The 1000317-nt window shown below is 43.8% G+C and overlaps 5 protein-coding genes, 3 long non-coding RNA genes, 1 other non-coding gene and 2 pseudogenes across 24 annotated transcripts; 1 reads left to right on the top strand and 10 right to left on the bottom strand.

Moving 5' to 3' along the window:
* Positions 1–31872: 31872 nt before the first annotated feature.
* PTPN3 (protein tyrosine phosphatase non-receptor type 3) lies at positions 31873–199811 on the bottom strand. 4 transcript variants are annotated; one of them, XM_061426448.1, is made up of 27 exons: positions 199709–199811; positions 112814–112968; positions 107113–107220; positions 106994–107036; positions 104281–104359; positions 99491–99535; positions 96034–96086; positions 91335–91455; positions 90105–90192; positions 84892–84980; positions 83698–83761; positions 82107–82279; positions 78391–78525; positions 75863–76039; positions 69418–69513; positions 66729–66915; positions 66485–66559; positions 65149–65205; positions 63975–64131; positions 61367–61527; positions 48959–49049; positions 48624–48685; positions 46553–46699; positions 39281–39409; positions 38194–38339; positions 37601–37736; positions 31873–35445 (listed from the first exon to the last, which is right to left on the bottom strand). In XM_061426448.1, the coding sequence occupies exons 1-27, from the start codon at positions 199755–199757 to the stop codon at positions 35368–35370; spliced, it is 2901 nt and encodes a 966-aa protein (XP_061282432.1). In that variant the 5' UTR covers positions 199758–199811; the 3' UTR covers positions 31873–35367. The 4 variants fall into 4 exon arrangements, with proteins under 4 accessions (XP_061282432.1, XP_061282430.1, XP_061282429.1 ...); XM_061426446.1 differs by lacking the exon at positions 199709–199811 and adding an exon at positions 152777–152894 and having other exon boundaries at positions 66780–66915; XM_061426445.1 differs by lacking the exon at positions 199709–199811 and adding an exon at positions 152777–152893.
* Positions 98058–98175, bottom strand: LOC133253559 (U2 spliceosomal RNA; annotated as a pseudogene).
* A 19984-nt stretch (positions 199812–219795) lies between the features above and the next one.
* On the bottom strand, positions 219796–231293 carry LOC133253141 (uncharacterized). The gene is made up of 3 exons (XR_009738207.1): positions 230823–231293; positions 225495–225579; positions 219796–224429 (listed from the first exon to the last, which is right to left on the bottom strand). It is a non-coding gene; the product is annotated as an uncharacterized LOC133253141 (long non-coding RNA).
* Positions 231294–313519: 82226 nt separating this feature from the next.
* On the top strand, positions 313520–825012 carry PALM2AKAP2 (PALM2 and AKAP2 fusion). 10 transcript variants are annotated; one of them, XM_061426455.1, is made up of 13 exons: positions 313520–313663; positions 449334–449379; positions 532541–532621; positions 538921–539051; positions 586167–586281; positions 587343–587364; positions 593229–593330; positions 604392–605087; positions 670262–670347; positions 790384–792784; positions 810229–810407; positions 815783–815821; positions 821064–825012. In XM_061426455.1, exons 1-13 carry the CDS (start codon positions 313659–313661, stop codon positions 821160–821162), a joined length of 4002 nt encoding a protein of 1333 aa, XP_061282439.1. In that variant the 5' UTR covers positions 313520–313658; the 3' UTR covers positions 821163–825012. The 10 variants fall into 10 exon arrangements, with proteins under 10 accessions (XP_061282439.1, XP_061282438.1, XP_061282433.1 ...); XM_061426454.1 differs by lacking the exon at positions 313520–313663 and adding an exon at positions 419783–419991; XM_061426449.1 differs by lacking the exons at positions 313520–313663; positions 815783–815821 and adding an exon at positions 448632–448657.
* Positions 479189–479861, bottom strand: LOC133253144 (ATP synthase subunit d, mitochondrial-like; annotated as a pseudogene).
* LOC133253142 (uncharacterized) lies at positions 513403–520628 on the bottom strand. Its single transcript, XR_009738208.1, has 3 exons — positions 520413–520628; positions 517311–517446; positions 513403–513850 (listed from the first exon to the last, which is right to left on the bottom strand). It is a non-coding gene; the product is annotated as an uncharacterized LOC133253142 (long non-coding RNA).
* Positions 608244–631478, bottom strand: LOC133253145 (uncharacterized). Its single transcript, XR_009738209.1, has 2 exons — positions 631116–631478; positions 608244–618290 (listed from the first exon to the last, which is right to left on the bottom strand). It is a non-coding gene; the product is annotated as an uncharacterized LOC133253145 (long non-coding RNA).
* On the bottom strand, positions 730536–730638 carry LOC133253587 (U6 spliceosomal RNA). Its single transcript, XR_009738363.1, has one exon. It is a non-coding gene; the product is annotated as a U6 spliceosomal RNA (small nuclear RNA).
* A 24442-nt stretch (positions 825013–849454) lies between the features above and the next one.
* On the bottom strand, positions 849455–856414 carry C8H9orf152 (chromosome 8 C9orf152 homolog). Its single transcript, XM_061426461.1, has 2 exons — positions 855494–856414; positions 849455–851248 (listed from the first exon to the last, which is right to left on the bottom strand). The coding sequence occupies exons 1-2, from the start codon at positions 855684–855686 to the stop codon at positions 850737–850739; spliced, it is 705 nt and encodes a 234-aa protein (XP_061282445.1). The 5' UTR covers positions 855687–856414; the 3' UTR covers positions 849455–850736.
* Positions 856415–902029: 45615 nt separating this feature from the next.
* TXN (thioredoxin) lies at positions 902030–914466 on the bottom strand. The gene is made up of 5 exons (XM_061426462.1): positions 914281–914466; positions 910123–910227; positions 909624–909683; positions 902695–902760; positions 902030–902243 (listed from the first exon to the last, which is right to left on the bottom strand). The coding sequence occupies exons 1-5, from the start codon at positions 914302–914304 to the stop codon at positions 902181–902183; spliced, it is 318 nt and encodes a 105-aa protein (XP_061282446.1). The 5' UTR covers positions 914305–914466; the 3' UTR covers positions 902030–902180.
* A 23626-nt stretch (positions 914467–938092) lies between these two features.
* On the bottom strand, positions 938093–970560 carry TXNDC8 (thioredoxin domain containing 8). Of its 4 annotated transcripts, none has more exons than XM_061426463.1 (6): positions 970419–970560; positions 967027–967131; positions 959864–959923; positions 956072–956137; positions 939058–939123; positions 938093–938200 (listed from the first exon to the last, which is right to left on the bottom strand). In XM_061426463.1, exons 1-6 carry the CDS (start codon positions 970440–970442, stop codon positions 938138–938140), a joined length of 384 nt encoding a protein of 127 aa, XP_061282447.1. In that variant the 5' UTR covers positions 970443–970560; the 3' UTR covers positions 938093–938137. The 4 variants fall into 4 exon arrangements, with proteins under 4 accessions (XP_061282447.1, XP_061282449.1, XP_061282448.1 ...); XM_061426464.1 differs by lacking the exon at positions 938093–938200 and adding an exon at positions 938212–938312; XM_061426465.1 differs by lacking the exon at positions 939058–939123 and having other exon boundaries at positions 970419–970558.
* Between the last annotated feature and the right edge of the window lie 29757 nt (positions 970561–1000317).

Raw genomic sequence — 1000317 nt, forward strand, 5'->3', positions numbered from 1 at the left:
GGTGGATGCAGGATAGATACAGAGGTGAACTTTCTGCATCCTTAACCCCCAGGCTCTTCAGATACAATTTGGCAGAGTATAAATCAAAAGGTTTTTATTTATTTAAGTGATTAATTTGTTGTTGTTTACTGTTTTTTGGCTGCACTGGCTTTTTTTGTTTGCTTGTTTCTTTTCTTTTTTAAAATTTGTTTATTTTTTAATTGAAGGATAATCGCACTGGCTCTTCATTGCGGCCTGTGGGCTCAGTAGTTGGGGCATAAAGGCTTAGTTGTCCAGTGGCATGTGGGATCTTAGTTCTCCACTCAGGAATTGAACCCAAATCCCTTGCATTGGAAGGCAGACTCTTGACCACTGGACCATCAGGGACGTCCTGAAAGCTTTTTATACTTTGCCTCAATGTCAGCTCACATTTCTTGACCTTGAGGGAACGTAATGCTGTCCTGGATGACCAAACAGATCTTGTTTCTGGGAGTTACAGCCCTCTTTAGCATTCGAATATGTTGAAAATACTTATAAAGTTTGTTTTTGACATCTGAGGCTACAGGAACTGTTTTAGGAGTAATTTTCAAAAATCTGTTTCTTAGAACTAAGTGGGACGAGATGAACTTACCTGTGATTAAAAAATAAATTTTGTTTCTAAAGAAATTTCTATTTCTGGTGATTAAAAATATATACGGATAGATAGAGAATGAGAGATTAAAATATATACAGGTAGATAATGAGAGAGAGTTTAAAAACTCAACCAACATGAGGTCCAACCAATACACAGGTTAAACATTCCATGACATGCAATAACCAAAGTGAAAAAATTTTCTAAAGTTTATAGGAAATGCGAGTTTCCTGATGAGGAGGAAATCATATTAGAAGTTTCTTCAGGGGCATTTCTCTCTGTGATTCATGAAGCCACATGAATCTTCGATGCTTCAAGTCCGGTTCAATAAGACCAGATCACGTTTCAGCCTCTTCTGCTTCCATCCTCCACCCCTCTGTTTCATCTTTCACTGTCCTGTGACATAGCACCTCCTGTCTGCCTCCAGTTCTTGGCACATTCTGTTCCCTTGGCCTGCATGTCCTCATTCGCCCAGGGCCATTTTCTGATTTTAAAACACAGCACCTCATTGTAGTTTCGATTTGCATTTCTCTAATGATGAGCAATGTGTTTGTTAGCCATCTGTGTGTCTTCTTTGGAGAAATGTCCGTTTAGGTCTTTTTCTCATTTTTGATTGGGTAGTTTGTTTTTCTGGTATTGAGCCATAGGAGCTGCTTGTATATACTGGAAAGCAATCCTTTGTCAGTTGTTTCATTTGCTATTGTTTTCTCCCATTCTGAGGGTTGTCTTTTCACCTTGCTTATAGTTTCATTTGCTGTGCAAAAGCTTTTAAGTTTAATCAAGTCCCATTTGTTTACTTTTGTTTTTATTTCCATTACTCTAGGAGCTGGGTCACAGAGGATCCTGCTTTTATGTCATCAAGTGTTCTGCCTATCTTTTCCTCTAAGAGTTTTAATAGTTTCTGGTCTTACATTTAGGTCTTTAATCCATTTTGAGTTTATCTTTGTGTATGGTTTTAGGAAGTATTCTAATTTCATTATTTTACGTGTATCACCTCACACCAGTCAGAATGGCCATCATCATAAAGTCTACAAACAATAAATGCTGGAGAGGGTGTGGAGAAAAGGGAACACTCTTTCTCTGTTGGTGGGAATGTAAATTGATTCAGCCACTATGGAGGACGGTATGGAGATTGCTTAAAAAACTAGGAATAAAACCACCGTATGACCCATCAATCCCACTCCTAGGCATATACCCTGAGGAAACCAAAATTGAAAAAGACACATGTACCCCATTGTTCATTGCAGCGCTATTTACAATAACTATAATATGGAAGCAACCTAGATGTCCATCGACAGAGGAATGGATAAAGAAGTTGTGGTACATATACACAATGGAATATTACTCAGCTATAAAAAGGAATGCCTTTGAGTCAGTTCTGATGAGGTAGATGAACCTAGAACCTGTAAGTCAGAAAGAGAAAGATAAATATCATATTCTAAAGCATATACATGGAATCTAGGAAAATGGTACTGAATAATTTATTTACAGGGAAGCAATGAAGAAACAGACATAGAGAATAGACTTATGGACATGGGGAGAGGGGAGAAGGTGAGATGTATGGGGAGAGTAACATGGAAACTTACATTACCATATGTAAAATAGATAGCAAACAGGAATTTGCTGTATGGCTCAGGAAACTCAAACAGGGCTTCTGTGTCAACCTGGAGGGGTGGGATGGGGTGGGAGATGGGAGGGGGATTCAGGAAGGAGGGGATATATGTATACCTATGGCTGATTCCTGTTGAGGTTTGACAGAAAACAATAACATTCTGCAAAGCAATTATCTTTCAATGAAAAAAAAAAAAAAAACCACAGCACCAATTGCTGTTTAAAATGTGAACAATAAATGTACTTGAAGTATAAAGCAGATATACCACAGCAAGTTTGAGATACGTAGCAAAGTGAACCAGTTCGGCTGGTTCCAACAGAACTGGTTCCTGTCTGGCTTCCCTGAGTCCTGAACCGCCAAGTGCCAGTCAGCCAGCTTTCATTGCCCCTTCCCCTCTTCCCTGGCCCTTCAGGAAGCTCTGCTGGTTTTCTAGGTATCATTCCTGAACTCAGGCCAATGTACCTCTGCAGACAACTCTCGGGGTCCCCTCCCTGCTTCCTGACCCAGGAATTTCTCTCCACAGGTCTCTCCAGCTCACCAGCCATCTGTAAGGCCCGGGTTCCCCAGGCCCTGCCTGCCCTGAGGCCACCTCACCCCAGAGCCACTTCAGAAGGACCCGCAGCCTTCCTGGTTGGCTTAAGAGCCATTTTTTCCCCACCAGAGTTAATTGAGGGACTAGAGCTCAGCTCTCAAATGTGGATCAGCCTCTCCGTGGAAAGGCCTGAGGGCATGTTAGCCCCAGTAAGTCAACACAGCGTGAAGCTGCACCCTGGAACCAAAAAAGAGAAAGGTGGTGGCCCTGCCTAGGGAAGGATTCTCCTCTGAAACTGCATGTTTTGGAGTAACATTGATGTGCTGAAAGGTACAAGAGAATAATCCTTACTGAGCACCTATTATGCCCTCATGTAATTTTTTGCATTGAATCCTCACGATCTAAATGATAATAGTATTGTTTTCCATGAGGCCTGCAGGTAACGTTTGCAGGATAAGCGCACAGATGGAGGTCCACATACCGCATACCACTATGTGTCAATGCTTTAGAGTTAAAAGGCAAGCTGTGTGTATGAATAGTGGTCAGTCGTGTCCAACTCTTTGAGACCCCATGGCCCCGCCAGACTCTGCTGTCCATGGAATTTTCCAGGCAAGGATACTGGAGTGGGTTGCCAGTTCCTACTCCAGGGGATCTCTCTGACCCAGGGAGCCAACCTGAAACTCTTATGTCTCCTGTATTGGCAGGCAGATTCTTTACTGCTGAGCCACCTGGACTTCCCTAAGAGCTGATAAATAAAGAATGTGCTACCCTCTGAAACTGACAAATAGCTTCATAATGACCTGGGAAGCCAACCTGGAGTTTAGAATTCCGAGACTCATTAGAGTTCTGAGCTGAGAGGGTGGAAGGGCAGAGAGAAAATCCTCTTCTCTTCTCAGCCCTGAGTCTGTCCTAAGCCATGAAGAGAACGTGCCAGTGAAGAAACCAGAAGTCTCTGCCCTGTCCACCTGCATACCCATCACACTCTCCCCAACAGTGGACCTTGGTCTCCATCAGGCCTCAGACAGGCAGTATAGCACATCCAGAGAATGGATCTGCAGATCACCCTGAAGTGGATTCAGGTCCATTTGGACAGGGGATTTCAAGGGTCCCAGCCCTTGTAACATGGCCTGGATGGGGAGCAAGGTTCTAAGGGGCTTTCGTCCCATGAATCCCTCACTTGGCAGGGAGAACTACAGACAAAAAAACAGGGCATTATAGACAATGGGGACCGGAGTAGAGGCCCCTCTTGCCTGGGCCTAAAGATTTTACTGACTTTATCTCCTGCAGAAATAAACAAGTAGAATACAGCTCATCAGAGGGGCCAATCCCTGGGAAGATAAACCCAGGTGAGGAGAAGCAAAGTCCTTAATCCAAGAGCAATAGAAGATTCCACCTTAATCCATGGGTGATGCAGGGCTGACCTAGCAGCACTCCACACTCCCAAATCCACCCCTGAGTTCCTCTATGAGAACTGAAGCCCTGAAAGGTTAAAGATCACACATCTGTCACATAGTTAATTGGAGAAGGAAATGGCAACCCACTCCAGCATTCTTGCCTGGGAAATCCCATGGACAGAGGAGCCTGATGGCCTACAGTCCATGGGGTTGAAAAGAGTTGGATATGACTGAGCACAGCCCAGTGCTCCTTGGAATGAACTGCCATGCTCTATTAAAAATATCTGGTAAACAATAATAAATAAGAACTAATATTTATTGGGCTTCCCAGGTGGCTCAGTGGTAAAGAATCCGCCTGCTAAGCAGGAGACTTAAGTTCGATTTCTGGGTTGGGAAGATCCCCTGAAGAAGGAAATGGCAACCCACTCTAGTATTCTTGCCTGGGAAATCCCATGGGCAGGGTAGCCTGGTGGGCTACAGTCCATAGGGCTGCAAAAGAGTCGGACACAATTTAGGGGCTAAACAACAACACATAGCTAATAAGTGGTGGAGATAGGATGGGAACTCATGTTGTTCTGACGCCAAAATCCTGCTCTTTCTGGATCCTACGGTATTCCTTGAAAGACCAAAGGGGAGTGGGAGCTGGGGTTGAGGAGAGAAGAGGGTACAGAAAACAGGGGGCTGAATTTTGAGGCTCTAAGATTTGATGAATGTTGGCTTTGCTGCCTGTTGCACTAACCAAAGTCTAGTCTAAAGAGGTCCTGAATGAAGGTAAGCCACCCTGGTAAGCTCCCGACCCCGTGGCCTCAGAAGGCTCTTCCACTGTACCTAAAATACAGAATCCTTCCCTTGAGTGTTTATCTGATGTTCCCCCAGCTTCTCAACCTGCTAGCTTTGCGTTTTTGCTTTGATGACCTTTCCTCCATTCTCCCAAGCCATCTGCCTGCTCAGTGAAAGAAGGTGACCTGGGGTGTGCCAGTGAATGAAGCTTTCTTCATATGTGGGTAACTCACTGAACAGAGTGACACAAGATATTTTTTTCCTCATTAATTTATCTATTAAAATTATAACTTGTTTACAGATCTCTAATTGGCTTTGTCAGTGAAGGCCAGGATGCACCATAAGGCAAGATTTAAAGAAATAAAACCCCTAAGTATAGACTGGAAATATGGCCATGAAATGTATATGTTCATCAATTCATTAAAGCCTTGGCCTTCTTTCATTACCCTTTTAAGGCTGTTGCTTCTCAACCTTGGCTACGCATTGGAGTCACTTGGGAGCTTCAGAACCACTGATGGATGGGTCCCATCCGCAGAGATTTTGATGTGCTTGTTCTGGGAGTGGTGATTTTGTAAAACTTTCTAGGTGATTTTATGCAGTTAAGATGGAAGAACCAAGGTTTTAAGAGAAAGTTCTACCTTTAGCTGTGTTGCTTTTAGCATTTGAAAGCACAGGTCCTTGAAGCACCTGACTAGATCCACCTTCCCCAAAGCTTACCACTTCTGCCAACTATGAAAATCCTTCCTTTCCAGGTCTTGTGAGCACGCTGGCGTACAGTCAAAATTCTTCCTGTGTTTATAGTTTCAAGGAAAGAGGGTCTTAGTTTATCTTCTGCACAAATGAGCAAGTATGGTGAGGCTGCTGCTGCTGCTGCTGCTAAGTCGCTTCAGTCGTGTCCGATTCTGTGCGACCCCATAGAAGGCAGCCCACCAGGCTCCCCCGTCCCTGGGATTCTCCAGGCAAGAACACTGGAGTGGGGCAGGAGTGGCCAACCACCCGAGAAGAGGGAGCTGGGGCAGGGAAGGGGGTTGGGGGTTGTTAGCTGGGGAGTGGGAGGAGGTGGGGGCGGAAGAGGAGAAAAGGCAAGATCCTTGGTTCAAGGGCCACAGACGGTGCCATCTTAAGCCCTGGGAGTTGTAGAGTTGACACCGAAGTTGCCCACAGCCCCAGTCTCTTTTCCCTCTTTTCTCAGCTGCATTTGCCCAGCCACTCTTGACTGCAGGGGCTCTGGCAGTCTGTCCCTGTGTCAGAATCTTCTGCTATAAGAACCATCTAGAAAGGTGGGAGGGGGTCATAGAGGAGGCGCAAAGGCTGGAGTGCTGGGTCCCTGCCTCCACCTCCTCCGAGTCAGTCCAGCAGGTCTGGTCACACTGCCTGCCACCCACACGTTTGCTGGTGACCCTGGGCCCTGGTTAAGGGCAGTTACCACCATGACAGCGGCAGAGAACCTGTCCAGCGGGTTCCACGGTGAGGTCTGGCCTGCAACTCAGGGAGCTCCCTGGGTGCTGCTGTTCCCTGGGGCTGGGTGGGGCCTCCTCGCAGAGCCTGCTCACGGTGCCTTTCTTCACAGACTCAGCATAGCCTTTGCACTCACCCACTGGTCATCCACAGACCTAAAGATTCATGCCCACACTTGTCATCAGTCAAAATACTGAGCTCTGCTCCTGACCCACGATGAGGCCTGAGAAGAAAATGCCCACATTGTTTCACCATGAGATCAGGCATAGCTTTCCCAGTGGTGAAGGGAAGCCCTCAAATGCCTTTAATATTTTGGCCAGTCTTGGCAGGTTACTTTCATTCTTCACCAGGGCACACACACACACACACAAAACATGATTGTTTTCTGAGAAGTCTCAAGCTCCCTCTAGTGTGTACAATGTATTGGGTGTTACTTGAGTGTTAACATTTTGAAGGACCTAAGGATATAATTAGACGTTTGGCCTAGGACTTATGAATTAGGATAATCCTAGCAGTGACATTTATGATATCAACAAATATAAATAACCTGAATTGGAAAGTGGAAAACCCATCACACTGCATCGTAGCATAGCAACTTGGAAATATGATGTGTGTGAATATATATGTGTAGCTTTTAATGACACAAGGAAATACTCATGATACAAGCTTAAGAAACATATATAGGGCAGGGAAGGATGAATAGGCAGAGCACAGACAATTTGTAGGGCACAGAAATTTCTCTGTATGTTATTATAAAGGTGGTGACATGCCATTATACATTTGTCTAAATCTGTAGGATATACTACATCACAAGGCTGAACCCTAGGGACTTCCTTGGCGTTCCAGTGGTTAAGACTTTGTGCTCCCAGTGCCGGGGGCATGGGTTTGATTCCCGGTCAAGGAACTAGATTCCACTTGCCGCAACTAAAGACTTTGCACGCCACAACGAAGATTGAAAATCCTGCATGCCACAACTAAGACCCAGCACAGCCAAATAAATAAATATTTTAAAACAAAACAACAAAGCATTTATTAAAAAAAAGAGTGAACCCTCATGTAAACTGTGGACTTTGAGTGATTACAATGTGTCAACGCCAGTTCCTCAGTTGTAAGAAAGGTGCCACTCTGGTGGGGAACGTTGATAATGGAGGAGGCTATGCATGTGTGAAGAGAAGGCAATGGCACCGCACTCCAGTACTCTTGCCTGGAAAATCCCATGGATGGAAGAGCCTGGTAGGCTGCAGTCCATAGGGTCGCTGAGGGTCGGACACGGCTGAGCGACTTCACTTTCACTTTTCACTTTCATGCATTGGAGAAGGAAATGGCAACCCACTCCAGTGTTCTTGCCTGGAGAATCCCAGGGACGGGGGAGCCTGGTGGGCTGCCATCTATGGGGTCGCACAGAGTCGGACATGACTGAAGTGACTTAGCATGCATGTGTGGGGACAGAGGGTATATGGGAAATCTCTGTATCTTCCTCTCAATTACTCTGTGAAGTTGAAATTGCTCTAAAGTAAATAAACTCTTTTTTAAAAGTTCCGGAAATAGTGATGATGGTTACAGAATATTGTGAATGTATTTAAAATGCTACTGAATTGTATACTTAAAAATTATGAAAATGGTTATGTTTTGTATTGTTTATATTTTACCACAATTAAAAAAAAAAACTTAAAAGAAACCCCATAATATGTGCTCAGAAAACTGCTGGGAACAAATGCCCCCAAACAGTAGCTCTCTTTAGGAGTGGGATTATAAATTATTTTTATTTTTTTCTTTAGTCTATACTTGAAAGGCCCACACAGAGCATGTTAAAAAAAAATGTAATTATCATATACACTCTATAATCTGGAAAAAGTTATTTAATCAGTCATGGTCTCAATAGGAAACAGAGGGCACACTTCAAGCAGTTTGAAGAAGGTCCGAGGGGATTAATTACAAAGGCTTAAGGGTGCAGGGGAACCTCAAGAAATGCCTGAGGACCTTGGGTATAGGAAAGAGAGCTGTTGCTATCCATAGGCCAAAGCGAAGAGGCAAGGAAGGAGTTAACAGAACTGAGAAGGAGTCAGAGTTGTGCAGAGCAAGCCTGGTTAGAGGAACAGTAACGTTTAGTTGAGGCAGCAGCCCACCAGAGTGACCTCACAGAGCCACTCACTCCCCTCCTTGACCTCCTGCTGGAGTGCCCTACCAGACAGAATCCACTGGAAGCCAGAGCACCAGGAGCCATGTTGCAATGCACTCAGGTCAGCATTATGAGGCTCAGAGCAGACTGCAGAGCAACCTGGAGTGGTGTTTGGAGTCCTTTTAAAAAGACTTATAAAAGCTTGAAGCATTGACTGATTCAAAATTGGGTCAGGTCTTAGGGGTTTCCAGTCCAACCACATCTCCCATCTTGAAATGCATCTTCATCAAGTCCTGGGAAGATGGCCAGTGACTCATGCCTGCAGGGGGAATTTCAGGCATGGGTAACCCCTTGCTCCTAGAAAAATCTCAGTTCTCTTTGGACAGAAGTGATTATTAAAGAGTTGTACATGAAAAAGCAGAATGTGGAAACAGCAGAGACAGAACACTGGGATTCAAATCCCTGCCACATGGACAATTTGCTTTGCTGATCTTGGTCTGTTTTCTCACATGTAAAGCAGAAGTAATGAAATTTATCTGACAGAGTTGTTGTCAGAACCAAGACCTGACCTATATGAAGGAACTTTATATACTAGCTGGCACATGGGAAGCATCGGTGGATGCTAAATCTGCACCTAAAGTCTGTCTCCTATAAACTTGTAGCCATTGGTCCCATAGTGACCAGATTACTCCCTCCATCTTCCTCACTGACCATCCTTCAGATGTTTAAAGGTAACAGGAACCCTCCCTACCCTCTAAAGTGCCTCAAGCTATGCTTTTCTATTTTCTTTGGTCTTTTGTTTTTTTCAGACACTTCATCCTCTTCCAAACAAACAAGGAGCTGCGCTGTTCTTTAGATGACCCATCTCCACGGCCAGAACAGATCAGTCTGGACCCACGCTGGCCCATTAGACTTCTGCTCTAGCATTTTTCAAACTTAAACTGAGGCACGTCAGGTCCTCTCTGCTAGTAGGAGCTGAGGGATGCGAGGTATGGGCCATGTGTGGCAAAAAGACATCAAGAGAAAAAGAAGGGAGCCCTAGAGGAGTAGAGAGGTGGAGGGTGAGGGGTTGCTAGAAGCCTTCAGGTATCTGGAAGCTCCGCGTCCCAGCCCTGTGGTTCCAGTAGGCTGTCAATTAATCTTCCTTGGATTCTATGAACTAAAACAGTCCTCTGTCTAACCCAGTGCATTTCTGAGACTGTCAAATAAAAGAATCACATTGACCACATCTAAGAGTCTAGACCGTGGACTTTGGAGTTCAAAAAGCCTCAGTTTGAGTCCTATATTAACCCTTTACTAGCTTTGTGACCTTCAGCAAATCTCATAACTAGTCTAAACCCATTTTCTTCACCTGTAACATGGGACGCGCCTTAGATACCTCATCACTTGACTGTAAGGACTGAGAAAGGATGGTGTGTCCAAATCCAGTTCAGGGGACTTCCCTGGTAGTCCAGTAGTTAAAAAGCTGCCTGCCAGTGCAGGTTGATGTGGGTTCAATCCCTGGTCTGAGAAGGTTCCATATACTGAGTGGCGACTAAGCTGGTGCGCCACAACTACCGAGCCTGAGCTCTAGGGCCCACAAGCTGCACCTCCTGAAACCCGCATGCTCTAGAGTCTGTGCTCTGCAACAAGAGAAGCCAACCACAATGAGAAGCCCATGCACTGCAACTGGAGAGTAGCCCCCGCTCGCCGCAACTGGAGAAAGCCTGTGCAAAGCAACGAAGACCCCGCGCAGCCATATATAAATAAATAAATAATTTAAAAGTTGTATACAATCCAGTTCAGTACTTGACACACAGGAGACTCATTCCACTGGCAATAGCAAAGCAAATTTTATCTTCATTATTACTGAGTTTGTGGTTAATTCAGACACTTAACACAAACCGTCATAAAATCTGTTTTCCTACCCTGAACTTGCATTGACTTTTTGACTCTAATTGTGGGATTTTAAGAATTTCCCTGATCACTTTGCCCTTTGTTAACTCCAGAGAAATTGTTTAACAGGAATGTGCAAATTTTGGCGAGGACAGATGCTCCTCTGTCCCCTAGGAGGCTTCTGACTTGTGTTGTTTTCAGAGTGTCATGACCAGAGCAACAGAAGCAGTCAATGTTTAAAGAAGTCTTTCTCCTCAGCTGTACATTCTTGGGCCCTTTCCCAGAAATGACTTTCCAGAATAATTGTCCTAGAAAGTTACACATGGGCAGACTGTGTGCTGGACTGCCATACACTGGAATTAATTCTTAGTTCCCATGATCCATCCACAGTGATGACAGTGATCCGTGGCTTGGAGTTAGAAGACTCTGGGCTCAATTTCCAGCTTGGGAAGTATCTAGATTCCTTGGGTTACTAGTAAGCATGCATTTGAATCTTTGAAACATCAGGTGGAGTGATTCATTCACCTGTAATTCATTCAACACACATTTAATGGCCAAATGTTATGTCCCAGGCCCTCTAGGGGTTGATGCTGGAGTTAGAAGATAAAAACCTGCTACTGACCTCAAACAGGTCACAGTCTAATGAAAGATACCAGTGAAATATAGCTATAATTTAGCAAATATAATGATGTAATTAATGGTAGCTCCTGCGTAACACCCCTCCCTGCTCTCCACATCTCAGTAGCTTATCATGAAAAAAAGTTTAGTTTTTCGCTCATGCAAAGTCCAGTGTAGGTTAGGAGACCCTCTTCCTTCTTATAATCACAGCATAAGGGACACCTTGTCGTCACAATGGGGTAAAGAAGATGGAGGAGGAGCGTTCGCTCTTAACTGCCTTGACCCATAAGTAAAGCACATCATTTCTGCTCATGGTCCATTGGTCAGGATGGGTCACGTGGCCACCCTAAGTTAATTCCATGGGAGCCAGGAGATGTAGGGGAGTTCACAGGTGCTTGGTGAGCACTGACTGTCTCTGTCTCCCTAGGAAATGCTATGACACCAGCACCCAAGGGATCCAGTATTAATTAAGATTCTTTGGGTTCAGGTAAAAAACCAGCTTGAGTTAGCACAAACAAAAAAGAAAACTTATTACAAGGATTTTGAGGTGTCTTCAAGAATCAAATGGCAGAAATAAAACTGAACATCCAGCAGGGATTAGAATCAGGAAATGCAAAAGCACTGAGACATGTCTCTGGACTTGGTAACACTGTGAGGAAAAAAAAGGAAGTAACTTGGTTTTTAGTTTCCTAGACAATTCAGTAGTTACAAACAATTCAGTAGGTGTGTTTTAGGGAGTTCAGGTATTCCTAATGAGGACCATTTAACCCACATTAAGAAGAGAGGGAGGAAGGGAAGATGAGTATTCAAAAGGAGATGATATCTGCCCTGAGTTTTTAAATATATATGTATTTGTGGTAAAACTGTCCTGAGTTTTAAATACTAAGAAGGAATCAGGTACCGACAAAGTGCAAGATCACTCCAGGCAGCAGATGCTACGAGCCAAGAACTGGATATATAGAAAAGCTCGGAATAAATCGGGAAATAAGACTATTTTTTATGGAGAGAGTTTAGGGTGAAGTGACAGACACTGTTAGGTGACTACCCAATACACAGTCTCTGTTCTCCTCCCTTGCTAATAGATTCTTGATTTTTTTTTTTTTTTCCCCCGGTCATGCCACACAGCTTGTGGAATCTTAGTTTCCCAGCCAGGGATTGAACCTGAGCCATGACAGTGAAAGCGCTGAGTCCTAACCACTGAACCACCAGGGAATTCCCAGGTCTATGAATTCTCTTGAGTTACTTTTTTGGCATGGTTTGATATATGGGTCACATTCCATTTTTTTTCCCCCATGTTGATATCCAGCTGTTCTAGTATCTTTGTTGTAAAGCCTATCTTCCCCCTATTTTAAAAAATCTTGGCCTCTTTGTCAAAATCCTTTGACTATGTTAGAGTCTATTTCTGAAATCTCTATTTTGTTCCATTTTTTTATTCCACTGATTTTTGTGTCCCCAAGCTTTCTCCAGTGCTGCTGCGTGGGATGGTTGGCATTCACGTGTGTGCAGCCCAGAAGGGTGAGGGAGTGAAAGTCTTCTGGGGCAACCATCAAGTAGCGGGGGACGGAAGTCAACGGAGAAATACTTCTCCAGCAGACAATTTCGAGAATTCTGTGTGCTCCTCAGGCAGCCCTGGGAGAACTGAGGCCCAGTGACCCCAACGGGGACCAGCATAATAACATACTCTTTAAATCGGCTTTTCTTCTTTCCCTATTTCATTTTCTTTTGTACCTCAGTCTTCTGGGATCAACTCCCAAATAGACTATCTGACTCAAGTTCTTGTCTCAGTCTCAATTTTTGGAAGGAACCCAGGCCAAGTTTTGATTGTCAACCCCATTTTCTTCTCTTTTAGCTGGGAGCGATACTATCTGACACCGATTCATGTTGGGAGAAGACAGAGTAGAAGAAATAGGCTGGGATCATTTTTTAAGGCATTAAATATCATCTAAGAAATTTGGATTCTGTCCTGTAGGGAAGAAGAAAACTCAAAGACACTGAGGACAAGATTGACATGATCAGACGATTTAAGATCCTTTATCGACCCAAGACTTGAAGATTCTCTGAATTTTAGTTTCTTTAATTAATAAATTGCAAAAGTACCACTTCCTTGTCTATTTCATACAGGGACCAAATCACGAAGACCAAATTAGATGATTCACATTCCACAGGAGCTAAATAAAAGCAGGGTGTTACTATTATTAATCCAATCTGAAGTATGTCATATGTTAGCGTGGGAACTAAGCATTCTAGTACTCTTTCAAAAATCTTCTAATTTGTCAATTAGAATTTCCAACTGTGGAAAAAGTATATTTTCAGCATGTGACTTCATGGGCCAAGGAATCCAAATGCAATATTGGGTTGTATCTACAAGATAGCAGAATAATGAAATGTAATTTAATATATCTGTAAGGAACCGTAGAGTCTAAACTAACAAGGGTCTTAAACAGATGGAAATGGGCTTTCTAAGACTGATGGGGAAATTGTGATGTCTCAGGTTTCCTTTATCTTTCTGTTCTGCCAACTCGATAATGTGATTTCCATCTTCAAACCAAGATGGTTGCTGCAACTTTTGACATCATGACCACTTCCAGGGAGGAGGGAAAAAGTGGAAGGGAAGAAGGTGAGTCTTCAAGCTGAGTCAACACCTTCTCTCCAAGAACTTCCTGGAAGTCTCATCTAATGATTTCTATTTATGGCTCACTGGCCACTCTTTAAGCACAAGGAGAGCTGGGAAATGTAGTCTTTTAGCTGTGTGTAAGTCAGCTCCTCCCAAAATCAGGGTCCCATCAGTAAGGAAATAGAAGAGAATGGGTATTGGGTAGGCGATTAGCCAATCTTGGCCAGACATGGTGTCTTGCCCTTACTTGTTGTTGGCTGATTGGGCAAGTTGCTTTCTGAGATTCAATTTCTACTTCTGTAAAATGGTGCTAAAAATTTGTACTTTATAAAGATTTATATTTTACAAACCACTTTGAGGGTTCTGTGAGATAATCCAAATAGTATGCCTGGCACGATGCTTGGCACAATGTAAGTGCTCAATGTATACCTGTTGAATCAAACACTAATAGTACCCTGTGCTAGGTGCTAGGCTTGAAGTAAGAAACACCACAGGACACATCTCTTCCCTCAAGGACAATGTACAATGTGTGTGTGTGTGTGTGTGTGTGTGTGTTGAGATGTATCACAAAGGCACTGTGCTCCTCCACCCAGACCCCCTCTTCTTGCCCTGGTACCCGTATCCCCAGATACTGGCAAGTGTGGCTATTGATGGCCCCCAGCCACACACCTCAGTGGGAACTTTCTTCAGCTGCACAGAACTGCCTGCTTACAGGTTCTGCTCCCTCTTGGGGGTGGTCCATCACCAGTGAGCGGCTAATGCATGGTAAAAAGCCCAGCCCCTTTGCCTCAATTCTGGGACAATTCCGAAGGTCATCATAGCTCCAGAACTCTCCAAAGGATCACTCAAGACTCAGCTGCACCTCTGTTTCACCTCTCTTCCCCAATCCAGTTCTTCTTCCTTCATCTTCTTACCAATGTCTCTCTCAAAAGCATCCCCGTCACTTTTCTGCTTGCAACCCTCCTTCTCAGAGCCCATTACCAGGAAACCTAGTTAATGATACATGATAAGTTACTGCCTAGTCCAGTTCTCAGCTGTCTTCAGTCACAAGGGCTGGACCTAGAGTCATCAGGACAGCCGTTTTTGTCTCTTTCATCACTTCCCTGCATCTTCTCTGCATGACGGCTTCCGGAGAAGCCAGGCTTTCCTGACCACTGGTGGGCCTAATGCCATCTCAAAACTTCTTTTCAAATTCGTCTCCCAAAGCTAATCCTCTCATTCTCTGGAACTGTATCAGTTCCAAGAGAGCATTTGATTGGCCCAGTTCAGCTTTTCAAGTCAAGCCACCTCGTAGGCTGCCAACAAACCAAGAGACTGGCTGACTTTGTGTCAGGGACCCACCTCCAGTTTGATCAGCTGTGGTCATTGGCATAAGGGGGTGGGGAAAGCTCAGGGCTTTAGGGCCTCCCTTTCAGCAGGGTTAGTGGGGGGATGGGTAGTCATTGTGAGTAAGGATAAGAAGGTGATATTAGTGCAAATGCAACTCCTAAAAACCTAGATGAAAGGAAAGGACAAGAATCAGAACACTGTGTTTAAGCAAGGAGGCAGGGCTGTTGGCCCTGTGTTCTAGGCTAAGGAGATAATCAGCTGGATTTGGAATGAAGGGTTGAAGGAGGCAGAGGGGAGAGTGGGTATGTGTGGAATGAAGTCACGTGGATTAGCCCAGCCTGTTTTCAAAGGAAGTTGAACTCCGATATTGGACCACAGGAAGAAAGCAGGGACCCAGGGGCCAAGAGCAGGAGAGAGAAGGAAGCAGCAAGCAGTCAGGTGTCCCTGGGACAGACTCAGTTACCTTCTGTTCCCGCAGTACGTGTTGTACTCCATGGGGACTCCTCAGCTTGCCCGTGGGGCAGGTTCTCCCAGACCATGCGCCAGCCCTTTGAGTGTTTCCTTCCATCTTCTGTGCCCTGAATAACAGCATCTGGGTCTCAAAAGTCCCAACATCTGAGCCTCTTCCTGCTCTGTCTCAGGGAGGTGCGATACGTCCTCACATCTGGGGATGGCCACAGTGGCATTCTTACATTGCGTTGACCCCTCCCCACCCCCAAACTGTAGAAGACAAGAGGCATTATCTGCTTTTTATGATGCTGTCCAATTTGGTGACTGCGAGCCTCCTGTGGCCCCTTACATTTAATTACACTTAAATAAAAGTGTAAAATTCTGTCCCTCAGTCACATTGCCCATATTTCATTGCTCAGTAGCCTTGTGTGTCTAGTGGCTACCATACTGGACAGTAGAGATGGAGAACAGTTCCATCATTCTAGAAAGTTCTATGAGACGGTGCTGCCTTAGAATGTGAGCTTCCAAGGTGAGTCCATCTTGTTCTTTATGGTCACCCTGGTCCCTGCATCAGCGCTGAGCACAAAGCACATATTTAATAAGCAATTGTGGAATGAATGACTCGATGAACAGATCTCCACTTGGAAAGAAAAGGAGATTCAGATAAGTGTTACTTCTGTGGATGGTCCATCGGATATATGACAGAGCTGAGACTCCAACCCAGTTCCTCCACCTCCAAGCACAGGTCTCATTCAGCTCCTCCCTGATTTGCCACCAACTGGGGCTTCCCAGGTGGCTTAGTGGTAAAGAATCCACCTGCCAATACAGGAGACACCGGAGATGCAGGTAAGATCCCTGGGAAGAGTCTCTGAAGGAGGAAACGGTAACCCACTCCAGTATTCTTGCCTGGAAATTTCCATGGGCAGAGGAGCCTGGCGGGCTACAGTCCATGGGGTCCCAAAGAGTCAGACATAACTGAGCACTCACGCACTCTGACGGGAGGAAGTGGTCTGACGCTGTCACCTTAGCAACCTCCTGCACCTGACTGGAAAATCACTGAATTTTTTCCCAGTTTTATTGAGAAATAGTTGGTATTCATCACTGTATACACTTAAGGGATACAGCTTAATGGTTTGATTTACATATGTTGTGCAACGGTCACCACAATAGGTTTCATTAACATCTGTCATTTCTTATAGATACAATAAGTGAAGAAAACAAAAGCAATTTTTCAATTGATAAATGTTACAATGGATGAAAGTTTAATGCCTCCACCTCTCCTTCCTTGTCCCCTCCCTTAAATTTTATCTTACTTCTAATTATATCAATAATTAATGTTTATATCATTATGACAACATAAGCATTGTGCACTGCAGAACCTATTAGAAAGCTGTGATTACATGTTCTTCTTCCTTTTTTAATTGGAATATATTAACCTACAATACTGTGTTAGTTCTAGGTAGACAGCATAATGATTCAAAATTTCTATACCTTATAACATGATAATTATGAAAAAAAAAAACACTTAAAAAATGATGGTTTCTTTGCTCCAAGGTAAGGAATAGAAAAGACAGAACATATAGAAGAGTAGAAAGACCACTGATGCATTTTTGTAACACTAAAACCAGCTCTGTTAACATTTGGGATGTTACCTCCAAATGTCTTTTCAATAAAGAGGTGTTTGAGGTTTTCCACAGTGTTCTGTCTTTTGCTTTAGAAAACTGATTTCCAAGAAGTTACTTAGCTTTCTGTTTCTTTCTTTCAGCCTTATCATGAAGATCTGAGGCCTCGTTTCTCTCTTCAGATATCAGCACAATCCTGGATTCTTGGATATTTCCCCCTCCATGAAAGAAGCATGCTGCAACCATGCTAAGGGAGAGCTCAGTCATGTACTACTCTTTGCGATCCTATGAACTGTAGCCTGCCAGGCTCTTCTGTCCATGAGATTCTTCTGGCAAGAATATTGGAGTGGGCAGTCATTTCCTCCTCCAGGGGATCTTCCCAACCCAAGGATCAAACTCATGTCTCCTGTGTCTCTAATATTGACAGGTGGACTCTACCACTTAGCCACCTGGGAAAGCCATAAGATAGTTCAGTTCAGTCACTCAGTCATGTCCGACTCTTTGCAACCCTAAGGATTACAGCACACCAGGCTTCCCTGTCCATCATCAACTCCTGAAGCTTGCTCAAACTCATATCCATCGAGTTGGTGATGCCATCCAACCATCTCATCCTCTGTCATCCCCTTCCCCTCCCGTCTTCAATCTTTCCCAGCATCAGGGTCTTTTCCAATGAGTCATTTCTTCACATCAGATGGCCAAAGTATTGGAGTTTCAGCTTCAGCATCAGTCCTCCCAATGAATATTCAGGACCGATTTCCTTTAGGATTGACTGGATCTCCTTGCAGTCCAAGGGATTCTCAAGAGTCTTCTCCAACACCACAGTTCAAAAGCATCAATTCTCCGGCACTCAGCTTTCTTTATAGTACAACTTTCATATCCATATATGACTACTGGAAAAACCATAGCTTTGACTAGATGGATCTTTGTTGGCAAAGTAATGTCTCTGCTTTTTAATATGCTATCTAGGTTGGTCATAGCTTTTCTTCCAAGGGGCAAGCAAATGGCTGCAGTCACCACTTGCAGTGATTTTGGAACCCCCAAAAGTAAAGTCTGTCACTGTTTCCATTGTTTCCCCATCTATTTGCCATGAAGTGATGGGACAGGATGCCATGATCTTTGTCTTCTGAATGTTGAGTTTTAAGCCAATTTTTTCACTCTCCTCTTTCACTTTCATCAAGAGGCTCTTTAGTTCTTCACTTTCTGCCACAAGGGTGGTATCATCTGTGTATCTGAGGTTATTGATATTTCTCCTGGCAATCTTGATTCCAGCTTGTGTTTCATCCAGCCCAGCATTTTGCATGATATATTCTGCATGCAAGTTAAATAAGCAGGATGACAATATACAACCTTGACATACTCCTTTCCCTATTTCGAACAAGTCTGTTGTTCTATGTCCAGTTCTAACTGTTGCTTCTTGACCTGCAAACAGATTTCTCAGGAAGGAGGTCAGGTGGTCTGGTATTCCCATCTCTTTAAGAATTTTCCACAGTTTGCTGTGATCCACACAATCAAAGACTTTGGCATAGTCAGTAAAGCAGAAGTAGATGAGATAAGATACAGCCCAAGGCTAATAGGATGGCTTCTCTGGTGGCTCAGATGGCAGAGTCTGCCCACTATGTAGGAGACCCGGGTTCAATCCCTGGGTCAAGAAGATCCCCTGGAGAAGCGCATGGCAACCCACTTCAGGACTCTTGCCTGGAGAATCCTCAGGACAGAGGAGTCTGGTGAGCTTCAGTCCCCGGGGGCGCAAAGAGTCAGACCCGGCTGAGCAGCTAACACTTTCACTTTCACTTTTCAAGGCTAATAGGATATTAAAGCTGGTGGCTGGGGCTGGAGATTTCATATCTGCCTGTGAGGAGAGGACAGCCACTGGCTCTTCGCTCACAGGGAGGTGAAGATGAGTTGCCTGCTTTAAAAAAGCAAGACACCATCAAGGCCGCCTCATGAGCCAATGTAGGGTTGGGGTGTGGGTTCCCATTACTTGTATAGTATGAGGATTCCAAGTGGATCCCAAGTGGACAAGTGAAAACTTGTCCTGAACTGCTAAAACTCTGGGGACTTCAGGTTCCATGAAGTCCTGGAATAGGGACACTTCCATAATTAGGGGTTCAGTTTGCTCACAGAAACCCCATGAGGATGGGCTTTTATGATGCACGTGAGGGAATGAGCCACACAGTCAGCAGCTGCAAATAGCACAAGATTTTGCACACCAAGAACTAAAGCTAGTAGAAACTTTGAAACAAGCAGGATTGAAATTTTTGAAGAGACAAAAGGAGAGACTTCCCTGGCCATCCAGTGGTTAAGATTCCATGCTTTCAAAGCAAGGGATGTGGGTTTGATTCCTGTTGGGGGAACTAAGATCCCACATGTCATGCATTGCAGCCAAGAAAATATTAAAAAAAGAAAGAAAGGAAAGAAGGAAGGGAAAGGAACAGCTACTTTAAACCTTAAAGCCAGAACAGAATAGCATGAGAAAAGAATACACAGGCTTAAACATTGTCTACATAGACATTCTAGGAAAGATATAATAAAATTATTGAAATAAAGGGAGTCCATGAATTCAGAGATGTGAGGGGGAAATGAAAATCTCCTTTGAAAGGATGTTTCTGTGAAAAACAGTTGTTAAACTTCCCCTGTGAACTAGGCATTGTTTCAGGGGTTTCAACGACAATATATTAACTCATTAGATGTGCACAAGCTCGTGAAATTGGTCCCGCTCTGGGGAGGCAGAGTATGCTGATGGGCCCATGGACGGGCCATCCCCAGGGCAGTCAGAGAATAAAAATGAAATGTTACATATAAAATAAATCGTTTTACATGGATTATCTCATTTAGCTCTCATTTAACAATCTCATTAATCCTCACAACAATCCCTCCAGGCAGGAGTTATTATCACCTCCATTATGTGGCTGAGGACACTGAGCTTATAGCCGTCTAAGACATTCCCCTGATGTTTACACAATCACCAAGTAATACAGCTGGGATTCAAACTGAGGCAAATTGAATCCACTGTCCAAGCTTCTAACAGAGACAGTGGCTGTTCGTTTTGATTCTAATTTTTTTGCATTATTTAATTTTGAATAGGCAATACAGTTCCTGACTCAAAATGTACCGAAAGGTCTAGAACATCTCTCTGAAACGTCTCTGTCCCACTTCTGTCCCCCAGTAGAGGCATCCAGTATTCTTAGTTTCTTGTGTAACTTCAAGAGTTATTTTGTGACTATAGAAGCAAGTGTTTATAGATATCGCTACATACAAGTCTGTCTACATAAATGCATACTCATTCTACACAGTTGGAAGTTTCATCTATACCCTGTTCTTATCTTGCTGTTTTCATTTAACACCCTGTCTTGGAGTACATTCTGTATTAGTATAGAATAATGGTAATACAATAATATCATAGAATATATACTATGATTAATATTAGAATATAATGACAAAATAACAAAGGGCTTCCCCATTCTTGTTTATGACGGCAGGAGACTCTATAATACAGGTCTGTATTATAATTAACTATGCCTCTATGTTGGACGTTCAAGTTGCTTCCAACCTTCTGAATAACTGGATACACACAAGAAATCTGTTTCTAAGGCTATACTGCTGGGTCAGAGTAATGTAAATTTGTGAAGTTAGATCGTACTATAAAGCAATCTGGGACTAGTTGCAAATCATGGGGACCTTTTAAAAAATGACTGTCTGATGATGAAAAATACATAGTAAATTATGAAAAAAAACCTAGAATCACCCATAAATCATAAACCCAGAGATATTCACTGTTAACACTGGTATAATCTTCTGAGCCCTTTTCCAGGTGTATGTACACACACATGTACATACGTTGGCGATTACACTATTTACTTGGATTTTATTTGAATTTTTTACACTGAACTTCCATATCCTAACCATTTATTATCTTATTTAAATATTCTTTATAAATGACATTTTCGAGATTGCCTACTATTCCATAATTTACTTAACATATATCCTTGGTATTGGACACTTAGTTATTGCCAATTTTTTTTCACATTTTAGAAAGTGCTGCAATGAATATTTCTGTATGTAATTTATTATTTCCATCTTTGTCTGATTTTCTAATCACTTTCTATTCTAATCACAAGAATTAAAAACTAAAAGCAGAAGTTTTTCAACTCTTTGCGACCCCACGGACTGTAGCCCACCAGGCTCCTCTGTCCATGGGATTCTCCAGGCAAGAATGCTGGAGTGGGTTGCCATGCTCTCCTCCAGGGGATCTTCCCCACCCAGGGATCAAACCTCATGTCTTACATCTCCCGCACTGGCAGGCAGGTTCTTTACGACTAGTGCCAACTAGGAAGCCGGAATACATGCTGTTAATATGCACTTAATATACCCTGTCCCCTTTTAGTTGTGCCAATTGATGCTCTAACATCTTCATCTCACTATTTTCTGAAACACATGGAGTTTTATCCTATAATATAGGGAATTCAGCAAAAAATGACATCTGTTGCTTTGTTCTTATGATTATATATGTAATGCTTATTTATTATTATAAACAAGAGGAAAAGAACACAACTTAAAACAACCCATAATCACAAAATTTTGGGCTAATCACTGTTAAAATGGTGTTGACTTTCTAGGCTTTTCTCTGTTCAAATATTTTCGATGAAATTGTCATTAAATATGCTTCAAAATCACAACCTTTATTTTTGCCAATTTGAAGCTAAAAATGGGATTTCTTATTTGAATTTGTCATATTTGTGGCCAATATTTTTCTCAGTTTCTTGGTGGCTTTTTTATTGTGTTTATTACATTCTGAATTTTTGTGATCAGATCTAGAAATCTTTCTTTCATCTCCCCTGTGAGTATGTGCTCAGTCGCTTCAGTTGTGTCCGACTCTTTGCAACCCTATGGACTGCAGCCCGCCAGGCTCCTCTCTCCTTGGGGACTCTCCAGGCAAGACTACTGGAGGGTTGTCATGCCCTCCTCCAGGGGATCTTCCGGACTCGGACTGAACCTGCATCTCCTGTGTCTTCTGCATCGCAGGCCAATTCTTTACTGTGGAGCCCCTGGGGAAGACCTTCCCCTCCCCTAGCCCTTTCAAAAACATTTTGCCAAAGGGTTAAGAGTGATAGGGCGTAAAGTAACAGAGAAGAGAAAGAGTGGTAGGGAGCACAGTGTCCTAGCTGCAATCAGCCATGTAAAGGGCGCTGGCCTGCATCCATTCAACAGGCATTATTTGTCCCCACTTATTACTGCACGTGCCCCTTAAGGGCACAGAGATGAATCATGCATGATTCTCTCTCCCATAGGGAGGTAAGATGAGCATGAGCCGTGACTCAAGACAGGCAATGTATTCCAACCATTCTAGAGGAGGAAACATGGCTCCAGTTCAGGAAGGGGCAGGCAAGGAAGGCTTCCTAGGGGAGAGGGTATTTGAGCTAGACCTGGATGATTGGGAAAGCACGCAGCATATGGGTAAGCGGACAGGAGGAGATGGAGCTGCAGGAATTACTAAGAGTAGAAGGTGTCACTTTCCTGCCAGGAAGGGAGCAAAAAGACACTGTTAGGGGTATGAGGCAAAAACAAAACAAAACCAAACCCTCCTCCTTAGAGTAATGGGCAAATACAGGCTGTCTCCCACTCACAAAGAAAGAGTTGTATTAGAACAGACCATCTTCTTATGAAGGTTTGAAATTCCAAATTGACTTGTCCATTTAACCCACATCATACTTGCAACATTAACCAGTAGAATATCGTTTGATGGTGACGTCAGTCAAAGCGGAAACACATCGAAAGATCTTTCTTGAAGATAGGTCCTTGAGGTAATACAGTTTTCTTTTCATTTTTAAATTATTATTATTATTTTGGCCATCTTGTGGGATCTAGTTGCCCCCACCAGGGACGGGACCGTGGCCCTGGGCAGTGAAAGCGTGGGTCCCAAACACTGGACCGCCAGGGAAGTCTCTGAGATAATACAGCTTTAACTGGGATAAGATGAGGCAGGAGTTTGTGACTTCTGTAACTTCAGAGGAGGCCTCTGAGCACTCTCCAGGTGTTTATGCAATGAGGCCAGCACGTCAAGTGCTTTGGCCAGTGATGGGTTCAAATTGGCCAGGGCGTGGCCAAATTGTTAGTTATTCATGCTTACTCAGAATAACTCCTTCCTTTTCTGAAGAGCTGCTTCAATCTCCCACTCCTGAATCCAGCTGAGTTCTATAGGGGAAGGGCTGTAACTTCCTGACCAACCCCAGGGTCGCAGAACTTGGTCCAAGGGGTGAACTCTTAACCTGACCTGAACCAATAAGAAGGGCCCCCTGAGCAGTGCTGAATGGGCATAGTGAGAACCCTGTCTTTCCCTTCTGGCTTTGGAGCTCTGAGGATCAGCATCCTCCAAGCCATTTGAAGGCATCAAGATAATGAAGGCCAAGAGAAGCCGAGGCAAAAGGATTCAAGAAAATCCAATCCTTCCACTGGCTGTCCTGCTTCCTGAAGTCCTCCTTCCGTACTGATGCTGCCCTAGTGTCCTGCCTAGGAGTACTCCTTTTTGGTTTAAGCTAATTTGAATTGGGTTCCTGCCACTTGCAACCAGAAGAATCCTGTCTGACACAAAGAGGAATAAAAGTCTGATTCTTGCATCTAATTTCACTGCCAAGTTTAATGTTTTTCACTTCTTCAGTATATGTGCACCAGTAGCAATATTCCAGCCTTTAAAAAAAATTCTACAGTAATTTTTAGAGTAATGCATGTTCATTACAGGGCTTCCCTGGTGGCTCAGCTGGTAAAGAATCCACCTGCAATGTAGGAGACCTGGGTTCGATCCCTAGGTTGGGAAGATCCCCTGGAGAAGGGAACAGCTACCCACACCAGTATTCTGGCCTGGAAAATTCCATGGACTGTATAGTCCATTTGGTGGCAAAGAGATGAACACGACTGAGCAAACTTCACTTTCATGTTCATTACAGAGATTTAGGCTATACCAACAAGCAAAAAGAAAAGGAGATTCACCTACTACCCTATCCCTCGAGACAGTCACTCTTGGCACATTGGGATTCCCTGCTCCCTCACTTTTGACTATCATCTGTGTATCTATTTATCTTTGATCTCTTTTTATCTCTTTGATCTATCTCTTTGATCTTTTATCTATCTCTTTGATCTGTCATCTACCTATCATCTATCTATTCATTATGTGTCACAAATGGTTTAATTTTCTGCATAATAACTCACTCTTCACCACAACCCTTTGACATAGGTATTATTACTTCCAGTATAACAGGTGAGAAAACTGAAGCTTAGAAAAGCACGGAAAGGTTAGAGAACACAGGCTCAGAGCGGTTAGCTATCTAACCCACGGACTTAAAACTGGCAAATGGTGAGGAGTTGGGGTTTGAATCTAGGTGGTTTTGCTCTCAAATCTATATTCTTGGCTACCACACTATACTGACTGTATCTAAAGTTAAAATCACACAGTAATACTCTTCTGTATCCTGTGTCACTTATCAAAATATCCTGGATTCTTTCTGTGTATGCTATCTACTGTGACTTTCAGAGATGCTCAGTATCCCGTAACAAAAATGCACCAAACTCTATTGAAACAGACTCAGACCGATGGGCATTGAGATTGCTTCTAAATTTTCACTATTATAAAAATATCTCGATGCAAGAACATTTTAAAAATGTCTTGATAACATAAGACAAGACCCTTAAATTATTCCCTTAGGTCAGATTCCCAGAAGTGAAGTTACTGGGTTGGTGGGTCTGCAGATGGTTTTGTGGTTTTGACATCTGCAGCCACCTACTCCTCAGAACAGCTTAGGCTCTCCTGCCTGGGAGCTGTGACACTGATTTTTAGTTTAGTTGGTTTCTTTTTTAACAGTTAAAGAAATGGAACTAAATTCACATAAGATAAAATTCACCATTTCAAAGTGTACAATTCCATATTTTTTCATTTATTCACAACATTGTACAGCCATTGTGCTTCTGTCGTGTCCGACTCTTTGCGACCTCGTGGACTGTAGCCGGCCAGGCTCCTCAGTCCATGGGGATTCTCCAGGCAAGAATACTGGAGTGGGTTGCCATGCCCTCCTCCAGGGATCTTCCTTACTTAGGGATCAAACCCGTGTCTCCTGCATCTCCTTGCATTGGCAGGCAGCTTCTTTTACCACTAGCACCACCTAGGAAGCCCCATCACCACTCTCTAATTTCAGAACAGTTTCACCATCTCCCCAAAGAAACTCTATACTCATTAGCAGTCACCGCCCCTTCCACTTCCTCCCAGCCCCTGGCAACTTCTGATTTACTTTCTGTCTCCACGTATTTGCTTTTTCTGAATAACATACATAAATACAATCACACAGTATGTGACTTTTAAAAAAACGAATTATTTATTTGGCTGTGCCGAGTCTTAGTTGCAGCACATGGGATCTTTGTTATCAAGCACGAGATCTTCACTGTGGCGTGTGCATTCCCCTGAGTAGCTATTGAACACTGGCCCCCTCCATTGGGAGCACAGGGTCTTAACTGCTAGACCACCAGGGAAGTCCCCAGAATGTGACCCTTTATGTCTGGCTTCATTCACTTAGCATGTTTTCAAAGTTCATCCATGTTGTAGCATGTATCAGAGCTTCTTTCTTTTTTAATGGCCAAATAATATTCCATTGTATGTCTAGACAACAAATTGTTTATCCATCCAACAGCTGATGGACATTTGGGTGGTTTCCACTTTTCACCCTTTATGAAGGTTATGAAATGTTATGAACTTTTTTTAGTTCTTGATGTTATGAAGGAGAGAGAGAGAGGAGGTTTTTTTTATAGGCAGAAAGAAGATGATAAAAGGATTTGTGGGGGAAGGCTCACCAATTTACTTAAGTAGTGAAATATAGACATACAGGAGTTTGGACGTGGTGGTGTCTGGGGGGAAGAGATCACCTCTTCCTGAGCTTTTGGACAATGCCTACATAAGGCAAAAATAGAATCCATGCAAGCTTTTTATTGTTGAGGACAATCTGGATGTAATACAAGAAACGAAGGACTGCTGAAGGACAGTAACTTTTAAAAATGCTTTTAGAACATATTTTTCTAGGTATTTCTCAGTTGTTTTTGTTTCGGGTTTCTGAGTTTTTATGGTTGGTTTATAAACAGCGTGCATAACTTTTGTTCAGAAACTTGACTTACTGGTCTTGATTACTATCAAGCCTGTTCTCAGTTGCACACCTCTGCCTCTGCCAGGTAGGTCTCTCACTGCAACCAGAACTGTGTACCTGATGCCAGTGAAATCTAAGAGCTAAGTTCCTGGCTGGAGCCTTGAAGGTCACTCTGACCTCATACTCTGGATAGAGCCCAGGCAGCTATCTTCACGCCTAGATGTTGCTGTTGTTCAGTTAGAGTCATGTCTCACTCTTTGCAACCCCATGGACTGCAGCATGGCAGGCTTTCCTGTCTTTCACCCTCTCCTGGAGCTTGCTCAAACTTGTGTCCATTGAGTTGGTGATGCCATCCAACCGTCTCATCCTCCGTTGCCCCGCTTTTCCTCCTGCCCCCAATCATTCCCAGCATCAGGATCTTTTCCAGTGAGTCACCAGGTAGTTCTGTTGTAGTCCCCCACTCCCCTAGATGTGTTGTGTATATTTTAAAATATTTAATCTAATTCTTCTTTTTCTTGTACTCTTTTATAGGATATGCTGATAGCTGTCATATACAATTTAGACCACAGAGTATAGGAAATTGAGATAGATCATGACCCAGGAGAAAAGGAATCACTGTTGCTGTAATTGATGTCTGTTCTGCTTGACATCTTTGTGGGAGGAGTGAGCAGATTTCAGTTATATAAGGGATGGTTATTTCATGTCAGGCAGGTGCACTGTTATGCTTGAGGAGTTTGGGTATTAGGTGGCAAAAGGAGTGGATTATAGTGGGCATCTGGCTTTGGTTACCCAGCTTCTAAATTTGGAAACTCTTCTACAATAGGAGGCAGATATCACCTCCCATATCTCCCATTACACACCCTGAAAATGCCACACGTTTGCTTTCCAGCCTCCTTTGCAGCTAGGCCTGGGCTCATGAGCTGGACTCTGCCAATGAGAAGCACCTGCCCCAGGACTCAGAGAGGACAGGCTGCAGGGACTGTGAGGGTTCATTTTGTGAGGGGGGCAGCTGCAGGGTCAGCTCCATCCAGTATCCAAAGTGGGATGGGCTTCAGTGGTGTCAGGAGTTCCTGCCATGTTCCGTACTTAGGGACAGTGGCAGTGGCATCCACAGGGACCAATTTGGAGATCTGATTTTCACATTGACACTGGCCACACCACTTCAGAGTACCACTCACCACCCTTCCTGCGTGTGTGTGGTGTGTGTGTGTGTGTGTGTGTGTGTGTGTGTGTGTGTGTGTGTGTGTAGCAGGAAGAGGCCAGGGGAGAGATATTTCCTCCCTGTATTCTTAAGTGTCTGCTTGGCATTAAGCTTCCCTGGTGGCTCAGACGGTAAGGCGTCTGCCTACAATGCAGGAGACCCGGGTTCAATCCCTGGGTTGGGAAGATCTCCTGGAGAAGGAAATGGTAACCCACTCCAGTATTCTTGCCTGGAAAATCCCTTGGACGGAGGAACCTGGTAGGCTACGGTCCATGGGGTCACAACGAGTTGGACACGACTGAGCGACTTCACTCACTTTCACTTTGGCATTAAATAATGAGTTGCAAGTTAAAGCCTCTGAGGCATGAGGCTTATTTTCAGAAAATGTTCATCAGAATCTCAGGCTTGGCACCAGGTGGCCAACGAGCAGTTCTGGTAGACTCATTTCCCAAAATACAAGTGAGAAGTGGATGGACATCTGGGTGGGGCAGGGTGTTTCAGCCTAGGCCAGGAACCCATCAAGCACTGAAGGGTTTTCTGTGGGGCTCCAGGGCAGGACAGATGACCCAATGGTTCCCCTGGTCAATGTGAGAAAGCATGATGGGAACTGTCACTGGGTACAACTCTGGGGATGTGATTTGTATCATCACTGATGGAGGAACAGAGATGCCAAAAACGTGCAGTTACCCAGGAGCCACCTGGCTGAGGGATGGAATATATGACTCTGGAAGTATGCTGGGGTGGGTACCACTGATGGGAGCTGAAGGAGGGTATCCCCACCTCCTGCCCCACTCCATTACCCCACCCTTCCAGGAAGGAGAATGAGGGCTGTTCCCTTGGGCTGGAGGGAGTCAGGGTAACGGTTACCACCACTAAAGAAAATCATGCATAACACCTGTGCTGAGAACACCGGCCCCCAGAGGCTGACATCCAGACCGAGGTTGGGGACCTCTCTTAGTCCCAGTGTGCTGTGCCCTCGACCTGTCTTGTCTGTGGGGCTCTAGAGGGGAGTGAGGTCTCTGAGTGTTCAGGTAGGAAGAGGAGGGGTGAGGAAAGAAATTCAGAGAGAACTTGAACCTCTGATTACATGATCAAATAAGAATTTGCTGCTATGGACTGACTTACATCCTCCTCCAAATTCCTATGTTGAAGCTTAATTCCCCAGGTGATGGTATTCGCAGATGGGGCCTTCAGAAGATATTTAGGTTGAGATGAGGTCATGAGGGGCCCCTGTGATGGAAATAGTGCCCTTATAAAAAGAAGGGGCACCAGGGCTCCCCCTCCATCACATGAGAACACCGCAGGAAGGTGGCTGTCTGCAAGCCAGGAAGAGAACGCTTACCAATTAATAAATCTGCTGGCACCTTGATCTTGGACTTCTCAGGGTCCAGAGCCATGAGAAATAAATGTCTGCTGTTTAAGCCTCCTGGTCAGTGGTATTTTGTTATCTCAGTCCAAGGAGGCAAAGACAACTGCACATTCACCCCAAAATGGGCTACTTTAATAATTGGATTTTATTACAGAAATCACTTGAATGGATTAAAATTCAAATAAGAATGGCACATAAGACATTTACTGTGGCTGTTATAGAGTGCTCAAGACCCAGAAATGTCGACATCAATTTTAAGAATAAACTTCCACGTTCAGACATAGCTGTGTGAGACTCAGATTGGTTACACATGTCCCTAATGTTAGATCTCAGACCCAAAGAACAATCTGTTGTCTTCTCCACACCTACTTCTTGTTTGCAGCATCCATACCCACCCAGTTGCCCAGCTTTGAAACTGGCCCCCTCCATGGCTCCTCCCCTGGCACACGTTATTAAGCCATATTCCTTCCTCTCAAATATGTCTAAACTACGACCACCTACTGCCTTCACTGCCACCATCCCTCCTCCCCGGATCTCTGCCACCGCATCCCAACAGGTCTTCTTCTCTGGCTCTTCCTGTTTTGGACAATGATGTTGGAAGCCCTGGGGCAGCCTAAGGAGAAATTCTGGAGCCTTCCTCAACCACGAGAGGAATCCAGAGGCTTTGGGACTAACCAGCAAAGGATACAGGGTGGCCATAGAAGAAGAATGACCTGTATAATTTGGAGTTTGGGAATGGGTGGCGATCTGGGGTTTTAGAAAAGAGGTTAAGTTTGTGATCAGTCTATTCTTAGCCAAATGATTCATGTATGTAACGTATGGGCGCTGATCATGTTAGGAGCTGTCAGTGTTGTTCTTCAAGATGGTGGGTCAGTTTTGCTTAAATGACATAATTGCTTGTTCCTGTATGCTGGGTCTTAGGACTATTAGCTCCTCATATGCCAGCCCTACACTAGATCTGAAGTCAAGGAATCTGCAGGAGAGGCTGGTATTTTTTCCCTAATAATCATTTCCCCTTCTTCAATAATAAAACTCCCGAATTTTAGCCAGACTGAGTGCCATCCACAGTAAGGACTACATGTCTTAACCCCTTTGTGGCTAAGTGTACCCACATGATGAAGTTCTGGCCAACTGTGTGTTATTCTGAATAGCCTATGGAATGTTCAGGAAGTATCTTTAAAGGGAAAGGGCATTCTTTCCCCCTTCTCTATTTTCCTCTTTTTTTCTGGCTGGAATATGGATGTGATGGCTGGAGCTATATCAGCCATTTTGGATTATGAGGTGAAAGTGTATGTTGAGGATTGGAGGAGCATAGGTCCCAATGACCGTGGAGCCATTGTACCAGCTCTGGACTCCTATCTTTATGTGAGAAATAAACTTCCACTTGCTCCAACTTTGCTTCCACTTTGCTACTTTGGATAGGATGCTGCAAACAACATTTAAAACATAGCACTAGCTTAGTGGAATTAGGAGGCGGTGGATGGCAAGAATAGATACTATCTTTTATATAATGGTTAAACATTTGATGAAATTGGATGGACCACATGCTGACTGAGGGTATGGCCATAGAGGAAATGGTAGGAGAGTGCCAAAGGGTGAACGCTGTTCCTTGTTGCTTTTCACAAAGTCATATAAAACTGGGACGAACAAGGGCTAGAGCCAGCCAGACTGCAGCAGAGATGGAAGACAATCCTGCTTTACTAAGGGAGGCACTGGCTGGAGCCTGTGCTCAAAACTGATTGAGGTCTTGAAGCAGACAATGCCAATTGCCTTTTGCCAAACTGCAGCTATTAAAAACAGTGGCCTTGAAGTGGCAGCCTGAGCAGGAGACAAGACTGGCGGCAGCAAGCCACTGTCAAGACTTCTTTGCCAGAAAACACAAACCAGTAGCTCCAAAGATCAGACTGAAGGTGTTGCCCTCCTCCCTCAAACGTCTTGGTCAGGAGGCCCTAAGGTCACGATCTTTAAGTTGAGATGAGGCACAGGAAGAACAGAGAACACTGGGCTAGACCAGATCTTTGGCTGTGGGTACTTGGTGGAATTCTATTGGCAGAGAAACTATAACCCTTGGTCCGCCCCAAACTGCCCCAGGAGTAAGCAGGGCTACAAAAGCTCTACAGTCCCACCTTGGATATGGCCATGAAGGTCAATGGGCAAGGAGGCCCTCCTGGAGAGTGGGACTGCTATGGCAGGTGGCTATCCAAAGGACTTGCTGGCCTGCCAGAAGCATCTTCACTATTCCTGCAGTGGGAGTGGATAACCACCCGCGGTAGTGTGTCCTGTTCATTGAGTTTTCAATGGCTGTTTGCCTGTTTCTACTTCACTCCTGTTTATGGGATGCCTTGGGAGAAGATAACTTGAGTTTATAGGTCATTAGACCACAAGAAGTCACCCAGAGCTGACGGAGAAGACCACAGATCATTCAAACAAGATTTTCATTTTAGATCCATGCCATATCTGGAAGGGGCTTAGGTTATTCACCTGAGGGGAGAGGAGGCACGGGCGCCACATGAGCTAAGGAAGGTGACACCACAGGACTGAGCTATGGCAGAGACCACTAATTGTCCCCCAAGCCCATCCTTTCCTTGTTCCTCAGAAATAGAACTCCTACATTTCAATTAGGCACATAGCATCTGGGAATAAAAACTACCTTTCCCAGATTTCTGTGCTGTAGGTATTTCCCTGTACGTTCAGATCAGTGAAATGTACAACATCCACATGAAACACCCTAAGGAACACATCTTGCTTTTCTCCTCCCCCTCCTCCATTCTGTCCACTGGAATGTGAACGTGGCTGGAGCCGCCATCGCGGACCTCAGTGTAGATGGCTGCATACTGGGGAGGGCCGAGCAACAAGTCAGAAAGAACCTGGGACCCTAGGGATCATGGACCCACCTGGCAGTCCTGCACGATAGTGGGCAAAGAGATTCCCCGTTTGTGTAAACTACTGTTGTCATGATAGCTGAACTTGATTCTGATCTAGAACCTGTCACACAGGTCAAGGCTGTCCGTGGTCATGCTTCTGACCAGAGGGAAGGTAGAGACAGGCACAGAGCAATCTCCTCCAAGAGGGTTAACATTTACTTTAAAAAAAAAAAAGCAAACAAAATGAGAAAACATGTCCAGAAAATCAAGACATCAGAATAAAAGTATCAACACACAATAACAGTGTTGCATAGCTTGAATGTTTTTATATTGATCAAATTGTATTTCAGCAGAGTCACTGTAAGAACAGGCCAGAATGAAAAACATTCCAAATTTACAGACAAAATATTGCTGATCAATTAAGATACTTTTCAAAACGACACAGCTTAACACAAATCCCTTGGTTGTTCCAGATGGAACGTGAGTTATCAGAGATGCTGGACAGCCCCCAGCCCCTGCTTGGCTCCTCAGACTAAAGTCAGACTCTTTGCCAAGAGATGAGGGACCAGCTCTTGGAGACAAGTTCTAGAAATGTGATACATCTCTCTCTCGTAGCTTACTGGAGGCTTGGGCTTAGGATTAATCTCAATTCTCTGGAAGACAGACGCCCAGAATGGTAGACGTTGAGGGCTCATCTAGTCTAGCCCAACCTCCCTTTTACTGATGAGGAAAGTGAGGGCCAAGCGTGGCGTGTCTTGTCTAAGTCTAGTCTGGACCCACATCCTGCCTCTAACTGCCTCTCCCCATTGACACTGCCTCTTCGATGCCTCTGGTTCTATCATAACTTCTGTGAGGAACAAAAAAACGTCAACCAGCAACTGCAGCAACAGCCTCTATGCTCGTCTCAAAGCAAAGTGAAAAATGAAATTACTGTGGTAGGAACTGAAGACCAGCCCAAGTTTGTTCTCTAACTGAACTGAGTTGAGTCTCTTCTGGGAAGTCAAACAACGTCAAGCGCAGGTTCTCAGGAGTGACATCAGGAGATACCTCCTGTCTGATGTCTGCACACTGATGCCTAATTAGATCTTCCGAGAGCGCCAGAATGCAGGATGTAAATGTCTTCTCCACGCATACTCCAATTTCCTGGGCAAACTATTTATCCTGATTTTGATGGATAAAATCACTTACAGCTGAAAAGGGCTTCTTAGGTCCAATTGTGTAAGTGTATAAGGTAGTGAAGCCGAAATCTTGAACTCCCCAATTTGATCAGTAGCATCTATAATATGTACTTGCACATTTTACTCCTTTTGATAATTCTCTTGTCTTGTCTTGTTCTTCCCCAGGATTGCATGGATTTTGTTCCTGGTCACATCTGCTGAGTCTGAACTACTGGCCTGCACAGTGGCAGAAAAAGGCTGGTGGCAATCTTTGGTAAACTTTTGGGAAATTGATGTAAAATAATGGCAGCATTTCTGCAACCATATTAAACAATGCGTTTCTTTAAAAAAAAAAACACACACACACAAACACAAATCTCCAAACTCATTTAAACTTCGCAAGCTTTTTATACACAGGGTGGTGATGCCTTTTTTTTTTTTTTTTTTTAATCAAATGGCAATGATTTGTTCAATATCCTGATGGCATTTTAATTTACTTCAGGCTTTTTTCTTTTCTGGTGCCTGGCTGATGGAATTTTCTGAGTCCAGATTGAATAGAAGTACTTGTACGATATTCCTTTGTGCCCTTGGTTCTCTTGAGAATAAAAGCGATTTCCTCTTACAAAAACCCCAGTGATTCTACTTCTGTTTCATGGATTTGGGGGCTAGTCACTAATAAATTAATTTTTCCAAGTAATGCATCCAGAGCAGAGTCAGATTCCAGCTGATGAAAACTTTAACAGCGTGATCTCATTCAATCCTCGTATTTGACCTAGAGTCCTCAGTATTATCTAGTTCGCCTACTTTACAGATGAGAAAATGGAGGTAAAGCTTTCAGGTGACTAGGCCCACGGCTAGCTGTTGAGTGGAATCAGAAACTAGATCTCCCAGCCCTTAGCTCCAAGCCTTGCTGCTACACTCAGCTAGCCTGGCACCATGCTGACAAGGCTGGGGCTTCGTCATCTCCTGTTGCCCAGAGTGGGTTATGACACTGTACACAGCTCCCCCAACCCTTGTCATTTAACAGTAAAATGTCAGTGGGGAAAAGATGGAAAGAATGCAGTAAATATGCTAGATCTGGAGACAAAGAACTTTAGAAACCTGGCCCCTACGTAAAGGTCTTTACCCATCTTGTGACCAGGAAACGTTTTTGCTCAGTTGGTCTGGAGTTTGCTAAACATCAAAACGGCCTCATTTCAGTGTGCTGTAACATGGAACCATCCTTTTTCTATAAATCCCGTCAAGAAACTGGATACTTAGTTAGCTGCTTTTTCTGGATACATAAAACCACTATTTCAAAATACCATGTTCGAATTTTCACGTAATTTATTTTCCTTAAATAATAATTTGCTACAATCCTGGCACAAATTAAAAAAAAAAATTAACACAGTATTAACAAAGGCAGAATTCTTTAGGACAATCAAAATCTTGGTGTACTTAGAATAAATTAACATCAAATTGTGTTTATATTCAGATAGTCTGATCCTCTCCTTTGAAATGAAACGGAGACCATTGTGACTAAGAGTGAATGCACACGTTTGTTCTTCTATACAGAGACTCATTTATATAAACTCAACTGTAATTTGAATCAAGTTAGGAATCCTGAGAGACACTCACCCGTGGGCACACACACACAACACAACACACACACACACATCCAAAGGCAACCCTCTCGAAGCTGGGTTTCCCATGGTTCAACATCTAGATCTTTCCTCAGAAGGGCCAAAGATTCTGAATATTTAGATGACATCCCATCTCCCCTCAGGAAAATCGTAATGGTTCAAGTGTAATAGCTCAAAGTAGCAGCAATCCATGTATTAGATTCAGTAGTGGATGATTCCAGTCCTGGGCGCTGGGTGTGCAGCAGGAGGGAGAGGGAGGCAGGCACAAGAGGCGCCTGCTCCGAAAGCTAACACGCGGGGCGACACCGGGAGTCCTCTCTCAGGGTCTCAACTGGAGACTCACCTGAAACCTGCACTGCTCGTCCGGTTCAGGCACTGGTGGGAACCTGAGGAGGGTCACTAATGCAGGGAGGAGGCAGGGCACGTGGACACGATTCTCAGAAACGCCAATGGCAGACGTGGCAGGGAGACTGGACAAAGGAAGGGAGGGCACAAAGGCACTGCTCGTCCTCTGCCTGGCACCCCATCCCCTGCCACTCAGTACTTTCATGGGGTCCCCCGAGCATCACTGGGGCTGGTGAACACTGTTTCAGCTCCGCCCAGACCCACGGAAAGCTCAGCTCTTAGTCCTAGACACACAACGCATCCAAGTAACTCTGAACAGCCACATCATCTTGCTTCTGGGAGGCCCACAGCATGGCTGGTGTCCTCTCCCAACTGCCCAAGGATGGTTTACAGGAATATGGAGATGGAGAGAGAGGAAGGCATTAGGACAGGCCCCAGACTGAGCTCCCCTTCTGCTTAGTTCTGTCCAGAGCAGGCGCGGGCCTGTATGATGCTATAACCGCATGCGTTACCTACACAGTTCTTATGTACACGATACCTTTTTTTTTTAATAGAAATTTAAAGTGCCTGGGTCAAATGTGCTCACTCCTTTCCCACAGCCTACTGGTTCCTCTTGCCGCTTCCAGAGAGAAGGAGGATGCCCCGGGGAAAGAGGAATGAACGTCTTCACAGCAGTCTTAACTGGGATCCAGCATCTGGACTAAGCCTTCTTCATAAACGCGAAGGATCGCTTCACACACGAACTTGTACTGGCTCTGGGGAGGACATGAAAGCCCGTCAAGCCAGCAGCTCCATAAACACAGCCTCTCACCCCAGACACAGTTATTCTTTCACCTCATTTATAAACACCCTGAGCTCCAGCTCAAGTTGGGCCCGGCCCTGGGTTACATCCAGGGGCACAGAGTGGACTGGACACACCTGTGAGTTCACTGTTCTGTGTGACAAGGGCTGGGGTAGCTCCCAGGGAGGGCTGGGCAACTCGGCGGAGGGGGACCAGCAGTCTGGGGAAGTCCAGAAGGGACAAAGGTCGCTGCAGGGTGGCCCTTCCAGCAGATGCACCAGCGTGCCACTCTGACAAAGATGCTCGCTCAGAGGAGCAGGGTCAGGGATCATGGTCCCGGCCTGGAACTCTTGGGTGTGGGGGCACTGGAGGGAGGCTGCACAGGTGGGCTGGGACCTCACTGTGGGGGACCCCCGCACTGGGGTCAGGGGTCTGGACTTTGTCTTTTTGAAAGGACAGCCACTGGAAGTCGCTCTGCAGGATACGGTTCTTTTCATTAACAAACCCCTGAGACTTATTTGAGGGATGTGTTCAGGGTGAAGGAAAGCCTCAGACTGAGCTGCCCCAGCTAGGAAAATGTGTCCAGAAGATACACTTGAAACAGTTTTTTTTTAAACTAACAATGAGGTCCTCCATACCACAAAACTGGGCAGAGAATAGTCTTAACAACTTTTTTCTTTTCTTAACCAGATTTCTTGGGTGCGTGCACACTAAGTCGCTTCAGTCGTATCCGACTCCTTGCAACCCCATGGACTGTAGCCCGAAAGGCTTCTCATAGAAGGGATTCTTCAGGCGAGAATACTGGAGTGGGTTGCCATGCCCTTCTCCAGGGGATCTTCCCGACCCAGGGACTGAACCTGCGTCTCTTCCATCTCCTGCATTGGCAGGTGGGTTCTTTACCACTAGGGCCACCCAGGAGTGCATGTGAATTTAAAACAAGAGCTCCTGTGATGACCCAGTGGGGTTGGGATGGATGGGTAAGTGGGAGGGAGGGGATATCTGTCTACTTATAGCCGATTCACATTACTGTACAGCAGAAACTCACACAACACTGTAAAGAAATGTAAAAAAAATAATAATAATAAAAAAAAAAAAAACAAGAGCTCATAATCATTAGAGAAATCTTACGAACGTAGGCCATGAGCCTGTGAGGACACAGAGCTGTGTGCAAGTCCCGCTCTCTGCTCTGCTAACTCCTCCTCATCCATCAGGGGTGGGGTGGGTAGGTGTGGGGGTGTGTGGGGTGTTCTGGAGGCCTTTCCTCTAGAAAGCCCTGCCTTTCCAAGTCAGCTTCAGAAACTCTTCCTGAATTCTCAGGCTCCTCTTGGACTTCTCCCACTGCTGCTGAGATTCACAGTCAACTGAGCCAGTCCTGCTGGATAAAAGCTCAGGCCTCTCCTGTTGGTGCACTATCTGTTGAAGGGATGAATGAATGAATAGGGGGTGGTCTTTATTTTGCAGATGGGGACACTGAGGCTTAGAGAGGTTAAGGGACTATTCAAAGGTGGCCCTGTACATGGGGAAGAGTGAATCGTGCACTTCCCCAGAGCCCCCTGCCCCTCTTGTAGATCTAGGGGAAACCAGAATATTTCCTCTTTTTTTGGCCTGCACCATGAGGCACCTAGATCTTAATTTCCTAGCCAGGGATTGAACTTACATCTACTGGAAGGTAGAATCGTAACCACTGATCACCAAAGAAGTCCCCAGATTATTTCCTCTTGAGGACACCGGCAGCTCTGGGTACCAAGGGGAAGACAGCCCAGAGTGGGAGAGAGTGGGGCCCTGTGAAACGTCTAGGTGGGTGGGGTGAAACCCTCAGGTGACCCCTGCTTACTTCTGACAGAAAGGTGATGATTGGTCAGTGGCTTGACAGTGCAGAGTGCAGTCAGGGCTACTCCCTGGTCGGCAGGGAGCAAGCGGCTGCCAGGAAACAAACTGCGGCAGGAGAAGTGGAGGGCAGCAAGCCGCAGAGGCCAGATGGGATGGGCGTTGGAACTGCTCGGCCCCTGACGAGCTCTGTGACCATGGGCGAGTGACTCAGTCCCCTGGGGCCTTGGTCTCTTGACTTGCAAAGCCCTTTGTACAGGCCTGGCCATTGTTAGTATTTTTATTGTTAGATTTCTACTCACTGATGTCTGCACCATCATGGCGCGCTGGTCTCGCATTTTCCGAACAATATCCAGTGGGTAAACAGGCAGGTTCCTCTCGATCATGCACATGGCTGTTTCCATGGTGACCAAGACACCGGTTCGACCTATCCCAGCACTGGGGAAAGAGAAGCAGAGGCAGAATTTGCTCAGACAGCATTTCTGCACAGCCCAGCTCAGCTCCTCGCCAGTTCCCATTTTACTCAGATGGAGTTCTCCTCCCTGACCTTCAAAGGACATGGAACACATGCTCAGGGCGTGCTCCCAAACAGGCCAGAGGCTTATAAAACCAATGGGAAGAAACCCATCTTTCTGTGCAAACTCCACCCCCATCTCCTGCACATCTACCACAGGAACAGAGGGAAAGACGAGGTAGGGACTCTGTTGTCCAGTTCTAGGGTGCAGTCAGAATTTGTCCAAATCTTTGGACAGAGTGAAGACAGAAAGCAACCAGAGCCTTGTAAGTGCATAGTGAGTCTTGTGGGATGTAGGTGGGTTTGATGCCTGCCAACTGTCTCCAGGCCTCGCCCAAGGAGTATGAGTATTGGTAAAACCAGGTCAACAAGCCACAGTACCTGCAGTGAACCAGGACAGGCTCACCGTCCACTCTCAGGGACCGCACGTAGTTCACAAATTCCAGAAAGTCTGAGGAGTCATCAGGGACACCGTGGTCTGGCCAGGCCACGTACTGGAGATGGGTCACTGTGTGTTCCTCCCCCGTCTGCGAAGGGGCAGGGGAGCCTCGCTGAGTCTATCTGGACTGGTGGGCAGGAGGACCCCGGCCCCCTCCCAGCCTCCAGCCAGCGAGCTCCTGTCTCTGGACGCTCTTCTGCCCACTGGGGATCTCCCGGCCATGCGCCCTGCCCACTCCCACCCCGCTGCCTCCCCGATGCTCCCAGGCCCGCCCTGTCTCTAGGACTCTGCGGAGGCCACCTCCTGCCCGATGGCTCTCCACCACTTCTGCCCACAGCCATCTCTTCCTGGTTGCTCCCATGGTACTTGCTGTCAAGGCCACCCACGTTGGCTTTTTTTTTTTTTAATGGGCAAAATATACATAACAAGAAGTCTACCATTTTAAACATTATTAACTGCATAGTTCAGTGGCATTAAGTACATTGGCAAAGTTGTGCAACCCTCACCACTCTTCCTAGGAGCTTTTCAGCTTCCCAAACTGAAACAGCATGCCCATTAAACACTAACTCTTCGTCCCACAGCCTTGCAGCCCTGGCAACCGCCATCCTACTTCTGTCTCTGAAATGACTACTCCAGGAGTCACATGGTATTTGTCCTTTTTTGTCTGGCTTCTTCCACTCATTACAACGTCTTCCAGGTTCAGCCATGCTGCAGCATGGGTTAGAATCTCCTTCTTTGTGGGGGGACTAGGATTCCACGGTATGAATATACCACGTTCTGTTTATCTGTCGGTGGACACCTGGGCTGTTTCCCCCGTGGGCTGTTGTGAATACGCTGCTGTGAACACAGATGCTGGCTCTTTTCCAGGCAACCTTGCACATCTACTGAAATGCTCACCGGCTGAAAACCCAGACTGACCCAGAAGTAGAGGCCTCCCCGGGCCTACGGTGGACGCTGATTTAGCACCAGCCTTTAACTCGCGCCTTCCCGGGTCCCCCCCACAGCCCCTGCCACATGGGCCCCGCTCACCTCGGTGTTGGTGACCAGCATTTCCCGGAACACGTACGCGATGGTGCAGTCCTCTGACTGACAGCGGATGTGAAAGCTGCCGTGTTCCATGACATCAGGGGGATCAGGCCAGTACTGGTGACATTTGGTCTGCAAGGGAATCGCAGGGCAGGAGTTAGTCTGGGCTATGGGGGTGCTCGTGAGTGGTTAACCGGACAGACGGGTCGGACACTGGGCTACAACTCTCTCACTCGTACTAAATGCTCTGAGAGCTGCTGGCGGGGAACGAAACACGGGAGAGGCCGCTCTGCCCTGCATCTGTGCTGTACTGTTCAGGAGGAAGGGCGCGGTCAGCCTGCCAGGGGCCAGGCCACAGCTCTCACCCCGGCTGGAGCTCCAGGAGGAACGCACTGACTTTCCTCATCACCAGGTCCAACTGCTGGAAGGGCAGGAGAGCCTCAGACAGACGTGAGAGGCCTTGACTTAGGAGCGACCTCTGCTCCCCACCCTCCCCCACTGCAAGGCCTCTGCCCCTTCCCTGCTCTCAACTCCCCCTTTTACCTCATCCGTCCTTCATCGTCCACTCCTTACCCCCTTGAGGAGGAAGGCCTCGAGGCACGGCCGATAAGAGTGTACATTTGAGAGCCAGACAGAACTCCATTAGGATTATTCTCTCCTCCTCTGTGAGCCCCGTGACCTCAAACCTGCTACTACTTAACCTCTCTGACTTCCGCATTCTTCACCTGAAAGACAGGACGGCACCTGTTTCCCAGATGGTGACAGAGGCTGGAGGTGATGGTGTGCAGTGCCCGGCTCACTGCGGGGGAGGCGGGGACAGTCAGCGGCCGCCGCCATCACTGTTGTTACAGTCCCGTGAGCGCTTTCACAGACGACTCATACGGAGCCGACGCTCAGCAGACGGCAGAGGAGGAACCCGGGCTCAGTGGGACTCAGTGAGTCCTCCCACAGGAGGACTGCCCCTGCCCCCACCCCTCTCCCCAGTCTCTTCTTCCCCCTACCAAACCCTAGGGCTTCCCTGATAGCTTGGCTGGTAAACAATCTGCCTGCAATGTAAGAGACTTTGGTTCGATTCCTGGGTCAGGAAGATCCAGTGGAGAGGTATTAGAAACTTCCCTGGTGGCTAAAACAGTAAAGAATTTGCCTGCAACGTGGTAGACCTGGGTTCGATCCCTGGGTTGGGAAGATCCCCTGGAGAGGGGAACAGCTATGGACTCCAGTATCCTGGCCTGGAGAATTCCATGGACAGCACAGCCTGGTGGGCTACAGTCCACGGGGTCGCAAAGAGTCGGACACAACTGACGGACTTTTCACTTTCACTTCCTAAATTCTGCATCCTCTTCCTAGCAGTCTCGCTCCTGCCTCTGGCCTCAAAGCAAAGTTCAAGGTCAAGCTGCCTGTCCCATCATCGATCCATCAGTCAAATTCTGACTCGTTCAAAAAAATTTTTTTCTCTCCAAGCCTACAGCTGCATCGACTTGGGTAAAAATTATGCTTACTTAAAGTGAAGAGGGGGTATAAACCCCCAGATGCACAAAAATTTGAAAGAGCTTTCCTATTTTTATTTTCAAACATCACAGTCAATGTTTGGAATTAAAGCATGCTGCTGGGAAGGTGGAGCTAAGAATATACTTGTAAATGTTAAACCTGAGGGTTTTGGTTCTTGACCACTTCCCAACTCCTCTCAGACACAAAGGAAAGCTGTCTGTAGAACCCGAGGCAGAGTGGATGCCCACCAGGTCTGTGCCCACCTCCTCCTCTGCACAAGGGGTTTGGCTCTCTGCTGCAGGCTTCCTGGTGTCCTGCCCACAGGACAGCTGATGGGAAGCTTCTGTCTGAAATGATGAGCCCATTCAGGGCTGAACCACAAATATCTCTATTTCTAGAGACTCCCAGTGAATCTGACCAGAACGGGACTCTCTTTACCTCTCAATCAAATCTAGATTTTAGGTTGATTTGGATCTCAAAGCATTTGGGGGTGTAGAAGAAAGAGCAAGAAGTTTGTGGACATTCTGAATTTCCCTCCTGGTTATTAAGTTCCACTAACTGACTGTGCCATCCTGGCCAAGATACTTCACTGTTTTGACCTCCAGTTTCTCCATGAACGCTGCTGCTATGGGAAGGGATGATGCTAATGACTATTTTTTTTTTTTTTGGCTGTGCCTTGAGGCTTGTGGGATATTAGTTCCTTGACCAGGGATTGAACGCATGCCTTCTGCTGTGGGGAGCATGGATTCCTAACCACTGGACCGCCAGGGAAGTCTCCAATACCTATTTTCTTTTGATCGGTATATGCTAAGCACTAAATGGTGCTTTTTATGGACATTATTTTATCTGGGCCTCAAAACAACCATATGAGGTGGATAATGTCACTGCCTCTGTTTTGCATAAGAGTAAACTGAGGCTCAGAGACAGAATCTGCTTGTGTCCTGTCCTACAGATAGGAAGTGGGGCACACGTAGATGTGTGTTTCAATGGAAAGACCATTCTCTATAGCTCTGTTTCCTCTTGGAGGAAACAATGGACCTGAAGAGAGAACACAATGGAAAACGTTTTGGGTGGGAATAAAAGGAGAGGGCAATGAAAGCGAGCCTGTGGTGGGAGTGCCTCCCAGACCCTCAGCCTCTGGGGGAGGCTCCGTGCAGTTGACGTGAGAGCAGTACAGAGCGGAGAGGAAGATGCCACCAGCCACGTGCCCACCGGGAGGCCCCTCAGCTAAATGCAGAACAGGGGAAAAAGCAAATGGGACACGCTGAGAGCCTCATCTCTCAGGAAAGCAGGGGACAGAGCTGCTGGCCCGGGAGGACTGACTCCTAATCGGGAGGAACTCAGGGACAGTGGTGGTGACCCGATGAGGGACCTCGGGACAAAAGGCTCAGGTCAGCTGAGAGTCTGTAACAGGAGAGGCAGGAAACACATAGTAGCCTGGATTTGAGAAGAACAGGCTTCCAGCCACCCATAAACAACAGAAGTCAGTTCCTGGGGCCAGAGATGGCGAATGGAATGCTCTGACTCACGGGAGATGCAGATCTCTAACTCAGGAACCTGAAGGAACCAGCCGGAAGGGGTTCGATTAGGAAGAAAGGGCTGGAAAACAAACACCCCACCCCACCCCCCGCCCCCACCCAGCCCCGGGTCACAAGGAGACCTCGGAGGAGCTCAGGTTCAGAGCGGACTCCAATCAGGACAGAGCAGGAGGGGCAGGACTCTCGAGAGCAGCTGGAGGAAGTGAGGCCTCCTGGATGAAAGAAAGGGCCTTTTCTCCCATGCTGGCGTGGGCAGAAGGAAGGGAAGAAGGGGCTGCCATCAGGGCAGATGATCTGTCACCAGCCACGCCTGCTGGAGCTCCCTTGACTCCATGGAGAACAATGGCCTTGCAGCTGGGAAGGGCCGAGACAACTGAGAAGGGTAAAGAGCAGCCCAACACAGGTGAGGAGAAAGCGCCCGGCTGCCCTGTGGGTTCAGGTCTTGGCTCCGAGGAAGTGCACCATCGCTGAAGACCTCCTGAGCTCGGGCAGCGGCACCTCCACGGGTAGTTTCTGAGAAAACCTGGAGTGTTCAGCTCCCCTCCCCCCACTGCCAGAGTCACAGAACAGACATGCACACACAGCACAGTTTCATATGCGGAGATTCTGGCGACAGCAAGGCCATAAACATGATGTCTTGCATCTATAAAATGCCAGAATGGCCCAGATTAAGGCCTGCAGTGTGGGATTTGGTAGGAGGTTAGGAGTATTAAACAAATCTCCCTGGTGGCTCAGACGGTAAAGCATCTGCCTACAATCCGGGAGACCCAGGTTCGATCCCTGGGTAGGGAAGATCCCCTGGAGAAGGCAACGGCAACCCACTTCAGTACTCTCTCCTGGAAAATGCCATGGATGGAGGAACCTGGTGAGCTACAGGCCGTGGGGTCACAAAGAGCTGGACTCGACTGAGTGACTTCACTTCACACTTCACTAGGAGTATTAAACTGCATAGACCCACATGGTGGGAACCTGTTTTTTTCCATGTGTGCCGTGAAGAGTGTCTCAATTTGGACCTAGGATAGCTTTAACATTATCACCTTAGTACTTTAATTCTCTTTTTAGGAAAGAGCAAGCAAGGGTGTGGGCAAGCAGGCCTCGGGTTAAGAGCCTGGAAGGTAAGAATATTTATTTAGACTTTAATAATATTGTCTTGTGGAGAACGAAATGGCAACCCACTCCAGTATTCTTGCCTGGAAAAGTCCATGGACAGAGGAGCCTGGCTGGCTGCAGTCCATGGGGTTACATGACTGAGCATGTGTGCATGAGGGTGGAGGGTCATGGGTTGGTAGCAATAAACTGGTAGAACTAAAAAAAAAAAAAAAAAAAAATATATATATATATATATATATATATTGTCTTGTGGCTTTTGCATTTTTACACATACCCCCCTTTTATGGCAAATGATATTGGGCTTCCATTTAAGACATATCTTTCAAAGCAAATTTTTTAAAGCAAGGAAAGGTGAGCCAATTTGAAGAAAAATAATAATACTGCAGTAAAAGCTGAAACTCCAGTACTTTGGCCACCTCATGCAAAGAGTTGGCTCATTGGAAAAGACTCTGATGCTGGGAGGGATTGGGGGCAGGAGGAGAAGGGGACGACAGAGGATACGATGGCTGGATGGCATCACCAACTCGATGGACGTGAGTCTGAGTGAACTCCGGGAGTTGGTGATGGACAGGGAAGCCTGGCGTGCTGCGATTCATGGAGTCGCAAAGAGTTGGACACGACTGAGTGACTGAACTGAACTGAACTGAAAATATATGTAGTCCCAGCAACAATTAAGGTGGTACCCAAACTACTGTTACTGTTAGCCAACATCTGTATGGTATTTATTGTGTGCCAAGTACTCTTCCAAGAAGGCTGACTGCATTAACTCATTCAATTGCCTCACAAATGCACAATGTGGACATGCGTGCTCAGTTGCTTCAGTCCTGTATGATTCTTTGCAACCCCACGGACTGTAGCCCGCCAGACTCTTCTGTCCATGGGCTTCTCCAGGCAAGAATACTGGAGTGGGTTGCTATGCCCTCCTCCAGGGGGATCTTCCCGACTCAGGGATCGAACCTGCGTCTCGTGCCTCCTGCATTGGCAGGCGCAGCCTCCCGAATACACAACAGGCGTCATTCGCATTCCATGTCACGCAGAGGCTCTGCCAGTTCCCGAAACCGCACAGGTAGGGAGTGACAGAGCAGGAGTATGAACTCAGGAAGCGTGGCCCTGGCGTCTGCCCTCTTACTCAGGACACCAGGGAACAAGACAGGTGCAGGTGATCCAGAAACACAGAGAGCGCAGATAGGACTGCAAGCCAGCTGGCACTCCTGGAGTTCAAAAAGGTCCCAGTAACTTCACTGCCTTTCCAAAACAAGATCAGAAAACCACACACAGGCACACAGAAACAGAATATCAACAAAAATTAAAAACAGGCAAAAAGCAAGACTCCCAGACAAAGGGATGCCACAGACCTGCCGCCTTGTGATTCCAGCAAAGCCTCTGCGAGTTCTCACAGTAACTAGGTAAACCAGATGCAGGCACGGCCAGGGCTGGAAGCGGAGCTGGGAGAGGCGGCGACTGCTCCCCGAAGAGTGTCTGCAACGCCCCTGACTCACAGCGTTCTAGGAGGAGCTTCTGGTTGTCTCTTGAGGGCCTTTATATTTTTAAACAGTGATTTATGTGGAGAGATTCTGATCAACACTATGAGTGAGAAGAAGCCGAGAGTGAGGGCCGAGGTGAACGATGACAGCTGGGAAGCCCGAGGAGCGTGAAGGCACACAAAAGGCCAGATCTGATGGCAAATCCTCCCAGGGATGATAACGACGGACACACACACAGAGCTAATGTTTGCCAGACACCTGTGACAGACAGCTCTCTAAGCCTTCCGTATATATCGTCTCCGTCTCCACAAACCCTCTGAGACGGCACTACTATCTGCAGCTTACGTACAAGGAAGCTGGGGGTCAGACAGGTCAAGTATTTATAACTTGCTCCAGAAGAACCTGTTCTGAGCCCACAGAGTCTGGCTCCAGAGCCCCACCGACATGCCTCAGTGTAGGTCTCAGGAGTCAAGTGCATGAGTACAAAATGGGGAGACTGATTCCACAGCAACACTGAGACAAAGACCAGACAATTTCTGCTGACCACCCACTTAATGGCAGTCCAAGGCTATCTTCAGATATCTGGAAGGGCATTGCATGCAAGAGAAGGGCCACTTACTACTGTGTCTTCCAGGCAAGAGAAGCTGGTGGGGTGGGGTTCAAAGCGCTGTGGATTTCAGTTCATTAGGAAGAGGGATTTTTTTTTTTTTTTTTTTGGAAAATCAGAGCTGAATAACCCACGGATGGACCCTGGAAGTGTTTTAGCCAAGGTGGGGAGCCATCTGCCTGGGACAGCCTAGGTGAACCCACAAGGCTCTCCAGAATTAGCAGGAATCCTAATTTTGCTCTTTGGGGTGAGAGTGTAGACTGATCTCCTCACACGTACGATCCATTCCAATTCTATACTCTTGACTTCTGGCACAGATCTGTCTGGCATTCTGAACTATATACTGAGGACAGGCCTGGGAGGAAGTGGCACACAGATCCCTTAAATATTAATTTATATTTGATTTTTGAATGTTTCCGGATGAACATTTCATCATGAAGATATCTAGATGCAGACAGAAGTTAGAGAACCCACGCTACGCAGCACTCCTTGCACACTGACTTCAGTTACATGATCAGCGATCTGTTCCCGTGAAACACACATGTCAGGCTGAACATGGCATGCTGCCATTGCTCTCCTAATTAAGCCCTTCTTAGCTTTTTTTTTTTTTTTTTGCATCAGGTTTTGCTGTAACACAAGCAGAGACTGACAGAGGTAATTTCTCCTACTTTGTATTCCATTGTGAACCTGGCCCTTACACTGCTCTTCTGAGGATCAGCACGTGTCCTGGGTGGGTGAGATCACAGCTAACCCAGGAGTTCTGGGGCAGGTGAGGCAAGGGGAAGCGCCTTCCAGCTTGCTGTAACAGATTCAAGGCAGGAATGGAAGGGGCTGTCTGATTACTGCTTAGCTCGGAAAGGCCAGCAAGTGGGAAGAAGGGCTGAGTTTCTCATCCCTGGAGCTGTCCATCAGGAGCTGTGTACAGATTCACGGGTCACAAAGGGGGCTGAACTGGGTGACATTTCAGTAAGGCCTTTTCCAGCTCTGAAGTTCGAGTTCCAGCAGAGAACAGAGTGACGCACGCCTGTCTGGACGTCAAGCCACTTACCCGGCCTCGCTCGGTGAGAGTCGTCAACATGACGATGAGTGATAACTTCTGGTCCCAGACCACTTGCCAGAACTGCGCACAGGTATGTGGCAGGGGTCCCTGAGCGGCAATGTACTTGTTCATAAGGTGAGCAGCAGGAATTTCCATCTGGCAGGAGATGGTTCAGGCATTAGAATCTGTTACTGCCACAAGGTGGACAGGGAACTGCAGCTCACACACTTTGAGCTGGTGACTGTCAGCACACCAGAAGAACAGTTCTACCAAGTGTTTGGCCAATAAGAATAATCAAAGAAAAAGCTACTTTAGAAAATGCTTCAAAGGTGTTTGACAATAATGCTAGCTACTCAGGATAAAACTATGTGAAATTCAATAGGTGATAATCAGAAGTGGACCTACAAGATGAAAAGAGTTTAAATGACCTTCTCTGCTGTATCCTAAATATAATCAATATTGGGAATCTGCATTTTCAGCAACGCATGCCAATCCTTATGCCCACAACTTTTCCTATGCAGGGTTTTCTATCAAAATATTTTCTTTGAAGCATAAACCACATAGGCTTATGCCACCAACTACTGTTACACTTTGCTTTCTGCATGGCTGCCAATGTCTGTGCCACTCAGTTGATCAATTTTTCTCCCCAGCTTCACTGAGGTATAAATGACAAATAAAAAAGGTATATATTTAAGGTATACAACATGATGGTTTGATATACATATACACTGTGAAATGATTATCAGAGTCAAGTTCCTGAACACATCACCACCTCACAATAGGTACTGTCCAAACTGATAAATGTTAAAATGTTAAAACAAGTGCAACTGTCATCCCTCTCCTACCCTGCTCTGCTTTTACTTCTAAACTAAGTCTTTTTTTTTTTTTTTTTAATTTTTAAGTATTTATTTGGCTGGGTCTGGTCTTAGTGATGGCATGCAGGATCTAGAGTGTGTGGGCTTATTAGCTGGCATGTGGGATCCTGCTTTCCCGACCAGGGGTTGAACCCGCATCCCCTGTATTGGAAGCCAGACTCTCAACCACTAAACCACCAGCAAAGTCCCTAAACTGTTTTCTGTAAAAGAACACTCAGAACTGGCTGAGCTTTGGAACAGCACAGTGATTCACTCATTCTTAGGTGGGGATAGTAAATGGAGGTGCCTAATTCATGGCTTGGTTGGTGCTTGGTTAATGGCTTTCTCAGCCCTGGTCTTAGCCACTCTCCACCCGAGTGCATGGTCTTACCGCCCCGACCATTTCAGTGCTCTAATCACAGGACACCAGAAATGCTGAAAGTGAGGGTCAATGAATCTCACAGATGCTTTGGAATGAGTAGAATCACTGATCAGACCCATTCTTGCTGGTAGTTACTGACATCATGCTATAATCTGAGAATTTGAGAAGTCCTGTTTATTTAGATCAGATAAACAGTGAGCTGAGGGCCAAATTTAAATGCTGCACTGCGAGCTAACAGTATTTTTTTGATATTTTTGCATGGTTGCATTTGAAATGGTATATATAAGTACCTAATTAATATTCTCAATTTTGTCCCTTGGCTTGCAGAGACCAAAATATTTACGGTGTAGCCCTCTACAGAAATAGTGTGCTGAGCCCTGGTTTAGATGAAGAGGCTGAGGTTCAGAGAGGCTAAGTTGCCCAAGATGCATTTTCAGAGTGAAATGAATACTTTCCCCACCACAAGTTGAAACTGTTGACGTTTTGTTTTGGGGCTATGGTGGTTTTATTTGTAGTAATCAGATGGGGAGGAAAAAGACAAAAAGTTACAAATGTACCAATGGCCAAACAAAACACCTAAAGGTCAGCAGTTGAGGACAGAAGGCTGAGTTTTGGTCTCCTCTGCTGTTAGCTTTACGACTTTTCAGATGATTTCATCTCTGAACCTTAGTGTCATTCTCCGTATAATGAGACTGTCCTGCCTTCCCTCAATGGCTGCTGTGGTGCTGAGACAAGACCGTGAATAGCAAAGCAGTTCACCGACTGCAAAGCACCGCGCATGTCGCTGTCACGCTTGTTACAACGATTAATGTGCTTTTTCTCATGATCTGGAATTCTAACTTACGTTCACATAACTCGCATTAATGTAATCTTCGTTTCCCTGCAACAATACCCGGGTGGTGTCATCTGTGGAGGAGAAAGAAATTTACTGATTATTCGGAGTGTTATTTTTACCACCCCAAGTAAACAAGGGTTCAGTTCCCAGCCCATCTGCAGCCCTTGCCTCATTAGCATAAACACTATTCCCCAACTGTTCCGAGTTTGAAATGGCTGCAATAAAGACGGTGGTGTTTACAGACACACTGAGAGTCGTTCCAGAATACCAGACAATCTGTTTTAAAAAGGGAAACATTATCTCAGTGTGTGTGGGGGGAGGAGGCATTCATGCCAGATACTCACAAGGCAGAACATCTTTATATCGGTTTTTGTCTAGATTTTGAGGCAGCTTTGCAAACGTGATGGCCAAACCAGGCTTCTTTCTATAGAGTTGCTATATGACAAACAGGGAAGTGAAAAAAAAAAATTGGAAAAAACAGCTACGAAGAGTGTGAAAACATACTCTAACAGTAAAGTTTATCATTCACGGCAGCCAAATCTTAACATTTAATAGTGGTTTTATATATTGAGAAAAATCTTCCCAGTAAGAAATTCTATAATCCCATGAGAAACTGACTAAATTCTTCAATATATATGGATTTTTTTTAAACATGAGACTCTTGGGGGAAAAAAGTCATAGGAAGGAGTGTGAGTCACAGATAATGGATCACAGTAAGTAAAACTTCATCTTCATGACAATTATTTGACAAGAGCTAAAAGCGAGCAGAGGAAAAAAGAAAAGAGTTCTGACTAAAAATTAAATAGAAATCATTTACATTAGTCTAAAAACATTTACCTCCAATTTAATGGAGTGAACCACGTTCTTTGCCAAGAACAAGAGCATTTTCATTCATCATTTGAGAAGTATACCTCCACAGTAAAAACATTTATTTCAATACATAGTAAACTTCAATTAAGTATTCCTTTAAAGAGGTATTACCCTATGCATGCAATCACTAGCAAAAATTGTTAAAACCCTCACTGCATATCTAGAAGCACATATTAGACACATTTGTACTGTACCTGATGTCATGTCAACAACAGCTCTAGGAAAGGTATTTAATAGTGTTCTTATTTTGCAAGCAAGAGGCACAGATGAAAAGCTTGGCTCAAGATTACAAACGAGAGGCTGAACTCAGATCTGACTCTAATGCTTGAGCTTTTCTCTTTGAAAAAGAAAGATAGCGCTAAGTCGTGTCTGACTCTTGCAACCCTATGGACTGTAGCCTGCAGGCTCCTCTGTCCATGGAATTTTCCAGGAAAGAACACTGGAGTGGGTTGCCATTTCCTTCTCCAGGGGATCTTCCTGATCCAGGGATGGAACCCGAATCTTGTCTCCTGCATTAGCAGATGGGCTCTTTACTAGCTGGGCCACCAGGGAAGCCCCAAGACACATCTATTCCTTCTCAAAGTTTCCTCCTGCCCTTTTGAGTTCTCTTTTCTATACAACTGTATCTGCCACTTCAAACTAGAGTGTGAAACAATATTCGCCAGTGGTTTTTGTTAACTTTGTGGGAATTCTCAAGGTTTTTTTTTTTTTAGTGTTGGAAGTGATTTTTTGCAGAAAATTTGAAAAATTCAGACTAATATAAACAAAAAACCTGAGATATCCCTTTTCATCTATTTTATCTGTTTTTTATGCACACATGTATACAAATGTATGTAATCGTATGTGTAACTACACATAACACACAGATACATTATTTTTTTAGAAACAAAAAACGAGACAACATATATTAGCACTTCCTATATTATGTTCTATGGAACCCAAGTATTCTGGAAAAAACTATACTAGGTGGTGCTTAGAATAAGTTTCAAGGTCAAGGAAATTTAGGTAATACTGTAAGTCATCTTATATTCTATGAATCTCTAGCATGGCAAGACCTGCAGTGCATACGCTTATTTAATTCTGATTAGAGCACTTCTCAAGCTAACTTGGCCATGGAGGATCTCATGTCTCACAAGAAGTGTTCTGGGAACTATCACCATAATTTTGAAGGCTGTTTCTCCTACTTATTATATAATGTCTAGTTTCCTGTGTCATTTAAATACTTGAAATATTCTCTATATACACGATTTCAGCTAGCTCAACAATCTATAAGTTTTCAAAGTTTAACTTTTATTCCACTTCTTGATTAAACTGTTTTCCATTTTTTACTATTAAATATTCCCAGGAACAGAATTACTGAATTAAAGCATATTTTTGAGGAGATATGTATGTATATAGTGGAGTTGTCCTATAGGGGAACATGAGAATGGTTAGTTTGCCAAATTGCAGCCAGCATCATCAATTAAAATGTGCTTGCAATGTGAATAGAGAGGCAGAACAATGTCTCTCCCTGTATATTTTTGCATATTTTGTAGTTTTTATTTTATAAACCAGCTTTTGTTGGTCTATTTCTTCTTTTTCTCCGATTAGTTCTTTTACTAAACAAACAAACTGCACAGCAGACAATTAGCAGAGAGATTTTTGGTAATGATAATTATGTCTGATACATTTACCAAATGTTCAGAATTTCCGGTATTTCCCTAAGTTCAAGTATTAATCATCTTTACGATTTCAGCTCCTAACAATCAAGTAGCCACTGAGCAACTTCTTAGATGTCTATGAGCTTTAATGTGCTCTCCAGGCTCCTTCTAGAAATACATTCGTGATTTATTAGAAGTTTTGGTTTGATTCCGGGAGAAGGAGAATATCTGAGTCAGTCAATTCCCCTAAATGTCATTTTGGTTCTAACTAACTTCATAGAAGTGAAATCTAATTAAGTGAATATAATCAGTAATGCTAACCTGGAGGCAGGAAGTTTTTCTTTTCCAAGTAACAAATATGTAAATGTAATCAACTTGAGATGGTTTAGTGGAAAAGCATAGATCTAGCAAAGGGCTTTAACTGCAACAAGTTTATGAAGTATCTCAGGAGTAAGTGCTGATAAGATTATAGAGTATTAAAGCAAAATAAAAAAATAAAGTACTATAGAACTATCTGTAAAACTTTAAATGTGCACACCCTGGGCTTTACTTGACAGAAGTGCATAAAGACACATATCAAAGAAATTTATCTGCATCAAAATATTTTCTTATTAGTAGAAAACTGGAAACAGCCCAAATATTTCCTAATAGGGAGAACTGTCGACTTAAATTATGATACAGTCATACCACAAATTATGTGCAAGTAATAGAATCGGTTTCAGTTCAGTCGCTCAGTCTTGTCCGACTCTTTGCGACCCCATGAATTGCAGCACGCCAGGCCTCCCTGTCCATCACCAACTCCCAGAGTTCATTCAAAGTCACGTCCATCGAGTCGGTGATGCCATCCAGCCATCTCATCCTCTGTCGTCCCCTTCTCCTCCTGCCCCCAATCCCTCCCAGCATCAGAGTCTTTTCCAATGAGTCAACTCTTCGCATGAGGTGGCCAAAGTATTGGAGTTTCAGCTTTAGCATCAGTCCTTCCAAAGAACACCCAGGGCTGATCTCCTTTAGGGTGGACTGGTTGGATCTCCTTGCAGTCCAAGGGACTCTCAAGAGTCTTCTCCAACACCACAGTTCAAAAGCATGAATTCTTCAGTGCTCAGCCTTCTTCACAGTCCAACTCTCACTTCCATACATGACCCCAGGAAAAACCATAACCTTGACTAGACGGACCTTTGTTGGCAAAGGAATGTCTCTGCTTTTGAATATGCTATCTAGGTTGGTCATAACTTTCCTTCCAAGGAGTAAGCGTCTTTTAATTTCATGGCTGCAGTCACCATCTGCAGTGATTTTTAAGATGGACTAAAAGTACAGATTCAAAAGGATATCCACTCATGTATTTAAGTGAAAAATGCAAGTGGCAGAACAACACAGTGATGATCCCATTTCTATACACAGCAGCATATGTACAATGAGTGTACAATGTGTGTATGTGCACTTACATACACGTGTGTATAAAATATATTTCCATGAGCAACAGAACAAGTACACACGGATACACATCAAATTATTATTTGTAAATTATAACAGAAAGAAATTAAAGGAGATTTCTGAATTGCTTGAATTATTACAATGTGAATTTTTAAAAATTCAAATAAAATAATAAAAAGAGCTACAACAAAAGAAATTTATATATAAAACTAAAAAATTTTTTACAAAAAATTGGGTGAGTAAAGCTAAGTTTTGTTTTTTTTTTTTGGGGGGGGGCGGCTTTAGAAGGATTGACAACACACTCATTTTTATGCCTGCCTTGCCAAGGTTAATACTGAATGTTCTTCCCACTGGATTGCTTCAGTCCTATTCACACACTTAGTTTCTGAAGGAGTTAGCAGTTGGTTTTCAAGTTCTTTTAATTTACTGACTCTTCTCTAGACTTTGTAAGTTGTGTGGCAGGCTGGGTGTGAACACACCGCCCAGAGGAAGAGTGGTCCAGACTGGACAGTGATGTGTTAGAAACACAGGTATGGCTTTCTGGAAGAATCAGGGATGGGAGAAAATGAGCTGAAGACTATTAGGCAGAACTCGAGACACGGCTCTTTCAAGAACTACTCGTTGGAAAGACACAGTTTGTTTTGTTCATTCTTGGGCTAAAGGTATGTGAAGCAGGCAAGAACTGCCGGTCGTTAAGATCCCTTCAATTCTGCCCTAGAATGAGAGCAATCAGGAGGCTGAGGAAGGTCATAGGCAGGGAGGGTTGTTAAGATGACTTAGTTTTATTAAAATCTTAATTTTTATGTCCTCAAGTGCTTTGTTCTCATCACTGCTACTGCTACTGCTAAGTCACATCAGTTGTGTCCGACTCTGAGCGACCCGAGAGATGGCAGCCCACCAGGCTCCCGTCCCTGGGATTCTCCAGGCAAGAACACCACAGTGGGTTGCCATTTCCTTCTCCAGTGCATGAAAGTGAAAAGTGAAAGTGAAATCGCTATCAGAGTGTAATTCTATGTGTTAGCTGCTCAGTCATGTCTGACTCTTTGCAATCCCATGGACTGTAGCCCTCCAGGCTCCTCTGTCCATGGAATTCTCCAGGCAAGAGTACTGTGGTGGATTGCCATTCCCTTCTCCAGGGCTCTTCCTGACCCAGGGATCAAAGCTGAGGATCCTGCACTGCAGGCAGATTCTTTACCATGTGAGCCACCAGGGTCTAGCTCTGAGTAGCTGTGAAACCAAGGGTGAATTATAAGAAGATCAGCTGAGAGGGTTTGCTCTGGGACAGCTGTATTTCAAGTACAGCTTTAAATACAGTATCACTGGGTCTGGCCTTCAAAGACAGAAAACTGAACACTGGGAGCTGGAGCAGACCAGCATGGTTTGCGTGGGCTGGATAAGATATCAGTTTTCCAGTTTAAACATTTCTCCTTTGAAAAGATCATCTCAAAGCAGAGAGAGAGGACATCAGGAGACGACACTGATCTCCTCGGACTTCTGGTCCAACCAAAGATATGAAACCTGCTCACACCCCTCAGATAAAGGCCTTGGACACCCACTTGGTTCCAACCAGCACATGCTGGCAAGGCTGGGCACAGTGGAAGCAAGCACCCCATCAACTGTACCACCAGACCAAGAGGGAATTCCTATTGGAATTCCTGAAGGCTGACAACCCAAGGAGGAGGAAGAAAAAAAGAAAAGACCAAAAAGTGAAGGGAGTTGAAGGGACAATGGGCAAGGAGAGCAAACGGTGGAAAGAGACTCCCTTTCATGCCCTTGGCGATGACCCACGGTCCAATGCAGGGCAAAGACTTTCAAGACAGTCATATACTGTGCTTTCTGTACCAAGCACTAAACTGCGGTCTCCATGAAAGCACAACTTGCTTGTTCCATTAAAGCCCTAGGCCAGCGTGGTCAATAAAAATGTGTAGTGAGGCAGAATGATGGGATCTGCTGGTCTGAACAACAGAGCAGGATAAGAGGTGGCTTAGAGGCAGGTAACTAGGCTAAGAGTAGCCCCTTTTCATGAAGGCCTTGAGAGGTTATTCTCCACTTTGCAGACATAAGAACAATTCCCCGCTCATCAACAGCTCACCCACATTGGGGACTTTCATCTTTCCTGTACCTGACCCAGTCAGAGAGCCAGGACACTGCCTTGGGGGGACTCAAGAATCTCTCCCTACCTTCCTATACAGGTTTGCCGAAATGAACTGACACTGTGGCTGGCAATCTGGGGACTTTTGAGAGTGCTACTTCAGATCCCAGTCCCAAATGCAGGTCCCAGTGCTAGCAGACTCAAGCATTCTTATAAGATTCTTATTCTTTCACAGGGAAATCCTTGGCAATGAGCTGGGGTGGCAACTCCTTTAAATGGGTCCCTGGCATTTGAAAGGTAAAGGCTACACATGTGTTCATTCCAAAGCCCACAGTCTGCTCCTTGTATTCCATAGATGTTATACTTGATAACATTTGCCTTTCCTAAAACAAAAATCTGAAAAATCAAAAAAAAGCTTTTTGGTGTGAGCGTCAGTCTTGAAGGTACACCTACATATGTTAAGTCTTCAGCTGTTTTTGTCCTTCCAGATCAACTTTACAATGACCATAGCAACCAGTAAGTAGTAAGTCACGTGCTTTGACAGTAATGGATGTTTCTTCTAACGGATGATGTAGGAGCAGGTTCAGGAAAAACAGTGGTCAGAAGAGATAAAAAGATGGCATCTGGTTTTGGTAAATAGGGAAGATGCTGAGGTGGGAGGGGCAGGGGTCTCCAAGCCTGGCATGACCTTTGATGGAGCTCTGTAGACACTCCTCCAACTCATCAGTCCTGGGAGGCGAGAGGACAGATGTTGCTCGTTTTCTATTAATTGCATCCCACAAATCTCCAAAGAGGTTGCACGGCCACTGGGTGAGGATGGGCACGAGGGACCTCCGTGTGCTGGGAAGTTGGTTCTCAAAGGACAGTTCGCATCATCACTTAGCTCTTATCCAGGGTTGACTGTACTGAATGCATTCCCCCTCCCTTGCCTACACAGAAAGCTCAACTCAGGGGAAAAAGCATGAAATGAGCCACAGGTTACTCAGGAAGGAATGACCCTGGGGCAGGGCCAATGAGTTCCTTAGAGGAGAGCATCCTGGAGGTGGTAATGGATTTGGGCCTTGTGAACCCCAAGTCTGGGCTCCTTTACGTGAGAGACAGAGGAATGCCGTACCTCGGCCGAACACAGCATTGAGGCAGTTTGAGGCTGGTGATCAACACTGGCAAATGGGTCACGAGGAATGGCTCACACTGTGTGGCTCCTGAAGACAAGAGCTCCCATTGGAGGCTGGGTGGAGAACTGGGTCACACCTGGTGAGTTCTGACAATAGGCTTTCAACACAGATGCTAATCCCAGCTCTATCTCTGACCGGCAGGGTGGCACTGGGAGAGTCCTGCAGCCACTGAGCCTTGTTCTTGCCACTTACAAAAAGAGTGATTCGAATAATTCTGCCCCTATCTGTCTCACAGAACTGCTGAGAGAGTCAACTGGGACAACATATGTGAGACGCACTTGGTGGATTCCAAAGTGCTATAGAAACGCTAATTATTAAGTGTGATTTTACTACAGCTGGAACCAAATGCTTTCTGGAACACATTTGTAATTGTTTACTGAAAGCCACGGGAGGGACAGGGGAATTCCATTAATGAAAAATGCTTCCAAGCAAGCTGTTCTGAAAACCAGCCTGTTATCATCGCAAAAGGGATTCCATCCACAGCCGAGATCCCCCAGGGCAGGTCCTCTGTGCCGGGGAGAGGGTGGCTTGGGCCCCTGCTAGGAACCAGGCCCTGCCTCTTGCTCTCAGACACAGCCTCCAACAGTCAAGCTGCCACCTGCCGAAGGCACTGGAAGAGCAGAAGGTGGGGAAACAGAATAGCCAAGACTCTGGAGTCAGACAGCGCTGGGTTCCACTTCTTGTATGGATGGGGCCAGTTCTTTAGACTTTATTTATAAATGATAATAGTTGTTACTTTTTATTGCACTCTGACCATGTGGCAGACAACACATTAAGTATTTATCTCCTCTTAACCCTTACAACTAGCCCATGACAGTTTCAGGTGAACATTGAAGGGACTCAGGCATACATATACATGTTTCCATTCTCCCCCAAACTCCCCTCCCATCCAGGCTGCCACATAACTTTGAGCAGAGTTCCATGTGCTATTTAGTAGGTCCTTGTTGGTTATCCCTTTTAGACATGGCAGTGTGTACCTGTCCATTCCAAACGGCTGAGTCCCTTCACTGTTCACCTGAAACTATCACAACATTGTTAATCGGCTATTCCTCAAGAAAACAACCAGCCATGAAATACCCAATTTACAGATGGGGAAGTAAGAGGCCACAGAGGTTAAGGGTCATGCCTGAGGTCACACAGGAAGCAAGTGGTAGAGTCAGGATTTAAAGTCTTCTCAACTCCACGTGGCTGGACGGCATTTCAGATCTTTCTTAGCTCTGATGTCATGCTATTCTAACAACTCTCATGTGGAAACAGCAGTTATATAAGGAGATTCCCAGGGGGCTCAGTGGTACTGTGAATCTGCCTGCCCACGCAGGAACACTGGTTTGGTCCCTGGGTCAGGAAGATTCTCTGGAAGAGGAAATGGCAACCCACTCTAGTATTCCTGCCTGGGATATCCCACGGACAGAGGAGCCTGGCGGGTTACAGTCCATGGGGGTCGCAGAGTCAGACACGACTGAGCAATTGAGCACACGCGTATATAACTACAAGAAGGTTCTATAGTTGTTAAGAGAACAAGTTGAGTTGAGCCTGCCTGGGTTCCAATCAGGCTGTGCCATTTACTGTGAGAGAACCTCTCCAAGACTCTGATCCTTCATTTATACAAATTTGTATACAATAGTGATAATGACAGCACATACACGGGCTACTGGGAGAGGATGTCTATAACGCCCTTGGCACACGGTAAAGGCACATTCAGGGCACCTTTTGCCTTCCTCTGGTATTCCCCTCCTTCGGCAGTTGTGTAAGACATCTTCCCCCACCTAGAGCAGTGGTTGTTGAGTTTCACAGTCTAGGATTCCTTAGTGGGCAATGTGGAGAGACTTAAAGTCCGGGCTCCATGGATCCCACTAGCTCCATCAAAGAGCAGCTCTGCTGTTATTTGTTCCACATTTCGGAGTGTGGAAAAAATTAATTTATTTAAAAAGAGGGTTTTCCTACTTAATTTCTAGGAAATGTTTTGATTAAATGAATGAAATGTGTACATACAAGAAAAAAAAATTCTATGTTCTCCATTTCTTATTTCTTCTGTAGTCCAATTATAGGCTCTAAAGGCAGGACTTAGGTGGGACAGTGGTTCTGGTATGATCTTTACTCTCCCATCCTCAGGATCAGCTTGTGCATCAAAGCCTCCTGGTGAACTTATTAAGAACCAGTACCCAGGTGCCCTCCCAGTACGGCTGATTTGAGTAGCTGTGGGCTGAGGCTGTTTAACAATCTCCTCAGGTGATATCCGGTGGTTCAGACGGTAAAGTGTCTGCCTACAATGCGGGAGACCTGGGTTCGATCCCTGGGCTGGGAAGATCTCCTGGAGAAGGAAATGGCAACCCACTCCAGTACTCTTGCCTGGAAAATCCCATGGACAGAGGAGCCTGGTAGGCTATAGTCCATGGGGTCGCAAAGAGTGGGACACGACTGAGCGACTTCACTTCACAGGTGATATCCACACAGGTGGTCAGGGTGTCACCCTGTGAGAAATACTATTCAAAACCACAGGGAGGCAGGCGGATACTTCTTGCTAAAGCATTTTTTTAATCTTCCTAATGAATTTCAATGAACATTACTGCTCAAGGAAAACCTCTTAGGGGAGTCTCACACGGAAAACACGAAAGGGAGAAGGGATTTTCTGGAGCACCGTTGAAGACCTGGCGCCATCTTTTTCCTTACCGAGAGCCCACAGCGCCTCCTTGTGGGCAGTCTGATCAAAGAGACCTGGTTCAGCCTGGGCGAAGAGCTTCCATCACCTGGAGACATCTCCCAGGATTCTTAAGTGCCGGTCACCCCAGGGAGGATTGTTTGCCTACCTGAGCCTATGAGCTTAGTCTGCGACCATCCTGGGATACCCTCCCCTCCACACTTAATCCTATCCACCCTCTATTAATACTACATCTTATCCTAGAGGGCCTCCTGGAAACCTCTCACCTCCAGTTCCTACAGAACATACATTCTGTGGAATGAAACCTTGGTCTTCAGCTGCTTCTGGGACTCATGATACATTCCCATCAATATACCAAAATTAAGACTGTAAGCTTCTTGGGGCCAGAAATCCCCCTTCTCCTTCCCTGAATGTGTTCCTGATCTAGCATCTGGCACGTGATAAATATCTAATACACACTCGCTGGATGAATGAACGGACGACTCCAAAGTGCCATTCCCCTTTGACGTTTCCTTTCAATTCCCTGCTGATAGAATAAAACTGATATGTTCTGGCTTTCAAGTGCTCCTTGTTTTAAGTGTTTTAATACATGTTTAAAGCTGAGTCACTCTGCCGTGCACATGAAACTATTACAACTATTAATTGGCTAAACTTCAATATAAAATTAAAAGTTAAAAAAAAAATCAGACACATCACCCCCCACCCCCGCCCAAAAACCTGAGTTTTAGTGTTTAAAATGTATGTCTCAGTTCTGAGGTTTTTTCAGTGCAAAAAGTCTACAATTTTTTTTTCTCTTCAAAGTCTTAAGCCTACCTGGCCTCCTGCAGGCCACTGGAAAAAAGTTTTTATCTTTGTATTAATAGATATTTAGTATATATTCATCAGTTCTATCTTGAAATGCTGGACTGGAAGAAGCACAAGCTGGAATCAAGATTGCCGGGAGAAATATCAATAACCTCAGATATGCAGATGACACCACCCTATGGCAGAAAGTGAAGAGGAACTAAAAAGCCTCTTGATGAAAGTTAAAGTGGAGAGTGAAAAAGTTGGCTTAAAGCTCAACATTCAGAAAACGAAGATCATGGCATCCAGCCCCATCATTTCATGGGAAATAGATGGGGAAACAGTGGAAACAGTGTCAGACTTTATTTTTGGGGGCTCCAAAATCACTGCAGATGGTGACTGCAGCCATGAAATTAAAAGACGCTTACTCCTTGGAAGGAAAGTTATGACCAACCTAGATAGCATATTAAAAAGCAGAGACATTACTTTGCCAACAAAGGTCTGTCTAGTCAAGGCTATGGTTTTTCCTGTGGTCATGTATGGATGTGAGAGTTGGACTGTGAAGAAGGCTGAGCGTCGAAGAATTGGTGCTTTTGAACTGTGGTGTTGGAGAAGACTCTTGAGAGTCCCTTGGACTGCAAGGAGATCCAACCAGTCCATTCTGAAGGAGATCAGCCCTGGGTGTTCTTTGGAAGGAACGATGCTAAAGCTGAAACTCCAGTACTTTGGCCACTTCATGCGAAGAGTTGACTCATTGGAAAAGACTGTGATGCTGGGAGGGATTAGGGGCAAGAGGAGAAGGGGACAACAGAGGATGAGATGGCTGGATGACATCACTGACTCGAAGGATGTGAGTCTGAGTGAACTCTGGGAGTTGGTGATGGACAGGGAGGCCTGGCATGCTGCGATTCATGGGGTCGCAAAGAGTCGGACACGACTGAGCGACTGAACTGAACTGAATCTTACTATTCCTACCCTTTTATCCTGATTTCAACTTATTTTTTGTCTATGTTATCTGTCAAGGCTGTTAAGTTCAACATTCCCTATTGATTTTTTGGGTGGGGTCAATTCACCTTTCACTTGTGGGTTTTACTTTCTACTGTTATTCAATACACATTGCTCTAATAATGTATTTTATTTACATTCTTTTCCCCTGTTATAAAATAAACCTCTCTCTCACTCAAGACTGTGCTTTGCATCTTTCTTGTTTGATATTCACATTACTTATGCTTTCCTAAACCAATATGCAATCATAAACATTTGACAAATTCCCTAGTTTTGCTTCTGTGACTCTTCCCTTTATATGGCTTTCCAATAAACAATGCAGTGCAGACTTCGGCTTTTGAATCTGACCTGAGACTTTGCTAATTTATGAATCCAGACTGTGTATGCTGTCATTAATCATGATCAACTGTCTTCCATCGGCCTGTTTTATGCTTTCTCTGTTCGCTTCTGTTATCTTTAACTGCATGAACTACTCTGTCTTCTCCCACTTTGAAAAAATGTGGAAAATAAATACATTCTATTTATATTCTGTTAGTGGTCAGTAAAACTGACTTGAAAACCGAGCCTCCTTGAGTCCTACTTTATTTTGCAGTCTCTGCGTGTGCCTTTGTCAACAGCCTCAATCCCATGAGCAGAGGTGTCTCCTGGGGAGGGAAGACAGGGTCTGACTTTGATCCCCACTCGTGTCCCTGAGGTTCTGGGGGACTTGAGAAGCCCAGCCCCTGCGCCCTCATGGGATGGTTTCAAGTGCTCCAAATTACAGCGTGCCTGGTGGGGTCAGGGCCTTCCTCCTCCGTCAGCCCTCTGCACTCGCCCACGCTGCCTCTCCACCACCTTCGACTGTGAGTGTTCTGAGCTTTTGTGTTGGCAGCTAAACATGCTCAGAGTCCCACCTCCTCGGTTTCTGACACATTTCTCCATGACTACTGATCGTTACTAGAACAGGAAGGGGAGTCAGAGTTCAGGGATGGGCCATGGCCCCCAGCCACACCGCCCCGGCTTTCTCCCGGAGGCCCTGAGCCCCTCAAGGTCCCTCGATGAGTCTGGCCGCCTGGTGATGACTTGGGCAGCCCACCGAGACCCCAGGGGTCTCTTACCTCAAACTGGATCAGCACCGTCCCACTTTCGAGGCCCTTCTTTAGCTGCTCCATGGACCCCTCCAGCGTGTCCCCCGTCTCTGGACACACGGGGAAGATGGCCTCAGGGAAGAGCTGGTTCAGTTCATCTTCAGATTTGATATCGGCAAACGAATGGACGGCTGCAGTGGACAAGAAAGGGTGAGTCAGGGTTGCCCAGCCATGCGCGGGGGATTGGTTTCCTCCCCCTCAAATTACACTTGTGACACCTGAATGCAGACGGTTTAAAACATCTTATTAAATGATTAAGCACATGGTAATCATTTTCACCAAAGATACTACTTCCCGTTGAATGATTCAATATGTGCTAATTATACAAAATGACATACTAATTTTTCTGGTTAGCCTTAAATGATGGTGTTTAGGACTCAAGAGGCTTTTGTCAGAGGTAAGAGGAAGGGAACACATGTCATTGAAGAGAACACATCTTCTCCCTTTGCTTTCTCCAACCTGATTATTCCCTTACCCACGCTATTCTTTCCTTCTCAGGTTCCTTTCATTAGTGCCCTTCAAACAGGCATTTTCCCAGGAAGCTGGTATGGGGTCTGGCGCTGCCCACACCCCTGTCCCACAGAGCTTGGTCAGTTCATCTCTAACTCAAGGCTCTTGTTAGGTGGGAGGCTCTGGAGTAGACATCTCTTAGCTTCTTCTTCGGAATTCTCCCTTCACGTTAGACTTAATACGGGTAAAAACCAACAGAGCACCTCTTCCTCCCCACCATGCACACCACTTCCCCAGCCTCACGTGCCTCTTTCTGTCCACCATCACTTCAAACTTTGGGATCATCTCTGAATGGCCCCTTTCGACCCAGAAAGAGAAGTCACTCCCTTACTCCAGAGCCTTCAGTGACTCTCTACTGTCTTCAAGGTAAAAGAGAAGAAACAACTTTTATATCTTGCCACACAGTTGAACTGAATCCTCACAGCGCTGACCAGTATTCCCACCTTATTTAGTTATTTATTCCCACTTTACAGGCTCACAGGAAAAAGAGTTGTACAAGGTGACCCAGCCTGTCAGGGTGGGACCCGGGGATTCAGTCTACACGTCTGACCCTAAAGGGCACATTAGTTTCATTGATCACAGAAGCTCAGATTCTTTACTGATTTTCATGGGTTCTGTAACTCTCTCTGTTACTACTATTTTTTTATTTAAATGTTTATTTTAAAAATGAACTTATCATGACAGCTATAGAAAATCAGCGGCACTGCTCCTGCAACTCCACTAGTCTACAAACATCTCTGTTCCTCACCTCAAACGGGTGCCAGCCCCTTGCCATGGGTCGGTGGAGGATGCCCACCCAGGGCCTGGCCAGAGCGCTCGGAGGCCACTTCCCCTCCCCCTCCCCCAAGGCCCCGCCCCTTATCAGCCAGCTGGCACTTCACGTGATGGACAGGCTTGCTTCCAGTTGCTGGGTTCCTTCCTTCTCTACCATCACGTGGCCTTATGGGACTCACAGCAACTTACTTAACCTCTCTGTGACTGTTATCCTTGTTCGGGGATAAGAATACCAACCTTATGAGATCATCGTAAGAATGGAAGAGGATAATTACGCAAAGCAACTAACACCATGCGGGCACGTCACTCGAGCTGCACAGACATCGGCCACTGTCACTAGTGACACCTACTGTGTGCCCAGGGTGGAGCTGGGTTTGGTGGAGATGGGTGGTGGGAGGAGCTGGGTTGGGGGCTGGAGAGATTCGGGAGGACCTCACAGAGGAGGTGGGATGAGCGCTGGCACTGGGAATTTTAGTGGGAACAAAGACGGCGGGTATGTAGGGGGGTGTGGGCGTGCCGATGACTGAGTCCAGATGGAGATGCAGGGCCAGGGCCTGAGGCATGTGCTTCATTTACCTTCGGTGTCTGAAAGCTGGGAAGGAGGATTCGAGGACTGGGCTTCCTGCTTTATAACAACAACACTAATAGTAGCCGTAGTCAACAGAGGATGCCCTTCCGACACCCACCCAGAACCGGGCAGCATCTCTGATGCTTTCCAGTATGAGCCTCATTGTATCTTCACAGGGATCCCGGGAGGTAGCGACTATGTCATCCTCATTTTACATTAGAGGAAACTGAAACATAGATTGGGTAAGAAATCTGCTCAAGGTCCCGGAACCCAGGAGGAGGCAGAGTTAGAACAGCCTTGAGGCAGCCAGGCTCAGGCCCCATTCTGCTAAAGCCTCTCCAACGAAACCAAATGCACATGAATGAAATATAACCTGATCCTTTGAGAAAGGGTTGAAAATGCAAATGAAGGCAGAGGCAGGCAGCTAAGAGGGGTGTGTGGAGGGCGCTAAGACGGACCCAAGGAACAGGGGACAGGAGTGTCATGTCTTGTATTGAAAGTGGGGGTGGGGGGTGCTGCCTACCTGCAGAGGACTGGTCATGAGGGATGCGGCCCTGTGGGGCCACATCTCCACATTTTCAAGTGAGAAGTCAGCCAGCGGGTTGTTTCCCATCAGGGGAAAGTTCTTGATTTTCCGATGCTGGCTACGAGCACAACATCTCGAAACAAGGAACGGGCCCAAGAAGGCCCTCTTCGCTAAGGCTCCTCTCCCTCGGGGGCTGTTACCTTTCCTCCTGATCACCAGGGCCAGCTCCCGCGTGTGCGACTCCCGGCTGGCTTTGATGAACATCACCACTTGGTCATGAGTGTGTTCTGAGATGTCCCGGCCGTTGATTAGCACGATTTGATCCCCTTCGTTCAGCTTAGGAATGCAGGTGTCTGCCTGCACGCAGGGGAAGAGCAAGTTTCTTTCGTTACCATAACATAATCCTCAAGAGGAGAACCTGGTGCTTTCTGAGCCTGGACACTGGAGACCGCGACCAAGTTCTGCTTTTCTCCCCCTGGCATTACCGCCTTTATTTTTATTACAGCCACTGCTATGTTGACATGGTAGCTAGTGGTGGGATTTTAAAGAAGTGCTACTCAGAACCTACATTACGAATGAAAACATTTCAGAATAAAGTGAAAAAGAGTACTGAGGCCATTTCTCTATGGCAGCCAAGCTTCACTTATTACTGTAATGTCAGCATGACTCTAATACCTCTATCTTCTGTTTTTCTAGATGTTTTGTTAGAAAATAATTTGTCAGCTAAAAGCAAGTATATAGGTATCTTGTGATGGAGAAAGCCTTTGCAAGCATAACCCCCAAGGCACAAACCGTTATGGACAAGAAGCCGTGCAACTGATTGATAGGCTTCTTAATTCATAGAGGCCAGAAGCAGTCAGAAAATGTAAAGCACAAGCTTAAAGACAACTTAAGAGTAAAACCCCCAAATGGGTCCCTTTCTTAGGAGGTACAGGGACTCTTTGGTGCTCAATGCTTAAAAAAAAACAAATCATCTCCTAGATGCCTAGAGGCCCAAGACCCACGAGCCCACTTAGAGCTTGTAGAACAGTGAACTCTATGCCCCAGTTGCCTTCCTGTGAGCAGGACTCCTACACTTTAATGTGCCTCCCAGCCACCTGGGGATCTGGTTAAAAATGCAGATTCTGGTCCAGATGGTCTGGGGTGGGGGTACGAGAATCTGCATTTCTAGTAAGCTTCCCAAGGGATGCTGGTGCTGCAGCCTCGGGGGTCACACTGAGCAGCAAGCTTCTGGAAAATGCTTTCTTCCTATCTCTATGCATGCGCTGACACACACTCTATGCTGCCAGTAAAAAAGAAACAGGACACAGAAATAGAAATCTGTTACATTTACGGGAAAACGGATTTGGGAAATTATAGAATACATGTACTTACAGGTGACTCTGGGTTTATCCTTGACACCACGAGAGGCATCTTTTGATCCACTCCTCCCTGTAAACATATACATTAAAAACCACTTGAGTTGTTCACAGCACCAAAGACATGCAGGTATCTCTGACACAAAGGGAGGGCTCAACTTTGACTTAAATGTATTCTACTCCCAAGGGCTGGTACCTTTTAGAATGATAAGGTTCCAGAGGCTATGGGTCTAGTGGGTCAACCAGAAGGCCACTCAGAAGCCTCCCAGTGCCATCCCCACCATCCATGGACTAAAGATGCATTCTGAAGCAGGCTCCTTTCAAAAAATGCAAACATCCTCAGGAAAAAGACTCTAAAAGCCCAGCCCATAAGCACTGCTGGGAGAGGAGCTTACGCTGGAGGGGAGGAGCTGTGTAAAGGTCCCAGACTGTGAGGGCTTCTGACCTCTGAGAACTGGCTGTCAGCGGGGCTGCTGGGCTATCAGAAAGGAGTGTTTGATGGCAGTTGCGGGGTGCACAGCGAAGATCACCTGCCCTCACTCTGCTCTAAAGCTGATAAACCTTTTCTGGGAAGGGCCAGATATTACTTTTTGTGGCTTGTGGGACAGAGGGCACTCTAGCACCTCTGCCATTGAAATGCCAAAGGAGACATAAACCATTTGTAAATGAATGGGGTGTCTGTGTTCCAATAAAACTTTATTTGTAAGAACAGATGGGATTGGGCCCGTAGGTCATAGTTTGCAGAGCTGGCCTAGAGGGAAACAGAGGAGGTTATGGCCCTGCACCTGAATCCCTGTTCTCTCTTAGCAGTGCTGAGGGGTTCCCATCTCTCCGAGCCTTGTGTTCAGTCAGTCGTGTCCAACTCTTTGCGACTCCATGGACTGATGCTCGCCAGGCTCCTCTATCCATGGGATTCTCCAGGCAGGAGTACTGGAGTGGGTTGCCATTTCGTCCTACAGGGGATCTTCCTGATCCAGGAATTGAACCTGCATCTCTTGTATGTCCTGCATTGGCAGGCGGATTCTTTACCACTAGCACCGCCTGGGAAGCCCCTTAGTGTGCATCTATAAAATGTTTCAAAATACCAACTTCACCACTTAATAAAAGGACTCAATAAGGGGATATGAACAATCCCCTTTATATCCTCAATAAGGGGATATAAACAAGTACATAGAGTAGGCACTTGGTATGAGGCAACTCCTATGGCCCCATTGAAAAGCTCCCAATTCTGAAGGCCAAGCCAATTTTCCTACACAGCCTTAGGTCTATGGCACATTTGTAATGGAAGTTTAAAAGTCATCTAAAGAATGCTTCAGAGCATCACACGTCCTTATAAATTACACACAATGTACCTTTAGATTAAATCCAAATTTCCCATCTTCATCTGGCGTGATGCGGATCAAGACTAAGTAGCCGTCACCATCATTCTGGAAAATGTCAGAAAATCGTCAATTACGTTACTTATTTCTCCAGTGATTGGTGATAACCTAATTCCTTTGAGTCTTAACCACTTAACTGCCCAAGAGGCAGCCCCACACAGGAAGCCCGGCTGGCTTGGCCCGCTTTGGCCACAGCACCTGAGCCCCGCCCCCCCACCTTGTCACAGTAGTACTGGCTGGAGTCCTCGGTGGAGCCCCCTTTGGTCACCCTGTGGAAGTCCTCTAGGAACTGCTGGTCGACGCCATCTGGGGAGCAGGAGCCTGGAGCATTTGAAGATGGAGACACAGAACTGGATGACTTCTGGGTCAGGCAGCTTTGTGCTGGGCTGTTCTCGGATATACTCCTTCATCGTGGGGGAGGAGGAGATATTTTAATAACTGGATTAATATTTTATCAGAGCACACAATACTGACTGCTGGAGCCTGGCATCTCATGGCTGTCACCAATCCTTAGAACTTTTAGAGGGGCTCTGAAGGTCAAGCCCAGGGCTCGTGCACACCCAGAGTCTACTGGCTGCCCACACCCCCAGCTGGCCTCAATAGCACCAGCTTTTAGTTTTGGGGTAAAGGGGAAGGAGGGCAGGGCAGTACCAAGAACTGCTGACAACTCAGCAGCTTTAGAAGGGTAACAAGGGAGCTGTGCCCAGCTACTCTGGTGCTTAATTATTTAAGCTCACTCAGATGTGTGGGTCTCCACTGTTGAAAGTTTTTCCTTCCATCTCATTCCTGCTCATAACTCTGCTTCACAGGACAGTTTGCTACCCAGAGGAAATGGGACTGACTCTGCACATTCAGGACAATTTATATCAATCCGAGTTTACATTATTCACCTGTGACATCCACTCATCGCTTCCGCTGAGATCATAGGTTTTATTTTTCTCTAATATAGGTCCTTCTGTACCTTGGAGCTGCACAGTCCAATATGGCAGCCACCAGTCACAAGTGGCTATTTAAAGAAGTGAAGATTAGAAAATTCCTCAGCTGTGCCAGTCACATTTCAAAAATGTCCAACAGCCACATGTGGCTAGAAGCTCCTGCACTGGACAAGACCAGTCACAGAAGACTTCCACCACTGCAGGAAGTTCTACTGGATGATGCTGTCTTTGAGAAGTGTCAAAGACCTCTAGGGTCATCTGTTTCATTCCCATGTCACAGATGAAGAAACCGGTTAAGAGGCACTGAGTAACTTGCCCCAGGTCACACAGCTTTCTCCTCACCCGCCGGGAGTCTGATGAACATGAGTCCCTGAGCACCTCTCCCCTCTCCCAGCCACCGGATCTGCTCCTAAGACCATCCTCCCCAGCCTCTCAGGGCTGTAAGGATGAACACTGCGTAGCGCACACAACTCCTCTGCATCATGCACACCCACACTAGACTCTTTCCAGGGCCACAGATTGAGCAAAAGATGCCTTCAAAACACCTACAGAATATGGGGCTGTCCTCACGTTGCACAGACTCCTGCACATTCTGACCTCACTTCAGGTTAGTGATGGGAAAGGTGAGCAGACAAAGACAGTGAGACAGACAGACGACAGTCACTGCTGCCTCTTACTAAACCTGTATTTCAGGTCCTTTTCCAGGGTTTTTTTTTCCATTAATGGAGTACCTCTCTGTTTCCCAGAAAGTTTAAATTAGCTTACTTTAAATATAAAATCTGTATTGTTTTACTCATATAAAGTGATTCACAATCACAATTCATCTGAATACAAAATTTCGGTGACAGAGTAGTGTAGAAATAGAGGTATTTGCAAGAGAAGAGCTTGAACTTAAGGTGCTCAAATTGCCGGTTAAGGGGTATTATGGATGGGAAAGCATTTCAGAGAGAGGAGATTTTGGACTTAAAGCTGTGTACTAGTGGGATGTTTTCAGGCTGAAAATAAATGACTTTAGTTAACAGGAAACTAAAAAAAAAAATTCTCCTCAAGTAGGCAACTTTTCTGTTTTCATGTTTCTAAGAGCACCTCCTAGTGGCAGAAAGGGAGACATGACGCTACTAAACAAGATAAAACCCAAAGGATTCAGGAAACGCTATTTCCAGCTAGGCGTGGAACTGAACCTCTAACATGAAGCTGCCGACAGCATTCATACTTCAAGTATTTGGAAGAATCTGGAGATGAGAGTGATGGAAACGGTGACGACATGCAAACAGAAGAGCAAGGCGACACAGCAGAAGAGGTCAGGCTTCTCAGTAAAGTGTGATGTATTTTTGTATTCATCATATCTAACTTCTAAATTCTGAATTTTGAAATATGTCATATAGAATTTAGATGACATTTTTTAAGGTTTTAAAGTATTTTTCTTTTTCAGTATAATGGTCTATCCAAAACAACCCACGGTACTAAAAATAACATATTCAAAGTCATTATGTCCCCAATCCTATTTTCTAAGTATGGGTGGAGATGTTACTTTTAGATGGTAATTTATTAAACATGACAATATTCTTTTTGGCTGAGCCACCACGTACAGACGTTCCCTGCAGGCTACAGTAACGTTCGGCTCAGCGGGGAAGATGGACAGACAGATGGCGAGGAGGACATCAAATGATGAGACGCAACGAGAAGGTGGCAGCTGGACGCAGCACAGGGATGCCACGAGTGAGAACCCCAGGCTGAGCAGCCGTCCTCCCTTCTTGGGGCAGGACGTGAGGTGTGACTGAGCGAGAAACAAGGGGGGCCGCTGAGGATTAGGGGGCAACTGTGAAAGGGGCCGAGAAAGGCAGGGAGAGAGACCGGCAGCAAGCGGTTTGTCCCAGAGGCAGGAGAAGGGGCAGCCAGAGCAGTTGGGGACGGACTGGCCACCCCCAGCTCCCGGACGAGAAAGGGGCAGAGACAGACAGACGGACTGACCGGCAGACAAACGGGTGCTCGCCCTCAGAAGCCGATGCTTCAGAACTGTAAACGCAGTAGGCATCGGAAACAAAAGCCAGGACAGAGTTCATTTCTCTGAAGAGAAGCAAGGTTAAAGAAAAAGTTAAAATGGCAAGATTTACCACGTGATATTTTGTATACCACTCTTTCCTAAACTTTAGGAAATTCCAAAGACCACCCCCCACCGCCCGCAAACCTGTCAGCCAAGCCAAGCTGTGCTCCCACCAAGGGTTTCACAGTTCTCACTGGGGGCGCCTGAGAGGAGGCGCTGGCTCTGGTGGGTGACAGAGTGGGAGCTGTTCCGCATGGCATTTCTCCCCCAAGTCTATGGGCTTCTCAAGCTTGGGAGAGACCCTAGTCCTCTGTCTGTTCCTCCCCAAGGGCACTTAACACGTAGCCAGTTCATCCACATGGATCCTGATGTAAGGCGCACTGAGTAACAGAAAGTGTCTCCGTAGTTCGGGTGTTTGTGATGTGGAGACACTGTTTTATTTCTGCAATACACGCCAAGGGCCCAAGATCAAAACTTCACGTAAGAAGTAGCAGAGGTGGCGGAGGGAAAACGGGTCAGAAATGCTGCTTTCTGAGCTCTGTCTCATCACGAATGGAGTCACAGGTCATCCATCGTCCCCAGGCTGCCCCCCTGGTCATTGTGATACCTCAATAACAAGAAAGCACTGGGTATATTTTGGTCAGTTTGTGCTTGAGTTTTCTGAGAATTTCTCACCCACATATACCCTGCAGCAGCACCTACCACAGAGAACTGCTAACGGAGGACAGTTAACCAAAACCGGTCGCAGTAAATCTGTGTGAGTCCTTGGTGTGCAGATCAGACGCTGTGTCTCATGTGATGTGCGGACCTGCCAGGAAGTGGCAGAGGAGACACCCATTATGAAAACTTGGGAGCTTGTCTGGGCATTACCCAAGGGCTGCATCCGGTTTCATGTGACCATGTGTCTGTCTGTCCATCTATCCACATAGTCATTGTATATCTAAGTGCCAGATATCATGCCAGGTCTGGGGGAAGGAGAGGTGAACAGGGTACTATTTCTGCTCTCCAAGAGCTCACTATCTGTTTTAAGGTACAGCGATAAGTCAAATATTATCATCACACTCTAAGGGAGATGCTCAGATGTCTGGGGAGGCCAGGAGAGACTCCACAGAAGAGGGGGCAGAGACAAACTAGTAGCAGTTTAGACAGGTAGTCAGGAGGGAAGAAGAAAGTATTTTAGATAAAACTCTAATTTAAAAAAAAACCAAATCTGCAGCATTTGCAGAGGCATGAAACTTTGAAAAAGCACAGAAAAGAAAAGTAGGGGAGTGATGTGCTCGGGATTGAATTTCAGGAAGATAAGCCTATTACCCTTGTTGAAACTCCAATACTTTGGCCATCTGATGCGAAGAGCTGACTCATTTGAAAAGACCCTGATGCTGGGAAAGATTGAGGGCAGGAGGAGAAGGGGACAACAGAGGATGAGATGATTGGATGGCATCACCAACTCAATGGACATGAGTTTGGGTAAACTCCAGAAGTTGGTGACAGACAGGGAAGCCTGGCATGCTTCAGTCCATGGGGTTGCAAAGAGTTGGACACGACTGAGCAACTGAACTGAGCCCTTGTTAAGGATGGTCTGGAAGGAGGAGGAGAGACCAAAGACAGGAGGATACTTAGAACACTGCTGCAAGCATCCCTTTGAGAGATGATGGCAGTTATACATGGGCAAGGCGATGGGGAGGATGGTGAAGGGGTCCATGTCAAGAGATGTTTGCAGGAGAGAAACTACGGGTGAGGAACTGGATGATGCAGGAGCAAGAGAAGTTGTTGAGGATGCTTGACGTTACAACAGGTACCAAGAGGGTGGTTCTTGAACACGGCCTCACCAAGACACAGGAGCAGCCGCAGGCTGGACAGAAGATGATGAGTTGAGGCTGGGCCAGGCTGGGTTTAAAGTAGTCATCAGATGTCCACATGCAAGCGGCCTGAGACCAAGAGAAGGGCAGGCAAGGTGCAGGGAAAATGAAAACAAAACTCCTGAGAAACCCTGTCACTGGCTGGTCTCCTGCGGGGAGACACAGTCTGGAAACCAGGCTGTCCAAGACAGCAGGCTGCCCCATGGCAGGAGAGCTGCCCGTCACTGGCTGGGTGACCAGGTGACAGGGCAGAGGGAATTCCTACCCCTGGTGGTGCAGCGGAAGAAGGGGATACCTAGAGTTTCTTCCAATGCACAGACGCTATTTTAAAACATTTTAAAAAACAGTGATGAAATACACATGAAGTTTACCATCATAACCATTTTCAATACACTTCACGCTACAGATCAGTGTATTCACATGGCTGTACGTACAGAAGTTTGGAAATAAAAGCCGACAGCTGCCCCGTGTCCCCAGAACAAGGCAGGCTCTGGAGAAGGAAATGAGAAAATGGCCAAGACATCATGGGGGCTGAAAAGTTCTTCAAACACAACCCTCATCTGCCCTCAAAGTTGTTTTCCTCCAGCTTTCTGCTCCGCAAAGTCGTTTTCTCCTCTGGGGCACTCCCCCTCCTTTTTTTTTTTTTTAAATTTCTTCCCTGGGTGGCAGGTTGTTTTTGTTTTTGGTAACTTCCTTCTCTGCAGATTCTGGCCTTGGCTCTGAAGCAAGGCAAGGAACACAGAATGGCTGAGGGGTAACAAGAGGACCGCCTGCTCGGGCACAAAGCAAACTGCCAAGGACTCGTAACTATAATCATAAACTTTGCTGCGCTGCTATAAATACGCCACAAACCACAGTGACTCATCTGCGAGGACAATGTTCAGAGAGTCGGAGCTATGCCTCTGGGTTGAGAGCCAAAGTTGAATCACTCTCTTCTTCCTTTCTCTCCTTCTTCCTCTTGTTTACATGGGTACAGAACACTGCACGTCATCCTTCTTTCAAAAGGAACTCTCCTTGCTGTCTGTATTCATCTGATATCTCTGACGGGATATTTCTTCTTGCCTCTTAACACGCCAATATGCTATATAAAACATGTTCAATGCTTCTTAAACATTTTGCAAATACTGCAGCCGACCCTGGGAGTCCATGGATTCAGCTAATTGTGGATCAAATTAAATCCAGAGTTATGAAGGATCAGGGCTTCCCTGGTGGCTCAGGGAATCCTGAGAGAATTTGCTTGCAATGCAGGAAACCTGGATTCTATCCCTAGGCTGGGAAGATCCCCTGGAAGGGGGAATGGCTACTGACTCCAGTATTCTTGCCTGGAGAATTCCATGGACAGAGGAGCCTGGCGGGCTACAGTCCACGGGGTCACAAAGCGTAGAACATGACTGAGCGACTAACACTAACACACATGAAGGACCAACCATACTTCACCATTTTATGAGAGATTTGGGTGTCCATGGATATTGTACCTTTGAGGGTCCTAGAATCAATCCCCCTGAGGTACTTTGGGATGACTGTACTCACTGAAAAGACCACCACAGTTTTTTCACCAAGTACAGACCAGCCTTCCCTTCCTGCTTTGGGCAATGGAGGACCAATGGAGGCCTGCTGCCTCTGAAAGCTCAGCAGAAGGTGGCTTCCTGCCAGTGGAACGGGGTCCCCTACCTATGTGACGTGCTAGGGGCTGAACTTGTTTCAACTGTTCATCTCACTTGCAAAGTATAGCTGCTAACTGGACTCAGTGAGCTGTCTACTGTGGCTCACTTGGCAAAGCCATGGTGAGGTAGGCTGCCTCTGAATCACCATTATTTGCTACTTTTAATGGTTCACTGCAAAATAGTGTCCCAGGATGATACACCTTCCTAGGTCTCACAAAGGAGTTTCAGGAAGAATTGATGGGTGAGCAGGGCCAGGAATTACTTAAACCAAACAGGGCTTGAGGAAGTCAATTTTCAATGGAGTTTTAATAAACTTAAATTCAAACAGCCACGTGTGTGTGGCTGTCCTGGCCTGTGAAGGTCTGGATGCTCTGTAATTCCATGGTGGGGTCACAGACCGCACTTAGGAAGATCTGAGGTAGGACCTGTAATCAGGCTTCTCAGAAACCGCTGTTTTCCTAAACTCTCTTCTCCTTTCATCAAACGGACCGAGCCCCACAGTGTGCTGATGAAGGTTGATAATGTGCTATTTGCTCAGGTGGCCTGAGGTCCCTGAAAGCAAAGACTTGTCTACTTCACCTTCACGTTCCCTCAAGGAGCAGCCAAGGGTATAGAAAGTGCACTCAGGACCCAGCAACGAGTAGAGCCCTTTAAGACGTCCACGTACCCACAATGAGCAGAGGACATCCACGTACTCGTGGACAGGATCCATCTCTTGTCCACCTGCCACCCTGGAAGTGTGCTATATCTGTGTCGTCCCATGTAGCCTCTATCTACATGTTGGAGATCCAACCAGTCCATTCTGAAGGAGATCAGCCCTGGGATTTCTTTGGAAGGAATGATGCTAAAGCTGAAACTCCAGTACTTTGGCCACCTCGTGTGAAGAGTTGACTCATTGGAAAAGACTGATGCTGGGAGGGATTGGGGGCAGGAGGAGAAGGGGATGACAGAGGATGAGATGGCTGGATGGCATCACTGACTCGATGGACGTGAGTCTGAGTGAACTCCGGGAGTTGGTGCTGGACAGGGAGGCCTGGCATGCTGTGATTCATGGGGTCGCAGGGAGTCGGACACGACTGAGCGACTGATCTGATCTGATCTACGTGTGGTCCAGAGCACTCGAGATGATGTTTGTGTGACTGAGGAACTGAACTTACATTTTATTTTGCATTCAATAATTTCAATCTGAATAACCACACGTGACTAGAGGCTACTGTACTGGACAGTGCAATTCCATGATGGGACTGCAAACCACAACAGGGGGGTCTGACACGGAGGAAGGTGTGACTGGGCATCTCAGAGCCCTCAGTCAGCTCCTAAACCTCCTCCTCCCTTCACCAAAGCGACATAGCCCCTGACAGGCTCATACTGGCTCAAGTCATGCTCGCCTGGGCTCCTGCCTTGTGGGACATGCACAACCACTGTGCCCCACAGAGGAACTCACACCCTTCCACTGTAGCCTCAACGGCGCTGTAAATTGGAGCAAGAGATAGCGATCATTTCAAGAGAAGCATCATCCAAGCTCGGGTCACAAGGAAATAATGACCAGAGGATTATTCAGCCAGAGGTGTTAAGAACACAGATAAGCTGGAAACCATGTTTGCTGCGGTCAGCGACAACAGAGAGAGAGCAATCTCACACTTAAGTGTGAAGTGAGATCCGTGATTCACCTGCGATGCCGAGAGAATGGTCAGGATGCATTTAAGGCTTTAATCCTAGGAGTTAGAGTGGTAAAAATTTACAGATTAACCGAAGTGCGTTCTTTTAATCCTCTGCTGTCAGGGGAGGCATCGTATGTTTCTACATTTTGGGCACAGCATGGGGCTAAACAGAATGGATACCCAATGACCATGGTTGACTTCCTAAAAAAAAAAAAAAATGATCCATGCCCATCACACTTTGTCATTTATGATCTGTGTCTTGTTCCCTTCAAAAAATGATTTGAGAGAGCTTACTCTAAAATGTGCAGACATGGAAGAACAGTGAATTCATTAAGACCAGAGAAAAAATAAGACTCATTAATAAGACAGAGAAGAAAGCTTAAGGACTATGTCAGAAATCTGGGCTCTGCGAAGCCAATGCAACGGAGTCTGACATGCAGCTCTGAGCTCCTTGCTAGTCAAGCGAACAGGGAACAAGTAAATCAGATATTATCTTACTGAATAATAAAAGGACTCAAGGCAGTATTTTAGGAGAGACATATTTTTTCCTGATCTTGAAATGTGAAGGGAGTTTGTCACAAAAGAAAAAAAAAAGGACTATGGGGACATAAAAGAATTTGATGCAAACTGTCCTTGACAAAAATTTAACAAAGAAAATCCGAGATGCTGAGATGTTCTCTGAGCGTGTTTTTTTTTTCCTTTATTCTAAATATTCATTAAAAACCAAAGCGAACAAATGCCCTGAGGACAGACTGTGGATCTGAGAAGGTTTTCTGTGGGCAGAGAGAAATGAGCACACTTTCAAGGGTGGGGAATCTTGCAGCGGACGAAGGCTGACAATCTAGAGACATACTGCTCTAGTCAACATGCCCTCAACCTCTGGTGTATGGAATGGTTTAAACTGCGTTTTGCTCATCAACTGGAGAAAACACCATTCAGGAGAGCTAACGGGTATGTGGACGGTAGGTTGCTGTCACTGACAAAAAAGCAGGGCAAGCTAATGACCCCAGGCACACAGCTCTTGGGGGAAGGGAGTGGACTGATGTTCTCAGCCTGGCAGAGAGCACCCCAGGGAGCTGGCTGCTGGCTCTAGCCTCTGCCTCCTCTTAAATGGCCATGGGGCCTGCGCAAATTCCTCAACAGCCCCAACCAAGGGACACAGGAAAGACAGGAGCACAAGTTTCTTACTCTCGGTGCGGGCTTCGGTTCTGAGAGACCTCGGAATCACTGTCTTTAGGGGACAGGGAGCCCTTGTACGTGTAGAACACATCTTCGGTCTCAGTGATGTATGTCATCTCGTTGGCAAGGTTGTCTGCAGAAGAGTGCCGTGGCTTTCGGATCTCGTGCCGGAGCCGAGGACTTCGCCTGGTGGGGAAAGGTGCAGAGCGAAGCGCTGAAAGCAGATTCTACTTCAGGGTTCTATCAGACATCAGTGATCTAACCTCTGTGCCCTGACCGTCCCAAGGGTGGCTTTGCTGATGCTGCTGGAATTTAAGAGCCGGTTAACCGCCTTACTATACCAGAATCCAACCAGGGGCTGCGTGGTCCCAGAGACTCTGAGCCCAGTGGTACGGCCCCTCAACTTTATAAACCGGCAGATGAGACTGGTTTGTGCCCTTTGGGAAGCTGTTGAGTGTTGGTTTAGAGGGAGTTATTCTTCCAAGAGCACTTAAGGTAGGTCTCAGTGCATAAGGAGGCCAAATTGGCTGCTCATCAGACAATTTTTCTGATTCATTTGTGCAGTATAAATAGAAGGTTCAGAAGCTAAAGTAAGGTGTTTTTTGGGGGGGCAAAATTTGAACCTTCTTCCAACTATATCCCCTAATGTCAATTTCACTTGATCCAAGATGAAATGTTTGCTTTTCAAAATAGATCTATGTGGCATTGAAAGTGAAAGTGCTAGTTGCTCAGTCGTGTCCACCTCCTTGCAACCACATGGACTGTATTAGCACTGCTCTGTCCTTCCAATAGCAGCAGTAGCTGTGCGCCGTGAGGCAAGTCACTCTACCTCTCTGAGCCTCAGCTGTACCCATCTGGCTCCTGACAATGAAGCAAGTGAGGCAATGTTCTCAGGATGCCTGGGGTGACACCTGGGGCAGCACCGAGGCACTAGCGGCTCCTGTGATCGGCAGCTCCAGGCGGCTGAACTTTCTTAAATTTCATTGTCCTTGCTTTTTCATCTTGCCCTTCCTTTTTGACCACTTCTCCTTGGGGCTGTCAGGGCCTCCACTTTTGCAATCCCTTTGGGCCTGGAGGATCAATACACGGTGCCCAAAGCTGAGCAGAAAGGCTCGTGACTCCTCCGGAGAGGACCTATAAATAGCAGTGAGAGCCAAAGCCCGCTGTTTTCCTGAATGTTGTCCTGGCCTCTGCTGCTAAGAGACTTGCAGACAAATTAAGCTGCTACTTTATGGAACACATGGACCACTATAGGATGAGTGCTACATTTCAGGAACCAAGAATCCATCTACTCGGTCATGTTATAACTTTCCACCACTAAACACCATCACCATTCCTGCCCAGAGGATCTGGCCCCAGCGGAGTCTCCTTTCCCAGCAGTCCTGCACAGCCACTCCCTTTCTGCCTGCCTGGTAGAATGTTTCTTAGTCTTGGTAGATCACTCCTTAAGAATTTATAGGTGCACCCTATCAGGAAATGAACAGAAAGCCATAATCCTATTTTAGGGCAGAGTTGAGCCAAGGTTTCCAGCTTGGTTCCCCCCTCCCCCCATAACATCTGGCTGTTTTGGAGGCATTTAAAAAATGGCCTGATGTCTCTAAGGAACATTATACTAACAATAACAACAATAATAATAAAATAATAAAAATAACTAACAATAACAACAATTCTACCTGATCCTTTCTGTATAGCTTACAAAGCACTTGTACATTGTTAGTTCATTCAACCCCTTTACAGATGGAAAGACTGAGACCAGAGAGATAAACAAATTTGTTAATGAACAGAAGAGCCAAAATCTGAGTCCAGGTGTTCCAGCTGCAAGCCCAGTGCCCTTACCCACTTCACCAAACTGCCAATTCCCTCCTTTTAAGCCAAGTCCATCAACTTAGAAGTTGGCAGGCTACTTTCCAATGAGCATTTGCTACTGTTGCTGAGGGTCACACATCCTCTGTCAGTTGTATTACATACCTTTACCATGTTTTCTCAACGTTTATTTTGTTTGCTATTAATGGGAAACATGAGATTAAATAAAAGTTAAACATGCTTCTTTATCACAGAACTTCTCAAAACCTGAATATACTAATGCACACTACAATTCCAAGAGGGGCACTTCAGTAGGCTGCAGGGCTCCAATTTATTTAGACCAAATCACTTTTTAAAAAAGAACATCCCAGGGACTTCCCGAGTGGTCAGGTGGTGGGGTGCAGGTTTGATTCCTGGCTGGGGAACTAAGATCCCACATGCCTTACGGCCAAAAAAACCCAAAACATAAAACAGTAGCAACGTTGTAACAAGTTTGAAAGACTTAAAAAATATATATATATATATATAAAAAAATAACATCCAAACATCATACACTAAAAAAAATGTCTAGCTATACTTGTGCATCTCATAAAAATAGTTACTTCTGCAATAGTCAAATATGCAAATATAAACTCTCATCATAGACCATCTATAGTTAGGTTTTTATTTTTACTTAGTTTTTAAAAGAAATAAAGTGTTTACTGGTGGACAGCACCAAACACAGAAAGACATACCAGTTGGGAGTAATAGGTGGAGACCGGGACGGTAGACTCTTGGTTTCTAAATGTTCCACCGATAAAGATCTCTGCATGGCTGGGTTCCACACCATCCCTCCAATCACCTTTTTGCAATACTGGTTATTTACAGACCTGAAAAACCAGACGCAGGTTCACTTTTTACACTGACATGTTCAACGAGATGGAAGTGATAGCCTAAACGAAACGAACAGTCTGCACACGCTCCCTGCCTGACGCAGGGCCAGTTAACACTTTGGTGACCCCGGCCAAGGTTCCCGGGAGTGGAGGCACCTGGGCCAGAGATTCCTTTCTGGGCCGGCTTTCCCTGACGTTATTTCTTTTCTTTGGGTGAAAAAATATTTTCTTGTCCTTACTACTGCAAGCAACAAAACTGCTTTCAGAACATAACCACACCTTACCAGATGAGAAGGAATTTCAGGATTAATATTGGAACACCGTTCAAGGAACTTCAAGGAATTCTCACTTTTACTCACACTGGCATGAGTACAAACATTCACCATCCTTCCCGGGGTTCTCTGTCATTCGAGCTGGCAGCAGCTGTCACCGTAAATCACTCAGAACTCTTTAAGAGCAGACCTGAGAAAATATGCTTAGACAGCACAGTTTTGGGCTGTGTTCTTTGAATGTGCCACCCTAAAGGTTACTTTCGGATTTCATTTATACCTGGGTAATTTAAATCTCAGCTCTCTAGACCCCTCAGAGTATGAATTATTTGAGAGGATGGAGTTGGAAACTAGTTTCCGGAAAACTCAGTCTGGAGCTTCTAAATTTTAAAGGATATTTTAATACCTTAAAACATTTGACACATTTCCTTGCAGCCTAAAGCCAGCAAGCCAACAAAAATCATGACAAAAAACCTCAAAAGAACATAGGTGACGTGAAGCACACCCTCTGGAATATCAATGTCCTGATTTTCAGTGAGAAATATGGCTGTCACCCTGATCAAAATCTCACAGCAGCATCACCAGGAGAATCTACACCAGAAACCCAATTATCGTTGATTGAGAGCACAGCATCACAATAGTGGGAGCAAGCCCGATGAGTCAAAGGTTGAATGCAGCAGTTCCCCAAAGTATGCGTCACAGGTTATTAATAGGTACTCTTTGGAAAAAGAAGTGTTCCATTGTCCTATAAGCTTGGAAAATACCAAACAAGTTTCTTTCATGTAGAAGCTTTCAGAGGCCCAACATGCGAATGTGTAATTGTATCTCTAGGGGTTGGGCAAATCATGTAACTTAAGCCTCAGTTTCTCCATCTGTGAAACAGAGATAATAAGGGATGAGATTTGCCAGTATGCTGAAGCTGGGATTGGTGGTCAAGAACTGCTGACCTATGGCCACCAAGTCACCCTCCATATCCCAAGTGACCCACAGCTGCAGATTAAAGGGGGGTGCGGGGGACAAGTTCTCTGACTCTTCCACCCAGAATGGCCTGTGACTGCTTTGACCAAGATTAACTGTGCCAGATCTAGGCCTAGCCTTTAAGATGACCAGCTGCTTCTGCCTTAGACTCTTGCAGTCCTGAGCCTCCGCGTAAGAAGGCCAACTATCCCGGGAGAGGCCCTGAGAACACACAGAGAGGATGGGGGTCCGGAAGAGTATAGCCTTTTGATAGTTCTGTCAAGGCACCAGGTGTGGAGAGGTGGTCCTGGACCCTCAGCCTAGCCCAGCCCAGCCACCAGCCTCATCTCACCAAGAAACCCCAATCCACACACTGCATGCAGTAGAAGAACCATCCAGTCACGCACACCCTTCCTGAAAATATGACCCACAAGGTCTTGAGATATAACAGAATGATGACTGCTCTAAGCCACCAAAATAGGAGTGGTTTTATCTGTCACAATGGATAACCAAAAAAAAAAAAAAAACCATCCTCCGTGTTGGCCACACTTTATAGAAGAAGAAATTGAAGAAGCAAATTAAATTAAAACTGATGTAGATCAGATTTGAAGCCAGGTTTCTTAGTAACAGAGTCCAAGCTTTCAGTTGCTCTCAATGCCACTTCTCAGCTCGCCGAGAGGATTAAGTCCAACCAAAGTAAATGCTACATTCCAGCAAATTATATTCATAGAAATAGTTTCTGCAGGTATAAAAATACTGAATGGTTTTATAAGCCAAAACCTTGAAAAATATATTTGTTCTTGGTTCATCAGAAACAGAGAGAGAGCATTTAGCACCATAAATACTATCAATGATATCAACAGACATTTACCACTTATTCAATCTAGAATGCTACTGATTGCCAATATAGTAGGAAAGTCACTGAAATGGTCAAATGGTCTGATACAGTCCCACATATCTGATAATGGCTCAGATAGGGGCACCATTTTTAGTAACAGCCACATCAAAATCCCATGGATGGAGGAGCCGGGTAGACTGTAGTCCACGGGGTCGCTAGGAGTCGGACACGACTCTGTAACTTTCAAGTAGACACCTGAGTGGCTTCACTTTCACTTTTCACTTTCATGCACTGGAGAAGGAAATGGCAACCCACTCCAGTGTTCTTGCCTGGAGAATCCCAGGGACGGGGGAGCCTGGTGGGCTGCCGTCTCTGGGGTCGCAGAGAGTCAGACACGACTGAAGCGACTTAGCATTAGTGGCAGCAGCATCAAAGAAAAAAAAAATCACAAAAATAAATTTTCCAACCAAACAATTTAAATAATTTGACAGGCAATTTTTGCTACATCTTTTATTTAGAAGGTAGGATAAAAACATATACAAAAATATACACTGCATGGTTAGTTTAGACAATATACTATAAACTAAAAAATTTCAATTTATAGATTTATTTTACTGTATTAATCATTAGGTATTTTGAATATCATTCCTATGACTAACAGCATACATGGAACTGCCATATTTAAAAAAGAGTTAAACAACATATGTGTGAGGAGCAAAGTAAGCGCTCAGTAACCGTCAACTGCAATTACTGTTACTACCATGTGACTGTTGTTTGTTGTGTATGTCAGTCAGCTGACTCTGGAAATCTTTACTTGTGCTCATTCTGCTGCTGCTGCTGCTGCTGCTAAGTCGCTTCAGTCGTGTCCGACTCTGTGCAACCCCATAGACGGCAGCCCACCAGGCTCCCCCATCCCTGGGATTCTCCAGGCAAGAACACTGGAGTGGGTTGCCATTTCCTTCTCCAATGCATGAAAGTGAAAAGTGAAAGTGAAGCCGCTCAGTTGTGTCCGACTCTTTGCGACCTCATGGACTGCAGCCTTCCAGGCTCCTCCGTCCATGGGATTTTCCAGGCAAGAGTACTGGAGTGGGGTGCCGTTGCCTTCTCCGTGTGCTCATTCACTCATTCATTATCACAGAGCATCTTATGGAGTTAACGTTCAGTGGGAGAGGCTCTCTTAATGCCACCAAGATGACCATGAGTCACTGCCGTGTGCTTTCATTGGGGAGTCGTTGCAAATGTGGGTGTTTGGGAGCTCTGAGTAATACAGAGTTGAGGAGGCAGAAGCAAGCAACAGGAATAGAAGTACCTGAGTGTATGTGGAAGGAGACATCGCTGCTTGTCCCTGCAGAGACTTTCATCTGAGGTTCTAATATCCACCAGCAGCTCTGGCCCCAGGACGTGGGGGCCTCCGGGGAAAGATCTCTTTCCCGGAGGACATCTGCTCCCCGGGGGTTACTAGGTCGGGTTTACATTTCAGGCTAGTGTGGAGACTGCCTCCAGAGAATACTCACTTTTTGGGGTTCCTGGAGCCCAGAGACCAGTATTGAGACAGAACATTCTTTTCCTGAGGTAGCAGCTTCTTTGCCTGGAAGAATGTATGGTGCTCGACACAGGACTTCCACAAGTTTTTGCAAGATCGGTAATTTAACATGTTGAAGGCCACTATATGCTCCCTGGATTCCGTCTGGGAGAAAAAGCACAGTAGAGATTTCAACTGCATAGCTGGAGAAGTAGGGTCTCGAACACTTTATGCCCACATGTGTGGTAATCCGGGAAGAAACAACAGACAGTGGAAAACTGGCTTCAAAATTCCTTAGGCCACAAAACAGGGTTCTAAGAATATTCAACAGCAGGAGTTGTTAACCATCTTTATGAATGTGGTAAAAAAAAAAAAAAAAAAAAAGATGACCAGCGTCAAACTCTCTATCACACTCTGTGGTCTTTTATGAATGCTTTCGTTTCACATCTGTCTACCTTTCTAGGTTGGATATATGTGGAACAATCGAATAAAGGCTGCCTGATACAATCCTTTTTAAAATTTAGCTCTGGGAAAAAAATCTCTCCCCTGAAGAAATAATCTTTCACCTGTCAAATGACAGGACTCATAACGCTTTGGATCTCTCTATTCGCTTTCCACAAAGCGAGTTAAATCTAGTGCTCACTCAAAATCATCATTTTGATCATTTGCTCAATTTCCCTCCTACTTGAATTCAGGCTTTCTGTTCTCATGTTAAATTACCATCGTGAGCATTTTTCTGGTACCCTGCATCTTGCATATGCAGCTCAGGACTGCACAGATTCTAGTCCTTAGTAGACTCAGATTCTAGTCCTTATTTGCTCTGAGCTTTAGTGTTCTCATTCCTAAGAGTTCACTGTGGTGTGGAGCCATTTTAAGCACACACTGTCTTTGGAAAATTGGGAAGTGGTGTAGTGACGGTAAGTGAGAAATATGCAGCCTAACAAACAAGACAGAGGGTGGCGTCATGGTAAGAGCTGGCAGCTCAGATTCATAAAGACTGGCTAAAATTCCAGCTCTTCCACCTTGCTAGTTGTGGATTCCCTCACCTCTAAGTCACTCTTCTCCAAGTGGAAAAGCAAGCTGAATTATGTGGAGAGCTGTGGATTCCTCCTATGAGACATACACCCAAGGCCACCATGCATTTTAAACACATCAAGGGCAGAAACTGACCTTGCTGACTTTCACTGCTATCTCTGCGGTGGGCTTGGCCAGGGGCTTTGACCAATGGCACCTCTACCTAAATCAGATGATTCCCTGAGAAGTGGGCATTGCTGTGTTCCAGCAAACAATGTAACTCCGACTAGGGGAGGTTAAGTAACCCGCTCAGCTGGGCAAGTGGAAGAGCTAGGGCCTGAACCCCACATCTCTGGCTCCAAAGCAAGCGACTTCCCCAGCCAGATAAGCAGAGTGAATTACACAGAGAACCACGGGGCCCTCTGGATCCCAATACCTACTTTCTTTCCACTGCTTGCTGAGCTCTCTCTCCCCTGTTACATGTACGACAAACGCCTTCACCTACCAAAGGGCTAAGAGCTGAAGTGGCTGACAGCAAAAGAACCAAAGCAAGCAGAGGTTTAACTCACCTGTTTTTGTCGCTGATGTATAAAGAATTTTTTCCTTTTGAAAGAAATTTTTAGAATGTTCACCCTGCCAAAAAAAAATAAAACATGACACAAAAAAAGCACATCAGGGAGCAGCCGGGTTGCAGCTGACGCCTCATGGTGATGGCCAGGGGCTCTCGGCTTCCTAGACTTCGCTCCAGCGTAGAAAGGATGGCGGCCCCATGGCCCCGGCCAAACACCAAGTAGCTGACCGAAGCTGAGCGTCACATCGCGGCCACTGGATTATGATGTAGCTCTGAAATAACAAGGACCGTGGGCAAGGCGCTCCCTTTGCTGTCAGCTGTTCTGTGACGCTGCAGCTTTACGGGAGCTGGTGTGTACCTGGGCAAGACAGCTGAGGGCAGTGTGGAGCAGTGGGAGGAGCACAGACGGACCTAGACCCACGGCCCAGCTGCTTTGCAACTTCAAAGCCACTTAACAGCCATGGGTCAACTAGCCTCTTGTCTGCAGAGTAACACAATTAGAGCCACCACGAACTGAGCCTTTTTTATGCACTACGTCCTCTACTTCAAGCTTTATGGCAGCCCCTCTACTAAGCCTTGCAACAGTCCAAATCGTTATAACCAATTTTCAGATGAGGAAAATAAGCCTGGGAGATGTCCCGTAAGCGCTCAAGATCATTCATCCAGAGATGCTTGAAGCCAGGATGGGAGCATGTACTCTTAATTCCTCCAGCAGAGAGCCTCTGGAACAATGGGGACAGCACGATCTTTCTCAGATTTGTGATGATTCGAGTCTTTTGGGTCTCCTCAGGTTTTAGACCAGAATTGGGCACAAAGCTTCAATTAATAACTCAGGAACTGCACAGAGAATACAACTCCTGCTCAGAGGAAGTTCTCTGGATTCTGGCTCATGTGCCGCCCAGGAAGGATTGCTTAACACCAAAACCTGCCTTGTGCTGTTTTTATCCATGTTTCACAGGGTATACCAAACCATAGGGTGACCAAGGGGGAAGGGGATCTCCAGTAATAACCAGAAGAATTTTCCCAAGTACAGAATCTGGATGAACTGTAGAGAGGTAAGAGGTAAAAACTTGGGAGAAAGTCTCTGTCCCTTCTTTAGAAGTAAAAGTTTAAAATTAGAGGTACCATTACTTTTGTTCAGCATATTTTTAAAGCATGATTCAGAGAATAATTAGAACTGGTTTGCACTTACCAAGGATAGAAACTTGTGCAAATATATTTTCGGTACACAGCAATGCCCGCAGAAGCAATTCCAATCATTAGATCTAAATTGTGCAGATCCTGTAAAATAGGAAGACCTCAGATTCACAGTGTTACTGTCATGCTTATGGCCTCTGGTAACTCAAGCACCCACACTTTTATAAATAGCACTAAGTATAAGCTCCAAAAGGAAAATTACAGAAAACAGGCCAAAATCTCCTCTTAACAGATAAACTTAAGATCTAAGTACTTAGCACCAAATTCTCCTAAAGTGAAAATATATTGCCTGACAGCAATACCTGGGTCCTGCCAGTTTACAAAGTTATTAGGCAAGCTTACTCATTCCACAGAATCAGAGAAATGAACATCTGCCTTTATACTTTCAATAATTAGTATCAGACACCGTATTAAAAACAGAAAAGCCTCGTCCCCCACACTGCTTTAAACAAATCTCAACTCCCATCACTGCAAAGGCTTTAGCTGAAGTGAAGCACTGCTGATTCTAAACCCAATGAAGAAACAAAATATGGCTTTTAGATCCAATACATTCAACATTTTTAAGAGCCTATGTGCTAGGCATTATTGTAGACAATTAAGATGACAAAGATACAGTGACAAAAGCTGTTTTAAATCTGTTAAAAAACAAGTAATGAAAATTTTAAAATAAAACAGTTCCAGCACGGGGAATTCCCTGGCAGTCCAGTGGTTAAGACTCAGCTTCCACTGCTGGGAACCTGGGTCTGATCCCTGGTTGGGGAACTGAGATCGTGCATGCTGTGCAGCATGGCCAAGGAACAAAACGAACCAAAGGAAAACAGTTCCTCCCCCTGAATCATCAATATTCTCTTTACCCACTCGGATACTTATAATTTTATTTTTGATGTGGACCATTTTTTTAAAAGTCTTTATTGAATGTGCTAAAATATTGCTTCTGTTTTTAAGGTTTGGTTCTTTGGCCCCAAGGAGTGTGAGATCTTAGCTTCCCGACCAGGGATTGAGCCTGTATCCCCTACACTGGAAGGTGAATAACTGGGCCACTGGACCACCAGGGAAGTCCCTCTTCATTTTTAAGAAGGAGCAGAGTTACCAGTGAGTGTGAACCTTAGGTCTGTCACTTACTAGCTATGTTGGTTTGGGCTACTGGGCCTCAATTTTTCCTTTTGTGCAATAAAGATTATCGAATCCACCTCTAAGAGTTTTATCGGGTTGAACTTAGAGAATGTAAGAACATAGAACAGGGCCTGGCATGCGCTAGGTATAATAAACATTCATCTCCTTAGCCTCTCAAGGGACAGTGGGATGAACCACTTATGAACGGTGACGTGCGTGTGGGGAGCTGGAGAAACTGCTCAAAGCAAATGCTGCTGACACATGGGGCATCCAGAGAGTAACTACGACTGGGCCCCCAGCTGAAATCACACGCAGAAAGCAACACCAAACTGCAAGCTGAAAACCACGGTGGCATCGAAACATGATACTTGGAATCGGAATACATAGAAATATGAGGCAGGTGGGAGAGGAAATTAGCAAACAAAATAAAAATCGAGTGCAGAATAAAGCAATAAATGAATGCTTTGGATGCGCCAGTGACATGGGTCTCAAATCTCCTGGTTGGATGGTGCTCCCATCTGCACCACACCCACAGCAGAGAGGACAGGTACTGTTGTCTAAATTCAGGCCCATCTCCACCTCCCAGCTTGTGGAGCAGGACTGTGTGACTAGTCCTGGCTAATGAGCTATGATCAGAAGTGATGCATCTGGAACAATGGCTACTATGGACTAGGTATTCAGTTACTATTTGTTTTCTTTGGATATGATGTAGTCCAATTACAGGTAGAAAATGTAAAGTTGCCAATTAGACTGAAAGACGAACTCCCCAGGTCAGTAGATGCCCAATAAGCTACTGGAATAGAGGGGAGAAGTAACTCCAGAAAGAATGAAGAGGTGGAGCCAAAGCAAAAATAACGTCCAGTTGTGGATGTGACTGGTGATGCAAATAAAGTTCAATGCAGTAAAGAGCAATATTGCAAAGGAATCTGCCATATCAGGTCCATGAATCAAGGCAAATGGGAAGTGATCAAACAGGAGATGACAAGAGTGAACGTCAACATTCTAGGAATTGGCGAACTAAGATGGACTGGAATGGGTGAATTGAACTCAGATGACCATTATATCTACTACTGCAGGCAGGAATCCCTTCGAAGAAATGGAGTAGCCCTCATAGTCATCAAAAGAGTCAAAATGCAGTACTTTTGGGCAATCTCAAAAATGACAGAATGATATCTGTTTGTTTCCAAGGCAAACCATTCATTATCACAGTAATCCAAGTCTATGCCCCAACCAGTAATGCTGAACAAGCTGAAGTTGAATGGTTCTATGAAGACCTACAAGACCTTTTAGAACTAACACCCAAAAAATATGTCCTTTCCATTCATTACAGGGGACTGGAATGCAAAAGTAGGAAGTCAAGAGATACCTGGAGTAACAGGCAAATTTGGCCTTGGAGTACAGAATGAAGCAGGGCAAAGGCTAATAGAGTTTTGCTAAGAGAACGCACTGGTCACAGCAAACACCCTCTTCCAACAACACAAGAGAAGACTCTACACATGGACATCACCGGATTGTAAATATCGAAATCAGATTGATTATATTCTTTGCAGCTGAAGATGGAGAAGCTCTATACAGTTAGCAAAAACAAGACCAGGAGATGACTGTGGCTCAGATCATGAACTCCTTATTGCCAAATTCAGACTTAAATTGAAGAAAGTAGAGAAAACCACTAGACCATTCAGGTATGACCTAAATCAAATCCCTTACAACTATACAGTGGAAGTGAGCAACAGATTCAAGGGATTAGATCTGATAGTCAGAATGCCTGAAGAACTGTAGAGGAGGTTTGTGACATTGTACAGGAGGCAGGGATCAAGACCATCCCCCCAAAAAAGAAATGCAAAAAGGCAAAATCATTGTCTGAGGAGGCCTTACAAATAGCTGAGAAAAGAAGAGAAGCTAAAGGCAAAGGAGAAAAGGAAAGATATACCCATTTGCATGCAGAGTTCCAAAGAACAGCAAGGAGAGATAAGAAAATCTTCCTCAGTGATCAATGCAAAGAAACAGAGAAAAAAATAGAATGGGAAAGACCAGAGATCTCTTCAAGAGAATTAGAGATACCAAGGGAACATTTCATGCAAAGATGGGTACAATTAAGGACAGAAATGGTATGAACCTAACAGAAATAGAAGATATTAAGAAGAGGTGGCACGAATACACAGAAGAACAATACAAAAAATATTTTTATGACCCAGATAACCACGATGGTGTGATCACTCACCTAGAGCCAGACATCCTGGAACGCCAAGTCAAGCAGGCCTTAGGAAGCATCACTATGAACAAAGTTAGTTGAGGTGATGGAATTCCAGTTGAGCTATTTCAAATCCTAAAAGATGATGCTGTTAAAATGCTGCACTCAATAATGCCAGCAAATTTGGAAAACTCAGCAGTAGCCATATGACTGGAAAAGGTCAGTTTTCATTCCAATCCCAAAGAATGCTCAAACTACTGAATGACTGCACTCATCTCACACGCTAGTAAAGTAATGCTCAAAATTCTCCAAGCCAGGCTTCAATAGTATGTGAACCACGAACTTCCAGATGTTCAAACTGGGTTTAGAAAAGGCAGAGGAATCAGAGATCAAATTGCCAACACCTGCTGGATCATAGTAAAAGCAAGAGAGCTCCAGAAAAACATCTACTTCTGCTTTATTGATTATGCCAAAGCCTTTGACTGTGTAGATCATGACAAATGGAAAATTCTGAAAGAGATAGGAATACCAGACTACCTTACCTGTCTCCTGAGAAATCTGTATGCAGGTCAAGAACCAACAGTTAAAACTGGACATGGAACAACAGACTGGCTCCAAATTGGGAAAGGAGCATGTCAAGGCTGTATACTGTCACCCTGCTTATTTAACTTATTATATGCAGAGTACATCATGCAAAATGCCAGGTGGGATGAAGCACAAACTGGAATCAAGACTGCCGAGAAATATCAATAACCTCAGATATGCAGATGACACCACACTTATGGCAGAAAGTGAAGAAGAATTAAAGAGCCTTTTGATGAAAGTGAAAGAGGAGAGTGAAAAATCTGGCTTAAAATTCAACATTCAAAAATCTAAGATCATGGCATCTGGTCCCATCACTCCATGGCAAATAGATGGGGAAACACCAAATCACTGCAGATGGTGACTGCAGCCAAGAAATTAAAAGACACTTGCTCCTTGGAAGAAAAACTATGACCAACCTAGACAGCATGTTAAAAAGCAGAGACATTACTTTGCCAACAAAGGTCCATCTAGTCAAGGCTATGGTTTTTTCAGTGGTCATGTATGGATATGAGAGTTGGACTATAAAGAAAGCTGAGTGCCAAAGAATTGATGCTTTTGAACTGTGGTGTTGGAGAAGACTCTTGAGAGTCCCTTGGACTGCAAGGAGATCCAACCAGTCCATCCTAAAGGAGATCAGTCCAAAACATTCATTGGAAGGACTGATGCTGAAGCTGAAACTCCAATACTTTCGCCACCTGATGCAAAGAACTGATTCATTTGAAAAGATCTGACGCTGGGAAAGATTGAGGGCAGGAGGAGAAGGGGATGACAGAGGATGAGATGGTTGGATGGCATCACGGACTCAATGGACATGGGTTTGAGTAAACTCCAGGAGTTGGTGACGGACAGGGAGGCCTGGTGTGCTGCACTCCATTCAGTCACAAAGAGTCAGACACGACTGAACTGAACTGATCATCATAATAAAAATTATCATATTTGAGTACATAATAGGCTGTAACTTGAACAGCACTAAGATTAAACAGTAGAAACCTTGGCTCATTAAAGAGCCACTTGGAAAATGGAAATCTATACATTTTTCACCTCTTTAACCATGAGATGGTCTTATAAAAATTACTTGTTTCTAGCCCACATCACCCTCCAAGAGTAAAAAGTCTTCACGTACAAAGGAAAAGATGAAAAAAACAAGTGGATAGTGGATAAATAACCAGCAAAACTTAATATTATTTTATAAACTTTTCAGATACCTTAAAAAAAAGATCTTTTTAATTTGAAACTGGAAAAGTTTCAAAGCAGCTTTCAGATGTTCAGAAATTAAAATTGAAAAAAGTTTTGAATTACAACATGCCAAAGGTACCTACCCTACCACTGTGCAGCTCCACTCCATAGAAGTCGAGAGTCCGAGCTATGTTGATAAAGCAAGATTCTGCTTCCGATTGCTTTAGCCCACTACAGAGGCAGAGGGAATACACAGTGTTTATCCAACAAACTGAACATTAACCCCAAATTTTAAAGCTAATAAAAATCTAAAAAAATTGGTATCATTACTATAAGGTGATTAAATGCCTTACACTGTTAATCTTAAACAACTAAACCCCCAAAGCTACTAAACCAAGTTTTTTTTTTCTTGTCCACTGAATATGACTTCATTTAGCCCTCATGTTCCTATATTAAATAACACCTCTCATTTAGTGGGTTCTCAACATCCAGAGACAAAGACTGTCACCTTCTGCAATCCCCACCCCACTTTTTCCAAGTTGCTAAACGAGCACATGCTCTTTAGGTCTTTTGGCCTTTATCTATCCTTTTAGCAGCAGCTTCAAACTTCCAAACGTCACTGTACTATTTTAGGATGCTGGCTCCTGCATGGGCAGCGATTCTGGGAGAGGATTGGCAGTGCCTCTTTGAAGGGACACTGGTTGCTTAGGCCTTTGTTTTTTAAGGCCTTCCTGAGAATGTGAGGCCCCTTGAAACCTGGCCTTCTGGGTCAGAGCGGCCCTTATTTGACTCGGACTGAATGGAGCCACTGCAGCTTGAAGAGAAAGGAGGCAAGGGAAGAGGAGGCCAGAGTAGGGTGACTTTGCTGGAATGGAGGCTTGGCCCAAGGCAGCTACAGACGGCTGGTGCTCCCCTCTGGAAGGAAGGCGGATTCACCAACTGAACCAGGGCTGGGATTTACCCAGCCTACGGCACATGGGTCCACCTGCCTGCCTGTCTATTCAACACCACTTAAGGGAACGGTCCATTTCATTAAATGTAGGAAACCATTCAAAAGTTTGTTTGGTAGAGTCAACGTGTGGGGCAGCCAAATTTACAACGGGCATCTCCTTCAGGAATTAATAGATTTCAATGACATCCTGAAAGAGAACACAGCAAGTCATCCAGAATTCGCATAGGATTTCCTACTTTATAGAAATGGTAGTTATGCCAAATATATCTGTCACCATAAGAGCTCAAGGTTCACAAACCTCCCACCTCTTGAAAGAGCATCCACAAGCAAAAGCCAGAGAAGACGACATCAAACCCAAGGGTATGCGAGGTCTGACAGCACTGACCTGAGTACCTAAAGTAGGTCACCTGCCCCTCCTCACCTGTGCTGCTCATGTAGAGACTCCACCTTCGCTAAGAAGTCCTCGTTCTGATCCGGTATGAACTGACTATCAGAGAGATAGCCCGGAAGATGAACGGAAGAATCGTAGTCTCCAAAATGAGCTATCAAGACAAAATGAGGGGAAGAGCACCTTTTCAGTGTGGTCTGTATTTATAAGCACCTACAACATCACAAGAAAAAAAATTCATCGGAAATACTCTCTGCTATTAATATCAATGTCTCCCATCCCAGAAGGAAAGGAGATGAGCGAGGTGGTTGCTTAAGTGAATTTCATCCCCAATTTGCAAAGTCAGATGCAAGGGTATTTCCTTTACGTTCACGTGGTCTGGCTCACCCTCGACTGCCATCACACAGAAGGACTGCTCTTTGAGACCTGGGCTGTGATGAAGGTATCTGTGTTCTCCTTTCACTGTGCCTTGAGGGCTGGGAGTGGCTCACATTCATCTCTTGAGCCTTGCACCGAGGCATGGCACACAGCAGGTACTTGGGTGCTTGGAACTGACCTGCACAGAGGCTACTGCGAAGTTCAGCTTTGCAAGAGGAAAAGGGCTGACTTGGTCATGGGTGGACCACAGGCCAGGAAGGCCAGCTAAATGTGGCTAAGCTGTGGCCAGGAGTGTCAGGGCTGTACTATGTAAGCATAAGTGTGGCCTACAGGTGAGTCTTTTCATGGTGAAGTATATGACAGTGCATTTACAGGAAGTAATTTAGATGCCCTTAGGCAGGGTCCCCAATGAAGAAAGCTTGAGGAAGCCTTAGAATCAGCTCATCCGAATTCTGAGTCTTGAAGGAAAAGAAATCTGAGGTCCAGAGACAAAAGAGGACCTACCCCCATCACAGAGCCATTTTTCAGCAGTCAAGGCCAGAACCCAGCTAGAGTTCCCACCATTCCACCAGCCTGCCTGCCAGGCCTATGAGCTGCTGCTGGCCATTTGCAGATGACAGTGGTCATGTCCCCAGAGGGAAGCCAAACACTGCAAATGGCTTTCCTGAGGTCAAACAACTCAAGGCAGAGTCCTATTAAATTGAATGCTGCATGTTACATCAGCTCATGAAGATCTTAGAGCTTGACTTGGTCATCCATCATGTTAACAAATAGTCCTAACCCCTGTGCCTTTCTGCAAACACAAAGCAAGTTTCTCTCTTTAGTCACGTCACTGACAAATATCTGTACTTAATATAAAACCAAAGAACTCCCTCTAGGGGGTTCTGTGAGAGTCAAAGGCCATTATATAAAAATACGTATTTTCAACACCTTCATTCTTTGACCCTCACAGACCCTTGAAATCTTAGTTGGCTACTCTGCAATGCCCTGTGCTAACCACTAGGGGGAAACAAAGTTAAACCAGTCTTTGGAAACCGTCTGCAAAGCACAGGGCAGTTTCCACATTGAATTTAATGACCAATGACATCACCTCACTAGACGCTCTTGATAACCTAGTGACAGGCATTGCTTTTATCCCCATTAAACAGACAAAGGAACTGAGACTCAAGGAAGGAACCTGCCCACTGCTGCCCAGGCTTGGAGCCTAGATGCTGACCACAGTCCATCCTCTTTATCTACTTACTGTACCACATGCCCGAAACTCCAGAGCAACACACTTTTCTATTTGTGGGGAAGCAACACATGAGAAAGCTAACTAGAGCAAAAAGAAAAGGAAATAAGCGCTTATGTGGGAAATACCTTGTCTGTTAAATCCCATGCATTCTTCTGGCTGATATTTTGTATTCTGCGGGACAGAAGGTGTCTCAGGTACTCAAATGTATGGCGTGTCAAGCTTTCCTGTTGGGAAAGCCCTTGACTTGCTATTCATCATAGTCCGACTTGATCTTGGAGGCTCTTCTTAGGAGCTGTCACAAGGAAGCTTTCCCACACTACGTCCCCCTGTACCTTCTATTCCCCCCGCCAAGGAGGACAGAGCGAGCGCCTCCCCCGTGTGCATCCTCACTGCCAGCATCAGCTGCTCCATCTCTGTCTCCCACCGGCTGCAGACCCCTTGCAGAGAGCAGTCATGCTCTCTCTGTGCAACTCGGGGATAGTGCAGAACCACACATGGCAGAGGCTCAGAGACCATTATAGAACAGATATGTGATTTTCAAAAACTTCGTTCTCTGACCCTCACAGATTCTTGGCAGGCCCCAAGCAATTTTTCACCATCAAGTCCTTTCAGATTCTTTATCCACAGATCACTTTACTTTTTATCTGGTCAGAACATGTGCTTTTGGTTGGCATCGCTGACCACTGGTAGGCTTGTCTTCATGTCAGATGTCTCTCTGGGACAATCTGGCAAAGTGTATCAGATAAAATTTAGGCTTGCTCTTTGATCAAGCAATTTCATATCCAAGAATTAACCTTACAGAAATATATGCACAGAAGTGTAAGAAAATGTATGTAGGTATATACACTTGAGGGTGGAGGAATAAGAAACCTCTACTTAAAACTGCTCATCTGACAACTTATGATATTATTAGCATGACAGTCATGCTCAAATTTGCATTGCAGCTAGTTTAGACTTTTTAAGCGCTCATAACTTTCTTTAGTCCCTACTCTATTGGTTCTTTGTAGAGGAAAACCTGACTGCTGAAACTTAGGAATTTTATTTGGGATTCTAAATTTGGCCACTGGAAAAAGACCCTGATGCTGGCAAAGATGAAAGGCAGAAAGAGAAGGGGGTGACAAGAGTATGAGGTGGTTGGACAGCATCACCAATTCAATGGACGTGAGCGTGAGCAAACTCTAGGAGACAGTGAAGGGCAGAGGAGCTTGGCCTGCTGCAGTCCACGAGGTCGCAGTCAGACATGACTCAGCAACTAAACGACAACAACAAATAGTTTGTTTACAATAGGCTGTTCCCTTTTAAGTTTTTTTTTGATGTGGGCTATTTTTTAAAGTCCTTATCGAAGCTGTTACAATACTGCTTCTGTTATGTTCTGGGTTTTTGGCCATGGGGCATGTGGGATCTTAGCTTCTCGACCAGGGATCAAACCCACAACTTCTCCATGGGAAGGCAAAAGTCTTAACCAAAGGACTACCAGGGAAGTCCGCAATAGGCTGTTCCTTAGACAGTTTTCTGCTGGGCAGAAAAGAAAGTATAGTACAAGTTAAACATTGTAATATTTGCCATCAGCCAGGCACTATTTTAAGAGTTTTACGTCTATTTCATTTTTGCTATGACCCTATGATTAGATACTGTTATCATCCCTATCCGACAGATAAAGCTGAGACCCAAAGAGGCTCAAAGTCAGGTAGGTGTAAGTGGAAGACCCGAGGCCCAGGTAGTGTGGCTTCAGCCTGTGCTTTCACTGACTCAGTTAACAGCGATGGTCCAACTCTAGAGTTTCTAGTTATCACCTTCCCAGGTGATACATGAACTGAATAGGCCTATTCCAAGTTGTCCTAATCACCATCATCACCTCCATCTTACAGGTGAGAAAACTGAGACTCAGCAAGGTTACACTACATTAGAAGCAGATGGAGGGCCAGGGTTAAATGGAGTTTGCATAAAAAACTAAGTCCTTCCTAGTGCTCCTGCCCTTCAAACCTGAAGCTCTAGCTCTGGGTACCAAATTCACTCTGAGATATGGGAAAAAACCTCTCCTCAGCAGACCAGCCTGGCAGAGATGGAGCCCACTGGGTCTAGTGACCACTAAGAACACAGGTTGGCTGGTGTCATTTCGCACATGGACGGGACAAGGCCAGGTCTGTTTCAGCGGTACTGAAGGCAGAGGGGATCTTTCATCCACCCAGGCTCACCCCCGTGCCACCTCTTCCATGTCTCCCACTGGGGAGAAGGAGATGCAGGCTATGTGGGGAGATGACTGAATAAGAGGATTCTTCCTTCAGCTTAAACAGGCCTTGATGGAAAATTCCACCTGGACTTTCCATCCCACATGGCAGCCACTAACCACATGTGGCTAGCAAGCACTTGACATGTGGCTGGTGCAAACTGAGATGTGCTGGGACTGTAAAACCTGGAATGGTTTCAAAGACCTACTGTGAAAAAAAAAGGAAAATACCTTTACTGTTTTTACATGGAATACGTATTAAAATAATATTCTGAATCTACTGAGCTAAGTACATTAATATGATCCATTTTATTTTACTTTAATATGGCTACCAGAAAGCTTAAAACTACATGTGCAGTTCCCATTATATTTCTATTCTACTGTGCTGCTCCAGGCTTATCACCCATCACTCTACTGAAACTAAAAATAAAATTCCTAAGATCCCAGCAGTGTTTCTGAGCAGTACCCAGCAAGTGCTGGGAGTGACCTCCAGCAATTTCTGAACCTATCTGGGTCTTAGTTTCCACATCTATACGAAGTGACTGGTGGCAGCATTTGCCCCACTGGGATTTGTTACAGAGTCAAATCTGATTGTGACTGAAGCCTTTGGAAACTGACTGAAGCCACTGGAAAATGTAATGTGGGATAGGATTCTCCTGTCTTCTCGGCTCCCCTGGTAGAAAACCTCATTTTCCCCAACCAAACATCCCTGAACCACAGGACAGTGTAAGTGAGGAAGAAGACTGGGACCATCCGGACAGCCAGAGATGCTGCCCAACAGGATTCCTGGGGAAGGGAGGAAGCGACTCGGTCAAAGAGGAGAGGCCAGAGAGTTTTATAATATACTGGTCAGAGCAAGCTGTCCATCCATGAAACACTCGTTTGTGACTTACATTGTACTGCATAGGATGCTAGAACCACCGCTGAGTTAAGAGGGCAGGTTAACCTGTCAGGAGAAAAACACATTAGGAAAGTTACCAGAACCCACCACAGCCCGAAACAGCAACTGATCATGGGTAGCACGTGCCTTTTTCTTGGATTAATCATTTAAAAACATCACGAATGATAACAAAGAATTTCAGGATCCTCAAACAGTAAAGATAAATGTAACACACTGAAGAGTTTTTGAAATTAAGAGAGAATTTTCCCATGTTTAAAATCATTCATTATTAATACAAATACCATGAGGCTAAAGGTCTGATGTTGGCCAGGGTTTGGCTGGTCAAGAAAGGTCAGGTTCACATCACTAAGACGAAAAGAGTACTCTTAGGTCAATGGGCAGGCAGCCTTTGTCTCTTTCTGGTAAAGACATGAGACCTCTCCTAGGACTAACTGAATTCCTGAGTTCTGTTAACTCTCATTACCTGCTTTCCAAAAGGGTCACATCCTTTCCGAAGGGAAAAACAGAAACGTATTCTGAATTTTAAAACTCCTGTGAGTTTTCAATTATTTGATTAGTTACTATGATTTAAGACTCCTAAATCTGTTCACCCTCCTGAAACTCCCCACCTAGAGGCAATGGTCAGCCGCACCTCAGTCTTCCTACGTCCATCAGAAATCCACAAACCCAAGCTGGACGTGTCTTCCTTCCTTCCTCCTGAGCTCAGTGCCCTCCCAAACACCGTCTGGGTCAAAAACTCTGTCTCTGTCTCTGACATATTCCGAACCATCTGGTGGCTCCCTTCTCTCCATTCAACCTCGGATTTCAGTCTGCCTAGGAGCTCATTCAGCAGATCTGGGCCAGGGATCACTGCCAGGTAGAGCAACACATGAATGGCAGCAAGGGTGAGGGCTTGTAGGGTTGGGTGGGTGGGGGGGACACAGAGTTTAAAAGCATTCCGCCCAGCAACCCCGTGGGAAGTGGAGAAAACGTGCAGTTTCCATGGCAGCCCGTGAAGTTCCCAAGATATGAGTCACCCCCACCTCTCTGACTAATCTGGCTGGCTCACCAGGGTTCCCCTCCTGGCCTGCTGTGCTGTGCGCTGGTCCTGAAGCAGAATATGAATATGGAGGTAGCCCTGAGGGGGCCACCATCTTTCAAGTAACCATGCATTCCTGCTAGAACTTCTAAATGCAGATACATCTAGGGATACTTGCTATCTATTCAATCATCTGGAGACTCAGCCCATGGGGAGAGCAAAGGTCAGCATTCACTCTCCCACCAAGATGGGCTTCAGTGAAGTCAAAGCTGGTGTCCTTGCTACAGGAAGAGCCTGTGAATGGGATTTGGGGAACAGCTTAGGAACAACCCTATGAGTAAGTCAGAAAGAACATTTCCAAAGGATGGCGTAAATTATAACAAACTAAAGAACACCATGTTCTTCGACAGATTCCTCTCTTTCTCAGTAAGTTTCAGGGTCTCCATCTGTCAGACAAGATCGCCTATTTCAGCAGGAAGGAGAGGATGAACAAACTCTTCTGAGCCCAGGAGAAACGCTAACCAGCTCCACCGACTCTGTCAAGAGATCCACGGTTCCTAAGGGCCAGATGCCACCCTGACCCCACACCCCTCGCCCCCGAGATGGGGGCCGCCTGCAGGCCTCACAAGGTGCCCGGGGTCTAAGCCAGGACGTGGCCCTCAATAGGTTTCTCCCATTGAAAATGCAGATATCCAACTTCCAACACTTGGAGAGCCAGACTGGAAGCTCCTGAGCACAGGGGTGGGGGGCCCAGCCCCATCTGACCACACAGTCAGTGCCCGTCTTGTAACAGGTGCTCACAAAACGTGTGGGGAAAACACGGCGGTGTGCACACAAGAGAGACAACCGTGTCTGCTGCCACAGAGGACAGCCTGGACCCAGGGCAGGGGTGACCATTTCAGCTGAGAGGTCCCCTGAAACACGAGGCTGCCGCAGGCAAGGGTGGGCACCGGGTTACAGGAGGGGTCCTCTCTCTCTCCCTGTGTTCTCTCATAAGCAGGGGGTCTCCAACTGGGACTGTGCGGGTAGGGCGGTGTCCTCACTGCCCAGTGAGATTTATTAAACTGGTAAGAACAGACACTACGCTTGATCTTAGCCAAGAGGCCGAGAAGTGATTTATCTCCTCGTGTCCTATTTATTGTGCTACAGAAGGGACTTGTTCCTCCCTCAAATGGGAGGATGAGCCAAATTACAGAACCGGTCTAGGGCCCCTAGGCCATCAAGTTCTGGCGATCCTTTCTTTGAGGGATCTCTTGCTTCTAACCGTCCCTCCTGCCCCACACTCCTTGCCCCCTATTCTCTGGCCTGGATGCCTTTTAACAGCTCTCTCAAGAGCTGCACCTTCCCTCCCACCTAGACGGAAGCTCCTCAGCCTCTTCCAGCCTTCCCTGTAGACGCTGCTCCTGCCAGATCCCTCCTGCTTAAACACCCTTGACAGCGCTGCTCTGCCTGCTGGATCCAGGACGCACACCTACGTGTGATAGGAAGAGCTCGCCCTCTCTCTTCTCTCTTAAGCCCCCCGCATGTGGTCTCCAACTAGGACTGTGGGGCATGGGGTGCTGTCCTCTCTGCCCCAGGAGATCTGACTCCTCACGTCTCCACCAGCCCCCAAGCCCCAGCTCATCACAGCGGTCCACACTTCACAAAGCCCACACCGGCGGCGTCTTTTCCTAACACCTACGGCGGCTGTGCTCTCCACTCCGCATACTGGTCCCAGCTGCTTCACGGGCTCCTGTCTCGTTTCTCCAGTGAGACCACAAGCTCCCACATGGTAGCCCAGAGGGGGCTTCCGAAGACCCTCCTCAGTAGAAGGAAAGAGGAAGTGGGAAGGACAGGAGCAAAACACGGCTGTTCCCACCCGTTCACCTGCTGCAGTGTCTCTGGTAAGTCAAGAAAAACTCTGAATGCTGGAGGTGGCGGCTCAGGGACCACTGACTTGGAGTCCCCCTCCCCTTCCTGAGCTGCTCAGATACTCTGCAGCCATGGAGACGGTCCTCATACGCAAGAACTGCTGAAGCATGGCTGAAGCTCCAGTCTTCCAGCAAAGCTTCCCAGAGAGAAAAAGAGTCACTTCTGGGTACTAAGGGGCTCGGAGGGGACCTAATTGGGCCTGATGTGCCTTCCTGGATGAAGCTCATTTCATGTTCAGGGTCTCTACCTCCCTCTCTCTACAGTTTCTCAGGTCTTTACCAGAAAGATAACTGCCTTCTGTAATAAAACTGAAACAAACAAAATGAGGTTTATCGGTTCTCAGCTTCCTAAGTCCAGACCTAGCCAGAAACAGATGTCTCAAGCAGGATGCTGCTTTCAACATCCGATTGCTGTTTACATTTAATATTGTTACCAGAAATGCACGCTCATTAGATTAAAACCAGGAATTTCAGTAGTCTAGGGCAACTGATGGAAAAAGAAGATGAAAAATTCTCATTACCTTCCTTCACAAATATCCATCTTCAGTTGTAAGAAATACAAATGCCTATGAAATAATTGATCTCATTAATTCATAATACACAAAGGAAAACATGCAAAAAAAAATGACAGATGAGTGAAGGACAAGACCTACACATTTGAAAAACAAAACACAAAAAAACATATTTTTGTTTCAAGTATCAGATGCTGTTCCCGTACATTGCAAAGCTGCCTGTTTCCACCACAGTGGTTCATGTGGCTGCCAGTCTCAATGGGCCAGGGGGTGATTTCCAGCCAGCCTCTTGCCAGCGCCGCATGCAAATGCTGTCTTAGGGATGGACAGAGTAAGAGGAGCCCACCAATGACTGGCTGGTGCCGCTGCCAGTGGGCGCCCCCACCCTGGACCTTCCCAGTCAAACCTGGGGTATCTGAGAGCACCAGTACCCACAGGCAGCCCCGCACACCAAGGGGCTGCCGTTCTGCACACAGCATTTGCACACCCACGTTCCGCTGTGTGAAGTTACCGAAAGGAGGAGGGTCTATGCAGACACCTCCTTGGCTGGAGTGCAAACACCCAGCTGGGCTTTTTCCTGTGTCCCAGGAACTGTTGGTGCCTGAGCAAAAGCACAGACATCAGCCGACTCCAGGCTGCCAGGCCTCCAGGCTGAATTCTGCGCATGTCTGTGAGCTCCCAGCACTGCTGCTTTGAAACCTGGGACTTGATCTGCGGACAGAACCTGGTAAGCTCTTGGTAAGTCACAGGTGCCTCCATCCAGGGAGTGGAGGGCATCGACAATGCCATGCAGGCCAGGAAGAGCCCTGGAGCGCGTTATATTTAGGGACACGGCACACATGTGACACTTGGCCGCTGTCCCCACTCTTTTTTAAAGCCTGGATTCACTTGGGATACAGATTCCAGTGTCTGGCCAAGGTGACAAAAGGGAAACTTCTTGAAATCTAATACAGAGGCAGTAGAAGTGTTCAGGGGGCAGGAGAGAGAGAGAGAATTTTGGCAGTTTAAACAAATCAGTCTCAATAGTCCTAATTTCGATGTTTAAAGGTCAAGGCGCCAGTGTTTTGAGATGTGAATGTTTCACATGGTGTTACAACCTTGTATTTGCACAGTTCTGGGCTGTGTGTGGTATTTCACAACTTACGGATTCATTTCAACCTCCTTGGACTGCAAGGAGATCCAACCAGTCCTTCCTAAAGGCGATCAGTCCTGAGTGTTCATTGGAAGGACTGATGCTGAAGCTGAAACTCCAATACTTTGGCCACCTGATGTGAAGAGCTGACTCATTGGAAAAGACCCTGATGCTGGGAAAGATTAAAGGCAGGAGGAGAAGGGGACGACAGAGGATGAGATGGTTGGATAGCATCACTGACTCAATGGACATGAGTTTGGGTAAATTCCAGGAGTTGGTGATGGACAGGGAGGCCTGGCATGCTGCAGTCCATGGGGTTACAGAGTCGAACACGACTGAGCAACTGAACTGAACTGAAGGACTCTGAAGTGGGTACCACTACCTCCATTTTTTACTGATGAGGACACGGATGTTCAGATGGGTGACGTGGGGTCAGTGATGTCTTATTTCAACCTGGACACTCGTGTTATGAAAAAAAAAATCTGGCTCTATTACACATTTCTTATGTGTCTAATGACTAAAAACCTTAGGCTCAATCTCCTGATATTACTTTGATTATAAGACTTGTCAATTACTCTTAATGCATTCAGCGCCAGAACACTGAGGGATGGTGTGACATACACACGCTGATTCACGCTTATTCCATATCAGAAACTCTAGCTCTGCCACCTAGGGGAACACAACGGGTCCTTTCTACTTTGTTCCTATGTTTATTCAAGCTGATATTCAAGTGGAATTAAGTGTTCTCTCCTCCTATAACGCTGCTGAGAGAAAAAAGAGGAGGGAGAGAATCACAGGTAATCCAGTGGTAAATCTGGATTTTCACTGCTGAGTCCTGCTAGGTGGTAGGTCTTCCTCAGGGTGTAAAGGAGAACAGGAACCTGCAGACCCCCATTCACCACATGCTACCTTTTTGTATATTCAGCAATGTCTCTGAGTCAACCCCAGGATATCACACAAAAAGACAGGAATAGTGGAATGATGCCCAAGTCCCGAGGAATCTTGGATCTCCCTAAGAATCTTAAAGGAGCCTGATTCTGAGACTGCCAGTAGATGAAAGTCTATATAGAATAGTCTAAATTTATCAGGAACAGCCGTTGTGGAGGCTCACAATCAAAGATACAGTGATTAGGATAAAGGAAGTCATTTAGAAGAGACGCTCCGTGTGTCTGACTTCAGAAATGTAAAAGCTCACTGCTGGAGTCTGCCCCATCCATGACCTCAACTTCAGAAAAAAGCAATGAAGGCCTCCCTGCCTAGATCCTTGGTAAACAAACAGGAGACAACACACACCACCTCTGTATTCCTTCTTTGACCCTTGAAATCAAAATTTCTTTAAAGGGGAACTTCCTTTTGGATAAGCTATAGAGCTGGGGCTTAAAAAAGATACTGTGTATAATATGTACATCAATTATACCTCAATTAAAAAAAAAAGAGAGAAATACTATGGGTCAGGAACACAGGAAAAATTCTTCCTTTAAGTAAAAACAAGACAAAAGACCATTTTAAAAAAAAATTAATGGTGGAAACCTGGCCCAGACTAAGAAGAAGATCTGGCAGTCCTGGCTGTTTTCCCAGCTCTTAGGAGGCACAGGGGCAGCTGCTAGCATGGCTCCTGCTGTGTTAGGAGCAAAGTGGTGCCCACATCCCAGGAACTGACAGCTGTAATCTTCTCCACACTGGGGCGACCACCCATCTTAAGATGGGAGGTGGGGTGGTGGGGCTGGGTGTCCGTCTGCAACCGGTGACTCTTAGGAGGGACACGGACAAACCGAATTTTACCTGGGACTTAGGTAAGAACAAAATTTAGTCTATTACTTGTCTTGAGCCAAAATCCGCCTTTCTGTAGCTTCCACTCACTGGCTATAATTCTACCACTAAGCACATCTAATTCCCCCTTTCCTATGACAACCCTTTGCAGATCTGAAGGCAGTCTTCATTTCTGAATCTTCTCTCGGTCCTCAACTCCCTACATCTCCTCAGGAGGCTCAGCAGGCAGAGGCTTTCCTGGTGGGTATGGATATGGGGTCTGACGCCCGAGGGGGGCCCTGGAGAGGGGCGCCTGGGCTAAGTTGGCAGGAGTGATCCCTTCACTCAGGTACCCTGGCAGCCACAACCCTGGGGCACCAGCATATCAACCCGCTAGCAGAGGAAGCGTGGTTCACACTTTGGGTGGGAACCCTTCAGTGGATAGTAAAATCAACTTAATGAGCCACAACTGGCATTTTAAGCGAGGAAAAGAGAAAGCTTAAGGGTGCTTTGCACTTACTACTGTTTCAAGAAATGTCTGCTTCAGTAATTTACACGTATCTGTGTAATATATTACAAAGCAAAATATATACGTGGGGTTGTGATAAAAAAAAATTCCCACTGGTTAAAAACACACACACACATAATCCATCATGACATTTTAAAACAAAACTTAAAAAACTTGTTATTTGGTGGTAGGTAGCCTGGGGAAATCTCATAGATCATGTCACCACTTTGCATCCACCAGCATGAACTATTCTGCTGGGTTGAGCATCCTACACCTTCCCTTAGTCCATCTGTGTGAAGAGCTATTATGGGGAAAACTCAAGGCACCACGTGTATGTCCCGTGGTTACCCAGTGAGACATGTGGGACATCTTATATCTGCTTAAAATTTAACTTGATAGTAAACACAAGTCAAATTTTCAATGCCTTCTATTGTACAGAGACGAGGTGTACGAAGAAGACAAACTAGTAATAGAATAATATTTGGCCTTTACACACATTACAAGTTAAAATGTGGTCATGTGATTACTAATTTAAAAAAAGGAAAAAAGTGAAACAGCACTTTCTGTCCAAGTTAGTGTTGCCTCCTTGGTGATGGTCTCATGGCCACCATGGGCACAAGACAGGATCTAACAATCCTGAACATTCAGTGCTTTTTTTCGGATGGAAGAGTTTCCCTCCCTTAGAAAAACAAACCTTTCAATAACCAAAGGGTCGGCTGATGCCCTGGGGGAGGGGAAGGAGAGGCCAGGTGAGTTTGCAGAGCCCGTGTTTAAACAGCATCAACTCTCCTATGCCCATCCTTTGGTTCCAAACACGGGTCCCCACCCACAAAACCCACGTGCCAGCACAACAGGAGGGCCAGGACCTGAGCCAAGCCTGGAGGGGTAAACAACTCTTGCAGCCCTCTTCCCTTATCTGGTTCACAGATTCGCGGAGGCGGAGGCAAGATGCTGGCCAGCCTCCTCTCCTTCCAACTGGGGACCTGATAGAAAGTTCTCAGTTAAGAGACCTCTGGTTCTCCTAAAGAGCTCACTCCTAGCCCTTCAGAGACACTGCACTACTTGATCGGTAGAGGACTTTGACAAACTTCCTTTCCTGCAGGAGCAGAAAATACCTGCGTTCTGAGACCAAGCGTGCTCAGCTCGAAGAGGAGCCTGGATGGAAGGGGAGGTGCTGGTAGGAGCATGCTGGGGACTGCACCAAATCAGAAGAAAGAGACTCAAGATGAAAACTAATTTGCTGATTAAAATTTCAATACATGCCCCCCAGTTTTTACTGGGATCTTAAGTGACTGTTGCTGCAGTTACACCCAAATGAAAGATTTGACCACAGTGACAAATTGAAGAGTACATTTTTAGTGGTTACTCAATTTTTATACACTAAATAGGAAACTTAAGAAAAAATATTACCTGGTTTGTTCTTGCTGCAGTGTGTTGGGATCAGGTATAAAAAATCTTACTCGAAAATGCAGGGTACAGGGGAAACCTCCTACAACATTTTTCAAAAACAAATTAAATTTTCCCTTTAAAAAAGGCAATGCATGTTTTTTACTAGACCACAGCTTTTTCCATCAATAAAAGGACTAGCTTCACAAAAGGAGTGCATGAGTTAGTTAACTGTTCAGAAATCTCCAAGCCTATAAAAATATTTTTGCAACATCAACATAAAATGAGATATAATCTATTTTCCGAAACATGTTTAACTTAGGGAGGTGTTCAAACACTGCACTCCATCATCTGTATTAGGAATTTTAAAAATCCTTAATTTAGCAGATTAAACAGAACTCACAAAGAAAATCTCTCATATATATAATGACTCCACACTTTTCAAATATTTTCAGATACATTCTTGAATGCAAACACCGCCAGGACTATGAATAGGCTAGGGTGCTGTCGACTGCAGCATACAACGTAGCCACCAGGCTGGCTGGCCACCCACCCCTCAGAGTTTTGCCTTAGGCCACACAGCTGAGGACAACACCAAGGTTAACTGCACTGAGTCTTTTGACTCTGCATGCCCACATTTTAAAATTAATTTTGATCCTGGAAAATATTTCATGCTTTTAATGCAAAGTGAATTCTAAAAATGATTCATATACCAGCAAATATTACACAGCTAACATATTCAGATATTTTATGCAACAAGGCCAAGAGTCCATTTGCTTGTAAGAATAGATTTTGTCCATTTCTTTTGCTGGATGTGGTAACAGACAATCAGATTCTGTCTCAAAGATCCCACGCTCTTCTTCATGTCCATTTCTCGCCTGTCCATTACTCAGTATCTAGTCACTGATCCTTTCCAGAACCTTCTTACTCTCTGAAACGCAAATCTTTTCTACCCTGCTCTCCTCCACTGAGCTCCTCTACCGTAGCTCCTTCGGGGATCCACCCTCCTATCTCAGTAAAACTTCTGCCTTTATCTCCAGCTTGTATCAAACTCTTTAACAGTGTGTGTGTACCTGTGAATGTACCTCTGTGCAGGTACCTTGGTCCAGTGGGTGATTCTGTAGCTCTAGGTGCAGGCTGACGACCTATACATCAGGGGATGGATAAGTCCTCCCAATGGTCTGGACGCCCTACTGGCTCCCCTCCCTGCCTCCCCGCTCTGTAACTTCTCACTTCTGTGTCCCAAGCATGCCTCCTTGCCTTTCTCATCCTCTTCTGTGCACCCAGAGCATCCTATCACGTGCTCAGGGCCACCCCAGAGCTGTCTCTACCCTTGTCTCCATCCCTACAGTTGGCTGTAAGCTCCTTGAGGGCAAGGTCCAACTCTTATTCCCAGAGCTTAGCCCAGTGCCATGCCAGAGTCTGAGCATGGAACCTGTCTGCTGTCACATGTCCATGCACATGTGAGCTCATTCCTCTGTGAATTCAAATGGGGGCACAGAGTTGCCTGCACAGCATCTCTGCAGCTCCCCCTGGTACTTCTGAATGCTAAGGACACAACTCACAGGAGCAAAGAGGGCTGAGGCCCTGACTCCAGGTGAGGGCACCCATGGGATCCGAGTCAGGTCCCCTGATCGCGACTTCTTCCCGCCCTGGCGCCAGGCCAGTGGGGAACGTGTCATCATGGGTGTGCACATTTGTGTGTACAGATCCACCTGCCTTCACCCCTCGATCATCTACTGGCCACCTCCTAGATGGAGAGCACCACGCGGGGCGTGACAAGTACCCTAACTGCAAAGAGCTGGCCGTTTTGCAAGGACGATAAAGGCCAATAACTCAGAGCGAAGGAGAGAGTATTCTGAGGCACAAAGCAGACAGTGATCAATGTACACGAGGGGAGAGGGAGGCAGGGCTTCTATTAGAGGAAATGGAATCTGAGTGACATTGAAGAGAAATAGCAAGACTGGGATATAGGGAAGTGAGAGGGAAGAGCATTCCTAATAGAGGCAACAGACCCAGGGAAGGTGCAGAGGTGGGTATGTGGTCCTGCGTGTCAGCTAGGTTTGGGGCAAAAAGTACATGTAGGGAACAGAGAGCATGACTGGAAAGCCAGGCAGAGAGTGGGGTGAGGTGTAGCTGGACAGCCCGCCTAACTGGAAGGTAACCTACAGCAACAGGATATACTTATGTGTGTATCTGTGACACTATCTATCCATGCCTCTTTTTCCAGGGAATGGAACTGTGCTGCTGAAAAGGACTGGTGGTGGTGGGGGGCAGGGGGAAGAGTGTGATGTATGTGTGTGTATCATTTTTTTCCCATCCTGGCTCTCACACTGGGCTGAAAAACTGTGCTGCTGAAATGGACTGGGGCGGGCGGGTGTGTGCGTGCGTGCGTGTGTGTGTCTCTTTCCCATCCTGGCTCTCACACTGGGCTGAAAAAGGTCATCGTCCTTCCCCTTTCTTTCCTATAAAAAGAAGTGTGGGTTCCTCTGCTCTTAGCCGCCTTCTTTTACCTTTCCCTCTCTTGCCCACAGCTGCCGAGGAGCCTTGGGGGCTGATCTGGAAGTTTCTCTGCTAACTCAGAAGTCAGGCAGGAGGAAGCCAGCTTACTCATGTCTCCTGGGCCACCTGGAATCCAGGTTCCAGATGTTTCAGGTATGCTGAGAACTGGAGGAGAGAAACGGGCCGTGATACGCTAACACCTACTGTTCAAGCGAAATGGGAAGCTCACACCCACCTTTTAACTGCTTCCTGATGGGTTTGCTTGCTTCAAGCCATCTCTGTTGGGTAAGAAAACATAAGATATAAAACCAACCCCTGCAGGAGCACAGCATGTCCTCAAGACAGCGTACTCACAGGAGAGTCCAGTGAGTCATCACCATGCTGTAAACCGAAATACTCCTTCTCAGTCACACCCAGGTAATTGTAAGCCATGTCCAGGAGAACTTGACCGGTATCTTGTTTCTAGGAAAGAAAACGTCCAGTGGACAAAATTTTAAAACAAATTAAGAGCTGGTCTCTAGAGTCTTTACTGCAGATAAGAAGGTATTAAAACATGTGGTGAGATTTCATGCACACACGTACCCTATAATACGTGTGTGTGTGTGTGTGTGTGTGTGTGTGTACGCACATGTGCTCAGTCATGCCCGATTCTCTGTGACCTATGAACTGTAGCCCACCAGGCTCCTCTGTCCATGGGATTTTCCCAGCAAGAATACTGAAGTGGGTTGCCATTTCCTCCTCCACGGTATCTTCCCCACCCAGGGATCAAACCCATGTGTCTTTCATCTCCTGCCACTGGCAGGCAGACTCTTTACCACCACACCACCAGGTAAGCCCTGCCCTACAATAAGAAATGCTTTAATAAATTCCAAGTCAAGAAGCACAACTGAACATATGGAAAATAAGGCTAAGGTAAATATGACTTAGAAGAATGAGATTAATTTAATTTTCTAAGATTTCTTCCTTCCTCTTAGCTGAGATTCTCAAGTGATAATGTCTGAATTGGAAAACTAAGACATCCTGATGACAGTAAATTCTGCGTGACCTGCTCATGGATTATCCACAGCAAAATGCTAATCCACATCGGTCCGTGTTGGCTCCTCAGAAGCCAGGCAAGAGTATGCAGGGAGGAAAACTCTAATGGCATGAAGGAAGACAGCTAAGAATACTCAAATGCCATCGGAAATACTCTCAAAGGGATCTGGCAGGGGACACTGGAGGATTATCTGCCTCCCTACTCTGCGCCATCTGAAGTGAGAAGCCAGTGGAGACGCTCAGCCCACTTCACGTCCAGGGCAGGGCTCAGCCACCTTCTCCACTCGCTGCTCAGGGAGCAGGCGTGGGGCTGGGGAACGGGGACAGAGCCACAACACGCGTCCCTCTTCTGCCCTCCCGGGGAGGCCAGCTGTGCAAGCAGTGACTGGGACTCGGTGTGTCAAGTGCCATGGAACACTCCAGGCACAGTGGACACAGGGGGGCAGGGCAAGGCAGCCCCTGACCACGGTCTGCAAGGGGGACAGGAGCTGAGCGCCATGCCTTTTCTCCAGGTGCAGGCATTCAGCAAAGGCAGCAAGTGGATGGCCCAGCACAAAGGCGTGGGGGTGGGAACTGCAAATTCTACTTGAACAGGCAGACTTCTCCAGAATCCTTTGAACCCAACCCTTTAACTTAAGGGCAATGTGAGTCAGAAATAGACCACATAGAGAACCAGCAAAGGCAGCTTTTTTGAGCGCCTGAGAGCAGATGATGTACCTGAAAACAGGTCACCATGACCAGCATGGGGAGAATTAGATAACTGTCACCCCCTCCTGCAGCCGCTTCTCCAGGACAGTCACATTATCTGGCGCACAGCGTGGGAACGTAAGACACACCCGTGTCCTGAACACGTCCCCTTCCTGCCCCGGGGCCCTGGCTCCTGCCGCTGCCTCCGCTTCCCAGGTCACCTCCCATCCCAGGGGAGTCAGGATGGTTTGGAAAAGATGACCTAGTCCACATACTCCAAATCATGACATAGTCTCTCCCCGAATTACAAGATATTCACAATGCCACGAGCCATCCGTTGCCCTTGCTGAGGTTATTAGTCGTATGATTTTATATTATGTTTAACGTGAACTGTGGTGCTGGAGAAGACTCTTGAGAGTCCCTTGGACAGCAAGGAGATCAAACCAGTCAAATCTAAAAGAAATCAGTCCTGAATATTCATTGGAAGGACTGATGCTGAAGATGAAGCTCCAGTACTTTGGTCACCTGATGCGAAGAGCTGACTTGTTGGGAAAGACCCTGATGATGGGAAAGACTGAGGGCAGAAGAAGGGGGCGACAGAGGATGAGATGGTTGGATCATATCATCGACTCAATGGACATGAGTTTGAGCAGACTCTGGGAGATTGTGAAGGACAGGGAAGCCTGGCGTGCTGCAGTTCACGAGGTGGCAAAGAGTCAGCCACGACTGAGCAACTGAACGACAACAAAATCAATCACTGTAATCTACGGGGCATCTACAAGGAGCTAGCCTCAGTACTCTGCACATTTTATATAGGATCTCCAATCTGTACTGCAACATCACATAGCCATCACCACACTTCCTGTGCAGAGAAGCAAACGGAGGTCCCAAAGGCTCCATGCCTTGAGCCGCCAGCTGACGGGTGTCTGACTGCCTGACTCAGGTGGGTCTGATGCCAGAGCCTGCACGTGCCCTCTGCATTGCCTCTCTCCCCTCTGGAATGCATCATCCATCATTCCAGTAGCTGCACAACTCACTCAGTTCTCAAAAGGACCCGAAATAAGACACATTTTTGATGAGAAGAGGCCTCCGGGCCCAGCACCCCACCAGAGGTCATCTTGGCTACATCAGGTCACTGCCTAAGACAGCCCTGCTCTCTGGGCTGAGTTGAGAACAGCTGACATCTAGGCCAGCTTGCCTGAGGATGCCCGCTCCTGGTCATGAGAGGGCCTGGGCTAAGGAAGCTGAATGTGACCCCCGGGAGCAAAAACATACAAAGCGATGGAGATTCTAAGCTGGAACCGGGCCCTCGTATTCACGGGTCAGCCTTGACCAGGCTGCTGGAAGCCCGGGAAGCAGCGCAGGCAGGAGTGACAGTCACGGCGATGTCCGTCACTGATGATGACGGGCGCCAGCTGAACGCCAGGCTCTGTTCCGAGGCTCCGCGTAACCTCTGGGTGGATGCCGTCCTCACCACTCTTCCTCCTTAAAACATGTTCTCACCTGGGCTTCTCATTCCCTCTCAGCCTCCCCTCATCTCCGCAGTCTTCTGCTTGCTCCTCATCTCCCCAGGCTTTAAACACTGAACCTCAGTCATCTTCCCTGTCTCGTCTCAAGTGATCCTGAGATAACATCTCTACATCCACACGTGTATCCTAGCCTAGACTCTTCCTTCAACTCATTTGTGTACATATTGCCATGTCTACAAAGACAAGTAACAAGCATCTCAAGCTGACCACGTCTAAAACAGAACCAGATATTTCTGCCCCCAATCCTGTTTCTCTCTCAGCCTTTCCCATTTCTATAAATTGCAACTCCAAATTGCCCACTGCTCAGGTCAAAAACCTTGGGGATCACCTCGAGGGTTCTTTCACATCCCAGATCCCACTGGTTCCATGTTTTAAGTTACTTCCAGGCTTGGTTTACTCTTGGCCGAATGACCACCCCGTCTAATGATCATGGTCTCCGCCACAGAATGCGAGTCTCAGCCCTTGCCCCATCCTCACCTCCCAGTCAATACAGCATCCTGAGTGAGACCTGAGTCAGATCACATCAGGTCTCTGCCCTAACCCTTCAACACTCTTTGCTTCATTCAGAACACAGCCAGTGCTCAGCATGACCTACAAGGCTCTTCACAATCCCCTGTCCCCTTAAGAGGAAAAAAGTTACGTTAAAAAAGTAAAAAAAAAAAAAAAAAAAAAACCACCAAAACCCTACCTACTTTATTACAGAAAATGTTGGTTTTTTCTTCTCCAGACTTAAGTGGGAAAGAAGAAAAATTAACTATTTGCACCCAAATGTTTTGTTGTGACATAGCAAAATAATCAAGCACAATGTTATATTCCATCCTTACTGATTTTTTTCCCTTCTATCTGTACCATCTGCCGTGTTCATTCCTCCAATCCTGGGTCCACCGTGATGTGGGAGGAAGGGACATTTTGTCAAAAAGCACACTGGTGTATGTGTGTTCGCCAGCTCATTTGTTCACAAAAGCATTTTATGATATTAAAAAAAAAATCTTTTGAAATGGCTATTAGGGCTTCCAAAGTGGCGCAGTGGTAAAGAATCGCCTGCCAATGCAGGAGATGCAGGAGATATGGGTTCGATCCCTGGGTTGGGAAGATCTCCTGGAGGAGGGCATGGCAGCCCAACTCCAGTATTTTTGCCTGGAGAATCCCATGGACAGAGGAGCCTGGCAGGGGGTCGCAAAGTCAGACACAACTGAGCACGTGTGCATTAGAAGAAAAACCAAACAACCTATCACCTGTTATTTCTGGCCTCATCTCTGGCTCTCCTCCTCCTTGCTCATTACGCTCCAGACACACTGGCGTCCAGCCTGTTCCGTAACCGCACTAAGGGAACCCCGCCTCAGGGCCTTGGTCTGCTGCTGCTTCTACCTGGAATGTGCTTCCTCCAGAGAAGCACACGGTTCCTCCCTTACTTCCTTTAGGTCATCTCTGAAATGTCATCTTACAAGTGAGGTCTTCCCTAATCTGTAAAACGACAAATGACAACTCCACCCTTTGCCCTGCCCTGAACTCTCCACCCTTGTTATCCAGAGTTTTCTTCTAAGTACATACTATCACCTGACTATCACCTGACTTATGGTTTCCTCCGTGTGGGCGGTAAGCTTTAAAAGGACCCAGACTTTGTTCTGTTCTGTTAACTGCTGTATTCTCTGTACCCAGACCAGGGCCTGGCACAGAGTAGGTACTCAGTAAACACGTGCTGAATAAACATTCACGTTCTTATCAGGAAGAAGATATACAGCTAAGGAATAGCTCCAGGACAATGTAAATTTTAACAGAAGGGCCAGGTCTAAGCTGAGCTGTCAGTTTATAGCAACCGTTAGAGACCTGTGGGGCCTTTAGAGAGCTCCCACCATGCCGTGACTTCATATACACCGCCCTCTTCTCTTGCCTGCTCAGGTCCACAGTGACCTGGGGTCAGCAGGAAGCAGACTCTTGGGGTGGGAGGCATTCCAGAAGGAACCAGTTTTTGTTACCCTTTAAATTCTTGTGGCCTCCTATCATCCCCCAATGGTTCTCCCATACCCTCTTTTCTCTTTCTGATGCCTTCCCTTGCACACTGAATTTTCCAGGCTGGGGCAGTTGCCGGCAGCCAGTCTGGGACTGGAGATGACCCCTTTAGGACTGGCCAGAGGATGGGAGAGACAGGAAAAGGTCACAAAAACCCAGGTGGTGAGTGGGGTGGGGTGAGGCGGCGGGGGCGGCTTCTGGTTAGGCATCACACTGCTGATGTAGGACTGGAGACCTCATTTCTGGCCCTGCTTCTGCTACAGGCTTGAGGTGGGAGAAGCCAGGCCATCCCCAAGCCCTGCCATCTGGGTAGCTAACCACCTCACTACCCTCCAGAGAGGACCCGCTATTTACCATCTGCACGTCTAATGAGCACCTGCTGTGTGGCAGGCACAGTGAAAATGACACTATTACTATTCTACAGAGCTCAAAAGCTTGAAGAGCGACATGTAACCTGGTAGTTGTAACTACTATCCACGGAATGTGACATGGGCTCTAACAAAGCACACACAGGGCACCATTACTGGAGAGTCAGTTCAGGAAGTCAAAGGTGTCACAGAAGCAGTAACATCTAAGACGCACACGGTTTACAAATAAGAGAGGGAAAGACATGTCAGGTAGAGACAAGAATGTGGGCAAAGTTTTTATGGCTATTTCTAGTTCAAGCTCAACATGCAAGGTTGGAGACATCAAGCTTTTATTTTAAAATAATTCTCTTCATTTTATAAACCAAGAGATGAAAAACTATTTCTTAGGGGCATTTATTCAGAAAAAATTAAATCTGGAGAACTTACGTTAACTTTAAAGGTCTGTACCAAGCCATCTAAAAAGCGGACGCTACAGATGACTTCTGATCGCGTTTTTTCTTTGGGTAATTCTGAGGTGCGTATGTTGTTAATTCTTCCACCCAACGCACGTAACCGGGAGGTCATAACTATCGCTGAATAACCTGTAACAGAAGACACGCCTGTTAGCTCTAACATGAAAATTACCATTTCCATTTGAATGTATCTCTCAGTCTATCCATCCCTCACCTGTCTGCCTTGATCCTCACAAAACCGTCTGAAGACCTCAGATAAATGTGAGTTGGATAACAAACCATGTTCCCTTTGAGTTTTGAGTTCTAAGCTGCTTTAGACAATATTTATTGCTCAACTATAACACATTCAGAGAATTACATGGCTTATTTGTGTCTTATTATCTCTCTAGTCTAAATCTTCTAATTCATATTTTCCATGCCTGTAATTGTTGATGTTTTACTATATTTGTGTTTATATGTTTATATATTTGTGTATTCTACCCCTAAGAATTTTTTTTTTTTTTTGCACCACAGAACTAAATGCGGTACGGAAATTATTTAAAATATGAAGACATTTATTGATCAATTAGACTACATTAAGAACATCTATTCATTAAGAGGCTATTTAAAAGAAAAGGCAACCCAGAGACAGCTGTAATAAATAACTACAAAGAATATGCAAAGGGCTCCTACAAATCAAAAAGAGAAAAAACAAATAGGTAAAAAATGGGAACATCAGTTGTCAAAGAAATGCAAAGTGAAACTGCAAAGCAGCAGTGCCACACCCACCAGAACGGCTGCCAGGGAATCGGGCAAAACCAAGGGCCACAGCGAGGAGCAGCTGGAGCGCTTGGGCACCACGAGTGAGGACGGGAAACTAGTACAGCTAATCTGGAAAAGCAGAGACGTTACTTTGCCAACAAAGGTTCGTCTAGTCAAGGCTATGGTTTTTCCAGTGGTCATGTATGGATGTGAGAGTTGGACTGTGAAGAAGGCTGAGCGCCGAACAACTGATGCTTTTGAACTGTGGTGTTGGAGAAGACTCTTGAGAGTCCCTTGGACTGCAAGGAGATTCAACCAGTCCATTCTGAAGGAGATCAGCCCTGGGATTTCTTTGGAAGGAATGATGCTGAAGCTGAAACTCCAGTACTTTGGCCACCTCACGCAAAGAGTTGACTCATTGGAAAAGACTCTGATGCTGGGAGGGACTAGGGGCAAGAGGAGAAGGGGACGACAGAGGACAAGATGGTTGGATGGCATCACCAACTTGATGGACGTGAGTCTGAGTCAACTCCGGGAGTTGGTGATGGATAGGGAGGCCTGGCGTGCTGTGATTCATGGGGTTGCAAAGAGTCGACACGACTGAGTGACTGAACTGAACTAAACTGAACTGAATCTGGAAAACTGGCAGTATCTACTAGAGCTGAACATACGCATATTCTGTGAAATAATTCCACTCCTAGGCATATTTCCAAAAGAAAAGTATACACTTATCTGCTAAAAGACATGCATAAGACTTCATAATAGCTCCAAACTGTAAAAGACCGACTAGAATGGATAAAGTGTAGTAGAGTCACACCATGCACAGACCACACAGCAAAGAACACAGATGAACTTCTGTGATACACGGCAGGATTTCTTCCAGTGTTGTGTTGAGCAAGAGCAGCCAGACTCAGTAGATGACCTAGCATGGTTCAATTTACCCAAAGTTCAGCTCCAGGCAAAACTAATCGATAGACGACAGGACAGCAGTTACCTCTGGGTGCAGTGACCAAGGGGGGGGGACAGGGGTCTTCTAGGGTGTGTATAGTCTACTTCTTGATTGGGGTGCTAATGACACTGATGTACTCTGTAAAAATGCATCAAACATCATTATGATTTGTGCTTTTTTTTTGATGTATATTTCAACAGAGTTTACTTTTTGAGAACATGAATGAAGAGGGAATTAGAGAGCAGTTTGCAATCTGAGCATGGTATACTCAGGGAACAGTAAGGAAAGTGGCTTTACCAATGAATGCAATCGTGAAATGTTAGACTAACAAGACTAAAGCCATACGCAACCTAGGACACGGCCACTTCGTGCAGGCGCGAGGCATGCGCGTCCAGGCCAGCTCCTCGGCTTAGGACCAGAGGTGTAAATCTGACAAGACTGGGTAGAAAAGCAGATAAAGATGAAGGACTTAAAGAGCAATTTAACGTCCGTTTAAAAATCTATTTTCTGCAGACTTTCTCTGATGAGCCAGGCCTCTGCGTGTGCTATTGCTTCCGCCTGGGAAGCTCTTTCTGCTCCTCTTCGCCTTGTTAACTCCTACTCGGGCCTCAGTGCTTGGCATGAAGATCACCTCCTCAGGGAAGCCTTTCCTGGCATTCCTAATGACTCATATATTTGTTATAGGCTCCCTACACTGCTTATCATAACTTCACATTTATAAATGATGATGAACTTAATATCTGCTTCTGCCACCAGAAGCTGAGCTTCATGAGGGCAGGAACCAGGTCTGGTCTCGCTCACTGCATCTCCCAACACCTAGCTCTGGGAGCAGTTGATAAATATCTGAATGAATCAATGAACAAAATGAAAACTGAAGCCAAGATTATAGCCTGGAAAAAAAAAAAAAATAGAACAACCTAATAGAACCCAGAGGGATGGTATGGGGAGGGAGGAGGGGGAGGGTTCAGGATGGGGAACACATGTATACCTGTGGCGGATTCATTTTGATATTTGGCAAAACTAATACAACTATGTAAAGTTTAAAAATAAAATAAAATTAATTAAAAAATTAAAAAAAAAAAAACAACCTAATAGACAAACATGGGATGGTGGGAAGAGGCAGGAGAAAAGGATGGGGTGAGAGTGGAGGCTTCGATTAGAACACAGAGTGGACCCCAGGTCCACCCTGAACTGGGGTGCTGTCGGCCAGGGCCCTCACACTGCCACGCACACACAGCACCCGGGGGTCTGATGAAGATGCTTAGGTCTCCTTCATTGGCAAGTGGGTTCTTTACCACTTAGCACCACCCGGAAAGCCCAGAATAGGGATATTTTTTCATTAAAATGGTGAAAATGGTAAATTTTATGTTTTGTATGTTTTATCACTATTTTAAAAAACCTGTGCTCCATCACATATAAAGAGAGTGCCCTGATCTTAGGCAAGTCAGTTAACTGCTTTGGCCTCAGTTTCCTTATTGATGTGTCAGTTCAGTTCACTTCAGTCGCTCAGTCGTGTCCGACTCTTTGCAACCCCATGAATCGCAGCATGCCAGGCCTCCCTGTCCATCACCAACTCCCGGAGTTCACTCAGACTCATGTATATCAAGTCAGTGATGCCATCCAGCCATCTCATCCTCTATCGTCCCCTTCTCCTCCTGTCCCCAGTCCCTCCCAGCATCAGGGTCTTTTCAAATGAGTCACCTCTTCACATCAGGTGGCCAAAGTATTGGAGTTTCAGCTTCAACATCAGTCCTTCCAATGAACACCGAGGACTGATCTCCTTCAGAATGGACTGGTTGGATCTCCTTGCAGTCCGTGGGACTATTAAGATGCAGACAAGGATTTAAGCAGGTCTGGGCAGGGCCTGAGAACCTGCATTTCTCAGATGACTGGGTGATGCCAAAGCTGCAGGTTCAGGGCCCACACTTTGAAGGGCAGTCACACACACTCAGAAAACCGCACACGTATGTCAGGGCAGGGCCAGAGATCAAGATGTGGCAGTCGGAAGCAAGGAAGGAATGATGACAAAGCTGACGAGAGGCCTGAGGAGAGTCGAGTCTCAGGAACCAGAGCAGCACAGCTTAGCTGCAGGCAGCAATGACAAAGAAGAGATGAAAGCTGTGCAGAAGATACAGCAGGACAGAGGGTGTCCTTGGGTATTTCAGAAGCTAATCCTACTTCAGAAGCTGCAGGGAAACCTCCATTCTTTTGTAGATGGGGACAGGAAATCTCAAAAAGTCATCAAAAAAGATTCCTGGGACTAGCAATAGATGGGAACTTGTTGTCACTTACGAAATTCCACCCACCCCACCACCTCCACTGTGCCCTTTCCAAGGAAAATGTCATCAGAAGGGGTGCGTTTTCTGAGTAATACCAAAAGTTATCAAAAGACAACAAATGTGTTCCATAATGCCTTAACTGCCTTGAATTTCACATGTCAAATTTATTACTTAGTCCTTGTCAAAGAATTTCAGGTGGGTTATAAAAAAAATTTTTTTTTAAAGATACAATACAACCATTTCCAGTATGGCTCTTGGTGGGAGGTGCACCATCAGAGCTACCTGGAGAGCTTTCAGAAAATATGCCGTCCCTGCCCCACAGGTGGTGACTCAGCATCTCGGGGTGTGGTGCAGAATGACATTCCTCTCGGGAAGCCCTCAGAGGGTCAGGCCCGCCTGGGCTAGAAGAGTGAGTTTTGGGGGGACCTCAGAGTGTGTTTCAGATGGTCAGATTTAGAATACAGTCAACCCTCTGGATCCGAGGTTCCTTGGCCTCGGATCCAACCAGCCCCTGATTAAAAATCTTCAGGAAAGCAAAACATTCCAGGAAGTTGGGAGAAGCAGAACCTGAATTTGTCATGCATGAGGTCACACCTAGTTACACAGCTTTTATGTCAAATTTGTAACTATTAACGCATTTACACCGCATTAGGCATTACAAGTCAGTGGTCCCCGACCTTTGGGGCACCAGTGACCAGTTTCGTGGAAGACAACTTTCCCATAGAAGGAGGGGGGATGGCTTTGGGATGATTCAGGCGCATTGTACTTATTGTACACTTTATTTCTATTATTATCACATTGTGATATATGAGGAAATAATTATACAACTCACCATAATGCAGCCTCAGATAATCAGACATTAGATTCTCACAAGGGGCACACAGTCTAGATCCCTCGCACGCACAGATCAGTAGGGCTCGAGCTCCTCTGAGAACCTACCAGCACCGCTGACCTGACAGGAGGTGGAGCTCAGGGGTAATGAGGGCGGTGGGGAGCGGCTGTCAAAATGGATGAAGCTTCGCTTGCTGACAGCTCGCTTTGTGCTCTGCAGCCCCGTCTCTAACAGGCCACAGACCATACCAACCATGGCCTGGGGCTAGGGACCGCTGTTATAAGTAATCGAGAGATGATTTAAAGTACACTAAATCATGTCACAGGCTATATGCAAATACTATGCCACTGTATATAAGGGACTTGAGCATCCTCAGGTTTTCACATCCCAGTCTGAAACCAATTCGCTGCGGATACCAAAGGGACAACTGTACAGGTTCCACAAAATCTGAGCCATTCAGAGGCCACATGTGCGACACTCAGGGAGGTGCTCAGAGCAGCTAAAACTGAGAGCAAAGCACACCACGACCCTGGACAGGAAAAAACCAAACGTGATTTCAAACAGGAGCCTCCAAATCAAAGTGCCGTGGGCTGAGGCGGCACGGCAGGTCTGATCTTCATACCGATTGCACCTGGGCAGCTCTGTGTCCGGCGCCAGCGTGTGTACGCCGGGGACTTAACTAACTTAACCAGGGTTAGTGGTACTCCTGGCATGATCCCGCAGCCAGCTGCTGACAAACTCAAGCAGACTAGCTGCCCAGAAGAGATCTACTTTTTCCTCCTCACATGATCTCTGTTACATAATCAGGTTGGGGCCAACATCATCATAATTCGGTGAAATTTCATGAAAGTTGCACAAACGTTCTCCCCATAATTATCCCCAAAGCAAACCTTAATACGAGCAAGCCTGATGTTGAATAACCACATAATTGAGCCATGTGGTGTTTTCCGATTGTCTTGAAATTACATCTTAAACAATCCGGTCAGGACAATGGATGCTGACTAACAGCCCTGTTTCCTGTACCGCGGCAATTGGGGAACTCAGGGTTTCTATGGCTTCCTTTATAAGCCTCTTAATTCTAAACAAAGCGACAACCCAACCAGGAACACACTGGCCTCTCCAACCACAGATGATTGCATCTGCAGCTGATGAATTTTACAACATGGAAGCCCAGCTGGTTCTTTGCATTAAGAGAAAAAAAAAAATGTCGTGCACAGGAATACTACAGGGTCTACTGTTGACTATAGTTTTTAACGAAGATTATACTTGCAAAACATTATAGAACGAGGCCACATCTCAGTACAATGAGATGGGGGGCTCCATAACCACCACGAGCCGTGGGATCACCACGCGTTAAGTGCCTACACAGTGCGACACACACCAGACACTCAATAGCAGGCATTTTAGTAACAATCTGTTTTGTTCTGACTTATGATTTTAAATCTATGCTGTGAAAGCTGGTTTCAGACAAAAGTTGTTTGTGGTTGGAACTTGTTTGAAGAGCCTGTTTTGATGAAATGGCTTGGAAGTTGGTTATTAGGACTTTTAAAATCCAACTCTTAAAACCTGAAGTGGCAAGGACCATCATGTCACTGACACCATAGTAACGGCTTGGTGGCCATCACCTGATGGACTGAATACCAGGAGGCTGACCAGCAACTCAAGAGTGTTTAACCTGAGCAAGGCTACTCTTTGCTGATCTAAATAGCTCTACAAAGCACTTGAGACACTTGCTCCTGCCACGCCCAGGCTACTGTTGGTTGCAGAGGTGTTAAAGCACGCACTAGCCTCAGGAAGAGAAGGGACATCTGTTCCTGCCTTGGCGAGGCTACTCCTCGTACAGAGGCAGCGGTGCCAGCCAAGTAATGGCTCCTGGAATAATAACCTTTGGAGCAGTTCACCCAGCCCGGCAATGCTGGTGCCAACTGCCCATAAGCTGCGTGCCCCAGCAGCGAGGAACCCAAACTGGCAGCTTTTGGTTCAAAAGATGATCTCTATGAGAATCACCTCCTAGAAAGGTCCATCTTAACTAAATTTGGACTTCTTTCAACTCCCCATTGCCTGGAACAGTAATGCAATCAACCTGTCATTGGTGTGGTGTATGTTCTCTCTTTCTTGGCTTATTAAGAGACACGATCCTAGTGAATGAACAATGCTGCCTGCCATATTAGTAAACAGAGGACATTGCCGCTACAGCCTCCTCTGAAGGTGAGCCCTGAGGGAACTCAGGGTGGAAACACACGGCCTGCTCGCTGCCAGGCCCTCGGCCCCTGCAGCCACCCTCATTGCTGGGGACGGAAAAGCCCAGGACGCTGGTCCTAGAGAGCTAGGGTGCATATCAGAGGAACGATTTCAATGAGCCCAGACTCTTGCAGCCTCTCACACACAGAAATGAGCGAAATTCCTTAATTTGAGACATCCGGTTTTCTCTAACGAACAGTAATCTTTTGATGTCCCAACTACTCGGTCGCTACTAAAAGAAAAGAAAACAAAACCCTATATATCCTGGCTCTTCCCTTACCTCTTCAGACCCTCAGAGCTATCCGAGAGGCTGCCTCTCAGGCATGAAGTCCTCAGAAAGTGTGCCAAATAAAACGCATTTCTCAACTTTTAGGTTGTGCTTTTTTTTTCAGCTGACATCCTGCATGCTATTGGCTTGTTGCCGCTGCCGCTAAGTCGCTTCAGTTGTGTCCAACTCTGTGCGACCCCATAGACGACAGCTCCCCCGTCCCTGGAATTCTCCAGGCAAGAACACTGGAGTGGGTTGCCATTTCCTTCTCCAATGCATGAAAGTGAAAAGTGAAAGTGAAGTTGCTCAGTCGTGCCCGACTCTTAGCGACCCCACAGACTGCAGCCTACCAGGCTCCTCCATCCATGGGATTTTCCAGGCAAGAGTACTGGAGTGGGGTGCCATTGCCTTCTCCATATTGGCTTGTAAAATACTATAAATCATAATTCCCACAGCAAACCCAGGTTAAATCTCAGTCTCTGAGCATAACTGGCCCCAAACAAACAAAAGCAATGTTAAGCTTCTAATGCCATCAGATGCTGACTGCAGAGTCTGGATTCCGCAGGATAAACACAAATGCACTATTTCAAATACAGATACCCTAGTGCTCCCTGTAGTTGCAGATGGGATACACCTTTCAGCTGCTCTACCAACTCAATGGGCCTGGAAGCAGGAGTCCATTGCCCCGAGCACGTGGGACACCAGAGCCCTGGTGGTCAGAGTTGGGGAACAGGGCTTCTCTCACCTGCCCTGGAGCCTGAGACGGAAGCGATGCTGTTGCTTCATCTCCTGTGGGTCTACATGCTGATCTGGGGAAGTCTGTTCTTTTCACAAGCCAAGGAATCATGGACAGGATGAAGGGAGGAGAGGAGTCTTCTCCACTAAGTTAGAAAGCAACCCAACTCCATTTGGATCATTTTAAAAGGAGTGTTAAAGTTATGTCATACCCTTGTTTTTAAGAATAAGAACTACATCCCTAACTGAAAGAGTGCAAAAGTTTCAGTTAGGAAAAAAAGGTAGTGGTGCTGATTTGTAAGGCAATGGCACCCCACTCCAGTACTCTTGCCTGGAAAATCCCATGGGCAGAGGAGCCTGGTGGGCTGCAGTCCATGGGGTCGCTAAGAGTCAGACACAACTGAGCGACTTCACTTTCACTTTTCACTTTCATGCATTGGAGAAGGAAATGGTAACCCACTCCAGTGTTCTTGCCTGGAGAATCCCAGGGACGGGGGAGCCTGGTGGGCTGCTGGCTATGGGGTCGCACAGAGTTGGACACGACTCAAGCGACTTAGCAGCAGCAATTTGAGAGTAAAACACACAGACAACCACGGCTGGCTCCCTACATAATTGGCCGGACGTCCCCAAGTTTGACCTAGGTCAATGCCACCCCCTAGTGGCCACCAGAGGAATACACTTCACCTCTGAGCATGACTTGCCTCCCTCTTCCTCAAGGGAAACATGGACAGTTAGGCTCCTTTCTGGTTTACCATCCATGGCTCAGCTCGTTGTAAAAGTCTCCTAGAATATACAAGGCCTTCTCTGTCACCCAAATCTCTCCCTTTCCCTCCTGAACTCAGGGGAGCTCTCTTCCCCCTTTTTTTTTTCTTTTAGACTATTTACAAGCCTCGACAGATGTCTGATAGGCAGAAGAGGGACCTCTCTAGACGGAAAGGTAATAAACATTCATACACAATCAGCCATGCTAGACGGATGACTCAAATTGTGTGCTTCTCAAATATCAGTATTTAATGTATTTACGATAAATGTTTTGTTTCAGTGCTAATACCAATACTGCTTCTTCCTTTTCACAGTGAACACAGAAGCTGGGCTGCATTACCAGTTCACCCCGTAATGGAGCTTCTAGATCTACTCTGTTCTTAGCCTGTGCCTCAGCATTCCTTATGCTCCTCTGCAGTAAGTGGGGTATCCTAAAGAGAAAATTTACAAAATCTGTATGGGGATTTATCACTTATCAAGCACTAGATTCAGATCAAACTGCAAGAGTATATACTTAACTTGCTTAAAAAAAAAAAAAAACGGTGATTAAAAGGAGACTCTTTAAGCAGAGACTTAAATAAAACAAGTGTACTTAAGAGTCATCTGGGCAGCTTGCTAAAACACAGATCCCTGGGTACAATCCATAGAAATTCTGGTTTTGCAAGGACTTCAGAAACTGCTTTTTAAAACTTGCACTTTTCTTTTGAACTTTCAGAAAAGTTAGGCCTTCCCTGGTGGCTCAGTGGTCAAGAATCCACCTGCCAATGCAGGAGACCTGGGTTCAATCCCTGGGTGGGAAATATCCCCTGGAGAAGGAAATGGCAATCCACTCCAGTATTCTTGCCCAGGAAATCCCATGGACAGAGGAGCCTGGTGGGTTAGAGTCCATGGGGTCACAAAAGAGTCAGATGACTTAGTGACTAAACAACAATAGAAAAGTTGCAAGAAAAATAGAACTCCTGTATTCCCCACTGGCCTGGATTCAACTTAACATTTTGCAGGACTTCCCTGGTGGTCCAATGGTTGAGTTTGCCTTGCAATGCAAGGGCTGGAGGTTCAATCCCTGACTGGGGAACCAAGATGCCACTATGCCACAGAGCAACCCAAGACCGTGCGCAACTAGAGAGTTTGGGTACTGCAACGAAAGATCCCGCGCGATGCAACAAAGATGCTGAGTGCCTCTGACTCAGTCAAATGAGCATCTTTCAAAAACTTAACATTAGGTGGACAGAAAACAGCAAAATTCTGTAAAGAAAATATCCCTCAATTTAAAAAAAAAAAAAAAAAAAACCATTGTATAAGCCACAGACTGGTTCCAAATAGGAAAAGGAGTACATCAAGGCTGTATATTGTCACCCTGCTTATTTAACTTATATGCAGAGGACATCATGAGAAACACTGGGCTGGAGGAAGCACAAGCTGGAATCAAGACTGCCGGGACAAATATCAATAACCTCAGATATGCAGATGACACCACCCTGATGGCAGAAAGGGAAGAGGAACTCAAAAGCCTCTTGATGAAAGTCAAAGTGGAGAGTGAAAAAGTTGGCTTAAAGCTCAACATTCAGAAAATGAAGATCATGGCATCTGGTCCCATCACTTCATGGGAAATAGATGGGGAAACAGTGGAAACAGTGTCAGACTTGATTTTGGGGGGGCTCCAAAATCACTGCAGATGGTGACTGCAGCCATGAAATTAAAAGACGCTTACTCCTTGGAAGGAAAGTTATGACCAACCTAGATAGCATATTCAAAAGCAGAGACATTACTTTGCCAACAAAGGTCCGTCTAGTCAAGGCCATGGTTTTTCCAGTGGTCATGTATGGATGTGAGAGTTGGACTGTGAAGAAGGCTGAGCACCGAACAACCGATGCTTTTGAACTGTGGTGTTGGAGAAGATTCTTGAGAGTCCCTTGGACTGCAAGGAGATCCAACCAGTCCATTCTGAAGGAGATCAGCCCTGGGATTTCTTTGGAAGGAATGATGCTGAAGCTGAAACTCCAGTACTTTGGCCACCTCATGCGAAGAGTTGACTCATTGGAAAAGACTCTGATGCTGGGAGGGATTGGGGGCAGGAGGAGAAGGGGACGACAGAGGATGAGATGGCTGGATGACATCACTGACTCGATGGACATGAGTCTAGGTGAACTCCGGGAGTTGGTGATGGACAGGGAGGCCTGGCGTGTTGCGACTCATGAGGTCGCAAAGAGTCGGACACGACTGAGCGACTGAACTAAACTGAACTGATGGGGGATGGCCAGCTCTCACATCTCGAAGGTGTACTATCTGCTGCCTGCTTAATAAACCCCGCCTGCTTGAATTATAAAAGCAACATTTTACCATGTACTCTTCCGCACTCTCCCCTGCACATACACATACCCCTCATTCTCCTTATTAACACTGAACGCTTGGAAGCTATAGACATCATGTCTCTCTACCCCCATAGTTCAGTAAATACCTTCCAAGGACAATGGTACTTCATAACCACCATAATCACACTAAGGAAATTGAACATCGATAAAGTATTTATAGTCCATACCGAAATTTCACAAATTGTTCTGGTGATACCCCTTTCTCTCCTCCTTATCCAGGGATGCTCCTAACCAGGACTTTGCCTTGCTTTAGCTGTAGGCAGAAGTTGCATTTGTAATAAGTGTCCCAAGGGCACACTGATGCAGGGGGCCTGAGCACCAAGGCCATGCAGAACTCTCAGCCAGGTATCACCTTTCAGTTCTGACCGACTGTGCCTACAGTCAGGGGCTTGGTTAGGTCAGCACTCCCTCCTTGTCCATTTTCCTGTCTGTATTGCCAGTGGCTTCCCAGAACCAGAAGGGGTTTCTACAGCTCGGCTGTGCCCTCACTCAGTCTGGAGGCACTTCCTAAGGCGGTGCTGAAGTAACCGACTCTCCAGTCTGCATGTTGGGCCTGGATTTAGTGCTGTGGTCATAAGAGAGGAAGAGAGCAACAGGACAACAAAGCTCAGAAAGGATTCTGTCATGTGATCGTCTGTCCTCTTGACTCATTCAAATTAGTTCATATCTTTCACAGACAGCAATTCTTAGCAATCATAATATCCAAGTTATATATATACAACAGACCATAGTGCCTTGTGTTATTTACTCTCTCAGAAACGGGGGACACTCAACTCTTGCTGTCAAATAATGATCCTACGTGTATCTCTTTTCTTAAGACAATGATAGTTGACTGTCATGGTATGATTCATTCAGTTCAGTTCACTTCAGTCACTCAGTCGTGTCCGACTCTTTACGACCCCATGAATTGCAGCACGCCAGGCCTCCCTGTCCATCACCAACTCCTGGAGTTCACTCAGACTCACGTCCATTGAGTCAGTGATGCCATCCAGCCATCTCATCCTCTGTCATCCCCTTCTCCTCCTGCCCCCAATCCCTCCCAGCATCAGAGTCTTTTCCAATGAGTCAACTCTTCGCATGAGGTAGCCAAGTACTGGAGTTTCAGCTTTAGCATCATTCCTTTCAAAGAAATCCCAGGGCTGATCTCCTTCAGAATAGACTGGTTGGATCTCCTTGCAGTCCAAGGGACTCTCAAGAATCTTCTCCAACACCACAGTTCAAAAGCATCAGTCGTTCGGTGCTCAGCCTTCTTCACAGTCCAACTCTCACATCCATACATGACCACTGGAAAAACCATAGCCTTGACTAGACGGACCTTTGTTGGCAAAGTAATGTCTCTGCTTTTGAATATGCTATCTAGGTTGGTCATAACTTTCCTTCCAAGGAGTAAGCGTCTTTTAATTTCATGGCTGCAGTCACCATCTGCAGTGATTTTGGAGCCCAGAAAAATCAAGTCTGACACTGTTTCCCCATCTATTTCCCATAAAGTGATGGGACCGGATGCCATGATCTTCATTTTCTGAATGTTGAGCTTTAAGCCAACTTTTTCACTCTCCACTTTGACTTTCATCAAGAGGCTTTTGAGTTCCTCTTCACTTTCTGCCATAAGGGTGGTGTCATCTGCATATCTGAGGTTATTGATATTTCTCCCGGCAATCTTGATTCCAGCTTGTGTTTCTTCCAGCCCAGCGTTTCTCATGATGTACTCTGCATATAAGTTAAATAAGCAGGGTGACAATATACAGCCTTGATGTACTCCTTTTCCTATTTGGAAACACTCTGTTGTCCCATGTCCAGTTCTAACTGTTGCTTCCTGACCTGCATACAAATTTCTCAAGAGGCAGATCAGGTGCTCTGGTATTCCCATCTCTTTCAGAATTTTCCAGTCTATTGTGATCCACACAGTCAAAGGCTTTGGCATAGTCAGTAAAGCAGAAATAGATGTTTTTCTGGAACTCTCTTGCTTTTTCCATGATCCAGCGGATGTTGGCAATTTGATTTCTGGTTCCTCTGCCTTTTCTAAAACCAGCTTGAACATCAGGAAGTTCACGGTTCACATATTGCTGAAGCCTGGCTTGGAGAATTTTGAGCATTACTTTACTAGCGTGTGAGACGAGTGCAATTGTGCGGTAGTTTGAGCATTCTTTGGCATTGCCTTTCTTTGGGATTGGAATGAAAACTGAACTTTTCCAGTTCTGTGGCCACTGCTGAGTTTTCCAAATTTGCTGGCATATTGAGTGCAGCACTATCACAGCATCATCTTTCAGGATTTGGAATAGCTCAACTGGAATTCTATCACCTCCACTAGCTTTGTTCGTAATGATTCATTAGGCTTCACAAATGTTAATAAACTCGCTCCAACTAATTAAAAACCAGTGATTTTAGTTCATTTGTGACATGCCCATATCTTGGAAATAACTATTTCACTTTATTTTAAATTATGTGCAGCTGATAACCATGTTACCATACAACTGGTACAATGCAGTTTAATATTCTCATGACTATAATTTTCATAAATTTATCAACACTACCTTCTGCCATTTTCCCCCCACTTACTTGGCTTTAATTTCCAAAGTACAACGCTGCATAATAATAAAGAGAAATATACTAACTTATTTTTAAAAATAGCTTAGAATGTAAACGTAATTACTACTGAATACTAAATTACAAAAATCTATTCACCAAGAGAGGCATTTTCATGATGCAAATTCAATGATAAGGCCAATAAACTATTTTGTCCTGGGCCTACATACCAAACAAAATTTAAATAACATCTTTAAAGCTTTAAGCCTACTAATGAATGCAATAATCACAGCTGACAATGGAAGTATTGGTGCATAAGACTTATTTTTAATTTGGCTATGCATATATAAAAGTGCTTAATAAATTTTACTTAGAAAAATGCTTCCATGAATGCATTTATGAGTTTTTAACTCTGACTTCATATCATTCACCATATGGAAGAAAATGCTCACACAAGTTGCCTTAATACCACAGCTCAGTACCCAAATTATCTTGCAATTGTTAGTCCTTTTTTTAGTTTATTTTTTTGTTTTTATGTTTTAATTGGAGTGCAGTTGATTTACAATGCTGTGTTCATTTCAGGTGTACAGCACAGTGATTCAGTTATACACACATATATACTCTTTTTCAGGTTATTTTCTTGTATAGGTTATTACAAAATATTGAGTATAGTTCCTTGTGCCATAAAGTAGGTCTCTGTTGGTTTTCTATTTTTTAATACAGCAGTATGTATATGTTAATCCCAACCTCCTAATTTATCCCTCCCCATCTCCACAATTATTAATCCCAATACTCCGGAAGTACCATCTTGGGATCAACTCCTTTACTCCACAGGATCTGTAACTTGTTCAGGGAATGGAGCTCCAACCAGGAGCCCCTGGGAAGCAGGGTAGGGTCAGATGTAGGATCAGTGGTAATCCAATGGAGACCTGTAATTAGCGCCCTTGCTCTCCTACAACTTCAAAAAGTCAAATAGTTTTCTTATTATGGAGTTGGGTTTATTTATAGGCCCGACACCATGACACTCACAAAACTAACCAAATAAAAGTTATACTTGATACTGGGAGGATAACAAGAAGTAGTTTTAAGCTGCCTGAAGGGCAAGACAAAGAATGCTGTGGGAGCTGCAGGCAGTTTCAGGGACAGAGGTAATGTTGCTATAAAGAGAAACCAACCTCTGACGTCCCGCGAGCTGGGAGTCCAGGGCTGTGATGAGAAGCCAGCCAGCACCTGAAGCACACAGCTCGCCCCCTGGTGACCAGAAAACCACGCTCAACCTGTGAGGACGTTGGGTGAACCCATCACCTTTTCTCCTCTTTCTTGAAGTACCACCGAGGAAAAAACACAAATCTCGAGTGCACATGTTCCGCTGTCAAGGAGGCTGGGGCCAGTCTCCTCCTGCTCCTTCCAAACATGACGCCCCCCCAGACCCCACCACGCCCCAGGGAGCACGCTCCCAAATTTTAACATCACTTTCACAGATTTTTTTAAATGAGAGTTTCTGAAGTTTAAAAACAATGTTTAGGAAGAGGTCATCATGGTGTGGTACTAAACCACACATTTGGCGGGATCCAGACATCCTAGAACCATTCTCTGTGCATGTGGAGGCTTTGTGGGTGCCACCCCAGTGAACCCATAAACTTCAGAGGCCAGCAAGCCCGCCTTCTGGTAAGAGAAAAAAAAAGAGGGACACTTGCCAGCCATGGAGGGACTGAAGCAAACCACACTGGGGCAGATGACCCGTGGGACCTGCTACCAGACAAGCTGTCAACACAGCCTCCAAGCCAAACCCCTGCATGGGACCGGGATTGGAGTTTCCCAGGCCAATCCATGTCATTTATGATTGCTTCCAGCCTTTGTTATCACTTTGGCAGGAGTTCTGGACCTTTTACTTACTTAGTATTCACTAACTGGGCACCTGCTTGGTGCCAGGCCAAGGGAGTGGGATGGGTGAAGGCAGAGATGCCTGGAGTTTCACGTTCTAAGAGGCATGAAAGCTCAGGGTGCTAGAGAAACAGCGGGGAGGCTCCCGATCCGAGCCAGGGAAGCTGGAGTAGGTGGCAGGACTGGCTCACAGAGGCTCCAAGGGAAAGTCTGCAGGATAAAGGGGAATTGGCCAGGTGGAAGCAGTGGCAGTCTGGAAATTGCGCACCATGTGTGCAAAGGCCAGGAGGGGAGGCACATGCACATTTTAGGAACCCCACAAAAACAGATTTATTAGTAGGAGTGTCTGAGAAATAACTGAAATCCTACAGAAATCTGAAAGAGGAGAGTAGGTTCTTAAAAAATCCAGGGTGTCACACAGAAGAGGAATCAGGACACAATTAGAGGTGGTAAGAAGGTCAGCATCAGTGGAATCAGGCAGAGATGTGGACTGGAAACCCTATTTAACCACTTACCAGCTATGTGAACATAAAGAGATCACCCTGCCCGAGATTCAGATTCCGTATCTGCAGAAAGGGGGGAATTCTGTTTTCCTAGGTTGTTTTAAGCACTGAAGGTATATGGATGCACGCTAACTGCCACTAGGAGGGCCTGATGAATGGTGCTTATTACTACTACCATCATGAGCCTGATTGTTTCAGACCCCAAAGGTTCAATAGTTAGAAGATGAAAACAAACCAAAAAAATGGAAGAGATTTTGAACACTCAGGGCTGCACAAATATGGCAGGGACAGCCTTGGAAGAGAGTGAGCTCCCCAGCGCTAGAGGTAATAAAGCATAGAAGGTGGATAAGGCCCTTGGTAAGCTGCAGAGGGCAGGCCAGCACTGGAACGAGTAGGAGAGGTGAACTTCCTCCAGCTTCCAGGACCAATATTCTATGACTTCCATTTCAACAGTGCCCAAACCCAAACTAGCGCTCAAAGTAGCGCTGGTCAAAGCTGGATTTCTCATGGGAAATAATTCAAAACGGATACCTCAATCTTGGGCGGAAAAAAACTAAAATGGCCCATCAAACTATGAAACAGAGGACAAAATAGTATGAACAGACAAAAAGCAGTATGTAAAGCTAAAAATATAGACGATGAAATCGATCTTATACTGAGCAGTTTCTACCTAAAATTAAGCTACCCATCTCTCTTCATTCTCCCTCTGAATAGTTCCACTGGGCCCCAACCAGGCTGGAAAACAGGATGGAATAAATTTACTCTACAGGGACATGAATCAAGTTGCATAAACTTTACAAAAATACTGTGCTAATATTTGCCCTTGGGGCACAGACACGCCCTTTTGGGTGTCAGTCCATGATATTTCTATCTTAGGCTCCAGCCCCCACCCCTTTACAGCCAGAAGCAGCAGAAGCCTTCAGAAAAGAAAACAGCTAAAGTCACTTTGAAAGGTTTGAGATGTGCTAATCGCGGCACATCCCAGCCAAGAAGCTGGAATCTCACGACTGGACCATCCCGCCAGCTCTGTTCTTGCCAAGGAGTCTGAGGCCAGCAGGAGCCTGCCCGGAGAAACGCAGTCCTTGCCACCAGCAGCCTGCGCCATAATTTTATCTCAAGGAAACACAGGAAAAAATACCCTCCAACTCCCTTCCCACCACCAAAGTGTTAGTTGCTCAGTCGTGTCCGACTCTTTGTGACCCCATGGACCGTAGCCTGCCAGGCTCCTCTGCCCATGGAATTCTCCAGGCAAGAACACTGGAGTGGGTTGCCATTTCCTTCTCCAGGGGATCTTCCCGACACAGGGATCGAACCCAGGTCTCCTGCATTGCCGGCAGATTCTTAACTAAAGCACCATCCTCTTTATCACTCATCAGCCAAGTGACCTGGAAAGTTACTGCTTCATTTCTTTTCAGCTCGGTTTTCCAATTTCAAGCCTTCTAAGGCCCCTCTCAGCTTTAAAATCCTCTGCCTGTAAGGTTTTCATCGGAGGAGCCATCTCTGGTTATATTAGCTACAGTAACTCTGCTGGCTGCCAGCAGGCCTAGAAACCAAGATAAAAATCTATCTCCATATAGCCTATTTTGATTTTCAGGGCTTTGACTTGGTGAGATGAGGGGGCCAGAAAACTAATTAAAAGAAACCACAAAACAAACTCTTAAAAAAAAAAAAAAAAAAAAAAGACTTATAAAGGCATGCCAAAATGCTCATCAAAACAGTATTTAGGAATAATGAAATAAAAATAATACGTCTTGTTGCTGCTGTAGCTGCATTTACGTATTTGTACTGAGACCTTCCACATGCTGGGAGCTGGGAATACAGACATATGATCCATTCTTTGATTTCCAGGAGTCCTCAAGCCACTTGACCAGGGCCACTGCTGTCTGCCCCCCCACCCCCACCCCGGTGGCCAGGGCCAACTGGAGGTTTGAAGGAATGCACCAGACTAGAGTTCCAATCTCTGTTCTGCCACGCCCAGGCTGATGGAACCTTGGACGAATTCACTCTCAAAAGTCTGTTTCCGCATCTCTAAGTAATGCGGAGGAGCAGCGATCTCGCATCTAACCCTGTGCAGACAGTTAGCCCCAGCTACCCTGAGGACTGAGCCTTTACAGCAGCCCTCTCTGCCCCGCTCCTTCTTAGTCCCCGGGCGGTTCCCACTGCCAGGCTTCCTACCCTGAGGAGCAACCAAGGGCCCTACAGGGCTTCGAGGTTTTCCAAATACATGCACGCCCGTTCCTCCTGACTCCCCTCTATCTGATGGGGCTCAGCTGTCCACATTTTACAGACGGTAGAGGAGACACTGGGAGAACCCCGCCCAAGTCGCACTTCAGCCGCCAAACGGGCATGAGGGCCCCAGCCTGGTGCAGGGCACCATGTACCTCCCCACTGAGATCCCTGGCCTGTGCGCTCAGAGGAAGGTGAATTACAGGTGCTTTGCCAAAGGGAAAAGGCCCCACCTCATCACGACCGGCTACAGCTACGTTCTCACCCTTTGAGATCGTCTTCATCGGCACTCCCCCAGCTCACATGTTGGTAAAACTTCCTCTTCGGGAGGAAATGATCCAGAAAACCCCTTTTCCCTCTAATTAATTCTGCAACATCAGAAACCTGAGTAATGCCTGGGTATTTATTACCATCGTCCCTCTGTTCTAAAGTGACAACAGGTGTTTCAGAAGAGTTCTTTTAAAGGGACAGTACATCCAAAGTACCCTCTGATTGCAAGGATCGTGATTTTAGAGAAGCGAAAAGTGTGGAACAGGAATCTTTCAGAATTGTGGAGATGCAGCAGGGACTTCGCCTCACTTGCATAAAAGGCGTGGGCTGGAGCGAGTGCCCAGAACATCTAAAGGCCCTTCCAGCTCCACAGGCAGCCACCCTGAGCTAATTATTAACAGCGGGAGAGCAGGGTGGGCCACCTCATTTCCTGAGGCCAGGCCCTGGGTTTGGCCCGGGCCTCTCCTACCCCGTGACTAACAGCTCTCCTTCCAGGGAGATCCTGAGAGTGTCCGGCCAATCCCTTTCCACAGCACCTGCCTCCAAGGATCTCGGAACTGGGAAGACTCAGGCCCGGGTACACTGCAGCCCCCAGGAGCCTGGGTTTCTCAGTGAACTTGAGCTCAACCAGATCCCTGCCAACTCACCTTTGGGGCACACATGCTGGCTCCAAGCCACTGGACCTCATAAGGACAGCCATGGGGTGCGGGGGGGATGGGAGTGGCAGAGTGGAGCCTGAGTGTGGCAGGGGCCTGGGTCTCCAGGAGGATTCAGGACAGCCTCACAGCACCCAAACCTTGAAGTTTTTTTCATCTGGCTACTTACTGGAGGTACTTGGGCAGCACAGAACCTACCTACTTCCACGCCTGTGAAAAAAACAAGTTGACTCTGACCACTGGAAGGAGAGTGCCGCTCCAACACACTTGTGTCAAATAACGCCAACAGCGCTGTCCGTTTGGGGAGGGTTTTTTTTTAAGTTGTACTTTCACATCTGTATAACCATACAGCCCACTCTTTCCTATCATCGCATGATGAAACGTTTGTCCAGGTATTTCACTTTACTGGCATTTTTGTTATGGTTTTATAGTATTCCACCAAGTGGAACCATAACCATGGCTAGGTGCTCAGATGACTTCTAATTAGGAGGGATCAGACTTCCAACGGAGAAGGCGCTGGCACCCCACTCCAGTACTCTTGCCTGGAAAATCCCATGGGCGGAGGAGCCTGGTAGGCTGCAGTCCCTGGGGTCATGAAGAGTCGGAGACGACTGAGTGACTTCACTTTCACTTTTCACTTTCATGCATTGGAGAAGGAAATGGAAACCCACTCCAGTGTTCTTGCCTGGAGAATCCCAGGGACCGGGGAGCCTGGTGGGGTCCCACAGAGTTGGACACGACTGAGGCGACTTAGCAGCAGCAGTAGCAGCAGCTGACTTCAAGGGCTTCCCTAGTGGCTCAGACAGTAAAGAATCCACCTGCAATGTGGGAGACCTGGGTTGGATCCCTGGGTTGGGAAGATCCCCTGGAGCAGGGCATGGCAACCCACTCCAGTATTCTTGCCTGAAGAATCCCCATGGACAGAGGAGCCTGGCGGGCTACAGTGCACAGGGTAGCATAGACTTGGACACAACAGTGACTAAGCACAGCACAGCACAGCAGACTTCCAAAGGAAACCACAGGAAACCAGGTAGGGAAGAAGGAGCAGGTGACCAAACATCAAGAATCGGGGCCCAGGTGAGCCCTGCTTCAGGGGGAAAAAAAATCCAACCACCAAAGATGCATGGCCACAAGATGACGGGAAAAGGCTAGGCCACCATCTGACCAAAAAAAAAAAAAGGGGGGGGCAAAAAACAGATGAGCAGGTAATTAATGCTAATTGGAACAAAACCACCAGATGTTCTGTTGTCCACCAGGTAGAACGGAATTTAAAGGGGATGGAAAGGCATCTCCTGGCCACCTCCCATGACCCACCGGAGAATACCTCTCTCATCTCATCCAGCTCCCATATCAGACGCAGGACCCAGGATAAAGACAGCCTGAGGTCCATGCCTGAGGTCACCTGGCACAGAGCAGAACCCAGGCCCAGTGGCTCCTGATGAAGCCACACTCCCCCCAGACATCACACCGCCTGCTCTGGTGTGTGCTTAAACAGAACATGTGCATGTCAACCATTTTTAAATGCACAATTCAGAGACATTAATTATATTCACAACATTGTCCAACCAACTTCACGATTTCTCTCCCAAACTCTTCCATCCCTCCAAACAGAAACTCTGTACCCATGAAGCAATAACTCCCTGCTCCCTCCCACAACCTCTGGCAACCAGCTACTTTCTATGAATTTGCGTATTCTAGCTATTTCACATAAGTGGAATTATACAATATGTGTCCCTTTGTGACTGGCTTATTTCACTTAGCTAATGTGTAAAGTTCATCCATGCTGTGGCATGCATAAGAACTCCATTCCTGTTCAAGGCTGAATAATATTCCATGGTGCAGAGAGACCACATTTTGTTTATCCATTCATTTGTTGACACTTGGCCTGGTTCCACCATGTGGCTATCATATTGTAAACAGTGCTGCAACGACATCTCTATATCAGTATCTGCTTTGGGGTGTACACCTAGGAGCGGGTCATGACCTGCTGGGTCATGCTTGGCCTTTTGAAGGGCCACTAAACTGTTTTCTACAGAGGTCGCACCATTTAACATTCCTACTGGCAATATAAGAGGGTTCCAATTTCTTCACATCCTTACCAGTACTTTTGATAACAGCCATCCTAGTAGATGTCAAGTGATATTCCACTGTGGTTTTAATTTACATTTCCCTAATGACTAATGATGGTAAGCATCTTTTCATTGGGCTTACTATTTGCAGATCTTCAGAGAAATGTCTGTTCAAGTCCTCCGCCTTTTTTTAAATTGGATTATCTTAATTTGGATTAGTTATAGGAGTTCTTCACACATTCTTACATTAAACCTTTATCAGATATGATTTGCAAACATTTTCTCCCGTTCTGCAGGCTTTTTCACTTTTTTGAGAATGTCTTTTAGGCACCAAAGTAATTTCAGTGAAGTTCAATTTACTTTTCTGTTGCCAAGTTTAACTCCAAGGTCATGAAGATTTATCCCTGTTTTTCCCTAAGAGTTCCAAGTCTTTAGCTCTTATATTTAGGGCATTAATCCGTTTAGAGTCAATTTTCGTATATGGCACGAAGTGAGAGGCACTCCAGTACTCTTGCCTGGAAAATCCCATGGACGGAGGAGCCTGGTGGGCTGCAGTCCATGTGGTCACGAAGAGTTGGACACGACTGAGCAATTTCACTTTCACTTTTCACTTTCATGCACTGGAGAAGGAAATGGCAACCCACTCCAGTATTCTTGCATGGAGAATCCCAGGGACGGGGGAGCCTGGCAGGCTGCCGTCTATGGGGTAGCACAGTCGGACACGACTGAAGCGACTTAGCAGCAGCAGCAGGAGGCACCCTGGTCTTTCTAACCAGGATCCCTCCCTACCACAATCCTCTGGCAAAAGACTGCTACCCTAGACTGAAAACTTCACGAAGGCAGGGTCTTTTAAAAACCATGCTCCAGGGCCTGGTACCCAGCAGGTGCTCAAGAATTAACTGTAGGATAAATGGACAGTTGAGTGGATAAACCATGGGGAGGGGGGCGGTGTGTGTCCCCTATGCCCCACCTGCTTCTCATCACTACTGTCAGACACCCACAGCTAGCTGAAAGCCTCTGGTCTGTAACAAAGTAACCTGATAGGCTAACCATATTAAGAACTAAATATGTATCAACAACTGCACTTTATACACTCCTATTACTTCAACTGGCTTCCCAGGTGCTCAGTGGTAAAGAATCCGCCTGCAATGCAAGAGATGCAGGTTTGATCCTTGGGTCAGGAAGATCCCCTGGAGAAGGAAATGGCAACCCACTCCATTATTCTTGCCTGGGAAATCCCATGGACAGAGATGCCTGCCAGGCTGTAGTCCGTGGGGTTGCTGAAGAGTCGGACAGGGCTTAGCAACTAAACAACAACAATATTAGCTCAACCAAAACAATCCAAGATCTAACCAGCACATTTAACTAAGGACAGGGCAGAGGGTCCCAGCCCTGGAAAGCTCAACATGTCCTTAACAGTCTCCTAGCTCAAGTCCTTCATTGCACAGAGGAGGAAATCAAAGGGCCAATGGAGCCCGTGACTTTCCAAAGTCTGGGCTTTCACTCCCAGGGCTTTCACTCCCCACCAAACACAGGCCTGAGCGATCACCCGCTGGAGAACACAGCAAGGCAGCGGGTTAGCCTCCACTGCTTCCAGTGGTGGGAGTGGCCCTCTGACTCCAGAACCAGCCAGTGGAAGAGTGAACTCTGGGTCCTGGGCCGCATTATGCTGCACTGGGGCGGCGGGTAGGGGGGAGCCCTCGCCGTCCACCTCCTCCGCTCCCTCCTCCAGCCGCACTGCCCCCTCCCCTGTACCCCAATGTTCCGAACTTGTTCCCACCGCAGGTGTTTGCAGTTGCTGTTCCGCCTGCTGGGAACTCTTCTCCCTCCAACATCCTCCACCTGGCTCCATCCCGCACTCGAAGTGTCTGATCCGTGAGGCCTTCCCAATCTCCCTTCTTCCTTGCTCACCCCGAGACATGTTAAATACATTCACAGCTTGCTTCCTCCCAATACCCACATCCGTGCCTCCCACTAGAACGGGAGTTCCTTAAAGGCAGGGGCTTTACTGTTACCGGCTGTGCCCTTAGCGCCTGGAGCCATTCCTAGCAAGCCTGAGGTGCCCTGTAATGCACCTGCGGATGACACGGACAAAAAGGAAAATGGGGAGCGTGACACTCCCCATCACACACACCCAGAGCTACTTCCGGGTCCTGAGTGCTACGGTGGGGAAGGCGGGTGGCTCCAGACTCACAGGCGGCACTGCCTGGACCCTGCAGCCAGAGGCCCTCAGGCCATGCGGGGCTCCTAGGCCTGTGATGGCACAGGCAGAGTGGGGACACCGTGTACCATCAAACTTCCCACCTGCCCCAGCCAAGCCCAGGACGCCAGCAGCTGCTGCTGTGTTCACCTGGCCACGGAGAATGGAGTCTCTTCCCAAAGGTGCTTAACAAATGCTTGTGAAACACACACACACACACACACACACACCAGTGAATGGCTAATGTGCACAAGGCTGACACCTGCACTCCCAGCAGGCCCGCGTCAACACTCCTAACAGCACATCATTCCAACAACGCTGGGAGGTGCTTTGACCCGGTCGGTCCATTTCTAGGACCCTACTGTCAGGATATATTGAGACATGGAAGTTTTATTTGCAAAGATCTTCCTCGCAGAGACATAACATTGAAAATGACAAACAAAAACCCGATTTCCAAGCTCAGAGGGCCTGTTAAGTAAATCAAAACAGCCACGGGATGTCCATGAAGACTTACTTCATAATGATGTGGAAAAAATTATAAGTTAAAAAAAAAAAGCTGGTTTTAAAACTGTACCTACAGTGTGAGCACAACTGTAACAGTCATTGTATAAAGTACACAGGAACTCACAGGACGTGAAAATTGTTAACTTGTCCATTATTTCAACCTTTCTGTATTGCCTAAGTTTTCTATGAGTAATAATGAGTTCAAAAATCAAATTGATAGCACTTAAAATGCTACTGAGCTGACTCATTGGAAAAGACCCTGATGCTGGGAAAGATTGAAGGCAAGAGGAGAAGGGGACGACAGAGGATGAGATGGTTGGATGGCATCACCGACTCGATGGACATGGGTTTGGGTGAACTCCGGGAGTTGGTGATGGACAGGGAGGCCTGGTGTGCTGCGGTTCATGGGGTTGCAAAGAGTGGACACGACTGAGCGACTGAACTGAAATGAACTTAAAACGCTATCAACTGAGGCCTCATTGGTGCGCAGGGTATGTAACTGCTTAAACCTCCACCCCATGACACTCAGCAACCTCCTCGCCCCTTTCTACCTTCACCTGACCCTGCTTCTCCCTGGTGCTCCCGCTGGCCCCCAGCCCCTGGCACCGGCAGCCCTCCCCAGCCCACCACAGCTCTGACCCTGCTTCACCCCCTCCTCTCCTCCCCCAGGCAGGGCTGTCCCCCCGACACTCCCCCAGCCCCCGGCCCCAGGTTGGAGCCTGACTCAGCCTCCCAGCTGTGTGACTGTGGGCGAGTTGCTGATCCTCCGTGAGACTCCAATTCCCGCAGGAAAATGAGGTGAACCCCCAACTCACAGGGCTTCTGAGGTTCAGGCATTAGACACCGCCCCCCCCACCTCAGGGGGCCCTTTCTTCCCTGGCTAGAGGTTCAACATGCTAATGGCAGTGTGCCTCTAGCTCCCTACTACAGGACAGATCCCCACCTCCCGGCTTCACTCAGCCTTGAGAAGCACTGCTTATGGCACACCGGTGGTTGGGGAGAAATTTCTCAATTCTTGATCTGCAGAAATCTTGCCTTCCCCTGCAGGAAGCAGAAAAGCAGGTCTGCTTCTGGGATCCCAGACCAAACAGCTGTTTCTTGGCTGAAATTCCCATCCTCACCATTGAAGCCTCCAGCGCTCCAGAAAACTCAAGAGCCCAATTCTCACAGCTGATGCCCAAACCCACGCTCCCGGCACTCATCCTTCCCGTGTCCCTGTCTTAGCTGCTAAAGCGGTCCCCGCATTTTCAGTTGAGGTCCTGCCGGCTCCTGACGCCACGTTCTCCCACCTTCTCCCTGACACCAATGCTTGATCTCCCGGGCCCCCCACACAGGGGCTTGGTTCTCCTGTTCTTTGGGTCATAGGGCTTTGTTCCTCCTGCATGAACACTCTGCGCTCGGCCGCTGATGACCTCGCAGGCGTTTAATGAGGCCCACCTGCAGCCTGGCTCCACGGCAGGTGCCGGGGCTGAGACAATAGGCTGTCTCAGGGCCCTGCTCTCGGGGAACTGAGAGGCTAGTCAGAGAGAGAGATGCATGAATAATCCAATAATCTCCCTCCAGGGTGGGAAGTACGTCTGTGAAGACAGCTGTGAACCACTGGCTGCAGGGGTGGGGAGTGGGGGAGCCTTGTCTAGGGCATGACCACAGCTCAGCTTGGGACCAAAGCAAACAGCTTTCAGGGGGATTCTCATGGCAAAACTAGACCTTGAAGGATGGAGTATCAAATAGCACAATCAAGTCACCCAACACTTCCCTCAAAGTCTGCAGGGACCCCCGCTGCCTATTGTCCATCACTCACAAGCTGATTCCCATCTCGCCCTCCAGACCCCAGACACCAGGGTGCACCTGCTCCACGAGGCTGGGCAGAAAGCCACACAGCTGTTCTTGTTCAGCATCTTCCACATCCGCTTGTCCTCGCCTGGCCGCCTCGCACCACACTCCTGAGTAGGGCCGCTCACGGTGTGGTGTCCAGACCGGCGGCATCACTGTTACCCATATGCCATTCAGTTCAGTCGCTCAGTCGTGTCCGACTCTGCGACCCCATGAATGGCAGCACACCAGGCCTGCCTGTCCATCACCAACTCCCGGAGTTCACTCAGACTCACGTCCATCGAGTCAGTGATGCCACCCAACCATCTCATCCTCTGTCGTCCCCTTCCTCCTGCCCTCAATCTTTCCCAGCATCAGGGTCTTTGAAGACAGCTGTGAACCACTGGCTGCGGGGGTGGGGAGTGGGGAGCCTTTCTAGGGCATGACCACATGCCCTAGACAAGGGCATGGAAGACGGAGAACTGACTCAGTTCTTCGCATCAGGTGGCCAAAGTATTGGAGTTTCAGCTTCAGCATCAGTCCTTCCAACGCATTTTCAGGACTGATTTCCTTTAGGATTGACTGGTTGGATCTCCTTGTAGTCCAAGGGACTCTCAAGAGTCTTCTCCAACACCACAGTTCAAAAGCGTCAATTCTGCAGTGCTCAGCTTTCTTTATAGTCCAACTCTCACATCCATACATGACCACGTGCCATTAGGAAAACACAATCTTACAACCAACCGCAAGCTGAGATCATATGCACGTTAAAGCCTGAGAAGCCCTGCTCTCCGCCCCAGTTCTACACCCCCAGGCCTCCGGCCTCCTCCTCTCCACTCTGTGGCCAGCTGCCACCTGTCGGTGCCTTCAGTATCCACACGGAGAGCTGATACCCCACCTGCAGCGCGTCCACCCCACAGCGGCAGCGCTCCAGCCCCACCCTGCCCCGGGCAGCACGCCGGGACCACAGCCCCCTCCATCTGACACCCGGCCCCACCCAGCATCAACTGTCACCCTGCGGTCCTCCTGACAAGCTCACTGAGAGGGACAGATGGCAGGCAGTGACTGAGCAGCAGTGCCTCCTGAGAAATGACCGTGTGCCACTGGGAGGAGCCCGGGTCATCACTGAATCTTTACTCAACCCTGTCATGCCGGAGACACCTGTTATTCCCACCACGGAAATCAGGACATTGAGACTTTGGGAGGCTTGCTGGGGTCCTGGAGTTAGTGAGACGGGGTTCCAGAGACAGCCCCAGTTCACGCTCTGCATCAAGAGATACGAGTGTGCACATAGCCTCGCAGAAGACTGGGGAGGAGGAGGGACACCTGCATTTTAACTGGGAACAGTCACTTGGCTGGACCTAGAATCCAGGGGCAGAGTCACCAAACAAGTGGGAGAGGCAGGCGGTGGCCAGATCATGGAGCCCTTCAATGACGGACTCAACTGCTGCGGCTTTCGGGGCTCAGGAGCAGTGACGGTTCTGGAGCAGGCTGGGCCTAAACTGCTGCACCTTCCCTGACATTCACTCCGTCCCCTCCTTCACAAACCTGATCCCTCCCCTCTTAGGCTTCTCCAACCCTCCCGAAGTGGCCAATGCAGTCGACTCCCCCGGGTTTGCTCGGCTCCATCGCCCGCCCCGCCCTCCCCTCTCCAGGAGGCCTACGTGCCCCTCAACAAGGCCCAGCTGCCAGAAACCCTTTCCCTCCCCTCCTAGGACAGGGCTCCTTTCCAGTCTTCCCACATCGAATCACCAGTTTCCACCATCATCTCCAAGAAGACGGGCGGAGACTTGCCTCCTTCCCCTGCGGCCCACAGCCTGAAGACACCAGCTCGGCCCTGGGGAGGAACTGAAAAAAGAGACCTCTCTGCCCTGGGGAGGCTGGCGAGGGCGAGCCGGACCCTGGGTGTGCAGCCCCCTCAGCGGGGGAACAGTATCATTTGCCCATACATTCAGGCACCTGGATCCACTGGGAACTCTCAAGAGACAAATCTTAAGTCTTTGAAAATGTCTTTTAGCAACAGATAACTACTGCAACAAGGAATCCGCCTTATGATCGAGGCAATTTAAGATTAACTTTGTATAAGACAGAAAACCTTAAAATTACAACACAAGAGTTTTTAAATTCCACCATTTATAGGCTGAAAATTGTGAAACACAGATCTCCTCTAGAGTCCAGCTGCTCCCCATGTGGTCTCCAGGCCAGTCTCAGCACCACCTGGGGGGCCTGTTAGAGACGCAGCAGGCAGGGCCCACCCCTGACCCCTCGAATCAGAATCAGCACGTCAGCACTGAAGCTTGGGATGCCCTGGCTGAGAGCACATGGTCTGCAGGGCTTTAGGGGAGAGAGAGACCAGGGAAAAGCGAGGCCCATGGAGCCAGGTGACAGGGGACCCGCAGAGAAGAGGTGATCTTGGTGTTTCTGCAGGGAACACTGGGAGCAACGTGAAGCAGGCATAGATGCCAGGGGCCCACTGGGGAGAGAGGCAAAGTGGAGGGCACATGGGAGAAGGGTGTGAACCCACTCAGTTTTGCTGGGGGGTGGGGGGCTGGAGGAGGGGCTGAAATGGGCTGAGAGGCGGGATTTGTGCAGTGCAGCTGTAGGGGGAGGGAGATGTTGAGATTTCTAAGCTAGCAAACATGTCACTCGGAGACAGAACATTTTTAAGGAGCAAGGTGGAGAGCTCTGCTTTGGACATGCACGTGCACAGGAGGACCCTGGGGACACTCAGGGCGCGGGGGCGGGTGGGGGGAATGCTCAGATGTGATACACACAGAGATGACTGGGCTGGAGCAGGCCCTGATGATGCGACCCAGGAAGGCATGCAGGACGGTTAAGAGCAGAGGGAAAACAGATAGCTGAGGATTAGCCAGGATGTGCAGGGAGGCAGGAGGGGGTGCTGCATCACAGAAGCCCCAGCATGAGAGCATCAGCACAGAGACCAAGTGGACTGAATGACCAAATGCCACTGATCTTGACAAGTGAGTGATCCCAGGCCACCACAGCAAGGGTAGTGTCACTTAAGGGTCAGGTGGGGAGGCCTGGGGACACTGGGTTGGCAGTTGCAAGCGGTAGATAAAGCTGAGACTGCTAAATAAATGTCTAAACATCTCACCTGGGGTTGCAAGCCCCCTTTCTTCAAGACTGTGTCCTCTGGTACACCTGTGTTCATAGCAGCTTTACTTGCAATAGCCAAAAACGATGGAAGCAACCCAGGTGGCCATTAACAGATGAATAACAAAATGTGGTATGTACATTCAGTGAAATATTAGTCAGCCTTAAAAAGGAAGGAAATTTTGACACGTGACATGGATAAACCTGGAGAATATTATGCTAAGTGAAATAAGCCAGTACCAAAACAGCAAGTACTGACATGATAACAACATGATTCCAATTATATGAGGTACCTAGAGTAGACAAAATCATAGAGATAGAAAGAAGGCTGGCTGCCAGGGCTGGTGGTGGGGAGAATGGGGAGTTAGTATTTAATGGGTACAGAAGTTTCAGTTGCGCAAGATGACAAGAGTTCCACGGCTATATGGTGGTGATGGCAGCACAAAATCATGCTTGATGCCACTGAACTGTACATACACTGAAAAATATGTCTTTCTTGCAGCAGAGGTATAGAAAACCTGAACTCTTGGAACTGAATAGTATGTCTGAGTCAAGAGAGGTGAGAGTCAATATTTTTCAATGTCTGTAGACTATTCCTCCAGGAGGCTTCCTAGTGAAAGGAACGGCATGATGGGGCGGTGACCTAACGGTGGGTAAGGCAAGGCTGGGAGGAGGCTTTTCCCCTCTCAGGTGACAGGATGACAGTCTTCATCTGGAAGTGGAGAGGTGAGCCTGAGCCAGAGACACTCATTTTCTAAGAAAAAGAGAAAAAGGAAGAGGGAGCAGAGAATGTGAGGAGGCTCCCTCCAGATGGCCTTGGCCATCCCAGCGCCACAGGTGGTGGGGTCACATGGAGGGGCAGGGCAATAGGTGGGAGAGCTGGAGAGAGTGGAAAGGTCAGGTTGGCTGGCATGGGAGCAACAGGGGAAAACCAGAAGCCTGGCTGGGCAGCAGGAAGGGTCCCGCTGGCTGTAAAGCTAGAGCACACCATCTGCAACCATCACTAAGCCTGGGGCAGCGGTCCTCAAAGGACAGTCCCTGGTCTCTGGACCCACCAGTAGCATCACAGAGGAGCTTGTTAAGAGATGCAAATTCTGAGGCCTCACGTGAGTCTGATTCAGACCCACTGATTCAGAATCTCTGAAGGTAGAGCCCAGCAGCCTGGGTTTTAAAAGATGAGACTGTGATGTCCTCAAGTCTGAGGAACACTAGTGTGGAATACAGAAAGTTAGTGAAGGGTTTATATCATCTTTACATAAAAATGAAAAAAAAAAAAAAAGATCAGCCTAGCAACTTCTACATAAAAAGAGCAAGAAATGAGTAACTGCTTTGATGCCAACACAGCTTATTTCTACAGTTAGAGAAATGCCACAGGAGGTTAATAAAACGATAGAAATACACAGTCTACTTCACAGACTTCCTTAGATGAGACCTAGAAAACACACCCAGGGTCTGGGGGCTGGACCCTGTATGATGTGGGTACCGGTCCCTGCTTCTTTGTGTGCTTTGGACATGCCTCAGTTTCCCCATCTGTAAAGAGAGGGAGCTGAAAAAGGTTCTTCTGAGGTCCCTTCCAGTTCAGACACAGTATGACCCTTTGTCCTACAAAAGGTGACCTCAAACTCAACACTTTTACACAGTCTCACAGGGGATGAGGGAGACATTTTTAACCAGTAAACATATCACAGTTAACTAGAAAATTTTCCAAGATACTACTGCTAGTATCTTGCATTCTAATAACTAGAAACTCTTTCACTAACTGGCTTTTCCATTAAAGCCACCAACACCTTCGGTTATAAAAACACGATACCGTACTGCACCATGTTCTTGAAATCCACAAGACCAGGATCCCCCAGGAAATCTCTCTATACCTTCACATTTTCACCCTATAATACAGGTATACCTCAGAGATACTGTGGGTTCCATTCTGGAACACCACAAAAAAAGCGAATACGGCAATAAAGCAAATCACACACATTTTTTGGTTTCCCAGTGCATATAAAAGTTACATTTACACTACACTATAGTCTATTATGTATAAGAGCATTATATCTGAAAAAAACAATATATGTACTTTGATTAAAAATACTGAAGTATGCTAACCATCATTTGAGCCTTCGGTCACTCACAATCTTTTGCTGGTGGAGTGTCTGAAATATTGCAAGAGCTACCAGAAGTGACAGAGAGACCCGAAGTGAGCAAATGTTATTGGAAAAATGGGACCAAAAGACTTGTCTGATGCAAGGTTGCCACAAACCTTCAATCTGTAATCAAAAAAAAAAAAAAAAGCAATGTCTGCAAAGCACAGTACAATGAGGCATGCCCTCCTATGATGAGTGTCTGGGCACTCAATACTGCAGGTCTAGGCTTCCTGATAAATGGCCCCCTAATGGCCTTGTTACCAGAATCCCTCGATGCTGGTTTCCTGCCTCGTCTCTCTGCATCAAAGTCCTTGTCTGCACCTTCTTGTCATTCAATGCCCATCCTCTTGTGCCTGGGTCCCCAATGCCAGCTGCTTCTGTGCCTCTGCCAAAGACCAGCAACTCGGTTCTAATCTCAGAACTAGGGCTGGAAGAGAGACCTGGGTGCCTGCACAGGAAAGACAGGGAAAGTGTGAGCCCTGTGGGTGCTGGGACTCGGTGGGGGCGGGGGTGGCATGGGCAGGAAAGACAGGGGAAGTGTGAGCACTGTGGGTGCTGGGGGGAGCGGAGAAAAGGTCCAGGGGATCTCTGGTCTCCAGCCCCACTTCACTTACACATCTTGGCTCTTAAATTCATTAGGACTGGGTCAGGAGGAAGCACAGCTGGCTTGTCTTTCCCCCTCTGTACCCATCACAGACCCTATCCCCCTCCTCCTGGTCTTGGAAGTGATGCTCCCACTCTCACAGTCCCCGTGGCAGGAAGCAGCAGGTGAGGGAAGGGCTCACACAAGGTTCATGTAGCAGGAGAAAGGCTGGGAGGGGCATGCCAAGGCAAGTGAGACCACAGAGGCGACCAAAGCCATGAACACGCGACTCAGCAGGTGATGCCAGGGCAATGAGTTTTGCTTTGTCCCGGCAGAAAATTCTTAGTGCTAGAGTTTCCTAGGCTGATCCCCTGGCGCTGATCTCCCATTCAAAGTCGCATGTGGGCAGAGTGACCACACAGCCTGATTTGTGCAGGACAGCCCTAGTTGAGACTACTCGATTAGATGCAATTAACAGCCCCCTATTTATTCTCAAAATGTTCTGATTTGGATCAAAATTCTAGTTGCCTTATTCTTGGGCTCCTAGGCCTAGGAAGTCAGAGCTGCAGTTGGCAAAGGCACTTAAGTGTCTGGAGGGAGAGTCAGGCTGAGTCCTGCCCCTCATCAAATATTCTCCTTCCCTCTCTAGCATCCCCGCCAAGCCATCACCTGGCATCTGCTTGTATTCCTGCAGAGACACCAGAGGCCTCTCTCATTTTGGGAGAAAACTATGTTAGTGAAACAAAAATAGGATGGATGAATGAACAAAGATGATGTGGCATATATACACAATGGAATATTACGCAGCCAGAAAAAATAAAATCTTGCTGTGTGTGGCAACATGGATGGATCTAGAGGGTATTATGCTAAGTGAGGTAGGCCAGACAGAGAGACAAATACTGTATGACTTCACTTACATGTGAAATCGAAAAACACCAAAGAGCAAATGAAACAAAACAGAAACAGACTCACAGATGAGAGGACGAAAAGGTGGTGGCAGGAGGGGAGAGTGAGGGAGTCGTGCGAAGTAGGTGAAGGAGATTAAGTACAAACTTCTAGTTATAAAATAAGCAAGCTGTGGGGAATGTAAGATACAGTTTAAGGCATAAAGACCATACTCCTGTAATGACTCTGCAGGAGGACAGATGGTTTCTAGACTTATCCTGGTGATCATTTTATAACGCAGGCCAATGTCAAATCACTATGTTGTTCACCTGAAACTGACATAATGTTGTATGTCAACTACACTTCAATTAAAAAATAAATGCATGAAAATAAGAGTAGTAAGATTCAAACCTATACACAGCATGACAGCAACTAAATAACATCCTTCAGCAAGGAAAGGCGTGGGAGTGGGGCAAACTAGACAACCTGCTGACTTCCTTCCTCCCACCTCCCTCCATCTTCATTCACCAAATGTTAACTGAGTGCGTGTGATGTTTCAGTGGCAGTGATGATACAAGGGCAGGCTAAAACAGACTCAAACTGAGACGCATCCTACCAAAGAACTGGCCTGTATTCTCCAAAAATGTCAAGATCATAGGGGACAAAGAAAGCCGGAGGAACTGCTTTAATCTAAAGAAGACTAAAGAGACATGACAACCACAGGCAACACCTGATCTGGGGTTGTCTTTGCTGCAAAGGCCACTCTCGAGATAACTGGCAAAGCCTACAGGTCTGTAGATGAGATAACAGCACCGTATCAGTACTGACTTCCTGCTTTTAAAAAGGATATAAACCAGGGCAGAATTTCTTAAAGAAGTAACAGATTAGTTAGTTACAACATCGAGATAAATGGAATTGAAACAGAGATGCTACCAAGAAAGTTGGGCAGTACTGCTTAAATAATGCTCAAGAGTTTCTATTCTTAAATTGTTTGCTCTTGAGGAAGATGAGCAGCCCTGGGCCCGCTCCGCTCTGCCTTTTTTGTTCCCCACTTTGGTTATGTGTTGTCACTTTCGGAATTGCACTTTTTTCACCTGTCATAGGAGCTGCCAAAGTGTGTTTTTATAAACATGGGGTTCTAGAGCGCTGGCTTCCTGGGGCAGAGGAAAGAAAGAAATGCGTGTTGTACAAAATCGGTACGTTCATATGTTTAACAAAATAGTTCTATTATTTAAGTAACTTGTAAAAAAAAAAAAGTGTACCGTAGTTATATAGGAGGATGTCACTGGTTTTAGGAAATACACTTAAGTATCTGGAGGGATAGGAAGAGTCCTCAAATGATCCTCAAATAGTTCAGGAAAAAACAAAATGTATATACAGAAGAATAAGATGGGAATATTTGAGGAATCTGGGTGAAGGGGATATGGGAGTTCTCTGTTCTATTCTTAGAACTCTTCTATAAGTCTGAATTAGGTCAAAATGAAAAGTTAAAAGGAAAAAATAAATCTCAGGGACAGTGTGTATGTGTGTGGGGTGTGTGTGTGTTTAAAGGAAGACAGACTCCGATTTCACAGAACTCACAGTGTAGCTGGTGAGACAGGTACTAACACAAATAATGGCACTAATTAAGCACAAAATTGCAACTGTGAAAAGTGCTGTAAAAGGAGAGAGACCTGGTGGTGCGATGGCAGTGTTTACAGCAGGCAGTTTGACCCACAGCAGGAAGGCAAGGGGGGACTTCGGCAATCATGCAGCCAAGGTCCAAAGCATGAGTTAATGAGGGGGGGGGACAAAGGTTCCAGGCTCTCACTGGCCGCATCAGCAGAGAAAGCATGGGGACCAAAGCACGTACACTGGGGCCTGCAAGAGATGCCCGCGTTAGTTTTGTCTTTTACTCTAGGAGCAAAAGGAAGTGATTTTAAAAGACCCTCTGGCGGGTGGCAGAGAACGGGCTGGCGCGTGGCAGGCACGTGGAGTCCACCATGGTGGTGGTATCGAGCCGCCTCCAGGAAGAACACCATGCGTGATTTTTCCTCTGCTCCCTGACGCCTTTATTTTCCACAACCACCATGTATGAATTTGGTAACCAGACCAGGGAAAGGGGCTGGGAGGCGGGAGGGTGTTGAGGGTAGAGAGGGAGGCAAAGTGGGCAAGACATGAGCTCAGGCTGTTGTCACGCCCCTTCCAGGCCCACCAGTGGGTCAGGTCAAGGGGTGGTTGACAAAGCTGGTTGCTGCCTCTCCCACCAAGACCCTGGGGTCTACACTGAGGCTGACTCACCTGAGGGAAGCGAGGTGCAGGGACCAGGTCTTCACATCCCCCTCTCTTAAGTCAAACCAGTGCCTTTCATCACCACAGCATGCAGCTGGCCACCGCCCCTTTCTGGTCCTGGATCCTGCCCCTTGGAACGATCCTCTTGCCCTGGGAATTGGGCCCTCGGCACGGCCCTGGGAGCCGGCCATCACTCACCACAGCCTCTCTCAGCATCAAATGCTAAACAGGACGCTTGTCTGTGAGTCAGGGGCCTGACCACAAAGGGAGGAGACCCTTTTCTGTGCCAAGTTCTGCCCGAGTGGGTTTTCAGTTCACTGGCTCCTTTAAAATGGTCGATTTAACAGCAACAGGTTCTACCATTATCCTGGTTTTACAGTCAAGATGAGTCTAGGGACAGATTTGAGTTCCAATCCTGGCTGTCCTTGCAGAGCAGCGTGCCCTGCCAGGAGTCACTTCATTGCTCCGAGCCTCAGTTTCTCGTCCCATTCTGTAAACTGGGGCTGCTAAATACTAGCAACATTCTGGGGCTAGAAGGTACTATTTATTCCCTTTTGAGGCGCCAAGAGGCTGAGGACAGAAAATTCAAACTACACATTGCTTAAATATTTACAAAGAGCTTGTGTATCCTGACAGTAAATCATGGGACCTGAATTTTCCAGGACTATCCCAATTTCAAATCCTCTGTCCTAACTTTCCACATAAACCATTGAAATGTCTCAAAAATTCCACTCTCTCAGTATCCAAACAACACCTCCCAGGCCTCCTCTTGCACAAAGACGCAGTACAAACATTCTTTTTCAGACTACAGATCCCAATCTTTGGTTCCGAAAATGCAGTCAGTGGAGCCCCGCTGGCCCCCAGAAGGAAACGGGGTCAGGGAGAGAAATCTGGGGCAGTCAGCACTCCATCAGGACTCTCAGACTCGGCTGCTTCCTGGCACATGGATGTGAACTGGAGGCCAGGAGAAGCCGTACCGTGATGAGAGCATCACCCACAGAGGGACACAGACGAGGGATGTGAGCTCTGCCTCCATCTACCTACCCAGTGGCCTGTACTCAGGAAAGCAGCACAGCCAGAGAGTTGCTATGAAGATTAAAAGGACTGATTAATATTTGGAAAGTTCTCAGGATAGTGCCTGGCAGCCAGTAAGTGTCATATCAGTGTTTAATAACTAAAAACAGAGGTATCTCTGGCAGAAGGTGCCCATGCCTTAGACACGGCCCAGAGGCATCGCTCCTATGCAGGGAAAACAAGGCTTTACCCCTGGATTGATTGAGGCCAGGCCACTATACAGAGACAGGGGTTTGGGGGGTTACGCTAACTACAGAAGGTGGGTCCTGCATTAGCCAAGATCAGAAGGCTGGATCTGGGAAGAGTCATCACTCCTGAAATACAAGAGGTTTCTTCATGCCTCTAAGTTGTCCCATCTGCTGTTCTGTCTGCCCACTGAATACCATCTTTTTCTACTTCCAAGGCTGAATTTGAATGCCAGCTACTCCCAATGAGTGGTCCCTGATGCCCGTCAGAACAAACGGCTGTCTTCACTGGGATCTCTTGCATCTAGCTTTATCCTCTTTTAAAGCAGTAATCAGACAGATGAGAGACAAGATACACATGCCCACATGCGCGTACACACATACACACACAGAAATGTCGTGATGTCACTGCCTTCCTAACTCCCCCATGAATCCTTCCAAGACAGGTTCACCTTCCATCTCTGTGACACATAGAAGTGGCTCAATAAAGGTCTGAATTTGCTGTCATATCTGTGCTCACAGCTGGGCTTCCTCTGAAGGTGGAAGTCCCTTACACGTGTATGCATCAGGAGAAGCTACAGAGATGCAGGATCTCTGGGTCTTGGAATGCGTGATCTGATCAGATTTCAGACAGGGACCTACCTAGCACTCCCTTTTAATTCTCCCTCAGGCAGATGAAAGGACACACCTGTGAGAGCAAGGGTCTGCAGTGGCCAGGACCCAGACTTGGGCAGAGTGGACACACTGACCTGGTCTTGTCTCAAGAGTCGGTAAGAAGAGCTCAGGCTTGGAAAGCTACGATAGCCACGCTGCCCCGCCCACCCAGCCTGTCAATGCCAGGGGATTGCCCTCAGCATTCCAGCCCCTGCTGAGAAATGAAGAGGGTGGCCCCGCTTTCCAGGCCCATTGTCTGGTGGAAGGAAAGTGAGCATGGGAATTAGGGTTAATAGGCACTTCTCTGAGAGAGGGAAGGACCACAAATCGCAGGATCCCCCTCCACCAATGGGCCACAAACCCTGAGGATTGTGGGGGAGGCAAGGGGCCATGTCTTCCTGTTTCCTACCATTCCCTAAGCCCCTCTGGTATGTTATATCCATCCTAGAAAACGGAATCCCTCATGTGCCTGGACCTGAGAGTCAGTCCCAATTCATTCCTCTAGCTCCTGGTCCCACACCACCTTTGCTGAGTTACCTCATCTGTAAGAGGGGAGAGGGATTACACTGAAATTAAACACCGCACGTGGGACTTTCTAGTTCACACTCAACAATCGAGGAGTTGGTCCCAATCCTCTGAAACCAATGACCAGCCTGGAACCCCAACTTCTTTCAGGGATAAGACTGTCTCTGAGTAGGTTCTTGACACTTGAATGGGAATGTTAAAAAGCTATGAGAATACCTTCTCTATGATAAAATGTGGAAAGGAAGGCTCAGAGAAAGGACGGTGAAGCAGTGTGGGATCCTGAATTTGCCTCTATGCTAACTTAGGTTCTTTCCTCTGCCCCAGGCTGTCCCTGACCTTGGCCTCCCAAGTGTCTGGCCTGGCCAGGACCTGCCCTCTCCTTGAGGAGTTCCCCAGGCACCCTGGGTTTACTGGAGTCTGGCCCACTCTGCATCCCCACCCAGCACTGTACCTGCCAGGCAGAAGCAGCTCAATAAATGCTGAATGGAATGTCTAGGACCCTCCAGCCACTCTGAGATGCCTTCAGGAACCTGACCTTTTACATTCCAGCTAATGTCTAATTTGCATAGAGGAGTTGTTTTTAGGAGCCGGCAAATCACCAGAGACAAGGCAGGATCAATACAGAGTATTAGGCATGTTGTATTCTACTCTTAATTCTCTGCAAATTGGTATTCCACTAACTGTACATAGAATTTACAGGAGCTCACTATGAACTAGAATATTTAACTAGAATGACCTACTCTCTGTCAGATAATAGCTTACTGTTGTTAATTTTCAACTAGCCAGAAAGGTTTTCAGCTTACAATCTACTTTCCATCTTGATTTAATCAGGAAAGCCATCTATTTGAGAATACAATAAAGGGCAGCCTGATGCAGAAGAAAAAAGACTTGCCTGTGGAACCAGATGACACGAATTGTATCCCAGCTACACCACATACTGTGTAATTGGCTGCTCAAAGCCTCAATTTCCTCATCTGTAAAATGGGAATAATACCAGCCTTACCGGTGGGAGCTGTAAAAATTAAATGAGCTGATGCATGTGGATGCACTCTGGTGCAGTTCTACAAGGCTATAAAAAGTTGGTTACTACAGAAAACAGAAGATGAAATTCTCAAACAACTCAGATAGGCTAATGACAAAAAGCAGGGTGGATCTAAATCAGTGGTTCTAAAGGGGGAGAAAGGGAATATGTGCCCCTCGTCCAGAGGGAAGGAGGTTGGGAAGACAACTGAGGGAGAGGGACTGCTGCTGGGATCTACTGGGCAGAGATGAAAGACGCTGCTGAACGTTCCACAATGCAGAGAAAAAGCGCCACAACAAAGAATTATTGAACCCCAAATGTTAACAGTGCCAGAATGAAAAAACCCTAATCTAAATAATCACTGAAAGTTGAGTTTGGGAGCTTTTTAGATCAGAAATCTTCCTAACCAGGCTTTACTTTCAAGCATGAGCTGCCTAAACACTTGCAAGATGGATTGCCAGACAGCTCTTTTGTAAGTAAAGCTGAACTGCCAACTCTTGGAGTTTCTAAACGTATAAAACTGCTTTTAAAGAAGATGCTCTCCGATTACAATTCAGCTAAACTGTTTTTCCAAAGATTTCAGGAGAAGTTCTCCCGGGCACAAGGCAGGGTCTGTCACTCTGCCACTAGGCCCTGAAGATGCCTTCGTAATTCTAATTTCCTGGTGAAATGGGAGCCACGAGGGTCTCTAAACGAATTAAATTCACATCACGCCAACTGCTCGCTTGCTTTGTGCTGGGCACCGTGCCAAACACCTCCACATCATTTATCCCACTTAATCCACCCAACAACCCAGTGAGGTGGGCATTATTACCGGCTGTTTGCAGGGGAGGAAACTGACGATCAGCGAGGTTAGACAACTCGCCCAAGGTCATCAGCTGGCTTAAGGTGGGGGCCTAACCTGAACCGAGGTCTCCAGTTTCCCAGTCACAAGCTCTTTCCACCACCTCGGAAAACCCAGGTGTCAAGTCGTCTCAACTTCCCATGAATTTTTTAAGGCAACCGCAACTTCTCAGTAAGTTCAGGTTGCTGAAAATGGGAATTTCCGGGGCACTGGGCGCTCTCACATACAGTCCCCCACTGCAGCTGTCTCGCCGCAGGTACCTGATAAATCATTCCATATCACCCGCGGAACGGGGAGGATTTATTGGGGCTGGAGTTCGTGCCAGGCCCAGGAAATGCCATCTTTGAAAGCCGAGAGGCGGATTCGCCCTGGGAGCCGAGAAGGTCTGGCCGCCGCGCTTGGCTGGCTCCCCGCGCGGGCTGTGCGCCCCCTCGGCGTCGGGGGCGGGGGGTCGCGGCGGCGCTGGGGCCTCCCGGATCACCAGCCGCTCCGGCTCTACCGGTCGCGTCCGCCCATGCCCGGGTCGGAGCGCACGCCCACGCCTCGCCGCGGCCGCCGCCGCGTCCCGCCAGGGACCCAGCCCCACCCGGTCCGGCCTGCTCCCTCCCGCCCGCGCCCCACCAGGTGAGCGCGGCCAGGGCGCCCCCTCCCCGCCCCGAAGAGACGCCGGGACACCGGGGCCGCCGCGTCCGCCAGTCCGCCCGCGCGTTCGCCGCGCGCCCGGGGACGGTGGGGGCGGGGCGGCGCCCAGCGCGACCCCGGCCCCCGGCGGCTCCGCGCCCCGCCCCGAGCCCGCTGGGGTCGCGCCGATCTGTACCTGCAGCATCCGGGGGCGCGGGGCGCCCAGGTAGGTCGCGCGTACGGGCGGCGCGGAAGCTCGCTCGCGGCGCGACCTGGCCGCCGTCTGAGCATGCCCAGTGCCGCCCGCAGGCGGCTCCCGCCGGCCCGGCTGGCCGCGACGGGCCCGCGCGCCGGGCTGGGGGCGGGCGCCCGGAACGCCCTGCGGGACGCCCCCGCCCCCACCCGGGGCCGGTGCGCTCGGCCTCGTCTCCCAGGGCTACCCGCGCTCTCCCGCCGAGGTCCGTGCAGCCCCGCGTCCCCTCGCGCATGCACGCAGGCGTTCGTGCCATAACCATTTATTGGGCACCTACTGTGTGCCCAGCCCTCAGTGATTTTATGCCTAGGAATGTCAAGCAGCCAGCGCTAAACAAATATTTGAAATGAGAAATCTTGCCCAGCTAGGGTCCTGCTGACTCCCATGCAATGCCCATCCCAGTCCACTGAAAACTTCCCAGCTTAAACTTTGTTCCCAAGACTTATGGGCCCTTTACCTGACTTGGCTCCTGCATTCCTTCACCTCCAGGAGCACCTTTTTGTCCATCAAACACTCAGAACTTGTCCAGCCTCAGGACATTTGCATATGCCTTTTCGCCTCTATGTGGGACGTCTTTGCCCACCTTTACCCTTGACTAGAACCTTCTCATTGTACTTACGTCCTCCTTCTCCAAAAGGCCTTCCCTGAACACTTTATTAAATTAGTCCCCTGATCATAGAACTTTCCGTATCGTCAGTCTATTTTCTTCACATTTATCATTATCCATTAGGTCATTCAACAGATAATTTTTGATCACTTACTTTAATTCTTTACGTGTGATGAACAGACAAAAATCCTGTTCCCTGCGGGAGTTCGGCAGGCAATAAACATGCAAATAAACGAACTCAAGTGAAAGTGAAGTCGCTCAGTCGTGTCCGACTCTTTGCGACCCCATGGACTGTAGCCTACCAGGCTCCTCTGTTCATGGGATTTCCATTCCAAGCAAGAATACCGGAGTGGATTGCCATTTCCTTCTCCAGGAGATCTTCCTGACCCAAGGATTGAACCCGGGTCTCCCGCATTGTCGGCAGACGCTTTACAGTCTGAACCACCAGGGAAGTCCAGGTAATAACGTTTTACGAGGGGAAAAAAACAGAGTAAAGAGAAGGGGTGGAGGGAGTGCAATTTCAATGAGGTGGTAAGACCTTTCAGCCACGCAGGTCAATTGGGAAGAGCATTCCTGACGGAGGGATCAGCCAGTGCAGACATTAAGACGCAGGACTGCTTAGGAAATAGCAAGCTGGGGAAAGTAGCAGATGAGGTCGGTCACTGTCTTTCCCCCTGATCTGCTTACTTCTTATTGTGTATTTCGCTGGAAAAGGAAATGGCAACCCACTCCAGTATTCTCGCATGGAGAATCCCATGGACAGAGGAGCCTGGCGGGCTACAGTCCATGGGGTCACTAAGAGTCGGACACGACTGAACGACTAACACTATTGTGTATTCACCTCTGGAATTTCAGCTCTGGGACTGTAGTCCTGCCTGTCTTCACTACATTGTCCCAGCCCCTATAACAGCACGTGGCACACAGGAGATGCTCAAAAACGATTTGTTGAATGAATATGTGAACGAAGGGAGTGAAGGGTGGAATCATCCTGTCCCGACCAATGCCCAAGGTCCAGGGGCCCTGTCGGCCTAGGGCCTTTCGCGGCAGCTGGCAGAACCTGGGTACTTCACTTCGGTCCTTAACCCCGAGTCGCAAGTCCCCTGTAGCGCCCCTGCAGAGGGCGCCCCCGGAGCATCGCGTCCGGGGAATTTCAGCAGAGGTAGGGAGTCCCAGAACAGGACCCGCCCCGCGCCCCTCCCTGTGCCCCGCCCCGCGCCCCGGTCTCCAGCAAAACCTGGAGCTGTGGCACCATTGGGACGGCCCGGAGCTCACCGGGCATGCTCGGAGCCGGGCAGGGCCCAAGCGACAGGGAGGAGGAGCCTCCTGGCGGGGTGGGCGAGGCCTCCTGCTGAGTTCAGCCAGACCTTCAGCCCACTCAGTTTCCGTCCCCAATTAGGGTGGGGTCTGAGGGCATTCTTTTGTTTTTTTTTTTTTTTTCCCCCAAAACTCAGTGGGAGAGCTGGGAATTTGGGAAACTGAGAAAAATATTCTCTGTCCTTTCCCAGCTGCTGTGTGACCTGGGGTAAGCACCTTACCCTCTCTGTGCCTTAAATACTATGAATACCTATCGCTCCGATTTGAACCATGTGTAGGGAATGAATGAAATCAAGAACATAAGCACGGTCAGTTTAGTTCAGTTCAGTTCAGTTGCTCAGTCATGTCCGACTCTTTGCGACCCCATGAATCGCAGCACACCAGGCCTCCCTGTCCATCACCAACTCCTGGAGTTCACTCAAACTCATGTCCTTCGAGTGGGTGATGCCATCCAGCCATCTCATCCTCTGTCCCCTTCTCCTCCTGTCCCCAGTCCCTCCCAGCATCAGAGTCTTTTCCAATGAGTCAACTCTTCGCATGAGGTGGCCAAAGTACTGGAGTTTCAGCTTTAGCATCATTCCTTCCAAAGAACACCCAGGACTGATCTCCTTTAGAATGGACTGGTTGGATCTCCTTGCAGTCCAAGGGACTCTCAGGAGTCTTTTCCAGCACCACAGTTCAAAAGCATCAATTCTTGGGCGCTCAGCTTTCTTCACAGTCCAACTCTCACATCCATACATGACCACTGGAAAAACCATAGCCTTGACTAGACGGACCTTTATTGGCAAAGTAATGTCTCTGCTTTTGAATATGCTATCTAGGTTGGTCATAACTTTCCTTCCAAGGAGTAAGCGTCTTTTAATTTCATGGCTGCAGTCACCATCTGCAGTGATTTTGGAGCCCAGAAAAATAAAGTCTGACACCGTTTCCACTGTTTCCCCATCTATTTCCCATGAGTGTGTTTAGTCCACGTTAAAGATCTGTCTCTGGGCTGCCTACCTCAATTTTTGGTCAGCCTTATACCAGTTTGTCAAGTGTGGAGATGAGGAAGCTGAGGTTAACAAACATGAGAATTCTTGGGGTTTTCCCAGTTTGCCTTCCACTAGAAACCAGTCTGAAGCTACTTTTCTTTGTCCACAGTCAGCAGCCGTTAGCTTATACAATTTTCTCAAACTCGAGCTAAAAAATATACGTACATCTAAGGAAAAAGACATAAATGTTTTTAAAATCGTTCGTTTAAATTAACCATAGCAAAAACAAAGGAAAGAATATTCCCCAAACAAGTAAATATTCACAAATAGAGGAGTGATTAATTAGATTTTGGTATATTTGTTGAAATAACTATTTTACACTAAACTAGACCATGTTATGACAGGAAGAAACTTACAATACAATAATTTTCTTCACTTTCTTAAGTGAAGAAAATCTAAATATACAAATATCCTGTATAATGAAAATATGGGAAAATGTAGGTAGTTCGATTTGGGTTGATGGGGGGGTTGGTTCTTCTTTTTAAGTTTGTTACTGTAGCAATGTTGTGTTTGCAATGATAAACATTAAAAATAACAAATCAAAAATTCTTGAAGTTTTGTGTCTAGTAATCACAACAGTAATAACTCCTGTTTCGTACTCACATGTGGCCAACAGTTTACATGGGTTCTGTCTTAACTCTGTACAGACACTCTGCACGGTGGGTGTTTTAGGTCAGTTTTACAGAAAAGGAAACAATGCAGGAGCCTTTCAGAACCAGGAAGAGACAGGGTTGGGATCTGGTGGTTTTGGCCGTGTTGGGTTTTCTATCTTCCTTGAACCATGTGAACTCTTAGTTCTGGCATGCGGGCTCTAGTTCCCTGACCAGGGATCGAACCCAGACCCCCTGCACTGGGAATGTGGAGTCTTAGCCACTGGACCACCAATCAAGTCCCCAGGGTCAGAATTTGAATGCAAGTTGGACTGACCTCAAAACTAGGGTTTAAGGTTTTATAATCCTGCCTTTCTGCGTGGCGGGTATTGCCCATAAGATGGCATCTTTCATTTGTGTCTTCTTGCTGTATTTTCTATACCCCTTTGATGTGTTATGGGCTGTAGATTACCTTTAAATGTTCTGGTCTCCCTTTACTGTTTTATTCTTGGGCCCCAAATGTGAAAGTCCATCCTTTAAGCTGTTGCACCTGGAGTGACATGATGTTAGTGTGAGTGATAGCAGTTGATCTTATATCATAAACTCCAAAACCTTATGCGAATAGGGCTTTGGGGTGGACACATAGTCTTCTTAGTCTGTGTGGTTGAACCCAGCCAGATCTAGAGCACATATGGCCCAGTGAAGAATAGGGCTATACCAAGTCTCACATAATAAGGACCTACATAAATTACTGTCCCTAGGCAACCATTTTGAAGGCAGAATCACAGCATAAAGAAACCACATGGTCCATGGACTCCTCAGGACTCTTCTGTGTTGAAAAAGTACAGACCTGATACTCTGCCGATGTTTGCAGAGAGAAAGCCAGGGCCCTAAAAACAGCCTTCCTACTGCCACTGAGCTAAAAAAAAAAAAGACAGCTCTCTCTTTAAATCATGCTGGTAGACTGTACCTGGCCCAGAAATCACTAGACAAACAACAGTAAACACAAAAAGCCAAAGAGAGTCATTTCACTGGAGAGGAAGATGTACCACAAACGCAAGGTAAGGACCAAATTCATACAAGTTAAGAGGAACCAGATGAACAACTGGACACAGTTATTAGCAGCATTCCCAGAAGCTGCCATTTGGGCCGAAAATCTGATGCCAAGGACTCCGCACAGGCAATTGGCTGGGGGCATTTACAGAAAGGGTTTCTGGGAAGAGACACTGAGGACTGTCATTCATATCAAGATTCAGGAAGCCTGGGCACCATGTGGACCATTTTCAGTGATTTACAAGGGAGGACTCCCAGCTGTGATGCTAACGCTCATCAATTATTTGTGCTGTTAATGTAAGCTCACAAATACATGGGCAAGTGGTGCTGTTGTAATGACATGTGAAAAGGATAGGATGTAAAGTTATATGCATAGTGTGGCTCCAACTGTGTGAATGAATGACTAGGGTATCCCATATAAAATCACCATCTTGTAGGTCAACAGTGGTTGAACAGCGGTAACTTCTGTATTTTGACTTAATACAGACAAATGCACCAAAAGATCAATTGTGGCTGTGTCTGAGTATTGGACTTATAAGCAGAGAAACAAGATACAGAAGGTATCTTTTACAAATTGGGGAAATTTCAAGTCTTGGGCCTCTAATTCCTTTTAATGTGTTTAGAGTTCCCTAAATCTTGCTTTATGGTAAGTGTGTTTCATGTATTATCAAGAAAAATGAAACAAACTTGAAAGCTGGCAAGCCAAAGAAAATGAGGCGAAGAGAGGGAAAATGCAACTGTGTGGAAAAGTGAGCAGTTCCTTTCAGGGAGGCCTGTCTGTGCTTGTCCAGTGGTGGCAGATGGCGACAGGATGACTGCCTTTAGCCCAGGAGGGAGGGAGAGGAAGTGGTCAATGGTCAAGTCAGGAGCCTGTAGAGATGTGTTAGTCTGACTTGGGAGCCGTCACCCCCTCAGCTCCTCTTGCCTTGAGAACCCCATGAACAGTATGAAAAGGCAAAATGATAGGATATTGAAGAAGGAACTCCCCAGGTCAGTAGGTGCCCAGTATGCTACTGGAGATCAATGGAGAAATAACTCCAGAAAGAATGAAGAGATGGAGCCAAAGCAAAAACAATACCCAGCTGTGGATGTGACTGGTGATAGAGGCAAGGTCCGATGCTGTAAAGAGCAATATTGCATAGGAACCTGGAATGTCAGGTCCATGAATCAAGGCAAATTGGAAGTGGTCAAACAAGAGATGGCAAGAGTGAATGTTGACATTCTAGGAATCAGCGAACTGAAATGGACTGGAATGGGTGAATTTAACTCAGATGACCATTATATCTACTACTGCGGGCAGGAATCCCTCAGAAGAAATGGAGTAGTCATCATAGTCAACAAAAGAGTCCAAAATGCAGTACTTGGATGCAATCTCAAAAATGACAGAATGATCTCTGTTCATTTCCAAGGCAAACCATTCAATATCACAGTAATCCAAGTCTATGCCCAAACCAGTAATGCTGAAGAAGCTGAAGTTGAACGGTTCTATGAAGACTTACAAGACCTTTTAGAACTAACACCCAAAAAAGATGTCCTTTTCATTATAGGGGACTGGAACGCAAAAGTAGGAAGTCAAGGAACACCTGGAGTGACAGGCAAATTTGGCCTTGGAATATGGAATGAAGCAGGGCAAAGACTAATAGAGTTTTGCCAAGAAAATGCCCTGGTCATAGCAAACATCCTCTTCCAACAACACAAGAGAAGACTCTATACATGGACATCACCAGATGGTCAACACCAAAATCAGATTGATTATATTCTTTGCAGCCAAAGATGGAGAAGCTCTATACAGTCAGCAAAAACAAGAGCAGGAGCTGACTGTGGCTCAGATCATGAACTCCTTATTGCCAAATTCAGACTGAAATTGAAGAAAGTAGGGAAAACCACTAGACCATTCAGGTACAACCTAACTCAAATCCCTTATGGTTATACAGTGGAAGTGAGAAATAGATTTAAGGGCCTAGATCTGATAGATAGAGTGCCTGATGAACTATGGAATGAGGTTCGTGACATTGTACAGGAGACAGGGATCAAGACCATCCCCATGGAAAAGAAATACAAAAAAGCAAAATGGCTGTCTGGGGAGGCCTTACAAATAGCTGTGAAAAGAAGGGAAGTGAAAAGCAAAGGAGAAAAGGAAAGATATAAGCATCTGAATGCAGAGTTCCAAAGAATAGCAAGAAGAGATAAGAAAGCCTTCTTCAGCGATCAATGCAAAGAAATAGAGGAAAACAACAGAATGGGAAAGATCAGAGATCTCTTCAAGAAAATTAGAGATACCAAGGGAACATTTCATGCAAAGATGGGCTCGATAAAGGACAGAAATGGTATGGACCTAACAGAAGCAGAAGATATTAAGAAGAGATGGCAAGAATACACAGAAGAACTGTACAAAAAAGATCTTCACGACCCAGATAATCACAATGGTGTGATTACTGACCTAGAGCCAGACATCCTGGAATGTGAAGTCAAGTGGACCTTAGAAAGGATCACTACGAACAAAGATAGTGGAGGTGATAGAATTCCAGTTGAGCTATTCCAAATCCTGAAAGATGATGCTGTGAAAATGCTGCACTCAATATGCCAGCAAATTTGGAAAACTCAGCAGTGGCCACAGGACTGGAAAAGGTCAGTTTTCATTCCAATCCCAAAGAAAGGCAATGCCAAAGAATGCTCAAACTACCGCACAATTGCACTCATCTCACACGCTAGTAAAGTAATGCTCAAAATTCTCCAAGCCAGGCTTCAGCAATATGTGAACCGTGAACTTCCTGATGTTCAAGCTGGTTTTAGAAAAGGCAGAGGAACCAGAGATCAAATTGCCAACATCCGCTGGATCATGGAAAAAGCAAGAGAGTTCCAGAAAAACATCTATTTCTGCTTTATTGACTATGCCAAAGCCTTTGACTGTGTGGATCACAATAGACTGTGGGAAATTCTGAAAGAGATGGGAATACCAGACCACCTGACCTGCCTCTTGAGAAATTTGTATGCAGGTCAGGAAGCAACAGTTAGAACTGGACATGGAACAACAGACTGGTTCCAAATAGGAAAAGGAGTACGTCAAGGCTGTATATTGTCACCCTGCTTATTTAACTTATATGCAGAGTACATCATGAGAAATGCTGGACTGGAAGAAACACAAGCTGGAATCAAGATTGCCGGGAGAAATATCAATAACCTCAGATATGCAGATGACACCACCCTTATGGCAGAAAGTGAAGAGGAACTCAAAAGCCTCTTGATGAAAGTGAAAGTGGAGAGTGAAAAAGTTGGCTTAAAGCTCAACATTCAGAAAACGAAGATCATGGCATCCGGTCCCATCACTTCATGGGAAATATATGGGGAAACAGTGGAAACAGTGTCAGACTTGATTTTTGGGGCTCCAAAATCACTGCAGATGGTGACTGCAGCCATGAAATTAAAAGACACTTACTCCTTGGAAGGAAAGTTATGACCAACCTAGATAGCATATTCAAAAGCAGAGACATTACTTTGCCAACAAAGGTCCGTCTAGTCAAGGCTATGGTTTTTCCTGTGGTCATGTATGGATGTGAGAGTTGGACTGTGAAGAACGCTGAGTGCCGAAGAATGGATGCATTTGAACTGTGGTGCTGGAGAAAATCTTGGACTGCAAGGAGATCCAACCAGTCCATTCTGAAGGAGATCAGCCCTGGGTGTTCTTTGGAAGGAATGATGCTAAAGCTGAAACTCTAGTACTTTGGCCACCTCATGTGAAGAGTTGACTCCTTGGAAAAGACTCTGATGCTGGGAGGAATTGGGGGCAGGAGGAGAAGGGGACGACAGAGGATGAGATGGCTGGATGACATCACTGACTCTATGGACATGAGTCTGAGTGAACTCCCGGAGTTGGTGATGGACGGGGAGGCCTGGCGTGCTGTGATTCATGGGGTCGCAAAGAGTCGGACACGACTGAGTGACTGAACTGAACTGAACCCCCTCAGCTTGTGTTTTGGAATTCTTGAACCATGTGGATCTCACTTTGAGAAACACAAATGTTTATTTTTATTTTTTAAAACAAAAAAACTATATTTAACTGCAATTGATTATCATACAAAAAATACACATTTTCTGTTTTAAAACAATATTAATCATACCTAATCATTTTTAAGGGGCTTCCCTAGTAGCTCAGACAGTAAAAACTTGCCTGCAATGTGGGAGACCTGGGTTTGATCCCTGGGTGGGTTGGGAAGATCCCCTGGAGAATGGCAACCCACTCCAGTATTCTTGCCTGGAGAATTCTATAGACAGAGGAGCCTAGTGGGCTACAGTCCGTGGGGTCCCAAAGAGTCAGACACAACTGAGCGACTAACACACACACACACACACACACACACAAAATCATTTTTAAAGTTGCAAGTTAAAGGGGTTGAAATAAATGTGTGAGGGAAGAAAGCTATTGAGAATACTCAGCCTAAAAAAAAAAGTAACAAATTTAGAACAACTTGTATTAATAATAATTAAAAAAGAAGCATAATGAAAAGGGGAAGAAAGTGAAAGGAGGTAAAAGTCACTTAGTCGCGTCTGACTCTTTGCAACCCCATGGACTATACAGTCCACGGAAGTCTCCAGGCCAGAACACTGGAGTGGGTAGCCTTTCCCTTCTCCAGGGGACCTCCCTAACCCAGGGATTGACCCAGGTCTCCTGCATTGCAGGCAGATTCTTTATTAGCTGAACCACAAGGGAACCCCAATAATACTGGAGTGGGTAGCCTATATCCCTTCTCCAGCCGATCTTCCCGACCCAGGGATGGAACTGGGGGTCTCCTGCATTGCAGGTAGATTCTTTACCAACTGAACTACCAGGGAAATGAAAAGGGGAACAGAGTTAGTACACTTTTAGTGTTAGGATATGCTTTGGGGCTTTCAAGTGACCAGAGCTGGGAGAAACACAAATTTTTAAGTGTAAAATTTCAGCCGTTGCAAAAAACCTTTCCATTTGCAAATCATCACTGCCAAGAGAGGAGTTTGGTCTGAAAAGCTGATAAACAACTTGAGCATGAGTACCAGAGCAGAGATAAGGAAGCTGTTGTTGATTTATTCATTCCTTCATCAAATATTTATTCAACACCTACTGTGTGTTGGGCACTGCTCTAAGTGCTTGGGAGACATTAGTGAACAAAACAGACAACAATTTCTGTTCTTGTGGCATGCAGGCTAACGGGGCAAGCCAGAGAGTGAACAACACACGCTGTAAGTAAGTGAGTATTACTGTGTGGGGAGAGACCAGGGGTAAGGGTGATAGGAAGATGGATGGAGGGGAAGCGAGTGGCGAGTTGTGCTTTGAAACAAGACTGAGAAATTTAATCCACTTAAGCAAAGACCTGAAGGAGACGAGGGGATTATTCATGCAGATATCTGGGGGAAAAACCTTCTGGGCAGAGGGAATAGTCGACAGAAAGGCCCTAAAGGAAACATATCTAGAGTAGGGAGGCTGGTGGGGGCAAGGGGAAAGCCGCAGGAGATGAAGTCACAGAGGTTCCAGGGGCTGGAACCTGACGGCTCTCCCCTTGTCACCCCCAGGAAGCTCTCAGCCTTTCAGCCTGAGCCAGATGGAAGTCAGATGTGCTTGCCAACACATCAAATGTTAAATGCTGTCCCTTTAAATTGGCCCTTTGAATATGGAAACTGAATTCAGGTAACAGCCCTCTATTGTAAGGGAATCAGCCATAGGACCCAGATCATGCATCCATTTTTAATAGTATCAGCATTCCATTCGTATAAATGGAAAGATAATATTTACCAGTTATCCCAGAGGGCTTTCAGACCTTCAAGAACATATAAGTGAACCCTCAGGGATACACAGACCTGGTTTTTAAAAACACTCTTCTGGTGCACGGGCTATAGATATGCCAGAAGACCAAAAGGACCGTAATGGCCCCATGAGCCACCACATAGATTTGCTACTTGTAAAATGGAAATGTTAGTCTAGGGACTTTGAGATCTGACTCTGAAGTGAAGAGAAATGCAGAGAATGAGAGCTGGCATTCTGAACTGTGGCTGATGGTTTTCAAGCAATGGCCTTCCTTGAAAGGAGTGGTGTCATCTAACAAAAGCCAGGGAGAATGGGTTTGTCAAGTCTCCCAACCACACCTTGAAGATTCACATGCCCGAGAACAGAAGGAGAGAGAGAAAAACACGAGGCACTGCAGAAGAGTCCACACAGAGGTCATGGCTTAAAAAAACAGCAATGATAAAGGAAACACTTAGGATTTCCTTAACAGAAGATTCTAGGGGAAAGACTCCGGAGAAGGCAATGGCAACCCACTCCAGTACTCTTGCCTGGAAAATCCCATGGATGGAGGAGCCTGGTAGGCTGCAGTCCATGGAGGCGCTAAGAGTCAGACGCGACAGGGCGACTTCACTTTCACTTTTCACTTTGATGCATTGGAGAAGGAAATGGCAAGCCACTCCAGTGTTCTTGCCTGGAGAATCCCAGGGGATGGGGGAGCCTGGTAGGCTGCCGTCTCTGGGCTCGCACAGAGTCGGACATGACTGAAGCCACTTAGCAGCAGCAGCAGGGGAAAGACTCAGGAACAATCCCGAAGGAGGTGGTAATGGTGGTAGTCATGGTGGTGGTCACGTTTGCTAGGAGCAATAGACCTTAAAATAAACACACTGAAGTATGCAGAGTACATATAAAACTGAAACAAGGAAGGTCAGTACCTCCTGAAGAGAATTGGACAAGTGGGGCAGGGTGCGGAGGGGTGTTTACTTTGTTCTATAAACATTTGTGTATCTTCTGAATTATCTGCTGTGGGACATATAACCTATTTCGAAATAAACCAGTTCTCTCTGGACAAAAATAGTGATGTGTGCACAATACTTTTTAAAAACTTGGTTTACACATTTGACTCCCTTTAAATTTTGTTAATGAAGCACAGAGCCTGGGTTGCTTGACAATCAAGGCTGTAAACCATGACCAGGGCATGACAGTATATAGCTTGCTCAAAAGAAACAGCCATGGGTCAAGAACTCTCCTTCCTATTGGATATGCATGTGGCTGGGGGCGTGCAACAGAAAAGAAGAGCTTTGGAGGAGAAACGTGAAGGACAAAGTTGTTTCAGTAACTTTTTTAAGATCAAGAGTTATGTTTTCCTGACACAACTGGTTAACAAAATAGCTAGAGAAAGAAGACGGGGCACTTCAACGACCCAGGCCTCGACTGAGAACTGCATTCACGGGAAGACAGTCATCTGAAACCTGTCCTAACTTGGCTGACCATTTCATCCCTGAGACGCTGGAAACCTGATCTAGGCCTGGGAGAGAACTGTGCTCCCACCCCCTGGTGACATTTCAAGAATGGAGGATGCTGTTCAGCCTGCCCTGTGCTCTGGTGACCTTCTAGCGTTGCATGGATGACACATCACAGGATTTCCTCAACTGCGCCCTGGCGTCCTGCTGGGGTGTCTTTCTCATTTTTTCCATGGTACACACAGTCACTGCATCACAGTCCAAATAGACTGTCCAGCGATGCCTCTGTAAACATGAGTCACATGTGAAGTTAAGGAGATCTGTGTTCAGTTCAGAGACAGCAGAGCCCCTTAGGCATATCATCTTCACGTACGAGGTATGGGTTGATGAGAATCGTACGATTTCCTGCCAAGGTGCCTGAATAGCACTCAGGGATTGACTTCCTGTGGCAGCCACCAGAGCCGACACAGGTACTGCTCTTTCCGATCCTAAATGTCCATTCCAGGGTGAAGTTCTCCAGCTTCTGGATGAGAAAACATCATTCTCTCTCCATTTTATTACCTCTGTGGGCTTCTCTCAGTTTGGTCTTTGATGTCACCACCTTGTCTAGCCTGGATCATGCTAGCTCAAGCCCAAGTGCAAACCTTTTTCTTGTTTCCCCTTGAAGAATGAAGGCCACCCATTTCAACCTCCTGAAATGACTCATTCCCTCACCTCTACCTGTTCTGAAATCCTACTCATCCTCTATGGTCCATCTCACCAGCTATCTCTTCCTGGATGAGCCCAACTGGTTATGAGCTCTCTAACTCCTGTACCCCAGGAGTCAGCTCATTTTGACTTGTGTTTAGTTATCAATGTGCATGTCCCTTTGGAAGGCCCTTGGAAAATCCCCTGAATGGGGCCAGAGGCATTCCTGATGTGTCTGTGACTCTAATTTCTGAGCAAGATGCAAAGGGCTATGAGTCCCTTCTGAAAAATCACTTGCCTTTCTGCAGTGAGCAAGACGAGTTATATTGTATCTAAAGTCTTTCCAGAATTCCTTCCCAGGATTTTGTTTGTGAATTTGATAATTAATTGACTAACAGAGAGATAAAAGAGAGACACAGATAGATGTAGATAGGGAGCCATGTGATCAGGGGTGTCCCAGGTAAGGTATAACTAAGCTCCAATTAGATATCACCGTGACTGTCAGTGTCTGTGTGGAGCAATCCACAGAGTGAAGACGTCTTCATGCCTGCAAGTCACCTGGTCATGCTAGCGGAAGCTCTGCAGGTCAAGCCCCACCCCTTTGTTGTCCACCTGGGTTGCTAAGCAGTTACGGAGAAGGCAATGGCACCCCACTCCAGTACTCTTGCCTGGAAAATCCTATGGACAGAGGAGCCTGGTAGGCTGCAGTCCATAGGGTCACTAGGAGTTGGACACGACTGAGCGACTTCACTTTCATTTTTCACTTTCATGCATTGGAGAAGGAAATGGCAAGCCACTCCAGTGTTCTTGCCTGGAGAATCCCAGGGACGGGGGAGCCTGGTGGGCTGCTGTCTCTGGGGTCGCACAGAGTCGGACATGACTGAAGCGACTTAGCAGCAGGAGCAGCAAGCAGTTAATTCCCTGAGCTCCATCTTGAGACATCAGGACCAGGAATAAAAGAGCGAGTAAAAGGCAACACAGAAATGACCAGGGAATAGAGGGAGCTAAACCCCACTTGGAGAAGGCAATGGCAACCCACTCCAGTACTATTGCCTGGAAAATCCCATGGACGGAGGAGCCTGGTAGGCTGCAGTTCATGAGGTCACTAAGAGTCAGACACGATTGAGCAACTTCACTTTCACTTTTCACTTTCATGCATTGGAAAAGGAAATGGCAACCCACTCCAGTGTTCTTGCCTGGAGAATCCCAGGGACGGGGGAGCCTGGTGGGCTGCCGTCTATGGGGCTGCACAGAGTTGGACAGGACTGAAGCGACTTAGCAGCAGCAGCAACAAACCCCACTTAGTGTCTCCTGGTTTCAATTTCATTGTGATCTAGAATCATAAGCAGTCTACAGTATGGGAAGCTGGCCAATTTTGCCAGCACTCGTGACGATATTTCATCCTCCCAGTGTAGGGTGGATGCATTGAGGGCAGCTTTCATCTCTCTGTCTTGTTCAGGCTGGATAACCGGCTTTCTCTGACTACATAGGCCGACTCAAGGGGGCCCCTTTCTGCACTGAGATTCCTCTAGATTCACACTGAACACATTATATATAATTGAGCAAATGCACCACCTTAGCTGTGAACTCTCACATCGTTTCTCCTTATTCCGGGAGCCTAGAGAGAAGCAGGAACCTACCAAGAGTGTGATGTGAGAGAAAACCAGTGGAGATTGGAGTGCCTTATCGATATACTCAAGTCAGCCCTGGTCCCTTGACTTCCTAAAGCCAGTGTATTATTTTCCATTATATTTTGTCCAGTGGCATAAAAAAATGTGCCTAATGCTAGTACATATTTCAAATGCCAGCTCACAGGAGGGAACAATTTCCCAACAGTGTTATCTAGCTTCTTCTCGAGTTCCCTGGGTTGAGGTCAGTCTTTGTAGTTAATATTGGGTTCCTGACCCAAACACAGCCTGTGCCAGTTATGAAATCAGTTTTCCACGCTTTGGATAAAGAGGTGACCGTGGGAACATGTCCTGCTCTGTCTCCAGTTTTGGCGGAGTCACTGAAAACCCAACCCAGCCTGGCTGTCCTGTGCCTACACGGAAACAGGGATAGACAAGGACCGTCCAGAGGGAGGAAATGGACCCATTCTGCAAAGCCAGCCTTGGTGTATGGAGCAAAGGAGAGTATCATTCCCATTCAGAAGGAAAAATATCTCTTTAGCTACTTATTAAGCAACACTGAAGTAATCTTGAAAGCTGTTCCTTTATAAGGAAAAAAAATATGGACCTAATCTATTCAGAGAAAAAAATCCAAAATGCAGATAAAGACTGATGAATAGAAATAGGTTGTTTTAGCACTGTTGCTAAAAACATGAAATAAGGGACTGAATGAATATATAACAGTTGTGGCCTATTGATTATTATATAACTCAAAATTATTTTACATGAGAAAATGGGAGTGATACAGTTTAGGTGAAGGCATAAGGTTTATTCATACCATAACATCATAAATAAAAACATTTATGCACATTAAAAGCCTGAGAGTTCACTAAAAAGTAAAGAAACTATCTAGAAATAAATTTAACATTTTTAATAGAAATAGATTAGGTGGCTATAAGGGCTTCCCAGGTGGCTCAGTGGTAAGGAATCCCCCTGCAATGCAGGAGATGTGAGTTTGATTGCTGGGTCGGGAAGATCCCCTGGAGAAGGAAATGGCAACCCACTCCAGTATTCTTGCCTGGAGAATCCCACGGGCAGAGAAGCCTGGCATGATTACAGTCCCTGGGTCACAAAAGTGTCAGACACGACTTGGCAACTAAACAACAAAGGGTTCAGTTGTTCATGCCCGCTTTCCAGGTGGCACAGTGGTAAGGAACCCACCTGCCAGTGGAGGGAGCTCCAGAGACACGGGTTCAGTCCCTGGGTTGGGAAGATCCCCCTGAAGAAAGAGGTGGCAACCCATTCTAGTCTTCTTGCCTGGGAAATCCCAAGGACAGAGGAGCTTGTTGGGCTGCAGTCCATGGGGTCACAAAGAGTTGGACACAGCTGAGTGACTGAACAGCAACAGGTGTCTATAAACACAAACATTTATTTCTTGCAGTTCTGGAGGCTGGGAAATCTAAGGTCAAGGTGCTGGCAGACTGGATGTCAGGTAAGGATGTGTTATCAGGTTATAGACAGCCTCACATGGAGGATGGGGTGAGGGAGCTCTCTGGGTCTCTTTTATTAAGGGCTTTAATTCCACTCATGAGGCTTTACCCTCATGACCTAATCACTTCCCCAGTGCTCACCTCCAAATACCTTCACACTGGGGGATTAGGTTTCAATGTACACATTTTAGGGTGGGGAGGATACATTCAGTCTAGAGCAATGGTGACTTTAATTTTCTTCTTCATATTTTCCAAAGCTTCTGTAACATACATATAGCACTTTGAAATATGAAGGAAATATATATATTTTTAAATCTAGGTAACCAATAGGAAACACAAAGCTTCGACTTTGCTCCCAGGTGATTGTATAGGAGGAAATTGTTTTTATCAGGGTGACTACAGCGCTGACCACAGGAGTTTCATGAGTCCTCTTTGGGAGGTTTAACTGTGAAACCCAAGATACCCATCATTTCCTTCTCATCTCCTTTACCCCATCCCTGCTGGCTTCCTGAATCCCCATATGTTGGGAAGCCCATGAGCCATGGAAGTGCTTAGAAAGATCAGTTGAATTCCTTCATGTAGACGTTTAAACTGCAGAACATGAGGAAAGAAATGAGAAGGCACACAAAGAGATCCCAGATCAAAAGACAGCCAGGGGAGCTGTGGTCAAATGTTACGCTAATGACCTCCACAGCAGTGACTTTTGGGTGTCCTATAGTCTCCTCCCACACTGAGGCTGAGCCATAGTAACTTGATTTGGCTAATGGGACATCATGAACAGGTCACAAGTAGATGTTTAATAAGCATTTGATACTAGGGTTGGTCCTCATGGAACCCTGGACCATTCCATTAAGAAACCCAGGATAAAGGGCTCCATTGAGAGAGATCCAGTTAGGCCAGGTTTGTCTCAGTTGAGCCCAGAGAAGACCAGTAGAAGAACCACCCCTCAACACACTGAATCATGAGAAAGTTAAAAAAAGCAAACAAACAAACAAAAAAAACATCGTAATTTTCAGCCACTAAATCTTGAGGGTGATTTGTTATCAGCAAGAGCTATCTAAGGCAGCCAGAGAGGGACCTTCTGCTGCTGGGGCCCCCACCTTGAGTCCTTTCTTTCCCAAACTACTTCTCTCCCTGGCTCACCTGGGCCCAGCTGGGTGTCTGTTCTGGGATACTCTGAGATTTCCATCTTCCCTAGCTGCCCCTGTAGTCATACAGCAACCGTGCATTATAAGGCAGGCGTTGTCAAACCCCAGCATTCAAAGAGCTGAGTCAAAATGTATCTTTAAGCGAGGGATGTGGTGGGTCTTGCCTACCATGACACCTCCATCCTGGAATGCTGTCATCACAAAGTAAGAGATTTGTTGTGTTGTTGTTCAGTCGCTAAGTCATGTGTGACTCTTTTGCGATCCCATGCTCTGTAGCCGGCCAGGCTTCTCTGTCCACGGGATTGCCCAGGCAAGAAATACTGGAATGTGTTGCCATTTCTTTTCCCAGGGGATCAAACCTTCATCTCCTACGTTGCAGGTGGATGCTTTACCACTGGGCCACCAGGGAAGTCCATAGTAAGAGAAAGCCACAAGTAAATGAACATGCAGATCTAGGGAGCATGTTCAAAATATAAATTGCAGGGCCCCACCTCTGGAGATTCTGATTTGGTGGATCTGGGATCCAGGAAAGTGCATGGTTATTAAGTACCTGAGTAGTGATGCCAAGGCTGAGGCCTATGAAGCACACTTTACCATCAAGCCCTCAAGTTATTCTTGCAACTGAAAGAGGCCAAATGACCACTCTTCTAGCTGACTCTAAATCAGAATCACCTTGGGAGTGAAAACTTTTGGGTGAATCCGATGCAACTTGGTCCGCAGTCTGAAGAGGAAGTGAAAACCATTGGCACAGCCAGCACAGTTCTGGGAAAGTCATTTGGCAGCCTGAACACACTTCTCATTCCCCAGAGCAAAGAAGACCCACTTGCTTAGTTAGACATTCTCATGCTCATCTGTAAGGCTTTTTGAAGAAAGTTGTTCATGAACACTGTGGGAAGTATTTATTCGGGACTCCTGCTAAATCTAATGGTCTCATATGTCAATCAGATGTTGGGAACACCTGCGTCTCAAATACCAAGAGGGCTGGATAAGGTAAGAAGCTTGATGGCATTTCTGAAAACACCATGTATGTGATTAGTAAGCTTTTGACCATAAATATGTCTTGTAGGGGATTCAAATATTTTACCTATTTTTAGATAATCAATCAATCAGAATTTATCATGATTCTGTAGGCCTTCCCAGATGGCACTAGTAGAAAGGAACCCACCTGCTAGTGATGAGATGTAAGAGACTTGGGTTCAATCCCTGGGTCAGGAAGATTCCCTGGAGGAGGGTGTGGCAATCCACTTTAGTATCTTGCCTGGAGAATCCAAAGGACAGAGGAGCCTGGCGAGCTAGGGGTCGAAAAGAGTCAGAGACGACTGAAGCGACTTAGCACGTATGCAGTTTGTTCCACGGAAAAAGGAAAGCCAGAAGTTTGGAACCCCTGTGTAAAATGTTTTAGGGCCTGGAAACCCTGGCTGCATTTCTAATTCCTTCACCTAGGGGTCAAAGCCAGGCAGCATCTCCTTGCACTCTCCTTTCCCCCTGACCTCAAGTGTCAGCCCTTCCAAAATACGAATGCAGTCTGCTGTTCACCTCCATCATTAGCCCAAACTCAAGTTATGCTCCTTATTTGGAATGCTCTTTATCGTTATCGATACCCATCCATCTGGACCTTTGCTGAAACTTTGGTATCTGTTACTATCTTCCACCCTCTAGATAGACAGAATCCACCAGCCCCTGTTTTTAATGCCCACCGTATATTTATCCAAACTCCTGAATTACTTGGTAGGATTTACCCAAGCCCGGAAGTCTCTGCCCTTCCCCCACCCCGAGGGCAGTGACTTTTTCATATTCATCCTCTTGTCTCTGGGAATCCCCTGAGCACAGTCCCTGGCACAGAGACAGGATTAATACAACTATCTGTTGATTGTGTGAAAGTCAGGGGCTGTCTTTGGCGGGGTTTAAAGCTCGAGAGAAAGAAAGGCGTTTGTGCCCTGTACTGGCCACGTGTCTCTCCCTGACTCTCATCTCCTGCTGTAGTCCTTCGTCCTTTTTTCCTCCGTGTGGAGGCTTGTGAAAACTAGACAACTCACCACAAGCTGCTTGGCCTGATCTTTAACTGGTGAAGGTATCCAGCAGGTTTGGAAGAGTCTGGGTTCGTGGGTATCATATAATACTCGATATGAAAGTGAAAGTGTTAGTCACTCAGTCATTTCTGACTCTTCTTGACCCCATGGACTGTAGCCTGCCAGGCTCCTCTGTCCATGGGATTCTCCAGGCAAGAATCTGGAGTGGATTGCCATTCCCTTCTCTAGGGGATCTTCCTGACCCAGGGATCGAACCCAGATCTCCTGCATTACAGGCAGATTCTTTACTGTCTGAGCCACCAGGGAAGCCCCATGAATAGATTAAGGTATTTATGGGAAATCTCTGCTGAAGACCAGTTCTGAATTTTTGGTGTCTACTCGATACCTCCAGCTGGATATCCCCATGTGCTGTGCTAAGTCACTTCAGTCGTTCATATCCAACTTTTTGTGACTCTATGGACTGTAGCCTGCCAGGCTCCTCTGTCCATGGGGTTCTCCAAGCAAGAATACTGGAGTGGGTTGCCATTTAAAGCGCTTCAAACTCAAGAATTCCCAAAGTAGTAGATCAACTCCATCCCACAAATCTGCTTCTTATCCATTGCCTGCCTGCCCATTGCCTGACCTCCCAGCCTCAACACCTCCCTGTCTTGTCAGCTCAGAAAATGACATGCTCTCTCTCCATTCTACCCCCACAATAGTTCTCACTTCCTTTCCAGACTCCACCTTCCACCCCAGGACCTCCTTATCTCTCACCAGAGCTCCTTTAAATAGCCATCTAATTGGTCTCCAATTTTCTCTCAGTTTTTTTTCTTAAAATCTGGTAACAGGCTAATTTCACTAAAGTGCAAGTTGGAACAAGTTATTCCTCTGCTGGTAGGCTTCCAGTGGTTTCCTGTGGCCTATTCACTGAATGAAGTCCAAACTCCTTATTTGGCACCTGCACCATCATGGCTGGTAACAAACCTGTCTAATCAGACGCCATCTCTTGGGAAGGGACCATGTGAGTAGGGGCAGCAAGAGGCATTGTTCATTCAACAAATATGGATTAGCACCAACCACCTGCCATGTCTGTTCTAGGTTCTGGGGAGAGAGTGAAGTCCTTGATAATAATGGCGCTTACATTTGAAAAGACAAAAAACAAAGTCATTCAGTTCAGTTCAGTTGCTCAGCATGTCCGACTCTTTGCGACCCCATGAATCGAAGCATGCCAGGCCTCCCCGTCCATCACCAACTCCCAGAGTTCACTCAGACTCACGTCCATTGAGTCAGTGATGCCATCCAGTCATCCCATCCTCTGTCATCCCCTTTTCCTCCTGCCCCCAATCCCTCCCAGCATCAGAGTCTTTTCCAAGGAGTCAACTCTTCGCATGAGGTGGCCAAAGTACTGGAGTTTCAGCTTTAGCATCATTCCTTCCAAAGAAATCCCAGGGCTGATCTCCTTCAGAATGGACTGGTTGGATCTCCTTGCAGTCCAAGGGACTCTTAAGAGTCTTCTCCAACACCACAGTTCAAAAGCATCAATTCTTCAGCACTCAGCTTCCTTCACAGTCCAACACTTACATCCATACATGACCACAGGAAAAACCATAGCCTTGACTAGACGAACCTTTGTTGGCAAAGTAATGTCTCTGCTTTTCAATATGCTATCTAGGTTGGTCATAACTTTCCTTCCAAGGAGTAAGTGTCTTTTAATTTCATGGCTGCAGTCACCATCTGCAGTGATTTTGGAGCCCCCAAAATAAAGTCTGACACTGTTTCCATTGTTTCCCCATCTATTTCCCATGAAGTGATGGGACCAAATACCATGGTCTTCGTTTTCTGAATGTTGAGCTTTAAGCCAACTTTTTCACTCTCCTCTTTCACATTCATCAAGAGGCTTTTGAGTTCCTCTTCACTTTCTGCCATAAGGGTAGTGTCATCTGCATATTTGAGGTTATTGATATTTCTCCCAGCAATCTTGATTCCAGCTTGTGCTTCCTCCAGCCCAGCGTTTCTCATGATGTACTCAGCATATAAGTTAAATAAGCAGGGTGACAGTATACAGCCTTGACGTACTCCTTTTCCTATTTGGAACCAGTCTGTTGTTCCATGTCCAGTTCTAACTGTTGCCTCCTGACCTGCATATAGGTTTCTCAAGAGGCAGGTCAGATGGTCTGGTATTCCCATCTCTTTCAGAATTTTCCACAGTTTATTGTGATCCACACAGTCAAAGGCTTTGGCATAGTCAATAAGTCATTAATATCTGTTTTTAAGATGACCTCTATCTAGTAAAATGAGGAGTCTGATAAGTTGTATAGATTGCCTTGGCCCCCAATTCTTCCCTTTTCCCTACATCCAAGCTTTTTGCCACGTGACCGGGAAGTTCCTTCCACTAGAAGTAGCTGGACTTGTCCCTGCTGAACTTTGGGCTGAGCCGTGTGGCTTGCTTTGACCAATGGGACGTTAGCAGATGTGATGCAATCAGAGGCTTTCAGCAGGCTTGTGTAGTCAAGCTGGTCCCTCTTGAACTTCTGCTCCTGCTGTAAAAAGACTGCCCCAAGTAGACTGCTGGTCCCAGAAAAATGAGAAAAATGTGAAGTACTACAACCGAGGTCTTTCCAGGGGGCACTAGTGGTAACGAACCTGCCTGCCAATGCAGGAGAGTAAGAGACCCGGATTTGATCGCTGGGTCAGGCCGATCCCCTAGAGGAGGGCATGGCAACCCACTCCAGTATTCTCGCCTAGAGAATCCCACTGATAGAATCCCATTGTGACTGGTGGACACGACTGAAGTGACTTAGCGAGCACACACACACACACACACACTATAATCAAACTGCAAATAAACTGTTGTTTTAAGACACTGAGTTTTGGGGAGATGGTTTATTATACAGTGTTACTGGGACAAAAGCTGGCTGACCCAAGGAATTTTAATTCTAACCTCCATGAGATCTATTTGACATCCTTGTCTCAGAGGGACTGGGCTGCTGCTAGATGGGTTCTCAAACTTCCTTACTTCCACACAAGAAAAGCTTCTATGCAGGAAGTGTCTTACTCTAGCCCTTTCATCAGTATCTAAGAAGCCTGAGTATGTCTTTTCCTTGTAGTCTGAAAATGCCTAAGACAATGTCTCCTCTACTATCATGAGGTCCTCGAGAGGAGAGATTGTTCTTGATGGTGTAGCCTGGTGTAGTGAATGGTACATTCCACTAGTTGTAGACTCAGATGAAATTCCTGTCAGAATTAGCGGATTTAATGAAGCAGTCCTCCCTAGATCTTCTCCTGGAAAATCTTGTCTGTGCGAGAAACTATGATCCATTCAGTTTCTCAGTCCACCTTGCTATCTACCCACTGGTGGCGGCTGGAAGGCATTCTGTCAGCTCTGGGAAATAAAGGCAAATTAGGCATGACTGATCCTTGTCCTTACAGAGATCACAGACTCATAGGAGAAACAAATGGACTATTTCCAGGGGTGAGATAAAAATCTCTCAGAAAGGACAGCAAGATTCTGAGGAAGTACAGTCTCGTGGGTTAGAGAAGACTTCAAGGATAAGACAACATTTGAGGTGACTTTGATAGGCAAGGGGGAAATTAACAGGTATAGAAGTGGGGAGATTCTGGGGAGAAGATATGAAAGTGAATGAGCTTAAAATCTATGATGAGAGTGTGAGGGTGTGTGGGGTGAGGAGCGGGTGCGAAGTGGAGGGAATGAGGTAGAAAGTCAGGCTTGGCCAGGTGCAAGAGCCTTGTATTCTACCTAAGCAAGTCTGGACTAGGTCCTGAGGGCACAGGGGAGCAATGAAGATGTTGAGCAGGGGTGTGACATGTTTGGATTTTGCATATTTAAAAGATCCCTGGGGCAACAATGCCTTGGGAAGGGACAAGGGAGCTTGTTAGGTCATTGCAGTGATAAAGCAGGGAGATGTAGGTGCCCTGAAGGGTAGGCAGAAACCTAGACAAGGGGAGGGGCCGTAGGGTTAGGAGGCTGATGGATGGACCTTGTGTCTGGGGGCAGGGGTCCAGGGAGAGAGGTGTCACAGGTGACTCCCAGATTTCTGCTGGGAGCCTTGGGGTGGGGGGCTGGGGATAGAAGATGGACCGGCTATGTGGATCAGGGGGACTGTGGGACCTCCGAGTGTATGTTTCACAGGCACTTATACACCCGAACTCGGGAGAGAGATGTGTTTGGGTTTCTTGTGTGTGAAGGTGGTGGAAATTATGAGTTTGCTTGCTTTTTGGCCTGGTCCTTAAGCTGGTGTTGGCAGAAGCACTGAGGAGTCTCCCCACATGGTAGGCAGGTTTCTGAAGCCCCAAAAGGACCCCCAGGTGGCATGTAAGACGTTATCCTAGGCTCAGACGGTAAAGCGTCTGCCCGCAATGCAGGAGGCCCCGCTTCGATTCCTGGGTCGGGAAGATCCCCTGGAGAAGGAAATGGCAATCCACTCCAGCACTCTTGCCTGGAAAATCCCATGGATGGAGGAGCCTGATAGGCTACAGTCCATGGAGTCGCAAACAGTCAGACACAACTGAGCGACCTCACTTTCCTGAGGATGTTCAGGTAGGGAACACCTTACCTACCTGAGAGGTAGTACTACTCCCCAGGTACTACCTGGGGAGAAGCTTCCCCAGGCCCCAGAGGTTAGCACACGTCAGGAGTGCTGGGTAAACGAATGGATGAATGAGGTTCCCCTGACCCTTGGAAGTCACAGATGGAGAACCAACATCATTAGGCCCCACCCCTGGGATGAATCTGTGGGTTAAAATTCTGAATTAACCAAGTTCAGATTTCCCACAATTCCATACTTTCCAGTGGTCCTCAGGTGATTTCTAGAATCACTTGGGGGAACTTCCTGAGAATGCAGATTCTCAGGCCCGGTAGACAGCTATTTTGATTTAGAAGGTCTGGGCTGGAGCCTGTGCTCAGTGGTGTCCGACTCTTTGTGACCCCATGGACTGTAGCCCACCAGGCTCCTCTGTCCTTGGGGATTCTCCAGCCAAGAATACTGGAGTGGGTTGCCATGGCCTCCCCCAGGGGATCTTCCCGACCCAGGGATCAAATCCAGGTCTCCCTCATTGCAGGTGGATTCTTTACCCTCTGAGCCACCACAAAAGCCCACCATCAGGGTCTGGAGCCTAGGAACCTGCTTTTGAAACAAGCTCCTGAAGTTGTTGCAATGTGGATGATATTTTGGGAAAAACCACTTGTGCTGGGTCTTCCCTACTTCCCCATCCAGGTCTGCTCTCTGCTTTCATTCACTCTGTTCTGTGCCCAGGGAAGCTGCCATCTGGGGCCTGTACCACCTGGGCTTCTTTGGTGTCTGACTACCATTTGGGTTCAACCAATGGGGAGCAAGAGCAGGAGGTGGGTGGGAGGAGCATGGTGGGCCCTGACTCCCCCTCCACTCCAGGCTGTGGTTTGGCGGTGGCTGCCTCCTCAGTTCCTGCTGGGCAGCCCCTCTCTGCTGGCTGCAGCTCCTGCCCAATTTTACTCTAGCTCCCCTTCTTTACCCCTTCTGGCCTAGCGGGTGGTGCTTCCCCAGCACCCAGTTTCTGGGTGCTGCACCATGTTGGTTTCTTTTCACCTAACCCGGACCTCTAAATAATCTGTTCATTGCGTACTCTTCAGTCACCTCTTTGAGTGTGCCCTGTGCTTCCTGCCAAGATAGGAAAACAAAAACATTGACTGGAAAGAGGCGGGAATTCTGGGCCCAGTTCAGCTCAGTTCAGCTCAATTCAGCAAACATTTACCAAGTGAGGTCCTCTGAATCGGGCTCTGTGCCAGCGACTGAGGACACAGAGCTCACTCAGACACGGTACCTGCCTGCAGAGAGCTCCCTGCTTAAGGGGAGGCAGAGCCTCAGAATGCAGGGTGATGATGATGCAACTTGGGGTAACACTAGAGGTGCGGGGGGACCACTGTGCCGGGAGTGGTAGGCGACAGAAGCTTCTGGAGGCAGTGACGTGAGGACTTGGGGAGGGCAGGAAAAGGATGAGGAAGGGTGATTCTGGCAGAGACAGAGTCGTGAAGATGTGAATGGCAATGTCTGGGATCACTGCCTGCAGGAGGAATGGGGGTGGGGTCTTTGTGCCCACTCCGCTGGAAGGCATAGGAATGCCTCAGTCTTGAGATGTGGACTGCTCCCCTGGGCAGGTGCCAGGCAGGATGCCTCCACCTCCAGGTGATCTGTGTGGGCTGGGGAGAGTGGGAGGGCGGGGAAGTCTCCCTTCCCAACTGCCATGATTTGGGCTCCTTTCCTTTTTTATTTTTTAAATCATATTATGCTGGACTCTATTATTTATTTATTTTGGTCTTACCATGCAGCAAGTGGTTCTTAGTTCCCCAACCAGGGATCAAACTCATGACCCCTTGCATTGGAAGCATGGAGTGTTAACCAGTGGAGCACCATGGAGATATCCCTGGACTTGTTTCCTCTTAGTGTTACTTGCTCAATCATGTCTGACTCTTTGCAACCCCATGGACTGTAGCCTGCCAGGTTCCTCTCTCCATGGGATTCTCCAGGCCTGAATACTGGAGTGGATTGCCATTCCCTTCTCCAGGGGATCTTCCCAACCCAGGGACTGAACCTGGGTTTCCTGTACTACAGGCAGAGTCTTTACCCTCTGAGCCCCTAGGGGAAGCCCTGTTTCCCCTTAAAGCAGGTTTAATTCACCAGCATACCTGCCTCCTTCAGAGGGGTATCTGGGAAAAAAGAGGGAGATGAGATAGAGTATTGGGCCTGGGGTCCATGAGGTTAGGACAAAAGAAAAGCTCTAGCTGGTATGTACTTCAGGAGCTTCCCTGGTGGCTCAGACGGTAAAGAATCTGCCTGCAATGCAGGAGATCTGGGTTCAATCCCTGAGTCGGGAAGATCCCCTGGAGAAGAGAATGGCTACCCACTCCAGTATTCTTGCGTGGAGAATTCTATGGACTCCGGAGGAGCCTGGCAGACTACAGTCCATGGGGTCACAGAGAGTTGGACATGAATGAGTGACTGACACACACACACATGTACACACATGTGCACTCATGTGCACACATGTACAACAGACCTCCCTGATTCCACAAACTATCTCCATTGACTTTAAAGGAAAATGAGTCTGGCAAACTCCTACTCATTCTTCAAAAGCCAACTGAGATTTCACCTCCTCCAGGAAGACTTCCTGGAACCCTCTAACTAGTTCTCCTTCTCTTGTATTCATCATAGTCTTTGGTAATTTGTAGGATCACCAGTCTATCTAGCCCACTTGACTACTAGATCCTCAAGTACATGGCTTAGACTGATTTGTCTTTCTTTCTAGGAGCCCCCCTTCCACACACAGACTGGGCCTAGGGCATAGTGAGGTATCAGAAAATGCTTTCTGAATTGACCTAAAAGGAATTCTTGCTGCACCAGGAGGAGTAATATTAATAGTGATATTATCAGCCCTTTAAGGAATGAGGAAACCAGCTCAAGGCAGAGGAGGGACTTGCTCATGATCACACAGCCCATAAACGGGGCAGGACAGGGACTCAAAACCAAACAAGCCTGTTGATTCCAAGGGCTTGAGAATACACGGCTGGGCTCCTCACACACATGGACACGCAGGAGTGGTTGCCGAGTGCTGCCCAGTCAGGAGATTGAGAATAAGAGCTTGCATTGACGGAGCAATCATTCCTCGCCAGGAACTTGGTTTGCATCAACTCACTTAACCCTGACAACACCTTCATACGGTATGTGTGTGATCATGGCCTACTTTGGTGGATTAGGATCCAGAGACTGGAAGTGGTTAAGAAATGCATCCAGAGTCATACTAAGAAGAAGGCAGATCTTACAGTCAAACCCAGACTTAGTCCAGAGCCTGTGTTTGCTCTGAACCATCGTAATTTCTCAGGGAACATGACACTAGCTTCAGCTTTAGGAAGAAAGAGAAAACATCTAGATACATTTGTAATAGGTTTGTAAGCTGAAATATGCCTCTATATCATGGCAAAAAAGAAAAAGGATAATGTTTCTAGTGCTCAGTCACTCAGTCCAACCATTTGTGGCCCCATGGACTGTAGCCCACCAGGCTCCTCTGTGCATGGGATTATCCAAGCAAGAATACTGGAGTGGATAGCCATTTCCTTCTCCAGGGGATCTTCCCAACCCAGGAATCGAATCTGCATCTCTTGCGTCTGCTGGATTGGCAGGCAGATTCTTTACCATTGAGCCACCCGGGAAGCCCTGATAATGCTTCTAGAAGCATCTTTCAGTTCAGTTCAGTTCAGTCGCTCAGTCGTGTCCAACTCTTTGCAACCCCATGAATCGCAGCACGCCAGGCCTCCCTGTCCATCACCAACTCCCGGAGTTCACTCACTCTCACGTCCATCGAGTCAGTGATACAATCCAGCCATCTCATCCTCTGTCGTCCCCTTATCCTCTTGCTCTCAATCCCTCCCAGCATCAGAGTCTTTTCCAATGAGTCAACTCTTCTCATGAGGTGGCCAAAGTACTTGAGTTTCAGCTTTAGCATCATTCCTTCCAAAGTAATCCCAGGGCTGATCTCCTTCAGAATGGACTGGTTGGATCTCCTTGCAGTCCAAGGGACTCTCAAGAGTCTTCTCCAGCACCACAGTTCAAAAGCATCAATTCTTCGGTGCTCAGCCTTCTTCACAGTCCAACTCTCACATCCATACATGACCACAGGAAAAACCATAGCCTTGACTAGATGAATCTTTGTTGGCAAAGTAATGTCTCTGCTTTTGAATATGCTATCTAGGTTGGTCATAACTTTCCTTCCAAGGAGTAAGCGTCTTTTAATTTCATGGCTGCAGTCACCATCTGCAGCGATTTTGGAGCCCCCAAAAATCAAGTCTGACACTGTTTCCACTGTTTCCCCATCTATTTCCCATGAAGTGATGGGACCGGATGCCATGGTCTTCGTTTTCTGAATGTTGAGCTTTAAGCCAACTTTTTCACTCTCCTCTTTCACTTTCATCAAGAGGCTTTTGAGTTCCTCTTCCGTTTCTGCCATCAGGGTGGTGTCATCTGCATATCTGAGGTTATTGATATTTGTCCCGGCAGTCTTGATTCCAGCTTGTGTTTCTTCCAGCCCAGCATTTCTCATGATGTACTCTGCATATAAGTTAAATAAGCAGGGTGACAATATACAGCCTTGATATACTCCTTTTCCTATTTGGAACCAGTCTGTTGCTCCATGCCCAGTTCTAACTGTTGCTTCCTGACCTGCATACAAATTTCTCAAGAGGCAGGTCAAGTGGTCTGGTATTCCCATCTCTTTCAGAATTTTCCAGAGTTTATTGTGATCCACACAGTCAAAGGCTTTGGCATAGTCAATAAAGCAGAAATAGATGTTTTTCTGGAACTCTCTTGCTTTTTCCATGATCCAGCGGATGTTGGCAATTTGATCTCTGGTTCCTCTGCCTTTTCTAAAACCAGCTTGAACATCAGGAAGTTCACGGTTCACATATTGCTGAAGCCTGGCTTGGAGAATTTTGAGCATTACTTTACTAGCGTGTGAGATGAATGCAATTGTGCGGTAGTTTGAGCATTCTTTGGCATTGCCTTTCTTTGGGATTGGAATGAAAACTGAACTTTTCCAGTCCTGGCAAACCATTCAGTATCACAGTAATCCAAGTCTATGCCCCAACGAGTAACGCTGAAGAAGCCGAAGTTGAACGGTTCTATGAAGACCTACAAGACCTTTTAGAACTAACACCCAAAAAAGATGTCCTTTTCATTATAGGGGACTGGAATGCAAAAGTAGGAAGTCAAGAAACACCTGGAGTAACAGGCAAATTTGGCCTTGGAATACGGAATGAAGCAGGGCAAAGACTAAAAGAGTTTTGCCAAGAAAATGCTCTGGTCATAACAAACACCCTCTTCCAACAACACAAGAGAAGACTCTATACATGGACATCACCAGATGGTCAACACCAAAATCAGATTGATTATATTCTTTGCAGCCAAAGATGGAGAAGCTTTATACAGTCAACAAAAACAAGACCAGGAGCTGACTGTGGCTCAGATCATGAACTCCTTGTTGCCAAATTCAGACTTAAATTGAAGAAAGTAGGGAAAACCACTAGACCATTCAGGTACGACCTAAATCAAATCCCTTATGATTATACAGTGGAAGTGAGAAATAGATTTAAGGGCCTAGATCTGATAGATAGAGTGCCTGATGAACTATGGACTGAGCTTCGTGACATTGTACAGGAGACAGGGATCAAGACCATCCCCATGGAAAAGAAATGCAAAAAAGCAAAATGGCTGTCTGGGGAGGCCTTACAAATAGCTGTGAAAAGAAGAGAAGTGAAAAGCAAAGGAGAAAAGGAAAGATATAAGCATCTGAATGCAGAGTTCCAAAGAATAGCAAGAAGAGATAAGAAAGCCTTCTTCAGCCATCAATGCAAAGAAATAGAGGAAAACAACAGAATGGGAAAGACCAGAGATCTCTTCAAGAAAATTAGAGATACCAAGGGAACATTTCATGCAAAGATGGGCTCGATAAAGGACAGAAATGATATGGACCTAACAGAAGCAGAAGATATTAAGAAGAGATGGCAAGAATACACAGAAGAATTGTACAAAAAAGATCTTCACGACCCAGATAATCATGATGGTGTGATCACTCACCTAGAGCCAGACATCCTGGAATGTGAAGTCAAGTGGGCCTTAGAAAGCATCACTACGAACAAAGCTAGTGGAGGTGATGGAATTCCAGTTGAGCTCTTTCAAATCCTGAAAGAAGCATCCTTAAATTATACTAATTCTGAGTTTTGGATCACAGAGTAAATTTCATGGGCCGGGTGGAATGGGCTTGTTCTGCTACTGAACAGCTGTGTGAACCTGGGCACATCACTTCCCCTCTCTGGTCTTTGTCTATTTCCAGATCTTCCAGAGCCTTTTCATACTGTTCATACTAGTGTTTCCTCTTGGATTGCAGGCCATGGCAGTTTGTATCAAGCACAGTCTTTTAGCGCCCTCTACTGTCCAGCATATTAAAAAGCAGCGGCATCACTTGGCTGACCCAAGTCTATATGATCAAATCTTTGTATGTAGTAGTAGTACATGTGATGTGAGAGTTGGACCATAAAGAAGACTGAGTGCTGAAGAACTGATGCTTTCTAACTTGGTTCTGGAGATGACTCTTGAGAGTCCCTTGGACAGAAAGGAGATCAAACCAGTCAATCCTAAAGGAAATCAACCCTGAATATTCATTGAAAGAACTGATGCTGAAGCTGAAGCTCTAATACTTTGGCCACCTGATGCAAAGAACTGGCTCACTGGAAAAGGCTCTAATGCTGGGAAAGACTGAGGGCAAGAGGGGAAGGGGACGATAGAGGATGAGATGGTTAGATAGCATCACCGACTCAATGGACATGAATTTGAGCAAACTCCGGGAGACAGTGAAGGACAGGGAAGCCTGGCATGCTGCAGTCCATGGGGTCACAAAGAGTTGGACACGAGTGAGCGACTGAACAACAATACCACTTACAATACCAGTAACAGCTAGTACAGTTACAATACCAGTAACAATACCAGTTACAGCACTGTCAGTGATGTGGGTTGTTCAACTGGAAGAAAAATCAGTCTGTGCTTGACACAGTGGTGAGCTGTGAAGGGCAGCCACAGGAGAAGTCCACAGCATAAAGCAGAAGCTGGTCCTGCTCCACTCCATCTAAGGCTTAGAAGTCCCGTTCATCCTTCCCACACAAGTTCAACCATTTCTGATACACTTTTTCCCAAGCGGGTGCACGTTCACTCTACACCCACACACAGTACCAGCTCTGTTTCCACAGCATCACATCGTGATGTTTTCGCATTGCCTATCGACACGTTTGTCTTTTAAAGCACGAGACCTGCGGTTACTCACCTTTGTAGTCTCTCTGTCTGCCTGCTGGGAGAGTATATCACACACAGGCCCTCTAATCAAGTTTACTGCATGGATAATGAACAGAGAGAAGGAATGAATCAGGGAGAAAGAGAGAGAGGGAGCCCTCCGGGAAGAGGTTGGGGTGGGAGAAACAGGGAGCACAGGAAGTTCTGAGATAGGAAGCAGTGAGCCTCGGGTTCAGCAGCGTTCCCCGCTGATCTCTCAATGCACTGGCGTCTTGTGAAAATCTTGTGAAAAAGGGTGGAAGGGGTTTCGTGAAGGGGACCAATGGAGGGCTTTCGGGGTGCTGCTGGGGTGCTGGCTACAGGGTGTGCTTGTCTTGGGAAAATGCTTTGAGCTGTACGCTTACACGCATTCAAAGTTTGTGCATCTTTCACTATGTATGTTGCACTTTGATAAAAAAACTTTTGTAAATAATTTCAGGGAGGAGTGGGTGTGTCTGCTCGTGCCTTGTTCCAAATGTAGAGGCAGGCTGCTGAATTTCTTTCAAAGAGCTCTATCCATATGTTGTCTGAACGTCTAGCTTCAGAGCACCTTGTTTTAGGGAAACCAATGCCCTGTGGTCAGACCCACTGGACTTTATCGGTGTTGGACACTCTGGCCCACTCTCTCTTTCTTGAAACACTTCTGTCCCTTGGCTTCCAGGAATCCGATTTTTTGCTCTATGTTGGCTACAGCTCCCTCCCCTTTGCTGGCCTCTCTTCCAAGAACATTCCTTGATGTTCCCAAGGGTTCTGTGCTAGGCCTGCCCTGTTTTTAACTCTGCAAATCTCCCTGGATGATCTCATCCCCTGTCCTGGCCAACCCTGTGCTGATGACTCACAGATACATATCTCCAGCCCATCTCCCTCTCCTGAGCTGTGGGCAACTTACCCAACTACTTCTCTGACATCTCTGCTAGAACATCTCACCAGGAACTTTGCGCTACGTGGATGGAGTCCATTTCTCTCTGCACTTCTATCCAAAACCATAGTCCTCCTTGAAAGTGAAAGTCACCCAGTTCTGTCTGACTCTGAGACCTCATGGACTGTAGCCCACCAGGCTCCTCTGTTCATGGGGCTTCTCCAGATGAGACTACTGGAGTGGGTTGCCATGCCCTACTCCAGGGGATCTTCCCAATCCAAGGATCGAACCCAGGTCTCCCACATTGCAGGCGGATTCTTTACCATCTGAGCCAGCAGGGAAGTCTAAGAATACTGGAGTGGGTTGCCATTTCCTCCTCCAGGAGACCTTCCTGACCCAGGGATTGAACCGAGGTCTCTTGCATTGCAGGTAGATTCTTTACCATCTGAGCCACCAGGGAAGCCCCCACGACAGTGGAGCCATTCATGGAAATAAGGAACACATAAGGAAAACCATGTGAGCTACCAGGGAAACCCTATAGCTCAGATGGTCCTCCTTACGTGTTCCTTATTTCTGTGAATGGTTCCATAGTCTATTTGGGGGTTGGGTTTAATCCCCATGGTAGACTGTATTATTGTTCAGCAAATCCTTCTGCCTTCCTTTCCATGTTGAAGCAGAGTATACTTGTGCACTTCATTAACTTTGGGCTTGTCCATGGGTCTTGGTTTGAACAAACAAATGACTTCTTGGCCGTTCCTAACAGAGGCTCTTACGGCACTGTGCTGGGAGCCACCTGTGTTCCTGCTTCCCCTGGGGCTCCTGCCATCTGTCATGAGGAGGCCCTGGGTGCCTGAATAGCAGACATGTGAGACAAACCTGAGCTTGACCTAGAGCCTGGAGCTGAGCCCAACTGAGGTTGAGCCCAGCTGACCCACAGGCCCATGTGCAAGAAATAAATGTTTGTTATTGTAAGCCAGTAAGATGTCTGTACTTTTCCAACCCTCCCTCCCCACATTCAACCAAGACTTGTCAGCTCTGCCTCCTGCCTCTGTCTAGACGCATCCAGCGCTACCATTTCCCACTGCTGTGCTCTAATCCAGCCTTTTCTTATCTCTTGCAAGTCTTTTTACTGCTTTCCTCACATACGGTCATAACCCCCTTTAGTCCAATCGCCCCACTGCCGGCAAAGTGATCTTGCTAAAATCCAGGTCAGTTTCATCCCTTCTTCAGGTTCCTAAGGGCTTGGGATCACCTAGAAAAAGTCCACATCCGTGGAATCCTTAACCCTAACCTCGATCCTCTGGACCCTGCCGTCTCCCCTGCTCCTCTCTCGCCCCTTCTCCTCCACCCTCTGTCTACACGCAGAGATGTAGGTACCTCTGCACCTGTAGGTAGCACCTCTTCAGCCTTGGGAGAGCCCCATGTTCTTTCTTGCCCTGGGCCTTGGCCAGGTCTTCCCCACTGCGTGGACCAGAGTCCACTTCCCTTGCCCAACTGCACGTGGATCCCACCTCTCATCCTTCAGGGGTCACCTTAGGAATGGTTTTTTTGGGGGAGTCTCCTCTGATTCCGGTCGGTCGGTCTGGGTGAAATCCAATTTCTACTTGCTCCCCCAGCACCCTGAGCTTTTTTCTACCCAAACACATGGGCTGTTTTCTCACTCTAATTTGCTTGTCTTTCCTACTAGACTTGAGCTCTCACGAATGCAGGAACTATGTCTAAATTGTTCATCCTTTTATATTCCTAGTGTTTAAAAAGGTGCTTATGTTCATTCTCCGAGTTCAAAAATTATTAAATAAACACTATGGGAAAATAATTTGAACGGGCTAAAGAAGTCCAAGATGGAAACAAAAACCACAGAAGGGACTCAGAGGATGTTTAGTTCCATCCTTTCATCCATTCCCTTGGGGAAACTGAGGCTCAGAGAGCTTGACTAGACCAAGGCCCCAGAGGCTGTCAGAGACAGAGCTGGAATTAGAAGGTTCTGATGGGACTGCCTGGGCTTTATTTGTTGTCTGGTCTGAGGAATTTAAATAATTTAATTTAGGTTCTTAACACCTGCAAGATTAGCATCACCTGGGAGTTGGTTGGATCAGTCCCTGCCTTAGACCTACTGAATCAGAATCATTTTAACAAGATCTTCAGGTGCGTTGTAGATACAATTAAGTCTGAGAAACACTGGTTTCTATAACCACGGGGACAGCTAGCCTGTCTTAAAGGCCATTCCAATTCATACAGGAAAGCCAGCTGGTACAGTGGGAGAGAAAACCCAGCCAAAATGTTGGTGGCGTTCTATGCGTGCTGTAGACAAAAGGCCAGACGTATGGGCCTCTCACCTTCCAGAGTTCCAGATAGTTTGGGAGTCGAGGACCCAGCCTGCAGTGGGGAGGGGGTGGCGGTGGGGGTAATGGTTCAACTTCAGGTGAGGTGAAGGAAGGAGCCTTGCATTAAAGGAAAATCCCAGGAGCCCAGCTGACCAGCAAGCCTAATGCTGCACATTTCCAACTTTCACAGCAATAAAATCTAAAAAAAAAATTGTATAAATAAACATTTACAAAACGATAATTCTCCCCCTGCTGCTTGAGGTGGTGGTGAAAGTGGTATACTCCTACCCTGCTAGTGACGGTGTCAACTGGTGCGCCTGTTGGGTACACACAGCAACAATATGTGGCAACAGGTATGGCATTGTCGACCGCCCTGGCCTGGCAACGCCATTCATGGGGAATAAGCCTAAGGAGATAATTCAACAGAAGCGAAAAGCTATGTATGAAGTTGTTTGCTACAGTGGACAGTGGAAAAATACTGAATAAAAAGGGAATGATGGAGTAAATTCTGGTATCATGACCATTTAAATCTAATTATAAAACAGCTGCTGTGTCTCACTTCATCGGCTTGGGTTACAGTGGTAGTGAAGAGCATGGTCTCTGGGTTTCTGATTCTGACCCTACCCTTTACTGCATGGTCTTGGGCAAGTTTATTTAACTGCCCTATGTCTCAGTTTCTGCATCGGTAAAACAAGGATAATAACATTGCCTAATTCATAGGATTGCTGTAAGGAGAGAATGATTTAATTAAAGGGTCCAGAATAGCACCTCTCTATAATTTCATATTACTATTATTTTTAGGGGCTTCCCTTGTGTCTCAGGCAGTAAAGAATCTGCCTGCAATGCAGGAGACCTGGGTTCAATCCCTGGGTCGGGAAGATCCCCTGGAGAAGGGAAAGGCCACTCACTCCAGTATTCTTGCCTAGAGAATTCTATGGACAGAGGAGCCTGGCGGCTACAGTCCATAGGGTCGCAAAGAGTCGGACACGACTGACTAACGCACATTATTTTTAAGGGTCAAATTAAATGGCCTGATCCTCTCACTCCACCTGACACAGGAAAGCTTTTCCCCCACCCTCCAGGCCTGACCTCCTGTGATCATCTGAGACCCCCAGGGATGTTTCCTCAGTTCTCCTTGGAATCAGCCTGGTTTTCTAGCCTCATGGAGAGAAAACAAGAGAACTAGCTTAGTTGGCCTGTCCATTCCATTCTTTGTGGCTCTTGCTGCTCTCACGGTGTTGCTATTGAAACAGGCCATCTAGGAGCTGTCTTGAATTCTTCTTCCTCTCTCAGAATTTTCCCTGACTGTGTTAACTCCACCCTGTACCAGCCTGTAGACACACCCAGGTGCACTCACATGTGCACACACACAGCTGCTTTCTGTAAGCCTCTCCCCCAGCCTGTCTGAGTCCTTGCTGGGAGACTGAACGGGGCCCCTTCCTCCTTCTCCGAACCCCTAGGTGTGTTTACATTTAGTGCCCTAGAATGGCATTCTTTTCATGGATTATCCTACTTGTTTCAATGATATTAACAGCTCCCATTACCTGAAAGCCAGAAGTGTGTCTGCCCAGGGTTTTGCTGCTGTATCTTTACAAACATCAGCCTTCTGAATAAAATCATGAGGTAGGTACTATTATTCCTATTATACAGCTGGAGCCTCTGAAGTTCAAGCATGTGTTGGTGTTTGCTGGAGATTCACAGTTTCTAGGTGAAAAATCTGCGGTTTTAACCCGGTTTTGACTTCAAAGCCCACACTCAGAAATGCTACTCTAAACTGCCTCCTTAGGTAGGGACATAAGCAAGATGTTTATGATAAATGGGAACTTAAAAAATAAAAGGAAAATTGCAGCATCACCACAGAGCATCGAGTGGTGCCAAAATATGGCTCTGTGCAGACAGAGTGTCAAGAGTGGTTGCCGTGCAAGGGCGACAGGATTGGGTATAAATTTTCCTTTTAAGTCATTTGTTTTAGTGATAGTTGTTATATAGATTTTATGATTTTTAAAAAGCTACTCTCCATCTTCAGAAATGACTGCCTTTAACCCACCATCTCTCAGCCTTGATTGATCATACGAATTACCTGGAGGGACTTTTAAAAGATACCCAGTGCGTGTGTGCGTGTGTGCGTGTGTGTCTCACTTGTGTCCAACTCTTTGTGACCCCATGGACTGTAGCCTGCCAGGTTTCTCTGTCCATAGGATTCTCCAGGCAGGAATACTGGAATGGGTTGCCATTCCCTTCTCCAGCGGATTTTTCCAAAGCCAGTGATTGAACCCAGGTCTCTTGCATTGCAGGAGGCAGATTTTTTGCCGTCTGAGCCACCAGTGAAGCCAGGCTCCATCAGAGATGATGCAAATCAGAAACTCTGGGGGTTGAGTCCAGGCAGTGGTATTTTAAGAACATTCCCCCATTGATTTTGTGTGCAACTAAGATTGAAAAACGGAGAAGGAAATGGCAACCCACTCCAGTGTTCTTGCCTGGAGAATCCCAGGGACGGGGGAGCCTGGTGGGCTGCCTTCTCTGGGGTCGCACAGAGTCGGACACGACTGAAGCAACTTAGCAGCAGCAGCAGCAAGATTGAAACACAGTTTCATGGAGAAGCTTCACTTCCTATTTCTCTTTCCAGAGAATCTAGCTGCCCTATCTTCTGTGACCCCATGCTAATTAACTCAGATTTTCCCCTCTGTGCCCAGGAAAAAGCTAGCAATATGACTCCCCCCACCCAGTGCTTTTTGAAAATGGGCACCAAGAAAAATCTTTGAGTGATGGAAATATTCAGTCTCTTGGTTGTCATGGTGGTTAGATAACTGTATGCATTTGCCAAAATGCATTGAACTGTAGGCTTAAATTTGGTGAATTTTATTAGATGTAAATTATACTTCATTAAGCCACTGTTTAAAAAGGTATGAATATTCACAAGGAAGAAATAGATCGCTATTTATTCACAGAAATTAACACCATATTGTTTGGTTAATTTCACTTGTGAATAATTTCTCTTTCTTGACGTACCAATGTTCTTTAGTCTGACGTTCCTTAAAGATTTGGCAATTCTTGGCTGCCAAGAAGAATTGCCTAAAGTCTCCTTCGACTTTAGGAATGCCTGGTAAGCTTACAGTGATTGTAAATACGGTGCAAGTCCCTGCCTCTCATCAATATGGGGGGTGGTGGAGGTGGTGGAATATACTGAGTGCTAATCCTCCAGTAGAAATGGCAACCCACTCCAGTGTTCTTGCCTGGAGAATCCCAGGGACAGGGGAGCCTGGTGGGCTGCTGTCTATGGGGTCGCACAGAGTCGGACACAAATAAAGTGACTTAGCAGCAGTCCTCCAGTATGGGAGTTCGTTCTCCTCTACCCCTTATATTTTCTAGGCAGCTGGGGCCTCGGGATCACACTCAGTGTTTCCACCTGGGAGAGATGCTGCCATCTGTGTCTTGTTATGGGTGAAGGCGCAGGCAGTGCCATCAGGTCTAGCTACTTCTCAAAGTGGTTCTCAGTTACGGTCTTTAAACCAGCAGCATCAACACTCCCTGGGAACTTACCAGAAATGCAATTTTTCGGGCCCTGTCCCAGATGAACTGAATCAGAAACTCTGGGGTGTGGTTCAATCTATACTTCAACTTGCTCTTCAGGTGGTCTTGCAGAGTACCCCAGTTAATTTCCTGGCCTATCACTCTTTTCCTTGACCCCCATTCACAGCAAGCATTCTTGCAAGTATTTCAAGCTGAGGTTTCTTCTCTCAGTCCAATTTCAACTGCTTTCTATCATTCAGAAATTCCCCACATTTTCTGGTGGGTTGGTGTCATTGATAGCAGCTATTCCTGCTTTCTAGTGTTCTAATGGATCTTTATTTTTAATTGTAGTGGCTCAGTCGGTGAAGAATCCGCCTGCAAGTAGGCTGTCTGCAGTGCAGGAGACCTGGGTTTGACTCCTGGGTTGGGAAGATCCCCTGGAGAAGGGAAAGGCTACCCACTCCAGTATTCTGGCCTGGAGAATACCATGGACTGTATAGTCCATGGGGTCACAAAGAGTTAGACACAACTGAGCGACTTTCACTTGGAGAAGAAAATGGAAATCCACTCCAGTATCCTTGCCTGGGAAATCCCATGGACACAGGAGCCTGGTGGGCTATAGTCCATGGGATCGCAAAGAGTCAGGCATGACCAAGTGGCTAAACATGCCACCACAGTGCAAATAACCTAAAATTTGCCACCTTAATGGTTTCTAAGTGTGTAGTTTGGTAGTGTTAAGTGCATTCACATTGTGCAATGCTTGTCATTATCTATCTCAATAACTTTCAGCTTGCAAAGAAACTCTTATCCTTAAACAACTCCCCATAGAATGGAATTTTAAAAAGCATATTTTTTTCTGTCACTAAAAGGAATCTTGGGTGGTATTGAGGTCAGTGCAAGCGCTCTGTATGCCATCTTTTTTTTTTTTAATTGTGGTTAAATATACATAACATAAAATTTATTAGCTTAACTATTTTTTTTTTTTTTTGGCTGTTGCATGTGGGATCTTAGTTCCCTCACCAGGGATGGAACCTACACCCCCTGCAGTGGAAGCAGAGTCTTAACCACTGAACCACCAAGGACGTCCCTCTTAACCATTTTTAGATATGCAGTTCAGTGGTATTAAATTCATTCATATTGTTGTGCAGGATCACCACTATCCATCTCCAGAACTTTTTCATCTTCCCAAACTGAAACTCTGTGCCTGTTAAACATTAATTCCCCATTCCTCCCTTGCCAGCCCCTTGGCAACCATTGTCTATTTTCTGTCTTTATAAATTTGACTAAGTACCTCATATCAATGGAATTATATAGTATTTGTCCCTTTGTCACTGGCTTATTTCACTTAGAATAATGTCAAGTTTCAACCACGTTGTAGCGTGTGTTAGAATTTCCTTCCTTTTTAAGGCTGAATAATATTCTATTGTGTACATTCACCATGTTCTGTTTATCCATTCACTCATCAAGGAACACTTGGGTTGCTTCCACTTTGGGGCTGTTGTAATAATCCTGCTATGAACATGGGTGTGCAGATTTCTTTTCGTGTCCCTGCTTTCCCTTCGTTGAAGCAGGTAGCCAGAAGTAGAATTGCTGGCTCATATGGTAATTCTAACTTTAATTTTTGGAGGAACTGCCATTCTGTTTTCCCTAGATCTGCTCCATTTCACATTCCTACCAACAGTGCATAAGTGTTCTGATATCTCCACATCCTTGCCAACACTTCTTCTTTTCTTTTCTTCTTCTTTTTTTTTCTTATGATAGCCATCCTAATAGATGTGAAGTGGTATCCCATTGCAGTTTTCATTTTCATTTCCCTAACTTCCTGATGTTCAAGCTGGTTTTAGAAAAGGCAGAGGAACCAGAGATTAAATTGCCAACATCCACTGGATCATAGAAAAAGCAAGAGAGTTCCAGAAAAACATCTATTTCTGCTTTATTGACTATGCCAAAGCCTTTGACTGTGTGGATCACAATAAACTGTGGAAAATTCTGAAAGAGATGGGAATACCAGACGACCTGATCTGCCTCTTGAGAAATTTGTATGCAGGTCAGGAAGCAACAGTTAGAACTGGACATGGAACAACAGACTGGTTCCAAATAGGAAAAGGAGTACGTCAAGGCTGTATATTGTCACCCTGCTTATTTAACTTATATGCAGAGTACATCATGAGAAACGCTGGGCTGGAAGAAACACAAGCTGGAATCAAGATTGCTGGGAGAAATATCAATAACCTCAGATATGCAGATGACACCACCCTTATGGCAGAAAGTGAAGAGGAACTCAAAAGCCTCTTGATGAAAGTGAAAGTGGAGAGTGAAAAAGTTGGCTTAAAGCTCAACATTCAGAAAACGAAGATCATGGCATCCAGTCCCATCATTTCATGGGAAATAGATGGGGAAACAGTGGAAACAGTGTCAGACTTGATTTTGGGGGGGCTCCAAAATCACTGCAGATGGTGACTGCAGCCATGAAATTAAAAGACGCTTACTCCTTGGAAGGAAAGTTATGACCAACCTAGATAGCATATTCAAAAGCAGAGACATTACTTTGCCAACAAAGTCAGTCCAGTCAAGGCTATGGTTTTTCCTGTAGTCATGTATGTATGTGAGAGTTGGACTGCGCAGAAGGCTGAGCACTGGATAATTGATGCTTTTGACCTGTGGTGTTGGAGAAGACTCCTGAGAGTCCCTTGGACTGCAAGGAGATCCAACCAGTCCATTCTGAAGGAGATAAGCCCTGGAATTTCTTTGGAAGGAATGATGCTAAAGCTGAAACTCCAGTACTTTGGCCACCTCATGAGAAGAGTTGACTCATTGGAAAAGACTCTGATGCTGGGAGGGATTGGGGGCAAGACGAGAAGGGGACGACAGAGGATGAGATGGCTGGATGGCATCACTGACTCGATGGACGTGAGTCTGAGTGAACTCCGGGAGTTGGTGATGGACAGGGAGGCCTGGCGTGCTTCGACTCATGGGGTCGCAAAGAGTCGGACACGACTGAGCGACTGATCTGATTTGAATGATTAGTGATGTTGAACATCTTTTCATGTGGTTATTGGCCATTTGTATATCTTATCTGGAGAAATATCTATTCTAGTATTTTGTCTATTTTTTAATCAGGTTGGTTGATTTTTTTTTTGTCCCTGAGTTTCAGTAATTTTTTGTATACTTTATACATTAATGCCTTATGGGATATGTAATTTGCAAATATTTTTTCCCATTCTTTTGGTTGCATTTTCACTCTATTACTAGTGTCCTTTAATGCACAAAAAGCTTTTCATTTTGATGAAGTCCAGTTTGTCTGTTTTTTTCTTTCATTGCTTGTGCCTTTGCTGTTTTAGCCAAAAAAATCAGTGCCAAATCCAGTGTCACGAAGCCCAGAGTTTTCTTCTCTCTATGCCATCTTCATCTAGCTTCTCTAGCAGTTTCTATTTGTCTTCTAGTTAGACATAAATAGCTAACTTTCCCCCACCCTGCCCTTGTCATTAGCATTAATGTTTAAAACCTGGCAATTTTGCTATCAATCCACAATGTAGATACAACCACTTTTTGATGAAAGGCTAAGACAAGCTGGAGTAAGTTCTGAATGACCTTGATCTTAACTCTGATCACAGTGAAAAGGACCTCAGACTAGACGAGGCAGGGTTTTTGGAATCAAAAGGACCTCACCCAAATCTGCCTGTGTCTACCACTGCTAGCTGGGTGGTTGGGGGCAAGTTTTGCCTTTTTGAGCTTCAGTTTTCATTTTATCTTTTTTGTTGTTTTAAAATTTTTTGTTCCTGTTTTTGGCTGCTCTAGGTCTGCGTTGTAGCACATGGAGTCTCTCTAGTGTGGTGAGTGGGGACGACTCTTCATTGCGGTACAGGGCTTCTCATTGCCGTGGCTTCTCTTGTTGCAGAGCACAGGCTCTAGGTATGCAGGCTTCAGAAGTTGCAGCACATGGGCTCAGTAGCTGTGGCACATGGGCTTTGTAGCATGTGGGATCGTCCTGGGCCAGGGATTGAACCTGTGTCCCCTGCATTGGCAGGCAGATTCTTAACCACTTGATCACCAGGCAAGTCCTATATTCTATCTTTAAAATGTGGATAATTATACCTACTTGAGGTGTAGTTGTGAGAGTGACAGATAATGGCAGAGAATGACATCTCTGGCTCTTGGAAACTGGGAGTCCTAATGAATAATGATGCTGTGTTAGACTTGGTTGACACCCAGTATAACTCCTCTCCTTGACCTCTAGCCCATGAGCACCTCCAGGATCAAGTTAGCACATCCTCATCTCTGGATCCTAACACTTGGTCCCAAGCCTGGCCCACGGTAGGGTCTCTGTAGGCATTTGTTGACTGAATGATTTGGAAGGTGAAAAAGCATTCCCTTGAAGCCAGCCTGAAAGCCACATCCTTGACTTGGCACATAAGTGTGAAGTAATGAGTCTGAGGATTCATATGGAAAGCATTCTTGCTCTTGGAATGTATTTCTTTCCACATATGATGCCAACGATGCCCAACTTTTCCTCTTCACTGCTGCCATTATTTGTTTACTTTCCAAATGAAACTGATCCTGCACCGAGAGGGAATTTCGGAAGTTTCAATGGACACGGAAGCCGGGTGCCTGGATGGTTTTATTGCTGAGTCCTGCGTCTGGGAAACCTCTCAGTACTGGGGTTTCCTTCAGAATGAAAGACAAGGGGAAGCTGACTGGCAGGCACACTGACTACAAGATAGAGATCTTTTGAATTCCTGATTTTAGCAAAGTTTGATTTGATAGATTCTGTACAGTTCTGTTAAGTTACATTGAATTTGGTGCTTAGGTGAATATGGAGCAGATCAGATGTTTTTTCTGATTCCATTCAAATTTTTATTCTCTGTACAAAATAATGTCATTAGCAACTTTAAAAAAAGTTACAGCATGAAGTATTTCTTGACGTGCTAAAGTGGCCAACACTGAGACTAAGGAAATACATGTATTAATTTTGGATCATAGTTCCTTTTGTAAACTATTTTTGGAGTGCAATTTGCTGTCATCAACATCAGATTTTCTTCCTTGGTGAAGTATTTGTTCAAAGACAAGTCCTTATGAGTAATCATCAGAGAAAGAGGAAGCAGGTTAATTTTACTTTGAAAAGGCTGTTGGGTGCCGAAGCTGGTAGGCTGTGCAAAAGTATAGGCTTGGACTGTTTCCAAAGTGCATCTTAAAAGAATCGTGGCTAATATTGTTCGCCCCAGTGGCTATTTCTGAGCTCAGATTTAGTGGAAGATGATTACATGGACTTAACAGAAACATGATCAGGCAAGTATTTTATATCCTGGCACATTCTTGACACTCTCACTGGGCAGACTCTAGTTTCCATGGGTCCGGACCCTCCCTAGTGTTATCAGCCTACCACTGAGAACATCCGTTTTAAACACAGATCTGAGCAAGTCCTCCTCCTGCCTAAAAAGCCCCACCAGCTATCCCACTTCTTCCAGGATATGGTCCAAAGATATCCCAGGCCTGTGTGAGCCAACCCTCTGTTGAGCCTGTAAGCTTGATCCCTGGGTCTTTCACAGCCTTTTTAGAACTCTCCACTTACATATATAACAAAAAAACTCACCATTTCAGACTAAACAAATCATGGCATTCAGTACATGTAAAAATGCACCCATCACTATGATGTAGTTTCAGAATATTTTCATCACCCCCAAATGAAACCATTTACACCTTAAGCGGTCACTCCCTGCAGCCCCTCCCTGCAGCTCCTGGCAACCACTAACCTACTTTTTGTGTCCCTGGATTTATCTGTTTTGGCTATTTCATATGTCTAGAATCATTGTCTAGAATATTGTATGGAATCATGTAATATGTGACCTTTGAGTTTAGTTTCTTTTACATAATACAATATTTTCGAGGTTCATTTGTGTGGTGACAGTACTGTGTTAGAAATTCATGCCAGGCTTTTCTGGTGGTACAATGGATAAGAATCCACCTGCCAATGCAGGGAGCATGGGTTCAGTCTCTGGTCCGGGAAGATTCCACCTGCCACGGAGCAACTAAGCCTGTGTGCCACGACTTCTGAGCCTGCGCTCCACGACAAGAGAAGCCACCACAATGAGAAGCCCACACACCCCAAAAAGAGTAGCCCTGACTCGCTGCAACTAGAGAAAGCCTGAGTGCAACAGCAAAGACCCAATGTGGCCGTGAAAGTCGCTCAGTCGTGTCCTACTCTTTGGGACCCCATGGACTATACAGTCCATGGAATTCTCCAGGCCAGAATACTAGAGTGGGTAGCCTTTCCCTTCTCCAGCAGATCTTCCCGACCCAGGAATGGAACCAGGGTCTCCTGCATTACAGGCAGATTCTTTACCAACTGAGCTATCAGGGAAGCCCATGAGTATATACATAAATAAAAATAACAACAAAAGAAAAAGATTCATGCCTTTCTGTGTCTGAATAATATTCTATTGTATGGATATAGCACAATTTGTTTATGCATCCATCTGATGACGGACATTTGGATGGTTTCCACTTTTGGGCTGTTGTGACTGCTGCGTACATATATCTGCATGAGTACCTGTTTTCAATTCTTTTGGGTACATACCCAGGGGTGGAACTGCTGGGTCATATTATATTTCTGTTTAATGTTTTGAAGAATTTTCAAACTATTTTCTTCCCTTTTCTCTCTCCTTTTAAAAATTTTGTTTATTTATTTTTATTTTTGGCTGTGCTGGGTCTTCTCTGCTGCGCATGGGCTTTCCCCGGCTGTGGCGAGTAGGGACTACTCTTCATGGTGGTGCGAGGGCTTCTCATCGTGGTGGCTTGTCCTGTTAGCGGAGCACAGGCTCCAGTAGCTTCAACATGCAGGCTTAGTAGCTACGGCTCATGGGCTCTAGAGTTCGGGCTCAGTAGTTGTGGTGCACGGGCTTAGTTGCCCTGAGCAATGTGGAATCTTTCCGGACCAGGGATCAAACCCACTGACCCCTGGATTGGCAGTCGGACTCCATCCACTGCACCACTAAGGAAATCCTCTTTTCTTTTGTATTTCTGTAATACAATGTATTCAAGAGAATTTCTATTGTAGTTCAATTAGGTATTTTGTTATAACAGGCTATCTATGTATCTGAGGACAGGGATTGGGTCTTGTTCGTCTGTGAATCTCCAGTACCTGTTACAGGGCTGCACAGAGTAGGTGCTCAATAAATGCGTGTACAATTGGATTGACTGTAGAGGGATTATATGCAGTTTTTATCCTTGAGGAATATGTGGTGTGTGTAGTAAGCTGTGAACATGAGTGATGGGCTGAGTGGAGATTGGGGGTAGGTAAGGTGAAAAAAAATGTTAAAAAGGGGGGGTGCTTCCCTGGTGCCTTAGATGGTAAAGAATATGACTGATGGGCTAACTGGAGATGGGGGTAGGTGAGGTGAAGAAGACCCTGCCGATTCCTTTCAGTTCAGTTCAGTTCAGTCGCTCAGTCGTGTCCGACTCTTTGCGACCCCATGAACTGCAGCACATCAGGCCTCCCTGTCCATCACCAGCTCCTGGAGTCTACCCAAACCCATGTCCATCGAGTCAGTGATGCCATCCAACCATCTCATCCTCTGTCGTCCCCTTCTCCTCCTGCCCTCAATCTTTCCAAGCATCAGGGTCTTTTCAAATGAGTCAGCTCTTTGCATCGGGTGGCCAAAGTATTGGAGTTTCAGCTTCAACATCAGTCCTTCCAATGAACACCCAGGAGTGATCTCCTTTAGGATGGACTGGTTGGATCTCCTTGCAGTCCAAGGGACTCTCAAGAGTCTTCTCCAATACCACAGTTCAAAAGCATCAATTCTTCGGTGCTCAGCTTTCTTTATAGTCCACTCTCACAGCCATACATGACTACTGGAAAAACCATAGCCTTGGACAAAGGGAAAAGAAGATCAGTGTGGCAGAACTAGTTATTCACAAGGACCTGGCTTCTATGGCTGGTTTCCTCCTCCTATAAGTCGATTTAATCGTGTCCGACTCTGCAACCCTGTGGACTGTAGCTCTCCAGGCTTCTCTGTCCATGGGATTTCCCAAGCAAGAATACTGGAGCAGGTTGCCATTTCCTTCTGCATGGGATCTTCTTGACCCAGGGATCAAGCCCACATCTCCTGCATTGGCAGACAGGTTCTTTACCACTAGCGTTTGCCTTTAACTAACTCATTTTAATTTTCTGGAATGTTCAGTTCTCCTCTTTGTCAAATGAAAAGGTGGGATATTTGAGTGATATTCCATTTTTTGGTTTGTTTTAAGCAACGGGAACTTGTTTTTTTCATAGGAAATCACTGCTTGGAAGCCCACCCTGCCTTTGTCAGGGGAGGGCAGAGTGTGGAGCAAGGCACAGACCGGGAGGCAGGGCAGCCCTGATCCCTGCAGCCCCGAGACTGAGAGGACCCCGAAACCCCAGGTCCCAGCGCATTCAGTAGCTCTGAGAGACCTCTGTTCTAGAAAGACCAAGGAAGCCTTAATGCACACAAGCGAATATTCTACGAAAGAAGTATTTTTTCCCAAGCAATAGAGGGGGGCTTAAGGAATGAGATAGCAACTTCAACAAGAAAAGAACAAAAGATTTTGATGAAATATTGCATTGAGTAATCCATCTGGTTAAAAAGGGGATACTTCCTCATAGTTCCCTTCTCACCTCCTCATATTTAAAAAAAAAACAGGTGCTGCAGGTTGACTTCATGAACGGAATCGTCAAACATTTGTACTCTCCTAACTGAACGGATTCCTGCAACACGAGAGCATTTCCTCTGCAAATCTCCTGCCTGGTACCACAGCTGAGCAGGTCCCTGGGCAGGCCTGGTCTCGTTCTTACTTTCTGGGTTTCCTTTTCTTTCACTCTCTCTCTCTCTCCTGGCAAAATGTCTTGAAAACAGGACATTTACGCTCCACCCTCACGTTATCTTTTCTCTCTAGTTCTTTGCTTTTGAACTAGCCTTCAACATGGGGAAGTCTAGCTGAGAGCCCCCCAAACCACTTCCTGGCCCGCCTATGGCACCGACAAGTTGTAACCTGTCGTTCCGCAGGGATCGTTGGTAATGCTTGGCTTGCCTTGCTCTTGTTCAATTTTTTATTTCCGCAGAAGCTCATTAGGAGGGAACACTTCTGAAAACGTACTGCCTGAACCTCAAAATCTCTTCTGGTGTATTCAAACTCAGGCACAGAAGTCATTCAGAAACTGAGATTGAAGTTGATTTAGCCAGGTGTCTGAATTAGCCCCCAAACCACATCATTCTTATTGTAAGTATCTCTACTTGCTGTCATAGAAACAGTTGAAGCAGTGTAACCACAAACATTATTCACCTTCCACTATTAACCCTCTTGTTCATTTCTTTTTTTTTTTTTTCAAAGCTCTTCTGGAAATTCTACAACTTCTTTTAAAACAGATTTTCTAGACAATGACTGCTTTTTTGCTGATGGAGTCCTATTATAAAAATAGGAAGAAATTCAGTTTCAATATCCCTCTGATTCTACTTGCTTAGCAGTTGCTTTCACTCCAAAATGGGCAGGAAGGTAAACACTGCAATCTTTTTACCATTTCTTTAAATGCTTTAAAAAGAGAGAACTCACAGTTTTCTGGAGGGTGCCCACATGCTGTTAATCCCTCTTGCTCCACCATGGTGCTGTAGGACTAAACGGAGGACTGGCTGCCGTAATCCTTTAACTGGCACTTCAGAAATGATGTAGAAAAGCTAAAGTCTGTCTTGCAAACCCCAAAACTTGTCTCCACAATCTTGCCTCGATCAGCTTCCAAAGTATAATGCAGCGTGATTATTTTCCTCTGGGGAAACCTGTGTAACAGGTCTCTGAGTGCCATTGGATGTGTCAGAGGTTTAATTGATTCTTCACCATGTCTCTGCACCCCATAATAGCCTTGCTAAGCACAGGACGTGTTTTACGGGAATAGTCACCCAGAGCTTAATTTGTTGTTGTGAGGCAGACAAGACTGTTTCCCAATGAAATTAAATCTGTTTCCCAATGAAATTAAATCTGTTTCGTGCCCTGCGAGTTTCTTCCTGATGAAGTGTGCTCTGCTGACTACTGAGAGTGCAACCCTTGATGGTCTCCAATTAGCATGGATGCCATTCCAGGGAAAGCTTACTCTCTGTTCCTTGCCAGTTTTGGAAAAACATTCTGGTGGAGAACAGGGCTGCCACAGAACTCTGTTCCTTGATTTCATTTACTTTTCTCTTGCTTCTTGGGTCACAAGACAGGCGTGATCCACATGCCCTTATCACAACCCATGTAAAGTTATCTCACACATGCTATCTTATTTTGTCATCTTGATAACATTGCCATGAGGGCAGGCAGGTATTATTATGCCCATTTTACAGATAAGAAAACTGAGTCCCAAATAGTCTTGCAACTTACTCAAGGAACCACTGATAATAAGCACCAAGTAAGGACTAGAAAGCACTTACTCTTTTTAGTAATTACCCTCTTCCTTGGTCTAAAGTGGGCTTCCCTTGTGGCTCAGCTGGTAAAGAATCCACTTGCACTGTGGAAGACCTGGGTTTGACCCCTGGTTTGGGAAGATCCCCTGGAGAAGGGAAAGGCTACCCACTCTGGTATTCTGGCCTGGAGAATTCCATGGACTGTATAGTCCTTGGGGTGGCAAAGAGTTGGACGTGACATCCTGGAATGTGAAGTCAACTGGGCCTTGGGAAGCATCACTACGAACAAAGCTAGTGGAGGTGATGGAATTCCAGTTGAGCTATTTCAAATCCTGAAAGATGATGCCGTGAAAGTGCTGCACTCAATATGCCAGCAAATTTGGAAAACTCAGCAGTGGCCACAGGACTGGAAAAGGTCAGTTTTCATTCCAATCCCAAAGAAAGGCAATGCCAAAGAATGCTCAAACTACCGCACAATTGCACTCATCTCACACGCTAGTAAAGTAATGCTCAAAATTTTCCAAGCCAGGCTTCAGCAATATGTGAACTGTGAACTTCCAGATGTTCAAGCTGGTTTTAGAAAAGGCAGAGGAACCAGAGGTCAAATTGCCAACATCTGCTGGATCATCGAAAAAGCAAGAGAGTTCCAGAAAAACATCTATTTCTGCTTTATTGACTATACCAAAGCCTTTGACTGTGTGGATCACAACAAACTGTGGAAAATTCTGAAAGAGATGGGAATACCAGACCACCTGACCTGCCTCTTGAGAAACCTATATGAAGGTCAGGAAGCAACAGTTAGGACTGGACATGGAACAATAGACTGGTTCCAAATAGGAAAAGGAGTATGTCAAGGCTGTATATTGTCACCCTGCTTATTTAACTTATATGCAGAGTACATCATGAGAAACACTGGGCTGGAAGAAGCACAGGCTGGAATCAAGATTGCCAGGAGAAATATCAATAACCTCACACATGCAGATGACACCACCCTATGGCTGAAAGTGAAGAAGAACTAAAAAGCCTCTTGAAAAGTGGCTTTTGAAAGTGAAAGAGGAGAGTGAAAAAGTTGGCTTAAAGCTCAACATTCAGAAAACTAAGATCATGGCATCTGGTCCCATCACTTCATGGGAAATAGATGGGGAAACAGTAGAAACAGTGTCAGACTTAATTTTTGGGGGCTCCCAAATCACTGCAGATGGTGACTGCAGCCATGAAGGAAAGTTATGACCAACCTAGATAGCATATTCAAAAGCAGAGACATTACTTTGCCAACAAAGGTCCGTCTAGTCAAGGCTATGGTTTTTCCATTAGTCGTGTATGGATGTGAGAATTGGACTGTGAAGAAAGCTGAGTGCTGAAGAATTGATGCTTTTGAACTGTGGTGTTGGAGAAGACTCTTGAGAGTCCCTTGGACTGCAAGGAGATCCAACCAGTCCATTCTGAAGGAGATCAGCCCTGGGTGTTCTTTAGAAGGAATGATGCTAAAGCTGAAACTCCAGTACTTTGGCCACCTCATGCGAAGAGTTGACTCATTGGAAAAGACTCTGATGCTGGGAGGGATTGGGGGCAAGAGGAGAAGGGGACGACAGAGGATGAGATGGCTGGATGGCATCACTGACTCGATGGACATGAGTTTGAGTGAACTCCAGGAGTTGGTGATGGACAGGGAGGCCTTGTGTGCTGTGATTCATGGGGTCACAAATTGTTGGAAATGACTGAGCAACTGAACTGAACTGAACTGAGCAACTTTCACTTTGGAGTTAAAGTAGGCAAGACTGCTCTACCTAGAACTTACTGCAGTGGAATTTCTGCCCTCCCACCCCTCAACACAATTCAGTTATTCAATCAACAAACAGTTGTAGTGAGTATGAATTTGGGGCCTCAAAATTCAGATCTACAAAATGATAGATTTATTTTTATGTAACTTCAATTAAATTCTCTCTTGGGTCCTCATTCCCCCTGCTGGCAGAAACTTGTCAATTTTAGGTTTTCTCTGCCAGATCAGGGATCTCCTCCTCCTCCCCACCTTTTTTTTTTTTTTTTTTCTGTAGCTGTATATAAGTTCAGGCCATTAGAAGGTGTGTGTGTGAGAGAGATGGAAATGGTAGAAGCATATGGCCTTCTGGGTTCTTCTCATTCTGACTGCTGTTGGAGTGTGTGGTCCATCTCGCCTTCCAGTATTTGGTAAGTGCTAGCATTATTGCTACGTGATTTTTTAAAAATCCAGCTTTTGAGGCATCTGTAGAACTGCTGGCTTGCTTTCCTGCTTCTAGCGTCTGTGTCCTCCTTGTAAGTATGAAAGACACGTGGCTGATCTCCTGAGCTACCCTGAAGATTTGGGGGAGTTTCATAGGATTGTCTCAGGTCTCTTGGTCTAGCTTTGTCATACATCATTTTTATCTGAAGCTTCTCTCTCCCTCCCTACTCCATTCCTCACCTCCTCAGGTGTCGCCTGGTATGGGGCACAAGTCTCCTCTGTGCCCTGCATCTACCAAAGCAACCTGGGGTGTGTCCCATTTCCCTGACCACACACGCGTCCCCTCACTCGAGGGAAGGAGAGAGGGTGGGTGAAGGTCTGTTCTCTTCTCCAACACTGTCCTCTAGAGCAGGCAAATTTTACCTCCTCTGGGTCGGGGGGATGAGATGGGGTGAGGAAGAAGAATTAACCCAGCAAGTACTTATCCAAATCTATTATTTCTGCCAGGAGCTCAGGTTTGAAGGTCAAAAGCTATGAGTTATTAATAACTATGTTTGTTCTTTCTTTCTTGAAGCAGTAAAGGTGGAATATCTTGTCTGTCTAGGTTTGGAGGAGAGCCATGGGTTATGTGCGTGTGTGAGGGGGTGTGCTGAGTCGCTTCATTCATGTCCCACTCTTTGCCACCCTGTGAACTGTAGCCCCCCAGGCTCCTCTGTCCATGGGATTCTCCAGGCAAGAATACTGGAGTGGGTTGCCATGTTCTCCTCCAGGGGATCTTCCTGACTCAGGGATCGAACCCGCATCTCTTTTATCTACTGCACTGGCAGGTGGGTTCTTTACCAGTGCCACCTGGGAAGCCTGGTAATCTGCTAATGTTTCATAATATTGTCCTGAGTTTAATCATTTTGTCTATTGTATTTCAGATTCTCTGTCAGGGAATATAGAGATGATGAACAGGCTATATCCTTTGTTCAGGATGTTCACAGCCTAGTGAGAAAGGCAGGGACATGGGGGTGGACTCTAAAGATGCAGGCTGTGGGCTGTGTGCACTACTTAAACCAGTAGGGTGGTGCTGGGGCTTCCTTGGTGGCTCAGATAGTAAAGCGTCTGCCTCCAATGCGGGAAACCTGGGTTCGATCCCTGGGCTGTGAAGATTCCCTGGAGAAGGAAATGGCAATCCACTCCAGTACTCTTGCCTGGAAAATCCCATTGATGGAGGAGCCTGGTAGGCTACCATCCACAGGGTCACAAAACGTTGGACACGACTGAACGACTTCATTTTTTTTTTAGTGGTGTTGGCTGATTGGAAGAATGTATAAGGTGCCACTTGTACCCTTTCCCCAACACTCTGGCCACCTGATGCGAAGAACTGACTCATTGGAAAAAACCCTGATGCTGGGACAGATTGAAGGCCAGAGGAGAAGGTGATGACAGAGGATGAGATGGTTGGATGGCATCACCAGCTCAATGGACGCGACTTTGAGCAAGCTCTGGGAATTGGTGATGGACAGGGAAGCCTGCCATGCTGCAGTCCATGGGGTCATAAAGAGTTGGACATGACTGAGTAACTGAACTGAACTGTACCCTTTCCCTGAACACTCAAACGAAGACTACAGTTCTACAGTTTCCCTGTTAGCCAAGCCATCTGGGGCTCACCACTTTGGGTATCTGATCTGAACTAATATGCAAGTGGAAAGCAAAAGGAAACTTAATAAACCAATTATAATTTTGTATTTATGATCCCATGGGACTTTCTCTACCTCAGTGAGAGCTTATAGGGTTATTTCCATGCAGCCTATATAAAGCCAAGGTTACTTAGTAATAGCATCTTCTAGATGAGAAACAAGCTGAGAAATATTAATCTGGCATCATGAAATAATTTGAACTTTTACTTCTGTTTCTCAAAAAAGCCCTGAAAGAGAGTCTATTCATTACATGAAGCAAATTCCCTCCTTCTCTTTCATCTTCTCTTTTCTTCCTCTTGCTTTCCTGTTTGTCCTATCTGTCCATCCATCCATCCATCATCTAACATTCATTCATCTGTCTCACAGTCAACTTTGCTCTTTCCTAGTCCAAACTTCCACCCAAATCTCTCAAACTGAGCTGACATAGTCTTTTGGGGAAAAAAAAAAAAAAAGTTTTTCAACCATTTTCTAGTTTAGTTTCCTCTTTTTCTCTTTATCCTTTTTCCCCCCCTCTCCTTCTTCAAGTCCAGTGATGACCTGCCCTTTTAAGCACAAATGTAAATATTACTTTATCTACATAATATAGATCTGAAAAAAAATCTGGAGAAGACAGAACCATCTTTAATATGCTGGGAGTGGAGGTGGTGGTTTGATGGAAGAGGCAGAGCCCAAGGAAGAAAAGACAGAATTTTCCTTAGTTGGTGGAGAAGGTAAAGTTCAGTCACTCAGGTGTGTCTGACTCTTTGTGACCCGATGGACTGCAGCGCACTAGGCTTCCCTGTCCATCACCAAATCCTGGAGTTTACTCAAACTCATGTCCATTGAATCAGTGATGCCATCCAACCATCTCATCCTCTGTTTTCCCCTTCTGCTCCCACCTTCAATCTTTTCCAGCATCAGGGTCTTTTTTCTTTGCAAATGAGTCAGTTCTTCGCATCAGATGGCCAAAGTAGTGGAGTTTCAGCTTCAGCATCAGTCCTTCCAATGCATATTCAGGACTGATTTCCTTTAGGATTGACTAGTTGGATCTTCTTGCGGTCCAAGGGACTCTCAAGAGTCTTCTCCAATACCACAGTTCAAAAGCATCCAATTCTTCATCGCTCAGCTTTCTTAATAGTCCAACTCTCACATCTATACCTGACTACTGGACAAACCATAGCTTTGACTAGACGGACCTTTATTGACAAAGTAATGTCTCTGCTTTTTAATATGCTGTCTAGGTTGGTCATAACTTTCCTTCCAAGGAGTAAGTGTCTTTTAATTTCATGGCTGAAATCACCATCTGCAGTGATTTTGGAGCCCAGAAAAATAAAGTCTGACACGGTTTCCACTGTTTCCCCATCTATTTCCCATGAAGTGATGGGACCAAGTGCCATGATCTTAGTTTTCTGAATGTTGAGTTTTAAGCCAGGTTTTTCACTCTCCTCTTTCACTTTCATCAAGAGGCTCTTTAGTTCTTCTTCGTTTTCTGCCATAAGGGTGGTGTCATCTGCATATCTGAGCTTATTGATATTTCTCCTGACAATCTTGATTCCAGCTTGTGCTTCATCCAGCCCAGCGTTTCTCATGATGTACTCTGCATATAAGTTAAATAAGCAGGGTGACAATATACAGCCTTCACGTACTCTTTTCCTGGTTTGGAACCAGTCTGTTGTTCCATGTCCAGTTCTAAGTAATATTATTTGGAAATCTATTTTTTTTAACCCTGTCAAACAATTTTACAGATGGAGAAACTGAGGCCTGAAGAATAAAATAAGCTGCTCAAGGTCACATACCTGGTAAGTGACAGAGGTGTGATTTAAATATGGATCTTTGACATCAAGTGTTCTTCCTACTCACAAGTGCGGTAAATCCCCAGTTTCTCTATAATCAAATTAGAGGAAAATTAAAATAGCAAAGATTCTGTCTCTACCCCTCGAAAGTAGTAATGGAGAAGTCAGTTAGTGGAAAAAAGATGCCAGGTCTAACACAAGAATTATGATTTGTTGGCTCCTTGATGTGGAGATACTAATGGCCACACTGCAGGAAGTAAGGCAAGAGCCAGGAGAGGTGGTGATAGAGGGAGCTTGTGAATTGACAAAAGGCCTTGTGAATTGCCAGGATTGGAGTCACATGAGTTCCAAAGTTCATGTTGTGAGTATCAGCCCCAGGGATACCTGAGGGATCTGGGTTACTGCAGAAGAAAGCATGTTAACCTGTGAGAACAGAAAAACCTGGTACTATTTCCTGATTACTGTATTGTATAGTACATGGGCCTTGCAAAAAATTTAAATATGTAGCACGAAGTGAACAGCCCATGTAAGACCCCAACCCACACAGCCGTGAAAGTCATAAGAAAAATTTCCATATTTTTCCTATACAAATACTAGTATGGTGGTAAAATAGCAGAGTACCACTCACAATCTGTATGATTTCAAAATTTAAAAATTTGTTAAGGTTTATTGTATGGCCCAGAACATCATCCATCTTGGTGAATGTTTCATGGGACCTGAAAAGGAAGGTATATTCTGCTGTTGTTGGGTAACATGATCCATAAATGTCAGTTATATTAAGTTGGCTGAGAGTGTTGTTCAGGTTTATTATATTTGTACAAGTATTCTATGTACTCATTTCATCACTTACTGAGTGGGAAATGTTGAACTCTCCAAGTGTGACTGTGGGTTTATCTATTAATATTTCTCCCTTCTGTCCTAACAGTTTTTTGCTTCATGTATTTAAAGATCTGTTTTAAGTGCATACACTTTTAAGATTATGATATCTTCTTTGGGAAGTGGTCAAGTGACTGTTTCACTGTTATGTAACGTTCCTTTTCGCACCTTGTAATGTCTATTTTGTCTGATATTAATATAGCCTCATTAACTTTCTTTTGATTGGTATTTTCATGGTATATGGTTTCTCACTCTTTTACTTTTAATCTATCTCAGTCTCTATATTTAAAGTGGATTTTGTGTAGGCAGTACATAGTCGGGTCTTTAAAAAAAAAATCCAATCTGACAACCTCTGTTTTTTAATTGGTGTATTCAGACCATTTATATTTAATTTAATTATTGATATAGGCCTACCATTTAATATTGATTTTCATTGTTCCTTCTAGTATTTTTGTTCCTTTATCCCTGCTTTCTGCATCCTTTCAGATTATTTAATTATACTTAATATGGCAACCCACTCCAGTACTCTTGCCTGGAAAATCCCATGGACAGAGAGGCCTGGTAGGCTATAGTCCATGGGGTCCCAAAGAGTCAGACACGATTGATTGACTTCACTTTACTCAGTATTCCATTTTAACATATCAGCTGATTTGTGGCTATATCTGTTTGCATCTAAGTAAATAGATAGGGATTATAGCAAACATGCTTAAACTTTTACGGTCCACTTAGTGTTACTATTTCACTACTTCAGATGAATTGCAGAAACCCTGCAATCATATAGTTTCCTTCGCCTGGATCCCTTTATGTTACAGGTATCCTGTTTATTGTATCTGCAATCTACGTACATTGAAAACCCTATACAACTCTATAATTACTGCTTTAAATAGTTTTAAATATTTTAAGGAGTTTAAGAGATGAAAATTAGTATCCATTTACCCAGATTTTTACCATTTTTGTTTGTTTTTCTTTCATTCTTAAATTTCCAAATGTCCTCCTGATATCAGTTTCCTTTGCACTAAAGAAATTTCCATTAGCATTTATTTTAAAACCTGCCTACTGGTTACAGATTCTCTTCGATTTCCTTTATTTGAAATTGCCTTTATTTTACCTTCATTCCTACAAAATATTTGCACCGGATATAGACTTCTGGGTTGCCATCGTTTTCTTTCAGCACTTTAAAGATGTTTAACTGTCTCCTAGACTCCATAGTTTATGATGAGAAATCAGTAATTGTATGAATTATCTTTCCTCAAAAACACGGTGTTGTTTTTCTTCAGTCTCTTTCAAAGTTTTTAAATACTTTTTCTTGGTATTTAGTAGTTTTATTATGATGTGTCTGGGCATGGTTTTCTTTATCTTGGTTGCCATTTACTGAATTTCTTAGATCTGTAAACTGATGTTTTTCACCAGATTTGGGAAATTTTGGCCATTGTTTCTTCAAATGTTTTAATGTACCAATATCTACTCTTCTGGGACTCCAATGACATGAACGCTAAACATCATGATATTGTCCCACAGATCTCTATGGCTATGCTTATTGTTTTTCAGTCTCTAGTCCCTCTATTATTCGGACTGGATAATTCCTATTCATCTGTTTTCAAGTTCACTGACTCTTATCTCTATCATCTCCATGCTGCTATTGAGTCCATCTAGTAAATCTTTTATTTCAGATTATATACTTCTCAGTTTTAAAATTTCCTTTTTAAAATAGTTTTTATTTTTCTACTGAGAATGTTTATCTTTTCATGTATTTCAAGACTATTCTCCTCTATCTTATGGACCATCATTATGAAAACTGCTTTAATAACTTTGATCATTCCAACATCTGTGTCATCTAGGAGTTGGCATCTTTTGTCTTTTCCCTTGAAATTTTCTTCTTTTGTGTTAGCTGGGTAATTTGGGGTTGTATTCTAAACATTATGTCATGAGACTCTGTATGCTATTAAAATCCTCTGGCAAATGTTGATATTTATATTTCAGTAGACCTTATTGACGAAAGTGAAAGTGGAGAGTGAAAAAGTTGGCTTAAAGCTCAACATTCAGAAAACGAAAATCATGGCATCTGGTCCCATCACCTCATGGGAAATAGATGGGGAAACAGTGGAAACAGTGTCAGACTTTATTTTTCTGGGCTCCAAAATCACTGCAGATGGTGACTGCAGCCGTGAAATTAAAAGACGCTTACTCCTTGGAAGGAAAGTTATGACCAACCTAGATAGCATATTCAAAAGCAGAGACATTACTTTGCCAACAAAGGTCCGTCTAGTCAAGGCTGTGGTTTTTCCAGTGGTCATGTATGGATGTGAGAGTTGGACTGTGAAGAAGGCTGAGTGCCGAAGAATTGATGCTTTTGAACTGTGGTGTTGCAGAAGACTCTTGAGAGTCCCTTGGACTGCAAGGAGATCCAAGCAGTCCATTCTGAAGGAGATCAGCCCTGGGATTTCTTTGGAAGGAATGATGCTAAAGCTGAAACTCCAGTACTTTGGCCACCTCATGCGAAGAGTTGACTCATTGGAAAAGACTCTGATGCTGGGAGGGATTGGGGGCAGGAGAAGAAGGGGACGACAGAGGATGAGATGGCTGGATGGCATCACTGACTCAATGGACGTGAGTCTGGGTGAACTCCGGGAGTTGGTGATGGACAGGGAGGCCTGGCGTGCTGCGATTCATGGGGTCGCAAAGAGTCGGACAGGACTGAGCGACTTCACTTTCACTTTTCACTTTCATGCATTGGAGGAAATGGCAACCCACTCCAATGTTCTTGCCTGGAGAATCCCAGGGATGGGGGAGCCTGGCGGGCTGCCGTCTATGGGGTTGCACAGAGTCGGACACGACTGAAGCGACTTAGCAGCAGCAGACCTTATTGTGTTCATATTGCAAGATCTGTACCCTCTTCTGCGGATGACTTTTCCAATGTTAGTTTTCAAACTGGTGCTATGGCGTTTGCGGTCTGTCCCATGTTTGTGCTACTCTGGGGTTAATTTGAGACTCGAGTGGTGGTTTAAATGATAATTCAATTCTCAAAGACTTTCCCATGATGCTTTGTATCTGTCTAGTGCATTCATACCTCAGAGTTAAGTCTGAGCCTTGTGTAGGTTTATACACAGAATTAGAAAATTCCTTTTTCTGGGTCTTCCCTTCCCAGCATTCTTCTTTGTGATCCAGATCATAGAGGAGTCTTTCCTGATCCTCTGCTCACAAAGATGGGGTTTTAATTAGGGTTTTATCTGTCTGAATCCTTATAGGCTATAGCACCCCTCCATGACTGGGACCCATCCTCAGGGCAAAGAAGCAAGAGAAAAAAGAGAAGAAAACAAGGACTCCTCACATACTTTGGGGACTGCAGAAGCCTCTTTCCCAAATTATCCTGGCCAGAGAATCAGAGTTCCTATTGGAGTTCCAGCTTCGTGCACTGCTGCACACAGTTCCATGACTGGGGCTTGTCTTCAGGGCAAACCTGGGGAGCTCAGCACTGCACAGGTTGCTGATGCGGTTTTTCACTTCCCTTCTCTCTCTCTTCACTTTACATTTCATAGTCCTCAGATAGCTTCTTTTTTAAATCTAGTACAGAGTTTTTCATTGTAAATAGAGATTAGATTCCACGCTTTTAAACTGTGGTGCTGGAGAAAAATCTTGAGAGTCCTTTGGGCAGTAAGGAGATCAAACCAGTCAATCCTAAAGGAACTCAATCCTGAATGTTCAATGAAAGGACTGATGCTGAAGCTGAAGCTCAATATTTGGGCACCTGATGCAAAGAGCTGACTCTTTGGAAAAGACCCTGATTTTGGGAAAGATTGAGATCAGGAGGAGAAGGGGGCAACAGAGGATGGTTGGATGGCATCATCAACTCAGTGGACATGAGTTTGAGCAAACTCTAGGAGATAGTGAAAGACAGAGAAAGCTGGCATGCTGCAATCCACGGGGTCACAAAGAGTCAGGCATGACTGAGCAACTGAACAACAACTACAAGGCTTTTGTGGGCTTTATCTATTTTTGTCTGACACCAGATGTTCTTATAATCCTTTTAAAGTTTCATCTTTTTACTTTAAAATCTGTGCTCCTTCTGGAATTAATTTTGGTGTAAAGAGTTATGTAGTATACTATTAATGTTGTTGTTGTTATCCGAGGAAATTTTTGTTAGGAGAATAAGTCAGGTAGGAGAATAAGTCAAAATAAATCCCATAGTGGGAAGACCATGGGATTAGTAGTTGCATCAGTTTGTGTTCAAATGACTCCATTACTTATGAGTTTGTGACCTTGGGCAGAACCTCCCTAATCTCAGCTTCCTTATCAGTATAGTATGGATAGTGAACAATATCTGTTTTATGGAGTTGCTGTGACTATTGAGATAAAGCTAGTAAGGTATTTTGCACAGGGCCTGACACTTAGTAGGAACTTAATAAATGGCAGTTACTGGGACCATGATGATGGTGGTAATTATTGTTGTTGTATAAATAACAAGACACAGTCATCACACTTGTGAGTCAGGTGCATTGAAGGCTTAGGGGGATGTTACTTAGTCACAGTACATATGTCAGCCACACAGAAAGCTACTCTCTGTCCCAGGATGTGTGTGAGGTCTGAATGGATGACATGATTTGAGCTTGGAGGATCAGGAAACATGACTGGGAAATGGAGAATGTTGTAGGTAACACATTCATAGCTCCCTCAGCTAATGTTAGTAGAGAAGGAAAAAAGAAGAATCCTGCATTTTCTAGGATAGTGTTTTTCAAGTTGGTATCATAATCATCTGGTCCCCCTGTTCCTGTTAACATACAGATTCTTGGGCCCCTGACCTAAGAAATTAGAACTATGGGCAGGGCCTGGGAATGTGCATGTAGCAGGCTCCCCAGGCAATTCTTTTGTGCACCAAAATTTGGGAAACACTTCTCCAGAAAGCAAAGGAAGAAGGCGGGTATAGGGATCTTAGAGGGAAGAGGAAAGAAAAACAGGGACAAAGCAGGAGAATAAAGAGAGGAGAGGAGGCTACTATCTGAGTTAGGGTATTAACATCTTCCCTTTCTAGGTTTTCACTGGCCCACTGTTACTCACCATGATAAAATACAGTCTGGACCCTAGCTCTTACACATCACTAAAACATACCCATTTAGTCAACCAGAAGTTTTCGCGTCTGGCTCTGGACCAGAATCCTGGAGAGAGTCAAAGGGAAGAGACATATCATCCAGTAGTGGAGAAAGACACGCACACACGTATCCCACAGGCAACCGCAATTCAGTATGGAGGTGCTGTGATATTGGGATAAGTGGAAAGCTGAAGCAGCGGCACTAAACACAGCCTGGAAAGAGCAAGAAATGGCTTCTGGGAGGAGAGCTGCCTGGACTGAGTTTTGTGGAGAGTAATCATTTGTCATGAAGAGGGGAGAATTAGCAGGAAAAGAAAGGAAGCTAAAGACCCCCAAACAGCCGTATATGTCTAGGGATATGCTGCTTCTCAGTGTTGCTGGAGGGGACAGTTTGAGGTGGGGAGGTTATTTGGTTAGAATAGTGGTCAGTAGCCAATATCCCCCCAGTGCAAGGCATGTCACAGAAGACTCCATGGGCTGTGTCAAGGAGCTGGATCAATGAGGAACCATTCAAGGGTGGAAGCAGAGGGTGACTTGGACCCTCATTTGGTTTTAACATTATTTCTTTAAAATGAAATTAGCTTTATTGATTTTTTTCTGATTACAAAGGTAATCCATGCCTATTATGAAAATGAAAAGAGACAATTTAGAAAGGTGTAAGGAAGAAAGTAAAAATCACCTAGAATTACAACACCCAGAAAAAAATCTGCAATTAACATACTTGTATTTCTATTTCGAGACTTTCCTCTAGATGTGTGTACATTTGCTCATACACACAACACATTTTTAAATGAAACCATTTCACACATGTGAAATACTGCGTTTTAACACTTTTTTAATATTAAGTGGACATTTGTCTCTGCCAGTAAGTACAGATTTATACCTTAATCATAATTTCTAATAGTACCATTGCTCATTCTGACCTCCCTCTCACTCCTCCAGGCTGTGGTCCTCTTCCCATTTGGTCTTGCTGCAAGTATCAGCTCAAGGGTGCAGCACCAAAGCCCATCAGGTGCCTGGAGCTACTTTACTGTGAGCCTTTGATTCTGGTAAGGTCTCTGTGATGATTAATTTTAGGTGTCAACATGCCAGGTGGAGCTAATGGTAAAGAATCCTCCTGCCAATGCAGGAGACACAAAAGGAGCAGGTTTGATCCCTGGGTGGGGGAGATCTCCTTGAGTAGGAAATGGCACCCCATTCCAGTATTCTTACCTGGAAAACTCCATGGACAGAGGAGCCTGGTGGGCCACAGTCCATAGGGCTGCAAAGAGCTGGGCACACCTGGGCACACAGCACACGTGACTGAACCACGGGGTGCCAACCTATTTGGTTAAACGTTATCCTGGGTATGTCTATGAAGATGTTTTTGGATGAGATTAACATTTGAATTAGTAGACTTAATAAAGCAGATAGCCCTTCCTAAAGTGGTGGGCATTATCTAATCTGTTGAAGGCCTGAATGGAATAAAAATGTGGAGTAAGGGCGAATCTGCTGTCTCTGCCTGACTCTTTGAACTGGGACATCTGTTTTCTCCTGCCTTTGGACTCATACTCAAACTGAAACTTACACCACTGGTTTTCCTGGTTTCCAGGCCTTCAGACTTAGATTAGAACCATACCATTGGCTCTCCTGGGTCCTGAACTTGTCAACTACAGATCTTGGGGCTTCTTAGTCTCCACAATTGTAAGAACCGGTTCTTTATGTAACTGTCCTAATATATGTATGTATGTGTGCTTTTAACTATATATGCTTCAGTTCAGCTCAGTTCGGTTCAGTCGCTCAGTCGTGTCCAACTCTTTGCCACCCTATGAATTGCAGCACGCCAGGCCTCCCTGTCCATCACCAACTCCTGGAGTTCATTCAAACTCATGTCCATTGAGTCAGTATATATTTAAATATATATTTACTTAATATATTTTATATACTGCATATATATTTATATACACTATATATACACACACACAGAATCTTCCGTAGTGGCTCAGACAGTAAAGAATCTGTCTGCAATTCAGGAGATCTGAGTTCAATCCGGGTCGGGGATATTCCCTGGAGAAGGGAACGGCAACCCACTAGAGTATTCTTGCCTGGAGCATTCCACAGACAGAGGAGCCTGGTGTGCTACAGTCCATGGGGTTGCAAAGAGTTGGACATGACTGAGAGACTAATATTAACACTATATATGTATACACACACACACACACACATTTAGTGTGTTTCTCTGGAGAGCCTTTCCTAATACATCTTGCTCCCTTGTTTCTCTGTGTCTTTCTGGTCTACCACCTCCCTCTGTGCCCAAGTCCCTTGCTTTGTCCCTCATTCAAAGCGCGTCGGTTCTCAGTAATGCTGTCTCTCTTCTATCACTCACTGGCTTAAGGTGTCCATGGCCTCCATGGCCTTCAGGAAGAAACCCCAGCCTTCCTAGGCTGGCCCAGGGAGCTTTCTTACCAACTATTGCCACATCTCCTCTCATCACCTTGTCACCCCTCCCTGACTCTCGGCCTTCATTTGTGGCAGCGAATTAAACTGCTTAGATTTCCTGCTTTGTGTTTCTTTTCTGTGGCTATGCTGTTGATGCTGCCAGGACGCCCTCCCCCTCCAAGTGGGGGAGTGGTTCCCCTGGCTCACTCCAGTTCATTCTTTATGGCTCCACTCAGTCACCACCTCCTCCAGAATTGCCCTTGATGCACCTCGGCCTGCATTAGCTGCTCCTCCTGTTGTTGCAGGAATACTCCATGTTTTCCTCTGTTGTGTCTCTTGTCAGATGTATTATATACCTTACGTATGTCTGTCTCCCTCACTGGGTTGTAAGCTCCTTACCTTATTTAACTTTGTATTCTGAACCCCTGAAATGTAACTGGGACGAAATATATGTTTGTCGAATGAACAAAACTGAGTTTTTATAGAAAGGCCTCTTGATTACCTGTTATCAAAGTCTTCTTGTACCACCTACTCCAGTGGCTCGGATCCAAGTGTTTTCCACCTGGATCTCTGCTTATCACCTCCTTCTGCTTCCTTGATGGGTCCCTGGACCTTGTACTTCGTTTGGACTTTGGCCTGTGGTGTTTACTTCCTGCCTCTGCCTGCTTGCTTCTACTGATCTTCTGGTTTAGCCTTCTTTGCCTTATCCTTTCCAGTAAACCAATGATCTCCTGTTACCTGGGTTACTTGAATGGCAAGACCCAGCCTTCTCCCTCTAGTCCATCTTCTCACCTCAAAATAACCCCCATTATCTTCAAGTTCCATATTATACTTCCTACACATTAAAAATTGCCATAAATTTTATTTGATAATAATACCATGACAAAAACGTTCTTTATAAAGCAGCAACAACAAATCTGTGCATTGGTGTGGTTATGTGAGATTTATAAGGTGCTTGCAGACAGTTTATTTCATTAAATCCTCATAACAACCTTGTACAGTGGATTATCATCCCCATTTTACAGATAAGGAAACCGAGTCTCTGACAAGTTAAATGAACTGCTTGAGATTTCATAGCCAGGGAGTGACAGAGCCTGGACTTTAGAAGAAATCCTTTGACTTCAGAGCTTTGAACTCTTTGAAATTCAGCATGACATTAAAACATGAGATATAGCCGATGAAAAACTAATATTATTGTACTGTTAGCATAATTTAACAAAAAGCTTTAATTCGGGTCAGATTTCTTTCCTATTACAATCCTGCGGTGGACCCTGGTCCCTCATCCAGTTACACGGGGCTCTCTTGAACCCCTGACCTCAGTCTCACCCTGTGTTTTAGCAATCTCTTCCACTTGGCCTTGCTCTAAAGGGCAGTGATGGTCCATGCCTTGGTGCTCTGTGACCTATTTTCCCACCTCTAGCACATCTGCCTTTTGCCTGGCCAATACCTCCTTCCTGTCTAGCTCAGGTATCACCTCTACTCTGGACTCCTGTTAAACCTCCCCACCATCCTCACTCTCCCTACCGCCTTCTTCATAGTGTCATGGAATGAGTCATACCCTTTTGTTCCGACACCTGTGTTTGTGGTGTTGCTTAGATGATCTATCTGCCTGCCTCTGAAGACCTCCATATTCCTTCAGGTTACAAATGGGTTCCAAGTCCTCCTGTGTTTGTAAATACAGCACTTAGCACAAGTCCAACACAGAGTAAAAGATTGTGGATGTTTGAATGGATGTTTACTGAATGGAAAGTTAGAAGGGTGGATGGACAGCTGGATGGTTGCATACATGCATGTAGTAGTGAACTGCAAGTTGCCCCTTCAAATCCCAGTCTTCTCTATTTTCTCCGGTGGCAAAGTAATTAAATATTTTCTGTATAATATAGACTATAGGACTAACTTCTTTCCTCCTTAGAATAGCATAGTCATTGAGCTATAGAGGAAATACAAGTCACCTCTTTCAGCCCCCTCCCTTCAGACCAGTCAACTTGCCAATCATTTTATTCGTATAGTAATAACATTCCAGGTAGAAAAAAAACCCTTTATACTGAACACAATCCTGCCTCCATGAAACTTTTGCACTTGGGTCCAGTTTTGGCTTTTTGATCCAAGATAGCTAATCCCTCTTTCACAGGGTAGACCTCAACATATGAGATCATGGCCTGCATTATTTAAGATTCTGTTGTGACAGAAAACCCAGCTCAAACCAGGTAAAAAAAACAAAACAAAACAGTTATTGCCTCCTATAAACCAACTGCAGGATGGCAAGCATAGAGCTATCCCTATGGTTGACTAGACCCAGGCACTCCATCTCGCCGTTTCTCAGCTTGTCTTCTATTTGTGTTTTGCTCCACCATTTCAACTTCTTCCAGGTGGCTGAGGATCTGAGTACAACCATCTCTGCAAACACACACTTTAACTTCTTTCCAAGGGGGAAAAGATAAAAACCCTAGGGTTTGGCTTTGATTGGTCTGGTTCAGGTCACGTGTCTGTCCCCATGGCTAGAGGTCAGAGTAGTGCAGGTGAAACCCCTTCCTAGAAACACAAAGAATAGGGGAAAAGCAGGTCCTCTATGAAGCAAGGGAAGTGGTTACCAAAATATGGAGGCAAAGGATTCTGGTTAAACCTAAATAGGACATCTGCCACACCCTGAATTCCCCTTATGTTGATGCCTTAAGATTTTGAACTTGATTTGAGTGTGGCCCAGATATTGACCATCCTTGGTTCCCCCTGGGTATGCTCGAGCTTGTCAATATCCCATTCACACTGTGACCCTCCCTCTACCCCCAGTGAAATCTTGAGGAGTGCACTGTTCCTCAACTGATCTGATCTGCACAGGACACAGCAGACTCCTTGGGGTCCTTGTTCTGAACGTGAGTATCTCAGTGCCAGGCATATGATGGGTACTCCAGAAATAATGAATGCATAAAAAGATAACTGTGATTCTCAAGCCATCCTGCCTAAGCAATTCTCCCAAAGGCAAATAAGGCAGCTGTTTTGCAGTCATTAAAATACAGTAAAAGAGAAACAACCAGTTGCACTGGAAATGTGGGAGGTTATGGTTGGGACGCATTGCCAGGCACACCTGGCACCCCTGCCTGGCGGGAGGGCTCTGTCCTCCTCTAAACTTTCAGTCCACAGGAATGAACCGCTCCTCCCCAAAAGCAGCAACACAGGAAGATATTTACAAAATAAAAACAAAACCCCAGAAAGCAGTGTCCTTTTCTTGCCCAGGACTTTGCCTTCAAGAACAGAAAGCTCAAAATGACCTAAATATAAAAGACAATCATTAAAAAAAAATTTTTTTTTAATTGATTTGGCTATGCTGGGTCTTAGTTGCAGCATGTGGGATCTAATTCCCTGAGCAGGAATTGAACCCAGGAGCCCCCCCACCAACCCCCGTATTGGGGATATGGAGTCTTAGCCACTGGATCACCACGGAAGTCCCAGAAAGACAATCATTTAAACCAAATGCAGAGGTCAGGGGTCAAGGCTGGAATGGCAGCTGGATGCAGATATTGGGGACCCAGTTTGCTCTTGTTTCTCTCCCATCTTATTGGTCCCAGGTTCCTATCATTCCACCGCCATTCTAACAAAGTCGGAGGGGAAAGAGGAAGCAAGAGAGAGAATGTATGTTCCAGGGGTCTCTTAAGATTTCCAGAAAGCTCCCACAGCACTTCCATTTACATTTCATTGTTGGAACTTTGCTCTAGCTGTGAGCAAGGCTGGGAAATAAGGCTTTTATTCCAAGTAGCTCTGTGCTCTTCTAAAGCCAAGGGCTCCATCACTATGTAACAGAACAGGAAATGGATCCTGAGATGGGCAACCAGGATTTCCATCAAGGGTGCCAGGAAGGAATAACTGATTCTAAAGTGTGAAGGCAAAGGCAGGAAAGTTAAGAGCATGTGCTGCTGTGGTCCAGGCTACAATCCTGGTGGGGATTTTGGAGAGGAAGACTTCAGTCCATCAGTCAGGTTGCCAGAGGCATCTTCCATGAAATTAACCAGATCAGATCCAGGATCTCATCTTGGTTTCCTGTAAGCTAAACTCCCAAGCCTGGTATGCAAGGCATTCCTCAGCTGCCCCAGTTCTACCTCCCCTCCCCTTCCTATCTGCCACGCTCCTGCCCTAGGGCCACACCCAGCTCCTTGTCATTTCTGGCTGGTTCAGTTTCCCTCCCTCCACACAGGAGTTCCAGGTGCCTGGGAAGAACTTTCCTCATCTCCTTTTGTGAAAATTCACAAAGGATGAGTTGAAACTCACAAGGACCGCCCCCCATCCCCCAAGGGTTCTGGGCTCACTGTTCTCTCCTTTGTGATTGCTGGAAGCCTTCCTCAGATTTCTCATGCTTTGTCTTTATCTGTGTTTTCCTCATCACTGACCACCCTATTTAAAACAGCAGCCCTCATCTCCCTCTAGATCAGGGGTTCCCAACCCATTACTTGCTGTGCAATTCACCAGGTGGTGAGTGGTGGGTGAGTGAGCAAAACTTCACTTACATTTATAGCTGCTCCCCATTGCTTCGCATTACTGCTTGAGCTCAGGAAAACAAGCTCAGGGTTCCCACTGATTCTGCATTGTGGTGGCCTGTATAATTTATTTCATTATGTATCTCAATGTAATAATAATAATATAAAGTGCACACTAAATGTGCTTCAATCATCCCAAAACCACCCCCCTCCCCCTACGCCCATCCAAGGAAAAATTGTCTTCTATGAAACTGGTCCCTGGTGCCAAAAAAAAAAAAAAAGGTTGGGGACCACTGCTCTAGACCCTTATCCTGCTTTTTGTAGGTAATTAACATTGCCTAATGTTTTATGTATTAATTTTTCCCGTATGTTTTTGTGGGCCTCCCCTCCCATTAGAAAGTGATGTTTCCAAATTCCTGGTAAGTATTTACTTTAGGGATTTCAGGGCAAAAGGGGGGAGGGGAAGAAGCTTTTTGGAATTCTTCAAATCATGTTATTCCTCTAAAAAAAAAAATCTCAAAAATATTTTTTCATAACTTTACTTGTATGAGTGACCCAAATAATAAACTGAGAATCCTTTTTTTTTTTCTGTGATAGGGTTATGCCAAAACTTCAGAGATGTCCTGTTTAAAAAACCTGACATATTAAACAAATACGAACCATGTATGAATCATGAACCGATGCATGATGAGGCTACGTATTTCAACAACATATAAAAATGATTTCTACTTGATATTTTTGATAAAAGATTAAAAAAGAACACTAATACAAATTACTTTTTTATTCATGATATGACAAGCATTCCAGGTGTAAAAAATGTTTCAGGTTGCATTGGTTTGGTTCAGTTGTTTAGAGTTCCAGAGCACCTTTGAGTTGGGTACATATTCCTTCATGCACACTCCTTTCCTTGACAATGAAAATATCTTGCCTGCCTACTTTGTTCAGCTTGATTATTGCCTCCTCAGAGAGGCCTGCTGGGGTTGCCTGATTCAGAGCAGCAGTACCCCATCCCTGTCTTCTCTTTCTCCCTTCCTCCCTTAACAATAGGAGGTAAGTCTTAAGAAAAAAGGGCTGACCATTTGTAAGTTTCAATCAGGCCCTCACAACTCTACGAGTTCAATGGGAGTCCACACTGCAAGAGTCAACCCTTAAAATATTCGCAGTAGCAGTAGTAACTGTAAGAGCTATGCAGTAGTAACAATAAGAGCTAGGTCTTTTTAGCTCTGTTTATGTACCAGGCATCCAGTAAGTCTTTAAAATTAATGGTTTCTATGGAAGTAGATAGGATTATTAACCCCCCAACCCTCATTTTATTGAGAAGGTCCCAGGAATAAATAACTTGCTCAAGGCCATGCAGCTAATAACTTGCTCAAGATCCCAGAGAGAAAAAAAAAAAAATTACTTGCTCAAGGTCATGCAATGCCCCCAGGAAGCAATGAATCTAGAACACTTGCCTCCAGATTATGTACTTTTCACTGACATCATACTGCCTCCAGAAGAATTTTATTCTACGTACAACATGGCGTACGTCCCCAGGGGAGAAAGCTAGGTACGCACTCATCGCCTCCACTCATTGCTAGTCAAACCTTGTGGAAGAGGGCTGCATTGGGTTTGGGGCTTTACTGGAGGGCCCTGGAGAGAGGGTTCAGAAATGACCGTGTAAGGTAAAGCTAAGAGCCTGCGGAGGCTTGACCTGGGGAGGAAAACGCACGTGACTGCTTTCCTACTTTCTTTAGGTCCCTGCTCAGGTGAGAGAGAGAGGCCGTTCCTGGTCACCCTGTTTAGAATGGCAACCCCATCACCCTGGCCCTTCTCCTGTTTAATTTTTCGTCATAGCACTTATTACCACATTTATTCTTGACTGAAGTGCCTGTCTCCCTGATGGGAGAGTTAACTCCGTGAGTTCAAGGATTCCGTCTAGTGCCATCCTTCCAAGGATGAGAACAGTGCCTCGTACAGATTAGACATTCAATCTATTTGTTGAGTGAATAAATAAATCCTGAATCCCCCAGATAGAATATTTTCATTTGTCGACACCCCAGTCTAGTCCTTGTCCGGGAGTAGATTCAAATTTGTATAAACCTAGAGTAATATCACAGAGAGAATTTTATATCCTAAATTTTCTACTGATATTGAGCTAGGCATATTTTTCTTTTTTGCTGCATTTAAGCCTTCCCTTCCCCTTTCTTTCCCACCTTCGCTCTCCCCAAAGCAGCTAATATTAAAAGTCTGTTCTACCCTATCTTTTCTCCATATAATTATGTACCTATATGACATGTACGTGGAAGCTTTTTCATTGTTTTACAAAATGGGTGTATTATACATCTCTTCTGTTCTGCCTTTCCCACCTATGTAAATATTTACTTAAGCTACTTACACTTCATGTAGGTATCTTCATGTAAGTGAAGATATAGAATAAACATGAAAAAATTCCCACAACATACTTCATGGTATAACTGTTTCAGCTTTTATACATTTCTTCTGGGCAGGCATTTTGATTGTTTTCCGTGTGTTGCCATTTCTAGCAATCCTGCAATTTGCATTCTTACATGTACATTCTTTTGAGGTTGCATTTCATTTCTGTTACATTTTATAAAGTGGGATTCCTGGAGTATTAAGATGTAGGGTCAGAACAGATTGGCTAGATTTCATCCCCAAAGAGCTATAGTAATACATGTGTCTATCAGCAAAGGCCAAATGAATGTCCTTTTCTCTCTGCAGTCTTACAGGGGGAAAAGAAACCTTCTCTGTATTTCTCAGTCCTCCTGTAAAATGCCCTAGCATTTTTCCTGAGACAGAGAAATGTACCTGGTATGAAGACTGAGAATGTTTGCCTTCACTTTCCATTGGCACATTTTATTTTCCATACACTCTGAGAATTAGGTCTGCAGTTCAGTTCAGTTCAGTCACTCAGTTCAGTTCAGATCAGTTGCTCAGTCGTGTCTGACTCTGTGATCCCATGAATCGCAGCGTGCCAGGCCTCCCTGTCCATCACCAACTCCTGGAGTTCACCCAGACCCGTGTCCATCGAGTCGGTGATGCCATCCAACCATCTTATCCTCTGTCGTCCCCTTCTCCTCCTGCCCTCAATCTTCCCCAGCATCAGGGTCTTTTCCACTGAGTCAGCTCTTTGCTCAGTCGTGTCTGACTCTGCGACCCCATGGACTGCAGCATGTCAGATCTGCAGCCATTTGTTAATTCCTCTAATCCAAAAAGACAACAAAATTTCTCTTCTCTCCCCAAGTGGGACAAATGATTATGACCTGGATTAGATCCCTAGGTTCAGCTTCCTAAATGTCAGGAATACTGGACCACTATCTCTCTAGTGTTTAAATGTCAGAAGGGATGAGAACTGGAACCTTGGAACCATTTCTCAGTTGTAAAAGCCTGAGACAGGTACCGGGCTTAGCTGGCCTTTGGAGAGATGTTTTTATATTCCAGAAGGTTAGCGTGAGAATCCAGGATTCTTCCCATTCCTTCTCCAAGGGGCATAAGATTTTTCTCTTTCCAATCCGGAGAGGAGAGGAGATGGCTGCCTTGTCCCTGTATACAAATGGAAGAAATCTTTTTTGTTCCCATCCTTTGTCTGCCACTCATAAGAGAATTTTTACCAGCCCTCCTAGCATTACCCGTGGATCTAGGCGTCAGGGACTGACAGTGCACTTTACTATATTGAATTGGTTGCATCAATAAAGAACTCTTTTCCCTGACCCAAGGGCCCATACTTCAGCAATACCCACGTATATGAAATACAAAAACCGTGCATGTGGAAAAACATTCCAGACTCTTCACAGGTTTTGACAGAGCAACCTGCCCACACTGGGAATGATCATTCTTTTTCATTTTTGCCAGTCTAATGGGTTAAAACTGTCTTCTCACAGTCTTCTATTTTTTTTTTTAATTTAAATGCCTACATTTAAATGATCTCTTTAGAAAGCACTTAGATTAAGAGACTGAAAAGGAGCAAGGCATCTAAGGCTAGTGAAATTGAAATGGAACATATTCCATTTAAGACATTTCAGCCCCCTTGCATGTGCATCTGTGTCTCTGCGTGAGAATTGCCTTTTCATAAGTTCTGCCCGTTTTTCCAAAGTTTCCTTTGAAAATTGTCTTCTCAGTCTCTATGAGCTATTTTCCTAGTAATAACATAGCTCTGAATATGGACTGATGGTGGCTCTTCAACAAACGTTTTGCAAATACTTTTTCATCCAGTCACCCTTTCGGCGCGATACCTGTCCTCATCCTGCTGTTCTTCCTACAAGATTTGCTTGCTTTCTGTGTGCTGTCCAACAGGAAGAGGGTCCTTAGTGCCTACTACTTGCAAGTCCAAATGCCAAAGCAAGTGCCAGTCTCCTCATTGGTGAGAAAGGGGCTACAGTCATACACACAGGGAGATTCTTCCTCAGGAGGATGTGTCCCTTGAAAAACCTCCTGCCTGAGTCTGATGAGGAGGTGCAAGCCTCGAGAAAAAGACACAGTTTCTCTGCTAGAGATGCTACCACTGGAAAGGGAGAAGACGGTGATGGGGATGCCTCCACCGGCTGGTCCCTGCAGCCTGGGGCCCAGGATACATTCTCCATGCTGGTTTAGGAAGAACTTCGGCATCCTGACTTCCACTTTATCAACTGACATGCCATCAGGATGCAGAGCCTCTCTCCTCTCCTCACTCCCTGGAGTCAGAGGGTGGAGATAGGTGCCCAAAAGAGCAAATTAAGCTGGCCCAATAGCTAGAAAGAGCATTTGGTATTAGGAGTCTGTGTTTGGACCAGAAATGAACAGGATGCGAAATGGACCTGAGATTGCTGAGGCAGAGACCGGGGAAGCTGGACCCCCCTCTCCATGCTGGATGCTGCGAGTAGGAGATAGATGAGGAGAAGGACCAGGGTGTCCCTGGGGAGAGGGGTTCAAACAGTAGAGGAGACCCAGCCCAGGTGCCGCTTGGGGCCAGCAGGCAGCCTGCTGGGCACGTTCCTTCAGTCAAGTTTCTTTCTAAAAAGAAACCACGTGGACGCTGGTTTTCTTCTCCAGATGCAAGCTCTGAGTGTAGAGAAGCCAAGAGAAATCCAGGGCTTTATGAAAAAAAAAAAAAAAAAAAAGGGATTTCTTTGGCCTTAAAACCTCCAGAAGCTAGTAGAGGCTGGAGACAGCCATAATGCAACTTGGGGGCTGGGAGGACATGCCGATTTTCCGAGAAAGGTCAGCTGCGTCCAGAGTGAGGCTGAGGGCGTCTGCCCCTTGGTCTGGCCACGGCGGGGGACTCACTCATGGCCCTTCTCCTGTGGGACTGCCACTGCGCGTGCAGGAGGGCTGGTCACGCAGGCTCAGCCCTCAAATCACCTTCTTTCCTTGTGTCTGGGTACTGAGGGTTCCTGCCACCCTCCTGGAGACTGGGCCAAGCTGGCAGCAAGAAGAGAAAGACAAGTCAGGGTCATGCTGCCCTGAAGAGGCATTGGGGGCTATTTTAGTGGAGAGATGGGGTAGCGAGGGTGGTGGGCTGGGAGTGGCTTTGCCCCCTGTGTGTGCATGTGCTCACTCACTCAGTCCTGTCTGACTCTTTGCCACCACATGGACTGCAGCCCGCTAGGCTCCTCTGTCCATGGGATTTTCCAGGCAAGGATCCTGGAGTGGGTTGCCATTTCCTCCTTCCTGACCCAGGGATCGAATCCATGCCTCTTGTGTTTTCTGCATTACAGGCAGATTCTTTACCTGCCAGAGCCACCACAGAAGCCTGACTTCTTGCCCAAATGTATACGTGAGAAGCATCAGGTTGTCTGGCAGAACTTGCTATGAGGATGGAAGAACTTAACACTCTCTGATGTGGTAACCACCAGGCACGTGGCTGGTGAGCACTTGGAGTGTGTGACAATTCTACGACCAAGAAAGTGGATTTTTATTGGAGTCTAGTTGATCTATAATGCGGTGTTAGTTTCAGGTGTACAGTAAAGTGAATGAGTTGTACATACAAGCTTATATATGGTTCAGATTCTTTTCCCATATAGGTTCTTACAGAGTACTGAGTAGAGTTCCCTGTGCCGTGCAATATCTTTATTAGTTACCTATTTTATATATAGTAGTTTGTATATGTCAGTTCCAATTTCCCAATTTATCCCATCCCACCCTTACCCCCTGGTAACCCTAAGTTTGTTTTCTACATCTCTATTTTTTGTGGATTTTTAATTTTACTTGATTTTCATTTATTTAACATAAGTAGCTCCCATAGTGGCTAGTGGTTATCCTATTGGACAGTCCGGCACCAGAGCATGAGTGTCAGGAGTTTGGGCTCTTGAGTCCCTTCTAGCCCTGTGAACTTGGAGGATCAACTTAACCTCTCTGTACTTCTGCTTCCTTTTATCTAAGATCTAAGCTGGGGCTCTCAGCCTTGCTGGGGGTGTTGCCAATTCACCTAGGGAAAGACGTAATAAACACATTACAAATAATTGTCACAGTGCCGAGGATCCATACCTGTCAGTCAAGGTGGAGCTGCTGGGAAGTTACAGGTAATGTAGGAAGTTCTTGGTGCTGGAGGCAGGAAGGGAGGTGCAGCTTTCTGAAAAACGGGGTTGGAGAGAGCTCAGTTAATGGGCTTCTGTATCTCTGATGCCTGAGGATTCCTGGGTGGTGAAGCGTGTCCCAAGGGGCTTTCCCGGGAGGTGACAAACAGGATACTCCCCTCTGGGTGGGCTTTGTTTCTGAGAGTTGTCTCCAGGGCCAAGTCCTGAGCTGCTCAAGACTTGGACAGATTCTAAGGAGACCCCAGGGGCAGCAGAAGTGGAGTGGGGTTGGAATCTATGTCCAGAGAATCTTGTTGAGAGAAAGGAGAGATAACATCAGAGGCTGGGGGAAGGTTGCTTCCTCCCAAGCATTTGGTGTCATCCATAGGACTGGAAGGAAAAATCAGTCCTGGCGATTTGTCTTTGGTCTGAAGGCACCCTTGGGCTTCCTAGGTTGCGCTAGTGGTAAAGAACCTGGCCTCCCAGTGCAGGAGATGTTAGAGATGCAGGTTCTATCCCTGGGTCAGGAAGACCCTCTGAAGAAGGAAATGGCTACACACTCCAGTATTCTTGCCTGGAGAATCTCATGGATAGAGGAACCTGGCAGGCTACAGTCCACAGAGTCACAAAGAATCAGACACGACTCATGTGACTTAGCACACATGCACCCGAAGACACCCTAAGACATGAGGGATGGTACTAGTCTAGGAAGAGGGTAGGTACACAGAGCCTAAAGCCTGGGAAGATGGCAAGGTCAAGTCTCAGATTCCATCTCTTGCTGTGAACCTAGAAGCAAACCTCCAGCCTGGCTTATCAAAGCAAGTCTCAGGGTGAGGATAGCATTTCATAGCTAAGTTTTTTCTTAAATTCCACAAGTCAACTCCACCCCCTGGCCTGCAGGTGACCTGTAGTGTGTTCCCAAGGAGAGGAAATTGTGTCGGATCCTGTTTAGGACATGGTGACTGCGTGACAAGATGATGTCACTTGCCTCCTGTAATGTTGAGATCTATAGTAAGTATTATGTACTTAGACTTCTTCCTCATCCCAGCTGTCAGGACCACAGAGCTCCCCAAACCCTTGGAATTTCCTACCTGATGAGAACAATAAAGGTGTCTTTTGTTATGTTAATGAGGTGACTTTTGGAAAGCTTCTGTGGGTGGGGAACTGGTGGACAACCCTGAGTGAATAGAGGGCTAGAACTTTCAGTCACCTCACCCCCCCACTCCTGCCTCCCTTGCCAATGGCCAATGATGGAATCAACCATGCCTGTGTAAGGAAGCCTCCAGAAACCCCCCAAAGAATGGGGTTCAGAAGGCTTCTGGGTTGGAGATTCTCCTGGTGGTGCACTCAGAGGGCATGGAGCTCTGAGCCCTTCCCCCTCCTTGCGCTAGGCATCTCTTCCACCTGCTTATTCTTGAGGTATCGCCTTTTATTAATAAACCAGTTGTCGAGTAAGTAAAGTGTTCCTCTGAATTCTGTGAGCCACTCTGGCAAATGGATCAAACCCAAGGCGGGGTTATGAGAAGTTCTCATCTATAGCCGGTCAATCAGGAGCACAGGTGACTTGGGCTGAGTGTCCACAAGTGGGGAAGTTTGGGGGGGGGGAGGTTTGGTCTTGTGGGACTGAACCCTTAACCTGCAGGATGTGATGCCATCTCTGGGTCAATAGTGTCAGATGTGAGCTGACACCCAGCTGCTGCTAGAGAGTTGCCTAATGTAGGGGAAAACCCCACATGTTGGAAATGAGTGACAGATTTGGACCTCCTTCCTGGACTCCCGCTCCCAAGCCTCTCCACTGCCTCTCTGTCCAGCACACCTTGTGAGTTTGGTCTTCCTGGGAAGCCACTTCGCTCCTGGTGCAGCCCTGTTCCTGACCATCCTTCTGACTGCCCACCCCCTCCAACGCCCACTCTGCTCTCCTGCTCAGGCTCCCGTGGGGTCCTCAGCCTCTCCCCCATCTGGTCCTTCAGTACAGTCTTTGCTCTCTGCCAGGAATGTCCTTCTTATCCAAATCCTGCCCTTTGGCTTAAGGCTCTCTGTTCTCGAAACATTTTCTACTGTTCTGGCCCCTCCCACTGGGCTCTGTTTCCTCGGACTTTCTCAGCACTTACATCTTAATCCTACACCAATCAGCAGGATATTTGGTTCTGAATAAGGGAGCACATCATTTGTCTTGCTGTCATAAAATCCTGCTCCTCCACTATGTACTTCCTGCTCCCGCCAAATCCAGCCTCATGGAAGGGTGCTGGAAGCCTGCACAATGGGCCTCTTCTCAGGAAAGAACTGGAAGATTTTTTCCCCCACATGCTCATACCAGCACCCCCAGAGGTTCCCAAGGTTTACATGGGAGCAAGGAGTGGGGGACCGGGGCATCAGAGCACAGTCAGAGAGCTGAGGCTAGAGGCTCTGAGAGCCCCTGTCTGCCTTGCTAGATCCTTGGCAGGACCCCATAGGGCACTGGGACCAGGTGATGCCATCCGACCAAAACCCAACCCATCATAGCGCCTGGCACCCAGTATCACTGCCGTCACACATCAGGACACCAAAGATGGATGGAAAATGGCAAAATGTTCTAACTGAATGACTAGTCTCCTCTTCTCTTTGGCAGCAACTTACTACCAGGTTAAGCTGCTTCTTGAGACCCTCTTGGCCTGAAGGGTAGGATCACATTGTCTGTGTATTAAAGGACAGTTGTTGTGTTGGTTTTAGTTGCTAAGTCATGTTGCTAAGTTGTGTTGTTTTAGTCACCTAGTTTAGTTGCTAAAACCCCATGGAGTGTATGTAGCCTGGCAGGCTCCTCTGTCCATGGGATTTCCCAGACAAGAATACTGGAGTGGTTTGCCATTTCCTTCTCCAGGGATTGAACTCTCGTCTCCTGCATTGGCAGGTGGATTTTTACCACTGAGCCACCAGGGAAGCCCCATTAAAGGACAGTGTGTGTTTTAAATGTCAAAATATTGTGCCCACAGCATAGGGGCTAGGAGAAAATGTTCCCCTCTGATTTATAATCCACGATGCAAGGTAGTGGTGGGAATAATAATTAGAACAGCAGACCTGGGTTCAATCCGTCTGCTATTAGACTAAAAGTCTAAGAGCCTCACGTTCCATATCTGTGCAACGGGAATGATAGTGGTTACTATCTCGTATAGTGTTGAGGGGATCAATGAAATCATGCATTTCAAGCACTTAGCATGGTTCCTGGGACAATGGAAGTGCTCAGAAGTGTTAGCCATTATTGACATTATGTGAAGAGCTGTATCATATCAGATTATAGTTATTATTTAGGCTTTAGTAATAAGTACTTGGGTAGAAAGTTGTGAAGTTTTGGTTTTGTTGTGATTGCAGAAGTGAAAAGTGAGCCAAGGACCCTAGTGAAGATGACCTTGGGGATCTTGACTATGACAGATGATCTGAGTGTCTCTCTGGTGGCCTGAGTTTTGAAGTGCTTCCTCGACAGTAATGGCATCATGATGATGCAAAGGGAAAGTCGCTCATCGTGTCCGACCCTTTGCAACTCCATAGACTGTATAGCCCATGGATTTCTCGAGGTCAGAGTACTGGAGTGGGTAGCCTTTCCCTTCGCCAGGGGCTCTTTGCAACCCAGGGACCGAACCTAGGTATCCCGCATTGCGGACGTATTCTTTACCAACTGAGCTCTCAGAGAAGCCTCGCAATGAGGCAATGCTTACACCAATGAGGTAAATAATCATCAGGATTGAGTAGCTGTGGCTCATGAGCGCTCCCTGGCGGAATGAGTTGGGGAGGCATTGGAAGGGATTGCCAGGGGTGAGTTACTGATACACACGGGCCCTCGATCAGGGACATCTTGAATCTGGAGTTTGAAAGCTTCTTGCAAGTGTACCTGCCTGCAGTTTCTCTTCCAGGCATGGTGAGACCTGTAAAAATAAATCCTGGTCCCCAGTTTGTCCTGCTTGCTGTGCCGGGATGGGAAGAAAGCTCAGCATTGGGATATGGTGGCAGTCACTGCCCTGTGACTTATGTGAATGGGTTTGCTGCTGCTGCTGCTAAGTCGCTTCAGTCGTGTCCGACTCTGTGCGACCCCATAGACGGCAGCCCACCAGGCTCCCCTGTCCCTGGGATTCTCCAGGCAAGAACACTGGAGTGGGTTGCCATTTCTTTCTCCAATGCATGAAAGTGAAGTGTGAAAGTGAAGTCGCTCAGTCGTGTCCAACTCTTAGTGACCTCATGGACTGCAGCCCACCAGGCTCCTCCGTCCATGGGATTTTCCAGGCAAGAGTACTGGAGTGGGTGCCACTGCCTTCTCCATGTGAATGGGTTTAGGTGGCCATAATTGTGGTCATCCACTGCCCTGCTGTAGATCCTGCCGTTTGCTTCTTCTAAAAGGGGGCAGATCCTGCCTACATAGGCAAGAAAGGTATCATTACTGGTTGGGTCAGAAGACTACCATCGAGTACTAGAGTCCTCTACTTGGATCTCAGGAGGAAAGAGAAAAGATGCTAATGGGCCCTAAGAGACCAGAATGAACGCTGAAGTCCATTTATTCAGAAGCAAAGGCCAGAGAAGGCAGAGAGATGTCCAGAGCAGCCACCTTTCCCACAAGATACAGCCCTGTTTGATCCTAAAGACCACTTTTGGTGACTATGTGGTAGATGCCCTGCAGGTGCTGTCTGCACAGTCTTGTGTAATCCTTGGGACAACCCCAGAGTGTAGGAGTCATTGTACCTCTTTTACAGTTAAGGCAAAGAAGGCTCAAAGACCTTAAGAGATGTGTCCACTTGGACAGAGCTAGTAAGTGGGAGAGTGAAACTTGAACTTGAATCAGACTGGATCTAAAGCTTTCCATTTCATCACTTAGATGTCACCTCCCAGGGCTCCATTTTTCTTCTCAGTAAAATGGGGGGGTAGGGGGAAAACCTAGTTCTAACCCTGGTGACTACAGGTGGCCATCAAACGTTGGAAACGGGAAAGTATAGGAAAGAACCCAGTTAGGTGAAACAGCAGTTCTGTGTCTAAGTAGAGTGATCCAGGCAAGAGGTGTGTGTGCCCGGGGCTGGCAGAGGGCACAGGCAGGCAGCTCTGGGAGGGAAACTCTGAGAGGGTAGGGGTTGCGACACAGAGTCTGTTTTCTTCAGGGCATTTGGGTCCCCTGGGAAGGACATTAAAGATGCTATCCTTTCTCATGCCTTTCTGCTCTTTCTCCTCGTTACAAACTCCGGGCTCTCACTCTTTCTTCCTCCCTAGGAAACGCGTGGTCCTGTCTAGCTAGCTTTGGGCCACCAGACTGGACTCTCAGCTCTCAAAGCTATGTTCTCCTTACCTCTGGATGCTTCCCCTTTCGCCCCTCTTCACTGCAGGCACAGCATCGGCACCAGAGGCAGTGGAGGGGAGCTTTCCTGGAAAAGTGACTGGGGATTTGATCCCTTTTTCCATGTCACCAGGCAGATCTTGCTTCTCTGGGAACTACTGTGAATGACTCAAGTACAAAAGTGCAAATCAAAGCCCCCAACCCTTTGAGACTTTCACATTTTCACTGAACCAGCAACAGCAGCAGCACTGCCCGCGCCAATGACACCAGTATGACTGTTGGGATTCAAACTGCCACCAGAACCCCAGCAGACAGGATTCTCTGACCTCATGCGTGATGCCAGGACATTCCAGCTCAAACTCATGCCCAGCAACTTTAAGATCCTCCAAGACAGTTTCTTCTTCCCAGTAAAACCCCCATAGATGTGCATTTGCTTTAAAAAATCAATTTTATTAAGGTTTAATTTACCTATTAAAGCACATCTCTTTATCTATACATTTGGTGACATATTTATATACCTGTATAGTCTGTGTCATGATCAATATAAAAAACATTTACATCATCCTAAAATGTTCCTGTTCCCTTTCTCAGTCTTCCATCCCTGACTGATCTGCTTCCTGTCGATAGGTCTGTCTTTTTATAGTTTCATATTAATGAAATCTTTTATGTCATGCCTCTTTCACTCAGCATAAGAGTGTTGAGATACATCTATGCAATTGCATGTATCACAGGTCAATTCTTTTTGAGGTATAGCTGATGTATAATATCATGTAAGTTACAAGTGTACAATAGTGATTCCTAATTTTAAAGGTTATACTCCATTTATAATTATTATAAAATATTGGCTATGTTCCCTGTGTTGCATAACATGTCCTTTTAGCTTATTTCTTTTATACACAGTATTTTATACCTCTTAATCTCCTACCTATGTCTTGCCCCTCCCCCTTACCCCTTCCCACTGGTAGCCACTAGTTCTCTATATCTGTGAGGCTGTTTCTTTTTTGTTATGTTCACTAGTTTGTTATACCTTTTGGATTCCACATATAAGTGATGCACTATTTGTCTTTCTCTGATGTTTCACTTAGCATAATACTGTCCAAGTCCGTCCATGCTGTTACAGGTCATTTTTATTGTTGCTGAGTAGTTTTCAATTATATGGATATACTTCAATTTATCTATTTTCCTATTAATGGACAGTTGCATGGTTTCTACTTTTTATTACTATGAATAAAGTTGCTATAATATCTACATACTGGTCTTTGCAAAAACATGTGTTTTAATTTCTCTTGGATAGCAACCAGAAGTGGAACTGCTGAATCTGTGGTACATATGAGCTTAACTTTATAAGAAATTGGTGTTGAGTTTTGTCCAATACTCTTTTTGCATCTATTGAGCAAATCATATGGGTTTTCTTCCTTGACCCATTAGTACAGCAAAATATTGAATTTAAAATGTTAAATATTCAAACACTTGGTCTAAGAGACATTAAGTGATTTTTTTTTTTTTTTTTTACATTGCTTGATTTGGTTTGTTAAAATTCTGTTACAGATTTTCACATTCACACTATGAAGGCTGTTGGTCTCAGTTTTTTATTTCTTTGGAGTGTTTTTGCCTGGTTTAGGTATCATGGTAATATTGGTCTCATAAAATGAATTGGGGAATGTTCTCTCTTCCTCTATTTTCCGGAAGAGTTTGTGTAGAATTGGTGTTATTTCTTCCTTAAGTGCTTGGTAGAATTTATCAGTAAAAATATCTGGGTCTGAAGGTTTCTTTGTCAGAAGTTTTTAAATTACAAATTAATTTTCTTTAACAGAGATTGGGTTGCTCAGATTTCTGATTTCTTCTTAAATCACTTTTGCTTATTTGTATCTTTCAAGAGACTTGCAACTGTTTCATCTAAGTTGCTAATTTTATTGGGAAAAGTCTTTTTGTAGTCTTCGGTTCAGTTCAGTTCAGTCGCTCAGTCGCTCAGTCGTGTCCGACCCTTTGCGACCCCATGAATCTCAGCACGCCAGGCCTCCCTGTCCATCACCAACTCCCAGAGTTCACTCAGACTCACGTCCATCGAGTCAGTGATGCCATCCAGCCATCTCATCCTCTGTCGTCCCCTTCTTCTCCTGACCCCAATCCCTCCCAGCATCAGACTCTTTTCCAATGAGTCAACTCTTCACATGAGGTGGCCAAAGTACTGGAGTTTCAGCTTTAGCATCATCCTTCCAAAGAAATCCCAGGGCTGATCTCCTTCAGAATGGACTGGTTGGATCTCCTTGCAGTCCAGGGGACTCTCAAGAGTCTTCTCCAACACCACAGTTCAAAAGCATCACTTCTTCGGCGCTCAGCCTTCTTCACAGTCCAACTCTCACATCCATACATGACCACAGGAAAAACCGTAGCCTTGACTAGACGGACCTTTGTTGGCAAAGTAATGTCTCTGCTTTTGTGGTCTTACTGTCCCTTTAATGACTTTAAACTTAGTAGGGATGCCCCTTTCTTCATTTCTGCTATTGGTAATTGTGGTGTTTTTTGTTTGTTTGTTTTTTCCTTTTGATCAGTCTGGCTAAGGGTTTGTCAAATTTGTTGCTATTTTTCAGGGAATGAGCTTTTGGTGTAAATCTTTTTGTTTGACTATATTCTATTTCATTTATTTCTGTCCTTATTTTTGTTTATTTTGGTGGCAGTTTAGACAATTAACCTTAGATTTTTTTTGTGTTTGTCTCATTTTAAAATTTTTTAAATGTGTAGAAATGTATACCTTAGAAAGTGAGAATTTCTCATAACCCATCTCCCCGAGGTAACTGCCTTTTTGCTAATATGCTGATCAACTAAGACATACCAAAGGACCTGACGTCCTTCTAATCTACCACATGCCTTTGAACGTGTGTGCCTTTGGTCTTGGCGCTCCTTCAGAAAGGAATACTCTGCCCGAGAGTCTCCACTCGGTAGATTCATAGATATTAAGATCCATTTCAAATACCATTTCCTCCTTGAAGCTTCCTTCCGTTCTTCCAGAGTTCACCCTCTGCTCTGTACCCCTGGACTCTGTACATGGCTGTTAGTGTTTGTTCATTGAAAGAACAGAATTTGAACACGGTCCATTTGCTCCGAAGTCCACACTTTTGTGTCCTGCGCTGCTTCCCTGGGATTTTTTTTGTTGGATTTTAGAGCAGCTTTCTATGATTCTTGCTTTACTATACTCTTTCTGGAGGTTGAATTCACATACCATATAATTCACCTTTTTAAGGTGCACAATTATTTCAAGACTTTAATCCCAAATTTCCTTATGGAAAGAATTATATATATCTTAATATTTCAGTTCCTGGTACAGTCCATGACGTTCAATAAGACAGTGAATGTTTCCTGAATAAAGAAAATCAGTGTGTGTACAAATCACTCAGGGAGAGGGTTAAAATGCAGATTCTTATCTGGAAGTGGAATCTGAGATCTACATTTCTGACAAGCTTTTTCACGATGTCCCAGCTGCTAATCTGAGGACCACTCTGAGCAGTGTGTGAAGTGAAAGACTCTCAGTTGTGTCCGACTGTTAACAACCCCATGGACTGAAGCCTGCCACGCTCCCCTGTCCATGGGATTCTCCAAGCAAGAATATTGGAGTTGATTGCCATTGCCTTCAACTCTGAATGGCTAACCTCAAAGGGACCTCCTCTAGAGTAAAGGTAGTTCTCCTGAACTCTCACAAGGGGGCGCAATGGGCAAACATTTCTATGGCTATTTCTATTTTAACAACGTCGTGAATGAATTCAGTGACATGCTTTTCAACAGCTGTTTTGCTAATTATTATTTATTTCATGGAACAGGCACAGTGGATATCTCAGTATACTAAAAGTGGGCTTTCCTTTAAGCCATGTCTTTTGAAGAATTAGCCAATGTTATGCCCATGGAAACTGGAAACACTACATATCTGTTATCAGGAGTGTCAAATAAGAATAGCACTACAAAATTCTTAGGAAAGATCTGAAAGATGTGAAAATAATATGATAATAGTAATAATAAAAGTAACAATGAGAGTATCTGTCGTTTATTGATACCTGTTAAATGTGTAGTATTGTACTAGCTGTGTCCCAGAAATGATTTCATTTAATTCTCACAACCATCCCACAAAATAGGTAGGACCGCCCCCATTTTTACAGGTGAGAAGATTGATGCTTACAGAAATTAAATAAAACGCCCAAGTTCTGGAAGTCCTAATTGGAAGGGTAGAATTTGAACGTGCTCTTTTCCCAAAATTCACCCTTGTGTGCTATACTGCATCTTAGCAATTTTTCCTTCTTTTCTCTTTTTTTGGGGGAGGGATTTTTCTTTTGGGGTTTAGAACAGTGATTTGTGATTCATAATTTGCCATACTCTTCTTGTAAATTAAAATATGACTCATATGCCATAAAATTCATCCTTCTAAAGAACACAGTTCACTGGTTTAAAGTATAATAAATGCAAGATGGTAAACTATTGTCAGTATTAATTGAAGAATATTTTTGTCACCCCCAAAGAGAAATGCATACCCTTTAACACTCTTTCTTTGTTTTCCCCTCCCACAGCCCCTGAAAACCACTAATTTTCCTTTGTCCATATGAATTTGTCTATTTCACACATTTCATATAAAAGGAATCATGCAACATGTGGCCTTTTACTGGCTTTTTCACAGAGTATAATGTTTTCAAAGTTCATCCATGCTGTAACATACATCAGTCCTTCCTTCCTTTTTATGTCTGAACAATATTCCACAGTATGGATACACCAAATTTCATTTATTCATTTACCAGTGGATAAACATTTGGGTTGTTTCCACTTTTTATCAATTTTGAATAATGCGGCTGCAAACATTTAGGTGTACGTTTTTGGGCAAACATAAGTTTTCATTCTTCTAGGGTAAATACCAGGGAGTGGAACTGATGGATTATTTGTTAAATCTATGTTTTGCTTTTTGAGGGACTTTCAGACTGTTTTCCACAGTAGCTGCACCACTTCACATTCAGTTTTTTTCATATACTTTCCACCAACATGTACTTGTCAATCCTTGTTGATTTACCATACTCTTGTGATCATGAGTTAATTGAAGGGGAGATAATCCAGTTCTCAATGTTTCAAAATGAGATGCGCTTTAATTTTTTAAAAGTGATCAAAGCGGGTTTCTGCCTACTGGTGTGAAAAGAACGTTGAACTGGGTGTGTTCATCATTAGCTAGCGTTTTCTTCATTAACTCTATGACCCCTTATTATGAGCTAGTCCTTCAGGCTCTCAACTGTAGTTCTGGGATAATAAAACCTGCCTGGCTTCGCTGGTGGTCCTGGCATGAAGTTAAAACCAAATAGCTAAGGCAAGAGGAAATACTTTCACAAGTGAAAGAGTTGCCACAGTTAATGCAGTTAAAGCACCAGCACCCCTCTTTTGTGGGAACTTTTTCCAAGATCTCTGGCCGCTCAGTAACCCCCCTCCTCTAGAGGGCAGGCATCGGAGTGGCCGAGGGCATGTTGGGTCACAGCTAAAGGTAAGTCAGCTGGGCTCTAAGGGATTTGTTTCTAACAAAGTAAATCCTAGGCATCAAAGCCATGTGGCATCTTCATTATTTAGTGACAAACTGTGTTGCCTCCAGTATCTATACTAAGTGCTGGGAATACAATTTTTTTTAAAAGATTGGAAAAAATTATTTTGGACTTTTTATTTTGTATTGGGGTGTAGCCAATCAACACTGTTGTAATAGTTTCAGGTCAACAGTGAAAGGACATACATATACATACAGCCACACACATACACATACATTTATCCCCTCTCCCTGCCACCCAGGCTCCCATGTAACACTGAGCAGAGTTCCCTCTGCTACACACGAGATCCTTGTTGGCTTTTCATTTTAAATATAGCAGTGTGCACGTATCCACCACAAACTCCCTAACTATCCCTCCCTCTCATCCTTCACCCTGGCAAGGATTAGAAAATTTAGTGTAGCTTTCTTGGGACATCCACTGACAGAGCAGATTTAAAATCAGCACAAATACAAAACAATTACATCGTAAGCCTGAAAAAATAGATACATATCCCTTACACATACGTACAGAATGTGTACGTTCTTTCCACGTGTATATTACATTTTGCCTTCTGTATACCCAGGAGTGCAATCGCCACCAAGAGTGTAATGTACATCACTGTACAGTTGACCCATTTACATATCCCCCGGCCGCATTTTACTTCCTCTGGCAACCGCTACTCTTTGTTCTGGATCTGTGTTTGTTTTTGTTTGTTAATTTATTTAAAAACTTCTTTATATTCCACAGATGAGTGAAATCATATGGCATTTGCCTTCTGCCGGCTGTCTTATTTCACTTAGTGTAATACCCATAAAATCCATCCATGTTTTGCAAATGGCAAGATTTCATCTTTATTTTATGGCTGAGTAGTATTCCACCGTGTCTGTGTGTCTGTGTGTTTCTGTGTGTGTGTGTGTGTGTGTCTGTGTGTGTGTGGCACACTTCTTTATACATCGATGGGCACTTACATTGTTTTCATACTTTGACTATTGTAGATAAAGCTGGAATGAACATAAGGGTTCATGTATCTTTCTGAATTACTGTTTTCATATTCTTTAGATAAATACCTAGAAGTGAAGTAGCTGGATAATATAGCAGTTGTTTTAGTTTTTTGAGGCACCTTTTCACTGTTTTCCATAGCGACTGCACCAATTTACATTCCCACCAACAGTGTATGAGGGTTCCCTTTTCTCTGTATCCTAACATTTGTTATATCTTGCCTTTTTGATAATATGCACATCTTGATCATACATTGTGTGTTTATTAAAATTGGCTATGTTGTAGGCCACAGGAAAATGTCAGTTTATTCCAAAAAGTCAATCTTAGACAGGCTAGGTTTTGTAATGATAATGCCATAAAGCTAGAAATCAATAACAGTAAAAGAGTTTAAAAACTTTCCTTTTTCTGGAAAACAGCAAACAACAAAAACAAATCAAAAACAGAAACAGTCCCCCACATCCCTAGGTTAAAGGGATCTTCATATAAAATTCATGAGGCACCAAGTAGTATTTAGAGGGGAAAATTACAGCTTTAAACAAGTCCATCAGGAAGCAGGACCATTCAAAGGAAAATAAACAAAACATTCAACTACAATAATTTGAAGAGGACAGTTGAACGAACTCTAGTCGTGGGGTTCTGACTTACCCACACACAGGATGCTGAGTGAACCCAGCAGAGGTGCAGCTCACCTGGAGAGATCACATGTGGACTGTTTGCTAAAGTATAAGGGAGCAGATGGAGATACCCGGGAGAAGCGCAGAGCAAGGGCCAAGGTGAGAAGCAGCCAGCAGCAGGGCAGGGAAGGCTTCCCACGGAGGGGAAGTCAGAGGAAGCGAGGGTTAGGTCAGATGGTGAAAGCTTTGCTGCGAAATAAAAGGCAGGCCTAACACATTTTTAAAAATGAAAAGATGATGACTTAAGAGTATGAACTCCAGGGTCAGACGACACCAAGTTCGAATCCCACTTAACACACGCTGTGGGATTCTAGCTGTGTGCTCATGGGCTGGCCATTTAACCTCTACAAGCCCCATGTCCTCATCTATCCAGTGAACCGGTGAAGTTGCTCAGTCGTGTCTGACTCTGCGACCCCATGGACTGTAGCCTACCAGGCTCCTCCACCCATGGAATATTCCAGGCAAGAGTACTGGAGTGGGTTGCCATTTCCTTCTCCAGGGGATCTTCCTGACCCAGGGATTGAACCCAGGTCTCCTGTATTGCAGGCAGACGCTTTACTGTCTGAGCTACCGGGGAAGCCTGTCCTCATCTATTGTTAAGTCGCTTCAGTCGTGTCTGACTCTGTGTGAACCCATAGACAGCAGCCCACCAGGCTCCACGGTCCCTGGGATTCTCCAGGCAAGAATACTGGAGTGGGTTGCCATTTCCTTCTCCAATGCATGAAAGAGAAAAATGAAAGTGAAGTCGCTCAGTCGTGTCCGACTCTTAGCGACCCCATGGACTACAGCCCACCAGGCCCCTCTGTCCATGGATTTTCCAGGCAAGAGTACTGGAGTGGGGTGCCATTGCCTTTTCCTGTCCTCATCTATAAGTGATGATAGAAGTAAAAATATTAATAGAAACTACCTGAAAAGTATATTGGTGTATAAATCACTTAGCACAGTGTCTGAAATTGTTGTTGTCGTTCAGTCACTAAATAGTGTCCGACTCTTTGTAACCCCATGGACTGCAGCATACCAGGATTTCCTGTCTTTCATTATCTCCTGGAGCTTGCTCAAACTCATGTCCATCGAGTTGGTGATACCATCCAACCATTTCACCCTCTGTCGCCCCCTTCTCCTCCTGCCCTCAATCTTTCCCAGCATCAGGGTCTTTTCAAATGAGTTGGCTCTTCTCATTAGGTGGCCAAAGTATTGAGGCTTCAGCTTCAGCATCGGTCCTTCCAATGAATATTCAGTGTTGATTTCCTTTAGGATTGACTGGTTTGATCTCCTTGCAGTCCAAGGGACTCCCAAGAGTCTTCTCCAGCACCACAGTTTGAAAGCATCAATTCTTCAGTGCTCAGCTATCTTTATGGTCCAACTCTCACATCTGTACATGACTACTGAAAAAACCATAGCTTTGACTATACAGATCTTTGTCAGCAAAGTGATGTCTCTGCTTTTTGATATGCTGTCTAGGTTTGTCATAGCTTTTCTTCCAAGGAGTAAGCATCTTTTAATTTCGTGGCTGCAGTCACCAGATGCAGTGATTTTGGAGTCCCAAAAAATAAAGTCTGTCACTGTTTCCACTTTTGCTCCATCTACTTGCCATGAAGTGATGGGACCAGATGCCATGATCTTAGTTTTTTGAATGTTGAATTTTAAGCCAGCTTTGTTCACTCTTCTTTTTCACCCTCATCAAAAGGCTCTTTAGTTCCTTGCTTTCTACTGTTTTGAGTGTAATTGTTCACAGCACACCTTTTCACAACCAGAAGTGTCTCTGGCTGATAAGTTGTATGGTCATGTCAAGTTGGCACTCAGCTAGTCAGCTCTATGGGTGTGTGTGTGGGGGGGGTGTTTAGAAAGATCATACTTAATGCATGTTGGAGCCTGGATTTCAAGGACACTAAGCTAGAGACAGAGGTCACTTAGGAGGGACCTGGACCAGGCAGCTGAGGACAGACTGGAGAGTTCCAGAACAGAGGTGTATTTTTTTTTTAAAGGAGGCAACATTTATACACTGGTGACTAAGGTGATTCTGCTGCTGCTGCTGCTAAGTCGCTTCAGTCATGTCCGACTCTGTGCGACCCCAGAGACGGCAGCCCAGCAGGCTCCCCGTCCCTGGGATTCTCCAGGCAAGAACACTGGAGTGGGTTGCCATTTCCTTCTCCGATGCATGAAAGTGAAAAGTGTAAGTGAAATCGCTCAATCATGTCCGACTCCTAGTGACCCCAGGGACTGCAGCCCACAGGCTCCTCCATCCATGGGATTTTCCAGGCAAGAGTACTGGAGTGGGGTGACATTGCCTTCTAGGCTTGTATTAATGTTTCATTAATATAAGAGGACCAAGCAAGTGATGACAGGGAATTCACCAGGGTGGGGCCAGCAGAAGGAAGCACAGATTTGGGAAGAAGGCATATGGGAGGGTGAATTTTGAACACATCAACTTTAAATATGTTAGAGGGATTGCAATGTGGAGGGAATCATTAGCATCAGAAAGCAGAATCTGAAGTTCAGGGGGAGGCTGGGTCTGGAGATAGAAATATGGGTCTTTCCGATATGTGTGAGCAGATGAGATCACTCAGGGAGAGAAGTGAAAAGTGAGATGAGATTAGTGCTAAAGACCAAGCCCTGAGGGATGCAGCCAGGCAGGCATCAATGAGGGATGCTGTTGCCCTGGAGCTTGGGAAAGCTGGGAGAAATAAGAGTCAGAGCGGACAAGGAGGGCAACGTCTTAGGAAGCAGTGAGCTATCCCTGGCATCAGTGCTCTGGAGCAGTTGGATAAAATCAGGGCACAGACGTGCCATTGGGTTCCCCATGAACAACACATTTTCTTTTGGAAGAAAGTTTCCAAGGAGTGGTGGGGTAGAAGTCGATTGCACAAAGTTTAGTTTGAATGGCAGCTCAGGAGGAAAGAAGAGTAAAGTTGTATTTATAACATTTCTCAGACTCATAGATTTGAGTCAAATCCATAACTGATAATTGAAAGAATCTCTTGGGAAGTTCTGGTGTAATTCTCACGGCTGACAAGTGAGCATCTGCAGTTGTTGTTTATTGTGTGCTAATTATCACGCAGTGCACCCTTGCCACAGTGTCTGGTGTGATAATCCCAGGGAGGGGATGAGGAAGGCATCCCTTGAAAATGCAGAAACTGAAGTTCCGAGGATCCACCTGACCTAATCAATGTCACACTATGTCACACACACACACAGCTACACCGTCCCAGAATCACCAGTTACCCTCATCTCTGATCCACCCCAAAGTCCACATTCGTTCCTCTGAAACTCAACTCCACCTAAAACCTTCTCCTCTTTTTAAAAAATTTTCTTTTGAATCTTTATTTTTTGTAGCTTATTTAATTTATCTTTTTATTTGATAGAGGAATGGATAAATTGGAAGGGTAGGCTTAACGTATGTGTGTGTGCTCAGTCCTGTCCAACTCTTTGCAACTCCTCTGTTCATGGGATTCTCCAGATAGGAATTCTGGAGTGGGTTGCCATTTCCTCCTCCAGGGGATCTTCCCCACCCGGTGATCGAACCTGTGTCTCCTGCATTGCACGCATTCTTTACCACTGAGCCACCTGAGAAGCCCAGCACATACACAGTATATATAAAATAGATAACCAACAAGGACCTACGTACAGCACCAGGAACTCTACTCAATACCTGTAATAATCTACATGGGAAAAGAATCTGAAAGGGAATATATATATATGTATGTGTATAACTAAATCACTTTGCTGGGCACCTGAAGCTAACACTACATTGTAAATCAACTACATTCTCCTCTTTTTTTTTTTTTAACTGTCCGAAAAAGCAATTCAAACCCTGCTACTGCACAGTCACTACTTTTTAAAATAAAAATGCAGGTTTTCAGAACTGCTGAACGAGGCAGTCACTTGTTCATCACGGTACAACCGGGGACCTCAGAACTGTGAAGAGCATTAAAAGAAAAAAATCACTGTGCTTTCTTGTTCTGAAAGGGAACAGTGGAAAATGACCTGTCTTTCCTACCTGAGCCTGCTTTAGCGGAAACAAGGAAACTTTGTGTATCGTTCAATCCCAGAAAACAGGGGCCTTGTCTGTGAATAAAATAGCAAGTTTCGCTTTAACTTTCAAGAATGATGTCTTTTCATGCCTTCATGGGATACCTGAAGCCCTGCCAACCTCATGAGTGAGAAACCAGACCTGCTCACCCTTGCCTGTCCACACCAGTTCCCGCCAACTCTGAGGCTCTTTCAGGGGTGTGAGTAAACCTTTATGCTGGGGCTCCATTCATATGTTATTCTTTATAGCACACGCGCGCTCTTTACAGTCCTTTCTATGTATGGAACATTTCATGATATAATTCCAAAGGCACTGCTTAAAAATGTAAACAAAAGTAAGACTAACATTTTCAAAAGAAAAAGAAAAAACACCTTTGAAGAGAGGAACGGATAAACAAAATGGGGTAAGACATTTCATGGAATACTAGATAATTCAAAGAATGAGCAAGACCTGTTTGAATCAGCTTGGGTGAAGCTCAAAAATACATGGTTGTGTGAAAATAAAACATTGCAAAATGACATGCATGGTGTGATACTTATCTACATATAAAAATATTAAAAAGCAGAGACATTACTTTGTTGACAAAGGTCTGTCTAGTCAAAGCTTTGGTTTTTCCAGTAGCCATGTACAGATGTGAGAGTTGGACAACAAAGAAGGCTGAGCACTGAAGAATTGATGCTTTCAAACTGCGGTGTTGGAAAGACTCTTGAGAGTTCCCTGGACTGCAAGGAGATCAAACCACTCAGTACTAAAAAAAATCAACCCTGAATATTCATTGAAAGGACTGATGCTAAAGCTGAAACTCCAATACTTTGGCCACCTGATGCAAAGAGCCGACTCACTGGGAAGGACCCCGATGCTGGGAAAAGCCTGACGACAGGAGGAGAAGCGGTGACAGAGGATGAGATGGTTGGATGGCATCACCAACTCGATGAACATGAGTTTGAGCAGCCTCCAGGATGGTGGAGGACAGGAAAGCCTGGTGTGCTGCAGTGGATGGGGTTGCGAAGAGTCGGACGTGAGTGAGCCACTGAACAACAAGAAAATAATAAAAAATAGATTTTCGATGGACATAGACCTATATAAAATTATATATTAAGGACATTATATTGACTATGCCAAAGCCTTTGACTGTGTGGATCACAATAAACTGTGGAAAATTCTGAAAGACATGGGAATACCAGACCACCTGACCTGCCTCTTGAGAAACCTATATGCAGGTCAGGAAGCAACAGTTAGAACTGGACAGGGAAAAACAGACTGGTTCCAAATAGGAAAAGGAGTATGTCAAGGCTATATACTGTCACCCTGCTTATTTAATTTATATGCAGAGTACATCATGAGAAATGCTGGGCTGGAGGAAGCATATGCTGGAATCAAGATTGCCGGGAGAAATATCAATAACCTCAGATATGCAGATGACACCACCCTTATGGCTGAAAGTGAAGAAGAATTAAAGAGCCTCTTGATGAAAGTGAAAGAGGAGAGTGAAAAAGTTGGCTTAAAACTCAACATTCAGAAAATGAAGATCATGGCATCCGGTCCCATCACTTCATGGCAGATAGATGGGGAAACAGTGGAAACAGTGTCAGACTTTATTTTTCTGGACTCCAAAATCACTGCAGATGGTGATTGCAGCCATGAAATTAAAAGACACTTACTCCTTGGAAGGAAAGTTATGACCAACCTAGACAGCATATTGAAAAGCAGAGACATTACTTTGTCAATAAAGGTCCGTCTAGTCAAGGCTATAGTTTTTCCAGTGGTCATGTATGGATGTGAGAGTTGGACTATAAAGAAAGCTGAGCACCGAAGAATTGGTGCTTTTGAACTGTGGTGTTGGAGAAGACTCTTGAGAGTCCCTTGGACTGCAAGGAGATCCAACCAGTCCATCCTAAAGGAAATCAGTCCTGAATATTCTTTGGAAGGACTGATGCTGAAGCTAAAACTCCAATACTTTGGCCACCTGATGTGAAGAGCTGACTCCTTTGAAAAGACCCTGATGATGGAAAGATTGAGGACCAGAGAAGGGGACGACAGAGGGTGAGATGGTTGGATTGCATCACCGACTCAATGGACATGGGTTTGGGTGAACTCTGGGAGTTGGTGATGGACAGGGAGGCCTGACGTGCTGCAGTTCATGGGGTCACAAAGAGTCGGACACGACTGAGCGACTGAACTGCACCACCAGTTGTGATTACTTCAGTGGCTGGGAGATGATGGATGTGCTAAAGAAGTTGGTATTAGAGGATCAGGAAGAGGACTTCAGCTTGATCCATAACAGCTGTTCAGAGACGGGCCAAGGATCCATAAAAGTCCCCATGACACCTTCAGGAGTTTTGTGAAGTCAAAACTGTTTTCATAGTTGTGTGAAGTTGTTATTCGCCTGTTTCAAGGTGTTGGCATTTGGACTCGTGGTGCAAAACCAGTGGTGTGTAGAACTACAGGTCCTTTGTAGGAATCAAGGAGTCATCATTATAGCCTGGGCTGCCACTCATTTGAAGTGAAAAAATAAACCTGCCGGTTTCACTCAAGAATGACCTGAGGAAGTGGTAACAATTATTGATTTTATTAAATCTTGGCCTCTCTGTTCATTTTTAAAGACATTCTAAGTGCTGAAGTATATATGAAATGCCTTTGCCACATTTGATATGATGGTTGTCCTAAATAAAAGCACTTGTGTGTTTGAGTTGAGAGCTCAATTAATTGCTTGTTTCTCATGGAACACCATTTTTATCTGCAAGGATGACTGACAGGCAAACTGTGGTTTTTCAGGTTAGGATATTCGGCAGATATTTTCTCGAAAATGAACAAAACAAGCCTGTCACTTTGAGGAAAACAACTGACAGTATTTGTTTCCCAGGATAAAAGTACAAGTTTTCAAGCAAAAATTAGAATTTTGGAAAACTTATTTCTGCCACCATGAGCTTGACAGCTTCTCAACACTTAAAATGTTTGCTGATGAGACTGATAGTCATATCAACAAACAAGATTAAACTTATTTTTTCGTGCTCTATTGGGGTATAGTTGATTTTCAATTTTGTGTTAGTTTAAGGTATACAGAAAAGTGATTCAGTTATGCATATACACATCTATTCTTTTTCAGATTCTTTTCCCATGTAGGTTATTCTAGAATATTGAGTAGACTTTACTATGCTATACCACAGGTTTTTGTTGATTATCTATTTTTGATATATAGTAATGTGTATATGTTAATCTCAAACTCCTAATTTATCCCTCACCCCACCCTGCCCACCAATCCCTTTTGGTAACCATAAGTTTGTTTTCTATGTCTGTGAATCTGTTTCTATTTTGCAAATAAGTTCATTTGTATCATTTTTTTATATTCTACATATAAATGATATTTGTCTTTCTCTTTCTGACTTACTTCACTTGTATGATAATCTCTAGGTCCATCCATGTTCCTGCAAATGGCATTATTTCATTCCTTTTTATGACTGAGTAATACTCCTTTGTATATGGAACATGTCTTCTTTATTCATTTCTCTGTCAATAGACATCTAGGCTGCTTCCATGTCTTGGCTATTGTAAATAGTACTGCAGTGAACATCAGGGTGCGTGTATCTTTTTGAGTTATGGAACAAGCAGGATCGTTTGATATTGTATAATAAAACAAGCCAATATCCAGTATTTCTGAAAGACAAATTCATTTTGTTACAAAATCATTTAATTCTTTTTTCCTGCATTTTCAACTCTAAAAAAACTATTTGCTGTAAGGTGTTTGTCTTAAATCTAGATTACTAGAACTAAAGTTATTTAGGGATGGGGCAACAGTTCACAACACATGTAACTTACAGCCCCAAAGAATTTGTACCTACCTTTCTCTCTCAATTATGGTATACTTCACCTTCCTTTTCCCCTACTTTTCTGCTTTCTCATTTCCCTCTTTTCCCCCTATATTCACAAGTCAAAATGACAAATGTAGCCAAGACTTGTTGATGTTGCTCAGGTATGTGCGTGTTAGACATCTGGTATTTTAGGGAGAAACTGATCACAGCATGTGCTGTGTGCTTCGTTGCTCAGTTGTGTCTGACTCTTTGTGACCCCGTGGACTGTAGCCCTCCAGGCTCCTCTGTGCATGGGGATTCTCCAGGCAAGAATACTGGAGTGGGTTGCCATGCCCTCCTCCAGGGAATCTTCCCAACCCAGGGATCGAACCCAGGTCTCCAGCACTGCAGGCAGATTCTTTACCATCTCAGTCACCAGGGAAGCTGATCACAGCATGGCAGATATAAATGGAAGTCCCCCCCATTTCGTGCCTCCTCCTAACTCAGAACTAAAGCCCATCCCCTTTCCTCCCACAAGGGGAGTCAGCAGAAGCCTGAGCTTGAGTTCATCCCTGTGAGCTCATCATGATTGTCCTTTGGGCCCAAGCATAGCAAAGTCAACCTCCCAGGCAGGACCCATGTCCGAAGCAGCATTTCCAGCCACTTCTCAGGGACCTCTTGAGATGCCTTTGTGTTGTTAATATCTGCCTCAATTGTTGTCTGTTGAACATGCAGTGTGTGCCTGAGTACTACTCATTTAATTCTACAACAATGCTCTGAGGTTATCCTCCTGTGTCAGGGATTGATTGTGTGGACACACAGGTAAACTCTATTTCCCAAACTCCTTGGCAGTTAAGCCTGGCGATAGGACTAAGTTTTTGTCAAAGCCTTGCTAGCAAAAGTATTGTGTGTTCCTTCCAGGCCTGCCTGCACTCTCCCCCCACATCTCTGACTCTCCGTGTTCTTTTCTCTTCCTGTATCTTGTGAAGACAAGTACAGTGATGCTGGGATTATAAACTGGATGGAGTCTGGCTTTTGAATCACATCTCAGAGGACAGCCACTGCTCAGTAACACTCATTTTGGAATTCAAGGGAGCAAAAATAAACTTGTGTTAAGCCAATGAGATTTTTGGAGTTTACTTACAGCAGCTGTGGTCCTCACGCTGGTAGTCACCCCCATTTTACAGGTAAGAGAACTGAGCCTTGGCACATTTTCTTTGTCTACAGTCTCACACCTAATGAGCTGATCTGTGCACGCTTGGATTATGTGTGCCTATTTCCTTGGGAATGAAGTGGTGAGAATCTCAGCAGTGGCAAGTGTGTGTGTATGTGTGTGTGTGTGTGTGTGTGTGTTGTGGGATACAGTTCTATCAGTGTTTTGGGCTGTATGGTTCCTAAGATCCCTCTTGATCTCAAACAGGAAAGAAAAATGTGACTTTCAGGACCATCCTCTTCCCTAGTCGCGGTACTGAGGGTTCCACCATATACTTCTGCTCCTAAGTACTGCTGAGCAAGGATTAGTGACCCCCAAAGGGACTGAGCCTCTGCCCCCAGCGTGGCTGCTGCTGGGTGACTGACTGACAAGATCCCAGCCCTTATCTGGGCTGCAGAGGGCCTGGCCACGACGACGATGACTCCAACCTTCGGGAGAATGTAACTCAGTTCGATGTCAGCTTTCCCAGGGATATCAGTTTCAGGAGGCTGGCAGGAGGTGGAGGAAAAACAATCTCAGGCCAGTTTACCTTGTGCAGGGTGGTCTCCCTCCTCTCTCCCCCATCACACTGAACGTCCACTGAAGCATGCAGAAAACAAGCCACTCTCGCCCACCACTCCATGTCTTTTTAAAAATTTAATTAATTAATTTATTTATATTTTTAGCTGCATGGGGTCGGCCTTACTGCTCAAGGGCTTTCTCTAGTTGTGGCGAGTGGGGGCTACTCTCTAGCTGTGGTGAGCTGGCTTCTCAATGCGGTGGTGTCTCTTTGTGCAGAGCACAGACTCTGCAGCTCAGTATTGTGGGGCACGGTCTTATTTGCCCCGAGGCATGGGGAATCTTCCAAGACCAGGGAATGCAACCTGTGTCCCCTGCAATGGCAGGTGGATCCTTTACCACTGGACTACCAGGGAAGTCCTAACCTCCACTTCTTAGCTGACTTACCCAACCTGGCTGACCCTTTCCCTCGTAACTGCATCAGTGCGGTAGTGCATATTGGAGAAGCTCAGGCAGTGGCAGGCTTCTGTCTGTCTCCCGAGCACTCATCCATCGCGCTACTACTACGAATTTAGGAACTAACTGTTGGAACGTAGGTGCTCAAACAGAACAACTCTTTGGGCTGATATTCCCATTCATGGATTTCTTGGTTTTCTAACTGACGCCAGTTAGAAAGTGACTTGATGAAGGTCCCATAACTTTTTAAATTTGATGTCATTCATATAACTTCACCGATGCAATGAATATTAACTTGGGCCAACTCCAGGAGATGGTGAAGGACAGGAAGGCCTGGCGTGCTGCAGTCCATGGGGTTGTAAAGAGTTGGACACAATTGGGCGACTGACAACAACAATATATAACTTGCTGGTGGCATATTTGGGCTCCTACTAGATGCTCAGCATCACTCCGTTGCTGTAGGATTGTGTTCCCAGGGGAACAGACTCTGAGACCCTAAGGTTTTGTTGCAAGAAATTTATTGGGTGGTGCCCTTGGGAGCGCATGGGTAAGGGCATGACAGAGGCAGGACTGGGCAGGTGGACTTGAACTGTGATTTTGTTGCAGCAGAGGCCCCAGTTGATCTCCAGAGGAGAGGTGAGACGGAGGTGGCCCTTCAGAGATGTTCCAAGTGGAGGCAAGAGGACTGAGAGTTTGTTCTCCAACCTGGACCAGTCATCATATGTTGGCTGCTCCCAGGGAGGGGCCGTAAGCCCAGATGAAGCAGGTCCCTTCAGCAGAGGGCAGGTTCCAGGGAGGGCTGTGTCGTGAGCTGGGGGAATGAGTGTCCCAGTCCTGGGTCCCAGAGGGAATTGGATGGAAGACCACGGCAATCGCTGTGCTTGTGTATAGGCACAATAGCACTGAGGTTTAAGGTGATGGAAATTGAAGTTTAGGGAAAAGATGTCATGGAGGTCACACAGTCACTAAGTGAATTAGAAAAACGTAGGTCTCTGGTTTCAGACTTTTAGCTTGAAGGCTCAAAGTGGCAGAAAGTCATGACAGAGGACAGACCAGGCTGATCTTGAGACTGGGGGACTTCCAGTGCAGGGAGTGGCCTGAGTGGGGTGCCTGGCCAGGGCTGGGTTGACCGCTGAAGTGTGTGGACAGAAAATTTGATGGGGCCAGGGGCAGAGGAGGGGAGGGACCTGGCAACAGGGAAAAAGGATGGGAGGAGAAAGCTTGCTGCTGGATTCCAGAAAGCCTGGACTCCCAGGAAGAGCTAAGGAAGCCTTGTAAACACCGAATTCCTGTTTCCCTGCTGTGGGGGCCTGGAGTGGGGGTGGTGGGGGGTGGCAGTGAGTGAGGTGGAGCGAAGGGAATAGTTCTGAGGACAGAAGGGGAGCACCTCCTCCCCAACCAGCAGACCCTCACCCCCCTCCCCCATCCCTGGGATGTAAATGCCTTAGATGACAGGTGACATGTGAGCAGGTGGTCCTAACGCCTGGGAGGCATATATTCTACCAGGAAAAATTGTGAAAGATTTTGAAAAGGGCCCAAAAGACTACTGGGTGCCTTTTCTAACGTACCCTTTTTGGTTATCTGCCCTTTCATTGCCTTTGAGCTGTTTTGTGATTCTGTCATCGGTGGAAAACTGATAGTAATGCAAATTATTCTTGCCCATAGAAGTGCAAATGAATTTTGTCCAGTGGGATGCAGTTAGCTATTGCATGGTGGATACTGACTAGTTTTTGCATTTATTTACAAATTCCTTTCAGCATTCCAGCTTGCCTTGATAGGTATACTCTTTGAATGCTCCTTTGATCTGGTTGTAACACCTTACTGGTTCTCTTATTAATGAGTTAAATAAATCTTTGACACATGTGCATTTAAAAAAAAAAGGAAAAATAAATCCAGATTCCTTTTCTCTCAATCAAGTTGCCCTAAAACCAGAGAAAGTTAAGCTGTAGTCTGTGGGGACCTTATTTTGTATATGAAAATAGTTGCATCTTTATTGTGGGAACTGCAAGGCACCCATACTGTTTCCATGCACGCACAAATCCTGTGGGGACCTTTCAGAGCCCATAGAATGGGGGCTGAGAGGACTAGTGGAGACTCTGTACCCTCATGTCAATCAGAGAGGCTTGACTTTGGTCTACTTTTGTCTTTTATTTCCACAGGGAGCATCCATGTAAGATTTCATTGGAATCAAGATGTTATAGGTTGACATAGCATCCCCTCCCTCCAAAGATACTGTCCTAATACCCAGTCCCCGTGAGTGTGACCTTATTTGGAAATAGTGTCTTTGCAGATGGTCAAGTGGGGATGAGGTCACTAGTGTGTGTTAGTCACTTAGTCGTTTCTGACTCTCTGTGACCCCATGGACTGTAGCCTGACAGGCTCCTCTGTCCATGGGAGTCTCCAGGCAAGAGTACTGGAGTGGGTTGCCATTTCCCTCTCCAGGAGATCTTCTTGACCCAGGGATCAAACCCAGATCTCCTGCATTGCAGGCAGATTCTTTACCATTTGAGCTATAGGGAAGTCCACGTGGTTGCTAGGGCAAGCTGTAATCTGATATGACTGTGTCCTTATAAAAAGGGAAAATTTAAACCCAGAGATGGGCACACACACAGCGGGGACAGCATGTGAAGAAGGCAGAGGTTAGGTTGATGCATCCATTGGCCAAAGAAGGTCAGACATTTCAGCAAACCACCAGGCCTGGGTGAGAGGAACAGAAAAGGTTATCTCTCATAGCCCTCGGAGGAACCAACCCAGCCAACACCTAGATCTTGGACTTCTAGCCTCCAGAACTCTGAGACAATACATTTCTGTAGTGTCAGCCACTCAGCTAGTGGTATTTGTTATGGCAGCCCTAGGAAACGAACATGCCAGTCTTCTACAGCTGCGTGCAGTGTCAACCACTGGATTTTGGCTGGCTAACCCTCTCTTTACCACAAAAAGTGGAGTTGGGACTGCAGAGTGTTACAGGGCTTCAAGTGCCTTAAATACAGCCACCATTCAAGAGGGGAGGTATGCCATCTTTTTGGTTGTTAAAACTTCTCCAGGAAAACATAAAATCCAAAATAGCATGCCCAGCTGCAGTTTGACATTGTGTAATTACAGCTCTCCTGTTTGTTTTAGTCAAAGGCAGATACCCTCCCTGTGTCTGAACAAAAGGAGCAGACTGTTGCCTGAATGGCACCCGGTTACTGGGTCCTCAATTTCCCAATCAGAACTGTCATTGGTCACACTTAATGAAGCCATCTTCCCAGCCTCTTGGTATCCAATAGGTTCCCATGGTAATTACGAAGGTTTCCAAGCAGGGTTGTCTTTCCTGCACTCCTGCACGCTCTCCTGGCAGGCAGGGGTGGTTGGGACTCTGGTGAAATCTTGGCTTTTCCTGTAACATATACTGAAATAAGGGCTTCCCAGGTGACTCAATGGGTAAAGCATCCGCCTGCAATGCAGGAGACGTAGGACACAGGTGTTCAATTCCTGGGTTGGGATGATCCCCTGGAGGTTGACATGGCAATCCACTCCAGTGTTCTCGCCTGGAAAATTCCATGGGCAGAGGAGTCTGTGGACATCGCTACAGGTGTTCATAGCTGCAGCAGGAGTGAGGAACCACTTTATAAAGTTGCAAGGTGCCAGGAGGCTCCTCTAAAGGCAGGAGAGAAGCCCATGGGCAGGAAGTTAGAAGTGGCTAAAGGACTCAATGAAAGAACTCACACAAGACACACCCGGGGACACCCGGAGGAGTTGGCTGTGAAGTCTTGTGACTGTGGGGATAAGGTGAGCTGAAATGACAGAGAGCCCCGACTCTGTTGTGGACCTGTCTCCGTCACACAGCTACTCTTCTCATTACAAAAGAGATAATATACAAGGCTGGCACCAACCACAATTCCTTGAGCCCTTATGACACTGCAGACTTAATGGTGCCAGTTGCTTTGTGTCTGCTTGTAAATGTTTATCCAGAAACTCGCAAGGCAAAATTTGTCTAGTCAATTGTATTCTTAGAGAAGAAACTTCCATGGCATTTCTCCTGTTAAATAAGAAGAAGCTTCAAGAATAGACAAGCCTATCTAAGTGAATCAAGCAGAAGCAGTAGATCAGACTGGAAAGCAAAAATCACAATTCAAGAAGCCACCGGACAGGAACTCATGTGTTCTGGGGGGAGTTGGAGAGCTACTCTGAATGAGATTTCTCCTGTGTTAAAAATCATTCCTGATCCTTGACTTAGCGAATCCTTATGTTTCAGTTACAAGTGAAGGTTACCCAAGAATGTGGAGGTCATCCAGACCTGTAGATTTCAGTCTGTGAAGAAATCCAGCCTGCCTGGAATGTAAGACTTGGTTTTCATTCACCTTGCCACATCCTCAAACCATCCACAGGAGCTCACTCAAAGGGGGTGCTCAAGGCTCATGCGGATCTTCCTCGACTTACAATGGGGTTACATCCCAACAAACGCGTCGTAAGTTGAACGTATCATAAGTCAAAAATGCATTTAAAACCTCTAACCTACAGAACATCATAGCTGAGCCTGGCCCACCTTAAACATGCTCAGAACACTTGCACTCGCCCACAGTTGGGTAAAATTACCTAACACAAAGCATATTTTATAATAAAGTGCTGAATATCTCACATAATTTCTTGATAGTGCACGGAAAGTGAAAAACGGAATGGTTGTATGAATATTGAACGGTTGTTAAGCGTATCACGTGTTTACCCATGTGATCGGTGGTGGATGGGGAACTGAGGCTCACTGCTGCCACCTAGTGTCAAGAGAGAGGATGTACCACGTAACACTAGCTCAGGAGAAGTTTAAAATCCAAGCTTCCCAAGTCAAGTTTCTATTCAAAGTGAATTGCTTGGTATCATCGTAAGGTTGAAAAATCATTAAGTGAACCATTGTTTGTAACGTCATTGCTAATGCGTAGTGGTCAAGGTCCCATTAGGAGACAGAAACCACCCTCTCATTCATTTTTCCTTTTAAACACCGCCGGCAATATTCATGGCCCGGAGTCTGGCCCTGGTGGGTGGAGGGTGGGGGTTTCCCAGAAAAGGAAGCTGGATGTGACTGGAGCCCTTGGGGGTGCCCTTTGATGCTTTAGGTATGTCTGTGGGTCCAGATCAAGGGGCAGAAGAAGATGAATGAGATTCAAAACGGACCAGTATCACGGTGCAGACATCTCCTTCCCTTTTGCCAGGTCAGTGTGTGGCGTTTCCAGCCTCCCTCTGATGCCCTCGGCAGCCTTTCACAGCTCCCACGTGTCATGTGGGGTCCAGTCTGTCTTCTCTTTTTGGAAGAACATCAGGCTTTGCTATTTGTCCCTAAGCCTCCCGACCACTCAAAGCCAAGTACAGCTCTCATCCTTCTATGAACCGCTTGGCTTTAGTTTTTGCCTCTGAGTTGAGCTGTGCATATCTCTCCTTCATCATGTCTTTAGATTTTCTTTCTTGCTTTCCAACTCCTCTAGGTATGTAATAAAGCTCCTTATGGGGAGGGGATTGTATATTTTATCCTGGATTTATACATGTGTGTAGCTGAGGTGGGGAGGCCATTCCATGACAGGTGAGTTTGTTACAGTGATCAAAGTACCCAGGAGAGAATTGTGCAAAGGAAATGTTAAGATGTTTGGCTGGTGGGGCGGGGGGGGATGAACTGAGAGAGTGGCAATGATGTGTGTACACTGCTGGGTGTAGAATGGATGGCTCACGCAAAGCTGCGGTATAACACAGGGAGCTCAGCTTGGTGCTCTGTGGTGACCTAGGTGGGTGGGGAAATGGGGAGGAGGAGGGGACGCTCAAGAGGGAGGGGATATATGTATGCTTATAGCTGATTCAGAGAGAATTCCCGTGGACAGAGGAGCCTGGCAGGCTGCAGTCCACGGGATCTCAAAGAGTCAAACACGACTGAGCACACAGCACACACAGCTGATTCGTGTTGTCGTAGAGCAGAAACTAACAACATTGTAAAGTAATTATACTCTAACTTAAGGAAAAGATGTTTGGCCGGAGACTAGAAATGTGGTCTTCTCCCTGCCCCAGATAGCAATTTGAATTGTTTCAAATTACTTTTGATTATTATGAAACCATGGTTTGTTTTATTACAACTGCATGCACAAAATGCAGTCTTGCAGGGCTCCAGTTACATTTGAAATATGATTTCAGGTTTCTAATGATGGAGATTGTGAGTTTATCCATCTCAGTGCTGGCCATATAGTAGATCCTCAATCCATAACTCTAGAGCAAATGCACACATGGATGAATGAACGGGTGTCAATTTGCTAGGACAAAAATCTTACAATTGGGGCCTTCCATCCTCAATAATTTGACAACTCTGCTGACTCGAGGAGGTGCTGTGACAGTGACCAGCAGCTCCAAATAAAGTTAATAATAAACAATGGCTTTCCTGACAGAGAGGGACACTCGGGAAATGTGAAAAGCAAAATTAGAGAATGCTTGAAGGAAAACATTTATTCAAGGAAGTGACAAGTTGAAGGTGACTTTAAAAAATAAAAGGAAAGGCATTGTTGACCTTATGGTAGAAAGGCTTTATTGTCTCTGTGGAGAAAAATCAATGAGAATTTTAGAGTGAAAAGAGAGGAATCATGGGTTTGTCAGAGCATGCTGTGTACAGGTGTAGCAGTGGCTTTGTCTCAGCGGAAGCTTTTATAGCCTCATGAGGAAGGGGCTTCCAGGGACAAGTCACAGGCCAACTGGGGTGCAGTCCTGATAAAATGAACAGTGGGTCTTTCACAACAGGAAACTGACTCAGAAAGGATTTATACTTTGGGGTTATAGGGAAAGGAAAGTGGACCCTGTAAGGAGATCTTTGTTTCAAAAAAGGGAGAACTTGAGAATCACATTAAGTTGATGAGAACAAGTAGCATCGAGGCAGGTGTGAGAACAGAAGCTACATCAATAGCAGTAATCAGTGACATGGGATCAGAGAGAAAGCCCCGGACAACTGGCAGACAATATTGGACCACACTTGGGAGAAGAGTGGGGACAGGAAGCTGGGGAGGAGGGGATAAAGGAGGAGAATGATAGGGTCACAAGCTTGGCTCAGAGGCTATTGACAAAGGAGGCAGAATGATTCCAATCTGTCCTTTCATCCTCTCTCTCAAGGACACAGTTTTCAAACCGGCAAGGTAGGACAAAGAGTGTGTGAAAGGGAATCGCAACCATGTATTGGTAAGGAAATAGGGAGAACCAGGCCCAGATGAACTCTATTCCAGAGATTTAAGGAGTTAGGACTATATGAAGCTGTTGTCAATAATTTATGAGAAATTGTAGAAAATTAGTGTTGTCAGGCAGATTGTCTTAGTCCACTGGGGATTCTATAACAAAATACCAAAGACTGGTTAGTTAATAAACAGCAAAAAAATTATTTGTCACATTCTAGAGGCTGGGAATCCAAGGTCAAGGTGCCGGCAGATTCAGTGTCTAGTGAATACCCTATTCCTAGCTCATAGAAGGCTGTCTTTATTGTGTTCTCACGTAGCAGAAGGGGACAAAGAACTGTGGGAGTCTCTTTTAAGGGTAAGAATCCCATTTGTGAGGGTCTACTCTCATGACCTGATCACCTCCCGAAGGCCTTGACTCCAAATATGCTCACATTGGAGGTTAGGTTTCAACATAGAATTTTTTGGGGGGACGTGAAAATTCAGTCTATAGTACACGTTAACACAGTTTTCAGCAGAGCCATCACTGACCTATATGGAGCCTTTGTGTGATTTAGCAAAAGACACCTCTTCAAGATATTTTGCTTCCACCTGTTGGAAAATTATCATAATATCATTTTTAAAGAATAGGACATTTTACAGCCTTCTGCTAGAACAATTTTTATAATATTCAATGCTCAAATCTACAGTATCTGCTGTGTATGTCATCCCTCCTTATAAGTGACACACTTAAGTAATGTATCGCCTGTAGTCCTTGCACAGAGTCTCTGATTTTAGGAGAAAAAAATGGTAGGTTATAGGAAATTATAGAATAGGAGTGTGATGTGATCCTTGGGAAAACTGAAGGACAGTCAACTATCCTACTTGGGAACATTTAGAAAATAAAGAGATCAGCAGCACTCATTAAGAATGTTGATTGATGGAGAAAAGGTAACTTGATAGACTAGTCTGTTAAAATTATATTTAATAGGGAAAACTTGTAGATTTCAACCCTTGAGTCTGAAAGCAGAGTCCCAGGTGTAAGATCAGGGAAAGACATGGTTTAGCAGAAGCATGCATGAAAAGAATTCCTGTTGCCAGGAATCTCAACAAAAACAGCTGGTGAAAAGTGATGCCTATACAGAATTTTGGGATCCTAGGCTGTATCAGTAGACCGATTAATTAATTAACTTTTGGCCGTGCTGGGTCTTTGTTGCTGTGCAGGCTTTTCTCTGGTTGCAGTGAGTGGGGGCCACTCTCTAGCTGCAGTGTGCAGGCTTCTCACTGTGGCTTCGTTTTTGTTGCAGAGCAGGGGCTCTAGGGCAAGTGGGCTCAGTAGTCGTGGTGTGAGGGCTTGGTTGCTCCAAGGTGTGTGGCATCTTCCCCAACCAGGGATCGAACCCATGTCCCCTGCATTGGTTGGCAAATTCTTAACCACTGAACCACCAGGGAAGTCCTACAGCAGTAATATTAGACAGACAGAGATTAGGACCCCTTTTTATGTTTTTTCAGCTCAGACTATGATTTTACATCTGGTTCTGGTTCCACACATGAAGACAGATATACCTAAACTGGAAGAAATTCAAGTGTTTGTCTAGGAAAGTGAGAAAAATGGAAAAATATGATGTTTGTATAGCAGTCTAAGGAATGGGTGGCATTAGCTTGTGTGATAGGAAAAATTACTCATAATTTATAACTTTCCTGTTGATTAGTTGTGCTTAAACATTCTTTTGTTTGCTGAAAGCAAAGTCTTTCTCGGAATAATAACCCTGGGCATTCTGGGATTCGAGACCGAACAGAGGGCAGCCAAGTGGAAAGATTTTGGGGAGGCAGCATGTGTAGGATAGGGATCAGTGGATTGTGAGAGCCTCTTTCCAACATATCAATACAATCTTGGGTAAAGTTTATATTTCTCACTCTGCCTTGCAGAAGGTAGTTGTTGCAGGCTGAGATGAACTGTGGAGTCCTGCTTCAAGGTGGGCTAGGTCACCTTGGAAAAGAGAATTTTCATAAGCAAGGTAACAGATACAGAAGTGTGTAAAGTGAAAAAATTAGTAGCAGTTGCTTTCTTAAATCTCTTTGAATCCCCTCTTCCCACTTTGTCAAACCATTCATTTGTGGAAGACATATGGTCGTTTCTCCTGCAGACTTTCCTCCATTCTGGACTTGGCTAGTTGCTTTTTGTGTAGTTGAGCTTGTTTTTCTATCCTTCTAGATTCTGTAATTTCTCTAGAGCTGTAGCTAGGTCTAGGCACTCAATTAGATCCAGGTTCAGTTTTGCCTGTGCTTCACATTGATGCATAAATGCTCCATTTCCCCCAGTTTTTGTGTGATGCTAAGATGATCAACAGGCTTAAGAGTTGTCCGTCTGATCCATTCATTAAAAAATTTCCCATCAATTTGCTGTGTGACACAGGGAACCCAAAGCTGGTGCTCTGTGACAACCTAGAAGGGTGGGATGGGGAGGGAGGTGGCAGGGAGGTTTAAGAGGGAGGGGACATATGTATATCTATGGCTGATTCATGTTGATGTATGGCAGAAACCATCATAATATTGAAATCATCCTCCAATTAAAAGTAAAACAAAATTTAAAAAATTTCCCATCAACTCAATTATTTAACATCCATCAACGATTGTTGTGTAGATACACTCTTTAATTATGGGTTGCAAAGTGGTCTTATTACTTCTACATGTGTTATCTGGAATTCTTCTATAAAGAACCACTTACTCATCAACCATTTGGTTATCCTGAAATATAGTTCATAGAGGAAAATCAAGATAAATTCTCAATTCTTGCCTTTTGTCAATTTTCAGAATAGTGAATTGATATCCTAGCAATCTCTGAAAATGACTAATGCTTGTTATTATTTTAAATGATAGTATAACCCAGGCAGTACTCTTAGTACTGCTGCTTCCCCCAAATCTTTCCTTCTTCCTTTAATTCTTGACAGACTTTCCCTGGGATGGTTCAGTCTTCATTCACCACATTTCCACTATTTCTTCATAAAGCAATTCTGGTCTTACTAAGAGTGTTAAATGAGATAAAGTGTTCAAGGCTCTAAACAGGTAGTAAGGGTTAGAACTATGGGAACTGTAATTATGAGAGTGTTCTTGTAGCAGACTTTCACCTCATCGACCCACCCACACAAATGAGAATCCCTGCCAAATATAAACACCTCCTCCCTGCTGGACTCGTGGGGATTCAACCTGCTCAGTCCTACATTATGATGCAATGGTAGCTTGATTCATTAGAAGATCAGGCAGCTGGGTCCTTGAAGCCTGTCCTGGAGAGAACTCACTTCCTTTGCCTTACTGTGCTTACCAATACCGTTTCTCAATGCTGACACTATTTATCCTATACTTACCTTTCTTTCCACATATACATCTTTTGTGGACTTTGGCGTGAAAATGACTAATATTTCTCATGGTCGTGGCACACATGTGGCTCTGGGTTCACTTCTATCCTTTACTCTGCTCCATGTCAGTAGTCTGACTACATCCATGGGCTTCCTTGCCCTCTGGCGTCTGTTTCGGTTGTAGCAGCGGGAGCACAGACAGAGGACTTGGAGTGAGGGGATGGTTCATCCCAGAGCTCCCTCCATGCCAGGTCACTGTGGCTGGGATGTTTCCTCTACCGTGGGCTGCAGCTCCCGTCTGGAAGTCCTCTTCCTGTGTTCTCCCGAGTTCCTGGTGCGTGCTGATTCTCCATCAGGTACCAGCTCCCTGGCATTTCAAGGTTCCAGGTAGTGTGCCCTTCATTGGTTGCTTTTCCTAAACCCTCCCCTTGACTTTGTAGTAGTGCTTTTATTAAGCTCGGCTTAAATTTCCCAACGTAAGGGTATAAACTCTCCCGCTGAGTGATAGGTACGAAATGTTTTATGTTACTAAAACATCAGCAACAACCTAAAATAATCACAAATTGTAGGGGATTAGTTTATCAATTTGTGGTGTGACATAATAATATGTAGCCATCTGAATTTGAGTGTTTGAAAAAATATTTAATGACAAATGAAAATGTTCATGGTGTAACATTCAGGATTATCCAGTTTTGTAAAATAAAGTGTGTATCTATTGTGTGTATGTAAAAAAATGATTATTTTCCTTTAACTTAAGTTCTAAGTAGGGTTGTGGTTGATTTTGACTGTGGTTGTAGTTGTGGTTGAGGTATCATGCTGTGTATGCTTCCCAAATTAGAAAATGGAAAGGTGGAGTTTTGTAAGAATAAAATCAATACATTTCATTATTTCTATATTATTTAAATCAGTTTTCTATGTAATGTCATGAATGGCAATTAAAGCAATGCCAGAAGAGATACTTTGGGGCCGATATTTTTTCCTATTTGTATGTTGTTATCAGAGGAGCCTGGTGCACTGCAGTCCATGGGGTCGCACAGAGTCGGACACGACTGAGTGACTTCACTTTCACTCTTCACTTTCATGCGTTGGAGAAGGAAATGGCAACCCACTCCAGTGTTCTTGCCTGGAGAATCCCAGGGACGGGGGAGCCTGGTGGGCTGCTGTCTATGGGGTCACACAGAGTCAGACACGACTGAAGCGACTTAGCAGCAGCAGCAGCAGCATTATGTCTATAACTTTAAATTACTTCAGCATAGATATGACTGTGTATATGTGTGAATGTGTGTGTGTGTGTGTATAATAAGCATGTGTGTGTATGTATGAGCTCTAAGCAGCTCTTGAGGGGCTGTCAGTTGCCTTAATCAACAATTTACACACCAGGGGTGATCAGCTAGTACTTAATCAGAAAGGCCAGACCCTAAAGGCAGCTGCTACAGCATTTAAGCTGTCTATATCTCAATCACCACCAGAGCCTTTATTAATTAGCATAATGAATGTCAGAAATGAGTTTTCACAGATGAAATGTATGTCTTGTTAATCTACGTAACAGGTGTTAGAAACAGGCACTTCTTAGTGGAAATTAAAGGGTCTCCCGATATGTGAATTGTCTAGACTATAGAGACAGTTGCCACCCTTGCCAGTCTTAGAGCCTGTTCTCGTGGGGATGGCCCCTGAGGTTTGGTCCTTAAGTAGTTCTATGTCAGGTTGCAGAGTGGAATGATTCTGGCTGCTGTCTGTGGACAATTAGGGTGGCAGAATCCTGCCTCTGGGACGTTGAGGCATCTGCCTCTGGTTAATGTTCCACGTAAGATAGAATCAGAGCATCTAAAAACCAAGAGGGCTTATATAACCTGGTTTGTGCTTACTCACTATTAGAGTCTATTTAGTTGATATCTGTACATGTGGCAGAATTTGGTCTGAGACCTGCTTTCATAACAACCTGGTAGCAAGGTTGCAGAGGTGAGCTACTTTTGAGTCTGGCCAAGACAAGAGCCTGAGTCTTGGATGACCAAAGTAGTATAAGTCCATTTGCAACATAGAGAACTTGGATTCCAAGGCACGTGTTGGAATACTATGAATTACAAAGAGCTACTTGAGGATGGAATCACGATAAAATGTTCTTTGGCCAGTTGAAAACAAAATAGCTAAAGGGTGTGCAGCAGAATGAAATGTTCCCCCAAAGCAAAAAGTTTCGGCTTTGGGGGAACTCCATTGTGCCCTTTGCCTTCGTAGGGTTTCTGGCACTCACCTGGTCTTGAGACCAGGATGTTCCTGGGAAAGAACAGATCAGAGCCCCAGAAGGTGGGCAAGAGCCTCCCAGGTCAGAGGAGGAGGAAACGTTATGAAAATAACGTCAGGACTGAAAGGAAAATGGTAGCCCCCTTGGATATCTCCAGGAGATAGCACATAGATGTAAATCACTCAAGGCCTTAGTGACTCCCGAGATTAGGAAATAAGGCATCAGTAGTTGTGGGCATGTTGAATGTATTTGCACACTGTACTTGCTTCAGTTCAGTTCAGTCGCTCTGTCGTGTTTGACTCTTTGCGACCATATGGACTGTATCTCACCAGGCTCCTCTGTTCATGAGATTCTCCAGGAAAGAATACTGGAGTGGACAGCCATTCCCTTCTTCAGGGGATCTTGCCAACCCAGGGATTGAACCCCAGTCTCCTGCATTGCAGGCAGATTCTTTACAGTCTGAGCCACCAGGAAGTCAAATATAAATAATATATCTATTTACTAAAATTCCACTGTTCTAAAACTATTAAGGCAGCTGGATAATATAGTCTATATAACAAAATGAAGTTAATTCATTTAGTATTTGATGGTATATTTTATGGGCTAGTTCAGTTCAGTTCAGTTCAGTTCAGTCGCTCAGTCGTGTCCAACTCTTTGCGACTCCATGAATCGCAGCATGTCAGGCCTCCCTGTCCATCACCAACTCCCGGAGTTCACTCAGACTCACGTCCATCGAGTCAGTGATGCCATCCAGCCATCTCATCCTCTGTCATCCCCTTCTCCTCCTGCCCCCAATCCCTCCCAGCATCAGAGTCTTTTCCAATGAGTCAACTCTTCGCGTGAGGTGGCCAAAGTACTGGAGTTTCAGCTTCAGCATCATTCCTTCCAAAGAAATCCCAGGGCTGATCTCCTTCAGAATGGACTGGTTGGATCTCCTTGCAGTCCAAGGGACTCTCAAGAGTCTTCTGCAACACCACAGTTCAAAAGCATCAATTCTTCGGTGCTCAGCCTTCTTCACAGTCCAACTCTCACATCCATACATGACCACAGGAAAAACCATAGCCTTGACTAGATGGACCTTTGTTGGCAAAGTAATGTCTCTGCTTTTGAATATGCTATCTAGGTTGGTCATAACTTTCCTTCCAAGAAGTAAGCATCTTTTAATTTCATGGCTGCAGTCACCATCTGCAGTGATTTTGGAGCCCCCAAAAATCAAGTCTGACACTGTTTCCACTGTTTCCCCATCTATTTCCCATGAAGTGATGGGACCAGATGCCATGATCTTCGTTTTCTGAATGTTGAGCTTTAAGCCAACTTTTTCACTCTCCACTTTCACTTTCATCAAGAGGCTTTTTAGTTCCTCTTCACTTTCTGCCATAAGGATGGTGTCATCTGCATATCTGAGGTTATTGGTATTTCTCCCGGCAATCTTGATTCCAGCTTGTGTTTCTTCCAGCCCAGCGTTTCTCATGATATACTCTGCATATAAGTTAAATAAGCAGGGTGATAGTATACAGCCTTGACATACTCCTTTTCCTATTTGGAACCAGTCTGTTGTTCCATGTCCAATTCTAACTGTTGCTTCCTGACCTGCATACAGATGGGCTAGGTTAACCCTATAAAACTTTGAGATACAGATCTCTTCCAAAAGACATCAGGAGACCAGCTTATTGGGTAAGTAGGACTTTGAAAGTGAAAGTCGCTCAGTTGTGTCTGACTCTTTGCAACCCCATGGACTATACAGTCCGTGGAATTCTCCAGGCCAGAATACTAGAGTGGGTAACCTTTCCATTCTCCAGGGGATCTGCCCAACCCAGGGGTCAAACCCAGGTCTCCCGCATTGCAGGTGGATTCTTTACCAGCTGAGCCACAAAGGAAGCCCAAGAATACTGGAGTGGGTTGCCTCTCCCTTCTCCAGCAGATCTTCCCAACTCAGAAATTGAACGGGGTCTCCTGCATTGCAGGCAGATTCTTTACCAACTGAGCTATCAGGGAAGTTAAGCAGGACTTTACTTTTACTCTAAACTTCTCTGTCAACTTGTCTTTCCCTGCCCCTTAATGAACATCTGGGCAGTTCCCATAGCTTTTCCAATAGTTCTCAGGTTAATACATTATCTAATTTTCCAAGCATTAGTAAGTCCAGTGCAGTTGAATAGCAAATTGTAATCTTCTGTCCAATTTAAAGTCTCTCCTTTCCACAGTGCGGGCCCTTGTCAGGTAGATGCTAGCAGGGGAAAGGGGACATGGTTGGATTCTTTACTGTTCCTCCCTCTTCTACTCATTCTCCTTGACTCTGCAGCTTTGGCTTCTCCAGGGTTAGGGCTAGAAAGAGCGGGAGAGAAAGAGGCAGAAGATGCTCGGCTTGTCTTAAAATGTAGATTACAATGTAGTTGTAATGGTCATTGGTGTTCTCTGGGCGAGGCCAGTGGGTAAAGGCTAATTCCTTCTCTATAGGGCTTTCTCATATGTCCAGTCCCTCTTGAACCTTCCTCCCGCCTCCCACCCCATCCCACCCCCTCGAAGTTGTCACAGAGCATAGGATTTGAGTTTCCAGCTCATACAGCAAATTCCCACTGGCTGTCTATTTTACATATGGTAATGCATACTCTCTCAATTCTACTCTCTCAATTCGTCCCACCCTCTCATTCCCCCACTGTGTCCACAAGTGTGTTCTTTATGTCTGCATCTCCAAAGGGCTTTCTCTTAGATTTCCCAGAGGTAGCTTTCCTGAGGCCCTCCTATGTTGCTTCCTTAATATGCACTTTCCAGGACAATCTCTGACTCTCAATGGCTCCCTCCACACCCCTTCTGGTGGGATCACCTTGCCCCTCTAGTAGATGTGAGCCTTCCTCCCTTCTGAGGGATTCCTATCTAACACTTGGGATGAATAAATGAATCTTTGCCCCTCCACCCTCGTCAAGTGCCAGTCAGTTGGAACACATCTCTCTTAACTGTACACCAAGGGCCTCTCTGGCCAGCCAGACTCTCACATTTTGACAATTTCATGTATAGGTCAGCTCCAGACTCTGTCTTCCAATCACCAGAGACTATCTCTCAAACTCTAAGACTTGAAACCCTTACTTCTGTGGCTTCAGCTTCCTACTTCCTTCCCCTTTACCAGTGGGAAGGGAGGAGAAATGCCACACCAAGTCTTTTTCTTAAAAAACTCTTCACCTCCCAATCTTTGTGACAAATCCTCAAGCCTGTCCCAGTGTGGGGAGTGGAGGACTGCACAGCCTGCCTCTTATGTCTAAGCTCATCCTACACAGCTGGTCTTGTCCTACGGTACTCAGCAGCCAGGAGAGGGAAAGGCATATTTAACATCTTGTAACTCTAACTACGGCTTCCCTGGTGGCTCAGTGGTAAAGAATCCACCTGCCAGTGCAGGAGATGTGGGTTCAATCCCTGTTCTGGGAAGAAGCCCTGGAGAAGGAAATGACAACACATTCCAGTATTCTCACTTAGGAAATTCCCAGGACAGAGGAGCCTGGTGGGCCACAGTCCATGGGGTCACAAAAGAGTCAGACTTGACTTTGCAACCAAACAACAAGAACAGCAAGCTCTAACTACACACTCCCAGAGGCAGTGCTGTTTAAAATGAAATATTCCAGAGGAGTCATGATAATTAAGATCTCTACTGCAATAGAAGCAAGCAGATCATGCCTGCTAGAAAAATCTACCAGGCCAACATCATCACGTTCACTGTGATTCAGTCTGAAGAATTTGGAGACTTCGAATGCATTAACTATTCAGGATTACTTAGCTTTGGGGAAGTCCCTGGAGACCTCCATTTTGCATTGACTGCCAACTGGTTTCTGTCCATACTCCAGGCAAAGTTGGAGCTACACCAACCCTCTCCAGATCCTCTCTCTCTCTTTGAGTCTCATATCAGGATGGAACAGGCAGTTCACTGAATAGTCTTTATTGGACTACGATCTAATTCTATGGCTTTCATTGAAGGTCAGTATAATGAGCAACTGTTTGCAGTTTCCTTTCAGCTATACTAGAAACATCAGGAAAAAAGCAAATGTAATGGAGAAATTACTAGCTATCTTTAATCTTCCTGTAGACATCAAAGTTGTGAGACAAAGATGGGAATTCTAGAGTGAATACAGAAATATCAACACTGCCTTATAACTCCTGTGTCAACGAGTTTGTGTTACAGGAGACACAGAACTGAAAATTACTGGTGATTGTTCTGCCTCATTTGGGGACAATTCCTATTACAAATAGCAGAAAAAAAATTTCTGGAAGTTGTAATAATTGCATCTGGGCCAGAAGGGAATAAAGAAACTATTGGGACTATTTAGTTTTCATGCCAAGAACAAGAACAATTAAAAATTTTTAAATTTATTTTTAAACATTTTATTTTGTACTGGGGTATAGCCGATTAACAAACATTGTGATCATTTCAGGTAAACAGCAAGGGGACCCAGCCACACGTATACATGTATCCATTCTCTTCCAAAGTCCCCTCCCATCAGGCTGCCACATAATACTGAGCAGAGTTCCATGTGCTCTGGTAGGTACACAGATACAGTAGGTCCTTGTTGGTTATCTGTTTTAAATATAGCACTGTGTACGTGTCCATCCCAAACTCCCTAATTATTCCTTTCCCTCATCCTTCTCCTCAGCAGCCATAAGTTTGAAGAACAATTTTAATAGAAGTAAAAGGTAGCCTCTGACTGAAACATTCTCCCCGTTTGCCTAAATCTTCACAGCCTAGAGCACTGTTTCTTAGCCTTTTATTCATTATAACCCAAGAAGGAGTTTTTTTCAGACATTTTTCCTCATCTCCTCCCATGGATATTTAATACCATAAGCATAATTTTGTTTATGTAAACATTAAAGTATGTTTATACACTTACCATCTTTATCTGCATACCTATCTGTGTGTGTGTTATACATAAAAGGAATAAAAAATTTTTTTTACCTATATTAACTTCCTAGTGCTGCCATAACAAAGTATTGGGTTGGCCAAAGAGTTCATTTGGGTTTTTCTGTAAGATGGTATGGAAAAATCTGAATGAACTTCTTGGCCCACCCAATACCATAAATTTGGTGACAACACAGGTTTATTCTTTTATGGATCACTTGGCTTGTGGCTGCATAACTCCAGTCTCTGCAGCAGGCTTTGCAGGGCTTTCTTCTCTCTGTCTCTGATCTCTTCTGCTTTCTGCAAGAACACTTTCTTTGGATTAGAGTTTGCCCTCATCCAGAATGACCTCCTCTCATGCCTTACCTTAATTATATCTTCAAATATCCTATTTCTGATAAGGACATATTCTGAGGTTCTAGGGGGACATAGATTTGGGGAGATGCTATTCAATCCATTCAGATCCCAAGAACCAATTTTTGTGCCCTTAAAGATGATATCATCCTTATTGAGAATAGCACTTCCCTGGTGGCTCAGACGGTAAAAAGCGTCTGCCTACAATGCAGAAGACCTGGGTTTGATCCCTGGGTTGGGAAGATCCCCTGGAGAAGGGACTGGCAGCCCACTCCAATATTCTTGCCTGGAAAATCCCATGGACAGAGGAGCCTGGCAGGCTACAGTCCATGGGGTTGCAAAAAGTTGGACACGACTGAACTGCTTTACTTTCACTTTTCACTTTCATAGCCTAGAAAATAAATGGTATTCAAAGCACTCCAGAATTGACATCCAGGTTATTTGGAGAAATGAATGTTGTCAACTCTCTGAGGAGATCTCCTGACAAGTCCTCTGTTGGTGACTTCTGTATTAATAGTTCTCTGCTAAGAGATGCTGTGGTCCCCAGAGGAAAGTCACAGCACTGTCAGTCCATCTGCCTTCCCACATCCCCTCGCCCACCTGCTGAAAGGGTTCTTTAACATCTCTCATCCCCCACTGCATCATCTACTTCCTAGAGTTAATTTTGGCTTTAACTGAGGTCATATACAAGGAAGGGTTTGCTCAGTGTCTCCCACTGAAAATCAATCAATGATTAGCAGGTTCTTTTTCTTTTTTTAAAGTTGAGCCTTGCAAACTCTTTGCAAGCATGTGGGATCTAGTTTGCAGCGTGTGGGATCTAGTACCCTGACTGGCAATTGGACCTGGGCCCCCTGCATTGGGAGCTTGGAGTCTAGCCACTTGATCAGCAGGGAAGTCCGAGTAGTTGATTTTATTATCATTCTTTTTCCCCCAGGATGTCTTCCCTGAGAGGTGATGTTCTTTTGCTAGTTTCTCTCTCTAGCAGGGAGTTTTGAGACTTCTTGTATTTTGGCTATCTCTACCATAATTCCTAGGCTTTCCAGGTGGCACTAGTGGTAAAGAACCCGCCTGCCAATGCAAGAGATGCAAGAGATGCAAGTTCAGTCCCTAGGTGGGTAAGATCCCCTAGAGAAGGGAATGGCCACCCACTCCAGTATTCTTGCCTGGAGAATCCCACGGACAGAGGAACCTGGAGGGCTACAGTCCATGGAGTCACAAAGAGTCAGACATGACTGAAGTGACTTAGCATGCACGCACACACCATGATTCCCATTTAATCACAGCCCACCTGATTGTTTACAAGCTTCAGCTTTGCTTTCCACCAGGAAATCATGAAAATTCCTTTCATTGGCTCACCGAGCTTGCCTTGATATACGTTGGGGAACCATGCACAGGGAAGGGCCAGCCATCAATGTGGTGAACCAACTATGTCAGGAAAAGAGTAGGTGCATTGGTCAGTTCTGGCACACTCCAGGGGTGGGGGCAGAGGGGGTTCTGTGTGACTTCTCTTCTAGAAAGGTAAGGAACCTATGCAGTGGCTTCTCAGGGAAAATAGTGTATCACATGTTTGTGAATAATTTGCATTTCAGGGCATTCATCTTGGCATACTTCTAACCTCAGGCTTTTCAATCTTTGTCTTCATCTTAAGGCTAAAATTCTGTGGCAGAAATAAAGGCATAATGGGTGGCTTTGACACTGTCAGCCTCAGAGGGACTCTGGTCAAATGCTCCCACTCACATGACAGGAAACAATTTTTGGTTTTGATTTTATCTCTGACAAGCAAGTTGAGATTTGTCTTTACAATTCCATCTTTTCTCTGCAAGTTGCACAAGTTCTTGGTAACATAGGATTGTGTGTGTGTGTGTGTGTGTGTCTACTCAATTGCTCAGTCATGCCTGACTCTTGGCGGCCCCATGGACTGTAGCCCTCCAGGCTCCTCTGTCCATGCCATGGGATTTCCCAGGCAAGAATACTGGAGTGGGTTGCCATTTCCTTTTCCAGGGGATCTTCCCAACCCAGGGATCTAACCTGTGTGTCCTGCATTGGCAGGTGGATTCTTCACCTGGGAAGCCTCAGGATTGTGCTTATGATCATTTAAACACTATTTTTTTTTTTCATACCCATTGTCAGAGCCAAGCATTTGTAGGGACTTGAATGACATTGGGGATCATTGCTCGAAGGAAATGCTGTTTACTCCCTCTTCCGGTTAATCGGTCATATAGCCTTGAGTCAAACTAGATCACAGAGGGGACTTCCCTTGCGGTCCAGTGGTTGACTCTGCACTTCCCATGCACAGGGTATGGGTTCAGTCCTGGTTGAGGAACTAAGATCCCACATGCTGAGCAACATGGTCAAAAAGTAAATAGAATAAGAATAATAAAATAATTTTAAAGAAGATAATTAAAAAAAAAAAAAACTAGACCACAGAGACCCCAGAGGGTGGGCTGCACTGTTCTGACTGCATGCAAAGTTAGCTTTGCTTAGGTGCTTCTTGGTTTGAGGCCTTCAGCATTTATAGGGGTCTGCATAGACCCATCCCTAAGAAGCTTCTTGTTCTGTCAGTTGAAGAGCAAGGCTAAGGATGTCATGCTTTCCTTCCATGCTGTCCTCTTGAGAAAATGCTGACTGTCTTTACTACTAAGATCGGCTTCCCTACCGGCTCAGTGGTAAAGAATCCACCTGCAATGCAGGAGCTGCAGAAGATGCAGGTTCGATCCCTGGGTCAGGGAGATCCCTTGGAGAAGAGCATGGCAACCCACTCCAGTATTCTTGCCTGGGAAATCCTATGGACAGAGGAGCCTGGTGGGCTACAGTCCATGGGGTCACAAAAGAGTTGGCCACCACTTAGCAACTAATCAACAGCAACAACTAAGAAGATCTCCTTAAAAAATTTTTTTTTCTTTGATCCGTATTTTTCTTGAATGCTTTTTGCCTCATGGATGTTGGGAACTAGATGTAAGATCATGTTTCTTTTCCTGTGTTGGAGGCTGCAAAGCTTCCAGCCAGTAGGTGGTTCACTATAGCCAGGTTGAAGACCCCTTCCACCAAGCTCATTTCCATCCCTTTCCTTATAGTCTTTTTTTTTTTTTTCTGCAGCATTTATAATTTGTGCTCTTTTGTTGTATTTTTAGCTCTCTTTGTAAAATCCCTTATATCCTTTTTGGAATAAAGTAGGAAACATATTTTTAAGTAAATATTTATTTGGGAGAAGAATTAAACTAATTCCCCATGATCCCAATGGGCAAAATGAGGATTCTTTCTTTTTTTGTACTTTCCTTATCCTCCTTATCTTCCTTCTCTCCTTCCTCCCTTCCTTTCCCATCCTCCTCTCCCCTCCATTTTCCTTATCTCCTTCTCCCCTCCCTCCTTCCATCCTTCCTTCTTTCCTGCCACTCAAATATTTAACATATTAATATGTCAACTGACTATCAGGAACTGAACTAGGAGACTTAGGGAGACAGAGGAGGCAGCTTCTGTTTAAGAAGGGATTTTATAACACTCAGTCACACCCAGAGATAATGAATTACCCCTTGTACCAGAACTTCATAATTTACAAAGTGCTTCTGCCCACATATGACCTTGTTTTACCTTCATAGCAGAGCTCAATGGTAGGAACTATTATCTTCATTGATCAAGAACCTGAGCTTTAACAAGAATCTTGGCCAAGGTAACTTAGCTGCTAAATGAGAAAGGTATGAATGGCTTCCTGGTTTTCTGATTTCAAATCCTTATTTGCCCTTTCCATGACCCGATACTACCCCTACTTGTTCCCTCTCCACTCGTGGTAGGCGTGCCTTCTCAGCCTGAGTGTATTCCCTTTCACTCTGATGTCATTTTTACCCAGAATGTGAATAACAGTTCTCATAGTGTCATTGTTATTTTTATTCTCTGTGGCTTAAAAGCAGACAGAGATATGCCAAACACGTTTCTGCTTTCATGCTTCCAAGTTTTGCTTGAGGAGATAGCATCTTCTGTACGGAGGCCACATGAATGCTGGTTGGAAAACAGGTAGGTCCATGTGCCAGTCATTCGGTGCTCCATCAGATGCAGCATATAGTAGTTTTTAAAAAAAAATATTTATTTATTTACCTGTGCAAGTTCTTAGTTGTGGCATGTGGGGTCTAGTTCCCCAGCCAGGGATCAAACCCCAGCCCCCTGCATTGAGAGTTCAGAGTCTTAGCCACTGGATCACCAGGGAAATCCCTTGGTACTTCATTTTTGAGTCACCACATGTCACTGCCTCCACCTGGGGAGATGGCTCTAGTTAGCTCTTCATGTGTGCATATATTGTGTATTATCTTAGGGAGAGCAGAATGGTGCATTCTGGAATAAAGCTAGGGCTTATCACAGAATGTCCTACCAGCAACTATTAAGGTACTTTCTTCTCCAGAACCAAAAGCTGAATGTTATTGTTATTACTATTGTTTTTGTGGGGGGAGACCCCTTACCATATACTTATTTAGCATGAAAAAGTAAACACTTCTAGGTTATTATTTTTAAAAAGGTGTATTCATTACCCTTCCTCAAACTTATTTTATGTTTTTGTGTGTTAGATGCTCAGCTGTGTCTGACTCTGTGATCCCATGGACTGTAGCCCACCAGGCTCCTCTGTCTATGGGATTTTCCAGGCAAAAATACTGGAGTGGGTTGCCAGTTTCTCCTCCAGGGGATCTTTCGGACCCAAGGATTGAACCCAGGTCTCCCACATTGTAGGCTGATTCTTTATCATCTGAGCCACCAGGGAACCCCCCAAATTTATTTATTTGGCTCTGTTGGGTCTTCGTTATGTCATGTGGGGTCTTCGTTGCTTCGTGTTGGATCTTTTGTTACAGCACAGGGACTCTCTAGTTGGGACACACAGGCTCAGTAGTTGTGAGGCGAGGGAGGGCTTAGTGGCTTCATGGCATGGGGCATCTTATCTTCCCCACCAGGGACTGAACCTGTGGCCCCTGCGTTGCAAGGCAGATTCTTAACCACACGGCCATCAGGAAATCCCAAACTTTTTTTTTAATCTTGTTGAAATTCCTCCAAAATGATGGTTTATGGACAGCACGCTTCCTTAGCTTCCAGAGAGATGCATCTGGCCCCTACTTTTATGGTTCTTTGATCATTTTAATCAGGTCATTCAGTGAATGTGAGCCTGTGCATGGAATGTATCAGGTAGGGTATGTCAGGTTGTACTGTGATAACAATGCATCTCAATAAAACAAAGATATGTCCCCTGCCCGGGTCCACTGTGGGTCAGCTGGGGGCTCTGTTCCTCATTGGCTTTATTCTGGGACCCAGGCTGGTGGAACAGCCACCACCTAAATGGCAGAGGAAAAGAGTGTCTCTACTCTTGCCCTGGGCTGAAACTTCAACCTGCCAAAGCAAATCACTTAGCCACACCTCATTGCAAGGAGCAGAGAAATGCAAACCCACCAGTGGGGAACTTGAAATATTTGGTGCAGTGAGTTAGGTCCCTGTACTACACATTAGTCTTGTCTGGAAATTTTTATTTTAGGCAGAAACCAGGTAAACTTTTAGTAGGGGTTTGGAATCTAGAGACTAAATCTGCCCCATACTGCCTTATACTTATGGATGGGTCCTGTATGCCTCTGGGTCCAATTCCTTTATCTTAAATGTTTAAGTAATAACTCCCTGGGAGGGGCACATCCATAGGATGATTGGTGAATATCAAGGAGATATTATATATGAAACTACTTTGAAATGTGGGGAAAAGCTTTGTAGATAAAGATAATCCATGCTATTGTCATGTCTCTTTTGGATAGACTAATAATTCTAACTCATATCACTTAGATTAAAAATAAAATACACCCATTCTGAGGACAGGCATCTTTCTCTGCAAATGATTATATCAGTTCTACTGAAATGTCACGAACCTTTCACAATTAATACACAAGAGCCTGGAGAAAAGGTAGCCCTTGGCCAAGGTAGCACAGGGCACAACTTCCCAATAGTTACTTTCATGTACCTACGAGTCTGGACTCATGGCTCATTTTATCTTTAGACTCTTGTGGGAATACCATCGATCAGAACAAGAAGGATTGCCTCTGCATTTTGCTGGCCTTTCTAAGTTGACAGGTAGAAGACTGATCATTAGAAAAGAGCACACAGAACTCTAATACTGTAGATTGTGAATGGATGATAAGATTTTTCTGGGCAGTCTGATTGAACTCATTTGACATCATTCCCATTTTTCATGGCAGCTCCTAATGATCTTCCTTCCTTGGGGCTCCCTAGAGAGGAGAGGAGAATTAACCATGTATACTCTCTTTAGGTTCAGCAAGACAGTTTCCATTTATCTCAGATTTCACAGAGCACTATGGAATGTATGACTTCTAGGTCCCTCAAAGACTCCACTGGGGGTCATGATTCCCTGCAGAGCCAAAGGGGCATGTAAGACCAGCTCTGTGCCAGTGAGGCCCAGTTCTCCCACAGAACCAGTTCCTATCATCCCAGGGGATTAACCAAAGGTGTAATATATGTACATCACTTGTCAGGTTGGAGCCCAGAGAGCCCTTCCAAGTTTCCTCCACTTCTTCCTTCTCTGCTCCTCTGCCTTTTACCCAGCCTCCCACTCCACCTCCAGGGTCCTTGTTCCAACCAGCTGCTACCATGATTGGCCAAGCCCAGGATGCTCTGTACCCATTTGGTCTGAGGTCACTGCATCTCAGGAAGATGAACAGTGGATCTTTGTATTCCTCAGCATGAGGCACCTACCAGACAGATCCACTTCTCTCTTGCTAATACCCATTACCCTGAAAGTCTTAATTTTGATGCACGGTTATGTTTTGTTTTGTTTTTTAAACTTTCTTCCCATAAGGGGAAGGAGCAAAGCAGGTGAGCAGAATGGAATACCCTGTGTGTTCACTTGGCTTTCTGAGGAAAGGAAAAATCTCAGAGAGCAGGCATGTTTGTGTTTGCATTGTTCTCTGCCTTCTCCCCAGTCTCCCATTTTCATGGTAAGAAAAATAAGCCCATCCCTGAGAGGATGAAACAGGTTCAAGGGTTTCTTGGCCAATTCTCTCTTGATAACAACTTAATGGTTTCTGTTAGACTTTTTCCAGGTTATATAAACCAACCACCTTGAATGCTGACTTGGGGTAAGCAGAATAAACCAAAGGAAAAGCCAGTTAGAATGTATTGGTGAGGCATGTGGTCTTAGAAAAATCACAGTTGGTCTTTGTAATGCAGAGAAAGGCCACAGCCCCATCACCTGGGCAAGGGTTCTAACCTCTAGCATGACTTTAGTCCTAACTAATAGTCTTAATAGATTGCGATGATCCGAAGTCATCCTCTGCATTTCCAGCCTGGTTCCAGCTGGTCATTTTCTGTTGTTTGTGCCTATAAAAAATGAAAAAAAAAAAAAAAAAAAGCAACTGATTCGTAATATAAAGATTACTTTGTTCTTAGAAATTTTTGGATCTGATTTTAAAATCCCAGAAGCTAGTGCTGCCTTTTGAAACACCACATTGCTTGATATGAAGTTTAAGTTCACTTTGGTAGCCAAGAGAGAACCTAACACACCAAGTTCTTTCTGAAATGTCCTCAAAGCCTTCCTAAGAACAGAGAAATGCTCTCCCAATCCTCCCTCCCCAAAATCATTGCATTTTCTTTCAGCTTACCACTTTATACAGTGATCAAATTATGTAGTGACCATTTTTGTATACCAGTCCACAGGACTGGAAAAGGTCAGTTTTCATTCCAGTCCCAAAGAAAGGCAATCCCAAAGAATGCTCAAATTACCACACAATTGCACTCATCTCACACACTAGTAAAGTAATGCTCAAAATTCTCCAAGCCAGGCTTCAGCAATATGTGAACCGTGAACTTCCTGATGTTCAAGCTGGTTTTAGAAAAGGCAAAGGAACCAGAGATCAAATTGCCAACATCCACTGGATCAAGGAAAAAGCAAGAGAGTTCCAGAAAAACATCTATTTCTGCTTTATTGACTATGCCAAAGCCTTTGACTGTGTGGATCACAATAAACTGGAAAATTCTGAAAGAGATGGGAATACCAGACCACCTGACCTGCCTCTTGAAAAATCTGTATGCAGTTCAGGAAGCAACAGTTAGAATTGGACATGGAACAACAGACTGGTTCCAAATAGGAAAAGGAGTACGTCAAGGTTGTATATTGTCACCCTGCTTATTTAACTTATATGCAGAGTACATCATGAGAAATGCTGGGCTGGAAGAAGCACAAGGTGGAATCAAGACTGCCGGGAGAAATATCAATAACCTCAGATATGCAGATGACACCACCCTTATGGCAGAAAGTGAAGAGGAACTAAAAAGCCTCTTGATGAAAGTGAAAGTGGAGAGTGAAAAAGCTGGCTTAAAGCTCAACATTCAGAAAACGAAGATCATGGCATCCAGTCCCATCACTTCATGGGAAATAGATGGGGAAACAGTGGAAACAGTGGCTGACTTTATTTTTTTGGGCTCCAAAATCACTGCAGATGGAGATTGCAGCCATGAAATTAAAAGACGCTTACTCCTTGGAAGGAAAGTTATGACCAACCTAGATAGCATATTCAAAAGCAGAGACATTACTTTGCCAACAAAGGTCCATCTAGTCAAGGCTATGGTTTTTCCTGTGGTCATGTATGGATGTGAGAGTTGGACTGTGAAGAAGGCTGAGCGCCGAAGAATTGATGCTTTTGACCTGTGGTGTTGGAGAAGACTCTTGAGAGTCCCTTGGACTGCAAGGAGATCCAACCAGTCCATTCTGAAGGAGATCAGCCCTGGGATTTCTTTGGAAGGAATGATGCTAAAGCTGAAACTCCAGTACTTTGGCCACCTCATGCAAAGAATTGACTCATTGGAAAAGACTCTGATGCTGGGAGGGATTGGGGGCAGGAGGAGAAGGGGATGACAGAGGATGAGATGGCTGGATGGCATCACTGACTCGATGGACATGAGTCTGAGTGAACTCCGGGAGTTTGTGATGGACAGGGAGGCCTGACATGCTGCGATTCATGGGGTCACAAAAAGTCAGACACGACTGAGCGACTGAACTGAACTTATTTAACTTATATGCAGAGTACATCATGAGACACACTGGGCTGGAAGAAGCACAAGCTGGAATCAAGATTGCCAGGAGAAATAGCAATAACCTCAGATATGCAGATGACACCACTCTTATGGCAGAAAGTGAAGAAGAACTAAAGAGCCTCTTGATAAAAGTGAAAGAGGAGAGTGAAAAAGCTGGCTTAAAGCTCAACAGTCAGAAAAAAGGATCATGGCATCTGGTCCCATTACTTCATGGGAAATAGATGGGGAAACAGTGGAAATAGTGGCTGACTTTATTTTGCGGGGCTCCAAAATCACTGCAGATGTTGACTGCAGCCATGAAATTAAAAGACGCTTACTCCTTGGAAGGAAAGTTATGACCAACCTAGACAGCATTTTAAAAAGCAGAGACATTACTTTGCCAACAAAGGTCCATCTAGTCAAGGCTATGGTTTGTCCAGTAGTCATGTATGGATGTGAGAGTTGGACTATAAAGACAGCTGAGCACCAAAGAATTGATGCTTTTGAACTCTGGTATTGGAGAAGACTCTTGAGAGTCCCTTGGACTGCAAGGAGATATAACCAGTCCATCCTAAAGGAGATCAGTCCTGAGTGTTCATTGGAAGGACTGATATTGAAGCTGAAACTCCAGTACTTTGGCAACCTGATGCGAAGAGCTGACTCTTTTGAAAAGACCCTGATGTTGGGAAAGATTGGGGGCAGGAGGAAAAGGGGACGACAGAAGATTAGATGGTTGGATGGCATCACCGACTTGATGGACATGAGTTTGGGTAAACTCTGGGAGTTGGTGATGGACAGGGAGGGCTGACGTACTGTGGCCCATGGGGTCACAAAGAGTCGGACACGGCTGAGTGACTGAACTGAATTGAGCTGAACTGATGGCAGTGTTTATGGCAGGGACTGCTAATGAAACAACACGTAAGACATGGACCAGTTTCAACTTATCTTGCTTTTAAAAAACAGGCTGTTGATGAATGAAACCTGGTTATTTTACAGCAACATCACTGCGCATGTGCAACATGGAAACCTGTGAGTCCAGGATGAGCCCGGAACCAAGGATCTCAGTCTACCAAACTCAAGGAGTAGAAATGTTGCCACCAGAGCTCGTTATGAAGTGAGAAGTCCTTCAATAAAGCAAATCCAACTTCTAGCTGCAAAAGTAACTTATCATCTATCAACTGATTCAAGACTAACACATCAGCTTCCATTTCACCCTTCAATTTCACCCTGAACCCTGGATCTGGGAGGCAGATTTGAGCCCTGACTCCTGTGGGCTTGAGGGTCAACCTTGCAATAAAGTTCTTTCTTTTCTCAAAAGCCAGTGCCAGAGTACTGGCTTCCCTGCACTGTGGGCAGTGAGCTTTCACTAGGTAACATTCATCTCCGGCACGCAATACGCTTCTATTAATAATGGTGCCACTAAGCCTAGTACATACCAGGTGTTCAATAGATATTTGCTAAATAAATCTTATGTAATATCCCTGCTTAAAAACTCCCAAAGCCTTCCTATAAATTTTCAGCTTCCTCCTGACTCAAGTATTTAATTAAGAATCATTCTGTGTAGCTTGGAGCTGAGGGATTCAAAGACTGTCCTTGGGTCTATGAACCAGGTTTTTTTAAAATTATCCCTAAAAACTTCGAGTATCTGCTAAGATTAGGAAGGCTTCACCACTTCATGTCCTTATTAGCTTTTCCTCAGACTATTATTATAGTTTATTGTCTGTTCTCCTTGCCCCCTGACTCTCCCTCATTTTAATCATTCATGATCACCATCTCCTGAGCTCAGGACAAGCCACATAATTTGAAGGTTCCAGTGCAAGATGAAATTCAGGTCCTCATGGACTTCCCTGGAGGTCCAGTCGTGAAGACCTCACCTTCTAACACATGGGGTGTGGGTTTGATCCCTGGTCAGGGAGCTAAGATCTCACATACCTTGCAGCCAAAAAAACCAAAACGTAATACAGAAGCAATATTGTACCAAATCGAATAAAGGCTTCAAAAATGGTCCATACCAAAAAACAAAAAAAGAAAGAAAGAAAAATGCAGGGCCCCTTATTCAAAATGACTCAACAAGCACAGGGCCCCTCTGTGATGGGGGTCCACGGTGACAGCAGAGTCTGTGCACTTGTGAAGCCAATCTTGCCTGAGTTCAGTCTTTAAAGGCACAGTATCAGTCACGATCAGCCCTTTTTCAAAAACTTGCAGTGGCTTCACATTGTCTAGAGTTGTGATTATAGGACTTCAATAAATTCTGATCCCAGCCAGCTTCCCCCCTTTCTTCCCTAAAATTCCTCTTTATATGCCCTGTGTGTGTGTGCTTGCATGCGTGCTCAGTCACTCCAGTCATGTCCAACTCTTTGTGACCCCATGGACTATAGTCCTCCAGGCTCCTCTGTTCATGGGATTCTCCAGGCAAGAATACTGGAGTGGGTTGCCATGCCCTCCTCCAGGGGATCTTCCCCGCCCAGGGATTGAACCTGTGTCTCCTGCATTACAGGTGGATTCTTAACCCACTGAGCCACCTGGGAAGCCCTTATTTGCCCTGTGCTTCTCCCAAGTGGAACTACTTAACTCTTGGCCAGTGGTACCCTCTCCTACCTCCATGTCTAATTTGTTGTATCGATCCCATTACTTAGTGGGCTTTTCCTCCTGCTTCCATCATCACAAATACCATGTGAAGTCCTCTTGGATCCTTTCATTTCAGGACTCTTTCCTCCCTCTGATTTTCCAATATCAGGTTAGCAGAGTCCTCTTTTGTCCTTCCACTCTTTAATGAGCTCCCAAGACTGGGCTCAGTGCTGTGGAAGGTACACAGATGAGCACTGTCTATTTCATTCTACTGATTATTCTATTCTTCTGATTCTACTTAGAGCTCTTTTAAGCTCTTGAGGGTGGGCTTTGCCTAAATGCACCTATGTCTGCCCATTTGTATAAAAGATGTTCAGTAAATACTTGGATTCAATAGATGAATGAATAAACCAATGGTTAAAAGTTGACTTTCAAGAAAAGTGAATATATTCATTTATCAAGCAAATATTTATTGAGTACCTACTATGTGTTAGACTCTTCTAAGAGCAGGTAAAACAGGTATGAAAAAGGCAGCCTGGTCCCTGCTTGCATGGAGATTATACTTTATGGGTGGGAGGTAGGGAGTAAACAAAGAAACCAGAAAAATAATAGCTGTTGCTAAGTGTGCTGGATGTCTTGGTGAAGAGGTTGTGAGTTTGAGGGTGTCTGGGAGACTCAAATAGCCAGGGAAGATGACACCACAAAGTTACATTTAAGCTGAGATCTGAATAAGAAAGATAATCTTGGCGGAAGGTTAAAGGCAGAGGTTCAAAGTAGAGAAAATAGGCAGTGCCTGGGCCCTAGGGTAGCATGAGCTTGGAGGAAGAGAAAAAAAAGACCAGAGAGGGCAGACAAAATGTGCATAGAGAAACATGAGACGAACGAGAGGAGGTGAGCCAGGAAAAGGAGCATTAGTTTTTATTCTAAATGTGAAGGGATGCCTTTGGGGGATGGGAAGGTTGGGTTTAAATAGAGGAGGAAAGACTTGAATTCTTTACTATGTGGATACTGACCTGTGAGGTGGCAAAGCTGGAGACAGGGTGATATGAGGTGGCTATAGTTCAGGTGAGAAGTTGTTTGTTTTTGTTTTTTTTTAAAGGCTATCTAGTGCTTTTTTGCAGTGTCTTTGCTGTGTCCGACACATTTTAATGCATAGCATCTTCATTATCTTTTGATCCCAAATACTCTGACATCCATTAAGTATTATTCTTTGACCCACAGGTAATTTAGAAGCATGTTTCTAAACTTCCGAACAGGAAACTTTAGCAATTTCCGCTTACGTTTTTAAATTGTGCTATGACCAGGTAATATACTTTGTATGACATTGACACTTTAAAATATGATTTGTTTTACGAACTTTGAGAGTTTCCCCCACTGTTCCATGTGTGCTTGAAATACATACTGTTTTCAGATACCGTTCTGTGTGTCCATCAGATCAAGCTTATAACTGCTTTCATCCAAACTTTCCATAGCCATCCGATTTTTATCTGCTTGTGTATCAATTCCTAACAGAGATGTTAAAAATCTCCCACTTTGATCTGTGACTTGATTTCTCCTTGTATCAGTTTCTGCTAGACAGACTTGGAGATATGTTCCTGGTGCACAGGTTTTCCACCTTCCAGGTGATTTGAACCCCTTTTCATCACGTGGTGATATTCCTTCTCTTTAGCAGGGCCTTTTATCTTAATACAGCCAACACCAGCTTCCTTTTGGTTACCATCTGTTTCTTAACTAGAAATTAGTCAAAAGAATTTTATTAACAGTTTTAAAAGATAATTTACATACCATAAAATTCACCTGGCTGGCTGTGAGCTGGGACTTAACTCTGCCTCTGTGTATCCTCCATTCACCTGGCTTAGTTGGAGGTTTTTCTCTCCCACCTCCTTCTAGATTGACACTGTCCATCCCACTCCATACTTCTTCCTCCTAGTTTAGTAAGACTATTTGTATCTTCTGTGGTTATTTTAGGATTTTAAATGTGCATGCTTATCTTAAATTCTAATCTTTACTCATCTTACAAATAAACGTAGAATAATTCAATTCCAGGCAACCTGAGGATGGCCCCGCCTTCTTCCAGTCGCCAAGACCATCAATTCCACCTTCGGTCTGGCTTCAGTCGCTGGTTGTCGTCCTTTTCAAAAGAGTTTGGGGCTGACACAGCAGTCCCAAAGGCCATTCCCTTCTGCTCCTGTGAATTCGGGAGATACAGAGCGGGTCAGTGAAGCCCGCCCCTCCTTACCTGGCGCTCACCGCCTCCTTACCGCTCCCTCGTCCCCAACCCTGCAACTTTCAGGGAGCGTTCTGGCCTCATGAGAGGAGGCTGGGGTCTAGATGTGGATCAACCTTTCCCCAGATCTGAAGGCTCTTGTGCCCACGCGGCCTGAGCCCTGGACAAGTCGCTGAGCGGAGTGTGACAGCGTCCGCTCTCCACCCAGACCCAGGGCCTGCCTGGGGTCGAGCATCCGGGCCCTCAAGGCCAGGCCGGTCTCCAGAACCAGGGTGCAGGATGCGGCCCTTCTCCAGGCGCCCCTCGGCCTTGATCGCCTTCTTGCGCAGGTTCTGCCGCCATCGGTCCTGCAGCAGCATCTTCCCCACCACCTGGGCCGCGGGCCCTGCGCTTCTCACACGTGCACCCGCGCTGCGCCCGCCGCTTCTCCTGGACCTCCGGCTGCAGGTCCTGGCCGTCGAGGATCTTCACGCCCTTGGCCTTGTACAGCAGGTTCGTCCCTGCATCTTGGCCTGAAGCTCCCGGGCCTGGGCCGCGTCCCCGTCTGGCAGCTGCTCCAGCCCATCAGCCCCTTCACCTTCTGCCTCCTCTCCTTCCTGCGCTGCGCCTTGCAGGCCTGCCCCTCTTATTGACTCATCTCTACCTCAGTGAAGAGCAGCCCGGCTGGCCCGGCAGCTCAGGGGGCCCCTTGGAGACCTTGGCGGCTTTCTCCTTCATCCCCAGCTCCCTCCGCATCCTCTACTTCCGGTCCCACTCCTGCTGCCTCAGCTTCCTCCAGCATCTTTTCCCCAAAGAGGTGGGAAACAGCTTCCTGGCGTTGCCCTGGCTGCGTGCCTCCCCTATCTTCTCATGCAGGCGCTGTCACAGGACAGTCCACCGCAAATGAAGAGTCGGGCGCTGAGGCCAGGCCATCCTCAGGGCCCGCAGAGGAGCTGAAGGCCTCCGCCTCCTCTTTCACTGCCTCTGACTTTCTGCCCTGAGGCTTCTCCACAGGGACCCGCTCCTGGGATTTCTAATGTGCTTTCTTCCCCTTCTGTTCTGGGGGCCCAGCAGTTGCTGAAACTTCAGTTTTGCTTTCTGAGTTGTGCGTCTGGGACTCAGGACTGGGCAGGGAGCAGATCTTCTTGTCCCGGCTCTGAAGCTAGGCTTCCTTGGCGAACCGAGTAAGCCCTGGCTGGAGGTTCAGGGTCCTTCTGGGGGAAGGAGGGCCAGGGTGCAGCATCCTGGGCTGGTACTAGCACTCTGCAACACACTCAGGGCCCCCCAAACCCCCGGTCTGCGCTACCTTCATCTATCTACCCAGCTGCACTTGCCAGAAACCCCCAATGTGAGAACTGATGGTGGCTTGAATTAGGGTGCAAGTGGCTTGATCACTTGGATGATGGTTGGTGTTGTTCTTGAGGATGGAATAGATTAGGAGAGGTGTAAGTTTGGAGGGATGTTGCAGAGAAATTCTGTCAAGTGGAACAAGAAGGTCTGGATGGACAATAAACGATTAATCTTTCACCCAAAGAGGTTTGGCCTTTGCCCTTGGCTCCTGGGAGGTAACCTCTAAGACCTAGGAATATCTTGCCTTGATTTGTTTAACCTGGGGACCTTTGGCCAAGCCAGATAGCCTATGCTAGCAGTGTGATTTATAGGAAGGGTCCTTGGGTCATGTGGTATGAATTTGACCTCTGGAGACTAAGGTTGACCGCATGACCAGTCAGCCATGGCTATGTGACTGAGCCACAATAAAATCTGTAGACACCAAGGCTCAGGTGAGCTTGTCTGGTTGGCACTGGCTCATGCATATCGTCACACATTGCAGCTGTGAGAAATCAAGTGTGTCCATAACTCCACTGGGAGAAGACAACTAGAGGTCCCATGCTTTGGACTCTCCTGGACACTTCTGCATGTCTCTTTTCCCTTAGCTGCTTTTAATCTCTGTCCCTGTTCTGTCTTAAACTGTAACTGTGAGTATAGCAACTTTCAGTGAGTTTTGTGAGTCCTTCCAGGGAATTGTCAAACCATAGAGTAATCGTGGGGACCCTCTAACTTGAGATTGGTGACAGAGGTAAAGATGGTGCGAATTTAACAAAGAGAAGCACTGGGTGACTCAGGTCTTAACTCCATTGGTCAGCTGTGTCCAGCTCCATCACAGCCCCTGCAGATGGCCCGGCCCAAGAGCTTGGCTCTTTATTTGCCGTGGATGTTCTGCTGGCAGCATGTGCATGAGAAGATAGAGGAGGCATGCAGCCAGGGCAATGCCAAGAAGCTGAGGAGTAAAAAGAGGAGAAAGTACCTTGTTGTCTCTTGACCAGTGTCTCAGAGGATTTCTCTTTTCCTTTTTGCCAGGGTCTCATTAAGAAGAATCTACTGTCTCTGGTCAAAGAGCTGCCTACAAGTGTAACCTGGAGAGACAGCAGAGAAAGGCAATGCCTTTAGTCGGTGTGCATAATGAAATCTGTGGGAAGAAGTAACACCCTTGATATGTCAGCCACAAATATGGTTTCTGTCTAATTGAATCCATTCGTCATTACATTAAAAAAGAAGCTGATGCAATTGAAAAGTAAGTTCAGTTAATCCGTCCTCTCACAAAAACAGTTTGTGTGTGTGTGTGTGTGTTGATGTGAATCCCATCATAAAGATAATATAAACGCTGGCTTCAGGCACATGAGGGTTCATTTCCTATGGCAGCCTCCTTGTATACTGCTGAGAGTTACAGCATGTGGAATTACTTATAACTAAAGCCTCTGACTGAAAATATGGAGGTAGCACTCGATTTATCATCCTCTGAGATTTAAAAGCTCTTTAGAACACAAGCCAATACCAATTTCTGTTTTAACAAATCAGTAAGTATCTCTTCGTGGACTAAATGACTTTCCCATTTGGCACCTCTCAAAGCCCTTCCGCTCCCACCCCACCCCCCACCGCCTCCCTGTGGCTAAAGAGGTTGCCACATATGTGCTGGATATAGGCAGCTTGGAAGAGTGTGTCTTATTTTACAGACTCTAGCATGGTCAGCAAGATTAATTGTTCAAAATTGTGAAAAACAGACATTCTTTCCTTGATGTCTCAGCTTAGATCAGTATTGCATTGGTTATCTATTGCTGTATAACAAGTTATCCCAAATTGAATGGCTTAAAATGATGCACATTTATTAATACTCACAGTTTCTGTAGTCAAGAGCTGGGCATAGCTTAGCTGATTCCTTTGTTTCAGGGTTTCTTACAAGACAAATAAACTTGCTAGCTGAGGCTGTGGTCTCATTTGAGAGCTCAGTGGTGAAAGATCCATTTCTAAGCTCCTTCAGGTTATTTAGTTCTCAGAGGACTTTTTGACTAAAGGTTACAGATCCTTCCCAGCTCTTAGCTGGAGACTGCTCTAGTTCTTTGTTCTGTGGACCTCTCCAGCGTGGCCACTTTTTTCATCAAAGTATGCAAGTGGAGAAAGCGATAAGGAAAATCTAGCAAGACAGAGATTTTTAATGTAATCATGTGGGTGAATCCCATCACTTATGCTGTATTCTGTTGGCCTTCCCACTCTCAAGGGGAGGGGATTACACAGGGTGTGAATACTAGGAGATGGAGAACATTAGGTACTATCTTATCTAACCCAAGGTGCTTAGGTCCTTGGTTGAAGAAGTAACAGTAATATCCTTTTATAAAAAGTGTGCTGTATGTTTCTGAGTTTCAAAAATATTTGTGGATAGGCTCAGCAGGCAGATTATATCCTTGAAGAAAGGATGATGCTTTGGTGGCAAGTATGTCTTTAGTCCAGCTGATTTTCTCATGTTATTTTCCATCTTCTCCAAATAATCTATTTTCTTCCTCCTTTTATTATAACCAAAAAAATGTCTGGTCAAGTTAGAAGCTGGGAAGAGCTCAGAGTCCTTGAGGTTGGGGTGAATAGCCTAGAACTTAACAGGGAGGGCAGTAATGTGTTTGCTTGGGGCAGCTTTCTGACTTTTGGCTTTTCTCAGTTTACTGTTTCTCTTTTATATTTGTGAGGTCCTGAATCAAACACCACACAGCTCCAGAGTTGTTTCCTAGCAGTGCCTTCATGACAGAGCATTTCTACGGAATTCCATGCTTGACCTCCAGAGTTTTAAAACCTACTGAGTTAGTTTCTACTAGTGCTTTTTGCGGTTGTTTAGTCACTAAGTCCTTTCTGAGTCTTTTGAGACCCCATGACCTCATGACCTCATGAAACCCATCAGGTTCCTTTATCCATGGGATGTCCCAGGTAAGAAGACTGGAGTGGGTTGTCATTTCCTTCTCCAGGGGATCTTCCCGACCCAGGGATTGAACCTGTGTTTTCTGCATTAGCAGGCAGATTCTTTACCCCTGAGCCACCAGGGAAGCCCAGTGTTCCTTACTAAAATTCACAGATGACATTCTAAGACTAATATAAAGCGCCCATGTGTGCCCGCCACCCCTGCCTGCCGCCGTGGACAACAATCTTAGGGATTAGGAAAGTGTTTGTTGTTGCTGCTGTTGTTTTCGTTCACCAGAAAGTATGAAACATTTATCTAATCATTCGTTCACACATTGACCTTTACTCATTCAAGAACAGTCATTGGCAGTTGCCATTGAGAGTGACAGCAAAGTCACTGCCTTTATTAATCATTGCTCTTCTTCTCCTTCCTGGCTTTCTTCTTAGCATCCACAAATGTGTTTGCCTGCTGCTTTAGCCTCTCGTACAGGTAGAAAATATGTGCTCAGTTGCTCAGTCGTGTCTGACTCTTTGTGACCCCATGGACTGTTAGCTCACCAGGCTTCTCTGTCCACGGGATTTCCCAGCAAGAATACTGGAGTCGGTTGCCATTTCCTTCTCTTCGCATCCACAAATGTGATTGCACGCTGCTTTAGCCTCTCCTAGAAGTCAGTCAGTTCAGTTCAGTCGCTCAGTCACGTCTGACTCTTTGCAACCCCATGAATTGCAGCACGCTAGGCCTCCCTGTCCTGGAACTCCTGGAGTTCACCCAAACTCATGTGCATCAAGTCGGTGATGTCATCCAGCCATCTCATCCTCCGTCGTCCCCTTCTCCTCCTGCCCCAAATCCCTCCCAGCATCAGGGTCTTTTCAAATATCAGTTCTTCGCATCAGGTGGCCAAAGTATTGGAGTTTCAGCTTCAACATCAGTCCTTCCAATGAACACCCAGGACTGATCTTCTTTAGGATGGACTGGTTGGATCTCCCTGCAGTCCAAGGGATGCTCAAGAGTCTTCTCCAATACCACAGTTCAAAAGCATCAATTCTTCAGCGCTTAGCTTTCTTTATAGTCCAACTCTTCCAAGGAGTAAGCGTCTTTTAATTTCGTGGCTGCAGTCACCATCTGCAGTGATTTTGGAGCCCCAAAATATAAAGTCTGACACTGTTTCCACTGTTTCCCCATCTATTTGCCATGAAGTGATGGGACCAGATGCCATGATCTTAGTTTTCTGAATGTTGAGCTTTAAGCCAGCTTTTTCACTCTCCTCTTTCACTTTCATCAAGAGGCTTTTTAGTTCCTCTTCACTTTGTAGAAAGTGTTTTATCTCTAATGCTTGTTTGGGTCCCAGAAGACTCAGAACTACTATTTCCTAGGTCTGAACCCAGAGAGTCAAGGACAGTTCTTAGGCCCAAATCAGCAGCTCCTTTTTTCATGTTCTTCTGCAGACCCAGGTGCTATCCAGAGCCTACTTTGCCTTGAGTCAGACCTAAGAGGATGCAAGCTTCCTTTTACCTGCTTGAGGGTGATCGACAGAAAAGGGGAGGAGATGGGAGAATGCCAGGATTCTGAAGTCTAGAGAAGATGACTACAGTCTTTCAGAAGATGAGATCAGCAAATCTCTGAACCTGTAGTGAGGCCTAGGGGTCATTTTCAAACAACTTAGTGAATGTCAGAATCACCTGTGGAAAATTTTTTAATATGAATTCTATTTTCATATATTTTACTCCAAGGAGGGCAAAACACAGCCCAGGAATCTGCACTTGCACTTAGCATTCCTCACATTTTAGATGCTGATGGTCTAAAGAGCACTGTTTAAAAATGGTGAGACTTTAGAGAAATAGGTAGACCACATGTAAACCATAAGAGGAAAAATCCAGGGAGTGAATTTACTATTTGTTTTTCCCTTCATTGATTTCAGATATATAATCACACAGTAGCAGCTACTTGTTTTCAACCAGAGGTGGAATGGTTGCAGTGCTTATTCGGTGAGGGAAAACTAAAAGCTGTAATTAAACCAACTGGCTACTTAATTCGTTCATTCATCTGCTCCATCGAAGGAACATTCATTCATTTCCTTTCTCTTCTGTGATTCAGGAACAGAGTCACCTAGGCTTTATGAATGAAAGTCAGCAGCCTTTCACAGCTAGACAAATAAAGCCAGCTTGGGATGACCAGACAATGTCTCCTCTATGTTTATGCCTCTAAATCACACTGTGAGTAGCCACCGCTTTTCTCTCGTGGGGAAAACAAACAAGTTTGGAATTACAAAGACTAGAGTGGGAAGTCTCTGATCTACCAAGGAAAAAAGAGCAAGATACAAGATATGAATATGATGTCCATCTAATGTGCATATATATGTGATATTTTTATGATGCAAAATTTTAATGATTTGTATTGAATACTGTGATGTAATATTTTTATGAGAGAAAAAGGTAAAGAAAGACTCTACCCTGTTAATATTGGGTATGTTTACTCCCTTTGGGGAATTGGAGATGGGATTAGTGTGGGAAATTATTAACTTAATTTTTTATACCTTTATAGTAGAATATGACATCAAGTAATTATAGAATACTACAAGTAGAATACTATAACAGTGAACCATACCATTTTTTTGGTATAAAACTTAAAGAATATTGTAGTATGTAATAAGTGCAAGGAAATTCCAGCTCTCAGATCTCAAGTCTTGGGTATTTTAAAGTTAAAGGAAGAACCTAGTTATGGAGGTAGATGGACTCCAATTGGTCTCCCATCAAACGTCTTTGTCAGTGTCTTTTAGATTAGATTTGCTAATGATTTGAGTTGACAGACCATCTACTTTCTTCTTTTCTCATTATATGTATGCTACATGGGATTTCACTATGACCAAGAGGCCAAGTGGGGATCACCATACACACAAAGCACCCCCCAGATTAGTAGGAAGACGGCAGGGTTTCTAATAAGACATCAAATGTGTCCTGATTTTGAAATTAAGATTTTCGTTTGTTACTGAAAGTAACCAACTGCTTATTCCTTAAGAGTGACCAGCAAAGTCGCTTGCCCAGGTTTTGAGTCAGAGGTAAGGAAACCATTCATTCATCCACTAAATAAAATTTTAAAGGTGAGTAGAGGGCCAAAAAAAAACCCCAAAAAACATTGCATATTGATTCCATCTGCTAGTAGATCTCAGTCAACAGCTGGTTATTTTAGCTATTACAATTGAAAATCAGTAAAATTCAATTTATAATTTAAGAAATCACCAAAAGCACAAAAGGACAAATATTATGTGATTCCACTTTTATGGGGTACTTAGAAGAGTCAAATTCATAGAGAGAAAATAGGATGCTGGCTGCCGAGTACTGGGGGAAGAGATGGGGAAGTTCATGTTTAATGAGTACAGAGTTTCAGTTGGGGAGGATAAAAAAGTTCTGGAGATGGATGGTTGCACAACAGTGTGAATGTACCTCATGGCCACAGAATTGTACGCTTGAGAATGGTTAATGTGGTAAATTTTATGTATGTGTTACCATAATTTTAAAAAGAGTTCAGTTCAGTTCAGTTGCTCAGTTGTGTCCAATTCTTTGCGACCCCATGGACTGCAGCACTTCAGGCCTCCCTGTCCATCACCAACTCCCGGAGTTTACTCAAACTCATGTACATTGAGTCGGTGATGCCATCCAACCATCTCATGTCTTTAAGCTTCCCCTTCTCCTCCCACCTTCAATCTTTCCCAGCATCAGGGTCTTTTCAAATGAGTCAGCTCTTCGCATCAGGTGGCCAAAGTATTGGTGTTTAAGCTTCAACATCAGTCCTTCCAATGAATATTCAGGACTGATGTCCTTTAGGATGGACTGGTTGGATCTCCTTGCAGTCCAAGGGACTCTCAAGAGTCTTCTCTGACACTGTAGTTCAAAAGCATCAATTCTTCAGTGCTCAGCTTTCTTTATAGTTCAACTCTTACATCCATACATGACTACTGGAAAAATCATCGCCTTGACTAGATGGACCTTTGTTGACAAAGTAATGTCTCAGCTTTTTTAATATGCTATCTAGGTTGGTCATAACTTTCCTTCCAAGGAGCAAGCATCTACCAGAGACATTATTTTGCCAACAAAGGTCTGTCTATTCAAGGCTATGGTTTTTCCAGTGGTCATGTATGAATGTGAGAGTTGGACTATAAAGAAAGCTGAGTGCCGAAGAATTGATGCTTTTGAACTGTGGTGTCGGAGAAGACTCTTGAGAGTCCCTTGGACTGCAAGGAGATCCAACTAGTCCATCCTAAAGGAGATCAGTCCTGGATGTTCATTGGAGGGACTGATGTTGAAGCTGAAGCTCCAGTACTTTGGCCACCTGATGCAAAGAGTTGACTCATTTGAAAAGACCCTGATGCTGGGAAAGATTGAGGGCAGGAGCAGAAGGGGACAACAGAGGATGAGATAGTTGGATGGCATCACCGACACAATGGACATGGGTTTGGGTAGACTCTGGGAGTTGGTGATGGACAGGGAGGCCTGGTGTGCTGTGGTCCATGGGGTTGCAATGAACTGGACATGACTAGCTACTGAACTGAAATGAACTGAACTGAACTAGGTTGGTCATAACTTTTCTTCCAAGGAGTAAGCATCTTTTAATTTCATGGCTGCAGTCACCATCTGCAGTGATTTTGGAGCCCCCGAAAATAAAGTCTGCCACTATTCCCACTATTTCTCCATCTATTTGCCATGAAGTGATGGGACCGGATGCCATGAGCTTTATTTTCTGAATGTTGAGCTTTAAGCTATCTTTTTCACTCTCCTCTTTCACTTTCATCAAGAGCCTCTTTAGTAGTTCTTCACTTTCTGCTAAGAATGGTGTCATCTGCATACATGAGGTTATTGATATTTCTCCCGGCAATCTTGATTCCAGCTTGTGCTTCATCCAGCCCAGCGTTTCTCATGATGTACTCTGCATATAAGTTAAATAAGCAGGGTGACAATATACAATTTTGACATACTCCTTTTCCTATTTGGAACCAGTCTGTTGTTTCATGTCCAGTTCTAACTTTTGCTTCCTGACCTGCATACAAATTTCTCAAGAGGCAGGTTGGGTGGTCTGGTATTCCCATCTCTTTCAGAATTTTCCACAGTTTATTGTGATCCACAGAGTCAAAGGCTTTGGCATAGTCAATAAAGCAGAAATAGAAATTACTGAAAGAGCTTGATGGAAAATGCAGGATGCTTCCAGAAATGTCTTCAAAATACAGCATTCTTGGATCTTATTACCCTTGCAGTATGGACCTGATTATTATAGTTCAAGGGGAAAATACTGGGGTGACCAGGTGTCCCACTGTGCCTGGAATCGAGGGACTTCTCAGCTTGCTGGACTTTTCAGTGCTAAATTGGGAAGTCCCAGGAAACCCAGAGGAAATTGGTCATTTTAAGAGTTGCCAGCAAAGGCACACCTTGGAGAACAAAAACAGGATGGCAAGATTGTTAGCCATGGAGAAAAAGGAAGGGCAGAGTGGTGAGGCAGAGTCTCAATGTGGGGAGGCAAGTCCAGTCAAGACTTCCTCCACCTCCAACGGTGAAGATGCATTCTATTTTTTAATTTCATTTGAAATCTGAATTTTCTTGATTTCTTATTAATTTACCTGTGTGATTATCAGTGAGCAATTCAAATAAGGAAATGGTGCGGTCCTAGAGTTGAAGGTGCTGGCAAAGATACACTGCAGGACTTAATGCAGAGACTGCCTGTTTTGTCTGTGTCCAAGTTAGCCCCCCAGGTCTTCCAGAGAATAAACAGATAACTGAAATTGCTTCCTTTGATGACCCATTTGTCTGCCCAAGGGCAAAAATCCCCAGACAACCTTCTGGCTGGCTGCCAGCTGATCAGCATTTTACCCAAAGCATGAAATCAAAAGTAGCTCAGTTTTTTGTTTGTTTGTTTGTTTTTTGTTTATTTTTGTCTCCTTTCATTCTTTCTCATATTTAAGTCATTTATTTTGTTGTTAGAGGAACAATAAATAAAACAATTTATTATTGTTTTCCCTCATGCATAATTAAATAGTATGCTAATAACTTTACTGTATGTCCTTTGAGTTATTCTTTGACTCTCATTCTGAGGCTCCACTGTGATAACAGCCACCATAGAAATGTGTAGATTAAAGTGCACCTGGATCTTGTCTGGACCAGGACCCCTTGGGTCCTTGGCTCATCTTCTCTTGGCTCCTGTGATAAGGCTAGTGTGGAGTGTGGAGACTGGCCTCTCTGGCTCTCACATGCTAAACTGATGCCTGGTCTCACCCGTTTCTGCTTCTGGTTCTTGGCTCTGGTTGAACAGAGTGAGTTGAATTTACCCTGGTGGCAACAATGGTGGCATCTGAGTTTCAATTCTACGACCTAACTTGAGTGATTTCTGTCAGTGGCAGTTGATAAGAATCAGTAGTCTAATGTCCATGACCCTTCTTTGCTTGTATGCCTGAGGATTCATATTGTTCCTGGCACTTGAGTGCAAAGTTGAAGAGCTTTTGGTGTTTTTCTTCCTACTAATAATGTTCTCTCTGTTTATGTGTTCTGATTTGTGTCAATTTGGCTTCCTCTGACCCTCATGCTCAGAGCCTTTTTCCTTCTTTCAAAATTCTCATCATTTTTCATGTACATTTATTATGATCCTAATCAGGCCAATATCTGCTAAGTTAAAATTCTTGCACCAAAAATTAAAAGGAAGCTAAAGCCCTAGTATTCAACCATCTATTTTGGTTATTCTTAACAGTTGAATAATGCCCAAATTACTTTGTTCAGGATTTATAAAATAAGGCTGAAGAGAGGAGATTATTGCTATTTAAAAAAAAAAAGAAAAGAAAAAAGTATGGGTACTAGAAAAAAGAGAAAGATTTTGGTAAAACCAGAGAGAAAAATCAGAAATTTACACATATTTTTCAACACTGTGTTTCCCAAGAGGAACAAATGGTGATTAATTACATGTTTTTATTTTTCAACTGATCAATATACTTAATAAATATTAGTACCTGTTTCAGGCAAAAGAGACATGACAATCAAGTGCAACTCATGATTCTGAACTGGGTTTTTTCCTATGAGAAAGTGTGAAAGTGTTAGTCGCTCAGTTTTGTCCAACTCTTGGTGACCCCATGGATTGGAGCCCACCAGTCTCCTCTGCCCATGGAATTCTCCAGGCAAGAATACAGGAATGGGTTGCCATTCCCTTCTCCAGGGGATCTTCCTGACCCAGGGATTGAACCCGGGTCTCCTGCACTGCAGGCAAATTCTTTATCATCTGAACCATCAGGGAAACCCATTTTATGCATGTGTGTTAGTCTCTCGGTCATATGTTTAACAGATGAAACAATCATAAGCTCACAAAATAGTTGGAAATACTGCCAAGGCCTCTCATTTCCTGAACTATCTGAGAATAATTTGCCAGCCTTATGTCTGTCACTCTGTCTCATGTGTACAATATTTCCTACAAGGCCATTCTTCCATAAAACCACAATACAACTATCGAAATTGGGAAATTAACTTAGATGCATTATTACTATTACTATATGTTATTGTATTACTATACAATCCTCAGACCACATTCAAGCTTTCTAATAATATCCTGTATAGGAAAGAGCTTTCCTGGTGGCTCAGATGGTAAAGAATCTGCCTGCAATGCAGGAGGCCTGGGTTCCATCCCTGAGTTGGGAAGATCCCCTGGAGAAGGGAATGGCAACCCACTCCTGTATTCTTGCCTGGAGAATTCCAGGGGCAGAGGAGACTGGTGGGCTCCAATCCATGGGGTCACCAAGAGTTGGACAAAACTGAGCGACTAACACTTTCACACTTTCTCATAGGAAAAAACCCAGTTCACAATCATGAGTTGCACTTGGTTGTCATGTCTTTTTCACCTGGAACAGTTCCTCACTCTTGCCTTGATTTTCATAACCTTGAAACCTTTGAAGATTATCAGTCAGTTATTTTGTAGAGTGTCCCTCAATCTGTTTGGCCTGGTGTTTCCTCATGACTAGCACAGGTCGATGACATTACCACTTGATGGACACGAGTTTGAGTAAACTCCAGGAGTTGGTGATGGACAGGGAAGCCTGGCATGCTGCGATTCATGGGGTCTCAAAGAGTCGGACAGGACCGAGCGACTGAACTGAACTGAACACAGGTTATGCATCTTTGGCCGGAATAACACAGAAGTGATACTTGTTCTTCTCACAGTGTCCCATCAGGTGGAGAAGGGTGTCAATTGGTCCCATTACTGGTGATGTTTACTTTGATCACTTGCTTAAGATGGTACCTTTCAGGTTTTTCCTCTATAAAGTTCTCTTCTCAATAGCCCATTTGTCATTCAGCTAAGCTTCTTTCTCTCTCTTTTCCCCATTTTTTTCCTTTCCACTATTATTGACTCATAGGATTCTGTTTTATTCAATGGGTTATAATCTGTTTCTATCGTTATTTCTGTTGCCCTCAACTTGGCTCCTGAAACCAAATCAGTCCAGATTGGTGCCTGTCCTTTCAACACGTTCCATCGTAATTTGAGTACTTCATAAATTGTTTCAGGCTTATCTTGTACTTTTCCAGTTCCAGTTCTAGAAAAAGACATTTCTCCAACAAGCACTGGTCCCTTTTAGTGGAGAATGATGTCTAGAAACCCAGACCTGGGGACTAGATATCCTGATTTTTATTGAGGTATCACTGTTCCCAGGCCCTCTTTTTGTGGGTGGGAATAGGGAATATATGTTTGTGTGTATGTATTATATATACTGCCAGGCTCCTCTGCCCATGAAATTTTCCAGGCAAGAATACTGGAGTGGGTTGCCATTTCCTTCTCCAGGGGATCTTCCCAACCCAAGGACTGAACCCAGTTTCCTGCATTGCAGGTGGATTCTTTACTGACTGAACCACCAGGGAACCCCTACATATGCACACATCTTTATTTATCTCTCTATATATCTTTATTTATCTCTCTATATCTTTATTTATCTCTCTCTATATCTCTCTATAAATTTTATCTATTTATCTATGTATCTTTATTTATCTCTATATATATCTGTATATAAATTGAGAACTGTGAGTTAACACCAAACCTCTTATTTCAGTCCAACACCATAGATTTTATTGTTTTTCTTTTGACATTTATTACTTCATTTTCTGACATTGAGAAACCAGACTCATATTATCCACATGTACCTCTTTATTTGTTCAATCTTCCATAAGTGACCATTTTCAAATCTATGCCATCATCTTCACTTTTGACATGCCTCGTATTCTACCCTGATGGTGTGTGTGTGTGTGTGTGTGTGTGTGTGTGTGTGTGTGTTGCTCAGCCGTGTCTGACTCTTGGCAAACCCATGGACTGTAGCCCGCCAGGCTCCTCTGTCCATGGAATTCTCCAGGCAAGAATAATGAAGTGGGTTGCCATTTCCTTCTCCAGGGGATCTTCCTGACCCAGGGATCGAACCCTGGTATCCTGCATTGCAGGCAGATTCTTTACCACCTGAGCCACCAGGGAAGCTCAATCTAATATGGTATTATTTGATAATGTCTCATATATTAAAAACAACTAAGGTGTACCTAGTTCTGATGTACTGTAACTTTAAAATATTTTACTATATATATAGTTACCTATACCTCATTCTATTCAGACAGCCTTCTACTGGAGACTCAAGCATTAGCATTTTTGCCAATAATGGATATGTCTTCAGATTAAGATTTTCTTGAAATATAGTTGAGGTACATTATTGTGTTAGTTTCAAGTACACAGAAAAGTAATTCAACTTTATGTATGTATATACACACATGTAGTTTTTTAGATTATTTTCCATTATAGGTTATTATAAGAAGTTGAATATTGGTCCCTATGTTATATAGTAAATCCCTGTTGCTTCTCTAGTTTATACACAGTGGTGTGTATACGTTAATCCCATACTCCTAATTTATCCCTGCCTCTTTCCCCTTTGATAATAGGATTGTTTTTCTATGTCTGTGAGTCTCTTTCTATCTTGCAAATAGATTCATTGATATTATTTTTTAGATTCCAAATATAAGTGCTTTCATGTGACATTTGTCTTTCTCTGACTTACTTCCCTTGGGATGATATTCCCTAGGTCCATCCATGTTGCTGCAAATGGGAAGATTTTATTCTTTTTTATAGCTAATATTTCATTGTATGTACATACCACATCTTCTTTATTGGTTGAGATTTTGATATGGTGTAAAAATAAAAGAAAAAAGATAATGACTTATTAGAGGCACTTCAATAGCTGAAAAAAAAGTTATTAAAATTAAAGCCAAAACTAAAGAAAATGCTCCCAATATCTGATCTGCCAACAAGTAACCATTGTCTGTATGGGCTCCAGGATTCTGGCAAGGCAGAATGGGCTATGGGTGTGTTGAAATCAAACTGTCCAAATTTTCAGAAGTGCTTACACTTTACACTAACTCTGATATTAGCAACACAAACCACACCTGAAAACTTCTCCTGTGCTCCCACCCTGTGGAATGCTTACAGGAAGACTCCTGAGACTTGCTTGTTTCCCCATCTAACCCTCTCCACTTCCTTGTACTCGGATTCATCCACTCATGAGATCAAACATTTTTCTTGGGTTTCTTGGTGTCCTCACCTTGCCCCTCCTCAAGTTTGCTGGTTCTGACCCCAGGTTGTCCCCAAGTCTGTGTCCTCCCCTCATCCCTCTTAAACTTGGCAGTCTGTACTTGCTTTGGTGCTTGACCTGGCTCCTGCAGTGCAGATGGGGGCACGGGCCTCTTTTGTTTTCATAAGGAAATTGAAAGGTATGTGGCACAGAAGCAAGATATATTCTAGAACATATTTGCTTTATAGCACAGCAAGTTCAAACCCAGAAGTATTCTGAAAAACATCAATTGTTAGCAATTTGGGTGGGAGAGTTCAGTGATTTGCACAATGCCATATTTGATCTGATCCATCTGTTCCTTTATGTTGAACTTTAATATTCATTCAAAAATTGATATTATTTGAAAGACTACCCTGTACCCAAATATTTTTCCCAAGACCAGTCACAGTGTCTGAAATCTGAGCATCAGAGATTCATTTGATGAAGAAAGGAACTTCTAAAATATTTTGGGTCCTTAAGTGCCCTCTGTGGAAATAGGAATCTCCATGGGAGGATTGTGAGTCTGGAAGAGGTTCATAGGTCCTTGAGATTGATTTCACTTTTCAGATCCAGCTTCTCTCCTGCTCACTAGTTTTGTTTGGACTTACACACTTTCTAATGTTTTGGTGTTAGAGTGCTATGTAAATGATGCTTATGAATATGGAAAATGCAAAGGGAGGAGGTGATGTGTTGTTGGAGATAAACACACTTAGTCAAGTTCATCTTTGTAAGTTGCTTAAGATGCTGGCGCAGAGGGCTGTAGCTCAAGTTAAAGAGAATGCCCAGGGGAAAAATCATCTGTAACGTTAACTAGAACCATGAGTTAAGCCTAGGGGGCTGGAGAATGTGAATGTAGTTTGAAGAGCCCTCAAGGACAGCTTGGGAGGCAGAAATGCCACCCTAGGCAGAGGGTCTCACAGTTGGGACATATGGGCTTCTGGCTACCATCTTGTATGTCACACCTACGTACAGTCAAGAGAATGGGCTTCAAACTAGTCATCTGCGTGGAAGAGGGTGGGTAGAAGCTTCCAGAACTGCTGCCACCTCTGAGTTTCATAAGTGTCCTTACTCCCTTCCTGTCACTCATCTGCTTAGAGGTGCATTAAGTGGCTTGTTCTGACTTATCCTGAAACCCATAACTCCCTCAAGAAAACTTGTGTATGCCCTGACTTCTCCTCTATAACAACCAGCATCTTTTAAAGAAGCCCAGAGGCTTCCCCTCACAGCCTATTCATTCCTAGGTAGCCGTGTAGCCAATTATGTGACTCAGCAGGAAAGCTATGAAACATCCACATTTGCGGTTTGTGAACATTCAAACCCATCACAGCTGATCCCTTGAAACAAAGATTATAAAGGGCAAATATGGCCTCTGATCCATGGGATTATTTAAAAATTTTTAGTAGTCACTAACCATTTGCTTTGGGGAGATTTTATGTAAAAGTAAAGGTGTTTTCTTGTTTCCCTTGAGAAAACTCAGAAGATCTAGACACACTAGACCTATATTCCTCCATGGTGGTAGTTGGCTGGGGTTGAGTCCAGAGTACCACTTCCAGATGGTGTATGGTCCCCATGGTTGGTCATAGTCCCTATGATTTTCTATTGTCCCTCTACTGGGCCCTCTTTGCTCATTTAAAATACATGCCTGGCAATATCACTGATGAACATAGATGCAAAAATCTTAACAAAATTCTAGCAAACAGAATCCAACAACATATTAAAAAGATCATACATCATGACCCAAGTGGGCTTTATCCCAGGGATGCAAGGATTCTTCAACATTCACAAATCAATCAATGTGATACACCGCATTAACAAACTGAAAGATAAAAACCATATGATTATCTCAATAGATGCAGAGAAAGCCTTTGACAAAATTCAACATCCATTTATGATAAAAACCCTCCATAAATCAGGAATAGAAGGAACATACCGCAACATAATAAAAGCCATAGATGATAAACCCACAGCAAACATTATCCTCAATGGTGAAAAATTGAAAGCATTTCCTCTAAAGTCAGGAACAAGACAAGGGTGCCCACTCTCACCACTACTATTCAACATAATTTTGGAAGTATTAGCCACAGAAATCAGAGAATAAAAAGAAATGAATCCAGATTGGAAAAGAAGAAGTAAAACTCTCACTGTTTGCAGATGACATGATCCTTTACATAGAAAACCCTAAAGACTCCACCAGAAAATTACTAGAGCTAATCAATTAATATAGTAAAGTTGCAGGATATAAAATCAGCACACAGAAACCCCTTGCATTCCTATACACTAACAATGGGAAAACATAAAGAGAAATTAAAGAAACAATTCCATTCACCATTGCAACAAAAAATAAAATACTTAGGAATAAATCTACCTAAAGAAACAAAAGACCTATATATAGAAAACTATAAAACACTGGTGAAAGAAATCAAAGAGGACACAAATAGATGGAGAAATATACCATGTTCATGGATCGGAAGAATCAATATAGTGAAAATGAATATACTACCCAAAGCAATCTATAGATTCAATGCAATCCCTATCAAGCTACCAATGGTATTTTTCAGAGAACTAGAACAAATAATTTCACAATTTGTATGGAAATACAAAAAACCTCAAACAGCCAAAGCAATCTTGAGAAAGAAGAGTGGAACTGGAGGAATCAACCTACCTGACTTCAGACTATACGACAAAGCTACAGTCATCAAGACAATATTGTACTGACATAACAAAGAAATATAGATCAATGGAACAAAATAGAAAGGCCAGATATAAACCCATGCACCTATGGACACCTTATTTTTGACAAAGGACGCAAGAATATACAATGGAGAAAAGACAATCTCTTTAACAACTGGTGCTGGAAAAACTGGTCAACCACTTGTAAAGGAATGAAACTAGAACACATTCTAACACCACACACAAAAATAAACTCAAAATGGATTAAAGATCTAAATGTAAGACCAGAGGCTATAAAACTCCTAGAGGAAGACATAGGCAAAACACTCTCTGACATAAATCACAGCAGGATCCTCTATGACCCACCTCCCAGACTAATGGAAATAAAAGCAAAAATAAACAAATGGGACCTAATTAAATTTAAAAGCTTTTGCACAACGAAGGAAACTATAAGCAAGGTGAAAAGACACCTTCAGAATGGGAGAAAATATTAGCAAATGAAGCAACTGACAAAGAATTAATCTCAAAAATATACAAAAAGCTCCTGCAACTCAATTCCAGAAAAATAAACGACCCAATCAAAAAATGGGCCAAAGAACTAAACATATTTCTCCAAAGAAGACACAGATGGCTAACAAACACATGAAAAGATGCTCAACATCACTCATTATCAGAGAAATGCAAATCAAAACCACAATGAGGTATCATCTCACGTCGATCAGAATGGCTGCTATCAAAAAGTCTACAAACAGTAAATGCTGGAGAGGATGTGGAGAAGAGGGAACCCTCTTACACTGTTGGTGGCAATGCAAACTAGTACAACTAGTACAGCCACTATGGAGAACAGTGTGGAAATTCCTTAAAAAACTGGAAATAGAACTGCCATATGACCCAGCAATCCCACTGCTGGACATACACACTGAGGAAACCAGAATTGAAAGAGACACGTGTACGCCAATGTTCATCGCAGCATTGTTTATAATAGCCAGGACATGGAAGCAACCTAGATGTCCATCAGCAGATGAATGGTTAAGAAAGCTGTGGTACATATACACAATAGAATATTACTCAGCCATTAAAAAAAGAATGCATTTGAATCAGTTCTAATGAGGTGGATGAAACTGGAGCCTATTATACAGAGAGACATAAGCCAGAAAGAAAAACACCAATACAGTATACTAATGCATATATATGGAATTTAGAAAGATGGTAACGATGACCCTGTATGCAAGACAGCAAAAGAGACACAGACGTAAAGAACAGTCTTTTGGACTCTGTGGAAGAAGGCAAGGGTGGGATGATTTGAGAGAATAGCAATGAAGCATGTGTCTTATCATATGTGAAACAGATTGCCAGTCCTGGTTCGATGCATGAGACAGTGTGCTCATGGCTGGTGCCCTGTGATGACCCAGAGGGATGGGATGGGGAGGGAGGTGGGAGGTAGGTTCAGGATGGGGAACACATGTACACCCATGGCTGATTCAGACAATGGCGCCCCACTCCAGTACTTTTGCCTGGAAAATCCCATGGATGGAGGAGCCTGGTAGCCTGCAGTCCATGGGGTCGTGAAGAGTCGGACACGACTGAGCGACTTCACTTTCACTTTTCACTTGCATGCATTGGAGAAGGAAATGGCAACCCACTCCAGTGTTCTTGCCTGGAGAATCCCAGGGACAGAGGAGCCTGGTGGGAGGCCGTCTATGGGGTCACACAGAGTCGGACACAACTGAAGTGACTTAGCAGCAGCATAGCAAAAGCCACTACAATATTGTAAAGTAATTAGCCTCCAATTAAAATAAATTAATTAAAATAAATAAAAGAGGAAACAGTTTTAAAATTTTAAAAAATAATAATAAAAATATAAATAAATAAATAAAATACATGCCTGGTGTTTGTGTGCTAAGTTACAAAACTCACCTAAAACTATCCTGGGCCTGCATCTTTGAGAGAATGGCATAGAGGTTAGAAAAGGAGTGGGGAAGACTGTAAAAACAAAATCACTCCATTTCAAAATGTTTAACTGATGCACACTGTATAGGCTTCAAATCTTAGCCTGAGCCAGACTTGGACCTTCTCAGTGACTCAAGTTCACTGCCCAGGTAGGCATTTGTATCATACTCACTGGGCCAACATTGGAGATATGCATGGAAATATTCTCTTTCACTCATTTGGAAAGAGGCCAGGGTGTACTTCTGTTTTTCCTAAATGGTCTGAGAGTTCCAGGACCAAGAATAGTAGATCTGGGGAGCAAGAAGATAAACTGATCTCATCCCATACTTTTCCTTAGCTTCTGTTCCTCAAATCTGTGCCCCCAGGAATGGCTCACACATCCAGCATGGCTGGGAGAGAGACAGCCAGAAGAGGGTGGAGATGCCACAGCACCATCTCTTTCCTGAGGTTTCGACCTCAACCCAGGAATGCCCCTGCTGTTTTCATTGTGCAGTAAGTTTGTAGGGGTGCCAGGGGCGGGGTGGGGGAGTGGTTATGGAAGAATATGGATTCTGGAAATCTGAGAAAGTAAAATAAGACTATTACTTCCCTTTTCTTTAAAAATAGGCTGTGTTGATGTTTGGCATTACAGTGTGAAATCTGACGAGTGTAGCTGCCTTGAGTGGAACGGAAGTAAATTTGTTGGATTTTGAGGAGGTCAGGAAATGATGATGAAAGGGTTTACATAAGGCATTCATGGGATATGAGGAGGACACCAGCCAAGAGAGGGGGTCAAGGAGTGTCATTGAGTGTAACTGACAAAGGTGATGGGATGGAAAGGTTGGTATGCTTCACTTGATTCAAAGGAGGATATTTAAAAATTGTATCCAGAATAGAAACTTAATAGGGGAGAAATGGTGGCTGGGAGGAGGGTGTGTAACTTATGGATCCTTCCAATAATGGCACTTTTGCTACCTGAAAATCAAATGATTTCTTATTGGGAGTGTTGCAGGAAAGGGGACCCCTTCCAGGGCCCGAAACTGGGCTCTTGTCTAACACTCGGAAAAGAATTGTCCAAGGAGATACGTGCTGACAAAGCAAGAGATTTTATTGGGAAGGGCACCCAGGTGGAGAGCAGTAGGGTAAGGGAACCCAGGAGAACAGCTTTGCCGCGTGGCTCGAAGTCTTGGGTTTTATGGTGATGGGATTAGTTTCCAGGTGGTCTTTGGCAAATCATTTGAATTCAGAGTCTTTCCTGGTGGCGCATGCATCGCTCAGCCAAGATGGATGCTAGTGAGAGGGATTCTGGGAAGTGGACGGACACGCGGTGTCTCCTTTCGACCTTTCCTGAACTCTTCCGGTTGGTGGTGGCTTATTAGTTCCGTATTCCTTATCAGGATCTCCTGTCATAAAACAACTCACTCAAATGGTTACTATGGTGCCTGGCCAGGGTGGGCGGTTTCAATCAGTGTGTTTCCCCTAAGAGGAGTATTTTACCTTATTTAACATAAAATCAAAAACACAATGTTTGAGTAATCTGTTGAATCACTCACTTTCCTCTAAGTCCTCTGACACCATACTTTCATAGCAATCCAGATTGGTAGAAAATTAAGTTCCATTAGTTCCTCAGATATTACTTTTCTCCTGACCTCTCTGCATAGCTCTCCAGGGAGCATGTGTTTCATTGGTCACAAAACAAAATACGAGGTGGTCCCAGTCCAGAGGGAAATGAGGATCAGCTTCTCGTTTGTTGAGGTCTGAATCCCCTGGTGGCACCTCAAGGCTGCTCTTGAATGCCGTGTCTCAGTTGGTCTTATCATCTTTCAGTCAGTCATTCGAGCCGTGAGAATCGGGCTTGGTGCCTTTCTCTTACCCACACTTTCTGTGTCCTGGCGTATTTCTTAATTCTCTCTTTCCCATGCTAAATATGGCTACCCTATTTATCATTTCTTGTCTAAATTGTGTCAGCAGGCTTCTAACTAGCTGTCTATCCTAAACTAAGAGAGACCCTGAGTGTCTCCAGTTACAGTTCTCTCCTTGTGATTTGGAGGTAAGAAGGGGTGTTGTGTTTGCCAACATCATCCTGTCCCTTAGTGAAGCCTGCGCAGGCAAGGTCCTTTACTGACCTTCTCCAGCCTCATCCTTAAGCACCTTCTTCAGGACCGTGGCATTGCACAGCTCCACGGGACAGCATTATACTGCATTGTATGTAAAAGGGGGTTCTGGTGTGGAGTGATACTATGGTCCTTTTTTTTGCCTCCCATTCCAGCAAATGCCAGAAACAAGTAGATATCACCCTGCTGATTACCGTTTCTTTGTCTTTGATTTTGTTGGTCCTTCTTTCTAGAACATCTTCTCATTACTTTTCCTTACCTCCTTGGACACACAGACACACAGAGATACACACAGACATGTGAACACATGCGCTGCTGCTAAGTTGCTTCAGTCGTGTCTGACTCTGTGCTACCCCATAGACGGCAGCCCGCCAGGCTTTGCCATCCCTGGGATTCTCCAGGCTAAAACACTGGAGTGGATTGCCATTTCCTTCTCCAATGCATGAAAGTTAAAAGTGAAAGTGAAGTCGCTCAGTCGTGTCTGACCCTTTGTGACCCCATGGACTGCAGCTTACCAGGCTCTTCTGGTTAAATGTTATTCATCCTTAAAGACATAGCCTGAGCATCAACTTCTCCAGCAAGATTTTCCTGTTTCTCCATTCAGCCTTACCTTTGTAACCACCTTATAACATGGTATTTCAGTTTTGAAATACAAAGAGTCAGTTGCTTCTGACTCTTTGTGATCTCCATGGACTGTAGCCTGCCTGACTCCTCTGTCCATGGAATTTTTCAGGCAAGAGTACTGGAGTGGGTTGCCATTTCCTCCTCCAGGGGATCTTTCTGACCCAGGGATTGGACCCACATCTCCTGTGCATCTCTTGGATTGCAGGAGGATTCTTTACCACTAAGCTACTGAGGAAGCCATAACACATATCTATGGAGACCATCAACTGTAAAGACTTGGATCTGACAAAAGATATGTCCAAGAGAGTACAATTTCTTGAGATCTTGCTCAAGGGGAATTTTTACATTATTTTATTCAACAAATATTTATTAAGAGCCTACTATGTGCTGGGAACTGTTCTAGGGGACATATAAGTGAACAAAATAGAAAAATAAATCCTCACCCCCATAGGCTTACATTCTAATGAGTACTTAATTGCATTCACATAAGTAAATATTCTCCTCACATTTTCCTGAGAGCAAAAGAACATTCTCCCTTCAAGGATAAATCAGTTTCCAATTCCAGAAGAGACAAATGTTTTCCAACTTGCCAATGATCCTCCTCAAAGCATATTAAAAAAGAATACATTTGAATCAGTTCTAATGAGGTGGATGAAACTGGAGCCTATTATACAGAGTGAAGTAAGCCAGAAAGAAAAACACCAATATAGTATACTAACGCATATATATGGAATTTAGAAAGATGGTAACAATAACCCTGTGTACAAGACAGCAAAAGAGACACTGATGTATAGAACAGTCTTATGGACTCTGTGGGAGAGGGAGAGGGTGGGAAGATTTGGGAGAATGGCATTGAAACATGTATAATATCATGTATGAAACGAATCGCCAGTCCAGTTTCGATGCATGATACTGGATGCTTGGGGCTGGTGCACTGGGATGACCCAGAGGGATGGTACGGGGAGGGAAGTAGGAGAGGGGTTCAGAATGGGGAACACGTGTATACCCGTGGCAGATTCATGTTGATGTATGGCAAAACCAATACAATATTGTAAAGTAATTAACCTCCAATTAAAATAGATAAATTTATATTAAAAAAAATCTTGTGGGCAATTTTAGGCAGTGTTACTTTTGATGTTGACATTTAATGTTTATATCAGGAGATGAAAGTATTTAATGAAGAGATACATAAGCTACCTTTAGAGATACCACCAAGTAACCAAATACCTTTTCCAGCTTTATTCAGCATAGGAGAGCTGAAAAGATTATGCCAGATTAAGCATCCATAGCCTTATAGCAATTGAACATCATCTAGCTCTTCTGGCTCTTGGCTTAACCAGTGAGCAGTGTGCTTGTGTGACATTGGACTGGTTTCTCTCCCATGTGTGGTTAAGGGGCAGCTTTTCCTTGGCAAAGTCCCCTTGATGAGTCCATGGTGTCACTGGGTTATCTCTGAGAGGTCATTGTTCATCTTCCATCGTAGGTCAGACTTGGCAGTGGTGAAATAAGTGTTCTTGCTACATCTGTACACGCATAATCATGGGCTGTTCTGAACACATACGTCATCTTGTGGGTGGGTGAGAGGATTCTAAAAACAAAAAACAAATAGGCCTTTTCAGCTTTTTGAGCTAAAAGAAAACAATAAGTGTATTCCAACACAGAGGATAGTCCCAGGTCAGACATAGAAGTTTGTGTTGGCTGTTGGACTAGGTAACCCCCAGAATCCCTCCAGTCATCAACAAACGGTGATTGCAAGAATCATCCATGAATCAGAAGTCAGTGCTATCAGTGTCTTGTCTGAGCAGACTCATACATAGAGGGAAGTCAATAGAAGACTTATGAAAAAGAGGGATAACGTTTGCCCATGTTTAACCAAAGAAAAGAGCTCTTTGCATTTTGCTAACATCCCTCCTGTCACAATTGTAGCATTAGTAGATTCACAGGAAGCTATTTGGGGTGACATATTTTCAGAGAGAACTAATTAATGATGAAAGAAGAGTGAGACATGAAGGATAATGGTGATTCCGTGATATTAATTCCGGCTCTGTAAACCAAGTCGGTGGGGGGCTGGTCTGCAGATGAATGCAACTCGGTAAATTACGTAATTACACCCCCACCTCACATACACATACATGAGCAGCTCTAGATGAACAAATACCCAATTTCTATTAGAGGTAGATTTCTTTCCTACATACCAATGTCTCTAATAGTAACATTACTGACATGAAAGTAAAAGGGTAGAATGATCCTTGTTATAAAATATGAAAAATACATAAAGCTCCACAGGACATAATACTTCTAGGAGTATAGTTGAAATCCAGTAATGCCAAGCAAATTAGAAGACTGCTGGTTTTTTATTTTAATTATTAACCTAATGGTTTGCTTTGGGTTTGTGGATATATTTGGATGGTGCCTGGAGCTTGACAAAGCGATCATTCTTATTTTCTTCCTTCCCAGGTAGACTTAAAATGATAGTAATATCTTTATCCATCACTGACAAGGAAGGCAAGTGAAGATGAATCCTGAATATACTTTCCAAGAAACTAAATTTCAGTCTAGGCAAGGTATAAACATTAACGGCCTAATATATATGGAAATTTTTGAAAGCCCATTTAGTCATTTTGTTTTGTTTTTACTTTTTTAAAAGATTTTTTTTTTTTGATGTGGACCATTTTAAAAGTCTTCATTGAATTCGTTACAATATTGTTTCTGTTTTATGTTTTGGATTTTTGGCTGCAAAGCATGTGAGATCCTAGTTCCCTGGCCAGAGATCAAACCCACTCTCCCCATTGGAGAGCCAAACCTTTATCGCTGGATCACCAGGGCAGTCTTTAGCACAAAGCGCTGGCCATGATTATCCTATGATGGTCTCGGGAGTTACTGTAATGTGTGGGGTCGTGTGTTCCTAGACTGAAGGACTCCAAAATGATGTTGTGTTTTATTGTCCTGTGCCCATTTTCACACCTTTCTTCCTCAATTTTAACTACAACTACCTGAAATAATGCCTTTCCTGTTTTTCTCCAACCTCTTCTAATTGTGTGTTTCTGTTTCTAGTAAACCAGAAAAACATTTCACCAAACAGGCTCGGAATTATATCTGAAGTAGTTGTGTTAGGAGTTTTGTTTGGTTTGGATTATGAAACACTAAGGTATGAACCCCTCATTCTCTATCCCTCACACCTGCCCCCAAACCCATAATTCTGCCTATAATCTCAGGCAGATTGCTGAAGCCCGCCATGGTCCCCAGTTGAAAAAAATTCCTGTTTCTAAAGCTTATTCATTATAACTATATAAAAATCCTGTTAGATATTCTCTAAGAGCTAGTCATTCTGTTTTTATACCAAGAGGCTGAAGATTTTGGTTCTGTTGATGAATTTGACTCTTGCTAACATATAACCTCAGTTGTTTAACTACTCTAAGCTTCAGTTTCTTAGTCTGTAAAATGGTGATAATAATCTCTCAAAGCAAGATCGAGGGATAAATATCAAACAATGTATACGCAAGCAAATTGGAAACTCCAGACAACTAGAACTTGGCCTGAGGTTCATAGACAATGGATGGACTTCATAGGTCCACAGACTACCTGATATTAAAAGCAAAATGTGGGTTTGTGTGTTTTTCATGGACGAAGAGGCCACAGTTTTCATCAGATACTTAAGAAGGTTATGACCCTAAGAAGGTTAAGAATAATTATTTATGGGCTGGACTTCATGATATTATTGTTTTATCTGTTTTCTAGTTCTAGACTATATTTCAGATAGTTATGTTATTGATTTTAAGTCATAAATATGTATTTGGTATATTAACAGTACTTGGTGAGTTTAGCTTAAATGAATAAACTATTACAGAGTGTGTATTAATGGTTCCACACAGCCATAACCTGCTACTTTGTAGCTCTGCCGTATATATGTGTGTGTGTGTCACATCCTCACTTAATCAATGAGAATAAACAAATTGATCATCTATTACCTTTATCTGTATTGATTTCCTCTCTTCAATACTATGAAGATACATATTGATGGCTGTTAAATTGAGATTTTAAAGGCAAGTTACAGTGCAATAATGATCATGATCATGATAGCTTATTACTGCATAGCTATTGTTCATTGTCTACTAAGTACCAGGCACTGCTGCTGCTAAGTCGCTTCAGTCGTGTACGACTCTGTGCGACCCCATAGACGGCAGCCCACCAGGCTCCCCCGTCCCTGGGATTCTCCAGGCAAGAACACTGGAGTGAGTTGCCATTTCCTTCTCCAACGCCTAAAAGTGAAAAGTGAAAGTGAAGTCGCTCAGTCATGTCCGACTCTTCTCGACCCCATGGACTGCAGCCTACGAGACTCCTCCATCCATGGGATTTTCCAGGCAAGAATACTGGAGTGGGGTGCCATTGCCTTCTTCCAGTACCAGGCACAGTGCTAGGCAATTTATGCATATTGTATCTAATTTTCAAACTAACCTTTAAAGATAAGTTTTATTGTTTTCATTTTATAGGGAAAGAAACCTGAGACATAATAAGTCCAAAATCACAAAGCTAGTCAATGACCAAGCTGGAGTTTTAACCAAAGTTTGTTTGACTCTAAAGTCTTGTAATTTTTTTCCCCTAAAGCTAAATATAGCAAACAACATATTTATAGCTCTTAACACAGTCTAAGCCAGTCCTGTAAAATAAGTTCTCATTTTTCCATTGCTTTTTAAAATTGTAATAATCAATCCACTAACTTCCAAGAAAGCTTCCAATTCACTAGCTTCCTTATGGCAGAAAGCAAAGAACTAAAGAGCCTCTTAATGAAAGTGAAAGAGGAGAGTGAAAAAGTTGGCTTAAAATTCAACATTCAGAAAACTAAGATCATGGCATCTGGTCCCATAACTTCATGGCAAATAGATGGGGAAACAATGGAAACAGTGAGAGACTTTATTTTAGGGGGCTCCCAAATCACTGCAGATGGTGACTGCAGCCATGAAATTAAAAGACGCTTGCTCTGTGGAAGAAAAGCTATGACCCACCTAGACAGCATATTAAAAAGCAGACATTACTTTGCCAACAAAGGTCTGTCTAGTCAAAGCAGTGGTTTCTCCAGTAGTCATGTATGGATGTGAGAGTTGGACTATAAAGAAAGCTGAGCACCAAATAATTGATGCTTTTGAACTGTGGTGTTGGAGAAGACTCTTGAGAGTCCCTTGGACAACAAGGAGATTCAACCAGTCCATCCTAAAGGATATCAGTCCTGAATATTCATAGGAAGGACTAATGCTGAAGCTGAAACTCCAATATTTTGGCCACCTGATGTGAAGAACTGACTCATTTGAAAAGACCCTGATGCTGAGAAAGATTGAGGGAGGGAGGAGAAGGGGATGGTGGAGGATGAGATGGTTGGATGGCATCACTGACTCAATAGACATGAGTTTGAGTAAACTCCGGGATTTGGTGATGGACAGGGAAGCCTGGTGTGCTGCAGTCCATGGGGTCGTGGAGAGTCACATATGACTGAGAGACTGAACTGAACTGAATTGAACTTCCAAGAACTTAGGATGCACCTACAATTCAATTTAACCTTTATCTTAAAGAGATGCCCATTGAAAGATTTTGGGCTTCCCTTGTGGCTCAGACAGTGAAGAATTTGCCTACAATGCTGGAGACCTGGGTTCAATCCCTGGGTTGGGAGGATCCCCTGGAGGAGGGCATGGCAACCCACTCCAGTATTCTTGCCTGGAGTATCCCCTTAGAGAGAGGAGCCTGGTAGGCTATAGTCCATGGAGTCGCAAAGAGTCTAACACGACTGAGTGATTAAGCACATTGAAAGATTTTAGGCAAGATGATTATATGATTAGATTTGTGCTTTTGAAAGGTTGCTCTGGCTGTTCAATTGAATGGGTTGGAACTAGATGTGACTGGAGGTGAGGAGGCCAAGAGGGAGCTTATTTTATCAACAGCATAAGACATAAGGACAAGAGAATGGCTTTGTGACTTTTCAGGAGGTAGCCCAGATTGATCTCGCTGACTGACTGCATACAGCAAGTCAGGACGTTAGGGATCAAAGATAAAGCCCAGGTTTCTGCAAGCACCCTTCCATCTGTGTTGTTAGCATAGGAAAATTCCATGGACAGAGGAGCCTGGCAGGTCCACGGAGTTGCAAAGAGTCAGATACGTCTGACTGAGCACTAACCACATACACACAGGCAGGGTATTCAGTTCAGTTCAGTCGCTCAGTCATGTCTGACTCTTTGTGACCCCGTGGACTGCAGCATGCCAGGCCTCCCTGTCCATCACCAACTCCCGGAATTTACACAAACTCATGTCCATTGAGTCGGTGATGCCATCCAGCCATCTCATCCTCTGTCGTCCCCTTCTCCTCCTGCCCCCAATCCCTCCCAGCATCAGAGTCTTTTCCAATGAGTCAACTCTTCGCATGAGGTGGCCAAAGTATTGGAGTTTCAGCTTCAGCATCAGTCCTTCCAGTGAACACCCAGGACTGATCTCCTTTAGGATGGACTGGTTGGATCTCCTTGCAGTCCAAGGGACTCTCAAGAGTCTTCTCCAACAGCACAGTTCAAAAGCATCAATTCTTTGGCGCTCAGCTTTCTTCACAGTCCAACTCTCACATCCATACATAACCCCTGGAAAAACCATAGCCTTGATTTTATGGACCTTTGTGGACAAAGTAATGTCTCTGCTTTTTAATATGCTATTTAGGTTGCATAACTTTCCTTCCAAGGAGTAAGCGTCTTTTAATTTCATGGCTGCAGTCAACATCTGCAGTGATTTTGGAGCCCTAAAAAATAAAGTCAGCCACTGTTTCCACTGTTTCCCCATCTATTTCCCATGAAGTGATGGGACCGGATGCCATGATCTTCATTTTCTGAATGTTGAGCTTTAAGCCAATTTTTTCACTCTCCTCTTTCACTTTCATCAAGAAGTTCTTTACTTCTTCACTTTCTGCCATAAGGGTGGTATCATCTGCATATCTGAGGTTACTGATATTTCTCCCAGCAATCTTGATTCCAGCTTGTGCTTCCTCCAGCCCAGCGTTTCTCATGATTATGTGCTCTGTATATGTTAAATAAGCAGGGTGACAATATACAACCTTGAATTACTCCTTTTCCTATTTGGAACCAGTCTGTTGTTCCATGTCCAGTTCTAACTGTTACTTCCTGACCTGCATACAGGTTTCTCAAGAGGCAGGTCAGGTGGTCTGGTATTCCCGTCTCTTTCAGAATTTTCCACAGTTTATTGTGATCCACACAGTTAAAGGCTTTGGCATAGTCAATAAAGCAGAAATAGGTTTTTTTTTTTCTGGAACTCTCTTGCTTTTTCAATGATCCAGTGGATGTTGGCAATTTGATTTCTGGTTCCTCTGCCTTTTCTAAAACCAGCTTGAACATCTGGAAGTTCATGGTTCACATATTGCTGAAGCCTGGCTTGGAGAATTTTGAGCATGACTTTACTAGCGTGTAAGATGAGTGCAATTGTGTGGTAGTTTGAACATTCTTTGGCATTGCCTTTCTTTGGGATTGGAATGAAAACTGACCTTTTCCAGTCCTGTGGCCACTGCTGAGTTTTCCAAATTTGCTGGCATATTGAGTGCAGCACTTTCACAGCATCATCTTTTAGGACTTGAAATAGCTCAACTGGAATTCCATCACCTCCTCTAGCTTTGTTCATAGTGATGCTTCCTAAGGCCCACTTGACTTCACATTCCAGGATGTCTGGCTCTAGGTGAATGATCACACCATTGTGATTATCTGGGTAAAGATCTTTTTCGTACAGTTCTTCTGTGTATTCTTGCCACCTCTTCTTATATTAGAAGGAGATTTACAGGTGAAAATGATGAGTGAATTTTGGACATATTAGGTGTCAGGTGTCTGTGAAGATGTTACAATGGCCTTTGAGTATTCAGTTTTAAAATTTAAAATTTAAAAGTGATGTGGGTTGGAGATTTCATTTGGAATGTGAGCACCATGTCAGTGGGTAAATAAAGCCACAGAAATAAATGAAATGGCACAGGGAGGGCATGCACAGTAACAAATAAAGAAAATTAAAGATAGAGCCAGCAGAGCCCCAGCATTTAAGAGACAAGTAGCAGGTAAGGCATAGCTAGAGTTGAAGCAGTGTGGCTTCATAGAAGAGAGTGTTTCAAAGCAGAAGGGGTGACCCTAGCATTTACCCCAAAGAAACGAAAACATGTTCACATAAAGAAAGAAAGTGAAGTCGCTCAGTTCTGTCTCTTTGTGACCCCATGAACTGTAGCCCACCAGGCTCCTCCATCCATGGGATTTTCCAGGCAAGAGTACCGGAGAGGGTTGCCATTTCTTTAGAGACCTGTACACAAATGGGTATAGCAGTTTTATTAGTATTTAACACAATCTAAATATCCATCAACTGGTGAAGATAAATTGTGGTGCATCTGTAGAATGTAATACAATTTAGCAATGAAAAGGAATTACCTCTACTCACAACAACACGGAGGACTCTCAAAAGCATTTGCTAAGTGAGAGAAGCCAAACACAAAAGGCTACATATTGATTGATTCCACTTACATGAGGTTCTGGAAAAAGCAAAACCATGGGGACAAAAATCCACTCAGTGTTGCCAGGGAGGTGGGAGGAGGGGCTTGCTATCAAGGCAGTGAGAGGAACTGCTTGGGGTGATGGTAATGGTCCATATTGTGACTATGGTGGTGACCCCATGACATAATGTATCTGAACTCACAGACCTGTACACCTGAAAAAGACGAGTGTAACTTATGCCTCGATAAACCCAACTTAAAGTAAACACACACACACACAACAAAAAGGAGTGGTCAAAATGTCAAACCCTGGTCCTGAGTCACATGGGAAGAGGATGGAGAGATGTGCATTGCAGTCAGCCTTGGTGACTTTAGGGGGAGCAGTGTCCGTGATGAGGCAGAAGCTGAGGACTGAGGACTGAGGAGTTTGGCAAAGATGGTTGGTCGTCCTCCCATACCCATTTCCCTCTTCTTTCCTGGGCATGGAGTCTCTGATTTTCAGCAATATTCATGACTATACAGACTGAAGACTGCTCCACCCAGGCTCCCTGGAAACTGAATAATGTCCTGTGAATGAATTTTGGCCAAAGAGATGTAAATGAAAGTGTCCTGAGGCAGTTTCTGGGAGCCTTCCGTAAAAGGAAGTTGACAAGCTTCCTTTGCCTTTTCTACTGTTTGTGCTTGAAAATGGAATGCAGACATGATGGCTGGAGTCTAAGCGGCAAAGTAACTTGGCTCATGAAAGGACTTTAGGAAGGGACACCACAAGTAAAAGAGGAACATTTTAGGGGAGGCTGGGTCTCAGCTCTTTGAGAGCTGCTGCTGCTGCTGCTAAGTCACTTTAGTCGTGGCTGACTCTGTGCGACCCCATAGACGGCAGCCCACCAGGCTCCCCCGTCCCTGGGATTCTCCAGGCAAGAACACTGGAGTGGGTTGCCATTTCCTTCTCCAATGCATGAAAGTGAAAAGTGAAAGTGAAGTCGCTCAGTCGTGTCCGACTCTTTGTGACCCCTGGACTGCAGCCCATCAGGCTCCTCCGCCCATGGGATTTTCCAGGCAAGAGTACTGGAGTGGGGTGCCATCGCCTTCTCCGATTCTATAGGGAGTAAATATGAGGAAAGGATGTAAAGGTGGTGAGTATGGGCAACCCTTTCAAGAGGCTTGACTATGAAGCAGAAGATTAAACATAGGAAGGTAGCTGCAGAGGGACATGGGCGGAGGAAGGGTTTTCTGATCTCCAGATTCACCCTGGATCCTCTGAATGGAAACCTGGAGAAGATCTAGGATCTCTTCCCACAAAATGTCTCTGTGAGTCATCACTGGGTTTGACTGTGGGGCTCACTTTCCAGAGGGAAAGGAAGGGAGTGAATCTACGCAGAACACTTTATGCTGGTTTCTTTTCAGTCTCTTGAGTGTGTAGAGCTCTTCCCTGTCTAGTCTAGAGCCACCAAACAAGTTGGTGGCTGCTTAGAATGCCCTTCCCGCTGTGGTTTGCATTTCCCAACCTTCCCCTTCTCAGGCCAGTCCTTTAAAGGGTGGGTTGTGGGGGGGGGTACTTCCCTTTGAGTCTCCATCAGAATTTTTTTTTTAAACTGCTATAATAAGATATAGTTTATATACCATAAAATTCATCTAGAATGTACAGTTCAATGCTTTTTAGAAAATTCAAGAGCTCTGTATCATCATAAATTAATTTTCTTATTTTTTATAATTATTTTTTGGCTGTGCTGTGTCTTCATTGCTGTGTGGGCTTTTCTCTAGTTGTGGCAAGTGGGGGCTGTGTGTGGCCTTCTCATTGCAGTGGCTTCTCATTGCAGAGCACCGGTTCTAGGGCACTGCAGGCTTCGCTAGTTACAGCAGGTGGGCTCAGTAATTGCGGTTCCGGTTCCGGGGCTCCAGAGCACAAGGTCAATAGTTGTGGCTCTGGGGCTTTGTAGCTCCGCAGCATGTGGAATCTTTCCAGACCAGGGATCAAACCCAGGTCTTCTGCGTTGGCAGGTAGATTTTTTACCACTGAGCCACCAGAAAAGCCCCATAAATTAATTTTAAGACACTCATCACAGCATTTTACTGCTTAATTTTTATAGCAATATCTTCAGCCTATGATGATGTTTGTTTATTTATTTATGTTTCTTTCTCTGTACTTTGTCCTTCTACATTAGTCTGAGCTTCACCAAGACAAGGACTGAGATGGCTAAGCTGAGGGCTGCATCCCCAGCACCTAGCGGACACCTGCTCGCAGAGGGATCCGGGAGTAAGATGCAATGAAAGCTTGAAGCTTGTCTCATCCACTCTTCACTGCAGCAGGTGCAAGACCCCTGGATGGGAGCCAGGTTCCCACTTGGGAAGCCATTAGGAGTAGAGGATTCTCAGAAGGATTGTAGGAAGGGAATATATTCCCGGGGAGGATTGACTCTGGGGTGGGGCCATGGTAATTTGGGAAACAATGTTCAGTCTATCTGTTGTTTTCAAAGGACCAACTAGGGAAGGTAACTCTGGGCAATATCTTTCTGGCAGGCGGGAATACGCGGAACGTGGAGTGGTAAGAAGGGCGTGGGGTCGCCAGTGTGATGGAACACCGCATTAACGCGCCACAGCGCAACTGGAGTTTTCCTTGGGAAACCCAAACTGGATGGCCGCTGAGCTGGCACAATGGCGTTTTCGAACCTGTGCCCAGTCTGTTGTGGGCAGTACTTGCTAGTTGCGGAGGCCAGGCGCTTCGTTCTCTTGCAACTTCCAAGCCACAAGAGCTGCAACCTTGCCAATGACTCAATCGTTTCCCTGCACCCTCTGGGCTGTGCCACCCGCCACAGCCGCACATCTCCAGGCTCCCACCGGTTCCCGGCGTCTCGGGGCAGCGCCGCCCGTCCCAGGGGAGCCGCTGGCGCACCTGGCGCCTCGGGCGCCCGGGCCCTGCGCGCTGGTGGCCACACCGCCCGGCGCGCAGCTGCCGGCGCGCTCCCTCCCCAAACACTTAAGTGGAGTGGCTTGTCTAGCGCCCAGCGAACAACATTATCCAATTGCTTCCCGTTTTATTCGCAGGCTGGGAGCTGAGAGAGCCTGAGCGTTCACTTTCAACCCTCAAGGGGAGGAGGGATTGCGGGTGGGGAGGGGGGACGCTCCCGGCTCCACCTCGCGCGCGCGGCGCGACCAGAGCGCCCGGCTCCAGCAGAGGCGAGCAGCGCCGGAAAACCCCGCAGCAGCCCAGAGCCCCGCGATGGAGTGAGTATCCCCGCGCCGCGCGCGCCTTTAGCTGCCTTCCCCTCCGCATGTTGCTATGGCGACCGAGGCAGCCGGCTGATCCCGGCTTGGGTCCCGGTCCAGGATGGGTGTTTAATTTCAGCCCCGTGTGTACGCCTGGCGTTTCTATAGCAGCAGCCGGGGAGGCAGGAGCCAAGGGGTGCCAGACCTGAGATGCGTGGTTTTGGCCGCTGCCCCTTGGCCAGCAGGGCCTCGGGAGGGGACGATGTTGCTGAAGAGGGAGGCACGTTCTAGGCTTTCCCGTCCTTGCCCCAAGCTTCCGCCACTCAGGGAGTTGGCCGCAATAGCCATTACTTCCGATTCCTAACCTTGTCAGCATTATTGGACTGCAGTCAGAAAAAAAAAAAAAGAGTGTGTGTGTGTGGGGGGGGGGGGGTCACTGCGGATCAGAAGCAAATGTAGCTTGATATGAAGCGTGTAATGGAAGCATGATGAGTTAGTGGGGAATATGAGCCAGGGCTGCAGTGCCCCGGCTACTGGAAACCATGAGGACCCCCAAATAATTGATTTGTTCCTGGAGTAATTGAGAAAGGAGACAGAACAGTAGGACCAGCAGCCAAGGGTTAAATTACAACGTTTGGCACCATGGGCACCGCATGGGAGGCATGGGGAAGAGGGCACGAAGGCAAGAGGGGCGTTAACCAGCAAAGACACAATGAAGGTCTTGGGTGGAGGTGCGGACTGGGATTCCTCTCTCCTCTCTCTTGGCCTCCCTGCGTTGCTTTTTAGTCACTCTTCCAGGCTGCTGCCGCAGCAGAGCCACTCTGACAGGCGCCAGGCGCCAAGAAAGAGTCATTTTGGGAGCCAGCTATTAGATACCGGCTCACTTGGTCAGCTTCTCCTCCCGGTTTGTTCCCACGGATACTCCCTGACACTGACGCTGTATGAAATCATATTTCAGCCCGGAGATAATGTCCTGTTTTCAGGTACTAGGGCTTTCATGCCAAACCCAATAAACCCCAGATGCAGCTAGTATGTTCCCTCCGTCCTTTCATATCTGATTGTGCAGATGCAATTTAATCCTCACCAACAAGGCTGCTAACGCAGAAGTGAGCGATGGTGTGGCATTTTAGCAATGAGGAGTTGTAGATTTCAGCCTCTGCGTTGGCTGGTCCTTGTGCTGGTGATTTCCTACACCAGTAATTTGATGTCTCTGAGCCTCAGTTTCCCTATTTATACAATGGAGGTAAAGATGTTCCTTTCTCATTTTGAAGTATTGAGAGGATCAGATGTTTCTTTCTCTGCTAAAGGGCTCTGTCAATTGTAAGGTATATGCAGATTTAAGCAGCTAATGATCAAGGCTCCGGAGTCAGTTTGCAGGGTTTGAGTCCTTTTACACTTTGCTGCCATGACATTAGTCTCTCTGGGCCTCATTTCTGGAAACAAATGGTGATAATAACAACACTTTTATGTGATTTTTGTGAAGATTAAGCCCGTTGGTGTATACCAAGTTTTTTAGAACAGAACCTAGCACAAACTAAACTCAATAGCATCGATTACCAATATTATTATTACTACTGTGGTCTCCAGCATTTTCCACTGACATCTGATGGAGTCTCAGGTTGGCACCTAGCTTTGTTTTTCAGACAATTGCTAAAGAAACACACTGTCCCAAGGGCAACTGAGAGTAGCACAGTTTTAAGATACCACTGTAGATGCAACCAGAAGACACAGCAGGCTTGGGGATACAGAGCAGAAACTGGTCACCTTGCCATCATCATGGCTGTTTTCTGACCCAGAGATTCTGTTTTAAGAGATTGAATGTAGGTCTAGTTATTTGCTAGCGGAGTAATTTTCATCTTTATGATTTCACATTAACACTCTAATGTATATAACACATCTGCCAGGCTTAGAGCGTGAGAGTTTAGTAACTGTATAGGATTTGTCCATTTACCTCCTCAGACCTTCCCTCTATTTCCTCTCCATCCCCCACTAAGCTTAGTTCCAGGTGTGCCTGTCTCCCACCTGGAACTCCTTGAAAATGAAGAGTTTTCTCATTATACCCTTCTGCTCCCTCCATGGGATCCCAACTGGGGCCTCATCCAGCCTTCTTCTCCCCATGGGCCTGGTCCTGGCTTTCGCCTTCCCCTGTGACGTTCCAAAGCCCTCCTTATCTCCCAGTTAACCTCTCGCATTTCCAACTGTTTATCTGTTCTTTGCCTCGCTCCCTTTGCATCAATCGTATGATTTGCTTTATAACTCTTTACTTCCCCTTTCAGAATACCACCTTTTTTTTGTCCTACCTTGAAATTTCCCACCTGCCACTTCCTGTCCTTCCCCTCAATCTAAACCAGCTCCAAAACTCATCCTAGATAGGACAGCTTGCCTTAAATGTGGGTGAGATAAGGACTCAATTCTCCTTTCTTACTGTATCCAACTCAGGTTTATGGAAAAAAAAATAATAAAAGAGGGAATGAAATTCATGTCTTTCTTTTATTTTTTCATTTAACCAACAAGTATTTGTGGAGGTTAGCACTGGTCAGTGAAGCAGTCATGATTCTTATTGCCTGGAGTTCATTGTCTAATGAAGGGATAAATGTTAAACCAGTAAACACAAATGAATCTATGTTGTTGTTCAGTCACTGGGGTCTGATTCTTTGCGACCCCATGGACTGTAGCACACCAGGCTTCCCTGTCCATCACCAACTCCTGGAACTTGCTTAAACTCATATCCACTGAGTCGGTGGTGCCATCCAACCATCTCATCCTCAGCTGTCCCCTTCAATCTTTCAATCTGCTGTCCTCCTGCCTTCAGTCTTTCCCAGCATCAGGGTCTTTTCTAATGAGTCAGCTCTTCGCATCAGGGGGCCAAAGTATTGGAACTTCAGCATCAGTCCTTCCAATGAATATTCAGGGTTGATTTCCTTTAGAATTGACTGGTAAAGTGCAATAAATGCCATGGAGGAAAAAACACAGAGAAAATGATGAGGATATAGGTTAGGGGGTTGGGATTGGGGGCAGGAGGAGAAGGGGATGACAGAGGATGAGATGGCTGGATGGCATCACTGACTCAATGGACGTGAGTCTGAGTGAACTCCAGGAGTTGGTGATAGACAGGGAGGCCTGGCGTGCTGCGATTCATGGGGTCGCAAAGAGTCGGACACGACTGAGCGACTGAACTGAACTGAGGGGGTTAGCAAAGCCCCACTGAAGAACTGAAATGTAATGTGACATCTAAAGGAGAATCTAATGTAGGAATTGGCTGGTTAAAGAGTAGATGGAAGAAGCACTCTGGGCTGAGAAAACAGCATGTGCTAAGGCCCTGAGACAGGAGAGACCTCAGCAAGTTGGAAGAACTGGAGGAAGGGTCCTGTGGCTGGAGTTCTGCAGTGAGGGGATGATGGTTCAGAGATGGCTAAGTGTGTGGAGCCACCAAAGAACTTTCGGCACCTCTCCTTCTGAAGGTGACCAACAAGGACCTACTGTACAGCACAGGGAGCTCTACTCTGTGTTGTGTGGCATCCTGGATGAGAGGGGAGTCTGGGGGAGAATGGATACATGTATATGTATGGCTGAGTTCCTTTTGCTGTCCACCTGAAACTATCACAACATTGTTAATCAGTTCTACTCCAATATAAAATAAAAAGTTTACCAAATGAATGTGTCATAGCCAAGTATGAGAATGCTTTAAATGTCTGCAACTGGAGAAGAGATTATCAGTTTTAAAAGCTAGACTGTTATGTGCCCATAGCTGATCGTTTTGAGTAAGCCAAGGTCACTATTTAAAATGACACTGAGTTAAAATAAAAGCAAAATCATTTATTCATGAGAATGATTGGTTTTAATAAAACAAGAGCATCTTAGTTAAAATGAGGGAAAAAAATCTCTATCACAAGCCGAGAGGGTCCTAGGTGATTGTAATTGGCTGCCCTCCTTGTTTGGTCAACTGGAAGATCGGGGTGTTTGTGGGCATGAACTGTAGATACTAATTTGATTCCACACCTAAAGGTTGTGTCAGACACTTCCCTAGAACAGTCTGGGAGCCGAAAGGCAAAGAGAACAGAGCATGGGAACTCTTTAAATTGCTAGAGTGTGTCCAGTTTAGACTTGATAGGTTCTTTACTCTGACAGCTGAGGAAATGAGAGACCATCACTTGTTATTTACCATTTGTTGCAGTTATATTGTGAGTTTTACCTTTTCAAAGTTTTGAACATTTGCAGTTTTGAACTGTGAATATAACTCTCACAGTTCATTTAATTGAGTTTTCTTTATGTACGAGTCTGTGTTCTAAGTGCTGAGATTACAACAGTGAACAAAGCTGAGCCAGATCATCTCCTCACGGAGCTTCTATTTAATCGTGGAGGACATGTATATAAATGTTAATGTCAGGAAGTGATAAATGTTCAGAATAAAAGTAAAACCCAGTAGGAGAGTGGAGGCTGATTAGAGCAGGTTACTTTTTTTCTTTTAATTGAAGTATAGTTGATTTACACTGTTGAATTAATTTCTGCTGTATAGCAAAATGACTCAGTTATATGTATATATCTTCTTTTTTATATTCTTTCCCATTATGATTTATCACAGGATATTGAATCTTGTTCCCTGTGCTATACAGTAGGACCCTGTTGTTTATCCATTCTATCTATAATAGCTTGCATCTGCTAATCCCAAACTCCCAATCCGTTCCTTCCCACCCCTAAGGGAGGGTTACTTTTGACAGAGTAGTAAGGAAACATATTTATGAGTTGGTGAGTTTGAATAGAGACTTGAATAAAGTGAGAGGTTGACCCATTGTAGAAGGAGCGCAGTTGCAAAGGTCCTGAGGCAGAACCCTGCTGTGTGGGCTTCGTTTTCACCTTGGATCTAAACGGAGTGCAGATCACCATCAGCCCTTTCACCAATGGCATCCTCTTTCCTGAGCATGTTGTGTTGATTAAGTGTTCAGTTGGAAGGTTTTGTTTTCTAGGAGGGCCCAAGGGTGTTATATCCTGAAAGTCTTTCTGTGGCTTTTATGCACAAACAAATTGAATGCATAAAATTATACAATCACATTCCTCCCCCCACCCCCCATAATTCTATAAGATTTTTCCATTGTGTTCTGGCCTTGACTGTTGTTCTGGTGAAGTCGGAGGCTAGCCTGGTTAATTCCTCTGGCAATTTCATATTTTTTGTCTTGGTGCTGACAGAAATATTTTTAAACATCAAAGTTTAGCAACTTTTTTTGTGATATTTCTCGCTATAAGTTACCGTGTCAGTTTTTCTTGGAAAATGGTATGTTCCTTTGATCTGAAGATCCATGCTGTTGCTGCTGCTGCTGCTGCTGCTAAGTCGCATCAGTCGTGTCTGACTCTGTGCAACCCCATAGACAGCAGCCCACCAGGCTCCCCCATCCCTGGGAGTCTTTTTTTTTTTTAAATTTTATTTTATTTTTAAACTTTACAATATTGTATTAGTTTTGCCAAATATCGAAATGAATCCGCCACAGGTATACCCGTGTTCCCCATCCTGAACCCTCCTCCTGCCTCCCTCCCCTACCCTCCCTCTGGGTCGTCCCAGTGCACCAGCCCCAAGCATCCAGTACCGTGCATCGAACCTGGACTGGCGACTCATTTCATACATGATATTATACATGTTTCAATGCTATTCTCCCAAGTCTCTCCACCCCGTCCCTCTCCCTCTCCCACAGAGTCCATAAGACTGATCTATACATCGGTGTCTCTTTTGCTGTCTCGTACACAGGGTTATTGTTACCATCTTTCTAAATTCCATATATATGCGTTAGTATACTGTATTGGTGTTTTTCTTTCTGGCTTACTTCACCTGGGATTCTTTAGGCAAGAACACAGGAGTGGGTTGCCATTTCCTTCTCCAATGCATGCAAGTGAAAAGTGAAAGTGAAGTCGCTCAGTCGTGTCCGACTCTTAGCGACCCCATGGACTGTAGCCTACCAGGCTTCTCCATCCATGGGATTTCCCAGGCAAGAGTACTAGAGTGGGGTGCCATTGCCTTCTCTGCTGAAGATCCATATTTTCCTTTATTTTTTGTAAAGGGATTTTCTTCCTAGCCTTCAATTAAAAATTTTATTCTGTTATCTGCTGCAGGTGCATCTATTACTCACTCCTTGCCATCATAACTGTTTTGAATTGCTTTCATTTTTTACCCTTGACTTTCCCATGAGTTCTTGTGACATTTTAAAATCTATCCCCTAGGTAACTGTTTTTTAGCAGTATTTGTTTAGTCCTTACTCATTTTAATGTAGCTTTCACTTCTTTAATGGTTTTGTTGTTCTGTTCATTTTCTGGCTCTGCCAGTCCATTTTGCACTTATTTTTTTTTAAAGCATTTATACTTTACTTAATTTCTTTGAATATGTGGAGAAGAGTTTATCTGAAAATTTCATCCATTTCTTGTATCATTTTCTGAAATATATGTACCTGCCTTTTGTTTGTAAATCTTTCCTTTCTTTTTTTTTTTGTTAAATAATAGTTAAGTATATAGAATCTATGCACGTTGATAAATTTTTATTTATTACTCATTTCCAAATGCAGGTAATTCTAGCCAAAACGGCTGTTTGTCCAAGAATAAGTGACAAGGATAAGGGCAGTGTTTGGGGGACACAGTGACTTTTGATGAGATGTTTTGCCTCATAAACATTTCTTACAACTCTGCAATGTTTTCTGGTCTAAAAATACCTTGCAGTGAGTGAACACATCACTCACACAGGTCGCACATCTCAGCTTACTTGTGTGTGTGTGTGTGTGTGTGTGTGTGTGTGTGTGTGTGTGTGTGGGTTGGGGTGGGGAGACAGACAGCTGCTTGGTGCTTATTTATCATTGCGTAATTGACTCTGTTTAGCATCCCAAAGGGGAGGGGGCAAGTCATCTTCAAAGGTAATTGTTATTTTCTTTCTTACATCTCTTGCCTCCAGACTAGTTCTCTGTGTTTAGTTTTTAAGTTTTCAGGCTTTCATAGATAATGAAGATAGAGGGCTCGGTGTCACTTCCTGCACTACTCCGGTGTGGAACCAGCCCCTCCACACAGATGTTCCCCATGTCCCCGTGACCTCCACATCACACCCCACCATTCCAACACTGGGCCTCTCTGGACTGTCTCCTTAGTTACAAAAGAAATTTGAAAACCTTCTGAGATGTACAGAGGTAGAGATCACCTTTTAGGGTTGTCCGTTGATTTAATAAAAATTATCCTCTTTTTGAAACTCATAGACTTAGAAAATGCACTTATAGTTGCCAGCGGGAAGGGATAGTTAGGGACACATTGCTATACTTAAAATGGGTAACCAACAAAAACCTGTTGTATAGCATATGGAACTCCACTCAATTCTACCACTTATGTGGTGGCCTGGATGGAAGAGAGATTTGGGAGAGAACGGATACATGTATATGTTTGCTTGAGTCCCTTTGTTGTTCACCTGAAGCTATTACAACACTGTTAATCTGCTATATGCCACTACAAAATAAAAAAACTTTTAAAAATTGTCTCTCTTTGGCAGATAATTCTTATAATCTGCGACTTGAGAATCCTAGCTCTTTGCTAGCTTCATAGTAGATCAATTTTTATTTATGATTTTTCATTCTTTTAGTTCCTTTCAGCAGGTTTCCTGCAGATAGAAAACTTGCCTTTACCATATCTTTGAATGAATCAATGAATCTTGTGTTCCTATGAAAATAATATTGGGAACTACCAAATGTCATTGTTATTAGAAAATCATACATATCTTTTTCCAATGAATTCTTAGGAATGTCTATGTCACAGTAAGTTCGTGAATGATATTATAGATACTTTGCAGTGGAAGAGCTTTGGAAAGGGTATGCTGCTGCTGCTAAGTCGCTTCAGTCATGTCCGACTCTGTGCAACCCCAAAGACTGAAGCCCACCAGGCTCTGCCGCCCCTGGGATTTCCAGGCAAGAACACTGGAGTGGGTTGCCATTTCCTTCTCCAATGCATGAAATGAAAAGTGAAAGTGAAGTCGCTCAGTCGTGTCCAACTCTTAGCGACCCCATGGACTGCAGCCTACCAGGCTCCTCTGTCCGTGGGATTTTCCAGGCAAGAGTACTGGTGTGGGGTGCCATCGCCTCTCCGTGGAAAGGGTATACTTGGTGGATATTCTTCATCTTGCCCATCAAATCTGCCGTCTCCTCTTCCCACACTGATTTGTGCCCTAGGAGGCTGGCCTCTGTAGTCTGCATCAGTCAGGCTCTCCTGCCCTTTGGTTTCCTGTTGGGTTGGATCAAGGGGAGACATGAGCAGGGTAGAAGGAGACTGAGGTCAAAGCATTTATTGCATCATCTCCTTTCTTGTAAGGAAGTGGGTTGGCAGTAGCTGCTTTTTTTTTCTGAAGGCCACAGCCGCTGCCTGCAGCCTGTCCCACATCTGTAGCTCTAGTTCTCTTCCGGTTCTGACACCCCTCTCCACCCCACCCCCGCCAAGTCCCCTCCCCGGCTTCCCTACTTTCTTAGCCTTTGGTGCTTCACCATCCCTGTTAGTTTTTCTTCACTCTGACCATGTCTCTGTAAAGCAGTCCCTTTATTAAGCTCACTTCGGTTATCCAGTTTGAGTGTGCCATCTATTTTCAGCTGGGATTCTAACTCTCAAAGGATAAAAGTATTTAAAGTCTTACAAAAACATACTTCACATTTCCGGGACAGACCTTGACAGTTTTTGTTTGTACACACATTCTGGTCATTGGCGTGCAAGGCTCCAAAATATGACACGAGTGTTGACAGTTGTTATGAGTTTACCATGAACTTACTAAGGAGAAGCTTCGGTTCCACAAGGTACCAAAGTGTGTGTTTGCTTCACATCGAAAAATGTCATTTTTCTTATTAACTATAATAAAAATTCCCCTAATTTGACTCCTCTGAGGAAGACTAATCTCAGTTATGGAGAGGTTGAATTAGAATTTTATCCTATTTAAAGAAGTGAAATTTTCTTCTCATTAAAGGAGGGAACCTTACTAGTCAAAATTCTGTTTTTGTGCACAGAACGTCATTGTATTTCACTACTGTTTAAACATAAGTGATAATTTAACTAATCAATAGTGTGTAAGTGAATGCTTCCTAAACTGCTGCCAAATCAATAAAATCTGTCCCATCTTGTTTGCTCTTATTCTTCACAGACAGCCATCTCAAGAGCATAAAATAGATCTAATCAGAAGGTATATCTTACAAGTTCTGAATGTTGTTCAGTTGCTCAGTTGTTTCAGATTCTTTGTTTCAGATTCTTTGCGACCCCATGGACTGCAGCACGCCAGGCTTCCCTGTCCTTCACTATCGCCTCCTGCCCTCAATCTTTCCCAGCGTCAGCATCTTTTCCAATGAGTCAGCTCTTTGCGTCAGTGGCCAAAGTATTGGAGCTTCAGCTTTAGCATCAGTCCTTTCAATGAATTTTCAGGGTTGATTTCCGTTAGGACCGACTGGTTTGATCTCCTTGCTGTCCAAGGGACTCTCAAGAGTCTTCTCCAGCACCACAGCTTGAAAGCATCAGTTCTTTGGGGTTCAGCCTTTTTTATTGCCCAGCTCTCACATCCATACATGACCACTGGAAAAACCATAGCCTTGACTATACAGACCTTTGTTGACAAACTAATGTCTTTTTTTTTAACATGCTGCCTATGTTTGTCATAGCTTTCCTTCCAAGGAGCAAGTGTCTTTTAATTTCATGGCTTCAGTCACTGTCTACAGTGATTTTGGAGCCCAAGAAAATAAAATCTGTCACTGTTTTCACTATTTCCCCATCTGTTTGCCCTGAAGTGATGGGACCTGATGCCATGATCTTAGGTTTTTGAATGTTGTTTTTAGCCAGCTTTCTCACTTTCCTCTTTCACCCTCGTCAAGACGCCCTTTAGTTCCTCTTCACTTTCTGCCATTAGAGTGGTATTATCTGCATTTGATATATTTTACAAGTTCTGAATGAATGGGCTCTAAATTAAAGATATTATACTCCATCTAGTTATATAAGTATTTCATACTTAGAAAGTAAGTTTTTTAGACTGCTTATCATTTTGCTTTGAGTACCACTAATTCTCTGTCAGTTATGTTCATTTATTCATTTGTTCAACTCATAATTATTAAATATCTACTTCGTGCTAAGTATTGTTCTAGGTCCCTGTGATACAAATATGAATATGACATAGTTCCTGCCTTCACGGAGGCTACAATCAGTGAGGAACAAGTATAACTGGCTACGTAATTTTAATAAAGTGTGCTAAGTGTTGTACCGGGGGAAAGTTTGGAGAAATATTGTCTGAAGCACATAACAAGGGGACAGGAATCTAAATGAATCTTAAGCATTCAGAGATCCTGCTGCTGCTGCTGCTGCTAAGTTGCTTCAGTCGTGTCCGACTCTGTGCAACCCCATAGGCAGCATCCCACCAGGCTCCCCTTTCCCTGGGATTTTCCACGCAAGAACTCTGGAGTGGGTTGCCATTTCCTTCTCCAATGCATGAAAGTGAAAAGTGAAGGTGAAGTCACTCAGTCGTCTTCGACTGTTAGCAACCCCATGGACTGTAGCCCACCAGGCTCCTCCATCCATGGGATTTTCCAGGCAAGAGTACTGGAGTGGGGTGCCAGTGCCTTCTCCGTCAGAGATCCTACATGGGGCCAAAATCCAAGCCTGATTCTTAGCCCCTCAAATTAAGTTAGCATTAAAACAAAAGCTTTTTTAATATCTGAACTAGTCATCTTACAACTGCTTAAGTCATTTTCCAAAAAAAATTAGCCAAGCTAATTGCAGTATTAAAGCTAGATTGAATAATTGATAGTCTTCAAATATAAAGCATTTGTTCTCACTAACAAGCCTATGGCTGAGGCCCCCTCCACGACCACTGCAGTGCAGTGGTAAACGTCTGCCCCCTGGAGGAATCAGAAACTCCATTTTTTCAGATAATAGTGCGAAGAGGGTTCAGTAAGGAAGGAAAGCAAAACAAAGAACAGAAAGGAAACAAAACAGAACAAACAGACAAAACCACATGAAGATGTATTTGCTGGGTACTGCTAAACCTTTTTGGATACTTTACTTGTTTCAGCTGTCTTTGTTGAAATCATGTCCAAAGCCTCTCACTTTTGAAGAGCATTAAGATTTGCTACACTATAGCTGAGTCTTCCAGGGAAGAACTAAAGAAGTTGGTTTAGAAACAAAAGTTCTCCAACTTTCCAGTGCTTTCCTTACCTTATTTTCCAAGACAGAGGTGTCCAGCATTTAAAGCTGATGACACCAACAATAAAGGTTTATTTCCTCAGAGACTCACACTGTAAGGTTCAGTGAATCCCCTGGGAATGATGTTAAAGGGCAGTTCCTGATTCTGTGGATCTGGGGTGGGATTGGAAAGTCTACATTCCCAATAAGCTTCCTAGGAGATGATAATGATGCTGCTGCTCTGGAGACAATACTTTGAGTGGCAATGCCCACAACACAAAGACACAGCGTAGGGCTCTATATAATGCAAGAAGTGAGCATCTCGTTCTTTTACATGTCCTCCCCACCAACAACCCTCCTGGTAGAGGATTGCTGCCATGAACTGGAGTTCAGCAGTCTACAGAGCAGAAACTAGGCTCTTCATTTTAGTTGGCCTAACTTGGCAGTTCCATGTCTATAAAGCCTTTATTTTCTAGAAAGTTAGGGCAGGATGGGGGTTTGGAAAAAAAGTGTTCAAGGGGTAAACATGAATTTTATCTATTTTTAAAAATATGAATTTAAAAAGTGTGGGGGTCATAAATAATTTAAAATCTAAAAAAAATTTCTTTGGCCAGTTCCTTGATGTTTAAAAAATAACTAGTGAATCTACTTACCTCTAAGTTTTGCAAATCAGTAAAATCTTGGTGTAAATGTCAAGTTATGATTCTATAAATATTAGTCATGTTAATAGGAATACGAAATGTTCAGGGCAAGAAGCTTGTGGTATTATATTTTTTGGACAAGATCGACAAATTTAGGGATCCTTACTGTTGAAAGTCAGGGAAGAGTGACTGATTTTATAAAGAATAATTTAAACATGTTATTATGTTGGCTTTTTATGTGAGATGATAATTATCCCCCAAATTCCTTCCTTGTTATGGGAGTTAAATAGTCTAAGAACAATACATGTTCGAGAATTAAACTGTACAGAATAAAGTTTAGTTATGGATTCTTGATTACTTAATAAAATGATGGCTCTCCAAACCTAATTACATTTGCGTGAATTAAACGCATTTCTTAACGGCTCTCGATTTGTCTTCCAGCAGCCTGTGTCAGCTATACCACGTGCCTTCCTGTTAGAGTCACTCCAGGTCTCGAAATTAGAAGCATTATATTATATTATGGTGATGTACATATGGCATCAGTGCAAGAAGAGTAGGAGTGTCATGCCCTGCAGAAACAGAGATTTGGAAGGAGTGTGTGTGTGTGTGTGTAAAACTCTTTTTTAAAGGCCTCCTTCTAAAATGTGTATCTGTGTCTTATTTTGATACTTTCCCATTTCCCCCATGCATTACCTTGGGAATGATAAAAGGATTCCTAAGGCCAAAATCCTGAGGCTGATGGAAAAGCTTTGGCCCTTGTCTCCCACTGTCTAAATTTGCCTGCTTCAGGGGACTGGTCATCCTTGGGGGTATAGGCTGGCATTTGGCATGCCTCAGTAGGACTGGCTGCCTGTGTTCCTCCTGGGCTCTGGCGGGGGTAGGGAGGTTAGGGAGAAAGGATGGGAGAGGAAGTGGGGAGGGACTTTGTGATGCAGAAACACAGGGTGAAATCTACAGAGGATCCTTGGTGCCTGTTGGTTTTTTCAGTAAGGAAAGCTGCTTGGGTGGTCTGCAGAGGAGGCCCCTGGAAACTGGTCACTCCCACTGCCTGGCTGATATTGATAACCTCTGATTTTCTTTCTTGTTTCTCTCTGTCTCTGTGCATCTCAGCTTTGCTGGTCTCTGGATGGGATGAAAACCAAATGGGTCCTTCATGTAGTGCCCTGAAATGGTGGGAAGCTGTTGGTTTAATCCTGCTCTCTCTTTCCCAGTGAGGGGGACTCTGTCTACCTGGGAAGTTCCCTTGACACTGAGCTATGCCAGCCTGGGGAATAAGTCAATGCAGACAAAATGAATTGTCTTCCCTTTTGTTTGGTTATTTTTCTTTCACTGTGTTATTGAAGTTTCTTAAGTAGACCCTTGAGCTCACCCAGAGCTATTTTTGTTCATGGATAGTTGTCTAATTGCTGATCTTTGTTGGGAGACAGAGGCTTAGGTCTCCCATGTCATCATCTTGGTGATGTCACCCTGGAACCTAATGGAGCTCTGATCCATTTCCAAAGCATACAACAGTCTCCTATGACATCTAAAGCTGTATCCCTAGACCCTGGCATTCTAAGTGGTACTAAGATGCAGGTACCATGTAGCTATCAAGATAGCTAGGGGCCTAGCTCAGGTTGTCACTGCTTTTGATTCACAGAATAAAAGATCTGTAGGGTGGATTAGCATAAACCGGAGATCAGAGGTAGTGTCATTGCCTGAAGTTTTCCTATATTGGAGTGGAAGTTTGGGCTTGCAGTTGATGAAGAAAACTCACCTACACTTAGGTATTAAGCTTATGAATAGATTTACATTTGGAGTCTCTTCCACCATTAAATAATTCATAGATGGTATTTCATAGGTTCCCTTTATCAAATTCAGGATGTTATTTTCTTTCTCTACCCTCCTCCAGTCTGTGACAGTTTCTCAGACTTTTTCTGTTTTTTTTTATTACTATGACAGTTTTAAGGAGTACTGGTCAGGTATTTTATAGAGTTGTCCTCCATTTGGGTTTGTCCCATGTTTTTCTCATGGTTAGGGTGGGGCTATGGCTTTTTGGAGGAGGACCACAGAGGGGAAGTGCCAGTCTCATCACATCATCTCAGGTGTATGAACAATCGATGTGACTCATCACGTTGATGATGTTACTCTTGGTCATGTGGCTGAGGTAGTGTTTGCCAAGTTTCTTCTTGGTAAAGTTACTTTCCCACCTTTTCCAGGGTGTGCCCCACCTCCTTGAGGGAGGGTAACTGGATAATTTACTTGGAATTCTTCTGTAGGGAGATTTATTGTTTCCGCACCATTTATTTGCTTATTCAATCATTTATAGATATCAGCACAGGCTCATGGTTATTTATTTTATATTTTAATTAGGTTATTATTATCCAATGCTACATTATTATTTTGTTCCAAATTTTCTGTTTTTGTCATAGGGATCTTTTTTAGGTTGACTGTGATGTACCTAAATGTAATTTTCTTGATGTTTCTTCTATAGGGTTTTGGACTTTCAGCATATATACTTTAACCACTCATTCTTTATCCTTTTCTTTTAGGACCCCAATTATTCATATTTTAGAGTGCTTGGTATTGTCCCACAAGTCATTGAGGCAATGGTTTTCTAAAGCTTTTTCCTTGTGTCATGCTTCTATTTTGATAATTTCTCTTGATCCATTTTCACATTCATTTTTTTCCCCTGCATTGTCCAATTTGCTGTTAATCACATCCAATGCATTTTTTAAGTATTTTGTTTTTTAGTTCTAGGATTTCTTTTTGGTGCTTTGCTAATCTCCATATCTCTGTGAATTTTCTCATCTTTTCATCAGTTATATCCACATTTTCCTGTAGATCCTCTGACTTATTTACATAGTTATTTTAAACTCCTTATCTTCTAATTCCAGTATCTGGGTCTTCTGTGGGCCTGTCTCAGCTGACTGTTACATAGTCTTCACTTTCACTGTGCCCGTAGACGTTTTTGAAATGATGATGGGGGACTCCCATGTTAAGTGGTATCTGCTTAGCACCTCCTAAGGCAATCTGTTCTGCAAAATGTCTTACTAAAGTATCCAGAAGATACTAAAAAGATAAAAAGAAAATTTCAGCACCCCAGATTGAGACAAATGACCTTTGGTCACCCTCTGGAAGGAATTTCCACTAATTATGAAGCCAACAGAATTGGGAAGAGGACAGAATTCAGTGTCCTACCCATGCCTTGCCTCTGGAAAAGGGAGTAGCCTCACATTCCAAGAACAAGGTCGAGAGAGTTCTCCCCTTCCCTCACTCTCTGCTCAATTGACTGTACAGCCAGAAAATCAGGCAACTTTTTTTCATTTTAAGGCATATATTAAATGACTGCTGTGCCAAGAAAACAGGGAAGAAAACAGAATTATTGCTTGTCCACTGTAATCTTGGAGTGTAGCTAATGAGAAAAGTACTGCAAGACAAAGAAGCGATAGTTGGCTGAATGTGGGTAGCTTCATTAAAATAGGGAGTAGAGGAGACCAGAGTAGAGTTAGTGACAGATGAGTGCAGTTTTGTACTTGCTGAGTTTGAGGCTCCTGTGGTGTTTTACTAAGATCATTAAGATGTGAGGCACTTCTAGATTTAATTATAATCATTAAGACTTTTCAAATAGATGCAAGGGAATAACTGGAATAAACTTGGCCATGTGATTGGACTTTAAGTCAGAAGTGATATGGGCCTGGAAAACATGTACTAGCTGAAGTCAAGGATATGGATGAAAGATGAGCAAAGGGCCCCGGATAAACCCCCATGGGGCACCAACATTTTAAGTTCAGACAAACCAAAAGGAACACGCACAGGAGACGCAGAAGAGTGAAGGGAAATTGTCATGCAAAAAGTGGTATTTCAGAGTCCAAGGAAGTAAAGTGCTTCAAGAAAGAGGAAATAGTTCACAATGTCAAATGTTTCATATTATACAAGTCATAAGTATGTAAACTGAACGTATTAAGTAAGATTAAGTAAGATGAGTGCTGAGACTTGATTGCTGGAATTGAGTACTCATTATACACTGATTATTTTTGGCAAAGAAATTTCAAAGGAATGATGGGGATAGAAATGAGATTCCCATGGGTTGAATGAATGAGAGGGGCAAAGTAAGGGTCACATAAGTCTTTCTAGAAATTTAAAGTAAAGCTAACAGACAGTAGCTAGAAGGTTGTGTGTGTATGTGTGTGTTAGTAGCTCAGTCATGTCCGACTCCGTGCGATGCCATGGACTGTAGCCTGCCAGGCTCCTCTGTCCATGGAACTCTCCAGGCCAGAATACTGGAGTGGATAGCCATTCCCTTCTGCAGGGATCTTTCCAACCCAGGGAACAAATCTGGGTCTTCTGCATTGCAGGTGGACTCTTTACTATCTGAGCCACTAGGGAAGCCTCAGCTAGAAGGAGAATTCTTTTGTTCATGAGGAAGACTTGAATACATTTATATTCTCAAGAGAAATAAGCAAGTGAGATCAATATTGAAGAGAGAATGATTTCTAGGGGTGGACCTAGACAGGAACAGGTAAATTTATTGGCAAATCACTTACTCTGTGGTTCACAGGAGGCAAATAAGAGATTTTTTTTTGATCCCTTAGTTCTTAAGTCAAATTATGGTACTGTAGGGATCATAGATGGCTTTAACGTAAGGTCTGACTTGGCCAAAGAATTCTTGTAGACTAAGAGTAATGTTGGCTTTGTCCTTCATTTTATTTTTATTGGACGCTAGTTGCTTTACAATGTTGTATCAGTTTCTGCTGTTCTGTTCTCATTAGTTACTGTTTTATACATAGCAGCATGTATATGTCAATCCCAGTATCCCCGTCCATCCCACCCTCCCTTCCCCCTTTGGTGTCCATGCGTTTGTGCTCCACGTCTGTGTCTCTATTTCTGCTTTGTGAGTAAGCCATCTATACCATTTTTCTAGATGCCACGTATATGCGTTATATACGATACTTGTTTTTCTCTTTCTGACTTACTCTGCATGATGGTCTCTAGGTTCCTCCATGTTTCTGCACATGAGCCAGTTTCATTCCTTTTCATGGCTGAGTGATATCCCATTGTATAGGTGTACCACATCTTCTTGATCCATTCCTCTGTTGATGGACATTTAGGTTGCTTCCATGTCTTGGCTATTGAAATAGTGCTGCGATCTTATTAAGAGAGAGGTCTCTTCTACCTCAAACCCCCTAACTGCCGCAGACAACCATTAACATTAATAAGATTAACAGACCAACCTAGTAAAAGCCGTTTCATTCTAAACAGGCTTTGAGGTGATTTAATAGATATTTATTTTAATAATAGAATTGAATAAAAAGAAATGGGTGATAGAATCAAGACAAAAGGAAAATTAGGTCTGAGAATATAGATTAAGGCTGAGCAAGATTAGGACATGGCAAATGCATGTCACATCATTCCATTCATTGTTGCAGAGGTGGGCTGCACGTTTGACGCTAGTCTTGCCAGTGGCTAGAACAAAGAGGAGAAGCAACTGGCGGCAAGGTTCAAATGTCTAAAGGAAAGAAATAAACTAGTTATTAAGGGGAAAATGGTTTTTCTTAGGCCCACGACTTGAGAGAAATTTCTCTCCACGTTCCCACAGTAAATTCACAAGAATTTCCTTGCAGTGCCCCTTGCTGAAAGTGGATGACAAAACCACTGCATGCATTGCCTTTTATAGAATGAAATATCAGTGGGGGGAATTAATGGGTACTAAATACTTAAAAGGTTCCAACTACTTTCCTAGGTCCTGTTACTTACCCTGCAAAAGTTCCTTACACAATCTTTGTTCAGGGTTTCACCCTTAATTTTCACATCTTTTAAAACCCCTGAAATAAACATGATCTGCATTTCATTTTAGAACGGATGAAGAAAGGATCTCTGTTTCAGTTCCCTTTCTCATTGTTGACTGTGCTTTACACTCAATCTAAGAGAAGCAACGCACTTGGTACTGGGAGCTGATAATGGTGGGTTTCATTTACAATCATTATGATTTTCAAACAGATGCCATTTCTCAGGGCACATACTTGCCTAGCAGAGATAATCTTGGGGCCTTCCTAGTGTCCAGCAGAGACAAGGTAAAGACAGAGGAAATTAAAGTTCTGGGAAGAGGAAATCACTGTTGGCCCAAATGTTATAGTAGCCTTCCCCCTTCCCCACCAGTTAAAAGTAAACCTAAATTTAATTATAGTGCTGATGGTTGGGCTTGATGAGTTTAACGGATGCTAATTCAGAGTTGGCTGGGAATCAATATATTTTTTTTCAGCAAGTAATAACATGTTTGCTTTGAAATCTTTTATCTAAGTATAAGATTCAATGTGTAAAGTTTTTTGAGGTGAGAAGTCTGATAAAGGCAATATGGCAAAGGCAGATTCCTGTCTAGGGTTTCGATCGACCCTGGTTGATCTGATCACAAAAGTCCCCTCACCTCTGGGGCATCATTTTAGAAACCTCCAGACACCCCCAAACCCTCCTGGTACTGTGTCTGTGTTATAGGCAAGGCCTCCTGGTGTTTGGAACTCCATCAGCTTTCTATGGAGGCTTCTTCCTGGGAGAGTTCCAGGTTGCACATTGCCAAGCCGTGGCTGTGGAGGGCGTCCTGTTGACAGCACTATTTTAAATGAAAATGCTTTCATCCTGAAGATGTAGCAGGTTGGAGGGAAGCTGTTTCAGAAGTGACAAGAGCAAAGACACACTAAGAGACCAGTGGTATGAGAATGGGAACAGTCAGTGTGTGGAACAAGAAGTCATGTGAAGAGCTGGTTCCTTCACCAGCCAGATGCCCTTGTTCTCTGCTATTTCGTGGTTGCTGACCTTGCCCTTCATCAGTGGAAGTAAACTACCACCTCGCTCTTGGAAAGGGACCCATGTAACCTGCCACTGAGTTTTGTCTTTGGCAACTCTTGACTTATCCTCTGTGATGTTTGGAAAGGCTTCCAGGCTTCAGAAGCCACTTTAATAGAGTTTAGACTAATTATACTTGACTTTTTCATGCTCTGCTGGAAGAGCCAGAGCAACCCCAAAGTGTAGAATTCTAAAGCTCAATGGTCATCTGGCTTATGGACGTGTGAACCCAGAGGTAAGTGGTCTCCGTTACAGTTGGACCCACGTTTTAAAAATGCACCCCATCCCAAGGTTAAGAAACCCCTCTGGTTGATGATAAGAGTGTTTCATTACTTTTAGGCAAGAAGAGAAATATTGTTGCTGGAGGTGGAAGTCCCTCCTCTAATTATGTCGGGCAGGCTGCTTCATTTACTGTCTGTGTGACTTGGTAAAGTCCCCCTGTTCATTCTGAATTGTTCATCTGTAAAACGGAGTAGTAATCCTCTCTCTAGATTCAGGCAAGAAGAAAGAGTGTTTTAAGTTCTTATGTGCTGATGTTATTTTATATTTTATTGACATTTATTTCTGGGAACTAACCAATTTTAATCCATGACTCACGTTTACCTTACAGTCCACTGAGATTCCCAGGTGGTTCTGGCTACACCTGGGTCTGCTGAGCTGCTTCTTCCTGCCATGTGTGTGGTCTGGTTTTGATTCAAATGGTGCAGCTTATGTTGAAACTCCATGCTCTGTTATTGAAGCCAAGTCACACATAGACAGGCCTGGACTCCCTTGCAGAGGGACACTTGCACGCTCCCAGGCCCACTTTCTCTCCTGGGTGAGCAGAGCCGGACAGTCACACACGGGCAGGGTTGGGAGAGGGGCAGGCACAGACCGTGCTCTCACATGTGCTCCCACCACTGGTCCACAGCAGGAGCACAGTCCATGTGCAACTATGCCCAAAGCTCAGACCTGCCTTTGGAAGTTACCCTAGAGAAGGATGGAGAAGGCAATGGCACCCCCACTCCAGTACTTTTGCCTAGAAAATCCCGTGGACGGAGGAGCCTGGTAGGCTGCAGTCCATGGGGTCGCTAGAGTCGGACACAACTGAGCGATTTCACTTTCTCTTTTCACTTTCATGCATTGGAGAAGGAAATGGCAACCCACTCCAGTGTTCTTGCCTGGAGAATCCCAGGGATGGGAAGCCTGGTGGGCTGCCGTCTATGGGGTCGCACAGAGCCGGACACGACTAAAGTGACATAGCAGCAGTAGCAGCAGAGAAAGATCTCAGTTGTGTGCTAAGAATAAGTGCTATCAGGGCATGGATCAAGGTCCTTAAACCTTTTTTTTTTTTTTTTCTGGTACCACAGATTTTTCTGGCAGTCTGATGAAGCTTATGGATTCCTTAAAAAATCCTATAGAATGTGTAGGATTACAAAATTTAGAAACATTTACACTGAAATATAGCCATAAAATATTTTTTAAAATATGGTATAGTAAATCATGTACTTTTTATTCATGCATTAAATGCCAAGCCTAACAGCAGATGAAATAACTACAGTTAAGTAATGAGTATATCAGTTATTTCTATATATTTGCAACAGTGAAAATATCTGTGATTTCTATTAGTGACAAAGCCAGAGGCAATTCTCATCCTTATCCTACTGTGGTTAACTTGCATTCATAACTGGAAGAAATACAACATTTCATTTAGAAATTAGTGAAAATAAATATGTCATTTTTTCCCCCTATGCAAGTTCATGAATTCCATGAATTCTGTCCCAGGTGAGGGACCCTAGATTTGGTCGGTAATGAAAGCAAAATAAAAGATAAGTATGGGAAAAATAGAAAGCTTACCTTTTCAATGTACAGTTACATGAATATTAAGTACATTTCAAACAATTAACAACAAATGTGATTTAGTTTGGTGGTTAGCACAGCTTTTTTCATATGTTGTCTCCAGTAAATATCTGTTGGTTTGAAGAAACTAACAAAAGCATTGCTTTGCTTTCATGCATTTACTGTCTTTTCTTCCTCCCATGGACTCTTTGAGGACACGCAGACTTCCCTATGATACAGGAGCCCAGTCAATTCAAATTAAAATATCCGTATGATATAATGTCTGGAATAAGTCAGAATGTCTTCAAAATATCATCTGCTTAGCTTTGTAATATCCTATCAGATAAGAAAGAGAGAGTCCTCACTAATGTGTAGCAGAATTCTATCTAATAGATGCCATTTGTTATTTATTGCCTGTCAAGGATATAATTGTCATTTAATACAATAAGCTTGTGAGTATGCATTACCCACATTCAGCAATGCAATTCAAATATCATTAGCGCTTATGTGTAATAAGCCATGGTGGGCATTACACCAGGAGCAGTGGCCCACTGGGGAACATAGAGATGAAACAGATAATGATTCCTGCCTGCAGCAGGCTTATGATCCAGTAGGGGGGGAAGATACATATAGACCTAATCGTGAGACAGGTTGGACAAGACAGACTAAAGCATGACAAAAAGCACTGGGGCAGATAGAGGTTTTTTTTCTGGAAATGGTGGATTTTTGAAAGGAACAAAAGCCTGAGAAGGAAGAGGGAAGACGAAAAGGCTGAAAAGGTTGAGGTTTGAATTTCAGAGCCAAGTATTTTAGACTTCTTACATGCATAGTTCAAAAACACCATTGCTGTCCTCAAAACAGTACATGTACTCAATGGTATGCTTCCTTCTAGTCACTGTATAGCAGATGGATCGTGATTTGGGGGCCACTGAAGACTCTTGAGAGTCTCTTGGACTGCAAGGAGATCCAACCAGTCCATTCTAAAGGAGATCAGCCCTGGGATTTCTTTGGAAGGAATGATGCTAAAGCTGAAACTCCAGTACTTTGGCCACCTCATGCGAAGAGTTGACTCATTGGAAAAGACTCTGATGCTGGGAGGGATTGGGGGCAGGAGGAGAAGGGGACAACAGAGGATGAGATAGCTGGATGGCATCACTGACTCGATGGACATGAGTTTGAGTGAACTGCGGGAGTTGGTGATGGACAGGGAGGCCTGGCGTGCTGCAAGTCATGGGGTCGCAAAGAGTCGGACACGACTGAACTACTTATCTGATCTGATCTGAATACCTTGTGGCTCAGCTGGTAAAGAGTCTGCCTGCAATGTGAGAGACCTGGGTTCGATCCCTGGGTTGGGAAGGTCCCCTGGAGAAGGGAAAGGCTACCCACTCCAGTATTCTTGCCTGGAGAATTCCATGGACTGTATAGTCCATGGGGTCGCAAAGAGTCGAACACGACTGAGTGAATTTCACTTTCACTGAACACCGTAATGATTCTTGAGTTTTTAAGATTAAGTTTAATGAACACTGCTTTCCTCATCCCCAGTTGAAGTCTTGTTCAAAGAATTCAGGTGACTCCGAATTTCTAATGGGAACAGAGGCATCTAAGGGCCATATGTGACCAAGCTAACAATGCTAATCTGAAGCATGCTTTGCTCTCACTCTGGTAAAGCATCATTGTAGTGGTTCAGGGTAATTTTCCCAAATGAAAAATTTAACAGGATTGATAACACACAGTGATTTGATACAACTTTATTCTCTTAGACTAGTCAAGACCATTAGGGAGCCTTCATCCATGCCAGGCCTCTGTGTGTTTTAATGAGAAGCGCCTTGATTTATAGTGAAGTCTGGCAGTTTAATGTAGCTCAAAATGTAATTTGTAAACTCTAATGACCAATGTGCTAGTGACCCGAATGGTATAAATGGAACCATTTCTCGGAATATGTGCTGTTCTGATGTTTCTGGATCAGGTTGCTTTGCTTGCTCTAGGAAAAATATTGCTTTGTACATGGTTCACTAGATAATGAAACAGTTACATCTTTTACCAAAGATACGCTTTTCATATAATTGTCTAAGTACATCTGTGGCTTTTGAGTGTATAGAATAATGAAATATTCGTGTAGATGGGACTTGAAAGTGCCCTAGGGCAGTTGCCTTACTTTATAAAAGGAGATTTTGAGACCCAGAGAGACAAAAAAAGATCTGCCCAAGGCCATTTAATTCCGAAGAGTGGACCTTGGATAAGACCCAGGCCAATGCCTTTGCCCCACTCAAGGTTGACCCATGTGTGGGTTTTTAGCTTGCTTGATCTTTTTTTTGAATGAATATGTATTTATTCACACTTTCTGAAGTTGGTCTAAAACACTTCTCACATACTGCATTTCTTTTTGATGTTCCTATTATCGATGTCAAAAAATGTCACAGCAGAGCAAAAGAACTGTTACATTATTAAATCAAGAGAACCCTCAAGATCGTTTAAATAAAACAGTTTCTGCTGCTGTCAGTGGCAATTAGCACCTGATCTTTTACTTGTTTGGAGTACCTTATGCTGCATGAGAACATGTTTCTCTGCCAGGTTCCTGGGCAATTCTGACCAAGTAGCCTTGTGTATTTTGCACTAAATGGAGAAGTTCCACCCTAGACGAAATATCCTTCCTTCTCCTCTGATTTCTTGCCTTTACTTCTGAACTTCCTTCTTATGATAGGCTAAATGGTAGCCCTCCCAAAAGATACAGCCATATCCTAACCTCTAGATCCTGTATACATTACCTTATTTTGAAAAGGGGTCTTTGCAGATGTTATTAAGGTAAGGATCTCAAGATGAGATCATCCTGAACTTAGGTCGGCTCCCAGATTCAATGTTGGATGTCCTTAGAGGAGAAAGGCAGAGGGAGATTTGATACACAGAGACATAGGGGAGAAGGTCATTTTAAGAAGGAGGCAGAGCTTGGAGTTATGAAGCTACAAGGACCAAGGGAAAATGCCAAAGATTGCTGGCAGCCACCAGAAACCAGGAGAGAGGCATGGAACAGATTCTCCATCTGAACCTCCAAAAGGAACCAAAGCAGATGCTAATCCATACTTACGGATTGAATGAAAGGCCGACAAATGTTTGCTTCTAAAAAGTGCAGAGTGGTCCAACTCATCAGACTGCCAAGAAGTTAGATAAATACAAGATAGCTAAATCCAAGAGAGGATAAATACAGAGAAGACCGAAATGCTTAAGGAAAGGCAGATACCATGATAACCTTTGTGAAGCCTAATGTATCCTTCTGTAATCATGGGTTCTGAGACTCTAGTCACTACCATCACTCTGAAAGGCCTTAGTTCTGTCTCTTCAGTGGGGTGGATGTAGGTTCACATCCACCCCACTGAAGAATCACATTCCAATCAGAGGACTCAGTTCAGTTCAGTTCAGTCGCTCAGTCGTGTCCGACTCTTTGTGACCCCATGAAATGCAGCACGCAAGGTCTTCCTGTCCATCACCAACTCCCGGAGTTCACCCAAACCCATGTCCATCTAGTCGGTGATGCCATCCAACAATCTTATCCTCTGTCGTCCCCTTCTCCTCCTGCCCTCAATCTTTCCCAGCATCAGGGTCTTTTCAAATGAGTCAGCTCTTCACATCAGGTGGCCAAAGTATTGGAGTTTCAGCTTCAGCATCAGTCCTTCCGATGAACATCCAGGACTGATCTCCTTTAGGATGGACTGGTTGGATCTCCTTGCAGTCCAAGGAACTCTCAAGAGTCTTCTCCAACACCACAGTTCAGAAGCATCAATTCTTCGGTGCTCAGCTTTCTTTATAGTCCAACTCTCACATCCATACATGATCACTGGAAAAACCATAGCCTTGACTAGATGGACCTTTGTTGGCAAAGTAATGTTCCCTTCTTTTTAACATGCTGTCTAGGTTGGTCATAACTTTCCTTCCAAGGAGTAAGCGTCTTTTAATTTCATGGCTGCAATCACCATCTGCAGTGATTTTGGAGCCCGAAAAAATAAAGTCTGTCAACTGTTTCCATTGTTTCCCTATCTATTTGCCATGAAGTGATGGGACCAGATGCTATGATCTTAGTTTTCTGAATGTTGAGCTTTAAGCCAACTTTTTCACTCGCTTCTTTCACCTTCATCAAGAGGCTCTTTAGTTCTTCTTCACTTTCTTCTATGAGGGTGGTGTCATCTGCATATCTGAGGTTATTGATATTTCTCCCGGCAATCTTGATTCCAGCTTGTGTTTCTTCCAGCCCAGCATTTCTCATGATGTACTCTGTATATAAGTTAAGTAAGCAGGGTGACAATATACAGCCTTGACGTACTCCTTTTCCTATTTGGAACCAGTCTGTTCCATGTCCAGTTCTAGCTGTTGCTTCCTGACCTGCATATAGGTTTCTCAAGAGGCAGGTCAGGTGGTCTGGTATTCCCATCTCTTTCAGAACTTTCCACAGTTTTAAATTCACTGAACAAGTGAGCAGTGGTTGACTCTAGGTCCCTTAATCCTTGGGATCCTCTAATTTTCATCTGTAAGATGAATAAAAATTACACCTTCCTTAAAGTCTTTTCGAGCTCTCAACATGAGATCGCTGTGATATAATACATAGCACCTCTATGACTTGCTAGAGTTCTGAACAAACTGAGAAATAAGACCAAAAAATCAATAGAAGACAAGAAATATCACCTCTGTGATACTGGTAAAGGCCAAGGTGGAGTCCATAGTTTCATAGAAGATGACCATGAGGCAGCTGCATCCCTGCAAGGGACAGACAACCTTCCTGCCTCAGGTTACACTGGACCCTGCCTTTGGGAGGGTCTCTGGAGGAGCTCAGCAAGCCACAGGTTTCCAATGGCCTGGCCCACTTCTGAGATAAAAAGGCAGGATTATGCATGTCAAAATCCTGCCTCCAAATTCACTACTCAACCGAGGGACTCCTTGGGGAAGAGTGAGCGAGAGGTGGACCGAGGTTGTGAGTGTCATGGAAACAGAGCTTCTTTCACATGAATAGAAACATTTGGAGTATGTTTCTGTTTTGTTAATTCACTAGGGCTGAGCCTGTGCTCAGCCATAGAATAGCCTTCCTCCTATGGGAAGGGAATCCTGGGTCATCAGGTCAGTCCTGTTTTTATTGTGACAAGACTGTTATCCATACCAGCCCACTGCTAGCCAACACTTCATCCTGTCTTGCTTGTGTCGCAATAACATTTTTAGTTCACAAACGAGAAACATGTTCTTTAAAAATCTATAGTATTTGGCAAAAGATCTTGAAAGAAATCAACTATAGGTAAATTATATCTTGGTAATTATGAAGTTAGAAGAGTATATCTTTTTTTTCTTCTGGACGCTGGTTTAAAAAGGAGATTGGATCTCTCCTTTTCTCTGTCACACGTACTCCTCCAAAGGCCCATCTAATCTCTGCTCTAAATTTATGTCTCTCAAGCTCAAAGAATCCAGTTGGCTTTAAAACTCCTTATAATTTTGAAATGGTCTTCAATTTTCCTTTCATCATTGCAGTTAAATACTGTATAATTGGGGAGAACACATTGTGTTCACAGCTTGTAATAGATATGTCGTTGCCATTGTTCTCATATATAAATTTAGGGTTTTTCTCTGCAAACTGAATTCAAAGATAAAATTAAGTAGGGTACATGGAGACCCGGGATTAAATGTTCTAAATAGCTAGTATACATTTGTACTTAACAAATATAACTTACAAATGTGTAAATTACAAAGACCCTTTTCTTTTGTGAACACACATTGGATCTGGTTACAAAGTTAGGACCTTGTTTTACACAATTGTGAGATAAAAGATTTTAGTTTAAAAATTTTTTTATTAAAAAAATTGTTTTTTTGAAATAGTTTTTGTTGTTCAGTCGCTCAGTCATGTCTTACTCTTTGCCACCCCATGGACTGCAGCACACCAGGCCTCCCTATCCTTCACCATCTCCCGGAGCTTGCTCAAACTCATGTCCATTGAGTCAATGATGCATCCAACCATCTCATCCTCTGTCATCTTCCCCCTCTCCTCCCACCTTCAATCTTTCACAGCATCAGGCTCTTTTCTAATGAGTCAGCTCTTCGCATCAGGTGGCCAAAGTATTGGAGCTTCAGCTTCAACATCAGCCCTTCTAATGAATATTCAGGGTTGGTTTCCTTTAGGATTGACTGGTTTGATCTCCTTGCAGTGCAAGGGACTCTCAAGAGTCCTCTCCAACACCACAGTTCAAAAACATCAGTTCTTTGGTGTTCAGCCTTCTTTATGTTCCAACTCTCACATCTATACATGACTACTGGAAAAGCCATAGCTTTGACTACATGGACCTTTGTTGGCAAAGAAATGTCTCTGCTTTTTAATACACTGTGTAGGTTTGTCATAGCTTTTTTTCCAAGGAGCAAGCATCTTTTAATTTTTTTTTTAAGATCAATTATTTTTTTTTATTTTAAATTTTATTTTATTTTTAAACTTTACAAATTGTGTTAGTTTTGCCAAATATCAAAATGAATCCGCCACAGTCACCATCTGCAGTGATTCAATCTTAAATTGAAGAAAGTAGGGAAAACCACTAGGACATTAAGGTATGACCTAAATCAAACCCCTTATGATTATACAGTGGAAGTGACAAATAGATTCAAGGGATTTGATCTGATAGAATGCCTGAAGAACTATAGATGGAGGTTCCTGACACTGTATAGGAGGCAGTGATCAAGACCGTCCCCAAGAAAAAGAAATACAAAAAGGCAAAATGACTGTCTGAGGAGGCCTTACAAATGGCTGAGGAAAGGAGAAGTGAAAGGCAAAAGAGAAAAGAAAAGATATACCCATCTGAATGCAGAGTTCCAAAGAATAGCAAGGAGAGATAAGAAAGCCTTCCTCAGTGATCAGTGCAACGAAATAAAGGAAAACAATAGAATGGGAAAAACTAGAGATCGCTTCAGGAAAATTAGAGATACCAAGGGAACATTTCATGCAAAGATGGGCACAATAAAGGACAGAAATGGTATGGACCTAACAGAAGCAGAAGGTATTAAGAAGAAGTGGCAAGGATACACAGAAGAACTATATAAAAAAGATCTTCATGACCCAGATAACCACGATGGTATGATCACTCACATAGAGCCAAACATCATGTAGTGTGAAGTCAAGTGGGCCTTAGGAAGCATCACTATGAACAAAGCTAGTGGAGGTGATGGAATTCCAGCTGAGCTATTTCATTTTTTTTTCCTTTTTTTAAATTTTATTTTATTTAACTTTACAATATTGTATTGGTTTTGCCATATATCAAAATGAATCTGCCACAGGTATACATGTGTTCCCCAGCTGAGCTATTTCAAATCCTAAAAAGATTATGCTATTAAAGTGCTGCACTCAATGTGACAGCAAATAGTAAAAACTCATCATTGGCCACAGGACTGGAAAAGGTCAGTTTTCGTTCCAATCCCAAAGAAAGGCAATGCCAAAGAATATTCAAACTACTGCACAATTACACTCATTTCACATGCTAGCAAGGAAATGCTCAAAGTTCTCCAAGCCAGGCTTCAAAAGCATGTAAACCGAGAACTTCCAGATGTTCAAGCTGGATTTAGAAAAGATAGAGGAACCAGAGATCAAATTGCCAACATCCTTTGAATCATAAAAAAGCCAGAGAATTGCAGAAAAACGTCTGCTTCATTGACTATACCAAAGCCTCTGAGTGTGTGGATCACAACAAACTTTGGAAAATTCTTGAAGAGTTGGGAATACCAGAGCACCTGACCTGCCTCCTGAGAAACCTTTATGACCTGCCTCCTGAGAAACCTGAGAAACCAGGTCAAGAAGCAACAGTTAGCACTAGACATGGAACAATGGGCTAGTTCCAAATTGGGAAAGGAGTATGTCAAGGCTGAATATTGTCACTCTGCTTATTTAACTTATATGCAGACTTATATAAGGCTTGTGCTGGATGAAGCACAAGCTGGGATCAAGTTTGCTGGGAGAAATATCAATATTGAAGTATAGTTGATTTAAAATGCTGTGTTAGTTTCATATGCACAGCAAAGTGATTCAAAGATACGTATTTGAATCACTTTCCAGGTTGCGCCAGTGGTAAAGAATCCACCTGGCAGTGCAGGGGATACAAGAGACATGGGTTCAACCTCTGGGAAGGGAAGGTCCCCTGGAGTAGGAAATGGCAGCCTATTCCAGTATTCTTGCCTGGGAAATCTCATGGACAGAGGAGCCTGGCAGGCTATAGTCTATGGGGTTGCAGAGTCATTAACAATTGAGCATTTATGCACACCATGTATATATATATATATACTTTTTCAGATCTTTTTCCCTTAAACTACTGAGTATAGTCCTCTGTGCTGTACAGTAACAAGATCTTAGTTTTATGTGTTCTACTTTATGCAACAGCTATCTGCCTATCTGAGATATTTCTCCTGATTTCAGCATGAGAACACTGGCCACTTCTCAGAACGAAGAATGAATGGGTATATTTCAGAACAAAAGCTATAAAAATGGCTTTTAAGTGCCCTTGGGAGGGGCCTGTAAAAATCTTGAAAGGGGGAAAGTTGAAGGGGTAGTTGGAAGAATTGACTGTTGGCATACCATCAGAGGAGGTTCAAATATTACCATAATATACAATATGTTAATGTTCTCCTCTAGAGCACTTAGATCTCTGAGATGCATGAATGTTGTATTATTTGAATCGAAGTTTACACGCACACACACACACACTGCTTCATATATTCTGTAGGTAGCCATAAACTGTCAGGGCACAAGCTGTGTTAGTGAGAGAAAATGAGGTTGAATCCAGTATCTGATTGAAGAGCAGAGTAGAAACATTTCTCTTCCTCACCTTTGATTTTCTTTCTTCCTTTAATAATTTAACTCTATTTATTTGTAACATGAAAGTGAAAGTGTTATTCATTTAGTCATATCTAACTCTTTGTGACCCCATGAACTGTAGCTTGTCAGTCTCCTCCATCCATGGGATTTCCCAGGTAATAATATTGGAGTAGGTTGCCATTTCCTTCTCCAGGGGAATTTTCCCAACCCAGGGATGGAACCTGTGTCTCCTACACTTTAGGCAGATTCTTCACCCTCTTAGCCACTATAGCCACATGGATCGTGGGAGAGGGAAAAACATTTGGAAAGGAACTGGTATAATCTCCCACCAAATTTAGGAGTTTTCTCCCTACCATTCCAAATTCTGGTCTTCCTACTTCTATTTGAAGGGGCCTAAGGATGAGTTCTGAAATCATAGGATACCTTTGCTCTTTGCAGACCATGCTAACAATTAGGAAAACTTGTATCTAATGTAGATACAAGTAGTTGACTTTCCTCTCCCTGTAATATTTACCCTTTGCTTTTATTCAGTCTTTTAGAACTAAAGGAAATAAATTAGTTTCCCTGCCCCACTCTCATAAAAACTTTTTAAAGTGTTGGAAGAAACTTCTCATGTTGCAACAAGTCTTTTTTGTCCAACTTATATCTAAGTCTTGCACAGTTCAACAAATGGCATTTTGGGGGGAGATCTGATCTTAACAATATTGAGTTTTCCAATCTGTAAAGATGGTATTAATATATATCTCTCTATCTCTGTATTCTTTAACTTCTCTTAACAATTCTTAGAATTTTTTCAGTGGACAGATTTTACATATACTGCTAAATTTGTACTTATTTCATGGATTTGGGTTTTTCTTTTTTCCAGATTTCATAGTTTTTTCTACATAAAACACTCATGGAATTTTTTAAAAACAGTTTTAATTCTTTCTCTATCTCTATTTTTTAATCTCTTTATTTTGTATCGTTACTAAACTTCCAGTAAACTGGTAAATAACAGTGATGAGAGCAGATATTCTTGACTTGTTCTTAAACTTAGGAACTGTTAGGTATGATATAGCCACAGGTAGATGCCCTTTATTAAACTGCAGAATGTCCTTCAACTTTCAGTTTATTGATAATTAGTTTAATGAATGAGTATTGAATTTAGTCAAGTAATTTTAACTATCATAGTGTAGTCAAGCTATTTTAAAAATGTTAAACCTTGCCTTTCTCCCCATTTGAATCCAATGAAATGAATCCCACTTGGTCAACCGCCTTTTCCTATATTAGTTAATTTGCTAAACATTTTAAAAGGAGTTTTGCATCTCTGTGCACAATGGATATTGGTCTGTGATTTCCTTTTTAAAACAGTCTTAGGATCATTCTGTTAACAGAATAATGCTGGGCTCGTAAAATGAGCTTGAAAGTGTTTGCTCTTTTTTTTTTTTTCCTGGAAGATTTATGTCGAATTGGCTTTATAGTCCCTGAAACGTTTACTAGAATTTACCCAGAAAAGCCATCTGGACCTGGTATTTTCTTTGTGGGAATGTTTTCAATTATGAATTCAAATTATTTAAAGCTATTGGGCTATACAGGTTAGTTATTTTTTTCTTGAGTGAGCTTTGATACTTTGTGTTTTTAAAATAATTTGTCCATTTAATATAAATTGTCAAATTTATTGCCACAAACTTTCTTAGATATTACCGTATTATTTTAATGTCTATTGAATCTCTGAGAAATTTCCCACTTTCCATGACTAATACTGGTAATTTGTGTCTGCTCAGTCTGGCAAGTCTTTTATCAATTTTACTGACCTTTTCAAAGAACTGTTGATATCATTGATTTTCTTCATTGTTTTCCTGTTTTTTATTTCACTGATTTCTGATCTGATGTTTATTTCCTCTCTTTGCTTACTTTAGGTTCAGTTAATTTTTTTCTAATCCCTTAAGTTTAGAACGTTGATTTTAAACTCATCTTCTCTAATTTTGTGCTTGAAATTCCCTCTACTCTCTGCTTTAGCTGCCTCTCGCTAATTTTGGTGCATTGTGTTTTTATTTTCATTAAGTTTTAAATATTTTCTAATTTTCTTTGTGATTACTTTTTTGACTCATGGGTTATTTAGAAATATGTTGCTTAATTTCTAAGTATTTGCTGCTGCTGCTAAGTTGCTTCAGTTGTCTCTGACTCTGTGCGACCCCACGGACGGCAGCCCACCAGGCTCCTCCATCCCTCGGATTCTCCAGGCAAGAACACTGGAGGGGTTGCCATTTCCTTCTCCAATGCATGCAAGTGAAAAGTGAAAGTGATGTCGCTCAGTCTTGTCCGACTCTTAGCGACCCCATTGACTGCAGCCTACTAGGCTCCTCCATCCATGGGATTTTCCAGGCAAGAGTGCTGGAGTGGGGTGCCATTGCCTTCTCCATTCCACGTATTTGGGGACTTTTAAATATATTCTAATAATGATTTCTAATTTAATTTCATTATGGTCAAATAAATTTATTAAAATATATTAAGATATCTTTTGTGGACCAAAGTATAGCATATTTGGGGCTTCCCAGGTGGCATTAGTGGTAAAGAACCCACCTGCCAATGCAGGAGACATAAGAGACTCGGGTTCAGTCCCTGGGTTGGGCAGATCCCCTGGAGGAGGGCATGGCAACCCACTCCAGTATTCTTGCTTGGAGAATCCCATGGACAAAGGAGCCTGGCAGGCTACAGTCCATGGGGTCATGAAGAGCTGGACATGACTGAAGCAAGTTAGCACACACGCACATAACATCTTTGGTAAATGTTTCATGTGTATTTGCAAAGAATGTGTATTTCAGATTAGTTCAGTTTTATTTGTAACAGCATCACAGATGGAGTGGCTTATAAACAAGAGAAGTTTATTTCTCACAGTTTAGGGGACTGGGAGTCCATGGTCAGGGTGCTGACATGGGGAGGTGCTGGTAAAGTCTCTCTTCCAGGTTGCATGCATCCTACTTCTTGTTGGGTCGTCTCACGATGGAAGGGACAAGAGAGCTTTCTCAGGTTTCTTTTATAAGGTCACTGATTACATTCCTGAGGTCTCTGCTCTCATGACCTAATCACCTCCCAAGGACCCACCTCCTAATACCATCACTTTGGTGGTTAGGATTTTAACATATGACTTTGTGGAAAACACAGCCATCCGATCTGCAGCAGCTGCTAATGGTTAAATGTTCTACAAATGTCATTTAAGTCAAGGTGATGAGTAGTATGTTCGGGTATTTTATATCATTACTGCTCTTATTTAGCTATTCTATCAATTTTTGAGAGGGAAGCATTGAAATCATCAATCTAACTGTAGATTTGTCTGTTCTTTTATTTCTGTAAGTTTTGAACTCCTGTATTTTGAAGGTTTATTATTTACCATATACACATTTCATATTATGTTTTTATGTTGAATTCATCCCTTTATCCTTGTAAAATATCCCTTTTTTTCTCCCTGATAATAGTCCTCATTGTAAAGTTTATTTTGTCTGCTGTTAATACAGTCATTTCAGTTTTCTTTAGGCTCATGTTTTTGGATTACATCTTCTCCATTATTTTACTTTTAACCTCTATTTTTATATTTAACCTAGTTTTTTTTTTAACTGTGCAAAATTGGTTCCTACTTTAAGTAATGAGCCAATCTCTGCTTCTTAATTGAGGTATTTGTGTTGCTAGTGTTAATTATCAGTGTTACGTGCTCAGTTGCTCAGTTGTATCTGACTCTGCGACCCCATGGACTGTAGCCCCCCAGACTCAAGTATCAGTATGGTTTGGTATAAATCTACTATCTTGATACTTATTTTCTATTGGACCCATATATTTTTATTTTTCCTTTTCTCCTGCTATATTTTGGATTAACTGATACTTTCATTAATCTATTTCATCTTCTATGTTGGCTATATATTTTGCTTTAATTTTTGTGTGTGTGAAGTTATCTACTGTTTATAACATATAGAGTTATCATATTCCACTTTCAAAGAATATTATGTCAGTTCACAAATATTACTTTAGATCACTATACTACCATTTTCATCTCCCAATCTTTACACTATTTATTGTCTATAATTTTCTCTTAAATATGATGTGAATTCCATAACACGTTATTATTTTTCTCTAAATAGTCAATTATTTTAAGAGATTATTAAAATGAAGAGATTTTTATATATTCTGCATTTCCCATTTCTATTGTCTTTTTTACTGTTGTCTGTAGATTCAGATATCCACCTAATGTATTTCCTTTCCACCCTAAATATTTCTTGTAGAGCAGATCTGAGAATGAATTCAATTTTCTTTCATTTGTCTAAAAAGTATTTCAACTTAATTTTTGAAAAATATGTCCAACAATAAAGAATTCAGATTGACCTTTTTCTCACTCTGTACTTTAAAGATTGAATTTCATTGTCTTCTTTCCTCATAACTCCTAATGAAATGTCAGCCATATCTTTGATTCTCTGTATGTAATATGTCTTCTTTCTGTGACTGCTTTTAAGATTTTCTCTTTTCATATCTTTGCTCCTCTGTATGTAATATGTCTTTCTTCTATGGCTGCTTTTAAGATTTTCTCTTAAAATTCTTACCTGTTTTTAGCAACTTGATTATGATGACCCTGGTCTGTTTTCACTTTTTTAAATGTTTATTCTATTTCTTGTTCATTGAGCTTTGTGAATCTGTTGGGTTAGAGTTTTCATCAAATTTGATAAAGTTTGGCCTTTATTTTTTTTCTTTCTGTTTATTCTCCTGTTTTTAGGGTTTTCTGTTAACATGCATGTTATTTTACATATTGCTGAGGGCAGGTTAATTTTTTTCTGAGTCTTTTTCATTTTGTGCATTATTTTGGATAGTTTTTATTGTTATAGGTTGCAACTCACTGTTCATTTTTTTTTTCTAGTGTCTAGTCTAATATTCAACCCATACAGTGAAATTTTTTCATTTTAAACATTTTTTTTATCTCTAGAAATTCCATTTGGGCCTTTTTTATATTATCCATTTTTTTCTCTTCCTCATATTAAGTTTTTCTCTACTTTCTTGAGAAATAATGAAACATTTATGATAGCAGTTTTAACTTTCTTGTCTGCTAAATGCATACAAGACATTTCTAGATTGAGTCTTTGGTTAATTTTTCTCTTGACTCTGGGCTATATATTCCTGCATTGTATACCTAGTAATTTTTGACTGGATGCCAGACATGATAAATTTTTATTGTTGCTTCCTGAATTTTGTTATATTCCTTTAAATAGTATTGCCACTTAAATTATGTGAAATCAGTTGGAATTCTATTCCAAACCTCATTTGGAGGCTTAATTTTAAGAGTTTTAAGGGTGTATCTAGAATGACATCTTGTCTAGAGCTAATTTGGCCCCACAGCTAAGGCAATACCTTTCTGAGAATTCTACCTGAGGCCCACATATCACAAGGCCTTTCTACTCTGCCTGGTGGGAGAAAACTATTTAGTAGCTCTGTGTGATCCCCAAGAATTACTCTTCCTATTTCTTTCTGGCGGCTCTTTTCTTGGCTTAGTGTTGTTTTCTGTTGAGAATGCCAGGTCCGCAGTCAGCCAGAGTCAAGGTGACCCCTCTGCAGATCCTTGGTGCTCAGTGTATTTGCAGCTCCCTTCTCTGTGGCAGCCTATTCAGCAGGCTCTATATACCTTCTGGATCTCCTAGCCCACTCTACTCAGTGAGACCTCCAGGCTCTGGATTCTGCCTACAATCAGTTAGCTGTTGCAATAGTAGGACTTCCCTTAACTGTTATCCTTCTCCAAGAGAATACAGTTCAATACTGCCTATTATCCAATGCATGAAAACTTGATTTTCTGGTTGGTTAGGAAAGAAGAGCAAATCTGGTCTCTGTTGCTCCACCTTTAATGAAAGCAAAATCATTCTTCAGTCTTTAAACTTTAATAATTTTGTCATCACATCAAACTTCCTTCCTCTTCTTTATCCCAATTCAGCTTAGCTGCTGTCCCCTTCATCCTATGAAAATGTGCTGTTTTTTGAGTAACCTCCACTCCTGTTTAATTAATCTAAAAATTTACAAGTTCAATTTTAGCCACACATACTTGTCTCAAGTAATTTTTCATTCTCAAGAAGCATATTTATAATATAACTTCTCAACTATGATTAAAATTTTTTTCCTGAATATTCTTTTTTTTTCCTCAGTACCATTTCTATCTTTACCCAGGAGCAAGTAGATTGGACTTCTGAAATAGTACTCCTGAAATTAAACCCATAAAGTTCTTTTGATTCCAACCAAATACAAAGATCTGTTTTGCAGTAATTTGCAAATTTTGAAAACTGAAGTATCATGGTAACTGTGGGGAGTGACTAGTCATTTCAACCCAAATTAATTTATTTCACTTCATTATCATTTCCTTACTCCCTCTAAGTCTTTGATCCTCACAGTTTTATTGCAGTCACGGTAGAATTGGATCCAACTTTTGGGTATATTTGTGCCATTTTTCCACCTTGTTTCTCAGCTTGTAAAGATAGATCATGTCTTTGTAAACCAGTTTTCCGTGAACTTTAATCCTCAGGTAGGGATAAAATAATATGCGAAATAGCATAAGGAAGAGTTTTTACTTGCAGTGAATGGTATAAACCATATGCCTATTTTTTTTTTTTTTCAAGTTGGGAGACTGAGCCAATATTTCTAGAGACATGTATCACTGAAGTATTCTCCATTTGTAAGACAAATGCTTTAAAAGTAAAAATAGGAAAAAAAATGCCCAGGGAAAAATAGTATTGGCTGGTTTTTGTTATACTAATAAAAGTAAGGTATATTGCAGTCTTTTAAATAGTACATTATATTAGGTCTAAGTGAGTCTAAAAAAATTTTAAGTTGTTGAACAAAGAAACAGATGTACATTAAATGCCAGATGGACCCTCAGTTTATGTCAAAGTGTGACAAAGGACTGTATAATTCTGTACTGAAGGTCACTAATCTTTAACCCTCTTGGATACTTTAGATAATGTTTGGTATAGGCTTATTATTCCTTTAGCATATATGTTTTTTTAACAGTGTGGTATATAGGGCATCATCTCTCTTTCATGAATGAGGAAATTGAGGCTTACATGACTTGCCCTGAATCCCTTGCTTGATATCATACACTGCTTTAATAAACGCTAGTGTTGTCCTTTTGGAGAAGGCAATGGCACCCCACTCCAGTACTCTTGCCTGGAAAATCCCATGGATGGAGGAGCCTGGTAGGCTGCAGTCCATGGGGTCGCTAAGGGTCGGACACGACTGAGCGACTTCACTTTCACTTTTCACTTTCATGCATTAGAGGAGGTAATGGCAACCCACTCCAGTGTTCTTGTCTGGAGAATCCCAGGGACGGGGGAGCCTGGTGGGCTGCCGTCTCTGGGGTCGCACACAGTCGGACACGACTGAAGTGACTTAGCAGCAGCAGCAGTGTTGTCCTTTGATGAAACATGGCAAAAATACAAATCCTGATTCTGTTTACTTCTCCTAGGCTCTCCAGCTACCACACTTAGTTCACCCAAATGCCCATCTGTATAACTAGCACCTTCTTCCACTCTTGTCCGGCTATAATCCATTTCTACACAGCAGCTAGAGTGACTTTTTTAGAAGATATAGGTAAGAGCATGACTTTATCCTTAAAATGATCTCATGATTTTTCCATTGTATATAGGTAAAAATCCCAGTTCCTTACCATTGAATACATGTTTGGATGCTTTTGGCTGCAAGTAAATAAAAAGTTGACTAATGTAGCTCTAAGTGATAAGAAAATGTATTGTGTTATAAATCTGGAGGTCCGTGACAGTCCAAGGGTGTCTTCTAAGATCCAGCTTCTTTCTGTCTCAGAGCCTAGAAACCCTGAGGAAGGGTTGGTCTTATTTTAAAGTCAATTTATTTCCTTATCAAGAGATGGCTGTCAACCACTCACTGGGCTACATGCTTCTGTCCTCAGTAAGGAGGAGAGAGAAAACCTGCCACTGTATCATAAGACATGTGAGCATCTGGGACTAACGGATGGCACCAAGGGCATGCCATGTGGAACAGGAGCTGGTGTAGACACCTAGAGTTCTTTCAGAATGGAGGGAGGAGGGGCAGATGTTGGGTAAGAAACTAACAGTGTGCGCCAAGCATGGCATGTAAGGGCCTTGGTGATCTGGCCCCTGCTGTGTCTCTGACTCCAGTATGTGTCTCTCCACCCTGCTGTCCTCCACCAACTCCAGTGGCCTTTCTGTCCTCAGGTACCCAGTCTTTCTCATGGCCTAGGCCTTTTGCATTTGACACCTTCATAATGCTCAGGCTTCAGTTCAAATATCCCTTCTTCAAAGAGTCTTCCTTCCCCTTGTCATCTAAAATATCTCCCTTCCCATCCATTTCCCTCCACTCCTTATCACAAGTTGTTTCATTTGTTGCATATCACCTACCACTATATGGTATTTTATTGTAAATGAATTTGTTTACCTTGCTTATTTTTTATTTCTTTTTTCTTCTTTCCCCCCCATCCTTACTCCACAACTAAAATGTATGTTCTATGACAGCAAGAGTTTGACTGTCTTGTTCCAAGTATTCCTAGATCCTAACAGCTAGTAGGTATTCAAGTATTGCCTGCATAAATGATTAAATAAACACATAAATGAATTTATGTAACTTTCCTCAAAACACTAAGAGAACTTGTATGCTAGAAGTTATGTACAGGTTACACCATGGTGTTCAGATGAATACTTTAAAACTTCTCTTTGGTTAGAATTTAAAAAATGTGAAAATTTGTCATGTATATATTTCTCTAAATATGTCTCTAAAGAAAAAAACCAGTGTCTAAGAAAAATAATTTTTATGTATCATACACAGTTGCTTCTTAAATTAAGTCCAGATGATTTTCTTATGTGTCATACACAATTGCTCCTTAATTCAGAATTCTGGAAAATGCCAATCCACCTCACTTATAGACATTTTTTTTTATAGAATTGGAAAGGAGAAACACAGACAACAACAAGGTAGAGGATATTATGGGAAAAACCTCATTTGCAACAGCAACATGAAAAATAAAATATCTAGTAATAAACTTTTCAGAAATATTTAAGATCTGTATGAGGAAATTTTCAAAACATGATTAAAGGATGCAAAAGTTAAATTGAATAAATGCCTCTTAGAAAAGGGTACTCAATATTATCAGGTACCCATTCTTTCAATATTAATCTATAAAATTAAAATAATGCCAAAGAAACACTAAAGGTTCCTCAAGCATAAAAGGAAAGATAAATCTGCCAGTGTAGCGAAGATTCTAAAAAAAGAAGACCAATAATCTGTGACTCACTCGCCACATATTAAAATATATTATAGAACAATCTTAATTTAAACTGTATATTATTGAGGCATCATTGAAAAAGAAGAGTCTGGTAATACATGCAAACAAACAAAGAAACTTACTCCATAAAGGTACCATTTCATTTTAGTGAGGAAATGATTAATTAATTACTGCATGGTGTTAGGACAAATGTGATGCCATCTGGAAAAAAATGTTTTTCAGGTTGGAAGCTTCCTTTACTCCTTACATCATCATAAATCCCAGCTGGATCAAAGGTTTAAGTGTAAAAAATAAAACTACAAATGTCAATTAAAAAAAAAACACTGAAGGATTTTTTATAATTGTGGAGCCTTTAGAAGTGTGACATAAAACTGAGATGGTGTTAAAAAGAATGATACATTAATTATTAAAATATTTTACATTTTCTTATAAAATACCCTGAACAAACTAAAAACTCAACTATGTGTATATATATTTTTCCACAACCAAGGGCTAATGCCATTAATATAAAGAGCACTCAGGAATCAGTTAAAAAAAAAAAAAAAGACCAACAGCTAAATAGAAACATGAGCAAAGGACATAAGCAGGCAGTTCACAGAAAAATAAATAAAGCTTGTATTGAAACATACTAACATATGTTCAAAGCTTCACTTAGTAAGAGAAATTGCAACAAGATGCCATTTTCTGTCAGATTCACAAGGATGAAATATTTAGTAATATATTTTCAGCAAGGGTGGGAGAAGACAGAAACGCTCACATATTTTGGGTAGGAGGGTAAATTGGAGAGCAACTTGGGACCATCTACCACAATTTTAAGTGTTTATTGCTTTTAACTCAGTTATTCCACTTCTAGGCATTGATCCACTTCAGTGGCACCGACACATATACGAAGGCTGTGTCTATGAGGATATCAGGATTGCTTGTACTTGTAAAATTGGAAGGGACGCAATGTCCGTGTGGTGCCCCAGCTAGATCACCTTTTCTGAGCTAGAATATCCATCTTCAGCTGCTCCAAGTATTGGCTATTAATGGTGTATACCCACACCCCATTCCAGAGAATTATTCTCAACTGACAAGGACCCTTCTTACCTGGAAATGGCTGGAATGCTACCCCTGGATGGAACCCAAAGTCAATGTTTGACATATATATATGGTGGGACAAAAACTCGATGCTTTTTGCTGGTGCCATGCACACTCCTCAGCTCCCTGGGGGATCAGGCTGAGGTTAGACAAGACTAACATCATACCTTAGCTTCTTCCCCAGCCGTATCTCTCCCTGGCTTCTGTATAGCTTTCTTTTGAAAATATTTTTCAAGGAATCACTTGCACATGAACCCCCATCTTGGGCTCCACTTCTGGAGAATTCAGGCTAAGAAATTCATTCACAGAGACCAGCTAAATTATAGTATTCTGCATAATGGTATACTTCCTAGACATGAAGAAGAGAAGCAAAAGCTCTCTGAATGGGATGATCTCCAAAAGAGAGTACAAAAAGCAAGTTGCAAATAACTATGTGTAATACACTACAATTTATGTTAATATATGCAATTGACAAATATGTTTGAATATGCACAGAATATCTCTGTAAGTACAGCCAAATAATAGTCTTTGCTTGATGCCAAGGGGAGCCCAATTGGGGTCTGTGAGATGGGAGGGAAGAAGAGAGTTCACTGTATATTATTTACTATGTAAATATGCATCCATGGAAATGAATTACCTATTATTTTATATCAACAATATTAAAGCCAAAAGCATTATGCTACCGAGTCCTTTGGGTTTAGGAGAATGTTACTTCTCAGAATTCTTTTGCCCTCAGGGATAGATTACATTTTAAAAAATTAGCATGTCAGTACCGTAAATGTTTTTTAAGTCTTTGGAGAAAGCTTGAAGTGAAGTCTCTCAGTCTCGTCCGACTCTTTGTGACCCCATGGACTGTAGCCTACCACGCTTCTCTGTTCATGGGATTCTCTAGGCAAGAGTACTGGAGTGGGTTGCCATTTCCTTCTCCAGGGGATCTTCCCCACCCAGGGAGAGAAAGCTTAAAAATTATCTAATAATAACTGGAGAATCCCAGGGACAGGGAAGCCTGGTAGGCTGCCGTCTATGGGGTCGCACAGAGTCAGACACGACTGAAGCGACTTAGCAGCAGCAGCAGCTGTATCTTAAGGATTCTCTCTGCAATTTGTTAATTGATTTAGTAAACACTTCTTACAGGTAATGCCGTGGTAACTTCCAACTGGCCTGTTCCAAATTATCAAATTGCCAAGAATCTTCATACAGATGAATGTGCTTTTTCTGAAATTGAGCTTAATGACTATTCATTTTACTGCATTAATTATGATGGATATCCTGCCTCCTTCATGCCTATGACCAAATAGATACCACACCATTATTAGTTATATTTGGCTTTTGGTTACAAATTATACACATATATTTGTTGTGAATTGTGCATTATATTAAAGATCAAACATGCTGAACTTAGAGCTTAAACACAGAAAGTGATGACAATGCATAGTCTGGAGACTTGAGACCACATATCATCTTTCTTATAAAAGAGGTCATGGCTATGCAAAAAAAAAAAACAAAAAACTTTTTGCAGCTAAAACATAATGGGAGATATGCATGCCTCTCTCTGTTCAGCCCAGAGACCAGAAAACTGGCTTTTACCCTTCAACTACATGGATCCTGCTTTTGGAGGCAGGTGAAGTGCTCTCTCACAGTGCTTCGCTCTTCCAGTTCCCCTGCCCATCTCTCACTCCTGCCAAATTAGTGATATCCATTCACAAAACACAGGGTGGAAAGACTGGTGTGAATGCATCTTGGCCAGGTGGACTGTATTCTTCCATTCATCCAGTCAACATTGCTGCTGCTGCTGCTAAGTCGCTTCAGTCGTGTCTGACTCTGTGCGACCCCATAGACGGCAGCCCACCAGGCTCCCCCGTCTCTGGGATTCTCCAGGCAAGAACACTGGAGTGGGTTGCCATTTCCTTCTCTAGTGCATGAAAGTGAAAAGTGAAAGGGAAGTAGCTCAGTCGTGTCCGACTCTTTGTGACCCCATGGACTGCAGTCTACCAGGCTCCTTCGTCCATGGGATTTTCCAGGCAAGGGTACTGGAGTGGGGTGCCATTACCTTCTCCACCAGTCAACATTAATGAATCCTTAGTACATGCTAGGCGTAGGGCTAAACATCAGGGTGCATAGTGGTGGGTATAATACCTAGCCGCATGGAGTTTAGATTTCATCTTAAGCAAGACAGTAAGCAAATGAGAGACAGTAAACAAATGTCCTTTTTAGGTACAGGAAAGGAAAAGGAGAAACAAGGTAGATGTGGGCACATGTGTGTAAAATGTAATTATATGTATGTATTATATATGCCTGTGCATGTGCGAGTTGCTCAGTTGTGTCTGACTCTTTGTGACTTCATAGGCTGTAGCCTACCAGGCTCCTCTGTCCATGGAATTCTCCAGGCAAGAATACTGGAGTGGCTGCCGTTCCCTTCTTCCTGACTCAGGGATTGAACCTGGGTCTCCTGCATTGCAGGCAGATTCTTTACCATCTGAGCCACCAGGGAAGTCATTATATATACCTATGTTTAGATTATTGGACTACATGAAGTTTCAAAACTGTGCACTAGAAATAGCTATTTCCTTTAGGACTGACTGGTTCGATCTCCTTGGAGTCCAAGGGACTCTAAGAGTCTTCTCCAGCCCCACAGTTTGAAAGCATCAGTTCTTCGAAGCTCAGTCTTCGTAATGAAGCTCAGTCTTCCTTATGGTCTAACTCTCTCATCCATAGAGGACTACTGGAAAAACCATAGCTTTGACTATATGGACCTTTGTCGGCAAAGTGATGTCTGCTTTTTAATATGCTATCTAGGTTTGTCATAGCTTTTCTTCCAAGGAACAGGAATCTTTGAATTTCATGGTTGTCGTCACTCTCTGCAGTGATTTTGGAGCCCAAGAAAATAAAGTCTGTCACTGTCTCTATTGTTTTCCTATCTATTTGCCATGAAGTAATGGGACTGGATGCCATGATCTTTGTTTTTTGAACGCTGAGTTTTAAGTCAGCTTTTTCACTCTCCTTTTTCACCTTCATCAAGAGGCTCTTTAGTTTCTCTTCACTTTCTCCCATTAGGAGGAAACCTGGATTTGATCACTGGGTTGGAAAGATCCCCTGGAGAAGGGAAAGGCTACCCACTCCAATATCCTGGCCTGGAGAGTTCCATGGACTGTAGGGTCCATGGAGTTGCAAAGAGTCGGACACAACTGAGCAACTTCCTCTTTCACTTTCATCTGCATATCTGAAGTTATTGATATTTCTCATGGCAGTCTGGATTCCAACTTACACTTCATCCAATGCAGCATTTCACATGCTATACTCTGCATATAAGTTAAATAAGCAGGGTGACAATACACAGCCTTGACATACTCTTTTCCCAATTTGGAACCAGTCCATTGTTCCATGTCCAGTTCTAATGTTTCTTCTTGACCTACATGCATCAGGAGGCAGGTAAGATGGTCTGGTATTCCCATCTCTTTAAGAATTTTCCATAGTTTGTTGTGATCCACACACTCAAAGGCTTTAGTGTAGTCAATGAAGCAGAAGTAGATGTTTTTCTGGAATTCTCTTGCTTTTGCTATGATCCAGCGGATATTGACAATTTGATCTCTGGTTCTTCTGCCTTTTCTAAATCCAGCTTGAACATCTGGAAGTTCTCGGCTCACATACTGTTGAAGTCTAGCTTGAAGGATTTTGAGCATTACCTTGCTAGCATGTGAAATGAGTGCAATTGTGTGGTAGTTTGAACATGCTTTGGCATTGCTCTTCTTTGGGATTGGAATGAAAACTGAACTGAAACGTTCTTATCCTCCTCACGTATGTATTTTAAAGTTGTTGGATGTCCCGATGACACGTGGGGTTCATTAAAGGTGAGAAGGGGTGAGAAGGTCCAGGAAAGATGCATTATTTTGGCCCAGATGCATTATTTCCTGTTTCCTTTTTGTCCACTTCTGCCTCCTTATGTTTTCAATCTGTGCAGTTGAACAGCAGATACAATTATCCTTTCACTGGAAAATCAAAACATGAACATGGTTGGCAAAAATACACTAAGGCAATAATATGACTGGAATTGTAACAAGGACAGAGTCTGGAAAATCACATATGGTAGACATGGACATTTAGGCTGAAATGCAAGTTTTTATAGCTGAGAAAAAGGGAATTCTTAAAAGAAGATTTTTTCATTCAGTATTAAATTTTATGAGATAATATAAGATTGGGATATAAACATTACAGTTGGAGACAACTGAACAATCTACAACATTTTATGGCTACAAAATAAATCCTTGAACAGGATAATGGAACTTAAAAAAACCATCTTAAGAACACTTCTCATTTGGCTGAATTTAGGAACTCAAATGTACATACCTTTATATGTACATACATTTTGCAATGTTGTGGGTATTCAGATCATTATTCCTGGTGAAAATTATTGAGCATCATGTAACTCATCACAAAAATATTTTTCAGGCTTCATCTGGCAGAAACAGTTTTAGGAACAGGTGTGTGTTTGTGTTGTGACTAAAAAGAAGGATTTTTCTTATTACGTAAGTTTTTACTATATGAGATCATAGAATTGTCTCATTCATTCAAAACACTTATTGCACACTCAGTATGTTTCAGCCAATATGTTGTTCTAATAATTCCATTATGTCCTGAAAATGTCTTCAACTGGGATTTTGTAATGGCAAAATTTGAGGGAAAGTTCATAGATTTGTACTTTTTTTCAAAATAACATCTTTGTTTTATATAAGAAAAATGGGAATTAGACAAAACCTCTTTTGAAATTTATGGCTAATTCCTGGAAATAATTTTCATACTTATTCAAATAAGAAAACATCATGTGAAAGAAAGGAGGATAGTGTGTGCTAGTGAGAAAGGCTATGCAGTGTGGTTGTATTTCATGAAAAAGAAACCTTAGATTTATAAACTGAATATTCCTAAGTGTTCAGAGTGGTAGACAATGAAGATCTTTCATAGCAGTTGAAGAAGTTAAAAAAAAGTATTCTTAACCTGGAAGATAACTTGAATATATTTGAGTTAATCTATGAAGTACGTTAATTTGACTACACAACTCTTGGACACCAGAAAACTCATATTTTTATTTCCTAGAACTTTATTCATCTTCTCTGAGCCCCTATACCCATGTCTGGGGAAATTCTATTTCAATGGGTTTTGTGGGCCCTCTGCACTCCTTCTGACTAAGGGTTTAAAAAAAAAAAAGGTACAGGAGTCTTCAGTGGCCCAGACCATTGGGAAAGGATGTGCTCATTTTCGTCCACATTGACCACTTCTGAAAATCTCCTTTTGTCTTGAACCTTCATTCTGGGAGCCTTCCAGCCTTGGGACAGTGCTGAGGAGACATCTCTGAAAGAACAGATAGATGGTTTCTGGGCTCTGGGAGCCTGAGATGGAGCTTAGGGCAGGAAAAAAACAAGGGCCCAGGAGCTGAAAGGAAGAGGAGCCTTAGAGAGGGAATCACCAGTTAGATAGGAGGGCTGGTGCTCAGATGTGGCAGGGTCTAGACCATGACTGTGAAGCCCTCAGATTCATTTCCAAGTTTCTCAGCCTTTTAGCCCATAAAGTCAGAGCTAAACCAGCCCCTGGCTCTGACTGACCACCCTATCAATTCAGTTCAGTCACTCAGTCGTGTCTGACTCTTTGTGACCCCATGAATCGCAGCACGCCAGGCCTCCCTGTCCATCACCAAATCCCGGAGTTTACTCAAACTCATGTCCATCGAGTCAGTAATGCCATCCGGCCATCTCATCCTCTGTTGTCCCCTTCTCTTCCTGCCCCCAGTCCTCCCAGCATCAGAGTCTTTTCCAATGAGTCAACTCTTTGTATGAGGTGGCCAAAGTACTGGAGTTTCAGCTTCAGCATCAGTCCTTCCAATGAACACCCAGGACTGATCTCCTTTAGGATGGACTGGTTGGATCTCTTTGCAGTCCAAGGGACTCCCAACAGTCTTTTCCAACACCACAGTTCAAAAGCATCAATTCTTCGGCACTCAGCTTTCTTCACAGTCCAACTCTCACATCCATACATGACCACTGGAAAAACCATAGCCTTAACTAGACGGACCTTTGTTGGCAAAGTAATATCTCTACTTTTTAATATGCTATCTAGGTTGGTCATAACTTTCCTTCCAAGGAGTAAGTGTCTTTTAATTTCATGGCTGCAGTCACCATCTGCAGTGATTTTGGAGCCCCCAAAAGTAGAGTCTGCCACTGTTTCCACTGTTTCCCCATCTATTTGCCATGAAGTGATGGAACCAGATGCCATGATCTTAGTTTTCTGAATATTGAGCTTTAAGCCAACTTTTTCACTCTCCTCTTTCTCTTTCATCAAGAGGCTTTTTAGTTCCTCTTCACTTTGTGCCATAAAGTTGGTATCATTTGCGTATCTGAGGTTATTGATATTTCTCCTGGCAATCTTGATTCCAGCTTGTGTTTCTTCCAGCCCAGCATTTCTCATGATGTACTGCACCCTATGCACAGTGTGTAAGTGATTGAAACCAGAGCCATGACTTTGAATTCACTGATATAAATGTATCAATTATTGACATGGTTCGAGCAAATGGGGAAGAGTAGCAAAGTGTAGTCCTTGGTAACTCATTGCAGGGAGAGAAATTTTCAGACTTGATAGTATAGAGTGGGGATTCTGATGGGAAAAGTGTATGCCTTCACAGGATATCAATGCATGGACGCTCAGTAAGTCATCTTTACAGTGGCCACCAAGACCATAGGGAGCTCAGTGGGGATCCAGTAGGTGGCCTTTGGTCACTGTTTCAGGGCTGCCTTTTCTGTCATCTTGGGCATCTCACCCACTGGTCTCTTTTCACACCTGTAACAATATCCAAACCCACCTCTGCTGCCCTCTGCTTTCCCCATTCCTGCCCCCGCCTGCCCCAAAGGATCTAAGACTCACATAACCATCAAGACCCAGCCCCCATGAGCTGCTGTTCACTTCAACTTTGCTCTCACCAGTGCTTGACAAGCCTTCTCTCCATTTCTCCTTGGCAGGTCTTCAAAATGGCTATTTTAAACTGTTCCTCTCTTTTAGCCCCCACAAACCTTCCTGCTGAGAGTTAAGATAGTAAAATGTGTGAGAATGTGGATGGGGACATCAATAGCTTGTCCTACCAGTCATAGAACCTTCATCAAGTTTCTGTTTTTTAAAATTGAAGTATAATTTACAATGTTGTGTAAACACTGTTTACATTGTAATACATTGTATAATACATAATACATTGAATGTATTACAATGTATTACAATATTCAGGAGTATAGTAAAATGATTCATATATATATATATTTCATATATATATATTCTTTTCCAGATTCTTTTCTCATATAAGGTATTACAAAATATTGAGTAGAGTTCTCTGTGCTATAGAGTGGGTCCTTGTCCTTTTATCTGTCTTATATATAGTAGTATGTATATGTTGGGCTTCCCTGGTGGCTCAGAGGGTAAAGCATCTGCCTGTGATGTGGAAGACCCGGGTTCGATCCCTGGGTCGGGAAGATCCCCTGGAGAAGGAAATGGCAACCCACTCCAGTACTCTTGCCTGGAGAATCCCATGGACAGAGGAGCCTGATGGGCTACAGTCCATGGGGTCACAAAGAGTCAGACACGACTGAGTGACTACACTTACTTATGTATATGTTACTCCCAAATTTCTAATTTATCCCTCCTCAGAACCTTTCTCCTTTGATAACCACAAGTTTGTTTTCTATGTCTGTGAGTCTGTTTCTGTTTTGTAATAAGTTCATTTGTACCATTTTTTTTTTAGATTCCACATGTAAGTGATACATTTATATTTGTCTTTCTCTGACGTAATTCACTTAGTATGATAATCTCTAGATCCATCCATGTTGCTGCAAATGGCATCATTTACTTCTTTTTAATGGCTGAGTGATACTTCATTGTATCTATGTGCCACACCTTCTTTATCCATTCATCTGTCAGTGCACATTTAGGATGCTTCCATGTTTTGGTGAATGTGAACAGTGCTGCAATGAATGTCGGGTGCATATATTTTTTCGAGTTATAGTTTTCTCTGGACCTTTGCCAAGTTTCTAAAGTGCTCCCAGAAAACAAAGATTATAATAAATAGAACTTAGTCGCTGAGCATTTGTGAATCTACAAAGAGAATATCTGGAAAGCTCGTAATGCATGAGGGCCAGAAGCTGTTACTGTCATCTGTGATTGTGGATAACCTCCCTCCAAACGAGTGAACAATTTCATTCCTCCTTTTACTTGGAAGATGAAGCACCCTCTACATACTCCCCTTCAGTTACTTGATTATAATTTCCACACATCACTCTTTATGTCTGTTTAATCACCTTTTCTAAAACGCACCTGCAACCCTGTGTTCTTGGATGCCATTGTTAGTGGCTCAGGTTCCTTGTTCCCATGGTTATCTTCTCTGCCACCTCCCTTGGCCTTCAGGCAAGCGCTGATGCTCTCGGAAACACTTCTTGAAACACTGCCCTCCCTTGCATTGTCGTGCACCATCTACAACTGTGTGTCATTGTCTTTTCCACTTCCGGGTCATGTCTTAACACTTCCGCCTTTGTGTTTGTACTAGTTCACTCCGGGAGCTTTCACAGGATGTTGAGTGGGACAAATCATTGTTAAATGCTCCACAGAGAATAGTTGGAGCTGGATACCTCCCCATGACTCACCATGATGAGACAAAACTGCTTAGGTAACTAAGTGATATTTGTCCTTTTCCAAATCCAAGAAAATGGTTAAAAGCACAGATTCTTGGATCCAGACCACCTGGGTTTGAATCCTGGCTCTGCCACTGGCAAACTGTATGCCTCTAGTTGAGTTACTTCAACCTAGTTACTTCAACTAGTACTTCAACCTCTCCGTGCCTCTGGTTTCTCATCTGTAACGTACGGATGATAATAGTACCTACCCTATGGGGCAAGTGGATTAAATGAATGCATTATCAAGAACAACAGCAGTATCTTTGTAATTCACCAATCTTTCTGCCTTGCCCCCAGTCCCAGGAGGGGAGTAGTGGGGAGTGACAGTGAAGGAATAAACCATATTTCTCTGCTCACTTCAGATCTCCCCAGCTAAGAGTCAGAGGTGTCCAGGAGAACAGGGTAGGGAGGAGATGAAATTTAAATCACATTTGAAATAGAAATGACTAAGAGACTTGGGCTTTTAATAACTTCTCAGAAAATATCTGGAAAGCTATGAAACCTGTCCAAGATGAAATTAAGAATATTTTTAAAAGGCTTATTGTAATTTTGGAGAAAAAAGATTACTTTTTAAAAACTTTATCAGCTTGATTTCTCAGTAATGATGATGATGATGGCTAACTGCATCAGGATAGGTTTGCTTGGATATCCATAGCAAACAATTAAGCTTGAAAATTTGCTTATTACTTTATGCTCACCGGGATGGCTATATTTAGAAACACAGACAACAAGTATGGAGGAGGATATGAAGAAGCCGTAATACTCGTACATTACTGGTGGGAATGTGAAATGGTGCAGCCACTTTGGAGAACACTTTGGCAGTTTCTCAAAAAAGCTAAACATAGAGTTATCACATGACCAAGCAGCTCTATTCCTGGATATCTACCCGAAAGAAATGAAAACATCTGTCCACACAAAACTTGTCCGCAAATATTCACAGCAACATTATTCATAATAGCCAAAAAGTAAAAACAATCCCAGTGTCCATCAACTGATGAATGTGTAAACAAAATGTGATATCCCTATAATGGAATATTATTCAACCATGAAGAGAATGACATACCAATACATGCTACCATAGGGATGAACCCCAAAAACATTGTGAATGAAGCCAGTCACAAAAGCCTACATGTTGTATAGTTCCATTCATATAAATGGAACCAATTATAGGATGATTATGTTGTACATCTAAAACAATATTTTTGTCAATTATACCAAATTGACAAAATATTTCAAATATTTTGTCAATTTTAAATATTATTTAAAATATAAATTTTAAAAAATGAGGAAATAAACCAAAAAAAAAGATTCTATACCTACTCCCTATTCTCTAGATGCTCAGGCCTCAGAAAGGCATTTATGCTCACATCTCATGCTTCCTTATTCTCTGGCCACATCTCTCACTAACTCTCAACAAGCCCATCTCATGCCAAAAGGTCAAACCCTGTTTTCATTTAGTCTGGCTCAATTTACTGCAGACAGTAGGCCCTTAATAAATCTCTTTAGTCTGGAGACAGACTAAAGACAAAATATTGAATTCACTCCTCCATTGTAAACCCCAGATTCTGTGGCAGCGATGATGTGGGGAACAATAAAATAAGCATCAAGCATCATATGACAAAGTCTATTGGAATGTGATATTCTTGGCAGGAAATCACTTCAGAGTGGAAAATGTTTGCTAAATATAAACACTGCAAAGACATGTGTACCACCCAGACTTTATTATTAGATTCCCAGGGATTTTTATTTAGAAGCTGCAGAACTTGCAAGGCTATACAATTCTTGGAATGGAATTTAGGTTGGCTTTCTGAAATCAATCCAAGGAAGCCTTTCTACACACGAGCATTCTTAGAAAGTCTTTGAATGTCTATTCTTACTTATACTGGTGGCAAAAAGTCCCCAAATAAAATCATCATGAGGTTCTGCCTGCTTCCTGCTTTAGATGTACTGGAAATCTTCCCAGGAAACTCAGGGACTTTGTAAATTCTCCTTTGCCTTTCCCATTGCCATTAAGTAGTTGAAAGCTAGGTCTAGGATGGTATTTGTGGTTCTGCCCCCAATTCCAATGTGGGCACAATTATTTCCTCCACACCAGCAAGTGACTCTTATTCACCAACAGGATGTCTGAGAATTCAACTCAATTCTGACATTATCTATCTGTAACAGCGTCAGATTCTACAAGTTAAGTCCTGTAAGACTGTGCCAGGCGCTAGTTGACAGCCCAGGTTACCACCTGTGCTTCTGACCCACAGTCTATAGATGGGAGGTGTTGTGAACCATTCTTTGTACTTCAGACACATGTCACAAGTCCAGGTTGTTACCTATTGCTGTTCAGTTGCCAAGTCAGGTCCAACTCTTCACAACCCCTTGGACTGCAGCACGCCAGACTTCCCTGTCCCTTACCATCTTCCAGAGTTTGCCCAAGTTCATGTCCATTGAATCAGTGATACTATCCAACTATCTCATCCTCTGACACCCTCTTCTCCTTCTGCCTTCAATCTGTCCCAGCATCATCAGGGTCTTTTCCAGTGAGTCAACTGTTTGCATCAGGTGGCCAAAGTATTGGAGCTTCAGCTTCAGCATCAGCCCCTCCAAAGAGTGTTCAGTGTTGATTTCCTTCAAGATTGACTGGTTTGATTTCCTAGCTTTCCAGGGGACTCTCAAGAGTCTGCTCCAGTACCATAGTTCGAAAGCATCAATTCTTCAGATGCTCTGCTTTCTTTATTGTCCATTTCTCACATCTGTATATCACTACTGGAAAGACCATAATTCTATCCAACTGGCTATAAATCTGAGGCTCCTATAACCCTCTCCCTGGGTTCGATTAATTTGGTAGAGAAGCTCACAGAGCTCAGAGGAACATTTTACTTACTAGATTACCAGTTTTTTACAGTAGGATATAACTCAGGAACAGGCAACTGGAAGAGATGCACAGGGCAGTGTATGGGGAAACAGTTTGGAGCTTTATTCCCTCTCTTAACACACAATTCTCCCCAAATCTCCAACCCAGAACTTTCTGAATCCCATCCTTTTGGGTTTTTATAAAGGCTTCATTACATAGGCATGATTGAGTAAATCATTGGCCCCTGGCGATTGAACTCAGTCTCCAACCCTCCTCCCTCTTTCTGGATGTACAGGTCAGGAACTGAAAGTTCTAACCCTCTGATCTCACAGTTGAGTTTCCTGGCAATCAACCCCCTCCTTAGGTGACCTGAGGGCTTTCCAAAAGTCATTAACATAATGAAAGACACCTTTCCTCTTTTATCACAGGAAATTCTTAGAAATTTCAGTTTTCGAATCTCTGTGCCAGAAACTGGACAAAGACCAAGTATATATGGTTTTATTATAAATCACAATATCACAGACAGTACGAACCAAAACCAGTCCAGAATTCTGAGCAGGAGAATGCGGAGGACTGGACTACGCACGCCAAAGATAGGCTAGATAGACTGGAAAGCCGGGGAAGGGGGAGGGGCTTGAGCCGGTCGAGTGAGCCTCGTATGACTCCTCTTCCTCCAGAGAGGCCACTGGGGCTCCAAACAGATCTTGACCTTTAGCAGGAGGGACTGAAGGGTCTACAGCCCACGTTCTGAGCCACTGCAACATGGCCTTTCTATTGCTGGGTCTGGCCCTAACTTTGGGCCCTGAGTGTGATACAGTGAGAGTGTCTGGTCAAATTCTCATGTTAGGCCCATGTGAGTGATTGACACCTGCCCCTTCTCTCCTTATGCTCCCTTCCACATGATTTCCCAAGATGACTATCACTCCATTCTTGCTACTATAAGCCTTCAGACCAGTGATCAGCTCTCCTGGCTGCTGCTTTCTCCACTGGGTCAGGGTCTGTTGTTAAGGCCATGGCTTTTCATCAGTACTGTCCTTCACAACCTCCTGCCAGGTAGAGCCTGTTCTGTTAATGGCCTGTCTTCCCACCATAAGATCCTGCAGGCAGACGTAACTTCAGACCCTGACCATGTGCTGACTCCACCAGGATCTACTCAGAGAGCTAGCAGGAGCTGTGGATGCTGTCATGGGTTAAAGACTGTTCACCATGACTAGAGAGAATGGGTCAGAATCCTAGCTGAATAGACAGTAGGAATCAGAGAACACACCGCGGAGACCAGGGCATCCATTAGCCCATAGGTGTCTTTGTGTGAAATGGAAAACCACGTCGCTTCTGAGTGGAACAGTTAACAAAAGCTACACTTTCTCCAGATGAATAGAACCTGAAGTGGGTTGATAAAAGTGAAAAGTAAAAGTGTCAGTCACTCAGTTGCATCTGGCTCTTTGCAACCCCATGGACTGTAGCCTGCCAGGTTCCTCTGTCCATGAGATTTCCCAGGAAGGAGTACTGGAGTGGGTTGCCATTCCCTTCTCCAGGGGATGTTCCTGACCCAGAGATAGAACCTGGGTCTGCTGTATTGCAGGCAGATTCTTTACCATCTGAGCCACCAGGGAAGCCATTTTCACTTTTGAAGTGGGTTGATGGTGGTCCTCGAAAAGATACATCCAAGTCCTAACCCCTGATACATGTAGATGTGACCTTATCCTGAACAAGGGTCTTTGCAATATAATTAAGAATCTTGAAATGAAATCATCCTGAATTAACAAGGTGGGCCCCAAGTCCAATGACAGGTATCTTTATAAGAAGAAGAGAATCATGGAGGTGACACAGAGAGAATGCTATATCATGATGGAGGAGGAGATTGGAATTACACAGTTACAAGCGAGGAAGGCCAAGGATCACTGGGAGCCGCCAGAAGCTAGGAGACTGGCATGGAGGGATTCACCCTCAGAGCTTCCAGCAGGAGCCAACCTTGCTGACATCTCTATTTCAGACTTTTAGCCTCCAGAGCAATGAGAGAACAAATCTCCAGGGTTTTAAGTCACCCAGTTTACAGTGATTTGTTGCAGCAGTCCTAAGATATACTCCAGGAATGGGTTCTGCCCATTCCTGGGCAGAATGCAGGCTGCTTTAAACCCCTTCCTGCCCCTCAGCGGTTCCTTTAAAGGCATTTTTGGGGGGGGGGCATTCCCTTTCTGATATTTCATTGTTCAGTTTAGTTCAGTCACTCAGTCATGTCTGACTCTTTGCAACCCCACGGACTGCAGCACCCTGTCCATCACCAACTCCTGGAGCTTACTCAAACTCATGTCCATCAAATTGGTGATGCCATCCAACCATCTCATCCTCTGTTGTCCCCTTCTCCTCCTGTCTTCAGTATTTCCCAGCATCAGGGTCTTTTCCAGTGAGTCAGTTCTTCTCATCAGGTGGCCAAAGTTCCAATGAATATTCAGGGCTAATTCCCTTAGGGTTGACTGGTTTGATCTCCTTGCAGTCCAAGGAACTCTCAAGAGTCTTCTTTAACACCACAGTTCAAAAGCATCAATTCTACAGTGCTAAGCTTTCTTTATTGTCCGACTCACACATCCATACACGACTACTGGAAAAATCATACATATTTCATTGTAGTATATGTATTTCATATACATAGTCATTGTAGTATAAAGGAATGCAGCTGATTTCTGAATGTTAATCTTGTATCCTGCTACTTTGCTGAAATCATTTAACAGCTATAGGAGTTTTTCTATATAGTATCATGTCATTTGCATATAGTGACAATTTTACCTCTTCCCTTTGGATAACTATCCCAGTTTGGATAACTTTTATTTCTTTTACTTGTCTGATTTCTATGGCTAGGACTTCAAGACCATGTTGAAGAGAAGTGGTGAGAGTGGGCATCCTTGTCTTATTCAGATTTTAGCAGGAAGGCTTTTAGCTTTTCACCTTTGAGTATTATATTGACTGTGGGTTTGTCCAGCCTAGTTTCTTTGAGCATGACACAGGTATGCATTGCACAGCCTCTCACCAAGGCTGTGATGGAGACTGAGGAACCAGAGCCCAAATCTATAGAAAAAATTAAAAAGAGTTTCAGTGTATGGCAGTAGGAAAAGAATGAATTCTGGAGGCAGACAGAAGCCTGGGATTCTGACACTGTCACAAGTTAATAGGACTTTGAGTATCATTTCTTATCCACAAGTTGGGTATGAGAAGGGAGAGGACATTTATTGATTACTTTCTAGGAATTTTTATTCCTCTGACTTCACTGGATAGTTGTCAGCTTTGGACAAAAATCTACAGGGCATGGAGCCCCATCCTTCCTTGTACTAAGTTGCTTCAATCATGTTTGACTGTTTGCAACCCTGTGGACTGTGCCCTGCCGGGCTCCTCTGTCTATGGGATTCCCCAGGCAAGAATACTTGAGTGAGTTGCTATGCCGTCCTCCAGGGGATCTTCCCAACCCAGGGATCAAAACTGCATCTCCTATGGCTTCTACATTGCAGGTGGATTCTTTGCAACTGAACCATTGGGGAAGCCCAATCCTTCCTCAAGAGATACTTATTACTTTTCCTTTTCCCATCTTAGGTAACAGGTATGGGCTTCCCTGGTGGCTCAGATGGTAAAGAATCTGCCTGCAGTGGGGGAGACCTGGGTTCAATCCCTGGGTTGGGAAGATCCCCTGGAGGAGGGCGTGGCAACCCACTCCAGTATTCTTGCCTGGAGAATCCCCATGGACAGAGGAGCCTGGTGGGCTACAGGCTCCATGCATCACAAGGTGTTGGACACAACTGAGCAGCTAAGCATAGCATCCATATTGCAGGAGCAGGAAGGCTGCTTGGATCTATGTCACAGCGTTGCTTCAGCTCAGGAAAGTTTGGGGCCTCTTAAATGGCAGTCAGTAGTTTCTGGCCTTGGCTTCTTGGACCTCGCAGGGAGAAAGAGATAAAAGTGCTTTCTAGAGAAGGCGATGGCACCCTACTCCAGTACTCTTGCCTGGAAAATCCCATGGATGGAGCCTGGTAGGCTGCAGTCCATGGGGTTGCTGAGAGTTGGACATGACTGAGCTACTTCACTTTCACTTTTCACTTTCATGCATTGGAGAAGGAAATGGAAACCCACTCTAGTGTTCTTGCCTGGAGAATCCCAGGGATGGGGGAACCTGGTGGGCTGTCATCTATGGGGTCGCACAGAGTTGGACACGACTGAAGTGACTTAGCAGTAGCAGAGAGGGGAGAGAACGAATAAAGCAAGAAGTGCAGTTTATAAATTCTGTTTCCCCAACATGGTCATAATTTGAAATCTACTCTGCATATTTATTTCAGATGTAATACTCTGTACATGCACAATTGATTTAAGACATTCTCCATGATGAGCACAAGCATTTTAACCACATTTGGTTCTCAATAGGAATTCAAGTGGAAAAGTTTTTTTTCTTTTCAATTCCAGTATGCCCTTATTTGGATGTTGTTGCCTTTGCCAGTCAGGGGGAATGCCTTTGTTTTCATTTTAAAAAGGAAAGATGGTGGAGTTAGCCATCATTTAGAGGAGAATTAATTTGCTTTTCCACCAAGTAGAGTCTGTCTGGTTATTCTGAAGCATAGGAATACTCTGAATCTTCTGAATCTGAACAGAAGATTTTGTTGAAATATAATATTAATATGCACTATTGAGAGGGTTTTGATGATTTATAATACTCTTGTGAATCATGTTTGAGAGAGAGATAGTGAAGAGTCTCCATAGATCAAGTAATGACATGTATGCCACTTGTATATTTTTCATTTGACTATGTTTTTGGTGTTGTGTTATAACTGTTTGATAGATAAAGGGAATTGCAGTCTTTAATTTTAGAGGGAGATAATAATTGCAGTGTGACATTGGAGGGTGGTTTGTGAGTCTGAGTTGGGGAATTTGTGAGAGTCCCAAGGTTGGTCCTGAGTGCCCTGGTTATAGAGGTGCTCAGGTGCCCAACATTGCAGTCCTCTGAGTTCAGGGATGACAAGTAGGAGAAAGAGATGGCTGTACCTTGTGTCCCTTTGCAGTCTGCGTTATTAAAGCTTGTGTCCACCGGTGGTGGGGCAAAGTGGGGTGGGCAGAGGAGAGGCCTAGTTGTACATTGTACATCCCTACACTCCCTGCTCATCCCCTGCTCATCCCCTGCCCTGCCTCCCACATCAATGTCTAGAGAAATCTGAACATATTTCTACTGACTTCACCACGACTTTTAATGAGATGGCATTAGACTGTTCAATGGCTAGGGTCTTGCGGTTCTTTCAGAGCAGGGGATAGCAAAATCCTGGCTTTCCTTGTATTTATGTACATACTTATCAATGAAGGCTTATTCCAAATGAGCTATCACTATGGATGTGCCTGTCTTTATGCATGTTTATGCTTGAGTGTGTGTACATATATATGAACAAGTTACGTAACAAGTCAGCTTAAAGGATTAGTTTTGCCTTCTGATCCGACTGATGCATATATGTTAGAACTTTGAACTTGTTCACCCAATAAAGCTGGGGTAATGTAAGAATCTTCTATGTTTTTATGCCCCATTTCAGCATTCTGAGGAACTCTCAGGCAGTTCATTGCTTAAAAGGTAGTTAAATAAAGATGTTAAAGGATTAATTAAATATTAACCACGTGTTATGCCAAAGTTAGTGCCGATACCTACCAACAAAAGAGATTAATCTCTGAGCCTTTCCCTAAACTGCAGGCTAAAGCCCGGTCACATCTCAACGTGCTTGTTTGCAGGGAGGCTGTTTTATCTCTCTCCAAGGTGGTATTGATAGACTTATGGAATACGTTTTCTTGTTCTCCAGAAGCTTGTCAGCCCTCCACTGACATGTTTTTGCAAATAATTCAGCTAGTCAGGTCCATCTGGAAACGGTTGTTTTGATACTTTATATCTTTCATGTGACCCCTACAGAATGAATATTGTTTGCAGAAAGACTGAGGCGTCCCAAGGTAGCACTTAATGCCCTGTTGACATTCAGACAAGTCAGCACCTTCCTCTTTGGAAGTTTATGCATTAACGCGAGGAGCCACAGAAGCTTGGGGTGATGGAGTGCTTGCCCCAGAGGGGCTTAGATCTTCTACATCCACCTTCTATTGCTGAACCATGTCTTCTGTGACTTTCCCCCTGGAGAGTCTCTGCACACAGGAAAGGGATGCTCACCAGTTTTCAAGGCAATCTGTTTCTACTGCGAGGCCACAAGAGCACAAGGAAAGCTCTCCTATGCACAAGGAAAGTGCCTGTGTGACATCTGGTCCTAGTTCTGCTTCCTGAAGCAACAAAGAATAAATCTCATTCCCCAGGATGGACCGTGTGGGCTAGACAGATGGGTAGAGATACTGGGTTTGACCCTGCTCCATCACTTGACTAGCTGGCCAATTTAGTAATTCTCAGAACCTTGGCTTCCTGATTTCTTAGATGAACATTAGAATTCCAATCACCTGGGCTGTTTGTAGGTTTTGGACCACGTAATATATTTTAAAAACCCCTCCTGGTGCCTGGCATATCATGAGCATTTAGCAAAAGTTCCTGGTCTGCCTCCTCCTTGGCAGCTCTTCTGACACTTCAAGGCAGCATGTCTGTTTCCCTTTGGTCTCCTCTTTTCCCAGCTGCTAAACTCCAGATCAAAGGGATAGAGTTGGAAGTAGGGACTGGAGAGGAGAAGGGGGCTGGGAAATAGCTAAATCAGTGTTTAGTAAGGTGTTGGCATTGAGAAGGATTATTTTTAGATAGCACTTGGATGATCATTTTACAATTTAAATTTAAATATATCTATTTAAATGATATATCTCATAGTTGTCTTTAATTATAGCAGGCGATACTATTTTTCCTGGTCTGATGGTGATATAACGTTTGCTTTAAAAATAACTTTCAGAGTAAAGGTGATTCAAATACCCTCTCCCCAAAGCTCTTATTATTGCCTTGTGTAGAATCAAATGAATTTTAAAAGAAATCAAAATCTGACTCAAAATCTTATTAGCAGGCCAGTCGGAAAAGACTAGATCATCTATGATTCCAACTATATGATATTCTGGAAAAGGTAAAACTGTGGAGACAGTAAAAAGATCAGTGGTTGTCAGGGATTCAGGTGGAGAGAGGGATGAATAGATGGAGCACAGGGGATTTTTAGGGCAGTGAAACTATTCTGGGTAACACGATAATGGTAGCTCCTCATTATACAGTTGTCAAAGCCCACAGAAGGTACAGTGCAAAGAGTGAACCCTCATGTAGGCTATGGACATTAGTTAATAATGATGTATTAATATTGGCTCATGTCTTATAACAAATGTACCACATTAGTGCAAGATGCTCATCATAAGGGAAACTGGGGGGTGGTAAGTGAAGGGGAAACTGTGCCTTATGTTCACATATGGAAACTGTGCTTTATGCTCGATTTTTCTGTGAGCCTAAAACTTCTCCAAAAAGTCTTTTAATTAAAAGAAAAATCTCATTATCTAGGTAGATCATCAATCTGTTTATTTATTACCATATCTCCATTTGTTGGGAGGATATTTCATGTCAAAGCCAAATTAATCACATTCCGCCCCCACCCCTCCATAATTCCCTGGTGGCTCAATGGTAAAGAAGGTGCCTGCCAATGCAGGAGACACAAGTTTGATCCCTGGGTGGAGAAGATCTCCAGGAGAAGGAAATGGCAGCCCACTCCAGTATTTTTGCCTGGGAAATCTCATGGACAGAGTCCATGGGGTCACAAAAGAGTCAGACACAACTTAGCGACTAAACAAAACAAAAACCAAAACCCAGTTACCACCAACTGCCAACCTCTGAGGTCCTCAGACTCATCTTAGAGGATTTTTGAGTTCTTATTCCTCCTCAATTTACTACATTCAGTTTATTATTAACTCCTACTGTTCCTTCTCACCCTTCTCCACCTTCCCCTCTTCCTCTCTCAGGCCTGTTGAATTTTCACAACTGTTGCCATGGACGAGGAGTGCTCATCACCCCAAGCCTGTGCTACTCTGACAGTCTCTTGGGTGGTCTTCTTATCTATAACTTCTCCATTCTAAGATTATCCACCAACATCTATTAAAATAATGTGCTAACGTCAATTTCATTCCATTATTCCTCTTCTTGAGAATTTACAAATCTCTGTCCCCAGCTATCCAAACGGATGTTGTGATTAAAGACGTGGATATTTCATGTGCTCACCAGGTCAGAACAGGGACCTCGACACACATCAGCCACTGGCTGATCCAACAAAGATCATTATTAGTTCAGTTCAGTCGCTCAATCATGTCCGACTCTTTGTGACCCCGTGAACCACAGCACGCCAGGCCTCCCTGTCCCTCACCAACTCCCGGAATTTACCCAAACTCATGTCCATTGAGTCGGTCATCCCAGGTCATCCAACCATCTCATCCTCTGTCGTCCCCTTCTCCTCATGCCTTCAATCTTTCCCAACATCAGGGTCTTTTCAAATGAGTCAGCTCTTCACATCAGGTGGCCAAAATATTGGAGTTTCAGCTTCAACGTTAGTCCTTCCAATGAACACCCAGGACTGATCTCCTTTAGAATGGACTGGTTGGATCTCCTTTCAGTCCAAGGGACTCTCAAGGGTCTTCTCCAACACCACAGTTCAAAAGCATCAATTCTTTAGCGCTCAGCGTTCTTTACAGTCCAACTCTCAAGGACACAAAGGTGTGTGCCTGTGCCCAGGCTGTCCCTCATCCCCTTCTGCCTGCTGCTGGGAGTGTTGGTGGCTGGCAGCTCTCAGATGGGTCCCCCTCTAAGAATTGCTGTCACCTGAAGACAGCCACCTCTCAGGGCTAGACCACACCTAGTGACTGGTGTCAAGGGAGTTATGTGGGCCCTACCTCTTAGCCTTGAAGCAGGACATTTCAGAAGAGCCATCCAGGCCCCAGAGCCGACTCCCCGATGGCACTGGCTGCCTGTGTTGTGACTGCATCACAGTTGAGTCCTCCTCCACTTCCCCACAGCTCTTGCTTCCCCGTGAACCATCCAATAAACGTCCTGCACACAAGTCTCCATCTTGGCACCTGCTTCACGGGGAACCATGCCAATGACAGCATCCAAGGTCAATTAGACTCTTAAGTCTGTGCTGTTCCCCCGACACACACTATCTTTCCAAAACAGGTGGGTGTAGGGGAGAACAGTTGGTATTTCTTGAGTACCTTCTAGCTTCCAGGAGCTGTATTAAGTTATTTTGTTTATATAAGTTCTACTTGACATCCACCCTGTGACATAGGGCTGCTTTCTAGATAAGAATACTAAGAATTAAAACAAAGTTGGGAACGTGTAGAAGTGGTCCAGTCACAAAGGTGTTTGGACTTAGGGAAGCCCAGTAAGTTAGCAGGGAGGCAAAATGATAGCTTAGAACATGTATGGCTCAGTACTGAGTTCTTACTTACCCTTTCCTTCCCAGAGACACGTCTGGTACGAGGGGATAGAGGCTGAGTGGGGCCAGGAGGCCTGGGTCGTACTCCTGAGGCCCCAACATCGCTCATTCTTCTTCCACAGAGGAGCCCTCCATCCCAACCCAGCTTCTCTGCTTTCCATCCCTTTCACTCAGTGTAACTCAGCTCAGCACCTGCCTTTTGTCTGTACCTGCCTTTTGTCTGTGTCTTATTTCTTCTTCAGAAATCCCCATTCATCAGCCCATGCCATTATATCCATTTCAGTTAGTTTAAAAATATGTCTCCTTTGTTTAAAAAACATTATTTTAAGTTTCTTTATTTGGCTGTGCTGGGTCTTAGTTGTGGCATGTGGGATCTTTAGTCGTGGCGTGCGAACTCTGAGTTACAGCATGTGGGGTCTAGTTCCCTGATGAGTATTGGACCTGGCCCCCTGCACTGAGAGCTCAGAATCTTAGCCACTGGACCACCAGGGAAGTCCCAGAATATACCTTCTTCTAATGCCACCCCAAGAAAAAGGGTTCACCCTTCTTAAGTACTTAAACCCTCAGTGTGGCTATCAATCTGTCATCAATCATATCTTATAGGAGGCTGCCTTTAGAGTTTGGAAAGCTCTTTTCAATGAGTTAAAAATTTGGTTGGGGTCAGGCTCTAATCTCACTTATATCCTGAATTAATCATGAAAAGACACAAGAAGCTAAATACAGTACTGAATATATTATGCTAAAATTCAGATTTGAGGATACTGACTTAGAAGAAAGAGCTCTGTTTTCCTACCCACTTCCCCAGATCTGGCTCTGGTGCCTGATACAGGTTTAGACAGAGGGTAGGAAGAGAACAAGAGCCCAGGCTCTGTGTGAGTTCTGTGAGTTCTGGCCAGGTCTGAAAGAGAAGAAGAGACCAGACCAATTTAATCTTGCCAAGCAGGCAGGGAAGCCAGGGCAATGGGGGTAGAGGGGAATCTGAAGTGTTCCTTCAATACTATGTCCTGGGGAGATGGGGGCTGGCCTCTTTCTTCTATGAACATGTGATGAATGGTACCCTCCCATCCATCTCTTGAGCAGAAGTGGGTTCTACTGAGTCAACTGGAATGTAAGCTCCCAGAGAGCAGCTCACCTCTTCCTTCACTTCTCCTCTGCCTTTGCTCAGAAGATCAGAAGTACCTCGAACTTGACATCATTGCATGTCGCTTTTATGTAGCATCAGTGCTCCTTGGAATATCAGACCCCAGAATGCTAATTTTGACCAACTTTGTGGAGCAGATGTTCTCTTCTCTGTTTATTACAACATCTATGGTGCCCATGTGATTTCTACATATTTTTCGGATGCTGCTGGCTCTGGACTTTTCTGCCAGGTTGACTGGAATGGCTAGAACATTTTATCATCTGCAGCTGGGGAATCACTGAACTGTCTGAATATTTTCCTATGTGAGTGATTCTTATGTCAGCCAAGGCAGAACTAAGATTTTAAATAAGCCCAAACTGTTCCATGATGTAATTCTAGGAGTGAGAATTGTGTAAAAATGCGAAAAAGTAAAGCTTTTTTATTGTGATAACTGTCAGAATTCTCTCCCTTATATGTCACATCATCGCCCAGAAAGTCTTAATATGTCCTCCTGTGTTTATAATATTACTGAGGATTAAAAACACATGAAGCAGAGCTTGACTGTGCGTGATTCCCATTTAATCCCCACTGGACTCATGAATTCCACATCAAGATTTATTGTCTGAATACCACTTAATATGTCATAAGTGTTGCCAGGTAAAATCAGGATGCCCACTTACATTTGAATTTCAGATAAACAGCAATTTTTGTTTTAACTAAAAGTATGTCACGTGTTTATACTAAAAAGTTATTTGTTGTTTATCTGAATATTCATGGGCAGTCTGCATTTTTATTTGCTAAATTTGGCAACTGTAGGCTGGCAAAAACCTGGGAAGACCCTTCCTTCCTCCAAGGAGAAAACCGGGTCATGGAGGAAAGTTTTAGAGCAGGGAAGAAAGAGCATTTAAAAAATATTTATTTTATTAAAGTAGAGTTCATTTCATTGAAGATGCCTCCTCTACTCCATTATCCGCTTTTTATTTATTTATTTTTATGGAAGTCTAGTTGATTTACAATGTTGTGTTAATTTCTGTCTCTTATTTTTTAATTTGACTTGTGTTTATTTATTTGTTTCTCTTTGGCTGTGCTGGGTCTTCACTGCCGTGAGGGCTTTTCTTCAGCTGTGGTGAGCAGAGGTTACTCTCTGGTTGTGGTGCGTGGACTTCTCACTGTGGTGGCTTCTCTTGCCGTGGAGCGTGGGCTGCAGGCACGCGGGCTTCAGTAGCGGAGGCGCATGGGTACGGTAGTTGCAATTCTCAGGCTCTAGAGCACAAGCTCAGTAGTTGTGGCCCATGGGCTTAGTTGCTCCATGGCATGTGGGATATTCCCAGACCAAGGATTGAACCCATGTCTCCTGCATTGGCAGGGAAATTCTTTACCACTGAGCCACCAGGGAAGCCCAAGTTGTGTTAATTTCTGCTATTTATTCAGTTATACACACACACACACACACACACACACACACACACACACACACATATATGGCTTCCCTGGTGGCTCAGACGGTAAAGCGTCTGCCTGCGATGAGGGAGACCCGGGTTCAATTCCTGGGTCGGGAAGATCCCCTGGATAAGGAAATGGCAATCCACTCCAGCACTCTTGCCTGGAAAATCCCATGGACGGAGGAACCTGATAGGCTACAGTCCATATATTTGTCCGTATTCATATTCTTTTTCGTTATAGTTTTTCAAGGATAGTGACTATAGTGCCCTTTGCTACATAGTCAGGCCTTGTTTTTTCTCCATTCTATGTGTAATAGTTTGCATGTGCTAATCCCAAATCCCATTCCATTTCCCCCTGATTCTCCCTCCTCCTTGGCAACCACAAGTCAAGAGCATGTTTTTCGTGGTAGTGAAGAAGGTCGAAGTAATATCCCATCAAAATGTGTTCTCCATTTGAAAAACAGAAACAATCTGGGGAGGTGGGTGTGAACAATGGTCTGTGGAAGGTGGAGAATGAGACTGATGGCCCCACATGCATACCTCTAGAATATCAGTTGGCTGACGTGGACAGCCTGTGTGATCCTGGGTCTATCTCAGGAGTGACCTGAGGCAGCTCATGTCCTGTCTGTGGTCCTGCTGCCCAGGGTCTAGGAGGTGTCCAGTCCAGGAAAACGATGCAAGAGCCATGATCTGAATAGCTCAGGGGATCCTCAGAGAAGAGCCGCAGAATTGCCTTTGCTTGTGACAGGGAGGGGTGCAGGACAGAGAACAGGCTGTGTACCAGATAGCATTTAAAGAAAGCAGCAGAAACAGTTGGAGATGCAGGGCTGGCTGAAACAGGAAAGTACAGGCCAGAAAGGCAGATGAGTCATCATGTAAAGATAGTGCTAGAAGCCATAAAGGTCTTTTCCTTTGAAACACAGAAACAATTCTCAAAAGGTGGGAATAGGCTTTGTAGGCTGTGGGTGATCTCTGGCTGGGCTTAGCGGGAACCTGTCCTAAAAAGGCTTTCACTGAGGAGAGCTCGTAGGTGGAGCAGCCTAAGTTCTCAGCAGAAAGGTCCATGTTTCCTTTCGGTCCAAGGTTTTAATTGATTAATTGCATTTAATGCCTTGTATAAAGTCATAGGAATATATCCAAGTACATTTGGTGCCTCAAAGCTAACAAAGAAGAGAGTTTTGGGGAAATGAATGAGAGATTAAAAGAGAGAAAGGAAAGGAGATAAAAGGAGAGATAGGGAAAGAGAGAAAGAGACCACACAAACACAGCAACATTTTTCACCTTTTGTTGCGCTGATTTGTACACTATGATTGAACATTCTGAAGATGAGTCTTTGCTAGACGTTCTTAGCTTATATTTTTGTATTTAAGTTATATTTTGCCCTCACAATGTTTGCAATGTGATTTGTTTGCTCAGTCACTCAGTCGTGTCCAACTCTTTGTAACCCCATGGACTATAGCCCACCAGGCTACACTGTCCATGAGATTTCCCAGGCAAGAACACTGGAGTGGGTCGCCATTTCCTCCTCCAGGGGATCTTCGGGACCCAGGGATCAAACCTGTGTCTTCTGCATTGGCAGGTGAATTCTTTACCACTGAGCCACCTGGAAAGCCCCTTGCAACGTGATTACCAACTTTATAAGATATTCCTTACTTGTGTTGCTTTCTACTAAATTGATTTATATTATCTCAGGAAAATGTCCCTAAATGCTTCTTAGAGTAACTTATAAATGTACTTCTAAGTACCCAGATCTTAGGCAATGGAGAGATGCTCCCCTCAGATCCTCGTTTTCCCTTGCCCTTTAAACCTGAACTTTAGCACCCTAGTCCTTGGTATCAGTGTGTGGTCCCTGTTTAAATGGTGTTTTCCTCTCACTTGCTTTTTGTATTGACCACATCTCTATTTACATTCTTCCATGTAAAATAAACTCTCTCAATGATTTTTCACACAGCTAACATCGAAACTGAGGTGGACATGCATTGTTTTGGCAAGGAAAAATATACTACTGGGGAGAAAATAAAAACATTCATTTTCCAAATTCAAGGCTGACGTCTGGAATTTCATCATCTCATAAAAATAAGCCATTTGAAAATGACTCAATTCATCACTGATTCAGTCTGGAAATTAGATATCAAGGAACAAAGACAATAAAGCTCTGTTAGTTGGCATGAAAAGGGCAGAGTGTGTTTAGTTTAAGTATTTAGGTTAAATAGACCATCATTGGGGGTTTGCAGAAAACTTCAGTTTCAAAGAAGGCTCTGGAGGGTCAGCAAGGTATAGTCCTGAGAGCAGGAGAACACAGGACTGGGCATCTTCTTCCAGCTTTTAGGGCTGATTTGGGTCATCTAAGACAAGTCACTTACCCTCAGGTCTGATGTCTTCACCTGTAAATGAGCGATAGAGTCAGCGCTATGGCCTGAATGTTTGTGTCCCCACAAAATTCATAGATTTAAACCTAATCCCATAGTGATGGTCATAGGAGGTGGTAGGACTTTGGAAGGTGATTAGGTCATGAAGGCAGAGCCAGTTAAATGGGATTATAAAAGTCCCCAAAGAAAGCTCCCTTGCTCCTCTGCCATGTGAGGTTATAGTGAGAAGGCAGCTCTCTATGAGGAAGAAGGATTTTACCAGACACTGAATCTGCCAAAGCTTTGATCTAGGACTTCCCAGATTCTAGAACTGTGAGATGAAATTCTGCTGTTTATAGAGCTACCCAGTCTATGGCATTTTTGTTATAGCATCCTAAATGGAGTAAGAGAGAGCATGAAGGTTTTCCCCTAATTCTCTTTTTTACACACACACACACACACACACACACCCCTAAACACTAAGGCATTTAAGTAGTAGTATCTGATGATTCAGGATTCCCAGGTAGTGCTAGTGGTAAAAAAACCTGCCTGCCGATGCAGGAGACCTAAGAAACACAGGTTTGATCTCTGGGTCAAGAAGATCCCCTGGAGGAGGAAATGGCAACTCACTCCAGTATTTTTGCCTGGGAAATCCGTGGACAGAGGAGCCTGGTGGGCTACAGACCATGGGGTCACAGAGCTGGACATGACGCACAGCACATCTGATGATTCACTTGGCATTTAGGTTCTTGCTGTAGGTAAGGCCACCAATACCAATGTTAGCTGTGGTGCTGATGAAATACATAGGTGAGAATGAGCGGAGATTTTGAGGACTGAGGCAAGATCAGTGCATCTGAATCCTCCAGTGAGGAGGTGCACACACAAAACGGAGGTAAACAGAGAAGGATGCTCAAGCCTACGTCACCTGGCCTTAGTGCTCAGCTGCCCAGGGTTCTTCCCAGACGCGCTGAGAGCCAAGAGGATTAATCGCTTGGACATCAACCTCTAACGCAGTCATTCAGGATGTTCTGGACTAGAAAGCAGAGCGTACTGTAGAATGGAGAGTGATGGTTTACACGATGAACATGATAGCTACCAAAAAGAATACTCCTTTTAATTTTTTTTTCTTCCTATTAAAAAAAATCCAGAATGAAGGAAAGTGAAAGTGAAGTCGCTCAGTCGTGTCCGACTCTTTGCAACCCCATGGACTGTAATCTGCCAGGCTCCTCCATCCATGGGATTTTCCAGGCAAGAATACTGGAGTGGGTTGCCATTTCCTTCTGCACACTGAAGGAGGAGGAGCATAATTGAAGGGGATGAGACAGTCAATTCAGTTGGTGACACACCAGCTCTGAGGCATTTGAGGCATTTGAGTTGAGACATTGAGAGGCTTCCCAGGTGGCCCAGTGGTTAAGAACGCACCTTCCAATGAGATGGCACACACGCTCGGAGATGCTAAATGGATACCCAGGTCTGGAAGGAAGTTGAGGTTAGAGTGCTGGAGGTCATTAGCTTGTACAGATGAGCTTTGAAACAATGGACAAGATTTCTCTGAAAGAATAAGCCAAACATGGACTCAGGGCAACAGTAACTCAGGGGCTGACAACGAGAAGGAGCTAACAAAATATATCGGGCTCATTTGGGGCTTTTGACAATGTGATTTAATGTCTTTTCATAAGTGAAAAGCATAAGACAAATTGGTTTCCAAGTGTAGATATGACTTGTGTTTTGCAATGACATGCATAGATAAAGCAAGGGCACACACATATGGTGAATTGGGTCATTCATTCATTCACAGTAAATGCATTCATCCTTTCAGTGAATGTTTACTGAGCACCTAGGATGTGCTTGGAATTATTCTAACCATTGAGGATACAACAAGGAACAAAACCAGAAGTCAAGTCTCTTCCTGAGTGGAGTTATGTGTGGCACACTGCATCACACATACACACACATATGTACATACCCCACTAAATAAAGCCTGCTCCCCACAAGGTAGAGCAGAATGTTGTCCAGTCTGTATTTTTTCCTGGGCCAGGATTCTTTATCCTCAAAGGATTGCCTGTCATCACCACCAACATATTGCTTTGGCCTCATTGTTGTATTTGTCTTTTATTCACTTAAAAGGTTAACTGGATGGTTGAATTACAGGATTCTAGCCAAAGTATGCTTCCCATAAAGGAGTTCCCAGCTCATCAGTAAGCTGAGCTGGTTTGGCATCTGTCTTACATTAGTAAGGAGCTGGGCATCTGCAGTCTGAGCTCATACTGCAGAGGCATCAGCAAGACCTTGATCAGCCTTCACACCATCATTGCTGGATGACAGGGGAGCAGCGGAGGTCATGGTTCAAATCTGAGCTGGCAGGTTGTGAGGACAAAGCCTGCAGGGATCACTGTCTGTTGGAAACTCTTTCATTTTAATTCAATGTCAGAATATTCCAACTCCAGGTCTTCCAACCCCAGACAAAGTGAAAGCAAATCTACCTTTTCTCTTTCCACCTTATCATTGCCTCCAGATTTTTTTCTTTTGGTTAAAATTTTCTCAGATAATTAGATCAGGCTTCCCAGATGGCACAGTGGTAAAGAATCTGCCTGCCAATTCAGGAGACAGAGGAGATGCGGGTTTGATCCCTGGGTTGGGAAGATCCCCTGGAGTAGGAAATGGCAACCCATTTTAGTATTCTTGTCTGGAAAATTACATGGTCAGAGGTGCCAGGCAGGCTACAGTCCATGGGGGTCACAAATATCAGACACGACTCAGCATGCATGCAATGGAATGCAAGATCTTTTCCACTTCTGGCTAGTATGTTTGGGTCCCCTTTACTAATAAGCCAACTCCGTCTCCAAAATATGCTATTTCTATTAATGATGCTATCTATCGGTGTCTCTAATCTCTCTGGTTCTTTAATATCCCATCCAGGAAACTTTTTTTCTTCTCTGCCTTTTCTCCATTGTCTGGTAGAGACCTAGCTGAAAGCCTGAATGGTATTGGAGATGGGAAGGAAATAGTCTTTATAGTCAATACTTCAAGTTGACCAAAGTGTTGGCTGTCCTGTCCTTTTTATTAATGAACTTGAAGCAACCCTTGACTCTTTCCTCTTCCATCATCTGTCATATCTAGTTAGTTATATATGAAATCAGATTCTTTAAAAACTGTTTGCACATGCATCCTTCATCCAGTAACTTTCAACAAATCCCTATTACAAATTAGAATCCAATACATTAGTCAACTGTTTGAACCAGTGATGAATACTTTTAGGAACTTATCTTGCAAATATAGTCATAGTCATGCAAAAACACCTCTTTGCAAAAATTATCATAGCATTATATATAATAGCAAAAGACAGGAAATAACTACACCCATTAATTCAGGACTAATAAATTATTATTCATTCATACAGTAGATTACTGTGCAGGTATGAAACAGGACATTCTTTATTTACTGATGGCAATGATCTCTAAACTCTACTGTCAAATAGAAAAAGTTAACATTTGTGAAAATGGGTATGTATTCATGTATGTATGTAGTCAGTCAGTTCAGTCATTCAGTCGTGTCCGACTCTTTGCAATCCCATGGACTGCAGCACTCCAGGTTCCCTGTCCATCACCAACTCCCAGAGCTTGCTCGAACTCATGTCCACCAAGTCGGTGATGCCATCCAACCATCTCGTGCTCTCTCATTCCCTTTCCTCCTGCCTTCAATCTTTCCCAGCATTGGGGACTTTTCCAATGAGTCAGTTCTTTGCATCAGGTGGTCAAACTATTGGAGCTTCATCTTCAGCATCAGTCCTTCCATTGAATATTCAGGACTGCTTTCCTTTAGGATTGACTGGTTGGATCTCAATGCAGTCCAGGGGACTCTCAAGAGTCTTTCCCAGCACCACTGTTTGAAAGCATCAATTCTTCGGTGCTCAGCTTTCTTTATGGTCCAACTCTCACATCCATACATCACTGCTGGAAAAACCATAGCTTTGACTAGACGGACCTTTTTTCAGCAAGGTAATGTCTCTGCTTTTAATACAGAGAAATATCAATAACCTCAGATATGCAGATGATACCACCCTTATGGCAGAAAGCAAAGAGGAACTAAAGAACCTCTTGATGAAGGTGAGAGAGGAGAGTGAGAAAGCTGGCTTAAAACTCAACATTCAAACTAAGATCATGGCATCCGGTCACATCACTTTATGGCAAATAGATGAGGAAAGAATGGAAACAGTGACAGACTTTATTTTCTTGGGCCCCAAAATCACTGCAGATGGTAACTGCAGCCATGAAATTAAAAGACACTTGCTCCTTGGAAGAAAAGCTATGACAAACCTAGACAGAGTATTAAAAAGCAGAGACATTACTTTGCCAGCAAAGGTTCATCTAGTCAAAGCTATGGTTTTTCTAGTAGTAATGTGTGGATGTGAGAGTTGGACAGAAAGCTGAGTGCCAAAGAATTGACGCTTTTAAACTATGGTGTTGGAGAAGACTCTAAGACTCCTGAGAGTCCCTTGGACAGTAAGAAGATCAAGCCAGTTAATCCTAAAGGAAATCAATCCTGAATATTCATTGGAAGGACTGATGCTGACGCTGAAACTCCAATCCTTTGGCCACCTGATGCGAAGAACTGACTCATTAGAAAAGACCCGATGCTGGAAACGATTGAAGGCAGGAGGAGTAGGGGATGACAAAGGATGAGATGGATGGCATCACGGACTCGATGGACATGGGTTTTAAACATGCTCCAGAAGATGGTGAAGGACAGGGGAGCCTGGTGTGCTGCAGTCCGTGGGGCTGCAAAGAGTTGGACGTGACTGAGCGACTCAACAACAACAAAGTGGGACTTGGCCCCTTCAGTGGCACAATGTGTGCGTGCTGTCTTGGCTCACCAGAACTGTAGTAGGTACAATATGACGTTGGAATAATAATAATGAAGTGATAGCTAGCAAACATTTACGTGTCCACTCTGTGCCAGGCACTGGTCCAAGCACTCCACATGCACTAATTCATTTAATCCTCACAGTAACTCGATGTAGTAGGTGGTATTAGTGTCGCTATTTTACAGATACACAACCGAACCCGACACCCACAGAGGTCAATCACGTGCCCAAAGACACATAGCTATAAAGTGGAAAAGCTGGAGTTTGAACCCAGGTAGGCTTCCCAGATGGTGCTAGTGGTAAAGAACCCGCCTGTCAGTGCAGGACACATAAGAGACATTGGTTCAGTGCATGGGTCAGGAAGATCCCCTGGAGGAGGGCATGGCAACCCATTCCAGTATTCTTGCCTAGAGAATCCTGTGGACAGAGGTGGGCTACAGCCCATAGGGTTGCACAGAGTCAGACATGACTGCAGCAACTTACCACCCACCACAGTCTGTCTCCCAAGCCCTTAAACACTAAGCGAACTTTACCAAGTGCCTTGCAAGCCATTACTAATACAGTGATCTTCTTGGAATGACTTTTTGATCTCCATAAATGATTCCCCTTTTTTAAACCACTGACTTTCAATTTGACTTAAAGTCCAAGGTCTCACACAACTTATAAGTGGCAAAACCAGGATTTGGAGCCAGACAGTCTGGATCCTGAGGCCAGGCATTTGATCATTATGCTAGAGTGCCTCTCTAAAGTGAGGCTGGGATGGTGGATCCTTTATTACCAGGAGGACCCTGACATAAACCCTAGTGTTCATCCCAGTAAGAGCAGGACTGTGGTTCTTCCATGTAGGTTTGAAGATGCCCCTTGTGCTAGGGTTTCATCGCATGACCCAGTCAGTAACCTCAGACTGGACCTATCCATTGTACTCCCTTTCGGAAGTGTGGGTGGTGGGTATTATCCTTGACTGTAGACCGTTTAATGGAGAGGAGGAGATGGGGTGGGGTGGAAAAAGTGGACAGAGGTCTCAAGCTCCTTCAATATTCACCCAAAGTTCTACTTGCCCCCAGGCAACCACGTCTACACACTCATCCTTGGTGACGTCCTCCCTTGAATTCTTGTAGTCCTATTGTGACTGCCCAGAGCAGTGCTTGTTGGCCACTTGCCTTGACATATATGACAGTGCTATGTCCCCCAGTCAACTTAATGTGTCTGTTGCTTTCAATAAGTATTTATTGAACACCACCTTGCTACCATGTCACCAGGGGGCAAAACCATGATCAAGACTATTCTTGCCCTCTTGGAACTCATGGGCCAATAAAGTAACAATTATATTTAAATGAGGATGTCATCACTGAGATGAAAGAGACATGAAAGAGAGACCACCTAACTCTGCATGGGGCATCAGGAGAAGCTGCTAAGGGGAGACGGAACTTGACACAAGTCATGAGGCTATGAAAGGAGTTTTTCATCATGACAAGCAGAATAAGAACAAGGGAAAGAAATATCCAAACAGGAAAATGTTTCAGAAGAATTACAACTAATTCAGTTTAGCTAAGGTACACAGCACTGATAGAGAAACAAAGGAGATGAGGATGGATCCATAGGCAAGAGCTAAAACCCAGTACCAGTTCCTCTTGAATGTAAGCTTCTTAATGGCAGGGAGTTTTGTGTGTTTATTGATACATCCCTGGTGTGCCATAGTGCTGGCATGAAGGAGGCTCACAGCATATTTTTGTTGTATATGAAAAAGGAATAAATGTATTTCAGGTCCAGGAATTTGGACTTTGTCCTGAAGGGTTATTTAAGAATTTTAGGCTGATAAGTATTGTGATTAGAAATTCATTTTGGATAAGCACACAGAAAGTTACTGAAAAATGAATAAAATGGCTCAAAATGAAGGCTGGATACAAAATAAACATGCAAACGTTGCCCATTTATACATACATGTACTTGCCAGTAATAAAATAGATAACAGTAAAAATGTAAAATACTGAGTAAAACAAGAATGTGCAAGATGTTCATTAAGAAAACGATAAAGCTTGATAGAAGGGTAAAAAAAGGCTTGACTAAATAAAGAGAAACACCATGTTCTGGACAGGACGACTCAATATTGTAAAGATGTCACGCTTCCCTAAAATAATATATAAATTTAATACAGTTTCAGTTAAAATCCCAGTAGGTTTTTGTGGTACTTGACAAATAGCTTTTAAAATTCATTTGTATGTATAAACGAATGAGGACAGCCAAGAAAAACTTGAAAAAACCAAAAAAATGAGAAGGGAGCTTGCTTAACCAGATCAAAAGTCACTATATAAATCTATGATAATTAAAACAGGATGGTCCTGGAACAAGAACACTCAGGATAATGGAGCAGAATAGGATATCCAGGAACAAAATCACGTGCGTGTATATACTTAGCATATGATGATAGCCAATATTTATTGAGTACTTACTATGTGCTTAGTGCTGTTCTATGCATTTGGTGTTACTCATTTGATTCTCAAAACTCTGTGTGAGTGGGTCCTATTGGTATTCCCAATTTACATATGACAAATCACATGTAGGTGATACTACATGCCAGCCAGTGAGTGGTATCCAGGCTTTGTGACTCAAAGCCTTCATTTTATTTTATTTTGTGTGGCTATCGTTGAATTTATTTCTGTATAGTATTCCATTAGAAAAATATATCCCATTTTATTTTTACATTCCCCGACTGGTGAACACTGGGTTGTTTCCAACTTGATGATTTTCCAAAGAACACTGCTCTGAACATTCTTGTCCAAATACACTTATATATCTGTGTTGGGTATAATTCTAAGAGGGGAATTGTTGTGTATGTCCATGTGTATGTGTAAGAGTACGTGTATGTCCATCCCTTGGAGATACTGCCAAGGAGTTTTCAAAGTCGAATGAACAGTTTATGCTCAAACGCTGTGTATGAGAATTCCAGTTGCTCCACGTCCTCCCCGACGCTTTGTATTCTCAGGCGTTTTTTTTGTTTGTTTGTTTTAACTCTTACGGTGTATGTGTAGGGATATCTCACAGTGGGTTTTTGCTTTATTGAAGTACAGTTGATTTATGATATTGTGTTAGTTTCTGGTACACAGCAAAGTAACTCAGTTATGTACTTTTCCAGATTCTTTTCCATTATAAGTTATTATATTAATAAGATATTGAGTACAGTTCCCTGTGCTATAGAGTAGGTCCTTGTTGTTTATTTTATATAAAGTAGTGTATGCCTGTTAGTCCCAAACTCCTAATTTATCCCTCCCCCCACCCACTTCCTCTTTGGTAATTATAAATTTGTATTCTGCATCTGAGTCTGTACCTGTTTTATAAATAAGTTCATTTGTAGCACTGTTTTTAGATTCCATGTATAAGTGATACCATATGATATTTGTCTTTCTGTGTCTGCTTTACTTCACTTGGTCTCATAATCTCTAGGTCCATGTGTGTTGCTGCAAATGGCATTATTTCATTTTTTATGACTGAGTAATATTCCAACATTATTTATCCATTCATTTGTCCATGTATGCTTAGGCTGTTTCCATGTCTTCGCTGTTGTGAATAGTGCTGTTATGAACATTGGGACACATGTGTCTTTTCAAATTAGAGTTATCTCTGAAAATATGCCCGGGAGGGGGATTGCTGGATCACATAGAAACTCTATTTTTAGTTTTTTAAAGAACCTCGATACTGTTCTCCATAGTGGATGCATCAATTTACAATTCCAGCAACAGTGTAAGAGGGTTCTCTTTTCTCCACACCCTTTCCAGTATTTCTTATTTGTACTTTTTAATAATGACCCTTCTGACCAGTGGGAGATGATACATCTTTGTGGTTTTGATTTGCATTTCTCTAATAACTAGCAACACTGAGCATCTTTTCATGTGCCAGTTGGCCATCTGTAAGTCTCCTTTAGAAAAATGTCTGTCCATTTTTTGATTTGGATTGTTTTTTTTTTTTAAAATATTGAGTTGCATGAGTTGTTTGTATATTTTGGAAATTAAGCCCTTGTCAGTTGCATCATTTGCAAATATTTTCTCCCAATCTGTAGGTGTCTTTTCATTCTGTTTAAGATTTCTTTTGCACAGCTAAAGTTTAAAAATTTTAATAGGCCCCATTTGTTTATATTTGCTTTTATTTCCACTATTCTAGGAGATGAATGCAAAAAATATTGCTGTGGTTTATGTCATATAAACCTGTCTATATTTTCTTCTGTCTATATTTTCTGTCCTATATGTTCTGTCTATATTTTCCTCTAGGAGTTTTATAGTATCTGGTATTACATTTGGGTCTTTAATCCATTTTGATTTTATTTTTGCATATGGTATCAGAGAAGGTACTGATTTCACTTTTTTATATGTAGCTGTCTAGTATTCTGAGCACCACATGTTGAAGAGACTGTCTTTTCGCCATTGTATCTTCTTGCCTCTTTTGTTAAATATTGATTGACTGTAGGTGTGTGGGTTTATTTCTGGGCTCCCTGTTACATCCTATTAATCCGTGTCTTGTTTTTATACAAGAACCATGCTGTTTTGATTACTGTAGCTTTATTAATGTTGTCTGAAGTCTGGGAGAATTGTGCCTCCAATTTTATTCTTTGTCCTCAGGATCACTTTGGCAATTTGGGGCCTTTTGTGGTTCCATATGGAGAAGGCAATGGCATCCCACTCCAGTACTCTTGCCTGGAAAATCCCACGGACAGAGAAGCCTGGAAGGCTGCAGTCTGTGGGGTCGCTGAGGGTCGGAGACGACTGAGTGACTTCACTTTCACTTTTCACTTTCATGCACTGGAGAAGGAAATGGGAACCCACTCCAGTGTTCTTGCCTGGAGAATCCCAGGGACGGCAGAGCCTGGTGGCCTGCCATCTATGGGGTCGCACAGAGTTGGACACGACTGAAGTGACTTAGCAGCAGCAGTGGTTCCATAAAGTTTTAGGATTATTTGTTCTAGTTCTTTGAAAAATGTCATAAGTAATTTGATAAGGGTTACATTAAATCTATAGATTGCTTTAGGCAATAGAGCCGTATTAATGATATTAATTCTTCCAAGAGCGTAGAATATCTTTCCATTTCTTTGAATCATCTTCAGTGAATCTTCAACTTCCTGTATAAATGTTTTATAGTTCTCAGCATATAAGTCTTTCACCTCCTTGATCATATTTATTCTTAAGTATCAGTAATATTGATTCTGCCTCACATGTATACCTGTGGTGGATTCATTTTGATATTTGGCAAAACTAATACAATTATGTAAAGTTTAAAAATAAAATAAAATTAAAAATAAATAAATAAATAAAATTTTGATTTTTGTTCATCGTGGATTTATCAATATTTGCATTAATTTTGATTTTTAAAATATCACATTAAAATATTATTTGATTACTGAGTTTTTTTAATGCCTCTTTAAATTTTTTGTCCAAGGCAAAGTGCTTTATGTATCTCATCCTAGTGTAAGCCCTGGATGGAAAAAGAAATTATTACTACCCTTGAGAATGATTTGCAAAATCAACATGTTAGGCCTGCTTAACCACAAATTAGCAATTCTGTTTCTTGGAATTTTACCTAAAAGTATGACTGAACAAGTACCAAATGATATATTTATGGGATGCTCATTGTAAAACACACAATATAGAAGAAAAAAATTGAAAAATTGAGCTGGCCATCAGTAGGAGATTGATTAAAGTATGGTACATTTGTGCACTGGAATACTATCCAGTTCAGTCGCTCAGTCATGTCCGACTCTTTGTGACCTCCATGAATTGCAGCACGCCAGGCCTCCCTGTCCATCACCAACTCCAGGAGTTCACTCTAAATCATGTCCATTGAGTTGGTGATGCCATCCAACCATCTCATCTTTGGTCGTCCCCTTTATCTCCTGCCCTCAATCTTTCCCAGCATCAGGGTTTTTTCAAATGAATCAGCTCTTTGCATCAGGTGGCCAAAGTATTAGAGTTTTAGCCTCAGCATCAGTCCTTCCAATGAACACGCAGGACTGATCTCCTTTAAGATGGACTGGTTGGATCTCCTTGCAGTCCAGGGGACTCGCAAGAGTCTTCTCCAAGACCACAGTTCAAAAGCATCAATTCTTCGGTGCTCAGCTTTCTTTATAGTCCAACTCTCACATCCATACATGACCAGTGGAAAAACCATAGCTTTGACTAGACAGACCTTTGTGAACAAAGTAATGTCTCTGCTTTTTAATATGCTATTTAGGTTGGTCATAACTTTCCTTCCAAGGAGTAAGTGTCTTTTAATTTCATGGCTGTAGTCACCATCTGCAGTGATTTTGGAGCCCAAAAATAAAATCTGACACTGTTTCCACTGTTTCCCCATCTATTTCCCATGAACTGATGGGACCAGATGCCATGATCTTAGTTTTCTGAATATTGAGCTTTAAGCCAACTTTTTCACTCTCCACTTTGACTTTCATCAAGAGGCTTTTTAGTTCCTCTTCACTTTCTGCCATAAGGGTGGTGTCATCTGCATATCTGAGGTTATTGATATTTCTCCTGGCAATCTTGATTCCAGCTTGTGCTTCTTCCAGCCCAGTGTTTCTCATGATGTACTCTGCATATAAGTTAAATAAGCAGGGTGACAATATACAGCCTTGACATACTCCTTTTCCTGTTTGGAACCAGTCTGTTGTTCCATGTCCAGTTCTAACTGTTGCTTCCTGACCTGCATATAGGTTTCTCAAGAGGCAGATCGGGTGGTATGGTATTCCCATCTCTTGAAGAATTTTCCACAGTTTATTGTGATCCACACAGTCAAAGGCTTTGGCATAGTCAATAAAGCAGAAATAGGTGTTTTACTGGAACACTCTTGCTTTTTTGATGATCCAGCGGATGTTGGCAATTTGATCTCTGGTTCCTCTGCCTTTTCGAAAACCAGCTTGAACATCTGGAAAATTAGAACATCACGGTTCACATATTGCTGCAGCCTGGCTTAGAGAATTTTAAGCATCATTTTACTAGCGTGTGAGATGAGTGCAATTGTGCGGTAGTTTGAGCATTCTTTGGCATTGCCTTTCTTTGGGATTGGAATGAAAACTGACCTTTTCCAGTCCTGTGGCCACTGCTGAGTTTTCCAAATTTGCTTGCATATTCAGTGCAGCACCTTCACAGCATCATCTTTCAGGATTTGAAATAGCTCAACTGGAATTCTATCACCTCCACTAGCTTTGTTCGTAGTGATGCTTCCTAAGGCCCATTTGACTTCACATTCCAGGATGTCTGGCTCTAGGTGAGTAATCACACCATCGTGATTATCTGGGTCATGAAGATCTTTTTTGTACAGTTCTTCTATGTATTCTTGCCACCTCTTCTTAATATCTTCTGTTTCTTTTAGGTCCCTACCATTTCTGTCCTTTATTGAGCCCATCTTTGCATGAAATGTTCCCTTGGTATCTCTAATTTTCTTGAAGAGATCTCTAGTCTTTCCCATTCTGTTGTTTTCCTCTATTTCTTTGCATTGATTGCTGAGGAAGGCTTTCTTACCTCTCCTTGCTCTTCTTGGGAACTCTGCATTCAAATGGGTACATCTTTCCTTTTCTCCTTCGCTTTTCACTTCTCTTCCTTTCACAGCTGTTTGTAAGGCATCGTCAGACAGCCATTTTGGTTTTTTGCATTTCTTTTCCATGGGGATGGTTTTGATCCCTGTCTCCTGTACAATGTCACAAACCTCCATCCATAGTTCATCAGGCACTCTATCAGGTCTAGTCCCTTAAATATATTTCTCACTTCCACTGTATAGTCATAAGGGATTTGATTTAGGTCATATCTGAATGGTCTAGTGGTTTTCTCCATTTTCTTCAATTTCAGTCTGAATTTGGCAATAAGGAGTTCATGATCTGAGCCACAGTCAGCTCCCGGTCTTGTTTTTGCTGACTGTATAGAGCTTCTCCATCTTTGGCTGCAAAAAATATAATCAATCTGATTTCGGTGTCAACTATCTGGTGATATCCATGTGTAGAGTCTTGTCTTGTGTTGCTGGAAGAGGGTGTTTGCTATGACCAGTGCGTTCCCTTGGCAAAACTCTATTAGCCTTTGCCCTGCTTCATTCTGTACTCCAAGGCCAAATTTGCCTGTTACTCCAGGTGTTTCTTGACTTCCTACTTTTGCATTCCAGTCCCCTATAATGAAAAGGACATCTTTTTTGGGTGTTAGTTCTAGAAGGTCTTGTAGGTCTTCATAGAACTGTTCAACTTTAGCTTCTTCGGAGTTACTGGTCGGGGCATAAACTTGGATTACCGTGATATTGAATGGTTTGCCTTGGAAATGAACAGAGATCATTCTGTTGTTTTTGAGACTGCATCCAAGTACTGCATTTCAGACTCTTTTGTTGACTATGATGGCTACTCCCTTTCTTCTAAGGATTCCTGCCCACAGTAGTAGATATAATGGTCATCTGAGTTAAATTCACCCATTCCAGTCCATCTTGGTTCGCTGATTCCTAGAATGTTGACGTTCCCTCTTGCCATCTCCTGTTTGACCACTTCCAGTTTGCCTTGATTCATGGACCTAACATTCCAGGTTCCTATGCAATATTGCTCTTTACAGCATTGAACCTTGCTTCTATCACCAGTCCCATCCACAACTGGATGTTGTTTTTGCTTTGGCTCCATCCCTTCATTGTTTCTGGAGTTATTTCTCCACTGATCTCCAGTAACATATTGGGCACCTACCGACCTGGGGAGTTCATCTTTCAGTGTCCTATCATTTTGCCTTTTCATACTGTTCATGGGGTTCTCAAGGCAAGAATACTGAAGTGGTTTGCCATTCCCATCTCCAGTGGACCACATTCTGTCAGACCTCTCCACCATGACCCGTCCATCTTGGGTGGCCTCAAATGGCATGGCTTAGTTTCATTGAGTTCGACAAGGCTGTGGTCCGTGTGATCAGATTGGCTAGTTGTCTGTGATTGTGGTTTCGGTCTGTCTGCCCTCTGATGCCCTCTCTCAGTGCCTACCATCTTACTTGGGATACTATGCAGGCACTTAAAAGGATGACATAGAAGTATGTATATTTAAAGGCATATATTGTATTAAAGAGTAAATTAAAAAGCATGAATGTCTAGAACTATATGTGTACAATAATCTCAGTTAGGCAACACGTACACACAACTCCAAAAAAGTCTCAAAGGGTAATGTAAAGTTTTTCTGAAGTGACTTGAAAAACTAGCCAAAGGAAATATTACATTTCACAAAATCTCACTCATTATGGCAGTTACTCTAAAACTCTTGAGTGTCTCTCTTAAACTCTGTTTTGCCAAATCACCCCTCCCTCCTAGTTCTCTCACTTATTCTGTTTTCCAAGTGACAGTGGACAGTGCCTCATATGCCACCCCCCCCCAACCCCCACGCCTTTAATTCTGTAGCTCCACTTATCTCCTGGGAAGTCTAGAACCTCTAACACATTAGCCATCTTGCCTAGGAGGCAGGTGTACTTACCTTTGGTTAAGGGAACTCCTAAGCTCATGAGTCTGTCCCCCTCTACAGAGGCCAGATTCTTGCTGTTCTAGCCTCCCTTGCAGCTAGAGCACAGGCATGTGACCTTGGCTCAATCAACTGCCCCAGCCCCAGACTGGGAATCTGAAACCAGCAACTCAAAGCATCAGGTGCCATATGGAATCCAATCTAGCAGTGGCAGCAGCAGATCTAAACAGGGTCTGGATGCAGCTCTGGCAGGGATCCTCGTGCTGGGACTCAGTATCCAGCAGCCTGGGGTTAACAGGGCGGGCCACTTTACCCCCTCCAATCCTGGCTTTCTGGCTTCCCAGAAACTCTGTGATTGACCTAAGGTACTATCATAAACCCCTTATTCTGCTTAAATTAGCTAAGTTTATTTTCCATTGTTTGCAATGAAGAATCCTGCTTCATGTGCATTTACTTTGGGTGCTGCCATGTATGGAGAAGGCAATGGCACCCCACTTCAGTACTCTTGCCTGGAAAATCCCATGGGTGGAGGAGCCCGGTGGGCTGCAGTCCATGGGGTCGCTAAGAGTCGGACATGACTAAGCAGCTTCACTTTCACTTTTCACTTCCATTCATTGGAGAAGGAAATGGCAACCCACTCCGGTATTCTTGCCTGGAGAATCCCAGGGATGGGGGAGCCTGGTGGGCTGCCGTCTATGGGGTCTCACAGAGTAGGACACAACTGAAGTGACTTTAGCAGTAGCAGCAGCAGCAGCTGCCATGTATAAATTTTATGGAGAGATCCGATGTCAACATTCATTATTTTACTTAGGTCCATCAGAGAAAAACAAACTGATAGGTCAAGTCAAGTTGTTACACTTTGGGGCAGCTTTAATTCATCTAAAGGTTCATAGTCTGATATAGTAGCTACCAGGCTCATGTGGCTATTTAAATTTGAATCAATTAAAAGTAAATAAAATTAAAACTTAGTTTCTCAGTATCATTAACTACATGTTAAGTGTTCAGTTGCCAAATATGGCTAGTGGATATTATATTGGGCAGTGAAATCTAGAACATTTCCATGATCACCAACAAGGTCTATTGGGCTGCACAATCTAGAGAGATCTTAAGATCTCACCAGCTCTCCTCACTGAACCATCAGTGCACTCTGGAATAGATTCAGTGCAACATCTGACCATATCACCAAAATTTTATGTTAACAGGTAGGTAATCTTGATACCTAGACTCGGGTGTATTATATTTGCACCATTTAAATTATTCTTACTTGCTTGTTCTCTGCTTTCTGACCTCTTTCCCTCCTCTCCCTTTCTTTGCCACACCTGTGTTGGTGAATTCATTCAAGTTACTTGGGCATATGCTGTAAGTCTTTGGTAATAGTATTTGGTCTGCCAACTCCACAGGGTTGCTGTGAGCATAATCATATCATGTGAAGGCGGTGGAAGGTTCATGTCGATGGTCTGTAATGAACCCTGAGATGAGATGATTTTATGATGCTAGCCAGTTGACTTTGAGAAATTACTCCATCTTTCTAGATTCCAGTTTCCTCACCAGTCAGTTGAAGAAGTAGAATGAGAGCACTGCCAAATTCTTGTCCATTATCAACATTCAAAAATCCTATCATTCCGAATGGAATCCCAAAGACTTTATTTATTATCTCTTCAAGGGAGCTGAGACTAGAGTTCTGATGCTGGTGGGAAATGGTCTGGGAAGTGAGATGAGAATAATCTACAATGAGTCTTTATTCAAGATTTGATGTGCAGTAGCCCACTTTACTGGTGGCAAAGCACAGGATGTGAAAAACAAATTGAGAAGCTACAATCTCTTTATCAAATTACCCAATGGTCATATTTTTCTTGCACTGTAGTTAATGTTTAAATGTTCAGAAGCAACCTGTAAATAAGTGAAGTTTTAAATTTACACTTTCTCTTTGATTGGCCCAGCTTCATGCTTGACAATTCATTCCTTGCTATGGGAACACAGTCTATCCAAAAGTGATTAAATTGTTATTCCAAATTACTGTGTTCTTTAAAAATATTCAAACACATATATCAATGCTGCCCCTTGAGGTTAGCCACGTGGTACATCTCAGTGAAGTAATGTTGAGCAAATGGCTTTCTAGTCAGGAATTCAAACACACACAGTGTCAGCCTATCTCTGTTGAACCTACTGTTCCCACAGCTTCGGTCACCAAATGTTAGGCCAAAGCTTTTTGAGAAGCAAGGGCATTCTTGGTGAGAGAGTATTAAACCTTGCAGATTTAGTAGCTTAATTCATTTCTAGAACTTTCTGGTAGGAAAATGAATGTTCCTCAATTGTGTTACAATAGCAATAGTATTAATTGTTATTGCCATGTGTGAGTGCTCAGTCATGTCCAGCTCTTTGAGACCCCATGGACTGTAGCCCCACCAGACTCCTCTGTCCATGGGATTCTCCAGACAAGAGTACAGGAGTGATTTGCCATTTCCTCCTCCAGAGGATCTTCCTGACTGAAGGATTGAACCCAAATCTCCTGTAGTGGCAGGAGGATTCTTTACTGCTGAGCCACCTGGGAAGCTGACTTAATTGTTATTAACATTCCTTCAGCATTTTCTATGTGTTTAACACTTTATTGACATTTCCATTTTACAGATGTGGAAACAGAGGCACAGAGGGTCTTAGCAACTTGCCTTGCCTTATAGCTCTGGTTAATCAAGGGCATAAAGTTGTAAGGATTTGAAACTTAGAATTGGCACAGCCATCTTTATACCCCATGCAGATGAAAAATGATTGCAGCACACAGAAGGAAGAGGTAAAGGAAGCTGAGAAAAATCTTGTCCTGCTGACAGCAATTGAGCTCGAAAATTGATTGAGCCCAAGTCAGTTCTAGCCTGTACTTTGAAGTTTGAGTGTTCAGCCAAAGCTTTTAGGGGTCAGTTTTTCTTTCACTTGCATCCTCAAGAAATCTATTTGATGTAGGTTGGGTTTTAAAATTAAAATATTTGAAAATTTTATTACTACTATTATTTTTTGAAGTACTGTTGAGCTACAGCTCTGTGAGTTCCAGGTCCACAACATAGAAACATTTGATACTTCTGTACATTACAAAATGATTATCACCATAAGTCTAGTAGCCATCTACCACTATATAAAGTTATTGCAGTGTTATTGATTGTGTTCTCCATGCTGTACATATCATCCCATGACTCATTTATTTTGTAAGCAGAAGTTTGTATCTCTTCATCTCCCTCACCTATTTCATTCATCCTCAAATGTATTTTCCTCTGGCAACCACTGATTTATTCTCTTTATCTATGAGAATATTTCTGTTTTGTTATGCTAGTTCATTTCTTTTTTGAAGTTCCACATATAAGTGGAATCATATGATATCTGTCTTTGTCTGATTTATTTCACTTAGCATCATACCCTGTAGGTCTACCCCTGTTGTTGCAAATGGCAAGATTTCATTCTTTAGTGGCTCAGATGGTCAAGAATCTGCCTGTAATGCAGGAGACCTCGGTTTGTTCCCTGGGTTGGAAAGGATCCCCTGGAGAAGGGAATGGCAACCCACTCCAGTATTCTTGCCTGGAAAATCTCATGGACAGAGGAGCCTGGTGGGCTACTGTCCATGGGGTCCCAAAGAGTGGGACACAACTGAGTGACTAACACTATGGAGCCCAGGTGACTTGAAGCAGGTACCATCCTATTGGCCAGTAGAGGGAGGGGGTGGTCCTAGATCTGGTGCCCATCAGCTGGTGGGTGGGTAAACCCCTAACACTAGAAGGCTAGAGGGAAAACTTCAAAATGGCACTTACCCACGCTAGTGACCTCGTGGTAGAATGAGCTCCGGAATATGGCTCCTGCCTCCATCTGTGTCCCCCGGAGGAGTCCTAGTTGTCCTTCCAGAAGGCTCTCCAACATCTGCACGTGGGTCTAACCCAGGTTTCTTTAAAGTTACTGCCTCTGCATTGGGTCTCACAGTATGTCTCACAGTTTGCATGAGCCCTTTAAGAGTGGACTCTCCCGATTCCTACTGCTTTCTGGGTGTGCTGTGAATAAGCCCTGTGGTGGTGGTGATTTAGCTGTTAAATCATGTCTGACTCTTGTGATCCCCATAGTCTAGTAGTCTGCCAGGCTCCTATGTTCATGGGATTTCCCAGTCAAGAATACTGGAGTGGGTTACCATTTCCTCCTCCAGGGTATCTTCCTGACCCAAGGATCGAACCTGTGTCTCCTACATTGGCAGGTGGATTCTTTCACCACCAAGCCACTGGGGAAGCCCTGTGAATAAGCCCTCTGGCCTTCAAAACCAGATGTTCTTGGCACTCATGATACAGGACCCCAGGTTGGGGAGTCCATATTTGGGGCTTAGACCCTTCATTCTTTGGGCAAAACCTCTGCAATTGTAATATCCTCTTACTTATAGGTTGCCTACCCAGGGATGAGGGACTTCCTAGGTGGCTCTAGTGGTAAAGAACCTGCCTGCCAATGCAGGCGATGCAGGAGACACAGGTTCAATCCCTGAGTTGAGAAGATCCCCTGGAGGAGAAAATGGCAACCCACTCCAGTATCCTTGCCTGGAGAATCCCATGGACAAAGGAGGGCTGTCCCAACAAAGAGCTGAACACAACTGAAGTGACTTAGCACACACGTACGCAGCCAGGGATGAGGGTCTTGACTCTACTGCATTTCCACCCCTCCTACCTGTCTCGTTGCAGTTCTTTCTTTATATTTTCAATTGTGGAAAATATTTTCTGCTAGTCTCCAGATTATTCTTGTGGATATTTGTCTTGTAAATAATTATAATTTTGTTGTGCCTGTTGGAGGAAGCAAAAGTGAAAGTGTTAGTTGCTCTGTCATGTCCAACTCTTTGTGACCCCATGGATTAGAGTCTGGGGTCAGACTCCTCTGTCCATTAGGATTCAGCAGGCAAGAATGCTAGAGTGGGTTGCCATTTCCTTCTCCAGGGGATCTCCCCGACCCAGGGATCAAACCTGGGTCTCCTGCCTTGCAGGTGGATTCTTTACCGTCTGAGTCAACAGGAAAGCCCACCTGTGGGAGGAGATGAACTTGCAGTCTTTCTTTTCTGTCATCTTTACCACACCTACACTTGTTTTAATTAATGTTAAAATTTTTAATATTTTAATACAGGAATATGTAGGAAAATACTTCTTTCCCCTGGGTAAGGCCAGTGAAAACCACCTTACCTCCAAGATGGCCTCCAAGAGCTGGCTGGATGTCAGACCCACCCCGCTTCCCCCTCCCCCCATTCTGCAACCAAAGCCTTGAACTGTACTGGAGAAATAATTTAATGTGGCATTTCGCTGAAACATCCTGTAGATATTTTAGGTATTTGCACAAGGAATTTTTTGACCTTTACATAATATATGTGCTGAGAAAGGTCTTGGGATATTTTAACAACATGTTGAACTGAGATATCCCTGAAGGGGTTTGTTTTGGTCTCTGTTGGCAGCTACTCTTTTTCAAATCCTATTGGGATTTTTTTAGTCTCTATGAGGACACAAGGTTTTTCTACTGCTCCATATTTCATGCTATTTGATTGTCCCTTCATCAAAGATGACACGCAGCCAGGCAATAAACCTTCCAAAGAGTGGCTGCATTAATACTTTGGGTGTGTTCCTACTGAACCATGGCAGCCACCTGGACCTCCACCAAACACCTCCAACTTAATGTGTCCCAAATAGGGTGCTGGCTACTTAGAATGGGAACCCACTTTCCCAACATTTCAAACTGCTGCTTAATTCTTTGAAAACATCAGTACAGGTTATTACAAGCACAAACAGACCAGTACAGCCAAAGATATCTTGAAGACCTGATCTCTTCCACAGGCAGTTTTTGATTGAGGGGATAATTATGATCAAACCTCCCATGTCAGCCCTTTAGCAGAGGAGACTGAATGTAATTCTGCTGTCAGTGCAGTATGACAGACCTCAGCTTAAGCTGGGGATTAATTAGAAGCACCTGCATTGTGGCTATTCAGCCAAAAACACAAGAAAGCAAATTCTCCCAGAATATGAGGTAGTCCCTTGGCTAGAGTTTGGCATTCTTGGAGGACCTGTTATCCTTTCTTTGCAATTAGGCTACCAGGAAATGTATTTCTTCCCCCAGAAGACCATTTGTTTCCTAAAAGAGAGGAACTTGTATTGTGAAAGTTTGTGAGTGAGAATGCTATGATTTGGTCTTAAATTATATTACGGTTGATTTTCTTCCAAATTAATAAAAGAGCATGGACTCTGTCTTGCTCACCGCTGAGTTCCTAGAGTTTAGCACAGTGATTGCATACAGCAGGCATTCAACAATTATCTCTTGGATGAATAAATGCACTATAGTGGGAAGCAAATGCCTTGAGGAAACAGAAACCAGACAGTTTCCAGAGGAGAGTTCTGGAAATGGGTATCAAAGATTGAGTAGGAGGTCTAGGTCAAAGAAGGGAGGAGGGAATGGAGGAAAAGGGATTATAGTCAAAGAGAACAACAGCGTGAGCAAAGGAATGGAGACATGAATTTCAGCCGTCTAATAATTTGTAGCAGGAATCCGTGAATAAAATCTTGCATAAGGTAATAAATGACAAACCTTCACAATCAAAGTGCAAATAAAACCCCAATTCATAAATGTCCTGCTGTGGACATTGGCCAGAAGTTGGACTTTAGCCACAACATAAGCATTATATTAGGCCAATTATCTTTGTGAGGTGATGAACCATTTCTAGAAGTTGGCAGGTTCCTCCCTGCCAGTTTTTAATAAGGCTGTTGCATAATGTTGACTTAGTCTAGAATGTTGCCTGGGACTGCACTACCAGGAGTGAATTCTTCTACAGTTGGCCTTTGGCTAAGTGCCGTGTTTTTGCCAATAGGGTACTTCTGAGACTTTGAATTTGGCTTAAGAAATCTAAGACAATTTTAGAAATCACCGTTTCTTAAAAAACACCTATTGCCTTTTCAGAGAGTTGGTATATGCATACAAAGAGTCCTTAAGGAATAATAGTCACCCTTTACCCCAGGATGCTTCACAAAACAGAATAGGGAACAATGCGTGTACATGTATGGCTGAGTGCCTTTGCTGCCCACCTGAAGCTATGAAAGTATTGTTAACTGGCTATACTCCAGTACAAAATAAAAAGGTTAAAGGAGAGAGAATGGAGACATAGTCATTTGCAAAGGTCAGTCTGCTGGGTTCATTAGATCATATATCCTACTTATGCAAAGATAGGGGTGTCTGCAGTCTTTCTAACCAACCATGTATCTTCAGTAGTACTCATTTGGTGGAAAAAAAGGTGTAGCTTCCCTTGTGCTAATTAACAAACCATCTGGTGTAGATTTAGCTAGCTTGAAGTGCTTGCCTATGACTTACAGTAGTGTAAGTAAGTGTTAGTCGCTCAGTCGTGCCCGACTCTTTGCGACCCCATGGACTGCAGCCCACCAGGCTCCTCTGTCCATGAGATTTTCCAGGCAAGGATACTGGAGTGGGTTGCCATTTCCTTCCCCAGGGGATCTTCCCAACCCAGGGATTGAACCCGGGTCTCCTGTACTACAGGCAGATTCTTTACCAACTGAGCTACAAGGGAAGCCCAACTTCCAGTAAGGTCCTATCAAAAGCTAAACAATCATCCTGGAATATGAATTTCTTATTATACACTGCAGATGTTATTAACCACACCCCGAGTGTATATTAAAGTTAACTCATATATGCATATACCTACTGAAATACACTGAACTATTCTTAAATAATTACAGAGAAAATTGTCTTAATTCCTGAGTTTTTCCTAATGGTCCCATATCTACCCTCCTGCCAATGAATCAAGGAATCACTAAGGCTGTATGAATGAACTGACTTATATTGGCCATGTTTCCTTTCTTTTCCATGTCAAATGATGGGAGTAGTACTCAAATATCTTGAAGTAGGTTAGTTTTCAGCAAATCTAACCTTAACCTGTTTGTCCCATCTTCTATCCTTTCTGAAAATAATGAAAAAATTTACTTGTGTCCCCAATACAATCACCTTTTTGTATTCAGTAGAAAGAACAGTGAACTGAATTGTACACAAAACTGAAGTTGTAAATTAGGGTATTTTTATCTTTACGTTTATCTTGATGGACCTTAAGTGTGAGTTTTATGATCTAGGGTTTGATCTTATTGTACTCCTATATGTATTCTGAGGACAGTAAAGTTGGAGTTGGCAGCTTTCTGGTTGGAAGTTGGCACTACCCTGATGCAGGATAATACTCATATATGTAACATGTGTGTCAACAGAGAGGAGGAAGAGAAGATCTCTACCTTGTTTGGCCTGAGGTGCCAAGTGAGAGCACCGTGGCTTTAATTCTTGTTCCAGCTACAGGGCTGAATGGGGATGGTAGATAGTGCCATAAATGACATTCTGGGTGGGTATACAGCCAGGCCAGTGATTTGGGAAGCCCCGCATCTTAGTGTCTTTAGCAGGAGCCACCATGGCACAAAGGACAATGAGACAGGAAAACCCCTATGAGACCAATCTTCCTCAAAACAAGTTCGAGACACCTGCTTCATTGTAGGCTTGGCAAGTATGCAAGGACCGACGTACAAGACCAACGCTGGTGAAAGACGTTACACATAAGAGTAATGATCCCTCCATGTGTTCCCTGCTTTTGTATTTTCCCCAAAGTTCTCAGGTACATTGATTCAGAAGACTGGGAGGGTAGGTGCGATGAAAACAGTACCAGCATTGGAGGCAAAAAGGAAGGAAGCTCAGCTGTATGACTGTGAGCAGCTCAGCCCCACCGTATCCTCATCATGTCCTCATATATTCAATACATGTAATAACATCTCCCTGACAAGTTTCTATGATGATTAATGACATACCCCTTGGGGAGAATTTTTATTTTATTTATAATTTATTGCTGTCATCTAAGGTAGGTAGATGATAGTAGTTGGAGGATTTTTTGTTTGCTTATCAGATGGATGGGTGGTGAGTATATAAGCTTGGAAGTGTTCAAACAGAGCTACATTGCTTGAATGCATTTACTCAATAAATGGGCATTTGGGATATGGGCAAACAAGGCAGACAAAGACCCTGATCATCTGAAATTTACCTTCTAGTTGAGGGAGGCAGATAATAAGGAAATAGTCCAAACGATGAATAATATGTGCCTCATGATGAGTGCTAGGGAGGAAAAATAAAGCCAGAGCAGGAATTTTAGAATGCCTGGAGTAGAAAGGATACTCAGAGACGGCTTCTCTCTGAGCCAATGGAGAAAGACATACACAACCCAGGGTGGAAGGGAGTTCTAGGCAGAAGTCTCTGCAGTACAAGGACCCTGCAGCTGGAACGAGCCTGCAGTGTTTGATGGAATTCCCCAAGGAGATCAACTGATGGGGTGAGTAGAGGGAGGGATGCATGGTAGGTGATAGGGTTGATAGGTGGGCAGGGAAGATTATGTAGAGAGGCTTGGGCAAGGAGTTTGAATTTTATCCTAAGTGGGTTGGGAAGCCACTGAAGGGTTTTTAAAAGAATATGCTGGTTGATGCTGTGTTTAAGAAAGGCAAGAGACATTTAGAAGTTTGGAAGAGAGAATGAGGGAACTTAAAGACAAGAGACAGGATGCTTCTTGGGAGAGAGTTGTGGAGAAACATGTCTTCTACTCTGTCTTCCCATTGGCTTCACTAAAGGGGGAGCCTGGGTGGGAGAGAAACAGACAAGGAATGTTTGTTTGGTTGTTCAGAGTGTGGTGTGTGATGGAAGCTCACACCTCTCCCTTGCTAGAGAAAGTTCTGCACTGGTCAACAATACTTTAGGGGAGTACATCCCAAATGGTGAATGAGAAGAAGTACTCTGACTTAATGGCTAAGCAGGGTGAGACTAGAAGCTGTGATACATGGATAAATACCCTGGTGGGGCGCAGAACATAAACCCATTAAGTGTGCCTTTTTTCCCACCCCTCATAGCTCATCCTGGCTTTGCTTTCAACTCGTATCTAAGGCCAGTTCCTTATTTGCTGAATGACACTGAACCAGGCCGAATCCCTCCAAGGTTGACCGTTTATAACCCAGTGGCTTTTCATCTCCCAGAGAAGGCAACCTACTCTATGTAAATTTGCCCTCAGTTTTAATCATGGCAGTTAGCATAATCATTTGGGAATCAATCTGGAAATCATCAGGGAATTTTTTCTTTCTAGTGCTACCACATATAGCAATTGTGCAGCCCAGTGCAGGAAAGATGTTTGCTTTTGATGTTGCAGGAAATGGAAAGTTGTTGCCGTCAGCCACTTAGAATCATAATTGCTTTTGCACCACAAAAGAAGGCTTGTGAGAGACTAGAAGATGGTCTGGGTAGCTGAAATTCAGTGGTTAAAACATCACTGCATAGAAGAGATGCAGCCATGTTTGAGCAGTTTGATTAAAGAACAACTCAAACAGATTCTAGATGATTTAACCTTGACTTATTGTAAGCACAAGGGAGAGACCGTAATTATAACTGACTTCTCTTTTTCTTGGCAGAGTCTAGAGTTCACTTCGTTTTCATTTCACTTATTGTATTTCCTCTACTCAGTGATCTCCTTTTTATTTTTATATTGTAATTGACTTTTTAAAATTGAAGTATAGTTGATTTACAATGTTGTGTTAATTTCTGCTGTACAGCAAAGTGACTAAGTTATACATTTTTTGTATTCTTTTCCATTACGGTTTATCCCAGCATATCGAATATAGTTCTATATGTTATACCTTAGGGCCTTGTTGGTTATCCATTCAATATGTAATAGTTTGCATCCACTAACCCCAAATTCCCAGTCCTTCCATGCCCACCTCAGTTCCTCCTTGGCAATCACAAGTCTATTCTCTACGAGTCTTTCTGTTTTGTAGAGAAGTTCTTTTGTGCCATATATTATATTCCAATAGCATATGGTATTTGTCTCTTTCTGAGTTACTTCACTTAAATCTCTAGTTCCATCCACGTTGCTGCAAATGGCATTATTTTGTTCTTTGTTATGGCTGAGTAGCATTCCATTGTATATATTTACCACATCCTCTTTATCCATTCATCTGTTGATAGGCTCAATTACTTCCTTTTTAGATAGTGTTAAGTGTTTTAAGAATCTTAGAGTCATTTTTCCTTTTAGCCTTGTCCTGGGGAATCAATCTAGATGACCACAAATAATGCATCATAACTAGCATCTAGTAGCTGGTACCAAGAGAATAAATTATAAATTGAATGCTTAACCTTATTTAACAAAGCTAATATATAGCTGTTAGGCATATATGTCTATTTAAATTTGAGTTAATTACAATGAAATAATATTAGGAATCAATTCTTCAATCACAGTAGACACATTTCAAGTGCTCAGTAGCCACACGTGACTAGTGTCTGCGATACTGAAAGCACAGATATAGACTATTTCCCTCATTTCAGGTGATTATTAAACAGCCTGCTTTAGGAGTTTTAAATCTTGGAATCAAAAGAAGAGCTCCTTAGAATGTATAAAGAGGCAAGAAGTTTTTGTCAAATGGTTTCCATGACATTTTAACCTCACACCCTTTAGCCACTGACATCTTCAGCAATGGATCTGTATGTTGGAAACAACTAATTACCCCAGAAGAAGAAAAATGAAGCTAACTTTTCTAGCTTCCAAAATGTTTGTATTCCCAAGATCTTAGGATATTTTGTAAAGTGGTCAAAAGCAATGCAGCAGGTAGAAAGAGGGCCCATTTACTGAGTAATCACAAGGCCCTACAGCAATGAACTCACCCATTCCCATCCCTGGAGAAATACCTCAAAGCCTCTTCACTTCCATCTTGACAAACACATTTACATTCCTCAGTCAATGTGGGGAACAAAACACCTTCCCAAGGATGACATTCTCTTGGGGGTCAAGCTGTTTGTCAAAGAGCATACAGGAATACTAGCAACTCTCTTTCAAATACTACCTTAGTCAAGAGACTGATGAGAACTTAACCTTATTGTCTAAGCATAGTTGGAGGGTTCTCCAGCTCTCTGTGCTACTCTTGCCACTCAGACAAAAGTTGTCCTCAGGGCCTGGCTTATTGCCCTGGACACTAAATCCACAGGCCTTTTCCTGAAGCTCCTTTGTGGCTGATGCTGATCGTGTTCTCCAGCAACTCAGCCTCAAGTAGAGCTTGGATACACCATCCTTTATGGTCTCCTAGTGATTTGGGGCAGAACTCACTGTGCATATGCACATTTGCATGCTCTCTGAGAACTGTTGGAAGCTGTGGTTCTAAGACTTCCTGCATCTGGTGAGCCTCAATTAAAGACAACTTCCCTAGAGCAAAATCCCTGCTCGAATTACGTCCTACAGTGAGCCAAGGCCTTAGTCCAGTGAGTTCCATTTTTAAAGCTGTGGAATTAAGCATAGAAAGGCCTGATGAATGCCTGTAGTCACGCAGCAAGCTAATCATGGAGTCAAGAAATCACTTTTTAAAAAAACTGAAATTCCTGTTACATAATTAAGAACTTTGTTCCCTTCACTCTGCTCTATTCTCCAAAGATGCTGTGTGAGCCTAGTGGAAAGGGACAGATGGTATAGATGCAAATTATCACTTAATAGATTTTCCTTGGAATGTTGGTGAGTTTTGTTCAAAGCATCAATGGCAAGTTGGACCTTATGCATCTCATCATCATGTTGATGATGGGAAGAAGAGAAGCAGGACAAAGATTCATTTTTTTCCCCAGCCTTTTAGTCCGTGACTTGGGTTTGCCTTCTGTTCATGTGAAACAGGCTTTGGAAGACAGGCCATCTCTGGCTCTCAGATGTTAAGGAATGGGGCCAAATGTAAAGAAAAAAGCCACGTGGGCGTTTCTCCCACGGTGGTTATCTTTAGTCTATGCTGAGGTCATTTCCTAGTGCGAGAAAGTTATCTGCTCGTGGGCTATGGGCCAAATTCACACTGATTTCTGGAGTCTGGAAAATCACTAACCATCCCAACATATTGGATCAGACTTCTTCAAGGCATAAGCAGGGTTAAAATGCCCTGCGTCTTGTCTTGCCCTTAGTTATCTATATGGAAAACAGGTCTCACAGGTCTAGTGCTGTGCAAAAAAAAAGAATGGTCCCAAATCCACATACACTTGTGAGTGTATGGATAACCACACACTGTGGAAGCAATCTCTTTTATTCTACCATGACTATGAACATGAGAGCAATTGATTATTTAAATTTAAGTTGAATGAGTTTATATATAACCAGGCATGTTCAAAAAGTGGTCTAGGTGTCATAAGACTCTTAAGTGACAGTTGCCATGGCCAAACAATAGCCCAGGCAAGATAGGTGATCCTTTCTTCAGTTTTAGTGGAAGGCAGTAACACATGCTAACCTTACTGCATAACTGAAAAGATTTAATGGCCCCTTTATGAAGGCTAGAGAAAGCCTCTTTTCCCTTGACCACAGCTAAAATATTGGTATGAATGTGCAACCCAAGTACAATTGACAGAAAAGAGTTAAATAGCTTTAACGAACTGAATAGTTATGAGCATGAATGGTTGCCCAGTTTAGCCATATCTTTTGCACATTAAGCTCAGTCATTCTGATCTTTGACATCATTGTGGGAGAACCAGAAAGCATTTGAAAATTGATTAGGATAAGACAACATAGCAAAAGATTCTTTAATCTCTAGGGAGATATCACTTGGGAAGGATTTTGTCTGGAAGCATTCCTTCTCATCCTAAATCCTAGGAGAAACAAAAAGAACTGTTAGAGGATCACTGTTCTGGATCAAAAGACATCAGAGGGACCCTGGAAATCACATGATCAGAGTAGCTTACAGAGATGTGGTGGAAAAGACTTAAGGACCAGTGGTCAGTCTAATCAACCCACAGACCAACATCCCCAGTGGCCTGAATGGTCAGTCAAAGCTGGAAGGAAGTGACCAGTGGATCCATGTGTCCTGTGACAGCAGATTTGGAATGTGTCTTTTAAAACCTGGGGAAGTGCCTAATAAACTCATTGACTCCCTGACCATGTGGTCAAGGGTGGCATCTGGCATGATAATGTGGAGAAGTGTCACTTACTCTGCCAAGTGTATATCTGAAAAGAGGCAGAAGCAAATGAAATGTTAGAGGCAACAGCAGCAGCCACTGTATAATGAGCTGAAGCATGCCACAGGCCTCACCGCAGACAAAAAGAAGTAAGCCAGGCACACAAGCATGAAAAGTCAACGGAAAACAAGACCAAGAATAAAACTGGAACGTTGCTAATTTTAGCTAGATACATTCACTGCTCTCATAGTAAGAGTAATTGACAATCCAACAAGAAAATAACTAGTTAACACGCATTGTAACTAGTGAATTTTGACCCTACGTTGTTTAGCAGATCTATAAGCAGTTTACTCATTGGGTTCCGAAGCTTGAGCTTTCAAAGTAGAAACTAACAGAACATGGTAAAGCTGTAAAGTTTAAACTACCCTTCAATAAAAATTAATGTAAAAAAGATAAGGATACTGTTCAAAGAAAACCTGTTCAAAATTATTACTACTTGTAAAATGGGCAGTCTCTTTCTAGTTTTAAGGTTTTGTTCTTATTGTGTTTTTTCAAAATTGTTACAATATTTAGGTATTGGTTCTAAAAAGTCTGAGACCAAATGGAGGACCACCAACTTGCCTAACACGGTCTTGGTGTCTAAGCATGGAAGACCTCACTTGTGTCTTCCAGGTGGCAAGAGGCACAGACGATCATTATATACTGGGCTTCTAAACTGAGACTGTTTCTGACACCAGTATTACCAAAAATTAGAACTCATTTCCTGAACAGCAACTGTGTGCACTGTATTGCATTGGCCACACTTTTTTATTTTTACGTGACCTTGTGCTTCTCTCATAGCATACCCGGAAGGGTAAATTACTATTCCCAATCTAAAGAAGAGGATATTGTATATTAATACATCTGTGTAGAATCTAGAAAAATGGTCTAGAAAAATATGATCTCACTTGCAAAGCAGAAATAGAGACACAGACAGAGAGAATAAACATATGGAAACCAAGGGGGAGAGGGGGAGTGAGTTGAACTGGGAGATTAGGATTGACACTGTACATCACTGATGCTGTGTATAAAACAGGTAACGAATGAGAACATTCTATACAGCACAGGGAACTCTACTTAATGCACTGTGGTGACCTGAATGGGAAAGAAGTCCAAAAGGGAGAAGATGTATATATATGTATAGCTGATTTACTTTGCTGTAAAGTAGAAACTAACAAACGTGGTAAAGTTGTACATTTTAAACTACCCTTCAATAAAAATTAATGTAAAAAAGATAAGGATACTGTGTGTAAGGTGTCAAGTGGAATCTTCCTCCCCATTTTCTCACAGCTGCCCCTAGAGCCTGCTGCTGAGAATGTCTAGCTTAGAGAAACAACAGCTGCCTCTAAGGGCTTTCTGATGGGTGCATCACTTTTGAAGAATGAAATAAAAGGCATCCTAGGCATGGCCAAAATAAAAATTAATTAATTTTTTTTAAAAGGCATACTAGGAAAACATAAATAGAAGAAGAATAGAAGAAAAAAGCTAGGGGAAAAAAAACCCCGTCTTTTCTCATAGAATAATGATTATTTCTAGAGAAAATTAAGAAACCTTCAAAAAGTTGCTCAAACTATGAATTTAGCAGGGTCAAAGGTCCGTCTAGTCAAGGCTATGGTTTTTCCAGTGGTCATATATGGATGTGAGAGTTGGACTATAAAGAAAGCTGACTGCTGAAGAATTGATTGATGCTTTTGAACTATGATGTTGGAGCAGACTCTTGAGAGTCCCTTGGACTGTAAGGAGATCCAACCACTCCATCCTAAAGGAGATCAGTCCTGGGTGTTCATTGGAAGGACTGATGTTGAAGCTGAAACTCCAATACTTTGGCCACCTGATGTGAAGAGCTGACGCATTTGAAAAGACCCTGATGCTGGGAAGGATTGACAGCAGGAGGAGAAGGGGACGACAGAGGATGAGATGGTTGGATGGCATCACTGACTCGATGGACATGGGTTTGGGTGGACTCCGGGAGTTGGTGATGGACAGGGAGGCCTGGTGTGCTGTGTGATTCATGGGGTCACAAAGAGTCAGACACAACTGAGTGACTGAACTGAACTGAAACATGAAAGATTGTTATACAAACAACCACTATATTTCTGTGTACTGGCATTGGATAGTTGGAAATGAGATTTTTAAATGTTGCTCTTATACAAATAGAATTCCTGGAAAGCAGTAAGATCTGGAGGATTTATCCTTGAGGGAATCTGCAATCCAGTAGAAAAGAGGAGTCCAGGTGCTAAGAAAATAAAAGTGTTTCTCATTTTACCTCCAAAGAGTTGAGACTCCTCAAACAAACCTTTACACAGGCCCAAAGTGATAAATTTTCCTGAAATCTCACGGCTCATAAACTCATAAGCTGGGATGTGAAATTCTGGCCTCTGACTCAAAACTCTCTTTTTTTTCCCCCCACAACATCCCTGTTCTCTGCATGTGTACTGTGAAAGGAGAGAGATCTGAAATACACGCTATTCAAATACTTGAAGGTTCAAATGTTCTTCCTGATCTCTCAGCAGTTCCATTTGGTTTTAGGTTGGCTTTCACAGTCCAATATTATGATGACACTATCTCATATTCACATAATAGTTTTACTAAACTTTACCATGTGTTACCTCATTGGATCCTCACAATGGCTTGTTGGTAAGGAAAGGCTCAGATGATTTTGTTTTGTAGATTGATATGTAGATTGGCTCAAATGGTTTTTTTTTTTAATTGAAGTACAGCTGACTTTGTTGTTGTTCACTCGCTCAGTTGTGTCCGACTCTTTGCGTCCCATGGACTGCAGCACGCCAGGCTTCCCTGTCCTTCACCATCCCCCAGAGCTTGCTCAAACTCGTGTCCATTGAATCAGTGATGCCATCCAACCGTCTCATCCTCTGTCGTTGCCTTCTCCTCCTGCCTTCGGTCTTCCCCAGCATCAGGGTCTTTTCCAGCGAGTCAGCTCTTCACATTGGAACAGTTGACTTACAACATTATATTAGTTTCGGGTGTACAGCGCAGTAATAGATATTTTTACTGACTGTACTCCATACAGCTATCATAAAATATTGACTGTATTCCCTGTGCTGTATATTATATTCTTGTAACTTATTTTATACCTAATAGTTTTGCCTTGACCAATGTCATGCTGCTTATACATAGCAGGATTAGAAATGGAACAAAAAGTTGCTTCAAAACCATCAGTTCACAAAGAGCACCAGGGTTGGCCAACAGACTGATTCTACTCATTCAAATAGTCGAGTTGTTGACTTAGACAACATCTGAGCCCTGGAGTGTATTTAAGGAAATGCAAGCTGTTACATCCATTTACCTGCATCAGCGTTCTGATGAGGATGGAGACGGGGAAGGTAGGCCTCATGTTTGAGAGAATGCCATCTGTTGTAGAAAGAAATGTGAATTCATCTGTAATAAGCCTATCGTTTTTTAAATTGTAGATGTTATGACTGAAAGCTTCACTCGTGAGAAGTTGAACTCCTAGGTTGTAAGTATAGAGATCATGAACTGAAAACATTTCAGAGTTGGAAAGTGATTATAGAGTCCTTCTGGCTGAACCTCCTCTTTCCTAGGGAAGGGAGCAGAAGCTCCAAGATTGCAGCTGATTCCTAAGGGTCACACCACCAATTAGTGACAGAATTGGTCTTAAGAGTCCACAGCCAGACACTAGTCTACTTCTGTGGTCTTATACCCCACCCTTGGGAATATTTCCCTGTTTTTAGTTTGTACTAAAAATGTTTTTACTGTAGTATAGTTGATTTATAATGTTGTGTTAGTTTCTGGTGTACAACAGCATGATTCAGCTATACATATGTATTCTTTTCTTATATTATTTTCCATTATGGTTTATTACAGGATATTGAATATATTTTCCCTGTACTATACAATAGGCCCTTGTTGTTTATCCACCCTATATACAATATTTTCTAATTTGTATTTGCTTTAATACTAACTTTCAGGTCTCTGGTTTCTAAATAGTTATGATTTGGAATACAAATGACAGCAGCTTAGAAACTCCATACCAGACCAACTGCAGGGCCACGAGAGGGTACTGAGAATGTGGGTCGCTCCCAGGGCCGTGTCGTCCACTGGAGCTTCCCACTGTGAGCACAGAGGACATCTCATAGGTCATCTTGCTCTAGGACTTCTCATCTTAAAGGACGTGTCAAAGCTGGCCACATAGGTCCTTAAAAATATTGCAGAGTTCTTTGAAGTAGGTTGTTTATTTTTCCTGAAACATCTGCTATTCATCTTATTTGTGTTTTGAAATGCAAGTTTTTTAGCCAGCAATTTGAAAAAGAAGTCTAATCAAAATTACGTATATCAATCCAGTGTGATTTTTTCCATCAGATCTACCTAACCTCCTGGGGAAGGAAATGGCACCCCACTCCAGTACTCTTGCCTGGAAAATCCCATGGACGGAGGAGCCTGGTAGGCTACAGTCCACGGGGACACAAAGAGTTGGACATTACTGAGTGACTTCTTCGCTGGTGGCTCAGACAGTAAAGCGTCTGTCTACAATATGGGAGACCGGGGTTCCATCCCTGGGTCAGGAAGATCCGCTGGAGAAGGAGTGGCAATCCACTCCAGTACTATTGCCTGGAAAATCCCATGGACAGAGGAGCCTAGTAGGCTACAGTCCATGGGATTGCAAAGAGTCGGACAGGACTGAGTGACTTCACTTTCACTTTCACAGTACCGTAACCTCCTATTCATTCATTCATTCATTCATTCGTCAGCTACTTAATAGGTGTTTACTACATGCTAAAAACTATAGTAGCTACTTGGGAAATAGAAGTGAACAAAACAAAGTCCTTGCTATCAAAAGGCTTTCATTCCAGGGGAAAGAGACAATAAACAAAGATGTAATTCATTTTCTGCTAATTAATTTATATCAGATGTTGATGAGTGCTATGGCAAAGAAGCATGGAAAGGGAGGGTCGGGAGTGTGGTGTGGGTGGTGGTGGTGATTGTGATGTTATTTATGTAGGATGCTTATGTAAGGCTCTTCTGCGAAGGTGGCATTTGTGCAGAGACCTGATGGAAGTGGAGACACAAGCCAAGTCACTATCTGGGTGAAGAACTTTCCAGACAGAGGTAACAGTAAGGCATGGTCCCTGAGTTAGGAGATTGCTTGGTATGTTCAGTTCAGTGCAGTCACTCAGTCGTGTCTGACTCTTTGTGATCCCATGAACTGCAGCACGCCAGGCCTCCCTGTCCATCACCAACTCCCGGAGCTGACTCAAACTCATGTCCATCAAGTTGGTGATGCCATCCATCCATCTCATCCTCTGTCGTCCCCTTCTCTTCCTGCCTTTGATTTTTCCCAGCATTGTATGTTCAGGAAATGGCAAGAAGTCCTACATGGGTGGAGTGGAGGGAGTGAGGTGAAGAGTCAGAGGAGCTGAGATCAGGGAGGTAGCAAGATCAGGTCATGTAGGGCCTAGAATGTTACTCAGCTTTAAAAAAGAATGCACTTGAGTTAGTGGATGAGGTGGAGGAACTTATGAGGTGGATGAACCTAGAGCCTATTATACAGAGCTAAGTAAGTCAGAAAGAGAAAGATGAATATTGTATATTGATGCACATGTATGGAATCTAGAAAGAAGGTACTGATGATCCTATTTGCAGGGCAGCAGTGGAGATGTAGACACAGAGAACAAACTTGTGAACACAGTGGGGGAGAGAGGGTGGGACATATTGAGAGAGCAGCATGGAAATGTATACATTACCATATGTAAAATAGATAGCCAGTGGGAAGTTGCTGGGTGACACTGGGAGCTCAACCTGGTGCTCTGTGACAACCTAGAGGGGTGGGATGGGGTGGGAGGCGGGAGGGAGGTTCAAGAGAGAGGAGACATGTGTCTGCCTGGCTGCTTCATGTTGATGTATGGCAGAAATTGGCACAGTATGTAAAGCAATTATCTTCCAATTTAAAAAAAAGGTTAAAAACTATGGGACTTTCCCCTTTTTAAAGTTACATTTTAAAACTTGAGATATAATTTATGTATAATAATACAATGTGATATCTCAATTATCTGTTTTGAAGGGCTTTGGTAATTATATATGTTCTGTAACCACCACAAAGCCAAATGTAGAATGTTTCATCACCTCCGAAAGTTCTCATGACATGTTCTAGTCAATTCTTCCTTCAGCCCAGAGGTAAACAGGGTTCTGATTTTTATCACTGTTTTTGAACTTCAAAAAAATGGAATTAGAAGTATGTATGCTTTCGAGTCTGATTTCTTTTATTCAGTGTATTGTTCTGGAGACTCATCCATGAAGTTGTCTTTATCAGTAGTTCATTGCTTCCCAGATGGTGCTAGTGGTAAAGAACCCCCCTGCCAATGCAGGAGATGTAAAAGACGCAGGTCTGAGCCCTCTTTTGGGAAGATCTCCTGGAATAGGAAACGGCAATCCACCCCAGTATTCTTGCCGGGAAGATCTCATGAACCAAGGAGCCTGGCAGGCTACAATCCATAGTATTGCAAAGACTCAACTGAAGTGACTTAGCACACATCCATTGCTGAGTGATATACCATTGAATAAATACATCACAGTTACCTTATCCATAGTTTTGATGAGTATTTAGTAAATATTTTTGAATAAAATTGCCATGAATATTTTTTTTCTGGTACCTTTTGAACACTTTCGCTCATTTCCCCATCCCCTGCCTTTAGCAACCACCAATCCGTTCTCTGTTTCTGTGAATTTGGCCATGAATATATTTGAACGGGTCTTTCTGTGGTTATGTGTTTTCATTTTTCTTGGGCCCATACATAGTAGTGGAACTGCTGGGTCATAGGCTGATAATGGGGATTCTTCAGGCAAAAATACTGGAGTGGGTCACCATGCCCTCCTCCAGGGGATCTTCCAAAACCAGGGATCGGACCCAGGTCACCTACATTGCAGGCAGATTCTTTACCATCTGAAGCACCAAGGAAGCCCATGATAATATGTTTAACTTTATATAAAACAGCCAGAGCGTTTTCCCAAGTGATGGTGCCACTTTGCACTTCCACCAGCAGTGTTTAAGAACTTCAGTTGTGCCACATACTCACTTACATTTGGTATTGTCAGATGGGTTTGTTTGGTTTTGTTCTAATTGTTCTACACAGTTTGAAATACACTTCACTGTGGTTTTAATCTGTATTTATCTGCTGACTACTGATATTGAGCACATTTTCATGAGCTTTTGGGCATCTGCATATCCTTTTTGGGCTTCCCAGATGGTGCTAGTGGTAAATAACCCACCTGCCAATCCAGGAGACATAAGAGACACGGGTTTGATCCCTGGCTTGAGAAGATCTCCTGAGGGAGAGCATGGCAACCCACTCCAGTATTCTTGCCTGGAGAATGCCATGGACAGAGAAGCCTGGTGGGTTACAGTCCGTGGGGCTGAAAAGAGTCATAAATGACTGAAGCAACTTAGCACACACGCGTATCCTTTTTAGATGAAGTGTCTGTTCGTATGTCTTGCTCAGTCTTTTAAAATCAGGTTGTTTATATTTGATTGTTATTTGAAGCAGTTTTAAAGGTAGATTTTGGTAAGAGCCTTTAACAGATCTTTCTCTTTCTCTCACCTATCTATGTATGTATCTGTCTCTATGTTTTAAATTAAAGCCTGCAGGTTGCATATTTACTTCCTTAATGGCATCTTTGGCTAGGTAGGATTTGTAATAGGCACGAAATTTTTTATCATTTTTCTTTTATGATTAGTACTTTTTGTGTCCTTTGTAAGAAATTTTGGTCTACTCCAAGGTCATGGAAGTGTTTAGAAAGATTGTGGTTTTTGCAGTTCTGAGATCCACCTTGAATTAATTTTTGTGAATAGAGTAAGGGGGGATAAGCTGCAGATAGTTTCAACACTGAGACAATTCAGTCTCGGCAGAAGAAGTTTGTTTTCACCCTAAATGAGAAGAAAGTTGCTGGAGGTTTGAAGTGCTCCCTGAAGGCAATTAATGCTTTTCACCTTGTATTCTAGTTGCTTATGTGCATGCCCTAAAACACATCCACACAAACTTTGAAAACTGGGGCTGTATCTGGCTTGGGTGTTTTACCCTCAGCCTCACACCTAGCCCAGTGCTTGGCATGTCACAGTAATTGGTGAATGAATGGATGGAGTCCGACAAATGACAAATTAGCCTCCCCACCCCCAATCCCGGCCCCTGCACTGTGCAGCATGTGGGTATACTCATTTGTCTGGGTTCCATATGGCTCCCACCCAGACTGTGATCATTTCCTCTAGCTTTGTTAGTCCCAGATTTATAGGGCATTTCTAATGTGTGTGCAGGATTATATGTATTTCTTTTACCCATGCCACATAAACATATACTGGCCCCTTGCATGGTTAACTTAGCTTCTATTTTTGTTCCCATCTCTACTTGTTCTATTTGGGTAAAGAAGATTAAAAAGCATATGCGGAACGGAGAACTGGCATCTGGATTGCAGCCTGGTTGCAGCTCTCCCAACTCTCCCTAAGTGCCCAGAAAAACTCAGAAACAAGCAAGAATGCTCACCACAGCCCTGCAAAGGATGATTGTCAGACAGCCTATCCCCAAGATCCGGGATTAGTCTCCCCAAGGGGACAGAAGAGGTGGAGGGAGGGGAAAAAGCTTTTGACACCTATCGTAGAGTCCTCCTCTTATAGAAACCCTTGGTTATTTCAGCCAGAAAGCTGAGTACCTCCCTCCTACTTCTGAGGGGCTGCTGCTTTTTTCAGTGGCCACAAAGCTGTTTCCCCATTCACCCTTCCTTCTTTCTCTACCCACCCAACCTCAACAATTCCCCCAAACCCAACAGGATGGAAAAAAGGAAGGGACATTTTTTCCCTCTCTTGAAGCATGTTTAATTGCATCTTAGGAAGTATAGTTCCAAAAATTCAGACTTACATGAGCTCGAGAAGTAAAGATTTATCCCAGAAGTACTCTATAAGCTAGAGTTGGAGTTTTTCTTGTACTTTGAGTCAGAATCTCAAAGAAACAGACAATGGAGGCAGGAGGGGATGCTCCCCCAGGAGAAGAGAGCTGTGTTAGAGTCTGGAGTTTGGGTAGACACTGCATATCCACCTGCGGTCCAGCTGTAGCCATGAGATCATCATACAAGTGAAGAGGCGGGGTGTGGATAAGGCTAAGTCCATACCATGTATGGTTGCTGTCTCTAAGTTAAGAGAGGGCTCGTATTATTTAAGTGATCATCCTGAAAAAATAAATAGTATAAAAGATGACTTGGAGCCAGTGGAAAAAATTGCTGCAGATCTCAAGAAAGAGAGCATTGATCTTAAAAGTTTAGAGGAAAATAAGACCTCCAAAAATTGTCTAATGCAGGAACCAGAAATTTCCCTCCAAAATGTATAGTATTCATAATATCTTTTGAGATGTAAACCTTTCTTAAGACAGCTAACGCTTTCTATCTTGCATTATAGTTGTTTATAACTTTTATTTCCTGATACATTTTGATAACTTGGGGCGTATCTTGCTTTAGAACCTCGTGTGGGGCTTGGTATGTCTTAGATTATGAATGAATGAATTCCAGCAAATGACAAATGGGCTCTTTTTTCTTGTTTAGTATGTGAATGTACTCATTTGTCTATGTTCCCTGTGGCCTTTAAAAATAGAAAAACCACAAGGTCATTGGAATGTGGAGGAATGAGATGAAAATGGAAATGAGAAATGGATAAAATATGCCTGAAAGCGAAAATCTCAAGAGCAGTATTAAAACCCTTATTAGAAGTAGTAAATAACTGAACTGAACCAATGCAGAAGTGAACCATTATTGAAGAAGATAAATTAGAAATCTCTCTCAAAATGCAGAGAATAGGGAAAAGATATGCAAATGACAGGAGAGATATTGTTAGATATTGCAGGCAAGGAATGGATTTCCAACCTAAAAACTGTATGTATTTTTGAGTTGGTTATAATAACCAGAACAGAAATCCTTGTAAAAACTCTGAAGAAACAATTTTCTGTACTGAAATTAAGAATATGGTTGTCACACTGCAGGCAAAATGAATGACCATATTTCTGGATCACATGGATAAAGCAGATTATCTTGCAAATCTCTGTGGACATTGTCTAGTTTCATGGCCTGAAACCATTTGCTGAGCCTCAGTTTCTTCATGTTTAAATGGTTAGTAGGAAGTTACTAGGTTCCTGCTTAGACTTGATTATCTTATGATTTCATAAACGTTTTGAGGACTTGAGTGCCTAAAATAATGATTATTTTAACGTCACACTTGAGAAAGAGGAAGCAGGTGAGTTCGGTTTAAGTCCCTCCAACCAAGGCTGTATTTCCCCTTTAACATCATTTGCTCCAGGGTGTTAACTGGGATTCCAGGAATGTTATAAGCTCCCCAGATGTTCTCCTAATAACAGCGGGACCTCACAGCTCCGGCAGCATTCACTTCTCGCTCTGTTCCTCTCTTACAGAAGAGTTAGGGCACAAGACCTCTTCTCCTTGAACTCCTATTAAGTCTGTGTGTCCCTTTAAAAGTTCCTTTAAGCCCTGCAATAATTGTTGGCTCCCTCAGCCCCTCCTTTCAGCTTATCCTTTATGTTCATCAAGCAGATTTTCTGAGAGCTTACTTAAGGCTTCAATAAAATCTCATCAGTGAACACAGGTTTCAACAATCCCCATTTTCAGAGCCCTACGGTGGTGTTGAAGAAGACTCTTGAGAGTCCCTTGAACTGCAAGGAGATCCAACCAGTCCATCCTAAAGGAAATCAGTCCTGAATATTCACTGGAAGGACTGATGCTGAAGCTGAAACTTCAATAATTTGGTCACCTCATGTGAAGAACTGACTCATTTGAAAAGACCCTGATGCTGGGAAAGATTGAAGGCGGGAGGAGAAGGGGATGACAGAGGATGAGATAGTTAGATGGCATCACCGACTCAATGGACATGAATCTGAGTAAACTCCGGGAGTTGGTGATGGACAGGGAGGCCTGGAGCCCATGCTGCAGTCCATGGGGTCGCAAAGAGTCGGACATGACTGAGCGACTGAACTGAACTGAACTGAACATGTAAAGTACTTCATGTACTTTAAATGTAAAGAATTAGCTTTTAGGAAGTACTTTACATAAAGTGGCTGGATGGCAGACCCAAATTATTTAGCGCTGCCCACCACCCACCAACCCCCAACCCTGATTGCTATCAGGCTTCCCTAGTAGCTCAGTTGGTAAAGAATCCGCCTGCAATGCAGGAGACCCTGATTCAATTCCTGGGTTGGGAAGATCCACTGGAGAAGGGATAGGCTACCTACTCCAGTATTCTTGGGCTTCCCTTATGGCTCAGCTGGTAAAGAATCCACTTGCAGTGCAGGAGGCCTGGGTTTGATACCTCGGTTGGGAAGATCCCCTGGAGAAGGGAAAGGCTACCCACTCCATTATTCTGGCCTGGAGAATTCCATGGGCTGTATAGTCCATGGGGTTGCAAAAAGCCGGCCACAACTGAGCGACTTTCACTTTTCACCCACAACCCTGGAAAATTCCAGGGACAGAGGAATCTCGCAGGCTACAGACCATAGAGTTGCAAAGAGTTGGACATGACTGAGCGACAAAACCACCACCACCACCACCATTTACCAGAGATAGCTATGGGCTCTGTTTGAAAAGGAGCTAATTGTTCAGTTTTCACTTCCCTTGTAACTTTTGCTGCCTATCTCCCTTCTTTCTCCTTTTCCCTGATCTCTGGAGTCAATTCTAGTGGCCGGACGTGTGTGTGTGTGTGTGTGTGTGTGCAGACATGCACAGACTTAGCTCCAAGAAGGAAGAGACACGAACTACACCAGTCAGAACAGGCACACCCTCCCCTGTCTTGCTAGATCCCACTCCAGGTTGTCTAAAAAGTCACTCCATTGCCAGAATTTTAGCAACAAAGTAATGGGCAGACATCCTCTGTGCTATAAACAATAAATACGTTTAGGGAAAAAAGTGGCTGACAGTAGAGGCCGCTGGGAAGTGTTTCAAAGTCATCTTTTCCCCCAAAGAGTGTGCAGAGGTGGAGCTGCCAAACCTCCCCGGCCTATGCACTTGATTTACACAATGGTCTGGTTGCCCCATTTGTGACCATGCAGCTTGGCGCTGGGCTTCATCAATTCAGACCCCAGAATACAGTTTATTTGTGTTATGACTCCATCCAAATCGTTCCAGGGAAGCCAACTTCCCTCACCCCATTAAAAAGGTACACTACGTATTTTTACTAGCCCGCGGAGCTTGGCATTAGGCGGTAACAATGTGCGCTTTGTTACTCCACAAGTTTGCTGCGAAGTGTGCTGTAATCTTTGCCAGGGGTCTGCAGCTCTTTCCCAAGAGAGTTCACAGCCCTGAGGAACACTTCAAACTGCTTAACGGCCTGCCCAAAGGCCTTGCCTTTTATGGTATTTTTCTTCTGCACAAGGGAATGACAACCACTTAGAGTGTCAGCCAGGGAGGAGCAGCTGACAGCAAAAAATCCACTCTGCTCTCAGTCCCAGGATGTCCTATCTGCCTCGAACTATTGGTCTCTGAGCCCGCTCTCTGATAACGCACTTGGGAATGCCAGTAGGTTTGGAAGGAAATACGAGTCAGTTAGAAACGCTCGCCTGATAATTCTCTTTTCGAGAGCACAGAAGAATGTCTTCCCCTCACCCTGGTGAGTTAGTTAATAAACACAGGGCACAAAGAGCCCCAAATATGTGGAAGAAATAGAGTAAAATACAAGATACAGTGTAGGTGCTTGACCTCATATGCTAATGTTTTAAAAAGTTTATCTTATTGGAGTATAGTTGATTTACAATGAGGTTCATTTCTGCTGTGCAGCAATGTGATTCAGTTGTACATAAACATATTCTTTTTCATATTTTTTCCATTATGGTTGATTACAGGATATTGAATATAGTTCTCTGTTATACAGTAGGACCTTGTTGTTTAATATGCTAAATTTATATGCTAATATTTAATCATTTAATTTGATTCAATCTTTAGGTCAGAGTTAACAGAAATAAGTTTGCTTATTAATGATTAATTCTTATTAATTAATGATGATTAAAACCAGATTGAGAGACCCTAATGCTGGGAAAGATTGAGGGCAGGAGGATAAGGGGGCAACAGAGGATGAGATGATTGGATGGCATCACCGACTCAATGGACCATGAGTTTGAGCAAACTCTGGGAGATGGTGAAGGAGGGGCAAGCCTGTGCTTCAGTCCATGGGGTCACGAAGAGTTGGACACAACTGAGCGACTGAACAACAACAAAAGAACCATATCGAAGTGTCCTCACATGCAGAGTCCAGGGTTCTAGCCCAATAGCAAAAAGCACTAACCGTAGTCCCTGGAGGTTGAAGGAAGGATGGCATAAATCTGGTTCAGGCACTGTTGTGTCTTAGAGCTAGTATCTTGTTAAATCATCTCGGTAACTCGATGAGGTAGTAGCATTCTTTCCTCATTTTGCAGCTGAAGACACCAAGGTACAGAGAGGTTAAGAAACTTGTCTAAAGTCACACAGCTGGTTCACGGGAGCCTAGAGTTTAAACCCAGGCCATCTAGCTCCATGAGGGTTTTAACAGACATAGGGGTGAGGCTCAGTGGGCATGGCAGAGATGGCAGAGGGAACAAGAGCAAAAGCAGGGAGGAGGGAACAGGCATGTGTCTGGTTGGAATAAAGCATGTGTCAGAGGGTGGTGGGAAATGACGCCGGAAATGTAAGGTGCCAGTATATCACGGAGGGCCTTGAATGCTGAGGTGAGTGCTCCATAATTATTATGACTGCCACTGCTACTACAAACCATTATCTTCTAGTTTTTAAAAATTGTTTATGGCATCTGAACGAAATATGTAATAGGCTAGCTCTATTTTTCAGGTGCCTAAAATGGTCAAATTCACCGGCCTCATTTCTTTACCCTTGACCTACAAGTGCTTGATGTCAAGCTACTACACTGATTTTCAGCTTAAAAAAATCTCTGGTATTTTTTTAATTAACAATGCCTTCCTGTCATTAACAGTGCCTTCCTACATAGATGCTTTACTCCAGAAATGGTATTCAAATTCTACTTGATTCCATTTCTGAGCAATCTCTTATAAATATGCCTGGGTAACAGTGTTTTGAGTTTAAGCAGACTTTGATATAAAACCATCCACAGTCATGCAAAATCATAAGAAGAGCTGAAGACTGAAGCAGTTTTTTACTTGCCAGTCACAGAGAAACATTTCTAAGTAAAAGACAAAATCATACGTGATGTCCCTAAATATTGCCCCTTGGGGAAGGGCCAGTAAATATCGAGTCAGGAAGTAAGATTCCTCCTATTTCTAAAAGACTATAACAATGTAATTTTAAAGACCACAAAAAGGCTCCACCAAAGGTATTATTTTGACCAGTTTTATCAAAATATTTACCAGGTAGATGTGGGGGAAGAGGGGCCATGAGCCCGGGCGGACACGCCCAGCCCCTGTGCAATTTTCCTTTGCGCTTGGTGAGTTGAGCTGCTCTTCTGCACTGGCGACATGTAGACTGCCCAGGTCCTGGTTCCCAATAGGGCACTAGAGTCTGTAAGCAATCAGGTGCTACAAGAGGAACAAGAAAAAGGGGCCAGGGGCGGGGGAGGTCTGCAAGATGGCAGTCCCTTTGGCAAACCTTTGCTTTTTTTCTGTGTTGATAAAAGACTCTGTTCTTTGTACCAATATCTTGTGGCTCAGCTGGTAAAGAACCCGCCTGCAATGCAGGAGACCTGGGTTCGATCCCTGAGTTGGGAAGATCCCCTGGAGAAGGGAAAGGCTACCCACTGCAGTATTCTGGCCTGGAGAATTCCATGCACTGTATAGTCCATGAGGTTGCAAAGAGTCTGACACGACTGAGAGACTTAAAAAAAAAAAATTAGAAACAGAGTCCTGATGTTTCATAGGTTAACTGGCTGACTCCATGTGTTGTCCTGCAGTGTGTCTTATTATGACCGGCAGTGACAGGTTTATACTCTGGGTTGGGGAACTGCGGTTTGATGTTGGGATGGCATGTGTTTCCTCTGAGGGTCCCTAGGACAGTGGGGCCACCTGCTTTAAGAGTGAGGCCATAGCACAGCTTTCGTATTGCCATCTCTATGGCAACCCCCGGGGCTGCCCATTAGCCTTTGCAGGAGTTGGCCTAACAGGTCAGGGTGACCTGCAGAAGAACCCAGGCCTTTCACAATATGTACTGGGCCATCTCCACATTTCTTCAGCAGACTATTTAAATTGGTCACATACCCTGCCTTCTTAGAACCACTTTCTTGGGCTTGTGCAAAGCCCTAGGGCTGGGAAACAATCCTTGGAATTAAGAGATTGTTCTTGTCCAGATTGCCACTGGTCTGCTCTTGGGCAAGTCTTTTCCTTACCTGGAGCTGATTTCCTTATCTAGGATATCACGAGCTTTATGATTTCTAAGACCAGCTATATGTGAATTGCTCTAGAAAGTGCAAATATGCTTTCATAGTTGGGGAAAAAATTATTTCCTAGGAATCTAGTGCTTAAGAAATTGCAGTTTTACAGCATATTTTCATGATAAAAGTTAAAGTATTAGGTGATCTTATAGAATGATTCAGGACCATTTTGCTGTTGTCTAGAATTAAACCTGTGATCTCCAGCTTGTAAATCTGACACATATTTTCTGAGCACTAATCCTATACAAGGTGCAAAGGGTTGAGCACTGCAATTAGGATGCAGTCATTCAGAGGCAAATTAGTCTTGGTCTTCTGTTCCTAAGAACCATAGTCAACCTGTTTCTGTCTCTGTGTATTCAGACACCTTGGCTAATGTCAAAGGTTCCTATGTTGGAGCGCATGGCTTTAATTCCTGGCTGCCCTTTGGCATTTGGAGCCAAACAGCTCCAGGCTGGTAGACATCACTGACACAGCTTTATTGCTCCCACGAGAGAAGATTGCTCCTTCAATCTGCCTGAGTGCAGAGCAGTGATTTGTGGGGCCAATATATCCAGATCTCCTGAGTTACCAAGAAAAACCCTGAAGTCTAGATTGTAAATAAACCCCTACACGGTTATATTTAAGCACAGAAAGACAAGAAACCAAAGGAACCACATGAAATAAGAGAATGCCACAGAAAAGTCTATTACTTCCCTTACCTTTTAGATAAAGACGACTTACAAAGATGCCCCTGACATTAGCATATTGGTTCCTGGTTAAGAAAGGAAAGTAAAGAAAAAATATATAAAAATTTAACATTCATATAGTTATGCAGAAGTAGTATAATATAGGGGCTTCCCTGGTGGCTCAGGTGGAAAAGAATCTGCATGCAATGTGGGAGACCCAGGTTTGATTCCTGGATTGGGAAGATCCTCTGGAGAAGGCACTGGCAATCCAGTCCAGTATTCTTGCCTGGAGAATTCCATGGCAGACCATGGGGTCACAAAGAGTTGGACATGACTAAGCAGCTAGATGACATGACGTGATATAATGTTAAGAAAATAGTGAAAAAGAGAAAGAAACAGAGAAAATAAAATGTTCTGTGTCATATGAAAAAAATCATGTAGTCCCAAGTAATCAAGAAAAGTACCTAAATTAGAATGCCCAAAGGTGGCCAACCAGTAGAGATAAATCTCATTTCCCTCTCATCCTGAGGGCTGTATGTGTACACGTGTGTGTGTGTGTGTATAGGTGTGTGTGTATACCAGGCAGCTAGCCTGCGTGTGTGAACTTGGGCTAGAGAAAGGGAATGATTGGCTTGGGACAAACTGGATTGTGTGTCTTTTCTAAAGGTCTTTAGCAGATGGATTCTACTTGACTCCAGCCAATTGTTGCCATGCAGAAATTTGTAAAATGTTGGCAACCAATTTAAGACATTGTTTTTAAAGACATAATCTGGCCCCAACAAAGCAAGTCTTGGTCACTAATTTGCAACCTCTTTTCTAGAGCATCTTTCAGAACTTTTTATATTCAGTTCATGATGGGAAGGAGTAAGTGCCAAGTTAAGACAGATTTCTTTCCCGATGAAGAAACTCCAGCCAGAAACTAGAGCAGGCAGACTCTTACACCTCTGCCCCGCAGCCACCCCACTTCAGGTTTCCCGTACAAAGTGTACAATCTACATAGTGTGCTATGTCCACGTGACTCTTTCAAAATATACCTTCATCCAGCCAGGCAATCCTAGATTTGTCCAGGCACCTCTATTTAGTTCCCCTCTCAATATTCCACTCAGAAACTGTCTAAACTGGTGGGAACTCCAGTTGAGTTGGGCATATGGAAGGATATCTTCAAAGCTAAATCTGCCCTAAATAACCATGATAAGAAAAAAAAAAAGTTTAATAATAAATTATTCAAATGGACATTCATTCTTGAAACATTTTAAGGATGTTTACATTGAAACCAGATGCCTCCTCCACAGACAGCCCCCCATTTCTGTTGATTTAACAGCTCTCCTGCTCACTTCAGTTTTCTCAGTGGGATCTTTGTTTCACTCACAAGTAGGAAGAATGTTTCTTTTGTTTGCTTTCCTTCCCCATCAGTGCCGCCAGCCTTTGGAGGGAACTCCGGCCGTGCTGTGACTTGGCCAGCAACCCTTTCATTTCACTCCTGAAAGTCACGTGCACATGTGAATCCTTTCTGATGCGCCACGTGCTTGGGCTTTTCCTAGGGCCCTTTCCCCCTGTGTGGTTGGAATTTTACAGCAGTTTGAGCAACCATTAGCCAATGCTCCTGAATAAAGTTGAGTCAACTCAGGAAACCCATCTCCTAGCAAGGTGAAGCTAGGATTTCTAGGGAATTTTTGGCCCTTCGAAAATGTCGTCTGAACCCAAAGCTTTTATTTCTAATCTGAGCTAAATCCATAGCCAAGCAATGAGCTGGAAGACTTATTTGTTCAAACGCCTGCAGCTATTGGCCTGGGGGAGTAAAGGGAGAGGAGCTATTCTCAAGGGTTCCCTGTTCTTTCTTGGTTGGTTGGCAGCTTCTCCTGAATGAAGAAGAATCTAAGAAAAAGTAAATGGCAGAAAGATCACTCAGCAGACTTTTCCACTCCCACTTTTATTTGGCCTGGTTCATCCATTTGCCTATTCAAAAAGATATTTATTTAGCATCTATTACATATTACCAGGCTTTATGCTAGGTACTGTGAGCAGTGACTACCTCCTGGTGGGGGTGAGAGAAGAGGCCAGAAAATTAAAATGTGGCAAATGACATAGAGAGAAACATGTAGGATAATGGTCAACCAGGAAAGGCATTCAGTATAGATTAGGGAAGAAGGAAGGTAGAGTAAGAGAAGACTTCTGGAAGGAGGTCAAGCCTGGAGTGACCATGAGTAGGAACCGGAAGGATCAGGGCTTCATACACACTCCTGTGCATAGGAATCACCTGGGGGTTTTGTTATCCTGAGGATTCTGATTCCAGAGGTCTGGAGGGGAGCCTCAGAGTCTGGATTTCTAATATATCTGGATGATTGCCTCTCATCAGCCTATGAAGAGCTTTCTCATTCTGACAGTGGGGCAGTGTTTTCTGGGATAATGTATAAAAACTCATTTAACCCAAGGAGGGGCATGCATTTACTATTACAGACGAAACTGCAGTGAATAACATGGTACAGATCATTTTGCACATGGATAAGCTGTAGGATAAGATTCGTGGAAGAGGAATTGCTGGATCAAAATCATAGTGATTTGTAATGTTAATAGACATCCCCCGAATGCTTCTGCATAAAGGTTGTCCCAGGAGTAGCTGATTTTTCCTAAACTCTCTATTGAGGGTGTTTCCTGTACTGTGTTAATAAACTTAGTAAACTTTTTTTTTTACCTGCCCAGTGAGTACAAAATAGTGCAGCTTTAATCTGCCTTTCTCTTAGCCTGAGTGAGTTTAAGCATCTTTTCATATGTTTCAAGGCTATTTGTTCTTTATCTTCGATGAACTGTCTATTCATTTACTTTGCCCATTTTTTTTTTTTTTTCTGGGACTGTTGATCATGTCTTACCAATCCATAGGGGTGCATGTTAAGAGAAGTAACCATTTGACTAATTACACTGAGGTTGAACATCTTTTTATATGATTAAGAGCCACTGTATTTTCTCTCCTGAACTGCCTATTTACATAGTTTCCTTCACCCTCCCACCTTTTTCTTTTGGATTATTGATCTTTTTCTTGTTGATTTACAGAGTCACTTGTGAGTCACAGAATCTAAGTTTTCAGACCCCTTTCCAAGCTCTTACACTAGGACATGTTGTCTCCTCTAGTGACCTTCTGCTTTTCCTCATTTCATTGAATGGAAGAACATTTATAAGTGGACATGTAAAAACAATTTCCTATGGACCGCAAACTCAGGAAACATTGCCTCAAAACTGTGATGGTTTTTTAAGGGGCAAGATAATGCGAATCATTTAATCTCTGGTAAATGCATTACAATGTGCAAACTTTTAGAATAGAAGAATAATCAAAGTTACAGTAAAATTTATAAGCAATTTATAAACAGAGACTGGAGTCTAAGATATTGATCGTAGTTGGTAGAGAAGAAAAAACAAAAACCTCAGTGATTAATTGCACTCCTCAGACCAGTTTAAATGCAATCTCTTCCATGATATATGTCTTGGTGTCCTGGATGGATGTTCCTCTGGCCTCTGAATTCCCGGAGAACTTGTTTAGGAGGACTATCAATGTCTGTCTTTATTATAGTCAGTTTCTTAGAAGAGTATTCCCAGGAGCATTGCTCATTTCCTGTACTGATCATAGATTTTTTTCTTAAAGGAAATCTTGATGGTCCCAAGCCACAGTCTTCTTTTACTCTGAAGTCAGGTTTATTGAGATATAAATTCCATACAGTAAAAGTCACCCTTTTCAAGTATACAGTTCAGTGAATGATGACAAATACATACAGGTGTGTTGCTGCTGCTGCTAAGTTGCTTCAGTCATGTCCTACCCTGTGCGACCCCATAGACGGCAGCCCACCTGAGAAATCAAGATACAGAACATTTCTATTCTCACAAATTGTTTGTTCCCTTGACCCCGTTGTCATCAATTCCCTATCTCCATTCTTCTCAGCTTCTATCAATCACTGATCTGATTTTTGACCCTACAGTTTTGCCTTATCCAGAATGTCACATAACAGGAATCATTCATTCTGTAACTTTTTGTGTGTGGCTATTTTCACTCTCAGCCACAGTACTTTGCAATTAAACACAGAGAAAACAATTTCTTCATACCAAAATTCACCAAAATCATACCAGTGGCTAGGCAATGGCCATAAGGCAGAGTGAAAAGGAAAGAGGGAGAGACAGAAACTCAAGGAAGTTTAATGTTTCTTGTAATATTCTTTACTACTTTGAACATGTTACTTTGCAAGGAGCACTTCCAGTGTGGCCATTGTTTTGTGTAATCTGCATGACAATCTCATATCTTGTTATCAGTCTCATTCTGCAGATGAGGACACTGAGGTTCAGATTCTGGAAGCAGAACCCTACCTAGTAAGTGGAGTACCGACAATGAAGTGAGCTCTGATTTGAAAGACTTTGTTTTGTGGCTTTCTCCAGGCTCCTTTCCCCACAGAGTCTAGTGGGGGAGGAGTTGACAGGAAGACCCATCCACTCCCCAGGGAAGATTTTCTCTCTGCATTCACATAGAAACTCATTCACTAGAAACCCAAAAGCTAGCCCTGAGACCACCATATAGCATGTGCTCATTAAACATTGTTAAATGAACCAATAAAAGAGGAAGCTATCTTTCTGATCTGCCCAATGCAAATGCACTGAGTATTCCCCCCCACTAGCTCACTGGGAGTTTTCCAATGGTTACATTTTTATTTTAAGGTATCCTTTTTTTACTCAAAGGAAAATGCAAATTATCTCTCAATCCTATGATTTGGTGTCATCCTAGCACACGGATTGAGTGAGTGTAAGCGAGTTCCAACTATTCTCTTTTGGATTGTCCGTCACTTGAGTGAAGGTTTGGGTTCATTAAAGACCACTCCAGAAGCATGAGTCAATTAATCATTGCTTACTATGTTCTATAGCTAGATCATGAGGAGTAAAAATCACCCTTAAGTAAAATGGACTTAATATGAATACCTAGAAACGATTTTAGTAAATATTTAGTGTCTTAGATATATTTGAATACAAAATAGGCTATATGTAAAATAGTATTGAAATGAAAGGAAAATCTAATCTTACAGTATCTTAAGCTGCTGGCAAACCCATTGGGTACATGGCAAATTTCTTCCCAAGTAAGATGACTGCTTTTCTAAAAACAATCTGAATGTTTGAAAACAGATGAAAATGTCAGGAATGCTGAAAATTCCACTTGGTAAAATGTTGTGAAATGATGTCTGAGAACAAAGATAAACAATGTAAAACATTGTATTATATCGTATAAACCTGTGTGCTTCCTGAAGGGAGTTTTACAGTATTTCAGGGAACTCTGGGAAGTTTTTGAGCCTTTGAATTTCTCATTATTCTTTTACATAATTATGTCTCTGAAATGGTTCCATTTTTGGCAATGAACTTGGTTCAGTGGAAGTGTGGTGGCACCTGGGTTGTAGGTCTGTGTCCATTTTTTTAATTTAAAATATTTATCTTTTTAATATCCTGGACCTTCCAATGAAATTTCATCTCAGAGTATTTAATAAAAGTCCATTTTAATACTAGATGTGTGGAATCATGCTAATATCCACCTTTAAATGAATTGATCAGTTATGCTGACTGGCACATTTGCCATCACAGACCCACAGAGGAAATTGCAGGAGCTGGTTATTTCTTGAAATAGCAATGTGTGCTGTGCTCAGTCACTTCAGTCATGTCCGACTCTTTGTGACCCCATCAACTATAGCCTGCCAGACTCCTCTGTCCATGGGATTCTCCCGGTAAGGATACTGGAATGGGTTGCCATGCCCTTCTCTAGGGGGTTTTCCTTACAGGGATCAAACCTGTGTCTCTTGTGTTTCCTGCACTGCAGGCGGATTCTTTACTGCTGAACCACTGGAGAAGCCCCTGAAATATCGATGTATACCTCTATATGGCAATACCACAGTAGATTCTGTGCTTTATTGTTGTAGCCCAGACTCATATAACACTCACTGCGGGCCAGGAAAAAAACCTAAGTTATTATAAAGGAGCAAAAAGTATTTTTGCATGCTTTTTTTTTTTTTTTTGGTCACAGCATTGAGCTGAGAGAATGGGAAATGTTTTAAAGGGAAAGAGGAAGTAAATAGCACTGAGGAAGCTGTTACCTTTTCCCTTGGAAGACATGGGCCTCCCAGCCCTTGATCTGGATGCCTTGCCTCCTTGTTTTACAGGGAGATCGAGATGGTGGGAGGAGAGAGGCAGGGACGCTGAGAGCAGAGACCAGAATAAACATGAGAACCTGGGATCAGAAGACGTTTCCGTGCTGGGAGAGAGCTGAAAGATGTAAGAAAAGCCAGAGCTGACACGGAGGAGAGTGGGCAGTGAGGCCACTTTCCAGGGAATAAACAAGAAGAGAACCATTTTGAGGACGTATCTGGGGAGAGCCAAGGAGGACTTCTTGAGAAGCGAGAGCAAAGAGCAGGGCGAGAGTTGGCAGGTGAGGACATCTTGGGGGGCAGTGTGGCAGGGAAAACAGAGGCTGATGGAAACTAGAGGATGGGGGTGCCACAGCACCTGAAATCTGGGAGGCTTGATTCCTCCTGCCTGCCCTTCAGATGCCCAGTGAATTGCCAGGTCCCAGTCATTCTTCCCACCTCCTCAAGTCTTCTCCTTCCTCTCCTCTGCCTGACATGAGACCAGGGAGCTGAAAGCACAGGCTCTGCTCCCAGACGGCCTGCGTGAGAAAACTGCCCAGCCACCTACTGGTTTATAACCCTGAGCAAAGGACCAAGCCTCCCTCTGCCTCAGTGTTTTCATCTGATAGATGGGAATGCTGCTACTGGTACTTACCTTAGGGAATGTTGGGGTGCTACACGAACCAGCAACCTCTGCAGCACTCACCAGGTGCCTGGCATAGAGTCGGTAGTAGATTTTAGTCTCTGTGTTAGTTTTCTAGGGCAAATGTAACATTACCACGGACAGAGGGAGGAGTGGGCTTAAAACGACAGAAGTGTATTCTCTCAGAGTTCTGAAGTCTGAAGTCAAGGAGTCAACAGGCTTGATTCCTTCCGGAAGTTCTGAGGGAGAATTTGTCCCATGACCCTCTCCTAGGTTCTGGTGACTATCACCAGAATCCTTGACGACCCTTGGCCGGTTGGCTGCCTGACTCCAGTCTCTGGCTCTGTCTTCATTCGGCCTTCCCCTCTGGGTCTGTGTGTCTCAAATCTCCTTCTCCTTTCTCTTATAAAGACACTAGTCTTTGGGGTTAGGATCCACTCTCAACACAGGATGCCCTCATAGCAAGATCCTTAACTACATCTGCAAAATCTTTGTTTCCCGATAAGGTCATGTTAACAAGTACTGAGGACTAGAGCTTGGACGTATCTTTCAGGGATTATTCAGTCCAATACAGTTGTCATAGCTATTATTTTCAATTCAGGAACTTCTCGTTTCTTTTCTAGACTCTGAAAATAGTCTCCCTGCCTCTAAGCTTTACCCAAACATCTGTTCTTAATAAGTAGCCCCAGTGACCTTTCCAAAGTGACTCCCCTGTTTACCCGCTTTGGTGGCTCCCCATCACCCGCAGAGGACATGTGATGTGCCGAGCGGGGCTGTGACCTCGTCCTGCCTCATCTCAGCAGTGCCATCTCCTACCTTCTTCCATCTTACACATCCCTTTTCAAAACAGGATGGCTTCTAGCGTCCCAAACACATGGCCGTCTCTCACGCTTCCTGGCCCTTGCACAGCCTGATCCCTCCCTATGGACCATCCTCCTTCCTACTGGGGGCCTATGCATCCTTTGATATTCTGTTCTCAAATTTTCCCCACTCTGGGAAACCATCCTGGACCCTCCCCTGGCAGCATCCCCAGCTACGAGGAATTGGCTTCCTCCTCTTTACCCCTAGTGCCTCTTGAACTTATCCCTGTCATCAAACTTCATTCATTGTTTTGTAAAGGTATGTTTAATGTTTCCATTGCTCCTTGAGGATTGTGCCTTACTCAATTCTATACCTCAATGCCAGGGAGTAAAGTGTTGAATACTGGTTGGTTGGTTGCATGGAAGGATGGATGGGCAGGTAGATATATAAATAGATGGATGAATGGGTAAATGGTTGGATGTCTATGTAGATGAATGAATGGATGGATGAATAGGTGGATGACATTGAGGGGATGGATGGATAGATGTGGATGGATGGGTGAATGGATGGGTGAATGAATAACAACTGGGTAAAGGAAAACTCTTGAGTCAGGGATCATGCGGAACCACAGGGTGAAACCTGGGTTAAATCTGGGACTATTTGTGGTTAAAAGATCTGACCAGTTTTTAGAGGACTGACTGTGACTGCTCAAGGCTCGTATCTGAGTAGTATAAACTACCAACAGGTATGTGTTAAAACATTCCAGTACATAATATCCAAAGTAACTACTGAGAAAATTCATCACGGCTCCCTGGAGTATTCTGATTCTCCTCAATTTCCAAAGTCCTAAATTAAAGAAGCCCCTTAGGGAGTAGATAAATCGTGGTTCTCATATATTACACTCTAGTATGAAAAAGATTCAGCTGTTGCATAAGTTTAGACTGTGGTTCCCTAGGTCTCACCCCCAGAGATTCTGATCAAGTCAGTCTGTGACAGGCTCAATGATTTGTGGAAAAGTTAAAAGCACAGATTTCACTCTGCCACATCCACCTCTGTAACCTTAGATGGTTTCTTAATTCTTCATCTCTGAAGTGGAGAAAATAATAGTACCTCATTGTAGGACTGGGATGAGTTAATATAGTGATAACAAGAGTTTGACATGTTTAAGTTCTTGATAAGGTTACCTGCAATCTTTGCTGTCATCATCATTATCAGTGAAATTCTAGATCAATGGCTCTTAATCCAAGCTGCATAATAAAATTTGAAAATAGATGCTACTATAGAAGGCAATGGCACCCCACTCCAGTACTCTTGCCTGGAAAATCCCATGGACGGAGGAGCCTGGTAGGCTGCAGTCCATGAGGTCGCAAAGAGTCAGACACGATTGAGCGACTTCACTTTCACTTTTCACTTTCATGCATTGGAGAAGGAAATGGCAACCCACTCCAGTGTTCTTGCCTGGAGAATCCTAGGGACGGGGGAGCCTGGTGGGCTGCCGTCTATAGGGTCGCACAGAGTCAGACATGACTGAAGTGACTTAGCAGCAGCAGCAGCATAGTTGGTCTGGAGTGGGGCCCCAGGGATGGGTGTTACTTTAAAGCAGCCCAGGTCTACTATGCTGTCACAGTTAAGACCCGGTCAGCCCTAGATGGTTCTTGTTCAGTAGCTAAGTCTTGTCTGATTCTGCGACCCCATGAAATGCAGCACACCAGGCTTCCCTGTCCTTCACCATCTCCCGGAGTTTGCTCAAACTCATGTCCATTGAGTCGGTGATGCCATCCAAGCATCTCATCCTCTGTCGCTCCCTTCTCCTGCCCTCAATCTTTCCTAGCATCCAGGTCTTTTCTGATGAGTCAGCTCTTCACCGCAGGTGGCCAAGGTATTGAAACTTCAGTTTCAGCACCTGTTGCTGCTGCTGCTGCTAAGTCGCTTCAGTCGTGTCTGACTCTGTGTGACCCCATAGACGGCAGCCCACCAGGCACTAGTCCTTCCAATAAATATTCAGGGTTGATTTCCTTTAGGATTGACTGGTTTGATCTCCTTGCTGTCCAGGGAACTCTCAAGACTTTTCTCCCACACCACAGTTCAAAAGCATCAATTCTTCAGCATTCAGCCTTCTTTATGGTCCAGCTCTCACATCTGTGAGACATAACTACTGGAAAAACCATAGCTTTGACTATATGGACCTTTGTGTTGGCGCTAGATTGGAGCTTCTCAAATTTGAATCTGCCCAAAGATCACCAGGGAATCTTATAAACATGCAGATTTTGATTCAGTACTTTCAGGCCAGTGAGAAGCTGCATGTCAACACTGACACGGTTGTTGCTGTCCACAGACCACACAAGGAGTAGTGAGACTTTGGAGTAAAAGCCTGAGCCCACGCAGATGAGACCTGCAGCTTGGTTGGGGGTTTGATGTCAACACCAGGACTGATTGTGACAGAGGCCATGTGGTCGCTGGTTACACCCAGGTCCATCACATCCCACTGCCCGGAAGCTCCCGCATCCCTCATAAACTCAGCCAGACCCTGGGAGGAGAGGCAGGCAGGCTTTCTCTGACTTCCTTGGTAAGATATGTCAAATGAACATTCATTACAGTCCCAGGAGTCCTTTCAGAGGCATTTAAGGGAATACTGCACATTTAGCACTTAGCTCTTCAGATTTCAGAGTTCTGGGTCATCATCTTGCCCACGAAAGGGCCATTTGTTTGTGTCTCAACTGCTGAGTCAATTACACTGCCGAGCGGGGATCATCGTTCTGTTGCCTCTGTTTTTGGCACAAACGACTTGAGGGTTTTCCAGCCATCGGTAAGTGCCGAAGTCCCTGGCTCTTGATACAGCCCAGGTGTAGTGGCTTGGAGACCTACAGTCAGACCAGGCTGGGGAGGGGGTGGGAGTTTAAAGTCTGAGCCGGCTAACAGGTGTAGGAGTTAGTTCTTAACTCTCCAAGATGGCGTCTGCATCTTTTTGAAAGCTCACCGAGATTTTCTCCAAGTACCCACTGCAAGGTTTCAGTTGTAAGCAGAGCCTCCCGCTGCCTGGGTGAACGAGGCGGCTTCACAGCACCGTGACGCCACGCGGATGAAGGCAGAGCTGAGAGCATCTTCACTCACCGTGCATGTAGTTCCTGTTACATTGTCCTTAAGCTGCGTGTTGATGAGGCAAAATTGTGAGTCACTGAAATATCTGTTGTGTAGTTGTTCAGTCCGACTCTTTGTGACCCCATGGACTGTAACCCACCAGGCTCTTCTGTCCATGGGATTTCCCAGGCAAGAATACTGCAGTGGGTTGCTATTTCCTTCTCCAGGGGATCTTCCCAACCCGGGAATCAAACCCACAACTACTGCAATGGCAGGCAGATGCTTTACCTCTGAGCCACCCAGGGATCCCAAATATCCTTTAACAAAGACTTATTTTTTACATGACAAACCTATCCTTTAGATTTTCATTTCATATTTTATGATTCTGAAGAAGTGGAATCAACATTAATTACAATTTTAGAAGGCATGCATTATTTATCATCTTCATCACCAGAGTAATAAAAGCCAACACAGGCCTCCCCATGCACCCCGTAAGGTACATAATATTAACCTGAGTTTACCCAGGATGAAATTGAGGAAACGTAAGTACCTCTCCCAGGGTCCTCTGTTTAGTAAATATAGAGCTGATTTTGAACCCAAAACATCCTGGCACCAGTACTCTTAACAGGAATGCTGCCACTCGGTGCTGATGAGAGCACTTAGTACCTGCCAGGCTCAGGGCTTGACAGATTGTGTCCTTTGTCCTCAGAACACCCTTACAGGTTAGTCACTATTAATTTCCTTTCCTGGTCAAAGGAGCCTGATCTTAGAGAAATTGTGCAGTTTCCCCCAGTTTGTACTCTATTTTGTAAACTGGGGGTTGAATCCACGGGGTCTGTTGACCTCTCCTGTGCTGACATTGGATCCCTGTGCTCTGCCACCCCTCTCCTCCAGCCCTGGAGTGAAGGCTTCCTGGATCTGTCTAGGCACTAGTTCCATCACTGCCCACCTATGTTCGCTCCACCAAAGCCCCCTTTTCCATGTAAGGTAACAATCACAGGCTGCAGGGACCAAGGCATGGACATCTTTGAGGTTATTATTCTGTCTACCACTATCCCGCCATTCCATTGTTTTGTCGCAGGAATCCTGCATTGTCCTCCATCCGATCTCCTACTCACATCTTCTCTCCCTTGTCACTGGCAGTCAGAGTGATTTTTTAAAGGTGTAAATACATCCCTTCACAGCTTGTCTAAACCCTCCCAAGGCCATGACCTGGTTGGATCACTCTCTGGCCTCCTCTGTCACACCTCAACTCCTCGCCCTCCTGCCCCCGTCACACTGCTCCCCTCCGTGGTCCTCCCATGGATCTGAGCACACTCATGGAACAGAGCCTTCCCGTGTGCTGTTCCCTCAGCTCTGAATGCTCTTCCCTCAGTATTCGCGTGGCTCTGTCACTCACTCCATTCAGGTCTCTGATGGAGTGTCACTCCTTCATCTGCATACCACTCTCTCTCCTCAGTGCTTCTCTTTGGAATATTTCTGAAGTTCAGTTCAGTCGCTTAGTTGTGTCTGACTCTTTGCGACCCCATGAACCGCAGCACACCAGGCCTCCCTGTCCATCACCAATTCCTGGAGTTTACCCAAACTCATGTCCATTGAGTCGGTGATGCCATCCAACCATCTTATCCTCTGTTGTCCCCTTCTTCTCCTGCCCTCAATCTTTCCCAGCATCAGGGTCTTTTCAAATGAGTCAGCTCTTCACATGAGGTGGCCAAAGAATTGGAGCTTCAGCTTCAACATCAGTCCCTCCAATGAACACCCAGGACTGGTCTCCCTTAGAATGGACTTAGATTGTAGATTTTTCTACTTTTAATGTCTCTCTCCCTTCCCTGGAATGGAAATACAGAAAGGCAGCTTCTTTGTCCCATTCTCTGCTGAACCCTAGCACTCGGGATGATGCTTGGGTATACAGTACGTGCCCAATACGTGTGCCCCTTCTATAAAGAAAGGAAGGAGAAAGATGGAAGAAGTTGACTTAGCACTCTCCCCCTTTTGTGGTTGTTATCTGAGGTCTTAACCCTCAGAGAAGATAATATTCTAAGTACCTCAAAAGGAATCATTTCACCTCTTTTAAATGCATATTATTCATGCAGATAAATTCTCCCAACATTTAAATAGTCCCACACAGATACACTCTTCCAGCAGCATGAGCTGATTACCTGATATTATTACATCTGCTACTTGGAGCGGTGTGACCAGAAGCCCTCTGTGTCTCAGTGTGCGCGTCTGAAAGATGGGTGTAATAGAAGTGCTGCCTTCAGAGGGCTGTGGTGAGGACTGTGTGTTTGGTTGCTCAGTCGTATCTGACTCTTTGCGACCCCATGGACTGTAGCTCACCAGGATCTTCTAGTGGATAGCCATTTCCTTTTCCAGGGGATCTTCCCAACCCAGGAATTGAACCCATATCTCTTGGGTCTCCTGCATTGGCAGGCGGAACCTTTACTGTTTGAGTCATTGTGAGGATTACACTTGTTAATGTTTCCAAAGCACTTACTAATAGAAGGGATTCAGGGACAAAGTATCACATCAGTGTTTATTAAAGATAAAAAACCAAAAAGAAACAAACAAAAAAAACCCCCCAAAACCTTTTACATTCAAATTCAAACTGTTCTCTCCAATACTCCTTAGACCTTCATTTAATTTAGAAATGAACTTGGAAACTTTCAGCTTTTTGCTTAACTCAGTTTGTTCCTGCTTTATTATAACTTGGGAAAATACTAGTTTGTACCTCTTAATAGGGTAATGGTAAAACAGCAAAAGAGTATCTTTGCCCATTTTTTTTTCCATCAGTGGTCATATTCTTACCACATAAATGTTTCCTCTATGGACAAGGGCTGTTACAATGTTTTTTAAATAATAGGATTATCGAATTTAGGGCTTCACTTGCTCAGAGGGCAAGTGTGAAATCTCCAGGCTGCCTCCAAGCCTGTTGAAGTTCCTCCTGAAAGAAAATATCATTTGCCTGGCTTTCCAAGGGGCTGGGGTTTGAAACCTGACACCCATTTGTCTCTTGCCTCATTAGGTCACCACCCTGGAAAGGCTGCTTCCCCCTCATTAAGGAAAAGCTGGCTCCATTTATTTTGGCTCCAACCGACCTAACAGTGTCTTTAATTCAGCAATGGTCTGTTTTCCTTGGAGGCTGGAGAGGTTTTGGACCAAGCTTGAATTCTTGTGGGAAGTTCCAAAATGGAAGTCAGATGACTTCAGCCAGCAGTGGTGGAAGCAGGAAAGTGGGGCAGGCCTTTGGAAAATGGATTTTGAATACTGGAGGTTATTCATAAGATGCCCGACAAGATATAGCCTAACCCTTTGAAGGTGATGTGGACAAACCATTTTATTAGTCTGTTCAAACTGATACCTGTTTTCTTTTTTTAATTGTTTCCACCTAGACTAGAAAGCAGTTTCAACATGATTGTCAGAGGCAAGAAGGGATTGATAAGATGCTTACCGTACACAGATGCAAGACAAGCCCCTTCCGGGGGAAACCTGTGAAGATCACTCTTGCTGTTCAGTTGCTCAGTCGTGTCGGACTCTTTGCGACCTCATGGACTGCAGCACGCCAGGCCTCCCTGTCCTTCACCATCTCCCTGAGTTTGTTCAAACTCATGTCCATTGAGTTGATGATGCCATCCAACCATCTCATCCTCTGTCACCCTCTTCTCCTACCTTCAATCTTTCCCAACATCAGGGTCTTTTCCAATGAGTTGGCTCTTCACATCATGTGACCACCCTAGAAGGACTAAGGGCTGGATACATATTGGTCAGAGGAAGCCTTGGGGTGGGAGAAACATTGTGGAGGTAGCTCGTGCCCAGGTGGGGCCTCATTGGTGCCTGTGCCTTTTCTCTGCAGAAACTGTGGAAGGGAATTAAAACAGGCCAATGGCACCCCACTCCAGTACTTTTGCCTGGAAAATCCCATGGACGGAGGAGCCTGGTGGGCTGCAGTCCATGGGGTTGCTAAGAGTCGGACACGACTGAGCAACTTCACTTTCACTTTTCACTTTCATGCATTGGAGAAGGAAATGGCAACCCACTCCAGTGTTCTTGCCTGGAGAATCCTAGGGACGGTGGAGCCTGATGGGCTGCCATCTATGGGGCACAGAGTCGGACGCGACTGAAGCAACTTAGCAGCAGCAGCAGCAGCTCTCAGTGTGGAGAATGGGCAGTTGCACAGCCATTGGTGAGGGTAGGGGAGGGGAGAGGTGGTGGTGACAGGGCTGAGCAGGAGGGACCCAGACTTCCAGTCTCTTGCATTAATAACCAGGTTGAACTTCCTGCCTCATAAAGCCACTCTCTCTCATCTCTTTCTTGCCTCCTTCCAATATTCTAGGTTCCAGAGACTCTTTTTTGGTTTTGTTTTTTAACCCGAGGTCCATGGATCTTCTAAGAGGGTCCATGGAAGAATACAAGGGGTTCCTGAAAGCTCAGAGATTATATACAAAATGTTGTAGGTGTGTTCATTGCCTTTAACCATAGTTCTTACCAGATCCTCAAAAGGACTCTGACCTGCCCTCCTGAGAAGCTTAGACTCACTGCTCTAACGGCAGCATGACCACCCCCAGGACACACTGCACCTTTGTCTCCTTCAGTCCCTCGCGATAGGTGCAGAACTTGGCAAAGCCAGAACATTCCAAAAAGCTTTGGACAGCATCAGAAGGCCTTGGAGAGCCAACTCTAGAGGCAAGAAGCATGAGTCCGGAGCTTTCATGAGTCAGTGCTGGTCTAGTCTGAGGGCCGAATCGGCCATACCTGGGGTCTTAGCTTCAGCTGCTGTGAAAAATTATACAGATTTGTGGCTTAAACAACAAATGTTATTTCTTCCAGTTCTGTAGGCTGAAAAGTCCAAGATCAGGGTACTGAGATATTGGGTTCCTAGTGAGGGCCCTCTTGATGGCCATCTGCTTGCTGTGTCCTCATATGGTGGGACAAGAGAGAAAAGCAAGCTCTCTACTGTCTCTTCTTTAATCCCATCATGAGGGCTACATTCTCATGACCTAATTATCTCCCAAAGGCTGCATCTCCATCACATTGGAGACTTGGGTTTCAACATTTGAATTTGGGAGCTAGGGCATGAACATAGCACCTGGTGATGGGCTGAACAAGTGACTCGGAATCCTTGCTTGGATACAAGCATATCTAGGTAAAAACACATCCAGAGTGACACAGATGGATGAATAAATAAGATTAGGTTCACGATTTTGAAACAGTATTCATGACCACCTTCAATATGTCAGGAGGTACATTACATGATGAATACATAACATCACATGGGCTTTCCAGGTGGCTCAGTGGTAAGATATCCACTTTCAATGCAGGAGCTGCAGGAGCTGCAGTTTCGATCCCTGGGTCAGGAAGATCCCCAGGAGGAGGGCATGGCTACCCACTCCAGTATTCTTGCCTGGAGAATCACATAGACAGAGGAGCCTGGCGGGCTACAGTCCATGGGGTTGCAAAGGGTCAGACACGACTGAAGCAACTTAGCACGCATGCACATGGCATCACTGGAGTATAATCACCTGATTTTATGATAATCTTGTAAGATGGATACTAATATCTTTCCCATTTTACAGACAGAGTAAGAGTAACTTAAGCTCAGAGAAGTCAAGTACATTTCTCAAGGTCATTAAGTGGTAGAATTGAGATGTAAGGTCCAGTTGGTCCAATCCATGCTTCCTGCCAACCTAGTAGCTTTGTTACATGCAAACAATCATTGTAGTAGCTTGTAGGATGCTGATGAATCTGAGATCTCCTTCAGGACTCTGACTTCATCATTTTTGGAGTTAACCGAGAGAGGGACAAGTCAAGTAAATAATTTGTTAGTCACACACTATGTTAGGAATTGGGAGGGATAACCACTTTTCCTTCCCAAAGGGACCACCATGCATACCCTGAGGGGGTGGGATTTCTGGACCGCTGTGGAGTTAACAAGAGGGAACTTGGGAAGTTAGAAAAGGGAGGGGGAGTCTGCATTCCAGGCATAGCTCATGGTATGAGAAAGCACCAAATTTGGAATGGGACAAACAGATGAAGAAGGTGTCAAGTTCTCTGGGGAGGAGTAGGGTAAAGCTCTGACAAAGATGTACAGTGACTTCTGAGACTGAAACAAAGGAGAACCATCCCGAACCCTAGGAGCCTCCCCTCCCCCATCCCAGCAAAGAGGAGTTCCATGCCAAAAGGGGACCGAGCTCTGGAAACAGACTGCCTGTCTACAGAGGGAGATCTTCCATTCTAGCAGAGAGCTCTCCAGCCACGGGAAACGCCATCTCAATCTCCATGGCTTGTCCACTGGCAACAGATGGCATCACTAGGGCTTGACTTAGGGAAGAGTGAAAGTGAGGAGCTAGAGGAGGAAAGAGAGGAACTGAGTGGAAATCATAAAGGACCGACAGGAGACATCTGGGTCCTAGCACAGGCACCAACAGTCTGACACCCAAATGCGGGTGCACAGCACGGAATCCAGTTCAGATCCTAGAAGGCAGCAATCTCTCCGTCCTCCACGCCCAGCCCAAGAAGGCTGTCCCTGGAGACGAAACGATGGGAGTGACATCAGCAGAGAAGGCAGGCTCAGCTGTGCCTTCGATGTGGCTCTGCCAACTGATTTTCCCCAGGGGACAGACACCGCTCTCACTGGGGAGAAGCCTGGAAAGTGGCTGAGTGTCCATTTCCCAAAGGACTGAGCCAGATCTAAAGGTTCAGGGCAGCTCAGGGAACTGCTTTCTCTAACGCAGGATCTGCAGTCTTGTTCATGCTCACTCCCTCCTCAGCAGAACATAACACACGTTCCTTTGTCAAGTCAGCACAGGCTCCATCCTCGGAGCCTCCCTGAGGGGCTCTCCCCACCCCCAGAGCTCCTGGCTCCCAGTCAAGCAGACGCCTCTGCGTCAACTCTTTTTCCACCCCCACCTCCCCAAGTATGCCATTCCCTCTCATGGGATAAATTTAGCTCTGAATGAATGAGAGAGGAGGGCACAGTCATGTAAACATGGACCAGGTAGCTTTCCAATCTAAGTTTGACATACAGATGGCAGAAAAGATTCAAGTATTTATGGTTCCTTCTTTCTGCTGCTTCCACCACATGCTCAGACCCTGCGTCGTATTCTCTGCATTCCACAAAGCTAATTAAATATGTAGATCAGGATGTGAACTATTTGACTGGATAAAGCAGAAATCACTTGAGTGATTGAGGAACATTAAAGGAGTCAAAGAGAGCCTTGGGTTGCATCGGACATTTTCATTTACTGATCTGATGGTCGTAGAAACTCATCAGACACCTGGAAGCCTCCTTTGTCTTATCTATTAGCCGAGTCTCCTCTCCTGGTGGGCTGAGCCGGTGGCTGCTAGAGAATGTTGCAGTCTTAAAGACATCACCTCACCCCCCCAACCCCTGCCGCCACCCCACTGACCAGTCCTTAGCTCTCTGAGTTCCTGACTTCCAAGGCATCTCTTTGACTGTTGCCCTTGCCCCTCTGAGAGCATTTCTAGTTCTTAAAGCATGTTGTCATTCATGAGTTCCTTTCATCCCTATAAGAACCTTGTGTGGTAGTTAGCTATCTCTTCCCCAGTGTACAAATAGAAAACTTCAGCTCAGAGCAGTTAAGTGACTTTTCTGAGGTCGCACAGAAAGTGGCGGAGTTAGGATTAGGACCTAGTGTTGAGATTTTGCCTGGTGCTCTTCCCATTCTACCTTGAGCTGTTTTGAGGAAAGGCTGTCTGTCCACGATGCCCCAGCTGGAAGGGTTACCTTGGGTAAGGAGCAATTTTTTGTTGTTGTTGAAGTATAGTTGATTTATAATGCTGTGTTAATTTCTGGAGTGATTCAGTAATATGTATGCATGTGTATATGCATGTATATAAATATAATTTTTCAGATTATTTTACATTATAGGTTATTGAGTGATATTGAATCTTATAGTTTCCTGTATAAGGTCCTATACAGTAGGACCTTGTTGTTAATCTACTTTATATATAGTAATTCGTATCTGCTAATCCCAAACTCCTAGTGTATCCCCCTCTTTTCCCCTTTGGTAATTATAAATTTTTTCTATGTGAGTCTGTTTCTGTTTCATAAACATGTTCATTTCTATCATTTTTTTGATATTAGTGATATCATATGATATTTGATATTTTTCTTCCTCTGTCTGACTTACTTCACTTAGTGTGATAATCTCTAGATCCAACTATGTTGCTACAAATGACATTATTTCATTCTTTTTTATGGCTAAGTTATATTCTATTGTGGGCTTCCCAGGTAGCTCAGGGGTAAAGAATCTGCCTTCCAATGCAGGAGATGTGGGTTCAATCTCTGGACTGGGAAGATCCCCTGGAGAAGGAAATGGCAACCCACTCCAGTAATCTTGCCTGGGAAATCCCATGGACAGAGGAACCTGGCAGGCTACAGTCCATGGGGTCGCAAAAGAGTCAGACATGACTTAGCAACTAAACAACAGCAATATTCTGCTGTGTGTATCTGTGTAGCTGTGTGTGTATCTGTGTGTGTGTATATATATATGTGCCACATCTTTATCCATTCATCTGGCAATGTATATTTTAGGTTGTTTCCATATCTTGGCTATTGTGAATAATGCTGCTATGAACATCGAGGAAGGTGTGTATCTTTTCAAATTAGAGTTTTCTCCAGATACATGCCCAGGAGTGGGATTGATCTGGATCTGCCTGGATCATATAGTAACTCTAATTTTAGTTTTTTTTTTAAGGAACCTCCATACTGTTTTCCATAGTGGCTACGCAAATTGACATTCCCACTTACAGTGTAGGAGGGTTCCCTCTTCTCCATGACCTCAGGAAGGAGCAATTTTTGAGACTTTCTGGCTATTACCTCTCGGTGAGAACAGCTCTAAGGGGGCCAAACCCAAGTTGGACCCATGTTGCCAGTGTATGGAGGGTGGGCAATGGCAGCGGGGGGCGGCGTGCAGAATTGAATCGCTGGACTTCCAAAGGGCATCAGAGGGGCTCAGCATACATAAGTGGTAGGAGCTGAAGCTCCGTTTTCCCAATTTCATTATTCATTCCCCAAACAGGAGGGCACACAGGATTTACCTGATAGGTCGCTGTCCCTGCACAGACAACCCCCTAGAAAATCTCTGTCTTGTCAGCAGTGCTGACTTGCAGGATGAGTACGATGTGATCACATCACGGTTAACAATGAAAGCATCGATGGCCACACTGCAAAACAGGATTCGAAGCTGACGGGGCACTTCATGGTCATTGTTCTAAGGCAAACTAGACTGGCCCCTAAGCTCTCTGAGAAGCCCGTGACCTGATTGTGTCCACTGGCATCAGACAGCCAGATGGGACTTCCCAAAGAGTTTTCCACTTTGTAGCTAATTTCACTCCCAAACCTTGAGTCATTTCCACCAAGGAGCACCTTTCATATGTGGGCATGTAGCTTTCTTCCTAAACACTCCACTTCCTAAACACTTAAGCTTTTCTTTCCATCTTTTCCTTGGACTTAATTTGTGTCCTCTTAAGTATTCCCTTGTCATTCCTTCTTATTTATAAGTATTAAATTGACTCACTCCAAAACATAAGGCTGTAGGTGTCTATGAATCATTAAAGGGAGAGCCTGGTAATGAAATTTCTAGGTAATAAATGACACGGAGCAGAATCCTTCCTCTTGGAAGATGAAAGAGAAGTACCTATTCATGTGGGGGACTTAAAGACTATTGATAGTTCACCCCTTTTCTTAAAAGAAAAGCCTACATTATAAAAACAAAAACAAACCAAGCTAACATAAATACAGTCAACTCACTTACTTGATTTGGCCTGTGACGGTGTTAACGAAGTGGCAGTTGGAATAATTAGGACCTGCCATCACTGGAGCACCAACTGCGGTCAGTCTCGTGAATTTTCAATCTATCTTGATTCCCTGCAATATCCCTATGAGGTTAGAGTTGTTTTCCTCCATTACAGATGAGGATATTGAGCTAAGGGAATTCAATTTGTGCCACTGGTCAGTCCCAGTACCGGGATTCTAACTTGTCTTTACAGCTCATGCCTTTTCTCTGGTTCATACCTACCTCCTAATCCCACTTTTCAAAATGTTTATCAACATCCGAATGTCCCAGCAAGGTGAAGGTGGGATGACCCCTAACCATCCAGATCTTGTTCCTCTATTCTCTCCTTATAGCCCTTGGTTTCTTCTAGAAATTCACAGTGTTGATCAGCTGACATTGCCAAGGCTCGTGCTGCTGTTCATGGGGTCGCAAAGAGCTGGACATGACTTAGTGACTGAACAATAACAACTCCCAAGGCTAGCCCAGAGAAAAGGAAGCCATCAAATGGAAGTTCTACTGTTCATTTCTAGATGGTTTTCCAGTTTCTCATTGTGATTCTTCTATGTAGAGAGCTTCGACAGTCTATGCTTTAAGGGACATCCAGCCTAGTATATTTCCCACACTGGAGCTCTGTTTTCTAACTTCTTTATCTTTCTTGCACCATGGGGACTCTCTCTATGGGCCTGTCATTTGAATCCCATTGAGAAAAACATCACATACTTGAAATCCCATCAACTTCCCCAAATTGTTCACAACCACAGGAGCCAAAAGGGCTCTCAACACCATTCCCGTCCTTTTGATTCTGTGCAGCCATATGTTTTGAATGACCATGGATTCTCACGGATCTTAGGCAAAAGAGAGCTGATACAAATACAAGCATTTTGGACCACCTGGCATTCCTTTGAAAATTACTTTTGTCAAAGGAAAGCTTCAGGTTACTCCGAAATTTCACACTCTTAGCTTCTGTTCAGCAAAACTTTAACTCACTCAGTGGGTCTTGGCGAGTCATTTCCCTCTCAGTTTTCAGAACTCCTGTTTTCCCCACAGAGAATAGGTTTGATCATCTGTGGTTCCCAAAGGACTCATGCCCTAAAATAGATTCTGCAATTTTTATTACCAAAGCATCTATTTTGCAAATCGAGCATTCTGTATTCTCTCCATACAATGCTTTGCAATACAGCATCTATCAGAAAAACCATTAAACAATACGGGTAGTGCTTATGCAATGTGGTTTAATGTCCCAGCAAGAACTAGTGATTTGTTACACACATTATGCACCCATTGTAATAGATCTTTTGAGATTTCAAATGTGTGGAGGGCAAAAAGTCACCCATATTAGCACTAGACTAGGAATTCTTTGTAATACCAAGCCATTGCCTCATGTCTAGTATAGAATAACTACACAATAAAAGTTTATGAAAGAAGTGGTACAACTTGGGTTATAAATGTCTGTGTTTGTAATGGTTTTGATGATTTTAAAATGCTAAAATTCAGAGATTTGAGGGGAGAAGTGCTGGAAGAGGAGAAAATGTTTTCCCTCTACTCTTCACATGTCTTCCTGTTTCACTTAGGGTTCTTAGTCACAAGCAACAGAAACTGATTTGAGTTGCTAGGAGCAGAGAAGGCATAAATTGAAAGTGCATTTTTTTTTTTTTTGAAAGTGCATTTATCACGTAGTTTGAAGAATAGCTGGGAAGATGAGAAGAGGCTTGAGCAATGGGCAGGACCAAAGATGAGCAGAAGCCTGAGAGAATTCTCTAATGCTGTGTCTTCAAGGCCCTTGGCCAGTGCACATACCTCACAACCTGGATTGCGTGCCATGTCATAACTTCCAGGGACCTGGGAAGCAAGAGCCTGGCATTTCCCAGCTTCTGTGTTGGGAACTGTCTCTGACTCTCTCTATGGCTTGTGGTATGGGAATTCCCCTAAAGATGGAAAGGGCTTCACAAATTGGGCAGCCAAAAAATATCGAAGAGTCTGCTCCATTTCCACCTGGACATGTCCCCAGGGTCGAGCATTCTGAATTTCTTCTCCCCTTTGACCTTTTGCCATAGCTGCTTTGACAGTCCTCAACACTTGGTGAACATGACCACTGCATATCTTTGGTCCCAGGCAGTTGAAAGCCACTGAGGAAGTAAGCACAACTGGTCAAAGAGTTTTCTATCTATTCCTAGTAAACCCAATTAGTTCAATGGTTCATCCCTAACCCCTACCTCACCCCATAGATATTTAATTCTATACATGTATCCAGAGAAATGTGACCCAGGAGACTCTAATGCATATTTCTGATTAAGAATCATGTCTTAATATTCCCCATATCCCACAGTTTCTTTACCAACCATTTCTATTTCTTTGAAGTCCCACCTATCTCAACCAAAGACACTTCCATCAGCTGAGAAAACTAGGCTTCTGATATATGCTCACTCAACTTCTCTCTCCTTCAACTAAAATGTCTTCACCCTTACTCATTCCATCTTTTGTCCTCTTTCATTTTCCCTTCTTTCCAAGGCTAACCTGGCTACCAGAGCTTGTTTGAATGCCCTCTGATCTAATCTGAGACCTAACTCTTATCTTCCCTTTTGACTATGTCTTTGGTCTCACTTCCCTGATACCTAATTCCCTTTGATTCTGAAACATTCAAGTCTCACCTCATATAACAACCCTCTAACTTGCCTTTGCTTCCCATAGACTGCTTCCAGTTCTCCCCAACGCCCTTATCTTCCATATCCAAAGACCTTAAAAGAGTGTTTTGTACTCCAGGATGCTCCTTTCCCACCTCTCATTCATTCTTAACTCTCTGTCACTGCTTATAAGCTCTCCCTGTACACACACACAGCTCTTTCCATGCCACCCGTGGTTTCCTGGCTGCCCAAGGCTCTTCTTGGTCTGCATCATTTTTTTTAAACCTCCCCAAACCATCTGACCCCGTTGAAAAACCTTTTTTTCCCATTGTGATTTTTCGTAGAAATATCCATCTTGATTTTTCCTTTTCATCCTCAGATGACACTTCCTCAGCCTCCTTTGCTGGACTTTCTCTTCTTGTTGTTTGTTCTGTTTTCTCACTCTGGCCATTCACATTTCTTGAGCTAGAACTGCAATGTAGATGACAGCCAGATGCATGTTCCCTGATTCTTCTATCTTGAGATGCAAAGCTTTCAAACTGGTCACTTCCCAAAGGTGTCTAAGCCCTTTGGGGGCTTGGCATCTCACCTTCCATCATGCCTTTTAAAAATTTATCATAGTAAAATATACGTAACATAAAACTGATCATTTAAGAGTATGGTTCAGTGACATTAGGTCCATTCACGTCATTGTGTTCTTCTAATTCCTTTTTAATATCTGTATCACTGGAGGGGAAACGACCACTTATTCACCACTGAGGCTTGCCTCCTCTTCATATGACTGGCTGAGCCTGGTGCCTGGTGGTTATGAATGTGGGCTCTGGAGGTCTGAGCTGAGCTGAAATCCCAGCTCTGTGACTTTGACTGAGTCCTTCAACCTCTCTGGTCTCACTTTGCTCATCTTGTTATTCTCTGCTCTAGCTGGGTACACTGTCACTCTGCTGAAGTACTGACAGCTTTGTTTATCTGTGAGCAAACACCCTCAAAAGACTTGTCCTCTGGAGATGGCGCTGGATGTAAAGAGAAAATGCAGCGTTTGAAGAAAGTGATGGGTCTTAGCCAGAAAGAAGTTCTGGATATACTGGAGAGGGATGTCAAATCTGGTGTTGGCTTGGATTTATGACCCAAACAGCTCCACCGATGCCTGTTATAAAAAGAAAGGGAAAACAATCAATCAGTTAAACTGCTTCAGTCTTTGGGAAGAGTAGTAATTGCTCTTCAAGTGACAGGTGAAACCTCCCTGAACGTTGAAAAGGTGATTTAGTAGAAACTGTAAGAATTTTCCCAGGAAAGAGGTAATTTAAAGAAATTTGATGTGCATACCTTTAAAAATGCCTTAAGTCTTACATTTATCAGATCAAGCACTTGAATAGGTCACATTGGTTTCTCCCCCACCCTACCTCCTTATGTTTATTTCATTTTATGAAGGAAAGTTTGCTTATGAATGTTGGAAATTCTAGCAGCCTCCTCCTGGATGGTAGGAGGTATTTTGTTTGTTTTTGCCTTTTATTTCCTTTTAGACTGGATCTTCTCCATCTCTTATATCCAGCCCAGGGCGTGGCATAAAGGATGCACTTTAGTACTGTCTCCTGTTTTAGTAAACTGAAAATGAAAGTTGCTCAGCTATGTCCGACTCTTTGGGACCCGGTGGACTATACTGTCCATGGAATTCTCCAGGCCAGAATACTGGAGTGGGTAGCCATTCCCTTCTCCAGGGGATCTTCCTAATCCAGGGGTCGAACCCAGGTCTCCCATTTTAGTAAAGAAGAGGTAAAATATTTTAATGACCAGATCCTACTTTTCCTTTAAGAGACTGAGTATATAAGTAACAATTCTCAGTGTTTCAGCCCAGAACATTGCAGGATAATGTTAAGAACAGATTGCCCTTTACAAAGGACCTTTATATACTTTATCTCATTCAGCACTTCCCTTTTCAGATGAGGAAACTGAGGTTCAGAGTGGTTAAATGACTTGCCCAAGGCTTTACAGCTATTAAGTGGTCAAACCTGGCCAAAGAAGCACCTATAACTACAAAATCTGCACCTACAAACTCGTGGTTGTCTTTCTAACCCACATTTGACCCCACAGAGGGATGGCCTATGTTCAGCTGTACGCTGTCCTTGGCCAACTTGACCGCCGAGGATCCTGCCATCTGAGGCATGTGGGCAAGGTAGCCCTTCCCAGTGCGAAATGTCCCCATGTCGAGTTCAGGCTTTTGGCACGAGCCAGAAGGCAGGACGTGCTGGGGCCGGGCTTTCTACCTGAGGCCCTTGGGCTGAGGTCTGCAGGTCCCCAGTGAGCACGTGTCCACCTGGGCGCACCAACCCAGCGTCCTAGCGGTTCCCGTGCGCCCCGGGTGCCCACCCGCACGCGCGGTGCCTGGCCGCTCCTGGGGGAGCCCCCACTCCCTGCGGCTTCAGCCCGGGTGGCTCCCGCCCGCCTAGAGCCGCCCGGGGGCCGTGGCCGCGGGTCCCCCACACCCCAGGGGCGGAGCGAGGCGCGGAGACGTCAGGGCGGAGAACGAGCGCGGGGCGAGCGCGCCCTCCCGGCGGCTGCCCGCGGCCCACGTCCCCGACTGGCGCGGCCGGCGGCCGGGAGATGCAGGGAGCGGCAGCGCTGGGGCGCAGCCAGGCGGCGGGCCGGGCGGGGGCCAGACGCTGAGCCGGGCGAGCCAGCCGCGCGCACAGCTCTGCCCGCCACCCCCGGAGCAGATCCCCGGCCGCCCGTAGGCTTTCCGTGGGGTTCTAGCAAAGCTCCCCCCCGGGGTGCCCATCAATTTCCTCGGGTGACTACAGCGTGTGTTTTGTTTTTCTCTCTTCTTTCCCTCGCTGTGTGCCCTTCTCCAGGATGGCAGAGGCGGAATTGCACAAGGAAAGGCTGCAAGCCATAGCAGTAAGTCCACTTGCATTTTATTTTCTTGCTCTATTGTCTGGGATGGGAAAGGACCCCGAGTACGGCGGGGCCGTCGACATTCCAGCACAGTAGCCACAGGACATGTGTTTTGGGGATAAAAGTCTGTCAAGGCTCAGCTACGCTGCGTTTTATTTTATAGTCTGTAGATGGAAAGCCCCAGGGCGCGCTTTGGGCTGGGGATTTGAATGTGGAAGACTGGCTTAGAAATTAGATGCTTGCTATTGGGCTTTGGGGAAAGACGAAAGAGAAGCATGGGGCGGGAGGGGGGACAATTCCTAGAATATTACCACCCAGTGCTCACTAATATTCTGACTTCAGATGCTGGAGAAGGCGGGAGTGGTCACCAAAAACTGTGACTTCCACGCTCTCTGCGGAAGCTGTTGGTCTGCTAAGTGAAAAACCAGCAGTCCACTCCGCTGCCAGCCACGCGGTAGAACCTCCTCCCTGAAACCGAGAGTATTCATTTTCCCTGTTCTGTTTGAAATTGACAAGGGCACTGGCACAAAGCCACCACCTTGGGTGAGAGGAAGGTCTGGGGACTTCTTGGAACAACTGGGTCCTGGGAATAATATTCCAAGAGAGCCTCCTTCTCATCTGTGGTTCCTCAACCTATTTTCAGCATACAAAGGAACAACCAGCTTGGGCAAAGTTTAAGTGCACTCTCAGAAAAGTGTACCCGATGTGCATCTTGAGTATAAAGGAGAGCTCTCCAAGGCTGCCTAAATTTGAGTGGTCCTGCCCCAGTGTTGCCAATGATCCACAGATGTGGTATTTTTACTAGGGCCACCGCAGCTGGATTATGTATTTCTTTTGCAGATGAAGGAATGATTACTGCTGCTCTATGAAATAATAGCAATTAAAAGAGAAGCTCCTTTAACATATTGGCATAAAAGAATCTCCAGACATTCTTCTACCTAAGTAAATTTTTTTTTTGTCCAGGAGTTCCCTGGAAACACATATGAATTTGTTGGAGAAACAGCGTGTAATGTTTTGGAAGCAAAGTATATTAAAATGTTTTCAAAATCCTTTGGACGGATTCTTCACTGGGAAATGCACACAGGCTCTTCTTTTTCTTTTTGAAGAAGCATTTGATGTGGTCTCTGTGGCTCTGAGACCCTCTTTATCAAAGTCTTCAAATCTTAAATGTCTTGGAGACTTCACAGCTGAAGCGAGAAAGACGTTTGTTGGCATTGTTGAATGCTATAGCTTTTTTTGTCTGTTGGGCAATCTTTGAACTTGGTGTTCAGAACTCAGAAAGGCTTTCCCCCCTCCTGCCCCACCTTTTTTTCCCTTTCCCTCTGAGTGTGTGTATTTTGATGGTTAGTGAAGTTGTTTGTTTTCTAGAGTTTGTGGCCAGGCAGTGTGGCCAGTATGTCATGAACTGGGTAAGAATGGAGATATTCAGTTCTTGGTGCCATGTAGCTGGTGGATGTTTTATATAAACTGAATAATAGGCTGCTTTAACTGTCCATGTAGTGGCTGCTCCAGAGAGCATTCCATTGCTCCCATCAGTGGCCGCTGAAGGTTTCCAACAGTTGTCACATTTTCTGCCTTTGCATGACCAGCTTGTCTGGATGCCTGAGGAACAGCTGGGCCTCATGAAAGAGCTCGCTTTCCGAACAGGGAGCCAGTAGCAGCTTACACTTGGGCCACCCTTTGCCACGTGAGGCTGGGTCATTCCCAGCAGAGGCTAAATGGATTTTTGAGAAGGGTCTAGCCAGGCTTCTGGGATTCTTACGCCCGTGCAGTTGTGGAATTGAGTTTGTCCTGTACTTGGGAAACTAAATGATTCTCATGAATGATTCTGCCCCAACGAACATATCTTAGTGCAGATTTTCTAACAGCAAATTAACTCTGTGTATGTGTGAGAGAGAGAGGGAATTGAGGGGGGGGTGGAGGCGCTTGTGACCATGTCAGCTGTTCTGTGTCCTGCTTTGACCTAATGCATACTCTCCAAAATTTGCAAACCCTGAGTCTGTCTGCCACCTTCCTAGGGTTCTCAGGGGGCCCTCAGGAGCTCATGAGCCTGCTCCCAGAGCCTAGTCCTCCTGAAGTCTCTCTGGAGATGTGAAGGAGGAAGAGCAATGACTCTATCTCTTCACCAACTTGGGCGCCTCTCCAAGAGGAGATTCTCATCTGTAGGTTCTTGAATACTCTTCAGTCTACACCCTGGTCCCTTCATCTGTAAAGAGGGCTCATGAGTTCTGCTCTAGGGGCTGGCTGTAAGGTTTAGATATGGTGCAGGTGAAGGGCCTGGCATGCAGGGGCCAGCTGATGATCTTCAGCCAGAGCCGCCCATTCCTGTCTACCTGCTGCCTTGTCCTTGTGAGGACAAGAGGAAACATCTCTGAAACATAAAGAGCTTGAACGACCTTCTGTGTCCTCTCCTTTACTCAATTGAAGGCCAGGGCTCGGCCCAGCATCAATTCCATCAGCTCCTCAGACCCAGGTGCAGAGATATGACTGGAGTATTCAGCCATCCAGCAGGTATTTACAAAGTGTCGTCTCTTGGAAGAAAGTGACAATGCCAAAAAGTCAGTGTCCCTAAGTTTCAGTCATCAGAGGGAAGACTTTGCCCTTTGCACACTTAAGTTCTGAAAAGGACCGATGTCCTGTGACCTATGTCACGTGATCATTGGTGGGATTTCCCCCTGCCACCTCCAGGGAATAAAATACTCAGAAACTATGAGTGCTTTAATTGAATCTTCCAGTTGAGTCCAGAGACAAATCAATGAGAAAAGATGAATCTCATCCTATTTCCTGCCAAAAGCGGAGCAAATGTTGACAAGTGTCTCTACTCCCAGGCTCTCATTCCATCAGTAGGAATGTTCCCAAAGCTGGAATTTTAGGAGAAAGCAAAATACTTCTGAGGCAGGATGAATGTGAGTGGTTATTCCAGGGAATAATAATACAATTGCCATTTCTTGACCACCTTCTATTCAGCAAGGCCCTGTGTGTCATGCTTCTTTTCTTAACCTCAAGTTAATGGTTTAACATAAACAATTTCTAGCCAGTGGAAGGAGTACTTATGCAAATAAGCACACAGGTGGAGCAGGTAAACCAAGGAGCTGTAGAACACTTCCCCAGAGAGAGATTTGAGCGGGTCGTGGAGATTTGGTATAATAAAATATAAAATAACACACATACTTCCCCATGAGCAGAAGGAATGTATTTACTTGTTTGTTGTTAGTTTATCATTTATTTGGAACAGGTAGTAGAAGAAAGGGAAAGCCAACCACGTGAAGTTAAGTCAGTAGCCAAAGGCACCAACTCAGTGATAAGACTCAAGTGCATTTTTAACACAGATGATGTCATTTAATCCTGATGAGCTAATGGGGGAGGAACGTCTAGATTATCCATGTTTTAAAGAGCCCAACACAGAGAATGTCAAAGCCAACACAGATCAGAACCCAAATTGCAGGGCCCTGGAGCCTGTTTATTGACCACTGCCCAGAAATGCACCCCTCAAGACGGTAGCAGCATCTTGAGCTCCGCCCATGAGCTCGCTGTGTGGGTGGTTCTGGCAGCCCCTGTGCGAGCGGATGAGGGAGAAGACTGATTCAGTAGCATCGGGAAAGGCTGAGACAAACCAGGAGGCCACATCCTTTTGAGAGTCTTCCAGTGCATGGAAATACCCGATGGAAGCTCTAACCAAGTGAGTAACGCGTTCCCTCGGGGAAGAAGCCATGGCGTCTCAGTGCAAACCAGTTTTGGGGGAGGATGTTGTTATGTCTGCACGTCACAAAAAGAGGGTCTTCCTTGCGCTCAGGTGAAGATAACTGAATGTTTCAGAGATTGTCTTGAGTAAAAGCCCTCAGAGAGGTTCTCAGGCCATATGTGCTGAGGTGGCGCTAGTGATCAAGAACCCACCTGCCAATGCAGGAGACGTAAGAGACTCAGGTTCAGTCCTTGGTTCGGGAAGATTCCCTGGAGGAAGGCATGGTAACCCACTCCAGTATCCTTGCCTGGAGACTCTCATGGACAGAGGAACGTGGCGAGCTTACAGTCCATAGGGTCACAAAGAGTCAGACACGACTGAAGCAACTTGGCACACTCACAAGATGCCAATCCAACCTACGCTGGCTTTTTAGGGTATTTGGTTGCTTATTAAGAACTCGAACTCTGGAATAATAAAAACGATCTTTGGCATTTGTGTAGCACTTTACAATTTACAAAAACCTGCATGTATTACCTTAATTCTGATCTGTGCTAGGCAGGACTCATTGTCTGCACTTTACAATAGAGTATGCAGAGGTGTCCGAAGAAGGCGATGGCACCCCACTCCAGTACTCTTGCCTGGAAAATCCCATGGATGGAGGAGCCTGGTAGGCTGCAGTCCATGGGGTCACGAAGAGTCAGACACAACTGAGCGGCTTCACTTTCACTTTTCACTTTCATGCATTGGAGAAGGAAATGGCAACCCACTCCAGTGTTCTTGCCTGGTGAATCCCAGGGATGGGGGAGCCTGGTGGGCTGCCATCTATGGGGTTGCACAGTGTCGGACACGACTGAAGTGACTTAGCAGCAGTAGCAGTAGCATGCAGAGGTCTGGGCTCACACAGTGAGAAGTAGAAGGGTTGTATCTCTCTCCTGACTCCTGATTCCTAGTATTGGTGGCATGTCTAGCTTTGGGCATGGGGTGCTCTGCTATGGGTGAGAGCTGCCTCTAGGATCCTTTAACTGGGGGCGGGGGGCAGAGGAGAGGGGGTTAGCTTTGGGGTGTGTGCCTGGATGTGCCTCTGTGGAATCTGCCCTTTGGGGATTTCACTTTGGGCCCCTCTCCCCCTTAAAACTCTCCCCCAGGGGTTGCAGTTAGTGGCCTGTGGTCTCCACCTGCTCCCATTTTCTGTCCTGAGAAGGCCTGGATGTAGGTGGGTGGCTTAGGCTGGCTCTGCCCTGTACTTGCAAAGAGACAAGGCATTTCCTTGGCTTCATCTCTCAGTGTTGTTCTTGCCTCTGAGCAGGAAGACCTTGAGTATCAGAGTTGGAATGTGGACCAAAGGCTCAGGAAACCAGTCAGCCTGCTCTGATCCAGGCCACTTGGGTTGGCCTACTTGGCTTGGGCAGAAATCCTGGCTGCCGTTTGCGTGGGATCCAGTCCAGCCTAGCTTCCCAGGTCAGGGATCCCTCAGAGGTTCTATAGACTCAAATCCAAGACTTATAGTAACACAAACTGTGGTTCTTGGGGAGACCATCCCTGTACATGTCCCCTATGAACCTCTGCATTGGCAGGCAGCTGGTAAGAGGATGGGAGAACTGAAGATGCCAGCCATACATTTGTTCATCTTCTTCCACGTAAATGGTACCCTGCTTCTAAAAGTTCAAGCTGAAGTTTAAAAAATGGTTTGCCCAGGACAGTGGTGCTGAGGAAGGGCTTGACCCAGATGACTCTGCAGGACCGCCCAGTGGATAGATGCCACTTGGGGCACATTCAGGGTCGTTGCCAGGTCTGAGAGTGCCAAGGCAGGCCTTACACAAATATGCCCAAGGGTCATACACCTCTCTGACCAGTTATTTGTACCTCTGAGTATTTCAGGCTTTAGCCTCTTGGGACAAAGAGCAGTTGCTCTGGCAAGTGCCCTGTGAAATAGACTGGTCATCATTTAAAAAGCCAAGCAGGGGGGCTTGTGGGTTATGATTTGCCAGTATTTAGAAGGAATCCAGGGCTCAGTAATAGCCCTTCTCCATTTCTCTGGGGTTTTCCAGTGCACTGGGGACCGCCACTGTTGATCCTTTGAACTACCCGAATTTCATCACTGATCCCCCTTGAGGATGTGGATCAACTTCCTTGGCAGTAAGAGTTGGTCCTCGTGTTGAGATATTGACTGAGAGAACAAATTGCATTGATGCACAGACACAGTGGTCCCCAAGGCTGTCAGTGCCTTGCACTCTGGCAAGTAACAAGCATGGATTCTGGCCTCCGAAAGCCTTGGCTCATATCCCGGCAGCCTTTCTGTTAGTATCTGTGTGACCTTGGTCTTCCCCAGTTTCCTCATCTATAAGGTGGGGATAATGATAGTACTAGTCTCCTGGAATTGTTTTGAAGGTTATTTGACAGGTTTCATGGGAAATACCCAGTGCAAGCTTACAGAAATCACTCAACAAAAGTTTTCTTTTTATAGTCAGTGAATCAACAAATCATAACGCACAATTTTTAAGGAGAAAATGGATGCAAAGGGTGAAAAATGAATTCTTTTCACCTCAACTGGTGAATTGCCACACTGAATTTCATGAATATAGTGACACCTTTGCAGTGCAGGAGGATACTAATAATAACAATGAAAAGGATTGTTTACAGTGAACAGGATTTGCAAGCCCAGAAGGACCTGGGAGCCAGCATGTAACATAAATGAGTGACACAGATTGAATGGGAAACTGTAAGGACCTGAAGGGAAGATACCTCTTCTCAGTGAAGGCACAGTTCATTTATACTAGATGTGAACGTGGGTCCTATGTTGTCACATCCACTGATTCTCAAGAGACAGAAATCTTCCTTTTTAAAATGTGAGAACTCCCATTTCAAAATCAACTGGCTTAAAAAGTTTTTAAAAGTTTGTGGATGAAACGAAATTTCTTTTGGTCCACGGGTTGACCTTTTGTGACCTCCAGATATAAGTAGAGCTTTGAACTTTACACTGTGATTTCTTTATGCATGGGCTTATTTGGGTTTCATAAGGATGCTATGAAGTAGTACTACCAGTCCCCCTTAGATCTCTCATAATGTTACAGAAGCAGGGTGCATTTTCAGCAGGGCTTTGTGAGTTTGGTGTCCAAATGTTTGGATCATTGGGAAAAGTGCATATTTGCTATATGTTGATATTAGCTCCTTTTAACCACTGACATTATTATAACTCAAAATTCATGTCTAGGTAGATGATGGCTTTCTCAAAATTGACAGAAAAGCTTAAAATACAGCATCTTGATGTGGGAAACTCCACTATCATAGGAGCATCTTTAACAAGATAGACCATTTAGTGGTTAAGCCCTTGCCTTCCAATGCAGGGGGTGCGGGTTTGATCTCTGGTCAGGGAGCTCAGATTCCATATGCCTCATGACAGAAAAACCAAAACATAAAAAACAGAAGCAGTGTTTTAACAAACTGGATAAAGACTTAGAACATGGTCCACATAAAAAATTAAAAAAAAAAAAAAGGGTAGGCAAATTTGAGCCGTCACATGTTACCAGGTGTTTGAGACGATTTTAATATATCAGCCTTGAATTACAGACAATGTAGGGTGACTCAGCTGGGCTCAGGACTTCTAATAATAGCAGCGGCTGCTACTGGACATAGACTTTTGCTATGGACATAGACTGTACCATAGCAGTGGTACAGAACCGTGATTCTCAAACTGCAGTGCATTAGGATCACCTGGAGGGCTCCTTAGAAACACAGATTGCTGGGTCCTCCTCCTAGAGAGTTTGATTCAGTAGATCTGGGGTAGGGCCTGGGAATTTGCATTGCTAACAAGTTCCCAGGGTTTGCTGTTCCTAGCTGCAGCTGCTGTTCTAAGGAACACACGTTGAGTACCGCTGGTGAAGTGATAGAAGGCCAAGGGAGATGATGGCCTGGGTCTTCATAAGTATCACACACCCACTGCGACATGCCCAGGAGTTTGTGAAGTATGGATATCTTAAAGAGATGAGACGGAATAAGAGACCAAATTCAAGTGGGCTATAGCCCATGGGGTCACAAGAGAGTTGGGCGTGACTTAGTGACTAAACAATGATAACAAACCTAGCTCAGTTTGAAAGTGATGTAGTCGTGTCCCTCTTACATCAATTGGCTGCTCAAGAGGAGATTTTGTTTGTCTTGGGTACTTGTTTTAATCTATTTGCGTGCATGCATGCGTGCTAAGTTGCTTCAGTCACATCTAACTCTTTACAACCCCAAGAAGTATAGTCCTCCAGGCTCCTCTGCCCATGGGATTTCCCAGCAAGAATATTGGAGCAGGTTGCCATTTCCTATTCTGGGAATCTTCCCAACCCAGGGATCAAACTTGTGTCTCTGGCGTCTTCTGCATTGGCAGGAGGGTTCTTTACCACTGAACCGCCTGGGAAGCCCACATGAAATGTGTATGATGCTCTAGATGGAGAAGTCCCAGAGCAGATCAGCAGTCAAGTCTTGTAGCAGCCTCTCCAGCCTGCAGGCCTGATTCTCAATGCAGCTGCTTCTCACGTGGGCAACTCTAATAGGAGGCCAGGGCAACTGAGGTTCACTTACTAAATGATGGTTAGTGATTCTCCTAAGTCACTCTGTGTGCACAAGCCGGGCTTGTCATTGCCGTGTCAAAGAGGAGTTTATTCTCGCCAAGATGTCCTCCAATCTTCCCTCATCCTAATTGTAGCATCCATTGTGCGAACCAGTGCTTCTTATTCAGATGGTTTCAGCCTCACCCAGGCTCTTAATTTGTCTTAAAACACAAAGGACAGAGGCCACACGTAGCAGAATGAGAGAGACCTAAGAGAACACGGACGGGCTGCTGGGTGATGGCCGCCCAGCATAAGGAGCTTTGTAGAGGAAAGTTTGCACACGAGCGCTGTGGGTTTGGGCGAATACCGCACAGCTGAGACCTATTTCTGGCAGGAAATGCCGGCAGAAGCAGAGGTTTGTGGGGGTGGGGGTGCATGTTGGAGCTGCATATGTCCTTGGTTAATGGGTATGGCAGTCTTTTCCATTAGTCTCATGTTGAATTAGAATCCACAAAAGGAGATTATTAAATACACAGAGAGACGGACAGAGACAAGCCTTTAATCTATTTACATAATGCTTGAACGTATATTAAAAATACTTTGGGGCCGGTCTTTGACTCTAGTGTCCATGTCTCTGTAGCATCCTCTGAGCTTAGCTAGAAGAAGGAAATAGGGAACCTGGTCCCTTTCCCTTGCATAAAATGGGAGGGGGGAAGAAAAGCCACATGCGCTCCCAAGATAAAAGCCCTAGCAAAGGCTATGAGCCAGACCTCAAAACACATCTTCCAGCTCTTCGTTTCCCCTCTGGCAGCCTATTTCATTACCCTGCGGGCTTCCAGGCTCTTGACAGTCTGTGCACTAGCAAGATGTCTTCAAGGCATTTGTGAAACCTGCCCTTAGTTTTTCACTGCATGATACCGATTTACTTACTATTCTAGGTGGGTGGGATTTTTCCCCCTTTCTTCTAAATTATAACCAGTCATCAGAGGATTCACTTTATTTTTAAAGTCAGGGCTGAAACTTAAAACTTTGAGGGTTATAAAAAATGTTATTCTTAACAGAAAAACATAGGCTTGAAAACTTAACCCCTTGGTGGTAGCTAGGGGATCCTCATTCTCTGAGTTTGAGCAATGATGCCAACAATTTTTGAGACCAGTAAATATCACATGGGGCTTCAGGCTTGGGACCTATGATACGTGTATGTCCTTATGTGATGGAGAGAGAAGCCAGATCTGGGAGAGGTACCTTTTGGCCAAGAGGCAAGGGGTCAATTCAGCGGCTCCCCTCTGGGCTCCTAGTTCATCTTTTTTTTTTAAACACATGCAAAAACAGTATGGTTGAGGATCATCTTTATTGTTAGTGATATATTATTTTACCTTTTTTTTTGGCCACTCTGTGTAGCACATGGGATCTTAGTTTCCCGATAAGGGATTTGACTTGTCAGCTTGGGCTGATGATACTTGCTGCTTCTAATGGGTCAGGAAATGGTTCAAAAATTTTCTTGCCGCAGTGGAACTGTGAGACATAAAGATTTGAAAAGTGGAAAAGAGTGTAGAGGTTCATCAAGAAGTTAAAAATAGAACTGCTATGTGATCCAGCAATTTCACTTCTATGTATATATTACAAGGAAACAAAATTACTATCTTGGAAGGACATCTACACTTCCATGTTCATTGCAGCCTTGTTCCCAGTAGCCAAGAGATTAAAACAACCTAAGTGTTCATTGACAGATGATTGAATAAAGAAAATGTGGTATATCTAGAGTGGAGTATTATTCAGCCTTTATAAAGAAAGACATCCTGCCATCTGTGACTAACATGGATGGACCCTGGAGGGCATTCTGCTAAGTGAAAAAAGCCAGACACAGAAAGATAAATACCTGTAATCTCACTTATATGTGGCATCTAAAAGAATATTGAACTTAGAGAGGAGAGTGGTAGATATTAGAGGGTGGGAAGTGGGGGAAAGGGGAGATGTTAATCAAAAGTAAAACTTTCAATTATAAATTGAATAAGTTCTAGAGTCCCAATATATAGCATGGTGACTGGTTAAAAACCATGTTACTACATACTTGAAATATGCCAAGGGAGTAGATCTCATGTGTTATCATTAAACACACAAAAATGGTAGCTGTGTGAGGTGATGGATATATGAATTAGCTTAATTATGATCTTTATTTCTCAATGTATATCAAAAATGTTATACACTGTAAACATAGACAATTTTTTTAATCATACCTTAAAGCTGGGGGAAAATGATCTGTTAAAAAAATGATCTGGAAAGCTTGAAGTTAGTATGAGTGGCCTTGAAAGGAAACACTGCTTATCCAGGAAACACACACACACTATAGGTAGTGATAAGCCCATCATCTGAGTGCTCATTTTTCTTTTCCAGCTGGCATGTAGGCAGCCGTGTCCATGAACAGTGAAATCTGAGCATATGTGTTTAGAATTTAGTGCTGGTCATCAAATAAAAGTTGCAGCAAAACCCAAAAGATATTTAACAGTAACTGAGATAGGTCTGTGGGGATGGGTCAGAAGGCAGGGCAGGTCCTGGGAGGCTGACTGTTGATATACTCTCTAGGTTGTCAGACAATGTAAAGTAAGTGGGGGAAAAAAAAAAAAGGAGAAAACAAATACTGTGTATTAATGCATATTTGTGGAATCTAGAAAAATGGCAAATCAGAAATACAGATGTATAGAACAAACTTATGGACCCTGAAGGGGGAGTGGGGAGTGGGATGAAATGGAAGATTGGGATTAACATATATACACTATTAATAGTCTGTTGAGGGCTTCCCAGATGGCGCTAGTGGTAAAAAGCCTGCCTGCCAATGCAGGAGACCAAGAGACACGGGTTTGAACTCTGGGTCAGGAAGATTCCCCTGGAGAAGGTCATGGCTACCCACTCCAGTGTTCTTGTCTGGAGAATACCATGGACAGAGGAACCTGGTGGGCTATGACCCATAGGGTCACAAAGAGCAGACACAGCTGAAGTGACTTAGCATGCATGCATAAAATAGATAATAAGAACCTACTGTATAGCTTAGGGAATGCTACTCAATGCTCTGTGGTGACTTAAATGGGAAGGAAATCCAAAAAAGGGGATATATGTATATATATAGCTGTTTCACTTTACTGTACAGTAGAAACTAACACAGCATTGTGAGCAGCTATACTCCAATAAAAATTAATTTTAAAAAGAATATACTCTCTAACTCTACCAGCTACTAGAAATAAGACTCTGGCAGCCTGATCACTCCCCGTCCTTATTCACACGGGAGTGAGAATGATAAATGTCTGATCAGCATTGGATCTGATGGCCATGATGAAGAGGAAGTACTGGGCTTGACAACACAGAGGAGGCTAAGGTGAAAGTAGTTTCAATTGCTCAGTCCCTGTCTGCTCTCTTCCCTTCCTGCCATCATTACTTTCTGTCCTGACATGTCCCGGCCTCTAGAGGATTCCAGTTCTCATCTGCCCTGAGCTCAGGTCCACAAAGCAAATCTTGAAGCAAAATGGCTTAGCAGTGTGGGGAACAGGAGGGGAGCATCTCCCCTATAGGGAGACAGGGCACCCCAGGGCTCAGAAAGCAAGTCAAAGACTGCAACTTGATTCTATAGCTTTCTTTCAGTGGGAGGAAGGGTCTCCCAGGTCCTGAGAGTTTCCCTTGGGCCAGACAGCTGGCTGAATGCCTTATATTGGGCGTTAAAACCTCAATTGAGCCCAGGTGGCAGGCTGACGTGGTGGCTGAGCCTGTGGGACTCTGCTGACTGGAGAGAGTGGGCTCCCTGGGCAGTACTCAACTCCAGCTGATGGGCACTTTATGGGAATACAACTCAAGGATTTTGTATTGTTCAAGGGCATCTGGAAATCCAGCTTTTGAAGGAAGTCTGTTGATATTTATATCATAACCATTGAAGCACTGTGTGGGCAAACCGAACACAGATTTTAATCCAGTGTGGGCTGGAATCATTCCTCACCCCTCACCCCTTCCCGATCCCCACCCCAGACCCCCAGTTTCCCACTTCGCCTTGCACAACAATATTGTATTTAATTCTAAAGCTGGTAGTATGCGGAGATGATAGGATGATAGTATTACAGTTGAAGCTAAGTCAAATGTAGGTGTGTTTAGTCCTGTTGGGCAAATAAATGGGCAGCCTGCCAGAAACCCATCGAGGACTACCTTAGGAGGACCGTAAGAAAAATGTAGTCTCAGGTAGAGTCAATATTGCTACTTAGATCGGTTCCTTATCCAGCATGCTGGGCCAACTCCCCAGTTCTCTGTAAGAAATAACAACTGAAAACACTCCTTAAAAATGAAATTAACATAGAGCAAAAGTCACCTTTTTGATGTACACGTCTCCGAATTTTGTAAGATGTAGATTTATGTAACTGCCAGCACACTCAGGATGCAGAACAGTCCATCAGCCCTCAGGACTCCCCCAGGAAGCACTGCTTTTCAAACTCTGTACACATTGGAATGTTGGAATGTAAGTAGTTCTCCTTGTCTCCACCTTGTACCCTGACTTTAAGGCTTCTGAAAATCACTTAGAGGTTAGAGGGTTAACCAGAACGAGTTCTTGCTTTTCCCCAATAAATACCTTCTGCTTCAGCCTGGTTTGTTTTTTCTGCTCTAGCCTCTACTAGAGTTATCACATTTAGCAACTAAAATTATAGGATGCCCAATTATTGCATGGGACACACTTTTATACTAAACAAATGATTTGTTGTTTGTTTGAATTCAGATTTAACTGGGCATCCTATATTTTATCTGGCAAGCTCATCCCCTTCACATATATGCCGCGTTCACAACTGAGTTCAGAACCCACTTTTTCTGGGTCTGTGTTTCACTCTTCCATGTAAATATGAAAATACTCAGTGGTTTTATTTTTTTCTCTTCCTTATTTCATTTTTTAAACCACTATGAGATACCATTTCACACCAGTCAGAATGGCTGCGATCCAAAAGTCTACAAATAATAAATGCTGGAGAGGGTGTGGAGAAAAGGGAACCCTCTTACACTGTTGGTGGGAATGCAAACTAGTACAGCCACTATGGAGAACAGTGTGGAGATTCCTTAAAAAACTGGAAATAGAACTGCCTTATGATCCAGCAATCCCACTGCTGGGCATACACACTGAGGAAACCAGAAGGGAAAGAGACACGTGTACCCCAATGTTCATCGCAGCACTGTTTATAATAGCCAGGACATGGAAGCAACCTAGATGTCCATCAGCAGATGAATGGATAAGAAAGCAGTGGTACATATACACAATGGAGTATTACTCAGCCATTAAAAAGAATACATCTGAATCAGTTCTAATGAGGTGGATGAAACTGGAGTCTATTATACAGAGTCAAGTAAGCCAGAAGGAAAAACACCAATACAATATACTAACGTATATATATGGAATTTAGAAAGATGGTAACAATAACCCTGTGTACGAGACAGCAAAAGAGACACTGATGTATAGAACAGTCTTATGGACTCTGTGGGAGAGGGAAAGGGTGGGAAGATTTGGGAGAATGGCATTGAAACATGTAAAATATCATGTATGAAACAAGATGCCAGTCCAGGTTCGATGCACGATACTGGATGCTTGGGGCTCGTGCACTGGGACGACCCAGAGGGATGGTATGGGGAGGGAGGAGGGTTCAGGATGGGGAACACATGTATACCTGTGGTGGATTCATTTTGATATTTGGCAAAACTAATACAATTATGTAAAGTTTAAAAATAAAATAAAAAATAAAATAAAAAATTTTTATTGGAGTATAGTTGACTAACAAATGTGTTAGTTTCAGGTGTACAGCAAAATGATTCAGTTATATATGTACATGTATCTGATTTTCAAATTCTTTTCCCATTTAGGTTATTACAGAATATTGAGAGTTTCCTGTGCTATACAGTAGATGCTTATTATCTAAATATAGCAATGTGTATATGTCAATCCCAAACTCCCGATCTATCGATACTCATTGATTTTATATAGTGATACATTTGTGAGATGATAGGGCATGTACTGAAAGGTTAAGAGGATCTCATCAATACATTCATGTGTTTTGAACCCACTAGACATGTTGTGAACCCACTAGAGACTAGACATGTTCTTTCTGGAGAATAAGAAAGGGACTAGTGTGTGTTGGAGGACAGAGGACAACTGGATTTCAGAAATTAGGACATTTCCCAGCCCTCTTCCAACCCCCTCCCCTAGCCCAACCTTTGAATAACATAAAACTGTGAAGACTAAACAAAGAGATTGTTCATACTGGGTGATTTTGAAAATAATCACTGGAATGCTAGCCTTCAGCAGCCGGTATATCTTATACTGCATTGAGCAAGATGTGGCCTTGTGGTGTGTCGTCTGTGACTCATGCAGTGCTCACACTCAGCTCATTCCCAGCCTGGATGTTTTGGTTGAGAATGCTGTGATGGTTGATTGATTTCTCTTGTTTGTTTGTTTTTTCATTATTAACTTTACTAGTGTGATTTCAGAATCACAGTGAGGTGAGAAGGAAAATCAATTTTATAGAGTACCTTCAGAATGAAGAATGAATGTAAATCCCCATTTTCTGTCTAGACCAAGGCATCAGTAAACAGCAATCTGTGGGTCAGATCTGGCCCGCAGTCTCTCTTCATAAGGCCTGTGAGCAATATGTGGTTATTACATGTGTAAATGGAAATTAAAAAAAAAAATTCATGATGGGAAAATCATATGAAGTTTAGATTCCGTATCCACACATAAAGTTTTATCAGAACATACTCATTGCCATTCGTTTGCACATGGTCTATGGCTGATTGCACACTACAGCAGCAGAAGTGAGTAGTTCCAACAGAGACCGACCGTGTAGCCTACAAAGCTTAAAACGTTTACTTTCTGACCCTTCATGGAAAAGCTTGGGCTGACTCCTGCTCTAAACTCCGTATCTTCTATGGTTGTGTTTGCCTTTAAGGTCCTAGGAATCTTTCTTTCCCCAAATTTAAACTTTTGTATTTTGTATTAGAGTATAGCCAATTAACAATGTTGTAGTAGTTTAGGTGAGCAGCAAAGGGACTCAGCCATACAGATACATGTATCCATTCTCCCCAAACCCCACTCTCATCCAGGCTGGCATGTAACATTGAGTAGAGTTCCATGTGCTATATGGTGGGTCCTTGTTGGTTATCCATTTTGAATATGGCAGTGTGTACATGACCTTCCCAAACTCTCCAACTGTCCCTTCCCCCGGCAGCTATAAGTTCATCTCAGTCTGCAAGTCTCCGTTTTGTAAGTTCATTTGTATCATTCCTTTTTAGATTTCACATATAAGGGATGTCATCCAATATTTCTCCTTCTCTGCCTGACTTACTTCACTCAGTACAACACTCCCTAGGTCCATTCATGTTGTTGCAATGGCATCGTATTATTCTTTTTAATGGCTGAGTAATACTCCATTGTGTATATGTACCACATCTTCTTTAGCCATTCCTCTGTTAATGGACATGTAGGTTGCTTCCATGTCTCGGCTGTTGTAAACAGTGCTGCAGTGAACATAGGGGTGCGTGTATTCTTTCGGATCATCTTTCTCCAGATATATGTCCAGGAGTGGGGTTGCAGGGTCATATGGTGGCTCTATTTTTAGCTTTTTAAGGAACCTCCATGCTGTTCTTCATAGTGGCTGTACCAATTTACATTCCTATCAACAGGGTAGGAGGATTCCCTTCTGTTCACATCCTCTCCAGCATTTGTTGTTTGTGGATTTTTTGATCATAGCCATTCTGACTGGTGTGAGGTGATATATCATTGTAGTTTTGGTTTGCATTTCTCTAATAACTAACAATGTTGAACATCTTTCCATGTGCCTCTTGGCTACCTATATGTCCTCTTTGGAGAAATGTCTATTTAGGTCTTCTGCCTATTTGTTGGTTGGGTTGTTTGCTTTGATGCTGATAAGTATCATAAGATGTTTGTAAATTTTGGAGACTAATCCCTATCTGTCACATCAGTTGCAAATATTTTCTCCCAACCTGTGGATTGTCTTTTTGTTTTATTTATTGTTTGCTTTGCTGTGCAAAAGCTTTTGAGTTTAAGTAGGTCCCATTTGTTTATTTCTGTTTTTATTTCCATTATTCTGGGAGATGGATTAAAAAAGATGTTGCTGTGATTTATGTCGGAGAGTTCTGCCTATGAAGGTTCTAGGAATCTTTTGGCTAAAGATGTGACTGTTGTCTGGTTGCTGACAGTTCAGAACAGTAAAGCTCCTAGACATATATCTGGAGAAAACTCTAATTTGAAAAGATCACGCACCTCAGTGTTCACAGCAGCACTATCTACAGTGGCCAAGACATGGGCTCCCCAGGTGGTGCTGGTGGTAAAGAACCCACATGCCAGTGCAGGAGACATAAGAGATGCAGATTCTATCACCCGGTTGGGAAGATCCCCTGGAGGAGGGCGTGGCAACCCACTCCAGTATTCTTACCTGGAGAATTCCATGGACAGAGGAGCCTGGAGGGCTACAGTCCATAGAGTCTCAAAGAGTTGGACATGATTGAAGCAACTTAGCACAGTATAGCACAAAAAAAGAATAAAATAATGCCATTTGTAACAATATGGATGGAAGTAAATCAGCAAGACAAATATAAAAAATATGATACAAATGAACTTATTTACAAAAGCAAAACAGACTCACAAACATAGAAAACAAACATGGTTACCAAAGGAGAGAGCGGGGGTGAAGGGAAGGATAAATTAGGCTGAGATTAACATATAAACACTATAACATATAAAATAGATAAACAACGAAGGCCTATTGTATAGTATAAGGAACTATACACAATATCTTATGATAACCTCTAAGGAAAAAGAATATATACTGAAGTTAAACATTATATATATATATATATATATGTACATATATATATATATATAAATAACTGAATCGCTATGCACCAAACTTGAAACTAACAGCATTGTAAATCAACTATATTTCAATTTTTTTAAAAAAAATAAAGAAAGCAGAGTGAATGAGAAAGAAAAACAGTGTAACGCATAGACACCCTTTTCACTCTCTTCTGGGCTACTATGATGAAAGGCTTATAGTTACTGAAATGCTCACATGTTGAGTTTTGCTTCTCTAGAGTTTTCTTGTTATATCCTCGCTCTCTAGCCAACTATGTGTTTTCTTTTGAAAACCAGAAAATCTGCTCTCTTAGAGGTATCAGTTTGGCCCGTCTAAAAATAAATGATTACATTTAAAGCCATTTTTTTCCGTTGACAGGGGTTAAGAGGGTAGAGGAAAAGCACTGGTGATTCTTCATGTCATTTTTATTTCTCCTCAGAAATTGCCAGGAGCGTCATGCTGTGCTCCCCGGGGGATTTTAAGGGTGCAGTGTCAGAATGGGAGTCAGAGAACATGCCCACCACATTCCCTGAGTCAGAGCAGGAAGCCAGTGGAAAGTGGCTTCTGACCCACTGCCCTGCCGTTCATTAGCCCTTGGCTGAGGGTCAGTTACCTTATGGAAGCCATAGGGCAAATGGCTTCATTTGCAAATGAAGTGACCAGTAGGGGTCAAAGCTGCCAATGGCCTATGGCAGCAGAGTCCACTTTGACCTCCCTAAACCATCAACTGTTTCCTTTCTGTCCCCCTTTCCTTTCTTGTCCAAAAGAGCCAGCTGCAATTTTGAGTCCTCTTTGCCTGGAAATTTCCAAAGGGACTTTGGTGACTTAGTAAATATTTTCAAATTGCCTAAGGTTTGGAGAGATAGCAGAGCCACAGTTGTGAAATCAGATTTAGAAAGGGATTACTGCCATACTTGGACAGCCGTGTGAGCATGGGGGGATGAGGGGTGGAGCAGGCTGTGGTGTGGACACTTTGCGGATCCTCCCTCGATCAGCGGATGGCTTTTGCCTTTCTGGTCAGACATATGCCAGACCCTGAAATTCTCTTTCTGGATAACTTCTGAGCAGCTGCTGGGAGAATAGGAAGCCGAGCATGGGGTTAGTGTAAGGCTTCCTTGACTGCAGCACTACTGACAGCTTGGTCCAGATAATTCTTTACTGTGGGAGCGGGGGCTGTCCTGTGCATTGTATGTTTAGCGGTATCCCTGCTCTCTAGCCAGTAAATTCCAGTAGCATTGCCCAGGCCCCAGCATGACAATCAAAAGTGTCCCCAGACATTGCTAAATGTTCCCTGGAGGACAAAATAAGCCCTTTGAGAACCACCAATGTAGTATAATGTAAGGGTTATCTGACCAAATGTAGTTCCCATACTTTCAGCATTAGAGATTCATTGCTTTAAGTCTTCCCTTTCACCCCACAGGATTCTTTCCTTGAAGCTGTGGAGGTTTTTTTAGTTTCCAGAATCACCCATGAAAATACAAATTCCTCACAAAGGGTAAAGCCCTGAGCCTGAGAGAACAAGTGGTTTTCATCCCATGTCAACTCTGACTGTCTTGGGAAGATGCCTTGTCTTTGAGGAACTTATGTCCAGGGCATAAGGACATCCTTGCCTACCCTTTGTTCATAAGGAGCCTTCTTACCTGGTGTCTCTGCAGAGATGTATCAGTCAGACCCTCGTCCGGGGTGGTAACTGCTCCCAGGGGCACCATTCACACATGCTCACTGTGGCTTTGTATTGGTTAGGGCAGTTTTCTAGCAGGTGCCAGAAAGGTGCCTTGAGAGAGAGGTGTCTTCTAGATCCCGCAGAGCTGCCATATGAACTGGCAGAGGTGCTATAATTGGCTTGATGGGAATAAGCAGCAGGAAGCACAAGGAGGAGGGGAAAGTGAGTAGTTCCCGTCTCTTTCCTTCCATTTGATTAGAAGCTCCTGGAGGACAAGGACAGTGTCAGTGCCATCACAGTTCATTGCTGCCTTCACAGTGCATTTCACATAGCACCCAAACCACTTTCAGTTCAGCTCAGTCACTCAATCACGTCCGACTCTTTGAGACCCCATGGACTGCAACACACCAGGCCTCCCTGTCCATCACCAACTCCTGGAGTTTACTCAAACCCATGTCCATTGAGTTGGTGATGCCATCCAGCCATTTCATCCTCTGTTGTCCCCTTCTCCTCCTGCCCTCAATCTTTCCCAGCATCAGGGTATTTTCAAATGAGACAGTTCTTCGTATCAGGTGGCCAAAGTATTGGAGTTGCAGCTTCAACATCAGTCCTTCCAATGAACACCCAGGACTGATCTTTAGGATGCACTGGTTGGATCTCCTTGCTGTCCAAGGGACTCTCAAGAGTCTTCTCCAACACCACAGTTCAAAAGCATCAGTTCTTTAACCCTCATCTTTCTTTATGGTACAACTCTCACATCCATACATGACCACTGGAAAAACCATAGCTTTGACTAGACGGACCTTTGTTGACAAAGTAATATCTCTGTTTTTTAATATGCTGTCTAGGTTGGTGATAACTTTTCTTCCAGGGAGCAAATGTCTTTTAATTTCATGGCTTTAGTCACTATCTGCAGTGATTTTGGAGCCCCCCAAAATAAAGTCTGTCACTGTTTCCACTGTTTCCCCATCTATTTGCCATGAAGTGATGGGACCAGATGCCATGATCTTCATTTTCTGAATGTTGAGTTTTAAGCCAACTTTTTCACTCTTCTCTTTCTCCTTCATCAAGAGGCTCTTTAGTTCTTCGCTTTCTGCCTTAAGGGTGGTGTCATCTGTATACATGAGGTTATTGATATTTTATTAACCTTAAAGCAGGGTTCTTAAACTGTTTTATGTCTCAGATTCCTTCCCAGGCTTGTGGACTCAGAATAACGCTTCAATGCACAAGATAAAATACATAGGATTAAAAAGATGGCCAATTACATTGAAATACAGGCAGGTCATTATGAGAAAATTGTGATAGGTAATGTATATGCTTCTATATTTGGAGAAGGGAATGACAACCCACTCTAGTATGCTTCCTTGGAAAATTCCATGGACAGAGGAGCCTAGTGGGTTACAGTCCTTGGAGTCACACAGAGTCAGACATGGCCGACCACACAGCACATGCTTCTGTATTATTGTATTAAATAAAAGTTAGTGGCATTCCAGTGGTCATGTGTGGATGTGAGAGTTGGACATAAAGAAAGCTGAGTGCTGATGCTTTTCAACTGTGGTGTTGGAGAAGACTCTTGAGAGTCCCTTGAATAGCAAGGAGATCCAACCAGTCCATCCTAAAGATCAGTCCTGAATATTCATTGGAAGGACTGATGCTGAAGCTGAAACTCCAATACTTTGGGCACGAGATGCGAAGAACTGACTCATTGGAAAATACCCTGATGCTGGGAAAGATTGAGGGCAGGAGGAGAAGGGGACGACAGAGGATGAGATGGCTTGATGGCATCATTGACTCAATAGACATGAGTCTGAGTAAACTCCAGGAGTTGGTGATGGACAGGGAGGCCTGGTGTGCTGCAGTCCATGGGGTCGCAAAGAGTTGGATATGACTTGAGTGACTGAACTGAACTGAAGTGACTATTCCAATACATACTCCGATTTCTAATTATTAATGAACATAAGTGATATTCATCTCCCACAACTACAGTATAATATGACAATACCTGTGATTGCTACTTATGACAAAGTCATAGGAACTGAAGATATTTCTGAGGCTTGTCCTTCTGTTTGAAGGTGATGCAATATTTCAGCTACAGGTTAGTGATAATAGCCTTTAAATGGCTGTCGTGACTTCTGGCTCATCCCTGGACTCCTTGAATTCTTTTTTTTTTTTTTAAATAAGGTATGACTATTTATTTTTATCTTTTTTTTTTTTTTTGGTGGTGCCACATGGCATGCGTGATTTTATTAAATAGTTCCTAAATCAAAGATCGAACCCTTGACCCCTGCAGTGGAAGTGCGGAGTCTTAACCGCTGGACAGTCAGAGAATTTCCCCTGAATTTTTTCTTAGCCAGGTGTCTGCTTTAAAGCTCCCTCTCTGCCCTGGAGTAGAAAAAAGGCAACCCACTCCAGTATTCTTACCTGGAAAATTTCATGGGCAGAGTGCTGCCGTCCATGGGTCACAAACAGCTGGACACCACATGTGGACAGCACAGACACGCACTGTCCCTCACCTGACGTCACCCCAGCCACCTGCTTGAGGCTCTTCCCTAGCCAGTTTCCCCAGGCTCCTCCTTCTGTACAGTTTTCCATCTAAACTCTCCCAGGTGTGTTGTGTCTCTTGTCTCCTGTCTCAGCTCAAAAGGCAAGGAAGCATCCGGCCCCCACTTGGGGTTCCCAAGTTTGAGAGAAGCCGTCACATCCTGGATACCCAGTAAGTGCTCGTTCAGATGAGACGGTCACTTTACCAGCTTTCCCCTTTTATCTGGGGCCATGACAGGATGCTTGGGCTGTGTTGCCCTCACCAAAATCACACAACTTAAAAGCTGAGAATTATGTTTTCTTCAGTGACCGTACTGAGCACTGTAGCTGGGGATGGCAGCCTGTCAGACAGCCCTGAGGGACTGTTCCAAAGAGGTGAGGGAAGAGGCAGGATACATAGGAGCTTTTCTGATGAAATAAACATGTAGTTCAACATCAAAAGATGGCTCTTCACACACACACACACACACACACACACACACACACAAACCCAGATTTTAGTGTTTTTCTATGTATGAGAAGATACAAGAGTTTGGCTCCTTGAAGTTTCTTTTGATCTTAGCTATCTGGGGCCAGTATCCTTTTTATTCTCCTTCTTGAATTCCCCTCAGGGTACACCTCTGGGGCATCTGCAGTTGCTGATGGCTTGATGGTGGGCAGCAGCCTTGTTTACTGGAATGGCAGGCGACAGTTTTTTGATCCACAATAATATTTGAATTCAGTCCCCTCTTGATGCCTTCCTTCCACATCGAGAGCAGCTTTCAGTCTGGTTCATCTCATTCCTGGAGATCTACCGATCTCCCCTTGAGAAAAGAGAGGGCTGGACACCCACTGTGACCGTGAAAGCAATAGTGAGCAGCATCCTTGACCAACAGTGACCCCACTGCATGCATGTACCCAAGCAGCTGGGCACAAGGCATCAGCATCCCCATGGCAGACCTTGCTGTGGACCATCAAGGCAGGAGTCGTGCCTGTGAACCAGGAGCCTGGGCATTCAGGATGGCCACAAGGGAGTTTCAAAATACATAAATAAAAATGAGCCACTACTAGAGTTAGTGACAGTAAGGTCAGCAGGTTCCAGAATGTCCTGCGTGGGGTTAGTGCCTGTGTTTTTCACCCACTGAACCCATGGACATTCTAACAATTTGGACTACTGCGGCTTCTGAAGTTCTTTTTCCCCCTGGATTGTTATAAACAGGCCCTGTTCGTTTCTTAGGGCTGTCATAACCAAGTGCCACAGGCTGGGTTGGCTTCAGTGACAGAAGTGTATGGTCTCCCAGTTCCAGAGGCTGGACTGCGAGATCAAGTATCAGCAGGCTAGGTTTCATCTGAGGGCTGTGAGGGTGGGGTCAGCTCCAGGCCTTTCTCCTTGTCTTGTCCCTGCCCCTGTCTTATCCCTTCACAAGCTCTTCTACATGTGTCCATGTCCAGATTTCCCCTTTTCATAAGGATACCATCATGCTGGATTAAGCCCTGCCGTAATGACATGATTTTCATGACCTCTGTGCATGTGTGTGTGTGTTCTAAGTCGCTTTGGTCATGTCTGACTCTTTGCGACCCTAAGGACTATAGCCCGCCAGGCTCCACTGTCCATGGAATTCTCCATTCAAGAATCCTGGAGTGGGTTGCCATGCCCAACTCCTCCTGGGCTGGCATGGTCCCAACCCAGGGATCAAACCCATGTCTCTTATGTCACCTGCCTTGGCAGGTGGGTTCTTTACCACTAGCGCCACCTGGGAAGCCCAGCACCTCTGTAAAGACCCTATTTATAAGGTCATATTCTGACTATGCCTTTGACTGAGTGGACCATAACAAACTGGAAAATTCTTCAAGAGATGGGAATACCAGACCACCTGACCTGCCTCTTGAGAAATCTGTATGCAGGTCAGGAAGCAGCAGTTAGAACTGGACATGGAGCAACAGACTGGTTCCAAATAGGAAAAGGAGTACATCAAGGCTGTATATTGTCACCCTGCTTATTTAACTTATATGCAGAGTACATCATGAGAAACGCTGGGCTGGAGGAAGCACAAGCTGGAATCAAGGTTGCTGGGAGAAATATCAATAACCTCAGATATGCAGATGACACCACCCTTTTGGCAGAAAGCCAAGAAGAACTAAAGAGCCTCTTGATTAAAGTGAAAGAGGAGAGTGAAAAAGTTGGCTTAAAGCTCAACATTCAGAAAACTAGGATCATGGCATCTGGTCTCATCACTTCATGGGAGATAGATGGGGAAACAGTAGAAACAGTGACAGACTTATTTTTTGGGCTCCAAAATCACTGCAGATGGTGACTGCAACCATGAAATTAAAAGATGCTTGCTCCTTGAAAGAAAAGTTATGACCAATCTAGACAGCATATTAAAAAGCAGAGGCATTACTTTGCCAAAAAAGGTCTGTCTAGTCAAAGGTATGGTTTTTCCAGTAGTGATGTATGGATGTGAGAGTTGGACCATAAAGAAAGCTGAGGGTTGACGAACTGATGCTTTTGAACTGTGGTGTTGGAGAAGACTGTTGAGAGTCCCTTGGCCTGCAAGGAGATCCAACCAGTCCATCCTAAAGGAAATCAGTCCTGGGTGTTCATTGGAAGGATGGATGTTGAAGCTGAAACTCCAATACTTTGGCCACCTGATGCGAAGAACTCTCATTTGAAAAGACCCTGATGGTGGGAAAGATTGAGGGCAGAAGGAGAAGGAACAACAGAGGATGAGATGGCTGGATGGCATCACTGACTCAACGGACATGAGCTTGAGTGGACTCTGGGAGTTGGTGATGGACAGGGAGGCCTGGCATGCTGCAGTCCATGGGGTCGCAAAGACTTGGACACGACTGAGCAACTGAACTGAACTGAACTGACTGAGGGCTGAGGGCTTCACTGTGTCTGTGGTGGGGGACATAATTCAATGCATACCAGGGTCTCTGCTTACTGTCAGGGGGCACTTGCATCTCACAGTAATAGCCATTCGCATCCTAGTCTGCTTCTGGCTGTGGCAGTAGAAACCATGTCCCGAGGGAAGTGGCCCAGGGACTCAAGAGTAGTGGGATGCCATCCGCCATGAGTGACTCAGGCCTCTGCGTTTTGTCACACTCCTGACTTCCTCTGGCACCCGGGACCCTCAGGGTCCCTTCACCCTTTGTCTCCAGTAGAAGCTGTTTATCTTTGAAGCCTCTAGTCAAGGCCAAGAACAGCAATTCACACTAAGATGCGATGAAAGTGAAGTCGCTCAGTCATGTCCGACTCTCTGCGACCCCATGGACTGTAGCCCACTAGCCTCCTCCATCCATGGGATTTTCCAGGCAAGAGTACTGGAGTGGGCTGCCATTTCCTTCTTCAGGGGATCTTCCTGACCCAGGGATCGAACCTGAGTCTCCTGCATTGCAGGCAGACACTTTACCATCTAAGCCACCAGAGAAGATGTGATGAAGAAAGGGTGAATATTCCCTCCGCAAAAGCCAGTTAAAAACAGAGGGTAGAGCTTTAGACCACATCCCAGAACTCAGAATATCAGCTCAGTAACCATCAGGGCTGTTTCGTTCAAGGCCCTGGATTGTCCCCTTCCTCATCACCAAGAATGACCAAAATATTCCTGGTGGATTCATACCTCTTTTAGCATTTGCAGAATTCTCCCACTTCCATGCTCTTTTTGTGCATCAAAGAGCAGGGCAGGTGTCATTTTCTGCCTTTCATTTCAGAGAAAACATCAACGCGGCTATGTAACTTGTCCAAGCTCATGCAGGGCCGTGTCCTGCACATCTCTCTGCCTCCAGCACACCTACCCCGTGACCCTCCACCTCTCCTCTGGGTCCCCATGGTGTGGTCCATGTGGCCTGTGTCTCATAGGTTCGCTTATTCCCTTGCTCTGCCCCAGGGCTCCATCCAGCCCCTCCTGTCCTCCCTAAAAGGCCCCAAAGTAGCCTAGGCCTGGTGAGGGTGGCCAAGATGAGAACGATCTTTGTTCCAAGTTCTAGGCCAAACGGGCAGCGTGGACAAAGGCTCAAGGCTCGTGAGGGAGCAGAGCAGCAGCAGGAAATGATGAGGAGGTGGGTGTGGCTGGAGCGTGCCAGGAAGTGAGGCCACAAGGGCAGTGGGTGCTGGGTCACAGAAGGCCAGACGTGCCAGGTTCAGGGGCCAGGACTTGGTACTGTGGTTGGTGGAGCCACGAAGACCCAGAGTTTATCAGAGATTGCTCTGGTGGCAGAGTGGAGGCAAGGGTGCTTGCCTGCTTGCCCAGTGTCCCATTGCTGTTGGAGCTGGTAAATTGCTGCAGGCTTCTGAGGTGGCCTCTCTGTTTTGTGCAGGGGTCACCTTTAGCTCTTATTATCGCTCGTGTCATTCTCTGTAGACGGAAGCCCAGAAGAAGCATCTGAACCAACTTCAGCTGAAAGCCTGATTGTCCACGGAGGCCAATTTAGAGTTGGAATGTGGAGATTATTTCTGGACACTGTGACATCCTGTTGAACTTTCAGAGGAGCCTGGGAATAAAGGGGTGACTCAGTCTGTGAGCTTATTTTTAGGAAAAGCTGAGAATTCAGTCTAGAGCCACTCATAGTCCTCCGTCCCTGCCAGTGCAGAGGTGCTGCTGGTGGAGAGGGTGCTGAGCAGAGATGCTGTATTTATCATCAACTGCTACCCAGTGCCTCCTACACACCAGCATGTGGTTTATTGATTTGAAAACAAGATGGGAATCAACGTAAATAAACCTTTGAGTCAGAGGAGCCTATTTTAGGGCATTTACATTTGAGAACTGATTTGGAGCTAAAGAATTAGTATTGTAAGTGCTTCTGTTTATTGGGCATTTAATATGTATTAATACAACATATTTTGCTTTGCAAACATTTAATGGGAACTCTGATACTCTGTTGAAGGTATAGTGCTGTTATCACTGTTTTAGTAGGCATGGAAATGTTAACTCGAAGTTAAATATTATTCTAGGCAAAGGTGGCTGAGTTTGAATTTGACCCCAGATCTGGCTCCAAAGCCCATGCAAAGGATCACTCCAGGTCTGGCAAATAACTGCGTCTCTTTGGTCTTGTGGGTTCGATCTCAGGGTCAGGAAGATCTCTTGGAGAAAGGAATGGCTACCCACTCCAGTATTCTTGCCTCAACAGAGGAGCATGGTGGGCTTCAATCCATGGGATTGCATGGGAATCCATGGACTTCAATCCATGGGACACGACTGAGTGACTGACTAACTTGGTCCTGTGTATCACTGATTGATCATGGGATTATTGCCAGTTCAGCTCAGATTTGGCCTCAGAATCCTTCTCAACACAGTGCTCTCAGTAGAGCTACTGTGACCAACCTAGCAGCTTAGTATTTGAGATAAAGCCCATCTGTCATCTTAATTTTATCTTTGCTTTAGTTCAAAATGGAGACTTTAAGTCTGGAGAATCCGTTATTGTTGATTTCTACAGCTCTATTTATAGCCTTTTATTTTCTAAACACTTGGAAGCAGTAGAGCATTCACTACAGTTTCCTTTTACAGTCAGTGGAGACTCTGTATTCTTTAATAGGGGTTTCTGACTGCCTTGGAGGGAAGAATGACATTTGAGGACCCCAAGCCTTGATTAGACAATTGGCTTATGTGTGGGTGTCTGCAGTGGTGACTGGGAGATGGAGAATGAGCCTTAAGAACTTTGGCCATTTATAGCAGCAAACCTTTTAAATAGCCCAGTCTGATGGGCGGATGTGGTAGGCAGCCTAAGACACCAAGATGATGGGACCAACTCTGGGGAAACTTGCTGCTCTTTAGTTGTTCTGAGAAATGTCACCTCAGCTAGCAAACCTGTTGTCCTGAGTTTAGCACTTGTGGAAGCTTGAGGTCCCAATGGAGAGAAAATCTGAAAGGAAAGGGGAAGTTGCTCAGTTGTGTTTGACTCTTTGCAACCCCATGGACTGTGTAGCCCACCAGGCTCCTCTGTCCATGGAATTCTCCAGGCAAGAATCCTGGAATGCACTGCCATTCCCTTCTCCAGAGGAAGTCCTTAAAAGCAAGCTCAGACACGAGAAAGGGGAAGAGGGTTCCCAGGATGGTGGCAAAGGGGGAACCTAGTACCCAGCCATAGAATGAGATAGCAATCCATCTAGAAGGAATTTCTTTCTTTTTTTTTTTTTAAGATTGGAGTACAATTCCTTTGCAGTGTTGTGTTAGTTTCTGCTTGCAACAATGTGAATCAGCTATAAGCCTACGTATGTCCCTCCCTCTTGAGCCTCCCTCTTCATCCCCATCCCACTCCAACCCCCCACCCCCTCCCACTCCTCTAGGTCATCACTGAACACCGAGTTGAGCTCCCTGTGTTACGCAGCAGCTCAGAACAAAGTTCTTGGTCAAGATCAAAAAACCAGAACATAGGGAAAGAGGAATAGAGATGCATTGCTTAGAAACACGGAGGCTGCCATGATTTCTTCAAGATTCCAGATAATTGAACTGCAGTGGAGTTGAACAGTTAAAATGGATGAAAGGTAGCACATAGGGATCATCAACGCAGGGTACATTCAATAAAATTAGAACCTTTTTGCTTTACTTTTTCAAAAAACAAAAGACAAATCCAGCTTAGGTTAGCAGCCTCTAGAGCCTGTCATCAGTCAGTGTGCAGGACTTGAGGCATAGGCCTGGGCTTTAGGGCCGGGACTCCAGGCCCCAGAGACATCTGAAATCTGGTTGTCAGAACTGAGGTGAGAGGTTGGGCAGAGGTGGACTCAAAATGCTGCTGCCCAGACTCATTGGTCCTGGCAGACAGTGCTCTCTCCCTGCTGATTTCATCCTGTTGAGCCTTATTTTCTGGTTGTGTATGTTATGCAAGCTTGGGGGGACCATTCAGATTATTTGGATCCAAGCCAGAAAGAGGGTTACCTTGGAGATGAATTTATTTCATCTCCTGAAATGCTGGTGAGTTGCCAAGCAGAGATCAGAGACCTGGAAGCTTTCACCAAGCTTTATGACTAGACACAGCCCATTCAGTCCTCATCGGCTCAACAGCCTGATGCAGGTGTGTGTATCAGCTACATGGGAAGGATGTAGAAGGGACAAAAACAATTTAGTATCAACAGGAGGAGAAGGCGCACAGGCTTTAATCCCCCACCCCTCACTGTGCTGCTCCCTCGCGTAGCAGACCCGGTGCAGAGAGGAGAGGGAGACAGTGGCTTGGAAAGTGTCTGCATTTGATTGGTATGTGCACCTTGAGAATTAAAAAGTAGATGAGATTAATGCATGTCTAAATGAAGACACTCGCCATACACACACTCCTTAGAGCTTGGGAGCGCTATGGCTGTGTCCCAGACCAGACACATAGAGTCCAAAGAAAATCAATGACTGTCATATAATATAACTGTCTGGCCACCCTCGAAGCCCCACTTTTTTTCTAGGTGGTTCCAGAGAAGGACAACTCCCAGCCCAGCTCCGACAGCTGAATTAGATGGCTGAGTTGTGGCATTGCTTCTGCCAAAACTGCTTGGATGGTTCCCCCGGGGGGCTTAAGGATGCGGTCAAGTTTCCTGGTTTACCCTGAGTTAAGCAGAAATCTTCACCTGGCCAGGTGGCATTATGTCCATGTCACCTCATCACTGGAGAAAATGCATTACACCCTCCTGCAGTTCTTTCATGAAATGGAGCATGGCATCAAGGAAATAAGATAGTCAGCATGGCATCACAGCGGGTCAGAAATAGTATCAGCTACATACTTTGATTATATTTTAAAATTCAGTTTACACACAATAGGAACTCAGTTAATTAACTCCAAGCTGTAATCTCAGTCGGATTTGAATGGATCTGCATTTCAATAGCTTATTCCTCCAAAATAATATTAAGAAGCCCCATAGCAGCCTGTCGTTCTAGAGCTAAAATCATAAAACTTGGTTGTTTTCTCCTCGTTTTCAACAACCATTATTATTTACGCAATACTAATGAAATCAAGCAGATAGTATGACTTTCTTGTAGTTGAGGTTAATTTGTCAATTTCCTGCCAGTCTTCCAATACCTCCAGCACACGTTTTCCTGGTTAGTTGACGAACCTAATGATTATAGTACCGAGAGGACTGGCAAAGTTCACTTCTATGGATCTTTTCCCAAATCATAACTGGTTGATCTTTTTTCCTTTGAGTTTTCCAGGACAGAGGAATTCTTATATTTAGTAACATCTTCTCATTCTAAACAAAATGTGAAATGTGCAAACAAGTGAAAAAAATGAAATCATTTAAAAGTGTTTGGCCTGGGGCCTGACACTAAATAAATATTTTAGCATTCTAAAAGGAAAAACAATGCCCTTGATTTCGACACCAAAGAAATTTGGGGGATTTTCTTGGCATCGATTTTAGGTAGGTGTAATTAGACTCCATATGCATTTTGCTTTGAGTTTTTCTCACTTAACATTTACATGAATGTTTTCTCATGCTGTTATGAGATTTTCATAAATAGAATTTTAGTTGGTTACATAATTATTAGCAAGGAGTACATTTGGCTGTATCAGAAAGCCTGAAAAACAATAGCTTAAGTTTTTTTAGCTTCAAAGAAAAAATTGGAACAACTGAGGATGCTCTTGGGGTAGGGAGACTGCTCATTGAAGGCAGAAGGAGCTTTTCTTGTTTTTTTTGGAGGTTTTCTTTTTTTGCACTATGTAATTATTTTTAATGTCCGGAGTTTATAATCTGAAGACCAGAACTTTCTCCCATACTCAAGTTTATAAATTCTCAAATGGCTTATGAGGCCAGTACAGGTACTTCCTCCTATCTAATTTGGTTTCTGGGAAGACTTCATTCACGTCCTCAATGGTCATCTGATCAGGTGGAATTATGTTCCTCATCTTCTCCAGCTCTTTCTCATATTCCTGAATCCTGGTCTTTGAGAGAGACAAAAACTCAGCACAACTTTTCATATCTTCTTTTTCCTCAGGATCCACCTTGGCAGTATAATTTATCCTCCAGCACAGGAACTTTCAGGGCATTAAACTTCTTCTCAGAGTCACCCACCAAGCCAGACTTTGCCACGTTGGCCATGTAGGAAACCCAGTCGACGGCAGGTGGCTTCTCAGGCAGAGTAACCAACTCAATTCACAAGTTGAAGGACTCGTGCCAGGATTTCAGGGAATTAGCAAAGGCCTTCTTGGTTTCAGGGGATGGTCCCCCCAGAAGCTACCCGGTCAATGGCTTTTAGAGCAAGTTTCCATCCAGGCATCTTGAGATCCTTCACCGACTCTGGCAGCCCACAGTCCACAGCAGCCCAGGAGGAGATCCTGATGCTCTGCTATCCTTAGGGAAGGCGGCCAGGTACCAGGCATGAGCCTTCCCAGAGAGAGAAGGAAGTTATGGTCTGGGGAGACTGAGTCACATGATCACCCTCACTCAAAAAAGTCTGGGCAGGCAAGTTGATACCTTTCCAGCCTCTCTGGTGAAGATATGCAGGTGTCTTAGAATGAAGTGGTCAGAATTCCAATTACCATGTCAAAGGGCCATGGATTTCTCTTTTCCGAATTCCAGTTTGATTGCTGCCTGACAAGTGGCAGGATTTAAAGGGCTGTGCTCCATTTATGACCTCCTGATTTGGTGCTGGAAACACAGATGTACAACCAAGCAGTCACGAAAGTTGCATCAAAACCAGTGGATATCAGTTTCAGGGAGGCAGCTGTCAACACAAGATAAAAAAAAATTCCTCAGTATTTAGAGCTGGCCCTGTTTGAAATTAACTCCATCATGGGATAATGAACAACCTGTCCCAGGATGCAGAAACTGAACAGATAACTTGGTATGTAGGTAGAAGAGGCACTTTATGGATCAGGTGAAGTGGACCAGGTGCCTCTACCATTGATATACATCTCCATGATTTAAAAATTAGGGTATATTTGCTAAAGTACTTCCCCAAGCACCTAGGGTATTGGCTGTGCAGTAGAGCCTTGTTCCCACGTTGCTCGTTAATTACCTGAAGTGTAGCTGGTAGAGTGATTACCAGACACGGTGGATTCACCTTCCAGGCTCCAGGCTCCAGTGCCGTAGGAAAGCCCTGTCTTGGGCTTCCAAGCCATTGCCTGGCTTATAAAGCAGCTTCATCCAAAGTTACACATGTCTTTTTCCTCACTGCCTGTTAACATGACACTATTATTTTTCCAGAGGCCGTGGATTTCCCCTTTTGTGCCAACAAAATATGCATGTTCCTCATGGGAAGGATGGTGTGGCCTCTGACATAACTCAGTTGTAAAGCGAGGAGAAACATGAAAACCATTGACCCTTTGATTTATTTGCAAAATGGACTTGCTAAAATGGAAAGTTTCATTCATTAAACTCATTTTCTGTGAACTTAAAGCTATAAATTAAGTGTGATCGATAAACTAGTGAGTCTAAGCTTATGTAACTCAGGCAGCATGGGTTTTTTTTCCTTATATAACGGAATTCTTCATTTTATTTTTGGCTGTGCTGGGTCTTTGTTGCTGCATGTTGGCTTTCTCTAGTTGGAGCGAGTGGGGACTACTCTTTGGGCTTCTCGTTGCTGCGGCTTCTCGTGTCGCAGAGCGTGGGCTCTAGGTCCGTGGGCTTCAGCGGTTGTGGTGCACAGGCTTAGTTGTTCCCAGGCCTGTGGGATCTTCCTGGACCAGGGATTGAACCCATGCCCCCTGCATTAGCAGGTAGATTCTTAACCACTGGATCACCAAGGAAGTCCAGGATGGCTTTCACTTTAGGTGAAATGAGGATCCATTGGAGGATTTTTTGAGCATCATCTGACCTATTTTTTAATTTTTTTAAGGATCACTTTAGCTGTGGTGCTGAGACTAGATATAGAGATCAGCTTAGTTACCAAAGGGGAAGAGAGTTGAGAGGTGGACAAAATGAGTAAGTGGGTGATCGATGGGTACTTTCAAGAAGTTTTGCCTTAAAGGGCAAACAAGAAAGGGAGAGATAGACGAAGAAGAATTTGGGCTCAAGGGAGACTGCTTTTAGACATGTTAGAGCATGATTGAGGGCTGTTGAGAATGATCTGGAGACTGGAAAAGTTGCTGAGGCAGGAAAAGAGAGAGACAGTTGCTGGAAGGACATCCTTGAGTTAGGGAGTGAGGATGTTATCGAGGGTACAAATGAAGGAGAATCTTCCAAGAGTGATGGCAGAGCCTGTGGGGCCAGCAAGGAGGCTGGAGCCCGTGGGGGAGGGTGTGGAGGAGGCTTTCTGACTGCTTCCGGTTTCGCAGTGAAATGGGAAGCAAGGTCAGCCACCGGTAGTGAGGAAGGGGGAAGAGGCATTGAAGTTTGAGGAGACAGAAGGTGTAATATCATCCTCTGAGACAGTTCAAGAGTAATTAAAGCAGGGAAACACAGATTTCTGGATACCTCTGAGGCCTCCCTACAATTTAAATTCATGAATCCAAAAGAAAACCAGACAACATGGTCCTATGTTTTCCTCCAGCATTTTCAGCTGAATATGTGCAGATACAGGCAAAGTGTTGGATTTCATCTGAGTTGGGTTTTTGAAAGACTGTGGTCATGGTTATTGATGGTGGAATCTAAAAGCTTCCCAAAGAGGGAAGTGAGGCCATGAGGTGGGGAAAGGGCAGTGAAAGAGTGATCGGATCAAAACAACATAAAAGGAATATTGTATTTTATGAATTGGGCTGTCTTTTATAAATTAAATCATATTTCCAATGCATGATGGAAAGTTAGCCACATTTAAAAACTAGGTAGTGAGTTTGCATATGTGAAACATCCTATATGATTCAGTTCAGTCGCTCAGCCATGTCCGACTCTTTGCAACCCCATGAATCGCAGCACGCCAGGCCTCCCTGTCCATCACCAACTCCCGGAGTTCACTCAGACTCACGTCCATCGAGTCAGTGACGCCATCCAGCCATCTCATCCTGTCATCCCCTTCTCCTCCTGCCCCCAATCCCTCCCAGCATCAGAGTCTTTTCCAATGAGTCAACTCTTCACGTGAGGTGGCCAAAGTACTGGAGTTTCAGCTTTAGCATCATTCCTTCCAAAGAAATCCCAGGGCTGATCTCTTTCAGAATGGACTAGTTGGATCTCCTTGCAGTCCAAGGTACTCTCAAGAGTCTTCTCCAACACCACAGTTCAAAAGCATCAATTCTTCGGCACTCAGCTTTCTTCACAGTCCAACTGTCACATCCATACATGACCACTGGAAAAACCATAGCCTTGACTAGATGGACCTTTGTTGGCAAAGTAATGTCTCTGCTTTTTAATATGCTATCTAGGTTGGTCATAACTTTCCTTCCAAGGAGTAAGCGTCTTTTAATTTCATGGCTGCAGTCACCATCTGCAGTGATTTTGGAGCCCCCAAAATAAAGTCTGACACTGTTTCCACTGTTTCCCCATCTATTTCCCATGAAGTGATGGAACCAGATGCCATGATCTTAGTTTTCTGAATGTTGAGCTTTAAGCCAACTTTTTCACTCTCCACTTTCACTTTCATCAAGAGGCTTTTTAGTTCCTCTTCACTTTCTGCCATAAGGGTGGTGTCATCTGCATATCTGAGGTTACTGATATTTCTCCCGGCAGTCTTGATTCCAGCTTGTGTTTCTTCCAGCCCAGCATTTCTCATGATACTCTGCATTAGGAATAATTATCTGCTGGTATTTCTATTTACATTGTGTTTTCTTTTGTGTGTGTGTTATTATTATTATTTTTTAATTGGGATATAGTTGCTTTACAAAAATGCTCAGCATCTCTAGTTATTAGAGAAATGCAGCTCAGAACTACAATGAGATATCACCTCACACCAGTCAGAATGACCACCATCAAAAAATTTACAAACAATAAATGCTGGAGAGGGTATGGAGAAAAGGGAATCCTCCTGCACTGTTGGTGGGAATATAAACTGACACAGCCACTGTGGCGTATATTGTGTTTTCTTAAAGCAAGTCACGGTATATCTGGAAGAAGCTGGATATAAGGCATTCTGAATATAAGGCAGTTGGCCAACTGGGAGGGCTCTGAGCAGAAGCCATGGGTGACATGTTTCACTGGCCCAGCCCCCAGGCCCGGATGGGAACGTGCAGCCGGTGCCCCACTGGCCAAGGAGTGGCCGTCTTGGTCACATAACAGAACTAGGGATCGATGATGTGCCTGGTCAGAGGTGCAGAGACTGCTCACAGTCTCCACTATCTGGAGCCAGGATCTGAGGAGCTGCTGAGAGTTGAGGACAGCGGGCGATGGGAACGCCCATCTGAAAAGGTAGGCAGTGTAATAGAACCGCAGAGGAGGGGCAGCGTGGAATTCCAGCCATTCCTCCTGAGTTACCAAGCCTAGATTTGGAGGTGAGGGTTGTTGGTGGAATCACCGAGACCGCAGAGGTTGCTCAGAAGGAAGGAAGGAACCTGGGGGCGGGGGCGTGGGGGGTGGTTCTTACCTTTGAACATCCTTCCCACCGTGGTCTTCACTGGCCGAGACACGGGGTAGGACTGAGCCTGAGGATGGGGGCGCTGACGATCTAGCTGTAGAACCTGGGAAAAGCAGGGGTGGAGGAAGCGAGGAGGGGCTGACGAGGAACAGCTGTTCTCTTCCCTCAGAGCAGATGGGAGGTTTCCGTACCAGCACACCATTTATATCATCCATGGCAAAATGTGCGTTTATTTCATCTGGCCCCATTGTCCATATTTAACAGAAGTCAGAGCAGGGTAAGGGGCTTCCCAGGTGTTGCTAGTGATAAAGAACCCGTGTGCCAAAGCAGGAGATGAGGGTTCGATCTCTGGGTTGGGGAGACACCCTGGAGGAGGGCATGGCAATCCACCCCAGTGTTCTTGCCTGGAGAACCCCCTACACAGAGAAGCCTGGTGGTCCTACTGCTAGGACCTCAAAGAGTCAGACATGACTAAAGCGACTTAGCATGCATGATTAGACAGGGTAAAGGGAGACCACAGGTCATTTTCTTGGCCTCACTGAGCTTATTCTTGCCTAGGGCCGGTATGTATGTGTTAAGTGTTGTGAAATGGGGTGACTCTTCCTGGCATGAGTCTTGATTCTAATGCAGCAGTGTCATGGTCTCGTCATGAGATCCTTCCATGTTTGAGTCTTCTCATCCTTGATAAGGAGTTAGCATTACCTGGTCTCTCAGTAGCGGCAAATAAGAGATACGGAAGTGCTTTGCAAAGCATGATGATGTAGATGCAGCTGGAAGGCTTCTGCAGTAGGTGGCTATACAGAAGCCCTAACCTTGCAAAATGAAGTGAGGTCAGCACAGATTAAGCAGACCAAATCAAATCTTTGATGGTTGAGTGATTTCTAAAAATGATTGCAGGTCGGCACAATTTAACAGGACTGCCCAGAGCAGCTGAAAACATTGTCCAGGACAGATCAGATAAAGCCAAGTTAGAAATTGGTTGTTGCTGTAAATCAAGCAGTAGGCTATCACTGACCTAGATTTTTCCCAGAAGTTTTCCCACAGGAAGTGAAAGAAAAACCGCCCCATGGCTGCCAGGGCTTGATTTGTCAGGAGCTACATGAGGTCTACATGGCATTAAAAGATTGCCCATCTCTCAGCTTGCCCTAATGAGCCGGGGCTCATTGAATTCAAAGCCAGTGAGATGTGTAAATCAAATCTATAGAATAAAATAGCCAGATTTCAGCCCCAGTTGCCAGCAAGCCTTAACAGCCTCTGGTTGCATCGTCCTTCCCTTAGCTACTAAGTGTTCAGCTTGTTGCTGAAACTGCTGCTTTTTAATGCCTCACGCTGTAAGGTCAATATTTTCCCCATTTTATGCCTCCCTTTAAGGAAGTAGGGATGAGAAGTGGCATCAAGAGGAAGCTTGTTGTGGGCCCTGACCTGGGAGACCCAGAGAGCTAGTCCTGAAACCAAGAACTGGCTGGCTGTTCTCTCTCTGCACCAGAGGGTATGGGGCCAATCTGAGGGACCCAGGGATGTGGGAGCTATTCCAGAGCATCCTGGGAAGACCCAAGAGCCAAACTCTTCTCATCTTATGTCAGATCTGTGCTGTGCTGTGTTCTGCTTAGCTGCTCAGTCATGTCTGACTCTTTGTGACCCTTTGGACTGTAGCCTGCCAGGCTCCTCTGTCCATGGGGATTCTCCAGGCAAGAATACTGGAGTGGGTTGCCATGGCCTCCTCCAGGGGATCTTCCCAATCCAGGGATTGAACCCAGGTCTCCTGCATTGCAGGCGGATTCTTTACCATCTGCGCCACCAGGGAAGCCCTATGTCAGGTCTGCAAAGCATGTAATATACCACGCCTTGCACCCCAGCTGATCGAAGTCAGGCACGGTCACCACAGGATGGTATGTGATAGTCCCCAGGATCCTCCTCACTGCCGTTGTGTCAACCTTCCTCTCTCCCACATTCTGAACCCCTGGCCCTGAAGCTGACTTTGACTCCACCTTTGCCCTTTGGGTTTGTGTCACTATGATGACGGGGCTGATCAACACTAACTGACTCATGTGCGATGTCGGAGGAGTTTGGAGTGGCTTTGGTGACAACATCGGAAAGCACCCAGTTGCACGTTAGAACGTGGTGGGTGAGCATGGTTCACATGAAGATAGAGATACAGTGCACACTTGCACCATCACCTTGGCTCCGTTGCACTGCTGGACTTTTTCACCCATGTGCATGTGGAAGTGTAAATGTGTACATACCTACATGTCAGTGATGGAGTTTTCAAGGGAAGAAAAATCTAAGAAGCATCCAAGTACGGGCCTAGAAACCCTGTGTGGGTCTGAACATGATTGTGGTAGAATTGTAAGGCCCTGGCTGCCCTCTTTGTAGAACTTTGTAACAATCAGATGCCAAGAGCGATATTGAGAAGTGAGTGTCCCGTCACTGAAACAGTTGATTCATTCTTTTCATTTATTCATATGCAGAATAAGTATTGATGGCCTACTGTGTGCTGGGATTCTCTGGTGGCTCAAAGGGTAAAGAGTCTACCTGCAATGCAGGAGACCTGAGTTTGATCCCTGGGTCGGGAAGATGCCCTGGAGAAGAAAATGGCAACCCACTCGAGTAATCGTGCCTGGAAAATCCCATGGACGGAGGAGGAGCCTGGTGGGCTGCAGTCCACAGGGCCAGAAAGAGTCGGACACGACTGAGCGACTTCACTTTCACTGTGTGCCGGGGATTCTAGGACAGCCCAGCAGGACAGAGGGACTAGTTTCGAGGGTTTACTAGATGATGCTGGCAGTGCGTATTCTGAAAGAGGGAAGCCTGTGGTGTTCTCAGGATAGGAACCTTGTCCATGGGCACAGACTAGTAAGTGACGGGGCTAGGCTTCGAATACATGTCTGCCTGATGCCCAAACTCACCTGTCAGTCACTAACCTGCAGTACTTCACAAGCATTTCCCTGTAACTGCATGGCGGGGTAGGGACAGAACACTGAGAAACGGTGGTGGGAAGGTGGACCAAGCTTTTGCTAGGTAAGGGGTTTGGATTTTGTCCTGTAGGTGAGGGGAGGCTCTGAGGGAGTGATCTCATTGCACGTGCATTTTTGAGAGAGTTTCCTACTATAGGATAGAAAGTAGTTTCAGATGGGAGAGAGAGGGACCACTCAGAGATGGTTTCATTGATCCCATAATGAAATAGCAATAGTCCAGAGTAGGAGAGTAAGGAGGTGGAGGGAGGAGCTGGGAGGTTGGGATTGACGCACGCATGCAATTGATACTATGTATGAAACAGATAATATAAGGACAACCTACTGTACAGCACGGAGAACTCTATTTAATGCACTGTGGTGACGTGAATAGGAAGGAAAACCCAAAAGGGAGGGGATATGTGTGTATGTGTGGCTGATTCATTTAGCCGTGCATTAGAAACTAACAGAGCAACTATACTCCAATAAAAATTTAAATCCAAATAAAACAAAAAAGGAGAGTAGCTGTGGAGATGCTGAAGAAGGCATGGGTGTGATAGTTTTGAGTTATGATTTTAAGGTGATGTTAATTGACACATCTTGAAATTGATTGAAATGTGATATGAAAGGTATGGAGAAATAAAGGAGAGAGCCAGGTGTCTAGCACAGCTAAGTGGATGGGTTGATGGTGTTATTCCTCAGGATAGAGAACATAAGAAATGTTAGTCACTCAGTCGTGTCTGACTCTTTGCAACCCCATGGACTCCAGGCTGCTCTGTCCACGGGATTTTCCAGGCAAGAGTACTGGAGTGGGTTGCCTTTCCCTTCTCCAAGGGAACATAAGAAGAGGAATATATTTGAGGGGAAATTGGTGAGTTTAGTTTGGACACGATGAGCTAATGATGCCTTTGGGACACATGTGTGAGATGCCTGGTAGGCATATGAACATGCAGGTCTAGATCGCAGGATGGTGATCCAGTGTGGGGACTTAAAAATCTGCATTTAATAGTAACTTCAACCATGGGAGTGATTGAAGCTCTCCAGGGAGAGAATATAGCATGTGAAGTCAACCTGATGACTCACATATTTAGGGATGAGGGTGGCCAGAGGAGTGGGAGGACAGTTAGGGCAGGTAGGAAGGTGGTAGGTGAAGATGAAAGAACTTTTCACGAAGGAAGGAGTGATGCATGATATTGAATGATGCTGACAGACAATAACAGGGCTTCTGGAAAGTGTCCACTGAGCATGCCAACTGGGAAGTCACTGGTGGCCCAGACAGAACGGGAGTGCTGGTCAAATAGAGCGGTGAGGTGTGGAGTTGAGCTGAATGCAAGTGGGGACGGTGAATGAAGACTGGCTCCCCACGTGGTGTGGTTGTGGAAAAAGAAGAGAAATGAACTTTAGTTAGAATGGGCATAAGATTTATATGGCTTCCCTGGTGGCTCAGATGGTAAGGAGCCTGCCTGATATGTGGGAGACCTGGGTTCCATCCCTGGGTTGGGAAAATCCCCTGGAGAAGGAAATGGTAACCCACTCCAGTATTCTTGCCTGGAGAATTCCATGGACCAAGGGGCCTGCTGGGCTATATGGTCTGTGGGGTCACAAAGAGTTGGATATGACTGAGCATTCTCTCTCTATATATATATATATGAGTAATATGGATTGTTTTTAAAGAAGTCTAATCTTTTATATGGGAAAAAAATTTGTACTGGAGTATAGTTGCTTTACAGAGTTGTGTTAGTTTCTGCTGTACAGCAAAATGAACCAGCTATATGTGTACATATATCCCCTCTTCTGTAGATTTCCTGTGGTTCTATAAAGACCTACAAGACCTTTTAGAACTAAGACCCAAAAAAGATGTCCTTTTCATTATAGAAGACTGGAATGCAAAAGTAGGAAGTCAAGAAACACCTGGAGTAACAGGCAAATTTGACCTTGGAGTACAGAATGAAGCAGGGTAAAGGCTAATAGACTTTTGCCAAGGGAATGCACTGGTCATAGCAAACACCCTCGTCCAACAACACAAGAGAGGACTCTACATATGGACATCACCAGATGGTCAACACTGAAATCAGATTGGTTATATTCTTTGCAGCCAAAGATAGAGAAGCTCTATACAGTCAGCAAAAACAAGACCAGGAGCTGACTGTGGCTCAGATCATGAACTCCTTATTGCCAAATTCAGACTTAAATTGAAGAAAGTAGGGAAAACCACTAGATCATTCAGGTATGACCTAAATCAAATCCCTTATGATTATACAGTGGAAGTGAGAAATAGATTTAAGGAACTAGATCTGATCGAGTGCCTGATGCACTATGGACTGAGGTTCGTGACATTGTACAGGAGACAGGGATCAAGATCATCCCCATGGAAAAGAAATGCAAAAAAGCAAAATGGCTGTCTGGGGAGGCCTTATAAATAGCTGTGAAAAGAAGAGAAGTGAAAAGCAAAGGAGAAAAGAAAAGATATAAGCATCTGAATGCAGAGTTCCAAAGAATAGCAAGAAGAGATAAGAAAGCCTTCTTCAGCGATCAATGCAAAGAAATAGAGGAAAACAAAAGAATGGGAAAGACTAGAGATCTCTTCAAGAAAATTAGAGATACCAAGGGAACATTTCATGCAAAGGTGGGCTCGATAAAGGACAGAAATGGTATGGACCTAACAGAAGCAGAAGATATTAAGAAGAAGTAGCAAGAATACACAGAAGAACTGTACAAAAAAGATCTTCACGACCCAGATAATCACGATGGTATGATCACTGACCTAGAGCCAGACATCCAGGAATGTGAAGTTAAGTGGGCCTTAGAAAGCATCACTATGAACAAAGCTAGTGGAGGTGATGGAATTCCAGTTGAGCTGTTTCAAATCCTGAAAGATGATGCTGTGAAAATGCTGCACTCAATATGCCAGCAAATTTGGAAAACTCAGCAGTGGCCACAGGACTGGAAAAGGTCAGTTTTCATTCCAATCCCAAAGAAAGGCAATGCCAAAGAATGCTCAAACTACTGTGCAGTAGCACTCATCTCACACGCTAGTAAAGTAATGCTCAAAATTCTCCAAGCCAGGCTTCAGCAATACGTGAACCATGAACTTCCAGATGTTCAAGATGGATTTAGAAAAGGCAGAGGAACCAGAGATCAAATTGCCAACATCCGCTGGATCATGGAAAAAGCAAGAGAGTTCCAGAAAAACATCTATTTCTGCTTTATTGACTATGCCAAAGCCTTTGACTGTGTGGATCACAATAAACTGTGGAAAATTCTGAAAGAGATGGGAATACCAGACCACGTGACCTGCCTCTTGAGAAACCTATATGCAGGTCAGGAAGCAACAGTTAGAAATGGACATGGAACAACAGACTGGTTCCAAATAGGAAAAGGAGTACGTCAAGGCTGTCACCCTGCTTGTTTAACTTCTATGCAGAGTACATCATGAGTAACGCTGGGCTGGAGGAAGCACAAGCTGGAATCAAGATTGCCGGGAGAAATATCAATAACCTCAGATATGCAGATGACACCACCCTTATGGCAGAAAGTGAAGAGGAACTAAAGAGCTTCTTGATGAAAATGAAAGAGGAGAGTGAAAAAGTTGGCTTAAAGCTCAACATTCAGAAAATGAAGATCATGGCATCTGGTCCCGTCACTTCATGGGAAATAGATGGGGAAACAGTGTCAGACTTTATTTTTGGGGGCTCCAAAATCACTGCAGATGGTGACTGCAGCCATGAAATTAAAAGACGCTTACTCCTTGGAAGAAAAGTTATGACCAACATAGATATAGCATATTAAAAAGCAGAGACATTACTTTGCCAACAAAGGTCCATCTAGTCAAGGCTATGGTTTTTCCAGTAGTCATATATGGATGTGAGAGTTGGACTGTGAAGGAAGCTGAGCGCCAAAGAATTGATGCTTTTGAACTGTGGTGTTGGAGAAGACTCTTGAGAGTCCCTTGGACCGCAAGGAGATCCAACTAGTCCATTCTGAAAGAGATCAGCTCTGGGATTTCTTTGGAAGGAATGATGCTAAAGCTGAAACTCCAGTACTTTGGCCACCTCATGCGAAGAGTTGACTCATTGGAAAAGACTCTGATGCTGGGAGGGATTGGGGGCAGGAGGAGAAGGGGAGGACAGAGGATGAGATGGCTGGATGGCATCATGGACTCGATGGATGTGAGTTTGAGTGAACTCTGGGAGTTGGTGATGGGCAGGGAGGCCTGGTGTGCTGAGATTCATGGGGTCGCAAAGAGTCAGACATGACTGAGCGACTGAACTTGTGGATTTCCTTCCCAGTTAAGTCACCATAGAGCACTGAATAGAGTTCCTGGTGCTTATAGTAGGTTCTCATAAGAAGTCTAAATTCTTAGGTGAAAGAGCTAGTTGAAAGTAAAGAAGTGGAAACTACACGTGGGTGGAAGGATTAATGATGGCATTGGGTCTCTGAGAGATGATGGAATTCAGGGCACTGGTGATGAGCCTTTTATATACAAACAGAAAAAAATACTTATTTTAAGCATAGGTTTATTTAAATATAGGCTTGTGCTGGGAAGGAAGTGTCTTCTAGTGAAGCTACAGACTGACAAAGGGCAGGCACAAGGATTCCTGGACAGTGTCAGGAGCCCACCTGAGGCTGAAGACCACAGATTTGTCGTGGCTGTCTCCTGCAGTGTTATGGTACCCTACATGGATGTGGTACCCTGCATGGATGTTTAATCTTGGAAATCAGGATGGGCATTGAACCCTGATTTGGAATTCTGCTAGATGGGTATAGCCAAAGGATGAGGAGGTGAGGTGGATGAGAATACAGGAAGACAGTGGTTGGAAATGATTGTTCACTTGATTCTAGCAAAAAAGAGATGAAAGGGAAGAAGACAGCAGAGCTATGATGAGTGGGGAGAAAATAAAGCCATAGATGAGGGGGCTTGAAAAGATCCTAAAGCGCATGTGGCGAGGACAAGCAGGGGGAGAGAGGGGAGGATGGGCGGCTGTGGCTGGAACCTGGGCCTTCATAGCTAACACTTCATACTTAGTGATGAGGCAGATGTCAGCCCTCGGGAGGGCTGGTTGACGAGGGGAGATCAAGGTTATCTGAGATGAGATTGTCAAGGAACTGTGGGAATAACGGCTGGATGAGTCACACACACAAACACTGATGCACACACACATCACCACGATGATGGTGGGATTTGATAGGTATACTGTGAGCCAAAGGGTGAAGTCATCGGTGGGTGTGAGGAAGTGACCGGAAAGGTCACTTGGTGACAGAGAGGAGGACGATTAGAACAAGGGAACAAGCCAGACTTCCTGGAGGACAGCGGTGGTCTGGAAGCAACACTAAGGAGTTAAAAAAAAAAAAAAAATCTTTGGACCTGCGTCTGATCCTGATACTATCTGGTTTAAAAGCCCATATTCTTAAAATTATTCTGTATTGTTCACTCAATCTGAAGGATAACTTTCAGTTTACCTTTATCTTTCTAAGAAAAAAAAAAAGCTATAGGAAGTAGTCTATTCTCAGCTTTATTCAACCAACTTTGTTCACTTGTACTGAATTTTCCAAATCAGCAAGTCCATATTTTAAAGACTAAATCTTACAGACAAATCATGATGGAAATAGAATGACCTATACCACAAAACTCCTTAAATCAATCAAGCTTATCTTATAAATCTCTGTTTAAAATTTAGACTGCAGTGGACACTTAACATGTGAAAATATTCCGGTTGGCACTTTTATGGCTTGGGCAGTTGCTGGCCTTTTGGCCTGACCCGAGGCTGGCATTGAACTAGGAATACCCCTTGTGTATGCATGATGCCCTGCATGCTTGGCATCTGAACCTATCTGTTATGCTGAGAACTATCAGACCAGAGAATTGCTGTGAGTCACAAAGACAGCAAATTCAATCTTTAACACACCTCTCAAACTTCTATGATTCAAGATTCCATAGCTCTGTTACTCCGATTTTTTAATCTGAAAAACAAAAGCACAAAGCAAACATCTCGGTGAAAGTAGATGATATCGGCTGTGTACATTTGCAGTGGAAATGTGCCTCTGTGATGAGCTGTGCCATGTATATGGGTTGAAAAATGGAATCCAGAGAGCAAATAGTTGGTTGCCTCAGAGTTCCTGTGTTAGTGTTAATTGCTCAGTCTTTGCGACCCCATGGACTGTAGCCCACCAGGCTCTTCTGTCCATGGAATTCTCCTAGGGATCCTCAGAATTCCTTAACATCTTGGTGGTGACCACTGAAAGTTTCATTCTGTTTTGTGACTTGACTTACAGTGAGGAAGGTAGCACAGCTGTACACCAGCTGTAATTCATCGATACTTGGAAACAGAGTTCTTTTGTCTGCTCCAGACACTCTTTCCCCCTCCCTTAATTTCATAGACTTGGGTTGTTAGTGGGGAAGTAGTTGTTGAAATAGAGGTTCAGTCTTGCTGAGACTGCCCCTCACCAGGACTTCTGGGAACCCTCGAGTATTGAATTTAAGACAGCGAATCTTGTTTGTGATATGTGACAGGGTAAATAAGTCCTTTCCTACCCGTGCTTTTGTGACTTCATTCATAGAAACGCGCTGATTCCTGAGCTATGTGCCAAGGATGGCCTTCCCAGCTATCTGGGAACATAAAGGGATGTAGCGCCGCCTAGTGGAGGCAGTTTCTTGGCATGAAGTGAAGTCAGTCGTGTGCGGCTCTTTGCGACCCCATGAACTGTAGCCTGCCAGGCTCCTCCGTCCATGGGATTTTCCAGGCAAGGATACTGGGAGTGGGTTGCCATTTCCTTCTCCAGTTTCTTGGCACGCATTCAACCTTATTCTGTAACAAATACAGGAATGAATGTATCTATTAAATGTGGGTAGCAGTAAAACTGAAAGGTGTAAATAAGCCTTTCACAAATTTAATTTACTACACAGTAAATTTTAATGGTGAAAAAATGACTTTGAACCACAGCATCTTATAACTTACAGAGGCTATGAGGATTAATAATATGGGAACTAGAATTGTGGTTACTTTTGAGTGAAGGGAGAAGAGTTGCAGATGGGATGGGACACATGGAGAGGCTTCTGGAAGTGACTGGTGGATACTGTTTATTTTGAATGGGTGATGATTACAAGGGTATTGGCCTCAAAAGAGCTCATTAACTAAACATTGCTTTTATAGTGTTTTCTGTATCTGTTATTTAATTGGAAGGTCAAACTATGGAAACTTCTGACCAAACACACCACCTCCTACATTTATAGCCCTTTTCAGAGAAATTCCATAAATGCTAAGGCTTGTATGGTTTTGACACTTTATTTCATCATACTTTCCAAATAAGTTTTAAGTAGCGATAATATCTGCATTGACATGCCTGTGGCATCATTCAAGCGTAAGTTCTTTACCTCAGTAGACGTATCATGCTTTGATAGTGGACTGTGTATTTTTGTCTTATTGAGTATTTGAATATGAGCTTTCATGTTCTCTGTGACACAGAATTCCCCCTTCCAAGCTCTTCAGAGAAGCCCAAAAATCAGTAATGCACTTGAAACAGCCAGTTGCCATGGAAATGACCATGTAGGCTACAAGTTCATTTTTGTGACCAGTCAGAGAGAGAAATGAAGAATTATTTAGGAAGGCATCCATCCATTAGAAAAATCCTTTGCAGAGTCCCAACTTTTTAAAAATTACATTTCTTTTAAAAGTGTGGTGACCAGAGGCATTAGTAATGCTGACATATTTGACTGCTTCTTCCAAAGGTGAAAACTCCATTTTACAGGAGAAATTATTTAGAAGTGATATAAGTGAGAACAAACCAACATTGGATTGTAATAGTAAATCCAACATAGTTGAAGTTATTCAGTTGTAACAAAATTTCTTCAAGACACAATGCATTTTAAATTTCCCCTTAGGAAATCTCACAAAGGATTTCACATTTGTATAATCCAGATGAGAAATGAGAAAAAGGCAAGGAAGTTGAAAGACCCAAATTGATTCCAGGAGTGCTTGCCAAGTTTCCATAATGTCTCATCAGCTGTTTGTGGGGGAGGGAGGCTTGGGAAGAGCAAGGACTCTTGTCTAGGTTCTCAGATTAGGAAATGAGATTTGATCTGGTTGTATCTCTTGTATCTCGTCTTGTATCTCTCTCCATGTTTTCTACCTTCTCCCAGACAGATCTGGCCTCTTGGATGAACAGGATGTGGTGTCAGCACACATTCCAGAGGCAACTCTTTTGTGCTCATCGTGGAATTCCGCCAACCTCACAGTGGTTGGGATACACACACTCACACGCTCTGAAGTGAAGACTAAATTATTAGTGTGTGTGTGTGTGTGTGTGGTATATATTGGGCTTTCCAGCTGGCTCAGCAGTAAAGAATTGGCCTGTGAGGCAGAAGATGCAGGAGATGCCATGGGTTTAATACCTGGGTCAGGAAGATCCCTTGGAGAAGGGCATGGCAACCCACTCCAGTATTCTTGCCTTGGAGACTCCCATGGACAGAGGAGCCTGGCAGGCTGCGGTCCATAGGATCTCAGAGTTGGACACACCGGAAGTGACCGAGCATGCATGTTATATGTATTAAGCTGGGGGTTTATGTGTGTACTCCTTTTTTCCACCCTCTAGCACTGTGTATTTGGAGATCAACCACTTTGAGTTGGAATAAACTGTCCTTATTTGTTTGGTGTTGTGAGACAGTTCTGGGTGTTGTGAACCCAAAACTAAGTTTTCAAAGAAACATTAAAATTGAAGTGAGAGTGTGTGCCCGGAGAAACATAAATTAGGAAGGGTGCGGTTTTGTTGTTGTTTTTTAGCATTGTTGGCAATAAAAAACACTGGGGACAGTTCTATAGGAAAAAAGGAAAATGGCTAAATATGGTATGTTCATAATCTATGTTTAAATAATAAAGTCGATATATATGTTCAGACATGAAAAATTTATGTACATACCTTATATAAATATGTAAATGAGGGGCTGGGGATTTCAGAGAGGGCGGGAAGCAGGGACTTGATCTTTTCTGTATCATTTGTTGTTCAGTCGCTAAATCATGTCCGACTGTGACCCCATGGACTGCAGCATGCCAGGCTTCCTGTCCTTCACTGTCCCCCAGAGTTTGCTCAAACTCATATCCATTGAGTCAGTGATGTAATCTAACCATCTCATACTCTGCCGCCCCCTTCTCCTCTTGCCCTCAATCTTTCCCAGCATCAGAGTCTATATCATTAAGGTTTTTTAAATATCAAAATTGTGTTCATATATTACTTGTATAACTTTAAAAAATCAAATTAGCTAAGTTTAAACCTTTTTTGGAATCTACTTTCTCAGAGTTATTTTATTTTATGTAGGGGTAAACTTACCTGTGTGGTTGAAGCTTTGACGGTAACCTCAATTCTTGGTCTTGTTGGACATTTTAATCTAAAGACTTTTTCAAACGAGGAAGGAAGGAAATCAATCTCCTGTGTGTCTGTCTGGGGTGCTGTCCAGGTGGCATGCTATCATCTCAGTCCAACATGTTGGTTGATTGCAATGGTTTAGGGCTCAGTATTGATCCCTCTGTGACCACTGTTAGCTCAAGGCCCTTGTGGGGCAAGAAGATGAAATCATTAGATGCCAGCCAATCTCGGAACTTCCTGGGAGCTCAAAAGCAGATGCTGTCTTATTCCAAAATTTCTTATTCAAGATACCACCAGCCCCAGACAGTCAATGGAAGGGACTCATTAAAAATGCTGGCAATGCTAGCTGCTCCTTTGTCATTTGAATTCTGGCTACTGAGCAGATCTTGTGCCCCAATCAGAGGAAACCACTGGTCTTTTTCAGCTGTCATCTTTGGAGGAATCCTTGGAGTGACTAGAGAAAGTGGATCCAGACTCTTCCTTTGAACAGCAATTTGCACAATGCATACTAATGGCTCGCAGACTTGGTGTTCATTACTGACACATCATATCTGGGGCAGCTATGGGTGCTGCCTGGACTTTTCAATTAGTGCATTATGCTCTACTCATTTACTTCAGTTTGCACCTCCCAGCTTGTCCCAGCTGAGCTCTCAACTACCCCAGGAACTCTTAGCTGTTGCATAGCATCCTGATTTCAATCTAATCAGTCAGTCTATTTCAGCCTCCCCAGGTTCAGATCATTTTCAAAGTGCTGCCCCATTGCTGCACGGGGCACGGATACCATTTCCAACTCCAATAACTGCCAGTGGAGGTGGCTTCCTTGTGAGCTGTCAGGTGGGACCAGGGAGTACCCAGAGCTGGAGCCACCTGATGTCTCCATATGTAGAGTAGGTGCCAAATATTATTCCTCAAATGGTCCAATGAACAAACATTTGTATAATCTGGAAACATGAATGAGTCTCCTCCCCTACAATAGAGCCTTTGTAACTGAGCTCCTGGGATGCACCTCATTTAGGAATCTCTCCAAGGCCATTGTGCATCCATCCATTCATACAACAAAACGTGTTGATTAAGTACCAGACACTGTGCTTATGGGCATATGGTGGTGGAAATGGCATGGTTCCCACCATCAAGGACTTCACAATCTAACAGAAAAGAGACTCTGGGATAAGTGTGGGGTGTTATATGTCCCCACGGATTAACGGTGTTGCTTTCCCTGTGTTCACCGATCAGTAAAGGACTGTTGGCACCTGTTTAACACCTCTACTGTCTTCATCTCCTCCCTGACATGACTCTGTCGAATGGGGAGCCCATTCTTTTAGGCACCTGATAGACTCATCTGCTTGTGTAAAAAAGTAAAATGCCTCAGATTCCACTGCTTAGAATGAAAGTTTGGGACCAAAGGCATTCCTTTTTTTTTTTTTTTTTAAAGAAAAAATAGTTTTTCCTAAGCTAATGTTTTTCCTTCTAGACCTGGGTGCCCTTCTCTTATTCATCCTCTGCCCGGGCAGCTAAGAGATTTGAAGGGTAAACTAATACCAGACTCAGCATGTTACATGAGAAATGTATTAGTTAGAAGCCTGGGGTTCTACGAAATAGAGACCAGATCGAGCTAGCTCAGGGAGAAAGAGGTGTGTTGTTATAAGAGATGCAGGGGTGTCTTGCAGAATCAGAAACAGGAATGTGTCAGGGCTGAAGCAGAGCATCAAAGCTGGGAAGCAGACAGTCACTGGAATGCTTTCACTGTCTTCCATCTGTCTGTCCATCTTTTTCACCCATCCATCTTTTCCCCTTCCCTTCTTCCTCTCTCTTCCTCTGCTCAACATTTCTTTTTCTGCCTCACTGCCTCTGCCTTTCTGTTCCATGTGGTCAGTCAAATTTTTCTGCCCTACACTTTCTCCGTTGACCTGTCACGAGTCCAGCCTCAGCACAGGGACTCCCTTCAAACCAGATGTGGTTGGGGACCAGGGTCATATTGTTCCAAAATGGTTCCTGCAGGTCATGCTGCTGGATGTGCGTTAACTTCTAGAGAAGGGGGACACAGTTTGATCAGGATAGACATGCCCAAAGGTATCTAATGTGCCTGGGTCTACATACACAGACACACTTGTAGCCCAGACACCAAAATCTCTTCCATGATGGCCACATGTTTACCTAGAGATGATCCAATGGTTTCTGCCCTGAACCTGTGTGAGAGGATATGGTTCAGACTTGAGCTGCAGGATTCACAGGGCTCTTGTGGAGATTCTGGGAACAGTCCTGAACCTGAGCCAGAATACTTGGATCCAGTCATGGATCCACCAAAAAGTAACTCAGGGATTTTGGACAAGTTCTTACGCCAGCTGAACCTTCATTTCCTGTTTACATTGAGAGTCACAGAGATAGCTTTCAACAACGTGAAGGGCCATAGTCATGGAGAAGGAACAGGCATGTTATCTCTCTAGAACTAGAGTGAAAAGGACAGGAAACTACAGAGTGGTCACAGTGGCTGAAGAATCCAAAGAACTTTCTTACGATCAGGCTGCACAGACCCTAGAACTGGCTGCTTTATGAAGCTGGCATTCCCTGTCACTAAAGCTCAAAACGGAGAAGGCAATGGCACCCCACTCCAGTACTCTTGCCTGGAAAATCCCATGGATGGAGGAGCCTGGAAGGCTTCAGTCCATGGGGTCGCTGAGGGTCGGACACGACTGAGCAACTTCCCTTTCACTTTTCACTTTCATGCATTGGAGAAGGAAATGGCAACCTACTCCAGTGTTCTTGCCTGGAGAATCCCAGGGACGGGGGAGCTTGGTGGGCTGCCGTCTATGGGGTCATACACGACTGAAATGACTTAGCAGTAAAGCGCAAAAATGATCTACAAAATGGAGATACTAGCCCATTTTTAAAGACAATTTTATTTCACATAGGGGCAAATGGATTAACCATGTTGTGTTGGTTTCACATGTGTAGCAAAGTGATTCAGTTTTACATATATATGTATCTATTCTTTTTCAGTTCTTTTCCCATTGAGGTTATTACAGAATATTGAGCAGAGTTCCCTGTGCTATACAATAGGTCCTTCTTGGTTGTCTGTTTTAAATATAGCAGCGTGTAGATGTCATTCCCAACTCCCAATCTATCCCTTCTCCCACCTGTCCACCTTCATAACCAAGTTTGTTCTCTATATCCGTGAGTCTGTTTCTGTTTTGCAAATAAGTTCATTTGTATCATCTTTTTTTTTTTGTATCATCTTTTTTTATATTCCACATATAAGCAGTATCATATAATTTTGTCCTGCTCTGATATACTTCATTTAGTATGATAATCCCCCAATCTGTTTCTTAAAAGAATTATTTTTGTGCATGTGTGTGTAGGGGGGTTTTGAGTGCTGTGTGCCTTTTGTATTATGGTCTTTACCAGGGAGAAAAAGTATATTTTCACTTTGTACATTTGTTTAAACCTTTGAAGCATAGTTTTCAGTGCTTGTGTCACAAGAGTTTCCAAGCCTGAAGAAGGGATAGGTGGGGGTGTAAATGACATGCACGTCTCTTAATGAACACCATGCTGGTTGCTCTTCTTAGCCCCGTCACTTGCATTTCTGGAATTTGTTCTCCTTTCCTCCACTCCTTTGTCTTTTCTACTCCCTGCTGGACTCTCAAGGTAATAGGGGTGGGGGTAGGAGAGAACGCAGATTTTTAAATCTCCCTTTGTGTCCTACGTGAGGGTCTATTGATAGGATGCCCCTTCTGGTTCTCAGCTATGTGTTGCTGACGTCTGGTTATCCTTGTCTCTGTGACCATAACCTCTGATATTGTCACTTTCTCTTTCCAAAGTCTTGGCTGGAGTTTGAATTGCTGAGACAGTGGGGCTGTTCTGCTTTTGACGGGGTGTATTAGCTGAATTCCCTTTGTGAGGCGCTAGTGGCATATTTGGCTCTTTCTGTCTTTGGGCTCAAATACTCGCTTCAGATGGACCCTTTTGTTAAATCTCCTCAGAGTGCTTTGATATTTACTTGGCTTTCAGTTTTTACCAACCTCTGGCTGGTTTTTACTGCTACTCAGTGGAGCTGTTTGGGCATTCAGAAGCAGGTATGGGTACATATTTGAGCCGTGTGTTGTGCTTAGTTGTTCAGTCATGTCCGACTCTTTGCGACCCCATGGACTGTAGCCCGCCAGGATCCTCTATCCATGGGGATTCTCCAGGCAAGAATACTGGAGTGAGTCCCCACGCCCTCCTGCAAGGGATCTTCCCAACCCAAGGATCAAACCCAGGTCTCCTGTATTGCACGTGGATTCTTTACCATCTGAGCCACCAGGGAGGCCCATTTGAGCCATAGTACAAATCTAGAAATATTTACATAGTTATCATCTATAAATAGATTTAATGTATAGACCAGGGAACTATATTCAATATCCTGTGATAAACTGTAGTGGAAAAGAATATGAAAAAGTATAACTGAATCATTTTGCTGTATAGCAGAAATTAACTCAATATTACAAATCAACTGTTTTTCAATAAATTTTTTAAATATTAAAAAATTTAACAGCTACATCTGCTATATAATTAAAGTATAAAATATAGGATCAGATCTCTTGGGCATATTGTTTTATGCTTTTCATATTATTGCTGTTAATGATGTCTTTTAAGTAAGACATTGATTTTACTATAGGAGTTGCCAACCTATAGAGATGTGACATGTGATTTAGTATTTTAATGTAAAAATAGTTACCTTCCCAGACTAGTCCACAATCATCAGTTTTAACACATAATGTAGCAAAATTAGTACATATTTCAAAAAAACTTTGGAAAGAAAGAAGTTTTAGAATTCTAGCAGTGAAATAAAGTAGAATTCTAAACTTGAATTTTAAGAAACAGTTTACTTTTTTAATCAAGAAGGTTGGTGACTGAGGGAAATGTGTTTAATTCAAGTCACTAAAGAAAGCAGATGAAATCTTTCATGAAGATTCTGAGACTCTTGGACCTCTCCAGAGTTTAGAAGATAGAGACACTGGTATATTGTTATGTGTAATTGCACTAGAAAACATACTTTTGACACAGTAATAATTATGTGTATTCACATTATTTGGATTTTTTGCCTTGCAAAAAGAAGATAGGGGAAAAAAAAACTTTTCTGAATTAATTGGTAAGAATTGGAAGAAAAGGGAGAATGAGGAGAAAGCTAAAGAAAATGTCAATATTTGTGAGAAGACTGCCTGAGAGTGTGAATAGGGAGGGCAGTGCAGGGTGGATGTGTCTGGTAGAACTTGCTATTGGGGTGATTGAAATTGAGATCATATAGTTTTTCACATCTTTCATTAAGTGGGCACAATTGATTCAACACATAATTATGTTTTAGGACCGAGATTCTCAAAATATCCTCCTGACTGATTATAAACTAAGATAAACATACAAACTCTTGCTTTGATGAATAATGAACAATCCCATCAAATGCCAGTTTTTACATATGACTGAGGGTTTCTAGAATAAACTACTAAGGAAGTTTTCAAAGGTGTTTCTGAACTCAAATTGTCATATTAACATAGACTAAATAGTCAAAGACTCTTTAGTTCTACTAAAAAATCTAGCTGCTGTTCAGTAACAAAGCTCGTCTAATGCAGCATTTGTGTAGATAGCTGGAATTACCAAAGGGAAACGTGTAGGCAGGGCGCAGACTGACCAAAGTGGGCAGTGATCAAAGAAGTTTGACAGTCATTGGTTTAGAAAAGTTATTCTCTATTACTCTGCCATAAAAAGAATGAAATAATGCCATTTGCAGCAACATGAATGGATGTATAGATTATTATATTAAGTAAAATAACTCAGAGAAAGACAAATATATTATGATATCACTTTTGTGTAGAATCTAAAATAATGATACAAATGAACTTATTTACAAAAAAGAAATAGACTCACAAATATAGAAAACAAACTTGTGATCACCAAAGGGAAAAGGAGAAGGGGATAAACTTGAAATTTGGGATTAACAGATACATACTATTGTATGTAAAATAGATAAACACAAGGTTCTACTGTATATCACAGGGAACTATATTCAATATCCGATAGTATCCTAAAATAGAAAAGAATCTGAAAAAGAATATATGTATACATATATACTTATGAGTAGAATCACTTTGCTCTGCACTTGAAACATTGTAAGTCAACTATATTTCAATTTAGTAAGTCAACTATACTTCAATTCCAGTATGAAAGAAAGGCAGGGCCAAAGAATGTTTGAACTACTGTACAATGTCACTCATCTCACATGCTAACAAAGTAATACTCAAAATTCTCCAAGCCAGACTTCAACAGTACATGAACCAAGAAATTCCCGATGTTCAAGCTGAATTTAGAAAAGGCAAAGGAACCAGAGATCAAATCGCCAATATCCACTGGATCATTGAAAAAGCAAGAGAATTCCAGAAAAACATCTACTTCTGCTTTATTGACTACACTAAAGCCCTGACTGTGTGGATCACAACAAACTGTGGAAAACTCTTCAAGTGATGGGAATATCAGACCGCCTTACCTGAGAAATCTGTATGCAGGTCAAGAAGCAACAGTTAGAACTGGACATGGAACAACAGACTGGTTCCAAATAAGGAAAGGAGTATGTCAAGGCTGTATGTTGTCACCCTGCTTATTTAACTTATATGCAGGCTACATCATGAGAAATGCTGGGTTGGATGAAGCACAAGCTGGAATCGAGATTGCTGGGAGAAATATCAATTAACCTCAGATATGCAGATGACACCACCCTTATGGCAGAAAGCAAAGAACTAAAGAGCCTGTTGTGAAAGAGGAGAGTGAAAAAGTTGGCTTAAAACTCAACATTCAGAAAACTAAGATTATGGCATCTGGTCCCATCACTTCACAGCAAATAGACGGGGAAAAAATGGAAATTGTGACAGACTTTATTTTGGGGGGGGCTCCAAGATCACTTAAGATGGTAACTACAGCCATGAAATTAAAAGATGCTTGCTCCTTGGAAGAAAAGCTATGACCAACCTAGACAGCATATTAAAAAGCAGAGACATTACTTTGCTGACAAAGGTCAATCTAGTCAAAGTTATGGTTTTCCAGTGGTCATGTATGGATGTGAGAGTTGGATTATAAAGAAAGATGAGCGCCACAGAATTGATGCTTTTGAACTGTGGTGTTGGAGAAGACTCTTGAGAGTCCCTTGGACTGCAAGGAGATCCAACCAGTCCATCCTAAAGGAAATCAGTCCTGAATATTCATTGGAAGGACTGATGTTGAAGCTGAAACTCCAATACTTTGGGCACGAGATGCGAAGAACTGACTCATTTGAAAAGACCCTGATGCTGGGAAAGATTGAAGGCGGGAGGAGAAGGGGAAGACAGAGGATGAGATGGTTGAATGGCATTACTGACTTGATGGACATGAGTTTGACCAAGCTCTGAGAATTGGTGATGGACAGGGAAGCCTGGGGTGCTACCATCCGTGGGTCACAAAGAGTTGGACACGATTGAGTGACTGAACTGAACTGATACTTCAATTTAAAAAAATATTCAAAATACATTTTCCTTAAAAATGGTTTGGATTAGAAAAATAAATTCTCAGAATTGCAAATAAATGAATCAATCAATAAATAAGTGTAAATTTAAAGAAGAAGACAAGTTATTCTCAGTCCTCGCTGGACATCAGAATTGTCTATACTTCAGTCACAGTTCAAAAGCATCAAGTCTTCGGTGCTCAGCTTTCTTTATAGTCCAGCTCTCATATCCATACTTGACTACTGGAAAAACCATAGCTTTGATTAGATAGATCTTTGTCAGCAAAGTAATGTCTCTGCTTTTTAATATGCTGTCTAGGTTGGTCATAACTTTTCTTCCAAGGACCAAGCGTTTTTTAATTTCATGATTGCAGTCACCATCTGCAATGATTTTGGAGCCCCCCAAAATAAGTCTGTCACTGTTTTCACTGTTTCCCCATCTATTTGCCGTGAAGTGATGGGACCAGATGCCATGATCTTAGTATTCTGAATGTTGATGTTTAAGCCAACGTTTTCACTCTCCTCTTTCACTTTTATCAAGAAGCTCTATAATTCTTCTTTGCTTTCTGCCATAAGGGTGGTGTCATCTGCATATCTGAGGTTATTGATATTTCTCCCAGCAATCTTGATTCCAGCTTGTGCTTCCTCCAGCCCAGCATTTCTCATGATGTACTCTGCATATAAGTTAAATAAGCAGGGTGACAGTATGCAGCCTTGAGGTACTCCTTTCCCAATTTGGAACCAGTCTGTTGTTCCAAGTCCAGTTCTAACTGTTGCTTCTTGACCTGCATACAGATTTCTCAGGAGGCAGGTAAGATGGTCTGGTATTCCCATCTCTTGAAGAATTTTCCACAGTTTGTTGTGATCCACACAGTCAAAGGCTTTGGCATAGTCAATAAAGCAGAAATAGATGTTTTTCTGGAACTCTCTTGCTTTTTTGATAATCCAGTGATGTTTGCAATTTGATCTCTGGTTCCTCTGGCTTTTCTAAAACCAGCTTGAACATCTGGAAGTTCGTGATTCATGTATTGCTGAAGCCTGGCTTGGAGAATTTTGAGCATTACTTTACTAGCATGTGAGATGAGTGCAATTGTGTGGTAGTTTGAGCATTCTTCGGCATTGCCTTTCTTTGGGATTGGAATGAAAACTGACCTTTTCCAGTCCTGTGGCCACTGCTGAGTTTTCCAAATTTGCTGGCATATTGAGTGCAGCACTTTAACAGCATCATCTTTCAGGATTTGAAATAGCTCAACTGGAATTCCGTCACCTCCACTAGCTTTATTCGTAGTGATGCTTCCTAAGGCCCACTGACTTTGCATTCCAGGATGTCTGGCTCTAGGTGAGTGATCATACCATCATGATTATCTTGGTCGTGAAGATCTTTTTTGTATAGTTCTTCTGTGTATTCTTGCGACCTCTTCTTAATATCTTCTGCTTCTGTTAGGTCCTTACCATGTCTGTCCTTTATTGTGCCCTTCTTTGCATGAAATGTTGCCTTGGTATCTCTAATTTTCTTGAAGAGATCTCTAATCTTTCCCATTCTATTGTTTTCCTCTATTTCTTTGCACTGATCGCTGAGGAAGGCTTTCTTATCTCTCCTTGCTATTCTTTGGAACTCTGCATTCAAATGGGCATATCTTTCCTTTTCTCCTTTGCCTTTCACTTCTCTTCTTTTCATAGCTATTTGTAAGGCCTCCTCAGACAACCAATTTGCCTTTTTGCTTTTCTTTTTCTTGGGGATGGTCTTGATCACTGCCTCCTGTACAATGTCACGAACCTCCCTCTACAGTTCTTCACGCACTCTGTCTATCAGATCTAATCCCTTGAATCTATTTGTCACTTCCACTGTATAATCATAAGGGATTTGATTTAGGTCATACCTGAATGGTCTATTGGTTTTCCCTACTTTCTTCAATTTCAGTCTGAATTTGGCAATAAGGAGTTCATGATCTGAGCCACAGTCAGCTCCCAGTTTTGTTTTTGCTGGCTGTATAGAGCTTCTCTATCTTTGGCTGCAAAGAATATAATCAGTCTGATTTTGCTATTGACCATCTGGTGATGTCCATTTGTAGAGTCTTCTCTTGTGTTGTTGGAAGAGGTTGCTTGCTGTGACAAGTGCGTTCTCTTTGCAGAACTCTATTATCCTTTGCTCTGCTTCATTCTGTACTCCAAGGCCAAATTTGCCTATTACTCCAGGTGTTTCTTGACTTCCTACTTTTGCATTCCATTCCCCTATAATGAAAAGGACATCTTTTTGGGGTGTTAGTTCTAGAAGGTCTTGTAGGTCTTCATAGAACCATTCAACTTCAGCTTCTTCAGCATTACTGGTCAGGGCATAGACTTGGATTACTGTGATATTGAATGGTTTGCCTTGGAAATGAACTGTGATCATTCTGTCGTTTTTGAGATTGCATCCAAGTACTGCATTTCAGACTCTCTTGTTGACTGTAATGGCTACTCCATTTCTTCTAAGGGATTCTTCCCCACAGTAGTAGATATAATGGTCATCTGAGTTAAATTCACCCATTCCAGTCCATTTTAGTTCGCTGATTCCTAAAATGTCGACGTTCACTCTTGCCATCTCCTGTTTGACCTCTTCCAGTTTGCCTTGATTCATGGACCTAACATTCCAGGTTCCTATGCAATATTGCCCTTTTCAGCATTGGACTTTACTTCTATCACCAGTCCCATCCACAACTGGGTGTTGTTTTTGCTTTGGCTCCATCCCTTCATTCTTTCTGGAGTTATTTCTCCACTGATCTCCAGTAGCATATTGGGCACCTACCGACCTGGGGAGGTCATCTTTCAGTGTCCTATCTTTTTTCCTTTTCATACTGTTCATGGGGTTCTCAAGGCAAGAATACTGAAGTGGTTTGCCATTCCCTTCTCCAGTGGACCACATTTTGTCAGAACTCTCCACCATGACCCGTCCATCTTGGGTGGCCCTACATGGCATGGCTCATAGTTTGACTGAGTTAGACAAGGCTGTGGTCCTTTCTACAAGGCTGTGGAATTGTCTGTAGTGCATTTAAAAATTATGAGTTGCTGGACTCCATGATGGTGTACTCAGCAGGGATTACCCTCTCCCCAGCAAACGTTGCCTTCATCTCATTGGCTAGAACATATCCATGTGTCTACCCGAGAGGAGCTGCTGGCAAAGGAGACAGGTTTATGAAGATTCATCCCCTGGAGCCAGAGCCTTGCTGACCTAGGAAATGCACTATGGTTTCAGCATTGTGCAGTGTACCATGGAGTGTAAAAAATTCACTTTAAAAATAACAAGAAGAAAGAAAAAGGTCTCTGCCTTCAAAGATCATATACTATTCCCTTAAAAAGGTCAAACATTATAGAAAATAACAGCATAACTAATTCATACAGGGCAATAGGAGTGGAGCCAACCTTTGTTAAGTACCTACCTAACCACATGTGGAGTACTTCATATTGTTCTCTCTTTTAATCCTCACTTCAATCTTATGAGATCAGTAGTGTCCATGACAATGTACAGATTGAAAAACTGTAAATTCAGAAATTTCAGGGCATTTGAATTGTAGTTGTTACCTAGAACATGGTAAACTAGAATTTGTGTTCTTTTTGGAATCTAGATTGGTTGATTTGTTAATTTTGTTTTGTCATGGCAGTCTACCAGGTTATGTCCTAATTAATAAAGAGATATCTTATCCTCATTCCAGCTTTCCATGTGACATGATCAAAATGCCTTCTATACCTGTACTTTGAATTTATAGGACAGATATGGAGTGGCCATGTTTATTTCCTCAGGATGAATCCATGCATGAAGCTCCTTGAATCAGAGCAATATTGTAAAGTCTAGTTCTGCTCATCAACTGTCAGTCAGTGATTTATTGACAGGCCAGACAAGTCATCTGTTCATGTGAGTTTCTCTGCACCGTTTCTGAATCATTTCAAGCCTGCTCTGTAATGTAAGAATGATAGATGTACAATAACTCTATCTACTGGTGCAGCTGTACTGTTAACCAGAGTTTTTTGTTTGACTTTCACCCTGACTTCACAAAATGGGAATTCATTTCATATAGATGATGAGTTCATAGAGAGAAATTGCACTTTGGGTTTTCTTAAGAGATGGTGATTCTTGTGACATTGATCTCATGGGTTCATGTTGTCTGATCTTATGGAAAGAATAATATCTGTTTGTGAATCAATAATTTAAAGGGAACACAGTAATTCTTCAGAAACAGACCTAAAATAAGCTCAATTTATAGTGATTAGAAAATGGATCTTGAAAGAGTCTTTCTGAAAGGTGATGATATAGTGATGGAATGTAGAGCTTTTTCTGTGAATGTACTCTTTTTTTCCCCCAAATTATCGAGTTAGGTGCAAGAAATATGATTCATTTTGTAATGCTTTAGTTATCGATTTCATAGGAGTTTATTTTCTGCTTCAGCTCTTGTTCATAGCCACTAACACACAGAAGAAATATTGCTTATTTAAAGAATTTTTTAAGATACAAAAATTCCTCATGGTTAAACTTAGTTATTTGTATAGGCTCTGCTCTCCCTGAGATGTCCACCTCATTTCTCCATTGGCCTGGAGAGCACAGACCCTGTTGTATCACCTCACCTATAAGGCCCTAGGGCCATCCTCTTTCACAATTCCATATTTTGTATTCCATCCAAATGTGTCCTGTTATATCCATAACATTTACTGTGTTTATTATCTCCTTACCTGCTTTTCTCAACTAGATAGCGCCTTGAGGACCAGGAGAGTGACCTGTTTGTCTTAATTTCCCCAGCAGCCTGGAGCAAAGAGCAAGCCACATTGTAGGTGTTTATGCCAAATTTAATTCAAGGAACCTTGGGACTGCCCTGCTCACTGTGGAGAGAGAGTAAAAGCTGAGGTTAAAAGTTTTCCATTTGCCCCAACATTCTGGGATGAAGATGTATGAAGTTTTTTTTTTTTGGTGCACCTACAGAAGTCATTCATTTCACAGTTTTAAAATCTGTCCTGCTCCTTTCTCTTTCTCTGTTATTTTTTTAATCCAAGCTATACATCTTGTATCCCAGCCAGAGCATCATTTAGAGTGTGCTCAAGCAAATTTTGAGTGTCCTTGATTAAGGTCTCAGGACTGAGATAACCGGTTTTGCTTGGTAATCCTGTTCACTTATAAAAATCCATCCTTCGATCAAACATTAATTTTTATGAAAAGAGTCAATACAAAATAAACCTTGATTTAGAATTTGATCATGCAAACATTTAACATTAAGTGAGTTCAGTTAGGCAAACAGATAAAAAACGGAGAGAAAGGTGAGATTGAGAGAAGGAAAAATAATGATCTATTTGAATAGTGTGAATGATTCTTTGTGAGCTTGTGCCCTGCCTGGTCAGTATCAGGTAGAAGATGGATACATTTGCTGAAATCTCTACTGGTCTCTGTTTATGATTTTAGTGTTTAAAGATGCAAGTCTGTTTTTCATTCTTCTCAGCTCCTAAATAACAAGCCAGCTTCTTTATCTGATGGTCAAACAAAAAGGCGATGACTTGGCTCCTAGTAGGAGGAAGAGGCGATTGCATTGAACTCCATGTGAGACACTGATGCCAGATGCCTTATGGATATTTTAATGGATTCTGAAGGATAATTTTGATGAATTTCACCTTATACACAGACTAGAAACAGACAATGACATTCTTGGAGACACAAAATTTGTTGTCCGGATAGACTTTAGGGTTGGCAGGTTTTTTGAACACGCTGTGTGTGTGTGTGTGTGTGTGTGTGTGTGTGTATGTATGTAGGGCTGAAGGGATATCAGGTCTGTTTACCAGATAAAGGGCTGGTGCTAATGTTTGATCACCAAAACATCTCTAGGCCTAGGATTCTGATCTTGGTCAGGCTTCTGGCTGAGGCTGAGCAAAGCCTTTTCATGCCTTCCTTTCCTGTACTGATCAGAGAAAACTGTTAAGGAAAAGGAAAGAATACGCAATGGTTTCAGCTAAGCAGCAGTTCCATTTAATAAAGGAATGGATTTTTTTAAATTTAATTTGTATGGAAAAGTCTTGGCCAATAGTCCCAAATCTGGGCTGGAATAACAGAATGGCCTTGAGGGAAAAGGAGAGAGGATAGGATGCTTGGTTTTTAGTGCCCGCTGGACACTGTATGCTGTGTTTAATTACATGCCAGTCCTTAGTGGAAGGGACAGCTCTCTCCATCGGGCCAAAGTTGTGACAGAAGTTCAGGAACCCCTGAGTCACAGAGTCAGTATTGACAAAGTCTGGACTGAAACCCAGGTCTGTCTCAACCCAAAGTCTATACTTCCTCTCGTTGCAGCTCTTAAAACTGGCACAAAATGAAGGCTGATGGAGACTCCTGGGCACCACCCCAGATTTGGGTGGAACATCAGGTTTAAGGGTTATATGTCAGGAAAAGGAGTGGATTGTGAATCTTTGGGTTCCCAGAACCTTGGAGAGAAAACCTGCTGATGGAATTAGGAGGTGTTTAGAGTAGGGGTTCCAATGAAGTCATTTCTTTCCCATGGGTGACTATACTCTCCCCCAACAACACGTACGTGTACAGGAGTGTTCACACACGTCATGTACAGGAGTGTTCACATATATGTCAACATACACACTCACATACAGGGTGTGTGTTTTTGCCCATGTAAAATTTCCTTCCTTGCCCCATCTCCAGCCCACAGCCATGGGTGCCTCTCTGAGACTGAACCTTGTTCTGTATTAGGGTGTTTGCAGGTAAGAACTCTTCCCCCAGGGTCCAGAGAGTCCATCTTTAAGCCTCCTCTCCCTGGTGGCTCCTGGCCTGATGATTTGGGGTAACTTTGGACAAGTTAAATAAACCATCACTTGACACCCTTATGCTACCGTCTGTCCAGCTATGTGGATACCTATCAAATGAAGCTGGGTAACTTCTAAAAAATCACAATAAAAATGTTCCCAGCAAAGCCAGTTCCCTGAGGGAGGTTGACATGCTTTCTATCTTCTGGGAGTTTTCTGCAGGCCTTGAGATAATGGGCTGCTTTCCGGACTTAGCACAAAATTAGTGACAGATGCAGTTAGAGGAACAGAATAAAGATGCCTAAAATTATGCAGGCCCTTTTAGTTGTTTATAATTGATATGCCCAGCATTTCTAGGTAATTACTGGAAAACATTGAGCTTTTTAGTGCTCAATGTCATCAGTCCATTTCTCTGATGAGCCAACTGTCTTAGGCAGTATAGAACACTAACTTTTAAATTGCCAAATTAGTTATCTTTTGTCTTGGTAGAGAAAATAATCTAAAACAACCTCGTTTAGGGTGACTGGAGCCGTCAGTTAAATTTAAAGAGCTAATTATTTTTAAGCAGTAGAGCCTTACAAATTTGAAAGCCACAGACTGGAAGCCAACCAACCATCCAGGGTGTAAATATTTCCTTTTGGGGGAAATCTGACGGATTCTTTCTACGTCATTCTAACTGCAGTGCCCCACCTCCACTCACTGGCATGAGACACAGGGAAGCCTCCCTAATTGGCAGCGCGGGACCAGTGTAAAGATTTGGTGCGTGCAGAAGCAAGACTCTGATCTTCTCGTGGGATCTGGCGTTTGGGCTGCATGGAAGGTGCTGGAGACAGTCCAGGCTTGAGATTTGCAGGTTTCACTGCCTAAGTTTGAATCCTGGTTCATTCACCTACTGAAGTATATTATAAAGGTGGCCAAGTTACTTAGTGTTTATAAGCCTCAGTTTCACTACCTGTGAAATAGGGATGATGGTAACCACACTCAGTTCCTAAGGATGTTGTGTTATGAGGATTAAATCCATGTCGGCACGTGGCACAGGGTTGGACTCACACAAGGTGCTCAACTGAAGGTTAGTAGCTCTCTGGAACTTTCTTACTTAGTCTCATGGCTTACACGAGTCCCTGTTTCCTGCCTAATAATAATCCAAAGCCAATTTCCATGTTTGAAAGGAATGTTAAAGTTAAGAAAATTATACCTAGAAACTGAATTTCTCATTTAATTTCCATGCCTTCAGGAAGGACCCAGATAGAAGAAGACTTTCACAAATACAGGTTTCTGATCCAGAAACTGCCACAGCGCTAGTGACAAAGCTTTCACAAGCCCCACGTGTCCCTGATCCCAGCGAAACCACTCCTCAGTCACAGATTACCTGACACAGTTCTGATGTGTTTCTCACCTAAGGGCTTGTTCAAAATTGCTGTTCCTGAGCCCCCTCCCTAGAGAGGCGTGTGTGGCCTGGAGATACGCATTGTGATGCTGGACATGAGTAGATGACTTTTTGGGATATTCTCCTCTAGGCTTTTGGGTTCCTTCCAGCCCTGCAAAACCTGCTGTCCTCGGGGCAGGTGCCCTCTGGTCTTCATGCCAGGGTTGTTGCCCAGCCAGCACGCTCCACTAAAGGCAAAGTGACTCACCATTTAAAATCAGCTTTTTGAGCACCTGCTGTGTGGTAGACGCCATGATGGGCCTGGAGTTTACAAAGATGAATTCAGCATGGCGTGTGCTGATACAGACCTCCCAGTCTGGCTGAGGATCCCCAGCAGAATGGAAGACTTTTTGAACTCAACACTTACCTGTACTCATATGGACAGTCCTGTGAGTTTTGAACTCATTTAACATGTTTCTTCTTTCATCTACAAATTATCCATCTGAAACACTCATTTATGCCTATTCCATAATGTACATGTTAGTTCACTGGTGTATATTGTTTTTCATTGTTATTCAGTCACTAAGTCATGTCTGACTCTGCAATCCTGTGGACTGCAGCACGCCAGGCTTCCTTGTCCTTCACCATCTCCCGGAATTTGCTCAAACTCATGTCCATTGAGTCGGTGATGCCTCCAACCATATCCTCTGTCGCCCCCCTTTTCCTCCTGCCCTCAATCTTTCCCAGCATCAGGGTCTTTTCTGATGAGTCAACTCTTTGCATCAGGTGGCCAAAGTATTGGAGCTTCAGCATCAGTGCTTCCAATATACATTCAGGGTTGATTTTCTTTAGGATTGACTTTGCATGTAGATTGTGTTAATCTATTATTTGTACGTATTCAGGTGGTACATACTCAAAATATTTTACAGAAAAAGGTGTGTTAAAAAAAACTGAAGACCACTCTGATGTGTAAGGGTGGGTTGAGAAGATCCCCTGGAGAAGGGAAAGGCTACTCACTCCGGTACTCTGGCCTGGAGAATGCCATGGACTGTATAGTCCATGGGATCACAAAGAGTCAGACACGACTGAGCAACTTTCACTTCTGGCACACATCACACGAGGGCCATCAGTGTGAATTTTCATCCTCTTCCTCCCTGGAATGGAGTTCATAGTACTTAAGTGAACCTTGCTGATGAAAGATTGTTAGTTTGATTTTTGGTACGAGGTACATCTAAAGTTTATGCTACCCTAGGGTCTGTCCCCACTCCAGCTATTCACATGGAGCTCCAAACATTTGTAGGAGCCAGGACGAGACCAGCTGGCTGCCTGTGAGTGGCTTTCTTCTGTCACCACTGCACAGCTGTCACAGCCCTGGCTTCCATCCACCAGACACAGTCAAGAAGCCACAGCTAAGATTCAAAGCTGTAGTTCTGGATCCCAACAACCACACCCTGTGCTTTTGTGGGTTGTACACAGAAACTACATTTTTCAGATTTGGGGTCTGCTCCTCCAACTGACTCCTGGCCATTCATGCGTGGGTGAGTATGAACACGGGATTCAGTCACTCCTGTCACTGTTAAGGGCGGATCTCAGTAGCTAACATTTACTGGGTGCATAGTATGCCCAGCCTTCAGCTAAGCACCTTTCCAGAATTATTTAATTTCACAACAATCCCGTGAAATCAGTTCTTTTACTAGCTCTGTTTTACACACCAGCAATCTGAGACCTAGAGCAGCAATTTTACTCAAAGAAAGTAAACAGAAAAGGAAAGCAAGAAACCCAGCATCTCATTGGCCCGAGAGCCATTTCCTCCTTTTTCAAAGCCCATCGTGTAAGAACTGAAGGGGAGTGCCATCTTCAATCATCAAATAGAAAGGCACCAGGTGCAGTGTGGATCCCGGGTTGGATTCTGGAATGGAGAAAGGACATCAGTGAAAGAAAGGAGAGGTCTAGGCTGGGAGAGAAGCTTATGGCACCCAGGCGAGTACCTACGATAATAGGGACCTGCCTCTAGAGGAAGGGAAGTGAGCAGCAGGTAGGTGTTCCTCCTGGCTGCTGCAGAGATCAAAGAAAAAAGGTTCCCAGGTGGAGCTGCCTCCTTGGTGAGCGTCCAGCATCATACAAGAAGTCTCTGACCATGGTGGTTCTTTCTTGCCTGAGTCTACCTCTGTTGGCTGGCCTGCACCAGCCTTTGTAAGGGAGGATGTCAGTGTTAGAATGGAGAAGGCTCCATACCCAACTGCCCTTGTCACCAAAGTCTTGGGTTTGGGGAAAACACAGCGAAGGTTCAGAGACAGAGGCTGGGTGCAAATACCTGCACCATCACTTCCTCCCTCTGTGCTCTGGGCTTTCACTCATCTGAGCCTTAGCTTCTTCCTCTGCAAAGTAGCGGAGAAGGCAATGGCACCCCACTCCAGGACTCTTGCCTGGAAAATCCCATGGATGGAGGAGCCTGGAAGGCTGCAGTCCATGGGGTCGCTAAGAGTCGGACACGACTGAGCGACTTCACTTTCACTTTCCACTTTGATGCATTGGAGAAGGAAATGGCAACCCACTCCAGTGTTCTAGCCTGGAGAATCCCAGGGACGGGGGAGCCTGGTGGGCTGCCGTCCATGGGGTCGCACAGAGTGGGACACGACTGAAGCGACTTAGCAGCAGCAGCTGCAAAGTAGGGACCACACAACCTTCTTCTGTGTTGCAAGACTTGAAAAACACCTGACAGTTCCAGGTGCGCTCATTACTCAGTGGGAATCCTCCTGCTAAGTCCTTCCTGACCTTCTCCTTTCCTCTAGGTATAAGGCGTGCACCAATTCAAGACTCATGAGACCTTGTATTTCTCATGTTTCCTTTCCCTGTGGCTTACCTACATAAGCTAAGCCTACCTAGACCACCACCACCTCAAATGCACACACAGCTTGTTGATCAGACTTCAGCCTCCTAGAGCTCAATAGCAGAACTCAGGAATGACTGGTTCTTATATATATAAAGTTTTATTTATGTATTTATTTAGGCTGTGCTGGGTCTTCGTTGCTGGGTGGGCTTTTTGCTAGTGCAGCACATAGGGGCTACTCTCTACTTGCGGTGTGCAGGCTTCTCACTGCAGTGGCACACAGGCTTCAGTAGTTGCAGTTTTCAGGCTCTAGCTGCTGCTGCTAAGTCACTTCAGTCGTGTCCGACTCTGCGACCCCATAGGCGGCAGCCCACCAGGCTCCCCCATCCCTGGGATTCTCCAGGCAAGAACACTGGAGTGGATTGCCATTTTCTTCTCCAACGAGTGAAAGTTAAAAGTGAAAGTGAAGTAGCTCAGTCGTGTCCGACCCTCAGCGACCCCATGGACTGCAGCCCACCAGGTTCCTCCGTCCATGGGATTTTCCAGGCAAGAGTACTGGAGTGGGGTACCGTTGCCTTCTCCTCAGGCTCTAGAGCACAAGCCTAATAGTTGTGGCACATGGACTTAGTTGGTCTGTAATATGTGAGATCTTCCACACCCGGGTATCGACCCTGTGTCTTCTGCATTGGCAGGCATATATTTTACCACTGAGCCACCAGAGAAGCCTGGCATGATTGAGTGCTGATACTTGGAGCCAGGGGTCTGCAAACTACAGCCGTTGGCCAAATGGAGAACAGCCATGCCCATTTGTTCCTGTATTGTGTGTAGCTGCTTTTTGCTACAAGGGCAGAGCTGAGTGTTACCAAGCCATACATGGGGTCTACTCATCCGGTGAATATTAAAGCTAATCTACTGATACTGGGTTGTGGTGAAGAAAAGTGTAGCATTTATCTCAGGGCCATGCAAGAATGGGCAGCTCATGCTCCAAAACCCTAAACTCCCTGATGACTTTCAGGGAACCCATCCTTCTGACTAGTTGGTGTAGAAGGAACAGGGTGAAGAGTTTCAAGACTTCAATCATTAACCTTCTGGTTCCAACCAGTTCAGGTCTACGTGCTGGTGTCAGCATGCCCTTAACTTCTTCCACCTGGTGGGGTTTTAGTATCTGCAAAACAACCCAAGGACGTGGCTCAGGGTATTATCTATAGCCCTTGAGGAGGAATTAAAGGTCCTTGACTTTATTTATGGCTAAACCATTATTATTTTGTCTTCCTTGACTGTTTTCTTTGGTTTCTGTATTTTTTTTTTTTTTTTTTTACTTTTCCGATTAAATTTTTTTTTCTTGAACTCAAGGATGGACTAGAAACCTAAAGCTTTTCTACCAATGAGAGGTGGGGGACACGGTGGGGTGTGTTCTTGGGAAGGCCCTGCAGGGTCCTGCGGGGTTTCTCAAGCAGTGACAGAGACGGTGAAGCCAAAAGTGTTTAGTCTGTGGCTCTTTACAGAGCGAGTTAGCCAACTCCCAAACTAGAGGATAGAGCGATATAGGCTGGAACGTGGACTCCAAGAGAAGGAGTGGAAGGGAGATGGGGAAGGGGAGGGTGGGAGAGAGATCTCAGAGTTTTCACAAAGTCCTTTCTTCCCTAACAAATGCAGTGCCCTATCGAACTTTCGCCCTCTGGTACTAATGCCCTATGTACCTTTAGTCCTCTGCTTGAAGGCGGGAATTTTCCAGGGGTCAAAGGCAGGGGCCAGAGCCTCAGGACTCCCAGCTGGCACTCGTTAATAACTCTTTAGGGAGACAGGCATCTCAATGTGAGCCTATACATAAGGCACCAGCTGCGGATTGCACATAGACACCTTCCCCATTAAAACAGATCAAGAAATGACTATTTGGCATCACTTAATATAATCTTGTATCTTGGATAGCATTTTTCTTTTCCAAGTCGGTTGGCTTTCACATGTCAAAAAAGCAAATGAGAAGTAGGACTATGTAATAATAGGGGTGCCATTTGCCAGGTTTGTGATGTCCCATTCTTGCACTGTTCCCCCCCCCTCAACCCCCGCCATTAAATTAGACCATTATCAGCCTGTATTTTTCAGTATTTACCCTGATCAGGAACTTGCCTGACACAAATGCTGTTAAGACCCTGGAAAGTGTGGGAACAGTGGAGGATAGGACAGTCCACTTGTTCACTATGTGTCGGGCACCCCAGGGAGGCCGAGTCAGTTGAGAGAGACCCATGGCCTCCCAGGGCCTCACTAGAGCTGATTCCCTCTGCCTGCCTCCAGCTGTCATCAGTCACCAAAGAGGGACCCTGTGAGCCTTTGGAGGCACGTGTGGGATCTATCACCTATAATTCAAAGCTAGTTGAAGACCTACTCAGGCCGTATTTATTGCTCTTTCTCAGCCCTTGCAGCTGTTATAAGTGGAGCCTGCATAGAACAAACCTGTTCTCAGGGATAATCTTTTTCTTAACTGTTGTCTTTCTGAATTTTGAAATTTAATGTAGCATTTTAAAGCACACAACGTGTTTACCTGAAATCAAAGCCAGATTCCATTTGATCTTCATCTGAGGCGTTTTCTGTGATTCGGTATCCAACCTTCCACCTTGTCCGTTCTGACCTGGTTAATCATTCATGACGTAGGGTAGAAATTGTCAGCTAAACTAATCCTGAGAAGGGGCATCAGGGGAGAGGGAGAGACAGGAGATACCAGCTGATAAGGATGATAAATCTTACAATAATAAAGCAGTGTCAACTCTTGAAAGCCACGTGATCAGAACAAGATCTCCAAGGCCTGTGTCAAAACCCCCATTAACCTGTGGTTGAAACCCAGACTCTGAAGAGCAAAGGAAGCAAGGACATAATTGCTAAAATAGAAAAATGACCGACCCAGTGCTGTCTTCTAAAATTTAACCAAATAGCTTATTTCAAACTGATGAAGAAAGAGCTCAAACCAGCTTAAGCCATAGGAACTGCTTATCAGCCTGGACCATGAGATTACCACTTGCCCAGCAATGATTTTCCACCTCGGCTGACGTTAAAACTTCCTGGGAGCGTTTACAGCTTCCTCCAATGCCCAGAACGATAAAATCAAAGTCTCTGGAGGTGGGACCTGGGCTTGGTACTTTTTAATGTTCCTCTTGGGTGATCTTAATGGTCATCTAGGGTTTTGCACTGGGGGAAGAATTAAGGTAAAGTGTGGTGGCATCCAGCTGCTCATGCGTGTTAAGAACTGGATGAGACTGGAAGTCAGATGTTAATAATGGGGTCAGGGCACCACTTAGGTGGTATTAATAGCCAGAGATCTTGCATCTTACCCCATATTGCAGCCAGAACTCTGGAGGATTCTCCAGGGAGATAGGCACATGTGGGATAATGGCAAAGGGAGAGCAAAGTTCCCCTTGATTCTGGGCCAGACTTAGGGGGATCCCACCCTGCCTGCCTGCCCTCCATGCCTCTTTCATGGCAGATTTCCCGGTAAGGCCAATGTGGCTAGAGTGGGAAATGAGGAGGAGAGAGGGACAAGGTGAGGGGCATAAGAAAGGCAGGCAATGGACCAGGAGTGCGCTTGCTTTGATTTTATTTCAAGTGAAAAGGGGAGTCATTAGATGTCATCTTATTTAACCAATTATTTGCTGTTTTGATTTTTTTTTTTTTTTTGCTATTGCTCTGTATTGAATGTTCTTTACAAAAATCTTCAAACATATTGAAGAGCATTTTCTCTAGTAAACTCTTTCTGATAAAGTGGATCAAAACTTTTGAAATAGCCTTCTGGAAAGACAATTTATAATTCCAACAGAGTTATACTTTTATAACTATTCATTATAATTCTGACAGATTACAGAGAGGGTCTTTTGTTTCACACCCTCCCCAACACAGAACACATGATACTTTAAAATATACTTTGGTGGGGTGGAGAGAATGCATTTCATAGGTGGAAAGTGACACCTCAATCCTTAATTTGTATTTCTTTGTTTATTAATAATGTTCAAGATTTCCCCTATATTTTGTCTTTTTCCTATATTGAACTGTTTATGTCTTTCTTTATAAATCATATTGATTTATAAGAACCCTGTATTTACTACAGGTCTTAGTCTTTTGACATATATGTGTTGCAGGTGGCACTTGCCTTTGAGTTGCTATCTGTGGTTGGTAGCATAAGAAGCAAAGCTTTAAGTTTTATGTAATAAAGTGTATCACTTTTGTTCTTTGTGGTTTCTTTCTTTTTTATTCTTTATTACAAGTTTTTATATTTTAGGTCTGTGATCCATTCTGAGTCAGTCTTTGTATATGGTGCAAGATATGATCAGTTGTTGCTGGTTTGTTTGTTTGTTTGTTTTTTGCATAGAGATATTCAAGTTTTCTAATGCCATTTGTTGTTCAGCATTGCGTGGCATGCGGGATCTTAGTTCCTTGACCAGGGATCAAACCTATGCCCCCCACATTGGCAAAGTCTTAACCACTGGACCACCAGATTTCTTCCTGTGCTTTGGTTTTAAAGGCCTTTTCTACCCTAAAATCAGATAGTCATTCTATTTTCTCATGTTTCTGTTTTTACATTGCTTTAGTCCATCTAGAGATTATTTTGGTATATGGAAAATTTTGTATTTTAAATCATGGAGAATAGCAACAACAGCAGAAGGAATAGACCCTCTTCCATTATGGATAAGTGGGCACAACTTGGCTATGAGATAACTCTAATATTAACAGTGCAAGGAAAAGAAGTACAAATTTGGTTCCTTCTAGAAAACTGATGGAGTCATAACAGACTTGTTTATGAGGTAAAAAATCATTTTTTAAACCTGAAAACATAGAGTAGTAGTCTATGATAAGGACAGATCACCCAAGTGTGTTTTAAGAACAGCTTACAGTTATTAATAAGATGATAGATATTTTCTTTCATTTAAAATGCCCCTGGGTCACTAAGGATAGGACTCATAAAGGGGGGAAAAATCATCAAAACACTTATTAGTTGTTTGAGTCCTGTTTTCAAATCAGATTTATATCATTTAAAACACAGAGAAAGTGTTTTGAAGAGGGTAGTTTGGACCTATTAAAGTTTTAAATGCTCAAATCCTTTGACACAGCAGTTGTGCTACTGGAAATGTACTCTATGGATATTGTCCAAAAGTACATATATGTAGAAGAAGATTCATTGCAGCCCAGGTTATAACAGCAAATAAAACACCCGGGAACCACCTAAATCTGTCAACAAAAGACTGGTAAAAGAAGTTAAGGGACATTTGTGAACTCCCTTGTGGCAGTTACAAGGGTGGTGGGGGGACCCAGTGGGGAAAATGGCATAGAAAGAGTAAGCTGAAAAGAGGACACCTATGGTATGATTGCTTTTATGTAAAGAATAAAAGCAGCATATGGGTAATAGATAGATTCCTTATTTTTTCCCCAAGTAGGATACATAGAAAGTCTAAAGGAAAGAAACTGATGGAGATGGAGTGAAGGGAAATTCAGCTGTTCATTTTATTTCTTTGTGTATTGTCTAAATTTTCCTACAAACACATTAGTTTGATTTATATTTTTAAATGCTATATTTATCTGGTAGATACAGACATTCTCCTGAGGTCGGTATCTAAAGAAAACAAAAACACAATTGGCCAAAGTCATAAAAGGTGTGTACCTCAGTTCGCAGTCCTTTGTTGTTATCAGAAACATCATGTTGTCTGTTTTTGTGCATCCTACTTCATTTTACATTTACCATCGCCACAGCTATATTCACTTTTGCCCCAGCTCCTCTGCTGTCTCCGTAGGCTGCTGCTCAGAGACCTGAAAGGAGCCAATGGGAAAGTTGCTTATAGCGAGGTCCAGGCAGCAACCCCGCCTCCTTCCTGCGGAGGGATCGTTCCTGCAGGCCTCGTGGTACCTTCCTAGAATTGGGCCGTCAACTTAATGGACATCTCTGCTCTTTTCTCTTCCTGTCGTCTCATTTTAGGGAGATATATTCTGATATCGAGAAGCCCGGATTTAGAGAGTTTTCATGATCCCAATGTGGTGAATTGAGCGCTTTCCCAGTTGCCGCCTCATTGCAAGCAGTCCCTCTGCAATGAAAATGGGAGCGAAATGTTCTGCATTTTCTCGCCTTATCATTTAGTCCCCCAGAAATGTCTCCCACGGGGATTAAAGTAGAAGACTATATTGGTTCACTAGGCGTTACTGAAGGTTCCAGTCCAGCCTGGACCTATTTGTTTGGAATTGGGAGATGCCCGCGGATTTTGTAAGAGGCTTCCTGTCTTAGGAGTGGAAGGATTTGACAGCAGAGTGTTTTGCATTTTCAACATCTCATTTATTCTGGAAGGTTTTGGCACACAAGCATGAAGATGCTGAGAGAATGTGTTTCATGTGTCCTGTGTGGAGGTAAACAAATCTTAGCCACCAACACACATCTGTGTTCAGGATAAAGTGCCCTGAGTCAGATTGTCTCAGTTTCAACCCCTGCGTGGCTACTTCTTGGCTCATGATCTTAAGTTTACCTACCCTAGCCAAGCCTTGACTATTCTCTTTCACAAAATCAGGGATATTAAAGGTACCTACCTCAAAGTGCTCTGAGGGTCAAATGAAAAACTGAAGGCAAACCCTTAGAAGGATGCCTGGCTCATATTAAGTATAGCTTCTTAAGAGAAGTGTCTGTTTAGGGCTTCTGCCCATTTTTTGATTGGATTGTTTGTCTTTTTGATATTCATTTGTATGAGTTGTTCATATATTTTGGGTATTAGCCCCTTGTCAGGCACGTCGTTTGCAAATATCTTCTTGCGTTTCATAGGTTGTCTAGCACATGAAGTTGGTCTCCTTAACATCATAGAATCCTAGAATGGGAGGAACCATAGAGCAGAGGTGGTCCAACTTGCTCATATGACACATGGAATCTAAGATCCAGAAACAGTAAGGGGCTTGTCTAAGTCACCCAGGGGTGAGTGGCAGATCTTCTACCTGAAGCCAGCCATCCTGACCCCAAGTTCAGTACTCGTGTGGCTTCATGGTGGGAATTACACAATTGGTTGAGAGTGGTGATAGGAAGACTGTCTTCTGCATGTGAATCTAATTATGTTATTTCTGGCATTTGGGACTTGCTCAGAGCTGTCTTCTAGTCTCTCTGTACAGAAAGTGCTCAGTGTTTTCACCACAGTGGGCTTATCACTACCGTATCAAGATGCAGGTTTGTGTCTCACGAGAGCTGTATCAGACTACTTTCCCTCTTGGTCGCTAGAGAGTGATGCGAAAGGGAAGCACTCATAGCACAAAGAACTGTTTTTTGTGTGTATAGTTAAATTACAATGTTGTGTTTCAAGTGTACAGCAAAGTGGTTCAATTATACACACACATATATATATATATATACACTTCAGATTCTTTTCTTTTCAATTATAAGTGATTATAACATATTGAGTATAGTTCCTTGTGCTATACAGCAAGTCCTTGTTTACTTACTTTGTATTTAGCAGTCTGTATATGTTAATTCCAAACTCCTAATTTATCCGCCCCCACCCCCCACATCCTCTTTGGTAACTGTGTTTGTTTTCTGTGTCTGTGAGTCTGTTTCTATTTTGTAAATAAGTTCACTTGTATAATTTGTTTCAGATTCCACATATGAGTGATATCATATGATATTTGTCTTTCTCTAACTTATTTCACTTAATATCAATTTTTTGGTCAGTTATCATATTATGACCATTAAAGCAAAAATGTAGCTGTATATTTAAACAGTTATTTAAAGAGTAATGCTGTGGGCAGACCCTAAAAATAGGCTTAAAATATAATTCATATGGCTAGTAGAGTATCTACTAAAGACTTCAAACTGAAACTCTCCTGTGTTATGCATTTGACTTGGCACTAACAGGCTAGCAATATCAATTACTTGGTATAAGTAGTAACAATTTTGCATCCAAATTCTGTAAGATGTTTCTTACAATTTTAAATGTTATTTTATTCTTTCAAAAACCAGTGGTGAGGATTTCTCTGGCGGTCCCATGGTTAAGAATCCACTTTGCAATGCCATCCCTAGTCCAGGGAGATTCCACATGCCTCGGGGCAACTGAGGGCATGTAACACAACTACTGAGCCTGCGTGCTGCAAGCTACTGAAGCAATGGGTCGGCAGTGAAGCGATGAAGACCCACCGCAGCCAAAAATAAATAAATTAATTATTTTTTTAAGTCATGAAATTTGAATTAATATCTTCTCCTATTTAAAATTCTTTCTTTCTATTGACTTTATAATATCTGTTAAAAACAATACTGAACAAACACTTCCCTTTCTTACCAGTAGATGGTAAGCTCAAGGCCAAGTAATCAGGTGAATAAATAAGCTATGTAGGTAGAAATGCTAATCAGAACTAAGCAGTGAGGAATGAATAGAGCTGTATTCACTACTCCATGTGGTGATGCTGAAGGTTGGATGAGTGCATGACAAAGCAGGACAGTGTATCACAGGAAAGCTGAATTACTTGGCCTTTTGGCCAAGTCTTTTAAACTGACTCTAGATTCTGTTACTTAGTTTTCTGATCTTACATACCAAGTTAGTTTTCAGTATACTCAACTATGAACCCAAGTGCCAGTTTATTTACTTTATAGTGGATAGACATTACAGGGAGCTTAACAAGTGTTATCTCTCCATTGAGGTAACTACTTGCAAAGCCTGAATGTAATCAAAATCCTAATGGGTGACCTTAAAGTCAGAACCAGGAGAGAGGGTCTCAATATCTAATGGCATTGAGATCAGAGTACTGATTTCTAATGGAGATGTGTCTTGCTGAGCAAATTCATCATTCAAGGTAGCTGGACAGGCAGCTGTACTAGGCTGAGTGGGCACCTCTTGGATTGTTTTATACCTCAGGTTCTCAGTTTTCAGACTGACCACCTTCCTTTATTTCTGAGGTATATAGATGACATTGGTTATGCAGTAGAATGATTCTGCAGCAGAATTAAACAAGGAATTATAATCCATCCATGAGTGAGATGACATTCTGTAGTTTAATTCTCCGAATGTCTCCTTATACTCTTGTTTATAGCATAGTAATATTCTAATATATGTATTTTATATATGTGTGTATATATACGTATCAGCCATAAAGAATAATGAAATGATGAATAATGTTGTTTGCAGCAACGTGGATTGACCTAAGATTATCATACTAAGCGAAGTAAGCCACAGAGAGAAAGACAAATATCATATAATACCACCTATATGGTGGTTAGGATGGTAAAGGATCTGCCTGCAATGTGGGAGACTCGGGTTTGATCCCTGGTTTGGGAAGATCCCCTGGAGAAGGGAATGGCTACCCACTCCAGTATTCTTCCTTGGAGAATCCTATGGACAGAGGAGCTTGGCAGGTTCCTCTATATCACAGTCCATGGGGTCGCAAAGAGTTGAACACAACTGAGCAACTAACATATAGACACACACGTGTGGAATCTAAAAAAGGAAAGAATACACATGATTTTATTTATAAAATAGAAGTAGACTAACAGACTTAGAAAACAAACTTATGGTTACCAAAGGAGAAGGGGGATAAATAGGAGTTTGAGATGAACATAAATGCGTTCCTATATATAAATTAGATAACCAACAAGGACCTACTGTATAGCACAAAATTTTATAATAACGTTTAAGAGAAAAAAATCTGAAAATGAATATTATATATATATATATATAATATGGGGCTTCCCTGGTAGCTCAGATGGTAAAGTGTCTGCCTGCAATGCAGGAGACCTGGGTTCGATCCCTGGGTCAGGAAGATCCCCTGGAGAAGGAAATGGCAACCCACTCCAGTACTCTTGCCTGGAATATCCCACGGACGGAGGAGCATGGTAGGCTCAGTCCATGGGGTCACAAAGAGTCGGCCATGACTGAGTGACTTCACTGTCTCTCATGTGTTATATAACTGAATCAGTGTGCTGTATATTTTGAAAATATTATAGCATGACATTTAAAATCACCTGTACTTCAATTTTTAAAAAATGTTGCCTTACTTCTTAGCATAACCTGTGTAAAGCCTGACACTCTGGTAATTTAGTTTCAGCATGGAGCATGTTCAAAGAAATACAGTCTAGTCGACAAAAGTCCTGTATCCTTTACGGACATCTTTTGGAGAATGTTAAAGGTGATTCATTTAGTAAGCCACAACAATATATCTGAAGATTCTCTGTCCCTGGTGTTTTGGCCTTAATATCTCAGCTTCCTTATTTTTAATTTCTTGAATTTCAAAACTGTCCCCACTCCTTTCGGTTCTTTTTCTGTCATCCCTTTTCTCCTTTTTTCCGTCTTCAATTCCCCCCTGTATCTAGTATATTCCCTTTCCCCTATTCAAGTGCAAACTACTTAATACAGTCTGGTTCGTACATTTTTTTTGGCACTCTACTTTCTCCTTGATGATGCATCACCAAAGCTTAGGAACCAGCTAGCCCACAGTCACTTACAGGCCTGTGTGATGGAGCGGGGAACGTGTTGCCTTAAGCTCACAGTGGGAGGGGTCAACACAAAATTTGCTTCCTCTAGCAGTATAATGAGAAGAGGTTGCAACATTTCAATTTTAACTTATTTTCTTTTTTAAAATTTTATTGAAGTACAGATGGTTTACAATGTTAATTTCTGCTGTACAACAGAGTGACTCAGTTATACATATATATTTTTTCATATTCTTTTCCATTACAGTGTATTAGGATATTGAATATAGTTCTCTGTGCAATACAGCAGGACTGGTTATTTATCCATTCCATATGTGCTGGTTTGCATTTGCCAACCCCACGTTCCCAATCTATCCCTTCCCCATTCCCCCTCCTGCCTGGCAACCACAGGTCTGTTCCCTCTGTCCCTGATTCTGTTCCTGTTTCATAAATAAGTTCATTTTGTCACATTTTAGATTCCACATATCAGTGATATCATATGGTATTTGTCTTTCTCTTTCTGACTTACTTGGCTTTAGTGTGATAAACTCTCAGTCTATCCATAACATATTTTCTGTTTTCCCCCTCATCAAAATTCTGGGATATCTTAGTGGCAATAATACCTTGAGGAGGACTTCCGGTTCCTGCCCCCTGCTCTGCCCTGGGGCCTGAGGTATCAGCCCAAGCCACAATGGCCCCCAGCAGAGGAAAGGAAGCGCTGTCTCCCTGCCTCTCACAGCCTTCCTGCTCAGCTTCTTCCCTCTCTCACTATTTCTCAGAAACTCAGTGGAGACCCCTCCCCCAGCCACCTTCTTGCATTCCCCAAAGCCTGGGTTGCAGCACAAGCAGTAGGAGAGAAAAGGGAGTCTTCCTGAAGCGGCACCAGGGTGGACACAGGCTTTCTAACTCCTTGTGATGCTGGTCTTCCCGTCATACTTATTAACCACCTTTGAACAGACTGTCCTGTGTTCTATACGGGGGTGCCTTACTACACTAAGAGTTTGCGGTTTCATCATATTGCAATACTTCCAGAAAACACTTGCCAGGAAAATACATAATTTACAGAAAGATGATGAAAGTGGTTTGCTAGGCCTCCCAGATCGTGGAAAGATCTGGAAATCCTCCTAATGGATTGAGATCACTTCATTCCAAATGTCTCCTGAGGCACATTCCTTCTGAATAGTTTGCTACTGTCAGCTCATTATGCTTTCCCTGGAATTTCTATTTCCCCTGGCCTTTCTCCCCAGAATGAGCTTTCCATGATTTTTTCTCAGAATGAGCTTTTTAAAACTTTTCTTCTAGACAGAGCAATAAGGGTCTATTCCATGTGGGCTAACAGAAAGACACTTCCGTGTTTTCAGTGTTTCAGTTTTATTGCTATTGAAATCATGAGTGCAGGTTTATGATGTTTTTGACTAAGGGATCTGGACAAACAGAAACATAATGGGAGAACAGTGTCTCATTCAGAGATCCTTACTGAGTGTCTGTTACATGTCTCACTCTAAAGTTCGGAGATGCGTGGGCCAAGATCCTTGTCCTCTAGGAGCCCATAGTTTGGTAGGAAGAGAAGATGTGTTAAGTTAAGTACATAAAGTCCTAAAATTCTCAGGGTACTAAAATAGAAAGATCTATAATCCATGAAAGGAAGAAAGAAGGAAGGGGTGATGAATTCTATTTGGATGAAGCAGAAGAGGCTTCTGTACTTTCCAGAACTCATTGAGTTGCAAGTGACAGAAACACCACTCAAACTAGCGTAATCAGAAGGGAGATTTATGAGTGTATGTAATTTAGGAAGCCCACGGATGGTTCCGGCTTCATGTGCAACTAGATCTGGGATTCAGTCTCACTCGGATCCTGCTTTCTCTGTCTCCTAGCTCTGCCTCGCTCGCTACAGATTAATCTTTCTCCAGCTTGGATATATTTCTTGGGATGGATGTGGCTTGGGAAAATTGCCACTCAGACATCATCCTGGCTTGACCTTAGTGAAAAGGGAGCTTTTTTCTCCTAGGATTCATGTGTCTGTCCCTAGAAATATCTCTTCTAGGTTCTGCTTCAGTCATTTAGCTGCTCCTTGGACCAGTCCCTGTTGGAACAGGATAAGGTAGTTGGATTGTCCTAATCTGTGTCACACATAAGCCATCGTGGCAGGGATGAGTCGGGCTTTATGTGCCTGACTGTTTCTGGCGTTTCCATCAATGCCGTTTACAGTGAGGGTAGGTGGGTTCTCCAGAGAAAGGAAGACTGGTCAGGTGGTCACTCTAGCTTCATGGATATTTAACCTGGTTGTCATGGAGAAAAGGTTTTTGTCAGATGAAGGAGTGAGTGAAATCCATTATTGTTAGGGGAAGCAGTAAGAACAAAATCAGGAAGGCTTGAACCCACCTGGCAAATCAGGAAACTTAAGATCATGTGTTGAGGTTGGAGCATGTGGTTGGGGTGGGGGCAGGCATGACTTGAGATGAAACTGAGATAAGGAGGGGCCTCTTGGCCACGGGAAGGAACTTAACTATTTACCCTGTAGGCAGTGGGAGACATCCTGGGATTTTAGGCCAGGGATGGAAGCAGTCAGATTTCCATTTTAAAATATTACTGTGGCAGCAAAGTAGAGGGTGCCTCACTCAGAGCCAAGACTCAGGGACAAGAAGATGAGGAAATCACTGCGGTAATCCAGATGGCCAGAGGGTATAAACAGCTCAGCTCTGTAGAGTGCTGAAGACACTGCATGTGGGGGTGGGGAGGTAAACAAGGAAGGATTAAGGTTGTAATAAACGTTATAGTCGGGGAAGTAGAAGGCGTGGAAAATGACGAGCAGAAGCATCAGGGCTTGGTGAGTGTCCAGAATAAATCATATTTCCGATTGGGATGATGCCATTTTCTGAGATAAAGAATGCAGAAGGAACAGATGTGAGAGCAGGGGAGGAGGGATGGCCAGCAGGATGACTCAGGGGTTTGCTCTGAGGGGCTGGATATGAACAGTTGGCAGTTGGATATGGAAACTCGGAGCTCAGAGGAGAAATCTAGGCTGAAAATATAGATCTGATAGTTGTCTATACTGATATTATATAGGTTGTGTAGCTGTTGAGAGTAAAGGATATCATGTAGACTAAATGTCTGCATTTAGACATTTGAGAAGAAGTGAGCTAGTGGTTTTGCCTTGATTAAGGGAAGGAGAAGTCTGGGAAGCAGTGGGCTAGCCCAAGCAAACGTGTGTGTGTGTGTGTGTGTGTATGTAGGGAAAACCATTGGATTGTCTACATCACCAAAGGTTTCCCTAATAAATGACCCAGCCAAGTCGCCTGCTTAAACATTGTGGATTCAAAAGTCAGAAAAACATTTAATACCACATTATTCGAACTGTGGTGTTGGAGAAGACTCTTGAGAGTCCCATGGACTGCAAGGAGATCCAACCAGTCCATTCTGAAGGAGATCAGCCCTGGGATTTCTTTGGAAGGAATGATGCTAAAGCTGAAACTCCAGTACTTTGGCCACCTCATGCGAAGAGTTGACTCATTGGAAAAGACTCTGATGCTGGGAGGGATTGGGGGCAGGAGGAGAAGGGGACGACAGAGGATGAGATGGCTGGATGGCATCACTGACTCAATGGACGTGAGTCTTAGTGAACTCCGGGAGTTGGTGATGGACAGGGAGGCCTGGCGTGCTGCAATTCATGGGGTCGTAAAGAATCAGACACGACTGAGGGAGTGATCTGATCTAATATGTATATATATGGTCTGCTGCTAAGTCACGTCAGTCATACACACACACCCCACATCTTCTTTATCCATTCATCTATCAGTAGACATTTAGATTGTTTTCATACCTCAACTATTGTAAACAGTGCTGCTATGAACACTGGGGTGCATGTATCTTTTTAAATTATGGTTTCTTCTGGATATATGCCCAGGAGCGGGATTACTGGATCATAAGGTAACTCTATTTTTAGTGTTTTGAGGAACCTCCAGAGTCTTTTCCATAGTGGCTGCTCCCGTGTACAGTCCCACTGACAATGTAAGATATCTTCCTAAGACTTTTAATGGTCTTCTCATCCCGAGGTCAGGAAACTACGCCCATGGGCTAAGTCTGGTCCACCACCTGTGTTTGTCAAGGAAGGCTCATTAGAACAGACACATGCATTTATTTATAGCTTGTCTACAGCTATTTTTTGCACTGCAGTGGCTGCATTGAGTGGCTGCATTGATTAGCTACAACAGAGACCGTATATTCCACAAAATCTAAAATGTTTACTATGTGGCCATTTACAGGAAATGTGTTCTAACCCCTATTAATCCATCCTTTGCACTTGTGCAAGATGGTGTTCCTAAAATGCGGATTCACCATGTTACTCTCTGGATTAGAACCCACAACGGTGTTACATTGTTCATATAATGAAATCCAAACGTCTTGGCCTGGCATCCAGGGTTTCAGAGGTCTCTACTAAAGGCAAGCCCTGCATCTCAATTTTATTTCCCTTCTATTTCCGTAGTCCCTGGAATAAGCACTGTGTTTCAGCCCTGCTCACATGTTCCCTGGAATGTACTGCTGATTCACTGAACCCACCTAATTCCTACCTTGGTTTATTCATTAGAGAACTAACTTAAAAGTCATGCATCTTTCATGATCGTATCTGTTCACAGTGACCACTAGTGAGTCTACTTATATTAAGGTTCACTGCCTGTACCATCTGGTGATATTTCTTCTGTTCAAAACATAGTTCATCAATATGATGGATGGCAACTTGCAGGGAGAACTTTACATGAACAAAGACTCAGAGGTGGGAAGGCCTAGGGAAGATTTGCAAATAACCAGGTCTGTAATTAGAACACCATCAGGCTCCTCTGTCCATGGAATTCTCCAGGCAAGAATACTGGAGTTGGGTAGGCATTCCCCTCTCCAGGGGCTCTTTCCAACCCAGGGATTGGGTCTTCTGCATTGCAGGCAGATTCTTTACCATCTAAGCCACCAGGGAAGCCCTTTGTCCATTCAGTTTCCTCTAATGAAATACCATAGAATGGGTGGCTTATAAACAACAGAATTTTTTTACTCACAGCCCTAAGAAGTCTTAGAAGTCTAAGATCAAAGCACCCACTGATTTGGTCTCTAATGTGGGTCTGCTCCCTGATTCACAGGAAGCCGTCTTCTTGGTGTGTCCTTGCATAATGGGAGGAATGAAAAGCTCTCTGGGTTCTTTTTATAAGAGCACTGATCCCATTCACAAGCTTTACCTTTATGACCTAATCACCTACTAAAGGTCCCACCCCCTAATACCATCACCACTTTGGGGGTTAAGTTTCAACATATGAATTTTGGGGGAGAATGCAAACAGTCTGTAGCATACACAGCACTCAGTTAACATGCGTGGAATTATTGATGCTTTATTATTATTATATCGTTGGATGTGCTGGGTCTTCATTGCTGTGCAGGCTTTTCTCTAGTTACAGGAGGGGGGTTACTCTCCAGTCGTGGTGTGTGGGCTTCTCTTGTTGTGGAACATGGGCTCTAGGACTCATGATCGTGGGCTCATTAATTGCCACTTCTGATGGCAGCCCACTCCAGGATTCTTCCCGTGATAATCCCATGGACAGAGGAGCCTGGCGGGCTACAGTCCATGGGGTTGCCAAGAGTTGGCCACAACTGAGTGACTGAGCGTGCATGTATGCAAGTATACCTTGATAGCCCATGGGAATGAAAGATAAACTCCAGTACACTTACCCTTGAGAAATCCTAGAATGTAGAGATAGTGGTTCTAGAGGTCTTTGCTTGATCATGTAGTACCTTTGAGATGCTGGACAGGTGGGTTGTTATCACTGGTCCGTCCTTTTCCCATCTACCTCCATATATTGTGTATTCTTGGACGTCCTCTGGGATTAAGCAGCATCGATGATGCACCATGGATTGGAGTTCTTTGGTAAATAATAAGTTCCTAGAATGTTCTCAGGTCTCATAGGAGATTATGTCCCTGACTTGGATATTATGTCCCAGTGGCTTGAAATTATAAACTACTATTTCTTCAAAGTCTGTGTATTACACAGAACTTGGTTATAACAAGTAATTACGGTGTTGATTTGAACAGCAGTGGTACATGCACATCCACAGAAACATAGCAATTGCATGAAATAAAAGCTTCCCTTCACACAGAGCAGGACAACCAGGCTTTTACATTATTGTTGTCTCCAAGATTTTGGCTGTTGTGTGAAACACCATTGTATCTTGTCTAACAAGTTTCCCCCTGCTTATGTGAATAAAAGGAAATAATCTAGTGCAGTAAATGTGTCAGTAAATCACACCCTTAGGAACTTTGGAAACAAAACTTTGACCATGTAAGCTATCATAAGGGCAGGCCTTTGTATAAGAATAGAAATTAATCACCTTTATGTAATGTTTATTGTCTCTATTTGATATGTATAGAGAAGAAAAATACAAAGTGTACACTCCAGTGAAACAGTTATGCTGTGAATACAAGGGAAATATGTTCTTTTAAAGCCATCTCTAGGCATTGTCTAGAAGTAAATATGTGACAGTAAGTGTAACGGCAAAGAATATTTATTGAGCATTTACTATGTGCCCGGTCATTGTTCTACGTCCTTTACATGCATCATCTCATTACCAGGGGCCCAGCTATATGGTTTAGGTACAGTTCTTATCTTCTCTTTATTCCAGAGAAGACTTAGACCCAGGGAGGTAAAAGAACTTGTCCGAGGTCACACGGGTAACATATAGAAAAGCTGGGAATTGGACCCAGGCAGCCCCAGTCCAGACTTCACATTGACCATAACCTGAGTGAGCCTTTGCCCACATGAAATGCTCCCTCCAAGAGGAGCTTAAACAAAGACCACCCATCTAATTTGCATTGTTTGGTCGGTCCAGCTGGATGATTTGTCCTACAAAATTTGAAATTGCATGGCATTATTTATATGTAGGGTTTCGATAACAGGAATCTAAGCCCAGAATTTCCCACGGTTTTATTCTATCATCTTTGCAGTTGAGAACAACCTCTGTCTTCACAGTTGAGACATTTTTATTCTTTGTCTCTAAATTAACACCGCACAGAACATGACTCGTGTGTGTGTGTGTGTGTGTGTGTGTGTGTGTGTGTGTGTGTGTGTAGAAGCTGCTTTCTTCTGGATTAAATTGTTGCAGCTTGGCTGAGTGAGGAGAATTCTCCCACTCACCGAGCCCACAGCAGACATGTTAGGAGAAGGCTGCTGCTTACAACACACCCAGACCCGGAGGGGCAGGTGACAACGGTGTGCGCCCAGCATCTCTGGAAGGGTCTCTGCAGATGTGTACGGCCGCTGCTGCTTCCTGCCGTCAGATTCCCGGAGCCAACACCCACCCACTCTTACAGCCTCTCTCTCTCTTTTATTTTCAAGGAAAAAAGAAAGAGGCAGACGGAGATAGAAGGCAAGCGCCAAGAGCTGGACGAGCAGATACTTCTGCTGCAGCATTCCAAGGTAAGCAGCTGATCCCTCGAACCTGTCTGTTATTAGACATGCAGATCACACGCCAGGGAGCCGGGCAGAGCCTGCCCTGGGTGAAGGCGCTGCCGAGGGCTGCACCAGCCCTTTTTCATTCAGTCAGGAAACCATCCCTGGGCTGTTCTTGGGAATTTCTCAAATTCAGGGCATTGTTACACAGCCTTCCAATTTCTGCAAGCCTGATGAGATGATAGGGTGCCTGTGGACCGGTTTAGGGGGTGGGGTGTGCCTCCGAACTGTGGTGGTTATATATAGAAATTGGAGGAGAATTTCCACATGGTGGGTGAGGCAGAGTTCCGGAGCTATATCTGTAATCCATAGGTGCTGTATGTGTGTGTGCATGCATGCAGAGGTGATACATTTAACATAGTGCTCTTTATTAAATTTAAAATATCAATCTTTTCTGTCTTGATATGGAGGAGAGGGAGATCAGAGCAGTGTGGTCTGATAAAAGAGCAATGCTGTGCATGCCAGATTATGTATGTGTTTTATTTCTACTTTAATAGTTTTCAAAGTGTCCTATTAGAGCACTGTCAAAAGATAGTATTGAAATGATTTGACTTGGTTGGTTTTCATTGCACCACGGGGAAGAGAGAGGTGTTTATTTATTTATTTTTCTTTAAAACAGAATGCACTTAAGCATTATAATTGATGGCAGCCCAGGAGAAAGCTCTATCACCGTCACAGGGACTCCACCGGCTGCAGAATGTTGCTTTCTGCAGGCTCAGAGAATAGTGTGACCAGTGGCCAGCGGGGCGGTGCTGCTGGCTTTTCACTGCCCCTGGCTTTTTGAGAAAAGGCTTCTCTTGCTCACCCCAAGTTGCCGTGACATTGCATGTAGAGAAACTGGATCGCTCAGAGGGCTAGTTGGGAAGGTGGGGCTGACTCTCAGGGTGATGCTAGATGTGGATTATTTGGACTTTTTTTTTTAGCAAGAGGAACCTTTACAGTTGCATTTCCCATTCTTTTCTAGAAGACAAGGTTGTGCTAAATGAATCCTCAGAATGAAATCATCAGCAACATGATTTTAAATAGCAACATGACCTAAATCTGCTTCCCATATTTATCAGTTCACCGTTAACTTGAACTAGAGAAACGTGTTTAAAAGGAAAGAAAGCAGCACAGTAGTGAAAATTGCCTTTTTCTCTCTTACTGCTTATCATGTAAATCCATTTATGCACCTTTCCTTGTAGGAAGCTTTGCATGTGTGCTGTATGCCACTGTTCTTTCCTGACATGTTCCTCAGGGAGGACTGGGGGCCGAAGTTAGCATCTTCTTTTTACAGAGAGGTGTGGCTTAAGCTTACTTCCCAGAACCAAGTGAATTGTTCAAGGTCAATCTGGACAGAGCTGGGTCTCTGGCTCAAAGTACAGTCACCTCACTCCTGATAAGAGACCAAAATGTACTAAACCTCAGTGAATTCTTGCTTAGAAGGTGAACTTTTGAATAAGAATACTGAAAGAATGAGAGGATGTTTTTGACTAGACAGATTCTCTCCTCTTTCAGCTCAGTGAAGTTCTTTGCATCTGCATTCTTTGAATCAAAAGTCAGGCAATAAACATATGTCAGAAGATCAGGTTTCTTTTGTCTCACTTCTCATCTTTTTGGGTGTCAAATAAGATCCTAAAGATTCATTCATTGCTGATCCAGTCCAATGTTACAGTGTTTATTTCATATTTCATCTGTCCGCTATCCATCCACCCATTCATCCAGTCAATAAAAATAACAGTACAAATGACTTAGTATTGCATAGGAAAGCAGTGAGATTCCTTCAAAGACTTGGAGACAAGGGAATAAGATAGTTCTCTATGGTTATCCTGGTAAAATTTTCACACAGTTGATGAGATTGACTATTTGAGGAAGCACATGGCACTTTCACCAAGGTTACCTTCCCATATCTGGGGAAAAAGTATTCGAAATGATGAAAATTTAATAAATGGAGACCAATGCAGTATAATTTTCTCTTACTAGGAAAGGCTTACTAGTGAGCCTTGACCAACAAAAAAAGAAAGCTCAGAGATCTCAGTGTGGTTTATCAGGTGTTACACTGGAGAGAGATGCCAGCTCTGGGAGGTCCCGAGTTTCTCTGCCCTGGTGAGATTGGGTGAGGACAGTCTCTAGCCTCGCTGCAACACAGGTGGAACTCCTTCATGACTGCCTCTCTTTGTTCCCAGTCCATCCTCCCCAAAATGATAGAGTTATTTTACTATAAGGAAGGTGGTGCCTGACTGAGACATATGATCATTGCAGGCACCAGAAAGGAATAGCTTCTACTTTAAATCAGTTAACTGTGGACTGACCTTAAATAGCATGAGTCATCTTCCCTGTGATCATTCATTTTGGAGCTTGGCAGCCTCACCTCTGGATGGTAGTACATTCATTGAGGTTATAGCTCCCCCTGGGCTCTTGGTGGAGACCCAGCCAGCATCCTGGTGGCAACACAGCAGCCATGTCATCCCTTTGTCCATCATCAATGACGACTACTGAAGAATAGTCATCACTGGGACTTACCCGGTAGTCCAATCTTTAAGACTTTACCTTCTAAGGCAGGAGTGCAGGTTTGATTCCTGGTCAGGGAGCTAGGATCCCACATGTCTCAAGGCCAGGAAAAAAAAAAGCATAAAACAAAAGCAATATTGTAACAAATTCAATAAAGGTTAAAAAATAAATAATCAGTTCAGTTCAGTCTCTCAGTTGTGTCCAACTCTTTGCAACCCCGTAAATCACAGCACTTAAGGCCTCCCTGTCCATCACCAACTCCTGGAGTTCACTCAGACTCATGTCCATCGAGTCGGTGATGCCATCCAGCCATCTTATCCTCTGTTGTCCCCTTCTCCTCCTGCACCCAATCCCTCCCAGCATCAGGGTCTTTTCCAATGAGTCAACTCTTCACATGAGGTGGCCAAAGCACTGGAGTTTCAGCTTCAGCATCATTCCTTCCAAAGAACACCCAGGGCTGATCTCCTTTAGGATGAACTGGTTGGATCTCCTTGTAGTCCAAGGGACTCTCAAGAGTCTTTTTCAGTGCCTAATGTGTGTGTGATACTTTAAATATATCCCCTCAATAATGACACCAAAGTAGATACTACTCCCCCTGGGTTATGTGAGAAAACAAGCTGGTGAGATCAAGTAGTTTGCCCAAGAATGTAGAAACTCTAAATGGGGGAGCCCAGTTGAACCCCAGGACTGTCTCCATAATCATGCTTTCTCCAGGAGACTCTCTTCTTCAAATGAAATAATTTGTCTAGAGAGACGTCAATTGTGCTCCTCAGTGTCTCTTTTACTCTAAATATGTTTTCATGGGCTCTGGAAAGTTTGGACCATGTGGAGATATGCTGCAGTGATGATTGGTAGTTTCTTGAAGTAGAAAATAGGTCAATAATTACTATTTATTTTACCATTTTTCAAAATCCCAGATGTGCTCTTAGGGAGAAAAAAATAATTAGTGCAAATTTAAATGGGAAAACATTAGAATTTGATTTCATTTTTATTAAGATATAATTCTCATTATCAAAGTCTTTGGATGCTTATTCTTATGCCATGAAATATGAATTATTTAGACATTCACTGGTCTCTTGTCAAAGCAAATAAATAGAATGTAAGGCAATCATGTTGATACTTGTATATTTGATTAATATACTTATTAATTGCAATAGGGCTATATAGTAGCTCCACAAAATGAAATATCATTACTTTTTATGTGAATGACAAGCAAATTCTATAAGGCGATGAAGGAGGTGTTGAAATATTAGCTGCTACAACCCAGTGATTAGGAAACCTCTGGATATCTTGAGGTCCTGGTCAAATTAAACTCAGATTTCTTTTTATAAGATCCTTAGATATATTGAGTATCTAATATTTGTGCTTAAGAATTTCTAAGAAATGCTCATGTATGGGACCAGCAAGCAATTTTAATAGATATATTCTTTTTCCTGATTGTAAAAGAAGAAGTGTGTAATCATTTCAAGAGTGAAATTTAAAAGTACAGGAAAATATAAAGCAAAAACTTATCAATTGTCCACTTACCACCCAGATATGATCCAATGTATTTTTATAGAGTAAGATAATGGAGCCCTTACTATAGGCCTCATCAGCCTGTGAGTAAAATGAAATTACATTAACATTAGTATCCAAAATTCACTAACTTTGATCTCCGTTTTGATTTTTGTATATGGGTTCTTTGAAGTTCTTCTACAAAACTTTATAATTTGTATGAACTCAAACTCACATCTAACATTCACTTTACAATTTCTGACCTTGATGTCATCCTTGGAAAGAACATCTCCATCTTGAACACTTAATCTATGATGTTTCTTCTGCTTCAGTAGTTTGTCGACTAAAATCTAGCATATATTTTCCTATAAGAAATAAGGTAGGAATAACTTTACTTTTCCCTGATGGTGAGGCAGTTGCCTCAACATGATTTTTCGATTAATTCATCCTTTTCCCCACAGATTTAAATGTCTTCTTTGTCATATACGTATTTCTCACTTACATTCAAGCCTGCCATTTATGGATTCTTCTTATTCCATTAATCTGCCATTCCTGTGCTAATTTCATTCTCTTTAATCCCTCTAGCCATTTAATATGTTTCATAATATTTCATGCAGCAAGAGCCATCACTATTCTTCCTTTGAAAAATTGTCTTGGCTTTTAACTCTATGGACACAATTACTTATTTTTCTTGTTTTTATTATGTAACTCGTGATCATGTGAGTTTAAAACAGTAAATCACCTATTGGATTGTACCAGACAGACTGAATTTAATATTCCCTTTGCCCCTTGGTTGAATTGCCTGAGATTTGTCTATTTCATCCGTCATGTCAAGGTCCCAGCAATAGCAAGCCGTCAGTACGGATTGCCATGTGAATCCTTTTGGGACTGTCACACTTATAAAGGTTTGTATGCCACATCAGCAGGGTCAGAATCCAGTTGCTCATAACCACATCTTCAGTACGTAAGCTGCCTTTGCATTATTTATTCATGAGCAGGGACACTGACTAGAGTTCTCTTCTAAATCCAAGCTATGAAAAACCATGTTTTTTATATTTAAAAAACCACAGGCTTTTCTCTCCAGAAGACTGAATGAAAAAACAAATCAAAGACGGACTTGTGACCCTGTGAGATATTTATGATCAACACACTCCAGGGTCATTTGCTGAGAAGCCTGAAGGTATCAGGAGCCTTGCTTGCAAAGACATTACGATTGTGTCTCTCACAATTGTGAACCATTCAAACCGTTTTTAGACTTTTCTTGGTTTTTAGTCTGTATGAAAAGCCAAGTTCAAATTTGAAAATATTGACCAGGCAGGCAGGGTACATGGTGTAAAGGAACTTGTAATGTCAGAACACCTTTGGGAAGCCGAGTTCCCTGAGACCGGCCCACTGTCTCATTCTGTTAGATCCCCTCTTCCTGTCCCCTGCTGCTGCTGCTAAGTCACGTCAGTCGTGTCCGACTCTGTGTGACCCCATAGACGACAGCCCACTAGGGGGACACAACTCAGCCGGCAAGAGAGCCACAACTTGATACACAAATTGCACCACAAGCTTTCACACCTGATTTTATATTATTAAACAATGCCCCATAAATTTTAAGTACTTTTTAACAATACTTTTTAATCTTTTAAAAAGAACACATTAAGATGGACTGGATATTAAGTGATCTTGGGAAATTTTATAATCAATCTGCAGTTGCATAGAAAATGTCCTTATTTTTTAGAGACTCAAACTGAAATATTTATGGGTGAAATGTCCTGATGTTGGTTATTTACTTTAAGAGGCTTCAGTAGAAAGGGCTTCCCTGGTGGCTCAGACAGTGAAGAATCCACCTGCAATGCAGTAGACCCAGGCTCAATCCCCGAGTTGGGAAGATCCCCTGAAGGAGGAAATGGTAACCTACTCCAGTATTCTTGCCTGGAGAATTTCCTGGACAGAGGAGCCATGGAATTCCATGTCCTGATATTGGTTATTTACTTTAAAATGCTTCTGTGGGAAGAATATATGGGGAAATATGACAAAATGTTTGTAATTGTGAAATGCACATGAAATTACATAGGAATGCATCATCTAGTTTTTTCTGTTCTTCTGTATGTTTTCAAAATTTTTAATCATAGAAAATATGGGAATCAGTCCTTCTGGTGGCTCTCTGGACATAGGGTAGGAGCAAGTAGGGGACCACTGATGAGGGGCAAAGCTAAGACAGAGGGGCCTTGGAGGGAGAGGACGGTGTGAACTGAGAGGTATCGTCAGTCTGTTCTCTTTGCTCATTCCCACAGTCTAAAGTACTTCGAGAAAAATGGCTGCTGCAGGGCATACCTGCTGGAACCGCGGAAGAAGAGGAAGCCAGGAGGCGGCAGTCTGAGGAGGATGAGTTCAGAGTCAAACAGCTTGAAGATAACATTCAGAGGTAGGTGGTTTCCAGTCCAGGGCCACATGCTGTGGCTTTACGGTGCAGCAATTGCCATTCTCCTCTAGGTGTTTCTGAATGCCAAAACCTTTCCCCAGCGCTTTAGAATTATCTTCCTAAACAGAGTATGTACACTGTTTCCACTGAAACTTTCCCAGATGATCCAGAATTTTTACTCTGAGGACTAAGTATTGTATTGGGCTGTCACATAGTATAGTGGTGTCTTCATGGACCAACTAATGTGATGAGCAGCTTGCCCCTTCACTAAATGTCCCCCTTTTGAGTTCTGTCAGCTCTTGCCTTTTTCCTTCTTGAACTCAGGCTGTTAGCACTTAGTCTGTTGCCAAATTTACTACCTTTGAGCAACTTGAAGTGGGAAATCTATAGCCAAGGGTCTTGGAATTGAAACTGACAGTCCCTCTGAAGGCTGTGTGCCTGTGCTCTAAAAGATTCACAAAGTATAATGCTCAGAGGGTGCTCTGTGGTCCTCAAGCAGGTTCTGAACATTTCAGTCTAGGAGATAAGTGACCTTCCTGTATGTCCAGTGTCTAGCCAGACTCATACAGAAGCAAAACAAATATAGGTTTCCATTTGGGATTTGTAGCCACAGCAGGTCCCAGGACACCCAGCCAGAGATGTGAGATGGTGCGGAAGATGGTGAGTGGAGTTGCCTTAGAACAAAATCTCCATCTCCACCTCATCCCCCAAATTCTGCCAGAAATCTCACCCTGGAGAGTGTCTTCTCTTTCTCCTGGGGTTTTGAACTCTTTTTAAAATACAAAGAGTGATAGCTAACTTGCCTCCAGTCATTTGTACCCAAGATTGAATGAAGCTGGTGAGAATACCTTGGGGACCCCAATAGCATCACCAAAGGGAAAAGCAGACTGACTATAAGGTCCCAAGGCCTTGTCCCTGCTTTACTTGATCCCTAGGGCCCCTTAAAGAGTTCTTGGAGCAGCTTGGCCAAGCTTTGCTTATAGGGGAAATCTGCTAAGAAAAAGTGTATATGAGATGTGTGTGTGTCTACATACATATACATACACAAGCACATTTTTCTTAAAATATAAAGGATAAAAGCTAAGTAATATATGTATACATATATTTAATATTGGAAAGGCTAAATTATATATTAACATATATATATATATATATGTTTCTGTGTGTATGTGTAGGATTGGCTGAAAAATTCATTTGGGTTTTGCTATAAGATGTTACAGAAAAATATGAATGAACTTTTTGACCAACCCAATTATTTATATATATATCACAAGAAGAAAATTTAATTATGTGAATGCTGACCTCAAGCTTGTGAGGATAAGTACCTGCAGGATCCCAGAGAAAAAAAAAGGGATTTTTTTCATGTTAGAAGCCCAGACGATAGAAAGAGGAGGGGACAGAATGAGTGGCTCAGAGTCCTGAGCTTTGGGGATTGCCTCTCCTCAAAAGTGGCTCAGCTTGCTGCATCTTAGACAAGATGAGGGAGCCAAGGATAATGGGAAACAGCGACAGTAAGTTAGAGAGGAAAAGACAGCTCTGAGAATTTTTTTTTTCTTTTGAGAAATGGTTTTGTAGGAGGTTTGTTTTTAAGTCTCAAAGTGGCAAGTCCATGGTGCTTTCAGCTGCAATAGCATTTGAGACCATATAGCATCTCTTTGTCTTTACTCTCCTTAAAAGCTCTAGTCCATTTCCTGTCTCTTTCTTGCTGGTTTCACGTAATCAGGACAGATGGGTCTGGCACCAAGTAGATGCCCCATAGCTGTTTGCCGAATGAAAAGACTGGGGCTGGGTGCACCATGCATCAGGGGACCTGCCTGGCAGAGGGAGCCTGGGAAGCTACTTTCCAGTCCAAGCTGGCAAAACCCTAGGAACCAGTGACTTGGGCACAGCCTAGTCACAGCAAGAACTGTGGTTCGGGCTCACATGGTACAGCATTATACTCCTGAGGAGTTCCAGGCAGGATGAAGAAACAGAGATGAAAATTGCAGGCCCCCTCTGAAGTGGAGGGAGACCGGGTGCACACAGATGGGCAGAAAATCTGATTTAAAAATCGTTTTTTAAAACCCAGATGTCTTTTCTCACTGAGCCCGTCATGTACATTCATGTCATGTAGTAGGTGTTGTTACAGATGGAAGGCAGACAGGATTTCGAAAGTAGGATAAAACTAGTTCTATAACCTTTTCTAGTTTTCTTAATTGGCATCAGAAAACGTGGTCTTCAGCCACATTGGCGGTTTCGCTTTGACTTGAATACAAATATATTATTGTTCTGGCCCAGTAGGTAGTAACTCTCACCTGTCAGATGAGCCATTACAGGTGGAAGTAGAGTCTTAAATCAAGACGCAGTTTTGGCTAAATTAATCATTGGAGTGAGATATAAGAGTGAGGGGCTGGTTTGTGGCTCAGGTGGGCATGACCATATTCCAAAAACAATAAAGAAAATCTCTTTTCATTTTTTGAGTAAGTAGAGGAAAGAGCTCATTCAATGCATGCAATCTCCTGGAGGCCATTTGAGAGAGAGATTTCCAAGCCAGAAGGAAAGAAATCCTAACAGACTAAGGGGCTAGGAGTGGGGTGCTTAGGCCTAGATTCAGGGGCTATTTCTTTCTGCCATAATCATGACTTTGCTGGACATCGGCCAGATGGGCATTGGCCATTCACTGGGGGATTAGCTGTGGTCCTTGGAGCTGCTTTTCTGTAGGACCTGGGCTGCCAGTGCATCGTTTCCTCCTTAGGGCCTCTTGTGGGAGGAGCTTCTCCCTACCCTAGATGTCAGTTTCTGCTTCCCTTCATCTTCCTTACATCTTCTGTCTTCTGTGGTGTTTAGCATCGCTAAGCTCCAGTCCCAAGGGAAGAAAGAAAAGCGCTTTTCCCCCACTCCTCCCTTAAAGGATGTTCAGTCACCTGACACTTCCCTGAAGTCAAACACTGGTTCTCTCTCACATTCTTAATCCCTTGAACTGCTTTAAAGGCTGACTGTAAACTGAAGCATCCTCCAGTTTTACAGAGTCTGTGTGCATTGGCTAGCCTGGCTTTGCTCATTTTAGCCGAGTTTGGCTAAGTGACTCTAAGCTGTAGGTTGGATGAGTCTGCTCATACTTTCCCTGCACGAATGAACTAATCACGACAATTCCCTTTTATGCGAATGGCAGAGGTGCAAAGGGGCTGAACAGGCATAATGCATAGGCTTAGAACTGCCCGCGAGCCATTAGCTAAAATGGGTGGATGGCTTATCCCCAAACCCAGGTGAAGAGATGGACAGTCAGCCTTTAGTAGAAGAGTACAGATACAGATACAGTAGAGTACAGATACAGGAAAGGGTGAAAATGTGGACTCATCCTGAAATCTTCCAGAAGCGTGATTATTTCATTGAAAACTGCAAACATGAGGGAAAACTGGTCAGCAGGAGGGAAAGTACAGAAAAGCAAATGAATGTGAAAGGGGATGAACTAAAATAACTCAGGAATTCAGAGGAAAAGGAAGAAGAGAATAAAGGAAAATATGAGTGGCTTTGAAGTCAGATCTGATCTTTACATAATAGGAATCCTGGAAACTCTGCAGAACCACTAAATAAAGGAATTCCAAAGGAAAGTTTCTTTGTTTGAAACAGAACATTAATTTGTAGATCTTAACATTTGGGTCCACTTGTCTAAGTTCACCCCTAGCAACAAATTAGATTTTCCTAAAGAGATCTATGAATTCTTTTCAAATTGAATTAATACATAATAATATGAATATAATAAAGTATATTAGTACATTTGTGCTCTGAAGGTGTGTTAGTTCCTCTTGGTGATTTTGGAGTAGCTTGAAGAACCTGATGGAGCAGTAGAGGATGCCTACAAGGAAAGATGAAGGGAAATCAGGCTCGGTTAGTTTAGAACAAGAGAAGAGAATGGTAGCAACCTAACTCAGAACTTATGTGTATGTAGAATTTAGGTCACATCTGAATTCTTATGTCTGGGCCATTCTGAATATGATAAAGACTTAAAATAAAGCATGAGAACTTGTACTTAGACATATGTCTGTTTCACTAGATATATCTTCAAGAGGAAAGAACATAACCACATTTCTAATTCTGATTTGAAAACCCCTTGCAGGGCCAGTAACCATACAGGCAGTTCCAGGTTAACAGACATGTTTTCTTCCAAAATGTTATTTGTAAATTGGTGGTGGCTTGGAACTGAGAATGCTGTCTGTCTTTTAAAACTGTAATATGTGGTGCTTAGGTCTTGAGGGCAGCCCACAAAGAAGACAGGAAAAACAGAGGGAAGGAGAGAGGGAGGGAGGGCAAAATGTAACCAAATTATTAAATCTAGGCATTAGAATCACCTGGGAAGCTTTTAAAAAATATAAATGCCCAGGTCTCATTCCAGGAAATTTGGATTCAGTGACCAAGGTGACAGTGAAAGAAAGTTGCTCAGTGGTGTCCGAGTCTTTGTGACCCCGTGGATGGTAGTCCATGGCATTCTCCAGGCCAGAATACTGGACTGGGTACCTTTCCCTGCTCCAGGGGATCTTCCCAACCCAGGGATCAAACCCAGGTCTCCCACACTGCAGGCAGATTCCTTACCAGCTGCGCCACAAGGGAGCCAAGGTGAGGAGTCCTGTAATTTATGTTTTTCAAACACTGCTCCAGGTAATTCTTTTGCATGGTCAGGTTCAAAAACAATTTCTAAAATGGTAAAAAGCATAGATCATAAGTGAAATCCCATTTTAATTCCTATAAACCCCTAAGGGAAGTGAGAAGTAAACAGTGTTTGTAAGAAAATTGATTTCATCCAAACACATAAAGGACAACCCTGACCCTTGATTTCAGACTGATTTGAAGGCTTTGACTCAGGGAAATATGAACTCTGCTTTGGGACTTCTGTGCGTGCATGCATGCTAAGTTGCTTTGCTGCTGCTGCTGCTAAGTCGCTTCAGTCGTGTCTGACTCTGTGCGACCCCAGAGACGGCAGCCCACCAGGCTCCCCTGTCCCTGGGATTCTCCAGGCAAGAACAGTGGAGTGGGTTGCCATTTCCTTCTCCAGTGCATGAAAGTGAAAAGTGAAAGTGAAGTTGCTTAGTCGTGTCCGACTCTTTGCGACCCCATGGACTGCAGCCTACCAGGCTCCTCCGTCCATGCGGTTTTCCAGGCAAGAGTACTGGCGTGGGGTGCCATTTAGTTGTGTCCTATTCTGTGTGACCCTCTGGACTGTAGCCTGCCAGGCCACTCTGTCCATGGGAGTCTCCAGGCAAGAGTACTGGAGTGGGTTACCCTGCCCTCCTGAGGGGGATCTTCACCACCCAGACATCGAAGCCCTGTCTCTTACGTCTACCTGCATTGGCGGGCGGGTTCTTTACCACTGGCACCACCTGGGAATAGGTGGGAATAAAGCTGTTTCTCTGGCATTGGGCTGAGGTCTTTCCCCCATAGGCCCCATGGTGGAGCCACGCTTTCATCTGAACTTGATTAGAAACAGCCTTGGTTTGAAGTGAAAGTGTTTGTCATCAGTTGTGCCTGACTCTCTGTGACCCTGTGGACTGGAGCCCTCCAGGCTCCTCTGTTCATGGAATTCTCCAGGCAGAATACTGGAGTGAGTTTCCATTCCCTTCTCCAGGGGATCTTTCCGACCCAGGGATTGAACCCAGGTCTCCTGCATGGCAGGCAGATTCTTTACCACCTGAGCCAGCAGGGAAGCCTTGGTTCACCAAATGCAAATTGATACAGACCAGGAAAGATGGCTACTTTCACATAGGCCAGAAAATTCTACCAATTTTCAAAGGTTTCTGGCTAAAATTAACAGCACAATAGCCTTGAAGTGATGACATCAAGGTGACAGGGAAAGAAGATGAGAACTGGTCAGTATAATGGATATATTGATTGTCAAATTCTCTTGCACAGCTTTTCATGAGGTAGTGTTGGGATGGCCCAGTCAGTCTACTGGTTGTATTCTCAGCTCGATAGAAACCAGGAGCAAAACAGGGTTAAAAAAAAAAAAAAAAAAAAAGGTTGGAATCATTGAAAGAAAAAGCTGTACTCTTTTTTAAAAATTTGAATATCATATCTTCTGTCTGCTTTTCCATTGAAGTGCCATATAGAGAAAGCCCAAAGGGTTGTTTCTGGCTTGGGCCCATCACCCACCATTGTCCATGCCGTCACTGCACGTGATGGGTCCCTGGGGGCCACAAGTGAGTTTCCCATCGATGCTTTTGGACATTTTAGGTAGGTAAAGCCACACCAGCTCTGTCTATTTCACATCTGCTCCAATCAACAAGTCTTGTCATTTGCCTTGTGGTTTTCCACCTAAGATTCTTTCTTGTTTAACCAAGTTTTATTTAAGTGTTTGAAATATAATGTTAAGTTTCTTTCATTAGTGAGATATATAGGGAAAATTTGTCCACTCACCTTAGAATTACCCCCGAAGAAGATGAGAAACCTCATGCAGTGGTAAATGAAAAAGTAACAAACTGCCAAAGCCAAGGTTCTGATTCTAGCTCTGCAGCTAATTCGTTGTGTCGCTTTCAGTAAATCTCTCATCCTCTCTGGTCTCGGTTCCCTCGTGTTTTCAGTGGCAGGTCTCTCAGGATCTTTCAGCTATGGTATTCTGAGATCCTCTAATTTGGGAGGTTGGCCAAAAATCCCTCCTAAACAAATATACCTGTGCAGTGAAATATTAATATCACTATTGTAGAAGGAAGTAGTTTTGGAGACAGGCCAGAATTGGGGAAAGAGGCTAAATTCTCAGGAAACAAAAGCTCCACATGTAACTGACTCATCCCAGAGGTGACTAATTTCATCTCAACAGCCATCAGTTCTAAAATATGTTACATCAAAATATTCACTGAGTAAAAGATTCAAGTCTCAATTGCTAACCTATAGAGGGTCATACAACTTTTTAGAAATAAAATTCAAGACGCAAGTGGCCTGGTTCATTTCTACTTCTGACTCGAGATTCTTCGAGTGCCTACATTAGTCTCTGATGGATACCAGAATTCACTTAATTTTCCACATTCTTGAGGCACTCAAAGCAGAAGACTGGCGACATCAGGCATAAGCATGTGTGTGTTATATTATGGGATTTTGGCAACCAAAGAGATGACAGTCACCCACAAATAGCTGTACTAGAAAAGGCAACCGCAGAAATGTTCGTTAGAATCACAAAGGATACTTGCTCAAGATTCAGTGTGTTCTTTGTGCTTGCTATTTTTAAGTCCATGATGCACTGTTCTTTCTCAGCATGGCATGGAGCATGCCACATTGGCATTCCACATCTGAGCACATCTAGCCCTGGTCTGATTCCCATCCTTTTCAAAATATATACATATAGACTGTAAAACATATGATGATATAATGGACTGTATTATCTAATATGCATTGGTCTTGTCCTCTGTCCTGGGTACTGACCTAACTTTGGGGCCTCCATGAATTCATTAATATTCTCATTTCATCCCCAGAACACTCTCATGAAATAGTTGTGATGATAATGATACCCATTATACAGTTGGGAGAACTGAATCTTAGAAGAGAGATAAAGTGACTTGCTGCCCAGAATGACCCCATTAAGAAGTGAAAGAGCCAGTGTTTGATTTCAGCTCTGCCCAACTCCAAAATTTTCAACAGAAGTGGTTATTTTAAGCTGAAAGTCTTTGAGACCTGTGATATTGAGTGAGATCATACCAAAGTTTACCTCATGGTATAGGTGGATGGACAGATAGACATACTCCTTCTCCCTTCTCAAGGACCTGGAAGAGTCTGGGCTTGGATCCATTGTGAGTGAGCATCATGACTGGGGAGGCTGGCCCATTCAGATTCTTTCAAGAAGTACAGGTTCCATTGTAGCCTTCCAAAGCCCTTGGCTCCCAAGGACATTTTCTTGGTTGTATACAACCTCATCTCTGCTGGAAACCATGTGTGATGATGCAAAGGTCCCCCAGCAGAGTGTAGTGATTAGGAATCTGGACTTTGGAGTTGGTTTGAGCCCTAGTTCTGCATTTACAAGTTGTTTGATCTTGGACAAGCCCTGTAACTTCTCTGGACTTGAATTTCTCACCCATACACTGGGGATAGCGATGCCCACCCTGAAGAGTTGTTGTCATGTGTAGAGACCATGTGCGTGTGTGAGGTGACCGTGCAGCAGCCTGTCAGGAAGGAAGCATAAAGTGAAAGTGGCTCAGTCGTGTCCGACTCTTTGACCCCATGAACTATACAGTCCATGGAATTCTCTAGGCCAGAATACTGGAGTGGGTAGTCTTTCCCTTTTCCAGGGGATCTTCCCAACCCAGAGATCAAACTCAGGTCTCCCACACTGCAGGTGGATTCTTTACCAGCTGAGCCACCAGGGAAGCCTGAAGTAAGCTATTATTATTTTCTCTATCCTTCTAGAGAGGGTTTCCAACAGTAACACTATTGACATCTGGGGCCAGACAATTCTCTGTTTTCTGGGGGACTGTCCTGTGACTTGCAGAATATTTAGCAGCATTCCTGATGTCTACCCAGTAGATGCCAGGAGCACTACCCCCACACCCCCAGGCACGACAATCAGAAGTGTCTTCAGGCATGGCTAAATGTCTTCAAAATATCCCCTAATTGAGAACCACTCTTCTAAAACCTGGAGTTACAGGTGTTGATACTGAAATAAAAATCACCCTGTCAAACATCTTCAGAATACAGAATCCTAAAAAGATTTTTGAAGATAACAATGGTTCTAAGTGCAGAATGACATAAAGGCTTTGAGTTGATTGAAAACAGAAATCTTGTCAAATGCTGCGCCATGAAAGTCAGCTCTGTGTTAGAAAGAAATAGTTGGTTTTTGCTTGGTTTTGGTTTGGTTTTTGGCATCCAGTGCTGTGCTGATTTTGCAAAGACAGTGATTTTATGACAGCTCATGAAATTGCAGAATCTTGGAGTATGCATAACTGATGTGTTGTTACCTGGATCAGCTTTTATCTGATACTTTACAATTTGCAATGAACCCAGTGAGTGGGAGTCAGTAGACAGTTTCTCCCCAGAGGCTGAAAGTGACAGGGAGCTCATTTCCTCACAAAGTAACACTGAAGTCCACACTGGAACAACTGCTCATTATTGCAAAGAATCCTCCCTTGGGATGAAAGTTACATTCTTTGCAATTTCCCCCTGCTCTAAGGTTCCTACCCTGCCCCCAGGAAAGTCCCTCTTTATAAGATTCTGAAATCTGGAGGCTTCTGAGTTGTGGTCAGCTTAGGAAGCACTCTGAGATTGCATTCACGCACATCTGCATTGCATGTAAGTTTCCTATTGGCCAGTAGTGGAAAAGCCTACTGCTAGATGTTCCCAAGCATCTTGCCTTACTCAGGTTTTATAGGGTCCATTATAGTTGCCTCATTGATTAGGTAGATTGAGTTTAAAGTGCCCAGAATGATGAAAATAGTGGGAGAATTCCACCCATACACTGAGACCATGTAAAAGTCACATTGGGGGATCGCTTGCATTTTCCTGTCCTTAGAACAATTGCTTTAGTCGAAGGAATTATGCAAAGTCAACTTTCTTGGCAGCTGGTCCCAGGATTTTTGCCCTATGATTGCCATGCCTTAAGTTCCCTGTCTACAAATGCTTTGAAAATGGTATTTTTGTGCCCCAGCAGCTTATAATGTGGTCATTTCTAACCCCTCTAAATTCTTCATGGAACAAAAGCATCAGTGGTCCTGTTGTAGTCTCTTCCATGATCTTTACCAACTGTTTACCAGTTATGCATTCTGAAGGCAATGGATGGCCTCTTCCTAGGTCCTTCCCAGCAAGGACAGTCTATGATCTTATAACATGGGGGCCTTACCATCAAGTCTGATGGCTGAGGTTCAGCAGTCATGTGGTCATGGGGACCTAGGCAGGCTTTGATGGGGAGCAGACCTGCAGGGAGGCTGACCTGACACCTCCATCAGCACAGTCTGCAGCCTTGTCCATCTCTTGGGCACAACCCCACTTGATGTGCTCTCTTTTCACTGCTCAGGCCCAGAGAATAGTGCAGTGGGACTCCAGGCTGCTTGAGACTTAACACTGAAAGGCTGCCTCTCCTGGCCTTTCTAGTTTCTCCCCCAATCAGGTCCAAGCCTTGAACCCTCCAAGGCAACAAAGGGGAGATAAGCTGCACAAACCCTCTCCTGGTCTAGGGTTTCAGTTCCCCAGCAGACATGCGAGAACACCAGAAGAAATGCCTCTCTTCTTACTCCCCCCGCCCCCAACCAAAGCAACTTCAGCCACCAAGGGTTCTTTAGATTTCTCACCCAAGGTGTGAACCTTGAGAATGGGAATTTCAGGCCAGGTGAGAGATAAAGGGTATGCAGCAATAGATGAGTTAGGTTTTAGGCCATGTTTATTAGGAGGGATTTGCCAACATCCTTGTTCCCATCCCTTCTTGGAGAAACTATCATTATTTTTGAGAACATTTGGAGCACATGTGCAATTATACTTGCAATGTGATGAATTAAGATTTATTGTACTCACAGATTCTGAGTCAGGAGTTTGGGCAGAGAACAGCAGTAATGGCTTGTCTGTGCTTCACAGTGTGGGACCTCAGCTGGGACCCCAGCCACACATGGCTGGGGATGACTCAAGGGGCTGGGTGCTGGAATCACCTTCATCACACGTCTAGGGCCTGAACTGCTGCTGCTGCTAAGTCGCTTCAGTCGTGTCCGACTCTGTTCGACCCCATAGATGGCAGCCCACCAGGCTCCCCGTCCCTGGGATTCTCCAGGCAAGAACACTGCAATAGGTTGCCATTTCCTTCTCCAATGCATGAGAGTGAAAAGTGAAAGTGAAGTTGATCAGTCTTGCCTGACTGTTAGCGACCCCATGGACTGCAGCGCACCAGGCTCCTCCGCCCATGGGATTTTCCAGGCAAGAGTACTGGAGAGGGGTGCCATTGCCTTCTCTGAGGGCTTGAACTAGGATGCCTCAAAGCCTGGGTGGTACTAACATCCATGGTACTTCCCCGTGGCCCTTCCACAGGGCTAGCCGTCTCCCTGCGTGGCAGCTGGGTTCTGAGAAGCAGCACCCCAAGGGGTTAGTCTAGAGAGCAGATATTCTTCCAAGGGAGCCAGGAGAAAGTTGTAAGACTTCTTCCACCCTGACCCCTCAGAACTCTGGTCTCATCATTTCTACTGCATCTTACTGGTTTCAACTGAACCATTAAAGCCAACTGTAAAACTTTAAACACCAAAGCTTTTTCCCTGGTGGCTCAGTCGTAAAGAATCCACCTGCAATGCAGGAGACAGGTTTGTTCTCTGGGTTGGGACGATCCTCTGGAGAAGGAAATAGCAACTTACTCCAGTATTCTTGCCTGGGAAATCCCATGGACAAAAGAGCCTGGCATGCTGTAGTCCATGGGGTTTCAAGAGTCAGACACGACTTAGTTACTACCTCCACCACCAAAGCCAACTCAGATTCAAGGCAAGGGAAGTGAGAATCCACCTCATGGTGGGAGTGGCAGGGTCACATTGCTGACGAGCATGTGAGATAGAAGAGATTTTTATGGACTGTTCAGGAAATATCGTCTGCCTCAGAGCCTATATTGTTTGGTGTGTGTTTGAAGCCTAGTCTTTATTATTATGTATTTTTTGTTTGAGTGTTCCGTTTATTATTATTCTGTATTCCTCTTTATTTTTATGAATATCAAAATCTTCTTTAATGCAGTTAAAAAATAAAGGAATAGAGGCCCCCGAATGACTTACCTAAAACCTCATGTAAAGTGACAAGACCGCTCTGCTCCCTGCTGACTTAAAGCACCCTCCTCTCCTCACTGCTAAGGCTTTTGATCTCTTTTGAAACAGAATCTCTGTTGGAATAATACAAACTCCGGGGATCTCGGAGTCTCATGTTTTTTCCTCCCATGTGAAAAGGCAAAGGAAAAAAGTGAATAATGTTTGAACATTGCCAGTTCATAGAGGATATCTGTGAGGTTAGGGACACCGCTGCTAGCACAGACTGGCACCCCAGTCAGGGTGCCCTGAGGAAGGATTTTATGCACTGCCATGATATGTGGCACGAGGGTTGCCACCATAACCAGGTCTGGCTGGAAGGACTGGACGTCTCTAATCGCCAGTGGCATTCATGGCCATTGGTGGATCACATGACTCTTCAGTGCAAATTAGCAAATGCAGCTCCACTTGAGGCCACTACTTAGAAAGGCCACCGGGCCAGACTCCAGCCTCCCTGCTCTCTCGGCTCATGTCCTCAGACAGAGATAAGCTGTACACGCATGTACAGTGGTCCTGCTCACTTCTTGGTCTCTGCTGGCTTCCTTCTTATTGGTCACTAAGGTAGTCTCAATTTCCTCCCATCCTTAGTCTCAGGTAAAGGCCAGAGGGGAGGGAGAGGAAACTTTTTACAGGCCACTGGGGGACCCAAACAACTAAGCCATCAGTTACAAGCTGGTGGGATAGCTCCTGTCATGAAGGTTCGAAAAGGGCCTGTGGGAGCCTGTAGAGGGGAGGGGTCATTAACACTCAGATCGGGGAGTGCGGGTAAGACATCCTAGTGTGAAGTGTGAGGAGAATGTGTTTAGCTCTTGATTTTATCTGCTGTTGATTTTCAGCAAATGGTTTTATCTTTTTACACTACATTACACCGTTTTACCTTGTATTACACTACATTGTGTTACATTATGTTCATTCTTGATTAGGATGTAAATTCCAGGAGCACAAGGACTTCACAGGTTGCTCACTTTATAAATTTCCTAAGGGTGCTGTAACAAATTACAACAAACTTGGCGGCTTCACACAACAGAAATGTATTCTGTCTCACTTCTAGAGGCCAAAAATCTAAGATCAGGGTGCCAGCAGGGCTGTGCTTTCTCCAGAGGCTCTAGGGGAGGATCCTTCCCTGCCTCTTCCATCCTCCGGTGACCCCAGCATTCCGTGGCTTGTGGCTGCATCACTCTCATCTCTGCTTCCATATGCCTTCTCCTCTTCTGGTGTCGTGTCTTCTTCTATCTCCTGTAACACTTGCCATTGGAGTTAGAGCCCATCCAGATAACCCCAGATGATCACATCTCAAAATCCTTTAATTACATCTACAAAGACCCTTTTTCCCTCCAAATAAGGTCATACTTACAAGTTCCAGGGTTAGAATGTGGTCATATCTTTTGGGGACCACCATTCAACCCACTGGACTCCCTAGGTGGCTCAGTGGGTAGAGAAACTGCCTGTAATGCAGGAGACACAGGTGATGCAGGTTCCATCCCTGAATCAGGAAGATCCCCAGGAGGAGGGCATGGCAACCCACTCCAGTATTCTTGCCTGGAGAATCCTGTGGACAGAGGAGCCTGGTGGGCTACAGTCCATAGGGTCGCAAAGAGTTGGATATGACTGAAGCAACTGAGCATGCACACATGCATTCAACTCACTACACCCGCTATATATATATATATATATATATATATATATATATGTCCTGAGTACCTAGAATACTGTCTGGTGTCTACTAGGCTGCTCTCATTAAATGTTTTTTATCAATATAATTAAAACTTATATAATTTTCACAACAGTAGGATATAAATTCTATTCAAGTTCCCTTAGACTATGAACTAGGAGACACTGAAATACATCCAGGGACATAAAACAAGGTGCAAAAATTTCATGGTGTGGTGATAGAGTAAATACCTTTTAATTTAATTGATCTGTATCAGATTTAGGTCATCTAAAGGACTGTGATGAGGTTCAAAACCAAGCTTTATGTCTAGAGACAGTGTAGGGTTGTAGTTCCGGCTGAGAGCATCAGCATCCCACTTGCTGGTTCAAGTCCAGGGTCTCCACTTGCTGTCTGTGTGATCTTAGGCAAGTTCCTTTAGATGGTCTCTACTTCTCTTGCCTCTACTACAAAGAAAAGATAATAAAATAATAACGAGACAGACTTTATTGGGTAGTGGTGACAAGCTAATATATACGGAATGCTTATTACTTAGAGCAACCTAGGACTTGGTGCCCAATAGGTTTTAGCTTTTATTGTAAAAATAAAAGAGTGATGTGACAATACACAGTATATAAACAACCCCAAATTATTTGATTTTCCCGGACTCCGTCTCCGTTCTCAAACAGATGAGAGGGATGCCCCTGCCCTAGGCTTAGCATGGTGTTCAAAAGTCAGCTGCAGCTGGACATACAAATCCACTGTTGACTTGGAAGCACCGTCCCGCACTTCTGGGAGGTCCCAGGCAGAGGAGGAGAGGAGGCCGAGAGCACAGGCCTCGTAGCTGCTGCCTTGAGGGCAAGAAGCAGCCTCTGTCCCCAGGATAGCAGCTCGCCTCTCTGGTTCCCTCTGTCTCTGTCTCTGATCAGCTCATGTCTGTCACCCTATGGCCCTCAGCAGGAATTCCAGGGCTTTCCAGAACCAGTCAGCTAAAGTGGAGGATGAAAAAGAACAACTCCAAGGGCAAAAGAAGTAGGACAATACGAGAGAGAGATTTGAGAAGAACTCAGACTAATTGTGGGGCAGACCCAGTTGAATAAGGTGAGAAGTTAGAGTTATCTCAGCAGGTTATTTTTTTTTTTAATGTAACCTTGTGCTTTCCAGTTACTTATTTAAAAAAAATCATCTTGATTGTTAGAGTGATACCCTGCTCAGGTCCTTAGGAGACTTTGCTTTGTTAGAGAAAAACAGCTAAGTCTACTGCTATTTAAAGCATGTCCAGGGATCACTTCTTATCAAGCAACTGTTTATTACTAGTAATATCAGTCTATGGCAAGATAAAGACAGAAATTGCCAGAAGGATGTTTGGAAGCCTTACGACAGTCTGGCATTGTCCTGACAAGCAAGTCGGTGTTCAGTGGCTCATTTTACTGGATGGACCAGTCTGTGGGCTGTTGCATTTCCTGGTGAGTTGCTTGTGTCATGAGCTTAGTGTCATATTGGTCTGTGATGGATTGGGATAAAGCCCTAGTCCTTGATCACACTGCTACAAAGCAAACATCAGAGAAGAACATATATCCCCAGTTGGACTTGTGAAAAGTATGTCAGGACTTTAATCTGCATTTCATTGAATATAAAGAGGTCAAGGTCCTCTTGATATGTTTAACAGGCGTTTGTATTTATTCTTTTATGAACCACCTATTAGTACTTACCTTGTTATTGTTTAGTTGCTAGGTCTTGTCCAACTCTCTTGTGACCTCATGGACTGTAGCCCTCCAGGCCCTTCTGTCCATGGGATTTCCCAGGCAAAAATACTGGAGTGGGTTGCCATTTCCTCCTTCAGGGGATCTTCCTGAACCAGGAATCGAACCTGAGTCTCCTGCATTGGCAGGCAGATTCTTTACCACTGAGCCACCAGGGAAGCCTGCCTATTTGTATACTTTGTTCTTCTTCTGGAGTGTTGATATTTTCCAATCAATTTTTAAGAACTTTCATAAGTTTTGTTTTGCCTTTTTGTTGCAAATAGTTTTCAATTCAATGAAGTATTTTTCAGAGCAAAAGGTAAATATATATATATATATATATACACACACACACACACACATATATATATATGCCCCAACATCACAGTTTTTGACTAAATGTTTAAATATTATCATTGCCATCTCTCTGCACCAATTTGTCTTTTTTTTTTTTTTAACTTTTCATTTTATATTGGGGTATAGCCGATTAACAATGCTGTGATAGTTTCAGGTGGACAGCAGAGGGACTCAGCCTTACATATACATGTGTCTCTTATCCCCACTCTCCCCTCCCATCCAGGCTGCTGTATAACAATGAGCAGCATTCCATGTGCTATGCAGTAGGTCCTTGTTGGTTATCCATTTAAAATGTAGCAGTGTGTACCTGTCCATCCCAAACTCCCTAACTATCCCTTCCCCATAGGATACACCAATTTATCTCTAGATCTAGAAAAAACCTTGCAGAGTCTTTAGACTGAGCACCTCTCCATGCCTGAAGCCAGGACAGACCTGGGGACTCTCAGAATGCCCCAGCCAGCCAATGATCCTCCTGCAGCTAAACCCAGGTTCCTGGTGCTCTTTCAGAGCTACCATCTTTGCCTGTAGCGAATGCTAAAGAAAGTAGCAGCCCCTGATGAGGAATCCCAAATTCCAGAGTAATGCCCCAGAGTGATGTGGTTTTCTTGGGAGCAGCTGTTTTATAAATAGGACTTGGGGGCATCTCAGGCCTTCCATATAGGGTAATGTGCTGCTGCTGGGGTCTGCTCTATGAAGCAGAGGACGGACTGTAAGACACTGACGTTTGAACATTAGCCACACAGATGTCTTGGTATTTGTCATCTTGAGAAAATCAGTTAATGTCCTGGGTGAATCTGTAAATAGGAATAAAAATAAAATTTGCTTTCCCTGGGGACATCTTAAAATTTTTGGTTGGGCTTCAAGAGGAGGCCCAGAGAGATCATCACTGGCCTGGGAAATCATCAGTAAGACTCTCTGCCTCGTTAAAAGAATCATCTGGAAGAGACTCTTGGCAGCTGGTGTGTTCAGCCCCTGCCTTCAGGTAGGACTACACTTACACCATTTCAGAGTCGTGCCCATGTCTCCTATTTTTAAAGAAGGAAGGGAGATTCTACAGTTGAGTTCCTTTGGCCAGCACTGTCATGGCCTTGACAGTGTTAATGGAGCCAGGCAGGGAGGAAGCTGTCCTCAGGCCGTGGTCCTCTTGGGGGAGACTCAGAGGGGGCATCCTCATGTCTCAAGGACGGTGCACTTAGGCTCCAAGCGTGTCCTATGTCTAGGGGAGTCCGATGCAGCTGTGATGAAGAACGTTATTAAGATGCTCCTTGGTTTTCACATGTCCTTCCTGGAATTTTCTCCAGCCATCTTTTGCTTCATTTAGCAATTAATCCCAAGTTCATTTTGCATCCTTGGATGTGAATCCCAGGCTACACAGAGAATTCCAGTAACTGGAAATGTGGATTTTCCACAATTTTAAATATTCACCCCTTGACTTTTTAGCAGAGATTTCTAGGGCCAACCCTTCATCCTCTAAGGAAGGTTTAAAGTTAAGAGTAAGCATTCTCACTCAGCTTGAATCTTCACTTCACCACTTCTCATGGCCTTGGACTGCTTATCTTGTGTTGCTGTCAGTTTTCTCATCTGCAAAATGGAAATACTCAGAGTGTATAGACTCTGAGCATTGTTCAGAGTATGATATGAGTTAACACACGCAGTTAAGTGCTCAAAATAGTGTCTGACAAGGATGATAGCTGCTATTCTTTTTACCATGACCCGAAGTCTAAGGTTTGCTTCAAGTGAATGGAATGATTCTCAGACCAAGTTTTTTCACTGTCCATTTATTAGAAGGGAGTCTAATTTAGTCCTGAATTCTGTCCCAGGTCATATTCACTCTGTTCAGTATTAGTAAGTATTGATACTAAGTTGTTGGGTTTTTGGGGCAAGGCACTGGGAATGGCTCCACATCGCTGTTTTAGAAATGCCCTGTGTTCCTTGTGCTGCTCTCCTCCTCTCTCTGAAATTCCACGGTGTTTGCTACCAGCTCATTCAGTAAGACAGTATGCCCACTTCCTGTTTAGATGAGATCTTCTTTAATCATTAGAGAACGGGAATTTGCATTAAAATAAATTGTTGCTGCTGCTAAGTCACTTCAGTCGTGTCCAACTCTGTGCGACCCCAGAGACGGCAGCCCACCAGGCTCCCCCGTCCCTGGGATTCTCCAGGCAAGAACACTGGAGTGGGTTGCCATTTCCTTCTCCAAAGCATGAAAGTGAAAAGTGAAAGTGAAGCCGCTCAGTCGTGTCCAACTCCTAGTGACCCCATGGACTGCAGCCCACCAGGCTCCTCCGTCCATGGATTTTCCAGGCAAGAGTACTGGAGTGGGGTGCCATTGCCTTCTCCAAAATAAATTGTTAGTTAATCACATTAGCCAACCAGAAAGATTTTTTATTTAGTAGGGCAAAAAATAATTTACTGAAGTGCCTTTGAAATGTATTAGTGGTTGTGTCTATTCTCTGAAGAGAATTAATACTGGATATGCCTTTTTTTAAAAATAATAATAATTAGAACAAAAGAGCACAAGAGCAATGGTACCCTACTTCATTTGCAACAGTTATACTGTTCACACTTGCCCCAGGTCATAGCAACACCAAGGTCAAGCTCCCAGTAACGTCAAGTATAAATGTACTTCACCCCTGCACACACACGTGCACACACTCTCCCGTTCTCCTAAATTTTCTCACCATGATGTTTTGTGGGTGAGGAAACAGACCTCAATGTCTTTCTCAGCCATTTGAAGCCATTATGTGGAGTGCTGAGTTCGTGATTCTCCTTTTATATATGTTAGAAATGTCTGAAAAAAAAAAAAAAGAAAAGAAATGTCTGTTGCCTGGATGAGTTTATGTTCACATTCATAAGCACAGACAGGTGTTTCCTTTAATAGAACAGGCTCAACATTGCTTGTTGAATGATTGCACCTTTAAAAAGTCAATCTAGAAAGTGAAAATTAGGAATCTTGATTAAAAACAAGATACTACTCGTGAAGATTCTAGGAATGCATAGCTGACTTTGGAACAGCCATTCACTGTAAAACATTCTCCCCATCCTCAGGCAGACTCCACTGACTCCATACCCCACCTTCACTAACTATCCTCTCTCTCCTCCCCTTCAGAACTGTGCTTCTTGGAGCATCGACCACGCTAGCATCTCCACCTCATCTCCCATTTGCTCTCCTGTGTGACCTCTGACCCTGCACTTGCCACATCTGCAGTGGCTAAGTGCAAGGGAGAGTGTTTAATCTTCACCTTAGTTGACTGTTAAACGTCAGATGAGACTCCTGAATGCTCCCTATTTCTTGAACCATCTTCCCTCCTTGGCGTATTAGGTATGACAATACCTTTTGTTTCCTGTCCCCTCTTCCTCTGTCATCCTTCAGATGTTGGTTCTTTGAGGTTCTTATCTGGGTGCTCATCTTCTCTTATTCTCTCTAAGCAGTATCATCTGTTCACATGACTTCTGATATACAAATATTCTTTCATCCCAATTTTTTCTCCAGAGTTATGCATTTGGCCCACCTTCTCCTAGACATCTCCATTTGGATTTCACCTGGACACCTAAACCTCGACATGTCAGAAATTGAGCTGATTACTTTCTCTAACTTGCTTCCTGTCTTTTGTCCTTAATTTTATTGCACGGTACCGCTGTGTGCCCAGGTGCCCAAGTCTAAGCCCAGGGAATCATCCTCGATTCCTCTCCTCTTCTCAACCCCTGTGTAGTCATTAATTTTATATTGCAGTCATTTCTAGAGTCCTTCCACTCTTTTCCATCCCCGCTGCCATGACACTAGTCCAGACCATCGTTACCTCTCCTGAGGATTGCTTCAACAGCCTCTTACCCAATCTCCCTTTCGCTAGTATTGTAGCCTTCTAACCCAAACTATCCAGCCACCAAAAGTAGCTTTCAGAATTTCTGGTGATGTCACTCTCCAGCTTAAAAACCTTCCCCCATTCCGTTTGGACTGGAAGATAAAGTCCAGGCTCCTTCATATTTGTGATATGACCTCTGCTTACTTCCCAGCCTTGCATCATCATTGCTTCCTTCTTCTCCAATCACTGGCCACCCCCTCCAGTCACTCTCTGCAATTTCCTGTAGAGACCATGCTCTCTCTGGGTCAGGTTCTCTCTCCATGCTGTGTTCTTCATGTTCTTTCAGGAACACACTCCAGCTGCTCTTCACTTGGCTAATTCCTACCGATTCTTCAGGCCTGAGTTAAGATACTTACTTTCACTAAGCCCTGAACACTGGTTTGATGTCCACCAGAAGCATTGTTAGCCTAGAACTTACTGTATTATAGGACATATGAAGCCATGTTCTCTCTCTCCCTTCCCCCAGCCTCAGCTTCCTGTAGGCTAAGAGAGTGTTCACTCTTGTATTGCCAGATCCTAGCATACTGCTCGGCACAAAGGGCTTTCATATACATTTACTGGACGGAGGAAGAACAGAATGAAAGAAGACAGGTGGCACACCAGTGGTTGCCCCAAGTACAAATGTTTGTGAAATTTCTCTCCGATGAGCATTTTCTATTGAGTTTGGTGCTTTTGTCTCCATTACTTTGGTTGACATTTCATCATGACATGAAGTAAAGGAAGGAGATTGTTTTCCTGGCCTGGCTTTTATTTACCTAGAAGTGTGGACAAGTACTGTCCTGAGCAAGTGGCCATGCTTACTACTCATTGCTCTGAAGGGTTGGCATAATATTCATCTGGAACTATATTATCAAATAGATATTCACTGAGTCATGCATAGCAGTGGGCAAGATGTTGGAATTATACAAAACAGGCCATAGTCTTCTCCCCTGCTCTTAGGATCTAACAGGCATCCCGTGGGTGGAATATAGGTATGACAGGCGCTGGGAGGTGTTATAGTTGTGATCTAGCGAGTAGAAGCTCAGAGAAAGGAATCGTCACTGAGGGCCTTATACCTGGGGCTTTTACCCTGGTGGGGTATGGATGAGATCAGTCTTTCTAACATGGGTTCATTAATTCAGTAAAGATTTATCAAAATGCTTATGATAGAGGCCAAGCAGCTAGGTTAGAAATAGGAAAATGGTACAGTTGCTGCCCTCAAGAGACCTATAGTCCACTCAATTATAATGGAAGACCACTCTTCAAGGTTCTATAACTGTGAGTTTTCAGAGATGTCCTGAACCTTCTGCACTTGTGTTTCTGTTGCTCATGATTCCCATCATTTGATCTTAGGAGGCCCCCTTCCACGAAGTACTTCTTACCACCAAGAGCGTTGACCTTGGCTTCAGACAGCACTGGTGGCTCAGAGGTGAAAGCGTCTGCCTGCAATGTGGGAAACCCGGGTTCGATCCCTCGGTGGGGAAGATCCCCTGGGGAAGGAAATGGCAACCCTCTCCAGTATTCTTGCCTGGAGAATCCCATGGACCGAGGAGCCTGGTGGGCTACGGTTCATGGGGTTGCAAAGAGTCGAACACGACTGAGTGACTTCATCATCAGACAGCACAGAATGGTCCCAACTCAGAACTTTCAATACCTGAATCTTTTAAATAAGTGCTGTTTCCACTTCTAAAAAATAATCACGTTTAATATGCCTCAAGTCATTGGAAGGAAATTCCAGCCTTGTAGGAAATGAACTACAAATTGGGACATGAGCTGAATGACTGTCACTCAGAGGAGGCAGATACACATGGATAGCATCACGTGTAGCCAGACGGGGAAGTGGGGGCCCTTCCTTGACCTCAGTGAGGCCTTGGCCCCTTGTAGCCCCACGCTGGATCCCAGATCTGGAGCTGGACTTGATTTACTGGATGATGCAATCACAAGGACACTGGCCATGTGGGTGTTGGAATGGAGCTTCACTGGCAATGTCAGCTGGTTGTCATGGACGCTCCATACTGACCAAGCTCACTTGGCTTGTCACGGCCCAGCCACCTGTTGTAAACAGCTGGGGGGCCTGGCTCCACTTGGAGGTTGTTACTATCTCTAGCATGTTGTCTCTGCCTGGAGTGGGGAGGGGAGCGTGGACACAGCGAGGACAGGAACCAGCCCATTGCTGTTCTCATGGAGTCACCCTCTTTATCAGGAGCGGTGGTCCAGGCGTGGCTAGCATGAGGTCTTCCTTCTGCATGGAATCTGCCATCTCTTTGAAGACAGGAGAACCATAGGCCTTACTACAGAAGCAGCTCTGGAGAAAAGACTAGAATAACAGGTTGGAACCAGATCCCAGAGGGCTTTGAATGCTGACCCTTTGGAATTTATCCTTGAGCCCATGGAGCGTGATTAACTGTTTCAGAGCAGGGGAGTTGTAATAAACCCGGAGTGAAACTGGGACGCTGGTTCACTGCTGCAGTTAGGGAAAGGGGAGACAGAGAAGTCAAGGGTAGAGTGGGAACCAGCTGGGCAGGCGACTAGTTTATGTTGAATTGGTAAGATCGAGGAAGACAACCTACCAACAGAAGATGGACCAGGGCACCAGAAGGTGGATAAAACAGGTCACTCACTAATCTCAAGAGCCTCATGCTTGAGCATCAAGCAGAGGTGGCCCAAGGTTCTGGAGAGGCACTAATGTACCATGAAGGACCACTTGCAACCTCGGAACCAATCCTAGACCTGCTCAGTCGTATCTCACAGTCACTGCCGTCGTCTTCCCTTTCATTCTCCCTATCCCTATCTTCCCCTCTCTTCTGAACCCCCTCCTTCTCTTCTATATTATTATTATTGCTATTGATCTCAGCAAATCTTGAGCCTAGAGTTCTCACATATATTAGGGGTTGGTTCCTCTTCCCATATGAATGACTGAGCAGGGATTATTACAAGATGCAGTGAAAAGAGTATGTTCTTGGGCAGTGACTGACCTTGCTCTGAGCCTCAGCTCCGCACTTGGTTTATGGCATGGGACTTTGGGCAAGCTGCTTAACCCATCTGTAAAGCAGGGATCAATAATAGGTAGCTCCTTTGGCTTTTGTGAGGTTTCACTTGGTTAATGTACATGAAGTGTCTAGTCTATGCCTAGCACATGACTGTCCCAGCTCCTGTTAGTGCCCTTTTTGTCTTTCTCCTCTTACAGCTCAGAGCTTGTCCTTCTGTGTATCTTGTTTCTCTCTAGCCAGTAGCAGAACCTTAATGGGAGGGATGTGAGTGGAACAGTAGCGTTCTTTCACTATAAAGTCAATTGGGCCATCTCCTCATTTTACCTTTACTGCTTCATCATAGATCCTGCTGGTCTCTCCCCATACATGTACGGTGCCACTGGCTCTGGCTGACTTGGAGATACAAGGATGCACGTGACCAATTCACTCTGGGAGGAACTCCCTGTCCAGGGGGATCCCAGCTAAACCCTTACCCTGGTCCAGAGGAGAAAACATGGGGGAGAAGGTGTGCACAGGGCTGCAAGCCTGCACTCAACGCCACGGGCACCCAGGAGCTCCTTTGTGTGAGTCCTTCGGATGAGTGCTGGGATTCCTAAGATGACAATGGACTGGCTTTTGCACTTGGAATTTCATAGGCTTCACGAACCTCTTCTTGTGCTTGACCTCATGAACCAGGTGTCGCTCCTGGCTCTGGGTGTTATCAGATGTACAGATGAGAGCTGCTCCTTAAGCAAAGGGCTAAGGACCCCCATGTGCTGGAGAGTGTGCTGAGCCAGCCTCAGCCTCAGGGTGGGGACTCTGCGGAAGAACACCCTGCAGGGCCTTGCTGCTGCTTTCCAAAAGTGGGAAGAGCCAGGGCCTCGGGGTCCATGTCAGCGCAGTGACGGGCCTTCAGGGTGGGGAGCACATGGGTGTGGGGAAGGGCTGGCTGTACTGGACCACAGGGTCACTGTTCAGGTTGTTCATCACTCGACTTTGGGGATACCTACCGTAGCCCACTGATGATGTCAGTGGGCTTATGTGACGTGACTCCTATAAAAATGAGATGATTCAAAGACTCCCAGCCACTGCCTCCTGAAGGCTGGAAACCTCAGGATCTTCTTAGCCAGTGTTTCTCCCTGTTATAGAGCAGCTAACAAGGTAGGTTCACAGGCTTTGGCTGGAGACTTCTGCATACATAACTAGGATCAAGCACACTGTTCCTTGGAGAGCAAAGGAACAAAGCATTGAGAGTAGTGGACATTTTAACGTTAATACGCTGAGCTTTCTGTTCTCAAGTACACGACAGCAATTTCCTCCCAGATAGAAATTCTCACACACTACTCAGGTGGTGGATTCTGACTTTACCCGCCAGTAGGTGGCGCCCCATGTGCATATAAGCCTCTCCTGCATTAAGACCTTTATTTAGTTGTGATGCAAAGAGCCGACTCTTTGGAAAAGACCCTGATGCTGGGAAGGCTTGAAGGCAAAAGGAGATGAGGGCGACAGTGGATGAGATGGTTAGATAGCATCACTGGGTCAGTGGACATGAATCTGAGCAAACTCCGGGAGACAGTGAAGGACAGGGAAGGCTGGTGTGCTGCAGTCCAGGGGGTCGCAGAGAGTCGGACATGACATAAATTCCCAAACTCACTACCTCAGTTGGTGGACTATGACTTTACCCGCCACTAGACGGCGCCCCATGCGCTTATAAGCCTCTCCTACATTGAGAACTTGAGTTAGATTTCCGGATTTTTAAAAACATGTACACACGCACACACAAATCCTAACACAATCATCAATTCTTTAATTTTCCTTTTAGCATTCAAATGATGGGTTTGTTCACATTCTCTGGAAATTTGGTTTAATGTAAAGAGTCTATGGGTATTCTTGAATACTATGGACCACAAATCATGATTCAGAGGCTGCACTGAATTTATTCCATTAAATAGTAGTTTTGGTCTGTCTTGTAAAGTAGTGCATGTGGTGTTTAACAAAATAGTTTTTAAATTCAGTTTTTTTTAAGACACCAGAGGAGAAAGTGAGAACACAAATTAAATAATACTTACTCGGTGGCAGGCAATGTTCTAAGATGTTTTAAATATTAACTCACTTAATTTTCAGAGCTTAGAAATAGCTCTTCCATATACATCATTAGGGGCTTCCCTTGTGGCTCAACTGGTAAAGAATCTGCCTGCAACGTAGTAGACCTGAGTTCAATCCCTGGGTTGGAAAGATCCCCTGGAGAAGGGAACAGCTGGCTACCCACTCCAGTATTCTGGCCTCGAGAATTGCATGGGTCACAAAGAGTCAGACACGATTGAGCGACTTTCACACTTTCCACCACATCATTATAACTGTCTGATAGACGAGGAAATGGAGACTAAGAAAAGTAGGAGATTCCCCATTGTTTTAGCTGGTAAATGGCAGACTAATCCAACTCCTCCTGATCTGGACTTCTTTACAGTACTTTCTGGGCTTCCTTGGAGACTCAGATGGTAAAGAATCTGCCTGCAGTGTGGGAGACCTAGGTTCAGTCCCTGGGTTGGGAAAATCCTGGAGAAGGGCATGGTAACCCACTCCAGTATTCTTGCCTAGAGAATTCCATGGACAGAGGAGCCTGGCAGGCTACAGTCCTTGGGGTCACAAAGAGTTGGACACAACTGAGTGACTCCATGGTGCATTCTCCTGCGTCCCATTGATCCAGACAATCAGGAGAGGCTTCACAGAAATCAGGTGGTGGCATGAGAGGTATCTGAATTCTGATTTCTCTATTTTTCCTTTGTCTCGACTTTCTTATATGTAGCATAGGAACAGAACAGTCCCTGACTGCTGTGAGAGGACTTTGTAACCTGTAAAACCTTACACACGTGTCTGCTGTTATCATTTGGGGGGACAATATGGGGTTTTGTGGGAATATGAGAACTCTCATATGCGAAGCCTGTGGTCCTTCCCTCATTCACACAAAAAACATTCCTTGCCGCTGTGTGAGAGCTCCCACACTGAGGTGCCTGTACTGTTTCATCACCAAATCTGGTCTACCCTGAGCTCTCTCTTCAGCTGAATGTTGAGTGAGATTTCCTGTGCTTTCAGCAGGTGATTCTGGCTTAGCCTCAGGATCCAGAAATAATAGACTGTGGCAGGCCAACTCCAGGGGTGGGACCCCAGCCTGAACAGAGATGGCCCATGCCAGTTCTCTACAAACCAAACCACCAAGATGAGGCAGGGTTTTTTTTTAATTATTATTTTTGAGCACAAAGTACTGTTTCTGAGTTTCCATTTCAAATGGCAAATCAGATCGTCCCTTTGATAGAGGCTTCGATTAAAACCCAAGTCTCTGCATCAGCTTTAAAGGGCATTCTTCTTTGGACCTGATACAAGTCTTGCTTCTAAGAGCTTTGCTATTTTGGCTTACATAATGCTTTGTGACCCGGGCTCTGATCCCTGCATGTGACTCATTTTGTATCTGGAAGTTCTCATTGGCAGACTCTTGGTATAAGAAAGATCCTGTTTGCCTTGGGGATTTGAAAGCTCAGAAATATACATCCTTCTCCTTTGACGTCTCAAGATACTAGCTGTTGTAAAACAGAATCAGGGCTGATAGGTCTATTGGAATAAAGTTCATCAGAGAAAATATTTACAAGTTTATTTTAGTTCTGAACGTTTTTGTCCCAGAATCCTGTAATAAATGTGGTGTGTGTGGCTTTCTTTACCTTCTGCAGTGCCTGTGTGGGACATGGGTCCACTCAGCTGTCTTAAGCAGGGTTTCCTAGAGCTCAGGCCAGCTGAGTTCATCCACCAAGGCCATTCTCTATCCGCCCAGCCTCCAGGCCACTAGGGGGCACCATGAGCCAGGACCACAGGGGATGTAGCTGCTTCTCAAAACCAGATATACCACTGGAAAGGGGCCCCACCAGGCCTTATCCCTGGAATTTTTTTTTTAATTTAATTTAATTTTTAACGGGAGGATAATTACTTTACAATATTGTGATGATTTCTGCCATACATCAATATGAATCAGCCATAGGTATACATGCTGTGCTTAGTCACTCAGTCGTGTCCAACTCTTTGTGATCCCATGGACTGTAGCCCACCAGACTCCTCTGTCCATGGGGATGCTCCAGACAAGAATACTGGAGTGGGTTGCCATGCCCTTCTCCAGGGGATCTTCCCAACGAAGGGATCGAACTCAAGTCTCCTGCATTGCAGGCGGATTGTTTACCAGCTGAGCTACCCGAGAAGCACATAGGTATACATACATAAAGACAAAATGTCTCTATTGTAGGTGTCAGGTGGAAAAATAACAGGGATATACTAGAAGGACTCTGTGAACGTGCCAAGGAAACACCGATAGTGCGGGGCCACGATGTGCCGACAGCCCCTACAGGACACTCCAGGAGGACTCGGTGCTTGGTGCTGACTCGGCCTCTCCACTGTAGGGGAGAGGGGAGCCTCAGCATTTGCCCAGGCCGTGATGATTATTAGTCTGTAACTCTAAGTCCTTTCCGGCTGCTGGGTATTGGGTGGGAGGGCAGTACACAGCTCATCAGGCCCAGGGCTGGTTTTCCTTGTAGAACTCATTGATTTGAGACCATCTCAGTTATTGGAACACTTTTAATTAGGGCCTCAAGACATGGGGTTCAAACTCATGCCTTGGCTGTCACTTTACCTTGGACCATCAAAGCGGGTACAGATGGCTGCTGCTGTGTTGCTCCCTTATCCCAAGAAGATGTCCCTCCCTTGCTTCCCCTGTAGTTCGGCTGGTAAAGAATCCACCTGCAATGTGGGAGACCTGGGTTCGATGCCTGGATTGGGAAGATCCCCTGGAGAAGGGAAAGGCTACCCACTCCAGTATTCTGGCCTAGAGAATTACAGTCCATGGGGTTGCAAAGAGTCACACACGACTGAGCAACTTTCACTTTCACTAGTACTGCTAACAGTCAGGCGGTTGCCGGAAAGTACCAGAGAGGGAGGTGGGCAAGAAGGGAAGCCCAGGCTCTTGCTAACCCCTCGTAGACTCTAGGCCCCAGGCTCCCTCAGCCACTTTGGCTCGTAGTCTCAGAGTTGAATGTTGCTCCTTTTTTTTTTCAGCCCAGCCTGTGGGGCCCGCACTCATGCAGAAAGGTTGACTTAAGACATCCTCAGTGTCATTATAGCATCAGTATCAATCAGTGGAACCCTTTTTCGCTTCCCATAGCAGTCCATGCCAAGTACAGCCTTCTCATCTCTCGCCTGGATTAATCCTTGTTGGTCTTTCTGTTTTCATTCTGTCCCTCTGCCCTCCATCCACTTCTGTCCTTCACACAGCTGCCGGTGTGGTCCTTCTGGAACATGGCTGATAGGATCACTCCCTTGAAACAGACCAATAAGAAAATGGTTTCCTGTTGTCTTTAGGACCGAATCTAAACTCCTGAGTCTGGCATTTGAGAGCCATCGCATCTGAACCCTCCTCTCCCCATCACTGGCTCCCCGTCATGAACACACTCGGAAGAGTCTGGCCCTACAGAGATGCTTACACCTCCTTGCCCATTTCTGCCTCAGAGCATCTGTGTCCATGCTGTCGCCTTGGCCCATCATTCCCTCTAAAGACCTCTCTACCTTGATCATTTTTTCCTCATCCTTCTAGAGCCTACTGAAATGTCCCAAACTCCTGGAATCCTGCCCCTCCTGCTCCTTGACCAGGGTTAGTCAAGCTCTCTTCTTTGCATCCCCAACAAGCCCTGGCCAGGCCCCCTTAGAGCTCCACAGAGAGCTATTTGGTAAATGTTTATACACCTGCCTTCTCCATCAGATGATAAAGTTCTCAAAGGAAGAGACTGGGAAGCTACCACTGTACTAGTTCAACACATGCTTGAAGCAGTCAGTGAAAGACCCAGTCTAGTTCAGCATCTCTCGGTAAGCCACAGAGACCCAAACACTGTGGTGTCCTCTGAATACCACCTGGGCCAGAAACTGCCCCTCTTTTCTTTGTAGGCATCTTCCTCCCAGCCAAGTACCTGATCTCTGAGCCTCATATATACCTCAACCCAAAGCCACCAGTGTGGCCCTGGGCTCCGGAGAGGAAGGGGCACGGCCCCATGGTTGTGCCTCTGAGAACAGGCCATCGAACAATGGCAGGAAGTGTCCAAGTAGGAAACAATCAGCCAGGCACAGCCCAAGTGGAGGAGCTTCCTGATTGGCTTGATTTGTTCTGAGCAGGAACTCTTAGAATAACTTTGGAATTATCCCAGTGGGATAACAAATTTCTCCACGGAGGAGGAGCTGTCACCTGGTAATGTCAAGCATGGAAAACACGATTGGAAAAAAAGCCTAAAAGAAAGATCCCTTTAGGAAGATCCATTTGAGTTTAGCAGGCTACTCCCCCACCTCTCAGCTCCTGCCAGGACATCCCAGGGCAGTCTCCTCTGGAGTCTCCTCTCTGGGCACAGTTGTGCGGACACCTATGCCTTCCGGATGGAGACCATTCTCCCTCTAGAGCTCAAAGGCCAGAGGCGCTGCTGTCCTTGGGTGCCCTGTTGGCAGCTCATGGAAGCTCAAGTTGTCAGTGGCCGCAGGCGGTAATGCCCCCTCTCAGAACCACATTCCTGCGGGAGACAGTGATTGAGAACCGGCTGTGCACAGCATTGCAGGCGCTGCAAGGGGGGTGTAGCGAGACACCAGCTGCTGTTTCTACTCTCACAGCACAGTGATGGCCAAACTGCATTCTGCGCTGTGGAAAGGCCACCCCAGGCAAGGATGGGGTGAGATGAGGTGGAGGGGCTCCCCGTCAGCTCACGCCCCAACCAGGGCAGCTCTCCCTGATCAAATTGTTGGAAAATAAAATTCTAGCAAAAAGAGGAAACCCAAAATGTTTGGGAGTAAGGGTGGTTTCATTTGCTTTTGGAAGGAGGAAGCACAGGTTAACAGTTAGTATCCTAGGCTCCACAATATAGTAACCATAATGGAAAAGAATTGAAAAAAAAAGAGCATATATACATATATTAATATATAGGGCTTCCCAGGTGGCACTAGTGGTAAAGAATCTGCCTGCCAATGCAGGAGACACAACAGACACAGGTTCGACCCCTGGGTTGGGAAGATCCCCTGGAGTAGGAAATGGCAACCTGCTCCAGTATTCTTGCCTGGAAAATCCCATGGACAAAGGATCCTGGCGGGCTACAATCCATGGAGCCGCAGAGAGTCAGACAAGCCTGACTGTGCGCACACACACAGACACGTGTATCTGAATTGCTTTGCTAATTCACTGGAAACTAACACAGTAGAGTAAATCAATTATACTTCCATTTTAGAAAAAGGAAAAAAGAAAACCCCTAGGCTCCAGCAGGGGCAGGCCTGGGTTTGGACTCCAGCTCTGCCTTCTGTTGGTGGCTGATCACAAGTTGCTGATCCCGTCTCAGCCTCTGGTCTGTCACCTGTCAAGTGTGGATTACGGTGGTAGTCCCTATGCAGATTTGCAGAGAATTGGATAATGCGTGCAAACCATGCAGCTCGTTGGCCCATGGTAAATGCTCACCTAATGTTAGCTATTTAACTGCTGCTCCTCTTGGACAGTAAGTAATGTTTTTCCACGAATGACTTATTAATGTACTGACTCAAGTATCTTGAAGGTGCTCTCAGCCTCTCCAGAGTAACCTCCTGTGTAGGACAACAGGCAGAAATGTGTTGATTACCCCCCAGAGAGGGCATTTATACAAGCTGTGGCTGCAGCCATGTGGATGCACACACACCCATCCAGAGGCTGATGAGAAACTCTCACTCAGCAGGAAAACTATCACAGAGTGTTGGATTTAGGCACAAACAATGAATAAATGGGGATTTGGGAGAGAGGAATGCGCCACATAAACAATTTTCACAGTCAGAGATGAAAGCCCATGTGCTTCCTGCTTGAAGGAGTGAATTCGAAGAGAATCACAGGGGGAAATGAAGTAAGTACAGAGATGGCCCCTCTTTCTGGCCTGATTTCTGCACATCTGTTTCTCCTCCACAGGAGGTTTTATTTAGGTGAGCCCCAGAGTAAATAAGAACGGTATGTTACACACACACACACACACACACACACACATAAAGTCAGGTGAAATTGTTTATTTGAGATATTTGGGGAAGAGTGAAAAGTCTAGAAATCACAGCAGCTACCTTCTGTGTCATATCAGAGAAAGCGAATAAGACAAGTTTTTTTTAAAATCAGTTCTTTGTACCAAATCCATAGTTGCCATTATTTTTAATTTTTTTTTAAGAATCATTTTTGACCAAAGGAGTTGAGCAAAAGAATCTGTCTTGAAGCTATTTCCAACTGAGGAACAATTCATGCATTCATTTATAGAGCCGATATTTCTTGAGAACTTCCACTAAACCAGGTTTCTTATTAGACACAAGCTAGCCTGATGCTTGGAGAAGGCAATGGCACCCCACTCCAGTACTCTTGCCTGGAGAGTCCTATGGACAGAGGAGCCTGGTGGGCTCCAGTCCATGGGGTCACTGAGAGTCGGATACGACTGAGCGACTTCACTTTCACTTTTCACTTTCATGCATTGGAGGAGGAAATGGCAACCCACTCCAGTGTTCTTGCCTGGAGAATCCCAGGGACGGGGGAGCCTGGTGGGCTGCCGTCTATGGGGTTGCACAGAGTTGGACACAACTGAAGCGACTTAGCAGCAGCAGCCTGATGCTAGAAGCCATAAATTCAAGGAAAGATAAAGGAGAGACAGTTGTTATCCTCAAGAGTTTTGCAAATGGGAGTTGGGGATGGAACTCCAGATCCATAAGAAAGTGATTCAAATACAATGGCATATGACTGGTGATGGAAATATGTCTATAAGATATGGCAGCAAGCAAGCATGGGAACGGTGTCAGGGAAGACTTCCAGAAAGAGGAAATACCTAAGCAGATTAATAAGTAGTGATAACCCAGGGAACAAACTGACAGAACTTAGTGGCTTGTATACGTGTGTTGTGTTTACCAAAGAGGGGCAAGTCAGAGGTCGTGGTAACATCCAGAGACTCAGACACAGAGGACAGACTTGTGTTGCCAAGGGGCAGGCAAGGTAGAGGAGGGATGGATTGGGAGCTTGGGGTTAGCAGATGCACACTACTGTATTTGAGATGGATAAGCAACACGGTCCTATTGACTAGCACAATGACACAAGGAACTATATTCAGTATTCTGTGATGAACCATAATGTAAGGAATTTGAAAAAGAATATGTGTATGTATAACTGAGTCATTCTGCTATACAGCAGAGATGAGCGCAACGCTGTAAATCAACTACACGTCAATAAACAGTTTTGGAAAAATTAAAAACGCAAGATAACATCCAGGTTTCCATCTTAAGTAGGATGGATTCATGGTGGTACCAGCAGCGGAACTAAAAAAGGCCAGATGGGGGAATAGCTCTGTGAAGAGGATAAGTTTGGCCTCACATATGTTGGATTTGAGATGCTTATGGGCCACCCAGGTGGAGACACTGAAAATGCAATGGTTATGTAGAGGCTGGAGTTAGGAGAGAGGCTGAAGGTATTGGTAGGGTAGTTATAAGTCAGTGTTTAGGTGGGAATTAAAACTCAAGGGTGGACGTGATTAGCCAAGGATAAAGTATCCAGCCAAGTGAACATTTAGTGAAGAAGTAGAAGAGGCGCCTGTGTTGAGGATATGGCATCTCAGCTTCTGAAGGGGAGGAGGGGTGGTCCTCAGAGTTTTATAAAAGGAAGATGTCGGTAGGTTCACACTGAAGGGTGTCCATTAGATGTGGCAGTTAGGATGTCATGGACTTTAACAAGACCAGATTCAACAGCATGGCAGGTGCCCAGGTGGAGTGGAGTGGGTTGAGGGGTGACTGGGGTGTGAGAATTTGAGACAGCAAGAGGCAGGCAAGTGCTATTGGGGAAATCTGCAAGAGAGATTCAGCAGTAATAGGAACAGGACTCAGGGTCAAGAGAAGTTCACCTATTTTTGGTGTGAGAGAATTTATTCTAAAGGGACTAACGGGAAGGAGGCATCCTGGAGATAAGTTGAAGCTATAGCGGAGAAGGGGTCTTTGATAAAGTGTCATCCCAGAGGCATTTGCACAAGGTCAGGTCCACAGATGGAGTCATTGACCTTCACAGGGAGAGTCAGAGGTGAAAGGCTGGATGAGATATTTTTTTCTCTTCCTACAGAGAAAGATATTTCTTGGGAAGATAGGATTTAAGTTACTGAGAAATGTATTGCTTTGGAAGGAGATCATCTCATTTTCATGTAATCAAAATTCTGTATTTCTGATGAAACAGACTCACACGAGAATCACACCCAAGACATCAAGGCTCAGCGCCTGCTTGGAAATGATTTTCTGCAGCGGAAATCAACTTGCATAGATTCTGACAGTATGAGCCATGTGATTTCAGATGAGCTAAATATACAAGAAAAGAATAGGCTGGTTTCCAGAGACTAAGAAAAACTGACAGAGAAATTTTCATTCATATTTACTTGATTAAATTTGATTGTACCAACATCAATAATGAAAAGTGCTAATATGTCCCAGCAGTTCACTCAGATAAATATAGAAAGCAATCCAGTATTGATTTTTTTCAATGAATATACAAATTTTAATACGTTTGAGGGAGTGGTGAAAGTAGCAAAACCAAGCTGAGAGTTTACAAAATATGTATATATATATATATATTTTTTTTTTTGCATTGCTCTGTCTTATTTTGTTTTTTATTTTATTTTTTAACTTTACAATATTGTATTGGTTTTGACATACATCAAAATGAATCCGCCACAGGTATACATGTTGAATAGCACCATCTCCAAGTTAGTTTCACTATAGAATCCTTTAAAAATGTGTTCTTGCTTTGCTTTGCTTTTCGTTCACTCAACAAACATTTATTGGGCCTCTATGTATACAGGAAAGAATATAAGGGGAAAAAAAAAGAATGTATGGTACAGTAATAAATTCATAAAATATTGTCCTATTTCTCAGTAAGCTTGTACTCAGGAGAGGATAGTACAGGTTGGGGAGGATGGACACATTTTTAGTGCCCCACTACCAGGTGAGGTATACCAGGTATCTAAGAGGGAGTTGGTGATTGACAGGGAGGCCTGGCGTGCTGTGATTCACGGGATCGCAAAGAGTCAGACACGACTGAGTGACTGAATGAACTGAAGAGGGCTAAGGATGCTCTTAGCTCTCTAAGGATGCCATGATGGGGATTGGGAAGGAGTGAACACATTAGGATGAGTGGGTTGAAGAAAAACATTACTAAGGCAACAGTTTGGGCTTTGATTATCAGATATGTTTCCAGTAGATAGAATTGATAGTGGGAAGTCTAGGCTTTTTCAAAGAGCAGCATGCTCTCTGTTCTGTCTGGGACACGGGAATGTGTAAGGCTGGGAAGGGGTGAGAGCAGAGCATGGAGGGTGTGACCTTTCAGCCTAAGAAGGTCAATCAGATTCGGGAAGGAGATGATGGGCAACCATCAACTTTTCAACAAGGGAAAGGATATGAGCTACACTTCAGGAATTCTTAAAGGCACCATTCTCTTCTTGGCCATATTTCTGTCTCCATGATGACGAAGGGGGAAAAAATGAAACGAGCTTGAGTTTCCACTGACACCTTGCAGTCAAGGAAGGTCCTGTTCTTTCACAAGGAGAAGTGGAAATCCTCTGTTTATTTAAAGGCCATTAGCCTTTTTCACAGTAAAATACCAAATGATCTGTGGTGATTCCAGATATACTCATCTAAATAAAAGGAAACTGTCTCCTTGCAAACTGAGTCACAAATGAAAAATATTTGGGGAGTGCCATAGAAACAAGTGCACTGTTTTCCTGAAATATGGAAAAAGAATTTTGTAGCATCTAGTTGTGTGAAAGGAGACAGTATTCTGCCCAGTGTCCTACCTGCAATATGGAAACAGAAAGCTCTTAAGATAGATAGATAGGTGGAAGGATGGATGGACAGACAGATGGATGGATGATAGATAGATGAATAGATGGATGGATGGATGGTTAGATAGATAGAGCTAAATATTCTTAGAATGGAGGGGTTACATAATCAGGTCCCAGGTAGAACTGAGGATCCAGGCAGCAAAAACTGACAGGGCAGTCTTCAGAATCCTGCTGTAGGAATGATTAGCCACGCCCCTACCATTATTACCCATTCTTGGGTTACTCCTCCCAAGATGCAGATTTCTAACAGGAGTCCCGTTGACCTACTCCTTGGCCAGGGATGTGGGACCCTTTGATTAATAGTTTCACCAAAGCCACAAGGTACTCCAGAGAGACTGTTTCCCAGTGGAGGAGCTGCATGCTCTTCCCCAAAGGAAAGGGGCAGGGATCCTGGGCAGCTGAAATTAGTAATGCCCACCACCTTAGCATCTGTCACCTCACTCACTTCTGGACCACCTATATAATACGTGTTCTGATCCCACTCTGTAACTAGAACTCCAGGGTCATAGGTAAGCTCTGTGTTGTCAAGTCTCCTGTGTAGGGGTAGTTAGCTCACTATACTGCAAGGCTTTCTTCTGGGTCAGTCTTTCATATATGTGGACAGCCCAGTCCTGGCTGTTTCTGGTACAATCCAGCTGGCAGAAGCTGTGAGCATCAGACTGACAAAAACATCACAGCCCCAGCATACCAGAGATGATCAGACTTGGTTGATTGTCATTACTCAAAGAGTGGGAACTTCCCTGCTGAGGCTTTGGATGGAGCAGGATGTTGGGTGGAGTGAAGCAGAGCCCTAAGCAACCCCCATCTTATAAGAGTTGATTAGCAGGAATGGATTGCAAGCCTCGCGATTGTTCGTTTTTCCCCCTCTTTTGCTGCTGAGACATTAATGAGGCTCTGGGCTGTGATTAGCTTTGGCCCCACATCCTCAGCATACTTCTATAAGCATTCATTCAAATGCTTATGTGGTAAACTGCATCACTTAGGATTAAATGTGGATGCAAGTAACAAAGACCCACAGTCATAGTGGCTTACACAAGATGTTTATTTCTCCCTCCAGGAAAAATCCATAGGTAGGCAGTTAAGCACTCTCTGGTGGCTGTGAGCTGGGAAGCCCTTAGGGACCAAGCCTTCTTCTAGCTTTTCCCACTCCTGTGTTTGTTCTCAGAGTCCAGGATGGCAGTGAGAGCTTCACCCGCATATCTCTGCATTTCAGGCAGAAGGATGAAGGAAGGGCTGAAAGAGGAAAGGGCTACAGAAGGTTCTAGAAGCTGCCTACCACACTTTGACTCACATCCCTTTGGCCAGAACATGCTGCCCGTGGTTACAAAAGATGCTAAGGAGTATGGACATTATTCTGTGTGCCTTGTGCCCAGCTTAACTTTAGGGATTATGTTGTAGTGAGAGAAGGGGAGGGCGGGTCTCGGTGAACAATTCGCAGCCTCTTTTACATTGTGCTTCATGCTGGATGCATGAACAGGCAGCTCTCCTCTCCTCTGAGGAGCAAACCTTCTCCCTGAGGTTCTTATTTTGGCAGGTTGGTCAGACAGGCACCCCCACTGGACTGCTCAACTATGAAACTGCAATTCTAGGGGAGAGAACGGGTCTAAATTCAGCACCTTGGACCAGTCTGTCAGCATCTCCTTTTTATTCTGGGGGAGTTTACCGAATCTCTAATACCTGTCAGCTGGGCAGCAGTGGTTGACCTCTTCACAGTCTGTGTCTGTGATCTGGGCCCAGGTCCCTTGACGGGAAAATTATGAAGGGTCCATTGTCAGCGAGAGGCTGGTCTTGCTCAGACCTTGTTCAGAAATGTACTTAGAGTCCCCAGGATTTTGTGAAACTGTTTCTCTTTATTTATTTTTTTAATTGTTTATTTGCCTGCCCTGGGTCTTAGTTGTGGCACACGAATTCTAAGTTCTGGCCTGTGGGATCTAGTCCCCTGATCAGGGATTGAACCTGAGCTCTCTGCATTGGGAGAATGGAGTCTTAGCCACTGGACTACCGGGGAAGTCCCTAAAACGTTTACTACTCCTCTCACTTCAGCTTTTAGCTGGTGCTGAGTTGGTTCTATGAGGAAGCCCAGAAGTCCTCCTTCCTCTTGGTCACTCTACCCTTTCCCCTTCTGCTCTTCCCACCACCCCCGACCCCGCTAAAAAGTGAAACTGTTGGTTGCTCAGTCGTGTCTGACTCTTTGAAACCCCCTGGACTGTAGCCCACCAGGCTCCTTTGTCCTGGAATGCTCCAGGCAAGGATACTGGAGTGGATTTCCATTCTCTTCTCCAGGGGATCTTCCCAACTCAGGGATTGAACCCAGGTCTCCTGCACTGCAGGCAGATTCTTTACCATCTGAGCCACCCGGGAATCTAGGCCCCAATTCATATCATGCATGCTTCCCACTGAATAGTAAGTTCCATTTGCCTTTGGTTTTCCCATTTCCCAAGTGGAGCCCCTACAAGTCATGGTGTTTGCTAAACTTGACCTCTGCACTTCCAAGGGTTGGAACTCAGACCATGAGTGGAAGCTGGTCAACTTTTCACACTGCTGATGGTCAGCACTGTCCAAAGAGGGAAGGGCTGCCTTGAGAGGTGGTGAGTTCTCTGTGTCTGAAATCCTCTGTGCAGAGGATTTCAAGCAGAAATCCTGGGTGGAGAACAATTTGTGTTTCTGGAAATCAATTAGGTTAAATGGCTTCTACCTCCAGCGTGACCTTCTGTGGTTCTATGAGCATGAAAAATCCATTGTGTTGCACTATGAGTTCTTGAGGAAGTGAGGAAAAAGAAGAACGTGATCCTAGAGAGGTAGCTGAAAGCAATGGCAAAGAGTCCTGATTCTCTAGGACTAGTTCTCCAGTACCAGGGTCCGAATCCTGGCCTCATTATGATTGTGGCCCTGAGCAAGTCAGTAGCATTCTGTATCTCAGCCCTTCATCTGCGTAAAGGAAGAGAAAGAATTCTTGTTTCATAGGATGTGAAGATTAAGTATCGTAATGCATGTGAAACAGGGAGAACAGTGCTTAGCACATGGTAAGCACTTGACAGTCCTCCTCATTATTATTGTTGTTACATACAAACAATATATACATAACAAAGACAATGTTAGAATTCTTAGTTTCGTAACAATTATTTTCACCATCACTGATGGAAAAAGAAAAGATGGAATACACCTGAATTTATTGGCAAACGCTTCCCCAAACGGTCAGGCTGTTGGAAACCCAGTCTGTATGCAGTTCAGTTCAGTTCAGTCGCTCAGGCGTGTCCGACTCTTTGCGACCCCGTGAACCGCAGCACGCCAGGCCTCCCTGTCCATCACCAACTCCTGGAGTCCACCCAAACCCATGTCCTTTGAGTCGGTGATGCCATCCAACCATCTCATCCTCTGTCGTCCCCTTCTCCTCCTGCCCTCAATCTTTCCCAGCATCAGGGTCTTTCCAAATGAGTCTGCACCTTTTGCATTCAACTGAGAGATGCTCACACAAAGGAAGCACTGATTGGCTCTTGTAAGTTCAATAGGCAGAGATACCACCGCGAACCGTGGCAAGCAGGAGCTAGAGAATCAGTGGCCCAGGGCCCCTCTCTTGTTCTCCTCTCTCTTTGAGCCTTGTTTTCTCCCACTGAAGATGAAGGAAGGAAGGAAGGGTCCCCGCAGGGCCTGGAAGGCCAAGTATTTCTGGGCCATCCAAGGCCCAGTAGAATGAAAGCATAGAGTGAGCAGTGGGGCTGAGGGACCTGGAAGCTGAGAACCTCTCTGAGGCATCTTGGTGAACCATGGCCTCTGGAGGGTAGAGTGTGCAGTCCCTGAAAAGGCCACGCAAGGCCACATGCTCCTGGGTGAGGGAGGGACATATGATATTCTGGGCCTCAGCCTGTGTTATCTCCTCTGCCTGGCCCATTTTCTTCTCTTTTCCACCTGATGAAGGCATCCTTCAAGGCCCAGCTAACATAACACTTACTCAGTCAAGTTTTCCTCACCACTTTGTATCTGGAGGAAATTGCTTTTAGCTGTGATCACAACTGTGGCTTAAACTCACAGCAGAAAATCTGGAGTGAACTGTCCAGAGCTGGTGTAGTCACTCCAGGATGCTAACTGGAACCCAGGCAATTTCTCTCTTTCTGCACACTCAGGCACCCTTAGCAGACTCTTGTCCATGTGGATACAAGGTGACACTCCACCTAGAGCATCATATTCCTTGTGGTAGGCAGAGCAATGGCCCCCCAAAGATGTCTACATCCTAACCCCTAGAACCTGTAATTATGTTAGGTTACATGACAAAGGGGAGTTAAGGTTACAGATGGAATTAAGGTCTCCAAACATCTGACTTTAACATAAAGAGATTACCCTGGATTATCTGAGTTGGCTCAGTCTGATCATAAGGACTTCTAAAAGTGGAGGAGGAGGCAGAAGAGGAGAGTCGGAGAGAGATGTGACTGGGGAAGAGTAGTCAGAGAGCTTACAACACTGCTGAGAGCTTCCCTGGTGGCTCAGTGGTAAAGAATCTGCCTGCCAATGCAGGAGCCGCAGGTTCAATCCCTGCGTCGGGAAGATTCCCTGGAGAAGGAAATGGAAACTGCTCCAGTATTCTTGCCTGAAGAATCTCATGGATAGAGGAGCCTGGAGGGCTATAGTCCACGGGGTCTCAAAAGAGTTACACATGACTTGATGACTGAACAACAGCAGCATTGTTGACTTTGACAGTGGAGGAAGGGGCCATGTGGTAAGGACTGTGGGTGGCCTCAGGGAGCTGGCAAAAGCAAGGAAGCACTTCTTCCCCAAAGCATACAGAAAGGAGCATAACTCTGCCACCCTGTGATTGTAACCTGGTGACACCCTTGTTAAACTTCTGACCCGCAGAAATGTAATATAATAAATTGATATTTTGTAAGCTAGTAAGTCTGTGTCATTTGTTACAGCAGCAGTTGGAAGCTAGTACATCCTCCTAGCACCAGGTCCCTGTATTAGGCAGAAAGAAGGGAAAAGCCAAGTGCCGCTTAAATCAACTCTCCCCCTTTGAAGGAGCTTTCCCAGAAGTCTTACCCAAAATGTTCACATACATCTCACTGGCCAAAACTGTCCTATGGCCACCTTTCTATGCAAAGAAAGCTGGGATGTGGAAATTTTCAGCTGGGTACATTGCCACCCATCCCCCATAAAATAAGGATTCTGTTAGCATGGGAGAAGGGGAGAATAGATCTGGGACAGGCAACTTGGAGTCCCTCCACATTCCCCAGCGGAACTGACAATTTTCCAAATCGTTATTCTTTCTTCCAGCTCTTTTTGGGCTCTTTTGCAATTTATGTGTTTACTTGACTGCTCTCATTACTTTACTCAGAGGTCCCCCAACCCGACACCATGGCTGATTAAGCTTTCTGTCCCTGATGTTCAGTGCAGTGCCTGCTAGAAGGTAGGTGCTTGCATTAAGTTAGACAGATGGATGTATAAATAGACTTTGAATGAGAGAATGATCGATGTACTTCATAGCGCCATAGGTCCTTTGTATTTTCTCATGACAAAGGTCTATTGGGGTTAGGTTAGATTTTATAAGACCATTTGGCCAGGATCACAACCTCATCTCCGGTGAATTGAAGCTGCACAACTGCAGCGTGTCACCTTTCTTTACTGTCTATTACAGTCTGCTTCTTCCTCCAGAGAAACTCAGCAAGCTGGTCAAAGGCTGTAATGTACACCTGTCTCAGCCTAAAGAGCCTCAGTTAACCTTGGGTGTAAATTACACTTCCTGCCTGTTCTTTATTTTTAGCTGGGCAGTATCTCCTTGGTTCCTCCTGGGAAGTCTGCATTAGATTTCAGTCATGAAGCTAGAAAATACTGGCATTTCTAAGCCAGCTGGAATGAGTCTTATTAACCCCACGACACTTGGTTTCTTGGGACGCTCCTCAGGCTTGTGATTCAGGCTTTCCATGGCAAGATGGCAGTCTGGGCTTTCCAGTGCCCGCACGTGCATTAGTAGAGAAATCTGCTATTTGGATCTGACTCATTTGGACATATACAAACTGCAGATTTCCTGAGTTCATTCCCTCTGGATGAAACGCTGGAAGAAACTGTTGTTTCTTGATGAAACGCTGGAAGAAACAACAAATTGTTGTTATCTTAAAAGCTTAGTTTTGTTGCTTTTTTCCATCCCCCCTCCCTGCGTTCCTTCTCAGTTACGCAGTATCACGACCCAAATCTCTAGCACTTGAGCTATATAGCCAAGAGCCTTGAAACCAATAGGGCCCGGGCAGTGGAGATGATCAGGCCAGTCAGTGGGCATCACATCACAGAGAATTCTTAATCACTTGAGGCTGCTTCACTGGGAGTAGTGAGTTACTTAGAGTCAACCTTTTTGTTTTAAGTCAGAAATTTTTAACCTAATTTTATTACAGAATTCCTTGTAGTGCCTGACTCAGTTCAGCTGGACAAGCTCCATCAGCGTTGGTGGAACTGAGTGCCAATTGATGTATTTATTTTAACACCCCACTGGACCTCAGCTCCTTTTTGGTGCCACAGGCCATGCAGGGCAGCCTTCTCAGTGCTAGGCCAGAGGTGGCATTTTTTAAAATGTGATTTATTGTTTTTATTTTGCCTAGATACAGAATATCTGATTTTTAAAATTATATTAAAAATATTGAAAATTATAAAGAAGAAAATTAAAAACACTTAGTGTCTTGTTACCCAAAAATAACCACCACTGATATTTTCCTAGTTTCTCAATTTTAAAATTTGTGAAGGGATGCCCTGTACTCTTATTGATTTCTCTGAGGATTGGGGGAAATGGGGAGAGGGTAGTTTATAGTTCCTCTGATCTTTCAGCTTCGGGTATTATTATTAGGATATATGCACACACATATACACATACATTTGCATGCGTGTGTGCATGCTCTGTCACTTCAGTTGTGTCTGACTCTTCGTGACACTGTGGACTGTAGCCCACCAGGCTCCTCTGTAATTGGGATTCTTCAGGCAAAAATACTGGAGTGAGCTTTCCATGCCCTCCTCTAGGGGATCTTCCCCATCAAAGGACTGTTTCCTCGTCTCTAACATCTGCCTGCATTGGCAAGCAGGTTCTTTCCCACTAGCGCCACCTGGGAAGCCCACACACATTTATACAGATAGAATATAAACTGTTGGAATGTATATCATTGCTGCTGAGTCGCTTCAGTCGTGTCTGACTCTGTGCGACCCCATAGACAGCAGCCCACCAGGCTCCCCCGTCCCTGGGATTCTCCAGGCAAGAACACTGGAGTGGGGTGCCATTTCCTTCTCCAATGCATGAAAGTGAAAAGTGAAAATGAAGTCGCTCAGTCGTCCCCAACTCTTAGCAACACCAAGGACTGCAGCCTACCAGGCTCCTCCATCCATGGGATTTTCCAGGCAAGAGTACTGGAGTGGGGTGCCATTGCCTTCTCCGATATATCATTCAGTTCAGTCACTCAGTCGTGTCCAACTCTTTGCGACCCCATGAATCACAGCACGCCAGGCTTCCCTGTCCATCCCCAACTCCCGGAGTTCACTCAGACTCACGTCCATCGAGTCCATGATGCCATCCAGCCATCTCATCCTCTGTCGTCCCCTCCTGCCCCCAATCCCTCCCAGCATCAGAGTCTTTTCCAATGAGTCAACTCTTTGCATGAGGTGGCCAAAGTACTGGAGTTTCAGCTTTAGCATCATTCCTTCCAAAGAAATCCCAGGGCTGATCTCCTTCAGAATGGACCAATTGGATCTCCTTGCAGTCCAAGGGACTCTCAAGAGTCTTCTCCAACACCACAGTTCAAAAGCATCAATTCTTCGGCGCTCAGACTTCTTCACAGTCCAACTCTCCCATCCATACATGACCACAGGAAAAACCATAGCCTTGACTAGATGGACCTTTGTTGGCAAAGTAATGTCTCTGCTTTTTAATATGCTATCTAGGTTGGTCATAATATATAAAATACATATATAATATGTATATATAAAACATATACATATTTGAGCTGTGTCAGTTAGCTATTGGCCAAAATAGTGTTCTGTGACAAATGACTCTCAAACTCAGTGCTTCAAAACAAAAATCATATGTTCTTGCTCACTCTTCTGTGAGGAGAAGACTGGGTGTTTGCTAATCTGGGCTGGGCTTAGCCGAGTAGCTCTAATGGAAGGTGCAGATATGACTGGCCATGGCTTCTGACTCTGGGTTGAGCTCCTGTCTACTCCTGACATGTTCTTTCTGGGGCTCAGGCTAAAGGAACAGCAGCTCCCCGGAGAAGCTGTACTTTTGGTGCCAGAAGAGGCTCAAGAGGATGCGCCTGATTGGGTGGATACATTCCAAGCCTCTGCTTGTGTCATGTCTGCTAGCATCCCATTGGCCAATGCAGGTCACATGGCTGCACCCAAAGTCAAGAGCAGGGAAGTATATCCCACCTCCCATGAGGACAAAACAAATCATGTGGCCAAGACCAATATCAGTGGTGGGGTGCCGGGGACCAGCCCCGGCTGATCCAGGGTATTCGAAGGAGAGACGGCGTAGGAGAAGATCAGGAAACAATTGCTTAATTAAATGTTAATTAAGGATATAAAGAGTAATAGAATGAGGATAGCTCAGTAAAATTCAGTGAAGAAAAGAGGCTGAAATAAGGATAGCTCAGTGAGGAAATTCAGTGGAGAAAAGAGGCTGAATAATTCAGCCAGAAGGTAAGAGAAAGAACGACATGGTGAGACCAAGTTTCGGTGAACAAGGCCCACACTTTATTTTCCAAAGTAGTTTTTATACCTTAAGTTATGCATAGAGGATAATGGGGGAAGGGGTAGAGTCAGGCAGCAAGCCAGGCTTTCTTCCTGCAAACTTATCATATGCAAAAGCTTAGGTGATTTGCATCATCTTCTGGCCTGGAGGCCTGTTAACATTTTAAGACCTTTTCTTCAGAAAACTTATTTTTCTCTAAAGGTGATTGGTCAGGAGCCACCCTCCAAAAGCATTAGATAAAGTTGCATTCCTACAGCGCAAAGGTGTGGTGGGCTATAACAAGAAAAAGAATTAACTCAAGGGTCCCAGGTTACAAACATTAAAGCTACTACTTACACCAATTATATTAATCAATACACTGCCAGGGACACAGCAGGTAAGGGATATGGAAACTTAGCAGCAAACATTGGCCCAACAAGTGAAAATCCCTTCACCAATACAATTTCTAATCAATCTTTTAACTACTCAAAAGAATCTGTGTTTAGACAGTTTAGAACTTCTCCTGCCTCTCACAGTTGGGAGGCTCTGAACAATCACATGTGGCCGGAAAAACCTATTCAGGCAGGCTAGAGGATTTCCAAAGGAGTTTGTAGGTTAAACACTGTCACACCCAGGAATTATTAACTGGAGCTGTAAGCTAACTTTTTTCAGAGAGGTAGTGGGGGACAGCCCCCCGTAAAGTCAGAGGTGTAGGTGAAAGCACAAAGCAGAAAGTAGGCAGACTCTGGTTTTGGGTGTAAATGCTCGAGAATTTCCAGGGGGACTCCTGAGGCTCGATCCCGCCTTTGCGTGTGCCGAGCCTCCTTCCTCATGACCTTTGTCATGGGCGGAGTTCCTCACGCTGGCTACCGGCAGTGATAGAATTCCAGTTGAGCTATTCCAGATCCTGAAAAGTGCTGCACTCAATATGCAATATGCACTCAATATGCAATATGCCGGCTCCCGGCAGTGGGGGACATATGTGCTTTTACCATGAAGATGCAGGGGGAAGGGAGGGAATTTGAGAATAGAGTCAACCCACATTCTAGATATCTGCTGAGGTACTCAGTTTTTTTGAGATTTAAATGAAATCTGCTCAAAACTCACCTGGCCAATCTCTCCAGGAAACCTGTAGCCTGGAGCTTCCCCTACCCATTGACTTGGTTCCATTTTAGGTAACTTGAGTTGTCCCTATTCCATGGTCCTATTCCTTTCCTTGATTCCTCCCAAAGTAATTGACACAGATGTATGTATCAGTAAAAGATGTAATAAACATTTGGAGAGCAAAGGTTTATATCTCTGTTTATCTGTTGATGCTGCTTGGCCTTCCCCTCTGGGTTGTTTGCCTCTCAGCCCACACACAGCCTCTCAAGTCAAAGCTTGCTGAAGAATTCACCCTGGTCTCGGAAACCTGAAGATCTCCTCTTGGCTGAGCTATATGACTTTTTGCAACTTGATTCATCTTTTATCATTCATTCAACATACTTGTACTGACTATCTGTGCCTTTCTCATGGTGAATTTATACTCTATTAATGGAAATTAATAATTTATGTATACTCTGATGCAGGGTTTAGAGTTACTAAACCTTGGCCCTATTGGTTTTAGGGGGGCAAATAATTCTTTATTGTGGGGGGTGTTTTGTACTTTGTAGTATGTTTATAAACTGCTACCCCCTAAATGCCAGTAGCACCAACTTCACTCTGCTTGAGTAATGGATAACCATAATATCTCCAGAATCTCCAACTATGCCCTAAGGGACAAAAGCACCTTGGTTGAAAACCAATGTTCTAACATATAGTGGACTTGATAAGACCACTGATATTGTTATTTTCTGATGGTGAATCTGTGAAAGCCTCATGAGGTTGGTGGTATCTGAGCTAAGGTTTCAATAGTGGCTAGGGTTTGGAGATGGATTTTCTGGAGAAGGGTAAATCAGTGATCACAGATGGGCAAGTAAGGAGTAGCTCTGTTTAACCAAAGCATAAAGTGAAATGGGCACGTTGTTAAGAGTAGAGGCTCTTATAGGTACTAGGAGGCTAGATGCTGTAGGGCCATCTTAGTCATGAAAAGAACTGCCACTTCTACTGTGAGGGAAGCCTTCAGTATGTCTGAAGCTGTGTTCATCTGGAGGGAGTATAGTTATAGCATTTGTCTTCACGTTCAGTCACTCAGTTGTGTCTGACTCTTTTGCCACCCCATGGACTGTAGCCCACCAGGCTCCTCTGTCCATGGGATTTCCCAGCAAGAATACTGGAGTGGGTTGCCATTTCCTTCTCCAGGGGATCGTCCCAACCCAGAGATCGAACCGTCTCTCCTGCACTGCAGGTGGATTCTTTACCGCTGAACCACCTGGGAAGCCCTGTTTGGGTTTCTTCATAACCCAAAGTAGTTGCTACAAAGTATCATCCATCCAGAAGTTATTTTTCTGATGCCTAAGAAGGAAACAGAAAAGGCCTCTGAGAGGCACAGTGCATCCTGGAATAATTCCATGCCCGTATCTTGGTATTCCGTGTGTTAGTCACTCAGTCATGTCTGACTCTTTGTGAACCCATGGACTGTAACCCACCAGGCTCCTCTGTCCATGGAATTCTTCAGGCAAGGATACTGGAGTGGGTTGCCATTCCCTTCCAGGGGATCTCCCTGACCCAGAGATTGAACCCGGGTCTCCTGCATTGCAGGCAGATTCTTTACCGTCTGAGCCTTACTCTTCAGAAGGTCTCACTCTGAACGCTTTAGGTTAGGTCCCAGTTGAACAGACCTGGTTGGCCAGTTCCCAGCAGCAGATTAGGAATAGACGAGGAGAGGGGGAGGGAAAGGACAAACATCGGCAGGCACACTCTGCAGCGAAGCTTCCAACATGACGGAGGGGAGGAGAGCAAAAGCAGAGGCGAATGAATGAATGAATAAATTCAGACCAAATGATTTGGAAGCATCATAGTATGGGGTCCTGTAGGTAGGGGAACACCCATCCCTTCATAACCCCAAAACATTGGTACATTACAGTACCACCCTATTTAAGTCAGCATACTCCGTGTGTAAAAAGGCAGGGCATATGTGAAGTACTGTGGTGAAGTACCATGTGACCAGAGTTTGGCACGATGGTGAGGACCAGGGTCTAGAGTTATACTTCCTGGCTTAAACCCTAGCTTCAACGCTCTGTACCAGTAAACTAATTCCTTAGCCCTGCCTTGCCTTAATGAGTTTGTCTGTAAAATGGGAATTCCCTGCTCATAGGGTCATAAGGAAGGTTAACTACAACAATCCACATGAATTCTTAGCTTAGCTCTTGGCACAGATTTAGTGTGCAAGGAAAGTTAAGTGGTTATTACAATCATTTCATTGAAAGAACAGAGCTGGCAAGACCTCCCTCACAACTTCAGTGTAGCTGCTCTTCTGGAATATTCCCAGAGTCTCCTGGCTGTGCTCAAGTTTCCTTTTTAGAAAATATATAGGTTTTGTAAAAGCTGAGGAAAGTTCCAGAAGAGTAGGGGCAGTATCAGTCCTTTGTATCAGTCCCTTGCATCTCCTCTCTTCTTGGCAGGAGAAGTCAGGCCACTGAGGATGGTGACAGCAGGTTCACTAGCCACCAGCCATGTCTCAGCAGCGTATTTCCTTTGAACAAGACCGGCTCTTCACCCTTTGGCCTGCCTGACAGAAGAGCAGTTAGCACGAGATAGCAGAATATGAAGCTCTTCTCCTTCAGATAGTATGTCTTAACCTATGAAAAGTAGTTGCTGTTGTTTAGTCGCTGAGTTGTGTCCAGCTCTTTTGCAACCCCATGGACTGTAGCCCACCAGGCTCCTCTGTCCATGGGATTTTTCCAGTCAAGAATACTGGAGTGGGCTGCCATTTCCTTCTCCAGGGGATCTTCCCCAACCAGGGAATGAATCCATGTCTCCTCATTGGCAGGCAGATTCTTTACCACTGAGCCACCTGGGAAGCCATGCTAAGAAAAATAATTACCTCCAAATTAAGAATGCACAGGAGAAGAGAGTTGAAAGGAAGGCACCAAAGCGTATTGGAAGGTGGTGGCAATGACTGGGTGGCAGCAGCTCTGGGCTGTTTCCCTTTGACCAGTGTCTGCTCAGTGGCGAAGGTAGCGACACGCTGTAAGGTGAAGCCTGGCAGGTACCACACCGTCATGTAAAGCAGAGACCACCAGGAGGCCACCCAGTGGGAGGAAGCTGCTCTCTGGCCAGAAGATAAAGTAACCTGTCTTCTGTTTGTGTGTTTTCCAGGCTGGAGCAGGAAATACAAGCCCTAGAAAGTGAAGAGTCCCAAATATCTGCCAAAGAGCAAATCATCCTAGAGAAGCTAAAGGAAACAGAAAAATCCTTCAAGGACTTTCAGAAGGTGAAGAAAACTAACGTCATTTCTCTCACTTATACCCCTGGGGAAGCAGGCACACCACGACAGTGCCAATTGGAGAAAAGGCCAGTTGGTCTGGATAAGAAGCCTGGACCACACACCCTGCAACGAGGGGTAGATGCCTGAGGACCAGAGCCGTCTCTGACGCTGAGAGTGGCGAATTGGTCTAAAAACCAATTCTTATGAAGCCGGTTAAACAGACTCCCTGTAGCTTTAAGTCTTTCTTTTATAAAAAGGCCAGGGGCAAAACCGTATCAAATGGGCATGAATTCCAAAAAAGAAAGTGTCAGTGAAACATGAAGTTTTACCGCACAGGCATGCCTCAGAAATATGGCAGGTTTGGTTCCAAACCACTGAAATTAAGTGAATATTGCAATAGAGTGAGTCACATGAATTTTTTGGTTTCCCACTGCATATAAAAGTTATGTTTACACTATATTGTTAGTCTATGAAGTATGCAATAGCCTTATGTCTAAAAAACAACGTCCATACCTTAATTAAAAATAATACTGTTGGAACAATGGTGCTGACAGATTGGCTTAACTGGGGGTTGTCAGGCACCTTCCATTTGTTAAAAAAAAAGCAATATTGAGGCACAATAAAATGAGGTGTGCCTATCTATGAAAACACATGGTGCTCTGTAGCAGAGAGAGAATCCATAATGCCAGCAGGTTCTGAATAACTCAGGACCCCCCTCCCCTCTATTTTACAACTCCTGTTTCCTCAGGTACCCAGCGGTGATAGGAAAGCAGTCTAAACACATTCATTACAGGATGGGATTTTCTGTTATCACTTCTCCAGCACAACCAAGGGTATTTGCTGGATAATTGACATCAATGTCTACTGGGAGAAATTTGGGGTAAATAAGGTGCAGAGGGTAAACCTTTTCCTTAAATTTCGGAATCCCAAACAGATTTCCCAGAAGGAAAGAGAGCATGGGGTTTGCCCACCACGGTCAAATTCTGGGGGAGAAAGACGGGCTGAATGAGTGAAGGGTCATCTCCCCACGTATATAGTGACTCCCTGCCCTGCTTTTGTCTCCACAGAGCTTCTCCAGTGCAGATGGAGGTAAGTGTAAGCGCTCTCTCCCTATCTGTACCTGAATGTTCTCATGTCAGCTTAGTGGGTCTCATTAACACAGGCTCCCTGGGAGATATGCTGTGTTGGTTTGGAAGGGCATCAGAAAGAAGGGGAGCACTATTTGCGAATGCTTGGGAGGGCCATGTCCCCATCTCCTCTGCCTCTCCTCTTCAAGGACTACTTCTTAACCAGCTTTTCCTAGTCTTACACAGCTGGCCCAGCTCTTCTTCTTCCCATTTGGTCTCCAAAGTTCACTGCTTGGATCTCTCTTGAAATACACTCAGCCCAGAGCACCAGCCTCAGGACCAGTTCCCTGGCAGGGTTGAGCCCACTGGAACTGGTGGTTAGGTCTCCAGGTAACAATACACATCAGGAGCCCATCAGCTGATGTTTAGGAAACCTTCCTAAGGCCTCTGGTTTTACTCTGAATCAGAAAACCACAGTTTCTCCAGCCTCCCTGGGAACCAGGGCTTCACAGAACTTCTCTCCCTGTGGGGCATGGTTGGCTGGGGGCACATGAAGGTTAGGAGCAGGGCCCTGGCTTCCTGACCCCCTCCTGGCAAGAGTGGGCCTTCCTCTGCTCTCTCTCCCCTTCTTTGCCCCCTGCTTCCCTGCTGTCCTTCCCTGGGGCCATGGGATGAATTTGAGGTTGTATGCCTCTCAGCCTTTACCTTGCTCCTCTAACTTTAGCTACAAACTCATGAAAACCACTTGATTTCCACTTTTCACTCTGACCATTAGCTCAACCTGTCCTAAAATGCCAGATCTTGTCAGAAGGAACAGACATCTGCTCTCTTTCAGCCTCTAAACCAGCAAGATGATGCAGGAGGTAGAATAAGCGCTGGCATCAGTATTTTCCCAATGTCTTTTGGAAATGTATTGTTAAAGATTTTAAAATGCAGAGATGGATAGTCATTTTTCTTATAATGTCTAGCAAAGATCCTTGCAATAAGGATAATTCTAACTTCAGAAAACAAACAAACAAGAAAAAATGGTGGTTTGTTCGGGTTCCCCCACTGAACAAATGAAAGGCAGGGGATCTGAATTTTGGCCCTTTGAGTAATCTTTGGGAAGGCATTAAATTCATGATCCGAGTGCATATGCTCAGAGACAAGTCCAGGTTGAGCCCACAGCAACTCCAGGAAGAGCACCTATGATAGTTCTACAACTTTCTCTAGGGTATGGCCTAGTCAGGACACTTGTTCTGTGCTTTGGGGGTGGAGTATAGACTGAGGAGGTGGCCTTGCCTGTTTTGGGGAGTTGAGGGTGGCAGCATGGGAAAGATAGTGGCGTTCCCTCGTGCTAGGGCTACCCTGAGGCCATGTATGTGATTAGCAGTAACACAGTAAGTATCAGACATGGACCCACAGACACCCACATACCAGAGGCGTGCACATCAACCTCTTCTGCTTTCACTTCTTTTTTTTTCTCTTCCCTTCTCAGGCCAGGACCTTTCTTAGGCTTCTCTCTCTAATTAGGGAAGGGATGGAACCTGCGTATTGTGTCCCAGGGAAGCTGTGTGGGCCATGGAGACCCATGTAGTATGTGACTTGTTAACAAGCATCCATGAAGCCATGTCATAAACTCTCTCTTTTTTGTTTTCACCCTGAACTTCTCTCATTTCCTCCTGCTCCGTGTACTTCCCACTATTTTCATCTGTTCACCTAAGTAGTTCATAGAGGTGGTAAGAAATCCAATCATGACTTAGAAAGGATTCTGCAGAGAAAAACAGCCCTTGTGATTATATCCTCCATTACTTTTTACAGGATGAGTGAACTCAGGCTTAAGAGGATGCAAAAGTCTCAGGGGTCACAAGAAATGGCCAGGGAAAAGTTTCCATGATCTTCCTTATTGCCCTGGATGGTGATACTTCCATGTCTGATTATAACTAGGCCTGGGGAGACCTTTCCATTACACCACAGCTGTTAGCAAAGAAAGCAGTTTGAAGGAGGGAACACATCCTTCCAAGAACGTGGTCAGTGTTTATAGGTCACTCTGTGGGTCAAAACCCATCATGAAGCACATCCAGTTTAGGAACTTTGGGCTGTCTGATTATTTCCTCTTCCTTTGGTTTCAAAGTTACCAAGACCTCTTAGAATCAACCAGTTGGTACTAAGACCTAACAAAAAATGATTGTAGAATAATAATGCCTTAGGACAAATACCCAACTTCTGAAACACGATGATTACAGAATCCAGGTCCAGCTAAAGTTATAACTGTACAAGACACTGCAGAGGTCAGAAAAGCATCACCAGTGTGATGAGTTGCCAAGGAGTTGGCTGCTAGTGTGTGCTTGTGTAATGACCTCTCTTCAGGTACCCTGTGCATATACCCCTGTGCTTTTCAGAGGAAATAAAGATATTAGACTGCTGGATCACCAATGTTTTTTGATTACATGATAGCCTTGGCAATCAAGAGCTATGTATTTTAATCATGAGTAGAATTTCTTGGCCACGTACTTCATGATGCCCCCTCATTTCCTCCCTACCCCACATACATCCTTGTTATATGGTGGAGTCAAAATTGATTGGGTGGGTTGTTTTTACTGCCCTAAATAGGCACAGTGTTTTGTGTAAGTATAAATTTCACATAGTATGTACCTAGAACTACCTCTGTTCTTTACCCACTGGGGAGCTGGTGTGAAACCCTTGGCCAGAACTGGCAAAGGAAAACCTCTGTCCTGGGCCTGTCTTGTCCTTGCTGTTTGAGACTATAGATTTCCATCCCATCCCAGTCTGGGGCAGCCTGGAACCTTTCCTGCATCAAAACCCTCATACCAATTGTTGGGACCTAGTGTGTCTTCACTTGCCCAGAAGTCATGATTTTAGGAGAGTTTTCATCAGTTTTGTTTCTCTCTAACGTTGGCTATTTATGTTCTTCATATGGTGACGATTTTAGCAGTGCTGGGTAATGGGAAGGACTCCCCTTTCCTCTTTGTTCTATAACTGACTGTTACCTCCTCGGACAGAGGGAGGAAGAAGCATGATAGGCCACCCAGACTTTGTCAGGAAGAGGGCAGTTTACTGACTGAGGTTATGTGAAGGAATTCTCCCCCAGAAAGCTTTGGGGGTCCTGTTTCTTTTTCCTTGTGTTGGTCTATCAGACCCCTTGGAGCTGCAGAACCTCAGGAATTACTATTTAATGATATATTGAGGGGCTGCCCTACCCTCTCCCTTGGGCCCCACCCCCTGCCACCTCTTATCAGGAGCAGAAACCATGGAGCCCCAGCCCCATAAGAGCTGTAGTCCATGGGCCTGTAGCCAGTGACCACTGGGCAAAGGTAACTCCATCACCTGCTCCCTTCTGTTGGGGAGCTGCTCCTGGGGGAGGCTGAAATGTAAGCAGTAGGAGTCATGAGCAGAATCCCCTGCCTACGGGTGGCTTTTACTTCTGGCTGCTAAATCTTTCAGTATGCAGAAATGTCCTGGAAATTCTATGTGTAGCATAGAAGGCACCAGACACGTGTGACCAGTCTGCAAAGTCTTACCTAGTCTTAATGGCTTGAGAGATTCAAATGCATCGCATTTGAACGTAGGCAGTTGGACTTACCGAGATTGCCCTTCCACAGACTTCTAGAAATCCTCAGAGAAACTCAGAAGTTGTGCACATCTGCTCTGGTCTTCTCCCATCTCCTAAACTGTGCTACTCCTCCTTCCCCTGGACCACTGTCTCCCCCTACCTGCTCAGGCCCTGCTTTACCCCGACTGTTGCTCTCTTTGGTCCTGCCTTGTGTGGCTTAGGGTCCTGACCCTTCCCACAAGTCTCCAGAGTGAGAACAGAATCTCCCAGCTAACTTAAGGAACACTGGCAGAGACATGTGACCATACTCTGAGGCCCTGGCTCAAATTCAGGCCATTTCAGAGGGTCTCTCTAGGCTGCTTCCTGGCTATCTTCTAGCCCAGCATCATCTCAAAGGCCCACCTTCCTCCCCTGCAGTGAAGGGCCTTCAGCTATGTCTGTCTGACCCAGTGCCCAACTCCAGAACACATGAGGCCCCCGGGAGAAACAGTAACCTGAGCCTTGCTCCAACCCAGGGCCTGCCTGCCGACTCCTGACTTCTGGTTCTGTCTCCCCAAAGGGTTGATACAGACAAACCCATTCTCTTAGAGAAGCTCCACCCCATCCGTTCCCTTTGCCCTGGGAACATGGTGGTCCAGTGTCCCTACATCCTTGGTTGTTCGGCTGAATGTGAGTCTGCAGTGGCCTCGTCGGTACAGAGCTCAACCAATCCTAATTTGGTGTCTGGTCACAAGCACTCTGCTACATGAAATTTAAAAAGGAAAACAGAAACCTGCCAGAATTAAGTCAGCATCAGTGGGGATACAGAGGACGGGATGGATGTGGGAAGGCTGGGGGACTGACTGGATACCAGGAGAGGGAGGTAGGGGCACCGCCAGGATCCTGGGTGAATTGTGGTACCAGTGAGCTGAGATACGCTGCACAGGAGAAGCAGCAGATGAGTGGAGATGAGAGTTCTGTTTTGGACATGTTGAGCTTGAGATGATTTGTGGGCTGTTGAATAGAATATGCGGTAAGCAGTTAGACGTGATCATTGACCAGTGATCGACATTCCAGGATAATGGGGTGTGTCTTTGGCACATGGAAGGAATCACATCACCTAGAGTCCAGCTTTCTAGAATGTTCCTTCACTTTCCCCCTGCTCTCTGGGGTGTGCACAGATTCTTCCCCTGTTTCACCCCAGTGGTTTCCCCCTCTCCTCTAATACTTCGACACACCTATTGACTTCCGTGGCCTCCATCTCCCTAAATGAACTTTCAAGATATTTTCCCAAGCAGAGCCGTTCTCTGTATTCTGCACGGCCACATTTCTTGCAGCTGAGCTCATGGTGTTTCACTGGTGCTGTTATTTGGAATCTCTAGATTTTCTAGCTGAAACACCAGACAGAAGGACTGAAATTGTGGGATAAATTCTGAAAAAAAATTTTTTTATGCCTATTAGTCTTTGGAATGAATCAGGCACATAAAGTGATATTTCCAGTTTAAGGAAAGACTCCCAAATCTGTTTTCCAATTCTGTTTAAGACATGTCTTCCATGTTTCTACTGCTTCCCTGGTGGTTCAGAGGTTAAAGCGTCTGCCTGCAATGTGGGAGACCTGGGTTCGATCCCTGGGTCAGGAAGATCCCCTGGAGAAGGAAATGGCAATCCACTCCAGTATTCTTGCCTGGAAAATCCCATGGACGGAGGAGCCTGGTGGGCTACAGTCCACGAGGTCACAAAGAGTCAGACATGACTGAGCAACTTCACTTTCACTTTCCATGTTTCTAGTTTGAAGTCCCATACTTGGCCCAATCCCATTCTTCGGTGGCTCAGACCAGAGTAAGAGTCCTGGATTTGATCCCTGGGTCAGGTAGATCCTGTGGGGAGGGAAATGGCAACCCACTCCAGTATTCTTCCTTGGGAGATCCCACGGACAGAGGAGCCTGGCAGGCTGCAGTCCATGAGATTGCAAAGAGTTGTACACAACACAGCGACTGAGAACGCACCCACATCAAGTTGATAATGGTTCTCGCTAGTTCATCTCTCTCCCTGTTTTTTTTTTTTTTTGTCCTCTGAACACATTGTACTCTTAGAATCTAGAGCTTTCTATTGAATCTTTTAATACATAGAGCTGTTCTGGGGCTTGAGCTTTCTGGCCGGGATCTCTCCTACCTCAGCTACTCTACTGAATACCAGTCACTGGGCAAATGCTGGTCTTTGTTTACCCTGATCCTCTCTTGCAATGGCCACCTCTGTGGTCCATTATGTAGGGCAGACAAGCTGCTGTCTCGGCAGTGAACCCATCGGGCCTCTCAACACTGTGCCTAATTGTATTCCCTATTCTCTGCTACCAGATGCAGTAAATCACATTTCCTCCCAGCTCCCCGACCTGCCAATCCTCTGTTCACGAACAGCAGAACCATCACCTGAGCAGGACGGAACCAGCAGAGCAGCTGGTAAGTCCTGGGGAACTGTTTGCTTTTGATGCCAGGACTGACCGTGGGGCTTGCATTCCTCTGAGCTTTATTAATGAGGGATGCCCAGATATTCTTACGTGGAGGGTGGTCCCCCTCCTCAGCGCAGCTTCAGATGTAGAACTTACAGTGGCCACACAGGGCAGGCACTGGTCCCTGAGGGGTTTCTGGGGGCCAAGGGGAGGGAGTATTGAGAAAACCATAGAGCTCTTTTCCTCCTACTTTGGAGGAATCTGTGTTTGTGGTCTTTATATCAGTCCTCATTCTACAAGATCAAATGAGCTATGCTGGGAAGGTGGGGGGAAACTATTTTCAAAGCGTGTGAGAATGTTGTGGTAATCCTTTGGGAACTGAGCTGTTTGTACACTGTGAACATATAGATTCTCAAGTCTCCTCATTACTGGAGTTATTTCTTACCTCCTGTGGTATATTTGGAAAATAAAAGGAGCAATTTAATGAATGTATGCTTCTTGCTAATATGCCTCACACTTGTGGATTGTAGCGAGTAATACATTTGTGAGTGTAAAACATATGGAGAACTCTGCTTTGCTCTGTTCAATGTGAATGTGCCCCACAAATCAGAGCTGGACGCTGTGCTTAATAAATCACCATACCAATCCTTTTTGCTCTGTGCACAGAGGCACTGAGAGCAGGGGTTGGATGGAAAAATGAGCCACCAATGCTGTAGGGTTTGTGATAATGTAGGTGAACTGGAATTTGAGCATCAGATTTATGCTTTATGTAATCCAGGTAAATTTATGTTTAAAAGAAGTCATGGAAGGGTACCTTTGTAAGACAATCATGGACTAATAAGTCAGAGGAAATTGTTTATACAGTATTTTATGAAGCAAACATAGCAAACTTCTATGTTAGCCTTCCTTTTAACATAGAAGTAAAATAATTCTGCAGGTATTGACATAATTGTCATGCACATTGGCAAAATAAAAGTATTCCTGGGGACTCTATAAATATCTTAGCATATTATTGTACAAACAGATTCACAGGGTTCTAGAGTTGGGGGCGGGTACTGTAGATGGTATCTGGTCAAACTCAAGCTAGGATCCCAGGGTAGTTAAAAACCTTGTAGCTACAGTCGTCCTACGAAGGGACCATTGGCAGTGATTTAAGCTGCAGATTCTTTTAAATGCTCCAAGATGCACTTCTGAGATCAACTCGGGATAACAATTCTTCAAAAGGCACATACCTCCCTGCGTGTTATTAGAGTGTTGGTGGTTCCCAGTAGTTGTGGGTAAACAGCTTTCTAGCTCCTCTCCACATTTCTGCGACTCACAGGACATGCAATATGAACTAATTAACGGATCAGTTCGTGAAGGCGGTAGGGCCAGTGTGTGGGGACTGAGAGATATGAACAGGATTTGAGCAGCATCGGCAGTCAAGGAATGTGAGCTTCAAGAATGATATGTTACTGGGATTGCAGTTCTGTGTGCATAGGAATACACACACTTTCACAAGCTAGGATCCTTCCTCTTGGAAGATACTGTGAAAACATAATGAATCCAAATAGCAAATGCCTTTTTGAAAAAGTATTATGTGTTCAAAGTCTTCTAAAAAATAAGTCTACATGTACTTTTGTTTATCAGTTAAGAACCAATATGCATAAATGTATCTACTGTGGAAATATACAGATGCAGAGGCTTGAAAGGAATTGCATTTGATGTGGTTAACTGCTTCGTCCAGGCTGCTTTTGAAATAGAGCATCCAGATTAATGATCAGTTATGGCTAGCAGTGATTACACAGAGCATGGACAGCTTACAAATGAGTGGCAGTCGCCCCTGGAATTCTTTCTTATAGGTATCATCCATCTTGCTTTAGGGGTGTCCTTTTGAAAATTTGCACAGTCTTAGGGCCATTTTAAAAAATGTCACTGGTCGTTACTCAGTATTATGACAAATATTCTGGTTGTCTGGAGTTTGGGAGGTTTTGGGTTCTGTATAAATGGGAATTTATTTACAATCTTTGCTTTGCAGAATCAGGAGGCATCTGTTCCAATTCCTTATTCAAACATGGAAGCCCAGGGACAGAGCCTTGCCACGAGGCCTTCAAACCACAGGGACACACCATGACCTGGGTCTCCCTACAGATGGCCCATTCTGTCTGTAATTGGCTCTGACACCTGGGAAGTTCATCCTCAGATGGAGCTCTCGTTAGTCTGCTGCTTTCATCTTTTACCTATTTTTACGTATCCTTAAGATACAAACCGAAGTTTGTATCTTAGGAGCCCTTCAGAACAAACCTAAGTTCTGATTTCCGTTTAAATATTTGAAAACGGCTATCACATCCTGTCTTTCCCAGGCCTTCACTTTCCATCCCCTTAATGCCCGCAGCCCCTTTCGGTTCATCTGGTCCTGAGGTGGTAGGTTTCTTGGACCCCCTTAGCTGTGCCTGTCCCTCCCCTGTGGACATGCCCCGCTTGGTCTCTGAAGGGCAAGACTCAGAGCTGCCCAGCACAGTCCCCACAGAGGCCACGGCCATGTGACTTCCTGGCGGTCCTCACGGCCTTTCCGCTTCAGGCTCTCAGGTGCAGCCTCCAGTGAGTGGCCTGCGCCACTACCGGGCCTCCTTCCCTCTGTCCAGCGGAGTCATCACTCCACAGTCATTCCAGTGGCAGCGAGAAGTCTGTTCCCCACAACTGTGCACATACTACTTCGCCTTCTCACATGCAGAAGAGCCTACAAATTCCTCTCTTTTTAATCTTAAGAGGCAAAAATAAGGATAGGCTATGCGCCTCTCGGCCCTTGGTAGATTTTACATGACTGTTAAGTTTCTTCCTGTTAAGTGTCCCTCAGGAGTGTCCGGGGCCCCTGGGGTCACCGAGGAGTCTCTGGAAGGTAAGGAAGGGGTTGAGGTGAGGGACTTGGTGTTCTGTCCCATTTCAAGCACAGCGGCTTCCCCAGCCTTGTGCTTCCTTATCCTATTTCTGCATCAGGTTTCATTGAATAAAGGGTTTAACCAATTTGAAAGGAGAAAGCTCTCTTTGTTGTCAGGATTTTTACAGCTCATGGTTGGGGCTCCAAACACCCTCACTTTTCCTCTCGGTTTAGTATCATCTCAGATCTGAAAAGCAAACTGGCATTATTTATCATCATTTCATTGATAAAATTGTTGCACAGTTTGATAAAAAGTCAGAAGCCTGGGGCTCACCGTTAGGGATCCTCCTGGCCCTGGGGAATCCTTACCTGGCACCTATGGGGCATGGCCCTCCAACCAGTGACAAGTTCTGGCTGTTGTCCTAACACTCATGGCACATGTTTCTGTCTCGTCCACATAAGGACAATAGGGACTTTATGATGATCCAATATGCTTTATATCTGTCATTTGTCTAATCTGTCTAGAGACCTTGAAGGAAAAAAAAATTGAGATTAATGTGCCCAGCTTCTGCTCTTTCAGAATTGATTCTAGAGTTTAGCCAGCCATGATGTCCAGCTATTTATATATAGTTTATGGAATTCCTTCCTTCTCAGTTTTGAAAATTTGAACTTGGCATTTCTGCCTCCACTGCCTTTCCTGGTATATGAAATCCTTGGGACAAATTCATTGATGTGGGAACTGGGGCACAGGACCCAAAGCACTGTGAGCAGTTGTATCCCTGGGAGTTGTATTATCTTCCAATCTTCTCTACTCACCTGGGTTTCAGTTACATCTTAGCAGTCCTGGGTTTCAGTTACCTCTTAGCAGTATTCTTTCCGACACTTCTCAAGCTGTAAACTGCCTTTCTTGACCAAAAAGACTGAAGCAAAGTCAATATGAGAAATTGGCTTTGGCTCTTGCTAGATGGCATCACCAACTCAATGGACATGAGTTTGAGTAAGCTCTGGAAGTTGGTGATGGACAGGGAAGCCTGGCATGCTGCAGTCCATGTCGTCACAAAGAGTCAGACACGACTGAGCAACTGAACTTTGCTGTCCTTCACCATTATGCCCTTGCTGACTTATTTTTATTAAAAGCACAGTGTCTTGGGAAAACATTTGATTTGAAGAAATGTTTGATTGTTGGGTTTTGAAGTTAGAGATTGCTCTCTGGGATGAGAGGAAGGATTCACTCTAAATGAATATCCTCATTTTCATCATTTTTGACATCACAGTGCTAATTTTATATTTCCCACCTCAAGAGGAGTGAACATAAATGCATATATATAGTCTTATGCTCAAAGAGATGCATGTGTATATATTCATTCAATAAGCCAAGCGTATGTATTGTTTTTCTTCCACATGGTACGTTGCCAGCCACTTGATGTGTATTACACAGGGAAGATCTCACTGCTGGGTGGTGGTCGTGGTCTGATTGTCCATCGCGCTCCCTCCTCTTGGATTTGATACGTCACTGACTCACAGGCCACGTGGGCTCTCCATGGCAGCATGGAATATCAAAGCTGGATACCATGTATACTCACACACACACACATATATATATATGCATTAATATTTCTATAACTGAATCACTTCACTGTACACCAGAAACTTAACACAACATTGTAAATCAGCTATACTTGAGTTAAAAAAAAAAAAAAAAAAAAAGAGCTACTTACCCTTCATTGTACCAATCGGGAAAATGAGGCCCCAAATTGAGATGTGACCTGGATAGGAATTCAGACTCACTTTCTCCCTTCCTATGACACCTCCCATATGATGACTGATGACCATGGGACATGATTTTTATACTTTACACATGGACCCTCAACTTTATTATTCCACCCACTGATAACAGTGAGTCAAGGGAAGTGAGCTGGGAGCAGCCTGGGTCAAGGAATTTAACAATAATCAAAAGTTCCATCTTCATGGGGCAGGGTTCTGTCTTGTGTGCTCTTGGCTTGATTCTGAAATGGAATCTTGCCAGTTTGTGTCACTTTCCCCTTACCTGTGTCGGGTCCTCTTGTTTCCTTTCCCCTGGGTCCCTTAGGGCCCTTGCAGCTGCTGTGTTTGTCCAGGCTGAAGGTGACAGGGGACAAGAGGGCGCAAAGAGCCAGGGCAGCAGGTTTGACCTGGAATCAAGCATTCTGTGTTCTTCACACCCTCTTTCTGGGCCCTGTGGTGTCCGGGCATCTTTCTTGGAGGCCTTCCACTCTTGCTCATACTTGGGTCTTTTCAGAACCTAGAAACTAGGCTCATCAACCCCATTAGGGTATCTCTGCTTCTCCAAGGTGGCCCTTCTATGGATGAAAGAGCTGTGGGGGAGAAAAACCAAGGAAACCAAACACAGAGCTCAAAGTCACAGTACAAGTGATGCCATCCATTTGTATCCCTTTGCAGAAACTGGCCCCTTTGCTTCTTATTCTTCATTAGCAAAATGGAGATACTACTTGCTCTCTCGCTGGGATGTTGGAAGGCAGAACAAACATGCTTGTGTCCTCCAGTCTCACTGTTGTCAGTGTGTGATACTTGAAAATCAATACTTATATCATTTTATAAAGACATACTTCCAGACTCCAATCAACCCATCACTGGAACATCTACTGGACTCTTTCCTTTTTTTCTGTTACCTGGTCCTTCCTCGAATACTTTTCTTTATGTCCATGCAGCTCTTTCAAAATCTCTTTCAAGGGCTCTCCAGAAAGTTTCCTTCCCTGAGCAGTACCCTTCTCCTCATTTTTTTTTCCCAATAAGATGGCACAGATACCAAGCCCTTACGATCTTCATCGTCATGTACCTGTGGCATGGGGAAACTTGTGGGAAGAAAAGGGCAGATTAGAGAGTGTTCACTGTGGTTAGAGAGGAGGGCATGATGTAAGGGAGAGGTCTTTGGCAGAAGTAAAAAGCAGAAGAGTTTTAAAAATTGTGTGCATGCCTCCTAAACAAAATGTAAATCTTATCTTCCTGCTGGTTCATATCCACCCTCGTGCACATTTGGGATATTATTGGCTAAGAGCTGAAGCAAAATAGAAATACTTATTCACAAACAACACATTTAAGAAAAATGTTCACACTTTGTGGTTTTCTGAATGTCTAGTAACATTCTCATATGTGTATCCATGAAGTCTAAATATTGTCTTAAGAGAGTAGATCTTTAAAGTTACCCCTAAAATTGGCAATTATGTAAGGGGTGTAGGGGCCAGCTAACCTTATTTTGGTAATCATTCTGCAGTATATATGTATATCAAATCATCGCATCATACATCTTAAGCTAACATATGTTATATGTCAATAATATCTCAATAAATCTCAAAAGAAAACCAAAAAATAAACGAAAATATTGCCTTTGTGTAAGCTCGAGCTTCTCAAAGTGTTTGCCTGAGTCACCTTACTAAAGAGAAAAGAGTGAAGGCAGACAAGGAATGGGAGACCAAACCTGAAGAAATCTACTAAAAATCTGTGGTTTCTTTAAAGCCCCAGGTCTTATCTGGGGGAAAAATACATATGAATGTTGTCTTTTATGGCATAATCTATCTAAGCTTTTTTTATTATAAAAATGTCTTAAAGTATTCTACTTTCAAATTCTAGAAATATTGAAAGAACAGTGTGTATTATATAAATATTAATCTGTAACCCTAATGAATCCATGTCACTTGTGGTTCACACCCAGAGTTATCTCACACTTCACAAAATGTAGCATAAAATCACAGGCAAAAGAAGAAAACCCACTGAAAAGAAACTCTGTTCTTTTTTACCTATTTCTCCTGAAGGATGTTGAAAGGGATCCAATTCATATCTCCACCCAGAAGGACTTCTCACATTCCCTTTTCTTCCCTCCTCAAGTAACTCTCCAAAGCATCATTCACTGCCACAGAATATCCCCTCCCTAGCCATCTTTCACGGAGAAGGCAATGGCACCCCACTCCAGTACTCTTGCCTGGAAAACCCCATGGTTGGAGGAGCCTGGTAGGCTGCAGTCCGTGGGGTCGCTAAGAGTCGGACATGACTGAGCGACTTCACTTTCACTTTTCACTTTCATGCATTGGAGAAGGAAATGGCAACCCACTCCAGTGTTCTTGCCTGGAGATCCATCTCTGGGGTCGCACAGAGTCGGACACGACTGAAGTGACTTAGCAGTAGTAGCAGTAGCCATCTTTCACAGAGCTTTTACTGTCTCTTCCATTAAACTCCTCCTTTCTCAGCTCTTAATTTTATGGATCTGATTAACCATTAGAGTCAGACACGACTGAAGGGACTTAGCAGCAGCAGCAGCAGCAGCAGCAAAGACATTCTCCCCATTATCCCTCCTTTTAGTCCAGTCTCTGATTCTAGGAATAGGCAAGGTCCGGCTGAGTTTGGACATTAGGATGGTGGAGAAGGGAAAATTGGTGGGCAGAGAGAGGGAGGGATATCCCTAAAGATTCCTATGTTAATAATGTGTATCCTATCAGATATGGATATAAAAGTAGAAATGTTTTATTCCATACTCTGTATTGATTACAGCTCAGTGTATCATTTGGCTCACATATTACTGGATAGTTTGGGGTTTTATATCTATTAACTGACAATCATTATTGCTGCTGTTGCAGTTCAGTTGCAAAGTCACGTCCGACTCTTTGCAGTCCCATGGACCTGTAGTCCACCAGGCTCCTCTGTCCATCATTATTATATTGCTTATTTATAAACATGTCCCATGAGTGTGTTAATAGTGATAGGATGCAATATTTCATCCCAAAACTGTGCCTTTTAATATAAATGTAATATTTAAAGAACAGGTTCTTGGAGCCCATTCAGTTCAGTTCAGTCGCTCAGTTGTGTCTGACTCTGCAACCCCACGAATCGCAACACGCCAGGCCTCCCTGTCCATCACCAACTCCCGGAATTTACACAAACTCATGTCCATCGAGTCAGTGATGCCACCCAGCCATCTCATCCTCTGTCGTCCCCTCCTCCTCCTGCCCCCAGTCCCTCCCAGTATCAGAGTCTTTTCCGATGAGTCAACTCTTTGCATGAGGTGGCCAAAGTATTGGAGTTCAGTCCAAAGTATTCAGCATCAGTCCTTCCAGTGAACACCCAAGACTGATCTCCTTTAGGATGGACTGGTTGGATCTCCTTGCAGTCCAAGGGTCTCTCAAGAGTCTTCTCCAACACCACAGTTCAAAAGCATCAATTCTTCGGCGCTCAGCTTTCTTCACAGTCCAACTCTCACATCCATACATGACCACTGGAAAAAAAGATTTTAAATGCCTATTCTATTTGATAACACATTTTATGGAAAATCAGGAAATAACAGACATAGTTCTCTTGATATCACCGTCATTGTATGAGCTGATGTACCTTTTTGACAAATATTGGTTGGCTTCCCACTGTGTCACTTAAAGAAACTCAAGATCTTTGTGCTGAGCAAGTGAAACTTTCAAAACGGACACAATGAAAATAAAGCATTGGAATTTGTTTCAAAATCTTCTTAGTTAAGTGTTAACCATGTCAGATTGTATCTTATAAGCAGACAAAATACCATTGTTATTCTTCACCCAGTACAAGCATTAATCACTGTGTATACCTTTTCATCGGTGTCATATAAACTATTTGTCACCAGATTAAAACAACCAATTAGACTTTTCAATTAGTAGCATTTGTTTCACAGGTATGGTTAGCAGGTACCTTCTATCCAAAAGGCTCTAAGGTAGGTGTTTGGGGTGGGGGGAATCTCTGAAAGATGCCAGGCAAAAAGCTAGCCTTCCAGGATCCTAAAAATCTGTGGAGCTAATAAAACATTCCCACAAATAATTATATTACTGACTGGAAAGTGTTAGGTGCCCTCAGTTTAGAGGTAGTGTTCAGAGAATCTTGAGAAGAGAGGGATATCTTAGAAATGGGGTGATCAAAGAAAGTTCATGGAAGAGGGTGTAGTTGACCTGGGGATCAGTGGATGAGTCACATTTGGATATAAAGAAACTCAAAAGTAGGACATTTCAAGAGAAAGGAATCTTAAAAGCAGGAAATGTTAGGTGTAAGATGGTGTTTTTTAGCTGCTGTACAGGGTAAGGAAACAACAAAACGTTGATTGGAAAGATAGTTTGGATCTTTTTAACACAGTGGGGAACTTATAGTTCAGAAAGAGATAGGAACTCAACGGCGATGACAAGCAGAGATGTGACACCAGACTCTAGAGTCTGTTAGTGGAGAAGGGACAAAACAGTCTAGGCAGAGGGACAGCATAGATTTAAATGGTCATGGAAAGATGTCCTGGAAACAGTGAGACCTCTGTTATGGCCTGAGCGCATGTGGAATGAGAGAGGCTGCAAGGCAAAGCAAGATAAGAAAGGAAGGTTGCAGACAAATGCCAAGGGAATTATATGCCAAGCTAAGGAGTTTGGTGTTTACCCTCTGCAGACACAGGAGCTGATGGAGAGTTTTTAAGTAAGATAACTCTGTGGGCAGGGTGGAGCCTAGGCTAACAGCGGTCGGCTGGCTTTTACTATACAGGGCCAGATCATAAGTATTTTAGACTTTGTGGGCCATGTATGATCTCTGCTGGGTATTCTTGTTTCTTTCCTTTTCTCTTTCTTAAATTCTTTCTTGCCTTTACTTGTAAGTTTTTTCTTTCCTTTCTTATTTTTCATAGCAATTCTTTTTTTAAAAAAATTATTTTTAATTGAAGGATAATTGCTTTACAATATTGGTTTGATATCTGCCGTACATCAATATAAATTTTTTTTTTTTTTTTGTAAAAACCATTTTCCTCTCCTTTGGCCCTCTGGAAGTGAAATGACAGAAGTAACAGATAGAAATCAGACACAGGTTGCTGTGCAGAAGGTCTGGTCTAAGGCAGTGGTGATAGAGATAATGGTGAGGAGATGCATGGGGATGGATCTGAAGTAGAATTAGTTTCAGCAGGTGTTTGATGATGGGGAATTAGGAAGAAAAGGGAAAGTCAAGTATGATTCTGAGGCTTCTTGCTTGAGAGACTAGGTATTACTTCTCACCAAGACTATGCTTGTCCCACCAAGACTTTGTTCTCACCAAAACTCTGGGGAGCTTTGAGAGAAGATGGACTCAGTTTTGAAGCTACAGAGGTCGATTTATCTGTGGGTCATTCAGGGAATGGGTGTCAAGGGACAGTTGGCTCCATGGGTCCGAGGCCAAGTGTCCTCCCATCCAGAACATGTGCCTCATGGGGAGCCTCTGAGGCAATAGGTCAGAAAGTATGGAGTGTCGTGAGAGTCTACAGGACAGGAAAGAGCTGGTCCTGGGGAAGCTCAGACTGGCCCCAGGATTTGGGATGTTGGAGAAGCTGAGAGTGGTGCCTGGGAAGACCAGGTAGGAAGCTCTTGTGATCATCAGCTAGGAAAGATGGAGTAGTATCTCAGGTGAGTGATGACAGTGGAACAGAGAGGAGGCAGCAGCTGGGGGTGACAACATGGGGCAGGACCTTGAGGGCTTGGCAGTGTGTTCGTGGGGGAAGAAAGAGGCCTTCTGTGAGCGCTGTCCTCGAATTCCCGTGTCGTGGGATAACGCCCCCCCCCAGTCTTTCTTCTTCTAGTTCTTGTCTTAGAAACCCAGCTAAGTGACTGAAGCGCACAGAGCATATAATCTGACTCCTTTCATAGCTTTCCATTTTTGGAAATGTCCTCTTTTAGAGTACCGTAAAGGATGGCCATGTGCCGTCTTGCAAAACCCTTCGCATAATCTCCATTCACAGAAAAGGGAAATGTCAAAAAAAAAAAAAAAAAAGAACACTTGGTAAAAGAGTTCTTTAAAAAGATTTAAGATTTTGGAACTAGGTTACATCCTAACCAAGGACTTTAAAGTTGTCTAAGTCTAGGGTACGCTCCCAATCAAGGTGAACTCGCATGTCATCAGCTTCCCTGAAATGTGTTGCACTGGATCTCAACAGTCGCTCGTGGCCTTATTTAGCTCCTCTTCCTTGGAAGTTTGAGTGCCATTGAGAAATGGAAACTCTGTACACGTGTCTTCCCAGTGCATTTAGCTGCTGTATTAAAACACATATATAACCACCTCTGTCCACGGTGCACTCACGCTAACACTCAAGATGCTTGGTGGTTAGACTAGAAAGGGCACAACACCGTTTTTTTTGTCTGTTTGGCAATTAACCATTCACTGGCTTTTTTTGTTGTAACATGCACTTCCTTTCTCTTGTTTTCATTCAAGCTGTGTACGCCATGGAAATTAATGTGGAGAAAGACAAACAAACAGGAGAGACCAAGATTCTCTCTACATCCACCATTGGCCCAGAGGGGGTCCATCAGAGAGGAGTCAAAGTCTTTGATGATGGTACCAAAGTAGTGTATGAGGTGCACTCAGGAGGCACCATAGTAGAAAATGGAGTGCACACATTAAGCTCAAAGGATGTAGAAGAGCTTATTCAGAAAGCTGGACAATCAAGCTTAAGAGGAGGGCACGTGTCAGAAAGGACTGGGATTGCAGATGGGAGCCTCAGCCACCCTAAGGAACACATGCTCTGCAAAGAAGCCAAGTTAGAAATGGTCCATAAGTCTAGGAAAGATCATTCTTCTGGGAACCCAGGGCAGCAGGCTCCAGCCCCCAGCACTGAAGGGCCGGAGGCAAACTTGGATCAGCCGGTCACCATGATTTTCATGGGCTACCAAAATATCGAGGATGAAGAGGAGACGAAGAAGGTGCTAGGCTATGATGAAACCATCAAGGCTGAGTTGGTCCTCATTGACGAAGATGATGAGAAGTCATTGAGGGAGAAGACAGTGACAGACGTGTCCACCATTGATGGGAATGCAGCCGAGCTGGTGTCCGGGAGACCCATCTCAGACACCACTGAGCCCTCATCCCCTGAAGGGAAGGAAGAGAGCTTGGCCACGGAGCCAGCCCCAGGTACCCAAAAGAAAAAGCGCTGTCAGTGCTGTGTTGTCATGTGACCACTTCTTTCTCCCCCTTTCTTCCGGGCAGCCTCTGTGCTCTCCACCACTCACGTAGACCTCACTGTACCACTAACTGCGATACTGTGAACTGGAAGCAAACACCTGCCTTGCCTTGCAGTTGGATTGCTTTGATCCCTCTTATTTTTTTTCCCCTTTCGTTTTTTTCTCCAGTTTCCTCAGCTCAGAGACAACATGCATGTGTGTGCTTCACTCTTTCCAAGAACTTGCTTTTCCTCTAAACTTTTCCTTGTGTCTTCAAGAGGGAATTGGTTCCTTACTGCTCGATTGGAATGGACTCTTCATATCAGCCAGTGATCTCGTAGCCTTAATTCATTTGACTGGAATTGAACCCGTGGGCACCAGGGGAATCGTTTTGTCATGTTCCTATCATGTAGTCACACATCGCCAGGTTGCTGATTTCTCACTTGCCTCCCTTACTGTGGATCTTTGCTTTTATATTTTATGTGGCAAAATGCTGTGGGGTCTAGCCAGACGCTGGTGTAGCCAAAAGTGGACCTTACTTAGTTTGTTCGATCTAGGGTGATGCTTTTTGCTGCCTTACATAAGCTTCCAGGTTACAGTATTGTGCATCTCTGGCTTTCCTTCTGATAAAACTGAAATGAAGTTGATGTAAAAGAAAAAGAACCCAGTGCTTGTTACAGCTGAATTGTAGGGACTAATTCCATAACCTGCCCATCAACAGCTGTCTCTCTTTCTTATGACTTAACTGATGGGCCCTTTATATGAGAAGCACCATTTTTAACTTTCTAAGGACATGAAACAAGCATTGTTTTGAGCATCAGTAGTGATCTCCAAACTTAGGCGAATCCACGAACCTTGCTTTTATTCTCTAAAAAAAAAGTGTCAATTTTTATATTGTTTTCTTTTTCATGGATATATTCCGTTAATCTATTTTCAATGAAGTGGTCATTTTGAGACGTTTCTCTGTAGTGACCATATTTGTAAAACACTCCTGACCTACAGTGGTTGCTGGGATGCTTCCGGTCCATCCATTGTGGACGGTGCTGTTCCTGAATTAATTCTTCATTCACCTGCCCTGTTGATTCCAGAGCTTTCCATCTGGACTCTTTTCTTTATGTCCCCACGAAAAAGAGAATGTTACCTGTACCTTCACCGTGTAGGTTTATCCACCCCACAAAATTAAACTTTAAAATGTAGAGAGACAAAAAAAGTTTCAAAGATGAAGAAAGATCTGTCTTATCACCCTAAGTACTTTTAATTCATTCCACAAATACTGATGGAGTGAGTGGCACATAACTGAGCTTCTTCAAGCATCGTTTCCTCAACTTATAAAGATTCCAGAACATCAAGGGTGGTTTTTATCTGGAACACAATGAACAGTTCTTTAAATTCTTAGCATTTCTCCCAAAGCAAATAGCCACTGGTATAAAAGAACCAAAGGGAAGCAATATAGTAAAATAATAATAGAGCAATGAAATAAAGCTGTAGCATTTGAATTGCTTTTAAAACAAATATATCTTTTAAGTTTTTTGCCAAATGTTCTTAGTATTGTTGCAGATAATTCACAAATTTATCCATGTTCCATAGAACCTAATTTTAAAAAATATGTGATAAGATGTACTAGATCAAGTTCTACTTCTGTGAAGAGTGTTGAGAGGAGGCAAAAGCAAAGTGGCCTGGAGAGAATTTTATTACAGAACCAACTCAATTTGTCCTAAATAGCTTTTTTAGTGCTAAATTGATTATTTTTAATATATTGGCTTGGAATTGTACTTATTCCAGTTAGCAGGGGGAAAAACAATATTTTTTAGTTTTCAAACAATTACATTTAACGAGCACAAAATAAGTCATTTTATCACCAATATGTAAACCAAAAAAAGTTTAAAAAGGAAAAAAATAATGAGCTAAGTTCTACTTTCTAAGGTGATTCCATCCATGGCTTGATTTTGAACAGCTGAGGGAATTCTCTCTAAATCTCAGGTTCAGCAAAGCAGCTGTTTTTTAATAAAACTGCTCAATTATCTAGAAATAATATCTGGTTTTGCTGCCTATAAACCTCACCACTTTCAGCTCCACGCTCCTCAGTAAATGCTTGTTTAAGCATCATTTAAAAAGTTAGAAGAAGACAAGCCAGAGAAACCTATCTGTATAGAAAAAGAAAGCAGCTTCAATGTTTTGGACAATCTCTGATTTTAATAATTTATTTAGAAAGAAATAATCTAAACGTTTCCCATATCTTTTTTTTTCTTTTTCCTTCACTTGAGGATGAAGATTATTCAGTATGAGTTTTTAAAAGCACAGTTAGTGAATGGAATGATAGAATTTAGCCTTGGGCGTGTTGTTTGATAAACAGAACCAGAGTCTCTCAGGACAGATAATTCCCTGATCTGACCTAAGCTCCCATCAGTGAGTTAGTTTTTCATGAAGAAAAGTTTCTGTACCTCTCACTACAACACCACACATGAGATCTAACAGACCAGTGATGTTCTGTGCTCTCATTTATCAATAATTAGTATAGGGATTAGCAGATTATATGAATTAAAACTCATTCTCTGCTTTTACTAGGGAAACTTATGATTTAAGTGGTTTTTCAAGTAAGACGTGTTACCTTTATGAAAAATGATGTGTGGCCACAAAAAATGAAGATGTGTTTGAATATGGCATATATATTTGTATAGCTTGCCTCGTTTTCCTGTCACAGTGGGGGATTCAGAGTCAGCCAGTTCTTTAATGGGATGAGACCTATAATCGCATCTACAGCAAAAAGGAACTGTCTTTCATAGTGAATATATAAACAGAATTGTGACTGTCAACATTCTACCTTTCCTGCTGGTGCTGGCATTGTCTCTGCACAAACTTCATGATGTATGGCATCACGCCCTTCAAAAATTCAGGGTGTTGATCTGCATTACCAGACTAATTAGAGAATCAGTAAGAAAGCTATCAATATAAAACCGTGGTCATTTTTGAGGTCATAGTTGGACTTTCTTTCCAAATCATAGAACCCTTTTAAATGGGAAGAGGGAAAGGAGGGACATTTCATTTACTTATAAGTAGATTCTCAATGGCATGAAATTAAAAGATTCTTTTAGAGTTAAAATGGTAAACATAAATCTTGCATATACTGAAAAATCATGGTGACTTGTATACCCTTGACTTTTTTTTTCCCTTTGATGTGCAATAGGACAAAAGAAAGGGGATTTTCTTTTTTCAGTCTGTGCTTTATTTACTTACAATTATATTATTTTCCTATATAAGCAACATTAGTTGCCTCTAAAAGTGATTTGACAGTGTCCAGTGATATCATTTAATATTGAGAGTAAAGAGGACAAGACATTAGGAATTCCTTTCTGGCCAAACCCCAATCATGGTTTCCTAAAACTATCCAAAGGCTTTCAGAAAATACAAACAAATTCTAGAGTTGATTTGATTTGACTCTGAAATGTTAATGACGCGTATCGGCTTCTGATTCTCACCTAGTCCATTTTACTTTTTCTGGTGATAAATGTGTTTTTCCTAAATGCAAGGAAACTTTTATTTGGTTAGGGGTAAGTTTTTTTAAAAGGGGGGAGATATCTCTATATAATTTCCTAGAGATACAGTATCATCTCTGGAGCAAAATGTTGAGGCCAAGTCTGAAAACAGCTTATTTCTTTTCACTTCGTTCAGAATTTCATTTCAAGGGATCATAGAACACCCTTGATGATGACCATTTATTTAATGCCAGTGAACCAGTGAGTAGCAAAAGAGGTGGCGGGAATACGGTGATAGAAGCAAAAACTGAATCACTAAATCAGTTCTTCCTTTAAAAAAAAAAAAATAACTCTGTCAGTGTAAAACACAGACGAACACAGGCAAAATATGCATGGAGGACTTACTTTTGCTCTCACTTAAAATCTAGAAGCTTAGCCATCTCTGTTACCAGACCCACTTGTGGAGCTCAGCCCACCAAAGGGCCCATACCTTGTGGGAATATTCTCATCTCCTGCAATTTTACTTTGTTTACAACAAAAAGCATTCCAAGGCAAAAACAGTTTTATGTTGTACTTTTGCAGTGTGCACATTCATCATTGAAACCAAGAATTCTCAGCATGGTTAAAAGATAAGTTTCAGAAACTCTGTAGATATGTAATCTTTTAGAAGCTCCTCAATTTATTAATCAAGGTATATGTAGCTCCGCTTATGAGGAACCAGAAAGCACCTCTTGTGTTACTGGATAGTATTATTATGACCCAGCACATACATGGAATGATGGTGTATATCACAAAACAACTCCAAGTAATGAGCAGGATGAGATCTTGGATTCCTGGGACCAGTTCATCTTCATTGTGAAGACCTCTTCTGGTCTTATCAGGAAAACTTCCCTGCATTTTCTTGGGAAAAAGAAAAGTCCATCTTTTATGAGGAGCACGATGCTGTTATATATCTGTATTTTCATAGCTTCAGCAAACTCCATAATATAATCCCCATTTTAATAGAAACCAAAATACTTATTATTTGAATATAGAAAGGCTAGAATAAAAATTACATCCTGAAAGTTTCCAGGGGTAATTTCCCTGGGGAATCCTTGGATCAGCCTCATCCTACCACCCCTTAATTTTTATATGACTTAAATAGGCCTCTGTGTCCCCTCTCCACTCCAGTCTAAAAGGTCTGAACTGTACACAAAAAACTTGCTGTCAGTGTGAAAATACCATGTGTATTTTGGGGGGACCACAGACTTTCTGCATCAAAGATCTGGGCAGCCTTAACTTTTATAAAAGAATTTTCAGTGCTCTCTTTTACTAAGCAGGGAAACAAAATGTTTCCTGAAATTAATGACTTTTTTATATTTTGTGACTATTTTCTAAGTTTCTACAGGTTCATCTTTTCCCCATATTGCCTCTTACTAGTCACCTGGGGCTATTTTTTGCAAGTCATTGCATTTTTATCAAAAGAAAAGTACATCTCATGAACTACAAAATTCCCTCTAGACTTCAGGCAGTCCTTCTGGAGTAAAAGAACAGAAACACAGAAAGAAATGAATGACAGGGTGGCTTTTGTGTTCCTATGGTTAATGTACTGTATGGTATATATGTTTACAGAATGTATCTGCCTTGTGATGTTAACAAAATGAATGACAAAAAAAATGAGTTCTGATGTGCCATTTGAAAGTTTGCCTTAGCATCGCTGTTTATGTTCTTTTCTGTCCTTTCAAAATCACAGGTTGTATTCCAAAGCTGTATGAGCACAACATTCTCTTCCCCACCCCTGCCCAGCCATTCTTTAGAGCTGTGAATTTCCTCCCAGGAGCCTGAGGCAGAACCTTGCAGTTCTGACCCAGGGGGAATAAAGTAGGCGGAGCTTGGGCATTGCTTCTGCCTGTCTGCTAATCAAACACTTCCTCGTGTTCCCATCTGAGCCTGCACTCTCCCACTCTGACATTCCTGGGGTGGGTCTCATGCAAGGTGTGACCTCCTGCAGTCCTTCCCATCTTAAGGGAGGTGAACTTGTGGACCCCCTACCTAGATCTGGGTGCCTGTTTCTAAGCACAGTCGGCAGAGCCTCAAAAAGCAAAGCGAATGAGGTGGGCTCACATGTTGTGATTGAGCCTTCCCTGAGGGGTGTGCCATTCATTGCAGTCTAAGATGAGTGGCATGGTATAGAGGGGAATAGGGAGTGGTTATAGAAATGGAATAGTTTATGTTTATTTTTTTAAGGAAAAATATTTTTATAATGAAATCTAGATGAGTTATGAAGCTTGACTTTGAAAACACCCTTGATTGACTGAGTTATTTCTCTATTCCATTAAGGTAACTTTCTAGTGAGTTCTGTAACACTAGCCCAGACCTTGGGAGGCATGAGCAGAGGTCCTGTGACCTGCCCCTACACCAGCAGATCTAGGTTGTACGATCAAACTTTCTATACCTGTCATTAGATAACCTGTTATACAGCTTGATGGCTCTCTGGGCCACACCTTTAATAATGTAGAATGATCTTTTGGAAGGAGATAGCTGTTTTAAATGAAAGCCAAGCCCAGCAATTATCAAAGTCTAACTCTTTCACGTATTTAAGGAGTAATTGCGACCTGTGAGGTTAAGGGACCACTTATAATACTATGGTACATTTGAGTTATTTATGTGAAATGGTGAGTCAGAGGCATCTGGCCATCTGCATAATGTACACAATATACATGAATGTATAAACCAACAGTATGAAACTACCAAATGTTATTGGCCTTGTAAATATCAACGAGGCTGCATCTTATTTCCAGAGTTAAGTAGAGACTGGAAAGGATTATTCTTATCCATCCACAAAGGAGATAATGAATTTTTAGAGTTCTTAGATTTTTTTCCTTAATTTTCTACCAAAGTTCTTGAGTTCCCGTCACAGTCATACTCAGGCTCATGAATATCTTCACTCACACCTGTTCCTCTGACTCACACCAGGGGTCAGAGGTCAGGCCTCAGCATCTGCTCCCTTCTCCTCTTAGACTCTTCTCCCAGGAAGCATCCTTTCCTAGGATGGAGTCATTTTCTGCTACCCTAAAAGACCAAGATCCTTTTTTCCAATAAGGCAGGGTCCTAAACACTCTCCTTTTCAAGAAAAATAACCCCTCTGGTTCCCAGACAAGTCATTTTAGTTTTTCCATTGTCAGAATCCCTCCAACAGGCCCAACTCAAGTCCATCTGTGAACCGTGCTGTCATGACAACAACTCCAAAAATGAAAGAGTTGTGTAACTGCCTGAGAGTGGTAGGGAGAACCAGTGTGCCCTTAGCCTCTTGTTACTATGGGACCCTCTCAGTTTCAAGACGAGGTGGTCAGGGAGACATCCAGTCACTCGGTTGTGCAACATGTCTTTATGTACAAAGAGGCCACCGGGCAATGCCTGATCTCAACTATTCTATGTGCAGCTCCAACTCCAATTCTGTGACATCCCACTCTGGTAATTGGAAAGCGTTCTCTCCTTGGTGGAGTCCTGGAACATTCATTCCTCCTCTCAAGCTCCTGACTTAATCCCATCACACAGGGGTTCGAGAAAATGTTGTGTCTGCTGCAGCTTTTCAGTGAATGTAGGTTGTTGATTGGAATGTTCAGCTTTAGCAGCTCACTCGTGGTGAGTGACATCTCTGTAAATATATCCATTTTGTGGTTGGTTGGGGGTGGGATGGGTGGGGCGGGAGACTGTCGTGCTTACTCTGAACTAGACTTGCTGGACTAGCTGCTGTACTTTGTAACCTGAAGTGTACTTTGACTGTTCTGTCTCCTTCAGATGAAAAACAAAACAAAAGCTGACTTCAGAAATAACACTGCCAGCAACAGCCGATGCTGTACTTGTAGCTTCTCTCTGTTCCTCTGTACAGTGTTAATAGACAATAAACTGCCTTTTCACTGCATCTACCTCTGTGTGTCTGTGCCCACATTCTTTCCCCCTTCTCACCTGCCACGAGCGGACTTCAGGCCAGATCTCGTGGGGAGCACCCCCAACTGTTCACTAAAACTCCACACTAATCCAGTGCTTTTCAAACCTAAACCTGCTTCAGCATCACCCGGTGGCATCTGCTAAGAATGTAGAAGCTTAGCCACACCTCAGGGACTCAAGTCTAGATTCTGGGGTGGGGCCCAGTAGCCTGCCTGTTTAGTGATGTCTCCAGGTGATTCTGATACATACTCCATCTAACCCAGCCATGTGTTTGGGGACCTCTCAGTGGGAATCCCGGGGCCTGCCTGTTCCAGCTGGTTTCCACATTAACTAATCCTCTCTCTAACCCCTTCTTGCACATCTGTCGCCACACCTGTCACCCCTGTTCTTGTTCCTTATAAGCCCTCAGCAATGGCACTGACTTTGATCCCATGGGTCAAGCTCGGTCTGCCCCTTAGTTTAAGTAGTAAGTGTTCATCCAGCAGTCTTCTAAACAGGAGCCTCTTAAGATACCTGGGGACTTTGTTTCTCTTCTTTAATGCTATATCCTCTTTCTCTAGAATAGAGTCAGCAAACTTTTCATGTCAATGGCAAGAGAGTAAATACTCTGGCTTTGTGGGTCACATGATTTTCATCACAACTACTCAGCTCTACCAGGAAGCAGCCATACACAACATGTAAGTGAATGAGTGTAGCTATGTTGCATGAACTTTATTTACCAAAACAGACTGGGAGCCAGAATAGGCCCTCAGGCAGGTAGTTTGCTGACCCTGGCCTCAGACAGAGCCTGGCACATAGTAGGAACTCACTGAAAAGTTAAAAAGTTATTGCATGAAAGAATGAACAAAGGATAGGCCTGATGACACCTGCAGAATTGTCACAGTTGTTTTCTTTGAGGCTATGAAATAAACGAAATTCGTTGTTCTCATCTGTTGGGTTTTGTGGTAGATTTTTCTGGGTATTTTTTTGTTTTTTTGTGTGTGTCTTTATGCCTGGAAAGTAACTCAGGATTGAAACTGGAATGGTGCCTCAGACTACCAAGCTGAAATTAACAAGAGTTTCAGCCAGTAGAAGTTAAAGAAGTGCAAGGACCTCTTGTCCTTGTCGGAAGCGCACCGGGCATATGAGATCTGGGTGGTCCCCGGGCATCTATGCATTTGATCCCAGTGTTTGTGGAACCACATCTTATCTAGTCTATCTTCCACAGTGAATGGCAAGGGTTTCTTGACATTATTCTTTTTGTTAATTGAAAAACTTGTTAAACAAAAGGCTGGAACCACGGTGGACCGTTATACACCCCTAACTCCAGGGCATATCCACAGTGACATGCTGAGTAGTGTGCTGATATCCATTCCCCAGTGTTGCTGTGAATTAAGGGAAGTTATATTTACACAAAGCACTCTGTAAGCAGGCAGTGGATAACGAATGAAGTTTACTTGTGATGAGAAAGTGTCTGTTCCTCTACTTTTCTCAAATGTAAACATAATAAGCTGTTCAGATGTGTTTCAGAACCAGTATGAAAAGGAAGCTGCTTTTCCACCACTGGGTTTATGACATATTATATTGAACCATATGAAGTCGCCATTTAATAAATCAATAATGTGGAATGGTGACAGTTCCATATAATTCAACCTAATAATTCTTTTAGATCAGAGATCATTTCCCATCATGGAGGGCGAAAGATTAGCAGATAAACTCTATAGCAGGAGGAATTTAGATGAGGAAAGAACTTTGGAAGGGAACATTGTTCTGTACTTAAAACTAGGCATTTCCTCTGGATAGATAGGATTTCCTTTAATGTAACATCGACCTTTTGAGGTAGACATTGCTAATATTCTCCTTAATACATGAGGAAACTGAGTCAAGGAGACAGTAAGGATGTTGCTCAATATAGAGCTAAAAATTAGAATGGAGGTTGGGGAATAAGTTTCAGGCTCAGCTCTCTTCCACACAGAAAGCTCTTGTTATTAGAGTGGTGTGGGGATACAGCTGAAACTGGATACAGAAGGATTTGGATAACAGAGCCATCTATGCAAAAAAAAAAAAAAAGACATAAATGGCACCAGTCCTTTCTTTGTACCTTTACTCAAGCAACGGCTCAGTAATAACACTGCCCTCTGGAGGATGGGAGGTGTCTGTGCAGCACTTCCTTCCCTAAAGGAAAGCAGTCACGCTTATCTGTTTGTCTACCTGGTTGTTTGGAGTCCTCTTGTTCTGCTTGACATTTTTCCTTCCCCATTCATAAAAAGGATGAACAATATTTAAAATCTAGGAGTGGCGTGTCCATTTTCAAACAAGCAAAGGAGGTTTTGTTGTTGTTGTTAATATTGTTATTATTTTGCCCCTGTTGTAAGAGCTTAGAGGAACAGTGTTCTATGGCACTGTGCAATGCCTCTTGCTGTATCAGCCTTCTGCAACCACCGGTAGAACACACTGTCTCCCCAACAACCCAGATCCTCTTCCATTTTTCTCAAACAGTGTCAAATCCTCCACTATATGGACATCACACAAAAGCCTAACTTTGCTATTTAGAACTTAAGGCTATGAGAGCTCAGGTTGATCATCTAATGCAGAAGTCACTAAATGGTTAGCCACCGGCTGAATTTGTGGTTATGTTGGTTATAACCTGTGGTTACGTTGGTTTTGCCTGCATCATGTTTTAAAACCATTTTTAATTCACTGCCAATAATAATAATAATAATAAATTAAGAGGAGTGTGATTTCAGCGATGGATTTCCACTTCTCTTGACATTTCAGAGGCTCTGTCAACCATAGGCCTCTTTTCCTGGCTGACAAGTACCTGGATCTGATGGTGGCTGCCTCCTTCAGAGGAGTCACACTCTCTTGCTCACCATCCCCACCCCTACTTCCTATTACCTTACTCTTGGCCAGTTTCCTTTGCGTATATTACCTGCCTGGCACCTGTTGATGTATGGTAGGGAATCTACCATAACCTACTCATTTTATGGCTGGTTCCCAGATAAGACTTACCTAAAGGGAGATGGCAGAGCCAGAATCAGAGCTGAACTTCTGAACTCCTTTGGAAAAATAAGGTTTTGCACTAGGTTTGGATTTGAATTTGATGGAAGCATTTAAAAATTTTGAACAGCCCATAAGCAGAAAGCCAATATCAGAATTTGATGCTTGTGCTTTTTACCAGAAGGACCCACATGACTTTATAATAATAGATTATCCCAAGACTGGTGAACTCATTTACCACTCAAGAGGAAAGAAAAAATTCATTTCCTATGACAACTTCTAGTATATAGATTATTCCACTCTCTGTTTCTTAGGTTAAATGAATCATGTCACGTTTTCAGAACTTTGTGGTATCATGTCTTATGGTTGATAGTTGCATTCATGAAAAATAAAAATGTTGTAGTCAACAACCATTGACTATTTCTGGGGTTTTGTATCCCTTCCTAGGAAAAAGTAACAAGATGCAAAGGCCATATGTGTTTAAGTTTAAATGTGATTTTCTTTTCCCTCCTAATCCTTAGTCTCTTATTGTGCTCCTGAGATCATGTGGTCACAGAATAGTAATAGTCTCTAACTTTCACTTTCTTATCTTACTAAGCATAATAATCAGTAGAAAATTTGACATTTCAAAGACCTGATGAAATATGGATCTTTTCTCTCAGAGCTTGTCATCAAAAATCAATGTATTTTCTTTTTAATATAAGATGATAAATTACATTTTCCAACTTTTTTTTTTCCCACTTCAGAGTCACCAAGTATAGAAAATATGAGCAGCAGACTTACCCTTTTAAGGCCAGGATTCTTAAGTCAACCCAAGAACAACCCAGAGGTGACATAAATCGTATAGCCAGTGTGAATTGTTCATCCGTCAGAATATGCAGACTCATATTCTTTCTCTTAAAGAGCTTATTTCAAATCAGAGTACAAGGAGCAATTCAGTCATGTCTTCTTTCTCTGGAAGACTGACTAAATCTTACTCTATTCAGAGGCATGATATGAGATGCTGTCTCGTACTTTAGCTCAGTTTTTCCTAAACTTGGACTTTTGGTATCACCTTATTTCTGTCCTCTGTGTGTACCACCTGTGAACCATCATTTACTCTTTTAACCACGTTTTTTTTTACTTAAAAGGTAACTTTGTCACCCTATGATAAGTAAAGAATCTGCCTACAATGCAGGAGACCTGGGTTCGATCCCTGGGTCAGGAAGATCCCCTGAAGAAGGTCATGGCAACCCACTCCAGTATTCTTGCCTGGAGAATCCCATGGACAGAGGAGCCTCTCAGGCTATAGTCCATGCGGCTGCAAAGAGTTGGACACGTCTGAGCAACTAATGCTTTCACTTCCAAGTAGGTAGCACATGCCATAAAAGCAACTGTTGAAACAATAAATCAGCATTATTAAGTTTCAGCTGCACACAGTTGCCTAATAACATATACAGTTACCTGAGACCAACTCTTTCATTGTTAAAGAGAGGAATAGCCAGATTAGAGACTATACCCCCATCTGTTTGATATAATCAGATGGCATGAAAGATAGTGAAAACCATAATCATTGTCTCACTGTGTGGTTCAGTGTTGTTTAATGCCATCTTATATACTCCTTTGGAGGGCATGGCATCCCACTCTGGTATTCTTGCCTGGACAGTCCCAGGGACAGAGGAGCCTGGTTGGCTACAGTCCATAGGGTTGCAAAGAGTCCAACATGGCTGAAGTGATACAGCACATATACCCCCTAAAATTTTGGAAGCACTGCCTTCCTTCATTGCATTCCCTTAAAAAATCCCAGTTTCTCATTTTGAAGATTAGGATGAGAAATACAAAGTGACTTGTTCAAAGCAACAGGAAATAAGAGCAGAGGCGCAGAGCTGGAATTCAAGCCCAAGTTGGGATGACCTCAGATTCTTTCTGTTTTACCAGGTGCCCATCACGCCATTCCTTTTACAAGGAATGAATTGAACACATCAGCAGCAAACTTAAAACTCTCCAGGAAAGCTCTCCATCATTTAAACAAACAAAAGTAACATCTGTTCCAGTTAGAGCTGTCTCCGGCATAAGCAGTTTTGCACTGATAGGGATCAGATCTAATTGGGCTCCTTCTGCCTTACTTGAGTGAAGTTGCACAATCAGATGTGAATTTCCAGATAGAGCAGGAAAGTGATGCAATAGACAAGTACATGGGCCCAGTGGCTGCCTCCACCGTAAGGCACTCTGGCCTTCAGCTTCAGTACCTCTCCTGAGCTCTAGTAAGCCCACTCCTGCTCAGCAGACCTCTTGATTAACTCTTGTTGAGTCAGGGATGTAGTCGATGGAGGCTGCAAAACTGACTGAGCACTGGAGAATGAGCAGAACTTAATGGAGAAAGAATCACTCGTGGACATCTTAACTTTCTTTTTCTTTTCCCTTCCTTTCCCATCCCTCCCCTGCCCTGCCCTTTTCCCTCTTCCCTTCTTTTCTTCTCTTTTCTTCTCTATTGAATGAGTCTGCTTTTGACACAAGGTACTCTCCCAACTGTAGGATGAATTGACCTCAAAAAGTTCATTAATCCTCTCAGAAAGCACCATGTTCTCTGGTCCTCATTTCTTGTTTGCTGCACATTACTGGAACATCTTCTTAAAAATATAATTATACTAGGGCCCCACTTCAGAGATTCCGATCTAACTGGTATGGATGAGGCCTGGGGCATTTATTAAAGGGCTCCAAGTGATTCTCATGGGCAGTTAGGGTTGGAAACCACAGCACAAAAGATCCCAGAGCAGGCAGGAGTGGTCCAGGCTGGAATCCTTGTCTCAACTCTGCAAACCAAGCAAAAAAAAAAAAAAGTATGCTTTGGCATCTGAATCAAAATCAAGTCCCAAGTCTGTCACTGGTCAGCTTGGTGATTTGGGGGCTGCTGCTGCTGCTGCCGCCGCCAAGTCGTTTCAGTTGTGTCCGACTCTGTGCAACCCCATAGATGGCAGCCCACTAGGCTCCTCTGTCCCTGGAATTCTCCAGGCAAGAACACTGGAGTGGGTTGCCATTTCCTTCTCCAAAGCATGAAAGTCAAAAGTGAAAGTGAAGTCGCTCAGTCGTGCCCAACTCTTAGCGACCCCATGGACTGCAGCCTACCAGGCTCCTCCATCCATGGGATTTTCCAGGCAAGAGTACTGGAGTGGGGTGCCATCGCCTTCTCCTATTTGGGGGCAAGTTACTTCAATTCAACAAGTCTTAGTTTCCTCTCCTTTCATGAAAGGAGAATAATACCTATACTGTAGGAATCCTACTGGGAATGTTTTAAAGTCTTTTCTTTCTGCTTTTCCTTTCTCCTTTCTCTCTCATTACAAAAGAAAAGTGAGGAAGGTTGTAGGGAGAAAAGGCAGCTGAGAAAAATAGAGAAATTAAGTCAAGAAAAAAATGAAATGAAACCAGAGGCCTCAATCTAGCATAGATTTCTGAATGTTTATTTCTCTTTCTCCCATTTGTTTGAGCAATTCAGCTTGTAAAATGTACAACACAATACTACTAATAATTATCAACCAAACCCCTGAATTCTAAGTTCTTGGGTCTGTTTTTAAAACAATAAAAACATGAGATGATAGAATTGGCATTTGGAGTGTGAGGGACCCGGGTCTGGGCTCTCTCCTAGATATGCCATTTACTATGTGACTTAGAAGAAATCCTTTTTCCTCTTTTGGCCCCAACTTTTTCGTGTAAAAAATGAGTAATTTTACTGGATGACTGTTAAGAGGACTGTGAGTGACATTCTAGGTGGATGTCAACATCAAAGACATTTCTCTATAATGAAAGAAAAGAAAAAAACATCAAACTGCTGCTGCTGCTGCTAAGTCGCTTCAGTCGTGTCCAGAAGTGTTTTTTCTAAAAGATGCCAAAATCCCTGGCCTTTAAAAGCCAACACATAGACAATCCTCTGCAGCCCTGGCCTGGCCCTAGGAGTCCCTGGGCAAATCCCCCATCACCGCCTTGCTCCAGGGCCTTTCCAAGCCCAGTGGAAAACCAGTAGCCATTTTCCTGTGTGTGAAATTCAGTGGGCAGATACCTGATTTACCAAGACTTATTTGGACTGCAAGGAGATCCAACCAGTCCATTCTAAAGGAGATCAGCCCTGGGATTTCTCTGGAAGGAATGATGCTAAAGCTGAAACTCCAGTACTTTGGCCACCTCATGCGAAGAGTTGACTCATTGGAAAAGACTCTGATGCTGGGAGGGATTGGGGGCAGGAGGAGAAGGGGACGACAGAGGATGAGATGGCTGGATGGCATCACTGACTCAATGGATGTGAGTCTGAGTGAACCCCGGGAGTTGGTGAAGGACAGGGAGGCCTGGCGTGCTGCGATTCATGGAGTTGCAAAGAGTTGGACACGACTGAGCGACTGAACTGAACTGAACTGAATGGTTCATCATGGTAGAAAAGAAGAATTTGGATTCCATTTAAAAAATATAAACAGACTGGCCTTATCAGGGGCCTGACATCCATGTGCCCCTCTCTTTCCTGATCCAGAAAACTCTGGAGGATTGGTAAAGACACACCTGGAATCTACAGGGAGTTGAGGGCAGCAGATACATACCACTGCCTATCTCTTCTAGATGGTTTCTTCATAGGAACCTTAAGGATTGGAGCAACAGAATGACGGTGCTTCACTCTGGGTGAATTAGGAACGCCTTCTCTTGTGCTCCAAAGCTGAGTGTCCAGTGTAATAGGATTTGAAATCAATAACCAAGTTCTGCTCCTTGACAACTCTGTCTCTTAGGGCACAGGCTCTTAGCCTTTGTGTTCTACAGTATACCAAAGACTGTTTAAGCACAGGCAGATTGGTGTTGATGCAAAGAGCTTCAGAAGCAATAGATTAAAAGCCAGTCAAGGAAGTTCCAGTTCAACAAGTTTCGTTGGCTGAAGCTTGGCTGAGGACAGTTTGGTTTGAAGTCTTTTCATGTCCCAGGAGAGAATTCCCCTTTCTGGCTGCCCAAAGGAGAAGTAAGAATTCTCAGATTATTTCCTGAAGCCGTGGCTGGGTAATGAAATCCTTCATTGCATATATAGAAACATTCATCATCACCAAGGCACCCAGCTCCCAGCTGAATAAAACAGAGAATTCCCCCTTTACCCTTTCCTTCTAGAATCCTTCTCTCTGAAATTCAAAATTTGCTAAAATGTGACATCTTCTCCTCCATCTCTGTTCTCCACCAAACTTTGGGTCCCCTTGCTTACTAACATAAATTTGCATTTTTACCAAAGGAGTCCTCCACCACCCTCCACTGGCCACATTCTCACCCAGCTTTACTCATGCTGTTTCAGACACACCTAGATAGGCCCTTTCCTCCCCACATTTGGGAAGTCTTGGTCATCCAGCTCAACCCAGCTGGAATGCCTTCGTCTCATTCTGCCCCCTGCACCTGCCTCTGGCCCCTCATTGCCAGCCTTCCTCTGAACTCCTGTGTCCATCTACGTGGCCGTGCCTTTACCTGGGCCTTCTGTATTCACGTAGCCAAAGACTCATTTTCTAGCTCCAGAAATGGATCAGGATTAGCATTTCTTCTCTTGAAATCTGTTGATTTCATCTTGAGACACAGACTTACTGACTGTGGGTTGAAAACACAAATGAAGATTTAATGCCAACTAATTCTTGGCTCCCAAATCTCAGTGGGAAGCACGGGGCAGGAGTCTTTGTTAAAAAAAAAAAAAATGGGGAGAATTTTTGTTTTAGTTTTCCTCTCCTGGTCAGTAAGAAAGAAGCTTGGTATTGTGCTGACAGCCATGGGTCTTCTCTTTTCAGGCAAGAGGAGAGACTGAACTTAAATCAGCAGTTTCCAGAGAAGTTTAAAGCAGAGCACAGACAAAATAGTTTTCTTGTGCCTCGCAGGACGAGGGTATGTAGGTGAGTGAGGGCTTAGTACTTTAGCAGTGGCTGGGCAAGCAGACAGTCACATCATCCTGAGGATGTCCAGCTCTGTAAGGATTAGGCTGCTGCAGTACACCGGTTCGGGCTGATAGGAAATGGGACTAGAGTTTCCCAGCAGGACTACTGTGTATGGTCGTTCAGATTGCTCACTGCATAATCCTAGAGGGCTCCATTCACATAGAGGATGGTGTGAATGGTGCTCTTTGAGTTGTGCATTGCACGATGTGCCCACTGTACATGCTTAGGCATAGACATGCTTAAGTAGTATGTAAATTCTTTAAAACACATAGGTGAAAATCACCCAGAAACTTACATTACAAACAAAGCATTAAACCCATAGTAGACTTGCTGTAGTGTGTCAGGTTGCAAGAGCCAATTTTAACTCTAAGGACTACAGACTAACTCTTTAGAACCAATAACCAAGACATACTCCTAGGAACCAGGCCTGTTTTTCCTTGATTTTCCTCCAGTTTAGCACAGTAATAATCACAGGGTATGAATGAATGGGTCATGGTGTCATCACTGAGAAAAAGGACCAGAATGAGCAGTAGGGCCAGTTGCTCTTTGTTCTAGGACATAGGTATTGCCCGGCACAAAACATTCACCAGTGGCCAATTAGAAATCTTTCTTCGACCAGAGTGACCATATGTCCCACTTTGGATGTGTTTTCCCAGCCTCATTCTCAGTAGTGTTACAGCTGGGATGGTAAAGTGTATGGTCACACTACCTCCAACATGCAGATGGGCATCTCTGCTTGGTCAGCATCCCTACACCCAAGACTGGCCTTTCCTTCCATTGATCCTTTGGCAGTTCCTGGGATACGGACACAGTGTTGTAGACACAGCACTCCAGGCACAGCGAGAGCCCTTTCTCCAGATAGACTGATACAAGTCAGAGGGCTATGGACAGTCCACCATCACATCAAATCACTTCCTTTTTTCTTTGCCATTTATAATTAGTTCCATATCACTACGGGTACTCAGTAAAGAGGAAGAATTAGACAGAAAGCAGAACATTCTCAGACCCAGTACTTCTTAGCCAGCTAGAGACTCAACAGAGGACATTGGCTCTTGGCTTGTGCCATTTGCCTGCTGCTCACAGTTGTCGCCAGAGAAGATGCATTGTTGGGGGTGTTCAGTAGTTATAATTACCGTGGACAGCACACGAGAGGGAGGAGGGTGACTTAAAGACCTTTGCAGATGTACGTTCATCCAACAACCATCAAGAAACTCACACGAGACAGTGGAGGTGCTGCCCGGGACCTGAACCCATGGTGCACGGGGGCTCAGAGTTCTGAGCCCAGCTGCCACTTCTTTGTCCCTCTGTTCCTTTATACATAAAGTGGTGATGAGCATTACATCTCTTGTGAAGTGTTTTTGGACACTGCCTGGAAATCACAAGCAGAGTTAAACTATTAGCTGTTGGTAGGAGTAGTAACCACAGCCTTGAGAATTAGAGAGCAAACCCTAGGAATGGTAAGAAACAGGGATCAGGAACCATTATTCCTGGGGAGCAAATCCGGCCCTTTGTCCGTTTTTGTAAATAAAGTTTTATTAGAATTCATCTCTGCCCATGTATTTATACACTGTCTAGGGAAGGAAGCCATATGGCCCACTGAAACTTAAAAAACTGTCTCATACTCTGTGCTTGTGCTCAGTTGTGTCCAGCTCTTTGAGACCCCATGGTCTGTAGCCCAACAGGCTCCTCTGTATAAGGAATTTTCCAGGCAAGAATACTCCATGTGCTACTCCCACTCCTGTGGATTTTCCTGACCCAGGGATCGAACCCACACCTCTTGTGTCTCCTGCATTGGAAGACAGATCCTTTACCACTGTGCCACTGAGAAGCCCCCAGAATTGCCTAATACTTTACAAAAAACGTTTGCAGTTACTCAAATTTCCTATTCTCCTAGCATTTGCTGAACACTGAGGAAATACCCTGAACTGTACTACACTTTTTAATATAACTTACTAATTTTTATAAGAAGTAGCTCTTCGAGATCAGTAGAAATGTGCCCCTATTTTACATAGGAGGTTCAGAGCACTGGTGACTTGTCTAAAACTCAGAGCCAGAGTTCATTCTCTGGTCTCCTGATCCAGAATTCCAGGAGTCATCAAGGCAGACAACCTGAAGGAGTTGGGTTTGCATTTGCCCTTAAAGAATGAGTGTGGTTGTCAGGACACAAGGATGAGAGCCTGGGAGGGCATTCAAGGCAGAAGGAACTTGTTGATCAAAGAGCCCATGGGGGGAAGTGGAGGCTGTCTGCTCCTCTGTTTTGGTGGAACGAAGGCGCCCAACGAGTGGGAGGATGTGCAGTGGAAGAAGTGGCTTGAGGCCAGTGTTGGGGGACAGGGTGTTCCTCAAGGAAGAAGTTGCAACTGAGAGTTCAGGGCCAGGCCTGTGGCTGTATTGTGTTTGGCCTTTATTTTATTGACTCATACAAAGATATTTTGTTTGGTTTGGTTTAAATTTGAATTTACAACCAACAAATTCCACAATTTCTTCTTCTCCTCTTGAAAAAGCAGAAGATCTAGCCATACTGGACGTTCCCAGGAGGCAAGAACCAGCTGGAGATGAGGCCAGTTACCTCCTTTGGATGAGGCGTGATTGGTACCACCTTAGACCCAATCGAGGGGAGTCCTTGTCCTGAGCCCTTGGTTTTAATAAGGCCTTGCTCTGGTTAAACCCTTTCCCATGAGGGGAGACATTTTGAGGCCCAGGGGACTGGCCTGTACCACCCCTCGTCTCTAGGCTGTGCTTTAGATACCAGGACTCAGAATTCTCTGCCAAAAGGGCCAAGCTCACTTCCATGGGCCCCTTCCCTATGGCTGAGGGGTGTACCAAGGGAAAGCAGATTGTGTTGGGGGCACAGTGTGTGTGGATAGAACTTTGATGTTCAGGCTGGGCTGTCCAGCCCTGGCTGCAATGCCCCTAGAGTTGCAGGACAAAGGCGGGGAGTAAGGAGAAAAGGGACCATGCATAACAGGCCAGAGGATCTCACTGGGCACCTCTAAGTCTCAACAGGGGACTCCTAGGAACTTGAGAACACATGAACTTGACCTTCAGAGTCAGTATGAAGTGTATTTGCCAACTTAGGAGGAGAGAATGCAGTTTCTTTACTAATTTTGAGCTTGATTTCCAACTTTTAAGTACTGAGACAGTTTGAATGTGGGCCTCTATTTGTGTGCTTGCTCCCAGGCTCGAAAACATCCGGGGTGAGCCTGGCTGCAATCCCCAACATCTTACTCTATAGCTGTGTCCCTCCCCAATGTCTTACACGACAGCTGTGTCCCGCATTGACCTGACCTATCTGGTTGTTATAGGAGTTTGTGGGCCTTCCTCTGAACAATCCTGGGGGGAAAGATCGAAGATTTCTGGTCAGAGCCACAGTTTGCCAAATGAACACCTAGAGACAGAGAATGAGACAGGAAGGCCAGTTAGGGGCCACTGCTAGATAAAGTAGGATGACTGTCATGCAAAAAGGAAGGGATGAATTAGCGGTCTGATCAAGGGAGATCTGATAGACTTAACATACAGGGGGACAGGGAGGAGGCGGCAGAGTGTTCAGTGTCTAAAAAAGAATAACTTAGCCCTGAAGCCAGGGCATTCAGACACCAGCTCTGTTGCTTACAAGTTGCATGACCTTTGAGTACCTCCCCTAATCATTTGTCCTTGGTTTCCTCATCTATAACATAGGGATGAGTGATCTAGCAGCATCTCTTTCACGAGGCTGTCATGAAGGTTGGATGAGTTAATATTTGTAGTTAAAATAGCGTTCAGTACAGAATATATGCTTACTATTATCTGTCAGCTCTAGGTGGTAGGTATGCTAGAATGGGTTATTTTTTGTATTTTCATTTTTTAAGCATTGCTTCAAAATAATATCCTTCAAAAAGAGATATTGCAGAGCTAGATTACTTAAACTCCTGCATGCCTGTGAAACATTTGGTAATCTTGTGAAAAGGCAGTTTGGGATTCAGGAGGTAGGGGACAGGGTCCTTGCCTGCATGCTAAGTGGCTTCAGTCGTGTCCTACTCTTTGCAACCCTATGGACTGTAGCCCGCCAGGCTCCTCTGTCCATGGGATTCTCCAGGCAAGAATACTGGAGTGGATCCTTCAGGGGATCTTCCCAACCCAGGGATTGAACCCGGGTTTCCCACATTTCAGGTGGGTTCTTTACCACTTGTACCACCTGGGAAGCCCAGGGAAGGTCCTAGATTCTGCATTTCTAACAGGGCCCCAGATGGTCCCATGTTGCTGGCCCACTGGCCATGCTGAGCAGCAAGGCTGTAAAGGAATCGAGGTCCATCGACGTTTCCAGGACCGAGGACTGTTTTGGTTATCCACTGCTGCTGCTGCTGCTAAGTCACTTCAGTCGTGTCCAACTCTGTGTGACCCCATAGACGGCAGCCCACCAGGCTCCCCGGTCCCTGGAATTCTCCAGGCAAGAACACCGGAGTGGGTTGCCATTTCCTTCTCCAATGCATGAAAGTGAAAAGTGAAAGGGAAGTCGCTCAGTCGTGTCCAACTGTTCGCAACCCCATGGACTGCAGCCTACCAGGCTCCTCCGTCCATGGGATTTTCCAGGCAAGAGTACTGGAGTGGGGTGCCATTGCCTTCTCCACTGCTGTAGTACAAATCACCCAAAGCTAGTAGCTTAAAACTAAAACAAGTATTTGTTAATATTACCGCCATTATTGTCTTTGTTATTGTTACTATTGTCTCACTCAATTCAGCTGTGCGGTTCTTGCTCAGGATCTTATGGTAGCTGGGGCTTACTCATCTTGAAGCTCCCTCCTGCTTTGCCGTGCCTTGGGACCTCAAACTGGGGCTGTCAGCCAGAATTTTACCTGTGACCTCTGCAAGTGGCACGGGGCTCTTCACAGTCCAGCAGCTGGGTTCCAAAAACAGGTATCCCCAGAGAGAGAGCCAGGCTGAAGCTGTGTCACCTTTTCTAACGTAGCCTAAAGTCACTCAGTGTCACTTCTGCCACTTTCTAGTCTTTAGAAGCAAGTTGGGCTCTGGCACACAGCATGGTGATTATAGGAAATGATTATTATATACATTTGCGAGTGTGTGTGTGCTCAGCCATGGACTGTAGCCTACCAGGCTCCTCTGTCCATGGGATTTTCCTGGCAAGAATATTGGAGTGAGTTGTCATGCCCTCCTCTAGGGGATCTTCCCAGCCCAGGGATTGAACTTGCTTCTCCTGAGTCTCCTGCAGTGGCAGGTGTATTCTTTACCACTGAGCCACCTGGGAAGCCATTATATATGTAGAGAGAGTATATAATCCAAAAATAGTTATATACCTGAAAGTTGTTAAGAGACTAGATCTTAAATGTTCTCACAAAATAGAAATGAAAGAAAAAGTGACCCAATATGTATTTTGAAATGAAAAGAAGCTGTGTCCATGAGGGTTGCACTGGTCTTAGATTTAAAATGCCAGGACTGAAATCCCAACTCTGCCCTTCACTGGGCAGGAAACTCCCATGCATAGCATTGTACTTTGGCCTCCATTTCTACACCTTGTAAAAGGTTTTTCTTCTTTGGAGATCTGAAAAGTATGTGAATGAGCCCAGCAAAGTGCCTGTGACTCAAATGATTGTTGGTAATTTGTTGTTGAATAAGAAATCCAGAGAAAGGGTGGACACATTTCACATTGGGCAGAGGAGTCATCACTGATCCAAAACAAAAGTGCAGGCGACTAATAATGGTCCTGAGTGATGAAGCCAAATGACTGGATGCCTAAACATTAAAATATTCAAGGACAAAAAAAAAAAAAAAGTGAGTCATGAAAGCTAGTCCATACACAGAGGAGGGCTCCATGTCTTGAAGGGAGAAATACCAAAGGATTTGGAGCTCTGTCTTAAAACCCCTCAGGGGTTTTGCTTCCTTGCTTAAGGAAGTTCTGGCAGGAACAGAGAGCTGAGGATGAGTGTCCTAGGGAAAGCTGACATGGTTGTGTTTAAATTCATGAGTTTGAAGTGCCTGGTGGGCCAAACGGGGCTCTTCCTGCAGTAGGCAGGGACATGTGTGTATCCGTCTCCATCCCTAGACTATTAGCTTCCTGAAATCACAGACTTGGCTCTTTGCTCTGTGATAGTCCCAGTGCAGTGGTCTGGCACAGCACTTGGCACACAGAGAGGACCCAGTTCATATTTATTGGATGAATGAATGAATGAATAAATGGGAAGATGGTTAGGACCTAGACTGTGGGGTCTGGAATTTTGGCAGCCTTTCCCAGGCTTGGTCTTAGGGGCAGTGCTCCCAAGGAGGGAGAGACTCCTGGGTCTGCGCAGAGACCCCTGTGGCCCTGGGGTATGGTCTATGCTGTGGGTCAGGGGGCAGGGGGCTGTGGGAGACCTAGATTTGCTGGGAAACCTCACTCTTCCACTAAATAGAAACTGAAACTGGAATTGCAGGAGACAATGAAGATCAACAGCGGCTATTTTGATTCTTAGGCTATCTCACTCCTAAGCTGCTCTCTCCACTTCCTGTTTATAGCCTCAGAAGAGTCAAAGGGACCAAACCTCTGAGGTGAAGGTTTCCTCTGGGGATTTCTAGGCAGATCAGCAACAGGAAACCATAAGGACTCTGCCAAGACAGATGTTTGTCTTTCAGCCAACCTGGCAGGTGTGATGGTGTCCTCGCTGGGGTGGGCAATGCAGATTCGTGAAAAAGGAGCCTCCAGCTCTTCGTCTGGCCTTCAGCATCCACCCCTCTTACCCAGATCCCCACCCCCTGAATCCTGGAGACTGCATGTGAAGTCAGTCGGTGCAAGGGCAGTGGAGGGGGGCGGCCGCAGGGGCTGCAGGTGTGAATCTCTGGCTGGGCTGCCTGGGCAGCTGCGTTTCACTTTCAAACGCCTGGGAGGAAAGGCTGTCTGTGGCCGGCCATCTGTCTTCACAAGAGGAATCTCAGGATTTCCTCCAGTGACAGAACAAGATTCCCAGGTTTTCAGAGAGTGGCCCTAGACCCGGTTCCTATCCTGGCTACAAAACTCTGGAGCTTGACACAGCTAGAAGGACACTCGGGGAATTAGGGGCTAAGAGAAAACGGTGACGGAAAAGCAACTGAACAGTGGAAGGATTGCAAATCACAAGGCCCTGTGACCTGACGCTTCTGCCCTGTACGCCACTCCCCTCATCATACACACCCACCCACCCACCCACACACACACACCCCTCCCAGAAAAATGAGACCTTCAGCTGACACTTGAAAAACTAGAAGAGCAACCACGTGGAGAATATTCCAGGCAGAAGGGATGCTGGTCGCAAAGGCCAGACAGCTCCACTGCTGAGGTCTGGGTCGGAGAGGACAGCTTGTGGCTCCCTCCACACCCTCTGCTTCCCCACATCTGGGCCTCTGAGCCTGATCTCATTTAATATCCCCTCCCCCACCCCCATGCTAGCATCTTTCCCATCCACTGTCATTCCTAAATTCATTCCCCAAAGGGTAGCAGGTAACAATATTGGTCCACAATCTCCTATGCAAGAAATAACACTTAATTTAATCAAATGATGGGGGACTCTGAGTCTCAGTGCTACTGGCCTGGCAGACACCCCATCCCGGGCATTCTTGGGAGTCCATTTTCAGACTCCTGCCAAGGTGCCATGCTCACTGGGGTACAGGCCCACCATCCCTGGTCCTCACTTCTGTCTGGTGTTCTGGCCCTTACAGTCCCTGTGGGGCTAAAGTCTGCATGGCTCCTGAGCCAGGCCTGGGGACAAGAACGAGGCAGAGGTTGGGAGCCCTGGGACTCAGCATCCAGGTTCCCTGTGTACACACAGCATCAGCATCCTGTGATCTCTCTCCTCTGTGATCTGTCATCTCTCTCCTCCCTCCCCATTGTGGCTAAACTGACCTCTCCTCCAGCTCCAGCTCCGGGAGGAAAGTACACCCCACCACCCCAGCACCACCGCCCAGGCCTAGCGTCATCTCCTTCGTGAATTTCGGCTTTTGCAAAAGACCCGAAGGACCACTGACCAAAAGCAGCTTCTCCCACAGTCCCTCCTCTGCCCCTAGCAATAGAACACAAAACGCACCCACCTGCTGCAACTGGAAAGGAGAGTGACACATAGGAAGTACCCATCCAGATGTTTCCTGGACCTTGCCAATAGGGTCTCTCTGTTCTCAGAGATGCAATCCACCCAGCCCCAGGGAACTTGAACTCCCCGAGAACAATGCTTCTCTAACCAGCTGTGGCAATGGGTCAGATTTTATTTTCTTCTCTTTAAATTTCCAATTCATCTCAGAACAATACTTGCATAATTTTTTTTTATTAAAAAAAAATGAAATGGAATAAAAAGGTCAGGAGAATATAGGTACCAACTTTTTCTAATTAGATTCAACAAATTGCTATGAAAGCTTCTAAACATTTCTCTGGATTTCTAGACTGACCTCATCACAGAGGAATAACCACTCATGGAGGAGTGAAAATTAGTGGGTCACACACTTTGAGGATCACTGCCTTAGAGGGATTAAAAGCAGGGGTGGGGTCTCCTCACCCCAAAAAATGTGGAGCTTTGTCAAGTGTAGACTCTGTAAGGGGTGCAGGTAGAAGCTAGAAGTAGGCCCAGCCATTTACCAGTGAGCCAAGAAACTAAAATTCAGCCTCCTTTACAGCTGCTTCTACTGCGGACACGCAGGCAGGTTAGGGGTCTGGAGCCATCTCCGGAGCATGCTGACAGCCTTGACCTGGGGTCAGGTCACAGCTCTGAGCCTCAGCTGCCCGTCTGTACAATTCGGATAACAGTACAATCTCATAGGGTGGTTGTGAATACTGGATGGGTTAGTAAGTGGGTGATCATATAGACTTATGCCTGGAAAACAGTAATGGCTGCATGCTGTTTTTAAGAGGTTTCCTCCATAAACGATAAGGACCTACTGTATATCAAAGGGAAGTATATTTAATACCTTATAATAATCTATAATGGAAAAGAATCTGAAAAAGAGTGTGTGTGGTGGTATTTAGTCACCAAGTCGTGTCCAACTCTTTGTGACCCCATGGACTGCAGCAGGCCAGGCCTCCCTCACTATCTCCCGGAGTTTGCCCAAGTTTATGTCCACTGAGTCAGTGATGCCATCCAACCATCTCATCTCATGTATATACATATATAACTGACTCACTGTGCTGTATACTTGAAATTAACACATTTTAAATCATTGTAAATCAACTAAACTTCAATAAATAATTTTTTAAGGGCTTCTCTCAAAGCTTCAGAAGAGCAGGGATTTTTATTCCCTGACATTTCCCAAATGCTTAGAACCTTGCCTGGCACATCGTAGGTGCTCACTAAATATCTATTCGGTGAATGAATGAATCTTCTGCTCCATGCTGAGCGTCTGATAGCCACGTGAATCCATTCTTAACTTTTCATTACAGAGAGTGGGCGGGGAGTGGGCATCTGTTGGTCGTCTGTACTGATCTGTGGGATTCGTGTTTCTCAGGCCTCAGGCCTTTCCAGGCTTTTGTCTTAAAGCCCAGCACATTCAAGAAACACTTGAGTTGCCTCTCAGGTATGAGGCCTTGCTGGTCAAGGTGTTTAAGACTGGAACTCAAGATAAATCTTTACCAAGTGTAAGACCAGATCTTCTCAATCTAGACCCCAGTCTGGTTCCAACCTGGGTTTCTAGGTAAAGGATCCACCATCCGCTTTCCTGCCCAGCCGTACTGCCCTGCCCTGAGCCTGGCGGTCCTCCCAGAGGCCCTTCTCAGCCTACCTGTTTAAAGATGACTCAGTCAACCAAGCCAGGCTTCCATGCACCCGATACTCAGCCAGAGTTCATCTCTCTCCTCTGCATCTAATCATTCTCTCTTCTGTACTTCAGAAGGCCTTGTAAGCTGGCAAACTATTTGCATGTCTGTTCCTTTTTTAAGGACAAGGGGCCACATCTGGAACACCTCTGAATAGCATCAATGCTTTATGCAGGGCCCAGCATATAAATAAATGTTCACAGGGTTGAAGTCATTGGTGGGTCCCCACCTGCAGTGTAAGGTCAGCAGGCTTCCCTTCAGCCAAATGTAGGTGCAGACCAGAAGAGGAAATGAAAACCCTGCGCCGAGTGTCCCAGCACCACATTTCTCTTTCCTTCTTAGTCACGGGTATTTTCCGAGCAATCTGATGGTGTAGGGGCAACCGTGGCTCCCAACTGAAGGACTGTGCCAGCTGAGGGTGGAGCTTCTTTGGTCTGGAAATGGAGGCAGAAGGGACCGTGGTTTGTGGGTGAACAGAGTGGACAGCCTGGCACAGGGCTTAGTGCTCTGAAGTCAGGTGCATCTGATTTCCCAGCGCTGCGGCGGCATGGCTGAATGACCTTTGGCGTGCTTGTCACTTTTCAAAGCCTCAATTTCCTCATCTGTATAATGTGGGTAACGTTAGCACCTCCCCTGCTAGGGGCGTAGTGAAGAGGAAGCCAAGAGGGGTACATATGACCAACTGCCGGTCTAGGAGTGCCACAAAGATGCTAATCATTGCCAATTCTGGCATGGTGCCTTGGGGAGAGGAGGCTCGCGACGTGACCTCACCCAGGCACCATGTGCTCTTCCTGTATGTCCATATCTCACAACAGAATGGTGACGATCAAACAAGGTAACATGCATACAGGCTGTAAAACCAGACTTGGAACATTGCTGTCCAAGAAGGACTTGATAAACATCAGCTAAAAGACTCAGTAAATAAAAACTACTATTCATTGGAATGAATAGTGTGAAGGAGACCCTGGATAAGGTTTCTAGGCTGCAGGTATTGTCGTGCCCTAATAGAAAGGGTCAGCTTTGCATCCCATAAAATATATATATATATATATATATATATATATATATATAAATTCTTTCTATGCCAGAAAATGCCACTTGAATTTATTCTGGTGATTAAATATCACACCCAAACGAACCCAAAGTGCTGGAGCAGTTGATCTGGTATGTGTTTGTTCATCCCACTGCTGCTGCTGCTGCTAAGTCACTTCAGTCGTGTCCAACTCTGTGTGACCCCATAGATGGCAGCCCTCTAGGCTCCGCCGTCCCTGGGATTCTCCAGGCAAGAACACTGGAGTGGGTTGCCATTTCCTTCTCCAAGGCATGAAAGTGAAAGGTGAAAGTGAAGTCACTCAGTCATGTCCGACTCTTAGCGACCCCACGGACTGCAGCCTACCAGGCTCCTCCATCCATGGGATTTTCCAAGCAAGACTACTGGAGTGGGGTTCCATTGCTTTCTCCATGTTCATCCCACAGAATTTTAGTAAACTCATGCTTTGTGCCAGACATTGTGTATCAGTCAGCTTTCTCTTTGTATCATGCTGCTGTAACAGGCAGCCCCACCAAAGGTTTCTTTCTCACTTATGCATTATATCAGCTGTGGGGCTGATATGCAGCTCTGGTCCAAGTGTCATCATTCTAGGACCGAGAGAGAAGGAGCAGCCTCTATAAAGCACAAGCTATTTTCATGACTGTGGGAAAAAGGAATAACAGAACATCAATGGCTCTTAAAGTGCATGCTTTGATGTGGCATGTATAGGTTGTATTCCATTGGCCAAGGCAAATCATGTGACCCAGCTTTGCATTAGTAGGGTAGGAAGTATTTTCCTCCTGTAAGGCTGCACGGTCAATTCTCTTGGTCATCAGTTCAGTTCAGTCGGGTCCAACTCTTTGCTACCCCATGGACTACAGCACGCCAAGCCTCCCTGTCCATCACCAACTCCCAGAGTTTACTCAAACTTATGTCCATTGAGTCGGTGATGCCATCCAACCATCTCCTCCTCTGTCATCCATTCTCCTCCAACCTTCAATCTTTCCCAGCATCAGGGTATTTTCCAATGAGTCAGTTCTTCACATGAGGTGGCCAAAGTATTGGAGTTTCAGCTTCAGCATCAGTCCTTCTAATGAATATTCAGGACTGATTTCCTATAGGAAGGACTGGTTGGATCACCTTGCAGTCCAAGGGACTCTCAAGAGTATTCTCCAACACCACAGTTCAAAAGCATCAATTCTTTGGTGCTCAGCTTTCTTTATAGTCCAATTCTCACATCCATACATGACTACTGGAAAAAAAAAAAAAACCATAGTCTTGACTAGACAGACGTTTGTTGGCAAAGTAACATCTCTGCTTTTTAATATGCTATCTAGGTTGGTCATAACTTTTCTTCCAAGGATTAAGCATCTTTTAATTTCTTAAAAGGTGGCTGCAGTCACCATCTGCAATGATTTTGGAGTCCCCCAAAATAAAGTCTGACACTGTTTCCACTGTTTCTCCATCTATTTGCCATGAAGTGATGGGACCAGATGCCATGATCTTAGTTTTCTGAACGTTGAGCTTTAAGCCAAATTTTTCAGTCTCTTTCACTTTCATCAAGAGGCTCTTTAGTTCTTTTTTTGCTTTCTTCCATAAGGGTGGTGTCATCTGCTTATCTGAGGTTATTGATATTTCTCCCAGCAATCTTGATTCCAGCTTCTGCTTCATCCATTTTGCATGATGTACTCTGCATATAAGTTAAATAAGCAGGGTGACAATATATAGCCTTGACAGACTCCTTTTCCTATTCAGAACCAGTCTGTTGTTCCATGTCCAGTTCTCACTGTTGCTTCCTGACCTGCATACAGATTTCTCAAGAGGCAGGTCAGGTGGTCTGGTATTCCCATCTCTTTTAGAATTTTCCACAGTTTGTTGTGATCCACACAGTCAAAAGCTTTGGCATAGTCAATAAAGCAGATGTTTTTCTGGAACTCTCTTGCTTTTTCGATGATCCACCAGATGTTGGCAATTTGATCTCTGGTTCCTCTGGCTTTTCTAAAACCAGCTTGAACATCTGGAAGTTCACGGTTCACGTATTGCTGAAGCCTGGCTTGGAGAATTTTGAGCATTACTTTATTAGAGTGTGCTGCTGCTGCTAAGTCGCTGCATTTGTGTCCAACTCTATGTGACCCTATGGACAGCAGCCCACCAGGCTCCTCTGTGCACAGGATTCTCTAGGCAAGAATACTGGAGTGTGTTGCCATTTCCTGCTCCAACTAGCATGTGAGATGAATGCAGTTGTGCGGTAGTTTGAGCATTCTTTGGCATTGCCTTTCTTTGAGATTGGAACAAAAACTGACCTTTTCCAGTCCTTTAGCCACTGCTGAGTTTTCCAAATTTGCTGGCATATTGAGTGCAGCACTTTCACAGCATCATCTCTTAGGATTTGAACTAGCTCAACTGGAATTCTATCACCTCTACTATCTTTGTTCATAGTGATGCTTCCTAAAGCCCACTTGACTTCACATCCCAGGATTCTGGCTCTAGGTGAGTGATCACACCATCGTAATTAACTGGGTCGTGAAGATCTTTTTTGTACAGTTCTTCTGTGTATTCTTGCCACCTCTTCTTAATATCTTCTGCTTCTGTCAGATCCATACCATTTCTGTCCTTTATTGAGCCCATCTTTGCATGAAATGTTCCCTTGGTATCTCTAATTTTCTTGAAGAGATCTCTAGTCTTTCCCATTCTATTGTTTTCCTCTATTTCTTTGCATTGATCGCTGAGGAAGGCTTTCTTATCTCTCCTTGCTATTCTTTGGAACTCTGCATTCAGATGCTTATATCTTTCCTTTTCTCCTTTGCTTTTCACTTCCCTTCTTTTCACAGCTATTTGTAAGGCCTCCCCAGACAGCCATTTTGCTTTTTTGCATTTCTTTTCCATGGGGATGGTCTTGATCCCTGTCTCCTGTACAATGTCACGAACCTCCATCCATAGTCCATCAGGCACTCTGTCTATCAGATTAGTCCCTTAAATCTATTTCTCACTTCCACTGTATAATCGTAAGGGATTTGATTTAGGTCATACCTGAATGGTCTAGTGGTTTTCTCTACTTTCTTCAATTTAAGTCGGAATTTGGCAATAAGGAGTTTATGATCTGAGCCACAGTCAGCTCCCAGTTTTGTTTTTGCTGACTGTAGCCAGGCTTCAGCAATATGTGAACCGTGAACTTGCTGATGTTCAAGCTGGTTTTAGAAAAGGCAGAGGAACCAGAAATCAAATTGCCAACATCCTCTGGATCATAGAAAAAGTTCCAGAAAAACATCTATTTCTGCTTTATTGACTATGCCAAAGCCTTTGACTGTGTGGATCACAATAAACTGTGGAAAATTCTGAAAGAGATGGGAATACCAGACCACCTGATCTGCCTCTTGAGAAATTTGTATGCAGGTCAGGAAGCAACAGTGAGAACTGGACATGGAACAACAGACTGGTTCCAAATAGGAAAAGGAGTTCGTCAAGGCTGTATATTGTCACCCTCTTTATTTAACTTATATGCAGAGTACATCATGAGAAATGCTGGACTGGAAGAAACACAAGCTGGAATCAAGATTGCCGGGAGAAATATCAATAACCTCAGATATGCAGATGACACCACCCTTATGGCAGAAAGTGAAGAGGAACTCAAAAGCCTCTTGATGAAAGTGAAAGTGGAGAGTGAAAAAGTTGGCTTAAAGCTCAACATTCAGAAAATGAAGATCATGGCATCCGGTCCCACCGCTTCATGGGAAATAGATGGGGAAACAGTGGAAACAGTGTCAGACTTTATTTTTCTGGGCTCCAAAATCACTGCAGATGGCAACTGCAGCCATGAAATTAAAAGACGCTTACTCCTTGGAAGGAAAGTTATGACCAACCTAGATAGCATGTTCAAAAGCAGAGACATTGCTTTGCCAACAAAGGTCCGTCTAGTCAAGGCTATGGTTTTTCCTGTGGTCATAGATGGATGTGAGAGGTGGACTGTGAAGAAGGCTGAGCGCCGAAGAATTGATGCTTTTGAACTGTGGTGTTGGAGAAGACTCCTGAGAGTCCCTTGGACTACAAGGAGATCCAACCAGTCCATTCTGAAGGAGTTCAACCCTGGGATTTCTTTGGAAGGAATGATGCTAAAGCTGAAACTCCAGTACTTTGGCCACCTGATGTGAAGAGTTGACTCATTGGAAAAGACTCTGATGCTGGGAGGGACTGGGGGCAGGAGGAGAAGGGGATGACAGAGGATGAGATGGCTGGATGGCATCACTGACTCAATGGACGTGAGTCTCAGTGAACTCCAGGAGTTTTGATGGACAGGGAGGCCTGGCGTGCTGCGATTCACGGGGTCGCAAAGAGTTGGACACGACTGAGCGACTGATCTGATCTGATAGAGCTTCTCCATCTTTGGCTGCAAAGAATATAATCAGTCTGATTTTGGTGTTGACCATCTGTTGATGTCCATGTGTAGAGTATTCTCTTGTGTTGTTGGAAGAGAGTGTTTGCTATGACCAGCGTGTTCTCTTGGCAAAACTCTATTAGCCTTTGCCCTGCTTCATTCTATACTCCGAAGCGAAATTTGCCTGTTACTCCAGGTGTTTCTTGACTTCCTACTTTTGCATTCCAGTCCCACATAATGAAAAGGACATCTTTTTGGGGTGTTAGCTCTAGAAGGTCTTGTAGGTCTGGGCATAGACTTGGATTACCATGATATTGAACGGTTTGCCTTGAAAACGAACAGAGATCATTCTGTCTTTTTTGAGATTGCATCCAAGTACTGCGTTTTGGACTCTTTTGTTGACTATGATGGCTACTCCATTCCTTCTAAGGGATTCTTCCCCACAGTAGTAGATATAATGGTCATGTGAGTTAAATTCACCCATTCCGTCCATTTTAGTACGCTGATTCCTAAAATGTTGACATTCGTTCTTGCCCTCTCCTGTTTGACCACTTCCAGTTTGCCTTGATTCATGGACCTAACATTCCAGGTTCCTGTGCAGTATTGCTCTTTATAGCATTGGAACTTGCTTCCATCACCCAGTCACATCCACAACTGGGTGTTGTTTTTGCTTTGGCTCCATCTCTTCATTCTTTCTGGAGTTATTTCTCCACTGATCTGCAGTAGCATATTGGGCACCTACTGGCCTGGGGAGTTCATCTTTCAGTGTCCTATCTTTTTGCCTTTTCATACTGTTCATGGGATTCTTAAGGCAAGAATACTGAAGTGGTTTGCCATTCCCTTCTCCGGTGGACCACATTTTGTCAGACCTCTCCACCATGACCCGCCCATCTTGGGTGGCCCTACATGGCATGGCTCATAGTTTCATTGAGCTAGACAAGGCTGTGGTCCATGTGATCAGATTGGTTAGTTTTCTGTGACTGTGGTTTTCAGTCTGTCTGCCCTCTTGGTCATGTGTGAAGACATATAATCCTCTTACCAGGATTATAATCTGCCTTACCAGGAAGGCAGAAAATAACTGGGTATAATAATAGAGTCTGCCAAAATAAGATATGGTCTGTGTATCTAATTTTTATCTCACAGTAATCCTATGGGGTAGTTATTATCCCCATTTTACAGAGTGGAAAATTAAGTCTTGGTATGGCTATCTAAGGGGCTTCCCTAGTGGCTCAGTGGTAAAGAATTCACCTGCAATGCAGGAGTTGCAGGAGATGCAGTTTCGATCCCTGGGTCGGGAAGATCCTCTGGAGGAGGGCATGACAACCCACTCCAGTATTCTTGCCTGGAGAATCCCATGGACAGAGGAGCCTGGTGGGCTACAGTCCATAGGGTTGGACACGCTAAGACACTAGAGCAAGTTAGCATGCACTCACACTTGGCTAACTAATTAGCTGAGGACGAAGCCGGCAGTGAAGCTGGCTGTGATGGTGTGGACCTTGACCTGGGCAAGCTGCTTGACGACTCATTTTCATATAGATGTTGTCATTCAATAAATATTTATTAAGCACCTGCTATGTGCCTGGCACTGTACCAGATGCTGGAAACAGTGACTTGCATGGCAGAGGCTATTTCTACCCCTCGTGTCTAGAGTCCAGTGGCAGAAAGAGGTAAACAAGAAGGATGTAAGGCATTAGCATGCATCCAGAGGAGAGATTAGGGCAGGGTAAGAGCCCAGGGTGGGGGCACGTCTCTGATAACAGCTCAGAAGCTGAGAGCTGGAGGACTGTGGGACATGACTCTCATCAAGGCCCTGCCTGGCAAGGGTAGTGCCACGGCCAGTTTTGGGTTCAGTACTCTAAAGGGCACGCCCAGGAGCTCAATGCTGATGAGCACATGCCCAGCGTGTTGCTAATGGACCTTGCCAAGGCAGTGGGTGTATGGCAGAATGCTGCGATCGTGTCTGATCCAAACCCTATTGCCCTCCCCTGGGGGCTGAGCCATGCTTGCCACAAAGAACAAAGACCTAGAGACTTGAAAGTCAGTCTGAGAGAGAAAGGGAAACCCAGATTTGGTCTGATTTTGAATCAGCACCATGAAACATGTTGTTTACGTGGCCCAGGCAACCAAAGCACACGGCATTCACTTCCCTAAACGGCTTTCATTTTCCAGGCGAGATAATAAAAAGGAGAAAGAAAGAAATCCCCTGCCATGATTTGCAAAGTGTACCCAATCATTGTAAGAAAAACCCCTTTCTTCTCACAACTTCCTTTTTGTGGAAACACGGGCCCCAGAATGAGGCCTGCCTCTGTCAACCCAAGCCATCAAGTGCTAACCAGTTGCCCCTCCAACAAAGATGGTCTGTGCTCTGAGACACGTTGTTCTTTAAAGGGACTAACCCCTAACTACAAAGCTGCCACAGCTTCAGCCTGTCCCTCTCGGGATGAGAAAGGCATCAGAAACGGGAGAATTTATGCTTTAGAAAGAGGTGACTGTTACCAGTTTGCTATGGATATGTACATCCCTCAAAATTTTAGACCATACCAAAACCAAATCTAAATAGACATATGGATGGTTATATATGTGAAGGGCTTCCCTGGTGGCTCAGATGGTAAAGAACCTGCCTGCAATGCAGGAGACCTGGGTTCAATCCTTGGGTTGGGAAGATACCCTGGAGGAGGGCATGGCAATCCACTTCAGTATTCTTGCCTGGAGAATCCTCATGGACAGAGGAGCCTGGAGGGGTACAGTCCATGGGGTTGCAAAGAGTTGGACATGACTGAGTGACTAAGCACATATATGTGAATATATATAAATACTTTTCTGATCTGATCTGAAAGCTGCAGATGGAAACTGGTGTGCTTTGAGTTTATATTCCCTTTGAAACTGTCTTGGGGTTTAGATAGGAGCCTGTTCTAAGCAGACCGACTCAGGCCCAGGACACAGGCATGGAGTAGAAAGGGCAGTTCAGTTCACTCAGTCATGTCCAACTCTTTGTGACCCAATGGACTACAGTTCGCCAGGCCTCCCTGTCCATCACCAACTCCCAGAGTTTACTCAAACTCATGTCCATTGAGTCGGTGATGCCATCCAACCATCTCATCCTGTGTCATCCCCTTCTCCTCCTGCCTTCAATCTTTCCCAGCATCAGGGTCTTTTCAAATGAGTCAGTTCTTCTCATCAGGTAGCCAAAGTATTGGAGTTTCAGCTTCAACTTCAGTCTTTTCAATGAATATTCAGGACTGATTTCCTTTAGGATGGTCTGGTTGGATCTCCTTGCAGTCCAAGGGACTCTTGAATCTTCTCCAACACCACAGTTCAAAAGCATCAATTCTTCAGCACTCAGCTTTCTTTATAGTCCAACTTTCACATCCATACATGACTGCTAGAAAAACCAAAGCCTTGACTAGATGGACCTTTGTTGACAAAGTGATGTCTCTGCTTTTTAATATGCTGTCTAGGTTGGTCATAGCTTTTCTTCCAAGGAGTAAGTGTCTTTCAATTTCATGGCTGCAGTCACCATCTGCAGTGATTTTGGAGCCCAGAAGAATAAAGTCAGCCACTGTTTCCACTGTTTCCCCATCTATTTGCCATGAAGTGATGGGACTGGATGCTTTAAGCCAACTTTTTCACTCTCCTCTTTCACTTTCATCAAGAGGCTCTTTAGTCCTTCTTCACTTTCTGCCATAAGGATGGTGTCATCTACATATCTGAGGTTATTGATATTTCTCCTGGCAATCTTGATTCCAGCTTGTGCTTCATCCAGCCTGGCATTTTGCATGATGTACTCTGCATATAAATTAAATAAGCAGGGTGACAATATATAGCCTTGACATACTCCTTTTCCTATTCAGAACCAATCTGTTGTTCCATGTCTAGTTCTAACTGTTGCTTCCCGACCTGCATACAGGTTTCTCAAGAGGCAGGTCAGGTGGTCTGGTATTTCCATCTCTTTCAGAATTTTCCACAGTTTATTGTGATCCACACAGTCAGCGGCTTTGGCATAGTCAGTAAAGCAGAAATAGATGTTTTTCTGGAACTCTCTTGCTTTTTTTTGATGATCCAACGGATGTTGGCAGTTTGAGCTCTGGTTCCTCTGCCTTTTCTAAAATCAGCTTGAACATCTGGAATTTCATGGTTCATGTATTGTTGAAGCCTAGCTTGGAGAATTTTGAGTGTTACTTTACTAACGTGTGAGATAAGTGCAATTGTACGGTAGTCTGAGCATTCTTTGGCATTGCCTGTCTTTGAGATTGGAATGAAAACTGACCTTTTCCAGTCCTGTGGCCACTGCTGAGTTTTCCAAGTTTGCTGGCATATTGAGTGCAGCACTTTCACAGCATCATCTCTTAGGATTTGAAATAGCTCAACTGGAATTCCATCACCTCCACTAGCTTTGTTCATAGTGATGCTTCCTAAGGCCCACTTGACTTCACATCCCAGCATTTCAGCTCTAGGTGAGTGATCACACCATCGTGATTATCTGGGTGGTGAAGATCTGACCTTGAGACTGACCATGAAGCAGGAAGAACTTCACGGTGCTGGGTGCTGGGTGTGATTCTCCAGCAGGGCTTGTGTTTTCAGGGTCCACCAGGGGAGAAAAAGCAGAGCCAATCCTGGCATCCCATGCACTATGCCTCAGTACTCAAGACAAGTCATATTTTAATACAGTGTTTGAAAAAAAATAATAAAATTAGCAGACTATGGCCGTGGACCATCTGCCTGTGTTTGTAAATAAAGTTTTATTGAAACCTTTTTTTTTTTAATTGGAATGAGTCCAACCCTTATTGGGACTGAGTTTATTCTGTCCCATGAAGTTTTATACATGAGGCAAGCCCTCCCTCACCTCACCCTAGACCTGGCCCTGCCCCATATCCACTCACTCCTCATTCCCTCATCCATCCTACCCCTACAGAGGGACAGGCACCAGGAGACACAGCTTACAGTTATTGAACATGTACTGTATGCCTGGTACTGTCGTACCTTTACACGTATTGCCTCATTTAATCCCTCCCAACAATCCTATAGGTAAATACACTTATTCATCCCATTTCTCAGATGAGGAAACTGAGGCATAGAAAGGCGAAGAAGCTTTGCCAAGATCAGTCAACTAGGAAGGGACAGAGCCAGGGGTCATCTCCAAGCAGTCTGAGGCCTTTGAGGAAGGATGGCCTGAGGAAGGAAGTATGAGCTCTGGGAAGCCATCACAGAGGCAGTGACCTTGAACAGGGTGTTGAAGGATAACTAGGAATTTGCTAGACAGAAAAAATACTTACAGGCTGTGATAGTGGGTGTTTTAGAAGAACAGACCCTCTGGACAGGTTCTCTCTGGTTTTCCTGGGCCCAGACCCTGCCCTGCAATCAGAACAGCAATGAAATAATACAAATAACCAACATTTATGGAGTGCTTATTCTAGGTGCTAGGTATTGAACTAAGTACTTTATGAATATCATGAAATCCTCAAAACTCTTTAATGGCTACTACTCTCATTTCTGTTTTACAGATGTAGAGTCTGGGACTCAAAGAAGTTAAGTAATTTGCTCGAGGCTGCTTAGATAGTAAGTGGCTAAGCCAGAATGTAAACTGAGGGGACACCACTGTACATACCTCCAGGGCCCTGTTCAGATGGTGGTCTCTGCAAAACCCAAGGACCTGGCACCAGAGCTGCCAAAACACTGTGCCCATGTTCTTCCAACTTCATCATGCATGACAGTCACCTTGGCAAGTGAAGTTGCTCAGTCGTGTCCAACTCTTTGCAACCCCATGGACTGTAACCTACCAGGCTCCTCCATCCATGGAATTTTCCAGGCAAGAATACTGGAGTGGGTTGCCATTTCCTTCTCCAGGGGATCTTCCCAACCCAGGGATTGAACTCCGGTCTCCCACATTGCAGACAGACGCTTTACCATCTGAGCCATGGGGAAGCTAGTCACCTTGGAGAGCTTGTTAAAACAAATGGCAGGGCTCCACCCCGAGAGAGTATAATTTGCCAGGTCTGGGGTAAAGCCGGTCGCTTGCATTTCTAACAAGTTCTGGTGATGCTGCTGCTTTTCTGGTCCTGGAACCAAACATTGAGAACCTCTTTACTGCACTGACTTTTAGCAGCAGTAAAATTGCTCTGCTATCCTCGGCTACACTGGGAAACACAAATACTTTGGAAATTGGAGGAATGTTTCTTCCTTCTTGGTACATAGATCAGAAACAACCCACTGATGAGCTTTCAACCTCTCTTTTTCCCAGTTGCCTTTCTTTTCTCTGGACTTCCCTGATAGCTCATTTGGTAAAGAATCCGCCTGCAATGCAAGAGACCCTGATTTCGATTCCTGGGTTAGGAAGATCCTCTGGAGAAGAGAGAAGCTGCCCACTCCAGTATTTTTGGGCTTCCCTTGTGGCTCAGCTGGTAAAGAATCCACCCGCAATGCAGGAGACCTGGGTTCAATCCCTGGGTTCGGAAGATCCCCTGGAGAAGGGAAAGGCTACCCACTCCAGTATTCTGGCCTGGAGAATTCCATGGACTGTACAGTCCATGGGGTCGCAAAGAGTTGGACACGACTGAGCGACTTTCACTTCTTTTCTGTGATGCTTACATTGAGGTTCTTAATTATCCAGGCTCTTAGTATTGCTCTCTGTTCCTGTGAACTTTCATGCTCTGCCCACGTGCTGGTGCTTCCTCAGAATTAGGCAGCTCGCGTCCCACCACCTCTGTTCCAAGTCGGCTATGTTTCCTGGATTGACGCAGATTCCGACCATCAGTGTGAGGGGAGGAGCTTGGTGATTACACGTTTCCCGGTGGTTCTTAAGGCTCTGCAGGGGCCTAATTATACCAAATAGTAATTCCTTCCATGTGTTAGTCAGGAGTCTTTGAGCTACAAGTGGCAAAAACCCAATTTGAACGGATGGTCTGGGAAAGTTGGGCACTTACTGACTCACAGAGCCTGGTCACAGGAAGGGTTAGGGTGCAGCTGGGCCACAGGCATGCCCACCCAGGACTCCACATGCCACTGGCTCTTCATCCCCTGATTCTGCTCCTTTCTGAGTGTCAGTAGCAGCCTTGCAGGCAGGCTCTCTCTGCTCAGCTGGCTGCCATTCACTCTCCAGCCCTCTGTTTTCAGTCCCATCTCCAAATGAGAAGAGACATGGTTCCTGGCTTCTGGGTAGGGCTCTGAGTGGCCCAGCTTGAATAGTGGTTCATCCCTGGATCATTTCAGATGTCCACCCATGCCAAATCTGGTTTGAGGTGGGATAGGCATTTTAGAGGATGTTAGACTGCCCCTCAAATCCCTAAGAAGACTCTTGAGAGTCTCTTGGACAGCAAAGAGATCAAACCAGCCAATCCTAAAGGAAATCAATGCTGACTATTCATTGGAAGGACTGATACTGAAGTTTTAATACATTGACTACTTGATGCGAAGAGCCAACTCGTTAGGAAAGACCCTGATGCTGGGAAAGATTGAGGGCAGGAGAGACAGGGGGATGATAGAGGATGAGATAGTTGGATGGCATCACTGACTCAGTGGACATGAGTTTGTGCAAACTCTGGAAGAAAGTGAAGGACAGGAAAGTTGGTGTGCTGCGTATCGCAAAGAGTTAGACACAACTTAGCAACTGAACAACAGCAACAGCAAACCATAACGCTGTGATGAGTGAAGGAGCATTTCCCAGAAGTCAGAGGTAGAGATACCAGGTGAAAAAAATAAAATCCCACAGGTCTGTGAGCGGGTGAATGGAAGGATACATGCCTTCTCAGCTTCAGACGGAGTCGGCAGCTGTATCAGGTGGAGAGAGGTAAGCCAGGAAAGCCCCAGCCTTGCTGGAGCTCAGAGTCTAGAAAGCAAGCTAAGACATGCGGTGGATGTCGGTGAAGCTGGGTGGGAATTTCTGTGGTTTACAGCAGGACACTTAGCTGTCACAGATGGGTTGAGAAAACCTAGGTTCTCCTGGCCGAACTTAGGTCTTCACCCACCAGCCAGCTGTTGAGCATCCACCATGAGTTACATTCAGGACAACGTGGCCGTATTAAATTAACTTACCGGGATATTTTAAGGTGACGTCACCCTTGCCCCCCATCAGCCAGCCGCTCGCAAAGGTGTTTGTAAAGCTCCCTGAGGAGCATCTTCATCTTGGCTCGTGACGTCCCCATCCTCCTCATGGTGTCACGTCTTCTTTCTCTAACAACTCAGGCTTTCGTGGTCCAAGTCACAGAGGACTTGGACCTCATTAGTCCACCCTGTGGCCTTCAGAGTCAGCAAACTCACTCTGGATCCTGGAGTGGAGATTCTTTCCCATCCTTTCACGTACTTTCTTTTGACTTCCTTGGCATTCTCCCTGGCTCTCCTTGCTATCCTAAACTGTGGCTTCCAGAGTTTTCTAAAGAAAACCTCAGTCATTGTACATCTTCCCCAGTCATTTGACTGTGTTGTCGTGAACACACTTGACCCCGTTTCTCGGAGAGCTGAGCTGATTGGCTGGTGACACTGAGCATCGGGCTCCTCGCTTCCCTTTCTGTCTTTTCCACGTGCCTCTCTGCTCCAGGTCTCCTGTCCTAAGAGACTGGCCATGAAGGTAGAGGCAGAGTCGGAGAACCGCTGTGGCTCAGGAACTTGGTGTGGCAGTGTGGATGGGATCCACGTCACCCATCCCTCTCCTTCCAGTGGGAATGCCAAAGCACCGGCCCCAGTCCACTCCCCGCCAACTTTTGTGAAAATACAGTCAACCAGGTTTCAAGTTGTCTAGAGCCATCTTTGTGCTTCCCACACTGGCAGTACCACTCTCTGTGTCCGTCTTCCCAGGAGCTTCCTTTTGGTCACTGCTTTCATTATCTGTGTTTCCTTGATTTCCAGCATGTGCTTGCACACAGCAGGGGTTCAGTAAATGAACCACCCCTCAAATGGAACTAACGGGCAAACCGGCTCACCTCCTCACGTAGCAGAAAGAGGTGCAGTAGGAACAGCATTTGTTTGGCCAGTTTCCTATGATATTGCTGTGTTTGAGGAATGATAATCAAGAACATCTCTTACATTTGCTTTAAATTCAGAATTGGTTGAAAAATAAGACACAGTGAGCTTGTGGTGGTGAAGCTGATTAGGGAATATGGTTTAGATCTATGGGCTGAACACATCCCTTACCTGAATTCAGCTCTCCTACCCAGTCTTGGACAGGTCTGGATAACGGAAGGCCTCCCCAAGGAGTAGACCGTTGTTTGAAAGACAGAGGTGAGAAATATGTGTCCTTGGGATGCTCCTAACTAAGAGTGGAAAGGCCGCACCACGCATGCTCATGTCCCGATTGCACCTTCTCCTGACTCCCATCTCTGTTATTTTTCATCTCTGCCATGTCTGTAGCATCTGTACCCATTTCTATAATATATAAGGCACTTTCTCAGCCTTATTTACTTGACAGGTAGAAGCTTATAGTCATTAAAAACCTAGTTCTGGAGCTAGAAGGAACATAAACATCATATCCCACCCTGCAGTGTTGTTACCAAGAGTAAAGACTTCAATATACAGAAAGTACACAGAAGAGTGCCTGACGTGGAGTAGTTGCTTAGTAAATTTTTATTTATTTGCAAACAATGAAACCAGAGGTAGACTTGTACAGGATCTCACAGTAAATGGCCAGGATACAGCCCTAACTCAGGTTTTCTGGCTTCACTTCCAGACTTTCAGGAACTTAATCTTTGCTTACTTTTCAAAGCCACTTTGAATATAAAGCAGTAAAAGTGCCTGGAACCCAGTCAACCAGCAAGTATTTATCGAATGTTTACTGGTGTGTACAGGATGTCCTGGGAGGATGCCAGTGGGTGTTGTTAACTACAACTGAACCTGCCTGTAAGCTGTGGGGATGAGCTGAAAGAGTGGAGAGGACAGGGGTGGTAGATGAAGGGAAGCCTTGAATGGCAGGAGCTGGTCTTGGGAGATGGCACCAGGGAGATGGGACCCGCTGAGGCCTGGCTGGGCTGCCCACCTGGCCCCACCAGCCATAAAACTTTCATAAAGATGTTCTGGTCAGAGAAATGCTGCTGAACAGGTTAATTAATCATTAATACATGAATGTAACTTAGCAGACTTCTCCATAACATCAAACTGAGACAAAGAAGGTGAGTGGAGGGGAGGATTTTTGTTTTATTTCCTTCTTCTTTGATCTGGTTTTAAAGGGGGAAGAGCTGTCGGCTCCCTGAGGGTCTTCAAGCCTCATGAAACCAGGCCCCATTCATCCTAAGGAGGGGAAGACAAGATATGGAAGAAAGGCTCAGAACTAGAAATGGTCTTGTCTATTTCAAAAGTTTCCCCTAAAACTCGTCAAGCCTGCAGGAATGCGTAAGAAAAGGGTCTTCTTCTATGGGTGAGAGCGGACACCCTTCTACCAAACCCCTGCTCTTAGGCTAGCCATGTTCAATTTCTGCAGGCTTTTGTGGGCTAGCCTGGAAACCTAAATTTGTTCCTTTGAGAAAGTGTGTCCATGGTTCTGAACACCTAGTGAATGAGGTGGCTTTTGTCAATACATAATACAAAAGAGAAGCTGGTTCCTTCTCAGTTTCTCCTCTACTTTTCCTGTGCCATCTCTCCCCATCTTTCACTGTTATCACTCTTCATGTCTTCTTTTTCTCCCTCCTTCCTTCTCTCCCTTCCCCTTGGCTCCATCTTTCAGTTCTTATTTTCCTAATGCTCATATTCAACGAATAGTTTTGGGTGACCTGCAGAAATGGAAACCAGCATTGAAGAATATACGTAAGATCGCAAAAAATAAGATCCCAGTGATGTAGATGCAGTTTAGATACCTGGATTTTTTACACTCAGTGGCAGATATTCACAGCTATCTTGCTGTGCTTCAGTGAGGTCCTTTGGCCTTAATTGATTGCCTGCTGCTGCTGCTCCTAAGTCGCTTCAGTGGTGTCCGACTCTGTGCGACCCCATAGACGGCAGCCCACCAGGCTCCCCCGTATTTAGAGTCAATTCTGTTAGAACAGGCAGGTAAGGAAGTGGCTGTTAAAATGCCTAAGGCCAGCCTGAGTAGGGAACAGCCATTCTGATTCTGAGAACATTCTTGAACCTAAGTCAGTGGCCCTCAAAGTAGCCCATGTACAAAACAGCATTTGAAATAGCTTACAAACTAGGAAAATCAGGTTTAGGGTTTTTTAATGATTTATCACCCCAAACTGCAATATGGGAAGAGCATTGCTGACTTTGTTTCTTATTGACAAAAACAATTCCTATTGTTTTTGACTACCTGATATGTTCACATGATTCAAAATCTAAATATTATGCAGAGGTACCCATTGTCTTATTTTGAATGCATGTTTCCTATTCTTTCCTCTGCACTCCCCAAAGGGAATCACTTTCAGTAGATGTTTTTATCAATGTGTTCCTGTATGCAAATATAATAAAACTCAAAACCAAATTCCATGCGTTTCCCATTTTTACACCAAAAGTGTGATACTAATACAATATTTTGTATTTTTTCCTTCACTTAACATATTCTGGAGAGTTTTTCATGTCAGTGCATGTGAACTTACACGCTCACAACTGCATAATATTCCATTGTGTGGGTGCCCGTATTCCAAGCTCTGGCTCTGTCCATTTTGCTGAGAGCGTGCCGTGGGTGCTCATCTTCTTATGGAGCTTGCCTGTGCCTTACAGGACGCTCTTCAGAACCCTGTGGTTTGAAGGTCAGTGGCTCGAGACCAGGGCAAATCCTTGTTACTAGGAAACTCACGGTTTGCCTGAGGCCAGGCTCTCCAGATGGAACGCCCACAAGGTATTTCAGTTTAAAACTGTGAGTCAGAGTGGCTAGTGGCATCTAGGAAATTGTTTATTCAGAAAACGAGTATTGAGATATGAATTTATTGCATAAATCACCCTAATTTATGTCTTTTTTCAATTTTGAGGAGAAGAATCATTTAAGAAGAAATAGTTCTGATGGGAATACTAAAAATCATCTAATATATACATGACTTCATCCTTCTTATCAGTCTTGACCGTTTTTTTGGAGCTAAATTCTCTCTTCATTCTGAAATCCTTAATCCTCTCTATTTTTAATCATACTATTTGGGGTGGCTAAAATAAACATGAAGTATGTCAGTATCTTAATTGGGTCTTTAATGAGTATATTCCTGGAAATCTCCTTATATGTGTAATAATGGCAAATCTGCAGAAAACTGACCTTTTAAAGACAACACAAGATGGCTCCTTTTGGAATTAAAAAAAAAAAAAATGCATGCTTTGCAACTTTGGATATTTAGTACATTTAACTTTTTAGAAAACAAGGCACTACTGTTGACTGTTCTTACACTAAACATTTCTATCTATAATGAGGTAAAATATAGGGGCTTTTTTTCCTCCTTATGAAATATGCTTAATTGCTTGTTAAATTCCCCGACTTTTTAAGAAAATGATTATTCTAACTGCACAACCTGATATTTCTTTTGCGTCATTAAATTGGCTTCAGGTGGTAATACTTCATCAAATTCAAAAGAAATCTGATTCCCACACCAAAATCCAGTTCTGAAAACAATCTTAAGCAGCAGTTCAAAATAAAAAGAAAGCTAACATTTAATAAGGCCTTGATATAATGTGCTCCTTGAGTCAACGTTTGAGAGATTGAATGACAGAGAATTGGCTGAAAGCTTAGGGAGGTGGGAGTGCATTCGATGAAATGTAATTAAATGTGTTTTCTTGATGTTTTTGCTGCTGTTCAAGGCAAGCTTCCCAATATGACAGTAATTTGCTTGGCCTTGATTTTTCTGATCTGTCTTAATTTTAGCTGTCAATACTATGAATAACAGAACTCAGTTTCAGTGGTGACTCTTGAGAGTGGAATTCTGAACATACAGCTCTATAACTGCCTACGACAAACATATTCGTATAGCCTTTCCATCTGATATGAATTTGACGGATTTTCTTTTTGTCTGGTTTTTCCCTGCTCCTTGTCTTTTCTGCTGCTCAGGCAGATGCAGACAGTTTTCTTACTGCAATAGCTTCTCTGACTTAGATTTGCTCTTCCCCTTGTATTTATCCAGTTAAAGCACAACTCAGGCTATGCTTATGACATTTTCAGAAATTCATTGTGTAAGAGATGGTGACTGTCTCCCATACTGCTTTTCCTTTGTCTTCTTTCCTCACTGTTTTACAATCCTACCCTTTCTCTTCTTTGAAGTCTGTGTATTTGACAATTTTTGAAAAGATATTTCATACATTTGAGCTATTGTAATAGGGAATTACATCAAGGGAGAAAGCTCCAGATCACTGGCATGGAATGACTTGTTCTAAAAGCATTTCCTAAAACACATGTCACTCCTCCTTCATAGACCTTTCTCTGCCATTCATTTTGTGCAGAAGTTTGTATTCGAGATCTGATGTTGTCTACTTTTTCATAGACTTTAAAATAAAGGTTTCAATTGGACTAATAGTTGATAGAAACAGAATCTAGTGAACCTTTGTTGATCAGCTATCACTGCAGAGTTGGGTTTTCTTCTGATCTTTGGTAGAAGCTGTGTGTGTATTGACGGTGTTACGATTGTGTCCCTATCCTTTTATATTCTGCTTTTCTTCTTCATTATGTGATTTTTCATGTACATATGTCTCTGTATTTTCTAGTTTTTGATAAACAATGTTTAATCTTGTGGTCAGAACATCTCCAAAATACATGTCTTCTCCAAGATGAATTATTATATCAAAGAATACAATCTAATAGCTTCCTGGAGTGCTTTTGCTACAAGTGACAGAAAATTTTATCTTAATTGGCTTAAATAATAAGGAAACAATATAATTGCCCATAAGAAGGACTCCTGTGGTGGGACTGCCTGGAGTGGTCTAATTTCACAACATGGTGACACCCTCGAGGGCTCAGCTTACTTCCGTGTTCCGTTCCTCCGTCCTCAGGGGGTCACCTCTGTCATGTTTCTTCTGGTCTCATGGTCACAGAATGACTGCCACAGTCTAGGCATCACCAGTCCTCATACATCTGATAGTGCTCACTAGAAGATGAGAGGGAAGTTTCTTTCAACCATGTCTTTTTTAAAGAGCAAGGAAACGTTTCCCAAAGATCTCTATCAGGCTTCTGTTTCATTGTTTATTCAATGTTTTGTTGGCAAGTACCTTTCCTACACCAGTCACTGGCAAGGAGCATAGGATTTCTATGGTTGAGTTAGTGAAACACAGGGCCATGTGGAGAACAGCAGCTTACCTGGACCGGATGTGCTCTGTTCTACAGGGGAAGCAGGGTTTCTGCTTACACTTCCTTACATGTACTCTAGATTAGAATACCACTTTCCAGCAGCAACCTGCAAGTCTAAGAGTGTGCTCATTCTTGGACTAAGCTACGTTTCTATCACTTTTACTTATTATTATAAATCTGAAAGGTAGTTGTATAATAAATACAGTTTTAAGGTATGCTTCTTGAATGATAAAGGATATGCAGTCTCTTTAGGATGAGTGAGTCTGTTTTCATTTCCTTTAGTGTTTCATGCTTCTTGAATCTGAAAACCCCAACCCAAGCAATTTTATATAGTGATTGTACAAGGGCATTTGCTAACACTTACGATCCCTAGATGATTTTTGAGTAAGAGACCATATCTACTAAGTAACCCTATATTGCTGGAAATCTTCCTTAGAAGGTACTAAAGTTTAAAAACAGGAAAAAGAGAAAAATGGGAAAAACGAAAAAATGAAGAAGTGTGTTGGGAGGTTGTCACTGCCAAAGAATTCTGGGTACTTGGGTACCGAAGGACAGATGAGTCTAGAGCAAAAAGGGGACCCACCCCTTTGGCAAAGTGCCAGGTGGCTTTCTCCTCCCTTTATGTAAACATCAAATTGTGCCATCCTGTCATCCTGCCCCACAATGATGGAAAGGCGGGCAGTGGGGACCATCTGCTGCCAATTGTCTTAAATCTTCTGCAGCCCCAGAGGGATGTTGCAGTCAGGTTCTCACTTCTCCTCTCTGGTTGCACTCAGCACTATTCAGAAGTGCCTCTCCCTTGTGGGCAGGCTGGTAGGAAGGTAAGTCTTGTTTCATGTCATTATCTGCTTTGCAATTGTAGCTTTTTCTCTAATGTTTACCATTCCAAGTAGGTTATTTTCAATACATTTTTCATGTAAGAGACCTTGCATAGAGGAGCTCTCTCCTGTTGGGGATGACACAGGCGAAGTGACAGAGAGCTCTGTCCTGCCCCAGTCTCAGCTGCTGATTGGGTGTCGGCCCAGAGGAACCTTGCAAGCTTCTCCCAGCACCAGACTAGGTCCATCCTTTCTTTTTTAAGAGTACTTTAAAAATATTTACTTATTTGGCTGTGTCAGGTCTTAGTTGCAGCACTCGGGATCTTCATTCCATCCTGAGGGATCTCACTGCGGCGCAGACTCTCCAGTTGTGGCCTGTGGGCTCAGTAGTTGTGGATTCTCAACTCCTGGGCCACCGGGAAAGTCCCCGGTCCATCCCTTCTATTTCCGTCTAAGTTGTGAGTTGCTGGAGGTGGTTTCCTCCTTGACCATGGACCGTGTGGGCGCATAGATCATATTTTAATTTGTCTCCAATGACCCCACCCTAATCTAAATGCTAAACTGCCACTCCCATTGTTTCCTAAACACCAACCAAGGAGGGAAAATGTGATTACTTCCTAAATTCTTCTTATACCAGGATGGAAAGAATTTAAGGAAAAACAAACTCCTGATGCTCATCACCGCTTAATTCATTTCCTTATGGTTTGGTTGAAACCACTCAAAGACGCAGCAGGCTGCCCTTCCTTGTGTCCACACCAGTGGATGGCATGGTGCATAAATTCATTTCCGTGTGGTGTTATCAAAGCACTTTCCATAAGTGACCCCAAGATGACCCCAGTCTAAAGATGGGCCCCTGAGAAAGTCCAGAACCGGCTTTTCAGATCCTTAGTCATCCAAACTGCAAGAGATACCTTTTAAATGGCCCCCCAGTTGAACCCTCCATCAAAGCAACAGTAAAGAAAGCTGGTGAATTAGGACAAAGGCAGCTTCCCTTTACCCCAAGAGGCATCAGCAAGGCCACAAGTCATCTGAGTGTGGGAGTGCAAACCCGCGTCCGTGGCATCACCAGAAACTGGCACACTTGTCAGAACACCTTGCCTTATTGTTCGTTGTGTGATCAGCATGTGCCTAGAATCCTGGAGTTCTGCTGTAATATTTTGACTCTTGGAGAAAAAATAAGATGATGGTAAGAGGCTTTCTATTTTCTAAATTTCCTCTCAGGGTCAAGGAACTTTGTTCCATGAACGTAGGACTTTATCTTGATTAGTGGGGACTTCCTCTAAATTAAAGGGGTATGGGTTCTCTGAGGGCAATTCCTCTTTCTCCAAGGTTCTCACTGCAGTGGGGGAGAGGAGAGGACCTGGCTCCATGAGAAAGATCCCTGAGTCCCTGGTTGGGAAAAAAGCCAAGGTTAAAAATATTTTTTATTGAAATATATTAATTTACAATATCCTATTAAAGTGTGCAGCAAAGTGATTCAGTTATATATGTGTGTGTGTGTATTCCTTTTCAGGTTCTTTTCCTTTCTGTTAGGGATTCCCTGGTGGCTTGGTGGCTCAGAGGGTAAAGAGTATGCCTGCAATGCTGGAGACCTGAGTTCAATCCCTGGGTCAGGAAGATCCCCTGGAGAAGAAAATGGCAACCCACTCTAGTATTCTTACTGGAAAATCCTATGGATGGAGGAGCCTGGCAGGCTATAGTCCATGGGGTGGCAAAGAGTCAGACACGCCTGAGCGACTTCACTTTCACTTTCCTTTCTGTTGATAGGTGATTACAAGATATTGAGTATAATTCCCTGTGCTATACAGCAGACCCTTGCTGTTTACTTATTTATATGTGTGTGTGCATGTGAGTGTGCTCCGTTGCCAAGTCTGACTCTTTGCAACCCCATGAGCTGCAGCCCTCCAGGCTCCCCTGTCCATGGGATTTTCCAGGCAAGAATACTGGAGGGGGTTTCCATTTCTTCTTCCAGGGGGTCTTCCCGACCCAGGGATCAAACCCACATCTCCTGTGTCTCCTGAATTGGTAGGCAAATTCTTTACCACTGCACCATCTGGGAAGCCTCATTTTATATATAGTAGTATGTGAGTATTAATCCCAAACTCTAGTTTATCTTTCTGCCCACCTTTCCCTTTCGGTAATCATAAGTTTGTTTTCTATGTTTGTGAGTCTACTTCTGTTTTTAAAATAATAATATTTTTAAAATAAGTTTATTTGTATCAGTTTTTTTTAAGATTCCACATCTAAGTGATATATGGTATTTGTCTTTCTCTGTCTGATGTACTTCACTTAGTATGATAATCTCAAGGTCCATCTGCAAATATATATCTGTCTGATGTACTTCACTTAGTATGATAATCTCAAGGTCCATTCTACAAATGGCATTATTTAATTCTTTTTTTTAATAAGTCAAGGTATTTTTAAAATGCTGTCTTTGACAAGCTTCTCTCTATGTCTCATGGTTTAGCTTTTGCCTCTAACAGCTTTTCATCATAGTGTTAACCGTCACCATATTTCTCTAAAATTGTGAATGAAAAGGTATCACTTTGTAGGATTCTCAGAAGTAGCACCTGCTACCCTAGTAGTGGGTTATAGTCCAACCCAAGCCTTGTTAGCTCATAACTTGAAAGAGACACCAAGGATTCCCTGAATCATGTTTGTGGTGGCCACTGAAGGATGGTTTACCCGTACCAGGCTTGGAGAAGCAGGAAGATGTGAACGGCCTAGAAACATAAAGGAAGAGATGCGTCAGTTAGGACATAATCACAGCCTGGAATACTTGAAGATTGTTTTGTAGAGGGAAAAATAAATCTGACTCCAGAGGACTGAGCTGAGGCCAGTAGTTGCATAGAGTTAAATTTTAGCTCAGTATCAAGAAGTGCATTCTGATATGAAACTTGCTGAAAATGAAAGTAACTGCTTATTTGTTTCCTAAGGTTAATATAAGAAAACGCCAGAAACTGGGTGGCTTAAAACAGCTTTTTTTTTTTTTTTCCCCTGGGTTGAAATGAATTCTCTCATGATGTTAGAGACCAGAAGTCCAAAATCAAGGTGTTGTCAATGCTCTGCTCTCTCTCTGATGTCTTTGGGGGTAGATCCTTCCTGGCCTCTCCCGGCTTCTGGTACCCCAGGTCTTTCTTGGTTTGTAGCTGCATCACTCTAGCCTCTGTCTCCATCTTCATGTGGCCTTCTTCTCTGTGTATATGTCTCTCTTCTTGTAAGGACATCAGTCACACTGGATTAGGACCCAGCCTAATGACCTCATCCTAACTTGGTTATATCTTCAAAGACCCAATTTTATATATAAGGTCATATGGGGACATGCTGGTGGGTAGGATTTCAACATATTTTGGGGGGAACACAATTCAACCCATGACGAGCTGCCTCTATGGGAATAAGTTCTTTATCCCTGGAGGTGTGTAAATAGAATCAGAGTGAGTTCCTTTTTAAGATGCTTAAAGAGATCTAAGCATTAAATAGAAAACAGGACTGGATGACTTCTAGTATCTTCGTTCAAGCATGGCATTTCCTAATCCTCCTAGTCCTGTTCTAAAGGGCTCTACTAAGTCCAGGGACCACCCTTAGTCTGGTCTTGGTGAGATGTCACATGCACAGTATTACAGTCCAGCTTCCGAATATCATTCAAAGGCATTTGGATCTTTATTTCGCATTCTTGAAGTGCATCAGTGGCGGGCCTTTCTTCCATTCCCTGCAGCTGCTTCTCTTGGAATCTCTGTTTCAGTCAGCACTCTTTGAGTCATACATGACAGAATCCTAATTCAAAGTAGTTTCCAAATAAAATATTCCCTTTCCTCAAAAATCCTGAAGTCCAGGAGTTGTTCTTTTGACTTAGACTCCATTTCTCAGCTCCACTTTCCTCTGTATTGGCTTCATTTTCTGGAAAGCTTTTTCCGTAAATGACCACCAGTACCCTTAGGCTGAATCTTAGCAGTTTAGCAAACCCATTGGGAAAGGTCTCCTTTTCCAGCATTCTAAGCAGAGCCCCAGGGCTGGCTCTCATTGAGCCAACCCTGTCCCCTTGCATTTGTCACATGCTCATCCTAAACTCAACATCGAGACTCTGTTCACTTCCTGAAGAAGGTAATTGAGGAATGGAGGTAACCCCATGTGAATCACACAGACTAGGAATAGAGAATGATAGCGTCCCCAAAGGGAGATTGGGGTGCTGTTGACATAACAAGAGGGAATCAGTGTTGGGGAGGATAGCAGCAGTGTCCACTGTGATTCCTTTATTTGTTCCCTCAAGCACTAGTTTCTTTCTGTAAATAGATAGACAGACAGATAGATAGACACCGGGAAAACAAATAGGGAGAGACAAGCTGGAGAGACAGGAAAAAGGGAAGGGAAAACCAAAAGAATGCTAAGCTGCCTGGGTTTTACCTGTCTACCCGTCTGTCCACCTATCTATCCATCCATTCATCATCTAGCCATTCATCTGTCTATCCATCGCTCTAGCCAGCCAGCCATCCGTCCATCAGCCATCCATTTAGCTATCTATCCATCCCTCTATCTATCTAAAATCTAGGCAGCTTAACATCTCTCTTTTGGTTTGCCCTCCCCTATTCCTCCTGCTTCTCCAGCTTGTCTCTTCCTACTTATTTCCCCAATTCTGGATTATAAATGCCTAGCTACTGAGCTGGCAAATGCTGATCTCTCCTTAAAGGGCAAGAAAGGGAGAGAAATGGAGCCAACCAAGACTCAGTTCCTTGTAACAGCTGAGGGGAGGGAAGAAGGGAGAAAGTCACACTAATAATTTTGTCCCCATCATATATCAAATCACCAGAGTGAGCTTGTGTCATTTTGAGTTATGGGTGCTTTAAAAATTTGCATATGTGTCCAGAAAAGCAATAGATAAATTTGCCCATGATGGTGAAAGGAGACTTCAGGGTATAAATATTCTGATGCAGCGTTATGGGTGCCTCCCAAAAATCAAAACAATATCTGTGTTTCAACTTCCAGACTTCTTTAGTGGATCAAGCCAAACTCCCAAATGGGTTTTTAAACTTGAGAAACATCAGGCTTGTTTGTTTCCAACCACATAAGCACTCTTGAATTGAAAACAACACAGGCTCATAAAACAATATAAAAATTAATTAATATCTGTGCCTTCTGCCTTCAACACATTCAGCCCCGTGGCGGTTCAGACTCAAAGTCTGTAAATAACCACCCGCTGGCCGCCTCCCTTACCCCTGCTCCACATGCACAAACAGCCTGCTAAGAGCATTTAACATCCCGGCCAAGAGCTTTGGCCCAGTCTCTGGAATCCATCCGGACCGCCTCCCGCTTCCCCATCCTTCATCACGAGTCTCGCTTCTCCTCACTCTGACCCTGAGGGGAGGCTCTGATGCCACAGCCCGCTGTGGACCCCGTTCTAGAGGTTGTCCGTGGCTCTGCATCTGTCAGCTCCAAGTCAGAGGCTTTTCTGGTTTGTGCCCTGACTCTCTGTTACCCAAGTGGATTCATTTGCCAGGGCTGCCTAAATCGCACAAGTGTCTATTATTTGCTCACAGTTCTGGAAGCTCGAAGTCCAAGATCAAGGTGTCAGCAGGTCAGGTTTCTTCCGAGGCCACTCTGCTCGGCTCGCAGTGACCCTCTTCTCCGTGCGTCTTCGCGTGGTCCTCACCGTGTGCGCCCCAATGTCACTCTGGGTCCAAACACCCACTCCTTAAAAAAAAACTGGTCGGATTGGATTAGGTCCCACTTGGACAGATGCATTTTCACCTAATCTTCTCCTTAAAGGCTCCACCTTCAAATATATTCACATTCTAAGGAGCTAGAGGTTAGGGCCTCAACATAGTTGACTCAGTTTGGAGGACCACAGTTCACCCCATAGCACCAGACTAGCTGCCTCACTACCTACAGGCCCACAAATCTGCTAAAATCTCATTTAGCAGATTTCCCATGTAGCTAAAGTAATTTCTGCAGAAATTTCTACAGAAATTCCCATGGGGCTAAAGTAATTTCTATTTAAGAACTACAGTAATCGGGGAGGGGGGGGTGCAAGGAAGGGACCAGATCATCACTGGTATTTGTAGAAAAAATAGTTAACTGAGTAAGTTAGCAGAGGCACTAATTATGACCCCAGCCATGTAAAGACATTGAAAACTTTGATTTAGATCCAGGGATCTGCTTTTTCTCCTGGCAGCATTTTTCTTAGCTACAATCTGCCTTGCTGTGTATTCCTAGAAGCCATTTATTTAACAGGGAAGTCAGTATGGCATCACAGAATAAAAAATAATAATAACTAACATATATTGAGTGTTTGCTCTGTTGCTGGCACTGAACTAAGGAGTTATCTGTCCACAGCAATACCCTAAGAGGTTTCTATTGCCATCTTCATCTTACAGGTAAAGAGAACTAAGGCTTAGAGTGGTGACATAACTTGCCATGGTCGTGTGGTTCTCCTGCCAGTTCAGTAATAAGTTACTAACCAGCTTTGGTCAAATCCATTTTTTCAACTGATGGTTTAAATCCAAACTACTTCAAAAAATCTTTTAAAAAGTGGAAGGAACTACTGTACGGAAAAGAATCTGAAAACAAATATATATATATATATATATATGAAAGTGAAAATGTTAGTCGCTCAGTCATGTCTGACTCTTTGTGACCCCGTGGACTGTAGCCCTCCAGGCTCCTCTGTCCATGCAATTCTCCAGGCAAGAATACTAGAATGGGTACCCATTCCCTTCTCCAGGGCATCTTTTGTTCCTGTGCGTGTGTATCACTTGCTATACACCTGAAACTAACACAATTTTATAAATCAACTAGACATCAATTTTTTGGAAAAAAGTTTGAAATGGGATTAATTCACAACTTTTCTCAGTCTCCTCATGAGGGATACTGTGGCAATTAAACCAGATTGGGATGGCAAATTCAGATGCCATTAAGGGCCAGACGGTCAACATTAGTGAGTGACATCAACCCACAAATAAAACGAGAGGGTGGTGGAAACTGAGGCCTCAGAGCAGGCAGATCTCATGGATAAAGGTAGTTACACAGCTCTTGGCAGTTGCTGCCAGGTAGAGCAGTGGCTGCTGGGCCTAGTTTTGCCAAATCTTCTCGTTTTTCTCAAGAGATACTAGATGTTTGTGTCAATTCTAAAGAATTTTGAATCTTGGCAACTAAATCACTTAAAGCAACAACAGAGCCTTGCAGACTTGACAAAGCACACCTACAAGCTGGAAGGGTCACCATTTGTAGCTTCTGGACTGATGATAGTTCTGAGAACCTTTCTGAATTTTCCAGAAGGTTCTTCTAAAAATATACCCCCCCCCCAATATACTTTTACTTGATTCAGGTAGGTTTTCTGAATGGCCGAGTGAGCTCCCAGGGGTTACCTGATAGCACCACAGTGCCCCACCACCCCATGGAAGCAGAGGAGGCATTGGCAGGAAGCCCAGAACTCAGGGCAGAAATGTAACATCCTGGCCACCTAGCCAAGGGATGCCCCATACAGCAAGGGAGTGGGGCAATGCTGTAAAGCAGATGGCCCAGAAAAAACCTCCTTCCAGACCACCACCTTCCTGAGGGCCTGGAACCAGGTCTTCCCGCCTGATTCTCCCCAGCCCAAGCACTATGCCAGACACAGAGAAGAAATGCAATGAGGTCGGGAGGGATGTGAACACAGTTACATTTCTGAGAAGTAATGGTGGTGATGATATGGAAGACGGATCTGATTTGGGAGACCTCTGGAAACCTGAACTAGTGCAGTGGAAGTGAGGCTGGAGAGGAGGCAGCAGGTGGGAAAAGGCATGGTGGAGCCCAGCTTCTTCATGTCTCCAAGGGCCATGCTCTCCACTGTGCCTTCCGTCCATGGCACTCTTTTCACAACCAAGAGAGGGAAAGGGTACCAACTGGGTGATTGACCCTCCAGAGAGTCCAAGTGAGTGAAAGTCATTCAGTCACGTCTGACTCTTTGTGACCCCTGGACTGTCCATAGAATTTTCCAGGCCAGAATACTGGAGTGGGTAGCCTTTCCCTTCTCCAGGGGATCTTCTCAACCCAGGGATCAAACCAAGGTCTCCCATGTTGCAGGCAGATCTTTTACCAGCTGAGCCACAAGGGAAACCCAATAATACTGGAGCGGGTAGCCTATCCCTTCTCCAGTGGATCTTCACAACCCAGGAATCGAACGAGGTCTCCTGCATTGCAGGCAGATTCTTTACCAACTGAGCTATCAGGGAAGCCAGCCAAAGAGCCCAAGGACTCCATGTCACTATGCCCTGTCTTCAGTGGATCTCCTTTGCACAAGAACTGGATCCAAGATGGTGGTTTGGCTTTGTACATAATTTTTTTCACTCTTTGCCAGTTTTATTTTATTTTTTATATTTATTGAAGTATAGTTGATTCGCAGTATGTTTAATTTATTTAATTTTATATGACATGTTTGGGGACTAAATATCAAATATCTTTCCAACCTATAAACCAGGCTGGCAGGGACTTTCCTGGTGGTCCGGTGGCTGGGACTCTGTGCTCCCAATGCAAGGGGCCTGGGTTCTATTGCTGTCAGGGAGCTAGATCCCATATGCCATAACTCAGACTGGGGCAGCCAAACAAAGTATTAATACATATTTTAAAATCAGGCTGGCAAAGCTAATAGGATATTGTGGAGACTATAACAGAATCCTTACTGGACTTATTAGGGGAGCTCCCTTGAGTGATAATATCTGCAAATTAACTTGAGGGTAAACCAGGCTTTAAGCTGTTAATTCTCTAAAGTCTGAGAGTGTGCTAAGTCGCTCAGTCGTGTTTGACTCTTTGCAACCCCATGGACTATAGCCCACCAGGCTCCTCTGTCCAAAGGATTCTCCAGACAAGAATACTGGAGTGGGTTGCCATTTCCTTCTCCAGGGGATCTTCCTGACCCAGGGATTGAACCCACATCTCTTAAGTCTCCTGTGTTGGCAGGCAGGTTCTTTACCACTCTCAGCGGGGACCCTGAGTTTGAACAGTCCCTTGAGTTTGCTACAAGGAGCAGGGTTGCCTAAAAAGGCTTTAATTTCTGAGAACTGGTTCGGGTGAGCCCAAACAAAGCATTTTCAAAATTGCCTCAGGCCTCCAGTGTCTTGTAAAACTCATTTTCAACACAAGCGTGATCCTTTTTGCGCTCATTTTTGTGCATTTGGAATCTGCCTCCCACTTCATATAAAATTCACCTTTGAGAATCGAGCAAGAGATGAAACACCTAGTTTCCCATTTACCCTCAGATACTGTCAGTGAGAAAGGCTTTTTTCTTCTTCAAAGGAGGTCTGAGACTCCAGAGCATATAGCAGATGATAGCTGAAAAGTAGTTGTAGCTTCACACTTCATGGGTTATGCATATGTGTATACATGGGTCTACAGTTGTGCACACAAGCACAGGTGTCTGTGTGCACATGTGTGTGTGTACGTGTGTGTACATGTGTGTACATAAAAGTGTGTGCATGTGACAGGCAGGTATGTGCGTCCATGTATTGTCCCGGTCTCAAGAGGATCCTTGCCCTTCTCACTGTGGACACCTTAGTGAGCAGAAGTGATTAGTAACAGCCTCATATAGAGCTTTATTCACATCCCAAATGTGCTCCTTACTGTTATGTGTTCTTGGGCAAATTATTTACTTCTCTAAGCTTCATTTTTGCTACCCAAAAAATAAAGATTAAAAATAGGAGGGGACATATGTATACCTATGGCTGATTCATGTTGAGGTATGGCAGAAACCAACACAATACTGTAAAGCAGTTGTCCTCCAATTAAAAACAAACAAATTTTAAAAACTAATGCCTACTTTATGTAGGGTTTCTGATTGTTAGGTAATATATGTTTAAGCACAATCAAGAGCACATAATTAGCTCTCAGGAAATGATAACCTGCTATTATTATTGTTGTTACTCCTTCCTACCACATGCTTACAGGGAGAGAGCAAGCTATGTATTTTTTTTTTTTTTTTCCCCAGACCAGGGTGCTCTGAGTTTCCACTTCTCTACCACATGCTTGCCTCTGAGATCACCCAGGGTTTTTGTCCCAGGGTTTTCTTGAGGAGTGTCTGAACCCAAGGTGGAGCTCAGAGGCACTCAGTTCTTTCAGAGTCTTAATCCTTGTCCATCTTTCAGAGGTTCTGCCGCACAGGGCACCCTCTGCAGAACTTGGTTGTCACGGCATCCCACAGGACTGTGCCCGGAGCTTTTCCTGTCTGAAAGAAGAACCGCCCCATCCTAGCTGACCCAGAGAGGCCCTATAAACCCCTCATGACTGTTTGCTGAACTGCCCTGGGCTGGATTCAGTGTCAGCTTCAGCTTTACGTGTCTCCAGAAACCCCACCACAAAGCCTTTATTTGATCTGCTCAGTGTGAGCTCAGAAACCATCTTGAATGGGAACCTCCAGGAAAAAAATTACCCCTCTGCAAATCTTGTTTTTTTTTCAATATGTCCTCAAATTTCCTGTTTACCAATCCCTGAAAACAAGAGATCTTTGGGGATGGTGGTAAGGTAACTCGTTAGGCAGATAACCTCTGAGGTCAGAGTGCTCATTGCATCACTTGCTAGATTACTTCTACATTTTCTAAGTCTCAGTTTTCTCCTCTGTAAAGTGGGGATAATATTATACTTGCCTCATATCCTGTATTGTATGAGGATTGAATGAGGTGATACCTATGAAGACCAAGTGCTTGACTCATCAGTTTAGCTGTCATGATTGATATTATTGTGGCCATGCTGGTGGGGAGAGCAGTGGAGTGGAGGGGGCATGGGGAACACTCAACAAGACATTGAGGTCTTATTTTTGAGCTCCCTGAACATCTACCCCTGAGAGGCACCCACACAAACTTCCTTACTTGGGAAGGTATAGGAGTTGGACAGGGGCCAAGACCAGTGGCCTCAGTGAGTTTGAGGAACATAACTCATAGTTCAAATGGTAAACTTTCTCTTTTCCAGTGAACTCTCCTCAAAGAGGGGATCAAACCAGTCAATCCTAAAGGAAATCAACTGAATATTCACTGCAAGGGCTGATGCTGAAGCTGAAGCTCCTGTTCTTTGGCCACATGATGCGAAGAGCCGACTCATAGGAAAAGACCCTGATGCTGGGAAAGATTGAGGGCAGGAGGAAAAGGGGGCAACAGAGGATGAGATGGTTGGATGGTGTCGTCAACTCAGTGGACATGGGTTTGACCAAACTCTGGGAGATGGTGAAGGACAGGGAAGCCTGGCGTGCTGCAGTCCATGGGGTTGCAAAGAGTCGGACACAACTTAGCAACTGAACATCAACAACTTCTCAATGAGAGCAGCCAAGAGAGGAGGGGAATGCCCCTGCTACCATTGCTTCTAGAGACCCTAGGACCTGGCCCTTCCATCTGCCCCAAGAAAGAGAAAGCTGGGGCTCTGGGGCAAGGATGAGCCACCACCTGGAGTTGGGTGAGCTGGGGTGGGGTCACATCCTGCTCTGCTCCTCCAAGTACCCGGGTGGGGCTTCCCATCCAGAGGAAGCAAGTCCCATCAGCTAATCCTTGGGTGGGGTTTCCCAAAGCCAAGTATTTAGAGGCAAATCATTGTTCTAAAGTTCCGCTAAATTTTAATAACCACCATGCTGAGAACTTTTCAAAGAACAAAGTGAGATTTTTTTTTTTCAAACCCAAAGGGAGCCAACGACGATTAAATGGAGAAATATCTGGCTGAATCTCAATTCCAAGACTTGAACAAGGAAGAGACTTTAGACACAGAGGGACCCACGCCGTAACCCCGTTCTTTCATTGTGATCGATGAAATTTTCACAATGGGTCCATGTTTTGTATATAAGATGGTTGCTGTTCAGTCGCTAAGTCACGTCCAACTCTTTGCAACCCCAAAGGGTGAGGTGGGCATGGAGGTGGGGCTGGTGAAGGGTCAGCCCTGTCTTCGAGGCACAAAGGGTCTCACCACCCAGATGTTCTATATCTGGTGACTGCACCTCCAGGGGTTTAATGGCAAGTACCTAGAGCCACTAGGACTTGCCTGCCTCTGGGAGAAAGGACCAGTCACAGCCTGTTTCTTCAGCATCTAGAGTGAATCAGCTCAAAAGTGGGACTGTTAACTGTTACCAACCTGGATCCTTGGACTCTTCCTTCAGTAGAAATTGATTAGAGGCCAGATGAGAATTGTAGGAAAGGCTTTACTGGGACTCCAGCTCCACGACAGGGTGATAACAAGGAACAGGTGCCGTTGCTGGCTCCCTGAGAGGAGCTGCTTGGGTCCTTAAATGGGGTAACAACAGGGGTGGGTCCGTGGATTGGACAGGAGGCATAGCTAAGGTGGCATGCCCATCCCCTTGGTGGTACTGTGTGTGGGGGATCGTCAGCACACTGCCTTTGCTCCTGGCATCTCAGAAATGACAGTGTGTGGCCTTTTTGTATCTTATTGTTCATAATTGCCCCAAATGTGCAAACGTGCAGTTATTTTTAGTTCCTTATTGTTTCTTTGTTTCTGTTGCTTGAAGATTTGTCCAGGTGCAAGCACTCCGGTAATGGGTCCCGGGTCCCAGCCCCTGTCATTACCAGCTCCCTTCATACCCTTTCCTTTGTGTTTCTCTCTTCTCCTTTGAGTGAACTCTGCTGCTAACTAGGCCCCACTCTGAAGCTCCCCCTCACCTGGCTGCCCCCAAACTAACATTGCTCATTTAACAGACACTGGCGGAGACTAACTGGGCATCAGGTACACTCCCTGTCCACAGGTCCTTATGGGTTAGTTGCTAAGGGCCTTCTAAGGTGGCATGAAGGAGCCGATTCTATCACACAGACACGCTTAAGGGCTTTTCCTGCTCAAGCCCAAAAAGCAGGGCTAATGATCAGGGATGTGAGTTCACAACAGAGGGAGGAGGTAGAAATGTCACTCTAGAGGCTCTTTAGTTCTTCTTCCCTTTCAGCCATAAGGGAGGTGTCAGCTGTATAACTGAGGTTATTGATATTTCTCCCTGCAGTCTTGATTCCTGTTTGTGCTTCATCCAGCCTGGCATTTTGCATGATGTACTCTGCATATAAGTTAAATAAGCAGGGTGATAATATACAGCCTTGGTGTATTCCTTTCCCGATTTGGAACCAGTCTGTTTTTCCACGTCCAGTTCTAATTGTTGCCTCTTGATTTGAATATAGATTTCTCAGGAGGCAGGTCAGGTCATCTGGTATTCCCATCTCTTTAAGAATTTTTCACAATTTGTTGTGATCCGCACAGTCAAAGGCTTTGGTGTAGTCAATAAAGCAAAAGTAGATGTTTTTCTGGAACTCTCTTGCTTTTTTGATGATCCAACGGATGTTGGCAATTTGATCTCTGGTTCCTCTGCCTTTTCTAAATCCAGCTTGAACATCTGGAAGTTCACAATTCATGTACTGTTGAAGCCTGGCTTGGAGAATTTTGAGCATTACTTTGCTAGCGCGTGAGATGAGTGCAATTGTGTGGTAGTTTGAGCATTCTTTGGCATTGCCTTTCTTTGGTGTTATAATGAAAACTGACCTTTTCCAGTCCTGTGGCCACGGCTAAGTTTTCCAAATTTTCTGGCATATTGAGTGCAGCACTTTTACAGCAAGAAGCTAAAGGCAAAGGAGAAAAGGAACGATATACCCATTTGAATGAAGAGTTCCAAAGAATAGCAAAGAGAGATAAGAAAGCCTTCCTCAGCAATCAACGCAAAGAAATAGAGGAAAACAATAGAATGGGGAAATCGCTCAGTTGGGTCCAACTCTTTGCAACCCCATGGACTGTAGCCCTCCAGGCTCCTTTGTCCACAAATTCTCAGGCAAGAATACTGAAGTGGGGAGCCATTCCCTTCTCCAGGGGATCTTCCCGCCCCAGGGATGGAACCTGGGTCTCCCTCATTGCAGGCAGATTGTTTATACTGTCTGAGCTACCAGGGAAGCCCCAAAGCATTCTATATCACACACCCCAGTGGGAGGATGACAAGGAAGGTGTTAATCTGTTTCTGCTAGTGGTCTTAGCTCCTTCTATCTCTCTGGGCATCTCCAAACATGGAGAAATCCTAGAGTTTCAAGATCTGTATTTTTTTGTATAACATGATCCTTAGTACAAGCCAACAGCAACATCTCATACTTAAAAGGAGAAATGGTCTGTTCTAAAGCTGGAACAGAAGTGGTTCTGTTGGGCTTTCTGAAGTATGGTGCTAACTGGACTGTATGGGAGATTTAAGGGATTTTCAAGGGCAGTTTTGATCATGCAGCTTTGTGCCTTTTGTCTTTAGAACCGAAATCCTTCATGAGATGCAGCTGACCTGTGCAATAAGCGCTGAACACAGTGGAGTCAGAGAGTGGCCCCCAAGGAAAGTATGGGCCGTTAAAACCTGCTTAGGAGACAAAATTTAAAGGGTAGAATTTGTTTAGAGGATAGAACACAGATTTATCTAAAGACCTTGCTATAATAGGAACTGGAGGTGGGTAGGAACTGGAGGTGGGAGGGGATGGCAGGTCTGAAAGGGCTCCGTCCATCCTTTCCTAAGGCTAGGCTATGTTATACTAGTGTAATAAACAGCCCCAGGCCTATGGCTTAAAATAATAAAGGTTTAGTTCTCACGCATCTGACTTGATGGCCCTTATGGGTTGGCCATATCTGTGCTTTATGTTACTCTCTTAGTTGGGCCTTACGCTAACAAAATTGTCACTGTATGGAACACTGCCTTTCACCATTTTGGAGGGGAAGGGTGCCCTGGAGGGTCTGTCATCAGCAATTAACTGTTCCAGCCTGGAAGCGATCGATGCCACTGCACCCATACCCATCAGCCAGAACTAATCACCTGACCTCACCAACTCTAAGGAGGTTAGGAAGTGAAATCCTGTTATGTGTCTACGAGAGGAAGGAATAAGGGGGAGCATTTGGCGAAGAGCACTTGTAACCCCCTCAGCCACCTGCTTTGTCCAACGATCTATCTAAAATCTGTGTGGATAGATGGGCTAGAGCAGGGGTCCACTCTCTTGCAAATATAAGAGTCTATGCTGATTTGTCTTTCTCTCTTTCTTAACCTGCTTTCACCTCGTGACACATGGTGATTCCAGCGGGTCTGGGCACAACCGGCACCCTCCCGTGCAGTGCTCCCCTTTCCCTCTGGGCCTTGGACCCTTCATTTTTATTTATTTTCAGTACTAGCCAGGATCAGAATTAAGGAAGTCAGCCCATGTTCCCTGGATGCCATCAGTTGCTTCCTCACCAAGCCTCCTTCCTTTTGCTTGCACTATCCTGTCAACAATACATGTATTATTCCCAACAGAAATCAACAGAGAAGGGCCAAGACAATCAGCAGAGTGCACCCTGGGAACAGAGACCCAGGGATGTGGGCGCCAGGGAACTGGAAGCTTGGGCAAAGGGATGTATTTATCTGACTGTGAAGCTAAATAAGGAGGTATATAAAAAGTAACAACAACAAATTCATGGCAGATATGATTTATTGCTGCAAGATCTTTATAAAACTCTCCCTGATGGAGTATTTATAAGAATCCCTTAGCTACAAGTAGATGGGTCTCAGTTTTTCCACTACAGAGAAAGGCAAAGTTATTCTCTTGTGGGAGAGAAAGGTTGTTTTTTTCCTGAAGGTTTGATCCAGCCTTTTAAAAATGGAATAAAAATAATATAGTATTGCTAGGGATTGTATGAATAATATAAAATATGGTTTTTTTAAAAAAATTGTAAGTAAGATTGAGCAAAGGGAGAAGGGAAGCTATAAAAGTGGTTATTTGAAAGTACAGTAGGTAAAACTACACTAAGTGAATTACATATATTCTATATTATATATCAAATTATATATTGATAATACATATGAATTGATGTCTCATGTCTCTTTCGTATGGCCATATGCTGCTGCTGCTGCTAAGTTGCTTCAGTCGTGTCCGACTCTGTGCAACCCCATAGACAGCAGCCCACCAGGCTCCTCCGTCCATGGGATTTTCCAGGCAGGAGTACTGGAGTGGGGTGCCATTGCCTTCTCCCTATAGCCATATATCCTGTAATAAATACAGTATTGCTTACGAAAGGAATGATTGTAGCAGAGGAAAAATTGTTCCCAAAGTGGGATATAATATATAGAGATGGAAATTAATACTTGTAAATGAATTATGTGCAACAAAAGGAATTATATTTGCACAGTTAAAGATAAAAGTGCTTTATTTAAATGATTTTCATGTATAATTTTGGTGATAGATTATATCTTTCAGCTACTGTTAGAATAATGTTGCTTGACAAATCATCCCAAAACGGAATCACTTTTATTATCATGCATATGCAGTTGAGCTGGGGATTGGCTGATCTAGACTTGGCTTAGCTCCAAGGTGCAGACCGGGTTCAAGTCAATTCCCCATGACTCTCATTTCCTTTAAGATCAACTGGGGCATGTCCTTCTCATGCTAGAGCAGAAGAGCAAGAGGGCAAATGTCACCACACAAGCCCATTTCAAACCTTTGCTCGCATGATATCCACTAACATCCTATTTGCCAAGGCAAACATCAGTAGGACAGGGAAGAAAATTTCTCCCACAGTGGGAGAGAAGGGCTCCAAACATTTGCTGAACAATAATTCATATTAGGGACTTCCCTGGAGATCCAGTGGTCTGGAATTTGCGCTTCCAGAGCAAGGGGCACGGGTTCGATTACTAGATGGGGAACTAAGATCCCATATGCCACACAGCGCAGCCAAAAAAAAAGTCAAATTATTCTATAATTAAAAATCATATATTTGTCCACGCCCAATATCTGTGTCTCTCTGCTGGCCAGTTCCAGTAGGTACCAACAGTGGCTTAAACCAGAAAGGGTTTTAGTTAAATGCAAGATATGTCTGGGAAATAATCTGTTCGTGTGGAAACAAGATTTCTTTCCCAGATATGTGCATTTAAGACAAAGCCCACAACTTTCCTGAGAGGAAATTGTAGGGCAAGTCATCAAACTTCTCTGACCCAATTTCTACAACCCAGTGAGAGACAACTGTTTACACTCTGCAATAAATTATAGCCCATGGATCTTGAGTAATCCATGGTGCACAATTCCTGTGAAATGAAACTCTCAAGGATTCAGAATATAAAATAAGGCAATGCAATCAGTGCTAACATATTAAAATTGAATTAATTTCATATTAGTTTATTTAAAGTGTCATGTAACTGCAAACTACTCCTATAGTTTCACCCCTGATTGTCCAGTTGATCCTTAGAAAAATGCCAAAGTATAACAATCTTTCCTAGATACATCTCTGGTTTCTTGACTTAGCACAGAGGCTGGAAATGCACATCTCATGAGCCAAATCTGGCCAATGCCTGTTTGTTTTTTTTTTTTAAATAAAGTTTTATTGGAACCCAGTCATGTCCATTTGCTTATATGTTATCTCTGGCTGCTTTCTCTCAATAATGGCAGCTTTAGAAGCTGCAACAGAAGTGGTCTGACCACAGAATCTAAAATATTTACTAAGTGGCAAACAGAAAAACGTTCCAGTTCTCATTTAGCATAATACTTGACAGTTGAAATGTCGAATTTGGGTGATTCACACAGGTCTGGCATGAATATTGCCCTTGAGTTTTCCTTAGGGAAAATTATACAAGAAAATCAATATTGTAAATTAATATTAAATAGTTTTAGTCTGTTCTAAAAAATAATCTTTTTAATACTTTAGGCTATGAACACTCATATCCCAGTAGGCAGTTGTTATACCAGTTATAAAATTTGTATCTGCTTATTGAAGTAGACCCTGAGAAACTCTACTGAGTGTTACCTTCTTAGCTTTTAGGAAGATGACTTGACTTGCAATATTGTTTTTAAAAATAACCGGTCATTACTTCAGACTTTTCACTATTATAGACAATTCCACCTCCATGCACACACATAACTGCATTTAAATTAGTGTAGTTTTACTATATTGTGATGTGGGCTTTTCAAACAGAAGCCCCTGATATCTTTTTGGAGGCTGGAGAGAGCAAAACCTTGTCTCTTGCCAGATGTCTCCTCTCAGAGCCTGTCTGACAGCTTAAGAAAAAAGGAGCTAACATGTATTAAGACTTGGGGAGAAACATATATAGATTTTAAACATGAGTATAAACTCAGTTCTTTTCAGCAGGTGTGTAGAATCTAGGACAGTAAATAATCTGGAGTCATTTCTATTGGGTATTGAATTAGATTCAGATGGACAGATTTCTGTGTTATGGGAGTCACTTTAAGGCCCACATAAGACCTCAGTATGAGGCCTGGATTCTAGAGGAGTTCATTTTAACGTCTTCTCCACTCTGGACTAGGAATAGCATTTTCTATAACGTACAAGATATATATATATATATCCTGGGGTTCGGGCTTCCCTGGTAGCTCAGTCGGTAAAGAATCTGCCTGCAATGCAGGAGACCTGAGTTTGATCCCTGGGTTGGAAAGATCCCCTGGAGAACGAAATGGCAACCCACTCCAGTATTCTTGCCTGGAAAATCCTATGAACAGAGGAGCCTGGAGGGCTATAGTCCATGGGTTGGCAAGAGTCAGACATGACAGCGATTAAACCATAACATACAAGATTTAGATGACGACTCCAAACTTGGAGATTAGGTGAAAACAAGAGGTGCTGACTGACCACATTTCTGAAAGGAAGCTTTCCTGTTAACTGCCAGGCAGGTGAACTATGGATAATCACTGATTTCCTTTACACGTCACATGGACTTGAAAGCTGCAAAGTAGTTTCCATCCATGCCAACTGAATGCACTTGCCTCAAATGGCACTCATTTTTTTTTTTTTTTCAGGAGTTGGGTGGGAGAGTGTGCTGCTAACACGAGATGATATAACCTCAGAGGCCATAGCATCATCCAGCGCAGACATGACTGTCAAGGTAAGGCATCCTTTCTCTAGTGTGATTCTCTACGTGCATCTCTATAGCAGGGGCCCCAACCCCTGGGCTACCAGTAACCTCCTGTCAGATCAACATTGGCATTACATAGAAAGAAAGTACGTGTAACACACTTGAATCATCCTGAAACCATCCACCCCCACTCCTTGTCCATGGAAAAATTGTCTTCCACAAAATCGGTCCCTGGTGCCAAAAAGGTGGGGGACTGCGGCTCTGGAGGAAAGTGAGCCTATGGAGGATTTCTGGGGGTAAAATGAGTACTACCCCTCACCCCACTGGGGTTCTCTATTCACTGACCTCAGTGGGTCAACTAGAATAAGATTTGCTGAAATTTGGGGCCTGCATTAGGAAATCACCTGAAAACTAGAATCCAAGACTTGTGATTTCCAATGGACTGGTTGTAGGGTCTTCAGTAAACGTCCACAGGTTGACTGTCTGCAAGTGTAACCCCATGGGGACAGCAAAGCAAATCTGAAAATTCTGAGCTGAGAAACTCGGGCCCCACTGTGCATTGTGAAGAAAGGTCAGAGGCATAAAGTAGCTTTGATCTTGACTCAAGATTTCCACTGATGTCAGCGGGAAGGCAGCACATGGCCCACTCCAGATGGAACATGCTAATGGCCAAAGGTTTACAAAATGAGTCATCTGGAAATCAACCTAATTATCACTGTTCAAATTAAATGCATGAATTTGTAATCATTGCCTAGATTAAGGAGTCTGTAGCAAAATATATCAGACACCATTACTTCCCTTCTATTACTGGAATAGACACAAAGGAACAGTCTTCCTCTCTTGGAATTCTGTTTATACAGGGAAGCCTGGCATGCTGCAGTCCATGGAGTCGCAAAGAGTCGGACACGACTGAGCGACTGAACTGAACTGAACAAAGATCGGGAGTGAGAGGGCTTTCTAACATTTTTGCTTGAATGAAAAGAATTTAAATAAATGCCACTTCGAAAGTTTTCTTGGAAAATGGAAACGTAATGTCCTTTTTTAATATTGAGATATCACTAGAGATTTCACTCTGGATTTTTTAGTAGAAGTTGTACGAAAGAATATACAGGATGAATTTATTCAAGCTTTTCTTTGTAAGGTGATGGCTGAATTTGTGTTATCTGTTAAAAATGTTAGAGAAAGCAAAGAAAAATACAATCATGAAATGTATTATAAGATGGAAAAATAGCCTGTTGGTTAAATGAGTCAACTAATCTAGATAATAATTATCCAGTGCTAAAAATTTGTTTGCTTGTCATGATGTTTAGTTGAACTTATAAGTTAAAAATATATATTGTAATGATGTATTGGTATTTTCCTAGCTATTAGTGCAAAGTCTGAGAAGTTTGAGAAATCTTTGGCCGTGTTGAATTGAGAGAAGTGGATGCTGATAGTAGAATTTGATGGATTTAGATGCGCTATTTTGAAATTTGTCATGATTTTAAGAATTAGTTTCTGAGATGTGTTGCTAGTCTACCTGCAGAGTTTGTTTTGTGAAAGCAAATGGTGTATTTGGATATAAACAGATTTTGCCCAAGTCCCATTTTATAAGGCTACTGCATAATCAGCGTGCTCCTGGTATAAAGATCTTGACTAAAGTTGTATTTGGGTCTGTTCAACTTTGATGTCATCCTCAACCTCTCTTTCTGTCTTTTTTTATTGAATGTGCATGCGTGTGGGCATGCTTAGTCATGTCTGACTCATTGTGACCCCCATGGGCTGTAGCCTGCCAGGCTCCTCTTTCCATGGGAATTCCCTGGCAAGAATATTGGAGTAGGTTGCCATTTCCTTCTCCAGGGGATCTTCCCAACCCAGGGATCGAACTCGAATTTCCCAAGTCTCTTGGCAGGTGGATTCTTTACCACTGAGCCACTTAGGAATCCTCTTTTATTGAATACCTGGGAATATTTTATAGGAATGCTGCTGCTAAGTCACTTCAGTCATGTCCGACTCTGCGTGACCCCATAGACGGCAGCCCACCAGGCTCCCCTGTCCCTGAGATTCTCCAGGCAAGAACACTGGAATGGGTTGCCATTTCCTTCTCCAATGCATGAAAGTGAAAAGTGAAAGTGAAGTCACTCAGTCCTATCGAACTCTTAGTGACCCCATGGACTGCAGCCTACCAGGCTCTTCCATCCATGGGATTTTCCAGGCAAGAGTACTGGAGTGGGGTGCCATTGCCTTCTCCGATTTTATAAGAATAGAGGATTTTTAGTTCACAAGAACTGAATCTATTTAGAAGAAAGAACACTATATACTTTGAAAAGTTAAGCAAGATAAAAATATATTTAATACTCCAATAAATCCCTATAAATATTAAGTTCCTTTATTAATGCCAATCTCTTCTCAATAAAGGATTCTTGAAACTTCTAGATGAATGTAATTTAGGGAAATACTTCTTTTTAGATTCTCCTTCATTAGATTTCCCAATTATAAAAAATTAGCAATTTTTTTTTCCTTCGGTACTATGCTTTTTCCTACCCCACACTGCTTTATATATCCATCGTGCTCTTGTGTCTTTTTTTCTTTTAATTTTTACTTTTTGGCTGTGCTGTGTGCTATCTGGGATCTTAGTTTTCCAATCAGGGATTGAACCCACATCCTCTGCATCAGAAGCAGTGTTTTAACTACTGGACTGCAAGGGAAGTCCCCTTCTTGTGTCTGTCTTAAAGTTTTTTTTTTTTTTTTTCTGTGTCTATAAGTACCTGATCTTTGTTAACTACAGATTTGTCATCATATATTCATGTTACTTCATCATATATTCATGTCAGCTTCCCTGGTGGCTCAGATGGTAAAGCCTGCAATGTGGGAGACCCGGGTTTGATTCCTGGGTCGGGAAGATCCCCTGGAGAAGGAAATGGCAATCCACTCCAGCACTCTTGCCTGGAAAACCCCGTGGGTGGAGGAGCCTGATAGGCTACAGTCCATGGGGTCGAAAAGAGTCGGACACGACTGAGGGACTTCACTTTTATTCACGTCACTACAGGCTTCCCAGGTAGCACTAGTGGTAAGGAACCCACTTGCCAATGCAGGAGATGTAAGAGACGCAGGTTCGATCCCTGGGTTGGGAAGATCCCCTAGATAAGGGCATGGCAGCCCACTCCAGTATTCTTGCCTGGAAGATTCCATGGGAAGAGGAGCCCGGTGGGCTACAGTCCATAGGGTCACGAAGAGTCAGACGCAACTGAAACAACTCAGCATGCATTCATATGTCTACAGCTATTCCTGCTTCTGATAGCTATTTCATGTATCCTTGTAATATCACCTATCCCTGCTTTTGGCCCTGGGAAAACAAAATATTCTGTTAAAATATTTATTACAGTAAAAGTTGATCCATTGACATTTCCCAAGGGGAGTATCAGCAGAAACCACTAAAATTCTTTGGTTTCCTCCCTATTACTCTTCTTGCAACAGACGTACCTTTCTTCATGTGTAGAAGTTTTCTTTCTGAAAAAAGCACAGCATTTTTTGTGATGTCAGTGGTCTGAATGTGGTTTTGTCTACTATATGTACCCTTTTAATACCATGTCTTATTTTGAAATGACAAAGTCATGCTTCTGAAAATATGCATGGCTCAGATGAGTGAATTCATTTATAAACAAACTGGTCATTCTAAGCAATGTTAAACTGTGTGGGCATGCTCAGTTGTGTCCAATTCTTTGTGACCCTATGGACTTCAGCCCACCAGGTTCCTCTTTCCATGGGATTTCCCAGGCAACAATACTGGAATGGGTTGCTGTTTCCTTCTCCAGGGGATCTTCCCAACCCAGGGATCAAACCTGAGTCTCCTGTGTTTCCTGCATCGCTGGTGGATTCTTTACTGCTGAGCCTTCGGGGGTGCGGATTTGCAAAAAGGACGGCTTAGAGGAGTATACTGTATAGAGTGGATCCCCCAATCCTGGGGAAGCCCAAAGTTGAACTAAGAGCATTTATATTTAAAACACCCTGTAGATACACTGACACAGGTAGGAGCATCGTGTAGGCTTGCTCAACAATTTTAAATTACTATTAGTAGGTTGAATGGTCGAAACCATGTGTCCAAGTCCTAAATCCTGGTACCTGTGACTGTGACCTTATTCGGAAAAGGAGTCTTTGCAGATGTCAATAAGAAAAGAATTTTGAGGTGAGATCATTGTGGATTAACCAGGTAGACCTAAGTCCAGTGACACATGTTATTATGACAGCAGAGGAAACACAGAGACAAAGGTTGGAGTTCCATGCAGCCCAAGGCAAAGAACACCTAGAGCCACCAGAAACTGGAAGAGACAAGGAAGGATTCTCCCCTAAAACCTTCAGAGGGAGCAGGGCCCTATGAATTCCTTGATTTTGGAATTCTGGTCTCTTGAATTGTGAGAGATGAAGTTTCTGTTGATGTAGGCCACTGAGTTTGTGGTAATTTGTTACAGCAGCCCTAGGAAACCACTGTGCTCAGATCTACCCCAGAATTATACCTACTCTTCTAGATCGTCAAACCATAGAGGCCAAAAGCCAGTATTCTACACGTCCATCACCATTTTCTCATACTATGCTCACTCTTTACAGGGCTTCCCAAGTGGCTAAGTAGTAAAGAATCCGCCTGCAATGCTGGAGATGCAGGTTCCATCCCTGGGTATTATTGCCTGGGAAATCCCATGGATAGAGGAGCCTAGAGAGCTGCAGTCCATGGGGACATAAAAGAGTCAGACATGACTTAGTGACTAAAACAACAACAACACCCTTTACAAGTTGTTTTTAATTGTTCTTGTTTGAAAGAGCCATTAACCTTTTTCAGCCTGAATCACGATTCACTAGAAGAAAAGGGTCGTCATATTTTGGGATGACTTCTATATTATGTTTTCATCTGTTTTGCTGCTTGTCTAGACATTGCTTTTAAAACCAAAGTATGGATCAATACTTTCTGAAACTTGCCTGACCGTGAGAATTGTCTGCAGCAGTATTAAATATACACATAAATAACTTCCCAGGCTTCTCCTATCAAAATTCAGATCCAGAAGAACAGAGTGTGAGAATTAGCATTTTTAACAAGCGCTTGGTGATTTGGGGGATCAGTTTGGGAAAATGTTGTTTTGCATTTCACTAAAGCAGTATGGGGTGTGGTCATATGATCCCTCCATTGCCCTTGGCTTTCTAGTTGTCCAGCTGGCTAAGACAATTGGCTACAACTGACTAAGGCTCAGAACTGCAATTTCATTTCTAGTCCCATCTTCTACTATGTCTGTCTCTGGATCCATCCTTGCCCTTTGCACCCAGCCTATTTGTAGCCAGAATGATCTTTTAAATCATTCTGCAAATCCATATGATCAGCAGTCCTACTCCTGGGCGTATATATGGAGGAAACTCTAATTTGAAAAGATATATGCACCCCCGTGTTCACAGGAGCACTATTTACAATAGCCTAGATATGGAAGCAACCTAAATGTCTGTAGCAGATGAATGGATAAAGAAGATGTGATACACACAAACACACATACACAATGGAATACTACTTAGCCATTTAAAGGAATGAAATAATGCCATTTGCAGCAACATGGATGCAACTAGAGATTATTCTACTAAGTAAAGTAAGTCAGAAAGAGAAAAACAAATACTATATGATATCAGTTATATGTGGAATCTAAAATATGGAACAAATGAGCTTATCAATGAAACAGAAGCAGACTTATAGATACAGAAAACAAACTTACCATTACCAGAGGGGAGGAATATGGAGTTTGGGATTAATAAATTCACACCACTGTATAAAATAAATAACCATCAAGGACCTACTGCATAGCACAGGGAACTGTGTGTATTCAATATCTTGTAATAACCTATAATTATAGAGCCTAAAAGTATATGTGTATATATGTACATATATATGAAACTGAATATGTATTTACATATATATATATAACTGAATAACTTTGCTATACACCTGAAACTAACACAACATTGTAAATCAACTACACTTCAATTAAAAAATAAAGACCAAAAAAAGGCAAATCTGATAACATACCCCTGCTTAAATCCTGGCCAGCCTTCCAGTTGCATTAGAACCAAAGACCTAGCTCAGGCAGGTGCTGTGTCTTTAAAAAACCCATGGCTTTTTTCAAGGCTTCCTTCCTCTTCCTCTTCCTTCCTCTCTCTCCCAGCCTGGCAAACCCATCTTTATATTCAAGTCTCTGGCTCAGATATTGGCCGTTTCTGACCAGTATTGTTGGTCACATGCTCTCACAGGCCCTAGTGTTTCTCCCACAGAGCCAGGCACATAAATAACCATCAGTGTCCTCGAACAAGATTTGGTCTTCCCTGCCTGAATGTCATCTCTGTGAGGACCTGCATCCCAGCACCTAACCGAGAGTGTTAGTTATTGCATGAGCAAATATATGAATCAACAAATAAAGACACATCTCTCTAGACTGCAGTTAAGGGAGACCACTGGCCTTCCTCAAGCCTACTTACTCCCTTGTGCTCACCTGATAGTCTGTCTCTTCTACCTCCCTGCTTCTCTCTCATGCTAGAATACTTTTTTTTTTCTGAAATGTAGTTGATTTACAATGATGTATTAGTTTCAGGTGTACAGCAAAGTGATTCAGATACATATATATGTGTGTATGTGTGTATGTGTGTGTGTGTGTGTGTGTGTGTATATGTTCTTTTTCAGATTCTTTTCCATTTAGGCTATTACAAAATATTGAGTATAGTTCCTTGTGCTGTACAGTTAGGTCCTTGTCGGTTATCTATTTGTATGCTGCTGCTGCTGCTGCTGCTAAGTCACTTCAGTCGTGTCCGACTCTGTGCAACCCCTGAGACGGCAGCCCACCAGGCTCCCCCATCCCTGGGATTCTCCAGGCAAGAACACTGGAATGGGTTGCCATTTCCTTCTCCAATGCAGGAAAGTGAAAAGTGAAAGTGAAGTCGCTCAGTTGTGTCCGACTCTGAGCGACCCCATGGACTGCAGCCTACTAGGCTCCTCCGTCCATGGGATTTTCCAGGCAAGAGTACTGGAGTGGGGTGCCATCGCCTTCTCCAATTCGTATGCTACTTTCCTTTATATTTTGTTTGTTTTTCACTTCTTAGAGCCTCTAAATCACAGTTCTTTTTTTTCACAGTTCCTTTTTTAAAAACGTAATTGAGCCATAATTTACATACCATAAATTTCACACATTTAAGTATACAATAATTTCTAGTAAATTTACCAATGATTACCATAATCCAGTTTAATAATATTTTCATCACTCCAGTAAGATCCCTCATCTATGCCATCAGTTTGTCTCCATTTCACCTCCAGTCCCAAGCAAACACTAACGTGATTTCTGTCTCTGTAGCTTTGCCTGTTCTGAACATTTCAGGAAAATGGAATTCTTTTGTGTCTGGCTTCTTTCGCTCCGCCTGGCATTTTTGATGTCCATCCGTGTGGCAATCTCTGTGTTTCCTTTAATGCTGAGTAGGATTTCATCTCAGGGACGCACCAGAGTTTCGGTTTATTCTCTAGTCCATTCCTAAGTCAGTGGACTGTGAGGTGGTTTCCACTTTTGGCTATTACGAATAATTCTGTTACGGATATTCTCAAGTCTTTATTTGGATGCATATGTTCATTTGTTGTGGATATGAACCTAGGTGTGGAACTGCTGGGTCACGTGGTAAATCCGTGTTTAACTTTTGGAAGAGCTGTCTGATTGTTCTCCAAAGTGGCCGCCCCATGTTGCCCTCCCACCAGCGGTGGATGAGGGCTCTGATTTTTCCCCGTCTTACCAGCGCTCGCTAGCGTTTGTGTTTTGGTTGGAACCGCCCCACTAGGTGTCAAGCAGTGCCTTACTTACTGTGCTTCTGATGTGCATTTCCCTGAAGGCTAGTGATGCAGAATATATTTTCATCTGCTTATTCGCCATTTGTATACAGTTAATTTTTCAATGGCTTGGTTTCCTTTATGTACAAGAGGGTACGTTCTGTTATTCTCTTATTACAGGTGTGTAGTCATTTTTTTCCGAGTAAGGGACCCTCTTCTTAACGATGAGGGGAGGGGGTTCAGTTCACATTTCCCTTTAGGATCACTGACACCTCTCCCACCAGTGCCCTGGGAAGGAGAGGGAGTGTCTCATCAATCTTTCCGTTTCTTTCCCTTTCTTTTCTCTCTCTCTCTCTTCTGTCTGGTTGTTTTCCTCTTACATCTCAGCTTTTTAAATATCATCATTTTTAGCCTATCAGTGTTATATTTTTTTATTGTGGTAAAATACACATAACAGAATTTTACACTTTTAACCATTTTTATGTAGCATTATGTCATTTGTACTGTTCTGCAGCCATTACCACCATCTACCTCCAGGACTTTTTCATTATACCAAACTGCAACTCTCTACCGATTAAATACTAATTCTCCATTCCCTCCTCCCTTCAGCTCCCAGCAACCACTTCAGTGTTACAATTTATAGGTAATAATACCTGTCTTCTCAAAGGCAGCTTTTAAATACATCCTGCTAAGAACTCCGGAAGTTGGTGATGGACAGGGAGGCCTGGCCTGCTGCGATTCATGGGGTCGCAAAGAGTCAGACACAACTGAGCGACTGAACTGAACTGAACTGAACTGAAGAATAAAAAGCAAAAAAGATGGCTAACCCTCAATTTAACATTTTAATATCCTCTGGACAAGGCAAGCTAGAAAGGCAGTCATTTTACATGCATACAAGAACAGTGTCCCAGAATAAAGTTACTGGGAGGCGGCTGCATGTCAGCTTTTAAAGGGCTTTGCTGGTTACAGAGCTTCTGTTCTTCTGAGGAGTAACCTGCCCAGCCCTGGCATCCTGGAAGTGTCTTGCCTTTGTTCAGCTGGCTCATTGCTAGAGCCACCGATAGCATCTGTCTGGATCTGCAATGTTTTCTCAAATTGTGTTTATTTGATGATTGTACAGAACGACATCAATCCATGTTAAAAGAAGTATCTCGGGCTGATATAAAATGATTTGACTGCCATTTGAAATATACCAGCTAATTCCCAAATGCCTCTTCACTTTACTCTTACATTTGTTGCTGTTTTTCAGTCTCTAAGTTGTGTCTGACTCTTTGTGACCCCATAGATTGCAACACGCCAGGCTTCCCTGTTCCATCACTATCTCCCAGAGTTTGCTCAAATTCAGATCCATTAAGTCAGTGATGCCATCCAACCATCTCATCCTCTGTTGTCCTCTTCTCCTGCCCTCAATCTTTCCCAGCATCAGGGTCTTTTCAAATGAGTCAGTTCTTCGAGTCAGGTGGCCAAAGTATTGGAGCTTCAGCTTCAGCTTCCTTCCACTGAATATTCAGGGTCGATTTCCTTCAGGCTTGACTGGTTTGATGATCTTCTTTTATATACAAAGACGAAAAACTATTTGCAAAAAGGAGCACAGAACATTCTGGTACACACCTCAGATTTTTTCTCAGAAAGACATCTTGTACTTATTCACATTGCTAAAAGATAAACTGAGCCATAGTAAGAATTTTAAGATGTTGTTTGAGCAAAATCCCATGTGAGTTGGGCAGCATCAAACTGGAAGTGGTTAGTGGTGCCCTGCCCACAGGAGCTGCTGCTGCTGCTAAGTCGTTTCAGTCGTGTCCAACTCTGTGCGACCCCATAGACGGCAGCCCACCAGGCTTCCCCGTCCCTGGGATTCTCCAGGCAAGAACACTAGAGTGGGTTGCCATTTCCTTCTCCAGTGCATGAAAGTGAAAAGTCAAAGTGAAGTTGCTCAGTCGTGTCCGACTCTATCGACCCCATGGACTGCAGCCTACCAGGCTCCTCCGTCCATGGGATTTTCTAGGCAAAAGTACTGGAGTGGGGTGCCATTGCCTTCTCCCCACAGGAGCTGAGGAGAGACTTTTATAGAGAAAAGATGGGAGCAATGAAAGGAAATTAATCGACTGGCTGTAAAAGCGTCACTGGCTGTTTGCATTGTTTGGGGTTTTGATTTCGTAACCATTAGGCATTTACAGGCTTAAATTTTGGTTTGCTGCTGGAATTCTCCATGGTAGTAGAGCCACCTCTGTCCCTTGGATTCCTTGTTTAATTCATTTAACCACATAGACAATATTTTTCAGTTGTGCTTAGGCAAGAAACAGGATGGCTATCAGTTAGGCAATTCGGGGCTGTCAAACTGTTTGAAAGGGGTGCATTTCCTAACCAAGGACATGGCAGAACCACATAAAAAGAGGATGTTGCCTCTGTATATAAAACTTACTGCTGGGAGGGTGACTGTTCTCCTGGACCGACAGATGTTCTCTGTTACAAAAGGGGGAAAACATTTAGGCTCTTCCGGTGGTGAATAGAGGCCACAGGTTACAGCTTTCTTTGGAAGTTGCTTTTAAAAAGCCATTCTACTGAGGACCTTCTGTTGCCAGCCGTGCTAACTGGTTGTCCTTTGTATTCACTGATGACGACATAAAGGATGGTTTGTGCAGAGGCTCTGTACAAAAAAATACATTTGGGACCAGCAGTCCTTTCTACATTGGGTACATACATACAATTTAGAACAAAGATGGTTCTAAATTTGCTCCCTTGCCAAAGAAACTTTTTATGGCAGATTTTTGTCATCCTTGAAACTATTCAAAGTGCTGGAACTCAAAGAGGGTTGGCAGTGGGGGTGGGGGATGAGAGGCATTCCAGGACTAACCATTGGCTCAGCGTTTACCATACCCCTTCTACGAGGATCACTGTCTTATTTTGTTTAATATACATTTTGCATTATGTCAAAGAATAGTGCAAAAAGGCCCTGGTGCACACTGTGGTGTAACAATACTGGTTACTATCAGTCCTGTGTGTTGCTCCCTATGTGTCAAATGAAGTGAAGGCCAAATAAGTGAAGTCACAATTCATAGCTCTCCTTATATTATACGTATAGATAAGGACTAGTACCACAAATGAAAGATCTCAGGCACCTTCTTCTCTGTCATTTTATTTATGCATCGTGTTCTCCTGCTGATAATCATAACTAATACTGATTGAGCATTTGCTGTGAACTGAGTGCTGTGCTGGGCCCTTATGTGTACCATCTCATACAGTCCTTCAAATGGCCCTGCAAAGGAAGAACTCTTATTCATCCCATTTTACAGATGTGGTGACTAGAGCACAGTAAAGTTACATGAATCATCCAAGATTTCAAAATGAGCATTGGAACTCGGGTGAAAAGGTTATAAGGTTATATAAGGTTATAACCTCTCCATTTGAGTGTTGATGAATGCAAATTAGTTTTACCATCAGCTAAAGCAGAGTAGCTCCAACCATGAGGCAAGACAAGTTATGCCAGATAATACACTGGACAACCAATTAGATTCAAATTTTAGATAAGCAACAAGTAATTTTTTAATATTTGTATGTCCCAAATATTGCATGGGACATACCAAGAAATTGATTATTGGTTACCAAAATTTAAATGTAACTGGCTGTCTTATGTTTTAATTTGCTTAGTCTGGCAGCCCTAGGCAGGAGGGGTATTGCAAAAGAGGTAAAGAAAAAGGCTAATCCATTTGATTACTGTGGTTTGAGATTATTTGCGGTTTTATATTTCTTCTATTAGTGTGACTTTATTCATTTCAGGATGATAATGTATTAAGTTCATTATATTAAGCTTTAAATCAAACAGATATGCAGGTTCACTCTGTACAATAAACTGATAACTGATCAACAGATCTCTCCTGATCCACTTTTTCCCGTTAGAAATAAAGGCTTCCAAACCCAACCCGTGCCGAGATCAGTACCTCATTGGTTTCTCTATGAAGTGAAAGCACGGGAAATGCTGCCCCCGGTTTGTTTCCCTTGACTTAAAAAACAAAACAAAACTGCCTTTCCTCAATTTGGGCATGTTATGATTTTTCTGAAGTCTGTTCTAGGATTTTCATTTTAGCTGGGCTATCAGTGATTTCATTTTCTATAGAGAGCTTCATCCCAAGTTTTAAAATGATGAAATGTTCTTGTGCTTTTAGCAACTTTATTGCTTGGTAAAATTCCCTTCTCTCTGGGTGGTCACCTCCTGAAATAGATGACACTGGCCTACATAGATAGGCGGAGCAGAAGTCCTAACATATTCACAAATATTTCCTGAGTACATCAGTGCATTTCCTCCAATGCACATTTCTAGCATTCCATGGGTGGGAGCGACTAATGATGACAAAGCTCTAGAATAGTCTCTGTCCTGTACGTCAGAGCCCCTTTGCAGATAGACCTGCCTTCCTATGAATGATCTGCCCCAGTCTATTTAGCTTTGAAGCAGGGCTCATTTGCAGTTACCAAAACGCAGAACCAGTCAGGAGCCATTGGTCTTTGGCGCTCTAGGAAGGTTGCCAACTGGTTCCCATTAGGCGAGAATTTGCCTATCCAGCTAATTTATGAATAAATTACCATTAGTGTCTGAGAAGTTTTGGAATGGTCACAAGTTATTCCTGAAAAACAAATTATTCATGTGGCCATTTCCAATAGGCTTTGTCCTTCTGTCTAGTCTCACAGAGGTCTCATAAATCTTTAGGGTAATTATAATTCTCAGGAAGTATCTGTTGGATTCATTGGTAGAAAAATCTTGCTTCATTATATAAGCACTTCAGATAGTTTAAGTGAGCATCTAGCGTCCCTCTTGGTAAATTATCAGTGCCTTCCTTTTCTGTGTCTTTCTTCTACCCATCCTAATGACCTTCCTCCTTGCTTTTTTCTGTTGCAGTGACTACTAGTAGTTAACATGAAGAAAATCTGACACACGTGGAAATTGTATAAAAAAACAGAAAATGTGCTCAAACAAGGTGATGGCTGCATTGGCTAGAATAGGATGCAAGGTGATTTATACACCAGAAGTTGGGCTGTTTTGATGTCATTTGAGCTTACTATTGTTGCAACAATTGTTCCTTCTTCAGAAATGAGCCAGTGGAGATGTGACATTTATTTCAGCTCAACATTATCATGTATATTTCTGAAAAGAAAAAAAGTGTCAGTAGCCACAATCCCCATTCCCTCTCCCAAAAGGCTCTGTAGAAGGTAAAGTGATGGATCAGTCATCATATTCTCTACATGCTCAGAGATAGTGCATTTTGATCTCTAATATGATGAATTTTCTAGTGAATTTCAGTTTACAGAAATGAATGAGAACAATAGCTGACATTTATTGAGAGCTTTCCATGTATCGAGCATCTGCCAATTGCTTAGGATATTATGTTCAATACTTACCGCAACTGTATGAGACAGGTACCATGAGTATCTACAATTTACAAAGGAAGACAGGTTCAGAGACACTGAGTAACTTGTCCAAGGATGCACAGCCCAGTCTCAGAGCCCAGATCTAACCAGGCAGCCCTTGTCCTTAACAAGTACTACTTTGTCGGTAGAGCAAAATGGTGATGCTCTTATGCAAACAGATAAAGTAGGTCTCACAGCCCCTGATCAATAAAGGAGCTTTTATGTAGTTCTGCTTGCATTTGTTCTTTAAATGCAAAACTGGAGTTTACCTGGTGGAATTAGATTTGATTTTCATCCCAGAGCTTTGGTTGTTTTTCAGACTTGCCCTTGGGTTTTCATCCTATCAACATTCTGATTACATTTTCATTATCATTCAACTGCAGTGATTCATGAATATGATAAAAACAGAACTGGCTCTTCAATAAATAAGGGAAGCGGGGCTGACAGTGAATAAATAGACTTTGCTTTGAATCTGGATAAATTCAGCCTACAGATGTCCTGCAATATTTATTAGGAGACCACTATACCCACCATGCCTGAGCTTGGAGCAGTTTCTTCTTTCAGTTTTTCCTAAGATATCCATATTTCTGTGTTATACAGCATTTCTTAACTTTTAGGTTAAAAAAAAAACAACTTAATGAATATTATGGTGCATGCTCATATATGTGGTATACTATATTTAAACATATTCAAATTCTGAGGGTGATTTTTCAAACTAATGGCAATAAATCCTTTGGGAAATTTGAAAAGATAAACCTTATTTAAGTTGAGAAATAGACAAACATTCATCCAGTAAGAATTATTATTTTTAATATGTTGGTCCCTACAAAGAAAATATAACAAAACCCAAATATGAAAAAAATTTCCAAGTTTATATTAAATTTATCCCATGAGTGACATAGGAAAATCCCTCTTAAGAGAAAAGGCGTTGCAAAAGAGGAAAAGAATCTTTCTTTTTCAAATAAAAATATGCATCCTGTTTCTAAGCATTTTTCCTAGTATTTGACAGTTAACTAAAATAAATCTTTTTCCTCCATATGGATTTTGTCAAACTTTTTTATCCTATAATAGTCTTTGACCCACCCTTCCTATTTTTTCTCATCTCTCACCCTTGTTCCTCTGGTCTTCCTTGTCTTATTCTTTTTTTCTTCCTCCTTTCCTTCCTTCCGTGTTTCCCTCCTCATTCCTTCCCTCCTCACTCCCTTTCTTTTCCCAGCATTTACTAAGGGTCAGATGCTATGTTATTTCACATAAGACTCACAAGTGCACCATGAAACAGGGACCCTGATTTTGTTTATTTCAAGAGTTCCATGCTCTGAAAAAGTGACTTTCCCAAGGTCACAAAATCTGTAAGAATGGAGCCAGGATTCAGTCCTAGGTCTGTAATATTCCAGAGCCCGCTGTTTATTGCTTTCCATTCAGTGAGTATCTCTTTAATAAATAGGAAGTTAGTTTAATTAAAATTTAATGATAGAACCGACAAAGACAAATATTACATGATATTGCTTATACGTGAAACCAGAAAAAAAAAAATAATACAAATGAACTTTCTTACAAAATAGAAATAAACTCACAGACATAGAGAACAAACTTAATGGTTACCAAAGAGGGAAGGGGGGGGGTAATTAGGGTAATTGGAAATTTGAGATTAACAGATACATACTACTGTATATAAAATAGATAAACAACGGGGACCTACTGTATAGCACAGGGAACTATATTTAATATCTTGTAATAATCTATTTGAGAAAGAATCTGAAAAATATGTGTATATATAACTGAGTCACTTTGCTGTATACCTGAATCACTGTATATCAACTATAATTCAATAAAAAAAGTTAACGATAGGAAAATAGCTGTAATCCCCCAAGAGAACGCATTAGTCAACAGCCTTTCTCATCTAAGACTGCTCTGGTTCTTTGGACTGGCCCACAGGGAGCTTGCAGAGCAGCAGACTCGCACAGATGAATAATAACAAATAGTTACTATCTACTGAGAATCTGCCGGTGGGTTCTTTGACCTCTGTAAGCATTAACTCAACCAGTGCTCACCAGAAGCCCATGATATAGATACTATATAATTGTCTCCATTTTAAAGACTAGGAAACTGAGGCACAGGGAGGGAAAGTCACCTGTGGAAGGTCCCACCCAGAATCAGTGAAGGAATGAAGGTTTGGCACCCAGAACAAGCCCTCCTACCTATGACATCAGACCACCTCTTGCCTGAGACCTACATGCGCTCCTCCTCTTCTCAGGAGATGCTGAGCCAGTTAACTTCCCAACCAACCATTCACTTGCAGTTCAGATCCAGAGCGAAGAAAAGGCAACGGAATCTGCTTTCCCCGGGGGAGGAATCAATAACTGTCAAGCTAGACATGCTTTGTGCAAGTGACATGTCTGAAAAGAGCTGTTTCTGTAATGAAGGAGTTAAGGGGAGAATGCCACAGATAATAAGAGAAAAAAGAAGACAGGTCAGTTGAACTCACCCATAATAAATGTCAGAAATTTAAGGGTCAATGTGATCCTTTCACACGAGACACTAAATTCTTCTTGGAAATCATCTTATGAGAAAATCGAATTTACTGTAGTGTTTCAAAAGTACAATTATTTTTTACCTAAAGTTCAAGAACTACTTTACCCAATGCACTTTAAAAGCCTGTTTTGGTGAGTTGGTATTTTGTTGAAAAGAAATTTAGAGGAATTTCCCTGGTAGTCCAGTGGTTAAGACTTCATGTTTCCAATGCAGAGGGGCTGGGTTCAGGCTGTGGTCAGAGCTAAGATCCCACATGCTATGCAGTGCGGCCAAAAAATTTAAAAATTAAAAAAAAAAAAAAAAAAGGAAATTTCTTAGAAAAATAACCAAATGGGGATTTTTTAAATAATAAAAACATTTTATTGTCATGAGAATAAGAAGTACACAGGCATGCGTCTGATAAATAGGTATTAAGTGTCTTCTAAGTGTGATGCTTTGTGCCATGTGCCTGGTGCATCCACTTCTTCCAGTTATGTCTGAAATCTGATCAGATTCCACCATTACTGTCACCACTACCCACAACCATCCTAGTTTAAGCCACTGTCACCCCTTGCCTAGATTACTATAGTAGCTTTTGAGTGGTCTCCTGGCCACTCCTTTTCTCCCCTGTAGCACAGACCTCATACAGAAGCAACCATGTGTGTTGTGTTAGTTGCTTAGTCGTGTCCGACTCTTTGCAACCCCATAGACTGTAGCTCACCAGGCCCCTCCATCCATGGGATTCTTCAGGCAAGAACACTGGAGTGGGTTGCCATTTCCTTCTCCAAAAGGAACTATAGAAAGAAAGAAAGTGAAGTCGCTCAGTTGTGTCCAACTCTTTGCGATCCCATGGACTATATAGCCCACCAGGCTCCTCCATCCATGGAATTTTCCAGGCAAGAGTACCGGAGTGGATTGCCATTGCCTTCTCCATGGTGATCTTTAAAAACCTTAAGTCATTCAGTTCAGTTCAGTTCAGTCACTGAGTCATATCCGACTCTTTGCAACCCCATGAACTGCAGCACACCAGGCCTCCCTGTCTATCACCAACTCCTGGAGTCCACCCAAACCCATGTCCATCGAGTCGATGATGCCATTCAACCATCTCATCCTCTGTCATCCCCTTCTCCTCCTGCCCTCAATATTTCCCAGCATCAGGGTCTTTTCCATTGAGTCAGCTCTTTGCATCAGGTGGCCAAAGTATTGGAGTTTCAGCCTCAACATCAGTCCTTCCAAAGAACACCCAGGACTGATCTCCTATAGGATGGACTGTTTGGATATCTTTGCAGTCCAAGGGACTCTCAAGAGTCTTCTCCAACACCACAGTTCAAAAGCATCAATTCTTCGGCACTCAGCTTTCTTTATAGTCCAACTCTCACATCCATACATGACCACTGGAAAAACCATAGCCTTGACTAGACAAACAGACCTTTGTTGGCAAAGTAATGTCTCTGCTTTTTAATATGCTGTCTAGGTTGGTCATAACTTTCCTTCCAAGGAGTAAGCATCTTTTAATTTCATTGCTGCAATCACCATTTGCAGTGATTTTGGAGCCCAGAAAAATAAAGTCAGCCACTGTTTCCACTGTTCCCCCATCTATTTGCCATGAAGTGATGGGACCGGATGCCATGATCTTAGTTTTCTGAATGTTGTTGATCTATTTGAAATAAATGAGTGGCTTTGCATCCTATTCAGGAAAAAAATAATCCAAAGTACTTATGAAGGCTTGTGGGCTCCTCATGATCTGCCCTGGCCTTCTTCCTTTCTGAGTTCACTCACTGCCACCTCCTTCTCATCTCCTCCTCCTGACTGTGAAGACCTCCTGGCTGTTGCACACATGGTCGGTCTGAGTCTCCACAGGGGTTGTTCCCTATGCTAGAATGTTTTTTCCTTCAGTATTACATGGCTCACTCCTCATTTTCCAGTTCTCTGCTCAAATATCACCTCATTAAAGAGTCTCTTCCAGACCATACTTTGTACAATAACACCTACTCCACTCTGCCATTGGGCTTCCCTGATAGCTCAGTTGATAAAGAATCCACCTGCAATTCAGGAAACCCGGGTTTGATTCCTGGATGGGGAAGATCCACTGGAGAAGGGATAGGCTACTCACTCTAGTATTCTTGGGCTTCCCTTGTTGCTCAGTTGGTAAAGAATTTGCCTGCAATATGGGAGACCTGGATTTGATCCCTGGGTTGGGAAGATCCCCTGAAGAAGGGAAAGGCTACCCACTCCAGTATTCTGGTCTAGAGAATCCTATGGACTGTATAGTCCATGGGGTCACAAAGAGTCAGACATGACTGAGTGACTTTCACTTCATTTCTGCCATCAATATCTGTCCCTTTCCCCTGCCTTAATTTTCTTTGTAACAATTACCACCTCCTGACACTAGTATAGTTCTAATAGCTACATGAGTTAATTCAGTTGACCTTTAATTTTCTTTCCTATTATTTTATTTTATATTATTTGACATTCTTCTCCCTGTTTTTGTTTTGTTTTTAATCTTTCTCCGTTCTTCACATTGTATTAGAATGTAAGAGCCATGAACACATTTTTTCATTTATTCAACAAAACTCTAAAATTATGTATTTATCTTTGTCTGGCCTGAGCCTTCGTTGCTACGTGTGGGCTCTCTCTAGTTGCGGTGTATGGGTTTCTCATTGCAGTGGCTTCTCTTGTTGCCGAGCGTGGGCTCTGGGTACTTGGCCTCAGTAGTTGTGGTACTCAGGCTTAGTTGCCCCATGGCACGTGGAATCTTTCTGAACCTGGTAACGAGTCTGTGTCCCCTGCATTGGCAAGCAGTTTCTTAACCACTGGACCACCAATAAAGTCCTATTCAACAAATTTTAATTAGTGCCTACTCTATGCAAAGCTATGGGCATCTAGAATGAAAGAGATTATATACCTATATGCATGTAGATTACTTTTTAGTAAGGGGAGATAGATAAGAAACAAAGAACCAAGCAAGTATATTATATTAAAGACAGTATTTGGAGAAAAATCAGAATGTTGTCGGATGGGAGTGACAAGGTTATGGCTTAGAAGGATGAGGTCTGTCTTTAATAAAACAGATAGGATTATGAAAGGAGCAGATCTGGGGAGGAAATTTGGGATTTGCTGAACGCTTGTTAAGTTTAAGATGTGTTCTAGTGATCCAAGTGGAGAGGTCAGGTGTGAGTCTGGATTTCGAGGGAGAGGGCAGGCAGAGATAGAACTCTGGGATTCGTTCGTGCATGCCACAAGATGGGCTGAGATCACAGAGGGAAAGAAGGAATCGAGGTACTAAACCTGGGTCAGTCTATATTAAATGTTCAGAAGATGAGGAAGAAAAGGAGACCAAGAAAGAATGGCTCATGAGGTCTGGGTGGAACCAAGAGAGGAGTATTTGGGAAACCAAACAAAGGAAGCAGTTCAAAAAGAAGTGATGGACCATCTGTGTCAAATCCCGCTGAGAGGTCGAGTAAGATGAGTTCTGAGAAATGATCACTGGGTTTGGCAGTCCAGAGAGAGGTCATGATGACTGTGACCAGTGCTCTGTTGGTGGGGTGATGGGGACAAAAGAAAGAATGGGGATGGTAGGGGTAGGAAATGGAGACAGTAAGTAGAAATAGCTCTTTTAAGTATGTCTGATCTAAGGGGGAGCAAAGAATTGAGGTGGTAGCTGCAGAGAGCTGTAGGGTCAAGAGAATTTTTTTTTTTTTTTTGTAAGTAGAAGAGATCACAGCAGATCTGATGAGGCAAGAGAAAATTTATGTGGCAGAAGACGATACAATTGAGGAAGTAATGTCCTGGAAGAGGTAAGAAGAGGGAAGGCCATCTTTCCATTGCTTCTACTTACTCAGTGAGATGGGAAGTCAGGTCATCAGATGAGAGTGACGTGGAGCAAGAAGCATATAAGGGGAAGGGAGGAGGTGTACCTAGTCATTCCAAGAATGGGGTAATGAATGAACTGGGGAAATGTAAATAGTATCTCCAGGCACCACTTAAAGTGAGTGATCCATTTTAAGTGAGACTAGCCAGACAGTTGTTATGGTTTTCTCTTAAGCATTTCAGCCTGTGAATGCAGATGTGGAATGGACAAAGAGTTGGACTGATCTGGGATTACTGATTACAGGGTTAATATGGTAAAGGGAGGGCGAGATAAAGGAGTTGAGAGTATACACAAAGGATAGACCATGGAATCTAAGCTGCAGAAAGAGGGAGACCGGGAGGGATGAGGAACAATGATGCATAGTAGAATCGTTGGATTAGCCTTGGTCATGGGTTGGAGTTATTGGAGTTGGCATAGTAGTAGAAAGAGTGAATCCCAGGGACAGGGGAGCCTGGTGGGCTGCCGTCTATGGGGTCGCACAGAGTTGGACATGACTGAAGCGACTTAGCAGCAGCAGCAGCAGCAGAAAGAGTGATGGTTAGAGAATAGAATGTTTGGAACTAAGATTAGGAAGGCTGGACGGTTGTTGGTAATAACAAGGTGTAGACTAGGACCATGAGACTGGAAGGCTGAAGTAGGAAAACAGTAGTATTTTTTATAAAGTTAAAATCTAACTGGCTGGGGTATTTAAGACTTATCCACATGGGTGTTATAATCATTAAGACTTAGAATGTTGCTGGATTTTTGTTCTTTTTTTTTTTTTAAATTTATTTGGCTGTGTGGGGTCTTAGATGCAGCACAAGGGATCCTTTGCTGTGGTGCATTGACTCTCTAGCTGTGGCATATGGGCTTATCAGTTGTTCCACAGCATGTGGGATCTCAGTTCCCCCACGAGGGATTGAACCCAAGTCCCTGGCATTGCAAGGTGGATTCTTAACACTGGACCGCCAGGTAAGTCCCTGGCTCGAGTATTGTCAGAGAAAGTGACAGATGCTAAAGTCTTCGGGTAGTGGGGAAAGGGGGTTTTATTGAGAAAGGAGGACAGAAGTCTGGAAGAAGCAGTGAAGAACAGGGAGAGCACCCATTCTACCTCCAGCCCAGTGGTGTGAGGATGAGAGAGAAAGCACTTGACTTTGTTCACTGCCGCATCCCCCACACCTACAAAGGGGCCTCACAAATGGGAAGGTCTTAATAAATATCTGCTGAGTGACTGAGTGATAAGCAGTTTCTATTTTGGCAAGAGGTTGTTTAGGAAGCTAATTCAGGTACACTGTGAAAGGTGAGCAGGATTGGGGAGAGGCGAAGTACAGAGAGATCTGCTGAGAGGCCGCTGAATGTGCCAGGTGGAGAAGGAGGAAGGAAGGACCTGTGAAGAGGCAGTGGGGAGAGTAAGAGGGGACCACAGTGAGGAAGATGGCCAGTGACCTGGGGACTGTGGGACCCCGGGGTCAGGAAATGCAGGGCACTGAGTGGAGGGGGTTTGCTAGGAAGGAGTTGGGCTGCAGCCTGTGTGTCTGACGGGTATTCCAGGGAAGATGCTGAGACCCAGGTAAGATGCTGCTGCCAAGTCGCTTCAGTTGTGTCTGACTCTGTGAGACCCCATAGACGGCTGCCCACCAGGCTCCCCCATCCCTGGGATTCTCCAGGCAAGAACACTGCAGTGGGTTGCCATTTCCTTCTCCAGTGCATGAAAGTGAAAAGTCAAAGTGAAGTCGCTCAGTGGTGTCCGACTCTTAGCAACCCCGTGGACTGCAGCCTACCAGGCTCTTCCATCCATGGGATTTTCCAGGCAAGAGTACTGGAGTGGGGTGCCATTGCCTTCTCCAGTAAGACTCTAGGCTACCCCAGATAGAGTGTCTCTGACAAAGGGACGGTCAGGATAATAAGGGTGGGGGAAGGAGATTGGGGATGGAGCCCCAGAAACAGCAGCCTTGGGGGCAGGCTTGAGGGAAGGAGTTGCATAGATCTTGACTGGTGAGAAGGACTTTCTAGGTAAAGAGCAGAGTGTGAATAGAGGGGTGAAAGAACTGGTGGATCCAGAGCTGACTGAGTGATCCCGACCCAGAGAAAATGAAAGCAAAAGATAGAGCCAAGGTTGGAAGGAGAAGGGAGCAGGGGCCAGGCAGTGGGAGCTCATTTCTCCTCAGCAGAGCCCTGCCCTGGGATGAGATGGTGCCCCCATCTTGTGGGAACCAAGCCCTCTGGATAGAGTGCCCAGTGGGGACCCTGTCCAGAGAGTGGTCACAAACCACAGGACACAAGAATATCAGTCTGAAGCCTTCACTTCCCCTCTCTGATGTTCAGGAACATGGCAGCATCCTGTATCTGCAGAATGTTCCAGAGTATTGAGAACAGGCTGGAGGCTTTAACAGAACTGAAAACAAAACTCTGGGACAAAAGGCCGAGAGGGAAATATATTTAGCATATTGTGATCGAGATGGTGGATGGGCAACCACGCTGACAGCACAGCCGTCCTGGGTTCCTGGACTGCCTAGACTGATGGTAACTGCTGCGTTTGCACTAGTCTGGCCTCATGGCCAAGGCCACCAGAGATATGCCATAGATATGACTCTGGCCTTAAAAACAATTAACCAGAGCTTCCTCATACCATGCCAGGTAATTGTTGTTGTGTGCTGTTTTCTTTAGAAATAATAAAAATACCAAAGAAAGCAAGCTTACAGCAGAGAACTTAGCCCTGATCTAGGAGACAGCATGCCTGAGCTTGAGTCCTGACCTTGACCCAGTTTTGCCCAGTGGCTCTGTGTAAGTCCCATCCCCCTCCCAGGATTCAGTTGCCTTCACTGATAACAACTAACCTTGTAGCTGGCCCTGGGCTTACAGCTTTACATGGATGGTCTCATTTTACACTCACAACAGTCATGTTGTAGATGTGACATTTGTAGGTGGAGGTTCTCATGATCTGCCTTTTAAAGGTGAGGATTCAGAGGGATGGAGAGGCTGAGCAACTTCCCCAAGGTCACACAACGAATAAATGGCAGATGAAAGTCCAAGCCTTGGTCTTGGGCTCCAGACACCCTGGATTCACTGACACTTTGCTACATTGTACAATGAGGTACGTGGCTGGGGTGACGTAATGTTCCTCCTAGCTCCAGTTCTTCTGTCTCTGACATTTTGTTATGCCCTCATCCATTTCAAGCAAGTTAAGAAAATGCCTGATATAAAACAGAAGCAGTGGCAGCCATCTATCTAAACACACTGTTCTCTCTCCATGCTGGCCTATCTTATCTCAGCCAGTCTATAAATTACTTAGCAGCCCTTCACAGGAGTCACAAACTGTTTCTGATACCTGGCAGCTTTACTCATTTATGTTATCTGTCTGGCTTTGAAAGGTATTTGAGTTTGCAGGGCCTGCTCCTAAAATCAACTAGGCTGTGGTCTAAAAAGAAAAGGAACAAGGAGGGGAGATACAGAGAGAAGGAGGGAAGAAAAGGAAGGAGGGAGGGAGGGAAGGAAGTGAGGGAGGAGAAAAGAACATAGAGGAAGGAGGGAGATTGGAATTGACATGTATACACTGCTGCTGCTAAGTCGCTTCAGTCGTGCAACTTTGTGCGACCCCATAGATGGCAGCCCACCAGGCTCCGCTACTATGTATAAAAGATGGGTTTCCCTGGTGGCTCAATGGGTAAAGAATCTGCAATGTGGGAGACATGGGTTCAATATCTGGGTCAGGAAGGTACCCGGAGAGGGAATGACAACCCATTCCAGTATTCTTGCCTGGGAAATCTCATGGACAGAGGAGCCTGGTGGGCTACAGTCCGTGGAGTTGCAAAGAGTTGGACACCGCTCAGTGACTAACACTTTCATTTTCATATATAAAAGATAATGAATAAGAACCTACTGTATAACACAGGGAACTCTATCCAGGGCTCTGTAATGACCTGTATTGGAATGGAGTCTAGAAGAGCATGGATATGTGTATATGTCTGACTGATTCACCTTGCTATTACAGCAGTAGCTAACACAACATTGCAAACCAACTATACCCTGATGAAAAAAATTTTTTAAAGGAGAGAGAAAGGGCAAGAGGGAGAATAGGAAGCAGAAGGCAAAGGAGGAGTTGGAGGCGCTTTGTAGGTGACCTGGGATTTTATGCTTTAGTTGACTTTTTCAGAAGCTATTATGGTTTCTAAAGTGATTTTATTTTACATGGATTGTGGCCCCCTTCCAACGTAGAAGAAGCTGTTATTATTCTCCATATCTAAATGGTCTTAATATTACACAATCTTTGTGATTATTTAGTTAAGTAATTAACTTACTCAGTGTAGATAAACTGCGTTCATAGTATTTCCCCATCATCTTCATCTTCACACCAGGATGAGTAATTTAATACATTCAAAAGTGTAGAAGGAAAAGTCTATCTTCTCATTGGGTTGCTCTCCGTATTAAGACACTTGACAAATAAGTCAGAGACTTCTTACTGCACAGACCACCCCTCTGCGATAATCAGAATGATTAAAATTTTAAATGTCAAGTTTAGTCCTTTTTCCCCTAATAAGACTGAAAAACCTTATGGTTCTTTTGTATAAATTAACAGCCTGTACTTAAAAGTTCTGAGGAAAACACTTGAGCATGACTGGGAAAATGCTAGTCTCATTTTTTTAAAAAACTAAAAAATCATTCTCACCTCAAGTGAAAAGGAATTAAGCACTGCCAGAAAGAAAGGTAGTTTTGTATTTAAAACACAGATATCTGGGAAATCCCTGGGTGAACTCTGCGCTTTCACTGCTGGCCTGGGTTCATCGTGGTCGGGGAACTAAGATCCAACAAAGCATGCAGCACAGTCCAAAAAAGGGAATAAATAAAATAAAACAGATTGCTAATGAGAAGCAAATTCACCGGGTTTACTCAGCAGAAACTGCCTCCGCACTGGCGCGCTGCTCCCGTCGTCCTGTCTGTGAACACACTCTGTACCTTCCTGGACATTCCAAGTATATTTGGCAGATTTTGTGTTTGTAGTGCCATGCTTAAAAAGTGCCTTGTTTTATGCTGTGTCTCCATTAGGGCATGAACTCCCAAGTGTTTACTAGATTTTTTAAATGCTTCAGTTGTTAAATGAGATAAAGTTCGCAGTCAAGAAACAAAGAACTTAAGCCTCTGAGCTTTGTTGTCAATTACCAAAGCAATACATGAGTGCATTCTTGTCATTAACACAAAGCTTTGAGGGCTCTGAAGATGTGGGCCCCACAGTGGTTCCCTGTACCCCATCTGTGTCTTCCTACCTCCCTCAGAGGGCGAATCTTTCCTTAGCATTCTCGCTGCCTTTCCTATCACAAGTAGCATTTTCCTTCCATCCTTTCCAGCCAGGCACCTCCCATGTTGCTGCATTTCACTGATGCTTTTAGCTTGGAATACTAGAGACCTGCACTTTATAGTGATACCATTTAAAACTGTTTGTTATCAGGGGCAGTCTGGGTGCACGGCTGTCACTTTGTCAACGTAGAGAAGGCACAAGTCCAGGTCTACCATGTGGACAAAATGAAAGCAGTCATACGGGCAGGAGTTGCTTGGCTTTTGGAAAGTTTCTGTGGAAGGTTTATAAAAGTCTTTGGGGAAAAAAAAGGAGTCTCAAGCATTGGGGTGAATGTCTTCAGGTCACCATTTCCTTGTGTGAGAGGCTTTGGCAGAGGAGAGGCCAAGTGTGAGGATGCAGGGGAAGGAAATAAATGTGGAACACGCTGGAAAGGAACTTCCTCGGGCACAGGAAGCCAGAGACCCTGGAGAGGAAATGAAGGAAAGGCAGGCGGCCACAATCTCGGCCAAGAACGGGAGTGAACGTGGTCCAGGAGCCAAGTGTTCTTATGTGACAGCCATCCTTGTCCCGGTGTTCACTTGCTCTCTCCTTCCCCTGCCCAAGGATAATTGTGTCCACCCCAAGTGGGTCTCAAACCAGGCTGTGTCATAGAATCACGTGAGAAACTGAAACAGAGATTCCTGAACTCCAGATCGTCTAGGGAAATTGATTCAGGTTTTTTTATTTTTTGATTTTTTTTTTCCCCCAGTTTTCCAGCTACACTCAATATGGGCTAGCTTGGGAAACACTGATATGCAGTCTTTCCTTTTTCCTTTTCGTTCTTATTTATTTATTTGGCTGCACCAGGCCTTAGTTGCAGCATGTGGGATCTTGCTCCCCAACCAGGGACTGAACCCAGGTGCCCTGCACTGGGAGGACAGAGTCTTAGCCACTGGACCACCGGGAAAAGTCCTCAGATGATGCAGTCTTAAGAGCTGACCATCACTCAGCAGCCAGACGCGACCCTAGAGAAGAGATGGTTTTGACGAGAGTGTTTTCCATTTGGTAAAACAACTACAAGTCAAAACAAACAGTCCACAGCCTGTCTTATATGTTGTGTATTCATTCATAAAGCTGATGGTTCAAACATTATATGGATGGAATATCTCTTCTATGGAAAAGGCAAGGATGGCATCACTGCTTACATTACCTAGGGAATACGTTTTTGCCCTTTCATAAGAGTCAGACATGAGTGGAGAAATATCTTAAGTGGGAAATTTGCTTAATGGAACGAAACATCCTAGTCATCTGGTTTTACCACTATCAGAATTAGAAAATAAGCCAAAGGAGTACATCCTAGGAGTTTGTTGGCTGGCTATCCCAGGTCCCACAGCCTGCAAGGGAAAATTATTCCTTTTATATTTAAATTAAAATTACTTGGACCTTACCCACAAAATGTTAGAGGTGGTCCAGTGCCTACCCACTATTTTTATGGATTTTGTTACTCAGGTGGTTAACTCAAGTGGGATGGAGTTGGTTTTACTGGTCACTTCTTGTTCTGATTTCCTCTTTTGTCTGAATTCTTCTTCTTTTTAAAAATAGCCTATTTGTGCTGGGTCTTCATTGCTGTGCCGGCTTTTCTCTAGTTGTGGCAAGAGGGGGCTGCTTGCTAATTGCTGTGCGCCAGCTTCTCACTGCGGCGGCGTCCCGGGCTGTGGAGCATCGGTAGCTGCAGTGTGTGGGCTTAGTGGTGGCGGCCCTCGGGCTTAGTTGCCCCAAGGCATGTGGGATCTTCTGACCAGGGATCAGACCCATGTCTCCTGCATTGGCAGGTGGATTCTTTACCACTGAGCCACCAAGGAAGACCTCTTTTGTCTGAATTCTTAATCTCACATCCTTTTAGCCTGATATCCAGCCGCACCGAGTCATATATAAGCCCCTTGCCTTTGGCTCTCCAAATAAATGCTGTTATCAGAGGTTGAGGAGATATCCGAAGTACTTACATCACAACATTACACAGCAAGCAACTTTAAAAGTTTATATTAAGTAATTTCTTTATTTTGGCCCTTTTCTATGATCAGAAATTTCTCATTTGTTGACTCCTCACAACTTTAGTCTTCTGACTCACAGATTTTATAAGCTTCTGAATTCTAAGAGTAAACTGCAAGTTCAATGGTATAAACATTTTTTAAAAAATTTTAAGAGCTAGTACCAAATTCTCTAACAAATTTATCAATCTATTAATATTAGTTTATATTCCCTTCAACAATGTACAGTTAATTTTCATCATTTTTCTCACCAATAATAGATATTTGTATTTAATGTATTTTCTGATATCAGAAGCAAAATATATTATATCACAATTTTCACTTGTATTTTTTTTCAGATGAGGAAGAGTTAGGGCATCTTTTCTTAAGTTCAATGGCCAGTTATACTTATTTGTCTATAAGTGACTGGTTAATTTTTTTCTATTAGAGAGTTGGTAATTTTCTTCAATTTTCATATTGATTTGTAAGAACTCTTTGCATATTAGATTGCATATTAACATTGTTATGTATGTTGCAAATATTTCCCCGTTTGTTTCTTGTCTTAGATTCACAATGGTGCATCTGGTCCCATGGGGATGTCCTCGGGCTTGGGATTGTTCCTTACATTCCAGTGACTTTACCTGGTACTTGGTGGGAAAGTCCCACAGATCTAGGGCTTTTGGTTTGATAGGGGCCAACCTTTTTGGTGTCAGTTTTGTTTGCTTTTCCATCTTATTCTTACTCTTTTGTTTTCTAGCAAACCTTTGTTTTCTATGAGACACATTTTGTTCTTGAGGATTATACCCAGCTGATTATACCTAACTGATGCTTATTGATGTCTTTCTCCTTGCTGGAAGTAGGAAATGGCAAATTCTTTTTTATGATTGACCAGTCTTGGCCCCTTCTTTGGGTTTTTAGCTCAGCTCTCTGAGCCACTCATAGGTCTTTTTTTTTTTTTTTCAGCTTCTATTCTTCTATAAGCTTGGGGAGTAAGAAGAGGCTCTGTCAATCTGTGTCTAGGCTGAGTCCTTTACTAGACACCCAACCTTTACTTCTGGTGTTTCTCTACCAAGTACATTCTATTTCTGGGGTCCCCTGGAGGCCACTTTTGCTCAGGAACACCATTTAAAATGGGCAGGTGATATGGCATGGTACATAAGCAAAAACGTACATTTAGACCATAGGGAAAAAAGTCCTGACTTCCTCTCTTGCCAAACAACAGTCCCATAGACGGTTTTGTGCCCTAATGATGTAGGGAGCATTTAATATTTCCACATCCCAGCTATGTTTGTTTGTCTTTTCTTACAGAATCAATAGCCCTTTATTTGCTTCCTAAGTGCTTCTTACATGGATCAAAGAGCCAATATATTTCATAAAACATTCTCAGCTCTAATAACTATTATCATGTTAAGACACATATGATGCGATGAGCCCATTAGCATGCATTGGGTAGTAAAGCCTGCCTTTCTTATCTCCAGTGTTTCTCACTTTCCTGTTCTTAAGAATCCCTAGGAGCTGTTAACACAGTTTCCCTGGTCCTGCTCCCAGAGATTCTGACTTGGTAGGTAAAGGTGGAGCCCAGGAATTTGCCTTTTTAATAAACACAGACATGGTCCTGAAATCTGTGGTCCTTAGTCCTGGCTTTTAAAAAAAATCTTATTTATGTATGTATTTCTGGTTACACTGGGTCTTCACTGCTGCAAGTGGACTTTCTCTGGTTGCAGTGAGTGGGGCTCCTCTCTAGCGGCGGTGCCTGGGCTTCTCACTGTGGTGGCTTCTCTCGTTGTGGAGAACAGGCTAGGCGGATGGGCTTCAGTAGTTGTGGTGCACAGGCTTAGCTGCTCTGTGGAATCTTCCCTGCCCAGGGATGGAATCTGTGTCCCCTGCATTGGCAGGTGGATTCCTACCCGCTGCACCACCAGATAAGCCCCCTTAGTCCTGGCTTTGAGTCCAGGGCAAGATACCTCAGCCTCGGCACTCCTGATGTTTGGGATGCAAAACCCTTTTGTTGTTAGGTGACAGTGCGTACCTTTCAGGACGTTTAGCAACATCCCTGGCCTCTATCAGTAGCACCCCACACCCATATGACAATCAAAAAATGTCTTCAGACATCGCCAAAACTGTCCAGGGGTGCATGTGGGGGTTGGGGTGTCAAATTACCCTTGATTGAGAACCACCGACCTAGGGGGAAAAAATGTTAATTTAAAACAGTTTTTACTTTCATATGTAGAGAAGGCAAGGGCAACCCACTCCAGTACTCTTGCCTGGAGAATCCCATGGACAGAGGAGCCTGGAAGGCTGCAGTCCATGGGGTCGCTGAGGGTCGGACACAACTGAGCGACTTCACTTTCACGCATTTGGAGAAGGAAATGGCAACCCACTCCAGTGTTCTTGCCTGGAGAATCTCAGGGACGGGGGAGCCTGGTGGGCTGCTGTCTACAGGGTCGCACAGAGTCGGACACGACTGAAGCGACTTGGCAGCAGCAGCAGCAGCAGATGTTCATACCTTTGCATTGATTTCATAGAACAAATTAAACAAATATTTCTGAGTCCTGGTATGTACCATGCCTTTATATTTTAAAAGAGGGTAATTTAATCATGGCTTTCTCTTTAATGTCTTATAAGATGAAAGAAAAGGAAATGTTTTTGTAAATTAATATCTATTGAATATGTATTTCTCCTAAATTAATATTCCCCATAGTTTTCTGTAGGATATGCCAGAACTTTAAAATTAATATTAACAGAAAATTAGCATTAATTCATATTTACACATAATATTACAGTAATATTAACACTGACATTGCTTTAGGAAAGAATTCAGAATAAAGCTGGTGTAAATTGCTGTGTCTGACCCTTTGTGACCCCATGAACTATACAGTCCACGGAATTCTCTAGGCCAGAATACTGGAGTTGGGTAGCCTTTCCATTCTCCAGTGGATCTTCCCAACCCAGGAATCAAACCAGGGCCTCCTGCATTGCAAGGCGGACTCTTCACCAACTGAGCTATCAGGGAAGCCCATAAATTGCTGTACTGTTTCTAATTATGAAACAAATTTGATTTGTAAATGATGAAGAAAGCTGAGCGCCGAAGAATTGATGCTTTTGAACTGTGGTGTTGGAGAAGACTCTTGAGAGTCCCTTGGACTGCAAGGAGATCCAACCAGTCCATTCTAAAGGAGATCGGTCCTGGGTGTTCTTTGGAAGGAATGATGCTAAAGCTGAAACTCCAGTACTTTGGCCACCTCATGTGAAGAGTTGACTCATTGGAGAAGAGTCTGATGCTGGGAGGGATTGGGGGCAGGAGGAAAAGGGGACGACAGAGGATGAGATGGCTGGATGGCATCACTGACTCGATGGACACGAGTTTGAGTGAACTCTGGGAGTTGGTGATGGACAGGGAGGCCTGGCGTGCTGCGATTCATGGGGTCGCAAAGAGTCAGACATGACTAAGCGACTGATCTGATCTGATCTGATCTGACTGAATTTAAGAATATAGGAAGAAAGAGTGACGATGCACTCGCCCCTAATACTGTTCTTAAAAATCTCACCTCTGTATTGTTAGACTCTTTCCTTGAAGAATCTATGGTCCATATAAATAAATAACTGTCCCCAAACATGTTCATTTCAATGTGAGTTTTCACACGATATTAAAATGTTAAGAGACTTCCCTGGTTGTCCAGTGATTAAGACTTTGCCTTCCATGCAGGAGTTACGAATTCAAGCCAAAACATAAAAAACAAGGACTATTGTAACAAATTCAATAGACTTTAAAAATACATATAAAAAATAAAATGTTAAAAATAGATTAAAAAAATAAAAAATAGATCATGATGTAGGGCACCAAATATTTAACTCAAGTCAGTGACATGAAGAACTGAAAGAAAGAAGTAAAGAAAGAGATAAAGAAAGGAAAAAAGAAAAGAAGAAAGGAAGGAAGGAAAAGGATTTATTGAGGCTGAAGCTTTGTAATCTCGGCCACTGGTCAGTAAATTCTATTGAAATTCAACAGTCAAAGAGACAAACATGCAAAAAGGCTGGTGAAACAATTCTTAAATGCCAACAAAAAGAAGCCTATAGACTTTCAGGAACCCTGCGGAGAACAGCTGAGGTCTGCATTGTAGTCTTTACCCCCACCCCCTACCTCCCCTTCAGGGAAGTTGCTCAGTCGTGTCTTACTCTTTGTGACCCAGTGGTCTGTAGCCTACCAGGCTCCTCAGTCCATGGGATTTTCCAGGCAAGAATACTGGAGTGGGTTGCCATTTCCTTCTCCAGGGGATCTTCCCGACCCAGGAATCGAACCCGGGTCTCCTGCATTGCAGGCAGACGCTTTACCCTCTGAGCCACCAGGGAAGCCCAGGTGTGAATAAACCTCCAAATGGTAAACCTTTCTGGTTGGATGCTATTTTTTACTGTGTCTTTAGCTGGACAGGTCCCCATGTTATCATTTCTTGTATAGGAAATCAAAGAAAGTGTTAGTTGCTCAGTTGTGTCTGACTCTTTGCAGCTCCATGGACTGTGAGCCACCAGCTCCTCTGTGCATGGGATTTCCCAGGCAAGCATACTGGAGTGGGTTGCCATTCCCTTCTCCAGGGGATCTTCTTGACCCAAGGATCGAACCTGGGTGTCCTGCATTGCAGGCAGCATGTGAGCCACAGGGAAACCCCATAGGAAATCAAGGACCCTGGCACACAGAATTGAGTCTTAAAAGAGGACCCCAGTATTTTGACCAGCGGTTCAGAAAAAAGCAGGCCAACAGAGGATGAAGGCTGGGAGAGTAAGGGGCTCTGACCTGCAGAGCTGGAGAGAGAGAATCACTGGGAAAATGGAAAACTTGACCATGCCTAGTGGAAAGCTGAATTCAAGAAATCTGACTATATATTATGTTCACATTACATTTCCTCTGAGGAGAACGCCTTGCTTTTAAAAATATTGTTTTGTGTGTGTGAGGTGTTTCTGAGTCCTCTCGGGATTTCTAGACGGTCCACTTACAAAGGGTCATTAACATTATTTAAATATTCACAGTGGGGGAGGGTATGACATGCTGAAATTTCAGACAGCTCCGGAGTGGGGGATGGCTGGCCACTCTCCGGATCGGGTCGAGTCCCACGCTGTGTATCAGCTGCCTCCTTCCCCACCGCTGGCTTTGTTAACACACGCGCTCTGACAACAGGCCACCAGCTGGCACGACGCGGAGGGCAGCGTGAGGCTCTGGCAGGCCAGTGACCGGAAGCATCCTGGTCCGGGTCTCAGTCTCTGGAGCACATCAGGGAGAAGCCCAAAACACACGGAGCCGCCAGCCGCATCACAAAGATGCGCCTCCCAACCGCTCCCAGCTGGCTTCCTTACCAGACACAATCAGTCCCGAGGAACTCGACCCCTCGTTTAGGAACTCAGCAGTTTCGGCGTTGTAAGGACACACACACACCCGTATACACACATGTGTGTATACACCAACACACACGTCCACATGCACACACGCAGACACGCCCACCCCTGCGCGAACACAAGTCCACGGACCCAGACACAGAGCCCTCTCCCGGGTTAGGATATACTCGGCGTCACTTGCCCCATGCCACCGTCCCTCCGTCCCTCCAATTTATCCATCCACTCATTTCTTGGTTTCTCAGTTTGTGTAACGATTCCGCCAAAACCACAGACGGAAGGTGTGGGTGGTTGGGGAGGGGGTGTGGAAGCGGAGGGGCGGGCCGAGGTCCAGGGCGCCGAGAAGGGGGCGGGGACGGGGCGGGCTCCGGGAGGCGGCGGGCGGCGCTCCCAGCACTCCAGCGCGCCCGGCGGCCGCGGCTCTCGGCAGATGCGCTTGCCCCAGCCAGGGGCCGCTGAACGCCTTTCCGCGGAATCTCCCGGACGTCCCGAGGAGGAGGCAGGGGCCGCGCCAGAGCGCAGCCGGAGGACAGCGCCCCCGGGATCCGGCGCCCAAAGGTGGGTGTCCAAGCTGGGGCGCGGCGGCCTCAGACACCTAGTCCCCGGGTCGCCCTCCTGGTGTTGGGGCCTCTGGCGCGGGGATAGGGTGGCTCGGGAGGGACTGGTGATCTGGGAAGCCCTTGGATGCACCGAGGACTTTAAAGGGCTTTTATGGTCCTTGCCTAGTGGAGCGTGTGCGGAGAGGGGGCCTGCCTTTCTTGGAAAGGGCTGTGACCATGTGGCTTTGAATTCCTAGGTTTGGGGGAGGGCCAGCGTTTGGCTGCTTTATTCAATACTTATTCACTTATATATGTTTTTTTTTTTTTTTAATAATAAGGTTAGGAATCCCTTCTCCCACTCCCTCCACCAAACACAAGCAGAGCCGGGCTGTACAGGAAAGGCAGAGAAAAATCAAAGGGCCATAGCTGCCTCTCCAAACCTGGGAGCAGCGGTGGATGGAGCCGCTGGTTCCAGCTCGAGAGGAAGGCGCGGGTCCTGACTCCTTAGATGGCAGCGCTGGGGGCGATTTCGGAAGTCCGGAGCTTTGTAGCGAGACCGAGGTCTCCAACCAGCCAGAGCCTCTGGGGGCACGCGTTCTGGGAAGACGCTGCTGAAGGAGGGGAATCCGAGTCCGAGCTGAGCCTGGAAGTTTGGTCTGAGGCCAGGAGCCCAGCTATTAGGATCTGGTGTTTTATGACGGATAAAGCTGGAGACTATGTTTTGCCCCCTTCGTGGGGACACTGTGGGGGAGTCGTAGGGGCGGGTCGTGGTGGCGAGCTGGACAAAGTGTTCTGTTATCGCGGTGGAGAAGAGAAGGCGCGCCTCCTGGGTTAGGAGCTAGGAGATACTGGCGGCCCTGAGAAATTCTAGAGAAATTCTAGTGGAGAACATGGGACTGAATGGAAGTCTGGGAGAGCGGGCGGCCTGGGAGCCCGTGGCGGGAGGCGGGGCGGGCGGGGAGCGTCGGCGCTGGTGGTGGGTGAGCGCGGAAGGCGAAGCGGTGGCTGCTGGTGGTGGGGAACCAAGCGGCGGGTGGACCAGCGGGAGCGGACCTCGCAAGGTGGTTTCTGAGCTTCCCCTGCTCGGGTGCCAGATGAGCAGCCTTGGGGACTCTCTCCCCAGTCCGCAGAAATGGAGCATCTGGGAGCGAAGTGGCTCGTTTGGAGCGATGGTGGATTATTTCTCCAGACCCAGTAAAGCCAATTTCCGCGTGGGGCAATAATAGTTTGGTTCTGATAGGCTTTGTGGTGAGACGTTGGCAAATCTGTACCCTTCCCTGGAGCAGTTTTAAGTGCAGCACCGTTAATTTGGGCAAACTTGCGGACCCACCCCCACCCCCACCCCCGCTTCCCTGGCAAAGTATGTACCTTCGAAAAGACTGCGCGCACTCACAGATACACACATCTGTATGGTATATACGAGCCAGCAAACAACTCCTAGGGAGCGCCCTTCATCTTAACCCCCGGTCACTGGCACCTGGTGGCTGAGTTAGTACAAACCCACCACTCACTGGTGTAATCTCAGGGGATTTGTTTCCTTGGTTTGCTGTAGTTGAGTTCATTTAAGCATCACATTTTTCTTCCTGGAAATGTTCCCAGTTAAACACTCTCCTACTTCTGGCAGCCTCCTCAAATTTGATCAATAGAATTTCAGAGTAACAGGCCTAGAAATGAGGCATATTTAGTAAATGAGGCATATTTAGTAAGGAGTCCACTGCTTCTTTAAACATCAAGTCTTATAAGAACTGAAACTGCCTTAAAGCCCCTTCTTAATGACTGTCTGCTGCCAGCCCCTTCCTTCCCAGTTTTGACATAGGTTCTTTGCTTAAAGGGCATCTTCTCCTTTGAGTGGGCACACCATGGGTCTTGAGGGCCCAGCAGTTATTTTGAGCTGCACCAATAAAATCAGTCATGAGCCAGGAGAGCACTTGAGTCTCTAGATTCCTTACTAACGATTAAGTGGGCAATTAAGTGTTATGATGTTTCTCTGGCAGTGGAGTTCATTTTCAACTTATTTCTGGGATGCCAAGATGCTAGTGTGAGACCGGGCTTTGAGATGGGACAAACATTTTGAAATACCCATTATCTCATAGTTCTGGCATGACAGTTGAAACGGCTTCCTGCCTGCAGAGTTTAGGGTAGTGTTGTCAGAATTTATTTCACTTTCATAAGTGGCTCCTTCTGGCTCCTTCTGGCTCCTTAGGATCTCTGGCTAATAAAATGGAACAGATTGTCTTAATTTAGTTATCAAGTGAGGGGGAAGTGATCCACTGGTTGTTTTAATTCTAAACCTTTCAGTATTTTAATGTAGAAATTATACTAGTAAATGTTATTTTTTTGAAAAATGCTAATACCCCAGCCTTTCTAATTAATTATTACAATTATTGTCTAGATTCCACTGTCTTTATAGATTTGGTGGACTCTTAAAGCACCCGTGTCCTAGATTTCTATCGAGGTTGTCATCACAAGTCTCTACTTATCAGGACAATGAGAAATGTTTCAGATAAAGATGAAATTGAACTTGGATGGGAGTTGTGTTGAGGGGTTTTAATGATGAAAACAGGAGCATGTTGAGAATTGACTTCCGAAAACCAGTTCTGGTTTTTAATTTAATCCATTTTATCAACTCTGGTATGATCTCTCATGAATTAGCCTCTGGAATGGCTGTCCTTTGGATCTTGAGACACGTAGGAGGCACCATTTGCTTAGATTATTGGTCAGACATCCTGCGCAAGCTATTGGAAATTTCAAGGAATTGATTAATACACTTATCAGTTTCAACAAGTTTAGTAGGTTTTGCTAAAAGATTGAATTTTTTTATTTTTATTTTTTTTTTGTACTGTGTAAACTTGACACCTAGAGGCAGATTTTCTGTGATGCTGAAAAAGCTTAAGCTTCAGGACCCTGCACTAGCACCAGCCTCGTCCAGGAGCACTTTGGGTGGCTTGGGCCTGACAGAGGCAGTGTCTCCTTGAACCATCATAGGAAACAGATGGAGAAGGAGAGGGAGAGACAGAAATATCTTTGTTAGAGAATCACCTCCTAAGAATTTATGACTGTTGTTGAGTTTTGGACATATGTCCTTCAAACACATTTTCCAGAAATGTATCATCGAAAGTGGAAAGCATCTCTTTTCTAACAGGAAAAACAACTACAGGTTTCTCCCACTTTCTGAAAGTTGGGATTATTGCCACTTAGCTTTTACCCAGGATCTATATCTCACTCACTGAAAGAAATCCAAAGATTTTCATTTTTATGAAAAAAGCTATTATTAAATTATAACATGAATCTTTTATAAAAGTGAAATGCCTGCTGTAATGTGAAGGCAGGTATTCTCTTTACTTTATGCCATTTCAGCTTACCAAAAGTTTCATAGGAATAATCTACTTTCGGATATTGGGGCAAACCTATATTTTGCTCAAAAAGAAAGTTATAGAGTATGTTTATATGATTTAAATAGGACTTGATTAATAAGAATACTTAAGAAATGGAGTGCTCTAATACAGTAACTAAAGTTTAAAACCAAGTCTTAAAATTTTTTTTCCAACTGTTGTTGATGAAGATGTTTGTAAGATGTATTAAATGACTACCCCACTTTGATAACTTTCTGCCTTAATGAGTTTGCTGCTGCTGCTAAGTCACTTCAGTCGTGTCCGACTCTGTGCGACCCCATAGACAGCAGCCCACCAGGCTCCCCTGTCCCTGGGATTCTCCAGGCAAGAACGCTGGAGTGGGTTGCCATTTCCTTCTCCAATGCATGAAAGTGAAAAGTGAAAGTGAAGTCACTCAGTTGTGTCCAACTCTTTGCAACCCCACGGATTGCAGCCCACCAGCTCCTCCGCCCATGGGATTTTCCAGGCAAGAGTACTGGAGTGGGGGTGCCACTGCCTTCTTGGTGCATATACTGTTGTCCTCCTTTGGACCGTTCAGGATTTTGTAGTCTTAGTGTGATGTTAGCATAGATATGAATTATAATTTCTAGGAGGGCAGAAGTGTAATTGCCAAACCTAGTCCAGGACAGGCTCTAGAGGCTGGCTTTTGGAAAAAAAACAAAACAAAACAGAAATCCCAATGTAAATGTAGTTCCAGTTCTTTGCCCCAGTCTATGAAAGTTGAGCCCCAGAAAAATGAGTTAATCAAGACTTTGCCTTCTTCCTACAGTAAAGCAGGATGCGTTTTTTCCAGGGTTTAGCCAGAGGTTCTTTTTGCCTTTTGAAGTGAATTCTGAGATTGAGGAGGTGCAGAAGAGGACAACAGCATAGGCAGAGGGACCGAGAGCATCCTTGGGCCCATTGACCTCTTTCTCTTTGGAACTTATCTTTCAAATCTAAGAACAAGGAGTGTTACCAGGATGCGGGGGGACACGTGTGAGTAGGGTCAAAGGACATGTGAGTGGCATGTGTTCCCTTGTGGGTTGGAATCTCAGAAAGACCCCATGGGCCATGCTATTGGAAAAGATACCCTTTGGAGGTAGAATGCTGAGGGTTTCCTTATTCAGGCAGAGGATGGGGTGGGGATGAAATGATGGAGCTTCTTATAGGTGGTTTCTTTGCCTTGGAGGATCCATGTCTGAGTTGAGGGAGTCATGGTGTGAATGCCAGGGAAGGGGACAAAGCCATAGAACTTGGTGGGGATGTCACTGTCCTTTGAGCTCCTCCTTTCAGGGATTTCGTGGTTGGTTTGATGTTTGACTGGACCAGATGGGGTGAGCAGAGCCAAATATGCATATACTTTACCACCCCGGAGAAGGCAATGGCAACGCACTCCAGTACTCTTGCCTGGAAAATCCCATGGACGGAGTAGCCTGGTAGGCTGAAGTCCATGGGGTCGCTAAGAGTTGGGCACGACTGAGCAACTTCACTCTCACTTTTCATTTTCATGCATTGGAGAAGGAAATGGCAACCCACTCCAGTGTTCTTGCCTGGAGAATCTCAGGGACAGAGGAGCCTGGTGGGCTACTGTCTATGGGGTCACACAGAGTTGGACACGACTGAAGCGACTTAGCAGAAGCAGCAGCAGCATACCACCCCAGTTATCCAGAGGGTGGCAGGGCTCACATTCATTGGGTAGTGGTGGTGTAATCGCTAAGTGTCATCCGACTCTTGCAACCCCATGAACTGTACCCCCCAGGCTCCTCTCTGCCATGGGATTTTTCAGGCAAGAATACTGGAGTGGGATGCCATTTCCTTCTCCAGCAGATCTTCCCCACAGAGATCGAACCTTCATTTCCTGCATTGCCGGAGGATTCTTTACCACTGAGTCACCAGGGATTCATTAGTGTGTTGGCCAAATTCTCTGTGAGATCTAGAGCATATCACATAAACTGAGTCTTAGTTCCCTCATCTACAAAATATGAGGGTACCAAAACCTACCTACTTTAAAACTTGTGTTAAATGAGATAGAAATGAAAGCATCTTGCACACGTATTCCTCCCCAAGTTGGTTGTTTTCTTAAATTAACCAGAGTCTTCTTTCATTTTTGTGGCAGATACAAATAAGTAAACAGTTTTAAAAGTTAACTTTAAAACTTCCAGCAATTGTGTAGCAGATCAATTGTTCATCCTTTACACGGATCAGATAAAGAATGTTTGGGCCTGGAGGTTCTCCAGGCCCGACCTCCATGCCACCCACAGCCCCTCCTTCTGACTTGGAGAATCTCACTGACATCCCTCTCCTTCCCTTCCCCACAAAGCACTTGCACTGTTGTATTGAGACTTCTTCCAGTCATCTTTGCTTGCTCCCTTGTGATGCTTTGAGTAGATCAGAAGTTGTTTCTCAATCGGAAAATGGACCCCAATTTTTAGGACCAGAATCCTAGGCTTTCAGCTTACCCGGTGACTGGCAGTGGGATTCGGGTCACTGAGATCCCCCTTCACCAACTCCTGCAAGACTTTTTGTCAGCTCTAATGAGCTTACTCTGTCATAAGGAGGAATGGGGATGAATGTATTAAGTAAAGATTTGCCATGAGGGTTAAAATAAAAAAGGTTTTCCGAAGAGCCTGGGAAGCCTGGAAAATTCAGTCCTTTTTGTCTTACCATTGAACTTCTCATGGATTTGCAGTAGAGTTGGCTGTTTGGATAGATGATTATCTAGCACCTGGATGAGGCTGACACACCAGAGACATCATTTTGAGTTAATTCTTAAGTGCTACAAATCTTTCTTTGAAACAAACCCACATAAAAGGTGAGTTCCTTTCCCAGGGCAAAGGAAACCATGAACAAAATGAGAAGACAACACACAGAATGGAAGAAAGTATTTGCAGATGAAGGAACTGACAAATAATTCATCTCCAAAATATACAACACCTCTTGCAGCTCAATAACAAAAAAAAAAAAACAACCCAATTAAAAAAAAAAAGTGTATATGTGCTGTGTGCTGAGTCGCTCAGTTGTGCCTGACTCTTTGCAGCCCCATGGACTGTAGCCCACCAGGCCCCTCTGTCCATGCGGTTCTCTAGGCAAGAATACTGGAATGGGTTGCCATTTCCTCCTCCAGGAAATCTTCCCAAGCCAGGGATCGAACCGACATCGCTCACACCTCATGCATAGTCAGGCAGGTTCTTTACTACTAGTGCCACCTTGGAAGCCCCAGTCAAAAAATTGGCAGCTCTACATAGATATTTCTTTAAAAAAAAAAATGCAGAAGGTTAAAAAAGCACATGAAAAAATGCTCAATATCACTAATTATTAGAGAAGTGTAGATCAAAACTACAATGAAACATCACTTTACACAAGTCAAAATGGCTATCATCAAAAGATCTACAAACAGTAAATGCTAGAGAGGGTGTGGAGAAAAGGGAACCCTCCTATGTTGTTGGTGGGAATGTAAATTGGTACAGCCACTATGGAGAACAGCATGGAGATTCCTTAAAAAACTAAAAATAGAGCTGTCATATGATCTAGCAATCCCACTTCTAGGTATATTTCTGGAGAAAATCATCATTCCAAAACATCCATGCTCCCCAGTATTCATAGCAGCACTTGAATTTCCAGGACGTGGAAGCAACCTAAATATCCATTGACAGATGAATGGATAAAGAAGATGTGTTATGTATGCAGAATGGAATACTCAGTTCAGTTCAGTTGCTCAGCCGTGTCCGACTCTTTGCGATCCCATGAACCACAGCACGCCAGGCCTCTCTGTCCATCACCAACTCCCGGAGCCTACCCAAACTCATGTCCATTGAGCCAGTGAGGCCATCCAACCATCTCATCCTCTGTCATCCCCTTGTCCTCCTGCCTTCAATCTTCTCCAGCATCAGGGTCTTTTCCAATGAGTCAGCTCTTCACATCAGGTGGCCAAAGTATTGGAGTTTCAGCTTCAGCATCAGTCCTTCCAATGAACACCCAGGACTGATCTCCTGTAGGATGAACTGGTTGGATCTCCTTGCAGTCCAAGGGACTTTCAAGAGTCTTCTCCAACACCGAAGTTCAAAAGCATCAATTCTTCATTGCTCAGCTTCCTTTATAGTCCAGCTCTCACATCCATACGTGACTACTGGAAAAACCATAGCCTTGACTAGACGGACCTTTGTTGGCAAAGTAATGTCTCTGCTTTTTAATGTGCTATCTAGGTTGGTCATAACTTTCCTTCCAAGGAGTAAGCGTCTTTTAATTTCATGGCTGCTGTCACAATCTGCAGTGATTTTGGAGCCCCAGAAGATAAAGTCAGCCACTGTTTCCACTGTTTCCCCATCTGTTTGCCATGAAGTGATGGGACTGGATGCCATGATCTTCATTTTCTGAATGTTGAGCTTTAAGCCAACTTTTTCACTCTCCTCTTTCACTTTCATCAAGAGGCTCTTTAGTTCTTCTTCACTTTCTGCCATAAGGGTGGTGTCATCTGCATATCTGAGGTTATTGATATTTCTCCCGGCAATCTTGATTCCAGCTTGTGCTTCATCAAGCCCAGCGTTTCTCATGATGTACTCTGCATATAAGTTAAATAAGCAGGGTGACAATATACAGCCTTGACATATTCCTTTTCCTATTTGGAACAGTCTGTTGTTCAATGTCCAGTTTTAACTGTTGCTTCCTGACCTGCATACAGGTTTCTCAAGAGGCAGGTCAGGTGGTCTGGAATTCCCATGTCTTTCAGAATTTTTCACAGTTTATTGTGATCCACACAGTCAAAGGCTTTGGCATAGTCAATAAAGCAGAAATAGATGTTTTCTGGAACTCTCTTGCTTTTTCGATGATCCAGCGGATGTTGGCAATTTGATCTCTGGTTCCCTTGTCTTTTCTAAAACCAGCTTGAACATCTGGAAGTTCACGGTTCACGTATTGCTGAAGCCTGGCTTGGAGAATTTTGAACATTACTTTAGTAGCAGGTGAAATGAGTACAATTGTGTGGTAGTTTGAGCATTCTTTGGCATTGCCTTTCTTTGGGATTGGAATGAAAACTGACCTTTTCTAGTCCTGTGGCCACAGCTGAGTTTCCCAAATTTGCTGACATATTGAGTGCAGCACTTTCACAGCATCATCTCTTAGGATTTGAAATAGCTCAACTAGAATTCCATCACCTCCACTAGCTTTGTTCCTAGTGATGCTTCCTAAGGCCCACTTGACTTCACATTCTAGGATGTCTGGCTCTAGGTGAGTGATCACACCATTGTGATTAACTGGGTCGTGAAGATCTTTTTTGTACAGTTCTTCTGTGTATTCTTGCCATCTCTTCTTAATATCTTCTGCTTCTGTTAGGTCCATACCATTTCTGTCCTTTATCGAGCTCATCTTTGCATGAAATGTTCCCTTGGTATCTCTAATTTTCTTGAAGAGATCTCTAGTCTTTCCCATTCTATTGTTTTCCTCTATTTCTTTGCATTGATCGCTGAGGAAGGCTTTCTTAATCTCTCCTTGCTATTCTTTGGAACTCTGCATTCAAATGGAATACTAGTCAGTCATAAAAAGAATGAAATAACACCAACTACTACAACATAGATGAACCTAGAGATTGTCATACTGAGTGAAGTAAGGCAGGCAGAGAAAGACAAATATACTGCTAATATGTGGAATGTTAGGGGAAAAACCAAACAAACGGTACAAATGAACTTATTTACAAAACAGAATAGAGTCACAGATGTAGAAAACAGTCTTGTGGTTAGCAGGAGGTAAAGGGTAGGGAGGGATAAATTGGGAAATTGGGATTGACATATACACACTACTATATAAAGTAGATCACTAATAAGGACCCACTTCACAGTACAGGGAATTCTACTCGGCTCTCTGTAATGACCTAAATGGGGAAAGAATCTAAAAAAGAGTGGATATATGTGTATGTGTAGCTAATTCACTTTGCTGTACACCCCAAACTAACACAACATTGTAACTCAACTAGACTCCAATAAAAATTGTAAAATAAATAAAAGGTAACCTTCACCCTTGGTCCAGACCTTTCCACCAAATTCAGGGTGCCAGCCAGCGTTGGGGGCCCGGACTGGAACAAGCCTGTATGTATTTAAGGAAGTGAATCAGTTAGAAAAAAGCAGTTGGGGATTCACAAAAAGCCTGATTAAAAAAGCAGAACACTGTAGCACCTAACCCAGTTTACAGTGCCCCTGAGAAGTTTACTTTTTAGTCACTGTCTACTGGAGGGAAGTCCCTCCTCAAAACACCTCTGGAGGTGGCCACTGTCCACCTCAGGGCCAGTGACTCTCCAGTGTCTGTCCTCTGTCTAGGGGCCTCAGCCCTGCATAAAGACCCAGTTTCCTGGGAATTTGCCTGTTACAGTTGAGCAGTATATCTGGACACGTGATTCCTCAGCCAGGTGTCCATGGAGGAGCAGACAGTGTCTGTGTGATACAGACTGTCAGCATCATCCCTGTGGGAGGAGCCTGGATGCCGCCTTTTCAACCGGTTCCGCTGGTGATGCCAAGAGCAGGTGATGATGGCAATCCTGGGGCTCCATCAGCAGGACTCTACGTGAGCATTCTATGCTGTTGAGTGTCCCAAACTCCGTATCTGCTAGATAGGCTTGTGAGCAATCAAATCAGTGTATACCAGTGCCAGCCCGGAGCTGTTAAGCTCTCTTCTCAGATGTGTTTTTCATAAGCTCTACGTGTGATTTAGTGAGGAAGCCTTGGGAAGGATGATCACTGTGCTGAGCAAGGATAAACAGTGACGCGAGAGCAGTTTTTCCTGGGTTGTCAAAGGGCACTGGGTTGAACGTTACCCCACGGGCCTTAGAATGCCCTGGGTTAGTGAGGTTTAGAGAATTTTGCCAGGCCTTCCAGGGTTTTCGTTTTTTCTTGGTTAGAAGGAGCGCATGTGTGTGGACCAGGTTGCCCATACCATTCCAAGTTCTGTGAAGAGAGAGGAGTTCTTTAGGTGGCCGTCTGTCCATCCCTGTGATTTCCCCAAGGTGTATGTGCTGCTCCTGGGGGTCCAGGGCTGAAGCTGGGGTTTCCTTTAGCACAGACCAGCCCTGCAGACTCTGGGGGAAGCCCTAACCCCAGATAGGAGAGAGGGAAGGACGCCTGCTTGCCTTTCTTCCCCGCAGCCTGACTGGGCTCGAATGCAGGGCTATGCCAGGGCTGACGGAGCCCTGCACCTGGGGTAAGTGTGAGGAAGGCCAAACCACACTTTCCTCTAGGCAGTTAACTACTGGGGCAGCTGACTTTCTCGGCTTCTATTCACATGATGTCATTTGCACAGTGGAATAATGCAGAAACTTACTTTGTTTGGAGTGATGCCTCACATACTTTTTTTTTTTGATACAGCCTACAAATAGAGAAAGACACCATTGTTGAGACCTTTTCATATGTGTGAGGGGCAGGGGGGTGGTTGAGGGAATGATTTTCCCAAAGGAATTCATCTTAGTTAATATTCTAGAAAAATCTGCACAACTCTGAATTCAAAAGCTCTCTCTGTATGTGTATTAAAATCAAGGTCCATGTACCATGTGCTCTGTGAACCCAAAAGGCTATATTTAGCCTGGCAGAGTAGTATTTTTGCATCAGAACATTTTATCCTTACAAAGGATAGCAAGGATTCTCCCTGGACACAATTCCAGATGAGTAGACTTCATTCATTTGGGGAGGAATATGCACAAATGGTTTTGGAAATTTTGATCCAATCCAAAGTGGATCCCTGTTTGAGATCAATTTTTCCTTTTGAGAAGAGTTTAAATCAGTGTTAAATGCAGCTCGGAGATGGGCCCAGAGAGTGGGAGAGATTGCTTTTGCATGAAATCACAATGTGTACATTGTTTTTAAATATTCTTTTCATCGTACGCTTCATTACGAAAACAGTTCAACAATTCACAGCCTCCAAAGGGTGACAGATGTTATGGTGTAACCAACAGAGAGAGTGTAAGCTGGAAGAAAGAAAAGGGAAGAAATCCCTCTCTTGCCAACCACCACTCAGAATGGAATTGAGTTTTTTCTTCTAGGGGATTCCCTGTAATCCCCAGGGATGCCTTGACCTTGAGGTTTCTAGGCACGGTGCTGGGAGGAGCTCAGAGAAAAGGGGAGGGGATTAACATTTTCCCAGTGCCAGATGCCAAACCAGTTGCTTTGTCTGCACCCTGATACTTAATGCTTGCAATCACCCCGGGTTTTCAAGTGAGGGTGCTGAGGCACCGAGAGGTTACCCGGTAACCAGCCAAGTTATGGGATGTCAGCCAGTTTTCCTATGCTGCTCCCTCCTCTTGTTACTAAACCAGTGCTGAGTGTGGTTTGAGGACCTGAAGCATCAGCATCACCCAGGGGCCATGTTGAAACTAGAGCATCCTTAGCTCCATCCCAGACCTCCCAGTCAGAATCTGCATTTGTAAGAAAACCCTCCAGGGATTTGTGTGCACATTACAGTGTATGAAGCTCTGCTACCCTGGACCTGGAAGAGGAAGTTCTGGTGGATACCATTGTGAAAACTAGCCAAGCCTCAGGACAGCAATCAGGAGGCTGACTTGAGGGCTTGGTCTCTCTGAAGGGGGAATGGGTGCAACTAGAATCTAGCAGGATGCAGCTAAGCATTCTAAAATGCTCAGTACGCGCCGCCTCCCCTTGCAACGAAGAATTATCCTGCCCCACCTGTCCATAGTGCTGATGCTGAGAAACTCTGATCCAGTTGTTCAGATCTGGAATTCACATCCTGTAGATATGTTTTCATAGCCTTAGAGGCACAGTGGAGCTCTCTAGCAAGCCTAACTTAAATGAGATGATACTGATTGCATTTTGCTTTGCAGATGTGATTCTCTTTACTGGCATTTGCAAAGAGTAAATTTCATGCTGCAATTGCAGCATGGTAGATTTCCATTAGGGTTTTGACAGTGGTACCCAGGATGCAGTGGAAATGTTTCTGAACAGGTGCTGAGAATACCGTACTGGGGGTCACACCCCACTCCGCAGTCCTGCCTGGCAACAGTGCGTTTTGCTTCTTTGTTTTACTCCCTAAACCTGCTCAGGCCTCTCTTCTAGCTCACAGCCCCAGGCATGTTGTGTTTGTTCTGCTGTGCCACCTGGAGGCTAGGGGAGGGAAGGGAATAAACAGCAAGATTGGTGAAGGGTGCCAAAGCCTCTTGCCCATCACCTTGCCTCCCAGCCTACTGAGATTTACTCACCTCCCCCGTTCCTGGGTTCTGTCCCTGGGTTGGGGAGATCCCCTGAAGGATGGCAATAGTAACCCACTCCAGTATTCTTGCCTGGAGAATCCCTTGGGCAAAGGAGCCTGGCGGCTACAGTCCATAGGGTTAAAAAGAATTAGACACGACTGAAGCAACTCATTTCTCATATTCTCACTCAGCTCCTGTAATTCCAGCACCTCCACTGACAAACTTTCCTCTCTCCTCCCCTTTCTCTCTCTCTCTCTAGATTCTTGGTCCAGAACATCTGGAACTCTCTCTCCTCCATCCCCTCTGCCTCCCTCCCTTCTTTTCTCTCTGTTCTCCATTTGTCAGCTGAAAATCAGCCTGAACCATGACTGGGGAAGTGAAACTAGCATGTCCAATGTGTAATAAGGGGGAAATAAGTTTTGAATTGAAGTTCTATCCAATAACGAATCCCTGTCATTCATCTCCTTCAGAATGGCTATGAACACCTCTACCTACTATCTTGTTTTATACTGATTAAACTTGCTTTTTTTTTGAGCTCTAGAATTGGAAAACAGAGTTCTTTATGGGTTGTGGTGTGTTTTCCAGTTTTCTTTCACTGTTGGTATTATAACACTCATTTTCCTGTCCTTTTTAAAAAACATAATCCATGAGGTAGATTGTTCTCTACAACTTTTGGAACCAAACTGGAGTTACCACCAAGGCATTCGAAGGAAAAGAAAACGTCTTTGCAACTTCTGTGTACTTTCTTTTCATGACTCTCGTGATCCTTTGCAAATGAAAAGGCGGAGGGCCTTGGGGAGTGGCCAGTGGGCTACACAGAATGTCCAGCTCCAGCATTTGGATCCAGAGGCCAGGGCAGATGAAGCTGGGCTTCCAACCAAAGTGGAATGCATCTTCCCAGTATTGGGAAGCCTGTGTTTTTTCCAGTAGACCACCTGATCTGCTCCAGAGGGCTTTAAATTGGGAAATGTGGAATTACAGGGAATACTGGAAATCAGAGAACAGGAGATCAGTTTACTGTGGAGGATTATCAGTTATGTCACAAAAAGGGGAGATTTGACACCTGGTAACTGATTCCTAGTAATTGTTTTGAGGAAATAATTGGGAAATCAACATTAGAAACAAACTTGTCTTTAAGCTCAGTCTTAAAGGTATATAAATGAGACGAAGAAAACCACAGAGGCCTTTGTGCCCTGAGCTGCCCCTCCAGACTCCAGCACACACCCTTAAGTGTGCTGTCACATCTCATGAACACCTCCAGGGCCCTCTTGGGTTTGATAATGTATGCCATCTTTTGCAAGATTCACCAAACTCTTCAGGCTACAATTTATGCCTTTCAAAAATTGGTCTGGAAACTGCTAGTAAGAATCATCACAGAATTGACTACTGCAAATCCCTGGACCCTTTCAAAGTAACAATTACTGGCACTTTATGAAGAATAGCTCCAAACCAAGGGCAGAGTTTGTAAGAACAGAGGAAGACATAATTCATGTACAATTGAATAAAACCTTGAACCTTTAACATGGACCCATTTTCATCCACAAATTGGAATGAACTTTCTTTCCAAAGAGTATAACTTTAAAAAGCTCAAATTTTCATATTCCTTTAGTGAGTTGAATCTTCCGTAAGAGCAGCTACGCTGAGATTATGATGATGAATATTTAATCTTGTCAGTAGCTTGTTGTCGTTCGGTCACTAATTCCCATCTAACTCTTTGCAGGCTCATGAACTGCAACATGTCAGGCTTCCCTGTCCTTCACTGTCCCCCAGAGTCTGCTCAAACTCGTGTCCATTTAGTCAGTGATGCCATCCAACTATCTCAACCTCTGTCACTCCCTTCTCCTCCTGCCCTCAATCTTTCCCAGCATCAGGGTCTTTTCCAGTGAGTTGGCTCTTTGCACCAAGTGGCCAAAATATTGGAGCTTCAGCTTCAGCATCAGTTCTTCCAGTGAATATTCAGGGTTGATTTTCTTTAGGATTGACTGGTTTGATCTCCTTGCAGTCCAAGCGACTCCCAAGAGTCTCCTCCAACACCACAGTTTGAAAGCATCAATTCTTCAGCACTCAGCCTTCTTTATGGTCTATCTCTCACATCCATACATGACTATTGGAAAAACCATAGCTTTGACTAGATGGACCTTTGTTGGCCATGTAATGTCTCTATTTTTAATATGCTGAGTTTGTTATAGCTTTTTTACAAAAGCCAGGAAGAACCTTGACTCCTTGACACCAGATCCCCAAAGCAAAGCATCCTCCTGGCAGCCTGCCTGCCCAAGGGGAAGGAAAGTGGAGAGAAAGTAAAGGGAGAAGCTATTTATTAAGATTTTAGAAATATTTAGAGTGGTGGTTGCCAGGAGCTGGGAGCTAGAAGGAAGGAGGAATGGAAAGCTAGTGTTAAATGGGTACAATTTCATTTTTGAAAAATGTTCTCTGGATGGATGGTGGTGATGGTAGCATAACAATGTGAGTATACTTAGGGCCCCTGACTGTACATTTAAAAATGGTTAAAATGGTAAATTTTATGTTTGTATATTTTACCACAGTAAATCAGGCATCCACAGAGAAATTTTGTTTCATTTAACTTTAAAAAAAAAATAGTCAAAAAATAAATCCAAATGGCAGAAATAGAAGATAAATGTCACCACCACCATCAACAAAAAGCTCGTGAAAATCTATCTTTTGAAAGCCAAAGGAGAACCTTGGTCTTGAAGACAGCGGGACCTAAACACTCAGTGGGTTGACTCAGGGAGGGTTGGAGGGTCCAAACATTTCCTTGATGAACACTGTGGGATGGACCTGTGTTCATGGTGCCCTCATCGGAGGCCACAGGACTGATTTGAAGAGGAGGGCTTGAGCTGAGCTGTGTTTTCCTACTGTCTAGGCTGCTCTTTGGCCCTGGGATGAGGGCACCTCCATAATTTCCACCCCTCTGTCATCCAAGGAATCCCGAGTCGTCACATTTTTCAGTATTGTTCTCTTTGCAGTTTAATCCTGGCTTGTCACATTGCCAAGGTGAAAACTGTGCCTCTCCCCTTTATTTTTCCCAGCCTGGCTCCATGTGGAGGGAAATGATGGATGCCTGGGCTTGCTTTCCGGCATATCCAGGGCACCGCGTGTCTGCGCCTATACCGGCCCAGTCTCTGAAACGGGAAGAGGTGCCTGTTGAGGTCTCAGAGACACATGTTCTTAGAGTTGCTGTCTCCTCACGCTTCCCTGGCTGTCGGAGGGGCAAGTTCCAAGAGTGAGCCAGGGGTCGCGAGGCTGTGGAAACACTCTGGGGGCAGCCCTGGACGGCTCTTCCCTGTCAGTGGGCTTCAGTGTCACCCCAGCAGGGTGACTTCCAGGCGGAGGGCCAGCTCCCTGACGCTCCTGACAGCACGTGCCTTCTGCCTGCCGGGCCTGAGAAGTATGCTGGGGGCATTTCAGTGATGGACACTCCTAGCTCTTCCTTTTGCTTGCTTGTTTCTCATTTTCATGGTAGTGAAATACACAGAACATAAAACTGACCATCTCGGGATTTCCCGGGTGCTCCGGGGCTAAGACTCCATGCTCCCAGTGTGGGGGGCCCAGTTTGAACCCTGGTCAGGGAACTAGGTCCCAAATGCCACAACTAGGAGTTCGCATGCTGTGACTAAAGACCTCACATGCTGCAACTAAGACCCAGCACGACCACGTAAATAAATTTCTTTAAACCTTTAAAAAAAATAAAAATACTAAAGTGAAAAGTGTTTTTTTTTTTTTTAATTGACCATCTTAACCATTGTCAGTGGCAATAAGTACATTCACATTGTTGTGATACTATCTTTATCCATCATCCACAGAACTTTTTCATCTTGTAAAACTAAAAGCTTTACCTGTTAAACACCAACTTCCCTTTCCCCTCTACCTTCCAGCCTCTGGCAGCCACTGTCCACTTTCTGTCCCTCTTAGATTGACTGCTCTAGGTAACCCATCTAAGTATAACACACTTTCTCTTTTGTGACTGGCAATTTCACTTAGCATGTCCTTAATGGACATGAGTTTGAGCAAACTCCGGGAGACAGTGAAGGACAGGGAATCTCAGTGTGCTGCGGCCATGGGGTTGCAAAGAGTTGGGCATGACTCAGCAACTGAACAACAACGTCCTCAAGGTTCCCCCATGTTGTGGCAGGTACTAGGATTTCCATCCTTTTTAATATCGGTGGATTATATTCCAGAATGTGCCTATACCACGTTTTGGTGATCCATCACCCGTTGATGGACACCTGGGCTCCTGCTCTCCCCTTTTCTCTCACTCCTGTTGTTGAGAGGCATTATCTATCTGTGAAGTCCTCTAGAGATCAAAAGAATTCCCTAGTCCCTACTTTCAAGGAGTTCACTTCTCTAGCAAGTGCTGAAGTACAACTACAGGAAAAAGGAAATCACAGAGCAAAAGTCATATAACATGAGACATCCGACCAGGATGTGTCATAAGTGGATGTGGGTTTGTACAGCAGATGGCTTAGAGGGAATATATGCCATAGTATGGATTCCAGAGGTAGATAGCCTGAGCCCCGATCCTGGCTTTGTCCATAGTATCCATGTCACTTCGGGTGAATTGTTGAATCTCTAATAAGCTTCTGTTTCCTAAAACAGGAATAATAGTACTTTCCCCATAGAATTGTTGGGAGGATTAAATGGGAAAACATTGAAAAAGAGTTTAACAGAGAGCCTGACATGTGGTTCACATTCAAGACTAACATACGTATTACCCACTAATGCCAGTCAGTTATTTTTAATATATTGTTCTTGTTCTCTTAATATGACTAAATACTGGTATCTGCATTTGCCACAATTTTGCAAGTATTTGTGGTTCCTATCCTGTCTTTCCTCTTCATTTCCCCTTAAGATTATGATCGTTTGCATGGTAATTGATTTTAGAGATTCTCAGATTATTGAGTAAGGATAAACTGTTTTTATCAGATAACTGATAATAAAAGTGGATGTGGCCTGGCTTTCGTATCCACAGGAGGATATAGAATGAGGAAAGGAATGACCGTTAGTAGATAACCTTCATCTAACTGGTGAGGAAGTTGGCTTTCTCTAGCTCTGGACCTGTTAGAAGGGGAGGCGAGGTTCCGTCTCTTGGTAACGTAGGTCTGATTGATAACATTGCCCATGTAGATAATGCTATTGTGGCTGTTTTCACAATTAAAAAATTCATGTTTAGATTATTTTCATCTTGAATATTGAAATACTCATTTTTTCTAGTAATGCTTAAAATGTGGGGGCTTCCCATGTGGCTCTAGTGGTAAAGAAACCTCCTGCCAATGCAGGAGATGGAAGAGATGCAGGTTCAAGATGCCTGGGTCGAGAAGATCCTCTGGAGAAGGAAATGGCAACTCACTCCAGTATTCTTGCCTAGGAAATCTCTATGGACAGAGGAGCCTGGCAGGCTGCAGTCCATGGGGTAGCAAAGAATTGGACACAACTGAGCACAAGAAAACTTTAAAAAATCAAATTGATGGTTTTGCTAGGTAAATATTTTTCTATATGAGGGTGCCCTAAGGTATTCTAGAATGTAGGTCTAGGATACATCTGGCTGCTGCATTACTCTGTTCCTGTTTGTCTGCTTGGTATTTCCTACCCAGAGGTCCACGGACTTCAAGGCAATTGAATCCATTATTACCCATGAAAAAAAAAAAAAAATCTGAGTCTGCCTTGCCCCAACAATAGATTTCTCTTTAAAAAAACAAGGCATTTGAGAGGAGTGGGTGCGAACATAGGAATTCCTCCTCCACCCTCACTGTTGCTAAGCTGTAAGCCAATATTGTGAGAGAGAAAAACAGTCAAGGTCTCAACTTTCCTTGCCATGCCACTTTGTAATTTTGTTTACTAGTGTTAATGAAGGTTTCCCTCCATCATATGCTGGTTAAAGCTGACCTGTTTGTCCTTAGGTTTCAGACGAGGGGGCTTTGCTTCAATTAGCTAAAGGTGCCCAGGCTTCTTCTACCCCTCCTGGAGTTCTATTTACTCCTTGGTGTCTTTTGATCAGCTTTTCTGATCAAGAATTTATTTATTTACTCAGGCTGCTTATTTATTTACTTACTGATTTATTCAGTCTGCTGGGGTGGGTAAAGGAATATTGTGCTACCTTTGGATGTACTCATCTGTTTGCCATTACAAGTGAAAATCAAACTTGGAGATTTCTTTTCTTTATTTAAATTTGGAGACTTTTCTTTTTGTCAAAATCTCTGAAGAAGGATAAGGCCGCGGTGTTTGAAATACTTTTGTGGCTTTTACCGGGGGAGGATTTAGCAAGTGCATTTCCCAGGTTGGGTTTAGATTCGTATTTGTTTATGTTCCAAACTTTTTTCCCCTGTAATACCATAATTTTGAGTATCTACAGAACTGGGGGCAGATCGTATTTCATGGAATGTGTAATCCTTTGGGGTTGTATATTTTACTCAAATAAACTTTCATGATGGGTTGTCTAAATACAATGAAGTCTCCAGCAGGTTTCTTGGCTAATTTCGTTCTTTGGCTAATTTTGTTCTTTTCCTGCTTTCCTGCTCAGACTTCTGTCCAACATCCCTTGAAATGGGCAACTGAATAGGGTGAAAGTAAAGATTTGGAGTGGTGGTGCAGTTACTGAGAGGTATTTGGGCTTGATATTATCTGATGGTAACACTAAAGCGATATAGGAACCCCTGCTTGAGCTGCCCCAGTTGTGGGTCTGGGGTGTTCTCCAGTGGTGGAGAGGCACTCTTCTGTTGGTTGTCTCACTTCTGGGCACCAGAAATATTAGCCCTTGGTTAACAGAATGTAGGACGGCCCACCTCGGAAGGACCTTAGAATACAGAAACGAGAATAGAGTGTAGGAAGGAAGTTGACAGTTTTCAGTGACAGCTCGACCTAATTTGCAAACTGTTATGTTCTAAAGCCATAGAGTAATCCACAGACTAGTAATCCTCGTCAAAGGGCTAGGTTGTAGGGAAAGAATCCTGTAGAACTGAGGCGTTCAGAACAACTTGATCAAGTTCTCTACCTCCCGAAGCCTTGGTTTTGCAAACTGCAAAATGGGGCTAATCATACGGATGATTAGTGGTTTCTGTGCAGGAACCAATCCAGAGTAGCTGGCGAAATGAAAACATGCATTTTCAATAATATGCTTTTAATAAATGTAAATTTCTCTCCCTCAACCATTCAGGATCAAGTAAGTTGCCATGTAGAAGTGTTTTGGAAACTATGGATATTAATTATTATTTGACTCTTAGTTGACTTAAACATTTGTTTGTCCTAGGAATAGAGAAAAATATCCTTTGATCATGAGACAGGTGCATTTTTAGTATGTTAAAACCACTGCCTGTCTTTCTTGTGGCTTACTAATGTGGGTAGTTTCAACCCTTCCATATTCTCAATGGCACAGAACCTTCAGGTCTTTTAATCAAGTAGGTTCTAAAGCTGTAGGATGACTGGGAGGCACTGATGAAATGACAGCTTCCAAACAGCCTATCGGCCTCACAGAACCTGTGGCTCTGGGAAGACAAGTGAGGCAGACCTAGGGCCATAATGAAGTGACTCCCGGTGGTCCCCTCACACTCCCTGCTTTCCACTTAGTCTGATTTATCAGGAATGATGTGAACATGATTCAGAAATAATTTTATGAGAATTCTTCTTGTGGTTGAATCATATCTGGTGGCTTTTTCCATTTTTTCTAATGTTATCTGATTAGCTCAGGGAAGCCGAACTTTATTGTCCTGACTCATTGAGGGAAGCTGCTTGCTCATGAATGGGGAGACCCGGGGGAGGAAGAGGGCTGGCAGGCATTCCCACCTGATGGGTATCCTGGAAAATTCTAGGGAGGGGAGCATGTGACACGACTTCCAACGAAGTCTTACTAAAACCTTGCAGACGACCCGTTGTGGAAACACTTTCACCTGCGTTGATACACCTGCATTAATACACTCCTCTTCCCCTGAGAGGAGGCTGAGCTGACATCACCCTGTCCCATTTTGCACAGTAAGAAACTGAGTCTCAGAGATGCTAAGGGAATGGCTTAGCATCCCACACTTAGATCTGATGATATTTCAGATGGGTACAGAGCACCAAAGTTAGAGGAGAATGGGAAATTTAGCAAGAGGTTCTCTTTCTACTTTAAACTTTTCTCTATTGGCTGGATAGCTTCCAAAGAGTTATGATAATTGTTTTAAAAACTAAAAATGTGTTATATTTATGTTTATTATTCAACTTTAAGGAAATGAAAAAGGACCTAATCAATCCTTTAGTTCAGTTCAGTTGCTCAGTCATGTCCAATTCTTTGCAACCCCATGGACTGTAGCATGCCAGGCTTCCCTGTCCATCACGAACTCCCAGAGCTTACTCAAACTCATGTCCATTGAGTCAGTGATGCCATCCAACTGTTTCATCCTCTGTCATCCCCTTCTTCTCCTGCCCTCAATCTTTCCCAGCATCAGGGTCTTTTCAAATGAGTCAGTTCTTCACATCAGGTGGCCAAAGTTTTGGAGTTTCAGCTTCAGCATCAGTCCTTCCAATGAATATTCAGGACTGATTTTATTTAGGATGGACTGGTTGGATCTCCTTGCAGTCCAAGGGACTCTCAAAAGTCTTCTCCAACACCACAGTTCAAAAGCATCAATTCTTTGGCGCTCAGCTTTCTTTGCAGTCCAACTCTCACATCCATACATGACTACTGGAAAAACCGTAGCTTTGACTCGATGGACCTTTGTCAGCAAAGTAATGTCTCTGCTTTTTAGTATGCTGTGTAGGTTGGTCATAGCTTTTCTTCCAAGGAGCAAGTGTCTTAATTTCATGGCTGCAGTCACCATCTGCAGTGATTTTGGAGCCCCAAAAGAAAAAGTCTGTCACTGTTTCCATTGTTTCCCCATCTATTTGCCATGAAGTGATGGGACCGAATGCCATGATCTTCATTTTCTGAATGTTGAGTTTTAAGCCAACTTTTTTACTCTCTTCTTTCACTTTCATCAAGAAGCTCTTTAGTTCCTCTTTGCTTTCTGCCACATAGGTGGTGTCATCTGCATATCTGAGGGTATTGGTATTTCTCCTGGCAGTCTTGATTTCAGCTTTTGCTTCATCCAGCCTGGCATTTTGCATGATGTACTCTGCAAATAAGTTAAATAAGCAGGGTGACAATATACAGCCTTGACGTACTCCTTTCCTAATTTGAACCAGCCTGTTGTTCTATGTCCGGTTCTAACTGATGGTTTGTGACCTGCATACAGATTTCTCAGGAGGCAGGTAAGATGGTCTGGTATTCCCATCTCTTTAACAATTTTCCACAGTCAAACGCTTTGGCGTATTCAATAAAGCAGAAATAGATGTTTTTCTGGAATTCTCTTGCTTTTTCAGTGATCTAATGGATGTTGGCAATTTGATCTCTGGTTCCTCTGCCTTTTCTAAATCCAGCTTGAACATCTGGAAGTTCACGGTTCACATTCTGTTGAAGCCTGACTTGGAGAATTTTGAGCATTACTTTGCTAGCGTGTGAGATGAGTGCAGTTGTGCGGTAGGTTTGAACATTCTTTGGCATTGCCTGTCTTTGGGATTGGAATAAAAACTGACCTTTTCCAGTCCTGTGGCCACGGCTGAGTTTTCCAAATTTGCTGACATACTGAGTGCAGCACTTTCACAGCATCATCTTTTAGGATTTGAAATAGCTCAACTGGAATTCCATCACTTCCACTAGCTTTGTTCTTAGGGATGCTTCCTCAGGCCCACTTGACTTCGCATTCCAGGATGTCTGCCTCTAGGTGAGTGATCGCAGCATCGTGGTTATCTGGGTCATGAGGATCTTTTTTGTATAGTTCTTCCGTGTATTGTTGCCACCTCTTCTTGATATCCTCTGCTTCTGTTAGGTCCATGCCTTTCTGTCCTTTATGTGCCTTTATTAGTTCAGTCCTCTCATTTTTACGGATCAGAAGACTTGTGTTGTTAAGTAATTTGGTCAGGGTGATACACGAACTGACATGTGGTACAAAGTATATTTCAAAAAGTTAGTCGACTAACTGTGATTATTTAAGCTCTGTATTCTACTAAATGCATGTTTACCTGCCTGGACTAGCCCAGATCACTCTGGCTGTACTGTTGACAGAAAGGCTCCTGACCTTTGGCTTTGGGGTCTGTGAGACCCGGGTGGGAACTTGGTGCTTCTTGGTACCTTCATGACCTTGGGGCACATGACCCTTGTTCCTTAAATCTATTTCTTCATCTGCAAATGGGAATTATAATTCCCATCTTGCAAGGTTTGAATTAGACATTAGATGCAGTGAATTAGTAGAATCCATTGGAAATTACTATTTTTATAGATTAAGATGGTCAGGTATTAGAAATTTCATATAGTTTAACCTAAAATATAAAGGGGGCTTCGCTGATGGCTCAGTGGTGAATAACCTGCCTGCCAATGCAGGAGACTCGGGTTCAATCCCTGGATCGGGAAGATCCCCTGGAGAAGGAAATGGCAAACCACTGCAGTATTCTTGCCTGGGAAATCTGATGAACAGAGGAGCCTGGCAGACTACAATTCATGGGGTCACAAAAGAGTTGGACATGACTTAGAGACTGAAATACAACAAGAAAATATAAAGAGTCTAATAGATACTTGGTAAATAGTAACTGTTCAACTTGTAATACAGGATTAAATAGAATCTTTATGGATATTATGGAGTGGTCCCAAATATTTTCTTTTCTCAAGGAAACTATAAAGATGAAAATGACTCTGCATTTTCTTAAATTTTACAAGTACTCACTGCCTTTGGAAAGCCTTCTTACTTGAGTACCACCCACCACAGGACGTATTTCATCTTTTGATGTCTTTGGTAGTTCATGGCTCAGTTGAGGCGTCAGGTCCTGTATAATTCCTCCTTCTGGTTTTCTTTCATTGATGATCAATTATTTTTAGGTTAGAAACTTTTCTGTGCAACAGCTGCCCTGCCTCACTGATGCATGGAAAATGAGTATAGTCTCAGGGTTTTTGGTACTGTTATTGTTTCTTATTGGGTAAGTTTTGGCTAAAACTCTGTAAAATTCACTTAGACGCAGTAGTATTATGGAGTTCTAAGAACCTGTGGATGACTTTTGGGATACCTGTGTTCTGGATATCACTGTGATATTAACTGTTTTGCCTTGGACTCCATATGATTCATTTAATAATATACAAGATCTATAAGATCATTGTAAGTAAGAAAAAATACTTGCTTATGATTTTTTCTTGTCAATATACATAGATAGTGCAGAGAGTGAGTGGTAGGGAAACACTGAGGGGTGAGTTATTATTAGTTCATATTATTATTTCATTGTATTGTATTCCAGTTTTTTTTATCATAAATTTTCTCTGAACCAATATAACACTACATTCAAGGAAGTGTATTGCTTAATCCAGTTGATAAAAGAACTTTCAACCATGTTTCATTATAAAACCATTGACATAGGTTGGGAGCGGGGTGTGTGGAGAAATAGAAAATAAAAATGAGAAAATCTTAATCTTCATCATTTTCCATAGACTTCAACCCAATTTTCTACTCCTTAAAGTGACAGGCTATGCCTTTTTGTTTGTTGTCTTTTGAATGATTAAGAAAAAGAAAGCTGACATTTGTGTAAAATTTAACTCAGTCAACAACTTCGGATGCCTGGGTGATACATGTCACTCTGCACACATTTTCAAGATTTATCTTGTTTCATTAAAACTGTAGACATAATGTCATCTGTTTTCCTTGTCTACATAGTTTTATTATTAGGCAACTTAGTAGTCTTATAATCTAGGTAAAAACAGAAAATAGAAGAAGTGGGAAAATTGGAAGAATAAATTCCACCACCTCCAGTGCAGCAGTGGCTGTCGGTAATACTGAAATATGAAAGGATCAGGTTGGTTGAGAGCAACATGGGTTGAGAGAGAATTAGGAAACAGTCCTCCTTATGTGCGTGCATTTAGATGCGCTATTAAGAAACCAGATCTAAGGTAGTAACATTCAAACTTTTTTTAAAAGTTTCATCATTTAGTTACATTTCCCAGGTGGCCACTAGAGAGTGGATTTGGGGGTGCTTGCAGGTGGCTCAAGGCCGGTGAGGACCTCTGAGAGCAGTGTGGAGAGGGCAACAAAGAAGAACACATTTGTTCTCCCCTGGCCTTTCACGTGACCCCTCCTTGGCTCCCTTCCCACCCTTTCTCCTTTTGTCTTTTTCTCCGCTGTGAGTGAGGGCAGGATTCCATGGCAGCCTTTCAAGATATGCCCTTAGCTTATGCTCTGGGAATTTACCCAGTGAATTCTTGCTTCTCATAAATAGTAACCCATGCTCATCAGCCAAGGTGGCACATAAGAGAAACAGGCTGGGATGTCCAGGACCAGGCTGCTAGCACTGAGTCAGGGTTCATGATAGCCCTGCGCTTTCTGCCTGTGTGTGAAGGACGGAGGAGAGCTGAGCTTAGACCACGAGGGCAAAAGGAGCCTCTCCATACACCCTGCAGCCATGCTGGGATGGTTTGGAGTGATGAACTCACTCTGGACCAGCTCCACATCTTGCCCGGCAGGTCACCAAGCAGAATGGGACAGTCCCTGATTGATCAGCAGTCTCCCAAAACTGTCTTCTGCTAAGTTTGGACTGTTCTAGAATCATGCCGGTGACAGAATTTGCCTATGGTGTCATTTGTGAAAAAGGGAAAAAAAAACTGAAGGTGGACCTGAGAGACATGACCTGTCCTGGGTCCTCCGTGGTCTGAGAATGGCACTAAGGGTTTGAAGGAAGGGAAGGGGATGAGGATGGGGAGGACATTGGTTGACAGAATTAGGAAACAGTCCTCCTTATGTGCAGAAGCCATGTCTTGTTTGGGGAAGCAGTGTTTATACAGCGTAAATGCTCTAGAGGTATATGGACCACCAGGAGGCATAATCTTCCATGTTGATGCCTGCCCAGATATCCCACCTCAGAGAGCAGCCAGCTCTTAGACCTACACTTTGATTCAATGACTCTTCCTTAAATCTTGCTCTCACCTCATGGGCTACTTAATTCATTTCCCCTCTAGAGATTGGCCCCAACTCCACCTTGGTCGTTACCACAAATGACCCTCTTTCTTGGGCTCACCCAGCTGGCTTTCCTCTTTCATTCCTTGCTTCACTTAGCATGTCGACTTCAATGTGAGACTCTAGGAGCATTTCATTAGAAAATGGAAATCTGAGACAATCAGGAAGAGTAGAAGTACATCCCTGTTTATCCTTAGGTCCAAGAATTCACACAGCAACCAACGCAAACTATTAAGTATTGCCTTAGGAAAGATTTCTACCACAGTGCTTGCCAGGTACAAGAAAGGAAAATTACAACTGATTCTGCATTGCTCTCAGAATATCCTCATCATAAATGTTCAAGCACAGAATGAGCCTTTGTGTAAAACCCCGGAACTTCTATCTCTATCTGTAAGTCCATCTTAATGACGGATTCCCTGTCATTCCTTAATGTCATTCCCTGTCATCTGTCATAATGACAGATCCTGAGCAAGAATGAGTCATCGCTGGTCTTATGTTTTCAGATAAACACAAAGCTTTGGGCGGGGGGAATGCTTAAGTAAAAAGACTAAGGGTTGATCTCCCATGGGAGTTCCTGAAGCCCCTCTCAACAGAAACATTTGAAGCAAGTCTTGTGACTTGGCCTGAGCATTGCCATGGCTGACACATTTATAGTGTGTTCTACAAAGACCTATTTGTGATCCACAGACTTGGGTCATGGTTAGCCTAGCCTGCTTTATCTCAGTTAAAAGACTTTTGTTGAAAGAACAAACAAGGAAGTTCACATGAGTCTGCTACTACTAAGTCACTTCAGTCGTGTCCGACTCTGTGCGACCCCATAGACGGCAGCCCACCAGGCTCCCCCGTCCCCGGGATTCTCTAGGCAAGAACACTGGAGTGGGTTGCCATTTCATTCTCCAATGCATGAAAGTGAAAAGTGAAAGTGAAGTCGCTGAGTCGGGTCTGACTCTTCGTGACCCCATGGACTGCAGCCTACCAGGCTCCTCCGCCCATGGGATTTTCCAGGCAAGAGTACTGGAGTGGGTGCCATCGCCTTCTCTGCACATGAGTCTAGAATGTATTTTAATAAAGAAGATGTGGTACATATATATAATGGAATATTCAGTTCAATTGAGTTTAATCACTCAGTCATGATCAATTGCTCAGTCGTGTGTGACTCTTTGCGACCCCATGGACTGCAGCATGCCAGGCCTCCCTGTCTATCACCAACTCCCAGAGCTTGCTCAAACTCATGTGCAGTCCATCCAGTGAGTGATGTCATCCAACCATCTCATCCTTTGTTGTACCCTTTTCCTCCCACCTTCAGTCTTTCCCAGCATCAGGGTCTTTTCCAGTGACTCAGTTCTTCACATCAGGTGGCCAAAGTATTGGAGCCTCAGCATCAGTCCTTCCAATGAATACTCAGGATTGATTTCCTTTAGGATGGACTGGTTGGATCTCCTTGCAGTCCAAGGGACTCTCAAGAGTCTTCTCTAACATCACAGTTCAAAAGCATCAATTCTTCAGCGCTCAGCTTTCTTTATGGTCCAACTCTCACATCCATACATGACAACTGGAAAAGCCATTGCTTTGACTATATGGACCTTTGTCCATAAAGTAATGTCTCTGCTTTTTAATATGCTGTCTAGGTTGGTCACAGCTTTTCTTCCAAGGAGCAAGCATCTGTTAATTTCATGGCTGCAGTCACCATCTGCAGTCATTTTGGAGCCCAAGAAAATAAAGTGTGTCACTGTTTTCATTATTTCCCCATCTATTTTCCATGAAGTGATGGGGTCAGATGCCATGATCTTTTTTTTCTTTTAACTTATGTATTTTTTAATTGAAAGATAATGGCTTTACAGAATTTTGTGTTTTCTGTCAAACCTAAAACTGTGGAATGCTTCACAAATTTGCGTGTCATCTTTGTGCAGGGGCCATACTAATCTTCTCTGTATTCCAATTTAGTATATGTGTTGCCAAAGTGAGCACAGTCTTCATTTTTTGAATGTTGAGTTTTAAGCCAGCTTTTTCACTCTCCTCTTTCACTTTCATCAAGAGACTCTAATTCCTCTTCACTTTCAGCTATAAGACTGGTATCATCTGCATATCTAAGGTTATTGATATTTCTCCTGGCAATCTTGATTCCAGCTTGTGCTTCATTCAGTCTGACATTTTGCATGATGTACTCTGCATATAAGTTAAATAAGCAAGGTGACAATATACAGCCTTGATGTGCTCCTTTCCCAACATGGTACCAGTCCGTTGTTCCATGTCTGGTTCTAACTGGAGTGGAATATTTCTCAGTCATTAAAAAGAGGGCTTCCCTGGTGGCTCAGATGGTAAAGAATCTGTCTGCAATGCAGGAGACCCAGGTTTGATCCCTGGGTTGGGAAGATCTCCTGGAGAAGGGAATGGCTAACTACTCCAATATTTCTGCATGGAGAATTCCATGGACAGAGGAGCCTGGCAGGCTGTAGTCCATGGGGTCACAAAAAGCTGCACACGACTGAGCTACTAACACATGAAAAAGAATGAGGTAATGCTATTTGCATGCTGCATGGATGGACCTAGAATTATCATACTAAATGAAGTAAGTCAGAGGAGAAAAACAAATACCATATGATATCACTTATATGTGGAATCTAAACTACAACACAAACTGAACCTATCTATGAAACAAAAATAGACTCCCTGATGTAGAGAACAGATTTGTGCTTGCCACTGGGGATGGAAATGGAGGAGGGAATGATCAGGAGTTTGGGATTCAGTTCAGTTCTGTTCAGTCACTCAGTCGTGCCTGACTCTTTGCGACCCTATGAACCGCAGCGCGCTAGGCCTCCCTGTCCATCACCAACTCATGTCCATTGAGTCGGTGATGCCATCCAACCATCTCATCCTCTGTCTGGGATTAGCGGATGCAGACTATTATATATAGGAAGGATAAACAAGGTCCTAATGTATAGCCCAGGGAATTATATTCAATATTTTGTGATAAACTATAATGGAAAAGAATATGAAAAAGAATGTGTCTAACTGAGTCACTTTGCTGTGCAGCAGCATCAGAAATTAACACAGCATTGTAAATCAACTATATTTCAATAAAATTGTTGTTTTCAAAAAGAATGTATTTTAGATGCCAGCTCCGAGGATAGAACTAAAGGGCAAATAATATTAAGTTTTCACAGTTTCTCCAGGGACTCAGGTTCACAACCAGACATCATCACTTCTATATAAAAAATTTCCATTGAAAGTCTTTTCTCTGTGTAGGTTCTAAAAACAATTTGGGGGGGTACTATATTTCTTAAATATAACTAGCAAATATATTATACAGATGTATCTAGTTTTTTCTGAAGGGTACGTTGATTGCATAAACTTTTAACTGTCCTATTGTTCCATCAGGATGTTTATATAGCTTCATGTATCTCTCCACAAAGTACATATTAATTACAGAGGGAACAGGGTAAATACAAAGTGGAGGAACCTGGCAGACACCACCATAGTCACAAATTAAAATTTAACACCATCAGTAATTAGACAAGCTGACATTGATCACCATCCAATGAAATGAGCAAGAGAAAAACACAGGATCACTTCTGTGCTCTTCCTACAAAAACCAGTGATTTGGCTCTAACCATGAGAAAATATCAGATAGGGCCAAACTGAAGAGCATTCAACAAGATGACTGGCTTGTAATTTTTTTTAAGCATCAAGATTATGAAAAACCAAGAAAGTACCCCGAATTGAAGAAGACTAAAGAAACACAAGAATTAATGCCACATGGGACCCTAGATTGAACCATTTTGTTGATAACAATATCATTGAGATAACTGTTAAAGTTTAGATGGTGGGATTCTGTCAGTGTTAATTCCATGATTTGGAAGCTGTACTGTGGCTAGGTAGGTTAAAAAAAGACAAAGTCCTTATTTTTAGGAAATGTACACTGAAGTATTAGGAATAATGAGCCTTAGGTTTACAGTTGGCTCCAATGGTTTAGAAAAAAATTACATACAAATGCATTCTAATAATGTCTTAAGATAACAGACATTATTGTAGGAGATGAACTAGAAGGGGACAGTGATTTCTGCTGTCAGTTTCACAAGCTTGAGAAAGTTCTAGCTGAGGCTGGGAGTGCCAGTGTTTGCATGCACGATCCTGTAGTCTGCCCCCGCTTTTCTGAGATTTGAGTGGAAAGTAATTTCAAATATGTTGTGAAATTTACTAGTGTGAAATTGCTGCTGTAAACAGTATTTAATCTGTTTAAGGCTTAGAGGTCTTATCTTCAGATTCCTCTGACATGAAGTATTAAGCCTGTATGTAGAAGTGTTCAAAGACTAAATTAGATGTGTGTGTAATTCATATAAGCTTATAATTTATCTATAATACTTGTTCTCCTGATTAACAAAATACTACTGTAAAAACTGTAGATACACAAGAAGTATAAAACAATAAGAAGAAAATAAAGTCCAAATAGAATATCACCACTTAGAAACCACAGGCCACTGGTAATATTTAGGCTTATTTATTTCTAATATACATATTTTTAAACTGTACCCATTCTTGAGATGTCTTCCTGAATATATAGTTTTTACTACAAATTAAAAAATATTAAATACCAAAACATTTAATACCAAAAAATATTAAATTCAAAAATATAAAACACTAGTTTTATATCCTAATGTTTTTATTCATTTTAGCATAAGCAATTTCTCATTAACAAAATTTCATTTAAAAATTTATTATTTAATTGAAGGATAATTGCTTTACAGAATTTTGTTGTTTTCTGTCAAACCTCAGAGGTTTGTCAGACATTTTTTAAGTTTTTCATTTTAAAATAACTTTCAGCTTAGAAAAGAGCTGCAAGACTAATATAAAGAGTTTTCATGTTTCTCTCTCCAATTGTTAACATTTCTCATAGTTCAGTTCAGTTCAGTTGCTCAGTTGTGTCCAACTCCTCGAGACCCCATGAATCACAGCACGCCAGGCCTCTATGTCCATCACCAACTCCCGGAGTTCACCCAGACTCATGTCCATCGACTCGATGATGCCATCCAGCCATCTCATCCTCTGTTGTCCCCTTTTCCTCCTGCTCCCAATCCCTCCCAGCATCAGGGTCTTTTCCAATGAGTCAACTCTTCACATGAGGTGGCCAAAGTATTGGAGTTTCAGCTTTAGTATCAGTCCTTCCAATGAACACCCAGGACTGATCTCCTTTAGAATGGACTGGTTGGATCTCCTTGCAGTCCAAGGGACTCTCAAGAGTCTTCTCCAACACCACAGTTCAAAAGCATCAATTCTTTGGCGCTCAGCTTTCTTCACAGTCCAACTCTCACATCCATACATGACCACTGGAAAAACCATAGCCTTGACTAGACGGACCTTTGTTGGCAAAGTAATGTCTCTGCTTTTCAATATGCTATCTAGGTTGGTCATAACTTTGCTTCCAAGGAGTAAGCGTCTTTTAATTTCATGGCTGCAGTCACCATCTGTAGTGATTTTGGAGCCCCCCAAAAATAAAGTGTGACTATTTCCCCATCTATTTCCCATGAAGTAATAGGACCAGATGCCATGATTTTAGTTTTCTGAATGTTGAGCTTTAAGCCAACTTTTTCATAGTTACTTTGTCTTCATATTCATGTATATGTGAATTTACATATATAATGTATTATTATATATATTTGGGAGTTTGTGGCTCAGATAGTAAAGAATCTGCCCCTCTATCGGGGAGATCCAGGTTTGATCCCTGGGTTGGGAAGATCCCTTGGAGAAGGAAATGGCAATCCACTCCAGTATTCTTGCCTAAAGAATTCCATGGACAGATGAACCTGGTGTCTATAGTTCATGGGGTCGCAAAGAGTTAGACATGACTGAGTGACTATTTTTTTATACATATTTAGATATTAGTTTTAATGCTCCTTTTTCTGAACCATTTAAAAATAAGTTGAAGACCTCATGCTATTTTATTAAATCAAAATAAAATACGAAAATTCAGGAAATTTGATATTGATACAGTACTAATATATAAACTCCATTTTTATATATTGTCAATTTTTCTCCAAAATGCCCTTTATAGCAATATTCTTTTAACCTCAAAACCAGGACCCAATTCAGGGTCATTTAGAGGTCGTGTCGCCTTAGCCTCTTTTCATCAAGAAAAGTTTTTCAGCCCTTCTCTTGACATTGACATTTGTGAAGAGTGCAGGCAGTGTCCCCTACACATGGTCACAGTAGCTACAAAACATTCTGTTGAAAGTTATTTAGATAATGGTTTATGTTGGGTGGTTTGGTGGCTTCCAGATGTTTGCCTTTATAAATAATATTGCAGTGAACAGCCTTATACTTAAAGCTTTTGTAAGCAGTCCTCATTATTTTTGTCTAATGAAATCCTGGAAATGAAAATACTGGGTAAACTACCCTCTAATAAGAAAAAAAAAAAAAAAACTGCTTGGTTTCTTTTTTTAAAAAAAGAAAAGAAAATGCTGGGTAAATTGGCTTGGGTATGAAAACGTGTTTCCAAATTGCTTTTCAGAAGAGTGAAAAGGGCAATAAAAAACCACATTGGTACCTATGGAATATATTTTATGTTGTTAATTTTTTTAAGCTTTCTCTTACATTTCTGTTAGATGGGCTGTGTTACATAAAAATGCAAGGTCCTAAATTATGCGCACATGTTTAGAAGTATAGAGAAAGCAGGGTCACCAAAGCTGCTTCCGAGTGTGCAGGCAAGCCAGTTGTTCTGGGTTGCTTGTTCATTTGAAACTGATCCTGGCTTCTATTGAGGTAAGATACCTGTATCTTTGTTGGGTCTCCCTTTCACTGCCTGTATAAAGCTTGAATGTTTATTGTATGGGCAATTCTTAACATTTAGCACATGAGTAAGGCGAAGAATCCACCTGCAGTGTGGGAGATCTGGGTCTGATCCCTGGGTTGGGAAGATCCCCTGGAGAAGGGAAAGGCTACCCACTCCAGTATTCTGGCCTGGAGAATTCCATGGATTGGTGCATGGGGTCGCAACAAGTCGGACACGACTGAGCGACTTTCACTTGCACTTTCAAGGCAGTCATACAGACGGTATGATGGCACTTGTCTCAGAAATGATGCTAGTAGACCTTTGTTCTATGAAGTGGATAGATTTGGTGGCGAGCCCTCAGTCAGAGTTTTGAGAAACAGTGCCCTTGGTAATTAACAACATAAACTCTGGAGTCTGACTCTTGACTTACCATTTACTTACCATAAGTCTTAGCTTACCACTTACTGTGTGACAATGGGCAATCCCTTAACCTCTCTGAGCCTTGATTCCTTTGTCTGTAAAAGGGGAATCATAGTGGTACCCATCTAATACGGTAGTTGTGAGGACTAGATGAAATAACACATAGAAAACTCCTAGCGGGGCTCATTCTAAGCCCGAATTCAGTGTTCACTTTTATGTTTCTTATAACCTTACATTCACCTGTGGCTGTGCTATGCAGTGGTAAAATCACTTTCGCATCTTGGGAGGTGGGTAAGGCAGGCATTAGTTCTTCCCTTAGATCTAGATGGGAAATCCCAGGCTCAGAAACTGAGCTGTGAGCTGCCAAGGCTGTGTGTGCAAGGCTGGGAGGACATCTCTGTTCTCTGACTCACAGGTCAGGGCTCTTGTTCCTGAGATCCGCTGCCTGTTTCATACCTATACCCGAAAGTCCAAACGTGTTTGAGCAAATGTTCAATCAACCCATTATACATCTTGATATAGACCAGGCACCAGCAAACGTTTCTCTAAAGAGCAGGCAGTAAATATTTTAGGCTTTGCTGGCCATGCGGTCCATGTTGCAATTACAGACCTCTGTTCTGCCTTTAGAACTTGAAAACTGCCACAGCCAATATGTAAATAAAAGGGTGTGGCTTTGTTCCAGTAAAATGGCATTTACAAGAACCCCTGGCAGCCAGATTTGGTTCCTGCACGGGCTGTTTTTTCTTAATCAACCTCTGATTTAGACAGTCAGTATACTTCTGGATATGGTGGTGGGGGAAGGGGATTTCATTATGTGGGCCACGTACGAATCTTTTTTGAATCCTCGGACATCTTGAGGAGGGCACCAGTGGCTTAGGCCTGGCACTTAGTAGGTACATGAGTGCATGTGTGCAAACGTGCTAAGTTGCTTCAGTTTTGTCTGATTCTTTGAGACCCCATGGACTACAGCCCACCAGGCTCCTCTGTCCATGGGATTCTCCAAGGAAGAATCCTGGAGTGGGTTGCCATGCCCTCCTCCAGGGGCCAGGGATGGAACTTGAGTCTCTTATGTCTCCTTCATTGGCTGGTGAGATCTTTACCACTAGAGCCACCACTGCTTGGCAAATACAATGAGAATTTCTTCTATCAGTCCATATTTTCCTATGGAGAATTTTTCTAAAGTTGTATATGCCTATATTTTTTAAAAAGATCATGATATATTTAGCATCTGTGATTTTTTAATTTTGTTTTTGCAGCATGTCATTCTGAAATGACATAAAAAACAGATTGGGAAAAGAATTCTTATTTGCAAATTTATGCAAAAAATTTTTTTAGATATTCATAGTATTAGGTATCAGTTGGCTGTTTGATTTTCATTCTCTTGCAGTGACGGTGAGTTTTAATAAAAACTTTCCTTGGGGATTTAGACTGTTTTTGTTTTAATTAGAAGGCTATCTCATTTGTACTCTTACACTATTGTTGACTCAAGTAATTTAAAAAGTAAGGGCTGAAGACACATTTGTTCTTTCAAAAGTAAACAACTACTCTGCGACAGAGATAAGAACCAGCTTGTGGATACACATGGGGTTTGCTCCAAGAATATTTCTTGTGGTGTGGAAAATGGTAGTGGCAGCCTCTTGACCCTCAGGCCAGTACATTTATTTGTATTTGATCCATGAAAGCAACCCCATATGACAACTTGTTTAAGGAAATTTGCGTACTTAATTTGAAATATTTCCCTGGGCAGTCCAACCATGGCTGAATAAAGAGGTTTGCTTTTAAAATCAGTGCTTTGTTGCCTTCAATGATTATTCTGTATCAGCCTGCCAAGATTTATTATTTCCCGTTTGTAGAATTTGATGGAAGTCTCACAGAATCTCCTGGCTGCGGTCAGCATTTCATCTGAAAGGCAGCGAATAATACCTTCCTGTTGTACAGCAGGGAGTGAAAACATGTAGCTTTTAAAAATTTTATTTTTGGCCATGCTACTTGTGGGGTCTTAGTTCCCTTACTGGGGCTTAAACCTGTGCCCCCTGCAGGGGAGGCTTAAAGTCTTAACCACTAGACTGCCAGGAAATGCCTCTGTGTAGCTTATTTTAATCTTCACACTGAGATGTTAGGTTAATTATCACTTTTGGTTTTCCCACGAGGAATCGTATGGAAAAGACGTGGATAGAATCATTGTGATCCGGCCGTTGGATGGACAGCATCGTCCTGCTCCGTTTTAGGGGGAAGCACAGCACCGCTCTGTGCGTGTCTCTCTGTTCTTGTTGCCTACAGGGAGAGATAGATGGCGACTTGTGTTGGGAGCTTGAGGTTCCCTGTCTCAAAAAATACCTTTCGTCTCCCTCTCTTCGTCATTCAGTTTCATGAACCTAACATTCTGACAGCTACCATATGCGAGGCACTGTGCTAGGCTGCCCTGGGGATAGAAACACGTAATTCATCACTAGTGTTAACCTGCTGCGTCCCAGAAGGGAGACCAGTGGTAGTCACTGGCATACTGGCAGTCAAGGTCTTCAGTGGCTTCTGTTTTTAGAAAAGAAAAAAACAATTGGAGGGTGGGAAAGTCATATAATCCATCAGTTTTTCATTTTTACATTTTATACCATTAAGAAAAGATTCTATAGAAGTTGCCAAGAAGATTGACAGTTTTAGATAATCAAAATCATAGATGTGATGTCAGCTAGAATAAGAGATCGGAGTACAGTATAGGCTGTCTACTTGGCAACATAGTGGTTATGATTGGACGTGGGAAGTGTGTATTTAGAGCACTGTCTTCCCCAGTCATTTTTCTGATCCCTCTGTCTGCAAAAGCTGTGCTTGCTGGTAACTTAGAAAGACTCGCACAGGCTGAATATTGAAAGTATTTTGAGCTCAGGAAACCAGTAAACAGAAAGTTTAAGAGTCTGTGGTTGTGTTATTTTGTTTCTTTCCAGAGATGAAATGGAAGGTACATTGAAAAAAAGTGAATGCAACCTGCTGTATAGCACAAGGAATTATACTCAATATTCTACAACTTATAAGGGAAAAGAATCTGAAAGCTTTTATATTTATTTATATACCTGAATCACTGTGCTGTACACTTGAAATTAACATAACTTTGCAGTCAAAGTGCAGAGACCTAACCACTGAACGCCAGGGTGTTCTTCATAAACTTTGCAGTGAAAGTGCAGAGACCTAACCACTGAACTGCCAGGGTGTTCTTCATATACAGCATTGTAACTCAATTATACTTCAGTTTTTAAAAGGGACTAAAATTTTAAAAATAACTGAAAAATAAAGTGAATGCAGTAAGTAGAAAGAAATACTGCTTCAACCTGGTAACATGTAGAAAGTGCTTTGGGAGTGTTGCAGAAGGACTGTGTACCTTTTAATAAACAAGAAAAGGTGATTCTTGCGATACTCTATTTACTTACTTTTCCAAAGCCTTCTAGAAGATATCTGTTTTGGAAAATCAGCCATGCTAGCTTAGGTTGAAGGTTTTCCCCTTGATGGAAAGTAATGAAGCCAATGATATTTTTTTCAGGGGAAACATTGATTACTTGCATGAGAGCATTTCATCGAGAATTACTGTCATTTGCATTTGGAGGTTCACATTGTTAAAAAGAGAAACTTTGGAAAGGCGAGAGTGGACTAGAATTGCGGCTTGTATGTTGCCTGTAATCATATATTCCTTTTCTTAGGAACCTGTTTTTCTTAGTGGATTATGTTCTTAAAATAGAGCACACCACATTTACTACCTGGCTTGGCGGGGCACAGCATCTGTTTACAGTTTGGGCTTATGGTCTTGGACATGAACCTTTTCACACACAATCCCAGGACTGAAAGGGCTCTTAAAGGTCAGCTAGTCCAGTCCCAGCATCCCCTTCCCAAGCGGTCTTTCTGCCAACAACTAGAGCCTGACTTTCCAGTGGTCATCCAGGCTTTATTTGGACAGTGCCCAGGTGACAGAAAATCCTCCCCTGTATGAACTGGAACCTCACGTTGGCTTCTCTTCTTGTGCTTCATCAGTGTTGGGAGTCTCACCGAGTCTGTGCAGTTCAGATATTAGAGAGATCTGAAGGAACGTTTTCATGCTCGCACTACCTCCAGCCCACCCAGCCTTCTCCATCATGGCCCTCTTCTTCCATCTGTATTTCATTTGGTAGCTAAAGCCCTTTGCCACCAACCTTAACCTTAATGTATGGAATCAAGAAAGGAACCTGGTCCTACTCTAGAACATCACTTCTCTGGCTCTTAGTTTTACACTTTTGTTAATACGGCTGAAGGTAATATCTTAAAATGGAAGGGTCAGACTCTAAAGGGAGAATCATTGTGTGGTAAATAAAGGTCACCCCTGGAATCACCCATGAAGTACAATCTATAGAAGAAACACAAGGTTTTGTGTCTGTAGCCCTTACAATAATTCTTATTATCCTAAGGTTTGAAACTACTGATCTGCTCTAAAGAATGGAATTGTTAAAAAAAAAAAAAAATCTTATCTGCAAAAGACTTCTGCATAACAAGAGGGGATTGAACTCATTCATCTCCCTTTGCTCCCAACCAAACAAAACCTTTCAGAGGGAGGTATCACTGTATTTTTACTTTATTGTAGTAAAACATGTGTAACATCAAATTTCCTATTTTAACCATTTTGAAGTGTACAGTTCAGTAGTAAATACATTCTCCTTGTGATACAAGCATCACTACTATCCTTTTCTAGAACTTTCTCATCTTTTCAAACTGAAGCTCTGTATCCACTATATTCAGATTCCCCATCCCTCTCTCCCTCCAGCCCCTGGCAACCATCAGCTCCTTTCTGTCTCCTATGAGTTCGACTCCTCCGAGTCCCTCGTGTAACTGCAATCACTGGTATTTGTCCTTTTGTATTTGTTCTTTGACTTAAGGCAATTTTTGTGAAGGCATAAATCCACAAGCCTGAGGACAACAGGGAAGGAGATGATAGGAATACAGTTTTGGGCACCAAGGTGAAGGAGATGTATAGTTAAAATAGGAGGACTGGTCTGTTGTGAGACGGTCTAAACATTCCTGAATCTGTTGCAGTCTTTCATATGACTTGTTTGGCTCTCAGCCTTCCCCAGTGACAGCTTAGGATCCTGTCAGGTCTGCAAAGTTTTGTGTTTTTGTTTTTTTATTACTTATGTGTCTGCTTTCTGTCCTCCAGAGTTTTATTTAAGAATTCATTGGTGGCAAAGAGAAGATCTTATAGTCTTCCAGGGGTTAAAAAAAAAAAGTTGATCACATGCCAAGATCAGGGATGGGTCTTCACATCTCAACAGCAGTGCTGGCAGTTAGAAGGCTATGGAGCACTGCCTTCAATAGTCTGGAGGAAAATAAAAGCTAGAACTTTCTATCCAGCCAAACTCTGAAGCAAGTGTGAGAGTAGAATAATGACATTGTCAGACATACAAGTTTTTCAGGAGCCAGCTGGAGGGAGGTGGTTCACTGAAATAAAAGAGTAAACCAGGAGAGAAAACTACAAGTGAAGCAGGAAATAGGAGATCCGGCATGAAAGAGGCAAAGGAAGTTTCTAGAAGCTGTCTGTGGGAACTCGCAGCTCTGCTCCCAAAATGTGTCAGCAGACTCAGGAAGTGATTTCTTTCCCAAGGTGGAATTAATAGAATATCTGATAAAGATATGGTTAAAATTTGGGGCTTGAACTACTGAGAAATATATAAAATACTAAGTAAAGGGGGCAAAGGATTATTATCAATTTTAGAGAAAACAGTAAGATATTCAGAAAAGTCATCATACTTTACCACATGGCTCACCTGAAAGTAGTGTTATATAACTATAATAATATTATCTTTAAAATTTTCAGTATAATTATGCTGGAAAAGGATGGGGTTCCCTGATGGCTTAGATGGTAAAGAATCCACCTGCCAATGCAGGAGACACAGGAGACATGGGTTTGACCCCTGGGTCTCGGGAAGATCCCCTGGAAAAGGGAATAGCAACCCACTCCCGTATTCCCACCTGTAAAATCCCATAGACAGAGGAGCCTGGCAGGCTGTGGTCCATGAGGTCACAAAGAGTCAGATGCGACTGATCAACTGAGCACATACTGGGAAAGCAGGGACATGGGAAAGGTACAGTTGTGTGGTGGGGACATAGAGCCTTATTTTCCATATCGGGAAGTCAATAAATAGTGCCAGCAACTGAGAAACTACAAAGAAGCCATCTAAAATTGTTACTGAAAATTATCTAAAAGAAGTTAAACGTTTACTTCTTGGGAGGAAGAATTAGAGGGAAGTGGAGGGATGGAGTTAAGGCATTGAGTAAATTCCATAGGACTATGCTGCTGCTAAGTCACTTCAGTCGTGTCCGACTCTCTGCGACCCCATAGACGGCAGCCCACCAGGCTCCCCCGTCCCTGGAATTCTCCAGGCAAGAACACTGGAGTGGGTTGCCATTTCCTTCTCCAAATAGAACTATTAGGCACTTTAAATCATGTGCTTATATAACAGTAAGAAAATAGTGACTAAAATTATAGTGAGTATGGAGAAAGGTATGGGAGGATATGCTCCAGTAAAACAAGGGAGCAAATTAAAAAAGCGGGCAGCGTACAGAAAACCAGGGATCCTGCAAAGTGAAGTCTAGCCATCAACCAGGCAAGAGGAGCAGGAGGTTGAGGGGCTGTGGAACACAGTGAAGTGGATACATTTCCTGATCCACTCAGCTGTTTAGCAGACGCTATTGGGAGGCTTTACAGAACTTCTTAATTGTGGGAAGAGTTTCACATTTCACATGACTCTAGTAATGTGAAGACTGAGGAAGAATTAACCAAAATTTGTGAAGTAAATAAAAATATCGGGAGAACAAGTGCGAGGGAAGTCAACAGATAATGTTTAAAACTGATAAATAAGCAACCTAAGGGGTGGGAGATGGGAGGGAAGTTCAAGAGGGAGCGGGCATATGTATACCTATGGCTGATGTATAGCAGAGACCAACACAATATTGTCAAGCAATTATCCTCCAATTGAAAATAAATTTAAATATAAAACAGCAACATAAGATAAACATAGAAAAATTTGGCAAATAACATAAGAAATAGCTCTAAAGAGTTGACAGTCATACAAGACTAAGGAGGCAGTGAATCAGCTTTTTGAACAGTTTAACCCTTCTATTGCCATTTGATTTTTAAAAACCATGTGCCTGCTCTGTGCCTTTTTATCTAATGAAGATTAAAAATATTTAAAAATAGCAAAAAGGAAAACAATCACAATGTAGCTGTGTGGGCAGCATAAAGGATCTTTAGTCTTGTTAGTTCAGTATAAAGGATCTTTAGTCTTGTTAAGAGGTGCGTGCATTTTTTATTGTGACTATTGAAGGAGATTGTGTTTGGAAGAGCATGTAGCACACAGTCAGCTCTCAATAAGTAGATCTGTTTATCTAAGTAGATGAATTTGCATCTGAAGCAACCAGTCCCACTTAGAGACAGTCCCTTGCAAAGCTGCGGAGAGTAACTTGGCCATTTCTTGACCTTCCAAGATGGTGTTTCGTGCTGGGCAGATTATCACTGTAGGCCCATGACCCCCACGTTTGTGTCTGCATGCACATGCATTAGGCTGTAAAGTCAGTCCGAAGGCTTTGACTGCATCAGCCTGTCTCGGCAGCCTGTCTCTTGGCCCACTTGACAGTATCAGGCTTCTGGACACGCTGGCAGTATTTTCCATACCCTGTTCTGCATAGTGTATATGTCTCAAGTGTCACACTCCTTTCCAGTTCCTTCACTACCAATACATCTCTAGGATCATGAAGATCATTAGAGAGCAGATAGTCATTTCATCCTTCTCCTTAAAGTCTCTTGCCCATTGCCCTAAGAATAAAACCCAATCCTGGGCATTCAAGGCCTGTATGATCTGTGACGTCATCCTCCACCCATTTCTCTAGTCTTATTTCTTGTTACCCTTTACACACCGGGAAAACCAGAGTGTTTACAGTTCTGTATCAATAGTTTGCCATTGCACACCTAAGTATCTTGGCTCTTGCTATTCTTCCTCCCTGGAATAGCCATTCCCCAGCAACCTGTTACATCTAACCCCTAACCCATACCACTCTGGCACCCCTAACTCTATCCCCCTCAAGATTTAGATTAATCAAATCTTCTTCCAGGAAGCCTTCCCTGACTACCCTAGACTGAGTGAAGTATCTCCTTTCCTTTTGTGCTTTCATCCAAGCCCCCCTCACGGAGTCTCAGAGGTAATGCCTCATCTTAGTATTGCTGATGTGTCCTTCTCTTCCAGAGGAGGTGAGCACCCACAGGATGGGGGATCCTGTCTGTCTTGATCAGCACCCTATGCTCAGTAGCTGACACAGCTCATTCCCACAAGGACTGGCACTAATGGTTGGAGTCTTCAGGGTTGCAGCCATTTCGTCAGAGGTGGCTCTTCTCCTCCATGGGAGGAGCTTCCTGTCTGTTCTTGAAGGATCCCTAGGCTGTGGCCTCCAAGTCTCCAACCTTGTGATCCTGGTTGGAGGCTCCTTTACCTCCTTATCGTTTGAATGCACAGCTGGCTGCTCTGGATGATCTGTGTAACATGGTCCCATAGGTCAAAGTTCTGATAAAGCAATTCACAATTCACTCACCAAGGTAGGTGGACTTCCTTCTTTTTCCATTCCCTCAAGGAAGGAAGCACCTGGGCCAGTGCATTGGTTCATTCATTGATTGACTCAGCACATGTTTACAAAGTGTGCGCCCTATGCCAGGCACTGTTCTAGGAGGCAGCAGAGAATCAGAGAGGCAAGGTTTCTGCCGTCAGGGACCTTGCATTCTAAGGAGGGACGCAAACAATACAAAGCAAACAGGCAGAATCATTTCAGGTGTTAATAAGTGCTGAGAAGAGAAGAAAAGGGAGTGTGGGGTGATCAGGGGAGGCCACCCCAGCCTTTGGGCTGAGGTTGCTCAAGTGAAGAGCTATAGCTGCGCAGTCTTATCTGATTGCCACTGACCACATGTAGCTATTCAAATTTGTATTTAAATTAGTTAAATGACATTAAAAGGTCAGTTCCTCAGTCACACTGGCCACATTTCAATAGTCAATAGCCAGAATATGGCTAGTGGCTACCATATTGGACAGAGCGGATATAGAGCTTTTTCGTCATTGCAGAAACATTTCATTGGGCAGAGCTGAGCTAGAGCAAGAACATTCAGGGGAAAGGGACTGTTAGTCTTAGAAGGAAGAAGAATTGAGATCCTGGAGTAGGACCACCATGGGTTGGGTATGGCATTGAACTAGCCCATCTCTGAGTCTTCCCCTCCCCCCAGCCAGCTTAAATGTGTTGATAGAACATTATTCAAACAAGCCCCTCAAATCAATGGACCTGTGATGTCTGAGGAGAAAGGGAAAAGAGATTACTGGCAGAAGAGCACATGTATCTGTTTCAAAGAACTGCCTCTTTTAATTTCACTTGTTGAAATTGGAGCTGAAGTCAAGACAGGATTTGTCCGATAGAATTTTTAAAGGAGAATGAAAATGATCTTAGAGATGTTATAAAGCAGGTAAAACTGCTTGAGAAAAGACCTATTGCAGAATAGGGCAAGGTATTGACAGGTGAATGGATACAGAGGTTGTGGTACATGTATACGATGCAATATTACTCGGGCATAAAAGGGAACACATTTGAGTCAGTTTATTGAGGTGGGTGAAACTAGAGCCTCTTATACAAAGTGAAGTAAGTCAGAAAGAGAAAAACAAATGTTGTGTATTAACACATATATATGGAATCTGGAAAGATGATCCTGATGAACCTATTTGCAGGGCAGGTACAGAGACCAGACATAGAGCACAGACTTGTGGACACAGCTCAGGAAGGAGAGGCTGGGATAAATTGAGAGAGTAGATATTTTACCGTAGGTAAACTAGATAGCTAGTGGAAAATTGGTGTTTAACACAGGGAGCTTAACCCGGTGCTCTGACAACCTGAAGGGGTGGGGAGGAGGTTCAAGAGGGAGGGGACATATGTCTGCTTCTGGCTGATTCATATTGTTGTATGGCAGAAACCAACACAACACTGTAAAGAAATTATCCTGCAATTAAAAAAAAAATAGGGCAAGAATATAGCAAGTCCTGACTCAGTGAGAAGTGCTGGTTGACTCTGGTGGCCAGTGGGTGAGGGGCTGCCCCTTGGCCTTAGAAGCAGGGAGTTAGCCATTCTGACTGAGGCCGAGAATATAACTTCCCATGTTGTTCTCCCAAATCTCTTAAAAACTGGATGACGGTATTTTTTTGTTTGTTGTTTATTTTTAATCCTCCTTAATAGTAGTTCTCAATAAAAGTAGGATTTTTGAAATTTTTATTTTATTATTTTTTTAATACCAAAAGCATTTTGTATTGGGGTATAGCCGATTAAAATGTAGGATTTTTGACTCTCGTGTCTTAGTTGGCAAGAGTTATATTCCTGTCCCATTAACAAGAGCATCTGTGTCTTGACTTCATTTTGTCTCACTTTTCATGAAGGGCTCGTTTCTTTTTGTGCCTGCCACTTTGCTAAACAGGTTTTCTTCCTCTCTTTGTGAAGGTTCCTTTGTCTGAATTAATAGTTACTTGTCTTTACTGTAAACAAGTGTCCAGTGACGACTCTTACTGTGCAGAGCCAGTGGCTTTGCAGGAGGGAAACCGTCTTAAAGGTCACTTTCTGGTGTCTGTATTATAAAATAAGTCATCAGAATTTAGAAAACCGAAACAAAACAGTGGAACTATCCCCTGCCTCTCCAGGGCTCTGTTACCCCATTGCCTTTGAATGCAACTCCCAGCTCGAATTTGTCAAATCATAATTGATCTGATAAAGTGTAATCCGATAATTAGTAGCTGTTTACAAGTAAATACACTCCTGTTTCATTTGCCCTTGAAGGCTCTAACACGGTTCCAAATGGTACCTTTGAACCGGAGAAGTCGGGCCGGTTCACGTTGCAGTGTGTAGGCTTCTTCTGGGGCAGTGTCTACCAGGTACGTGTACACACAGGTTGCCAGCTCCGTGCCGCTTCATCTGAAATGCTGTGACCTTGCAGAGGGCTGTGTCCTTACGTCGGACGTCCGACTGAGGACAGGGAAACCGGAGGTGAAGCTTTAGAAGCAGCTGGTTCCCAAGATCAGGTCGTAACTGAGGGAGAGTCAAGGTCATGATTGCCACCTGGATGTTCTTTTCTCTCTTTAAGGTAGGTCTCCTGGGTTGCCTGCTTTGACTGTGGAATTCTGCTGGGTGCCCACCCAGGGAACTTACACCGTTAGGGCTTCAGACTCACAAAGGCACATTTCCTGTTATTCTTTAGGAAAATTACCTTTCTGAACTCCAGGCACTGGAGTCATCCACAAAGAAAAAGGCACATCTCTGACGTTTCAGACACTGGAAAGCTCTAAATAGCTGAAGGTGTGTTTCTCTGGGCGACTTTAAGAAAACCAAATCAGAACAGCTGCAAAAATGCTATTTGGTGTCAAGTTCCAACTTTGCTGTGAATTATTTCTCTTTCTCTCGTAATTACTGTAATACCTTAGGACTTTCCATTTATATAGCGCTTTTCTTCTCAGGGAGGCATGCTTAAGTGGGAACGTTCTCTGGGCTTTTAACCTGATGATTTAATGCTATAATTAGTTCTAAACTAGTTAGTAATAATTGGAGATGCATTGCCAGAAAGCTAAGTATACAGCTCATGAGCTTTGGATACATGAAAGCTATACAGGCCTGGCTTTCAAATCTGATCAAATTATTTGCCACTGACCTTGAACCTGTTGGCAAGGTAGGTCAACATAGGGGTCAAGTGAAAGAATACACTTTACGGTTTGAAAACTTAGGGTTTGAAAACTATTAGAGGAGCTTCTTTTCAGAACCACTCTGGCAAGGCATCCTGTCCCCTGCAGGCCTTGGGGGTACAGTTTCCATATTTGTGTGCTGCTCCTAGTCTAAGTCAAAAAGTGGAGAGAAATATCTGTATACTGCCTCTAGTGAGAGTGAAGTAAAGAGAGGAAGCATGGAGTTACACACAAGTTCACAAAGATCAGGTATTGTCCGTGATTAATAGAGACTTCAAAATATCCTCTTAATTCTAGACAGATGACTTCATTTTCAGAACTCTTTCAGATTCACGTGTGCTGATTTCTAAAGTAATGTGTGTGATCCTTGTGGTTTTTTGGATCCTGGACAGTTTTGTGTTGTTGATACATAAAAATATATATATTGTTTAAGATTCATTCACTTTTTATTTACACACAGTAAAATCTCTCTGTTTTTGCTGTATCGTTGAGTTTGGACAAATGCATACAGTTGCAGACAAGGTACAGAATAGTTCAGTTTTCTCTGTATTTTGAATTTCTATTGGCGTGTTTTGGTATTGAGTTTACTCTTACTTCTGAAGATGGAGCCAAACCATTTTGTAACAGATAACACAGCTGTATCTGACACTTTCCAGGCTAAAGGTTGAGTGAGATATTAGAAGCAAGGTCTCATTTCCTGATTCTTTCCTCAAAGAATTATAAATAGGAAAATTGCACTATATCTAATTAGTTGCTTCTTCCTGCTATAATGAATGGATTAGAATGTCATAATGAATTGTACAATATATTAAAAATAACTGAAATTTATAATAAGTACTGTAATTAGTAAAAGTAATATAGTAAAAATGAAAAAAGTTCATGCCTTTTGCAGTTTAGGGTTTTTTGTTAAATGTAAATTGAATTCCGTATGATTTTTTTTTTTTTTTTCCAAGGGAAGTGAAATGCTGCTAGAAGCCAAGGACTTCATAACTCAAACTGGCTTATGAAGGGGATCAAAAGGGATGGGTTTCAGGCAGGGCAGAATCCAGGGTTTCAGATGACATCATCAGTGTCCTGCCATCCCATCCCTGTTCAGCTGTGTTTTCCTCTGTGTTGGCTCTATTCTTGGCAGGCTCTTTTCCTTGTGGTATCAAGATGACAGCAGCTCCAGCCTTTCATCCCATTTTCTCAATTCCTTTCAGTCCCAACCAGTCTCAGGATGGAGTCTCTTTGGCTCTGATTGGTTCTCTTAACCCCTCGTGGCTCCAGAGGGAGGATGTGGGGGGAAGACAGAGTGTTCTGATTGGCCAGGCTTGGGTCACACACACTCTTGGAGCCGAAGGGATGTCAGCTCCTCTGGACCACAGGCGGAAGGAGGTAGTAGCAGAAGTTGTGTTTCTTTAAGGGGAATCATGGGGCAGACAAGGGCTTCCCAGGTGGCTCCTGCCAATTCAGGAGATGCTGGAGACACCAGTTCAGTCCCTGGGTCTGGAAGATCCCCTGGAGGAGGAAGTGGCAATGCACTCCAGTATTCTTGTTGGTCCAATCCCATGGACAGAGGAGCCTGGCAGGCTACAGTCCATGGGTCACCAAGAGTCAGATATGACTGAGCAACTGAGTGTGCACGCACACACACACACACACAAGGGGCAGACAAATCAAGACAACACATGTATGTAATGGAACTTCCATAACAAACCACAAAGACAGGGTTCTGAGAGTTTCTGGGTTGGTGAACGCATGGAGATTCAGAGGAGTATTCACTTGGAGATGCATGGAAGCACCTTGCCCTTTCCTTTGCATCTCTGCCATCCGCCTGTTCCCGAGTTAGATCCTTTTATAACAAGTCAGTAATCTGGGGAGTAGTTAGATTCCTGGGTTCTTTAAGCTGCCTTAGCAAGCTAATTGAGCACAAGGGTGAGGGGTCGTGGAATCTCTGATCCATAGCTGGTTGGTCAAAAGCACAGATAATAGTCTGGGCTTGCAGTTGGCATTTGAAATGGAGCAGGGACTGTCTTATAGGACTGAGCCCTTAACATGTGGGATCTGATGCTCTCTCCAGGTAGATAATGTCAGAACTGAACTGCAGGATGTCTAGCTGGTGTCCTAGAATTGCTTGTTGGTAGGGGAGAGTGGTAGTGGAAGGACCCTCTGCTCCCCGCTCAAACACACACACATTGGAATTGGTGAGCAGAACATTTTTTTAACGTAGTATGTCCTCTGGCCAGGAATGATTTAGAAATGAACTAACTGTTTAGATTGATTGTCACAGATTGAGAAAATCCACTAAATACCACATCCTTGAGTGGTGAGTACTTAGCATCTCAGTCAATAACGAGTCTGCCTGCAGTGCAGGAGACCTGGGTTCGTTTCCTGGGTCGGAAGGATCCCCTGGAGAAGGAAGTGGCAACCCACTCCAGTGTTCTTGCCTGGAGAATCCCGTGGAAGGGGAGCTTGCCAGGCTACAGTCTATGGGGTCGCAAGAGTCGGACACGACTGAGCGACTAAGCACATGCGCAGCATAGATTAGGTGTTCAGTAAATATGTGTTGAATAAATGCAGTCCTTGTGCTTTAGTTTAGGGTTGTGGGGAAAATTACCCAATAGACCTCTTCCAAATCTGTGCATTTTTGCACAGGTGACTTTCAAATCTTATCAAGAGCTGCCTCTGTCTTATGCCAAGTAGATGTGGGTCTGGGGCCATTTCAATGTTACTGTTAATGACCTGGACTATAATGCCAATGTTCACCTCTGTGGGATGAGAAATAAAATCTCTGTGAATTTGTATAGAATCTCTATGGACATAACGCTTTTGGAGAAATATAGCTGGATGAAATTTTATTTCTGCAAATGAGATCATTTTGTGAATTCTTGGAATGATAGCTCTGATGTGGTTTGGACCCTGAGATGTCAGAGACCTGGGTCGGCGTGCCTCAGAAACTCCTAGAGCATCAACTTTAAAACCGTTCTACTGTATATGTGGTCTATTTGGCAGACGTCTATGAAGTTGCCCCTCTGAGCCTGGAATATGCTAGATGCTAGAGGGGCAAAGATGGCTAAGACAGAATTTCAGCTTCTGAGATCTTACCATCTAATTAAAAAAAAATTGTGGTAAAATATACATAACATAAAATTTCATCATTTAAACCACCTGTTAGTGCAAAACTCAGTAGTGTTAAGTACATTCACAATGTTATGCAACCATCACCACCATCTTTCCAAACATTTTTAATCATCCCAAACAAAATCAAAGAGTAATTGTCCTTTTCTGCCTGGCTCCTTCTATATAGCAAAATGTTTTCAACTTTGCCATACTGTAGCATGTTTTGGAATTAAATCCCCTGGACAGAGGAGCCTGGCGGGCTATGTCCGACAAAGAGAGTCGGACACGACTGAGCATGCATGCATGCATTGGAGATTCCTAACTTTTGTGATTGAATAATACTCGTGTGTGTGTGTGTACCACGTTTTGTTTATCCAGTCACCTTTTGATGGACACTTGGGATGTTTCTACCTTTTGGCTACTGTGAATAGCGCTGCTATGAACATTAATGTACAAATATCAGTTTGGGTTCCCTTTCAATTCTTTTGGGTAACCTGGATTACTGTCCAGTTTTATATTTTGTCTAACCACATCCTTTAGCTACTTCTGGCCAAGATTTCTGCTGATGTTTACTTCTGACAATTACACTCTTTCCTACTATATGTGTGGGGATCTGAGTTTATGAACTTCAATAGGAAAGCAGAGAAATCAGAAAGTAACAGTTCTGAGAAGAGAAATAGTGAATCTTTAGTGTTGTGACTGCTGGCTGTCTATAAACATCATTGTAAGGTAGCAGCTCCGCTTTTCCCTGGAACTTGTGCTAAGGGGCAAAGAGACGTTAGGAAGCCTCATAACAGCTTCCCAGAGACCTCTCCGAAAGCCATTGTAAATGGAGGACATTGTCTAAGTGGGTCACCCTGAGTAGATGATGTAGGAGGGAAACCTAGTTATTAAATCCTGCAGACTTAGACGACTCTGGCAGTCTTTCTTTGCACAGACTTGCTAGCTCTGAGTTCCGTCGGGGAAGAATCCCATGAGGAGGCCTGCTTTGAACTCCAGCTGCTTGTGTTTGGGTTGGTGGCATGCCTTAGAAACAGAAAGGAGCCAGCTCTCCCTTCAGCCACCCCAGGCTTTCCGGCTGAGTTTCCTTTTCACCCTGGGATTTCACATGGACCCTGAGCTCTGAAAGCAGATCACATATGGCCAGCCGTCACGCACAAGAATAGCCCTTTGTTCGTGAGAAGTTTCACAAAGCAAGTGGGAGAGGGGGAAGAAAACCTTTATTTAAGCATGAAAATGCTTTACTGTAATTCTTCCCTCCCATCACCCCCTGCCCATTTTGTGCCATTTACTGACATCAGGACATTTGCTTTTTTCTTAGGGCTGAATCACAGCAGTTAGCCATAGCAATGGCAAAGGGATGGCTGTTACAGCCTTAGAAGGAAGGAGAATTGAAATCCTGGAGTAGGGCTGGGCATGGCATCGAACTAGCCCATCTCTGAGTCTTCTCCTCCTCCCAGCCGGCTTAAATGTATTGGTAGAACATTATTCAAACAAGCCCCTCAAATCAGTAAACCTGTGATGTCTGAAATCAAACGCTCAAATCTGATTTTCAATTAGAGTGGAGAGAACCAGGCAGTCTCATGGTACTTTCCTGTGTATGAAGGGTGATATGATTCTCCTTGGTTTATCCAGACTGATTCATTCTTACTGCTCAAAAACAAACAAACAACAACTCTGTGGCATTAATGCCAATTTGAGGTCCCAGGGTCTCTGGGCACCAGTTGGTGATGGTTAATGTGATTTGGGTTTGGTTATTAAGTCTGCTATAGGCACCTGACTCTTCCTTCTGACTAGCTTAAATGGAAACTTCTAGGTGGTCCATGTATAATGCATGGCAGGCACAGTTCTTAACCTGTCAATCATTTATTGGATTTCACTAAGGGCCAAATGTAGAGACCCCAGAATCAGTCAGATGTGCCCCTGTGTCCAGGGGTGTAGCCACCCTCCTGCCATTTCCTGGGAAAGAGACATTTTTTTTTTTGGTTCAGGACAGCAAATTTGTCATAAACATGAGAAAGGAAGGCTGTTATTTTTATTTATTGTGTTCATGACATAACGAGCTTCCCAGGTGGCGTTAGTGGTAAAGAACCCACCTGCCAACGCAGGAGACATAAGAGACTCAGGTTTGATCGCTGGGTCAGGAAGATCCCCTGGAGGAGGGCATGGCAACCCACTCTAGTATCCCTGGAGAATCCCATGGACAGAGGAGCCTGGAGGGCTACAGTCCATGGGGTTGCCAAGAGTCAGACATAACTGAAGTGACTGAGCACTCACGCAATAATGTAATAAATAAGGAACTTTACTATGTCAGACTCTTTTAATAGGATTGTAGGATTTTCAAACTGGTTCAGAATGCTGGCTCTCCAGCTGGACAGCCTGGGCATAAGCCTCGGTTGACTTTACTATAAAGTTGTCATAGGACTGGATTCATAGATTTGTTGGGGAGATCACATAATTATTTTACAAAATGTGCTCAGAATACAGCCTGGCACTTAAAGCCATGTTACCTTTAAATCTCTGATTTATGCATTCCTCAAAAAATGAGTAGGGGTGATGGTTGCCCAAGTCTGTGAATATACTGAACTCCCTGAACTGTAGGCTTTAAAAGAGTGAATTTTATGCTGTGTGAATTGCATCTCAATGAAGCTGTTAGAAAAATAAAATAAACTGAGTACCTACTATTGCAGCCTTATGCTAAGTTGTGTCTGACCCTTTGTGACCCATGGACTGTAGCCTACCAGGTTCTTCTGTCCATGGAATTTCCCAGGCAAGAATACTGGAGTGGGTTGCCATTTCCTTCTCCAGGGGATCTTCCCAACCCAGGAATTGAACCCACGTCTCCTGCATTGCCTTTTAAAATTGAGCAGGTCAGTGACCTGCTGAAGGTGAGTAGCAGAGACAATTCTAGAGCTCAGATTCCTGGCACACAAGTCAAGCTTTTTTCAAACTATTTTCAGGAATGACATGAAGATCACAATTCAGATTAGAAGCTGAATTTCTGTCCTTTTGCAAAACCAGATCTTCAGTTAAGAAAGAAGAAAATAATATTTTAAAAAATAAATCACTGCTGTACAGCAGAAATTAACATAACATTGTAAATCAACTATACTTCAGTTTAAAAGAAAACTGACCATCTACGGTCACCAGATCTTTGCAGCAACTCCCCTTACCTGCTGCACACACCTCTTTGCTTCCCAAGATTTCAGCCAGGTTTAAATACCTATATACACTATGGAAAAGATGCCAACATTCTCCCCACCCCAGCTCTGGATATATAGAACAGAGACTGTTCAGTTAGGTTTTTCAATGAGCTGTTACTTTCATAACCACTTTTTGACATTTAACAATTAGATCTTCCTCTTAAAAAAAGAAGAAAGAAGGAAAGGAAGGAAGGATAGGAGGAGAGAAAGAAAAAAGAGGAAAGAAGGAAAGGAAGGCAGGCAGGCAGGATGGAATGCTGTCCCTGCCTTGCTTGTCCCATTGCAGGGCAAGGACAGCATTTAAAAATTACCTGCACTTACCACCACTAACAAAAACTAATAACAAATTTGTCGCTGTGATGAAGAAAACTTTCCTCGTTCTTGAGATTTCCAAGCTAAGTCTAAATTTCCAGACAGTTTAAGAAGAGAGGAATGTTTTAGAAATCAGATAGTTTTCCTAGACATATATACCCTACCATGTGTAAGATAGATAGCTGGTGCAAAGCTGCTGTATCACACAGGGAGCCCAGCTGGGTGCTGTGTGATGACCTGGATTTGGGGAGAGGAGGGAGGCTTAGGGAGGTGATATATGTATAATTATGGCTGATTTTGACTTGTTACATGGCAGAAACCATCACAACATTGTAAAGCAATTTTCCTCCAATTAAAAAATAAATTAAAAAAAAAGAAAAGAAGATAGTTTTGTTTTTCCTGCAGAATCCATTTATAAAGTAAATAGAAACCATTGTAGATCCGGAGCCGCCCCGCAGCCCTCGGCTCGCATCAGCCTCCTGCCTTTTCTGCCATCTGCTTTGTTCTGAGATCTCTTCCTTCGCCTGACATCTGGTTTGCGGGATAAGGGAAAGTCACTTCCTCCGAACTAGTGAAATGACTATCAGGAAAAAAAAATGGCTCAAGTTTCCAGGCGGTTATGAATGAGATGTTTTTCTGAGTGTCCTGAGAAACTATCTTGAGGAAGGAAACCTGAGAAGGTGCAAGCCTTCGGTGCCCCCATTTCCCCAGGATGGGCTTCAAGCCCTTCTTGCTTTAGTGGCCCGGAGGGCACCCGGCTTTCCCGAGAGCAGATGGGTGGCATTACCTCACCCCACGGCTCGTGAATAGGTTTGTTCCCAGGGGGTGGAATTGTCCCAGAGTCTATTATGAAATCTCATTTGCTTTGCATGAATCAATTCAGGAGTTCTGAGAAAACAAAATCTCAAAGACGAAAAATGGTAAAATAGGCCTGTCATTTGGGGCTACCCAGCTAATCAGGTTTGCTCTGAGGTTGCTCTGACTTGGCAGGTGATGGGCAGAGTAATTTTGCATTTTTGTGATGCAGAGGCCTTTTAATTGAATTCCATTTCTTATGGGGAGGAGCAAAACCGATTATAAATACCTTTCACCTTCCCCATCTCCCTTTTCTCTCTCTCTTTTTTTTTTTGGACTGTAGCCTCTGAGGCATATAATTTGGCCCTGAAAGCTGAGAGCTGGAGGAAAAGAGTGAAGGGGCGGGAATGAGGATGATAGCGGAGAATCATCCAAACAACACACAGCACCCTTTTTTTCTAACTTAAACTGTTTTATCAAGAAAGGTACAGAGAACTGGGTTTCCCTTCAGCCAGCAATCTCAGGCCTTTTATAAATCTGACTTTCCAAGGGTTGGGCTTCCCTGACAACTCAAACAGTAAAGAATTTGCTTGCAATACAAGAGACCTGGGTTCAGTCTCTGGGTCGAGAAGATCTCCTAGAGAAGGGAGTGGCTACCCACTTGAGTATTCTTGCCTAGAGAATCCCATGGACAGAGGAGTCTGGCGGGCTACAGTCCATGAGTTTGCAAAGACTAACACTTCCTTTGTCTTCCAAGGGTTACACATTTAACCTTGACTTAAGCTGAGGTTTGAAAGAGTAGGCTTGATATCTTTGGGCCCAGAAGGAGGCAGAGGTTGCCTTGCTGCTGTTTTAGAAAGATGAGACAGTGATGAACAAGGTCATGCAGCAGCCCCCCACCCATGTAGAAGAAGCTGATAATTGTCTACTTGCTTCTCTGTCTCTGAATCTAGTCTCTTCTCAGTCACATGGAGAAAACTAAGGCAGTTTATCATAGGATTCTGCAGAATCATTTTATAAGAAATGGGCTGAGGTTTTTGTTCAGAGAATAGGGTGATTCCCTTCAAGATTACATGGGCAGGAGTGGGTAGCCTGAGAAAGGCCTGGAAATAGATGGCTTACTTTTCATTCTTTTACTGTGTCCCACACAGAAGCTCCTTATGCCCCAAACAGGCAGAAGACCATGTCACATAGCCCCTGATATGTGGACACCCTATATTGCTCCCTGGCCCCTTGAAGGCCACCCAGGCACTCTTAGAGAAGGAGGGGTGGTTTTTAGAATTTATCTCAAGGAACCTTTTTAGAGAGCCTGAATAATTCCAAAGATTCCTATGATGTCCTTATCTTGGACACAGGATAAAAACACGTGAGGCAGCGCAGGCCCATCTCAGCCTAAAAAAGGAGTGTATTTTCACAGATGACTTGAAGGGGCTAGTCTGAGGATTTTCCATGAGGCAGAAGCGCTCTGCTGAGTGAGCCAAGGGTGGCTGTGCCCAGAAACCAAGTCATGCTGCCTCCTGATGTCAAAATGATGTTCCAGCAGACCTTTTCTGGAAATCTAGAATGGAAGAAATGGGAATAGAGGTTATGAAGAACATCTTACAGTAGTTGAAGCTTCTGAGAACCAATAAACCTTCATCAAGCAACTGAAGGTCCCTAATGTGATTAGGTGACTTTTCAGGCTTTTCTGTCAAATTAGGGATCAAACCTTGCTAAAGTAGAGATCTTAAAACCAGGCAGGGCTTCCCTGGTGGCCCAGTGGTTAAGAAATGGCCTTGCAGTACAGGGGATGTGGGTTCAATCATTGGTCAGGGAACTAAGATTTCACATCCTCGGAGCTGCTGAGCAGGGGGAACACAACTGGAGAGCTGGCGAGGCCCAACAAGAGATCCCACGTGATGCAACTGTGACCCGACACAGCCAAACAATTAAAATAAGGAAATAAGTATGTAAAACAAAACAAAAACCAGGCAGGCAGGATATAGGGTTGCCCCTGGGAGTCACAGTCCTGCTTGCCCCAGTCCCTAAGGGCCCCAGGGCCAAGGCTGTAGGTCTGGAAACGGCCCCCCTCACTGTATCCTGAACATTGGCCCGAGGGAATCATCTCTCATGGCCACTTTCTGGGTCTGTTCGAAAGAGAAATCGAGGGTAGGAAAATCTCTCAGTGCTTTTCAAGGTTACGGGCCAGAGCGGAGCCACCGGAGGCAGCCACACTCGCACTTGCCCACTTTTGGATGTGAGCGGCTCTCCACGTGAAACCCCTGGCAGCTGCTCTTATTCCCACTGGCCTCCCCAGAGGGAACACGGCCGACTTCTGCAGGCCTGCCTGAAACCATCTGCAGCTGCTGCGTGCTTTCAAGATGAGAATAAAGGCGTTTCCGCAGAGGTTAAGCTGGGAAACCCTCTGTATGAGATATTTTCCTTTTCATGGTTCCAGTTCCCTTGGGATATAATATATAAGCTACTAACTAGGCAGCTGCATGGGTTGCTGGCCCACAGGGAGCCGTGGCTGTCTTCTCCAGATTATTATACCAGCACCAGCCTTCTTGCCACCATGACAGTCTTGCAAGCCGAACCCCTGCCCTGTGCATGTTATGTATGGGATCTCCTTGGATACAACGTCTCTCTAAGGACCATATCCCATTTTCAGATAAGGAAACCGAGGCTCAGAGAGGTCCAGTGTGGCTTCTCCAGCAAGCAGGTACAGAACCAGGATCAAAAACTTTTTTTGTTTATTGCTGAATCCCATGCTCTTTCTAGGGCTTCCCTGGTGGCTAAGACTGTAAAGACTGCCTGTGATGTGGGAGACCCAAGTTCAATCCCTAGGTCGGGAAGATCCCCTGGAGAGGGGAATGGCTACCCCACTCCAGTATTCTTGCCTGGAGAATCCCATGGACAGAGGAGCCTGGCGGTCTGCAGTCCATGGGGTCGCAGAGTCAGATATGACTCAGCGACTAACACTTTCACACTCTTTCTGCCTCTGAAGTTCGGTTTGCTTTGTATCAGCACTTTCAGCCTCAGCTGCTCATCTAGCACCATCTGAGGGCAGGAATATTCTTATTAACAGAATAGTGCCTAAAGGCTTACTTCTGTAATCAAGACAGTGTTTACTGAACTGATAGAAAAATGCAATGTGTTTGGAAATAATACAGAGATTTATTATTCTGTATTAGAGTATAAATTTTATCAAATGAGAGAAAATTTGCTGTCCAGTGTTACTGGCATCACATACTTTTTGTTTGTATTATCTTCAGGGCTGGATCAGAAAGGTTAAGTTAAGAAAACAAGATCAAACATTTAACAGTAAATGTGTTACTTCACTCCTGGCTTCAAATTTATTGGTTTTATGGGACCACTGAATTGAAATCCTGAAGTCCTTGGACCACTGCCTCTCGGAGCCTCAGGACAGCATGGCCACCGCTGGGATTCCATTCCCTCACCAGACTCCTGGCTTGGTTGGGGGTTAGCCAGAAAGCAGGCCTCTATCAGGACAGAAAATCAAGGCTGGCTAAGCAAATGGTACATCATAAACCACTCCTATGCTCCACGGCACCTGAACTTAAGACCCAAATTCTGTATGGTCTGGCCAATCCACCTCTCTAGACATCGTTTCTAACATAAAACCCCTGCTCCATCCCAAGGCAGGGAAGGGGTAAAGGGGGGACTTTTCCTCTATGCAGCTTAGGTTCCTTGGCTGGAGTCTTGCAAATTAGACTGAGAAAAGACAGGGTAACAAGAGAAAAGGAACCATATTTTTTAATGTGTGCATGCCATGCAGTACACATGGGAGTACTCAGTGACGAGTAACTCAAAGGGGTGGTTAGACCTTGAATTTCTGTATTATCTTAGCAAAGAACAATTCTTTTGTAGAGAAGTGACAAGACAAAAGAAAAGGACTTTGAGCTTCGAGGGTTAGCAAATTGTGAGATGGCAACTCTATGGGGAGACTAATGACAGATTGGGCTTCCCAGGTGGCGCCAGTGGTAAAGAACCCACCTGCCAATACAGGAGACATAAGAGACATGGGTTCAGTCCCTGGGTCAGGGGCGTCAGGAAGAGCCCCTGGAGGAGGGCATGGCAACCCACTCCAGTATTCTTGCCTGGAGAATCCCATGGACAGAGGAGCCTGGTGGGTTACAGTCCATAGGGTCGCAAAGAGTCGGACACGACTGAAGTGACTGAGCATACACACTGGTAGATCAGGGCTATTAATTGTTAAGGGCCATCTCTGAGCTGATGAGGGTCTGGGGTTGCCTCTGGTAATTAACTTCTGTCCTTCCTGGTAGAGAGAAGAAGGGGGACGCCTTTGCAAATGATGTCCTGCTGCTGCTGTTGATAGGTGTTCAGTCATGTCTGACTTCTCTTCCAGGGTATCCTCCTGACCCAGGGATAGAACCTGAGTCTCTTGCATCTCCTGCGTTAGCAGGAGGATTCTTTACCATTAGTACCACCTGGGAAGCCCTTGATGTCCTGCTTCTGGACAAATAAGGGAAAAGCAGAGAGAGTTTTTTTTTTTTTTTCTTTTCACATCTGCCTCTTCACAGTTGCATTCAGTTCAGAATAAGCCCATGCCAGAGAACCATACTTTGGGGTGGCAATCCTAATACCATTTATCAGCTGCCGATGTTTCGTACCGTTTCTTGTCCTTGCTTCTCTTGCCTGCACCCCAGGGCCTTTCACATCTTCCTGGAACAAGCTTCGGTTCTCACCATGGCTTAGTCAACTCGTCATCTTTCAGATGGCAGCTCAGTTGTCACTTCCTCACCAAAGCCTCCCCTAGCTCAATCACCCTGTTAGAGAGTGTCAAAGAACCCAGTGCCTTTTTCCCCAAGCATTTATAACAGATGCAACTTCACATGTATTTGTGACGAAAAAACATCTTGCTTTACCACTCCCATTAATTTCCAGAGGGCAGCTCCATGCCTGGTTCTCCCCATGTGTCCCAGTGCCCGGCCCAGCACCTGAGACACAGAAGGTACCCGTTTGCCACAGCAAGTGAGTGGGTGCAGCTAAGCGCCCCCCACACACCGGGCCCTCCCCTCCCCCCAGTATCCAGCTCTCCTGCTCATGGAGACTGTGGAGTCTATGATAAAGTTGCAGCCGGGGAGACAGTAAGTAAATGAATAGCTCACATGTCTTAATAGTGGTGTTAAATTTAGAAACAGCTTCAACCATAAAAAAGAATGCAATCGTGCCATTTGTAACAACATGGATAGACCTAGAGATTATTATAGTAAGAAAGAGATTATAATAGTATATAAGAATGATATCACTTACATGTGGGATCTAAAAAAAATTATACAAATGAATTTATTTATAAAACAGAAACAGACTCACAGACAGAAAACAAATTTATGGTTTCCAAAGGGGAGAGGCAGTGGGGGAGGGACAAATTAGGAGTTGGGGATTAGCAGATAGAACTGTTATGTATAAAACAAACAACAAGGTCTTAGTATATAGCACAAGGGAAGTATATTTAATATCCTGTAATAAGCCATAATGGAAAAGAATATAAAAGGAGAGCTAGCCATGCCTCACTTCAAATTTCCAGACTTCTAGACCTCAGCAGAAGGCAATGGCACCCCACTTCATTACTCTTGCCTGGAAAATCCCATGGATGGAGGAGCCTGGTGGGCTGCAGTCCATGGGGTCGCTAAGAGTCGGACACGACTGACGGACTTCACTTTCCCTTTTCACTTTCATGCATTGGAGAAGGAAATGGCAACCCTCTCCAGTGTTCTTGCCTGGAGAATCCCAGGGACAGGGGAGCCTCGTGGGCTGCCGTCTATGAGGTCGCACAGAGTCGGACACGACTGAAGTGACTTAGCAGCAGCAGCAGCAGCAGGGAAGAAGGGAATTCCAAAGATGCAGCTTTTGATAAAGCCTTGATCTTCCACCTCATGCAACTTCTGCTTAGAAAGGAATTAGAACCTAGAGTATGGCTGTTGCAGAGATTCTTCTTTGCAGTTTTCCCTCTGGCTGTTTTTTCTACTTTGTCTTGAATTTTTATCTTGATGGCAAATGTCTCTTATGAATCATGTTGTGTATGTAAGTTCCCCTAACAGGTTTATTTTTGTTTGAAATTTGATCTGCTGTCTATAGAGGCACTGGCACCAAGATCTCCGTGGTTAGAACTGAACCCTTCTGAATGGAGAGAAATTATTCACTTTTTGGGCAAAAGATCCATTTTAAGTTTTTCTTTCTTGCTTGCTCAGCTTTCTCTTTTGGCCTTATGAACTTGGATCCATTGTTCCCATCTCCTTTATGGCTGTGCCGTGATCCCTTGACCGTCTAAAGAGGTGCCATCTTGTAGGATTTCTCAAGGGTCTCATCCTGAATCAGTAGAACCTCTTAAATTGCCCCCTGGAAGCTCCCATGTTTCTGTATGTTTGTCACTTAGACACAGTTCTTTTTTCTCCTTGCTTGTAATCTAAATGCAGCCTAGGAAATTTACAAGAGTTCAACTGTTTTTTTAAATTTTTTTTGAACAGTAAGGTGTCACATCTTGAGTTCAGTCTCTAACTGGATTCTGTCCAGATTTATTGTTTGGGTTTCAGAGATTTAGCCCCAAACTGAGAACTATATTGAAACAGGTCCAGATCTGCTAATGTTTGAGATTCCTCCCAGAGCACAAATGGTCCCTCACTTGAAGCTCCCCTAAGTGCGGTTCTTGAATCTTCCATCTCTGTGTTCCCAGTAAACACTCACGGTAGAAACAGTTAACAATTAATCTGCTTGTGTTCTAGTGACTTGAAAATTAAGCATCAACATTTCTGAAGCCTCTTTTTATCAAGGTCTGAAGGGTGGTTTTCATAGCTGATACAAGGCCTTGGTTTATCAGCTCCAATGGTCTGGAAATGCCTTAGACCTGAATATTTGGGATGAGCAGAGTGTGCTCAGCTTAGGAATTCCAAGAAGGCAGAATCAAGATAGAGAGCAGCCAAGGCTCCCAGGTGTGAAATGAAACCAGTTTCTAAACCTGATTCTTCTGCTTAGTTGTAATATTTAACACTTGGATTCCCTTGAGATTTTTGCACCTGGTTGGAATGTTTTGAACCTTGGAATAATGCTTCTTTGTGGATTTACCTGTGAAACATAACATAGTTCCAAGCTATCTCATAAGGGTGCTGTTGACATCTTCAAAATGTTGATTTTATCTTCCTGGTGCTTCAGAAGTATGAAATGGTATCCTGAGACTATCTGGGCTCTTTCTCTCTATTGAGATCTTAGTTGACAGATGAATCAACTTGCTCAAGTTAGTGATACTGTCTCTTAAGTGATGTACTGCGTCATCCTACCCAGCATCCCCATTTTACAGGAGGAGAAATAGAGATGGCGGAAGGAGCAAGGCTAGAATCCCTTCCTTCTACACTGTAAATTCAGGCAAGGGTCTATATACCTCTTAATGGTTAGTTTTCTGGAGTTTCACCTCAAAAGATAGTAAGTCAGAAGCTTGAATACACATGTGTCCTGTGGCTCTTTTGAGACTGGCTTGCAGTAAACCCCTTGGGTTATTTATACCAGGAAAGGGCACACTTATACCAGGAAAGCATGAATGTGTGATGTAAATGCTTGCACTGTAGTTCCCATAAAATAGCAATAATCTATGCTCATGGTTCCCTGATAGCATCTAAGTATTGATATTATTGCAACTTAAAATTTGGTTGCTTTGTAACTCCTACATGGGAGTTGAATCAACTTCAGTGCACTTGACCCAAGTTTCTGCTTTTTCTATAGTTTTGGGGAGGTTTTGTCATTAATGGCAACCCACTCCAGTATTATTGCTTGGAACATCCCATGGACAGAGGAGCCTGGCAGGCTACAGTCCATAGGTTTGCAAGAATTGGACACGACTTAGCACTATCTTTCTTTCTTTGTCATTAACAGGTAGTAGTTGTTTTAAAGGACTCGATCGTTAAAAAAATAATTAGGAGTTAATTTTTAATAATGTCCATTTGGTGGCTACAAATTACTATGTTTTAAAGCCCCTGTTATTTGACCCCTGTTCATTTCCTGCTCTTGATTGGTGGTGAACAGCAAGGCTAATGAAATGCCTAAGTACTGCTGTGTTTCACAGCTCATTACTCTAGGGAGTTGGTCTTTTTTTTTCTTTTTTAATGTAGGTAGACATAAAATTTATCAGCAGGCAAATCCATGAGGAACTAACTTTATTACAAGGATCCTTTTAGACTTGCAAATTCCCTCTGCTAGTTAATTAATTTTGCACAATCATCTATTTGGTTTTTATTCCAAAGCTTCTTGCCTAATGTAAGAAGGCTCTGCTTGATGAAGCGGTGTGGTCCAGTTGTTTTTTATTTCTATATTTCCCTGTCTAGTCTAATGCTCTTTTTTACCTCTCCAGATTCTTTCAAACTCCCTTACCCCTCTTACGTACAACATAAACACACAAATTATTACAAGTCACTGAGATCCTTAGTGATTTGAGAGATTATCAAGTGGCTACATTGCATATTTTTGCATTGACGACTGTGTTTCTCTGGCAAGCACGGTTTAGATTTTTTTGAAGAGGTAAACCTCGGGTCCGTCAGGCTGGTTTTCTCTGTGGTCGAGATGCTGGTGGAATCCTCTGGGTCACAGCAGGCTCACAACTCTGACCCCCAGATGATTGTGACTAAGGTCTGAGAGAGTTGACTACAAAGGAAACCAGAAGTCCTGAGAGCCAGATCCAAAGGTGGCTGGCAGGAAGAAGATTCTAATCCAGAAAGGCAGCTTCTGGGAGTGTGAAGTGAGGTTTAAAGGGAAGGGACCGTATGTCTGACCACCTCAAGGCTTCTCCCATCATCACCTCTGGTGGACATGTAAGCCTGCAACCTCTCTTAGGGGAGAAGAGAAGCCTCCCTTTGGGCTCGTGCTAAAGGAAAGCTACTGGGAAGATGGAGGATGGGTGCTCAGTGCTTTTTCAGTCCCAGCTCAGGTGCCCCGAGGCTCGTGTTGTTTTGTGTGTGAACACAAGCACGTGTGCTCCTAGACATCCATCAGCAGCACAGAAATTGGTTGCCATTCAGCTCTCAAACAAATGGTGAGTTTATTAAACCGCAAACTGCTATCTCCATTAGGAAACATTCAATTCCACCATTAGCCCTGAGGGTTAAAGAGCCCCTCTTTCCTGTCTGCTCTGCTCTGTCCCTAAACAATGCTTTGATGTGCACGGTGCTCCTAGTGGAAGATAAGTCGTCAATTAACCCAACTGGAAGGTTCACCTGAAAACAGACTTTTCAAAGAAGGGATTATCTCTGAGTTGTTAACCACTGATTGACGTTATCTGTCTGGGATATATTCTTACGCCAAGGCTTAATCTCCACCTATATAACAAAGGTGCAAAAGTATTCTAGTTATTTGTTTTGTTTTTAAAGTCACTGTAGAAATTGGATCTTAGATCACTTGAGGCTGGGGTAGAGGTGACCATAGCCTTTCCCAAAGAAGTTAGCATTTTAATGCCTTCAAGAATTGGTCCTAATACTATTAAGTTATTCGGGTGTTATTTTTTTAAAAACAAAGTATAACAGAACCATCTATTTTTAGAATTCTATTAGCAATATTGTGAATTTAAGCATAGTGCAGATGCAGCAAACCTGTAATTGTGTGCTTGGGATTTGCAAGTCAGAACAAGGCTTTTTTTCCTCCTCCTCCCAGATGCTTTCGAATGCTGACAAACTGGCATTGATTTACAACTTTTCTGGAAAATATCATTTAAATAAGCTATTTCACTGTTATTTTTTTCATTGTGCCTTTAGTTTTCTAGCGTGCTTATGAGACCAGCAAGGGGCTATAAAAATTAATTGCAAATATTTAGAAAGCAAAATAGGGTGGTCACTCCACTATCCTAATATTAATGCAATTAATAGTTATTTTATTTTCTTCTAGTCTTTTTTTCCCCTGTGTTTGCTACAAAGATATAATCTGTCTACCTAGATTCTGCTTCCAAAGTGGTTAGCTTCACAGAATGTTTTAAAAATTATAGTCCCTAACTGCTTAGTGGGTACAGAGTTTCTCTTCGGGGTAATGACAAAAATCTGTGGTGATGGTTGTACAACATTGTGAATGCCAATGCCTTGTACCCTTAAAATAGTAAAAATGGCAACTTATAAATATTTTACCACAGTAAAAAAAAAAGTATATGAAAGATTTGAAGATATGCCTCCAGATTGATTTTTCTTTTTCTTTTTTTTTCTGTTTTGAGAATTAAAGCATTGACAGGTTTCAGAGTTTGCTATGGGCTGGAAGGAAATTTTAGTGTGGAGTTTATTTTTCACAGAAATCAAAAACTTCAACTTTTCAATACTGCTTAGGGTTTGCAATAAACCTGTCATTTGGAGGGAAAGTTTCAGCAGTGGGATGGCATGTTATTATAACATCAGAAACCTTGGAGGCTGAGAAGTGTTGTTTCAGGTCGAGGTCATTAAAACCCTCCCAGGGACACAGAAGCCTCTGAGGGCAGTGCCGACAGTCTTTGATTGACAGTGGCTGATAGTGAGGTTCACAGGCTCAGGTGAGGAGAACCCTGCCCTCAGGGAGCCCCAGCAGTGACCCAGCAAGTCCTCTAGAAGGAAGCGGAGATTCAAAGAGCCATTCATTCTACAAGGCTGCTTCTCACACTCAGAGACTTGGGATGGATCGGGGAGCAGGTTGGACGTGAGGGAGGGAAGGGCCAAGTCTGAGGGGCCACCCAGGGATAAACTTAGGAAAGTAGGGGACTTCCCTGGTGGCCCAGTGGTTAAGACTGCGCTTCCAACGTAGGGGGTGCAGCTTCAGTGCTTGGTCAGGGAACTGAGATCCCACGTACCAAGCAATGTTGCCCCCAAAAATAAAGAAGGAAAGCAGATCGGGTTTGGGAAGGATGCTGCTGCTGCTGCTGCTAAGTCGCTTCAGTTGTGTCCGACTCTGTGCGACCCTATAGACGGCAGCCCACCAGGCTCCACCGTCCCTGAAATTCTCCAGGCAAGAATACTGGAGAAGGGTGGAGGGCCCTTAATTCCAGACTCAAAGGTTTCTATTAGAAAGTAGTCCAAGTGACACTGATCACAGTCCTAGTTGGGCCAAGCTGTGGTGGGGGAAGGAGGATCCAGACGCAAACCACAGTGGCAGTCCTGATCTCCAGCTGGGTGGGGTTCAGATCACTAACTAGGGTTGCCTTTCTGGACCACACACCTGACTTCCTTTGGCCCTGGGAACCTCAGTCCCAGAAGTGGTTGTTATGGTACATTTATGTTCCTGAATTCTTAAGTACTGCATAGAAGGATCCAGGCTTACAAAGAGGAAGGCAAGCTAGTTGTGTGAACCTAACTGGGCTCCATGTTTTAAACAGCTCATGCTCTCTCAAGTGCTTCCTTTGTGTTCCTATCCCAACCTCTGAAATTAACTGGCCTAGTACCTGATTTGTTAAACATGAATTAGAGAGTGAAATCAAGCAGTGATTTTAAAGAATACTTCTTATAACGGGCTCAGCCACATTACTGAAAGGAAGCCTCTCAGCATTGCATGCTGACATGGAGGGGGGCTGACTTGGTGAGGACGTGACAAACCTCTTGGTGCCACTGCAGTTTTCTGCAGGTAAAGCCTTGCTCTCTCTCCCTTCCCCACCCTCTTAATGGCCACCATGCCCTGCCAAGTTGAGATACAGGAATTGTTTTTTTTTTTTTTTGCAGGTATTAACTCTTAAAAAAATTTTTTTTAATTGCAGTATTGATTTACAGTGTTATGTTAGTTTCAGGTATACAGCGAAGTGATTCAGTTTTATAAATAAATTTTCTTTTTCAGATTCTTTTTCTATACAGCTCATTACAAAATACTGAGTAGAGTTCCCTATGCTATATAGTAAATCCTTGTTGTTTATCTGTTTTATACATAGCCGTGTACATATGTTACTCCCAAATTCCTAGTTTATCCCCCCGCCCTCCCCCTTTGGCAACCCTAAGTTTGTTTTCTATGTCTGTGAGTCTGTTTCTGTTCTGTAAGTAAGTTCATTTGGAGATACAGGAGTTTTAGCTGTCTGCACCAATTCTGAGGTTCAGCCTGCAATCACAAACACAGGGAGCATGGCTTGATGTTATATTTGCTCAGTTTGCATAAGATGTGCTCAGAAAAACTTAGGGGGAAAATACGGGAGATGGAATGTTTTAGAATACAGCAAAGCAACATCTGGGCTCAAGGCAACGTCTCTGTTCCATCAGCCTTCTAGCATCTCACAGCTTGAGATGTTTGTTGGTTGTGTTCCCAAGGCATTGAATGCTCCTCCCACCCCAAGCCTAGGCCCTGTTATTTCCTGACTTGGGGCCCCAGCTTCTGCCCTGCCCGCCTGGGGAGGGGTCCACATCCGGAATGGACTGGCTGCCCTCAGATCCTTGCTATTGTGGTCCAAACTGTGTACCAGTCAGACAGACATTCTTGGGAGTGGCCAGACATTATCTAGAGAATTCCAACCACTCCACTGAAGAGAAAGTCATTCACCTTGAGCCTTTAGAAGAGAAGTCTAGGCATCTGAAGTGGGGGCAGATGGCAGATACAGTTAAGACTAAGCTGAGACATACCTAAGAACTCAGAGTGAATTCTTAGATTCAGTGGGCCGTGGAACATCCTGTGTCTTGGAACGCAAAAAGGATGTTAATATTTGCTTCTTTATAGTGAACTTAAAAGAGGTGGACAAACCAGGGCTTAGAGCTTGACCCTGTCACTTCGTTGCTTTGTGTCCTTGGGCAAGTTGTTGAAGCTCTGAGCCTCAATGTCTTTCTCTGCAAAACAGATTATACCCTACTTCAGGGTATTGCTGTGTGGCTCTCTTGAGATAATGTATGTAAAGGGCATAGTGAAATGCCTAGACATCATTGCTGCTGCTGCTGCTAAGTCACTTCAGTTGTGTCCGACTCTGTGCGACCCCATAGATGGTAGCCTACCAGGCTCCCCTGTCTCTGGGATTCTCAAGGCAAGAACACTGGAGTGGGTTGCCATTTCCTTCTCCAATGCATGAAAGTGAAGAGTGAAAGTAAAGTCGCTCAGTCGTGTCCGACTCTTAGCGACCCCATGGACTGCAGCCTACCAGGCTCCTCCATCCATGGGATTTTCCAGGCAAGAGTACTGGAGTGGGGGTGCCATTGCCTTCTCCAGCCTAGACATCGTAATGTTCAGTTAATAGTTGTGACCACTGTCATCCATAGCAGTTCTATTTCCTGTGAAGGAAACTGGCACACAACTGAGGCAGCGAGCTCATGGGAAGTGTTCCAGGATTCATTTAGGATATGTGGTGAGGTAGACAAAGAATCTTGGGGCTCATCTTTCTCGTGTGCTAAGTCCAACTGTTCCAGCTTCTTCAAGAGGCAAGATGGTAGTTAAAATTCCTGAGACCAGCAGCTTCACCACTTACTGCTGTATGTCTGGGGGACAAGTCACTTAAAAGTCCCTGGGTCTCAGTTTCCTGAGCTGTACAACAGCGCTAGGAAGAGGCCTGGCCTCCTAGGGTGGGTGTTGAGGAATAAACGTGATTCTGCTTTCAGATTGCTTAGTCCGATGCCTGGTATATCATAAATGCTCAGTGTAAGGTTTTCATCCTCTGATCATCGACCTCAGCCGACCCCTGAGGTCTCCTGGCTGCCCAGTTTGACAGGCACATATGCATCGCCAGCTCCAGGACTGCAGCTTCAGTCTTCGCTGATCACCAGCATTCCCGAGTGCTTCTGCCCGCAGCCGTGCTACCTGAGGATGCCCTGATTCCACAAGTATCTCTTTGCTCTCCCCAGTTTGTCCATGAATTTTCAAAAGTGCACATACCCTGTGGCCACCCGCCTCTGGCAAAACTTGAAAGCCCTATTATTGGCCTGCTGCCAGAGGACAGAGCAAGAGTGACCTGCCTGCCTTGTGTCCAGGGCCTCCCCTGCCCTGGGCAGGTGACAAGCTGCTTTCACGTGCTGTCTCTTAGGGAATCTGTGTTACAGCCTTAGAAGGGAGATGTGTTTGTTTCCCTTTGCTGCCATCATAAATTACCATAAATTTAATCAGGGTTGATTCCTTCTGGTGGCACATAAGGACAATCTGTTTCGTGTCTCCTCCTAGCTCCGAGTGTTGCCAACAATCCTTGGCACTTTTTGACTTGTAGACGAATCGCTCCAATTTCCGTCTCTGTATTCACATAGAGTTTTCCTTTGTGTATGTCTTTGTATGTTCTTTCCTCTTATCAGAACACCGCACCTGTCACTGGACTGAGGGCTCACCCTAATCCGACATGACCTCATCTTAATCAGTTACATCTGCAAAGACTTGATTTCCAGATAAGGTCATATTTTGAGGTTCCCAGTGAATGTGAATTCTGGGGGAGAGACCCTTTCAGCCACCTCAGTAATTAGTATACCCCTTTCTTGTCTGGTTGCTCAGTCATGTCTGACTCTTTGCAACCCATGGGCTATAGCCTCCCAGGCTCCTCTGTTCATGGGATTATTCTTGCAAGAATACTGAAGTGGGGGGCCATTTCCTCCTCCAGGGGGTCTTCCCAACCCAGGGATCTAACCCACATCTCCTGTGTCTCCTGCATTGGCAGGAGGGTTCTTTACCACCCAGCCACCTGGGAAGCCCATTATATACTGTTAATAAAGGAGTAACCCAAGTTTCAGAGAGGAGAAAATCCCTTACATAGCATCACACAGTTTGTGTGATACCAGAGGATTCAAACTGTGACCTTTTCTCTAGACTTGAGTTCTCCCCATTGGATCATCTTGCCACTCACAAGTAAGTAGAAAATAAAATAAGGAGATTAAAAAAAAAACTAAGGCAGCAAACTGGTGAGCAGCAGTTGGCCACTGGATCAAAGGCGGGCTCTGGAGGGTAAACAGGATGAACGGAGACTGTGCGAGTGAATGGGGACCCCTCCCCCCTTTTTTGTTTCTGGTTCTCAGACTTTATCCTGTTTCCATAGTTAGTATAACTTGTTGGCTTTCAAGCGCAGTGCTTGCTCCTGGGATTCCGCAGCCCTGCAGAGAGAATCCTCAGAAATGGGACCTGAAGTGCTGACAGTAAGCCAAGGGAAGGAGCACATTTCTTTGTGCAAAGTCAACTACCTTCTGTGACTCCACCTTGCCCTGACTAACTGCTAGTCAGTGTTTATCATGCATCCCCTTGGTGGATGGAGAAATTCCATGCTCTTCTTCTCTTGGAGAGGTTCCTTCCTGGCACTCAGAGCCACAGAAGCATGTGACTGGCCCTCAGCTTCCGGCAGAGCCAGGCTCAGGCTGCCCAAACCTTTCCCAGTATGTGCTCCAGCATAGCTGGCCCCGGGCGAGCCTGGGAAGCGCAGAGCTGTGGGCAAGGTAGTGGTGGTGGGGGTCGTATCACAGGCGCTCCCTGCTTCTGGCTAAAGCACGGGACTAGAGCAGAGTCAGAACCAGGGTAGGTCCTCGGAGTCAAGGGGAAGTTTCTCTTGCTTTGGGCTCAGTATCCCACGGAATCCCTGGCATCAGTTCATGTAGGAGGTGGAGTCAGAAGATTTTATGGGCCTGGCTTGAGCTTTTCAAAGTGCTTCTTGGCTACCCACTTACACCCTGCTCTTCATCAGGCCAGTGTCCCCAACGCATGCGCCAATCCAGAGCAGTACACTCAAAATTGATCATCTGGACTGTCCTGGGGTCCTCATTTCCTGCTCAAGCAAGTCAGAGTGAATTGGATCGGAGGTCTGTTTGCTGCACAGCCTGACTTTGTGCTTTCGAAGAAGCCTAAGAAAGTACCATTTGTGAGTTTTCAGGCTGTCGGTTCATAGGGACACTGATAAGCATGATGATGAGGCCTGTTGTGTGGATGAGAGTCTAAACCTTCTAGAGCCTTCCACTGGTTCCCTTGCAATCCACAGGTCCTGACTCAATAGGATCAGACCTCTTTTCTGTTGGTAAGTGGTAGATCCTTTTGCTGGGTTTTGTTCAAGCTCATCAGGTATTTCATGGAAGGGGTACCTTTGATTGTTGGGCTTTTCGTTCTTCTCCAGAGTTGTGAGTGTTGTCTTGGGGAAGTAAAGCCTTCCTGTGGGACATCTCTTGCCTTTGAGTGGAGAAGAACTTGGTGGGTGAGCTTGTAAAGAGGGCCCAGCTCCACGCTGAGTCCTCTTGCTGACCTCAGATGCTCAGGCCTGGCCTGAGGGCTGGAACTAGGTGACAGAGGGAGGGGATCCCGAGGCAGAAATGGCACTTGGGTCCAGGGTTAAAGATTGCTTTGCAGAATTATCCTGCATCCCATCTTCCCAACACTCCCTGTATTTATTTATTTATTTATTTATTTTCTAAAAAAAATTTTTTTTGTTTTTTTGGCCACACTCCATGGCATGTGGGATTTTGATTCCCTGACCAGGCAGGGATCGAACCCTTACCCCCTGCATTGGAAGCAGAGTCTTAAAGCACTGTATCGCCAGGGAAGTCCCAGCAGCATTACTGGGACATACTTTAAACATTAGTGAGATGTGGTGTTTTTGCTTACAGAAGACTAGACTTAGCAAACCCAAAATATTATTTTTAAAACTTGACTCAAAGCTTTGAACTACATTTCAAGAACAGAAAAAATTGATTCAAATTCACTGAGTCCCTATTTGTGTATCTGTCCAGATGTCTGTCTGATAGGTGGATGGGAAGCTACTTGATTGACTCCACTGCACAATTAAATTGAGTGCAGCGCAAAAAAAAAAAAAAAAAAAAAAGACTTGTTTAGAGTAACAAATCAGGTCAGCCTCCAATTCTTGCCCTCTGCTTGCTAATCAGAGCTTGGAAAACTTTTTAATGGGGTTTTCCTATGACATATCCTGTCTGTGACACAGTTCATGAAACTCTATGACATTTGACTCCCAGAGAGGAATTTGGTTACTCATAGAGTGTTTCACAACTTTTCTGGGAATAGACAGCTCATGGAAGGAAAATGTCCATCTATAACAGATTACAGTGTCACACGATTGTGTAGTGTGAGCATATGATACATTATAGCATAAAAAGCATAACTTCCTCCAGGGAAGGTCACGTTTGAAGCACACTTGTCCATCATGGCTGAGTAAAGGAGATGGAAATTGGAGATTGAGAGGTGTTGGAATACCTAACAAGTAGACAAGATGGTCTTTTTTAAGTCTGCATGTATTTCAAGGTCAAATTTGTAACATTTATTGATGTATGATTACTTTCAGTGATTACTTTTCTAATTATAAAATTAATACATGCTCAATAATACAAACCTTTATAAAAGTTATGTTTCACTTCAGCTTATCACTCTGCCCTCAGCATTGAGTTTCCCCATTCTCCAAGGTTGACCAGTTAATATATTGATGTGATTCTTTCAAATAATATGTATATAAATGGTATCCTTGGCTTTGAGAAAGTGATTAATCTTCAGCTGTATAATCTGCCATCATGGTCCCATATTTCCTTTTAGTTCTTGCCCATATCACTATTTATGTTTTAATGTACTTAATTTTTTTACAAGTTAATATATGCACATGGTTGAAAATTCAAAAGGTGTAGAAGGGAACACAGTGAAAAAAAGTACTTATACATTATACATACCTGGAAACTAATATAAATATGTGCATGTGTGCGTGCTAAGTCACTTAAGTCATGTACAATTCTGTTCACACTCATTTTTTTGTTAACAGCTACCTCACATGTCCAGTCCACCCCATTCCAGAGAAAACCATTGTTGTCTCTTTGACAGTTACGCTTTCTGGGAAGATGCCCTGGAGAAGGGAGAAGGCAAGAGAGAAGGACCATTCTAGTCCTCTTGCCTGGAAAATGCCATGGACGGAGGAGCCTGGTGGGCTGCAGTCCACGGGGTCGCTAAGAGTCGGACACGACTGAGCGACTTCACTTTCACTTTTTGCTTTTATGCAGTGGAGAAGGAAATGGCAACCCACTCCAGTGTTCTTGCCTGGAGAATCCCAGGGACGGGGAAGCCTGGTGGGCTGCTGTCTATGGGGTCACACAGAGTCAGACACAACTGAAGCGACTTAGCAGCAGCAGCAGCAGCCCTAGAGAAGGGAATAGCAACCCACTCCAGTAGTCTTGCCTAGAGAATTCCATGGATAGAGGAGCCTGGTGGGCTATAGTCCATGGGATTGCAAAGAGTTGGACACCAATGAGTGACTAACACACATACACACATCTATTACATATACATTAGATACACCTAGAAACTAAAACAAATATATATAAACTATATAGTCACCTTCATTTTTTGTTAACAACTAAAGTAGCATGGCATGTACACTGTCCTGTACCACTTGTCACTTAACAGTAGATCTTTGAGATTGTTCGATGCCAACTCTCAGAGAGCCGGGAGCTGTACTCTTAAAGGTTGCATATAATATTCCATTTTATGGATAGTCCAGGCCTCTAACTTGTAGTCTTTTATTTGGCCACCTCATGCGAACAGTTGACTCATTGGAAAAGACCCTGATGCTCAGAGGGCTTGGGGGCAGGAGGAGAAGGGGACAACAGAGGGTGAGATGGCTGGATGGCATCACCGACTCAATGCACATGAGTCTGGGTGAACTCCGGGAGTTGGTGATGGACAGGGAGGCCTGGCGTGCTGCGATTCATGGGGTCGCAAAGAGTCGGACAGGACTGAGCGACTGAACTGAACTGAACTGATTATTGCAAGAAGTGTGGCATTGAAGATCTTTGGACAGAGGTCATTTTATACACATGCCGCTATACCTGAGTATAAATGCTTGAAAGTAGAATTACTGGGTGAAGAACATTGCATATTTTAAAGCTGGATGCATATGCCAAATTGCCGTGCAACTTCATGGGATTGGACGAGGGTACCTTTTTCCTCCCTTACTGATAACTAATTTTCTTGGTGAAAAATTTATCGCATAGTTTAGCTTTTCTTTTATGTGAGTGGGATTAGGAATCTTTTTCTAAGAATAATGTATATATTTTTTGTGTGTCAGCTATTTTCCATGTCTTTTGTCCATTTTTTGTGTTTGGGTTGTTAGTCTTTTACCTATGGTTTGTACAAATTCTTTATAAATCATGAATATTAAACTCTTGTGACATGTTGTAACTATTTTCTCAGTTTATTTCTATTTTAGCCACCATTCACTGAGTCCTTTTATTGTAGGACAAAGCCCCTAGTGGTCATCGTACTTCATGTCAGCTCCCTAAGGTAGCAGAAGTTTTGTATCCTTTTTTACAGAGAGAGGCCCAGGTGTGTTGGATACCAAAGCCCATTCTTAACCAGAACTTTGTACCCCTCTATACACAATATATTAATATAGCATCATTCCAGGTTGCCAGGTACTTTTGGAACTATCCTTTCTAAAGTTTGACCAGCATTCCATCAGTTCAGCAAATTGCAGTTTTCAGGTGCTGATTTTAATGACCACACATTTCCACTGCCGGCAGGTTTTTACTTTTCTAGACAAAATTGCCATCGATGCATTTCTCCTAAAGCTTTGCTCTCCAAGATGCACCATAATGGCACCAGTATTCCTGCAGGAGATAAGGGTACAGTGTCTGAAGGAGCTAACAGAGGGACCTTTTGAATCTATGATCCTTGATGGAGGGACCCAAAACAGACTCAGGGCAGAAATGAGGTTCCCAGCTTAGGGGTACTGTACTGGCCTTCTAGACTTTTCAGCCCCTTTCCCATGCATGGTCACCACTAGCTGCCTCTGGTTGTGGGATGAAGCATACCATATATTTCGATTCCAGATTCTCCTCCATTCGAAAGCCGCCTTTTTGATCTCTACTGGAGGCAGGTTAGAGGGTGCAGTGGAAAGGCGAAGGGCAAGGAAGTTGGTGAGCGATTGCTTTTTCTGTAGAATTGTATTTCTTCCAGGAATAAATGCGACCATGGTACATGATGGGTGGTCTGTACTTTCTCGTGTGTTCTCCCACACCCCCTGCTCTGTGGCTTTCAGGGTCCTGAACACTGAGGAGGTGCCACTGAGTCTAGATTTCCTGCAGCCTTTTAAGGGAAGTTACTGTTCTGTTCCTGTATCATCCCTTTTCTCTCGATAAATTAAGGTCTGGTTATGTTAGCTTCCCATGTGCCTGTGCTCAGTCGCTCAGTTGTGTCCAACTCTGCGACCCTTTGGACTGTAACCAGCCAGGCTCTTCTGTCCGTGGGATTATCCTGGCAAGAATACTGGAGTGGATTGCCATTTCCTCCTCCAGGGGAATCTTCCCAACCCAGGGCCAGGGCTAGAACCCGCATCTCCTGCATTGGCAGGTGGATTCTTTTAGCAGGGCCTCCTGGGAAGTCCCTTAGTTCCCTACACTTCAAGCCAATTAGAGATTCTTCTGGGTAAACAGCTCCTATTTTAAATTGTAAGTATTCCCATCAAATTTATGTCTAAGTGCAAATTCCTTTAAACCCCTTGGCTCCATGCTGAGATGTGGCACCTTTTGGAGGTGGGACTGGAAAGAGGCACCCCCCTGAAGGGGGGGAGGGCAGCAGCCCAGAAAGGAGGAGGCGTCCATAGCCATTTAGAAAGGACATGTGGAGATGCCCCAGCTGACATCTGAGGAAGCTGATGTCAGAAGGAAGGCCCAAGCTTCCTTCAGCGTGTTGCTTGAATTAGGTCTCGGAGCAATTTGAAAAGCTGCCAACTTCCATCTTCTCTGCACCGTGGAGAGGGTGCCTACCCCATGCTGACCTCACCCCTCCCTATTTTACAGTTCCAGGCAGCAGGCTGGGTAGGACCATTTGAAGCCAGCCTCTCCCTCCATTGTCTGCTGCATCTCAGCAAGTCCATTTGGAACATTCTATCACACTGAAGGTACATAAATGGGATGGCTCTATTTAGCAGAATAAACTCCATCAACTAAAGAGATAAAGTTCTGACCAGGGGAATGTCAGAGACAGAGCGGAGTTCCTTCCCGGAATCCTTGAAATCTCTTGGCAAAGGTTTTGAGCAGTTTCAAAGAAAGCAGCTGCCCCCATCTGCTATCTGGCTTTCTCTTGACACTGCCCTCATGGTCACCAGGCTCAGAACGATCCTGGGCTTCACCTCTGTCCAGGGGCCATGCCAGTGTCACAGAACAACAGAGTTTAGGGGCAGAAAGGAGATGCAGTTGGAAGGGTTCATCTAGCTTGGCTCCTTTATTTTACAGAGCAGAAAACAGACCCAGAAGAAAAGCCTGGTCTTCCTAGGGTCATGGAGAAGCAGGCATGTGGTTTCAAAGGCAGTCTGTTACTGCCTGCAATTTGCTTTTTAATTCTTCCCCTTTGATTCTTAGCCTACTTGCTGGGTCTGCTCCATCCTGAACTGCCACGGGTGCCTTCCAGGGGACAGAGCCCTGCCTCATGGGTGGGATTTGTGGATTCCAGCCAGATCTCTGTTCCCAACCAGCTGTGTGACCCGGGGGAGGGCGTGACTCCTGAGGCTGAGGCCCGCCCCTTGGTGGAATGGGTGAGGATCTCCACCTTGCAGCTGGTCAAAGGAGGGTAGAGAGAAATTATGTGAGCGTGTGTGACCCAGGGCGGCCCCCAGGAGGCGGGCAGTAGACCTTCGCTGAGTGACGATCGCAGTAGCATTGATGACCTTCCCACCCCATCTGCTCGGTCCTCACAAATTGCACTTTGCTTCCCAGCCAACCAGGACCAAGTTTCCAAAGCGATTCCTTGCTCCCAGTGCAGGGCACCTCAGAGACTAAAACAGATCAGGCTACAGCAGCTGGAGAATTAAACTGGCAGTGCAGTTTGTTTTCATAAACTCAGAAAACCACCCCCAAACGTGGAGTCTGTGATGCGAGGGAGGAGGATGGACATGTAGCCTCGAAGTGTAGATACTGCTGGATTCTGCTCTGTCCCTTCCCATCAGGAGACACCCCCCACCCACCCATCTCGCTGCCTCTAGAATCATCCCCTGCTAACAACTCAGGTGACTGCATTTGTAATTTTGTGGTCTCCATCTAGCTTGCCAACTTCATTTCTCCCTCTGCCTCTGAGAACAAACCATTTTTTCTGGAGCATCTTGCAACAGAGCATTTTTCCTAATTTTACCATATTTTTGCAGCCAGAGGGAGGGGTATGTGGTGTGTACCAATATGAGTGATGCATGTGCATATGTGTGTGTGCACAGGTGTGCGTATGTGTGAGCATGGGTATTGCTTTGCTGGGCCTGTTGTGACAGCAGACCACAAAGTGGGCAGCTGAAGCAACAGAAATTTATTGTTGCACAGTTTGGAGACAAGACATGTCAAACCAAGGTGTTGGTGGAGTTGGCTTCTTCGAGGGCTATAGGGAAGGCTTGTTCAAACCCCTCTTCTTGGTTGACGGACCCCTGTCGTCTCTCCCGGCCGCTTCGTATTCTTTCTAGGCGTGCCTCTGTGTCTAAAGCTCTTCTTTTTATAAGGACACTAGTCACACTGGATTAGGGCCCACCTGAATGACATTACTTGACTTGATAACCTCTGTAAAGACCTTTGAAGTAGTTTGAGGTCCTGCATGTTAAGACTTCTGGAGAAGGCAATGGCACCCCACTCCAGTACTCTTTCTTGCCTGGAAGATCCCATGGACGGAGGAGCTTGGTGGGCTGCAGTCCATGGGGTCGCTAAGAGTCGGACACGACTGAGCGACTTCACTTTCACTTTTCACTTTCATGCATTGGAGAAGGAAATGGCAACCCACTCCAGTGTTCTTGCCTGGAGAATCCCAGGGACGGGGGAGCCTGGTGGGCTGCCGTCTATGGGGTCGCACAGAGTCGGACACAACTGAAGCGACTTAGCAGCAGCAGCAGCATGTTAGGACGTCAACTTACGAACGTTTGAGGGAACCCAATTCAACTCATAACAATGTGCATGTATATCTGTGTGTTTGTGTAATAAACCATGACATCTCAAACTCCAGTCAAGAATGTATCTGCTACTTAGGTACTAGCACTTTAAGAGCACATGCAGTACTCCCTGGTGGTACAATGGTTGAGAATCCGCCTGCCAGTGCAGGGGATATGGGTTTAATCCCAGTCCAGGAAGATTCCACATGCCCTGGAGCAACCAAGCCCGCACATCACAACCGCTGAAGCCCACTTGCTCTTGAAGCTGCAAGAGCACATATGATTTCCTCTTTTGCCAACACGGGAGATTTAAAACAATTTTTTACACACCTTGTGGGTATACTGGGGCAGGTGTGAGTATGTAGTGGGTCCTGGTACCACTCCTGCCTCTTGGCTCGAAATCACTTCTTCATGGAGGGCCGTGCCTTGCTCTCTCATTCCCGAGCAGAGCAGTGGCAATCTGGGTTTGGGATGTCCTCTCCACATTTTACTTTAGACCCTAAGTAGCATCTTTAAATGTATTTGGCCCTACAGTAGAACATTCCAGTTATTCCAAAGGGCAGGGCAGCCTAACATCAGAGTTTCCATAGCATAGCGCTCCCTGGAGACTTGGGTATCACCCAGTCACCGAGAAACTCCCGGATATTTCTAAATAAAATTCAGCTCATTAAAAATGTCATGTGGATGTTGTAAACAGTTAAAGTACACTCAACATTAAGCTTCCCTGGTGGCTCAGAGGGTAACGTGTCTGCCTGTAATGCAGGAGACCCGGGTTCGATCCCTGGGTCGGGAAGATCCCCTGGAGAAGGAAATGGCAACCCACTCCAGTATTCTTGCCTGGAAAATCCCATGGACCGAGAAGCCTGATAGGCTACAGTCCATGGGGTTGTAAAAAGTCGGACACGACTGAGCGACTTCACTTCATACATTTAGCTTCCTTGTCAAAAGAGACTGCCCGGGCTTCATCCACGCTGGTGACTCCTTCCCAGACTTGTGTTCCCGGGAGAGTTGCAGGGATCTGCGATGCTGACCTGCCACCGTCTTTGGACTGTTCGCTGCTTCACCAGGGTGGCTGCTCCCAAACTGACCCCAAATAGATGGCCCCACGGGACTATACTTGATATCTGTCCTCCTCTTTCTATTTAGTTCACTGTGAATCTCTGTGCTCTTTGTCTCTTCTAAAATCTTAACGGAAGAAAATGAGTTCTGCATGGCCCTGATAGCCCTGGGATTCTGATTGACTTTCCAGTCAGCCAAAACCCTAAATTATGCCCCAGACTTTCCAGGTTAACCCAGGGTTCTGGGTGACCAGGTGAGTGGAAACTCGTCCACCCTGAGGCAGTGCTGGGAACCACTCATCAACGAAGCATGAGCCTTAGTGTGTTGTGGTAAGGGTCTGCTTCTCTGGTGAAAGAGCGAGGGATGTATGTGAGGCAGTTGTGCCTCCCCAAGGCACACGTGGATCTTTTCTTTTTTTCTTCGTGGCAGAAGATACTAGTTAGCCCTGAGAAAGGGGAAACCACTCCCCCCAGACATCCCATGAATTTAGCACTCATCCCTGTCTTCAAATTCTGTCCCATTTCAACATGGGATATAATGTAACCACTGAAAATATATCAGACCCTGACCCTTAAAGGACATAGAAAGTACTTGTGAGATAATGTGAAGTGAAAAAAAAATTTGGCTACAAGATTGCCTATAGTGTGGTCTCAACTCTATGAAATACCTATTTCTAAAAGGAGACTGCATGATTAGCTCCCTTCCTCTGAGTGGAGGGAAGATGAATGACTTTTATTTTCCAAATTTTCTACAGTGAGCATTTATTATTTTATACACACATATATAAACCCTAAAACGAAGTTGCTCAGTCATCCGACTCTTTGTGACCCCATGGACTGTAGCTTACGAGGTTCCTCCATCCATGGAATTTCCCAGGCAGGAATATTGGAGTGGGTTGCCATTTCCTTCTCAAACACACATACGTAAGCTGTCCTAAGAAGTTCCTCTAACTGGATGCAGTCTGTTTACCTGGATCTTCAGGATCTGTGAGTTTGTTTGTTTGTTTTTTTGCTTTGCTGCCTTTAACATCACTGAGATACTCATTCCCTGCCTGCCCAAGGCCCATATCTAACTTTCCAAGAAGACAGCCCTAACTGGTTCCTTTGAGCATCACTAGCCTCCCACCTTCCCACTCAGCCCTGGACTCAGGGAGTGAACGAGCACGGCCTCTGGCTGACTGGCTGCTGCCCTCCAGGCTCGGGCCAGCTAGGGAGGGGCCGGACCTCTTTGAAGGGGGTTAAAGTCCTTCTTTGTGTGAATGGCCTTTGAGGGAGCGGAGGGAGGGCCAGCCGTGACCTCACAGTCTTCTGTCAGGAGACTCAGAAGGAATTTGTCCAGCTTGAGCCAGGGCGCAGGAAACTGCCTGGAAAAAGAGGCAGTTCTGAGCGGGGACATGTGAAGCGGGCACTCTGGGCAGGGTAAGCCGAGTCTGCTGACCTAACTTACTGTCCTTTGCTTTCTGATCTGCAAGGAGAGGGTTCCCTCGTGAGGCCAGAGTCTTTATGGAGGAGGCACTCAGGGCGGGGACTGCGGCGCTGTGCTGTGGACGCCTTTCCTGCTGGAGAGAGTGGGCAGCCGGGCTTGGACAGGAGACTTGCTCCTTTTCTTACTAATCTTGTCAGACTCCCAGCTTTCATGCTAACCGGCAGAGCAGGAGCTCCGCACCACACATACAGCGCGGGCAAAGGCGCACACCTCCTCTTTGCCAGATAATGCTTTGAAGATGGTGCATGAGTATGTGCCTGTGCATGCCTGAGTGTGTGTGTGTGTCCCCTTTTCCACATCAGAACCAAGTGGCCCACCAGTCCTGGTGACTGTTTATCTTGTTATTTAATCTACAAGCCCCCATTGCAGAATGTGGCACATTCATAGAGTGACTTGAGGCTTTGCGGGGGAACATGTATCCCCATATGCTTGGGACCCAGGGCTATGGGAAGAAAACTGCATCAGCTCTCTTCCTAAGTACAGGACTCATCTGTGGACAAAGAGTTAATCTCAAAAGCCTCTGGCACCGTTTGCTCCTGGCTCTGCGTTCACACTGTGGATTTTTTGCCGGGTCCACGGTGGAGCCCAGCTTTTGCTCTCTGCCATTACTGGTTGGCCAGGCCTGAATCCAAGATCCCGAACTATTTTAAAACTAAGAAGGACACAGCTAAGTTATACAGGACTGAAGCCAGGGACTTGCTTTCAGCAGAATCAGTTACCCTAGAAATTTCAGGCTGCAGGAGCCAGAGTTCCCTCTGTGGCCTTGACCTTGGTTTATTCTGGAGGTGGGGGACTGTTCTATGAGATAGTTTCAGAGTGAAAAGGGTCTTCTGTGGGAAGAGCATCTGAGGACTCCTTGATAAAGAGCTTGGAGTGTATCCCAACAAGGAAGAAGCAAAACTTGCCTTTCTTGGAGATGAAATAAGTCATCTCGCCTCATTCAGGGGAAATCTCCCAGTGCTTCTCAATCCCTTTGGTAGGGAATGGGTCTCCAAGTGACTGAAGAAAATAAGCCTTTCACTAGCTGCTGCAGAAGAGGCAACAGCTTCTTTCCTTACCTCCTCCCATCACACCCCCATCACACATACACTTTTTCGTTTCTTTCAGAGAGAGCCCAAGCTGTAAATGTGTTCATCAAACCACACCTTAACATCTTCCAGATGTGCAGCCTGACATTTGAGCCACTGACTTTTCAGCAGGGTGAAGGGGATGCTATTAATAGGGCAGGCTGCAGTCGTGGGGAGATTCCCCTTACATTACAAAGGGACCACTTCTTTATCAGGATTGCCATCGAGTCAAGACATAGCCCAGCCTTGTTTCCAATGGAAGGGGGTTCCAGAAGTGTTTTCGTGCCGTCGTCTGCAAGCCTGGACCTGAGACCTGAGCCAGAGAGAATAGCAGGAGGGTGATTGCTAAGTTGACCAAGACCATAGAAGCTCTCAGAAAGAAAAGCTGAGCCTGTAGGAACAGAAAGTTCTTTTTAGGACTGTCAGAGTCACTTTAGCCATAATGGCTTCATGGCAGGAGGTCAGTGGAAGGGGGTGGGGTGGGGGGAGGAAACCCTAGAGGCAGAGTTAGTATTAGCCCTCTCTATTAGGGGTCATGTCATTATCCCTGAGCCCATCCAGTCTAAATTTAGCTGTAAGTACCCTGGAATGCTGGGGGTCTTAGATCTGCCTCTCGTCAGCCAGGAGCTGGGTCTCTGGCCTCCTTGGGGAGTGGCCCGCCTCCTGGCTTCCCACGGTCAACACCAGCCTGTAAGCCTTTGGTGTTACAGGCCGGAAGACGCTCTGCTGGGGTGGGGTGGGGGGAGAGGAAGTTCTGCCTGGGACTGGAATGCGGTCCAGGTTAACTCCGGGGTCGCGCCCCTCCACTTCCTGGCCCAGAAGCCTGGAGCCCAACCCAGGAAGCAAGCCATCCTCAGACATTCCCACTCTCTGTACCTTCACAGGGGTGGGTGGAAGGGGCCACTCAGAGTCCCAGCGGCTTCTCTAGTTGGGGTGGGGGTGGGAGAGGAGGTGCAGGCCAGCTACTGAGGAACCCTGGTGCTCCCAGCTTCCTTCATCCGTTCTCAGCCTGCCCCATCTGCCACCTTGAACAGACCAGGCGGTTTCCTTCTAGTTACTGTTGTAGCACCCTCTCCACTTGTTGTCTCTGCTATCTTTATGTGAATCTGTCCTCTCTCTCTGTCTGCAAGGCTGTAAGCTCCCTGCTGCAGCGTGAGGTGCACTCCAGAGCCCTAGGGTCCTCCCAGGGCCCTGGCACAGGGCTTGTCACTCTACAGGTTCTCAGGACGCGCCGCAGAGATCCACTGTTACCTCTTCAGCCTCTGTGCTCCCCTTCCACGCTCCTTGGGTTCCCTCGGGCTTCGGTCTGTCTCCCCTAGACCTCCCGACTGGTGCTCCACCCCATGCCTCCACGGCTGATGAACCTCAGCAGCCCCGGGTGGACATCTTCCTAGTGTCTGGGCATCATCCCCCTGCCAGGTCGCACCCTCTCCTCCCATTTGCCATCCTGATGGAAACTTTAGCCAGAAAATAAAGAGTCCTGAATAAACCATTAACAACAGCCACTCATGGCCTATGGAACACAGCAGTTGTGCCCTGTGTCTTAAAAACTCGACTTAGGAAAGAGAGGCAGGACAAGAAAAGGAAACAGATGCCCTCTGGTTTCACAGCCATGAGGGAGTTTTTCTTCGTACTGTGCCCCTCTTCCTAGGCCAAGAATGAGTTCATACTTTTGGTGGAACTTAACTAGATTAAAGGATCAGGTCACTTATTACCTGGGGAAATGTGTTTCTAATTTAAATACCGTGGCTTTAGTAGGAAGTAATCTGGGTTATTCAGAGCAGAGAAACCTGCTTGTGCAGCAGGCGGCTGATGTTTGAATGAATTTGGGTCACACAGTGCATTTAGGCTAGGAGCCTGGGAAGCTGGTGACAGACATCGTTAACAGTAGAGTGTTGTGTTAGTTGCTCAGTCGTGTCCAACTCTTTGCGACCCCATGGACCGTAGCCTGCCAGGCTCCTCTGTCCATAGCATTCTCTGTCCATGGGATTCTCTAGGCAAGAATATTAGAGTGGGTTGCCACTCCCTTCTCCAGGGGATCTTCCCAACCCAGGGATCAAACCCAGGTCTTCTGCATTGCAGGGGGGTTCTTTACCGTCTGAGCCACCAGGGAAGCTCAAGAGTAGGGTAGGGAGGTAGAGAAGTGACAAGCACAACAGACTGGGGAAGTGAGTAGAAGCATCTACTTCTCACTTGACCTTGTAGCAAAGGACACCTTTCTGGCGTCCCCCTGGGCCCAGCCAGATCTGCTAAGGAAGATGCATTGCCTTCACAAGTTCTTTCTGTGCCTGATGCCCCCAGCCACAGGCCCAGGTAGGTGTCCTGGGAAGAAAGAGCACACAGTCATCCGTGGCCTAACTGAGCAGTCCGCAGGGCCCTGGTGTATCCTCTCTGCAAATCAAATGGCTCCTAGCACCTCACCTGTGCTGCTAACTGGTGCTGGGGACAAGTCGCAGCCTTGTCCACTGCCATGACTGTGATGTGGGATTTCAAGTTTTGCCTCTGGATGGCATCACAGGAAGCAGAGGACCCGCCGCAGAGGCCAGATCCGCACACTGAGCAGGAGGTCCGCATCCCCAACTCTATCCAGAGGGTCCTGCAGGTAGAGCAGAAGACAGGAACTGAAACTTAGGTCTCCAGGGTATCTGGTTGGTTTTGAAAGGGGTCCTCGACTTGTGAAGCCCAGTTGTATACTGTGACTTCTAGAGATTCAAGTGTGCAAACCATCAGCCCGAAAGTCACGCAAATGATCTTCAGATCCATACACCTTCATAAGACTTCCCTTGTCATTTTGGAAGCTTCCAGTCATGGAGAACACCTTTTGAGGTACTGGGATAGAATTCAGAAGAACTGACCTTCCTTCAGGTCCTGGCTGTGCCATTTATTAGCCAGGGGATCCTGGGACAATCTCTCTAAACCTCTTTTTTTGGTTTTGTTTTAATTTTTACTTTTTTAAATTATGAAAGTGTGATAACACATTTATATGAGACTTAGAAAATACAGAACAAGGTTACATATAGTTCCACTATGTGCATGCATGCATTGTCGCTTTAGTCGTGTGCTACCCTCTGGACTGTAGCCCGCCAGGCTCCTCTGTCCATGGGATTCTCCAGGCAAGACACTGGAGTGGGTCGCCACACCCTCCTCCAGGGGATCTTGGAACCTACATCTCTTATGTCTCCTGCATTGGCAGATGAGTTCTTTACCACTAGCACCACCTGGAAATTAATTGGGAGTTTCAATATCAAACTCTCAAAAATTAATAGGATGAATATACAGAGAGGTAGAAGGATATATAATACACTTGATCTAAACCTTTTATTCTCGCCTTAATTATGCCAATTAGCACAAGCCTCAGGGGCCCTTTGGAGAAGGCAAAGGCACCCCACTCCAGTACTCTTACCTGGAAAATCCCATGGATGGAGGAGCCTGGTAGGCAGCAGTCCATGGGGTCGCTAAGAGTCGGACATGACTGAGCGGCTTCACTTTCACTTTTCACTTTCATGCATTGGAGAAGAAAATAGCAACCCACTCCAGTGTTCTTGCCTGGAGAATCCCAGGGACGGGGAGCCTGGTGGGCTGCCATCTATGGGGTTGCACAGCGTCAAACACAACTGAAATGACTTCGCAGCAAGGGGCCCTTGGGAGTTAAAGAGAGCTAAACTGGAGGAGAGCAGGTGCCTATGGAACGTGGGATTTCTGATTAGATCCTGGCTGACCATTCTTGGCGTATGTGTTCCAGATTAGGGTGTCTGCTCCTGGAATGTAATTTAAGCTAACTTCAGACATACACACACACAGCTATATTATATTGTGTCTGCCTGAGTATTTTAAAGAAAATTGTAGACATCCTGACCAGCTGTTAGCTATTCTGGGAAACCAGGAGGCCAGCAGGGCAGGCAGATATTACATGCCAGATTGTTAGGTCTCCACCTAGAGATTGAGTCCCCCTCTACCTGGGGAAATTCGATCCTTGAGTTGGGAAGATCCCCTGAGGAGAAATGGCAACCCACTCCAGTATTCTTGCCTGAGGAATCCCATGGACAGAGGAGCCTGGCAAGCTATAGTCCATGGGGGTCAAAAAGAGTCAGAACTGAGTGACTGAGCACACAGGTACACATGCGTACTCTATTTCAGAAAAGCTTAACAGTCCATTTAATGAATGTTCATTTTATCTGAATTTGGAGTCAGGCTAACCTTATCTGAAGCATGGAGAAAATTCTGGTCTTATCTTCAAAGGGAGCAGTGAGTATTTATTGGTTTAAATATGACATCATTTAATTGCATCAACCCACTCCAGTGTTCTTGCCTGGAGAATCCCAGGGACGGGGGGAGCCTGGTGGGCTGCCGTCTATGGGGTCACACAGAGTCGGACGTGACTGAAGCGAATTAGCAGCAGCAGCAGCAGCAATGACATCAAACCCAGACTCCTGCCAGATCCTTGCACAGAGGGGTTCCTAGGCCACTTTCACTCACCTGGTACAATGATGTGGTGGCTTTGATCACATCAGGCCATCCAGCACAAAGGTAAATTCTGCCTGCTGAGACAGAACTCAGGAATTTGCTCTTTGGTTATAATTGTTCCCTAACTTTACAAAAACTCAGGAACTCTGAGGCAGAAGTGTAAGCCAGCAATGCTGAGTTGTTTATCTCTTTAAGGACTTCTGCCCTAATTAGGGTTTAGAACTCTGCTCCCTGAGATAGATAGAATCAAGTCTCAGGAAGAATTTTCTGAATTTGTGGAAAGGAGCTGAGGCCTCATGTAACTAACAGGAAGGAGAGCCTCTTTCCTGTTTACACTCCACAGTGTCTAGATTTTTGTGGACAGTATTGGAAAGCAGTCACCTCAGATTACACTGAGACTCCAAATTTGCCTGTAATTAGCATTTTTAAAATGTTTGCCACATCTCAGACATAACTGGTGAGGCTCATTATTTCCAACTCAAGGCTAAAGCTGTTTAGTTTTGTTTTTGATATTGCAAAAATGTACTGTCAAATGATGTTCTCAAGATATTTAAACTTTTGAATTGGGACAGTTGTTGCTAGTTCAGAATATATCCTTGGAAAAAGGATAGAGTTTTTAAAGTTCTTAAAAAAAAAAAAAAAAGAAGCTGTAGAGCATCTGCTCCTTCATTATTTGATGTGAGAACCATGAAGCATCCAGGAGAAGGGGATGATGCTGACAAAGTGTTCCTGGGGATGCTGTGGAGACAGGCTTAGTTACTCCAATCTCTGTGATCAGCAACAAGAGGTTAATATAGGCAAGTGTTTCGCTTCACCTGACCAGACTAAGTAAACCCCAAAATAGATTTATGACTTCCTAGGAAGTATGGGAAATCCAGTTTTTGTTAAGAAAAGGGTGTTGTCTCCTGGAACTTATTGTTGCTGCTAATTTCATCATGGCCCTAAAGAATAAGCCTCCTGCATTTTAAATGAATGAATCCATGACTAACTGAACTATAGAATTAATTACATGCCTTTCTGCTTCTTTCAATGTCACAGCGCCCTTTTTCTTGTCATGTCAACTATTGTAAAGTGTTTTCTGTTTCAGTAGAGCAATATTTTTCACCATATTTCAGTCCCAGCAGCTTCCTACTATTTTCCTACCTATTTTCCCTCCCCAAAGCCAAAGGGATAGAAGGAAAGCTCTACTTACTCCCATGAAAATATTAGCAGTGAATCGTTGGCCAAATGAAGCCGCAGGTGGGAGCATCATGGCAGTCTGATTTTCACCATAGCAGTACTGTGTCTCTTTTTGTTGCTCAGCTTTCCATAGAGCAGGCTAATTTTGACCTAGGTTTTCCTGACGTTTGAACGGCAGCCAATAAGTTTCACGCATTCAAATTTCCTGTAATTCTTAAATGACGTAGAAGTTACTGACAATCTCTTTAACAGAAGAATGTTTAATTAATGTTCTTTAAAGGACAGTAGCAGTTGTCTTTGTCATGTCTTTTTAGTTCATTCTAAAGGGTGGCTCAGTGGTAAAGCATCTGCCTGCTAATGCAGGAGACACAGGAGATACAGGTTTGATCCCTGGATTGGGATGATCTCCTGTAGGAGGAAATGGCAACCCACTACAGTATTCTTGCCTTGGAGAATCTCATGGACAGAGGAACCTGCTGGGCTACAGTCCATGGGTTCACAAAGAATCAGATAGGACTGAGTGAGTGAGCTAAGATAAAAGAGCCACTAGTTAACGGTGGTCCCAAATAAAATAAAGATCAGATCAGATCAGTCGCTCAGTCGTGTCCGACTCTTTGCGACCCCATGAATTGCAGCACGCCAGGCCTCCCTGTCCATCACCAACTCCCGGAGTTCACTAAGACTCACGTCCATCGAGTCAGTGATGCCATCCAGCCATCTCATCCTCTGTCGTCCCCTTCTCCTCTTGTCCCCAATCCCTCCCAGCATCAGAGTCTTTTCCAGTGAGTCAACTCTTCGCATGAGGTGGCCAAAGTACTGGAGTTTCAGCTTTAGCATCATTCCTTCCAAAGAAATCCCAGGGCTGATCTCCTTTAGAATGGACTGGTTGGATCTCCTTGCAGTCCAAGGGACTCTCAAGAGTCTTCTCCAACACCACAGTTCAAAAGCATCAATTCTTCAGCGCTCAGCCTTCTTCACAGTCCAACTCTCACATCCATACATGACCACAGGAAAAACCATAGCCTTGACTAGACGAACCTTTGTTGGCAAAGTAATGTCTCTGCTTTTCAATATGCTATCTAGGTTGGTCATAACTTTCCTTCCAAGGAGTGTCTTTTAATTTCATGGCTGCAGTCACCATCTGTAGTGATTTTGGAGCCCAGAAAAATAAAGTCTGACACTGTTTCCACTGTTTCCCCATCTATTTCCCATGAAGTGATGGGACCGGATGCCATGATCTTCGTTTTCTGAATGTTGAGCTTTTTAAGCCAACTTTTTCACTCTCCTCTTTCACTTTCATCAAGAGGCTTTTTAGTTCCTCTTCACTTTCTGCCATAAGGGTGGTGTCATCTGCATATCTGAGGTTATTGATATTTCTCCCAGCAATCTTGATTCCAGCTTGTGTTTCTTCCAGCCCAGCATTTCTCATGATGTACTCTGCATATAAGTTAAGTAAACAGGGTGACAATATACAGCCTTGACATACTCCTTTTCCTATTTGGAACCAATCTGTTGTTCCATGTCCAGTTCTAACTGTTGCTTCCTGGCCTACATACAAATTTCTCAAGAGGCAGGTCAGGTGGTCTGGTATTCCCATGTCTTTCAGAATTTTCCACAGTTTATTGTGATCCACACAGTCAAAGGCTTTGGCATAGTCAATAAAGCAGAAATACATGTTTTTATGGAACTCTCTTGCTTTTTCCATGATCCAGCGGATGTTGGCAATTTGATCTCTGGTTCCTCTGCCTTTTCTAAAACCAGCTTGAACATCAGCAAGTTCACGGTTCACATATTGCTGAAGCCTGGCTTGGAGAATTTTGAGCATTACTTTACTAGCGTGTGAGATGAGTGCAATTGTGCGGTAGTAGAGATTATAAATCTTAAGTATCAGACTTTGACAAAGACCAGATCAAGAGTGGAAGGTCCTTTGAGACCAGAAGGTTTTGACAAAGAAGGAATATTTATTATTATTGTCTATTATTGAAGAAGGAATACATATTATTTGATTGATTAAGTGTAAAGAAGAAGGTGGGAAACAGTGAAGGAAACCCTCCTCAGTTTGTGGATAACCTTCCAGTTCATGGTTGACCAGTGAGAGGTTCTCAACATTCTGACAGCAATGCGGAGCATATGGCGTGAACTTCCATGTTTTTCTAGGTATTATGAACAAATCCATAATCATCACTTTTCTTGAAAGAATTCTGAAATTAATCCACTGAGGATTATCCCAGGTGGTGTTTTAATAGTATGTTCTAAATCTTTAATGTTTAAATAAAAAATTATATAATATTGCAATTTGCACTGTATTATATCCATAATAGCAGGTACCCTCTAGACCTAAGACGTGAAACAGAGCTGACAAAAGTATTAGTGAAATACTTGAGGGAACTCAAATTAAGCTCACAACTTACCGCTGAATTTTCTGAGATAAACCAGAGATCTTTGGTATGAAAAAATATGATCCTACAGTTTGAAAATTAATCTTAACTAATGCCAAATAAACTGACATGCAATAGATAACTAATGAAAAACATGATACATTTAAAAACATTAAAAAAGATAGTTTTCTTATTTAATCACAAAATTGGAGCTGTCACATATAAAGCATTTTAGGAACTAGATGGGAGGTGGTGTTGTCTAGCCTTTCAAAGCAACATTCACTCCTTAACTAAGGAGCATTGTTTTGATGTTGTTCCAGGGAATAGAACTGTGTGAGTCAGTGGCTTTGGTTCTGTGTTTATAATGCACATGGTCAATTTCAGGCATGCAGTGGGATACGGTAGCTCTCAAGGGGCCATTGAAGAGATTTACTGTTTTCCAGTATTTTATTTTGGAAAAATTTTCCTAAAAGTTTCCTGTCTACAGAATAATTGCATTACATCTGGCAGAGAATCATGTTTTCAAGATTGGTTCCTGCAAAAGGGCCTTCTTTTTTATAGCTGGGGACATTACAAATAGTTCTATTAACATTTCTACAGAAAATCTGCCATGAAATATTTTGAAAAGTTGTGGTACAATTGATACTTAATCTCTTCCACTTCAGAAATTATTTGAGCAATGTCATCAGATGATCCAAATCCCAGTTTACTTTTAAATGTAAAAATGGAACTAGCATTTAATTAAAATTTTATGGACACCAGGTAAGCAAAATGGAGTCTGTAAAATTAAGAAAGTTTAGGTACTTGTTACTGTAACAAAATGAATATATGAAGGCCTTTTTAGAAGAGAAACCTTTATTCAAAAGATTCTGCCATTGTTGTTCAGTTTTCCTTCCAGTTAATTATCAGCTCATGTCTGAGGTTCACATCCATAAGCAATGAGGTCGTTAACTCTGATTTCTGTTTTCTCTTTATTCCAGAAGCCTCCCGAGCTTTCTGAGGATGATACCCGGCTAAAACACGAGAGAGACAACTGTAGTGCCAAAGTCCTGGAATCTATCACCAGCTCTCTTCCCCCAGATCACAAGAACATGGAAATTGAGGTCTCTGTTGCAGAATGTAAGAGTGTTACCGGAATCACCTCGACTCCACATTCCATGGACCACCCCTCCCCTTTCTACTCAACCCCCCACAATGGCCTCCTTGCTGATCACCACGAATCTCTGGATAATGACGTGGCCAGAGAGATCCGATATCTAGACGAGGTGCTGGAGGCCAACTGCTGTGATTCTGCTGTGGACGGAACCTACAACGGCACATCCTCCCCGGAGCCTGGAGCAGCCATCTTGGCCGGAAGCCCAAGCCCGCCCACCCCCGCGGCTGTCCAGCCGGAAGTCACCGAGAGGGCAGCTGGCAGACAGGCTCCTCCGCACCTGGAGCTCCATCAAAGCGACTCTGACACCATGGCCGAGGGCAGAAGAGCCAACGGCCACCCCCCTGAGCAGCCTCGAGACGTATTGGGGGACAGCCTGCAGGTGCCCGTGAGCCCCAGCTCCTCCACCAGCTCACGGTGCTCCTCCCGGGACGGGGAGGTAACGCTCACCACGCTCAAGAAGGAAGCCAAGTTCGAGCTGCGTGCCTTCCACGAGGACAAGAAGCCCTCCAAGCTCTTCGAGGACGACGAGAGTGAGAAAGAACAGTACCGTGTCAGGAAAGTGAGGCCTTCAGAAGAGATGCTGGAGCTGGAAAAGGAGAGGCGGGAACTCATCCGGAGTCAGGCCGTGAAGAAGAACCCTGGTATCGCCGCGAAATGGTGGAACCCTCCGCAGGAGAAGACCATCGAGGAGCAACTGGATGAGGAACATCTGGAGTCGCACAAAAAGTACAAGGAGCGCAAGGAGAGGAGGGCGCAGCAGGAGCAACTGCTGATGCAACAGCAGCAGCAGCAGCCCCCACCACAGCTCTGCACGGCCCCCGCACCCTCACGGGAGCATCCCTCTGTGACTGACCACCCAAAGGAGGACATCGTCACGGAGCAGATAGACTTCTCCGCGGCACGCAAACAGTTCCAGCAGATGGAGAATTCCAGGCAGACAGTGGCCAGGGGCCAGAGTACACCCAGGCTCTTCTCCATCAAGCCCTTCTACAAACCTCTGGGGTCCATCAACTCAGACAAGACACTGACCATCTCCAGACCAGCTTCTGTCGGGGCACCTCCTGAAGACTCCTCAGCAGCCAAGGGGCAGAAAGCCCACTGTGCCCCAGAGAGTCAGTCTTCTGGAGGAGGGGGCCAGGGCAGCACAGCTCCCCAGGGAAAGGAAGGGCCGTACAGTGAGCCCTCTAAACGTGGGCCCTTATCCAAACTGTGGGCAGAGGATGGTGAGTTCACGAGTGCTCGGGCCGTCCTCACCGTGGTCAAGGATGACGACCCTGGGATCTTGGATCAGTTTTCAAGGTCAGTCAATGTCTCTTTGACTCAAGAGGAGCTGGACTCTGGTTTGGATGAGCTGTCGGTGAGATCCCAGGATACCACCGTCCTGGAGACCCTGTCCAATGACTTCAGCATGGACAATATCAGCGACAGTGGGGCCTCCAATGAGACAACCAATGCCCTGCAGGAGAATTCACTGGCCGATTTTTCTCTGCCCCAGACTCCCCAGACTGACAACCCCTCAGAGGGCCGAGGAGAAGGGGTCTCCAAGTCATTCAGTGATCATGGTTTCTATTCCCCTTTGTCCACACTGGGAGACTCTGCGTCAGTTGATGACCCCTTGGAATATCAGGCTGGTCTCCTGGTGCAGAATGCCATTCAACAAGCCATCGCCGAGCAAATAGACAGAGCTGGGTCTGAAACCACCAAGGGTGGAGCAGAACAACAGGGACCTCAAGTAAGTCAAGAGAAAGCTGGCCCCAGGGCTCCCAGCTCAGAGAAGCCTCAGAGCATGTTTGAACCACCTCAGGTGTCCTCCCCTGTTCAAGAGAAAAGGGATGTATTGCCAAAGATTCTGTCTACTGAAGACAGGGTGCTCAGGGAAAGGGGGCCCTCCCAGCCACTGCCAGCGGTACAGCCCAGTGGCCCAATAAACATGGAGGAGACCAGGCCGGAAGGGAGCTACTTCAGCAAGTACTCGGAAGCGGCTGAGTTGAGAAGCACAGCCTCACTCCTGGCCACTCAAGAGTCTGATGTAATGGTTGGGCCCTTCAAGCTGAGGTCCAGAAAGCAGCGGACTTTGTCCATGATTGAAGAAGAGATCCGAGCAGCCCAGGAAAGGGAAGAAGAGCTGAAGCGGCAGAGGCAAGTCTTGCAGAGTACCCAGAGCCCCAAGGCAAAGAACGCCCCATCACTGCCCTCCCGAGCATCGTGCTACAAAACTGCTCCAGGTAAGTGAAGTGTCGCAGGCCAGAGACAGATGCTGCAGAAATCGGTGTTGTTGATTCCAGCTTACAGCGTGGAGCCACCTCTGTGCGTGGCTATCTCAGTGTCATGGAGACACTGGTCCAGGGATCCCAGTGTTCAGAGGCACACAATGGGGATGTCAGAGTGTCTTCTGGAAGACCCTTGAGCCTGGATGGTGTTCGCCGTTCCCCAGAAGGTGTAATGGCTCCTTTCTTGTCCTTCTGCTCTGGCCTTCCTGTAATATGGAGAGTTGTTCTCTGTTTATTGTTCTCTCTTGGTTGAGCTAGGCTGTGTGTGGTGCCGACCTAGAGTCAGCTGTCGTGTGGACTGTGTTGACATCAGTAACTTGACCCTCTGTATCTGCAGTTAAATCAAGCCTATCTGATTTGGGAATGTCTTCTCCTAACCCCTTCTGGATGCTGAGTCTCTTCCCAGCAATGACAGTTATGGGTTGGTATTGCAGATTGACCCCTAGAAGATGTTTCTGTCCATCTTCTGTATAATGGGATTTGTCTTGCCTTAAATCACCATAAAGCAATTACTTTGGAATCAAGGTCATCATATCTATTTGTGTTCTGTGACCCTTTTGGAGAAGTTGAGTTCTCTATGTAAAAGACAAGCCTCTAATCTCCTCCCATTGCTTGGACAGTTCCCTATCTTGAATATTTTGTATAGATGGTTGATGTTAATTTCAGTGATAACTATTGTTGTTACCATTATGGATAACAGTGTGACCAGTAATTTTTATTTCCCATTTGGATATGATGTTACTTGGGGAACCGCACATCCTGCCACAGAGAAGGGCTGCTCAAAGTGTGGTCTGAGCTCATTTATGACTATTCTTGGTCCATGCTAAGCTCAGTCCAGACATTGGTAAAGAGTTTGAAAACTCTTGGAGCAATTTGATACCGTCTTCAAATCCAAGTGTAGAATTTTGTGTTTTTTTTTAAAGTATTGGTCCATAATGGACAGGGCAGAAAAACTATTCCTTCACTGGAGAGAATTTCAGAAGTGTTGCCTTGCCGTATAATTACTGTATTTAGCTTGGTCTATTCAGACCTTGGGCTTCCCAGGTCTATTCAGACCTTGGGTTTCCCACGTAGCTCAGTCGATAAAGAATCTGCCCGCAATGCTTGAGACCTGGGTTCGATTCCTGGGTCAGGAACATCCCCTGGAGAAGGAAATGGCAATCCACTCCAGTATTCTTGCTTGGAAAATCCCAGGGACAGAGGAGGCTGGCAGGCTACAGTCCATAGGGTTGCAAGAGTCGTACATGACTTAGCACTATCTTTCTCCTTTTCTTCTTCTTCCAGACCTTAATCCCATCTTGATTCCTTAATCAAGATCAAATCTATAATGACACAAGTTAACTCTTTCCATATTAACCTTTAAATTTTGAAACAATCTCGAAGCTAAAGGAAAGTCCCCTAATGAAGTACCAATATAGTTTTTATTTAGAAATGTATAAGAGTAAGCTGCCAACATGATGCTCAGTCACCCCCAGTTTTGTAGAATGTCCCTCAGTTTGGGTTTGTCAGATATTTTCACGTGATTATGTTTGGGTTATGCTTCTTGGGGAGGAATAACACAGAACTGATGCTTATTCTCACAGTATTCAATCAGGTAGGATATTGTGTCAGTTTGTCCCATTACAGAGGCAGATGTTAACTTTTTTCACTTAATACTGATTTTGATGGCTTGATTGAAGGAGTGTTTGCCAGGCTTCTACACAGTAAAATTACTTTTTCTTTTTATGATTAACAAATATTCTGTGGGGAAATACTTTGGTGCTCTGTATGTAATCTTCATCCCTCTCTATAATAGATGGTCTCATGGATTCCTGTTATATTTAGTAGGTTATAATCCATTTCTGTTATTATTTTTATCCTTAACTACTCAAATATAGTTCATAGGAGCCCTTTCAAGCTCACTTTAGTGCCCTTTTGACATGTCTCCATTATTTGGGCATATCTTTACTTTCTGGTGCTGCAAAATGTTTCAGTCTCATCTTGTACTTTTCTAACCCTGGAATCAGCCCTTTCAATAAAGAGCATTAGTTCTTGTTAGTGGAGAATGGTGGTATTTTTAGTGGTATTTAGAAACCAAGATCTGGGTGCTTGGTGTGCTCACTGCTATTAGATAGGCACTGCTCCCAGGCACTCTCAATGGTCAGAAGTCTATCTGTTGATATATCAATTAATTGATCTGTCTACCTACCTACCTATCTTACCTACCTATCTACCTACCTACTGAAAACCATGACCTCACCCTGATACCTTTAATTTTAATCTAATACCACATGGTTCATCTTCTCTCTTTGCAGATTTGTAACCTTCTCCTTGGCAACAAGATACCTGGTTCCTATTATTCTTCATTTATCTATTATTTGATCAGTTTCCCCCTGTGGAACCAATCCACTGTTTTCCTCACCAAACATCGACTCCAGAATCACTTTTTAGGTAGACACTGCTGTCCCCTGCACGTTCCTCACCCATCTTGGACCCCAACACCCTATATTGGGTCACCCGTCTCCCTGCCCACCTTGCTCTGGCTCCCACCCACCACTCTGGGCCACTGTGGCTCCTCCCCCGCTCCTTGCAGAAACCTGTCTCAATCAGCCCCACCTAATGGCTTTTGGACTAAATTGTTCAGGAAGGAAAGGGGAGGGAGCAGGAAGAGGAATAGCATGGTGACTCTCCTGATATGTTTCTTAATTCCTTCAAGTTACGGGGTAATAGGCAACTGAGTGAGTGAGGCACAGAAGACTTTCAGGGGAGGTTTTTTGGTCTCTGCTTAATGGTGACTTGCTGGCTTTCCCTAAAGGTCCTTACTTGTCAAGTTCACTTCAAATTCTTGTGGGCTGGCTTGGCACAGAGATGCAGTTGGGCATTCTGTATGTATTCTGGAAAAAGGTTTGGTACCACTGAATTCAGCCCAGTCTGGGGAGCCTACCATCACAAGGGTGTGATTGTAAAGGACCTCCATAAGAGCCTGCAGTCTCACTAATGGAGGAAGTCTTTGCAGGCACCTCAGCAACTTCTGCTCACATGGCAGGCAGATTCCATGGCTCTGATCAGTTACAGCTGTTCCACTTACCTAGAACCTTCTGTACATTGCATATGCTCAGTGGTATTTTCAATTTTCTCCTCTCCACCTCTTAACTGAACCCCTTACCATATTGCTTCCATATTTTTCTAGCACACAAACAAAAATTAAGATATTTCAACACTTTCCTGACCTGCTGTGGTTTGTCAGGCTTCCCGCCAGACTTTTAAACAAGACAGAATCCTAAGGTATGCCCCCTGCAGCCCCATGTTGATTTCTTTATACTTCCGCCTATGCTAATGTTAATCTCCTCCCCCCATATTCCATCCCCACAGGGTTGATTCCTGCTCCTTTAGTAAAATGGTAATTCATCCCTGCAAGCCTGCTTGGGTCTGTGTGTCACACTGAGCACAGTCATGATAATGACCTGTTTTGTAGCTCATTTCTTCATGTTTATCTCTAGAGCCCTGAAAGTAGATGGCAGGACTTCCCTAGAATTACAGCATGGACTGAAAGAAACTGAATGCAAAAGGCAATTTTTTTCTATCCATGCCTGGAAATGTTCAGATTATTGTTTGGCCAGCCAGCTTCTTAATTCGTGATCAGGAAGGAGGCTGACACATCACTCTGAGCCACCAAACTGGACCATTCATGGTGAGGATCAGAACTGTTGGTTCCAGTTTTGGTTTTGTGAATGGAGATGTTGCCGAGTCCCTACTCTTCTACTCTATGTTTCATGCCATTAGAGGGGATTCAGCCAGTTCGTTGCATGACTCATAGTGACAATTTGATATTAAGTGATGAAAAATACACTTTTTAACATCTATAGTAGAAATTAGGCTGGTGACATGTTGGAATCCTAAAATCTTAAGGCAAGTAAAATTCACTGAGAGCCAAAATGTGATAAGGAAAGAGAAGTGCTTTCCAAATATTTCCCCGGGTGTTGAAAAGATACTTGTTACTGCATTTGGTTCTCTTCCCTTTTGAGACTGGAAGATGATGGGATTCTGTTTTCAAAAGTATGTAATCATTTTCAAAGACGAATTATTAGGAGAAATTTTATGGAAATTTAATCTCATTGGTTCTTATGTAATTTTTTTATTTAAAGCTTTTTTTCTTTTTTAATATGGACTATTTTTCAAGTCTTTTGAATTTGTTACAATATCATTTCTGTGTTGCAGGTTGGGGGTGGGTTGGCCATGAGGCCTATAGAATCTAGCTCCTCAACCAGAGATGGAGCTCCCACCCCCTGCATTGGAAGTCGAAGTCTTAACCACTGGATTGCTAGGAAAGTCCCTCTAATGTGATTTTTAAAGGAAGAAGAGTTTAAATAGAGTTTGTGTGGCATTTGTTCATACAGAAGTGAAAAAGGCAGATTAAGTCCCCACCGTCAGGGAACTTAGTTCGGTAATAGAAGCAGCCAACAAAGATAGCTGTTTCATCACAGAGGAGCGTGGAGACCTGTGTTAGCATGGGGCCAGGAAGACCACCTTATGGGGAGGGTAACGAAAGTCTTCCTTTCTCTCGAAACTATCATCTAAGCTTTGAACTGAAGGCGTGGAAGTTTTGTTCAGGGAAAGGGAAAGGATGTTCCAGTCACAAGGAAGGGCCCTTAGAGAGGCCCCAAAGGAAGAGCACATTTGAGGTGCTTAAATAAAGTTAGGGTGGGTTAAAGGAAGAGATATAAAACAAAACAAAAGAAAGTTGATTTGGAGCCAGACGGTGAAGAGCTATGTGAATCATGCTAAAGGTTTTAGATTTTACACTTTATCCTGTGGTCAGTGGGAAGCCAGGGAGGACTTTTCAAAGGGGTGATTATCTCCACACCGCTAAAGCTATCCTGCCTTCATCCGGGAATTGATGGATTTTAAAAGTCATTCCGCTCTCCCGAGTCTGTCCCACGGGCTTCTTTTCTACGTAGGTCTAAAGGCCTGCCACCATTTTGACGAGTGCCCTGGGTTATAAGAGAAGCTATGCTCCCAAGATGTGGGATGGTACTTAGAGAATAAAGGAAGCTCTTCAGCAGGTACTCAACCTCCACACTGCCGTAAAACACCCTTGAGGAATGAGTTTGGGAGGGAAACCCAAACATTTTACTCAAGTTACAATCAAGACCTTTTCAAAATGTCTTTTCATTAGGAAGGGTGTCAACGGATAGTTCTCTCTTTAGTGCTGTGTCTATTATTAGATATCCTGATTACACTTCCCAGTTTTTGGCAGGCCAGAGAAACCCAGTTAGTTAGGTGATGATTAGCATAGCTTTTTGAACTAGTTTGCATTTTCATGCCAGGTGTTGAATTGATTTACCAAGTCAGACAGTTTGCCCAGTAGAACATTCTGGATAGTGGTCAAGGCAAAGATATGAATATTGAGTCCCATAACTTGTCTGTTGAGGTCTTTTAATATGTGGAAAGATGTAATAGTTATACACCTTATAAAAATAAAATTTCCAAGGGTTTTTTTTTTACTTCTGTGGTCAGTTTGAATTAAGATTGCATGTGTGATTATCATTATATTATTATAAAGTTTTTGGACTGGGTACTTTTCTTTTCCCTTCATTATCTTCCACTGTCACAAAGAAAATGTCCTAGGCGGAAAAAAGTATTTATATCAGCACAGTATTCACACAGCAGAGCTTGGTGGCTTCATTCCACGATAAACAGCTGGATTAGGTTGAGTCTCACTTGTTGCTGTTCAGTTGTGAAGTCATGTCTCTTTGCAACCCTATAGACTACAGTGCTCCAGGCTTCCCTGTCCATCACTATCTCCTGGAGTTGCTCAAATTCACGTCCATTGGGTTGGTGATGCTATCTAACTGTCTCATCCTCTGCCGCCCTCTCTTCTCCTGCTCCCAATGTTTCCCAGCATGAGTCTTTTCCAATGAGTTGACTGTACACATCAGGTGGCCAGAGTATTGGAGCTTCAGCATCAGTCCTTCCACTGAATATTCAGGGTTGATTTCCTTTAGGATTGACTCCTTTGATCTCCTTGTATGAGTCTCACTTGAGATGCCCCCAGTCCTCCACAGAGTAGAAGACCTTGTGTGTGTGACTGATGGAAGTATTCCCCCGCCCAGGTCCAGCTAAGAGAGGGCTGTCCTTCAGGAGTGCCTAGGATTTCCCTGTCCTGCTGGCAAGTACAAATTGTGCCACTTCCAGGGGCCCAGCTGACTGTGTAAAGGTTCTTTTTTTGTTCTGTTTTACAATTTTGTTTATTTGACCATGCCACAAGGCATATGGGATCTTAACTCCCCAACCAGGGGTCAGTCCCATGTCTTCTGCAGTGGAAGTGCCTTAACCACTGGACTTCCAGGGAAGTCCTTGTGTAAGGTTCTAAAGCTGAATGTGGTGTCCTACAGACAGTTATATCTACCAACATGTTCCCTGAACTTTCGCTGGTGACACAAGCCTAATCATGCTAGCTACAACTCACCAAGACCTTAACGTTGAGTACTACTCTGATTCCTTCATACACAGTTTACTCCTTTTCATTTTCACATTTAGTCTCCCCAACAGCCCTTCAAGATAGAATCCAAATTATCCAAACTCTTGAGAGTATATTCCATATTGTTCCAGATATAGTCCACATTTTTCTTATGTTAGAAAGGCCATAAAGTGTATGTAGAAAAGCTGTTCAATGCATGTAATAGTATTTAACATACCCAGTAAGGTCCAGGGCAACACCTGTCATCAAATTCAATTTCTGTTGTGAAACTTAGGAAGAGTTAGTTCTATTAAGTGCAATCAGTAAAGACCAAGAAGACGCTCATGCTGGTTCACATCAGGTTTTGTTGCCAAAGAAGTTATGATAAAATTTTTGGGGGGGTGGGGTGGGGCCGGGGAGGGGGTTGGAGTTGTCGCTTAAGGGATCATTAACCTGTGGTATTATTCCGTTTTCAGTAACAGAGCCCAGAGAGATTAGGCCAGTTGCCTGAGGTCACCCAGCTAGCAAGTGGAAAAGCCAGGTTCAAGCTCAGGCTTGTTTGACTTCAGAGGCCATAGTCTTTGTACACTTCTTGTCCTCTGCTGGACCTGCTCGTCCGCTTCTGAGGTCTCTGAGGTGCATAGTAACAGTCCCTCTCTCCACTCAAGTCTCCCTCTCCCCTCTCCCCAGTCTCAGGGCTAACCCCTGTTTTCTCTGGGTCCTCCTACCTCTCCTTTTTGGAGCCATGATTGCTCTGGAGTCCTCTGCTCCCAGTGGTCTAGCTGGATGAATTTTCTTGCAGAGGCCATGAGACAGTGCTACCCTAGTGACCTAGGATGGTTCCTTTGTGCTTTCAGAACTTAATTCCAGTGCTTCAAATTACAGTAGGGAAAACTGCTGGTTCTGTCCCAAAATCTAAGCAGATGGCCTAGGGACTAACATCGTCCACATCAGCCATCTAGCCTGGCTGCTCTTGTGAGTTCTTCCTGAACAAACATTTATGCCCAGGAGGAAACTCGGTCATTCACTCTAGAGAGAGGCTCACTGTTCCTTTCACTGACTGAAAGGAACAGGCACTCAAGCAAGGAATCTGTTTCTTAATCTGAGGATGAGAGGGAAAACGTGTTCACTCCATTGCCTGAACACTTCTGGCAAAGTGGGGCCAGAGCTGACCAAATTCATTTACTAGTGTTCGTTGAACACCATGTCTGCTCTCTGCTTTTGTTCTCTTTTGCTCTTTAAGATAAGGTAGTTCCTTCTGCCTTGAACCAGAAACTCCTTGTATTTTTTGTATCTGAACCCAGCAAATAGGTTCATTAAAAAAAAAAAATGCATGCCATTTGGGAAGGAATTGGTAAGAAAGTTTAGATCAAAATAGTTTGGCAAGGGATGAAGGTATGTGGTGAAATCAGGACTTCTCAAGTTACAGAATTCAAAGTTCTTTTTGGACATTGCCTTCAGTGGTTTTAAAAGGCCACTGCCATGGTTAAACCCATCAGCCTCACTTCTGAGAAGACACAGACTCTGGTCTTTGTTCTGTGACAAGCCTATGATCATGTATTCTGGATTATAGAACTTTGGAAAAGAGCAACACTTCCCAGCACTCCCTTCTGCAGCAGGTTCTGCTGTCACCGCTGATTGTGCTGGGTCTTCTGGTATACCCAGGCTTGTCTGGGTTGTCACCTGCCTTGCTGGGGACACCACGTGGTGCTCCTTTTCCTGAGTCTGGCTACTCTGTGCTCCAAGTTAGGAGAGCTGCTTCCAAAGATTCAGACTCAGTCACATGCAAATCAGTATGCAGTCATGAGCTGAGAATGAAGAGATGAATCAAAGGACCTAATTCTTGTAAAACTCCTGCTCTAATTAATGCCTCATCAGAAATGTGAGCTAGATTTCATCTAAGCCAGGCCTGGGAGCAAGATAGCCGTCATGACGGTTGGCTTTTAGGGCAGGATATGACACTTTCGTACTAACTATGGCGACTTGCCATGTGCTTCCCTAGGGAGACTGGTATTTCAGATCCAGTTCATCTTTGTGAATAAACTACTTACTACTTACAGGGTGGAGGACCATGGACGGTCATGGAAAGTGTGTGCAGGACAGGCCATTAGAGCCCTGGGGAATACATCCATATCACCTGTAATGGTATTTTATTTCTCATGGCCTTGGTAAACATCCAAGGTTTCCCCAAAAGTTGTATGCGTCTGACATCACAGTGTTCTCAGTCCATCTTTTATTTCTCATTACTGAAATATAAATTCATACTAAAGATGGGCAAGGAGAATTATGGGCTTAAATGTGACAGTCATTTCTCTGGATTCATCTCTAAAGGTTAAATCCTGATTCCGCTTCTTGTTAGCTGTGTAACTTACTTACTTCACTTCTCTAAATCTCAGTTTCTTCACCAGTAAAATGGGAATAAAATAGCATCAGCCTCATCAATAAGTTCATAGAGTCAGTGCACAAAAGGCTTCCCTTAAGGGTTATTATTATTTTTGTTGTTATTGCAGTTTTTGTTATGTTTTAGGAAAAGACTTAGAAAACTTTTAGCAGAATTACTTAAGAGTTATTCAGTAGCTATTGGGAGCCTGACATAAATGGCACAGCTTGCTTTATAAAATTGCGTTCTAGTCCTGAGAAGTATTCATCGTTATTTCCTTAGATTTAGTTTCTCTCATAACATCTGAGTTCACAATTAGCTTTCAGTAGTCACCTGTGATTTCAAAAAACAAAGGCCATTATTAAGCATGTTGGGTGAGAATGAAATTACAAATCACTATGAAAATATTTTCTTTTAGGGGGTGGTTGTCTTCTTCATAGAGCCAGGCTCACCATGTTGGTAGAAATGTGTTTAACCAAAAGATCTTGGTCCAGGATTCACTACTTACCATGATTTTCATTCTTACTGGTTTAGTTAAATTTTTTTCTTTTTTTGGTCTTAAACTATATTTGCCCTGGAGATGCAAAACTCTTTCCTTCTCCAGTTTTCCTTTTCCAGCTCCGTTCAGAGAAATGACAACTCATCCCAACTCATCCCTCCTTACCCTGAAGTAGTAATATTTGGAAGTTTCTGAGACTTGTGTCAGCAGGTAGGGATATTTCTCATTTCTCATTTCTGAGCTAGACTTATAGTATGAAGATTCATATCATCGCATTCTCCCACTCCTGGGGCCTTCAAAGGAGGAGATGAAAGGAGCAAGGGTGTGTGGGTCACAGCTGGAACCATACAAGCCAGTGGGATCCAACAAGCAGGATATTCCCTTGTACTGGGAGGAAATGGATTGCAAAACCTAAGTCTGGACTCCTTTCTTTCTGGTGATCTGCGAGTCGTTTAGATGTTTGCAAGCGCACCCCAAGGCTCCGTGAAGAAAGGAGATCATTGAAGGAGGCTTGGGCCAAGGCATGTTATTTGGTAGGCGTCTTTGTTCGGTTTGGTTTTTAAGTAAGAGTGGGTGATGGCTTTCTCTTTTCTTTTGAGAAATGTAGAAACAAAGGATCTTTGATTTTTAAGACATTAGACGCCATGTATATAGAATATGATACTCACCAGAAAGCTAATGTTTGACCGAAATAATTTTCTAAACTTTAGGACTCCACCCTCTTGGCTTCATAGAAGTTAGTCCTGAAGTTAGTTCCTGAAGAGGGAGGGTGTGGGCCGTCAGGAAAGGCAGCGCCTGTGTACGCAGGACATGCAGCCTCCACTCCAGTTCCCTTGAGTGGGAGGAACTGTGGGGTTTTCTCTCTTCCCCCATCAGCACAGGGAAATCCATCTTGTTTGGAAAAGCCAGAAGCAAGTCAAGGTGTGGCTCACTCTCTCCGGACCAGAACGTGTCTTAACTATTTATAATAAACAGGAAACCCAAATTCATGGTTCCTGGTTTTTTCTTCCACCCGTCGTGGGAGACAGCATTTATGAATTGGGAGTGAAATTCTGCTACCCCCTCTGCTCCTCAGTCTGCCTCCCATGTCACGCAGACAAGACCAGTGCTTCTCTGAGGCCTCCAGGAGGGGTTAGCCCAGGGGTCGCCTGGGCCTGTGCTGGCTGGTGAGACACAAGAAAGTCTGGATCTGCCTAGTCCATGAAGTTTAAAGCCTCAACTTTATCTGCTCTTCTTAGCATGAGTAGTAATACCTAAAGGAAAAAAATTCTGGCTTGTTGTATAATTTAAAATTAATTCATGCTTATTGCAGAAAAAATGTAGAGAACAAAGGATAAAGGTAAAAGTGATTTGTAATCCTAACCACTACATGTCTAATTATTCTCATGCACTTACGTGCATGGAAGATAACATTAGGTCTCTATGTGTATTAGTCTACTATTGCTGTAGCAAATCACAAATACAGTGACTTAACAGGGCTTCCCAGGTAGCACTAGTGGTAAAGAATCCACCTGCCAGTGCTGGAGATGCAAGAGATGGTTTTCAATCCCTGGGTCTGGAAGATGCCCTGGAGTAGGAAATAGCAACTTGCTGCAGTATTCTTGCCTGGAAAATTCCATGATCAGAGGAGCTTGGCAGGCTACTGTCCATGGGGCCACAGAGAGTCAGACATGACTGAGCACAGCACAGCACATGGTGACTTAACACACGTTTACTATCTCATAGTTCTCGAGGTCAGAAATCTGAAATGTGTCAGCTGTGGACTGAATTTTGCCCCCCTCAAGTTGTGAGGGCCTAAACTCTGATGTGATGGTAGTTGGAGACAGGGCCCTTGTGAATAATTAGAGTTAGATGAGGTCATGAGGGTGAGGCCACTCATGATGGTATTAGTGCCCTTATGCAGAAAGACCAGAGAGCCCCTTCTCTCACTGAGATGTGTGGTCATGGCAGGAAGGTTAGCCATCTGCACGATAGGAGGGATACTGTCACTAGAACCTGAGCATGCCGGCACCTGTGCTGATCTCACACTTGCAGCCTCCAGAAGGATGAGAAAATCATTTCTGCTGTTAAAGCCACAGAATCTGTGGTATTTGACTTTAGCATTTCAAACAGATTAAAATATAGTCATTCTGGGGTACAGTCAAGATGTTGGTGGGGCTGTGTTCCTTCTAGAGGCTCTTAGGGAGGACCATTTCCCTCCCTTTTCCAGTTCTGCAGGCTGCCTGCATTCCTTGGCTTGTGACCTCTTCCTTCATCTTCAAAGTTAACCGCATAGCATCTTCAGATCCCGCTCTCTGATCCTCCTCCATCTCTTTTATGAGGACCCTTGTGATTACATTTCACCAAACTGGATAATCTAGAATAGTCTTCCATCTCAAAGTCCTTAACTTAATCACACCTTCAAAGTCCTTTTGCCATGTAAAGAAGTATATTCACAAGTTTGGGAAATCAGGGCTTGGGTATGCTTGTGGAAGCCTTTATTCTGCCCACGATAGACTGTTCATCTTACCCTGATTTAGCTTTTACTGTGTGTCATGTGTGCACTTTTTTTTTTTAACTTTTACACAGCTAATAAGTAATGAGCTAGGATTTAAACCAGGCAGTCGAGCTCTAGAGCCTGCACACTTCAACCCCTGCAATATTTCTGCTTTTGTAATCTGCTTTTTCTCTTAATGTATTTTGAGTATCTTCCATGACTGTAACTATTCCTTTAAATTTGAGAGACTAAAACATGATTTATTATGGCTAAATAATACACCAACATCTGAATAAGCCATAACTAATTTAACCCTTGTCCCATAGTCAGATGCTTTTGTTGTTCCACATATGTAATTATAAACAAAGAAACAGTAATAAAAGTTCTTATACATAAGCTTTGTGCCTATACTTAATTATTAGCTGAACCTGTGCCCACAGTTGGTGGTTAATGGTTAACTAGCATAGAATAGTAATTTCCCAAACTGGTAATTTCCCAAACTTGAGATGTTAATAGGGTTTCTATGAAATGAGGTTCTCTAATTAAATAAATTTGAGAAATGCTGTACACCCATCCTTAAACTAGAGATTCACAATCATATTAGCACTAAAACTTCGGAGAAGTCCTCTGGTAAAGAAAATCTATCTTGTTTTATCTTTAAAACTTTCTTTAGTCGAGTATGTCTCAAATTTATTTGACCAATGTCTTTTTGACTGTTTGCAGCATTGAGTACTATCTTACAAAGCTAAGGTAATAGGACATGATTTTAGAAACACAGCTTTGGCATCATCCTGCCAAGTGAAGCTGCTTATCCTCAAACACCTTTAAATGCTTAAATCTAAAATCACTCTAGATGGAATAGTTTGGACAAAATCACATGTAGGACATAAACTTGAGAACATTTTCTACCCTCCACTCCGAATTGCAATCTAGCTTTGTTCTTTTGGTTCCTGTCAGTCGTGAAACTCACATCACCCCTGCTCTGTAAATGTCACGTAGCAGCTCTTGGCCAAGACCAACACAGGTCTGCCCTGAGGTCTACATGACACCCCAGGGATGCCAACTGGCTCCTTTAAGGGAAATGTTTTGTAGAGTATTCTGCCCAGGTACGAAACTAGATAACAGGATGTTTATCATTGAAATAGAGGACACTTCCAGCTACTGTCAGCTGTTCAGTCCTTCCCAGCTGAACAGACTGAGAACCAGTTTTGGTGAGACAAGTGGAGATGGAACCTGAGGGTAGCGGAATCTGGGTTCATGCCAGCAAACACCAGAGATAACCATCACTGTTTGAAGATCCTGATGAATTGTGTCCTAAGGGCCAGGAAATTTCAAGAGGCCCCCCAGGGCTGTAGACAGGATGAGAGAGACCTCTCGGGCCTGTACCGCAAATTACTTGCATCACTTGCTTACTTGTTTGTGTCATGAGGCCCAAACGGTGGTGTCTGCAGTGTCTACTGCTGGGGGATGAGCATGAGACATTTTTCACCATCCTGATCAAGGGGAAAAGGGACTTTCCTGGTGGCTCAGTGGTAATCTCCTGCCAGTGCAGGAGGCATGGGTTCGATCCCTGGTCTGGGAAGATCCCCTGAAGGAAATGGCAACCCATTGTAGTATTGTTGCCTGGAGAACCCTATGAACAGAGGAGCCTGGTTTACTACAGTCCATGGGGTCCCAGAGAGTCGGACATGACTTAGCAACTGAACGACAACAAATCAAGGGGAAAACTTGATTGAGCTGCAAACTAGGTTTTTGATGACCTGTGTGATTCCTAAGATGGGGTGAGAATTCCAGGCTTAGTTGGAACCATACTGGAGGCAGGGTGGTTGGAGATCACAGCAGAGAAGCCCCAGCAAGCTGACTTCCCCCGATATCAACCAGACCAGAGGTCTGGGGGTGGGGTGCAGTGTCTCCTTTCTCTGGGGATCTGTGACTGCTTCTCCTGAGGCTCAAACGTAAGCCTGGTTATCTGAAACCTGTTGTCTCCCAGGCGTCCCCGCCACCTTCTCTGGAAGCTGCCACTGCAGACCTGCTAAGGCAGTCTTTGGTTCCTATTACCCATGTGACCTCTAGTGGTCGTAACTGGTAAAACTGGCTTCAGGGATGGATTTGCTGGAGTACTAAGAAATAAACCGGGGAAGGCAATGGCACCCCACTCCAGTACTCTTGCCTGGAAAGTCCCATGGACGGAGGAGCAGGAAATGGCTTTAATGTTTAATAGCTGACCACTTCTCTGTAGTAACTTTTCACCTTCTGTTATTCTCTTTCAGCACACACCCAATTACATAGTTTATCAACAGTTGACACAATTTGGATTCCAGACCTAACCTTGACTGTTGCTAGCTAATATAATTTGGACTGATGTTAAGCATCTGAGCCTCCAGGGTCTAAACTGTTCAGAGATATCATGACATCCCCCCTGATTACTACATCCCAGGGTTGTTTTAAGGGTCAAATGACATGAAGAAACCTATCATTGAAATGCTGTATAAATGTGTTTGCTGTTACTCCAAAGCTGTTCGTGTCTATGGTTCTGTAGACCACAATCGTTTTATTTCATGTGCTTTGGTGAAGACATTTAAACTCTTTGCTCAGATTCTGTATTGGGAATTCTGTCCCAGTCCACAAGTTATTTAATTAGTGGCTGCTATGTGTATTTCAGTGGACTTACTGGTTCATTCAACAGCCATGAACTCCTGCCTGTGCCAGATGCCACAGTTGGTGCTGGGATCCTGCAGTGACCAGGGCAGACAAGGTCCTGCCCTAGACAGTGTATATTCAGATGAGTTAGGGGAGTTCTTAGCCTCAGACTGAGCTGATTCCTATCTTCAGGTGACTTTATAGCTTAACTGAGAAGAAGAGTTTAAACAACCAGATATGACACAAGTCAAGGTGTGAAAAAGGCTTTACAGAAGTATAAACAAAGTGTTATGAGTCAGGGGTCCTACTGTGGAATGTGTGAAGGGGTGAAGTTTGAGGCAGTGAATACAGACTGTCTTTCTAGGAGTTTAGTACTGGAGGAATGGCTAGTAGGAGATGATTGGGACCTCTTGAGAGGTCAGTTGGAAAGTGACCAACCTGATCTTTTGGTATCTGTTTCTAGTTTTAAAAGAGTTGCCAAATTTTTATGCAGAATTTCCTAGAAAATTGCTCATTCTTACTCCATAGACATAATTATTCTTTGAGATTCCAAATACATAATGACTAGACTCACTGGATGCTTACTGTTCTAAAGATTAACTTTATAAATATTAATTTGGTTCTTGTACCAACTGTATGAGGTAGGTACTTCTATCAACGTGCCAGTTTTATAGATTAGGAAACTGAGATAGAAAAACTTAAAAAAACGAAACAAGTAACTTGCCCAAGGGTATTTTGCTGCTAAGTCATGAATTCAAACCCAAGCACACTGGCTCTAGAACTGCGTGCTGGCCACTGGGCTGTATTATTTCTCAAAGCTTCATTATAAAAGTCAATCAAAATTTTTAGAAATACATACTAAGTATTCCAGAATTATATTGCCTGAGGTCTGAGATTGCTTCAAATATTTTCGTACAGAGTGGTGGGAGGAAGACAGGTAGATAGCATAGATGAAACAGGAGTGGTAAAATCTTGATAATGTTAATATAATTGATAAGTCCATTGGCATCATGATAGCATTTCCTAATTTTCATAATAAAAAATAGAAACCATTTCCAGAGGATTTCAAGACCTTCAAATATTTGTACCCTTACTGTTAATATCAAAAGACTTTTTACCAATGATCTGGGTAATTGAGATCAAAGCAATGAGTTTCATTAAGTTACTAATGTAACGGTGCCAATGTATTAAAAATTAAAAATTTCCTACATAATTGCCAGATGGGCTGGTCATATACTTTTTTTTAAAACCAGTAAAGGTTGATCTTCTTGCCAAATATATTTGATAGAATAGCAAAATGTTTGAGTTAGAGTAGACTTCTAAGACAGCGTCTCCCCGTATTCTCATTTCCTCGCTGCTGCTGCTAAGTCGCTTCAGTTGTGTCCGACTCTATGCGACCCCATAGAGGGCAGCCCACCAGACTCCCCTGTCCCTGGGATTCTCCAGGCAAGAACACTGGAGTGGGTTGCCGTTTCCTTCTCCAATGCATGAAAGTGAAAAGTGAAAGTGAAGTCGCTCAGTCGTGTCTGACTCTTAGTGACCCCATGGACTGCAGCCTACCAGGCTCCTCCGTCCGTGGGATTTTCCAGGCAAGCTAGGGAAGTTGAAACTTGGAGAACCTAAGTGATCAATCCAAGATTAAAGTGGGAACATAACATGGTTGTCTACAGCCAACCTCATGGCTGGTTCATGAGAGAGCAGAAATTAAAACCCAAGCTTCCTGAACTCTGAGGGGCTTCCCACCTCCCATCAAAGGAGCTCTGCCTGGTAAAGTCTTATAGCCACCCACATAGAGATGCAGACCCCAGGCTTCACTTGTGATTCTGGCTGGCTACATCAGGCAGTCTGGGGAGTAAGGCAAAGAAAGATGACTTGCCTTCATCCTGGGTCTGCAGGAGGGGGGTCACGTGGGTCTTGAACCTCCCCTGGTCGTTTCCAAACTTTTGTGCTTTAATAGCCCCGTATATTTTGTGTGTTTTCTCTACATTCCTTGTTTACAGTCCCTATGTCTCTCACAAGGGGCATAGTTGAAAACATCATGACTGTTGAACCTGAAGCTACTTCTCAGAGGTGCATTTGGGGCTCTGGCAATAAAACCCACTCCTACCTGGGCCAGAAGTCAGGGCCAGGCTTTTCCAGAGAGGGTGGGATGCAGGCAGTCGTGACTGCAGTGCCTGACATCACCACACCACTGTGACTGAGAACCTGATCTCATCCTAAGAATTCCTGTTTGGCATCTCAAAAGCTGGAACCTCACCTTTCCCAAGTCTGTCACACCCCTTTCCTACAACATGGAACCTGCGGTTGTTGGCATTCATTCCTTAAGACCTGGGAACTCAAACCTAAATGCTTTCAGGACCATGGCAGGTAAGGTAAAAAAGTGAAGCTGGCTGATCCATGTAAGACCAGGAAGAACAGGCTTAGTTCTCACCCAGGGGTTTTACAACCCCTGCTGTCCATATGAAAATCTCGGGCTGGTCATCTGTCCATCGGTGACCTCTGATGAGAAAGAGCCTGGGAAGGAAACCAGGAGACCTGGATACCATCGCCAGCCTCCTGGTGACTCAGCAGAGCCTTCCCTTTGCAGAGCCTCAGTTTTCCTTATCTGTAAGAAATGGGCCTTTAAGATTCAAATAGAATACATGTCCCCAAAACAACCAGAGCCAATGTCTGTCTATGTGTCTGTCTGTCTGTCTGTCTGACATATTTGCGAAATGCTTGACAGGTCTCTTTGGTCTAACTGACTTTAGAACCAGTTTCCTTGAGGTCTTTGTTGGATGCATTTGTGACATTAATCCTTAAGCACTTGGATCCTTGTAATAAAATGACCTGCACTTAACCATCATTCTGGTACCACGCTCTATGTCACAGGTTGCTTTTTTGCCAGTGTTCTCTTCTTTCCGAAAGCTGTCATGAGCAGACAAGCTTATTAGAAAGGGTGTTCTCTTCGTGTTGTTTGTTTCAGGGAAAATAGAGAAAGTCAGACCTCCTCCATCCCCCACACCTGAAGGTCCCAGCTTGCAGCCTGACTTAGCCCCCGAAGAGGCTGCCGGATCGCAGCGGCCCAAGAATCTGATGCAGACCCTCATGGAAGACTATGAGACACACAAATCTAAAAGGCGCGAGAGAATGGATGATAGTAGTGTAAGTTTCTCCTCTTTCCTCTTTCCTGCATCCAAGGGTGAACGTCGGCCTGGTGTATGGTACTGTGGATCAGGCTCTGATGTGTGTGCGGGTGTCTGGCCAGCATCATGGGACCAGAACCAATTTTCAGATGTGTGGTTTTAACATGCCTGGAGTTGGGTTGGGGTTTGTCTTGTTTCTCAAAAACATTGATCATGCAAAGAGTGGGTCTTTTTACTGCCAAGTTTTGGTCTGAATCTACTGGCACAGCTTGTACATGAGATATGGGATGTGTAGAAAGATACCACGCAGGGGGAACACAGAAAGAAGGACGTAAGCTCCCTGAAATCACCCACAGACACCAGGGAGCTGACCGCAGCCATTGCTCGCCTGCTCTGTATAGATGTTATTTCTCTAGGCAGGAGTCCCCAACCTCTGGGATCTAATGACTGATGATGATCTGAGATGGAGTTGATGTAATAATAATAATAGAAATAAAGTGCACAATAAATGTAATGCACTTGGATCATCCTGAAACCATCCCCCCATCCCGACCCTGGTCCATGGAAAAATTGTCTTCTGTGAAGCTAGTTCCTGGTACCAAAAAGGTCAGGGATCGCTGCAGAGACCTGTGATGAGGCTGACCCTTCAGTGTCAGCTCCGGGCAGTCCTTGTAAGTGGTACCCAGTGCTCGGAAGGCTCAGTATGTTTCGGCTGCTACCAAGCCCATGTGTACAGTGTGTCAGGAAAGAGCCTTTTAAAATGACAGTTAAAAACCACACGGCTACCCTGCTACCCTCAGCTCCAAGAACTTTGCATGTGATGTGCCCATCAGCCGCAAAGAAAGTCGTCTGCTCTGTGGTTTCTTTCTCTAGTAAGAGACTTCAGAGCCCTTGTGCCCCACAGCCTGCACAGCCAGGAGCCTGGGGATCAGCCTCAGGGGTCCATGTCAACCTCGGAGTCTGCTGGCTTCTGTCTCTTAGCATTTATTGAGGTAACCACCTCCTCCCCTGAAATAGCTCAGGTCAGTTGAGGATATGCCCCAGTTGACCCAGGACAGTCCTGGTTTCTGCCTCTTATCCTCGTGTAATTATTAATAGCATCCCCTTTCCCTCTTAAAAGTGCCCCAGTTTGGATGATAAATTCTCTGCTCACCTTAAACTTGAACACAACGGGGCTCACAGTAGGAGTTCCATGCTGATTAACTGCCTTGCATATTCTAGTTGGCTGAGTGAAAGGATACTGAACATTTTAGTGGTAAAGAAAGTGAATGTGCCTGTGGCAGCCGAATGACCCACTTGGTGTCTCTCAGCCTCTTACCTGGGCTTGTACCTCAGTTGCTTGGAAAGCTAACCCAGCTCCTCTCGTGGGCTGGAGTATTTCTGGGCTGTTTCCTGTATCGTACAGTGGGATGGGCCTGGCCCTTGATGGCTGCTGCTGAGGTTTCCACCACTGGGGCTCCTTCTCTGAGCCTGTAAGACCCTTTCTGTCCTTCTTTGAGCCTTTCTTAAAATTATGGAGTTAACCTTTAGGTATTTTCTGGAGCCTGTGACCATGTTGAAGCTTGGGGCTGTATGTACGATTTCACACTGTGTATCGGCAACCTTGGTGGAAGTTGGCTGGGATGTGGGGATACGGAGGAACTAATGGATTACTTTGCATGTGACCCAGACGAGTGATTTTGAAGCACCCCCTCTGTATCTCTTGTGCATGCCTTTTGTGTTGAAGGGCAGGTGTCAGGGGAAAACGCCATACCTGGAAGTAAAGAGCCTGCTCGCACTCATGTCATAGGCAGAGATGAACAGACTCTGACACTTAGGCAGCCACCTGACGTATTCAACTCAGGTTGGATTTCCCCCTTTGCATGAAGGAAGCTGCTTGGAATCGGCCTTTTAATACTGATTGCCCTTTACTTACACACTCCTGTCTCTGTTTTATTTATTTTTTTCAAGTATATCAACATTTTAGATAAGGAAGAAACCTACTAAGCAAACTGTTCATATTCCCAGATCTCAAAGTCAAGGCCAAGTGTTCTGCACTGTTGTTGATACTGCAAGAGAACCAAGTTTTTCGCTGTTGAAAGTTCTTAGGGATAGAAAAAAAATCTATCCAACCTACTGTATCTCTTTTAAGAGACCCAAATCTGGAAGAAACAAAAGAACAGTATATTACAGTTCTTTTGAAAGAACTGTAGTATACTGTTCTAAAGCAAATGAATGATCATCAGTGAGACTTCATCTCAGAGCCACCTGTTAACCTGTCTTAGTCCTTTTGATTCAGGGAATCTTTCTATTGTGTCACCATCAATCACTGCAGAATATGTTGAAGTTTACCTGTAGGAATGAACAAGCCTTCATCTCTTTTCCTAGCTGATCTGTGGCCTTTCTTTAATTGTCTTTCATACCAAAATATTAACCATAGGGAGCAGATGGATGGCTTGAAGCCTGAATTTTGTCACTGGCTTCCCTGCCCCAGAAGCTGGTAATTCTGTTCTTGCTCCATCCACATACATGATCCTCAGGGTAAGATGTGGCTTCTTAGCTCCTCCAGCTTCTATCATCCTAAGTCATCTGGGTCCATTGTGACTCAGCACTTGGGCCTGCCACCATTTCTTCCCCAAAGCCACTCGGCAGCTATGAGTCACTCACGTGTGATCAGGACCCAACCACAAGTGTTCACCCTTAGGAAGTGGCAAGTTCTTTCTGAACTGAATGAAGAGAATTCTTACATACTGTACTTCCCAAGGAGAAGGCAGGCTTAAAACCAAGACTGGGATGTGTGCGTAGTGATGCGCTGGGTACAGTGATGTTAATGAGGATGGGAGGAGAGAAGAAAGAGAAGACAAATGTAGCTGTGCCTGCAGTTTGCATGAGTAGTTTTTGCCAACTTATCTGGGGGAAAACCACTGATCCTTACCATCAAAACAGGTATAGCATCCCTCCACCCCAGAGTAGCACTGGCATCTGGAGACCTGTCCCTAGTTCAGGACCTTCCATTTCCCCACTTGATAAAATATCATATGTGGGATAGGAGGGAAGACTCTGGCTCAAGGAGTCCCTGGCAGGCAGTGGCATGAGGCAGCTGCGGAGTATATAGTGCTCTTTTTCATACTCTTCAGCTAGCCTCTCTCCTCCTCAAACCAAAGTGAGGGCTCAGAGAACAACAGAAGGTGAAATATGAAATCATGAATCTCTCTTTCTGGGAACATCTGCCCAGGAGTTGATGTGAAAGTCATCTGTGGATGTTTTGCTTCATTTTGCAGTTGGGGATGAAGTCAGTGACAAGGAACCAGGAAAAAAATCCCTTTTCTGAAAAAGTGACCCCCAAATGGCCATCCTTGTTCCCCAGCTCAGACCTGGGGCACAGTAATGCTTCAGTAGCAACGGTCTTCATCCGCCTGGGCTGGGGCCTTCTGCTTGGCGTGGTCACTGATGAGTGTCACCACGCTTGAGGTTCAGCCAGGCTCTACCTCTTAGTACCCCCTTGGCTAATTTAGGGGTAGGAGGATTGCTAACCCCAACCCTACGCACTTACCCTGGGCTGTTTACCGGGCTGTTTACCAGCCTTTAAGGACTCTTGTGAGAATTAGGAAAAGGCACGCTTTTCTAAAACTCTGTGAGGGTGCAGTCCTGAGTCGGCTGTGCAGCTGGGGAGGAGACCGGGGCACTGAGCTCAACCTCATCCATCCCCCACCTGGTGTTTTTGTGCAGAGCAGCCGTCCTGCTCGCAGTATAGGTTTCTCTAATCCGGAAATGTTATCTTACATGGAAATGTCCCCTTATCTGGGCCTGATGCTGTCTCTGGTCAGTCATGCAACTCATAAGGTCCTAATGAATCATAATTTCCTGTAGGGTTTCTTGGTACCTTGCAAAGGAAGGATATTGAGGCAACACTGTTTTTCTGGCCAGTTTTTCCTCCAACCTGACCTAGTCTCAGAAGGCAATGAGTTCTTGAATCAGGAGTGCTCTTGAACTTGTTTGGTAGACTTGCTTTCCCTTTCTCAATGGAAGGGGTGCTGTGCTGAGTCCAAAGTACAGCCTCCTGGGCTTTTAGCCCCATCCTCAGGCCTCGCACTGAATCTACCCTTGGTGGGTTTTCCTGTGTTCTCTTTCTTTCTCCTTTGCCCCCAAGGTAGTTATGAGAGGGCTTTCAGCCTTTCCTGCCTGTCTTGGAATAAGAGAAGGCCTTTTCGATTCCTGGGTTAAACCAAGGTCTCTTTGATTCCTGGGTTAATTCCTGGGCTAGAAGTCACTACTTTTCCAAGAATTCCTGACACACACTTCCTTCCAGACCAAGACATCTTTGACGAATTCTCGCTGAACTGTCCCTGGGTGGGCGGAGGAAGCTTGTCTGCCTCCAGTGCCCCTACGCTGCAGGCTGAGAGTTCAGTCACCCTCAGTGATGCTTCATTCCCCTAGTTCTCACACACACCCTAGGAACATGCAGGGGAGGGGAACACTCCACATTCATCAGCCCCTGGTCATCAGTCTGATCATGATGCAACATGTTTTCCAAATGCAGCACCTAAGAAGCAGTCGGTGATCACAGTCATATGATCCCCCATCCAGCCTGTGGTCACCCTGCCAGAAACCAGTTAGTGCCTTCAAGGTCCCGTGTGGTATAAATGTAAGGTCAGGACCACAAGTCTGAAGGGAGCTGTCAGAAGTCGGTCCTTCTAACTCATCACCCACAGCCAGGACATTTTTTCGCTGAGCTTTCTTTACAGTGACTTTTAGTTTCCTAGAGGAACTAAAGGATCATTCTAGTTCCGACATAATTACCCCATTCTCAGGAACCTATCTAAGCCCCCCAAGGTAGAGATGAAGCAGGCTACTTGCTGTCTCATGGCAGTGCCATCCTTAGATCAGGTTCAGAGAATCTGCCTCCACAAAGCTTGCATTCAAACCATTCTTTGTCTGTGGTTAGGGTCTTCTTTTCATGAGACAACAGATGACAAGACTACTTTGGGCTCAGAGAGACCTACAGGAAGAGGAAAGGGCTGTTTGTCTACAGATGACTACAGATTCTAACAAGTCCAACATGACCCTTAAAGATCTTGCTGGGGGGTAGCTGGTTGCATAAACAACAGGGGAAAGAATCTTGTTAATTCAGATCATAGCAAATGGAAGTGACAAATCTTGAATTAACAAAGTCTGGCTTATCTGATATTTTTATGAAGAAATAATAGGGTATCTGCTTGCTACAAAAGATACACTTTTTAATAAACTGATATCAGATGAAGCAAGCCTTGGTGTGGGTGTGTCCTGGTCTCCTGACGTCACTTCCCCTCCTGTCCCCCCCACCCCCGCCCCCACCCTCCTCATGCTGGTCCCCAGCTGAGGGGTGTTCCCCATGTCTCTGCCATTTACTAACCCTGGTTTTTCCCTCTCTGCCAGTACACCTCTAAGTTACTGTCTTGCAAGGTGACTTCCGAGGTACTTTTCCACTTGTTTGTCTTGGTCTTCCTGCATGCCCGACCCAAGTGCATGCTGTCGTGGTTTGCCGTTTCCTGATGGTTTTTTTTTTCCTCCCTTCCTTTTCTGAATGGGATGATTGCCTTGAAATGTTGGCATCTATGCAACAGTGGTATGTGAGACTGTGCTTTGCTGTGCTGTGTGCTGGGCTGGACAAGACCTTGCCATGCTCATGGATCTGGAAGATGTTTGGACTAGAGGGCACAACCAATGGGCTATTTGGATTTTTGTTTGTTGTTTTAGAAGCTGATAACAAATCTGCTCTGGTCTGGTTAGAAAATCATGTAGCTCAAGTGGACGGGGGCTGTTGGGTTGGATCAGTCCTTGGTTTGGCTTAACACAAACCCAGAGAGCTCCACGCCATCGCTTTAGGATAACTTATTCCAACTGTGAACCAATCCAGTTCCCCCTCCCTGCCATCTTTAAACCTGTGTTTTTGTTTTGGACGCTCCTGCAAGCATTATATTTCCCCCAAAGCCTCGACCCTACAACTTCCTTCTACACAAATTTCTCAAACCTGTAGTATGAAAAAGCACATTTTAAAATGTTTTCCATTTTTTCCACATATATATTGACTTATTTATGTGCTCTGAGAAAGCATATTGGTTTTTATATTTTTAATTTCTATAGCATCATTTTTATTTTAAAAGACTTATTGCAGATGTACAGAATTGTAGAGAATCATTTATTCATTCACCTGGTTAACAGTTTATCCAGGACCTATTACACATCAGGCACTTTCTCGGTTCTGAGAAGATAGTAGTCACCTGAACAATGTCCGTGATCCCATGGAGCCAAGGATGTGCCAGTGTGCCAAGTCTATGACAGAGTAAAATAATGAGGCCAGCCTTGTCCATTCTTGTCATTTGTAATATTTCCTTAATATTTTATAAAGAAATAAATATTACCAATACCATTCAAGCCCTCTTGTTACTTCTCCCAGCTCTCATTTCTTTCTCTCTTGAGAGAAAACTTCTCTGGAGTTTGGCATTGATTGTTTCCATGCATGTTTTTATCCTTATACTATATACTATATATGTCTGTATACATAAATTATATCTAATGGTTTTGCATGTTCTAGAACTTTCCATAAATGTATCATATTTTAGCGCCCAGTAATCTTTATTCTGTCTGCATCATTTTTTAATGTGTCCATGTTGATACTTCCAGCTCTACTTCACTCATCATAGCTGCCGTGTATAGTGTTCCATTGAATGAGTACATATGTATTGATTATCCTTCTGGTGATCGAACTGTAGGTTGTATCTTTTCTTTGCCATTACAAACAATGAATCAGTGAATGTTATTGTACATAGCTCTTTGTGTGACCCATGGAAGAAGGTCTACAAATATATCTAGAAGTAAAAGCACTTGTTCTGGGGCTTATACAGACTCACATTCACTACCTATTGCAAATTATTCTTCAGATTGGCTGTGCTGACCTATAGCACAATATCTTGGTTTGACCCAAAATGTTTGTTTGGGTTTTCTATACCATCCTACAGAAAACCTGAATAATCTTTTTGGCCAACACAATATATTTTATATCTCCATGTTTAGCAAAATAAATGTAGTTAACTATAGATATGAATTGATGATTATCAGTGGGTGTTTTTTTTTTTTTCCAGAAAATATAAAATAAATACTGCAAATATCTTTACATGGACCTTCTTCAGTGTCTAACTGTGGTTCTCAGTTGGGGGAAGGTAGTTTAAGAATTAGACCCTAAGCCCACATTCCCTTTGAGTCAACATAAGATTGATGAAAATCTGGTCTCATCCACCCAAGGAAGATAAAACTGGGCCCGATCTACCTTCTGTGGAAGAGATGGGGGGTCAAATATTAGCACATCTTAACACATCTGTCTTTTGTTTCACATCCCCAAAATAAAGTTGTCTAGGCTGATTGCTACTCAAAGTGAAGCGATTCACTTGAATTCCCTAAGCATTGGAAAGAAAAATTAATATTAGAGGACTGTTCAGAGAGAATTGATTTTTTTCTTTCTCCCACCAGACCTAAATCTGAATTAATTTGTGGAAGATAAAACCTTAAATCAGGTCTTACTATGTTTTTTTCTCTCTATTTCTATGGAGAATGTATATTGTCCTTTCTGATTCTTCCTCCTTCAGATTCCTCCCAGCCACTGAGCAGCAGTGGAACATGGTATTCCAGACCATTGACTCCATACCCAGAGTTCTGGGGTCAGATGTTAACTTTTCCTTCTACTAGTCTGATTATTTAAACCTCCTTTTGGTTCAGTTTTTTCATATGTGAAATGCAAGTAGTAATGGTATGAACCCCACAGAACAGTAGCAAGGATTAAAACCCCAGCTGGTTCATGGTACCTGTGATGTGTGTATTTATTATTATCAGAGCCCTGGAGGCAAGTGCTTTTCTTAAACCAGAAAGGAAAGGAACACACTTTAGGAGACAAAGTTAATATGCAAACATCTAGAACAAGAGTTCTAGATTTGCTAGAGCTATATTCACACACACACAGTACTCTATTAATTGTGCAGCAGAGACTCATCTACATACCTTCCCCAAGGGCTTGGCTTTTGAATCTTCAAAAGGCCAGTTGTAGGATGGCTTCACTCCTGAGCCAGTCCGATCATAACCTCGTGGACCTGAAGACAATTTTATAGCAAGGTCACTGGCTCTTTTAGTTATGCTCTGCTGCTTATCTGATCTGTGCCTTTACTAACAACTTTAGATTTCATCAGAAATCCAGGCTCATGATAAGAGCATATAAATAGGGGAATGAAAGAAGAAAAGGGGGCTCATTGTTGGTACAGATGAATTATTTGGGTTGCCACAAGTAGATGTTCAAACCCAAGCTGTGCTGAATGTTTCCATTATTATAAATATCATTTCTCTGCCCATTGCACTTTTTGGTGACTAAGCTCCAGGAGGGAAGAGACTCTTCTGTCCTAAACATGAAGTACTATGCCCGACACTTGGTAGAAAGCCAAGAAATATCTATAAGATGATTGGGTAGTTGGATTGATATAGGTTCCCAAAGAACAGAGTACAGTAAATTTATTCAACATGATTGAGAATTAAAACGGGGCCTAAGGCCATCTGAAATGGAAGGGGACACTCTTTTTCAGAACCTCAGATTGATTTTTAGCTCTTATGTAAACCATTTGGTTTGTATATGCAGTCTGCAGGGCAAACATATGACTGTTTTACACAAGGAGAGCTCCTTGTCAAAATGCCTTATGTTAGAATACCACTTGATTGCTTATAAAGCCCTTTCACATGATGTGAGAAATGCAAAACTACTGTTTGAGAACTTACTATGCCCTGGAAACTATGCTAAACGCTTTACATGCATTGCCTCATTTATTCCTCAGACCAACTTGGTACTATAGTTTTTATAATCCCCATTTTACATATAAGGAAACTGAGGCACAGAAATAATAAACCTTCCCAAGGTCATGTAGTTACTAGGATTTAACCTTAGTCTGCCTGGACTTCAGAGTCCACCCCTCTTCCTGAAAAAGCCTGTGAAGTAGGGCAGGTGTTGTGTTTATAGATAAACTTTCTTTATACATAAGGTTTAAGAGACACAAGATGCCATGAACAGCAGCAACACGTTCCAGGCAGAGAGCTAGAAATAAAGCTCAGCACTTGCCATTCCAGTCCCGCACGGCTTCCCGGTACCATGCTACCACGCATTGACCTGAAGACTGCTGTTTAACTCTGCCAGGCTTGGAAGCATCCTTCTACTGATGTCTTATTCTTAGATATTGACTAAGTGACGATGACATGCTTATACACCAACACTTTAGGGCATGGCTTATGTTCTTCATGATGAACATCCCTTCAGGAGACCTGACCGAGTTGTGTCCCATATGTCCTGTCCAGCCGTCCCTCCTAGGAGGACTAGGGAAGCCTTCCCGGAGAAAAGTGCACTGCAGCTCTGAGAAGTCCATTAATTTATCAGAGGTACAGAGAAGCAAACTGAGATTCCTCCCCCTGCTCCCCTTGCCCCGCCTAGACCTTTATCTGTCCAGAATCTGCTTATGTCTGGGCTCCCACCACTGCTTGTAAACCTTTATCTCCTTGCTTCTCTGAAGTTGTCAGCATCTCTGTCGCTTGCCAGAATGATTGTTCTTCACGTAAACAAAAGCTTCATTCCATATTGGTTGGATAACCAACCAGTCTTGGCTCTACTGGACTTTTCTTTAAATTCAGAAACTGTGCATCCTAAGCCAGAGCCACAATAACTGAACTGACTGGTGTTCATGGGCTTGCTTTTGGCATAGCACTGTGAAATTGAACCGTTTCTCCTGCTTTGGCAACCTAAATGTCCTTCATGCGGATGTCATCTGGATCAAACTCAAGCAGGAGCAGACTGGCCGAAGGTTTCCCCCGGAGTCCACAGGCTCTTCTAGGGAACCAGAGGGAGGGTGGCTCACTCCGATGGTGGTGAACCAATTTGTTCTCAACGTTGTCACCTTCCATTTCCTTAATGGGTACCTGTAGCCCAGATGCTACATCAGCATGCCCAGATTCCTTTATTATTGGCTTCAGAAGCTCTTTTTTTTCCCCCACTTAATTCCTCTTGCGAGCTTAATTATACCGAAGTAGATTTTTGTGATATAAATAAGATCACAGCTTGCGTAGGTCCATAAAGTTTGATGGAATGATTCCGCACTGGTTCCGTTGTTTGGAATTCTTTTCTGGAGACTAAGACCATTCATAGCTGTGCTAATGTGGTAGTCACTAGATCCAAGAGGCTACTGAAATCAAGTGTGTAGTTTCTCAGCCACACGAGCCATGTTCTAAGCACTCAGTAGCTGCCATACTGGATAGTCCAGATGCAGAACATTGCCAACAGACTGCGCTCATCTAGAGCATGTAGCGATCGCTTTGTTATCAAAAAGCTTGATGCAGGGCCAAATTTAGTTCTAGGAAACTTGCAGAACATTTCAGGGAAATTAAATCTCTCTATACTGAGAATGATGGGTCAGATGGCAAGTGAACTTGGCTGTGAGATGATGGCACCCCCAGGACCTCCCACCACCCACCTTCACTTTCATTCTCTCCGGTCTCCCAGCTGGTTCAGACAGTTTCCCACTTTCCTCATTCAGTAGATACTGTTGAGGGAGGGAAAGGAGAAAAGAAACAGAGAAGTCAGTTTGTGTATGTGATTGATATCCATGAACTCTGTGTAATTTTTTTCCTTCTCTCTTAGGTCCTTGAGGCCACACGGGTTAATCGAAGAAAGAGCGCATTGGCTTTGCGCTGGGAGGCGGGGATCTATGCCAACCAAGAGGAAGAAAACAATGAATAATCAACTTCCTTCCACCCAGGAAGCTTCTTTGGTGCTTGGGCTCCCAAGAAACCAAGAAATCAACAGTCAAAGCATTTTAATAGAATATTTATTAAAGTGCAAACGAACTCAGCAATCCTTATGCAGGCCAGAAGTTATAATTTACAGTGAAAAAGCAGTCCACCCACCAAACTCAAACTCCTGGGATTCAAAAGGAAAAGGATTGTGTGTGTGTGTGTGTGACTCAAAAGGATCGCCTGGGTTTGGACCACAGTTGATCCAAAAGGACAAAGAAATTATGAGCAAACCGACATGGTTGCTCCAGGCAGAAGAGACCAGGCTGCCTGGGTGGTGAGGAAAACAGTGGAGATGTGGCCCTTTGGAGAATCTGAGAAGCTGGCGCCGTCCACCTGGCGGAGGGTACTTCCCTGCGCCTGCACCAGTTCCCACCCGTGACCACATCGCAGGTGGCGGACCAACTCCATTTACTCCAGCAGCCACAAAATAAGGTTTCTCTCCATTTGCCCAGAAGAGGCAACTCTCGTCCCATATCTCTTTCATTTAATTGTTTTTAATTAGGAGCCATGAATGATCACAATCCGTATTTTGAAGACAAGATTTCTTCCTGTTGCAAACACAATCTGTTCTACATTAGGAGGTTGAGGAAGTGGGGGCAGAAAGCCAAACCAAATAGATTATTTTACCTTTAGGGTCTTGTCTGCTTATGATACTGACTGAGCTACAGTTTATGAGAACACATTTTCACAATTCTGTTTCTTTATATGAAGACTATATTTAGGGGGCAACAACTATTTTTATGATGGGGTGGGGGAATCTATCCATGTATAAAACCTGTACACATTGAACAGCATGGTTCAAGAGGGGAGGGGTGTTTTTAGAATGGCAATAATCGAAACAAGGGCGAACTCTGCCTTGGAGAGGTAGGTGAGAAATAAAGAGGTGTTTATAACTATATTTTATATATAAAGTGAACCTTCAAGGGAGTAGGAAGATGATAGATTATTTTGGATTAGTCAGGGAAAGGAAGCAGTAAAGAAAGCTCATGAAAGGTAGAGAATAAGGGAGGGAGAAAGAGTGGGAAAATGAGGAAGTAAGAGAGATTATTTTTGCTGAGCAACCAGTATTTTTCAGGATGATACAGAGAAAAATATAGAAGTTTAAGTGCAGGCTTAGGATCAGCTACAAATCCTAAAGATGGGTGTGTGTGTGTGCGCACGCACACATGTGCCTATGTGTCCACACATGCCTTTGTGTATTTTTGCAAAGCGCGTGAGTGCTCACGAGTAAGGGTGTGTGTGTGTGTGTGTGTGAGGAGTAAAATTCCAGAATGGTCATGGGACAAAGGTATCCACTTACTTCCTCCAAAGCTGTTTGCCAGCGTCAGGAGTGAGCGAGAATTTCTTTTTTATGAAAAGGATATAGAGGCTCCGAGCTGATACAGTATTTGTAATATTAAGTTGACCTAACATGGTATTTGCATGAGTCACAATGGCAAAGTTTTGAGCAGTTTTGTAATTTGACATTTAGGAAAGTTTCATATTTATTCTCATGCTTTGTATTCATGCTTAGTATAGGCTAAAGGATGCCAGCTTTACTCTTTTTGTCTTTTAAAGCAATATGATCAGGGCATTCAATCATGGAATGCCCTCAATTTCTGGATGAGAAATTTTTTAACTCTGGCCATGAGAAAAATACTGACCAGCATTCTTTTTTTTTTTTTGGTCCCCTTTGTTTTTTCTTCAAATTAGAGGATAATCACTTTACAATATTGTGCCCTTTGTTTTAAAACTGTGTTTTTTTTAAAAAAAGCAATAAGTAAGTTAGACCTCACTAAAATTCCTTTTTGTTTTTATATTATTCTGTCATAAGCGCTAATAGGTTATTCTGACAAGTAGCAGTTCCACAAAATTTGTATGTAGATGTCATGCACACTATCTTTGCTTCTTTTATTAGACTAATGTCGACTTTAGGGGAAAGTTTATTCATAAACAAGTGGTGGACACAAAGTAGAAATGGAGCTGTCGGGTAACTTACAACTTTGAAACTGCCAAGGGAACCTGCAATTTGAAGCCAAATTCTACAGATGGGTAATTAGCGCCATCTTCAAATGGCTCACGGCCCTGAGCATTCCGAATGAAGAGTCAACAAAATGTGCTAACCACTGGAGATACGTGACAAATAAGATGCCTGCTGTTAGGAATTCTTTTTTCAAGTGGGAGAGGCTGGCACAGAGACAGACGTTCCCAGGAAAATGAGATGAGGAGTCCTGATCAGTGACAGGAGAGTACCCTGAGGATTTCCAGCATTGTTCCCAAGACAGGCACGGGAATGACCACTGATGCGACAGTAGCATCGTGTGGCCCAGGGACACAGAGGCTGCTCGGATGCCTGGAGAGCAAAGTGTTCTATGCTTCGTGATTTCTGGACTAACTCTGGATCTGGTCACGGCCATAGACTAGATACAGATGGACTCCCCATCTTTCGAAAGAGGAAACAATCCTCAGGACTTGCCTGAAGTGTTTGGTTCTGTTTTGAAGGAAAATGTGTACCCACCTTAAACCTCCATTTGAGAAGAGAATGGGCAGCTGAAAAGAAAGCTTAGAAGGCCACGCAATTCCTGCACTTGCTGTGGAGGCAGATAAATCGGTCTTTGACTACAGTTGATTGAACCAGACACATTGATTGCGTAGAGTTACAGAGTTGGGATCCTTTGGTCCGTGCTTTGAGTAGGCAACAAATGCAGAGTTTCCGTGACCCCCTCACAGTCACAAAGCCGTTTAACTGTGGCCCCCACATCTCCAGCCTTTGCTTGTTCCCTTCTGCTGCCTTCTGATGACTGCTGTTCCACTCAGTTACAACCCTGTTAAAATGTCCATTACAGTTCCCTTGAAAGAGCCAGGTTTTCTCTGCGCTCTTGAGTTTTTTTTACTCATTTAAGAAACATTGGGCCATGGCTTTGTACATATCACTATGCTAGGCTCTGGGATCCCAAATGAACCCCTTAAACCATGTGAAGATGCAGCAGACCTGGAGGAAAATCACTCCTGCCTCATCCATTGAGAGGAAGAGGCTTGTCCACACATCGGCCTCTGATGCTCATCCCTGCCCCCAAATAGCACGCAAGCTTGTTAATCTCAGCTAGAACAAATGTTTAGATTCCGTAGATATTAAAAGCTTTCCTGAAAGTATTCCATTCCACAGTGTTTATAGATGTCCACTTTCCTCCGGAACTGATTACCTACTGACATTCCTTGGCTTTCTCATCCAGAAATTATGGAAACAGGGTCTGTCAGTGGCAGGAGGCTGGGCTGTGTCCCGCGTGAAGGACACATGCAGTCTCCTTGCCTTTTTACACCTGTGCATGCTGCCCGCCGTAGACAGTGATGTATAAACCGTATATAGCTCAGTGTCCACATATATACGCAACACACACACACAGCATAACAAGGAACACTAAGACAGTGTTGACTCTTGTCTCTGAAGACAAATAATTTAACATTTTTTCCAACTAAAGAATGGATGTCATTAAACTATGTATTGGAAAAAAAAATAATAACCTATGTGTTTAGAGATGGTGACTATATCCAGTTTTAGTGACAGAACCAATTTCCTGAATTTTAAGCATTCAGTGAGTGAGCTGCCAATTTTGATTTTGTGTTGCTCTTTACCCAAATGACATTTTTTTTTTTCCCTTTTTTGGAGGAGGGGGCAAAAAGCAGCAATACTGTGTTTGAAAATGATACTCTGGCTCTCCTGTGTATGTTAACCACTTCAATGTTATTATCCTGCTTTGGTTTTATAGTGATTGTGAGGCATTCAATGCAAGTATACAATTATTTTCTCATTAAAACCCAGTGTGTGTTGTGTTTTTATAAGTGATGGCCGCTCGTTTGACTGGGGTGGGGAGTTGGAGGACCGCACTGCCGGAGGGTGGCCAGTGCCCTGGCCTCTGATTCCACGGGGGAACACTGCTTCTTGCATATTTGGAGCCAAGAAAGCAACACGAGCTGGTGGGGCAGACCTTCGACAGGCTGTTGGCAGTGCCCCTTTTGCCGTGTTGGGTCCAGCTGCCCTGGCTAGGCTGGAAACTGATGGGACCAGCAGACGTGACATGGGTGCCTCCTGAGGAGGGAGGTAGATTCCAAGGTCAGAGACGGTGGGGCAAAGGGCAGGGTGAACAGTGATGCTCACTCTCTGCCCTTAGGCTCTAATTTGTATTATCCATTCCATTCCCAGCACCCACATTTGGCTCTGCGTGGGTGCTAAGTCGCTTCAGTCGTGTCTGTGTGACCCCATAGACGGCAGCCCGCCAGGCTCCCCCCTCCCTGGGATTCTCCAGGCAAGAACACTGGAGTGGGTTGCCATTTCCTTCTCCAATGCATGAAAGTGAAGTCGCTCAGTCGTGTCCGACCCTCAGCAACCCCATGGGCTGCAGCCTTCCAGGCTCCTCTGTCCATGGGATTTTCCAGGCAAGAGTACTGGAGTGGGGTGCCATAAGTTGCTTCAGTCGTGTTCAACTCTTTGACGCTATGGGCTCTCCTCTGAGGCATAGAGAATTTCAGACTTTACCAAGCATCTGAGACCACAGGTGAACCAAAGCTTCCTCCCCTGATTTCCTCCTGCCCGCCCTCCACTTCCTCACCCCCATCCCGAGTCTCTAGCCACGCTAGGCTGTTTTTCATCTTAACCCCTGGAACTAACTTGCACCCAGACCTTCAGTTGCCTGTTCTTCCTTAGCACCTTCTTGTCTCTCTCTCTCCCCGGGGTCTCCTTTCAGCTGCTTCTTTCTTCATCTCTCCCCATTTATGTACCTTCTTCCAGTTTTCCCCACACCACCCAGGATTCCAGTCATATTCTCCTGTTCTTCCTTATGGCATCATGTCCAGTCTCCATGTGATGGGAGTTCTCAATTTTGGGGGGAAGGGAGTGGGATCAGGCCTCTTCGAAAATTTGATCAAACTCTATAAACAGTAACGTGTTAACATTTTAAAAATGTATTTTTAATTGGAGGATAATTGCTTTACAATGTGTTGGTTTCTGCCTGACCACGACATGAATCAGCTATAAGTATACATGTGCCCCCTCCCTCTTGCACCGCCTTTCCACCCCTCACCCCCCACTCCCAGGTCATTACAAAGCACCAGGCAGAGATCCCTGTGTCACACAGCAGCTTCCCTCTAGCTATCCATTTCACACGTGGCAGATGAAAAGGCAGCATTTATGAAGCACTAAGAAAGTGACAGGCATTTTCTACAATTTCCACAAATGTAGTCTATTTCTTAGGACATTCCATAGGGCATTCTGTTTTGGTTTCTGTTTGTCTTTTGGGGCTTTTTTTTTTTGACTGAGCCACACAGCTTGCGGGATCTTAGTTCCCCAGCCAGGTATCAAACCCAGGCTGTGCCATTGAGGGTGGGAAGTCCTAACTACTAGATCCTGGGAAATTCCCTGGGGTTGAACTGTTCTGATATCCATTTGACTGGTTAGAAAACAGAGGCCACAGAGCTCATAAATAGTAGCGCTTGAATTTTAACCTGGGCACTCTGATTCAAGTGTTACCTTACCCACTCTTCCCATAAAAATGCACATTGGCAACTTCACATGCAAGATCCAGTAGATCTGATGCTGTGTGGGGGTCTGGGTGACCTTACCACACCTCCTCCTGCGGGCTCTTGTGAACCAAGGCCAAAGCCATGACAGGGGCTGGAGTCTTGGGGGAGAGCAGAGTTTTGGTGGCAGCCACTTCATTCCGATAAAGTTTCTTTATTTGAATGAACTCCTTCTGGGCTCTTTGCTTTGGGATCAGCTCTCCCAGGAGATAGTGGGAAAGGATGACCCAGGCTTCCCATTGCCAAAAAGGAACCAGAAGTGACTGCAAATGGGTGATCAAAAGGTGCTAAAATTGAATTGTGATAGTTGCACAACGTTTACTAAAAATCTTTGAATCGAACACTTGGAAATGAGTACATCTAATGGTATGTAAGTTATACCACAATGAAAGCCGTGGCAAAAAACAAAAGGATGGGGGACTCAAGGAACTGGAAGAAAAGTCCAGGCAAAGGAACCAACGCGGCCATGCAGCCTGAGGTTGAAAAGAGGAGTTCTTCAGGCCAACATTCAGCCACCAGCTAATGAAGAAATCTTGCTGTCCTTGAGGTTCCCCCCAGGAACCAAGAGCAGAAGAATTGTCATCATCCATTGATTAAGCATCCTGGTCCTCTTTCCATCCATCACTGCTAACGGCTGAGGGCATCAGGCAGCGCCAGGTGAGTTCAGGCAAACAGAACAGATTCGGTGGGCAGGGCTGCTGGGCACTCAGGCTGTGTAGCGCCAGGGAGTGGGTGGAACTTGAAGCCTGATAACAGAGTAAAAGGAATTTGGGGTGATTTTTACTGATGAGGCTCTTCCCGAAAACCCACCGATGTGAGGGATTAACCTGTCACGAACAGAGGGCAGGTGTGCAGGCCTTTGGCTCCCTAGTTAGGGCATCAGTGGGAAGCTGGAGGGGACCTACGGCCGCTACCCTGGGCTCAACTCCTCTGTTTTTTTTTTTTTGAAGTAAAGTTGGTGTACAATGTTGTGTCAGTTTTAGGGGTACGGCAGAGTGCTTCAGTTATATATACAATTCTATTTTTTTCAGATTCTCTTTCCTCATAGCTTATTACAAAATAGTATAGCTCCATGTGCCATACGGTAATTCTTGCTGATTATCTGTTTTATATATAGTTGTGTGTATATGTTAATCCCACACTCCCTAGTTTAACCGCCCCCAGCCCAGCCCCACCACACCCACGCTTCCCCCTTTGGTAACCAAAGCCGTGTTTTCTATGTCTGTGGGTCTGTTTTGTCTATGAGTTCATTTGTATCATTTGTTTTTTAGATTCCTCATCAGCTCCCCTGGTTTTACTGGTGCAAAGAGATGAATAATGAGGTTCCTTTGATGCATTGCCCCTTTTAATTATGAGCTCCTTCGGCCACAAGAGGGTGGTGACTATAGCCCTCTCTGCACACAACCCACTCAAAACTCAGAATTGGGCTCTTAGGGGGACAGAGAACAAGTGGGGAATTAAAAGGAAGAATTCAAAAAGTTTGAAGTGTACCCGATGACATTAAGACAAAGAAGGGACCTTGGGAAATTCCAAGGTCCACACCAGAATTCCTAGCTGTCACCCAAGCATTTCAGATACTTTCTCTCAGAGAAGAAATGTTTGCCTGATAGAGAGTTTTTAAAAAATTTCCACCAAGGTACAGTGATCTCAGTGTCAATTAACCTTATGGGAGGATTAACCAGATGCTTTGCTCCAAGTCCACAGGTGGTGGGCTCTGCACAAGTGGAGCAGATCCACTGGTTTCCTGGAGAAGTAAAGTTAAAAATCTTTCTTCCCCTTCTTTGGTTTTTCCCTGCCCTCCCATTTAGAGAACATTCTGCCTCTGCTGTGGCGTTCAGCTGGTAACTGTGATTCACCTCTGAGGAGGAGAGCTGTTTGTCAAACTTTTGAGTGGACCTCTGCAACACTTGGAGGGCTTGTTAACCAGAGACCTGGACTTGTATGCAGTTTTTGATTCTGAAGGGCTGGGTATGCAGCCCAAGAATTTTCTAACTAGTCTTCTGGAATGCTGCTGCTTGTCCAAAGGGCCTCACTTTGAAAATCACTGGTCTGGAGTGTAAGTAATGAATAGGGTCTGGGCAAACAATTTATGTTTGAAAACGGGAGAATTGATGAAGGATTTATAAGCTGCAGATACATGTGGTTTGGGGATGGTTTTGAATATTCTTGGGGCCACTGTTTGCCCAGCACAGCAACCTACCAGTTGGTGGGTCTTGGTGAAGCAGGATCTGAATTTCAGTTTAGACTGTTTGAGAACCTTCTAACCAGGGCTGAGAACAAAGTGTATATGTTCCGACGTTAATTTCAGGGTGAGATCAAGGGAAGTTAAAGCTTTGGAAGGTCTTTGTAGAGTAATAGCAACATCGACTCAGTGACAGGCATTTGTTTGAATAACATGGTTGCATAATTTAAGATGAGATGCAAGATGAGGGGTCAGGATGATGAGATGCAAGATGAGGGGTCAGGATGACTTGATCTAGTGCAGCTCTTCTCAATTCTGACTCCATCTGCATCACCTAGAGAACTTTAGCATTTGGATTCAATTGGTAGGAGCTTCCCAGGTGGCGCTAGTGGTAAAGAACTTGCCTGCCAATATGTGTGTGTGTGTGAGTCGCTCAGTCATGTCCGACTCTTTGTGACCCCATGAACTGTAGCCCTCCAGGCTCCTCTGTCCATGGGATTCTCCAGGCTCCTCTGTCCATGGGATTCTCCAGGCTCCTCTGTCCATGGGATTCTCCAGGCTCCTCTGTTCATGGGATTCTCCAAGCAAGAATAGTGGATTGGATTGCCATTCCCTTCTCCAGAGGATCTTCCCGACCCAGGGATCAAACCTGGGTCTCCTGAATTGCTGGCAGATTCTTTGCCGTCTGAGCCTCCAGGGAAGTCCAAATTAAAACTGAAAAATAACTGCAGGAGACATAAGAGACACAGTTTCGATCCCTGGGTCGGGAAGCTCCCCTGGAGAAGGAAATGGCAACCCACTGCAGTATTCTTGCCTGGAGAATCCCATGGACAGAGGAGCCTGGTGGGCTACAGTCCATAGGGTTGCACAGAGTCAGACACGAATGAAGCAACTTAGCATGCTTGCAAATGGTGTGGGCTGGAGCCCAGGCATCAGTAGAAATTAAAAGCATCCCAGGGGACTGTAACACAGAGCAAGCTTTGAGCGTCATTGTCTGATGCTATGGTTCTTTGCAAGGTCAAGCAATGTTTCCACACCCGCCTACTAAATAGGGCCTCCCTGTGGTCACCTATAGTGCCTCAGATGCGTTTAATTTTCCTTCTCATGTTGGAGGGAACCCATATTCTATTCTGGGCAAGAGAGAACTATCCAAGTGATTAAGATGTTTTGTAAAAGCCAGAAAGATCCCAAGAGTCATCAACGGAGAGTCAGAGGTCTAGGAACTTACAAGGAGATATTTAGGAAGGAACTTTCAAGGAGAGATTTAGGAAGGAACTTCCCAAGATGAACTTGAAAGTTGCAGAATCAGATCGTGGGGTTGGTGGAATTCCTCTCAGTATTCTCAACGTTTTCCATTTAATTCAAGATGCTCACCTTGGCTGCATGTATGCAAGGTGGCCAGTAGGTGGCAGTGGTCTCTAAAAGCAGATTCCATAGCCAAGAACCTTCCTAGGGGGTCAGGAGGAGCTTTCCTACTCGTGGTACAAGACAGAAATCTGTGAAGATCTACATACAGCTACTCCAAAAGCACTGCAATGAAAACGCCACTTGCACAATACATGGAGGTCAAATGTGGCCTTTCATTTACATTTACACTTCAGTGGAAAACTGATAGTTGCAGCCAGATGGCAGCAGACTCCCGCACGCTTCCTCCACTCAGGGCCAGTAATTCTTGTTTGTTTTAAATTGGAGGTTCATTACTTTACAATATTGTAGTGGTTTTTGCCATACATTAACATGAATCAGCCATGGGTGTAGGGCCAGTAGTTCTTAAGGGCGAGCTGTGCACAGGGCGCTGTGTTGAATACTTTACATGGATTATTTCCTGAAGTTTTTTAAAACACTTCCTTGAGGCACCTATTAATATTAGCTCCATTTTACAAATGAGTGGTTGAGTAACTTGCTCTGGAGGATATGATCAAGGTGAGAGGAGAATTCAAACCCAGGCAGTCTGCACCAAAGTCTGAGTCTGACTGACCTCCCCAGTTCTCCTTCTCACCGACTTGATTCAGTCTGTTTAGACCTCTGGTCTTGGGCCTGAGCTGGCTCTGCGTTCTAGTAGAGCCTATCTTCAGCATCAAGAGGGAGATGGAACTATGACAGTTGAAAATTGGGCTTGTACATTGAAGTGGCAGAAGTGTGGGGATATGCGTAGGATATGGACAGTCTCTGTTAAAGGCAGCCGCTGTCACTAAAAGCCAACACACAACAAAAATTTGGCCCTTCCCAGTTGCTTCCCTGAGCACTAGGCGAGTGGTCTGCCCTCTGAGTTATCACAAATACCTACTGAGTTATGTAAATATTTTGGAGTGTCATAGTAATAATCTCCAGCTCTCCAACCTGAAGCATCTGTTTTCTTGGCTCCCACTAGTGGTCACACATTTTATGGAATCACCCCAGTTCTAAGCATCTGTTTCCCTATTGGGTAGGGTACAGGTAGACTGTCAACAAAGTGAGCCAATAATTCATTCAGTGGCTGAAAGAAGATAGAAGGTTATTTCTCTCTCACAGTCCAGTCCAAGGGGAGCATTTGCGGTCCAAGGGCAATCTGTTTTAAGCCGTCTTTTACAGTCAAACACTTCTTTGTATCCTCAGGACCTATTGTCACAGACGGTGTGGTCCAGCCTTCAGAACTGGTAAGAGGCAGTAAAGCCATTTACTGAAAACCTAGGTGTGCCTGTTCCCTGGATCCTCTGTAGGCATGGCTTCCCTGCATCTATTAAGACAGCACACCAGCTTCTAAGGATTGATTAATATAATTCTAGGATTTCCACTGCAACCACAGCTCAAATGAAGTCCAAAGGAATAAGGACTAAATAAGTTGCTAAAACTTGCTTAAGTTTGCACGTCTTCCTTCATGACACAGTCCACATCTAGTTTATCTCTTCCTATATTTATAATTGCACAAACCGCAGGAAGAATAGTTACCAGGTCAGATTAATGTAGAACTACCCGTTAGTCCTGAAAAATCCTCTGGATGGCTTGAGATAGCCCCTCTATCTTAGCACAAAGGCTAACGCAATCTCCTTGTGCTCCCCAAATATCACATTGCATACCCACATTCCACAAGCCCTGCGTATGATGGGAACAGAATTGGCATGCTTAAGGGGACTAAAGGGATGTTTAGCCCAGGCTGTGAAGCCACAAGGACACACACAGATACAAATAAGTTAACAGTGTTCAGATGTCTGTCAGTCACGTGACCTGCATCTCACTCAAGGGCAGCTGAGGAGGGCTTTTCCGAGCCTCTCAGGGTCAAGCAGCTGCTTATACTTGTGCTGGTTTGTCTGGCTTTGGTTGCAAGCCATACTGATTGACCTGAAGAAGTTTCTGGTGGCTGCCATATTGTTTAGTCTGGGTTAATCTCAGCTGATCTGGAATGACCTCATGCTGATTTCCAGAGCTGCTGGAGTATGGCAGTGACCGTTAGCTGCACTAACTCAAGATAAATGGTGTTCTTTTCCCATGGGTTCATAAGTTGTTTCAGGGAGGGATGGACCAGCTGGCCAGCAGTGCTCAGTAATAATAACACTTGGGTTTATGATATGCATCTGGTGTTGATGGAATCTGGGGCTTTGGACACTTAAGGCTGGTCGTGTAACTGGAATGCGCTTAGAGGACCAGGTAGCTCACGATAAGAAACCCCTGCCACAAGCAGACCTGGGGCTTCTGGTTCTCAGGTGCTTTGCAGGTACGCTGATGGTGGTGATGTGAGACCTGTACCACTCTGTGCTGAGAAGACAGAGAAGCCTGTGCCTGGGAGTGCCAGCCCCCTCTGATGCGGCTCTCTCCTGTGGCTGTATTATACCCTTGACCTGTAACAAGGTGGTCTGAGTATAAACAGAACTGTGAGTCCTTTCAGCAGTAGAACATTTAAGGTAATTAATGTGTAATTTACACATATCTTCTTGATACAGCTTCATGCTCCTAATCTTTTTTATTATAGTTTTATTTATTTTTGGCTGGGTTGGGTCTTTGTTGCTGCATGGGCTTTTCTCTACTTGTGGTGAGCATGGGCTTCTCATTACAGTGACTTCTCTCGTTGCTGAGCACTGGCTCTAGGGCTCATGGGCTTCAGTAGTTGTGGCTCCCGGGCTCTAGAGCACAGGCTCGGTAGTTGTGGCCACATAGCAAAGAGTCGGACACAACTGAACGACTTCACTTTCACTTTTCACTTTCACGCATTGGAGAAGGAAATGGCAGCCCACTCCAGTGTTCTTGCCTGGAGAATCCTGGGGGTGGGGGAGCCTGGTGGGCTGCCCTCTATGGGGTCACACGAGTTGAACACGACTGAAGCGACTCAGCAGAGGCAGCAGCAGCAGCAGGCTTATTTGCTCTGTAGCATGTGGTATCCTGCTGGATCAGGGATTGAACTCACGTCTCCTGCATTGGCAGGCAGGCTCTCCACCACTGAGCCACCAGGGAAGCCCCATGCTCCTAATCTTAATGTCACTTAAACCATACTTGCCGGGTGCACTTGTTCCTTAGCAATCAGTCCAGGGACTTGGAAAGGTAACGGCTCCCTGTAAGGGGAATGAGGCGGGTTCTCAACAGTAACTTTCTGGGCTTCATAAACGTTACCAAACAGAATTCAGGTGATCTTTACTTGCAAGTGAGAGGTAAAGGCACAGAGCGCCCTCCAGGCAGACAGAGGAAACTGAGGACTGGGCAGCTGGAGGCAAGTACAAGTCATCTGACGTCAGAACTTCTCTTTTCAAGTCCATCCCTCAGAGACTTTGCCCGGGTCCACTGAGCCTATTTTGAAAGTGGAGGAAAAAGTAAGTTTGAGGAGCAAGAGCATAGAGCGGATTCTACTCTCAGACTAAACTATAAAATTTCAGACTAAAATATCCCATTCCAGGGGCCCATTTAAAATGAATCCTGGCCTTCAGGTGAGTAGGGCTAGATCGCTCACAGAGACTGAAGCACCTATACAGAAGTGAGAAGGGATGCGTGGGCTGGGCCAGCTCTCTGCAGAGGAAGGCGGCTCTGAAAAGGGCTGACTGCCCCGGGCAGAGCCATGTGGATGAGAGAGGGTCAGTCTGAGAGGTCAAAGGGGAACCAGATGGTTGGCTGGACAAGCAATACATAAGTTAAAACGTTATAACGTATTGAGGTGAAAGTCACAAAATATAAAATTGACCACTTTAAATTGAACAAGTCAGCACGCTTGGGACATTCACAGTACTGTACACTCAGCCTCTAGCTAGTTCCAAAACATTTTCCTCATCCCGAACAGAATCATCATCCCCAGAATCAAACTCTCTCTCGCTCCTCTCCCCAAGCCCCTGGCAACCACTGATCTATGGATTTGCTTGTTCTGGACATTTCATATAAATGGAGTCATACAATAGGCGACCTTTCATGGCTGGCTTCTCTCACTGAGCAGAACGTTTTCATGGTTCATCCGTGCCATAGCATAAATCAGCACTTCTTTCCTTTTTGAGGCTGAATAATAGTGCATTGTATGGATTGACCATATTTAGTTTATCCATCCATTCACTGTCTGAACTGTTTCAGCATCTGACTTTTGTGACTAGTGCTGCTCTGGACATGCATGTACAGGTGCTTGTTTGTTTCCAGTTACTCTGGGCCCACACCTAGGAGTGGAATCGCAGGGTCATATGGTAATTCTGTGTTTACTTTCATACTTTTCTTCCCTTTTTTAAAATTGAAACCTAGTTGATTTATAATATGGTTGTTTGTTCCAGGTGTATGGCAAAGTGATTTAGATATATTTGTGTGTGTATATATATATATATATATAATTTCAGATTTTTTGTCCCTTATAGGTTATTGCAAAGTACTGAGTATAGTTCCCTGTGCTATACAGTAGGTCCTTTTTGGTCATCTGGGCTTCCCTTGTGGCTCAGCTGGTAAAGAGTCCTCCTGAAAGGCAGGAAACCTGGGTTCGATCCCTGAATTGGGAAGATCCCCTGGAGAAGGGAAAGGCTACCCACTCCAGTATTCTGGCCTGAAGAATTCCATGGACTGTATAGTCCATGGGGTCGCAAAGAGTCAGACACGACTGAATGACTTTCACTTCATTTTCGATCATCTATTTTATACAATGTAGTATGTATATGTTAACCCCCAACTCCTAATTTATTCCTCCCCATCTCTTTACCCTTTGGTAACCATAAGTTTGTTTTTTATGTCTGAGGGTCTATTTCTGTTTGGTAAAAAAGTTCATTTTTTAAGATTCCACATATAAACAATATCATATGATCTTTGTCTTTTTCTGACTTACTTCACTTAATGTGATAATCTCTAGACCCATCCATGTTGCTGCAAATGGCATTATTTCATTCTTTTTTATGGCTGAGTAATATTGCATTGTATTCATACCTAACTTTTAACCCCCTGAGTCAGTGATTAAAAGAGCTCAGAGTCCCACCCAACCAGAGAGGAGGGTAGGAGGGGCCTGGTTCTCCTCAAGCTGAGGGAAAGGGGATTTAAAAGAACCCTCAAACATCTTGTTAAATATTCCCTGGAGAGCAAGGGAAACGTGAGTAGCAAGCACCACGCTTGAGAACTCTGAAGGGCTCCACGTTGGAGCAGGCAGCTTCCCTAACATCACAGCGAAGAGAGGTCGCTGTGAGTTTGTCCCCCGTTCCTGAACTGTGGGCATAACATATGGTGCCCCTTTCTCCAGGAGCAGAGCTGGGCTTCCTGTGTAAGAGGAATCGCCAGTGAGGTCTGCTTGGATCATGTAACCAAGGGCTGCCTGCAGCGGGGAGGGGAAAGCGGCAGAAAGAAGGTGGAACCGTAGCCGTGCGTGCGTGCCGTGCGTGAGTGATGAGGCGCTGCAGATGGGTGGTAAGCGAACATTGGAGCAGAGGTGCGCCTTCTGGGTCAGCGAAGATCCCCACGCTGAGAAGGTGAGTCTCCAAAACCAGAAAGAGAAAGTGTCCGCGTTGAATTCCTTCCTGCTCATCTCTGCTACTGCTACTGCTGCTAAGTCGCTTCAGTCGTGTCCGACTCTGTGCGACCCAATGGGCGGCAGCCCACCAGGCTCCCCTGTCCCTGGGATTTTCTAGGCAAGAACACTGGAGTGGGTTGCCATTTCCTTCTCCAATGCATGAAAGTTAAAAGTGAAAGTGAAATCGCTCAGTCGTATCCGACTCTTCGCGACCCCATGGACTGCAGCCCACCAGGCTCCTCCATCCATGGGATTTTCCAGGCAAGAGTACCTGCTCATCTCACGACAATATTAATCAAGTAAGCTCATACTTCACCTTCCTCCCTCCCTCCCTCCCAGCTTCTACCCACTCCCAACCCTGGAGAGGACAGACACTGTGTTAGGAATTTTGGGACCGGGGCTAGAGCCCCAGTGGGAGAGCAGTTCGCAGAGCTTCCTACCCGCTCCCACTGTGGACATCCACCCCCGGGCCTGCGGAGGAAGACGTGTTACCTTTGAAGGAAACCAGACATGTTTGTTTGTTTTATAAATTACACCAGACAGGATGTATTCCATGCTTTGTGACTTTGGAGGAGGAGCGCTTTCTGTTTCTCTGAAGGTTTAGAAAAGCGACAGGCCTCCTCATGAATATCAACCATGAAAATTCTGATGAGCGCAGCTGGCGCTCAGCCCCCAGAAACCTCTGCCCCTTGAGGAGCTTAGTCTTCAATCTGTGTGGTCCTAAGGCAGTGGGTCTGACTGCTGCCCGCACAGGTCCAGGGGACCCTTTCAAGGTCATCCTGAGGACCAGCCCACCTAGTCAGGCAAATGTGAAAAGAAGAACCAATGAAAACAAATGTCCACCCAAGGACCTGTAAAAGTAATACTGGCTTTATTCACAATGGCAAAAAAAAAGAAAGAAACAGGGGAAAAAAGGAAAGAAACAGGGCAATGAAAAAGTAAATTGTGACTAATTACTGGAAAGAGGCTAAAGGGAACTTTCTAGAATGCTGGAAATGGTATATTTTGATCTACATCACATAAGTGTGTATATTTGTATCTGTGAAAATAAGTGTATATATACATGAAAGGAGGCAATGGCACCCCACTCCAGTACTCTTGCCTGGAAAATCCCATGGATGGAGGAGCCTGGAAGGCTGCAGTCCATGGGGTCGCTGAGGGTCAGACACGACTGAGCGACTTCACTTTCATTTTTCACTTTCATGCATTGGAGAAGGAAATGGCAACCCATTCCAGTTGTTCTTGACTGGAGAATCCCAGGGACGGGGGAGCCTGGTGGGCTGCTGTCTATGGGGTCGCACAGAGTCGGACACGACTGAAGTGACTTAGCAGTATACATGAAAGGGAACCTTTAAACTAAATACAAGATTAATTCACTTTCCATACTTTTCATATTCTGTGCCTGATCAAAATGCAAAATATCGATGACCAATGCTCAGTCCCTACTCCAGAGATTGTAATTTAATGGAATGTTCTCCAAGTTTCCTGATGATTCTCTTGTGCAGTCAGGGTTGAGAAGCACTGTCTTGGAGGACAGGACCAACCTTGGTGTGAACCTCAGGCTAGAGGGAAGAGGAGTCACAGGGACTGTACAGTTAATGGAAGGTCCAACACACTGGGGTTTGGCACTTGAGTTTCCTTGGCACTGGTGGTGCCAAGGGGACTGGTGGTGATGGTTGACTGGTCTGGGGACCTTGCGTGGATCTTGCCAGCCTGTGGTGGGTGGTCAGCAGAGACAAGCCTGGTATTGAGGGGGCAGTTTGCCTCAGGTTGTGAGTTTAGCCTCACGTATTGAGGGCAGCATCATAAGAGGGCTGCAAGGCTCCTGGAGAATCTGGTAGGTGGAGCCCGAGGCAGGGACAGGAACCCACGGCTGGGGCAGGAGTGAGGTTGGGTTCTCTCATGCGAAAAGAAAATCAAAATGCGGTTCATATTGCTACAAGAGCTCTCTGAAGTGGGCCTGGGAGGCCGTGAAGGGAGTGTGACTGGTACAGGGCTCAGCTGTATGGAATCTGACCTTTTGACCTGATCATGCAAATACCTGCCAGAAACTCAGAGTGCATAGCAGACGTTACTCTAAACTAACTCCTGTTGCTCTATTCATAGAACCCCTACCAAAAAGCAACTTGTGATTCCTTAAGGACAAATATTTTCTGACATTTGTCAGAGTTGATCACAATTCTTACCAGACAACTGGTAATTAGTTGACGTAGAGTTCATTTACAGTGTTTTAGTATCTGCTATATTAAAAAGCAGAGACATTATTTTGTCAACAAAGGTCCATCTAGTCAAGGCTATGGTTTTTCCAGTGGTCATGTATGGATGTGAGAGTTGGACTGTGAAGAAAGCTAAGCACTTTGATGCTTTTGAACTGTGGTGTTGGAGAAGACTCTGGAGAGTCCCTTGGACTGCAAGGAGATCCAGCCAGTCCATCCTAAAGGAGATCAGTCCTGGGTGTTCGTTGGAAGGACTGATGATGAAGCTGAAACTCCAATACTTTGGCCACCTGATGCGAAGAGCTGACTCATTAGAAAAGACCCTGATGCTGGGAAAGATTGAGGGCAGGAGGAGAAGGGGATGACAGAGGATGAGATGGTTGGATGGCATCACCGACTCAATGGACATGAGTTTGGATAAATTCCGGGAGCTGGTGATGGACAGGGAGGCCTGGCGTGCTGCAGTTCATGGGGTCGCAGAGTCAGACACGACTGAGTGACTGACCTGAACTGACTGATACTTTCTTTTTAATAATCTTTTCCATTATGATTTATCACAGGATATTGAATATAGTTCCCTGTGTGATACAGTAGGACCTTGTTGTTTATCCGTCCTGTATATAAGAGTTTATCCATCCCATGTATAATAGCTGTAATCCCCTACTCCCCACCCTTCCCTCCCCCTCTCCCCTGGGCAACCACGAGTCTGCTCTCTGTGAGTCTGTTTCTGTTTCATAGATAAGTTCATTTGTGTCCTATCTTTTTATTTATTTAATTTTTGGTTGTGCTGAGTATTTGTTGCTCTGCATAGGCTTTCTCTTGTGCAGAGTGGGGGCTGCTCTTTGCTGGGGTGCCCAGGCCTCTCGCTGTGGTGGTTTCTCTTGTTGCAGAGCACATGCTGTAAGCTCATGGCCGTCAGTAGTTGGGGCACACAAGGCTCAGTAGTTGTGCTCTAGAGCCCTAGAGCTCGGGATCAGTAGTTGGGGCGCACGGGCTTAGTTGCCACACGGCATGTGGGATCTTCCTGGACCAGGGATCAACCCCTTGTTAACTGAATGTCAGGCAGATTCTTATCCACTGTATCACCAGAGAAGGCCTCATCATATTTTAGATGTCACATATATAAGGGATATAATATTCATCTTTCTCTTTCTGACTGACTTCACTTAGCATAATAATCTCTATTTGCATCCATGTTGTTGAACATGGCATTAGTCCATTCCTTTTTATGGCTTAGTAGTATTCCATGAGGAGTCTGCCCCAGTGGCTCAGAGGTTAAAGCGTCTGCCTGCAATGAGGGAGACCTGGGTTCGATCCCTGGATCCAGAAGACCCCCTGGAGAAGGAAATGGCAACCACTCCAGTATTCTTGCCTGGAGAATCCATTGGATGGAGGAGCCTGGTGGGCTACAGTCCTCCGGGTCGCAAAGAGTCAGACACGACTGAGCAATACACAGAAGAACTATACAAAAAAGATTTTCATGAGCCAAATAACCATGATGGTGTGATCACTCACCTAGAGCCAGACATCATGGAATGAGGAGTCAAGTGAGCCTTGAAGCATCACTATGAACAAAGCTAGTGGAGGTGATGGAATTCCAGCTGAGCTATTTCAAATCCGGAAAGATGATGCTGTGAAAGTGCTGCACTCAATATGCCAGCAAATTTGGAAAACTCAGCAGTGGCCACAGGACTGGAAAAGGTCAGTTTTCATTCCAATCCTAAAGAAAGGCAATGCCAAAGAATGCTCAAACTACCGCACAATTGCACTCGTCTCACACGCTAGTAAAGTAATGCTCAAAATTCTCCAAGCCAGGCTTCAGCAATACGTCAACTGTGAACTTCCAGATGTTCAAGCTGGTTTTAGAAAAGTCAGAGGAACCAGAGATCAAATTGCCAACATCCACTGGATCATGGAAAAAGCAAGAGAGTTCCAGAAAAACATCTATTTCTGCTTTATTGACTATGCCAAAGCCTTTGACTGTGTGGATCACAATAAACTGTGGAAAATTCTGAAAGAGATGGGAATACCAGACCACCTGACCTGCCTCTTGAGAAACCTGTATTCAGGTCAGGAAGCAACAGTTAGAACTGGACATGGAACAACAGACTGGTTCCAAATAGGAAAAGGAGTATGTCAAGGCTGAATATTGTCACCCTGCTTATTTAACTCATATGCAGAGTACATCATGAGAAACGCTGGCCTGGAAGAAGCACGAGCTGGAATCAAGATTGCCGGGAGAAATATCAATAACCTCAGATATGCAGATGACACCACCCTTATGGCAGAAAGTGAAGAGAAACTAAAAAGCCTCTTGATGAAAGTAAAAGAGGAGAGTGAAAAAGTTGGTTTAAAGCTCAACATTCAGAAAACTAAGATCATGGCATCTGGTCCCATCACTTCATGGGAAATAGATGGGGAAACAGTGGAAACAGTGTCAGACTTTATTTTTTTGGCTCCAAAATCACTGCAGATGGTGATTGCAGCCATGAAATTAAAAGACACTTACTCCTTGGAAGGAAAGATATGACCAACCTGAATAGCGTATTTAAAAGGAGAGACATTACTTTGCCAACAAAGATCCGTCTAGTCAAGGCTATGGTTTTTCTAGTAGTCATGTATGGATGTGAGAGTTGGACTGTGAAGAAGGCTGAGCGCCGAAGAACTGATGCTTTTGAACCATGGTGTTAGAGAAGACTCTTGAGAGTCCCTTGGACTGCAAGGAAATCCAACCAGTCCATTCTAAAGGAGATCAGTCCTGGGTGTTCTTTGGAAGGACTGATGCTAAAGCTGAAACTCCAATACTTTGGCCACCTCATGTGAAGAGTTGACTCATTGGAAAAGACTCTGATGCTGGGAGGGATTGGGGGCAGGAGGAGAAGGGGATGACAGAGGATGAGATGGTTGGATGGCATCACCGACTCAATGGACATGAGTTTGGGTGGACTCTGGGAGTTGGTGATGGACAGGGAGGCCTGGCGTGCTTCAATTCACGGGGTCGCAAAGAGTCAGACACGACTGAGCGACTGAACTGAACTGAAAGCTTTTGACTGTGTGGATCACAACAAATTGTGGAAAATCCTTCAAGAGATGGGAATATCAGACCACCTTACCTGCCTCCTGAGAAACCTGTATGCAAGTTAAGAAGCAACAGTTAGAACTGGACATGAAACAACAGACTGGTTCCAAATCAGGAAAGGAGTATGTCAAGGCTACATATTGTCACCCTGCTTATTTAACTTATATGCAGAGTACATCATGCAAAATGCAAGGCTGGATGAGCACAAGCTGGAATCAAGATTGCCAGAAGAAATATCAATAACCTTAGATACGCAGATGATACCACCCTTATGGCCGAAAGCAAAGAAGAGCTAAGGAGCCTCTTGATGAAAGTGAAAGTTGGCTTAAAACTCAACATTCAGAAGCTAAGATCAGGGCATTTTATCCCATCACTTCATGGCAAATAGATGGGGAAACAGTGGAATGTTTCCCCATCGTTTCCAAACAATGGAAACAATGAGAGACTTTATTTTTCTTGAGCTCCAAAATCTCTGAAGATGATGACTGTAGCCATGGAATTAAAAGACACTTGCTCCTTGGAAGAAAAGCTATGACTAACCTAGACAGCATATTAAAAAGCAGAGACATTACTTTGCCAACAAAGGTCAGTCTAGTCAAGGCTGTGGTTTTTCCAGTAGTCATGCATGGATGTGAGAGTTGGACTATAAAGAAAGCTGAGTGCTGAAGAATTGATGCTTTTGAACTGTGGTGTTGGAGAAGACTCTTGAGAGTCCCTTGGACTGCAAGGAGATCCAACCAGTCTATCCTAAAGGAGATCAGTCCTGGGTGTTCATTGGAAGGACTGATGCTGAAACTCTAGTACTTTGGCCACCTGATGCAAAGAGCTGACTCATTGGAAAAGACCCTGATGCTGGGAAAGATTGAAGGCAGGAGAAGGGGATGACAGAGGATGAGATGGTTGGATGGCATCACCGACTCAATGGACATGGGTTTGGGTGGACTCTGGGAGTTGGCGATGGACAGGGAGGCCTGGCGTGCTTCAGTTCATGGGGTCGCAAAGAATCTGACTCGAATGAGTGACTGACCTGAACTGAACATGAAAGTTCCCAGTCCATGGTGTCGCAAAGAGTCAGACACAACTGAGCGACTAAACCTACCAGAACTGAACCATTCCATTGTATATAGGTACCACATCTTCTTTATCCATTCGTCTCTCGATGGGCATTTAGATTGTTTCCATTTTCTTGGCTATTGTAAATAGTGCTTCTATGAGCATTGAGGGTGCATGTATCTTTTCAAATTATAGTTCTATCTGGATATGCCCAGGAGTGGGATTGCTAGATTGTATGGTAGTTTTAGGGCTTCCCAGATGGTGCTAGTGGTAAAGAACCCATCTGCCAGTACAGGAGATAGAAGAGATGTGAGTTCAGTCCCTCAGTCAGGAAGATCCCCTGGAGGAGGGCATGCAACCCTCTCCAGTATTCTTGCTTGGGAATTCCCATGGACAGAGGAGCCTGGCAGACTACAGTCCATGGAGTCACAAAGAGTCAGACAGGACTGAGCACAACAGTGTACCTAACATACTGGAATGTGGCTGCCTGAGGTTACCTCTCATTTTGCAATTTGCTGGGTGTGCCACCTTGAGCAAGTTATATAACCGTGTTAGAACTAATGGCCTTAAATCAAGGGTGCACCGCTCACAAGTTGGGATGCAGAGGTCTTTATTTTTTTCTTTTATTGGGGTATCATTGCTTTGCAGTATTACGTTCATTTCTGCTGTACAATGAAGTGATTCAGCTATATGTATACACACGCCCTTCCTCTTAGACCTCCCGCCGTCACCCACATTCCACCCTCTAGATCATCACAGAGCGCCAAGCTGAGCGGCTCCCCACTAGCTTTCTGTTTTACCCATGGCCGCGCATAGATGTCAGTGCCACTCTCCCAGTTCATCCCACCCTCCCCTTCCCCGGCCCTGTGTCCTCATGTCCTTTCTGCACATCTGCATCTCTATTCCTGTACTTGAAATGGGTTCATCTGTACATTTTTCTAGATTCCACATATATGCATTTAATATATGGTTTTTCTGGGATGCAGAGATCTTAAACAGGATAGTCACCCCCAAAGAAGAAAGATTCCCTCAGGAAGGACCTGATCCTGGAGTTAGCACCACAGAACATTTCTAATATTTCCAGAAAGCCAAAAGAATGTTTGAATGCCTCTCTCAAAACCCAAGAAAGTCAAGTTTAAAACCTTTTTTTTTTTTTTTCCAAAATATATAAAGCCAAAAAAAGAGGCCAGGCATGAAGTATTAGGTAGTGGTCATGCGATGCATCTCTGGGGCAGTTTGTTGCACAGCCAGTGGGACACGTGGTAGAGGGTGACATTCAGAGGGGGCGTTTGACTGTAGCTCCCAAGGACAGGAGGGGCTGGGCTCTCAGTGCCCTTGCTTCCATCGTCCCCACCAGCCTCCTTCATTAGCCACTGTGGGGGGACCCCTTCACCATACACACCCAGAGGTGCCAGCACACTGTTGGCACACAGAGACGTATTAATATGCTCCTAGAGAGCAATGCAATTAACATCACCATGTGAAGTCGTTAGAGCGTACACTTGATCAAGGGTTCACTCTACAACTTGGGATTGTCATTATCATTCACACCTCGCACCATTAGGTTTTTGTTCCAGCCTCGTGTATATTTTAAATGCAAGTCTGTTACTGTAGAATTCTCAAAAGTGACATGTTGTGAGATTGTGAGTGAAGAATTTTTCAGTGAATTTTAAGCAGATACTTTCTCTGATTGAGCGACATATAGGCTTAGTGTCTCAGAAGATGAGAGTTCTTCAGAATATAGTTCTGATTCAGACAGTGTGAATATTAGATCAATAAGAAGACAGAAAGCCTTAGTGACTGATTTGATACGGAAAGTGAGGATGAAACTCCCAGTGCTGGAGAAGACTTTATAGATGTGTCGGGTGTAACAACTGAATGTTTAGTTCAGTCGGTTCAGTTCAGTCGCTCAGTCGTGTCTGACTCTTTGCGACCCCATGAACAGCAGCACGCCAGGCCTCCCTGTCCATCACCAACTGTCGGAGTCTACCCAAACCCATGTCCATCGAGTCGGTGATGCCATCCAACCATCTCATTCTCTGTCGTCCCCTTCTCTTGCTTTCAATCTTTCCCAGCATCAGGGTCTTTTCCAATGAGTCAGCTCTTTGCATCAGGTGGCCAAAATATTGGAGCTTCAGCATCAGTCCTTCCAATGAATATTCAGGACTGATCTCCTTGCAGTCCAAGGGACTCTCAAGAGTCTTCTCCAACACCACAGTTCAAAAGCAACAATTGAATGTAATAACTCGCAAAATGTTCGTGAAATAACAATAATTTTTGACTGGCCAAAATAAAAATCACCAGCCACAGGCATTAGTTTCTACAAAAATCTCCCAATCAGTAGTAACATAACAAAACCCTGGTTTATGAGGAAGCAGGGACTGTGGAGGAAACCCTTTTTCTTAAGTTGGTGTGAGCCGTGGCAGCAACAGTGCTGGAGGCACCTCCCTGGGGAGCCTGAGTGCATAGGGAGGAGGCCAGACGGGCCGTGGACAGGATGCTGTATTTCCTGTGAGTTTGCCTGGAATCCAGATGCCTGGGAAGTTCTCGACTTAGAAAATGGCTGGGGATTTTGGTACTTTTTTGTGTGTGCCCAATCAACAGCTCAGCTTCTGGAGGTAAATTCTCCCTTCCACCTAGGGTTCTGTGTGTGTGCGCACGCGCGTAGCCACCTAGGGGTGTACTGCAGGATTAATTTCCTACTAAGAAGAAACAGTCATCTCAGTCCAGACACAGTCAGGGTGGTGACAGTGTCTTACCTCTGCTCACAGCCCCCACTCAGTCTGATAGATCCAGGAGGTGGGGTGGGGACAGGGGCTCCCCTATTGAAGCTGCTACAACAGGAGAGTCGTGGTGCCCATGGAATCGTCGTTTTCCCCCAATGGTGTCTGTGATCCACAGCTGAAAACAAAAGGCACAAAGAACCCTCACATGTTAAGAATTGCCAGGTCTGTAGCTCAGCCATAGTCTGCGAAGCGGTGGTTTTCAAAATGTGTTTCCCAGGATGAGCACCACCAGGGACCTTGTTAGACATGCAGATTCTTGCCCCGCCCATTCACAGCTGCTGCTTGAGGGAGTGATGGGGTGGGGATCAGCCAGCAGTGGTTGAACAAGCTGTCCAGGTGATTCTGATGCCTGCCCATATTTGAGAAGCCCAGCTATGGGCGACAGATGCTCTTAATATTTTGATGGACTGGGCATGACTCTTTTTCTTCAGACCCTTATCTGAGACTGGCAGGAAGCTGCCCTTGAGGACTGACAAAGATTCTTTCCTTGACCAAACCCTAGCTAGGCTCCTGTGGGTCCTTTCTCTCTGACTAGTCCTCAGCTTTGGCCTTTGAAGACTTGAGCCCATGTGAACATGGTTCCTAAGGCAGCATCCTCAGGGACCCAAGCCCCCCTTAAAATGCCTGTCTGAGAAATTACAATGATGCCAAAAGAATGTATTTTACTATTTTGTTACAGCCAACACCTGGAGGAAAACAGGGTCCTTGTCTCCTGATCTCTGTGGGAGGGTGGGTGTGTGCTAAGTCACCACAGTTGTGTCCAACTCTTTGTGACCCCATGGACCATAGCACGTCAGGCTCCTCTGTCCATGGGATTCTCCAGGCAAGAATACTGGAGTGGATTGCCGTGCCCTCCTCCAGGGGGATCTTCCCGATCCAGGGATTGAACCCAAGTCTCTTATGTCTCACTGCATTGGCAAGTGGGTTCTTTACTACTGCGCCACCTGGGAAGCCCATAGGAACCTGATTTTGGTAGGTGCCAGTTAGCAAACCCAGATGGGTTTTACATGGACCAATCCCACACTTCTCCTTTCTATAATTTTTCATTTTCCTGACCACTGGATCCCTACTTCCCCACCTCCCTACTTCCTCATTCTCCCCCTTAAAACACTCAGTCTTTGCCGTACAAATGGAAGCTTTCAGTGCCCTATTGCAATAGCCTACTAGTGATGAAAATCTGTGCTTAGCACTTTAACTAGCGTCCGGCTTTGTTGACCTTTGCAGGACATTCAGTATTTGTATAAAGGCCATTCCCTCTTCCCTGTCCCTGGAAGTGAGTACAAGAGAGAGGGAGGCTGGAAGTTCAAAGAGGTTTTTTTCTTTTTTAGGTTGTTCATATTGCAAGAAAGGGGGCGGAGTGACACATTATTCCCCAATTGGATGATTGCTCAGCAAGTAGGCTTGCCCCAAGAGAAGGGGAGAGACCTCAGAGGGGAAAAAGTCAATATGGAATCCCTAAGGGGATAAGGTGTAAGGATGGTTACAGCATCTAGGTGCAGAAAATACCTCGTCTGTGTCTACGAGCCTAAGTGGGCCAGCAGAGGGTAGATGAGACCTTGGCCATGGAGGGACAAAGAGATGTGGACCTCTGATGCAAGTATAGGGGTGGGTGGCTGGCTGCACCACCAAGCATAACCATTCTCAGGAGGGACCCTCCCCGCCGCCCCCTCCTTTCCTCCCCCCCCGTTCCCCCCTCCCCCCCCCCCCCACCCCGCTCCCCTCCAAGGCAAAGGGAGCTGTTGCAGTGGAGTTTCTCATCTGCAGGAGCCTGTGGCGGCCACCGCCTGTCCACACCAACCTGCAGACCTCGAGCTAGGTTAGTGTAAAGGTCAAGGCAAAAGAGACCCAAACTACACCACAGCCAGTCACACAAAGGGCCCTCCCTCTGTGGCCTGTGGCCTTCTACCCTAAAACCAAAAAGTTGTGCACACAGAGGAGGGGAGGGGTGTGTGAGCAAGATGACCACGCCTCTCCCTCTCATCTTAAAGGTGTAAATCAGGGCTGTGCTTGGGGGTGGGGAGTTTGGTGGGATCTGACTTGTATGGCGGTAGACTTTACATTCGAATCGTTTCAAGTCTTAAGAACTGGGATGAAAGGGCTTTAAGGACAGGGAGTAACCTGGCGTGCTGCAGTCTATGGGGTCGCAAAGGGTCAGACAGGACTGAGCGACTGAACAGCCACGGGATAAGTTAAGGAATCAGGCTGAGCGGGCTTGAGGGGAGCCTGCCCCCTAGCGGGCATAGATTAGAATTGACTGCTAATGTGACAGATACTTCCTTCCCCACCTCCCACACTCCAGGGCCTTTTATCACCTTATTTTACAACTGGGCAATTTGCGGCTCTGAGCGTAACTGAGGTCAGGTCTACCAATGGTAAGTGCTGAGACGAGCCCAGATGCACCTGCCTCCAAGCCCCTGAAGATGGCACGGGGGCTGGAAGACTCAGTGACCCTAAGGTAAGCGACTGGAGGCAGGATTTATTCTCTCGTTTTGGAAAAAGCTTCTGCCAATCTTGGGGAGAATATAGAAAAAGAAGGTTAGCTCCAGCCCTGACTGTCAAGGGAGACAAAACCAAAGTGGGTGGCCACAGCCCACAGGTCATTTGAGCCCTTTGCTACACAGGTTTGACCGCCTGTGGATTAGGAGAAGTGGTGTGCCTATAATTGAGCAATAAAGATTGTTCTGGTATAATGCTCCTGGCAGAAGCAGCCTTGTGGGAAAGAGTGGAAGGATTCAAAGCAAACCTTCCCCTTGCCCCTCTCCCTTCAAGCTCTACCACAGAGAACACTTAATCCTCAGCTCCTCCCCAGGCACAAGGATGACCCCATCCCAGGAGAAGGCTATGCCTCTGGGGCAAACACGCTGTCAGCCTTGGTGGACATCAGCTGGCTCTGACTTGAACTTGCTAACATCTGGCGTTGCTTCTTGGACTCTGGCCTCTTAAACCAGACAGAGGAAGAGCGTGGACTCTAGAAAATGGGCATTTGGAGGTTTGCAGTTAGGGGAGTGACCCGTGCAAAATCTTGTTCTATCTCTTGCCTCTGAGGTCTGAGACTCGACATCCAGGAGCCCCCTTCTCTCCTGGTCACTTCTCTTCAGTTCCCTCACTGTCTCCTCCTCCCTCTACCCCACTTCTGAGTAAGGATTGGAAAAATCCTTAGAGATTTTTCAACTAAGTGCATTGGGAGTTTTCATTCTGGCCCTCATTCTGGACCCTGTCTTCTCTCTACAGTCTGCATAGGTGTGCCTTTCTCATTCTAAGCACCTCTACATACTCATGACACGTCAGTTCTTATGTCTAGCCCAGAACTCTAGCCTCATTTATATACTTGCCTATTTGATATTTTCATCTGTGTGTCTCTAAGCATCTCTAACTCAGTATCCTTCAAATTGAGCTGGTAATTCTTCAGTAAGTCCTACTGATTCTATCTCCAAAATATATTTATGTCAAATGTGTCTACTTTCATTTGCTTTCTCTGCTCCCACTCATGCTTTACCTAACAGTGTCTTTCCACTGAACTTGCCCTGGTCATTCTTTTCCCTGACATTGCTCTTTAGCATGACCATCAACTCATTCTCCACGAACAACCAGAGTCATCTGGTTAAACTGCAGGTCAAATCATTTTAGTCTTATTTGTAAATCCCTTAATAGCTACTTACTATATTAAAAATAATTGATTGTATCTAATATTGTGACCTAGCCACTCTCTCAGAGAAGGCAATGGCACCCCACTCCAGTACTCTTGCCTGGAAAATCCCATGGACAGAGGAGCCTGGAAGGCTTCAGTCCATGGGGTCGCTAAGGGTCGGACACGACTGAGCGACTTCACTTTTACTTTTCACTTTCATGCTTTGGAGCAGGAAATGGCAGCCCACTCCAGTGTTCTTGCCTGGAGAATCCCAGGGACGGGGGAGCCTGTTGGGCTGCCATCTATGGGGTCGCACAGAGTCGGACACGACTGAAGCGACTTAGCAGCAGCAGCCCCTCTCTACCAGTATTAGTCATTACTTTTGTTCATCCATATTTCTATTCTTTCTCTCCTTGCAGGCACATGGAATGATTGCATTTCCTTTATACCCATGAAGTGGAAATATGTCTGTGTTACTTGTTTTGGACAATGAAACATAAGCAGAGTGGTTTGAGAGCTGGTTCTGACTCTTTAATACACTTTCTTCTTCTGCTACAGTAATTAGGGAAACCAGTGTTGATAAGGTGGTGCCACAAGATTGAAGAAGCTTGAATTAGTAGTAGTAGTTGTAGGAGAGCTGGGCTGGAAGTTTGCCCATATCCACAGTGAGATGTCTATGAGTGAACAAAAAGTAAGCTTGTATGGTGAGATTTGGAGCTTGTTTGTTACTCAGCAAAATATATCCTATCCTGATTACCATGGTAGAAAGAGGACTGACTTGTGGGAAGCCTCTGTAAAATAAAAGCAAAGGATAAAGTTGTTTTGTTTTCAGCAAAATGTCTTGTTTTTTATTAGACTGTAAAAAACTAACAACTGATGCATTAATTATTCACAAAAGGAATCAAAAGGAATCCCCAGGTTGGAGGGAGTTTCAGGGTGGCTCAAGGAGAAGGCACATACGTGTTTTTGAGAGAAAATGACACTCCTAGCTAACAACTCTCCATGTGGGTGGGCAAGCCTGAAGCACCACGGGGAAAAAGGAAGATGTGGGTGAAACTTTACAGAGAGAGAAGATAGCATGAGGAAAAGTCACCTTAGGTGTGTTTAAGTGTGTTGATTAAAGTTAACCAGGTAAGATGCTTTCTTCCCCACTAACCAAGTAACAGTTGCTTTACTTTGGTTTAAAATATACCAGGAAGGATCTGAATGATTCAAATGTGGCTGAAAGGGGAGCAGTTTTTGAGGAACATATACTTTTCCAAGCAGGAACATTGCTTTGTTTTCTTCTCTGAGGCTTCTGTTACTATATATCTTCAGTGATGGGCAATGTTTAATTTGGAGAGAGAGAGATTGAGGGAGGGAAGGAGAGAGACGACAAATAGGAAAGAAGAAAGGATGGAGGGAGAAGGGGAAAGGAAATAAATCTATAATGAGGCTGGAATGTGCAGTCTCAATGAGGGGGGAGAGAAGACCAACTCTTCCTAAAGACCCTTAAACACACAGAACAGCAGGTAGCGTTGTCTTGACGCTTTTTACCCAGGGTGACTATATTCTGGGAGGCTGGGGCTGAAATGCTGTGGTCACTATAAATGAAGGGAGTGACTTCTAAGTGTGCTGGCCTCCAGGCATAGCAACCAGAAGGAGACAGTTCTCAGAGCTCCTCTTCTCCAGGACATGTGAGGAATCCTCAGAAAGTACTGAAAACATGGTTGCCCATGCCTGTTGACTCCAGGGCACTGCTGAGGTTTCCATTGATTAGGGTCTCTGTTTTATGTTTCAGAATTCTCTAGATCCAGGGACCGAGCCGATGTCCACAGCACTGTCTTCTTATATGAGCAGAATGGGGCTGTGTTGATGGGTCAGCACCCTTTCATCCTGAGCTGTGAGCAGTCTGGTCTGGGCAGTCTCTTTTTCTTTTTTTTTTTTTTTTGAGGCACAAGACCCTGTGCCCACTGTAAAGTTCATTTCCCACAGTCTGACCCACAACTGACGTCGTTCGGCTCTGCTCACAGCTCCAGGCCTCATTTGTGCCTCTGCCTCCCAGGTTCCTTGATGAGGCCATACGTGGCCTCAAAGTGGAGGCCTCTGAGTAGAGAGCTTCAGGCTGGACCATATAAGCCCAGGTTCCGGGCGGCCTGGGAGATCCTGGGAGTTTTCCTCTGGGGAAATGGATAGTGAGCTGGTTTTCCAGCCCGGTGTGGCCTCTTTATGGCAGGAGGGCCCTGAGTGCCCACGTGGAAGCCAGATCCCACTGTCTTTGTCTGTGACTCGTCTGCTTGGCACTCAGGCTGGGCTGTTTCTGGGATGGTGGTTTCTTGCTGAGTCATCTGTGTGTCTTCAAACAAGCCTGGGAGCCTTGGCTCAGACCCCGTGAACTTGTCCTTGTGTCTTACGTGGAGACTGGTTCCCTGGCGGAAGGTTTGGACCAGGCGGTGCATCTCTAGGTGTGTGTGCCACGGAGACTCGGGGGTCTGGAGACAGCCGCTGTCATCCTCCTCCAGCGTCTCCTCTGCCTCAGGAGCCGCCTCTTCCGGGGTCAGGGAATGCCTTCTCTCCTTGTTAATCCAAACAGCACTGACCATGGACTCGGCTGGGGCGGGCAGGTTCCCCCCTGAGAAAGCAAGGCGCCGACAGGTCACTGCTGGAAGGTACACGGGCAGCCCTCGGTTGGGGGGTTCTCAGAGCTTTCAAGCTGAGAAGGTCCATGCCCAGGACATCAAGGAGGCCAGATCCCCAGTGCACGCGCTATCTCTAACACACACCCATTCACACACGATTATTCATTCAGTCCATTATTAAGTATTTATAATGTGCCAGGCTGAGACAAAATCTACCCCTTCATGATATGGCCTAGTGAAGTAGAAAGTGAAAGTGTTAGTTGCAGAGTCGTGTCCGACTCTTTGTGACCCCATGGACCGTAGCCCACCAGGCTCCTCTGTGCGTGGGATTTCCCAGGCAAAAATACTGGAGTGGGTTGCCATTCCCTTCTCCAGGGGATCTTCCCAACCCAGGGACCCAACCCTTTCACTTTCTACCCCACTAGACCACGTCATAAAGGGGTCGTTTTTGTCTCAGTGTTCATTACTGTGTTCCCAAGTCCTGGAATAAACAATGGAGTAGAAAAGGAATAAGCAAACATATGGTAATAAAAGTCCCCGTGGTAAGCAGTGCTGTGGAAGAAAATTCAAGAATGAGAGAGTTTAATAATAGACTTCAGTCTTGGCGGTGAGGGAGTGAACCCTAGGGAGAGCTGGGAAAGTCACAGTTGAGGCTGAAAGAACAACCAGGAGCAAGGGCGTGCGCATGTCCACCCACAGGTGTGATTCATATACACTGGCCAGTGGAAAGGGGTTATTCTTTGGTGTTATGGGGTTCTGATGGTGGGTTTAGCGTCCAAGGCAGAGGAGGAGGGGCTGTGCTTGAAGCAGCTCCTTTCGGAGGACTGGTCTTTATCTTTTATCTTATAGCCGCTGTCCTGGAAACATGTTTGCAGCCCCGTCTGCTCTCCTGCCCTGGCTTCAGGGATGAGCAGCTGGGCTGATGCCTCTGTTCCTTCTCAGGGGCATCTTTTTACCACCTTGTGGAACATGGAGTTTCTTGTCAACGCTTGGTGGTGGCGAGGGTTGGAGGAATGACTGAATGTCATTTTCCTATAGAAAGGAGGCCTGTGACAAGCCTGGAATTGCCTCTGAAATGTCAGCACAGCACCCTTGAGCATTCTGATATTTGTCACTACAGGAGGCCCTGCAGGTGACAGCGTCCGCAGTGGGAATAGAGAGATGCTGCTGAAGGAGTAAAGCCAGGAGGAGCCTGGAACTCCAGCACTCAGGATCCAAAACACCTGCCGTTTCTAGAACCTGAATACATCCCATAATGTTAAGAGGAAAGCTCATTCCAGAGCCTTCCTGCCGTTAATCAGCTCCCAGAATACCTGCCTCTCCGGATACAACGCCGTGTCTTGAGATGCTGAAATCTAGTTTTAGTGGGAGCCGGTCTCAATAACCACTCTGTCTTCCTGGGTCTCAGATGTGCTGGACGCAAAGGACTCCTGTCTTCTAAATTCCCTCTACATGCTTGGCTTCATGGCATTAATATTTCCTGGTTTTCTCCTCCATGTAAGAAAAATAAATTGTGGCAAGACCCATACAACATAAAACTTACCACATTTAGCCATTTTGAAGTGTATTGTTCAGTAGTGTTAAGTCCAGTCACATGGTTGTACAACTGATCTCAAGAACTTTTTCATCTTCCCAGACTGACACTATACCCATTAAACAATTCTTCATCTCCTCCACCCCCACTGTGGCAACTACCGTTTTACTTACTGTCTCTGGTTTGATAACTCCATGTACCTCATATGAGTAAATCACTACAGCGTTTGTCTTTTTGTGACTGGCTTATTTCGCTTAGCGTAATATCCTCAAGATTCATCTGGGTTCATCCAAGATTCAGCATGTATAAATTTCCTTTTTCAGGCTGGTATTCATCTGCTACTATTTCAACTGCTGTCCTCTCTGACTTTTATTCCTCTGCTTGTGCCTTCAATAATTTAGCATTCTGTACCTCTAATTCTCCTCCCAGCCTCCTATCAGTTTATGGATTGGTCCCCCACAATTTTATCCATGCCTGTGACTTCAGCAATTTGTTGACGACCCCAAACCTATATCTCCAGCCCAAATTACTCTCCTGAGATCCAGGCTGGTTGGAAGCTTTACAGATAATTCCCTCAAATGCAGCTTGTTTAAAAAATTTTTATTTGGGCTGTGCTGGGTCCTAATTGTGGCACATGGAATCTTTAGTTGTGGCATGCGGGATTTTTAGTTATGGCGTGTGGGATGTATTTCCCTGATCAGGGATTCGAATGTAGCATATTCACAAGTTCATCTCTCTCTATCAGAAATATTTTTCTCCTATATTCCCTATCTCACTGGGTGGTATCACCATGCCCCTATTGCTAACGTGCAGGCGGAATTGCTTTTTTGCCTCTACCATTTTTTCACTTCATTTTTATAATCTGAAAGTGAATGTCGCTCAGATTCTCTTCTGTCTGAGCCACCAGGGAATCTGCCTGCGATGCAGGGGACTCAGTTTCAGTCCCTGGGTCAGAAGATCCCCTGGAGAAGGAAATGGCAACCCAGTCCAGTATTGTTGACTGGAGAATTCCATGGGCAGAGGAGCCTGGCGGGCTACAGTCCATGGAATCGTAAAGTGCTGGACACGACTGAGCAGCTAACACTTTCACAGTTTGTAATCGGACTCTGATTTCTCCCTGGAGAACCACCTTAATCCTCACTCCCAGTCCAAGTGCTTCAAGTGTCCTTCCAACTCAGTCTCGTATGACCTAGTGACCTGGTCCTTAGCCGATCAACACAGAAAGTCTCAAGGAGCTTTGTCCATATTCATTTGTTTCGTTCCCACCACAATCTTATACTTTGGGGACTATAGTTATTCCCGATTGACAGATGAGGGAACTGAGTCACAGAGGAATTTATGGGATTTGTTCAAAGCCGCGCAGAGCCAGTCAGTGGCAAAGCTGGGGCTCAGGCTGTCCTTCAGTGACCAATACAGGGACATCCCGTCAGACAGCACACCGTTTCTCACAGCTAGAGCAGGAATGTGAACTTGTAGACTGCTGTGAAAGAAGTACCCCGAAAGACCCTGACCGAGCCTGTGGGTCAGAAGCCTTCCCTGGGGAAGCAGTGACTGAGCACTCCCCCTTGCCTTAACCTGTCCTAATTCATGACATGGTAACTCATCACGTGGTGATGATGGAGGCAGGAGCTCTGAATTACAGGATGCAGGAGAAGGGGCCAGCAGGGAAGGTTGGGGCAGGGGTGGTAAATGCTATGCGGTGTGCTGAGTTTGTGATGTCTTTGGGACATGCACATCACATAGTTTTGTGAGTCGGAATCACAGGTGTGTTAAATCAGCTTTCACTTGATACAGGTTTAATGAATGTTTGTTGAGTGAGTGAGTGAATAAACACCCTTGAGGATGGGAAAGCTTTAGGAAACTGTCAGCTCTCCCTGCACAGATGGGGGTGCTATTTGGCTGTGCCAGGTCAGTGCAGACAGATCCCACTGGTTGGCCCAAGTCACACGAGAGGGGCGCTTTTAGCCCATGGCAGCACACTTCCTGTCACTTCCCAGGCAGTGAAGTCCCTCTGGCCCCTGATTCCCTCCCAGCCCAGCCTAGAGCAGGGTGGGCTCCCAGGGACTGTGAACGATATAAACAACCACGGAAATTCCCCGGGGCAGACTACACCTCTCAGAGGGTCTTCCTACTTCTCTTAACTGGTTCCTCTGGGTTTAGAGGATGAGGGGCTGAGATTTGAGTCTTGTGCTCCTAACTTCCTCCTGGAATAAATTTGAGTTCCTAATGGAAGGGAGGCTTCTCCCCTGAAGGAGGGGCTTCTATATCTCAGTGCTTCTCCAGCTGGTGGGTGAGCCTGGGTGCCTCCTGGGCCCCTGGGCCCTGTGTTTCCTTTGGCTGATGCCCATGCTGATGGAAATATCACGTGTTCTCTCTCCAGAGCCCATTTCCCTGGTTTGCAGGAGGTGCCTGAGTGGGACCCAGCCAGGAAGCACAGCTCCCATCTCCCCACGTGGCCTAGCCGGGGGCCAAGCCCGGCTCACCAGGCAGACCAGTTCAGCAAGATTAGAATCTAAGAGCAGAGGCCAGGAATGGAGCCCCCTGCCTCAGCTGGCACCCAGACCAGCCCCTCTGTTCTGACCCTGTCTCCCCGCTTTTGTCCACCGGGAGGGCCTGCAGAGGCCTGGCCCTGCGCTGCCCACAGCTCTGCCACCCGTTCTGCCCACAGCCAGGTCCTCTACCCTCAGCACCTGCCCAGCCCTACCTTTCGGGAGCACCACGACGTGGGCCTGGGCCCTCTGCTTCCGTCTCAGGCCTTCATACTGGGCTCGCAGGAGCTGGATGTTAAGCAGGGGCCCTTTCCGGGGGGCCGGAGGCCCGGAGCCCTCGGCCATGTAGCAAGACCCCAGCTGCCAGAAGTGGGGCAGGGCGGGGCACGGGCAGGGCAACCCCTTCATCCGGATCCGGGAGGAAAGCAAACACGGGTGGGCGGGGCGAGGGGGTGGTGGGGCTCAGGGAAGTGAGGAGGAAGGTAGCCAGATCCCGTGGAGAGCAAGGTAGGGAGAGTGAGAAATGGAAGAGGGGAGGTGGGGTGGAAAGGGCCGGTCGGGGGGCGGGGGGCTGCAAGAGGGAAATTGAGGGAGAGGGAAGGGAAGGAGGGGGTCCAAAGAGGGGATACAGAATGGAGGAAGAAGGTGACAGCAGAGATGGACGGCGGAGAAGCGTGAGGACTGGAGGGCAGCAGGAGGAGGAAGAGGGCAAGGAGCAAATAGAAGTGAGAAACTGAGGAGCTGGGGGCAGGGTGAAAGGCAAGCCCAGCTATTCAGATCCTTTTAGCGTCCAGGGGATGTCCTGCTCCAGGTCCTTCGCTGCTTGATCCTAAAGTGCAAAATCCAGGAGCTCCCATGACACCTCCTGTTTCCTGGCAGAGCTGGAGCTAGTGCTGAGGGAGGCCAGGCGCCCAACTTGGCTCACGCCTCTCGGACTGGACTGCGAATGCTTGTCAGCAAACCTGCCCGTTTGGTTGGCAGTTGGCGAAGGAGCTGGTGCCCAGGGGATATGCACCAGCATTGGGCAGAGGGAGACCGACCCAGCAGCAAGGTACCCCTGAGACCTCCACTCACCCCCACGGTGTGCAACCCGGGAGAAAGCCCAGCCCCAGCGAGCCGTGGCCTCCAGCCAGCCCCACCCCCTTTGACATTCAGTGTAGCCTCTGTGGTCTCAGCATTTCCCAACCAGTCAGGTTGGTGTTTGTCTTACCCACAGCTGGGTGCACCCTCCCCCTCTGCTTGGCAGCCCCACTATGCCTACATCCTGTTTGAATCCTAAACTCTGTCTCTCTTTCACACACATCAGCTTTGATCTATCCTGGGCTGCATTTGACCGATAAAGCTTTCTATCTTCTCCTAACACAGTTACCCAAAGTATTTGCAGAGGCAGTGGAAACAGTAGCAGCTGAATTTAGAGACATTTTGGAAAGCAGTGGGATGGTATTTAGCCATAGGACATTGGACAAGAGATGGAGCGTAAATCTTTGTTAGGTTATATATGCCATATGGGCTTCCTAGGTGGTGCTAGTGGTAGAGAACCCGCCTGCCAGTGCAGGAGACATAAGAGATGCAGGTTCAAGCCCTGGGTTGGGAAGATCCCCTTGAGAAGGGAATGGCAGCCCAGTCCAGTATTCTCGCCTGGAGAATCCCAAGGACAGAGGAGCCTGGCAGGCTACAGTCCATGGGGCCACCAAGAGTCAGACACGATGGAGGGTACGCACACAGCACACACATGCCATACGCATGTAGGCTGTATGCTGTGTTGGGTAGTGTGTGCTGCTGTAATAAGGTACCACGGGCTGGTGTCAACAGCAAGAATTCACTGTCCCACAGGTCTGAAGGCCGCAAGTCCAAGATCAAGGTGTCAGCAAGGTTGGTTCCTTCTGGGATCTGAGAGGGAATCTGTTCCATGCCTCTCATTTTGCTTCTGGTGGTTTGCTGGCAGCCTGGGGCATTTCCTGGCTTGTAAAAGCATCACCTGACCTTGGCCTTTGTAGTCACATGATGTATGTGTGTCTCTGAGTCCAACTTACCCTTTGTATAAGGACACGAGTCCTACTGGATTAGGACCCATGCTAACGACCTCATCTTAAGTCAGCCTTTCTATCTGCCATGATCCAGTTGCCAGATAAGGTCACAGTCTGAGGTACTAGTTAGGACTTCAACATCTGGATTTGGGGGTCACACTTTAACTGCTACCAGGTAGAGAAGTGGTAGGCCCATCATGGAGATGGCACAGGAGAGGAGCAGATTGGGGCGATGGAGAGGAAGAGGGATTTGTTTTAGATGTGATATTTGAAGTGCCTCTGGTCGTTGAGTCATCAGGAGGGAGCTGGAAGCTTGGTAGGGAGATGCAGATGTCATCATTTGTGAAAAAGATACAGTTCATTATTGGAAAAGTTTTATCATTAGACAGTCATGCATACAGGGGATTGAGAGATGGTCTAAAGTTGCTTTCTTTTCCCTTTCAGTCCCCGCTAGCTTGTTCAAGTTCATGTTTGATGGGTAGGAGAGAGGTCTCTCCTGTGCACTTCTGCCTTCTTCTTTTCTCTTGTCCCAGTGTCTAACTTCTTTGTCTTGGCTTCTGGTCTGTCATTACGTTCTAGCTATTGAGAGAGGGGATGAATGGTCTAGGCTAGTGTAGCTTCTACAAGATTACATTTTAACATAATTTCTGTGCTACTCTTTTGTTTAAATGGTCTCACTGTCTTTCCCTCACCTCCTCAAGACCTCCACAATTATCCTGGCTTGGGTTGAGGAGGGCTCCATCAGTGGGAGAGTATATACTCCAGGAAGAGGGTTATGAAGGTGAAAATGTTCACCCTACCTCCTAAGAATGGAAGTCTTCAGCTCATATGTGGCAGCTGAAGTCTTAGGATTGAATGAAATTTCCAATTTAGGAGGCTATTTCAAGATACCAAGCTCTGGGAAGACCAATATTTAAGGGGCAGGTAGAAGTAAAAAGGTAATGTTGAAAAACATAAAAAGTGAAATCAAAACGATGGGAGAGAAAACAGTGAAGAGGGGCATCCCAGACTGCCAGGAGGGAAAGAAATGTCACCAAAGAGCCAGGGTGGCAAAACTGGGGAGACAGAGTCTCCTGATCTCCCTTCCGGCCCTGTAGAATAGCACCTGAGAAATATGTGCAGAAGACTGGTTCTCAGTCTGGTTACACATTAAAATCACCTTGGGAGGTCTTTTTTTCTTTTTTTAATATTTATTTGTTTAGCTGTGCTGGGTCTTAGTTGCGACATGCAGAATCCTCGATCTTTCTTGTGGCCTGTGAGATCTAGTTCCCTGATCAGGGATCGAACCCGGCCCCCTGCCTTGGGAGGTTGGAGTCTTAGCCACTGGACCACCAGGGAAGTCCCAAAACCACCTTGGGAGTTTTTTTTTTTTTTAAACATTCATTTATTTATTTGGCGGCATTGGGTCTTTCGCTGTGGCACACAGACTGTCTAGGTGAGGCGTGCAGCCTCCAGAGTGCACGGGCTCAGTAGTTACAGCGTGCAGGCTTAGTTTCTCTATGGAATGTGAGAACTTAGCTCCCCGACCAGGGATCGAACCTGAATCCTCAGCATTGCAAAGAGGATTCTTAACCACTGGACCACCAGGGATGTCCCCCACCCTGGGAGTTAAAAAAAAACACCCATGCTGCAGTGCCTCCCCTAAATATTCCGATTCACCTAGTCTGGGGTGGTGTCTGGATACTGGTGTGTGTCTAAAATTCTCCACTGCTCTGGAGAGTTAACTGCCCAGACTCTCGAGTCTCTGGGTTATTGGTTGAGAGACAGTGGTGGGAAATAGCCCAAGCTTCTTCATTCCTTTTTTTTTTTAATCAGGGAGCCTCTGTAGCAGCAGCTTCCCTGGTGGCTCAGATGGTAAAGAATCTGCCCACAGTGTAGGAGATTCAAGAGACTCAGGTTCAATCCCTGGGTCAGGAAGATCCCCTGGAGAAGGAAATGGCACTTTTCCTTCTCAGCAAATGGAATCCACTTCAGGATTCTTGCCTGAAGAATTCCATGGACAGAGGAGCCTGGTGGGTTATACAGTCAATAGGGTCGCGAAGAGTAAGACATGACTGAGCGACCAATACTTTTCCTTTCTCTACTTGGAGCTGAAAATAATACAGGCCCCTCCATTCTAGTCCAGCTGCATCTGCCATAAAATTGGACTCCATTTCTACTGCATTTGACATCTGTCAGTCTTCATCTTTTAATAGTAACTGTTATCCTTTTCTCTGGTTGAATCTTTGTAGGTATTCCAACGGGAATTAGGAGAGGCTACCAGCTGCTGGCTGCTTGCCTGTTAGAAGCTTAAATTCTTTCCTTAATTCATATGGTTCCTCTCTCTCTTTTAATACCCAAATCTTTCATCTATTTAGAATTGATTCTAGTATTAGAGTTTTAGATAAAGCATGAATCTAGCTATTTTTTCCTCCAAATAATTGCCCTGTTGCAGAGTACCACTTATTGAATAAACCTCCCTTTCCCTATGATTTGCAATAACAGTAATAATAGTATAAGAAAAAAAAAATTGGCAATGGTATCCCATCCCAGAGAGTCCTCTGAAAGAAATAAAAAACATGATTGAGCTGTAGCCCTTCTTGAAAAATGATGACAGCTACCACTGGAAGGACATGATTTATTATGCGGGTGGACTCACCAGCAGAGCAAGAAAAAAGCTTGCTTAGGGTTCAAGACACCAGAGAGGGATGAGATGCCCTGTTATTTGAAAAAAATATTTTCTCTTTTCCATATGGTTTAAACTGTAGTGAAGCTGAAAATGAAAGTCCCTGTTGAGAGATAAGCATGTGTGTAATCTAACAAGGTCACTGATGAAAGGAACGGCTTTCCCTGGGGCTCTCAGGAAAGCTTAGAGTAAAGGAAATGAGACCTAGAGGATCCAAGTCCACTCCAGTTCAAAGGGCCCAGCCCCTCTATAAGACATGGGTTACAAAGGTGTCACTTATCACTAGAATACTATCCCAGAGAGAATCTCTCAGACCAGAGGCACTATAAAGGCCAGCCAAGGGTGGGTGGAGATTCAGAGACTTGAAGAAGAAGCCCACAGGGGAGGTGGTTTGTGAGCCAAAGGCCAGGAGAGCCAGGTATGTGTAGGGGTGGGTGGTCAACAGGAGTGGATTCCATCTTGGTGCAGGACTTAAGTCTTTTCCCCTAGAGACTCTAGGAAAAGCTTAAGATACCCTGATCTTTAGTTGTTCCTCTTCTCTGTACTAATTTCACTCTAAAATTATCCCACCCCACAGCTTGGTGATGTAGCCTTAGACCAAAAGGACAAGATGGCGATGGATAGGATCCTCCCTGGGTGTCTTCTTGCTGGTTCCAGTGAGAAGGGGGCTCAGCCTGATCGCTTTTGGTGAACGATGCCAGATTCATGATCTCCAAAGAAGAAGCTTTAGCTTTGGGACCAGGACCAGACTTGATCACTCAAGAGCTTTTGTGTAGCAGAGCTTTATTAAAGTATAAAAAGGGAGAGAGAAAGCTTCTGACATAGACATCAGAAGGGGGACAGAGCATGCCCCCTCACTAGTCTTAGCAAGGGAGCTATATACTTTTAAAATTGGTTATTACAGTAAATCAAAAGAATGTCTCAAGGTTGTAAAGGTCTTACTAGACAGACTCCCACAATTTACATTTAAGATGACAGGATTAGAACTAACAATAGAAAGATCTTACCAGACCCACTCCCTGTCTGACTCTTTTCGACCCCATGGACTGTACATGGAATTCTCCAGGCCAGAATACTGGAGTGGGTAGCCTTTCCCTTCTCCAGGGCATCTTCCCAACCCAGGGATTAGAACCCAAGTCTTCTGCATTGCAGGTGGAATCTTTACCAGCTGTGCCACAAGGGAAGCCCACTCCCATAGTATACATTTTAAGGTAACAGGATTATTTAAGAAGGTTCTCAAGAAAAAGAAACAAGTCCTCAGGCAGGATACATTGTTATATAATCTTTCAGTTCAGTTCAGTTCAGTTCAGTCGCTCAGTCCTGTCCAACTCTTTGCGACCCCATGAATTGCAGCAGGCCAAGCTGCAGTCCATGGGGTCGCTAAGAGTCAGACATGACTGAGCGACTTCACTTTCACTTTTTCACTTTCATGCATTGGAGAAGGAAATGGTAACCCACTCCAGTGTTCTTGCCTAGAGAATCTCAGGGATGGGGGAGCCTGGTGGGCTGACGTCTATAGGGTCACACAGAGTCGGACACGACTGAAGTGACTTAGCAGTAGCAGTAGCAGGCCTCCCTGTCCATCACCAACTCCTGGAGTTCACTCAAACTCATGTCCATCGAGTCAGTGATGCCATCCAGCCATCTCATCCTCTGTCATCCCCTTCTCCTCCTGCCCCCAACCCCTTCGAGCATCAGAGTCTTTTCCAATGAGTCAACTCTTCGCATGAGGTGGCCAAAGTACTGGAGTTTCAGCTTTAGCATCAGTCCTTCCAAAGAATACCCAGGGCTGATCTCCTTTAGAATGGACTGGTTGGATCTCCTTGCAGTCCAAGGGACTCTCAAGAGTCTTCTCCAACACCGCAATTCAAAAGCATCAATTCTTCGGCGCTCAGCTTTCTTCACTGTCCAACTCTCACATCCATACATGACCACTGGAAAAACCATAGCCTTGACTAGACAGACCTTTGTTGGCAAAGTAATGTCTCTGCTTTTGAATATACTATCTAGGTTGGTCATAACTTTCCTTCCAAGGAGTAAGCATCTTTTAATTTCATGGCTGCAAGTCACCATCTACAGTGATTTTGGAGCCCAAAAAAATAAAGTCTGACACTGTTTCCACTGTTTCCCCATCTATTTCCCATGAAGTGATGGGACCAGATGCCTTGCTTCGTTTTCTGAATGTTGAGCTTTAAGCCAACTTTTTCACTCTCCTCTTTCACTTTCATCAAGAGGCTTTTTAGTTCCTCTTCACTTTCTGTCATAAGGGTGGTGTCATCTGCATACTGAGGTTATTAATATTTCTCCTGGAAATCTTGATTCCAGCTTGTGCTTCTTCCAGCCCAGCATTTCTCATGATGTACTCTGCATACAAAGTTTAAGCTGAGTTGTTTTGTTGTGTAATCATCAGCTCTGGGCTTAAAGAAAAAAATGTTTTATGTGACTAAGACTAAGGAATGTAAAAAATAAAAGTTTGTTCTTTTCTTCTCTTTGAGAACTCCAGACTTCCTATCCCCTCCTTGAGAGCCCCAGACCCCTCTCTCCTCCTTGGGGACCCTGGACTTCTTATCAACCTACCTAGAAATTGACTCTCTCAAGCCTGTCTAGTGGACTGTGACTTGGGGTTCCATGTCGACAGGCAGGAAACCTGGTGAGATGGGAAAGGACTCAGGATGTCAAAGAGTGCTCCAGGGCAGGTGGCGGTGGCTTGGTCCCTAAGCCATGTCTGACTCTTGCAACTGCAGGGACTGTAGCCCACCAGGCTCCTCTGTCCACGGGATTCTCCAGGCAAGAATACTGGAGTGGGTTGCCATGCCCACCTCCAGGGGATTTTCCTGACTCAGGAGAGAACCTGGCTCTCCTGCATTGCAGGTGGTTTCTTTACTGACTGAGCCACCAGGGAAACCCTCTCCAGGGCAGACAGACTCTTAAAAGTTCAAGGTTCCCAGCTTTATGGAATGAGAAAGATTCCTCTCTGGAAAAGGAGAGTGTGTATCAGACCTATGAAAACAGTGGCTTAATTCATTGAGTCCGGACGACTGTGGGCCAGATCTGTGCTAATCACTCCATGAACATAATCAGTTTTTTATTATGGTAAAATGTACATAACTTGAAATTCACCACTTGAACCATTTTAAGAATACAATTCAGTAGCATTAAGGAGAATCACAAAGTCATACAGCCATCACGACTGTCCATTTCCAGAACACTTCAAACAGAAACTCTGTACCCATTAAGCAATAACCCTTCATTCCTTTCCACCCACCCTCACTCCCAGTCCCTGGCAACCTCTATCCTGCTTTGTCTCTATGAATGTGCCTACTTTAGGAACTTCATATAAGAGGAATCATACATTATTTTTCCCTTTGTGTCTGGATTGCTTCTTTTAGCGTGGTGTTTTTAAGGTTCTTCCATATTGGAGTCTGTATCAGTACTTCATTCCTGTTTATGGCTGAAGGATATTCTATTTTATGAATATAGTACATTTGTTTATCCATTTGTCCATTGATAGACATTTGGCTTGTTTGTGTATTTTTTCTATTGTGAATAATACTTTTGTGAAAATGGGTACACAAGTATTTTAATCCCTTCTTCCAGTTCTTTTGGATACGTATCTTGGAGCGGAATTGCTAGATCATATGGTAAATCTTTGTTTAACTTTTTGAGGAATGTGTATGGAATCAGACTTAATCCCTCTTGACAATACTGTGAGATACAACATCACCATCCTTTCTCCTGCACCTTTTATATTGAATTCATCTCCAGCCCAGGTAGTTCTTCCCTGAAATATATCCCAAACCTGTACACTTGTCTGGACCTCCACGGCCACCATCTTGGTCTCACTTTTCCTCATTTCTTTCTCCAGGACCACTCAACAGCCTTGTAACTTGTAACTGGTTCCCTGCTGCTATACCATGCTCTCATATCCATTCTCTTCTCAGCAATCAACCTGTTCTCTTGAAGTCACAAGGCAAATTGACGTATGTCTTCCCCCTAGTTAAAATTGATCTGTAGTTTCCCGGTGGTCTCAGACTAGCATTCAAGTCTCCCTCATGGCCTATGAGGTCATGCATATCCTGGGTCTGTCTTACCACACATCTCTTGGTTGACTTTCCTCTTGTTTTCTACATTCTAAACCATATTTCCTACAAATATATTATACAACGTGCCTGAGATGGAGACCCACAGACCCCAGGGCAGATGCCTCCAGCCACCAACAGCTCATCCATCTAATCCCATGGCCCATACAAAGAGTAACATTTTCTAGGTGGGCCACAGTGTGAACAAGGGGAGAAAGTTCTGCCATGCTAGCCTTCTCTCATTTTCTTGAACGCCCATGATGTCGTTTCCTCCTTGGAGCTTTGCTGTGCACCATTCTCTCTGTCTTCTAAAATACTCATCTACTTACCCTCATCTCCAGCCCCATCTCCATGGCATCCCCACCCTTTGCAGTGCCTGCTTCTTTCCTAGCTGACTTACAATCAGCTTCAGTTTTCAGCTTCAGAGTTAGGAGCATAGACTATGGAGCCAGACTACATGGATTTGAAGCCTGTCTTGCTTACTCTTAGCTGGATGCCTTTGGGCCAGCTTCTTCACTGTGTTTACAGATAGAGCAATTCCCAGAGAGAGGGAGGCAGTATGAGCTGAGTAAACAACCAAAACAAACTTCGCCTAGCATTACCTCCCATGGGCTAGACTTTGTGGTGATATTCCACCTGGGTTCATTTAATCTGCACAGTAATTATATGCAGTTAGGTGCCATATTTTTATCACGTGCATTTCCGTGTTCCAGACGGGAAACTTGAGGCTTGGTGAGGGTAAGCGACTTCCTGATACATGGCTTAGCCAAGACCAAGACTTTCCAATTGCAGATGCTCAAAGCCCAGAGCATCACTGCTGTATTTCAGTTACGTACAGAGTAATTTACTGGAATGTTGTTTGCCTAGGGACAGTGACGCCTCACCCTCCAGTATTGGTCAGGATCCTGTTGTAGTCAACAGACCCCACTCTGGCTAAGTTAAGCAGAAGGAGATTTCCCATAGGGACGTAGGTGCTTAGAAAAGCAGAAAGAGCAATTTTAGCCCCCCAAGTCACGCTATCCTTGTAACAGATTATATTTTACAAGGAAGGCAAAAAGAATAACTTCCATCCTACACGCTCTTTTGCAACTGAGTTTGCCACTCCCTCACCAAGAGATGGAGACTGCATCATCATCCTTGTGAATGTGGGTTGGTTGTGTGACATCATTTGACCAACAGAGAGTAGGGAAAGTGATGCTGTGCCTGTTCTTGTCACAGCCCTTAGTTTCTGGTGACTTTGGCTTCCTGCTGTTTTGGAAATGTTGCTCTTGGGCTGCTCCTTCTCTGAGCCCAAAGGCTATGCTGTGAGCAGCCGGAGCAACGTGGAGAAGCTGCAAAAGCACCATGTAGGTGCTTCAGTCAACATTGCCGGGTGAACTACCAGCCCATAGCCGGTATCAGCTGTCAGCCATGTGAGTGAGCCCTCTGGACATCCAGCCCAGTTGAGCCTTCAGATACCTGCATCCCAGCCAACATCTAAATGTAATTTCATAAGAGACCTCAAGGGAGAATTGCTTACCTGAGTCCTGTAAATGCATGAGAAATACTAATATGCAGTTGTTTTAATTCAGTAAGTCTGGAGATGGTTCATTACACAGTAACAGATAATTGGAACAATCCTGACTCTAAATATATTATTGCTGCTCAAACTACTAAATTGGGGAACCACCTGCTAAATGAGGAAGCTGCCAGGACAATTTCTAGACTTCAGGTCACACCATCTCTTCCATGAACCACACTTACAAATGGACACGTGCATTCTGCCTCTGTGCCAATAAAAATTCTTGAAAGTGCATCTGATTGGTGGAACCCAAAGCATCTGTACTAGGTGAAGAGCATCCTAGCTGCAAGGAAGCCTGGGAAATGTAGTTGTTTTAAAGCTTCCCAGGCTTTATTAAGATAACAGAGGACTGAATTGGATGTTGAGAAAAGCAGTCCACAGTATGAACCACCCATCCTAATTTCTCAATGACTTTTTCAAGACTCATGAAATTAAAAAGAATGCTTTTTAAATGTATGCTGCATAATTCAAGCTGTCTTTTCAACCAAAACATCTTTTGCATTCATTACCCCATAGCCCACTGGGGCACAGTTAGTTCATCACACTAAATTATAAGAGTGTTCAAAGAAATCTTATCAGTATCTGGGTATTTATATTCTTCTGGGAGTTTTATGATCTTTGCTATCTTTTTAGCAAATACAAAAAGCAGTTGAGACAAATGACAGTGCTTTGATGCTTGGTTGTATTTTAACCAAAAGAATGTAGGTATCTTGGTGGGGTGCATGGGACAGACAGAACTGAATGTTTTACAGTCTTGAAACAACAGAGAAAATGTATGTATTTAATGGAGTATTGTTGCTTTACAATGTTGGGTTAGTTTCTGCTGTACAACAAAGTGAATTAGCCACATGTATGCATATAGCCCGTCTTCCTTGGATTTCCCTCCCATTTAGGGCAAATTAAAATTTATTTTCAACTTGTACTTTTTATTGAGGTAAAACTCATATAACATAAAGCTCACATTTTTAACTTTTAAAAGTGAACAATTTAAGGGTATGTAGTACTTTTGCCTGGAAAATCCCACAGACGGAGGAGCCTGGTAGGCTGCAGTCCATGGGGTCGCTAGGAGTCGGACACGACTGAGCAACTTCACCTTCACTTTTCATTTTCATGCATTGGAGAAGGCAATGGCAACCCACTCCAGTGTTCTTGCCTGGAGAATCCCAGGGACGGCGGGGCCTGGTGGGCTGCCGTCTCTGGGGTCGCACAGAGTTGGACACGACTGAAGCAACTTAGCAGCAGCAGAAGCAGCAGTACATTCACAGTGTTGTAATTTGTTATGGTTTAGTTGCTCAGTTGTGTCTGACTCTTGCAACCTCAGGGACTGTAGTCTACCAAGCTCCTCTGTTCATGGGATTTCCCAAGCAAGAATACTGGAGTGGGTTGCTGTTTCCTCCTGCATCTGGTTACAGACCATTTCATCACCCCAAACAGAAACTTCATACCCAGGGAGTTACTCTCCCTTCCCCTGTATCCCTCGTTCCTCCCAATCACTAACTGCTTTCTATCTCTATGGATTCTCCTTTTCTGGATATTTCATGAAAATGGAACCGTGCAATAAGTAACCCTTGGTGTCTGGCTTCTTTCACTCTGCGTAATATTTTCAAGGTTCATCTTCGTTATAGCCTGTTATCAGCACCTCATTCCTTTTATGATTGAACAATATTCCATTGTATGAACACATCACCTTTTGTTTATCCATTCATCTGTTGATGGGCTTTTTGGCTGCTGTGAATGGCACTATTTTGAATAGTACTGCTATGAATATCAGCGTGGAGGTTTTTGTTTGAATACTTCTTTTCAGTTCCTTTGGGTCCTCCACCTAGGAGTAGAATTGCTGAGTCATATGGTTGTAGCATATTGTTTTCTTTGCAAAACTTCCTTGGCTAAAAATGTCTTGCCTTTTGATGAGATTAAAAAGCTCTTTTTTGCATTGTAGGCTTTGGCTTTCCTGTTGATATGTCAAGAGCTCTGCACTGTAGCAGGCTGATCTTTGCCTGTTAGTTGGTTTGTGCGTTTGGCTTTTTTTTTTTTTTCCTAAAAGAGACTCTTAATTTTTCATCATGCAGTGACAAAATAACTCCCTGTCTAGAAACAAGATTTTGGGAGGCAAGGACATTTTCTGACCACTTTGTCCTTCTTTTCCTAACAATGTTATTTCAAGTGGATTAAAATTTTATTGTGAAAAATGCACAGAAGTTTTCCCAAATTTGTTTTGCTGTGACCTGTCAGAATTATTACTGTTGGGAGCAGGATTGCCTTTCTCCCTGTACACCTCTTGAGTTCTTGGGGCTGAACTCATCATAAAATTGACACGAAATACATTAGCAGGAGAAAAAGGAATTAGTGTAGACAGAGGTCTCATAGAAATGGTATCTAAGAAGTAGCAAAGCAGGCAACCTTTATACTTTTTAGACAAACAATAAATTTGTGAGGAATTGACAAGACAAAGGAACTTGGGTTTTGGGTGCTCATTAGTGAAGAATCTAAACAGAGTTTGGGCTTGGAGTAATAATTTAAAATAACAATACTTGTTTACACAAGCTCCTCAGCCTAAATTCCTATCTCTGTGGTAAAGGAGTCTTTCTACCTCCAGATACAGAGACTACACCCTTCACATGAGTGGTCTATTTCCTGCTTTCAGGGAGACAGAGACGAGGGTCACAGAGTGCTGGCTATTTCTTAAATAACTTTGAAGTGAAGGTCACTTTGTCATGTCTGCCTCTTTGCAACCCCATGGACGATAGCCTGCCAGGCTCCTCTGTCCATGGAATTCTCTAGGCCAGAATACTGGAGTGGGTAGCCTGTCCTTCTCCAGGGGATCTTCCCGACCAGGAATTGAACCAGGGTCTCCTGCATTGCAGGCAGATTCTTCAACAGCTGAGCTACCAGGGAAGCCCTATCCAAAATAATCAATATGCCACTGTGGCATATTTTGAGGTGGCCCACCCTGGGCTCCAACATTACCTATGCAATTACTGTTTTATGTAATGATTGTGTAAAATCATTAAGTGAATTGTACAGCAGTGTAGTGATTATGTGCCTGAAGTCTACAGTCAGAACCAGATCAAATCAGCTCACTCAGTCGTGTCCGACTCTTTGCGACCCCATGAATCACAGCACGCCAGGCCTCCCTGTCCATCACCAACTCCCGGAGTTCACTCAGACTCATGTCCATCGAGTCAGTGATGCCATCCAGCCATCTCATCCTCTGTTGGCCCCTTCTCCTCCTGCCCCCAATCCCTCCCAGCATCAGAGTCTTTTCCAATGAGTCAACTCTTCTCATGAGGTGGCCAAAGTACTGGAGTTTCAGCTTTAGCATCATTCCTTCCAAAGAAATCCCAGGGCTGATCTCCTTCAGAATGGACTGGTTGGATCTCCTTGCAGTCCAAGGGACTCTCAAGAGTCTTCTCCAACACCACAGTTCAAAAGCATCAATTCTTCCGCACTCAGCCTTCTTCACAGTCCAACTCTCACATCCATACATGACCACAGGAAAAACCAGCCTGGGTTTGAATCCTAATTCTACCACTTAGTAATTTTAAATGTTGTTTCTTAATCTCTCTGTGCTCCAGTTTTCCCATCTGTAAAATGAGGTTAATAATAGTACCATTGTAAGGATGTGAAGTCCTTAGAGCAGTACCCAGCATGAGGTCTGCCCTGAAAAAGCTTATTGAATGCACATTCACACATTGGTCCAGATAATTACAGTACCTATTATAATAAGATAATACTGCAGGTTCTTTTAAAGGAGGATATTATGGATTTTTTAATTTAAATCTTGTATTGGGGTATAGCCAGTTAACAATGTGCTGATAGTTTCAGGTGAATGGTGGAGGGACTCAGCCAGACGTATACTTGTTTCCATTCTCCTCCAAATCCTCACACCCTCCAGGCAGGCACGTAAGGGTGAGCAGAGTTCCAAGTACTATACAATAGGTTTTTGTTGGTTATCCATTTTAAATATAGCAATGTTTACCTGACCTTCCCAAAGTCCTTAACTATCCCTTTCCCCACTGGCAACCATGAGTTCACTCTCCAAGTCTCTTGAGTTTTGTAAGTTCATTTGTATCATTTCTTTTTAGATTCCACATACAAGGAATGTTATATGATATTTCTCCTCTGCCTGACTTCCTTCACTCAGTGTGACACTCCCTGCATCCATCCATGTTGCTGCAAATGGCCTTATTTCATTCTTTTTAATGGCTGAATAGTATTCCATTGTGTGTGTGTGTGTGTGTGTGTATGTCTATGGACATTTAGGTATTTAGGTTGTTTCCATATCTTGGCTATTGTAAACAGTGCTGCAATGAACATTGGGGTGTATGTATCTTTTGGGGCCCTGTTTCTCTCTGGATATATACCCAGGAATGGGATTGTAGAGTCATATGGTAGCTCTATTTTTAGTTTTTTACGGAACCTCCATAATGTTCTCCATAGTGGCTGTACCAATTTACACTCCCACCACCAGTGTAGGAAGATTCCCTTCTCTCTACAGCCTCTCCAGCATTTGTTGTTTGTGGATTTTTTGATGATAGCCATTCTGGCTGGTGTGAAGTGATATTTCATTGTAGTTTTGATTTGCATTTCTCTAATAATTAGCGATGGTGAATGTCTTTTCACATGCTTCTTGGCCATCTGTGCATCTTCTTTGCAGAAATGTCTATTTAGGTCTTTTGCCCATTTGTTGATTGGGTTGTTTGTTTTGATGCTGTTAAGTGTCATAAGCTGTTTGTAAATTTTGGAGACTAATCCCTTGTCAGTCATGTCATTTGCAAATATTTTTTCCCAGTCTGTGAGTTGTCTTTTCATTTTGTTTATTGTTTCTTTTGCTATGCAAAAGCTTTTTGAGTTTAAGTAGGTCCCATTTGTTTATTTTTGTTTTTATTTCCGTTATTCTGGGAGACAGATCATAAAAAAATACTGCAGCAATTTTTGTCAGAGTGTTCTGGCTATGTTTTTCTCTAGAAGTTTTATAGTGTCCAGTCTCACATTTAGGTCTTTAATCCATTTTGAACTTATTTTTGTGTATGGTGTTAAGGAATGATCTAAAATGTTATTTTTACATGTAGCTGTCCAGCACCATTTATTGAAGAGACTCTCTTTCCAACATTATGTAGTCTTGCCTCCTTTGTCATAGATTAATTGATCATAGGTGCATGGGTTTATTTCTGGGTTTTCTAGATGATCTTATGGATTTTAATTTTAACAGTGCCAGATGGCTAAGAATCCGCCCACAATGCAGGAGATCCAGGTTCAGTCCCTGGGTCAGGAAGATCCCCCTGGAGAAGGGAAGGGCAACCCACTCTAGTACTCTTACCTAGAGAATTCCATGGACAGAGGAGACTGGTGGGCTACAGTCCATGGAGTCGCAAAGAATCAGACAGGAAGGCAACTAACACTTTCACTTTCACCTTTCCCTATAAAAGAACATTCTTCCCCGAAAATATAACATACAAATGCTATTGAAGAAACATTATGGAACAATCACTTAATACCTGATTTAAAGTACCTAAAAAGATATTACGAAGTTTAAAAACAGTATTTACTAATGACAAAACACCATATACTGTAATAATAACTACCCGCACTTTTGGTTTTGATGTCAAGATTCAGTTCATTCACCATTTGTTTATTCAAAGTACTTAGCAACTACCACATTAAAGAGTCACTAATAAGTATAGAATAGTAAACTAAGGAGACATTATCCTCATGGAATTTCTAATCCAGTGGTAGAGATAGAAATGAAAAACAAGTTAACAATTGTGTAATTACAGTTTTTCAGAAGAACTAGGTGCAGAGAATATTAGAAATGAATATGCATGTATACTGTTTAGGGGAGTTTCTGACCCTTTGAATACATACATATAAGTTATCTATGATTATTCATTATTCCAATAATTATCATTTATCCAGTGTATTCACCTGTTTAAAAAAATCCATCATCTTAAAGTTTCCTGCCCTCTAGTGGGGACTTTGAGTCATAGCCACACAAGCAGCTGAGGACCTCAGTCCACCCCAGTGAAGTTGCACAGTCGTATCCGACTTTTTGCGATCCCATGGACTATAGCCTACCAGGCTCCTCCAGCCATAGAATTTTCCAGGCAAGAGTACTGGAGTAGGTTGCCATTTCCTTCTCCAGGCGATCTTCCTGACCCAGGGATCAAACCCAGGTCTCCCACATTGCAGGCAGATACTTTCCCGTCTGAGCTACCAGTTGAGTGCTTTTGATGTTTCAGCAGCTGTTTAATGAGCTTCTGCTGGTTGAGATGCCCAGTGCGGTACTGGATAAACCATGCAAGACTCTTGCCAGCCACAGGGACCCACATGCACATTACTTCCTCCAGAGGGCCTCCTCATGCATGCTTGGTGGCATGTGACTTCACCATCCTCCATGGGCACCATCTGCAGCTAGTCAGTGGCCTATGAAGTGGCCTGGGATAAAAGCTCTACTGAATAAGGCTTTCCTTACAGGAGGGTGATAGGCCCGGCTAATCAGCCTTCAAAACATATAAAGACAGAGCCAATTAATCCAGTCAGAGAAAAGAGATGGAAAGTATTTGAACCATGAGGATGGCAAAGTGTCAGAGCAAAGAATGCCTCCTATTGACCAGCCAGGGCTGCCTCCCATTTCGAAGATATTGCAGTCACCCCCCAGGCAAGTCCAGGTGGAGTTATGACTGTTGCCTTTTTCCTACCTTCCCAGAATATTTTTACGGTCACTGAGTTAACCCAGGTAGTTCCAATATTAAAGAACCCAACAGAGACGCTTTGAATATTCAACCCATTTCTTCGTTGCAACCTCCTGAGAAGCAGGTATTATCATTGCTGTCTTAGGAGCTCAGAGAGGTTGAGTTACTTACCCAAGGTCTCACAGCTAAGAACTAGCAGCACAGAACTCACACCTTGCTCTCAAAGTTCATGTTCATTCAGTTCAGTTCAGTCGCTCAGTCGTGTACGACCCTTTGCGACTCCATGAATCGCAGCACGCCAGGCCTCCCTGTCCATCACCAACTCCTGGAATTCACTCAGACTCACGTCCGTCAAGTCAGTGATGCCATCCAGCCATCTCATCCTCTGTCGTCCCCTTTTCCTCCTGCCCCTAATCCCTCCCAGCATCAGAGTCTTCCAAGGAGTCAACTCTTCGCATAAGGTGGCCAAAGTACTGGAGTTTCAGCTTTAGCATCATTCCTTCCAAAGAAATCCCTGGACTGATCTCCTTCAGAATGGACTGGTTGGACATCCTTGCAGTCCAAGGGACTCTCAAGAGTCTTCTCCAACACCACAGTTCAAAAGCATCAATTCTTCGGCGCTCAGCCTTCTTCACAGTCCAACTCTCACATCCATACATGACCACATATTCCACTACTCCATAACCCATATTCCACCATGTTGAAACCAGACTTAAATGGAAACATGAGATCACATATTCTCCCACATTTAATTTTAGCAAAGATCTTTTTAAAAAAATAACTAGTTTCATCACAGCACTGTTTATAATAGCCAGGACATGGAAGCAACCTAGATGTCCATCAGCAGATGAATGGATAAGAAAGCTGTGGTATACATATACACAATGGAATATTATTCAGCCATTAAAAATAATACATTTGAATCAGTTCTAATGAGGTGAATTAAACTGGAGCCTATTATATGGAGTGAAGTAAGCCAGAAAGAAAAAGACCAATACAGTATACTAATGCATATATATGGAATTTAGAAAGAAAGTAACGATAACCCTGTATGCAAGACAGCAAAAGAGACAGAGATGTATCGAACAGTCTTTTGGACTCTGTGGGAGAGGGCGAGGGCAGGATGATATGGGAGAATGGCATTGAAACATGTAAAATATCATATGTGAAACGAATCACCAGTCCAGGTTTGATGCATGATACAGGGTGCTTGAGGCTGGTGCTCTGGGATGACCCACATGGATGGGATGGGGAGGGAGGTGGAAGGCGGGTTCAGGATGGGGAACACAGGTACATCCATGGCTGATTCAAGTCAATGTATGGCAAAACTAATACAATGTTGAAAGTAAAATAAACAATTAATAAAAAATAATAAAGTAAAAAGTTTAAAAAAAAATTTAAATAAAAATAACTAGGTTAAACAGCTTCAATCAGGTCATCAGATAATATTTTTGTACAAGCTTTAAAAACATGCTGACATCTAGGAACAGTTTGACCTGTTGCCCCATAATCTGTTTGCCAAGATGCATTTTTTATGAAGGGATGGTGCAGGGAGGGTGGCATGAAAGGAGGGATGCGCTGTAGGCCTGAGCTGTTGGCTTCATCTTAACACAGGTGTGGCCCGGGCCCTCTGCTCTGCTGCCTGGTCTCTTGACCTCATACACATTCAGGGAAAAATAGCAGATCTCATTTCACAGACCGATAGTCTGGACTTTACCCACAGCTGTTCGATCTGTAAATGTTGCCTTGTCTTGTTACCCTGGCAATGAATTTCTGCTCAGATGTGTTATCCAAGTCGCAGGCTCTGCTCTGTTGTTGGCCAGCATGGTAGATGGATGAACAGCATGTTCATTTGTGCACAAATCCAGATGTATGCACTAAACACCAGTGAAGTGCGTGGAAAGTCCTATTATTCTCTGAGTCTGTTTTTACCAAAGATTTCAACTGCATCTCTGTCTTTTGAATCCCAGGAGGTATTGTTAACAGCCCCCATGGGCTCATAGAAATCACCCAACTTGAGAGTTGCTCCATTTGGCATAATTTTCCTATTGATTTTTTTTTATATTTAACTTGACTTTTGGATATACTGATGGGCTATTTTTGTGTGTTATGTGGATTTGGAGATGGGATGAGCCCAAGAACATAAGGGCATTTGAGGATTGGAGTCAGGTTAAACACTGGCTGAGCCTTTAACCTCCTGGAAGTTATTTTTCTGTTTGTCCCAGGCTGCTTGGTTCTTTCTCCCCAGAAGCTCCGGGTGGAGATAGACCCAGCAGCCCTCCTACTTCTTCACTGGTGAATCATGAAGCAATAAGCCTTTTCTGAGTCTCTACTTAGCTTCTGTGCCCCTAAATTTAGCCCTGCTCTCCTGGGAGAGGGGGCATTCCACTCATTGGTCAAAGGAGAAGGAGAAAAGCGGTGAAACGGTCTCTGACTTAAAATGTAGATCATACGGGCCTTTAGAAAGCTTGTGAATATGGAGGGAGCGAGAATCAGGTGTTTATAGCTCTGACTTCTCCCTGCTGCCATCTGTAGAAGCAAGGAGGCATGGGGTAAGAGGTTGGAGAAAAGTTTTGGTCCATCCAGAAACTGGAATTTGTACTTTGCTTGAAGGCTAATTGACATACTACCTGAGGTCACCCTGTGTTTACTGACAACAGTCATATCCCCACAAAAGTTCCTGTGTTGAATTCACTTAGGGGGTCCAAGCAGAAGGTGAACCTAAGTTAAAGAGACATCAAGTCACCTTTAACTATGTCAAAACAAAACTCCCCTGAAATAAAACAGCTGAAAATGTTTGTAACAAAGATAGCACTGCAGAGTGGTGGGGGTGGAAGAGATGATCATTTTAATGAATGGTGTTTAGTCAATGAATATCCCAGGGGAAAAAAGTAATCTTTTTTTTTTTTTTGAAAAAAGTAATCTTGACCTCTGTCTTAAATTATACCCCAAACTCAATACTAGATGAATTGTAGGTCCAAATATAAAAAAACAAATTTTCTGGAAGAAATCATAGAGTAATATTTATTTACTTGGGGAAGGCAAAGAATGTTTAAACAAGACATGAAAAAAAAATGACTACTTATAAAGGATATTATTGGTTAAATGGACTACATTAAAATTAAGGAATTCTTGATTTCTTATTGGAGATACCATTAACAGTAAAAATGCAAGTCACACAGTGGATATACAAACATCAGTGAGTAAATACATACCTAGAAAATATAAAGAACTATAAATCAAAAAAAAATAAAAGAGATACAATACAGAAACAGTCAAAAGACTTGAAAAGATACTTAAAAAAAAAGAGGCCAATAAGCTTACAGAAAATGTTCAGTCACTGAACATCACTGAAGTCAGTAGCTGTGCTTTTTATTTTCTAATTTTGTTTAGATACACTATTTTATTTTTGGTTGTGCTGGGTCTTCTTCGCTTTGCATGCGCTCTCTCTAGTTGCGGCAAGCAAGGGCTTCTCTCCACTGCAGCGCCCGGGCTTCTCTCTGCGGTGGGTCGAGGGCTTGTGGCCTCAGCAGCTGCAGACTCAGTAGTGTGGCTCCGCGCTCTGGAGCACAGGCTCGGTAGTTGTCGTGCGCAGGCTTAGTTGCCAAGTGATATCTGGGATCTTCCCAGACCAGGGATTGAACCTATGTGCCCTGCATTGGCAGGTGGGTTTCTATCCACTGTGCCACTAGGGAAGTCCAGTAACTGTGCTTTTTTTTTTTTCCTTTTACAAAGCACATTTATTTTGCAAAAATGAAGACTATGAGTAAACAATTGTTCCTAACCCATGGCTATTTTGAATCTTTTGCCAAAGAATGACAATGATGCAAAAATGGGAACAGTTTGGATTTTAATTAGAACTCTTTGAGAGTGATGATGTGTAAAATGTTGACTTTTTTTCTGCATGGCATAGAGAAATTATATTCATTCCTTAGTGTATTTTGTTCTGAATCTTTTTACACAGAATACAAATCTTGTTAAAGCCACGAGGCACCAACTTAAAGAGACTTGTAAGAATATTAAAAGTATACCATTAATTTTGTGTCTGTTACTTATCCTTTGTAAGTGATATGTGTTATGACCATAGGCGGTTCTAGCTGTGCTTTTTACAATAGGTATAAGGTGAATGAAATATTCACCTCAACTGTATTGTTTTCGTCTGGTAGTTCAACAATACATATAATAACTGTTAGTTGAAATGAAATTTGTCCCTGCCATAATCTAACTGAACTGAATATAAATTTTTTGTTTGAAACTATGATCATCTCTTCTATCTATTGATACAAATTCCATTTTGAATTCTCTATCTGGGATAATAATCGTTTGTCCTTGGTCATTTACTTGGTCATTCTACCACCAAATTTTAAAATGATCCATACTACTTTCCATTATTTCCTATAGATATTGTGCAGTCAGTTAAGCAGAGATTTCTTAAACAGGACACAGAATTCTTGGTTAACATTGGTTTGTTTTTTAAGAACTTGGAGCCAATATTCCATGTCAGCATGGACTTGTCTTTGCTCAGTATCATCAATTGTTTACTCACCTTTTTGGTCAGTTCTAGTAATTGCGTGGAGAAGGCACTGGCACCCCACTCCAGTACTCTTGCCTGGAAAATCCCATGGATGGAGGAGCCTGGTAGGCTGCAGTCCATGGGGTCGCTAAGAGTCGGACACGACTGAGCGACTTCACTTTCACTTTTCACTTTCATGCACTGGAGAAGGAAATGGCAGCCCACTCCAGTGTTCTTGCCTGGAGAATCCCAGGGACGGTGGGGCCTGGTGGGCTGCTGTCTATGGAGTCGCACAGGGTCGGACACAACTGAAGCAGCTTAGCAGCAGCAGCAGCAGCAGTAATTGCGTATGTGCTTCTTTTTGTGCACAAATGATGTTTCATATCCCTTTAATGTACAATCCAGTTTACAGTCATAAATACCAACATTGGCCAGACAGACTCCTGAAGACTGGTTGTAAAACACATTAACAGGAGTAATAAAATATTTTCCCTTGAACTTTGATCGTAACAGCCAGTTTCTACAGTTCCTACAGTGTTTTTAAATGGAAGTTTTATGATTTCTACAGTAAGACGTGGTGAGGCCAGCAGATCAGATATCTGTCATTGAAAAGATAGCTTATTACTCACAGTTCTTAAGGAGAGGGGCACCCCATGTCCTGCACAGACCACACAGGGAAGCACCAGGGTCAGGAGGCAGAAAGAGCGGAGAAATGTGGACCAGAGCTGTTAGTGGGGTTTCCACAGGAAGAAGAGGACAGGCAGGGTAAACAGGCTTCGGGGAGGCTAGTTTGAGTGATTTCAGTGGGTTCAGAGGCAAAGGGACTGTCGCTGGTTGCCTGGTACCTGGCATCACAGCCTGGTGATGGCAGGCCTTGGATCTGGATTTTCAGAATCCTCACTCTGGGCTCAGCTCAGCTGGGTAGTGGGGTCCCAGGAATTCAATTCTCAGCCGGGGGAACAAATATACTGGTTGAAGATACAGCAGGGGAAGTTGTGGGGAAAGCTTAGTCCTTTGTGCTTGTGACACACGGTGAGAAGTCACACTATGGATTTTTTTTAAATTATTGATTGATTGATTGGTTAAATTGGGTCTTCATTACTGCATGCAGGCTTTCTCTAGTTGAAGCGAGCGGAGGCTTCTCACTGTGGTGGCTCCTCTTGCTGCGGATCGTGGGCTCTAGGCCCGGAGGCTTAGTTCTGGTGCCCGAGTTTAATTGCCCTGCAACATGTGGGACCTTCCCAGACCCTGGGATGGAGCCCAAGCCCCCTGCATTGTCACACTGACTCCCAGCCACTGGACCGCCAAGGAAGTCCCTGGATTTTTAATACAGTATTTGTTTTCTCTTTGGCTCTGGGGTAGCTAGGGCAGGTGGATAGTGGCTCTGAGTGTGAGAGCCTGGTAGAGGAGGCTGTGGGTCGTGTGGGCTCTGGTGAGTCCTGCAGGCTAGAGATGAGTCCTGTCCTAGCTCTAGAAATTGTCTAGCCTTGGAAGGGGCAGTCCCTTCAGGGTCAGGAAGACCCCAGATGTAAAAACGTCAGAATAAAAAGACATGCTTAATATACTTTGTTTGAAAGACTTTGTGTTAATGAAATACTATATTTTCTACTCCAATGGGAAATTATTACCATTAATCTGAAGCATATTTGTGTTTTGCTAGAAATAATTTTATGCTATCAAGAGGGTTGGAGTTACTTTCCAGTATCATCACCCAACAAACATGGTAACATTCCAGAGGTTTTCTCCTCACTGATTTTGCTGGTTTCATGGATGTATTTTCTTTATCTTGCAAGGAGCAACCCAGGGTTACATTTGTTATTTCTGAATTATGCATTTGACCTGAATAATTCTGTTTTCCATCTCAATGTTTTAATTTGTAGCCAAAGAATCATTTGGCAAACAATATGAAATTGCAAGGATTTAATCTGACTTGAAGTTCAAGGTGTGGATTTGATAAGAATAACTATTTTATTCATTTTCATTATTTTCATGGGTAATTGTTTGTTAATAAATAATTTATAATGCCTTATTCTGGATTTTACATGATTATGCTCAAATAAAATTTGCTAATCTTTATTGTTGCCAGTTTTTAAAATGTAAGCAGCATTATTATTTGGAAATTTTCTACTTGTCCCTTTCAGTATTTTTGTGGGGGGATCTTCCCTGGTGGCTCAGACGGTATCTGCCTATAACGCGGGTAGACCCGGATTCAGTCCCTGGATCAGGAAGATCCCCTGGAGAAGGAAATGGCAACCCACTCCAGTACTCTTACCTGGAAAATCCCATGGACGGAAGAGCCTGGCAGGCTACAGTCCACGGGGTCACAAAGAGTTGGACACAACTAAGCGACTTCACTTTTTCACTATTTTTCTTTTGTATTATCTGTTTCTAGTGTGATTTTGACTTATATTGATTTCAGTGATCTAAAGGATTTTAAAAATGTGTAATTGTTATCAAATATTCAAAATTTGAATATATGTTTATCTAAAAGTGTAAATTAAGAGTAAGAATATTTAAAAATTAGAATAGCCTCATATTTTCAAAAGTTATTTTTCTCTTTAAAGGGTCACAATTGCCTCAAAAAGTGAGGGACAAAAATAAAGGGATTATCAAAGGCAAAATTTTTACTTATTTGTGAAATTAAGTCTTGTCAAATACATTTTTTCAAGTTGGAGTATAGTTGATTTAGTTTTGTTTAGTTAGTTTCGGCTGTGCTGGCTCTTCATTGCTGTGAGGCTTTTCCCTGGTTGCAGTGAGCGGGGCTCCTCTCTAGCTGCAGTGAGCAGGCTTCTCATTGCGGTGGCTTGTCTTGTTGCCGAGCACAGGCTCTAGGGCACAGGCTCAGTAGCTGTGGCACAGTTGGTGCTCCACAGCATGTGGCATCTTACCTGATCAGGGATCGAACTCATGTCTTCTGCACTGACAGGTGGATTCTTTGCCACTGAGCCATCAGGGAAGCCCTTGTCAAATACTTTTATAAAAAACAACACTGCTCAATCCTCTTAGTCAATTACCAATTGACTAATTAGTCAATCTGTCTACTTGTAAAGAATTATCATTAATGTCGCAGTTCATATGTTACCCAGGTGGCTCAGTGGTTAAGAATCTGCCTGCCAGTGCAGGACACAAGGGTTCTATCCCAGGGTCAGGAAGATCCCCTGGACTAGAAAATGGCAACCCACTCCAGTATTCTTGCCTGGAAAATTCTATGGACAGAGGAGCCTGGTGGGCTACAGTCCCTGGGGTTTGCAAAGAGTCAGAGATGACTGAGTGACTGAATATGCACTCATGTGTTACACGTAGGCCTGTATGTTTATATAAACTCAAGAGCAATACGAATTCTGTAATATTGCAGAATGTTCCTGGGGTACCATGTGCAATTGCTGCAAACAGTACATTCTTTTGTGAGTACCTCAGGAACTGAGAATTGAAACTTAAAGGGGAGCAAGAAGAAGAAATCTCTAGCTTTATGGGTAAGTTATACATTGCAATGGAAGAACCAACCACCTCAAGACTGAGAAGAGTTAGTAACAGATACATGCTACTGTATATAAACAACAGGGCCTACCTTATAGTACAGGGAACTATCCTCAATATCTTGTAATAACCTATAAGGGAAAAGAGTCTGAAAAATAATATAACTGAAACTAGCACATCATTGTAAATCAACTATACTTCAGTTAAAATAAGAGTCAATATACATCATTCTTTTCTCTTTCCTATTGCTTCTTCCACCCAATTCCTCCCTGTACTCTAAAGTGAACCATCTCCTGCATGAGCAGCAATCCAAATATGTCACAGCTCTACTCAGATTGTGACAATGCAAACAAACTCAGAATTGAGGCTTGGGGACTTCTCTGGTGGTCCAGTGGTTAAGACTCTGAGCTTTCTATGCAGCGGGCACAGGTTCAACCCCTGGTTGAGGAACTAAGATCCCACATGACTATGCCTAAAAACAAACAGAGGCTTACAAGAACAGTGGTTTATTAATTCGCAGAAGCTCGCCAGATATATTCCTCACTGGTTTCACTGAGGGTCATTCCAGTGCATGCATTTTGGTGAATATAAGCACATATTTGGGGGAGTTTAACATTGGTGAATTCTTAAAGTCATCTTTTTTATATTCATACCTGTAGGTAATGATAGAGTCCTATTGGTTCTACCTCCATAATATCTATCATTTCTCAAACTTTAGCCTTCTGAGAGTCACCTAGAAAGAGCTTATTTAAAATGCAGAATCACTGGGTCCTACCTCCAGGAATTCTAATTCTGTAGATGAAGCCCAGGAATCTGCATTTGTGAGACATTCCTGGGACCACACTCTAAGAAACTACTGGCCTACACCAGCACCTCTTCAATTCCATGCACAGGGACGTTTCAGGTCCTCCAGCTTCTCCCTGCATAGGTTCCCCACTAATACCCCTACCCTGAGCCATGCTAATATTGTGATCCTCATTACCAGCTACACATTTAAATCACCTGGAGAACCTTAAAAAATTTACTGATGCCTGTGCCTCATCCACGGCAATCAAGTTATATTCTCTGCGAGTTGGGCCCCAGATTCCTGAATAATTACAAAGCAAACCCAGTAGATTTGACTCTGCAGTCAGAGTTGAGAATGACCATTCCAATCCATCCACTGCTTCCCATGGTCTCTTTACCCTGCCTTAAAGTATTCTAACTTTCCTGGTAGCCCAGTGGTAAAGAATCTAACTGCCAATGCAGGAGACGTGCATTCGATCTCTGGGTCAGGAAGATGCCCTAGAAAAGGAAATGGCAACCCACCCCAGTATTCTTACCTGGGAAATCCCATGGATAGAGGAGCCTGGTGGGCTACAGTTCATGGGGTCGCAAAAGAGTCAGACATGACTTAGCCACTACACAAAAAACAAAAGTATTCTAAGCGTTCTTTTCTCCAGCAGAGCTTCCCAGCCTGTATCAAAGAGAAAGCAAACAGGCTACAGGTGTGGGCACTTTAGGACACTGACGGACCAGTAATCAGGCTGCTCAAGGTCCTGTGGGCTGCAGGGCGAGGAGTGTTTCCTGTGGCTCTCCTTGGATAGGAGCGTGAGCTGAGTCACATTTGTCTTCCTCTCCTCCACTCTATTCACCACTGCCTGTGGCAGAGAGGTGCCCATCAAGATGCAAAAGGGGAACATGGCCTGGTGCCGAGGAAGCTCAACCCCAAGGTATGGCTGGTTAGGGAAGGGGGTGGGTGGAAGGCTCAGCTGCCGCGGTAGGCCCCAGATGTTTGTCTTTACATGTATTCTGTTCTTTGGCCCGAGGGTTGTTGATGTGCTCTCTGCATGGTTACAGGGTGAGTACTCCAACTGTGCATGTGTGTTCTAGAAATAAGTTGCATTGCTCTTTTGAAAGATTTGGTTTGAGAGCTTGAAAATGGGTTTCAAATTTCTTGGCCTTATCTCAGTCAATTTGAACGCTGTTGTGCAATGAAAGAGGAAAAAGTGTTTCTTTTAAACAGTATTTCAGATGTTGGTTGTTCCGTTGTTTAAAGTTTTAGCACCTGCTTATGCGATTAAAATGTTTTTTGTGTTTGGTTGATGGTTACTAGCTGTAATAAGAGATAACTTAGAAAAGTGTGATTAAGAGTTGTTATGTGTAGCACAACCTAGCAAAAAATGTTCCCAAATATTAAAGGCAATTATCTACCAGACCTAAAGTTTTCAACAATAATAGTTTTACTCAAAACTGTAAAAAATATTACAGTTTACTGTAATGTTACAAAAATTACAGTTTACTGTAATGTTACAAAAATATTACAGTTTACTCAAAAAACTCTAAGAAGTAGGTGAAAATTCACAAGCTGGGAACACATTTGCAACATAAGTAGGTGAAAATTCACAAGCTGGGAACATATTTGCAACATAAAATCAATGAAGAGCTGGTGTCTAGAATGGAAAAGGGACAATGAAAAATCAGTAAAAAGAATAAACAGTAGAGAAAGAGGAAAAAAGACTTGAACAAGTGCTTCACAAAAGAGAAAATCTTTTGTGTAGTCATTAAGCATATTAAAAATACCCAACATTATTAGAAATCACAGAAATACAAAAGAAAACCAGAAAATAAAACTACACAGCTACTAAATTGGATTTACTCTCATTTAAATTTTAAAATCTGAGAATACTGTGTCGGTGAGTATGTGAAGTAACAAGAGCTCTTATTTCTATAAGTACCTGGTAAAACTGGCATTACCTAATAAAATTGAGCAAATTCATGCTCATGGTGTGTGGTCAGCAGCACTGGCATCACCTGAGAGCTTGTTAGAACTGCAGAATCTGCAGACCCTGTCTCAGACCTACTCAGCATCTTAAGATCTCCAGCTGACTTCATGTGCATGCTCATGTTTGAGAAGCACTGCTCCATGACCTACTGATTCCGCTTTGCATGTATACCTTAAAGCAGTGATTCCCAAGCCTTTTGGCACCAGATGGCTTTCATGGAAGACAATTTTTTCACATACTGGTGTGGAGGGTGGTTTCAGGATGATTCAAGCACATTACATTTTGTACTTTCTTTCTTTTATTATTACATCAGCTCTACTTCAGATCCTCAGGCATTAGATCCCAGGGGTTGGGGAACTCTGCCTTAAAGAACTTCTTTCATGGCAGAATGAAACAGAAAAATTATGGTATAGCCATATAATGGAATACTATACAGTCAGGAAAACTAAAGATCAACAGTGTGCCATGTTAACATGGGTGACACTCAGAAGCATTAGACTGAGTGCAAGGAGCAGCTCTCAGAATAATACATTTAGAATAATCTCATTTATATTTGCACATGTGTCTTATTTTACAAGTGTATCTTTAAGAAAATAAGCTTGAAGTTGCACATTAAACTAAGATGATTTGTGGAATTTTTATATGAATTCAATATTTACTATCCTTCCTAATAGTTTGTATTTGAGTTTTTTAAGTAAAATATTAGAATTTCACTAAGATACATGGAATATGTGCACAGTCAAATCCAACTCTCTGCTGCCCAGTGGACTGCCACCCACCAGGCTCCTCTGGAGATTTCCAGGCAAGAATATTGGAGTGTGTTGCCATTTCCTCCTGCAGGGCCTCTTCCTGACCCAGGGAGGGAACTTGTGTTTCCTGTGTCTCCTGCATTGCAGGAGGATTCTCTACCCACTGAGCAATCACGCATGGAGATGTCCCCACAGCTTATGTGCCCTAACCCAGTGGGCTATTCAATTATTGTTTACATGTGTGCTGTGACATAAAACACATTTCAATGCAGAGACCTCGAAGCCAGATTATTTCAAAGGCCTTCCAGGTCCCAGCCTTTCCTCATGGCTTCGTTTGTTGCCTTGCTCCACATTCCAGTTGGACTGCTTGCCCTTCTCCAAAGCCACCGCCATGCCATTAAACCTATGCTACCACCATGCCACATCCGTCCCAAGGGATGCCCTTCTTTCTTTCCCTTAGGCTTTAGTCAAACACAACCTCCTTTTAAAGGGTTTTCTCTATTCCAAGACAGTATAACTCATTCTTTTCCAGACCCTTCGTGTGTGTATGTGTGAGTGTGTGCGTGCACACACACGTGTGCTCAGTTGCGTCCGACTCTTTGCAACCCAGTGGACTGTAGCCCACCAGGCTCCTCTGTCCATAGATTTTCAGGCAAGAATACTGGAGTGGGTTGTCATTTCCTACTCCATCCAGACCCCTGTGGTGACCAAATAAATCAGATGGTGAGTTGTTCTCACCTTTTTCCTCTGCCAGACCATGAACAACTCTAGAGCAGTGTGCTACACGTAAAGTACAGTATATCCATATAATGGAATACTGCATTTGCCTTCTTCTCATGACATTAATTATTCTATAGCCTATGGAACTGTAAATCATATATTCACCTTCATTATTACGTGAGTTTGGTAACAAGTGCAAAATGCTTGCTATTATCTCTAGATTTATTAGTTATCCACATCAGGGAAAACATCTTATGTGACAATTATGCTGTCCAGTTACTGAGATTTTTATACAGTCTTTAGTGAACTCAAGTATCTTCAATATTTTAAATAGCTGATGATGTATACTTCCAGTATGAAGCATGTAACCACTTGGTCAGTGGTAAAGCAACCAAGCTTAGCAACTATGAAATTTTGTTTGGAGACTGGCAGAAAAGATCTATAAAACTCTATGAAGAAGGGGAAAAAAGACCCTGATATGCTCATCTCCTGAAATGCTTTTTGAAGTTAAAGGGTTATCTGTTGATGATCTTCAGTGACATTTTGGCTGTTTCCCCATCTCACTCTAAGAGACTATCAGAATGAAACCCACTGACCACAGTCATGGTGAGAAGTCTGAGCTTCAGGCAGTCCCCCTTCGTCCCCTGGCTGTCTTGTACATCTCCTCAACTGTTGATTCTCAGCCTTGGCTGCATATCTGATCATCTGGTGCCCAGGTAACACCCAAGACCCAAATTAAAATCTCTGGGGGTTGAACCCTATTTCTTTTCTTTAAAGCCCTCTAGTCGATTTCAATGTACTGCCAAGATTGAGAGCCACAGCCCTATCTACCAAAGCCTGCCCCATGCTTTCTCCTTCCTGCCCAGTCCCTCTGATGGTATCTCCTGGAATCCAGATCAGGACCTCTCTCCGTATCTTCAGAGTGTTTTTGGAATCCATCACCTCCTCCTTAACAGGAATCACCCAAAGATTCTCCCTCCCCAGCCTTTTATACCCCACGTACTTAGATCAGGAGGTGAGTGGGGTTTTGCTTGTCCCCAATACCCCACACAAACCACTTTTTCTTGTAAAATCTACTCCTTTGAGACTCATTCATGCCATTCTTACCATCCTTATTGGCGCCATCTGCTGAGTATCACCCCCCTCATTCACTGAAGATGGTTTACCTCAAAGATGCTTTCTGTCACTCTTCCCATATTCTTCTCAGCAGCCCATCCAGTCTCCTGGTCTCAGATCCTTGGCTGACTGAGTTCTGACCATCTTTCCCTACCCTTACCTCACCACCCTCTGATGGTCACCTTAATCCTTGTCTGCGTTAGAAAATGCATTACCTCTAAAATCTGTTTTTTAAATCCCCCTCTGCCCACCATCTTCTGTCTTTTGAGTTTGCTTTCTCAGTCACTCCCACTGCCACATTTCTTTGATTTGTTGAGATCTCTGATTCCCCAGACCCATCACTTTTTTTCCATCTCCACCAGCTTCCTTCTGGTTTCTCCTCTGTCCTCATGTAAGTTTGATTCTATCCTGTATCAGTATAGTCAATCTTTCAAAAGCACTACCAACTCCTTTGCATTCTCCCTCTATTGGAATCACCTAGGACAGGTTCCTGTTTGCACTCTGACTCTCCACCTTCGATTGCCTGCACGGAAGCGGCTGAATGTGACCGGAGAGGCACAGAACAGGGCTTTGAAGTGAGAACAAACTTCCTATCCTGCACTCAGCCCTGCCCAGAAACGGTGCTCTGCTTCCTCATTTTGAAAACTATTTCATACTTTTTCCTTACAATTGCCTTCTTACTCTCCTCTAATTTCCATCTTAAAAAATAGAAACTATCAGATGAAAATTCCATCTTCCTATTTCCAAACCCACAATCCTGTTTAAATTTGCATGCATCTTTATGCATGGGTTTATTTCTAGGTTTTCTATTATGGTCTGTTGAACTGTGTGTCTGTTTTTATACCAATATCATACTGTTTCGATTAATATAATTTTCTAATATAGTTTGAAATCAGGGGGTGTGATGCCTCCAGCTTTGTTCTTCTATCTCAAGATTATTTTGGCTCTTTGGGGTCTGTTGTACTTCCATATAAATTTTAGAATTGTCTGTTCTATTTCTGTGAAAAATGCCATTTAAATTTAGTAGGGATTGCATTGAATCTGTAGATTGCTTTGGGTAGTGTTCAAATGGACATTGTAATAGTATTCTTCCAATCCACGAGCACAGAATATCTTTCCATTTATTTGTGCCTTCAGTTTTTACATCAGGGTCTTATGGTTCTCAGTGTACAGGTCTTTTACTTCCTTGGTTAAATTTGTTTCTAGGTATTCCATTCTACTTGATGTAATTGTAAATAGGATTGTTAATTTCTCTTATAGTTTATTAGTGTGCAGAAATGCAACAGACTTCTATGTTTTGGTATCCTATAAATTTTCTAAATTCATTCATTCCAACAGATTTTTTTTTTTTTGGTGGAGTCTTCAGGGCTTTCTATATATAAAAAATATCATCTGCAAATAGTGACAGTTTTTCTCCTTCCTTTTTGTATGCCCTTGGTTTCTTCCCACCCCCCCCCCCCGCCCCCACCTCTAGCTGCTCAGGCTAGGTCTTCTAATACTCTACTCTTCTAATACTCCGCTGTTGACAGTGGGCATCCTTGTCTATTTCCTGATCAGCTTTTCACCACTGAGTATAATGTTTGCTGTGGGCTTGTCATTTATGGCCTTGATTGTATTGAGGTACATTCCCTCTGCCCACTTTTTGGAAGATTGTTTTTTATCATAAATGGATCTTGAATATTGTCAAATGCCTTTTCTGTTTCTATTGGTGATCATATGATTTTATCCTTCATTTTGTTATCATAGTGTATCACATTGATTTTTACTAGATGTTGAACTAGCATCACTGATTCGATGGACGTGGTTTGGGTGGACTCCGGGAATTGGTGGTCAGGGAGGCCTGGCGTGCTGCAGTTCATAGGGTCACAAAGAGTTGGACATGACTGAGCAACTGAACTGAACTGAACGAACTAGTCTTGTGTCCCTGGAATAAATACCACTTGATCATGGTTTATAATCCTTTTGTGCACTGTTGAATTTGGTTTGCCAATATTTTGTTAAGAATCTTTGCATCTGTATTCATCAGGAATGTTGGCCTGTAATTTTCTTGCAGTGTCTTCTTCTGGTTTTGGTACCAGGGTAATGCTGGCCTTGTAAAACTGGTTTGCTTCTACTTTTTTTGGAGAGTTTGAGAAGGACTGCTATTAATTCTTCTTTGAATGTTTCATAGATTTCACCAAGGAAGCTATCTGGTTGTGGACTCTTATTAGGAGGCTTTTGATTACAAACTCAATCTCCTTATTAGTAATCGGTCTGTTCATATTTTGCATGTCTTCATGATTCAGTTTCTTGTTTCATGTCTGAGAATTTATTCATTTCTTTTAGGTTGTCCCATTTATGTATAATTGTTCATAGTAGTCTCTTATGATCATCTATATTTCTGTGGCAAAAAAAATCAATTTTTTTTCTTTTTAAAATTTGTTTTTAATTGATTGATTATTGTTTTACAATATTAGTTTGATTTCTTTCATACATCAACATAAATTAGCTGGAGGTGTACATATATCCCTTCCCTCTTGAACTTCCCTCCCACCATTTCCCACCCCTCTAGGTTGTTATAAAGCCCCAGTTTGAGTTCCCTGAGTCATAAGCAAATTTCCATTGGCTATCTATTTTGGATGTTGTTGTTATCATTCAGTCACCCAGTTGTGTCCGACTTTGCAGCCCCATGTACTGCAGCACGCCAGGCTTCCCTGTCCCTCACCATATCCCAGAGTTTGCCCAAGTTCATGTTCATTGCGTCAGTGATAGTGTCCAGCCATCTCATCCTCTGACACCATTTTCTCCTTCTGCTCTCAATCTTTCCCAGCATTAGGGACTTTTCCAACGAGTCATGTTTGCATCAGATGACCAAAATAGTGGAGCTTCAGCTTCAGCATCAGTCCTTCCAGAGAATATTCAGGGTTGATCTCCCTTAAGATTAACTGGTTTGATCTCCTTGCTGTCCAAGGGACTTTCAGGAGTCTTCTCCAGCACCACAGTTCAAAGCCATCAATTCTTTGGTGTTCTGCCTTCTTTATGGTCTAGCTCTCACAACCGTACATGACCACTGGGAAGACCATAGCCTTGACTATACTGATCTTTGTCGGCAGAGGAATGTCTCAGCAGTATTGACCATTTGGTGATGTCTATGTGTAAAGTCATCTCTTGTGTTGTTGAAAAAGGATATTTTCTATGACTAGTGCATCCTCTGGGCAGAATCCAGTTAGTCTTTTCCCCGCTTCATTTTGTTCTCCAAGGCCAAATTTGCCTGTTATTCAAGGTATATCTTGACTTCCTATTTTTGCATTCCAATCCCCAATGATGAATTGAACATTTTTTTAAGGTGTTAGTTCTAGGAGGTCTTCTAGGTCTTCATAGAATTGATCAACTTCAATGGCATTGGCGACAGGGGCATAGACTTGCATTACTATGATGTTGAATGGCTTGCCTTGGAAACAGACAAATATCATTCTGTCATTTTTGAGGTTGCATCCAAGACTTTTCAGACTCTTTTATTGATTATAAGGGCTACTCCATTTCTTCTTGGAGTTCTTGCCCACAGTAGTAGATATAATGGTCTTCTGAGTTAAATTTGGCCATTCCCATCCATTTTAGTTTTCTGATTCCTAGGATGTCGATGTTTATTCTTACCATCTCCTGCTTGACCATGTCCGATTTTCCTTGATTCATGGACCTCATTCCCAGTTCCTATGCAATACTGTTCTTTGCAGCATTGGATTTTACTTTCATCACCAGACACATCCACAACTGAGCATCGTACCCACTTTGGCCCAGCCGCTTCATTCATTCTGGAGAGACTGGTAATTCTCCACTCTTCCCCACTAGCATGTTGGTCACCTTCAGGCCTGGGGGACTCATCTTTTGATGTCATATCTTCTTGGTCTTTTATACAGTACATGAGGTTTTCATGGAAAGTATACTGGGGTGGTTTGCCGTGCCCTCCACGTTTTGTCAGAACTCTGTGCCCTGACTTGTCCATCTAGGGTGCACGGCATGGCCCATGGCTTCATTGAGTTACCCAAACCCCTTTGACATGACAAGGCCATGATCTTTGAAGGGGCTGTTTTGCATGTTAGTGTATATGCTTCCATGCTTCTCTCTCCATTCATCTCACCCTCTCCTTCTCCCCCACCCTTGTCCGTAAATCTGTTCTCTATGTCGGCTTCTCCATTGTCCTGCGAACAGGCTCATCAGTACCATCTTTCTAGATTCCATATATATGTCCCATACATTCCATAATATAGGATATTTGTTTCTCTTTCCGACTTACTTCACTCTGTATAATAGGCTCTAGGTTCATCTGCCTCATTAGAACTGACTCAAATGCATTCCTTTTTATGGCTGAGTAATATTCCTTTGTATATATGTACCACAACTTCTTTATCCATTCATCTTTTGATGGACATCTAGGTTGCTTCCATGTCCAAGCTATTGTAAATAGTGCTGCAAAGAATATTGGGGTACATGTGTCTTTTTCCGTTTTAGTTTCCTCGGGTTATATGCCTAGAAAGTGGTATTGCTGGGTCGCACGGTGGCTTTATTCCTAGTTTTTTTAAGGAAATCTCCATACTGTCTTCCATAGTGGCTATATCAGTTTACATTTTGTGGCATCAGTTGTTATGTCTCTTCTCTCATTATCGATTTTGAGTTTTCTTTTTCTTGTTGCGTCTAGCTAAAGTTTTGTCAATTTATCTTTTCAAATAACTATCTATTGGTTTCCTTTTCTTTTTTTCTATTGTCTTTTTAGTCTCTATTTCATTTATTTCTGCTCTTTATTTCCTTCTCTCTGCTAACACTGGGCTTTGCTTATTCTTTATTTGAGGTGTATAGTTATTTGAGAATTTTCTTGTTTCTTGAAGTAGTTGTTATTACTATGGACTTTTGTCTTAAAACTGCTTTTGCTGCATCATGTAGGTTTTGGTATGTTGTATTTCCATTTTCACTTGTCACAAGGTAGTTTTTTATTTGTTTCATTGTTGTTCAATAGCATATTGTTTAATCTCTGTATTTGTGAATATTCTGGTTTTCTTCTTGTAATTGATTTCTAAACTCATACCATTATAGTCAGAAAAGATACTTGATAAATTTCAGTCTCCTTAAATTTAAAAAGCTTTGATTTGTGGCCTTGCATGTTATCTATCCTGAGGACTGTTTAAGTGCCCTTTACCAACATGTATTCTGTTATGGATGGAATGTTACTATATGTCAGGTCTGTCTGGTCTAATACGCCATTTAAGGCCAATGTTTCCTTATTTTTTTGTCTATCCTACTCACTGACATACTCAGAGTGTTAAAGTTCCCTACTGTTATTACATTGCTGTCATTTCTCCAAAATATATATTGGCTTTATATATTTAGGTCCTCATGAATTAAAAAAAAATTTTATTGGAGTTGATTTATAATATTATGTTAGTTTCAGATATACAGAAAAGTGATTCCGTTTTTCATTCTTTTTCAGATTTTTTGCCATATAAAAAGTTATTACAGAACGTTGAGTAGAGTTCCCTGTGCCATGCAGTAGGTCCTTGTCAGTTGTCTACTTTATATATAGTATTGTGTGTATGTTAATCCCAAGCTCTTAATTTGTCGCTCCCCCAACATTTCCCCTTTGGTAACCATCACTTTGTTTTAAAAATCTGAGTCTGTTTCTGTTTTTAAAATAAGTTCACTTACATGATTTTTTAAAATTAGATTCCCCATATAAGTGATATCATATGGTGTTTGTCTTTCTCTTTCTGACTTCAATTGGTATGATCATCTCTAGGTCCATCCATGTTGTGACAAATGGCATTTCATTCTTTTCTATGGCTGAGTAATATTCCATTGTGCGTGTATACCACATCTCTAACTGTTCATCCGTCAGTGGATATTTAGGTTTCTTCCATGTCATAGCTATTGTTAATAGTGCTACAGTGAACATTGGGGTGCATGTATTTTGGCGAATTGTGGTTTTCTCTGGATATATGCCCAGGAGTGGGATTGCTGGATCCAACATTATAGGAAGGTTCCATTTTCTCCACACCTTCTCCAGCACTTATTGTTTGTAGACTTTTTGATGGTCATTCTAACCAGCAAGAGGTGATACCTCATTGTAGTTTTGATTTGCATTTCTCTGATAGTGAGGTCGAGCATCTTTGCATGTGCCTTTTGGCCATTTGTATGTCTTTTAGAGGAAGAAATGTCTGTTTAAATCTTCTGCCCCCCCCCCCTTTTTTTTTGATTGAGTTGTTTGATATTTTTTGAAATACAACTGCACGAGCTGTTTGTATATTTTGGAGATTAATCCATTGTCAGTTGTTTTGTTTGCAAATATTTTCTCCCATTCTGTGGATTGTCCTTTCATTCTGTTTGTGGTTTCCTTTCTTGTCCAAAAGGTTTTAAATGTAATTAGGTCTTATTTGTTTATTTTTGCTTTTATTTTCATTTCTCTAGGAGGTGGATCATAAGAAATATTGCTGTGATTTATGTCAAAGAGTGTTCTGCCTGTATTTTCCTCTGAGTTTTATAGTGTCCAGCCTTACATTTAGGTCTTGGATTCATTTTGAGTTTATTTTGTGCATGTTGTTAGAGAATGCTCTAATTTCTTTTTTTTCACATGTCACCATGCAGTTTCCCCAACACTACTTATTGAACAGACTGTTTTTTCTCCATTTTATATTCTTGCCTTCTTTATTGTAGATTAATTGACTACAGATGTGTCTTTGTTCATCCGTGATATTGGCCTATAATTGTGTGTGTGTGTGTGTGTGTGGTATCTTTGTTTGGTTTGGGAATAAGGGTTACGATTGCCTCATAGAATGAGTTCATAAATATTCCTTTCTCTGCAATTTTTTGGTATAGTTTCAGAAGGATAGGTGTTTACGCATCTCTAGGTGTTCAGTAAATGTGCCTGTGAAGTCCTCTGACCTTGGACTTTGGTTTCTTGGGAGTTTTTGAATCACAGTGTTAATTTCAGAAGTTTTCATTGGTCTGTTCATATTTTCTATTTCTTCCTGGCTCAGTCTTTGAAGATTGCACTTTTCTAAGAATTTGTGCATTTCTTCTAGATTGTCCATTTTACTGGCATATAGTTGCTTATAGTCCCTTATGGTCCTCTTATTGTATTTCTGTGGCATCTGTTGTAACCTCACCTGTTTCATTTCTAGTTTTATTGCTTTGAGCCCTCTCCCTTGTTTTCTTGATGAGTCTGGCTAAAGGTTTATCAGTTTTGTTTAACTTTTCAAAGGACCAACTTTTAGTTTCATTGATTTTCTGTTGTTTCCTGTGTCTCTATTTCTGCTCTGAGGGTTGTGATTTCTCTACTTGTACTAACTTTATATTTTGTTTGATCTTCTTTCTCTAGTTGCTTTAATTGTAAGGTTAGGTTTTTTATTTGCGATTTTTCTTCTTTCCTGAGGTGAGCTTATACACTAGCAACTTCCCTCTTAGAACTGCTTTTGCTGTGTCTCATACATTTTGGATTATTATGTTTTCATTTTCATTTGTCTGTATCAAAATCATTTCCTCTTTTGATTTCTTCAGTGATGCAGTGATTGTTTCATAACATATTGTTTGGCCTCCATATGCTTTTGTTTTTGCAGTTTTTTCTTCTAGTTGATTTCTAAATCTCATAACTTTGGGATTCATCAGATCTGAATACGAGCCTTTCTGGGTAGAGTATTTTTGGTTGCAGGTCTTTCTCTTTCATCACTTTAAATATATTGTGGCACTCCCTTCTGGCCTGCAGAGTTTCTGCTGAGAAATCAACTGCTAACCTTATGGGAGTTCCCTTGTATGTTATTTGTTACTTTTCCTTTGTTGCTTTTAATATTTCCTTTGTCTTTAATTTTTGTCCATTTGATTAATATGAGTCTTGGCATGTTCCTTCTTGGGTTTATCTTGTGTGGGACTCTCTGTACTTCCTGGACTTAGGTGACTGTTTTCTTTCCCGTGTTAGGGCAGTTTTCAGCTATTATCTCTCCAGTATTTGCTCGGGCCCTTTCTCTCCCTCTTCTCCCTTTGGGACCCCTATAATGCAAATATTGGTGCTTTTGACATTGTTCTAGAGGTCTCTTAAACTGTTCTCATTTCTTTTCATTCTTCTTTATTCTGTGTGTGGCAGTGATTTCCATCACACTGTAGCTTGCTGATTTCTTCTTCTGCCTCATTTATTTCTGCTATTGACTCCTTCTAGTGTATTTTTTAAATTCAATTATTGTATTTGCAACTCTTTTTGGTGGTTCTCTACATTTTCTAACTCTTTACTAAAAACTTCTCACTTCTCACTCTGTGCATCCATTCTTTGCCCAAGTTTTGGGATCATTTTTGTGATCATTACTCTGAACTCCTTCTCAGGAAGATAGGCTCTCTCCATTTTACTAAATTGTTCTTTTGGGGTTTTACCTTGTTCTTTCATCTAGAATATCTTCCTTTGCCATCTCATCTTGTTTAAATTTCTGTTTGTATTTTTATGTATGTAGTAGCTTAGTTACATTTCTCAACCTTGGAGAAGTGGCCCTCCATAGGGAATGTCCTGTTTCCCAGCAGTACACTCCCATTCTGTCATGCAAGGGCTAGGAACCAGCTGGTCCCAGGGTAGATACTGATCTGGGTTTACAGACTCAGTTCTGCAGGCTTGTGGGTCATAGTTTCTTTGCTTTTGGCGCCTGCCAAATGGTAGGTAGATCTGGGTTTTGGCCCTGATGGGCAGAGGCATATCTAGAGGTGGCTGTAGGCTCAATGAGTCTTTAAGCAGCCTGTCTGCTGATGAGTGGGGCTGTGTTCCTGCTCTGTTGGTTGTTTTGTCTGAGGCTTCCCAGCAGCAGAGCTTACAGGCTGTTGTTGTTATTGTAGAGTTGCTGAGCCATGTCTGACTCTTTGCAACCCCATGGACTGCAGCACACCAGGCTTCCGTGTCCTTCACTATCTCCTGGAGCATGCTCAAACTCAGGCCCATTGAGTTGATGATGCATCCAACCATCTCATTCTCCTACCCTCAATCTTTCCCAGCATCAGGGTCTTTTCCAGTGAGTTAGCTTTTTGCATCAGGTGGCCAAAGTATTGGAGCTTCAGCTTCTGCACCAGTCCTTCCAGTGAATATTCAGGGTTGATTTCCTTTAGGATTGACTGGTTTGATCTCCTTGCTGTCCAAGGGACTCTCAAGAGTCTTCTCCAGCACCACAATTCAATTCTTTGGCACTCAACCTTCTTTATGGTCCAACTCTTATATCTGTACATGACTGCTGGAAAAACCAAAGCTTTGACTAGACAGACCTTTGTTGGTAAAGTGATGCCTCTGCTTTTAATATGTTATCTAGATTTGTCATAGCTTTTCTTCCAAGGAGCAGGCATCTTTTAGTTTCATGGCTGAAGTCACCATCTGCAGTGATTTTGGAGCCCAAGAAAATAAAACGTCACTGCTTCCATGTTTTCCCCTTCTGTTTGCCATGAAGTGACGGGACCGGATGCCATGACCTTAGTTTTTTGAATGTTGAGTTTCAAGCCAGCTTTTTCACTCTCCTCTTTCACCTTCATCAAGAGCCTCTTTAGTTCCTCTTCACTTTCTGCCATAAGGGTGGTGTCATCTGCATATCTGAGGTTCTTGATATTTCTTCCTGCAGTCTTGACGCCAGCTTTGCTTTATCCAGCCCAGCATTTTGCATGATGTACTCTGCATAGAAGTTAAGTAAGCAGGGTGACAATATACAGCCTTCATGTACTCTTTTCCCTATTTGGAACTAGTCTGTTGTTCCGTGTCTAGTTCTAACTGTTGCTTCTTAACCTGCATACAGGCATATCAGGAGGCAGGTAGGTTAGTCTGATATTACTATCTCTTTAAGAATTTTTCACAGTTTGTTGTGATCCATACAAAGTTTTTAGTGTTGTCAATGAAGCAGATGTTTTTCTGGAATTCTCTTTTTCTATGATCCAATGGATGTTGGCAATTTGATCTCTGGTTCCTCTGCCTTTTCTAAATTCAGCTTGTACATCTGAAAGTTCTCAGTTCACATATTGTTAAAGCATAAATTGAAGGATTTTGAGCATTACCTTGCTCTTACATGAAATGAGAACAATTGTGCGGTAGTTCGAACATTATTTGGCATTGCCTTTTTTTGGGATTGGAATGAAAACTGACCTTTTCCAGTCCTGTGGCCACTGCTGAGTTTTCCAAATTTGCTGGCATATTGAGTGCAGCACTTGACCAGCAGCATCTTTTGGGATTTGAAATAGTGCAGCTGGAATCCCATCACCTTCACTAACTTTGTTCATAGTAATGCTTCCTAGGGCCCACTTGACTTCACACTCCACGATATCTGGTTCTAGGTGGATGACCACACCATCGTGGTTATCTGGGTCATTAAGACCTTTTTTTGTATACTTCTTCTGTGTATTCTTGCCACCTCTTCTTAATATCTTCTGCTTCTTTAGGTCCATACTGTTTCTGTCTTTACTGTGCCCATCTTTGCATGAAGTGTTCCATCTATAGCTCTAATTTTCTTGAAGAGATCTCTGGTTTTTCCCATTCTATTGTTTTCCTCTATTTCTTTGCATTATTCACTTAAGAAGGCTTTTTCATCTCTCCTTGCTATTCTTTGGAACTCTGCATTCAGAGGGATATATCTTTCCTTTTCTCCTTTTCCTTTCACTTCTTTTCTCTTCTCAGCTATTTGTAAGACCTCCTCGGATAACCATTTTGCCTTGTTGCATTTCTTTTTCTTGGGGGTGGTTTTGGTCACTGTCCCCTGCGCAACGTTATGAACCTCCATCTGTAGTTCTTCGGGCACTCTGTCTGCCAGATCTAATCCCTTGGATCTATTTGTCACTTCCAGTGTACAATCGTAAGGGATTTGATTTAGGTCATAACTGAATGCCTTGTAGTTTTCCCTACTTACTTCAATTTGAGTCTGAATTTTGCAATAAGGAGCTCATGAGCTGAGCCATGGTCAGCTCCTGGTCATTTTTCCTGGCTGTATAGAGCTTCTCCATCTTTGGCTGGAAAGAATACAATCTGATTTTGGTGTTGACCTTCTGGTGATGTCCATGTGTACAGGCTGTTAGGTGGGGCCAGGTCTCTGTGCCAAGGACCTAAAATGTCTGCCTCCAGCTAGAGTTCATGAAGGCCCCTCCACCAGACTTTCTGACCCCAGGGAGAGCCACAGAGGCTCCCCCCTACCTCCCCAGGAGATTCTCCAAGACAAGCAGGTAGGTTTGGCCCAGGCTCCTATGGAGTTGCTGCTTTTGTCCCGGAACCTGGTGTATGTGAGACTGTGTGTGTCCTCCAAGAGAGGAGTCTCTGTTTCTTCCAGTCCTTTGCAGCTCCTGCAAGTCCTGCTGGCCTTCAACGCCAAAGGTTCTGGGGGCTCCTTCTCCTGATGCCAGACTTCTAGGCTGGGGAGCCTGGTGTGGGACTCAGAGCTTTCACTTATTTTTTTTAAAACATTGTTTATGGCTGTCCTTGGTCTTCTTGCTGCATGAGAGCTTTCTCGAGTTGCTGTGAGTGGGCTTCTCCTTGCAGTGGCTTCTTTTATTGTGGGGCACAAACTCTAGGTGCGTGGGTTTCATTGGTTGTAGCTTGCAGCCTCTAAGGTGCATAGGCTCAGTTGCCCTGCAGCATGTGGAGTCTTCCCAGACCAGGGATCGAACCTATGTCCCCTGCACTGGCAGGCGGACTCTTACCCACTGCACCACCAGAGAAGTGCAGCTGTCACTTCTGTGGGAGAAGGTCTATTTTATGGTAATTCCCTAGATCACGGGTCACCCACCTGGGTAGTGTGGGATTTGGTTATACTGCAAGTGTACCCCCACTACTGTCTCGTGGTTTCTTCTCTATGTCTTTGGATGTAGAACATCTTTTTTAGGTAGATTTCAATCTTTTTCATCAATAGTTGTTCAGCAGTTAGTTGTGATTTTGGTGTACCCATGAGAGGAGGTGAACTCAGGGTTGTCCAACTCTTCCATCTTGTCTTCTGAAAAGCTCCACACCTTCCCCAGTTCTTTCTTGACTACACAAGGAATAATTCCCTTTCTCAGTTCTCCTTTTTCCCATAAAATTGATCTCTACTTTGGTATCATTTCCATTTGCATACTAGCAACCCACTGTCTTATACACAAAATGCTATTAACACATTATTGACTGGAGGATTTTTGCAGAAACTAACACCTGTGGCCAGCAATTTGTTATGTACGTGAATATTGAAACATCTCTGGTCAATAACGCATTAGCTGGGTCTCTCAACTTGCCTTTAGAGAAATTTTTGCATGAGTTCTACAGACCCTGCTTCCTTAAGTACTAAAATTTTTTAACTTTTAAATAAAGTATGAGTACATTCTTACTATGAAAAATACATTTACAGATAAAACTAAAACCCATCAATCTCTACCTATTCTCTCTAGAAGTGACTGCTGTGATTAATTAGAAACTATGTTTCTTTCAAGATCTTCTCATGTTAATTTACACTTAGATGGACCTAGAGATATCTAGCATGTCTTATTATTTATACAAATAAAATTGTACTGTTCTGTATTGTTCATATTCTGTAACTTTTTTTCCACCCACTGACTTTGAAATTTTCCTATTTTGTATTAATACTTCATTCTTGCTGGTAAAAAATTAATGAATTGAATTAATCAATGAATTGACTAATCAATCACTTAATCTAAGAAACTATTGGAAAAATTTTTGAGCCAAATTTGAGACTTACAACCCAGAAAAAGCATCTAAGAAAATGCCAAAACCTGTTCTACCAGTTAGAAGTCGACATAGTTTGTAAGTTTTTTGAGACAGAGGGCTGTACATTAAATGACATATTTTTTAAATTTTATTTTTAATTGGAGGATAATTGCTTCATAATATTGCATTGGCTTCTGCCATACAACTGCAACCAGCCACAAGCACACACGACCCCACCCCTCTCGGTTGTCACAGAGCACCGAGTTGAGCTGTGTTATTCAGCAGCTTCTCATTAGCTCTCTCACATGTGGCAGTGTATACATGTCAATGCTACTCTCTCAATTTGTCCCATCCTCTCCTCCTCTCACTGTGTCCAGTCTGTTCTCTATGTCTGTGTCTCTTGCCCTGCAAATGGGTTTATTAATTCCATGTTTTCTAGATTCCATGAAGTGAAGTGAAGTGAGTACACTCAGTTGTGTGCACTCTTTGTGACGCCATGGACTGTAGCCCGCCAGGCTCCTGTGTCCATGGAACTCTCCAGGCAAGAATACTGGAGTGGGTTGCCATTGCCTTCTCCAGTGGATCTTCCCAACCCAGATCTCCTGCATTGCAGGCGGCTTCTTTACCGTCTGAGCCACCAGGCAAGCTGCGTTAATATACAAAATGTTTTTTTTCCTTTCTCTGACTTGCTTCACTCTGTGTAACAGGCTCTAAGTTCATTCACCTCACTGACTTTTTATGGCTGAGTAACATTCCATTTTATATAACTTCTTTGTCCATTCATCTGTCAATGGACATCTAGGTTGCTTCTGTGTCTGAGCCATTGTAAATTGTGCTGTATGAACACTGAAGTGCATGCGTCTTTCTCAGTGTATGTAGCCAGTAGTGGGATTGCTGGGTCATAAGGTAGTTTTATTCCTAGTTTTTAAAGGAATCTCCATACTGTATCAATCACTCCATAGTGACTATAAATTTACATTCCCACCAATGCAGGAGTGTTCCCTTTTCTCCACACCCTCTCCACCATTTATTGTTTGTAGATTGTTTTAATGATGGCCGTTCTGACCAGTGTGAGGAGATACTTCATTGTAGTTTTGATTTGCATTTCTCTACTGTAGTGGTACTGAGCATCTTTTTGTGTTTGTTGGCCATCTGTATGTCTTCCTTGGAGAACCGTCTGTTAGGTCTTCTGCCTCTTTTTTGACTGGGTTGTTTTTCTGGTGGTGAGCTGCGTGAGCTGCTTGTGTACTTTGGAGATTATCCTTTGTCAGTTGTTTTATTTGCAATTGTTTTCTCCCATTTTCTCCCATTCTTTTCATCTTGCTTATAGTCTCCTTTGCTGTGCAAGTTTTTTTAGTTAGGTCCTGCTTTTTACTTCCACTACTCTAGGAGGTGAGTCAAAGAGAATATTGCTGTGATTTATGTCAGTGTTTGCCTATGTTTTTCTGTAAGAGTTTTTATAGTTTCTGGCTTTACACTTAGGTCTTTAATCCATTTTGAGTTTATTTTTTATGTGGTGTTAGGAAGTGTTCTAATATGCTTTTACATGTAGCCGTTGTTTTCCTAGCTCCACTTATTGAAGAGGCTGTATTAAATGATTACTGATAGTTTACATAATTCATATTTAAGTACCACATGACCCGTAAGTGTTGGGTCATGTGACCCTTTACAAGAAGAATGTTATCTTTTAAGGAGTTGTCTAATTGCTGCTACAATGTTGCTCTTTACGGTTCTGCAGGTATCCCTACTGATGGGGGAGGTTTGGCCAATACATGATGCAGAGAGGGGAGAGGAGGCCAAAGGTCCGAGAATTGTTACGTTTAAATTCTCCTTGCCTTACCATAAATATGGACTTTATTTCACATCCTCTATTACCTAGAAAGGACTTATCATATTGGATTTAACAATTTCTGTACTGACAGGGATCCAGTTTCATGCTGCTGTAAACAACGCTGCTGCAACAATCATCCTTGGGCACTTTGCTTACTTTGCTCGGGATGGCTATTAAAAGTCACTCCTGCTCACTCACTTTCCAGGTCTCACCACCCTGGCTCCCATCCCTGTTCTTCCGTAAGAACTGTCACAATCACTGCATTTTCCAATCATCTTAGGCTCACAGCGGCACTTGATAGTTAACACACCTTCCTTTCTGAAATGTTTTTTGCTTTAGGGGTTAAAAAAAACAACCTTCTTGTGTTTCCTCCTTTCCCTCTGGCTTCCTTTGTCTTTTCTTGGTTCCCACTCTACTCGCTCTAAATGTTGAGAGCTCATCAAGGTGTTTTGAGCCTTTTCTCCTCTGGATGCTCTATCCTGGATGTTCCCGTACATCTGTTCTTAGCCATCTACATTATGATGTCTTTCAAATTCCTATTGTAGTCCAGACCAGTACCTAGCAGTCTGCATGAAATCATTCATCTTAAATGTACACCACAAAAGCATGTCTTAACATGTCCCAAGAGAACCTGACCTGCCTCCTCCAATCCCCACCTTACGCATTACCTGGCACCCCAACCACCCATTTGTTCAACCCCAAAAACCCGGTTCTTTACCTTGGAATCCTGCTTGTAGGAGTCCTCGGATTGTCTTTCCTAAATGTTGAGTCACTTTCTCTCTCACCTCTCCATCATCTGTGCCCATTTGTTTTGGCCTCAGTATATGAGGTTTCCCAGGTGGTGCTAGTGATAAAGAACCCACCTGCCAATGCAGGAGACACAGGTTTGATCCCGGGGTCAGGAAGATCCCCTGGAGGACCTGGAAACCCACTCCAGTATTCTTGTCTGGAGAATCATGGAGAGAGGAGCCTGGCAGGTTGCAGCCCATAGGGTCGAAAAGAAATACAACGGAAGAGACTGAGCACGCACGGATAGTACATACCAGCGTACCAGTCATTCGTTTGCCTTCTAGAATGTATAGGGTGGCAGGGTAATAGTTGAGCATTTGTCCTCTAGACTTGTTTGGTTTCGATCTCTGATCAGCCACTGACTAGTGTGGTGCTATTCAGCCTCTTTGCTGGTTTCCTCACTGGGAAATGGGGAGGATAGTGCCTACTTCATAGGACTGTTGCAAAGATTAAATTTTAAGGATGGTAAGAGGCATATGATTTAATTCTATGATTATTTTTTACTGTACAAATGTAAAAACTGTTTCTGCCAGCATTCCTCAGCCCTTTGCTGTGTCTAGAACAAAGAAACAATTGTTCTTTGAATGAAATAAACGGTAACGTCCACACTCTTTGCCACTTAGGTTGGAACTTCTATCTGGCCTATAAAGCCAGTTTCTTACTTAGAATCAAAATTCCCACTGTAATGTTTGCTCACAAGGAGCTCCCTGGTGAACCACCTATGAAAAATTCCTAACTGGTAATAGGACTGTTACCAAAGTTGGCAGCTTATTGTAACCTGAGACAGGAAATCTCAAATCAGAGATAAACAATTCCTTCATGGGCAGATATCAATTTTGGTCATAAGGATCATTCAGAGAACACAGGAGATATAAAATACTTTCTCTGTGCATAAATTAAAAAAAAAAAAAAACAGAATTTTAACATAACTACTGTTATCTGTGCATTGCCCTCAGTAAGATTTTTCTAGAAATTCACACAAAAAAACCCTTAAACCAGTGGCCTACAAATTTACCAAAAAAGAATCAAGAACATATGAAAGTAACTAGGACGTTAAATACCATCAAATGGCCAGTTTTCATTTATTTTGAAAACTAGGTAAAGGCATGAGACAGTTTTAAAAAGTGTAGAGTTAATATTTTATTGTCACCTATCAGATGGCAGTAAGGTATATAATCTTCATACTTGATCTTTCCTTTGTGTAAATAAAAAAAAAAATTACAAGTTTAAACAGCCAATGGCTGGTCATGTCTTCAGAAAACATGATTAGATTAATTCATTAATGGTGGCTTCAAGTTTTTCTTTATTAGCTCCAGAAAATTCACCCACCTGTTGAGAGAATATTGAATTGCCATTAGATGTAGCATTGCATGCCTATTTTGTGTATCAGATACGACCACAGAATGGGTCGGGGGAAGACAGGAAGTATATACTTATACATCCATGGATAACACTCAGTTAAGTTTAAAAACAACAAAACCCACCCTCAAAAGTCAAGGCTCAATTTTTCTACACAAATACCTCTGAACAAAGATAAATGCATTGTGATATAAATATGAAGTACCAATCACAGGGATTAATCAGCAAATCCCTGTGATTTAACAGAGATTAATTAACAATAAGGTGTCTCATTATGTACTTAATGAAGAATGACACATTTAAATATTCTTAAAAGGAAAAAATGGGGATGTGCTTCCCAATGTGAAAGGTAAGTCCCTTGTTTGTTTATATGCCATGCTAGCCTGTTACCCAGCTGGTTTTCAAGGTCAGATGTACCTACCTTCTGTCCCTTTTTAAAAAACTGGAAGGTTGGCATGCATTTGACTTCACACTCTGCAGCAACATCCTGAGGGGAAGAGAGGTATAGCAAGAAGATAAAAACAAGACTGAGTATTGAGCTCTGACACCTGTGATCTAAAACCAGATTCTTTTTCCTGTTACATACCCAGAACTCAACATTAGGGCATCGTGTCAATGTTTACATGCCTATACAATGATACAGTGGCACAAAAGCCGAATTGGTTATACTCTCAATTAAAATTTTAAAATATGTATTCTCATCTTGGAGAGATACTAGCCTCAGATACTATACAGTGACTCAAACAGTTTAAGAGATTATTCTGTTTTCTTGAAGTGAGGTACATAGATGATGATCATAGGCTAAAGTTCAGCGTTAGCGAGAGGGACAACTTGTTTACAAAGGACTTGTTCAAGAAGAAAGTCTTGGTAACCTACAGGACAGCTCCACACAGACTTTTCTGCTTTTACCACCCCTCACTCTCCACACCTTATTCACACCAGGTTTGGGGAGAAGATTCCATGAAAATGTTTTGGACTAGAGTGTCAAGTGAACAGGTCCATTAGGGATTCAAAACATCAGGTCAGCACTCAAAGAGGGTAGGGAGAGAAATGCAGAAAGAACCATGTACTCTTAACTACGTGGTTAGCAAAAGCTGTGAAGAATAGAAACCAAAGAACTTTCACAGGAAAGCAAGGTTGGTACAAATACCGTGGTGTCTTCTAGCCAGGGATCTGGCAATGAGGAACACAGGAGTTAAAAACGGAGCGGCCCTGAGATTGAGCCACCAGTCAATGGAAGCAGCCTAACTTCACCTCTTCCTCTGAGACTGGAAGAAAAGTGTGGCTTTACATCTTTATGAAATCGCACGTGTACTGTTGCTAGTTTGGGCAGGAAGGGTGGCAGACAAGTGCGGTTCTTCTCCTGATAACCTTTAAGCACTGCACACCAGGCAGCACAGGGCAGTAAAGGCTGCAATAAAATGGCTAGGAACGTACTGAATGCCTTGTACATCCAGGCACCAAATACTTCCTGAAAGCAAGAGTTACGTGGAAATTAGCAAGAACATTTGTTTAAAACCATAATGAAGATCATAACATTTTAATTGTACCAATTCCAGTAATTCAGGATGAAAAATGGGGTGGAGAGTTGACAGGAAGATAGTGAGCTGCACATGTCAAGGTTAGGACCTTGAGGGTGAGTAATCAGGAGAGACCAGGCTTCCCAGATAGTGCTGCTGCTGCTGCTAAGTCACTTCAGTCGTGTCCGACTCTGTGCGACCCCACAGACGTCAGCCCACCAGGCTCCCCCGTCCCTGGGATTCTCCAGGCAAGAACACTGGAGTGGGTTGCCATTTCCTTCTCCAATGCATGAAAGTGAAAAGTGAAAAGTGAAGTCGCTCAGTTGTGTCCGACTCTTAGCGACCCCATGGACTGCAGCCTACCAGGCTCCTCCATCCATGGGATTTTCCAGGCAAGAGTACTGGAGTGGGGTGCCATTGCCTTCTCCGCCAGATAGTGCTAGTGGTAAAGAACCCACCTGCCAATGGGGGAGACACAAGGGACGTGGGTTTGTGCCCTGGATTCAGAAGGTCCCCTGGAGGAGGACATGGTAACCCACTCCAGTATTCTTGCCTGGAGAATCCCATGAACAGAGGAGCCTGGTGGGCTACAGCCCATAGGGTCACATAGAATTAGACACGACTGAGCAACTCAGCAGGCATGAACAACCAGGAGACCTGAAGATTAGAAGGGCAGGGGGACTGGTTTAGTTAAAGATTAAAAAATGGTTGTCTATGGGATGAATCTGGTCTAGACAGGTTGCTTGGTTCATGTAAGTACTTTAAAAAAAAAAAAATCTCTGAACTGCTTGAATATTTGGGAACACTGGCTGGCTCCTCCTAGCACTGGAAAAGCAGCTGCTTACTGTAGTTCCCTCACTCTTACTTTTAAGTCACCAGGTGGGTATCATCTTTCATGCAAGCAGTTGGCAGAAGCCTCAGAAGAGGTGGGTGTTAGAAGGGCAATGGGGTCGAAATGGTGAGCCACCCTCTCCACAACTTCTAATCAGAGAAACATACAGGTGGTACAGCTGACCTTCATCACCCACAAGAGCATGAACATGCAGGACTTGGAGATAAGGAAGATGGAGCAGAAGGATCTCGAGCTCACCTCCTCTCCTGAGCACATCAGAATCACAACTAGCTGCTGAACATAACCATCAAGAAAGACTGGAAGCTACCAAAAAAGATAGTCTACATCCAAAGACAATAGGGCTTGGACACTGATCACAACTTTCAGGTGAGAAAGCTACTCCCAAAGCTTTCTGAGCAGAAAACACAGGGTCCCAGTCAATGGAAATGATAGTCTCATTCCTGTTCTCAGATTCTGGATACCTCACCCAGTCAGAGCCTGGCACTCCTGCACTGGTACAACTGCCTTAAAATAAGCTGAGTCATGAAAACACGAATGCTTCTGAGAAAGCTTCTGAGTGTTTTAATCATGTTCATACGTTTTATGTCTTAAAACTGCAGTCTAAGTCTTTACATGATAAATTTTTAGTTAAAGCATAAAGAATTCTCTCACTGGGTATGAAAGGGATATTACAGTGTTCTTCAATCCCCATCCCTGAAAGTAAGAGCTGCTAAGGGAATGAGAATATTCATTTTAAACCCCCTAGATACACATGGTTAAACTACTTCACAATTCTAATGTATCAATTTATCAGTATGTATCATGATTTTTGACATCCAGTTTGACTTTGCATGTAATCAGATCCATCAGCCCTTCCCTACTCCCATCATTGAAAGCATGGGCTTTACTGGATTTTTAATGACCTCAGTAAAGATTAGTTGTTGTTTACTTGCTAAGTTGTATCTGACTCTTTGCAACCCCATGGACTGTATCCCGCCAGGCTCCTCTGTCCATGGGTTTCTCCAGGCAAGAATATCGGAGTGGGTTGCCATTTCTTTTCCAGGGGATCTTCCTAACCCAGGGATCAAAGTTGCATCTCCTGCACTGGCAGGCAGATTCTTTACCACTAAGCCACCAGAGAAGCCCCAAAAGGTTAGTAGTCTGTAACTAATATTTGATCTCTATTACCTCTGTGAATGTTTTACTTTTTTTGTTTTCTATTACTTGTTGTATGCACTAATTTACCCATTCCTGTGGGGATTTGAAAAGACACGCACACTTTAAAATTAAGGAGTTACTGCTGTGGTTTTAAAAATATCCTTTATCCTGAGTTGATCACTTCCTTCATTTAAAAACAAAGCTAGCCAATCCCTAATGGCACCCCAACTTCCTGCCATTAAAAAAAAATCTCAAATTTATGTAGTCACAGCATAATCGGGATACACAACTCTTCCTCATTCCCCTAAAACCTCGTCAGTGGCTCCTTTATGGTCAAACCCTATCCCACCCCACCCCACCCCTGATCTGTTCTCCATCACCATAGGTTTACCCAATCTCAGCTTTTTATTAGTTTTTACTAGTTAAGTATAACAGGGCTTCCCAGGTGGCTCAATGGTAAAGACTCTGCCTGCCAATGCAGGAGTTGCTGGTTCAATCCCTGGGTTGGGAAGATCCACTGGAGGAAAAATGGCAACCCACTCCAGTATTCTTGCCTAGAGAATCCCATGGACAGAGGAGCCTGGCAGGATGCAGTCCATAGGGTTACCAAAGAGTTGGACATGACTGAGCACACATGTACCAAGTGTAACAAGGCTACATTTTACCTTATTCAATTTCTTTTTGGTGGTTTCTAGTTTAGCATTTTGTCCCACATGGTGTCGTGGTAAAGAATCTGTCTGCCAACGCAGGAGACCAGAGAGGTGAGTTCGAGCCCTTGGTCAGGGAGATCCCCTGGAGAAGGAAATGAAAACCTACTCCAGTGTTCTTGCCTGGAAAATCCCAAGATAGTGGAACCTGCTGGTCTACAGTCCATGGGGTCACAAAGACTTGTCACTACTAAGCAACTGAGCACCGAGGACTAAGCAACTGAGCACCGAGGACCAACGTACCTTTAAACCTGCTCTTGTCACCTTTCATCAACTCACTCCTGGCTGTTCTAATCAAAATGGAGACATAGGCATTCTAAGATACTCTGTTTCTTTTAACTTACAAGTATCATACTCTGGAGACCTGGGAGCAGAGGCTACTCTTAAGGAAATAAGATCAGTCTATGATGTGCAAAAGTAGTATTCACACTTTGCTATGCATACAGAGTTGTTTGCCTTCTGACTGTCCATTTGATTTATTACACCTGAAAGATAATCCCTTCCAGCTCAAGTGTTTAGAGATTCTTCTATAAAAACTAGGTGCTGTTTGCCCCCCAAATACTATAAACATTAAGTGCCTTGGGTTTGGAATTCATGCACAGCAATTATCTGCATAAAAAAATACTAATTCCTAAAACATTCCCATCTATGATATGATCTAATGTTCAAAATGATGATATCCCTGTTATCTTTCATTTGCATTCTTTTAGAGCCAAAATGAGATGGTTTTATCTACAGTGTTCCAAAGCAACCAAAGGACCCACTCCTGGAATCTGTAAATTCCATGGGGAATAATTCGTGGCATGACAATGAATTGCTTTTTGTTTGCATTACTTCCCTTGTGAATTCTGCTGATTGACCAGGTGTGTAGGAACAGACCGACTATTACTATGTGTATGGGACAACCTAAGAGTTCTGGAATTCAGTTTTTAATGCTGCAAAAGATTGATAAGGCTACTTAGATGGTAGAGTAGTTGTCACTGCCGCTAAGTTGCTTCAGTCGTGTCCGACTCTGTGCGACCCCATAGACGGCAGCCCACCAGGCTCCGCTGTCCCTGGGATTCTCCAGGCAAGAACACTGGAGTGGGTTGCCATTTCCTTCTCCAATGCATAAAAGTGAAAGTGAGTTGCTCAGTCGTGTCCGACTCTAGCGACCCCATGGACTTCAGCCCACCAGGCTCCTCCATCCATGGGATTTTTCTAGGCAAAAGTACTGGAGTGGGGTGCCATTGTCTTCTCCGAGTTGTCACTAGGAGTATGAAAAAAAAAAAAAAAAACTACATGTTACTCAAAGCGAAAGGTCCACTTATGAGAGGCTCATTTTAAGGTCTAGACACTTTGAGGGTGATGATGAGGATGCCACCAGGCCTAAAGGAGGGACTGTCATACGGACATCTTGGCCTGCTCCACACGCAGACTTCCCAGAGGTTCTGGACTGAGGCAGAGAGCATCTGCCCTGGGCCCGGCACAGTACTACAGGGGCCAAATCCCCAGGCTCTGCTTCTGGCCTTCTTCCTTCTGTGCTGCAGTCTCATTACCTGTGCAGTGGGGGTGCTGATAAAAACACTGCTGCTGGTTACTAGCTGGATGAAATGACATAATACAGGTAGAGGGCTTTCTAGTCCCTTCCAGGTGCCATTTGTACCTGGCTAAAGTGACCAGATTAAGAGAAAAAAAATTAGGTTAAAACAGGGAGCAAGATTTTTTCACAAACACATACTATCTGCTCTTACTTAAAAAACCCAGGACACATCAGAATAACTATCTTGACAACCATATAAATTCATTCATTCTATACCTGCTATAGCCCGACAGGTGTGCTATGTAAACAGGAAACAAAGGTAAGACAAGGTCTCGGATTCAAAAAAAACTGACAGACCATAATGAAGGACAGAAACAAAGATCAGTATAGTCCCAGCTAAGCTCACTGAGAGCTTATCATGTACCAGCAACCACTCTGAACACTCACAGGTCTTATACTGACAACTGCCTTACGATGCTGCATCAATGTTGTGATTTTACAGAGGCTTAGCCCGAGGCACAAAACAGAGCTTTACCAAGCACACACAGCTAACAAGGGACATGATCCCACAACATTCAATCCAAGAAAAAGAAGGGCGGAACACACCAGGGGAACACAGAGGAAGGGAACTAAGCCATTCTGGGCATAGAAGGCAGGAACTAGAGAATTCCTGGAGAGGATGTGAAGTTTATGTCCAGAAGTTTGTCCGGCAAGAGATGAGAAATGTGCTGGGAATAAGCAATGCGCTACAGGGTGGAGCCCACAGGCTTAGGAAGTCCTGCTACATCCCCCTTTTATAGACCCTTCTGGACCTTTAGAGTTTCCCATGTTTGCTCAGTGAGTAAGCAACCTTACAAAGCTGGTAGGGCAGGTATTAGATCTGGGCACGGACAATGGAACCAAAGCTCAGAGGGGACGAGGATGAGCCCAAAGCAGAAGCCGCTGGGCCAGGACTGGACCCAGGTCTAGCGCCCTGGTTGCCACTCTGTACCTCACCCACTCTGGTCCCTCTGAGGTTAGGCGAGCCCGCCCACACACGTTTAAATCCCGGCTCTGCTACGTCCTGTAACTCTATGGCCAAGCTGTTTGTTTTCCCGTCTGTAAAATGGACAATGTGACAGGACCAAGGATGAAATGAATTCATACTTGTTATGCTCTGAGAGGTGGTGAAGGACAGGGAGGTCTGGAGGGCTGCAGTCCACGAGGTCGCAATGAGTGACTGAACGACAATGCACACAGAACAGTCTGCGTGACTTAAGTGTTAAGCATGATTCTTTTCTCAGCTCTCTATCAAGGTACCCTGGTGTTTGGTCTTCTCAGTTTCTATTTGTTGAGCATCTTGGATTGTTAGGTAGACTATGTAGGCTTTTAGAAAGAGGACTACTAAAGTCAGGTAATACATGCCTCGATTTTGTTTTAGGATGTGATATACATAGCTCCTGCCAGCTAGAATTCAGCTTAAAACTGGCACAAGTACCTGTTCTGAAATAACTTTTTAGCTAGGGTGGTAGGTGTAGCGTTTTTCTTATTTATGAGAACGAGCAATGTGCAATTCAGAGGGAAAGGGCAAGGCAAAACGTTCAGCATTATTCCGGATTTCTAGCCACATACCTGACAGTCATCCACATCTACTTCGAGGAACACCACGTTGGAATACTTTTCAGAGAGAGACTGGAGAATTAAAAAAAAAAAAAAACCACAAAGATTTACCACTGGGTAGTGGCAGTCAACACACTTAAGCTTCTTAAATGGAAACTTAAAAGTAGGGACTAAAGATCCAGATATTTAGACTAGGGACAGGTAAGCATAAAGGATATTTTCTCTGAATCAAATTCTTCTTGGTATAAAATAATTTAGAACACTGATTTTGATTCCTGAGCTTCAAGTAGGGCCCATGTTTCAACTTGAAGAAAAACAAAATCACTTAGACAACCAAATTAAGTTTTGAAAGTTGTCTTCCATGGGCTGTATGTATCAAACTTAAGTTCTAAATTAAGTTGTTATGCTATGACTTTAGACGAAAGATCCAACAACAAAACCTCTTTCCTAGTGTTGTGACCACCAACCCCAAACAAACAGCTTACAAAAGCAGAAGCCGGCTAATACTTACATGAAAGAAAGGCTTGATCATTTTGCAAGGCCCACACCACGTGGCTGAGAAGTCGACTACTACGAGTTTCTCTCCTGCACTGTTCAAGGCTTCCTGAAAAGCGTACTAAGGAGGGAGAGAGGAAAGCTGATGTGAAATTACATTCATTTCCAAAAGCCTTGATAAAATGGACACAAAGCACAATGTGGAGGTCCTGTGTTCAGGGCCTGTTTTTTAATTAAAAACATGAAAACCAAGCAAATCAACTGAAGAAATCCTACTGTGGTGTGTAGTGTTACTTGCTAAGAATGAAACAAGTATGATGTATACAGTGTATCCATATTCATGTCTTCACAAATACAACATATTATTTGGTTAATCCACATCCAAAGTAAATGAAAGGAAAATAAAGACGTGTATTAAAAGTGCTTCCACATCAAATCTAGGTATATAGTAGACATTCATTAAATGCTTATTGATTGATTCAAGGAGTCACTCTTCAACTGAATGTCACAAACGCACAAAATTTTGCAACTAAAACTTCTTGACTAAGCTAATTTTACCTATGTTAGAACATTCAAAAGCTCAAAAAAAAAAAAGAAAATAACTTCTCCACACCCTTACACTCACTGGTGACTTTTAAGCATATATCCTTATATTCTTTTTAATGCAGTGTCCAGAATTGAGATCATACTCTTGATTTATCATTAATTTCTGCTTCCATCGTTGACCAACTAAGAAAGTTTCAGTTCTTCATGAAGGGAATTTTGTTACTTTCCACAAGCAATGCTTGTTGAATAGAATCCCACCAGCAGAAATGATCGAGAAATTCCTCACCACCAGCCTCCCTGAGTTATTTACCAGTGGTCGTGATACTGTAACCCTAGCAACGTAACATTCTAGTTAACAAGGGACTCATTTTTAACCACAGTTAGTCAGCTGCTGCTGACCAAAGCCACGGCCATGAAGAGAAATCAAAACACAAACATCTATATCTGAAGTCTCAGTTTTCAAGGGAAAAGGTGCCAGTCACATTGGTTTAATCAAAAACCCACACAACCACCCCCTTGCTTTGAAAGCTAAGAATCAGGTCAGATCTGGTCCAGTAAAGAAGGAAAGTAAATAAAGCACCATTAAAAAAATTTTTTTAAGCGAATTCCTCTGAAGTTATTTCTCTAGATTTATAATTTCTGCCTCATGTTTCAGGGAAACAATTCACAAATGGTGTTTCCCTGGGACGGTAGGTCATGGTTTCTGTTTGCAGTTATGCAAACAAACACCCACACCTTTGGGTATGACAAGGTAGGGGCACAGAGTAAGAAGTATAGAAATTATCCTTCCAAACCACCACCTATATTTTCCAGATGAATTTCCTTCAAAGCCTTCCCTAATGTGATTTTTTTTAGGTCAAACCAGCCACTCTTTACTGCAAGATCCAGGTAAGACAAGAAAATAAGGAATGACAGTGTCTGCTCAGATGAATGCATGGTTTTGTGAACACGGTTGGCTCTTAGTAAATCCTGGGGAGGTTACTTTCAATCTAGAATAACTTGCAGCAATAAATGTTGGCTTCACTGAACATGAGTCACCAGCCAGGTATAGGTAAGACTTCATGACAAATTCTATTCTCTGGCCACTTAAGTTTGCCTAAAACAGACATCAGTTTGAAAATGAGTCAATATCATCTTACTAAGAAGCAAACCATAATTTCTAGCTTCCAGAAACTACCAATGAGCATTGATAAAGGTCCCCATCACTGACACAAAGGTTCTGAAAACAAAACAATTCACTCATATTTGGGGCAGATAAGTAAGAGTAGCGTCCGGCATCTCTTTTCCTAAACACACCCATTCCAAAGGCAATCAACAAGCCTAAGAGTGGTTTGTAAAGCGTTCATTAAAAGTGCCTGTGTGTTCAAATTAGGAGTTCAAGAAACGGCAGTAGCTGCTATTGGAACAAACTGTTGATTTTTCCTTCCTTACTTTTACAGTCTAGGTATCCCACTTGGATCTGAAATAGACCCCAGTGGCTCTGAACTACCAAAACCTCAGTTGTCTTGGATGACCAATGGCACCAATTTTAGTCCATCAGGATGAAAACTGAAAGTGTACTCAATATTTACAAGAAACATTCAAATCAGCTTACCTTTTGATTGACTCTAGGTCATAGTTCTGAAGACCCATTGATTACAACCCCAGATCAGTGCTTTTTCTGAGTAATGAACTTCCTGTCACCCTTGTACATCTTGCCATTAATGAGGGGAGGAAAGTGTCACAACTAAATAGGAAACTAAATACGACCACTAAAATAGGAAAAGACTGAATTTTGAAAAGACTGTGCTCCAGGAATCAGTCAATTTTTGTAGTTGTATGGATTCTGAGACACATCAGCTAGACCAAAGATTTTTCACTCCTTTCATGGGTTTTCAGAGATTATACTGAAGAAGTCGCCAGCCTCTACAGAGGATCACCCCTTACTCCTCCCACCCCCCCATAGACTGTTATTAGTCATTCAGTAGATACTGACCCCAGGCTTTCCTGTGGCTCATGGTTAAGAACCCGCCTGCCAATACAGGAGACGCAGGAAATGTGGGTTTGATCCCTGGGTTGGGAATATCCCCTGGAGAAGCAAATGGCAACCGACTCCAGTATTCTTGCCCAAGAAATCCCATGGACAGAAAAGCCTAGAGAGCTACATTCCATGGGGTCACAAGTCGACGCGACTTGACAATTAAATACACAATTGATGTTGACCCTAACCTGAGGAAACAGCCTCAACACTGTATAAAGCGTCAGTAACAGAAACATTCATCGAGGCATGGAAAACTGCCTAAAATGTCCAGAATGTCTTCAATTATTGAAATGATTCCAAAATCTTCTAATTACACAGAAAGAGTTCAGACTAAATGAGACCACAAACACACACCTCAGAAATAAAAACGTCAATTATCTGTGGCTGCTTCTAGGAAACAGATCTCTCTCTTCCCAGATTTCCTGCAATGATCTTTATGTTTCTTGATCGTAAAAGGGAAAAAAAGGAACCATTAACATTGAAACCTCCATTCCTCGAAGCCAACCTCAGATCTGAACCAAGTACGGGCACTCCACTCGCCTTTTCCGGCTTTACTGGGGTGGGAAGTTTTCTCCCACTGACTTTTCTGACTCTGGATTAGCATCCATTTCTTGGGGCGGGGGTGAGGGGGCACAGTACACCAGACACTCAGGCTCTGAATTCTCAGAGCAGGAGAGTATTAAGTTTGCAATAACTCTCGATATATCCAACACTTTTTGCCTTGGGCATTCCTAAAAGGACACAACCGCCGTCAAGCACATAGCCGGCCGCGGCCGCACCCAGGGGACTCCGGGCTCCAGCGAACCCCACAAACCGAGAAAGAATCCCAGATGGGTAGGGCAGTGGAGGCCCCCGGGCCCAGCCTCGGGGACTGAGTCATTCCAAAGCCAGCGCTGCCGGAAACACGCCCTGCGTCGCAGGAGGAGGAGTCCCGAGGGCGCGGCCCGGACTTCACTTCCTTGCCGCCACCTGGGCTACTAAAGCCGGACTCGTAGGGGTTGGGGTGGGGGTGTCTCCAGCCCGGAACCTTCCCTTTCACGCGGCTGCACCACGCGTCACCTCTACGACCCGGCAGCCGTGGTTGGGGGGGGGGGGGGTCCTCCGGCCTAGACCCGCTCCCCAGGGAGCTCACTGCACCCAAAAGCGCGGGTGGATCACGCGGCTCCACGAGGAAGGAGCGGCGGCCAGCAAGCCCGGGCTTTCTTCAAGAAGCCCTCCACCTCCTTGCCCAGGCCCGTGTCCGGATAAAGATGGGGGGCCTAAGGCAGCCTCCTTCCATCCTCTACCCAATCGCGGCTTCCCGGCAAGAAGGGTGGAGGGGGCGTAGTGGAGGACTCCCGGGCGCTCTCCGCGCGCGTGCATCCTCCAGACACACTGGGTCACCTGGACCTTGCCCTCCAGGGAAACCTGTCCGTCTCCTCCCTTCCTCCAGGGAACGCTCCACGGTCCCGGACGCGCCCAGGCCCGGGCTTCCCGCAGTGCCAGGCCGAGCCGCCGCGTCCCCTTCCCCGAGGGATGCGGAGGGGTGGACTGCCCACCTTCGGCCCACCGCCTACCCCAGTTGCCCGGAGCTTCGTGCCGCGCCCTGGCATGCCCCGGAACGCGTACCTTGCTCTCAATCTGTTTCACCATCTTGGCAGCTGGGGGTCTGACGAGCGACCTGACAGTGCAATCGATGGACACGGATCCGAGGAGCCGGACAGAGCTTAGCCAGCTAGCAGCCCGCTTTCCCTTTATAGTAACGGTGGGCGGGGCGGGCGGGCGCGCGCGGCGTGCGTGCGGCGGGGGCGCGCCCGCGCCGGCGTCAGGGCTAGGCCCCGCCTCCAGGAGCCGCCGGGTGGGGGTGGGACCGCTGGAGGGGGCGGGGTCGGAGGGGCCGGACGGGCGCGGGCGCGGGCGCGGGCCCGAGTTCCTGGGAGTCGTCTGGGTTCGAAACCTTGGGCATCGTCCACCTGTACCCCACCTGGGAGTGGGAAGGCGGGAGGGCCATCCGGTGACCTAAAGGGCGCATGCCGGCGGCCACCCCCTGATCTAGAGGGTCACCGGGGAAGGGGCCAGCCAGGCCTTAATCGGACGCGCCCAGAGAAGAGGCCGTTTACGGTTTCTCGGAAAGACCCGCCGTACCACGGCCCCACAGCCTAGCGAACCCCCACAAAATGCTGAGTAACGATAACCAGGACGTGTCTCTTGGTGTGAGCCCCCACTCCCCCTCGCCGCCTCCTTTCCGGAATGTACCGCGACGGTCTCCTGGTTCCTTCTTCCTGTCCTTTAACTTTCACCCGGGAACCTGCTGTTGCATCATGACACAGCAGTTTAGTGCCATTGTGAACTGACCGGGCTCATGCCTGGTAGAGTTGATGCTGGTTGTTAAGTCCTGCGGGAGTGACACAGTTGTGACCCTGAGCAGGGGTTGACCTCCCGGTTCCTCCGATTTCCCAGAATCAGGATGGTCCCTGACTGCTGGCGGTGGTGTTTTGAGGATTAAATAAAATTCCTGTAAAGTGATTAGGAGAGTGCTTGACACATGGTAGGCACTCAAAAAATAGTTATAATTAATTAAAGATGGGAGCAGTCATTAGACGTGCTTGGTGTCATGGGGGTGGGCACGCTTGAAGAGTTTATAATGGCATTAGTTGGCGCGCGTGTGCACACACACACACACACGTGTGTGTGTGTGTGTACAGAGAAGTAGGCTGTTCCTGCTGACACCGGGTTGCCTGTGGCAGGCTGGGTTTGGCAGGACTGGGCATTGTAGAAGGTGAGCATGTGAAGCCAGGAAGGCAGCTGGAAGTGGAAATGGGCAAGCTGTTGAGCTGGAGAGGGGAATGGAAGTGGGGAAATGGGACAGGAGTGGGATGATGTTGGGGCAGGAAAGCAGAGCATGATTTTTTCAGAGGGAGCACTCTGGACGCAGCTACCTCTAGGTGTGATCAGCTGGGATGGTGAAACAGCCCCCTGGCTTCCTTCTTTCTGCTCTTTCAGAGAGGAGGGAAGGAAACCAGACGTTTTGATCCTTTTGTGCAGTTTCTAGAAGGTTGAGGAACACAGGGCCATGGGTAAGGATATAGACAAGGGACAAATTCTAAGGACGGCCCTAACAGAGGGAGGCTAGGCTGGCCTGAATGCAGCAAACTTCCCGTAGAAAATAAGGACCAGTGGGCAGAGAAGAGGCCTTAAGGAGTAGCAAGAGCACATTACATAGTCTGCTTTGCTGCTGCTGTGTTTTCGCCCCAACATACATCTCAGCTTTTGGGCCTATTAGTTGGTACATTTACTTAGGAGACGACAATAAATAATTGAGCTATAGGAAACAGAGGTACAGATATCCATTGACTATCCAAACTTCTCCCAGCTGACGCCTCTTTAAGGACCTTTCCAATGTCCAGGACCGATATAGAGGGGGATATGGGGGGATGCTACAGTTATAGGGAGCAGGTAACTGGGAGTCTAGCACATGCATTAAAAGCCTGGACTTTGCAATTAGATTCCCTGTCCTCATCCCCACTCTACCATTTGGTGGCTGGGTAACTCTAGACAAGTTTAAACAGTCTCTCTGCCTCAGTTTCCTTATCTATAAAATGGATACAATAACACCCCCATGCTATTAGAAGGGTCAGGTGAGCTAAAACACATGTTAAGTGCTTAGAACCATGCCTGGTACATGGTGGTGGTGGTGGTGTAGTTGCTAAGTTGTGTCCAACTCCTTGCGACTCCATGGACTGTAGCCTGCCAGGCTCCTCTGTCCATGGGATTTTCCAGGCAAGAATACTGGAGTGGGTTGTCATTTCCTTCTCCACTGATACAGAGTAAGTGCTATATAAACTATAATTACAGGCTATTAATGGAATGGTGACATCCCTGTGGAATGATGGCAGAGGTGGAAGGCAAGACTGTAAAACAGGTGTCAAAGTCTTAAGTGAATTAAGTTATCAGGAAATTCGTAATGAAGACTGAGCTCTATAAGGTGAATCTCTCAAAGGAAAAGGATTCTGTCCCCTCAGAGGGTGAAAGAATATAGGTTAGACTTGTCCCTACCCAAAGAGGAAGGTCTCCTGCTTACAAGCTCATGGGACACTCAAGTCCTTAGTATTTCAGTTGGGACAAGGTGGTAACATTCTGTGGGGAGAGGGAGGTGCAGGGGAATTATTGGGACAGCCCAGTAAGGGAGGATCTGTTTGTGCAGAAAGGTAGGGGTGAGAAGACAGGGTGTCATGAAGGCCTTCACTTGGGGGAGTGGGGGTTGGTTCTGTGTATTAGTCAGAACTCTCAGGTGTAAGGAGAAATTCCAGTTCAAAGTAAAAAGAATTAGTAACTCTTTCAACTCCAGGGGCCTAAAGATGTCATAAGAGCACCACAGCTGTTTCATTCTCAGTGGGTTCTCCACCTAATATAAGACTCGCCCCTCCAGGCTTAGGTCCCTACTAATTTAATGTCCCGGAAGAAAGGGCATTCCTCTGCCTTGTTCTAGTAAGTGCCTTGGAGGCTGACCTTATTTGACTTTAGTTGGAGGGTGGAGGAGGGCATCAGCCTTGCTTGGACCATTTGTTTTAGCTAGGAGTGAGGAAAATTCGAGGGGTTGCCAGAGAAAGGAGAAATGCGCTTTGGATAGGCTAAAATGGTATTTCTTCATTGTCAAGAAGAGCAGAAATGAGTAGCTTGAGTGCTGAGCTTGCTTCAGGTTTCTGGGTCGGCTCAGTCTGAGTTTTCCTGGGAGACTGGAAAACTAGGTTTGCTCTTTGTCTAGGTTCGAATTTGAAGGAAATGCAGATCTGGGGCTTCTAGCAAGCTTTTCTCAGAGCACAGGTTTCTCAGTGTGGCCCTTGACAGCATCATTCAGTACAGCTCAAGGTACATGATGATTCAGCAGATTTCCAGACCACACCCAGACAGATTTTATAGAACCACAATCTTCTGAGGTAGATCCCTGGAGTCTGCATTTTAAAGCAGCATTCCAGGTGATTAGGTACACTAAGATTTGATAAACTTGCCCTGGGATCTCCAAAGAGAGGCCAGCAACTAGTGACATGTAAAGGCTGGGTCTAGCAAGAGAGTTGAGATGAGGACACAAAAGTGAACATGTAAGCGACCTAAAATTGAGATTTCAAAATATAATGGTAAAGAAGATGCTTAAAGGAAAAGAAACAAATACAAGTGTGGAATGGTCATTCAGTACCAGACCTGGAGCTGGGTATATCGCATCATTCTTCTCAACATCCCCTAGGAGATAGGTTTAATTCTTCCCATTTTACTGAGGAGAAAATCAAGATCCAAGGAAGTCATCTGGTTACAACACGTGTGCACCAATTCTTATACTCTGTTCATGACGGAGAGGAAGTACCAACACAGTTTTCAAGCCAGCCCATCTACAGATCTTGAAATATCCTTTACGTCACCAGTGAAAAGTATCTAACATTTGTTATGCTAGTTTACACACTCTATAAGGATATTTGAATAGTTTGCAGGAATCCCCTCTAGAACATCAGTTCCTACTTAGGGATTTTCAGATGCTGATTTAAACACCCCAGGAGTAGACTTCTGATTAGGTACTTCAAGTATTAACTGTTTATATTTTTAAAACTAACAAACACATTCCACATTTTCAATGCTAAGTACTTTCATGTAAATTTCAAATAGTATAATAACCCCTGTGAGTAGCCTTCCCCCTTTACATTCCTTAATCTGGTGCAGTCGTCCCCCTCCCTGTGTCCCTTTTCACTGTGTATCTTGCTGAAACTATCTGGATTCAGCAGCACCAAAATACTGTGGCCCTCTTCTCAGATGTTTCTTTTGTCTTACCCGAGACTACTGCTCTTTTCAAGTGTGGGCTCCAGGTACATAGGCGCCCAGGAGGTCAAGCAAACACTTCTCCGTGCTCCTTTCAGACTCTCTGTTTTTCTAGAAGCCAGTGGATATCTCTATTTAAAAAAAAAGAAGAAACGTGACCTTTACCTTACACCGTACAACAAAATAACTCAAAATTTACTATACAACTTCTAGAAGAAGATGTTGGAAATAATTTTGCAAACTTGGGGCAAATATTTCTTAGGCAGGACACAGAAATTCCTAACTAAAAAAGAAAAACCTAATAAATTTGACTTCATTAAAACGTGAAACCTCTGCTCTTTGAAAAGCAGTGTTAAACAACTGGTAAAAAACACGGCACTAACTGGAACACACACTTCTCCAAAGAAGGTATCTAAGTGATCGAAAGTACACAAACAGAAAAATGCTCAACATCATTAGTCACTGGGGAAATTCACAACCACAATGAAACAATCTTGTACCCACTAGACTGGTAACACCAAATGGAGGTGAGATTGTAGATTAACAGGAAATAATTTGATACATTGCTGATAGGCGTGTAAAACTATACAAGTACTTTAGAAAACAGTTTGGTAAGTTTGTTTTGCTTTTCCTTTTTTTTTTTTTAAGTTAAACATACATTTAACATATGATCTAGTCATTCCACTTCTAGATATTTATCCCGAAGAAATTCAAACAGAAGTCCACACGAAGACTTGAATATGAATATTTATAGCAACTTTATTCAAAATAGCCTCGAAATAAACCCAAAATGGAGTGATGTTATGATACGTGCCACAACATAGATGAACTTTGAAAACAAGCAAAGTGAAAGAAGTCAGATAGGAAAGGCGCTTAGTATATCTGAAATGACCAGAACAGGCAAATCCAGAGTCTACTAGTGGTTCCCAGGGGTGGCAGGAAGTAGGGGATGGGGAGTGATTACTAATGGGTGTGGAGTTTCTTTTTGAAATCTTGAAAATATTCTGGAATGGTGATAATTATACAACTTTGTGAATCAATCTGATCACAAGAAATGTGTACCAATTCTTATACTCTGTTCATGAAAGAAAGGAAGCGCCAGCACAGCCCATCTATGTATCTTGAATATCCTTCGTGTCACCGGTGAAAAATATCTAACATTTCTTATTCTAATTTACAAACTCTAAGGATATTTGAATAGTTTGCAGAAACTCCCTCTAGAACATACTTGGAGATTTTCAGATGCTGATTTAAACACCCCCAGGAGTGGACTCCTGATTAGGTACTTCAACTATTAACTGTTTAAATTTTTAAAACTAATGAACATATAAATACATTCCACATTTTCAATGCTGGTGTAAATATACTGGTGCAGGACAGGGAAGCCTGGCATGCTGCAGTCCATGGGGTTGCAAAGAGTTAGACACGACTGTTTAACTAAACAACAAATAAAAATGGGATAAAGATATTCATTGTGCCTTCACCAAATCATTTAATAAAAATACATATGCTCTGTGGATTATAAAAGAAGAAAAAGAAATGACAACCCTTCCTACAGAAGCCAGCTGAATCCATTTCCTTACTTTGGAAATTTTATATCTTCAAAAGGCAGAGAGATAAAATATAGGTATATTCTCTTTGCCCAGTGCCATTAACAACTGATCCAGAGCTAAAAGTGATCCTGACTCTTGTGGGGAGGACAACTTGCTTATCTATAACCACCAAACAACCAGAAGTACATATTTTTGATTACTTGTTCCTTATCTACATGGATGCTGGTGTGCCACACTGTTCATGGGCACTCTGTTAACAATACAACCATGTTACAAGGAACCTCAGACATGCAGACAATACGACTCTAATGGCAGAAAGTGAAGAGGAACTAAAGAGCCTCTTGATGAGGGTGAAAGAAAGATGGAGTAAAAACGTTGGCTTAAAACTCAACATTCAAAAAACAAAGATCATGACATCTGGTCCTATCATTTCATGGCAGACAGATCAGGAAAAAGTAGAAGCAGTGACAGATTTTATTTTTGGGGGCTCCAAAATCACTGCAGATGGTGGCTGAAGCTACAAAATTAAAAGACACTTGCTCATTGCAAGGAAACTATGACAAACCTAGAAAGCAGATTAAAAAGGAGATGTCACTTTGCCAACAAATGTCTGTATAATCAAAGCTATGGTTTTTCCAGTCATCATGTATGGATGTGTGAGTTGGACCGTAAGGAAGGCTGAGCACCAAAGAATGGATGCTTTTAATTGTGGTGTTGGAGAAGACTCTTGAGAGTCCCTTGGACTGCAAGGAGATCCAATCAGTCAACCCTATAGGAAATCAGTCCTGAATATTCATTGGAAGGACTGATGCTGAAGCTGAAACTCCATACTTTGGCCACCTGATGCAAAGAACTGACTCATTTGAAAAGACACTGATGCTGGGAAAGATTGAAGGCAGCAGGAGAAGGGGACGACAGAAGATGAGATGGTTGGATGGCCTCACAGACTCGATGGACATGAGTTTGAGTAAGCTCTGGGAGTTGGTGGTGGACAGGGAAGCCTGGCGTGCTGCAGTCCATGGGGGTCACAAAGAGTCAGACACGACTTAGCAACTGAACAACAAGAACAATATGCACAAGAATCCTCCCCAGCAGATAACCTTTAAGGGAAGAAAACTGAAGGCATAAAGGAATTTTACTTGGTTGGAGACTCAAGACATAAAAAAAATAAGATTTCATTTGAAAGACATGATTGTCTAGGCTGTCTAATTCTAGAACTCTTCAGTAATCACTTGACTAAAAATAAGTAATTTAATGGTCCAACAAATGCATTTAGAATTATTCCTGATATTGATAACTTTGAGGGTACAAGTCAAGGTATCACAAGCAAAGATGTAAACACATTATCAGTTGGATTTTTCTGTTACATTGGCCCTTACCTTTTGTTTACCATTGTCTCTTGGCACACATTTGTGAGGCCCATGTTCTCTCATGATCCTCCTCCTAAAAAAACAGTGTTAGTGTTTAATTAGAATGTTTATCAGCAAAGATAACTAAAGAGATCACAATATTTAAAAAATAAATCATTGTAAGTAACATTTACTGGTGTGAGGTCATCTTTGTTTTGCTCATAAAGGATATCTTTATTCCAATAAAGCATTTTCTTCATTTCTACTTCACTGCTACTGCCCTCCAGACCACATCTCTTACCCGGACCACAGCCATACACTCAGGACTCATCCCACTCTGACCATGCTTGCTCCCCTATGACCCATTCCTTACACAACAGTATGCACATCTGAGCAAGTCATTCCTCTGCTTGAAACCCTTTATACCGCCCACAGTTACAAAATGGGAAAACAGATTTAGTTGTGCAGTTCTGATCAGACCTTGTCAGAAGCCAAGATTTCCTCATAAAAATACAAGGACTGGAGAATAGGGATATTAGCTCTACTTACTTCAGATCCCTTTTTGTCTTTTTTCTTGATGGCAGAAACCAGTAACTACTTTGTCAAATAATAAAATGGCATGTTCTATGGTACCCATTTCCACACTAAAACAATTTCCAAACAACTATGACACACTGAGCCTTTTCTCCCCTTCAATATCCATTTCGCAATGTACAGGAAACTTATTTTAGTGTTATTCACACACTTAGTCATTTTCTCAGGAAACTCATTTAGAAATCCAGTCGTTTTTCTAGAGAAATCTGATAACTGAAATATACAATCTAGCACAACCCCATTTGCCCACCCCCAAATCAAACAAACCAGCTGTGTCAACTCCATTTAATTTTGAGTGGAAGGCAGCATTTTTACTTTCTGAACATTTTATCACAGTTATTCATAGACCTCAAATGCATACAATTATATTGAACTTTTAGCCATTTTCTCCTGAAAACAAGCCATGAACTCTTAGCAGAAATGTGGTCTGACCACCAAAACACTTAAATACGAAGCAAAAAATGAACTGCAAAGTGACTGAATTAACTGAATTAAAAGGCAGTCGAGGGACATCCCTGGTGGTCCAGTGGTTAGGCCTCCAAACTTCCACTCCAGGGGCACAGGTTCAATCCCTGGTCAGGGAATTAAGATCCTGCACGCTGCATGGCACAGCCTGAAAAAATACAAATGAAAAAATAAAAGGCAGTTGATCTTGTAAACTCTCCAATTTTGGAAGAAATTAAACCCTACAGGAAAAATAAAAACACAAAGAAGTGTGGCTCTGGAGTTGCTTCTTTTGGTAAAGCTTCTCAGATTTCTTGGAAAGCAAATACTATAATATTATAGCAAAATAATACTGCAGACTTTCCATATCGGTTGCTTCCATATTGCTTTCCCTACCATGGCCACATGAATCTCTAGAGCAAGTAGGAAGATTCCTTTGATAGGAAAGAGATGGAGACAGGCAAGGTGGTCTGCCTGAAGTTAACAGCAGGAGACCCTGGATAGTACTCTGCCTAGAGGTCCAAGGCCTTGGTCCGAGGCTTGGCTGTGACTATTCTTCACCCTGGACAGTCTTACACCTGCATGTGGAGGGAAAACCAACTGGATCACTTCCCCTCTGTCCCTGGGACAGGAACCACATGGACCTTGAAAAAGGGAACTTGGCAATTCCAGGGGTAGGTCTGGCTTCAGCTATGACTTGCTGAAGAAGGTCAAGTGATGTCACCAGGACCTACTTTCTTTTGATTCTTCAGCCTCTGATTAGCCCTGTTTCTAGACAAGCCTCTTCCCTGTGGTAGCAGTTTGGTTGCTATAGTTTCACACCTAACCTCCTTGGCCTTCAAATCCAGTGAAAAAGACAGAAAAAAAAAAAAAAAAAATCCCCCCCCCAACCTCAGGAATCAATATTCAGGTTTTATTATGTCCTATTGGTTCAGATTGAGTGGACGAGTCAACGTGGCCACACATTGGGCCAGGCCCAGGTCACATTCTCTATCCCTTTGACTAGGCTAGGACTATAAAGAGGTAGAACCCTGTAGAAGGAACCTTCAGGGACCCCCCTCAGCTTCTTCAGGAAAATGGCAGCCTTTGGTTTCACTGTGTCTCTTCACATTGCATGGGAGAAATACTTTTCTATGGAGGAAATCAGGGGATGTCAGAAAAAAGGAGTGGTTGCTGAATAGGGGTAAGAAAACAAAAAATCACCACCCCTGTGTTTTAGGAGCTTGTTCATGTTTGGAACCATCAATTGTTAAGAGAACCTCTGCTTCATATTTGGCTTCCAGAACTATGCCAGCTGTGAGGGAGGGAAGTTGAAAAAGGCTAGAGAGGCTGTGCCCAGCTTATTAGCACCATGTTCAACCTCAACAAACAACCTTTATCATCATTTAACAAGTCAGTAGCCCAAGCATCCCACTGTCCCCTGGCATGTGTGCAGGGTGCAAATGTCACCACCTAGAACCAGGATGCTTCTTTCATGGTCTAGAGAAGAAAGGGGGGCAGTGTTTCCGGTCTATAACTAATAGTGTCACTGAACTGCTCTATTATACTACCCAATGACAACTGATAAATTAGCATCAGCCCCCAATCCAAACAGAATTCAGACCATAAATATGTCTTATTCTGAGAATGTAACAAAGTTAATAGGCTGCTGCTACTGCTGCTAAGTCGCTTCAGTCGTGTCTGACTCTGTGCGACCCCACAGACGGCAGCCCACCAGGCTCCCCCATCCCTGGGATTCTCCAGGCAAGAACACTGGAGTGGGTTGCCATTTCCTTCTCCAATGCATGAAAGTGAAAAGGGAAAGTGAAGTTGTTCAGTCATGTCCAACTCTTAGCGACCCCATGGACTGCAGCCCACAAGGCTCCTCTGCCCATGGGATTTTCCAGGCAAGAGTACTGGAGTGGGGTGCCATTGCCTTCTCCAAAGTTAATAGGAATACAGTTTAATTTAGGAGCCAAAAGGTATTATGTTTTTCATGCTACAGGTTTTTGTTATCTTCAAATTGCTAAATGTAGTAGGAGTTAGATTATGATATATGAAAATAGTTTTGTTTCATTAGTCAGGATAGGCTAAAGGAGGGCTTCCCTGATAGCTGGTAAAGGAATCTGCCTGCAATGCAGGACACCCTGGTTCAATTCCTGGGTCGGGAAGATCCGCTGGATAGGGGATAGGTTACTGACTCCCAAGCCCAAGTACTCTTGGTCTTCCCTTGTGGCTCAGCTGGTAAAGAATCCACCCACAATGCGGGAGACCTGGTTTGATCTCTGGGTTGGGAAGATCCCCTGGAGAAGGGAACGGCTACCCACTCCAGTATTCTGGCCTGGAGAATTCCATGGATTGTATAGTCCATGGGGTCACAAAGAGTCGGATGCATGGGGTCACAAAGAGTTAGACACAACTGAGTGACTTTCACTTTCACTTCACTTTCAAAAGGAAAGGAAAAGTCCTAGTAAGGGACTTCAGCCTGTTTATGTCAGAATTCTGTTAGCCTTAACTTTTAAGTCACTGAGCATTTCAGAATTGTTTCCATTTTACCCTTAGGTTAGTTGACACAGGAGATGTTGTTGGGAAATTCCTTAAGGCACTGACTAAGCCGAAGTTTGCTATTCTAAGACCCAGACTTCAGAAGGCAGTACCATGCTACTTCTGCTTTAAAAATGTCCTTTCCCCTCTTGTGTTTCATACTGACATCAATGCTAAAGGACTGGTTCACAGTTTAGTAGTTGTTGAGGTTTGGATGATCAGAATTCAGAGTTGCAAGCAACCAAAGCTTACCTAGTACAATTTATTTGCACAGAATTTCTGGTCACGTAGAACTAGGCTTGGAAACTGAGCAGGAGTTAGGGAGGGAGCCAGCAGGCTGGACTGCAACCCCAAACAAGTCAAAAACCCAGTCTGGTGAGGCCCCTTCTGCCATTGCCACTGAACACTTGGTTGCCCCTGGAAACTGGATTCCACTGGATTAGGTCTAGGATAAATGTAGGATGCCTAAAGCTGAATTTTAAATAAATGATGCTTGGCAACTCAAAGTGGCCTCTGTCTTCCACTAAATCTTAAATTTCTCAGACATACAGGTAGGGCAGCAGTGAGGTTCAGATATTTGGGGAGAAAAAAGAGAAATGCTGACTCTATTTTCTCTTTAACATACAAGCTTTCCTTTTCTTGTCTGGTGAGTTGGGAACCAGGCACCATGCTGTCGTTTTCTTTGCCAGTTTGACTGGTTCAAGAACCCAGGTCTCTCCTTGACCACCAGGGTTGTTTCAGGATGGGGTATATGACCCAATCTGGACCATGGAGATGAGAGGAAAGTTTGCTAGAAGATTCTGGGGAAAATTACCTTATTCCTGAGATCTGCATTGAGAAAAGATCTCATTTTCCCTCCAGATACTGTGGTCTGTAGTTGTAAGGCTGGGATATTCTGAGCCATCTTACTTCCATCCTGAGATGAAGAACATGGAGAGAAAACAAGGCAGAAAGCATCATGGTAATCGCAGAGGAGAAGGGCTGGAACCACTGGATGAAACCCATCCACCCCACCACCACCTGATGCCTCTCCTGCACCTGGACATTCAGTTCTGCATTAATAATACATTTCTGTCTGGCTTCAGCAACTTCAAGTTGGATGTACTGACACTTACAGCCCAAAAAGCCTGACTGAGAAAAGGATTCATGAATATGTAAGCCATTTTCATAAACTTATCATCTGTTGAATTCTGAAAGTTCAGCATCGTGTGTTTTGATTGAACTAGGAACGGTTGCTCTTACGAAACTGTGAGGCAAAGATTAGTATTTAAATGAATGCAACACAAACAACTAGAGATCTGCTTCATGAGGCCAGGGAAAGAAGCAGTTTATGATTATTGCCAGATTCTTGCTTTTTTTGCATGAATGCCCCAAGAGGATGAGCCAGCTTCCGAGGGAGAGAGATGTATTTAAATTCCTGGAAGGGCCTCCAAAACAAATGTAACTAGTATTTTAGAAAACACTGCCCTCCCTTCCTCTTCTTTCTTCACCCAGGGGACAGCTGCTGCTTTGGCCTAACAACCCTCCCCATTTCTCTGGGTAATGACACCCATCTCTTCCTTTGGATAACTCTCCCCTCCATTCCCTGTCATTCTGCTGGGACTAGTCAGTCAGGTACCACACCTGCCCCTACCACTAGGCCCAAGCATGGGCAGCTGACTTCAGGCCAATCAAACTCTCTCAGAAGAGCTTAGCTCTCAAAGCTAATGATTACTCAAGAAGCAATGCAAGAGGGAAAAATCACAGGAGTCACTCCTAAAGGGCTTCTCCATGAATTTATGTTCCTGCTGCTGCTGCTAAGTCACTTCAGTCATGTCCGACTCTGTGTGACCCCATAGACGGCAGCCCACCAGGCTCCCCCATCCCCGGGATTCTCCAGGCAAGAACACTGGACTGGGTTGCCATTTCCTTCTCCAATGCATGAAAGTGAAAAGTGAAAGTGAAGTTGCTCAGTCGTGTCCAACTCTTAGCGACCCCATGGACTGCAGCCCACCAGGCTCCTCGGTCCATGGGATTTTCCAGGCAAGAATACTGGAGTGGGGTGCCATTGCCTTCTCTGTATGTTCCTCAGATGCCTGGAAATGCCCGATTCCTGTCCTTCCCAAGGCTTAATACTGGGGGGCCTCCCCAGTGGCTTTACTTAAAGCAGTCAGCCTGAGTTTCTCTTGTAGGTTGTCAAAAACCTTAGCTGACATTCTCTGCCTAAACAATCCTTGAATACAACCAACCCTTCACTGAGGAGTTACATTTTTAATTTTTACTAGGCATATGTGAATATAAGTCAACTATAAACCTGTTTATTAACAACTTTGATCATGTTCCTAAATGATCAGATAGTCAGTTATTAACAAAAACTTTACTGGGAACTAAAGCATTAAAATTTAAGTAGTTTTATGATTGAAGGAACACATGTATAGCATTTATTGTGTCCAAGGCACGGTTTATTTGTCATTATAATCTAGTGATGTAAATATCATCGTTATCCCCATTTTATAGGTTTTGAAGCTGGAGCAACGAAAAGTTAAGTATAGCCAAGGACACACAGTAAAAGGGAGAGCTGTGACTCAAACCCTACACTCTGACTCCAGTCCACCCATTGAGTAAAATCTGGCATCGTCAGAATACTGAGACTTAAACTATAAAATCAACTTCTAATGAACAACATTAGTTTTATGTGAAAGCATCTTAATGCTAGAATGTCTTCCAGTCCAGAAGCAAGAGAGAGAAACAGAGTTGGCTGAAGCCTCTGGGTTTGTACTTTCAATTCTGGAGCCAAATGAAGACTGCTTAGGGTTTCCGGCGGGGGGTGGGGGGGTGGGGGGGTGCGGGAATCCTCATCTAATTAGTTAGCAAGCACGAACTAAGTCCAAACACCTGCTACTGTTTTTCTTTCACTGTTGCCAGGTGCTCCATGGGCAGCCTTGGATCAATAAGTAATTATAATGGAAGCTGAGCATAACTAATTATGTAACTTTAACTTATTAAGTTTATCTCCAGTAAAATGCCCCATAAAACTGGGGTATTTTAAAGGTTGTTAGAGAAAAGCAGAGACTCTAGAGAAAAGACTCTAAAGAAAAGGCTTTAGAGAAAAGACTAAAGCCTTTTTCACATTGGGCTCAGCTGTGAGTCATCTCCATGAGGTGAGTTCTCTCATCTCACCATTATTAACTCTTGTAAATATCTATGAAGTTATTCACACACTCATTCAACCAAGTGGTGAGTACCTGCTAGGTGCTCAGCACCGTCTGGGCCCTGGGATGATGGCGGTGAGCAAGCAGACGAAAATCCTTGCCCTCATGGTGCTGGCGTTCTATTGGTCGTTGTAATTCCCCAGCTGTACAGTTGAAAAGGCCTGAGTTTCTCCCAGCTCCTGATTCTCTTACTATAATGAATGAAAGATGAGTTCATCTGAGAGCTGTGCGAGTCTATGCAAATATCAGTTGGCCTGATGCTTCCAGAGGTGGCCAAGGAAAAACACTGAGGCTAAAGGCTGCCTGGGAGAGGTGATCATATCTGCTGGGAGATGATGACCCATTATTGTCTGTCCAGGATTTCAGATGAATGAACCATGCACTCTGTATTCTCAAGCGTAATTCTCACAACCACCTAAGCTCTAAAAGCAGTAGCATCGCATCTCCTGAAACTGCTACCTTCATCTTCTCTACTTTTCACCCTCTTCCCAAAGGTGAACCCCTCCATTCCACATCTTAGATGTGAACTTCCTGTCTAAAGACTATGAAGATCAACTCATTTGAAAATGGAAAGCCAAGAACGAACAGATTCTTCCCAAAATACAAGTCGGTTATTTCAGAGGAGTTAATTTCAGAAGGAAAATGGATCAAGTTTGAAAAAACTTACATGGATCTTACTCGTAAAACAGGAACTTGGGAGACTGGGAAGCAGACAAGCAGGACAGGGCTGTGGCAGTTTTCCTTGAGCTGTAAAGAACTCTTCATTGTTAAGTGCATAGTCCTGGTGAAACAGTTCTGAACCACCAATGGGTGGAGCCTTTGGGGGGTGATTATGTCCTGATGGTGGGGCCCTCATGAAAGGGCTTGCTGCTGCTGCTGCTGCTACGTCGCTTCAGTTGTGTCCGACTCTGTGCGACCCCACGGATGGCAGCCCACCAGGCTCCACCACCCCTGGGGTTCTCCAGGCAAGAACACTGGAGTGGGTTGCCATTTCCTTCTCCAGTGCATGAAACTGAAAAGTGAAAGTGAAGTGGCTCAGTCGTGTCCGACTCTTCTCGACCCCATGGACTGCAGCCTACCAGGCTCCTCTGCCCATAGGATTCTCCAGGCAAGAGTACTGGAGTGGGGTGCCATCGCCTTCTCCCATGAAAGGGCTTAGTGCTCTAATAAAAGAACTCTCTGCCAGGTGAGGATACAAGAAGTCTGCAACCACAAGGAAGTTTCTCACCCGACCATATCTGCACCCTCATCTTGGACTTCCAGCCTCCAGAATTGTGAGAAAGAAATTTGTGTTGTTTACAAGCTACCTAGTCTGTGATATTTTTTAGTCTTTATTTTATATTGGAGCATAGTTGATTGACAATGTTAGTTAGTTTCAGGTGCACAGTAAGTGATTCCATTATACCTATAGCCATTCTTTTTCAGGTTCTTTTCCCATATAGGTTATTACAGAATGTTGAGCAGAGTTCCCTGTACTATACAGTAGGTCCTTGTTGAGTATGTTTTATATGTAATCGTGTGTATATGCTAGTTCCAAACATCTAGTTTATCCATTCTCCAACCCCAGTGTTTCCCCTTTGGTAAGCGTAAGTTTGTTTTTTATGTGTAAGAGTCTGTTTCTGTTTTGTAAATAAGTTCATTTGTATTATTTTTTTAGATTCCACATGTGACACCATATGATACTTGTCTTTTTCTGATTTAAGTCACTTAATATGATAATCTCTCGGTCCATCCATGTTGCTGCAAATGGCCTTTTTCCATTCTTTTCTATGATGAATATTCGATCACCTCTATGGCCAGTTGCTTTCTCAAGCTCCCAAACAGCAGCTGTTTCTGGGCTTTCCTTACCCTCTGTGACACCGGCAGAGAATTCTGGGCAGTTGCCTCCATATATTGAAATCCTCACCCCAAAAGGTGAGGAGGGGGCTTGGACTCTGGATCAACTAAAGGAGAAGCAGTGACAAAACAGGGTCAAATCCTAAGGATACAGAGCCGAAAGGGAGCTTAGAGATCACACAGTTCCAAGTTTCTCAGTGCACAGGTGAGAAAAGTTCTATCCCAGGTAAATTGTTCAAAGCCACAGAGTTCCAAGAAGACGATGGTATATATGTATCTATATGTATGTGTGTATGTGTACGAGAGACAAACATTGTTATAAAGGCAGGTGCCAATGAGGACTTTTCTAGGTTTAACTCAAGGTGTCTTAATATGGAAATGCAAGTTTAATGATAGCTATAGTTAAATGAAGCTAGGAACACATAAGAATTAAGATGGGAGAAGGCCTTCTAAATGGTGAATATACGTTTGCTGAGAGTAGATTATGAATCTCTGAACTTATTTTCTTGAGCAGCCGGTGAGAAGGGCAGCTGGTGAGGTGGTGACCTCATGGAAGTGTGTTCCTGATGGTGAGTGTCTGAAATTAGGGTACATGTCCAATAGAACATTCTGGCAGGAAATATGGGGATGGCAGTTTTTATGCCAAAACTGTTCTTTACTATTTTAAGAAAGAAATGCCTACTTTTTCAATGTCTCTAGTACTAATTTGCCCAAACTTGGTCTATTAAGGATTTATAAAAGATGGTGTGTAGTCCACGAATCAACTGGGTTAATTTTTGACCCTACTCTACCCTACTGTGGTTAAACACTATCAATTTTCTTTTTTTTTTTAATTTTATTTTATTTTTAAACTTTACAATATTGTATTAGTTTTGCCAAATATCGAAATGAATCTGCCACAGGTATACCTGTGTTCCCCATCCTGAACCCTCCTCCCTCCTCCCTCCCCATACCATCCCTCTGGGTCGTCCCAGTGCACCAGCCCCAAGCATCCAGTATCGTGCATCGAACCTGGACTGGCAACTCGTTTCATACATGATATTATACATGTTTCAATGCGATTCTCCCAAATCTCCCCACCCTCTCCCTCTCCCACAGAGTCCATAAGACTGATCTATACATCAGTGTCTCTTTTGCTGTCTCGTACACAGGGTTATTGTTACCATCTTTCTAAATTCCATATATATGCGTTAGTATACTGTATTGGTGTTTTTCTTTCTGGTTTACTTCACTCTGTATAATAGGTTCCAGTTTCATCCATCTCATTAGAACTGATTCAAATGTATTCTTTTTAATGGCTGAGTAATACTCCATTGTGTATATGTACCACAGCTTTCTTATCTATTCATCTGCTGATGGGCATCTAGGTTGCTTCCATGTCCTGGCTATTATAAACAGTGCTGCGATGAACATTGGAGTACACGTGTCTCTTTCCCTTCTGGTTTCCTCAGTGTGTATGCCCAGCAGTGGGATTGCTGGATCATAAGGCAGTTCTATTTCCAGTTTTTTAAGGAATCTCCACACTGTTCTCCATAGTGGCTGTACTAGTTTGCATTCCCACCAACAGTGTAAGAGAGTTCCCTTTTCTCCACACCCTCTCCAGCATTTATTGCTTGTAGACTTTTGGATCGCAGCCATTCTGACTGGCGTGAAATGGTACCTCATAGTGGTTTTGATTTGCATTTCTCTGATAATGAGTGATGTTGAGCATCTTTTCATGTGTTTGTTAGCCATCTGTATGTCTTCTTTGGAGAAATGTCTATTTAGTTCTTTGGCCCATTTTTTGATTGGGTCATTTATTTTTCTGGAGTTCAGCTGTAGGAGTTGCTTGTATATTTTTGAGATTAGTTGCTTGTCCGTTGCTTCATTTGCTATTATTTTCTCCCATTCTGAAGGCTGCCTTTTCACCTTGCTAATAGTTTCCTTTGATGTGCAGAAGCTTTTAAGTTTAATTAGGTCCCATTTGTTTATTTTTGCTTTTATTTCCAATATTCTGGGAGGTGGGTCATAGAGGATCCTGCTGTGATGTATGTCGGAGAGTGTTTTGCCTATGTTCTCCTCTAGGAGTTTTATAGTTTCTGGTCTTACGTTTAGATCTTTAATCCATTTTGAGTTTATTTTTGTGTATGGTGTTAGAAAGTGTTCTAGTTTTATTCTTTTACAAGTGGTTGACCAGTTTTCCCAGCACCACTTGTTAAAGAGATTGTCTTTAATCCATTGTATATTCTTGCCTCCTTTGTCAAAGATAAGGTGTCCATATGTGTGTGGATTTATCTCTGGGCTTTCTATTTTGTTCCATTGATCAATATTTCTGTCTTTGTGCCAGTACCATACTGTCTTGATAACTGTGGCTTTGTAATAGAGCCTGAAGTCAGGTAGGTTGATTCCTCCAGTTCCATTCTTCTTTCTCAAGATAGCTTTGGCTATTCGAGGTTTTTTGTATTTCCATACAAATTGTGAAATTATTTGTTCTAGCTCTGTGAAGAATACCGTTGGTAGCTTGATAGGGATTGCATTGAATCTATAAATTGCTTTGGGTAGTATACTCATTTTCATTATATTGATTCTTTCAATCCATGAACATGGTATATTTCTCCATCTATTAGTGTCCTCTTTGATTTCTTTCACCAGTGTTTTATAGTTTTCTATATATAGGTCTTTAGTTTCTTTAGGTAGGTATATTCCTAAGTATTTTATTCTTTCCGTTGCAATGGTGAATGGAATTGTTTCCTTAATTTCTCTTTCAGTTTTCTCATTATTAGTGTATAGGAATGCAAGGGATTTCTGTTAAACACTATCAATTTTCTGAAAGGCACTAAAACACTGAACATCTGAAACACTCTGGTCTCTCTGGAGGTCTATAGGAGGAAAAACACTGCTTATGGTACTAGAGGCTGTTGGACAATACAAAAGAAGTTTATAAATAAGTCAGTTCATATGTTCAAAGAGATTATATTCTGGCTGGAATAGTAGACATAAAACATTATCATCCTTATCCCTATCATCACTCGAATACATGCTGTGGAGAGGTGCCATAGAGATGCTTCATGTATATTATTATATTTAATACTCACATTGACCTGTTGGAGGTATCCACGATGGCCCTGTTTACAGATGAGAAAACAGCTCCAGAGATACCTCTGGCCTGGCAGTGGCTGAGTCAGACCTGCAAATGAAAGTTTATTTGACTTTAGAGCCTGTGATTTCTTCTATCATTGCACGCTGCCCTCACAGGAATGCCTGAAAGCAAAACACCATGATTCATTGCCCACCTGATTAATAGGGACAGAACTGGCCCCAACATGGAGTAGATTTGTCCTTGGCTGCAGCTGCTATTTATCATGCCTGACTTTGGATTCAGTAGACCAAGTTCTCACCCTCACAATGTGATCTGTGTGGGAGACACCTATAGACTAGAAATGTCAGTAGAAGCCATGCAGCCTGTAACTTGTTATTATGTGTGTTAAAGACAAGCTAGAGAGTAGTGTCAACAGTGGGTCTAGTCTGTAGATTAGGAATGTATTAGATTTGAGCATGTTATCTTTCCCTGTTCCAAACCTGCATTTCTAGGCAGGAATAAAGACGTATTCCTAGTCTTAGCTGCACTGCACACACAGGGATGGAGGGCCACTACCTTTGTCTTAGGAAGCTAAGTCTCACTGGAGACAGACATGGGGTTGCCAGGTTTAGCAAATAAAAAATACATGGCACTCAGTTAACTATTACTTGGGACATATTTACACTAAAAAAATCTGAAATTCAGATTTTACTAGGCACCATGTATATTATCTGGCACCCTTGGCAGACAAAAAAATCCACCACACCCCACAAAAGATGGCAGCTCTAATGGCTGTGCGTACAAAGCTCCATAGACACTCAAGAGAAGGAATGCTCTTCCCTGTCTGGGATCGTGGAGGGAGGCTTCACATGACTGTGTGTCCTCACTTGAAGGAATAGTGTGTTTGTTAATGATGTTGAAGAATGTTTGGCAGGCAGAGATGCAAGGAGGCAATTTCAAATGCAGGGAAGACTACAGAGCTTGACATAATGATAATGCCTGGAGTCCTTGGACAATGGGAGGAGGGCAAACATGAGCATTAGGGCCAGATCATGAGGGTTTTGGCAGAAAGATGAATGATTCACAATTTCATTCTGCCGTCAACAGGAAACCATTCCACTTCTTGTTTTTTTTTTCTTTCATATAATCAGAGTTTGGTTACATTTTCACAAAATGGAAGCCACAGACCCATGAGACCATGAGAGATAATTTCAAGTAGTAATTTCTGATGATTTGGGGTGGTATGGGGAATGTGGTATTAAATAGCTTTGACACAGGGAGAATGCTATTTTTTTTTGCTGTTCAATTTAAACCCCTTAATTTTATTTTTATGTGTACATAAAAATTAATAGGCAATACTTCCCTTGTGGCACAATGGATAGGAATTTGCCTGCCAATGCAGGGGACATGGGTTCAATTCCTGGTCTGGGAAGATTCCACATGCCGTGGAGCAACTAAGGCCATGAGCCACAATAACTGAGCCCAAGGGCTACAACTACTGAAGCCTGCATGCCTAGAGCCTGTGCCCTGAAACAAGAGAAGCCCCTGCACCCCAACAAAAAGTAGCCCCTGCTTGCCATAACTATAGAAAGCCCACACAGCAACGAAGTCTCAGTGCAGTCAAAAAATCATAGTAATTTTTAAAAATAGTTTTTAATTTATTTTTTTATTGAAGGATAATTGCTTTACAGCATTTTGTTGTTTTCTGTCAAGCCTCAACATGAATCAGCCATAGGTATACATACATCCCCTCCCTTTTGAACCTCCCTCCCATCTCCCTTCCCATCCCACTCCTCTAGGTTGATACAGAGCCTGTTTGAGTTTCCTGAGCCATACAGCAAATTCCCGTTGGCCATCTATTTTACACGTGGTAATGTAAGTTTCCATGTTACTCTTTCCATACATCTCACCCTCTCCTTCCCTCTTCCCATGTCCATAAGTCTTTTCTTTATGTGTGTTTCTCCAATTGCTTCCCTGTAAATAAATTCTTCAGTACCATTTTTCTAGATTCCGTATATATGCATTAGAATACAATATTTATCTTTCTCTTTCTGACTTACTTCACTCTGTACAATAGGTTCTAGGTTCATCCAGTTCATTAGGGCTGACTCAAATGTGTTCCTTGTTACGGCTGAGTAATATTCCATTGTGTATATGTATCACAACTTCCTTATCCATGCATCTGTTGATGGACATCTAGGTTGCTTCCATGTTCTAGTATGGAAGCTGTCCAGTGTTGGAGAAGACTCTTGAGAGTCCCTTGGACTGCAAGGAGATCCAATCCATCCTAAGGAAATTGGTCCTGAATATTCATTGGAAGGACTGATGCTGAAGCTGAAGCTCCAATACTTTGGCCACCTGATGCAAAGAACTGACTCATTTGAAAAGACACGGATGCTGGGAAAGATTGAAGGCGGGAGGAAAAGGGGATGACAGAGGATGAGATGGTTGGATGGCATTACCGACTTGATGGGCATGAGTTTGAGCAAGCTCTGGGAGTTGGTGATGGACAGGGAAGCCTGGCATGCTGCAGTCCATGCGGTTGTGGAGTGTCGGACACAACTGAGTGACTGAACTGATGTTAAAACTGAGAAACCAGCACAGGTATGTTACTGTGGACTAAGCCCCAGATTTTACTTACACTTCATCATTTTTCCCACTTATGCCCCTTTTGTGCTCTAGGCTCCCATTCAGGGTACCATGTTGCATTTAGCTTCGTGTCTTGTGGGTCTCCTCTGGTCTGTGCCCTGGGCTGGATGTCAGAGAATTAGAGGTGAGAAAGATAACATGCTCCCATCCTATGGAAATGTTTCAGCCTAAACACTGTAAGGGTCAAGATAAGCAACTCAAGGTTCAACAGAGATCAAGAAAGCTGGTACCCCTCACCACTCCCTTCTGCTATCCTTCTCCTGTTTGTCCTTTCCTTAGTTGGTACTTGCATTTCAAGGGACTGAGATCAACTTATCATTCAGAAGAAGTACAACAATCTTTTTATGAGTGCTTTTAACCTTTTGCTCTTGAGCTAACATTTAATTGGGAGATCAAGGAGGCCTAGTATTCCAGGTTTACATCATCGTACATTTTAACATCTTTGAAATGGATATGTCTCTGACAAGAAGTGGCATCTCATAATCTTAGTGGACCAGGTGGCAGGTCTGACTTGGATTGTCACTGCGTGTGCACAGACTTGGCCGGAGCTGTTCATGTGTGGTCACCTGAATAGAAGCATTGTTGATGCCCTAGGAGTTTTTAATTGCAGTTTAAAATGTCTTTTAAAAGAATACACTGTCAGCATTGAAGTGAAAAGTTATTATAGATGCAGAACGACCTGAACACACAGCAGGAGGATGTACATTTGGGACCCATGAAGGTGAAACAGGAGGGAAGGGAGCAGGGCTTAAGAATGATATAGCCAAGGACATGACATAAACTGATTAGAACCAAATAGGTAAAACATGGCAAACAGCTTCCATCAGACCTTAAGCCTCAGTATATGCTCATTGTAACACATCAGCAAGCTAAATGACACACCCACAGGCACCATGACAGATCCAAGGTCAACCGTAAACATCAAAAAGTGGGTGGTGACACAATTCCTGGAAATCCCCACCCCTTTTCCAAAGTAGCTGGAATACTCCTACCATTCATTAGCCTTTGAAGTTACCCACCCCCATAAAAACTGACAACTTTATGCTTTCATGCTGCTCTCACCTTCAGAGATGGCTCACACTCTGTCTCTGAAGTGTTTCTCTCTAAATAAAACCACTTCTTACCTATCACTTATCTCTTACTAAATTCTTTCTGTGAGGAGACACCAAGAGTCTGAGCTTCAGTAAGTCCGTATCCCAGTTAAAGGACTGTGGGTTCAAGTCCCAAACATAGTTAAACAGTTTCAACATCATGTTGGTAGCTTGAAATCTACCAAGTATTTACACCTCAGAAACTGGCAATCACTACAAACTTCTTCCACCCAGGGAGCCCATTAAACATTTACTCATACATGTCTACTTACAGGATTGTTGCAAATGTTAAATGAGGTGACGGATGCAAAGGACTTGAAACTGAGCAGAATCCCATGGGGCTCCTGGGCACAAAAACGTTTCTGTGTCCCCTGTTTCTTGTTTGTAGGAAATAGGCTTCATTCACCCTCCATGCCCTCTCCTGAGTTCCAAACGGCAGGTTCAAAAGTTGCTAATAAGGGAAAGAGACAAGGGAGGAGCAGCCAAGAAACAAGAGCGCAGCCTTGGGGCAGGGTCCTGGTTCCCCCTCAAGGGATACACACAGCAATGTGAGCTGCTTTACAGATACGGAAACCCCACCAGGTGGGAAAAGTTAACTGTATGCTGCCCACAAGCACAAAGACCCCAGGCCAGTTGCAACTAGAAGGCTGATGATGCTGACTTCCAATTATCTCACCACCAACCGATCAGAAGAATGTCCATGAGCTGATCACACCCTCCTCTTTGAACAATTACTATAAAATTCCTCACTACCCTCTCCAGGTCAGGATGCATAGTTTTGAGGGCATGGCCTTCTTTGCCTGGTAAAGCAATAAAGCAGTTTTTTTTTTTTTTTCCTGCTTCACCCAAAACTCTGTCTCTAAGGTTTCATTTGGTATTGGTGTACAGAGGCCAAATCTCAGCTACAGGCTTGGCATATTGCCTAGCACATAGTAAGTATTTATACATGTAACCATAGCTGTATACACCTTGCTTTCTTTTATGCAATGACATGGTTCCAATACAAGGTGATGCACTGGAGAAGAATTTTGTACCACAAACAATGGCTCAATTGGGAAGAGTCTGTTATATATTTGGAGTGCACCAAGCCAATAAGACTTCTATATGTTTTTTGATTGCTATGATAGATCCTGTCTTCTGCCATCTCTGGAAAACCTTCTCACTGAACTGGTATTACTTAGCTGTTCAAGGCTAAAAGAATGGAAATGACATGATCTCTGACAGCACAAGAGTTTTGATGATTTTTGCAGTGAGATTGCGATATGGAATTCAACCTGTAAAGCATCAGGAGAGCGATCAATAGAACACCACAATGTTTGCTGGAAATAAAAACACAACACATTCACTGTGGCCTTTTAAAACACTGCAAGTGTATTTTGTCTTGGAGATCAGCTTACATGAATTCTCGAATCTTTTCTTCCAGTTTTTTAGCATCAGCTCCACAAAGTTCAAAAATCTGTTCACAAATACACAAAGGTGAAATATTTATTGGTTCAAATATGGCAAAGATGGAGCTTTGTGGAATTTTGTTCCTGTTTATAAATTTATCCACTACTCATTTCCATCATCTGCAAGATAGAAATTAGATAAACTTTAGATAGAAATACACATTAACACACTAAATTTCTGATGTTTTATTTGGCACCTGTTCAAAATTGCTTATGCTAACAGATTTATGTAATTTTCCATGATATTCCTCTAAACTAAGATCTAAAATATATCATGTTGCTGGAAATGAGGAAAGCTGATCATCGAAACTTCTCAGGGCATTTATACACTGATCTTGAGGGCTTGCTAATTCATATACATGATCCCCTAAAGTTAAATAGCTTGTGATTTCCCATGCCCTGACTTTAGTTCAGGTAATAATAATGATTCTAAGAAGCACATTTTCTTTTCAGTTTTTCACATCTCTGAACTAGGATGGTGCATCTATCAATGAACACCTTATATCTGATGAAATATGGAAGTTAAAGACCCTTACTCTTCATGATCAGTTCTGTACCAATTGCTTGAGGTGGGTTGGAGAAAAGGAAGAGTGTGGGTAAACTGAAGCTGAGATTTGGTGAAGACTTGAGTTTCTAGTGAGGGAGGTTTCAGCAGCCAGAAATGGTGTTAGGACTTTGGGGGTAGGGGTTAGAAAAGTCTAGAACTACTTTCAGTGCTCAGTGTGCAACAGGGAAGATACTACGCCCACACCTAATGATTCTGCTTCCCAGGTAGCAGCATGGCACCTGTGGGCATCATGGTTCATTCTATTTCTTGAAAGTCAACCCCACTCTTGTGCCTCTGTCTTGATCCCATTTCACTTACCGGCTCGCTCAGGGATCCACTTCTATAACAGCAAATTGCTCTTTTGATTCTCGAGAATAGGGTTACCTAAGTGTGGGTGCAGAATTTCATGTTTTATCTGGGTTGTCTGGTTTGTAGCCATCTCCTCTATAACTAGTTCTCTCGGCCTTGGCCACCAGGGGAGGAAGGTGTCAGAAAGGATCTGCAAAAGGCTCTTTCTTAAGAGTCAGTGGCAGCTGGATGGAGCCTCTAGGGCATGATGGGAGTCTCATGCTCCTCTCAGGCTAGGGGAGGTACCAAGCCAAGAAGTCTTGGCAGTAACATAGGTAGGACTTGGTCACCTGAATGACCAGCTTGGCCAGGGGTAGAAAAAGGATGGTAAGCTTAGCCAACTGACCAAAGTACTGAACCCATTGCCAGGGAACTCCTGGTCAAGATGAGGCAAAGGAAGCCAGCCTTTGCCTGCTTGGCATGCTCCATGAAGCGGGGGGCTGGGAGCTGGGAGCTTGGGCATGCTTTTTTCACTCTTTTCACTTGGGGATATTAGGACTTCCTAGACAGCTCAATCTGGTCAGAAAGGAACTTTGTCCCTGGTCTCTAACCGATGCTGGGGTGGAAAGCGGGGTGCGAGAGGCTTGGGGTTCACTCCAGTCTCAGTCTGTTTTTCCCCCTGTTTTTAACTATGTTTGCAGTGGCTCCCACTTATCCTTCCTTGTGGCTTCTGTCCAAGGTTCCTCCTGAGTCTCTATCCTCTACTCCTCTGCTTCAGGAGTGGCTTGACTCCAGTGAAGGCACACGTAATAGCTGAGCAGAAGAAAGGCGCTGGCAAAGAAGGGATGAGAAGTTCCCAAGGTGTGTCTGTTCCCCATGTCCGCTGCCACGTAATTCTAGACAGTGCCCCGCACCCCCGGTGCTCTAGAAGATGCTGTTTTATCATTCTTAGGGCAATGATTCTAGTAGATCTGATTCTGACTCCTTATTTTAGGATCTCCCCCACTGCCAAAAAGCAGCATGGAGCCAAAGAGTTTGGGGGCCCCTAAAAATGGGCTTCTCTTTTTGGATGAGAGTTCCCTGAATAGAGGGGTGGCACAATCCGTAGGGGTATTAGAAGCAGGAGGGCTCACCTCGAAGGGAGATTTCCAGGGAGGGGTGATTTCCATGACCATAGGGATTGTGGTATGCCCATGCTATGACTTGGGCATCCAGAAGCCACAAATGCGCTAAGAGCCTTGGCAACCGTGGAATTTGACTCCTCTTTCTTCTAGATACATTGAATCTAATACAGGGCCACCATCCCTACCCAGACATCTGAGCCAGGAAACCGAGGCCACTTAAAATATTCATATATATTCAGAACATCGCACAAATGACAGCATACAGCTTGGCGAGTTATTACAAGAGAGAGCCCACTCGTATAACCATGTCCTGATCAAGATGTAGATGTAGCTTAGCTCCTCGCTCCCAGGCATTGCCCTGTGCCCAAAGCCAAAGTCTACTCCAGATTTTTCACCACAAATGGGCTTGGTCTGTCTTTGAACTTTTATAAATGGAATTCTATAGTATGTTGTGTGTATTCTTTTGCACCTGGCTTCTTACTCAACATGATGTTTCTGAGATTTATCTGTGTAACGGCCATACATTCATTTTCAGCTTTTTTTTTTTTTTTTTTTTAGTATTCTATTGCATGACTATAACACAGTTTATCCACCTGGGCTATGACCCAGAGTGCTGCTAGGAACATCCTTTGTGCAGACATCTTTGGGGGCATATGAACACCCATTCTTGTTGCATTCTGTAGTTTACCTGAAAGGGGGGGATTACTGAGTTCAGCTTTTATAGGAGTTACCCAACAGGTTTTCAAAGAGATTGCATCAGTGTAAACTCCACCAGCAGGGGATAAGTGTTCTGCTTGCCCCACATGCTTGACAGCACTTGGTACTGCCAGTCTTCTTCATGCTAACCATTTGGTGGCTTTAGGTGACATTGAATTTGTGTCTGAATCCCATGGTTTTTACCCAATCAACTTTCCCCTGGATTTTAGCAACAGCTTACACTTTGCTTTTTGGAAGGAATGATGCTAAAGCTGAAATTCCAATACCATGGTCACCTCATGCGAAGAGTTGACTCATTAGAAAAGACTCTGATGCTGGGAGGGATTGGGGGCAGGAGGAGAAGGGGACGACAGAGGATGAGATGGCTGGATGGCATCACCAACTCGATGGACGTGAATTTGAGTGAACTCCGGGGGTTGGTGATGGACAGGGAGGCCTGGCGTGCTGCAATTCATGGGGTCGCAAAGAGTCGGACACGACTGAGCGACTGAACTGAACTGAACACTTTGTTTCCTTCTCCAGTCTTATGCCCCTGAGACTTCTTCCCCTCAAAGCTCAAAAACACAAATCCTGCCATGCTATTTTTCTTTGTGAAATTCTTGAGTGTTTTTCCATCATCATAAAATTCAAGCTTCTTACAGGGATTCCTTGATTTTATCTTTTCCACCTCCACTGTCGCTCTCTACCATAAACTGGACTCAAGCAAAAATTTATAGCTGGATTTGTTACTTAATAAGTGCCTACTCGATCCAGACATACAATGAACAAAACAAGACAAAATCCCACCACAGAGCTCATATTCTAGCGATAATTAAATACTCTTGGTGTATGATTACCAAATAATTCCTGACCTCATACCAGAGATACTTTATAAGTCTCTGCTTCTGCTCATCTTTAATCACTTGCTAAACTTAGTAATCCTTTACGATTTAACTCATGAAGGCTTCTCTGAAGTCTTTTTCTGTCATCTCAGAGTAGCCAGTGCAATTCCAGAATCCAAGAGTTGATTTTATTACCCATCTTCTCCGCTAGACCAAGGATGGGGACTATATTTCTCCTCCACAGTTTTAGTATCTAGCTCAGAACCTTACCCAGAGTAGGGGCTCTATTAGAATGGTATTAACCCTGAAGTGAATGAGCTAAGTTGAATCCTGGTCTTTGAGGGCCGGGTCCAAGACTCAGTGCTAAGTTTGAGGGATTAGGTGTTACCTATCTTATTCTTTCTTTGTCCAGTCTGACAAAGGCAAACATTATCTTTGTGTCTTCCTGTCTAGCACAGGTCTTTGCATACAGGAGTTTAATAAATGTAGGTAACAGATGAGGAGCCGTTTACTGATAAGGGCTCATTTCACAAGTAGCTTTCTTTCGAAGGGATATATTTGCAAGGCCATTAATATCTAATTTCTGCCCAAAATATTTTTTCATTTTAACCTGAATGTTTAGTTGTACCTCTCAAAGCATGCTCTACATTGAAGCATTAAGAAGTAGTGTTAACCTTGGTCTTCTCAACGTCTTCATTTTTCTTGTACAGCTGCCACCCTAGTAATGACTGCTAATGAAAATTTCAAGCTCCAGTTTGCAAAGACCAGTGGAATATGTGGTGGTTGTTCATGCATTAGAGAACCACCAACTACATCCAACAATCAGTGCAAAGAAAAACCCCAGGGTTTCCTGGTGGTCCTGTGGCTAAGACTCTATGCTCCCAATGCAGAGGGCCCAGGTTCCATCCCTGGTCAGGGAAGTAGATTCTATACGTCACAACTAAAAGTTTACCTGCCATAACTAAAGATTCTGCGTGCCTCAACTAAGACCCAGCACAGCCAAATAAATAAATAAATAGAAAACCCAAACTTCCGTTATGGACATTTTCAAACATATACAAAAATAGAGAATAATAACATGAACACCCCCCCTCCCCCATTTACCCACCACCCAGGTGCAACCAGAGGCAGTTTTTTATGCCAAAGACAAGGAATCACCTATAAAGAGTTTATTCCTGCCACTGGGAAAATGTAAGGGTGCTGGTGAGGCAGTGACTTCTAAGAATATACATCAAAGAGTCTGGCTAGTGATGTCCTTATAGAATAAGTATAAAATACTTGGATCAGTTGATACACAACTGAATGAATACTGAAGTTACATTTGGACCACTTGTGTGAAAGTTCAACAATTTCAGACATCTGTAGTTAGAAACAACAGCAGCAGCATAAAATTCTCAAAGCAACAGCAACAACCAACATAAACCAAAAAGCCCAACCAAACTAACCCACACAAGATACTTCTTGGGGGATGGGCTGTGGAAATACTTGTATGAACAAAACAAGTTTATAATTGAAATAGCATGATACTCTTTTTCTTCTGAGACATTATATGTGATTAATAAAATGAAAAGGGTATATCCAACAAAGGAATGTTTAAAAGTACCTCAGCCTTCTACTGAGAGGTGGATAGGGTTAATTACAGTTGGTTCCTATCTTGGCTTTTTTCTCTGACTCTCTGACTCCAGCCACACTCATTCTTTCCTCAGAACCATCTGCATCTTATTGCAGGTATTTGCACACTTCCTCTTTCACTTTCACAACACCCAGGGCGGACTCTGCAAATACAAGCAGGTAAATTAAAGTTTTTGGAGCTGAGCAAAATCTAACCAAGAAGACACAGCCTCTTTGAAATAGTCTGTTTCACACAACTTGAACTTACTTGCACCTGAATTTAAGAAAAAAGCATATAAAGTAATCTGTTAGCTAATCTTTCCTTAATCTATACTGGCCCTTTTCTCAACTTGTTCCAGTAGTGAGATTTTGATAACATACTAATTCACTTTCATTTTCCTGTAGTAGAGTTAGAAACTGCCTGTGCACCTGTTTCTCAGTACACTGGTGGCGTGAACACTTTTTCGGTGAGGGACCCGGTAATACCCATCTTAGGTTTTACGGGCCATATGGTCTCTGTCGAAACTACTTAAATGAACTCTCTGTACTATCTGCAACTTTTATGTAAATCTACATTTTTTTCTCTATAAATCTATAAAGTTATATAATATTGAAAATACAGTATAATTTTTATAATGATAATGCAGCAATAAACTTCCTTTTACTGAAGAAAAATCTACTCAAGCTATTAGGAGAACCACTGACTAAAACTACCCCAGCTGGCTAGGCATGATAGTAACAACTTGGGTGAGTTATCTTATGACAGGAGGTCCTGGTAAGGAATGTGGTACTAACAAGCTACATCAGCCAGAAGAATTTGGGAAAGGTCTAAAGGAGAGAAGAGATGCCAGTTCATATGTCCTACCAACCTCCCAGAATCCTTCTCACTGACTCCATCTTGGCTGAGAGATACACGTGCCACCAGGAAAAACCCTGAGTCATAATGATTGGCCAGAGACAACCCAGAAACTAACTCTATTACCATAAAACCTGAGACTGTGAGTCACATCAAAGAGCAGTGCTCCTGGGTTCCCTTACCTTCCTGCTCTCTGCTCAGGCGCCCCTTCCCAATCAAATCTTTTGCTTTTCAACACATGCATCTCCTCAGACAATTCATTTCCGAGTGTTAGACAAGAGGCCACTCTCAGGCCCTGGAAGGGGTCCCCCTTCCTGCAACAAAAACAGCTATTGTAGTGCAAAGGTAGCTGTACATAATTAAACAAATGGGCATAGCTGTGTCCCAGTAAAACTGAGGGTCAGATTTGTCCCTGGGGCCATAGTTTGCCAAGTATGAATAACTATGCCATCAACTGAAGCTGCCTGAAAGTCAGTCACTCAGGATAAGGTGGCTTTCTGTTGGAGGGGAAAAAAGAGGCATGAACCTAGTGTTGTAGGAATTTATGTTAAGCTACATTGAAAGTATGACAAGTGATTTTGGACTCTGGCCAGAGAAAATGTTATCCTGCCCATTACTGGAAGAGTGGGAGGGAATTTTGTTCTTGGGGATAAAAATAGTTTTGGAGCCATTCCTTTCAATGGCATATACTATTGTTTTTATGTTTCTATTAAGCAATCTGCTCAACTGTCCAGCATTGGGAAAATATACCTGTTCACTATATTCCTTCACTTTCTTCTCCCTAAGTTCAAAGGTAAGCTTATCAGCTGAGCCAAGACAAAGGAATGAGCTCATGCCTGTCCTCCTCTTCCTTTTAGGAGTGTCTACTCAAGGGACAGGTCTGTCTCCTTCTGGAAAGCATGTTGGAAGTAAGCCTAATATCTGCCTTTTAAAGATAGCTCTGAAAAGCTATCACCCTCCCTTTGGGGGCTAAATAGTTACAAAAAGCAGCTTCCCTTTGGCTCAGATGGTAAAGAATCTGCCTGCAAGGCAGGATACCCAGGTTCATTCAGGGTCGGGAAGATTCCTTTGGAGGGTGGAATGGCTATCCATGCCAGTATTCTTGGCTGGAGAATTCCATGGACAGAGGAGCCTGGCAGGCTACGGTCCACAGGGTCTCAAAGAGTCGTTCACAACTGAATAACTAACACTTTTTTTTTCACCATTACAAAAACAGTAGTATTTCCTCCACCTGGGCGGGTTAACTGTGTCCTCTGCAGTTCCAGATTCACCCATAGATGGGTCATCTCAAGGTCTAGGTTCCAAGAATCTAGTGGAAAGTCTTTTGACATGGATCTAAGCCATGTTCTTCAATTACCACAATTTAGCACTTTATTACTTTTAATAAAGGTGACACTTCAATTTTCCACATGAATCCATGTGAGAACAAAGGTTAATGTAACAGGGCTGGTTGCTTATTCCTGGTGTGTCTCCAAGAGAACCATGACTTCACTAAGTCCTGGGGACTGTGGTCCTCCAAGTGTTTCTTGCGTGAGTGATGGATAATTTTGTAGTATATATCTCTAGAGCAATGGACTATGCCATTGCTGGCTTATTAAGCTGCTTTGCATAAACATCTATAATGATGATGAGCACCTAGTTTTACTGCTGAGTTTCCATTGTTATGGCTGGTTGTGAAGCAATGGTTGCTTAGCAAGTTATGTCATTGTGACCAGTCCCCATATAAAAGAACTCAGACCCAGAGACTCAAAAAGGCATCCCTAGGCATAGATATTCCACACATATCCTTGAAGTTCCTGCTAGGGACTGCTTGTCCAGGGGTACTTAGAAACTTAGGTACTGCTAAGTAGCCCTGGACAAGGAAGAACATCAGAAATTCGTGCTGGACCTTTCTAGACTCCAACAATGCCTATCTTTTTTTCCCTTGTTGCTTTAACTCTATGTTTATTGCTGTAATAAATCTTAGCTATGAATATAACATGCTATTCATTGAGTCTTGTTAAAACTTTTGTGAATCACTGAATCAAACACTCCCTATAATTTCAACAAATTTAAAATTCAGAGAAGAACAGGGCTGGGACTAGGGTGGAAAATTTAAGGGGTGCCAAAAAATGTTAGTAATGAAGATAAATAATATCTTAGTACTTTAAAAAAAGTATTAAAATTTAATGCAAAAAAACCCATGATAAACAAAACATCAAAAGTTCAAATGAAGAAACGTTTCCACCCAGTAAGTGCAGTATCTTGCCTCACCCAAAACCCTGCCCTGGAGAAAAGACATACTACACAAGTAATTACTGCCTTTAAGTTGCTAAAGCTGAGAGCTGTATCTTTAGCAATCTTTAGGAAGGTTGCTAAATGGTGGTAAATAGTTGCTGTACTTCTCTGACTTTCCCTTCATGTTCACTTAGTTCTTGCCTCCTCCAGTCAATTAATCTCTGCCAACACATTAGATGCTCATGGGGCTGATACGTAACCCCTTCTAGGCACTGACACCTCTCAGAGCCCTGAAGTCCATGTGAAAGCTCTTTACTTTTTCCCCTCATGCAGAATGCCTCTGTAACTGTGTGGGCTAAGTTGCTTCAGTCGTGTCCAACTCTTTGCAACCCTATGAACAGGAGCACACCAGGTTCCTCTGTCCATGGGACTTTCCAAGCCAGAATACCGGAGTGGATTGCCATGCTCTCCTCCAGGGGATCTTCCTGACGCAGGGATCTAACTTGCATCGTGCATGTCTCCTACATTGGCAGGTGGGTTCTTCACCTCTCTGGCCACCTGAGAAGCCACAATCTATTAAGACTGAAACCACGGAGTAGGTAACTCCAGAATACTAAGATGACTTAGCTTAAATGCATACTGTAGTTACTCAAAGAGCTTTAGAGGCCTCCAATAACCTTTATTTCTATATTTCTATTTACATATAAATTTTCAGGGAGATAGGTACACAGCTAGGTCCTAGGGCTCGAATAATAGCTACACTTCATAGTATACACCAAGTCTAGCGTGAGGTACTTTATTTACATTGTCACAAATTTTCATGATCAAGGTTCAAAGACACATGATGTTGTCGCTATGAAGAATGAAACTGAGCCTAAAGGTGGTTAAGGTACATTCCCAAGATCCTCACTAATAAGAAGCAGACCTGGAATTTAACTTACGATCATTTGATTCCAAAGACGGCAAGTCAGCCACAGACATTTTTTTGGAGTGGTGGGTCAATGCTGTGTTTTGTTTTGTTTTTTTTAGGGTGCAGCATATATATATATATATTTTTTTTTTAATACAAATAAAGTGACAATTTTATTATTTGGAATAAAGTTATGTGATTGCAAACTTCTTCTCCCCCAGCAATAGCCAATAAGTCCATCAATACATTGTTTAAATAACCACATTCAAATGCATTAAAATAATGTATTTGAAATCTGATGTCATACATTTTAACATTTTTATGAAGATGAACAAAGACCATTTGGGAGGGTGATTCTCCAGGGACCACCATTCTCCTCACTTCTACTCTTTCATCTATTGTCCCTGCCTGGCCCTTGAAGACGCTGAGTATGTGACCACTGCTTCCAACCCTATCCTCTTTCCGGCACCCAGTGGTGCTGCCCACTTGGGATTCTTTTCATCTCTGTGCCTCCTTCAAGGAGGGCGCTTGCTGAAAATGATGTCCGTGTCCTCAGCTGGAGCCCACAATTCACACCCATAAGGGCAAGATCTTCCTCTCACTTAAAATGAGAGCTCAGTTCTTCTGAATTATTCATTTGTGAATAACTCATTTATTAGCAGCTATGTACTTACATCCCTTCACTCTCAGCTTTCCTAAGTGCTCTGGGAAACCATCTTACTCTCATATCAAAAGATGAAAAAGTTAAAGTGAAAGTTGCTCAGTTGTGTCTGACTCTTTGTGACCCCATGGACTGTCCATGGAATTCTCCAGGCCAGAATACTCGAGTGGGTAGGCTTTCCCTTTTCCAGGGGATTTCCCAACCCAGGGATCGAACCCAGGTCTCCCGCATTGCAGGCAGATTCTTTACCAGCTGAGCCAGAAGGGAAGCCCAGGAATGCTGGAGCGGGTAGCCTATCCCTTCTCCAAGGGATCTTCCTGACCCAGGAATCGAACAAGGGTCTCCCACATTGTAGGCAGATTCTTTACCAACTGAGCCATCAGGGAAGCCCAAAAGATGAAAAGATGGAACCAATTATTGAGAGTTGGCCCATATTTAAGCAGTTGACTAAGACCTGGCAAATCTCTGTTACTCTTCCTTCTCTACTTCACAGACTTCTACCAATTTCAGTCTGGAACCAATGTTATAAACATAGGGGATCTAGTGATTGGCTTCACAGGCTCACCGAATAGCCTAGCGATATATGCACATTTCAATTTAGGTGCATACATATATTCTTATGGAAAGAATTTATAGTCTCCATTGGATTTTAAGAGGGTCTATAAACAAGTTTATGAACTACCCTTAACAGAATATAGTGTAATATTCTGGTCACAAAAATCAGCCAAGATTTTGGGTGTCCCATCTGAAAGACACCAGAGGAATGCATTTTTATTTTTTGTTTTCTTTCTCTTTTTAGTTTTTTTTTTAAATTATTTATTTTTAATTGAAGGATAATTGTTTGACAATATCGTGTTGGTTTCTACCACACATTAACATGGATCAGCCATAGGTACACCTATGTCCCCTTCTTTTTGAACCTCCATCCTACCTCCTACCCCATCCCTCTAGGCTGTTACAGAGCCCCAGTCTGAGTTCGCTGAGTCATACAGCAAATTCCCTCTGGCTATCTATTTTACACTGTAGTGTATATGTTTCCATGCTATCTTTCTTTCTTTTTTTAACCACAGTGAATCTTACTGGAACAGGCTATGATGGCCTAGATGAAAACACTCAGGGGCAGAGCAGGAAAGAACAATCCCACTGTATTTATTACCTGGAATTTGCTTTGGCTGGCCTTTGGCCTAAAACTGTGAAATAATTATAGCTGTTGTTTACAGCACATCCCAGCCAGATGTTCACCCAACCTCTGCATGGAAACTTTCAGCAGCAGGGAAGGCCCATTATCCACCATAACCCTAGGTCATGGTTATGTAGCTTCATTTGATTTAGATTTTTAAATTTTTATTTTGTGAATAGTCTATGCGCTTTGTGAATATTTTGAATGAGCAAGACTCAAGAGGCTAAAATAATAAAACCAGGGGCTCTCCTGGTGGCTCAGTGGTAAATAATCTGCCTGCCAATGCAGGGAAGACAGGTTCGATCTCTGATCTGGAAAGATCCTATATGCAGCAGAGCGACTAATCCTGTGTGCCAAAACTATAGAGCCTGTGCTCTAGAGCCTGGGAGCTGCAACTACTGAGCCCCATGCCTCAACTGCTGCAGCCTGCCTGCCCTAGAGTCTGTGCTCCACAACGAGAAGCCACCGCAATGAGAAGCCCACACACAGCGATCAGAGAGTGGCCCCCGCTTGCCGCAACTAGAGGAAAAAACCTGCACAGCAGCAAAGACCCAGTACAGCCAAAAATAAATAAAAGTATCCAAAAATATATAACAAAACCATTAAAGGATGATCCAGGGTGGAGTTGGCAGTTAGGAAACGCCAGGAAACTGAGGGTAAGGGAGACTACTGTGTTTGAGTAGAAGAGGTAATCCTGAGATTTTTGGCAGCAATGAAAAGAGAGAAACCCAAGGGATTCCCTAAGTCTTCTGGTCTAATGAGAGGAAGCTGATCATATTTTCAAGGGAGGCAAACATTCCCCTAACTCTCAGTCCTATGAGGAATTACCATAAGGTTTTTTATACAGTGTACATTTTAAAAGACATTAATGGACAGTGGCTCTTTGCCAGATGTTTTACCAGAAATGTAAAGACATTTCTCATAACATTTCTTCATAGCAGCTAAATTCTAGGGGTTTTAAAAATACTAGATAAGTAGCAGTTAACTGCTTCAATAAGTCAATTTTCAGTTGTGCCGTGCCAGAAGAAAGAGGAGAACATTTATGGAAGTGGTCTCAGAGAACTGAACTTAATTTTTCGCCACCCCAGGAAAATGGTGAATGTTACAGGTAGCCTTCCTATTGACAGGTGGGGGTAAATTCACTGGTGGCAGTGGTGGTTGTGGTGGTTTAGTCGCTAAGTCGTGTCTGACTCTTGCAACCCCATGGACTGTAGCTCACCAGGCTCCTCTGTCTATCAAATTTTCCAGGCATGAATACTGGAGTAGGTTGCCAATTCCTTCTCCAGGGGATCTTCCGGACCCAGGAATCAAACCTGAGTCTCTTGTATCTCCTGTATTGGCAAGTGGGTTCTTTACCAGCTGGATCATTGGGGAAGCCCAAAAGATTTATAATACTATGTCTATATATCTCTCCCACCCCATTTTTTTTTTGATGCCTTTGTCTTTTGCACAGAAGATTGACATTTTTTGTCAGTTGGAACCAGCATTACAAATCTTTTCCACAGGTTTTCAAATGATATCTCAATTGCTACAGATATGAATCCTTCTGGAGATATGATTACATATACACACAAACAAAAAAATTTGGAAAACTCAGCAGTGGCCACAGGACTGGAAAAGATCAGTTTTCATTCCAATCCCAAAGAAAGGCAAGGCCAAAGAATGTTCAAACTACTGCACAATTGCATTCATTTCACATGCTAGCAAGGTAATGCTCAAAATTCTCCAAGCCAGGCTCAACAGTCCATGACCCAGATGTACAAGCTTGATTTAGAAAAGGCAGAAGAATCAGAGATCAAGTTGCCAACAGCCACTGGATCACAGAAAAAGCAAGAGAATTCCAGAAAAACATCTACTTCTGCTTCATTGACAATGCTAAAGCCTTTGACTGTATGGATCACAACAAACTATGGAAAATTCTTAAAGAGATGGGAATGCCAGAATACCCTACCTGTCTCCTGAGAAATCTGTATGCAGGTCAAGAAGTAACAGCTAGAACTGGACAAGGAACAATGGACTGGTTCAAAATCAGGAAAGGAGTATGTCAAGGCTGTATACTGTCACCCTGCTTATTTAACTTATATGCAGAGTACAGCATGTGAAATGCTGGGCTGGATGACTCACAAGCTGAAATCAAGACTGCTGGGAGAAATATTAACAACCTCAGATATGCAGATGACACCACCCATATGGCAGAAAGTAAAGAGAAACTAAAGAGCCTCTTGATAAAGGTGAAAGAGGAGAGTGAAAAAGCTGGCTGAAAACCCAACATCCAAAAAACTAAGATCATGGCATCTGGTCCCATCATTTCATGGCAAATAGATGGGGAATAAAATGGAAACAGTGGCAGATTTTATTTCCTTGGGCTCCAAAATCACTGTGGATAGTGACTGCAGCCATGAAATTAAAAGACACTTGCTCCTTGGAAGAAAAGCTGTAACAAACCTAGATAGCATATTAAAAAGCAGAGATATCACTTTGCCAATAAAAGTCTATATAGTCAAAGCTGTGGCTTTTCCAGTAGTCAGGTACGATGTGAGAGGTGGACCATGAAGAAGGCTGAGCACCGAAGAATTGATGCTTTTGAATTGTGGTGCTGGAGAAGACTCTTGAGAGTCCCTTGGACAGCAAGATCAAACCAGCCAATCCTAAAGGAAATCAGTCCTGAATATTCATTGTAAGGACTAATGCTGAAGCTGAAGCTCCAATACTTTGGCCACCTGAGGCGAAGAGCTGACTCTTGGAAAAGATCCTGATGATGGAAAAGATCAAGGGCATGAGAAGAAGGGGGCCCAAAGAGGATGAGATGGTTGGATGGCATCATTGACTCAATGGACAAGAGTTTGAGCAAACTGCATGTGACAGAAGGACAGGGAAGTCTGGCATACTGCAATTTATGAGGTTGCAAAGAGTCGGACATGACTTAGCATCTGAACATTTGATATCATGACATAACATACCAAGTTTTAAAAATTAACTCCATAATCAGCATGCTAATTTAGTGCTATTCAACAAGAAATTCTAGTCTCAAGAAAATTTCTTGGGAGATAAATATCCATGTGATAATCAAAGGCTTGCTGGATGACTCTGCAGTTAGAATACAGGGAGGCAGATCAGCTTAATGGACAGGGTCATTTGACTTTATTTTCCATTAGCTAATCAGCATAAAATTCAAATTGAAGCTCCTTAGTGATCCCTAGAATACAGGTATCCTGTTCCATTAATTCAAAAAGGATCCACACCCTACAGACACCAGTTAAGAAATACTTGATGATAAGAGGTTGCTCCACCCCTAGGGCAGGGCTCTTTTACCTCCAGTAGAACTGAGACCAAACAGGACCAAGTCTTTCCTCAAAAGCATGGCTATGGATTTGCTCCAGAGCCTAAATACAGAATCAACTGAGAATCCAAAGTTTTATTTTTATAAAACAGGGAAAAAACTGTTGAGTAGCAGCAGCCATCAAGCAATATCATCTGTAAAGAGAAGGAAACCAGAAAGCTGTTCTGAGCTGGAGAGAAAATTTCTCTGAGTCTGATTAATACAAGGATAAAATCAGGAAGGGAGACAAAGCTGGTGGGGGGATGCAGGGGAAAGGCAGCAAGATTCACTTGTTCACCCATTCATTCATTTGCTCACTCATTGGTGATGGTTTAGTTACTAAGTAGTGTCTGACTGTTGTGACCCTATGGACTGTAGCCCGCTAGGCTCTTCTCTCCATGGGATTTCCCAGGCAAGAGTACTGGAGTGGGTTACCATTTCCTTCTCCAGGGGATCTTCCCAACCCAGGGATCAGACCTGGATCTCCTGCATTGCAGATGGATTCTTTACCAACTGAGTCACCATCAAACACAAAGTGTGTGTTTTCTATAGAGGGGGGATTCTCCTAGGCACTGGGGTTTCAAATCAGACATGAACAACTCCAAGTAATTGGAAGAGAATGAGAATAATGTACGAAGTTAAGATCTGAGTCACACAAAAAATGGGCTTGGGAACATAGGCTGGGTTAAAATCATGGAGAAATTCGACTCAGACTGGAATACAAGGGTCTAGTCTTGATTCTATAGGTAACGGCAGAGGAGGGGTATAAAAATTTAAATAAGAGGATAACATACATGGAGCAAGGAATTATTTGGAAAAGAAAACAAGAGCTTTGGTGTGAACTTGAGGCTATTGTTTCAGTTAAAGATATTTATAGCTAGAATTAGAATTGGGGGATGAAATTATTAATGGAGAAAGGTAGAATGGAAAAAAGATAGAGCCTTGGAAAACACATGTGAGAACAACTGGAGATAAAGAAGCCAGAGGAAAACCTGGGGAGGAATCAGGGATCAAAGCCAAAAGAAGAGGAAGTTTCCAGGGTATAGAAGCTGATCAGTTAATGCACTTTGGTGTAAGCAAGGGGTACTAGGATTGAGAAACGGGAATTTAAACTAGGTGCAAGAAGATCCTTGGTAACTTTCAAGACCGTAAATGAGGGAATGAGTGGAAAATGAGACTTGGAAGCAGTGAATACATCTAATTCTTTTAAGAGTTAGATTATGAATAAAAGAGAATAGTCTGAGAGAACAGACATATTCATTAGAAATGTTTTGGTTGCAAATGACAGAAAAAGCAACCCAAAGTTTATATAACTGAAGAATTTATGGGGGTAGTTCAGGCTTCAGACATACATAGATTCAGGGTTCCATCAATGCCATGGGCACTCCTTGGGCTGATTCTGCATTCCTCTGTATGGTAGCTTCATTTTTAGGTTCCCTGTGGTGGCAACCCAGCTATAGGAGCTTTAGCACTATATCTTTCCAAGTTCAAATTCAGTGCAATCAAAATAAGAGACTTTTACCGAGTTGCTTAAGCAAAATCCTGGAATTAGCTCTGGTTGGGTTTGGATTGGCTTGACTGGAGTGAAGGGCCCATTCCTGATGGTGATGGAGTTCACTGACTGGTCTACACCTAGAGATGGACCCCTAAGGAAGTACATGGACTAAGGACTAGAAAGGGCTTGGTTTCCTGGAGGACAATCAGAGAACTGCTAACAGGGAATGGAGAATGGTAGCTGGGTAGCAAACAACAGAGTCCAATGACCAGGTTTGAAACAGGATAACTAATGGATAAAGGCAGGGCACAGATGGGAGGGATGCGGTCAAGAGACAGATGGAACTGACTTCAAAGGAGGAAGCATCTTCATTTCTGAGATGGAAGAGAAGAGAAGATAATAAAAGATGACACACAAACAATTTGATAATGTAGGTAAGCGGAGTTGAGAAGGCATGTGTTGAACTGTTTCAATTTTCAAGTAAAAACTCAAGAGAGGAAACAGGTAGTGTTATCTTTTGGGGGAAGAACTATTTAAATCTATTGCCTCAATTATGTTACAGCAAGCACATATGGACAAGCAGAAATTGAAAATAAAATTCTACAGCTAGCATATCAAATGATCTCATTCTTTATACTGTAGACATAATTTTTAAAAAGGTAAAGTATGAATTTTTTTACTTTGTATGTATTCCTTATAACTCTTTTTATTTTATTGAATCTTTTTAATGCATTTCAAAAATTCTAAAACATTTTTATAATTTTGAAAGGTTGCTTTCCATTTATAGTTATTATAAAATATTGGCCATATTCCCCATGTTGTACAATACATCCTTGAGCCTGTCACACCCAACAGTTTGTGCCTCCCACTCCTCTGCCCCTATTTTGCACTCCTACCCATAACCACTACTTTGTTTTCTATATCTGGGAGTCTGCTTCTTTTCTATTCACAACTCTTTTTAGTTGTATCCTCTTTCATAGACTAGATGGGCTTCCCAGGTAGTCCTAGTGGCGAAGAACCCGCTTGCCAATGCAGGAGACGTTAGATGTGCGTGTTTGATCCCTGGGTCAGGAAGATCCCCTGGAGAAGGGCACGGCAACCCACTCCAGTTTCTTGCCTGGAGAATCCCATGGACGGAGGAGCCTGGCAGACTACTCTCCACAGGGCTGCAAAGAATCAGACATGACTGAAGCAACTCAGCACACACATAGACAAGATGTATCATAAATCACTTAGCCACTTGACTAAAAAAAGTCATTTACATTGCTTCCATATTTTGTTAGAAATAATGCTACAATTACCATGCACTTAGATTTTATTTTTCCATGAGGTATTTTCATCAGCAAAAGTTCCCCCAAATTGGATGGTGTATGAAAGGGAATGAACAGTTTATTCCTCTTAAGTATGTTGCAAAATCACCGTTCATAAGGTACACACAGGTGTCCGTGCTCCCAGTCATATACATTATTACTAGTTTCATTACACAGAGTATTTGAGACACTTCATTCCATTAATATCTTCAAGATAACAACCAGCATAACATATCCGTGGGTCAGGAAGGGTCTAAAAAGTTTAGTTGTGTTAATTCACTTCATTTTCAAAACAATCCTATAAGGGAAGGGGAAACTTGCTATGATTCATGTTTTTACAGATAGAGAAACTAAGATACCAAGAGCTTAGTAAGTAAACTGCTAGGAAATGGAAGAACTGGTTTTTGAACCACAGAAATCTGAATCCAGACCCTGCCTGGTCAACCAGTAGGCCATATTACCTTGTGATTGCTTTTGATTGACATTCACTCAAGTGTTGTTAAAAATGCGTATATATTTGTGCTAGAATTTCACCATGTCTTTTGTTGTAAGGTTATTTTTTAATGGTCATGCCCCCAGAGAGAGGTAAGAGTGGGGTATTTTGTATAGATTTGGACACTTCAAATGGTCTGAATGGGAGATTTCTCACAGTTCATCCCCCCTTTTTTTTTTAACTCCTTGCCAATATGTAAGTGCAGAAACTAAGAATTGCATTGCTATAAAAATAAGTACAGTTGTTTCATCCATCCAGGATACCTTAGGCCTTCTTTAGACTGATGGCTTTATGATCTATTTCAACCTGCCAGCTACAATAGAAACATACCTTCTTGGTTTGCTTGAACAACTGAAATGTGGGTACTGCTTTGATGTGGTAAGTTTGGGCCAACTCCTAGAAAAGAAAAGAAATGGAATGAAGTCATCATTTTCGTATCCTCTTTTTGGACCAAGAATGGTACTTGGTGACATCTCAGGAGGCATGTCTGAGAGCCCAGGGATTGCTGATACTTTACAGATTCTCTTGCCAAGAACTTTCCTAACATATCCTCAAAGCCTCCAGGAATCTTAAAACATAAAGTGACTGTTTCCAGCATTCCTGAGCTTTCTCACTGATGGGCTCTAGGAGCCAAAGCAGAAGGACTGAGGAACGAAATGAGCTCTATTTAAAAGAGCTTGTGAAAGACTGCAGAAGGCCCCAGCAGAGCCCAATATGGAAAGAGTATATTGCAAAGAAGTAAGAATGAGTAAAGGTCTCTTTACAACTCACACTTAGACATGGAGTGGTATATCATGCATTTTAAGGCTTATGTGTTTCTTTCTTATATGCCTTACACCTTTTCACTGCCCATTTCTGTAAAAGATTTTGTAGCCATGAGATAAGAAAATATATCAGAATCCCAACTGTTCTAATCCATTACAATCTGATTTCAAGTATCACTTTTTTGTTTATCTTGTTTAAGAGTCAAGCGAAAGTTAGCCACCCACAGTTCAGTTCAGCTGCTCAGTTGCCCTTTGTGACCCTACGGACTGCAGCACACCAAGTCTCCCTGTCCACTGTCAACTCCCGGAGTTTATTCAAACTCATGTCCATTGAGTTGGTGATGCCATCCAACCATCGCATCCTCTGTCATCCCCTTCTCCTCCTGCCTTCAATCTTTCCCAGCATCAGGGTCTTTTCAAATGAGTCAGTTCTTCACATCGGGTAGCCAAAGTATTGGAGTTTCAGCTTCAGCATCAGTCCTTCCAATGAATATTCAGGACTGATCTCCTTTAGGATGGACTGGTTGGATCTCCTTGCAGTCCAAGGGACTCTCAAGAGTCTTCTCCAACACCACAGTTCAAAAGCATCAATTCTTTGGCACTCAGCTTTCTTTATAGTCCAACTCTCACATCTATACATGACTACTGGAAAAACCATAGCCTTGAGTAGATGGTACTTTGTTAGCAAAGTAACATCTCTGCTTTTTAATATGCTGTCTAGGTTGGTCATAACTTTTCTTCCAAGGAACAAGCGTCTTTTAATTTCATGGCTGCCCACAGGATCAAAACAAATCTTTCCCCTACTGCCCACCCCTACTCCCAACACACACTAAATTATAATTTTCATGACCACAGTAATGACAACAATGAATACATTATTAGAAAAGAAAACTGCATTTTGTCTCACCTTGAGAAACAAAGAGCTATAAAAATCAAAAAGTGAACAGGAACTAATGCTGCTGAGGATATGGAGAAATAAGAAACCTCTTACATTGCTGGTGGGAATGTAAAGTCGTACAGTACTTTGTATGATAATTTATAAATTCCTCAATAAGTTAAATACAGAGTTATCATATGACCCAATAATCCCACTCCTAGATATATAGCCAAGAGAAATGAAAATATATGCTTAAATGTTTGTGCCAGTATTAGTCATAATACCCAAAAGTTGCAAACAAACCAAATGTCCATAAAAGAATGAATGGATAAAAAAGAGGTAGTAAATTATTCAGCAATAAAAGGGAATGGAAGACTGATACATGCTACATCATGGATGAATCTTGCAAACTTATGTTAAGTGAGAGAAGCCAGTCACAAAAGACCACATTTTCTATAATTCCATTTATAAGAAATGGCCAGAATCAGCAAGTCTACAGACAAGGCAGACTAGCAGTTACCTAGGGTGGAAGTGGTGGATACAGGGAACTAGGGGGATGACTACTAACGAGGGCATATTTCTTTTTGGAGTTGTAAATACCTTCTAAAATTGATTGTACTGATAGCTGCACAAGTCTTTGAATATCTGACAGATAATAATCCTAGCTGTTTATTCTGAATGCACGGCACACGATTCAGCGTAAAGGACAATTAAACACTGTCACACTTTGAGGGAAATAGAAAAATGGAACTTTTATTACATTCTGGGTATAATGCCATAATGTTTTTTCATATTCTGTTAAATATTATTACTTTGTTTTACATATAGAGAAACTGACATTTATAGAGGTTAACAGATAAGTGGTCACAAAACTGTTAAAGGGCAGAAAGGGTAAATAATAGATTGTTTAATTATAAAGCTTAAATTCAATCCAATGTATACACAGGCCACTTACTACTGCTATTTTTCTTCATTTTAAAATAACAAATACTAAGAAGAATAAGTTTTTAGACACATTGTATGTATTAATAAGCACATGTTGATTGAAAACATGAGGCTGATTATTTGGCGGTGGGGGTGGGGCTGGGATGAGGAAGAAAGACTCTAGAGAAAAAAGGGAAAGGTTTCCTGGAATTCTCTGTGATGCTTAAAAAAGTACACACACACACACAAACAGAACTCCACAAAAAGCATAAGCTATAGAAAGGGGAAAGCAAGGTACGTAAAAATGTCTGTAGCACACAGAATTGGATTTTAGAAATTTATTAATAATCTATTACAGGGGTGAAATTAAAAGATGCTTCGTCCTTGGAATGAAAGCTATGACAAACCTAGACAGCATATTAAAAAGAGAAGCATCACTTTACTGACAAAGGCCTGGGCCTCCCGGGTAGCTCAGCTTGTAAAGAATCCTCCTGCAATGCAGGAGACCCTGGTTCGATTCCTGGGTCAGGAACTTTCCCCTAGAGAACTGATAGGCTACCCACTCCAGTATTCTTGGGCTTCCCTGGTGGATCAGATGGTAGAGAATCTGCCTGTAGTGCGGGAGATGTGGGTTCAATCCCTGGCTTGGAAAGATTGCCTGGAGGAGGGCATGGCAACGCACTCCAGCATTCTTGCCTAGAGAATCTCTATGGACAGAGGAGCCTAGTAGGCTACAGTCTGTGGAGCCGCAAAGAGTCAGACATGACTGAGCGACTAGCCACACATGGTTATTCCAATCGTCATATACAGATGTGAGAGCTGGACCATAAAGAATGCTGAACACTGAAGAATGGACACTTTCAAACTGTGGTGCTGGAGAAGACTCTTGAGAGTCTCTTGCATAGCAGGGAGATCAAACTAGTCAATCCTAAAAGAAGTCAACCCTTTTAGTATTCATCGGAAAGGCTGATGCTGAAGCTTGAATACTTTGGCCACCTAATGCAAAGAGCGGATTCAGTGGAAAATACCCTGATGCTCAGAAAGATTGAAGGCAAAAGGAGAAGAGGGCAGCAGAGCATGAGATGGTTAGATAGCATCACCAACTCAATGGACATGAATTTGAGCAAACTCCAGGAGATAGTGAAGGATAGAGGAGCCTGGTGTGCTGCAGTCCATGGGGTCACAAAGAGTCAGACACAGCTTAGCAACTGAAGAACAATAACAGGGGTGAAAATCATTTTTCACTTTGAGCCCAACTCTAACCAACTGGTATTGTCTGTCTAGAGCAACTCTGTTGGGTAGGACTGTGGGGCAGAGTCAAGAGAAATTGATGAAAAACACTGGACTGATCAGTGAATTCTACCATAGTGTGGGAGAAGGGCACACAGCAGGAGAGCCACATATTTATTGTCTTTTAAAGAATACAAAACATACAAGAACCTTATGAAGGCATTTACTGCTTCATTACACTTTAAACTGCTTGTATAATCACTGAGACAGCATTTCAACATCACACTGGATTTTACGAATCTACAAGGAGGGATTTAAGATTCTTACCCGAGCATTGTCCACATCCACATTAGCAAACATGACGCTTCGGTATTGCACAGACATTGCCTTCAAAAGAACAAAAATTTCCCATTAGCTTAATGTTAAGATTAAATCACACACTAGCAGTGTCTTTTAGCAAGAGCAAGAACCAAATAAAAGAGCTGAGAAAAGAGAGCTAAGCATCATCCTGGCACTACTGCCTAGAATCTTAAGGACAGAAGTCAAGGGCTGGGTGTTGCCAAAGTCAAGCAAAGATCAATGGCAGAACCAGAGTCTAAAGTCTGTGTTATGTATCAAAACTAGATTTCCCAGAATACTCTGCCAGTTGTCTTCCTGTTAGGTTCTGCCAATGGGAAGCATTTGCAGGAAAATGGAAAATGGGAATAGGGAAAAACAACTCTTCTCTGCTTCTGTTCCAGACGTTCTGGAAGCATCTTTGACAGTGGTGGAGATAATGGTGGTGGTATAATGGGCGTACGGTAATGGATGCAGAAGCAGCCTGTAAATGTCAGCTCCTGGGATATTCTTTTTTTCCAGACAGCTGTGCTTATTCTGTAAAGGTACTTAATGGGATATTGATTTGTTTGCATTACATCCTATCTCAAGCATTCCCATCGAGCTGTTTCAAATGAAACCTCTCTTCCACGGTGGTGTGAGGTCTCCGGAGCATGACCAAGTGGAGGTAACAGCAGACAGAGCTGTCACTGGGGGCTGCACCCACGGACAGGCAGGAAGCAGCATGACATGAACTGATTAGGTGGACGGTAGGTGCAGAGCTCTGTTGAAGGGATTCTCTCCAGTTGTATGTCCATAGAATGTGCCCTAAGTGGGAGTTCTTTCTTCAGTGGTTCATCAAGATGGGGAAATTAGGGGGAAATTCTTGGATGATAAACATGAAGGCCTTTGGTATTTTAGAGTACTTTTCAGATTAAAAAATAGACGCTGATTTTGATTGGCAGCATCTCCATGCCTGGCAGGAAGATGGTGATGCCCAGGAACTCTGGGGAAACTGACTTGTGCTTTTCAAGTTTAAGATATGTGGATGTTCCCTGGTAGCAGTCAGGTAGGGAAATGGATTGGACAGATATGGACATCTGATTCCAGAGTCAGGTTCTATTGATGAAGTTTTCAGAGTTTCCCAAGTCTGACAGGAAATGGATAGGGTTGTCATTTTTGTACTGAGTAGTAGCCAGAAGACCTGGTACAGATGTGGGTTTCTTGCTAGACTGACTGGTGTCCCTTATGAACACTTCCTTCCCTCTCTATGCCATACCATCCACAACAGACCATCCTCTGTCCTCAACAAAAACTCCTCCTTCTGCTCTACTCTTCCTCCCATACAATCTGTTACCATCTAGTCACCTATTCTGTTGATCTTCACTCTAAACTGTCTCCTGAATTTGATCTTTCCTTTTTCTCCCCAAACCACCACCCTAGTTCTGATAAATCCATCACTGACATTGTTGTTAAACTTGGGTTACCTGCCTCAGCCTTTCTAGCCCATTCTTATACAAACTGCCAAAAGTATTTCCCCCAAATTCACAGCTGATCATTGCAAAACCCTTAACATTCTTTATGACTCTGCTGCTGCTGCTAAATCGCTTCAGTGGTGTCCGACTCTGTGCGACCCCATAGACAACAGCCCACCAGGCTCTGCCGTCCCTGAGATTCTCCAGGCAAGAATACTGGAGTGGGTTGCCATTTCCTTCTCCAATGCATGAAAGTGGAAAGTGAAAGTGCAGTCGCTCAGTCGTGTCTGACTCTTTGCGACCCCATGTGCTGCAGCCTGCCAGGCTCCTCCGTCCGTGGGATTTGCCAGGCGAGAGTACTGGAGTGGTGCGCCATTGGCTTCTTCGTTATGACTCTACAGCAGCTCATTAAGCTATAACACAAGGGTCTTTCCCCTCTGGGCTCAGCTTTCTTTCAAGGCTCATGGGTTGCCACTTCCACTGTATAAACTGAAAACGAGCCTCACAGAGTACATGCCTTCTCATGATCAAACCATACAATTTCTCAACAAATTTATAATCTCCCTTTTCTCAAAAATGCTCTGTTTGGGGATCTATGCCTGGTGATTCTCTTAGCCCAGAGTCAGCAATCTTTACCCCGTACACCAAATCCAGGACTCCATATGGTCTCATGAACAAAATTTTAGTGGAACACGTTTGCCCATTCATTTGCATATTGCCATTGCCTGCTTTTGTGCTACAACACCAAAGCTGAGTATATATACTATAGACCATACAGCCCATAAACCTGAAAATATTGACTGTCTTTAACCTCTACAGACAAGGTTGCTGGCCCTTGCTTTCAGTCCTCAAGGCCCAGATCAAATGGGACCATGGAATTCACTTAAGACTTAAAAGCTTTAAATCACTTCTTAAAAACCACTTTCAGTTATGATTTACTTTTTCTTATTACCAGACATCCTTTAGTAGAGACTGTGGGTGGTCAACTTTCAGTTTTTGTGTATTTGAAAATATCTTGGATTCTTCCCCACCTAGAGTAACGGTGTTGTCAGCTCACTTCCATTCCACCTTCCTGCAGAGCCTGGAAAAGGGAAAAGGGAAAGATTCCTCGGATTCCCTTGCAGCTAGAGTTCTGGATGCAAACTGGTTTCACCAATGAGACTCATGCAGGTAAGACTGGGAAGGCAGAAGTGAGACGGAGCTACTTTCTTTTTGTCTTTGGATGTTCCTGCTGGAGAGCAAGATCATGCTACCTCCATGCTGCTGGATCTAAAGGATCCAGTGCCCCAGCACCAGCTTCCAGATTCTGGTTCTGACTCCCCAAATGCTATTGTTGTTGTTTTCTCCCAGTAGTGGCCTCTCATCTCCTCTCATATCTCATTATGGCAAAGTTAGGATCCCCTCAAATGGGTCTGTGGTGCTCTTGAGTCATTCTTGGGGTTCCAGTCTGGAGCCCATTCATCCAGCCTTATAATGATTTTATGAGCATTTAATTCCTTGTATTAAGGTTTTTTTCTATCTAATTTGGTTCCTGTTTCCAGTTTTTGAGCTCTGACTGATACAGTACCCTAGAGTAATAAAAGCCTTTTCTCCAAATCCATTAGGTACTGTGGGTTTTAAAAAAATGACACAGAATACATAAATACATTCTCTTGTAAAAGTTCAAACATCACAAGAAAAATAAAGCAAAATATGAAATTTCCCTATTCTCAACCCTACTCCAATTTTCACTCCCTTTCACAGAAAAAAAAACCATTTGCTATGCATCTTCTGCTCCTCTTTGTCTACATACATACTGATATATACACACACAGATACAGTCTGCATGCTTAGTCACTCATTCGTGACCCCATGGACTGTAGCCCTCCAGGCTCCTCTGTCCATGGGATTCTCCACGCAAGAATACTGGAGTGGTTTGCTGTGCTCTTCTCCAGGGGATCTTCCCAACCTAGGGATTGAACCCAGGTCTTCCATATTGCAGGCAAATTCTTTACTGTCTGAGCGACCAGGGAGCCCTGGTGTGTATATATATATATGGATATTTATCTCTGCTTTACATAAATGGTACTATATCCATAAATTTTCCTATATTGTTCTCTTTTTACTTAATTCTATGTTGTCTTGGAGAGAATTTCATCATTATGTATGGGTCTACTTGACTCTTTTTATCATCTGAATAGTATTTCAGAGTGTGGATACACCCAAATTAAAAAAAACAAAACAAAACTAAACTGTGTGTACATTTCCAACAGAAAACAGCACATTCAAGTTAGGATAATTTAGGGAAGTTTATCACCAAAGGGCTAACTATAAATAACTGTAAAGTTAAGGATGGGTGTGGAGGAGCTGTGAGAGCCTGGACACAACCCCAGCCATTCTCAGGGCCTAAAGGTATGAAGGGAAGAAGGGGTTACTAAGCCTGAGCCTAAAATGCCTGTTGGGAAATAAAATCTGATCAGCTTTGACTTTGTGGCAGGTAAGGATATTTATACTCCTAAAGCTAAACATTGGAGACCCTTAAGTTTTAAGTGTCTGAATAGAGAGGCCTGCCAGATATTAAAATATGTGCTGTAGATATTCCAATAATTTTAGGCACAAAATAGATGTTGATATGTGAACTGTGAACTTCCAGATGTTCAAGATGGATTTAGAAAAGGCAGAGGAACCAGAGATCAAACTGCCAACATCCGCTGGATCATGGAAAAAGCAAGAGAGTTCCAGCAAAACATCTATTTCTGCTTTGTTGACTATGCCAAAGCCTTTGACTGTGTGGATCACAATAAACTGTGGACAATTCTGAAAGAGATGGGAATACCAGACCACCTGACCTGCCTGCTGAGAAACCTGTACGCAGGTCAAGAAGCAACAGTTAGAACTGGACACGGAACAACAGACTGGTTCCAAATTGGGAAAGGAGTACATCAAGGCTGTACATTGTCACTCTGCTTATTTAACTTATATATATCATGTGAAATACTGGGCTGGATGAAGCACAAGCTGCAATCAAGATTGCCCAGAGAAGTATCAATAACCTCAGATATACAGATGATACCACCCTTATGGCAGAAAGCGAAGAACTAAAGAGCCTCTTGATGAAAGTGAAAGAGGAGAGTGAAAAAGTTGGCTTAAAACTCAACATTCAGAAAACTAAGATCATGGCAGTTGGTCCCATCACTTCATGGCAAACAGAAGGGGAAACAATGGAAACAGTGGCTGACTTTATTTTCTTGGGCTCCAAAATCACTGCAGATGGTGACTGCAGCCATGAAATTAAAAGACACTTGTTACCTGGAAAAAAAGCTATGACCAACCTAGACAGCATAGTAAAAAGCAGAGACGTTACTTTGTCAACAAAGGTCCATCTAGTCAAGGCTATGGTTTTTCCAGTAGTCATGTATGGATGTGAGAGTTGGAGTATAAAGAAAGCTGAGCACCAAAGAACTGATTCAGCTTTTGAACTGTGGTGTTGGAGAAGACTCTTGAGAGTCCCTTGGATTGCAAGAAGATCTAACCAGCCAATCCTAAAGGAAATCAATTCTGAATATTCATTGGAAGGACTGATGTTGAAGCTGAAACTCCAATACTTCAGCCACCTGATGTGAAGAACTGATTCACTGGAAAAGACCCTGATGCTGGAAAGATTGAAGGTGGAGGGAGAAGGGGATGATGGAGGATGAGATGGTAGGATGGCATCACTGACTCAATGGACATGAGTTTGAGTAAGCTCCAGGATTTGGTGATGGACAGGGAAACCTGGCGTGCTGCAGTCCATGGGGTCACAAAGAGTTGGACATGACTGAACTGAACTGATGTCATGTAGCGAATTTCATTATCTGAATATGTTTCTTTTAAATATCAAAGTTTATGACTGGTTAGAATGAATTCAAGTAGATTTAAGAGTTTAAGTCAAAAAATTGAAATGTTAGAAACCCTGCTGAAAAATAATATATTTTTGGTTGTGTAGAGAAATCTGAACTTTATAACTGAAGTAGGAAATTGCACAAAATGGACTGTAAATGTGAAACTTCTGTGCAGAAGGAGAAATGAAAAGAAAATGTCCTGAGTTTCTTTCTGCAGCATGTTGTACACTCCCCCCACCAAATGGTGTAAACACTTAAATGGGTTAACAGAAAAATTAACTAGATGAAACACTGTATGGACATGGAAAGTATAATCTGGAGAGTTGATAAAAATATAAACCAATGTGTAGATGGAAAAAGACCTGAATATAAACATATGATTACAATTAAGTGGAATATTTTACAAAGAAATTTTATAAAGGAGCTCAGATATGAAAGGAATAAGTAAGACATAGGATTTCTTCTGATAATGGGGTTGAAAGATTGGGGGTAGTTTACTCTTTTTTATTATAGTTTAAAAAATACCATGTTCATCTGTAATCTATTCCAATATTTGGAAGTTCTGAACTCTAGAACTTTGGTAAAATGTCATTATTATGAATAATCCATTCCTTTATACAACTGTACTCTTTTGCACATTTTGATGATCCTTGTAGAATTATCCACAAATAAACAGTATTAATCTGGTGTGTGTACTAATGATCTAATTAGATCTCACTAAATTATCTTCAGGTTAAGCAGGACACTTCCAAAAAAAACTATGATTCCATGCAGAAGATTTTAAGTGTAATCAGGTCCCATTTGTTTATGTTTTTATTTTCATTACTTTAGAAGATGGATCTAAAAAGATATTGTTGCAATTTATGTCAAAGAGTGTTCTGCCTATATTTTCCTTTATGGTATTTGGTTTTACATTTAGATCTTTAATCCATTTAGATTATTATTTTAATACCATTTTTATATGGTGCTAGTGAATGCTATAATTTCATTCTTTTACATCTAGCTGTCCAGTTTTCTGAGCACCACTTACTGAAGAGACTGTACAGTCTCTTCTCCATTTATAGTCTTGCCTCTTGATAAACTGATCTTCATAAATTGATCATAGGTATGTGGGTTTATTTCTGGCTTTCTATCCTGTCCCATTGATCTACATGTTTGCTTTTGTGCCAGTACCATGCTGTTTTGATTACTGTAGCTTTGTAGTATAGTCTGAAGTCAGGGAGCCTGATTCCTCCAACTCCAATTTTCCTTCTCAAGATTGCTATTTGCTTTGTTTCCATGCAAATTAAAAAAATTTTTTTTCTAGCTCTGTGAAGAAAGCCATTGGCAATTTGATGAGGACTGCATTGAGTCTGTAGATTGCCTTGGGTAGTACAATTATTTTAAAACAAACTTATGCTTACTAACAAAGAAAGGAGGGGGAGGGATAAATTAGGAAGTTTGTGTTGGGATTATTTATTGGGATTAACACATACACACTGATATACATAAAACAAATAACCAACAAGGACCAGGGAACTATAGTCAATATTTTATAATAACTTATAAGAAAAAAGAATATGAAAAAAATATCTCTGTCTCTATACCCCTATCTATCCATCTAAGTGAATCACTGTGCCGTATGCTTGAAACTAACACAACACTGTAAATCAACTATCCATCAATAACATTTTAAAGATTAAAATAACAACAGTAATAAAGAAGTGGGCACTAAGTGGGGGAAAAACTATCACCCCATAATGGCTCGTAACTGCCAAACTTTTAAGATTTATTGGGAAAAGTATTCGAGGACTTTAAATTCCTTCTAAAAAACTGTGAAATAGACGCTGATGATACTTACATGAAAAACAGGATAAATCCTTTTGCAAGGCCCACACCATTTTGCTGAGAATTCAATTACCACAAGTTTGTTTCCAGCAGCTTTCAAAAATGCTTTTAATTCATCCTGAGACCAGAACATAAATGAGGAAATGTGTACAGTCACTGAATCTCATATAGTCATGCAAGGCACAAAATGACAGCATAGTTATGGTGCCCACCCCATTGTTCTCCAGGGAACCCAATCTTTCCTAAATGTCCCTGAGGGCATATATATATTTATCTTCCTAAGTATACATGCTGCTGCTGCTGCTGCTGCTGCTAAGTCGCTTCAGTCGAGTCTGACTCTGTGCGAACCCATAGACGGCAGCCCACCAGGCTTCTCCGTCCCTGGGATTCTCCAGGCAAGAACACTGGAGTGGGTTGCCATTTCCTTCTCCAATGCATGAAAGTGAAAAATGAAAGTGAAGTCGCTCAGTCGTGTCCAACTCTAGTGACCCCATGGACTGCAGCCCACCAGGCTCCTCTGTCCATGGGATTTTCTAGCCAAAAGTACTGGAGTGGGGTGCCAAAAACTTTCAGTTCAGTTCAGTTCAGTCACTCAGTCGTGTCCAACTCTTTGCAACCCCACAAAAACTTTAGGATTCTATTTACCAGATGGATTGGTAATGATGGTTGATAATGGCTGGATACCTCTGGCAAGAGACTGAGACTGGTCAGTGAGAGATGAGGGGTAGAGGGTGAGGATGAATGGGTGTTCAAGGTGGATATCTACATATAATTTTTTAAAACAAGGACCTAAACATGCATTAACAGAGAAATCTAAACAGAAGCTAATTCAGCACCTTTAATCATTTTTTTTTTTTTTTTTTTGGGGGGGGGGAGGCTGATCATTATTAAAGCTATAGTTAAAACCATACATTTAAGGATAAGACATGCTTCTTGCTGAATGTCTTAAGTGAATTTTCTATCAGCTATCTGTATCATCTAAATAAAGTAAGACTTCCCTTCTGGGACCTCATGTCATGGTATCTATGCTTGATTGCTTTGTGAACAATGTCCTACAGTACTATTTCATTCACGACTTTCCAACAAGTCCCCCACAGAGCCCAGTCCTGATTCACTTCCGTGCCTTCATGGCCCCTAAGTGGCACATGGTAAGTACTCAGGGAGCATTTAGTTGACTAAATGAATAATCTGCTAATACACAGTGTTCTGTTAAGGATTTATTTTTCCTTTTCTCACTGGAATTGCAATAATAGTACCTAATTTACTCTATGGCTGGTATTCTCTTCCTTAATCTTTACAACCACCCTATGCAGTATTATCATTATTATCCCCATTTCATAGATGAATAAAATAACATTTTTAAACTTTCTCAAGGTCAACCAGCTGGTGAGTGTCATAGTTGGGGTTATTAACCTTACTAGTTTGACTCCAAGGTCCATTTCCTTAACCACTATAGAAAATTGCCTCCTGAGTTCTTTATGGTAATGGAGCTTACTCTCTCTCTCTCTCTCTAGCCCAAATGCCATCATTCACTCATCCCTGGACCACTAATTAAGATGGAGGGGTGGGATCAGTAATTGAGTTAAGTCAATTGGGGCCTATCACTGGAAATAGGGATGGGATTTATTCCATACAGATGGAATACACTCTATAACAGGGGAGTCCTTACAATTACACCGTCATTTGACTTCCTTTCAGGAGGTGAAACTGATAACTCAAAGAAGACACATTCTTCCTTTAATAATATGCCTCCAAGAGAGGAGTGATTAACTTTTCAGAGAGCCACGCCACCTCCACTTCTCACTTGCTTCTGAAGTTGTAAGTTAGATGTCATCTTCAGAAACCCCCAACTCTTCACTTCCCAGTAGTTATTAGGGTATAAACTGACCTAGTTGGTCCCACGAACTTGACTTGGCTAAGTTCTCTGTAGGTAATACTCCATGGTACAGAGTGATTCCACATGTACCAGTTAAGGCCTACTCTGTGCCGGGTACTGGACACACTGCTAGGATGCAGCATGGACAAAAAGACAAAACATTCCACCCCCTCCCTTCATGAAGTCTGCATTTAGGGGAAAGTCAACGGTAACCATCTCTGGGGTCGCAAAGAGTCAGACACGACGGAAGCGACTTAGCAGTAGCAGCAGCAGCAACGGTGAGATAAGTGAAATATATAGTAAATTTCTGATCACTGCTAATAAAGAAAAAAAGTGAAAGCAGCTTAGTCGTGTCCAACTCTTTGCGACACCATGGACTACACAGTCCATGGAATTCTCCAGGCCAGAATACTGGAGTGGGTAGCCGTTCCCTTCTCCAGGGGATCTTTCCCAACCCAGGGATCAAACCCAGGTCTCCCAGATTGCAAGCGGATTCTTTACCAGCTGAGTTACCAGAGAAGCCCAAAGAAAAAAAGGAGAAGAATAAAATAAAAAGAAAGGATGAGAGTTGGATTACAATTTCAGTCTGGGTGGCCAAGGACCACCTCGATGTAATATTTGAATAAAGGCATAAAGGAAACAATAGGTCCTCAGAATAGGTACCTAAGAAGGAGATGGAGAGGGCTTCTCTGTGAGATTCCCAGGAAACCAAAAAAAAAAAAAAGAAAAGAATGAGTAAAATCATTAGCAAGTGTATGCTATATTTAAAACATTTTCTTAAGCCAAAGTTACTTGGCCATACCTTCTTTCAATCTGGTTGGTCTCATATTTGTGATCTTAAACACAAGCGTGTTTGGGAAAGCGTCAAAAGTCTAAGTCTGAAGGTGCTAGTGGAGGGAAGACCCAGGCCCTACGCCTCCCCCTTCCCTCCAGCTCCTGGTCCCCCTGAAATGAGTGGGTATCAGAATGTCTGGATGCTAATGCCTGCTTCACCTCTCTACTCTTTTAAAGGCAATTTTCTTCTTTATAAATAATTATCCCTGGCCTTTACATGTATTGAGGTCTGTTACAGCGGTACCACTGGACAATGGATGGCAAGTGGCTTTATGAAATACCACCTCAACAATTACTAATGCCCCCTGTCCAGGGGTTCTCTTTCCTAGGATAAGAGAAAAATGTGGACTGTTTTACTTCCAGAAAAATTTCCAGGTACAATCAAAGTAAAATTGGTAGGATCAGATATAGGATGAGATATGTTACAAGCTGGTCTGGATCTAGCTAGAGTAAAAGCAAGAAATGAGAAGCAGGAAGGGATAAAACTCTTTTTGACCAACTTTGCTCTTGGCTCTTCTCCACAGAATGCCATCCCTCAAGAAACAGCATGAAGAAAAAGCATTAAAAAAACAAACTCTTCTCGCCTCGGAGCAACAAAGATGTACCGCATGGAGGAAATATTACTTAGAGCTAATCAAATCTGCTCTCAAGACGGTCTCTTTTGAAATACTTCTTGAAGCCAAATGAATACTTGCCATGTCTCTAATATTCTGCACCATGATTTACACCTGGGAATTGCTGACAAAGCTCTCCTGTTGGTTCAGTTGGCAGACTGTAGCTGTCTCTTACCAATTATAGCATCCTGGCCGGAGTATAAGGGTACCTTCTCTATGACATCACTGAACATGACATCTTAGAACCTAGAACTTTGGAAGACATGGAGCTAATTTCATTTGTATGCCATGACTACTTGGTCAGTATGTGGTCAGTAAGAATCTGACAACTGCTGGCCTTGTGTGCAGAATCAATAATGTGTCTGTCTCTTTTTAATCTCCTACTACCTATTTCTAGGCACCTCCTTCCCTCCCCCAGTCCTGGCAACCACCAAATGAGAAACAAGCAAGGTATTCATGTATTAAATAGATGAAAGTTATTTTCATTTAGGATTCTGAAGGAATTATTTTGCAGTTGAGAAAGATACTAAAGCCTTAATTCTAAAATAATGCTTCTTGTAAATTTGGTCTTTTGAGTCCCAGATTCCCTAAACTTTGTTATTTTGCCTTAATTATTTAGGAGGTAGTGAAATTTCACTCTTATGGACTGACTGCACCAGGGGTTGGCATACTTTTCCTATCAAGAACCAGATAATATTGGGGGCTTTATGGACGACATGCAGTTGTTGGTTCATATTCTTTGTTTTCACAATCTTTTAAAATGTAATTTTTCTTCTTCTTCTTATTTTTTTTAATATAAACTTATTTATTTTAATTGGAGGCTAATTACTTTACAATATTGTATTGGTTTTGCCATACATCAACATGAATCCGCCACGGGTATACATGTGTTCCCCATCCTGAACCCCTCTCCCACCTCCCTCCCTGTACCATCCCTCTGGGTCATCCCAGTACACCAGCCCCAAGCATCCTGTATCATGCATCAAACCTGGACTGGCGATTCGTTTCATATATAATATGATACATTTTAACTGCTGGGCTTTATAAAAACAGCAGCAACTCCTTAAACCTTCTTCAGAGCAACAGCAACCACCACTGCTAGCTGAAATCCCAGCAAAATTATTCTTTCTAGCTTTTCCATTCCTCCATTCAGGCCTCTCAGGAATGAATTATCCGCCTTTCTTCTGTGTGTGTGTGCTAGATGGTAAACTATGTATATTTCTTGTATAGCTTCAGCCAAATTGTTTTTTGTAGCAGATATTTGTCAGTTGCTTTCTAGTACCCATTTCTTCCTCTTTCTACCAAAAATACCCTGATTTTCTGTGGGCAAATTTATCCCTCCCCCATTTTATTGCAGCTATGCAGTTTATATGGGATTACTCTAACCCTAAATCCAGGGTTCAACCCTGATGATTTTTTATTTTTTGGCCACACCACGTGGCTGGGAGATCTTAGTTCCCTGGCCATGGATCAAACTCATGCCCCTGCAATGGAAGCATGGATCTCTAACCACTAGGAAACCAGGGAACTCCCTTGACCTAATGATCTTAATCCAACCAACAATCCTATATTTAGACCAAGGGTTACCCAAGAGAAGATAAGAAAACAAGAGAAAGCAATTCCTAGCGGTTGTGATAGTTACTGAAATTTCCTCTTTATCCAGATATAAACAAGATGCTGATTGGCAGCTACCATAAAACATGCAGGAACCCAGTCTTTGTGTAATACCAATGTTTCAGATCTTCCCTGTAGCTCAGATGGTAAAGAATCTGCTTGCAATGTATGAGGCCTGGGTTTGATCCCTGGGTCGGGAAGACCCTCTGGAGAAGGGAATGGCTACCCACTCCAGTATTCTGGCCTGGAGAATCCCATGGACAGAGGAGCCTGGTGGTCTATAGTCCGTGCAGTCACAAAGAGTTGGACATGACTGAGTAACTAACACTACTACTACTGTTTCAGAGAGCAGAGAGGAAACCTGGGTTTTTGGTTTCTCGGTCCCCAGGATGAAATACTGCCAGAAGTTCAATCAAAGCCTGGAATTTTTGTTTCCATAGACAGCAAATCCCTTTATAGTTTAAACTAAATTAAGTTGGAATTTCAAATAATTACGAAATCAGATTGATTATATTCTTTGCAGCCAAAGATGGAGAAGCTCTATACAGTCAGCAAAAACAAGACCAGGAACTGACTGTGGCTCAGACCATGAACTCCTTATTGCCAAATTCAGACTTAAATTGAAGAAAGTAGGGAAAACCACTAGACCATTCAGGTATGACCTAAATTAAATCCCTTATGATTATACAGTGGAAGTGAGAAATAGATTTAAGGGACTAGATCTGATAAATAGAGTGCCTGATGAACTATGGACAGAAGTTCATGACATTGTACAGGAGACAGGGATCAAGACCATTCCCATAGAAAAGAAATGCAAAAAAGCAAAATGGCTGTCTGGGGAGGCCTTACAAATAGCTGTGAAAAGAAGAGAAGCGAAAAGCAAAGGAGAAAAGGAAAGATATAAACATCTGAATGTACAGTTCCAAAGAATAGCAAGAAGAGATAAGAAAGCCTTCTTCAGCGATCAATGCAAAGAAATAGAGGAAAACAACAGAATGGGAAAGACTAGGGATCTCTTCAAGAAAATCAGAGATACCAAAGGAACATTTCATGCCAAGATGAGCTCAATAAAGGACAGAAATGGTATGGACCTAACAGAAGCAGAAGATATTAATAAGAGGTGGCAAGAATACACAGAAGAACTGTACAAAAAAGATCTTCATGACCCAGATAATCATGACGGTGTGATCACTGACAGAGCCAGATATCCTGGAATGTGAAGTCAAGTGGGCCTTAGAAAGCATCACTACAAACAAAGCTAGTGGAGGTGATGGAATTCCAGTTGAGCTATTCCAAATCCTGAAAGATGATGCTGTGAAAGTGCTGCACTCAATATGCCAGCAAATTTGGAAAACTCAGCAGTGGCCACAGGACTGGAAAAGGTCAGTTTTCATTCCAATCCCAAAGAAAGGCAATGCCAAAGAATGCTCAAACTACTGCACAATTGCACTCATCTCACACGCTAGTAAAATAATGCTCAAAATTCTCCAAGCCAGGCTTCAGCAATATGTGAACCGTGAACTTCCAGATGTTCAAGCTGGTTTTAGAAAAGGCAGAGGAACCAGAGATCAAATTGCCAACATCTGCTGGATCATGGAAAAAGCAAGAGAGTTCCAGAAAAACATCTATTTCTGCTTTATTGACTATGCCAAAGCCTTTGACTGTGTGGATCACAATAAACTGTGGAAAATTCTGAAAGAGATGGGAATACCAGACTACCTGACCTGCCTCTTGAGAAACCTGTATGCAGGTCAGGAAGCAACAGTTAGAACTGGACATGGAACAACAGACTGGTTCCAAATAGGAAAAGGAGTTCGTCAAGGCTGTATATTGTCACCCTGCTTATTTAACTTATATGCAGAGTACAACATGAGAAATGCTGGACTGGAAGAAACACAAGCTGGAATCAAGATTGCCGGGAGAAATATCAATAACCTCAGATATGCAGATGACACCACCCTTATGGCAGAAAGTGAAGAAGAACTCAAAAGCCTCTTGATGAAAGTGAAAGAGGAGAGTGAAAAAGTTGGCTTAAAGCTCAATATTCAGAAAACGAAGATCATGGCATCTGGTCCCATCACTTCATGGGAAATAGATGGGGAAACAGTGGAAACAGTGTCAGACTTTATTTTTCTGGGCTCCAAAATCACTGCAGCCATGAAATTAAAAGATGCTTACTCCTTGGAAGGAAAGTTATGACCAACCTAGATAGCATATTCAAAAGCAGAGACATTACTTTGCCAACAAAGGTTCGTCTAGTCAAGGCTATGGTTTTTCCTGTGGTCATGTATGGATGTGAGAGTTGGACTGTGAAGAAGGCTGAGCACTGAATAACTGATGCTTTTGAACCATGGTGTTAGAGAAGACTCTTGAGAGTCCCTTGGACTGCAAGGAGATCCAACCAGTCTATTCTGAAGGAGATCAGCCCTGGGATTTCTTTGGAAGGAATGATGCTAAAGCTGAAACTCCAGTACTTTGGCCACCTCATGAGAAGAGTTGACTCATTGGAAAAGACTCTGATGCTGGGAGGGATTGGGGGCAGGAGGAGAAGGGGCCAACAGAGGATGAGATGGCTGGATGGCATCACTGACTCGATGGATGTGAGTCTCAGTGAACTCCAGGAGTTGGTGATGGACAGGGAGGCCTGGCGTGCTGCGATTCATGGGGTCGCAAAGAGTCGGACACGACTGAGCGACTGATCTGATCTGATCTGAACCACTCAGATACGGTTTTATAGAAATTTCTCCATTTGGGTCAAACTGCAAGAACTGTGACTCAACATTGCCACTGCTGTTTAAAAAATCTCTCATTCAAGATATACAACAGTAGAGCAAAATCTAACTTTAGGACTGAGGAATCTAATTTCTGTCCTGCAATATGTCCAGACTCAAAATATTCATTGCTACTCTGAAATAACTATTTACCAACTGGCATTCCAGTCATCTAAGTTTCTTTCTGAGCTTCTCTAACTGCTTAATATTTATCAAGGGAGAAGGTGGAAGGAAAACAAGCTTTAGACTCAGACAAATGTTATTTTTCCACTTTGCAATACATGAGAGGCACCAGACTTGGATGAAACAACTTGGTTTCAAATCTGAGTGCTGCTACTTTGAGCTCTTGAGCAAATGATAGCTTATCTAAGCTTCTATTTCTTTATCTGCAAAATGGAGTTAGTGAGTACCTCCTAGGGATATGATGATAATTAACAGATATAAAGAAGTATATTTAAAATGATTATTTCTTTATATCTTTTATAATTATATATGCTTTTATAATTATACAAGATAATTAACAGATATAAACAAATATGAAAAAGAGCTCCTAGCTCAAGTCAGCAAAGGCATGTATCACTCTGGCCTTCCAAGTTTCTACTTCAGAAAGGGTTTTCTTACCTCTTAGTGGACAAAAGGCAAACTGCAAGTCAGTATGCTCCCTTCTGAGCTGGCAGATCTCTGAAAAGGAGAAGCAACGTGGGTTGTAAATTAATGTCCACAAGCCCCTGATGGCCCACTGTTGGTCATATCATAGGGTTGACCAACATTTACAAACTGGAATACTTTAGGAATAAACAAAGCCTCTTACTCATCTTGCAAGGAGTCCTAAGATCTGGCAACCCTGGGCCTCGACTGTCAAACGAAGAGCAGTGGTTGCCCTGCTAGAAGGAGCATGCTCTTTCCAGCTGGGTCCTGTCCTCATCATCTTCCATTGTTCCACGAACCCAAGGTGAAGTAGAAAGATGTCATTTTTGTTGAGGGGTGCAGCTATTTGTCTTCTACCATGACAATAGGTAGTTGAAGTATTTCTAATGTCCCTGTCCAGTATCTGCTGTATTCTTTTCGTTGTTGTTGTTCTGGGGGTGGTTTGCTTATTAATATTACTTGCCTGGCTTCTTTTGGCATTTGAGTTTGAGCCTGCTGATTTTGATGCTTTTAGCATCACAGCCCAGAATTTTATTCATGGTTATCCACTGAAGATCCTGCCATTATCTCTCCTTCTTTTTTTCCTTTTTTATTCAAGAAGAAAAGATAGATATTGGTACATATTGAACATCTTCCAAGCCCCCTGTTGAGAAACGCTGTTTCAAAGTATGGACTCTGTTCTTGGCATCACTTTGTTATTTTACAAATACTCTCCTAGTTAAGGTGATTGTGTCCACTCTACAGATGAGATCATCAAGGTGCAGCAGCAAGCTTAGATAACTTATTTTAGCCAGAATTAATTCTGAATTCAAGTCTGGGTTACCTGTCAGACAGGGAGGAACATAAGGTCAGCTGACGAATCTGCAGGTCTCTTAGTGAGCTAGTTAGTACTGGATGAACTGAATGCAGTGAATTTCTTTTTTTCCCCACAACAATAAGGTATCTACCATCTCCACTATCCTTTTCCTTATGGAATTAGCTCTTCTTGAACTTCCTTCCACTGCACTTGGATAGGAGATGGCACAGATTTAACTCTTAGGCACAGCTACTAAACCAACAAACTCCTGCCATGTCCCTGGGTTCCCAGAAGTGGAGCAAGATTGGGCTAGGACTTCTGCCTTTTGGAATTAGGGCTTGCAGATTTTTCCATATAATTTGCAGCAAAGCAGCTTGCCCAGCCCAAGGGCAGGGAGAGTAGGAGCTGACGGATCTCAGAAGTCTGTTTATATCCAACTGGAATTAAGCACTATTATAAGGTCCAGGAAATGAATGATCAAGTTTATAAAAACACATCTTTTTTATGTTTTGCAGAAAAAGTACTTGGTTGGTAAGAAGTACAAGTTTCTAGTCCTGGATAAAAGCTCTCAGTCAAGTATTTTCTGGAAAAGGGCGCTCTAGCTTTGCCTTTTGTACTTGACTGTCTTCTTTGTTTCCCCAACACACACTCACATGTATTTTCCTAGACCCATGTCTGACCTCATTGTTGGAATCATGAAGCTCCAAAACAGTCTGGGTGGAGTCGATTTCTGAGTACCTGGGGTTGCATTAAAAAAAAAAAAAAAAAAATTATCCAGGGATGGAATCCTAAGCATTGGTTGAGAATTTAAAATCTTAAAAATATTAACAAGAAAAAAAAAAAAAAACAGAGTGGGAAGAAAAGTAAAGAGAGAAAGAAAGAAAAGAAAGTCAGTGAGAGGAAAAGGGAGCAAGGAAGAGCAAAAGAGGGCCAAGAGAAAATAATTTTTAAAAGGATAACTAAAAAATAAGAATAAAGAGATAAATCATTGATATACATGACTTGCAATCCACCTCAGAACTTACAGAGACATGCCAACATGTGAAGGACTATTTAGTATTAATATAAGATTCAGATCATGGTTAGTTTTATCCTAAGGAAAAAAAGATCAGATTCTCTCTTACCAAACACTCCAGTGGGTGATACCTTCTTTGAGTTGATTTTGGTTTTAGTTGAGTGGTGAAGAGAAGTTCAAGGATACGTTTGCAAGCAAGAGTGACTTCTTTTTTTGCCTGGGCTCAATCCCTAGGTTGGGAAGATCCCCTGGAGGAGGAAATGGCAACCTGCTCCAGTATTCTTGCCTGGGAAATCCCATGGAGAGAGGAGCATGGTGGGCTTACAGTACATGAGGTCACAGAAAAGTCAGACACAACTTAGCGACTAAACAACAACATGAGAGGAAGAAGGGGTTGTTCTGAAGGGCTCCGCAACCAAGGCCTAGAATTAAAGCCATTTTAGGGTCTTACTCTCCAGGATGCTCTCACACTAACAGTATTAGCATCACCCATGAATTTGTCATTAAAGAAGAAAAGAATGAAAGAAGCTGCAGGAACTACAAAGAGTAATACATGAAAGAAGGATGGGAAGGGAATTGTGTACAGAAAGGATAAAGGATTTGTAAGGGAGGACTTTCATTATGTGGATGAGAAGTATGAATTCTCTTTAGAAGACCTTGCTATTCAAGGTCATACAGACAGTGGCATCATCACCTGGGATGCTTAAAGGAAAAGCAGAATGTCAAGCTCCATCCCTGATGTTCCGAATAAGAATCTGGATTACAAGATTCCCCAGGTGGTTCTTATGCACATTGGTGTTTGAGAAGCTGCTGTAGAGATCCTTTTCGATCAGGGAGCTGTCTGTGGAACAGAGGACCGGGAGCATCCGCCTCAGGGTTGCCTGGGAATTGTGACAAATGCCAATTCTCAGGCCCCACCCTGGACCTAATGAATCAGAATCTCTGAGGGTAGGGCCCAGATGTGTGGTTTAACTAGCCCTCCAGGTGATTCTGCTGGGTGCTCAAGCTGGCTAGAAGTTCTTTGTAACAAAGGGATTGATTTATATATTGATCTGGTGTATTGGGCTTTCCAGGTGGCTCAGCTGGTAAAGAGTCTGCCTGCAATGCAGGAGATGCAGACTCAATCCCTGGGTCAGGATCCAGGATCCTCTGGAGATGGGAATGGCAACCCACTGCAGTATTCTTGACTGGAGAAGCCCATGGACCGAGGAGCCTGGAGGGCTACAGATCCTGGGGTCACGAAGAGTCAGATATACCCAAGTGACTAACCATGCATCTGATGTATCACGGTTTGAGCCACCAGGGAAGCCCGATGATGAAGCAGCAGCAATCAAAATCACACCCTGAGAATTCCCTGCCTATCCAGTGGTTAGGACTTCTATCAGGGTAACTAAAATCCCATAAGCTGTGAGAGGCAGCAAAACAAAGGAAAAGAATGGAAACAAACAAACGAAACTTACACCCTGAGTGCCTTGGCCACTGATCAATCCAAATTTGTATCAGCTTAGCTGGTGCCTGGCCAAGTATTAACCCGTTGGTTAATACTGGATTGTATTAACCAAGTTGCTGGATTGTAGGGAGATCCAGGGTGTCCTAGGGGAGGGACTGGGGCAACCTCAATGAAGTGGGACATGAGGGCAGAGGCTGCTTATTAGCCTACACATTCCAATAGTTTAACAACTGGTTCAGCTAGCCATTCCTGCACCTATCAACTAAGGATCAGCCTCGTGATATTGATGAAAAATGCAACAACTGCTCTTTCCAGATATCCAGGGCAATTGTAACATTCAGAAGTTGTTATTTACCAAGAGGAATATTTGCTTGGAGCTTTCACATTGAGAAAGGAATAAAACCTTCTGTGATTCCTTAACTGTGTTGTGCTTAATGGCTCAGTTGTGTCCAACTCTTTGTGACCCAATGGATTGTAGCCTCCCGGCTCCACTGTCCATGGAGATTCTCCAGGCAAGGATACTGGAGTGGGTTGCCATGCCGTCCTTCAGGGGATCTTCCCAACCCAGGAATCAAACCCCGGTCTCCAGCACTGCAGGCAGATTCTTTACCATCTGAGTCACCAGGGAAGCCTGATCCCTTTACTAGAAGTAAGCAAAACTCTGCTAGGTCCCTAGGCTGAGGGCTAGTCTATGGGACAGAGCAGGAAGGAGCTGTGTTACTTGAGAGGCACTTGGTACTGGCTCAAGATTATGGGGCCAGAGTCACAATGGCGGGTAGTGTGAATAGTACAAAGCTCAGATAGTGGGGAGAAAAAGAAAGGCAAGAGGCCAAGGACTCACAGAAAGACCAAGACAGAAAATTTTCAAGCATCTCTTAACCCCCCCACAACAGGCCTTCAGGGAAGTGAATGAAATTGTAGGTATCAAAAACTGTGCCAAAGGCAAAGTGTTCACAAAGGTGAGTTGTTTAGCATTAGGGTAATTATTAATATAACCATCACAGGGCAATTTCTGCCAGCTTGGGGCAAACTCGTGCCTCTGACTTTTGTGGGCTGTGGCTGCAGTACATGGGTGTGAGATATGTGATACTGTGGTAAAAGTAAGGGAAAACACGTACATCATTACCCCAAACTCCTTAGATTTGGATCCTAAAAGTCCTTGGATTTTCCTTCAGACATGGAAAGAGCTGGAACACAAGCTGAGGTCAAGGAAATGCCTGTTACTTGGAGTGAGGGAGAAGTTACAAGGGAGTCAGTTTAGAAAACAAACCATCTGCTTGAATCAGCAAACGTTCTGTAAGAAGAAAAGAAAAATCAGTGTTCTCTTGGATAAACTGAGGCACAGGGGATCACCAAGGAAAAGAACTGACCAAAACGTTGCCATAGCTTCTTTCCTACTGAAAGATCCCTTTGTTTTCCTTATTTCAGAGAACACTGGAGTCTTCATTTACTTCTCTCATGTCCACAGGTGGCTTACAGTCCTCCCACACTTCCCAAAGCTTCTTGTAAAATCTATAGTTACTTGTTTATTTCTGATTGCTTTTTTATTAAAAAAAAAAATTTTTCAAAATACTGAGAACAGGAAACTAGAAAAATAATTAATGGAGGTTTTATTTCCAAGATTGTATTACCACCATTGTTTATATTTTGATGTTACGCACACACACAATTTAGTTTAATCAAATCACCACTTTATTACTGTGTGGTTCTGCATTCTGCTCTCTCCCTTAATGTTATGCTAGGGACATTTCCTGATTATCTAATGAACTCAGACTGCATAATTTGCAATTGTTGCATACCATTCTATCATTTGGGTGCATTGTGTGTTTTTTGGTTTGTTTTTTTTAAAAAAATTTACTTTGGAGTATACTTGCTTTACAATGTTGTGCTAGTTTCTGCTGTATCTTAATTGATTTTTTCTTATGGTCTTTACAAATTCACAGTCACAAAGCATCACATAAAACTGTGATGAGTGTCTTTCCAATAAGTAATTGTGAAAACTCTTTATTTTCTGAGAGTAATTTCCTAGGAATGTACTATTTTAAGGAATCTCGATTTGTTATGCAAAACTTCCTTCTTGAGCGCTTGTGCCAGTAAGTAACTTACATCACCATGTCCATGAATTTGCTCATCTCACCATTTTTTAATTATCAGTACTGATTTTTATGACTTTACTTTCTGGTAAATTGATAGATAAGATGTTATTTCATTATAGTTTAAAGTTGTATTTCCTTGATTACTAATGTGGTTGAACATATTTCTATTTTTTATATAAACTTACTCAGTATTTTGGAGAAGGCAATGGCCACCCACTCCAGTACTCTTGCCTGGAAAATCCCATGGACAGAGGAGGTTGGTGGGCTGCAGTCCATGGGGTCGCAAAGAGTCGGACACGGCTGAGCGACTTTACTTTCACTTTTCCCTTTCATGCACTGGAGAAGGAAATGGCAACCCACTCCAGTCTTCTTGCCTAGAGAATCCCAGGGATGGCGGAGCCTGGTGGGCTGCCATCTATGGAGTCGCACAGAGTTGGACACAACTGAAGTGACTTAGCAGCATTCAGTATTTAATTTTTTATTAGGATGTCTGATTTTTAATTTGTGAGAGTCTCTTTATGTTTTAGGTTTTTTGGTAATTAATATTTTTTTTAGGCATAGAAATTAAATTTTTAGTCAAATCTGTCGATCGTGTATTTTGCCATTGCTCCACTGATTGTATACTAGGAAAGATACCCTCTTTTTGTGGTTATTAGTGAATACTCATAATTTTCCTGATAACAAAAAGTAATTTTAGTTTTTAAACTTTTTTTGGTAATGATGAAAACACTAATTATAAAAACCCAGGACAATCATAATACATAAAGGACAAAGGATGTACCCATCCTTCAACGAACAGAATATCACATATATTCCTCCCCCATCGTGTCCATGTACACTTTGCTTTTTAATACTTTCACCATTTCTTTTGCTGCTGAAGAACAGACGAGGATATATTTACATTTTCCTTGATCCGATTTATGGAATGTCCATCTTTCTCCCTTGCTATATGATGCTTCCTATATAACCTATTGGTTATATATATATATTATTGGGATAATATCTGACAGGGCACGTTTAAGCATTTCTATTTTTCTACCACTGCTTTATGTATTTATTCTTGTACCAGACCCACATGTGTTCATCACACATTTAATTAAAATACAAAAACTCATATTACTTTTCCACTGTAAACTTTTCTTAGATAGGAATAAAAGGGTGGGGTAGGGATAGATTAGGAATTTGGGATTAACAGATACACACTGCTACATATGAAACAGATATACAACAAGGACCCAGTGTATAGAACAGGGAACCACATTAAATATCTTATAATAACCTACAATGACAAAGAATCTGAAAAAGAATATATATGTATGTATGTATATATCAATAAATCACTTTGCTGTTCACTTGAAGCTAACACAATATTGTAAATCAACTACTGTAAATCAATGAGAAAGAAAAAGAAAAGAAAAAGAGGTCTGGAAAAAAATTTGTGCTGTTAAGTTATATAAAAAAATAGCTCCTTAAAAAACTAAAAATAGAGCCACCATATGATCCAGCAATCCTACTCCTGGGAATACATATAAAGGAAACTATAATGAAAAATACAGCCACATCAATGTTCTCTGAAGCACTATTTACAATAGCTAAAACACGGAAGTCACTTGAATGTCCACCAACAGAAAAAGGATAAATAGGAATAAGAAAGGCATGGTATATTTCTACAAGGACTATGATTCAGCCATAAAAAAGAATGAAATAATGTCATCTGCAGCAATACCAATGGACCTAGACATTATCATACTAAGTGAAATATGTCAGAGACAAATATACATTATCACTTATACGTGCAATCTAAAGAAAAATGATACAAATGAACTTATATACAAAACAGAAACAGACCCACAAACATAACAAACTTACCTTTATCAAAGGGGAAAGAGGTGGGGGAGGGATAAATTAGGAGTTTGAGATTAACATAAACATGCTGCTGCTGCTGCTGCTGCTGCGTCGCTTCAGTCGTGTCCAACCCTGTGCGACCCCATAGACGGCAGCCCACCAGGCTCCCCTGTCCCTGGATTCTCCAGGCAAGAACACTGGAGTGGGTTGCCATTTCCTTCTCCAGTGCATGAAAGTGAAAAGTGAAAGTAAAGTCGCTCAGTCGTGTCCGACTCTTTGCCACCCCATGGACTGCAGCCTACCGGGCTCCTCCGTCCATGGGATTTTCCAGGCAAGAGTACTGGAGTGGGGTGCCATCGCCTTCTCCGATAAACATGCTACTACATATAAAGTAGATAACCAACAAGGACCTACTGTAGAACACAGTGAACTATATTCAGTGTCTTGTAATAAAATATAATAGAAAAGAATCTTCAAAAAATATGTATAACTGAATTACTTTGCTGGTAGCTGAAACTTATACAACACTGTAATCAGCTATACTTACATTAAATAAAAAGAAAGCAAAAAAAAAAAAAGTTTTTGCACATGAAGGACAATAGAGTGTTAATACATGAAGTGGAAATGTGAGTTGTATAAAAGTTGTATAAAAGATGTTTGACCACTGTATCCCTCTATGTAGAGCAACTTGGAGATGAGTTGTAAGAAAAGTGACTGGATAGGTAGACTGTGGTCAGATTACAAAGGGACTTCACAGAGAAGAGTCTGATGTTAATAAGCAGCTAAGAAGAACATTACAGGTTCTTGAGAAGAAACAGCGATGGTGGAAAAGCATACTTTAGGGAGGATTTTTATACTAATGTTATGTGGCTCAGTGGTAAAGAATCACTTGCCAGTGCAGGAGACAGGGATTCAATCCCCGGGTCAGGAAAATCCCCTGGAGGAGGAAATGGCAACCCACTCCAGTATTTTTGCCTGAAAAATCCCATGGCCCTCCATGGCAGGCCACAGTCCATGGGGTCACAAAGAGTTGGAAGTGACAGAGCATGCATCCTATACAGGCTAAAGGCAGAGACACTGATTCAGAGGAGCATGTTGGGAATTATAGAAATTCATCTATAGTAGAATTAGAAATTTTATAAGAGTGCGATGGAGCAGAAGGCAATGTGTCCTCCATATGTAAAATAAATATGATGGCACTGGCTCAACAGATATTTACTGTTTCTATATACTCTAGGTCTACAAGGGACAAGAAAGAGAGGATGCCACTGTTATGAGCCTTTTACTAGTAATGTGTGTTAGTTGCTCAGTCGTGTCCGACTCTGTGACCCCATGGACTGTACAGCCTGCCAGGCTCTTCTGTCCATGGGATTTTCCTGGCAAAGATACTGGAGTGGGTTGCCATTTCTTTCTCCAGGGAATCTTCCTGACTCAGGGATCGAACCCAGGTCTCCTGCATTGCAGTCAGATGCTTTACCGTCTGAGCTACTAATATCACTGATCAAAATGGGAACATTTTCTCCTACTGTGTGGGCTACAGGAATACCCCTTTTCCACTCAACTCACCATAACTAAACCCAAAAGACTGTCGTCATCATTTTTCTCTACAATAATTCCCAAGGAGAACCCAAACATTTTTTTTTTTTTTTGTCCATCAATCCGTGGATGGAGAATCCAGTTGTGATTACTGGTCATGTGCTCTGACTTACAGGTGATCTTCGCTTCCCTCCACTCTCCCCAAGTCCCATGCAGGACAAACTCCAATGGGGGTTTTCCACCTGGGAGGTCCCTATCATCAGTTTATGTAGGAAGAGGAAAAGGGTCAAATTGCCCTCATCCTTTCTAGGTCTTGGAGACAACCCCTCCAGGGTGATCTAGCCCATCTCATCAGAGTATAAGGTGATGGCTACTGACCTTACTTCAGTATTCAGTCTTGAATTTTGGGCTAATTTTGGTTCTCTGTTTGACCATCACAAAACTAGCAGGAACCCAGAGGCTCCAGCCCTATTCATGGTCCAAACATTCAGGAGGATTTGGGGAGCAGAGTCTCAGGGGAATTTTGTCACAAAAGAGCTGGATCTCTTACACAAATTTCATAATATGTTGGAAATTCGGGCAGTGCCCTTTGGCAATCATTATGCTAGATTATTGCAACAATGGCACTGCATGCATTGTGGGCAGATTCTTTATCATCTGAGCCACCAGGGAAGGGATTTTATCTCCTTTCACTTCAGTCACTCAGTCATGCCCGACTCTTTGTGACCCCATGAACTGCAGCAAGCCAGGCTTCCCTGTCCTTCACCAACTCCCAGAGCTTGCTCAAATTCATGTGCATTAAGTAGGTGATGCCATCCAACCATCTCATTTTCTGTCGTCCCCTTCTCCCCTCCTGCCTTCAATCTTTTCCAGCATCAGGGTCTTTTCTAATGAGTCAGTTATTCTCAATAGGTGGCCAAAGTATTGGAGCTTCAGTTTCAGCATCAGTCCTTCCAATGAATATTCAGGACTGATTTCCTTTAGGATGGACTGGTTGGATCTCCTTGGAATCCAAGGGACTCTCAAGAGTCTTCTCCAACACCACAGTTCAAAAGCATCAATTCCTCAGTGCTCAGATTTCTTTTTTTTTTTTTTTGCTCAGATTTCTTTATGGTTCAACTCTCACATCTATACATGACTACAGGAAAAACCATAGCTCTGACTATGTGGACCTTTGTTGGTTAAATAATGTCTCTGCTTTTTAATATGCTGTCTAGGTTGGTCACCAAGGCTTCCCTGGTGGCTCAGATGGTAAAGCGTCTGCCTGCAGTGCGGGAGATGCCGGTTCAATCCCTGGGTTGGGAAGATCCCCTGGAGAAGGAAATGGTAACCCACTCCAGTACTCTTGCCTGGAAAATTCCATGGACTGAGAGGTTCCTCAGAGCCTGGCAGGCTACAGTCCATGGGGTCGCAAAGAGTTGGACACAACTGAGCGACTTAACTTTTTAGGTTGGTCACAGCTTTATTTGAGACAAAAGAAATGAATCTTCTTTGAATTTTGTGTGTGTTCCTGTGTATTTTTGTTCAAGAAGGAATGTAGGCTTTCAAGATCTTTAATAGCATGGGGAGAAGAATACATCCCAAGTCCATGTTAAATAATTTTACTGTAATGAAAGAATGATCATGAATGGATCCAACCAGGGAAGATCCTCAAGTGGTGAAGGCATTTAAGGGGTCAAAGATTAGGGACCTATTGCCTGACTGAGGTGAGGGCACCTAGACTGCAGTGTGGGACGTGCTTTAACCCTTTCCACAAACCTTCTACTCTTTGATGTGGACAATTGATTCTTTCTTGATCTTCAGTGAAATCCTATGCAAATCAAGCTCCATTTCCCAACCATACTGCTGCACCTATAAAGTCATCACATTCTGGGTGATAACAGTGATATCCAGTGCATTCTCATACCCTTTTATGAGGGGAAAAAAAAAAACCCTTTTATGATCCAGAATGACTACAAAGAGGATGACAGCTATTCAATACTGCAGTCTATCTGATCTTCTTAAACTGCAGTTCAGTTCAGTTCAGTCGCTCAGTCATGTCCGACTCTTTGTGACCCCATGAATCGCAGCACGCCAGGCCTCCCTGTCCATCACCAACTCCCGGAGTTCACTCAGACTCACGTCCATCGAGTCAGTGATACCATTCAGCCATCTCATCCTCTGTCGTCCCCTTCTCCTCCTGCCCCCAATCCCTCCCAGCATCAGAGTCTTTTCCAATGAGTCAACTCTTCGCATGAGGTGGCCAAAGTCCTGGAGTTTCAGCTTCAGCATCATTCCCTCCAAAGAAATCCCAGGACTGATCTCCTTCAGAATGGACTGGTTGGATCTCCTTGCAGTCCAAGGGACTCTCAAGAGTCTTCTCCAACACCACAGTTCAAAAGCATCAACTCATCTAAACACAGGGAAGAGGTATCTATTCCCTAGTGGTGGTCGCCAAGGTTCTATTATTTACTTTGTTGACAATGATGATGTTGCTCTGTGTAAGTTCCTCAGCCCTGAGCTTCATGTTTAAGAATCTAAAAGTATACACAGCACACTGTGTGTACACAGTATACACAGATGTATAGAACATTCTTTTGGACTCTGTGGGAGAGGGTGAGGGTGGAATGATTTGGGAGAATGGCATTGAAACATGTATATTATCATATGTGAAACGAATCGCCAGTCCAGGTTCGATGCATGAGACAGGGTGCTCGGGGCTGCTGCACTGGGATGACCCAGAGGGATGGGATGGAGAGGGAGGTGGGAGGGAGGTTCAGGATGGGGAATACATGTACACCCATGGCATATTCATGTCAATGTATGGAAAAACCACTACAATATTGTAAAAAAAAATCTAAAAGTAAAGAGAGTCCATGACTCTCAAGGACCTTAAGAACTTCACTAAAGTCTGTATCCCTTCCAGTAACAATAATATTACAGAGAGCTGTGCTGTTAGCAGGACTGATTGGTTGTGATTGTTACTGCAGAAGCAGGAAAGAAGAATATAAAGTTCAAGGTCAGCACACTGAGGAGAAAAGGGAAAAATGACCGTATCAGCAATAGGAAGACCAGGACTTCGCTGGTGGAAGAGTGGATAGGAATCCGCCTGCAAATGCTGGCGACATGGGTTAGATCCCTGATCCATGTCATGGAGCAGCTAAGCCTGTAAGCTACAACCACTGAAGCCTGCACACCTAGAGCCTGTGCTCTGCAACCAGAGAAGCCATCACAATGAGAAGCCCATGCACCTCAACAAAGAGCAGCCCCTACTCACTGCAACTAGAGAAATCCCATGCAAGGAAGCAAGGAAGACCCAATGCACCGACCCCCCGCCCCACCCCGCCAAAAAAAAAAAAAAAAAAAAGAGGAAGACTAAATGTTCCTCTTCAAGGTGGAGGGGTGTAGTCCAGATACCGCTGCCAAACAGACAAGCCCTCCAGTTCATGCTAATGTGAATCACCCAGGAACTTGATGACAAGACACTGGGCGGAGAAGGTACTTCAAGTACGTGAAAGGGAATGACTATTATAAGTGGCATCTTAGGTGGAAAGAAGATGGATTTAACCAACTCCTTTTTCCCATAGCTTCCACTTAGCCATAAGAAAAACTGACAGAATTGAGGGCCAGGGTAGACGCGGGTCAGGGTCTAGAGAGATCTTCCACAATGACTCATACTAACAATGATGCTTAGGAAAGAGCCTTTCTCAAATCAAAGTTCAGAGTTTCAAAGAACATACATGTTTTTCTTCTATCTTGATGCTTACTTTTTTTTTTTTTTTAATTAGAAATAGAAGGGTTTAGAGAACACAGAGACTCCACATGGCTTTTCACAGACCCAGGAAATATCTCTAGAGCTCTGGGTCATAATTCACCTAAGCTTGTAAGTTTCCATATGTCAAATGTTATATTGATACAATGCCAGGAACTGAAGATGTCATTCGATCACTTCTTACAGAATCTAAGCTACAATGATGGCAAGGTATACTCTTAAAATGCCAATTGTACCACACAATGCCATTTTAAGAGGTATTCCTAGTTCCAAGATGTTAAAACACATGCATTTAGGATGAATGAAGCATATTTAATATCCTGTTGAATACTGTGATTTCTATTTAATTGCTACCATAGCACTGTTATACTATCTAGGGATGTGGTGAGGCAACTCTGGCCAAGAGTTTATTAATTCTCAGGGCCTTATTGTGATACCTGGGTCAGAATCCTACATACCAAGCCAGGAGAACTAAGTGGGGAGGGTCATGGTAGTGTGCTGGTAGCAGGGGCGCTGGATAGTAACAGGAAAACTGATTGTCTTGGCAAATTGATAGCATGGCACAACAGGCCAAGGATAAGAGTGCTTTTCAACTCTACTTCCCAATGCTGATAGTGCCCTTATCTCAATATTGTCCTTTCTTTTTTTTTTTTTTAAAGTATTTCATTAAAGTATAGTTGGTTTACAATGTTAATTTCTGCTTGAATGATTGAGTTACACACACACACACTAATACTGTCCCTTCTTTAGCGGAAAAGGTTTGGGGTCATCCAGGCATCAAATCTGTAAGATGCACAAAATGTTTTATTTACTCATCTAGAGCATCAGCAATGTTGGATTAGGATTAATTTGCCTGCAATTTCCTGCAGGCAATGTACTGAAGTGCTTGGCTTTCAGTATTTTGACCAGGTTTCCTAGAGGGTTGCCCAGACTGGATATGAGGTTAGGCGATAAAAGAACCTGGATTACCGACCCACTGACTGTTAGCATAGTAGTGAAACTCACAAGGAAATGTACTTGATAGACAAAGATGGACTGACTCGGTGAATTCTGTGAGTATCTCCTTATTTGTGAGACTTGATCTTCACAACAATTGGAGCAGGTCTTTCATTATGCAGATGAGGACAGAGAGGCACCTTGTTCAATTCACCCAGCTTATAAAGCAAGAGGCTAGCACTTGAATGTGGTTGATTAAATTCCAGAGCTTGTGCTTTTAATCAACTGCACCTGGTAGCTCAGCTGGTAAAGAATCTGCCTGCAATGCAGGAGACCCAGGTTCGATTCCTGGGTTGGGAAGATCGCCTGGAAAAGGGATAGGCTACCCACTCCAGTATTCTTGGGCTTCTCTGGTGGCTCAGCTGGTAAAGAATCCACCTGCAAAGCCAGAGACCTGGGTTCGATCCCTGGGTTGGGAAGATCCCCTGGAGAAGGGAATGGCTACCCACTCCAGTATTCTGGCCTGGAGAATTCCATGGATTATCTATATAGTCCATGGGGTCCCAAAGAGTGGGACACAACTGAGCGACTTTCAATTCACTTCACCCATAAATAAGAACTCAATCTTGCCATTAAGGAGATTCAGATATGAATCAGTCATGACAGAACGACAAAAGTGCTTTAATCAACATATGTATGGGATGCTACAGAGCCCAGAGAATGAAGCAACTAAGTTTATGTATCTCACATACTAATACAAAAACTAAGCAGGAGAAAGAGTCAGCTATCTTTTTTTTTACACATATACATGTATTTATTCTTTTTCAAATTCTTTTTCCAATTAAGTTGTTACATAATACTGAGGTTTTCTAATCTCACATTCAATGTTCTTTCTCATGTGTGTTGGAGACTAATTACTTTACAATATTGTATTGGTCTTGTCATACATTGACATGAATCTGCCACAGGTGTACATGTGTTCCCCATCCTGAAACCCCCTCCCACCTCCCTCCCCATCCCATCGCTCTGGGTCATCCCAGTGCACCAGCCCTGAGCACCCTGTCTCATGCATTGAACCTAGACTGGTGATCTGTTTCACATATGATAATATACATGTTTCAATGCCACTCTCCCAAATCATCCCACCCTCGCCCTCTCCCAGAGAGTCCAAAAGAGTGTTTTATACATCTGTGTCTCTTTTGTTGTCTCGCATACAGAGTTATTGTTACCATCTTTCTAAATTCCATATATATGCATTAGTATACTGTATTGGTGTTTTTCGTTCTGGCTTACTTCACTCTGTATAATAGGCTCCAGTTTCATCCACCTCATTTGAACTGATTCAAATGTATTCTTTTTAATGGCTGAGTAATACTCCATTGTGTATATGTACCCCAGCTTTCTTATCCATTCATCTGCTGATGGACATCTAGGTTGCTTCCATGTCCTGGCGATTATAAACAGTGCTGCGACGAACATATTAAAGAAGGAACACACAAGTAGTGAGCTCGAGAGCTGCAACTACTGAAGTTTGAGCACCTTGGAGTCCATGCTTTGCAATGAGAGGAGTCACAGCAATGAGACGCCCTTGCACTGCAGCTAGAGAGTAGCCCCCTCTCACCACAACTAGAGAAAGCCCACACACAGCAACAAAGACATCCAAAAACAAAGAAATGTTTTAAAAAATAAAAGAAGGAACACATCTTATTGTTCCATAATTTCAGCTTACGGGTTCCCAAAGTACCGTGTATCTGCTTGTTCGTGGCTCCAATCACAATGCTTTTACTCCTAGACTCCTGAATATTAAACCTGAGATTCATCGATACTAGCCAATAAATGAGACATAAACATGTTTTTCTTGATTGTGGAAAATTTCAAACACTCACAAAAGTAGAGAAGAGAGGATAATGAACTTCAAGTATCCCTAACTCAACTTCAACTATTATTAACACTCTGCTGTTCTTGCTTTAGCTATACCTATCTCTCCTCTTCCACCATGTCCCCTCCTTTTTTTTCTGGAGCATTTGAAAGCAAATCGAAGCATGCATATAATTTATTAGTAAATACTTTGGTGTGACTGTCTAAACTACCAAGGCTTAAAAAATAATCAAATGCCATTATACCAACTAGTGAAATAACAGGAATTCCAAATGTTCATCTAATACCTAGTTTATGTCTAATTTTTCCTGATTAATAAACACGATTTTATCAGAAGGACTTCTGTCACTATCAAATGTCTTTCCAAACCTCTTCAGGACACCAACTGTTAAGGACGCTGGACCCTTCTAGGAATCCTCTGAATCAATCCAGCTATCACCATTTTCACTTTTCAGATTTCTTCTTTGGTAAGGCACATTATGAAAAAGGATTGAGGAACTGGGTTTTTGCCTCTGAGGAAAAATTATACACACACACAAATATTATCTAAAATATCATGTTATATTTTTATGATACTGTATTCCAGGCTCCCCCTAAATACTTTTTTGTTATCTTGTATGAAAGCTTTTCTTCCCCACCGGTCTTTACTATTTCATTCTTTCCTTAGTATCTATTCTATGGAAAATATCATCAAGGATAAATTGATAAATAAGACACAATTTCTGCCTTCATGGAGGGAGGCAGGCCGGCAAATGATACTATGTACCATGGCCTAGCCTCAGAACCACAGATTGGGGGTGGTGGGGCAACTATTGATCAGGAGAAAAATAAGAAGGGTAATTTACTCTATGAGAGAAAGAAAATGTATCAAGTTTAGAAGTAGACAGAGAGTTGAATTGATAGTGTTTTATATATCAGAAGGTGAAATGAGGAGAAAACGCAGTGACTTATATTGCTTCTTTGGGAGTAGGATGATGGTTACCATGACTTGGGTAGATTTGTTTTCCTTCAATCTACTGCAGGATTAGTCAAATACTCACATAATAATGTACATGAGGCCAAGAATACACATGAGTGGATGGGCCCTTCTGTCGACTTCTTTGATCCGCTTGGAGTTATCAGAGTTTGATCATCTTGACAACCTGGGCAATGAGGAATCAACTGGAGCTCAGTGCCTGTTCTTTTACTTTGACAGGAGACACCTTAGCACCCAAGAGTCTACTCTGTTAAAGTACACGCATATTCCTTTCACACCATGCTTACAGGCTTCTGGGGGCCATCTCTGTATTTTGGGGGTATACTCAAGGTTGAAGTGTAGCAAGTTAGGCAGAATCTTAGGACCAAAATTGTGAACTATTTTGGTAGGAATAAAATGGTTTGTGGTGTGCATGCACTTGTATGTAATACCACTTCCAGATATATCTAACCTGTTGTTTCTTCCCCTGAATCTTACATCTTTCACACCCATACCCACAAACACCCAGAGTATTCATTCTATACTTGAATAACAATGTTGGTTTGTCTGTTCTGCTAACTGGCAATGTTGACGAGAAGTGAGAATGGGACTGAGGTAGGAGGATTTAGAACAAGGACAGCATCTGAAGGCTCAAAAACAAGTGCTGTTGCTGATGCTGGGGTTGGGGGAGAACTGGGAGCAGAGGAAAGTGGCCCAGGTAAAGGAAATGCCTGTGCAAAGGCTTCAAGATGAGACTATGGATATCCAGAGGCCTGAAAGCTATTCGTCATGATACCTTTTCAATGATGCAGCCATGACTTATGGAACACTTTGAGCTGTCCTTTAAACACAGCCTGGAGTTATTTGGTGGGACTCCTAGGAAAACCAAGGTTGCTTTGTGATTAGGAACATTTTCTTTCGCAAACCTCAGAAACACAGGCTGTAATAATAAAGTACCGTAGTTATAAAGGTTCCTGAAGGTTGAGAATGTGCTGTGGCTGGTTACTCTGAACCTCAGCCTTGGTCTTCAGGTGTCAGGCAATGATTTCTAGATCTTGTAGGCATTGTTTCACTGCCTCGGTTTTCTTAAATGTAAAGAGGGAGCTTTGCAGAATTAGCTGAAATGGGGTGGGGAGGGCCTGAAAAGCATGAGGGATGCAGGTATTCATCCAGCCACTGCTAAATGCCAGGCACCCATGTGACTTCCCGTTCTCACAACTTTATGAGACAAAGAAGAAAATACAGTTTAAATTATAAAGCAGAATACAAACTCTAAGGTGTGCAAAAAAAAGTTTGGAAACCTTTCCCTTTGGACTATACATTTCACAGACTCTCAATAAAGGATTCAGCTTTCTTTGAAGAAAGTGGCAGAACTCAGAAATGCATACAAGTGGTTTTTGCTCCTTCTTTGTGATCCTCTTCTTACTCCATTCTTTCAGGTTTTTCTAGTTTGTCAGTTTCTGTTTATTATCCTTGCTGACTGAATACACTTTAACTTGGAGAAACATAAATGACCTTGAACACTGCTGGGAAAGTAAAAGATACAGTGGATATAATGAAAGCAAGAACTTTAATGATTCAGAAGGGTGAGGATCAGGTGTGTAATTAGACAGGTCAGGACTCATGTGGGTGGAGCAAACACACTACAGAGTGGTTTCTATGAGGAGCGGGTGTGATCAGCATTTCCTCCGAAGAGAAAGAAACAGCGGTCTGTACTGCAACGTTTACAGACACCTCAAGAGCCTCAGTCTATGTGGTCTCTTTTAAGCAGTTTGACTGTGTGCACAGAATTTAACAGCCCAGAAATATTCCACTGAGGATCATATACTTTAAGTGACTTTGCCTGCCGATTACTGTGGCTGGAAGAGGTAGCTGTAGAACCAGCTGAAGACATGTGACCCTTACAATATGTTTGCAGCTTTTTTATTATTTTCAAAATAGTGCATTTCTTTCAGGCTCTATCCAATGCTACACTTTGACCCAGGGACCTTGAAGAGCTGATTGATAAGATGATTAGCGGGGGGCTGGGGGGCTGGGGGGCAGGGAAAGTCTGAAGTTACTGTGACTGTTTTAAGGTCAGAGTCAGGACAGAATCATGAGTAATTAAGTGTAATTCCTCCTAACAAAAAAGCAATGCAGTTGCTATGTTAGTTGTTAAGGAAGTACAATTCTGATGTAACTTGGCTGGTAAATTTCAGGTGTTGTAAGTGTAGGTCTCTTATGTTCCCTGGAGCATAAAGCACAAGCATATACTCTATAAATACACTGAGAGTTTTAATAACTGATTTAAGTTCCTTAATTTGATCATCAGCAAATATTTCCCTTTGGTGTATATATAAACAGCTCACAATTGATTGATATTTCCTCTTGGTAACAGTTCCCATTTTTATGTTAACCTACTAACCATCTTGCTTTGAACTTTTGTCTCTGTCCATTCTAAGGAGAGTTTAAATTATATGGAGGCATGATTTTTAAACTTATACAATACATGCCAATGCATATGCAAGGCTAATTAGGGAAACATGATATTATACTCATTCATGTGGGGCTTTTATTTCAATTCATTTTCATGAATTTAAGTTTATTTGGTATGAATATTAAAGTACATTTAAGAATGTAAAAGAAATACATGTTCATTGAAAATAGAAATAAAGGGAAAATTGGATGAGATAAAAATCACCATTGTTTTCTATCTTAGGGAAAATCATGATTAACAAAGTTTGTAAATTTCTATGAATATTGCATATGGATATTCTAGGCAATTGAAAGCGCATTATAAACACATTTTATATAGTGATTTCCACTGAACACTAAGCCATGATGATTTTTCCTGTTATTAAAACTCTTTGTAAACATAATACCTCATGGCTTAATAATATTTAATCTTATGAATTCCATAACCAATACCATGAATTCCATAAGCAATTCCAGGAATTTTAGTCATTTAAATTGTTGCTGATTTTTAATATTAAAAATGCTGGACTTCCCAGGTAGTCTAGGGGTAAAGAATCTGTCTGATGATGCAGGGGGCACAGGTTCGATCCCTGGTCTGGGACGATTCCATCTGCCATGGGGCAACTAAGCCCTTGCGCCACAGACTGAGCCTGGAAACTGCAAGCCACAACTACCGAAGCCTGAGTGCCTTAGAGCCTGTGTTCCGCAGCAAGAGAAGCCACGGTAATGAGGAGCCTGTGCACAGCAACTACGGAGAAGACCCTGCTCACCGCAATTCGAGAAAGACCAGGCATAGCACTGAAGGCCTAGTATCAGTTCCGTTCAGTTGCTCAGTCGTGTCCGACTCTTTGCGACCCCATGAATCGCAGCACGCCAGGCCTCCCTGTCCTTCACCAACTCCCGGAGTTCACTCAAACTCATGTCCATCGAGTCGGTGATGCCATCCAGCCATCTCATCCTCTGTTGTCTCCTTCTCCTCCTGCCCCCAATCCCTCCCAGCATCAGGGTCTTTTCAAATGAGTCAGCTCTTGGCATCAGGTGGCCAAAGTACTGGAGTTTCAACTTCAACATCAGTCATTCCAATGGACACCCAGGACTGATCTCCTTTAGAATGGACCGGTTGGATCTCCTTGCAGTCTAAGGGACTCTCAAGAGTCTTCTCCAACACCACAGTTCAACAGCATCAATTCTTCGGCACTCAGCTTTCTTCATAGTCCAACTCTCACATCCATACATGACCACTGGAAAAACCATAGCCTTGACTAGACGGACCTTTGTTGGCAAAGTAATGTTTCTGCTTTTCAATATGCTATCTAGGTTGGCCATAACTTTCTTTCCAAGGAGTAAGCATCTTTTAATTTCATGGCTGCAATCACCATCTGCAGTGATTTTGGAGCCCCAAAAAATAAAGTCTGACACTGTCTCCACTGTTTCCCCATCTATTTCCCATTAAGTAGTAAATAAATAGATAAAACATTAAAAAATGCTGTGATAATTGTCTTGTGCATAAATATTTGCCTTTCAGTTTGATTTTTTTAAAAAATGAGACTGTGTTTCAGGCAAGGAATTACTGTAGCAAATGTCATGCATTTAAAAAATTTTGATACAAGTTGCCAATTGTTTGGAAGAGAGATTGTTCCAGTTTATTTAACATTTCCCTACAAATGTTCAAGAAAATGATTTTATCTAACAGCCAACTGCATAGAGTCATTAAACAAACACTGCCACCACCACCACCACAATCTTTGCCAAGTGGGTAGGTGAAAATTTACCTCATTTCTTTTATAATTAATGAAGCTGCTCATTTTCTACCTATATTTCTTCTCCAGTGAACTGCTTGCTCATCTCTCTGCCCCAAACATAGTTTTCTTATAGTTATCTGTTAGATCATAAGATTTTAGAGCATTATTGTTTTGTCACCCATGTTTCTGCTTGGTTTTACAATGCAGTTTGTGTTAAATTTCAACTTAGAAATTCCCACATTTTTGTAGTGAAACATATTTACTGCATGGGTCCTTTAAATTTTTACTTAAAAAAATTTCACGTATATACTTCTGAGGTTTTTAGCACACTGTTCATAAAGTTGTGTATCTATCACCACTATCTAATTGCAGAGAATTTCATCAGTCCTATATCTATTAGCAATTATTCTTCATTCTCTCCTCTCTCACCTTCTCTATAGATTTGCCTGTCCTGGGCATTTCATATAAAAAGAATCTGATACTATAGGGCTTTTTGTGTCTGGCTTCTTTGACTTAGCATAATATCGTCAAGGTTCCCAAGGTTAATGTCAGCCTTTGTTTTTTGCCTCCTTTTGACCACATTTGGTTTTGCTATATCCTTTGTCTTTTTTGAGAAACCAGAGGAACTTAAAAATCTATCTGTTCATAGTACACCTTAATCCACTGACTTTGGTTAATTTACTATTCAGCTTCTACTCCTTCTTACATCATCTTTCTAGTCTGAGTTTTAGAGATTGTTAAAAATAGAGGGACTTCCCTGGTGGTCCAGTGGCTAAGACTTCTTGCTCTCAATGCAGGGGGCCCGGGTTTGATCCCTGGTCAGGGAACTACACCCAGCATGGTGCAATTAAGAGTTCACAGGCCAAAACTCAAGATCCCATGCACTACAACAAAGACCGAAGATCCTGCACACCACAACTAAGACCTGGCTCAGCCAAATACATACATACACAAATACTAAAAAAAAGATGTAAAATTTTTCTGAAAGGTTTTCCTACATCTATTGAAATGATCATATGGCTTTCAGTACTTGACGTTCCTATGATATACAGTAGGAGCAATTTTACTATAGTTGGACAAATTGTTCATTCTTGTTACAAGAAACCATATCCCATTTGACCGTCATGGATTGTTGAATTTGTTTTTATCTATTGTCATTAACTGTTTTATGTTTGCCATATGGATGTTCCAAAGTTAAGAAGCAGCCTTTGAACACACTGATAAAACACAGGTATTTAAGGCCAGCATATCTGAGTTTTAATTCAAGTTACAAAATGTAAAATTTTGTGACCTTGGACATTTTCCTTTTCATCCTCATTTTGTGTTATTTTTGTAGATTTTTGACCATATGAAGATGGGAAATCTTATATCTTCCTCTTTTCCTCACTTATTCTTATACTACATACATTTTCCATGTTATTGCATTATCTTTTTGAAGGCTGGTATAATATATGATTGAGAATTGTGCTTGAGGTAGCACAGAGTTCTTTACTGGGACTTTCATCTATGTCCACATTTCACCAATAAATTCTGTGATGGGCTTTATTATGTCTAAAACTTGTTTTATTAGCTCAAATATAAAAATACTTTTAGAGATACAGATCATAGTGCTTTCTAAAATTATTATACTGATTTACACTCTAACTGACAATACATAAAATTTCCTGTTTTATCCCATGCTTACCAGCACTGTTTATTAACACTAAAAATAAGTCACTGCTAATCTGATATACAAAATGTTTTTTCCGTATCTGTGAGGTTAAACTTTTTCTCACACACATATGAATATACAGCATTTGTTTGGTGAGTTGTTTGTGTTCTGCAGGTCCATAAATTTTTTCAATTTATATAATAAAACCATTATAATAAAGATTAATATTTGGTCTGTCATAAAAATATATCTTTCCATTTTATGTACCTTTTTTCCTCTTTTTTTGGGCCACACTGCTTGGCTTGTGGGATCTTAATTCCCTGATCAGGAAGATCCCAAATCCATACTCTTGGTAGTAAAAAAATAGAGTCCATGGGCTTCCCTGGTGGCTCAGTGGTCCGCCTGCCAATGTAGGAGACACGGGTTCGATCCCTAGTCCAGGAAGATCCCACATGCCTCAGAGCAACTAAGCCTGTGCTGCACAATAAGAGAAGCCACCACAGCGAGAAGCCCGAGCGCCGCAACTAGAGAGCAGCTCTCACCGCGACGAGAGGAGACCCGGCGGCAGCAAAGCCCCAGCGTCTCACTCACCGCGAGGAGAGAAGAGACCCGGCGGCAGCAAAGCCCCAGCGTCTCACTCACCACAATGAGAGAAGAGAGAAGAGACCCGGCGGCAGCAAAGCCCCAGCGCAGCCAAAACAAACGGAAAAAGAGGAATCCTCACCGCTGGGCCACCAACAGATTCTCTTTCCGTTTTGGTTACGGTTTTTAGAATGACAGCCCAAACTTTTTATTTATTTATGCTATCAAATCTATTACTCCTACCATAATTTTTCTGTCACTTCTAAACTAGAAGATTATTTTAAGTCTTTAATTTTTTTAGATAATCAATATTTAACTCCCCAATCCACCCTGAATTTATTTCTATGTGGTGAGAATACAAATGAAAGGATTTTCAAATGTTTACCTACTGTCTAATGCCAGTGACCTAACTTTCTAATGTTTTACAACAAAACTGTCACTGGTTGTTGATGCTTCCTTGATGACTTCTGAGTTTTTAAGTAGAATATTTACACTTGCAGGTACAGACGTTCACACTGATGTTTTCATGTTTCTCAACCCAGAATGCACCACTTTAATTCCTACAGATTTTAATACTGGAGAAACACCCTTACTCCATTTTTTTTAGAAATTGAAGAATTCACAGTGAATATATTTAGTACTAAAGGTTTAAAAAATAACATTGTTCTGTAAATTGGTACAGCCACTTTGGAAAATACTATGGAGGTTCCTCAAAAAGCTAAAATTAAAGTTGTCATATGAGCCAGCAATCCCATTCCTGGGCATATACCCAGGGAAAACTATAATTCAGAAAGATACACGCACCTATGTTCACAGTAGCCTGTTTACAAAATCCAGGACAGGGAAACAAGCTCACTGTCCACTGACAGATGAATGGATAAAGAAATGCGGCATGTATACAACAGAACACTACGCAGCCATAAAAAAGAATGAAAGATGCCACTGCAGCAATATGGACATCAGAAAAAGAAAAATATATGCTATCCCACATATGCAAAATCTAAAACATGACAGAAATGAACAGAGACAGACTCACAGACAGACGAGAGAACAGGCTTGTGGTTGCCAAGGTGAGGCAGATGGGGCAGGCACGGACTGGGAGCTTGGGGTTAGCAGGTGCAAACTGTCATATACAGAGTGGATGAACAGCAAGGTCTTACTGTGTATCCAAGGCAACTATACTCGATATCCTGTAATAAACCAGGATGGAGAAGAGTACAAAGGAGATATATACTATATATATATATATAGTATAATAAACATATACTATATAAATATATATTGGCTTCCCAGGTGCTGCAGTGGTAAAGATTCCGTCTGCGAATGCAGGAGATGCAAGAGACACGGGTTCAATCCCTGGGTCAGGAGGATCCCCTGGAGTAGGAAATGGCGACTCACTTCAGTATTCTTGCCTGGAGAACTCCATGGACAAAGGAGCCAGGTGGGTACAATCCATGGGGTCACAAAGAGTTGGACATGACTGAGCATGCATACTCGTGTGCCCGCATATGCGCACGCAACCACACACGTAACTGAATCGCTTTGCTATGCAGCAGCAATTAACACATTATAAATCAACTATATCGCAATAAATAAAATTTTTTCAACTGCTTTTAATATTATTTCCCTGTGAATCACATTTTTAGTTATGTAGATCCTCATATAATTTGCAAACCTCAGTCATAAGATGCTTTATTTCCTTGTCCTGTCTGCATAACTCAACTAATATAACTTACTGTTAGGTATAGATCTTTTAATCTATTCAAGCTAACCCAATACAAATTTTACATAGTAGGTACATTTTCAGAACTGAGTTTTGCTTTCACCTGTAGTAGCTTTCCCTAGCTTAAAATTTCTGGTACCACCCTGCTTTTTATTAGATTTAGGATAGTTTTATGATAATAAATAACAAAAATCAACATAGTTTGGGAGTCGATGGGGGCATCAATTAAATAAAAGGAATACTCATAAACAGGGAAGACTAGTTAAGAGGGTGACTGTTGGAAGAAATAAGGAAGAGGAGTCAGTGGCTGACCGAAGAGGAGACAGTGAAGAGAACCACTTGGGCAGTCAAGATTTGTATCGTACGTCTCTTCACAGTGTTACAGTGAGCTCTGTGCCTTGTGTGGAAGCAGTTCTCCCAAAGGATGAGATGAATTGACTGCAATTTTCCTATTTTAAACAAAATCCAATGTTGTGGCTTCCCCCCTACCCCTGAAAGTCTGAGAAAATCTTTATCCTGGTAGAAGGATCGTGATGG

The sequence above is a fragment of the Bos javanicus genome, chromosome 8, assembly GCF_032452875.1.
Source record: "Bos javanicus breed banteng chromosome 8, ARS-OSU_banteng_1.0, whole genome shotgun sequence".
Classification (NCBI taxonomy): domain Eukaryota; kingdom Metazoa; phylum Chordata; class Mammalia; order Artiodactyla; family Bovidae; genus Bos; species Bos javanicus.

Bases quoted from the DNA above. Each gene is read 5' to 3' on its own strand.
- TXNDC8 (XM_061426463.1), bottom strand. From the start codon at position 970,442: ATGGTGCAGAATATTAGAGACATG. The intron at 959,924-967,026 runs GTAAGTATCATC...GTTCTTTTGAAG, and splicing joins GGATTTATCCTGTTTTTCAT to GCAATGTCTGTGCAATACCG. The intron at 938,201-939,057 runs GTAAGTGAAATG...ATTTGTGAACAG, and splicing joins GTGGATCCCTGAGCGAGCCG to ATTTTTGAACTTTGTGGAGC.
- TXN (XM_061426462.1), bottom strand. From the start codon at position 914,304: ATGGTGAAACAGATTGAGAGCAAG. The intron at 909,684-910,122 runs GTAAGTATTAGC...TTAATTCTCCAG, and splicing joins TGATCAAGCCTTTCTTTCAT to TCTCTCTCTGAAAAGTATTC. The intron at 902,761-909,623 runs GTATGTGGCTAG...TCTTCCCCTCAG, and splicing joins TAGATGTGGATGACTGTCAG to GATGTTGCTGCAGAGTGTGA.
- C8H9orf152 (XM_061426461.1), bottom strand. From the start codon at position 855,686: ATGAAGGGGTTGCCCTGCCCGTGCCCCGCCCTGCCCCACTTCTGGCAG. The intron at 851,249-855,493 runs GTAGGGCTGGGC...TTGCTTTCTCAG, and splicing joins CGTCGTGGTGCTCCCGAAAG to GGGGGAACCTGCCCGCCCCA.
- PALM2AKAP2 (XM_061426455.1), top strand. The intron at 587,365-593,228 runs GTAAGTGTAAGC...CTCTGCTACCAG, and splicing joins CTTCTCCAGTGCAGATGGAG to ATGCAGTAAATCACATTTCC. The intron at 815,822-821,063 runs GTACTTTTCCAC...CTTCTCTCTTAG, and splicing joins CTTGCAAGGTGACTTCCGAG to GTCCTTGAGGCCACACGGGT.
- PTPN3 (XM_061426448.1), bottom strand. From the start codon at position 199,757: ATGGTGGAGCAAGAGGGATTAACAGCATGTGGGCACCCTCCAGAAAAC. The intron at 104,360-106,993 runs GTGGGTGTGAGC...AAAATGTTGTAG, and splicing joins CATCAGGAAGCAGTTAAAAG to GAGGTTTCCCCTGTACCCTG. The intron at 76,040-78,390 runs GTATGTCTTTCT...TTTCCCCACCAG, and splicing joins CCACCTATTACTCCCAACTG to GCGAAGTCCTCGGCTCCGGC.